Source organism: Ambystoma mexicanum, chromosome 10 (assembly GCF_040938575.1).
Source record: "Ambystoma mexicanum isolate Mex_15411 chromosome 10, UKY_AmexF1_1, whole genome shotgun sequence".
Lineage (NCBI taxonomy): Eukaryota > Metazoa > Chordata > Amphibia > Caudata > Ambystomatidae > Ambystoma > Ambystoma mexicanum.
Window position 1 is genome coordinate 1,422,065,200 of NC_090932.1, and position 1,153,433 is coordinate 1,423,218,632.

Here is a 1,153,433-nt window from a genome sequence, read left to right on the forward strand (position 1 = left end):
ATCACTTTTTCTTTTGACAATTCACTCACTCCCTATGCAATATAAGGAGATGGAAGGGGAGCACACAATTTTCAGTAATGCAATCAAACGCAATACCAATTCAGTCCCCCCCCCCCAGCAAGCTTAGAGCAACCGGTATGCTTATAAAACATGCAGAAATTCTTTTAATGTGATTTGTAATGAAGTGAAAATATGCTAAAAATGATTTTAGTTCCTTATAGGAGATTCAGAGTAGGTGACAGCTACTTTGAATTAGTTCAGGTCATGAGGGATTAGCAGGTTGAAAACGAATTTCAGCAATGCAAGCAAAAGACAGCTATTTTTGACAGGTGAAGAAGCTTGAGCTAGTTTTCAATTCGCAGCACTTTTTCCGAGTGCGTCGAGCGCGATTACGGAAAAACTATCGTTCCTAGCCCATATGGTTCAAAAGATACGAACGATGTAGTGGAGGTAGATTCTCAGAAATAAAGTAAGATTCAAATGACAAATGACACTTTCACAGGTTTGAATCACAGAATGGACACACGATTTCTTTGCAGTTCTAAATAGGTTGAAATGGTTTGAATTAGATTATTTTAAACTAAGAGATGACTATGCATGGTTCTGTGGGTACTCACACTATAAATTTGAGATAGGCCGTCAAGATCTGGTCATATTTGGGCTTCACTCACCACGGACGGTCTCTGGTACCGGTTCTGCTCACAGCGATCTGGTCTGGGTCTCTGGTTTTGGCAAAAGTTCTGGCACTGCACAGCGGTTTGGTCTAGGTCCGGTCTTCTATCAGCACTGCACGGCAGTCTGGATACAGCTCTGCTTTCTGGGTTCTGAGATGGTTCTGGCACAGGGTTCTAGCCAGAATCAAACAGCTCGCCCGGCTGTTGAATCGTTTGCAAAAGATTTTGAGGCCTGCTGAAAAGGATTCAGCTTGTGGATTGGCCCCTCTGCTTCAGGTTCTGGAGTCTAAATTCTAAGTTCTCGTCTCTGGATCTGTCTGGATTTGAAGTATGGAGTCTCCCGGCAAAGCGCTTTGCAAGAAATCAGTTTGAAGTGAGAAGTGAATGTCCCTGCCTGGGTTTCAGTGGTCCTTTTTATGTCTTTTGAAAGTGGGTGGGAAGGCTGATTTTCTATACCCAACCCTCTGAAGATCCTGATAGGTTAGCGGATTTGCTGTGCTCTCACTGGAGAACAGAGTTGTGAGTCATCCGGTGTCATTTTTATGGCATAAAGAAAGAACACTCCCCTTGTCACTTTGCACACAAATCTATTTTTGATCCAAATGCGTATTTATCTATGTACAATTTTTCTAATATTATATGTCCAGTTAACATATTTTCTGTAGCACCAAACAATCCGATCCCTGTCTTTGTAAGATGTTGTGTCCACTTCTGACAGAATTCTGTCCTTCTCATCCAGAACACAACCTCTAAACTTTTCCAGAATTTACACAAATGTGCGCAAGGAATATGGGCATCAGATGATGAAGTGTCAGATTTTTAACATGCAGACACTTGGAGTAACACCCTATTTTCTGCTACTACTCCCCAGAACAGAGTCCTAACACCTCTTGAAATGTGCACAGAAAAATCACACAAAATAATGATATTATTAACATTATTTTGACACTTCCGTACTATGAATTATCCATCTTTTTAAAATTATGCTCTGGCCCAGATGGGTGTGGTTTAGGTTCCAAAGCACATGGTGGAATTTCTGTCTGTCCCCACCTTCAGCTCAGGTGACTCCCAGAGGCAGCGCCCCTCCCATTTCCTTCCAAGTGGAAGCCATTTACGACCCCCTGATTTAGCATTTGCCTGAGCCAAGGAAAGTTCATTGTTCTGTTTCCTGCAGTCCCAGGTAATCCTCCCCTAATTCAATCAAAGAGGTGTGATCTCCTTTTGGTGGGAACAGCAGAATGCAGCCATGCCTGTGAATGCAGTTGCTGGGCAAGTTTCAACTCCTGTCGGGGGTAGTTGCCTGGCAGAATTCAATCTCTTTAAGCCAGGCTTCAGCCAAATGTCACTTTTGTTCCAGTTTTTCTTCATTCAAATCAAACTTACAATTTTGACACATGCAGCTAGAACGCTGATTCTAATTTCAAAACTATGGGCCTCATTACATGGTAGGCGGTATGGGTTTACTGGTACCGGTATTTTACCAGTACCGGTAAACCCTTACCGCCTTACTACGAGGTCCCTTTGCGGGTTGGAGAATTTAATGCCTGCTTTTTGCAGGCGTTAAAAACCAACCTGCAAAGGGACCAGGAAGCTAATTATGGTACCGCAATTTGCGGTGCCGTAGTTAGCACCTTCCCCTTTTCCATTATGGGAATGGGGAAGGGCAATGGGGGAAGGGGGAATTACCGCCCCACCAACCTTGGAATAGGGTGGTAATTCTCCTTTCCACCAAGGCGGTGCCGGTATTTTACCGGCATGGACCAAGGTGCTAACAGCACCTTGGTCCACCGCGTCCGTGTAATGAGGCCCTATGACATTTAGGGGGTAATTCATAGAATTCAGCGCACAAGTGGCTAACGCGGCTGGCGCACAGTGTGCGCATGCGAATCCCTGCGCCAACCGCGTGCGCTAAAATCCATTTCCGCGCACAGCGTATTCATGGATTCCAGCCTCCAAAACCAGCCGTGGCGCACAGTGGCGCAGCGACCCTGCAGCAGCGCCAGTTACGCCCCCAAGAACGCCTCTCACGCAGGGAAAAGCCATCAATATACCCAATCCAGCGCAAAGGGCTGCGCTAACCCTGCACCAGCACAGCAAGCGGGCTACGTGTATCACTGGGGTGCGCAGGAAGTACCTCACTTGATTGGCCCCGTGCGAGCAGGGTACGCGTATTTCAGGGGTGCGCGGGAAGTTCCATACGCGATTACATCATGGTACTTGTATTTCAGGGGTGCGCGGGAATTTCCACACGCGATTGGGCCCGTGCGAGCAGGGTACGCATATCTCAGGGGTGCGCGGGAAGTTCCACACATGATTCCATCAGGGTACATGTATTTCGGGGTGCGCGTTAAGTTCCACACGTGATATCAGCAGGGTACGTGTATTTCAGGGTGCAGGGGAAGTTACACACGCGATTTCAGCAGGGTACGTGTATTTCAGAGGTGCGCAGGAATTTCCACACGCGATTGGGCCCGTGCGAGCAGGGTACACGTATCTCAGGGGTGCGCGGGAAGTTCCACACGCGATTCCATCACGGTACGTGTATTTCGGGGCGCAGGGGAAGTTTCACACGCAAAATCAGCAGGGCACGTGTATTCCAGGGGTGCTCAGGAAGTTCCATACGCGATTCCATCAGTGTATGTGTATTACAGGGGTACGCAGGAATTTCCACACGCGATTGGGCCCTTGCGAGCAGGGTACGCGTATTTCAGGGGTGCGCGGGAAGTTCCACACGCGATTTCATCATGGTACGTGTATTTCAGGGGTGCGCAGGAATTTCCACACGCGATTGGGCCCGTGCGAGCAGGGTACACGTATCTCAGGGGTGCGCAGGAAGTTCCACACTTGATTCCATCAGGGTACGTGTATTTCGGGGCGCGGGGGAAGTTTCACATGCGAAATCAGCAGGGTACGTGTATTCCAGGGGTGCGCAGGAAGTTCCACACGCGATTCCATCAGGGTACATGTATTACAGGGGTGCGCGGGAAGTTCCACACGCGATTCCATCAGGGTACGTGTATTTCAGGGCGCGGGGGAAGTTTCACATGCGAAATCAGCAGGGTATGTGTATTCCAGGGGTGCGCGGGAAGTTCCACACGCGATTCCATCAGGGTACGTGTATTCCAGGGGTGCGCGGGAAGTTCCACACGCGATTCCATCACGGTACGTGTATTACAGGGGTGCGCGGGAATTTCCACACGCGATTGGGCCCTTGCGAGCAGGGTACGCGTATTTCAGGGGTGCGCGGGAAGTTCCACACGCGATTTCATCATGGTACGTGTTTTTCAGGGGTGCGCGGGAATTTCCACATGCGATTGGGCCCGTGCGAGCAGGGTACGCGTATTTCAGGGGTGCGCGGGAAGTTCCACACGCGATTTCATCATGGTACGTGTATTTCAGGGGTGCGCGGGAAGTTCCACACGCGATTCCATCAGGGTACGTGTATTACAGGGGTGCGCGGGGAGCACCCCACGCGATTCCATCAGGGTACGTGTATTACAGGGATGCGCGGGGAGCACCACACGTGAATTGCACATGTGGGGCCTCCCAGGTGTTCCCTCTACACCCTCCACGGCACCTGCAGGTGGCTCACACCACAGGGGCCTACCCTGCACATGTCCTGCAGGCACCCCATCCACCATGGCCATGCCCCCCAGCCAACCCACATGTCAACTTGCACCACTGCCCACCAACGCATGTCCCCCTGCACCCCCAGCCACCAGGGGCAGCCTCCACCAGGCCCCCACCCATGTCTCCCAGCACCCCCACCCCCCAGCAGTGCAGGGGCACCCACCACCAGGCCCCCACCCATGTCTCCCACCACCCCCACTCCCCAGCCACCAGGGGCAGCCTCCACCAGGCCCCCACCCATGTCTCCCAGCACCCCCACCCCCCAGCAGTGCAGGGGCACCCACCACCAGGCCCCCACCGATGTCTCCCACCATCCACACCCCCCAGCCACCAGGGGCAGCCTCCACCAGGCCCCCACCCATGTCTCCCAGCACCCCCACCCCCCAGCACTGTGGGGCACCTGCCAGCAGGCCCCCACCCATGTCTCCCACCACCCCCACCCCCCAGCCACCAGGGGCAGCCTCCACCAGGCCCCCACCCATGTCTCCCAGCACCCCCACCCCCCAGCACTGTGGGGCACCTGCCAGAAGGCCCCCACCCATGTCCAACTCATGTCTCCCACCACCCCCACCCCCCAGCACTGTGGGGCCCCTGCCAGCAGGCCCCCACCCATGTCCAACTCATGTTCCCCACCACCCCCACCCCCCAGCACTGTGGGGCACCTGCCAGCAGGCACCCACCCATGTCCAACTCATGTTCCCCACCCCCCAGAACTGTGGGGCACCTGCCAGCAGGCCCCCACCCATGTCCAACTCATGTTACCCACCCCCCACCCCCAGCACTGTGGGGCATCTGCCAGCAGGCCCCCACCCATGTCCATCTCATGTCTCCCACCACCCCCACCCCCCAGCACTCTGGGGCACCTGCCAGCAGGCCCCCACCCATGTCCAACTCATGTTCCCCACCACCCCCACCCCCCAGCACTGTGGGGCACCTGCCAGCAGGCCCCCACCCATGTCCAACTCATGTTCCCCACCCCCCCACCCCCCAGCACTGTGGGGCACCTGCCAGCAGGCCCCCACCCATGTCCAACTCATGTTCCCCACCCCCCCCACCCCCCAGCACTGTGGGGCACCTGCCAGCAGGCCCCCACCCATGTCCAACTCATGTCTCCCACCACCCCCACCCCCCAGCAATGTGGGGCACCTGCCAGCAGGCCCCCACCCATGTCCAACTCATGTGCCCCACCCCCCCACCCCCAGCACTGTGGGGCACCTGCCAGCAGGCCCCCACCCATGTCCAACTCATGTCTCCCACCACCCCCACCCCCCAGCACTGTGGGGCACCTGCCAGCAGGCCCCCACCCATGTCCAACTCATGTCTCCCACCACCCCCACCCCCCAGCACTGTGGGGCACCTGCCAGCAGGCCCCCACCCATGTCCCATCCATGCCCCCCTGCACCTGGGTCCCACCAATCCCCAATCATGTCCGTAATGGCCATCCTCCCCTGCCAAAAGGCCCAACCAACTATCACATCCACCCACATATCAAAGGCAATGACATGTTACAAACCCAATGTAAATAATGCAAATGAACACATGTCTGTCACACACAATGGCTGCAAGTGAATGTTAAGACACCCAACATGACATGCATGAAAGCAATGAGATGATACGACACATTGAAGGATGAAAATAAAAAATGTATTTAAAATCAACTTGAATGGAAATGAAATGAGAAAAACCACAAAGCAAAACAACCAAAAGAAGAAGAATGTCCATGAAAAAAATCAAAAACACACAGCACAATCCAAAAAAATGGTGTCCAAAGTCACAGTCAGAAAAGTAATCCAAGTGTAAATGATAAACAAAAACCATTGCTCCATGGCGATGAAAAAAATCCAAAAAATAGACAAATCCATTGAAGAACTATTTACAAGATAATCCCGGGTCCATGAGCCCAACCAAATGAAACCTAACTATGACAACTAACTAAAAACTGAACTACATACAAAAATGTGGCACATTGTCCAATCGCAACCAAATAAAAAAAATAAATAAAGGAAACCTAACACTAACTATATAACTATATACAAAGGCGGCGGGCAAGTCCAGCGGCTCACTCCGTGGTGTTCCGGGCCAGGGCATCATCGAACTCCTGTTCGATGTCCCGGAGGCGGTCCTGTTCCATGGCCCCGAGGGTCCGCAGGGACGACGCCGTCTCCTCCTCCAACCCCCTGCGGATTGCCTCGAGGCACTCGGCCCGCCTCAGGGCCCTCCGCATGGAGTTCTCCGCCCTGACCATTGTGAGCCGCGCCTCTGCCGCCCGCCGCCGCTCCGCACCTATCTGCTGGCCCAACCGCTGCCACACGGAAGACACTTGCCGTCCTGGGTCCTCCTGCCCTCCGGCTGATGCCTGCCCCTCCGATGTTGATGGCCCCGAGCCATGATGCCTCCCACGTTGACTCCGCTGCTGCCTCCGACGCCACTGCCTCTGCCAGCATGACGGCATCCAGGCTGATGGAATCCACCGACGCCGTCATGCACGTGCCCTGCCTGATGTTGCCGGCACATCCTCCATCTGCTGGGGTACAGTTTCTGTGGTGTCCACCCCTGCTGGACCTCTGACTCCCGACTGTGGCAGGGATGGGATCCCCACCGAGCTGCCTGCATTGGTCAGGGCAGGTCCACAGGGGGCCCTGGTGGCATCTGGGCCGGAAGACGGCAAGGAGAACGACTGGCGTATAGTCTCCACAGAGGAGGAGAGGGCCCCCAGATTGGCCGACACATGCAGGAAACCCCCGAACATGGACGATCCCAATTGGGCCACGTCGGCACGGTGCTCTTCGTGATGACATGCGTGCTCCTCCGGGAAGCACGCACGGCATCACGAATCACAGCCATGCGCATCGCGACCCCAATCAGGACCTTCTCCATACGGCCAGGGGTCCCTTTGTCCGCAGGTGGAGAGGAGTCAGATGACATGTACATCCCCTCTACCTGCGGACGGGCCTGGGACAGGGCATCCCTGCTGGTGCATGGTGGTGCACCCACAGGGTCAGGGACAGCGACATGCACAGGCCCCTCCACGGTGACCTGTGCTGCCTCCTGTCCCTGCCCCTGGACTGCACCAATTGCACCAGCAGGGATGCCCCACCAGGCCCCATGTGCGCCTCAGTGGCGGCCTCCTCCTCCTCTGTGGAAACCACCAACCTGGATGGCTCCTCACCGTCTTCCGCCGTAGCTGGCCCCTGTGGGGGCTCACCCACCCCTTCCGCTGCAGCCGTGGGGGCATCCCCGCCGCCTTGCTCCACAGCGCCGTCTCCGCCCTCTTCTTCACTAGCCGCTGCGTAGAGGGAGACATAGAACACAAGCATCAGGGTACTGTACAATGGTAAACTAGACAGGAAGCAATAGCAGATGAGTGCCACTGTCAAAGTACACTTCCATCATGTCCCTCCACAACACATGTGTCAGTCCAGGCAAAACACACACAGTGACAGTCATGGTGCATGCCATGGACATTTCCATACATGTCCAATGGACTCTCGAAACATACAATGTAATGGAACTCACATGCATCATGGGTCATGCCTATCACATGCACACACTTCACCTCAGTCACATCCATCTGGCCCCGTACACCCCAATCACAGTGGATACAAGGATGACTAGGCTGCATCAGTGAATCTGTACATTGTCACAGACATGTGTCATGCATCCATGGCATTCACAAGTCACAGACACGCAGGTCAGGCACACAGACATCAGCACCCATCCCTCACCCCCACCCATGTCCAGGAACAGAGACTGCCATGCTCTCATGTGTACAATCTGCATAGGGCTCCCCATGTCGCATTTAAACACATGCAACAACCGTGCGGTTCACACATTACTGGTCGCACATGCATTACCATGATGTCCCTGCACACATACATGCGTACATGGCCTATGTCACACATACAGGCAAGTATCAGACAACCAGCACACTGCAACATGCCCTGTCTCAGACAGCAATGCTTGGCCACTATCCGGTCAACTCCAGACGGGTCTCCCTCTCAAGGACCTGGGCGTGGAGCGCTGGGTGTACGCATTCCAGGACCCTCATCTGGATGGAACTCATGCGGCCCCGGCCAGCCTCCACGAGGCGCCGGGCCTTTATGAGGGTCCTGGACCTCAAGTCCTCCCAGCGCTTCTTGACCTTCTGGATGGTGCGGGTTGCCACCCCCTCCGCGTTGATGGCAACCACACAGTCGGCCCAGATCCTCTCCCGTCCTTCCTTGTTGGCGCGGGATGATCTGAAGAGTGCATCATACTGCCCCAGGACTTGCTCCACCAGGACACCAACTTCGGTGGCAGTGAAGCTGGTGCCCCTCTGCCCCTCTGGCCGGGGGTTGCCACTGGTGCCAGATGTGGATGTGCCCGACATGGCAACCCCAGGGGCAGGAGTGGGTGGGCAACTGGGTCCTGGGGCTGGGCTGTGGAGCGATGTTATCCGAGTCGGGAGTCTTCTGTTCCAGCAGGGGTGGACACAGCAATTGGACCCCTGCAGCTGGCTGATGTGCAGGCACCAAATGGCAGGGCATGGTGGCAGCAGGCAGGCAGGCAGGCAGGCAGCAGCAGATGGCACGTGGGAGGCTGCTCGGGGCACTGGGGGGCAGTAATTCGGCCTTCTGGGCAGGAGCATGGTCTTCCGTGTGTTTTCGCGTGGCCAGCTTGATACGGAGTGATTTGGCACGTGACAATCCTGCACGTCAGCGTGAAAATCGAGGAAAGGCCCTTAGCGCGTAAGCGCGTCAGCACGCGTACGCGATTTCATTGGACCAAAGGCCCTTACAGCGTAAGCGCGTCTGTGACATATTGCACACGGGCATTGCCCTGGCAGGGCTTGGAGATCCCACGTGCCTTTACACTGTTCTGTACGTGCTTTTCGTACGGTGCGTGTGTTTTCCATCCGTTGGGGTCACACGCTATTACTTCACAGCGGGTGTTGGCTACGCGTTCTTCTACACGCAAGGCAGACGGTGAGTGGTACGCCGCTCCCCCAGGCCTGATCGCGTGAAAAAGTTCACGCGAACCCCTGATATACACGTAGCCCGCTCCCCCAGGCCCGATCGCGTGAAAAAGTTCACGCGAACCCCTGAAATACACGTAGCCCGCTCCCCCAGGCCCGATCGCGTGAAAAAGTTCACGCGAACCCCTGAAATACACGTAGCCCGCTCCCCCAGGCCCGATCGCGTGAAAAACTTCATGCGAACCCCTGACATACACGTAGCCCGCTCCCCCAGGCCCGATCGCGTGAAAAACTTCACGCGAACCCCTGACATACACGTAGCCCGCTCCCCCAGGACCGATCGCGTGAAAAACTTCACGCGAACCCCAGAAATACACGTAGCCCGCTCCCCCACACGCGAACCCCTGATATACACGTAGCCCGCTCCCCCAGGCCCGATCGCGTGAAAAAGTTCACGCGAACCCCTGAAATACACGTAGCCCGCTCCCCCAGGCCCGATCGCGTGAAAAACTTCACGCGAACCCCTGACATACACGTAGCCCGCTCCCCCAGGCCCGATCGCGTGAAAAACTTCACGCGAACCCCTGACATACACGTAGCCCGCTCCCCCAGGACCGATCGCGTGAAAAACTTCACGCGAACCCCAGAAATACACGTAGCCCGCTCCCCCACACGCGAACCCCTGATATACACGTAGCCCGCTCCCCCAGGCCCGATCGCGTGAAAAAGTTCACGCGAACCCCTGAAATACACGTAGCCCGCTCCCCCAGGCCCGATCGCGTGAAAAAGTTCACGCGAACCCCTGAAATACACGTAGCCCGCTCCCCCAGGCCCGATCGCGTGAAAAACTTCACGCGAACCCCTGATATACACGTAGCCCGCTCCCCCAGGCCCGATCGCGTGTAAAACTTCACGCGAACCCCTGATATCCATGTAGCCCGCTCCCCTAGGCCCGAAATACACATAGCCCGCTCCCCCAGGCCCGATCGCGTGAAAAAGTTCACGCGAACCCCTGAAATACACGTAGCCCGCTCCCCCAGGCCCGATCGCGTGAAAAAGTTCACGCGAACCCCTGAAATACACGTAGCCCGCTCCCACAGGCCCGATCGCGTGAAAAACTTCATGCGAACCCCTGACATACACGTAGCCCGCTCCCCCAGGCCCGATCGCGTGAAAAACTTCACGCGAACCCCTGACATACACGTAGCCCGCTCCCCCAGGACCGATCGCGTGAAAAACTTCACGCGAACCCCAGAAATACACGTAGCCCGCTCCCCCACACGCGAACCCCTGATATACACGTAGCCCGCTCCCCCAGGCCCGATCGCGTGAAAAAGTTCACGCGAACCCCTGAAATACACGTAGCCCGCTCCCCCAGGCCCGATCGCGTGAAAAACTTCACGCGAACCCCTGACATACACGTAGCCCGCTCCCCCAGGCCCGATCGCGTGAAAAACTTCACGCGAACCCCTGACATACACGTAGCCCGCTCCCCCAGGACCGATCGCGTGAAAAACTTCACGCGAACCCCAGAAATACACGTAGCCCGCTCCCCCACACGCGAACCCCTGATATACACGTAGCCCGCTCCCCCAGGCCCGATCGCGTGAAAAAGTTCACGCGAACCCCTGAAATACACGTAGCCCGCTCCCCCAGGCCCGATCGCGTGAAAAAGTTCACGCGAACCCCTGAAATACACGTAGCCCGCTCCCCCAGGCCCGATCGCGTGAAAAACTTCACGCGAACCCCTGATATACACGTAGCCCGCTCCCCCAGGCCCGATCGCGTGTAAAACTTCACGCGAACCCCTGATATCCATGTAGCCCGCTCCCCTAGGCCCGAAATACACATAGCCTGCTCCCCCAAGCCCGATCGCGTGAAAAACTTCACGCGAACGCCTGATATACATGTAGCCCGCTCCCCCAGGCCCGATCGCGTGAAAGATTTCACGCGCACCCCCGAAATACACGTGCCCCGCTCGCACAGGCCCAATTGCTGTATGTTGCCACTTTTGTAATGCGCAGGGACGCTACCGCCTGCCTTCGTGTGGCGGGCGTGTTTCAGCTTGTGCGTGTCTTTGGCTGTGCGTGGCTTTGCCCTATTCGATTCCATGAATATGTGTGGTTCGAGTGCGTGTGGGCGTTCCGTCTGCTTCCCTGCAGTACATCCCCAGTTATGCCCTTATTTTCGTGCGTTGTTCCCCATTCCGCGCATTACGCCCCGTGTCCCGCCCACTTTCTGGTGTATGCGCCGAGGTTGTGCGCTTTCACTGTGCACGTCGCGCACGCCTTTCGGGATGTTGCAGTGACTTGTGCGCCATGCACGGGTTTGGCGCACATCCCGGGGTGTACACGCGCAGGGACTTCCATGAATCGCACGCGTGCGCGTGCGCCTGTTTTTTTCCGCTTGCGCCTGCTTGCGCGAAGATTTACGGCGCACGTTTGTTCCATGAATCGGCCCCTTAAACAGTTGCAACCTATGTGACACTCCAAAGTAAATCACTCATTTATTTTAAACATTTCCATTTTAGTGGCTTTAAGTCCAATTTCACTTAAGCTGCTGACATCCACAGCTCAGCCAGTTTTGTTATGAACATTATTTTAGGCTCCTCATCTTTCCAGATTTGGTATGCACACAAGACTTCATTCTACAAGACATCTGCTGGTGTTCAGTAAGATTTTTGAATATCTGGCAATGTTTGAAATAGGCATTTTGAGCTTGCATTTCAGAGAAACAAATGTGATTTCAAAGCGCTTTTTGAGCTAACAGGCACGTAGCCCGCTCCCCCAGGCCCGATCGCGTGAAAAAGTTCACGCGAACCCCTGAAATACACGTAGCCCGCTCCCCCAGGCCCGATCGCGTGAAAAAGTTCACGCGAACCCCTGAAATACACGTAGCCCGCTCCCCCAGGCCCGATCGCGTGAAAAACTTCACGCGAACCCCTGATATACACGTAGCCCGCTCCCCCAGGCCCGATCGCGTGTAAAACTTCACGCGAACCCCTGATATCCATGTAGCCCGCTCCCCTAGGCCCGAAATACACATAGCCTGCTCCCCCAAGCCCGATCGCGTGAAAAACTTCACGCGAACCCCTGATATACATGTAGCCCGCTCCCCCAGGCCCGATCGTGTGTAAAACTTCACGCGAACCCCTGACATCCACGTAGCCCGCTCCCCCAGGCCCGATCGCGTGAAAGAGTTCACGCGCACCCCCGAAATACACGTGCCCCGCTCGCACAGGCCCAATTGCTGTATGTTGCCACTTTTGTAATGCGCAGGGACGCTACCGCCTGCCTTCGTGTGGCGGGCGTGTTTCAGCTTGTGCGTGTCTTTGGCTGTGCGTGGCTTTGCCCTATTCGATTCCATGAATATGTGTGGTTCGAGTGCGTGTGGCGTTCCGTCTGCTTCCCTGCAGTACATCCCCAGTTATGCCCTTATTTTCGTGCGTTGTTCCCCATTCCGCGCATTACGCCCCGTGTCCCGCCCACTTTCTGGTGTATGCGCCGAGGTTGTGCGCTTTCACTGTGCACGTCGCGCACGCCTTTCGGGATGTTGCAGTGACTTGTGCGCCATGCACGGGTTTGGCGCACATCCCGGGGTGTACACGCGCAGGGACTTCCATGAATCGCACGCGTGCGCGTGCGCCTGTTTTTTTCCACTTGCGCCTGCTTGCGCGAAGATTTACGGCGCACGTTTGTTCCATGAATCGGCCCCTTAAACAGTTGCAACCTATGTGACACTCCAAAGTAAATCACTCATTTATTTTAAACATTTCCATTTTAGTGGCTTTAAGTCCAATTTCACTTAAGCTGCTGACATCCACAGCTCAGCCAGTTTTGTTATGAACATTATTTTAGGCTCCTCATCTTTCCAGATTTGGTATGCACACAAGACTTCATTCTACAAGACATCTGCTGGTGTTCAGTAAGATTTTTGAATATCTTGCAATGTTTGAAATAGGCATTTTGAGCTTGCATTTCAGAGAAACAAATGTGATTTCAAAGCGCTTTTTGAGCTAACAGGCAGTGCTGTTTTTCCTTTGGCACCACGTTTCACTCATGGCGCTTCTGGTCCCTCACGCTCGCACTGGTGGGTGGCAGGTCAGGTGACCATTTTGGTGTGCGCAAAACTGCGCGGTTTTCCTGGATTCTGGCACAAATGTGGGCTTTTCGGCCATCTTGGATTTTCTAAGCCCACAGCGGCAAATGTTGTAGCATGATAGTTCAAACGTGGGTCAAGACACCTAAGAGTTTAGATGAGGTGTATTTGGCTCCGTGTGATCTTGGTTTGTATAGGAATTAATTAGATCAAATTAGATTGTTTTGAAGAGTTGCATTATATACGTGGACTTTATCAGTTGTGACATGTTTATTCATAAACCGAAATAGAAATAGATAAATGCACACATCAAATAAATTGTCTGCTATACATCAATACATTTATGTAATTATTTATTTATAAAGACATTATTAACAGCCTTTGCTTGTTACCTCACCCGACTAAGGCCATCTCTGTGCCTTGTTTAAGTTGCACGGGTTAGTGGTCACTTGTTGAGGATTGAGGTTTGTTGACTCCTCTTTGCTAAATTAATGTACAAACACAGACAGGTAGCTGGGCTTTGGTGCCTGTAGTAGGAATTATGTTAATCCATTTTTTGGGTTGAGACATCCAGATAAAGGCCCTTTGTCCAAGTTAGTTATGGGTGTCACATGTACTCTCCCCAATCCAAGGTTTGGTCCTAGTGTCCCATTGACTCAACGGCTTATCAGAATACTATGGCTATCTGGCCCTGAACCCACACATACGGTTTTGCATCGATTGTACTGAGACATGAAGTCATTTATTTAGACCAAAGGTTGAACTGTAGCACCTTGTTCGATGTGTCACATTTTATCTCCTGAGTTATAAAGAGTGAGCGGTTGGAATTAAGGCTTTTGAAGGTTTGCAAAGTGGCTCTAACAGTGGATGTTCCCAGGCTTTTACCCCGGAAGGTGTGGTGCAAGAATCTCAGGATTTTGAACTTGATACTGAACTGGACTTGAAGCCATTGTTGAACTTTTTAACCCAAGAAAGACTGAGGTTCTTGGTTCTGTATTGTCTATAATTTGTGTACCATTTTTGGGGAGGCTAGTAGACTAGGTTTGATGGAACTAATAATAGCTATAATAGTAATAGTTATAGTAATTATAGGTTTGATGGAACTAATAATTCACCAGGAATGGCACAAGAGGAAAAGACTTACAACAAGTATGAACTGAAAAACTCCTCGATCTTGGACTTCATGCACTAGCACTCTGTGACTCATCTTATAGATCATTTGGTTTGGCTTATTAGGAATAAATCAACACCAAGGCCCTCATTACGAGTTCGGCGGTAACCATGCCGCTATTGGTGGCTTGGCTGCCACCGAAATCGCATCGGGGACCGGGTCCTCTGGTAATTCCTCCCTCCGAGGACCCGGACCCGGTTCTTCCCCATTCCCATTTCAGCACCCATAGGGCTGAATGGGAATGGGAGAGGGAGCAAACAACGGGCCATTACGAGTTGGCCCGTTGTTTGCTCCCTCTTCCCCTTGCAGGACCCGCTCTGAACGTCTGGTGAGACCAGACGTGCAGAGCGGGTCCCGCGAGGGGAACTCGGAATCGGGCGGTACGGGGTTGATGGCACCGGCACCTTTACCAGTGCCGTTAACCCTGTACCGCCCGACTCGTAATGAGGGCCTGAGTGTTTATTGACTTGCGACATTCACTGTAAATTGTATGCACTTGCATTTTATGACCTCCATCTCAACCTGCTTTTTATGATTTTTTAGCACGGTTTTAGGAAGATATATTAAGGAAGATTTGTAATTATATTGATGTTCTTTGACTCTTTGACTTTTCTTAACAATGTTTTGTGGTTAGTATGTTTTAGAAATGCTTGTATTATGCTGCATTTTTACCTGATCGCTTCTGCCGAATAATCGGCAACCAATTGTCTCTTGGCACTGAAAGCCTGATCTAGAGGGAATGGGCAACACAACTACTTTTAATCTCTGCAGGAATGCCAGGTCGGTAAGTCGTTTCTCCACTACACAAGGCTAATAAGCACACCCTCTCTGGAGGCCAGTGCACCACCATAATCCGCAAAAGACTGGAAAAAATGAACTGCAAGCGGGAGATATACAAGGAACGTACCTTTTCCTGCTATGCTCCCTATGTCTTGAAAAAGTTGTCAATGCAGATAAGATGGAGGTTTAACAGGCAGGTCCTGGTGGATAAGAAGTTTCAAATTCATGACTTGGGGCTCAGTGGAGTGGAGTTGCCAAGCTCCATGGGATTCATAGATAGATTCCACAAATTAGGGTTAGGATCTAATTAAGCGTGTTATCTCTAATCATACACTTGCACTTCACTCCTCCCTTAGGTTTTACATAGAGAATGGAAATCTATTGTTTAAAGTATTATCAGCCTTTAAAAGTATTGTACCACTACCAAGGCAAGAGGTTAACTTCACCTCCAGAAACAAAGATAAAACATATACAGAATCAGTCAAATAACTTTATTTTGGATACAATGTTTTCACGAAGGCACACAACATCAGCAACAGTACATAGATAATTACTGATAACCAACAGAGATACAGTATGAACAGAATTGAGCACAGGGGCGTTGCCGGGGGGGGGACTAAGGGGGCTATAGCCCCTGATCTTTTGGTTGTAGCCCCGGATAGAATCTCAGGAGCTACAGCCAAAAGACTAGCTAGCCCCCAGTCCCAACAGTTCCTACACCAATGTAGCCCCGGGTCTTTTCCAGACCTAGCAACTCCCCTGGAATCAACCAATAAAGAAGAACAACACATAACTAAAGTGATTTTGTTAGCAGATCTCTTTGTTTCAAATCACATCTAAGATAAGCAAGAAGAGTCCAAGCCACAAACGGGGTGTTAGCTTTAAGTATAAAACACATAGCAGTTCTACACAGTCTGCAGTTCCAATTATACAATAATATCTTTGAAGCGCTTTCCCTAGTATGAATGTTTGGCCAAAAAAATAACAAGAGGATCATATTTTTGGACACTGTATTGCAAAGTGGACAAGAGATTGGGCCATCAGTATAAGAGGACCACTTGCCAGTGATTGCTCTAAGGGGTAACAGATTAATCCTCGCCCTTTTTATAAGGCAACGTTCATATTTAAAATTAGACCAAAGGAGATATTCAGACTTTCTGCCAGAGGTTAAAATGATATATGCATGATTTGAAGGCGTGAACACTTCTCTATGTTTTTGTTCCATATTCAGCAATAAGTCCAAAATCTGAACGACTATCTTGCCATAAGGCGAAGAAATAGGTAATGTGTTAGTAAAACCTGTAGTGGCATTAGCGAGAATTATTTTTTTTTCACATGAAATCAATATCAATAAACAGTTAACTTCTGATGCAAGAATGTGCTTCAAAAGTGAACCTGTAAGTGTGACCAGCTCGTTTGACCAGGCCCTCAGCCAAAGCTTCACTGTATTCTGCCTAATCTCATCTGGAAGGAATGTCAGGCCAACCTCACTATTAACAGTAAATGAGGGGGCCAAACTAGGAAGACCAAGTAAAGATTTTAAAAAACTATTTTCTGGTATTGTTCAGAATCCAGTGCCGTATGTTGCCATGGCTTTTGACTTAGCTGTATAAACTCTCAGAAACATGAAAGCTTGTATTGAAAACCTCTCTTATAAGTCTATCAGGCAACATCGAAATTCATGTTAACATTAGAATCAATTCTATTTGCCATAGAGACAGTCATTGATTTGGTTGTTTCATGTAGCTTCATTTGCTTTCTACAGTGTGTGCACTTGCAGAGGAGACGCTCTCACATTTTCTCTTCTTCTGCAATGGTTATTGTGCTGCAAGACACAATCTCGTAATTTCACTTTTTAATATAAATGGTATCAACAACATAGATGTAGCGCGCCAGTTCCTTAAAAAAAATTGTGATGAAATTAAAGTGGTATATTGTGTGGCAATCTAACTTACCCAAGCCTGGCAGACTAGAGCCAAAATGATAAAAGACTGTATAATGGGCAACTGATTAACTAAATGGTCTAATAACGAACATTGAGAAGGTGCCCTTATATGGTCTTCCCTGGTAGTTGATCTACTTTTTTTGCCTTATAATGAACTCCAGCGACAATCACTTTTATTATCAAATATGAATTGTCTTGTTGATTGCTTTGTGTATGTGATATTCTATGGTATTTCTGTTTTATATGTAATTGTGCCAAGATAACATTTTGTTGAATAAAAGCCTACTGAAACTGCTTTCTACTGCCCATCGCACTGTAAGATGAAGTTCCTCAGGGGGGTCAACTGGTTATGTTTGGTCAACTTTTGTAATGTAAAAGACAAAATGGAATAAATGAATTGAATGGAAGCTGTCCAGTGAAACTCCCAATTAGCTATGATCGATTCAAGTCTGTTCTTCCATCATGGGTATGTTTGTGTTAGTTGCATAGTACAACTGTTTTTGTATGTATTGTATTTACTTGTTGAAGTTGTGAAGTTGGCTATATTGTCAATCATTCATTGAAACTCTTAACTGTTCATTTTCGGAGATAAGCCCCATTACTCTCATTTATTTTATGTTCTAAGAATGTAGGAAAGGTGCTTGTGAGGTTTCAGCTAGGTTAAAAAAAAAACATATTTAGGGTCGTGGTAACTATAAGCCTAGGACTTTTAGGAGGTGCTATGTGGGCTTCAACTTCCCAACAGCTTATTAACAGACCAATTAATCCAAACAAAAGTGTTAGGACAGGTACAAGAATTCATTGAATGCACTTCATGAAGTCAAAAATTAACATACATGCCCTACAATAACAATGGTCCATCTGCTCCCTGATACAGAGTAATTGGAAACAAGAAAATAGAAATGGATGAAAATCCAAAACCCTCTTTGACCTTACCATGGTTTAAGAACTCCAGAGTTTCCAGAGATTACCACAGCATAGGTGTGCTGCAGCCAGAACACCATTGCCAAAACCACTGATGAAAGAAGGCTCTCTTCAAGGCAGTCACTAGTGCATCAACCATTTCCCCGAGCATCTTCTACCACAATTCATAGAGCAATCCACTGCCATCAACAATATGTTTGTTGACAAGGTCAGCATGATCCACCACAATTTAAATGCTTAAGCCAATAGAGCCAATTCCCCACTCATCCCACCACATAAGACTACAAGGATTACCATCAAAAAGCTGTTTATTGTAGACCAGATTGTACATCCCTCAAAGCAGCATCCTACTCATATAACATCTTTCCAGGCTCCATCCTCAAGAAACCCCCAGTGAAGGTTTCCACCTCAACCTGGCAGGCATCACTGCTGGGAGAGTCTATGCACTGATTTGATTTAGCTTTCATCCAATATAGGCGAGTCCACATTCATCCAAATCCACCCCCTGTTTTCAAAATATCCACATGAAATAAATTGCAGAGAGCAAACCTAAATGGGATGTATTTACAAGGTTACTGATCATCATGATATACTGGTGAGATTGTGATCTGGAAAACCTGAGTTAGAGACCACTGTAAATATTGGTATATCCAAGAGCTCTCACTTCTGTGTCCTTGCTCGTTTTGGGGAACACCAAGGACCCCATCATAGATGAGCAAAAGTTGGGAAGACTCTGTTCCTGCCGACCGTGTATTTCACTTTACATGTGATGGGCCTGTACACTAACCAGGCCTAACTTGAGGTTCGTTTTCATATTGTGCAATGTTGATGGCTTGGGTAGATTTGAAGACATGATGTGATTTCTTTGGCAGATTGTCTTAAAAATGGCAGATACCCAGTTCTTGTAATAAAGCTTAGAACACGTCCTCCTGCACTGGGATTTTAGGATAACAGTGATCTGTGTAATATCTTCCATTTAGATGTGTTGTATTCAAATTTATTTTGTTTGGATATTGAGCAGATTTTGCTCTCCAGGACCTGACTCGAAGAGCAAAATTTGGGAATCCCTGACTTAGTCTAACTGTCTAAAGACATATAACCTTGGATGCTTAAAAGATTCTTCTGATGTAATGGACATAAGTGTGTGCCCCACCATGGCTTCGGGCCTATGCTTCACCATCATCACCAGTTACACAGTTAAAATGTCTTCAGTGGGGCTCATCATGTACTAAGCATCACTTCCACAAATCACTACCAATTCAATTCAGTAAAACAGGTAAGTAAAACATTTTACTTGCTATTCCTAATCTATATTAAAGTAGCTTGTTGTGATTTGCATGACATCTGGTTTGTTAATCCACTCTAATTTTGTTTGAGCCAGATTCACAATCAGTTGTTTGCACATGTGCATTCAACCTGTGTTAGTCTTTATTTGGAAAGGAAGATGAGGTACCCTTGAACAGATATTCATAATCTCAGCTCTTTTACACAAATATGTAATTGCAAAGAGAACCTGTCTTCACTTTTTAGTTCAACATTTCAAAACTGCATTAAACAGTATCAATTGAAGGGAACTATGGCCAGTCTTACTGGACCCAGCAGCCCCCAAGTAGCCGGTAAAGACCACCAAGTCTACAAAATGACATTTTTATTTTGGGGGTGAACATATACATCAAGTTTCTTTTTTCTACTATCTGTGAATCAGAATCAATACAAATACATATAATTGGTAATTGGTAATTGGTACTCTCTTAATGACGCATGTACATTTTGTTTGTGCAAAGACTGGGAATGATTTATTTTTTTTAATAATAGATTTAAAGCAAGAGTTGTTGCCTCTCTGCTAGATGTTAACAAGCCTCAAGCTAGGGCATTAGCCTTAGATTGAGCAGAACTGTGGGGTCACTTAGATTTCCCAGTATTGTAAAGTGAAGAAAAGATTATTTTAAAGAAAAAATCACTTCTTTCCAAAAAAACAGCTCTAATAACCATTTGTATGTAGAGTTAAGCCTTTATTCTTTTCCCCAGATTGTTAATCAAAGACCTGTGTTTTTTTGGTTGTGCAGTCATAGTTCAGTGGAGCTGTTATTATTTAGGAGAATTATCTGGGACATGTGCGCTAACCAGGATGGCACTGAATGAGGATGGCTAATGCATTTAAGGTTTTTAATTAGGGAATTGGATTTTAGTGATCTTTGGTCTAGGGATGTTGTAATTGTAAATGGTTATTTATAATGCGCTTAATACCCAGAGGTTTCTAAGTGTGGACCTGGGGATAGAACCTGTGTTGCCCCTGAGCTATCCTCCCGAGACCTTGTAAGAGGATTCAATTCAGCACTACAGCTAAGTCAACGCCTAGTCTAGAATACTGAATGAAAACCCTTATTGATATATCTTTATGTCCAGTTCATGCGTTCTGGATGACTACCCCTATATAACACCCCTCTCTTGGAATCCCCCTGACACCACTGAGCCAAGAAGTAGTTCTGTTTTGCAAGTTAAAAGATTTATTTGATAATTTAAACAATATATATATATATCACACTTTATAATAAATTAATAATTGAATATCACACTTAATCTGATATGATAAATATTAACAACGGAGAATCTGGCACTAACACACTTCTTTATAATCACTAAGGAGTTGAGATGAAATGGATAAGGTAGCACACTGGTAAATAGGTAAAGAAGTATAATGTGGTAGAGAATGCTTTATAGGGTTCAAGGAAATGCAAGGTTGAATGAAATGCAGTACAGAAAATACTCAATATGATTTCAACAAAACAATGTAATCACTTTTCTCTGGCAATTCAGCCCCCCCTTTTATGCAATGCAAGGAAATGGAAGGAAGGCACACAGTTCTCAGAAATGCAATCAAATGTGATTCAGTTCACCCCAGCAAGCTTAGACTACAGAAGTTGAAAACACAGGCCCAAATGCTTTTAAATGTGCTGGCAATGAAGTAAAAAATATGCTAAAATTCTTTTAATTCCCTCTAGAGGTTCAGGGTGAGTGGTATCTAGTTAATATTAGCTCAGGCTTACACTAGCAATGATTCAGGGATAGTTAGCAGGTTAAACGAATTTTTCTTTAACGGAAGGCAAGCAGCAGCAGATTTTTTTACACGTGGAGAAATTTGCAAATCGCGGTAAAATTCACGAATGCGCCGGGCACTATTACAGAGGAACTACAAGGACTATCGCTATCGTTTTGGGGTCCTAAGAAAGCCTAGGATCTCAGCTTCCAGAGGAAAGTTACTGCAAGTCTCTAAGACAAACGGTCGCGGAGATATGAGCGATTTTGTGAAGGTCGTTTTTCAGATTTGCAACTTTAAAGTTCAAAGTGGCCAGTGACAGTTCACAACTAGAAATGACAGGTGACAGTTTTGCAAATGACAGGTGACAGTTAGGAGGCAGTTCTACTTAGATTAAATAGATTGGATTATATTATTTTAACTAAGAGATGTGTTCTGAGTTTTGCTAGGTACTCACACTATATTCTTGAATTAAATGGGCCTCATCAGGGATCTGGTCAGGTTTTAAACTGGACTCTGGTCTGGTCTGGTCTGGTCTCTGCACTTCACAGTGATCTGGGTCAGCTCTCCCTGCTGGTCTGGTCTGGGTCTCTGAAGGTGGATAGATTGAAGTCTCTATGTTGGCTTTCTGGAGGTTGATGGAGGTAGAGTATGGATTTTTCCGGCAGAGCTTCCAGCTGCAGATGGAAATGAAGGTCCCTATCTGTCCTGTCTGTCTGCTTTTATGTGTTTTGAGAGTGGGTGTGTATGCAGCATCACTAGACCCTACCCCTCTCCACTTGCCATTGGTCCAGCTTTCATTTCTCCCCTGATTGGGGGAGCTAAGTTGTGTCAGAGTGATGTCAGCCATTTATGATCTCTTAAAAAAACGCCCCTGTCATCTGTGCACCCAAATCTATATATGATCAAAACACATATTTCACAGTTACACAGTTGTTTGAAATTACATACCCATGTCACAGATCACATGAGGTATACTCTGTCCCAAATCTGCTGTTTCTAAGAGCTTGCATTGAGAAATGGCACATATTTCACTTTTTAACGGATTTTGCAATTTCTGACATTGACCCAAATTGACACACATGTGCGCAAGGAGTATGGACATTAATTGATGAAGTTTCAGATTTTTCACATGCATACATTTTGAGTAATATCCTCTTTTCCGCTAAAACCCCCCTGAACATACCACCGGTTCTAAAAACCTCTTAAATTGTGGGCAGAAAAATCACAAGAATTATGGTATCATTTATAAAATGTTCACATGTCCGCTCTATGAATGATCCATCTTTTTAAAGTTATGTTCTGGCTCCAAAGGGGTGTGGTTTCCCAGGTCACATGGTGGAAATACTGGTTTTTCCAGTTCTGCCAAGCCAGCTTGCTCTCACAGGCAGTGCCCCTCCCCTTTCCTTCAGGAGGAAGCCACTTTTTACGACCATTTACGACTCCCGCCATAAACCATCTGCCTGGGTGAAGACAGGGCTTTGTTCAGAGCTCCTGTATTCTGTAGGGGGCTCCCCTTAATTCAATTATCAGAGAGATGGCATATCCTTAGTGTGGCCAGCAAAAGGCAGATAGGCCTGGGAACACAGTTGTGACTCAAGTTTCACTCCTGATGGGGTAGTTGCCAGGCAAAATTCAGTTCCTTAAGCCAGTTTTTTTTTTTAGATAAAATGTCAATTCTGTTCCCCAGTTTCTGCATTCAAATAAACTAAACATTTTTACATATGCAGCTAGAATGCTGATTCTAAGTTTAAAACCATGACATTTAAACAATTGCAACCTATGTGACACTCAAAAGTAGGTCACTCATTTCTTTTAAACATTGAGATTTTTAGTGTCTTTCAGTCCACATTTACTTAAACTGCTGCAATCCACAGCTCAGCCAGTCTTGTTATAAACCTTCAAGTCACTTCAGAATATCACTTTACATTGTATCCACCTCTCAGTAAGTCTTTCTTTGGCCTGCTTTGGGTTCATTCAGTTTTACACAAAAAAGTAAAATCTGGTGTTGTTTTAAAATGCCGGCTTTTGGATAGTGGTGAGTACTGGTACTGCACCCATTTTTGGGATTTAAGAAATGAATTCCCCACAATTTTAGGTTCCTTTTGGCAATCAGTATTGCCATTCCCAATGGTTTCAGGCTACTGTGTGGGTAGACCAATGGTGGTTTTAGGCAGTGCCCTTCTGTGCCCATAACATCGGCAAAAATGGGTGGCAGCCTATTCTTCATGCATTTCCCTGGGCATTTTCTGGGAAACTCTGGCCATCATGATGTTTTCCATATCAATACTGCACAGTTTTGAGGTAGGGCTCGAATGCATGGGTAAATACATCCCACAACCTGTTAAGGTTTCAAGGTTTCTTTTGAAATAGCAAGGATGTAAAGCAGCCTATGAGGTTAGGGTAATTAACTAGGTTTTGGCAAATTCCTCTTCTGCAGGCCGCTAATTGAGTGTTTTGAGGTGAAGGCTAAATGATGACTAGAATCGTACCTCAATTAGTTGACTAGTCACATCGGTCATGCTTTGTTTATGAAATTCTAACTGAATCTGTTGCCATTTCAATGAAAGAATGGCAAAGGGGAACACAGGTTCTTCTTCACACTGCTCAATCTGCTAGTGATGTCAGAAGTCATGAATTCACAATGCGCTTCTTTCTCCTGTAGGAACTAGTAGAGTGAATTTTAGCCATGAAAAGATTTTAGCGGCACCTCAGACTCCTATAGAAGGTGTATGCCATTGTATAAATGGTGGCGGTGTTGCAACCGGTGTGTGGCTTAGCACTGATTTAAGACACTGATGAGAATCATACAGACCAAAGAAAGGAGTGAGCAGAGCATAGGATAGCAGCACACTATAGTGTGGGGACTAACATTTAACCTTACTAAGTACTAATCATTCATTTTAACCAAACTAATCTATATATTGTTTCGAGTAGGGTTAGCCTAGGCTATAGCCCACAGCGCAAACTGTGGGCGCCAACCATAGGTGCAAACTGCAAAGGATGGTTTCGAAAATAAAATGCACAAAATGCAAACCCATCCACAGTAGGTGCATGTGAGGCTCACAGCACGATTGACACTGCAGAGTTCATTTTGCAAAGACAACTCATTTTTTGAGCAGGAAGCGCAGGAAGCATAGGAAGTTAGAAGGAAAGTGTTACATATGTCATCCGGGATTGGAGAATTTATGCTGTACAAAGGTGATTCTTAAAGAGCTAAAATAGCTGGAAATGTACTGGCGCACTAGCCATATGAGGAGAGGTGTATGATTGATGGGTGACCTCACGGCAAGGGGTTGTGAAATAATACACTTTCTGTATGAAGATATAAGCAAAGTGGGATGGCAGGGAAAAGGCTTTAAAAGGATGGCAGGGAAAAGGCTTTAAAAGGAAGAGAAAATGAGAAGGAGGTAGCCACTTTTGCACATTACGATGTGAAAATATGAATTAAATTGCATGTGGATAGATTATTATGATATCTTATTCTTCTTTTTGTTATAGCTTTTTTACAAAGTTCAATTGTATGTACTCTGTAGATGGTTATACATGTGCCTTAATTTGTATTTCATTTGTGTGGATTTCCGAATAAACTTGATGATGGTGACGATGATGGAAAGCACTTGTATTTATACCATGCTTTGCTACATCTAGGTTCCGAAAACACAGGACACATGCACATGTGCAGCAGCAGTGGCCTGCCAAGGGTTAGATGTTCACTATGGGTGGGCATCCTTGATTCACAAAGCAACATACTTAGAATTGTGCCCTCCACCCAAATTGCCAGCCTTTTCCTTAGTTTGGTAAAATCAGGGACAAAAAGGTAAGATTCCGACAATATTCTGTTTTGCATTGGCCCCATACATCAGTATCCATGCACGAGATTGAGGTAGAATGTTTTTTTTTGTTTTTAATAATAGAGTAATATACAAGAAATACATATTCAGATATTCAGATGTGGTACTTATTTACATAACTCTACTTAGATATTACTCTATTACCTAACAAGAGACTATACTTAGAATAATCCAAACTGTATATCGAATTCCCAATATGAATATCAATGATAAGTAACAGGAAGGAGGTACAGGGGACAAGGGGGGTTCTGTTTTGGGTCTGTTTTAGAGCCAAGACAGAACAAAAACATGCATTTCAATCCAATGGTGTCAGTTCAAGCACACATATCATTCTATAGACTCCATACCTCATTATATTTTTCCAATAATTATTTGTGTAAAGGTTTCGTTTTCTTTTTCTGATAGTAGTACCATTCCTTGTGTCCAATCTTCATGCATCAGTTTTCCTGAGCTTTTCCATTTTTTTTCAAAATGTGCTTTCTTGATATGATCAGGGCTCTGTACATCCAGTATTTCTTTCATATGCAACATGTGGGATTTTTGATAGTTGACCCGAGACACAAACTAAGGGTAATTGTGGAATATTACAATGTGGGATGATTTCCGGTCAATGTAATCGAATCCCATCATCCCAACATTCAACAATTGTATTGCATTCCCAAGCATGTGTAATTTAGTTCCTCTGCTGAGCATATTGCACATCTAAATCCACTTTCATTTGAAACATGTGTGTTGCCTAATTTTAACCAGTCTCATTCTGATATTGGTGAGCTAATTTCATTCTCCAAGTATGACTGCTCCAAACCAAACCAATATTTTGAAGGCTAGGTAACAACAAGTGATAGATCGATGAGGCAGACATAGGCTGCATTCGCAAGAGGGGACTCATTTCAGGTTTATCGTGTAATTTAGCATTCATTGGGGAGAAGATAGATGCAGCAATACTAGTCAGTATTCAGTATGTTTGGGCTTCAGACACATTCAGCTTATACTTAAAGTGTAGAAAACCAAAATCCATCAACATGTCTCTATTTATAACAGACAGTAAACAGGAGAGTACAACAGCGTCAGATACAATGAACACTATAGATAGAAGGTGCATTGGAGAGGATGGTTTTCTACTTCTTTTTGAAGTCGGCAAGAGAGGTGATCATTTTCAAATCCAGTGGAATGGTGTTCCAAGTGGAAGGAGCCAAAACACCAAATGTGTCTTCTCATATTTGGCTAAGTGAATTCTGGGTTGACTGAGTTTTGCCTGGTCAAGTTACCTAAGAGAGCAAAAGGGCACATAACGCTTGATGCGCTCAGAGCGATAGACAGGCGCAGCAAGGGTCAAGCACTTAAAACTAAGAGTCAGAATCTTGAAGGAGACACAGTGCTTGACTGGCAGCCAGTGCAGATTTCCTCTGGCTTTGGTGACTGACTGCTGTCTGGGGATGCCTAGCACTGTTCTAACAGCATCATTTTATGTGACCATGAGGGCGGCGAGCTTAGACTGAGCAGTGCCCGTCAGAAGACTATTATAATAGTCGAGCCTCGAATTGACCAAGGTGGTGGCTATGATGGACATGTTTTTTACAGACAAGAAAGGGCGCAAAAAACCCTGATGTTTATTAATCAGACCACCTGAGGCACAGGTCTTAGCTACGTGCTGCCTCATGGTGAGCTCGGCGTCCAGCGTTACGCCAAGCGTTTTAATGCTCTTGGCCACGGGGATGGTGGGATGGTGACATTAGCAATGGAACACTTGGCATACTCTGAGGAAAGGTTTTTCAACATGTAGTTAGTGGCAGTGATGAGAATCTCTGTCTTCTCAGCATTGAGAGCCATGGAATTAGCCGCCATCCAAGAATGACCCAGGTCATCAAGCATCATGAGAAGAGGGAGAATATAGATATTGAACATGGTAGGTGAGAGTGATGTGCCCTGAGCAACATCCCGGGTAAGTAGTGTAGGAGAGGAACAGGGATCGTGAATGGCAACTCTAGCATTGTGAGGACCCAAGAAGGAGGCAAGCCATTGTGTGGAGGAACTAGAACAGCCCACAAGAGATTGCAGCCTGGATGCCAGCAGCTCGTGGTCAACCAGATTGAAGGTGGCCGACAGATCAAGTAACATGAGAAGAGTGTGCTGGATGACCTAGATCAATGATGACCGAGAGGTTAGACTTCAGGTCAAGCATGGCGGTCGTGGAGCCATGGCTAGCGTAGAAGCTGGATTGGCGTGGAACTAGGATGGAGTTTTCCTCAATGAATCTCTGGAGCATTCCATATTCCAGCCATCTGCCAGGAGCGCCGATGTATTGATTTGTTTTCCCATTTAATCACCACATTTTAGACAGAGAATTTTCACAGGTGACAAACATAAAGGGACAGCAGTACTTCTGCAAGAATGGTGCTGGAGGTGCATGGCTGTTCAAAGCTATCAGATCCTGTTGCTGTTTAAGGGTTGGGGCAAGGTGAGATTCACTGAATGGTCACAGAGGAAAACAGTGTATTAAAAGGGTTTCCCAATGGAGATAGAATTAGGTGTAGCAAGACTTTGAGTATTGGACCTGACCTCATACAATGTTTGATGACATGGAGGGGAGGACAGTGAGGGGATAGTGGTGGAAAAGTACAGGAGGACATGATCAAAGTAAGATGGTTTGATGGAATTGGAACACAGAGTGAGGCAGAACGATATAAAGATCATGCTAAGAGAGTTGCCATGGGAGTGGGTTGGGAGGTGGCAGAGAGAGATCACAGAGTGATCTGTCAGCACAGAGTCATATTAAAGGCAGTGGTTATTAGTCAAATAGGTAAAGTTGAAGTCGCCATGAGCACACTTCTACCTGCAACAAGAAGGGAACTGCTGCCTTGGTGTTGATAGAAGAAATAGCTGTGATGGGTAAGTTGGAGGGAACTGATTGGCAATATGTCCAAAGAATAAAGGTAGAACGTTGTATGAGCTAAGGGGATAGATATGGTGGCCCAGTTGCTCAGGAATCCTACCCAGTCACATCTGTGGTAATTCATATCTAGCAATAGTCATTTTTGATAGATGGGCATATGGGTATTGAAGCAGTGAGGAAGTAGGTTTTGACACAGGGCGATTTAGCATTGCACAGCCAGAGGGTAAGGTCATTGTCAGTTTAGGAGTAGGTGAGAATGACAATTTCCTAGTGGGAGATGAGACGATTGCATATGCTTGAAGCAAGTGTGTTGTTGATAACCAGAACACATTTTTATGGGAGGGGGAGATGATTGGATTGGCATAAGAGATGGGAGAGGCTGCTAAGGACACACATAAGGGTCTTCATGGAAGTACCGGGTTAAGGATAAAGAGAGAGTTAGGAGAGAAGTAGAAACAGGAAGTGGAATCTGACTTTGGAATTGAGGCCAGGCTGGTTGGGAAAATTAAGCTTAAAAAAGTGGAAGCAAGCAGAAGTGCATTGTTCCGTTTACTGTAAACGGATACAAATGCAACTGAGGTAAGTTGTGCCCAAAATATTACAAACAAGGCTAGGGTCAATTACAAAAGTACAATCATTGGCCAGCAATGAGGACCAATACATTTCACTCAGTGTTGATGACCACCAGGAACTTACATTAAAGGCCAGTAACGAGCAGATGATTACAAGAAAGGCAAAGGATTGAAATGATGAAGGTTGTTTACAGACTCCAATGAGCAAATGAGGCCTTCGGTCTAGATTGGGGGCTGGTTCTGATATATCTGCAAAGTGATTATAAAACTCAGTGATGTCTGCAGAACTTCGGGATAATGGACTTTCTATGATAAATAACTACCCAATGTACCTGGATGGGTGAGGGTGGGTTGTTTGTAACCTCTGATGACTTTGGGTGGGTGGTTTCGGTTGGTTTCGGGGACGGGGGTTGATGAATGTGTACTTTGTTTTGTTCTGAATTGCAAAATCCAATACAAATAATAAAAAAATAAAATAAGATTGAAATAAGATTGAAATGATAACCAGTGAAACCCCTAAAATAAAGGAATCAAGGCAAGTAGTAAAACAAAGTTACATTCTAGTCTGGTAAGCCTAAAAAATAGGCATTGTCAAAGCCAAATATTTGGGCTCTTAATGTAGGTATGGGACCCGCATGTCATAGGCCCTGCCATATTATGGTACTAGCAGGCCTTGAGATGTCAACAGCTGGCAAATGGTTCTAGTACCTGGGCATTTTATAACTGGCAAATGCCTTATAAAATTGCTAAACAAGAGCCTACAATTTAATGGGTATTCAGTGCGTTTCCATAAAATATGATGCATGTCACTTTTTGACAATTTTTTCTTTTAAACTACTGGACGGATTTACATCAAATTTACAAACGCATGCTTTCAAGACCCAGCCACCACTCCTGGCTCTAAATATTGTTTCTGTCCCTGCAGCTTTACAATGTTAAAACCTTGTTCGGCGTGGTCACCAAAAAGCTGTGGGGTCCCCACTTTGCTTGGGCTGACTCACTGGCTCTTCATGGTGTCTTCGGGCCTGTTTGCGCTTGTGTAGCGTACCATTGCTGTCTGCTTTATTCTCTGGACTGCTTCAAAGTCTCTCCAGTTTCTCTCATGGCTCTCTGCACACCCGCCCTCCTTGAGGTCATGGTGAGTGTCACATTGCTTCCTCCAGCATGTCTGTGGAAAGTCCTGCTCTTGCAACTTTACTTTTCCTCTTAGCTGGTGAGCCAAATGCCTCCCCCACACTGGCTTGTGCCTCCAGCTTCCATACACCTCAGAGAGAGATGCAACATATTCTCCTAAAAAACTGCCTCCAAAAGTTTGTTTTCCATCTTTAAATGTCCAGCGCACAGGTGCTTTCTGAAACAACTAGCATGCTCATTGAGCTTGAGGATCCTTCTGCTCTGCAGGGGTGTTGCAAGATCTGGAAAAGATCCGAGGCTATGCTAATTTTGGGACTGTCGGGACTGGGGGCTAGCTAGCCTTTTTGGTTGTAACCCTTGACTTTCTATCCAGGATTACAACCAAAAGACCTGGTGCTATAGCCGCCTCAGCCCACCCCTAGCAATGCCTCTGCTGCTCTGCATCATTCCCTTCTTCCTCTTCGTCCCAGTACTTAGGTGCTTGTGGGAATGCAGAGAGTTTTAAATTTAATCCTTTCATCCACTGGAGCCAATGGAGAGATTTCAGAGCTGGAGAGATACGATCCAAGGGGTTGAGGCCAAGGACAAGTCGCACAGTTCTGTTCTGGATTAGTTGCAGAGGGTGAAGAGTAGAGGCAGGTAGATTTAGAAAGAGGCTGTTACAGTATTACAACCTAGAGCGAACCAGAGCTTGGAGACAGTGAGCTTCTGGGGGAAGGAGAAGAAAGGAAGAGTACCTCTGAGGAGGTGCAGTCGGAAGTTTGACTTTTTAGAGACCTCAGAGATGTGGGCAGAGAAGGAAAGTGTAGAGTCAAAGATGCCCCGAGGTTCTTAGCCTCACAGGTGGGGATAGGAGGAGGGCGAAGCGAGGCCGGCCAGAGAGAGAGGGGGGAAAGGATGGAGAAGGGTTGCCGATGAGGAGGATCTCTGTCTTGCTGGCATTCAGACAAAGATAATTGGCGGAACACCAATCTTGAATGGCAGTTAGGCAATCAGCGATGAGGGAAGGAGAGGAGGTGGCTGAGGGCAACCTGAAAATTAGTTGAGTGTTGTCATCGTAGCACTGGAAATTTGAGCATAGAATGGAAATACTGTGGGCGAGACTTGCCAGGTATTGGTTGAAAAGCCAGGGCGAGAGTTTAGACCCCTGGGGAACACCACAGGTCGAGAGGAAGATAGAGGATAGGAAGGACCCCATTTGGACCAGGGAGGGGCTATCAGAGAGGAAAGAAGTCAGCCAGAACCTGATCAGTGATACCCAGGTTCTAACGGAGACAGTTGAGCAGGATGGCATGGTTGACTGTGTCGAAGGCAGAAGAGAGATTGAGTAGGATGAGGACAGAGGGAATGTTAGAGTCAAGGTTGGAAAGCAGATCTTCACAGATGTTCAGGAGAGCAGTTTCCGTGCTTCTGGCTGCTCTGAAACCAGACTGGTGGTCATGGAGACAGCTAACAGAATCAGAATGAAGATTAAGCTGAGAGATGGCCAGCATTTCCAGGAGTTTTCCCAGAAAGGGAGTAATGGAGATTCGGCAATAGTCAGCCGGACAGGAAGGATCAGCTGTGGGTTTCTTGAGAAGAGGATGCACAAGGGAGTGTTTCAGAGGGGAGGGGAAGGATCCTGAAGCAAAGGAATGGTTGCAAAAATCAGCAAGGGCTGGAGCAAGGGTGTCAATGTGGTCCTTAATGGTGTTGGAGGAACAGGGATGAATTTGTTTTGACAAGGCTTTCATAGATCGGACTTGTCTAGTGACCTCATCAGGGGAGAAGATAGGAAAAGAAGAGAAGGAGGGGGTGGTTAAAGGGGGGTTTGCAAGCGCAGACTGAGGGCGAGTAGGAGAGGGAGGGGAGCAGAGGGTGGACAAGATGTCCTGGATTTTTGAGATGAAGTGAGAGGCAAGGTCATTGCAGGGAGCATGGGAGGTAAGAGAAGGGATAGAGAATGCAGCAGGGTTGGCAAGCTCCTTGCAGATTTTGGAGCATTCAGCCATGTTGTTAAATGCCGCAGAGACACAGGCCTGAATGTGGACTCTCTTCTTGGTGCAGATAGAGAGTCGGTATTGCCTTTGGAGCAGGTGACAGGCCAGTTTGTCAGAGGATGAACAAGAAGTCCTCCATTTCCTCTCAGCCGCCCTACACTTATGTTCATTGTAGCTAGGTCAGAATCATACCAGGAGTTACACTTGGCTTTGGACTTCAGGTGGATCCTCGTGACAGGGGCAAGAGCATAAAGAGTATCAGAAATGGAAGAGTAGAGAAGGGACAGGGTTGTGTCAGGGTGAGGGTCAGCCAGATGAGGAGAGGGGGGAGAGAAGGTAACAGCGAAAGCCGCAACTGACACACTTCATAGGTCGATGTCCCGGAAGGTAGGTGGCAGTGTTGGGGTGAGCTTGGCTAGGGGGGAAGAGAGTGAGAGATGAGAGGAGAGAAGGCAGTGGTCACTCCAGGAGAGAGGAGTGGTCAGAGGGATAGAGAGGGGGAGGCCTGGGGAGACCAGGACATCTAGTATGTTTCCTGCAGAGTGCGTCGGCCAGAGGGGAGGATAGAGAGGGAGACGGAATCGCAAAGGTCGCAAAACAGCAGAGATGAGGGACAGGGGGAATCGAGGTGGATCGTTAGGTCACCATGGAGGAGGAGGTGAGTGGTAGAGGTCAGGAGGGAGGAGGAGAGGTGAGCCCACTCAGAAAGAAAAGAGATGATTTGCCCAGAGGGTCGGTCGAGAGTAGCAACAGTAAGAGAGTGGCTAGGGGAGATTGAGAGCGAAAGAGGAGTAAATCTGAGTCAGAATGATAGTGGCAAGAATCCACTCAGGAAAGATCAGGGCTACACCCCCTCCGGGCCAGGTGGATCTGGGTGCGGAGAGGATCTTGTAACCAGCAGGGAGGAGGGTGTCAAAGCTCATGACAGAGCTGGCAGTGAACCATGTCTCCGTAAGACTGAGGACATCAAGGTCCAATTCTTCAAGGAGGTGGCAGATATCAGAGGAGTGTTTAACAGCAGAGTGAGAGTTGAGAGTGGCAAGATGAAGGTTGCCAGCCTTAAAGACCTTCCTGGGAGGGGTACAAATCAGAGATACGCCCTGCGGAGTTATGAAGGTAGCCTGAAGAGGGGCAGAGGAGGAGGGAAGAGTGGTGAAGGTAGCCAAGGAATGAGAGGAGGGGCCAGCCGGAGATGAAAGGAAGTTGATGAGGCGAGGGAATCGCCTATCGAAGAGGAGGAGATTGGCCTGAGGACCTTGGGCCATGACAGTGCCATTTAGGTAGACATAAAGGATGACTCTGGATGAGTCGAATGAGGCCATGAGGACTTCCCAATGAGTGCCACCATTAATGGGAGAGGAGGAGACAGAACGGAGCACAGAGATTATTTGGGGGGTCCATAGATCTGGCGAAGGAACAACAAAGAGGATGTCAGTGAGGTTCTGTCTGGAAGAGGTGCTGGTATAGGTATCAGCAATAGGGGGACCAGGTTTTGAGGTCAAGATATCCTTTTTAAACTTCCTCTTTCCAGACTTAGTGAGAAGGGAAGGATAGTTGATAGAGAAGCAGTTAGAATAGATAGGAGAAACAGAAAGTGCCATGAATGAAAGGAGAGGAGGCAGAAGGAGGATTAAGCAGGTACAGCAGTATAGAGCATTCACTGTGCTAGCAGGTTACAATTGAAGGCCAAAGTTAAATGCAAACACACCAGGTTTGTCTTTCCAGTTAAATGCAAAACACACCCAAGTTTGACTTTCCAGTTAAATGCAAAACACAGCCAAATTTGACTTTCCAGTTAAATGCAAAACACTCCCAGGTTTGACTTTCCAGTTGAATACAGAACACACCCAAGTTTGACTTTCCAAATAGATGCAAAACACACCCAAGTTTGACTTTCCAGTTGAATACAAAACACACCCAAGTTTGACTTTCCAAATAAATGCAAAACACACCCAAGTTTGACTTTTCAGTTAAATGAGGGCCCAGCGGTTAAGCAAATTAAGGTGAAAAGTGAGATGGTAAAGGTGATAATGGAAACAACTTCAGATGAGTACATAAGAGGGAGGGAACTAACCTATGCAGAATGTGGTAAGAGAGTCATGGTAGTCCAATAGTCCAGGGGTAGCAGCCTCAGGGTGGGTTGGGCTGTGGCAGAAACAGGAGTCTCATTTAGCGGCCTTCCCATGCACTTGCGCGATCTGAATGACACCTTGCCTAGTAAGATCGTTGTCTGTCTTCCCTCTGTCCCCCCTCGCTTGCCTCGTTGCAACTTGAAACACTTGTGTATAGGTGCATTATAAATGCCATATCATATCATCATATCATATCATATCCATCCTGCACACTGTGATCTTCAATCTTTACATGGAACCACTTGAAACCATGCTCTTTCCACAGAACATCCACATTCACCAATAGGTAGATGGCATGCAGATTTACCTCACAATATCATCCATCGAAGACATCCACAGGCTCAAGGCCTGCCTGACATTGATCCAGTCCTGGACATCCAGACCTGTCTCTCTGCTATGATCTTTGAGGGATTCACACCCCAGTGGGCCCCTTTTGCTAAGTCCCTTAGGTTCAACATCAACAGACACCTCACATTCAAACAGCGCATAGCAAGGAAGACGCAAATGGCCTGGTACCAATGTTCTCCCTGCAGAAAATCAAGCCCTTCGTTCCAGAAAACAATTTCGGATTCGCTGTCCAAGCCTTGGTCCTCTCCCACTTGGATGCTGCCAATGCCCTTTTGAAATGCCTTCTGGTGACTACCCTGGCATCCCTGAATTGTGTCCTGCAAGCTGCAGCAAGCCTCATTGAAGGACTATGCAAATTCAAACACCTCACCGTTTCCTCATCGAACTACACTGGCTCACACTGCAAACACACATTATCAAAACATGTTGAATCATCTACAAGGCTGTCAGTCACGCAAGCTAACTCACTGAGAACCTCGGCATCTCCAGAGGCCTGTGATCCACCAAAAGTAAGGAAAGGTGCAGTCTTGAATTACGACAGTGCAGGAAGGAAAGAACCTGAAGACAAGTGTAGAGGAGGAGCCAAGCACCCCGACTCCAATTGCCCTGCCTACAGTACTTGAAAGCAGGGCCGGTCTTTGCGTCAGGCAGCCCAGGCGGCTGCCTGACGTCAATCAGCCTCTAGGGGGCACTGCACCAGCAGTCCACAGTGCTAGAATACACGTGTAACACGTTAGTTTCCTAACATTATAAAAATGGATATGCCTGTTAATTTTTATAATGTTAGGAAACAAACGTGTTATACGTGTATTCCACCACTGGCACTGCTGCAGGCTGCAGCCTTGGCCCTCAGGCAGGACAGTGCTAGAATACACGTGTAACACGTTAGTTTCCTAACATTATAAAAATGAATGTGCATGTTCATTTTTATAATGTTAGGAAACTAATGTGTTACACGTGAATTCTTCCACTGGCACTGCTACAGGTTGTGACCTCGGCAGTTTATAGTCCATTTGGGGCCCAGGGTGAAACATTAGGAATGCGACCCCCCCGCACTCCATCCCACTCCCGCCACACCCCGTGCACCACTCCCACAGCACCCTGCGTGCCATCCCCAACCTACACCGTTAAGGAACTCCTACTAAAGTCAAACAGTCCGTCACACAAGGAATGAATTGCCATTTGCAACGGTGGGCCACTTTTTCACTGGTGCCAAAGACAATTTTATGCCCCAGTCCCACTTAGGCTGCAGATAATGAGGACTGGGCACACCAACCAAGAGACCATGAATATGGCACAGGATGCACTATGTACAACCAACAAAGAACACAAGATGCTGAAGGGGGTTTAGAGGCAACCTAAGCCAAAAGGGCAATGGCAACGAGACACCTGAACCCAATAAACAATCACTTTCACATTCTTTGAATGGGAATCAAGGGTTATGCTTTGATACAGTAAAGTCTTGACTGTTGTAAGGATACATGGACCAGGATTATTTATTTATTCATGCAATGTTTGTCGGGTACCTGCATATTTATTTATTTATGCAATGTGTGTCGGATACAGGTATCCGACACACATTGCATAAATAAATAAATTATCCGTCTCCATGTATCTGTCAAACATTGCATGAATAAATAAATAAACTGGTGCGTAGCTTAAAGAATATTTACTCAGCAACACTGGTCAAAACTATTGTCCGCATAGTGAAGTAACTCATCACCAATGCTATGGAAGTGGTTTAAAGTGTAATTGATATATAGTCTGGAAAAGAAGCAGCGTGAAAGAATAGCGATGCTTTAAACTATTATTTTGGACATTTTCTGGGCTTGCAGGGACGCACCATGGGCCGAAACGGGTCTCTGTTTGTACCGTGTCGGGGCCCACGATGCGTCCCTGCAAGGCACGCACACTCCCCACAGCCCACTGCAGCTCCACTCCCATCCCAATGCCAGCACAAAACTAATTTGTGACTAATGGGCCACCATTAGCATTTTCCTGCCGGCATTGTGATGGAAGGGGCTGGTCTTAGCTGCAGGTGGACCTAAAGTGTTTTTAATGGTGTGCTTATGCCCCCCCCAAGTGGTGCAAAAGTGGTCAGAGGGAGCCTCTGACTTCTGTAATGTCACGTAGTACTTTTGTACTACGTGACATTACAGTCGGAAGGGGCAGCGCCAGCACCTGACCTGCGGAACTTTCCCCACGTCAATGTTCCGCCCCACAAACTAGGGAATTCCATCCCCTCCAGAGGCTCCAGGGACCGGGGCAATTGCATCGCCCGGGGCTATTGCGCCCTGGCAGTTGCCTGCCTTGTCCGGGCCAAGAAACAGGCCTGGCCTCGGCCCTCAGGCAGGGCAGGGAAATTGGCAAATAAATTAGCAACATTTGTTGCTTTATTACTTTCCCCCGGCCCCGGGTGTCGCTGGCGCTGCTGGCGCCAGCCAGGCCCATGGGCGCACGTGCGGTTTGCCCTCCTCCAGGCTATGGGTGCGCACTGACACTGAAGCGTGGATCGATTGGGGCTGGCTGGTGTTGTCTGCCCCGGCTTTTACAGAAAAGAGGAGCGAGTGGGTCACTAAATCCTGAAGTTGTTCCCATCACAAGCACACACTGCCAAGCAGCATCAGAATCAGCCAATACAAACAGTTGCTGCATTCTGCCCTCGCTGATTGGCCTTGTTTCAGGAAACCGGGCAGTAACTACAGCCTGCCGAGGCAAGCACACTTCTTTCCTCCTTCTCCCGTCCTCCCAGGTGAGGCCTATTGCTGCATAGGCGTTTTAGTTATTTTAAAATGGTATTGCAGAGATGACTGGGCCATCCTAGAAAAGCCTCTGGAGGCCGCAAAGCTAGACACTTTTGTCAAGGCTCAAGTACTCATGAAAAAGAAAGCAAGCACTGGTGGTGGACTCTCCTCAGGAGATCAAAAGGCCGGTTCTCAGAAGACCTGGGCATAGTGTCACTGTCATCAGATCTTAGACAGTTGCACGTTCCAGCGGGGCTGGATTGGTCGGTCCATTGGCTGGGTCAAAATCACTTTGCGGGTGAGGCCTTGGGGGCCGGTACCACGCTTGGGCCGGTTTGGAGGTTACTACGCGCCCCAAGTTCCCTCTCCCAAGCATATTGTTCGTCGTTACCTCTTTCCTCTGCATGCACTGCATACTTTATTTTAGTGCAAGAGTTTCATTCATTTCACTGTTCACTCAGACTTGTCTTATGCTCTTCTTTGTCGTTGTGCTTCTTTTGTTTGGAATAGCAATCACGCTAGTCTAACGAGATAAACAAAAACCTACACGAACGCGCTTTGCGAATGATTGTGTGAGGATAGAAGCAGACGCTGGACCAAAAGCTGAGTGAAGTCTGCACAGCAGCTGGCTTGGGAAAGCGACTCAGCAACTACAGTAGAAACCATCTCCGTGGACGGTTGGCCCGTCTTCCGTATAATGCAAATACCCAGACTTGTAGGATGCATGCTTCACTTTCTTTGTTCCATTGGGGGTGACATGCTGTAGCATCAATTCATGGCCTTTAAAATACCCTGAACAGTGCAGCTTCCGATCTCCTTTAACACAAACGCTGAGAAATGGCCATGACTAGCTAACGCCACATTAATCAAAGCCAGGTCTCTAAAGAATGGTTCAAGTGTTGGGGAATCACCCGCTCACACTTTCTGTCGTGTGACCAACCAGTGCGCAAAAGATGTTTCAGAGCCTGGGGCTCTTGATGCCACCCATTTCTGCATTTGATACACCAGCAGCTAAACACACCCTGGGGAGGCAGTTCCTTCTGCATAGTCCATTTTTCTCCCAAGCTCAGGACAATGTTCTTTACCATAATAGAGAATGTGAAAAAGCGCAGGGCTGCAAGGCTGGGGAGTGGGGGTGGAGGGCAAAGCGCATCACGCTTGGGGTACACTGGAGATGCTTCCCCTGATACCCGCAGTACTCCAAGTCCCATGAAATGAAATTCGTCTATACACTGCACAATGTGCTAGGGCCGCTGTTATTCAAGCAGCATGCGACTAGTAATTTGCAAAAAGTAAACTTAACGAGTCCCAAGAAAAGGTCATCTTCCACCCTTTAAAAATTTGATTGTTTTTGGTTTTATGTTGGGATTGTAGACATCGTTTTTCTTTGCGATGTTACAGTTTCATGGTGCTGTCGGGAGCTAAAATGAGTGATCACGTGGGAAACATTTAAGAATTTTGAGAGTTCACAAGCATGAGCGATACAAACCCCAATACTTGAACTGCCATTTCTCTGCCGCGGTAATGCACTGCAGTGTGTTTCAATGTAAAGTCCACATTGTAATGTCATAATTTTACAACGCCACCTCTCCAACATTAACATTGGGAGCTATGGTGAATTGTACATGCATGTTAACTCTCTGCATATGTTTAAAGTAGAATTTACCACTCAAATGAAGTAGTGATATTGTTTACATGTATCCCTCCTAAATATATTGAACTTCCTGTGATATATTTGATGCAATACATATTGCATAAATGCATGTATTTTAATGCTGAGATAGACGGGCTTGTACAGATATCGGTGGATATGTTGCTGGTGCTTGTTCTTGGAGGTTTGAGTAACACTGTTCAAGACCAGTTCATCACCCAGTTCATCACCTTTTAAGAGTAGCTAAATGTTTGAGGTCATACGAATGACATTAGTGTAGATCTGAAATTGTTGATTCTCTGACCTGAGTCACAGCAGCAAACTGGTCATTGTTACTAAAAATGAAGAGCAAAAGCAGACTAACATAACCAGGCCTGTTCGGGTTTGACCCTCTTATTGCTGTTTTCTGAGGTTCATGAAATTCAGCAGATGCCAGCATTGACAATTTTGTTAACTCATAGTCCCCACTCCCGCTGCTCAGCCCATGACACATGCATGAGATCACAGGTCAGGGGAGAGGGGCGCCAACGATGCTTCCCGCCTGGGGTGCAATCTGTTGTAAGACCGGCCCTGCTTGAAAGTATGAACCAAAGTATGGGATATACACAGAAAAGTTAAACCAGGAAAGATAAGAGCATTAACTCTATGCAGTACCCATTAGACTAAATATACATAAAAGAATATGGGAAGTAAAGTACCCATTGAGGAAACCATACCTGCATACAAGACAACATGATGGCCATTTAAACGAGATTCCTGGAGAAGCAGAGAAACTACATGGCAGGATGAATGGTGACATCATACGAAGTGAATCGACACCCATATAGCAAGGTAACCAGACCAGAGAGGCAGACGATTTATGAAAGTAACGAAGTACCAAGGAGAATGACATCTTGGGATCAAGATTAAGAGACTTATGCCACAGACCTGATGAAGATACTTAGTTTAAACGGGTACAGACGCAATGAAATGGAAGCAGCAAAGTAATCATGAAGCTAGCCACATGCTTTTGAATTAGACCGCGGCAAGCGCCAAAATATATATATACACATATATACCTCTATAAGAACATATGGACAAATAGAAGATGGATGTTTCCACTATGTATATAAGTAGTACTAAACAAAGCAAGAAGGCCTCATTTCAGTGTCGCAGTTAAGGAAAGGAAGTGAACTAAACAGAATAAAAGCTCAGCTAAGGAGTTGACTGAGCCAAGAAAGCCAAGGTTTTATCAGGCTGGAATTAGCTGATATTTGATACAATTAACGTGAAAGAACAGAAGCTCCTGATCAGAGAGGTCAAGTAAAAACAAAGACGTCAGAGTACTATTGAAGAATAAAATCAAATACACAAAAAGTTTGATTTCATAGTGTTCAATCCCGTGATGGAAGGAAGTTGGATGAACGAGATCATCACACCTACACACGGAGCCCGGCAAGTACCCATACTCATTTAAAATTCTCAGAGAACAGTACAAACTCAAGGCCAGTTTCAAAGCACTAATTGACACTGGACCATTGAGGTGATGATGGATGATATTTTAATTCGTGAGAAGCTGGTGTTGGAATGAGCTCCCCCGCACCTGGTTGTTCAGTCTGTGTGCTGCTAACATAGGTTGAAAAGTACTGACAGGGGTTAGAAGAGAACCAATTGTAGGGGACCACGTAGTTGGGTGTCCTATAGCTTGTGTGTCCAATGGGACATCGTACATTTAGTGACATTCGTAGTGGCCAATTTAGGGGAGGGCTTAGCTGCCCCACCTGATGTTAGTTATCCTACCACCTTTTATCGTTACTCACATGGATATATAGCTTATACATAGTTATTCACTTAGAACCAATCACTTCTACCATTAGGTTTATGTAGTTTGCCACGTAGGATGACGTTGGTAATAATGCATGTCAAACGTCAATGATGACCAGTTATGGGTATAAGAGCCCAGGGTTTTTATGAAATAGGTAGAGTCAGAGTATCGAGCGATTGCTGATGTTTGTTGTACTCCCTGTATTAGATACTTGATATTAAAACAGATGAACTTTGCCAAACTATTTGTGTCGTCTTGATTAGTGACGTGTGAATCTGCATCCCCATCCATCTCCAGGGTCTTGCTACTCATCTTAAAGGAATTTTTGGGAACACCCAGCTCACAGGCCTTCTCTGTCTACACTCCAAGACTCTGGAACCTCCTCCCCATCAACATTAGAATTGCCCCATCACTTCTACAGTTCAGAAAAGAGCTCAAGACCTTCCTGTTCAAGGACTCGCCCCTCCTTAACATCTAGGTCCATTCACCCTGCTCTCCCCACCCTACCTGAGTCTCAGTGATCTGCTCCCCACTGTCTTCCCCATGCTGACAATTACCAACCCTCTCCTGGTAGCTCCCCTCACCTTTTTTCTCTGCTTGTCTCACGATATTCTTCCCTCTATGATTGTAAAGTGCTCCATAGCTTCGCGAAGCTGGATCTGTGCTCAATAAATACCATAATAATAATAAAAATATTAATAATAAAATAAGATAAACTGCAGCGTGAATTCAGTTAATGGATTTTTTATGTGCCTATGCTTTGACAAATGATGATAGGCCTCTATGAAGCCAAGAGCCCAAGCCCATTAGCCAGCATCTGGCAGCGGGTGTGTGCAGCTGTCTACTTAGAAACTGCTTTCAGCATACTAGATCAATGATTTTGTGTAGGCTTATGTCCTGTAATATTGCATTCCGGAACTGGAGTTCTAGTGAGAGGTGATTTCTCAGACTTTTTTTTTCCTTCCCAACCTCCAACAGAAATATATCTGAACGAGTATTTTCTGAGTTTTAAATACACAATGTGATGCAAAATGAAATACGTGTAAGGCACAACAAAATGAGATGTGGGTAATACTTTTTCAGTGGAACCTTTTAGATTCCATCCATATTCATAATGCAATCACTATGCTGCATAAATGCAATTAATATTCTCTGTGCTTGGTACTTGGAACTCAGGATATCTCATATGGCTGCACTCCAAGGTTCTCGGCCTTGTCATTCCCATATGTGGAATAATTCTTGTTTGGTTATCAGTCTTGCCCTTTGAACTATCAAGCAGTAGCCACAAGAACATATACAATTCACATGTGTGTCTTTCAAGGTAAGATCAGGAATCTGTGTTTTAGATACACAAGTTCCTGTTTAAATAAACACAGCAAAATAACCACAGTTTCCAGATTTTCTTTAACATTTTCAATAAACTGTATTGAAAAGGACCTTAGAAATGTTTGCAGTCTGTGAGAATCTCTGTTACTTAGTTCAAAAACCTTTTAAGGATGCATATTTATTTACACTTCACATGTTTCCATGGCATCTTTTTTTCCTGACAGCGAGCAAGAGGCAGAGATTTGCAACAAATCACCTCATTCGTGACTGGTGCCTCCCACGCTTTAAGGCCAGTCTCAATTCAATGTATTTATTACCATCACCCTTTGCTGCATTTTCCCTTACACTTCATCTCATCTTCTCTCTCTCATATCTTCATTTCCCATGACAACCATCTTGGCTTACATGCAGCAATTTCAGTGCCACCGACTAGCCAAAACTAATTACATTTAGGGCCATTTATGACCAAAAACGTACAATAATAACTGATAATGAATAATCAAAAAATTACAATCAAGACTTGGAGCAAACAACATATTTCAATCAAGGCAGGCAACTGCCAGAAAGTTATAATCAATGCCACTAACAAGGAAAACATTCCATCCAGGCTTGCCACATCTATGGCGATAATAAAATAGCGAATTACAAACAAGGAAGGTAGTGACCATAAAGTGTCAGGGAAGAAAGTAAGTGCAGAAATGGCCTGTGTACCCCAAAGGCGACAATAGCAGACATTTTTCCACAATAGTAACAAATGTGAGCCAGGTCAACAAGGCTTGTCCTGGCCATGTGACAGACCTTCAACCTACTGGAAGAGCTTACTGGGAGAACCCTGTGCAACCCGATGAGTTCAGCACTAAATATTTGACCTATAGCTTTTCCCCCTTTGGCTTTTTGGGAACACTTCTGCTGTTGTCAAGTTATTATGCAGACTGCATACTGAATTTTAAAGTCAGCGCTTTACTTTCTCAACTATCCTACCAGCTACATAAGGGATATGTTGGTATTCATTACGAGTTAAGCGGTTTAATCTCTGTTAAAATCATCACATGAAGTTAGTGCTACTGCATGCGGTAAGTATGTAGTAACACGAAGGGGTTGCATGATTCAGAGTCATGTGAGGCCCTTCTGCTATTCACCATTTCAGAAATCTCATGTTACCACGTTGCCTTATTTCACGTGGTGACACTTGTGTGGAAGACATTTGCACTACACAAAACAAGGTATACTTGAGAACTTGGCAGAGCTGTAAAATAGGCATTATTTCCAAATACCACATGTTTTACGTTTACTACCACACTCTTAATGAGGCCCATGCTTGTGCTCTATGGATCTTGCTTTACCAGATTACAGTAAAGGTGGTAAATGGTCCTGTGCATTGGGAGGATTTATCAGCCCATGCATAGCTGCCAAGTTTCTCAGTTCCTTGTATAACACCTCAAGCCCATCTTGATTGTTTTTTCCTTCAAATTGCATGCTGGAGTAGTTGTGTTTTTCTCATTATAAGGATGGGCCTTCAAATCCCAGCATGCAGTCAGAAAAAAACATGTCTGGCTTGAGTGTCACACATGGAAGTGGGCACCTTGGCATGTATGCCCATGCCTTGTCTTGGTCAGAGGGACTGGTCCTTCTATTATTACTTGATTATTGTCTAGCAATTGTAGACTTTTTATATTGAGGCTTTTTTCAAGCTCTGCTACAGGATTAACCACTCTCGACCTTTGGAAAATGCCAAGAGTTTATTTTATAGATGATTTTCGGGCCGAATCGTGAATAGGTACATCGAATGAAATCTATGGTTCAGCTTAACTTTATGAGTGCAAAGTAACACCATTCTCTTTCTACTTGTCAAACCACAGGTTCAATATTCGAGTGAAAACCCGAGACACTGCCCGGAAGATAAATGTCACCAACGGAGTGACTACATTTGGTTTACATCATTGCTTCTGAAATAAGAGTTGTTGTCGGCAAATGTTCAAATGCGGACGTCATCCATGCAGAAGAGGTGCTGATGTCGTGGAAAAGCAGAAGGGCACGTGCATGGTGTCTTGCTTAATTTCTAGCAAATCTCTCCTGTCAATTTCGTTTCCTCTCCCACAATAGCTTTTACTTCCGTGTACATGATATCTTAGAAGGCGGCTCATTATCACCAGCTGAGACAAACTCGGAAACATCTCGATTTTGAAGCAGCGCAGCCCGGAGCCCAGGCACCCATCAAGGTAAACGGGGCCCTTTTTACGTTAATCTCGTCAGGTGACGCATTCTCCATTTGCATATCAGGTGGTATATAATACGCATACAATGGAGAAAAAAAAAACAATAATACTTAATGAAACAGCATGGCATGCTGATTTAACATTTTCTTTTTAAACATGTTGACTGATGCACGTGGATTTACACATATTAAGGACTCCCTAGTGTTCTTGTACATGAATAGTATGTGTTACACAGTGTGCATTTTATCTCAACTTTTTATCAGTATAAAATATGCAACTTGATGACAGTGAGCAAAAATAATAAAAAGTTAAAGAAAAGTCTTCAATAATGACAGTTAATCAACAATTGCATGCTTAGTGTTGGGAATGTGGCTTGATTTTTTACTTTTTTCTGCTAGATGTTTTTTTTGTAATTGTAGTGTAGTTTTTTTTTAAAGCAGTAACTATCTAAAATACAGTAAACAATTCAAATTGTGTAGACACCGACCCCGGACCTCAACAGTCACCACCACCAATGCGGATTCTAAGATCTCCTTCGTTTGATGAGCTCCGGTTGGGATTAGCAATTGGTTAATGCATACCTCTTTAAACAGCCTCTTTGGGAAATACCAATGAAAACATTTGTTGTGAGGCTCACAGGGTATCGGTGACACTGAAATAACATGTATTTCCTTAATACATGTCAATTTCGGGATTTTGCCTGCAGATGTCTATGAACAACCTGTTTATCACAGGTTTGTATGCTGGCAGGGCTAACTCATCCTTTCATCCTGCCATGACCAAAATGTTTCCTAATATTGATTTGGGACATTATTATTTACTTGACTAGCTAATGAGTAAAATGCAGGTGCCATATACCAAGCAAGCTATATTGTGAAAGCAGTTGGTATTCTACTTAGAGCTATGCAAAGTTTTATATGTGCTTTGGAGTGTAACACAGTTTCTCTGCTCTCAGTTTTATTATGATGGGCAGGCATGCCAGTGTGATAGTTCAGTGGGTAACTGCTCACTTCATAGATCTCTGTAATCCACAGTAGTGCACGACAAACTAAGACAGACCAGTTCACTGCTTATTGCTTAATACATTAAACATCCTACTATACAACACTTATGGGTATGAACCATATGACACCCAGCCCTATATTAAAAGTGATATTCGCACTAGATTTATTTTACTTCATTTACTGTTTCCATTACAACAATATTATTGTAAATATTGAATGATTTTAGATGCGCTATTTAAAAAGTTTGCTTAGCATTGTCTCACCTGCAGCAGAAGGCGTTTCAAAGTTAGCAACCATGTAGCGTTGCTCTGCGCACCAGGAAGTTAAGCCATTTCCAAGAACAGCAACTTGGTGTGAAATGTAGCATTCTTGTGCAATACCACAAAATATACCGCGGCAACGTAGGTGTGAAACCAGTGGTTCTTATGCATAGTCGTTATAACAGTTTTTTATTTAAATGGAATCATGACATTGTATAAAAGTATTCATGGAAGGAGGGCAGAATAATTGGTCATAAATTAGTCAGCCATAATTTCCCTCGCATTTCAATCGCTTTGATGTTATACTGCGCCATATAGTCAACCAAAATGGAATTTGTTCTCTTGGGTCAGTCATTCAAACAGGAAATCTCCAAAGGATGGCTAAATGACGTGCACTTGGATGTGTTCACTCCTCACCTTGTCCCCTCCACCAACTCCCACAGGTTCCTCAAAGGCAGTAACATCTCTTTTGAGAAGCATATTAACAAAAGGTTTTGTACTATTGGTACCAGTGCACACTTCACTGCAAGGGTAAGCCCGTCCTCCCACCAAGGACGTCTGGACCACATTAAATTACCTTGTGATTACACACATTGATGGGGGCCCTCTTCACTGTCTTGTCTACAACTGGCCTCTGTCAAGTAAGTCCATCATAATGGGTTCCAAGAAGTTCAACCACGTCATCCTCCTTTTTTGCTTAACATACACTGGCTACTTATCCCAACTAGGATTCTCTTCAAAATTGCCCCAAACACATACAAGAAAACCACCCCTGAACTCCTACCTATCTTGATGTCACACTTGCTACCGCTGGTGGCACACACTCTATTCCAGAGCCAGACCATTGCAAGGCTTGACATAAACCTGGCACATTGGGATGATGCCAGAAAACAGTCATTTCCCTGCTGTGCCCCAGGACAGTGAAACACCGTCCTGGTTGTGTTCAGGACTGCTACAATGCCACTGAAGTTCAGAAAATAACTTACAACCCAGCAAATTGTTCGATGTGACTTATGATCCAATGCCCTTGGATTACCACTGCTCTGGGATTGTCTTGTAAATGCATCCACCTTGTTGATGATGTCTGTCACTACAATAGTTGCTAGCTCTGCCTCATGAACCTTTAATGCTGGTTGTCCCCATGCAAGCTCATGGGGACTTGTCGTACCATATATGCCAGCCTTGCCCCCCTGCCCCCCTGTAAGGCTGTTAGTGCCTGAAAAGCATTTTGAGGCTTTTCACCACAATATGTGTCAGTTCTGTCCACAGTCATATTATTAGTACTGTAATAACATCAAGAGGCCTGCCCTAGAAAAATATGTCAGCTCTGGCGCTCAAGTCATACACCTAGTACCTGAAGAATATGATATGGTCTGTCAAAGGATTGCATGCCAGCTCTGCCTACTTTCCCCATTGTTGTGCATGCACAAATAATATCATGAAGCCTTTCAACACAAGATACGCCTCCAACTGTTTCCACCAGCGGTGGGCTGTTAATGCCCAAAATAATTTCGCAAGGTCTGGCACAAACATATATGCCCAGCACCATTTTAACAGTTTCTGGGGCCAAGGGCACAGACAGCCTTGGGGCACTCCTGAGAGCCAGGCCCTTCTCGCACCCCCCTGAAACCCATGTCACACCCTCCCAATCCGCAAAATTAAGGGATTACATACCTCGAGTGAATTTCAACGGAAACCTGTCTAGGCTTTAAATTGATTATTTAGTTGTCAACAAAATATAAACATGGCACATCTCTGTGAACTGTTTCACTAAGAGGATGCTATATTGAAGACATGTTCACTTTGCTTTATGAATATTATATTCATTTTGAAAGAAAATAAAGGAAAATGTAATTATTTTTAAGCAAGTACACATTTAATAAAATGATAACCTAACAGTACAACCTGATACATTTTTTTGTGCAGTATAATTTTTTTTATTTTTTTTCTGTATGCCCAAAGTATGTACTTTGTGTACATTCATACAGAAAAAAAATGGAAAAATAGTACATGACTGGGCAGCAGAGAAAACAAAAAGGCATGTATTAAACATCAAGATTCACTTAGCATTTCAGTTCATGCTCATGCAGCAGGCACTCAGGTTGAAGCAATCATAGAAAGAATGAGATGAGAAGCACCCAGTAAATATATACTTTCTACTGCCCGAGGCTGATGTGCCTGCAACACGGCCAAGATTAAACTATATATATCCTTCTAGAGTTCCATATTGCAAAGTCATTAATTATGGAAGAACTTTCGGAGCACGGTTCCAGGGAAAGTAGGTGAATTGCTAGCCGCTAAAAGGATAAGTCGATGTTGAAAACAGGTGAGATCATGACTTAACCCATCTCTAGGGCCCAAGTGGACTGAGGGGCAGTTCAGAGTCAAAAGAACCTGGATTCAGTTATCGGTGGGTACCGAGTAGGGGTAAATGCAGATGCTCTGTGCGTCAGAAGGGGGTCTCTCAATAATACAGGTGAGGGGGTCCCAGGAGTGCTTCCCAGATGAAGCAGGCGGAGTCAGGCTTTAACCGCTGGGAGGGGTTGATGAGTAATGCTCCAGCAGTTCGATTTGGCCATCAACTGTCGTCGAAGTGGTGAATTTGTGGCCTCGATGTGCAGGTCAATAAAGCAGCTTTTCAAGGGCTAATTGGGCTGAGCCATGGTTGTAATCCCTGGTAAGAGTCTGTGTGTGACTCACCAGTGATTTGGAATTGGGTTGTAGTGCTGAGCAGACAATGCTGAACTAGCCGGTGACGGGATTAGCTAGGGCAGAAGACAGCATCAATCTGGTTTAAAGTGCAATCAATAGTTTGACTTAGTAGAGGAGCAAAATGCCAGCACCAGCGCCTTCCTTTTCTTTCATGGTTTGATGAACACGGAGTGACTGGTTTGGTCAAACAGAGAGCTTCAGCTGGTGTTGCCTTCCGGCTGCTATGAAGCCCACTCAGGTGGACTTGAGGGCAGGATGGTTCTGTTCAGGGTCTGCTCTGCCTGCATCAGAAGATTCTGGCAAGGAGGGGTAGGGCCTGGTCTACAGAAACGGTCACTCCTGATGTGCCCTGGTAGTGGGTAGAGGGCAGATCTTTATTCTGCCTTGGATGGCTCCTTCTTCAATTTAGGCATTGGAAAGTACAACTTTCCCAAAGGAAATCCAGTCAATTCTTCTCAGGTGAATCTTCTTGTCTTGAGAGAATCCAAGAGGATCTGAGAGAATCTAAAGAAGGGGTGGGAGACCCCTTCTTTTAAACATAGAAGTCCCCATGTGATTGGACTAACGCCAGCCTGACTTAGATGTCCAATCCTGTTGCAGAACAGAGTGAACTTTGACCTTCTGATGTCACACACAAAGTACTTTGCTCCAGAGGAAGTGGAGGGGACAGGGAAGAGAAAAGTGACAGAGCGAAACAAGATGGTGGAAGTCTCCATCCATTGACCAGGGCCTCCAGCCTACTACAATCCCGCCCCTGTCCCTTCCGACTAAGAACAAAGGTCCTTTTGAATGGGTGTGCTCCTTTGATGCCTAGCCCAGGTCAACTGCCTCTGGCGGAGAGTGTTACCGGCCCTCAAGTAGATCAAAGAAGAGACACAGTCCTCCAGGTTCCTGTCCTGCCATTTAATAGTCTCCACTGGCTGGCCAGAATACACATCACCTTCCACAGCAGAACTGACTCACAAGAGTGGACACATGTATGATATTAATTGTGATATTGCGACCCTGTTCAAAAGTAGCATACGAAACATGCCAAAACTCAGGCATAGCTTTATTTAGAGTTTACACTGCCGCCAGCATTGGTGATCATTGTAGTTTTGCAAACGCGTGCATATTTTAAATGCTGCCCCTGCGCTACAGAAACTTGTCTGTCACTGCAGCTATCGAGTGGGCATCTTGTGACCTTTGAATCTACTCTACACCATGAGCAATACAGTCACTACGGATCAGGCTACTGATGCAGCAGGGCACAAGTACACTATGCTTTTGGCATGGATTTTATGGAAAGGGGAATCTGATTGGTAGATTACCCTTTTGGAGATGGAATTATGTGCATAATTGTAATGTGTCAATAAAAATCCAATAAGCCAGGGCTTTGCAACCTTGCCAAATAGCAATCTCTCACGCTGCGTATATTCTAAAATGTGACCAACATCATGCTCATGAATTGATTAAAAAAACAGGACATTGATCAAAGGTGACCCATAACATGAAGAATATGTCTCAAAGAAAGCACACATTAAAGTAAAGTAAAGAATAGATGAAGGATGCAGTTATGAGTGGGCTTTGAGAAACACTAAGATCACTTCCCATTGTGCATTTTACATAAACCAGTAGATGGTTGACAATGAGAAATGTAGGAGCTATCTTGCAATGTTGTTCTTGCTATAAAAGATATTGGTGTGAGGAAAGCCACATACCACCACTAACTAGGCCTCCACCATAATGACACTATTTTAGTTTACATAACAATTTATTTTAATTCCAGTCATGTGCTTTAATAGCACAGTTAGTGCTCCCATCAATAGCATGTATTGTCACAAATATTAACCCAGTACACAAACACAGATCTCTGCAACAAATGCTTAACTCACTGAGGTATTTTCTTCACCATGGTGGAACTCAAAGTTATCAATATTTATTTCAACTTTGATTACTGAATTGTATTAATATATTCACCAAAGAAAGATGGAATTGAAACAAAGGTTGTGCTGTAGTGAATGCACAAACGGGGCATTTAGGGGTTCAGTTGATCTCATCTGACCTTAGTTGCAACACCTCATCAGCACACTGTGCATTACCATGATGTTTTTAAGTCTTTAAAAAATTGTAACAACTTCTTTGCCTGGTAGCCAGCTGGATGCCCCTCCCACAGTGCAACATCTCAGTTTATGCAAACAAATAGATCACGCTTGTTCTGCCTGTTATCACGCTCATTTTGTTGTCAGCCATTTCCTTAGCAAGGCACTGATTGAGATTTACGAGGTGATAATGGCTCTAGGGCGTGGAAACCATCCCTGCACCAAAGATAAACTGTAGCAGGTGTGCTGCAAAGCGCATACGTGCAGAGAAATAAGCATGTCAGTGCTTTGGGTTTGTTGTAAATGCTTACCGGCATTGAGCGGCAGGGACTAAGGCGAGATTGCCACTTATGTCTGCTTATTCTAATTTGTACAGCTCCTCCTACAAAAGTTTGACACATACATACTTGCCAGAGAAAACATTCTCAATGAAATCCTTAACACACCAAAATATACTTATTGTGCATTGGGTCAACATCATTACCATTACTATTACTTTCCTGTTTCATCTGGGGACGGGGCCTATCAGTCACCAGCATTTGTTTTCTATTGGAGACACAGGCTCCAGAGAGTTTACGCCGGCCAATACTGACTGCAAATCAAATGTGGCATATCTTAGAAGTGGCCCAGTATCTAACTGAGATAGCATTTTCCTGGCCTATGTCCGGTAAAGGTGCTATACAAACAAAAGACAAATACATGATTCAGCTCTCACAGCATGCTGTGCAAACCCTATACTCAGTTGCTTTCAGAATTGTTGCCCTCTCAAGCTTTATATCTCTGCTTTCCGAAACCATGCACTTATTTACAGAACCTGTGGATGAAGCAGCCTCCTCACTGTGTTCCTTGCAGAATCAACAGCTCAGGGACTGGGGGACTGCCACATCAGAAATCCTTTCCACTAAAATGAGTACCTGCTATTGCCCTCCACGGGCTCCCTCCCCCATGTGATGACCACATTTCTTCATCCGAAAAGTATTTTTTTAAATCTAAGAGCCTTTTTATTTTCGGAACTTTAAACAAACCTGACATCAGTATTCATTGTCTCGTTCTCTGAAAGGGTGAAAGGCGGAGTCGGCCCTGCTGAGGTTCAAGAATAGTGTCCAGCAGGTTGCAGAGCTCAGAGCTCAGCACCACATTTAACTTTGTCTATGTTTTTTGTACTTTGTACAGGTTGTTACGAATCCAGCATAATGTAAAAGGTGAACTGTTACTGGCCGTCTCCCGTATTCTGCTGTATAAAAGCTGACGGGTGATAGATGGCATCAGGGCCACCTCAACGTTGCACTACCGCACGCATAACAATCTGACCTTTAGGGTGTGGAGGCAAATGAGTCTGTAATTGAAGTGATGAGGCAATATTAGCACACAGCATCACAGCAGCTGGCGGCTACAGTTCCACATCACATTCCACATAATTGCACTTTAAAAAAACATGTTTTTGCTAGTGTGTTATGGTTTACAATACAACCTTTGCAGACACTTGCACACAACATTAATAAAAATCTATCAAAATACAGAGTACACATCATCTTAAAACTGAAAAAAGACCTATAACATTTAATTTGTTTGTTTATTAATGACTTTACCAAATCCATTACGTAATTATTATTTAAGCAATAATCCCTGAGTCGCATGGGCATTACTGAGTCAGGTATTGACTGATCAATCCAGATAAAGTCAAGAAACTTCTCCATGCTCTTGACTGGATCAACACGACTGAAAGACCTCATAGTTATTCTTCCCTCAGTAATATTAAAAATAAACATAGGAAAAGAGGAACACTTTCATTGATTATGACTCAATTTCAAAATCAACACTATCATTCCACCTTCTTGAAACTTAGGTGGAATATTCTACCAACTAAAGAGGTTCTGAAGAGAAGGAATTTTATTGGAGAAGTTAATACTCAATGCAGATTCTGTAAGCACCAATTTCCTATTTTTTGCAATAATTTGCCTCTATTTGCCATATTGAAGGCTAATGACATATCAATATCATAATGAAACCCTTCAATGAGGTACTAAGCCCCTTTATAAATCCTGTCAGATTTCCAGCCAGTCACCCTGTCTCATTTGCCCACCCTTCTAATTCTCTTACTACCAGGCCTGCGAAAATGTACTATCGGCATCAAGTAACGCAATCAGCCTCTAGTTAGCGGGGCTTTCCTTACTATCCTTCTTGTATATTGCAACGATGGTTGAAACTTTTCAAGTTTCAGGAACTTTGGTTTTACAGCACACCGTTAGACAATACAAATATGATTACAGCCCACATATCTGGTGCGTTGTTGAATACAATGTTGCTGAGTCTATTTATTTCTATATCATAATTAAGTTTCCATTCTCCACAGATTATAATTTGAGGCCTTGAACTGGGAAAGTAACTATTCAGGTCAGCATAATGCTTCTCCCAAGTGACTGCAGCTATTTGGTTGTCCTGAACAAGGGACGGGAGATTATTTAATTAGTGACCAAACATTGCTATTGCATTATTGCACAGATTGGAAGAAATGGAATTTGAGGAGGGACACATTTCGTGTTTTTTGGTTATTTGTTAACCCATTGACTGCCCATGACAATGCTAATCCCTATGGCCATTCCCAACCAGTTCCTACCCCTCCCTGCCCAAAACACCTCCTCATGGGAACTCTTTTAGCGCTCTTTACTCAAACCTTACCATCAAACTTTGTACTAGAAGCACCTGCCAGTGTCTTCTCAAAGCAGTCTTCTTAGATTTAATGTCGTAATTGGAGTAATACATGCATTACTGGTGTAGTAAAAATGTCTTGACCAGGTCTGTCTTCAGCCACTCGATTTATAAGCACAGCACATGTCCTTCACTGAAGTCCTGTTAAAAAAAAACATTGGCAAAGGCAACAGTTTTGTCTTGTGAATAAGTATTAGGTATTAGCAGACACTGTCATTAGAGTCCCAGGTTCATGCACCATTTTGCACCTGCTACCATCATTAGCCAGTTAAGGCCACTGCAGCAGTGCCTGGAAAGTGCCTATCCTATGCCTAAACAAAAGCCCAAACTGTTAGCATTTTCAATGCTTTTTTGTTATCTTCCTAGTTCCTGGCTGTCATCCCTGCTCTGGCTCCAGCAGTGAGCAGTATGTTTCCAATCAGCAATCTGATTGGTTTCCATGTGGTGGGGGCTGCTTTGCCCAGGGGGAGGGGGAGGCAATGAGTCATTTCATTAGTTTTTAGCCATTTAGGTGGCAGAGTCACCTATAAGCCGACAATATTGCATTAGAGTACGAATAGGGATACATGGCATATGAGGAGGGTCACAAAGCTTGAAGGTGTTGTTTGGTTATTTCCCCACCAATTGCCTCCCCATGGCCATGACCAAATTATTATTATAATCCCTATGGCCATTCTCATCCAGTTCCTGCCCCTCTCCACCTAAAACACCTCCTCATGGGTACACATTCAGCTTACTTTATTCAATCCTCTTCTTCAGACTTTGCTCTCAAAGTGCCTGCCAGTGATTTTTTTAAAGCGGTCCTCTGAAAATGAATTACTTGATTGGAGCTGTAAACCCTCCACTGCTCTAATAAAAATGTCAATCATGTCTGCCTTCAGCCACTTGATTTATAAGCACTATGTGTGTCCTTCACTTAGTCCTGTTCAAAACAACCATTGGCAAAGCCATCAGCTTTGGCTTGCGTATAAGTATTACACATTTACCAGGCACTGCTATTAGATGCCCAGGTACTGGCACCATTTTGCACCTCCTACCATCAATGGCCAGCTAATACCACTATGCAAGAGCCTTTCCCATTCGTTGACAAAAGCCCAAACTGTTGTCATTGTTAATGCTTGTTTTGTTTGTGTGTCAAATATGCCTGCAGGCCTGCACACACACAGCGTTTATCCTTTTCTGTGTCTTAAGTGGTGATGTAAATAAGAGAAAGAACAAAAGAATGCAAAATATGTTTTGGCCTCGTGATTTGGCCACAAACCATGAAGTGCCACACCCCTCTTCCCGCCAAGCAGTGCAACCCCCCACCCCCCACGCTCACAAGACAGACAGACACATGGAAAGATACAAGCGTGTTGAAGGGCAAGTGCATGTTTGTGTTAGTAGGAGTGCTTGTTTGATCATTGGCAGTGGATAAAACATATGTTTATGAACTAGAAAGAGGATTAATTCCACCTATGATTGTTGGTAATTGTAGTGAAAGAAAGTGATGAGACTTGTCATGGAAGCACAGATAACTTTATTAGGAACCCAGCGCCCCACCTGCATCTGCATTCAGCCAACCACTCTCTCTGCTTCCCAACGCTCCTCCGGCTCCACGAGCACTCTCCCTTCAAACCCAAACATTCCACAACATCCACGCATGCGGATGCTAGGCATTACATCCCGAAGTCATGACAACACATAGAACAGAACGCAGCAGTAATCTTCTCTGAGGGCAGGTTCTTGTACAGGGAATTTATGGTAATAGAATTACTCAGTGCATGCTTGAGTGGCAGACTTGAGTTGGTCTCCAGCGTACCTTTGAAGTAAGGGGTGTTGTTTACAAGAATGTTTTTTTAACTTACCTCCACTAGACTAGTAGCATAAACTAAGGGTGCAAGAGTCAAGGGTTGACCTTGTAAGGATGAATGTGGGATACACAAAGAGAAGATGGGGGAGAAGAAAGGACCCATTGAACTTCCAAGAACCATACCTGCTTTGCATCTTCATGAGGGATTAGATTTACTGATCATTGTTAGGTGATGCGAGAAAGTGTGGAGCCTTACCTGGTAGTTTTCTATTCAGGTGTAGACCAACATGCACATCTATAATGAGAAAATAAATGCCACAAGCCAACCTTTGCTCAGTAGTGTGTGTTAAAGGTGAATGTGTGGCAAAAGAGGTTAAGCAGGTAAAGTAGTGCCATAAATCTGTCCTTCTGGTACCCATTTGTGTGGATGCCCTAATGAGGCATATATTTTTATGGCTCAGAGATGGTCAAGACTTTAAGCCATTAACACAGCCAGGGTTACATTGAAAGCCGGTGTGTGGGAAATTATGCACAGGGGAACAGGAGGGAAAATTCACGCCTACTCACGTCAGGCATGAATGCCAACAGACAGCCAGGGTCTTTAGACAGAAAACATGGAAGGAACTTGGGGCACTTTTAAATGAGGGTGAGTTTTTACTGTGGCTTCTCTGGGAGCAAAGCCCAAAGACAGGGTGTCCTGGACATATTTGAGGCCTGCTAGAAGTATTGTGGAGATGGCTATAGTGGCGTAGGAGGCAGGATTTCTCCTGTGGTGAGGTCTCGCTCTTCTGTGATCCAACCTTGTCAAACCCTTTTCAAACAGGGCTGCTGTTAACGGTTTCCTTTTAAAAGAGGGCAGCATGGATATGTTGGGTCCAGCAGTGCTGACGTGTTTTCTTATCAGTTTATATTTGCTGGTCTACTTGGGTGTTTTGGCACTTTTCATGAACTGAATGCCACTCACTTGTTTTACTGGTTTATTTGGTGTCTTTTGGATTGCTAGCTATCATCTTCTGTCTGCTCCAAAGACCTTGTCAGCCTTGTAAGTGGCAAAATTACACTAAAGTGAAGCAACATAAGACAACTGGAGCAAATGCAACATAACCTGACAGCACAACACAATCCGCTAAAATAAAAAAAAAACACCATACCAAGAAACAAACTTAAGAGGGACAAAATAAATGAGCAGATATAGACAAAAAATGAGCAATACTCCCATACAACCACACATTGCAACGTAGTTATGAGACTGCAATTGGAAAGAGAAATGTAAAGCAAAAAAATAAATAAAAAGGTGGAGCATTGTTAGGTTTCAGATGGAATTGGAAACTCTCACAAATTGGAAATGCGTGACCAAGCACTACACCAAGACCAAGTGCTTAAAGATTAAGATTGTTTATTAGGGTCTGTGTACAGGGGTGAGACAACTCAAATATAAACAGAATCTTCCCCAAAGAAATAACTCAATATGGGATAGGCTTCTTGCATAGATGTCACTTAATGGCATCTTTCCCAAACTCTTGGTGAATGATCAGGCTTTGGTGTCTCACCTGTCACTGTTCCAAAGTCCCAAAGTAGAGACCTCATTCCTCCTTCCAGTATTTGGGAAACCCCTCTTTTGCTTCTCTGACCACAGGTTCAGGAGTCCTTTACCCTATGACTAAATCAGTCTTTCATGTTCTGCAGGACAGTGGGTTGCATGTAGATGACATTGGGTAAGTCAAAATAGAGGCACACATCCATATTAACCTTCTTTCCTGACTCTGTTCTCCCTACTTCCTCTCCAAACTCTCACGCTTCCGGATCCCAACCTGACTCCCACTTGTTAGACCTGCGATGGCCTGTCCAGGCCCTCCCAAACCACTAACCTATAGATGACTTGCCTGCTTCTGGCTCCTTGCCTCTCTTTTCAATATCTTAATCAAATCCAGATCTCCTCTCTCTATTTTATCTCTTTTAACTTCCAATACTCGTCAACCAATGGTTAATCTTCCTTACTCTCCTCATCTAAAGACGTGTCATCCACAGTCAACAACAACACATTTTATTCAGCTTCTGCATTAAAATACAGTACAAAATATGCAAATACAAACAGGTAAAAATACAATGTATTGAACCCTATACCTACATGTTTGCTACCTGAATTTATCCTCACCCTTGCATACCCTCTTCTCCTGCTGATCCATCACTGTCTCCAGGCAAGAACACGCTCATGGAGGAGAACATCACTGGACTGTGAGCTGTTTGTAGCTGGGACCCAGAGCTTTGCCCATTAGTGATGTCATCAGTGATGCAATCTGGGCTGTCATCATTGTAGTCATAGGCTGCGCAACAGGGGCTGAGAGCTTAAGGTGGCTTTAGCTGAATTTCAGGGGTTTTGCTGCTTTAAGTCCTGATCCTAACATCCCTGCAACTAAGGTTTTTTCCTTGAATTTCAAGGTTTTTGTTATTCCATAGATTTTGAGAATGCTTCCAGACCACTAGCATGGTCTTTGGCATGGTCAGTGGGGACTGCCTTTGGCTGTGCCCACTGTCCATTTTAAAATGGGGCACAGCCATTCCATATTTTAAAACACTTGTATTCCATCGCTCAAAGTTGTTCATCAATCACAAACTGATTTAATGCTGTTTTGACAGTGGTATTTTTAAGTATAAAAGATTGCAGGCTTTGAGAACTCACAATGTTTTTAGGCAATGTGCAGTGAGATAAAATGATTTGCAATGGACCACACACTTTGTTTAAGCATTGTGCCCTTGTTTTAAGGCTGGTCCCTTGGTGATCGTTGTCATACATCACACAACCCTAACTAACAGCATTTATGCAGCACGTAAATGAGACCAAAATGACCAGCTGCAAAAATAACATATGCCCAGGTGCTTTTGCCCCCATAGCAAAATCAAAAGCTGGCACCCATGGATAAATGCACAGTAAGTGAACATACATCTTAAAGTAAAATATACAAATGCAGTTCAATAGATCTAGTCCTTAGATGAAAGTGCGGACAACAAAATAGCATTGGACTTTTAAAAAAATTGATGAACACCAGAAAAATAACCCAAGAGAGGAAAGGTTCCAATAAACATGCTGGCAAAGTATAAAAGGTGCTCACCTTTTAAACCCAGAAATATGTAATGAAATGTTCCCTGGAAAATGAAATCCCAATACGAAACAAGTGCTTGTGGTCTTGTGAGTAAGCATCTGCACTGGGAACATGACCACCTGAGTAAAATCATATTAGTCAAATACATGCTCAAGCTTGCCAACCTCAGAAAAACCCAAGGGGTTGCATCTGCCCACTGAAGGAAAGTTATGCTGTCCACCCACATGTGTCCTTTACTGGTGCCCTGAAAAACAACCACAATAAGGGGAAAACAACTGCACCAGTTTCCAGGATTGCAAACTCTTTTGCCAAGTCATGGTCAAATACTCATGACTTACTTGCCCTCTCATCATTTCTCCTCCTCGGCCTTATGCCTGGCTTTCAACACTACTATGCTGTATAAAGCTAACTTGGAAAGTACACATACCATAGTGTCACTTAAATATATAAATCCTTATAGAATTATGTTAGGCAAAAAGTGTACACTTGTGGCATTATTCCCCCCATCTTGACTGTGAGACTACAACCATCAGAATGCAATTCAGCAAAAGACAAATAAATGGTCTCTGAGTGCAACATTTTCAAGGTATGACAGTATCACAATTTTAAAAATAATAATGCAGATTCCCTGTGGTAGAAAACACATGGCATTCGGGACTGTGGCCTGTCTCCCATCCATGCAGTAACCGGGATCGACTCTGCTTAGTTTCAAAGGAAAGAAGGATCCAGCCCCCTTAGGCCATGTTTCTCTATGTGGTCTTGTAATGTGGGCTAGTTTATTAGGCAACATGGTCTTAGGGCGCTGACCTCTTCCTCGCTTTGAAGCTAAGGAGGGTTTTTCTCAGTTACTGCTGACATGGGAAATCCTGTTGTTGCTGTAAAAATATCTATTTTTTGTATAGTATTGACTGGGAGACTACAAATACCAGGATGCAATTAAGCAAAAGGCAAAAATGGTCTCTGAGTGCAAAACCTTCAAGGCCTGACAGAAGTACGGTTTAAAAAAAAAATAATGTGGATGCCCATCCAGTCGCCCAACCATGCAGTAACCGGGACTGATCCTGCTTGGCTTCAAATCAAAGAAAGAGCCGTCCTGTTTCTCGAAATGGTCTTGTAAGTTAGGGTCATTTATCGGGCAACATGGCCTGAGGAGTCTGGCCTCTTCCTCACTTTGAAGCTAAGCAGGCTATGTCTTGGCTACTGCATTGATGGGAGACCTGGATGGCAATTGTGGCACTGGCCATGGCCAGTGATTTGTTACTCCCGACATCACTACAGTTGTAAAAATATCTATTAAAAAAATGTAACTGCGGGTACTGAACTAAACATACACTCAGCTCTCTGTAGTCCTTTTTAGACTCAGCAAAACAGCTGACAATAAAAATGCTTTCCCTCACCAGGTGCCCACTCATCTGTACCAGCTCTACCCACTCCCCAGATGGCCTCCTAACCTCCCCTGCTCTTTCCCTGCCCCTGCACAACACACGCTGTTTTTGTAATGCATCTTGCTTTGAGATGCCTGCATTCGAGGCTATATCCGAGGCTATGGAAAGCTTTGTTATGCAAATGCAAACTCAGTCCCTAGACTCCCTCCAACTCCCAAATTTCACTTGGTGCCCTTTGGCCACCACCCCCTACCTCTAGCTTGATGGCATTTGCATGTTTTTGACCTGAAAATAGCTTTTCTCCTGTGTTTCATTTTCCCATATCTTCAGCTATAACCTTGAATATCTCTTGCATCGAAAGGAAAACAAGATGGTGATTGTTTCATTTGTCAAAATCCCTGTTTTTTGTAAATCCCTGAGATGCAGCTATCTATTTTGGAGAAAGAGGCACCCCCTGCTCCGTCAAATATTTAAATAACTACTTGCCGGAATAACCACAAACCATGTATGGAGCGGGAGTCAATGCAAGTTGTTTCAGACCTGGTCCAAATCCGTCCAGCAATTTGGGCTGTGTGCTTTGGCAAAAATGTACCCTATTTGTCTATTGGAAAATGAATGGGAAGTAGGCCACACATTTGGAACAAAAATCTTTTTTTGACACATAATAACTTTTTAACAGAGCTTTATGATACTTAGCAATCTGGGGGGCACGTGAGTCCTTAATCAGTTTCAAAATATCGGTCAAACCCATTACTGAAATCAAAAGTTATTAATGATAACATTTTGAGAGGTTCCTATGGGAGTCTGACTCAGCTTAACTACAGGGCATCTATTGCCACCCTACTATATATATATGTATATGTATTACAGGGCCCCAGTGGTAGCAGCCCTGTAGTTATGGTTAAATTGCTCACCTTCTAGAAAGAGCACTTTCTGTGTGGCTTATAACTGTGCCCCCCTGGACAAATCTGCCCCAAACTTTGCAAATACTCTTTATGGCACCCTCTGGATGATTTTGTGAAGTTTGGTGAGGCTCCATGAGCGAGGGGCAAAGTTATCGGGGACCCCCCAAAGGTTTTGAATTCCTCATAGACACAATGAAAAAAAATATGCTCGCCCCCACAGCTCAAACCGTTGGACGGATGTTCACGAAAGTTGTGCCAGGAGTGGCGGCTTGGTCATGAAAGCATGCCTTTGCAAATGTGGTGCAAATCCGTCTAGTAGTTTTTAAAATGGGTGAAAAGTAGGACAAAATGAATTAGTGATACCTCAGTCCGGTCCTTGGACTCATTTTCTGATTCAGAATCTGCAGACACCCCTACACCAATCAGGGAGCAGCGTGATCGTTCACACCCGCTGATTGGTCAATTGAAAATGTAAGCTTTGTCTTATTTTTTTAAATGGTTGCCATGTTGGATCTACGGACAGCCACCATTGTCTGCAGACAGTGCGGTCGGGAAAAAGTCTGGACAACACATTTGGGGATATTTGGTGGCCGAAAGAGAACCTGGAAAGGGTGGGGGAGTGTAATAAAGTTCATATGGAGATGTCCTTTTTGGTGAAAAAAAGGTGCGCATTTGCTGCCAAGTATGCGGTTAATTTTAGTGTCCATGGACATCATTTGGATTGCGTGGGGTTCTGGGTGAGTTATTAGAAGGTGTACTGTACGTACATGTTATATGGTTTAATTCAATTGTGGTGGTTTTGGCCAGTGGCCAGCTTTTTGAGGGCATGGCCACACGCCATGCCCTCAAGTATCTGGCCAGTGGCAACATACACTATAGTAAGGTGTGTATAGTAATTGTAGGTACTATAGGGGGTATACATTGTAGGTGCCTTTCCCTGGCTTACTACGTGTGAGAGAAAATAAAATAACCAACCCCTTTCGGGGAAGAAGCCACGAGACCCGGCTGCAAGAGTTCAAAGGATGGTTTATTTCTCCAGCTAGGAAATAACCCAAAAACCCTCTCCAAACATTTATATCAAACTTGTATATATATCAATTAAAGTAACTCTAACAAAAAGTGCTAAATGGACCCGATTGGCCAGGCGGTGTGGTGCTGTAGGTGTGGGTGGCATCTCCTCCTTCTGGTTGGCTGAGTGGCTGACGAGATGACGGACGTCAAATATCTTGTGTTCCACGCAGGTCAGGGTCCGGTCACTGTGGTCACTACCTAAGCTAATATGTTGCAATCGAAAAACACTAAATAACAAATTATCTAAAACATTTTATGCTACTTTTCATATTTCTACACAAGTTACACATTATAATTATTGTCAGTACAATTGGGTCATTCGTGGCTTTAATTAGAGGCCTTGACCTTTATTGTGCATGTAAAAAGAATCAAGCTGTGTTTCACATATCTCCTAAACATCAAATCGATTAGTGTGAGAAAAAACATATATTGTAGGTTAGTAGTGGGTGTGTTGGGTGGGTTTCGCAGCACAGGCGAGGGACTGGCACTTGAAAGAAATACCTTACAGGGAGCGCAGGGTCAAGATGGCAATAAATTGTTCTTAAATGGGGTGGGTGGCTTGCACGTTTATGGGGACGAACGAGCAGAAAGTGCTTAGCTCATCTAGGTTACATCCTGGTTCTCATGCTAACAATGATCTCAGAGGAAGAAAACTGTATCATATTGGTTGTTGCAACTTTCTCCGGCTTCAGCGTGAGAATGGGAGTGCAGAGCTTTCCTTCGCAGGGGGAGTACAAGGGTGGGGGTCAGCCAGCTGCCTGCGCGCCTTGTGTGTGTGTCTCTGTCCTTGGCTGTTGCGGTGGAAGGGGAACTGAGCATTGCTGTACTATCGCAGTGAGGCCTGTTTACCCAAGATGGAGTCGAAAGGGGGCACAAAAGATGGATGCCCCGTGTCCTGCTCAGTAGTCCCATCTATGTAGCAGTCAACCGTGGTTAACTTTACATAAGGGCAAGGGGCAATCCCACTACCGGAGGCACGTGGTCCAAGCCAAGCCAAAAGCTTGTACTACTGCTGCAGGATTTCAGCAAGGAGTTCTGATGATTTGAACGAAATATAATTGGATCTTTTGCTGCGTGACAACTTGGTTCTTAATGTTTCTTCTGACAATAGTTTGTATGCTGGGGGCTCCGTGATTGTCTCATCGGGCGCTGTCGATGGTTCAGCTTATTGCCCTGCTGCCGATATGTCAGCCGATTGGCCTGCTGTCGAACTGTCAGCTGAAGGCCTTGCTGTAAACTGAACGTGGCTCTATGGTATCACCATTAGTGCTGAGTGAAGTGTGGCTAGGGCACAAGTGCTCCTACAGGATGCTGGGAGATGCAGGTAAGCTCGCTTGCCACAGATCCAGTATATGTCCATTAATGCAGCAGTGCCTTTTTTCATATCTGGTATTATTAAAGTCTTATTGCACTGCTGTGCGGTTCCCATATTCACCTTCCCTTCTCCATGGAAGCAAAGTTTGTGCAGTATTTCCCTTTGAATCTTTATGGGTCTATCCAGGGGTGTGACCCATATCAGTTTGGTGATATGCTGTGACCAGATGGGGATGCACGTTTCTTTTGCCCACTCGTATGTTTCGTCTGGCAGCCCTCGAAGCCCCTCAGCTTTGCATTTAATCGTTTCATCATGCCACTTCGTCTGCATACCTTGTCCCTTTTATGATGAAAAATGACTTTTGGAGGCAGATTACTCCTTGTCGTCTGCTGGTGCATGTTTGTTCGTTTTCCAATTTTTCCATGGCGACTGTGTGTGCCTGAAATGTCTTTTTTATTCTACACAGCATCAGATGAATCAAACATTGGGCCTCAGACAAGGGTACTCTTTGTGGAACTAACATTTTTGGGGTTCCAGTTGCATGAGGAATAAGTGAGCACACGTAGCAACTTTCATTACTTGCTTGCTTTGCTGTGGTGCTAATGTCTGAATACCATTTATTTGATTGGTCAGGGTGTCGGGGGTCCTATATTTCATCTAACCCCAGATTGTGATAAATATCAAATCTGTTTTTTCCCGCCCCCCTTTTCCTCCTCCTTCTTTTGTTTTTTAATTGAGTACCAACTTGTTGATATTGCAGCGGGAATATTCTGGACCATGCATCATCAATGTTGTTCATGGTGACATGTGTGTATTCAGTAGTGGTTTCTGTTGCCGTGTGTGTGTGCATGCTTGTATTTCTGGAGTTAGTCAACCAATAGTAATCGTCATTTACATTCCATCCAAGCCCTATTTCCTTGGTCATAGTATAACTCAACAATGAAATAGCAGTTTTGTTTACATGCAATTGTGTATAGGGTGACGTTGTATTTATACTATTCGATTCAACGTTATAAGTGTCCTTCAAAATGGTCGTTACTCCAGTTCATATTAGTTTACACCCTGGTTTTGTCATATTAGCCCCGCTCGCCCCTTTGTTCATTTCATTTGCCACAAATAAAACAACATTATACCAAATAAAATAAAACATCATTATTGCAAATAGTATGGCAGCATATTTTATAACGCATTCCACATTACTTAATCTACTGGTCCTAGTGGCATCCCTATTTTTAGCTATCATTTCAGCCTGCTCAGCCGTTTCATCGCATTGGCTCATGTTGAACCTAAGTGGGCGAGACAAATTTGTTAAGTCATCATGAAGAGAAACATATTTGCAACTGTTCATTCTTTTTAATCTTTTTTGCTCAATTAGGCATTTAACAATTTCTTTCCATTTATCATGAAAACAATGAAGAAAAATAGAAAAAATAACACGATTCATATGAGATTTAAAAAGAAAAAAGAAAAAAGAGAGAGAGAAAAAGACAGACTATATATATAAAAAAAAACATTTTGCTTTTTCACTATTCTTTCCCTGTCTTAGTTGCAGTTTTTATCATTTCAGACCGTGTTAGTGATGCCATCCACACAGTCTGTTTCATTTTGGGGGAGTGCGATACCGCACGCCCTTCTCACATCTGAGAGGTGCCCCCAGTATTTCAGTCCCTTAACTTTAACTGCAGTTGGGGTGCTGTACACCACTGTGTATGGACCATGAAATTTTGGTGAATTCCACCTTCTTACAAAACGTCTAACATAGATGTGTTCCCCTGGCATTAAAGGCCCCTCCGGGCTATCTGCTGCCGGCCTGGAGGTGCCTGTTGCTACATCTTCAGTTAATGGCGGAGCAATTTGTTTTGCTATGCTGCGTACTGCGCGCGCTAGCTGTGCTAGGTATTCCTTAAACTATTCTCCCAGCACTGTGGCAGCCCTGTGTGCATCAGACGCCCTCCTAACAGGAGAGAGCGGCGTGTGCATTCTTCTCCCCATCACGATTTCGTGCGGGCTTAAATGGTAATCTTTGCATGGTTGATTTCTGAGTTTGAACAGTGCTAGGGGCAGACAATATACCCAATTTTTTTTCCAACATGCTGCATAATTTCGATAATTTGCTTTTGAGCAGCCCGTTGATCCTCTCCACAAATCCATTGGCCATTGGATGATAAATCGAACATAGTTTATGTTTTACCCCAGAAGGGAGGTTACTTCTTTGAAGAGATCATTCACAAAGTGCGTGCCGTTGTCTGAACGGATCACGTCACATATTCCCCACCGCGAGAATACCTCTCACACAAGGAACTTGGCAGCACATTTTGCATCAGGATGGGGACAGGGGCCCGCTTCCACCCACCGTGAAAAAGGGCATACCACCACAATCAAGTATCTCGTTCCATTACATCTTTCTCCCATATCAGCATAGTCGATATGTAGTTCTCTGAATGGACATGTAGGGCGTGGCAAAGTGCCACGCAGAGTTCGTAATGTCATTCCTGAATTGTAAGTTTGGCATGTAGTACATTCAATCACAAATTTAGACAAGTATTTGTGCAGATTGGGAACAAACCAATCCTCCTGAATGTCTGAGGCGATGTGTTGTTTTGCAACGTGAGCTGGGAAGTGCAGTTGTTGGAACGCTACTTCTAATAATTCTACAGGCATCACTATCTTGTCTGTCGTTTCCTGTCTCCAAATGAGATCTGTGGCTGATGGTTTGCATCCTCGTTTGCCCCACAACTCCTGCTCTTCCGGTGGGGCCCTTCTTTGGAGTTCTATCAATTGTGCTATGGGCGTGTTACTTTATGCTTCTGCTTTTTGTTCTGCTGTGGCTGTTTTACAACGTACTCTGATGTTGGTGTCTTATTGAATTACGAGGCCTCCTTTGCTACTGTGTCGGCTGCCGCGTTCCCCAATGAGACAGTGTCTGTGTCATTGGTATGGGCTTGGCATTTAACCACTGCCACTACTGTTGGTTCTGCTAAGGTTTCTATTAGTTCATTTAGCAACGTGGCATGTTGTACGGGGGACACGTCTGCTCTTCTGAACCCTCTCCTTCGCCAGCGTGATAGCCCTGAGTGAACTGTGGTGGTGACGTAAGCTGAGTCTGAATATATTGTTATGGCACAATCTTTGGCTGTGTGTAACGCACTGATTAGTGCAGTCAGTTCGGCTGCTTGTGCAGAGTAATATGAGGGGAGGCGCTTTTGAACAATCACTTCGTATGTGTCTTCTTCCACGCGCACTACTGCCATCCCCACATGTTTCTCTCCTGTTTCTGAGTTTATGGATTCTGACCCGTCTATGAAATAGATTTCTCCTTCTGTAAGGGCATTTTCTCTTGCTTTGGGAATGTCATCGCCCTCTCCCTCATACGTGCTACAATCGTGTTCCTGTAAATCCTCAGTTGTGCATGGCTCTGTAATGAATGTGGCTGGGTTCACTGTCTTGCATCTGACCACATGTACATTTGGACTGGATATTATTATTTCATAAGCAGATGCTCTCTATGTGGTGAGAGTAGATTTTGATCTTTCCAAGATAGCAAATAATGAGTGTTCCGCATATAGCATCACTGAACATCCCATTACGATCGTGGCACTTTTCTCAATGGCGAAGGCCGCTGTAGCGAGGGCCTGTTCGCAAGCGAAATGTCCCTGCATTACTGGGTCTAATATTCCACTGTAGTACGCTAATGGTTTGTGGCCTAGCAATGTCTTTTGTGTCAATACTGCTGTCATCAATGTTCCATTGCTGTGTGAAAACAGGAAAAATTCCCTTTCATAATCTGGATTTGCAAGGACTGGGGCATCTGCAATAAGGTATTTTAATCGGGAGAATTGGGCAATTGTCTCTTGTGTCCTTTTTATTGGGGCCCTGTTCTTCTGTGCTTCCTTCAGTGCTTGTAGCATTGGCCGTGTGTATGCCGCATAATCGAGGATCCATGCTCGCCAATAGTTACATATGCCAAGAGATTTCTGCATGTCCTTCACTGTTTTTGGTATGATAATGTGTCGAATGGCAGCAGCTCTCTCTGGTAGTATTCGTTTTCCATCTTTAGATATTTGCTGACCGATATATACAACATCTGCAAGGCAGTATTGTAACTTTCCTTTCTCCACCTTGTATCCCTTGGCAGCCAATACGTTAAGCAGTGTTATCGAGTCTTCTCTACACTCGTCTTCTGTTTTGCTGCAGACGAGTAAATCGTCTACGTACTGTATAATGGTGCTCCCTACATCTATGTTGCCGATGTCTTCTCGTAGTACTCTGTTAAAAATGCTTGGACTCCCGCAATACCCCTGTGGGAGTCTGCAGTGTTCATATCTGCTGTTTCCTAATGTAAAGGTTGTAAGGTACTGTGACTCTCGTGCCAGTGGCACAGAGAAAAAGGCATTTTTCAGATCAATAACAGTGAAGCAAGTTGCCTCTTTTGGTATACTGCACAATATTGATGCCGGGTTAGGCACTAATGGGAACTCTTTTTGGATGACGTCATTGAGTGGGCGGAGGTCCTGGACCATTCTCAACGCCCCTCCTTTCGCTTTTTTAATCGAAAAAATCGCTGTGTTGCATGGGGAAGTTGCTTCTTTGGATATTGGGTATTGTTTCACTCTGGGTGGGAGGGCACCTGGTTTCAGTTTTATCTTTATGGGGGTCACCTTATGCAACAACCCCACATCGTGTGGCCCTGTAGTCCAAATTTCAGGTGCTACCCTGGCCATGTCTTCCTCAAATATTGTCAGTGGGGCCTTTATGTTAGCCATGAGTGGGTTGTGTATTTCTCTGTATTGGATCATAATGTCACATGGTATGCATATTTCCATTTTTATTTCTCCATCCCCCTCGTAATTGGTAAACAATTCTTCATCAGTTATATCTTTTAGCATTATGTGTGGCTCTATACACAGCACACTTCTCCATTCGCGTCCCGGCCTATGACACGTACAGGCCTATGACCACAATGCGTTTGTTGGAAACTTGAACTGCCTCAATGTCTATAGATATAATTGTGCCTGGCACTACATCTGTTGGTGTGATTGGGCTGAATATGAAGTCTGATGGTATTCTCCACTCTTTTTGTGTTATTTCAGGCACTACTCGGGCTAATACCTGTATTCCATAGACAAACATGTCCATGTCAATGGGGATTCCTCTCACTGCAACTTCCTTTGTAATCGTGCCTATTATCAGGAGTGCTCGTACGGGGCATAACCCTGGCGTCAAACACACTATCCCTCTTTCAGTAAAGGCTATGGTCATGTTTAACTTACTGAGCAAGTCTCGTCCCATCAAATTGATTGGCGCGTCTTCGTAATACAATAAGGGTGCGTGCACTGTTTTTCCCCCTACTGTTACATCAAGATCTTTTGTGTAAGGAACTTTTAAAATAGCCCCAGAGAACCGCTGCGTCTCCAAATTTCTTCCCGAGAGCTGAAACCGCCCTTCTGTGAGACATGATTTTTCTGCTCCAGAGTCTACCATAAAGATAAACTGCTTGTTTCCTAACTCTGCCGCCACTAGTGGTTCCTCATTTGCACTTTGTGTGGTGGATAGGACTGGACCCGCAAGTGCTCACTGTGGGCTGTCCAAGTCTTGGTATCTTTGCTGACCTGGCACTGAAAAGACGTTTTCACCTACGACTGTTACGCCATGGAATGAGGCAGGAGCACCGTTTGCGGCTGCTGCAAAAGGGTTATTGTTTATGTTCCCTACTGGGTTTTGTCTCGCCATGGGCTGTGGTGCATTTTGATGTTGTAGCTGCTGCTGTTGCTGCTGTTGTGGGGCTGGCTGTCTCTGTTGCATTTGGGGGTCATAGCAGTACTGATCTTGTTGTCCCTCCCTCCCCATTGGAGCTCCACAAGAGCTACCTGGGTGTGGGCAGCCCCACCCCTGTTCATTGTTCATGGGCTGCTGCTGCCCCTGAAAATACCCTGATGGTCGCATTCTACAATCTCGTGAATAATGTCCCCATCTTCCACAATTCCAGCATGACCCCTGTTGTCATCCTCTTGGTCCTTGCCCACCATACCCCCTGTTTCCCATTCCTCCGTATCCTCCCCTCTGCCCGTGGTACCCACCTCTTCCTTGGGCCGGCCTGTTCTGCCACTGTGATCCTTGGCATGGCTGTTCCTCTCTGTTCCATTGTCCTTGGTCCTCTCCAACCCACTGCGCTGCTATCCCAATGGGTCTTCCCCCCGCGTTTTCCTCTTCTTCGTTTCCTATGTCTGTGGTTACGCTGGCAGTAAGGGCGGCAACTTTCACTAATTTCGTCTGCACTAATTTTGCTTCATCGGCCAGCCTCTTTTGCGTGACCTCCTTTTCCTTCTCTTTGATCCTCCTCCAGTGGTGTACAATTATGCTCTGAATTTCAGGCCACCCTTTTGCTTCGATCCTAGCTATTTTGTCCAAGACCTTCTGCACCTCTTTCGGCAACCCCTTTTTAATGATAAAATAAAATAAAGCTGTTGATTGATTCCATTCCGTACCAGTTACGCTTCTCCATAAGTCTTGTACTCGCAAAATGAATTGCGCAGGGTCCCCGTTCTCCTCCATCGTGCACTGCATCACTGCATGTAAATCTGGAACGTCTGGAAATGCACGCCGCAATGCATCCCACACTTGTGCTCGAACATTATTGAATGGTGATCCATCGTGGTGATCACAGCTGATTGTTACTCCCGGGAACCCTGCCCTTTCCCAGACTGTGTCTGCTTGGTCCCCGATTGCTGATACTAATAAGCTTTTCACATCACCTATAGCTAACGGCACACCTGCCGTGTTCTTTTCAAACACATGTATCCACTTACCTGCTCCTCCCGTCAGCGGAGGGAGGAGTTTTAACAGGTTGTTTTTGTCCATTTGGGCCCACGGAATATAATTTGGCCTACCTGCTCCTTTATGTATCAGTGGCATTTGTAGTTTCTGTTTCTTTCCTGTTTTGCTCGTTCTCCCTTTTTTCGTTTTACTTACCAGTATGTTCCCTGTCCTCCCTGTTCGTTGTCTTAATCTACCGTGCCATAATGGTCGTGATATTGTGTCTGGGTAACGGCAGTGGGGAACCTTCTGCGGCAGCTGTCTCTTATTATTCATCTTAATCATCCCATACTTCTTCTATCTCTGACTTTAGCTCGTTATTATCCTCCCAGTTTTCCTTGGGTTCGCTTCCTTGTCTTTCACCCAGATCTCCACTTTGTTGACTCTCCAGTGTGTTTGGGCGTATAATTCTTACTGGCTTGTTATTCAATTGGAACAGGAACTGTCCTGACTGCCACTCTTGTTCTTGTCTTTGCTGTGATGATGTTCCTTGCTGTGCTATAGATTGCCCTGATACTGAGGATGCTGGGGTTGCATTGCTTACTGCCCCTATCGGGGGTGTGAGATCTGCCAGTGACAACGGGGGTACCTCCCCTCCCCCTGGCAACATTTGCCCTTTGTCACATAGAGCTCTTAACCGCGTTATTTACATTTGTGCGTGTGCTAGCTGGCGATTTAAATCGCCTGTTAAACGTGCTATGTCCACAGGAGGCGCACTTGTAGGGCCGTACAGGCCTCCTATGTCATATGGTGGAGGCTCGGGGGCTGTTGCCCCACCCTGAGCAGTGGGGGTGGGTGGTATATACAGGGGTTCACTAAACCCTACTGCTGGCCTGGTCATTAAGGGATAGATTTTTGTTACTTCGTTCTCGGTTGTAGTTGTTGAGCACTCCCCTTTTGGTGTCCCGCTTACTTCTTCAGGTATTTTCTGCTTTTCTATCATTTGGTTTGTACCTACCTCTGCCGTGGGGGTAACTTCCTCGAACATTCACCAGAAATCTAATACTTCTCTCCGGTTCTGTAACTGTTTCCCTTTGTATTGTGCTAGCAAATGTGTTGATACTAGGTCCAACACTCTTTTGTCAAATGACCCTCCTTCTGGCCAAATTGGTATAACCCCATCTCCTTTTATCTCAGTGATCCACTGATTGTGGTACTTCTATATCCTGTCGCTATATAGTGGAAGGTGCTGGCAAATATGTGCCAGTGGCGTTACTCCCCCCATGGCAATGTTTCTTTTCCTTTCTTGTGTGTTCTGGTACCCTTGAGTCCCTTCCCACCTCTCACTTGATATGTCAGTTACAATATGTGAAAAATACGTTCTTTATCAAAGCTTGCAATTATGGTATGTCACATTAGCTGTTCTTCTCGAGAGGTGTTACCTGGTCACCTCTCACAATTTATTTATTTGCCTATTATTCATTAATCACAAGTTATTTGTACTGAAATACTTTGGCGTGTTCTACAAGACATATACACAAAGCAGACCGACAAACATATAATCATGCAACATACACATGCACTGCCTGCGCGTGTTTGTTCTTTCCCTATTCCCGTTACTGTCCCTGATTTTTCTTCTTCCCTATTCTACCTACTATTTCGCATTCGCTCCCCACCTCTTTCACCTTTATTATGTCTCAAGATTTCTTACCTCCACGGAAAAAGAATATTCTAAAAACTACTCCGAGTCTACTCAATATACGAGACTCCTGCTATTTTTCTCTTTATCTCTATTCTGCACTTGGTCAGGACAAATGCTACGCAGCGCCGCCTTCTACCCCGTACGGGCTAGGATGCCACTTCTCTTCTTCTCACTTCTTACAACACCTAATGGCCATATAAAGGATAGATCAGAAAAGCCTCACCATCACTCACACAGACTCTATTCTTAACTACCTTCCCTTTGTTGCTAATTCCCTTCTTCCCGTATTTCCCCTTACCTTCCTTTGGGGTCTTTGCAAAACGGGACTCCACGTGTTCAGTCAGGTACTCCGAGGGTCGGCACTCACGGCCAGACCTCGCTGAGGTCCGTCCACCAACCAAGCCGTGGCCTGCCTTGGCGAGCAGCCTTTTCGATCGGGTATTCATCGACCGGGAACCCTTGACCCTTTCTTCTTGGTGTGCACAGTCTAGTCAACCGCGGAGGCGATGGTTTTGCTGGGGGTGCCCTGGATCTCGCTGCTGGGCGGTGCAGGCCTCAAGGCACCTCTCTAAATCACGTCGCGGGGGTCACCAAAAAATAGGTGCCTTTCCCCGGCTTACTACGTGTGAGAGAAAATAAAATAACCAACCCCTTTCGGGAAAGAAGGCACCGAGACCCGGCTGCAAGAGTTCAAAGGATGGTTTATTTCTCCAGCTAGGAAATAACCCAAAAACCCTCTCCAAACATTTACATCAAACTTGTATATATATCAATTAAAGTAACTCTAACAAAAGTGCTAAATGGACCCAATTGGCCAGGCAGTGTGGTTCTGTAGGTGTGGGTGGCATCTCTTCCTTCTGGTTGGCTGAGTGGCTGATGAGATGACGGACGTCAAATATCTTGTGTTCCACGCAGGTCAGGGTCCGGTCACTGTGGTCACTACCTAAGCTAATATGTTGCATTCGAAAAACACTAAATAACAAATTATCTAAAACATTTTATGCTACTTTTCATATTTTCATATGCCCTCAAGTATCTGGCCAGTGGCAACATACACTATAGTAATGTGTGTATAGTAATTGTAGGTACTATAGGGGGGTATACATTTTTTGTAATGTAGATGAACAATATTATTGTATATGGTATTTATGATTGTAGTACAATTGAGGATAGTGCTTATGGAATATGTATTAGTTTGTTTGTAAAGATAATACATAGGATAATACGTTACATGGTTTCTTGGTTTTATATGGTAATAAAGCTGGAATCCCTGGTTCTTTCTCTGTGAAAAAAAACAGTATTATTAGTTAAGCAAGATAGTTTAAAACCTTTAATTGCATACACTTTTACATAAAGATGTACTTTTGTGACCCTCATAAATAGTACATTCTATGGACTAAGTTTGGTACAACATTAGTGTGTGCTACGCTGCTGTTGTATTGACATAAATAATTCTTGGGTCATTGGGAAAAATCCATAGTGGATTTAAAAACCCTACTGTAATTAATACAGTTTTTGCCATTTATACATTTTTAAAGAACGTACATGTTACAGAATAGTCGTGTGTGGTAGCATGGACTTTACAAGACGTTCTGCAGTAAGAATAACTGTGATGGCATATTTAAAGTGTATTACAATGAAGGGGGTTTCAATACATTTCGATACCCGTTGGCATATTCTAGCTCAGTTGGATTTTAAAAGTATTATTATAGTATTTTAGATGTAGTTAGATACCAGTTGGCTTATTCTAACTGTTTATTGTACTATACTTTAGTGACTACATTTGGGGTGAAATAATATTAAGTAGGCATTTGTTAGATTTGGTGGTAACATTGATGTATTGTAATTATAGTGGATTTTACAACAAGTATTGCAGTAACAAGAACTGCATTGGTATATTTGAAGTGTATTGCAATTAAAGGGTATTTCTGAAGTAGTTAGATACAGATTGGTGTATTCTAACTGTCTTGGGTTTTTAAAAGTACTATTGTAGAATTATGTGTGTATCCATTGGCGTATTCTAACTGTACATTGTTCTATACTTTAGTGATTACATTTGGGTTGAAAGAATATTAAGTAGGCATTTGTTAGATTTGCTGGACATGCAGTTGTTTTTGGACTAGACCATTTTGTGGTTGTACTATTCAATGGAGCAGCAGTTCCTTGTTCCTTCAGCTGTATTGCTGGGAGATCTGCTATCGGTTCTGTTTGCATTAATTTTATTTTTAAAGGTTTTATTTTTAGGTACTGGGTACATATCTAGATGGGGTGTACAGTGCATTTAACCTGTTGTATTCTAGGATGCAAGGAATGTTAGCGTTGACTTTGCCTCAAAGTTAACTAGGAATAAACCATTGCATGTACGCAGATGTGAAAGTGCTACATAACTCATACCTTCTTTAAAGACTGTGCTGCCAATGTCAATCCATGCGTGATCTCGAGTTAGATTTACGAAAAGTGACAGCATACCAATAGATAGGGAGAAGTGTTCTCTGCATACGTACATGTCTTTGAAAAGAAGGAAATGTGCTATTGTGTGGCCTAATTTTTTAACTTCTGCAAGTTTGTCAAAGTGTATATTGACAAACTGAATGTTGCTGTTTGTTTGTTTGTTTTATTATTTATCATGTGTCAATTGGATCTGTTTGTAAGCCAACAACGGTACCAATTGATCCATTGACTTAACCTTGTTCTATGTCAAGGTTACATTTTTGAAATAGTCTGCAGTTCAGACACAGAGTTAATACTTTTTCTAATCCAGCTGTGTTGGATATACATTTTACTAAGCTATTAAGTTGTGCAATTTGCTTGGGCTTGTTGACACAAATGGAGTGTCATGCTGTACACTTCTAGTTTGTCTGTGGCGATGATATGCAGTATGGGTTGCATTTCTTTTTTCAATATTGTATCATTGAATTGACTAGAGCTTGCAATGATTGGCATTAAGGACATGCATTTCAAATTTTATCCAGTTAATTGTTCCATGACATCTGCAGCAGATGTGTTTGCCCATATATCTCATTGGTTAGTCTAGTATTTAAGATGGATTATGCATATTTAGTAGGCAGACTGGTTCTAATGCCTTTTAAAATGTTAGCATAGTTGAGATCTGTAGACTGATGAATGTTTTGATTTAGTTCTCTGTAATGTAAATGTTGCCAGATATTTACTTTTCCAATGTGGCCGAGTTTGTTACGGCATTGTTTGTGCCCTAATGTTTTGAAAATAGGTTGACCTTTCACTGGTGTTAACTGTAGGGGGTCTCTGAAAACAAAAACATGTTTACCTCCAAAAAGTTCTTTGTAGTTTGCTTTCAGGAATTCTTGCGAATATGTATGTAAAGCCAACATGAGATTGGAAACCATGCTTACTTCATCTATCAGGAGCATTTTAATTTGTTTCAAAATGATGCGTACTTCAGTAGCAGCTTCTGCTGATAATTGGTAGCATTCTAATTTGTTTTGGAGGAGTAGTAGTCAGTGTGTAGTTACACATCCTATGTTGTAGACAGCTAAACCTGAGGGGGCTGTTACAACAGCTGAAAGGCTGTTGTTAGGTCTTGTAGAAATGTGTTAATGTAATTAAGAATGTTTTATCAGAACCAGCTTTACCACTTACATACTGGAGCCGACGTACATCATTTTTACAGCAATAAATTTTAGTTCCATGTTTAAAACTATGTTCAATTTCTTCAATAACTTCTTGATACATGGTCAGTTGTTCATCGTTTAACTGTGATTTGAACACTGACACGTCTTCTTCAGATTTTTTAGATTGATACATGGTATTTTCTATCTCAGTCATGGCTATTTCTGCTTAATTTAGAATGAGTGGTTCTCCAAGTGGATCTTGGCATCCTGTAAGGGAAGATTGACTGTCCTCAGGATTGTCTTTATCTAATAGAGCTTCAATTTCTTCTTATTGTTAGTCTTCATTGCCCAACAATTGTTTGTCTTGTTTGAAATTGTCATTTGTTATACTGCTTTCATTTGCTTTGAATGTAGCTTCAATTGAGTCATGGTCACCTAAAAACGTATCTTCTTTTCTCCAAGGATTGAACAATTTTAGTATGGTTATGTAATACAGTTCACTATGTTGTAGAGATTTAAATGATACATTTACATGATTAATTAGGCTTGGTTTTGTAAGTTTTAGGAAGCTTCCTTCCAATGTTGAGACTGAAAATTTGCAAGTTGTCTCATCTTGTGTGACATTGTTTTTGTAGTAGTTTTGGCCTATGTCACATGTTTTCCAAAGCAATACTTCTGTTTGGGTAGTATGAGTCAACTAAATCGTTTTTTTAAATGTCCTGGTTGTTCTTAGGATCTTTTGTGGCTATTGTTTCTATCCCTTTGTAGGATTTTAGTACTCTTTTTCAGGATGAAGCTGGACTAAGGTTTAGACAGACAATGTGTTCAGATTTGCCATACAAGGCTGTAACTGTTACATGGTCTGCAGCTTTGTAGTGCCTGTGTTCTTGATGGGAGAGCATTTTTATACCGAACCTGTACAATTTTTGTGACACTGTTTTTTCAGATGATATGTCATCCCAGGGGTCGTTTATCTCTATTTTCTCAGATTTGGTGTTACATATCTTGCAACCAAGAAAGAAAGAATATTCCAAATTTGAACCCTATGTCCCCTGCACACTAATATGAGCTGAACAAATCAGCTAGATTACATTTGGAAAAGTACTTGTACATACATCCTTGTACCCAGTTTGATAACTGGAAACTTACTTGAAGAAGAACAACAATAACTAAATGTTTTTTTTTGGGGAAAATATATATTTATATTGTTTGCATATACAAAATATGTTACAAAGAGCAAAGCAAGTAAACTTATAATCAAAAAAGTGTAATTGTTCAAGTCCAGTATTTTTCAGCAGATGCGTTTCGAGGACTTGGTTCCTCTTCTTCAAGAGCCTTGATCGACTGCAGGGGAATTTTATTTAAGAAGAAAACATTAATTCCAGATAAAAGACTCAAGTATTCCTAGCCTATATCTAAGAATTCCAGTGTTGGTTTAACTTATTCAAAACTATTCAGTGAACAAATCCTTGTACTACCACAGTTAAGGGGAAAACACCGGTTCAAATTGCTAATAATCCCAATTTTGAGTTGATCAATGAGCCTTCAAATATACATCCTTACATCGTTATAATTTTCTTTCTTCTTCACCAGTTATCAGAGGTCCTCTACTTATTTATACTTATAATGACAACAAGATGTTAATCAGTCATCCCCGGTTATAGCTATATTCAAATCAACCTGATAAAATGCACACAGAGAATACTGAATTGCAAAGCAGTTATTCCTTGTAATCATGTTTCATGCTGGAACAATCTGAATATATTTAACAATTACGTTTGTACAATCGGTAATACCTTAATTGTAGAAAGTGATTAAAATGAATGGGTGGCTCGATAGTTCATGGTTCCCGGAAAAAAGGGTCCTCCATCTGGTGTCGATCTTCTATATGGGAGATAGTTGAGGTTGTGCTGTCTGCTCTGAGGGGTAAAGCAAAGCCATTAAAAAAAACTCAAAATAAGAGTAAGATATATAATGCTGGTAAGAAAATGTCGCTAAACTATCACCTAGTAAGCGAGAAACAAAGCGTGAAACATGGGGGTAAATCCATACTAAACAAAAGATTCGATCTAGCATATCTAGGTTGATCTAGGTAAGTCAGCATAAAAAGTGACTCAAATCTACTGCTGAATTTCTCCCCCAAGGTGCAGAAAATCGCATACTGAGTATAACAGTATCAGGGGCTGGTAGATGTTAGTGGCTCACACAAATCAAGCTCTGCTGGAGTCTGACAAAATCAGAATACATAGTTGTGTTTTTAGTCCAAGTCCCTATGTAGGCCAGTAAAACGGTACCATATCTTGCAACAGCAGTGGGATTGTCAGCAATGTAGTGTATTTCTATATTTGCACAGAAGTGCATTGATTGCATGGTATTCATTGATGTACTTGGATGCTTCGTCCCTTTTAATGTTGTGCGTATTTTTGGAGGAGTTGCCTTTTACACTGTGTCTAACAAAAGACATCAAGTTATTTACTTGTCCTTTTTAGCAAACTGGTATAGGAAAGCCAAAGTAACATTTGGTATAGTATTTACCTTTGTTTTTATATCTACGTCAGCAGAATTTGCACCACTTCGGTTTTTGGAAGCGTAAGCCTTGTGTACGTAGGTGCTATGTGTGGTTTCTGAAGGGATGTTGCAGGTAATGTATTTTTCAATAAACTGTAAAACAGTATCATCACTATCATGGCCACATTTGGGAGCATCTTTTATCCACAAAAGCATGTGGATGTGTGGTGCTCCTCTTGATTGATATTATTTTCTCCAATTGAAGTATTACACTTCTCCGAGCGTTGGAGTAGATTTATAGCAAATGAAGTGCAGCATGGCAATGAAGCAGTGTTGAAAGTACATTGATACATTGGGCCTCATTACAACCCAGGCGTTAAGGGGTTAACGGTGCCGTAAAAGGTGTCAGCGCCGTTAAACCCTTAACGCCTGATTATGAGGTCCCCAACCCGCAAAGGGACCTAGGAGTTAATTACGGCACCGTAAATTACGGTGCCGTAATTAGCACCTTCCCCATTCCCATTGAGCCCTATGGTGGCAAAAATGGGAATGGGGAAGGGCCAATGGTGAATGGGGAATTACCGCCCCGCCAACCTTGGAATGGGGCAGTAATTCCGCCATTCACCATGGCAGAGTTGGTAATTTACCGGCGTCAACCATGGCACTAATAGCACCATGGTTAATGCCAGGGTCGTAATGCGGCCCATTGACTTGGTTAAGAGAACAGAGTTATCCTAGTGTTTTTATCTCAGTTCCCTCTTTATTTTGTTTCACAGTGCATAAGAAGTCATTCAAGTCATTCCATCCGTACTCTGCACAACTTAAAGTAACAAACCATGTGAGTGGGCCTAGGTTCCTTAGCATAAAACATACATCAGCATGTTGTGAGAACCAGTATTACTTTGTACCATGCATGTTTGCCAAAATATTTGTGTTACTTGACTGCAACACTTTATCTTTATCTTTTACCTTTTGAAACAGCTGGGTAGTGGACATGTTTAAAAAATTAGAGCCTGTTTTTAATGTGTGTGAAACTCCATAGCATAGAGTTGCTAGTTCACTTTCGAACAGGAGGTGGAAAATGTATTTAACATTTTGTCTGAATCTGTGATCTTCAGAATACATTTGTAAAAAGCAATATTCTGAAGCAGTAATATGTGTGGATCATTCATTATATCTTCCTCCTTTTCCTGTAGAAACAGTAGAGGAAAAGAACAGGTAGCTTAGCTCAGTGGCAACATGCTTGCCTTGCTCCAAGACGGCAAGTGCAACATAGGTTTGAATCCTGGGTTTATGTTTAGAAATCTCTTTGGTATTAAGCATGTTATAAAAAACTATTATAATGATAACGTGTTTCTATACTTGTTCCCATATGCTAATTGGGGATCTTTGGCTTGACACATTTGATATGTTTCTAATGCATCTTCAAGGGTGTATTTGAAATGTAGTGGGTGAATTGTACACTGGTCTGGCTTTAGTAACAGGATCTACATGTTCAAATTCACCAGTTGCTGGTGAACCTTGAATTGGTTGGGTGGTTTCTCTTATGTTTTCCTCAATGCTTTTATCTTTGTAGTGTTCATTGTTTTTGTTCAGATATTGTATTGTGTGTCTGACTTTGTTTAAGTCATCTAGTTGATGCCAAATTTGTTTGTCTTTTGTGGGTACACTATTAACTAGTACAATCAAAGATTGTTCTCTTGGTCGTTGTCCCCCTAGAATTTCTATATATTCTTTAAGATCTATTGGCAAATATACTGCTTTTCCACGGATGCTTTTGTGTAACTTAGATGGAGGCAATTTGGGTGTTCGGTTGAAAGTGTATTATAACATGAAATGGGTGTACTGTTTGAATTATAATGCTCACATACAAGTTACGTTTTTGGAGAGCCTTTTGAAGTGGGAATATTTCTAAGTTGTTTGTGATAGTATGTGTTGGTATTTGGTTATTGTCAAGCTTTGTATTGCAGTCTGTGAAAATTTTTGAGGGGTCAGTTGTTTTGTATTTATTTTCTACTGTTAGATATAAAGCTAATTGGAATCATTGGGATTCCTTGTTGTCCTCTATTTTGTAGGCTATATCTACTATTTTTATTCTCTTTTTATAAACAGTTTTGCAACAAAAGACACATTCTTGGCCTGGTATTTGCGCAGATGTGTTTTGAAACTTAGCTCTTTCTTTTTTGTATGCATTTCTTAGGAGGTTGGTGTTTGTGAGGTTTTCGCTAATGTTTTCTGAAGTTACAGAATGTTCAGAGTCAACTTCAGTTCCAAAGTATTTACTTTGGATTTACTCTATTTCTCAAAGGAGTTCTTTGCCTGGTCCATGTAGGAGAATGTTATTTAGATATTGCAGTTCTAGAGCAGGTCTTTTTGCATAGTATAGTCTATGCACAATATTCTGCATAGCGGAATGGAGTGTTGCTAACCTTTTAATGTGGTGGAAGCTGCTTTTGCAACAGTTCCTGAAATGCAGGCTAATGAATATCCTTGCAGTCCAATGTGACTGCATACTGGACAGGAGTCCAAGGTTTGTAAAGTTTTCATTCTACTTTTGTCTTTTAGTTTCACATAGTGATTGAGGAATTGTCATAAAGTTTTGAAGGATTGTTGGCGTACGTTACACATTGAGCTGCATGTCCATTTGTACACTGGATGTTTTGTTGGAGGTCAAGTAACATTTGGTTGAAAGTTTGTTGGGAACATTTTTTGTCTAAGGATTTTTTTTGCCACAATGTTGTCTCGTACCAATTATTTACCCTCGGCCATTACTGTCTATGGCAATTCATTTTTTTGTTCTTGATTATAAGCCTCTTCATTGAAATATGGTTCTCTTCTGGTTTTGTGAATCCATTCTCCTTCACAGAAGTTTGAAAAGGTATCTATATTGACATTGTGCATGTTTCAAAGTACTTTTTTGTAATTTATTGATTAATTTAGTTGGCAGTTTAATCCTGTTAAAAATCATTATAAACAACTTTCTCTATATTAGAAATGTGCTGTCAATTAGAACTTCAATGATTAGTCTTCTGCTGTAGTTTTTAAGGGTAGATCATGACTTTTAAGCAGTTTTTATAAGATTGTGAAGAACTGTACAGTGGAAAGTGTTTGGTAAAATGTATTCTTTAAATGCTTTACTGTGGCAGTTAACACTGGTAATTATATTGTTAGCTTCATTAGTTGGTCTGCTTGATTATTACTTACTTTTTTAGTGGTGGCTGGTTTTGTTGGGTGAGGTTACTAGCAATTTTGTTTTAATGGTTTCTATAAATTGTTTTTGTAAATTGCGGAAGTGGGTATAAGTGGTCTGTGTACCTGTGTGTCACTATCTTCATCAGGAAAGGATTTATTCCTAATTTGGAGTTTCAAAGACACGCCACTATGTTATAACATTCCGGGCCCTTTAACTGACTTGGCTTGCCTTCTGGTCAGGCCTCCTGGTGACGTTCGGTTTGCTGCAGGCTGCTCACTTGGATAAAATCCCACTTCCTGCGCACAGCACACTCAGACGTGAGCATAAGTGGTCTGTGTACCTGTGTGTCACTATCTTCTTCAGAAAAGGTTTTATCCCTCATTTGGAGTTACAGAGACACAGCACTCTGCTTTAACATTTCAGGCGCTTTAACTGACTCTTGCTAGCCTTCTGGTCTGGCCTCCTGGTGACGTTCGGTTTGCTGGAGGCTGCTCACTTGAATAAAATCCCACTTCCTGCATGGAGCTTGTGTAGAAGTGGGCATAAATGGTCTGTGTTTTGTGAGTTGGTGGGGCGGTGGAAGGGGACCTGGTACTTTCACAGTTGGAGTTGATTGGAGACTGATATGGTAGGCACTCAATCCAGCCTATTAAAACATTTTTAACTGATCTTTTGAAGTTTTATCTGGAATTGTACTGAAATTTGGGTCCCTCCTGGCTAAGGTCTTCGGGGTGAAAGAAGTGCTGTTCTATAACCATTGGACTATATTACTGTGACTAAGTGGGCTGCCTTTCTCCCGGGTTGGAAAACCTGCTGTGTAAATTGTAAGATATATTTTTGACTGCCCTCTGACTGCTATGCTCTCGTGTACCCGGTAGTTCCTGCTCCCATGTATCTGGTCGTTGTTTAGGGAAATGAAGACTCAGGGAAAACATTTCAGGAGCCCAACGATTAACAAATTGGGGCCCATGCAATGCATCAAAAAAGCTCTTCCCTGTGGCCCTGACTGTCATACCAAGTGTCTGCCACTCGGAAAATTATGAGTTGGACTCATTAACCTTGGATAACAATGGTTCACTTTTGAAACTATGCCACATGGTGAAAAGGAATTCCATGGTGCCGGCAGACTTGGAGAGTGATAATCTGATGTCCTCTAACATTTCACGTTCACCAAACTTGGAAAATATTATGACTTCATCAGAATCGGTGCGTGGGGAGAGGGAGAGTGGTAGAGAAGAATGTTTGGAGGAAATCAGAGTGGAGGGTGGTGCTAATGATTAGATTGGTTGCCTACAAGGGAAGAATGGATAAAAGTCCCTGGAAGCAAAAATGGAGGCATTATTACATATATGTTCCAGGATGGCAGAGGAGCAGAAAGCCTTAAAAGAGGAGGTGGTCGGAATAACTTGTCTCTTAAAAAATATAAAAGGAAAGGTGAGGAAATGGTCAATCAAAAAACCAGACATGCAATAAGTGCAACATCTTATTCCAGGAAGGAGGAGCCTGCCCAAGAAAGGGCATATGTAGTGGCGGCCTCTGATAGTTGGGCGCTGGAAACTATTTGTGCAGCGCTTTCTATGTTGATCGTGCCAGACTCTCCCCCTCCCCATAAAATCAGACATCTAAAGACAAAGCCAAAGAAGTCTAACAGGACTAATATGGCTCCAATTGGGGAAAAACAGAAAACCAGGGGTCAGTTGATCTTACAGCAAAACAGCAAGGGGGTGTTTAGTGTTTCAAACACATTGGCAGACGGTAAGCCCAGACAAGTCCTCCTTAAAGGCCCTATGGATGGCTGGGTGACTAAATATTATCCCATGTCTAATAGGGGTGGATGTATTGGGTCAGGGTCTTTGGCGTTTGTAGAAAGCCCACAACAGGTCAGCAATACCCTGCTGCCGGCCTATGTGCCTCCAGGGATGGGTAATCCGGGCATCGTTGAAGCGGGTGCTAGGGAGCTGAATATAACAACATTGTGGGAGGCTCCAAACCTGCTGAATGTTAGGGTAGATCATCGGGTTGTATTGCCCCAATCCCAGTTATCAGTAGGGGATCCCTTATCCCCAAATAAACAACACTCAACTGAACATGGTGCTCGGTCAAGACCCCCAGCAAGTAGCTTCTGAGGTACATTTAACCTGGACTGACCGGGCTGATCAACTAAGGCCAAGGACATGGGGCTATGAAACTCAGATGAAGGACTCTGCATGGTGTGCGGACTAATTCATATTAAGTTTATGAAGAAAAACATGACTGTGAGCAGCCCTTTCCTAAATGTATCATGGTTATTAGAGCTTCTGCATGTGATCCCTGATTTGGGCCTGATCACCGCGAAAGATCTCACCAAGTTGGAACTCCCCAAATACAACAGTACTGTTAATTGGGTTGTGGTGGCTTTTGTGTCACCTGTGGAGGTGGAAAGGATTTGCAAAAATGTGTGGGCCCTGAGCCAGTTGGGTTGTGACTTACAGGTCTTTGTCCCGACACCCCAAAAAACTAAACTGAAGTAAATGGGGTAGAGGTGTCTATGGGAAAATGGCAGAACCTAGATTCTAGGAGACAAAAGGGAAGATGGGCAGATATCCCCCTGGTATTACAGTGACAGGGGAAGGGGCCAGTGCCTAATGATCAGTTTATGCTGTCCTGGCATTCTAGAGGCCATACTTCCTTTTTACGCAATGTCAAAATATTGAAATTTTTGAGGAGTGCTATCTGTTTCTCCCTTTAGGAGACTTGTTTATGTGACATGGTCATTCTCGATGGCTATTCTCTAATCTTTCACCTGGCAGCAGTACCTTTAAAAAGTAGACCTAAAGTTGGTCTCTGTATAGGGGCTAGAGTAACAGCCAAACTAGTTGAATTTTGCCCCGGCTTGCCCCACCCAAATTCTCTGGCAGCAAATATAAGCAATTTTGGAAATGGTTCATTACCTGTACTGGTGGAAACCCTCTATGTCTCTCCAGGGGGAGACATGATGGCAGAAATAATAGAGGTCATGGCTGAGACCCTTAGAGCATGGGTGGTACATTGCCCAGGGGGTCATACTATTGTAATGGGGGACTTTAGCATGGACTGTGTACAGGAGTAAGAAGGAGGTCCGGGATGAATAACGGAAATAGTGGGCAGGTGAGGGCCAGTGAATGGCTGGGAGCTATGATAGAGTTTGATCTCTCCCCTCTAAGGTCGGGAGATGGGACGGGAGATAACGTGGTGAAATGGTGGTTTTAGAAGCTGAATACATTTTATATTTATGAATCCATACCTTTGGAGTGTAAAACCGGTAATGGAGATTAGACCTACTAAGACAAGTAACCATGTTATGTTGCTAATGAATTGTGAGGGGTGGCAGCAAGATGTGAGAGGAAAAATTAGATGTAATCCAGAGGTCAACCCAGGGGTAATCAACTTTGTTGGTCACTGCGAAAGATTGGAAAACTGAATTTGTTTCTTAGAAACCTTGGCCTGGCAGATAGCAATCTGTCCCTTCCAGTGGTCGAAGTGTACAAAAAGAAGTAATGGAACTGTGTTCTCAGCTGTCCTTCCCCTCCTCCACAGAAACCCCATCACCATGCCCCCTCCCTTGCGCAATCCAAACCCCCCAAAGAATGCACCTGCTGTTTAAGGGAATGTTCAGTGCACTGCACTGAAGTGCAGGTTTCAACTTCTTCCTACACTTGTATTTTAAAACTAAAACATTCTGTAACAATTTCTTTTGAAAATAAATGTATGGGAACAGAAAAACATATTTAAAAATAAGTAGAGGAGTGCCGCTCCCAACCACTCCCGCCCACTTCGACCACTGGTCCCCTCAGTATGAAGAAGATCTTACCAAGCTGCATCTCTTTGATAACCCTAGGGCATCTAGACAAGTGATCAAGCTAACAGACCCAAAAAGGATGGCGCAGCGTTATGATCATGATGTTGCAAAAAGGAAGAGGGAGTCAAAGTATTTGTAGAAATGTTATCTTATCGCCTGATGAAAAGAGGAAAAGGCAAGTGAGGCAATACACAAGGTATAATAATTGGTTGAGTAATCATAGGTTCTCCCAAAATGATGCGGGCTGGAAATTCCTAAATTGGTTAATCAGGATAAACAATACAAGGAAATTCTGGCATTGGTTGAGGGGGTGTATTGCTCGCCCAGAGTGCACTTACAGTCATTAATCACCAGTACAATTACAGAGCCAATACTTTAAACGCAGGCAGACGCAATAACTTGCAACCACACACACTCTTAGAAAATAATGAGCACTTATACAGATATTTATTCAAAGCTTGGAAGCAACAAGTGATAACATAGAAATAAATCACAGAAGAAACAGAGAGTTCAAAAGAAAATACATCACCGTGGGCGTAACTGGATCCCTCATCTCGCCAGAAGAGGCTAGAAGACCCCAATGACAGCCAGGCCGAGAGCACAACAGCCCACAGGTATGCCGGATGAAAGCGTCCTTCCTCCGGCTGAGGTCTCACCTGACCGCTAAGGGGTTCAGCATATATGCACTCCTCAAAAAGGGGTGACAATTACTCGAACCTTCTGGCAACGCACTTGCGCATTGACGAGCAGCCGTTGGTTGCCAGCTGGGTCAACCGACAGTAACCTCAAGGAGCAAAGTGCTTCCCTCCTCTAAAAACAAGCACCATGGAAAACAGTCCCGTAACTCATAACAAGACATAACAATGCTAGATTTCCCAGCAGAAATGTCCTTGACTGCATACCAGGTTTGGAAAGCATGTTTTCTTCAGCATCGTGAATCTAGCTCTCAGCAAAATGAGTACAGCTTTTCACTGCGCCATGAAGTAAATATCCATCATGGCTCTGAGTGCTCCCAGAATACACTGCGCACCAGCGCCATGTTTTAGCTCAAGCATAACAGGGGGTCACAACTCGGCGACAGTGATCCAAGAGAATTGGTTACTGGATCTGAGGAAAAGTGGATCAGTTTTATTGAAATAACTTTTGATCGTGGCCTAACTCAATTATGGGAAGCTAAGCCTATGGTAAACTCAACTGTTTATTTTCATGTTAACCGTGTTGATTTAGAGGCTAAAATTAAACAAATTAAGGCATCAAGTGCGTTTGGCCCTGACAGGCTCTCAAACATGGTACTGATGGCAGATGTCCCATTATGGCATACATTCTAAATAACCTGTTTATGTATGTCTTTGAAACTGGTATTATACCAAAAACATGGAAATCTGCTACCCTAATCCCAGTTTATACAAGGGCCCACATGACCTACCCGCCAATTTATAGACTGTTAGCTATGCTAGATTGTAGTGCAAACATTTTTTCTAGCAGATTGTTGGAATTATTGTCTGCTTGGGTGTCTGGAAAGGGCCTGTTAAGCTACCATCAAACTGGTTTTAGGAAAGGGTGTGTTCCATCCCACTCAATCTGGACTCCATCAACCTTTATATCAGACACCCATTGCTATCCTGGCACAGTGCTCTGTGTGTGTTTCATAGATTTTGCACCCGCCTTTGAACGTGTGGATAAGGATAAACTGTGGGAAATGTTAGAGATCTGGCTATTGAAGCTCTGTACAGTGAGACTAAGGTCAGAGTTACATTCTTCAAGTATGGGGATCTATCAACCCCCATTCATACTGGGAAGGGACAAAAGCAGGGATGATGTTGTTATTCTAGACTGAACAAAAATTGGTCTGCAGCGTTCACTACAGGCATTATCTGGATTCACTTCCAACCTAGGCTTGAGACCAAATATTAAAAAGGTGAAGGTTATGGTCTTTGGAAAAGGGGCACTTATAAGAGATGCCTATGCCTGGTTGTTAGTGGGGGTGCGGAATAAGAAAGGACAAAGGAGTATAAATACCTAGGAATCTCTATTAGGATAATCTTGTCGGGTGTCCATTTATTGGATGATGTCACCCAGAAAGTCTGGAACAAATGGCACAAACTTACAAAAATGATTGATTCCCAATGTAGAAGATGCATTGAAGCCAAGATTTTGGCATATAAGACCTCAATTGTGCCCAATATGCTCTATGCTTTAGAGGTCTTTCCATGGAAGTTGTTATCCCATCTGGGCAAATTAGATGGAAATATCCTTTGGTCCCTGCTGAACCTGCCATCATGCACACCAAAACAGGCCATTAGGCTGGAACTTGGCCTGCCCTCTCTCTTCACTATGTGGTCTCTTGTGTCCTGTAATTTCTGGGCTAGGATAAAATATAATTTAGGGGGAAGGACTCTCTGTTGGCAGACATGATTTAACATGTGCAGAGATACTGGAAGAGTGAACGGTTTAACAACTTGGATGCAAGCGTTATACGGTACGTGGGTGATATTGGGGTATTGCCATTGCCAGACCAATGACTTGGATTCAACCTGGCCAAGATCCCTGTGAGAGCCAGGACCTTTGACGCTGATCAGGTCTTAAACTACCTTGGCACCTTTATGAAATTTGGGGTGTTTGCTAAGCAGGCATTCATTCTGGGTGCCTATAAATCATATTTAAGAAAAGGCCACCACAAAGCCTTGATTAGGTTTATCCTTTCTGTCAGGATGCAGACTCTCCTAGTTCTCGAAAATACAGGAGCATGGGAGTGTATCTCCCATGTGGATAGAACATGTAGATTGTGTGTGAAAAGTATTGAATCTGCCCCACATATTATTACCCAATGTGAGGCTTTGTAAGGATTATATGAATGAGCCTATGCTAAATTTGTGATGCCTGCCACCATTCAATTTTGGAGCTGTGTTTTAGGGGCCGAATCCCTGGTCATCTCGGTGCGCGGCTTTTCATGTATGGGAAATTGCTGTTATCAAACTTGTGTCAATATAAGGAAGAGATGAAACTTGTAATTTTAACTGTAATTGTAACGACTAGTTTGCATTCTTTTAAGTATTTACATATCTGTAACTATAGGGTGAACCAGTAGTGTTTGTCCATTCTCATTAGTACTATGATGGTATTTGAAAAAAGAACGTTTGGGTTTCAAAGTTGTGCAATTCATATGCATATATTGTGCATGGGTGTGTGGGTGTGATTGTATAGTGGTAAAATAGGTGTGGTTTGGAAGGTTGTAAGAGTAAAGGTTTGTGCCAGTGTGATGGGCTTTGGTTAGTGAGTAAGGGAGTGGTGGTGTAATTGAATAAGTAGGGACATTATGATGTTTTGAGGAAATCAGTGGGTGTTCAAATGGTGGTGTTTAGATGGTAATTGAAATAGTGTGAATGTTCCAATATAATGAGTAAGAGTGAAATTAATGTTGTTGATTTGAAATGAATACTCTAGGCTAAGATATAATGAAAGTACATTGTTAAAATTAGAGAGATATACATGCTATATTGTTGTACTTACTTTGTATGATGTGGAAAGTGTTCTTTTTTCGGTAGCTGTCTTCAGAAATGTTCTTCTTTCCTGTAATTTTAAAACACAGTTAGTAGGTATATGTGGTAATGGTCAAATAATTTTAGTAAGATAGGTTGTTATTTATGAAGGTAGGAGGAGTTGTTGGGAAAAAGAGTTAATACATTTGTGGAATGGGTGGTGTACTAAAGTATGTTAACTATGTTGTTAAAGCAATTGGACTATGAGTCGTGCTGTTTGGGACTGTGGGAAGGTGCATATCTAGGTTATTTTTGTGCTGCTGATTTTAATGAAAGAAGTGCTGTGTTTGTGGTGCAATGTATTTTTAATGTGTTGCAGTGCTTTTTAAAGAATAGGTAAACTGCGGCCTAGTGGTAATGCAATGGAAGATTGTTGTTGCAGCAGTGTTTAGTGTCTTATGGTAGAGTTTGGGAAAAAAGCGTACTTTATGTGTAAGGTGAAGTGTTGTATATAGATACTTTGGTGGTATAAAAATATGTGTGAGCAGGTGGAGAATGGTGGCAGTGTAAGGGATGTAATGAGTGTGGTTTGAAAGTGTGACATTTTTTTGGAATGAAAAATTGAAAATGCTGAGTGTTTAACAATGTTTAGTTTTAGTAAAAAAAATGCATATGTGCATTTATAGTCACATTGTGTGTAACGTATTGTAAAAGAAAAGAACAAGATGGAAAAGATGTGTACAACATGTTTAAGTGGAACTTAGTGTGTGGAAGTTTAATACGTTTGCAGTATATGCATAGTACCAACATGATCCATTATAATATGTAGGTGCTTATCGAGTGTTTTTTTCTATGCAAAAAATTAGGACTGGATAAGCACCTACAGAGGAATGTGTCATATTTTCAGGTATGCATGTATTGGCAAGATATTAAACCCACACACTAAGGGCTTGATTCATGGACGTGTTTTATAATGGTGCAATCCCATAGGAAAACGTTCCATGAATCAGGCCCTAACTTGCACTTAAAAATGTTGTATACATCTTTTGCACGCATAAACATTTTATTTCCACCACTGGGAATTATTATTTTGCTCTTTTATCAATTAAATTTGATAAGTTCAGGTATCCGTACCAGATATGCGGTGGAATGTTCCTGGAACGACTGTCTAAAACAACTAAAACTGTGTAAAACCACAAATACTGTGAACAATAAATAGTTCAGAATGCTCCTGAGGAATTTAGATCATTATTTAATTTAGTGGTCAACAACAATTATTATTTATAACTACATACAACATAAAGCAAACAGATTTCCTTAGGAAGATTTTCTTAAATTACCCTTGGGATAGTAGTTTGGGAAAGGTCATAGTGTTGCATAAGAATAGATGGAATGTCCTCAATGTGTGTTGTGAGCTTAGTCTAGATATACAGAAAGAAAGGGTGAAAGGAGATAGTATTCATGAAATGAAAATGGATAAATAAGGGGACCACTTAGTCTGTGGTTTACAAGAAATGTCTGCCTCCTAAATTAGAGACAATGGGCCTCATTCCGAGTAGGGCACAAAGGGATACCGTGCACCGTTAAGGACATCGGTGCCGGTAATCCCTTTGCACCCTACTAAGAGCTCCCTTAGCGGGTCCCTTCCTTAACGCCTGGTTTACCAGGCGTTAAGGAAGGGACCCTCTACGGGAAATCAGAGCCAAATTGCGGTTCCGTTATTAGCTACTTCCCCCTTCCCATTGAGCCCTATGGGGGCTGAAATGGGAATGGGGAATGGTTTGGTGAATGGGGACTTACCGGTCCCGCCAAGATCGGACTGGACTGGTAAGTCCCCATCTCACCAAACCGGACACGGTACCGGTATGGGAGGTAGTCATGGCGCAAATAGCGCCATGACTACCTCCATACTCAGAATGATGCTCTAGAGTCAATTTTCCTACATTAGTGTCTGCCAATGAATTAGTAGCATCAAGTTGATCTCTTAGGTATATTTCAAATACTTCAAGGAAATCCCTGTTCAGGCATGTTTCGGGGATCAAATTTCTATGTCGAGTCACCTTCGTCAGGGCATCTTCGTTTGTGGGTAAAGTGGGATACTCCAGGATTCGCCTCCCCCTCCAGTAGGATAGTGATGGGTCGAGAGTTGGACAATACTCTTGTTGTTGTGAGGCGGTGCTAGGTAAGGCTCCCAGGTGAGTCCTAGAGGGGCCTAGAGGGTCTGAAATGTCTCTGGTATCTTTGGGTATGGAGCCAAGTTGGATCTCAGTCCACCAGTGTTCTTCTGGAGCAAATGGTGCTCGCTCATGTGAGGTCATTGTCCATCTGCGAGAGCCATTTAAATTGCTGAGTCTGTGTTGGCTTCTGAGGGTCTGTGGCAGTGCAAAGCTTTTGAACCTAATTTTTCTTTCTTTTAAAAAGAAGTTGCACACAGTGCTGCTATAAATGCATATGTGCAATTCTTAACTATAATGAAATGCTCCCAAAATGAAATTTTTTTAAAAGCACAGCATTTTCCATTTTGCATTCCATATAAATGTTACACTTTTGAATCTTCCAGTCAAGTCATGTTTTTTTTTTATATTTGCATTCTGTGACTTGTAGCCCGAGTTGTGTAATGGAAGAAGTGGTATTACAAGTCACTGAATACAAAGAAACACCTATAGATTCGAATGGGTTATGTTGACCAGTATGCATGTACTACAACATATTAAACTTCCACACAGCAAGTCCCATTTAAAAATGTTGCACACATCTTTTCAATGTGCTTTCCTTTCTTTTTGAAAAACAATTACACACATAGCTGCTATAAATGCGCATATGCATTTGTTTACTTTCATGAAAATGTTCCTAAAAAGAAACATTTTTAAATGCCCAGCATTCTAAGTATCTTCCACTTGATGCGGGCTGGTGTTGAATGCTGCAATACATGGCATTTGCTAGAGTGTTTAAAAAAGAGAATATGCTTATTGAGAAGCTTATTACAGGGAAGGTGGCAGGAACCCTGTAAACCTACATTTGCAAAAGAGTTGAAAAATACTTTTAAAAAAAGCATACCTGTAATATGTCTTGTTAGATGCAGATGTTGAATCTGCAAATATAAATCCTGGAGAGTTTTACAGTCGTTTTTGATGCAGGTGGCTGTGAGTAACCAGAGACATGTACTCTGAGAGTTCAAGAGTACATTGTAGTGTTGAACTGAGATAACAGGGGTACATGTAGAGTTTATGGATGTGATTGTTGGATGGATGTGTGACTGTTACTGTTTGAAATCGGCCAATGAGGGAGTGTTACAAACATAAAAGAAGAAAGGGTAAAAGCGCTCCCCTGTGCTATCGTGTCAGCAGAACTGTTACCACATTTGTACATGATTTTTTATTGTATCACTCAGGGACAAATGTGGATGCGTTCAAATTTATGTTGTCCACAAATTGAGAAAGCAAGGCACAATGTGAACAACGTTGCATGTTCTTTTTTGCAAAATGCTGGCATGACATCTTTTCTTTATGAAAATATTACATTCGATATTGTCAACATTTTTCGAAGAGATGGAGTGCATCTGACTGATGTGGACAATCAGATTTGTCTTGAAAACATTCTAAATGCATTGAAGTAATTTCTGTGAACCCATCAAATTTGGATTTAAATCTTCTTTAGCAGTTGTAGTAAACAGAAAGTAAAAAAGAAAAAGAAATTAGAAGCCCTTTTGTGAAATTTTGAAAAAATAATGAAGTTCAGTAGAAAATGTGTTAGTTCAGTACATAAAACCCAATAATCTAAAGGAATATATGAAAGACAAAAAAGACAACACAGATTCTATTAAGAGCCACAATTTAAAAAAAAAACAATGTCAATGATTTTCATTCCCCACCCCAAGGACTACTGCATGCAGGCTGAAAATGGTCCTGTGATATTTTTTTTTCAGTACTATTTTTTAACTGTGAAATGTGGCTCCTAAAATAACCATTGTTTGGGGTGTTTTGTGATTTTGTATATTTCTTGCCTTTTTTGTTTTTTACAGGAGAAGCAAGGTAAGGTTGGGGAGGGAAGAGGGGCCAACCACACAGATAAAGGCACAGCTGGACAGGGTGTAAAACAAGGAAATATCGAGGCTGAGTACCATAAAAGGAAATACACCAAACACAGGCTATAAAGATTCACAAATGTTATATTCGGTGCAGTTTACAAAGAAACATAGAAACAGATAACTATCTGGCTCTCAATACCCCGCAATGAGTACCAGCCCATCAAAGAGAGGAGAGAGAGTGCTGGACATCTAGACATTCGTGCCTTTATACAATTTTGAATAATATTGTCCAGCCCATCTTCATGTTAATAATCTTTGGTCTAGAGTTTGTGCCCAGTTCACAAACAGCTTATACAATGATATACAGAAGGATTACATGAGTTTGCATTTCCATCAAGTTACAATGGCAGTGTATATTCTTGGTTCTCGCAGTAAGCCTTAGTCCATATCCCAACACAATGTTATTCAGCATGTGTCCACGCTTGGCGTTTGCATTTCATTGTCACCAATGTGTATTTGTGGATGAGGCTTGTTAGTGCAGACAATGCTAGGACAACAGTTCATACATAGTACAAGGTCTCATTACCTAGTCTAAACAGTCAGCTCTTGGACACTCTAACCATTAACAGAACTCAAAGGTCGAGAGGCTTGGTTGCAAGTTAGAAACACAGTCCACCATTTCAGAACAGAGAATGTACGAACAGAAATAAAAATGGCGGATGACATTAAAATGGCGGCAAAGTCGATCCAAAATCGGAACCTTGCAACGCGGTTTTCTTCATAGAGCGACTAGGCTTATGCCAATTATAAATCAAAAGGAGGAACTAATATGATTTCTGTTTAACACACCCTCCTTTTGGCCTAAGCCAAGTGCTAAACTAGAAACTAGTCGCTTTACGAGTAACTCCACGTCTCAATGTCCATACAACCTGAATTACACTCATCAGATATATCAATTGCCATAAGATCGGCAGTGGAAATTTCCTTCATCAAAATTCATTGGTCACTCTTTCTGGTGCATGTACCTTTGGTCCTAACGTTCCCATAGTCTGTGCACAACATCCCCCTAACATTGAACATATGGCAGGAAGACATTGTACACAGCAACAGCAAAACAACAAAATACCGAGAATTATCAACAAGACCGAGAAAAGCTTCCATCCCCAAGATCGTAAGAAGTCCCAGAGCCAAGTACTAAGATCCCAATTACCCAACAGGAACATGTACTTCAGATCTTAGGACATGCAGATTTTGTATTGCCTTAAAGATGGTTGGGGAGGAATCTGGTCCGAAAATGCAGCAAGCGGACCCCACTAATTTGCATACTCCACCACGCTCAGCCAAGATGACGTCTAATACCATCCGGTTTTGTAGCGCCACTAATCTGATTGCCTTTTGCTCTAGAGTCATGTTATAGAGTATGTCAGTGGTCCGGTTGATGGTTTTCTCCAGTACTCTCGCTAGTCTCCTAATGTCCTCGGAATTCATAATCTGCCCCCAAAATGGTACAAAAGATTTTGCTACGTCACCCAGAATCTGTGACGAAGTATCGCCATTCTCGTCCCGCCTAGGATGAGCCCTAGAGATTTCAGTGGTACTAGATACATATACCCCTGGTAGCAGAATTCCCAAATAACCCAATCCCTAGGTAGCCATGGATAAGCTTCATTACCGCAAACGAAGTAGACAGGTTCGCCTACATACAAAGGTCTGTCCTCACTGGTCAAGTTTGCAACATTGGTGCAACCCTCAAAATCGCCCATTGACTGAGTACCCTTCCTTTGTATGCAGAAAGAAACTGAGTTGGGGCTATGGTTAACACTGTAAGAAGGTGGTGTGGCATACCTATTGCCTATAGGAGCCATTTTAAAAGAAATCAAAGATTGAAAAGGTCGGGACAGTCTCTCAGAAGGCCTAATAGAAGCAACATTAAGCCTGCTCCTATTTGCGAAGAGTGAGCATCCCAGAGGCATTAGGACTCGCCTTTCGAACTTGTTTAAATTTGTCCCATCAAAATTCCCTGAGATGATATCATTCCATCGGCCAAAGAATAGTGTCCGCAGAGAAGCATACCATTCAGTAGTTAAAGGCAAAGGATGAATATACCAGCCCAACCCCTTTTCCCCATGTTGCGGTAAATGAGAGCAAATCCAACAGTTAGTTCTGTTCAAAATGGCATGAGTTGCATTCATTATTAACACTAATGTATTATTATGATAGCTCTGTCTATGTTGAGAGTCTCTGGAAGATGGAGTGTGCAGGTGCACAAAAGGTGTAGATACAGTAGGAACATTCTCAGTATGCAAGAATGTTTCAAGTGGGCCTACTTCTTCCATGTACCAAAATCCTAAGGCAGCTAATACTATGAAACTGGTTAACACAATTACAAGAAGACAACACGTCTTGAAAGACCATGTATTTGATCGTCCATTGTCTTTGTTGGTCACACACGCGATTGTCTGTACCGCGCGAGTAGGTTCAATAACAGGCATTGTTCCTGGAAGCTCTCCACCAATAAGTTCCTGCGAAAATCTTCGTAGTCCATTTGCTGGTGATCTCTTGATCACGCGTTTTCTTAGTCTTTCCCAATCCCCAGCCACCTACTTTCCTTCAGCGCAGAAAGTGGAAAAGGACAAGCTCTGTGATTATTTTCCTGTGCAGCCGAACGGTGCAGTAAGTCGAGCTCCGTGGACGCAGATTGTACCTTGTGACTCCTGGTACCGTGTGATCTGCAAACAGTGCTTCGTTGCTTCCTGATGGAAGTGATGAATTTGCAGCAGAACCAGGCAAAGATGCAAAAGGATCTGCAGAAGAGTGTGGAGATGAAACAATCGTTTCCCTAGGCCCCGCAGGCTCAGGGAGTGTCTAGGAAGCACTCTTGGTGCTGCTCAATGCTGGAAGATCGCTGGGAACAGAGCAAGTATGTTTCTCCTTATCTTCGTTGTCGTGTGGCAAAGGGAAAGGTATCCTCTTGGCATGCGATGCGTGGATCCAGTGATGCTTCCCTTCTACTCGTACTGCAGTCTGTGTGGCCAGGAGGACCTGGTAGGGCCCTCTCCACCGCGGTGCGAGACAGGACGCTCTCTCGAATGCTTTGGTCAACACCCAGTCACCAGGTCGCATGCTGTGACCTGGCCCCTCGTATTTGGCTGGGAGGGCTTCTCGCACCTGTTGATGAATCAAATACAAATTTTTAGTTAACCGGTCACAGTATTCTGAAAGAAGTATCTGCTCTATATGCCTCAAAGCCCTAGGTTTAGGAAGATTCCAAATGTTAGCTGGCCTGCCCATTACCACCTCGTACGGGGAGAGCCCAGTCCTAGTCAGTGGGGTTGTGCGCAACAGAGAATAACACTATCAGTAAGGCGTCCGGCCATTTCAATTTGGTGCCCGAAAACGTCTTAGCGAGTTTGTTCTTTAAAATTCCATTGTCCCTCTCTACCAATCCAGCACTTTGAGCATGTTTGGCATAATGGAACCGTTTATCGATCAGTAATCCCACACATATTTGTAGGATCACAGCAGCCATAATGTGGACCATTATCCGACCAGATGAACCTCAGCAAAACAAACCTAGGAAAATATTTCTTGAGCATGGTTTTCGCCGTCGTCATTGCTGTGGCATATTTTGCAGGGAAAGCTTCAACCCATTTACTGAAAGCACAAATGACTACCAAGACGTATTTGAGTTTATTAAAATGCTCCATTTCAATAAAATCAAAGTGAATAACCTCAAAAGGGACAGAAGGTGGACCAAAACTACCCCTTGGTGTTGATGTACCGTTCCCCATATTGTGCTGTAGACAAACCATGGAACTCTGGACAAAACGCTCTGCAGTTTTTGGGATGTTAACATTTACCCAGACAGTTTCTAACATTTTGCAAATTTTCCTAGCACATATGTGAGTGGGACCATGAGCCATTAAAACCATCATAGTGATGTACGCATCTGGCAGCATCCATTCTCCCTCCAAGTTATCCACCCAGCACCTATCATCATCCAACCTCGCCGAGCCCTCTGCCCATTGCTTAGTTTCCACTAGAGTGGCATCGGTTTGGATATTTTTTATAGAATCAATACCTTCATCTATAGTACAGACATTTGTGGCTTCCCTTGTAGTGTACATATCTGAATAGAGATCAGTAGCAGTTTGTTTGGCTATCTGGTCAGCGAAAGCGTTCCCTTTTCCTACATCATTTATGATTTTCTGATGTGCCGCGCACTTCATAATTGCTAACTGAGTGGGAAGTGCAACTGAACTATCAAGGTGCCATATTCGATCTTCGTTCTATGTGTGGTCAGGAAACCTTGTTCTGGCAAAAGTCTACCGAAGTTGTGAACTACCCCAAAAGCATACTGACTATCAGTATATATGTCTACTCTAAGCCCTTCGGAAAGTTCACAAGCTCGAGTCAATGCAACAATCTCTGCGGCCTGAGCGGAGTTATGCGAAATTCTTTTGGTTTCCACAATCGTGCTTAGTGTAGTGATGGCATAAGCAGCAGTGGATGTACCATCCAAAAATTTAAAACAAGAGCCTTCACAAAACAGCTCTCCTTGTGGATCATTTAGAGGTGTATCTTTCAAATCAATCCTGCCTTTAGTTTCTTGTTCTGTGATATAAAGGCAGTCATGTGACATTTCATCACTGCAAGCAATATCTAGCGGAACGGGTAACAATTCAGCCGAATTCAGTACACAACACCTCTTAATTTTGATATGCGGTGCAAACAAGATTAATTCACATCTCATTAATCGTGCGGAGGTGAGATGTTGTATTTGCGTTCTGTTTAATAGAACGTCTACAGAGTGAGGTTCCAACAAGGTTAAAGCATGGCCTAGGACCATACTCTCGCTCTGTTTTACAGACGCAGCAGCAGCAGCAGCGACAGCTCTCAGACATCTCGGCAAAGTGCATGCAACAGGATCAATGGTGAAAGAAAAGTAACCGAAAAGCCTATTCTTCCCCCATGTTCCTGCATTAACACAGCCAAAGCACATCCATCACGTTCATGCACATACAACTCAAAGGCCTTTTCATAATTTGGTGTGCCCAAAACCGGTGCTGAACACAGTGTGGTTTTGAGCAAATCAAAAGCTTTCTGGTGTTCCAAGTTCCATGGCAATGGAAAATAAATGCCTTTCTTTGTCAAAGCCAACATTGGTTTGATCACTAGTGAGAAGTTCGGGATCCACTGCCTACAGTAAGAAGCCATTCCTATCAAGGCTCTGACTTCCTTCTGTGTATTTGGGACAGACATGCTAGAAATGATTTTAATCCGTTCAGGCGTCAATCTTCTTCCCTCCTTTGACAGGAGATAGCCTAAATAGGCGACGTCCTGTCGACAATATTGAAACTTTTTCAGTGAAGCTTTATGTCCATGTTTTGCTAGGTGAATAAGCAACAACACGGTGCCCTCCTTGCAAGCGCTTTCTGAATCTGTAACTAAAAGAAGATCATCAACATATTGAAGCAATGTACAAGTAGCAGGCAACTCAAGTGTGTCGAGCTGTTCTTTCGAAGCCCTATTGTAAATGCTTGGACTTTCCATGTACCCTTGGGTGAACACAAACAAGTATCTGCTATCCTTGTGTATAGGAATGCTAAAGAAGGTATTCTTAAGATCAACGCCACTAAAATGAGTAGCAGAAGCTGGAATCATCATTAATATCGTCGTTACATCAGGCACAATAGGAAATTGTGGAGCAACAATATTGTTGATAGCGCGTAAATCGATAATGAAACGAAAAGGAATTGCATTATCTCCTTTCTTATACACTGGTAAAATCGGACTATTGCACAAACTACCTGCAAATTCTTCAATTACCCCACGGTGTACAAAATCAGAAACTATACATTTTAAAGCTTGCTCACCATCAATCGAAATCTTATACTGAGGAATACGTGGCAACTTTACTCCTGGTTTCAAGATGATTTTAACAGGCTCAAACTGCAAAACACCGACATCATTATCATCAATCGCCCATAAACATTCTGAAATGTGACTAAATTCTGGTGGCAAAGGTCTAATCAGAAACTGTGAGGCAGAAAATTGCTGTGGTGAAATCGTCAAACGCACTCCATCCGAAGAACAATGAATTACCGCATTTAATTCCTTCAACAGATTCAACCCCAGCAAATTTTCACTACAGTTTGATGTCAAAAGAAACGCACAGTGATCCGTGAATGAAGCCAGTGAAATCGGTACCGGCAAAGAAACTGGACTAACCACTGGCATACCAGAAAACCCTACAGAAACGTTAGTTTGCCCTGACAGTGGAATGGCTGGAACCTGTGAATGATCAATGAAACACATCTGTGCTCCTGTATCAATCAAAAATAGATGTTTCCTATTTCCCATTATCATTTCAACGTAGGGACCTTTCTGATTAATGGGAATAGGTGTAGGTTCCAAACCCTGCTTCGGGCAATCCTAGCGAAACAATATATCATCAAAGGGAAGGTCTTCAGAGGGATAAGCAGTAGAAGGATGATCACAAATGTTCCTAATATCCACACTCAGTGGCTGATTGTTTTGTGAAAAAGACTGATAATTCTGCGAAAACTGGCTTCTTCCAAAACCCCCTGCCTCAGTGCGGCCTCTGGATTGTCTACCCATGATACCAAATGTGTTCTTCAACCTCTGCTGGAGGATCGGGCATTGTGCTTGCCAATGACCCTTTTGTCTGCAATAAGCACATTGGTTCACGTGTACAGGACCCAACGGCACATTACCTTGTGGAATATACTGTCCCCGAAACTGTGTACTACCCCCTCTAGGTCCTATAACAATCTGTTGCAACAACACCTTGGTTTTCAAGTCTCCCTTCCTTTTCTCAATCCTTTCCTTCTCATTATTGACTTGGTTTTCATAATACTGAGCCATATGCAACACTTCAGACTGAGACTTAGCTTGCCAAGCGCTCTCGGAAGTCATAATTCGCAACTGGATGTCAGGTAACAATCCAAGCAACAAATTTGTCTACAAATAATTGTTTTTCAGACTCTTTGCTTAAATCTTGTCCACTGAAATCTGAAAACACTTGTTCAAACTGATTAAAGAATTCGGGAGCACCCTCAGATTTCCCTTGGATACAAACAGTAAGTTTGTCCCAAACAATCCTTTACTCATGAATTAAGGCTTTCAGTTTTGTCACTATTCTATCAGGCAAAGTCAGTGTCACCTGTGGTGGTCTCTCACCAGCATTCCTTTCTCTATCTTGACTAGCCAAATTATCCCATGTGTCCCCTAACCTTGGTACATCATCTACAAATCAGCAGGTAGGAGCACAGGAAATAACATATCTATATCACCCAGAATGAATACTGACAACTGCAAGACATATTCCATTTCTTTGTAGAACCCTGTCGGATTCTTCCCAATATCTGGGATAGATTGTCTAATAGTATTCACCTACTGTCTTGAGAACGGAACGTGAACAAACTGTGATACATAATGTGCATCAATATCATAGGCGGCAACGCCTGTTGCAGCATTACCCGGGACCTCAACTTTAGGGACAAATGTTGGAGGAAACTCTCTCATAGGCAACTGAGAAGTAGGCAACTCCGAACGCTTACTGAGCAACAGAGCTAAATTGAGTGCTAAAGCAGCTGAAGGAGTGTCAGACGAAAGAGCTCTTATAGACATTCAATAATTCTGCGGGACAACAAATCTTTCTCTGTGTGCATTCATCCTGTAGGTACTCTACAGTAACCTGTATCACTTTCCTCTGCATTTATGGCGTATACTGACTATATGTGTCATATACTTCTACTTGAGATATCGACATATCTGAAATACATCTTAATGCATCTCTTGTGCAAATTTGCGTTTCTTCGCTCATCGATTTACTAAGAGGGAGGAATCGTTTCTATACGAAAATAGCGCCCAAACTATCACCATCTATTTCTTCATTCCGATTCTAACTCCCTTCTAAACTCAAATACCCTCTCGGCGTGCTCATATGCTTTCTCCGCAGTATCTCTTGAATATGCTAAAATATTTACATCCCTTAACCCTTGTGGGATATCTATATCATTCAGTCTGTTCCACAACATAAATGGATTCCCATCCCTTCAATAAAAACAGTTTTCTCAAGAAAACCTTCCGGATTAGAGAGTGTAGCAAAGGCATCAGATTGTTCACCCTTCTCCATGCACTGTCTAGCCCATGCTTTCAGATCACGCTTTCTTTCTTTAGAAACTGTATTGCGAGTTACAATCTTCGATTCCGCTCCCTTATCAACTACAAGCGGAGCAGAGCCACTTGGAAGAGAAAGAATAGACAAATCTTGCACAGTAGGTAATGAAGGTGCTATCACTGAGGTAAACGATGAATCTACCGGACCCATGGCAGCAGGCAAAGGTGGAGGTACAGGTGGAGGAGAGACAATAGGAAGTGGAGCAATAGCTAGTAGCAGAGGAGCAATAGGAGGAGTTATAGGAGGTGCAGGAATTACTGCAGGAGGAGGAACAAGAGCAGGAAGAGGTAAAGCAGCAGGAATAGGTATATACGGAGATGGCACAGTGGTACCAGGCCTTTGTTCATTTAAAAGCTTGTCAATCAGTTCATCTGATACATGAAAATCTTTGGACGGGTATATTTTCTGAATGCCAAGTTGAAAAGCCCTATCCATATTTCTAACTGACTCTGACTGGTTTTGTTGGTAATACAATAACGCTTTCTCGGCGTTCGACATATGATATGTCGGCGCGCATGTTTCTCTCTACTTTTAAGTTGCTGTATAGCTTCTCTTTTCCAATTTTGTAATACATCAAATGCTGCAGGTCTAGCTTTTTTCTTTAATAATAAAGATTCTAAATATTCTATACGAGAAATCTCAAAGCTACCATTGATTGGCCACTGAAGTTCGGAAGCATGTCTAGTTTGTCTGTGCCAAATATTGTTAAACACTATACTACCAATGCCGTACTTACAGTACATAGTACATGTCAGCGACCCCTCCTGTGGTGCCGGATGGCCAAATTCCAAAGATTGTCTGTCTCTGCAGAATAATGCCCTGAAACAGGCAGACAATTTCTCAGGCATATCAGATTACTGGTGTTACCTGGTCAATAATTGTACTCGCGAGAACAATGCGTCAAATCAAATATCAGGATACTTAGGAATCGGGGCACGACTCACCTGATCAAAGGACTAAGGGAGGTCCGATCAAATTACTAAAGACAACAAAGGACCCTCGTGGTTGGTGATTTCGGCAAAACTGCCCGCCTCGATATATGGACCCTCATCAAGATGTCGTCTCGGATCGCGTGCTCACCGTTCGGGGATCAGGTCGTGCAGTACTGTTGAGGTGTTGCACCTCATCCAAGAAGGGGCCCCCTCTCTCAACGTCCGATCCTGGTCCGATAGCCACGTTAACACTTCAACGAGATGGCATCGATCTTGAGGGTCCTTATTCGGGTGCCATCTGTAAAACAAGGAAATATCGAGGCTGAGTACCATAAAAGGAAATACACCAAACACGGGCTATAACGATTCACAGATCTTTTATTCTGCACAGTTTACAAAGAAACATAGAAACAGATAGCTATCTGGCTCTCAACACCGTGCAATGAATACCAGCCCATCAAAAAGAGGAGAGAGCGTACTGGACATCTAGACATCCGTGCCTTTATACAATTTCGAATAATATTGTCCAGCCCCTCTTCATGTTAATAATCTTTGGTCTAGAGTTTTTGAATAATTCACATACAGTTTATACAATAATATACAGAAGGATTAAATGAGTTTGCATTTCCATCAAGTTACAATGGTGGTGTATATTCTTGGGTCTCGCAGTAAGCTTTAGTACACATCCCAACACAATGTAATTCAGCCTGTGTCCACGCTTGGCATTTGCATTTCATTGTCGCCAATGTGTATTCGTGGATGAGGCTTGTTAGTGCAGACAATGCTAGGACAACAGTTCATACATAGTACAAGGTCTCATTACCTAGTCTAAAGAGTCAGCACTTGGATAGTCTAACCATTAACATAACTCAAAGGTCGATAGGCTGGGTTGCAAGTTAGAAACACAGTCCACCATTTTAGAACAGAGAATGTACGAACAGAAATAAAAATGGCAGATGATTCTAAAATGGCGGCGAAGTCGATCTAAAATTGGAATCTTGCAACGCGGTCTTCTTCATAGAGCGACTAGGCTTAGGCCAATTATATATCAAAAGGAGGCACTAATATTTTCATTTAACAAGGGGAAAATGTTGGGCAGGCCTTATATTTAAGGTAGGTTTCAGTGTTTCTCGTGTTCCTTGACTGCGGCCTCAAAAGCACAATGAAACTGCTCCCCCCTTCAGATCAGTGATTCACAGTATGAACATAGTACTGTGACCCTCGAAAGGGAAGGGTCTGCAGCATTCTAGGCAGTCACCGGGATCCTCTTCCCCACAGGAGTAGTCTGTGTGGTGACAGGAACGGTTGAGGAAGATGGGTAGAGGCTGTCAACATGCTTCTCCCTGAGAAAGGAACAGCCTTTCTCAGAGCACCCAAGTGGTTCAATCTGGTGTGCCGGCGCATGGAGGTGGTCCATTAGGAGTGCATCCAAGGTTTTCTGTGACTGAGTATGACTCACTTCGGGTGCTGGAGCAAGGCACTTCCTCTACTTCATCTTCCTCTTCATCATCATCTGCACCTCTGCACCCGTTCCCCTGCCCAGGCCCTCCAGATGATTTTTGTGGTGGTGGTGGCGGTCCCTGGGAAGAAGAAATGGCCATGCCGGATGCCTTTGGATTCTGTTGTCAAAGTTCTGCAAAGCAGGTTTTGTCCTAGTGCTCTCTCCTGGATAGCCAGATTGATAATGACTAAAGGTAATAGGTGGGACCCTTCAGAGGAACTGTCCATGGACCGTGCGTCTGTCTATGGACTATCGAGTCAAAAATAGGCCTTGGAAAGTTTTAAAAAGTTGACAGCTCGACTAAGAATGGGTTTAGGGGCTCTGGAAGGGTACACTTTCAACTTAACATACCCTAGATTGGCCAGAAATGCAGTTTAAACTGTACGTGGTGATGGACACCGTCTGTGGACAGGCCGTCATGCTGCATGGGTGAGGTCACAGGATGATGTCCATGGACGTCCGTGCCAGTGACGGCTGTCCGCAAACACCATCGGGCTGGAGACGCAGGGTTCATGGGCATGCATTTCTGGAAACGGGTGTGTTGTATGTGGACTAAAAGTGAATCATGCGAGAACTGACAAATTCAGACAGAGCGCGATGCCTGCTATTGCCCTTTTTTGTGAGCGGATACCTCGAACAGTTGTATAGTCCACAGACTATTAATTGAGGTTTAAAGAAAAGAAATGATGATGCACAATATACAACATATTTATAGTATAATATGATATGATATTTCATTTCTGTTGTGCCCATACACAAGTGTTTCAGAGCGTGACGAGGCAAGGGAAGGGAACAAGGGAGGACAAAAACAATGATCTTACTAGGTTTAATGACATTGAGAACACGCAAGTGCAAGGAGAGATGGAATGGGGACAGTGCCAGGGGCATTGGAGGAATGGAAAGGGATAAACACAGGATCAGAATGATAACAGATAGTGCTGTCAGCAGGTGGTAAGTGCAAAATAAGGCGAAGAAAGTGGTTGTCTAATAAGTGCAGGAAGGGGACTGTAGCGTTGCAGATACACCTCAGGTGTAGGGGTTGCCAGGAGGTAGTGCGGGTATGTGGCTGGGTGGGTAGGGATCTGGGACTGAAATCAGAGGGTAGTCAGGTGCCCAGTGCCATGCAGACATATCAGAAGGGGAGAGGAGAAGCAAATGCAGAAGCAAAGAGGAAGGTCTAGTGGTGCTTCCAGAACCGAAGATGGTTCTCCTCAAGTTTCAGAAAGGCAGGGAGGCTGTTCCAGAGGGAGGCCCCAGCTGAAGAAAGAGATCTACCACCAACTCATTGCTTCTAGAAGCGGCTGAACCTGAGAAAGTTGGAGGCGGAGGACCGGAGAGCTCGAGTAGAAAGATATGTCTGAAGGGAGAGTTGAAGGTATAGCGGACCCATGCCCCAGAAGGCCTTGGGGACAATGCAAAGGGTCTTGAACTTATCCTTGCAGCCACTGGGAGACAATTAAGAGATTTCAGGGCTGGAGAGATACGATCCCTGGGCTTGAGGCCAAGGGCAAGTCTTGCAGTCCTGTTCTAGATGAGTTGCAGAGGATGGAGAGTAGTTGCAGGCAAATTTAGAAAGAAGCTGTTACAATAATCCAGCCTAGACAGAACCAGTGCTCTCGAGACTGTGAGCTTCTTGGGGAAATAAAGTAAAGGAAGAATACCTCTGAGGAAGTGAGGTTTGTAGTTTGACTTCTTAGCAACGTCAGGGATGTGAGGAGAAAAGGAAAATGAGGAGTCAAAGATGACCCCGAGGTTCTTCGCCTCACAGGTGGGAGCAGGGAGAAGGCCAAGGGAGGCTGGCCAGGGAGTGATAGGAAAGGAAGGTGCAGGTGGCCCAAGGAAGAGGATCTCTGCCTTAATGGCATTAAGGAAGAGGTTGTTGGTGGCACACCACTCCTGGGTAGCAGACAGACAGTCAGAGAGGGAGGGGAGGTGGCAGAGGGGAGCCTGAAAATCCACATAGCAATGGAAATTGGAGCAGAGAGCATCAATGCGGTGGGCGAGGGGTGCCAGGTATTGGTTGCAAAGCCGAGGAGAGAGGTTAGACCCTTGGGGAACACCACAGGTAGAGAGAGAGATAGAGGAAAGGAAGGACCCAAGTTGGATCTGGGTGGGTTGGTTGGAAAGGAAGGAGGTCAGTCAGGCCAGGGCCTGGAAGGAAGGAGTGAAGCTTCAATAAAGCGGTTTTAATGTATACTTTGGGAATTTGATGGGGTGAATGCTCGGGGCAAAGGGGACAGGTACAAGAAGTACAGTGATAATCAACATTTCTAATAACATGAATTTTAACATACTTTAAAGGTTCCTTAAAGTCATTACTATATTCATCCAATTTTGCAGACAAGATAATGATTTCATTATGTGCAGTTGGGGATAGAGACTGTCTTTCTGATTCTTGGGATTTTCCATAATTAGGGGCTGTTGTTTCTTCATGTACAGTATGTGCTATTAGAAAATAAGATATTATTATGTCAATGAGGTCTGTATACATTTGATTATTTGTTTTTATTGAAAGATGCAATGTTTACCATTAGACACGTCCTCATCACTCATTTCTTCTTTTGGCAAGTTTTCTTCCAACCACTCAAGTGTGTTTTCCATTTCTGTTAACACTAAAAAATAGTGCTTTTCGTTTAAAAACAATGTTTACATAATGAAGGGTAATAAAAGAGAAATAAATAAATAAGCAGTGTGCTTACAATTTGGTAAGAGGTTGTTTTGGAATGAGCATCTGGTGTACGTGAGTCTGTATGATGAGTTGTACTGGAGTAATAATATGAGGTGTACACTTGTGGTTTGTGCTTGGTGCATTGCATTACATTGTGTGCTAAATGAAAAAGTAATTCGTACATTTTGAAAATACAAAATCAAAAACACCACAAAAAAAAGATTCCTTTTGGAGCCACCTTTCACAGTTAAAAAATAGAAATAAAAAGAAGAATCTTATAGACTCCATCTGCTTTACATTTTTCAGTAAAGTAGTTAGATTCAGTAAGATTCTCCAACATGTCAACGGAAATAACAATTCTATACCAACTACAATTTTCTGTCCCATATTCTTTTCTCTAACATACAATAAGGAATATAATCCATAGACCTTTGTGACTATCTGCAGTCTCCGGAGTGCCCTTTCCATGCCATGCATCCTTAAAAGACCCAGAAAGCACATGGACACCAACCGCACACGGCAGCCCTTCTGCCCTGTTTATTTGTATGTTTGTAACACTGCCTCATTGGGTACTTTAAAACTCATCCATCCGCCAATAACATCCCAAAACTCTACATGTAACTCTATCATTTCCGTTGAAAACTTTAGATGCACTCTTGAACAGTCAGACTACTACACTGCTCCAACTGCAACCTGCCATTCAATTACCACTAGGCCACAGTTTCCTTATTCTTAAAAACACAGCAACACATTACAAATACTGCATGCACACTTGTTCTATTCCTATCTGAACATTGCTCTTTATTCAACACACCACCAACTCCTTACTGCCTAACAACACATCCATCTCTCATAACTTCTATAACACAATTGAATGTCCTTAATCTTCCATACCCCTATCTCTAATACACATTAACACACATACATACACTTCCTCTCCCCTTTTCTAATACACCCACCCAACCCTCATACCTATGCACTAAATCACACCATTCTAACAGCCAGTGTTTTCCTCAAAACATCATAATGTCCCTCCTTATTCCATCACACCACCACTCCCTTACTCACTAACACCATTACTGCTCAACACATTCTACTATCAATAGTGTACTACCCTTTCCACATCACATAAATATACTTATTGCATACATCACAGTTTTTGTTAGTGCAGTACTTCTTATAAAATCCAATATAGTTATATAGAATACGGCAACAGATATCTAACTACTTTAAGCATACCCTTAATTACAACACACTTCAAACAAACATCTTATCACACTTACACTTACATAATATATCCATGCTACCACACACACCCATATTCTGAAACATGTATATTCTTTAGAACCATGTGAATGCCGAAAACTGTATGTAAATGCAGTGTTGTTTTTTAATTCCACTATGGATTTTTTTTCCCCAATGACCCTATGAGTATGTCATGTTAAAACAACAACATTGTACCACATACTAATATTGTACCAAACATAGTACATGGAAAATACTATTTATGAGGGTAAATCTACATGTACAATTGTATGCACTGAAAGGTTTAAACTATCTTGTTTAACAAATTGTATGGTTTCTTTCCACAAAAAAAGAACCAGACATTCCAGCTTTTTTACCATATGCACCTAAGTAATCATACTCAGTATTATCCTATTTTTGTTACAGAAACAACTGCAGATTCCATAAGTGTTATCCTCAATTGTACTACAATCAAAAATAAACTTGAATTATATCATTCCACCATATTACAAATACTTTATGCTCCCCCTATAGTACCTCTAATTACCATACACATATGACTATTGTCTGTAGGCCTTGCCCAAGAATATGTCCACTGACCAAAACTAGAATAGATTAAACCATATATATAAGTACTTACAATACACCTTCAAATAACAAGAGTCACCCAGAACCCCACCCCAATCCTAATGATGTCCGTGGACAGAAGAATTGACAGCGGACTCGGTGGCACATGTGCAGCTTTTTCTCACCTATGAAAGGAGCTCCATATCCTGTTTCCACTCCCACAACCTTTCCAGGCCCTCTTTCAGCCACAAAATATCCCCAAATGTATTTTCCAGACTTTTCCCCCTCACTGAGCTGTCCCTGTACAAAGGCGGTGGTCCGCGGATCCAATATGACGACCATTTAAAAAATGAGGACGCACCTCACGTTTTTGAACATCCAATCAGTATGTGTCTTTGATGTCCGCAGACAACAAGCCACCCCCTGATTCGACCCGGGGCCTTTGCGGACTCTGAATCAGGAAATGGTTACACAGACCAGACCCAGAAATCACTAATTGTTTTTTACCTACTTTTTGGCAATTTTAAAAAAACGAATGGACAGATTTACACCAATTTTGCAAGAGCATGATTTTGGGTCCAATCCGCCATGCTTCACGCAAGTTTGGTGAAAATGTGTACATCGGTTTGGGCTGTAGGCGTGAGCAACATTTTTTTCCATTATGTCTGTGAGGATTTCAAATGTTTTGAGGCCCCCCCCATACTTTGCCCCCCTGAACAAAACCATACCAAACTTCAGAAAATAATTTTGAAGCAGCCCTTTATTTTTTTAGCAAAGTGAGTTGATCAACTTAACCATAACTACAGAGCCACTACCACAGACCATGCAATGAAAACAGGTGACTTACAATGGTAACATTAACCTAAGAGGGCAAGTGTTTCAAACTTAAGAGGAGTACTATTTAAATATAGAACATTACATTATTGAGCATCACTGGAGTCAGTGGTGGGGTCAGGTAGGGGGATGGGGGAAAATGTATGACGAGCTTTCAAGAGATCACCAGTTGGCTGGATTTGATTGCTTTGGGCAGTGCGTTCCAGTGGAGCAGGGCCATTAGACCAACCCAACCAAATTACTTAAATCCTTAACTTAAAGTTTTACGAAGAAGTGCATTTTTCCCTATGTTAGCAGTAATAACAACATGCTTTAAATGACAAGTGATACATGAACTGTTAAAGAGAATCCCTCTCTTGACACAACTGATTCCAGTATGTATTGTCAGATTTCCTAGTTTCCTTTGCTGGTTAAACTGACAGAAATAGATGTTAGCAGACATGTTCTATCTATGCCCAAGTTAAAGAAGACTTCGTATATATGTAAAGCTTAAACCAGACATGCAATATGTTTAAAAACAGCTTTATTCTTGTCACAATTGGTAATGGGAGGAACAACTGTGTGCTTCTCTGCAAAGAAACACCGTTTTCCTCTCTCTAAACAATCTAAATAAGAGGTGTATGAAAGCGATAAACATAACACATCAGGATCATCCTGTCTGGCAGGTATACTAATCTACCTCTGCTTCTCTATCTGTGTTGCTTTGCAAAGTTACAGGATATAGACCTGCATACGTATTGACAGTCCCAGAATTAGAGCAAACAGCAATCTTGCTGGCCTTCTAAACACATCTTCAGAGTTATAGACCCAACCCACTTCTTGACTCTCAACTTCTTGTCGTCCTAGAGTTGTATTGACCTCTAATCATTGAGTCATTGATTTGGAGTGCAATATGCTTTTTGGCATGCAATCTCTTAACAGTTTTAGGGTTAAAGTGGAAGACATGCATCTTGAATTTTGAAACACAGTCTCATTGGTATAACAACCAGTATACCTCTTATAAACTCACAGGAATATGCTGCCCAGTTCTCTTGCAGATATATGGTACCTCCCTGTAGAGGAGAATCCTAACTCTTCCCGTGTTACCACAATTGTGTCATACCACAGGATCTTTGGCTAAGCATCAGCAAGCGTACTGTGTCAGACACCCATAATGTCCTTGTAATACTGGGAACCATGAATTGAACAGGCTCTAGACACAATAGAAACAACTGCACACGTTCACAGTCATACACTTTATATGAAAGTATTTACACTTGTTAGAAAGAAAACAAATGCTTTCATTTGCATTGGTTATAGATGAGAAAACAAAATGTGTCAACAATTTGCATTGGTGAAGGTGAGAAAACATAATACATTTCAAACACAGTCAATGTTCCTGTTGCCCTGAAAAACCCTAACTGACATTCATTAGCAATTAGTGCAGCCCAACATGGAGCAATCTCACCATTACTTATACCCCACCCTTGTCTAATACTAGGTTAGTCATGAGATTAGGAGACCATGAACAAGGTCTCCTAATATCATAGCAGAGAGCTCTCACCACTACATTTAGATTCAGGCTACTTCATAGGACCCTTGGACGTGCCTTCTGTGTCAGTTTGACACTGGATCAAATCATCCCGCAGAACGATCTCACTGATATGAAGATAATCCTGAGCTATTTATACTCACCCCACATTTTGTGACTCCTGCGAACCCAGCCCCTCAGGAATGCCTTCAGCTTGTGCTTGGCTTGACTGCCCCTCCATGTAGCTACAAGGAACTCTGTTTGTCTGTCAGGACATTGCCTTCATGGAACACCCTGTGCTCCTTTGTCCCTCTCTCAGCTTCCAGAGATAGAGTCTGCTTAGAGCAAGCAGACCCAATACCCCAACCTCTTGATCTGACTAGAATCCTTATACTCAGGTACAGCACAGCTATCAATCCAGTTTCAAGTTTTCTCACTCTATGCAATCAGAGGTGAAAGAAAAGTTATTTGCTCACCACCTCCAAAGCCCCACTAATGTGGCATGAGAATTCTCCTTCTCTTTTCTTAGCAAAATTCACCTTGGCTTTTAGCTTTGTCAGCTCCACCTTCAAAGTGCTCCAGCTTTGCAAAAACAGCAGGTCTTGTAAAACTCCAGAGGCCTCTCCTAGCTTTTTCCAGCACCTTTTAAACACTTTTCCACAATCCAGCCACCTTCCACATGGCTCCTATGGATTTTTAAAATGTTCCCTCCTACCCTCTGATGTCACCTGTCACCACCCCTCCTAATTTTCAGCCCCTTTCATGAAGTCACTTCCAATTTCATCATGTGGCAGAATATTTGAGCCCTTTCCAGCACCAGCACCCATCACTCCCTTCTGGTTCAACTCACGACCCCTGGTTCTTGACATCCTTTAACCTGCATTCCAGCTCATCATCTCTTCCTGCAGCCCGGAAGAAAGTGAAACATTCTCCCTTCCTTCCTTTCTGCATGTGCTTTGTATAAACAAAGAACGTGTTCTTTTTCAGGCCCATCACTGTGGGCTCAGAATCTCAACTCGCAAAACGCTGCTGTTCAATTTTCAATTTTCACTTTATTTTCTGAACCTAGCAATCACAAGCAATGCCTGTGTTCATGCGCCTGCTGCAATGTTAGTATTATTAAGGCCTATATCCTACAACACTAAGCCAGTTGATTTACCCCAATACTAGTTGTTAGTGCACAAGGTCGTAAACATTCCTACATATCTCACTGCAACGTCTATGGCGCCACACTCTCTCCTTGACAGTCCCAGGAGTATAATGCCTATCTAACTTATTGGCAGGGTCAGTGTTGTTTTACCCTGCTGACTATTTGTACACACTGGTGCAGTTCTAGGAACGGATTGCCCTGCCCTCTTGCATGTATATAGTGGTCAGGACGCGTTTTGAATGTCCTGGGATTTAACAGCTAGCTCCATGGATTAAGGGCCCTGATCACTGCTTGCCCATCAAAAGAATGAAGTACCCACTTCACTTTTGACAAGCTAAGGGTTATAGTGCCCTATACTCTATTTGTAAACTTTCTGTGATGTAGAGCTGAGATCACTAACTTGAATATAGTTCCTACCTCTCTCCCAGGGATGTAGTGCACAGATCACTTCCTAAAAATCTCTGGGATCGAGTGCCCAGCTCCCTCTCTCATGAGGGGTATAACACCTACTCACTCTTGCAGCCAACCACTAATATTCTCACCCTTAGGTTGGGTTGATTCCCTTGGGCAATGCTATGGTGTACAGCGTTTCCTCAGATAACACGGATCCCTTTGGTTCCTTATGGCTTGAAGTTTACCAGTGATGTCTCCAAGTTTACCCAGAGCCATTTTCTCTCAACCCCTTCTGGCCTTTCAGCATGCTTACGTCTCCCAGCATTTGCAGATGAACCATCGAAGAAAGGTCATCCTTCAACAGCAATAGGTTTCTCCTCACATGGGTTTCCCATTCACTGCTGCTGGCCTCTTTGGATGACCAGATCAACAGATGAGGCAGCACAGCAACCAGAATGTCTAAAACGAGGGCCAGCTGAGCCTAGCCAGAAGACCTATGTTATTAGAGTATGCTGTTGGACCATATTGTGCATGTGATAATAAACTGTAAATGGTCGCTCAGACTAGTATGATTTGACTGCCTTTGAGTACATCAGTGTGCTGATGTGTTTGTGACCAGTGTGGACTGATGAAAGACTGTGCTTTGTGGTGCCAGTTGGGCCAGAGATAAGAGTTGCTTGCTTGCCCTTAAATATTTTGGAACTTGTCCCTTCAATGGGTGCCAAATGCAGCTGATCAGCAGGATAGGCTAGATCCGGCTGCTAGTGTCCTTTACACCTCGGATAGGTTGCAGCCCATGATGTGGTGTACCTGGAACCTGCCGTAGGCCCACACCATTCAGCAGGTCTACAGGAGGATAGTTTATCAGGAGGGTTGGTAAGCCATTTGCATCTGCCTCTAAGCTCCAGGGTACCACTCTGTCATTTCCACTCCATGTGCGTAAATACCTACCAGTCAACATACTTCACTGCTCCTGCAGCACGGCCCAGCTACATGCATTTTACCCGCATCCCCAGGATTGATATTTGTCCTTTCCCATTTCCCATTTCAGTGTTGAAAAAAGATTTCCTCCATTGTCTAAAGTGGTGATAATGTCCCGAATTGCTTGAGCTTGTCATTCTATTCTCCTCTACATTCTCTCTTTTTCATCCTGTCCTCTCATTCTTAAGAAGAGGAATAAAGACCCATGCTTAATTTAATAATATGTGAGGTCTGTCTACTACATCACCATGACATCACTTCAGCTGTGACAAATTATGAATAGTAAATTGGGTACTGCAATAGTTCAAAGAAACCATGTAGCTCAATTAGAATATCAGAGCAAAATGAAAAATATCAGTTTTAGACAGGATAATATGACAAACGTATGAGAACAAAGAGATATTATCTAATATATCTAGTCTCTACCCAGGCTTATGAATGTTGATCTCAGATTGGTCCAATTACTGGGCAGTCTCAATGCATGCCTGTCATGCCAAATCGTCCTCCGCCAGACAACTGTCTGGGACTGTGAGACATGGTACTTTAATGCTACTGTAATACTGACTGGACCGCACAGTATCAAAGCAGTCATCCATTAAATGTCTGCTAAGCATCTCGTAAATAATTGAGGACTGCTACTTGCATGCATCTTCTCTCTTGCAAATTGTGGTTTCATTGTGGATTTCTGCCTATGGAGGTAATAGCATATTAACGATTATTAAGGCACCAAGCTGATGTAGTTGTTTGGAATAGCAAATTGTGGATACAGCTTGTGAAGACAAGAGACCCGTGCTTCCAAATAAATACAGTAGCACCTTCCAGCACCTTGAAATCCACAGTGCGTTTCAGATGTGGAAAGGAGCAATGAACAGTGCAAGGGATCAGGGTGTTCTCATGAACTAGTGACAGGAGTATGCACAGGATTCATTCTGTGTGATATGCTCTACCACATTCTGCATAGTAACAGCGTCCATGATGGGATCATATAATCCCAACATCACGTTACTGCATCTTTACTGTGCTTCAGACAAATTGCTCAATAGAAAATAAAGTACACTCTGTTCTTGTTGTCTACAGAAATTAACATTGTCACATAACCTGAATATGATCCTCTGACATGCAATGTATTGTCCCCGATTCTGTGATGAGATGTGTGCTGGGATTTGGTAAACCTTATGCTCAAGATTATGTATAGTAATTTGCAAATGTCTGTGAGGTGCAAATCGTTTATTGTTTCACAATCGCTCAGTGATATTGCTCGAACTAGGGATGGAGTGCCTAACTCAGCCTTCCTACTATATACTTCTGCCTGAGCCTTGTTGTATTAACAGTACAGTCTAGAGTACTCTCATTTGGAAAATAATGCATGTTTTGCTCTTTTTTATAGAAGCCTTCTTTCTATGCTGTGTAATTATCATACCTGCTGACCATAGTTAATGGTGTGAGGGATCACAAGAGTTGTAGTCTAACATATTTGGAGAGCCACATGTATCAGAGCTCTGTCATTATTTTTCTTGGTTACAAGGGGGGTCTGGTCCGTACACCTCACCGCCCCTGCTAATATGTGTTTCCACAGGTTGCTAATGGACCTCTAGTGATTTTACCATACTTTAGTCAAAGACACATTTCATTAAAAGTAAATCAATACATGAATACATGAGTCTGACTATATGGGTGAGTGTTCTGTGTGTGGGGAGGATTGGTTGTTGTGTCTGAGAGAGTTAGATGAGTCTTGTGTGCTGCCCCACGTTAGATGTAAGAGAGATTTTCCTGACAGGCGTGTAGGGGTTGTGACGCAGGCAAGTGGGACAATGATGGTTGCCAGGCATGCTGTCAGAGCATCCACAAGAATTTGTATATGGTTTCCCCATAGTGCTTGGTGTAACCCCAATGCAAATTGTATAGACAAATGACATAAATGTGTTCCTCAGATTAAGAAGCCATGATACCTTGTGTTAAACCCTTCACAGTTGATATCTTTAAACTATTCTTGATACTGTTCGAACATGAACAAATGTTCGAATATATTAAGGAACATCTCACATGGAGAGTGTTAGAAGTTTCAATCAATGACCTTCCCAACAGGTCGTTAGGTTATGCGGCATGCGTGCTCTTTTTCCTTTAAACCTTCTTGTGAAATTGAGCGTCGTGCGATCCCAAGGGCAGCTATCAGATTAGGGGTACTAGAGTGAAATGTTTACTGGGGTGCTGATGTGCAGTCCATAGTTGAGCAGTGGTTTGTGCGACGTTGTCACAGACAATGCTATCAAGGCAAAACATGTCATGGGGCATCATTGGTCATGTCAGTTGTGCTGGTTGTTGAAGAGGAGATGAAGGCCCTGGGAGGATTGCTAAAGGTGTGAAGGAAATGGAAGTTCTAGGAGCATTGGAAGTGACATTTGAGGGGCGTGGGATGCTAGTTTAGAAGACATTGAAGGCTGAGATGAAAGCCCTAGTCATCCTCTGGGATTCATCCTTAATGGTATAATGTTTATCAAAAGCCCCCGATAGTTCCACATTGCAGCTTAAGCTGGACAGCCTGCTCCCCATGCTCTTTTTGTACATGTGACCGTAACAGGTTCACAGTGTTACTTAGAAGGCACAGAACTGCCGCTGAGTGCATAGTCCAGTGAAAATACTCAGCACTGTTACCCATACAATATCCAACCATTCTGAGGCCAATATAAATGAATGGCGAACCAGTGTGATGGAGTGTAGCAGTTAAGCAGGCTACTCTGTTTTACCCAGCTTGTGTCAATTGTGTCAATTTCAGTGCAGCCACTATTTGCCGGCTCATTTCTCTGTGATCAACCATTTCTGCCTGCTATTCTACTCAGTCCGCCCGGAGTCTGCTATTTTGCCTGGGAGAATTCAGCTCACTGTTGGGAACGGATATAATCTCATTCACAGCACATGTTGCGTGCAATCGAGTGTGGTGGAGTGCAGCAGTTTAGTAGCTGAGCAGCTCCACCAATTGTCAGGTAACCCATTACAGGTCCTTTGCACCCTAGCAGCCAGAATTAGATTTTTTTCCTTTTTTTTGTAAACAACCATCTTCTGGCCTATGTACTATATGCAGAGTGGGAACATTTTTTCCAAACTTTAGAACGTCAATGTGGTTCCTCTGACAGAAAATGCTCTTGGCCATCAATCTCCTACTACCTTTATCTCCTATCTCGGGTGCCATTCTTTCTCGCTGTTGGCTTCACAACCACCAGCCAAATAGAGAGGGGTCTTGTACGCTAAGCGGAACCAACCAATCTTTTCTTCTGTTTCTCAGAACCGCATCACAGATCACTTTTCAGTAAATCCTCACCATTCAGAGGCCTCTTGTGGAGCCTTGGAGGCCTTACCTTTCTTGGAACCCCCTTTTGTGCATTCACCACCTGGTATTCATGCCTCCACAGGCGTTACTATTCAAATGGATCTCTTAGCAAATTGACATCTTTCTCCTAAGACTCACCTATCGGCATCACCAACCTCTTCTTTTCGTTTGGATTCACCGCCAGATATTTCCACTGTGCTACCTTTTCTCTCCGTTTCTTCTGCATTATCTACTTCATCTATGCTTCCCTCTCAGCATCATTCGGCTGTTATTTGACAGGTGGACAGCAACATGACTTCTGGCACATCAGACACTTTAGCAGAGATCAACCAGGTACTGGTTGTCTTGTCTTTCTATATGAGGGGCTTAAAGTCGAGGTTAAGACCCATTTATTTTTGCTGCAATCACTGCTTTTTAAGTTTGAGAAAATAAAGGCCCACAGTGTTTTACAAGACTTTCTTTCAAATGAACAAGCTCATTTAACATCTAATACATGGGATGCTCCGGAAATGTTGATCAGTGACGCTAAACCTCTATTGATGGACGGAAAGCCTGATGATTGTCTGAAAATCGCCAAAACTCCTCCCTAAGAATTTACATCAACTGTTGTGCAATCATTAAATGTAGTTCCTCTCTTAACGAATGTCATTGTTCCACCAGTGACTGTCCACATGGACGCTGTACCTGTTATTTCTAATTGTGCTATTTTTTAAAAATAATTTTGACTTATCTGTTACATAAATTTCTGCATCCGGCAATGTGGTTAGCACTGACTGTGTTCCCCCTACTTGTTTGAGTCACCCCCCCCCCGTTATGCCATCTATTTTAAGATTTACACGTAGGAAGGGTCCCCTCGTGCCAAAATCTTCAAAAACAAGCAACACAAAAATTCTTTGATTGTCTTCAAATAAACCACTTATAAGAGCTGCCCTGGTCAGAGATGCTGTTACACTTCGGCAGAGAAAAACTTCCCTGCGGCGTACGTCCCATTCACAGGCTCCTTTGTGGAGCAGATACAGGTTACCATGGCGTCTGTACAAGCTACGGCGGAACCCGTGTCAGCTGACACGTCTCGTACGTGAAGGACATACAACAAGACACGCCCCCCTTACGGGTTTAAAACTACCGTCATCCAGCGGGCTTGTTGCTGCTAATTAGTATTCCTTTCTATTTGCGGTTACGTCCGTTTTCTTTCGTGAAATCTTGTCACGAAATCCCAACTCGATCTCCTGGTTCCGACCTTTGCCCGAACTTTTGGATTGTTACGTCTCCTATTCCATTGGCACTTCTTAGACCGCTACGGTATAAACCCGACTGCCCCTGGACTGCCTTTTCTACGCCCTTATCATTGTCGTGATATTCTGGTATTTGACATGGAACGTTACTCGGATTATCCTTCCCTGCTCCTGCTGTCTTTGCAACTCATTCATCAGCAGTTACTCGGAACTCTTCAGTTGCTCCAAACTTCTTTTGGGAAGTGTATGTTTCAGGTAACCAACTGTGTTTTTCTTCTATTTCTACCAGCGCCATCTTTGACTATTGTACCTTTTTACATACTGCTCTGTTGGCATTCCTCTATACTGGATTTGGGACATTCATTGAACTACAACACTCAACAAACTTATTTTCAAAGTGCATATTGACGCTCTCCTGATCCTGCACCAACCCCGCTCTAGCGCGACCCTCGTTTCGCCCGGGTTTACTTCCCTGTACTAACTTCCCTGTTTATTATTTTTTCCTGTCGTTTTCTCCAATCCTGGAAATCGTTAACCCTTGAGAGTCCCACAATTCAGGTCTGTAGCTTTGGCTAAAACTCTCTATAGAAAGAATCCATTAGATCATAATTCACTCATTAAGGTTTACTTCTTTACTTGTAGGTCCATTCCGGGGAAAGTTCTACTCCAATCCCTGCCTAGGTATTTCCTGTCCCATACTGTGCTTGATTGCTTACTTGTTTTCTCAGCACTGTCTAATATCTTTGTATTCCTTTGCAGCTTTGGTATTGGCGTTTTTCTTTCTCCCCGCTCTTTTATTCAACTGACAGCTCTGCCCGACCCAATAGAAACAGCAGAGAGGTACGTTGTAAAGAAGAGCCCCTCTCTTGTGGAAGCCTGAGTCTTGTACTCAGGGGAGCTGGATTTGGAGGCTGAATATCGATTCCTGTGTACATATCGTCTCCAAGTTCATCTATCTATCTTCCTGACCTATTTACGGAGCAGTGAGTAACAGATGCCCTTATTAAGACACTACACAAACTTCAACTGGTGTACAGCCTACTGAAGAAATCGCCAGCATTATTGTGGATGCGCTGCAAACGGGTTCTGGGGTTCTCTCTGCTCCATCTCCACTGGCAAATCCCCATTTATAATGCCTTGAGCACAAGTGAGGGTCCTACAATGTGCCCTCATCCACATACTAGTCAATCGAGTTCATTTTTACCAACCAGCAATATTGACTTGGAAATCATTATTAGATCATACAGTCAGCCCCCCCCAGGAGCCACTGAACTTAAATGCACCATCTTGCATAGTAGCCCAAACACCTGGCTCGATTCTTACTACAGGTTGTCCCGGTTTGTTGAATCAATATTATCCCATGCCTGTTGATCAATCTTTTATCCATCATAACGTTCCTTGAACTGTTCCCTTTGGTTCTTGTCCAGCTCTCCATTGTTCTTAACTGTTCCCTCCACCTCAGGTTCACAACGTTCAGTGTAATTCACATCTGGACAGCTACCCTCATAATACTGAATATGTGCAGCAGGAACCTCCCAAACAAGTTTACAGTGTTCTGAAGGGCTCTAAGAGTCATATTGAATTTACCACAAGACAACTTGACCATGTTCCTTCTGGTCCAGACCATCTTCACAATAATGATGTGCATAGGAGGAAACACTTTAGTCAAGATCTGCTTTGGACTCGTGGGGTAGCATCAAGATTTGACTCTTAAAGTCCTATTGGAAAGCATTTTGCTGGATAACAAACATGCTGTTTTAAATCGTTCCAATATATTAGGTCTCTTTAATGCTATTCCCAAACTCGTGGCAATCTTATAACGAGACATTGACAGAATAGAATTTGTTGACAATAATTGAACTGACAGGGTTGATATATATTTTCAATCAAAAGTAATTTGGGACATTGTAATGAGTGATATAACCAACATTCGTACCTACATTTTTAATATAACACCCTATATCGATAGGGGTTGCCTCAAAGTGGAAACACACAAGGTAACTTTCCCTCCACTGAATGAAATACAAGTCTCGGTCAACAAGAATTTACATTCAGAAAGGACGATCCTATTCTCAAAGAACAATTTGAACACTGCCTCCCAGGTCAAAGACTGGTCGTGGCTTAGTGGACCACTAGTGGAAGGAATGATGAGAATCAGTACCACTCTGCCTAACATTGGCCCCTTTTTCATTTCAGTTCTTTCATGGAACTCAAATAGTCATACCCATCTTAAATCTAATCCAGACCTAGGCTTAATCTTACGCTCTTGCCAAATCATTTCACTCCAACAGATGTGGCTCACTGTATCTCTATTGTTTGATGGCTACATGTCCTTATTTCAATTGGCAAAGCAAGGTATGCATTGACTACTAACCCTGATTAGAGCTTGCAACCTCATTACCGTGGTAACATGCTTTGAATCTAGCTTTAGAATTCTGGCCACACATGTCCGACTGAACTTGAATCCAATTGTGAACATCTTGATCATGTTTATTCATCGCATAATGGAATGTATTCATACTTGGTCTGAACAGTGGGTAGAGGGTTGTATACTATTCTCTTGTGATGTACACTATGCCTGTAGCAATCATGCCCTGCAGTGTGTGATATCAACTAAAACATTGGGCAGGAAGCATCGTGGATGTATTTGGCTGAAACACATGACAGGGTTGGGTCTTGATATGTTGAACCGCTCTGTTCATGGTGATATTCGAAGTAAGTTCACTCGGTGCAATGGAGTATCCCATATTACCCTTGATCATGTTTTTGTAAGCACTGGACTTTTTGAGAAATGCACTTCCTTTCATGTTGACCCGAGCATTAGTAGTGACCATAGTTTTTGAAATAAAGGGGAAAAAATGAATAGCATCCTCACTAATCAGAAGAACACAATGCACAGTAAGGCACTCCGATATCAACATCTTCAAAAGCCAATGTAACATCGTTAAGTTTGCAAGGAGAAGGGAGTAGAAAGAGACGCGCCAAACAGTAAATAGACTTGACCAAAGCAGTAAAGAGGACTTTGTTTTTCTTCAATGGCACTGGAGTTTTGTTGATCTTTGCAGTGACATTCTCGCATATTGTTTGAGATCTATTGCATTTCATGCCAGGGTCCTCACACCCCAACATTTGTCTGACCCCAAAGTTGAGAATTGTGTGCAGAATGGTTATCTTTCCATGCAACCGGTTGGAAATCACTGCCACCAACAAATGAGTCACTGGCAAGCACTTGAACAAACATTAAGGTGCACCTGGGTTTTCTCTGTCCATTACAAGTGTAACATAGACCAATTGACCCTGCTGTGACCATCTATGTCAGAGTCTGGCTGCCAACTCTTGCTATAGGCACCCCATCCAGTTATGTGCAACGTAATCCTGATGATACCTCCTTCTCTAGAATCTGACCACCTCCTTCTAGTATGATGACCACTTCCAGACTATCACCACTCCCCATGCTGCCACCTCTTGCAGCCTCATTCCACATCTTCCAACCGTGACCACCTACTGCAGACCATGTCCACTTCCCCCTGATGTTACCATGTCTTCTAGACTCTAACCAACTCCACCACTGTACATGTATCAATCGCCAAACACCTCTAGCCGTCAGACACAAGTACATCTATTAATCAACACTCAGCAACTGAGGCTAGTTGTTGCTGTACTGTGCTTCCATTTCTGGTTGGGAGGGACTTTGCCCACCGAGTGGTAACTGAGTGATGGCTGGGCTTGATTATCTTCTCTGACTGCACCTGGATCTGCTTTGGACTCATGGGGTAGCATGAAGCCCATATCTAACATGTACGCTATCTTTGGTTTGAGATCTTCTTTTGTGACTCTCTTTGTGCTTGCCTGCATTGAGATATGAGCTGTGGTGTGTTCTGTTTTCAGATTACAGACTGTAACTCTTTGGGGTATGCTTTTTTTTAAATTTGCTGAAGTGCTTGTACTATTAAGTAGCATTGAAACGATACATTATTTTTCTCATGGAAGGTTCTCTGGCTGGGAACATTGAAGTTGTATCAATATTTTCCATTTCACTTTCTTTCCATTTGGGAAGCTGTAGGCTTAAAATATTGTCATAGGTTCCACAAACTGTAAATGTAATGCCTATGATGTGTAGGTGAAATTGTAAGAGTAGGAACATCTGCACTACTTGTGTCAATTATAAAGTCAGAGTTTTGGTGAAGGGAAATGGATTTGGGTCAGGCTAGGCAAAGATTATCTCAATTGGGAAGGCAGAGGCTGCTTTGGGACCAGAGTAAGGGACTGGCCTCTGTGTAGTCAATGTATCTGTTCCCTGCCATATACCGGGTCTAGAGCAAGTTGAACAGGGTTACCTTCCCATACCTTTCCCTCGCTCAACATCCACTTTCTCGACATGGCATTCAGCCTTCTGGGTCAATTGTTGATAGCCCCTAAAGTAAGGGAAGAGGACGTCACAAAGGATTTTGAAAAAAACAAATATTTAGAGAAAAATCTGACTTTAAGTAAGAACCATGTACATGTAGCAAGTGTTTTGTCCCATATTAACAAAAGGAGATCAGCTGCTTCAGCGGTTCAGGTCTTTACTTTATTGTGTACTAAATGCTATAAATGAAATAGAGTCCTTTATTTAAATCCTGTTAGGTTGAAGGAGTTGAGTTGTTTTTTTTTTAGACAAACGCATAATGACATTTGTTTGACGTTACCTTTTGAGGCCCTGAGCAGTAAATGAAATGGACCAAAAAATAAGGCAGAAACAAAATGAAGGTATACTGTATAGTCAGAAAATAAAATAGTGGCGAGGTACGAACAATGGTTACCATTTGATTTAAGGATTCAGCCATTTGAGTGAGGTGTTCACCAGGATCACAACTCTCACCTCCGGTTCACCAATACTGGGCGTCATTATGAGTTAGACAGCGTGGTCAGAAATGGTGGTAATATAGTGTTAACACAGTTACTAACCACTGCATTACCACCTCATTACTGCACCACTGAACTATGGGTTCAGTCTAAGACAAGGAAGTCAATCACCATAACAAAACAAGTGTACTGTGTTCTACAAAAGTGTATAATTGTAGTTTATAGAACGGGGTTTCTTATAATTGCGTTCAGAGCGAACCTGGCCTAGCAGAGCAGTGCCAGTGGTTCAGATATTTCAAAACCGTCCATCCATCCGTTTTTTGGTTACAGTTTATAAATCGACAGACACATAGAATGTTTTTCTGATTTACTTGGTGCTCTGTCACTCTTAGAAAACATAAAAGGAATCAGCAATATTTCCTGCAAGGTGTGTGCACTCACTCAAAAGTAACGCCCAAAAGGAATCTCGAAAACGAGTGCGTGTATTTGCACACTGCACTTAAAAGCTGCGCGCAGTGCGCTGCATTGAATGAGCATACTGGCCACTGAACGCCACAAGCTTACCCTGAACACAGTGACATGGAAACTGATAGCCTAAAGAGGCACGTGCCTGAACTTTAAGCAATGCGAACTAGGAGTTACACATCCTAGTGTTTATTCTGCGACAGAATTTGGCAAACTGTAGCCCATAAACAAACACATGTCCCCTTGATGTGACTGCAATTCACTGAGATCCCATTTCTCATTGCAAAGAAAATGTGCTGAAGCGGAAATTAGCTGTCAGGGTCCAACTTCGCCCTTGGCTGCATTCCATAAAGGAAATGTAACAGATAGGTTCTTCCATAGAATGCTTTAATGGAAAGGGCCTGGATTCACCAGTCTGCGTATTGCTTTCTGATATGCTGTCATTTACTTTCTCCCATGAAGAGTAAACATTGTAATCAGGTCAGCGGAGTACCATTAATGGGGGGGGGGGTTGGGTGGGAGAGAGAGAGAAAAGAGAGGGAAAGAGAGGGAGAGAGAGAGAGAGAAAGAGAGAGAGAGAGAGAGAGAGAGAGAGTGTGCATGTGTTACGTTAATAACATGATCATTTTTCATGTCTACTGTTCACTGCCAATGAGGACACGCCGCTGTTTTACCAATTGCGTAATCAGTGAGGCCATCATGCCAATGTGAATTTGTTCCATATGTGCTAGGGAAAGGCGATGCTGCACAGATATGTCATGTGCCCACTACCCAGGCTCTCAATCCCCACATGGCAATAACAGCTGGACATCTTGATTGGTTACTGTGGGAGGGAGTTATGGCTCCCTTGGTGACCGTGACTGGCGCTAGCATCCCATGAACTGAAGTGTTTTTGCAAATGTGTGAGCCTTTGGGCCTGATTCATGGAAGTGTTTTATAATGCGCAATCCCATACGAAAACATTCCATGAATCAGTCCCTAAGTATGTAGTTTATTATATGATCACACCAAAGAACCAAAACTTCCCTCTACAAAGATGTCCAGGTCCTTGTCCATGCCCCAAGTAAATGTACACTACCTTCTGTTGATACTGGACAGGGCCTCAATGGCGCTGTGGCTCTTTTGGCACTATTCACAGTGCCCTGTGTCACCATTGTTTGCTCAGTAGAGCTCCTCGTCCCATTGTGTACCCTTGGAAATGCTGCCCCCTGAGCAAAATGTGATGAACAAATACACAGATCCTGCCTCTTACACATATCCTGCCTCTTACACACATCCTGCCTCTTAGGTTTTTAGACCCAATCAATCGATTTCATTCTCTTTAAAACAAAAAAAAACAAAAAAGAAAAAACAAAAAGAGAACTGGAATTTGTACCTGTCCTCCCAAGTTTATAAAGTACCACAGAGGCAGCTACAGGTTTCTTTTGAAATTCTAAAATCCATCCCTGAATTGAGCCAACTATGACGGCCAGACTTCCGATCTTAAGAATGGCATCCACTAATGGCAGCTCTGGATACTCATTTGAAATTGGGTGTGACACCTGTTCACTGTTCACTTACCCAACCCATATGTAAAACTTAAATTGATTTTGGGACCATTTTCTTTTGTGAAAACACTGAACATACACCATTTGTTGCACTTTTGCAAAAATATTGTATGGGAGTTTGAATGAGAATTGGTGATTTTTGCACCCCTCAGTCCCCCACACCTCACTCTGCAGATAGCTGAATGTTTATCAAAGTTAATTATGGCTATTGCTCATCGTTTACACATATTGTTATAAAAGCCAATTGAGCGTAATTCTGAACTGTGTGAAAATACATGCTTGGAAAATCATGCATATACATATTGTTTGGAAATTAGCTTTAAGGTGGGAAAGCTCAATGTATTACCGTGTATTTCCAACCAGTTATAACATGCTCTCAGAAAATGCTTGATTCTTTGTGCTTTACATACAATCAAAAGATCAAATTCCTAAATGTGTTTTCTTGTACTATGTGTTAACCGCGTTGCATAATGTGTTGCATGTTAGTGGGACAGTGCCATCAAATAAGCACGTGTTCTGACTCACAAAGAGTTTGCGATTGCTTTTGTCCTGGATCTTTGATAAACATTAAAAAAGGGGAAGTTCAGTCCCAGGAGTGCTTTTCATGGACTGAATGTAAACTTAGTTAGGAGCTACCTTCTCATTCGAGCATAACATTTTCTATTAATGTCCCAGTAAGACTGCACACACTCCCCCCAAAGAGTGACCCATGCATTTTTGCGGCTCAGAGAACCAAACGTTCAGTGACCTTTGCAGGTCACTTTGTACTCATGGTGATAGAGTTTTCATTACCAGTCAGCATGTTTGAGCAATGTTTTGTCCAAATCCAAGTGTATCATGTGAATCTTTGAAGGTCCTTTTGGTCTGGCGAGGAAGACATTGTTCTCTTCTTGTCTATTTAGACTGGTGCTGTCAATGTAGAGGAGAGTTTTATTAAATAATATTTCGAAATAGTATTTTATTTCTCTGCTTCTTGGTATATTGACTTGCATTAGGTTGTCATGGGGCTATTATTTACACTATTGCTTATGTCTGCCAATGTTTCTGTTTTTAAACTAAATGAGAAGTAAGTTCCCAATCCACAATGGCCAGCACGCTTAGCAGTTTCTATTAATCTTCATAGTGGGGGCCATGCTGTTTACTTGAACCACTCCACAATGGCTGCCAATGGCCAAGCAATTGTTGTAGTTCTTCCCCCATGACCCCCTACATCAGTGCCCATTTTGCAAGGCCACTGCAGCAGTTTAAGCTGTCAAGATATTTGATGACTGTAGTTTTAAACTTTTCGTTTTAATGGTACCTTGTAAAGTGATTATTTCTCCATTGCACTATTACTCCAACTTTCTACATTGGTGATTTTCATTTGCATCATCTCACCCAAGATCTGAGAGAGGCTTTTCGGCAGCATCTGGCTGCCCCTCCATGGGGATATGGTCTACCTTTCCTGTGTTTTCAGAGTAAGAGATCTTAAAGGCCACCTCTCGGCTTAAAACCTTTTCAGCTTTGGATGCTCTTGTGTGTGGTGTGGTGTGTAAGGATATAATGCCGGTCATTGCTCCATGGGTCGTCCAAGCTATTAATCACTCCTGTCAATCGGAGATTATTCCTTTGCAGCTGAAACATGCACTGGTGATCCCACTTCTGAAAAAACCCTCACTGGATCCCGCCTGCTGTCCTTCTAACGTTCACCCGATTTCTTTGCTTCCCTTCTTTATGAAGATTTTAGAGTCTCTAATTTCTCCTCTTCTCAGCTTCTTCTTGGAAACCTCTACCTTCTTTGATTCCTTTCAGTGCGGTTTCAGACCCAGCCAGGGTATGGAGAGCGTACTGGTCGCAGTAGTGGATGGCCTTGCACGTCTCACTGGCCAGGGAGCAGTGGGATTGTTGGTGTTATTAGATCTACCAGCAGCTTTTGATACATTTTGCTTGGCTGCTTGGCTGGGGCGTGGATATCCGGACAAATACTTTCTTGGGTCTCTGGTTTCCTTTCTGATCGCACACAAACTCTTTCTCTCCCACCTTTTCGCTTAGTGTCTGTTCCTTTGACTTGTGGCATCCCCCAGGGCTCGGCTCTGTCCCCTATGTTATTCAATCTCTACATCCAGCAATTTGTTAGGCTCATCCACTCGCACAGCCTCCAGTGCTACTCCTATCCTATATGGATGTACTCAGATTATTCTGTGGCTTGATCGTTCCCGTCCTGACCCGGCATCTCAGCTACCGAGTTGCTTGGAGGACATGGTGAGGTGGATGACCTGTAATTGGCTTCAATTGAATGGGGGCAAGACTGAGATCCTGGTGGTGGGCCCCATGTCTACACCTCCATTGTGGACTTCTGCTATTTGGCCCCCTTTACTTTAAGTCCCTGTCCTACTCCGGTATCTGTGGTTAAAGAAATGCGGGTGAAAATCTCTGCCTTGCTCTCTTAGCGGCTCGGGTGGCCACTGTTTGTCAATCAGGCAACTATAACCTGAGAGTTTTGTGTAGGGTGTTGGGATTTCTCCCCTTACAGTTCCATGCGCCAGTGATAGCTGCACTGGTGCTGAGTGTATTGGACTACTGTAACTTGCTATGTTTAGCTCAGCCTACACATTTCATCCACCAGCTGTAAGTACTGCAGAATGCAGCAGCCAGACTGGTGGTAGGTCTCCCTATCGTATGTCCATCTCTCCAGCCCTATGGCAGCTTCACTGGCTTCTCGTGGCTCAGAGAGTTCAATTTAAATCTATGTGCATTGTACACCGAGCCTTTTATGGCCATGGCACAGAATACCTGCAGAGTAAGTTTGGCTGGTACATGCCCAACTGGCTGGTCTGGTCCCTCGAATCATATACAATTGTTGTCCCACATGTATATCTCTCTCGAATTGGGGGGCATGCCTTTACTGTTGATGCAGCTAGGTGTTGGAATTCACTTCCACTTCACCTTCAGATGATGGCGGATCACTTAGTCTTCTGCCAATCCTTAAAGACATTTCTTTTGTCTAAACAGCCATAGAGGGTATACACTGTAAGAGGATTCAATTCAACACTACAGCTAAGTCAATGCCTAGTCTGGGATACTGAATGGAAACCCTTATTGATATATCTTTATGTCCAGTTCATGCGTTTTGGATGACTACCCCTATATAACACCCCTCTCTTGGAATCCCCCTGACCCCACTGAGCCAAGAAGTAGTTCTGTTTTGCAAGTTAAAAGGTTTATTTGAGAATTTAAACAATATATATATATATATCACACTTTATAATAAATTAATAATTGAATATCACACTTAATCTGATATGATAAAGATTAACAACGGAGAATCTGGCACTAGCACACTTCTTTATAATCACTAAGGAGTTGACATGAAATGGATTAGGTAGCACACTGGTAAATAGGGACAGAAGAATAATGTGGTAGAGAATGCTTTATAGGGTTCAAGGAAATGCAAGGTTGAATGAATGAAATGCAGTATAGAAGATAAACTGATATGGTTTCACAAAAGACAAGGTAATCACTTTCCCTTTGTGGCAATTCACCCCCCTATACAATGTAAGGAGATGGAAGGAAGAGCACACAGTTCTCAGAAATGCAATCAAATGTAATTCAGTTCACCCCAGCAAGCTTAGACTACAGAAGTTTGAAATACAGGCCCAAAATGCTTTTATATGTGCTGGCAATGAAGTGAAAAATATGCTAAAATGCTTTTAATTCCCTCTAGAGGTTCAGGGTGAGTGGTATCTAGTTAATATTAGTCCAGGCTCACTCTAGCAATGATTCAGGGATGGTTCTTAAGAGGCAAACAAATTTTTAGCAAGGAAAGCAAGGAAGCTGCTGTTTTCACACGTGGAGAAATGCGGTTCTAGGTTTGTTGAAAAGCCAAGATTCCCAGCTTTCAGAGGAAAGTTACTGCAAGTCTCTAAGACAAACGGTCACGGAGATATGAGCGATATGGTAAAGGTCGTTTTTCAGATTTGAAATTTTAAAAGTTCAAAGTGACAAGTTACAGCTAGTAACTGGAACTGACAGGTGACAGCTTTGTAAATGACAGGTGACAGTTAGGAGACAGTTCTGGTTAGATTAAAATAGATTGAATTATATTATTTTAACTAGATTGGTTCTGCACAGTTCTGCTAGGTACTCACAATATATTTAGAAATAGAATGGGCCTCGCCACGGATCTGGTCAGGTTTTCTTCACTCGCCACGGACGGTCTCTGCGCACAGCGTCTGGGTCAGCTCTCTAGTTCTGCGAACAGCGGTCTGGGTCAGCTCTGCTCTCTCTGGGTACAGCACTGCTTCTGGATCTTTCTGCACAGCTTTCTCTGGACCCAGCGCTGATCTGCACGGCTCCTGGATGCTGCTATCGCTGTTAGGTTTGCTGGATGTTGAGGCCCACTGAGAAGAGTTCTCAGTTTGTGGGTTTAGGCCCTTGCTTTGAGTTCTGAATCAAGTTCTTTGGAGTTTTAAAGTCTAAGTGTTGAATCTAGTATCTTCTGGATGTTGTGTGGTCCGGCAGAGCGCATTGCAGCAAATGGAATTGAAAGTCCCTATCTGTCCTGACTGTCTGCTTTTATGTGTTTTGAAAGTGGGTGGAGAGGCTAGCTTCCTAGGCCCTACCCCTCTCCACTTGTCATTGGCCACTTCCTCCTCTTCCCCTTGATTGGGGGAATGAAATGAAGTGTCATCATGCTGAGGTCTGTTTATGATACAGAGAACCCACCCCTGTCAACTCTACACACAATCTGTATTTGACCTAAAGACATATTTGCACAGGTACACAGTTGTTTAAAATTACATGCACCCATCACATATCACATGAGGTATCCCCTGTTCTAACTCTGCTCTTCCTGGGGGCTTGCATTCAGAAAGGGCAATATTTTGTGCTTTTTAGTGGTTTTGCAACATCAGATTTTTCTCCAGATTTGTACACATGTACACGGCCTGTCCATACATACTCCAGTAAATTAAGATGTCTCTAGCTTAAACACAGAGTCTGTAGTATACATAAATAGCAAGGTTTTGCCCCAGAACATCACACAAATTTGAGTTTGGGCTTGAATTGAAGGTACATTTTTAAATTAAGGCTCTCAAAGTTATACATTTCTGTCATTTGATTACAAAGAGTTATCAGTGTTTCTGTAAAATATATATTTTGCTTTCAATTCAGTTCTCAGAGTGTTGGAGTCCGCCTCCAAGACTTGGGTGGGTCAGTCACATGTGTCTTCTGGCAGGCAGGCCTTTGTTGACAGGAAACAGTCAAAATCAACATATCTTATTCAATTGCAAGAGCCTATTGTGTGGTCTCCAGGAGGCTCCCAGCCAGTCTGCCTTCTATCAATGAAGAGGTCATGTGAGATTCTAACTCCTGGTGTGAATCTCTGGAGGTGAGAGGGTTTCCCAGGCTTCAGGCCTCTGGGAACAGCAGGTGACTAATTTTTAATTAAAATGCAGCCTTTGAAGTCAGCTGAGTCAAATCCCTTTGTCAGCAACTGCACTCAGTTCTCCTGTCAGAGTTTAGACCGCTAGCGCCGCCTTGAGGATTTTGTTGGTACTGCATCCATTTTTGGGATCTTTCTTGGATTAATGCATTCCAAACAGGAATGGTTCTTACATGGTAGTAAATCCTTGCTTACCATTGTTTTGATGGGGCTCCTTACAGTAAAATGGTTATGTGGAACCCCACAAAAGGGTTGAATCTTTAAAGTGGTCCGGTGAGCCACGACTTCAGCAACTTTTTGACATCAATAACAGTGGATTTTGTTAACAAAGATCTTTCTTTACACTGGTGGGTGGCAAGTGAGGTAACCATTTTGGTGTGCGCACAAACTGCGTGGTTCTCCTGGATTCTGGTGCACTTGTGGGCTTTTTGGCCATCTTGGATTTTTTAAGCCCACAGCACCAAATGTTGCAGCATGATAGCTCAAACGTGGGTCAGGACACCCAACAACACTGTTGGGGTGACTCTGCATAGCGCCAAGATGCCTTTGGGTGTACGTGCGCTTTATAAATTTACTAAACATGACATAACATAGCATAACATAACATGATGATGTTAAGTAGAGTTTGTGTTTAATGATGCTTGTACAGTAGAGTAAGACAGGTGGTTAATAGGTGAAAACTATGGCAATATTATTCTATGGTTAATCCCTGAGAGCAATGTTTTGCCCCCACTCTATTCTATGCAAAACTGCTGACACATTTAGAGTAAGATGTGCAGTACAAAGAATAATCATGCAAATCCCAGAGTTCATCGGGTCAGCCATTTCGCAGAAATCTCTACTCCTGTGTATGTTGGGGCTAATGCTGCCTGTACAAACTCATGTAGTCTACCCTAATTGTTTGAAAAAATGATCCATGAGATGTTAATAAATTGGATGGATGAGGCTCAAGTCCTTTGCGATTCCCAATTACGCTTTCGTAAAAAAGAGTGTAGGTACAGTGCACATGGGCATACGTATTTTCTAAATTATATCTAAATATATATTTGATCTGATAGTCCCCTTGTTTCTTCCTTCTATGGACCTTACAGAAGCACACAACCATATTGATAGAGGTTTATTGTAGGAAACTTTGAGGAAGATTGGAACCCCCCTGGGCTGACTAAATGTTATAATTGATCTACTTACATACTGATAATGCTGCGCCAGTGCGGTATGGTTTCAATGGAGAATTATCTAAAACCTTTACACTAAATAAAGGGAATGCATGAGGGCTGTGTCTTGGCTCAGACACCTTTAATCTTTACACTAATAATCTGTTTAAACATGTAAAGGAGGCCACCGCTGATGTACCGCAAGTAGGGAACAAACAAATGACGTTAAACGTCACTGCTAATGATGCCATTTTCATGGCGAGAAATCTATTAGCTTTAGATAAGCTGGTGTAGACTTATATTGCCTTCATTGAAGCTAGGGGGTTGATTGTGAGTTTTAGTAAATCGAATCTAACAATATTTTCTAAGAAAGGGACCACACCACAATTAAGACTATATAAATAGAAGAACTTAAACTAGAGATGTGTGGAAGCTTGGATTACTGAGGGATTTGATTTTAACCCAGTATGTAATTGTAATGATCATCTACATAGAAAATCTACCAAAATGTGATGTGCCAAACCGATCAGGCTATGTTACGATTAATGAGGAACCTGGGTTTCATGTGAGGGGTAAAGTGGGGGTGATTTATCAAACAAAGATGTATCAACTGGGTTGCATGGAGCAACATTTTGGGGCTATCATTGGGCAACTATGATACAATGTACAGAAACAAATTGTTTTAATTCTCTCTTACATATCCCTAATTAACATCTATTTTTATAATGCACACACAAATAGGTATGGAATATCTATATGACCTCACTTCTATTGCACCCACATTATTTTGGTTAACAATACGGCAGAGCGACAATGCTTTGTTAATCAAGATGCTTTTGAAGGATTGAAGGATGTATGTGGCAATTGTGTTCATGTCTAGTTTACCCATGTTAGGAAACAACGAAAGATCTTGGGCTTAGTCAAATGGTTTACTTGCCCTGAAGAAATGAAAGCAGCAGCAAAGTTAAAACTCTCTACATGGGGAAAAGAAAAAAGTGAATTTAGGCTCGAATAGAGCAAGAAAACATTGGTAAGCTCATATACTCATCATACACCTTCTAATGGAAAACCATGGTAATTCGAAGGGTTAATTAAGAAACCGCATATAGATGTCCAAGTTACATTTACCCTAGTGCAAATGAAAATGCAGTTAGAAAGGTGAATAGAAATTGTGGACAATGGTATACTATTGTTTCATTGTCTACAAATGACATGACAGGTGGGGCATGGGAACCTTGAATGGTCCTGTACCACTGTTGATGTCAGAGGCCCCACGGAAATAAAGGAGCAGTTTCCGCCAAGCATCCAGATGTGTGGCTGCCTTTATTTTCATGTGTCCCCCATCAGTGTGTGTGAACGGCTGAGCGGGGACACAATACTGTTGTCGATGAAGGCATTGATGAGCCTGTGCGCCGCAGGCTGCAGGTAATCCCAGGGGTATTTGTATTTTGTATTCGTATTTATTTTATTTGTAAAGCGCATCCTTGTCCTGAGGCATCTAGGCGCATAGTTACAAGATGGTGGTTACAGACAGGCATAACATGTTCCCCTCATGGAGCAGTCTTACAGAGAAAAAGCAATGTAACTTGCAGTGATACAACTAGTGACATAGCAAAGCAATTTACAACAAGTTACTACAGCGTACAGCTAAAGTAAGGCTGTAAATGACGGAGAGAGGAAGAGAAAACATAAAGACTTAGACTGGGGAAAGTAGTGCTCGAGTGCTGCGGTGGCACCTATGATGAGCGTCTAGTAGGCTCATCAAGCTTGTGAAGCCAGCGTTTGGTGTTAGTTTTGAAGGAGTGGAACCTTGGTTCTGACCTGAGTGTGGAGGGGGTGGTGTTCCATAGTTTAGCTGCGAGGACTGGGAAGCTAGATCCCCCAGCAGACTGTAGCTTAAATCTGGGAATAGAGAGTGTGTTGACATAGGCTGATCTCAGAGGTCTGTGCGCAACATGCTGTGAGAACTTGCTGATCAGATAAGCTGGTGCCAGGTCAGGGTGTTGAGCAACCGCTCTGCTTGCTGGTGGTGTAGCAGCTGAGCTGCACACATGAGGTGGAGTCCTCACCTCGATGCGTGCGGATGGCGTGTCGTTCAAGTAAGACAAGCAGAGAGAATGTGCTCTGCTTTTAGCACCACACGCCTGCCCCATTCAAGGCGTGTGCAACGGGCGCATGCAACACCCATAAGTGAGCGGCAGGACCCACCGCTTACTTTGGCATCGCATACAAACAATAAATAATGATTGAGGGACAGTGCAGAAGCAATGTAAAGTGTACCACTTGCCGTTGCTCCCTCCTCACGGCCCATCACACGGCAGGGGGCAGCTCCATGAAACAGAAGCCTGCAAGCTCAGCCCACATATGAGAACTTAGAGACTATGCACACTGAAGCACAGACACTCCAGGCCCTCGTAACACTGCAGAAGTCGTCTCTACCTATGAGCAGAAGGGTGCTTAAAACACAACAGAGGGTGACACGCCAATGTAACACAAGCAGATGTGAGCACTTGGCACATGATTGAGGTAAGAACTTTCTGTTACAGGGTATGAGGAGTACCCAGTGCTGTACGCTCATCCACTCCAGGCAAGTTTTGAGGGAGCATCTGTTTGCCTCATCACAACCACTACTGTGAGCATTAAAACATTGCAGCAGCCCTCACCCCCTTAACGGCAGGTCAATGTGGACAGAAGGTGCTTGCTGGCCGGTACCCCAGCTTCATGCTGTCAACATGGGCAGCCAGGTTCTGCACCAGCTGCAGTGACCATAGCATAACAGGTAAGGGACTCCTTCCCGATGCCCACGCTTTTCCCTCTTGACACTGCCGACACCACAAATCTTGGTCCAAGATGATAGAAATGGATGAAGGAGTTCGACATATGCCTGGCCACGCTTTGCCCGCAAGACGATAAGCGCATTACAGGTTTGCTCACTCTCATAGCAAGTCCTGAAGTCATGGACATCATATTTTAGTTGGTCAAGGACATCAAATGCACTTACCCAGACTTGAAACACATCCTGGGTGAACATTTTGCCATCAACAAAAATGTTGACTACGAGCGTCATGTGTTCGACACCACCAGACATCTTCCAAGTGAAACAATGGACAAGTTTGTGACACAGCTGTGAGCAAAGGTGAAACACCATAAATTCCACCAATATTCCAATAAGGAGGTTATCAAGTCACAGGTAATAGCCGGCTGTGAGTCCATAATACTCAAGAGTTCTCCCTCTCATCCTCTGAGGGAAGACAGGCATAAACCGCATGACAAGAAGTACCACACCAGGGAGAGGCGCAGCGCAAGAAGAATCTCTTCTCCATTGCCAGAAACCAAGCATAAAGGAAGGAGGTGCATACACAATCTGTGCGTGGCCTCCCGCTCAACGAGTGAATCGGAGTCTCCATCCAGCTCATAACGGAGGAAGAGAGCATAGCTATATGTCCTATGGAACCCCAACTCGGTGGAACACAACCTGACACTACCACTCTGGGTGCGAAGGAAAGCCTTTGATTTCCTGATAGACTTATGCACAACTGTAAATGTGATGCATGAAGATGAATACAGATGACTGTCACAGCCCCCTAATTTCAAGAAGGTGCAGGTGGACATATACATGGGGCAAAACATGGGGCAAAACAGCCACTGCCTGCATCAGAGCCTTAAAAGCCACCTGAACCTACAAGGACAAACAAGACTGCATCACCATCCACGTTATCAAGGCCAGAGCAGCATGGGGCTGCATCCTTAACTTCAGGTCCACCATCCAGATGGGTCTCACCCATAGCCTTTACACCTTGATGGCACAAATACATTGCACAAGCACCAATAATTGAAGCAACATTCCCTGCACCTAGCGCACAACACTACAGAGGCATTTCATTCAATATCACCGCCAGGTGGAGAAAGAACTACATTTGTTCCTTAATGCCAACATCATTGAGGCTGTGCAGTGGTGCCAGTACCCAAAAAGGGCCCAGTGCGACAGATAAGACTCTGCGTCGACATGCACGTCCCTAACCAAGCCATTCGATGAGAACACCACCAACCCCTGTGCATCACAGACATGATGCATCTGCTGAATGGGGCCAGAGTCTTCTCCAGGCTCGACATCAATAAAGGGTACCACTAGGTCAAGATCAGCAAAGAATCACACTACATCACAACGTTCAATACCCACCTTAGTCTCTTTTATTACAAACAACTCAACTTTGGCATATCATCTGCAGCTGAAATCGTTTACAAAGAGATCCAGAAAGTAAACGGCCACATACCACATTGCATTAATTACACTGACAATATCCTTATATTCGTAAGGTCAAAGAGTCTCATGACGCCACTCGGCTGATGGTTTGCAAGGCACTCAATAAATCGAACCTCACACTCAACAAAGAGAAGTCCGCATTCAATGAATCCACACTCACATTTTTCAGACATATATTTTCAGACAAAGGCATAGAACCAGATTCTGAAAAAATCACAGCATTAACTGAGGCCCCACGCCCTTCGAATGTGGTCATTCTTAGTGTTAGTCTGCTTGACCAAATCAGAAGAGAAATAGGAGCATCTGTGTGCATGTCATACTTCGACCCACACCTACATACGGAGGTCACGGTGGACGCTAAACCAGTCGGCCTTGGAGCCATCCTGGCTCAATACTCAGGCAGTGACCATGCCTCCAGAAGGATTGTATCTTATGCCAGCAAAAACCTGACGGAAACTGAACAGCGCTACTCGCTAGATGAAAATAAGATTCTCACCACTGTATCGGCGTGCAAGCACTTCCACCTGTTTTTATATGCTAATCCCTTCACCATCATTACGGACCATCAAGAATTTGTCATCATCTATGGCAAACCAACAGCCCAAATGCCACCCGCCAATTGCCCGTTGGTGACTATGCCTTCAAGAAGCCAACCCAGCGGATTTTCCTTCCAGACCCCCTCTGTCGTGCACCAGGCCAACAGTTAACTGAGCAGACGTCTACATTAACTACATAGTTCATCCTACCAACGACTGATCAAACTGCAGCAGGCGCCCACTGAGGACCCCACAATGGAGCTAACAGTGACCTGTATTCAGGATGGCAGGTGGAGGTCATCTGAACATGCAGTAGTGTCCAATCCAGCTATTGATCACAGGCCCCGGGAAGACACTCATGAAGGTGTAAGATTAACTGTCCATGTCTCCATCCAACCTGCTGCTCAAAGGGGACAGGATAGTGACTCTGGCTATACTGCAACAGCGGGCCATTGATGTGGCACATGAAGGCCACTGTGGAATTGTGTTAACTCAGAGACAATTGAGAAAAAAAGTCTGGTTCTCCAGCATGAACAAACTGATTGAGAGCACGCTGAAGTCCTGCCATGTATGCCTTAGTCTCCAGCTGCACACATCCCCAGAACTGCTTCTGACAATGCCTATGCCGGTGCACTTCTGGGAAGAGATAGCCATCGTCTTCTTTGGGTCTCTCCGGAATGGCGAGTACATCCTGGTGGCACTTCATGAACACATTTCCGGAGATAGAAATCCTGCAGTCAACCACAGCGATAACCGTGATCCCAGCACTGGACAGAATGTTTAAAGCGTACAGCATCCCAAAGGTAGTAAAGTCTGATAATGAACCCCCTTCTACCATATCCTGCTTCAGGGAATTTGCTCTATACATGGACTTTCACCACCGGAAGGTCACTCCTCTTTGGCCCCAGGCCAAGAGCACCATGCAGTGATTCATGACGAGCGTAAAAAAGGCGCTGAGGGTGGCCAACATCATTAACAGGCCTCTAGAACAGACCCCCTGCCAGCTCCTGTGGGATTATCTCAACACTCCACACAGCTCCACAGCAGTATTGCCCACTGATCTAATGTTTCTCCATCCCATTTGCAAACGACTTCCCCATGATTCTGACCGGCGAACCCATAATAGACATGAACACGAAGCAAGAAGGAAAGATCCCACTGCAAACGAAAAGATGAAAGAAAATGCTGATGTCTGCTGGAAAGCACATGCGTCTGACCTCCAACTGCAGAAGAGCATTTTGGCGTAGCAGGCAGTCACCCACAAAGATATGCCACCTTTTGACGCACAAACACTGACCAATGCAGTCCAAAAACGATCCATGATCACAGCAGCCCGAGCCGACAAGCGAGTGACCCAGAATAACTCATTCTTCAAAAGAACCAAAGGAGAACCTCTTGAAGAACTTAAAGAGGATAGTGAAAAGGAAAGAGAAGAGTCTGGATATACCAGGGATGAAGAGGAGGATGGGAATGCACCACTGGACATCAACTTGCTGAAGGACAACCTTGCTGAAACATGAAACGATCCGAAGGTGGATCGAAGAAATTGGGGTAGAACACTGGTTTTTTGAGGGGAGATGAACTGTCGTGACATTGGCTACAAATGACACGTGATGGGTGGGCACGGGAACTTTGAATGGTCATGTGACCAATGTTGATGTGGGAGGGCCTGGGCAAATAAAGTTGCAGTTTCCGCCAAGCATCCTGATGTGTAGCTGCCTTTATTTTCATGTGTCACGCGTCAACGTGTGTGAACGGCTGTGAGGGCACACAATAAAGGAGCATCCAGTGCATTTAATTATATTTGTAGCTTGTAGCAAGACATTCAAAGGAAAACTTTATTTTTAGTGTGAAAGAAATTTAACTTCAGGAATAATAATGAAGCTGTGGCGGTAGCTGTGGCTAGCAGAATTTTGTTAAGCAGTCCTTTTGTTTGTCAGATGGTGGCATGGTGCGCTATAGAAATGCACTAAAAAAATGTAAAAGTAATTGTTTAGTGACCCATTTTAGGAATATAGATTTGGAAATTAAAGGTGTGAGCTATGATTTTGAATTACTGCATGGTAAAACTGCTGATTTTCTGAGGACAATTGTCATTTTCACCTCCAGCTTACTGCAGGAGGTAAATGCTCCACTTGACCTCCAGAAACCAATGTATTGAATGCGCAGTCATTCTGCCATCGGGAAATCCACCAAAAATTCTAATGCACACCAGCAATGTGGAATCACCACCACTTGTAATCCTGTGGTAACTCCAAAGGACTAACAGTAATTGGATGTGGATGTATTTCTGTGGATTTACCACCAGAATGCTACCAAACTCATAATGAGGCACAAGACCATTTAGTGCCACCCCCTACGCTTCGAGAAACCCTGATAAAAACATGTGATTATTCACAATTTCACTGCTCCAGATACAAGGTGTGTCAATACAATTGCTGCAAATACCAGACTTGCAACATCCAACAAGTCTATTGGGCAGTAATAATTAGGACTCTCTTTACAATGTGGGCTATGTGCCATGAACATTGAATCCCTGGTTTAGCATGTACCTTTAAAAAAGATCATAAGCACCTTCAGTTCAGATGTGAGGATTCACTTTTACCTCTACATTTGCCAGCACGTCAGGCCCTGGGGCTTTTAATAGCTTTAAAGTCCTCATAGTAACCATATGTCTGGCTCAGGAAAATGCCATTTAGAATCCTGTAGTTCCTTTAGCATTATTATATGGCCTATATACTTTATTGGGGCATATAAATTAAAGTAGAGCTTGAATCATTCTTCATCTGGAATTCAGTTAATGTGTGTATTAATCTGTCTACTATTACCATCCTCCAAGAGTAATCAGCATTGTCTTATATCTGTGTTATTGACCACCAGTCTTATGTATTTTTAGTCATTTCTCATAATGTTGTATTCTCCTTTTTCAGGCAACACATACACTCCACATTATGCTGCTATCAGCACCTACTTACCTTAAACCCTTCCACATTTCTCTTTTAGTATACCTCAACTCCAAATCTTCCAAATGTTTCTAATCTACTGGCTTCCATTTCTGAAATCATGGCCCAAATTCCCAGACCAGGCTCTCATGTAAATGGGATAAAACTGTATGTTAAGCCAAGGAATAGATGGATATTCACCAATTTAATATTTTCTTAACTGAGAACTGATCCCTTCAGTCATATGATCTACATTTATATATATCTAAGACCATCTATTACACCTCTTTGTGATCCATAGTCAGCCCAAATTCATTTTTACTTTCCGTACACTATAATTCGATTGTGTAACCCCTAAAATGTATAATCACACAACCAACTAATGGGCAGATCAATAGGACCTTGACTACTTTAAAAAAGAAAGTAGCAGGAGTAACGACATAATCAGTTAAAGAATGACTAACCCCATTAGTCCAAGTATAATTTCTCAGGATATAGCATTTGTACTGCATATGTTTTTCACACCATTACCATGAGTTTGTTTGCTCGCACTGGACAACCTCGAACCTGGACAACCTCAAACTTAAAGCCTCTGATGAGGATTTTCCAGCATGTACCATGGTGAGCGAGCCCTCCATGGCCAAATTTGTCATCTCAGCCAGCGGGTCTGTTGACTATTAAATCATCTGCAGACTTGTACGTGTGTTATGCAGCACCGGTCATTTGTTTTATCCCTACCTTTTAACTGCTGCACGATATTGCAACCTGCCAGCATCTTGCAGCAAATGTTTGTTTCTCACAACCTACCCACTATGACCTATCAGCATTTTGCTGCAAATGTTTATAACTCACAACCTACCTATTATGACCTTATCAGCATGTTGCTGCAAATGTACTTCACTCACAAATATCTATTATGACCTATCCGAATTGTAACTTGTATCCTGACACCTTTGCATCCTGAAGCCCAGTGCTTATTATGTATCCTAATATGTTTGCTTCCTTCCTGACCTGGACACTAATGATGAATATGTATCTTACCTATCTGCTATCTACCTGAACTTGCCTTTGTCTATCTATATACCTGATGTAGCCCAGCGTACCACGAGGTGTGGCTTTGCCAGACTATACACCCACCTATGTTTGCCTACCTATATGCCTGATGTAGTCCCCTGTACCATGGGTCGTGGCTTTGACAGACTTCACATCTATCTGCTCCTGCCTTTTGTCTGTCTGTACACCTGAAGTAGCCCCTCTTACCATGAGGTGTGGCTTTGCCAGACTGTACATCTACCTGATTTTGCCTTGTCTGTCTGCACGCCTGATGTAGCTACCCGTCCCATGAGGCGTGGCTTTGCCAGATTGCCAGATTATGCTTTTCGAGAACCACTTGTGTGTTGTAACCTGCATGAGTGGTCTTGCACTTTGAAAAATGATCACTTATCACTGAGGGTTTGCTGAGCTGCTATAAATGCAACAATAAATACATAAATACATTCTACATAAACAGATGACACATGTCTATAGCCTCTGCCCAATCTTGCTCAGCCAGCTTCTTTCTCTTTTCAAAGAATGCTCCAAGAATATCTTTCTTTCAAATATCTTGGAAATTATTTTCATCTTGTTTCATATCTGATAGTGTGAAATTAAAGTCACTGGTGATCAACACATAATTGGAGACTCTAACTCTACCTCTAACATAGCTCTACCTCTACCTTTCAACATAGGATTATGAGAAAGAGGTTGATTTTATTGAAATCATGAAAACACCTTCGGGATGTCCTCTTAAACACTGAGTTATAATTATAAACATCAAAAAAGAATGCCCCTGTAGACCATACCTGCTGCAACAAAATCCCATGGTAAGCATATACCAATTTTGCAATCTCAGGAATACCCAACACATTATTGAACAGAGGGTGTTACATGGTACTTGTTAGACAAAACCAAATTGAGGTGTATAAGATATCCTTTCTTGTACTTACATGCCAGTTGATAGCCGCAACATCCATGGGCCTCATTACACGGTAGGCGGTAGTGATTTAACGTTACCGGTAATGGAATACCGGTAACGTTAAATTCCCATGCTAATTACGACCCGGCTCACCGCTATTAGCGGCACCACTAAGTACGGTGCCACTAATAGCGGGCAGTCCGCATGCGCGCGACTCTCCATCCCATAAACAACGCCATGCCGCTAATAGCACACCATCACAAGGCGAGCGGACATGCCAATAGCGGCATGGTAAAGCCCCCATAACCCCTTACCGCCATGGCGCTAATACCACCATCGCAAACCACTCGTTAAGAGAACGAAGCAGTGTTCCCAACTGCCACAGGTGGACACAATCAGCACAGGTGGAGGCAATGGAGACTTTGGCAGCTCTAAAGGAACACACCACAGCCCTTCCCACACCCCTTCCCACACCAAGATGGTTCCAATACTTGCAGCATTACATGGGCTGGAGGACATGATTGCAGCGCAGCAGCAACAACAACAGGCAGCACAGAGGAGACGCAGGAGGAGGAGGAGAAGGGCAAGACAGGCACAGCAAGCACCACCACGGCACCTAATCATACCACAGAGGCACCCACCAATCCCCAGGATCAGAGCCAGTTCATTTAACCTAACCCCAGAGCAGATACACACCCTGTACCGTCTGGACCGGGATACCATCACCAGCATCGTGGACATGATACACAACGACATTGTGAGCCTCATAGACATCCAAACTGCCATCCCCCCTCTACTCAAGGTGGTGACTGTGCTCCACTTCCTGGCCACAGGCACCTACCAGCATACAGTGACCCAGATGCATGGCATCTCACAACCAGTATTCTCACGCACGCTGAACCAGGTACTTGATGCCCTCCTGAAGCATGCACCTGAACACATATTCATGCCACGGACTGCCCAGGAGATTGCAAACACCAAAGTTGGCTTCTATTCACTGGCAGGCATCCCAAGTTGCATTGGGGCCATTGACTGTACCCATGTGGAATTGGTTGTACCACATCACAATGAAGTAGTCTACCGAAACAGGAAGCAATTCCACTCCATCAATGTCCAAATGGTATGTGACGCCAACAAGGTAATCACACATTGTTGTGCCCGTTTCCCCAGATAAACCCATGATTCCATGGTCCTGCGGAACTCAACTATCCCACGCTACATGGAGCAACAAGCCGGACAACGTTCGTGCTTACTTGGTGAGTTGCCGGGCAAGCACATGGCAGTGTGATGGGGGGGATACATACTCCAACTGGGTGTGATTGGGGGGGGGGGAGATCCATACTCGAAATGGGTGTAGCTTGTCGTCCGTCGGACCAATGCACATACAGATGTATGCCAATGTCCATCTGGGAAGTCCGTAACGTACTTGAGATGAACGGACATGCAAGTATAAGCTACACAACATAGATGACAATCCAGGTCTAGAAACCTTAAACATCCATCCACATCCACATTGCACAACATTCCACGCCACAAAATACACAAATGTCATACATGCCGTCAAGATAGTCATACAGAATTAGTCCAGCACAACAACAATAATGCAATGTGCCCTTGAAAGCATGCAAAGGGATCACCCCTAGCCATAGCATTGCACCATGCACCTATTGCACCACTGAAGGGATGCCTCTCAGCATGGGAACATCAATGTTGGAATGGCATAACACCAGCAGTGTGGTACCAAATCTGCCTGGGCCCAGGGAAACCTAAGACCTGGCCTCACCCAGGACATGTCAATTACTGTTGGAGGCATTAATGGGGAATTTCTACTTGCAGGGTCGAGCTCACCTTTGCACATTGCAGTCACACAGACCATCTGCATGTATGCTGTTAATTGTGTACTTCAATCACAATGCAAAGTCAATGAGTGTGATATGAACAGGCCGCTCTTGAGGTGAACAGTAACAGGACCCCATTCGTCCCCCCATACAGGTGATGCCGCTATCCCCTGAAGAGGTGGCTCCTCACCCCTGTACGGAACCCACAGAACAGGCACGAAGAGGAATACAATCGTGCACATACCCGTACCCGCATTGTGATCGAGCAGACTTTTGGCCCTTTGAAGACACGGTTTAGGTGCATTAGCAGGTCTGGTGGCTCTCTGTTGTATGGCCATGAGAAGGTGGCCAAGATCACCATGGCATGTGTCATGCTGCACAATATGTGTATCAGACGGAATGTGCCACTGCCCCCTGACGTTGAAATAGAAGTACCTGATGAGGATGATGATGGTGATGATGACGGAGGTGAAGGGGATGCAGGTCATGCAAGAGGGGATGGCCAGGAGGGACGTGCTGTGAGACAGCATCTGATCAACCAAATATTCTGAGTAACATGTTTTCGTACTGTCACATGGAAATGGGTAGTAATGCACTGGTGTCTGTTTGGAAGTGCACAATGGACCATGGCGTCAATAAAGTACACATACACAATGAAGAAGTCCAAGCCTGTGTTTTGTTCAAACCCCAGAACAGTCCCATAACACCCTTCCCGCACTGCCCACAACAGTCCCATAACACCCTTCCCCCCACCCCTCACAACAGTTCCACATGTGTCTGCCACAATGTTTCCCTCCAGCCATGCACGCGGAGGCTTTAGCATGCACTCCCTATTGGCCATTGCCAACACCAGCATTGGGAGGCTGCGTAGATGTGCACCTGGTGGTGCGTGAGGAGCGGAGGAGGGGGCTTGTCTGCCTCAAACTGGCAGATGAGGATGTGGCAGACTGTCCTGGTGGTGTTGGTGGTGGGAATTGGCGGTCCAATGCATCCGCTATCCGTGTGAGGACCTCCCTGACTCGGATGATCTCCCCACACAGCCTGTCTGTACATGCCTCCATCCCCTCCCTGGAGTGCCTTGCTGTCTCCGTAAACTCTGCCCTGAGACGGGCAGCCTCCTCCACATGCTGCCCAACCAGCACAGTTATTTCTTGTTGCCGCTGGCTGATGCTGGCCAGGTCGAGGGCAGTGTTGGGTTCTGGTGGTGTGGCTGCTGTGGCCTGTGATGGTACCAGGTCAACAGATGAAGCCACCGGGCGGGCTACTAAAAGCTCCCGTGTTCTCATCGCCAGTGACATTGGACCCAGGTGTGTGCTGTGGTGATTGCTCGAGGGTTCCAGGGGGGGTTGGGGTGTGCATCTCCATGTGGAAGTCGGTTGGGTCCTCCACATCTGATAGTGGGGCAGTGGCTGCTGCCTCTCCTGCAGAACTAGCTGGAGCTGGGGGTGGGCCCTCTGTGGCTGGGATTGGTGGTGGTGGGTTAACCTCCGGAGGTGGGGCAGTTGTTGGTGGTGTGGCAACTTGTGTCTTCGAAGTGGCGCTCCACCGATGTTTCGCACTCTACATCTGGACCCTTCTTCCTTTGCCCATTGATGTTGTGGGGCTGTCCTCTGTGTCCAAAGCCCATTGTTTCTTATGCGCAGGGGGTGCCTGTGATGCATTGGCAGCATCCTCACTGTCTGTATGTGAGCCTGTCGGGGACAAGAAGGGGGATGTCATTGGTTACGGTTCAATGTACTTAATGCAGTATACATCAATAATGCAGTTGTGGCCATTTTGACTACATTGTAAAGGATGCAGGTGATGTGTCAGTTCAGCGGCTCTTCCATGCATGGTTGTGTGTGGCACTTGTCTCTGGTGATGTGTGCATGTGTGTGTGTTTGGGTCTGACACTGACATGGCCAGGGTGTGATGCATGTGTGGATGTTTGGCCATCCATGAGGTGATTCTGGGCTCACATTTGGGGGACCAGTAGATTCACATTGTATGCTTTCATATGTACACTCACCTCCATCTGAAGTGGTTGCCACGCCATGCTCCATCCTGCTGACTCCCTCTATGCATTCCACTCCAATGAGGTTGGCGCATGTCTCCTCCCATTCTTTAGGTTTTATGTGCGACCCAGATCCACCTGCTGTGGCAATGTTGTGGTTTTCGACCAGGATGCTTCTCACCAGGAGTCTCAGGTCATCCCACCTCTTTCGGCACTCATGCACATTGCGGGTGGTGGTGCCCACAACACTGACTTTCAATGCAACCTCAGCCCGGATTGCCTTTTTTTTCATGAGTGTCTCCCGCCGCATGTCGCTGGCAAAGACCACGGCGGCATTGTCAGCTTGGGTCTGGGTCAGCATTATTAGCTCCTCTGAGGTAAATTTTTCTTTCAGCTGCTGGTCAGTGGTTTTTTTCAATGCCTTGGGCATGTTGATGGTGTCCCTGATGATTTCCAACTGCAAGCTACTCCAAACAGGTCCAGGGGGCAGAGGATGGCAATGGATTGTGTTTTTATAGATGGCCGCCAGGCTCTTTCCCGTTCCTGGGCGATGACGCTATTTCCGGTTCCGCAATTTAACAGTCACAGCTAATAGTGGTGACCGCTATTCGCATGCAGCGTGAGGGCGGAGGTGCTATCTGCACTTTTGTCGAAGGCGGTAAGAGACTTTTTGGGGTCTTTAGAGGCATGGCGGTAGGGTCATTACCGGCATGGCGCTATGCTCGTGTCCACGTAATGGTACGCTATTAGCGCCGTCTTGCGAGGGTGGACACATTAAGAGCGCCATGCCGGTAATTTGAGATTTTTAGCGCACAACGTGTAATGAGGCCCCATGTCTTTACCTCCCAGTCATTTTATATAACCTTTCCGTCTTCAGGGTCACCTGTGCAATTCACTATGGGATGTTTCACCTCCTTTAAGATATTTGGTTAAGCTATCATGACTCGCCCTCTTAATCTTTTAATTTGCTCTTTTTCTTAATCTCTGATTCATCCCAGTTATGAATATCCTAAACCAAAGCCATGAATAGCTAAACTTGTTTTAAAAGCATCTTCGTTATGACCCTAGATGTAAAGTGGATATTCAGCTTTGTTTGACCTCCCTGTTTCAGAAATTCAAGTACATGATGTTTTCTGAGGATATAACTCTTATCTTTAGTATTTCCCCCAGTATCTGCAAAAAGCAGTCACAATTTAATGGAAGCTCTTTGTCATCTGAAAACATGCCTTCTACCTCCAGAGCCAGTGATGGCGTACTATTGTATTTAGTGAAACTAGTTGCGATTGGGGGAATTATTAACCACTCACCTTACCTGTTGAACCAGCAGTATATTTCCAAAGTCTCCCCTTGCTTGGCTTTGATAGAAAGTCTTGGTATAGGTTTGAACTGATGGGCTGTTCCTGTTCTTTCTGACTTGAAATCTCCTTAGCTGTGACCCGATTGTCAATCAATAGTTCTCCAATCATATTAAGTCTAACTGTGCCTCCTCCAATTTACCACCTAATCTTAGTTTTGTAAAGTCAAGTGAAAAAAGACACCACACTGCAGCCCACTATGCTCAATACAACAGTTTAAACTGCTCCTGCACTTGGCAGATCACTTTGTGGGTGCTAATCACATTGTTTTCCTTCCGTATCCAACAGAAGGACTCCTCCTGAATGTGCAAACTCACACATATTAAACATCAAGGTGTTTCCAGGTCCACATTGCATCAGCTGCTTATTCACTCGGAAGCAAACTTTGCTAGTACTTTTGTGCTCTGTAGGTCCTTTTATATAAGCATATGTTGCTCACCGTGTTCCACAGCAGGGCTCCTCCTGAATATGCAAGCTCACACAAATTAAAGAGCAATGTGTCCCCATGTCCACACTGTTTGAACTGCCCCTGCACTTGGCAGAGCACTTCACACGTGCACTGCAGCCCATAATCACGCTTACATAATAATGTTATGTTTCCTGCAGCATCAAACAGCAGGGTTTCTCCTCAATGTACACACTCATTCAAATGAAAGAGCCAGGCATCTCCACACCTAAACAGCTTCAACTGCTATTGCACTTGGCAGAGCACTTGGCAGGCACTTTGCACCCCATAAGTCATTTTAAATAATCACACTATGTTTCTCACAGCATCCACAATAAAGTAAATGCTCACACAGATCAAAGAGCCATGTGTCACCATGTCCTCACTGCTTCAGGTGCTCCTTCCTTTATGTATTGTGGGAAAAATACATGTTTGCTAGTATTAGAAATTAGCATTACTCTACATTGCATTTATTCACATATTGTGCAATCTGAAGTGACACTTTGAATCCCATTTTTCTTATGCAGCTGATATTTATTTCTTTTGCACATGACAGCACAATCATCACTCTAGACTCATTTACTCATTATATATATTGAAAACATCCTCATCCAAGCAGAACATTAACAGCATGTGGTTTGCTGCAAGGAGACATGTACGTGTTCACTTATAATACATATTCTTAGTGGATAGTGTGGAAAGGTGAATTTGTAAACTCCAGAGACCCTTCCTGTGTCTGTCTCAGAGATAATTTGATATTTACTGACAAGGCTGGAATTTGCATTTTAATGGTGGAAGGAGACAGTTTCCAAATGTGAGGTTTACCCATGTCCATAGGAAAGCAGTAGTTAAAAGAAGATCATTTGAGCATTCATCTATTCCACCCCACTCAGGAATGTGGGGGGATGGTTTGCTCCCTATCCTATCTGGCTTCTGTACCCCTACCTCAATGTCATTTGAGAATGTCAGGAATTTAATATATTGATGTAAACTAGAACGCCTTTTAGTAAAGATGTGATTAATGTTGTATTGAAATCAAATTCTCAATAGTGGAGTACTGTTCTGGATGATATATTCGCAAACTCAGTTTAGCTAAAGGGAGACCTTGAAGTCATAGTTAATCATTAATGCTGTGCCGATTTTGAAAAGAAGCATGGATAAAGTCCTTTTTGCAAAGCCAGACCGATTGAGTTTGCCAATGGTTGTTTTTCATGCCAGTGTCTAGTAGGAGAATGAGCAGGGAGTTGTTTTTCTTTTTTTCTGAGGAATTTTCTATTGATCTCACCTACTACAACCAATTCCTAAAGAGAGGATGGATCCAGATTTCTTATTTCAGGAAACTGATTTGTTGTCTTAACCTAATTTCTTTGGTGACCCACATAAAATCAACCACTATTGGTATTTAGATTAATCATCAGTATGTTAATAAATATTCCTGTTCAGTCATTAATAAGTCAACCCCTCATAGTTTCACGCTCTGGCATAATGTGGATCGTTGCAAGTTTGGTGCTGCAGGACAAGTTTGCGGTAATATAGCGTTAATGGAGAATGTGGACCCTCTTTGTAAATTGGGCATGTGCATTGAAATACATAGACATGCCCTCCTATTTATGCTGCCAAGTGCATAAATGCACATTTAATGTATTTGACTAAAGAAGGTGCATTTTGTATGGCTTTTCATCCATGTAATAATCAATGTCACACCAAATATTTTACAAGCAAATGGTTTGATGCAAGCAGTGTTTATTTGTGCAGCCTTGTTACACACATGAGACATAATGTGTTTTCCACTATTCTACGTAAACATTTCAAGTCAATATATAGAGTGCATTATGTAGATTTCATTAAATTTGTCGAGAAAGCTTACATTGTTATCTTTGGTTTTTGCATGCATGTTAGGTTAAAATGGACAAGTGCAGCCAGTCTCCTGTAAATGTTGAGTGTGCTTATTGAGTGCTCAGTCCTCAAAGCAGACAATTGAGAGGTCAGCTTTCTTTGGCAAAACAGAACCATTAATCAGTAATTACTCCATTAGCTGGGAAGAACAGATACATATGTGAGTATTTACAGCATTTGACTTACAAATGCATGAAATGCATGCCATTACATTCTGAATTTCCAGGTCAGATGGGGCACAAAGTCAATCCTCAGAGGGCTGTTACTTTGGGAAGGCTACTTCAAAAGATCAAACATCCACATAATCCATGAACCATTGACCTGAGTCAAAGCAATAAGCCATTATTCAAAATGTGTCTGTTTCCTAGACTAGGATCTCAGAACATTTGTTCAGAACCATATGTTTTTGATGGTTTCCAGTAATCATGCACTGCACCGCTTTTCAAAACAAAGAACATAGGTTCAATTCAATGGCACCAAATAATGAAACCAAATTATTGGCTTTACCTTATGAGCACTTTGCTTGATTACAATCTGAAAAAATATTTGAAGAATGAAAAGCACTAACATAATTTGCCTATAAACACAATATATTAAAATGTGTTAATTATTAATACATTTTCACATTTCAATAACTATCTCATAATACCAACTACTGGAACATGACAGATGACCATGAATTCAGAATTGGCTTGGAATTTCAAATATACAGGCCAAACTAATGGTATACGTCCATGCAAGAAATCAAAAAAGAAAGATATATTTTATTGCAATGTTTTCATGATTCTGGGGGGGGGGAGAAATACCTTTCCTTGTCACAAAGCAAAACACATTAGATCAAACACAATAAATGGGAGGATTGTTGGGAGTGTTAGTATTTGATGGGTCTCATCCAATCAGAAAATGTTCCATCAAATGTTGCTGCATGTGTGGAGTTTATCAATTATTTAAGGACAAACACAAAAGGTGTTGACAGAGTTCTTAGTGAAAACAGAAGAGGAAACTTGTGCAAATTGAGAATTGGTGAACGTGGTGCCACCACAAAATCCTTTCCCAAGACCGAACCAGAATGCTTGACAGGAAATTTGGAAGCAAAGGACAGACTGGAAGCAAAGCATTCTTGGTGGTGCTGCCTGTAGCAGTTGATGTTCCTTTTTGTGCTGGGCCTTTAAAAAGACAAACCAACTGTGCGTACAACAACCTCTGTGCAGTTAGATATATGTAATTCAAATTAGTTAAGCCCCTATTAGCAACTGTAAGTATTGTGAGAGAATTCTTTAGAAAGTATGACACTAAATGGGGGCTTGTCACAAAGGAACTTTTGTGGAAGTATACTAAAACAGAATTATGATTGGGCAAAATACATTTTCTCTGGGACTAACCAAATATTCATTCATCTCTGTATTTTCCTGGGGAAAATTATATCCATATTTCTTACATGATGTTCAACGTTATTCACACATTTGCAGGAACTGTTACACTTCATGTCCTGTGAAAACCATAGTTTACATAAAATGAGAAATTTAGAATAGAATTGTCTACCCCTTAAAGTGGAATAGGAAGGAGGGTATTTAATCCCCTTAAATCCAAAGAAAATGATGTAAATAAAAATAAAATACAGCAACAGTGCATTTGTTTCTAAATAACGCTGAAAAGAAAAGAAATAATTCTATGTTAACTAGACCCCTAATGCCAAAGATGTATACTTTTTAACCATCTCTACTGTTCTAATCCAATTGAGTTGATATAGTGATATAGTGAAGGAAGCATAGCTCAGTGGCAACATACAGATCTTGGAAGCAAGACCACACTGAGCAGCACTGGTTCGAATCCAAGATCCATGTTTAAAATGAAGCTTGGGCATTGTGAGTGCTATGAATATCTGCACTTGCATGATCCCAATGTACAAAGACTAGTATGATTGTTCCACCCCCCGCCCATGCCTTTTTGCACCTTGAGACACACACACACGTATGGGTTCATTACAAATGAACAATGAAAAAAAAACTACCAGGGAATTTACCATTAGAAACTCTATGTTTGAGTTCCTTTAAAATCATAGAACACCCCTCTAGACATTCATTGAAGGCATGTTTTGATTTCAAAATCTTTAATTTACTGAGCAAGTCCAAAAGTGAGTAGGATTGCGAATTTATCACTGTAGAGAAGAGGTTTAGCTTCTTCCAGCAGACCACAGCTTCCAAAGAAACAAGATGAAACTCATATCTAAGAGTGCAGTTAGGCATCTCTTGCGGCAAACAAGGCACCTGCTCCAAAAGACACACTCTAGGGAAATCGTATCCCATTCCCGACCCCAATAAATTAGAGTTGAAGAAACATTTGCTTTGACGAACTCCAATATCGGTGGTGAAGCAAGCTGCCCATACTTACAATTTAAAATTGCATTTTGGGCAGCCACACACAATGCGTTACTGTTTAAATGCACTTATATCCTTTAAGTTCATAGATAGAAATAATTCTAAGTACGTAAAAAAAGGAACACTCTCAAGTGGTTCCTGTATAAAGTACCATTTGCAATTTTGATTATGTTTTTTCCTAGGTGCTTTAAAAATCCAAATCTTAGTTTTTACTACGTTTACTGTTAAATCATTACAATCTGCACACTTTACAAAGCCCTCAATTTGCGCTGAAGGCCTATTGGGGTGTAATCAAGCAGTGCCAAATCGTCTATATACAATAGCTACTGTACCGCATCAGGACCAATTGTAGGTGGAAAAGAGCATGTTTCCTACAGCACATCATCTACATCAGAATTAAAAAGATTTAAAGCAGAGGCACAAGGACTAAGCCTTGTTTCAAAACCCCAGTTAGTCTCCAACTTTGCAGAAAGAAAACCTTGTTTATTTAACCTTAGAATGAAGGTCAATCAACATATTTAACAGTGCTAAAGGGAAACTCCACACTTACAATTTCTTTCAGTAGGCTTAATAAATAGCAGTTTAAAGATGTACCTGTCTCTTTGACAAATCCATATTGCCATTTGTCCACCCTTTGACTATTCTCTGCCGATAATAACAAGTCTTCCTTTAGCAGGGAGGCTGCAAACATTTTGATAGAAATATCTTAAAGGGTAATTGGCGGGGGTTAGATGAGTCACCCTTTTTAACAATCAGAACCACAAGTGAGTATCTCCACAAATCGGGGATGGCTTTTGCCTCTAAAATCTTCCCAAATAGCACTATTGGAAATGTAGCCCTTTGCACCGGATGTGCCTTTAATGTCAGTGTAATGTTTAATTTAGTAATAACACTCAAACTAGTAGTACATGCTGTAGTTCTAGTAAGGCAAATAGTTGCACTAATAGTGGGAGTGGGAGTAGTGGGAATGGTTGTAGTAGTAGTGTCATTACTACTTTTACATCTACTGCCATTGGCCATTGGCACTAGATGTTATAGTAGTAATAACACTAAAGGTTTAAGTATGTGTTGTAGTTCTAGAAATGCCTATAGTTGCACTAGTAGTGGGATTAATAGTCATAGGGCCTCATTATAAGGCTGGCACTCCCGTAATGGAGGGGGCCGGTACGGGAGCAGCCCCCTTCATCCCGGGAGCGCCGATTAGGAGATTCCCATCGCTGGACCTGGATCGCATGCCTGGTAAAACCAGGCGTGCTTTCTGGGTCCGGCAAGGGGAAGAGGGAGGCAATAACAGGCCAGATGTAAGCTGCCGTTATTACCTCCCTCCCCATTCCCATAGAGCCCTATGGGGGCTCAAATGGGAATGGGGATGGGTTCCTGCAAGGAGGAATTACCGGGTCCTTCTATGTCGGAGTAACCCAGTAAGTCCCCATTGCAGGGGCCCGGTAATGGAGCCCAGAACGAGGCAGCCATGGAGCTAATAGCTCCATGGCTCCCTCCATTCTCGTAATGAGGTCCATAGTGTTCGTATTAATATTAGTATTAGTAATAGTGCTAAAGGCATTAGCAGTACTATCAGTGATACTACCAAGAGTAATGCCTCTACCACCCACTAAAACTTTGTCAAATGTCCAGAAACCTACAGGAGTATGTTGGGAGTGGGTGGGTTTTTTGCAGAATAACTATACTCTCAACTAATCTATGTAGAAGGAATTTTAACAATATATAAAAAAAGACTTCTTGGGATACTCAGTTCAGAATAAAGGGACATGTTCGATTTCACAGACAATGTAAATAGGTGCCAATGGAGTTGTCACAGGTCTTGTTTTAATGCAAAAGAGACGCTGATCATTTACATAATTGCTTAACTGCCATGTGCACACATCTGAAAGCTAAAAGCCTCATCAAAGATTTAGCAGCATTTCCTCAGGAAATACCATCAAACTCGTTAACCATTACCACCACTCAGGCTGGTAAATTTACTGCCAGATCACGAATGGGGTACGAGCAGTGCTAGCCCCTATTCATGGACTCCATGCGGGTTTTGGAGGAATTATCCTGGTTGATAAATTCTCCCATGGTAACTCCTGCATGTTTTGGTCAGTAAAGTGGAGAATATACATCCAGTCAAGGGATGAAGGAATCTCATCCCCTTAACTACTAGGGCCTCATTACAAATAGGGCAGTCTGGGTTAAAATTGTGGTAAAGTGCCAGCAATTCCGTCACTGTCATTTTATCACCACATTACTGCACTGCTTTAATACGAGTGTGGTGGTAGGGAGGATGATTTACCTCCAGAAAAAAGTTTGAGGTAAACTTCTGCTTACCACCAAAAAACAGTGTATTAACCATGCAGTAATCAACCAGTGGTAAATCTGGCAAAAATCCCAATAGAGCCAAACGGTCTCCAAAAATTGTGACTTTTCACCACTTGTAATCCCATCCATGTAAGTACACATGACCAAGTGGTGGCAATGGCAATTGAGTTTGGAGGCGATTCAGCAGTTTTGCTCTCAAATTACCACCAAACTCGTAATGAGGCCCATCATTTGATTGTGTGAAAAAGTGTTGCTTTAGAGGTGGGAACTGAATTATGCCTACTTTGTCACAACTTTGTTACCACACCTACCAAACGCAGAATAAGCTCCAAAAATCATTATGTTTTCAGAGGTATCTCCATGAGTTTACTGATGACAATAATACAACACATCATCACAGTTCTCTCCTAAAATTACAGAAGTGTTTCTAGTAAAACCAGGAACATATACATTTAACTTTACTTTACTTTACTTTAATATATTTGTATAGCGCGACCATGAACCCGAAGGCGTAAGGGCACTACAAAACACATAAAACAGAAAACAAGAGACAATGTCATGAAGCAGGGACGAGCTAGAATATCACAGGCAAGAAGGTCGTTTAATGGAACAGATATGTCTTTAGTCTTTTTTTTAAAGATTTCTAAAGATTCGATGGATCTTAGCTCCAACGGCAGAGCATTCCAAGCTTTGGGACCAACACAGAAGAAGGCTGAATCGGTTGCTCTGACAGTGTTGCACTTAGGTTCAGATGAGAAGAACGAATCATTAGACCTAAGTGCTCTTGTATTGATTCTTATGGGTAATAGCTGTTGTAAGTAACCCGGCATTTTCCCAGATCTGCACTTATGGACAATAGTCAGGGTATGAAATAGAACTCTAGCGGCCACAGGCAACCAGTGCAGCTCACGTCTCGCTGGTGTAACATTATCTCTGTGTTTGAGTTTCATAACGGCTCTAATAGCCCCATTTTGACAGATTTGTAGCCTGTTACTTTCAGATTTGTTAATTCCCATAAGGAGGCTCGAGCAGTAATCGATTTTAGAGCCTACTATTGCTCTCACAATAGTTTCTGCCTTATTCTGAGAAAAAAGAGGCCTTACATGTGTTAAAAGTTTAATGTAGTATGCACAAGAAGAAACAATACTACTAACATGCTGTTTCATAGACAGATGTTGATCAAAGGTTACTCCTAGAGTTTTTACTTTTTTCAAAGGTTTGATGGATTCTTCGCCCAGCTGGAAGTTATTGTACTGTGAGCCAAGTTTAATAATGGTGTGCGGTGAGCCAACTACCAATAGTTCGGTTTTGGATTTGTTTAGTGCCAGCTTGTTATGAACCATCCAGGTTTCAATTATAGTGAAGACTTTATTAATGGCAATTTCATCCAGTCTGTGCGACCCGAGAAGCGGGATGACACATTGAGTGTCATCCGCGTAGTTGGTAAATATGATATTCTCATGGTCTAACATTGCAAACAGGGGAGCAGTAAATATATTGTAAAAGCAGGGAGAAGTGCAGGCACCCTGAGGAACACCACAGGTAGTAAGAATGGGTTCAGATTCGGCATTGCCCTGGAAGACTCTGCTAACTCGGTTGTTGAGAAATGACAAAACCCATTTGCATGCTAGTTGGGAGAAATTGGCCACTTCAGACAACCTGGTGGCCATAATATCATGGTCCACCAGGTCGAAGGCTGCGGAAAGATCCAGCAGCATAAGCAGAGAAGCCTCCTTGTTATCCATACGCGCCATCAATTTGGATTTAAGTTCGAGCAACCCGGTTTCAGTGCCATATCCAACTCGGAAACCCGACTGATGGTCATTAAGGATGGGATATGACTTTAGGTGCTCAGCGATCTGTATATATGCCACCCGGTCCAGAATCTTAAGCAAGAATGCTGTGTTGGTGATAGGGTGGTAATTGTTTGGCATGTCGACTGAAAGTCCAGGTTTCTTCAAAATAGGCATGACCCAGGATTTCTTAAGATCCTGAGGGACCGTGCCGGTAGAGATAGAGGTGTTGACAAATTGACATTTTGATGGGAGATGAGCAAATACATAAATATTGGAAAAAGAGGCAGCACTGTAACATGAACACTAGATTATCCTTAGCTTTGAGCCTTAAAAAAGAAAATAGAAAAATAAATAATTGACAATTTCATCTTTTATACATGCTTAATACCAGAGACCAGTCTCGAAGCATGGGACCGGGATTTGAACCTGTGTTTTTCTGCGGTGTCTTGCTTCCAAGGCCAACAGATTGTCCCTGGGCTACCCTCCCTGCCCATACCACAAACATGAAAAGTACAATAATAATCATGAAGTCAGATAGCTCAATGAGCCCTCCCTGCCAAGGTTCTAAGTGATCCGACCGCGGCTGAATTTGCTGCGGCCGAAATGTTTGCATGAGAAAGGTGCGAACTACCAAAAGTTTGCACCTTCCTCATGCGAACACACATACATACTCACACCCACACAGACACAACACACCCACAACACACCCATAACACACACCCCACGCACACCCTCAACACACCTCCACCGACACCCCCATCATAAACAAACCCCACTTACCTTCTTCTTCACACTGGGTCCCTGCAGTGCCAGTTCCCTTTCACTTCCGTGATCGGGAACCAGCACCGCAGGGTCCTTTTCTTTTCTTTTATTTTTACGGGAGGCTGTGGGGGTGTCCCCGGAAACCCAGCTCACTATATATATAAAGTATAGTGAGCGGGGCAATGTGGGGGACACCACCGCAGCCCCCATTTCTTTTTACAATGCTACCACCAAAGGATCAAACTTTTGGTGTTCAAACCTTTGGTGGTAGCATTTTTAGACCTAATGGTTCATGCGAACCATTAGATTCAGTCAAAACGATCAATACCCCTGCCAAGATCTAAGTTCACTCTGCGGGTCACAGATTCTAATCCCTCCAGGGGAGACAGGGGAGACATAGCCTTCAATCCTTTTGAGGTCCATTTACCAAACAAAATTAGGCTATATTAGCACCTGATGTGAGATGGCAAAACTGTGGTAGTGAGCACCATACAAATGTATCATTAAATTAATATTGAACTCCTTCTACATTCAAAATGACTTCATGCTAGAAGCTGGTTAAGCCATTGGGACAATAGACATGTAAAACAAGCAAATACTCTGCAAATGATACTGTTGTATAAAACAGAGAACAAGTTCCCATGCATAAAGGCCTGGGTACTGCATGCTAGGCTCCTACTGCACAAGTGCTGGAAGCAGGGATATTGTACATGCAAACTACCATGCATCCTGTGCACATACAGAGCTGTCAGACCACCTGAGAGCAGCTAACTCTGCCTGGCTCACAAGAGCTGACACGTGTGATATAAAATTGGATGTGGCTGAAATTATTTTGTGTAAGGCCATGCACCATGCTTAACTCAGGCATAGTTTATATTAAGAGTTTGCCCTGCCACCAGCATGGGCTACTCATAATCTGCCTCATGACTGGCTGCCTGGTTCCTTCAGACTCTACAGGGCACCTGGCCCTCCCCGTTCAGTCTATCCCTAAACCTGGGGGCCTGCTCCCCCAAGCACTTCCAGGCCCTTCCTCACACTTAGCATGTGGACCTTCTGCCCCTGAACTCTCTTCTCCCCGGGTTCTGTCCAGTCACGTAACCCTTTGTCACTCCCCCCCCTCTCACCTGCACTTCTGTTGCTGAACTTGCATGATCCGAATGTCACAAAACCTAGTAGGACCGTTTGTTTTGTTTCCTCCCCCCCCCCCTTTGTCTTGTTGTGCCTTGAAACCCACTGTGTACGGGCGCATTAAAATAAAACAAGAAATACATAATCATCATAATTGTGGTACAGAGGTGCATATCTTGAATGCAGGCCCTGTGCTGCAGAGATCTCGCTGTCACTGCAGCTGTAAATTGGGCACCTGTGACCTCTGAACCTGCTCTGTGCCACTGGTAGAGCAGGTGCTGCAGATCAGGAGAGTGATGCAGCAGGGCACGGGTATGCACTAAGATTTTGGCATGGAGTTTATGAACAAAGAATCTGATCAGCAGATTACCCTTTCAGAAATGAAATTACCCGCATCATTTTATTAATTAATTAAAATCAAATAACCCAGAGCTTTCACACCCTTGCCAGATCACAATTCATCATAGCTGGTGCCGGAAACTGGAGGGTAGAATGCTTTACAATCCAGTTTTTTTTCACAGCTCGGAATCGAGCCCTGAGCCGAGAAAGCAATGATGGCATGTCATGCAGCGCTAATATATGACCTGGTTCACCTTAATCAGGTTGCAACAATGTGTTTATTCATCAGTAATTTCAGATGCTCTGCACGCAGACAAGGCGCTTCGGGATACAATGGGTAGTTGGCACACATGATGAGAATGGACGCTACTTTGATTCATTGCCAGGTCCAGAATTGGCAAGTTCCTCTGTTTTAAAGAGATTAATGTAATTCTGTAGAGTGAGAAGGGTGGGCGTCTAGGCCTGTAATCTTCGGCTGAATTCTCAGCAATTGTACAATTTGTCTACCTAGACTTTACTCCATTTGACACGGTGGATTTGTACACATAATAACTATCTGTCTCAGCACCAGCGGAAAAGATAGCATTTGTTTCATCCAAAACAGTGGAGTCTATTTTTTTGCCAGCTTTCTTTATTAAACTCAATTGTTTCACCATCTGTACATGTGATAATGCCCCTAACATTTCTCTGCCCGGTGCGCAAACCAGTAACTCTGATTCTGTCACATATACAACATTGTTATTAACCAACAAACACAACACCTAACCCTACCACTGCAACCTACATAGATTCACATCAGTAACATCGTCAAGCAGCATTTCCACCCCTTTTCCCCAATTCTCTATCACCTCCCATGTTTCCACAATTGCCCCATTCATCAACGTATTGAGAAATGATTCTGTATACTTGCTTATGATAACACTGTTCTCTATCTCTAACATGTTGCTGGAAAGGTGGCTACACTTTCAGAAAGGTCAGCGGTCTCCCAGTTGCCAAGGCTGTTATTTTTTCCATTGCTGGGACTGCCCACATTTTGACCCACCATTGACCAATAATCGGACCATCTTCCTTTTTCCAGAAGATGAGTCTATTATTAGGGGCCAATCATGGCGATGGGGCGTGTTCCAATGTCACACACCACATTCACAGCAATGAGAATTTTTGTGGCATTATTGATTTTATATCAAGAATTTGGCATACACTTTTGATTCTCGTTAGCAAGTTATTAAAAGCATTAAATGTGTGTATTTCTACTCAAACATTAGAACTGCACATTCTCTTTCAGGTGTCTTTAAGAAAAAGAGAGAATCCAGTTTGTCTTGTAACGAGCGGATGACTCAGGCTGAATCACCGACAGGTATTGCATGTATGGAACTGAGCCCCAGCTGCTCTACTAACCACATGTCTTCTCCTGTATTCACCCAACCCCTTTCCTTTTGATCCCAGTGATTGAATCACAAGTGGGCTGTCACTGCTATTGCGGTACACAGAATACAATATTGTGTGGCTTTCAAGCAAAGGCAAAATGACATCAATCGCGTGTAACTGCCAAATCTGTACAACCGGATTCCTTTGTTTTAGAATAGACAAAGACACAGCTTATACCATTTAAATAAGAATCAGGAATTATTTGGTGGAGGTCAGTGAGTTGATATCAGGTAAAACAGGGACCAAGCATAATTACCCATTGATAGGGTGGTAGCGCTGAGAAGTGGCACTGAAAAGGGAATTGCATGGCAGATGGAGGCAAGGGAGCGATCTTTGATGGAGACCAATGGAATGATCTGTGCACGTAAATAAAGAGGTTAGATTTTGTGAAACACACAGGAACAAACCCTCAACAGGAACACAGCTGCGGATCCACCAACATATCCTTCTGTACCAACCATGACCTTCAAATTGTACCCTTGATAGCCTGTCCCTTATTGATGGATCCCCATTGTACAGTGCACCATTGCTTCACAGCCAAATTATTGCTTTATAAAACCCTGCATGAGCACACACACAGAGAAGAGAATAATGAGCAGACAGAAGAACTGCAGTGTTCCAGACTTGCCCAAAACACCCAAAACATAGAGTCAAATAAATAATCCTACTAGTAATCCACAGATTCTTACAGATGATAATGAGCACATTAAATCTCTCCTTTTATAACAGGAGTCAGAGAGAGTGAAGAGAGTATTAAACTCCACAAGCTCCTTTATGAGGTGTTCTCAATTCTCCCCAAGGGGGAGCCTTTTCCCATGAGGCTAGGTAGGAGTGGCGGCTCCCCAATAGTCACCCAAATGGTGATTTATTGCATGAGGGTGGGGACACGAATGATCAACTAGGGTACAGCCAGTTGAGCAATGTTACTCCCCAACATTCCCTTGCCCCCCCCGCCCGATTCCAAGTCATTTCATTGAGAGGAAACCCATGTATTTCTGTAGTACATGGGATATAGCCAGAACAGAACATACTAAGATGAGGAACAATGCTAGAAGATTGAAGAATAACCAACTCTCAAGTACTGCAATGAGTTGACTCACCTGAGGCATGAGGAATGCCAAAGAGACATTGACTACAGCTGTGGACGCTGGGCCAGGGAAGAGTCCCAGGGATACAAAGGAAAGAGAAGATGGATTAAAGTGTGTCTGATCACAGGGAATCCAGGAGCTCATTGGAGCCTGGGAGTTACGAACTTCGAATGAGGTCTGGAAGAAAGGCTGTGCAGAGTACACCATCAGCACGCTGCGAGAGTCCATCATGTGAGGTCGAACGGAAGAAGCAGTGGCATGGTCACAATAAGGTGGACCGTCGGCTCCAAGGGCGAAGCCAAGATTGTAAGGAGCGGAGGAACGCAGCGGTCCACCAGGACTGTCAGAGCAGATGGGAAGAGGAAGCTGCTGAAAAGGAACCTGATCCCTGGATGGACCAGTGACATGCTGCATCCCACGAGCGGGTAAAGGGAGGCACGGGAGAACCTGTAGGGATACAGGGGCAGCAGAGAGGGGGACATAACATAATGATCCTCACCCCAGTCGCAGCTATAGGGCTATTGGAGAATGGAACTGGATAGAGTTCATCCGGGAGGATCTCCCTCAACCGAGTAAGAGCAAAGTAGCTACTGGAGACTGGAAGAGTGAAAAGTGCATCAGGGAGGATCTCCCCATCCCAGTAGTAATGAAAAAAACTACTGGACAGCATAAGACCACTGCAAACCAAGCATCTGAGGAAAACGTCCTCATTGCAGAGGCAGCAATAAGCACTCTGACCAGCACAGGTGAGTCGGTAAACCTAACAATAGTGAACCAAGTATTTGAGGAAAACTTACTTGTTTCAGTGGCAGCAATAATCCCACTGGCCACCAGAGAAGAGTCTGTGACCCTAACATAAGTGAATTGGGCATCCAAGTAGGACTTCCTCATCATAGTAGCTAATACCAAGAGAGAGTGGCAAAATATAAATCAAGTGTAAAGACATGATAAAGGAGATTTTCAAACACCAGGAAAAGGGAGTCATTCTCCTAGAGAGGAAACTAAAGCCCTTGCAACATAATCAAGAAACACCATTGAAAGGGAGTCATTTCCGCTTGCCTTAAAGTGAACTGTACAGACCAATACCTGGAGAAACGTTTCATTCTCTGCGTCCAGAACATGGAGTTGTGCGAAGATTGTGTGGAACCCACAAGCCTGGAGAAGAGAGTATTCCCCTTGCACCCTTTGTGTATTAGAACATTTCTTTGAAGACTACCCAAATATCAGGAGAAGGGAGTCATTCTCCTGACGAAGGAACTTTCTGTTGGAGTATTCGTTCATTGTAATATAACGGATAGAAGTAGGTTGTGACACTTGATGGTGGAGATTGATTTTTACGGACATTCTGACAGATTCTTTAGTATTAGTTTGTGGCAGGGAAACCCGTCTTAAAAGATACGGAGGATGAGGGTATTTTTCCATAATACAAGCGCATGACCACCACCATGCCACCTTTGTCTCAGCTTCCTTCTTCGACACCCTTACATAGGCCAAACAGTACCCAACTGGAAATAACAAGGATATCACCCAACTAGCAGGAAAACATTTTAGGAAACACTTGTTTAACTCCAAAGCAGGTCCAATTTTACAGGATCCATTTCACAGAGATTCCTGATAGGTCACTTGTAGGGCTTGAAACAACTCCTTACCTAGAACCTATATTTTGTAACACAAATGTAATCCACTTGGACCCACCAGTCTCATGTCAGAAACAGATTTTGCTAAAGCTTGCTTGTTTGAAGACATGCATAAATAACCTTGCAGTTACCATAGCTGGAATATTTCAACCTACCTGCTGTATTGTTGGATTTCTGACATCTGTTTGCCAAGGTTACAAAAAACTGCCGATCATGCAGAAGAAAGCCATGTCCTCTTTCACAGCCAGATCTCATCATCCAAGAGAGTTGATTATTACATCAAACCGAGATGTGGGTCATCATTAAAACAAACGCCTGTCTATGATCTCCTTAAAGCCCTCAGTACAAAGCCTTGGAGTGTTGGCCAGAAAACAGTGAATGGCAACAACTTGCACCAACAGGTTTTAGTGCTATGACATCTTTGGTTTGGGGCTAGGTGCTGACAACGCCATACAAACCAACAACACTTCAGTCTATATCCGGGAAGATCACTGAAATGTAATCAAATGTTTTTTGGGAATGCTGCTCTGTGTCAGCAGAACATTGTGATGGGAGCGATTGACATTGATGCCTGTGAACACTGCCGATGGGAGTTAACTGGGACACCTGTCGCTCGGTGATGCATGGTGCTGCATGCTGTGTGAAATAAAACCCAAGAGAGACTTGTTTGGGTTTGTGTTGCTTTGAGTTGTGCTCTCATGACCTTGCATTAGGGATGGAAGATGGGGTTACGGCTGTGCTCTTTTTTGGTCAACGTGTTTCTGTGACGATTTCTGTAGTGTAGGGTTTGATTATTAAATTAAATAAGGTTCATGTCAGATTCATCATAACCTCCCTTACAATATCCTCTGGGCTTGAAATTCAATCAAGAATTACCGTTATGTAGACTATTCTTCACCAAATATGATGCATAAGTGCACTATTGCTAGATTTAGCAGAGAGGAAGCTATTGTATTAACAAAATATGTGAGTCTGTGGGCAGGTCTAACATGTTGGAGCCTTTCTCTCAGATTTTTGCAACACATCAAGCTGCCCAAAGATGTGTCTATTCCTCATATAATCTGCATTGAACATATAATGTTCTCAATGGGATGTTATTTCCGGCATCAGGGATAGCACAGGATTCTAGGGCAAATTTCTTTGACATTCTAATAATTTACTTCCTCTGTTAAAGCAGGGTGAGGAAAATAATACACTTTGGCCCTGATTGATGAAATTATTTGCGTGTAAAACAGTGATTTGCATGCCGTTCTGCCAATTCGTCAAACATGGATTTGCGTGCATAATGACACGCAAACTGCTGTTTTACATGCAAATAATTCCATGGATCAGGGCCCTTGTGTCTTCTCCTTCCCTCCCAGCTGCGAGTAAAAGGGTTCCCAGTATTTAGGGGAGAGTTTCTGTAGTGGATGCTCCTACCCTTGGCTCAAACCCTAGTTTGCTAGCAACCGCTTGTAACTTGAAGGAATTGGGGGTACAGGTGGGGAAATGCTGCTCCTGCATCCTTTGGTCCAAGGGTTGCATGGATAGCACTGTAGGTTGAAAAGAGTGATCCAGCGATAGCAGTTTCAACCTCTGGTGTGTTGCAAATGATGCCCATGCTCTGCTCTGAATAGAGTGCATATGAGGCCTCATTACGAGGTTGGAGGTAGCCATGGTGCTTATAGCACCATGGCAACCCCCTTACCGCATACCGGGTCTGGGTTTTCGGTACGGGGACTTACCGGGTCATTCCAACCTTGGAGGACCCGGTAAGTCCTTATTCTGAAAACCATTCCCCATTCCCATTCGAGCCCCCAGAGGGCTCAATTGGAATGGGGAAGGAGCTAATAACAGGCCCGCAAATAGCGACGGGACCCGCTAAGGACGTCTGGTCTAACCAGACGTTTTCAGCAGTTCCCGCTAGTGAACCTCGTACTAGGGCAGTAAGGGGTTACCCGCACCGGCATCCTTACCAGCGCCGGTAAACCCTTACTGCCCACCTCGTAATGAGGCCCCATGTGTAAACTCAATTTCTATCCTTTTCTGCCATGCCTATTACACAATTGCCTCCATCCTATTATGCACTTGTAGGACACAAACTATGAGGGAACACTTACTGCAAAAAAGAAAATCACAAATTAAGATTAGCCACACAACACTTCCTGTGAAGAATTATTCCATTTGCAGCAGACACGTTTTACATTAACCAGCCCATTGGGTCTGATTAAGAATATGGTGCTGTGGTCAGAAATAGTGCTGAGGAATTTAATGTCATTTTTACTGCACTACCAAATTCCAGCTATGTGCTAGAGCAAGCTGGAGGTTTGTTCCAGAAGAAAATGAAGAATTTGCTAGCGCCAGAATTACTGCCTGCAGTACATCATCCAACCCCCAGTGCAGCACAATGGGACTCTATAATGGGGAATAACACCAACGTGGAATCTGGAGGACCTTCCTCCACTTCCAAGGCGGTCATCGTGTTAGTACTGGCAGCAATCATATTAATTTTGGCAGATTTATTATCTGCCATATTCGTAATGAGTACAAAAGAAGTTACACAATGCACACCGTATTAGTGTTATTCAAAAGGGAAGACATCTGAGAGAGTGTGCATTCACAATAAATTGAACTAGAGGTGCAGGGGAGAGAACACCATCCTGGCACTTGGAATGAACATATACTAACAACAGTAAACGTTCCAAATTGTGTGGGAACTCGTACACCCTCCAGACTATCATTGGCCAAAGAACGCCACACCTTTAAATGCTATACAGATTGTAAGATTTTAAGGGAATACATATGGATTTCTTATAAGTCACACAATTATCATTAAAACATTCCATACAATTCCGTAATCATAAATAGATGCAATTTAATTTTTACAAAATAATGCATTTAGAGATAACCATCTCTTCATCAGGGGTACAATTATTTATAAATTCGGAAAGTAAGAAAAAAAGACTATCATGAGTATCTGATCAGAGATTACGATAATTGATTACATTTTACATTGCAACATAATTATATATACGATGCACTGTCAGCTTGTTTATTCGCCTCATAAATGTCAAGATCCATTTTCGTAATGAGGTCCATTCACTGTCATCTGCACTGTTGAGCTCATCCATACTTTCAGTCAAAGAACCGTAGAGATATGCGGCTCCAGTCAAGGGACCTAGCACATAATTAGAAAAAGAAACCAAAAGTCATGGGAAATGTATTCCATGAAATAAATACAATTAAACGGATGTTAATATAATGAAGAGTAAAATCAACATATCGGCGCTTACCAAAACACAACCTTAACTCACCAAATGCATTGAACATAACCTGGCATTAGAGATGTCATCAAAATGACTGCCATGTTGTTTGAGTTTTTGGTTTTGCATTCTAGCATTAACATGAATGCCATTGAATTGTTTCGATGATTTTGTTCTACTACTTTGTAGAGTAATTTAATGGTAGTTGATAGTACATTAACAATACACTTACAATTTAAATTGTTTTTCATGGCACCCCAACATGACAAGTGGAAATGAGGTTGGCAGGAGAATTGTCCTCACTGTCTTGTCACATTTAGATCAGGTACAAGACTGGACGCAAGATTTGGAGTAGGATATGGTGTCTTCCTGGGCAGGTGACCGAAATGTTGCCAGCTGTGCCTGTTATGAGAACCTGGGTTGGAATGTGTGCTGCTGCAAGAAGTTAACACTAGTTGGGTGGGAGGGTGGAGAGGGAGAGGCGCTGCGCGTTGGCAGTAAAGGTGTTTGTTGTTTGCATTTTGAAAATAAATAAAGAAAGTTAAAAAAAAAAATCAGGTACAAAAGGTGTATAGAGAGGGAAGCGCAAAGTAACAGATATGTGTCCAGACTACAACAGGACTGGGAGGCATGGTGAGAAGATGAGGCTCCACTGATCAACAAAGCAAAAACAAAAGGTGGATGCAGGATATATAAGCGCCAAGAACATGCTTTGCAGAGGCAAGCACTTGAAATACCAGGATACAGTGGCAGGAGAAGCTAAGAGGGATGAGGTGAGGAGAGTGCAGAGAGCACATGCAACCACTGAGGAGTGATTCCCCATTAGCAGCGAGAGGTGGAAGGAGTGAATGTGTTCCTTGAAAAGAGGAGTCTGTAGTCCTTTCCTGAAAGAGAGGTGATTTTCTTCTGAGGACCGCTGCCAGGGTGTTGCAGAGGGATGCCCCGCCAGCTCTAATGGACCTGCACAGGCTTTGTTCTTGTGGGTCACCAGGCAACAAGAGATCTAGGGGAGGCAGATCTTAGACCCGGGGAGGATGATATCTGGACTTTATCCACTAGTGGCACCCAGGCCTGTGCCTCACGTGTCTGGGTGGATGATACACGGGAGTTTGAATGTGATGCAGGCTTCTACTGGGAGGGATTTCAAAGCTGGGGATATGCAGTCATGTTAGATGTGCCCAGACACCCTAGCTTGACCTTCTTAGAGAAAAATTAACCATAACTCTCTGCTGCAGACCGTGATACTTACATATGTGGTACAACATGTGCAACCTCCTGTGACCTACTGATTAACACACAGATTCAGATGTACTCAGAGTTGCCTGAAGTTTACTGCAGTTCATTTCGATCATCTTGGAGGGACCAAGTTGTTGCCTTCTGATGTGCACTTTGTGTAATATTCAGATAACCACAGTATTCAGCATTAGGATGCAGACAGCACTCGTTCATATGCAGAGTATGGGCCGTTCTGACCTGTGTGGCACCCTGAACATTTTAAATGAGATGGAGCTAAAGTGTGATGCCTATGTTAAGTGTCTCATGTGGCACCTAGCAATTGCGTCAATGGGGTACACAGAGTGGACATCCTACATCTGTGCCTGCTACTTGCTCTCTTAATTGTTCTGAAAATAGAAGATAACCTGAAGTCTAGAGTTCTTTTCAGGTAATTTTGACATGTAGACACATTGCACAGATGCGCATGTTGTTTACAACATATCTATGAGATGATGATAAGATATGATATGATATAGCATTCATAACGCACCTATACACAAGTGTTTCAAGGCACGACCCCTCTCCCATAGGTAGTTCTGAAACTTTAGCTGAGTGTCATGAAAACACAGAAAATGCCATTAAGTTTAATTAATAATGCCTGCAGACTTTACATGTGGTCCTTATTCGATGCCATTGTGGGGCAGAGAGACTCCACGCAGATGTTACAAACTGCCCCTGTATTTTTTGGCCTGGATCCATGCCTAGTGCATCGGAGTAGTACACACAGTGCACAAGGCCATATATTGTGTGCTATAATCAGAGACAACAAACATTGATTACTTTGAAAAATGATAAATGCAATGTTTGGAACATCTTAGTAGTGTGCACAGTCACACAAACTACACAGTATCCTACTCCAGTTAACATCCCAGTACATGAACGTTCACATGCACCATATTCTTACTACTTGCATGGGATACAAAGAGTACATGGTCTGTGTCCATGCAATCTATGTACACAGCAAGTTTTCCTCAACCACTCACTGTATGCACAATTGAGATTTTCAAAACTCCATAAAACTTTCACTATGTGTGGCAATGAGCTGTGTGAACCTCTTAACTATAATTTATACGATTTACAGACGTGTTCTTTGGCTGCTTGTCAGTAAATGTTTGAGTGACACATTCTGCAAGACGAACAGCCATGCACTATGTGTACTTTTCACGTGCTTGTTACACTGCCAGGAACATTTAATTGCAAAGCAGGTCTTGGCTTTATAAAGATGCCCACCCAGGTACTGCTGCCAGACCATCTTATTTATTATTATTTATTTCTCACATTTGTGTAACGTCCAGACCCACGGGTATCACAGCGTTTGTAAAGGGAAAAAGGCAAAGAGCAACAGTCAATTAGGGGAGTCAGGTGGTGGTGGTAAGACCCTTACTTAATAATCCGTTTCAGAGGAAAGTTAGTCGAATCCATTGAACAGTCACGTTTTCAGCAGTCTCTTGAAGGCTGGGTAAGAGGGTTTGTTTCTGATATTCACGTGAAGTATGATCCAGAGAGCTATGGCTGTGGTGCTGAAGCTAACCCGACCTTCTCTGGCAAGTTTGTAGCATGGGATTACCAGGGTCAGGTGGTTTGAGTAGCAAAGGGAGTGACAGTGACGTTTTTTGGCAATGTAGTGGTTCAAGTATTGTGGGGCTTCATTGTAGAGGCAGCAGTGTGCAATAGCAACTATTTTGAAGTCAATACAGGCTTTTATCGGTAGCCAGTGAACTTCACAATGTGTTGCAGAGATGTGGTTGGATTTACGGAGGCCTAGGGCCATACCGAAGGCTTTATTTTGCAATAATAACAGCCATAGGGCTGAATGGGAATGGGCGAGGGAGCAAACAACAGGCCGATTACGAGCGGCCCGTTGTTTGCTCCCTCCTCCCCTCACGGGACCCGGTCTGCACGAGGGGACCTTGTAATCAGGTGGGACAGGGTTGACGGTGCCGGCACCTTTACCGGCGCCGTTAACCCCGTCCTGCCTGGGTTATAATGAGGCCCAAAGACTCCTTATGTCTTATGAGATCAATTCATGATGCTTCCTCAGAACCCCCACCCAGCACTTCTTGTATCCATTGTAACTATTGATCCATGCCTCAACATCCATTTCACTAAAGGCATGCCTCCCACTTGCTCCAATTCAGTCATGGTATTGCTTTGTGTTCCAGCATCTTCTCTAGGAAGTCAACTACTGCACAGGTTAACGCAACACTGTTACCTGACAGCAATCTGAACCACCATTCCTCAATGTTGTCATCTAGAGGTGCACATTTTCCCCAAAAGAACAAACGTAGGATTGATATTTTAGAGCATTTGGTAATCCAATTTTTTAAATATTCTATTGACGTTGTGCAGAATCTGCGTAGGTTGTCTTTTGTCCATTTATCACGTCTTATCCACAACAACTCTTTAGTTTTGTATACATTGAGGCAAATCCTCAGAAACTTATTACAATGTAATCTCGAAGGGCATTTTGCAAGATATCTTGGTAAATTGTCTAAGAAATTGCTTGACAGTCCTATGTTGAGGGACGACAGCATGTTACTGCATATTTCATTATTAAGAATCCAATTCCACTGTTTTCATTTTTTCTTTGCAAGTTGTGGAGTTAACATCACCATCTGCCAGGATATATCTGCAGCTTCTAAAACCTTACTGATTGTATTAGCCCAGAGCAGCAGGATTCCTGAGTGAGGATTCTTGGTTGTTGACTCAAATATCTTGTATGCTGGAGTGACTTTTCGATAAATGCATTTTGCATAGCGCTGCAATTGATTTCCATTGTATAGTTCCATAGAGGGACTCTATCTCCAGTTCATGTCTTAGTGCAATGATTGAAGTACTAAGAGGTAGTCAGAGTACTCGTCTCCAAAATTGACCCTCTAATACAGCCCAGAATCAATTATTGATATTCCAGCCAGCCTCTGCCCCATACATAATTGCAGGGACGACTTTCTGAGCATAGAAGGTCCTTATCGGAGATAATTTAAATTTACCATATTCAGAGTGTAACTTTTGGCATTGCATAGTAAGTACAGACATACGATATTTCAAGTCAGCCACCCAGTCCCATTCACAAACAGGTTTGTTTATTTGGACCCCCAGATATCATATTGCTGAGACAGACTTAATTGTCTGGCCTGCTACTGACCACTTAAAGTGTTTTATATTTTTTTGATTAGATGTTCCAATTGCTATGATTTTTGATTTCCCAACATTAATTGTGAGGTCGTTTGCTTGTAGATATGAGACTAAATTCGTCAATAGTCGTTGTAAGCCAATTTGAGTTAAATCAAACAGGACAATGGCCCTCATTAGGAGGTTGGAGGTAACCGTGCTGCATTTAGTGGCATGATTACCTCCTTACCGCATACCAGGCCCGGGTTCCTCAAATGAGGACTTACCGGGCCATGCCAACCTTGGCGGACCCGGTAATTCTTCGTCCGAGGAACCCGGACTTGGTCCATCCCCATTCCCATTCGAGCCCCCATTGTGCTCAATGGGAATGGGGAAGGAGCTAACAACGGGCCAGTTTATAATGGGCCCGTTTATAACAGGCCCGTTGTTAGCTCCCTGGTCTCCTTGTGGGACCCGGTAAGGATGCCTGGTTTTACCCGGCGCCCATTGTGGGTCCCGCGAGGGGACCTCATAATAGGGCAGAATGGGTTTACCGGCACCAGCACCATTAACGGTGCCGGTAAACCCATTCCGCCAACATCCTAATGAGGTTAGTTTTGGGGGAAAGCGATGAGTATTATTCAGTGCTCCTGAGATATCTGAGATGAACAATTTAAACAAAAGTGATGCTAAGGGACAGCCCTGTTTTACACCTTTGGAAGTTCTTATTCCATTCGTCAGGTGAACACTTGCATCTATACGAACTCTGGTGAAGGTGGCATTATGCAACGCCATCAACGGTTGGAGTAGAGCAGGTGGACAAGACCATGATGATCATTTTCTCCAAAGTTTCCCACGATTAATGGTATCAAAGATTTGATACATATCAATAAAGGCAGTATTTTGTTGTACTTCAAAGCTTCAGGCTTCAGTAAATTTAATATTCATAAACTCACTTCAGTTCCGACTTCTTTAGTGAAGCCTATTTGACAACAATCCATCAAACCAGTTGCTGTTGTCCAGGAAGTTAATTTGCGTTGTAGACAGGTAGCAAAGATTGTTTCTATTATGTCCAGTAGGGCAATAGGATGTTAGTTGTTAGGATCGTCCCTATTGCCCTTCTTAAATATTGGCACAATCACTGATGTTGTCCAGCATTTAGGAATTTCTTTTGAAATTGATATCAGTTGAAAGAGCTTCTCGATAACTTCAGCCCATACCTCTTTTTTTTTTCCTTTAACATAATGTTGGACAGCCCATCAGGGCCTGCTGCACGTGCATTTTTAGTTGTTGAATCATTCTTGCAATGTTTTCTTTTGATTTGTTTACATCCCATAGCTCTGAGCAATCTGGAATTTTTATTTCTTTATGTGGTGATTTGTCATTAAAGACGGATTTAAAGTGGTCTTCCCATACCCAGGTCGATATTCTGTTCACTAATTTTGCATCCTGGCATATTGATCCCTTGTTAAGAATTTTCAAGATATCTCTTGCTCTGTGTTGAGTAACCAATTTTAGCATGAGTTCAGCATGTTCTTGGCTCTTATTAACTTGAATGATTTGAGCCAATTGCGATATTTCATCTTACGCTTTCTAATTACTGTTGATACATCGCTGCCGATACTTTTTTCAGCTGTCTAATATCTTTATTTAATCGTTTTTTCTCAAGGTTCACCGTCACACTAAATACATACTTCTTTGACTGAGAAATGCTCTTTTTCTGTGACCTTTTAGAGCAAAATTGTTGAAGTAATGGTGAATAGTTTATTCTTATAGATGCCGAGATGGAACTTTCATCTATACTATGACTCAGCATATTTATTTGGCAGTCATTTATTCTTAATCTGTTTACACCTTGTTTTATTTCCATCGGGCAGCTGTAATTTAGCTTTATACATTTAGCTTTGTACACACCCTAAACGATAACAATGTTAGCTCCAATAGATAATGATCACTTTTGGATGTTTTATGTATTTTCTAGCAATTTATTTTAGGCCATAATGATGAGGTGATCCAGATATAATCTAAGGTTTTGAAGCTTGTGTCTCTCTGCCGGGTATATCCAGCTAGGATATCGCCTTTTACTTTCCCATTTATCATCTCGCAATATATTGCTTTTAGCGCCTGTTTCCAGAGATCACCTCTTGAAGCAGATGCGTTAGTTGGAGTTGACCTTACTTTCGAACTTTCGAACCAAGAGAAATTAAGATCACCACAGGTTATTATTGTAAGATCTGAATATGTTGTAAAACAGGGATCAATTATGGATGTCACTGCATTGATACATTGTGCTGTAGATATCATGGCTGGATTCCAATAGATGTTAATCAGTAACAAATATTTCAATTTCTCTTTTTCTGATAAATGCAATTTCAGCAGTGTTCCTTGTACAAAGAGGTTTGGACTGTATGTTTGCTTAACCTTCCAACCGGAGGCATTGTTCGCTATTGTTAATAGTCCAGAAAAAGGACGGCCCTGCTTGTTTTTTCCCCGCTACATTTAGTAATATTGTATAGCCATCCTTTACTGGGGTCTCACGCAGCCAAGTTTCCTGCAGGCATATTGCAAAGTTGTTTGTCATTGGTAATGAACAATCTTGAAACAAATGGTGAAAGCCTCTTGTATTCCATGAAATTATCCCACACGGTTCCTCTGCACAGGATTGTGCTAGTTACGCATGAGGTCCAGATTGATATCCACTTCTCATTGTACTGTTATCACTCTCCCGCTGGCGTGCTTCATTTAAGGACCTGGGCAATTTCAAATTAAATTGTTGCCTTAGCGCCTCTCGCCTTAATTCATTTGACGATTTAGATCCTTTTGTCAGCATAGGGCTGTCATCTCAGGATTTGGACTGACTTCTTTCGACTTGTATGTCAAAGCCATAAGATAGTAGCTCATCTTTTGCAGCCAAAAGCATTTTTTCTACTGCTGTTGATCTTATATGCTGATATACTTTGTCTGTGGAATCTTCTGATATATATTCTACAATCACTATATCACCCCAGGTGATTGCACGCAGTGATGGGATGTTGTGTAATAGCTGCATCACATTCCTTCTGTTAAGACTGATGTCTTTATCATCTCAGAAGAGATTTTCTACCCAAATCTTTCATGCCACAGAACTCTTCATCCCAGAGGGCCTTGAAGTTGATCTTGTTTTAGTTACTCTTTGATTTTTCATTTGTGCTGATGTCATTTTCACGTTTAAATTTTGATTCAGCTTATTTATCACTCACTCTGCAACAGCTGGGAGTCTTGAAATGACTACATTGCTGCTTGAATTGAGAACGATTGCATGGGTTCTTTGTGACGAGCTTCTGTGTTCTTTACTAGGGGCATCATCCACATGAGACAAATCATTTGTCCCTTTACAGGTGATCGGTATAGCATCATGTCCGATGAAAGAACGGTTGTCCGTCCTTAAAAGGCTATTTGGGCTGGTAGATTTGTCTGACTCGATGGAGTAAGTTGACAGCTCACATGGATCTATTGAGCCATCTTGGGCAGCGCTTGAATGGGCATCAGAGTCTAGCCATGCCTGTTTTTTCGAATTCTGTATTTTAATTTTTGTCTGCTGAACCTTATGATCTAATACTTTGATTAGTTTGGCATTTGTTGCTGGGTGCTCATCTTGTTTTTTCTTTTCTTTGTTATGCTCAAAGAGAACCAGTTCTAGGGGAGTTGATAGATTTCTATCAACTTGTTTGGTATTTGATGGCCTTCTATTTGGAGCATTTTTGACAGCATTACGTGGCCTGGCTGCTGTATTTGAAGAATTTACTTTGTTCTGTAGTGTCCCTTTTGCTGTCAGGTTCTTGGCAGGTCCAGTAAAGATTCCAAATGTCAGTGGCTTTGACTTGTTGGAGACTATCTCCACAGCATTCAGCTTATTTGACAGATCAAGGGCCGGTGGAACGTCATGGTCTATTGTCCTGTTTGTACCACTAGGAATGTCAATTGCTTTTGGTGGTGACAATGCCAAAAAAGTTATCCCACTGACTGCCTGTCCTTGGGTAGGCGCTTTTAGTTTGGGAGGTCGACCCAAAGATGATTCCTGCACTGTAACTTTTGGCATTGCATTCAAGGCTATCACTGGAATCGCTTGTGAGACCAAACTGTTGTCAGTGGTTGTTGGACATGGTGTATTACCCAAAAGCTGTGTTGCAAGAAGATCAAATTTCTTGTTTTCATTATGTCTCAGCCATATCATACATTTGAGTACCGAATTCATTGAAATGGCATTATCAGCATGTTCTCTTGATGCTAATTCACCCAGACGATAGTGCCATTGTGTTGAAAGTTCGGCCTCTCTTTTCAATCTTTTCTGTAAGCTACATTAACTTGTTCCATGTTCTCAAGTGTTGCCGTTAAATTGCTTAATTGTGAGCCTTGATCGTTTAATGAGTCATTTAGAGACTCATATGATTTAACAAAGGGGATACATGCTAGTGAAGTTGCTGCTAGCACGTTGTTATGAATTTGGATCCCCGCTGCCACTGATATATTGGCTTTATTATTAAGATCCAATTCCGATTCCTATAATTGTCTACCATCTTGCCGTTCCTCCCTATATGCAGTTCTGAGACGTATGCTTGTATATGTTTGCAACAAGGAATCACTGTTATCCCCCAACCCGTTACATGGAAGTCCAGACGATTTAGACTGAATGCTTGGTGGTACTTTATCATTTGGAGTCAGTCCTTTCATATTTGGAGTACTAGTCTGCACCTGGGTTTGTAATTGCGAGGCAGGATGGAGCAAATTCTGTGAATTACCCCCAGGGGGGACACATTTAGATTGTGTTGGTGTCCTTTTAGCAGAGGGGGTTACAAAACTGTTGATCAGTTTGTCTTTAATTGATTGATAATCGGCCATCAATCGCTCAGTCAAGCGTGCCTCTGGACCTGCTAAGTCTACTCCTTGCAGGTTAAGGGGTGAAATTGTGCAATTCGAGAGTTTTATTGTGTCAGAGGATGATGGGTCTCGTAATCGCTGCACAAAATCCTGCGATGGCAAATGTCTCGGACCTGCAGAGTTCGAATGCATTCCAGCAAAAGTAGCATTGTTTTGTAAATAGGGACCAGACATTGATACATTTGAAATGTTCTTGTTTGCTGCATTGACGATGCATATGTTACTGCTAATTTGAAAGCTTCTTCTTTTTCCCCAATTAACCCCAGGCAAAGCTTGCAACATCAGCGCATCAGTTCGAGTCCCTGTTGGCTCCTTTGATATCAATTTGTTAGCTTGGGAGATTTGGAACGGCACTTGTCCAGCCTCAGTGTTTACGTGTTTGTAACGCTTCTAAAAGGTCCTCTTCCGTTGGTAATGGAGAAACAAAAACGAACGCATTATGACGAGTGGTTTCTGGTGAAAATTGAATTTGTCGTAATTCGTGGTGTGTAATGTCAGACGGTGATTGCAATGAAGCTGTGTTTATTTCATTTATATTGACATGGTCAGCAATGGTGGTCGAGTTGACTTTGTTGATTCCGTTGTCTGCCGTAAATGCTATACTGACAAATGTGTCTTTTGGTGCGTTTGCTTTCATAAAGCCTGCTCGTGCATCAATATCCTCACAGGGTGTAGCTGAAAGGAGGTCAGCAGCTTTGTGATTAAGGCTTGCTATTGTCTCAACCCGTAATGTTTTTACAGATTTTAAATTGGGCTCTTTCCATAGCCCGATAGCAAACCCACACGTTTTTGCTAACTTGAGTAGCGCGGGAACACACAAAGTTCCTTTCAGTCGGCTACGTTGAAATTCAGGCATACTCTGCTCAGCGCTTACCTCAGCCTCAGCATTCGCAGCAAGGGTTTTGTTAATTTCACTTTCCATAGTCGCTCGTCGTTCAATTAGAGTGCGGTGTCATGTCAATGGACACACCATGCCTTGGTAGCTGCTCCTAGCGATCTGGAGAGGACTGGGGCAGACAGGGACTCTCCACGGGCCTCCCAGCGGCGCTCCGCACACGCGTACACCTTTTAAAATGGAGTCTCAGTGTGGGAGTCTCAGAGTTAAAGGGCCAGAATGCAGAATGCAGAAAACAAAGTTCACCATCCGTCGCAGCAGCTCCTCTAACAGCAGAATCTGGGGCAGACTGGGGCTCTCCACGGGACTCCGACCAGTTCATCTGTGAATCAGGTGTGCGATGGCTTAACGGGTTTCAGGGTTTTGTTTTTGAGAGGGGTATGCTGATATAGCATGGAGAGAATGCACTGGCGGTAGTGGTTGGTATGAGACTATCATGTGGCACAATGGTGTGGATATCTACTCAGGCATTGTACTCAAAATCCCTGGTTTACCATCAAGTGTCCAGGTGCTGTCTTCACATCACCAGAAATAGGTGCACACAAGGAAATTACAGCCATATTGGAGTGGCACTGGGCCTAACGCTGCCCATGAAATGTTTCAAATATGTTTATGTCTTTTTCTGGAATATTTGAGTCCTCCACATTAACTTGCAATATATCTTCTTCATTCAGATTAAGACCTGGTTGTTATCACCCCGAATATTTCGGCTTATTGTGTTGTCAAATGTATGTGAACTAACAAGCTACATTATGAAAAAGGGGAGGCTTAATATTTTTGCCATCTTTGCCAATGGCGGATGCTCTTGCTTCCCCCCCCTACAAAGCTCCACTTTCCATGGCCAAATGGGTCGGGTGGTCAAAACTGATACTGGCCTTACTCTGTTTCTCAAATAATTGCAATATCTATTAGCTCTTTTCCTTATGTTAGGCTACTGCACAGACATTTTTTAAATGTCTTTTTCTCTTGTTTAGCAATGATCTCACATGTATTATTGCAATGCAACTTGTCCTTCTAAAAGCCTTGATGGAGAAATTGCGGCATACATGATGGCTCTCTTTCTCACTATCTCTTCTTACTGTTCATTGGGAGGACCAGTCCATGCTTGGGGGAGATTAAGACCTGGTTGTTATCACCCCGAATATTTCGGCTTATTGTGTTGTCAAATGTATGTGAACTAACGAGCTACATTATGAAAAAGGGGAGGCTTAATATTTTTGCCATCTTTGCCAATGGCGGATGCTCTTGCTTCCCCCCCTACAAAGCTCCACTTTCCATGGCCAAATGGGTCGGGTGGTCAAAACTGATACTGGCCTTACTCTGTTTCTCAAATAATTGCAATATCTATCAGCTCTTTTCCTTATGTTAGGCTACTGCACAGACATTTTTTAAATGTCTTTTTCTCTTGTTTAGCAATGATCTCACATGTATTATTGCAATGCAACTTGTCCTTCTAAAAGCCTTGATGGAGAAATTGCGGCATACATGATGGCTCTCTTTCTCACTATCTCTTCTTACTGTTCATTGGGAGGACCAGTCCATGCTTGGGGGAGATTAAGACCTGGTTGTTATCACCCCGAATATTTCGGCTTATTGTGTTGTCAAATGTATGTGAACTAACGAGCTACATTATGAAAAAGGGGAGGCTTAATATTTTTGCCATCTTTGCCAATGGCGGATGCTCTTGCTTCCCCCCCTACAAAGCTCCACTTTCCATGGCCAAATGGGTCGGGTGGTCAAAACTGATACTGGCCTTACTCTGTTTCTCAAATAATTGCAATATCTATTAGCTCTTTTCCTTATGTTAGGCTACTGCACAGACATTTTTTAAATGTCTTTTTCTCTTGTTTAGCAATGATCTCACATGCATTATTGCAATGCAACTTGTCCTTCTAAAAGCCTTGATGGAGAAATTGCGGCATACATGATGGCTCTCTTTCTCACTATCTCTTCTTACTGTCCATTGGGAGGACCAGTCCATGCTTGGGGGGAGAATCAAACAACAATTCTCTTGTGTTATTTACTTGTCTTTGTTGCTCTAGCCCCTGCTGAAGGAGCATAGCATTAAAACATAGCAACACATATATTAACACATACCTTATATCACCGAGTGGTGTATCTTTGCTTCTTCATTCTACATTTTATGTTGAACAGAAAATATACATTTATCATTTCAGGCGACGCAATCATCGCTTTCATTCCTTTGAACATATTCAGAGATGTCCAGAGTATTTTCAACTCATCCATCACTATTACGCTTATTACCAAGCAGCCGAACTCTACTCTCTTTAATCTCGTATTATTAATTGATCTTTTGACCCTAGATGCACTACATCATTACTAAAGTAGGGCATGGGAGATGCAAGAATATTAATATTCATCACCATACATCCGACACCTCAATAATATGCCGCTCTCTCAAGCTAATCACAATCCATTGAAATAGAATGCGCGCTTGCTACTGGACAGGTGATTGGCTATTCTTTTTTTATACAAAAAATGTTTAATTCCCATGCTCGCTCAAGTGCTGTTTTTTAGAAATTCTTCTTATGATAAAGAAGATTGCATTGAAACTTAGTTTTCACGTAAAATGACATCACTAAAACCCTCATGTCCTTTGCCAACAGAACTAACGGGTCTTTTTCATGGACTCATTGGAAGACACTTGTCAACATCTCAGTTCAGCCGATGCAACCTTCATCATCCTTCTATGGTAGATAAAAGCAGCCTTTTGAATGTGGTATAATAGCAGCAGCTTTTATTTACAGCAGGACAAAATAGCAACACAGATCTTCGGTATCAGTCGCTATACATGAAACAAGCTACCCTCACTGAAGTGATATTGGAAGGCAATAGCTACTACTACTTGTTTTGCTCAGCTTGTGTTGAACCCTATTGGAAGGCAATAGCTAAAACTACTTGTTTTGCTCAGCTTGTGTTGCCTCCTCATAACGACGGGTGAGTGGTTTTGTTATGATATGATATGATAGTTTATTTATATAGCACCTATACACAATGGGCCTCATTGTGAGCATGGCGATAGCCGTGCCTGTGCTTGCTACCGGCTCCGTCTCCCATGATTGCGCAATAACCGGCCCATTAAGAGATGAATGAGTTGGTAATTGCCCATTCGTGGTTGGCGATATTGCCGGGCTCCCGCTCCCCATGGTGGTGGGGAGCGTGGATGCACCAGCACCGGTATTACGAGTTATGCTTGCGGGTGCCGCACTGCCCGCCAGGTACAACCTGGCGGGCTGCCAGGAACCCGTGAGCAGAACCCATGATGCGGCCAGCACCATTCATACCGTCACCGCCAGGATCCTAATGAGGCTCAATGTGTTTCGAAATGCTTCACGGCATCGGAGGGTACAAGGGAAAATACAATGACATTCTTACAAGTCATGAACAACAAGAATGTGAAATAAACTATCATACTCAGCCTGACGACATTTCAGATAGTGCAAGTGCTAAAACAGAGATAGGAAGGAAATGGGAAACAGACAGGCGACTACCGTACTAGGACTGATGACATTTCTGCTAGAGCCAGAGTTTAACAAGAGGTGACGGATGGGGGAGGAGAAGGAGGGAGAGGGACAAAACAAGCGACTATCATACTAGGCCTGACATTTCAGATCGTGCTGGAGGGGGGGGGGCGGCAACTAAAGGGAGGGAGGGGGAGAGGCAAACATGTGTTGCTATCATACTAGGTCCAGGGACAATTCTGATGGAGTAAGTACATAGACTCATTAGTGGAAAGGTGCACCATTGAATTATCTGTGAAATCAAAGGACAGAGTAAAACTTAAAAAAAGAAAATCAGATACAATGGAAAGAAAAAGTTATTTGTGGATTCGAAAAAAGAATGCTGTGTGCTCTTGACCACTCCTTATATTTATGAGGAAAGTTACTAATGTATTGGATCAAACAGTATGTTGCATCTGACGGGCAGCGTGAACTCAAATATACTCCAGCTCATCCACCAAGAGCTGGCAAAATTGAATGGACAGGATTGAGGGTTGTGGATAGAGAACATGAGCTCACGTCTAAACAAGTAATGTATAGAAATCAAAAAACAAAGGTTATGTAGCTAAGAATAGACCGGAGTGCATAAAGTCGGTGTAGAGAGGTCTTAAATGCAATATCCTCCACAAAAGTGATTTATGTGAAAAAAACGCCTTATGGTAGGGATAAAGAGCCTAATAGGATTTGCCAACACAGAACCCATTGCAAGTACAACCTCGTATTAGTGTTATAGCTAAAAATATTTGAGTGTACCACAGTGTACTAAAGGAGCCTTATACCCCAACTAGCCATGATTGAGTTTCTTTAATTCTCTTACCAAGACAGCCGGTTCAAGTACAAATACTAGCTGTAAATGGAACAATAATTAGGCATTACACCGTAGTCTATTCAAATGCCAGTGCATAGATAAAATATCAAGGATGTACACATTCATTTCTGTGGACATACTGTCATGCCCTTAATCAGAGTAGCTCATTAGCAACAAATAATATCACCAGCAGTTGCAAATAGTTGTTCCCATTAATTGGAGAGACCCAAAGTCTGTAGCTCAAAGTGTTAAGGGACCTGAAGGTTACAAATGGTAACAAAACCAATGTTAATCTTAATTCTTCAAAGAACTACAGCGTGTGGCAGTAATGGCTGGCTGACACAAAACGTGAAAGGCTATAAAGAAGTAAAAGAACAAAATATGAGCTTACCAATTGGTCAGCGTGTTACTAGAATAACAGGGCTAAATCCCTCCGTGCGTTTTTACGAGCAAAATTCACCATTCCGGTCATCAGTAAATAATGATGCTTCACGGAAGTGACGTGAATAACATGGTGATGTCACGCATGTAACGGGTCTGACGTCACCATGTAAACAAAGTAATGCAAGGGATCGTGAAAGAGAGAACAGAGCCCAAAGCAACATACCATTCATGAAAAGTAAAACGTCATGGAAGTGACGTGAATAATTTGGTGACGTCACGCGCATACCGTGTTAGACGTCACCATGTAAACAATATAAAGTACTGGGGTTCATGCTGAGGATAACAAAAAAACAAGTGTAATAAACCAATAACACTGCATTATACCATGGAGAGTTTACAGTGAGCATGGCGGATAATACATGCACCAATGAAAAACCAAGAGTAATAAAACATCACGATGGTAGCACAAATAGTAGGATAACGTCCACGTCTGGTATCCTGATTCCAGCAAACTGATATAGGTAAGTAACTCTCACCCAAGGTGCAAAAAATGCTGCAAGAGACAAAAATAAAACCCATTACCTCCCTGAAGCGATCCCTCAAACAACTAGCAAAGTAAATCACTGTCCATTGTACTGGGTGGCAAACCCCATGCCTCCAAACATTAACATTACATATCATAAATGAAAACTAGGGATATAAACGGCCAGTAACTAATAGGGGACACTCATTGGTCATGAAGATTTACAAGTGCAATAAATGAAGAATCATGCAAGTTGAATACTTGCACAGATCTTCCATAAAATACAATCTTAATACAATACAATGCAAGCAGACCTCTTAATGAGGTGGTAGAGTGATAACGGCACCGCAGCTCTACCGGCGCTGTTGTCAATCTACCGCCTGGGTCATGATGAGGCCCATTGTCTGTCATTTTCTTCTTCCCAGCTGACACCAACTGGCATTTCCTTTCAAGCAGGATAGTCTTATGGTCTTTGACACCTCCGGCTTCCTTTCCTGGGGAGCTGCATTGTCCTGAATTCCAACGAAGATGAAAGTCTGCTCCACCCTACAATTATCAGTGGGTTGGCAGGATCTGCTGGGAGAGATAGCCCTTTTGGCAGACAACTTGTTTTTCAACTTGGTAACTCAAGCCACCCTGGGTTTAACATCTTTCACTTTTGACCTTAAATTCAGAATTAAATTAGCCTGTTACACCAAATAACACATGTGATATATTCTCCCCAGTAACAAACCCCTTTATTTTTCTAAAGACAAGTAAAACTTGTATTTACCAGTGTACTGTTTTAAAACACAGGCATTTGTTTTTCCTTATTTTGTAAGCAGCCTATTTTCACATGTGGTGCAAACTGACATTTCTTTCTTTAATTCGGTTTTGGACAGCTCACTCAGATTTCCACAACGTCCTTGCAGCTAAAGCCATTTTTCTTTGAATGCATGAGTTTTATCTGAACACTGGTATATGAAACTGACCAGGCTCAGATAGTTAAAGTTCTTTTGAAGACAGCTGGGTTTTGGATACATTGTGGAATTAGGCCCGGTTTTGCTGAGACACAATGGATGATCCTTGTCATGGCCTTTTTAATCACAGTGGTTTCAAAATGAATGGATGGAATTAGCGTAAAAGCAGCTTTTACAAAGAGTGAACAAGTTTCATTTTAAAGGGGAGTTTTGGGGTTTTTCAGAATGGCAATGCTGCCTATTTACTTAATTCCATGTTAAATGTTGCAGAGCACACTGGCACATTTCTGCGGTGTGTACTCTGTTCCCCCCACCTGAAATGTGTGTGGCAGGGTGGTGCAGCCATTTTTCTGGTGGTTGTAAAAATGCAATTTTGAGATCCTGGCACGCACAGGAGTCAGCCCAGCCCTTTTGCTGTTTCTTGCACCAATGCAGCAAAGTGATGTGTTGAAGCACAGCTGAGTGGGTCAATATATCCCACAATACAACATCTATTTTAAGACATAATTGAGGGCATGATGCTGCTTCATGTCATCAACCTATATGAAAAAAAAAGAATGGAAGGCATTTTTATTGCCAGAGCCTATTTCAATGGGCCTCATTACAAGTTGCACGGCACAGGTAAAATGCAGCGGTATTACTGTATACTGCCACATTACTGCAACACCTGACTATGAGTTTGGCAGAAAGTTGGATGATGCATCTCCATCTATGAGCTGGAGGTAAATCCACAGCCTCTCTGCCAAATGTCATTTGAATTACTGCTGTGGTAACTCTGGCAAAATCCCCCATTGGGTTCTGTGGACTCAAAATAAATGTGGACTTACACTTCTACATCCACTTGTAATACGGTAGTAATACTGCCAAACCAAGTGGCAGTAATGGTAATAAAATGTGGTGGTATCCAATTACTACCAATATACCACCAAACTTATAATGAGGGTCAATGTACAATGTCCATCCGACCCAATACCTTTCCTGGAAACGTCATAGTCTGAACTGGACATATTGCTGAGGCTTTTTCCAACATGCCTACCCTTTAACAATCAAATATATTTTTATGGGAGCACTAAAAGAGAATGTGCCACATTCCCCCATTGCAGGATTGTAGTGATGTTAGAGCACCTATTTCTTAAAACATTAAAAAACATCATGTGATGTTATAGTGTGGTAGGCTCTGAGGCTGCTATCTGGCTACTTTTGACTATAAAATACTGATCTGATCAATTTATCCTGTAATGTTTTCAGTGTTCACTTTAGTCCGTATGGATCGTTTGGTAGCAAAACGTGTGTAGCATTTTCACTTTCTTTGGGGAACACAGGAACATATTACCTGCCATCAACAAAAATTAAATGCATATTGGAAAGTTTCAGTGCAAAGATGTTCAGAAGATAGCTCAGTGTGTTAAGCATTTGCTGCACAGATCTGTGTTTATATGCCAGAAGAGAGTTCTAAATCCTGCCAAGTTGATTCAGTCTTTCCTTTCTTGAGTAACATGCATATATGAGATGACAGTAACACCGTCTGTATTACAGAACTGCATACCTGCACCACAATGTGCCAGTTATGCAAGCTAGCATGGCATCACCATTGTGCAGTTATGCAGATCCGTCCATGTAAACAAGGGAAAGTCTGTGCAGCCACCCCAATGAAGAGAAATCTGTGTTAGTCTGGAGTGGTGATTAGGTAGTTAAACTTGAGACAGCAGAACCAAAGTGTTGAGGCTAATATTCTGCCGTTGCCCACAGACAATACTGTCATTCTGGAAAAATCATCATATCTCACTGTGTAGCACACTGCTGCCTTCTGTGGAAGGTTTTGGCCCATCACTTACTTTCAATGTTGTTCATTAGAGGGGAAAGGCTCCTATAGAGGAAAGAGCCGGACAGATGATTCAGGCCTTTTAAGAATTTACGTTCAGGTCTGCCTTTTTGACCCAGAAATGGGTGTTTCTCTCCATAGTTCCTTGTAGACTTCTATTTATAATGGAGGAAATAAAACTACGGTCATTAATCATTCTAATTTTGCAACACAGTTTTCTGTAAGGATTTATTTTTAGATATTGTCATGTTGGTTTATAATGTATTTTCCAAGTCAGGTATACAAATTAGCTGAAAGTAAAACATTTACATGTAGCTGCACCTTTCTGTACAACAAGAACTGGGTAACAACGCGGTCATTTACCAATGTTGTAGACTGTGCTCAAATTACAGCTTCAATGCTTAACCAAAGTGTGTGATCCTGGGCAACCCAGTCAATCACATAGTGCATAATCTTTGAAAATTGCTAGTCCCAACATATTTAAACTGTCATCCCTTAAGAGTGATTTAGCTTTCAGTTTGAGTTCTTCAAAAAAAGCCTTACTTATGCTTTAACTCGCAAGTGTTGTTTCATTAAGCAATACGCTGCGAACAGTAATGCCCCGGGGCCCATAGTTACAGGCTCGAGCAAAGTGAGGGCTTTAACGAAGGCCCCAGGGCATTACCTGAAGTGATAATTCCACTCCCCATTGTGAGGAGCTTATTGCTATTAGTACCCTGACCCGTAAGACTGGTGTACTAAATTGATTTTTTTCCTGTTTCGAAACGGTCTGGTGTTTCAGAAGAGAAAAAAAAATGTAAAAGAAAATGGCTGCGGGCGAAGGGAAAACAAAGCCTGTTTTCCCTTTCCATGGTGGCCATTGAAAACAATAACAAAAGCAAACAAACAAAATATCCACCATGTAGTCCCTTCTACATTTCTATGCTGGCCATTCAAAAAAAAGAAAGAAAAAAAAATGCCCATCATGGAAAGCACAGAAGGGACTACTTGTAATCCCCCCTTCCTTTCCATGGCGGCCTGTCCCATGGAGTGGACGTGCTGTAGACAACAGTGTTTCCAGCGTGTTTGATCTCAAAAAGCAGGTAAGTGTGAAAGGGCTTGTGGGGGGAGGGAAGGGAAATGTGGGGGACGAGGAAGACTTACTGCATTACCCTTCGAAGGGAGATGGTGGCCACCAGCCCTGAGGAGGCTCAGGGCAGCATAATTACCATTGGGTAATGCCCACGTTCTAGACCTCTCCATTGGCTGGGAGGCCGCCACACCAACCTCACTGGGTACCTACTAAAATATACTTATTGAGACATACCACCAAGCTATTTGTTTCTTGGTGCACTAATGGCAACACCATTTGAAAATCACGTCCCTCTTCTATTCTGAGTCGATGGCCAGATACCTTAATCTTCCAGGTGAATACTACTCTGTATTCTCTATCTATACTGCGGCATGTATACACAGCGCAGAGGATAGCTCAAGGGCAACTTGTTTAACTTGGAAGTAAAGCAGCGCAGAGCACAAGTTTGAATCCCGATCCCGCAGTATTAAGTGTGTTATGAAAGATTAAATAATAATACCTTCCTCATTGCTTCCACTTCACTCCTTTATTTATGCCTGAGCACGTGTACATTATGTGAGGCTGCTAATCTGAGTTCTGTATGTATGCTTGTCATACAGATGCTGGCCTGGTCCTTCATCTAGTCTACAGCCTACAATATCTTCCTGGCAGCTGCTATTGTTAAACTGTGCTCCGTGCTTGTACCTATTCTAGAAGAAAAGTGCCTTAATTGTGGAGTCTGTGGGCCTCATTACACGGACGGCGGTGGACCAAGGTGCTACTAGCACCTTGGTCCATGCCGGTAAAATACCGGCACTGCCTTGGTGGAAAGGGGAATTACCGCCCTATTCCAAGGTTGGTGGGGCAGTAATTCCCACTTCCCCCATTGCCCTTCCCCATTCCCATTTTTGCCCCATTGGGCATAATGGGAATGGGGAAGGTGCTAATTACGGCACCGCAAATAGCGGTACCGTAATTATCTCCCTGGTCCCTTTGCGGGTTGGTTTTTAACGCCTGCAAAAAGCAGGCATTAAATTCTCCAACCCGCAAAGGGACCTTGTAGTAAGGGGGTAAGGGTTAACGGTCACCGGTACCATTAACGGTGACCGTTAACCCTTACCGCCGTCCGTGTAATGAGGCCCTGTATCTTTAACAGACACACGCAACGGAGTGAGGTAACTCTGCCATGTGTGGGTAATACATGAGGCAAGTCACGTGAGCACCAGAGCACCTGTGGATCCTGGACAAGCAACTGTGTTTTGTGTGTGCTACGTTGGATGGGGGGCTTGCGGCATGGCAAAGGGCCTGAATGCACATCAGGCCACAGCACAACACTGGCGATGAGGAGGTTGCATCCTGTTACATGGATCCACAGGATCGAAGCAGCAGTGAGATTAGAGCTGATAATTGATGAACACGCTCTTCTCATGCCGTGGGGTCAACACCGGTAACACGGTCGGCCACCATTTTGTGCTGTGTGGTGCGGGAGTTTGCAGTTTCTCTGTTCAGTGCCCCTTGTGCCTCCGATGCAGCATTTTTACGAATCCCCACTGTGGTGGGGGAGGACTGGCCCCAGACCCTCATGGAAGTGGGTGGTGAGGGGTAAGGGGACAAAGAGAAAAAATAAAAATAAAGACATTGGAAGAGTGACAGTGTAGAAAGGACAATTGGCATTTAAGGAGTGAGAGAGGTGTCCCTGTTTTACGCCTTGGGCACCTATTCCAAGTGTGGCAAAGCGTATACTATGTGTTGGTGGGAGAGGTGCCCACATGCCTCTCCTGCTCAATTTTTTCCAGCGTGAATTATGGCCCCTGATAGTGGAGGGGTGCTTGTGCTTTCAACATCATGTTGAATTACCAGCAGGCAGGAGGGGCCGCTGTGGCAGGAGCACCAGCATTGCCTGGAGGTGCTTGAATCCCATGCCAGTAGGGGGTGTTAGCAAGGATGCCAGATTTGATGTGTCGGGAGACCCATCGAGTCTGGGCCCGAGGTGGAAGGCATGGATTGACTGCATGGACATATATTTCAAGACCACATGAGAGACGGATGAGATGGGCAAGGTGGCCATGTTCTTATAATCTGCTGGACCAGCAGTGCGCCAAACATTCTAGTCTCTTCAATGCATTGCAGGAACATTTTATGCCCCTTGCAAATGTAGACTATGAAACATGTGTCATGTGTAGTGCAAAGCAGAAGTACAATGAGTCCCTGGACATGTTTCATGTCCGCCTTAGATGCATGGCGATATCCTCTGACTGGGATAATGAACAGGCAATGATACACAACCAGCTTATTGAGGGATCCACATCCGGAAAATTCTGGCATCAAGTATTCCGGGAGCCAGTCCTCCCACTGCCTCGAATCCTGGAGCTGCGACGATTTCATGAGGTAGCGGGGATGAGAACATCCAAAATGAACGTTGCTCTCCAATGTAGCAAGGCCAAGGAGGTATGCGCTGTCAGCGTGGCCAAGTGGTGAGAGGGGTATGTCGGCAGAGTCATGAGTCATGCCTGAAGTGTGGCTATGACCTGGTGGACACTGGTGCATCAGTGAATGTTATGGCCAGGGTGCACTACGAAGCCATGACTGTGCCCCAATGTCTGCATCGACCTAAGGCATGCATCTTTACATTCGGAGTTGAACAACCTATTCCGCTAGTAGGAACCTTCATAGCAAAAGTAGCGCATGGCAGCAATTCCATCAAATCCCATTTCTACATCACATATGTGGGCAATAACACCCTAGTGAGCTGTGCAGGTGCAGAGGCATTAGGAATTGTCAGTTTCGCCTATGGAGTTTATGTTGAGGATGTGCAAGGGGACCTCCAGAAGTTTGATCAGCTGTTTGAAGGAATTGGCCACATGGTAGGCGGGCCAGTGAGACTGCACATCGATAAGTCGATCCTGCCAGTGGCGGAAAAAACACAAACGGGTCACCTTCCATCTAGGAGACCTGGTAGACAAGGAGCTCCAGAACCTTGTGAAGTTGGACATAATTGAAAAAATGGACGGCCCAACACTATGGGTATCTCCCATTGTGGTCCCCCGCAAACCCAAGAAGCCTGACTCAGTCTGAATCTGCATGGACATGTGACTGCCAAACAAGACTATCAAAAGGGAAAGGTACCTCACACCGACGATCAATGACATCATTGCAGAGCTGCAAGGTGCAAAGTTCTTTTCCAAACTGGACTTAAGGGCAAGATACCAACAGCAAGATACCAACAGGTCATACTACATCCAGACTCCAGGTACATTACAACATTCACTACACACCGATGTATCGGTATAAGCGCCTGAGCTTTGGTTTGTTGTCTGAGGCAGAGGTATTCCAAAACCTGATATGTGGGCCCTGGCAGACTTGGATGGTGTCTTAAACATCAGCGACGACATCCTGGTGTTCGCCAAGTCAGAAATGGAACACATGGCATGCCTGTTGAAGACCCTCGAACGCATCCAAGTATTGGGACTGACGCTATACAAGGAGAAATGTGAGTTCCTGCGGATGAGCATTGAGTTCTTTGGGTTCGTGGTCAAGGAGTACGGTGTGTCTCCAGACCCCAGGAAAGTCAAAGACATCATGGAAGCGAATACCCCGGAAAACGTGATGGAGCTCCGCAGTTTGCTGTGCATGGTGACATAATGTGGCTGGTTCATAAGGTACCTGGCCATGAGGTCAGAACCCCTGAGGAGCCTCACACAGAATGATACCACCTGGCAATGTGGCGCTCTCAAGCAGGCAGCATTCGAAGATGTGAAGGGAGCACTCACAGCCGACGACACAATGGCATTCTTTGACCCCTTTCCTCTATCTGAGGTGGTGGTGGATGCCAGCCTGTTTGGACTGAGAGCTGTCCTGATGCAGAAAGACAGGTGAAGACCGACCAATAGCATACGCCTGTCGAGCACTGTCAGAAACCGAGCAAAGATACTCTCAAATTGAGCATGAGTCTGTAGCGGTACTGTGGAGTTGCCGGCATTTCCATCTATACGTGCTTGGTAGGCCAGTGATGGTAGTGACAGACCACAAGCCATTGCTACTGATTATGTTGGGATCATCATCAAAGCCGCCAGCTCGAATTGAAAGATGGATGCTGGCTCTATTAGAGTATGGAATGACGCTGATTTGGCCGACTATCTGTCGCGGAACCCCCCGGGTGGTGGTGATCAAAGAAGATGAGGCCAGTGTTATAGAGGCCGATGACTACATCCATCTTCTGGTGGAAACCGCCACCCCAAACACCATGCCCATCCAAGAGCTGGAAAAGGCATCCAAGGGAGACAAATGTTTTTACATCCTCAGAGATGCGCTTTGACAAGGAGATTGGACATCAGTGATGGAAGGCCTTGGAAAGAGAACCCAGGAAGCTCAAACAACTCTATAGCATCTCTGAAGAGTACAGGATGAGCTGGCATCTGCTGAGTCGGAACTACTGATACGGGGGGACTGAATGGTTGTGCCAGCCAGAAAGTCCAGCAGGTGATTGTCATGATGCCCGCTCCCGGGGAGCCGGTTCAAGCCCTGGGTCCCCGAAAGCGGACCTCCAGTCCCCAAGGAAGGACCCAGCAACCCCATATAGGGGCCCTTTGGACAGTGTCCTGGCACCTATGGCGCCAGGCTCATAACAGACATCAGTCCTGGCGCTATAGGCGCCAGGCTCATTATGGATGTGCTTGGGTGCACTTACCTGATGCAGACCATGCTGCAGGATCACGGCCTCCTTGAGGCCTGAAAGGAACTACTTTACCTGTGGGACTAATTTACCATCCGGGCGTGGTCGGGGAAGGATACATACCTGATTGGAGGAAGGATACATACCTGGAATTTAAACCCCACCTGAACAGCCACACGTGCTTTGCGTTGTTCTGCATCTAGCAGCTGGACGCTCACCGTGTCTGCTCCTGCATCCTGACTTCTGCCACGCCTGCCAGCATCCTGGTTCACCTGCAAAGGAAGAGAAGAAGAGAACAGAAGAAGGAAAAGTCCTTACCTGCCAAATCCGCATCCCGGAGACATCTCGCCGACAATCCTGAAAAGGTAGACTTTTATTTAAAAGCTCATTGCATCGATCGCTGCAGCGCCGCATTCCACTCACCTTTACTGGGCGCCTCCATGTTCAGCAGCGATCATTCGGATTCGCAGTCACGCCCCAGCGCCTAGGGAGAAAAAGACCAGAACAAAAGGTGAGAGAGAGAAGGGAATAAGGAAAGCTAAATCTCCATGTTAAGACTTACCTGTTGATTCATTCCCTCTTCATTTTGGGTCCGTGCCGCATCCAGGCATTTCCAGACCCCGGCCCCTAAGGGGAAAAAAGAGACATCAGCGTTAATGAGCGAATGAAAAGACATTACCAAAAAACCCTCATTAAAGACTTACCTGATTTCTACAAGGATTTCACCTTTCATCTCGGGTCGGTGCCTGTTCCCCGGCATTCCGTACCCCGGCCCCTATGGGGAAAAAGACACTAGCATTAGTACATTGATGCATGGACACGAGGGGAACCTCTTATAAAAAAACTTACCTGGAAGCCAAGCAAGTTTGGTTCTCACCAATCCGAAAATCCAGTGTAGTAACTGGATACCAACGCGCCCCTGCATCAGAAGCAGGATGGAGAGCTCGTCCTTCCAGACCTTAAGGTGAGACGCTACGAGGAATCACAGAAGGGTTTCGAGGAGGGTGAGAGGGGAAAGTGGGAGGCTGATTGCATTACCCCGCAGACAGTTAATCCCCTATTTTTGCCTACAGAAGGATACTTCTGTGAGCCAGACAAGCCAGATTTGGGGGCCTGGTCCAGTCCGTCTTCCGAACCCTGCGCATCACCTTAGAAGAGGTCACAGCAGCGCAAACCAGGCCAGCGCCTCCATGGGAGTCAGGTGAGCGTTACAGTGATTGAGCTGGCGCATCAGGGACACGAAGGGATGGCCAAGAACAAATCCAGACTCTGGTCAAAGGTCTGGTTCACTGACCTGGAGAGACGAGTGGATGAGTTTGTGGTGTCTTGTCTCTAGTGCCAGGCAGCCTCACCAGTGCAAAGATAACCTCAAATTGAATGTATGCCTCATGGAACATGGTCGTAGGAGATGGTGCATGCAGACTTTGGATCCACAGAGAGGGGTGTTCACTTCTTTTGATGATGTGGCGGTGGCCCTAGAAAAAATATTCACAACACATAAACTACTCCAGACCCTTTGTTCGGACACTGGGCCGCCATTTCAAGGGAGTAGTTTTGCCCAGTTAATGGAATCTCAAGGGAGTAGCTTTGCCCAGTTAATGGAGGAGTACCGGGTGCATCACCATAAAGTCACGCCAGTTTGGCCACGTACCAACGGGGAAGGAGAACATATTATGAGGACTCTAAGGTCCTTAGGGTTGCCCATGGGCAGAATCAGAGCCTGCGGAGAGCGTTGTAACAATTCCTCCGGGTGTACTGAGCTACCCCTCATGGCTCGACTTGAGTTGCCGAAGCAATGTTTAAAAGATGCATGAGAGGCCTTCTGCCGGACGCCGTGCCTAGGGAACCAGCTGTGATTGATGAGGACCAAGTGGAGTGTAACCGAAGAGATCAGATTGAAGGGAAGCATATGAGAAGGGTCCTCCAACAACATCAGCTGACTTTCAGTGATGAAGTGCTGATAAGAAACAGGCACCCACAAGAAAAGATGTCATTGACTTATGAGCCTAGTCCCATGGACACTGTCGCGGTGAAGGGGTCGATGATAACAGCATTCGATGGGAAGGCAACTGTTACCAGAAATGCCAGTTTCTTCAAGATGCTGGAGGAGGGTGTCCAGCCAGGGACAATCCCGAGGAGAGACTGTCCGGGAATACCAGATGAAGGAGGTGGGTCAGTATGTCCATTGGCTCAGAGTCAAAGCTGGAAAGGGGGCAGAAGGTATCCCCAGTGGCCGGAGAGGGTGAAACCTGTCCACCTCAATGACTATGTACTGAACTGAGTCGAACAACCTGGTCATGTGAAGAACTGTACCCCCCCTTGTGGTTTCAAACCAGAATGTCATACACACGTTAGCGTGGGGCATGTCCGTTTTCTTTACTCTTTATGTTATTTAGTGTTACTCCTATTCATTTTGTTTGTTGTCATGAAAAAGGAGGAGTGTGGTGTCTGTGTCTTTATCAGACACATGCGGCGGAGTGATGTAACTCTGCAGTGTGTGGGTAATAAATGGTGCACGTCACATGAGCGCCAGTGTCATCCGTGGCGACCAGACAAGCAACAGTGTGTGGTGTGTGCTCTGTTTGCTGGAGGGGCTTGTGGCGTGGTAAGGGCCTGAACGCACATCAGACGACCCCACTACATTCATCATGCACTTGCAATGTTGCCTTCAAAAGGATGCTTGTTTATTTTTCTGATCCCTGCACAGATGAACAGAGTACATGGACCTTAAAGGTGGTTCCACGCTTAATCGTTGCCTGTGTAGCATTCAAGCTATTGGTTGTGGTCAAGATGAAGGGAGGCCAGGGGGGTGGTTGGGGCGCAACCAGAGTTTCTTTGATCCCTTAATTCTGTTAGTTTCAGCAGGGGCTGGGGGCAAATTTGTATGTGCCCTCAATCCAAAATACCTTAAAATGGGCCTACTGTAAGTCATACTGATGTGCCATCAGGAAACCACCGAAACACGTGGCCAACAACACATGTCCTAACTTCCCTCGTTCCCAATGGTGTCCTGATGAAAACGATATCTCACATGTTTGGATGCACCTACCTGGGCGCTAAGAGAAAAGGCGAAACTACTGGTATACCAAAGCGTGTCGAGTGGGCACATTTTGCAGGTTTTTGCTCTTGTAGAGAACCTACTGATTTAGGCCTGGGGTGTTGCAGCCACCGAGGAAAACAGGGAACCCCATGCATTTCTGAAAAGAAGACACCCGTGGGCATCCACAGAAATCTGCCCGGAAAAGTCCAAAATGTAGGAGAAAAAACACAATTTTCAGACATTTCCCACCAGGAAACCACCAAACATGCCACCAACTACACATGTCTTACCTTCTCACATTCCCACAGGTGTCCCGATGAAAACGGTACCTCACAAGTGTAGATGCACCTACCTGGGGGGAAGAGAAAAAGTGTTAACCATCCACAAGTCCAACAGTAGTCCCAGGGAGCCCTGACAGGGTCCCCATCCCTACCTGGAGTGAAAAACTGTAACTCAGTGCAGCCAGAGCTCCACGACAGTTGGGGGTGATGTCTTGGCTATGGGCACCTGTCTCCCATTTTGATTGATCATCACCAAGTCCAGTTCCAGTTCCAGGGAGCCCCGGCAGGATCGCCATCCCTTCTAAGAGGAGAATTCTGTAACGCAGCCCAGCCAGAGCTCCAAGATGGTCGGGGTGAAGTCACCAGCCTTGGGTGCCTTTGGGTGGATAGCACTCAAGATCAACAGCTGTCCCAGGGAGCCCTGGCACGGTCTTCGTTCGTTCCTGCAGGGAAAAACTGTAACGCAGCCTAGCCATAGCTCCAGGCTGGCCTTGAGGATGGTCGACCCACATGGGAGGTGGGTGCCCAAGCCTGGGACATCACCCCTGACCATCCTGGAGCTCTGGCTGGGCTGTGTTACAGAATATCCCTCCAGGAATGGATAGGGAGCCTGCCAGGGCTCCCTGGGACTGCTGCTGTAATTGGGGGGGATGGTCAACCCGCATGGGGGACAGCAGCCCAAGGCCAGGGACATCCATCCTGACAAATCCTGGATCTCTGGCAGGGCTGGCATGGCTGCTTTCCAGAATTTCCCTCTGGGAAGGGACGCTGCTGGAGCTCCCTGGGACAGCCGCTGCACTTGGGGATGGCCGCCCCATATGAGAGACAGCCCCATATTGGAGATGGTGCCCATGGCCGGGGACATCACCTCCATCCGTCCTGGAGTTCTGGCTGGGCTGTGTTACAGCTTTTCGCTTCGGGAGGCATTGGCACACTAGCACACTGTTGGGGCTCACTGGTGGGGAAAAGGTGCAACACATGCCAGCCAGAGCCCCAGGATGGTCGGAGGTGATGTCCCTGGCCTTGGGTGGCTGTCCCACATGTGGGTAGACCATCCACAAGCCCAGCTGCGGTTCCATGGAGCCTCAGCAGGGTTCCTGCCCTTTCTTAGAGGGAGAAGCTGTAAAGCTTTTCGAGATCCCTCACCACAATTCCAAAACACAGAGACTGTGAAAAACAGCTTTGGACAACATCAGACCCAAATCTGGGAGGGACCATCCACATCCATACCCCAAGAGGGTTCATCCTGGGGCAACATCCCCAATTCTTCAATTTCCGCTGCTTTGATAGGGACCCCTCAGGGTCGAAACGCATGCCGTCTGACCACCAATAGACCATGGGCTTCATTCCGAGGCTGGCGCAAAGGGATTACGGGCACCGGTAAGGACACTGGTGCCTGTAATCCCGTTGCACCCTATTCCGAGGTCCCTTAGCGGGAGCCGCAAAGGGTCCAGGGAGCAAATAACGGTACCGCAAATTGCGGGACCGTTATTTGCATCTTCCCCATTCCCATTGAGCCCTATAGGGGCTCAAATGGGAATGGGAAATGGTATTTTCAATGGGGACTTACCGGTCCTGCATAGGTCCGAATAGACTGGTAAGTCCCCATTGAATGAGGGCGGACTCGGTACCGTTATTGGAGGCAGCCATGGCACTATTAGCGCCATGGCTACCTCCAATCTCAGAATGAGGCCCCATGTGTCTACATTGCAAAAAATAAAACTTTCACTGAGAAATACCACATTTAGCGTGGAATCAATGTATACATAGGATTCACTCAAAACAAAATACTGCAAGGTAAACAGGACTGTCTACCTATACCTAGCTAGAGGTTTGGGTTTTCCCCTCTATGACCCTGTGACCTTGCACAGGCATATCTAGATCATTAAACTAATGAACTGAGCTCAGCACATGAGTGTTCATTTCTAGAACCCAATTTCTCTCTACCTAGAAGCTTTAACATAACCCAGCCAGAGCTCCACAGTGATAGGGGGTCATGTCCCTGACCTTGGGTGCTGTTACAGCATTTCCCTCTGGGAAAGTCTGAGCACCTTGCCGGGGACCACAGTCCTAACCATCCTGGAGCTCTGGCTAGGCTGTGTTACAGCTTTTCCTCAAGGAAGGGATGGGGACCCTGCTGGGGTTCCATGGAATGGTGCTGAACTTGGAGATGGTTGCCTAACATGGTAGACAGGTGCCAAAGGCCAGAGGCAGCATCACCGGCAGTCCACAAGCTCTGGCTGGGCTGTGTTACAGCTTTTCCTTTCAGGAAGGGATAGGGACCCTGCCAGAGCTCCCTGCGACTGCTGCTAGACTTGGGGACCATCACCCAACATGGTAGACAGATGCCCAAGGCCAGGGTCAGCAGCCTCGACCATCCTGGAGCTCTGGCTGGGCTGCATTACAGCTTTTCTCTATGGGGCATTGGCTCACTGCCAGTGCTCCCTGAGATCACTGCTGAATTTGGGGATGGTCGACCAACAAGTGAGACAGGTGGCCAAGCTGGGAGGCACCACCCCCGGCTGTCCCATATCTCTGGCTGATCTGTGTCATAGATTTTGCCTCCATGGTGGGATGGGGACCCTCCCAGGGCTCACTGGGACCAGCACTGAACTTGGGGCTGGTCGCCAAACATGGGAGATAGGCGTCAAAGGGCGGGCACATCACCCCCAACCATCCAGGAGTTTTGGCTGGCCTCCGTTATAGGCTTTCCCTCTAGGGAGGGATGGGTACCTTGTCAGGGCTCCCTGGGACCACTGCTGAACTTTGGATGGTCTGCCACCAAGGACTCTGGCTGGCCTGCATTACAGCATTTCCCACCGGGAAGTGATGTGCACTCTGCTGGGGCTCACTGGGACTCTGCTGGACTTGGGGACCGTCTCCCAACATGGGAGACATGTGCCCAATGCCAGGGCCAGCAGCCCTGACTGTCCTGGAACTTTGACTGGGCTGCATTACAGCTTTTCTCTCTGGGGAGGCATTGGCACATTGCCAGATCTACCTAGTACCATTGCTGAACTTGGGAACAGAAGACTAGCATGGCAGACAGGCACCTAGGGCGCCAGGGACAGCAGACCTGACTGTCCGGGAGCTCTGGCTAGGCTACATTACAGCATTTAATTCCGGGAAGGGGTGTAGACCCTGCTGGGGTTCACTGGGACCGGTGCAGAACTTGAAGATAGTCACCCAACATGGGAGACAGGTGCCAAAGGCCGAAGGCAGCACCGAAGGCCATCCCGGTGTTCAGGCTGCAATGCTTTACAGCTTTTCCTTTCCAGAAAGGGCAGGGTCCCTGTCCCTCCTAGGAAGGAAAAGCTGTAACGCAGCATGTCTAATGCTCCAGGATGGCTGGGGGTACTGCCGCAAGGTGTGGGCGCCTGTACCCATGTGGGTTGTCCGCCCCAAGTCCAGCAACAATCCCAAGGAGTCCTGGAAGGGCCCCAAACCTTCCCCAGCGGGAAGAGCTGTAACACAGCCAAGCAGACGTCTAGAAAGGCAAGGGGTGCTTCACCTGGCCTTGGGCAACTGCCTTGCATGCGTCGTCCGACTCACTAACCCATAAACTACCCCCCACAGAGTGAAAAGCTCTAGATGAAGGACGTCCAGCGGTGCTGCGATGGGCAACGGGCCAAACAACCCCCCATCCCAAAAATCTTTTCCCTGGTGGCCTAGTGCTACTTTCTACATCCCAGGGGTGCACATATTGGGCCAGACCCTCAATTTTGCCACCCCTCCCCGCCCAGGGAAGCAGAAAGGATGCGCTCCTCTGTGGGTGGATTCCTGAGAGGGCTGGCCCCCATGGACTGGACCAGCCCCCTGATGCCCTCAAGTGTGCCACTAACAATGTAGTGCAATGGTGTTTTGCCTTCCTTGGGGGCACTTTGGTGCAAAACAACACCCACCTGCCCCAAAGTAGGCAAACAACATTGTTCCACCTGGGGGGCCTTTGCACCCCTAAAATCAATTCCCTGGTGGTCTAGTGCTCCTTTATGCTTCCCATGGGTGTCAAAATGGGGCCACACCCTCATTTTGCCTCCCTAGGGAAGCAGAAAGGATCTGCCCAAACATGGGTCCAACTCCCTGATTACCTTCAGGTCTGCCCCCAAAGAAGCACCCATCTGCCCCCAAAGAAGGCAAAACATGTGACCCCTTTCTTTTATTATTTTGGTGGGGGCCTCTTTGGCTTGGGGGGCACCCCCAAAATCAATTCCCTGGCGGTCCAGTGGGGATTGCTGGTTAAGGATTGAATGATCCTCGACCAGCATTCTACTCGTGTGAGGTGAGGTCTACCCTTTCTAACGAGCCCTCACTTGCCCAAATCAGTCAATAAACACCCTTGCAGGACACAAATGCCCCTCTGCGAAATGTACATGCTGAAGCCTTTTGGGTTCAGCCTGTACATTTGATTTCCTGATGACGTTGGTGCACATAGCGTGCACCAACGTCATCATGACATCCCCTGACCCCCAGGCACAGAAGGAAAAGTCCTCCCATTCAGTGCATGGGGGTCACGAGGATCGATGCAGTAGCAGGGAGGATGATTCACCGCCCCAAAGGTAAGCAGTGCGAAGGACGAGGTATCTCGTTCCCTGCACTGTAAAACTAGTGCCGAGTAAGGGGTTAATCTTTTGCAAGATCTGGGATATAATGCATAATCATAAAGACTTGGAGACAATGATGCTTATTTTTCATTTTTATAGGACTGGGTAAGGAGTTCTTATTTGCCCATACAATGAAAATTATTTGCGAAAGAGACCTGTGCTAAATTTAAAATCAAGCCCTATTTTCCATATGTTAATAATGTCTGTTTAAATGGAGACTTTACATGTATTGTTCTATTTATTGTGTAAACAAATCTCAGTTGTGTTTTTGTCCTGATTTTTTATTTATGGTATATCTCCATTTGCAGTTATTATACTGGCAACATTAATTTCCGAGTTAAGGACTCTTTAGGCCTTGAGATAGCAGGCAAATTAGCACAAAACATGGGTTAACTATTTTTGGAAAATATTCAAAACATACAGTGAATTGTTACATAGAATCAGCTATTATTGGCAATTGCATTTTTTAAGCACAGGCATTGCAAAGGCAAAGACAGTATATCTGCTTTTGCAAATGTTGGACGTTAAAACTTTCTTGTGCTGTGTGAGACATCCACAACAGTCTTACCCACTGGCTTGGCAAAGTCAGGCGTTTTTGCTTTGTCACTTTTAATGTCCACTTGATACCACAGCTTTTCCTAATCCTTATTACTTTAACCTAAAAAGAGTTACTCCTAACCAATAATATAGTGCATAATTGTTCAAACTAAGAAGGATGTATGTGTTGGATGTACGTGTTCTTCAGTCCTGGTGTGGTGCCAACCCATGCTCTAAAAGTTATCAAAGATCACTCAATGAACTATCGACATTCAGTCTGTGTGTCCAGCTGAAGAACCTGTAAAGCCAGAGAGAATTTTAGACAGAGAGTGCATGGGCCCAGCTTTAGTTCCTCCAAATGATCCATAGAACTACAATTCTTCTTCCGATAGCGCATCCAGATTGTGTCCCACTTGGGCTCTCCCTTGACTGATGAGGGCTCGGGGAATCCTCCAGTGGGTGTCACTCAAACCATGATGTCATAAAACAATCAGGGGCCAATTCATAGTCCCTTTTTCTTGGACAGACTGACTTTTCTAGGAAATGTTGTGCTTGACCAGCCATTGGCTAGTTTTGAAGCTCATATTTTATGAGCAGCCTGACCAGGAGTTTACACTGTTGGGCTGCATAATCCTCATGCCTCCAAGCCTGGACAGAACTGCTGTGATCTCTCAACCTTTACTGGTGCTGTAGGAGCATCCCACTCATTAAAGAAGCCTGACCCCAAAGGCACAGTGAGGCTGAATGCCTCAGGCTGTGCCCTTTTCCATCCTGGTCTGCATAGGGCCAGGTTGCATCCCACGACCTTCTCCCCAAAAGCAGATGGAGGCTGGGTAGGATTTATATAAATCAAGGGTTTCTTTTTTTAAATTATTTTATTTTTGATTGTTTAAAGCGTGGACCTAGCTCAAGAGCATCTTTTAACAGTAACAAAGTACTGTGAGGTCTGTCCGTCAGTATGTGCATCCATTGGAATTAGTCCATGGTCAGGTGTTGTTGAAAGAGCCATTTTCAGAGATTTGCGAAATTGGAGAATTGTGGGGGCATGCCGTGCCAACACGACTTGAGTTACAGAGGATGGGTGCATGACAAGGATTGTTTTCAGGTCCTCTCTGTGTGGACGAGTTGTGATTCAAGCTGGTTGGTTGCTGCATGAAGAGCATGAGCCACTATATATGTGGAGCTTAGTCACCAGGTACACTGGTGTACTACTTATGACTGCTTTGTAGATGATACATGCTATCTTAAACTATATCCTTTCCTGCAGTGAAAGCCAATGTAGTTGCGTAGGATGGGGGTGGTTCAGTCAATGTTCAAAGCTCCTGTAACAAGACATGATGCAGCATGTTGCACTGTTTTTAAGGGAGCCAAGTGTGCAGCTGGAAGCCCTGCCAGAAGAGAATTTTCCCCATCGATGTGCAAGACCACAAAGGACTGCACTACGAAGTCCTGTGGTGGGATAAAGGGTTTGATTTTTCAAAGGGTAGATATTCAGAGCTACTTTATTTGGGTGTTATTATCTGTTTCTGGAATGGCAGGCTGTTAACAATGGTGAAGCCTAAGGATTTTGCTGAGTCTTAGAGTTGTAAATAAAATCCTTCTAGGTCCATATCATTGGACCTTTGTTAGACAAGTCATTTTTTAGCAGGTGGAACGGTGAGGATGAATTCAATCTTGGATGGTTTTAGTTTGAGGGAGGCAGTCGACATCCAGGACTGGATCATGTCTAGTAATCGAAGAGATTAATAATGTCCTGCATGCTGTTTACTCTCATATACCACTGAGTATCATCTACATATTGGTGAATGGCTATATTGGGATATTTAAGGAGAATGCCCAAAGGCTCCATGTAAAGGTTAAAAGGGATTGGTGAGAGGATGGATCCTTGAGGGCCTCCTCTGGAGACCTGGAGTCAGTTAGAATGCACCAAATTCATTTGAACAGCCTGATGTCTGCCGGAGATGTAGGAGGTACACCAGTTTAGGACAGTGCCAGAGCATCCCATCCTGTCAGCAAGGTGGAAGATGCATTTGTTGACTGTGTTGAATGCAGCCAAGAGGTGAAGGAGGATGAGGAAGCATGAGTCAGTCTTATCTCTGATTTGGAGGGCATCATCCACCACCTGGACGGTGGCTTTCTCTGATGTTACCCTTTGGGCGGAAACCTGACTGATAGTCATTTAGGAGGTGGAGTTGTTCAAGGTTGGCTAGTAGTTGTGTAGCAACTACTTTTTCTAAGATGTTGCCAATAAATGGGAGGTTCGTAATGGGCCGGTAGTTGCCAAGCTCATCTGGATATGGGATTGGTTGTTATATCTTCCGTTTTCCACCTGCCTCAATGCCAAACTCTTTATTGACAGAGTGCATTGCCTCATGCAATTGTATGGTTTCACATTGGACAGTGACACACGAGAAGCATGCACAATGTCAGTGCTGCATAGGTTCTAGCAACTGCTCTACAATTCCAAGTTCTGTCTTTGGCACCATTTCTACCTCTGTGCTGATGTTTTCCTATCTTGCCTCCATGTATTCCAGCAACATGAAAATACTGGACAAAGATTTTGTTGACTTGCCTTGAGAAAGACTGCAAACGTCGAAACACCTGTTGGCACGGCAAAGTAATCAGAGAAAGGGAAAATAAATCATCATTCATATTACATCATTGTAATTCTTTATTGTGATTCAATGGTCACAAGTTCTTACATTTGTATCAGCTTATCGATTCTGGTACCCCGTTGTAACTTGTTTAATACACTAGGCAGGGTTTAACCTAGCAGTGCCGCAATCTTCAGCTAGTATTCACGTCTATAGGTTAACTATTATGATTGCGCAACAGTGCCCATCACACCTGGTAAACCCCCATTTACATACCTAAAGTGAAACACACGCTGCAACTGGGCACAACCAGATTTGAAATTGGCAGGATAAAGTGAAACACACTGCAACTGGGCACAACCAGATTCGAATTTGGCAGGATAAAGTGAAGCACACGCTGCAACTGGGCACAACCAGATTCGAAATTGGCACAATAAAGTGAAACACACAGTGCAAATGTGCACAGCCAGAAAAGGTGGGAGAACAGATGGGGTGGAGTGAGAAGTGAGACAGACCCAGGTGGGAGGATAAGCGCCAATGAAAGTTTGTAAAGGGAGCTGACCTTCATGGGAATGTTAAGGAAGGAACAAAACAGTGGGCCTCATTACAAGTGAGGTGGAACGGGTTACAGGACCCGCTAAAGGAGGCAGACCCGTTAAACCCGTTCTGCCTTATTACCAGCTCCCCTCGCGGGACCCGGTAAGTAACGCCTGATCAAGCCAGGCGTGCTTACCGGGTCCCGCGAGGGGAAGAGGGAGCAAAGAACGGGCCACTCGTAATCGGCCGGTTGTTTGCTTCCTCCCCCATTCCCATTCAGCCCTATGGGGGCTGAAATGGGAATGGGGAAGGTCCGGGCCCGGGTTCCTGGAGGGAGGAATTACCGGGCCCTCCGAACTCGGAATGGCCGGTAATTCCCCATTCTGGGAACCCAGACCCGGACCCGATTTTGGCGGCAGCCATGTCGCCAATAGCGGCATGGCTACCGCCAACATCGTAATGAGGTCCAGTGTGTCCAGAATGTTTGAATGTTCCCCTCTGCCTCCGTGTACCTGTGGGGAGGGGGAGTAAAGAGGACCCGCAGACCTGGCCTGGCAACAAACAGGTAACAGACAGGGCCTTTGGAGAGAGGGCGGGCTAAAGCCTGCCGGTCCCCAATAGGCCAATTTGCAAGACTGCCAGGCCAATCAGGATGCAAGTAGGAGGGAGAAGAGGACACCACGCTCTTTTTCCATTGCAAGGAAAGAAGTGGCCATCTTGAAGTAGCCCTGGGGACCACCAGGGAGATGGGCCCAAATATGTAGTTGCACCTTTGCAAAGGTGCAGGCCGCCCCAGATTGGTGGTTGCGCAACAGTGTTGCTGCAAAAGAAAACGCTTTGATGGAATTTCTCATTTGCAATTTTAGGCGAAATCTTAATTTCCATGTCAGTCCTACCGCAGCATAAGGGTAGTGTAGTTAGGAAAGGACTCCGGCATCAGGGAAAAGCGTGAGCCCATTTGGGTACGATGTTGCAGGCTTCTGATTGCAGGGAGTCACTTTCTCGTGGCTCCAGTGAGGCAGAGAGAAACAAATAAATCAGAAGGATGGCATGAGGTATTCAGTTGATGCTGAAGCAGATGTTGTTGCAGCACATGAAGATATTAGGGGGGATCACAATTGGGGAGTCAGTAGAATCAGGATGGCATGATGTTGTTCCAAGTAAAGTCATTCAACATGCTCACGACGGGTGGCCCTTCTTCCGGAGGTTCTAGCAGGACTTCCTACCTTTATGTGATGAAGAGGTGGGGGCTTATCATGCGGGATGGTGTGCTGTGCAGGGCTGGGAAAGTTGTACCACAAGTAGGCCTAAGCACCACATTATTACAGGTAGCATACCAGGTGCACTTGGACATCCTTATTTTGAAAGCGTTGTCAAAACAAACAAAAAAATGCGTTGTCCGTAGTGATTTTTGGTGGGGCTTCAACGATTTAAACACAGAATTATTTGTGTGACTATGCCCCATCTACCTGAACACCGACCAGCTTTTGCCAGACAGACACTCACGAGCAAGTCAGAAGGTCCTTGGAAAGAATTGCAAATTGATGTTCAGGCTGCCCATAAGTCAATGTTTTACCATTGTGCTCCTGCTTCAGTTCTGGAAGGGCTAGAGGCAAAAAGTGTTCGTTTGATCAATGGATTTATTTTTATTATGCATTTTTTAAGTCTTCAGTATGATACAATCTTCAATCTTCAATCTTCAATAGAGATCCAAAGAAATAAACAATAGAACATCAAGAAAAAATTGCAATTGCTTACATACAGAGGAAGAAAAGAAAAAGAAAAAGAAAAGAAGAAAAAGGGGGTAAGTCTTAAAAGTGCAATTCATTCATTGAAAAAGACACAAATGTTAGAGTATTCATATGCTTTTTTCATGACCTGATAAGTTACCCTCTCTCTACATGAACGAATCGCAGGCCATGTAGCCTGCTCCTTGGCCACCAAACGCACACTATATGCCCAAAAGAGAAAGCCAATCGACAGTTGAAACCGTGCCGGAAACAACCGCAGCACACATAAAAAAGGATTACAGGAAATACATTATGTATTCCTCAAGGAATGCCCATGGGGGAAGGTTGTCCACAAGCAGTAATCTCTGATACTGATGTGCACTTTACCCGTAAAGCAATGACTGCCTTCCTTTAAGTGAGTCAAGTCAAGGACCTGACAGTCGAGGATTTTCTTTAGGTTCTGCAGGTGATACTAGTTGAGCCAACCCATCCCGCCTATCCATCCATGTGTTCTACATCACTGTTTTTCAAAGGGAATGAAGTACAAGGGCTGGGTAGCTTGTAGAGTTGTTTCTTTCGTATTTTGGATCATTGTCCATTTCATCTTTGTTTGTGTAAAGGGAAGTGTGATGTTTTATCTCACATGATCGTCCTGCCTCTATGGTCTTACTGGAAAATGCATTACAGACCAGCTGGGGGAGTTCCAGATGTTGTAATTTGCTTCCCAGCTCAAATTCGAGCAGCTGCACATCTCTTGCACTCTGCCAATATGCCAATAAAGAGTCCTTCCTCTTCATTTGGCCCTGTTTTACCTTGGCTACTTCTGACTTTCATAGATTCAAGATGATTCTGCCTTGGTCCAGGATTGAAAGAGCTAACTTTGCAGGTGCTGATAATTAATTGGAGATACAGGGAAGTCGAACCCACTGACCCCAGCACTACAGTATCTCCTCCATATCACCCCATCGAACCCATTGGCGTCCATGAAGGAGGAATAACCGCCACACCGCCAGTTGTAATCCAGCGGTCATTTTCCCTACTGAATGGCGGTATCAGATATCAACTTTGGTGGTCATTCAAATGGAATTGCCACCAAACTAGAAATTATGCCCACAGTGAGTTTCAGGGGACAGTCAGAGACCACATGAATGAACACACATCTGAGTGAATCTGTCCAATTCAGTGCTACAAACCTGGGTTACAGCCTGAGTGACACCACCAAAAACCATGGACTCCTGAAAGGTCTCTGACAGTAGGAACAAGAGGATAACAGAGTCTAATTAGCAAGGAAGGAACATAACAATCCTATGTATCAGGCACAATGAAAATAAAAATAATTAGATGGTTGTAGTGGAACTCATTATATACATGCACAGGATAATGAAGATATTGCAAGAAAAAATTATCGGTGTACGAGTTAATCGTGGTGGCAGAGGAATGATGTTAAACCTCGTCTACACATACTTCTGGCTCGCCTGTTTCCAGTTGCTGTAATGGAATCGGTGGCGCGAGGGCTGTAGAGTGCCAAGAAAATGCAAGAGCAAATTAACAAAAATGGATTGCAGGAAACGCTCAGTCTGCACATGACACAAGCAGCTGTGAGTCCCACAACTCAGCATGTTTCCTCAAACACTGAAAGCCACAGCATTGTCATGTGGGAAGCCTGAAAGAGCTGAAATCCACATCTCCCTTGAAGAGAATCGGGCCTCATTAAGAATTTGCCGGTATGGATACCGGCAAACTGAATTTTCTGGCATATTACAAGTGCCGGTAACGACAGTAAATCCCGAATCCATGGAGTCCCCTAGGACTCCATGAGGGGATTTTGCGATGGTTTTACTGTGACGGTAATACAGGCAGTTTCTTGCCGGTAGAGGTCAGATTTACCTCCAGCTTTTAGCTGGAGGTAAATGCTTCCCCCTACCAGCAAAGTTGTTGTTGGCCGATCTGATAAATGTGCCACTAAATGTTACTACAGGCAATTTTACTCTGAACCAGCCAACTTTTAAGGAGGCTCATGCACCAAAACACTCCCAACATTTGTGAACATTTATGATAAATGTCTACTTTTAGAGTCATGTGCTAAGTACACTGAAAGTATTAAGGCTCCTCCCGAATCTGATACTGCAATGCTTACACTACACAACTCAGATTGCACTAACACTGCTAACAGCGCTCACACTGACTGAGTGATCCCTGTAAACTCAGATTGCACCCAAACCACTGCTCACACTATACTACTCATACTGAAGTCACAATTTACAAGTTACAGTTGACTAATAGTGTCTGATTGCACTTGTCGCAGAGCATACACAATGTGGAGTGCACACTTATAATAATATATTTCTTATATAGCGCTACGCACCCATAGGTTTCAGAGGGCTGACATAACAGAAGACATTATTATCCCAGAGAATGGTACTCGATTTATTGATCACAGAAGGATGAAAGGGTGAGTTGACCCTTCTGGGATTCGAAACTGCCACAAAAGACTGTGCACAGATATCAGGGGCAAGCACTTAGCTCACTGTACTATCTGACCAGCACTTCACTAACACTGATTAATCAGAGTCCACTTGCACATCACGACCAATGCTTCACTCACAAGACAATCACTGTGGAACTCACTGAGTTTTCTGTTTATTTGTGCTGATCATGTGGACTTAGCTCAAGAGCAGTAGAGTGTTTTTCAACAGGACATGACATTTTATATATTAGAGCAGTAATGTCGGTGGAGGGAGGGATTTTTATTTGTACCCCAATTATTATTGAAATAACACTGATTTTAGTATTTTGTGAAACTGGAGGTTGGTGAGAATTTTGAGCATCTGCCAGATGTTTGAGCTGCGCTCCGGAGCAGAACTGCTTGAGCATCTTCTCTTTACAGGCTAGCTTTTGAGAGGATCCAGAGGTGTGGAGTGGGACTGCCAAGTATGTTGGTTTATGTTCCAGGATGCTTTGTTCTGGTGATACATGCAGTTTTAAATCTAGACCTGGTGGGCAAGCCAGTGGTGTGTGTGCAGCGCTATTGATCATACCAGGTGTGTTGCCCAGTAATTAAAGCATTTTCCCCATCAATGTGTGAGATCACAAGGGCTTGGAGCACAATGCGGACGTCATGCAGGTGGTTGAAGGCTTTGATTTTGTAGAGTGTGAAGATCTGTAGCTATGCAGTTTGCACCTCTTTGGCTATGTGTCTTTGGAAGAAAAGTCTACTGCCAACAATAAAGTGCAGACGTTTTTCTGTGTTTGGCAGCTGAAGGATAAATCTTTCCAGGCACTTGTCATTCAGCCTTTGTTGCACGAGTTGTTAGTCAGCGGCGCAGCCATAGCACGGAATCTGCTCGGAAAGCCACAGAAAAGGTCATCCTAGAAAATTGAGAACAATCACATCTGACGACATAGCAATTATTGACTACATGCGTGAATCACAGCTAGGGTATGCTTACAAGTAAAATCCAAAATAGTAAAATTAGCATTATTGAATGCAAAAGCAGCCCTGTTGCCGTTTGGATTTGATACAAAGGATTACAACACTCTTATAAGGGGCCATCTGGAAAGTAGACAAGAGGGGTCAAAAGACATAGAAAGGGCAAAATAGGTGCCAAAGTAGATGGATACTGAGCGCCCTGTGGCAGTCACATTTAAGAATTTAGGCAACTCAAGAAATGATAACCAAAAAATGCAATCTCCCAAGAGAAGGGAAGACAAGGCTGAGCATTGGAGTTGGCTATCCCGTTCATTGTTAGCAGAAAAAAAAGTGCTGGCAAAAAGAGACGGTAAATGTGAGCAGGGGAAGGCTACTGTCATGGAATACTAGGGGCTTCAGACATTTAAGCAGGAAGAATTTTTTGGATCTTAGTGATGTTGTAATATGCCTGCAAGAGTCATGGTTCTGAGAAGCTCCAGAGAGGAATGGGTATGTAACATTGATAAATCCAGCCAGAAAGGGCCAAAGAGGTAGACTATTTGTAGGTCTCTTAACATGTATACAAATAAGTGCTGGACTAAAAATCAAGAAAACCATCAATCCAAATCTGTTTATCCAAAACACCATTTTGCAGCAAGAACAAGGAACCACAGAATTTCCTGGAATAACGAGATTAATAAACATATATTGGAACCCCAAAATGATAACTACTATTGAGTTCATATCACAAATAAACAAAGCAATCGACAAATGCAACACAGAAAATAAAAATCCACAAATGTAATCCCTGATACTGATGTGCACTTTACCCGTAAAGCAATGACTGCCTTCCTTTAAGTGAGTCAAGTCAAGGACCTGACAGTCGAGGATTTTCTTTAGGTTCTGCAGGTGATACTAGTTGAGCCAACCCATCCCGCCTATACATCCATGTGTTCTACATCACTGTTTTTCAAAGGGAATGTAGTACAAGGGCTGGGTAGCTTGTAGAGTTGTTTCTTTCGTATTTTGGATCATTGTCCATTTCATCGTTGTTTGTGTAAAGGGAAGTGTGATGTTTTATCTCACATGATCCTCCTGCCTCTATGGTCTTACTGGAAAATGCATTGCAGACCAGCTGGGGGAGTTCCAGATGTTGTAATTTGCTTCCCAGCTTAAAGACGAGCAGCTGCACATCTCTTGCACTCTGCCAATATGCCAATAAAGAGTCCTTCCCCTTCATTTGGCCCTGTTTTACCTTGGCTACTTCTGACTTTCATAGATTCAAGATGATTCTGCCTTGGTCCAGGATTGAAACAGCTAACTTTGCAGGTGCTGATAATTAATTGGAGATGCAGGGTAGTCGAACCCACTGACCCCAGCACTACAGTATCTCCTCCATATCACCCCATCGAACCCATTGGCGTCCATGAAGGGGGAATAACCACCACACCGCGCCAGTGGTAATCCAGCGGTCATTTTCCCTACTGAATGGCGGTATCAGATATCAACTTTGGTGGTGATTCAAATGGAATTGCCACCAAACTAGAAATGATGCCCACAGTGAGTTTCAAGGGACAGTCAGAGACTGCATGAATGAACACATATCTGAGTGAATCTGTCCAATTCAGTGCTACAAACCTGGGTTACAGCCTGAGTGACACCACCAAAAACCATGGACTCCTGAAAGGTCTCTGACAGTAGGAACAAGAGGATAACAGAGTCTAATTAGCAAGGAAGGAACATAACAATCCTATGTATCAGGCACAATGAAAATAAAAATAATTAGATGGTAGTAGTGGAACTCATTATATACATGCACAGGATAATGAAGATATTGCAAGAAAAAATTATCGGTGTACGAGTTAATCGTGGTGGCAGAGGAATGATGTTAAACCTCGTCTACACATACTTCTGGCTCGCCTGTTTCCAGTTGCTGTAATGGAATCGGTGGCGCGAGGGCTGTAGAGTGCCGAGAAAATGCAAGAGCAAATTAACAAAAATGGACTGCAGGAAACGCTCAGTCTGCACATGACACAAGCAGCTGTGAGCCCCACAACTCAGCATGTTTCCTCAAACACTGAAAGCCACAGCATTGTCATGTGGGAAGCCTGAAAGTGCTGAAATCCACATCTCCCTTGAAGAGAATCGGGCCTCATTAAGAGTTTTCCGGTACGGATACCAGCAAACGGAATTTTCTGGCATATTACAAGTGCCGGTAACGGCAGTCAATCCCGAATCCATGGAGTCCCCTAGGACTCCATGAGGGGATTTTGCGATGGTTTTACTGTGACAGTAATACAGGCAGTTTCTTGCCGGTAGATGTCAGATTTACCTCCAGTTTTTAGCTGGAGGTAAATGCTTCTCCCTACCAGCAAAGTTTTTGTCAGCCGGTCTGATAAACGTGCCACTAAATGTTACTACAGGCAATTTTACTGTGTACCAGCCAACTTTTAATGAGGCTCTTGCATCAAAACACTCCCAACATTCATGAACATTTATGATGAATGTCTACTTTTAGAGTCATGTGCTAAGTACACTGAAACTATTAAGGCTCCTCCCTGATCCGATACTGCCATGCTTACACTACACAACTCAGATTGCACTAACACTGCTAACAGCGCTCACACTGGCTGAGTGATCCCTGTAAACTCAGATTGCACCCAAACCACTGCTCACCCTATACTACTCATACTGAAGTCACAATTCACAAGTTACAGTTGACTAATAGTGTCTGATTGCACTTCTCGCAGAGCATACACAATGTGGAGTGCACACTTATAATAATAATATATTTGTTATATAGCGCTACGCACCCATAGGTCTCAGAGGGCTGACATAACAGAAGACATTATTATCCCAGAGAGTGGTACTCGATTTATTGATCACAGAAGGATGAAAGGCTGAGGTGACCCTTCTGGGATTCGAAACTGCCACAAAAGACTGTCCACAGATATCAGGGGCAAGCACTTAGCTCACTGTGCGATCTGACCAGCACTTCACTAACACTGATTAATCAGAGTCCACTTGCACATCACGACCAATGCTTCACTCACATAACAATCACTGTGGAACTCACTGAGTTTTCTGTTTATTTGTGCTGATCATGTGGACTTAGCTCAAGAGCAGCAGAGTGCTTTTCAACAGGACATGACATTTTATATAGTAGAGCAGTAATGCCGGTGGAGGGAGGGATTTTTATTTGTACCCGAGTTATTATTGAAAGAGCACTGATTTTAGTATTTTGTGAAACTGGAGGTTGGTGAGGATTTTGAGCATCTGCCAGATGTTTGAGCTGCGCTCCGGAGCAGAACTGCTTGAGCATCTTCTCTTTACAGACTAGCTTTTGAGAGGCTCCAGAGGTGTGGAGTGGGACTGCCAAGTATGTTGGTTTATGTTCCAGACTGTTTTTTTCTGGTGATCTAGATCTGGTGGGCAAGCCAATGGTGTTTGCGCAGTGCTATTGGTCATACGTGGTGTGTTGCCCAGTAATTAAAGCATTTTCCCCATCAATGTGTGAGATCACAAGGGCTTGGAGCACAATGCAGACGTCGTGCAGGGGGTTGAAGTGTTTGATTTTGTAGAGTGTGGAGATCTGTAGCTATGTAGTTTGCACTTTTTTGGCTATGTGTTTTTGTAAGAAAAGTCTACTGCCACCAATAAAGTGCAGACGTTTTTCTGTGTTTCGCAGCTGAAGGATAAATCTTTCCAGGCACTTGTCATTCAGCCTTTGTTGCACGAGTTGTTAGTCAGCGCTGCAGACATAGTACGGAATCTGCTCGAAAAGCCACATAAAAGGTCCTCATAGAAAATTGAGAACAATCACATCTGACGACATAGCAATTATTGAATACATGTGTGAATCACAGCTAGGGTATGCTTACATGTAAAATCCAAAATATTAAAATTAGCATTATTGAATGCAAAAGCAGCCCTGTTGCCGTTTGGATGTGATGCAAAGGATTACAACACTCTTATAAGGGGCCATCCGGAAAGTAGACAAGAGGGGTCAAAAGACATAGAAAGGGCAAAATAGGTGCCAAAGTAGATGGATACCGAGCACCCTGTGGCAGTCACATTTGAGAACTTAGGCAACTCAAGAAAAGATAACCAAGAAATGCAATCTCCCAAGAGAAGGGAAGACAAGGCTGAACATTGGAGTTGGCTATCCCGTTCATTGTTAGCAGAAAAAACAGTGCTGGCAAAAAGAGAGGGTAAATGTGAGCAGGGGAAGGCTACTGTCATGGAATACTAGGGGCTTCAGACATTTAAGCAGGAAGAATTTTTTGGATCTTAGTGATGTTGTAATATGCCTGCAAGAGTCATGGTTCTGAGAAGCTCCAGAGAGGAATGGGTATGTAACATTGATAAATCCAGCCAGAAAGGGCCAAAGAGGTAGACTATTTGTAGGTCTCCTAACATGTATAAAAATAAGTGCTGGACTAAAAATCAAGGAAACCATGAAATCAAACCTGTTTATCCAAATCACCATTTTACAGCAAGAACAGGAAACCACAGAATGTCCTGGAATAACGATGATAATAAACATATATTGCAACCCCAAAATGATAACTGCTATGGAGTTCATATCACAAATAAACAAAGCAATCGACAAATGCAACACGGAAAATAAAAATCCACATATTTTATTTTGCGGTGATGTGAATATGCATTGCCTAGACATCAAAGGTACACCAATACATTTTGGAAGATGTCAGACAGCAATTAAAGATCAATGAAATAGTAGATTGTCTAATGACCTTAAAGAACAAAACAACAGATAATAAAACAATAAAAACAAAATATATTCCTGATTCATGGTCCACAGCAATCATAATTTCGATCTTTAAGCAAGGACATAAAGCTGAGCCGAAAAATGATAGGCCTATAAACTTATTAGATGTGCTACGGAAACTATATGCATCCATGCTACAGAAATGCCTTGTTAAATAGGCCCAGGGTGCCAATATTCAAGGTTTCAAGATCCTAGGCAGACTGGGTTTACTAAGGGCATTGGGACAGAATTAAACCTGTTTATCTTGAGTTTTCTTAAAATACAGAGACTAAAAGCAAAAGGGAAACTGTACTTAGCTTTCATTGATTCAAACCAAGTGTTTGATACTGTTAGGAAAGATTTCTTAATTGTGGGTAATTTTCCTTCCATGTGGCAACCCCTAAACTTTTTTGCTGTTGATTTCACCATGATCTAGACTTTGCCAGAGAAGTGCAGCCTTCTGCCGCACTCCTCTGGGCTTTCGCTGCATTCTTACGGGGAAACTGACATGCCCTTAAGACAGTCAGTACCGGGAAACGTTGTTTTCCGTAGTTTCTTTATCATGTTGCAGCTTTTGCGCAACATGGCACAAGAGGGCACTGTAAGCTAAGTTACTGCTCTCTTGGGTCTCTAGTCTTCTACAGGCCCTAGATACTCTCTTTGGATTGTAAATGAACGGTGCAAGTGAATCAAGGACGGGATTGGTGGCAGCGATCGTTTCTTGTGTTTTTGAGCTCCTTTGGCGTTTAAGCGCGTTTAAGCGCTTAGCCCAAAATGGTGGCCTGACTTGCAAAATGGCCAGACCACGAGGCTCTTTGTCCTGTCCGCTGACCGTCCTGCCCCCTTCACCTCCCCCAGGTTGACCTTCCTTATTTGGGCATGTGCTTTCCCGGGCTTCTACAGGCCTTGTGTGTGCCTCCAGGATGTGGGCTGGGATGCCTGGTCCCAATACACATCCTGGGCGCCAGAGAGTCTAGGGTGTCGTAAATGCCTGGGACCACCGCGGTCCGTGATAGGTCCACGTATGGTGTGAGTGTTTTATGAGCAGATCTCCCATTGGGTCCCCTCTGTTTTGGCGCAAAGGGAACTGTGGATAAGAAGGGGCTGGAAACACCACTACCATGTCGATCTCCTGAGTTCTCAAGAACAAAGGAATACAGGAGCCAAGTATCCTGCAACCACGAGGCTGAACCGAGGAATTGCTGGTGACCCGCTGAAGGACTGCTTCTCTGCACTGCTGTCGCTTTGTGAAACCCTTTCTACCTCTGATCGAACGAGAATGCCTGTACTGGTACTTCGACCCCTTGGAATAGTGGGAACAACTATTCTCGGCATCTTCACCATCTCCTGCACGTAAGCCTTCGGAAGTGTCTCTGGGCCATCCAGCAGACTGACCAGCCTACCCAGGAGTCTTGCTCTGTAACCACCGTCAGGTTCTGTTGTATTACGAGTCCTTGTCACTCTCACACGATTCGTACACTTGGCATTCCCAGGTCTGAAGTGAGTAGTGTTCATTGGGCTGAAATACACACGGCCGCTCCGTTGCCCTGCTGTGGTAACAAACGGTGTGGGTTCACTGCGTTTGGGACATCCTCAACTCAACTTCTGCTGCTGCAGAATCTACACGACGCCAAGACGTCCCCTGCTTGTATCTGAACCTGCCAGCACTGAAACTGACGCGGAGAAGCCTGGGTCTGCCTGCATCGGGGTCCGGTGAGTAGCATCGCTAGGAACTGGTTGCCCTCCTGCAGTAGCCCATTGCTTTTCCCCGCTGTGTCTAACAGCACGCCTTTCCGTACTCACGCTCTGCTTCTGCTTCCAGTGGAGGCTGCGCTTGAGTCGCGGAGCTCTGTTCATTTTCATTTGTTCATCGAACTAAGCTGCCTGATTCCCTCGAAGAGACTCCCCTTTTGCCCGTTGGCACCAGCGTGTGCAGGTACTTTTGAGCACAAGGCTTCACTCCTCGTAGGGCTTGGACTTCCTTTTAGTTAGGTGCCTCTGAAGGTGGACTGAGTCTAATTATTATTTGCACTGCCTGTTTTCCTCCCCATCTAGGTGGTCTACACATTTCATGCGTCTAACTCGTTAGACTCCTTTGTATTTGTATATATATTGTATTGGATTGGTATGTGTTGGTTTACTTGAGTTTTATTGTGATTTCTCGCTACGGTCAATGTTACAAAGGCCTTGTAATAAATGTGTATATATTTTTAATATAACACCTGCTGGGAGTAATTTGTAAGTGTCCTTGCTTTGTGTGCTCATTGCAGGCTTTCAGTCACCCTCACTCCCTTGAGACCTAGTCTTGACCGCCGCGATCGCTACCCTGATTGGTCTGGCTTGTCCAGAGGTTACCCTGTTCCAAGAAACTAGGCTGGCCTTCTGAAACTCTGCCCCTCCAGGACAGAGTTCAGAAATCCATTTTAACAGATACCATCGACAGGAACATTCTTTGGAAAGAAACAGACAACTTGGAAGTGTCCTACTGACCTGATTGAACAAATGAAATCATTATACTCAAATACAACGATCCAGGTCAGACTTGACACACAAGGAACATTATCAGCCAAAATAAAGACAGAAAGGGGAGTTTAACAGGACTGCCCATTGGCAGCCATGCTGTTTAATTTATATCTGGCAGATCACTCACATTCTTTGAATAAAGAAAAGGATTTCCCCCCAAAAATAAATAACCAACAAGTAACCTGGATTGTTTATGCAGATGACCTTGCATTGGTAGACCAGACACAAATCGGTCTACAACGTAAGCTAGAAGAACTAGAATGCTACATACAAGTCAACATCTTATTGATTAATATCAAAAAATCCAAAATTCGAAATCTATCAGAGCAACCAGGTCGAATGAAAAAAAGATTTAGATTCAAGTGGTCTATTGGACATGAAAGACTGGAACAGGTGGAGGCGATGAGATATTTGGGCATTCTTTTCTCAAAATCTTTGGGGGAAGTGGCCTGGATAAATACCTTGAGAACAAAAATGAAAGTGTTAGCAGCACAAGGTTCGATAATCCTCATGTGACACATAGGGCCTCATTACGACCCTGGCAGAACAGGTTAAACGGCGCAATAAAAGGTGACGGCGCTGTTCAACCCGTTCCGCCACATTACGAGGCGTGCTTACCGGGAGCAAACAACGGGCCATCTCGTAATGGCCCGTTGTTTGCTCCCTCTCCCATTCCCATTCAGCCCTATGGGGGCTGAAATGGGAATGGGGAAGGACCGTGTCTGGGTCCTTGAGGGAGGAATTACCGGGACATCCGACCTCGGAATGTCCCGGTAAGTCCTCATTCCGAGGACCCGGACACGGATGCGATTTCGGCGGCAGCCATGCCGCCAATAGCGGCATGGCTACCGGCCGAACTCGTAATGAGGGCCATAGCCTCAAAGCAGAAGGTTATAGCAGGAAGTAGACTCTGTCTATATGCAGTGATAATTCCATTTAACCTATACCCTGCAATAGTCTCAGCACATTTATTTACTGCTGCAGTGAGAGCATGTATATTGTTTTGCTTTATCTTTTGTAATTCATAATCTGTTGTGTCCTGGATGAGATGTATTCTCAAATATTTATACTGTACGACCATCTCAATTTGTTCATGAGCCATGTACACATTACCTATATTCCTATTAACATGACCAAAACACATGTATTTGTTTTTTTCACAGTTTATGATAAGGTTGTTCTCAGACGTATATCTTGATATCCCATTAGCGGACCGGGTCAAACCTACAAAGGTGTGGTCAAGTATGACCACATCATCCACATATGAGATCCATTGAACACAATGCTTTCCTAACTTCTGCAGCACATTTCTAATCCATGTCAAATAACCTGGACGATCTGCAATGTAAAGTTTGAATAGCATGGGTGCCAACACGCACTCTTGTTTCATACCTTTAGCTATCTGTATATATTTAGTTCACATGCCCATGCTATCCAACCTAACCGGCACATGAGTATCAGTAAGAAAATCTCGAAGTATACGAAGGAGGTCCATGGGGTTCCCCAGTTCTTCAATTTTTTCCAAAGCCTATTCCAGTTCACTGTGTCGAAGGCTAATTTAAGGTCTTCGAACATTAAGTACAGAGGGGATTACTATGCTTATGAACCTGAGTTACAAGAGTGTTTAATAAAAGCAGGTTATGTACTCTTTTTGAACTGGCTCTAAAGCCCGTTTGAAAGGAATCTAACATTTTATTTTCCTCAACCCAGTTTTTCAGTCTCTCTAAGACGAGCACCCCAAATAGTTTACCTGATGTACCCAACATAGATAATAATCTATAGCTGGTCGGTTCTTCCCACAGGTATTTTTGTACACTGGAATGATTGTAGCCTTTCTCCAGCCGTCCGGAATTCTACCCTCCTTCATTTCCCATGTAAACAGAGTCATCAGTATATTTCTCCAAATTTCTGGATCACTTTTAAAGACTATGCTCGCTAGACCATCATGGCCGGGGGCCCTGGAGCTTTTTAGCCTCTTTACCTTTATGCCGATATCAAGTCTGTCTTATTCCATGTTAACCCGAAAATTCTCAGTAGCTGGAACCATTGTACTGCTAGAATAGCTACTTCCATATACTTCTGGATGTGATCAATCCACATCTGTTCATCAATGGGCTTAATGACTAGGCCTCTTTCTTCTTTCATTGGCCCCACATACTTTTCGTATCGGCCTTAGTAATCATTTTGAGCATTTTCTGCTATTAAGCATTCCTGATACTAGTGAAACATCTTTTTGTCCAATTTCTGTAATTATTCTTTTTTCTTTTAATACGGGCAGCAGCCGTGTGTAAATCTATAAACTGTTATTATGGGGCTGATTCATGGAATTATTTGCGCCGAAAAACAGGGATTTGTGTGCCATTCTGCCCGCAAATCCCTGTTTAACAAATGGGGATTTGCAGGCAGAATGGCGCACAAATCCCCGTCTTTCGGCGTAAATAATTCCATGAATCAGCCCCATGTCTCTTTATGAGTCTACTATTTTTCCTGAGCTGGAATGTATCTTCTCTAATTTCTGGATCATAGCATCCTGGTCTGCTACCTCCTTCTCTATATGTGCATGTGTTGCGTATAGGTATAATATTTTGTATGCTTAAACCAGGCAATTATATCCTGAGCCGTTCCCTCCCATCTATACAAATCTTCTACAACAGACAGATCATTCAGATATGCCTTCATAGCATTTACGTTTTTATTTGACCAGGCTATTCTATTTTTACCGGTGAGTATATCAATGTCACTGATTTTCTTTGGTTGATATATGCCTTAATTGGTTTGCATAGTTAGCAACAGCATGGCATAATCACTAGTGAATCTGCTAGTCAGTTACTGCACACAGTTGGTTTCATCACTACTTATAAAAAAATAATCTAGAGTAGCCTCCACGTGACACCCCCCCCCACCTGCCGTTCCACGTATACATCCCTGGAACATCACTGCAATTACATCCATTATGCTTTGTCAGGCCTGATTCTATCAACAATAGTGACCATTCCTTTCCCTGTATGTTGGGAGTCTATTGTTTCATGGAGCATTCTGCCCGAACCTCATTGGTGGTATCTATTAATTACAGGGCTCAAGTCGAGGGTACACGTGGGGGGACGGACTCCCCCCACTTTATTCAGAGGGTGGACTCAGTCCCCCAGCTAAAATGAGAAACATTGAATGTGCTCTTTGAATTTAAGCCAAACTCGGGGATCAAACCGCAGTAGTCGGGTTCGTAGGCCGGACCCTTTACCACTGCACTATGTAACCTGATGAAGAAGAGCAAACAACTAAAGGTGAAATGTCCCATTTCGGTACTGCAAGTCCCATGGAAAACATTTGTGTTGCTTTTTGGAGTTTAAAACATGCACACCTTTTAACGGTTTCAAAAACACTATTAGAAGAAAACATCTTCTCTTGGTTTTGTGTGTGTGTTGATTTTATGAAAGACAAATGCCATTTCTCCTGTGCAATTTGGTTGATTATGCAAATCCAGTTTAATGAAATGTGCATTTTTTACCTTGATATGATCATTTCTGGCTACTCACATCCCATTTGTTTGTTGATGAGTCCCCCACTTTAATTTTTAGGACTTGACCCCTGATTATTTGTGCACCTTTTCAGTGAGCACTGAGTACACCTCCGATCACTGCCATAGACTACCCTGACTCTACCATCCAACCTATCATAGTAACAGCTAGAGTGTCCTGTATATCAGAAGTAACTCACTACCCTGAGGTACACTAACATGCATTAATAGCATCTATCTTCCCACATGACCTTCTTGGAGTGTGACTTGAACTACCAAAACACCTGATTCATGGATTATTTGAGCTGAAAAAAATGGGATTTGTGCGCCTTTCTGCCCGCAAATCCCCGTTTGTTAAACAGGGATTTGTGGGCAGAATGGCGCTCAAATCCCGTTTTTTTCGGCCCAAATAATCCATGAATCAGGGCCTAGGTTTATTAACCTTCACCACACGTTCCCTGGCACAAATATCTGTAACCTCAGTCCCAACCCCCCTGGTCAATCCTGGTGGGGCCTTAAGTGCCAAAGCTTGGAAAAGGGAATACCCATCGATCAAGACTTCCTGCGTGAGCCAGGTCTCCTGCAATACAAGGATATCAAAGTCATACAGTAGCCTATGGCCATTTGCAACGTCCATAAAATGTCTCTGGCCACGTGTGTCCCATGTCAGTATCTTAAATAATCATGGTTGTTGTAAACAGTTGACTGGAAAAATTAGCCAGGACCACTCCTGTGATGCTGCATCAGTTTTTCCAATGCCATTTTGTACTGTAACCTTTCTATACTGAAAGCCGGCCTCCTAGTGCCTTCACAATGGTTATCTCTTAGAGTAGCCGCAATCACTGGCATTATAACAACTTTATGAGTGTCAGGATGCCCCTCCAAAAAGGCACATTCAGTGTTTTTTAAGGCCGCTAAGTCGTACCTCATCTTAAGCAGGCGAGATGAGTAGTGGCCTACACATTCTACCGTACCGTGGGTATAGCAATGTGCTGTCGATGTGGCACTTTGGCCTCCTCAACTTGCTCTACATATTCTATGTCACTAGACATCAGTGCACACAGCTGAGGAATAGTGTTAAGTACTGTCAATATTGCTCGCCAATTGAGTCCAGTGGTGGAAGTGCATGAAAAGAAGTAGTGGAACTATGTTCCCTGCTGGCCTGCTTCCGCACCCCACAAACTCCATCTCCACCTCCTCTTCCACACACAATACAAACCCCCAAATGCACCTGCTTTTTAAGGGAGTGTTCAGTGCTGTGCACTGAAGTGCAAGTTGCAACCTCTTCCTTCACTTTTATTAAACCATTCCAGAATAGTTACTTTAAAAAAAAAGTAGAGGTGCACTGGCCACTTCAACCACTGATGGTCACTGGGAAACAGGCTAGAAATAGTAATTGTTTTAGATACGCCTGTAACCGACTCTGACCTTTAAGTGTGGACTTATTTTGTGATGCCGTGCTGTTTCCCAGTGCATGCTCCACTGGCACCAGTATCGCCCCTCACCCATGTCAAAGGATATATCGTAATCACTATCCATGTCTCTGGGTCTTGTTTCCATCCTCATCAACTAGTAAGTACCCCATTCTTTTTTTTGTGGTTCTTTCTTTGCTTCCCACTTGCACGTTTAGTTGCGTTTTTAGTAATAGCTGAACCATTTCCTTTACATTCTAACTTATTCTGACTTACCTCAAGAGTAGCTTTTCTAGGCAGCGTGCTTTTAGCTTTTAAGGAAGTACGCCTCTTCAGCTGCCTTCTCTCCGTCCGCGTCCGTTACATATTATCTTCACTCCCGTGGGAGGTTTCCAAGATAATCGTCATCTGTTTAGGATTGTTGTTAGTACCCGTTTCTGTGTACTGCACTGTTTCAGACTCGGCGTTGTTGGTCTCGCCCTCCTCCCCGTGTGGCATTTCTGTCGTTTTTGAGCCAACTTTCCCTGCTTTACCTGAAACCAGCATCCAATTTTCAAAACGATTTAAGGCAGCCCCCTGCAAGATTATATTTTCATGCAATTTATTGCATGATTTTAGCCCATTTTTGATGTCAAACAGCATGGTTTTTAAAGCAGTACCGTTGACATGAACACAATCGCCATTTTCCGAATAAACCGCATTGCTAGATTTATCAGCAAATAGCACCAGGGAGGCAGAAAGCTGAGTAGGTGGGAAGCTCAGACACCTGGGTAACTCAATTCACAATTCCCGGCATTTGGTCAGTGGTGTCAGGTGTATTGCCATAGCACTCACTATGAATCGTTATTTGCAGGGAGTGACAGAGCCTGTCTGATAGCACAGGGAGTAAGGCGCTCTTGACATTTGTGCAGAGCCTGCTAACCCAGGTTCGAATCTCGGCAGTGCCAAACTCAGCTTTTCATCCTTCGGAGGTCGATAAATGAGCATCCTTCCAAGGTCGATCATAAGCGGCGCTCAGATGCCTTACAGTTCCTAGCGCTAAATTACTATAACTCATGCAAAGAGTTGTCATCATCGACTTCCATCGGGTTGGTTGTTTTCATTTACTCTCAGGCCCATTTGCGAATTGTTCTCCACCAGGCGTGCATGCACCTTCACTTAAAGAAAAATTCGTTATCTTGCCCCTGTGATCGTTAGCAGCCATAACCCTGCTTTCACCAGTTGGCTGCTTGTTGGTGTCTTACATTCTTGCCATTTCAGACCAGACTAGTTGATGCCAGATGAGCTGAATCAGGATAGTAAAGGGTACAGCTTATCTGTCAGCCTCTTAAACCGCCCTTCACAAACACGCATGTAAAAATGCGCGGCGCAAGTGGTTTTGAATCATTAGGGAATGGAGCTGCTGACAGAGTCCAGAGGTCAGAATAGTTGATGCCAGACGAGCTGATAAGTCTGAATCAGGAGGAGCAGAGGGTATGTCAGGCACTCATACCGCACTTCACAACCGTACGCCTTACATCACCTGTCACATAGCCATGGCGATGTTTTCTGGTCGCAGAGGGTGTATGTGCAATTTGGCTTATATCCATGCCTAAAATTAGTTATCATGGGTTTCACACCATGCGATTTTGGTGAACTCAAATCATGGAGAGGGACACAGACCGGAAAGACCTGATTATGATGTGGGCAGAAATGCTTTGGACTCATACGGAATCCTCCTGTTCTTTTGCACCTGCAAAATCCAGCAGATGCCATGGGAATCCATAGACATGATTCCTGCATATATGGACATGGCAGGTGGCGTTCGTGATTGTTTGCATGTTCGGGTGTGAATATGCATGGCAACCCATAACAGCCCTGATTCCCGTGCATTAATTATAATTAATCTTGCAAGCAATCTACCACTCAATAACACAGAGAGAGGAATGCTTATTCTAAATCTCACGTAAATCGTATTCTCGACCAAAATGAGCCCTAACGGGGTGCATAGATGTACTAATCCCTTTCTGGTGTTACAACTGTGCATTCAACCTGTGGTGTAAAAGAAGATGAAGGTATTATACATTGGGGTTATGAGTCACAACTATGTTAAGTGCCTTAATGAGAGGGCAGATAATCATCTTTCTTCAAAATAAAAGTATTAACAGAAAATGGATCCAAGGACAGGACACCAAAGCCAAACACAAAGGTCCCTAGCAGTAAAACCACAGCATCTGATATGGACTGGATTGGACACATTATGAACGCCATTACTCTCCAGCTTATTTTACTGGACAGAGGACGCACATCACTTCTCATGTGAGTCCAGAGCTAATGAAGTATTACAGAATTCAGTGAAGATTGCAGGGCTTATGCAATGTGTTTCTAGAGGTCTTGCTCAGCAAATTGTGTTCCTCTTGTGGGTCATCATTGTGGTAATTGAACATCTGCAGCACACACAACTCGACAGGGTTTTTTCTCTAAGGAGGATGTTCCCTTCCAAGTAAGAAAGTTTTAGTAACTGAAAGGATTTTGGTGAACGACCAAAGAAAAACAAGACTCGGTAAAGGGTATGGTCTTGAGATCAGCGCAGCCACAATAGAATGCTGTTGCATCATCTCTGTCTTCATCGATAGACTGTGGAGGGAATGGGTGTGCAGTCTTCTTATTGATTGTGTATGACTTCCCAACAAGTGAGAAGTATGAAATAGAAGACTATCGGCCTCATTATGGCTTTGGAGGTAGCATGTCCTTAATAAGGGCATGGCTGCCTCCAAAACCGTGTCCGGTTCGGGTTCCCTGAATGGGGGATTGCTGGGCCATTCCGAGTTTGGAGGGCCCGGTAAGTCCTCCTTCAGGGAACCCAGGCCCGGAACTTCAACATTCCGCTTTGGGTCCCCATAGGGCTCAATGGGAATGGGTGCGGGAGCTAACAATGGGCCGATTACGACCGGCTGGTTGTTAGCTCCCCGGTCCCCTCGCCGGACCCGCTCTGGACATCTGGTAAAACCAGATGTTCACATTGGGTCCCGCGAGGGAACCTCATAATATTGCGGAATGGGTTTAACAGCGCCGCCACCATTAGCGGCGCCCATTAACCCATTCCACAACAGTCATAATGAGGCCCTATGTGTGACTAGTGTGTACCCACAACTTCACTTCCACATACAATCCTAGCCGCTGTGATGAATCTGAAGTGCAGGTCACATGTTATGTTATGTTATGTTATTTGGAATTTGTATAGCGCCTTATGTATCATTGGTATGATCTCAAAGTGCTGGTAGGTTGAACGAGGTCCCCTCGCGGGACACCTTAAGCACGCCTGGGAAAACCAGGCGTGCATACCGGGTCCCGCGAGGGGAAGAGGGAGCAAACAACGGGCCATCTCGTAATGGCCCGTTGTTTGCTCCCTCTCCCATTCCCATTCAGCCCTATGGGGGCTGAAATGGGAATGGGGAAGGACCGTGTCTGGGTCCTTGAGGGAGGAATTACCGGGACATCCGACCTCGGAATGTCCCGGTAAGTCCTCATTCCGAGGACCCGGACAAGGATGTGATTTCGGCGGCAGCCATGCCGCCAATAGCGGCATGGCTACCGGCCGAACTCGTAATGAGGGCCATAGCCTCAAAGCAGAAGGTTATAGCAGGAAGTAGACTCTGTCTATATGCAGTGATAATTCCATTTAACCTATACCCTGCAGTAGTCTCAGCACATTTATTTACTGCTGCAGTGAGAGCATGTATATTGTTTTGCTTTACCTTTTGTAATTCATAATCTGTTGTGTCCTGGATGAGATGTATTCTCAAATATTTATACTCTACGACCTTCTCAATTTGTTCATGAGCCATGTACACATTACCTATATTCCTATTAACATGACCAAAACACATGTATTTGTTTTTTTCACAGTTTATGATAAGGTTGTTCTCAGACGTATATCTTGATATCCCATTAGCGGACCGGGTCAATCCTACAAAGGTGTGGTCAAGTATGACCACATCATCCACATATGAGATCCAATGAACACAATGCTTTCCTAACTTCTGCAGCACATTTCTAATCCATGTCAAATAACCTGGACGATCTGCAATGTAAAGTTTGAATAGCATGGGTGCCAACACGCACTCTTGTTTCATACCTTTAGCTATCTGTATATATTTAGTTCACATGCCCATGCTATCCAACCTAACCGGCACATGAGTATCAGTAAGAAAATCTCGAAGTATACGAAGGAGGTCCATGGGGTTCCCCAGTTCTTCAATTTTTTCCAAAGCCTATTCCAGTTCACTGTGTCGAAGGCTAATTTAAGGTCTTCGAACATTAAGTACAGAGGGGATTACTATGCTTATGAACCTGAGTTACAAGAGTGTTTAATAAAAGCAGGTTATGTACTCTTTTTGAACTGGCTCTAAAGCCCGTTTGAAAGGAATCTAACATTTTATTTTCCTCAACCCAGTTTTTCAGTCTCTCTAAGACGAGCACCCCAAATAGTTTACCTGATGTACCCAACATAGATAATAATCTATAGCTGGTCGGTTCTTCCCACAGGTATTTTTGTACACTGGAATGATTGTAGCCTTTCTCCAGCCGTCAGGAATTCTACCCTCCTTCATTTCCCATGTAAACAGAGTCATCAGTATATTTCTCCAAATTTCTGGATCACTTTTAAAGACTATGCTCGCTAGACCATCATGGCCGGGGGCCCTGGAGCTTTTTAGCCTCTTTACCTTTATGCCGATATCAAGTCTGTCTTATTCCATGTTAACCCGAAAATTCTCAGTAGCTGGAACCATTGTACTGCTAGAATAGCTACTTCCATATACTTCTGGATGTGATCAATCCACATCTGTTCATCAATGGGCTTAATGACTAGGCCTCTTACTTCTTTCATTGGCCCCACATACTTTTCGTATCGGCCTTAGTAATCATTTTGAGCATTTTCTGCTATTAAGCATTCCTGATACTATAGCAACATCTTTTTGTCCAATTTCTGTAATTATTCTTTTTTCTTTTAATACGGGCAGCAGCCGTGTGTAAATCTATAAACTGTTATTATGGGGCTGATTCATGGAATTATTTGCGCCGAAAAACAGGGATTTGTGTGCCATTCTGCCCGCAAATCCCTGTTTAACAAATGGGGATTTGCAGGCAGAATGGCGCACAAATCCCCGTCTTTCGGCGTAAATAATTCCATGAATCAGCCCCATGTCTCTTTATGAGTCTACTATTTTTCCTGAGCTGGAATGTATCTTCTCTAATTTCTGGATCATAGCATCCTGGTCTGCTACCTCCTTCTCTATATGTGCATGTGTTGCGTATAGGTATAATATTTTGTATGCTTAAACCAGGCAATTATATCCTGAGCCGTTCCCTCCCATCTGTACAAATCTTCTACAACAGACAGATCATTCAGATATGCCTTCATAGCATTTACGTTTTTATTTGACCAGGCTATTCTATTTTTACCGGTGAGTATATCAATGTCACTGATTTTCTTTGGTTGATATATGCCTTAATTGGTTTGCATAGTTAGCAACAGCATGGCATAATCACTAGTGAATCTGCTAGTCGGTTACTGCACACAGTTGGTTTCATCACTACTTATAAAAAAATAATCTAGAATAGCCTCCACGTGACACCCCCCCACCCGCCGTTCCACGTATACATCCCTGGAACATCACTGCAATTACATCCATTATGCTTTGTCAGGCCTGATTCTATCAACAATAGTGACCATTCCTTTCCCTGTATGTTGGGAGTCTATTGTTTCATGGAGCATTCTGCCCGAACCTCATTGGTGGTATCTATTATTTACAGGGCTCAAGTCGAGGGTACACGTGGGGGGACGGACTCCCCCCACTTTATTCAGAGGGTGGACTTAGTCCCCCAGCGAAAATGAGAAACATTGAATGTGCTCTTTGAATTTAAGCCAAACTCGGGGATCAAACCGTAGTAGACGGGTTCGTAGGCCGGACCCTTTACCACTGCACTATGTAACCTGATGAAGAAGAGCAAACAACTAAAGGTGAAATGTCCCATTTCGGTACTGCAAGTCCCATGGAAAACATTTGTGTTGCTTTTTGGAGTTTAAAACATGCACACCTTTTAACGGTTTCAAAAACACTATTAGAAGAAAACATCTTCTCTTGGTTTTGTGTGTGTGTTGATTTTATGAAAGGCAAATGCCATTTCTCCTGTGCAATTTGGTTGATTATGCAAATCCAGTTTAATGAAATGTGCATGTTTTACCTTGATATGATCATTTCTGGCTACTCACATCCCATTTGTTTGTTGATGAGTCCCCCACTTTAATTTTTAGGACTTGACCCCTGATTATTTGTGCACCTTTTCAGTGAGCACTGAGTACACCTCTGATCACTGCCATAGACTACCCTGACTCTACCATCCAACCTATCATAGTAACAGCTACAGTGTCATGTATATCAGAAGTAACCCACTACCCTGAGGTACACTAACATGCATTAATAGCATCTATCTTCCCACATGACCTTCTTGGAGTGTGACTTGAACTACCAAAACACCTGATTCATGGATTATTTGAGCTGAAAAAAATGGGGTTTGTGCGCCTTTCTGCCCGCAAATCCCCATTTGTTAAACAGGGATTTGTGGGCAGAATGGCGCTCAAATCCCGTTTTTCTCGGCCCAAATAATCCATGAATCAGGGCCTAGGTTTATTAACCTTCACCACACGTTCCCTGGCACAAATATCTGTAACCTCAGTCCCCACACCCCTGGTCAATCCCGGGGGGGGCTTAACTGCCAAAGCTTGGAAAAGGGAATACCCATCGATCAAGACTTCCTGCGTGAGTCAGGTCTCCTGCAATACAAGGATATCAAAGTCATAGAGTAGCCTATGGCCATTTGCAACGTCCATAAAATGTCTCTGGCCACGTGTGTCCCATGTCAGTATCTTAAATAATCATGGTTGTTGTAAACAGTTGACTGGAAAAATTAGCCAGGACAACTCCTGTGATGCTGCATCAGTTTTTCCAATGCCATTTTCTACTGTAACCTTTCTATACTGAAAGCCGGCCTCCTAGTGCCTTCACAATGGTTATCTCTTAGAGTAGCCGCAATCACTGGCATTATAACAACTTTATGAGTGTCAGGATGCCCCTCCAAAAAGGCACGTTCAGTGTTTTTTAAGGCCGCTAAGTCGTACCCCATCTTAAGCAGGCGAGATGAGTAGTGGCCTACACATTCTACCGTACCGTGAGTATAGCAATGTGCTGTTGATGTGGCACTTTGGCCTCCTCAACTAGCTCTACATATTCTATGTCACTAGACATCAGTGCACACAGCTGAGGAATAGTGTTAAGTACTGTCAATATTGCTCGCCAATTGAGTCCAGTGGTGGAAGTGCATGAAAAGAAGTAGTGGAACTATGTTCCCTGCTGGCCTGCTTCCGCACCCCACAAACTCCATCTCCACCTCCTCTTCCACACACAATACAAACCCCCAAATGCACCTGCTTTTTAAGGGAGTGTTCAGTGCTGTGCACTGAAGTGCAAGTTGCAACCTCTTCCTTCACTTTTATTAAACCATTCCAGAATAGTTACTTTAAAAAAAAAGTAGAGGTGCACTGGCCACTTCAACCACTGATGGTCACTGGGAAACAGGCTAGAAATAGTAATTGTTTTAGATACGCCTGTAACCGACTCTGACCTTTAAGTGTGGACTTATTTTGTGATGCCGTGTTGTTTCCCAGTGCATGCTCCACTGGCACCAGTATCGCCCCTCACCCATGTCAAAGGATATATCGTAATCACTATCCATGTCTCTGGGTCTTGTTTCCATCCTCAACTAGTAAGTACCCCATTCTTTTTTTTTTGTGGTTCTTTCTTTGCTTCCCACTTGCACGTTTAGTTGCGTTTTTAGTAATAGCTGAACCATTTCCTTTACATTCTAACTTATTCTGACTTACCTCAAGAGTAGCTTTTCTAGGCAGCGTGCTTTTAGCTTTTAAGGAAGTACGCCTCTTCAGCTGCCTTCTCTCCGTCCGCGTCCGTTACATATTATCTTCACTCCCGTGGGAGGTTTCCAAGATAATCGTCATCTGTTTAGGATTGTTGTTAGTACCCGTTTCTGTGTACTGCACTGTTTCAGACTCGGCGTTGTTGCTCTCGCACTCCTCCCCGTGTGGCATTTCTGTCGTTTTTGAGCCAACTTTCCCTGCTTTACCTGAAACCAGCATCCAATTTTCAAAACGATTTAAGGCAGCCCCCTGCAAGATTATATTTTCATGCAATTTATTGCATGATTTTAGCCCATGTTTGCTGTCAAACAGCATGGTTTTTAAAGCAGTACCGTTGACATGAACACAATCGCCATTTTCCGAATAAACCGCATTGCTAGATTTATCAGCAAATAGCACCAGGGAGGCAGAAAGCTGAGTAGGTGGGAAGCTCAGACACCTGGGTAACTCAATTCACAATTCCCGGCCCTTGGTCAGTGGTGTCAGCCATAGCACTCACTATGAATCCTTATTTGCAGGGAGTGACAGAGCCTGTCTGATAGCACAGGGAGTAAAGCGCTCTTGACATCTGTGCAGAGCATACTAACCCAGGTTCGAATCTCGGCAGTGCCAAACTCAGCCTTTCATCCTTCCGAGCTCGATAAATGAGCATCCTTCCAAAGCGGCGCGCAGATGCCTTACAGTTCCTATCCCTAAATTACTATAACTCATGCAAAGAGTTGTCATCATCGGGTTGGTTGTTTTCATTTAATCTCAGGCCCATTTGCGAATTGTTCTCCACCAGGCGTGCATGCACCTTCGCTTAAAGAAAAATTCGTTATCTTGCCCTGTGATCGTTAGCAGCCATAACCCTGCTTTCACCAGTTGGCTGCTTGTTGGTGTCTTACATTCTTGCCATTTCAGACCAGACTAGTTGCTACCAGATGAGCTGAATCAGGATAGTAAAGGGTACAGCTTATCTGTCAGCCTCTTAAACCGCCCTTCACAAACACGCATGTAAAAATGCGCGGCGCAAGTGGTTTTGAATCATTAGGGAATGGAGCTGCTGACAGAGTCAGAGTCCAGAGGTCAGAATAGTTGATGCCAGACGAGCTGATAAGTCTGAATCAGGAGGAACAGAGGGTATGTCAGGCACTCATACCGCACTTCACAACCGTACGCCTTACATCACCTGTCACATAGCCATGGCGATGTGTTCTGGTCGCAGAGGGTGTATGCGCAATTTGGCTTATATCCATGCCTAAAATTAGTTATCATGGTTTTCACACCATGCGATTTTGGTGAACTCAAATCATGGAGAGGGACACAGACCGGAAAGACCTGATTATGATGTGGGCAAAAATGCTTTGGACTCATACGGAATCCTCTTGTTCTTTTGCACCTGCAAAATCCAGCAGATGCCATGGGAATCCATACACATGATTCCTGCATATATGGACATGGCAGGTGGCGTTCGTGATTGTTTGCATGTTCGGGTGTGAATATGCATGGCAACCCATAACAGCCCTGATTCCCGTGCATTAATTATAATTAATCTTGCAAGCAATCTACCACTCAATAACACAGAGAGAGCTTATTCTAAATCTCACGTTAATCGTATTCTCGACCAAAATGAGCCCTAACGGGGTGCATAGATGTACTAATCCCTTTCTGGTGTTACAACTGTGCATTCAACCTGTGGTCGTAAAAGAAAATGAAGGTATTATACATTGGGGTTATGAGTCACAACTATGTTAAGTGCCTTAATGAGAGGGCAGATAATCATCTTTCTTCAAAATAAAAGTATTAACAGAAAATGGATCCAAGGACAGGACACCAAAGCCAAACACAAAGGTCCCTAGCAGTAAAACCACAGCATCTGATATGGACTGGATTTGACACATTATGAACGCCATTACTCTCCAGCTTATTTTACTGGACAGAGGACGCACATCACTTCTCATGTGAGTCCAGAGCTAATGAAGTATTACAGAATTCAGTGAAGATTGCAGGGCTTATGCAATGTGTTTCTAGAGGTCTTGCTCAGCAAATTGTGTTCCTCTTGTGGGTCATCATTGTGGTAATTGAACATCTGCAGCACACACAACTCGACAGGGTTTTTTCTCTAAGGAGGATGTTCCCTTCCAAGTAAGAAAGTTTTAGTAACTGAAAGGATTTTGGTGAACGACCAAAGAAAAACAAGACTCGGTAAAGGGTATGGTCTTGAGATCAGCGCAGCCACAATAGAATGCTGTTGCATCATCTCTGTCTTCATCGATAGACTGTGGAGGGAATGGGTGTGCAGTCTTCTTATTGATTGTGTATGACTTCCCAACAAGTGAGAAGTATGAAATAGAAGACTATCGGCCTCATTATGGCTTTGGAGGTAGCATGTCCTTAATAAGGGCATGGCTGCCTCCAAAACCGTGTCCGGTTCGGGTTCCCTGAATGGGGGATTGCTGGGCCATTCCGAGTTTGGAGGGCCCGGTAAGTCCTCCTTCAGGGAACCCAGGCCCGGAACTTCAACATTCCGCTTTGGGTCCCCATAGGGCTCAATGGGAATGGGTGCGGGAGCTAACAATGGGCCGATTACGACCGGCTGGTTGTTAGCTCCCCGGTCCCCTCGCCGGACCCGCTCTGGACATCTGGTAAAACCAGATGTTCACATTGGGTCCCGCGAGGGAACCTCATAATATTGCGGAATGGGTTTAACAGCGCCGCCACCATTAGCGGCGCCCATTAACCCATTCCACAACAGTCATAATGAGGCCCTATGTGTGACTAGTGTGTACCCACAACTTCACTTCCACATACAATCCTAGCCGCTGAGATGAATCTGAAGTGCAGGTGACATGTTATGTTATGTTATATTATTTGGAATTTGTATAGCGCCTTATGTATCATTGGTATGATCTCAAAGTGCTGGTAGGTTGAACGCCCTAGGCGACCGCAGTACTAGTCAGTTGAGAGAGAGAGAGTCGTAAAGTGCGTGGGTGACTAGGTATGTGTGCAGCTGGTGTGGTTGTGGCATGATAGCTTCTTCTTAGCGGTAGGTGTGGTGCTCAACATGTTTGAATTTCACCAGCAACCTGTGACATGTATGTTGAATGCCCTCATTTGAGGAGCAAATTAATTGACCCAAACAATCTCTGAGCATTTGGAATGTACAATGTAAATGGAGACAGGTTCATATACACCTTCAGCCATCTTACTGGTAGTAAAACTCAAAGTTTATTTAATTTAAAGGATTATCTGTGTCCTGCAGCTTAGACATGCACATAGTCCTTTAGCATTTTCTCAACTAATGCATGAAGAGTATCCTGACTGGGAGTCCATGCTTCTAGTTACACCAGCCAAACTTGCTTAGTCATGATGTATGTGCCACACCCAAAAATGTGTATTGCTTCTTGAACCTTATGCTGCCCATCCACATTTCCATCCCATTTAAAGGACTGGCTAATGCTATGCATACTCTACTCATGATAAATACCACAGTGGGGAAACTAAATGGTGTACTTCTCAGCCAAGACTAAGGGCCTCATTAGGATTTTGGAGGCAGCCATGCCCTTTATAAGGGCATGGCTGCCTCCAAACTCGGGTCCTGGTCCCCTGAATGGGGAATTACCAGGCCGTTCTGACCTAGGATGGCCCGGTATTTCCCCATTCAAGGAACCCGGACCCAGACCATCCCCATTCCCATTCGAGCCCCCACAGGGCTCAATTGGAATGGGGATGATGCAAACAATGGGCCCGTTAGTAACAGGCCCGTTGTTAGCATGCGGGTCCCCTCATGGGACCCGCAAAGGACGTGTGGTCTGACCAAATGTCCAGAGCGGGTCCCGCGAGGGAACCTCGTAATGTGGCGGAATGGCTTTAACGGCGCCGACACCTCTACCGGCGCCATTAAAGCCATCGTGCCAAGGTCGTAATGTGGCACTAAGTCTTTCATTTGAACACCCTTGTCTTCTGCCCATGTTCTATGGGATAGTGGCTTTGCTTTATACACAAAGTGTACAATGTTTCATTCCCTTGTATCGGAGAAAAGAAGTGTTAAAGACAAGTGTTAGACATTTGTCTGCGATCTTGGGGATGTTACTTTTTTTTGTCAGACAAAGCTGTAGTACAAAACATAACTTACATTTCCACCTGCCACATCTGCTTCTCCTGACATCAAAGTGCATTAACAACATCATGACATGTTCATGTTTGGACTAATGCGTTGGATTACCAAAGAATCTGTCTGTATTTACCTAAAAGCAGGCAGATTCCATAGGAATCCATTGAACTACAGTCAGTTGTTAATTGCCAAAGGCATTTAAACTTTCCAGTGAGAAGGGTAAAACAAACATGTTTCCCTGGATCTGCCAGGCAGGGGCGGAGTCATGGTGGTAGGTGTACAGTCACCCCTATGGGCCCCTCCTCGTGCCTGCTTTTCCCCCTTTTCTTTGCACATAAGGCTGTAGTTCTGGGTGCCAGCCTTGATTTTTTAAATTGAGTTAAAGAAAATAGCTGTGTGCAAGTTGGTTTGCATGGAATGATATGCTTCCCCCAGGGTGGTTTAGTCCAGTAGAGGAGGAGCCAAGAGCCTCTACCACAAGTCCCGCTCCCATTCTGCCTATATGTTGGAAACCGGAAATTGTGATAACGCGCAACACCAGAACACCAGTGATGGTACCTATACCACGAAGAGTCGCTGAAACAAAGTATCTATTGAGAAAACTCTATATGATGGACCCACAGAGAAATGACAGTCTTCTGGCAGAAGTTCCAGAAGAAGTGTGAAGATGAATGTAATTGAAGACTGGTGACGTCACATGAAGCAGAAATAATGCACCCAGTAGAGATGCCAATGAAGAGATTATACAGAATATGATGGGGAAGTAAAGAATTGAGCAACAGTTCATGTGAGGAATGAAGATTGCACGTGTGGAGAGCACTGAGGAAAATGCAAGCCATTTTACAATTGTACAGATGTTCTAACGCAAGCACACTAAGTAATCATGAGGCTGGCTATACATAGTGACATAGTGAATAGACTGAAGGCGGTGTCACCGATATATATATATGATTGTGTAGAATCTGGATGTTCCACAACGCATTTTAGCAAACTAGGACCCCATTAATAGAAAGGCTGAAAGTGTGCCGCAGTACAAGAAAATAGCTGACATTGAAGGAAGATTCCAGAAGGCTTGTCTGGCCAGTGTTAAGGGTTGAGGCAGCCAATGAACTGGTTATCTATTCAAGAAGATACAATGAACGTGAGAAGCAAAACAAGCTCCCGTTGAGGTGTAATGGAAAAACATTAGAAGTGCCAGGTTGTATTCATTTAATAGTGTTAAATGCGGAGAAGGAGCTCAAAACATGGTTTCCTATCACATGGTCAAGTTGAAAATAGACTTTGGGAAAGCTACCCTGAGACTTCAAGATAAGACTATATTAACACTCCCTTTTATTCTCTGGCACAGTGATCCTTTGCAAGGTTGAGTTCAAAGAACTAATTGAATGGCAGACAGCAGGAGTGATGATGGATGATGGGCTAATTGGGTGGCGATGTGGGATGTTTTTACCCATGCATCCAAGCCCTACCTCAAAAACTGTGCAGTACTGGCATTGAAAACATCATGATGGCCAGAGCTTCCGAGAAAATGCCCAGGGAAGTGCATGAAGAATAGGCTGCCATCCATTTTGCCGATGTTATGGGCACAGAAGGGCACTGCCTAAAACCACCATTGGACTACCCACACAGTAGTCTGAAACCATTGGGAATGGCAATGCTGACTGCCAAAAGCAACCTAGAATTGTGGGGAATTCATTTTCTTAAATCCCAAAAAGGGGTGCAGTAGTACTCACCACTATCAGAAAGCTGGCGTTTTAAAACCACCAGATTTTGTTTAAAACTGAATAAATGAACCCAAGGCAAGCCAAAGAATGACTTACTGAGAGGTGGATACAATCTAAAGTTATATTCTGAAGTAACTTGAAGGTTTATAACAAGACTGGCTGAGTGGATTTCAGCAGTTTAAGTAAATTTGGACTGAAAGACACTAAAAACCTAAATGTTTAAAAGAAATGAGTGACCTACTTTTGAGTGTCACATAGGTTGCAATTGTTTAAATGTCATAGTCTTAAACTTAGAATCAGCATCCTAGCTGCATATGTAAAAAAATTGTCTTGACTTAAACTGGGGGACAAAAGTGACATTAGCTGGGGCCTGGTTTAAGGAACTGAATTCTGCCCACCAGCTACCCCCGACAGGAGTTGAGACTTGCACAACAGCTGTGTTCCCAGGCCTATCTGCCTTTTGCTGCTCCCACCAAAAGGGATATGACACTTCCCTGATTGAATTACCTGGGCTCTGCAGGAAATTGAACAAAGCCCTGTCCTGACTCAGGCAAATGTTTTATTATGGGGGCCGTAAAAAGTGGCTTCCTCCTGGAAGTAAAGGGGAGGAGCACTGCCTGTGAGAGCAAGCTGGCTTGGCAGAACTGGAGAAACCAGAAATTCAACCTTGTGCTGGGGGGAAACCACACCCCTGTAGCCAGAATATGGTTTTAGAAAAAGATGAATAACGCATAGAGCGGACTTGTGAAAATTATTTAAATGATACCATAATTCTTGTGATTTTTCTGCCCACATTTTAAGAGGTTTTTAGAACCGGTGGCATGATCTGGGGGCAAGCTAGCAGTTAGGAGGGTATTACTTAAAATGTATGCATGTTAAAAATCTGACACTTCATCAAGTAATGTCCATACTCCTTGCGCACATGTGTGTAGATTTGGGTTAATGTCCGATATTGCGAAACCAGTTAAAAAGTGCAAATGTCGCCATTTCTGAATGCAAGCTCCCAGGAAGAGCAGATTTGGACAGGGTATACCTCCTGTGATATGTGATGGGTGCATGTAATTTTAAACAAATGTGTACCTGTGCAAATATGTCTTTTGGGTCAAAATATAGATTGTGTGTAATTTGACAGGGGTGGGTTCTCTGTACCATAAACAGACCTCATCATGATGACACTTCACTTCATTCCCCCAATCAAGGGGAAGAGGATGAAGTGGCCAATGACAAGTGGAGAGGGGTAGAGCTTAGTGATGCTGCACACACACCCACTTTCAAAACACATAAAAGCAGACAGTCAGGACAGATAGGGACATTCAATTCCATTTGCTGCAACGCGCTCTGCCGGACCATACCACATCCAGAGATCCAGACTTCAAATCCATCAATCTCCAGAATCCAGAGAGGCTAGAGAGAGAGCAGAGCTGACCCAGACAACTGTTAGCAGAACCAGAGAGCTGACCCAGATCACTGTGAAGTGCAGAGACCAGACCAGAGTCCAGTCTAAAACCTGACCAGATCCGTGGCGAGGCCCATTCTATTTCTAAATATATTGTGAGTACATAGCAAGACTGTGCAGAACCAATCTCTTAGTTAAAATAATATAATTCAATCTATTTAATCTAAGTAGAACTGCCTCCTAACTGTCACCTGTCATTTGTAAAGCTGTCACCTGTCATTTTCTAGTTGCTAGCTGTCACTTGTCTTTTTGAACTTTAAAATTTCATATCTGAAAAACGACCTTTACCATATCGCTCATATCTCCGTAACCGTTTGTCTTAGAGACTTCAAGTAACTTTCCCCTGAAAGCTTAGAATCTTGGCTTTTCTACGAATCTAGAACCATATTCCTATTCCATACACTTTTGCCGCAATCGCGAATAACGCACTCGCGAATTTACAGCGATTTGCAAATTTCTCCACGTGTGAAAACAGCAGTTTCCTTGCTAAAAATTCGTTTGCCTCTTAAGAACCATCCCTAGATCCTTGCTAAAGTGAGCCTGGACTAATATTAACTTGATACTAGTCACCCTGAACCTCTAGAGGGAATTAAAAGCATTTTAGCATATGTTTCACTTCATTGCCAGCACATATAAAAGCATTTTGGGCCTGTGTTTCCAACTTCTGTAGTCTAAGCTTGCTGGGGTGAACAGAATTACAGTTGATTGCATTTCTGAGAACTGTGGGCTTTCCTTCCATTTCCTTGCATTGCATAAAAGGGGGGGTGAATTGCCAGAGAAAAGTGATTACATTGTTTTGTTGAAATCATATTGAGTATTTTCTGTATTGCATTTTTCATTCAACATTACATCCATCTGAACTTATATAAAGTATTCTCTACCACCTTATTCTTCTGTTCCTATTCACAAGTGTGCTAGTGCCAGGCTATCCATTATTTATTACTGATCAGATTAAGTGTGATATCCAATTATTAATTTATTATAAAGTGTGATATATATCTATATTGTTTAAATTCTCAAATAAACCTTTTAAACTTGCAAAACAGAACTACTTCTTGGCTCAGTGGGGTCAGGGGTATTCCAAGAGAGGAGTGTTATATAGGGGTAGTAATCCAGAACGCATGAACTGGATATAAAGATATATCAATAAGGGTTTCCATTCAGTATCCCAGACTAGGCATTGACTTAGCTGTAGTGTTGAATTGAATCCTCTTACAATTTGGGGGCTCGTGCCGGACGTTTGGATTAGATCTATCACTTGTGCAGATTAATACAGCGTGCCAGCTGACCAGATACACATATCCGGTCGGATCACACGCTGTGTTACGCTGTAAAGCACTCCTCAAAGGAACGCTCTAAGGAAAAGGTCTGTTTTGCAAAAATAAAATACAAACTTCTGTAAGTCAGGACAGAGACCAATCTCTAGAATGACGACCTTAGTAGACATGAAAACAGCCAGAGAGCACTTTTTACATAAGTTATTTGTGAGAGGTGAGTGGACTCAACAGGACCGCACGGTCTGGTTGCAGGCCATCACGCAACAGGTCACGGAAACAGGGTCAGATATATGGAGAGATCAGGGTCCCTTACATGTGGCCCTGAGTGAACTATACATAGCTCCTAAAGCTAAGGATGAACAAGACAAGATGGTTAGGATTGCGGCATACCTGTACCTATATATGGGAGACATGCAGGATAAATGTACTGAAAGCCAAGATCTGGCGAATAAGCGACAGATGGCGTTAGAGAAGGTCCAATCCGACCTGGTCTCTTCTGAGCAGAGGCTGCAGGGGAGCCAGGAGTCAGAAAATGAGAGTAGACAGCACATCATTAAAATAAAGAGGGATATGGACATCCTGCAACAGGAAAAGGCTGACCAGGATACCAGATTTCTGGCCTTGCAGAAGGAGTACCAAGAAGGTTTGGACTCCCTACTGCAGAGCCAGAAAAAGCTGGAGCAACAGTTAGAATTCAATAGGGCATGTGCTGAGCAGGTAGTCACCCTGCAAAGCCACCTAGATAGGGAGAAGGCAGAGAGCAATAAACTGATTTTGAAAGACCTGGATACCCAGGCAGAATTTGACCAGGAGCGCCAGAAAGCTGGTGCCTTCCAAAGGCAAAGGGACGACCTGGCGGCACAGATGCAGGCTCTTAGTCAGGAAAGGGATACCTTAGGCCAGGAAGTCTGCCACTTAAAAAGGAAGATGGAAGAAAATCACCTGGCCCTCCAGGGACTGGGTGACCTCCAAAAAGAACACCATAACTTGTTAGAGCACACCAGGAAGGTGGAGGATGATCTGGCAAGAAAGGAGCAGGCCAATAGGGACACAGCTCAGGAGGTAACCCTCCTGCAGCAAAGACTGGCCCAGTGCTCCAGGACCAATCAGGAAACGCAGAGAGAGAATGAGGCTCTCTGCCAGCACAATGATAGGCTCCAACAACAGGTAGCGATGCAGGAGAGACTGATAGAGTCTAGTAAGGCCTTAACTGAGGAACTGAAGGCGCAGGCTCTTGCATTGCAACAGGGAGCATGGGCGGATAGAGATGAGGTTTGCTGGGAAAGAGAAACTCCTGAGCATAACCCCAGGAGCCCTAGTACCAGAGGCCTTTATTTCTCTCAGTCCCTGGACTCTGCCACCTCCATATCCCCTGGCGCACATGAGCACAGGGCCACAGGGATGGCAGATTACTATCCAGCCAGAAGCATGGGGCTCATAGGCCAGTACCACCCAGGAATGGAGGGGCGGGCATCCGGGTATGGGCACCCAAGCACAGTGCAATTTGATGGGGAACCCCAGGAGAGTAGGCCCATTAAGGGCATCCTGAAAACCTCTGCCCAGTTAGGTCAGTGGGGGGGTACCCATCAAATCCTGGCAGCAAGGAGGGATCTGAAGACTCCTCTGAGCGGTACAGGACACAGGAGACCAGGTCCCCACATTCTGCCAGCCATTCCCAGGCTCGCAGAATCCGGGAAAACCTGGAAGAACAGACGGGAACCTCTGGGAGCAGTGCCTCTGAGTCAGAAGATGAATGGACAAGGGTTACCCGAACCAAAAAGGCCAATAAGGCAAAAAGGGCCTTGATTAAGGACCCATTGAAACAGATTAAGGCCATCAGGAGTGTCATCACGCCTTATCATAAGAACGCCAAGTATTCTGTTTGGGAGCACTTAGAGTTGTTTGAGCAAATGATGGAGACTTTCCATTTGAAGGACAGCCAAAGCTGTATTCAATATGTGAAGTGGACCTTCTCCCCGGAATACTCCAGTTTCTTTGCGGGGCTGGAGGACCAAAATCATTTAAGATGGTCCACCTATAAGGCGGCCATCTTGAAACATTTTTCTACTCATAGAAATCCTCAAGAGGCTCGCAAGGCAGCCTACAATTTACAATGTGGGGAGGATCAGGCCCCACAAGAATTTGTGCAGGAGTTAAAGCGTGCTTTTGCACAGACCACAAGAAGGGTGCGCACGGATAGCAGAGAATTTATTAATACGTTTCTCCATGCCTTGCCCAAATACATAATGACCCAGCTCGTGAGGGATTTTCACGAGAAAAGATCTTTAGACTGGGTCATTGAACAGGCGACCCGTATCTATGAGGTGCAGAAGCCAATAGAAAATAAAAATAATGCGCCCAAAAACCCCAAAGCCAACAACACCCCTGCTGCTGCCAAGGTGGCAGAGGTAAAGGTCACCCCCGTTTTAGAGTTGGAGATGGGGGGGCCTAAAAACCTACCTGCACCTAATAATGCTAGGCCCAGAAGGTCCTCGGGCCAGTCACAAACAGGGAGTCAAGGAGGTAGTCCCACAAATGGGGCCCCTCGCTATCCTGACTATGTAGGTCCCCGTTACAAGGGAAATCGACCCATCCTGGGTTATGTGTGGACTCCTCCAGCCCAAGGGGGGGGATCCAGCCAAGCACCTAACCCAGGGAACTTCCCTCCCAACTTCCCACAGGAGGGCAGAAATTCTCCAAATCCTGGGCAGAACTTTTTCCCCAGGTATCCACCCAATTTCCAGCCCCAAAATCCTCCACACTTCTTTCCCCAATTCCCTGACCCCAGACAACAGACAACCGAATCCGGGAGAGGGGAGGCCAAGGGTGGAGGGGTATCAAAATCTTCCCAACCAGGGGTACTACCAAAGAAGGGATAGCTACCCTTCCCGGGATCAGCCCAGGGGAGAAAACAGGGCCCCGTATCAGCCTGAGCGGGTTTCCCAGTTAGAGCGCCAGGTTCAAAACATGGCGCCGGGATCTGGGTCACATATTGAGGGCTCAGCAAAACCCTCAGATCAGCATGCCGGCGCAGAACGCACCCAACTCTGGACCTGGTGCCCCAGAACAATGACGGTAACTCACCGGTTCCCAGGGAGGAGGCACAAAGGGAAGGGGGGTGTAAAGCCTGGGAGGAAGCTTCCTTCCTCACTTGTAAACAGCCCCTGGAAACCCAGGAACCGGAAACAAAATCTCTTGCCCCTGAAAGTCTGCCTCCTAAGGAACAGAGGGGGGTAGGAGAAACAAAAGACCCAAACAGACACAGTTTGAGGAGGAGGTACAGATCTTCCAATTTGAGGGAGAGGGATCCTCAGAGGATCCTGGGAAAAGGATCTTCTCCTTCAGAGAGGGGGGAACTCCTCCCAAAGAAAAATGGGTCCCTAGGGATGCAAATCCAGACTGGGGAGATGTGGAGACTGAGCTACCGCCGCCCATCATCTCACCCCAGAACCAACAGCAAGACAATCCCCTGGTTCAAGCCCATCCTGGTGACTGCCTCCAAAAAGGGGGGGGCGGCCCAGAACCGGAGCCAGGGGAACCCACAATGGCTCTGATCTCCAGTTGCCAATTTTTTCTTTCAGATTCCCAAGGCTCTCCACAGAATTCTGCCCAAATCTCTTCGCTAGCGATGTCCAAAACCAGAAAGTTAGCCCACCAGTTGTCCAAAAATGTGCATTATCTGTGCCCCCTTGAGGAGAAGGAGGGAAGATACTATGCCCCGGTACAAGTACAGGGACAGGGTACAATTTTGGCACTGGTGGACACGGGATCTCAAGCTACCCTTCTGTCCAGAAGGGCCTTTGATGAACTGAATGCAGGAAGGGGAGGGATTTACCAAATTCCTCTCACCTCACTTCCTGGACAACGCCAGAACTTTGACGGGAAGGAAATTCCCGTCGAGGGGACGGCAGATTTGGACATTAAAATTGGGCGACACAAGTTGAAACACCAGGTCATAGTTGTGACTCCAGAGGGCACCCCTTGTTTACTAGGGAATGACCTCCTGAGAAGGTTGTCACCCCTAATAGATTGTGTAAACAAGGTCCTCTGGACCCAGACTAGCCGACCAATGAAATTAAAACAGAGTGTCAACCATGTTAGTTTAAACGGCACCTGCCACATGGTTGAACAAAAATCTGACCAAGTAGAATTTCACTTCCAGAACAACCAAATTCCAGACGTGACAGTAATAGCAGTAGGACAACAGACTGGTGATGGAGGGTCCTCTCTATTTCTGAAAATCAACCTTCCTTCCAGTCTAAAGTGGTACTCCACGCTGGAAGGAAACACTCTGAGATTCTATACTAATCCACAATCAGAAACTCCCACTCCTATAGTCCAGAAAGATGTGAAATCAGCTCAGAGCCTGGCTGATATTCAGCAAATTGGAGAGCAGTTGTTCACCACTGTCCAGTTAAATGATGGGAAGGACTCTGTTCTCGCTCGAGTGTGTGTGAACAACGGTAAGAGCTTCCTCAGCAAAGCCATGTTCCGCCAACTCCCAAAAGATCCAGCCATTCCCACATTCAAACTGATAGACAAATGGGAAATGGACCTGGAAGCGCCTAATTCCAAACATCTCCTGCCAATCAGGTGTATGCTCAAAATCTCCATTGGCAACAAGAGCATAGTCCATAATTGTTGGGTCGTGCGAGACGTCACTGCCGCCTTTTACTTAGGCAGTGACATTCTCAATCGCTTTGCCCTAAGTTTGGACCTAATAAACTTCAAAGCTTGGTCCCAATTAGCGGATAATCCCATGGGCTTTGATGATCCAGAAAAAGCATTTAGGTCAGCTCAATTTCTACCTTATGCAGTTGAAATTCAGATCAAAGAGGAAGTCACCATCCCAGAAAGGACCCGACAATTCTCCCTGGAAGTGAAAGTTGAAAGAGGACAATATTTGCAAAACCCTGATGCTTACATACATCTAAACACTTCTCTCCAACAGCAAGGGTTAGGGGTAAACCCAACACCATTAGTCAACATAGAACATGACACCATTCCAATAGAGGTGGATAACAGCGACTTAAAGAGTATTAATCTAGCCGCAGGCACCATTATTGGAATGGCGGTTGATGACCGACATTTTTCCTCAGATTTAGGTAATGAACTGTTAGGGCCAATCCCCAAGGACTGCTTTGACAGTGACAGTGATGACAATACAACACCAGACAGGATTTTTACCCGGCATGGGGGGAACTTCCTGGTGTACACTTCTTGCCCTTATGGTAAGGAAGATGTGACTTGTGACTTCAGGAGGGATGAGGTGATTTTCCAGGTCCATGAGGGCTGCCTTTCCCACCTGAAACCTCCAGTCCAAATCAGCACTCTGACCAGGGACTTCTCCACCCAGCTGGAGGAGGCCGCTGAAATAGCCAAACCAGAAGTCTTTCCAGGCTTCAGGCAGATGGTGGAAGAGAGAGTCAACCTAGCTGATGCCTGTGTGACTCCGGAACAAAAGCAAAAGTTGAAACAAGTTTTCTTGGATTTCCAAGATCTCTTTGCGGTAGACTCATATGACTGTGGTCGCACTGACATCCACCCAACAACAATCCCCACGGACCCTGGCATGACTCCAGTGTTTGTGAAGCAATATCGCTTGACTCTCGCATCAATGGAGTCCATTACTGAAATAATTAAGAACCTGGAGTCCCGGGGAATAATCCGCCCAGTCCACAGCACCTTCAATAATCCGGTGCTGGGAATATTGAAGCCAAACGGCCAGTGGAGACTCTGCGCCGACCTCAGGGAGCTCAACAAACGGGTCCATACTTCCCGATGGCCTCTGCCCTACATTGACCAAGGGCTGGCCCAGATCCAGGGGTCACAGGTATTCACTGCAATAGACCTGACCAATGGATACTGGACTGTGCCTGTCAGTAGGGAGGACCAATACAAGCTGGCTTTTACCTTTGGGGGCCAGCAATACACATGGACCCGGACTCCCTTCGGATACCTTAACTCCGGTAATGAGTTCAATATTTTCCTACATAAGGCCATGCCCGACCTGGGTGCGAGGGGTAACCTGGCTTATGTAGATGATGTCCTCATCAAAAGTTCATCTGTGGAGGAACACATAGCGGAGATCCGTTATGTTCTGACGTAGTTGAGGGCCGCCGGAGCAAAACTTTCCTTTCAGAAAGCACAGTGGTGTAGAACTCCTCAGGGTCTCTGTCCCCAGGAAAAGAAAGTGGAAGCACTTCAAAAACTGAAAGACCCCACAACTCTGCGGGAACTAAGGAGCCTCCTTGGACTGACTATTTACAGCAGAAAGTTCATTGAGGGCTACGCAGAGATCACCAGACCCCTGATTCATCTCCTGAAAGGGGGTCAAGTGGGAATGGGGTCCAGAACAAGCCGAGGCAGTAAGACAACTCAAAAGAAGCCTCTCACAAGCGCCTTGCCTAGCTTACCCTGTCAGAAACAAGGAGTTCTTCCTGGAGACGGGGTTCTCTAATATGTGCTTGACAGCGGTATTATACCAAAAGCATGACAAGGTCAATAAAGTAATCTCCTATGCGAGCAAAACTTTATCCTCTGTGGAGGAAAAATTCAACGATTGTGAGAAGGCACTCCTGGCAACGGTGTGGGCATTGAAGAATTACCTCCCGTTTATCCAGGGGGAACACATCATAGTGGAGACTCCACACCAGCCTCTGCAATATCTCCAAATTGACAGTATCCGGGCCGGAAATGTGAGTAATTCCCGAATTACTTCCTGGATTCTGTCAATGCAAGGCTTTCCGGTGGAGGTCCGATATGGCCAAAACAAGAAGAGTCCCCTCGCGCAAGGTCTGGCTGACTTGCATGATTGTGCCAGAGAAAACTGTCTCGAGGACGAAAGTCTAAAAACAAAGGACAACACGGAGGCATACCTTAATTCCCCACACAAAGTCTTTGAAGAGGACAAGTGTGAGGGAATGCCCACTGTCTATGTGGATGGATGCTCTTACCATGTTGACAACAACGGGGAGAAAGAACTGGTGGCCGGCGTAGGGAATGCATGGGTGAATGAGTCCCCAGAACCCTCCACTGGATACAAAATTGGTCCCCGAAGTAGTCAGGTGGCAGAATTGATGGCTGTGCATCAGGCCATCCTCACTGCTGTCCAGCATCAACGCCACGAACTGGTCATAATCACAGATTCGGATTATGTACGGAACGGGTTCGTGGAGCACCTGGTTAATTGGAAAACCAGAGGCATGTTATGTGCTAACAACAAACCCTTGAAACATGGGAAGTTGATCCAAAACATTGATGATCTGGTCACCTCGAATGAGATGACCATCTATTGGAAAAAGATCAAGGGTCATTCCAAAGTAGAGGGACCAGACAAAACTGGAAATGACTTAGCTGATCAGCTGGCCAAAACCGGGGCCATCCAAGGGGATCTAATTGAGATTGAGTCCCTGTTGGGGAAATCCAGGTCACTGCTATCACTAGGTCCCAGACAAATGCTCACAACGACCTTTCAATTGCACAATGGAGTAAGGAGACCCCTGATGCGGATTTGATTACAGCTCAGAAGGGGGATCCAATTATTGGTAAGTTTTACCAACACCTTGAGGACCCTGAGAACTTTCCCCTGACGGATACCGATTACACTGGGAAAGAGGACCTAAGAGTGTTGATGAAATGTCCAAAAATGTTCCGAATCCAAGACGGTTTGCTGGTAAGGAAATCCAAAGCTGGCCACGATTAGTGGGTGGTTCCTACCTCATTCCGAAGCCTGATGTTAAGTCACGCCCATGATGCGGCCACCGCCGGTCATAGGGGGTTTCACACAACATTGGAAATCTTAAGAGAGGTTGCATACTGGCCACACATGGGGCAGGACCTCGACCAATACTTGAAGGGGTGTCTTGTGTGTGCACAATTTCAGCCATTATCCCTCACGCACTGTGCGCCTCTCCAAAAGAGGGGGATGACACTGCCATGGTCAGATTTACAAATCGACTTTGTAGGCCCCGTGATTAGCTCTGCTAGGGGGAATAAGTACATGTTGACTGTGACATGCTTGTTTACCAAGTGGGTGGAATGTCTCCCAGCCCCAAATTGCAAGGCAGAAACTGCAGCTGCCCTGATGATTAACCACATCTTTTCCCGTTTTGGTCTACCTAAAAGGATTGAGTCAGACAGAGGTAGCCACTTCACCAGTGAAGTAATGACAAAGATGTGGGAGATACTGGGGGTCAAAAGGAAGTTGCATATTGCTTACCGGCCAGCTTCTTCTGGGGCAGTAGAGAGATATAACCGAACCATCGTGAGCATACTAAAAAAGTTTGTGGCAGATTCTGGGCCAAGTTGGGATATCCAATTACCTCTGGTCCTAATGGCCATCAGATCTACCCCTTCATCTGCAACCAAAATGTCACCATTTGAGTTGATGACTGGGCGCAAGATGGTGCTTCCTCAGCATTTGCTCTACAGGACCCAAGAGCAGACACTGATAAATGCCTCCACAACTCATGAGTATGTGGAGAATTTAAGGAAACACCTTCAACATGCTTTTGCTTATGCTCAGCGGAATCTAGAAAGATCAGCTGATAGCATGAAGACCCACTATGACCTGAAGACTTCCAGGAAGGAATATCAGGTGGGGGACCGGGTCTATCTATACAATTTCCAAAGGAACCAGGCCAAACAGGGAAAATTTTTGCCTACATGGAAGGGACCCTTTGAGGTTATAGACAAAATCTCCCCTGTAGCCTACAAGATCCGCATCCCCAAAGGCGGTTTGGTAGAGGGGAAAGACAAGTGGGTCCACATAAACCAGTTGAAGTGTTGCCATCCCAGGCACACTCTGCAACAACTGGAGGAATCCTCTGGAATCCTAGAGGGTACTGTCTCAGATTAATTCAGTTCTAACTTAAAATATCCTACATATCGCCTATCAAATTCTGAGTTTCTCAATGTGGGTGTTTTTGTTTTTGAATACAATAAGAAATGTGCATGTTCATATGTTTTGACTATAAACTTATATGCCACCCCACTATATCAATGGTGGGGGAGAAATGTCCATGAATAGGTATTGCCGCTCTTCCTTTGTCGACCTAGGAGAAAGAAAACCGGGAGACGGGCCAAGGAGGACGATCCGGAGACCGGGAGCAGAGATGCGGGGGGCCCAGGGTACCGCCCAATATTCCCATCAGGACCGGCGAGGAGAACCGATCGATCAGTACCGGATGGAGGAAAAGATGCTGAACTGTGCCATCTATTGGAAGAAGATGAGGAAACATCCCAGGTCTTGCGAGTCCCATTAGTGAAATAGAATGGCCATCGCAAGAGGGGGGCTTGTGGGATGTTTTTACCCATGCATCCAAGCCCTACCTCAAAAACTGTGCAGTACTGGCATTGAAAACATCATGATGGCCAGGGCTTCCCAGAAAATGCCCAGGGAAGTGCATGAAGAATAGGCTGCCACCCATTTTGCCGATGTTATGGGCACAGAAGGGCACTGCCTAAAACTACCATTGGACTACCCACACAGTAGTCTGAAACGATTGGGAATGGCAATGCTGACTGCCAAAAGCAACCTAGAATTGTGGGGAATTCATTTTCTTAAATCCCAAAAAGGGGTGCAGTACCAGTACTCACCACTATCAGAAAGCCGGTGTTTTAAAACCACCAGATTTTGTTTAAAACTGAATAAATGAACCCAAGGAAAGCCAAAGAAAGACTTACTGAGAGGTCGATACAATCTAAAGTTATATTCTGAAGTGACTTGAAGGTTTATAACAAGACTGGCTGAGCTGTGGATTTCAGCAGTTTAAGGAAATTTGGACTGAAAGACACTAAAAACCTAAATGTTTAAAAGAAATGAGTGACCTACTTTTGAGTGTCACATAGGTTGCAATTGTTTAAATGTCATAGTCTTAAACTTAGAATCAGCATCCTAGCTGCATATGTAAAACATTGTCTTGACTTAAACTGGGGAACAAAAGTGACATTAGCTGGGGCCTGGCTTAAGGAACTGAATTCTGCCCACCAGCTACCCCCGACAGGAGTTGAGACTTGCACAACAGCTGTGTTCCCAGCCCTATCTGCCTTTTGCTGCTCCCACCAAAAGGGATATGACACTTCCCTGATTGAATTACCTGGGCTCTGCAGGAAATTGAACAAAGCCCTGTCCTGACTCAGGCAAATGTTTTATTATGGGGGCCGTAAAAAGTGGCTTCCTCCTGGAAGTAAAGGGGAGGAGCACTGCCTGTGAGAGTAAGCTGGCTTGGCAGAACTGGAAAAACCAGAAATTCAACCTTGTGCTGGGGGAAACCACACCCCTGTAGCCAGAATATGGTTTTAGAAAAAGATGAATAACTCATAAAGCGGACTTGTGAAAATTATTTAAATGATACTATAATTCTTGTGATTTTTCTGCCCACATTTTAAGAGGTTTTTAGAACCGGTGGCATGATCTGGGGGCAAGCTAGCAGTTAGGAGGGTATTACTTAAAATGTATGCATGTTAAAAATCTGACACTTCATCAAGTAATGTCCATACTCCTTGCGCACATGTGTGTAAATTTGGGTTAATGTCCGATATTGCGAAACCAGTTAAAAAGTGCAAATGTCGCCATTTCTGAATGCAAGCTCCCAGGAAGAGCAGATTTGGACAGGGTATACCTCCTGTGATATGTGATGGGTGCATGTAATTTTAAACAAATGTGTACCTGTGCAAATATGTCTTTTGGGTCAAAATATAGATTGTGTGTAATTTGACAGGGGTGGGTTCTCTGTACCATAAACAGACCTCATCATGATGACACTTCATTTCATTCCCCCAATCAAGGGGAAGAGGATGAAGTGGCCAATGACAAGTGGAGAGGGGTAGAGCTTAGTCATGCTGCACACACACCCACTTTCAAAACACATAAAAGCAGACAGTCAGGACAGATAGGGACATTCAATTCCATTTGCTGCAACGCGCTCTGCCGGACCATACCACATCCAGAGATCCAGACTTCAAATCCATCAATCTCCAGAATCCAGAGAGGCTAGAGAGAGAGCAGAGCTGACCCAGACCACTGTTAGCAGAACCAGAGAGCTGACCCAGATCACTGTGCAGTGCAGAGACCAGACCAGAGTCCAGTCTAAAACCTGACCAGATCCGTGGCGAGGCCCATTCTATTTCTAAATATATTGTGAGTACATAGCAAGACTGTGCAGAACCAATCTCTTAGTTAAAATAATATAAGTAGAACTGCCTCCTAACTGTCACCTGTCATTTGTAAAGCTGTCACCTGTCATTTTCTAGTTGCTAGCTGTCACTTGTCTTTTTGAACTTTAAAATTTCAAATCTGAAAAACGACCTTTACCATATCGCTCATATCTCCGTAACCGTTTGTCTTAGAGACTTGCAGTAACTTTCCCCTGAAAGCTTAGAATCTTGGCTTTTCTACGATTTTAGAACCATATTCCTATTCCATACACTTTTGCCGCAATCGCGAATAACGCACTCGCGAATTTACAGCGATTTGCAAATTTCTCCACGTGTGAAAACAGCAGTTTCCTTGCTAAAAATTCGTTTGCCTCTTAAGAACCATCCCTAGATCCTTGCTAAAGTGAGCCTGGACTAATATTAACTTGATACTAGTCACCCTGAACCTCTAGAGGGAATTAAAAGCATTTTAGCATATTTTTCACTTCATTGCCAGCACATATAAAAGCATTTTGGGCCTGTGTTTCCAACTTCTGTAGTCTAAGCTTGCTGGGGTGAACAGAATTACAGTTGATTGCATTTCTGAGAACTGTGGGCTTTCCTTCCATTTCCTTGCATTGCATAAAAGGGGGGGTGAATTGCCAGAGAAAAGTGATTACATTGTTTTGTTGAAATCATATTGAGTATTTTCTGTATTGCATTTTTCATTCAACATTACATCCATCTGAACTTATATAAAGTATTCTCTACCACCTTATTCTTCTGTTCCTATTCACAAGTGTGCTAGTGCCAGGCTATCCATTATTTATTACTGATCAGATTAAGTGTGATATCCAATTATTAATTTATTATAAAGTGTGATATATATCTATATTGTTTAAATTCTCAAATAAACCTTTTAAACTTGCAAAACAGAACTACTTCTTGGCTCAGTGGGGTCAGGGGTATTCCAAGAGAGGAGTGTTATATAGGGGTAGTCATCCAGAACGCATGAACTGGACATAAAGATATATCAATAAGGGTTTCCATTCAGTATCCCAGACTAGGCATTGACTTAGCTGTAGTGTTGAATTGAATCCTCTTACAGCGAGGTATGGCTATGCCCAACCTTCCAGCACCTGGGGTACCAGCTTGCATTCTGCTAGCAAGTGGACTATTCCAGAAGGGTACAAACATGCCAACCAATCATAGAGTGCCACGTAGCATTGACAGCCATCGAAACGTTGTGTATCGGATGACACATAAGATGACTTGCACTTGGGGTTGGCATAGTTGCTCACCTGATCGTAGATAACCAATCACACTCTTGTTCCCATAGAAAGTATACCCAGATGTTCCTCTGAAGCCTATCATAAACCCCTGTAGGTTTTTGCTTATCTTGCCACGTAGTATGACATCATGTATGACGAGTTTTCACTTTATAAGAGATTTTTTTTTTAATAATATGCATTGAGAGACTTATGCTGTGGGTTGTCTGTTGACACCCGTTGTAGTCCCTGTTTAGACAATTGCAATTAAAAACAGTTATGTTTGTTCAAACTTCCTGAGTTGCTCTGATTATAGGTGCAAGAGTAAAATCTGCATCCCCATCAATACCAGATAGTGCTACCTCGCTTAAAGGGCCTATGGTTTAAGTCCTTTTTGGGGTGCACCGGTAGTGCTCCACACCCGGATTTGTTCTTACCCATTGAACATGCACCTGCCTCATGTGCCTCTGCCTGAAGAGCGATGACCTAAAGGTAAATGTGTTATGTGTAATGTATGCTTGTGTGCATTTTTCAATGTAATGCAAGCAGTGTTTGTGTGTGTGTGTGCACAGGTGTAAGACTATTTGGGCCTCATTACGACCCTGGCGGTAAGGGGTTTACGCCAGCGTTAGCTGCGCCGACCCCTTACCGCCAATTACGAGGTCCCCTAGCGCCATGGTGCTTTTAACACCTGCTTTTAGCAGGTGTTAAAATCCATGGCGCTAAGGGACCATGGAGTTAATTACGCCACCGTAATTTACGGTGGCGTAATTAACGCCTTCCCCACTCCCATTATGCCCTATGGGGCAAAAATGGGAATGGGGAAGGGTAAATGGGGATTGGGGACTTACCGCCCCGCCAAGGTCGGAATGGGGCGGTAAGTCCGCCAACCACCATGGCGTAAACGTAGTTTACGCCATGGTGGTAAAGTCACGGCCCAGGCGGTAACTTACCGCCTGGGTCGTAATGAGGCCCTATTTAAGTGAGTGTGCAGCTGTGTGTGCATGTATTTGTATGTTAATTTAAGAGTGTCTGTTTGCGTGTGCATGCATGTCTGACTGAGTTTATGGATGTATGGGCTTTACCGTATGCATGAATGCAATGTATTTTTATTCAGGAGTCGGGGGCAGAGAAATGCTGATTTCTGTTCTGTGTTCACACTACAGTGACTGTTACTACCAAAGATAGGTTGTGGCCTTAGGCTCATGCAAGTCATTTAACATGACCATGACTTGCATATATAGGTTGTGTCAGCAGCGTCATGCATGTGATTTACAGCAACCATTATTGACAAACAGAGAATATGGCCACAGCTTCATACACGTGATTTATGGTGACCATTATGGCATAGATGGGTTATGGTTACAGCATCATGCAAGGGATGTACAGTCAACATTAGTAGCAGAGATATGTTGTGACCACAGCCTCATGCAAGGTATTTACAGTGACTATTATATGCATCGATAGGTTGTGGCCATATCCTCATGCAAGGGATTTACATTGACCATTGCTGGATATGATAGGTAGTGGGTACAATTTAATACATGGTATTTACAGTCACCTCTGCTGGCATCGATAGGTTTTGGCCGCAACCTTGTTAAAACAGTTTAAAGTGCTTCTGTGCTTTAGTGTACGGTTGGTGACATGGGATTTCCTGTAGTATGCCATGTCGTACCAGAGAGAATCAATTGTACATTATGGCTTTTTACCCCACTTTTTCAAAATGTGTGCTATTAAAGTGCACCATTTCAGCACATTATTTGGCTGCCACACTGTGCTTTGTTGCTCACACTAAATTGGGGAAATATTCAGGTCCCACCCATGAATATATTCCTCAGACATGACTATCCGTGAATCCTAAATTTTTTTTCATTTACCCTAGAGAGCCACCTGACTACATTTAACTCTAAAATTGTGCTGCGAAATGCACCATTTCAACAAATTATTTTAAAAATGTTCTTGCTACACTCGGTCGCTCGCACTCATTTGGGGAAATATTTAGGCACACTCCACTGAAAACATTCACCACCTGTGGGGACTCACCCATGAAACCCGGTGGCCCCTGAGGAGCTATCCAATCCCCCCCCCCGCACCAAAATCTGCATGTACTACTGCACCAGGTTCATGACTTCTCTTATACACTTTCTACTGCATATTTTTAAAACTGCATGAAGAGGGATGACGTGCATGGACTCTTCTGTGCAATGTACTCTTTAATGTAAAAATGAGGACAAAGGATTGCATCTCTTGCAATGGGACATCTTGATTTGTTATCACGCTATTGGCGACACATTCTTTGAAAAATGCAGAAGAACATTAGAACATTGCATTATTTTGTTAATGTCTGGAAGAGGGCCCTCGTAATACCTGGTAGTGCCATTTTACTATAGGCCCTCATTACAACACCGGCGCTAAACCATGGTGCTATTAGCACCATGGTTGGTGCCGGTGTTGTAGCGGGTCCGCCAAGGTTCAATGGTAATTACCACCCCATTCCAAGGTTGGCGGGGCGGTAATAGGGCTCTATGGAAATGGGGAAGTCGCTCGCACTCATTTGGGGAAATATTTAGGCACGCTCCACTGAAAACATTCACCACCTGTGGGGACTCACCCATGAAACCCGGTGGCCCCTGAGGAGCTATCCAATCCCCCCCGCACCAAAATCGGTATGTACCACTGCACCAGGTTCATGACTTCTCTTATACACTTTCTACTGCATATTTTTAAAACTGTATGAAGGGGGGTGATGTGCATGGACTCTTCTGTGCAATGTACTCTTTAATGTAAAAATGAGGACAAAGGATTGCATCTCTTGCAATGGGACATCTTGATTTGTTATCACGCTATTGGCGACACATTCTTTGAAAAATGCAGAAGAACATTAGAACATTGCATTATTTTGTTAATGTCTGGAAGAGGGCCCTCGTAATACCTGGTAGTGCCATTTTACTATAGGCCCTCATTACAACACCGGCGCTAAACCATGGTGCTATTAGCACCATGGTTGGTGCCGGTGTTGTAGCGGGTCCACCAAGGTTCAATGGTAATTACCACCCCATTCCAAGGTTGGCGGGGCGGTAATAGGGCTCTATGGAAATGGGGAAGGCGCTAAGTACGGTACCGCAAATTGCGGTACCGTACTTAGCACCAAGGTCCCTTTGCGGGTCCCTACTTTAACGGCTGGTGTAGACCAGCCATTAAGGTCGGGTCCCGCAAAGGGACCTCATAATCAGGCGCTAATGGCTTAATGGCGCCGCAGCCTTTTACAGCGCCGCTAGCCCATTAGCTCCAGGGTCGTAATGAGGCCCTATGTGCCTGCTGCTGTTTGTAACAATATGCTGAGCTTAGTGGAAGTGTGTATTTTGCTGCAGATATATATTTGCTAGTTTTGTCTGGGAATGACGCTTTACATACTTTAACGGTGGCTTGGTAATTGCTGTGGTGTTTTCTGATAATGTTTCTTGTTTTCTCAAATTATTAAAATGCATGTTACCCTTTAAACGCTCCGTGGCGGGCCGTAACTCTGGTTAATGGAGCAATATCGTTTCTTTAGGATACCGAGAAATGGTATGAAGTTATATATTGTTGCAATTCAACAAAATTACCGCTATCACTTCACCCACCAATCAAAGTAATAACAATTTCAGGGAACCCTTTATTTCAAATAGGCCATATCCAGTTATGCTCATTAATTAAACGAGTCAAGAACAGCAAGAGGAAAACAAGCACAAGCAATTTGGGTAGAAGAGTGCCGGAAAAGAACAAAGGGTACGACGGGGGCGTCCATTCTACAGAGCTGCCAAGGGCAGCAAAGACACAATAGTAAAACAATGTTCTACGGCAATACAATAGGTGCATAAACAGTCGGAAAATGCTCGATTGCATATCTAATACATTAAAAAAAGTATATGTGTAGTAGTATTTTATTTTTTTAAGCACATTATGGATGTTCATTTACAGGGCGAACATCTATGAAAATGCACTTTATTCCAAAATAATATGCAGCAAACTGCTCCCGAGTCTGAAAAGGGAAGAACAAAGGAATGGACAGGCAAATCGCTGAGCTGCACTTGGCCAAGTTCCACCGAGAGGGTTTCATTTGCCAAATGCGCAAATGTGTTCATGTGTAATGGGATGGCAGAAATGTATACCCTCCCTGAATAGACCCAATATGAAGATGGAAAATGGGAGCTGAAAATTGAGTGGTCGACGACAGCCACTGCATTTGACAGTTGTACTTGTGTTGAGAGCCAAGTCCATGAAAAAAAAAACATTGAGAATCAGACAACAGGTCCAAATAAGAGGCTCCTTTTTTTGTTTGCCTTATCAGGCCTGAGGCACGTGGAATTCAGGGGTGGAATTCGATCTGCAATCAGGGAAATGTGCAACAATCACTTTTATTTGTATCACCATTTCTTAGAAGTCTAGAATTTCCCTCTCGGTTTACTCCACTTTTTGCACCGTATATGCCCAATTGGTTTTCACACAGCTTTCCCCTGTATGCTGTTAATGGTTCAACCGGGCAGCTTGGCCAGCGTTCTGATTGAGATCCTTACCTGCTCTGCGGCTTGGGTGAGGGTTGGCTATAGGAGCCGCATCTCATTGTGCGGTGAGGAGCTAGAGAGCCCCTGCTGTGTGGCTCCTGAGGTGACTGGAAAACAGAGGGAGACTATATGGTCTTTATAAATGGATCCCTGCAAAGGGGTGCCCGCAGAAGTTGAGGGATGGGAGCATGGGATGGAAGACACGCACAAGGTCCCTTTGGCGGGTAAGGACTGAGGAATGCTGCGCGTAAACGCACAGACCTTCTAATTGTTGGAGAAGCTCAGGGAGACTGCACTGCGAGAACGGCAGAGCCTGTCGGGCAGACGGAGGCTGTGGAGATCCCGGGTGAGAAAGTGCTGTGCCAATTATATGCTGGCGATTGCACCGAAAGAGGTCCATGAGGAGGCCAAATTGCCTCTGTGGAGCCCTTTTATGAGCTATCCCCAACACTACTGAACACTTTCTGTTACACTTAGTGCGCAAAACCTTCTGAGGCCACAAACTGCATAGATGCGCTTTAAACATCCCTCAGTGCCTCCACTATGCACCCATTCCACAGCATGTGAAGTGCTGGCTTATGGAATACGCTGATGTCCCTGCTATTGCTGTCCATGGCTTGTTTAGCTGAGACCGCCTGACACATGTTGAAGCACACAATCAGCGATTGTCCAATGAGCATCCCTGAGTGCTCCTAATTTGAACTCCCTGCGATAATATATAGTGGCAATCTTGGGAAAGGAAGAAGCACAGGGTGCCTTAATACTGGGTGCATCGGAACAGGCTGTGACCACAAAAGAGACCAACCTAGAGAACAGTACGTGTGATACCAGTAGCACTGCGTGAGTGTGACCACCGGATTGCATACTTTGGAACTCAGTTGGGCTGTAGACACTTCTTGTGGGGTGGAAGGGTCAGTGGTAGTGGTTGGTCACAAGTAGGATTCACTTCACCAGAGAGGACAGGGCATCATCCCTGCTGACATTTTGACCGACTTCCAAGACCTGGCTTGCAAGGCTTCCCCATAATACATTGAGCCCATGCACAGTTAAAACTGCACAACTTCCATTTACTCATTCTCACCCAGCGCTCCTATCTCAGCCACAAATGCCTGATTGGCAGTACAAGGGTAAGGCCAAACAGACAGTCATGGAGGACGTCACGTGAAAGGACGGAGTAAACACAACTCAGCCGCCCACAACCACTACAGAGGGAACTGGTTCGCCATCGATGAGGCAACAGGAAGAGAGCCACATTCTTGCAGCAACTGCAGCATTGAAGGAGTCTGTAGATCTGTAGAACAGAAAGTAGATATGGTCATTGTGGGTGTCAGCCTAGTAAGGCAGGATGTGTGTGCACTAGCCGATCGTCTAGACACTGCAGACACACAATTGTGGGATAACCAAACTGATTGACAAAGTGGGGGTACTGGAACATTGAGTTGAAGACTCTGAAGGAACAGCCAGGAGCAATAACATCAAGATCCTTGCTTTGCCTGAAGGAGAAGAGGGCAACAACCGAAAGTCATATGTCAAAATTCTACTATTGCAAAGTTGCCCCCGGCTTGTTAACGCACAATTTTACAGTTAAGCATGCACGTAGACCCCTGGCAAGGAGGCTTCTGCCCGGTGCCCCCAAAAGCACTGATTGCAAGAATTATGAACTACAAAGAGAGGGAAAGGCTCTTGAACTTTTCCAGAGAGGGAAGTAACATTGTGTGTGTGTCCACAAAGCTGGGTGTATACCCGGACTACGCACAATGGCGCAGAGCAATGTTTGGCCCCCACCAAGGAATGGCTAAGTTGAGAAAATATACGATATATGTTCATTTATTCTAACAGGAGCAAAGTGCTCTACAATGGCAGGTTGCACTTTTTTGATGACATCGCAGAGGCGCACTCCTGGACAGCTTCCAGACAGGAGGAATAACACACTGTAGCATTCTGACGACATGACACACGAATAACCTTTTTCTTTCAAACCCAAGAGCGGCACGTGAAAGAGTAGTAGACAGTGGAAACAAGAAACAATACGATATAGGAAAACGGAACTAGAGCCATGATGGCTGTCTGCACCAGCAGCTGCAGCACCAAAGTTGAGATTGTACCTTAAGATGTCTGATTTAAGGCAACACACTGCTGCACACTCCTAGAAGGGAAGAGGCGGGAGAGGCAGCTGGGCCTGAGTATGCAATATGCTACTGGGCCATTGTTATATGGTTTGGGAGATGGTTTTTGTTTTATCTCCCCTATTTTCCCCTTTTTTCAACATGTTTTGTTTGGTATGTTAGTGCTGTTTATTGGTGGTTTTGAATGTTATCAATGTAACACAGATAAACAAGTACATGTCTGGGTGATATCGTTGTGGATAGCAGCTCCCTTTAGATAGTTAGGGCATGTCCACCAGATGCGCACTGGCCACCTACGCTGACCTCTGTGGATTGTACAGGCTAGAAGGGAGATATTGAAACTGCAAACTGACTAAGAGGTGGGTCTATGGGGAGAGACAGAACCCAAGGAGATATGTCAGATGGCTAACAACTTGAAAATCATCATCACCTGGCCTTAATGGCTACATCAAGAGATTTTAAGTGCATGCTTATTTAAGAAGGATGGGGGTACAAATTGCATTACTGCAGGAAATGCACCTAACAGCCAACAGGCAAAACTTGATAGCTAGGAAGTGTGGCGGGAAACTGTATGGCTCCCCATTCCCCACATATGCTAGAGGTGTTCTCACATGGGTTGCACCATCTGTCCCCTTTCAACTGACGGAAACCAAACATGATGGTGAGGGCAGAATGGTACTGTACATACGTTTCTCTGAAAAAAGAAGGTGTGCATTATAAACACCTATTTCCCCAATAAAGATGCTGCAGCCTTTTTTAACTCCACCTTCACGAAAATGACTACTTACAGGGGGGCCATGTGGATTTGAGAGGAGACTTTAACTGCACTCTTAACCTCATCATGGACAGATCAGATGATAAATATCGGAAACCTTCCCCCACAGCCAAGGCCTTAAGTTCCCTGCTGAGACACTTGGAACTAGTCGATATTTGGAGAATTAGAGACAGAAATGCTCAAAGCTACTCACAATACTCAGTCTCACATAAGATGCACAATCACATTGTTTATATCTTCACTGGTCGGGAAACCTTGGGTGAATTCAAATCCATAGATTACAAGGCCAGGGTACTCTCTGACAATGCCCCATTGATAGCTACATCGCAGAGTACTTTGTCCAGACCATTGATCCCCACCTGGTGACTAAGGGTGGAAGCATTGCATGATGACACGTTTAGCTAATACCTTGAAGATATGACAGAGGAGTACTTTGAGACTAATATGGGCAGTGTTGAGAGATCCAGTACTTTGCGGGATACCTTTAAAGTAGTATTGCAAGGGGAAGCCATTGGCATGATGGGAGGACTCAGGAAAGACATACTGGAAAACTTTACAAAAATGCAAGCAGAAATTGAGACTGCAGAATGCGGAAGGAAGGAGGCAGAGGAGGGGGCTGAAAGCCTAACTGTTCTGCATCAAAAATGCGACACTGAATGGGAAAGGCTGGGCAAATTTGACTTTGCCAAATGCATGCAGATAATACATGCAGAAGGGGACAAACCTGATAGACTGCTGGCGTGGCTGTGCCACATATAAGACCCATGGTAGAAGATTAGTGCCTTTAAGGATGAGAAAGGTGTTACTGTGAGAACTCCGGTTGAGATCAATGACGTTTTCTCAAGATATTGAGATTTCTCAATGGGGTCAGAAGGATGTGAGATAGACATCAAAGAGGCCCTGGCGCAGATACAATTGCCCAGGTTTGACAGGGAGCAAGTAGACATGGCTGGATTCCCCACTCACACTTCCCTAAATTATGTCTCTTGTAACAACCTAATCTCTGGTAAAATCCCAGCGCCAGACGGATTACTAGGGGAATTTTACAAGACATACGCAGAGACATTAGTGCCTAAACTCCTAGAGATGCTTGAAGAAGTTAATCAGGTGGCAATGTTGCCCCAAAGTTCGAGAAAGTCTATAATAGTGCCTTTGCTCCAACTGTCAAACCCCTGCAGGATTGCGGCTTTTCTAAGCCCTTTTCTGTGGTCAACCAGGATTGCAAGATCCTCACAGCCTTATTGGCAAACAGACTAAAAAGAATAGTTGAGGCCATGATACACACTGACCAAACTAGTATATCCCGGGGAGGAACACTTCATGGAACTTGCAAAGTCTCCACCACGTGATAGAAAGCACAAAACACCTAAAGGTGGATTGCGTAGTGGCCTTGCTAGATGTGGTCAAGGCAATTGACTCTGTCAGATCGGACTGACTTGCTGAATGAGACCTTGAGACATTTTGGTATTGGGCAGGATTCTTTAGGTGGGTCAGGTTAGTTTACACCAAACCCACATCTAGGGTGAGGACAGGGAAGCAGATTTCTAAAGCATGCAAACTGCACAAAGGCACTAAACAGTGCTGCCCATTGTCCCTGATACTGTTTATCCTTGCCCTCAAAATGCTAGCTGTGTTCCTAAAATCAGAATATGCAGAGGCAGGTATCTCAATTGACGGGGTCAGGCATCTGGTTTCATTGTATGCGGATGATATGTTACTTTATGTCAATAATCGTGAAGTCAGTTTACCGTATATTTTGGATATAAAAGACCATTTCGTGGAGCTCTCCAGCATCCCCATTAGCCATGGCACGTCCTGCTTATTCCTAGTGCAAGCCTCAAAGGCTTGAATCTGGATCAACTGCCTGACCTGGGACTGAAATGGAAAACAGGCACCTTCCGATACCTAGGAGTAAATGTGTGGAACAATTTTGTATCCTCGCATGAACACAACACACAGGGGGTCTTAGATAACATTATAAAATCCATGTTATTTTGGAAGAGGCTACCCCTGTCAATGGTGGGCAGAGCCGGTTTTTGGAAAATGGTAGTGCTATGTCGCTTATTATACCATTTAGTTAACATACCCTGTAAGATACACACAAGGTTATTTAGTAAATTAGATTCAGTAGCTAAAGTGTTCCTATGGGAAGGGAAAGGGAACAACATTGCATTAAGTACTCCGTTTAGAGACCACAGTAATGGTAGATCAGACTACCCCATTTTGAGATATATTAATCAGCAGGGCAGCTACAGATCGTAATGAGGTGGCTAGCGGATGAGACTTCATTATATCCAACACTCCTGCATTGTCGATCTGGCAATATTAACAGAAGGATGTGCTATGGTTGGGATAAGGCCACCATTTGCACCCGCCTTAGCTCCTCTTGCTTGGCAGGGAATTGCGGCACGCCACTTGGAAAATCATGGGAACCTTGGACCCCTACTCCCTAAATATCCCACTGGTAGGGATGTTTGGGAACAAGCCTGACTCCGTAAAAAAGATCAGGAGGTACTAGGAAACTGACGGGATAGTTACATTAGGAGATTTGCTACAAGAAGGGAAATAAATGGACTTCACATCATTGACACAGAGCATTGAGAGTGGCCTGGTGCTTGTGAACATGTACTATATGGCAGAGGGGGGAACATGTGGTCTCTAGATTATACGCATTGCTTCTGAACAAACAAAGTGAAACGGACCTAGCTGTACACTCAAAGTGGGAGGAAGACCTGGGTAAGACATCTACAAATGTTGAATGAACAAGAGTTATGTTATTCACTAAAAAGGTCTCTAAGAATTCCAGATTTAAAAGTATACAATTGTGTATTACACACATAGCATACTTGACTCCCCACAGGATATCACTGTTTCGAGGAGAAGGGGAAATTAACTGCCCTAGATTTGCTCATGACCTAGCAACCATTATACACATGTTATGAACCTGCCCAGTGATCAGAAAGTTCTGGCTGGTGATCGAAGACAAAGTGGTAAGGGCAGGATACAGATGCACTCAAGGCCCCCAGGAAGTCTGCTTGTTGGGGTTCTTCCCGAGAGGGTTAAAAACACACAGCACAACTTACCATGATGAAGGACCAAATCTACATGTTGGCCAAACGCAGAATCACAATGGCATGGAAGTCTGCCGAGTGTCAGAGAATCGAAGCATGATGGGCACACTGAAAGCGCTTGGTGATGGTCGAGACCACAACTTGGTACAGAGCAGTATATTGTGGGATGAGAGAAGTGAGCACAGACATACCTTCTTGGAACACACTGATTCAGGCAATGTTTTGCCCCTCTGAGAGAGAGAGCCCCCGTGAATATGCCAACTTGGAAATGCTGTTTGCTAAGGTGCGATGTATGTTATATAAAGGGGGGATAGCACTAGGAACTATTAGAGTCACTGACAATTGCCTACAGACTATGTTGAATTTGAAGCATACAAGCAAGCACATCACAGATTCTCTTTGGTTGTGGATTACATTTTCAGTACACTTACAACATCTGTATTCATTATTGGTCGCTACAAACAAAGGATGTTATGTAAATAATGTGGATACCTGTTGTTTGTTACTGTATGTGAATAAAACTTTCTAAAAAAAAAAAAAATATATATATATATATATATATATATATCACAAAAAAAACGTTGTTAAGGGGACGTTATGGTTAAGTTGCGCTACTAAAAACCTGTGAAATTCCCTAAAAAAAACTTTATAAACATTATGGTTCGAAGTAAAACCGAATAACCCCTGAAATTCGCCAGTTATGGTAGGCTAGGCAACCATAACTGCCCGCACCACTGTGCACTGCTAACACTAACACCCAGGACATCAAAGATGACACCACAAATGTCATTGATGACATCACTGATGACATCACATGTGTATTTACTTTTCAGACAAGGGGTTGTGAATGTAATTTTGGCAAAAAAGTATCAGGGGATATCGGGACATGTGTAATAAACTACATACTTCATCACGCAATGTAGTGTTCTAAAGAAAATTCCATTGCAGTGTTCTTTCTAGTTCAGGAACCTACTCATACAGAAATGTAGGTATTGGCTGCAGCATACACCACAGAGGTGCTATATTTGTACTTTCCAAAGTTGTATAATAAAACGGTAAATGCTTCTATATCAGACTGTTCTGGTCTGTGAAACATGTACTAAGTTGCTAATAATGCATCACTTACTACATATTTGTAGTAATGCACGCAAAACATAAGTCAACTACAATGCATACAAATATGGGTTTTATATATGGAGAGTAAAGTAAGCAAACAAGAGACAGTGGGCCTCATTCCGAGTCCCTCGGTCCCCGCCGGACTCGTATTACCATTCCGCCTCCGTGACTCCCGGAATTACCAGGGCATTATGACCCTGGTGTGCTGGGAATCCCGGAGGCGGAATGGTATAAATCCCCATTCCCATTGAGTCCCATAGGACTCAATGGGAATGGGGAAATGGAAACACCGGCACCATCTCGTGATGGTGCTGGTGTTTCCACGTCCGCCTGCAGGCGGGAGGTGTTCAACCCGCCAGGTCAGACCTGGCAGGAAGATCACCTCCCGCTTGCAGGACTCGGGATCGGGCAGGCCAGAATTAACAGTGGCGGCGGGTTTACCGCCACTGTTAATTCCGGACCGCCCGACCAGTAATGAGGCCCAATATCATTAGCAACTGTGTATAATCTACATGATTGTATTCACGCACAAAAATGATAGCTGTGTTTCAGGCCTGCTTCTTCCCCAACATGTGTTATCCCCCTCTGTCCCCACAGGCCATCCGCACCCTCTCTGATCCCCCTGTGATGTTCCCTTGTGCCCCCCCCTTCTCGCACACAGGTGTTGTCTGTTTTGCTTGATTATTCTACCCTGCTCCCCCTCAACCTCCTCCAGCCTACTTCTGCAGGAGTCTGTCCTGATACATTCTGATTTCACCATCACCATCTTGTGGCCAATGCTGGATTTGACTTTTATGGACTTCATTCATTCACAGTGTGTCACTCTTTCTCAACTCTTATGCTGGACTTCCTTTGCATCTTGTACTCATGGTGGCCCTGAATCATGCTGTTCTCATCTTCATCTTGTATCCTGGATTGAAATATTATGTGTTACTACTGACTTCTGCATTTGTATTCGCTCTCCACGCTTGCTTCGCCACTCTTTTTGACTGCTTACTCTATGTTCTCTCCTCCTTTCCCTTCTCCCGTTTCCTATCTCCTCCCCTTACTGTCTTCTATGCACTGACTCTATCAGAATTGTCCATGGACCTAATATGATAGCAACCTCGTCTGTTTCCTCCACCCTACCATTACTGTTTTTTTCCTACCCATCCCCCAAGCATTATCTGAAATATCGTCAGGCCTAGTATGATAGTCGCTTGTTTTGTTCCTCCCCTCCCTTTCTGCACCCCTCTCCCTCACCTTTTGTTTTTCTCCGGCTCTGCCAGAAATGTCATCAGGCCTAGTACGGTGGTCGCCTGTCTGTTTCCATTTCCTTCCCACTCTCCCCCTCCCTTCCTTATCTATGTCTTGGCTCTTGCACTATCTGAAATGTCGTCAGGCCGAGTACGATAGTTAATTTCACATACTTACTGTTCTTGGCCTGTACGAATGTCATTGTATTTTCCCTTGTTCCCTCCCTTGCCTTGAAGCGCTTTGAAACACATTGTGTATAGGCGCTGTATAAATAAACTATCATATATCATAAAACTATCATATATATGTACATCATAAAATGTGATTAAAATCTAAAGAAAGTATTGTAAGTACATGTGAGAATAGCAATATCTATATATGTAATAAATACCTTTTGAAAGTTAAGTTTCTGACTGTCAGTAAATAAACCCACCTGGCCTAGATATGGCAGTGAACAAAAACGAAGGGGCTACACATGTGATGTCATCAGTGATGTCATCAATGACATTTGTGATGTCATCTTTGATGTCCTGGGTGTTAGTGTTAGCAGTGCACAGTGGTGCGGGTAGTTATGCTTGCTTAGCCTACCATAACTGGCGAATTTCAGGGGTTTTTCAGTTTTACTTTGAACCATAATGTCACGTTTATAAAAAAAAAAATTGCGAATTTCACAGGTTTTTAGTAGCACAACTTAACCATAAGGTCCCCTTAACAACGTTTTTTCTTTTACTGAATTGTACAGGTTTTTAGTAGGGCAACTTAACCATAACGTCCCTTTAACAAATTTTTTTTTTTACTGAATTTCACAGGTTTTTTGAAGGGGAACCTAATCATAACATTACGTTAATAAAGTTTTTTTGCTGAATATACACTATCATCATGTGATCTTGGGAGATATGTAGTATAATCTGCTTACTTTACAGACATGTAACATAGAACATACAGAACCCCCTCGCTATTGATATTTGAAAGGCATGGACTGAGCGCCTGTCTGCGGACGGGCGCGGACGAGGTCAACAGTACCCAAACAGTCAGGGGGTATCTGAAATCGTACTATTGTCTTATACAAAAAATGCTCAACTTTGAAAAAGGACACATAAAGACATTATAAGTACTAGTAAATAAATAGGGAAACCTAAACGTCTAAAACAAAAACCATGCATTTAATGACCATGTAGAATGAAATGGATTATACCATAACAAAAAAAAGTATACCTCCAACGTAATTACCTCACAGAAACTCTGCAGCCAGGATCGACAGTAGACGCACGCACTACAATGAAGACAAATTACAACAAAATAGTAAGTGAACTTCATTTTTGTTATATGTGTGTGTACTTTTTTTGGTATGAGGGGCAGACAAAATAATTTCTTTCTATTGTTTTGACACAGAAATTTGCAGTAGTTTGGAGAGGCTGGAGGAGAATTTTCTGCATGGGCAAATGTCTGAATATAGCGATAACAATGGTACACAGTGCTCTGCATAAGCAAAATAATGGTCAGTATTTTATGGGCATTTAACATATATATATTTATTTTTAACAGACCAGGAAAAAAAGAAGAAAGGCTAACAAACGACACAGAAGAAGACAGGCTGAAAAGGATAGAACTGAAGAAGGACACACTTAATGACAATTTTAACAGTTTAAGGGAATTTGTGGAGGAATGTGTGAGTGGAAAAATACGTTTTCACTGTCTCACCAGTACCTGCCCTCCTTCTGCATTTCCTAGTGAACCATCCCCAAACCTTCAAGAAGAAAATAGATGTTTTGATGAAACATCCATCCCTTCTTCCCCTCACAAATCATCTCCTCACAATCAGCCCGTGTTGAACCCTAATTCCCCTATTTTCGTGTCAGTATCTGCTTCCCCTGTTTTTCTGTTGATTGAAGTGTGTGTGTGGTTTTAGAAGGATTTTGTATATTTGTTGTAGTCAAAGGGTTTGAGGAAACTTTTTTTTAAAAAAAGACTTAAAATGTTTGCGAACAGCACGCCTGTACGAGCTAGCCGTAAGCAATAGAATTTGGATGTTCTAACAGCAATACACCTACCCGTACCAATGCCAACCAAGATGGAACTGATCTTAGAACGCACCATCTGTGCAAGTTGTGCGTAAATTAACAGAATGGGACGTCCTAAGGATATTATACCTCTCCGTACCGTTCACAAACGGGATAAAACATGTTCCTAGGACACACCAGGTGTCCGGGATGTCTGAAATGGAGCAAAATGGGAGTGTCCTAAGGACACTATACCTGTTCGTATCGTCCGCAACCAAGACGGAACTGTCCGTAGAACAGGCGTGGTGGCCAGCATGTACGTTGTCAAACAAAATGGAGGTGTCCTAAGGACACTTGACCTGTCCGTACAGTCATCAGATCATGTACGCACATGCGCAGAACACCCATAAGTACTGCGAACATTGCGCCTGTCCTAACTGTCCGTCTCACTTGTGTTGCACTTTTAATTGGTTTCAGGACCCTAACACTGTCCGTAGAACACTGGCGGACATGCGCACATTTGATAGTCTGCATTTGTTGTCCAGTGGGCACGCATTTCCCTCACGGATATGCTCAGGACGTCCTCATGTGACCGCACCCACGCTGAGCGTGTGGATTAATGTGCGCAGTTTGTCTGCTTCTGCAACATTACAAAAGAACTTATACATACATGGGAAATTATTTCACAGTATAAAATCACCATTTCATGTGTCCCATACAATAGCTCTACCTGTGAACATGTCGTTTAGAATTTTTGCAGCGCTTTTGAGTGATCAATATGGTCACGAGGCGCACCCCTCCATCCCTATAAATGGCCACACCCCCGAGCTCATCTTCATTGTGCTTCTGGCTATAGCAGTTTGAGTAATGCTGCCTTTACTGCTGTAGGGACCATTAGGCAACTAATCCTTATGGCATCCATGGCTACTGTTGCTTCATTAGCCTCAGCACCACCCCCAAACCCTCCACCGCCACCACCTCCCCAAGGGCCTGCAGAGGGCTATATGGGTGAGGATGTAGAGATTGAGGAAGAAGAGGAAGAAGAGAATGAGGTGGAGGAACTCCGCACTACACACACTCGCCGGGAATTGTGGGTGTGGTGGTTGTTTTTCGTTTTAGGGAACGTACCGAAAGCACGAGCGAACCTGGTCAAGTGTAACCAGTGCCAGTTGGTGCTCAGTCGCGGGAGATCTGGTGCGCACAGCTTTGGTATGACAACCATGAAGCGACACCTAACTTCGTTCCGCAGTGTGGACATTCGCAAGGTGGTGCCACGTGAAGAATGTAGTAGATTGAGTTCTTCCACAGCATCCTCCGGGTCCGATCCTCTCACCACAAGAGACACTCCTGAAGGGGTGCGCATCTCTCCAGCTGCCTCACAAGCCATTCGGGATGCTGTTGTCCCGTACCTTTTGAGGGTCACAATATTGTGTGTGTACTGTGACACAGTACTCTGCAGGGGGGAGAGTCTTCAAAGTGCTTTTGAGGCTACAGTCACGGAGCACCAGAAGAACTGCTCCCTACATAATTAAAGCCCACCCTATATCTTTTTCTCTCCACCTGCCCTTCTTATCCCTGTGGTTCGTGTCCCTTCCTTACCCCCCTTTGCCCTCCTCTCCTAGTGTGTCGTGTCTTCAAAAGCAGTAAACTGGAAAATAATCAAAAATACAAAAAAGGCACTTTTCAGAGCCGTCTTTCTCAGTTTAACAATTGAACTATCAAGTGAGCGTTGTAGGCCTCCGGTCATTTTTGGAAAAGTCTGCAGACAGTTGTAGGACACACAAAAATGGAGGGTGCATGCGTAGCAAAACCAATGGACCTTTTCATGGGAGTAAGTGGTGGCTCTGAAAAGAGCCTTTCGGTGGTGTTGTGTGTGCTTCAAAAAATGTGGTTGGAAAAAACAGATTGCCAAATAGGTGACTATAATTCCCCCAAAAAGTCGCAATGCATTTTGTACATTGCGAAGAAAAAATGTGTACATTGCGAAGAAAAATCTGATTGCCAGCATATGTGAGATGGACTCCATCTCTGCGAAAAATGAAAGAGCTGCGAAACAAAATGTTTTCATTGTGGAATAAGGACATGCCAACATCTCTTAGAAAGGCACAAACAGCCTTATTCACATTGCGCCTCGCATTCTCCATTTGTGGACCAAATGCAGAAGAACGCAGCCATATTTGTCTTTGTGTAATACAGGGAAAAAACTATTTGGCAATTTGGAAACATGTCCATGACCTTCGCAAGTCCTTCCTTCATTCCAAATTGCAAAGAAATTCCAGAGACATGGCCTAAATTGTTTCCTCCACAATGAATGAAAGTATATCAGGATGACGCTCTGTCTGTAAAGCTGCACACAGAGGTACCAAGTCCAGCCACCTCATTCCACGCATGCCATGCCAGTGCACTTCCACATGAGGAAATTCAATATCTGCACATAGACCACAACTTTCTGCATGCACCTTCAACCAATGTATCCATGAGTCTCCCAAAATCCAGATAATCTGTTTTCGAGCACACAGAGCCATGGCTGTCTGGTCTTCTGCCAGGGAAAAGATGTTCTCACTAAATTTCTCCATACAGAACACAGCCACTGAACTTTACTGACCAATCCCTACCTTCTCACATTCTCATTTGCATGCGTCTCCACCCCGGAATCCTCATTGGTAATAAACGCCGCCTGCAAACTACTGCCATGTTCAGGGACACCTACAGGATCAGAGCATGACGACTGTACATTAAAATATTATTCCCCTTTTCCCCTTTAAGGTGGGCTCTGAAAAGAGCAGGTTTTTTTTTGGGCAGATGCCTTACAGACACCCGTTTTTTTGTTTTGTTTTTTATATTTTTTGTTCTTACTTTACTCCTACAACCATTACAGAACCTTCTCCAAAGCAAGCCTCACATTCCAAAAGAACATGGCATTTCCCAAAGAAGATAACGCAACACTATCTGCTTCAAAATAAGCCGCATTACTGGGAACAATGTTCTCATGGCTGCAGAAAAACATACCAGCGCGTGACATAAAAGCATGCATGCCGCGATTGATGTTACACCTCCCAATACTTTGATCAGGACAGAAAACAGAACTGTTGTCCCATTTCCCTCTAGGAGTTAACCCAGAAAAAAATAATTTTGCAGTTGGAAAGATGTTCATGACTGCTGGAACAAACTGTTCCAAATCTTCCAACAAAGTATGTGAACTCACGTAGCCAAAAGGCAAGTACCGTAGTGCAAGTACCACATGAGGAGTGGTCATCGTACGCATCTCGGTGCAAACTTGGAGAATTGCCACATCATTGCGATCAGTCTCAGCGCTCCACACCCCCTCCACTCTTCTCACAATCAAATGGTGTGACACATGCCTACTTTCGGCATAGTGCTGTAAACCATTGACAAGAATATCTCCAAGGACCAAAACACTGACCCTCTGCACATCTGCCATCTTCAGTATACGCACCGTCTTTCGACACAAAAGAGTAATGTGAACATCTGATTGGCTAATGCCTACAGTCCCCTTTCCATGCTGGATTTGCTGTAGAAACCGTATGTGACACGCCCTATCCGCGGACAAGCATTGTCTACGTGCGGCACGTAACTCTTAGCCAGTCCTTCTACCCTTTCCACTCGCGAATCCATTCCATCATTGGACACAACTAAGCAGTCACACAACCATCTACCAATCACATTCAACATCCCTACATCTAACTCTGTCATCAAAATTTCACATTTCAAATGTCCTATTGATCACTCTGAATGCAAGTCACATATCATTGCAAAGCACCTACTTCAAAAACTACCGTGTAAGTGTCGCGGATTTCTACGTACAGCTCCATGCATGCGCACATGCATGCGTATAAAGTACAGGTATGCATATTTTAATCAGAGAACATGTGCAACCCTTATGATTTCTATTAAACAAATTAATGCCACTAAATCTGCATAGCCAATACATACCAACACTCCCCTTTTAAGTGCTAGATGTCCAATTTTTCATTGACAAACTTCACTACTTTTTATTGTCTCCCGCATGACCTATACATACGTTACAACCTTCCCTATTTAGAGCGAAACTCGATTTTCCATTAGAAAATGGCACAATGTTACTGTGTACCGCCTACATAAATGCTACTTTCAATGCGATCGTATGAGAAAAATAAACGCTCCCGATTGCTGTGGTGACATCTCCCTCTGAGGGTCTCCTGATTTTTCGATATCGTACTTATAATATGAAAGTACAGACATTTTTCCCATCTACTATAATGACCTATCGCTTACAAACCTCTCTGCTATAGATAACGCAGCTTAAAAGAAACAAGACATTTTCATAACCTAAAAATGTTACTCATTTCTGAAATACGTGCAACTAACATACTACAAGTGACATACAAAGGCAGCACATAGTGAAGTGAAATGCACACATGCACTGTGTTGAAATATCAAAGGAGAATACTCTGACGAAAGATGTAAAATTAACGTGTACAGTAACTGCTTTAAACACACAAAGTTACTAACTTCTTCTTTTTACAATCGCAGTGAAGACTACTCTCCTGAAAATCAACAGCTTCTACACTGCAAACGGCATATCCAAAGAAACCTTGTAAATCTGCAAAAAAAAGTAAGAACAGTACAACCTTTATATTCTAACTATTCCTCAAAAAGACTGTGTGGGTTATGTATTTAATTTGCGCACCAAAGCAAACAGTGATTTCTGAACCCTTCCACCCACAAATCCCCATTTATTAAACAAAGAATAACAGGCAGAATGGCTCACAAATCCCTGTGTGTTTGGAACTCAAATAACATACAGAAGCCTTAGAATGTTAGTACTAGAAAACAAATAGCTGTTTCAATTTTATGCCATTACGTTTACTATTAATGCTTCTCCTCACCACTAGCCTACTTTGTACTCTCATCTGAAGCACATTGTAGTAGTATACAAACAGAAAAATAGCCTTCCCAAATCATTGTAAGAGGCAAATGCACATGCACACACCATCACAACAGAGCTTCCCCATCAAACTCATGCACACATGCACACAGCACACATACATTGTACAACAGACCAAACCATGCCTTCTTTTTTTCAACAGACCCCAAAGAATGCCTACCAAAAAGCAAGTCCATAGAAAGGAACGCAGAAGTAGAACAAATACAAATAAAAGTGTCCAACCTAAGCATCCATCTGTAGCAGAATTTGTAGAGAACGTTGGAACAAAACAGCTAATACAGTCATTTAGCGAAACAAAGGAAGCTTCAACTACCAAAACTTTACCTCCTCCAACAAAATGTGGCACGAAACACAAAACTCTTCACAAAAAAATGGCTACCAGTACTGCTAACAATGCTCCTATTAATCCTGATATAGTACCAAGAACCTACAGTAAAAAAAGTATTTTAGCAAAAATGTTTCGCCACAGAGTCCTTCAGAATCTAATAAGAAGAGGACCAAAATCATCCTCAACCCTTAAAATCTACCGTAGAAAATTAATCCTACAAGCTCTCGTAGACAGTGCAATCATTCTCAAAATGAAGTTTGTTATATTAGTGTTAAATAGGATGAAACCACTAACAAAACTAAGCACCAAACTACAAAAGAAACGTATCAATATACGGAATGTGAACAAAAATAACTTCTTACATATTTGTGGAGGTGAATGGAGTCACACAACAACCACAGAACCATATTTTAATGAAGAAGCATACAAACAAATTCAAACAAACACAATTGCCATCCATAGCAGTTGACGAGGGTATGAAAAAATCAATAATAGCATCATGGAAAAAGAAACACTGCTTAGAAAAGTATCCCCTGAAAACTCAGAATTACCTCTGAATTCGACTGAACCAGACCGTCCAGTATACAAATGGCGTGCATGTCAATGTGTTCCATTCCTAACAAATCTTTCAAATCTTTACGTCAGTTCCTCAATCAGTATGTGAAAGTTAAAGACAAAATTAAAATGAAAGTGCTGCAAAATATGGATATCCGTCCAGTGCACAAATACACAGGACTACAAGTACATTCATTAGCCTGCATTTCTGGACCTATTTGCAAAAGCACCTTCCACGATATCAAAGGGATATCAATACATCATGCAATTGTAAGAAATCTAGTGTATAAAATATATTATGCTAAAAGTCCAGCTTCAGAATTAGCCAATTTAAATAACACTCTTCTACATGGTACACCCAAATATCTACAAGAAGAAATGGACTGTATCCAGAGAAAATATTTTGGAAGTGAAAACCACTTACAAAATGCAATAGTTGTAGAACAGACTAGCAACAATTCTGCACATAGCAACCTTCTATTACACACATACAAAAAATAAATACTAAAATGTAAAAGTGCATCGGCAGAAATACCAAACCGTGTGTGTGTGTTGCCTGCCGAACGTTTTACAAACGAACACAAACAATATAGACCTAGCATACAAAATAGAAGACAATGCAGATTCCAAATGGTTTGAATTAGCTCTCTACCTTTTAGCCGAAAACAAATATCAAATAAGTGAACCCCTTATATATTGCAGTTACCGCACTACAAGACTAGACAACAACCAAACTCCTTCACGTGCTATCACAAATAATTTGCAATTGTTCCAACTACCAAAAACCCTGCAACAACCCAATTTGTATGGGAGCATCATAATTCAAACAGTTCACCCATTTCAAGCAATTATATGCCTTCACCCAAAAACAGCAAAATTACCTCCCTCTGAATTGGTGAAAGGCATTTGTGGCAAAGTAGTGTATTTGCCTCAGATCTAACAGAAAATGTACACACTCTAGGAGTGCAACGTTCAATAGAGCATTCTTTAATTGTCTTGGTAAATGGTGTACCAACAAAAGACAAAAAACATTTGGCGCAACTGGTAGACTAACACGCCTTGCAATATCTAAAAGACAATAACGAATACTACAAGGAAATACATATTGAAGAAAGCTTAAGGGAAACAACTGAAACAATTGAAGAGTCATCAAAAACTTCCTGCTGCAGTATCCACTCTTTTGGACCAGTACACAATTCATCCATTGCATTCCAATGAAAGCATAGATGATGCACTAGAAAGTTACCAAATGCGACAAACCAAAGGTTCACCAATGAGCATATGGGAAAAAAATATAGAAGCACATGCTTTTCCACTGCTATTTCCTACTGGCAAAGTTGGAAGATACGATGATTGACCCAATCAGATTACAGCATCAGAATACCGCTCATTACGAATTTATTCGCAAGATCCCAGGTTTAGACAAAATCTGGAGTACATATTCCACCTACTCTTTGAAAGTGAACTAGCAACCCTATGTTACGGAGTGGCACACATTTTGAAATCTGGAACCCACTTTCAAAATATGTCAGCTATGCAATTAATACAAAAAGTACAAGAAAAAGAGGAGGTTTTACAATCAAGTATAACAAATTTGTTTGCAAACATGCGTGGTACAAAAGAGTACTGGTTCCGACGGCACAGAGACGTACGTTGTATGATCAGAAACCTTGGACCACCGACTTGGTTTGTTACACTAAGTTGTGCAGAATATGCATGGAAAGATTTACATGAGTTCCTACGCATATCAAACAACAACAAAACCAACATACATTTATTAACACCTGGAGAACTTTGCTCTCTAGATCCAGTTAATGTCTCAAGATAGTTCCATCATCGTTTCATTGATATGCTACACTTTATTTGCAATAAAACTGTTCCTCCCCTCGGAGAAGTGCAACACTTCTTTTGGAGAAAAGAATACCAAGCGAGAGGAGCACCACATATTCACATGCTTTTATGCATCAAAGGTGCACCTAAATTTGGTCACGACACTGATGCCACTGTGTTGCAGTTCATCCAAAAATATGTCACTTGTGAAATCCCTTCACAACGGACACATAGTGACCTGCATGGGCAGATTTTACAATTTCAAAGACACAAATGTGGCAAATATCGTCATTGGAAATACAAAAACAAAGGGAAATACTACACCAAATGCCGTTTTGGTTTCCCTAGAGCAGTTACAGAAACAGGTGAAGTGAAAAACTTCATGTCTTCAGTTCGACATAGTGTTAAAGGTAAATCACCTAAGAACACATATTACATAAAAAGAACAAACGAATCGAAATATATCAATGATTACAATGCAATCATTGCCCTCTTATGGAATTCAAACATAGATGTGCAGTACATTGCAGACAATTCCACTGCTGTTGCACGATATGTTACAGCATACTTAACAAAAACAGAAAAAACAGAGCTTCAAGACCTCTGGGGTGACCTATCATCAGACAAAACACTATCAAAGAATCTGTACAGCGTAGGCATAAAAATGCTCTCTCATAGAGAATGTGGTGCCTATGAAGCGGCAGATCGTTTAACCGGTACTGCTTTGTACGGAAAATCAGACAACATAGTATGGCTAAGTCTTGGTCCTGCTAAATCTAGAAAAAGAGTTCTGGAATCATATGAGGACATAGCAACAATTACCAGAAATGATCCCAACTGCCAAGATATTTTAAAAAACAATTTACTGGACACATACTATCCAAACAGGAGTAGCAGTGTGCAAAGCATGTATCTATACCACATAGCTCAAAACTTTGCATACAAAAATAATATAAAACCCGATGAAAGCAAAGGCAGATATAGAGTCACAGATTGTGAAGGCAGCTTAGTGAAACTTACCAAATGAAGCATAATTAATCATGTTAAATTGTCATTCAAAACTCCTCAACAAAAAGCACTATATTACATGTCTCTGCTACAACTTTTTAAATTATGGAGAAAAGATTAAGAGATACTAGATAACTAGGACTGCTATGAAGATGCTTTCAAAGCAAATGAAGGCGATATCACCAATGTGACCTTTCCGCAGTACAAAAGAATGTTGCACAATGAACAGCAACACGAAGAAGACCTTCAGCCCCAATTAGATAAGGACTCTTCCGACAGTAGTCAGCCTTCTGTAACAGGAAGCCAAGAACCACTAGGACAGCCACTAATAGCAAATGAGGCAGAATTAGCTATGACAGAAGTGGAAAACACCGTGGCCCTCATTACGAGGTATGCCGGTAAGGGAAAAACGATGCCGGTATGGTAATACCAGCATCGTTTACCGTTCCGCAGCATTCCGACCTGGAAACCCGGTATTAGCGGCATACTTAACAACGGTGTCACTAATAGCGGCATAGGTGCGTACACGCGCCCCTTCAGGGAGCAAATACCGGCATGCCGGTAATAGGAGGTAATTCCAACCCATGCATACATGCAAATACCGGCATCGCGAAGCCAGAAATCACGGGCTGCACGATGCCGGCCATACAGGCATCGCGGACCACCCGCAAACAGCCAGCAGGATACAAGGCAGCTGCCACAGGTGCACACAATCCCACAGGTGGAGCCAATGGAGGCTGTGCCAGTATAAACTGAGCACACCCACACAACACAACCCCCCCTCAGGTGTATGCAGTTCAGAGTGGCCCAGTACAAAAGGAGCACACCTACACACCACACCCCTTCCTACACCAAAATGCTACCACTAGCAATCATGGCGCTGGAGGACATGCCTATACTGCTACAACTACAGCAACAACAGCAACAACAACAACAACTACAGCATCAAGAACAGGCAGCACAGAGGAGACGCAGGAGGAGAAGGAGGGTGAGTCAGGCCCAGCAATTACCACCAGCACAGGCAGCTGTGACTCGTAAGCAGCCACCAATCCCTCGCACCAGACCCAGTCCATTCAACCTAACCCCTGAGCAGATCCCCACCTGTACTGGTTGGACCGTGACACCATCACCACCATAGTGGACATGATACAGAACGACATTGCCAGCCAAATAGAAATACGCACTGCCATCCCCCCACTACCAAAGGTGGTGTCTGTGCTACACTTCCTGGCCACAGGCACCTACCAACACACAATGGGACAGCTGCATGGCATTTCACAACCACTATTCTCACGCATGCTGAACCAAGTGCTGGATACCCTCCTGAAGCACGCAAGCACCCATATATCCCTACCACGGACTGTCCAGGAGATAGCCGGAACCAAAGTAGGCTTCCATGCACTGGCAGGCATGCCCAATTGTGTTGGTGCCATCGACTGCACCCATGTGGAATTGGTAGTCCCCCATGGCCCCATGCCATAGAGGCGGTGTACCGCAATTGGCAGCAATACCACTCCATCAATGTGCAAATGGTATGTGACTCCAGCAAGATCATCACCCATTGCTGCGCCCGATTTCCTGGATCCACACATGATGCCATGGTACTGCGCAACTCAACGCTACCCCGTCACATGGAGCGACATGCTGGACCACGTGCCTTGCGGCTCGGTGAGTTGCACAACAAGCCCATGTCCATGCTGTGGGGTACTGATGTGTGCGAATGCAGAAGGGGGGGCTACTGCACCTGGGTGGGAAAGGGGGGGAATAGTGCACCTGGGTTGCACTAGCCAGTGAGTCGAGAATGCATGCAGAGATAAACACTCCTCCCCTAAACCAGCAAAACAGAACACAACACATCACTGGGCCATTTATCACAAATATTGCAGATGGATGACAACAAGAAAGAAGCACAACCAGGGCACCATCGTTATTGCAAGCAATGCATGAATGAATAGGATGGCAACTGTGGCAATGCGGCGAGTGTGACCATGCATATTAAAGAATATACAGCATGATTTGGAGGCCAAACATTTGTGCACTACCAAAGCCAGTGCATGCATGATTACACCCAGCATCATCTATTGGACCACATCTAGTGTACCACACCTCATTACAGTATACATTGCATCTAGGTGACTATTTTGTACACGTACAGGGACATGTGCATGCCCACACCAAGTAGCTGCTGCCATGACTGTGCTCCCTGAAGGTGGCAGTTCTGTGTGACACACACCTATTTGTATCTGCTTGCAGGTGATGGGGGATATCCCTTGAGGCCGTGGCTACTTACCCCTTTGCGGAACCCGCAGAACAGCCATGAAGAGGAGTACAATCGTGTGCACACTCGTACCCGTGTTGTGATTGAGCAGACCTTTGGCCTGCTGAAGGCGCGGTTCCGCTGCCTAAGCAGGTCTGGTGGGGCACTCCTATATAGGCCCGAGAAAGTGGCAAAGATCACCATGGCCTGTGTCATGCTGCACAACATGTGCGTCCGAAGGAATGTACCACTGCCACCTGACATTGACATGCATGGGCTGGGTGAGGATGAAGGGGATGGAGACGGAGGCGAAGGAGCCCCCCTGCCAGTATGTGATGCACGGGATGGCCATGCTGTACGCCAAGCACTAATTGATGAATACTTTTGAAACGCATGGACATTTTTGTTCGAATTGCCCCACTGTACACCATCACACAATAAATGTACATGTACAAAAAGAACAATGTCCAGCCAGCGATTTGCTTGCACACAACAGTGTATTTTCAGCAGACGTGATATGGTGAACATAATCCCCTCACAACCCCCAGTAAACTCCCTCACCCACCCCACAAACCGCAAATGTCCACATATGTCCAACAAAAAGTGGTCCCTTCACCAATGTACTTTTTTAAAATGTCATGGCAATTTTTGGGTCTGGGGGTGTCATGGTCAAGCGCTGTGCATTGCTCCGCGTTAACTGCACAGGGCTCGATTGGGCCGAGGTGGAAGGGGTTGTTGCAGTGGAGGTGTCAATGGTCAGTCCCATGGCTTGCCCAAGGTTTGGGAGCTGCATTTGTGGGAGATTTGCAAGAAGGGCCTGTTTGAGTGACCCCATACACTCTCTGAAGGCACACGTCGATGCCTCCACAGCAGCAGTATTGGCTGCAATGGCCGTAGCAATGGCCCTCATGGCCTCATTCCCAGTGTTCACCTGTTGCCGCATGAGTTCCAGCATGGACTCTTGTTGGGCCTCAACCCTTGCCAGACGAGCCTCGAAAGAGTTGTCGGCTGCAGGAGTACCGGTGGCCAGGGTGGTGACTGGCAGGGTGGTGGCTGGCAGGGTGGTGGCTGGCAGGGTGGTGGAAGGCACCTGCGTGGGGACCTCGTCCAGGGCCCTGTCCTCCTCAAAGATGCTAATGTCAGATTCCCCTAGGTCCGAGTCATGGAGGCACGGATCGTCCATGTCCTCAGACTCTGTAGGGGGGGGGGCTGGTGATGGGGCTTGGGGTGGATGTGCTGGACATGATCTCTGCCTCATTATCCACCTCTGTAGACACACCATCCGTGGTGGCTGGCGGAGTATCAATGGAAACGGCTCCTACTGTTGTGGGTGCCTGCTGCTGTTCTGTGGCTGCAGGTGTCCCCTGCATGGTTACTGCCTTGCGTGGCACACTGGCTGTTGCTGTAGGCATTTTCTTGGGCTGGAGGGTGGTGGTGACACCCGTCCCTTTGCGTGCAGTGGATGTACTTGAACCCCTGTCTTGCGTTCCATCTTCCTCATCGGTGCCTGGGGGATAGAGGAGATGCAGGTCATCAGTGGTGTTGTCAAATGGTAGCTATGATGTATTGCGGTGTGATATGTTCAGGCATCATTTCATTTCTGGGGTGTGGCATTTGGTGTTCTGAGGGGGCATGTGGCAATCAATGCATGGCTGGTGGCATGGCATTGGTTTGGTGTCTGTGTGGTGAGTTCCATGGGCATGGTTGGGTCATGTTGCACCTCTGTTGGGATTGGGATTGGCACTCAGCATGCGTGTGGTGCAGGGTGTGGCACTCATTTTTCAATGGACATGTTGATGTAGCCTTGGGACATGCATTACCTTGCCTAGTCTCACTTCCACATCACTTGTGCCACCTCATGGTTTAGTCTACATGGATGTGATGGTTCACTCACCTTCCTCTGTGGTAGTTGCAGCGCCAACCTCCTGGTCTTCAATTCCCTCAATTGATTCTGGGTCGATGAAGGAACTTGCAGTCTCCTCCCATGCCGTCAACTTCACAGGGGAGTGTGGGCCCCTGCCTGTCGCCATTGCGGCCCTCCTGTTCTATGCCAGGATCTTCCTCACCCGGAGGCGGAGGTCTTCCCACCGCTTCCGGCAGTCACGCACACTCCCTGGGGTACTCCCCACTGCTGACACCCTCTGTGCGACCTCCTGCCAGACCTCTTATTTTTTGGTTTGGACCGCATGCTTGAGGTCATTGCTCCTGATCGTATCTGTATGCTGTGCAAGGGTGTTGGCAAGCATGGTGAGTTCTGCGTCTGAAAAACGCTGCTTTCTCTTCCTTTGGGAGGACTTCTTGGTGGCCTTTGACATCCTGCTTCTGTTGTGGCACACAACAACACAAGAGAAGTGGTGGTTATGGAGGATGGCAATGGATTGTGTTTTTAAAGATGGCCGCCGGCCCATTTCCCGTTCCTGCGCGATGACGTAATTTCCGGGTCCGTTTTTTGCGAACACGGTAATACCATGCCGGTATTACCGTGCCGGTATTTAGGGGTTGGTATGAGGCGGTACCGCTATGGGAGGGTCCTGCGATGCCGGCATAGGGGAGTTGGAGGCCCTTTAGTGGCATGGCGGTTTTGCCACTACCGGCATGGGGGAATGCGCGTGCTCGCGTACTCGTAATCACCCGCTATTAGCGGGTTCATAGGAGCACGGACCCGCTCATTCCGGCATGCCGGTAATGAACCCGGTTTTACCGGGCAACTCGTAATGAGGCCCATGTGTCACTATCAAGAAAATATAGAAAACTTAACTGTACAAGAAGAAAAACTTAACAAAGATCAGCACACCATTTTTGAAGACGTAACAAAACAAATTGCACATGATGTACAACACGAAAATAAAGAATGTAACTGCCAAAATTACATACCAATACTGCTGTACGTCAGTGGTGAAGCTGGGTCAGGAAAAACATTCTTAACCAAAATCATCAGCAAGTTCCTTCAGCAATTGACAAACAACAAACCGTCAGCTGTTGTAACTGCCCCCACAGGTTTAGCTGCCTACAACATAGGTGGTGTCACTTTACACCGATTACTACTTTTTCCAGTAGAACACCAAAACAAATTAGACTACTACAAACTTTCTGCAGAAGCTGCAATGGAACTAGGCAGAGTAGTAAAGCACATGAAAAGGCTACTAATAAATGAAGTGAGCATGGGCTCCAACCTAATGTTGGCTTTGATTCACCTCAGATTGCAAGAAGTTCTTAAAACAAACTAGGAAGAACTCTTTGCAGGGAAACAAATTATCGTTTTCGGAGATCTTCTACAGTTGACACCAGTGAAAGGTGAACCTATTTTAAAACCTTAGGACACAAACTCTGCCGTAAAACTGTTGGCAGCATTCGAAATGCCAACCTTTGGCAACATTTCCAATACAGAGAATCAACAGAAAACATGCAGCAATCTGCAAATCTCACTTATGCCAACATCCTAAAAAGTATTAGAGTTGGTGTACTATCTCAAGAAGCACAAACAATATTGAAAAACCTGCACATTCATGCACTTTATGGCGATAATGCATGTGCTACTGATGTTATGAAACAATTAGCGCACAGAAATGTCAATTGAATGGCCTTAATGCCAACTCTTACAAGCTGTTTCAAATTCAATGAAACAATGTCAAATAAAGAAATGCAACCAATAATGGAAATTTGCGCCACAGATAAACTAGACGTGCATGGTATGACACTACCCATGTGTGAGCAAGCCACAACAAGACTAAATAGCTTAGAAAATTCAATCTCCAACACAGCTGGATTGGAAAAAATATTAAAATTATCCTGAATTGTAGAGTAATGCTTAAACGCAACCTTGAAGTGGAGCAAGGGCTAGTTAATGGGGCACTGGGTACAGTTGTTGGCTTTCAATCATACCCACTTGAGAGCAATATTCAGTTCGTCAATATTCACTTTGACAAACTTTCAGAAGTGAAAAGGATAGGGCGCTCAACTGCTCGATTCCTCCTGTTCAAAGACATGTATGTACGTAGAGAACAATTTTCTCTAACTCTTGCATATGCAGTCACTATACATAAATCACAAGGTCTTACCCTAGACAAAGCATTGACAGATATAGGAAACATAGTCTTTAAAGAAGGCATGAGCTACGTAGAACTATCACGCTTACATGCACCTGACGGTCTATTTCTAATCAACTTTAATGCAAGTAAAGTGAATGCTGATATTCCTTGCATTTTAGAATACAATAGACTACGTTCACTGTAAACCCCCCCATCTGAAACAATATCCTGTTCCAGAAAAAGTAAAACGTGGTAAAAGAAAACTAATTCAAACAGAAATGCAACAGAATCTGACAGCAACTCCTTCAAAGAAAACAAAAGAAGGTAAAGGTTCATCAATTACCACAAGCAAAGCAAAGAAGAACCTATCAGGGAAAGTAATCCAGGTACTTCTTCAAAGAAAGAAGAGAAACACTGAAAAAAAAAACACTCAGATACAGAACTAGCTGGTCCATTCAAATTTTCAAATGAAATTGGTGTAAGTTGCTATGCAAATGTAGCAATGAATATTCTATTTCAATTGCCACCAATTGTTAACAATATTTACTTACACAATACAGACCAATTGTGTTGGCAAATGTTAGTCCTTCATAGAAATGCAACAAACAATCCTGACAACACATACAGTATTCATGGAATAAGACAAGAATTGGACTACTGTGCTGGAATGGTGAGATTCACTATAAACTCACAAGAAGATCCACAAGAATTTCTAATTTAGTTACTACAAGTACTGGAAAACAAAAGTATACCTATAAATGAAATCTTCCACATTTCATACATGTGGAAACATACACGCACTCTCTGTAGCAATGTGATACAGGAACAAATCCCAAATGAGCGATGTGTGTATGCATCCATACCTAATTGTGAATCCCTTCCATTTCAGCAATTTGTACAGAATGCAAACCATGGCAGATTATGTGCAATTCAGACAATCGCTCCACCTTACTGATACAAACACATAGTAAGTACATAATACTTATGGTGCTGCGTTATAATGCAGATGGTATCAAGAACAACTGCAAGCTGACTGGATTCACACATGGACAAGTGTCACTTGGAAAGAAAACCTTTACAACAGTAGGTGTAATCTACCATGCAGGAGCTACAACCAATGCAGGTCACTACACTGCATACATTAAAAAGAAATGTGGATGGGTGGAATGTAATGATAGCACCATTACTCTAAAGCAGAGATTGCCAGCTAATTTTATAAATGTGTATTTAATCTTTTAAAGCCAAAATTTAATAACTAATGTGTACTTCAACATTACCAAAAAATGAAGTGAAAGACCACAAACAGTTAGAATATGCCAACAGGTATCTAACTGCCCAAGAGTGTATAGCAACGACACAGATAAATGAATAACACAGAACCGTAACAACAAATGCACAGTTAGAATACGCCAACAGGTATCTAACTGTTGTTAAAAACAAGGCAACAAACATAACATTAATCAGAAAGAACAAGGAAACACTCAAAGAAAGCAAAGAAATAGTTTGTAGCATAGCAAATAAAGGTTTTTTTTTTAATCCGACAAGGATTCTTTTCCCCCAAACCCCAGGATTAGAAAAACAAACACAGAAACTGAGCACAATGCACAGTACACTGGTTTGTAAACTAAATATGAGGGTAAAAAAAAAGCTAAACTGTCTATTATGCAATGTAATAAGTCTTCATACAATGCAATTACTAACATGCGTTTTTCTTTTATCACAGAAATTAAAAAAGGCTAGTTCCACCAAGTACTACAGTCATGTAAGACATGTATGGATTCTAAACAAATTAAACAGTAAGTATAATAACAGTCATTTCATACATATGTGAATCCACACTGCTAATCCATGGCAGTAATATGGTGCAGTGGCGGTAGGCTGGGCCTAGCATCTTTGATGTATAACCTACCACGTACACCCTACGGCCAAGCAAGCAAGACTATAGGTCCTACCCACAACCATCACTCCATATCAAAACCATTGTGCTTCTATTTTGACTACTTCTAAGTTTAGTTTTGAGTGCATGGTCTGCAGCCATGCAGCCAAGACACTAGAACGTGCACACAACCACCGCACCACGTCCATGTTCACTTATATCCTCACTGCTTATGACTTGGCCATGCACCCAAGATGCTGGGTCCTGGCCAGAACCACCAACGCATATCACAACCATTGTGGCTTCTAATTGCACTACGTATAAAGTTGGTTTTGGGAGCATGGCCTTTGGCCATGCTCCCAAAAAGCTATGCCCTCCCCACAACCACCTGAATGATGTTTCATAGTAGGAGTGTACCTATACCTGTAATACACTGCTGTAGTTGTGGCCACAGGCTACAGACTTGGGTGTAAGGCCATAGATTTTTCAATGTATGTGTATGCAGTATATAAAATCCATAGTGGGTTACAACTGCAGTGCTTATAACTTTGTTTTTGGGTGCATGGCCTTATGGCCTTCGGCCATGCACCAAAGACTCTACATCCTGGCCGCAACTACCACACCATGTCATACCCATTGTGGCTTGTAACAACACTACGTATAAATGTGCTGTTGGGTGCATGGCCTTTGGCCATGCACCCATGACTGCAGGCCCTCCCCACCGCCACATGAGTGATAATCAATACTACGGGTGTATCTATAGCTGTCATATGCTGCAGTGGTTGTGGCCAGGACCTAAAGTCTTAGGTGTATGTCCATACATATTTCAATGTATGGGTGTGAAGTGTCTTATAGCTCCAGTGCTTATAACTGTGTTCTCCATGCTGCCAGGACTCTACACACTCCCCACAACGATCTGAATGATAACGAATACTACAGGTGTACCCATTGCTGTGACATGCTCCGGTGTTTGTGGCCAGGGCCTAGAGTCTTGGAAGTATGGCCTACGCCTAGGGCCATGCACCCAAGACTCTAGGCCCTGGCCACAACCACTACAGCATTTTAAACCCATGGTTGCTTATAAATCAGTAGCACACCCATACAACGAAACATTGTAACTGTAGCATGTACTCAATTTGTAGCCAAGACTCTAGGCCCTGCCCACACCTACCAGATACATAGTTGATTATATGGGTGTGATATATGAATGTGATATGCTGCAGTGGTTGTGGGCAGTGTGTACATACTTGGGTGTAAGGCATACAGCCTGCTGCAATATACCCAAAAGTCTACGTCTTGCCCACAACCACCACACTATATAAAACCCATGTTGGCTTATAAGGTAAGAGGTTATAACTTTGTTGTTGGCTACATGGCCTTTGGCCATGCACCTAAGAGTGCAGGGCCTCCCCACAACCACCTGAGTAATGTGCAATACTACAGGTGTGTCTATAGGTGTGGTATGCTGCAGTGGATGTGGCGAGAGTATAGACTCTGTATGTCCATAGATATTCCAATGTATGGGTGTGCAGTAGCTTATTACTCTCGTGCTTACAACTTTGTTCTTGGGTGCATGGCCTTCGGCCATGCACCCAAGTCTCTACACACTCTCCACAACCATCTGACCCATTAGCAATACTACAGGTGTATCCATTGCTGTGACATGCTTCAGTTGTTGTGGCCAGGGCCGCAGCATATTACACCCATGGTCACTTATACATGAGTAACACACCCATACAATGAAACATTATAACGGTAGCATGTACTCATTTTGTGCCCAGGACTCTAAGCCCTACCCACACCTACCAGATACATAATCAAATGTATGGGTGTGATGTATGAATGTGATATCCTGCACTGCTTGTGGGCAGAGTCTACACTCTTCAGTGTATGGCCTACAGCCTGCAGCCATGCACCCAAAACTCTACGTCCTACCCACAACCACCTCACTATGTAAAATCCATGTTGGCTCATAACTTTAGAGACTTTGTTCTCGGGTGCCGGTCATGCACCGAAGACTGCAGGCCCCACTCACAACCACCTGAGTAATGTGCGGTAGTACAGGTGTATCGATAGGTGTGGTATGCTTCAGTGGTTCTAGCCAGAGGCTACACTCCTAGCTGTATGTCCATAGATATTACAATGTATGCGTGTGCAGGGGCTTATACCTCCAGTGCAATAAAAAAACTTTGGCCATGCACCCAAGACTGTACACACTCCCCACAACCATCTAATCGATAATCATTACTTCAGGTGTATCTATGGGTTTGACATGCTGCAGTGGTTGTGGCCCGGGCCTACAGTCTTGGAAGTATGGCCTTCGGCCCACGGCCTACGGCAGCGTACTAATCAATAGGACACCCATAGGAAAAAATTATGTAATAACGACATGTACTCAGTTTCAATGTTCGCTAACACATACCCTTATTAAACCCCTCATTTTCTGTACGCACAGAAATTCCGAACAAGGCGGGCATAGTGAATACATCATTAACATCTACCGCCTGAACAAATAGAGTTTTTCACCAATCTCTTACTGCGTGAACCTCCCCAAGCACTATGACAAAGCAAAATAATTTTCGAAATAGCATGTTGCCGCTGGTCGCCGCTGCGCTGTCGGCGGATCCATGATGTCGGGTGCATCCAAACAATCTGACGCAGAACACATCTCACTGCAGCCAATCGGAAGAGCCGTTGCTTGTCCGTGGTCATGACGCCAGCCCCTTAGCCAATCGGTATCTTGTCTGCTGAGCGAACAGGGAAGTGTGACCACGGAGCGGACATAGATATCACTAATTTTTTTAGACCTACTTTTTGGTCATTTTAAATAAAAGTACTCCACGGATTGTCACCAAATTAACAAAAGCATGCTTTCGGGACCAAGCCCCTGCCGCAAATTTTGTCCAGCGGTTTGGCCTGTAGCCGTGCGCAAAGTTTTTCCCACATTCAGGCTATGGGAAAAAAAACACGTTTTGGGACCCCCCCTATAACTTTTCCCCCCCTAGACGAATCCTCACCAAACTTTGCAAAACAATTCAGAGTGGCCCATATACTTTTTTTGCAAAGCTTGGTGGGGATTCGTCCAGGGGGCGCGGAGTATAGGCGCCCAAAAACTGCTCTTCCTATGGAAACAGCAACTTAACCATAACTACACAGTTGTATATATATATATATATATATATATATGTATATATATATATATATATATTCAGTGAAAAAACTTTGTTAAAGGGACGTTATGGTTTTTGTGAAATTTGTGATGTCATCTTTGATGTCCTGGGTCTTAGCAGTGCACGGTGGTGGCGCGAGTTATGGTTGCTTAGCTTACCATAACTGGCGAATTTCAAGGGTTTTTCGGTTTTACTTGGAACCATAACTTCCCTTTGACAGCTTTTTTTCACTGAATTTCATAGGTTTTTAGTAGCACAACTTAACCATAACGTCCCTTTAACAATGTTTTTTCATAGAATTTCATAGGTTTTTATTAGCGCAACATCACCATAACATCCATTTCAATATATGAAGACCACTAGCATCTTAGGTCCTCAAAGTGGGAACCCCGGGTGGTAAAAAAAAAAAGATTTTCCGTAGGCGTCCCGGTGTAGGAAGGAAAATCTTTTACCAAAGATGGCCACCATGGAAAGGGAAGGCGGGATGTATAAACAGAACACAACAGGGCATGAGCGGGGGGTGGGGGTGAAAGGAAGGAAACACGGAGCATGAGCGGGGGTAGGGGGAACATGAGAGAGACAAGGGGCATGAGCAGCGGGTGGGGGGGAACAGGGGAGACACGGGGCATGAGCGGTGGGTGGGGAGGAACACGAGGGAGACACGGGGTACGAGCGGGGGTGGGGAGGAACACGAGGGAGACACAGGGCATGAGCGCGGGGTGGGGAGTAACACGAGGGAGACACGGGGTTTGAGCGGGGGGTGGGGGGAACAGGGGAGACACGGGGCATGAGCAGGGGGTGGGGGCAACAGGGCACACACGGGGCATGAGTGGGGGTGGGGGGAACAGGGCACACACGGGGCATGAGCTGGGGGTGGGGGGAACAGGGCACACACGGGGCATGAGCAGGGGGTGGGGGAATAGGGCACACACGGGGCATAAGCGGGGATGGGGGAAAGGCGAGAGACAAGAGGCATGAGCGGGGGGTGGGGGAACACAAGGGAGACACGGGCCATGAGCAGGGGGTGGGGGGTAACACGGGGAATGAGCAGGGGGTGGGGGAACACGAGGGAGACACGGGGCATGAGCAGGGGGTGGGGGCAACAGGAGACACATGGGGCATGAGCGGGGGGTGAGGGGGTACATGAGGGAGACACAGGGCATGAGCGGGAGGGGGTGGGGGGAACACAAGGGAGACACGGGGCATGAGCGGGGGTGGGGTTACAGGAGGGAAACACGGGGCATGAGCGGGGGGGTGGGGGTACAGGAGGAAAACACAGGGCATGAGCGGAGGTTGGGGTACAGGAGGGAGACACGGGGCATGAGCAGGGGGTGGGGGGTACACGAGGGAAACACAGAGCATGAGCAGGAGGTGGGGGGAACAGGGGAGACACGGGGCATGAGCGGGAGGTGGGGGGGACAGGGGAGGCATGGGGCATGAGCAGGGGTGGGGGAATAGGAGAGAGACACAGGGCATGAGAGGGGGTGGGGGAACAGGGGTGACATGGGGCATGAATGGGGGTGTGGGGGGTAACACAAGGGAGACACAGGGCATGAGCAGGGGTGGGGGGAAAGGAGGGAGACACGGGGCATGAGCGCATGAGCGGTGGGCGGGGGAACAGGGAAGACACGGGGCATGAGCGGGGGGTGGGGGGTAACACAAGGGAGACACAGGGCATGAGCGGGGAGTGGGCGTACACAAGGGAAACACGGGGCATGAGCGGGGGGGAACAGGGGAGACACAGGGCATGAGCGGGGGGTGGGGGGGACAGGGGAGACACGGGGCATGAGCAGGGGTGGGGGGAATAGGAGAGAGACACGGGGCATGAGCGGGGTGGGGGGAACAGGAGAGACACGGGGCATGAGCGGGGGGGTGGGGAGTAACACAAGGGAGACACGGGGCATGAGCGGGGGGGTGGGGGAGAGGAGGGAGACACAGAGCATGAGCGCATGAGCGGGGGTGGGGGGAACAGGGGAGACACGGGGCATGAGCGGGGGGTGGGGAGTAACACAAGGGAGACACATGGGCATGAGCGGGGTGTGGTGGTTAACAGGGGAGACAGGGCATGAGCTGGGGGTGGGGGGAAAGGAGGGAGACACTGGGAATGAGCGGGGGTGGGGGGAAGGGGAGAGACACACAGGGCATGAGCGGGGGGTGGGGGGAAGGAGAGAGAGACATGGGGCATGAGCGGGGGTGGGGGAACAGTAGGGAGACACAGGGCATGAGCAGGGATTGGGGGAAGGGGAGAGACACACGGGACATGAGCGTGTAGTGGGGGGAAGGGGAGAGAGACACGGGGCATGAGCGGGGGGTGGGGGAGAAGGGGAGAGAGACACGGGGCATGAGCGGGGGGTGGGGGAAGGGGAGAGACACGGGGCATAGACGGGGGTGGGGAGAAGGGGAGAGACGCACGGGGCATGAGCGGGGTGGGGGTAAGGGGAGAGACACACAGGGCGGGGGGTGGGGGGAAGGGGAGAGAGACATGGGGCATGAGCGGGGGTGGGGGAACAGTAGGGAGACACAGGGCATGAGCAGGGATTGGGGGAAGGGGAGAGACACACGGGACATGAGCGTGTAGTGGGGGGGAAGGGGAGAGAGATACGGGGCATGAGCGGGGGTGGGGGGAAGGGGAGAGACACACGGGGCATGAGCGGGGTGGGGGGAAGGGGAGAGACACACAGGGCGGGGGGTGGGGGGAAGGGGAGAGAGACATGGGGCATGAGCGGGGGTGGGGGAACAGTAGGGAGACACAGGGCATGAGCAGGGATTAGGGGGAAGGGGAGAGACACACGGGACATGAGCGTGTAGTGGGGGGGAAGGGGAGAGAGATACGGGGCATGAGCGGGGGGTGGGGGAGAAGGGGAGAGAGACACGGGGCATGAGCGTGTAGTGGGGGGGAAGGGGAGAGAGATACGGGGCATGAGCGGGGGTGGGGGGAAGGGGAGAGACACACGGGGCATGAGCGGGGTGGGGGGAAGGGGAGAGACACACAGGGCGGGGGGTGGGGGGAAGGGGAGAGAGACATGGGGCATGAGCGGGGGTGGGGGAACAGTAGGGAGACACAGGGCATGAGCAGGGATTAGGGGGAAGGGGAGAGACACACGGGACATGAGCGTGTAGTGGGGGGGAAGGGGAGAGAGATACGGGGCATGAGCGGGGGGTGGGGGAGAAGGGGAGAGAGACACGGGGCATGAGTGGGGGATGGGGGCAAGGGGAGAGAGACACGGGGCATGAGCTTGGGGGTGGTGGGAACAGTAGGGAGACACAGGGCATGAGCGGGGGGTGGGGGGAAGGGGACAGACACACGGGGCATGAGCGGGGGAGGGGGCAAGGGGAGAGACACATGGGGCATGGGGGAAGGGGAGAGACATACGGGGCATGAGCGGGGGGTGAGGGGGAAGGGGAGACACACACGAGGCATGTGCGAGGGGAGGGGGGAAGGGGAGAGACACAGGCCATAAGCAGGGGTGGGGGGAAAGGAGGGACACACGGGGCATGAGCGGGGGGTGGGGGGAAGGGGAGAGAGACACAGGGCATGAGCGGGGGGTGGGGGAAGGGGAGAGAGACACGGGCATGAGCAGGGGGTTGGGGGTGGGAGAGAGACACGGGGCATGAGCCGGGGATGGGGGAAGGGGAGAGAGACACGGGGCATGAGCGGGGTTGGAGAGGAACAGTAGGGAGACACGGGGCATGAGTGGGGGTGGGGGTGGGGGGAAGGGGAGAGACACACGGGGCATGAGCATGAGCGGGGGCTAGGGGGAACAGGAGAGACACGGGGCATGAGCGGGGGGTGGGGGGAAGGGGAGAGAGACATGGGCTTGAGCGGGGGGTGGGGGTGGGGGGAAGGGGAGAGACACGCCGGGCACGAGCGGGGATGGGGGGAGGGGAGAGACACACGGGGCATGAGCGGGGGTGGGGTGAACGGAGGGAGAAACGGGGCATGAGCGGGAGGTGGGGGAAGGGGAGAGACACGGGGCATAAGCAGGGGTGGTGGGTAACACAAGGGAGACACGGGCATGAGTGGGGGGTGGGGGTAACACAAGGGAGACACGGGGCATGAGCGGGGGTACGGGGGTAACACAAGGGAGACATGGCATGAGCAGGGGGTGGGGGGTAACAGGGGAGACAGGTCATGAGCAGGGGGTGGGGGGAACAGGGGAGACACGGGGCATGAGCGGGGGTGGGGGGAAGTGGAGAGAGTCACTGGGCATGAGCGTGGGGGTGGGGGGGAAGTGGAGAGACACACGGGGCATGAGCGGGGCTGGGGGGAAGGGGAGAGAGACATGGGGCATGAGCGGGGGTGGGAGGAACAGTATGGAGACACGGGGCATGAGCGGGGGGGTGGGGAGGAGGGGAGAGACACACAAGGCAAGAGCGGAGGTGGGGGGGAAGGGGAGAGACACACGGGGCATTAATGGGGGGGTGTGGGGAGGAAGGGGAGAGACACACAGGGCATGAGTGGGGGGAAGGGGAGAGACACACGGGGCATTTGCGGGGGGTGGGGGGAAGGAGAGAGACACGGGGTATCAGCGGGGGTGGGGGAAGGAGGGAGACACGGGGCATGAGCGGGGGTGGGGGTAAGGGGACAGAGACACGGGGCATGTGTGGGGGTGGGGGGAACAGTAGGGAGACAAAGACATGAGCGGGGGTGGGGGTGGGGGGGGAAGGGGAGAGACACATGGGGCATGAGCGGGGGGTGGGGAGAACAGTAGGGAGACTCGGGGCATGAGCGGAGGGTGGGGGAAGGGGAAAGAGACAGGGTATGAGCTGGGGTTGGGGGAACAGGAGAGACACGGGCCATGAGCGGGGGGTGGGAAAAAAGGGGAGAGAGACATGGGCATGAGCGGGGGGTGGGGGTGAAGCGGAGAGACACGTGGGGCATGAGCGGGGGATGGGGGAAAGGATGAGACACACGGGCATGAGTGGGGGTGGGGGGGAAGGGGAGAGACACACGGACATGAGTGGGGGGTGGGGGGGAAGGAGAGAGACACACGGGGCATGAGCGGGGGGTGGGGGAGGGGAGAGACACACGGGGCATGAGCGGGGGTGGGGGGAAGGGGAGAGACATGGGGCATGAGCGGGGGTGGGGGGTAACACAAGGGAGACACGGGACATGAGCGGGGGGTGGGGGATAACAGGGGAGACAGGGCATGGGTGGGGGTTAACACAAGGGAGACACGGGGCATGAGTGGGGGGTGGGGGGGTAACACAAGGGAGACATGGGGCATGAGCGGGGGGTGGGGGGTAACAGGGGAGACAGGTCCTGAGCAGGGGGTGGTGGTGAACAGGGGAGACATCGGGCATGAGCGGGGAGTGGGGGAACAGTAGGGAGACACGGGGCATGAGCGGGGGGTGTGGGGGAAGGGGAGAGACACACAGGGCATGATCAGGGGGTGGGGGGAAGGGGAGAGACACACGGGGCATGAGCGGGGGGTGGGGGAGGGGAGAGACACACGGGGCATGAGCAGGGGTGGGGGGAAGGGGAGAGAGACACGGGGCAGAGCGGGGGGTGGGGGGAAAGGGGAGAGTCACACGGGTCATGAGCGGGGGATGGGGAGAGTGGAGAGACACACAGGGCATGAGCGGGGGTGAAGGGGAGAGACACACGGGGCATGAGCGCATGAGCGGGGGGTGGGGGGAAGGGGAGAGAGACACGGGGCATGAGCAGGGGGTGGGGGGAACAATAGGGAGACACGGGGCATGAGTGGGGGGTGGGGGGAAAAGGGAGAGACACACGGGGCATGAGCGGGGGTGGGGGGAAGGGATGAGACACACAGGGCATGAGCGGGGGGTGGGGGGAAAGGGGAGAGTCACACAGGGCATGAGCTGGGGGTGAGGGGGAAGGGGAGAGAGACACGGGGCATGAGCATGGGGTTCGGGGGTTGGGGGGTATGGGAGAGAGACACGGGGCATGAGTGGAGGGTGGGGGAAGGGGAGAGACACGGGGCATTAGCGGGGGTGGGGGGAAAGGGGAGAGTCACACGGGTCATGAGCGGGGGGTGGGGAGGAGTGGAGATACACACAGGGCATGAGCGGGGGGGAAGGGGAGAGACACACGGGACATGAGCAGGGGGTAGGGGGAACAATAGGGAGACATGGGGCATGAGTGGGGGGTGGGGGGAAAAGGGAGAGACACACGGGGCATGAGCGGGGGTGGGGGGAAGGGATGAGACACACAGGGCATGAGCGGGGGGAGGGGGGAAAGGGAAGAGTCACACAGGGCATGAGCTGGGGGTGAGGGGGAAGGGGAGAGAGACACGGGGCATGAGCATGGGGTTCGGGGGTTGGGGGGTATGGGAGAGAGACACGGGGCATGAGTGGAGGGTGGGGGAAGGTGAGAGACACGGGGCATTAGCGGGGGTGGGGTGAGGGGCAAGACACACGGGGCATGAGCGGGGGGTGGGGGGAAGGGGAGAGACACAGGGGGCATGAGCAGGGAGTGGGGGGAAGTGGATAGAGACATGGGGCATGAGCGGGGGCTGGGGGGAAGGGGAGAGACACACGGGGCATGAGCGTGGAGTGGGGGGAAGGGGAGAGAGACACGGGGCATGAGCAGGGGGTGAGGGGGAAAGGGAGAGACACACGGGGCATGAGCGGGGGGTGGGGGGAAGGGGAGAGACAAATGGGGCATGAGCGGGGGATGGGGGGAGGGGAGAGACACACGGGGCATGAGTGGGGGGTGGGGGGAAGGGGAGAGACACACGGGGCATGAGCGGGGGGTGGGGGGAAGGGGAGAGACAAACGGGGCATGAGCAGGGGATGGGGGAGGGGAGAGACACACGGGGCATGAGTGGGGGGTGGGGGAAGGGGAGAGACACACGGGGCATGAGCAGGGGGTGGGGGAAGGGGTGAGAGACACGGGGCATGAGCGGGGGGTGGGGGGAAGGGAGAGACACACAGGGTATGAGCGGGGGGTGGGTGGAACAGTAGGGAGACACGGGGCATGAGTGGAGGGTGGGGGGAAGGAGGGAGACACGGGACATGAGCGGGGGGGAACGGGAAAGAGAAACGGAGCATGAGCGGGGGGTGGGAGGAACACACAGAGAATCAGCGAGGGGGGGGGCATGGGAGACACGGGCCATGAGCGGGGGGTTGGGAGGAGCAAGAGAGAGACACGAGGGCCTGGGCCTCACCGCCTTTTCGTGGCCGATGCAGGGCGGATGCAGAGCTGACGCAGCCCACATTTACACTGTGCAGGCAGCAGATCCCGCTCCGATAAACAAAGATGGCGGGCATCTCTGAATATAGACGCACTGCACGCTTCACGGCGGCCAATAGAAAAGCATGTCAGATGTCCGCGGACATCACGCAAGCTGCTTGCCCAATCACCGTTCTGTCCGCAGAGCGAACGGGGAAGTGTGTCCGTGAAGCCAACACAGATATCACTAATTTTTTCTGACCTACTTTTTGATCATTTAAAAAAAAAACGACTAGACGGATTTTCACCAAATTTGCAAAAGCATGCTTTCGGGACCAAGCCGCTGCTCCTGGTCCAAATTTGGTGAAAATCTGTCCAGCGGTTTGATCTGTAGGCGCGAGCAAAGTTTTTTTCCCATTCAGTCTATGGGAAAAAATAAAATTTGGGACCCCCCCTATAACTTTGCCCCCCCTGGACCAAACCTCACCAAACTTTGTCAAGAAAATTTAGAATGGCCCATATACTTTTTTTGCAAAGTTTGGTGTGGATTCGTCCAGGGGGAGCGAAGTTATAAGCCGCCCAAAAAGTGCTCTTCCTATGGAAACAGCAACTTAACCATAACTACATGGCCACTACTGTGGCCATGTAGTATATATATTCATATATTGGCCCTCATTACAACTCAGGCGTTAAGGGTTAACGCCACAGTTAACCCTTAACGCCTGATTCCCACCTTAACGCCTGCTTTTTGCAGGCGTTAAGTTCCATGGTGCTAAGGCACCTTGGTGCTAATTACGGCACCGTAATTTACGGTGCCGTAATTAGCGCCTTCCCCACTCCCATTATGCCCTATGGGGCAAAAATGGGAATGGGGAAGGGAAAATGGGAAATGGGGATTTACCGCCCCACTCACCTTGTAATGGGGCGGTAAATCCGCCATCCACCATGGTGTAAACGTAGTTTACACCATGGTGGTAAAGTTGGTGCACTTAGCACCTCAGTTGTAATGAGGGCCATTGTGTTGATTGTACAACCTTTACCCTCACTGTTATTTTCTTGCCCGAATTCCCAAATACTCAAATGCATGGGGAATGTATTGTGAATTATAACACTTTTGCTCCCATTTCTGGATTTCCATTGGTCAATCTGCAGGTATTAAGGGCTATGTAGCCTATAGATTGTTCCTCAGTCACACACACTCATGGTGATTCTGATGATCTCCAACTGTCATGTTTAGTCTCCATGCTGCTCCGCTCAGCTGCTCATCTTTCCTTCCCTTGCCAGCAACACAGTTATGCACCTTGTAGCTTGCTCTGCTAAACACAATCCGTTTACTCCTGATTTAACTATTTTACACAGCTCTTCCGCATCCAAACCCCCATCCTCTTTCCTACTTCCCTTACATCCTTTTAGACACTGTTGAAAGGACTTGCTGGCCCAACACAAATTTGTCTCCCTGCCAGGCTGCCTACAACAAATGCCACATATAGCCTCTAGTCTGTCTGGATGATAAAAATAGCTATGTATTCCCCAAAAGAAAGGCCTTACTCAGTAGTGTGGCTCCTTACACCTTTTTAAAAGCCCTTGTTGCACTCAATCCCCTTAACCTCATTCATCTGAACCCATCTTGCCTGGTGTTGCCCACTCAGAGCATCTATAAAGCTTAATTACAAAGAGTGCCCCTTACGCGGGTGATCAAAGATAAGCATTGCTTCTGTTGTCTTTGCCCCTCTTTTACGCTTCTTTAGCAAATCAACCCATTTACACCCTAATACCTGGGTCAACACACCCTCCTCTGTCCACCCTACCAGAGACTCTGTGATCTGCTACTCTCAGTTTCCTCCCCTGATTGCCTGTAGATGCATTGCTGCCAATTGCCCACCCTACCCTGTTGTTAGCTCCCCGCTCCCTTTTTCTCTGCTTCCCTCACTGTGCTTTTCCTCCTATGATTGTAAAGGATTCTGTTGCTTCCTGAAGCTAGGGTGGCATCATTAAATACCATAGTAATCACAATAATAATATTATTATCAACCTTTTGAAGAACTTCCTTATGTGCATTCAGGGGAGCCAGGCATTTGAGATACTGTGCTTGTGGTGCAGAACGGCCCTATGCTGGCAAGGTGTCACTGTACACACCACCTAACATTTAACACATCACTATCTTTATGTATGTGCATGATTTTTATAAAACATGACACTCAGAGGGAACCATATGACTTCACGACTCCATTATCATGTATTCCCAAGGGAACTTATGGATTTGTTTTGACATGTTTTGACAAAACTGTTTTGAAAATAGAAGGGACTATATGTTGCTAGAGAATCGATGCATGGATGTGAGAGCAGTGGAGAAACTTTGCTGAAAATGTTGGGGAGGGACATGACATCTGGAGAAAAGGTGTGCCTGCCAAATGAATGGGGACACAATGGTGTTCCATGAAAGTTGGGGGGACAAACACCCTTTTCCCCCCTAAAATTACGCCCAGGTGTGAGAGACAGATGCACATTGGTTTGAGTCCAACGTTGATGGTCACGGCTTCATTCAGGGGTAGGCAACCTATGGCCTGCAAGTTGTTTTGGACTATGACCCCCAAGATCCCTCACCAGTGGCTATGCTGACTAGGGCTGATGGGAATTGTAGGACAAAACATCTGAAAAGTGGCAGGTTGCTTACCCCGTCCTAGATCATAGCTAAATCAAACGATGCCCTGGCTTCCACCAATTGCAAAAAATGGTTCACTTAGTTGCATTCACTCCTACGTTTTTATTGCATAATTCCACATTCTTTTTACACATGTTGATGTCTCTGATGAAAAAATGTGATATGGATAATTCAGATACAATTTTGCAATAGAGCGTATAGCAGCATGGCCTTTGCGATAAGGTAGGAATGTAAGAAACAGGTATTATAATCCAGGTGAACTCAATGTATTAATGTATCGATCACTGGTGGAGAAGGGTCTGATTTGGTCCTGCCGAGAGTCAAACCTGTGATCCACATTTTACAGCAGTAAATGAATACTTTGCTGTAATTCTGAGATTCGTCAAATGCAACTATTCACACGGCCAAAGTAGATGAGATGCAATTGCTGTATTTAGTGAGCAGTCAGCCTAGAATCTTCTCTGATTCCGATCTCACAAGCACCGTTTAATGTGATGTAATTGGTTGCAAACCTCCCATGCATTTTTAAGCCATTGGCTAATTGCTAAACCTTTACTTATCTACATGGGAAACAATGCGAATGATTCACATCTGCAGGACCCACGCTATGTACTTTGCTACACAGCCGTGTAAACTTGACGTAGGCATGTGGCTCTCCTTGGCTTGGTGTGTAATGAAGTGAACAGTTACATTGTGTCCAACCTTCTGGTTCTAAAGAAGTGGAGGCATCACACATAGCTGAGCTAATGAATCCTGTTGCCTTGGCAGGGACTGAAAGATTCGTCAATGTCTAATTTGCTGTTACACTTAAGGATTCGATGAAGCATTAATGAAGTTGAGGGAGAGGAATACATTTATGAGCGTTGGATATGGGAACATTATAGCATTGCTAAACATTTGGTAATAGCTCTCATACAGGTATTTGGAAATGAATATATATTTCCTTCCAATAAAAACACTGTGTTAAAGAGAGATTATGGTTAAGATAAACATTATTGCTATTAACATTTTCTGATGATGCTGTTTCTTTCTTCCTTACTTTAGTTCCCTGTGTGTGCCTCTGATTTGTATGCATTGTGGGTCTTCATATGTACTGTTTGTACTAGCACAAGCCTGTAGTAAGTCTTGAATTGTTAGCTAGTTATTACATATTTAACATTACACAATGACCCCTGACATCATGTAACCAACATTATAAACACAACCCCTTGTAGGGACTTTTCATCAAAATGTATTTCACATGCAATGTCATCAATGACATTTGTGATGTCATCTTTGATGTCCTGGGTGTTAGTCTTAGCAGTGCACGGTGGTGGCGCGAGTTATGGTTGCTCAGCTTACCATAACTAGCACATTTCTGATGTTTTTCGGTTTTACGTGTAACAATAACGTCCCTTTAACAAAGTTTTTTCATTGACTTTCATGTTTTTATTAGTGCAACTTAACCATAGCATCCCTTTAACAAAGTTTTTTCATTGAATTTCATAGGTTTTTATTAGCACAATTTAACCGTAACGTCCCTTTAACAAAGTTTTTTCAGAGAATTTTATAGATTTTTATTAGTGCAATTTAACCAAAATGTCCCTTTAACAACGTTTTTTCAGTTCATTTCATTGGTTTGTATTGGTGCAACTTAACCATAACTTGTCATTAACAACTTTTTTTCAGAGCATTCCATGGGTTTTTAACAGTGCATGCTATTTTCCTTCACCTTACTAATATCATACTTACCCTAATGTAGCAAAGTTGTCATCCAATTTACAACATTTCACCTTAAAACCCTGCCATTTCCCACCTTCCAGCATCATTTTTAACACTTCTAGGCTGTTTCTACTGTTTTTGCTTCTGTCAACGTCTGCGAACGTCTGACGTCGTTGTGGACTTTCCGGACAGTGCCACGTGACCATGAGCTTGCGCGCCACATGATGACGTGTCCATGACACGTTTGCACTTTGAGGACAGTTTGGAATTGCATTTTCTACTGATCTAGGAACTTTCAAGCTCAAAATATACCCTTGCACAGCTCCTACAGCTATTCTTACTCATTATCCATTAACAATCTATTACAAAACACATACTTGGAAGAATAGTAGCAAAACTGCTATTTATCTTAGAAATGGCATCAGCTATTGTCATCCCTCCTCTCCAAGAGCCACCACCACCAGCTGGAGGACCCACACAACAAAAAAGTGCAGTATTTCCAAAGACAATGAAGAGGACCAAGAAGTTGAGGAAGAGGAAGTGCCAACCTCTACCACCCAGAGAGAATCATGGGTGTGGCAGTTCTTTACCACTGTTGGGAATGTACCAAAGGCTAAAGCTACAAAAGTGAAATACACTGAGGGCATTACTCCTATGGGACCACCTCCATGCGCTGCCACACCAATTCCAACTACTGCAATGCTCTCAGAAAGATTGTTCCTTTCTTAGCAAGCAGCAGGCTGTATTCTTCCGCATCATCTTCTGCAAGCAATACTGTAACCACATAGCCTACTTCTGTGGGACACAAAATCCCACCAGCTGCCTTGCAAGAAATAAAAGAGGCGGTTGATCCATATTTTTTTAAGACAACAGTCCTCTGTATATAATGCAACACACCACTCTGCAGGGGGAAGCAATTTCGATGGGCGTTTGAAGCTGTAATCAAGGAGCATGAGAAACAAAGGCCACTAGCTTAGAAGTAACACATGTGCAACATCTTCCCCTGTCCACCTTTCCCTCCATATTGGTGCTTGGTGCCTCTTCCCTCATTTCCCTCCTCACCTTACGTTCTACCCTCTCCTTAAAAAAAATAAAAAATAAATAAAGGTTCCTTTAGGAACCACTTTTCACAGTTAAAAAATAGAACTAAACAAAATCTTATAGACTCCATCTACTTTACATTTCTCAGTAAAGTACACAGACTCAATATGTTTTTCCAACAGTTCCATTAGCATGCTAATGGGAATGTGACATTCATCCCCCATTCCAGGGAACGGAATGGGGGCTAACGGCCCCGCAGCCCCAGTTATCGGCCCAAGTAAAGTCTGTCTGTGGGCACCCTGATACCTGCCGGCTTCGGTGCGATATGGATAAATAAATAAATAAACAAGGGCTCTGGGCCATTATCCTCCCCTGCAATGGGGGATAATGGTCATTAGCACCCCTGGTTCCCAAAGCAAGAACCCGGGGTTCTAGAAAATAGATTTTTCAAGATAGCCATCATGGACAGAGAAGGCAGGGCTCCTTACAGAACTTCTCTTCTCTTTCCATGGCAGCCTGAAGAAGGCAAAGTCAGAACCCTATGACCATATTACCACAAGCACATTTTTTTCCCTTTCAAACCTATCCTACTTTCGAATAACTTACCACATAGCCGATCCCATGTGGACATGGCCACTTTAACAGCATTTTTTGTCCCTCGCGGTCATGGCCAGCAGCCAGATTGTCCGGGTCATGACCTTATACCATCACCCAACAATCTGGTGACTACCCATTGCCACAGGCTATACCTCAGTCACCAAAGGTATATCACAATGTTTTGCACCTCTATTATGACACTTGTCAAAAAATAAAACACAGGCACATTTAAATCCGCCCGTGTTTTATTTTTTCAAAAGTGTCAAAATGTATGTACATACAATAGTCATATAACTTAGCCCCCACTTGACAAAAGTCATCCAGTCTTTACACACCCATTGACGGTTGGGTCTATAATCATTCTGAAAAAATGTGTCTTCATTCATCAAATGGCAACAAAGTTATAAGCCATCTAAAAATGTTGAGACCCCCTTCTAATTTAGCCCCCTCTTGAGAAAATCCCACCAAACCTTACAACAACATGTATATCTAGATTTAAAATTGTTTTGCAAACTTATGTGCAGATTTGTCAAATGGTACCATATTTATAAGCATTTATGATATTTTGGGACCCCCCCTCTAAATGTGCTCCCTCTTGACAAAACAGCTCCACACTTTCAAAAACCATTCGGAATCAAGTCTAGAATGTAATTCCAAAATGTCAAGCAGTTTCATTGAGTGGTGCCAAAGTTATATGCCATCCAACAATTGCTTTTCACCAACCCTGTAATGCAGAAATAGGCATAGATGCCCCTGACCATCCAGACTGTTTGCAGACTTTTGGGGTGAAAAACACTAGTTTTTGGCTTCTTAGGGCAATATATCATCTGATCCTCATCATCCTTCAACTCCCCAGAGATTGCTTGATAAGTTTGACAAGAGCGATGTTGTGTTTTTTTATATTTTTCTAGCGTGGTGTCCAACATGACGGACAGTTCCAAAAATCTGACACACTTCACGCTTTTCACCATGCAATCTGTGGGCGCATCCAATGTCCGCGGACATCACAACACCCTATAGGTCAATTGGATGCCTGTCCGCGGACCAAACAGGGAAATGTGTCCGCGAAGAAAGCCAGATATTACACATTTATTAGGACTTTTTGGTCATTATAAAAAAAACTACTGGACGGATTTACACCAAGCTGCTGTTCCTGGCACAAATTTGGTGAAAATCCATCCAGCGGTTTGGGCTGTAGGCGTGAGCAAAATTTGTTTCCATTATGTCTATGGAAAAAAAAATGTGGGAACCGATGATCATCTTAACTTGGGTTCCATGCCATTTCATCGCGGTATTAACCATCGCTGGGTTTTTCTCAGCAGAAATTTTACCGAAAAAACTCATTGAATTATTTGATTTTTTTAATTTTGGGGGTTCCCCCCACAAGCCCCCATCCCTTTGATTTTTTTTATTCCCCAGATATATATATAAATATATATATATATATATATATATATATATATATATATATATATATATATATATATATATATATATATATATATATATATATATATATATTTATAGCCCCCCCAAAAAATGTGATGAGTTTTTTTCCTGTAAAATGTCAGCAGAGAAAAACCCAGTGAGGTTTAATCCTACGATGAAAGGACACCCTTAACTTGGCGTCTCCCTGTTGACGACCAATAGGATCTAATTATGTGTTCACAAACAAATCACGGCAGCCGGCAATCTACCCATTGTGCTTTCTTGCCAGCCTCATTGTGAATCCCATCTGTTATGTATGTGCTCATGGGCTTTGCAACGTTGGGCACACCGAGTTAAGATGATCATCGCATCCTACATCCGCTGAGTTTCTAGGGTTTTGCTGCTTTAAATCTGATCACCTTTACTGTCCCTTAACTCATTTCTTTTTCAGGGAATTTCAAAAGTTTTGTAATACCATAGTGTATACAACGCCACTATTCATGGCCTTCGCCATGGACAGTAGCCAATATGTTTCATTAGGGGCCAATAGCCATGGCCTTGGCAGTAGCCACTTTACATGTTCTAACTCTGGGTTCCCTTAAGTTTTCCTTAGGGACCAATAGCCATGGCATTTGCCCATGGTCAGTGTCCACTGCCTACCGCCGTGCCCACTGGCCATTTTGCACCAATATGTTTCTTAAGGGCCCACTAGTCATGACCTCTAGCCATGGTCAGTTGCCACGGCCTTTGACCATGCCCACTGGTCATGTTCCACAATTAGGTTTCTTTAGGGTCCACAAGCCATAGCCTTAGCCATGGCCAGTGTCCATAGCCTTCATCCGTGCCCACTGGCCATGTTGCACCCATAGGTTTCTTTAGGGCAGACACTGTCCATGTTACAACAATAGGTTTCACTTTACATGTGGCAGTTCTAATTTTTATTTTTATACAATTCTTTTCTCATTCCCGTTGTACCTGTAAAATGTCCTTTTTTAAACTGTTTTCTGATCTCCACGTTTATCTCAATGAACTACACATATGCGCGATTAATCCCGGGTATAACCGCCGTTATCCAAAAACACTTGAATAATCCCAATCTCTTCTCTACCTTGACAGGCATTCACCCACTCACCAAGTGCACCTCTCCTCTTCCATGGTCCCCCCACTCCTCTCAGGTGTTTTTTCCCTCCCTATACTTCACCTGTAAACCCTCTCACTTTTTGTTTTTCGTGTGGCGCACTTTCATTCTCTCTTGCGTCTTCTGTTGTAGCCGTGGTTATAACCGGGGCTATCCCTGTATAACCCATGATATGCAAACAAGTTTGAACTGTAACTCTGTCCCCTTAATATCCCCAACTCCCCAATGTATCATGGTGTCCACTTTGCTTTCTTAATAACTTTTCATTTTTTTACAAATCTTCCCAAAAATGTCCATTCTGGGGGCCCGTGACAAACATTTTGTTTGCAAAATATCTGCCAAATCCATCATGCAATTCAAAGGTCAGTAGCAATTACATTTTCAGGTTTCCTATGGAACGTGATACTCACCTTAACTCTAGGGTGGGGACCGTCGGCCAATACTATAGTTGAGCGACTATATAAGAAATGTTAAAGAAAAACATGCACTTATGTATTGTGATATATTATAAGAATTCTAAGAACGGGTATTCTAAAAAAATAGTTAATACTACATAATTATATATATTCAAAAGTAAATATGTTAGAAATTGAAGATTTACTTTTGGACATGTTATTGGATTTATATTACTTTCAGAAAATGTCTTTTCTAAATTAATTATTACTTTTTATTTGACTCTAAGAGATGACTTGCCAAAGGCTTTGTGTGACAAATATTTTTTTCTGAGCGCATCTTGGCCATTGCCTTCTTGTGAAATTCATGTAAGATCCCTTCAGGGACTCACAAAGAGCACTCAAAACCGGTCTGTTCAACTAATTTGCACATGTAAACTAAACTGTAACCTGCTGATACCTCTTGAAAGTTCTCTGCTGCCGCTTCGTCTGTAATTGTATGTCTTCTCGCCCCATGCAACTGGTTCTACAGTGACCTGATGCCTGATAGCTTGTGTGCGCTTTTACAAATGAAAAGTGGTCTACCCCTAATAAACCAAGACTGTTATACCCATAACTGTCTCCCCAAACCACCGCCAAATACCCAAAGTCACATGTTGTCTTCTATCCCACTCCCGACCTCTAGCTTGATGTGATTGCTATTGCTATTGGTATCAGTATTGGAATTGATGTAGCGTCTATGGACAGGCCATCTAAGCGCTGTCAATCAGTGTTCCCCTGTGATTGCATAAAAAGAAGAGTGTTGAGTCTCTTTCTGATTTTGAGAATGTTATTAGACTCTGTAAGGTCGTGGGGTAGCTCATTCCAAATTTGGATGGCATTCATTTTCCTCCTCCAAATAGCGTTTTGAGATCTTTCATTTGTGGCTTCTCCCAGTAATATCACGGGAATCATTTGCATCTGAAAAGTTTCCCAGCCTCTCTGCTGCAAAGCACCAAGTCTGATATATATATTACACGGCCATGGTAGTGGCCGTGTAGTTATGGTTAAGTTGCTAATCCCGTAGGAAGAACACTTTTTGGGCAGCTTATAACTTCCTTCCCCCTAGACGAATCCTCACCAAACCTTGCAAAAGAAGTATATGGCCCACTCTAAATATTTTTGCAAAGGTTGGTGAGGTTTGTTCCAGGGGGGGCAAAGTTATAGGGGGTCCGAAATTTATTTTTTTCCCATAGATTGAATGGGGGAAAAACTTTGTGCACAACTACAGATCAAACTGTTGTACGGATTTTCACCAAATTTGTGGCAGGAGCAGCGGTTTGCTCCCGAAAGCCTGCTTTTGGAAATTCGGTGAAAATCCATCCAGTAGTTTCTTTTAAAATTACCAAAAAGTAGGTCTAAAAAAATGAGTGATATCTACGTCCGCTCCGTGGACACACTTCCCTGTTCGCTCCGTGGACAGGATAACGATTGGCTAAACGGGCGAGTCATGTCCACGGACATGCGACGCGTTCACTCACTGGATGGTGAAGAGCATGAAGTGCGTCAGATTGTTCCGGTGTGCCCGCCATCTTTCATCCATGTTTTGGTGTCCGCGGACATCGCCGCAAAAACATATAAAAAAACACAACATTGCACTTGTTAAACTTATCACATACTGTCTCAGAAGGTGAGGGTTGATGAGGCTGGGATGGGATTAGGCAGCAAGAAGCAAAAAAGTGGTGTTTTATTGTCACGAAAGTGATACGATAAATTTGGAGGTGTTCCTCAATATAATGTGCGTAAAGTACAGGCGAAGGACTAATGTGCCTGTGTTACAATGTATTTAAAATAATATTGGAGTCAGACTGGCACCCCCTAGAGATTGGCATCTGAGGCAGCCACCTGCAGTGTTTGATGGAAACAGCGGCTCTGCACGTGTATGCGAGTACGAGTTCTCATGATTGCGTTGAGCCATGTTGTTGCAAAGTAAGAATGTATTTAGATTCTGAGCGAAGGTCACCAGCTTTGAATTTTTGGTTGCGAGCTATGAAAGCTCACACATGGGACAGAAACTATAAGGTTCAATTGTTTTTTGACCTTGAGGGAAAGGGAATATTCAGTAAGAATGTAGTGAGAGGAGGTTTGGAATAAGGAATATTTGATAAGGTTATGCAATCCAAAAGTTTGTAAGGAACATGTAAAATCAGTTCATGAAGATTCTTTGGTGCGAGCACATTGAGCATTGCGGTCTGAGTTACGCGAAGAGAATGGAGACGGTGAATGTCATGTAAGTTTGCTTTTGACGACTGTACACTGGAACAAGCTTTAACTTATTATTATCTGAATATTAATTTTGGCAATGTAACTGAAGTACTATCTTTCTGTGTGGTTGTCTTTTTTATGTGGTTATGGGGAGTGCAGGATCTAGATGTATGTAGACTATCACTAGATTCACCCAGGTTCCACGCTAATATTTCTTTAAAATGTCATGTATGACCATATTGAATTTTGTATCAGTTTCCACGTTCTTTTAGTTTTTTTTTAGATTGTTTGATGTGTGTGCTAATTGTTAGTTTAAACTGTATGCCGAATTAAGAAATCAATAGATGTATTGTAATAAAGGTTGGGTATTGATACATATTTGTTATGTTTTCCAAATAGCTACATGCTGCCTTACTGCGATTGCCATGAATTCCAGATGCCAACTGATAGCTTCTTCATTCGCCAGGTGCATATAGTCATCAACGGCTGGATCACCGTGACTGTTTTGTGGGACGATCGCCCAGGGCCAATGTGCCCGTACGCTGCACTAGCGATTAGGAGTGACATAACATATTTTATGGTGGTCAAGGCCCAAGTTGATGCAGACGCCCTGGAATTCACTGTGCGACCCAAGCGGTTCCTTTATGGAAAACAAACACTTTGTGTTTGGAAAAAGAACAACGTGTGCCTCACGATTAACATTTCTGATAAGGAGCGAAGAGACAAATTTGCAATTTGATTGAATATGGGAATAGTCGGATGTTCTCAGAGAGTTTATTATGAAATAAAACTACTTTACAAATTGTACAGTGTTATTGTTTTCATTTAAAGACCGGTTTAATATTTTGAATTGTGACGTGCTATGTTGTTAGTTGATGTGTGTTGATTTTTGGATTCTGCGTCACGGCACATAGGTGATTATGGGCGCATTTGGCTACACTGAAGAGGAACGTCACCAAGAAAGGTGTTGAATATCACTAGGGTTGGTTATGTGAAGGTCAGGGGCGGGGCATATGATTTAGTGACGTCAGGGCAGTTTACCTTAGGCTGATGCAGCAATGGATAAGAATAGCCAAGATGGACGCGCCCTGCTGCTAGATTTCGTATGTTTCTAAAAGAGGAAAAATGAGGTAAGATGAATTGTAAATGTTTGCGATAGATCAACCTATGTACATAAAATACATGGTTGAATGCTCGGGACAATAATATTTTCTGAGCGTTGCACTTGTGAAACTTATGAAATAGGGGAGGTGAGGGGTGATGATGATGGGTGGAATATTTCTAATGTGATTTCGAATGAGTTTACAAAGTTTGTTGGGATTTTGTGCACAGTTTATATGACGAATCATTTGTGCATTCTTTTGACAGTTTTGAAAAAATAAAACGTGGGTGGATTTCCAGCAAATTTGCATAAGGCTCATTGGCAACCATTGAATTGCAAATGTGGCTGTGTTTTCTAAAATAAAATAGCAGTATAGCTTTAGTGCCTGAGGGGTAGGCTGTAGCCATGGGCAGTGGCCAGAATGTTGGGGTCATGGCATAAGGTCATGATCCAGACAATCTGGCTACTGGCCATGACCAGAAGGGACAAAACATAGGATTAAAGTGGTCATGCCCACCTGGGACTGGCTTTGTGGTAGAGTTATTCGCAATTAGGATAGATTTGAAAGGGAAGAAAAATGTGCTCATGTTTATATGATCATAGGGTGTTCTTTTTGCCTTCTGCAGGCAGCCATGGAAAGTGAAGAGGGGCTCTGTATGGAACCCCCGCCTTCCCTTTCCATGGTGGCCATCTTGGAAAAGGATTTTCCTTCATAAACTCGGACGCCACAGGTGTAGGATGAAAAATGCTCGTTCTTATTACCACGGGTTCCCGCTTTTGAAACTTTAGCTGCTAATGGCCTTCATGCCCCATTTCAGGGGCTGAAATGGGGGGATAATGGTTCAGAGACCTCGTTATCCACCCTCGCTTCACTTGGGCTGATAACTTGGACTGCTGGGCCGGTATCAACCGTTCCAGTCCCTGGAACGGAGGATGAACGCCCCAACATTGCCATTAGCATAACACAAAATGCAAATCGAAATGTTGGGAAATCTTATTGAGTCTATGTAGTTTAAAGAGAAATATAAAGTAGATGGAGTCTATACGTTTTTTTTAGTTCTATTTTTTAAATGTGAAAGCTGGTTCCTAAAGGAACATTTCTTTTGTTGTTTTTAGATGTATTTTTTTTTTTGTCAGGAGAGCTAAGAACGAAATGTGGGGAGGGAAATGAGGGATGAGGCACCAAACACTAATACGGAGGGGCAGGTGGGCAGGGGATAATGTTTTGCGTGTGTTATCTCTAAGGTAGGGGGCAGTGTTTGTTATGCTCCTTGATTACAGCAGGGGTGGTGTCTCTTGGGCAGGAGGGATGGCCTTAGCTGATGCTATTTTAAGAAAAATAGCAGTTTTTCTAAAAGTATGTACTGTGTAATAGATTGTTAATGGATGAGTAGTAATATGTGTTGGAGCTGTGCAAGGGAAATGTTGAAGTTGAAAGTTCCTAGATCAGTAGAAAATGCAGTTCCAAACTGTCCACGAAGCACAGATCTTACTGTGAAGTGCGTACGGGTTCTCGGACATGTCATCATGCTGCGCGCCAGCAGATGGTCATGTGGCACTCTTTGGAAGGTCTGCAATGAAGTCAGATGTTTGTAGACATTGGGCCTAATTAGGACTCCGGCGCTAAACCATGGTGCTATTAGCACCATGGTCCATGCCAGAGTCCACCATGCCGGAATGGGGAATTACCACCCCATTCCGAGGTTGGTGGGGCGGTAATTTCCAATGCCGCCATGGCCCTTCCCCATTCCCATTTTTGCCCCATAGTGCTCAATGGGAATGGGGAAGGCGCTAATTACGGTACCGCAAATTGCGGTACTGTAATTAGCACCAAGGTCCCTTTGCGGGTCCGTACTTTAACGGCTGGTAAAACCAGCCGTTAAGGTCGGGTCCCGCAAAGGGACCTCGTAATTAGGCGCTAGGTGTTTAACGGCGCCGCAATCTTTTACGGCACCGTTAAACACTTAGCCCCTGGGTGATAATGAGGCCCATTATGTTTAAGTTGCACTTCTAAAAACCTCTGAAATTCAGTAAAACATCTTTGTTAAAGGGACGTTATGGTTAAGTTGCGCTACTAAAAACCTATGAAATTCAATGAAAAAACTTTGTTAAGAGGATGTTATGGTTAAGTTGCGCTACTACAAACCTATGAAATTCAGTGAAAAAACTTTGTTAAAGGGGCGTTATGGTTCCAGGAATGCAAGAATTCCAAGATTCCAAGGATTCGTCCAGGGAGAGCGAAGTTATAAGCCATCCAAAAAGTGTTCTTCCTATGGAAACAGCAACTTAACCATAACTACACAGCCACTACCGGGGCTGTGTGATATATATAAATATTTCAAAAACTACCAGATGGATTTAGCCAAAACCAGCCACGGAAATTAAGTCAAGCTTTGTGCCCAAATTGTTTCTTATTTGGTCCAATTCTGCAAAGCGATGTTCATGCTACAGCTCTTCAAAAACTGCACTTTTTCTCTATGAATGGGAGTATGCTGAAAACTTAGTTTTTATGTTTTCTTAACAATGTTTACATTATTTAACACATTCTTCCCACAATTTCCAGTTTTGGGGGGGACTTGACAATCTTTTTGTTTTGGAAAATGTCATCCAAATCCTTCCAGCAAGTCAACGGTTATTATCAAAGCAGCATGACTAATATAGAAATATTAAGGAGCAGGGGGCACCCCTTCTGTGTTTAATATTTGTAAAATTCCTGGATGGATTTACCCAAGCCATTCCGGGAAATTAAGTCAAAATTTTGTGCCTACGTTGTCTTTTATTTCCCCAAATCAGCCCTGCGTTCTTTTGCTACGGCTGTTCAAAATATTGGACATTTTGTCTATGGGAAAACAAATGGGCTGAAAACTGTGGTTTTCTTAAAAGCCTCTTAGCCTCTCTGATTCATTGTGGGACACACATAACCCCAGGCCCCTCGCGGAAAGTGAGTCAACGCTTCACACCCAACTTGTTTCTTATTTGGTCAAATTCCGTCCAATGGATTTTGCCTCACGCTGTGCAGAATTGTGGACATTTTCCTATCTGAAAAAGAATGGGAGTAGGCTGAAAACAGCTTTCTTTTTGCTTTCTTAATAACCATTTCATTTTTTAATGAATCTTTCCCCGAATTTTCGATCTGTGGGGCCTTGACAAACTTTTGTTTGCACAATATGAGCCAAATCCATCATGCAAGTCAAAATGTATTAGCAATTCAATTTTCGGTTTCCTATGGAACTTGATACTCACCTTAACTATAGTGTTGCAATATCTATTAAATATATTTATAAATATATACTACACTGTTACTGTTCATTTATCCAGTACTATGTGTTACTTTTATCCAATGCAGTGGTTCCTAATTTCTCTATTTTGGAAGGATGAACGTTTGAGTTAGTATAAATATGATTTTAATCAGCAACACCAGGCGTTAGCCACATCTCTGCAGCAAGGAAATAACCCACTAAAATAACTTGGTCAATGTTCTACGTTCCATAGTTTAGAGGGGTTGATTTTCAACCTAAAATTGTGAGTTACTGTAATGGGACATTTTCATTGTGTCTGTGTTTTGGCTTAATTTCTACCACAGTTTTCCCATCTTCCAATGCGCTTGCTGCCTGGGATCATGGGTACCCATACTGTTGCCCACCTTCATTTGGTTTGGATGTCCCCTTGTTCGATGGACCCCCACATAGCCTTCTCTGCATTTTGTTTTAATTCCTTGCACAGGGTTGGCGTCTCACTCTTCTCCCTCTCCAAGGGAGACAACCAGTCTTGTGTTCGCTGCCCATCCTTTGAGATTCCCCTAGCAAGGAGTATCTATTTTCTTTTTTATTCTTTTTGTGTTTCTTCCTGAGTGTGTGAAACCCACTGTCACCTTTCTTAATAAAAACGTGTACACCCACATTTCCATATTGAGCCTTTACCCTCCCAGCCCAATCTTACCTTCTAATTGGCTGCTGCCACCCAACCAGTCTGAAACACCTGTGTATGAGCACGATAGAAATACAATATCAATATCAATAACCACCCTCTCCTGGTTTTTAAGAAAATGCATTTTCGCAGAGGGGACTGTTTTTGGGAAGGAGGAATACTATGAAACATGTAATCCCATTTGACCAATTAAAAAAAGATTGCTGATTAAATCAGCAAAACAATATGTATCGTTGTTTTTCTAAACGCTTTGCCGAATGGAAGGTAACATATTTCTCAGCATAATTGATATTGAGGTGATCATTGAAACCACCGACTTGTGAGGTGGCTAGTCTCACATGCATGATGTTCAAGTTGTAACATTAAGAAGAAAAAATGTAGATTTAGAACTGTATGGGCCTCATTCCGAGTACGGCGCTAACCAATGGCGCTATTAACGCCTTGGTTGACGCCGTACCCGGACCGGCAGCGCCTTGGTGGATGGCGGAATCACCGCCCCATTCCAAGGTTGGCGGGGCGGTAATTCCCCATTCACCAAGGCTCTTCCCCATTCCCAAATGAGCCCCCATAGGGCTCAATGGGAATGGAGAAGATGCAAATAATGGTGACCGTTCATTACGGTCACCGTTATTGGCTTGGAGGCCCCTTTAGCCCTCGACTTTAACACCTGCTCAAAGCAGGCGTTAAGGGCGAGGGCGCAGAGGGAACTCGGAGTATGGCGGTAAGGGAATACCGCCACCGGTCTCGTTACCGGTGGCCGCTATCCCTTACCGCCATACTCGGAATGAGGCCCTAGATAACAGGATAGGTATCCCTCTTTACTACGCCTAGAAAACACCCCCTGCACTTACTGTGTCGACCTTCCAGGGGTGGCTGCTGAATTTTTTGATTGGAGAGGTTGTAAACATTCCCCATGAAAGTGTGCAACGACTAAGTTTTGTGAGGAGCCCAAGTCAATAATGTTGGGTTCAGGGGCGATTGGGAAGGGGGGTTTCCCCAGTGAACATTTTTAAAATAATTGATTAAAATTCTTTTTGCACACTTTCTGTGAAACATTGGGTAAAAAGCCACACAGATTACAATCCCTTTTGTGTTTTCAACATGATAAAAATCCAAATGATGTCAGGTAATCAACAGTGCGTAGGAGCATTTTCCAACACATTGGGCCTCATGGCAAGTTTGACCGTCCGGAAACAAGGGTGCCAGTAAGCTCACCGGCATCCTTGTTTATGGACTGGCCAACTACGTGTTTGCCTGCCGGTGCTGCTGAGCCCAGGTTGCATCGGCCATGGTAGGCAAACCCTTCTCGGATGAGCTTGCACCATTAGCAATAGTGCTGGCGCTTCCAAGTCCCCACTCTCATAGAGTCATATGGGACTCTATGGGAATGAGTACTAACATTTTACTAGCTCCTGACTTCCCGGGCTGCCAGACTTGTAATCTCCCGGTGGCACTGGGAAGTCAAACAACGGTAAAATGTTACAAGTCCGACGGCAACCCGCCGGTAGCACTGGCAGGGTTACCGCTGTACTCGTAATGTGCCCCATTTTCGTGATATCTTTGTCCATAGTACATGCCAGCGTAAAAAGTTAATGCTGGCTGTTCCTAAATATGTACATGCGAGCAATAGACCTATGGTAAGAACATACTTGTTTTTGCTTTGCCCATAAGACCACTAATGTTACTATAGGAAAAACATGCCCATGGTGTCTGTGTCAATATATGCTAATATACCCATGTAACAACATACCCCTATTCGCATTGCCCATAATGCCATTAAAGATACTATAAGAAACTGGGCCTCATTACACGGACGGCGGTAAGGGTTAACGGTCACCGTTAATGGCAACGGTGACCGTTAACCCTTACCGCCGTACTACGAGGTCCCTTTGCGGGTTGGAGGAATCAACGCCTGCTTCTTGCAGGCGTTAAGTACCAACCCGCTAAGGGACCTCGGAGCTAATTACGGCACCGCAAAATTGCGGTGCCGTAATTAGCGCCTTCCCCATTCCCATAGAGCCCTATGGGGCAGAAATGGGAATGGGGAAGGGCAATGGCGGAAGGGGGATTTACCGCCCCTCCAACCTTGGAATGGGGCGGTAAATCCCCTTTCCGCCAAGGCGGTGCCGGTAATTTACCGGCATGGTCCAGGGTGCTAATAGCACCCTGGATTACCGCCTTCCGTGTAATGAGGCCCACTGTGTTCAGGCTAGCTACCAGTATATGCCAGTATCCCCACATGAGAACATAATCCTGTTGTTTTTTCACATAATGCCAGTAAAAAAATGCAATGTGCAGTAAGAAAATATGCCCATGCTGACTGCAGCCACCTCGGCCTGTATGCTCAGCTAAAGGTTTTGCTCATAATGTATTAGAAATGCTATGCGCCTGCAATAAATAATGTCTGTACTGGCTGACGCAATGTACCCCCCATCACCCCACACACACAAGAACACTAATCGTGTTGTCAATGATGCCATTAAAAATGCCAGGCCATTGTAAGACATCATGTCCATGCTGGCTGCATCACAGTAAGCACTCTCGCCCACCCACCAGGGCTACTCCCTGGACCGAATGCTGAAAACACATTTTTATAATACAATACAATGAGCCATTGTGTTATTCTTCAGTTGTCCTACTATTTATCTGCTGATTCCATTCACCCTTTCCATTCCTAAATACACATTTCACTAGACTGCTGCAGTTAGTGTATGGCACCCAAAATCATGAAAATATATCAAAACGTGATTTTTGAGTAACAGTGACAATGTTGACAGTGGACCCTCTGGGTTGTGTTGTATTTCAGATTGTAATTAGGCTGCACTATACACAATAATGGAACGAGGGACTGAAAGTGAGGAAGTTATTCTTATATAGTCACTGGAATCACATATTCATGTTCTTTGCGGTTTCAGAAAATAACATTGATGGTGTACAGAAGAAGCTGCAGGCAAACGTTAACAGAACATGGGGTTTTGAAACATGCTCCATTTTGGCAAAATGTGTCAATCATAGGGCAGCGCCTCTCCTGCTGACAGGCAACCTGCTGGTTTCTGAACTCTTCGGAAGCTTGACGCATGGCCATGCATCATTATCCTGATGTGGTCGGAATCAGATGTGATGGAGGCGGTTCACAAACACACACAAACTCTCAGGGGATGTTACATGAAGATATGATATCATTGGCCAAACACTTTCAAAGTTAATGGATCCCAGGACCTTAAGCCACGAATCCTGGGTACTGTGATGTCACATCTATCGAATAAATTTAGTAATACAAACATTGCGGTAACTTAAATAATGTCACTCATTGGTATGTTTTTTCTCGTGTTGATGCTGGGCCTGACCTTTGGCTCTGCAGCCTCCAAGATACATTCCGATAGGCTCCTGTTCACTGACCTGCACCTAGCTCAGGGTGCTCTGCATCTTCATGTATGCTGCTCACAGTGGTCGGCCAGCGCCCCACCATATCATATTTCATTGGCTGTCAACTAGCCAATGAAATTTGATTATGCTTCTTGACTGACAGCTATAGTTAAAAAGGAAAGTGTCCAACAGCGCTATTTGGGCATATGAACATCCTAGCGGGGGCACAGCTTTGGCGCCCCACCAGTTTCTTAATGGAAATATTTTGTGTTTGATGAATAGAGCTGGAAAGATTTGTACACACTGCAAGGCATACTTTCTTAGCACGCTATGGCTTGTCACCACTTGACCACAACACATCCCTGCCAGACCCACTTGGTTCTGATAACTTTCCTATCTATGAATTAAAGTAGCAAGGGAGCATGTGGTTGGTTGGAGAAGGCATTTGGCTTCTACCATGGATATTGCAAACAGTTTTGGTAAGCAATGAGATGGTGTTGTGAATTCTGAAATGGCTGCCACCAGTAGCCAAGTCCATACTTGTGGCAGCAGCTGCACCATCCCTCTAAACTGTATTATTATCGTGCCTAGAATCACTAGTGTACAGGAGCATTAAAATGACTTGTCAAATCATATCATATCATTATGTATGGAAAAGGCATAGACCTTTGGAGGAGACAGACACATACCTGGCATCTAAGCCGGAGCCAGTAGCTGTAGATGTTAAAACCCCAATGCTTATCCCAGCTCCAAGGCTTAGTCAACAGAGAAGAAAGACAATGATGACTTTGAACTGATAAAGCAAGATGGAAGAGGTGAAAACACAAATCTCTTCAGTGTTGACACAGTAGTGGCCGATGAGGTAAATACATTGCATGCAACAGCACGAAGGATAGGTTTTCTTCAGCAATGGCTTACTAAAAAACTCAAAATGGATACATGTTGTCAGACTCAATGGATATTTCATGGTTATTAAATCAATATGTCCATCTCCATAATCACTAATCAAGCAGGAGGCTAAGACTTATAGTCAATGTCTCTCTGGTAAAGATGCAGATCAAGGGAAGGTAGGAGGGTGATAACAGGAAGTTTAATTCTTTGTGGTCAGTAAATCACTCACTATACGTAGATTAAGTACCAGTGACTGTATGTCAGATGTATGAAAATAGGAAGAAGTCTAACACCGACAAAAACACTGAGATCATTATCACCACAAACACAAATGTTTCACTTCACAGGAAATTCCTCGGAACCCACATCCCTCTACCCATCACTCTTTCATATCCTGTGGTTTAGGTGTACCAACATCAAGTCGTGCTTTGCAATTAATAAGATGGAATCAGTGATATTCATGCAACAGCAGGAAATACAACATATTTTCAGTCAGCACCTCCCATGGCCCACTTATAGAACAACAAGGCCAAAATGAAATAAAACACTGTGAGAACAAATGGGAGAAAATCATCGATAAACCTGCGGACAAAGAGATAGTTATTTGCTTCAGGTACTAATTTAAAGACAGATTATTACAACAAAAGAAGGTCATCTTTATGAAAAAATATGCACTTCAAAATCCCCACATAAAGAATTTTACAACATAATAAACTAATATAGACAGATATAAAGCAGGGCTCCTTTCAATCAATAATTCAGGAAAATATAATACAAAAAGGAGTTCATACTGGGCCAAAAACAACGCAGCTTTATTGGCCCAAAAAGCTTGTAGAAAAGTTTATACAGTCCAATAACACTGAACTGGGTGAAGTGATCTCAACTCTGCATACTATCACTACACTATTTATGAGGACAAATCACAAAATCACAATAAACGCATTACTTACATGTTGGTACATTTCAAATCAAATGATTGGATAAGCGTCATAGAGCACCTAAAGAAATCCATGCATTAGTTATCTTTAATTGGGCAAACACCTTCTCTGAAGCAAAAACCACAGCACCCCTTCATGACGTCCTCATCCTACCTGCAACACCACCCATCACGTACATACTTAAGCTGACCAGCAGAAAAACCTGTAGCTGTAATCGGCCGGCAGAGCTCAACATACACATGCTGCAAGCTAATTGGACCTCGTGTTTGAAGACAGTGCAAGATGATGGCATCCCAAGAGAACACAACCATTAATATATCCCACAGACATCTACAATGCCATGCATATTGTTTTATTATCAGATATAAATAAAACAGGGAAACATAGGGAACATTGTACGAAGTCCACACATTCTCGTCAAAAATAACTTCAGCTTTGGGTGTTATACCCTTTAGTGCATCAGCTATGACATCACCCTACGTGACAAAAAATACAGAAAAACTACCGGAAGGGGAGATTGGTTAAGGGACATGTCTACATTTAGTTTCACATATAGATGAGTTCATTTTAGGCCGGTCTTTCATAATAATAGGCACACCTCAGACTACCTCAAACAATAATGAGATACAGAAATAGCAGATCTACTAATAGCTAATTGGTGGATGTAATATTGTATTGTCCACCATCACTTGAGCCCTTATGATTTGTTTGGCCACACTTGCACAGCCCTACACATTCAGCTCGTTAGCACAACGTAAGCTAAAAGCCAGGTGCAGAAGAACTAAGTCAGATAACTGCCTTCTCAGCTAATTAGGCAATCATCTATCATCACCTAGGCCTCAAACCAAGGTTTTCTCCAACCAACCACATGTTCTTGACATCACTGCATGTCTTCTTCCTTGGACATTCAGGGGAGTGAAGGCACACCACTATTTATGTCTGGAGCTTGATGAATAGGACCTATTTCCAGCTTCTCACTCACGTGTGACAAGACCACAATTTTGTCCATCATGTCTCTAATTTAGCCTTATTTTATTTTTCACAGGTGTCATTATCCCTTTTGGTCTCTGGAAACTTGCTCACTCCATCTTCATATGCCCTTCAGCATCTTTGACTTGTCCAATAGTTGCCATTCACACTGTTCTCTTTTATACCTAATTTAAGAAGAATGTGCCCTACGCACATGAGCCCTTCTGCTCTTTGAAGGCACCCACAGTAGTCATTGCTGTGATTTTCTCGACTCTATGGCAAACAGCCTTTCCTGTGCTTGCAAGATTATGTATTCTCGTGTCCTTGTTAGTTCTGCATTTTTTTAGCCTTTCTCCATCAGGTTTTAGGATTACAATTAATACAATCCGATGTCCATAGTCTAAAAATGGCAGCGTGCCTACTTCCTATTATCTACCTTAATAAACCTATATGTCTTCTCATTTACCTCCGTTTCAGCATATGTACACAAGTTGAACCTCTTGTCACTTTGTCTTCATTAGTTTCATGTGACTTCTTCATATTTGTGTGTGCCTTTGAGCTACATCGTCATTTCTTCAGGCTATCCAGATATCTATATTGTCTAATTAAGTCCCCATCTCTCTCTGCCAGTGCGTCCTTGTGGTGGCTCTTCATGACACCACCCTAGCCTGGCTTCTGGTTACAGGACATCCTCACACTGTGGTTCCTGCAGGCCTATGTCGCTTGTATCGATTTGAGGTTACATTGGATACAGTTGTCTTAATGGGAAACGTCTCTTGAACACTCGCAGTATTGGCATTAAAGCAGGTGACAGACACAGTATGACTCTGGCCGTTTCCCAATATGGCAGAGGAGAGTGGGTGGAGCTTATTGGTGACATAGATGGTTCCTCCTCTACAATGGTATACGACACCTCCCTGTTATCATTTGTTTACTAGAGTGGTATCTGCACATCAATAACATGTTTCCCCACCTTCATCTAGTATATCTCTCTTTCTGTGTGAATGCTTATTGAACACTTATATCATGCTCTTCAATGGGCCCCACCTGTTGCTGACAAGTGCACCTGCTCTGCAGTGGCATAACACAAAATGTGGGGGCCCCCCTGCGAGCCATGCTGAGGGGGACCCCCAACTCGGCAAGAAATCACGTGTTGCTCCACATTCCGGGCCGGCATAGATTATCAAGCTTGCGCAATACGTACAAACGTGCTGCTGAAGGGATATGCCGCACACTGCACTAGGAGAAAGACATACATATGTGTTTTAATGCGATATACAGCATACTTTATGAGAAAAATTGGCTAAAAAGCCAGAGTGTTTGAAATTATTTTGTAGGGTAAGACCAATCCAATAGATTCAAGTCACCAACAGTGCACAGGAACATATATGCTTTGCTATTAAAAATGCCATGCCACAATGAAAACATGTCCAACTGGCTGCACAATGTAGAGCAGTGTAGACAAGTAATAACGTTACAGTAAAGCATGCCAGGCCACATTTAGACATACCTCGACTGGTTGCACCAACATGCCAGTCGAAGCAATAACACTCATCAAGAAGAGAATAAACATTCGAGCCTGTGGCCTCTAACACAGCCAAAATCTTTAAAATCTGCAAGGAACTGGTCAATCCTGTTGCAGTCTTTACCTCTCCTGTTCTCTCCCAGGCCCTCTGTATGGCTCTGTCATCTCACTACTCTGCTAAAACTCAGGACATCCTGTCCTCCATCTCCTCTTCCTCTCCCTCTTACTCTCTCGTCCCACCTTTGGCCAGCTCTACCTCTCTTCATCCTTTCTCCTCTTTCTCTCTGACAACACCTGATGAGGTTTCTAGACAAGTCCAATCTATGAAAGCGTCATCCAAACAGGTGCTCCCCTGCTCCTCCAGAACCATCAAGGACCATACTGACACCCTTGCTCCAGGATTGGTCGATTTCTGTAATCACTCTTTACCCACTGGAACGTTCCCCTCTCCCCTTAAGCACTCCCTTATGCACCCATTCCTCAAGAAGCTGTCTGCCGATCCTGCCTGCCTGACCTGCAAACTATCGCCCAATCTCCATCACCCTTTCCTGGGCAAACTGTTGGAAAAACTGGCCATCTCCCAGCTTAATCTCCACACAAAATCTGTTAGTTGTCTGCATAACCTTCAGTCTGGCTTCAGAGTTGCCAGAGGCACAGCAACTGCTCTCCTGAACACCTGTGAAGATCTGCTCTCTAACTTTGATTCTAGCATTCCTTCTGTCCTCATTCTCCTTGATCTTTCCTCTGCTTTCGACACGGTCAACCACGCCATCCTGATCAATCGACTCCATGAGAACCTTGCATCACGGATCAGGCCCTTGAGTGGCTGACCTCCTTCCTCTTGGACAGCCCCACCCAGGTCCAACTTGGTCCCTTTCTCCCTGCTCCATTCTCTCACCCTGGTTTTTCAACCTCTACTTGGCCCTTTAGGCCCACCTGAGTTCTACCTTCTCCTTTCACTTTCTGTGTTTTTGTGAATGACACTCTGCTTTCCTTCAGGCTCCCTCAGACTCCTCTCCTCTCTCGCTCATTCCTGACTTTCTATCCGCGATTCAGGATTGGTGTGCCTCCAACGATCTATGCCTTAATGTCAGTAAGATGGAGATCCTTCTCATTTCGACTCCTACCCCTGCTTTCCCTCTCTCACTCTGGCCACCCGCCTTGGGCCCTCTTCCTTCGCCTTCCTGTGAGGCAAACAACCTTGGTGTCATCTTTGACTCCACTCTCTCTTTCTCTCCTCACATCTCGCACGTCGGCAAGAAGTCCCACTACCAGCTGCTCAGCCTCAAAGGGACTCTTCCCTTTCTCACCTTCCCCCAGAAGCTCACTGTCTCCACGGCCCTGGTTCTCTCTAAACTGGACTACTGCAACAGCCTCTTTCCCAATCTGCCTTTCTCTACTCTCCACCCTCTGCAACTAATCCAGAGCAGGACTGCAAGACTTATCCTTGGCCTCAAGCCCAGGCATCGTATCTCTCCAGCCCTGAAATCTCTCCACTGGCTCCCAGTTGCTGCAAAGATCAAGTTCAAGACCCTTTGCATTGTCCACAAGGCTTTCTGGGCCCAGGGCCCGCACTACACCCAACGCTCTCTTCCAAAATATCTTCCTTCTTGAGCCCTTTTCTCAGCTACCTACAACACTCTAAGGGTTAGACGCTTCTCCAGACAGGGAGTGGGGGATAGATCTCTCTCCTCTGCAGGTGCCTCCCTCTGCAATAGCCTCCCTGCCCCTCTCAAACTTGAGCCGGACCACCTGAAGTTCTGGAAGCAGCTCACAACGTTCCTCTTCTCCTCTGCTTTCTCTCTCTCCCTCTTCTGCTGGCCTACCTGATCTACCTGTCTGCTGTACCATCTGGTTGCTTGGCTAACCTCAGAGTCTCATCGAGTCCAGACTCTTTCTTGATCAGTCACCCTTGCACTGTCTCTGGGCCTACCATGCACTTAGGGGCTATAACTGTAACCCTACAGTCCCTTGTTCTCCTTGCACTACACATAGCCGCGCTGCCCTGGCTGCATTTACTCAGAGCATTGCTGCCCTGTTTTTCCCTCCCCTCTCCTTTGCACTCCCCCCTCCCTTTCGCCTTGCACTTCTCGTTCTCGCACTTGCACGATCTGAATGACACAAGGCCTAGTAAGATCGTTTGTCTTGTCCTGCCTCTATCTTCCCTTCCTTGTCTTGTCACGCCTAGAAAAATGTGTGTAGAGGCGCATTATAAATGACTTATATCATATCATTTGATCACAGATACCCAGAAAAATATACAATGCTGCAGTAAGAAACGGCTACACTGGCAGCACCCAAATGGCAGTCTAGCCAGGTAATTCACTTAGCAGGACTGCTTTATCAAAAATGCCCAGTTAAAAAAAGGCATACCAAACTGAGGAATGACTAGACTGGCTGCACCAAAATGCCTCTCTAGCCACTAATACCACATAACATGCCTGCTTAGCCTGGACATGGACAGGCATTATGATTTGTTGCACAATCCTGCCCCCCACACATCCCCTCTCCCAAACACTCCTACCCCAACCTCCAAAATCAGCTCCAGGTCCCTCTTCCTTGTCCAGATCTTACATACGAGGCTATTTGCCTCATAGGTAAGTACTGGGATGAGGAAGAATGGGACTAGGAGTAATGAAGATTACAGGTAGCTAAGTCAGGCATTACCACCATGTACCTCTACCTCATCCCAGTATTTGTGTATAAGGCAGAGTGCCTTATACACAAGTACTGTCTCATACACACTGGAACAAGGAAGAATAGGGTTACAAGTAATGAGTAATCAAGGCATTAAACACAAGTATTGGTGCAACACCATTGAGTTGACTGGGATTCAGCACTCTCCCCCCCTGAAATTGTGGGCTATGTTGACTAGACCTGGCGGACCTTCAGAGCAGTTGCCAGACAGAACAGGACGCAGATGTTAAATGGCACCTGGGTTCCGCTGTTAACAAGAGCCCAGCAATTACTAACATAAAGCATTTCACTGTTAGTACCTGCATTCAAATGCAAAACTTTTTAGGCAATTGAAATCGTGATGTGGGTTTAATACTTACATGCCAGGGGAGTGATTGGAAGGGTAGAGAGGGAACAGGAGACCACTCATTCTCACATCAGTCCATAAGTGGGTGCTTTCAACCTTAATGGAGAGAGTTAACTGCTTGTAACATTGAAGCTGCACTGGAATAGTCTCACTCAAATGCGTAAAGAAATGAGATGCCCCAAACAAATAAGTTTGCCCCTCCCCCACCGGCCATGAAGTTAGCACCTCTCCCAACATTTGAAGGGTTGCACCCTTGAACGCAAGCACACACACCATTCACCATATACACACACGCACACCCAGCTATCCATACATTTAAGTGTGCATTCTTTCACCATACAGGCACACCCACGCAGCCACCAGTACATTTAAGTGTGCACCCTTTCACCATACAGGCACACACACCCAGGCACCCACCCTTACATTTAAGTGTGCACCCTTTCACCATACACTCACACATGCAGCCACCTATACATTTAAGTGTGCACCCCTTTACCATACAGGCACACCCAGGCAGCCACCCATACATTCATTAAAGTGTGTACCCTTTCACCATACACTCACACAGGCAACCACCTATACATTTAATTGTGCACCCTTACACCATACACTCACACACGCACACACGCACACGTCATAGGGTTGAGGGGAGTCCTAATACTTCAAAAAGAATTTGGGCCTCATTACAACTATGCCGGTCTGGAAACAACGGTGCCGGTAAGCTTACCGGTACCGTTGTTTCCAGATCTGCATATCACCGCTCTGTGGGCGGTTGCTGTCCCACCCGGCATGTCTGACCTGCCGGGCAGAACGGCACCCACCTGCATAATTTTCACAGAAGCACTGTCACCGTTATTAACAGTGCCGGTGCTTCTGTGGTCCCCATTCCCATAGAGTCCAATAGGATTCTTTGGAAATGGGGACTTACCAATTGCCGGCGCCTGACTTCCCGGACCGCCACGGTTGTAATCCCCAGGTGTTACCGGGAAGTTGGGCACAAGTAAATCATTACGGGTCTGGTGGCAACCTGCCGGCAGCACTGACACCGTTACCGCCAAATCCGTAATGAGGCTCATTGTTTGTTTTTGAAGTCACTCTGACTTCATAAAGAATTTGTTTCCATTAAGGCCGAACCATAACTGAAATAATTTCTTTGTGAAGGCAGAATGACTTAAAAAATAAACTATTTCTGTCACAAGTCTCTCCCCTTCTCACCTGTTTATGTTGTGTACTTGCGACCTTCTGGGATTTCTTCTTCTTTACGGTCCGGGATTTGTATAGACCCGAACGCCGCTCTTCGGCGTCCAGCGTGAGAGTAGCGGTTCAGTTTGCAGGAGCGTTCACAAAGTCCAGGGTAATTCCAGGAAGTAATTAAGGTACGCTCGGAGGCACGGTGGACCGTGACTTGAGCGCGGAAGGTTTTCCAGGAGATTGGAGAGGGAAGGGAACAGGAGGGGATTCAAGGAACTGGGAACAAGGAATCAAGCGAGAGCTCGATCGAACTCCGGCTAAGCACGTCCGACTACAGGTAGCGGTAGCATTGAGACACGCAGAGCCGCGGGGGCGTGTCTCTTTTGTAGGATGAGCAGCGTGGAATGCATAGACTGATCCGGAGCATTCCGTTCGGGGCGGCCATGTTGGAAGGATAACTGCATGCAAACCCCTGTGAGTCAGGGACCAGGAGGTACAGAAAGGACGTAGACGACGGTTCGTGACAATTTCTTTTTGAAGTCATAGGGCTCCCCCAGCCCATGACATGGAGGCCTAGGGTCTTCCATGCAATGGGGAGGGCGGAGCCCTTGGACTTCAAAAAGAAAGTTTATTTTTGTAGTCACTATGCCTTCATAAATATATTATTTCTGTTACAGTTATAATTTCGTTATGAATGCAGAGTGAATTCATAAAAAATAAAATGTGAAAAAAAATACCATTCTTTTTTTCCTCCAGTGGGGCCCCCTCCCAGGACATGTGCTGGCGGGGCCCCCCGCACCACGGGGGCTGCAGGGGCCCCTGTTACGCCAGTGCTGCTCTGCCCCAGTGATCAGCTCCTCAATGTGTACCATCACAAACATTCTTGGCACCCTTCCCACTGTTACTGCCTATCCAGAAAAAGTCCACTAGATTACAAAATGTCTCACCTTTAATGCCTGAAAGCCTACCCCAATAAAAATCCTCAAGTCACAAAAAAGAAATCTAAGTGAAGAGGTGTTTCTCTTTTTAGTATCTACCCATAAGGTTTTTCTGTTGCTGCACATTTTCTGTAAACACCAATGCCTGAAAGTTGGATATTCCACCCCCCCTTTTACTTCAAATGGCTATTAAAAACATATTAAAATATAAAATCTATAATTAAAAATATATATGCTCACAAAATATATAACAAACACACTCCATTTTTACAGCGTTCATAAACAAACTCCTTTTTCAGCTTCAATTGATCTCGCTCATGCACGCACTTTGTGCCCAAGTTCAGCATTAATAAAAGAGATCTATTCTCTTCAATCCACTTTCCCCACAGTCCTCATTTTTAGTACACCCCTGGTGTGCATGTTATAAAGCAATATACCTATGCCAGCTGCTATTTAATTTATTAAAAATCAATTGTAAAATGCAAACTTTTCCAAAATCCCAACTGTACATCGCTGCCACTTCCAAACTCCTCCTCCAAACCTGCTGCCCCACTTTTACAACCTACAGTTAATCCCTCAATTAATGTAACCTTCCCTATGGGCCTCTCAAATCAACCTCTTGCATCAACACACTTTGTGTCCAGGATCACACCAATAAAGATTAATCGTCTTCAAATCAACTCTCCCCTATATTCACATTAACAACAAATACCTGCACACTAAAATATGACATCTCTTTTGCATGACAAAAACTGCTTGCTTTCAAATATGTTACACACATTCTTTTCTTTTCTTTTTCTTTTAAAACTATGAAATGCAACGCTTTCCCTGAGCTACATGCTGTCAGTATTTTCTTAACCCATTTACCATAGTATTTCAAGGTTAATCAATAAATGAGTGTGTCTGTGTGTGCATGATCATATGCCCTTGCCATGCAATTCCGCATACATGAGTGATGGGTGATTGTTAGGGTAATAGGCCTATTTTCTTGATGACATTTTCTCATATGTTATTCAAGTGGGCTCACACTAACACAATACAATAATTTGAAATTTGACACAAACACCCATTGACATGAAAATCTTCACTATCAGTACTGTGTCCACTGGATTATCGCAGGTTTTCACTGTCCGGAAAACTCCCCCTTCCTTAGGAATGCAATCCTGCAAACAGAACGAGCTGCCTGCTAGCAAACAGCTTGCTCACTAAATCTTACCCCTCCCTTTCTACTTAAGAATACAGGGCTGTCCATAATTCAACACTGTTTATTCAAAAACAAAAATATAAATCATACTATAACATTACAAAACACACAATTCAAATCAGCTGTTACATTATGTTCTTGTTTTTAGTAACTCAAATATCACACATAACAAGCAATACAACATTATCCTTCCATCTCTTCTCTTACACCCACTAAACATAATATATTACAATCTTATTTTATAACAATTTAATACATAATTGATCCAGGGACGTCTCATTTCTTGTCCACCAACAATGAGTTGTGTGTCTCCCTTCAACAATGTTAAACCCCACATTTTAACAATAATACCAATCATAATTGCTTCACTTGTGCAAGGCTCAAAAATTGTTAACTATAGAAAAACATTACAGGTCAACCAATGTTACTAACATTTTACCAGCGCCTGACTTCCCGGGCCACCGACTTGTAATCTCCCGGTGGCACTGGGAAGTCAGGCACTGGTAAAATGTTACAAGTAGGCGGCAACCCGCCGGTAGCACCGGCAGGGTTACCGCCGCCCTCGTAATGTGGCCCATTTTCATGATATCTTTGCCCGTAGTACATGCCAGCGTAAACAGTTAATGCTGTCTGTACCCAAATATGTACATGCGAGCTGTGCATTTATTTGGCAATAGACCCATGGTAAGAACATACTTTTGTTTGCTTTGCCCATAAGACCACTAATGTTACTTTAGGAAAAACATGGCCATGCCGTCTGTGTCAATGGGCCTCATTCCGAGTACGGCGCTAACCAATGGCGCTATTAGTGTCTTGGTTGACGCCGTACCCGGACCGGCAGCGCCTTGGTGGATGGCGGAATTACCACCCCATTCCAAGGTTGGCGGGGCGGTAATTCCCCATTCACCAAGGCTCTTCCCCATTCCCAAATGAGCCCCCATAGGGCTCAATGGGAATGGGGAAGATGCAAATAACGGTGACCGTTCATTACGGTCACCGTTATTGGCTTGGAGGCCCCTTTGCGCCCTCGACTTTAACACCTGCTCAAAGCAGGCGTTAAGGGCGAGGGCGCAAAGGGAACTCGGAGTATGGGGGTAAGGGATCACCGCCACCGGTCTCGTTACCGGTGGCCGCTATCCCTTACCGCCATACTCGGAATGAGGCCCAATATATGCTAATATACACATGTAACAACATACCTCTGTTCGCATTGCCCATAATGCCATTAAAGATACTATAAGAAACTGTGTTCAGGCTAGCTGCACCAGTATATGCCAGTATCCCCACATGAGAACATATTGCTGTTGGTTTTTCACATAATGGCAGTAAAAAATGCCATGTGCAGTAAGAAAATATGCCCATGCTGACTGCAGCCACCTAGGCCTGTATGCCCACCTGGAGGTTTTGCTCATAATGTAGTAGAAATGCAATGCCCCTGCAATGAATAATGTCTGTACTGGCTGACACAAGGTACCCCCCATCACCCCACACACACAAGAACACTAATCGTGTTGTCAAAGATGCCATTAAAAATGCCAGGCCATTGTAAGTCATCATGTCCATGCTGACTGCATCACAGTAAGCCCCCTGCCCCCAGGGCTACTCCTTGGACCGAATGCTGAAACAATATTTTTTATAATGCAATACAATGAGCTGCTGTGTTATTCTTCAGTTGTCCTACTATTTATCTGCTGATTCCATTCACCCTTTCCATTCCTAAATACAAATTTGACTAGACTGCTGCAGTTTGTGTATGGCACCCAAAATCATGAAAATATATCAAAACGTGATTTTTGAGTAACAGTGACAATGTTGACAGTGGACCCTCTGGTTTGTGTTATATTTCAGATTGTAATTAGGCTGCACTATACACAATAATGGAACGAGGGACTGAAAGTGAGGAAGTTATTCTTATATAGTCACTGGAATCACATATTAATGTTCTTTGCGGTTTCAAAAAATAACATTGATGGTGTACAGAAGAAGCTGCAGGCAAACGTTAACAGAACATGTGTTTTTGAAACATGCTCCATTTTGGCAAAAAGTGTCAATCATAGGGCAGCGCCTCTCCTGCTGTCAGGCAACCTGCTGGTTTCTGAACTCTTCGGAAGCTTGACGCATGGCCATGCATCATTATCCTGATGTGGTCGGAATCAGATGTAATGGAGGCGGTTCGCAAACACACACAAACTCTCAGGGGTTGTAACATGAAGATATGATATCATTGGCCAAACACTTTCAAAGTTCATGGATCCCAGGACCTTAAGTCACGAATCCTGGCTACTGTGATGTCACATCTATCAAATTAATTTAGAAATACAAACATTGCGTTAACTTAAATAATGTGACTCACTGGTATGTTTTTTCTCGTGTTTATGCTGGGCCTGTCCTTTGGCTCTGCAGCCTCCAAGATACATTCCGATAGGCTCCCGTTCACTGACCTGCACCTAGCAAGGGTGCTCTGCATCTTCATGTATGCTGCTTGTTGGGGGTCGCCTGTCATGGACATCCGGCAGGCGCCCCTGGGTGCTCTTCCTTTGAGCACATCACAGGCCCACTATGTGTGGCGGTTGGGGCCTGCCCTGGACATCCGGCAGGCCCCTAGGCGGTATGGACATCAACGCCATCGGGGTGGGGCACGGCCCCTGACCGTGTGGACCTCGGCCACCATAATGGCATGCGGGTCCCACGGCATAAGGGCATGCAGGCCTGTGCCTCCACGTGTAGGCCTGCGGCCTACATCATTAATGAGACACGGGCTCAGTCGTTCCTCTTTGGGAGTCTGCAGCCGTTCTGTCTCACGTGCCTGCAGGAGCTCCTTTTATTTGCTTGGGCCATGACACAGTAATGGCCCCTCTTAAAGGGGCAATACACGTGGGAGGGACACATCCCCTTAAAGGGGCAATGCACATTGGGAGGGTCACCCCTAACACTTCTCCTTTTTCATAACAAACAGACAAACATGGCTGAACATACTTGCGTCCCACTGGTTACAGAACGACAAAAAACTTCTTACTTCTGACCCTGCTGAAACAACCAAATGCTAAGCTATGACACGGCCACATGCATAGATAACTCAAAATGATTACAAACATCACACCAAATAATTATAAACCTGCTCCGTCGGGAAACAGTCGCGGTGTGAGCTGCTGGTGGAATGTAGGCAATTCCCCACAGTTTACAAAACCCTTTATTAACCTTGGGTTCGAACCTGCAACCATTAACAAAACGCCATGGTCTGCGGCTGGCGCTATGTACGCCTCGTACCTGCGGGGCCACCGCTTCACCTTATGGTTCATTACGGACACCACTCTAAGCATGTTACTAATATACAGGTCCACAGCGGCAATGCACCAGATTACAGAGTCCTCCTTAAGCAATCGCAGGACCGCAGGATATCATCTCGCCTACTACTGGCGTCAGCTCAGGAGTCACTTCCCGGGTCCAGGTCCAGTGATAGTACAGTCCATGGCCGGCAAAGCCGCACCTGGCGGGTGCAAGGGGCCACATCGACCTCGTTCCCTGATGTTCAGAGCCGAGCAGCGAGACACCGGTCACCAGTCATCCGCGCTTCTCCTCGGGCTGTTGGTGGGGCACGGTGCTGTTGATCGGGCACGGGGTGACAGGACATCACCTGCCCCTTCTCCGGCGATGTTCCCCAGTCCGAAGTGTCTCCTTCCACCAGGACCGCACACGGGCGCACAAGCACTCATGCTGAGCTCCGACTCACTTCTATCCTGATGCACTGACCCCTGGGGTTGGGGTCCAGGGCTTTCTGGTTTGCTGGTCAGTCACACGGACCTTTGATGTCGTAGCATGCAGGGTGTCCTTGGTGACCCGTGGTCTGCGCCCACCAGTCTGGCAGGCAGGGTGGCTCTTGTTCTGCTGGCACTGTGCCGGGAGATGACCACCTCACTGTGGTTCGGCCTTCCTTTGTTCTTGTTGTTACAGTGCCCCTTCCTTGTCCGGCTGGCATCGCTGCTGGATTTAGCCTCACCGGTGCATAGTGGGAGCCACCATTTCGGATCAGCACCTAGCGCCCCTTCCTCGGAGTTGGGGGCCCCATACGTTGTTCAGCTCTACAGCACCCAGAACACTGGAGGTCCCGGTACTCACAACTATGACGTGTGAGTGGCGTGAGGGTTAAAGTCCCACATTGGCCATGGTGAGACCATGGTTGGCGCTGGGTCGATGCCAGACTTCAATGGTACAGGGCCGTCAGTGGTGCACAGTCATTTGTCCCTTCCGCGTAGTGCAACCTACTCAGGTGCCCTGTGCTCGGAGTAACGCTGTGGTGCTGGCGGATTACTACTGTCCCGCCGCTAGTGTCGACATGGCATACGTGATCGCTCACATTCCTCTGGACTGAATGGACACATCCCGACCTGCCCAGTGCACCACTTCTTCATGGGAGTGTCACGGTCAACCTCCACTCCTTGGTCCTCAGATGGTCCAGTGGGGACTTACGTGGCAAGATGTCGAGGCCCCTTGCAGGGCGGGCACAGAGTCTTCCTTGTTGGTTTGTCCTCTCACTCGATGGTACTGTTATTCCGGTGTACAATTCACAGGGTGTAGGACAGTGAAACGATCCGGAGTACACTGCACAGGGCGTGGGATGCTGATCTGTTCCTGCTCGGGTTCTGATGAGCATGAGGGTGGAAATACCCGGTTGAGCACAACATGGCTATCCAGTTGCCACCTATGGTGTACTGGGGTCATTTCTTCTTCAGGCCGGAGCACGCATCTGTGGCAGTGCAACACTCCTGACTGGATGAGGCTGGTAACGCGGCGCCGGACGTGGTGTGGGCAGCCACATGTTCCTTGTTCGCCCTGTTGGGCTGGGCTCTTCTAACATGTCCTTTCCTCTCCGAGAGCTCAGGCGCTGGAGCGCCACTGCAAGTCACCACCCCAGGACCTTTAGGAGTTTCCCGCAGTGCGGGTTGGGGCGTGGTTATCATGCTCACCTCCTGCACCGTCATTGTGAGCCAGGGAATCCACCTCCTGTCTCCTGCTCCCCAACGGAGCACTTTGCTCAGTTAACCGTGAGCTAACTGAGCCGAGAGTACATCATTTTCCCCACCGCCAGGCCTGTGATGACAGTGGGGGTGTTTAAGTACTGCCAGGGCCACTCCATTCTTCTCATCCCCAGGGCGGCAGATGCCCACGGGCGTCGCACGCTGTTGCCCTTTTTTTTCTATTTTTTTTCGCTCGGCCTGGGATCCTAATGGACCCCAGCGGATGGCAGTATAGCACCGTGCAGGATGGTGCCGCCACCTGCGGGTCATTCTTCCACCTCCCTGATGTCTCGTCTGCAGGCACTTTATTCTTTACATTGTGTGATGGCAGTCGGGCCCTCCCTTTTCTTTCCACTCTTGATGACCATGGCAGGATCCTGTGGCCTCACGAACACCCTCTTGTTGGAGGGCCGCATCCATGGAGGGTCCGAGAGTTTGCCATCCGGTTCCGCTACCTGTTTGTCCTCGCTGCCGCAGGTGCCTCCCGGTTTCCTATGTTGTGCTGGGGGCCAGACAGGCACTCCCCTCGGGGCGGGCACACTCGGGATGAACACATCGGCACCCCCGGCGGGGTGTGCATGGGCCACCCTCGTGTGGGCGTGTGGCACTGCCATCCAGGCACAGGGGCTGCACCCACCCGCCACATCAGGCGCTCGTCTCTTTTCCTTTTTTCTCTTTTTATTTATTTATTTTTAATATTTTCAGCTCCGAGCTTCGTTTCACCACCGCAGGGCCCAGAATCTTCGTGGGGCTCGAGCGGCAGCTCCTTGCGGCCTTTCCGCTCCACACCGGAGCATTAGGTCAACACTCCTTTCCTCTCAGCAGAGGGCCAGAAAGGGTTTGTGAGTGACCCCCACACCGGCCGCACGAACACCCTCCCCAGAGGGCCGCGGCCTGGGAGATCTTTGGCAGGGCTCCTCCTTCCTTCCCCCGTTCTCTCCTTCCCCTTTTGACTGGGACCAGAGAAAACGAGAGAAACAATACAGGGCAATCACCTTCGCAGCCACGGCGACTGCCACCGCCAGGTACTGCTGTCTTGCGGCCAGCACATGGAGAGGTATTCACACCCCGGCCGCACGAGCACCCTCATCGGAGGGCCGCGGCCGGGCAATCGTAGGTCTTCTTCCTCCTTATTTTCATGGCAGGATGCCGCCTCACCGCCGGGTGGCCCGGGCCTTCGCCGCAACAAACGGCGAGGTGCAGGCCAAATCCTGGCAAGTGGTGGGGGTCGGGCACTGCCTCTCTCGCTCTCCCCTTTTATGCGGCGATGGGTGCCGCAAGTCGCCTTCATCATCGCTTCGCGGCGGAACGCCGCCAGCTGTGAACCTCACCACGGGGCAGCCCGGGCCTCCACCACGGCGGTGAGGTGCAGGCCACGCTGGACCGCGGTGAGGCCAAACGCTCCTTCCCCCCCCTCACCACTCACAGGTAGCATGGGGGTAGGGGTGCCACATGGACTCGTCTTCGTCACCATTGTTAGGGGTTGCCTGCCATGGACATCCGGCAGCCGCCCCTGGGTGGTCTTCCTTCGAGCACATCACAGGCCCACTATGTGTGGGGGTTGGGGCCTGCCCTGGACATCCGGCAGGCCCCTAGGCGGTATGGACATCAACGCCATCGGGGTGGGGCCCAGCCTGCCAGGCCCCTGACCGTGTGGACCTCGGCCACTATCCTGGCATGCGGGACCCACGGCATCAGGGCATGCAGGCCTGTGCCTCCACGTGTAGGCCTTCAGCATACACCATTAATGAGACACGGACTCAGTCGTTCCTCTTTGGGAGTCTGCAGCCATTCTGTCTCACGTGCCTGCAGGAGCTCCTTTTATTAGCTTGGGCCATGACACAGTCATGGCCCCTCCTAAAGGGGCAACACACGTGGGAGGGACACATCCCCTTAAAGGGGCAATGCACATTGGGAGGGTCACCCATAACACTGCTCACAGTGGTCGGCCAGCGCCCCTACCATATCATATTTCATTGGCTGTCAACTAGCCAATAACATTTTATTATGCCTCTTGACTGACAGCTATAGTTAAAAAAGAAAGTTTCCAACAGTGCTATTTGGGCATAAGAACATCCTGGCGGGGGCACAGCTTTGGCGCCCCACCAGTTTCTGAATGGAATTGTTGTATGTTTTATGCATAGAGCTGGAAAGATTTGTACACACTGCAAGGCATACTTTCTTAGCACGCTATGGGTTGCCACCACTTGACCACAACACATCCCTGCCAGACCCACTTGGTTCTGATAACATTTCTATCTATGAATTCAAGTAGCAAGGGAGCATGTGGTTGGTTGGAGAAGGCATTTGGCTTCTAACATGGATATTGCAAACAGTTTTGGTAAGCAATGAGATGGTGCTGTGAATTCTGAAATGGCTGCCACCAGTAGCCAAGTCCATACTTGTGGCAGCAGCTGCACCATCCCTCTAAATGTTATTATTATTGCACCTAGAATCACTAGTGTACAGGAGCATTATAAATTACTTGTCAAATCATATCATATCATTATGTATGTTTATTTTACAAATAAAACAGGGAAACATAGGGAACATTGTGCGAAGTCCACCCATTCTCGTCAAACTTAACTTCAGCTATGGGTTTTACACCCCTTAGTGCATCAGCTATGAAATCAACCTACGTGAAAAAATATAGAAAAACCACTGGATTGGGAGATTGGTTAAAGGAAATGTCTACATTTAGTTTCACATATAGATGAGTTCATTTTTGGCCCGTCTTTCATAATAATAGGCACGCCTCAGACTACCTCTAAACAATAATGAGATACAGAAATAGCAGACCTACTAATATCTAATTGGTGGATGTAATATTTTATTGTCCACCATCACTTGAGCCCTTATGATTGGTTTGGCACAATTGCACAGCCCTCTACATTCAGCTTCTTAGCACACCGTAAGCTAAAAGCCAGGTGCTGAAGAACTACGTCAGATAACTGCCTTCTCAGCCAATTAGGCAATCATCTATCATCATCTAGGCCTCAAACCAAGGTTTTCTCTTTGTTCTTGACCTCACAGCATGTCTTCTTCCTTGAACATGTATAAGATAAGGGCAGGGTCCCTCTTTTTGAATGGGGCCTGACTCCAGAGGGTTTAAGCAGAATTATCGAAAGGGATGGAGTCAAAAGCTGCCCTTGTCATTGACACTCTGGTGGTCAACTTTTATAAGCAGTATAGCTAGTATAGCATGTATCAGCTAGCTCTTAAAGAGGAACACAGAGAAGTTCTTAGCAATACATGAAATAACAGTCACCTACGATTTACTAACACACAATCAATTTTCACAGTATGCAATGCATATTTTCTGTGCCTATGATGGCATATGTACTTTTTCTTTTTAAACAAAAGTTTTATATGTGTAAATAAAATGCCTTGTTCTTTTTTGTAAACATTCCCACTTCTCTGTGTTCCTTTTCTTCCTTGGACATTCAGGGGAGTGAAGGCACACCACTATTTATGTCTGGATCTCCATGAATGGGACCTATTTCCAGCTTCTGAATCACGTGTGACGAGACCATAAACTCTTATTTAACCTTATTTTATTTTATTTCTCACAGGTGCCATTACCCCTTTTGATCTCTGGAGACTTTCTCACTCCGTCTTCATATGCCCTTTGGCTTCTTTGACTTGTCCAATAGTTGGCATTCACACTGTTCTCTTTTATACATTATCTAAGAAGAATGTGTCCTGCGCACATGAGCCCTTCTTCTGCTCTTTGAAGGCACCAACAGTTGCCATTGCTGTGATTTCCTCGACTCCATGCTAAACAGCCTTTGCTGTGCTTGCAAGAATATGGATTATCGTGTCCTTGTTACTTCTGCAGCTTTCAGCCTTTCTCCTTCAAGTTTTAGGTTTACAAATAACACAAACCGACGTCCATATTCTAATAATGGCAGCTTTGTCTACTTCCTATTATCTACCTTAGCAAGCCTATATGTCTTCTCATCTACTTGCGTTTCAGCATATGTACACAAGTTGAACCTCTTGTTGCTTTGTCTTCATTCATTTCATGTGACTTCTTCATATTTGTGTGTGCCTTTGAGCTACATCATCATTTCTTCAGGCTATCCAGATATCTACATTGTCTAATTATGTCCTCATCTCTCTCTGCCAGTGCGTCCTTGTGGTGGCTCTTCATGATGCCACCCTAGCCTGACTTCTGATTTCAGGACATCCTCACATTGTGGTTCCTGCAGGCCTATTTCGCTTGTATCAATTTTAGGTTACATTGAATACAGTTGCCTTAATTGGAAACGTCTCTCAAACACTCGCTGCAGTATTGGTATTACAGCAGGTGCCAGACAAAGTATGACTCTGGCCTTTTCCCATCATGGCAGAGGAGAGTGGGTGTAGTTTACTGGTGACGTAGATGGCTCCTCCTTTACAATGGTATAAAACACCTCCATTTTATCAATTGTTTACTTGCAGGGTGTCTGCACGTCAACAAATTGTTTCCCCTCCTTCATCTGGTATATCTCTCTGTCTGTGTGAAGGCTCTATGAACACTTACATAATGCTATTCAGTGTGCCCCACCTTTTGCTGACAAGTACACCTGCTCTGCCCTGGTGATCAGCTCCTCAATGGTTACCATCACAAACATTCTTGGCACCTTTCCCACTGTTAGTGCCAGTCCAGAAAAAGTCCACTAGATTACACAATGTCTCACCTTTAATGCCTGAAAGCCTACCTCAATAAAAATCCTCAAGTCACTAAAAAGAAATCTAAGTGAAGAGGTGTTTCTCTTTTTAGTATTTACCCATAATGTGTTTCTGTTGCTGCAAATGTTCTGTAAACATCAATGCCTGAAGGTTGCCCCCCCTTTTTACTTCAAAATGCTATTAAAAAAAATATTAAAATATAAATTCTATAATTAAAAATATCTATGCTAACTGAATACATACCAAACACACTCCATTTTTACAGTGTTCAGAAACAAACTCCTTTTTCAGCTTCATTTCATCTTGCTCATGCACGCACTTTGTGGCCAAGTTCAGCATTAATAAAAGAGATATATTCTCTTTAATCCACTTTTCCCACAGTCCTTGTTTTTAGTACACCCCTGGTGTGCATGTTATAAAGAAATATACCTACGCCAGTTGCTATCTAAAAAAAAGTCAATTGTAAAATGCAAGCCTTTCCAAAATCCCATCTCTACATCCCTGCCACTTCCAAACTCCTCCTCCAAACCTGCTGGCCCACTTTTACAACCTACAGTCAATCCCTCAAATAATGTTACCTTCCCTATGGACCTCTGTACACACTTTTGTGTCCAGGATCACAACAATACAAAATTAAATAAAAATTCATCATCTTCAAATCAACAGTCCCTACATCCACATTAACAAATACCTGCCAACTAAAATATGACATCTCTTTCACATGACAAAAACTGCTTGCTTTCACATATGTTGCACACATTTTTTTTCTTTTCTTTTTCTTTTAAAACTATAAAATGCAACGCTTTCCCTGTGCTACATGCTGTCGGTATTTTCTTAACCCATTTGCCATAATATATCAGGGCTAATCAATGTATGAGTGTGTCTGTGTGTGCGTCATCATATGCCCTTGCCCTGCAATTGCGCAAACATGAGTGTTGGGTGATTGTTAGGGCAAAAGGCCTCTTGACAACAGTTTCTTATATGTTATTCAAGTGGGCTCACACTAACAGAATACAATAATTTGAAATGTGCCAAAAACACCCATTGACACGTAAATCTTCACTATCAGTACTATGTCCACTGGATTATCCCAGGTTTTCACTGTCCGGAACACTCCCCCTCCCTTAGGAATGCAATCCTGCAAACAGAACAAGCTACCTGCTAGCAAACAGCTTGCTTACTAAATCTTACCCCTCCATTTCTACTTAAGAATGCATGGCTATCCATAATTCAACACCTTTTATTCAAAAACAAAAATATGAATCATACTATAACATTATAAAACACACAATACAAAACAGCTGTTACATTATTTTCTTGTTTTTAGTTAACTCAAATATCACAAATAACAAACAATATAACATTATCCTTCCATCTCTTTTCTTACACCCACTAAACATATTACAATCTTATCTTATAACAATTTAATACATAATTGATCCAGGGATGTCTCCATAATCCCGATCGATCCCCAAGCCTCCCACGTCTTGTCCACCAACAATGAGTCACGTGTCTCCCTTCGCTTCAACAGTGTTAAACCACACATTTTAACAATAACACCAATCATAATTACTTCACGTGTACAATGCTTAAAAATTGTTAACAAAAGAAATACATTACAGGTCAACAAATGTTAAACTTTCAATATGCCAGACTTCACATCTCACAAATATACCCCAACGCACTTTAAGACACACAAAAAAAATCGACTCTCACCCTTCTACACATATCACTACACCATCACTACAATCAAAACTACCTTATCCACACCACCAACAATCCTACCTCATAACAATCCACACTAAATAGCTACACAATAACAAATAAAAACACCAATGCTATATAACCTGGTCCTCTCCTATGGAACCATCCTATGCTAAACAGCATGCATGCTCTCCTCTGGAAATATCCTTTTTTCTTCACAATACTAAAACTACACAATAAGGTCATCCTGCTATACAAACATTAGTATCCTTTTCTTTAATATCTCTTAAATTCTAAAAACTAAAATCAAGTGGTCTACTTGGATCACATCACTGGGATCCCACTACATAGCTCACCAAACATCTCTTCCCTTTTTAATAATAATAAAAAAATAACAATAAAAACAATAATAAAACAACACAATCATCTACTCCAACACACAAACTGCTTTTACTTGTGCACAGTGCATACTCACATAATTTATGAACTCTGAGTTTCCCGATGCTGAGTCTCCCCTTCAAATACCTGCACCACACTCCAGGTTGCGACAGGGCCATAAGATCAGGCAGCCTTCGATAAATCAAATCAGGCGACTGCCAAACGTCTTCATTTAGTGCACTTTAGCTGGTCCTCAGCATGCTTGCTTTGCATCCAGAAGGTGTGTACCAGGGAGGCCACTATCCAGGGAAATTGGAGTGCTCACATTCTCCACCAAATATAAAACTGGGCTCCTTTCAATAAATAATCCAACAACATACAAAAATAATCCACAGGAGAGCACACCGTGCCATAAACAACACCACTTTACTGGCCAAAGAAGCTGGGAGAAAGGTTCAGACAGTCCCATAAAACTGAACTGGGTGAAGTGATCTCAACTGCGCCTACTGTGGTCACACGATTGATTGGGACCAACCCGAGAAATCCATACATTAGTTATCTTTTATTGGGAAAACTCACAGCACATACTCATGCCGTCATGATCCTACCCACAATACCACCCCTCAATCACATCATTAACTGACCAACAGGAAAACTGTTAGCTTTAATTGGCTGGCATTGCTCAACATACAAATGGATAAACAGCTGCAAGCTAATTGGACATTGGGCCTCATTACACGGTAGGCGGTAAGGGTTTACCGGTACCGGTATTTTACCGGTACCAGTAAACCCTTACGCCTTACTACGAGGTCCCTTTGCGGGTTGGGGAATTTAACGCCTGCTTTTTGCAGGCGTTAAAAACCAACCCACAAAGGGATCAGGGAGCTAATTACGGTACCGCAATTTGCAGTGCCGTAATTAGCACCTTCCCCATTATGGTTTCAAATAGATGCAATGTGGAATGAAAATGCAGTACAGAAAATAACTTGATAGGATTTCAGCAAAAGACAATGTAATCACTTTCTTGGACAATCCACCCCCCTTTATGCAATGTAAGGAAATGAAGAGTAGCACACAGTTCTCAGACATGCAATCAAATGTAATTCAGTTCACCCCAGCAAGCTTAGACTACGGATAGAAGTTGAAACACAGGCCCAAAATGCTTTTATATGTGCTGGCAATGAAGTGAGGAATATGCTGAAAATGGTTTTAATTCCCTTTAGGAGGTTCAGGGTGAGTGAAAGATACTTGGGATGAGCTCAGGCTCCCTTTAACAATGCTCTAGGAGTAACTAGCAGGTTAAACGAATTGTTGGCAAAGGAAAGCAAGGAAGCTGCTGTTTTCACACGTGGCTGGATTTTTAACCAAATCGCGAATCGCGACAAAATTCACGAATGCGTGAATCACGATTACGGCAAAAGTATAAGGAGTAGCAAGTCGGTTCCAGGTTTGTTGAACAGCTACGATTCTAAGCTTTCAGAGGAAAGTTAAACCAAGTTTCTAGCCCAAACGGTTCCAAAGATATGAACGATTTTGTAAAGGTCGTTTTTCGAATTTAAAGTAACTCAAATTGACAGGTGACAGCTATGCGGCTGCAGAATTGACAAGTGACAGGAGGCAGTTCTACTTAGATTAAATAGATTGAATTATATCACTGGAAACTAAGAGATTTGGTTTCACACCGTCCTAGCTGTACTCACAATGTATTTGGAAGGTCTAGGTCTCACGGATCGGGTCAAGATGGCTTCGGTTCTGGTTTTGCCCCGGACGGTCTCTGCGCACAGCGTCTGGTCTCTGCTCTGCTGGTCTGGTCTGACACTGCTCCTGGCCCGGCTCCTGGATCTCTGGGTACAGCGTCTGTGCACAGCTCCTGGATCTTTCTGCACAGCTTTCTCTGGACACAGCGCTGATCTGCACGGCTCCTGGATGCTGCTACCGCTGTTAGGTTTGCTGGATGCTGAGGCCTGCTGAGAAGAGTTCTCAGTTTGTGGGTTTAGGCCCTTGCTTTGAGTTCTGAATCAAGTTCTTTGGAGTTTTAAAGTCTAAGGGCCTCATTACGACCCAGGCGGTAAGTTACCGCCTGGGTCGTACCTTTACCACCATGGTGTAAACTACATTTACGCCATGGTGGTTGGCGGACTTACCGCCCCATACCGAGGTTGGCGGGGCGGTAAGTCCCCATTAACCCATTTACCCTTCCCCATTCCCATTTTTGCCCCATAGGGCATAATGGGAGTGGGGAAGGCGTTAATTACGCCACCGTAAATTACGGTGGCGTAATTAACAACAAGGTCCCTTAGCGCCATGGATTTTAACACCTGCTAAAAGCAGGTGTTAAATCCTCCATGGCGCTAAGGGACCCCAGAATCAGGCGGTAAGGGTCAACGCTGTTTACGCCGGCGTAAACCCCTTACCGCCTGGGTCCTAATGAGGCCCTAAGTGTTGGATCTGGTATCTTCTGGATGTTGTGTGGTCCGGCAGAGCGTGTTGCAGCAACTGGATTTGAATCCCTCTACCTGTCCCAACAGTCTCTTTTTATGTGTTTTGAAAATGGGTGTGTGCCTGGGCCTAGCTAAGCCTGCCTCTCTCTACTTGTCATTGGCCCAATTCTCCCCTCTCCCATGATTGGGAGAAGGAAATGTGAGTCAGAGTGCTGCTGTAGGTTTTATGGGTCAGAGGATCCTCCCCTGGTCAGTTTGCCCACAAATCTATATTTGATTCAAATACATATTGCACAGATACACAGTTGTTTAAAATTACATGCACCCATCACATATCACATGAGGTATACTCTGTTCAAACTCTTCCTGGGGGCTTGCATTCAGAAATGGCAACATTTTGCACTTTTTAACTGGTTTTGCAATATCGGACATTTACCCAAATTTACACACATGTGCGCAAGGAGTGTGGACATTAATTGATGAAGTGTCAGATTTTTAACATGCAGACATTTGGAGTGAAACCCTATTTTCCGCTAGCAACCCCCCAGATCATACCACCAGGTCCTAAAACCTCTTAAAATGTGGGCAGAAAAATAACAAGAATTATGGTATCATTTAGATAATTTTGACAAGTCCGCACCATGAGTTATACATCTTTCTTAAAATCATATTCTGGCCAACAGGGGTGTGTCTTCCCAGGTCACATGGTGGAGAAACCAGTCTATCCACTTTCTTTAAGGTCAGCCTGTCCTCAGAGGGCTGCCCCTCCTCGTTTCTGCCAAGAGGAAGCCACTTTACGACCTCCCCTATAAACCATCTGCCTGAGTCAAGGAAGGGCTTTGTTCAAAAGGAAGCCATTTACGACCACCCTAATAAACCATCTGCCTGGGCCCAGGACAGGCCTTTGTTCAACTCCCTGTAGCTGCTCCACCCCTAATCTAATCAGAGAGGTGACAACTCCTTTTGGCAAGGGGAAGAGTGGCTGAGCAGATTTTAACTCCTGTGGGGGTAGATGTCAGGCAGAATTCAGTTTCATTAAGCCAGGTTTCAGATAAATGTCACTTTTTGTCCCCCAGTTTAAGTCTATTACGATTTTTACATACACATTAAATAATTACATCCTTCAAGTCATTTCAGAGTATAGTTTTACATTGTATCCACCTCTTAGCAAGTCTTTCCTCGGTCTGGTTTTGTTTCATTTGTTCAGTTTTACACAAAAGTCTGGTGGTTTTAAAATGACGGCTTTCTGATAGTGGTGAGTACTGGTAATGCAACCATTTTTGGGATTTAAGAAAATGAATTCCCCACAGTTCTAGGTTGCTTTTGGCAATAGGCATTGCCATTCCCAATGGTTTCAGGCTACTGTGTGGGTAGCCCAATGGTGGTTTTAGGCAGTGCCCTCCTGTGCTCACAACCTAGGCAAAAATGGGTGGCAGCCTATTCTTCATGCATTTCCCTGTGCATTTTCTGGGAAGTTCTGGCCATCATGATGTTTTCCATGCCAGTACTGCACAGTTTTCCTATTCTGGCGTACATGTGGGCTTTTTGGCCATCTTGGATTTTCTAAGTCCACAGCACCAAATGTTGCAGCATGATAGCTCAAACGTGGGTCAGGACACCCAACAATGCAATTGCACAAGGGGCTGTCTTGTCACTCCTATTCTCTAACATATATATAACATTTTTGATTTGGATGATAGTTGAGGTTGGGGTCAGGATATTTAACAATGTTAGCAATACCAATTGTTAACGTTTGAATCAGACAGCCAAATATTAATTTAACTTCTAACATATTGTACTAGCAGGTGTACCCGTGCTGTGCATGGTAAATCCTACTTCAGTCCTAGTTTGAAGTTTATTTAATGAACTCAACCAATGTTTCTTTGTAGACAATATTGCTAGTCTTTCCTGTATGAGCTAGTGTGAACAAAGTGTCCTTGTTTCCAACTCTGGAGCAAGCCACATAAAGCTGACCATGACACGAGCATGAAACCCGTAAATTGATTCCAGCTACTATGAGTTGGAGTGTTGAGATTGCACAGCAACATTATTGGTGTCCAGATCTACAGCTGAGACAGCAGCGACCACAACATAAGTGCTGTACATGTACGGCTGAAGCATGTACTGTTGAGATGGCATACATTCATCAACTTCTGTGGGAAAATAAGTCCCTGTAATTCTCATGAGATAGTTGTCACGATGTGACAGACAACGTATTTGCGGACACTATTGAAGAGACATGCAGTGTTTCCTGTCACCCACATTACTACAAAAGTACTGTTTTCTGTCACCTGCATGACTTAAAAAGTGAGTGCCACTAATGTCAGCTAGAATGCTGATAGTGTGGAAAGTTTGGAACAATGAACTGCTGATGTTTTCATGAATTGCGGAACTTGAGGAAAAATTAACATAGAACTGCCGCAGAACAACGGTGCAAAAAGCCATATGGCTGGTATAATCACTGTAGGCCACGTAAAGAAAATCAGAAAAGGATATATTTTATACTTTTTACATTGTGTACACCATGGAACCTCCCTACATGCCACATTTCAGGTTTGCAGCATGTTGGCAAATATGCCAAACATTTCCAACAGACACACACACACACACACACACACACACACACACACACACACACACACATACGGCAGGGGTAAGGATTGCAGACTGCTTAAAAACAAAGAAAATTAAAAATGCATATTTTACACTTTTTACATTATCTACACCATGGAACCTACCCACATGCCAAATTACAGGTTTGTAGCATGTTGGAATGTTTCCTGAACATTTCGAACAGACACACATGCACACATCCACATATGGCAGGGCTAAGGATTGCAGGCCACGCGTAAAAGAAATAATTAGATAAATGTATATTTTATACTTTTTATTTTGTCTACACCATGTAACCTACCCACATGACAAATTTCAGGTTTGTAGCATGTTGGGAAGTATGCTAAACATTTTAAACAGACACACACACATGTGCCCTTTTATATATGCAGAGATGACTGCAATACATCACTGGTTGTATATGTATAACCTAAAACGTAGCCCTTGCAATACTGAGATATTAGTCACATATGGCCAAGCGAATGTCTGGTGCAGACACATTGTACATTTTACAAAACCTGAAACTGTTGTTTGTAGTTTGGAAATATAAGTGGAAACTGAACTGACAATGATAGGATAGGTTTTGGAGACAGTTAAACAAAGGGATTCTTCTCCTTATGGAAACTAAAATCCATATTTCCCTATCTAAACTTTCCACACTGGATAAAGGAAACTATCTCCTTTGCTCCTTTGCGCTATGATACATTGACTAGGCAAATAGTTCATATCAGCGCCTACCTTAATACCTAATATTTTGACTACAATGGTTGCAAATATATAGACATGACTTTTGCCTCATCTAATAAACGGGCACCATATCTTGCAGGCTTTGAAATCGCTTGCTTTGGTTGCAAGTGCAGCAACATATCAACCTTAAGACCGTATCCATGACTCACTTGGTAATCCATGGCAAGTTTTTTTTTTTTCTCCTCACATTCTCATTGCCCCCAATGAATGAGTACCGAGGTCATCCATGTATCACACTACATTGAATCTATTTTAAGAGTTTAGAGAGAATTCGAGCAGTTTCCGTATAGGGTACTCATTCCAAATGTTACATTATTCACTTCTTTCATAATTGCTTGTTACACTGGACTCTTGTTATGGATGCTTTTTTACTCCTGTTCTCCGAATTAGATCATAATTACTTGTTATAGTTCACTCTGTTAACAAGTTTGTTTTCTTCTTTCGTCCGAATAATAGTCACATCCTTAATATTTTTTAATATGATCGAACATCTTTAATTTGCTGCATTTTACTAACTCGTTAAGATGTTCAGTTTATAACAATTTCTAAAAAATAAAGCACTTACTACTTAACCAGTTTTTTACTATGTTGCTGGGCCTAAAGACGTTCCTGATTCTCTTCTCTGTACTTGGTTCGGATTAATGTTCCCATTTTCACAGTTTCTCATATATCCACTTAACAGTCATAACTTTTTGGAAGATTGACTCTAATATTTTAGTGCATGAGTTGTTATATACCTAAAATCATTCAAATGAATATCAAGGTTTTCCCAGTCTCAAAAACTTGTTGCCGGACATCTTCTCCAGTGCCTACAAGATATCATATTGGAGACTGGTATAGATTCATGCCAGAATAAACTGATATCTAGACAATCTACTAAAGATTGGCATCGAAATATTTACTGTCTTCTTTACTCATCTATTTAACAGTGTTTCTTTCTGCCCCATAGCATAGTCTTTATATTGTGTAGTAGTTATTCAGTGTGCGTTTCACTTTGCCAAATTAATACAATGCACGCAACATGTGCAAAACGTCCATTGCACAAATAATGAAGCAAAAGCATGTGGTGAGAAGTGGTGAGTGGGGTGAGGGCATGGGTGTACCATGGACGGAGGAGTGGCAGGTTTCTGCAGTGTCTCACAGGAAAATCAAGCAGAAGCTCAGGGGAGGGAATAGCGGGTGATGGGGAGTTCAGTGGATTGGAAAGGGGATCAAGGGGTATCCTCCAGATAGTGATGAGTGGTGAGGAGAGTTTGTTGGGAGAGATGTATTTCAGAATTCCTCTTCTGCAAAGAACAAAGTTCAATGGGACTTTCCAAATGGATTAGATTCAAACTGGGCACATACAAGCAGTGGCTGGATAATGGTCATACACATGTTTGACGATTTTCAATAGAATTTTCCCATAACTCCCTATTAACTTATCATCCTTATTCTGTGGCACGATTTAGCTAGTGTTCTTTTTGCTTTCTCTTTCACGAAAAGACAATAATATTGGGAGGTACAACGATTCATTATCAGTTCCTTTTGGTGTTTTCCCCTCTGTGTCATCTCAATTTACATGTACCTATTCTCAAGCCTCTAAAAAGAGGTCAGGGCGCCCCTCTGCAAGAAAGAACACAGCATGATAACGTGTTGTGTGGGAATGTACCTACTCAGATTCCGTAGCCACATATTTTAGCTCACTGTACCTTTCACAAATTATTGTTATTCTCTTACCTCCCCAAAAAAATATCCAAGCATGAAATGCTGATATTTACTGATAGTTACCAACAGGGGTAATTTCTTATCATCTCAAAGTCTCAAAAAAAATTATCCTTACAATGCAGATGTTCAATTTTAGCTAATCAAAGTTTATTTTTTTGACATCACATTCCCAGAAACCAGACCCTATGCACTCACACATTAATACACAACTCATGGAACAGTAGCTGTAAATCGATGTTCAGCCTTCTTTTTTAAGCATATTTTTGACGATTCCATTTTATAAAGCTATCCTGTAGGATCAGTTCTATTGATGAATGTGTTGATAGAGTGTCTAACATGTATGCCAATGATCAATGCTTCCAACAGCTTTATATTTGAGCAATGGAATTGTCTTACAAAGTTGTGAGGTCCCAGGCCTCGTTCAAATTACACTGCTGAAATATAGTTTTTCTTTTTTTTGTTTTTAAACTCAACACAGATATTGTGATAAGCATCTTTAACATATGAAAATGACATCCTTGTCTCTTGAATGCTTTAATTAAGAAGACTAACTTTGGCAACAGAAGCATATCTACAAATTTTATCTGGTTCAACAATGAAAGATGAACCTATTTAATTCTATACAGCTCAGCTGTTATTTTTCCAAATATATTGCATGTAATCTCAATATTTTGTGATACACAGTCATCCAAATGCATTCAATTTATCACAATGTCCCAATTCCCGGAAAGGAAAAAACAATGCAATATTGCAGAACAGCCTCAAGATCAAGCAATGCTGATCTAGTCTGGAATTTTAACTCTGTTGCATAGAAGACCGGGAGTTTTTCTTTTTAGAAAATAGCGTAAAACCATCCTTTTCTGACAACAAACCTATGTCATGTTGCTCTTAGCATCAAATAACCACCAATGGCAGTGTAGTTGTTTATAAGAATATGAAACATAATACAAGAGCTGTGATGGGTATACCGATTGATTTGGAAGATATTTGTTTATGAGCTGTGTGGGTGTAGTTATTATTAGAGTGTAGAGGGGTTGCTACATTGTGTTTTCCATACCCAGTTCAAAGATACATGAAGGGTGAGGAAGTGCTTCCATTTAAATTGAGTGGGTCCCTGCTGGATATTACAATTGTGGTGAGGGGTATTTTCTGCAACCCGGGTGACTGGGTCCTGAGACTTCCTCTCTGGGAATATTTTGACTCCAGACCAAATGCACCAAGAAGTTGTTAAAGAAGGCTTATTTTCCTTCGAGAACACTTGTCCATGCTAAAGTCTCTGCACAGTATCAATAGTTAATCATGACACAAGAAGAAAATACTTTTGCAAATTCCCTACCTATTGCCCTGAGTTATAAAATGGCCTATAGGGGGTGTATGCTTTGTCCCCAGAGTCCCTCTATCCCCATCAAGTGACTTCATCCAAGGTCCATTTAGAAAGTACTCAAAGTGGAGGCAGATACTACATCCACCCAAACATAAATCCAGAGTGCTATGGCCAACAAAAACCTTTTGATTGAGCATCCATGGAAGTTGGGTTGTTCACATATATCCTTCCATGCCAATTTAGGCCATACGTGTATGTTCTAAGGATAAAATAGTGCCATTTGGATTGGGATGGATATCTACACATTGTAAGAGCACTGACATTTGGCAGCTTTCTAATGCAGTGGGGTGCCAGGAACAATAGTATATCAATCACCAAGTAGTGCAGAACTCTTTAGGGATGGTACATATATGTTTGGCTTGTGGGAGGAATGAGTGGCCAGTGGAGTAAAGTGGTGCAATCTGCACAGAATAGGTATCTTGAAAGTCCGTGAACAGATTTGATAAGTAGTGAAAGGAATTTGTTGAAAAACATTCTAGACAAAGTGTGCCAGCCCGGCCAACATTTGCAAAGATAGTTTAAATGAATCTAGAATAATTACATAGGTTTGAAAAGTTGAAGGCTGATTCAAGGAGTCTGAAGTTGAACTGAGGTAGGTACAAGAAGAGAACGTTGCAGTACATTGAATGTTGAATGTTTTTATAATGTGGAGGGGTGTTTTTCCTAATTTTGCGCAGGCGGCTGATGTGAAGCTGTAAAACCAGGGCTGTACATCTAGTGAGAGGCGCTGCATCTTTAGATTTGTCCTATCTGCAACACCCCCCACCCCGCCCCACTGTATCCACACTTACACATTCAGAACACTCAAAAGGCATAGTAGGTTTGTCCACCTCTTCCCCCCACTGTATGTAATATGTTTATGTATTTCAATTATTTCACATGCCCTTGTCTCCCCCATATTGCTCTGTGGGCTCTTTGAAATAGTATTTTTACTTCCTGTATAAGCGCCTAACAAGCAAACAATAAATAAAGAAATAAATAATTGAGCCCTACTCTGAAAGGATGTGACTCTGTGATCTGCTACCAACACCCACTGCTCTTTCAGGATTATAGTGTCTCACAATACACTGACCCCTGTATGGGTCATCCCACAATGGTAGCTGATTGCTTACCTGACCAGTAGTAGTTTTCCTCTATTTATGATTCGCAGAATTCAGTCTTCTGCACCCTCAGTGGGCTCTACGGGGTGGTACTAAATGTCCAGTGTGAGTTGTACAGCGAATCCTCTTTTCTTTGAATGCAAGGAAACAGTTGTTGCAACAATGGTCATGGCAGATGCCTGCCTCAAAGCTGAGAGCAGATGCAAGGGCAGATGGAGCCAAGGCAAGGTCTGGTTGGGTAGATGAATGATGTCCGGAATTTCAGAGAACAAACCAAATCTGAGTGTTTGCACAGGCATTAGCCAGGGACATCTCAATGCTGCAAAAAACAGTTATTGGGACTCTGCCAAATGTTTGAATCTATGCATACTTCTGATTGGCGTCAATGCTCCGCTCCTATCTAACTGGGGTTTTAGCTGTAATATGTAGTCTAACCTCTGCATGTGTCCCATGCACGTTTAACCATAGAAGATTGTGAACAAGCCTCACTGTGGCAATTTGCCAAAACACATCTTGTAGTTACATTCTCCTTACATTTAAGGATATCAGAATTCTCAAATAGACCAGACTTAACCAAAGGCTCGATTCTGAACTTTTGGCTTAACTCTAACTGTTTGAGTTATGATCTAAGAGCATTGAAATACTCTTCCAAACACATTTTCCTAAATACGATCTGCCCAAAAATACCTATTCTCACAGAATATAAAGTATTATATAAAAAATATCTGGTTTGCATATTCTCTCAATGAAGGCTATATATTTATGAATTTGTATCTGAGCCACAAGTGAGAGACTTGATATAGATAGACAACAGATTCCCAAGATAAAGTTAAAGAAAGCTTTGTCTGGGCACTTTTAACAATGGTCAGAATGGGCTTGTTCAGTTTATTCTGGAGATTTGGACACATTGGCCCTCATTACAAGTCAGGCGTTGGACCATGGTGCTATTAGCACCCTGGTCCATGCCGGATTCCGCCATAGTGGATGGCGGAATTACCGCCCCATTCCAAGGTGAGTGGGGCGGTAATTCCCCATTCACCATTTGCCCTTCCCCATTCCCATTTTTGCCCCATAGGGCATAATGGGGATGGAGAAGGCGCTAATTACGGCACCGTAAATTACGGTGCCGTAATTAGCACCAAGGGCGCTTTGCGCCTTGGACTTTAACGCCTGCAAAAAGCAGGCGTTATAGTGTGAATCAGGCGTTAAGGGTTAACAGCGCCGACGGCGCCGTTAAACCCTTAACGCCTGACTTGTAATGAGGGCCATTATCCCAGAATGCAGCTCCTTCAGTTCCTTCTTCAATTGTCTACTCAATCCTTCACCATGCAGCCATTTCAGAAGAAGTAGTTTCCTCAGTTCACATTGGTAATTTGGACTGCTTACTATAAGGCATTTGTTGCTCAGATTTTTATTTTTACTCAATGTCTCCATTACAATAATTGAAATGTACAAATAATACAAAATGCAGTTTTTAAAGTTAACAAATATGTCTTAATTAGCAACAATCAGTAGTCTTGTATATATTTTTTGATAATTTTATTTTTGAGTTTTCAACAAATAAAAAAAAACACCCAAGCGGGTGGACCAACAATTGCGCCCCAGAGTTCCCGCATCCCCATCGCCCCCCTCACCCCTTGCAGTGATTGCCTGTAAAGGATATTGTCTCTTTGGGTAGTCACTCAGCATCGGGCCCTCCTGCAGTGAAGCACTTGATGAGTTTATTCAGGAAGTTCGTTGAGATTGGGTTGATGAGGTATCATCGTTAGACAGGGATAATAGATAGAGGATATATGGTCCCCAGATATCGGATGGGCGTGCATGCAAAGGTAGAGTTCTGATGAATTCTTTTTCTACATCTGTCCTTTAGCCAGTTCACCAGAGTGGGTACAGGACCTCTTCCCCACAACAGTGCTACTCGTTTCCTCGTCACGGGTGATAGGTGTCTCGTTAGATCTAGGAGGGCTATGGAGGGGATAGGTGTCGGGGCTTCCCCGATGGTTGCGGCTGTTGCCTGTAAAACAAAAGTGGAACACAGTAGGGCAGTCCTAGGCTAGATTAAGAAAATTCGCCCCTGGGGTGCCACATCTCTCACAGGGGGCTTCTGATTCGGGATGTTGGACGTGTTTTTTGGCTGGGGTGTAGTATGTTTGATGGAGGTAGTTAAAGTGAATTTGTTTAAAGCGCGTGTTCAGAGCCACGCTTTGCGTTTGTCATAGGATATAGGTCCAGTCGTCATCTGGTATCAGGGCTTGTAGGGTCTTCTCCCACCCTGCTCTCGCGCGAGTATTTTGGGGTTTTGTTTCTCTTATGAGGGAACTGTAAATCGTTGAGACCAGTCTGCCTTCGCCCCAGGCTTGGATTGCGTTATGTAGGAGTTGCCGCGTAGGAGGCTGTTGCGGAAAGGTTGGAAAGAGTGTTTGCAGGGCGTGTTGTAGTCTGAAGTATACAAACGTGTGGAGGGATGTGTTGCTACCTCTCTCTTTGGCTTCCTTGAGTGATATAAATGACCCTTCAATGAACAGGTTTCCCATGGTCTGTATCTGTAGTTTGTCCGCCCACTGGTGGAAGACAGTCTCTGTTGTCAAGGGAACCCCGAGAACAAACTTAATTGGCAACAGGGGGGGAGAATCTGGTGGGAACATCGTATCTCTGCGCTAACTTTTTCCAGATCGCGTATGTGGAGAGGACCACGTTCATTGTGTTCTGATATACTTGGAGATGACCCAGGATGACCACCCTAAGTAGATTGATTGGGTGATGCCAGGGCACGCTTCACCTGCACGTGTGGTCTAATAAAACTGGTGGCATACCAATGGCTGAGGAATTGTGCCTGGCCCGCCCAGTAGTATCTCTCGAAATCTGGGAGCGCTAGGCCTCCACGAGATGTTGCTAAAATAAGCGTTGTGTAGGCCACCCTTGCTGGTTTGCCCGTCCACAGCAGCTCGAGGACCAGACTCCTGATTCTCCACAAATAGGCTTGGGATAACAATAGGGGTATGTTGGTAACCAAATAAAGAAATTTAGGGAGGACACCATCTTGACCAGCGAGGCTCTACCCCATAGTGTTAGTGGGAGTGTTTTCTACCTTTGTATTTACAACTGGAGGGACCCTAGTGTCTTTTCGTAGTTGTCTTCAAATACATCCTGATGGGTAAGAGACATTGTAATCCCCAGGGAGCGGACGTGTGCCTCTTGCCACATGAACCCGTGGTCATCTGTGAATTTTCAAGTGCCCAGAGTCAGAGGGAATATTACCGCTTTAGAGTGATTAATTTTTAGGCCGGATACAGTGACAAATCTGATGACTTTGTGCATAATGGGGTTTAGATTTACCGTTGGATCCTGGACAAAGAGGGCCACATCGTCCGCCTAGAGAGATATTATTAATTTATGGGGTCCAAGCATTAGGCCTCTCTGGAGTTGGCGGGAACGAAGCCCTGACGCTAAGAGTTCCATTATTAAAGAAAATATTAGCACTGAGAGCAGACAATCCTGTCCGGTCCCCCGTTGCGAGTCTATGTTTGTGGACTTTGTGTTACCTAGGACAATGGATGACGTAGGGTCATTATATAGGAGGGAGATTAGCCTGATAAAGTATTTCCCCTTCACCCATCTGTTTGAGTACTGCAAAGCGGTAGGGCCATTCGACAGAGTCGAAGGCCTTCTTGTGTCCAGTAGTACCGCGATTGCTTGTTGTGAGGGAGTGAGTGCTGCAATTACCTCAAACAATGTCCTGATCGCAAATGTTGTGTTTCGCCCAGGGACAAAGCCAGCCTGGTCTCCGAGTACCAGTGCTGGCATTAGAGGGAGTAATCTGGCTTTTAGTATTTTTGCCAATATCTTTTTATCTAAATTAATTAGAGAGGCGCAGTCCTCGGGGGGTTTACCTGCCTTATGTAGCAGAATGATGTTCGCTTCCCGAAGGGTTGGTGGCAGGATCCCTTGTTCAAGTGCTTCCTCTAGTAGCGGGGCCACTAGTGTTGCAAAGGACTTATACAATTCACCAGTTAGGCCATCTGGGGCTGGGGCCTTGGTGTTGGGCAGACTTTTGATGGCTAGCAGAATTTCATCCAGGGAGTTAGGCTGGTTTAGCGGTTCACAAAGCTTTCTCTCCACCCAATACAATTAACACTCATTTAGGTAGCCATGTAGGGTCTCAGTATCAGTGGTATGTTTGGAGCTGTATAGTTCCTGCTAGAAGGAGCAGAATGCCTGAACTATTTCTTCCTCTGTGTGCACTATTGTGCCTTGGGCATTGCAGACTCTTTCAACCCAAGTGGGTTTCCTGTCAGCGGCTATTAGTCATGCCAGCAAGGCTCCAGGTTTCTGGCCCTCGCCGTACTGATGTATTTAGTGTCTCTGGCCCAAGAATTTTAGTTCGCGTTCTGCCAGTTTTGTGAATTGGAGAAGTTCTTCTTTAAGTTTTGCTTGGCTGTTTGGATTATTGGAGCTGGAACATGCAAGCTCTAAGTTTTTTAGTTGGTCCTCGCTCGTGGTCAATTCACGTCTGATCAGTTTCAGTATTCCGTTCTCCTTTTCAATGCATACTCCTCTGATGTAGCATTTTAGGGTCTCCCAGAGCGTGCCTGCTTATGAAAAGGAGTTTTGGTTGATTTCCAGAAAGGTATTGATTACCTCATGTAGTTCCGTAGCAAATACCTGGTCCAACAGTGATCCTTGTTTAAACCTCCAGTGGGGTGCTCCCACTTTGGTGTTGGGGAGCTCGTAGTCGAGAACCACCATGGAATGATCGGAGAAGGTTCGAATTTGGCAGGTTCCCCACTGAAACGGGCTCTGAGAGGACACCAAGAGATAGTCAATCCGCGAGGCGGTGTTTTGGACTGCAGAGTGGAAGGTGAATTCCTTGGCCTCCCAGTTGGCTTGCCTCCACGTTGTTACCAGGTGGAATGCATGGCATATTTTGTGGATTTGAAGGCTCACTTTGGTCAGACGTGTATTATGTGACTTGTCCTTCCGGGGGTACAATGGCGTGTTCATGTCCCCTCCCCAAATGATTGTTGCAGGGCCGGAGCCCTTGAGATGGGACAGGACCCAGCTGAAGTAGTTTGCTCTGTCTATATTGGGGGCTTAGGAGTTCATGAAAACTATCTCTTTGCCCGCCAGGATCACTTTTACCAGGAGTGTTCTGCCTTCAGCGTCTTTCTCTGATTTTACTAGACTGAAATTGACTGTCTTGTTGATTAGAATGGCTACCCCTCTGGCGTACGACAAGTAGGATGAGAAATGCCTATGGCAGCCCCATTCACAAGCCTAGTGAGGTTCGGTGTCTGGGAGAAGGTGAGTCTCTTGTAACATGGCCACATCGAACTTATGCCACCAGAGACAGTGCATGATTTTCCGGGTCTTTACTGGGATGTTGCCCCCTCTAATGTTCCAGGTGATTACCTTGAATTTGGTCTGTGGGCTCTAGGTTGTGGAAGGCATTTGGCAGTAGTAAGTGGGGAGGACAGTGATGGTGCACCGATGGAGTGACGATTCCTTATGGTGTTTTTCTTGCAGCGTGACAAGAGGACAATATTCAAGAGGATTGGGTGGTAGGGTGAAGGCGGCCGAGGCCCTCGTAGGCGCAGATCCCAAACAGTCCCTGAATTCCCACCCTTGCATTAGCAACCCCCAACTAGCCCAGGGTTGTTTCCCCACCCCATGGTGAGAAGTTCAATTTTCAGTACAGGAGAGTGGTTCTCTGATGATTACATTGATTGTGTTTTATCTGGTTGCATGTGTATCTGTCGACTCATGGTAGGTTCTGCCTCGCCCTGTCTCTTTGTGGTAGTCGTAGGTTGTTGTTGTCGGGGGGTTTGCAGCCAACTCTATCGAGCAAGGAATTTGCTGCCTCGGGTGACTCGAAGAATTGAACTCTCCCATCGTGCTGAATTCGAAGTTTGGCGTGGAATAGCAACGAATATGTCATCTGGTTATCCGACAGGCAATGTTTAACACCTGCAAAGGACCTCCTCTGGACGGCTGGTGAGAAGTCTGGGTAAACCTGAATGGAGTCTCCATCAAACTGAAGCTCTCCCTTGTCTCCAGCAAGCCTCAGGATAGTGTCTTTGTAGTTGAGCAATTTGGCCATGATTGTACGGAGGGCTTCTCCCGGGATTGGGCGAGTGGTCGGGATCCTGTGAGCACTCTCCACAACAAAAAGATGGGAGAGTGACTCAGAGCCAAAGAGCTCTACGCATATCTTCTCAACATGGTCCTCCATCCGGGCCTGTAGTTGTTGTTCTCTTATCCCAGCTATCCTTATGTTGTTTCTCTGTGAGCGTCCTTCTAGGTCCTCATTCTTTGCAATTGTTGTTTTCTTTTGACCCTCCAGGGTCAACACCCAGGACACCAATGACGCTTTGGTATCGTCTAAGTCAGAAACTCCTTGTTCCACAGTGTCAAGCCAGTCTGCGTGCTTGTCAAGACGGTGCTGTATTTGATTGATCTTGGAGGACAGTGCATCCATTTTGCAGTAAAGGCGACCGATCCCAGCTTTTAGGTCAAGGAGGATATCTTTGATGTCCAGCTCTTGGGGGGGTTTGTCTTCCTGAGTTTCTCCTCGTGTGGGTGAGTCCGGCCGACTGGCGGGTCTAGGTGTCTTAGCCATGGCTCCAGAATCAAAGTTGAGCTTGTGTTGAGATTTATCTGATTTTCCCATGATGGGGCAGTTGGGTCTGGGCCATGGAGGGAGGCAGAGATGTGGTGAGGTTCATCCCTGGTGGGCCAAGGAAGGATCGTGCAAATGTTTATATGAGTGTTAGGGCCCTCAAGGACCTAGGGTAGCGGCCATGTGCAGGGGATGATCGATGTCCTTATGGCAGTGAATTGCGAGTAGTCTGCGATGTGGTCACCCCTCATACTATTTTGGAGAGCTATGGGGGTAGGTCTAATAAAACCACATTGTGACCGTATCACAGGGATGGTCTGTGTGTTCGACCTCCATGGTGCCGCATGCTTTGCCGGGTGCTGCCTCAGGGTCCCAGTTGGGTTCTAGGTTCATCACTCCGTGTAGCTCGGGGGTGGGGTAGCCGACATGCACAGGATCATGTGCGAGTCCTTGTCGTGCAGGGACGGATGGGCACCGCTGTTGTTATCGAGATCTCTGGGGCTGGGTGTCTCGACTGTGATGGGCTACGTTGTTAGAATGAAGTCCATTGCACAATTAGTGCTGTATGTTGTCGCTGTTGAAAGATGTGCAGGGACGGACGTCACCTTTTTTGTAGGGCCCCATGAGCTTTGCTTTTCATGCAAATAGTGTTGATCACCTGAGGTGACCGTCCTCTGGATTGACTGCATGATTACAAGAAGGTTGGTGCGTATCAGAGTGGGGAGCGGATCCCTGTGGCCATGAGATCGCAACTAGAACATTGCTGTTGCCGGCGAGCGGAGCTGGTGCTCGCCATAATCGCTGTTCAGTGTATATGTTGATGCCTCACATCTGGGGGTGGTCGGTTGGGTTGTGGGGGCTGTCACAATGCCAGCTGGAATAGCGGCGCGTGTGGTTGGAGTTCGCAGTCCCCAGGTCTCTCCTCCGTCCCCTCTCCCTCTTGGGTATGCAAGGCTTTGGGCGGGTTCTTCGTCTTGTGCACGTAGTGTTGGGTGCTTTTCCCTCTGCAAGCAGATCTCCCCCACCGCCCGCAAGATGTTGTTGGTGGGTAGGGGGTGGCACCAAACCGCCAAACTTGTCAGCCCCCCACCAGGTCGGAGAGGAGGGGCGGTCAGGGAGGGCACCCACTGGGCACTGTGTGTGTACGGTAGTCCTTACTGGCTGTGCTGCTTGCCGCCTTTTTGCACTCCTGTCCTCTTCTCAGCGCCGTCGCTCCCGGCTCACTGGGACCACGGCGCAGCCGGCAGGCGGGGCCTCCTCACCTCCGATGGCATTGTTGCTGCCGGATTCACTCCCGGCTCACCTCCGCTGGACTCCTCCTCAGGCGGCCGGGCTGGTGTTGCCGTCGGGGGGTCTGGTCGCTGGGCCGTGTTACTGTTTGGGTCTTTCTTGAAGTTCGCCAGTGGCCCCGTACACTCTTTGTCGCTGTTTCTCTCCCTGCTCGCTGTGTTGGACAGCTGTGCCGGGTGCGTGCTTACGCTCAAGGCCTTGCTGCACTCCGGTGTAGAATACACGGGTGTTGCTGGGCGTAGGGTGGGTTGTTCAAAACGATTTTAGGCACCTCATGAACGTCCACATATGGAGTTGAATTATGTTGAGGGGATTGAGGTTTTCCTCAGCAGAGAAGCAGCGATTTCACAGGATTCATATGGAGTCTCACCAGAGCTCACAACGGAGCCACCATATTGGTCGGCTCCCTAGCGCCCTCATAGTAGTCTTGTATATATAATTTCAATGAAACAAAGGAAACATGTTGGAAATATCATTCTCAGATGATAGCTCCATATGAAATATACAAATATATTGATTTTTCTGTTTTCATAGGATAAATTCTCATGTCAAGGTGAAATAAGTAAAATAATAATTAGATTGATGCATATTATAATATTGTATTATCCGAATTTGGAAACTAATTAGCTTTTGACAATTATGTCCAAATAAATAAGATATTATTAAGTGAAAATAGAGGCACATAGCATTTCACATATCTAAAACCTTTTGTACACATATGAAGATATGAGTATGCATCATAAAATCTCTTTGAACATCAAGATACCGACATAACTCACTGGTTACAGAAACAGATATACATTGTATTGAACATAAATTAGAATTTAAAGAAGTATGCAATTTGATATCTAAACAGAACGGATTACATATTATTTTGTCAATTATTGTAATCACATGAGTTTGGCCATCATTTGGAATTATATTCTTAAATGACATCATTAGGAAATATGTATTCTAACATGTTTTATTCGGATACAAACAAAGCATGTTCTATTTAGGTATTTCATTACCATTTTTAGTTTCATTAAATCAAATGTACTTTTAAGATGAGTAGAGACTGAGAATAATAGGTATAATTCAATGTATACATGCATTTGAATAGGAAAATCTAGTCATATCAATGAGTGACACTACTGCATTATCAGAGACAAGATTATCATAAAGATGTTAATATGTTATTTTTCATTGCATAACTTGATCATGGTAACACCATGACACAATGCTTTAATGGCAGTGTATGACTGGGTACTTCCCTATTTTTTGTTTACAGGGGATCAGTCCAATTGTGGGAAGAATGCATGGTATTTTCAGAAAAGAGAACAGCTGACTAAATATGTGATGGAGAAATACTTAAACAAGCGTACAGAAACCCTTGAAAAAGTATTGACAGCATTCATTTTAGAGTGTATTAGGAAATCCTTCACAGGGAACTTCTTCCTCTATGAAGGGGTCTTTTACAATCAAACGCAGGGGACCAGCATAGGGGCAACTTTTGACCCCGAGAAATTGCCAACATATATATGGATCACATGGAAGAACATTCCATATAGCATGACGACAACCCACATAAACACAACATAAATGGCTGGTATTGTTATAAAGACAACGGGCCTCATTACGAGGTGGGCAGTAAGGGATTACCTGCACCGGTAAGGGCACCGGTGCCGGTAATCCCTTAACGCCCTACTACGAGTTCCCTTTGCGGGTCCTCCCTTAACGCCTGTTTTTTTCAGGTGTTAAGGACGGGACCCGCAAAGGGATTCTAGAGCTAATAACGGTACCGCAATTTGCGGTAGCGTTATTAGCGCCTTCCCCATTCCCATTGAGCCCTATGAGGGCTCAAATGGGAATGGGGAATGGCCCTGGTGAATGGGGAATTACCAGTCCCGCCAACCTTGGAATGCACCGGTAATTGCTCCATTCACCAGGGCGGAGTCAGAGCGAGTTTGGAGGCAGCCATGGTGCTAATAGCACCATGGCTACCTCCAACCTCGTAATGAGGCCCAATGTGTTTATGATTTGGAAGAGGTCACTAACAGAACAAGCTCAACGGCCAAAATGAACATATTAATTTCACCATGAGCCATGTTAAAAATAGAATACCCTTTCTGGATCTAGAGATCTTAAAATCAGAGCATGGCACTCTGGAGAACATACTTTTTAAAAAACAAACTGACAAAAACCGGCTCCTTCAAATTAATAGCTTCCACCCATTAAGCTGGAGGGATAGCCTAACGATAGGCCAATTTCTCAGAATATGCAGAAACTGCACACAGACAAATGATTTTGAACAACTTAGTAAAGCCTTAAAATCATGGCAAAAAAATCGAGAGTATCCATCAAAAGTTGTGCAAACAGCATACAAGAGGGCCCAACATGAAACAGAGACACAAGTTTAAATCCATCGAAAAAGACTAATCTTGACAAAATAACATGTGTCTCTCCTTTTAGCCCTATAAGTAACTGCTTAAGAAAGGTTATCCAGAAAAATGGGCACATCGTAAAAACACCAGATTTCAATCTGGCATCTCCAAGATTCACCTTTAAATGACAAAAAAATCAGAAGGATACACTGGTACGTACCTACCCAAGGAGTGATAATATACAAACAAGACAAGCAACTTTATGGGGGCTCACACTGGTTGTAGGTCACATTAGGTGTGGGAAATGTTCAGTTTGCCCTCTCACAAAAGATATACAATCTATAGAACTGAAAGGTAAAGAGTGGCAACTAAATAGTTTCCCAAATTGCATGACCCAATGACCAATTTATGGTATCAAGTGCGCGTGTAATTTAATCTATATTGGCAAAATCAAACGACAGGTAAGAAAACCTATCTATGAACACAGATTGTGTGTAATAAATAAAGTAGCAAACAAACCATTAGTAGCACACTTTATACAGTATAAATACAAACCCACAGATATATTTTGCTTTGTCATTCAGGTAATGAAAACACCAACAAGAGGCGGCAATCGAGATCTTGCATTCAAAAAATTTGAACAACACTGGATTTACAATCCAGACACATTAAAAAATGGCTTGAATTCTTCTGTTGATTGGAGTCTATTTATGTAATTGTGAAAACAGGACACCTATTTAATATTGCACTACTAGATGTAATATTGTACCACTAGATGGAACACAAAACATATGCCCAAGAAACACGGGAAGATGCAGTATAAGTCAGAGATGTAAATTTAAAACACATCCTGAAGTCTTGTTTCTATACAAGAATCTGATGCATTTAAAGATACACATAGAAGTGGTTAAATTAGCCAAGCTGCAACCTATATGTTCCTCATCAGTGAAGCTTTGCATGAAAAGATGGTGCACACATTTTCTCCATACAAAATGAACGCAGGAAATATAAAAAATGCTCTGCAGCAGTCATAATGCATAATACGTGGTATACGGTTTGATGTTCCCGTAATATAAATAAATGTGAAGGGAAGACCTTCAAAACATGGTGAATGTTTCTATACATAGAAATCCACGGTGCGAAAAAAGCAGTGCAGTAGTTAAAACACACAACAAGTGGTATATGCCTAGGCGCTCACCTGACATGAAATAAATGCCAATGCGGAAACTTCCGCATGTTAGCCAGTCATCATTACACGTTGTGCGGTAAAAATCGCAAATTACCGGCATGGCGCTATTAACGTGTCCGCCCTTGCAAGAGGGCGCTAATAGCGTACCATTACGAGTATGCGGACACGAGCATAGCCCATGCCGCTAAAGTCCCCAAAAAGTCCCTTACCGGCTTCGACGAAAGTGCAGATAGCACCTCAGCCCTCACGCTACATGCAAATTGTGGTCACCGCTATTAGCGGTGACCGTTAAATTGCGGAACCGGAAATAGCGTCATCGCACAGGAACAGGAAGGAGCACGGAGGCTATCTTTAAAAACACAATCCATTGCCATCCTCTGTCCCTGGACCTGTTTTGAGTTGCTTGCAATTGGAAACCCACAGGGACACCCTCAACATGCCTAAGGCTGTTAAAAAACCACGGACGGGCAGCGTAAGGAAAAGTTTACCACGGAGGAGCTAATAATGCTCACACAGACCCTTGCTGCTAATGCCACTGTGGTCTTTGCGAGCAACATGCGTCGGGAGACCCTCATACGAAAGAAGGCAATCTGGGCACAGGTTGCCTTGAAAGTGAGTGCTGTGGGCACCACCACCCACAATGTGCGTGAGTGCAGAAAGCAGTGGGATGATCTCCGCCTCCGGGTCAGAAGCATCCTGTCTGCAAACCACAACATTGGGCCTCATTACGACCCCGGCGCTAAACCATGGTGCTGTTAGCACCATTGTCCATACCGGGGTCCGCCATGGTGAATGGCGGAATTACCGCCCCATTCCAAGGTTGGCGGGGTGGTAATTCCCCATTCACCATGGGCCCTTCCCCATTCCCATTTTTGCCCCGTAGGGCTCAATGGGAATTGGGAAGGCGCTAAGTACGGTGCTGCAAATTGCGGCACCGTACTTAGCACCAAGGTCCCTTTGCGGCACCCTACTTTAACGACTGGTAAAACCAGCCGTTAAGGTCGGGTCCCGCAAAGGGACCTCATAATCAGGCGTTAAGGGTTTAACGGCGCCGACACCTTTTACGGCACCGTTAAACCCTTAACACCAGGGTCTTAATGAGGTCCATTGCCACAGCAGGTGGATCTGATTCGCCCATTAAATTAAAGGAGTGGGAAGAGACCTGCGCCAACCTCATTGGAGTGGAATCATTAGAGGGAATCGGGACAATGGAGCATGGCGTGGCAACCACTTCAGATGGAGGTGAGTGTACACATGAAAGTATGCACTGTGAATCTTCAGGTCCCCCCAAATGTGAGCCCAGAATCACCTCATGGATGCCCAAACATCCACAAATGCATACAACCCTGGCCATGTCAGTGTCAAACCCAAACACACACACATGCACACATCACCAGAGACAAGTGCCACACACAACCATGCATGGATGAGCCACTGAACTGACACATCACCTGCATCATTACCAATGAAGTCCAAATGCCCACGTGCATTATTAACGTATACTGCATTAAGTACATAGAACTGTAACCAATACCATCCCCCTCTTTGTCCCCGACAGGCTCACATACAGACAGTGAGGATACTGGCACTGCATCTCAGGCACCCCTTGCGAGTAAAAAATCAAGGGCACAGGACACAGAAACACCCCCACGACATCAAGGGGCAAAGGTAGAAGAGTCCACATGCAGATTGGCAAACATCCGTGGAGCGCCACTGCCAAGATGCAACTGTCCACACCACCAACAACTGCCCCACCTCCTGAGGTGAACCCACCACCACAGATCCCAGCCACGGAGGGCCCACCCTCAGCTGCAACTAGTTCCACAGGAGAGGCGGCAGCCACTGCACCACTCTCAGATGTGGAGTATACAACAGATTTCCACATGGAGAAGCACACCCAACCCCCCTTGAACCTCTGAGCCATCACCACAGCAGACACCTGGGTCCAGTGTCCCTGGTGAGGACAACATGGGAGGTTTCAGTAGCCCATCGGTGGCTTCACCTGCTGTCCTGGTTACATCAGAAGGCGCAGCCTCCACACCACCAGAATGCAACAGTGCGCTCGACCTGGCCAGCATCAGCCAGCGCCAAGAGGACATAACTGTGCTGGTTGGGCAGCATGTGGAGGAGGCTGCCCGTCTCAGGGCGGAGATTACCGAGACAGCCAGGCACTCCAGGGAGGCGATGGAGGCCTGTACAAACAGGCTGGCTGTGTGGGGAGATTGTGCAATTTAGGGAGGTCCCCTCACGGATAGCAGACGCAATGGACCGCCAGTTCCCACCACCACCACCACCAGGGAATGCATGGTCAAGCTTCCACGTGTATAGCTGGACGACAACATTGTGCCAGAAACATAAGGAACTTTTGTGGGAGGTGGGGGGAAGGGTGTTTTTGGACTGTTGTGAGGGGATGGGGAAGGGTGGTGGGATGTTTGGGGACATGCACTCTTACATCTTTACATTTCTTAATACACTGATGTTTGATCCATACACAGGCTTAGACTTCTTCATTGTGTATGTGTACTTTATTGGCGACAGGGTCCATTGTGCGCTTCCAAACAGACACCAGTGCATTACTACCCATATCCATTCCTATAAAAAGAAAAAATGTAACTCAGAAAATTTGGTTGATCAGATGCACGTCCCTCCTGGCCATCCAATCTTGCATGACCTGCATCCCCGTCAACTGCATCCTCATCACCATCATCATCCTCATCAGGTGCTTCCATTTCTACATCAGGGGGCTGTGGCACATTCCGTCTGATACACATATTGTGCAGCATGACACATGCCATGGTGATCTTGGCCACCTTCTCATGGCCATACAGGAGAGCGCCACCAGACCTGCTAATGCACCTAAACCGTGTTTTCAAAAGGCCAAAAGTCTGCTCGATCACGACGCAGGTACGGGTATGTGCACGATTGTTGTCCTCTTCGTGCCTGTTCTGTGGGTTTCGTACAGGGGTAAGCAGCCACCTCCTCAGGGATAGCCGGCATCACCTGTATGGGGGGACAAATGGGGTCTGGTACTGTTCACCTCAAGAGCGGCCTGTTCATATCACACAAATTGACTTTGCATTGTGATTGAAGTCCACAATTAACAGCATGCATGCAGACGATCTGTGTGACTGCAATGTACAAAGTTGAGCTCGACCCTGCAAGTGAACATGCCCCATTGATGCCTCCTAAAGTAATTGACATGTCCTGGGTGAGGCCTGCTCTTACGTGTCCCTGGGCCCAGGCAGAATTGGTACCACACTGCTAGTGCACTGCCATTCAAACGTTTATGTTGCCATGCTGAGAGGCATCACTTCAGTGGTGCTATAGGTGTGTGGTACAATGCTATGGGTAGGGGTGATCCCTTTTCATGCACTCAAGGGCACATTGCATTATTGTGGTTGTGCAGCGCTGATTCTGTATGACTGTCTCGACGGCATGTAGGAGACTTGTGTATTTTGTGGTGTTGAATGTTGTGCAATGTGGATGTGGATGGATGTTTGATGTTTGTAGACCTAGATTTTTCGCTATGTTGTGTAGCTTATACTTGCATGTCGGTTCATCTCAGGTAGATTGCGGCCTTCCCAGATGGACATTGGCGTAAATGTGTATGTGCATTTGTCCTACAGACGACAAGCTACACCCAGTTGGAGTATGTATCTCCCCCCCAATCACACCCAGATGGAGTATCTATCTCCCCCCCAATCACACCCAGTTGGAGTATGTATCCCCCTCAATCACACCCAGTTGGAGTATGTATCTCCCAACCCAATCACACTGCCATGTGCTTCCCCTGCTACTCACCGAGTAGCCATGAACGGTGTCCGGCTTGTCGCTCCATGTAGCGTGGGATGGTTGAGTTCCGCAGGACCATGGAATCATGGGTTGATCCGGGAAATCGGGTACAACAATGTGTGATTATCTTGTTTGCGTCACATACCATTTGGACATTGATGGAGTGGAATTGCTTCCTGTTTCAGTAGACGACTTCATTGCAATGTGGGACCACCAATTCCACATGGGTACAGTCGATGGCCCCAATGCAACTTGGGAGGCCTGCCAGTGAATAGAAGCCAACTTTGGTGTTTGCAATCTCCTGGGCAGTCCGTGGCATTAATATGTGTTCAGGTGCATGCCTTAGGAGGGCATCGAGTACCTGGTTCAGCGTGCGTGAGAATACTGGTTGTGAGATGCCATGCATGTGCCCCACTGTATGCTAATAGGTGCCTGTGGTCAGGAAGTGGAGCACGGTCACCATCCTTAGTAGAGGGGGGATGGCAGTTCTGATGTCTATGGGGCTCACAATGTCATCATGTATCATGTCCACAATGCTGGTGATGGTATCCCGGTCCAGACGGTACAGGTTGTGTATCTGCTCAGGGGTTAGGTTAAATGGACTGGCTCTGATCCTGGAGATTGGTGGCTGCCTCTGTGGTATGACTAGGTGCCGTGGTGGTGCTTGCTGTGCCTGTCTTGCCCTCCTCCTCCTCCTGCGTCTCCTCTGTGCTGCCTGTTGTTGTTGCTACTGCACTGCAATCATGTCCTTAAGCCTATGTAATGCTGCTAGCATTGGGACCATCTTGGTGTGGGAAGGGGTGTGTGAAGGGGTGTGGTGTGCTCCTTTTGTGCTGCAACAGTGTCCATTGCCTCCGCTGATTGTGTCCACCTGTGGCAGGTGGGAAAACTGCTCCGTTCTCTTAACGGGTGGTTCGCGATGCAGGTATTAGCACCATGGCGGTAAGAGATTTTGGGGGCTTTACCATGCCGCTATTGGCAAGTCTGCTTGGCTTGTGATGGTGTGCTATTAGCGGCATGGCGTTATTTACGGGATGGAGGGTCGCGCGCACGCGTACTGGCCGCTATTAGTGGCACCGTACTTAGCGGTGCCGCTAATAGCGGTGAGCCGGGTCGTAATTGGCATGGGGATTTAACGTTACCGGTATTCCATTACCGGTAACGTTAAATCCCTACCGCCTACCGTGTAATGAGGCCCATTGAGAAAACGAAACATCTGAGCAGATGGAGTGAGAACTAATGTTATATCCAGTGCATCGCGCAAGGTAAGAAAAATAAAATTCTCCGGTCCCACTTTTGCTTGTAAATAGAGAATTACCAAATACACACTAGTTCTTAATATAAACGCGACCATGTACACTTGTGGCACACTTTCCAAAATGCAACGTAGAGAGCCCATTCATTTAAATGGGTTAGCTACAACTGCTAAGAAATAATTATTGCAAAAGATATAAAACACACAACATGTGCACGAGACAATCAGAAAATTTAGTTAGAAAGACATGGCCAATAAATGCATATTTGTGCTTCTATATGTGAATGATAAGAAGACAGCAAAGGAAAAGAAAAAACACTGTGGTTAAGAATAAGCACGATCGAAAAACCCATTTAGAATACAACCTGCAATATCAGGTCACTACCTAACAAAATGTATTTTTTGAAACACTCAGATAAATAAAAAGTATAAATATGGAAGTAAAACAATACGGTTCCCTTATTGGCAGATAAAATTAAGAAGACAACTGTACATTCAAGATAGAAGAAAACAGCCTTGACATACATGCCCGAATCCAAATGTTTTTTGTAAATCAGGTCAGTGTTCACAACCATGAGATAACACACTAAACTAAGGATCACATACACTATAACCTTGTTTTTGGTTTTCATTATAATATTTCGTTTTGTGTATTTTATAGTGCTAAAGACACAGAGATTCCAAGGGAGTCCAGTGACTGAGTCACAAATATAAAGATTGGCTCGTCCTGAAGAAGGCCCAACAAAAATACTGAGAAAAGGTGTTAGAGATAACACCTATAGAAAGAAAGGCCAAAACATATGTAGACTATCTATGAGACCTAACCAAAGAGTCATTCATTTGGAGACCATAGTTGAAGGCCCTCCATACATATAAAAATTGTTTGTGTGACTTGTATATGACTTTTGTTTTCCAATATCACTATCAAAAAACAAGAAGTATGTTTTGAGGGATATGACTCTTTAGTCAGTTTTTGGTTGTTCTATATGCTTATTTTTAGAGATGTGTTGTATACTTCATATAAGGACCACAGTCACGTTCTAACCCCACCTTGATAAACTCTTATTTGGTAAAGAAAATCAAAAAAGTCAAACATCAAAAATGTTATAAAATCATACATTGTTGCTTTTATTTGTGCTTCAAAGTGTTGAATAAACAATTTTTGTAAGGAAATTGTATGTGGAAATATAGTGTAAACCTAAATGTATAATGGTTAGTCTGTGGTGAACAGACCCATTCAAACGGACACAGGGAGGGGTAATCAGCGTTCACTTTTTTTCACATACAATGCTATAATGGACATAAATAACTTGAACATCTACTTGATTTTTAATACGTTGATCATAATTTGAATAATACTACACCAAATATAATATCACCTAACAACAAAGACGTTTTGATATAGACTCTTTTCACTTTACCTGAGTATATTGAAATCAAAGCAAATTACATCATCATGTTTATCATGTTAGTAAATGAACCGTGTGGGATCGTATATCACTCTGCGCGCTAGTAACCACTCTCAAAATTCATTTGACTGCTAGTTCTAATATTATGAATCCATATATAAAGGAAAAACCCGTTGGCTGCGGACAGAAAACTCCCCACAGAACCTCCCACAAAGTTCTGTAAATAGTAAACACTCAGCAAAGGATTGGGGGGGTTTTGCTTTGAAGTCCAAACTCAAACTTAAAAAGTTATAATGTCCAAAAACTAATAATTTGCTCCGAGTTTCTAACCGGCATAGCACCGAGTCACGGCGAATCCACCGTGACTCCGTGCTATGCCTGTTAGAAACCCAGAGCACATGGGATAGAACCCTTGTATTTTGGAAAAGGTGAAATGAACCACATTTTTTACTAATGGCAGCGGAATATCAATACTCCATCTAAGGAAAGAAACATTATTCAACAGAGTGCTTTTTCAGTTATTTTCTCTGTTAACCAATATGGAATTGGAAGACACCAACCTGACACTCAGAGTTCAAATTATTAGTTTTTCATACTAAATCAGGAAATGTACTTGCCTTGAGAACGACCAGTGGTCGAAACACGTGTCGGCTGTTCATCACATTAAAGACCTTTTCAACATCGAAACTTTTTTCTGATTTCATGACATTCTAGAGCCGCCATTTTGGACATTATAACTTTTTGAGTTTGAGCGTGGACCTCAAAGCATAACCCCCCCCAATCCTTTTCTGAGTGTACATCATCATGTTAGTTCTTCAATGTCAGGAACTGGATTTCATGTTACTTTAGTTATGAATGTGCTTGTCATATGCACAATGAACTGACAAGAAATTACACATGTTTCCCCAAGATGATTGCTTTAGGAAAACATGGGTATGTTTGTTTAGGCATTACGTTTGGTTATTTCCATTTAAGTCAATGTATGGAGCTGAAATAGTGATTGGAGTTTTATTTATATTCTCAGACACACAAGATTGTTATAAAAGGAGACACATAACAAACAACAGCTGGTAAGATTTTCATACTAATAGATACTACTGTACTGTACTGGTTTTGAAATTCACCTGTCAGATACTGTTCAAATTAATATAAATACAATTTGTGATTAACACAGTATTTATATGAGGTTATATCTGTGTTACAAAACGATGTGGGACATATACAAAACAGAATTACTTAAATATGGATTGGTAAACTTGTAGATATATCAAATATATTTGTATTAGTGTTTGTACCGAGATTAAGAATTAAAGACTATAAAGAATAATTACAAATGTGCAGTGTTTTGCCATGGCAGTGCTTGAAAAGGGGTTAAACATGAACCATGTTTAGCTATGATATCAAAATAATAGATTCAATATGCATAAGGAAGCTTTGCTAGAAGAGAAATGTGTTAAAGCTGTATTTTAAATATTTAGACATTAAAATGATTGTAAAACAGTGTATACCTTGAGTCAATATAAACATGCAACCACCAGATGCATTCTATTGTGACTCACATTTCAGAGGAATATTGTCTATGAAACAAATGCACATTTTAATATGATTTAGACTTCCCTTTTTAATTTAATTTGCACTCAGTATTGCATTTCGCTGTGAGAATTTAGACACAGTAGCCAATACCAAGCATGCAATGATTTCTGAAAATGTCGTTGTTATGGGAGTTTTAAGTATGTTTCCCAGAATGCACTTGACTCTGCCATTTTTGACATAACTTCGTTACCCTCTGGCCTAGCCAGGTGGTAGACACCCTCTGTGGCTCTGCCAAGCATTCTACGCATGTTGCGCATGGATCCTGCATAGTCTGCCGTGTGAGTTGTACCTCTGTGATGTACTGGGTCACCAAGGCGTGCATTGCCTGCTGCCGCCCTTCCATTCAAGTGAATGCCCCCCGATGTCTCTTATGTGGCGTAGTCCTGCTAGTGGCAAGGGAGGTGGGCTCCGAGGGCCTGGGGGAGTGAACACAGCTTGGTTGCCATGTCCACCATCGCCATGAGTCTCGGGCCCACTGGCCTCCACTGTGCTGGGTGATGTGGAGCCATCTGTTTGTCTTGCATGTATGCCCGCCTGCCTGGCTGGTGTGGATTATGCCTCCTCCTGCTGGCTGTACACTGGAGAGTCTGCCTCCTCCTGCTAGCTGTACACTGGGGAGTCTGGCTCATCCTGCTGGCTGTGAAATGGGGATTGTGCCTCCTCCTGCTGTCTGTGCACTCAGGATTGTGCCTCCTCCTGCTGGCTGTGAACTGGGGATTCTGGCTCTTCCAGCTGATGTGCCTGCTGGGCCGCAGATGTTGTAGAGTGCCGGGGGGCCTTGCTGGCAGGTTTAGTGGACAGCCGGGGGTCCTTGCTGGCAGGTGTAGTGGACAGCTGGGGGCCTGGCTGGAAGTTGTTGGTGGGTGCTGGGGCTGCTGGGCAGCCTGTGTTTCCTGTTGGGTGGGAGGTGGGGTGGCCGTAGATGCTTTGGCATGCTCGGCTCTTGCCGTGGAGGTGGCTGGCTCATGGCTAGAGGCGGGGTCTTCGCGGCGGCGGCAACGTGCAGTGGATGACCAGGGTGTGGTGGCAAGTTCACCCTTGCTGTCAGGTGATGTGCCTGTGGGGGACAGTGAGGCAGGGCATTATTAATGTGTGTGCATCCATCTGACATACATCGATGTTAGTACATTCAGAGTCATGTGCATTGTCATGGACCTGTTGGAGGGCCTTGCATGGTGCACACAAGAATGTGGGGGGATGCAGTATGGGAGCATCATTGTGGTGCGGCCATGTGGTGCACAGTGTCTGTTGGCTGGGGTACCGGTGTCTAGTGGCTTGGGTGTCATGTGGAGTTTGATTGTGAAAATGATGTGTTCCATTCTGAACGTTGATGCATTGATGTTTACTCTGCGTGTATGGACATGGTGTGTGTGAGACAGGTGTGCAACTGGTGCTGGTGATGTGTGTATCCTGAATTGTGGTGGCTTTGGTCATGTGGTGGCACGGTGGTGACGGCTGCAGTTGGACAATGATGTGTCTGTGTGTGTGCATGCAGATGGCACTTGTGTCGGCAATACAGGGGACATGTGGGGTGTCTCAGTGGGGTTTGTTGATTGTCTTCGTGGCAGGTACATTGTACTTGTGTAGGAGAAGGCTTTCGGGGGGTGCAAATGCAGCAGGGATCTGGTGCCACTTACTTGACATTTGGACTTAACGATTGGCATTGGGGATGAAGATGTGTGGTGTGACTTTGGGATTACGGTAATCGTCACTCACCATCATCATCAGATGTTGCTGCTCCCGTCTCTGAATCTCCTATTCCCTTGATGCTCTCCATGTGGAGTACGGTGCTGCAGGTCTGCTCCCATGATGTAAGTTTGATGGGGGATGGCACGTCACCTCCTGTGGTCAGCCCCTGGCTGCACTCTGCAGCGAGGAGGTTGAGGACACAGAGACATGGATCGTCCAACGTCTTACGACAATCTCGGGCGGTCTAGGGTGTTGTCCCCACTGCCGAGACTTTGCGGGCAACTTCCTCTCATATGGCCTTTTTCCTGAGTTGTGCTGGCCGCGGCAGATCAGCGCAGAACACCACATCTGCATGCTCCACAAGTGTGTTGGCCAACATATTGAGCTCCTGCTCACTGAAACAGTGTTTTCGGGAACAGACTGTGCCTTGCCTAGCTGACATGGTCTACTTTGTTTATTTATTTATTGTATTTATTTATTACATTTGTTATACGCCCAGACCCTAGGGTATCACGGTGTAGTTACAGATATCTTGGATTAAGATTACATAGCTTGTGGTATATACATATTACCACATTCTCATCATATTTATAATAATATAAGTACATGATATACAATACACACATTAGTTGATGTGCACATTGAGTAATATACATTTAATTTTTTTGCATCATTAGAAAATCCTTATCTAAAATTGCTTGAACAACCAAGTTTTTACCAGTTTTTTGAATTGCTAGAATGATTTTTCATTCTTGATGTTTACAAAGAGGGCATTCCCGTGTTTTGGGGTCATGACTTGGAAACTGCTGCCGCCGGCTCTAGATCTTTTGTGACGGTAGTTCTCCAGGAGTGTGTTTTTATTCGACCTAAGAGATCTCTTGGATTCTTTTTTACTTATTGAGTTATTGATGTAGATGGGCTCTATCTTAAAAAGACATATGTGTGTAACACACAGGGATTTAAAAATAATTCTGGCTTTGATAGGTAGCCAGTGGTTCTCCCTCCTGATGTTGGATATTTGACCCGATTTCTTTAGCCCTAGAGCTGCTAGTTATGCTTTATTTTGCATAAGTTGTAGCCTATATAAGTTTGTATTTGATGTGCCCACTAAGAGTACATTGCAGTAATCCAGTTTTGACAGTATTAATGCCCTAGCCAGAGTGATGCAAATGGTCGGTGACAGGAACTGGCGACTCAGGGCAATTAACTTAGATGTGTAAGAGGTAGAGGAAGATAGAGGAAGATAGGGCGTTCACATGTTTCCTCATAGTTAAGTTGGCGTCTAGATAGACTCCTAAAGGTTTTACTTGTTTTGATACTGGAATTAAAGTACCATCTATCTTAATAGAGTTATAGTCTGAATGGAGGGAATTAATATTAAAATGGGAGCCCACAATGAGAATCTCCGTTTTCTCATTGTTGAGGCAAAAACTATTCAGAGCCATCAAGTTTTGTCTTATAGCATATATTTTGTTGATGATCATAGTGTCATGATCATAATTTCCTGTGATTGGGATGAGGATCTGGGTGTCATCTGCGAATTTGGTGTGGATGACATCCATTGCATCCAATGCAGAAAAGAGGAGCTTAGTATATGCATCATATGAGGTGGGCGAAAGACATGAACCTTGAGGTACCCCAATGGGGACTGGGATAGGATCTGCTGCCTCTTTGCTAATGGACACTCTAGACGTACGTTCAGCCAGAAAGGATTTTACCCAGAGGGTGGCATCTTTGGAGAAACTAAATCATTTTCAAGTGTAGCACATAGTTTGTCATGGTCCACTAAATTGAATGGTGCTGATAGGTCTAACAGCAGCAGTATGCATAGCTTACCAGTGTCTCTGATGATGTCCATCTGAATTGTTGGTCAAGGCTCTATTTCTGTGCTATGGTTGGGCCTAAATCCAGATTGTCTAGCTCCCAGGAGCTGGGTTCGTTCTAGATGGGTTTGAATTTGAGTATAAGCTATTTTGTCAATGATTTTGAGCAGAGCAAAAATGGGACCGTGGTTATTGGTCGGTAGGTTGTGGGAATGGTAGGGTCCAGCGAGGGTTTTTTCAGAAGTGGAGTTACCCATGCTTCTTTTATACTTGCTGGCACTGTATTCGTATTGAAAGAGGTGTTAATGGGAGTGAGAATAGGGGCACATAGTTTGACTAAGTGTGCTGGGAAGTTATTACCTTTACAGTTAGATGCATTGAGTTTGTTGGTATCTACTTGGTTTTCCTGTTAGACTCCTGCAGAATGAGGATTGCAATGGATTGCATTTTAAAGATGGCACCAGTGCATTTCCAGTTCGGCACAATGATTTTGTTTCCGGTGCCGGTATTATCGGTACGTTGGTGCCAGAGTCAGTGTCTGTGGCATCGAGGATGCCGGTATCAGGTTTTGGAGCCGTTACCGGCATGCCAGTGCTAGCATTTCCAGCATGCCAAAATGCATGTGTACGCTGACTCGGAATCTTCGCATGCCGGTAATTTCCTTTTTTACCGGAAAACTCGTAATGAGGTCCAATGACCCAAAAACTGATCAAGAAAAATTATCAAAAAGGCCAAATAGTGATTGCTCTTTTTCATAAGGGAAAACATGATTTATTACATGCAAAAAGTATCAGACAGTTCCATAGATTTGAAGTGACAAAGAGCTTGTCACATCCCAAGGAGTTACATCTTATAAAGTGGGAAATTACAAAATGTGGTTATATAGTTTACAATGTTGCCTACGACACTCCACTCATTGACTACTGCCAATAGAACATGGTAATGCCCCCCCTATATTCCTTGAACCGATTGGCCACACACTATCTGAAACTCATTCCCCTAAACCGTGGTCCCCTACATCATCACTTCTTGACTCCAGCCACAGGATTGGCTGTCCAATTTATTGATACATTAATTAATCGATACTGTCACGTGATGTACACCTCTCCATTCGAGACGCGACCGAAGTAAGCTGGTAAGGCCAACACAGCTTTGATAAGACCATAGCCCCTCTCATTATTCGAGATGCAGGGGTTCACACAAGCTGCCTCCCCAACCTTGTACGTAATTTATTGGCATCACCTCTGCTTCTCCTATCCCAAATCACAGGATGTTCCAGAGGCGGCTCCCCCCTTATCTCCTTCAAACCCCAGGTGCCCAGTAATGAATTTCAGAGATGTATTTGCGTAAGTTCTGTGTCTACTTGTAATTCAGTGTGAATGCTGAGGTCGAGTGCTGTCTCGCTGTCGTGCTATTGGAAACATTTTATTGCTTTGCCCTTGAAAATTGCTATCATCGATCTAATAACAACCGACTGACTAATTGTGGCCCTTGGATACCGGAACTGTGTAAATAGTACACCCCATGTGCAATCGGAGTGCTTGCACTCAGTGTGAGTGCTGAGGTCGAGTAGTGTCTCTCCTGTCATGCCTTTGGAACCATTTGAAAAGTGCTATCATCGATTTAATAGCAAACGTCTGACTAATTGTGGGCTCACAGTGTGTTTGGAACAAACTTCATTCATTCTATTGGCCGAGCAGAGAAGTCATACCCTTTGCTATTAGAATTGTGTAAATAGGGCAGGCCATGTGCAATCGCTTCACGCACATTCGGTGTGAGTTCTGAGGTTGAGTGCTGTCTGAGCATCAGCACTAGGGGTGAGGGAGCCCCGGAACCGGAAGAAAGTCCAGCCCAGTGAGCGCTGTGTTGTCCCTGTTAACAACATCAATTAAACCCCGCCCCCCCGAGTTCGCTAACTAGGGCCACGGTGGGATAGCTATGGTAGGTGCACAGGGCCCCCTCCTTCGTTTATACCAATCGCCAATTGGCTCCTAACTTTAAACCATTTCCAGAAAAGGCCCACTGCATCCTGCCCCACTTCCCACCCAGTTCTTGACTTGCTAGTCTTTTACTCAAGCAAATCACATTATGAAGCCTCTGGGGCCGATTCATGGAACAAACGTGCGCCGAAAATCTACGCGCAAGCAGGCGCAAGCGGAAAAAAAGAGGCGCACGCGCACGCGTGCGATTCATGGAAGTCCCTGCGCGTGTCTTCCTCGGGATGTGCGCCAAACCCGTGCATGGCGCACACGTCACTGCAACATCCCGAAAGACGTGCGCGACGCGCACAGTGAAAGCGCACAACCTCTGCGCATACACTACAAAGTGGGCGGAACACGGGGCGTAACGCGCGGAATGGGGAACAACTTGCGAAAACAAGGGCCTAACTGGGGATGTACTGCAGGGAAGCAGAGGGAACGCCCACACGCACCCGAACCACACGTATTCATGGAACCGAATAGGGCAAAGCCACGCACAGCGAAAGACACGCACAAGCCGATACACGTCCGCCACAAGAAGGCAGGCGGTAGCGTCCCTGCGCATTACAAACGTGGCAACATACAGCAATTGTGCGAGCGGGGCACGTGTATTTCGGGGTTGCGCGGGAAGTCACACACGCGATTGAGCGGGGTACGTGTATTCCGGGGGTTCGCGGGAAGTCACACACGCGACCTGGCCTGGGGGAGCGGGCTACGTGTATTACAGGGGTTCGCGTGAACTTTTACACGCGATCGGGCCTGGGGGAGCGGGCTACGTGTATTACAGGGGTTCGCGTGAACTTTTTCACGCGATCGGGCCTGGGGGAGCGGGCTACGTGTATTACAGGGGTTCGCGTGAACTTTTTCACGCGATCGGGCCTGGGGGAGCGGGCTACGTGTATTACAGGGGTTCGCGTGAACTTTTTCACGCGATCGGGCCTGGGGGAGCGGGCTACGTGTATTACAGGGGTTCGCGTGAACTTTGTCACGCGATCGGGCCTGGGGGAGCGTGCTACGTGTATTTCAGGGGTGCGCGGGAAGTTCCACACGCGAATAGCCTGGGCGCGTGTATTTCAGGGGTGCGCGGGAAGTTTTACACGCGAATAGCCTGGGCGCATGTATTTCAGGGGTGCGCGGGAAGTTTTACACGCGAATAGCCTGGGCGCGTGTATTTCAGGGGTGCGCGGGAAGTTTTACACGCGAATAGCCTGGGCGCGTGTATTTCAGGGGTGCGCGGGAATTTTCTCACGCGATTTCAGCAGGGTACGTGTATTTCAGGGGTGCGCGGGAAGTTTTACACGCGAATAGCCTGGGCGCGTGTATTTCAGGGGTGCGCGGGAAGTTTTACACGCGAATTGCCTGGGCGCGTGTATTTCAGGGGTGCGCGGGAAGTTTTACACCCGAATAGCCTGGGCGCATGTATTTCAGGGGTGCGCAGGAAGTTTTACACGCGAATAGCCTGGGCGCGTGTATTTCAGGGGTGCGCGGGAATTTTCTCACGCGATTTCAGCAGGGTACGTGTATTTCAGGGGTGCGCGGGAAGTTTTACACGCGAATAGCCTGGGCGCGTGTATTTCAGGGGTGCGCGGGAAGTTTTACACGCGAATAGCCTGGGCGCGTGTATTTCAGGGGTGCGCGGGAATTTTCTCACGCGATTTCAGCAGGGTACGTGTATTTCAGGGGTGCGCGGGAAGTTTTACACGCGAATAGCCTGGGCGCGTGTATTTCAGGGGTGCGCGGGAAGTTTTACACGCGAATAGCCTGGGCGCGTGTATTTCAGGGGTGCGCGGGAAGCTTTACACGCGAATAGCCTGGGCGCGTGTATTTCAGGGGTGCGCGGGAATTTTCTCACGCGATCGGGCCTGGGGGAGCGGGGTACCACTCACCGTCTGCCTTGCGTGTAGTAGAACGCGTAGCCAACACCCGCTGTGAAGTAATAGCGTGTGAACCCCAACGGATGGAAAACACACGCACCGCACGAAAAGCACGTACAGAACATAAAGGCACGCGGGATCTCCAAGCCCTGCCAGGGCAACGCCCGTGCGCAAAACGTCACAGACGCGCTTACGCTGTAAGGGCCTTTGGTCCAATGAAATCGCGTACGCGTGCTGACGCGCTTACGCGCTAAGGGCCTTTCCTCGAATTACACGCTGACGTGCAGATTTTTCACGTGCCAAATCACTCCGTATCAAGCTGGCCACGCGAAAACACACGGAAGACCACGCTCCTGCCCAGAAGGCCGAATTACTGCCCCCCAGTGTTCGAGCAGCCTCCCACGTGCCATCTGCTGCTGCCCGCCTGCCTGCCTGCCTGCTGCCACCGTGCCCTGCCATTTGGTGCCTGCACATCAGCCATCTGCAGGGGTCCAGTTGCTGTGTCCACCCCTGCTGGAACAGTAGACTCCCGACTGGGATACCATCGCTCCACAGCCCAGCCCCAGGACCCAGTTGCCCACCCACGCCTGCCTCGGGGGTCGCCATGTCGGGGCAAGCACCATCTGAGACCAGTGGCGACCCCCAGCCAGAGAGGCAGAGGGCCACCAGCTTCAGTGAGAAGGAAGTTGGTGTCCTGGTGGAGCATGTCCTGGGGCATTATGATGCCCTCTTCGGAAGACCACGCGCCAACAAGGAAGGACGGGAGAGGATCTGGGACGATGTAGTGGTTGCCATCAACGCGGAGGGGGTGGCAACCCGCGACATCAAGCACATCAAGAAGCGCTGGGAAACCTTGAGGGCCAGGACCCTCAATAAGGCCCGGCGCCTCGCGGAGGGGGGCCGGGCACACCTGAGTGACATCCAGATGAGGGTCCTGGAACGCGTAGACCCAGCGCTCCACGCCCAGATCCTTCGGAGGCAGACCCATCTGGAGTTGGCCGGTAAGTGGCCAAGCATTACTGTGTGAGACAGGGCATGTTGCAGTGTGCTGGTTGTCTGATACCTGCCTGTATGTGTGACATAGGCCATGTACGTATGTGTGTGTGCAGGGACATCATGGTCAGGCATGTGAGTACAGTGATGTGTGAACCACATGGTTGGTGCATGTGTTCTATTGCAACATGGGGGGCTCTGTGCGGAATGGACACATGGAAGCATGGCAGTCTCTGTTCCTGGACATGGGTGGGGGTGAGGGATGGGTGCTGGTCCCATGTACACGTATGGTGTCCATGTGTGTGTGTCTGACCTGCGTGTCTGTGACTTGTAACTGCCATGGATGCATGACACATGTCTGTGACAATGTTCAGATTCACTGATGCAGCCTAGTCATCCTTGTATCCACTGCGTCTGTGGTGTACGAGGCCAGATGGATGGAACTATGGTGAGGTGTGGTCATGTGATGGCAAGACCCATGATGCATGTGAGTTTAAAACCAACATTGTATGAATCATGAGTCCCTTGGTCATGTATGCCAATGTCCATGGCATGCGCCATGGCTGTTACTGTATGTGTTTTGCCTGCACTGACCCATGTGTTGTGGAGGGACATGATGGAAGTGATGTATGACAGTGCCACTCATCTGCTGTTGCTTCCTGTCTAGGGGACCATTGTACAGTACCCTGATGCTTGTGTTCTATGTCTCCCTCTACACAGTGGCAAGTGAAGAAGAGGGCGGAGAAGGCGCTGTGGAGCAGAGCGGCGGGGATGCCGCCACAGCTGCAGCGGAAGGGGCGGGTGAGCCCCCACAGGGGCTTGCACCGGCAGAAGACGGCGTGGAGACATCCAGGTTGGTGGTTTCCACAGAGGGGGAGGAGGCCGCTACTGAGCCACACATGGGGCCTGGTGGGGGCAGCCCCGCTGGTGCAAGTGGTGCAGTCCAGGGCCAGGGGCAGGAGGCAGCACAGGTCGCCGTGGAGGTGCCTGTGCATGTCACTGTCCCTGACACTGTGACTGCACCACCATGCACCAGCAGGGATGCCCCATCCCAGGCCCGTCCGCAGGTAGGGGAGATGTCCATGTCATCTGACACTCCTCTACCTGCGGACGAGGGGACCCCTGGCCGTGTGGAGAGGGTCCTGATTGGTGTGGCGTTGCGCACGGCTGGCATTCGTGATGAGGTGCATGCTTCCCGGGAGGAGCATGCACATCATCACGAAGAGCACCGTGCGTACGTGAACCATTTGGGAGCCGCCATGGTCGGGGGTTTCCTACATGTGTGTGGCCTTCTGGCGACCCTCTCCTCCTCTGTGGAGGCTATGCGCCAGTCGTGCTCCATGCCGTCTTCCGGCCCAGATGCCACCAGGGCCCCCTGTGGACCTGCCCCGACCAACGCAGCCAGCTCGGTGGGGACCCCATCCCTGCCACAGTCGGGAGTCGAAGGTCCAGCAGGGGTGGACACACCAGCAACTGTCCCCCTGCAGATGGAGGATGTGCCGGCATCATCTGGCAGGGCACGTGCACGACGGCATCGGTGGATTCCATCAGCCTGGATGCCGTCGTGCTGGCAGAGGCAGTGGCGTCGGATGCAGCAGCAGGCTCGACGTGGGAGGCATCATGGCTCGGGGCCATCAAGATCAGAGGGGCAGGCATCGGCCGGAGGGCAGGAGAACCCTGGGATGGCAGTGTCTTCCGTGTGGGAGCAGTTGGTCCAGCGGATAGGTGCGGAGCGGCAGCGGGCGGAAGAGGAGCGGCTCACCATGGTCAGGGCGGAGTTCTCCATGCGTCGGGCGTTGAGGCGGGCTGAGTGCCTCGAGGAAGCTCGCAGGGAGTTTGAGGTGGACACGGGGTTGTCCCTGCGAGACCTCGGGGCCAGGACAGAGTCCCACCTCCGGGACATCGACATGGAGTTCGATGATGCCCTGGCCGGCAACATCACAGAGTGAGCCGCAGGACTTGCCCGCTGCCATTGTATATAGTTCTTTAGTTAGTTAGTGTTAGGTTTCCTTTATTTTTTAAGTTTTTTTTGGACCGCTCGGACAATGGCCACTTTTCTGTATATATTTTTTTTATTAGTTAGTAGTAGTAGGTTTCATTTATGGTGTTGGGCTCATGGACCCTGGGATATTCTTGTACATAGTTTGATGTTTGGAAAACATTTGTTGGATTTATATTTGTGTTCACCATGAGGCAATGGTTTTTCCTTATTTTTCCCCCCATTATTTTTCTTTGGACTACATTAGTTTTTGGATTCCTTTGTTTTTTTATTTTTTCTATTAGTTCTCGGACATGGACCATTTGTTTTGTCATCCCCATTGTTGTGTGTTTTATTTCTTTACTTCATTTTCATCTTTAATACATATATTTATTACTTACATTTGTGGTATTTTCTCATTGGTTTCATGCATGTCATGATATGGGTTTTGACATTCACTTGCACCCATTGTGTATGTGTGTGTGACGGACATGTGTTCATTTACATACTTGCCATTGGGGTTGTATCATGTAATTGCATCTACTATGTGGGTGGATGCAATCCTTGGCTGGGTGTTTGTGCTGGGTATGCTGCCCATTACTGCCATGATTGCGTTTCGTCAGGACCTGGGGGCAGGGGGACATGAGTGGGGGCCTGCTGGGGGGTGGGGGTGCAAGGGGACATGTGGCTTGGCTGGGGGGCATGCCCATGGTGGATGGGCTGCCTGCGGGACATGACCAGGGGTGCAGGGTAGTCCCCTGTGGTGTGGGCTGCCTGTAGAGGTCGTGGAGTGGGTAGAGGGGAGACCTGGGAGGACCCACACTGGCAATTCACCTCTTCAACTTCCCGCACACCCACGTAATACACTGCCCCACTCGCACAGGCCCAATCGCGTGTAGAATTTCTCGCGCACCCCTGAAATCCACGTACCCAGGCCAATCGCGTGTAGAATTTCTCGCGCACCCCTGAAATACACGTACCCTGCTGAAATCGCGTGTAGAATTTCTCACGCACCCCTGAAATACACGTGCCCAGGCTATTCGCGTGTGGAACTTCCCGCGCACCCCTGAAATACACGCGCCCAGGCTATTCGCGTGTGGAACTTCCCGCGCACCCCTGAAATACACGCGCCCGGGCTATTCGCGTGTGGAACTTCCCGCGCACCCCTGAAATACACGCGCCCGGGCTATTCGCGTGTGGAACTTCCCGCGCACCCCTGAAATACACGCGCCCGGGCTATTCGCGTGTGGAACTTCACGCGCACCCCTGAAATACACGCGCCCAGGCTATTCGCGTGTGGAACTCCCCGCGCACCCCTAAAATACACGTAGCCCGCTTGCCGTGCTGGTACAGGGTTAGCGCAGCCCTTTGCGCTGGATTGGGGATTTTGATGGCTTTTCCCTGCGCGGAAGGCGTTCTTGGGGGCGTAACTGGTGCTGCTGCAAGGTCGCTGCGCCACTATGCGCCACGGCTGGTTTCGGTGGCTGGAATCCATGAATACGCTGTGTGCGGAAATGGGTTTTGGCGCACGCGGCTGGCGCAGGGATTCGCACGCGCACACTGTGCGCCAGCCGCGTGCGCCACTTGTGCGCTGAATTCTATGAATTACCCCCTTGAGTCTTCGCAGAGCAGGCCTATGCTGTTAAACGGTAATTATATAGCGCTTCCTTAGTTTTTATATTGGCCGAAGCCTATTCGCGCTACACGGAAAACCACGTTGCAAAGTTCTGATTTTTGGGTTAACTTTGCCGCCATTTTAAGATTCATCCACCATTTTGATTTCCACTTGTGTGTTTTAAATTCTAAAATGGTGGACTATGTTTTCGACTTGCAGCCAAGCCTTCCGACCTTTGAGTTCTGTTAATGTTTAGGTTGTCCGAGAGCCGACTGTTTAGACTGAGCAAAGAGACCTTGTGCTTCATATGAACTGTCATTTAAGTGTTGTCTATGCTCACAAGCCTCATCCTTGTATAAACATAGGAATAAGGCTTACCGCGGGATTCAAGAATATACATCACTATTGTGTCTTCATGGAAATAAAAACCTATGTAATCCTTTGCATGATATTGTAAAATCTGTATGTGAACTAGGCACAAACTCTAGACCATGAATTATTAACATGAAGAGAGGCTGGACAATATTGCATGAAATGTATAAATATGCAAGTGTTTAGATGTTCAGCACTCTCTCACCTCTCTTTGTTGGCTGTTACACACTTTGAGGTGTTGGGAACCAGATAGCTATCTGTTTTGCTTCGGTCCGAGACAGCATCTTGACGAGGGTCCATATATCGAGGTGTACAGTTTTGCCGAAATCACCAACCACAAGGGCCCTTTGTAATCCGATCGGACCTCTCTTTGTCCTTTGAATCAGGTGAGTCGTGCCCCGATTCCTAAGTATCCTGATATTTTGGTTGTAGATTTGTACTCGCGAGCACAAACAATGCCAGGTAACACCAGCAATCTGACATGCCTGGGAGATTGTCTGCCTGTTTCAGGGTGTTATTCCACAGAAACAGACAATCTTTGGAATTTGGCCGACCGGCACCACAGGAGGGGTCACCGGCATGCACTATGTACTGTAAGTACAGCATTGGTAGTATAGTATTCAACAATATTTGGCACAGACAAACTAGACGTGCTTCCGAACTTCAGTGGCCAGTCAATGGTAGTTTTGAGATTGCCCGAATAGAGTATTTAGAATCTATATTGTTAAAGAAAAGATAGACCTGCAGCATTTGATGTAATACAAAATTGGAAAAAGGAAGCTATGCAGCAACTTAAGAGTAGCATGCACGTCGTCATATGTCAAATTCCGAAAACGCATCATTGTACGATCAACAAAAACAGTCAGAGTTTGGATAGGGCTTTTCAACTTGGTATACAGAAAATATATCCATCTAAAGATTTTCATGCCTCAGATGAGCTAATTGATAAACTCTTATATGAACGTAGACCTGGTGCCACTGCACCACCTCCTTATGTACCTATTCCTGCTGTCTTGCCTCTTCCTGCTGTCGTTCCTCCTCCCGTAGCAATTCCTGTTCTTCCTGTTGCTCCTCCAATGCCAGGTATTGCTCCGCTTCCTGTTGTTGTTCCCCCGCCTGTACCTTCACCCTCACCGATTGTTACTGTTCCAGTAAATCCATCTTTGTTGCCAGTGGTAGTGTCTCCACTACCTGTTGTACACGATCTGTCTACTCTCTCTTCCCCAAACGGTTCTGCTCTGCTTGTAGCTGAGAAAGGGGCGAGTGCTGAATCAAAACTTGTAATGCGGAACACAGTTTCCAAGGAAAAGAGGAGAGATTTGAATGCATGGGCTAAGCAATGTATAGAGAAAGGTTAAAAATCTACTGTCTTAGCTACACTCCTTAATCTAGAAAGTATTCCCGATCAAAATTTCTTTATTGAGGGGATGGGGATACATTTGGGTGTAATGTGGAATAGATTCACGGACACAGATGTCCCACAAGGGTTGTGAGATTTGAATGTTTTAGCTTATTCAAGGGATACTGCGGAGAAAGCATGTCGAGAGGGTTTTTGAGTTTAGAAGGGAGTTAGAAGGGTTAATGAAATAGATGGTGATAGTTTGGACGCTTTTTACGTGCAGAAACGGTTCCTTCCTCTTTGTAAGTCAACAAGTGAAAAAAACGCAAATTTGCACGAGGGATGTGCTTACATGGATTTTAGATATGTCGATATCTCCCGTATCTCCCGTAGAAGTATATGATACGTATAGTCAGTATACTCCAGACATGCAGAGGAAAGTGTTACAGGTAATGGTAGTTACAGGTAATGGTAGAATACCTGCAGGATGAATGTATAAAGAAAAAGGTTTGTTGTCCCACAGAATTATTGAATATTTATAAGAGAGCTTTTGCTTCCACCACTTTAGCGCTCGATTTGGCTCTGTTGCTTAGTAAACGTTCAGAGTTGCTTACTTTTCAGCTACCTATGAGAGAGGTTCCTCTGACATTCGTTCCTAAAGTTGAGATTCCGGCTAATGTTGCAACAGGTGCAGCAGCCATCGATGTTGAAGCTCACTATTTATCAAAGTTTGTTCACGTCCCGTTTTCAAGACAGGAAGTGAATACCATTAGACAGTCGATTCCAGACATAAGGAAAAATCCAACAGGGTTTTACAAAGAAATAGAATCTGTCCTGCATTCGTCAGTTTCCACTCTGGGTGATATAGATTTGTTGTTTCCTGTGATCCTACCTGCTGATTTATGGAAACAGATTAGGACTGTAGATGATCCAGCATGGTTAGGTGACACGTGGGCCAACTTGGTTAGGTTAGATGGAGAAAGGAACGCTGGTGAAAGACAACCGCAAGTGATACTGACTTTGCCAGATAGAATAGTAACAAAATTGTACATTTCGATTCCAGAGAGAACGATTGTTTGGGACAAACTCACTGCTTGTACCCAAGGAAAATATGATCTGCTACCGAATTCTTTAATCGGTTTGAACAAGTATTCTCAGATTTTAGCCGACAGGATTTAAGCACTGAGTCATGAAAAAGATTGTTTGTGGATACGTTTGTGCGTGTATTGTTGCCTGATATCCAGTCACAAATTATGACTTCCCCCAGTGCTTGGCAAGCTAAATCACAGTCCAAAGTATTGCATATGGCTCAGTATTACGAGAAAAGAGTCAATAATGAAAAAGAAACGATCAAAAAGAAAAGAGGACCTCTAAAAACCAAGGTATTATTGCAACAGATGGTTAGAGGGCCTAGAGGTGGAAGTACACAGTTTCGAAGTCAATTTGTCCAACAAAGTAATGCGCCGTTGGGTCCTGTACAAGCAAACCAATGTGCTTATTGCGACAAGACGGTCATTGGCGAGCACAATGCCCGATCCTTCAGCAAAGGTCAAATAACACATATGGTGTCATGGGTAGATGATCTAGAGGCCGCCCTGGGGAAGGGAGTCCTGGTAGAAGCCAGTTCGCTCAAAATTCTCAGTCATTTTCACAAGATAATCAGCAGCCTAGTGTAGATAGCATAAATATTTTTGATAATCCTTTAACTGCCTATCTTTCTGAAGATCTTTTCTTTGACGATATATTGTTTCGTTAGGGCAGTCCGAAGCAGGGTCTGGAACCGATGCCTATTCCCGTTAATCAGAAAGGTCCCTACGTTGAGATGATGGTGGGGAATAGGAAGCATCTATTTTTGATAGACACAGGAGCACAGCAGTGTTCCATTGATCATTCACGGGTTCCAGACATTCCACTGTCAGGGCAGAATAACGTTTCTGTAGGGTTTTCTGGCACGCCAGTGGTTAGTCCGGTTTCTCTGCTGGTATTGATTTCATTGGGGCCATTTACGAATCGCTGTCCACTTCTTCTGACAATGAACTGTGGAGAGAATTTGTTGGGGTTGAATCTGTTGAAGGAATTAAATGCGGTAATTCATTGTTCTTTGGATGGAGTGTGTTTGACGATTTCACCTCAGCAATTTTGTGCCTCACAGTTCTTGACTAGACCTTTGCCGCCAGAATTTAGCAATTTTCCGGCGTGTTTATGGGTGGTTGACGACAATGATGTTGGTATTTTGCAAATTGAGCCTGTTAAAATTGTTTTGAAACCAGGAGTTAAGTTGCCACAAATTCCACAGTATAAGATTTCAGTTGATGGTGAGAAAGCTTTGAAGAGTATAGTTTCCAACTTTGTACATCATGGAGTAATCAAAGAAATTGCAGGAAGTTTGTGCAATAGCCTGATTTTACCAGTGTATAAGAAAGGGGATAATGCGATTCCTTTCCGTTTCATAATTGATTTGCTCGCTATCAATAAGATTGTTGCTCCACAATTTCCAATTGTGCCTGATGTAGCAACGATACTAACAATGATTCCAGCTTCTGCTACTCATTTCAGTGTGGTGGATCTTTAGAATGCCTTCTTTAGCATTCCCATACACGTGGATAGTAGATATTTGTTCACGTTCACCATAGGGGGACGCTTGTTTACATTCACCCGTGCACAACAAGGGTACCCAGAGAGTCCAAGCATTTATACTAGGGCTTTGAAAGAGCAGCTTGATACACTTGAGTTGCCTTCTGCTTGTACATTGCTGCAATATTCGACAACCTTCTCTTAGCTGCAGACTCAGAAAGTGCTTGCAAGGAAGGCACTGTGTTATTGCATATTCATCTAGCAAGGCATGGGCATAAAGCTTCATTGAAAAAGTTTCAGTACTGTCGACAGGAGGTCGCCTGTTTAGGCTATCTCCTGTCAAAGGAGGGAAGAAGATTGACACCTGAACGAATTATGAGCATTTCTAGCATGTCTGTCCCAAATACACAGAAGGAAGTAAGAGCCTTGACAGGAATGGCTTCTTACTGCAGACAGTGGATCGCAAACTTTTCACTAGTGATAAAACCAATGTTGACATTGACAAAGAAGGGCATTTCTTTGCCACTACCGTGGAACTTTTGGAACACCAGAAAGCTTTTGATCTGCTCAAAACTGCACTGTGTTCAGCACCGTTTTTGGGCACACCAAATTATTATAAGGCCTTTGAATTGTATGTGCATGAACGTGATGGATGTGCTTTGGCTGTGTTAACACAGGAACATGGGGGAAGAATAGACTGTGCGGTTATTTTTCCTCCACGCTTGATCCTGTTGCATGCGCTTTGGCGAGATGTTTGAGAGCTGTCGCTGTTGCTGCTGCATCTGTAAAACAAAGTAAGGGCATGGTTCTAGGCCATACTTTAACCGTGATGATACCTCACTCTGTAGACGTTCTATTAAATAGAACACAAACACAGCACCTTACTTCCGCACGATTAACAAGATATGAACTGTTCCTATTTGCACCGCATATCCAAATTAAGAGGTGTTGCGTATTGAATCCGGCTGTATTGTTACCTCTTCCACAAGAAATTGCTTGCAATGACGAAATGGCACACGACTGCCTTTATACCACAGAGCAAGAAACCAAAGGCAGGATTGATTTAAATGATACACCTCTGAATGATCCACAGGGGAGCTGTTTTGCGATGGCTCCTGCTTCAAACTTCCGGATGGTACATCCACTGATGCTTATGCCATCACTACACTAAGCACGATTGTGGAAACCAAGAGAATTTTGCATAACTCAGCGCAGGCCGCAGAGATTGTCGCACTGACTCGAGCTTGTGAACTTTCTGAAGGGCTTAGAGTGAATATATTTACTGACAGCCAGTATGCCTTTGGGGTGGTCCACAACTTCGGTAGACTATGGTAGAACAAGGTTTCTTGAGCTCGCACAGAACAAAAATCCAACATGGCACCTTGATAGTTCAGCTACTCTCAGCACTAGCGCTTCCTACTCAACTAGCAATCAAGAAGTGTGCCGCACATCAGAAGGTAGTAGATGATGTAGGGAGAGGGAATGCTTTGGCTGACAGGATAGCTAAACAGACTGCTAGTGATTTATATTCAGAAATGTACGTTACGAAGGAAGCCACAAATACCTGTACAGTAGATGAAGGGATTGACTCGATTAAGAATATTCAAGCTGATGCCACTCCAGAAGAACTTAAACACTGGGCTGAGGGTTAAGCAAGTTTGGATGAGGAAGGTTGTTGGGTAGACAGTTCAAAAGGAAGATGGATACTACCCAATACATATGTCATCGCCATGGTCACAATGGCTCAATGTCCCACTCACATATGTGCTAGGAAAATCTGTAAATTATGAGAATCTGTCTGGGTGAATGTCAACATCTCAAAAACTGCTGAGTGTTTTGTCCAGAATTGTATGGTTTCCTTAAAGCATAATGCGGGGAAGGGTACAACGACACCGAGGGGTAGTTTTGGTCCCCCCTCTGTGCTTTTTGAAGTGATTTATTTCGATGCTATAACTACAAATACGTCTTGGTCGTCATTTGTGCCTTTAGCAAGTGGGTTGAAGCCTTCCCTGTGAACGATGACACAGCAATGACAATGGTGAAAACCATGCTTAAGGAATATTTTCCTAGGTTTGGTTTGCTGAGGGTCTTCTGGTCAGATAATGGTCCACATTTTATTGCTGCTGTTATTCTGCAAGTATGCGCGGGATTACAGATCGATAAATGGTTCCATTTGGCTAGACACGCTCAGAGTGCTGGACTTGTAGAACACCATAATGGTATCTTAAAGAATAAACTTGCAAAGGTCTGTGCTAGCCATAATTTGAAATGGCCAGACGCCTTACCTATAGCGCTACTGTCCATGCGGACAACCCCACAGACAGAGTGATCAATCGGTCTTGAACAACATCAAGGGTATTTCGGAGACTCTTCCTGAGCCCGTGGGGCCTGGGGAGACTGCTGCTTTGTCTCTGAATTCTTCTTCAGATCTTTCTGCACCTTTGAGCGACCTTGCCTCTGTTTCCCCTTTTCCATCAGGAAGCAACGACACACTCTTCACAGATCACGCAGTGACTGGAGTCTTAAGGTACGATCTGCGTCCACGACACTAGACGAACAGCACGGCTGTTCCTACAGGAAACGACCGTTGAGCTCGTCCTTTGCCACTTTTGCGCTGAAACATAAGTAAGTGGCTGGGACCGGCAAAAGCTATCTTCAATCAAGAAAGATCATGTGGTCAGATGATCACAACAAACAGACTTACGGAGTCTATCGCAGAAACTTTCCGGGAAAGACCTTTTAGGAACAATGCCTGTTGCTATCGCTACTCGTACGGAGCAAACGATCGATTGTGTGGCTAACAAAGACATTAGACAGAGAAATACATCATCCTTGAGGATGTACCGTTTTCTTGTAATTATGTTAACTGGTCTGACAGTAGTAATTGATCTTGGAATTTGGTACATTGAGGGGGTGCGTCCACTTGAAACTTTTATACCCACTGAGAGTGTTCTCACTGTGTCTTCTCCTTTTGTGCATCTGCACACTCCATCTCCTAGGGATTTCCAACACAGACAGAGTTTTCACAACAATACGCTTTTGTTAATCATGAATGCAACCGATGCAATCTTAAACAGAACTAATTGCTGGATACAGCACACGGATTTCCGAGAACGCTCTCACACAACAAACTCGCCGGACCCGGCTAGCGATCGGCTATCCAGCCCCCCTGGCGCCCTTATCTGGGAGGACCAGCCTACAGCATCTCGAAGCCCACCCCCTAACTCAATTGGCCTTGAAAAAGACTTAGGTTGAAACGAGCGTCGGCTGTGTAGCGATTTACCATGTCAGAAATTCTCATTCATTTCTACAATGATGTTTTATTTGGTGCTTATTAACCAAGAATAAACAACCAAATTAATGACTAAGACCTGACTGGACCTTACAATTGATCAATTTGCTCAACAGCGACCATAGGACCATCATAACCTACCAGCGCCAAACTGATCCAGAGTTTGTCATCCCCACACTAATTGCTGGATATGTTCGCATCTGCCACAACACAGGGGAAAATGGTTGGGCTGGTATATTCATCCTTTGCCTCTAATTACTGCATGCTATGCTTCTCTAAGGGCATTATTCTTTGGTCGTTGGAATGACAGCATCTCAGGGAACTTTGACAGGACTAATTTAATTGAATTTGAAAGGTGAGTCCTGACACCTCTGGGATTTTCCCTTTTTGCAAATAGGAGCAAGCTTAATGTTGCTTCTATTAGGCCCTCCGATAGACTTTCTAGACCTTTCCAATCGTTAATTTCTTTCAAGATGGCTCCAGTAGGCAACCGGGATGCCACGCCTCCTTCCTATACTATTAATCACAGCCCCAACTCTGTTTCCTTCTGCATACAAAGAAATGGTTCTCAGTCAATGGGTACTTTTCAGGGTTGTACCAATATTGCAAATATGACTAGTGAGGACATACCCCTTGTATGTAGGTGATCCTGTTTATTTCATTTGTGGCAATGAAGCGTATCCTTGGCTACCTAGGAATTGGCAGGGTACTTGTTATTTGGGTATCTTGCTACCAGGGGTATATGTAGCTAGGGTCTGAGTTCTCTAGGGCTCGTCCAAGGCGGGACGAGAACGGTGATACTCCTTCACAAGTCATTGGTGACGTAGCAAAATCCTTTGTGCCATTTTGGGGACAGATCATGAATCCCGACGATATTAGGAGACTAGCAAGAGTATTGGAGAGAACCATAAACCGTACCACCAATATACTCCACAACATGACGTTAGAACAAAAAGCAATTAGATTAGTGGCTCCACAGAACCAGATGGTGTTAGATGTCATCCTGGATAAGTGTGGTGGAGTATGTAAATTGGTGGGATCTGCTTGTTTTGTTTTCGTACCTGACTCCTCCCCTACCATATTCAAGGCAATACACAATATTCACGTCCTAAGTACAGAAGTACATGTTCCAGAGGGAAACTGGGATCTTAGTACTTGGTTCAGGGGCTTTTTACGGTCTTGGGTATGGAAACTCTTTTCAGTCTTAATGGTAATCATTGGTATTCTGTTATTCTGTTGTTTTTGCATACAATGGGCCTCATTACACGGAAGGCGGTGATCCAGGGTGCTATTAGCACCCTGGACCATGCCGGTAAATTACCGGCACCGCCTTGGCGGTAAGGGGATTTACCGCCCCATCCCAAGGTCGGTGGGGCGGTAAATCCCCCTTCCGCCATTGCCCTTCCCCATTCCCATTTCTGTCCCATAGGGCTCTATGGGAATGGGGAAGGCGCTATTTACGGCACCGCAATTTTGCGGTGCCGTAATTAGCTCCGAGGTCCCTTAGCGGGTTGGTTTTTAACGCCTGCAAAAAGCAGGCGTTAGAGCACCAACCCGCTAAGGGACCTCGTAGTACGGCGGTAAGGGTTAACGGTCACCGTTGCCGTCCGTGTAATGAGGCCCAATGTCTTCCGGTAATGTGTTCGATGTTAGGAGGATGTTGTGCGCAAACTGTAGGAACATTAGGTCCAAAAATACACGCACCCGAGAAGACTAATGTTTTTGTAATGCAGGATATTACTGCTAAGGATTTGAAGGCAATTGATATATCTGATAAATACTATTCAGGATGTACGGACACTGAAACGTGGAGTTACGAGTAAAGCAAATATTTTTAGTAAGGCTCTTGGCTTATGCCAAAAGGTGGTTTTGTTAAACCGTAATTATATAGTGCCTACTTAATATTTATATTGGCCTAAGCCTATTCACGATACACAGAAAACCGCGTTGCAAAGTTCCGATTTTTGGGTTAACTTTGCGGCCATTTTAAGATTCATCCACCATTTTGATTTCCACTCGTGTGTTATACATTTTAAAATGGTGGACTATGTTTTCGACTTGCAGCCAAGCCTTCCGACCTTTGAGTTCTGTTAATGTTTAGGTTGTCCGAGAGCTGACTGTTTAGACTGAGCAAAGAGACCTTGTGCTTCATATGAACTGTCATTTAAGTGTTGTTCGTGCTCACAAGGCTCATCCTTGTATAAACATTGGGACAATGAAGAATAAACCTCGAGCGTAGGCTTTAGCTGTACTACATTGTGAAGAAACTTGGAATAAGGCTTACCGCAGGATTCGAGAACATACATCGCTATTGTGTGTTCATGGAAATACAAACCTATGTAATCCTTTGCATGATATTGTAAAATCTGTATGTGAACTAGGCACGAACTCTAGACCACAAATTATTAACATGAAGAGAGGCTGGACAATATTGCATGAAATGTATAAATACACAAGTGTCTACACATTCAGCACTCTCTCACCTCTCTTTGTCAGCTGGTACACACTGTGAGGTGTTGGGAGCCAGATAGCTATCTGTTTTGCTTTGTAAACTGTTCAGTAATAAAAGATCTGTGAATCTTTTTAGCCTGTGATTGGTCTATTTCCTTTATGGTACTCTGCATCGATATTTCTTTGTTCTTTGAATGCAGTGAAGCAGTTAAAATGGGGAAATTATTAAAGACCCCTAGAAACCCCCGTAATGGTCCTATGAATGCACTTAAAACCGGGAAGGGAAAAAAAGATTGCGGGCCAATAGGTAATTCCTTGTTCAACGTGCAGCCCAGTATCGCCTTGTTCAACATGCAGCACAGGATTTTGTTTTTTTCCCTGTGGTAGACCCAACTTGTATCCAACCTAAACTCGAGAGCGAACCATTTACGTTAGCCCAAGCTGATGACCATATTGATACACGGGAGGCAGTACCATGCTCCATCCCTTTAAACACCTGACATGCAGGTTCATAGCATTTATAAACAACCACATAAACAACCACTCAGCCCACTGTAGTCCCTTGATAATAATGTCTATTTTCTAATCCTATGTAGTAACTTAAAAAGAAATTGGGCCTCATTCCGAGTATGGCGGTAAGGGATAGCGGCCACCGCTAACGAGAGCGGTGGCGGTAATCCCTTACCGCCATACTCCGAGATCCCTTAGCGCCATGGTGCTTTTAACACCTGCTTTTAGCAGGCGTTAAATACCATGGCGCTAAGGGACCTTGATGTTAATTACGCCACCGTAATTTACGGTGGCGTAATTGACGCCTTCCCCACTCCCATTATGCCCTATGGGGCAAGAATGGGAATGGGGAAGGGTAAATGGGGATTGGGGAATTACCGCCCCGCCAACCTTGGAATGGGGCGGTAATTCCGCCAACCACCAAGGCGCTGCCGGTCCGGGTACGGCGTCAACCAAGGCGTTAATAGCGCCATTGGTTAGCGCCGTACTCGGAATGAGGCCCATTCTCTTGGGCCTTCTTTGTCCACCTATAATAATACCCATGGGTTAACTTGTCTAGCAGTCCCAACTTGGAAGCCCCGACTGCTGATCGTGAGACAATGGCTGATGTAAATTACAGTGAAGAGTTGACACGCATTTTGCACGGTACTGAGCACTCTCTGGGGGCAGCCCTAATAAAACCTTTGCTTAAAGTTATACTTTCTAAATGTGAAGACCTTTTTGCTCTTTTCACAGTCATGGCCATGGACCAACATGAATTGAAAATAATGATGACTAAAGTAGCGGACACTGCTTTGGACAAACATGCAGTGCCCAAATCCTGGTGGGAATAAACTTAAAGATAAGTAACGGGTGGGTTTTGACCCACACTTGGTAGGGTCCTCGGAAACCTTATCAAGCACCCTAGCCAAGGAGGACGATGCAATGGCGGTAAGCGCATTTGGGGAGGGGATCTTAGTCTGAGGCATCATCGATGTTCCAAGACACAGTAAACTTTGCTGCAGGCAATGAAGAGGACGCCCTGGAAGCATTATGTAATGAGATCTCAATGATGAAAAGCTCCCCCCGCCTCCCTGTTAAAAAGCCCGGGAAATTCAGGGGGCAGCCAAACGGGTTTTATACTAAGAGTATAAAGCAAACATTTCCTTTGAATATGTAGAGTGGTGCATTTACAACCAGCCGGGCAGCTGGGAGAACATCCTCTACAAAACCAAATACGTTCTCAAAAGTACAGACCAATGGGACAAAGCGGAATGTGACTTTGCAAGGACCTATGGACAAGTGGACCTGCCCAATGGCTAAACCCTGTATATCTAAGGACATGGCAGATCCGGGATTGGGAATCCCCAAGGGGCTGCCAAAGGATGGCCTGGAACCCAGATGGCAAGCCAAGGAAGAAGTCTGTTTAATGGCCCAACAATGACACAAGTCTCGGACATGGTTGATGGCCACTATGGACGAAGCCTCTACAACCCATCTGCTACTAGTCTGCCAAGTGTGGTGACCTTCAACGGGGACCGTCAAAAGCCCCCCCATTTGCATCTTCTACTGTGCCTGGTGTTCATGGCCTCTGTAGTTCCTTATCTAGCAGAGTGGTAACCAGGGACTATAGGGCCGGGCACACTAGAACTAGAAGCGATACACACTACCGACACTAGCTCAATTTTTAAACCGATCCACACTGCTATGGATGTGAGCTACAATAGCTTGGTTGTCCATGATTGCAACGGCAGGTATGATACAACTGGAGCTCCCCAAATGGGACAGTTAAACACATTGGGCCTCATTACGACTCAGGCGGTAAGGGGTTTACGGCGGCGTAAACAGCGCCGACCCTTACCGCCTGATTCCGAGGTCCCTTAGCGCCATGAAGGTTTTAACACCTGCTTTTAGCAGGTGTTAAAATCCATGGCGCTAAGGTACCTTGATGTTAATTACGCCACCGTAATTTACGGTGGCGTAATTAACGCCTTCCCCACTCCCATTATGCCCTAAGGGGCAAAAATGGGAATGGGGAAGGGTAAATGCGGATTGGGGACTTACCGCCCCGCCAACCTCGGAATGGGGCGGTAAGTCCGCCAACCACCATGGCGTAAACGTAGTTTACGCCATGGTGGTAAAGGTACGACCCAGGCGGTAACTTACCGCCTGGGTCGTAATGAGGCCCATTGGGTTTTGATATTGTTCACAACGCCTATAGTGGTATCATTATTGTGTGCAAGCATTGATGTTTTGTATAGCTTAGGTCTTACACTGACTGTCTGTCTAGGAGTCTTGAATACACATCTTCATAACACAGTTTCACTTGCATATTGGGCCCCCCTATCCCATCACTCTGTGTCTAGTTGGAAAACCAAACGCGCCACACATAACCTGTGCATGGGTTTGCACCCCCTGGGTTTGAAGCAGAATATTGGACATCGTCAGGCCGGGAAACGAAGACCTTCTGTGACCAACAGGTTAGAAGGAATGTAATGCTTAAAATCGCAAGTGGGAGCACTAGAGGGCATAGCCACTTACTGCATGCAGAGGGCTCGATGCACACACTTGCCAATTATGATGTTTTCTTTTACAAGAAACTTGGGCTTGACTGTCCTTTGCACGCTTATGGGTATTATATACACAAAGTAATGGCCAATAGGAGCCCAGAGTGTGGACCATATGGGGGCTCATCATTGGAGTGAGCCAGAAAATTGCCTTGCGCCAAGTAGTGTTACCCTCTGTAGGCAGTATGCCCAGGTCGTCGAACTGTGGCAGGACGCCAAGGTGGATGGTGTGAAGGCATTGATTATAAATGTTTACATCAACCACGGTATTAGCTTTGATGAAACACAAGTGCGTTTTGGACAAGATCTTTGTAGCATGAGAGGGGAATTATGCTAACCACCTTATCCTTTTGAGTGGGGACTTCAATGCCAGGTGCTTTGACAACCAACAGTGCGCCTCCTACTGCAACATTGCTAATAAAATACGAGATGCTTCAGAAGAAAAGCAATAGTAAGTACCAGTGGGGATATTCCAGGGCAAAACACATGGGCCTACCAGTAGAATAACAGGGAATAACGTAAATAACAGTGAGCCACCCTGGATTACCTCTTTGGGATTCATGTTTGCCTTATGGGGATCGGCAAACTAAGGGTGGTTCCTAACGACCATAGTGATCACAATATGCTGGGCCTTACTATCAATACCCAAGAGAGGACAACTGTTCCCCCTAATGCTTCTGGCAACCAACTAAACCACACTGGTAACCACATTCATTGGACTGCCAGACACATACATAAGGCAGGGGTACTTCTTTCCCAGCTTACATGTGGTGATATAGAGTCACTTGGTAGGCTTAACTGCAACATAATCCAAGACTGACTTGAACATCTAGCCACAATAAGGGGCACCAGCCCAGAAGGGTACCAGTTGGCTGTTGACGAGCTTGTTAATATGCTCGATAGTGCATTTCAAGATACCAAAAGAGCCATGAGAAGGAAGTTGACAATAGTGTGTGGTTCTGGACTGCTGCTATAACACAAGACGAGAAGATGGATAAAGACCATTAAGAAAGACTATAAGCATTGGCTCAAGCATTGGATGTACTCGATTAAAAATAACCATTTGCAAAAAGTGATCAGTGTGCTCAGAGGTGGGTATATTAGAAACATCTGGGCGATCTTAACAAGGGCTAAGGGGGAGAGTAGGAAAAATACCTTAAACCCAATTCTGGAATACAAGTGGATTGTGTACATAAGAAGCAGAGGAGGTAGTCCCACAGGGGAAAAGGCCCCACAATGTATACCCGGGGGAGGGCCTTTAAAGACCAGTGAGGATGACATAGAGTCAATACTATTGAATCTCAAAAACACTAGGGACCCCTGTTCAAGAGGGTGTGTATAATGGAATAAATACCTGCTTTGTGGCAACAGTCTATACTTTTACCATTCTACAAAAAAGGAGATAGGTCCTTGCTGGAAAGCTATAGACTGTTGTCTCTTCTGGATATAACCGGGAAAATGTTCTCAACATTTGGCTTGGGGGCACTTCAGAATTGGGTAGATGTTAAACAGTTATTACAATTTGCACAGACAGGGTTCCACCCAGGGTTCTCCCCTACCCACAACCTGAGGATCACAGACACACTGTTTAGAGGGGCTTTGGCACCCGGGACTCTGCCCTGTACACTATTTATGTTGATATTCAGGCTGCTTTTGATCTGGTGATCCGGGGCAAGTTACGGCATAAAAATGGAAAGCTGGGGTTTCCCATATTGGCTTATGTGTATACTGAAGGGCCTGCATTACAATATGGGTGCCAATTGAGACTGGATGATTCGGTTACCTTGACTGCCTGTGTCAGGATTTGTAGGGGAGTAAAGCAAGGCTGCACCTTGGCCCCCTTGATTTATAATATATATTTGTCCGACCCTCCTCTGTGCCTCTCCTCATTGTTAGATGCTGTCCCAGACTTGGGGGCCGGACAATTTCATGCATGTTGTACGCTGATGACCTGGTGAGTGGTGCGAGGGTAATGTTCACCACACTGGTAGAATATGCGACAGAAAATGATTTAAACATCAACATGTGGAAAACTAAGGTAATGTTGGTTGCGGCCAAGAAGATTAAGAACCCTTGCTTTACCAGTAGTCTGCGGAACCTGCACTATGTGGTGAAATACCCCTCCCTGGGCTTAGAAATGAGTTGCAACAGAACCTACATCCACATAAAAGAGTCTAAGATGGCTAAGGTTCGTCAAATGACCCACCTGATTGAGACATTCACAAAGCAAACGGCAGGAGATTTATGGAGGGGATTTTACCCTTTGTATACAGAGCTTCTGTCTCATGGTATTATATGGCTTAGATGCCTTGGCCATGGGTGACCTAAAATGGCTAGATAAACTTGAGGAATACTTCTGAAGAAGGATACTAAAACTTCCCCCCTCGACACCTGTCGAATACCTTCGATTGGAGCAGGGTCCAGTCTCCTTTAGGGGTCAAATGTTGGCAAGGCATGGGCTACTACACTTTAAAGCGAATTTACGACCTAAATGCCAACTACTTGCCCTGGTGGGATCCGCAAACAGGGCAAGTCAAGATCAGGGTGGAGGGGAATTTAATCGGTTAAATGACACTTTGTACAATCTTATAAACTGGGACCCTAATTTCATACAAGGTACACGGTTTGCTATCCTGAAACACTTATTTAAGAGAAAACTGGTGCAATGTGACTGGGTTAATAATGTTTGCAAGTGTACCTCAGAAAGTATCCCAGCCCTGCAGTTCGGAATTTCATCTTGAGACTATGAAAAAATCAACTCCCACTTCTGGTATTCCAGGGAGCACAACTCAAGAGTCCTTTATCACAAAGGGTCTGTCGTGGTTGTAAGGCCCCAGGCAATATCGAAACGGCAAAGAATTTATTTACAGAATGCAAATTACTGGGACCATCATACATTGCCATCCTGGGTAGCCGTGTGCATAATCCCGATTCGATACACACAAGGTGTTTTGGGATTACTTCCTTAATGATGACTCTTTTTAACCAAAGAGGAGACTGGTTACCCCTACCTTATTATCACACCCTTCTTAGGTGCACTACTAAACGCTAATCATCATTTCAGCAGTTTAACCAACCTAAGACTGATTATTACAAAACTATTCAGTTCATTAATCATTTTTTAAAAGAATTTTTTGTGTCTACATGAAATTTATAACTTGTCTCAATCAAACATATAATACAGAAAAGTTTCAACAGTTTTTTCGTGGGGTTAGCATGATGTGACTAAAATTCTTTTATAACACGTCACAACACTGTGTTTATGGTACACATGGGTTTTTCAAAAACCACTAAGCCTTTTTTATTTTTTACTCAGAACCAAGGCGATGGGAAACAAATGGTTAGCCAACATAACCATAAAAATGTCTACACAAGTTTCAGCCCCTGTGTCACATAACACTTTCCCAAAAGTTCTTAGACAGCTGTTGGATGGGCCTTTTTCAGGATGGGACAAAGTTAATATTAGATTTTAGATAGTGGTCCTGCGAAATCTTGAAGAGTGGATTAGTCAGAACAATATTCTAAGTAAATTCCCAACAGCTGCTTGCAGAACAAAACCCTTTGGGTATGATGCAAAAAGGTAAAATGCACTTCTCACCTTGATAGGGATTGGACCCGTTAAACAGGCTTGCTTTTATTCATTCACCGGTGACCTTTTACCTTTATAAGAAAAGGGTCTCCTGCGCCTTCTTGGATTAATTTCGTTTTTAAAGAAAAAAAATAATTAATTTGTACCATTTTGGAAGAGCAGTTCTTTCCAAAGCCCTTAACCAGAGGGGAAGACAGGTGTTCCAAGTCACAGGAAAAGCTCTGACTCCCTAAAATCCCCTGGGAGTGAATTGGAAACTAATCTATTGTGCCCCTGAGTCCCTGGATTGGGTCTCATAGCACCCAGTGTCCAAGAGCAGTTGGAATGCAGTTCACACAGCTTGGACCGCTTTTAAAAAGCATTGAACTGACTTCTTACCAACACAGCACTCCTGTTCATACAGCTTCCAACCGCATTTGAACTACGTTCAATGCCCTTTGAATGAAAACAAGACCCCTGTTCACACAGCTTTGAACAGCATTCGATCCACATGTGATGCCCTTAATGCCAACATGTGACCTTTGCACTCCGTTTGCATCTTTAAACTGCAAGGACAGCACACAGCACCCAGGTTTTATGCTGTCAATCTACACAAGAACTAGGATAAATTACGGTTTACAGGCTCAGACGCCTGGTCCAACGTTTGGGACGATGGCGACTGCTAGACCCCAGTTGAATCTTTTTCTGGTCATTAATAATTGCAGATCGCTGTGTTTAATGTATAGATCGTTTTACAGAACAATCATCAGACATTCCTTTATTTTGGGATGTTAACCTGTTGCTATTTTGCTGTTGCTACTTTTACTGCATTCACACCTTTCTTAAGAGGATAGCCTGCCCCCGACCCATTTTACCACAAAAGGTGAAGGGTTATGTCTTAACTGTTCCTGTTTCGACCCTATGACTGGGACCACTGTTGGCTTATGGGAGTGGCAGGGCAGAGTAGGTGGTTTAGTCACTATTCTTCCTTGTACTTGTTGTAAGGGCTTCCATCATTTAATGCTTGTAGGTTTAGTGTAGACATGTCCAGAAAGAAAACAAATTACCAATGGCATTGTGTCCAGGGACAGTTTATCCCAGGCACATTGTGCATAGCATGTGCCCGACTTGCTGATGTGTATTGTATTTTGCCCATGTTGCTCAATATGCTATTTGGTGAATATATGCACATGATTTTGAATTAGCAATTCAGGAAGTCAATTAATAGTCTGTTCCTAAAATAACACAATGTCAGCTGCTAACAGATCATGAACAGCAGTAGGAAAGATTTCAGCTGCTAACAGTGCTTGCCCAATTCTGCCCTCCCCATTATGTATTGCTTCCCTGATAGGTTTGTCATGCCACAGAAAAACTTTGCATGCATTCAGTGCACATATTTTAGGCAGGCACGAATTAGTGCACATTGCTTCTTGCACATTTTCTTGGTACCTCTGAGAATCTGGTCCGAAGACTCCAAGCCTACAGCATAACAGGTAGTTATTTAATGAGCTGGTCAAATACTTTTATTCAGGAGCTGGCAAGCGCCATATCCTGGCATGAAGGTGTGGGGATTCACAAACATGTCTTTGCATAATTCATATGGGTTAATAACAGCTGTGGCCGATTGTCACTATCCCTGAGTGATGTTACTTCCTTTTGTGTGTAGTCTCTGTGGATGGTTCCAAAAGGCTGAGCTTTCCTTGCCAGACTGGGAGAGGGATCACTGCCAATTCTCTGAGTCTGCTTCCTGACTCAGCATCTGGAGTAGCTGCCAGCATCTCCCAGTGTAATTTAGTCATTTGCTTCCGCTCCAATCTGGAAGGGAAGACAGTTACTCCACCCTTCCTGATTCTCTAAATCGCCAGTTTTTAATCCCAATCGTATGTCCAATAAAAGGGAATGGAGACGGGTGTGGAGGAGAACTAAACACAACTGCTTGTAACTTCCGGTTGTTAACTGCCTCATCTGCAGTGCACGACAGAGATCAGATGCGTTGGTCATTGCATCACTTTCGGAAGGATAACAAGACTGGACTCACTAGTCAATCACATGCAGTGGTTCTGCATTCACTTGAGATAAGGGCAAATGAAACTTACTCCATTTAGGGAAAGATTATGTGTAGACACAGAAATATCACCCAATATTTCACATACTCTACTTCCCATGATATACTTCTCCATTTGATCACCTATCTTCGATGTGACATTTCGTTTAAACCAGACATGTTATTGCATCAATTGTTTCATTCATGTGTGATGTGATGCATTCAGTCCAATTGATGTAGTATTATTCAAGTGTTGCATATTATACACCAATGTAATGTATGAGCAGCAGATTCACACTTTGCATTTCACAATTATTCACCAGCCTTTAATACCTCACCCCAAGCCTCATTGCAAGATAGCAGTTTCATTGTGTTCAGGACCCAGGAACCCAAAGATCTACACCACAGAACTAATTACCTTTAAGTGGCCAACACGGCAACACAACATGCCAACACGCCAACACAAGCTCACATGATGAGCAGAATGCCCCCTTCAATATGAGGCAATCGCCCCAGAACCACTGGCAGTATAACAACGCTCATCAACCCCCTTGAGAGGTTCGGCATGTGGACGGCCACTCAGAACCACTGACCAGCCATCAGAGCTTCAGGGAGCTAGTCAGACTCCCAATTCTCTGCTCACTTCCTGCTTCGTTATGGGTTGTGATTGGCTTTTAGAGGGAGCTACATGACTGATGGAAAGCTTGCTATGTAGCAAATTACATTTGTGTGTGTCTTTTAGACATCTCAATCCCAGTTTTGTTGAGGTCTCTACTGGCAGGTCCAAAATACCTTTGTATGATCAATCTTATATGTTCCCAAGTCCATGTCAACCTATGTAACTGATTTAGAACTGACAGACATTACCTGTTGCAATACATCTTTTTAAAATGTATTTATTTGATAGTTTTTTGTTCACTGGTGACCCTACCAATAGGGACTCGGAGTTCCTTACAAGGTTCTAAAGTTGAAAAGATCGTAGGTAAATCAGAAGTTTCAACATATTTCCAAGCTAGGCGAGCAAGATTTGGAACGACAAACTGTAGCAGGGGAGCTGTAGGGGCTAATTTAGGTGTTAGAGAAACAGGTATGTTTTGAGTCTCTTTCAGAAGATGGTGATCAAGAGTGCACTATGGATGTGAAGAAGTAGGGTGTCCCATACTTTGGGTGCCCTCTAAGTAAATGCTTGTTTTTGTGTGCATATTACTTTGCAGAGAGGAATGCGTGGTAGATGCTGGTTGGCCTATCTGGTGTTTGTGTGGATGATAGATTTCAGTTTAGTGTAAGGGTAACATGGGTTTGAAAAAATGTAGAGCCCTCTTAAGGCAATTTTCTGTGGTATGGTTAGCCAATGGAGTGTGGCAAGAGCTCGAGTGATTTGTGACTGTTTGGGTTGGTGGAGGATGAGTCTCACTGGTGCATTTCCTATGGCATGCCAGGAGTAAGGGTGCTATTGGGGAGTCCAGTAAGTAGAGCATTACCTTAGTCCAGCTCAGAAAGCGCTTGTGCTTTTACAGCGTTCTGGAAGTTGTCAGGAGGAAGGATATCTTTTATCTTGGATAGGAGGTGTAATTGTAGATGTCATGTTTTGGTGAACACTTGGTGTGTGATGGTGATGGTGTGTGATGGAAAGGTGGGTTGCCAATGGTGAAGCCAATAGATTTGACAGCTGTGGGGGCAGATAAGGGGGCTATTCTGTTTTGGATTTTTGAAGGGGAAGAGATCTGGAAGTATAGTTGTGTGTCATCTGCATACTGGAGGAATTGATGTTGTGTTTGCTAAGGGTCTGTCTGAAGGATTTCACATATAGGTTGAACAACATTGAAGAATGGGAGGGCCCTTGTGGGACCCTGTTATTGACTGCAGTGGAGTCAGATCGATAAGGAGAATGGAGAGAAAGTGTGTTCTGTCAGTGAGGAAGGAGGTGAACCAGTCAGGTTGATGTCTCAGAGTCTCATTCTTTGGGGTAGGTTGTTGAGGATAATGGTGTGGTCGAAGGTGTCAAAGGATAGTGAGAGATTGAGGAGATGTGCAGGGATGTGTGTCCTTTGTCAGTGATGTGAAGGTCATCAAGGATGTTGAGTGTAGCTGTTTTGGTGCTGTGTCCAGATCAGAAGCCATAGTGGAAGTGGTTGGAGAAGTTGTTTGGGGTGATGTGTTGTTGCAGTTGTGATTAAGTGTTTCATGATTCTGGTGAAGTATAGCAGGATAGGGTGGTAGTGTTTGGGAAGTGTGGGGCCGAGAGGTTTCTTGCGGAGAGCAGAGGTTTTTCCAATTTGGATGATGGAGGGGATAATACTATGTGAGAGACAGGAGTTGATGATGTTGAGCCAGTGGAGTGATTCTGGTGATGCAATTGGTGGCAGCTAGAGGTGGCCATGAATCATCCAGGAAGTGTGCCGGAATAACAGATATACTCTATACAATAAGGTGCAGATTAGAGATATTTGTGGCAATTCCATGTTGTAGAATCCCCCTGGCTTAAACATGTGCAGAATAATTGAATGCACCTAGGTATTAATTAAAGATTTAAATCAATATATTCAAAAGGGTGATCATAACACCCAAGAGGGTAGAACATTCAATATGTTGATCAAATGGGAAAAGTAGGTCGAGGCAGGGCAGTTATCCAAAATGTGAACAGGACCCATACCATGCTAAGCCAAATAGCTGTGTACTCCTTACAAGTTCTCGCATGCCATCTTCCACTATCATATAAACATTCCACAACATTCTATCTGATGTACCCCCACCACACAGGTGTGGGCCATTCTTCAAAGATACTTTCAAACCCATCATCTCACTTTCATGTATAACTCATTTATAACTCAACAACAACATGCAAGGATGCTGACCTCAAACTGCCAAGCCACTAAGAACACCAGAAACATTGTCATCCATCATTTGGATCCCCTGGACAAATAAAACAATGCACACTTAGCCCCACCTACATCAGATGAAACATTTTTGAACTTGTCTTTTCAACATCCAGCCTGATACAATGTTTTACCCATAGCCTACTGGTCTTGACTGGAGAGACCATGTCACAATCCCCTTCCTCCTTACAAATAGCCCTCCGGTCCAACAAGGTTCAGGGTACGTCCACCATGTTGTTGAATTTCTCTTTTAAAGGCTTCCCCTTGGGAGTACTAGAGAACACAAACTAGCCCACTCTAACCTACCCAACAGACCCCCATTGTTAACACTCTAATATTATAATATTATTATCTCTCAACCAAACCATAACAGAACGGGTGAAAGCACATGCCCCCTTGAACCTAAATTGCATTAGAGTAAAAACATCTGCCCCAGTATACAGAAAAACGAACCAGCAATTAGTGCACTGTTAAAGTAATTAGTCAAACCCTGGTGTAAAACGCAGAGGAACAAAGATCTCCTTAGCCTCAAAACCTCAATGAGTATGCTCCAGTTTCTCATCACCAAAACCATAAATTACTCATCAAATATCTAGTTGGCTGCAAACAGTATTAAAGCTCCCTTGATGACAGCCAATGCTCAAACCTACTGCCCAACCCGATAATGCCAGAGTCAACAGCAAAACAACAGATCAATACTGCACAATGTATTCCCCCATGCGCTTGATCTCACAGCACATAACACAAAACTGGCCTCCCTTCTCTCCCCTCAATCTTAAGGATTTTGCCGACACCCTCACTCATTTAACCCCTTAAGTGCCAAGGATGAGTATGCTTGTCCTTTTTGCATAGACTTGCATAATAGCCTGGCAATTAAGTAAAAGCAACCATTTAAAAATATGTTTCCCTCCCGCTCCCATCCTAAAACACATCAAGAGTTGCACACTCCCCTTTATCAAAACATAAATGCCTCATTCATGCTGGGCATCTTCCAAAGCACCCTAAAAATGAACTAACCCACCCTCTCACCAGAAAATCCATCTTGAATCTAGACAATCTTTCAGACTACCAACCAATCACTAGCTTCCAATTCATTAACATTTCCATCATCAGATTAAGCAGCCGTGGTTGCTCAACGTTTACCAATCTTGATTCTGACACCATTCAGATGATGTGCTTCAAACAGTGGAGAAAGGAGAGTCATGCTCCTGCTCGTCCTCAATCTGTGTGCTGCATTTAACATGGTCAACTCTCTCACCCTGTAGAGCCTACCAATAAACAAAAGGGGCATCTGGCCATGTTCTTAACTGATTCACAACGTATCTCTTGTACGGTCACCAAGCCATCCAGATGGTAAACTTCAGGTCAGACCACAACCCGGTCACCTGCAGTGTCTGAAGTTCAGCCCCACAAAGATGGAATTCTTCGTACTCTGTCAGCCCTCTAAGCAGGACACCAGTCAAGGGTGGCTAAATGGCATGCACCTTGAAGGCTTGAAGCCTCTCTATGCCCGACTGCAGATTCACTTAGGTTCACTATGCAAAGCACGCTCTCCTTCCAACAAAATATCAACAAAAAGGCCCAATATGCCGGGTACCATGTAACCCTCCTCCAGAAGGTACATTCCTTCCTTCCACCCAAGAACCACAGAAATGACCCTGGTTTTTTCACAAAGTGATGACAGAAACACCCTCCTCACTGATACACCCGGCCCCACTTTGGGCCAACTAACATGCCACATTATGAGTCATAATAGGAAACAGGAAATGTCACCACATTTCTCCCATCCTAAGGAAGCTGCGCTGATGTCCGCTCCTAGCTGGAATATTCTTTAAGTCTTCCTGCATTACATACAAGGCAACCACCATTCTTAAACCTGCCTACCTATCGGAAAAACGATGTTGCTCAGGTAGTTTATACTCAAAACAGGCCTTCTATTGCTACACCACTCCCTACTGGAACACTAGCCAGGTAGCAAAGCCGACCGCACAAATGCTCTTGCTGTTCAGGATGGAACATTAGATCTTACTCTTTTGTACCAGCTAGGCACCTCACATTCCCTCATCACTCCACATCCCCAACAGGTCTGGAAAATCCCATTCCACATATAGTAACCACTCCCTCCTCCCCTCCTTACCCTCAATGACATATGCAGCATTGTGCTGCATCCTAGCTAGGTTTGGTCCATATAAATTCCAAAATACAAATACAAACACCAACAGAACGAGAGAATTAATTGAGAAATAAAGTAACAGTGACATTGTACTTTCCTTCCACACTATCCATTGGGATAGCATCATATTTATGTGGATACCAATTTGAAACCATAGAGTTTTGCTCACACAATTTAGAATGGGGGTATTACCTTTATAGACCTAACAGTCTATACTGGTGGACATGGACCTCAGTGCAGATAGATGCCACTTGTTTTGTACATTGTATAAAGATACCTATTGTGGAAACAGCCCCTGTGGGTGGAGCAGTTATGGAACTGACCGATATTGAGTGTCTAAGTGAATGTGTGTCAGCACCCCCTATATTAGTTTTGAGGAAGGTGGTGAGATTTCATGCCTCGACTCCTCAACACACAGGCCCAATCAAAAAAACCACAGGCCCTACTGGTGATAATTATCTCCTGCACTTACCTAAAAACAAGGCCTCCTGTGTACTGCTAAGGGATTCAATGGTATCTTCACCTGCCTCCACATCCTCTGTACCAACTGTGTTTGTTTTTGGTAAAGCTTGCGGTGATTCGCCATTGAGAACTCAAAGATTGTTTGAGATTGAGGATCTGCAGTTAACCAGAGTTCGGGCGGAGGGAGCGGGGAGAAAGATGAAGCACATGTAATGGAACGGGAAAGTCTCTGTATGGAAGATTAATTCCACATAGCAGCTGCAGTAACTAAGGAGCTACTGAAGGATGTTATTGATCAGGATATGGCTTCTATTCTGGAAGAGTCGTCTACTATAAGGAATCAAAGGAGGTTGTCTAGTGCTGGCAATCTGGAGGGGTCAGAGTTTGGCTCTAGTTTGGGAGGTGGGCTGCAGGGGGATCTATCGATTAATCCCAATGAAGGTGCACCTCTTGTGGGTGGTTCACTAAACAAAGGGGTTGGACAAGGGGTACACCCATCTGAATTGGGGAGGGCTAAGGCTAATGAGGAGAACATGGCACTTGATGTTCGACTAATTCAGTATTGACTAATGTTCCAGCTAGCCCTCCTGAGGAGTGAAGGAGTTGTTTAAATCTGTGTCGAGCCAGGCACAATTCTGTTATTGAGCCTAGAGCTCTGTGCTCATCTCCTAAACATATAACAACAGGACACAGGATGGGTTCTAACCTCCTCCTTTGAATGGTCAAGGTGCAAATAACCAGTCTGTTGGGGCTCAAGATCTGGTGACAGCCCTACTTTCTAATTTGCACATTAGGCTCAACCTAGCCTTAATGACTCTAGCTGACATCCATGATAGTCTGTGGGAGTACTTATGGGGAAGCAAACAGCATTTCATGAATTGATGTCACGCATAACATTTTTCGAGGGTTTTGTGAGGGGTTTGGCTCCAAGTACAGTACCCATAAGACAGGCAGGGGATTCATCTGATGAGTACATGGAGAGAATTGTTGGTGTAGAGGCTAAGGTCTCGATTGTTCTAGGCAAACCTTCTACAATTGAGGATATGCAGCAAAATACTCTAAAGGTGGGGACCTGCAGGCTAGGGCTTGCGATGCACAGGTTCCATCTTTGGGGTCTGCGCCAGTTGACAATCTACAGGTTAGGCAGGTTCTTGTTTCCCAAGATAGTCTGTTGGCCTTGGTGGAAGCTGCTGCGAGTTTGGCGGCTATACAAGATCATCCGAGCAAAAAGAGCTTGATGGGTGATACATCCTCAAATGTATAGATAATACAACAGATGGGGGTAGGATATCTCCACCTAAGGGAAGGACACATAAGAAGAAACAGAATCATTTGACAAAAACAAAAAATATGCCTTAAACTAAGATCAATGGGTGGAATCCCAATCTAAAAGCCATCCGTCAAATATTAGGGCATGACATGGATACCGATAACAGGCCAGTATTCTCAAAGGAGTTCACTAATAATGACTGTAACCAATCGGTATTGTTGGTGGATGATGAAGAACCAATTTAAGTTTCTCTGAGTGCACCTCAAGAGCAGGCAGTGGCTGAGTCTAGGGCAATATTGCCAGAGCGTGTACAGACCAAGCAGACCAAGATCACTGCCGTTGGAAAAATCACTAGTGCTAAGCACACGCATCTCTCGACAGGTTCCACTACTTGGTGAATCTGTTGGGTAACGTGGGAAACCAAGAGGTTGACCATATTAACCCTTTCATGGGTACTGCAACTGAGGAAAAGGAGCGATACCAACCACATGAAGTATTGGGCAGCCAAAAGCAGCCTACAATTGATATGGGGGACGAGGGTGCTCCTTTAGAGTCTGCTTACCCTCCGCCTCATGCAGTGGTGGAAGAGTCTATTCAATCTGTCTCAAAAATTGTAGGCTGGGTAATTAGAAATCCAGCTGGAAAACAGTCAAGACTTGATAGATCTAGGGCCTCATTCCGAGTTTTGAGCTAACCATGGAGTAATTAGCTCCATGGTTGCCTCCGAAACTGTCCCAAATCTGGCATGGTGAATGGAGTAATTACAGGTCCATTCCAGGGTTGGAGGGACCGGTAATTCCCCATTCACCTTTTGCCCTTCCCCATTCCCATTTCTGCCCCATAGGGCTCAATGGGAATGAGGTAATTACGGCACCGTAAATGACGGTACCGTAATTACCTCCGAAGTACCTTTGCGGGTCCCGTACTTAACTCCTGCTAAAAGCAGGAGGTAAGGAAGGACCCACAAAGGGACCTCGGAATACGGAGGTAAGGGATTACCGGCATCGTCACCCTTACTGGTGCCGGTAATTCCTTACCTCCAACCTCAGAATGACCCCCCTAGTCTTTTGTCTATTTTCAGATCTATCACATCAGAGGATATTGATGCCATCTCCTTGCCAATCTTGGATAACCACAGAATGGTCAGTTATTTCCATTCTGAAATTGTGGCCAGTATGGTGTGGGGACAATGGGAAAACCTGGTGTTTTTGGTGTATGACTTGGTGGGACTGAAAAGTCTTGCGGAGGCCAAACATTTTCTGGCCTATCAATTGGTTGACTTAACACCTAAAATGGCTCTAAGGGAACCTAAAGAACAAGCCTCAAGGGAGCATGTGGATGAGTTGTCTCTGATCTCTAACCTCTTTGGTAATAGTCAGGACTCGTCATGGCTACAACAGGCCCTGAAAACATTCGGGAACATTAGACAGGGGCTGGGGCATGCATGACACTAGCAAAGTAGAAGTCTCTTGGAACACATGTGGAGGAGTAAATCTGAAAAAAATATATGGCTACTAATAATGGAACAGATTCTCCTCACATCTATCTGATTCAGGAGACCATGATCCAATCATACTTTTCACTTAAGGGTTTCCATGTCATCACGAGTCCGACGGTTAGAGGAATTGTGGGGCTTCCCAGAGCGGGCCTTGCTATTGCCATTGACTGCAACTTGGGGATCAGCTGGGAAATGGGCTACATCAATGAATGCATTTTGGCTATCAGGCTGGATTTAGGTTAAAGACAGTTGCCCATTTTATTGGTCAATTTTTATTGGAACCATGTGAGTGGCGAGATGAAGAACATCCATCAATGTCTGAGTGAGATCTTTCAGGCTTGGCTCATGAGGGGATGGAGTGAAAGAATAATTGTTGGAGGAGATTTCAACTCCTACTGTGCTGAGGGTGCACAGTAGAATGAAGCAGGTGTTACCCCTACTCACTTGCACCAAAAGGTGTTAAGGGGCATGGGTGGGATCTCTTTCTTACATAATGGGACATGTTTTTGTTGGATTGCTGTCCATTTTCCCCATTATCTAGCCAAACATGGAAAAGAGGTCTTTTGTCATCTAGGATTGATTACTTCTACGTTTTAATGGCCTCAGGTCCTATTGCACTCACTTGAGCAATTTTGATAACAGTTTGCTTCTTTCTTTTACTTTGACCATTCCTTTTTCTACTTTTTCTATTAGATCTGATTGGGGGCTTGGGTGAGGGATATAATAGCTCCCAAAATAATATAATATTGGCCTGTATCAATAAAGTTATATGCAAATGCCACCGACTGTTGTTAACTATTGTTAAAACTTATTTCAGTGATGACAGAATTTTCACGTCTAAGATCACCAAACGGAGGCAACTGGTTGCTCTGCGTAGGCTATTGCTTGATGATTCTGTCTAGCAAAATTTGCCAATCCCACAAGAATCTTGTCAAATCTCTCAAGATAGAGTTCAGCCTTCAGAAACATAAACTCACCCTGGAGTCTCTCTGTAAGGGCCAGGATACAAAGTTTTGATCAATCATTAATCAAGTGGTGGGCACTGGAGAGAAGGATATGAATTGTCCGATATCGGAACAATCTTGGTTCAAATTCTATGAGCGGAAATATTCCTTACACCATAAGTTTAGCGGCAGCGGGGGAGAAGATCTGGGTTGTGTAGAGGAGGGTATCTGCCAGTGGGAAGGGGGTGACATTTTGTGGGCCATCAATAAACTTAAACCCTCCCGTGCCCTGGGTCCCGATGGAATACCACCCTTTGTTTTGAAGGAATGCCCACAGATCTGGGCAGCTGTATTGAAACCTCTATTTGACCAGATCTTTCTGACTCATCTCATTCCAGATTTATGAACCCAATCCATTATCATACCAATCTTGATGAAAGGGGATGTATTAAATCCTAACAGCTATAGCTATAGGCCGATCGCCTGGAACAGTCACTTTGGAATCCTTGAAAATTAGTCTCTATGAGAAGGTGTCAAAGCTGACTTCCCAGTTTATATTTCTACATTATAGACTTGTACATTTTCCTTGTTTCCACTAGGGCGCTATTAACTTGCCTTATTTGAAACAATAATCCTTTATGGTCTTGACATCTTTTTACATGAGTTGGGTAACCTGCTCAATTGTATTCAAGGAAAGCTTTGGAAGGAGGCATTGGGTCTGTCTATGGCCATACCCAATTTGGTCATTAGACCGGAACTATGCCTCACTTCCTTGAAGGCTTGGTTTATGTGGCGACAATTATCCACCTTTAGGAAAATTCTTACCCCCCCCTGTTAATTCTTTATATGAGGCTTTGCATGTAGAGATGGAGTCTGAGACCGTTGTCTCCCTTAAACAGTTCAGAATCAGGATGATTGGGGTATTAAACTCTATGGGGCTTTCTGTGCTTGATTTGATACACGGGCCTGGTGGGGTTAAGGCTCATCTTTTTCGAGCTGCCTAGGTCGAAACTTTGGAAGGTGTTTCATCCTATGCTACGTATGTGGAATACTCAAGGTTTGCACACTCGAAAGGAATGTGTACCTCTTTATATCCAATGCTTTCCGTGTGAGACAATACACCTAATTTATAGGCATTTTAGACTTAATCAGTTGCATACTATTGAGAGAATAAAGCATTGGAAAGAGCATACTATACATCTAGGGAACAAACTAGACTGTAGATTATGTGGTGGGGAGGAAACATATGAAACCTTGGAGCATTTGGTGACGGTATGTCCACATTTTGAAAATAAGCGTATGTTATGCTTCAAAGACCTAGGTGTTGGCTCCACAGAGGTGTTTAGGAATATGTTTTGGTGTCGACTCATGTGGGGCACAAATGTATCTCTTATTTTGTGCTTGAACAACTTTTAACATTTTCTATCAAAAGAATTGGATGTAAAGAATGGAACAAGTAATGTGTGATTCTGTTTTATATTTGATGCAATGTGATGGCTTTTAGTTTCTTTTTTTTCTTCTTTTAATATGTGGATGTCTTAATGTTTCTTTTCTCTATTTTATGAAATGTGCATTTTGTATTTTTCTGCTATGTTGTGTATGTAAGTTTTTCTGTAAACCACAAATGAAACAAGAAAAAAACAAAAAAACATTGTATAAAGATACAGAAAATAAATGATAACAGTGCAGGTTTAGAAGCAAAGACAAATTAGTAACCCGAGACTTGCATTAATATTCCTCTAGCATTTTCTGACTGTTTTACGTTAGGCAGTAGCAGCAGCTATTCTTTCTGTAGACCTTTACATCAGGAACAATGTTTGCAAAGGCTTAATATGAATGCTATAAACTGCTAAGCTTGTACAGTCCTGTGAATTCTCAGTCCCTGTGACTCTGTCGCGCCCTGATGCTCGCGAGATTCGGCATGTTACAAATATATACATAAATAAATAAATAATTATAAATTGTAAGAATAATTGTTTAAAATTATAAGATTGTAGTACCTGGTAAGACTGTGTACTACTTTTATTTTGTTTAAATATTGTTCTAGTTATATATTGCTTTACGTATTTAAATCTGATTAATACTTTTTTCCTAATAATTAATTTTTGGGGGAATTTTGTGAATTGTAAAATCAAGATTATGAATATTCTTTTGGATTGTTTGTATGTTTTCTATTTTTCCCTTTTCTTTCTTCCTAACACCCACATTCCACTGATTCTGTTCTTCTAGCCAATGATATGTTCCTTTTTTTCTTTTGAGAATGATCTGTGCTGTGGCTTTCCTTTAGAAATCATTTCACTCTGCAACATCTGATGAAGAGGTCTGTGGGACTTCGTCAACTAATGCCTTATCCCATCTTGGCATAGATTTTTCTATAAAAGAGATCAAAATCTGCACCTTTAGTGTTCCTAACAACGCAAAAAGAAAACTTGAAAATATATATCTTTGTGAAAGACCTTTCTGAAATCCTTTGTGATTGATGTTTTGTGAAATTTTCTCACTTCCCAATTAACCTACCCAGAACGATAAAGCTCATGTGATACAAGTGGATCTCTTTCAGAGCATGTCATCTTTGGTGAGGTGTGATATCCACCGCAAGAGGTGGTACACTAGAGTTAAAGATTGAGGGTCAGCGGAAGGTCGAACAGGAGAAGGTGTAGATGCAGGGACACTAGGTGAAGAAAAGGAGGAGGCGGAAATTAAGAGACAACAGATGAAAAGTGAAGAGGCAGTTGAGGATAAGCAGGTGGTATATGAAATGATTGAATAGGTGGGAAGGGCAGATGAGGGGCTACAAGAGAATGATGAGGGGCTCGTGGGGATATGGCTGATGAAAATTAGGAGGCAGATGAGCGTGTGGAGATGGGGCAGCAGGAGGTGAAACAGACCAGAATTTAGAAGAGGAGGAATCGCAGTCAGAGGCGGGATAAGAGGAGGATGATCATGGAGTTGATGCTGATGCCTCCTATTCAGTGAAGGGTACATGGTGGGCCAGAGAAGGGGACAAACAAATGTGGACAAATTCAACTCTTTCTAGTTTGGGCTTCCCCTGAGTGGTAATACTTTTTGCCTGAGGGAGAGGAGGGTGCAGGAGAGGCATGTGCAGTTGTGTGCTAGCTCTATGATAAGAAAGTGCGTCAGGAAGAGGAATGAGCATATGCATTAAGTGGTGTCCAGACATTTGGTTGAATGAAAACTGGTCGAAAGACATTTGGTCGACGCAATTTGGTCGAAAACCAAATGGTCGAATTTTTTTTAAATTTATATATATATTTTTTGGGTTTTCGTTTTAAAAAGAAAAGGGTTTTTTAGGAAAAAAAAGGGGGTGGTGGGGACCCCCCCCCCCCAAAAAAAGGGGTGAAAATTTTTTTTGACCAAATGACTGGTAACCGCATTAAGCATCATTAAATTGCATGAGTAAATTTGACAGTAGCATGAATTGAACATTAATAAGAATCTGGAATCCACAAACCCCATGACACTGATAACACGTTTGCCATCATGTCTGGAAATGAAGGTGATTCCCCCACTATGACATAGACCATATTGGCATGAGAAAGGTTCACAGCTACAGCGATCAGGCCTGAGTAGTCTCAGTTGACTCTGCAAGCATGTGTGGAGGGATGATTGCCTCCAAATGGGAGCAGCCTGCATGAACTTCTTTCTGGCATGGAAGCACATGCTGCCTCTATTGTGGGGCTGTGGCCAGCAAGGGATGTCTGGAAGACATGCAGCCCAAGATGGTCTGGAGGTTTACATGCATGTCCATGAGTCCAACATGCTCCTTTAAATTGAGCAAGGGGAAAATAATCACAAATGTTCTATGTTTTTACATGTGTGCTCTAGCACCTTGAAGCATCTCTTGCGCTAGATGGAACTACCAATAAAAGTTCTCAGACCAAATACCCAGACATACTCAAAGAATATGGCACATTATTACTTTTTTCTCAATGTAATAAAGCAGGGCAACCTGGCAGTCGTTGAACTGATGCCTGCACACTGACACACAAACTTGATTATACAGGGGTTTTACCCGACTATGTGTCATTGGTGACATCATCCTACATGGAAAATAATAAAACTTATTAAGGGCAGGGATTGGTTGTGGGAACATATGTACCTACAGTATATTTACAGGTTAGCACATCATTGGCTGCCTTTTATCTGGAAGGCACACTTCAAACTACCTCCAAATGCGTATAATACTTATTATAGCAGTGAAAATGGCAGCATATTGGTCTATGCAACATTGCATAGCAGGTTGCCCCATAGACCCTCTGATTGGTTGTCATTCTCACCCAATCTTTGATTTTCAGATTGTTAGCATCATGTAAGAGAAACGAAACCCAGGTACTTGAGTCGGACCAGATTACTCCCCGTTTTCCCAATTAATCCATCATCTCTCATCAGTCAGGCCCTGAGACAAAGTCTTCTCATCTGTAGTTGACCTTGTAGCCTGTTCACTGTCCTGGAACATTTAAGGGAGTGTAGCACATAGCTATCTTCATCCAGCACTTGAACAATAGCCCTTGTTTTTATACTTCTGAAGAGCGTGTGAGGAGACCACAAATGTCTCCATTTCGACCTTCTATTTACTGCTATTTGATTTAATTATACTGTGTATTCTTGCTCCTCTTGGCCTCTAGAGTCTTGTTAACTCCATCTTGTATAGGCTTCATACATAAGCATTCTAAATATGTGGCTTTGTTTTTGCGGGAATTTACATCAGTCTTTTTAGAATGCACTGCACATTTTACGATGGCTAGAGTCAATGGAAGACTTAATGCTTCAATAAGACTATCCAATATGGCCGTATGTTGCACTGGAGTGCCATCTGAACAGAGGAAGCCCCTCCTTTTCCAGCATAACATACCTGTATGTACAGTTGACATCACATGGGTGGAGTCAGAGGATACCGTAACTCCCTGATCTTCAAATCTTTGAAGCGTGGTGAGTGCAGCAGCAACTAAAGGCTGCTTACAAGGGTAATGTCCTTTCATAACTGGGTCTAAAATCCCACTTTAATAAGCTAACAGTTTATGTCCATGTTCTAATGTTGTTTTCTGTGTAAGGACTGCTGTCATAACTTCTACATTTGAATGAGAGAACAGATACACATCTTCATGGTAATCTGGAATTCCTAACACAGGGGCTGTACTGATTGCCTTTTTTAATTATTTCAATCCTTCAGTCAATGCACCTGTCCATGCTCTTCTATTATTGTCCACCTGTACTCCTTTTAGTCCTTTTAAAAGTGACCAGATATATGTGTTGTAACCAAAAACCAAGGCCCTACAATAATTACATAGGCCTGCCAATTGCTGTGTTTCTCTCACTGTTTTGGGTTCTAGAGTCTTCATAATTGCTTCTTGTTAGGTAACATTTCACTTACTGCTATTTTACATCTATATGTATATACCCCTCAACCTTTTTCCTTTTGTTTTAGACTCCTGTCCTGATTTCCTGTCAGTGAAGAACAGCCTTCAGCTGCCCTCCACTGGGCTTTCAACTGACTTGTCCTTCTAACAGTCAGTACTGGGAAACATTGTTTCCCTTAGTTTTATTACTTTGTTGCCATTTTTGGCAAATGTATTTCAGTGCGCAAAGTACATTACAGTACTGTGCAATGGGGTCCTTGTGTTTTTGGCCCTTAGACATCACTTAAGGATTTTTTTGTAACTGGACAAAGTGCCTAGGAGTGGACTGGTGGCTGCAGTAGCATGTTCACATATTTGTATGTACTTTTACAGAGCCATACTGCGCTTATCGTGTTTGGCTCATGACTGTGGCTAGTGCCCGGCATGGCCGTGCCACAAGGTCTTTTGTCTTCTTTTGTCATTTTGTCTGCTGATCTTCCTCCTGGTCTGAATGGCCAGGGAAACCCGTATTTTGGCATGCATTCACCCACAAATGCCAGAGCATTTCACAGGCTAATGCATGTCACGTGTGTGGGTACCCAGGAAGTGGCCTGGGATTGTCTGGTCCAAATCCACACTACTGTTCCCAGGATGTCTGGGGTGCACAAGGGCATGCGAGCCGCAGTGGTCCCTGATTAGAACACGGCTGGCGTGCGTGAGTGGGGCAGATCTCCTCATTGGCCAGTTGGGTGCGAGCAATCACTGGACTTTGCGATATGAGGAAAAGGCCTGAGTGCAGACCCGGAGATCACCCATAGGTCTGAATTGACCTATACATGTACTATTCTGCTCTTTCAGGTGTCAATTTTCTCCCTTCATAAGTGATCAAATGTCCTATATCCAAGACTTCTTCCTGACAATATTGTAACCTTTCTTCATCCACCTTATACCCTTATACCCTTTTTCTGAGATTATAGTCATGAGCTAAACTGAGTGTTCTCTGCATTTTTCTTGTCTCACGTCACGTCAAAATATCATGCACATGCTGAATTATTGCAATTTTGAATTTGACATTACCCAAATCCATCGGGGAGTACTCTGTTAAAGATTGAAAGAGACTTGCAGTACCCCTGGGGCAAATGAGCATGTTACAGGTGAATATTTCTATATAAAAAGGAAGTCAAATCGTGTGAGTCTTTGTGAACGGGAATTGAAAATAAGCAGTTTTTTAAATCTATAACTGTGAAATATTTGGCCTTATATGGGATATTCCACAATATTGTCACAGGATTTGGAACTAAAGGAAACTCAGCTTTGACTATATTGTTTAGGGGAAAAAATACAGTTATGTTACTTGGAGAGTCGGATGGCACCAACATTCCTTGCTTCATTCAAGCAGAAATGATCTCAAATATGCCTTAATTCGCCTCTCTGGACATAGGGTTTTGCATTGCCCATGGCAAAAGTGCTCCTGGTTTAAGCTTGATTTTAACTGCTCATATTGATTTAAATGATGGTTTCTTTTTAACCAGCAACATTCTATGTTATATCTTTATACTCTCCACTTTAATCTAATAAATGAGATTTAAAAAAAAACACTCATTTATCATCTGAATAATCATCCCTAAACAGCTCTTTGTCTGTCAAGTCTGTCAACCTATATCCTTCACGGAGGGCTAACGCTGTTCTCCATCCTCTTCCCTCATCATCTATCCCATGAAGAACCACCCTTTCCTCTCTGACCAATGATGCTTCTAACTCCAAGGTTAGCAATTCATTTTTCAATTTCCTAGGTGAAAACTCTCATCTCACCATAACTATAGGGCAGCAAACAACACCCTAAAATATATGTATATTCACTGAAAAAACGTGTTAAAGGGACATTATTTTTACGTTGCACTAATAAAAACCTTTGAAATTCACTAAAAAAACAGTATTAAAGGAATGTTATGGTTGCAATGTATAATGGAAAAATTAAAGAAATGTGCTAATTATGGTAAGCTATGCAACCATAACTCGTCCCACCCCCATGCACTGCTAAGACTAACACCCAGGCCATCAAAGATGACATCAGAAATGGCATCATCATTAACATCACTGATGACATCACATCTCCAGGGAGGTAGTTTTTGCTCAGTGACGGTAAGAATTTTAAGCGGAGCACTTGATCTGATCATACTGCATTGAAAACATGATACAAATACTCTAAAGTTGCTTTATATGTAGATCCTAAACTTGTGCTATGTTGTTATGCTACTTTCCTTAGTGTTTGGCCTAATGGTGCACATACATGGAACAATAAGCAGGCCCCAGACAGACAATACAATTTGTTTACATGATGATGAACTCTAATTTTGGTTTCATCTTCTGATCATGGTATTTAATTCCACTTTACCAGAGTTTCCATGTATGTGCCTCATATGTGTATGCATTGATGCTCTCCATGTATATTTTTTGTGCTAACACATGTATGTAGACATTCTTGTACTGTTAGCTGTTAATTCCAAATGTAGCATTAGGCAGGATTCTGGTGTGGACTTAAAATTCTACTGCCCAAATATACCAGATAAAAACGATTCTATTTCTATGGTCCATGCAGCATCATTGCCTATGTGTATGTATTATTAGATTGCTGTATTAACAACAAAACGTCAGTAGAACTTTCCTGTTTCAATAGGTACATTTTGAGATACATTTAGCAGTTCATGAGAGCTCTACCAGTCAACCGTCATATTTTGCTGGCAACACACGGAACAAAACCCCTTGTAGAGACTTTCCATCAGGATTGATGTCAATGTGATGTCATTAGTGATGTCGCTGATGATGCAATTTGTGATATCATCTTTGAATTTGTGGGTGTTAGTCTTATTAGTGCATAGAAGTGGCACAAGTTATGGGTTGGTTGGTTTCCGACAATGATTTTTCACGGAATTTCAATGGTTTTTATAAGTGAAAATGATTTGTGATGTTGCAGCACTGTACATAACGTATTAAAAATTCCTTTTTTAACATATGTGCTCGGGATGAAAGTATTGGTTAAGTTGCCTAGAGCATGAGCAACGAACATGGCCCGGAGCACAGAGCCTGTATCCTGTTCCAGTGCCCACTTTCACTCCATAATGTGGCCAATTGCCAGTACTTTTGGCTTGCAGGCATGGCCAGTGTCCTGAATTAATGGGGCATGGTCTTTGGCAATCCGTCAGGCCCTAATAAGCTAATTAGAGTAGACATTTGTCCTTGCCAAGGGTCAGGACCACTGAATAGGCAGCAAAGTTATATCACACTTTTTTGTACCAAAATTCTGACACTTTGGAAAAAATAAAACACAGGACGGATTTGCAAAAGCATGCTTTTAGGTAGTTGATGATGCTCCTTGCGCACGTTTTCTGCAAACTGTCCTGATTTTGTTTTACCATTCAAGCCTATCCCGATTTTGAAAATGTTACCACTTAGCCGGTCCCTGGTGGCCATGCCCACTTTAATCCCGTTGACCATCCCTGGTGGCCCTGGCTAGTGGCCAGATTCTCTGGGGCAGCTATATCACTAATGTTTGCACCTATATTTTGACACTTTTCAATAAATAAAACATAAGATAGATTTACAAAGGCATGCTTTACGGTCCTTGCCAAGGCTCCTTGCATGGGTTTGATGCACATCCGTCCAGCACTTTGGGTTGTAGCCACAAGCAGAATTTCTTTTCCCATTCAAGCATCTCCTGATTTTGAAAATGTTGGGACCTCCCCTAGTATTTTGCCCCCTCTTGATAAAATCCCTTCAGGCTTTTGACAAACATTTAAAGTTGGGTCTATAATCTTGCTTCAAACATTTGCCCAGATTTGTCAATGGCATCCAAACGTTTTCTAACCCCCCCTCTAATTTTGCCCACTCTTGACAAAACAACCCTCAACTTTGCAACAACATTCAAAGTTGGTTCTATATATTTATTGCAAAATTATGTGCAGTTTCATTGCATGGCACCAATATATATAACTGCTCTTCAATAACCATGTAATGCACACATATGCATGGATATCACCACACATTTGTCAGGTTTGTGAACATCACAGCAATGTCCCTGAACATCTAAGATGTTCTCGGACATCAGAGAAGAAAAGGCACCAGATTATTGGTTTCTTCTGGACATATCCGATCCAATCCTCATCACCACTCACCTTCCAAGAGAAAGTTTCATTTGTCTAAGGTTGCATTTTTTAATCGCTTTTTACCGTGATGTTCGTGGCTATGAGTTTGGGAATCCAACATGGTGCTCATTTCAAAAGGTTTGGTGCACCTCACATTTCTCAATTGACCAATCGATGTAGGCAAGCATTATATGACTCTGTGATTGACTCAGGGGCGTCCATGGACACCAAACAAGGAAGTGAGTTCTTAGACCAGATGAAAATATCACACCATTTTTTACCTATTTTGGGGCATTTTTGAAAAACATCTAGTTGACAGATTAACTTCAAATTTAGAAAAGCATGCTTTTGGGTCCAGGCCTATGCTCCACGAGCAAGTTTGGTGCAAATCCATCCAGGGGTCTGGACTGTATCCCCAAGCATAATTTTTTCTGCTCATGTCTATGTGGATTTCAAATGTTTTGGGATTTTGCTATAACTTTTCCCCCCACTTGACAAAACTGCACCAAATGTTCTACACAAATTCAGAGTCAGCTCTATACATTTTCTGCACAGTTTTTTTCAAGTTCATCAAACAGCAGCAAATATATAAGAGGCCCAAAAACTGCTCTTCCTATGGGAAATTAACCATTAGTAGAGGGCCGCTACTGCAGACCTGCAATGTATATATTGTTCATGCTGCTTATCCCTTTGGCATTCGGATATGTTTTTATTGGATTTGGACCCCGCAGACATCTTTGAACACTATTGCTGGGTTGGTGTGCGACTCAGGGTACTATGGTACCTTTCCAATTGCTTTTGACATGTACTACAGGGGCTGCAATAGTGGCCCTGTAGTTATGGTTAAGTTGCTCAACCCATTGGAAGAACACTTTTTGGGTGGTTTATAACTTCGCACCTCGACTGGACGAATCCTCACAAAACTTTGCAGAAGTATATGGCCCTTTGAGATTGAATCTGTAAAGTTTGGTGAGGTTTCGTTAAGGGGGGGCAAAATTATAGGGTGGTCCCAAAATGTGTGGACATTCCAATAGACGCATTGGAAAAGAAAATGTGCTCACGCCTACAACCCAAACTGCTGGACCGATTTTCACAAATGTGTGCCATGAGCAGCGAACAAAAAGTAGGTACACAAAATGTGTCATACCTGGGTTTGGTCTGTGCACTCACTTCCCTGTTTGGTCTGCGGACGGACCTCCGATTGGCCAAGTGGGCGGCATGAAGTCTGCGGATATTGGGAGGACCCACTGATTGGATGGTGAAAAGTGTGAGGTGCATCAGATTTTTGGAAACGCCCGCCATGTTGGATTCGGGGACAGCGGCCGATGTCCGCAAACACAGCTGTAAAACATTAAAAACACAACTTTGCACTTGGCAAACAAATGAAACAATGGGCCTCATTACGAGTTTGGAAGTAGCCATGGAGCTATGAGCTCTATGAGGCCATGGGCAGTGGCCAGATTGTCTGGGTCATGGCATAAGGCAATGACGAGGAGCTATGAGCTCCATGGCTGCCTCGAAACCGGGTTCCTTTACCGGGTTCCTGCAATGGGGACTTACCGGGTCATTCCGACATAGGAGGACCCGGTAAATCCTCCTTGCAGGAACCATTCCCCATTCCCATTGAGCCCCAGTAGGGCTCAATGGGAATGGGGATGGAGGTAACAACGGGCACATTATAAGTGTCCCATTGTTACCTCCCTCTTCCCCTCGCGGGACCCGGATAAGACGTCTGGTTTTACCAGACGTCTGATCTGTGTCCCGCGAAGGGAACCTCATAATACGCACTCCCGGAATGAAGGGGGCCGGTCCCGTAACGGCCCCCTTCATTCCGGTAACGCAAGGTCGTAATTAGGCCCAATCTGTGGAGAGGTGAGGGGTAATGAGGATGGGATGGGATATGGCCCTAATAAAGCAAAAAACAGTCAATTTTCTTCTCTGATGTGCGCAAACAGTCCGCGCAGTCCTGTGATGTTCGTGTACATCGCAGATGTCTGGGACATCTATGCCTATTTCTGCATTACAGGGTTGCTGAAAATTAGTTTGGATGGCTTATAACTTTGGCGCCACAGAATGAAACTACATTACATTTTGTAATTTTATTCTAGACCTGATGGAAAGTGTGTAGCTGTTTTGTCAAAAGGGAACAACATTAGAACGGTGGGGGTCCCAAAATATTGTAAAGGGTTATAAATGTGGTGTCTTTCAAATATGCACAAAAATGTGCATAACGATTTTAAATCTGTACAGTTTGGTGGTATTATTCTGTCTATCGGGAGCAAAATTGGAGGGGAAGTCCTAAAATATTTTAAAGGCTTATAAATGTGGTCCCATTTGACGAATACACCCAAAAGTCTGAAAAAAGATTTTAGATCTAGATATAAATGTATTTGTAAAGTTTGGTGGGATTTTGTCAAGAGGGGGCTAAATAAGACAGGGGTCTCAAAATGTTTAGATGGCTTATAACTTTTTTGCCGTTTGACGAATGTTGACAAAAGTTTTCAGAATGATTATAGATCCAACCTTGAATGTGTGTGTGAAGTCTAACATTTATTTTTATACTTTTGAAAAAATAAAACATTGGCGGTATTCCAGCAAACTCGTGTAAGGAGCTTTGGCAAGGACCTTATAGCATGGTTTTGCAAATGTGCCCATGTTTTATATTTTGACAAGTGTCATAATTTAGGAACCAAAAATAGTGACATACCTTTGGTGACTGAGGTATAGCCTACGGCCATGGGCAGTGGCCAGATTGTCTGGGTCATGGCATAAGGCAATGACGAGGACAATTTGACTACAGGCCATGACCACGAGGGATGACCAATGGGGTTAAAGTGGCCATGTCCACGTGTGACTGGCTATTTGGTAAAGTTATTCAAAAGTGGGATAGATTTGAAAGGGAAAGGAAATGTTCTTGTGGTAATAAGGTCATAGGGTTCTCTCTTCACCTTCTGCAGGCTGCCATGGAAAGTGAAGAGGGGCTCTGCACATAGCCCCACCTTACCTTTCCTTAGTGGCCATCTTGGAAAAGGATGTTCGTTCCTACAGCAGGACGCCTCTCATCCCGGTGTAGGAAGAACAATTCTTTTTTTTTAGCACCCCTGGTTCCCACCTTGGGAACCCTGGGTGCTAATGGCTTTCATCCCCCATTGCAGGGGCTGGAATCGGTGGTAAAGGTCCAGAGCCCTCGTTATCCCTGCTCGCTTCGCTTGGGCCGATAACTTGGGCTGCCGGGCCGTTAACCCCTGTTCCAGTCCCTGAAACCGGGGATGAACACCACATTATTCTCAAAGATATTTGCTTTTATATCGTGATTCTATTCTTAATCAAGCTTTTCTAAATCTGCTTGTGTGAGAGCCCTATTTACTGCGCTCGTGTGGAGTTGTTGTTGAACTCATTTTTGAATTTCTACCACTGCGATTTAAGCCGCGACCTTGCCAAGGCACGCACATGGTTTTCGCTGATAGAAACTACAACTCCCTGAGAGTTTGTAATTCTTGACGCCCTCTTCCCTACAAACCCTGCGCGAACGCGCAGGCGCGGACGGGCAGTCTGTGGCAGTCCATGGCAGATGGGCGGACAGGCGTGCAGTAAGTTACCTTCATATTTGTCTGCTCCATATTCACACTTCTGATCGTATTTATTGGATACCAGGAAAGGATCAATACTTAACTTACTGTCTGGAGTCTGGGAAGTTTTAGTGATATTAACTTTATATTTTACGGCTTATTTGCCTACTGGCTAAGACTGTACTTGGAAATGGCCCCAGATGGTTGTTGTCCCCCCAACACTGATCACATTTAAAAAAAAATGGACATTAGTTTTGTTGAATACCAGGTACCTAGTAAAACACATGGTTGATATCCATGATTTCATTCTTGAACACAATGTGGATATCATGTGTGTAACTGAGACTTGGCTTAGCGATGCACATGGTCCCACTATTGAACAGGTGACACCCCCTGGCTATGCATTCTTCGGTAAACACCAAGAGGTGGGCACCGGTGGAGGTGTGGCAATTATATGTAAAAAAGAATTAGGTATTTATCAAAGTAAAATGGAATGTGTGGGTTGCGATCTCTTACACATTAAGTTACTTGCTGACTTCAGTCATAGCATTAACCGCATCCTTATTTATCACCCCCAGGCGATTCTTCTAATTTCAATGATGACATTGTGGATACTATTACACTGTTGCTGACCACTAACTCTGCAGTGGTGATATTGGGTGATTTTAACCTATGGAAGGGTCATGCTAAGGACAGGAAAGCTATTGACTTTGAAAAATCGCTACATAATCATCATATATTTATTCATAACAGCGAACATACGGATATAAAAGGTCATATCCTGGATTGGGTGGGAAGTGGAAACATTTTGATTGATAATATAGTTACCACACTATGTCCTTGGTCGGAACATTCCTCTATACATTTTCAATTGACACTTCCTATCACTCATACCAGGAAACATGAACCCATGCACGAATTGCTTGGAAGGAATATGAAGCTGGTTACGCCTCCTATTCTTTCAGCATGCCTGGAGATGATAATGGAAACTACTAAGGACGCAGATAATCCAGAAGTACTTATTAGTACCTATTACGATCAAATTTTAAAAATGCTGGTTCATGTTGCACCGTTGAAGGTTAGAAAGGTTAGAGACACCCCTAACCATCATCGATGGTTTACTCCAGCACTGGCAGAACTGAAAACAGCTAAATGACAGGCGGAACATACCTAGCAAAAAGATAACACCCCAGAAAACTTAGAAATCTGGAAAATTAAGGCTAAGGAATATAAGTCGAAAATTGTACAAGCTAAGCATAACTTCTACAACAATCAAATTACTAACGCTGGGAATCAAACCAAAGAGCTTTTTACTCTCCTAAGATCTTGGGAAAAACCTGCAAGTATAAACCCGGTCATTAAACCCACAAGGGATGATTGTAAAAAGGTACAAAAGGCTTTTTCTGATAAGTTGAAAACGGCCCAAAGTAAAATCCTTCAAGAATTAGCCAAAATAACTCTCAGTACTACCTTCAGCGAACCCAATCTTGACAGTAATCAAGAGACACAGTCTAAACCCAAAGTTACATCTAAATCTTTTTCTGAAGGAGAACAATCTCTTCAACAATGCCAAGCTAAGTTTAATTTCAAAGAACACACTATAACAGACATTTGTAACATTATGCGAGCCATGCACCCGACTAGCTGTCCAGGTGAACTTCTACCATCTAAAAATCATATTAGAACACAAGGACATGTTTTCCCCTTTTCTTTTTCGTTTTGTTAACTCCTCTTTTCGTACTAATCACATCCCCTCATCTATAAAACATGTAGTAGTCACTCCACTGTTGAAAAAGGTTGATTTAGACCCTAATGATGCCGCAAACCTCAGACCAATTACTAATACCCTCTTTTTCCTAAAACGTGTGGACAAAGTGGCTATGTTACAACTGCAGGCACATGTGGCAGAAAGAAATATCTTTCATACCAAACAATCAGGGTTCCGCAGTTTTCATGGCACCGAGAGTGCCTTGCTGGATCTGCAGACACACATGCTATCTGGACTGGAATCTGGCAAGTCGGGACTGCTGATGCTACTCGATCTATCGGCAGCCTTTGACTTGCTAGATCACAAGATTCTGTTAGATCACATGTCTACTGTTGGAGGTCTCTCAGTGGAGGCAACAACCTGGCTGAAGTCATTCCTTGAGGGACGTAGCTCCTGAGTGCACTGGGGTGAGAGTGACTCTGATGCTGAGATGACCATCTGTGGAGTCCCTCAGGGGGCTTGCCTCTCCCCCTTGTTCTTTAACATTTATATCATCCCATTATGTAGGGATCTTGAAAATTCAGACCTCTTCTTCTTTAACTATGCAGACGACTTCCAGTTGGCACTGGAGGTCGGTGGAGACCACAGTAAGGACAAACAAAACTTAGACTGGTGCTACCAAATGGTAAAAAGCTGCATGACAACCAATTGGGTCTGCCTTAACGCCACCAAGACAGAGCTAATGTTATATGGTCCCAGACAAGCCAGAGAGAAATTGGGTTCTCAGTACAACAGCTTTTTGGTCGACGGATGTCAGATACCAGTGGTATCTAAGGTTAAGAACTTGGGTACCTATTTGGAGGCCAGTCTAGACAACAAGGCCCACGTTGACGCCATTGTGAAAGGCACTAACTATCATTTGAAAGTGCTTCGTCAAGTGGCCCCGTTGGTTTCAGAGGAAAACCGAAAAAAAAATGAGTCTGGGCCGTAATACTGCCTAGAGTGGACTATTGTAAAGCTCTTTTGGGAGGGGCAGAGAAAATTGATTGGAAATGTTGGAAAATCTTATTGAGTCTATGCACTTTACTGAGAACTGTCATTTGTCATGATGTCATCTTTGATGTCCTGGGTGTTAGCCTTAGCAGTGCCCAGTGGTGGCGCAAGTTATGCTTGCTTAGCTTACCACAAATGGCAAATTTCTGAGGTTTTTCTGTTTTACTAGTAACCATAACGTCCCTTTAACAAAGTTTTTTTCATTAAATTTCATAGTTTTTTATTAGTGCAACTTAACCATAACATCCCTTTAACAAAGTTTTTTAATGAATATATATATATATATATATATATATATATATATATATATATATATATATGAACTTACACCATTTTGGAACATCTCGTGCATGGGGAAATAGGGCTGATTGGCTGATTAGTCCTTTCTTTAAGTTTACCATACATTTAATAACTACAGTGAGAGCCGTTAAAACTTGTGTTTAATGGGAAATATGAACATCAAAAGAGAGGATATGGTGCTACAGCACACACCGCATAGTAGAAAGCACTCACCTCTATAAGGTGGCATCCTAATAGGATAGGAATAATATTTCGTCTATTCTCATTTATTTGTGCATCCTCCTTATTCCATTAATCTCCAGAACAGGATCACTAAGGAACAGAAGACCAGGGGACCAGATTACAGAAACGTTTGAAAAATTGCATGGTATTAGCACTAGGGCATTATTTGCCCTATTTTTAAAAACACTGGGCCATAAACTATTTCTCCATGAAAAGAGCAGTTTGGCATGGTATAAGCACCAAGGCAAAAATTGCCAACCTGCAGTAGGGAAACTTTGCCCTGTTGCAATAACGCTGTGAAAATATTTTACCATGCCAAACTGCACTTGTCATGGTGAAATAGTTTTCTAATATATCCCAGTGTTTTTTATAAATAGGGTAAACATTACCCTAGTGCCAATACTGTGCAACTTTGCCATAAAAATGCTACAGCAATCCAGTTTTAATATAATGCCTTGAAACAAATGTGTCTAGTTAAGTGTGAAAAAAGCCTACAACAATGTATGTATCTAGAAATTCACGCTACATGAATACATTTAAATATCAATATTGCTTCATGGGTATAAATCACTAAATTCCCATCCAGGAGGCTGGATAATTTATATATACATATATTTGTGAAAGTGTGGTGGATGTTCAGGGTTGGCTACAGCCCCATAACCCTTGGTCGGCTGGTATTTTGGCCCACGGTCGGCATTCCAGTCTGGGGTGTACAGGCGAAAGTGAAATTTTACCAACCCAACCCATTCGCCCTGCACAGGGTGGGGGCTGGCTCTGTGCTATCAGTATAGGCGGTTTCTGGTGATTGCCGATTTTGCGATTGTTGGCTCCAGACCCACAACAGTTGGTGGGCTGAAATTATGGCCTGAGGTCAGCATACCAGTCTGGGGTGTAATGGGGATGATGAAATCTAACTAACCCCATGCATTTGCCCTGCACAGCGCAGAGTCCGGTCCTGTGCTATCAGTATAGGTGATTTTGGGAGATTTCTGACGATTTTGCGACTTTTGCAAAAATAGAAAGTTAGGACACAAGGTCGGCATACCAGTCTGGGGTGTACTGGCGATAGTGAAATTTGACCATCCCCACCCATTTGCCCTGCACAGGGGTGGAGTGGGTCTGGCCCTGTGCTATCAGTATAGGCGATTTCAGGAGATTGTTCAAAAATAGGAAGTTATGACACACTAAAACATACACAAGGCTATAGCAGACCCCCATGTGCATGTCAGCTACAGACCAGTCCAACGCTGGGCGGTACCGCTAATTCTGAATAAAAGGAGACATTGGTAAGAATATTACCAATGATATTTAACGAGTTTAAAGTATGCTGGAACACATATGATAGACAATTGCCATGTGCAGTGATACACCAACAATGTCTTAAATATAGGAAGGCCCGTTAGAGCCCACCCAGCTTCTCAACACAATCTACACTATTGTAGGTGAGTAGCCCCTCCCCAATAGAAATGCATGATGCTAAAGCTTCATGGGAAAGAAATGTAAATTTCGTATCCTACATATTTCAGTTTTCTTGCATTATTATCTTACTTTTTTCCACATTTTTATTTTCGTTGAATGTTTCAGTTCTCTTTCTTGATTTTAATGTTTGTTTAAGTATATCTGCTTGTCGAGCACAACATGCACCAGTAGAGTGGCTTCAGTAATTGTAATGCTTTGAGAAAGTGCTAATCGCAATACATATGTCGGCAAGTTGAAACATATACTTCATGTTGAAGACTTGCTATTGGAAAATAAGCAATTGAAATCAACTCACTTTCAACCCCAGAGTTATTATATTTCAATTCAGAAAATCCTTAGTGATCTGTTTTAGCTCTTGACCACACACCTCAAAAACAAACCAGCTACAAAATGACCCATCTGGGGCCAGATTACAGAAACTGTGCACGGGTGCAAGTGTAAAGTTGCACGGTATTAGCAACAGGGCAAAGTTTGCCCTATTTTTAAAAACACTGGGATACATTGGAAAACCATTTCACTGCGACAAGTGAAGTTTGGCATATTATAAACACCAGGGCAACAATTGCCCTAATGCAAACAAGTTGCATTTTCACTGCATGTTTGCACCAGGGCAACATTTGCCCTAGTGCTTACAGCACTAAGGCAAACTTTGCTTTGATGCAAAAATGCATCAAAACATTTTCTTATTTGCAGTAGGGCAGTTTTTGCCCTGGTGCTTTAAATATGCCAAAACGTTACTTGTCGTGGTGCAATGGTTTGATAATGTGTCCCTGTGTTTTAAACATAGAGCACACTTTGCCCTAATGCTAATACTGTGCAACATTTCACTTGCACTGGTGCAAAGTTTCTGGAATCTGGCGCCAGACTTTAAAGTGCAGAACATACCCCAGAAACTGAGGAAGAATCCTACTCGAAATCCCATGAACTTAAGTTTGCATTATACAGCTGTGTGGGCTAAAATCAGGTCCATTCATTCCATTTTACTCTGGACTACTCTCATTAATTTTCAGTTAACTCCTTCAGTCCTTTATGTTTTTACTCCCTTTTTCACTCTGGGGACAGTGGTGCACCTAAGCAGCCTCTGCAACTCATTGTGACCATCTCGTACACTTGAAGAGCACACCTATCACAATACTTGGGGGCCATCCTTATGGCTGTGTGGGTCATCACTACATCTGGCACAAAGAGCATTCGGTCAGTTGCAAGAATGGCAGGTGGTGCTGTAACATTATCTCACCCAGACTGATGGTCATCAGGCAATAGACACAGTTTGTGCCAGAATGAAGCATCATTCATTCCTTCTGTGCCTGCCCAAATATGGGCACATCCGCAGTGATCCAACAAAAATCTGCAGTGGGGATGATGATTGTGTTGGGAACGAGGCGTTACTGGTGAATTGTGCCACTGGCTTAGTTTGCCCGAAGTGCAGAGGTTCTTGAGTGGGACTGGTGACTGGCAGTTGTGTTTTCAGTGCTGTATCTAGAACTTGAGGATGTGGTTGCAGAGAGATCACTGGAAGCTGGCCTGCATGTAGGACTAGTCAGGCCATCCTTCCATTTTATGTGGTTATACATCCCATGGGTCCCAACCACAGCAAGCAACCTTTCTTGGATGCACCACACTTCACAAATGTGTTTCATAGGTTGCATATCACAGTGACTTCCTGCCTCCTCTGTGCCTTTCCATTCATCACACTAAAGTGCTCTCTGACACGTGGTGAAGTGGGCGCTGTCTGAGCCCGGATGTTCTCTTTTTCATCTAACAATTAACAAGGGAGACCTGTGTCTGCCTTTCCGCCTCTGCAAGAGCAAACACAGCTGCATATTCTTCAGACTTCCTCCCTCCTGATATATCTGCTGTGGGACCATCTCTGTCTGATCCATATCTTGAAGATCCATCTAATCATTCTGAGACCTCGGTTGCGGACTCCCCCCCCCCAGCCTCCATCGCCTCTGCAACACCAATGTTTTCAGAGGCATAGTCCCGGAAGGACTTTAGACGATCTGGAACTACAATGCCCCTCCCATGCAAAGTCAAAAAATGCCTTCCAGTCCTACGATTCATTTCCAATGCTTCTTGCATAAAGGGTTATAAATGTGGTGTCTATTCTATTCTATATTCTATTCTAAACTTGATGCCTGCCCTGCCCTGCCTTGCTTCATCCTGTCAGTCGATAACGTCCCGAAAGCCCTGTTTTTTCATTGATTCCTGGGTCAACCCTGAGTGGTTCTGGCCACATCTCCTGTGGCTGTGAGCAACTGGCACCTACAGTTACCACAGTCACTGGAGGAACGGCATTCTCCTCTGAGATCTCCACCTCGCATTCAATATCCTTGGCCTACAGAAAGTAAATCCTCTGCTCCTCCTTAAGAACTCTTCACCATGTCATAAAGTCCGTTCTTCTTATGAAAGACTTCCACACAGTAACAACGCCGACAAGTGGCTGACTAGGACAAGCACATCGATTCACACATGGGGCCCACAAAGGCAAATGAATAAAACTGGAAATATTCTCTGGTACATAAATGTAACTTTTTTTTAGCTTTCACAAACAAGTAGGAAGGGAAAACAAAAAAAACATGTGGTCATCGTTTTTTTCTTCTTTTTCAATGTCAGGGACGAGTTAAGGAAAACATATGAAACAAGGCACACAAAGTCTAGTTGGACAAGCACACACCCAGCTGAGAAAGGCAATACAACATGGGAAAGGGCGTTCTTTTGTTCTGCCTTTTAACCAGTTTCGGGTGGCACAAAGGGGAGAAGGAAAAGGGGAAAGGACAGGGAAAATGTTTAAGAGTCGGAAAAATAAAGGTGAAGGGTAAAGTTCATAGTCGTCCTTATAAACACACAAACAGAATTATGAGGGGCAATTAGAGCTGAAAAAGCACTCAGATTTACTGCACCTTTAAAATGATCACAAAACTGGGATTGATAGCCTTACATAGAGGTCATGAACCTCTCAGAGAACACTGTATATAGTCAGGTGATTGGGCGACTCCAATTGGCAGGCTCATTATGAGTTTCCCAAAATGGCGCCGGTAATTCCGGCAAGTTACCGGGAAACTACCGTACTATCTCTGCCGCCCAATTTACCAGTATTACCAGGATATTATGGGAGGGGGAGACGCTGGTAACTCCATGGGATGGGGTTGCTCAAATACAATGATTTAGGCATTTATCTACCGGTAGGGGCCTGATTGACTAGCAGGTCAGGCCTGCCGGTAGTTAAGAGTGCCTACCGGCAGACTTGGAGTTGGCCAGCCCAGGAAGGTACAGGTATACATTGCTACCAGCAGTTTATTGCTACCAGAGGTTTATTACTGGACCAGCCTACTCGTAATGAGACTTTCTGTCTTCCCAAACTTGCATCATTATTATAGGCTGCCAGGGGGTCCTGTGGGATCTTGCAGGGACTCTCAGTATTTAGATACATGTTTCAGGTTCGAGCCACTAGCACGGCTGGTTGGAGGATCTCACATCCTTAATTTCCTGGGCAAATGATGGCAGTACCTGGTCAACCAATGCCAATGGATATCAAGCGGCTTTGCTATCCGCTTTTGGCAGTGGGTGGTGATCAAATAACTTACCTGATGTCCTCTAGCTGCCCATTAGTTTTTTTGTGCAAATCTGGATACTTTCTATGTGCTGGAATATTCACTTTGGAAGCTTTGCAAAAATGTCCTTATTAAAGAAAATCCTGCAATTTTATCACTGTCTTGTATTCTGCATCATAAGATGTATCATGCTGAGGGGGGACACAATAATGTGGCCAGAAATAAATGATGTTTTGCGGAAAGCCTTGCAAGTTCATTCGACGTGGAGTGATGTTGGCATGGTTGAAGCCTTTATTGCTCGTGGGCAGAATTAAAGTTGATGATCCAGTGCAGGCAACAATATCAGCATATCTTGTTGTCGTACAGCAGGCTACTAATGTTCCTGGTTAATGGTCCTTTCGGAGCGGGTCTCATGATGGACCAGCAATTTTCAGACTAGTACCTTTCGAAAGGCAAAGATAACGATAGCCATGGTGCGGTGCATCGATCACTCTGCAGCCCAGCAGAAGAATATTTAAGGGGGGGGGCTGCCCGCTCTGGTAAATGGCTGCCCTGCACCACAATTTACATCAAAGGCTTATCAAGAGGAGCTGAAAGGCAGTATTTGCAGCATGTTGCTCTTGGTTGCTGAGTTCATCAGTACAGATAACGCCTGCCTTGTAAAATAATTACCTTTCTAGATAACACATTTATTGGGTACTACTGGGCATACAAGTAGAATGTAATTCTGAGAAGTCCTCACATAGTTAGGTCCTCTCTTTTGAAGTATTTAAACCAGGAATTTTGTAATTTACAATAGAGTAATTGCCTGGCAAAGCTTTTCTAGTAAGCAGAGTGTGAGTAGATGCTCCTCAGAAATGCGAATGTATGTTTAATTTCTAGAGATGCTACAACAAAAACAATGAGAGGTAACCCACCAAAATTGATTCGTAGAGAGAGCCAACCACTGGGATCAAGGGCAAACTATTCAAGAAAACAGAACTCTCTTGGGTAAAAACTTTAAAACATGCAATTGAAACCTGAGAACATTGGGAAAAGGAGCCATTCGACACAATGGTTTAGAACAAGGATTCTTCCTTAATTGAATACATGTAAACTACGTTTTGAACTGTATTGCACATTTTGATCACTGATCACATATAAACAAACCTAAAGGACATTGGGAAAAAGTTCAATGGAGCAGTAGACCTCCTTGTGACACACTCTCAGCCATACCACATCAAAACATACCGTGCCCAAAAGGGAGGGCATGTCAAAACCACCCCAAAAAAACGAAAACACCAACTGTGCACGCTACCATACAAGTGACAAAGAAAGAGAAAAAATAAATCGTAATTAAACTGGATATGTTCAAACAAAACAAACACAACAGAAGATGCATCCTACAGCTATATACCACCTCGAGCTGCACTTGAGTGTCGGCTCGTGCACCAGACAAGATATTAATGTGTACAGTAGTTAAATGCAGTATCGACATTTCACTATCACCAAAGCGTATAATGCTAGAACTCTTCCTCGGGATGGGCTGATCCACCAACAGGACAGTAACGGCCAGTGAGGATGTTAGGATATCCTTCGTTGCAACTTATGAGAAAAATGTGCATGCAACATATTGCAGTGGAGATAACGTGTACAGTGCTTTGGTCTCTCTGAACACCGTAATGCATCTTAATATTAGGCGGCCATGAAGCCCAGCATTCACGAGATCCTTTGGCAACTAATTTGTAGGAACTCTTAGACTTGTGCTAGGTTATTAATTAGTGCTACAAGCACAGATGGTTTGAGAGGAAGTGTACAGACTGCTTGCAGCTGGAAAACAATGTGCACTAAGTAGGCTCTGCCAAAAATGGATGGCAGACGGCACGGATGTGGCAGTGTGGTCTGTTATTGGATTATCTGTGTTTTGCTGCTGGCCAAATATTTACACTAGCTGTCAAATTACAAACGCTGCTCTGTTACTGCACATGCATATTGTTGTGGTCTCAGGATCACTGGCCCCTAGTTGTGCGAATATTGTGCATGGCGGTGGTAATCTGTGTCACGTGAAATGTATGACCTATCATGAGTTTCGTTATTTTATTAAAAAACATATATTTCAATGTATAGTCGATGTAGGCTCACATTGACCAAACATATAAAAAACACAAATGCACATGACGATTTACCATCAACATTATCCCACTCAATTTAACACCAGTGAAGAGAAATGACAAAAACATGCAATTGATCACACACTTTTTAATTTGCATCACCCAGTGCACATTATCTAAATCAGCTCTAGGTGTAGACTTCACAAGCTCACCCATAGTGGACTGTTCGGATCCCCCAATGTGAAGATTAAGATGTGTGATAAGCAGGATGTGACCCCCTTTTCGGTCCATTCTCTTTTGAGTAGCCACAGACATAGCACCCTTAGCTGGATTATGTTACCAGAATTCCTCTGTCTTTTACATGCACAGAAGAGACCACACGGCACATGAGTGAGCCAGGCACAAGGACACCTGTGTCTGGAAAAGGGTCTGGAACTTCATTGCTGCATGGCAGGCCCTGTGAGAAGCAGCCTTCCCAATAGCTATATTCCTACAACTGCTACATTCTACTTTGATTTCAAACACGCAAACATTCTTTCTACTCTGAAAAAGCCCTCCCATGACACGTCACTTTCTTCCAAATGTTGTCCTATTTCTCTTCTTCCATTTCTTTCTAACATACTTGTGAGGGTTCTTTACTCTCAGCTCTCTACCTATCTTCATCAACATTCTGTTTCCTCCCCATCAATCTGATATCCTTTCTTTTCGTGCTACTGAAACTGCACTCGTTTATTTTAATAATTCTCTTAATTCAGCAAGATACTCGAAACCATTTTGAAATCTTTTTTCTTCTAGATTTTTCAACCGCTTTCGGGCCGGTTGATCACCCTATTCTTATATCTCTGTCCTCTCTGCCCCTTCAATGGCGTCAGTCGTATCAATCTGGCCACACCTGCTCTGTTTTTTGCGCACGCCAACTATGTGTGTGCTTCCATTCCCCTCCAATGTGGGGTCTCTCAATTCTCCCTCTTGGGCCCGTTTGCATTCTCTGATTGTATTATCCTCCGGTCTGCTATTATTTTCTATTTTGGTTTCCCATTCCATTTCTATGCTGATCATTCTCAATTTAATGTTTTCTTTTGTTTTTTTCATACTCGGATTCTATCAACTAAAAATTAACTTCCTGCTTGCTGCCCAGGCTTGAATTACCTTTCATTCTCTCTATCTTAAGCCTTCTTAAACTATTCATCCCTGGTACTTATACATCACCTTCCACTCCCTGATCCTCTCTCTCCTTTTCTGATCATAAGCTTCCTGTTTGTTCCTCTGCTCGTAACTTGGTGTACATTTTGACTCCTGTCTTTTCCTCTTTTCTCATATTTCTAACACTACCCATTCCATTTACATTTTTTCAGTATTTATGAAGCTCAACCTTTATATTTCATTCCATGCTGCTAAACGTATTTCCTTGTTCCTCTTTCTAACTTTCAGTGTTATGCGGAGGACACCAAGCTCTCCTTCAGGCTCACCTTAGCCATCTCTGCTTTCAGCCTTCTCTCACACTAGACTGCCTGGCCGTTATTCAGGAATGGTGTGCCGCCAATTATCTCTGCCTTAATCCCATTAAGACTGAGATCCTCTTCATTGGGATACCTGAAACCTCCTTCGCTCTCTCTCTCTGGCTGCCCACCCAGCGCCCTCTTCCTATGCCTCCCTGCGAGGCTATGAATCTTGGTGTCATCTTCGACTCCACCCTCTCCTTCTCTCCCCACATCTCAGACATCTCTAAGTCGTCACACTATCAGCTACACCTCCTCAGAGGTATTCTGCCTTATCTCACTTTCCCTGAGAGGCTCAATGTCTCCAGAGCCCTGGTCCTCACTAGGCTGCATTATTGCAACAGCCTCTTTCTAAATCTGCCTGTCTCTACTTTTTGACCTTTACAACTTATCCAAAAGAGGACTGCGTGACTTGTCCTTGCCCTCAAGCCCAGGGATCGTATATCTCCCACTTTGAAATCTATCCACTGGCTTCCTGTGGCTGCAAGGATCAAGTTCAAGACCTTTCCATTATACACAAGGCTTTCTGGGACCTGGGACCGTATTAAACGTTCTCTTGCTAAACATCTTCCTTCTCGAGCCCTCTGCTCATCGACCTCCAATTCTTGGAGGGTCAGACGCTTCTCCAAGCAGAGAGTGGGGGTAGGTCTCTTTCCTCAGCTAAAGTTTCCTGCTGCAACAGCCTCCCTGCCTCTCTCAATCTTGAGCAGAACCACCTCCGGTTCCGGAACCAACTCACAAACTTCCTTTTTGCTTCTGCTTTCTCTCTTCCTGACCGTTGCTGATGACCCTGATACGCACACTGGTCACCTGGCCACCCACTGAAACTCGCGCCCAGGCTCCAGCATATCCAGTTGCCCTCACAGTGCCTCTGGGCTCCCCCAGCACTTAATGGGCTGTATGTGCAACCCTACAGTCCCTTGGCTCTCGACACTTAATGAGCCACCCTCTGGCAGCACTTATTGAGTTACCTGCACTCCCTGTCCCCCTGGCACTTCTCCCCTCCCTCCTCCCGCACTTGTGCGATCTGAATGACACAAAGCCTATTAAGATCATTGTTTTGTCCTCCTTCTTACTCCCCTCCTTGTCTTGTCACGCCTAGAAACACTTTTGATCAGGCACGTTGTAAATTACTTATCATATCATATCATATCATAGGGCCTAATTAGGAGTTTTCTGGTACTGGAACAAGGGTGCCAGTAAACTCACTGGCACCCTTGTTTCCGGATCGGCCAACTCTGTATCTACATTCCATGGCAGCTGTGCCCAACAGGTCTGACACTCCCAGGGGCAGCGGCTCACTGTAGACAGACTCTTCCAGTGGACCCTTTGGGGAACGGGGTGTAACATTCAGCACCCAAACCGTGATCCGGCGGTAAAACCGCTGGACGGGTTGGGGCTAACGCAAATATAGTTGGGCGGTGTCCGCTTCGGGATACCGCCCAACTTGTGATGAGGCCCATTGTGTTTTCACTTAATTTGCATTGTGTTTACGTGCATTCATGGCCTGGCTGCTTCTTTCTGTTTTTTTTTTTCCGTGTCCATCTTGCTCTCTTTGCTCCCAATCTCACTGTTTTTGTATCTGTTCCTAAACCTCCCTATGTTCCTGCCCACATTTGATCTTTCTCATTTTTGATTGCCGAACAATGCAACCAGTTACCTCTGTCTCTCAGATCTGTTGTGTCCTATTCCATCTGTGTCTACTTATAAAAAAAGTGCTTTCTCAGAGTCTCACTCACAAATTATCTTCCCACTAGTTAATATTGTACCATTTTTATCATGTGCAGCACCTTGATGAATTGCTATATACATTAAATGAAATCCAAATACAAATAGTTATTTTGGGAAATGTTCAAATGAAATCCGTTAGCTGGCATTATTACAGCCGCCCACACGAATTTCAAATACAACCGCATCACAAGTCCATCCTCAATGGTATTAGCACCATAAACATGTCACAGTACCTCCAGCAGGCAGCTGGAGGTAAATGGATACAGGAGGCAGAGTTCAAGGCACAGGTGCAACCAATTCACTCCAAATGGCTACATAAAAAACACCCTTACCCCAAACACTGTTTTCCACACCATGCTGCCATTAGACACTGTGAGCTGGGACAGGAAGTTGCTCATGCTGCGTCTGGAGACTGAGAGGCAGGAGGACCAGTCCAGGGCACAATGGGCACTGCTCAAGCTAGTGTCAGTATTACAATTTCTAGGTACTGGCACCTCCAGCAGTCTGTGGCCTTGATGCACAGCATGACGCAGCCCACAATCTGTGCAATCCTTGCCCAGTTGCTGGATGCCCTCCTGTGGCATGTGCAACGCCACATCACACTGCCCAACACACCAGCCAAGGTCAATGCCAAGAAGGCAAAGTTCTATGCCATAGCCCTGTGCCAAATATAAGTGCAGCGCTAGACTGCACCCATGCTGTGTTGGTGCCCCCCTAGACCCACCAAGCAGTGTACCAAAAATGCAAGCACTACCACTGCTCCAAGGTTTTATGGAACAGCACACTGCAGGATACATGGAGAGGCACAGGGGACATCTGACCTGGATAGTGGGTGAGTAAAACTGCTAGCATCTATGCACTGTGAGGCACCTGACCAAATTGGAGGGCCGGGAGTTTGAATAATGACACAAAGCATGGCATGACAAGGAAATGCAAAGCCAGAACCCGGCCTACTCTTGCACCAATGACAGAGAACAGCCCAGGGAGCATGCACATGTTGAACACACCTTGACGTACTTCCACGATAAACACATAAAGCAGCAATTAATTTCACACACATGACTACAGGTACTACAATCCATGATGCATATTCAAAAGCAATAACAAAGTTCCACATTGCAACACACAACAGCGGCACTGCCAGTGCCGCACCCATTTACCCTTGTACGCCCATCCCGCAATACTGCCCCACTGCCCCCAGAAGCGTAGGGAATTCTGACAGGCAACCCAGCAAGCCACATGCATGACAGCAATACCAAGCCGCAAGACAGGCACCGGGTACAAATGTCACTGACAGACACATCATGATACATCTGCTGAAATGTAACAGGATGCATGTGATGCCAACACAATGCATGATACCAGTGACACAGCATGCACAGACATTGTACGGGGACATGTCATGGGATGAAGCCCATGTGCATGTACATGATGACCATTGCCATGATGCTGTGTAAGTCCATCCCCACACATATCACAGTGACTAATGTCTGTGCCTCTCCCCATACAGCTGCCTTGGCAAATGACCCAGAAAAAGAAGGTCAGGCACGCACCCTAGTTCCCAGTCATTTAAACCTGATGCAAGTAATAACAGGGTTAAATCCCAAAATGTTCAAAAAATAACATAGTTGAATCCCAAATGCAAGTATTAACAGGGTTGAGTCTCAACAATGTTAAAAAAATACCAGGGGGGGGGTAGACTCACCTCCACCCTCCTGGCTGCTGGCACCCGCCTCTGCACCTCCAATTCCCTTAATGGCCACCATGTCCTGGATTGTGCTGCACTTCTCCTCCCAGGGTGTCAGGGCATTTAATTACACAGTCCCACCTCCAGTTGCAAGGGGCTCTTGGTGGTGTTGGGACAGGAGTCCTCACACCCTGACCCTGAGATCATTCCAGCACTTCCTGACGACTTTGCCATCATGTGGAAAGCTGGACACCACTGTCACCTTCTGACTGATGGTGTGTTGGTATACACCAAATTGTTCGCTTACAATTGTTCGAATGAACAATTGACCAATTTTAAAGTGTCACAATTGACCTTTTCACAATTGACCATATATATATATATATATATATATATATATATATATATATATATATATATATATATATATATATATATATATTACCCATGAGCGAAGCGTAGCGGAGTGTTTGTAGAGTGTCTGGTGTGCTGAAAAGGATTCTGTGGGACCTGCTTTGGTGCCTGAAAAAAAGCTGCTGTGCTTTTAAACTACGCAATTCGTGCTGTGGATTTCATAGAACACCAACTGGTTTGAGAGGACTACAAACCAGGACTACAATTCCCAGCGCCTGTTTGCCGGACACCAAGACACATCTCCAGCTATGCTCACTCCTGCTATGTTAATGACTCCAATCAAGCATTCCCACTAAGTCAGTGCCTTGTCTGGGATTGCTCAAGGGAAGCCCTTATTTATATATTTTTATGACAAGTTATAATCTGGATGATGAACCCTTGTATAACGCCCCTCTCTTAGAATCCCCCTGACCCCACTGAGCCAAGAAGTAGGTTTGTTTTGCAAATTAAAAAGGTTTATTTGAAAAATTAAACAATAGAGATATATCACACTTTTATAATAAATTAATATTGATAGCACACCTGTGAATATGAGCAGTAATCAGCAATAGGTAATCCTACAGTAGCACAGTTCTTGGTTACTTATGAATAAGAACAGAGGACTAAGGTAGCGGAGAATGCTTCATATGGTTCAAGGAAATGCAAGGTGGGACAGAATGCAACACAGAAATAATTTGATATGATTTCAACAAGATATAATGTGATAGCTTTTACTTTTTTTTTTTTATTGTAAAACTTCAACAATGATATATCATATCATGTTTTTGTTACATTTCATCCAATCAATCTCTTCCCTAAAATTATCGAAATTAAAAGAGAAAAGAAGAGACTTTAAAGGCACCGTCGAACATAATTACATAGCCTTCAGTTGATAAGTGCGCCAGTCAGATAGAGACTGTCTTTAACACTTCATCAAAGAAGTTAATTAAGTTAAAAGACAGCTTGATATTATGCCCTGCCACGGTGTAGTTCCACCAATTTTCTGAATCACTAGATATTGATTTGAATTCCTTCAAGTGCATTTCGCAAAATGTAGTCAACATAGGGCATTCTGCTGCCAGATGTTTTAGAGACTCGACAGCTGCTGTTTTACAAAACCTGCATTTATTGTCAACTGTGTCTTTGTTCTTTCGCATCCAGAGCACCGCGTTAGTATTTAAGGCATTCAATTGCAACCTTAAAAATTGTGCCCTATGATAACGCGAAGGACAATCCGTTAGGAATTTTGGTTGATGATGTAATTTAATCATATTACCAGATAAAGGCAGAGTGGATTTAAGGGCTGCGCAACAATTATAAGTTGTAATCCAGTCCCATTTTGCAAGCTACTTTTTAGCCAATTGTGGGCGTTGGATTAGTTCTTCGTTGGATATGCCCGCTTCAACCATGATCAGATTTAATTTAGATTTCCAAACTTCGATCAAGGCATTTGTGTTCGATTCTTTATTTGGCTTAAAAATGTTATAGGCCGTAGTAGAAGTCCCTAGATGGATCTTACGCAGGGTAGCTAATGATTTCCAAACTATTGTCATATAGATAGAACTCAGCGCCAGCTCATATCTCACTGCTGATATTGAAATATAGTTCGGGAGGTTCAAAACACGTCGCCAAAATTTTCCTTCCAAACGACTCCAAACGTTATTGTTAATGTTCAAAGCAGCATCACCTCCGAAGGTAATTGTTGGAATTACCTTTTGGAGGTAGAACAATATGACAGGCGTTATAGAAAATTTCCCATAGTCAATGTTGATTTTAGCCACTTGCAGACTTAGGATCTTTATTTTAGACAGTAGGTCGTCGGTCCAGGCGGCTTCACGTACTGAATCGTTAACCAGTACACCTAGATAACGGATTGATTTGACTACTTGTGGTGTTTTTTCCTCAATTTGCCATCTGAAAGATTTATCTTTCCTTGACATAGATCGTCCAATGCACATGATTTTTTTTTCTATGTGTTCAGACACAGCTCATTGGCAGATAGAAACTCTTGTAGGCGAAAAAGAAGATGTTGAAGGCCGATCTGAGTCTGATCGACCAATACTATGTCGTCAGCATAGACTAGGTGTTTTACGGTATGACCATTAAGCTTGGGAGGAAAACAATGAACAGACTTCAGCCATTCTGGTAAATCAGCTATAAAGATCTTAAAAAGATCCACTGCAAGAGGGCAGCCTTGTTTGACTCCCTTGAATGTTCTTATTGGGTCTGTAAGATCACCTTGTGAGTTGACTCTGATTTGAATCGAAGTATTGGAGTGCAGGGCAATGATAGGTTCTAGCAAATCATCTGGGCACTCCGATGAGCGTAATTTTGCCCATAATTTGGACCGATTGATGGTATCAAAGGCTTGTCGAAGGTCAACAAATGCAACAAATATTCTTTTTTTTGTCTTCAATGCTGATAATTTTAAAAATGACAAAAGGGTGAGGTTCGCATCAGTTCCCACATCCTTTGTGAATCCTGATTGTCGAATATCAAAGGATTCCGATGAAATGGCCCAGTTTACCAGCTGTTGTCGTAAAAAAGATCCAAAAATCTTACCAATGGTGTCAAGAAGGGCGATCGGGCGATAATTTACAGGATCTGCCCGACAGCCCTTCTTGTATATGGGAACCACAATTGCTCTAGCCCATGAAGAGGGAAGCCTCTTGCTGATTGCAATTTGGGAAACAGCTCGTGAATGAATTTGGCCCAATGTTTCCTGTGCTTTTTAAGCATAAGGTTTGATATTTGGTCAGGGCCAGCAGCTCGTGAGTTTTTTAACTTTGCAATTGCAGATTCAATCTCTTCACACGAGGGTGTGATGTTCCAAATTGAATTTGACATTATAGGCTGCAGCGAAACTTCAGTCACTGGTTTTTCGTAAATTGAAGTGAAATATTCACGCCATTTGATGCTTGAGATGTCATTTGAGATCGATGAGGTTGCTTTCGTATGGCTTTTGTTTAAGATGGCCCAAATTTCTCGTGTATTTTTCTGTACTAGAAGTTTTAACATTGTTTCTGCTTGTCCTTGATCAATTATAATTTGATGCGATCTCAGCCAATTTCTATATACTTGCCGTCGCTTTTTCGCTTCTGAAGCCCTGCAAGTTAGATCACAAAAAACTCTCTTTATTCGTTTGAGATCTCTCCTTAATAGTTTTTTTGCCTCTGCTATTTCAGAACTATATAAGTGCTTTGGTATTGTCCCATACACTTTGGAATTAAGCGTTGCCTGATTGTGATCTGTTAGCTGCGGCAAATACTCAACCGTCTGAAGTTCTTTCAGATTAAGTCTTAAATTGGCGATAGAAGAATAATTTATTCTCAATCGATTTCCTGCTGCGTTTGTTTGTAATGAGTACAAGTATTTGTCTTGTATGCAACATAGCTCCTCCCGCCAAACTAGTTGCAGCATATCGTGATCACTGGCTGTCATTGGTTGCACATTTAAGGAGATAGATTTTTCAAGAAAAACAGACGAAGCCCAGACATAATCAAGTGTGTTTGTCCGAGTCATGTTGTGCCACGTTGGATTTGCAGGAGAGTCACCTTGGATGGATACATTTAACATGTGGCAATTATGATCCAAAAGATCTTATCCCCAGTGTTGGCCTCTCAAGATAACTTCAGACTCCGACAATCGAACATTTGATTTGATGAATGGATCAAATTTAAACCAGCTACAGTTTAAATCTCCACCAATGAGAACAGAAACATTTTTTTTTTTGCTTTAAGAAGGCGAGGTCAATTTCGTACATTACTGACTGGATAAAAGATTCAGATGAAATCATAGCCGGATTCCAATATCTATTTATAATCAGGAGATTGAAAACCGTATCTCTCAGTGACAGTCTGATCAGAGTACTTTGCACAAATGGATTTGGGTTCGTAGAAGTCACCAGCGTCCACCAATTCCAAATTTTCAATAAAGTTATTAAACCTGAAAAAGGCCGGCCCTTAGGATTTTTCCCACCTGGATTTATCTGAATCGAAAAGCCATCGCATGTAGGAGGATCTCGTAGCCATGTTTCTTGTAAGCATATAATGAAAACATTCTCCAATGATACAGGAAATGTGTTAAATAAATGTGTGAATCCTCTTGTGTTCCATGACAGCAGAATTAGCTTGTGCTGTTTTGATTGTAGTCATTGTTATTTGCGTAGTCCATTGGTGAGTCTTTTCGCATTGATGGCTCTTCTTTCGAATGACTGGTGCATGGCAGCGTCTAAGATGTCAGGAGATGAGGCTAAAGACTGACACAGAGCAGAACGCTTAGCGGTTCTAGGACTTACCTCATGCTCAAGATTTGTTTTGGAAGATAAAGATCTTAAGGCAGTTGACTAAATAGTAAGATCAAAGCCATAGACCAAAAGGACTTCATTTGCATGAAGTAGCACATTTTTTACAGCCACCGAGGAAATATGTAGGAGAACCTGATCAGAGGACCTTTCAGAAACATATTCCACGATTTTGATATCATCTGATGAGATTGCTCGTAATGATGGAATACAAGCAAACAATTTTAAGATGTTTCCTCTGTTTAAGTTGACTTCATTATCATCAGAATGAATATTCTGAAGCCGAAGTTTCCACTTGCATGTTTGAGTCTCAGAGCTTCCGGGACCAGAATTTTGCTGTGCTAAAAGCAAGCGTGAGGTTAGCTGGTTCGATGTTTGTTTAGGATTTAACCTCGAGCTTAGCGCTTGCTGAGGGATTCTTTTGGCCACAGAAGCAGATTGATCGTCAATGGATTTTACTTGCGAGGACTTCAGTAATTTAGTTGCCTCTTAGGTTTTCCTCCAAGGAAGCCTAATTGATCTAGTTGCTTGATCTTCTGGAGAAGCTAAGATTGAATTTTCTGGATCAGCTGAATAGGTTGATAAATTACACAGATCTATTGAGGAGTCTGAAGCCCCATGGTTAGAAGAAGATGCATCTGAGGCAACTCGCCAGCGTTTTGCCGAAATCTTCGGTATGCTCACGTTAGCATCTGTCGAACTTCTTGGGCCATTATCAATGGTGCTCTTGGCGTTGGTGATATGAACTGGTCGAGTAAACAGGCTTGTCTTCTTTGGAGTTGTAATATTCCTTATGAAATTTTTAACCTTTTGCTGTGATTCTTTCAAAGGAATATCTTTTTTATTTTATGATGCTGAGTTTGTTTCTCAGAAAATATTTTCGAACTTTTTTCAGTTGCTGTAAGAATTGTTTTTGCTGAACCTTTAAAAATATTAAATGAGCTTACTACCCTAGAGGTTTGGGTTAATGCGGTTTCTTTGGATGGAATCGCATTCAGGACGAGAGACTTTGCATTAGAACCCAAACCATATGTAGTCTGGTTCAAATCTTGAACATCTTGAATTGGAGCTGACAAGCTCGATGGTAACCCAGACTGTGAGGATTCGTTAGACATTGACGCAAAGGCAGTTATCATTGGAGGTTGAGGTGGTCCAGACACTCCATTTCGTGTCAGCGATGCGCCACCTGTAGTGCTGATTGTGTTTTTGCGCATCCATTTCACCGAGTCTAAGAGACCTTCCATTAAGGCATCATTTTGGCAGTGGTGCTATGCAGCTAAGTCGCTAAGCCTATCCTGCCATCTCATTGCGATTTCTGCATTGCTTGTCATTTGCTCTTGTAAGAAGCTTGAAAAGTGTTCCAACTTGTCGATTTTAGTCGTTAGATTGGATATGGCAGCACCTTGATCAGTTATTGTTCCCATCGGTGACTCTAAGATTTTTGAGAATGGTGCTAGAGCAACAGCTGACGCAGCCAACACGTTGTTATGAATCTGCAGGAGTGCTTCAGGTGACATTCCAAGCGATTGTGGTTGAAAGTCCTGGAATGCCGAAGAGCAAGTCGAGTTGTCCAAGTTGTATTGTGGATTGAATGAAGAGCATTTTTTACACCATTCATTGAATTATCTTTGTCTCCTGATTGAGACTGCATAGGGTGAGGTGTGCTAACATTCAGCATTGGATTTTCATGCAAAGAATGCATAGTGGAAATACATTTGGCCTTAAGCTCAGCTACTCTTTGGAGATGACTAGCGCGAGCGATCGCACTCCGATCAAGATGTGTGGAGACTGAGTTTGCTTTTAGTGCAGAGACTTGTGGAGTGCTTGCAAAGTTAGACTCAGTGAACGGTTCATTTGTGCTTGATGTGGAAGACCGCCTAACCTCGGGTGCTTGGCAAGCTAAAGCACTATCATTCTCAAACTCAGTTCCTTCAATAGAGGTTCCCAAAGTCACTTGGCCTACAGATTTTAGTGGCATAAGATCAATTCGAGGGCCAAGTGAGTTGGTCACATGTGGAGGACGTAACAGGGAGCCTCGATGCAATTTTTGAATTGACCAAACTGGTTTGAGAACCGCAGGACTTGGCCAAAGCACTACTCGATGTTTTCGGCTGTAAAAAAGTGTTTTTACCAATACAGTGAGAAATTTGCGCCTGAGGGAACGTGATTGATCGTTTGACATTCGAAACTTGCTTAGATTTCGAGTTGTTCATCTGAAGGTTTTCCATTGCTGAATTCGAAATTTTTTATAGTTCTTCATCAGTCACTGTTTGTTGTAGGATACTTTTATTTTTCTGGAAGTTGACATCATTCTGGGAAGTTCTATTTTTAAAGGGCATACAAGCCGACAAGACTGAATTCGTCGTATGTGGTGTATCCGACGTTCTCACATCAGAAAAGGGCGCTGATGTTAGCAACGGAGCATTAAGTGAGTTTTGCCGATCCACAATGGCTGCTTGAGATGCCAGAACATCAGGTACGATAGGAGACACATTTGCAAGGGATTCGCCATTGGAAGCTGAGTTGCTTTCGGGATTGGAGATACACATAGCTGTCGAGCATTGAATAATTGAGTTGGATGCGAGAGCATCCAATGGAACAATTTGTTGCGCCAAAGCCTTTAAGACATCATCTGGAGCGGAACGTTTATCAAAGGTTGTTAGAAGTGGAGATGTTAAAGAGTTCATATTTCCAATTGTTACAAGAAATATATTGGATCTGGTGAGTTACTTTCAGCCATAAGCGCACGGCCGGCAGTTTTGCTTACCTTTGACCCGGCAGCGGCTTTCATCCTTGCCCAAGGATTAGTCATGCGCCGTTGCTGTGAAGCTCTTTTCCTAGTTTGAGGGCCGTCAGCTGATAAGGTCATAGTTTGTGTTTCCACAGCAGAAAAGGACACAGACAATACAGCCAAAAATTGAAATTGTGCACAAGGACTGCTACCTTGCGCTCCGTCTTGCTGCTGTTCCTGTTATGCGATGTTTTGATAGAATGCCGTGATGGACAGACGGCAGTAAATCAGCAAACAGCCAAACAGCAGGAGTCTCTGCAGTCGCCCTTTAAGCGGCCGGGCTTCACGCCGCAAGGGTTGCTGGGCTCCTGTTTTGTGGCCTCGCTTCCTGGAATGGGCGGAGTCAGAAGATAGGCGGGACATTCCACCCGCTTCGTCGCGTTGCAGCGGTTCGCTCGCTCGCACGCAGTCAACCTCACAGAATGCAAGGGACACGAGGGGAAACCCGCTGTTGAAGGTAGGTTGGAGATTCAATATTGAAGAAAGTAGCAGGAGGTCACGCTTCTGCAGCGCAGCACAGCCAAACCTAGCTTTTTCTTTTGACAATTCACTCCCCCCCTTTATGCAATATAAGGAAATGGAAGGAGAGCACACAGTCTTCAAGAATACCAACAAAAATGCAATACAAAGATCCAATTCCCCCCTAGCAAGCTGAGAGCACCAGGGATGATTTTTAAACACAGGCCCAAAATACTTTAATGTGGTGGCAATGAAGTGAAAAATATGCTAAAAATGCTTTTAATTCCCTCTAGAGGTTCAGGGTGAGTGAGAGATACTTTAAATCAGTTCAGGCCAGCCCTATCAATGATTCAGGGATGGTTATCAGGTTGAAAACGGAATTCCGTAATGGAAGCAAAAGGCAAATATTTTTACATGTGGCTGAAATGAAGCAAAATGTCAAATCGCGGCAATTTAGTCGCGTGCGTCGAGCACATTTACGCAGGAACGATAAGGAGTAGCAAGTAGGTTTTGAGCTTTTTGGAAAGCTTAGAATCTCAGCTTTAAAACAAAATCTCGCTTCTATCACTAACGGTTGAAGAGATACGGACGATTTTATGAAGGTAGTTTTTCAAAAATGAAATAATGATTCAAAATGGCAAATTACTCTTTTACAGGTTTAAAATCGGAGAAGGGATACACGATTCTACGATGCAGTTTTGGACAGGTGAAATGCTTTGAATCAGATTATTTTAAGCTAAGAGATGGGTTCTGCACAGTTCTAGCTGGGTACTCACACTATAAATTTGAAAGGAATGGGCTCATCACGGATCTGGTCAACAAGTTTAGCTGCGGTTCTCTCTGCTCGGTGGGTCAATCAGGCACTGGTTCTGTTCACAGCAGTCTGGCTGGGTCTGCTAGTGGATCTGGATCTCTGGTTCTGGTCTCGGCACTGCACAGCGGTCTGGTCTGGGTCTCTTGAATTGGATCTGGCGGTTCTGGATACACAGGATTCTTAGCAAGCAGCAAACCGCGCAGCCCGGCGGTTGAATAGTTTGCAAAGGATTTTGAGGCCTGCTGAAGAGAACTCAGCTTGTGGGTTAGGCCTTTGCTTTAAGTTCTGGAGTCTGAGTTCTAAGTTCTGGTCTCTGTCTGGATTTGAAGTCTAAGTGCTGGATCTGGTGTCTTCTGGCAAAGTGCTCCGCAAGAAATCAGCTTCAAGTGGGAAGTGAATGTCCCTGTCTGGCTTCCAGTGGCTCTTTTTATCTCTTTTGAAAATGGGTGTGGATGCTAACTTTCTATGCCCAACCCACTCACGATTTGATAGGTCAAGGATTTCTCTTTGACCTGATTTGAGAAGGGAGCAGTGAGTCAGAGTGAGTCAGAGTCTTACAGTCTATTGAAACGCCCCTTTGCTTTAACTTAGAAAATTATTTTTTCATACCTAACAGGTTTCCCAGATACACACGTCGTTGACATTACATATCATATATCACATAAGGTAGTCTCTGTTCCAACTCTGATGTTTCTAAGAGCTTGCATTCAAAAATGGCAACTTATTTTCGTTTTTGGTAGCTTTTGCAACATTGGTTTTTCATCAAATCTTTACACAGACCTGTACCCTCTTCCTGAGCATATTAATCTAAGTTATCGTGTCTCTAGCCTAAATACAGTGTTTGTAGTATCAATAATTAGCGGGGCTTTGCCTCAGAACATCACAGAGCAACCAGCCTAGTCTTGAACTGGGAGTGAATATGTCATTTTAAAGATCCCAAAGTTGTACATTTCTGTCATCTGGTTACAATTAGTTATCAGTATTCTTATAAAACATATATTTGCCTTCCATTCACTTCACTTCAGTGTTTGGGTCGGCCCCCAGATGCTCGGTGAGTCAGACGGTCACATGGCCTTCTTTGCTGGCATCTCCCAGAGCAGTGTGTTGACAGTAAACACCTAAATCAGCATATCCTATTCAATGGAAAGAGTCTACTGTGTTGGGTCCTGCAGGCTGGAGGAGAAACCCCTCCCTCTCAATCAACAGGGCCATGTGATATCCTGCCTTCTTGCGTGGAGTTCGGAGGTGAGGAGGTTTCCCAGCCTTTTGGACTGTTAATTGAATCAGCCTGTCTTCTGGGAACAGCAGGAGTTTAAGAATTTTAATTAACCAAAGGGCTTTGAAGTTTCCAGCTGGCTCAGGATCCTTTTGCAACTCCTGAAGTACAGTTCTCCTGTCAGAATTTAGACCGCTAGCGCCGGTTTGGTTCCCAAGCCGGTACTGCATCCATTTTTTTAGGAGTTGTCTTGAATTAACTCCATTTCAAAAAGGGGATTTTACTTGATAGTATATGATCCCTGCTTAACATTGTTTTGATGGGAATCCTTACAGTAGAGTGGTGATGTGGAACACCCCACAAGAAGGTTGAATCTTTAGAGTGGTCTTGTGAGCCATGATTTTAGCAAATTTTTGACATCAAGAAAATGAATTCCCAACAGCTCTGGGTTGCTTTTGGCAATCAGCATTGCCATTCCCAATGGTTTCAGGCTACTGTGTGTGTAGCCCAATGGTGGTTTTAGGTAGTGCCCTCCAGTGCTCACAAACATAGGCAAAAATGGGTGGCAGCCTATTCTTCACGTTTCCCTGTGCACTTTCTGGGGAGTTCTGGCCATCATGATGTTTTCAATGCCAGTAATGCACAGTTTTATGGTAGGGCTTGGATGCATGGGTAAAAACATCCCACAGCTACAAATCCTGCCCCCTGAGCGAAGCATAGCAGAGTGTCTGGTGTCCGGTGTAAGGTCTAAGGCATAAGGCACATAGAGGATTAGCAATAAGGGTGGCATTTGAAATCTCCCAGCCTCGGAACGGAAGAGACTAGTCAGGTGCCCTGCGACATCCCCTTCCATTTGCAACCCACTATTAATTACATCTTGCCAAGAGAGAGGAAAGAGGGAGGTAGTCCTCCTCCATCTGAGCTGTTTAACCTCCCTGAACTGACAACGCATGACAATGTCAGTACACCACCCAGGGCAGTTGTCTGCCCGTTTAACATATCAGTGGAAGTACGTGCGTGCACCACGAGTTGTATTATTATTCAAGCTCCCATTCAGACTGAGCTTTATGAGGAACCAACTAGTGATGCCACAACATTAGCACTGGCACCTGAAAGTAGTGCCTTCAATTATTTACAACGCGACAGAGCCCTAAGCGAACAGGACAAGCTGCACAAAGAAATGAAGGGAAAAAACGCTGCCCCCCCCCCCAAGATGATGAGGAAAAGGGTGGGCTAGCCATAAAAACATCTGATTCCACTGTCCAACATACCAAAAAGGGAGTGCTGGTTTTGAGGAGCCCCGCTGTAACTAATAGAGGACTTCCCCCAAAACTGAAAGAAACAAGATTCACAGTGAAAAGAAAAGTGCAGATTGACATTGAAAATCTGTTTAAAAAATGTGTCATTTACAAACAGGGGGCACTGGTAAATCTTGCTGGAGTGGTTTCAGTGCCACAAATGGCTAACTCAAACGGAAAGAAATCGAAGTGGGACTTGCCCGAGGTTAGTTCCAGCCAGGAAGCTGACAAAAACGGCCTTGGAATGAGAAAAGGTAATCCGACCAGGCAGGCTACCAACATAACCCCTTGTCCAGAGCCAATAACATCTGGAAACCTCCCAGTTTGGCTCTGGAGGAAATATACAGGGGGCGTTGATTCTTTTTTAATGCTACAGGTTCTAAGACTGGTAAGGAGGGCCCTGAGACACCACCCTCAGAATATGTCACAAATGATTCCGATATTCCAGACTAATTATTATTGGAAAAATCCTTGAATATAGAGCTGGAAAACAGCAAAGCATCATAACCATCGGATGTGGGAGGAGCACTCCTTTTCGCAGGAAACAACTAGTCGTAGATGGCTTTAGTGACCAAAGTTCACAAACATCAATGATAGAAAGGGGAGAGGACAGCCTGAAGGTACTGTGTAGCTTAAAGAAAGCAACAGCTTCAACATCCTGACAAACTCAGAAGGCTGATCAATCCTCACATGATATTCTAAATGACACTACTGACTTGAATAAGAATGGATTCCTTCTACCTTATCAAACATTTTGGCCCTGTATATGAAGCTAAACGCAATGATGGAAGATACAATTAAAGATCAGTCCACCATTTTGGCTATTGTACATACCAAGATGATTTTTATTGAAGGATTTATTACCGCCATTGAAAAAAATATGGAGAACAGCTGTGTGGGTGTAGCTCAACTTCTTCACAATATACTTGACCCGATTATTAAAGAGAGAACTGAAAGATTGTCACACCTTTCTGTGAGTATAAACTATCCAGTCCCGGAGGGAGATCAAGCTGTGAACTCTTTCGATCTTACCACTAAGGCTCCTAAAGCAGGAGAACACATTTCTGATGTCACACCTGACAAAAAGAACATACCTAATCCTAACTCAGACAGGAGTACGCAGATAGCTACAGCTGACATGAATGAAGAGTTAAATGCAACTGAATCTATAGAAAAATATCTTCCCCTGGATCCCAGGGACCACATCACAGGAACTCAACTACCAGCAACTACTGAAACCCCGGATCGAAAAATCTGCTAAATCTTTGCAAAAAACAGAACCAAGGACATGAATATGGGGTCAACTGCTGGAGACGAAATTAAAACCAAAAAAAAAGGTCAGTTCAGTTGATAAAGAACATAGACAAAACAACCCTTTTTAAGAAAACCAAAAATCAAGGTAAGCCTTCAAAAATCAAATCAAATAGAAGCACATGTTTTTTTTTTAAAACCGGTCTCTGCCTCAAGTAAACCAGGGAGTAACTGATAAACCCAAGAATCCAGCATGGGTAATAACTATGGATAAAATAGAAGCTTGGGAGGAGAGTGAGAACCTGGCCATAGAGAGTGAGAACTCAGTGAGCCAGATCTCATGGACCTCTCTACCTATAGTATCTCTGACTAAGATAGTAACGCGCAAGAGGAGAAAGAACCATCAAATGAGTCAACTGTATATGAAGATACAGGAACGGAAATCTCAGATAATGACGAAGAAACTCAGACGAAAAAATCTAAAATTACCACCTCTCAAAAAGTCGCTTTAAAAGGAGTTTTACCACTACAGTGGAATGAAAATCCTGTCCAAGTGGAATCCTCAGTAGATGAGGAAGTAATTAAGATACAGATTCAAGAGCTTATTTAATCTCTTCATAAAAGGACCGAACAACAACCCTGCATCAAGCTTGCCAATGAAGTTTGGCCTAGTGAAGAACCGCCAAGGGGAACAGTTAGTTTAGTCTTCCCACCGGCACACACGTTACTACAAGATACTGAAAAGGAAGAGGAACATCCAATTAAGAAGACTGAAAAATCAATAAGTTGGCAAGATGGCGACGCTTGGTTTAGAGTGAGACTCAACCCCCCAACTAAATTTAAAACAAAACAACCAGCAGAGGACACCGCTTCTATGTAGGATCACAACCTGCAAGATGGAGAAGAAAGAGAGGATGACAACTTAAAGCTCTTCCTAGAGAGAATGTTCTTCCTTGATGATGGTTTAGTTCTAAACATAGCGAACTTAGTTTGCCTATTACACCACGTCCCAAGCCTGGAATTAGTGCATGAAAAGATCTGGCAGTTATTGAATTCCCAGGGGAGAGGTTTACAGATAAAGTGACAATTCACCTATCTTTGAAATTAACTAAACACCTCCTGCTCAGGGAAGCCCAACTGCTAAGACCATTAGGTTTTGACTTGAAGGATCACAAGCCTGCAAAAACATCAAAAATGAAAAATCAAATTGACAGAACAGAGGGAGTGCGAAAAGGGAATCACCATTTGATGAAAACTAATGATGACTCCCCTAGAGAGAGAAATGAAAGAAATCAATGCAATCATAAAGCTGAATGTGAAGATGATGAAGCTAACTGGATATGGTTAGCACATTTATTGTCAGACAAACTACCTAACTAATAACGTCAAAAACTCATTAAAAAAACGAGTCACTCATAAGTTAGAACACAAAGGCTTTCTACATCTGTTTTGTGTACTAGAAGTCGATGTAATATGCCTTCAAGAAGTTTGGCTGGTTGATCCACCTTGGATAGAGGGCTACTGGGTACTGTTAAACCCAGCCTTCAAAAACCCTAAAGGAAGAGCAAGAAGTGGTCTTTTGGTGGTGGTAAAAAATGACTCTGGGTGGTCATTGATTGAGTCTCGTAATCTGACATCTTTTTATCCAGTTGGTTGAAATAAAACTTCCAGCTTCTCAAACAGTAAAAGCAAGAACTTTGATACTGCTAAACCTGTATTGGAACCTGACGGACTCAAGGAATAAAACTTATGGGATGACATAGCAGTTCTAATCGATGAAGCAATACTGAAATGGAATGATCCGCTAATATTGCTTTTAGGTGATCTAAACTGGACCTGTTTGGACCACTCTAATAATCCCATTCTTGACGAATCGCCCACTGTTAACAACAAAGAAAAGAGGGGAATAATGTGGAGAACTACTATGCAGTCCAGGGATTGTATTATATTGAATGGCATAAGAAAAGGTGATTCCCCGGGGAAACCCACATGGAGGGGAAGAGCAAACAATAAAATACTTGAATACATATGCACCTCCTCAAATATGAGTGGGATCCTAAAAAACGTGGAAGTTGTAATCACCGACAATAGTGATCACAACCAACTAAAACTGGTTTGCCACAATAGTAACACCTATAAACTGCTCCTTTATGACAACAAAATGGCTGTAAACCCAAGCCGTACTAGATTGAAAATTCAAGTGAAAAACATGGTTTGTTTGACCAAGAATCTTGTAAGAGCAATCGTGTCCATACAGGCAGATGGGGGAAACCAGCAAATAAACTATGTTCCACTATTACAACAGTTTGTTGTGACCCAAAGTGGGCCGAATGGAAGAGCTAAAATGACCCATCAACATGTTTTTGATCAGCAGATCGTTTTTAAAAAAAAGCCCTTAGGAAAGCAATTGACAGTTTGAAACAACATAAGTCTGTGGAAGGGTCAACTGAAATCCACAAATGAAAACAGAAATATCATAATTGGCTGAAGCTACACAAAAAGACTACCCTGAACCAAGATGCCCAAAGAATGTTACATCTAATTAAAACAAAGAACATAGACGAAATTTGGTTGATTATAAATGCATTGGCTTCAGTTCAATACGGGCTGTTGGCCAATCCGATTCCATCACAGACTTGGCACTCACACTACGAGAAAATGCAGATCGAGATGGAAGTAGAACCACCTCAAACAACTTGGCCATTAAGAGGTGCGCCCGAGCTGGGTCTTCAGGATTATCCGCATGATATAGAGACTTCATCAATTGAAGTTATTATAAGGAAATTAAAAAATTCAAGAGTGCCTGGCCCTGATGGGCTGACTAACGCCCTTATGAAGCAAAATCCTGAGCTATGGGCAAGTTTTTTGCATCATTTGTATAAAGGGATTTTACAGTCCTCTAAGATCACGGCCACGTGGAAATCGGTTGTAGCTGTCCCTATTTTTACAAAAGACTTAAGATCAGATACGGACAATTACTGTACGATAGCGCTCCTGGACATAGCAGGAAAATGTTTTGGATACATCATACTAAAAGAACTTTCTAGATGGAGTAACGATAAAGGCCATTGTGCCCCTTGGCAATCGAGTTTTGTAAGAGGCATTGGCACATGATGTAATATCTTTATAATTAATCTACTGAAAGCAAAAGCCTAAATGAAAAATTGATGTAAGGTTTATATGCATTAATTGATCTGTCGAAACCTTCAATTCCATCCGAAGAAGGAAACTATGGGCAAAATTGCAGAAATGGAAGTGCCGAGGTTGCTATTAGAGAACATCAAAGACCTGCACCAGGGAACTTCTATCAGAGTCAAGTTAGATCAGGAGGGGCAGCTTTCAGATGCAATTGTCACAAATGTGGGATTAAAACAAGGATGCCTACTAGCCCCCAAGCTCTTCAAATTATTTTTATCAGATATTGAAGGTGCATTTGAGGATATATGTGCTCTTCCACCAAAGATTGCAAATATCTCCATTGGCAGGCTCCTCTACGCTGATTACATTGCAATCTTTGATTAAACGCCCATTGAGTTGCAACATCAGCTTACTTCCTTGGAAAGATATCTGGAAGTGAACGACTTAATAATAAAACCAGTAAAATCTAGGGTAATGGTTTTTGGCGACCACGACCGACACAGAAGCAACAAAAGATCTGCATGGTTTTCTAAAGGTCAAACAATCAGAGTGGTGACGGAATTTACCTATCTGGGAGTTAACATCAATACTAGCAGATGTGAAGCACCCCAAATAGTTGCGCTGCGTAAAAAGGCTAAAAATCTGGCAGTGCAAGGGAAAATTTTCCTAAAAAGATTCTGTCACTTTTCTTTGATTCCTTTAATATCATTTTATAGAGTCAAAGTGGTGCCGATTTTGACCTACGGCGCCAAAACATTGATTATGTTGGCCGAAGACACATGCTCCCTACTGGAAGGGATCTTCTGGAAGTCAGTATTGGGAGTAGCAAGACGCATCCCGATACAGATTGTCAGAGGGGAATTGGCATTAACATCTTTAAAAGCCTTTGGCAGGTGGAATTCGATATCCTTCTACCAAAAATGTCTAGAAGCAACCCCAAAGGGAGGCTTTAAAACTCTAGAAAAGGCAATGATGGACCCTAAAGAAATAATCCTTAAAGAGTGGAGGGATATATGTCTGAAGCTAATTGAAGATCTGCATGAAATAGAGGAATCATTGCTCCAAAAACCAGGCAGGTTAAAGAAGAAGCTTTACCGCAAAGATTGGATTGACACTCTTGATGAAATTTACAACTATAAAAATCTAGAAGATTTTTGGTTTGCTGAGAGAAAGCTCAATGTGCTTCCTAGATACATATACATCTTTCCAAATTGGTGTCTGCGATATCAATACAAGAGATTCCACTTAAATATATTCCTACCCAGACTGGCCAAGATAAACCTAAATGGACTTGAATGTAGCCTTTTCAAGGAGAAAAACACCAAGGCTTCAATTTAACATTTAGTAATGAATTGCTCGGCACTGAGGACAGAAAGATTTAGTGTGATGGGAGATACCATCGATACACATGGGGCCTCCTCAGAAAATGAGTGGTGGGCTATATTAATAGAGGGAGAGAAAACCAAAATTATAGTTGCCCTAACAACATAACTGTTAACAAACTCTGCAAAACGTGCCTCCTTTAAATTGAGCACTACTACAAACTAGAGGTATGAGGGCTCCATTCTCTTGTCTGTAGTGCCAAGATCAAGATCTTTCTTTTTTCTTTTCTGATTGGTGTAATGAATATGTGTATCTATATTTGTATGTATACTTGTATTTAATAAAAATGGCTAAAGGTTTTCCAAGAGGGAATAAAATAAAAAAATAAAAAAAATAAAGCATTGTATTATAGCTGTGTAGGGAATCACTGCTTGCATTGGGATACATTACCTCCGACAGGTAATAAGAGTCCCCAAGCCTTTGCAGGCAACAACCAACCTCTCCATAGCCAATGAAATGGTGAGCAACATCTGAACCTTCATAGGTGATCAGCAAGAAGGTGTTGGCAAAATGGTTGCAACACAAATTATAATTTCAATATAGTTAATATTGCAAATGAAACACAACACAATTCATTTCTCATTACCATATGGTTTACTGTAAATAATGTTTCAGAATGTTCATATGAAATAAATGTTTGTAAGAGCATTTAGCAAGTACATTGGTCACAACTTGGATGTTTTGAAGGTTATTTTACAGTGGGGTTAGGGAGTTCCTTCCTCAATTAATGTTTGGGAAATGTAGTGTCAATGTGTGCAATTTTAAGCAGTTGAGACTGGTAACATTAGTCAAAACATGGCTGCGATTTAAAACCATTTTACAAGGAATGAGGATGGGAATCTCCTTTTGGAATGTTTAGGACATTAAATGGCAAACTGCATGTTCTTAAGCACATTTATTAGGTAATTCATAGAATTCTGCGACCAAGTGGCGCACGCGGCTGGCGCACAGTGCGCGCGTGTGACTGTCTGTGCCAGCCGCGTACGCTAAAATCGATTTCCGCGCACAGCGTATTCATGGATTTTAACATCCAAAACCAGCCGTGGCGCAGAGTGGCGCATCGACCCTGCAGCAGCGCCAGTTATGCCCCCAACCCCTCCCTGTGCGCCATGTACAGCGCACAAATCCAGTACATGGCGCACAGCCTCACAAACTTGAAAACGCCTGTAAAACTACCCGCGCACCCCTCCGAATACACTTACCCCGCTACGCGGGTAGTCTCACACGCGATTGGCCCTGTGTGAGCGGGGTACGTGTATTACTGGGGTTCGTGGGAAGTTTCACACGCGATTGGCCCTGTACGAGTGGGGTACGTGTATTACTGGGGTTTGCGCCAAATTTCACACGAGTTTGGCCCTGTGCGAGCGGGGTAGGTGTATTACTGGGGCTCGCGGGAAGTTTCACACATGATTGGCCCTGTGCGAGCAGGGTACGTGTATAACTGGGGTTTGCGGGAAGTTTCACACGCGATTGGCCCTGTGCGAGTGGGGTACGTGTATTTCTGGGGTGCGCGTGAAGTTTCACACGTGATTTTGCTGTCAGAGCGGGGTACGTGTATTTCGGGGGTGCGTGTGAAGTTTCACACGTGATTTCACTGTCAGAGCGGGGTACGTGTATTTCGGGGGTGCGCGTGAAGTTTCACACACGATTTCGCTGTCAGAGCGGGGTACGTGTATCCAGTGTGGTGCGCACGCGAATTGGCAGTGTGGGTCCTCCGAGGTGTCCCCTCTACCCCCTCCACGGCCCCTGCAGGCAGCCCACACCACAGGGGACTACCCTGCACCCCTGGTCATGTCCCGCAGGCAGCCCATTCACCATGGGCATGCCCCCCAGCCAAGCCACATGTCATGTTGCATTATGATCAGCAACTCATCCCCCACCCCCCAGCAGTGAAAGGCACCTGCCAGCAGGCCCCCTCTCATGTCCCCCAGCATTCCCATCCCGCAGCAGTGAGGGGCACCTGCCAGCAGGCCCCCACTCATGTCCCCCAGCACCCCCACCCCCCAGCAGTGAGGGGCACCTGCCAGCAGGCCCCCACTCATGTCCCCCAGCACCCCCACCCCCCAGCAGTGAGGGGCACCTGCCAGCAGGCCCCCACTCATGTCCCCAGCACCCCCACCCCCCAGCAGTGAGGGGCACCTGCCAGCAGGCCCCCACTCCTGTCCCCCAGCACCCACACCCCTCAGCAGTGAGGGGCACCTTCCAGCAGGCCCCCACTCATGTCCCCCAGCACCCCCACCCCCCAGCAGTGAGGGGCACCTGCCAGCAGGCCCCCACTCATGTCCCACTCATGTCCCCCAGCACCCCCACCTCCCAGCAGTGAGGGGCACCTGCCAGCAGGGCAGGCCCCCACTCATGTCCCCCAGCACCCCCACCCCCCAGCAGTGAGGGGCACCTGCCAGCAAGGCAGGCCCCCACTCATGTCCCCCAGCACCCCCACCCCCCAGCAGTGAGGGGCACCTGCCAGCAGGCCCCCACTCATGTCCCCAGCACCCCACCCCCCAGCAGTAAGGGACACCTGCCAGCAGGCCCCCACTCATGTCCCCCCCACATGAAATAAAGATGCACAATCATGGCCCACTTCTACACCAAAATACCACAGCATGCCACTCCATTCTTGAGACGCAATGATTTCCCAATCCACCCCACACTGACATGCCTATCTCAAGACACAAACCAAAAGTCAACTATGTACATCAACACATGTCCGTCTCACACACACGCTGGTTGGCGTTGATTGTGTAAACCCACATGTTCACATGCATTAACCCAATGAGCGAATCCCACACATGGATCTAAAATATGAAAATGTATTATGTACAAAAATAAAGCAATGAAATGAAAGCATAACAAAATAGCAAACATGAAATGAAAAGCATTTGCAAAAGATGAGTAAATGAAAAGTATAACCAATCCAAAGACATCCGAAAGAAAAATAGCCCAAACTCTCGATCCACCAACGCAAATCCAAAGGAAACGTAAAAAGAAAAATCCATTAATCCATGTTCAAAATCAAATAAAAAGTTCAAATGAATCCATTGTCCAACTATGTACAATCCATTGTCAAGGGTCCATGAGCCCAACAAAAGAAATTAAACCTACCTAAGAAACTACATAATAAAAAAACTATATACAAGTGTGTGTGGCATAGTCCATTCACCACAAATCAAAGGAAAAGGAAACCTAACTCTAAAAACTATTTACAATGGCAACGGGCTAGTCCGACGGCTCACTTCCCGATTTCCCGGGCCAGGGCATCATCGAACTCCTGCTCGATGTCCCGGAGGCGGTCCTCTTCCATGGCCCTGAGGGTTCACAGGGACGATGACATGTGGACCTCCAACTCCCTGCGAATTGCCTCGAGGCACTCGGCCCACCTCTGAGCCCTCCGCATGGAGTTCTCCGCCCTGACCATTGTGAGCCGTGGCTCTTCTGCCCGCTGCCGCCCTGCATCTATGGCCTGGCCCAACCGCTGTCACACAGAAGACACTTCCAATCCTGGGTCCTCCTGCCCTCTGGCCGATGTCTGCCCCCCCGATGTTGAAGGCCCCGAGCCATCATGGTTCCCACTTTGTTGCTGCTGCTGCTGTGCCTGTGCCTGTGCCCTGGCTCTTGCTGCCTGCACGTCCTCATCCGGCTGGGGTGCAGTTGTTGAGGTGGCCACCCCTGCTGGACGTCCGACTCCCGACTGTGGCAGGGATGTGTCCTCCACCAGCCTGGCTGCAGGGTTAGAAGCAGCTCCACAGGGTACCCAGGTGATACATGGGTGGGAAGATGGCATGGAGGATGACTGGCGCATAGGGGGTTCAGGTGATGAGGGGGTCAGAACAAGGTCCAGCAAACGGAGGAATCCGGCCCTGGTGACCCGTCCCAGTAGGTCAAGGCAGTCAACGAGGCATTCGAGATGACGTGCAGTGTCCTCACGAAAACACTGCAGGTCACCTCGCATGCCGCGTTGATGCAACACCATCCCACTCAGGACAGGCTCAACCCGGTCCCGGATAGCCATGTCCGCAGGGAGAGGAAGGCCAGTTGTTGTAAGCGGATCCCCTCCCTGAAAATGGGTCTGGACATAGGCATCCTTGCTGGTGCAGGATGATGCAGTCACAGGATCGGGGACAGGATTACACACAGGCACCTCCACGGCGGCCTGTGCTGCCTCCTGTCCCTGCCCCTGCACTGCACCACTAGCACCAGTGGAATCCCCACCTCCAGACCCTGTGTCTGTCCCTTCCACGGCCTCCTCCTCCACCAAACCCCCCACCAACCTGGATGACTCCGTGCCATCTTCCTCCGTCGGACTCTGTGGGGTCTCAGCTGCCCCTTCTGCTGCCGAGGAGTCCAACTCTGACCTCCGCCTCTTGGACCTACCCTCGGCAGCTGCGGCCTGGGACGCGGCACCAGACTCCTCACTCCCTGACGAGATGACAGCCTGGGAGGGGAGCCGGGCCTTGCATCTCCGGCTGGCGGTGCGATCCCTGCCGCCTTGCTTCACAGCACCCTCTCTGCCATCTTCATCAGTTGACGCTGCAGACAGGGAGAGATAGGACACAGGCATCAGGGCACTGTACAATGGACTGATACACACATGACAGTTGCACATGAGTGGCAGTGTCAAACTTCAGACATGGCATCACAATCCCCAACACACATGTCATTTCAACTCACACACATGAGCAATTCCACAGCAATATCGCACCAGGCAGCACCATCCATACACATACAACAACATGAGCAGCTGAAGGTGAGCCTGACATCACATGAAACACAGAGAGTGCACAAGACATGCACTCATGCCACCACACTTACATGCATGTGTACATCTCCACCAACTGTCACAGTGATGAGATCGCCATCCATGTCACATCTGGCATTCAGCCTTCTACATATCAGTGTCACATGCATCCATGTTGCATCACAGTTGCAAACTTGTCAAATACACACACATGCACATGTACACAGTGCAGATACATGCAGCTGGAACCAACATCCATGTGTGACACCACAGCCATGCCAACGTACATACACAGTAATTCAAACATGTGTCTCCCACATCTGCATGTGGCCTGCATGCTTACCCACACATACACCATCCATGTGTCTCACATATGAGAGGACTCGCATGTGTCAGCCTCACGCCCCTGTACATACACATCCATACATGGCCCTACAAAAACATATGTGCAACCTGCACACTACTGGCACACCACGACACGCACAGCATCCAATCAGTATGCATGTACACTTACCGCTCGACTCTAGACGGGTCTGCCTCTCAAGGAGCTGGACGTGGAGCGCTGGGCATATGCGTTCCAGGACCCTCATTTGGTGGTCGGACAGGTGGCCCCGGCGCCGCTTGGCATCTGCTGCCTTCAAGAGGCACCGGGCCTTGTCGAGGGTCCTGGACCTGAAGTCCTCCCAGCACTTCTTGACATGTTTGATGTCGCAGACTGCCACCCCCTCCTCATTGTTGGCAGTCTCGATGTCCATCCAGATCCTGGTCCATCCTTCATAGTCGGCGCAAGAACTTCCAAAGAGGGCATCATACTGCCGCAGGACTTGCTCCACCAGGACACCAACATCCCTGGCACTGAAGCTGGTGGCCCTCTGCCTCTCTGGCTGGGGGTTGCCAGTGGTGCCAGATGGTGGTGTGCCCGACATGGCAACCCCAGAGGCAGGTGTGGGTGGGCAACTGGGTCCTGGGGCTGGGCTGTGGAGCGATGGTATCCCAGTCGGGAGTCTTCAGTTCCAGCAGGGGTGGTCACAACAACTGCACCCCTGCAGATGGATGATGCGCAGGCAGAAAATAGCAGGGCACGTGGGCAGCAGGCAGGCAGCAGCAGATGGCAGTTGGGAGCGTGCTCGGGTCTCTGGGGGGCAGTAATTCGGCCTTCTGGGCAGGAGCGTGGTCTTCTGTGTGTTGTTGCGTGGCCAGCTTGATACAGAGTGATTTGGCACGTGAAAATCTTGCACGTCTGCGTCTTTTTCACGTTCTTTTTCCAGGCAGACAGTGAGTCGCGCACGTATTTACCAACTGTGCTTGCCCCGTGTGTTGCGTACCCCTTCAGAGGTCATTGTAGGCTGCGTGTAACACGCGTACGCTTATTTTTGTGTTTCTGGGTGCCACAGCATAGTGCGGGTTCATTTTTCCAAACACGTGGTCTACGAGGGGTTGCATGCACGTTATTTTTTGTTTTTGGGGTGCCTGTGTATTGTGTGACCCGTCATCTTCCCCCAGAGGTCACAGACAGCCATGCTAGAGCACTAGGTTACGAATTCCATCTAATACCGTACCCCTTTCAGCCCCAATTGCCCAGGACAATCGTTTACTGCTACTCCCATACGCACATCAACATCAGTGCCATGGTTGGGAGGCGACAAAGCGGTAAGGGAGGCAAAGGTGGCCGACCTCCAAAAGGTGGGTGTGGTGGGCGTGGTAAGGGACGTGGCCAGGATTTGCAGGGTGCCCCTAGACCCCCATGTGTGGAGAAGCAATCAGGGACACCCATGCCCCCACCCCATGGTTGTGGGAAACGTAGCTGACACCATCCCAGCTCAGCCCTTGTTGGACCAGCCCATTGTGGCACCTGAATCAGCACAGGATGACTCCCAGGCTGACTTCCAGGTCAGCAAGTCTACGCCACGTGTGGCGGTGCAAGTTGGTGTCACCAGGCCACGTGGATCTGGGGCAGCTACGTCATCTGCTACCCCAAGTAGGCAGGGTGGGGAGGCTGCAGGGGCAGCTGCAGCTCGATCCACCCCAGCTCTGAGTCTCCCAGCTGGGACAGTGTCGGTCCCGGTCCATCAAACAGACGTTGCCCCTGCCAACATCACTCTGCAGACAATGCCTGCACCAAGACCTATGGTCATTGTGCATTCGCACACACCTAGTACCCAATCCACTGGCGCTTTTGCCCCTACTGACCAGAGCGGCGTAAGCCACTCAGGATCCACACCACCTTTGAAAAAGAGGAAGAAGGGTGTTCTGGCACTGCAGGCTGAGACTCCAGACACGGCTACACACTCCGGCATGTCAAGGAAGCCTAGCTTTAATGACGCCGAACTTGATGCACTAGTCACAAAATGGTGGTGACTGCAGGGTGCAAGACCACACCTGGTCAACATAAGGCACACTGGCAGACCATCGTGGACATCATTAATGCCCTGGGATTTGTGAGGCGCTCAGCTGATCATTGCTACAAGCGGTGGAATGACCTGAAACGCAGAGCAAAGAACAAGCTGGCCTCAAATCATGCTTCTACTCTGGTGACTGGCAGTGGGTCTCCACAAGAGGACAACCAACTCACTGAACATGAGTCTGTTGCTGGAACCTTCGTCACAGAGGATCAGATCCAAGGCGTGGGGGACCTACCACATTACGACGCATTGTCCGGTGAGTGCCCATGCATGTGTGTGTAATCCATGTGTATGTTGTGTGGGTGACGGGTTCTGATTGAGTGCCAGGTGAGGGTGTGCGCATCTGAGTGGTATGGGTCACCCATGTGCTTCCTCCAAAACATTCACCGGCCTTGGATTTGGGTATTACAGTATCCCTTCTGCCCACAATAGCCATTTAGCGCCACATTACTGCAGTTGGCCTTGAACTGTCATCTTGCAACAACATTGTTCCACATTTTCCAGTGTTCATTCAGGCTGATTGTTTCAATTCTCCCACTTTTGCAACACATTTTTCAGCCCTATTGTCACATATGTGACATGCTGCTGTCATTGATTACACCTCACATTGGCCCACATTTGTTACCTTATTATGTGAATGATTAGACCATTCAGGCTGAATGAGTATTGGCCTGCTCACATTGATTTTTGGTGCCTGTTTGTATGTGGTACATGATAGTTGTTTCCTGTCAAGTTTAAGTGACCAACCATTGATGTGTACATGTGCCTGCAATCACTGTATCCTTGTACACTGGATGTGTTGCAGTGAGTGGCACATGCGTATTTTGTCACACTATGTAGCATTTTTCATCTCATCATGTTATCTCACATGGATGGCTGACAGTACTCATTCACTGACATTTGGCTGTACTTGTCAAATATACCATGGCTATGCTACATGCCATTTGTGTACTGGCATGTTTCATGTATGTGTATTGGACATGCCACTCACAGGCTAATGTGTGATGCCTGTGCTACCCAGCATGCAGCAAATGTGTTGCTTTTCCATCTTGGTGTCATCAGTGTCTGCTTTTTGCCTCCCCTTCTAACTCAGTGACAGTGCATGCATGCCAGGGTTATAGTCATGTGGGACATGTGTAAATCATGTACTGGATCTCTGGCTTGTCAGGCCTATGTGTGTGCTATGATGCTAATGCCTGTTTCCATTTTTTGTCTTTCATGTTTTAGCAGGTGATGACGCACTTGATGCTGTTGAGGTTGAGGAGATGGTGCAGACCCAGGAGGAATCTCAGGCACGACCTTGCACCAGTGGGGGACGTGGTGGTGGGTGAAAACCCAATCTTACTGCAGACCATACTGTCCAGGGGTGTCTCTGGGTGCACCCCCCAGACCTCTATTCAGGTGCTGAATCGGATGATGAGACTTATGTGCCGTCGCAGGTGAGTGTTTCTGGCAGGGATTCTGCTCTGTCCAACCCACCTGCACCAGGGGTAGAACCCTCTATGGGGATGTCAGTGTTGGTAAGTACGCCTTTGGCGGTTACAGATGCAGGGTCACACTCCACAACATCTGATCCTGATCCTGGGCCAGCAAATCAGAGGGGGAATGCAGTCCTGCAGCCTCAGGCAGTGCCAGCACAGCAAGGTGCAGATCGCCTTGCACCAAACAGGTGTGGTGCCCGCCGACACGGTGGCCGTACGCCACCAGGCAATACTGTATGGGAAAACTCTGTGTACGGTATGGCAACCCAGCAGGCAGCATCATTGAAATGATGGCTCAGGCAATGGAGAGGGTGGCCACTTCCATTATCCCCCCTGAAAGGCAAATGGAGCAACAACAGCAGGCAACAGACTCCATTTGCCAAACACACAGGGAAGACATGTTGGCGTCCAACAGGGACCGACGGGTGGCACTGGAGACTCTGCGAGAAGCCATTTCTATAGAGTCACAGGGCCAAAAGGAAGACCTGAGGGTAGAACTCCATAACCTCAGGGAGACTCTTGTTGAACTTGAGGCTTCCACAAATTTGAGGACAGAACAGCAGCTGGAGTGGATCACACGTTCACTCTCAGCTGAGCTGCAGGCAACTCAGGAGGAGATCCGGGCATCACGGGAGGCTATGCGTGCAGAAATGCAGGCAACTGGTCAGGTGCTGCATGGGGATCTCCCTACTATCATCCTCCAGAATGAGACCTTCCACACCCGCATGCTTTCTGCCATGGAGGACCATACCAGGGCTTTGCCTGGGCTGCCTCCCATAGCACCACCACCTCCTGATGGAGCAGCAGAGGGTGATGAGAGCGACAGCAGCACTTCTCCCACAGTAGCGTAGCGTGCAGGCCATGAGCCCATGGAGGTGTTTTTTTTCTTGCAACATTCACACAGGTGGGTGTTGGTGTGCACCCTGTCCTCAGACCTCCTGGGTAGCTTCCCCCCCTGCCCCCACATGGCCATTTTATATTTCTTTTTGGATTTTTTTTTTACAGTGTGTTGCCTTGTGTGGCTCCCGTGGGCATCCACTGTGTATTCCGGCTGGGCACATGCAGGCTTGTCATGTGTTTGAGTTAGATGCTTGGGTTCCTGACACACACACCCCTCCTGCTTCCCGTTTCCATGGGCTTGCAAAGGGTGTGACCAAGTGACAGTGACTTACACAGTGACATTGGGCTCCCATGAGCTGTGTGGGCAGTCTGTTGTCAAAACTGTGTGGACATCCCTAGTGGGTTTTGTTTTTGTATTGAACACTGCATGGTGTATTGATATGTGCTTGTGCATCCATGTCTTCCTCCTTATCCGCAGGTACCTTCTTCATGTCTTCACAAGGCCGTCTCCTTTGCAGATGCAGTTCATGTTGTATGCAGTACACTGACACATTTGCCTGACCGCAACACTCTGGAGTTGGAAGGGGTCGATGTGCTGGCTTATTGAGGTTGTATGACTTACATTACTTTGAGTTTGTACTGTCATATTTTGGCAATGCTTCATGCTGTGTTGCTGTATTGTGTTGCTAGTAAGTATTTCGTCATGTGTGCTGTTTGTTATTGATTACTGGGAGCATATTGTCTGTGGCCTGTTTCCATTTGGGGCAGTGCACTTTGTAACACTTGTGTCATGTGTTGTGCATTCCTTTGTTTGCTTTCACATTGCAGGACATGCCATGGTGTGTTGGGTGGCGGAGATGGGGAGGAGTTGGGTGACATGGCGCTATTTTCATGTTGTATTTTGCAAGTGGGTAGTCATTCATGCAGCATAAATGTGTGTCTTTTTGTGACACAGCATTGGTTGCCTTTGGGTAGGTAGGGATGCACACAATGTAACACTTCTAGGTGACCAATCTCAGGCTGGTATGGTTGTGACAGTTGACTGTCCCTTATGTCATCATCATTGACTGTCAGATGGTATGTGCCAGGGCTGTGTGCACTCCACAGGGGTGTGATTTTAGGTGAAGTAATTAGCCACCAGCTGCGTTCGGGCTGCCTCACCACGTGCCCTTGTCCCTCCCATGCGCAGCGGCCATGCATGTGGTTGGGGATGTGGGGGCACCACCATGTCCACCGGCAGGCTCCGGCGTGTTGCAACTTTGTGCAGGACACATGCTGCCACTATGATCCTGCACACTACTGGGGGTGCGTATAGCAGCTGCCCGCCAGAGCGGTCAAGGGAGCGAAAGCATGACTTGAGCACTCCGAATGTGCGCTCCACTATGCCCCGGGTTGCAATATGGGCTGTGTTGTATCTTACCTCGGGTGGTGTGGTGGGGTTCCGAATCGGTGTCATCATGTGGGTGCTCAGAGGGTAGGCACTGTCCCCTGGGGAGGTGATGATGGGTATCATTAGTGGGGTTGTGACATTACTCAGTATCTGTCATGCATGCATGTGCAGGGGCATTTATTCTCACCAAGCAGCCATGTATCGCAATGCCGCCCAGTTTCTAGGTCCCGGTTTAGGGTCGACATTCTGTAAATGAAACTGTCATGGGTGGACCCTGGATAGTTGGCATATACTGAGGTGATTCCCTTGGCATCACATACTACCTGCACGTTTGTTGGAATGCCAGTGCTTGCGGTTTCTGTAGATGTGCTCAGTTGCCCTGGGAGGATGTAGAGCCACATGGGTGCAGTCAATGGCACCTAGCACTTTGGGGAAGTGTGCCACCCCATAAAAATCCTGGACGACAGCCTGCCTTTCTGCAGGTGTTCTGGGCACGTATATGTACCTGCGGACTGATGGGTGTGCAGTCATGATGGCCAACACTTGGTGCAGGCAGCATGACTGCGTGGCCTGTGACACCCCCCCCCCCACTATGGCACTTGTCCGCTGAAATGAACCAGTGGCCAAGAAGTGCAGTACATTGAGCACCTTTTCCAAGGGGCTCAGTGCTTGGGAGGACAGGGTGGGTGATGTGATGTCATCCTCCCACTCACTCACCAGGTTGAGTATTATGTGAGGTGGAAACCTGTACCTCCCATACACCTGGTCATCAGGCATCCCAAAAAGGCTGGTTCTGGGTGTAGAAATTCTGGCCCTGACTATCCTCGTCCTCCTCCTGCGGTATCCCACGACCACTGCTGCGAGGAACGGTATATTCATCTTAGCATCTGAGCTTGTTTGTTGTTTGCACGCACCTTTATGCTGTGCGGGTCCACGTATGCCTGCTTCCTGCTGGCGTACGTGTTTCCGGATTAGCACGTCTTTTTTGGCGCACGCGTTAGTCCCATTCGATTCCATGAATACGTGTTGTGGGCGCCTCCTGTACTTCCCCCGTGACGCCCACATTTTCACGCGTTGTTCCCCATTCCGCGTGTTACGCCCCGTGTTACGCCTACTTTTGTTGCGTGCGCTGCGCTATGTTCGCTTTCGCTGTGTGCATAGCGCATGATGTCTGAAGACGTGTGCGCCAGCATGCGCCACGCATGATTTTAGCGCACATCCATGGATTTACACGCGCACAGACTTCCATGAATCGCTGTGCGCGGGTTTCACTGCAATTTTCGCACTTGCGCTGTGATTCGCACGCTTTCGCATGCTTGCGTGGAAATTTTCAGCGCACATTAATTCCATGAATCGGCCTGCTAGTCTTTGATATTGGTCACAGAAAATACCATTAAAAAAACACATCAGAAGGGGCTTGAGAGTCACTCTTGGGGAATTGTTTGGAAAGTCTGTGCAGGTGGCTAATTTCATGCATCTCTTCTGTCACGTTTGTAACTATGGGCCTCACTACACGGATGGCGGAGAACCATGGCACTATTAGCGCCATGGTTCATGCCGGTAAAATACCGGCACCGCCTTGGCGGAAAGGGGAATTACTGCCCCATTCCAAGGTTGGCGGGGCGGTAATTCCCCCTTCCACCATTGCCCTTCCCCATTCCCATTTTTGCCCCATAGGGCTTAATGGGAATGGGGAAGGCGCTAATTACGGTACCGCAAATTGCGGTACCGTAATTAGCTCCCTGGGTCCCTTTGCAGGTTGGTTTTTAACGCCTGCAAAAAGCAGGCGTTAAATCCCCCAACCCGCAAAGGGACCTCGTAGTAAGGTGGTAAGGATTTACCGGTACCAGTATTTTACCGGTACCGGTAAATCCTTACCGCCATCCGTGTAATGAGGCCCTATGTGTTTCTTTGTTTGACGTGAACCGTATGACAGATTGTGGTATACCATACCATATTGTGTCATGTTTTATTATGTAGTATTTGCGATGTTATGTTGCTTTGAAGAAAGGCCCACACAGCCTGTACTTTGGATACCAGACAGCCTCTGCATGTGGGCCTTACTATGACTCTCTGTGCCCCGCTGTATATCTGTTCTGTTGTTACCTCTGAAAGGCACTCCGTTATGCATCTATACTGTTGTATACCTCTGTAAAGCACTCAATAAATACCATAATAATATGAACTGCTGCCCAAATAAAGTGTTGTCCTTATAGACAGCTATGCATTATTTTAGAACCTCAACCCAAATGTAATCATCTCATTTTTCATTCTAGTAGCTTATTCACCAGTTCAATGCATGCTATGTCAGTTTGTGTTATTTGACACTACATTATGTTGTTTTGCATACATTCGAATATCAAAGCTCCTCGAAGCATTAGACTCCACACCCTTCTTTTGACCTAAAATGCACATTTTTCTCTATTAAAGGGACAAGGTAATGTCATTGAAGGTAGAGAGGGTTATGCAATTGGCTGATTTATGCAGATTATCTCCCAGAAGAATGCAGCCCCAACTTCAGGGGAGTCCTGCCTCACACACCACCATATCCACCACCATACATTCGCTAGTAGGCCTCAAGAACCTCCAGGAAGACTGGTTCAGAGTCCTGTTCTCGTCGGATCCATGGTTTAAAACTCAGCCTCATTTGTGCATGTCCATATTTCCTTACAGATTTCCTGTCTATAGCACCAGGCCACTTGGGGGCCTAGAAGTGCAAACAGATGGGCTTTTCATTTGCATTTCTCACATACAACTACCCTCTTGAATGTTTACATGTATTCATGCACATGGTGCCCAGGTATACACACGTCAACATTTATCTAGTCTATGAGTCCGTTTTGGAGCAAATGCAATTCTGCTGAATGCTGTTTCCCTACACTTTGGCTTGTTGGCTGATTTGCTGACTGGCTGGGCAGCCCCTGTCTCCTGATCTTTGGGTGCATGTTGTTGGGTTGCAACTGGAAAGATTAGCTACCTGTGCCTCAGTCAATGTGGGGCGGTATAGTGCACCATAAAATGCAGGACAAACAACAAGGCGTCTCATAGCTCTAAGTCAATAGTCAAAGAATAGTAACATAATATAACACAACACAACAGAAAGGTACCAGACTGTCATGGTATACAGAATGACAGAAGACATCTGTCCCTTCATGCCCTACTAAACCTGTTTGCCCCTAAAACACCTTTGCCTTACACACATTCTAATGATCTCAGCATGCAGGGGTACCTCATGCTCTATTTGTTCTCTATTATTGACTGTGTCATAGTAATACTAATACTAAAGATTTCTTTTTCACTATATTCAACAGTTCAACTTTGACGGAATGTCTACTGCCCAGAGGAGTACAAGGATGAGCAGTGGCTAATCAGCCTACTCAGCCCTCACACGTTTACAAAACAACAGCTATACCAATCATAAAGATGAAACAGGCACAGTCAAGAGATAAACCTCCTTCACCTTTTGTGGTAACGTGGGTCGAGGGCAGGTGATACTATTAAGAGGGTTGTTAATTTGATGACAGTAGCAACCCAAATGGCAAGAGTTAAACAGTCCAAAATAAAGGAATGTCCAACCAAATTTCTATACATCAATATATACTTCAATTAAATACACCATATGTAATAACTGTACAATAAAAACAACAACAGAAATCCACTCCCGTGGAAAGAAAACGGAATATGCAGAATGTCTATGATGCAACACATCTGGGCACTGTAGCAGGGGAGAAAGAAATCACGTCAAACCAAAAGGATATGTCTTGGTTTAGAAAAAGTCCAAGTGGGTAAATTAGCACTCTCTAGGGTCCCAAACATGGACAAAATGGGCTGAGGACTTGCAATAGTGACTTTTATTAGTTTATGGCAACTCAAAAGCATGGTAGCCGGCTTCTAAACCGTGTGCAAGTGGGTCAAATCAGGTTCAGATGCAGCAAATTGTGGTGGTCCAGACAGGGAGAAGGTTTCGAGTCAGGGTCAACATGAAGTTAGTTGTGGTTTGATGTAGCATTTGATGACGAAGAAGCTGGTGGTTCGAGGCGCTGTTCAAGATGTTGCTATTTGAATACTTCTGCAGCAGTATGGTTCTTGTTCAAGCTGGAGAATGCAATGTGCTCAGCAGTCAAGGTGCAGCAGCAAAGCGGTCTGAGGAGGAAAAAAATGGTTTGATGAAGTTCAAAGAAGTGCCAAACGCAGCACCCTCTGTCTCAGTTGTTTGAAATCATTTGAATGTGGTCTACGATGGTGTGATGGTGGCTTGACACTGTAGAATGCAGGAACCATCTGCTCTGCTTTTTGTGTTGCTGTGAGTCCCAATCCAGAGGCTCTGGAAAAAGATTTTTTCACTTCACTTCCAACATGGGGGAGGCTGCGCAGCACCTGCAGGAGTCCTTCACCGCCAATGAGAAGCCTGGTGAACAGTGCAGATTCCAGAGAGTGAAAGACATTGCTCCAACAGCAGTTCACCCCGAATGTGCCCTAGAGGTTGGGTACAGAGCAGAGCTTGCCTCACCTCGGAACACCTGTCTTCACCTCACAACTGGAGGACTCTGGAAAGGAGTGCCCACCCAGCAGTATCCAAACAGATTCTTCACAAAGTCCTTTAGGCCCAAAATATATCCAGGAAAGATTAGGAGATCCCTTTGTTATAAAGACAAAAGGCAAGCCAGGAAGTACAACAGCAAGCCTACTTTAAGGGGCCCAATCACTGTTAAGGTAATAATTGACTTTTGTTTTCTTTCAATCCACCCAAAGTGTTTTGCTTGTGCAGGAAGTGTAGGGGTCAGGAAGGAAGGAGACACCCAGGGAAAGCTAATATGGAGGAATTCTTCCTCTCTTGTGTTCTGCTCTACCTGACTGTCTACACTCTCACCTTCTCCACGACTGCATTTCAAAGGTCTTTGTTATGGAACACCCTGGTGTGAGGCTGGCCCTTTTTTGTAGGGCGTGCCCCTTTGAAGCCTGTTCCCCAGGACACTCCTGCTGGTAAGTCAGACAGTCTAATCAGATTACATACATCTCTTCCCTTGATGTCCTGGGGTCACACTGGTGACATGTGTATGTTACAAATCGGAAGTGGATTTTTATAATGATTTGATATGAACTAGTTTAGTTTAGTTTAGTTTAGTTAGTTTATTTATAAAGCGCGGCCAAACCCTGAGGTAGCTGGGCGCATTAATCTTGTGAACAACATAGTTACATGATGTTGCACATCTAGGTACATACAGTCAGTAGCACATAAATGAATACTGTAAGTGACTTCAATCCAGCACTCCAACTAAGTCAATGCCTAGTCTGGGATGCCCAATGGAAGCCCTTATTTATATATTTTTATGTCAAAGATCTTTAAATCTGGATGATGAACCCTTATATAACGCCCCTCTCTTTGAATCTTCCGACCTCACTGAGCCAAGAAGTAGGTTTTTTTGCAAATTAAAAGGTTTATTTGAAGAACTGAACAATATATATATATCACACATTTATGAATAAAATAATATCTGAATAGCACACTTATGACTATGTACATTAATCAGTAATGGGTAAAATCACAATATCAACAATCTCTTCAATCAGTTAGGAGTAGGAATGGGAGAATAAGGTAGCAGAGAATACTTCTATGGTTCAAGGAAATGCAAGGATGGGAAAAATGCAACACAGAAATAAAACTGGATATGGTTTCAATCAAAAGACAATGGGCCTCATTACATGGATGGCGGTAAGGGTTAACGGTGACCGTTAATGGTACCGGTGACCGTTAACCCTTACCGCCTTACTATGAGGTCCCTTTGCGGGTTGGAGACTTTAACGCCTGCTTTTTGCAGGCATTAAAAACCAACCCACAAAGGGACCAGGGAGCTAATTACGGTACCGAAATTTGCGGTGCCGTAATTAGCACCTTCCCCATTCCCATTATGCCCTATGGGGCAAAAATGGGAATGGGGAAGGGCAATGGGGGAAGGGGGAATTACCGCCCACCAACCTTGGAATAGGGCGGTAATTCCCATTTCCACCAAGGCGGATCTGGTATTTTACCGGCATGGACCAAGGTGCTAATAGCACCTTGGTCCACCGTCGTCCGTGTAATGAGGCCCAATATAATCACTTTTTCCCCTGTGACTACTCACTCCCCCCCCACTATGCAATATGAAGAGATGGAAATGAGGGCACACAGGTTTCAGGGATATTAATCAACAATGCAGTTCAATTCCAGTTCCACCTGCAAGGTTAGAGAAAACAGGTATGATTTTAAAACAGGCACAAATGCTTTTGAATGTGATTGCAATGGATGGGAAAAATATGCTAAAATGATTTTAATTCACTAAAGGAGATTCAGGATTACTGAGAGTACTTTGAATTGTTCAGGTCAACACTATCAATGATTCATGAATGATTATCAGATTGAAAACAAATTTCGCAGTTGAAAACAAGAAACAGCTATTTTGACAAGTGGTGAAATAGAGCTAAATTGCAATTCGCAGCAAGTTTTTCGTGTGAGTGAAACGCGATTACGGAAAAACTATAAAGAATGGTTGGAAAGTTTGGGGTCTTAGCTTTAAAATGACAGTTGAATTTCGGTTCTAGGACGTGCGGTTCAAAAGTTACAGAGGTTTTTGTGAAGGTAGATTTTCAGAAATAAAGTCAAGATTTCAAATATGACAGATCGCGCTTAAAAGATTTAGCAACAAGGATAGGCTTAGACTAAGGAGCTATGAAGAAGCAAGACACTCAACGGGCAGCTAAAAAAGGGCGCCTCTGCTCTGATCTCTGTCCGTTAAAACACTTGTCCCTCTTCAGAAATATCAGCGCAAAGATGATTATTGCTACAGTTATCGCAAACAATATAATGAGAAGAATTCAGAATGGACACAGGATTCTATAATGCAGTTCTAGATAAGTGGAATGGATGGGATAGTATTACTTTAAACTAAGAGATGACTATGCACAATTCTAGACTAAATACTCACTTCTAGGCTTTAGAATGGAGTGGGTCTTGTCAAAGATCTGGTCAAGGGTTTGGCTTCACTCTCTCGCCACCGGACAGGTCTCAGGCACTCTGGGTTCTGTTCTCAGCACTGCACTGCGGTCTGAACGGCCTCTTGGACTGGATCTGACGGGTTCTGGATATAGCGCTGCTTTCTGGGTCTGGATCTTGGTTCTAGCACAGGGTTCTTAACTAGAAGCAAAACAGCTCAGCCAAGCTGTTGGATTTTGAGATGCCCCTTGGGAGTTTAGGGGTTAGGATCAGGTTGCTAGGTTCTGAAGACTGCTGCAAAGAGTTCAGTTTTGGGTTAGGCTTCTGCTTCAGGGTTCTAGAATTTGGTTCTAGAGTCTCTGTCTATATCTAGATCCTGCAGGGTGCTGCACCAAGAAATCAGTTGAGTAGTGGAAAAATGTGTGTGTCCTATCTGTCCTCACAGTCCCTATTTATGTATTTCCAACCTGGGTGGGGAGGCTGATTCTACAATGCCCAATCCTCTAAGGATCTGATAGGTTAGAAGATTTCCTACCCCCTGATTGGAGAAAGGATCAGCGTGTCAGAATGAGTCAGAGTGATTCTGTGTTTATGGTCCAAAAGAAATCCCTCCCTTTTGCTTTTACATAGAAAATCTATTTTCCCCAAAAACATATTTCCCAGATACACAAGTTGTTGAGAATACATAATTACATGACAGATTGCTTAAGGTACATTTCTGTTCAAGTCCCATGTTTCTACGAGCTTGGGTTCAGAAATGACAACATTTTCGCGCTTTTGGAGGGTTTCTCAATACTCATTCTGCACCAAATTTGATGCATGCATGCATATCCTTTCTGAGCATCGTACTGCAGGTTTTTATGTTTCTAGCATAAACACAGTATCTACAATATGAATAAATTACGGGGTTTAGTCTCAGAACATCGCACAGAGTTCAGCTTTGTCTTAAACTGTGAGTGAATTTTTCAATTTCACAATCTCAAAGTTTTACATTTTTGTCAGTTCAGTACACTTTGTTATAAGCATTTTTATTAAACATACATTTACTCTAATATTAAATCTACATCTCAGTCTGGTCCGCCCCCAGAGCTTGGCTGACTCAGAGGGTCACATGTCTTGTTTCCTGCAGCAGTTTGTGGTCAGTCACAGCCCAAATGTGCATTCCCTATTCAGTCCAAGGCATCTATTGTTCCTTTCTCTGGGCTGCAGAGAAAATCTCCTCCCCTCTTGATTAGAATGCCAATGCGACATCCTCCTTCTGGTGGGGATGACAAGGTGTGAAGGGTTCTCAGGGGAAGCAAGCCTTTTGGAGTTTTAATTGCATCAGGTTACTTTCTGATCAATTGTAACATAGTTCCTTGCGAAGAAAATAACATTTATAAACTTAAAATAAGCAACATATCTTTAAATCAAGACTTTTTCAAAATAAAATCACTATGTGGCACCCTTATATGGCATTTTGATGGAATTCTCTTCTTTGGCATAGTTTGAGTTCAATTGTTCAACTTTACACAAAATGGTTTTAAAACGCCGGCTTTCTGGTAGAGGTGAGCAACGGTATTACATATTACAGCCATTTTGACAGCTGTCTTTCCATCAAATATCTTTAAAATAGGATTTTGTTCTGAGAACATATGATTCTTTCTGACATGGTATTGGTGTGGATTCTTGCAGTAATTATGTGGAACACCCAACAAAGAGGTTGGATCTTTTAGGTGATTTGTGAGCCATGATTTTAGCAATTTTTGACAATCAAGAAAACGGATTTTCAAACAACTTTGTGTTTCTTTTTTTCACTCAGAATTGCTATTGTGGTTTCAGGCTACTTTGTGGGTAGCCCAATGGTGGTTTTTGGCAGTGATCTCCTGTGCTCACTGACATAGCAACAGTAGATGATGGCCTATTTTTCAGGTTTTCACTGTGTAATTTCTGGTGATTTCTAGCGAGAAGCATGCTTTCCAGTGGCCATTATGATGTTTCTGCTGCCAGCAATGCACAGTGATGTTGCAGGGCTTGGATGAGTGGGTTGATACATCCCACAAGCCCCTCTCTTGCGATGGCCTTTGAACTTCCATCAATGGAACTTCGCAAGACTGGGATGTCAGCCTCATCATTCCGGATTCCACAAATGGCAAAGTTCATCGTCTTTTCCTCCATCAGCGGTGGATCGATCGGTTCTCCTCGCCAGTCCTGATGGGAGTATTGAGAGATACCCCGGGACCCTCCGATCTTTGCTCCCGGTCCCCGGGTCGTCCTCCTTGGTCAGTCTCTATCTCTATCTCTTTCTCTATCTCTCATAGGATGACAAAGCAAAAACATATTTGTAGACATTTCCCCACCACTATTAATATAGTGGGGCGGACATATACATTTTATAAATCAGGAGACATTTGCATTATTGTATTTTATAGACTATATAGGGAATATTTTAGGGTTGATATTTTATGGATCTGGAGTGGCCCCCTCTGGGGTTCCAGAAGGCTCCTCCAGTTGCTGCAGAGTGTGCCTAGGATGGCAACAGTTCAGCTGATTAATATGGACCCACTTATCTTCCCCCTCTGCCAAACTGCCTTTGGGGATGCGGATCAGTAGGCAACTGGTGAGATCCTGTCTACAATTCCAAAAGGTCCCTTCCAGGTAGGCAGAAATTTCCGCTGTTTGCCCTGGTTCCTTTGGAAATTGTATAAGTAAACCCGGTCTCCTACATTGTATTATTTCCTGGTAGTCTTTAAGTCATAGTGGGTCTTCATGCTGTCGGCTGATCTTTCTAGATTTCGCTGAGCATAGACAAAAGCATGTTCAAGGTGTTTTCTTAAATTTTCAACATACTCATGTATTGTGGAGGCATTGATCAATGTCTGCTCTTGGGTCCTGTAGAGCAGATGCTGGGGAAGCACTATCCTGCATCCAGTCATCAGCTCAAACGGTGACATTTTAGTTGCAGATGAAGGGGTAGATCTGATGGCCATTAGGACAAGAGGTAATCGAATATCCCAACTTGGCCCAGAATCTGCCGCAAACTTTTTTAATATGCTCACAATGGTTTTGTTGTAATGTTCTACTGCACCACTAGAGGCAGCCGGTAAGCTATATGTAGCTTCCGTTTAACCCCAAGTATCTGCCACATCTTTGTCATTACTTCGCTGGTGAAATGGCTACCTCTGTCTAACTCAATCATTTGGGGTAGTCCAATACGCGAAAATATGTGGTTGATCATCAGGGCAGCTGCTGTTTCTGCCTTGCAGTTTGGGGCCGGGAGAAATTCCACCCATTTAGTAAATAAGCATGTCACGGTCAACATGTACTTATTCCCCCTAAAGGAGCGAATAACAGGCCCGATGAAATCTACTTGCAAATCTGACCATGGCAGTATCATCCCCCTCTTTTGGAGAGGCGCACGGTGTGTGAGGGATGTTGGCTGAAATTGTGCACACACAAGACACCCCTTCAAGTATTGGTTGAGGTCCTGCCCCATGTGTGGCCAGTATGCAACCTCTCTTCAAATTTCAAGCGTTGTATGAAACCCTCTATGACCGGCAGTGACCGCATCATGGGCGTGATTTAACATCAGGCTTCGGAATGAGGTGGCAACCACCCACTGATCATGGCCAGCTAGGGATTTCCTTACCAACAAACCGTCTTGGATTCGGAACATTTTTGGACATTTCATCAACACTCTGAGGTCCTCTTTCCCAATGTAATCAGTATCCGTCAGGGGAAAGTTCTCAGGGTCCTCAATGTGTTGATAAAACTTACCAATTATCGGATCCCCCTTTTGAGCCGTAATCAAATCAGCATCAGGGGTCTCCTTACTCCATTGTGCAGTTGAAAGATCATTGTGAGCATTTGTCTGTTACCTTGTGATAGCAGTGACCTGGATTTCCCCCAACAGGGACTCGATCTCAATTAGATCCCCTTGGATGGCCCGGGTTTTGGCCAGCTGATCAGCTAAGTCATTTCCAGTTTTGTCTGGTCCCTCTACTTTGGAATGACCCTTGATCTTTTTCCAGTAGATGGTCATCCCATTCGAGGTGACCAGATCATCAATATTTTGAATTTATTTTTCATGTTTCAAGGGTTTGTTGTTAGCACATAACATGCCTCTGGTTTTCCAATTAACCAGGTGCTCAACGAACCCGTTCCATACTGTAATGATGCCTACATCCGGAGCACCAGGCCAGGCCCAGCACCCCCGGGAGCAGGCATCATGCCCCCGGGTAAAAGCCCAGCGGCCCCTTATAGGGGCTCTTTGGATTCTGTCCTGGCGCCGTTGGTGCCAGGCTCATGTTGGACATCAGTCCTGGCGCCATAGGCGCCAGGCTCATAAAGGAAGGTGTTTTGTGCACTTACCTGATGCAGACCATGCTGCAAGATTCAGGTCTCCCTGAGACCTGAAAGGGACTATTTCTTTCATTGGGACTATTTTTCCACTCGGGCGTGGCCAGGGAAGGATACTTACCTGGAACTACTTTGGGGGCTATTTAAGCCATGCCCAGACAGTAGCTCACGCTTCGCGTTGTTCTGCATCCAAGCAGCTGAACGCTCACCGTATCTGCTCCTGCATCTGGTCTCCAACCACGCCCGCCTCGATCCTGGAAAACTTGTAAGGAAAGAAGAGAAGAGAAAGGTGAAAACCAAGAATTTTATCAAACTTCTTACCTGCATCCGGAACCTTCACGCCAGCGTCCTGAGAAAAGACTTTCATTTAAAAGCACTGCGTTGCTCGCTGCAGCGCCGCGCTTCACTCACCTATTCTCGGGAGTTCTTCTGGCTCCACCGCGACTGTCTGCACCGGTCGCCACATCTCTGCGCCTAGGGGTGAGAAGAAGAGACAAAAGGTGAGCAGAAGAAACATATGAGGAAAGGCTAATTTTCCGTCATAACACTTACCGGTCCTCTGTTGGTGGATCATTCCTCATTTCGGGTCGGCGCCGCTTCGTTGGCAGGTACCGCACCCCGGCCCCTATGAGGAAAGGACAAAAGACATTACTGGAGGAATATAAAGACATTAAGAGGGATCGCCCCCATCGCTAACTCACCTGAGTTTACCATCGGCAATTCAATCCCTCAGCGCATCGCCTTCATTCTGCACCTGAAATAAAGGACAGATCACAGGTTAGGAAGGCAACAGAAAAGGAGGCTCAACACTTGAACTTTTGTAATCTTTATACTTACGGCGTTCCGCTCGGAAAAGTCAAGGGGATTTTGCCAGCGCCATTCTGAAAACCAGTGAAGTAACTGGACAAACACGCGCCCGTGCACCAGAAGCAGGATGGAGAGTTCATCGTTTCAAACCTTAAGGTGAGCTTCAACCGGGGATTTCGGAGGACGTTAGAGAAGAACGAAGGGGGCAAGGGGGGAGCAAGCATACTATTCTGCAGACTGTTAATCCCCTTTCTCATCTGCACAAGTATATTCCTACGGGCCAGACACGCAAGATTTGAGGGTCCTGTTCAGTCGGTGTTCCGAGTTCTGCACATCACGCTCGAAGAGGCCACAGCCACCCAGACTAGACCAGCGCCTCCGTGGGAGTCAGGTGAGCGTTACAGAACACGAAGCCTTCCTACAAATTCCCACCCAGGCGCTATGGAAACTTCTGAGACTGATCAGTTGGCCCAACTACTGGGGAATTACGGGCCAACGTACACGCCGCTCGTCAAGAGACTAATGCTCTCAGGAGGGAAGTGATTGTATCAAAGGAAAGAACTGATGACCTGGCTAGACAGTTTTTGCAAGGTCAAGCTGGACACACTCCTCTACCCGGTTCCGGGGGGAACCCCGCTCCTGTGGTTCCCAGTAACCCTGTGCAGATTAATCTACCTGGAAACATGCCGCTGGCCCCACCCAAACGCTTTGCTGGGGACCCCAAACGATTCGCCGTATTCATGAATCAGTGTCGTTTGCACTTCCTATGCAGACCTGGGGCATTCCCTAATGACCAAACCAAGGTAGCCCTTGTATTGTCATATCTCAGCGGCTGTGCTGCCCATTGGTCAGTTCCACTGGTTAATCAAGATGACCCGATTCTCCGTGATTTTCAAGGATTTCAAGCAAGCATGGAAAGGTTATTTGCTTGACACTCTCAGGGGCAGGCTCTGGATGATGAACTCCTATCCCTGCGACAGGGCAATCAGGACCTCCTATCCTACATTGCAACCTTTAATAGACTAATTGTGGAAACTCGGTGGCCAGAGGATAAAAGAATCACGTTATTTTATCGAGGTCTACGCGGAGAACTTAAAGATGTCCTGGCCCAAGTTGTAAATCCGCCCCAAGAATGCACAGAATATATAGACTTAGTGGTCCAATTGGATCACAGACTTCAAAACAGAAAAGCAGATCGGTCCAAGTTTGAGACCCGGGTGTTGGTCAAGACCCACGCTAACCCCAAGGGTGCTGATGTCTCTGAGCCTATGCAAATCGGAGGGGTTAAAGGACCATTAACTCAAAAAGAACGTGAAAGAAGACGGCAGATGCAATTATGTCTTTATTGTGGGTCCTCTGGACACTTTCTACGAGATTGCCTGGCAAAACCGCCCAAGAAGGTGGTAGGAGCCGCTGATAAAAACCATGAAGACTCTGTTTCGGGAAACGACCACGCCCGACAAGCGTAGGGGTCCGCTTGCCGAGCTTGAAAACTAACTCTCAGACCTCGCATTTCATTGTGCCAATGGTCCTCGTAGATCCGGAACAGCCTAAGCGGTTGCATGCAATAAAGGCATACATCGATAGTGGGGCTATAGGAAATTATGTGGATTGTGAATTGGTCTCTAGGATTAACCTCCCTCTGCGTCCTAAAACCAGCAAAGATGTCATCACCACAGTCGATGGAAACGAAATTGCCTCTGGACCGGTAACACATTCCACTGCTGAGGTGACACTTATAGGTCTGGACGGCCATCGGGAGGCAGTTGTGTTTGATGTAATCAAGGCTCCACAGTTTCAGGTTATTCTCGGAATCCCATGGTTAGAGACACATAATCCTCGAATTGATTGGCGAGCGAAGAGAATAACCTTCCCGGATTGTGCACAAACCTGCTACCCAGAAAATCTGAAGATTAGTCTAGCGTCTGTAACCTCTGTCTCCATGCAACTACCTCCGGAATATCAAGACTTTCAGGATGTCTTCCAAAAGGAACAGGCCAACACGTTACCTCCCCACAGATCGTACGATTGCCAAATCAATCTGGTGCCCGGTGCACAACCCCCTTGTAGCAGGATTTATGCCCTTACTGAACCTGAGAATCTGCATTTGAGACAATATTTAGATCAATACCTAGCCAATGGTTTCATTCGCCCGTCAAAGTCTCCGGCATCCTCGGCTTTGTTCTTCGTGCCCAAAAAAGAAGGCGACCTTAGAACTTGTATCGACTACCACGCATTGAACCAGATAACTGTTAAAAACCGTTACCCTCTGCCTCTGATCCCTGAACTCCTTGACCAGGTGAAGGACGCTTGCATATACACCAAGTTAGATCTCCGGGGGGCTTATCATCTGGTGGGAGTAAAAGAAGGCGACGAATGGAAAACGGCCTTCCGTACAAAATATGGATTATTCGAATACCAGGTGATGCCTTTCGGGTTGTGCAACACGCCTGCTGCCTTCCAATTCTTCATGAACGATGTCCTTCGGGAACTCATCGATGTTTGTGTTGTCGTATATATCGATGACATTCTTGTGTACTCCTCTTCGGAATCTGATCACAGAAAGCATGTCAGGGCCGTCCTTGAGAAATTGCGCCAGCACAAACTGTTTGCAAAGCTGGAAAAGTGCGTTTTCCATACCACCGAGGTTGAGTTTCTTGGATTCATCCTGACACCTAAAGGGGTCCGAATGGACTCACGAAAAGTGGATGCCATCCTCAAATGGCCATCACCTAGTTCGGTGAAAGGTGTCCAAAGCATGCTTGGTTTTGCCAATTTTTATCGCAGATTTATCCCGGAATTTTCACGTGTGGTACAACCCATCACTGAACTCTTGCGGAAAAATAAACTCTTCGATTCAGACGAGGAGGCCGAACAGGCCTTTCAGGAATTGAAAGCTAAATTCACGTCCGCACCTATTTTGAAGCACCCGCGTCCCAATCTCCCATATATAGTCGAAACAGACGCGTCCAGCTTATCCATGGGAGCTGTCCTGTCTCAGAGAGACCCTGAAACCAACCAACTGCACCCCGTAGCATTTTGTTTGGTCCAGAAAGTTCTCGCCGCCTGAGGTAAATTATGCAATCACCGACAAGGAATTATTAGCCAGTAAGTCCGCCTTTAAGGATTGGCGGCATTATCTTCTTGGCGCCAGGCATACCATCATCGTGATCACTGATAACCGAAACTTACAATATTTAAAAACTGCCAAGGCTCAATCGTCACGTCAGCTCCGATGGGCTTTGTTCTTTGCTGAGTTCGATTTTGTAATCACTTACCGCCCCGGCTGTAAGAATGGCAAAGCGGACGCTCTATCTCGAATAGGAATGGGAGAAATAGACACAAACTCAGAACCTGTGCCGATAATTCCTGAACAAAGAATTTTGGGGATAACCTCTTTACAAACCCTTGAAGACATTCAAGCACGGGTAAAACAACTCCTGGACTCTACAGCCTTGCAGGATTGGATCCAACGGGGGTCTTACTTTTCGGTCAACGATGGCCTACCTTACTTCCAAGGACGCTTATTTCTGCCAGAAAAGGAATTGCAAGAACTGGTTATTTCCCGTCATCATGATACCCTGATGGAAGGACATCCTGGCATTGCCAAAACTGAGGAAAAAATTAAATGACAATTCTGGTGGCCTTCCTGGCGAAAGGATATTAAATCTTTCGTGATGTCCTGTGGAGTTTGCGCCCAAAACAAAGGCCAAAAGACAAAACCCGCCGGTCTTCTTCAGCCTTTAGACATTCCACCAGCACCTTGTTACACCTTGTCTCTAGATTTTATCACGGACCTGACCCCTCGTAATGGATACACTACTATTCTGGTTGTGGTGGATTTATTTTCCAAGATGGCCCATTTTATTCAGTTGAAAGGATTACCTTCAGCTTCTGTCCTAGCCAAGGAATTCCTCGAAAATATCATCTGTTTGCATGGATTCCCGTCCATACTAGTCTCCGACCGGGGAAGTCAGTTTATTTCTCATTTTTGGAGAAAGTGTTGTCAACTGGCACAAATCGACGTAAGACTCCCAACCAGCCACCACCCGCAGACCGATGGTCAGACGGAGAGAACGAACCAGACCCTTGAACAATACCTATGATGTATGTTGCACCAATCGGAGGGTAATTGGAAGGATATTTTGTGGGTGGCCGAATATGCATACAATAACTCGGTACACTCTGGAACTGGACAAAGCCCCTTTTATACCCTATATGGACATCACCCTCGTACTTCAGACCTGGACTCACCTCTGAGCCTTGAAATGCCCGCAGTGGACCATTTGCATTCCACGATAACTCAAGCCTTCAAGGATGCAACTGCACATTTGCAACAAGCGTAAGGGAAATACAAAAAGAATGCAGATCTGCATTGGAGTGAGGCGCCTCCATACCAAATAGGGGATCAAGTATGGTTGGCTACCAAACACTTATTGCTCAAGGGACCCCGAACTTTTAATCCAAGGAATTTGGGCCCTTACTCGATCAAAGCTATAATTAACCCAGTGGCAGTCAAGCTCGATCTACCAGCTAACATGCGGATTCACCCCGTTTTTCATGTGTCACTTTTGAAACCAATGCAACCAGGAACCAGATTAATAAAGCCACCAGAACCAATCCAGATAGATGGGGAGCCTGAATTAGAGGTGAAGAACATTTTGGATTCTAAGATCTCACCAGCCTCTGCAATACCTCCAAAGTGATTGGAAAGGGTACGGGCCTCAGGAAAGGTCTTGGGAACCCAGCGACCACGTACATGCACCTCGGCTGGTAAAAAGGTTCCATCGGAATTTCCCAAACAAACCGAAACCTCCAGAGGGAACGACCTTGGGAGGGGCCTTGGGGGGAAGTGCTGTGATGATGCCTACCCCCGGAGCACCATGCCAGGCCCAGCACCCCCAGGAGCAGGCATCATGCCCCCGGGTAAAAGCCCAGCGGCCTCTTATAGGGGCTCATTGGACTCTGTCCTGGTGCCGTTGGTGCCAGGCTCATGTTGGACATCAGTCCTGGCGCCATAGGCGCCCGGCTCATAAAGGAAGGTGTTTTGTGCACTTACCTGATGCAGACCATGCTGCAAGATTCAGGTCTCCCTGAGACCTGAAAGGGACTATTTTTTCATTGGGACTATTTTTCCACTCGGGCGTGGCCAGGGAAGGATACTTACCTGGAACTACTTTGGGGGCTATTTAAGCCATGCCCAGACAGTAGCTCAGGCTTCGCGTTGTTCTGCATCCAAGCAGCTGAACGCTCACCGTGTCTGCTCCTGCATCTGGTCTCCAGCCACGCCCGCCTCGATCCTGGAAAACCTGTAAGGAAAGAAGAGAAGAGAAAGGTGAAAACCAAGAATTTTATCAAACTTCTTACCTGCATCCGGAACCTTCACGCCAGCGTTCCTGAGAAAAGACTTTAATTTAAAAGCACCGCGTTGCTCGCTGCAGCGCCGTGCTTCACTCACCTATTCTCGGGAGTTTTTCTGGCTCCACCGCGACTGTCTGCACCGGTCGCGACATCTCTGCGCCTAGGGGTGAGAAGAAGAGACAAAAGGTGAGCAGAAGGAACATATGAGGAAAGGCTAATTTTCCGCCATAACACTTCTGTTGGTGGATCATTCCTCATTTCGGGTCGGCGCTGCTTCGTTGGCAGGTACCGCACCCCGGCCCCTTTGGGAAAAGGACAAAAGACATTACTGGAGGAATATAAAGACATTAAGAGGGATCGCCCCCATCGCTAACTCACCTGAGTTTACCATCGGCAATTCAATCCCTCAACGCATCACCTTCATTCTGCACCTGAAATAAAGGACAGATCACAGGTTAGGAAGGCAACAGAAAAGGAGGCTCAACACTTGAACCTTTGTAATCTTTATACTTACGGCATTCCCCTTGGAAAAGTCAAGGGGATTTTGCCAGCGCCATTCTGAAAACCAGTGAAGTAACTGGACAAACACACGCCCCTGCACCAGAAGCAGGATGGAGAGTTCATCCTTTCAAACCATAAGGTGAGCTTCAACCGGGGATTTCGGAGGAAGTTAGAGAAGAACGAAGGGGGAGAGGGGGGAGCAAGCATACTATTCCACAGACTGTTAATCCCCTTTCTCATCTGCAGAAGGATATTCCTACGGGCCAGACAAGCAAGATTTGAGGGTCCTGTTCAGTTGGTGTTCCGAGTTCTGCGCATCACGCTCGAAGAGGCCACAGCCACCCAGACTAGACCAGCACCTCCGTGGGAGTCAGGTGAGCGCTACACATACATAATATGAATCAATGATTATGACCAGTTTGTGGAGTTGATGTTGGACAGCAGTAAGGATGGCTTGATGCACAGACATCAACTCTGCCAATTGACTACTTCAGGGACCAATCTTGTACCCAGCGGAGGGTTCTGGGGACTCATTCACCCATGTATTCCCTACGCCAGCCACAAGTTCTTTTTCCCCGTTGTTGTCAGCATGGTAAGAGCATCCATCCACATAGACAGTGGGCATTCCCTCACACTTGTCTTCGTCAAAGACTTTGTGTGGGGAATTGAGGTATGCCTCCATGTTGTCCTTGATTTTTAGACTCCCATCCTCGAGACAGTTTTCTCTGGCACAATCATGCAAGTCAGCCAGAGCTTGCGCGAGGGGACTCTTCTTGTTTTGGCCATAGCTGACCTCCACAGGAAAGCCTTGAATTGACAGAATCCAGGAAGTAATTCAGGAATTACTCACATTTCCGGCACGGATTCTGTCACTTTGGAGGTATTGCAGAGGCTGGTGTACAGTCTCCACTATGATGTGTTTCCCCTGGATAATTCTTCAATGCCCACACCGTTGCCAGGAGTGCCTTCTCACAATCATTGAATTTTTCCTCCACAGAGGATAAAGTTTTACACGCATAGGAGATTACTTTATTGACCTTGTCATGCTTTTGGTATAATACTGCAGTCAAGCATGTATTAGAGAACCCTGTCTCCAAGAAGAACTCCTTGTTTCTGACAGGGTAAGCTAGGCAAGGTGCTTGTGAGAGGCTTCTTTTGAGTTGCCTTACTGCCTCGGATTGATCTGGACCGCACTCCCACTTGACCCCCCCTCAAAAGATGAATCAGGGGTCTTGTGATCTCTGCATAGCCCTCAATGAACTTTCTGCTGTAATTAGTCAGTCCAAGGAGGCTCCTTAGTTCCCACAGGGTTGTGGGGTTCTGCAGTTTCTGGAGTGCTTCCACTTTCTTTTCCTGGGAACAGAGACCCTGAGGAGTAATCTCATGTCCCAAGAAATTAACACGGGTTCTACACCACTGTGCTTTCAGAAAGGAAAGTTTTGCTCCAGCGGCCCTCAACTGTGTCAGAACATAACGGATCTCCGATATGTGTTCCTCCACAGTTGATCTTTTGATGAGGACATCATCTACATAAGTCAGGTTACCCCTTGCACCCAGGTCGGGCATGGCCTTATGTAGGAAAATGTTGAACTCATTGCCGGAGTTGATGTATCCGAAGGGAGTCCGGGTCCATGTGTACTGCTGGCCCCCAAAGGTAAAAGCCAGCTTGTATTGATCCTCCCTACTGACAGGTACAGTCCAGTATCCATTGGTCTGGTCTATTACAGTGAATACCTGTGACCCCTGGATCTGGGCCAGCCCTTGGTCAATGTAGGGAAGATGCCATCGGGAAGTGTGGACCCGTTTGTTGATCTCCCTAAGGTCGACGCAGAGTCTCCACTGGCCATTTGGCTTCAATATCCCCAGCACCGGATTATTGAAGGTGCTGTGGACTGGACGGATTATCCCACGGGACTCAAGGTTCTTAATAATTTCAGTCAGGGACTCCATTGATGCGAGAGGCAAGCGATATTGTTTCACAAACACTGGAGTCATACCAGGGTCCGTGGGAATTGTTGTTGTTTGGATGCCGGTGCGATCACAATCGTATGAGTCCAACACAAAGAGATCTTGAAAATCCAAGAAAACTTGTTTCAACTTTTGCTTCTGCTCCAGAGTCACACAGGCATCAGCTAGGTTGACTCTCTCTTCAACCATCTGCCTGAAGCCTGGAAAGACTTCTAGTTTCACTCTCTCAGCGGCCTCCTCCAGCTGGGTGGAGAAGTCCCTGGTCAGAGTGTTGATTTGGACTGGTGGCTTCAGGTGGGAAAGGCAGCCCTCATGGACCTGGCAAATCACTTCATTCCTCCTGAAGTCACAAGTCACATCTTCCTTACCATAAGGGCAGGAAATGTACACCAGGAAGTCCCCCCCATGCCGGGTAAATATCCTGTCTGGTGTTGTATTGTCATCACTGTCACTGTCAAAACAGTCCTTGGGGATTGGTCCTAACAGTTAATACCCTAAATCAATGGAAAAATGTCGGTCATCAACCACCATTCCAATAATGGTGCCCGCGGCTAGAGTGATACTCGTTAATTCGCTTTTATCCACCACTATTGGAATGGTGCCATGTTCTATATTGACTAATGGTGTTGGGTTTACCCCCAACCCTTGCTGTTAGAGAGAAACATTTAGATGTATATGAGCATCAGGGTTTTTCAATTTCTGTCCTCTTTTAACTTTCACTTCCAGGGAGAATTGTCGGGTCCTTTCTGGGATGGTGACTTCCTCTCCAATCTGAATTTCAACTGCATAAGGTAGCAATTGAGCTGACCTAAATGCTTTTTCTGGATCATCAAAGCCCATGGGATTATCCATTAATTGGGACCAAGCTTTTAAGTTTATTAGGTCCAAAGTAATGGCAAAGCGATTGATAATATCACTGCCTAAGTAAATGCGGCAGTGACGTCTCGCATGACCCAACAATTATGGACTATGCTCTTGTTGCCAATGGAGATTTTGAGCATAGACCTGCCTGGCAGGAGATGTTTGGAATTGGGTGTTTCCAGATCCATTTCCCATTTGTCTATCAATTTGAATGCAGGAATGGGTGGATCTTTTGGGAGTTGGAGGAACATGGCTTCGCTGATGAAGCTTTTACCGTTGTTCACACACACTCGGGCGAGAACATAGTCCTTCCCTTCATTGAACTAAACAGGGGTGAACAACTGCTCTCCAATTTGCTGAATATCAGCCAGGCCCTGAGCTGATTTCACATCTTTCTGGACTATTGGAGTGGGAATGTCTGATTGTGGATTGGTAAGGAATTTCAGAGTGTTTCCTTCCAGTGTGGAATACCACCTTAAACTGGAAGGAAGGTTGATTTTCAGAAATAGAGAGGACCCCCCATCACCAGTCTGTTGTCCTACTGTTATTACTGTCACGTCTGGAATTTGGTTGGTCTGGAGGTGAAATTCTGCTTGGTCAGATTTTTGTTCAACCATGTGGCAGGTGCCAATTAAACTAACATGGTTGACACTCTGTTTCAATTTTATGTGTCGGCTAGTCGAATCCCAGTGATTTGACCGAATGACAAAGTATCGAGGATGAAATATCCGAAAACAAAGTGCTCGAATTACCAAAAGTTCGAACACTTTGTTTTCAGACATTTCAGCCCCGATAATGTGTTAAAACACACATTCTCTCACACACACACACACACCCACAACACACCCACAACACACCGATAACACACCCATAACACCCCCCAGCATACCCCCACCCACACCACCAACATAAAGAAACCCCACTTACCTTCACCTTCATGCTGGTTCCTGCAGCGCCAGTTCCCTTTCACTTCTGTGATTGGGAACTGGCGCTGCAGGGTCCTTTTCTTTTCTTGTTTTTTTTTATTTTTTATTTTTTTTAAACGGACGGCAGCCCCCGCTCACTATACCATAAAGTATAGTGAGTGGGGCAATGCGGGGGACACCCCCGCAGCCCCCGTTTTTTTTTTTTTGTTCACGGATGGCTGCGGGGGTGTCCCCCGCAGCCCCCGCTCAATATAGGATAAAGTATAGTGAGCGGGGCAATGCGGGGGACACCCCTGCAGCCCCCGTTTATTTTTTTAATGCTACCACCAGAGGATCGAACTTTTGGTGTTCGATCCTTTGGTGGTAGCATTTTTCGAACTTTTGGTCGTTTCAACCTTTTTTATTCGATCATTTTATCCTAAACCGGCTAGTCTGGGTCCAGAGGACCTTGTTTACACAGTCTATTAGGGGTGACAACCTTCTCAGGAAGTCATTCCCTAGTAAACAAGGGGTGCCCTCTGGAGTCACAACTATGACCGGGTGTTTCACCTTGTGTCGCACAATTTTAATGTCCAAATCTGCAGTCCCCTCGACGGGAATTTCCTTCCCGTCAAAGTTCTGAAGTTGTGCAGGAAGACAGGTGAGAGGAATTTGGCAATTCTCCCCCCTTCCTGAATTTAGTTCATCAAAGGCCTTTTTGGACAGAAGGGTAGCTTGGGATCCAGTGTCCACCAGTGCCAAAATTGTACCCTGCCCCTGTACTTGAACCGGGGCATAGTATCTTCCCTCCTTCTCCGCACGGGGCAAAGATAATGCACATTCTTTGGACAACTGGTGGGCTAATTTTTTAGTTTTGGACATGGAGAGAGAAGAGATTTGGGCAGAATTCTGTGGGGAGTCCTGGGAATCTGAAAGAAAAAGTTGGCAACTGGAGATAGGAGAAGTTTTGAGTTCCCCTGGTTCCGGTTCTGAGACGTCCCCCCCTTTTTGGAGGCAGTCACCAGGATGGGTTTGAAGCAGGGGATATTCTTGGTGTTGGTTCTGGGATGGGATGATGGGCGGCGCTAGCTCAGTCCCCACATCTACCCAGTCTGGATTTGAATCCCTAGGGACCCATTTTTCTTTGGGAGGAGTTCCCCCATCTCTGAAGGAGAAGATCCTTTCCCCAGGATCCTCTGAGGATCCCTCTCCTTCAAATTGGACGATCTGTACCTCCTCCCCAAAATGGGTCTGTTTGGATCCTTTGTTTCTCCTACTCCCCCACTGCTCCTTGGGTGGCAGGCTTTCAGGGGCAGGAGATTTTGATTCTGGTTTCTGGGTTTCCAGGGGCTGTTTACAAGTGGGGAAGGAAGCTTCCTCCAAGGCTTTACACCCCCCTTCCCCTTGTGCCTCCTCCCTGGGAACCAGTGAGTTATCGGGGTGCTGCCCCCATCATTGTTCCGGAGCACCAGGTCCAGTGTTTGGAGCATTCTGTGCCGGCATGCTCATCTGAGGGTTCTGCTGAGCCCTCAGCATGTGACCCAGATCGTGTGCCATATTTTGGACCTGGCACTCAAGCTGTGAAACCCACTCAGGCTGATACGGGGTTCTGTTTTCTCCCCTGGGCTGATCCCGGGAAGAGTAGCTATCCCTTCTCTGGTAGTACCCCGTGTTTGGAAGATTTGGGTACCCCTGCACCATTGGCCTCCCCTCTCCCGGATTAGGTTGTCTGGGCTCAGGGAATTGGGCAAAGAAGGAGGGATGATTTTGGTGTTGGAAATTTTGTGGGTACCTTGGGAAAAAGTTCTGCCAAGGATTTGTTGAATTTCTGCCCTCCTGGGGGAAGTTAGGAGGGAAGTTCCCTGGGTTAGGTTCTTGGTTGGATCCCCCCCCCTTGGGTTGGAGGAGTCCACACATAACCCAGGATGGGTCGGTTTCCCTTGTAGCAGGGACTTACATAGTCAGGGGAGTGAGGGACCCCATTTGTGGTACTACCTCCTTGACTCCCTCTTTGTGACTGGCCCGAGGGCCTTCTGGGCTTAGAATTAATCTGTGCAGGCAGGTTTTTAGGCCCCCCCATCTCCAAATCTAAAATGGGGCAACCTTTACCTCAGACACCTTAACAGCGGCAGGGGTGCTGGTCGGTTTGGGCTTTTCTGAGCATTATTTTTAATTTCTATGGGCTTCTGCACCTCATAGATTCGGGTGGCCTGATCAATGACCCAGTCTAGTGACCTTTTCTCATGAAAATCTCTCACTAGCTGGGTCATGATGTATTTCGGCAGCGCATGGAAAAACATATTAACAAATTCTTTACTGTCCGTGCGCACCCTTTTGGTAGTCTGCGCAAAGGCTCGCTTCAACTCCTGCACTAATTCTTGTGGGGCCTGATCCTCCCCACATTGCAAAGTGTAGGCTGCCTTGCGAGCCTCTTGGGGATTTCTATGAACAGAAAAGTGCTTTAAGATGGCCGCCCTATATGTGGACCATCTTGAATGATTTTGGCCCTCCAGCCCTGCAAAGAAACTGGAGTATTCTGGGGAGAATGTTCATTTGACATACTGAATGCAGGTACTGCTGTCTTTCAAATGGAAAGTCTCCATCATTTGCTCAAAGAGCTCTAAGTGTTCCCACACAGAATACTTGGCGTTTTTGTGATAGGGCGTAATGACACTCCTTGCCTTAATCTGTTTTAAGGGGTCCTTAAGCAAGGCCCTTTTTGCCTTATTGGCCTTCTTTGTACGGGTAACCCTGGTCCATTCATCCTCTGACTCAGAGGCACTGCTCCCAGAGGTGCCCGTCTGATCTTCCTGGTTTCCCCGGATTCTCGAGCCTGGGAATGGCTGGAAGAATGTGGGGAACTAGTCTCTTGTGTCCTGGGACGCTCAGAGGAGTCTTCAGATTCTTCCTTGCTGCCAGGATTTGATGGGTACCCCCCCCACTGACCTAACTGGGCAGAGGTTTTCAGGATGCCCTTAGTGGGCCTACTCTCCTGGGGTTCCTCACTAAATTGCACTGTACTTGTGTGCCCATACCCAGTTTCCCGCCCATCCATTCCTGGGAGGTACTGGGCTATGAGCCCCATGCTTTTGACTGGATAGTAATCTGTCATCCCCGTGGCCCTGGGCTCATGTGCGGCAGGGGACATGGGGGTGGCAGAGTCCAGGGACCGGGAGAGATGGAGACCTCTGGTACTAGGGCTCCTGAGGTTCTGCTCAGGTGTTTCCCTTTCCAAGCGAACCTCATCTCTATCAGCCCCTGCTCCCTGTTGCCATACAAGAGCCTGAGCTTTCAGTTCCTCAATCAAGGCCTTAAAAGACTCTATCAGTCTCTCTTGCATGGCTACTTGTCGCTGGAGCCTATCATTGTGCTGACAGAGAGCCTCATTCTCTCTCTGTGCTTCCTGGTTTGTTCTGGAGTACTGGGCCAGTCTTTGCTGCAGGAGGGTTACCCCCTGAATCCCGTCCCTACTGGCCTGTTCCTTTCTTGCCAGAGCATCTTCCACCCTCCTGGTGTGCTGTAACGAGTTTTGATGCTCTTTTTGGAGGTCACCCAGTCCCTGGAGGGCCAGGTGATTTTCTTTCAGCTTTCCTTTTAAGTGACAGACTTCCTGTCATAAGGTATCCCTTTCCTGAGCAAGAGCCTGCCTCTGCGCCGCCAGGTCGTCCCTCTGTCTTTGAAGGGCACCAGCTTTCTGGCGCTCTTCCTCAAATTCTGCCTGGGTGTTCAGGTCTTTCAGAAATAATTTGTTGCACTCTGCCTTCTCTCTATCCAAGTGGCTTTGCAGGGTGACTACCTGCCCTGTGCATACCCTATTGAAATCCAGTTGTTGCTCCAGCTTTTTCTGGCTCTGCAGTAGGGAGTCCAAACCTTCTTGATACTCCTTCTGCAAGGCCAGAATTCTGGTATCCTGGTCTGCCCTTTCCTGTTGCAGGATATCCATCTCCTCTTTGATTTTAACTAGATGTTGCCTACTTTCATTTTCTGACTCCTGGCTCCTCTGCAGCCTGTGCTCAAAAGAGTCCAGATCAGATTGGGCCTTCTCTAATGTTATCAGTTGCCTACTTGCCAGATCTTGGCCTTCAGCACATTTGTCCTGTATGGCTCCCATAGATAAATATAAATATGCCGCTACCCTGGCAATCTTTTTGTACTCATCCTTGGCCTTAGGGGCCATATATAGTTCACTCAGGGCCACATGTAAGGGGCCCTGATCTCTCCAGGTATCTAACCCAGTTGCAGTGACCTGTTGTGTGATCGCCTGCAACCACATATTGTGGTCCTGGTCAGTCCACTCACCTCTCACAAATAGCTTATGTAAGAGGTGCTCTTTAGCTATCTTGATGTCTACCAATGTCGCCATTCTGGAAATTGATTTCCTTCTTGACTTACAGAAGTTTATTATTTTATTTTGCAAAACAGACCGTTTCCTGAGTGCGTCCCTTTTTGAGGGGTGCTTTTACAGCGTAACACAGCGTGGTAGTAACAGGATTTATGTTTCCTGTCAGTTAACACACTGTATTAAGCTGCACAAGTGGTAGATCTAATCCAGAAGTCCCGGCTACCGAGATCCCAATCTGTAAGTGACTTCAATCCAGCACTCCAACTAAGTCAATGCCTAGTCTGGGATGCACAATGGAAGCCCTTATTTATATATTTGTATGTCAACGTTCTTTAAATCTGGATGATGAACCCTTATATAACACCCCTCTCTTTGAATCTCCCCGACCTCACTGAGCCAAGAAGTAGGTTTGCTTTGCAAATTAAAAGGTTTATTTGAAGAATTGAACAATATATATATATCACACTTTTATGAATACAATAATATCTGAATAGCACACTTATGAATATGAACAGTAATCAATAATGGATAATATCACAATATCAACAATCTATTTAATCAGTTAGGAGTAGGAATGGGAGACTAAGGTAGCAGAGAATACTTTTATGGTTCAAGGAAATGCAAGGATGGGAAACATGTAACTCAGAAATAAAACTAGATATGGTTTCAATCAAAAGACAATATAATCACTTTTTCCCCTGTGACCACTCACTCCCCCCCACTATGCAATATGAAGAGATGGAAATGAGGGCACACAGGTTTCAGGGATATTAATCAACAATGCAGTTCAATTCCAGTTCCCCCAGCAAGCTTAGAGAAAACAGGTATGATTTTAAAACAGGCAAAAATGCTTTTGAATGTGATTGCAATGGATGGGAAAAATATGCTAAAATTATTTTAATTCACTAAAGGAGATTCAGGATTAGTGAGAGTACTTTGAATTGGTTCAGGTCAACACTATCAATGATTCATGAATGATTATCATATTGAAAATGAATTTCAGCAGTTGAAAACAAGAATGAGCTATTTTGACAAGTGGTGAAATAGAGCTAAATTGCAATTTGCGGCAACTTTTTCGCGCGCGTGAAACACAATTACGGAAAAACTATAATGAATTGTTGGAAAGCTTAGGATCTTAGCTTTAAAATGAAAGTTATATTTTGGTTCTAGGACGTGCGGTTCAAAATTTACAGAGGTTTTTGTGAAGGTAGATTTTCAGAAATAAAGTCAAGATTTCAAATATGACAGATCGCGCTTTAAAGATTTAGCAACAAGGATAGGCTTAGACTAATGTTATGTTATAACATTTCTATAGCGCTAAATACTAAGGCATCCAAGCGCTCCTTCACAAGCAAAAAGGTCAGTGAGGATAACCGAAGATAGAGTTAAATGAACAGTTCTGTTTTTAGGAGCTTCCGAAATGCCAGATGATTACTTTCTGTTCGGAGCCCCAGCGGAAGGTTGTTCCAGGCCTTAGCCACGAGCACCGGGAAGGAACGTCCATTTCCACGGGCTCTCTTTGTCCTTACCACCTGCAGACATAGGGTGGATGTAGAGCGAAAGTTTCTTGCAGGTTGGTAAACCGAGATTTTGTCCTTTAAATAGTTTGGGGCTGTCCCATAAATGCATTTGTGACCCAGTGTTAGCATTTTAAAGGAGATCCTGGCTGATATCGGAAGCCAGTGTAGCTCCCTTCTGGCATCAGAGGTGGGTTCATGCCTTTTCATACTGTAGATTATACGCACCGAGGCATTTTGAATTTTCTGCAGTCTAAGGACGTCTTCTCTACTAGCCCCCCCAATAGAGCATTGCAGTAGGCCAGGCGTGGTAGAATCACAGCTCTGACTAGCTTGGCTCGGTTGTTTTTTGAAATTAGAGGGGCGACCTTCCTCAAAACTCGCAGATGATATTGAGAGCTTTTCTCAATGGCGTCTACATGTGCACCTGCATCCAGGGAGGCCTCCATGTACGCACCTAGTGTCTTCACTTTATCAACTACTTTGATGAGACTGTCGTCAACCAGGAAGCCAGAGAAAACCGGGGCTAATGCCTCTCTCGATTTTTTGGACCCATAGATCATGAGTTCCATCTTTCCTGCATTCAAGCATAGCCAGTTTGTGGTCATCCAATCTTTTATCACTCTATATATCTCATTAAGTTTAAGTTGGTCTGCTTGATGGTCTCCTGATAGTTCCATTGACAGCTGGAAATCGTCGGCATAGTTTGTAAAGAAATAGCCCAGCTTCTCCAGTTCTTTACAAAGAGGGACGATATAAATATTAAAAAGCAAGGGCGACAAACATGCTCCCAGTGGGATGCCACATAGGATAGTTTCTACTTCAGAGAAAGCCTCACCACAAAGTACCCTGGATCTACGACTCTCCAAGAAAGATCTGACCCAGTTAACGGTCTCGGTGGCCAAGCCCCCTGTATCAAGTAGTCTGTGTAGTAAGATCTTGTGATCCAGAAGATCAAAAGCTGCACTGAGATCTAGTAAAATTAACAGGCATGGTCTACATCTCTCAACTAAAGACAGCATGAGGGTCTGAAGATCAACCAAGGCGCTCTCTGTGCCATGGAAATGGGTAAAACCTGATTGCCTCTCATGCAGCCTACTGGTATTTTCAATGTGAGATTGAAGTTGTGTAGTGGCGACCTTATCTACCAATTTCAAGAAAAAGAGGGTGTTAGTAATTGGTCGATAGTTAGTGGCATCCTTGGGGTCCAGGCTGGCTTTTTTTAGAAGAGGGGTAACTGCCACTGTTTTAATGGCTTGTGGAACTGTGCAATGCCTGAAGGAGGCGTTTGCAAATCTGCACAGAAATGGTGCAAAGATGCTCTGATGGTCTAGTATAATTTTTGACGGGATGAGGTCCCCTGGGCAGCTAGTGGGGTTCATACCTCTCATGGTATTTTCAACCTCACTGACTGTAATTTCTGGAAATTTGAAACCAGTGTCAGTTGATTTTAGCTCCTTCTTTTGCGATTCAATATGATTAATCATATGATTCAGTTTTGCCCCTTGTGCTATGGAGGAATTAGTGTCGAGGGTTTGGTTATGTAGTTGTCTCCGAATTTTGTCTTGAGCGCATGTAAGTTTGTCAGAAAAGGCTTTCTGCGTTCTAACACAGTCCTCTTTAGTAGGTGTAATTGAGTGATTTAAAACTTCTGGTTTCTCCCAGGACCTGAAGAGACGAAAAAGTTCCTTTGCGTCATTATTGGCTGAGTCAATTTGATCGTTATAATAGGTCCGCTTGGCTTCCATAATTGTTTCTTTGTATACTTTCGCATGTGCTTTTCAGGTGGCTCTATTTTTCGAGTTTTGATCTTTAAGCCAAGCACGCTCTGCGCATCGTTTGGTGGCTTTTAATATAGTCAACTGTGGTGTAAACCATTTTTGTTGGCGCGTGGATTTCCTCGTAGTTTTAGGTTTCATAGGGGCCACATCATCCAGTAAGATAGCCATTTGGGTATTATATTTCTCCACAAGTAGATCCGGATGGTCTGAATCACTCGTAGTATGCATAAGAAAGGTCAAGCATTCAGTTAGCTTATCTGTGGTTAGTGCCTTGTAGTTCCTTTGCATAATTTTGCGCAGAAGTTCATGTTTGTGTTTATGTACGGGTGGGAGCAGTATTTGACTTGAGACCAGAAAATGATCAGACCATATACATGGTACGGTGGTAATTTTTGATAAGGCAATGTTATAGCTCGCCATCAAGTCCAGGATGTTGCCTTTAACATGTGTAGGGTCATTGTTGTGCACCAGAATGTTCTTTTTCCTGAGCATCTTTTCCAACTCCTTGGCGTTTTTATCTTTAATATTACCTTTCCACAAATGTAGGTCTCCGACTAATATCATGGCAGAGTTTGTGCTTTGGATAATATTAAGCACATTGATAAGTTGTTCATTAAAATTGTGTGTAGCTCCTGGTGGTCTGTATACGGTTATTATGTGTATACTAAAATTAGGATTAGGGATGAATTTGGTATGTAAAATATCACAACCTTCGCAATCAATTTTTGTTTCATACATTTTCAGATCCTCTTTACATATGACTGCAGCACACCCCCCCCCGTGTCCATCTTTGCGGTGTTTACCAAAGAACGCATAGCCTGGTGGGGTGACCTGTTCTATAGTAGGTCCATGTGCCTCCGACAACTAAGGAGCTATGAAGAAGCAAGACACTCAACCGCCAGCTACCAGAACAGGGCGCCTCCGCTCTGATCTCTGTCCATCAAAACACTTGTCCCTCTTCAGAAATATCAGCGCAAAGATGATTATTGCTACAATTATCACAAACAATATAATGAGAAGAATTCAGAATGGACACTGGATTCTATAATGCAGTTCTAGATATGTGGAATGGATGGGATAGTATTACTTTAAACTAAGAGATGACTATGCACAGTTCTAGACTAAATACTCACTCCTAGGCTTTAGAATGGAGTGGGCCTTGTCAAAGATCTGGTCAAGAGTTTGGCTTCATTCTCTCACCCCCGGACAGGTCTCAGGCACTCTGGGCTCTGCTCTCAGCACTGCACTGCTGCCTGCACGGCTTCTTGGACTGGATCTGACAAGGTTCTGGCTACAGCGCTGCTTTCTGGGTCTGGATCTTGGTTCTAGCACAGCATTCATAGCTAGAAGCAAAACAGCTCAGCCAGGCTGTTGGATTTTGAGATGCCCCTTGGGAGTTTAGGGGTTAGGATCAGGTTGCTAGGTTCTGTAGCCTGCTGCAAAGGGTTCAGTTTTGGGTTAGGCCTCTGCTTCAGGGTTCTAGAGTTTAGTTCTAGAGTCTCTGTCTAGATCTGGAGTCTTCCTGCAGGGTGCTGAGCCAAGAATCAGTTGAGTAGTGGAAAAATGTGTGTGTCCTATCTGTCCTCACAGTCCCTATTTATGTATTTCCAAAGTGGGTGGAGAGGCTGATTTTACAATGCCCAACCCTCTAAGGATCTGATAGGTTAGAAGATTTCCTATCCCCTGATTGGAGAAAGGATCAGCGTGTCAGAATGAGTCAGAGTGATGCTGTGTTTATGTTCCAAGAGAAATCCCTCCCTTTTGCTTTTACATAGAAAATCAATTTTTTCCAAAAAACATATTTCCCAGATACACAAGTTGTTGAGAATACATAATTACATGACCGGTTGCTTAAGGTACATTTCTGTTTAAGTCCCATGTTTCTACGAGCGTGGGTTCAGAAATGACAACATTTTCACGCTTTTGGAGGGTTTCCCAATTCTCATTCGGCACCAAATTTGATACATGCATGCATATCCTCTCTGAGAATATTACTGTAAGTTTTTATGTTTCTATCATAAACACAGTATCTACAATATGGATAAATTCCGGGGTTTAGTCTCAGAACATCACACAGAGTCCAGCTTCGTCTTAAACTGTGAGTGAATTTTTCAATTTCACATTTTTATAAAACATACATTTACTCTAATGTTAAATCCACATCTCAGTCTGGTCCGCCCCCAGAGCTTGGCTGAATCAGAGGGTCACATGTCTTGTTTCCTGCCAGCAGTTTGTGGTCAGTCACACCCCAAATTAGCATTCCCTATTCAGTCCAAGGCATCTATTGTTACTTTCTCCGGGCTGCAGAGAAAATCTCATCCCCTCTTGATTAGCATGGCAATGCGATATCCTCCTTCTGGTGGGGATGACAAGGTGTGAAGGGTTCTCAGGGGAAGCAAGCCTTTTGGAGTTTTAATTGCATCAGGTTACTTTCTCATCAATTGTAACATAGTTCCTTATGAAAAAAATAACATTTATAAACTTAAAATAAGCAACATATTTGTAAATCAAGTCTTTTTCAACATGAAATCACTGTCTGGCACCCTTATATGTCATTTTGATGGAATTCTCTTCTTTGGCATAGTTTGAGTTCAATTGTTCAACTTAACACAAAATGGTTTTAAAACGCTGGCTTTCTGGTAGAGGTGAGCAATGGTATTACACCCATTTTGACAGCTGTCTTTCCATCAAGTATCTTTAAAATAAAAATTTGTTCTGAGAACATATGATTCTTGCTGACATGGTATTGGTGTGGATTCTTGCAGTAATGATGTGGAACACCCAACAAAGAGGTTGGATCATTTAGGTGATTTGTAAGCCATGATTTTAGCCATTTTTGACAATCAAGAAAACGCATTTTCAAACAACTTTGTGTTTCTTTTTTTCTCTCAGCATTGCTATTTCCAAGTGGTTTCAGGCTACTTTGTGGGTAGCCCAATGGTGGTTTTTCGCAGTGATCTCCTGTGCTCACTGACATAGGCAACAGTAGATGGTGGCCTATTTTGTCAGGTTTTCACTGCGCAATTTCTGGTGATTTCTAGCGAGCAGCATGCTTTCCAGTAGCCATTATGATGTTTCTGCTGCCAGCAATGAACAGTGAAGGCGCAGGGCTTGGATGAGTGGGTTGATACATCCCACAACACAGTAGGTGGCATGATGCAGGTACAATCGTTAGCGTAAGGACCGGGTTACAGAGTGGTCCGATTCAAGTATAGGTTAAGTTACAAAGTGCTGAATAGGAGTAAATAGATTCATTGTAGGTGAGCATGCAGGTATCATTTAATTTAACAGATAGCCAGGATTTCACCATGGCTCTGAATGTCCAGAAGGAATCTTCAGATCTGATTGTCAAAGGGAGTGTGTTCCAACATTTTGTAGCGGGTACAGGGAAACTAGATGCTCCTGCTGTTTTTAAATTAAATTTGGGAATGTTCAGTTGGTGCAAATACAGTGTTCTGGTGGGTGTGGATGTGCTATGTGTAGAGAATTTGTCAGACAAGTAGCGTGGGGCGGTCAGTGACAGGCATTTGTGTATGATGACAAGCAATCTTAATTTAATTCTGTCCCGGATGGGGAGCCAGTGGACTTCCTTGCTGGCCGTGGAGATATGGGCCTTGTGTGGGAGGTTCAGTGCGCATCTTAGGGCATTGTTTTGTAGAATCTGGAGTTTGTTCAGATTTTTGGTAGTAGTGCCGAGGAAGAGTGTCTTACAATAGTCTAGTCTGGATAATATCAGAGCTCTGGATAAGGTGAGGCAGCTCGTGGTAGATAAGAATGGCCTGCAGGCATTAATAAGTTTGTTGGTATAGGAAGTAGATGAGATGGTGGCATTTATTTGTTTTTTGAGCGATAGGGTGGAGTCAAGGTACACACCTAGTGTTTTGACCTTTTTAGAGACGTTTATGATGTTGCCATCAATGGTGAATGATTGGTACCTAGTGTCCAATTTGATAAGGCGGGCCTGAGAACATACGATGAGCAATTCTGTCTTGCCATCGTTTAAGCAGAGGCTGTGGGTGGCCATCCATGCTTGATTTTCTAGGTATATTTCATTGAGTTTTGCAACATCTCTCTCATAGCACCCAGTGAGTGTGATGAGGACCTGGGTGTCGTCTGCGTAATTAGTGTAGGTGACACCCAGATCATCAAGATGGTCAAAAAGAAGCTTAGTGAAGATGTTGTAAAGCGTGGGTGAAATGCAGGATCCTTGGGGAACTCCACATTGGATTGGGACCGGGTCAGCAGCAGCGGAGGGAGCGAAGCACCTGGTTGACTTATCAGACAAGAAGGACTGAATACAATTGGTGGCATTCTGTGAGAATGCAGCAGCCGAAGAGAGGTGTTGCGTGAGGATTTAGTGGCCTACTAGGTCAAGTTGCCAATGATACCAAAACTCAGGTATGGCTTATGTTTCCAGATTATCATGCCCTCAGCTGATATTTGAGAATAATTATTCTGATTTTGAAACATAGGGTCTTACTTAATACAACCTTTGCACTGCTGTGGCTTTTGTTCACAACATTATATTTGGATCCAATATAAAACATTTGTTCTGGATTAACTTGATTTTACAAACAAGTGGACATGTGTTGAATGTACCTTTAAGGATATAGCATGAAAGAGGAGTATATGGGTGCACAGACAGGTTAAGTAAAAATCTGAAAGTAGTAGGATTATAAATAAAAAAATGTATAAACAAAGGGTAGTGTTCAGTATTACAATCAGTCTTATGGTGCAATCAGGCTGTCGTCACAAGGCCACTTGGGACAGAAGAAAGCAAAATAATCCAAAGCTGTGTATTGCTACACAGCAAGCCCAGATGCACTCAAATACGGAAAAAGATATCCCTCTATTTCTATTTAAATTCATTAAACATCTGGCGCCAAAAGAGGCGTAAATTTTACGATGTGTTAACAACATGTGAATTTCTCTTAGTTACAACAGAAAGGGTCATTTAGAACATTTGGCAGTATTATTCAGGATAAAATATACAATCGTAGATGTCAAACCAATAGAACAATCAGCACGAAAACACTAGAGCTGACTTATGGATTTTAATCTTCTGAGTCCAACAAGTCGTACATTAGTAAGCAAACAGTAGTACAATCAGTGTTCCCTATTTACACATGGAAAGGACACTTGTAGGTGTTCCATATAACAAAGGTGAGAGCAACAAGCGTTAACAAAAAAACGCTTGTAAGGAGCAACACAATTGTAAATCTGTATAATAGTTACAGTGCAAACAAACTCTAGATGTATGGATTTGATCATTCAACAGTTCGTAAATGAAGTCTCGTATTCAGGTGTAACCCGAATAAGACCGACGCGTTTTGGTTCCTGCAACCATCTTCAGGGGATAGACTTCATTTTTATTTTCATAAACATTAGATTCTAGCACAGTCTCTGTGGGGTAGGAAAGAAAGAAGATATTTCAATAGAACTCTCTGATTTAAATGAAGTCAATTAACATAGTGAGACGAGTCAGAGTCACTAACCTTGCTGATATAAGGTCCAGGAAACAGACAGGTAATCCAGACAAGAAACAACAGATAGCAAAAAAACCACAGTATGCTGGGGTATCTATGGAGGTAAGGACAAAAGCGAAGCTATTAAGCCCACCAAAAACGGGCAATCAGTCCATAGTGAAGAGATAGAGAGATTTAGAATATAAGTACAGACGGTAAACAATGACAGACTACGACAAATCGTTAGGCATTAGCCCGTGAGAACAAATGCAAGTAAACCGCATGAGAAAGAGAAATTGGAGGCTTTAGAACACTGCACGAGTGCAGCAACACATACAGGTAAGGTTTAGCTGTACAATAAAGTCCAAGATATATAATAAAAGCGAGTACAATAATGTAATACTAAAATCTCAACCAAGCGAGAAACGTGGACCAGGTTATTGCAACGTGTAACTGGTTTCAGGGAAACAAAAATGCATACCTTCCAATGTGAACACGCAATGATCATCTCGCCGCTGCTGTGCGAGCGAAGTGACTGAGCTTCCCAAACTACAGCGTCGTCTTGGTAACACCACACATGCGCGCGAGAGCACCAAAGCGACGTCCATCTTGGTGTGGGCACCAACGAGTGCAGCGTTGCCAAGGTAATATAACAGTAAACAAGAGTGACACACTGAAAGAGACGGGGCGGTCTCGAGCAGTCCGAAGAAAGGGCTGCACATAACAGCTGTTGAATGCCAAATGGTCATTAAGAGAAGGGCAGTACGTGTCAAACATAAGACCCAGTCAAGGGGTTAAAATAACGCACGCGTGGGGGCAACAACCATAGTTCAAAGGAACTACGGGGTGCCCCCACGGCGCGGCAAGTGATTAATCATGGCGATCGGTCAGCAGAAGCTAACCAGCATCCACAAAGGTAAGAGAAAAGGTCTAAAAAACCAAAAAGGAACGGAGACAGCAATCGACAATAATGGAGGAGTCTAAACTACATGGGCAATTCAAGGAGGCCACGGATGTATAGACAACGTAGAGGAGAAATCAAAGCCCTGGGCGCGGGCAAGCAGCCAACAACAAGGCAAAAGGGAGAGTCAGATTCATGTCAGAACTTGAAGAATAGCTGACAAGGAGACATCACAAGTCAGAGGAGAACTGAGAACATCGGGGAAGTGAATGGTCAACAGTCTACCTCAATGAGAGGTGAGGAGGAGCTCCACAAAGCAATGGGGTAAGAAATGAAAATACATCATGCGGTAAGTACCGATCTAGATGGTGCATGTTGTCAAATTTAAAACACACAAACAATAATGATCGCAGAGTGTGTGAATGGTGCTAATGGAGTGACATATTAATACAAGCAGAGCATACTAGTTTTCAAAGAAACCACAGGTTTATACAAAGCACATAAGGTCGAATTCCGTATTCATGCCACGTGGGCTTAGAGAGTCCACCAGTTCAATCTATAAAATCTCACGTTGCAATAGTTTACGCTGCACATCTCCACCCCTGCTTCCTGCTGTGATTTGTTCCAAGATAACACATTTCAATTGTGCAATGGTGAGACGTGCTTCAGAAAAGTGTAGTGATACTGGTGACTTGGGACTCTTAGTGCGGATATTAGATTTATGCTCAGACCATCTAACTTTGACTTTTCTGGTCGTCATGCCTACGTAGTATAACCCACATGGACATTTTAATGCATAAATAACATTTTGGGCATCACATGTGCAAGAGTGCTTGAGAAAAATAGGTTTACCAGAGTGGGGGTGTGATATGCTGTTGCCTTTAATGATGTTGCCGCAGCGCTGGCAATTGTGACATGGAATAGTCCCCTTAAATGTTTTCTGTAGACTGGGAGATGGCATTTCAGCTTTGACAAGGCTCTTACGTAAAGACCTACTGTTCCTGTAAGCAAAAGTAGGAAGTTCATAAAACAGTTGTTGTAACTGTGGGTCCATTCTAAACATGCTCCAGTTCTTTTTAATGACCCTTTTGATCTTCATACTCTGCATGGAATAGGCAGTGACGTAGACAAGTGCTTCTCCCGGCTTGGGGGGTTTAGGAGTCAATAGTGTCTCTCTTGCTGTGCTCCTCACTTTGTCTGCGACTTCTGTGATCTTTGACTGGTCATACCCTCTAGATGAGAATTTGGTTTCCAATTGTCGTGATTGACGTTCATACTCGTTGGTCTCAGAGATAATCCTTCTGTAGTGCAGAAATTGACTAAACGGGACACTATTGACAGTTCTTTTCGGATGAAAGCTTGTGGCAAGCAGCAGGCTGTTTCTATCGGTCTTGTTAGTGTAGATTCTTGTCTCGAGAGAGTTATTACAGGCATATACCTGCACATCCAAAAAGTGGATGGTAGTGTTGCTTGTTGCTGTAGTAAACTTAATTTGAGGATGAATTGAGTTCATCATTTCGTAAAAGTTTTGCAGTTCTTCTTCCGGACCGGACCAGATTCCAAAGATATCGTCAATGTATCTTAAATATAGTGGTAGATGCCTCATCCATCTAGGTGAACTGAGAATGTTTTCGTGTTCAAGATAATACATGTAGGTGTTAGCATAGCAAGGTGCCATTGCTGCCCCCATGCTAGCTCCAGATATCTGAAGGAAGAAACGATCTTGGAATTTGAAAAAATTATTCGTAAGTACTAATTTAAGTAAAGTTAGTACAAAAAGTCTGTCACCTTGACATTGCTCTGATTGGAGTAGGAGCCATTCTGTTGCTTCAAGACCAGCTTCGTGTGTGATGTTAGTATAGAGAGATGTAACGTCCATGGTGAACATCACATCCCTTCCACTGACGAATTGCACATTTTTAAGTTTGTGCAAAAAATGCATAGTGTCCTTGTCATAAGTCTTTCGATTCCTGTATGAGAGGTTGCAGGATTCAAGTATTTAGCCAACGGTTCAAGGAGACTGGCAGTGGCTGCTATAATAGGACGTCCAGGTGGATTAATCAATCTTTTGTGTATCTTAGGAAGTATATAAATAACTGGCATGATGGGATGTTTGTTTTCTAGAAACAAGCGTGTCTTTTCTGAGATGACGTCATTGGCTTCTGCCTCATCCAAAATCTTCTTGATGAGGGATCTTACTGCTTCAGTAGGGTTAATGGGTACTTCCATATATGTGTCATGGTCATCAAGTTGGCACTCGATTTCATCGATGTAATCCTGTTTATTCATAAGCACTAATGCTCCACCCTTATCTGCTGGTTTAAAAATGATGGTTTGATTATCCAGGAGATTTTTAAGTGTCTGTCGTTCTCTCAAAGAAAAATTGCCTTGTGTATTATTTTTAAACTGAATCTTCTTCAAATCCTGTAATACAGTTTTCTCAAAAGTAGAGAGGATATGATTCTGGACTGGGGGGTTGAAGTGACTCTTAGGTTTCAATTCAAGATATTTTTGTGGTTCCGTAGTCATTGTATCCTCATCTTGTGAGTCAAAGAAGACTTTGAGTCTTAACTTTCTCATTAGTTTGAAAAAGTCTATTTTCTCACGAAGCAAAGTACTATTGTTATTGGGAACAAAGGATAACCCTTTCTTGAGGACTTTTAGTTCCATCTTAGATAGCTGGTATGCTGAGATATTGACAATCAATGTCTCTTCATCGTTTTTTTCCGTTGTGGGTTTTTTCTTCTGTCCTCTTCTGATTGGCCTTTTTCGAAAAAAGGAGTAGCGTTAGCTGCTGGTTCTTCCGTAATAGGACCAGGGATAGTCTCGCTGCTCTGCCCTGGAAGAACTTCAAGTTCGGCGCTTGAGGCGTCAGATGAGGTATTTTCTGCCAATTGTTGACCTGGTTTACGTGGGTTGTTAAAGTTGGGTTTATTGGAGAGGTGCCCGTAGTATGACTGCCAACTATACACAATATTAAGCTTATAGTCCTGGGTGTCGCGTATAAACTTCCTAATTTTCTTTATTTCTAGTTCTTGTTTGAAATTTGTAAAATTCTAATTAGTTTCTTCCAGGATTTGTTTCAGTTGATCCGCCGTGTATAACTTGCTGAGGGATGTTTTCAAACCTTCTATATCCTCATTAAGGTTAGTGAGGGAATGTGCTAATTCTTCAATTGTCAAAAGTATAAGATCAAACGAGCACTTGTTTAAGATTTGGTGCCAGCGTTTGACGAAAGCTAGATTCTCCTTACAGAGTGTTGGCTCTAAACTTACACGTAAGCCCCTAGGTATTCTTTTGGCAGTGTAATACTGCACCAAGGTGGATGCGTGGAGTTTAAGGTTGATCTCTCTTCTTATTTTCCATTCAAATTGTCGTATCAAAGCTTCCGGTTTGTCGGTTGTTGTGATCTATGCTCCTGCGGATTTAATCAGACCTAGTATTTTGAGTGCTTCCTCTTCGCTAAAAGCAAGTGTTTCAGCTCTGTTGTCAGTGGTCTGATCAATTCTCGAAAAGGACATATTAAAGTCCTCTGAGAGTCGTAAAGTTTCGTAGGGAATAGAGAGTGAAATGATGAATCAGTGCGTGCAACCCCTCAGGTATGTCCAATAAGGATAAAGCATGAAAGAGGAGTATAGGGGTGCACAGACAGGTTAAGTAAAAGTCTGAAAGTAGTAGGATTATAAATAAAAAATGTATAAACAAAGGGTAGTGTTCAGTATTACAATCAGTCTTATGGTGCAATCGGGCTGTCGTCACAAGGCCACTTGGGACAGAAGAAAGCAAAAAAAATCCAAAGCTGTGTATTGCTACACAGCAAGCCCAGATGCACTCAAATAGGGAAAAAGATATCCCTCTATTTCTATTTAAATTCATTAAACATTTGGCGCCAAAAGAGGCGTACATTTTACGATGTGTTAACAACGTGTGAATTTCTCTTATTTACAACAGAAAGGGTCATTTAGAACATTTGGCAGTATTATTCAGGATAAAATATACAATCAATAATGTCAAACCAATAGAACAATCAGCACGAAAACACTAGAGCTGACTTATGGATTTTAATCTTCTGAGTCCAACAAGTCGTACATTAGTAAGCAAACAGTAGTACAATCAGTGTTCCCTATTTACACATGGAAAGGACACTTGGAGGTGTTCCATATAACAAAGGTGAGAGCAACAAGCGTTAACAAAAAACCGCCTGTAAGGAGCAACACAATTGTAAATATGTAAAATAGTTACAGTGCAAACAAACTCTAGATGTATGGATTTGATCATTCAACAGTTCGTAAATGAAGTCTCGTATTCAGGTGTAACCCGAATAAGACCGACACGTTTCGGTTCATGGAACCATCTTCAGGGGATAGACTTCATTTTTATTTTCATAAACATTAGATTCTAACACAGTCTCTGTGGAGTAGGAAAGAAAGAACATATTTCAATAGAACTCTCTGATTTAAATGAAGTCAATTAACATAGTGAGACGAGTCAGAGTCACTAACCTTGCTGATATAAGGTCCAGGAAACAGACAGGTAATCCAGACAAGAAACAACGGATAGCCAAAAAACCACAGTATGCTGGGGTATCTATGGAGGTAAGGACAAAAGCCAAGATATTAAGCCCACCAAAAACGGGCAATCAGTCCATAGTGAAGAGATAGAGAGATTTAGAATATAAGTACAGACGGTAAACAATGACACACTACGACAAATCGTTAGGCATTAGCCTGTGAGAACAAATGCAAGTAAACCGCATGAACAAGAGAAATTGGAGGCTTTATAACACTGCACGAGTGCAGCAACACATACAGGAAAGGTTTAGCTGTACAATAAAGTCAAAGATATATAATAAAAGCGAGTACAATAATGTAATACTAAAATCTCATCCAAGCGAGAAACGTGGACCAGGTTATTGCAACGTGTAACTGGTTTCAGGGAAACAAAAATGCATACCATCCAATGCGAACACGCAATGATCATCTCGCCGCTGCTGTGCGAGCGAAGTGACTGAGCTTCCCAAACTACAATGTTGTCCTGGTAACCCCGCGCATGCGCGAGAGAGCACCAAAGCGACGTCCATCTTGGTGTGGGCACCAACGAGTGCAGCGTTGCCAAGGTAATATAACAGTAAACAAGAGTGACACACTGAAAGAGACGGGGTGGTCTCGAGCAGTCCGGAGAAAGGGCTGCACATAACAGCTGTTGATTGCCAAATGGTCATTAAGAGAAGGGCAGTACGTGTCAAACATAAGACCCAGTCAAGGGGTTAAAATAACGCACGCGTGAGGGCAAAAACCGTAGTTCAAAGGAACTACGGGGTGCCCCCACGGCGCGGCAAGTGATTAATCATGGCGATCGGTCAGCAGAAGCTAACCAGCATCCACAAAGGTAAGGGAAAAGGTCTAAAAAACCGAAAAGGAACGGAGACAGCAATCGACAACAATGGAGGAGTCTAAACTATATGGGCAATTCAAGGAGGCCACGGATGTATGGACAACGTAGAGCAGAAATCAAAGCCCTGGGCGCGGGCAAGCAGCCAACAACAAGGTAAAAGGGAGAGTCAGATTCATGTCAGAACTTGAAGAATAGCTGACAAGGAGACATCACAAGTCGGAGGAGAACTGAGAACATCGGGGAAATGAATGGTCAACAGTCTACCTCAATGAGAGGTGAGGAGGAGCTCCACAAAGCAATGGGGTAAGAAATGAAAATACATCATGCGGTAAGTACCGATCTAGATGGTACATGTTGTCAAATTTAAAACACACAAACAATAATGATCGCAGAGTGTGTGAATGGTGCTAATGGAGTGACATATTAATACAAGCAGAGCATACTAGTTTTCAAAGAAACCACAGGTTTATACAAAGCACATAAGGTCGAATTCCGTATTCATGCCACGTGGGCTTAGAGAGTCCAACAGTTCAATCTATAAAATCTCACGTTGCAATAGTTTACGCTGCACATCTCCACCCCTGCTTCCTGCTGTGATTTGTTCCAAGATAACACATTTCAATTGTGCAATGGTGTGACGTGCTTCAGGAAAGTGTAGTGATACTGGTGACTTGGGACTCTTAGTGTGGATATTAGATTTAAGCTCAGACCATCTAACTTTGACTTTTCTGGTCGTCATGCCTACGTAGTATAACCCACATGGACATTTTAATGCATAAATAACATTTTGGGCATCACATGTGCAAGAGTGCTTGAGAAAAATAGGTTTACCAGAGTGGGGGTGTGATATGCTGTTGCCTTTAATGATGTTGCCGCAGCGCTGGCAATTGTGACATGGAATAGTCCCCTTAAATGTTTTCTGTAGACTGGGAGATGTAATTTCAGCTTTGACAAGGCTCTTACGTAAAGACCTACTGTTCCTGTAAGCAAAAGTAGGAAGTTCATGAAACAGTTGTTGTAACTGTGGGTCCATTCTAAACATGCTCCAGTTCTTTTTAATGACCCTTTTGATCTTCATAGTCTGCATGGAATAGGCAGTGACGTAGACAAGTGCTTCTCCCGGCTTGGGGGGTTTAGGAGTCAATAGTGTCTCTCTCTTGCAGTGCTCCTCACTTTGTCTGCGACTTCTGTGATCTTTGACTGGTCATACCCTCTAGATGAGAATTTGGTTTCCAATTGTCGTGATTGACGTTCATACTCGTTGGTCTCAGAGATAATCCTTCTGTAATGCAGAAATTGACTAAACGGGACACTATTGACAGTTCTTTTCGGATGAAAGCTTGTGGCAAGCAGCAGGCTGTTTCTATCGGTCTTGTTAGTGTAGATTCTTGTCTCGAGAGAGTTATTACAGGCATATACCTCCACATCCAAAAAGTGGATGGTAGTGTTGCTTGTTGCTGTAGTAAACTTAATTTGAGGATGAATTGAGTTCATCATTTCGTAAAAGTTTTGCAGTTCTTCTTCCTAACCGGATAAGATTCCAAAGATATCGTCAATGTATCTTAAATATAGTGGTAGATGCCTCATCCATCTAGGTGAACTGAGAATGTTTTCGTGTTCAAGATAATACATGTAGGTGTTAGCATAGCAAGGTGCCATTGCTGCCCCCATGCTAGCTCCAGATATCTGAAGGAAGAAACGATCTTGGAATTTGAAAAAATTATTCGTAAGTACTAATTTAAGTAAAGTTAGTACAAAAAGTCTGTCACCTTGACATTGCTCTGATTGGAGTAGGAGCCATTCTGTTGCTTCAAGACCAGCTTCGTGTGTGATGTTAGTATAGAGAGATGTAACGTCCATGGTGAACATCACATCCCTTCCACTGACGAATTGCACATTTTTAAGTTTGTGCAAAAAATGCATAGTGTCCTTGTCATAAGTCTTTCGATTCCTGTATGAGAGGTTGCAGGATTGTGTCCAAGTATTTAGCCAACGGTTCAAGGAGACTGGCAGTGGCTGCTATAATAGGACGTCCCGGTGGATTAATCAATCTTTTGTGTATCTTAGGAAGTATATAAATAACTGGCATGATGGGATGTTTGTTTTCTAGAAACAAGCGTGTCTTTTCTGAGATGACGTCATTGGCTTCTGCCTCATCCAAAATCTTCTTGATGAGGGATCTTACTGCTTCAGTAGGGTTAATGGGTACTTCCATATATGTGTCATGGTCATCAAGTTGGCGCTCGATTTCATCGATGTAATCCTGTTTATTCATAAGCACTAATGCTCCACCCTTATCTGCTGGTTTAAAAATGATGGTTTGATTATCCAGGAGATTTTTAAGTGTCTGCCGTTCTCTCAAAGAAAAATTGCCTTGTGTATTATTTTTAAACTGAATCTTCTTCAAATCCTGTAATACAGTTTTCTCAAAAGTAGAGAGGATATGATTCTGGACTGGGGGGTTGAAGTGACTCTTAGGTTTCAATTCAAGATAGTTGTGTGGTTCCGTAGTCATTGTATCCTCATCTTGTGAGTCAAAGAAGACTTTGAGTCTTAACTTTCTCATTAGTTTGAAAAATTCTATTTTCTCACGAAGCAAAGTACTATTGTTATTGGGAACAAAGGATAACCCTTTCTTGAGGACTTTTAGTTCCATCTTGGATAGCTGGTATGCTGAGATATTGACAATCAATGTCTCTTCATCGTTTTTTTCCGTTGTGGGTTTTTTCTTCTGTCCTCTTCTGATTGGCCTTTTTCTAAAAAAGGAGTAGCGTTAGCTGCTGGTTCTTCCGTAATAGGACCAGGGATAGTCTCGCTGCTCTGCCCTGTAAGAACTTCAAGTTCGGCGCTTGAGGCGTCAGATGAGGTATTTTCTGCCGATTGTTGACCTGGTTTACGTGGGTTGTTAAAGTTGGGTTTATTTGAGAGGTGCCCGTATATGACTGCCAACTATACACAAAATTAAGCTCATAGTCCTGGGTGTCGCGTATAAACTTCCTAATATTCTTTATTTCTAGTTCTTGTTTGAAATTTGCCAACTTCTGATTAGTTTCTTCCAGGATTTGTTTCAGTTGATCCGCTGTGTATCCCTTGCTGAGGGATGTTTTCAAACCTTCTATATCCTCATTAAGGTTAGTGAGGGAATGTGCTAATTCTTCAATTGTCAAAAGTATAAGATCAAGCGAGCACTTGTTTAAGATTTGGTGCCAGCGTTTGATGAAAGCTGGATTCTCCTTACAGAGTGTTGGCTCTAAACTTACACGTAAGCCCCTAGGTATTCTTTTGGCAGTGTAATACTGCACCAAGGTGGATGCGTGGAGTTTAAGGTTGATCTCTCTTCTTATTTTCCATTCAAATTGTCGTATCAAAGCTTCCGGTTTGTCGGTTGTTGTGATCTATGCTCCTGCGGATTTAATCAGACCTAGTATTTTGAGTGCTTCCTCTTCGCTAAAAGCGAGTGTTTCAGCTCTGTTGTCAGTGGTCTGATCAATTCTCGAAAAGGACATATTAAAGTCCTGTGAGAGTCGTAAAGTTTCGTAGGGAATAGAGAGTGAAATGATGAATCAGTGCGTGCAACCCCTCAGGTATGGCCAATAAGGATAAAGCATGAAAGAGGAGTATAGGGGTGCACAGACAGGTTAAGTAAAAGTCTGAAAGTAGTAGGATTATAAATAAAAAATGTATAAACAAAGGGTAGTGTTCAGTATTACAATCAGTCTTATGGTGCAATCGGGCTGTCGTCACAAGGCCACTTGGGACAGAAGAAAGCAAAAAAATCCAAAGCTGTGTATTGCTACACAGCAAGCCCAGATGCACTCAAATAGGGAAAAAGATAGCCCTCTATTTATATTTAAATTCATTAAACATTTGGCGCCAAAAGAGGCGTAAATTTTACGATGTGTTAACAACGTGTGAATTTCTCTTATTTACAACAGAAAGGGTCATTTAGAACATTTGGCAGTATTATTCAGGATAAAATATACAATCATAGATGTCAAACCAATAGAACAATCTGCACGAAAACACTAGAGCTGACTTATGGATTTTAATCTTCTGAGTCCAACAAGTCGTACATTAGTAAGCAAACAGTAGTACAATCAGTGTTCCCTATTTACACATGGAAAGGACACTTGGAGGTGTTCCATATAACAAAGGTGAGAGCAACAAGCGTTAACAAAAAACCGCTTGTAAGGAGCAACACAATTGTAAATATGTAAAATAGTTACAGTGCAAACAAACTCTAGATGTATGGATTTGATCATTCAACAGTTCGTAAATGAAGTCTCGTATTCAGGTGTAACCCGAATAAGACCGACGCGTTTCGGTTCATGGAACCATCTTCAGGGGATAGACTTCATTTTTATTTTCATAAACATTAGATTCTAACACAGTCTCTGTGGAGTAGGAAAGAAAGAACATATTTCAATAGAACTCTCTGATTTAAATGAAGTCAATTAACATAGTGAGACGAGTCAGAGTCACTAACCTTGCTGATATAAGGTCCAGGAAACAGACAGGTAATCCAGACAAGAAACAACGGATAGCCAAAAAACCACAGTATGCTGGGGTATCTATGGAGGTAAGGACAAAAGCCAAGATATTAAGCCCACCAAAAACGGTCCATAGTGAAGAGATAGAGAGATTTAGAATATAAGTACAGACGGTAAACAATGACACACTACGACAAATCGTTAGGCATTAGCCCGTGAGAACAAATGCAAGTAAACCGCATGAACAAGAGAAATTGGAGGCTTTAGAACACTGCACGAGTGCAGCAACACATACAGGTAAGGGTTAGCTGTACAATAAAGTCCAAGATATATAATAAAAGCGAGTACAATAATGTGATACTAAAATCTCAACCAAGCGAGAAACGTGGACCAGGTTATTGCAACGTGTAACTGGTTTCAGGGAAACAAAAATGATACCTTCCAATGCGAACACGCAATGATCATCTCGCTGCTGCTGTGCGAGCGAAGTGACTGAGCTTCCCAAACTACAGCGTTGTCTTGGTAACCCCACGCATGCGCGCGAGAGCACCAAAGCGTCGACCATTCATTTCCCCGATGTTCTCAGTTCTCCTCCGACTTGTGATGTCTCCTTGTCAGCTATTCTTCAAGTTCTGACATGAATCTGACTCTCCCTTTTGCCTTGTTGTTGGCTGCTTGCCCGCGCCCAGGGCTTTGATTTCTCCTCTACGTTGTCCATACATCCGTGGCCTCCTTGAATTGCCCATATGGTTTAGACTCCTCCATTGTTGTCGATTTCTGTCTCCATTCCTTTTCGGTTTTTTAGACCTTTTCCCTTACCTTTGTGGATGCTGGTTAGCTTCTGCTGACCGATCGCCATGATTAATCACTTGCCGCGCCGTGGGGGCACCCCGTAGTTCCTTTGAACTACGGTTGTTGCCCCCACGTGTGCGTTATTTTAACCCCTTGACTGGGTCTTATGTTTGACACGTACTGCCCTTCTCTTAATAACCATTTGGCATTCAACAGCTGTTATGTGCAGCCCTTTCTCCGGACTGCTCGAGACCACCCCGTCTCTTTCAGTGTGTCACTCTTGTTTACTGTTATATTACCTTGGCAACGCTGCACTCGTTGGTGCCCACACCAAGATGGACGTCGCTTTGGTGCTCTCTCGCGCATGCGCGGGGTTACCAGGACGACATTGTAGTTTGGGAAGCTCAGTCACTTCGCTCGCACAGCAGCGGCGAGATGATCATTGCGTGTTCGCATTGGATGGTATGCATTTTTGTTTCCCTGAAACCAGTTACACGTTGCAATAACCTGGTCCACGTTTCTCGCTTGGTTGAGATTTTAGTATTACATTATTGTACTCGCTTTTATTAGATATCTTGGACTTTATTGTACAGCTAAACCTTACCTGTATGTGTTGCTGCACTCGTGCAGTGTTCTAAAGCCTCCAATTTCTCTTGTTCATGCGGTTTACTTGCATTTGTTCTCACGGGCTAATGCCTAACGATTTGTCGTAGTGTGTCATTGTTTACCGTCTGTACTTATATTCTAAATCTCTCTATCTCTTCACTATGGACTGATTGCCCGTTTTTGGTGGGCTTAATATCTTGGCTTTTGTCCTTACCTCCATAGATACCCCAGCATACTGTGGTTTTTTGGCTATCCGTTGTTTCTTGTCTGGATTACCTGTCTGTTTCCTGGACCTTATATCAGCAAGGTTAGTGACTCTGACTCGTCTCACTATGTTAACTGACTTCATTTAAATCAGAGAGTTCTATTGAAATATGTTCTTTCTTTCCTACTCCACAGAGACTGTGTTAGAATCTAATGTTTATGAAAATAAAAATGAAGTCTATCCCCTGAAGATGGTTCCATGAACCGAAACGCGTCGGTCTTATTCGGGTTACACCTGAATACGAGACTTCATTTACGAACTGTTGAATGATCAAATCCATACATCTAGAGTTTGTTTGCACTGTAACTATTTTACATATTTACAATTGTGTTGCTCCTTACAAGCGGTTTTTTGTTAATGCTTGTTGCTCTCACCTTTGTTATATGGAACACCTCCAAGTGTCCTTTCCATGTGTAAATAGGGAACACTGATTGTACTACTGTTTGCTTACTAATGTACGACTTGTTGGACTCAGAAGATTAAAATCCATAAGTCAGCTCTAGTGTTTTCGTGCTGATTGTTCTATTGGTTTGACATCTATGATTGTATATTTTATCCTGAATAATACTGCCAAATGTTCTAAATGACCCTTTCTGTTGTAAATAAGAGAAATTCACACGTTGTTAACACATCGTAAAATTTACGCCTCTTTTGGCGCCAAATGTTTAATGAATTTAAATAGAAATAGAGGGATATCTTTTTCCCTATTTGAGTGCATCTGGGCTTGCTGTGTAGCAATACACAGCTTTGGATTGTTTTGCTTTCTTCTGTCCCAAGTGGCCTTGTGACGACAGCCCGATTGCACCATAAGACTGATTGTAATACTGAACACTACCCTTTGTTTATACATTTTTTATTTATAATCCTACTACTTTCAGACTTTTACTTAACCTGTCTGTGCACTCCTATACTCCTCTTTCATGCTTTATCCTTATTGGCCATACCTGAGGGGTTGCACGCACTGATTCATCATTTCACTCTCTATTCCCTACGAAACTTTACGACTCTCACAGGACTTTAATATGTCCTTTTCGAGAATTGATCAGACCACTGACAACAGAGCTGAAACACTCGCTTTTAGCGAAGAGGAAGCACTCAAAATACGAGGTCTGATTAAATCCGCAGGAGCATAGATCACAACAACTGACAAACAGGAAGCTTTGATACGACCATTTGAATGGAAAATAAGAAGAGAGATCAACCTTAATCTCCACGCATCCACCTTGGTGCAGTATTACACTGCCAAAAGAATACCTAGGGGCTTACGTGTAAGTTTAGAGCCAACACTCTGTAAGGAGAATCCAGCTTTCATCAAACGCTGGCACCAAATCTTAAACAAGTGCTCGCTTTATCTTATACTTTTGACAATTGAAGAATTAGCACATTCCCTCACTAACCTTAATGAGGATATAGAAGGTTTGAAAACATCCCTCAGCAAGGGATACACGGCGGATCAACTGAAACAAATCCTGGAAGAAACTAATCAGAAATTGGCAAATTTCAAACAAGAACTAGAAATAAAGAAAATTAGGAAGTTTATACGCGACACCCAGGACTATAAGCTTAATATTGTGTATAGTTGGCAGTCATACTACGTGCACCTCTCCAATAAACCCAACTTTAACAACGCACGTAAACCAGGTCAACAATCGGCAGAAAATACCTCATCTGACGCCTCAAGCGCTGAACTTGATGTTCTTCCAGGGCAGAGCAGCGAGACTATCCCTGGTCCTATTACGGAAGAACCAGCAGCTAACGCTACTCCTTTTTTAGAAAAAGGCCAATCAGAAGAGGACAGAAGAAAAAACCCACAACAGAAAAAAACGATGAAGAGACATTGATTGTCAATATCTCAGCATACCAGCTATCCAAGATGGAACTAAAAGTCCTCAAGAAAGGCTTATCCTTTGTTCCCAATAACCATAGTACTTTGCTTCGTGAGAAAATAGACTTTTTCAAACTAATGAGAAAGTTAAGACTCAAAGTCTTCTTTGACTCACAAGATGAGGATACAATGACTACGGAACCACACAAATATCTTGAATTGAAACCTAAGAGTCACTTCAACCCCCCAGTCCAGAATCATATCCTCTCTACTTTTGAGAAAACTGTATTACAGGTTTTGAAGAAGATTCAGTTTAAAAATAATACACAAGGCAATTTTTCTTTGAGAGAACGACAGACACTTAAAAATCTCCTGGATAATCAAACCATCATTTTTAAACCAGCAGATAAGGTTGGAGCATTAGTGCTTATGAATAAACAGGATTACATCGATGAAATCGAGCGCCAACTTGATGACCATGACACATATATGGAAGTACCCATTAACCCTACTGAAGCAGTAAGATCCCTCATCAAGAAGATTTTGGATGAGGCAGAAGCCAATGACGTCATCTCAGAAAAGACACGCTTGTTTCTAGAAAACAAACATCCCATCATGCCAGTTATTTATATACTTCCTAAGATACACAAAAGATTGATTAATCCACCTGGCCGTCCTATTATAGCAGCCACTGCCAGTCTCCTTGAACCGTTGGCTAAATACTTGGACAAAATCCTGCAACCTCTCATACAGGAATCGAAAGACTTATGACAAGGACACTATGCATTTTTTGCACAAACTTAAAAATGTGCAATTCGTCAGTGGAAGGGATGTGATGTTCACCATGGACGTTACATCTCTCTATACTAACATCACACACGAAGCTGGTCTTGAAGCACAGAATGGCTCCTACTCCAATCAGAGCAATGTCAAGGTGACAGACTTTTTGTACTAACTTTACTTAAATTAGTACTTACGAATAATTTTTTCAAATTCCAAGATCGTTTCTTCCTTCAGATATCTGGAGCTAGCATGGGGGCAGCAATGGCACCTTGCTATGCTAACACCTACATGTATTATCTTGAACACGAAAACATTCTCAGTTCACCTAGATGGATGAGGCATCTACCACTATATTTAAGATACATTGACGATATCTTTGTAATCTGGTCCGGTCCGGAAGAAGAACTGCAAAACTTTTACGAAATGATGAACTCAATTCATCCTCAAATTAAGTTTACTACAGCAACAAGCAACACTACCATCCACTTTTTGGATGTGGAGGTATATGCCTGTAATAACTCTCTCGAGACAAGAATCTACACTAACAAGACCGATAGAAACAGCCTGCTGCTTGCCACAAGCTTTCATCCGAAAAGAACTGTCAATAGTGTCCCGTTTAGTCAATTTCTGCATTACAGAAGGATTATCTCTGAGACCAACGAGTATGAACGTCAATCACGACAATTGGAAACCAAATTCTCATCTAGAGGGTATGACCAGTCAAAGATCACAGAAGTCGCAGACAAAGTGAGGAGCACTGCAAGAGAGACACTATTGACTCCTAAACCCCCCAAGCCGGGAGAAGCACTTGTCTACGTCACTGCGTATTCCATGCAGAGTATGAAGATCAAAAGGGTCATTAAAAAGAACTGGAGCATGTTTAGAATGGACCCACAGTTACAACAACTGTTTCATGAACTTCCTACTTTTGCTTACAGGAACAGTAGGTCTTTACGTAAGAGCCTTGTCAAAGCTGAAATTCCATCTCCCAGTCTACAGAAAACATTTAAGGGGACTATTCCATGTCACAATTGCCAGCGCTGCGGCAACATCATTAAAGGCAACAGCATATCACACCCCCACTCTGGTAAACCTATTTTTCTCAAGCACTCTTGCACATGTGATGCCCAAAATGTTATTTATGAATTAAAATGTCCATGTGGGTTATACTACGTAGGCATGACGACCAGAAAAGTCAAAGTTAGATGGTCTGAGCATAAATCTAATATCTGCACTAAGAGTCCCAAGTCACCAGTATCACTACACTTTTCTGAAGCACGTCACAACATTGCACAATTGAAATGTGTTATCTTGGAACAAATCACAGCAGGAAGCAGGGGTGGAGATGTGTAGCGTAAACTATTGCAACGTGAGATTTTATAGATTGAACTGGTGGACTCTCTAAGCCCACGTGGCATGAATACGGAATTCAACCTTATGTGCTTTGTATAAACCTGTGGTTTCTTTGAAAACTAGTATGCTCTGCTTGTATTAATATGTCACTCCATTAGCACCATTCACACACTCTGCGATCATTATTGTTTGTGTGTTTTAAATTTGACAACATGTACCATCTAGATCGGTACTTACCGCATGATGTATTTTCATTTCTTACCCAATTGCTTTGTGGAGCTCCTCCTCACCTCTCATTGAGGTAGACTGTTGACCATTCATTTCCCCGATGTTCTCAGTTCTCCTCCGACTTGTGATGTCTCCTTGTCAGCTATTCTTCAAGTTCTGACATGAATCTGACTCTCCCTTTTGCCTTGTTGTTGGCTGCTTGCCCGCGCCCAGGGCTTTGATTTCTCCTCTACGTTGTCCATAAATCCGTGGCCTCCTTGAATTGCCCATATAGTTTAGACTCCTCCATTGTTGTCGATTGCTGTCTCCGTTCCTTTTCGGTTTTTTAGACCTTTTCCCTTACCTTTGTGGATGCTGGTTAGCTTCTGCTGACCGATCGCCATGATTAATCACTTGCCGCGCCGTGGGGGCACCCCGTAGTTCCTTTGAACTACGGTTGTTGCCCTCACGCGTGCGTTATTTTAACCTCTTGACTGGGTCTTATGTTTGACACGTACTGCCCTTCTCTTAATGACCATTTGGCAATCAACAGCTGTTATGTGCAGCCCTTTCTCCGGACTGCTCGAGACCACCCCGTCGCTTTCAGTGTGTCACTCTTGTTTACTGTTATATTACCTTGGCAACGCTGCACTCGTTGGTGCCCACACCAAGATGGACGTCGCTTTGGTGCTCTCTCGCGCATGCGCGGGGTTACCAGGACGACATTGTAGTTTGGGAAGCTCAGTCACTTCGCTCGCACAGCAGCGGCGAGATGATCATTGCGTGTTCGCATTGGATGGTATGCATTTGCCGTAGTCTGTCATTGTTTACCATCTGTACTTATATTCTAAATCTCTCTATCTCTTCACTATGGACTGATTGCCCGTTTTTGGTGGACTTAATAGCTTGGCTTTTGTCCTTACCTCCATAGATGCCCCAGCATACTGTGGTTTTTTGGCTATCCGTTGTTTCTTGTCTGGATTACCTGTCTGTTTCCTGGACCTTATATCAGCAAGGTTAGTGACTCGGACTCGTCTCACTATGTTAATTGACTTCATTTAAATCAGAGAGTTCTATTGAAATATCTTCTTTCTTTCCTACCCCAAAGAGACTGTGCTAGAATCTAATGTTTATGAAAATAAAAATTAAGTCTATCTCCTGAAGGTGGTTTCATGAACCGAAACGCGTCGGTCTTATTCGGGTTACACCTGAATACGAGACTTAATTTACGAACTGTTGAATGATCAAATCCATACATCTAGAGTTTGTTTGCACTGTAACTATTATACAGATTTACAATTGTGCTGCTCCTTACAAGCGGTTTTTTGTTAACGCTTGTTGCTCTCACCTTTGTTATATGGAACACCTACAAGTGTTCTTTCCATCTGTAAATAGGGAACACTGATTGTACTACTGTTTACTTACTAATGTACGACTTGTTGGACTCAGAAGATTAAAATCCATAAGTCAGCTCTAGTGTTTTCGTGCTGATTGTTGTATTGGTTTGACATCTATAATTGTATATTTTATCCTGAATAATACTGCCAAATGTTCTAAATTACCCTTTCTGTTGTAAATAAGAGAAATTCACACGTTGTTAACACGTCGTTAAATTTACGCCTCTTTTGGCACCAAATGTTTAATGAATTTAAATAGAAATAGAGGGATATCTTTTTCCCTATTTGAGTGCATCTGGGCTTGCTGTGTAGCAATACACAGCTTTGGATTCTTTTGAATGTACCTTTGACTTTGACATAGTTGACAAATAGGTAAGTAAATACATGTTTTTCTGTGTGCATGTGTTCTGCATGTAAAGCATAGTAGAGCTTGCAATATAGTTGTCCTTGCAGTTGACAGACTAATTCATAACAGCCAGATCCCCTTTTAGTGCTGCCATCCACATTATGCAGCTAACTTCCACAAAAAGTGTGATCCCGCTGTCACATAGTCACTGACACTGCAATCCTCTCTGTGCCTGAACACTCTGTGCGGCATGGCTAGTATGTCTTTAAACTAGTCATCTTTGCTAGTAACTGAACAGTTACTCAATTTGTAATTACTATTTGCATGCCATATAGTGCTCTTTTATTTTCATGTTTGTTCAAACTATGGTCTGCCAAAGGGCCATTCGCCACACAGTGCATAGAGGCCATAACAATGGAAATGGGTGGTACACACATATCAAATAACAATAACATAATATAGAAATGGACAAAAGGAATGGATGATTGGGTTGTTTTATAATTAAAAGTCATGGAACAACCTGTATCCTTACAGTAAGAGCCCAAGTAGTCACCCATAGACCATAGGGTTATTTTACTAAATGTGTCAGATGATGCATATTATGGTTTTTGAACAGTGGATCAGACTTACTGCAAAGTCTGCACTACAGTGACTTTCGGGGTCATTCCGAGTATGGAGGTAGCCATGCCTCTTTTAGCAGAATGTCTACCCCCATACTGGGTGCCGGGTCCGGGTTCCCTAAATGGGGAAATACCAGGCCATTCCGACCTTGGAGGGCCCGGTATTTCCCCATTCAGGGAACCCAGACCCTGTGCATTCCCATTCAAGCCGTCATAGGGCTCAATGGGAATGGGGCGCATTCTAGCAACGGGCCTGTCAATGACGGGCCCGTTGTTAGCATGCTGGACCGCTCGCAGGACCAGGCGTCCTTAGCGGGTCCCGCGAGCAGACCTCATAATGAGGCGGTAGCGGGTTAACGTCACCGGCAGCTCTACTAGCGCCATTAACCCCATCCCGCCAGGGTCGTAATGACCCCCTTTATCTCTGCAGATGCCAAAGAGGACACCTGTGACATCTGAACCTGCTCTGAGCCACTTAAGAGCAGGTGCTGCAGATCAGGATACTGGTGCAGCAGAGCACCAGTGTGCACTATGCTTTTGGCATGGAGTTTAATGAAAGCGGGCTTCTGGTTAGCAGACAAACCTTTCCGAGATCGATTCCAGTCATCATTTTACTATAAATAACAATAACAAAATTCCAGGGCTTCCATACCCTTGAGACATGGCAATCCTCACACAACCATTATATTTGTATCCAATGTAAAACGTTTGAACTGTATTAACTCAATGTTACAAAAATGTGGACATGTGCTGAATGTATTTTTGACATACCTGACAAATGTGCACGTAATTTGCATGTAACTACATGTACATGTTATTCAGTGTGCATGTGTTCTGGACGTAAAGCATAGCAGAGCCTTCAACTATAGATAGATGTCCTTGGGGTTCCTTGGGGTTCACAGACTGATTTATAATTGTATCCCCTTTAGTGCTCCCACCCAAATTATATTGCTGACTTCCAAGAAAGATGTGTTCCAGCTGTAACATCGTCACTGACATAGCAATCCGCATCATCTACAAGGCTGTCACACTGAAGTCCCCAAGCAACCTCACTGAGAACTGAGCATCTCCGAAGCCCTATGATCCACTAAAATTAAGAACATGTGCAGACTTGAACTCTGCCAGTGCAGGCACAAAAGAACCACAAGACCAAGGGGCATCCATGTCAAGGGGTGCTGCAAACACGACAACACCAGCTGGAGGACACGGCAGGGGATGAATGGCAGGGGATCCATGGCACCAATGGGTGCTGCACTATTCACAACACCAGTGGGCTACAGCAGACAGCCTATGCTGGTGTCCGCGCAGTTAGGGACCCCCCACTAGCCCATCAGGTAAATATTAATGATAGATAAAGTCCCCATGAAGACTTTTATCCACTAGCCCACCAGGGAATATTATTATTGTTTTAGAAAACCCCATGAAGACCTTTAATACAATGTCCTGGGGTCCAGCAGGGTCCTTGTTATAAAGGAGGCAGGGCTTATAGGCCCTTTAAGCCCTCCTATGGCTTTCCCCTGTTACACCGCGTGGAGCCAAGTAAGCTATTCGCTATGGTGAGTTGGCCAATCGTGGGTGGGGGTGGGATATTTAAGTGAGCCTGTATGTGAATACTTTAGGGTGGGATAGTTGAGTGAAGACAGGAGGTGGTAGAGAACACCCAAGAGACCAGAGGAGGTGAGAGCGAACAGAGTGCGGAGGCTATTATAAAGATGGGTTGTCTGGAGTGTTTTTGTGTGACAGTGTATGGTTCTTAGTGTTAGAGGTAGAGTAGGAGTAAAAAATGGGTAGTGGTAGTAGGGGCAGAAAGTAGAAGAGGTGAGCAGGGCACCATATCCCTGAGCTCCATGATAGCAGAAGAGATGAGACGGGAAACCTTTGGTGGTCCTGCTCAAGTTTGACAGAGGCAGGTAGGCTGTTCCAGGGGAGGCAACCATCAAGGGAGAGAGATCTACCCACCACTCTCTCTTTAGAGAAGTGTCTGACCCTAAGAAAGTTGGAGGTGTATAAGCAGAGGGCTTGAGAAGGAAAATGCTAAGGAAGAGAGAATTGGATTTAGTGTGGTCATGGGCCCCAGAAAGCCTTGTGGACAATGCAGAGGATCTTGAAATTGAACCTTGTAGCCACCGGACGTCAAAGACAGTAGAAGGGGTTATCAGGAGAGCATATCATTGAAGTTTGTGAAGAAGTAATAGTAGTAATTGGAAGTAAAGACACTAGGTAGTAGGAGTAGCAGGGTAGCAAGTGAGAGAAATAAGCAGTTGAGTGGGTGTTGGTAGTAGAGAATGATAGAAAGTGCTAATGAATAGAAAAGTCTTATAGTAATAGTACTAGGAAGCAAACGTAGTAAAGGGATAGCGTGAACAATATTGAAGTGGGCACTGCTGCCATTTTGATTGCATTAGGTTTAGGCTTCACGATTAGTAAGCTGCATTTCCACTATCTTTTATTGCGTTTTCAGGCATTAGGGTCATTGAATAGAATTGAGGCCCAGTTGAGAACTGTCAAGCTGACGATTATGGACAGGCAGATATGATATGATATTATATTATATGAAATGAAATGAGTAATTTATAACATGCCTGTACAAAAGTGTTACTAGGAGCAACAAGACAATGAAGGGGAGACAAAGAAGGACAAAACAAACGATCTTACTAGGCCTTGTGTTATTACGATTGTGCAAGTGCAAGGGGGAAGGAAGAGGAGAAGTGCCAGGGGCAGTGAGTGGGGAGAGTGCAATAGGAAAAGCTCAAGTAAGTGCAAGCGGGCAGGGGACACTAGGATTACAGATAGAGACCCTAAGTGCCAGGTAGGCCTGCAGGCAATGCAAGGGGCTACTGGTCATAAAGGAGCCTGGTGCCCATTAAGGTTAAGAGGGTGGCAAGGTAATCAGTTACAGAGAGAGAGAGAGAGAGAGAGAGAGAGAGAGAGAGAGAAAGCAGAAGCAAAAATGAAGGTCTTGAGTTGCTTCTGAAACCTTTGGTGGTCCTGCTCAAGTTTGAGAGAGGCAGGTAGGCTGTTCCAGGGGGAGGCAACCATAAAGGGAGAGATATCTACCCACCACTCTCTCCTTAGAGAAGTGTCTGACCCTTAGAATGTTGGAGGTGTATAAGAAGAGGGCTTGAGAAGGAAAATGCTAAGGAAGAGAGAATTGGATTTAGTGTGGTCATCGGCCCCAGAAAGCCTTGTGGACAATGCAGAGGATCTTGAAATTGAACCGTGTAGCCACCGGAAGCCAGTGGGGAGATTTCAGGGCTGGAGAGATATGATCCCTGGGCTTGAGGGCAAGGACAAATCTTGCACTCATGTTCTGGATTAGTTGCAAAGGGGCGAAGCACAGGGGCCGGAAGATTTAGAAAGAGGCTGTTGCAGTAATCCAGCCTCGAGAGAACCAGGGCTCTGGAGACAATGAGCTTCTGGGGGAAAGTGAGAAAAAGGAAGAATATCTTTGAGGAGGTGCAGCGGGTAGTGGGACTTCTAGAGATGCCGTGATGTGAGGAGAGAAGGAGATGGTGGAGTCAAATAAGACACCAAGGTTTTTTTTTCCTTGCAGGAAGGTGCAGGTAAAGGGCCCAAGGAGGGTGGCCAGAGTGAAAGAGTGAAAGCCGGAGTCTGAGTCCCAATGAGAAGGTTCTCAGTCTTACTGGAATTAACACAGAGATTGTTGTAGGCACACCATTCCTGAATCGCAGATATACAGTCAAGAATGAGTGAGAGAGGAGAGAAGGGTGAGGGAGCCTGGAGGAGAGCTGAATGTCATCCGCAGAACACTGAAAGTTAAGGGAGGAGGTAGAAATTAGGTGTGTCAGAGGTGCCAAGTAAAGATTGAAGAGTCAGGGTGAGAGGTTAGAACCCTGGAGATCACCACATGTACAGAGAGAGGTTGATGGAGCGAAAGGACCCCAATTGTACCTCAGAGGGTCGATCAGAGAGGAAGGAAACCAAGCAGGCTAGGGGCTGATCCGTGATGCCCGGGTTGTCACAGAGACGATTGATCAGGATGGTGTAGTTGACTGTGTTGAAAGGAGAGTATAGATCAAGATTAGGACATAAGGAAGGTTAGAGTCAAGATTAGAGAGCAAGTCTTCATGGGTGTTCAAGAACACAGTTTCCATGCTTTTGGCTGCTCTAAAGCCAGACTGGTGGTCATGGAGACAATCAATAGATGCAGTATGGATAGTAAGCAGGGAGATGGCCAGCTTTACCAGGAGTTTGCCCAGGAAGGGAGTGATAGAGATTGGGTGGTAGTTTGCCGGAGAGGAAGGATCGGCAGAAGGCTTCTTAAGGAGGGGGTGGACAAGGGAGTGATCAGGTGGAGGTGAAAGTTCTGGTGGCAAAAGAGTGATTGCAGAAATTAGCCAAGGCTGTCGCAAGGTTGTCTATGTGGCCCTTGATGACACTGGAGGAGCAGGGGAGCACCTGCTTTCATATATCTGACTTCTCTAGAAACATTGTCAGGAGAGAACATGGGAAAAGAGGAGAAAGGAGGAGGAGAGGTGGGCAGGAAGATGAGAGGAAGGACAGGATGTCCTGAGTTTTAGTGGTGAAGTGAGAAGCCAGTGCAGTGCAAAGGGCCTCGGAGGGAACATGAGAGATGGAGACTGCAGCATGGTTGGCCAGCTCCTTGCAGATTTGGAGGAGTTTGGCTGTGTTGTTAGATGCCACAGACACACAGGCTTCGATGTAAGCTATCTTCTTGAACAGGACATAGAGTCTATATTACCTTTCGAGCAGGCAGCAGGCCAGTTTGTTAGAGGATGAGCCTGATGCCCTCCACTTCCTCTCAGCCACCATAGACTTGCGTTTAAGGTAGGTGAGGTCAGAGTCATACCAAGAGTTGCACTTTGATGTGGCCTTCAAATGGACCCTCATGACAGGGGCAAAGACATCAAGAGTGTTAGAGATAGAGAGCTGCTGGTTGGAGAGTGCTGTGTCAGGGTGGGAGTCAACCACAGGCATAGGAGGAGGAGGATAGAAAGTAGCGGTGAAAGCCTCTACTGAGACACGCTTCATGGGCCGGATGACTGAGAAGGTGGGTGGCAGTCCTGGCATTGACTTCACCTGGGGGACAGTGAGCGTCAGGTAGGAGGAGAGAAGAAAGTGGTCAGTCCAGGAGAGAGGTGTGCTGAGAGGGTTGGAGAGGGGGATGTCTGAAGAGATGAGAATATCAAGTGTGTTCCCGGCAGAGTGTGTCTGGCCAGAGGGTAGCATAGGAAGAGAGAGCAAGACACAGAGATTGCAAAAGAGCCCCGAGGAGGGGTAAGAAGCATCCAGATGGATGTTGAAGTCTGCGAGGAGGAGATGCTGGGAGAGGCAACGAGAGAGGAGTAGAGGTCGCCCACTCGGAGAGCAAGAGGGTGTCCTGGACAGGCGGCTTGTAAATGATGGACATAGTACAAGAGACGCCAGGGGAAATAAGGAGCCTGCAGACCAGGCATTCAAAGGAGGAGTAGGCATAGGAATCACAGAAGTAGAGATCCACTCTGAGGAATCTCAGACCTCTGAGAACGCTACTCTACCTCCTGGACGGTTGGTTCTGGGTTCAGAGAGGATCTTGTAGCCATCAGGGAGGAGAGTGTCAAAACCTGTGACAGATCTGGCCTGTATTATTACAGTTGTCAATAAAATTACTCTTTGGTTTATGGATATTTTGTATATCACAGTTTGAATAATAACATTTCTTTTTTGATTAACTACTCATAGTTTGATAATGCCTGCTCAACATTACAGGCTGGCATTACTGTACCTCTCTTTGTTCTATGTTAGATCTGGCCATGAACCATGCCTCGGTGGGATGGAGGACATCCAGATCAAGTTCTTCAAGGAGTCGGCAGATATTGGGGGAGTGTTTGACAGCAGAGCAAGAGTTAAGAGTAGTGACTTGGAGCAGATTGCCACATTTGAAAGATATATGTGGATGGGTACAGGCATGAGATAAGCCCCACGGAGGTGGTAGAGGGGCCGAGAGTGGGCAGAGGAGGAAGAAGGAGATTGCAGTGTAGTCAGAGAGGATGAGGAGGGTGCCACAGAGGTGGCAGTGGAAGGGGGTGGCAGAGTGGCCAGAGAAGAGGAGGAGGGTAGCAGAGAGGTGGCGGAAGAGGGAGGTGGTGGAGGAGCCAGAGAGGTGTAGGTAGGAGTAGCAGGAGTAGGAAGAAAGTTGATAAGAAGTGGGAAACGCTGATTAAAACAGAGGAGTTTGGGCTGAGAGCTCTGACACTGGACCAAGTCGGTGCCATTCAGATAGACATTAATGATGGTCTTGGAAGAGTGTAAGGGGGGCCAGGAGGACCTCCCACTGAGTGCCACCATTAATGGGAGAGGAGGAAAATGGAGAGAGAACAGAGACCATATGGGTGGTCCATAGGCCTGGCGATGGAATGACAAAGAGGATGTTGGTAATGGTCTGTTTGTTGGAAGCACTGGTGTAGGTATCAGTGATACGGAAGCCTGGGTTGGAGACCAAGATGTCCTTTTGAACTTCTCCCTACCAGACGTAGTGAGAGGGATAGGATAGGAGATATAGTAGATGTTAGAGAAGATAGGGGAGACTGAATGCACCATAGAGGGGTGTGTGGAGGAGCAGGAAGAGGAGGCAGCCCAAGCAGGAGGGTATGGGGTGGGACACACACTAGGGGCACACAAAGGGGGAGAGTACAAGGACAGGATGGGTACAAAAAACACAGGATACAGTAGAACTAGTAATTATTGTTGGGGGGCTAAAGAGAGGGAGACAGCACAGCAAAACAATAGAAACCACTGGGGGAGGTGGGGACAAGAGAAGTGAGAGCAGAAATGCACAAAATACAGTACAAAATATGCAATACAAAAGTAACCCCTAGGGTGACCTAGAGAAGTAGGAAGAGAAATACACACAATACAACACAAAATATACAACACAATAATACCACCTGGGGGGACCTGGAGAGGTAGGATGAGAAGAGAGAAGTGGAGCCTAAGGTGCGAGGGGAACACCGCACCTGGAGTCAGGAGGAAATGGGAGAGACACACAAGGCCAGGAGAAGTGATGCCTACCTTGCGAGGCAAACAGCACGCGTCCAGTTGGGCGGAAGGGGAAAGACGCGCAATGACAGCAGAAGAGGAGCCTAAATTGCATGGTGAAAAGCGTACGTGGAGTCGGGCAGAAAGGGCAAAGATGCGCAAGGCCGGGGGGAGTGGAGCCTAAGTTGTGTGGGGAACATTGCCCGCAGATTCTGGTGGAAAGGGGAAAGACATGAAAGGTCAGGAGAAGATAATCCTACATTGCGTGGGGAACACTGTACGCAGATTCTGGCAGAAAGGGGAAAGATGTGAAAGGTCAGGAGAAGATGATCGTAAGTTGCATGGGGAACAGCCCATGTGAAGTCGGGTGGAATGGGAAGTATGGGAGAAGAGGAGCATAAATTGCATGGGGAACACTGCACGTGGAGTGGGAAGAGGAACGACACAGAAGGCCAGGGAGTTGCACGGTGTGCAGCAGTGGCTAGTCACCCTCCCTGCACATTCTTACCTTTCAGACGCAGATGGACAGTGATTTTTTCACACGCTCGTGCACTGCGCCGCGATTGCTTTGCCACCAAATACCAGTGTCACAAAACACTGCAGCCTTGTCCTGTGAGTGCTTTGCTGCAGAGGGTCCGATCCACATCATTTAAAGGTTTTGATGCGTGGATGTAGGCGCAGTGTATTATATGTCGTCAGGCAGTGTCTCCTGCGCACCTGCATCACACAACACTGCAGCCGTGTCCTTTGAGGGCTTTGCCTCACAGGGTCCGATCCTCAGTATTTAAAGGTTTCGATGCATGTACGTAGGTGCAATGTATTACGTGTTAATGGGCAGCATCTCCTCAACCTGCGTCCCACAACACCACAACCTTGTCCAGCAAGGGCTTTGCCGCAGAGGGTCTGATCCTCGATATTTAAAGGTTTCGACGCATGGACATAGGCGCAATGTATTACGTGTTGACGGGCCGCATCTCCTGCGCACCTGCTTCACCCAACACTGCAGCCTTTTCATGAGAGGCAGCACAAATATTAGCTATTATTGTAAGAGTTGGGCATCTGGAACACTTTCTCATGGGATCCTTTCTAAGGAGACGAGAACACAATGAAATTATGGGTGTTGGCCTTGGCATGTGCAGACACAAATGCGAAAGCAAAACAGGGATGCTTTAATGTGGGCAAACTTCAGGTGTGGGGGCCAACACACGATGCCAAATTAACTGGGCTCACAGAGGAGAATGGCCTTCCATTAGGTTTATTGCTGAGGGTGTCAGATTTTGCTCTTCTTGCTGGCTGAGCATGATTAGGTCACCTGATGGGGGTTGCATATCAAAACATAATCTATTTTGTACTAACCAATGGGATTGGGGAAATGTACTAACCTATTAGCATCTGACAATTTCTGCTGGTTTTATATAGGTAGGAGCCAAGTGGATGCTTGGAATGTAGTTACAAAAAATGTTGAGATTATATGCGAATATATTCAGATTTTTGTGATTTTTGTCTTTAAAGATGACTGACTAATTTGGGTGTGGCAAATTCTCAGTTTATCCATCGTATGCGACTGACCTCACCCGGCCATTCATTCTCTGTAATAAACCTGTGTTTTCTTGCAACTTGTGCTTCTCATCATTGTTTCCTGGAAATAATTAAGGATCTTCCTTTTCAAATGTTAGCAATAGATCTCTTGTCCTACATTTTTCTATAAAACCCTGGATTCCTGTGGCTCATGGGAAATGTTGACCACAGGAGGTAAGATCCTAGCTAAGGTGTTTTTTTTTTTTGTATTACTTGTCTATAGTCAACAAAAAGAAAATTGACTTTTGGGTGATCCTGCGAACGCTGCCCAAGTTAAATAAAATATCAAAGATACTCGTTCCGAGATTGTTAAGAGAATGCCTGGATGAGATGGCAGCCAGGAGGTCCCAGGAGCATCGTACTACTAAAGCTTTCCCGGGATAGATGTTCACTGCCGACTAGGACATGTCTCAGGTCGCCTGGGGTTGCAGAGTTGATCTTTTCAAAGGCCACTTCAAGTAGCTTAGCTGTTGCGACTGACCATTTTGAGTTTTCCCCAGCGATCAGACGGAACCACCAAGTTTCTTCTTCAGCCACCTCTAAGTGAGCCCATAGAGAAATGAGAAATGCGGTACATTCTTGTCTCAGATTAGAGCAGTTAAGATCCAGATGTTGCACGGTTTCCTGTTGGTCTGGTTCCTCACACAGTCTGCAAGCGTTAATGTTAGTCAGCATTCTTATAGCTAGAATCTCCCGAGTGTGCAAGAGATTTAGGCGAGCTCTTAAGAAGATTTCTTGCAGTTTTTTGTCTCGGTATTTCAAACAGTAGGGCAGGGGAGGTTTTAGTTTGTTAAAGGTCGGTGGGAGATGTTTTAGCAGATTGTTGGCAACCGCTTTATCCCCAGTTTTGATCCAATCTCGACATTCCAGCTTGAAAATTACTCTTTGTGGATTTCCCTTGAGGTCATCTGTGGTACAAGGCAAATCAATCAATTTAGCTTTTTGGTCTTCGACCCACTTGTTTAGTGTTTCACATTTGTTCATTTTGATTTCCTCGTCAATGAGCCTGTATATGGGGAGGCAGTCTTGAAGTAGGGTTTTGATGTAGAGTTGGATTGAACGAAAACTGATGTGTTTTCTCTCACAGCTGACAATGTAATTAATTCATTAATACATACTATATAACGGGTTCAATCCTGGAGACCAGTCTCTAAGTGCAGGACCAGGATTCAAACCTGTGTTGCTCTGCGTTGTCTTGCTTCTAAAATAAACGCGTTGCCCCTGAGCTATGTTCCCCAGTCTCAATGTACAATGAAGTTATGGCTACAGTTGGAACACTTATACAGCAGTCATTGGGACAAAATGTCTGCTTCATCATTGAAATGCGGGCCAGTTGTAAGAGAATTGACTACGTGGCTGTCGGAGCACATTGGGTGGTTTTTCCTCCCTCAAAGAGCCAAAAGAGGTCCCAGAGAAAATCACGGGACTGCAGATGTATGCAATTCAGCACCAGGTGACATTGTGCATGCAAAGGCTTTAGGGCAGAAACAGCAAGGCCTTTAAAATTTGGGAGCGGGTGGACGAGGTGGAAGCATAATAGATAAGGTCGTGTAGTATACATTTGGACTTTGATGTATCAGATAATGGATCAAATGTCCTTGCTAACTAACAAATTGACATGACAATGCAAATCCCCTGCTTTGCCACGTCCTTCACATCATTAGCACATGCTTTTGCCAGCAATTGGCAGCCTATGAAAATACTGACCCCAAAGATTAGTTTCCATTTCATTTAGGATTACCACGCCAACAATGCACTACACCAACTGCAAGTGCACCACAGGTTGCTGCTGCACAACCTGAAGACCTCAGGGGTAATCTGTTTTGCTGTAATTTGCACAAGTTAGACAGGCTATGTGAGCACTGCAATGCCATCAGATACCACTGCAACAATCACAGCAGTGCTCTTGAAAGGGCACTTTTAACACAGTGTCAGTGGCTGCTGCTGCCTAATATCTACTCCAAACTATGTCGTTTCAAGGAGTCCACCAAGCTGACAAATCATCAGAGTGCATCCATGAGTGAAGTTCTTCCCGTAGTGGAATTGCTTAATCTGATCCTGACCAACATGGCGATGGCATGTGCCTGGATAGGTGATGCCGATATGGAACAGCAGTTGAGAGATCTACTTTCAATATTTCATAGGTAACCATTGGGTGGTTGTATTTAAAGGAAATACTGAGTATTCCCTTCCTTTAAAGTCCCTTGTTTCAGGATAACAGTGGCACCTTTTTTCTCTATGTCGTGAGGAGGAGGACGCACAGCAAGCATCAGGAGATAGCATGCAAATGTGCAAGGATGCTGTGCTGCAGAACTTGCAAGACTAATTGGAGAAAGAGTGTAGGCAGAAGGATTAACACCAACCAGCCCAGGAACTTCAAGCTCAAGATTGATTTAATCAATCAGCAGTACACTAATGACACCTGTTGAAATCTTCATGAGCAGTGATGTCAAAGCGACTCGAGCATCATGAATACACATGGGTCATCAACAGGAATATTCAACGAACCATCAGCTGCACATATGCCTGATGCCGTTCTGATGGATGTGTCATCCGTGGAAAGGGATGATGTACCGTTACAGTATTGGTACATCAAGCGTTTCATCTGGCAAGCAGCATTTGTGTGAGCTGCTGTTGAATCACTAAGCTGCCCCTTCAGTGAGCAGCCCAAGTGTGACAAAATGACTTCTGCCAGGCAGAAGTACAGGGGTGAGTAGTGGTTAAAGTGCCTATTCACCCCTCAAACTGCTACAAAACAAATGTGATCCCAATCATAAAGGTATAAGAGGCACAGTTAAGAGATACACCTCCTTTGTCTTTTATGGTAATGGTAACTTGAGCCTAGGGAAGGCTGCACTTTCAAGAGGGGTGTGAATGTGATTGAGTAGCCAGCCGAAAAGTAATAGTACAACAGTCTAAAAAAAATATTTAAAAATATACTTTATGTAAAAACACCCTCTGCAAAAATAAACAAATAGAAAAACACTACACAATACCCGCCCCTGAGGAAAGAACACAGAATATTCAATGATAGGAAGAAGCAGCACTCTGGGTAATGAATCAAGGATGAAAGTCAATTATTACCACAATGTCCTTAAAAGGATATGTTCTTGTGCAAGAAGGGATTAAATGTGACTTGTCCAGTGTCAAGAGCCAAAAGGGGCAGTTATCAGTCAATAATATCTTCTTCGGGTCTTGCAAATTCGATGACGGCTATCCCGGCTTCTCATTTCTGTTTGTGTTGATTGAATCAGGCTTGAATTTGTCGGTCGCAATGTACCAGACAGGAAGCAGATGCTAAGCCAGGGCTAAACTGTAGTCCATTGCAGTTTGAATAAGTGCAGATCATGTGGGAAAACCAAGGTTGTTTCGACAGTAGGTTCAATTTCGACGATGCTGGTGACTGGATGTGCAATTTGAGTTGGGAATTTCCTGTGCAGTATGTGAAGGGCCTGGTTTGAAGGATCCCTCTGAGTCTGGTTGAATGTTGATGAAGATGCTGACAGTTCAAAAGGTGGTTTTAAAACAGCAGATGCAATTATGAGCTTCAGGTTTGAACTGTGGTAACAGCGTACTCAGCTATTGGTATGGTGAACTGGTTCAATAGTGCAGAAAAGTGACTCAGAAATTAGTCAAATGCCAAAGTTGCTCTGATTGCCCTTATGGTTTGACTGGGTCGAACCAGCTCAAATCACAGCTTGAAGCAGTTCAAACACAGCAATTCTGGGTGTCTTGACACTCAGGTTGCTGTGAGTCCCAATTCAGGGTCTTCTTGATAAGAAGATGTGTCTTTCTTTTCAGCCTCCCACCATGAGGGTTGCTGGCAAACAATTCCAGGTGCTGTTCAACACAGTGGGGTATGGGACAACAGTGTGGCTGGCAGAGATGCAGGTTGTCTTTCTCCAGCAGCAGGTCACACACAATGTGCCCCGGTAATCAATAGGAAGAAGAGATTGCCTATGCCTTCCATACGCAGTCTTCACCTCTGAATGGGAAGTCAACTTTCCCAACAGAGATTCAGTGAATTCTTCCTGAGGTTGTTGTTCAAGAGTGAATCAAAGAATGAGTGGAAGACCCCTTCTCCTAAAGGCAAATGTTCACAGCTGATTGGACAAAAGCAAGCTTGCTTTAACTGGTTCAATCCCTGTTCTTAAGACAAGGATCTTTGCCTTCTGACATCACATCTAAAACATTTTTGCTAAAGGAAGTGGAGGGGACAGGAAGGAAAGATATGGGCAGATAGAAACAAGATGTGTAATCTTCCTCCAGCCAGTTTGAGCAGTCTATGCCTACACTAACCTTGCAACCCCTCCATTTTCAATAGAAGCAAAGGCACGTTTCATATGCATCATCCTGGTGTGAGGCTACACCTTTTGTGGGTGGGTGTAGCTTTTGATTTCTTTTCCCAGGACAGCTTCCTTTGGAGTGGCTGTCTCTCTGGTGTGGGTGTTACCTGACCTCAAAAATGGACGAAGAGAAGCAACCCCCAGTGCTACAGTCTGTCTGGGAACAGCAAAAAAAGCCTGACTGGAGGGAATACATAGAACACTTGCAGATCTGAGGTGGAATCAAAGGGCAAGCACATGTGTGATATCCAATTGATGTGGCTTGTATAATGATGAAAAATGCTAATCAATGTACCTCATACTCAGGCATAGCTTATTTTTCAAGGTTCCACCATAAAACGTGCCACCATGCATTGAACAGTGTATGAGGGTTTGGATAAAATTGGAATTTTATAGAAAAACATATTAAATTAGAACAGCTCTGCATATCTAAATATTTCTACTTCTTATTCATTGAAAAAAAAAACATTTCCACAACCCCAATCAATGGCCATATCAGAATCCTGAAAAGCATTCTAAAAAAATCAATAGAAACAAGCTACTTAGCACTCCCACGTGTACATCTCATGCAATAAGGAAAACATATGATTAACATGTATGTTTTCTAGATTCCCTCAGTGGTGTTCCTATTGCATTGCCATGTAAGAATTGACATTTGTCAGTTTTTAATGGGCAATTTAAAGATGAGAAAATAGGTAGCAGTTTATAATCCTTTAACCTGATTCTTAAATGGTTCATCAGGAGTAATATAGCTCTGCTAGATGATGTAAGTAGGAAATAACTTCAATTACATTATTCTTCTGGGTATGCACACAGTGAGGTGTCCTTTTAGATCAAAATAGGTCTTCTGTACTTGTACACTTCACACAGATGGAGTCAAAGGATCACCCAGAATACACAGCATAAGATCTATTTAATCAAATCTTTAATTCCAGAAGCACATATGCGTCTGACATATTTACCTTTTCCCCAGGATGTACAGTCAATTAATATACCTCCATCCCATAATACTTATAAATAACAGGGGCTAGGGTTTACTCTATTCTGCATTTAGTGTATCACTCCTCTTCAGAAATGTTTCCCCTTAATAGTAAGCTTACATATGCAATTATGGTGGCTTTCGCACAGACAGGTGGGCACCCTCTTATGGATTGGTTCACTTCTCCCCCTCTGAGAACAGATGGGCATCAGTCAGCAATATGAGGTCAGTTTCCCTCCACAGCCTGTCTGCTTTTTTTCCACTGAAGAAGACCTGGGACTTTAACTCTAGCTAGGCATCAATTTAAGGGCTCAGCTTCTAATCCTAAATGGGTCAAAAGGAAAGCAATCTATTATATTCTCCTTTCTATTGTTATCAATTCTCCTTTCTCTCCTTCTTTCAATCAATGAGTCGGCGAGTGAGTGAGTGTCCACAGAATATATGGGTTTGAGCTTTTATAGAGCAGAAATCCTGCTCTTTTTTTCAAGATGTGTATAATTTCTCTAACCTAATTGGTCAATATATGTAATTTGACAGGGTTCCAATAGCAGCATCACATTAAATCAACCCCTCCATAGTCATTGGACATGCTAATGAAGAGGAAGTTGAATGAGCGTGGTTTCTAAACCCAATTTCCGTCCCACTTGAAGTGATTTCATCTTGGAGATGTCTACATTAAACAATTGCAACATTCTAAAACAGTGTATTCCAAACATGATCATGGTGCTAATCAGATTGCTATCACTCAGGCAATAAAATTATGCCATTCTTATTTCCACATGGCATGTTGTGTGTGTGTTATAGATTTATGTCTTTTTCTAACTAATACTTTGACACAACAATTCCATTTCCAGCTCAGAATAACAGGTTTTCCAGCAAGGACGCTAAAATGTAGAATGCACTGATGTGCATTGTTTTTTCACGAAAATATCCTTATTTGACTATTTTAGATAATTACATCAAATAAAATAAAAATTCCCATTGAGCCCTCATAGGGCCCTCATAGGGCCCTCATAGGGCTCAATGGGAATGGGGAGGGAGGTAATAACGGGCAGATTACATCTGGCCCATTATTGCCTCCCTCTTCCCCTCGCGGGAGCCGGAAAGCACGCCTGGTTTTAGCAGGCGTGCGATCCGGGTCCCGCGATGGGAAGCTTGTAATCGGCGCTCCCGGAATGAAGGGAGCCAGTGCTGTACTGGCCCCCTTCAATCCGGGAGCGCCAGGGTCGTAATGAGGCCCCTGGTGTCCTAACTGTTAGTTCAGAGCTGAGGCCTAATGACTCCTGTGAATGCTGTTGTCATGGTGCAAGTTCTATGAAGTTAGGCTGCTGGCCCATTTATAACTTCAGTCCCGCCTCCTCTGAGTGATGCCAGGATCTGGCTGCCCCTTTTGTCAGAAGTCCAGTCCAGAAAGGTCTGAAGTTACTTCTTCATATGAAGACTTGGTCGATTAAAATATCAGATTTTTTTCAGATGGGACTGCTGCTCACCCCTTCCCAGAGCAAACAAATTGTATTTTAACAGAGTTTGGCCTAAACTCAAAATGGGCAGCCTTTGTTTTTATATGCATGGCCGGGCTTCCTGAGAATTAGCTCCAGTCATTCATCAGCTTTTATGGTGAGCTTCAAAGCCAATGTTCACACTTTAATCGTGATAAGGCAAGGCATCCCCTTCCTGTAGCTTGTTGGGGGGATGGAAGGCCAGTTGGCAGTTCAGACATTGCTTGGTCTTATTCACAAATTGCAGTTTTTTAAAGTTACCTTTTTTCCATTTTGCAATTGTCACCTAAAACAGAACAACTTATAATTTTGAGATGTCTGTAGGTTTCGCTCTACAAAGCTGTTTCTGAGTGCTGTAAAGGAAAATAGACACAATTCAAGGACCAATTAGGTTTCTCATTTTCCTAAAAACGTGTGGTCTTCAAACTGTGGGACCTAAAGATGGCCTTGGGGTGAAATGCTCTCCAAAAAGGGTGTATGGTGGCTGATTTTACCTGAAAAAATAAACAGATAAGGCATCTGGGGGCCCAGTAACAATATTTCTACTCATACCAGGAGAGGCTCAACAACTATTTCTTGTGCTCAAGAGGAGGCTCATCATAAAAAAGGTTCCAATACCACTGCTATAAGCAGTTGTGCTTTTCATCCCAGCTTGCATCATTTTTCCATTTGACAAATTGTTGGATACTTTCTGGTAAGTGGAAGGACTTATTTTCTTGCCTTGATCAGTTACTTTGGAGATATACATGTATTGTATAGGGGCTGTAAATATTGCACATTCCCTCTCATGTGCCTTTTCTCAAGACTGCAGCTCACATGTTTTTTTTTTTTTTTTAAACTGGCACTTTCCTTTCTTTGTATACTCTTCTGGCATATGTACTAGATTTGCTGATCTCCAAGGGTCCATGCGCACTGGTCCCCAAAGAATTCTGCACCCATTTTACAGATTTTATAATAAGGGATGGAGCAAACAGGTTTTGGCACAATCTGGCACATCTATAGATGTATTCAATATTGCAAACATGGAGAGGACATATTTTATACTATGCTTAACACACAACATAAAATAAAATGTTGTAAACATATTTCTTTTTATGTCGCGTAGCAAACATTGTTCAAAACACAGTCTGATTCATGCTTGCCCTATTGCAAGAGTGTTTAGATAATATGAAGTCTTACACACACTGTTTTCTCTATTCCGTATTACCTAAGCATTTGCTCAGCTTTTAGTTCTGGCGCAAATGTTTGATAATCTGGCCCAGATGATTTTAATGTATTGGTCAGGTTGTATCGGTACAAAGATCAAAATGTTCATTCTCGCCATCCTTTACCCCTCCTCCAAATAAATACAGGAGTATCTACATCTGTTGATGCAGGTGGATGTTCCCAGTATTCCTATGGATTCCACCAGCTTCCCCAACTTTTCCAAGTCAGTAGATTGTGTAGGAATCCTTGTAAATACCTCATGTCATTCAAGTACATGGCAGGTATCGTTGCCAATTCCATGTGTTCCAAGAAGTTAATATGCACAGAAACAGGTCAGTAGGGAAAGCAATGAGAATTTGCAGAGATAAGGACGGTATGCACAGAAGAGCACACATGCGCAATCTTGGTCTTTATGGTAGGGCACAAGGGGACTTGTGCCCCGGTACCCCATTTAGGGTGGGCCCCCACCTGGCTGCCAGATTCAAGGACGTCAGTGCCCATTATATACAAAAAACACCAGGATGCTTCATGTTTCTCTGCTGAAATTCAAAAATTGCTGCCTGCATGTTGTTCATAACTACATTCTGTTCTGATCAACTAATCAGGTATAGCTTCCTGTATTCACTGTAGAACAACACACAGTATGCCATATTCTCAAAACTTTTTTGTGTACAAGTGATTAAATGCTCCAACACATCTCATCACTTGTGTCAAAAAAGGTGGACCTCAATCTGCTGTGCAGCCAGCTTGGCTCATAAGTGCAGAGAGAAGGGACTGTAGGGTTGCAGATACAAGCCCTTAAGTGCTGGAGATCCGGAGGCAGTGAGAGGGCAAATAGACATGCAGGAGCCTGGCCCCGAATTCAGAGGGTGACCAGGTGGCCATTGTGGGGAGCAGTCAGGGGCATCAGCATAGGAGAGGAAGAGTGAAAGTGGAAGCGAAAAGGAAGGTCATGAGTTGTTTCCTGAATCGGAGGTGGTTCGGCTCAAGTTTTAGAGAGGCATGTAGGCTGTTCCAGAGAGAGGCCCCAGCCAAGGAGATAGATCTGCCCGCAACTCTTTGCTTGGAGAAGTGTCTGACCCTTAGAGAGTTGGAGGTGGATGAGCGGAGAGCTCAAGAAGGAAGATGTTTTGGAAAAGAAAGTTGGAAGTAGAGTGGTCCCAGGCCCCAGAAAGCCTTTTGGACAATGCATAGGGTCTTGATCCTTGCAGCCACAGGAGCCAGCAAAGAAATTTCAGAGCTGGAGAGATACAATCCCTGGACTTGAGGCCAAGGACAAGTCTCGCAGTCCTGTTCGGGATAAGTTGGAACGGTCAAAGTGTAGAGGCAGAAAGATTTAGAAATAGGCTGTTGCAATAGTGCAGCCTAGAGAGGACTAGAGCTCTGGAGACAGTGAGCTTCTGGGGGAAAGTGAGAAAAGGAAGAATACCTCTGAGCAGATGCAGCTGATAGTTTGACTTCTTAGAGACGTCAGAGATGTGAGTGGAGAAGAATAGGGTATAGTCGAAGCTGACACCAGGGTTCTTAGCCTCACAGTAAGAAGAAGGAAGAGGGCCCAGAGTGGGTGGCCAGAAATAGAGAGGAAAGGAGGGAGTTGGTGTCCCAATGAGGAGAATCTCAGTCTTACTGGCATTAAGGCAGAGTTCATTTGCGGCACATCATTCATAAATTGTGGCCAGACAATCTGGTATGAGAGAAGAAGCAGAGGTGTCTGAGGAGAGCCTGAAAGAGAGCTGAGTGTCATCCACATAACATTGAAAATTGGAGCAGAAAGTAGTAATGCAGTGGGCAAGAGGTGCAGGTAGTGGTTGAAAATCCAGGGAGAGAGGTTAGACCCCTGGGGAACACCACAAGTAGAGAAAGAGATGTAAGACCCCAGTTGGACCTGAGTGGGTCGGTCGGTGAGAAAGGAGGTCAACCAGGCCAGGGCCTGATCAGTTATACCAAGGTTGTCGCAGAGGCGATTCAGCAGGATGGCATGGTTGGCCATGTCAAAAGCAGAGGATAGATTGAGGAGAAGGAGGACAGTAGGGAGATTAGAGTCAAGATTGGAGAGCAGGTCTTCACAGGTGTTCAGGAGAGAAGTTTCTATGTGTCTGGTTGTGCTGAAGCCATATTGGTGGCCTTGGAGGCAACCAAGAGATTCAGTATGTAGATAAAGCTGGGAGATGGTGAGATTTTGCAAGAGTTTGCCCAGGAAAGGAGTGATGGAAATCGGGTGATAGTTAACCGGAGAGGAAGGATCGGCCGAGGCCTTCATTAGAAGGGGGTACACAAGAGAGTGCTTAAGGGGAAGGGGATGTTCTAGTGGCAAAGGAATGATTGCAGAAATCAGTCAAGGCTGGAGCAACGGTGTCAATGTGGTCCTTGATGGTTCTGGATGAGCAGGAAAGGACCTGCTTTGATGAGACATTCATAGATCAGACTTGTCTAGAAACATTGGCTGGAATGAAAAGGGGCAAGGAGGAGAAAGGAGGAGGAGAGACAGCCTCAGACTGGCCAGGGGTGGTAGAGTAGGGGGAAGAGGAGGTAGAGAAAGAGAGGGTGGCCAGGATGTTCTGAGTTTTAGTAGTGAAGTGAGAGGCCAAGGCCATACAGAATGCCTGGGAGTGAACAGAAGAGGTAGAGACTGCAGCAGGATTGGCCAGCTCCTAGCAGATTTTGAAAGGTGTGACCAAGTTGTTAGATGCCGCAACGATGTGGGCTTGAATGTAGGCTCTCTTCTTAGAGAGGACAGAGAGTCTGTGCTGCCTTTGGAGCAGACAACAGGCCAGTTTGTCAGCGAGTGCGCCCAAAGCCCTCCACTTCCTCTCTCCCAGCCTGCACTTACTCTTAAGAGCGGCAAGGTCGGAATCGTACAAAGATTTGCACTTGGATTTGGGCTTCAAGCATATCCTCATGATAGGGGCAAGGGCTTCCAAAGTGTTAGAGATAGAGAGATGAAGAGAGGGCTGTGTTGGGGTGTGAGTCAGTCAAAGGTGGAGGAGGAGGAGAGAAAGTAGCATTGAAGGCCTCAACTGACTCATGCTTCATGGGTCAGATGACCAAGAAGGTAGGTGGCAGTGCTGGAGTCGGCTTGACCTGCGGGGATGAAAGAGAGAGAGGTGGGAAGAAAGGAAAAAGTGATCACACCAAGAGAAAGGAGCGGGGAGAGGGTTAGAGAAGGGAAGGTCTGAGGAGATCAGAACATCCAGGGTGTGCCCTGCAGAGGGAGTCGGGCCAGAGTGAAAAATAGAGAGAGAGAATCGCAGAGGTTGCGAAAGAGTCCTGAAGAAGGGCTGGTAGCATCCAGGTGGATGTTCAAGTTTCTAAGGAAGAGCAGTTGAGAGGTGGGAGGTGGAGGCAAGGAGGAGAGGTCAGCCCACTCAGAGAGAAAGAGGGTGACCTGGGCTCTGGAGGAGCAGTGAATCCCGCACCCACCCCGGCTCCAACTGCAGCAAGGCACCGACACCGTCAGCCCCGCTGGTTCCGGAGTGCTCCGGTCTGGGTGGCGCGGGGACACAAAGCTGACGGCTCGTGAGCGGCTCGGGAGGACTGCCAACAACACCAGCAAGCGCCTCGGCGGGAACAGCCTGTGGCCCTTCTTCCTTGCTGAAGCTGGAGGTGGGCTGGGTGGGGTGGGAGCTTGCACCTTTCCGGGGCTCTTCCTCCACCCCCGCGCCCAAGTCTGCAGTGCAGTACGAGGGAGCCTGTGCCACGGAGCTTCAGCCCGGGAGCCACGCGCAATGACGCCTCCTCCTGATTCCAGGCAGACGAAGCGACGCGGGGGCCCAGGAGGACAAGCGGGGTGAAACACCCTCCAAGTCGCGGACGCGGCGGCCATGTATGGAGTGAGCGGGAGAGAAGCTGGCTTCGGCCACAAGTTAATCACCTGGAGCACCCCCGCAAACCCAGAACTCAGCAACCACCCAGCTACCCTAAGTGATACCAGGACCCCTACCCCTTGGAAAACTGGCTGCAACAGAGGCACTCCGAGAATTCTTCCCCCCTGTTTGGAGGAATGAGCGACAACAGCCTTGCAGTCCAAAAACTTTTGGTGGAACAGGCCACGCGTTGGCCACTCAAAACAGCCCCTCCTCCTTCTGCACACAGGCCATCAGATCTCTTCACAAGCCCGGCTGAGAGAGCGGCCCGTCTGGGTGGCCACCTGACCTTGAGCGCCGCACACGAGCCAGCTGTGATCACAACCACAAGATACCCGCTCTGAGTCCCTCCCTCTGGCCTAGAACAATGTGACTGCCCGGGATTGGAGGGAGGGAGGTCCTGCTCCCACTGTCGGCTGAGCCTGGGGGGCGGCCTGGAGTTTGGAAGGGGAGCTTTCGCCACCCTGCCGGCCCTGGGTGCTCTGTGATGCCGGAGAGTTATTGCACGGCCACCAAAAATGGCACAGCAGAGGATCACAGGGAAACGAGGACCTGGTGAGTGTGGGACCCCCAGGACTCAGAAGGGGGATGATGGGTCATGAATGCGGAGAACCCCATTAATTAAGAAGGAACCTGAAGGGCAACTTCAACGACTGAAAAGGGATAATCCACCACAGACCTCGGGCCTCACACACCCTGAAGGGCTCCTATGATCAAGAAAACACGTTGAGAACCCCTGTACACCTCGCCCTCTGATAGCACCGGGGGGTTCTGAGAAGGCAAATAAGCGACATCGCCAGCCTTGTCAAGTGATGCCCAAAAACATAGCTAAAAAGAAGCCTCGTAGCATTCAGGCCTATTTAAAACCACAGCTAGGAGATCAACTCCACTAAAGCACCATCACGGCTGAAATTCTCTCGCTTCCATCCCTGCAGTTGTCGGCCAACATGGAGGTATCTAGGGAAGATCTAGAGAGAATGTTTAAGTCATTCAAACAGGACATCACACAAGAATAAAAAAGGAGATTTAAACTTCCAAGGACTCCCTGGCCCAATCTCTGGCAGAGTTTACAACCTACCTGGGGGGACTGGAGTCCAGAGTCAAGAATCTGGAGAATATAACCTGCGTACAATCTCATGACAGTGAGGCCCTAGCGGGAAGAGTTCAGGTTATTGAGGAGCACCTTGAAGAGATCTGGGCAAAACATGCCAATTTAGAAAATAGATCATGGAGAAACAATGTGCGATTACGGGGGATCCCCAGGAAGATACCCGATCGGGACTTAGCTACATACGTAGAAACATTCTTCAGAGCCCTCTTAGAACTGCCACCAAATGAGGACTTGAAGCTAGACAGAACACATCGGGTGTACTTCTCGGCCCAGATGAAGAAAAATCTAACTCCAGATGTACTCACCCGAGTGCACTTTTATCACCAAAAGGAGGACATTATGGCAGCAGCCAGGGGTTCAGAATCAATACTGTTCCAGGGTTCGGAGATTCAACTGTTTCAGGACCTGGCTACTTACACATTGCACGCAGACGGCGGCTACAGAAGGTGACATCCTGGTTCAGAGACCGGAAAATCTGTTATTGCTGGGGGTTTCCATGCAAGTTGATGTTTGAGCTCCATAACCAACATCACATAATCTCTTCAGAAGAAGAAGCGAAAGGTTTAATGGGTGAGACACCACTTGAAGAGGGGGCCGCTCACCTGCGACCCCGGGAAGGGAATGGCTCCGCCTCAGGTATTCCACCAAAAGCTAGGCGGGGAAGATCCCAGTGTCGGCAGCAGCACACCACGTCTTCAAATCGTGAATGCGACCCAGGAAAAGCATCAGAAACCCCGGAAGAGGCATCACCCCAGCTTCATCGGAGGGATAGAGCTGGGCGGCAACTTGAGCAGCTCAAGGCTGGGAGACTGAAGGTTCTCTGAGTAGAAACGTGTAGCTTCTGGGCCCCTGTTGGGCATTTGTGAACACCCAGGGAAAGCGACCGGATTAGCAGGATGGAGAACTCTGGACAACGTGGAAATCTTTCCTTGCTTCTGAAGAGAATCCGGGAACTTCTTGATGGAAGACTAAACTGAAGCCCAGTAAGAGACTAACACAGAGCAACGGCAGGTTTAGAGGGGTTTGGCCGTTTCTGTACCCCTTTACGATTCCATGGTCAAGTTAGATGGAGTTCGGGCTTGAAGATCCTATTTACTAAGTTGACTTGGGCGCCAGAATTGGTGGCGCCCGACATGTTTTGTATTAGATTTCATATACCTTTGGGATTAAGGAGGATGCACATTTTGAGGAAAGTAATATGCTTATTGGTTATTATCTGTTTCTATTATAATTCTTCATTTAATTTTTTTGTGCATACCCTCGCCTTGAAGGGGAGAGAGCGGCATTATGCTTTGCTTCACCACAACATTCAGTTAGGTTGCACCGCAAGATTCAACCCTAGAAGTTACACCTCTTCAGATTTGTCCAAAAGAGGCTGTGTAAGGCAAACTCCTGTGCTACTACACCATGGCAACCCCTAGCTACAAATTTATCTCGCTTAATGTGCAGGGGTTATATTCCCCCCTGAAACGCAAAGCCCTCTTTCACAGATTAAAATCCCTAGATGCATCATTCTTGTTTCTTCAAGAGACCCATTTACAACCGTCTGATGAGTTTCGCCTCAACGATAAGCTTTATCCCACCAAATGTTTCGCCTCTAGCGAGATGAAAAAGCGAGGGGTTGCCATCCTGGTGCGCAAGGGAATTTCATTCAGGACCCAGGGAGTGGTCCGAGATGAGGAGGGGAGATTTTTGTTGATTAATGCCATACTAGACGGCCGGAAGGTAACACTGATATCCATATATGCCCCCAATACTAACCAAAATCAATTATTTTCGAAGTTGGCGAAAGCTATATTCGACCATGGCGAGGGGGAAGTGATTTTAGGCGGGGACTTTAATGCTGTGGTCAACCCATTAGTTGACAAAACTTTGCCGCCAACAGCAAATGACGGGAGCAACTTTAGGGCCCTCACCTCCCTGTTGAAAGACCACTCCTTGATTGAGGTATGGAGATACTGTCACCAAGAGGAAAGGGATTACACATATTTTTCGGCGGTCCATGGAGGATTTTCAAGGCTAGACATGTTTTTTATATCTGATTCCTTGATCCAAGATGTTCTGGCGGTAGACATACTCCCTGAACCGTTAGCGGATCACTCCCCAGTCATGTTGACCATAACCCACCCAGATCAGCTCCTCCTATGAAACCTGCTTGAAAGCTAAATGATTTCCTGTTAGATGACCCATTGACCCGTGCCCACATTAGAGAAACCATAGAAACATACTTAAATGAAAATGATATGGGAGAAGTGAACTGGGGTACGATTTGGGATGCGAGCAAAGCAGTTCTCAGGGGCCATTTAATAGAACAGGCAACACAACGGGGGAGAGCTAGGAGGCTATTGAGAGAGCAATTGGAAGGGGAAGTTCTTAGACTCGAGGAGGTGCACAAGAAGAAGCCTTCTGAGCGAGCACTAAGGGATCTGAGAATGGTGAAACAATAGAAACATACTTAAATGAAAATGACACGGGAGAAGTCTACTGGGGTACGATTTGGGATGTGAGCAAAGCAGTTCTCAGGGGCCATTTAATAGAACAGGCAACACAACGGGGGAGAGCTTGGAGGCTATTGAGAGAGCAAGTGGAAGGGGAAGTTCTTAGACTTGAGGAGGTGCACAAGAAGAAGCCTTCTGAGCGAGCACTAAGGGATCTGAGAATGGTGAAAAAGGCTCTGGAAACGCACCATATGGGGAGGGCGGCTTATGGTATGTTGCGTACCAAAACAATTCTTTTACACAAAAGGAAACAAAGCTAACAAATTACTGGCAGCCAAATTAGGTAAACAAACTAAACAGAACAGGATAGATTGCCTGTCAGATAAATCGGGCAAATGCACTCACTCTGAGGAGGGCAAATGCCGCATTATAGAGGAATTCTTTAGGGAACATACGAGTTCACACAAGGGAGACCCGCGATCAGTCAAAGAGTTCATATCCAAGGCGGATCTTCCAAAGCTGCCACAAGCCTCATTAAAAGTCTTAGTGGCCCCAATATCGGCAGAAGAAGTTGAATTTGCCATTAAAACTCTCCCTATTGGCAAAGCTCTGGGCCCAGACGGATTCACAAACAAATTTTACAAAACATTCACAAAAGAACTCACACCGCACCTTACAAAATTGTTCAACATTTTATGGGAAACTGGATCCGTTACCCAATCCATGGCCGAATCAAACACAACTCTACTCCTGAAAACCGGAAAAGATCAGACAGATTGTGCTTCCTACTGGCCTATAGCTTTGCTCAATACTGATTCCAAATTGTTTAGCAAAATCATGGCTCAGCGATTGGGGGAAACGTTACCCACTCTAATAGATAGGGACCAAACAGGATTTATTCAGGGACGATTGGCCCATGATAATATTCGGAGAGCAATAGATTTAATAACCCTAGCTCCCTCGATACCAGGCCCCCTTTCCCTGCTCTCTTTAGACGCTCACCGGGCCTTCGAAAGCATGTCATGGGACTACTTGCGCCTGGTTCTGAAGGGTTTTGGCTTTAGCCCACACTTCTCCAAATTGGTCTTGGCCAACTTTCAGATCCCCTCCTCTCAAATACGAGTAAATGCTCACTGGACGTCACAGATACGGCTTGGAAAGGGAACCAGGCAGGGATGTCCTTTATCTCCTCTGGTTTTCGCTTTAGCTATGGAACCGTTAGCTCAATACATCCGCCTTCACCCTGAAATCCAGGGGTTCGAGGTAGGAGACCAAAGCCACAAAGTAGCATTATATGCGGACGATGTGCTTTGTTTCCTGAGAGAGGGTCAGACCTCGCTCCCTCCGCTCATGAGACTGCTGGGAAGGTTTGAGCAGTTAGCGGGATTCAAAATAAATATGGCCGAGTCAAAAGGCCTGAATCTCTCTGAAACACCAGCAGCGCTAAATGTCCTACAGAACACCTTCTCTCTTGGTTGGGTAAACACCAAAATAACATACCTTGGGGCGCACTTAACCCCAACATATGCTGGGCTAGTGAGAGCCAATATCCCTCCCCTGATAAAAGACACAAAGGATTTGCTGCTAAAATGGGCCCCTCAGGAGATATCTTGGCTGGGCCGGGTAACAGCCATCAAAATGACGTTACTACCCCGACTGCTTTACACCTTTGAGGCGCTCCCAGTTTACATCCCGGAACGAGACTTACACAATTTGCAGAAAGATATAGGCAGATTTATCTGGCAGCGTAAAACACTCAGATTGCAGCGCAAGATTCTCACCAGAAGCAGGCCGCTGGGAGGCTTGGGGCTCCCCTCGATTTTAAGATATTATCGAGCAACGCAAATTGCTCCCATTCTGAGCTGGGCAACTCAAGATTATCCCCCTAAATGGAGAGACATTGAACAGGTGTTCGCCGGGGCTCCTCTCTCTCACCTCCCCTTTCTACCACGGGAAGCTCGGGGTTCCCGGAGGCCCCGTCTCCCAACCACGAGCGCCACACTCTGATGCTGGGTCAGGCAGACAATCCTAAGAGGACTCATCCTGGGATTAGGCCCACTAACCCCGATTACGCGGAACCCACTATTCACCCCAGGGCTCCAACCTAACGCATACCTCAACTGGTCAGGAACGGAGACCCTGAGATTACAGGAGTTATATGCTGATAATGATCCATTAACTTTCATCCAATGTAAAGAAAAATTCAACCTCCCGGAAACGGAGAGATTCAGATACATTCAACTCAGACACTGGGTCACTAATCCGACTGTGAAAAAGACGGCCACCAGGCATCCCATGGGCCTAGAACTAACTGTCGCGGAGGGACAACACTTACATAAAGTGGCAACCTGCTACCGCCTGCTAGAAAACGCCCCAGAGGAGGAAAAACTGTCATACATGTCAGCATGGGAGAAGAAACTAGGGAGGGAGGTAGCCCCAGAATCATGGCGGAGAATTTGGGATAGAGCACACAGGTCCTCTAGATGTACAACTATCAGGGAGTGCGCACTTAAAATATGTTATCGATTGTACCTCACGCCACAGAGGCTGCATGCGATGAATGCAGACTACTCGGATGAGTGCTGGCATGGCTGTGGGGCTAAGGGGGACCTGGGGCACATGTGGTGGCATTGTCCGATCATTCAATCCTTCTGGCTAGAGATCAGATCTAAAATTAAGGACATCTGTGGTACTCTCCTCCCCTTGGACCCACTCATAATGGTGTTCGGTGACACCCCTGACGATGGATCCTACCCACAATCTGGTCCCAGAGTGTGGCTAACCACACAACTATTAATGGCGGACGTCTCAAGGCGCGCTTGCTTCTGGAAAGAGCGGGAGGGTCCTCACATTGCACACTGGTGGGTCAAAGTCTGGGAAATTCTGGGAATGGAGAAACTAACGGCTGCCTTCGAAAAACGAATGGACAAGTTTCAGAACAATTGGGGTCCATTTCCAGACCATGTGGAGGAAAAGGAACACATTTTCTTCCAACCCAGACTGATTAAATTCCTCCTTCAACCCTGAACTTCTTGAGAATAAGGAGATGGTATACTGATTGAAGGCAAATAAGGGGATTCTGAGAGAGACTGAGGACTGAGGACAATACTTGGAACTAATGATGAAACTGATGAAAAGTGTAATTTTAATTGAATCTAACCGCACCTAAAAATGACACTGGTGAAGATGGTAACTTAAATGAATTTTGTTCGGTTTTTTTTTTTTTTTTTCTTTCTTTCTCTTCCTTCCTCCCCTCTCCTTTCTCTTCCTGTCTTTTCTGTAACTAAGCACGCTATGGATCACACAACTGTAAGATTATATCCCAAGGGTACCTATGAAACACAGTTATTAACAAGAACTATAAAGTTGATCAAATGGAATGTTAAGGCATTGTCATGGATTAAGCGAAATTGAATGGACAGTGACAAATGTTGATCTTTATGAACACTATGAATTACAATAAGTGATTTTATGGACAGGCGCCAGTGGGCGACTGACCGAGGCCTTGCTTTAATTGTTTTAATAATGAATTCAATGTTTTTGACATATCAATAAAAAAGATTTTGACAAAAACAAAAAAGAAGGATAGAAATGCATTTTTTTACCACATTTTACAGTGACGGTAAAGCATGTCACTCAGAAATATTCTCTAACCACCCGTGTGTGCTGGGAGCACGTAATACATTAATGACTGGAGAACGCACCTGACACTGGGCCTCATCACGACCTCGGCGGTAACCCTTAAATCCGGCAGTAGCGCTATTACCGCCGGATTTAAGGGTCTGCCGAATCAGGGCTTCAGCAGATTTCGCCCCAGCTCTTGGCTGGGGGAAAATCCGCCGAAAATGTGTGCTATTACCGCCGGCGGGAAATCCGCCGGCGGTAAGAGCGCGAATTTTCCCCATTGAGCCCAATGGGGAATGGGGCATTCCCGAATGGGCTCAATGGGGAATGGGGACTTCCAAGTCCGCCCAACTCGTGATCCCGCGCTATTAGCGCCGGGGGCTATGGCGGTCGCGCTAATAGCCCCCGCGCTAATAGCGTTAGCGTTACCGCCGAGGTCGTGATCAGGCCCACTGTGTGTAAAGGGACTGGCAGCCCATCTTTACACTATTGTTCTGCCGGCTCAGATATTTGCAAGTGTCCTTTGACGATAAGGTGATCTGCACATTTCTGAAATTAGTGCAAATGAAAAAAGTGCAGTTTTTTCATCTGCACTCAGTATTGGAAATCTGCCCAGTTTGTCCGCTCACTATAGCAAAACTTCTGAAGTATCCTCACCATTCTGTGATGAATGTATTTGATTTGATTTGTTTATTTATAACGCGCTCAGAACTAATCAACTTTATAAAGGCACAGATGGGATATTTACAAGTCCCTGAAAAACCGCACAAATGGGCAAACCTTCCTGACAAACAACATAACCCTCCACTCATCTAAAATCCCCTTAAGTGCAATCCTGAAAGTTGAAATGCGTATTGAAAAATTGGAATGCACAATGTTTCAGAAGATTTGCCTTCATATGCCAGATCACAGTACCAAACTGCAACAAGGTAGACTCGGATTTTGCAATGTCAGAGGTTTTTAAACTTGCATGCATATATAATTTTATAATGGTAACAGTTGCTACTCTTCAAAACAATGCACCTCATTAGACAGCGCTAGATATGAAAGGTAGCATAGCATCAGTAGATGCAGGACTAGAACTTGAGTCCTCCAAATGAGGTTTGTAAAAACATGCAGCCACCCAATGAAGAGCATAACGTGTTAGTCAATCATGGCAATCATATTAAAGAGTGTGGAACCAAAGTGTTGAGGATCGTATGGTTCCCTCCTTGCTTTGAAAATACAGCGATTCAGAACAAATAATCATATCTCACCGGATAGTACTCTGCTGCCTTCAGTGAGAAGGTTTGCCTTCTCACCTACTGGTGCAATTGTTTAGTCTATTTCCTGATCTTTCTTTTAATGTAGGTAATTTGAGTGAAGGAGTTATATACAGAAGATAGCTGACGAAATGTCACCGGCCTGTGGTGTGCAAATGTTCAGGTGTGCTTTTTAGCACACAGAATTGGTTGCTTTCTTATGCAGTTTCAAAGGTACTGTAGGGTATTTTGTGGAGATTTGGGGCCTGACGGTATTTTATTATCGCCGAAAAATAACTTAGCAATAATCACTCCTTGTATTCAGATTTGGCCATGTGCAACACTAATACAGTGGACATGCATTATTTCAGCACCCAGACATGCATATTTGGTATGCGTGGTTGGTATGCGTGGTTGGTGGTATTTTGGTGAGCATAATTCCCTTGTTTTATTTGTGGCCCCAATGTCCAGAATCCCTTATCTTTGCTTAGATTTTTCGTGTAATCACTAGAGAGACCTCAGACCTACATTTTAGGAATACCACATTTTCAGTGTTAGTGTTAGTGTGCCACCATGGGCGATCATCTGTCTTAAAATGACAATTGCATTGTTTAAAAATCTCCCCTCATCATCAGCACTGTATTGGTAAAAATAAAATACACCACCCGTCTGCTTTCAAATATTTTTCTGTATTATAAAAGTTGCATTTAAACACGATCTCACTCTTTACAGAAATAAATAAATTAGCACAGTAACAGCATTGTCTGTGATACACTGAAAAAAAATGGCGGAGAACAGAACACAATTTGCAACATTAACGTGTGATTAAGGCACCGGAATCTCCTTTCCTACTCTGACTGAACATTCTCGTACACACTCAGCTCCCACACTTATGTAATTACCTTATCTGTTCAGTCAAGTTTTCTTTAGCTGTTCTCTTTCTGAATGTGGCTCCCTTGAAGATTAACCCCAGTGAAAAGGAGCGCCTTTCCTTCTCAAACCGGGGTCATTGCCTGGAATTCTCAGCTTTTGCAGATAGGAATGCTCCAACCAGGAAAAAGGTCCTTCTCCCAGCTCTGTCAAATCTTGACTGTCCTTCTCTCTCCTCAAACTCCCCCCAGCAAAACTCTGATCACTCCCTCTAGCATGATACTTGCTATGACGCTGCTCCAATCAGAATCAATCATGCCATCTCCTCCTTCTCTACACAATGGCTCATTTTTATAGTAATACTTTGTAACCAACTGATTTCCTGTTCTTTTCGAGCCCTTTTGCTTCCTGTATTTATGTGGAGAGGGCAGCAGAGAAAAAAAAATGAATGTGCGTTTAAAAGTTCACTTTCAGAGTAGGCCTATTTCTGCAGTGGAGACACATTTTTATTAGTGGGTTATGTTAAATTCAATTTTTATTAGTCAGGTTAGTTATGAGTAATGTTAGTTATTAATTTTCAAATGTGTCTCTTGCACCATAGGCATTTCAGGTGAAAAATAGTGTGCATTTTTGAATGTGCACGCGTGCTTTTAACTGTAAAAATAGATTTGCATCTTATATGTTAAAATCGTTTTTGACTGAATAGCCTGTCTTTCCTTGTTAATCTGGTAACACATATAGCAATGCACCATAGGCATTTGGTGCTGCATCAAAAAAAAAATTGCTACCTGTGCAGTAGTGCTGTACTCTGTGCTGGTTGCTACCTGTGCAGTAGTGCTGTACTCTGTGCTGTAACACGCCAAATATCCTTACATACCCTCCTTTTGTTTTTAGAATTTGGCTACGATCCAAGCCAATTCCTAAAAACAATTTGTTCTTTTTCTTCTTTTCACAATATAGCAATCCAACAAAATGAATATTCATGTTCATCAATGAAAAAGTTGCAATCAATACAGTATTCATCTGAGTTCATTAGTTTACAAAATGTTCTACATTTGCCTTCTCAGTGGAAGTGGCATTACTCTAAGTTTAGATTTTACAAGTCAATTAAAAACAATGAAATAAAACAACTAACCAAAACAAATAATTACTATAACAAATTAAAATAAATAATTAAAATAATAAATACGTGGAACTCCATATGTCAGCACTCTTGTCTGCCTCTGTTATGTCCCGACCAGCGATGTTATTTGGTTCATTCGAGTACACTTTCATCTTGGCAATCTTAAATCCATAAGAGTCATCTTTTTTAGCATTCTGGTTATTTTGTCTTCACCTCCACCTGGAGGCAGGCATCTTTTGGTCTTCATCCAGGGGACTCCAGGACTCCATCGTCTCCCGTGGCCTCTGATCCCGGAACCTCCGACCAAATAATGTTAATTTTCTAAATCAAATAGAAATAAACAAATTAAGTACATAGCACAATACTAACTTCACCCTTTTGCCAAAAACAAAACATGCTTGGTAAAAATATTTCGTTTTTTTTTTTTTTCTGAAAATAAACACAAGTTAAAAGAAAACAAGCACACATAAACAGCATTCAATATTTAATACATTTTCTCTCTGCACACCAACCATGAGCTTCCATTATATATTTATTTATTTATTTATTTTATATTATATATTTTTACATATATTACAGTGTTTATGTGCCATTATAACAATCAACTTTTTAACTCCTTTGTCACTGCCTCCTGATTGTACCCATTTATTTTCTCTTTTTGTGTTCAAGGGACTTTATCTGTTTCTACATGCTCAAGCTGCCTGATCTCATGTCTGGGATGGCATGGTTTGATTTGATTTACATGGACAAACTGCTCTATTGCTGTTTCACCTTCATTTTTCAAAGTTTTATAAACCACAGGAGAGACTTTATCTATAATTCGAAATGGCCCCTGCCAGGCTGCTAGAAATTTAGAATTTTTCTGTTTACTTTTTCCAAAATGAAACTTGTACACCTGATCCCCTACACTGTATTCCTTTACTGATGTCTTTTTATCATAATACGATTTTGCACTGTCAGCAGCTCTTTCCAGATTTCTCTGCACAAAAGCAAATGCATGTTGCAAATGCCTCCTCAGTTCATCAATATATTCATGAACTGTGGATGCACTCACAAGGGTTTGCTCATGTGTTCTGTATAGTAGGTGTTGTGGTAACACCATTTTCCTACCTGTTAAGACCTCATGGGGGCTAACACCTGTTGCTTTGGCAGGAGTCGACCTGATTGCCATCAAAACCAACGGTAAACATAAATCCCAGCTGGAACCTGCTTCTGCCACAAATTTCTTTAAAATATCCACAACAGACCTATTGCTTCTTTCAACTGTACCTGAAGACGCCGCCCAATATGCGATATGTAGTTTCCTTTTCACACCTAGTATTTGCCATACCTTACTCATTAGAGTACTTGTGAAATGACTTCCTCTGTTTGACTCAATTCTTTGTGGCAACCCAAACCTTGAGAACACATGGTTCACCAGCAATGTGGCTGCTGTTTGCGCACTACAATCTGGTGCAGGAATGCATTCAATCCACTTCGACATCAAACATACCACACTCAAAATATAACGGTGTCCCCTGCTCGACCTTTTTAAAGGACCTACATAGTCTATTTGCAAATCTGACCATGGGAGAGTTAGGCCTCTTTTCATCAATGGTGCTCTATGCATTGGTGAAGCAGGTTTAAATTGGGCGCATACTAGACATCCTCTAGTATATAATTCCACATCTTGGGACATATGTGGCCAGTAAGCATAATCTTTTAGTATTTCTAATGTTTTTTGTGAACCTCTATGGCCTGCAGTTATGGCATCAAGTGCATGGTGTAGCATTAGTCCTCTGAATGAAAGGGGTACTACCCACTGTATTTGTCCTGTTATGAACTCTCTAATCATGAGTCCATCCTGTAATCTAATTCGTGTTTTGTTCTTTAATAGCACCCTCAACTCTTCTTTTCCCATACAATCATTTTCTGTTAAAGGATTTTGTTCGGGATCTATCAAATGATTATAATAGATTCCCAAAATTCGATCATTCTTTTGTGCCTCAATCAAATCTTGGTCTGGTGTATCATAACTCCACTGTACCACCGGTTGATCTACCTCCTTTGGTGCTTTAGAACGTGTGACTGCATCAATTTGTATTTCACCCATTAAATAATCAATAGGTAGCAATTCTCCCATCACAGCCCCAATCTTAGCCAGGTGGTCTGCCTTATCATTTCCCTCCTTATCCTCTCCTGGTGTTTTTAAATGCCCACAAATTTTTCTCCAGTATATTGTTAACTTATTCTCTGACACCAATTTGTCTATGGCTTGTATCATTTTTCCATGCTTAAGTGGCTTTTTGTTATATGTAATCATGCCTCTTGCTTTCCAACCAGGCAAATACTCCACAAAGCTATTCCGTGCATAGTCAGAATCAGTCACCAGGACAATTTCACTGAACTTTTTATCAACTGCAGTAGCAATTGCTTTATAAATGGCTGCCAATTCCGCCACCTGACTGCTCCTATCTCCAATCCTCATCCCTATACTGGGGACACCTTCACATTTCAACCAGACATTTCCTATTCCTGCCACTAACTGTTTATTACTGTCATTTTCAATGTGAAAAGCACAACCATCCACATATACAGTTGGCAAATCCTTGCATGTTTTTTCATCAAAAGCTTTGTGTGGTGATTGTTCAAATTCCTGCAAACTAGTTTCTACTTCCATTTCATTTGGTATTTGTTCAGGTGCACAGTCATGTAAGGCAGCTAACCCTTGAGCAATTTGGTTCTTTTTATTTTGTCCATATCTCACTTCTACGGGAAAACCTTGTAATGCTAGCGTCCATGAAGTGATTCTGGATTGCGCTAGATTACCTGATCTAATTCTTTTACTCTCTAAAAATTGCAAAGGTTGATGATTTGTTTCAATAATTACCTTTTCTCCCTGAACAATGGGGCGGAAATGTTGTAGCGCCCACACAGTGGTTAATAGGGCCTTTTCACATTCATTAAATTTCATTTCAACTTGGGAAAATGCCTTACTTGCATATGCAATGGTTTTGTGATTCAAATCGTGTTTTTGTGATAACACTGCTGACATACAATGTTCAGAAAAACCTATTTCTATAAAGAAATCCCTGTCCTTTATGGGGTATGCTAAACATGGTGCCTTTACAAGACATTCCTTTAATTTAGCCACTGCATCAGACTGCCCTTTTTCCCATTTCCAGGGAGTATTCAGTTTAAGCAGTTTAGTCAATGGTTGAGTGATTTCTGCATAATTTTCAATGAACTTTCTGTTATAGCCTGTTATCCCTAATAAACTTTTTACTCCTTTCACATTTTTAGGATCTTTTAATCTTTGTATGGCCTCTATTTTCTTCTTTTGTGGATTTAGCCCATGTTCAGTCACTTCATGCCCTAGAAAGTTCACTTTTTTCTTGCACCATTGTGCTTTTTGCAAAGATACTTTGGCGCCTGCTTTCTGCAATTGGCCAAGTACATGTTTTATTTCATCAAAATGGCTTTTCAGGCTTTCATTTTTTATCCGGACATCGTCCACATAAACTATTGTTCCTCTTTCCGCTGCATCCGGCATGGCCTTTCTCAAAAATATGCCAATTTCACTCCGACTATTGATGTACCTGAACGGAGTTCTAAGCCAGGCATATTGAGTCCTGTCAAATGTAAAGGAAAATAAATGTTGTATCTCCTCTGCCAATGGCACGCACCAATATCCAGAGGTGAGATCTAATGTGGTAAATACATTTGAACCATGTACCTGAGCTAGGCCCTGATCAATGAATGGCAGTGGCCATCTAGATATTGGTACTCTTTTATTTAACTCTCTCAAGTCTGCACACAGCCGCCATTGACCATTTGGCTTTAACACACCTAAAATAGGTGTATTGGATGTGCTATGAATGGGCCTGATGATTCCCCGCTATTCCAAATTTTTAATAATCTCTGCCAATGATTCTAAACATGCCAGCGGTAGTCTATACTGGCGCACAAACACTGGATTTCTGCTACACCCTTCTGGTAGTGTGGCCACATGTAAATCAGTTAAACCACAATCATAAGCATCTTTTGCAAATACATCCTTAAACTCCATAAATATCTCCCTCAGATTGTCCCTCTCTTCATTGCTTTCACATGCATCCACTAAGGAGATCTGCTCTTCTACCATTCTGGAAAATTCTGGAAAATCTTCTGGTAAGGGAATCTCAGCTCTTTCCTCTAACTGTGTGGCTGTGTCTTTTTGTAAAGCTGCCACTTTTAAATATTTTGGCATCTCAGCTTCCACTTCAATGGGCTGATTTTCTGTTTCATTTTCATTTAAATTAAATATTATGCAATCCTCTTGATGGCAGCACACTGTCTCATTTGAATCATAAGGATACACAGAATGAATTTTAAATATTCTTTTGGGCTGAGAGTCCAGGTGTTCTGGCAACTCGCCCTTGGCATCTACATATTTTTCAGGAATATTCCCAATAACCATGTTATTTAAATCTGCCGTATAATGTGATTTTTGTATGGCCATTCCTAATGTGGAGTTTTCCTCTAAATGAATATCCTGACAACCTTTATTATTTACCATGATTTTTACAGATCCCTCACCAATGTCTACCAATGGAATGTATTCATAATCCAGGCCTTGCTGTTTTATGGATTCATTCAGGCATAAAAATGCATCAGAGCCTTTCATCTGCTGTCCATTTTTGCATTTCAGTGTTATTGCAAACTGTTTTGTAAATGCAGGAATAATAGTATCTTTCCTCATTTGTAATTCGATTGCATAAGGAACCAGTTGTGCACAATGATAAGCCCTTCTTTTGTCTTCAAATTCAGGTGCCGGACCACATAGGCGTGACCATATTTTTTGATTAAGGAAATCTAACACCATACACATTCTGTGCATGATGTCATTTCCCATGTAAAATTCATTTTGTGCTCCACTCACTATCCATACATTATGGTAAATTGTTTTCTGCCCAATGCTAATTTTAAGCATGCATCTGCCTGCAATTCGGTTTTCAAAGTCTGGACTGTCCAACCCAGAAACATATTGGTTTTTAATCCTAAATCTCGGGATTTCTTCCCTTTCCATTATTTTTTGCAACAATTTCTCATTAATGAAACTCCTTTCATGTTCAAGCGCTAAAGTGGCTTTTATTGTTTTAAAATAGTCATTTATACCAACATGAACCCATGGTTGCTCATCTTCCATGTGTATTTCTGCCAGAGTGGTAATGTGTTTTTCTGAATCTGTTTTAGGAGCAATATTCTGTTTGCACGTTTTCTCTTTTAGATAAAAACGTAATGTGTGCTCATCTATGGCAGTCTGCCAATTTTTCCTTGGGTCCAAGTATATTTGTACAGGTAGTTTTTCATTGTCGCTCTGCATTTTATCTTGACACATTAATATGACAGTGACACTAGGTATGCAGCTATTCTGGAGATATACCTCCACAGCATCATTTGTTTTGGCAATGGTGTGACATTCATTTATATTGCTGTTTTGTGATTTTAGTTTCTTAGACCTCAATGGTTTTTTGGTTAAGGACCACAGCACTCCATTCACCCCATCTATGAGAGGGGACAATCTTTTCAGGCAATCTGTCCCCATCAGAAATGGAATTTCACTATTATTAATATTAGTGAGGCATAGTTTAGCAGGTGTGATGAAAACTCTGTGTATAAAGAAGAGAAAATGTTGGGAGATATTTGCTGAAGCAGAGATGTCCTTGATTCTTGAGAAAATCTTAAACCATGTATATTCATTTAAAATGTAACCAAAATCCTCTTATTTTTCATTCGTTATCTGGATCATTTTAATGTAACCACGCATGGAATGTGACTTTTGTTAATATATAACACTCCTTTGATGCTCGTAAGATTTTTATGTATGAATCTTAACCCTAACACTGTATTGAATATTTATTTTACCATATACTAAAGAGCCACACCTCTACACCTACCCCCCTACCTCTCCCATCCCCTCATTTTTCGTGTTTGTCAAATGTTAGTCTTGTGTTCGTCCTCCCCCTACTTAAAACATCATAATGCAGAAATCGTTCAACACTAAATCGTGCGCAACACTGTGTCACAATGGTTTCGTTTATGTTTCAATTATTATTGTAAGTTGTTCATCAAATGCTTAACCTCATAAAGTATGTAGTGCACCCTATTAATAGATCCTCTGGATCACTACTATTTTACCATAGATTATTCTTAAGTACATGTAATGGTTAACTGCATTATGTTTTGGATATTATGACGTTACAAATGTATTCTACATACCTTAATAAAAATTATTAAAATAGGAGAAATGGAATTGCAGAAATAGATGTGATCAATACCTCTTGTTTCATTCTGTGCTTTCCTATTTTTATGTCAACCTCAGTTACACCTATGATGGGCACCTCCTCCCCATTAAAGTTATGCACTGGGCCTTGATTTTCCTTCACTGTGATCTGACTCTGTGGAGGTCTCCCTTCATTGATACTCTTTACCAGCTCCTTGGACATAATTGTGGCCTGTGCGCCAGTGTCAATCATAGCAAAGGTGTGGCATTTTTCTTCTACAGTGATGGATGCATAATATCTGTCCTCAACTTCCTCTAATACACATAAGAAATGTGAATTCTTACTGATTTCAGGGCTCACCTTTCTCAGGTCTTTTTCACTTTTGGCTAAGCACATTGGTAAATGGAAAGACATTTTTCCCTCCTTTTTACCCATTTCTGCGCGAGAGATTTTATTCATTTCTCCATGATCAGAGGTTTTTTGGAGTGTGGCCACTGTTCGCCCATCCATCTGGGTAACATCAGAGACCACATTACAATCCTCCAACTGAACATGTGTAACAACATCATTCAGCAATTTGTCATTTTTTAATTCTGTGCATTTGTGATCATTTAGTGTGATACCAGCCCTTTCAGCCTCTTCAAAAATATGTGGCTCAAAGAATTCTTCAGGTGATTGACTTGTACCCTCCTTGTGAGTATTTCCTTTTTCTGTCTGTGTTTGGTCATTGTTTTGCTTGCCCAGGGAAGGAGCTATAGCATCCCCACTTACTCCCTGTTCACTGGTATTCCCCATGCATGAGTCATTTTTCTTAAATCTGTTCCTTTGTTCTTTTGGAATTCCTAATGTTTCTTTTTCATTTGTGTAAATCTTTACTGTTTTATTTAGCTCTAAGTTAAATCGTACCTCTTTTTTAGACGTATTTGCACTTTCTGTCACAAGTTCATTTACGGGCACTTTCATTTTTAATCCATTAGGCATCTCAGAGTCGTTATGCAAAATTATATCAGAGCAATCTGTCATTTTGGCATTGCAGTTATCATGAGTCACTTTTCGGAAGCCCCCGGTCATTGCTATGGCCATCAGCCCCCTCTTTGGAAGGTTGTTTTTGCGCTGTATAGAGCTTTCCTATTTGCTCAGCTAACATTTTCACTTGGGCCTCAAGGCACTGGAACCTTTCCATCTCTCTAGGATCCTCTTTCTGTGGCCTAGGTCGATATTGGTTGTTTTCCCCCTGATTGGATCTATTCTGATACCTCTCAGGTGATTGATGTCGGTTGGGATGGTTTCTGAACTCTTGATTCATTTGTGGAGGGGAGCGGGTTGCACCCATCCTTTGATTATAGTCCCCTGGTGGGGAATCATTGTACTGGCATGGATTGTAGTTCACGTTTTGCCTCATGTCCTGTCTCTCAGATTGTGGGTACTGGCCCCTAGGTTGATTTCCATTATCAGTAAATCGATCCACATATCGGGGCCTATCCTGATTACCATATATCATGGTGCTAGGATCAAATCTGCTCTGTGTCCCCAATGACTGGTAGGGACCATCATTTCTTTGATCTTGATTTTGTCTCTGGTTATTGTTCATACCTGCCATATCAGGCCGGTATCCTATCCGGGGTCTGTCCCCTAAATACCTAGGGCTGATGTAGCTCTCTCTATTACTAGGATCATGTGATTGGAACATTGGTCCAGGAAATGGCGATCTTTGTTGATTACCCCTTTGTTCAGGTGTCACATTATTTTTACCTTGGCTTTGAGCAGACTCAAGGGACATTTTGGCTGACCTGATTTCCATTACTGTGGCTGAGGGTTCTTTAGATTTAGGTCCAGTATCTTTCATTTTATCACTTTCTCTACCCTGACAATAGAGTACCTCATATAGTTTTGTGCGTTGATGTACAATCCATTCAAGGGACTTGTCACGGTCAAATTCACAGACCAATTGGGATATGATGTCTATCTGTAGCCCATAGAAGTATGCAGTTTTAAACTCATTGGAATTTGAGTCAAAAGATATATCAAAGCGAGAAAATGCTCTTTTTAAGTCTTGTAAAAATTGGCGAGGAGATGTATTAGGTCCAGCAGTAATTGTGTACGCGACTTTCTTTGCCTCCTGCAATGACTGAAAAGGAGAAAAATGACGCCTAATTTCTTTTTCAAACTCCAGCCATGTCATATTCTGCTGTTCATTTAATCCCCTTATGATGCTGGCCGTCGGGGCATCTAAAGTTAAATGAAAATATTGTCTGTACTGTTCCTTAGGTATCTGGAGTGCTTTAAAAATGTCATGCACCGCTTCTAAGTGATCCTCAATGCAGCATTCACCTCCCTTTTTAAATGGTTTGATCAGGGCTTTAATGGATTTCATTATTTTTATGGGGCTACTTGTTGCAATGCATGGAATTGCACTATTTTGTGATTCAATCCTGTTTTCAGGTGTATGAGATTGGTGGCTGCCCCCAATGGGAGTATCAAATCCCCCAAAGGCGCTGCAACCAAGTTCAGTCACCGGCCCAGTCACTGGAGCACTAGCTCTTTGGGCAGAGCTAGAATTCACCTCCACTCCATTGAATGTGGTATCCTGCCGCCTCTCCTGGGACCTGGGAATGCACATTTGCTGTTCTAAGTCCTTACACTTTTTAAGGAGTCTGTTGGCTTCATCCTGCAAATAGTTGTTTTCACCATTCATCTCATTAATCACCTCCTGCATGTCGCACATTTGCATTTGGCATTCATTTAACTCTTTATTTCTCTTGTCTCTTTCTTGAATCATTTTAATCATTTCTTGTTCTGCACTCTGGAGATCACCTTCTTTTTCACAATGTTCTTTTTGTAAAATCTGCATCTCTGAAACAACCTCATCTTTATCCCGTCTAATGTGATCCACTAAGGCTTTTAAGTGTACCAATTCTTGCTCACTATCTTCAAATTGTTTCTTGCTTTTGGATAACTGAGTATCAAAGTCTCTGCATTTTAATTGCATGTCTTTTTGGCATACATCCAATTCTGCTCTCAACATTTCCTGATTTTTACTTGCCCCATCTAATTCAGTCTTTAACCTGTTAATTATCTGAGTATCATTCTCTTGCATTCGCAGGGACTTGTTTAAAATAAACCATATTTTGCCGCATAGCCGTATTAAACAGTCTTTCTCTGCACTTTTATCGGCTGCATTCAATAATCTTGTAAGGCAGACCTGAATTATGCTGCCTTCTGCAAAAATATTGTCTAGTTTTTCTTTCTGCACCTCACCCTGAATGTGGTGACTCCATTCTAACGTGCTATTTGACGACCAATTCCCATGTGCAAACAACTTTGCCTCTAAATATTGCACTAGATCTGAGAATGTGGTTTCCCTTTGTGACATTCTGAAATTCGTTTTTAGTGGCACACTGCTATTATAAAATGGGTTCCCTTTAATGTGCAAATGGCAGTGTGAGACACACTTGCCACGCCCAGTAGGTACTCTATGATCACTTTCCCGGCCTGCAACGCACCATAAATATGAAGGGTATTTTGTGGAGATTTGGGGCCTGACGGTATTTTATTATCGCCGAAAAATAACTTAGCAATAATCACTCCTTGTATTCAGATTTGGCCATGTGCAACAATAATACAGTGGACATGCATTATTTCAGCACCCAGACATGCATATTTGGTATGCGTGGTTGGTATGCCTGGTTGGTGGTATTTTGGTGAGCATAATTCCCTTGTTTTATTTGTGGCCCCAATGTCCAGAATCCCTTATCTTTGCTTAGATTTTTCGTGTAATCACTAGAGAGACCTCAGACCTACATTTTAGGAATACCACATTTTCAGTGTTAGTGTTAGTGTGCCACTATGGGCGATCTCACTGACTTATTTACGACAGAGAGCTATATGTGGTAATTCTGTGGTAATTTCCACTACCTTATATACGGTAGGGAACTATGTTCAGAGAGTCCCTCTTCCCGTTGGCTCATGTACCTCCAACGAGCTATGCTACACACAATCACTCTCAACTGTCCATACTGAATATGATCATGCACACATCTGTCTTAAAATGACAATTGCATTGTTTAAAAATCTCCCCTCATCATCAGCACTGTATTGGTAAAAATAAAATACACCACCCGTCTGCTTTAAAATATTTTTCTGTATTATAAAAGTTGCATTTAAACACGATCTCACTCTTTACAGAAATAAATAAATTAGCACAGTAACAGCATTGTCTGTGATACACTGAAAAAAAATGGCGGAGAACAGAACACAATTTGCAACATTAACGTGTGATTAAGGCACCGGAATCTCCTTTCCTACTCTGACTGAACATTCTCGTACACACTCAGCTTCCACACTTATGTAATTACCTTATCTGTTCAGTCAAGTTTTCTTTAGCTGTTCTCTTTCTGAATGTGGCTCCCTTGAAGATTAACCCCAGTGAAAAGGAGCGCCTTTCCTTCTCAAACCGGGGTCATTGCCTGGAATTCTCAGCTTTTGCAGGTAGGAATGCTCCAACCAGGAAAAAGGTCCTTCTCCCAGCTCTGCCAAATCTTGACTGTCCTTCTCTCTCCTCAAACTCCCCCCAGCAAAACTCTGATCACTCCCTCTAGCATGATACTTGCTATGACGCTGCTCCAATCAGAATCAATCATGCCATCTCCTCCTTTTCTACACAATGGCTCATTTTTATAGTAATACTTTGTAACCAACTGATTTCCTGTTCTTTTCGAGCCCTTTTGCTTCCTGTATTTATGTGGAGAGGGCAGCAGAGAAAAAAAAAATGAATGTGCGTTTAAAAGTTCACTTTCAGAGTAGGCCTATTTCTGCAGTGGAGACACATTTTTATTAGTGGGTTATGTTAAATTCAATTTTTATTAGTCAGGTTAGTTATGAGTAATGTTAGTTATTAATTTTCAAATGTGTCTCTTGCACCATAGGCATTTCAGGTGAAAAATAGTGTGCATTTTTGAATGTGCACGCGTGCTTTTAACTGTAAAAATAGATTTGCATCTTATATGTTAAAATCGTTTTTGACTGAATAGCCTGTCTTTCCTTGTTAATCTGGTAACACATATAGCAATGCACCATAGGCATTTGGTGCTGCATCAAAAAAAAAATTGCTACCTGTGCAGTAGTGCTGTACTCTGTGCTGGTTGCTACCTGTGCAGTAGTGCTGTACTCTGTGCTGTAACACGCCAAATATCCTTACAGTACTTCTGCACATCATAAATAACAGTCAACAAGTCTGTGTGTTGGGTATATTTAAAGCTTTCAAATACAATAGAAAACCCCAGATTAAACATTTTAAAATCACACCAATTGATATTCTGATACCTGTATGCTTATCTTGATGATGGAGAACATGTAGCTGGAATCATTCTCCTTTTGCATAACATGTTCGTATTAAGTTTGGTATACAGTTTTGTTTTATAATTTTGCAATGTGAGGTTACTATGTGATTTGTGTACATCCAAAGTTATTTTTTAAAAGAACAGGGCGTTATTTTATTTTTTGAGAGTCACACACTCACAAATAATCGTACCTTTCTTTATGATAAGAACTGGAAAACAATGTGCAGGTTGGCCCGAATCCCAGCTTCACCTCATAATGCAATGTGGGAGATCCTGTGCAGTTAATTTAATCTTGGGGGGCCTAATCTGTCAAAATTGCCATTCTCTCAACATTTTGGGTTGTCAGAGCCTAAAAGTGCTTTGTTCTCAGTGTATGTTCTTAAAGAAAGTCTCATTAATGATTAAAATGGCTATAGTGTTGCTTTATGAAAAATAATAGTGGCCTTGATATATTGAACACCACAGCATCATTTTTTTTCCCGCTGACTAATATCAATCCAGCTTCAAAACCATACCTGTCTTCTAATTGCAGTCTATGTTAGCACACATGCACATTTCTGATAGCTTCTAATTTATAGCCACTATCTCGTCTATGCAATGGTGTGTGTACATTTCTCATTGCTTCCAATCTGTCTACATGATTGAGCACTTTTACATTCTGATAATGAGTCCTCTGTCTATGCTAGGGTACGTATAGGTTTTTCATCTGAATACTAATCTGTGTCCTGCATCTAAAAGGGAACCCTCTTCAGGACTGCTGTTTCTAAAAGCCAAACCTATTGCAGTGGAGTACAGCTACAATGGAGATGTGATGTGAGGAGGACACACAGCCTGTGTGTGTTTGTTTGTTTGTTTGTTTTTTACCCACCTTTTGACTGCCACTGGCCATGTTATTCTCTATGGCCATTCCCACTCAATACCGACCCCTCCTTGCCCAAAACACATACTCCCAGAATTGCTTTGAGCTAGCTTGTTCAAGGTGTAAATTCAAACTTTAGCCTGCCAGTGTTCTTTCTAAACATTGTTCTGAGATGTAATGACTTTATTTCAGCTGCAAACGTATTACTGTGCAATAAACATGTCTTTACCAACTGGCCTTTAGCCACTTGATTTGTAAGCAGTATGAATGTCCTTGCACTGAAGGCTTGTTAAAAACAAGCATTGGTAAAGGCAACAGTTCTGGCTTGTGTATAGTTCTTAGGGAGGCATTTTCCAGGAACATCTGTCATATGCCTAGGTACTCACATAATTGTCCAGCTGTTGCAAACTTATTGCTGGTGATATCATTATGGCAGTGCACAGCAAATGCATATCTGATGCCTATACAAAGCCAAATGTTGCCCTTGAAATGCCACTTGTTTGTTATTCTGATTCCAGCAAGTCGGAAGAGGGTAAGGAGACTGGATGGGGGTACGCATGCATATTTTGATTGCTGCAGGGCAGCATATCAGACTACGGGTTCAGATCGCATTGGAGGCGGGGGGCAGAGATTCTGGATCCCTTTATTTTTTTGGGTGGGGGGTCCAAAGACACCTCTGCCCCAGTCCCCAGAATTCCTTCAAATGGCCCTGCTCTGCATACCTTGTACTGGGTTGTCAAAAATGAACCCTTTTTTAGGAGCGAAAGAGTTCCCCAGTTTCAAGTGTGAAATATTGTTAAAAAATATGTTCCTTTACACACTTGTGTAAATGATGCCAGGTTCGCAGAAGTTGAATCTCCAATACGTGAGCACAATGTATTAGTGTGTACTGTAGGAATGAACGTGCACATTACACACACATGATTTATCTGCATAGGTAGGCATTCCATGGGTTGTGTCGGGTAGAAAGGAGGTGTGTGCAGATGTTGATGAAAACCCACCAAGACATACCTTATGGTGATTTCCTGAGAAATGTTTCTTTGCATTTTGCACGATTACTTGCAATCCCAGCATACATCTGGGTAATGCCGACTCAGTAAGTGTGGGAATCTGCACCAAATGCAACCATACCTGTATGCATGTGGATGGGAATTGACAACATCTACAAGTGAAAGGATTATACTTTCGAGGAATGGTATCCATTTTAAAATCCTTTAGTGACACTGTTTACACTCACCTTTATTTATTTATTTATTTATTATATTTATTGGACATTTGTATGGCACCTATACACAAGTGGTTCCATGCACCACAAGACAAAAAGTGTGGGTGGCTGGGGGGGGTGGTTCACAGGGGATAAACAACAACAATAAACAATGCTACTAGACCGTTTTGGCATTCAGACCATGCAAGAGCAGCGACAATAGGTTCAGGGGGATGGGCAGGTCAGGACGGAAGGGATGGGATAAAGGGAAAGGGCAGAAATCCAGGCAGGTGTGGGCCCAGTGTCTGGGCAAATGCTGATGGGAGCCCAGTGGGCAAGTGCCATGGGAACAAAGGGGGGAGGATCATCAAGTGGGAGGACGGAGTGGACCAGATTCAGGCTGGTCTGGGAAGGGAGCCCAGGGCAACTGCTGGTTAACAGGTGCTGGGGTAGACTGGACAAGTAGGGCCTTTTCCCATAAGACTCATAAGGGATTAGGCGCCAGTCGCAGTGGCAGTGAATGTTTAGCAAGGGAGGTGGAGGAGGAAGAAGGTGGAGAAAAGGAAAATCTTGTGAACTTTCCGTCTCAATTCTGAGATGGGCAGGGAGGCCATTCCAGAGGGAGACTCCTGTCGAAGAGAGGGATCTACCCAGCACTCTCTGCTTGGAGAAACGTCTGATCTGCAGAGACTATAGTCTGTACAGTCATGACACAAATACAGGGAGTGCACTTCCAGAGGGAGACTCCTGTCGAAGAGAGAGATCGACCCAGCACTCTCTGCTTGGAGAAACGTCTGATCTGCAGAGACTATAGTCTGTACATGTCATGACACAAATACAGGGAGTGCACTTCCAGAGGGAGACTCCTGTCGAAGAGAGAGATCAACCCAGCACTCTCTGCTTGGAGAAACGTCTGATCTGCAGAGACTATAGTCTGTACATGTCATGACACAAATACAGGGAGTGCACTTCCAGAGGGAGACTCCTGCCGAAGAGCGAGATCAACCCAGCACTCTCTGCTTGGAGAAACGTCTGATCTGCAGAGACTATAGTCTGTACATGTCATGACAGAAATACAGGGAGTGCACTTCCAGAGGGAGACTCCTGCCAAAGAGCAAGATCAACCCAGCACTCTCTGCTTGGAGAAACGTCTGATCTGCAGAGACTATAGTCTGTATATGTCATGACAGAAATACAGGGAGTGCACTTCCTTTCTGAGTTTCAACAACACACCTAATCTACCATACATTGTAAGGGGGCTTTGTGAACACTCGGCCCACGTTTAATTTAATGCTTTGGCTTAAGCTACTCATAACCTCATCTCTGTGAATTGTTCCCTGAATGCTCTGATGATGATTGTGGAGGCGGCCGTGTTTCACTGATACCAGCGAAAACATAACCCTGACTTTTTTGACCCAGTCCCTGTTTCCATGAAGATCCCATGCTTGCTTACATGTTAACTAAGACCATTGCATCATATAATGTATCATGTAGGTCCATATCACGGGAAATGTGAATAAGTTCAAGTGCAAGTACCGCTAAGGCAAAAGTTGCCCAAGAGAAGAAAAAAAAACATTTTTAATTCATTTTTGCACTTTACACTAGTGCTAGGACTGCTGCAAACATTGTTCTGTTGCAAAAAAGGCATCGAAAGATGATGGCCCTGATTTGCAAAATGGTTTTCAATGGGATTGCCCCATTGAGAAATGCTTTGGTTTTTGCACAACGGCAATCTTCACATTGCATTTTCATCTGTGCAAAGTTTGTGTAACACCGAACCACAATGTTTGCTGACTGAGAACAACACACGATACTACATCCGGCACGCAGTTAAGCAGTACCCTTTTTGCAGGAAAGAAAATGTTTAGTGCAGAACTCCGTTTTTCTTCAAATGTTTGACAAGTTGCAAAACCGAGTTGACTGCAGAACACATGTGTTTGCTCTGCACCTGCTGTAATAAACATTCGGTCCAATACGACAACGAGCGTTTCCGTTGCAAATTGCGGAGCAGAAAACAGGCGATTCCCAACATTTGCTAAAAGAAGCCGAACATCTGTGAATATTTTCGCTTCAAGGCTTTTGCCAGCACTGGCTGTAACACAAACATGTATTTCCTTGGTTGCAGAGGGAGGCAGCGACTGGAAAGATAGATCAGAAGGTCAACGCCGAAAACAAACGAGCTATCTCTCTCTGGGGCAGAGCTCCACGGCAAGTAAGTCGCAGTCCTGTTTCTAGCGTGACGTGGGGCTGCGTGCTCTTTCCAGGAGTCTGAGCCTGGGCAGCAGCTGTTTAACTTTCATTCCCTGATCTTTGCGCTGCCTCCATCTCCAGAAGGCGAGAGGCAAAGGGAGGCACGAGAGCACTTCTGAACAGGGGGATGGAGACCGTGTTCCACATAATTTTGGCTTAAAAACGATTTGGGTTGAGTTTTCATTTGGTACGTACAGACTTATTTAAATGTGTCATGGCTTTTACAACGTTATTTTGCCCGTAAATATTCGTGCAGTTTGCTCTGGGACAATTGCATAAAGCGGAAATACCGAACGTTATTTTCCCCGTAAATATTCGTGCAGTTTGATCTGCGACTATTGCATACAGCGGAAATGCCGAAAGCCATAGTCCCAATTAAATATAACCTGGTAACCAACATGTCTTTTATTACAGCTGGACTTCTGGGACCTCATTACAGAAACTATGCACTGGTGCAGGTGCAATTTTGCACAGTATTAGCACTCGGGCAATAATTGCCATGGGGCAAAATACATGTTCTTCCAATGCATTTTTGCACCGTGGAAATGTTTCCCCCAATGCTAACGTTGTTACCACGAGGGCAGATGGTGCACTTGCACTGGTGCAAAGTTTCTGGAATGAGGACCCAGACGTTGATTTTGATTTCTGATTTTTTAATCTCTTTGAGTCTTTTTAAGGAATGTCGGTTTTGACTCCTTCCAGGTCTTCAATACTGCATGTGTTGCATGGCGTTTAGCCATTTGTCATCAAGTCGCTTTATTGAATGTTTAAATGAATCTAACTATAGAAATTCTGTCTTAAGTTGAAGTTCTTGTAGTGCACATTCCTCTTTCTTTATGTTTTTGGATGTAATGTCAAGTTTATCATAATAATAATAATTGGTTATTTATAACGCGCTCAACACCCAGAGGTTTCTAAGGGCGGACAGGCGATCAAACCCGTCGTCTTGCTTCCAAGGCAAGCGCGTTGCCCTTGAGCTATCCTTATGATAACTTGTAATTGACTAATATAAATAATAGACATACGTTGCAGCTATTCGTGCAATTTGGGATCCACAACGAATAGAAACTGGTTCGGAAATGTATGTTTTTGTTAAATGTTGTGCTTCATGCACATCCACAAGAATTGAGATGAAGATTGTCTGCTCGACCAAATGGAGACACCGGCATGCACATTTTAATGAGACACTAAAAACTAAAACCTGATGGTTTAGTGTGATCTTTTCCCATCCAGTGGGATACCAGGTTAGCAGGAAGCAGACCTCATCCCGAAACCAGCAGACATGCCATTTTCTGCAGGAGCTTTCAACTTGTGGCACAACATGCATTTGGCATTTGTTTCCACCAAACAGAATGCAAGACAGCCCATGTGCTGATGCCAGCTTTCAGAGAGGTGGGGCTTTGAGCACTCAACAGTACTTGCTTATCTTGAAGTTCTTTCATAGGTCACATCCAACAGTCATGTCACTTGTATTTGGATAGTCATGTTCTAATGCATGCCACTGGTCATTATCCATATCGCTTGAGTGGGCATCAAAGATTTCTGTGAGCGAGATCAAAAATAAGGCATGGATGACTGATTTCATGCCTGGTTTTTAGCAGAACTACAAGTTATGGCTGTGAATCTGTGTTGGTGATAGTGAGGCACGCCCATTAATTTAAATTATCAGCACAAAAAAAGATGAATACAACCAATAACACTCCACAAGGGACTGTTTGATTAAAACATATACTCTTATCAGGTCATCGCAGAGATTTAGTCTTTGTGTAACCTTTGCCTGCTCTTTTCAAATTTTAGGAGAGTTGTATTCATTATACAAGAAAAAAACATTGGCATTCTGTTTTTAAGTTTATGAAATTAGGCATGGCCAATGCGAGTTTCCCCGAAACATAACCCATGTTTGCTTTTAGTGATGGAATCAAATTATGGGTCTAAGTTTTCTGAGAGTCTGGAGTGTAACATTATGGATTCTTGTTTTTACCAGCCTTCTGGCACTTATAGCTTCCTCAGGATCACTAGGAGAGAATGGAGTGCTGGTGTTGGGGCTCCCTACTGTGGGAGACCCAGAGTAAGCTTGAGTCTTGCCTGCTTCCCCGCATCCTGTGTATTTCATAGCAGTGGGGTCATGAGCCCTGTATTCAGGGGATTCCCTATGGAGATTGTATATTACATTTCTGATCAAAGCACTGTGCTCCCTATGAAAAATGCAAATGTGTGGATTGTACTGACGTTTTATCCCCTTAGATCTTAGAGTTTTGCCCTTGACTGTGCGTCGTTGGTTATATTGCAGGTGTGCGTGTGTGTGTTTGTTCATGCATGTCTGCCTGTGTGTCTCTCTTTGTGCATTAGCAGTGTGTGATGCCTGCCTCATTATCGAGTATGTGCATGCATTTGTGTGTGTGCCTCTATGTGTGTGTCTCTGTATTAGCAGTGTCCCATGTCTGATAGATTATTGTGTGTGATATCTGGTAGATTTTGGTGTGTGTGTGTGAGTGTGCATGTTTGGTGGATGTTGAATCTTTTAAGTGTGAGGGCATACCCTTTTTTCCCAGATATGCCATAGAGACTGAGCATAGCGAGGGAGCCCGAAACAATCACTGGTGGGTTCGGCAGCTTGTCCCCCTAGACATTTTTGAAAATAATGATTTAAAATGGTTCATTTTTAGAGTTGGTTTTATAGTGCATCTCGTGAAAAAATCCAATAGATGCAAGTCACCCACAGTGCACCAGAGCATTTCCCCAACACATTTTCATGATGCATTTGCCCACAATATGTGCCAGTATAAAACATGTTCACACTGGCAATACCCATACATTTCCTTGCTGACTGGACCATAATACCCTAGTATTCCCATATTAGAACATACTCATGTTGGCTTTGCACATAATGCCAGAAATGATACTATAAGAAAACATGTCCATGTTTGTTCTGCCAATATATGACAGTATCGCACGTAAGAACATACTCCATTTGGCATTACCATTAAAAATGCATGCCCCAGTATGAAAACATGTCCAAACTGGGTGTATCAAAATGTCCGTCTATCTACATAATAACACGTATCCTGCTTGCTTCATCAAAGATGCCCAGTACAAACTGTCATGCCATAGTAAGAACAAGCATTGGCAGTTCCAATAATTTTGGCGTTTACTGCTGTTCTTTGCATTTCACATTTATAGGCACTAGGGTGCAAGGATGAGAGTGCAAAGTTTCAAAGGCAGATGTGATAAGGGAAGTGGGTGTGCAAGAGAATGATGAGAAGGAAGGAGAATAGAGCAAGGCAGAAATGATTGAGAGAGGGTGCCATTGATGATATACAAGAGGAAATATGAGGGAGAAAGTTTGAGAGGGAAAGAAATCAAGCAAGGTTGTGAGAGGAAGGATCAGATAGGGTAGAGTGTGGGGGTGGGTTGAGTGAGTGGGTTGAAGGGAGAGTTGGGTGGGGTGGGGTAAAGATAGTGGGGAAAGAGAGAGTGGGGGTAGGGTGGATGGGGTAGAGAGAGTAGGGGTTGGGTGGGGTAGAGAAAATGGGAGAATGGTGGGTGGGGGTAGAGAGAGTGGTGGTAAGGTGGATGTGTGGGGGTAGAGACAGTGGAGGTAGGGAGGGTGGATGGGGTAGAGAGTGTGGAGGTAGGGTGGTGGGCTAGAGAGAATGAGGTAGGAAGGTAGGGAGGGGACAGAGTGAATGCTGGTGAGGTGGGTGGGGGTAGAGAGAATGCTGGTAAGGTGGGTGGTGGTAGAGAGAATGGGAGTAGGGTGGGTAGGTGTGGTTAGGGAGAGTGGGGATTAGGGTGGGCAGGTGAGGTTAGAGAGAGTGGGGTTAAAGTGGATAGGGGTAGGAAGAGTGGTCTTAGGGAGAGTGGGTGTTTGGTGGTAGAGAGAGCAGGGGCTTTGATAGAATGACTGGGGTAGGTTGGGTGGGGTTGTAGAGAGTGGGGGTAGGCTGGATAGGTGTGTTTAGCGAGAGTGGGGGGTAACATGGGTGGCAGTGTAGCGATTGGGGGTATGGTGCATGTAGAGATTGGGGAGTAGGATGTGTGTACAGAGTGGGGGTAGGGTGGGTGGGTGTAGAGAGTGGGGTAGGGTGTGTGCAGGGGTAGAGAGTGCAGTGGTAGGGTAAGTGGGTCATGGTAGAGAGAGCTGGGGTAGGGTGAGTAGGTGGGGGTAGAGAGAGTGGGCATAGGGTTGTTGATGGTAGAGAGAGTGGGAGTAGGGTGGGGTAGAGAGAGTGGCGGTGGGATGGATGGTTGATGGTAGAGAGAGCATGGGTAGGGCTGGGTGGTTATGGTAGTGTGAGTGGGGGTAGGGTGGGGGTGTGGGGTTGAAGAGAGTGGGGGTTTTAATGGAAAGACCGGAGTTGGGTGGGTGTATAGAGAGTGGGGGTAGGCGGAGTAGGTGGGGTTAAAGAAAGTGGGGGTCTCATTAGAGAGAGCAGGGGTAGGATGGGTGGAGGTGGATGTGGGTAGAGAGGGTGTGGGTTGGCTGGGTGGTGGTATACAGGGTATGGGTTTGTAGGCGTAGAGAGAGTGGGTGTAGGGTGGGTAGGTGGGGTTAGAGAGAGTGAGGGTATGGTGGGTGTAGAGGTGGGGGATTGGGTAGTTGTAGAGAGGGTTGGTGTGTGGGGGTAGAGGGAGCGGGGTGTGGGTCAGTGGTGGTAGACAGAGTGTGGGTAGAGAGAGTGCAGGTATGGTGGGTGGGGTAAAGACATTGGGGGTAGGGTGAGTAGGTGGGGTTAGAGAGCGAGGGGGTAAGGTAGGCGGGGTATAGAGAGTGGGGTAAGGGTGGGTGGGTGCAGTGAGAGTGGTGGTAGGGTGGGTGGGTAGGTGCAGAGAGAGTGGGGGTAGGGTGTGTTGGTGTAGGTAGAGAGCTCAGGGGATGGGTGGGTGGGTGGGTGGCGATAGAGAGAGTGAGGGTAGAATGGGTGGATGTTGGTAGAAAGAGCAGGGTAGGGTTTGTGGGTGGGAGTAGAGGTAGCAGAGGTAGGGTTGGGGGTATTAGCTGAAAGAGGGGGGGTTTCGGTAGAGGTAGCAGGGGTAGGGTTGGTCGGGGTAGAGAGAGTGGGTGTAGGATGTGTATGTGGGTTTAGAGAGAGTGCAGGTTTTGATGGACCGAGCGGGGATAGGGTGGGTGGCAGTAGAGAGTTTGGGTGAAGGAGGTTGGGGGTAGAGATGGTGTGGGTTGGGTGGGTGGTGGTAGACAGTTAAGAGATGGAGTGAATTTACCAAAGAGTGTCAGAGGCAGGGAGGTAGCTTGTGCTAGTAACCGTCTAGTAACTCTCCAGACATCCTTTCCTAGAAGAATGCATATTTGCTAGTTTTTCAAAGCTGTGATGAGTCATTTCTCGTATAAAAAGAGGTTTGTTGAGTTCCTATTTAGCTGCATAGGTGATAGAAACTCAAATGTTTGAGTATCACAGCAGAGGCAGAGGCTTAGTTGTTAAAAAAAAAAAGAAACAGTTGGGGTGAAAGGGGAGTTTATGGACATAAAACGCCAAGAAGGCCCTGTAAACAATCTTGAGGAAAAGTGCATGACATTTCCTTGTTGGGAAAATAACTAAAGGAGATAGAAGGGGAGCTAAATGTTGCGGTGGGTAGTGGGTTTCACAAATAGCCCTATGTAAATGACATTTTAAGTCAAATATAAAAAATAAAAAAAACATGGTTATGTGCCACAAAGTAAGTGGCAGTGCCTTAACTGTATATGTGTTTTAAAGGCCACTATGACCTCTTCCATCCTTGTCAAGTGGAGCGCTAACCTTCTTTCCTTTCATACAACACGCTTTCATAAGGCAGACAAAACAGTATATATGAGCTTCAACATGCAATCTTTCTTTCTCATATTACTTAAGAAACATCCTATTATACAATCAGTGCAACAATTTGTGACATTCCAAATACATTTTGATGCATGCCGTCCTCTTGCGTATTTGTGTACCGCCTTTTGAGCAGGTAATGCTGTGTTGCATGATAAAAAAAGCCCTGCTCCAGCCTGCTCTGTCTGTATGTGTGAGGATGTGCAGGAGCACTCCCTCACACATACAGCCATGCAGTTACCCAGCCAGCATTTCCAATGAGCTATGCAAGGCTGTGGAAGCAAAATCCCCCCAGCATTGCATGGCACATTGAGTAAGCACGGCTGGGGAACTGAACTGTCAATGGGAAACAGCCCAGAAGCGCTCCCACATCTGGAAAAAGCAGCTGAGGCAGCACTCACTGGTTCATTGGGCTGACTCCTTGGCTCCTCCATAATGGGCGAGGGGGCAGGTGGGTCGACGCCCCTTCGCCCATTATGGGTGAGGCCCCACTGTGTGTCCCAATATTATGGGATCGTGTAGCGAGTGAGGTATTTTCCATGCATTCGTGTAACTCGTTTTGAAGTTGGCAGGCACGTTTTTGTCAGTATGATCAAAATCTGTAGTAATATTGCAAGTGCTGTCGTCCATGAACAGTGCACTTAACAGGGCTAAGATGTGTGCACTGTCTCATGCAGAATAAAGCGGGGAGAGTGAAGGCACGTTTTCCACGTTAATTTACGGGGAGCAGGCCCTCCCTTGGAAGCAAGTGCTCCCCGTTTCCCTCTAAACTTATTAAAAACATCGGTTGCTTTCATGATACAACACAGCTGCCAAAGACGACTCGTTTAAGATGGAACCGCTGGGCTTGCGTCCCAAACATACTTGAAATGAGGTTACTACTTAATATGCACATTATGTACCCAGGGACGGATGAGGGATCCACAATCTGGCGTTTCTTTTGACATCATGATAACAAAATGCTTCTTTTAAAGCACTGACGGCACACGTCTGATCAGTATGCTTATTGTTACGAGCTGTGGGTGGGGAGGAGCAGACTCGTTCTCTGCAGACCTCCAGGAGTTTATCAAAGATGCAAAGGACATTAACCAAGATCAGTGTGTGTGTGTGCGGGGGCGGGAGGGAGGGAGCACATCGGAGATGGCGCGGAAACAGGAAGACGAAGGAAGCGAAAACATATGCCGTTTAATAGTGGCCCGATTTACGAGGAATTGGCAGATATTCTGACAGACTGTGGATGGCTTCTGAAAGGCTTGTAGTTCCGGGGCAGGGACAGACACGCGACGGACTAGTTCCTAGCACTACAAGCCTCTGAAAAGATGTTCTGTGTACCCTATCAGTCAGCCGCTCCTGCTCTTTTAGGTTTTGGATTGACCTTGGTGCTAGACCATCCCCAGATTAGTATAGTTAAGTCCAGTGAATGTGACACCTTGTTGCATTGAAATGGATGCGCCGCCATTGCTAGACAACAGCAGCGTCATTAGGGGCTGCCTCGTGGGCTACGGTGGGGCCTGTGATGTCACTTCTCTGCTTCTGTAGCTCCCATGGGGGGGGACAAAGCAGAGGGGCGCGCCGGCGGAAGGCTGAGGGTCTTCCCTACCTGCATCTGCTGAGGTCGGCAGGTATATAAGGGCAGAGAGCGTCATTCTCTACCTCTTTCCCGCCGATTCCCGTACCTCTGGAAAGGTTGGCCCACCCTCCCAACCCCGTGTTGCTTGCAGTGTCATTGTTGGCTACAAACTGGGTTATTGATCATGTACAACTTTGTTATAAAGATGTGAGTGTGATTACACTTTGTTTTTATTTGAGTGTCGCATTTCGTTTACGCTGTTCACAGGGACCCACGCAATGGATTATGTAAATATTCAGACCATGACCAAAATGTTGCACTAAGATGCTCTATGATTTTGCTACCCCGGTTGTGAGTTAAGAGGTGCAGTGGTCGAAGCGGGTGGGAGCGGATGGGAGCAGTGCTCTTCTGCTTTAAAAAAAAAAAAAAAAGGTATTAAGCTTTACCATTCCTATACTTTTATTTTAAAAAGATACCGTTCCGGAATGGCTTAGTTTTAAAATAAAAGTGTAGCAAGAAGTTGAAACTTGCACTTCAGTGCACTGCACTGAACATTCCCTTAAACAGCAGGTGTGTTTCTTTGGGGGTTTGGATTGTCTGTCTGAGGGGGTGCGGCAATGGGGTTTGTGGGGCACGGGGCCAGGCCGCAGGAAACATAGTTCCACTATTCTTTTCGTACACTTCGACCACTGGAGGGCTCCCCTTGCGTCCAATAGGCCAAACCGGTGTGAACAGTCGGCGGGGCCCCTTGGGTTGACCACTGGGTGGAAATGTAGCCCAGGCTTGGGCGTTGAACTGTCCGGCTGGACATTTGATTCTGCAAGTAACCCTGTGACAGCTCAGACAGTTAGTAGGGCAAATTGTCATCTGGCGTGTCAGCAGAGCTGCTAGGGTCAAGGTCAAGGGCAGGTCATGGTAACCGTTTATGGTTGATGTAAAAGACACATGGGGGCGCCGTCACTCCATTTGCGCTTATCTTTTGGAAATAAAATGCTGCCTGTTTTTACCTCCAAAACAGATGTCGTATCTTTCGCATAATACAATGTGTGTTTCATGAGGACCTGGGCATATACGAGTGCACCCCTATAAATAGGTGATAGCCCACAGCGAAATACGAAACTAGAGTAAAGTTGACATAACTGGGTCTTTTTACCCAAAAAGGGGAGATTTCAGGGGGGTTGCTAAATTGTATGATACTTGCAACATTATCAATGTGCAGCGAGCACCAAGGGACAGAAGAATACAAGTGTTTGTCCAAGGGCACAAGATGCCTTGAAAGGTCACTGTGCCAATGTCTTGGCGCTTTACCTCCTTCATCGCATCTTAATCACGTGTACTGGCTGCTCCACTAGAAGCAATCGTTCCAATGCATGTTGTCACCATCCAGACCTGAAATTAACATGTTAAGGCCTAACATATAACATGGAAAATGACTTGCTTGATAATCACTGAAAAGTTTGATGGATGAAAACATCCGTTATCAATTGGTTGCCTTATTCCTTAGAGCAGTGTTATTCAAACTTGTACACACTGAGTACTGCCCCTTGCCCCGTCTTGAGCAGAAATGTTGTTTCGTCTGCGCCCCCCACAAGCTATAACTGCATATATGTTCTATGGGGAGCAGTCACTATAAGCCCTTTTTAAAGGGAATCCTGCCCAGGCCCGACCCCCATGGATATGTTGTGGACCAGCCTAACTATTTGAAGACCACTGCATTGGGGCAATATTTAAACGCTGGTGAAGAAATTCCTTCTCAAATCCTTCCTCGAGCCTCCAGGGCTTCCTCCAGCATCTGGGTAAAGAAAGTGGGGTTCACTCAGTAGACTGGTGCCTCCCAGGGCCTGAAGGACCGGGGTAGAGTCGAACACATTCTCCACTGTGCTCCAAACCTTTAACCCTTTTGGAGAAGACACTGACCAGTGATATACATCTTTGCTTATCAGACTGCCCCCACCTAGAGATAAACAGGGGGTACTTGTAAATGCATTTGCCTAAATTGCGTAGTTGCCAACATGTTCCATTCCAATCTGTAGGTGATTTGCATTCTGGGACCTGTATTCAAATTTGTATAATGGGAAAAGCAGAACTACATATCCCAGAATCCAAAGGAAAAAGATAGGACTGCTTAATCACCTGTAACTATGAAATCGGTGTGTTGCCTTGTGCGGCCTCCTCTGCCCCCATGTATTTGTGCCATCCCCGGTACTGTGGGTGATGGGAAAGCTGCTCGGCAGGAGGATTCGCGGCAGATCGAGTTGACCCGAATATTGCTCAAGTGACACCAATTCTGCCCGATGAATAATTCTGTAACTCAAAGAGTTTGGGAAAGGTCAACATTCATCTAGATTTATGAGTGTCCCGATACCCGGGCGGGAAAGCAGCACCAGCACTCGTATATTTCACAGATCGTACGTTTTTCATGCAAGTGAAATCAGGTAAGTGCGCCCAAAAGGTCACATATAGAAATAAGGAACTGGGTTCCTTCCAGCGCCTATGTAGAGTGTAATATTTCAAAGCAATGAGGACACCAGCTGTAATTACCTTTGAATTTCATGATGCAGACTCCTAAATCCTACATGAATTTCTTCCTTTTACCTTTCGTCCTTTCTTCCCCTCCTTCTCGATCCTATCCTAACCCCCTTTCTTCCTTTGTTCATCATCGTTTCAATTAACAACCTAGTTCACGCTGCAGACTCCTTCTTCCTACTTTCATCCCTTTCTTGTTCCCCTTCATGTTTTCCCACCCTCCCTCCATCGCTCCTTCCTTCCTTCCTTCCTTCCTCCCTCCCTCCCTCCCTCCCTCCCTCCCTCCCTCCCTCCCTTCCTTCCTTCCTTCCTTCCTTCCTTCCTTCCTTCCTTCCTTCCTTCCTTCCTTCCTTCCTTCCTTCCTTCCTTCCTTCCTTCCTTCCTTCCTTCCTTCCTTCCTTCCTTCCTTCCTTCCTTCCTTCCTTCCTTCCTTCCTTCCTTCCTTCCTTCCTTCTTTCCTTCCTTCCTTCCTTCCTTCCTTCCTTCCTTCCTTCCTTCCTTCCTCCCTCCCTCCCTTCATTCCTTCCTTCCAAAATGATGTTCCGTCCCACCTTGCCATCTCTCCTCTCTCTGCTCCATTCTCCCCCTCCCTGTCACTGTTTCACTCTTCCGCTGTCGAAGTTGTCCCTTCCTTCCCATGCCTGCATGCAAAGCAGACAGCCCAGTACACTGATTACTTTTCCTAATCCAAACAGTGTTTTGTATTTGTTCTCCACTTTAAACAATCGTTTCTAAGGAAACATGTTACATCAAGTTCTTTAGAAGGCAATTTTACATTATGCAAAATTACAATTCACAGAAGGCAAAGATGAAATAGCTGTTCTGTAAATTAGGTTTTATTTTGAACTGTTCTCCATGTACAGTCTGATCTTCCAAGAAATCCTAGCAAATGAACATGTTTCCTTGGGTCATTCTGCGTGTGATATGTACTTGAAATGTTATCATCGAATGCCTATATCATTCATTATTTTTGCACAAAATATAACTGTGCAGGTTTTCCAGAAACAAGAAAAAAAACGATTTACTTTTATACAGTCTGCCATGATAGAAAACAAAAGACATGAAGTAAAGAAAGCAAATCAACCGCCTATTTTGCTCCCTCCGTAGCTAATTTATTTCTTTAGGGAAGACGACAGAACATTTAAGATAGAAATAGGGAGTGGGGGGGGGGGTCAAACATGAGCAGGAAGGCAGCTAGGGTGGCGTGCCAGTGGGATGCACCTTTGTTTGGTCTGGCACAGCCAGAGAGTTCAAGCACGCATGATGAAACAACTTCTGATCTGCAACAATGTAAGGGTGAGTATTGGCTACAGTGCCGACTCAGCCCCCGCACTGCTGCAAACCAACAGTGATCCCAATCATAAAGGTAAAGCAGGAACAGCTTAGAGAGATACCTCCGCCGCCGTTTGTGGAAACGAGGGTTGAGGGAAGGCTCCACTCTCAGAAGGCGTGTGAATGAGATCCAGTGGTAACCCAAACAACAAAGTACAAACGTCCAAAATAAGAGGGATGTCCAATCAAGGTGCCATAATGATTTATATAAATACTTAATTTAACACACAAATGTACAAAGAGCAGTAAAACACTCTAAAAACCCACCCCTGTAAAGGAAAGATAGAGAAAAGCAGAATGTAATGGTGCAGCACTCTGGGTTTTCAGCAGGGAGAAAACAACAGGCAAGAAACTAAAGAATTAAAAATCTATATGTACTTCGTGGAAACAAGCTCAAAAGGGACTTATCCCCTCTCTATGGTCCCAGAAGGTGTACCTGGGGAACAGGGCCACTTCAAAATACCTTATTCCAATGTTTGGCGGTTCATCAGTGTAGAAGTAGGCTTCAAGCTGTACTGTGGTGCATGTCGAGGTTCGGGTGCCAAGGGTCATGCTTGGTCAAGTTTGAAGCGGGAGTCGAGTGCAAGTTTGGAGTTGTGCTTTGCGGCCAGTTCGAGGTACAATTCAGTTCAAGGCTTGGTAACCACTGGTTTGGGTCAGTGATTGATGCAATGCTCTAGCGGTTCAACTTGAGTTCTGTCGGTTCAATGCAGTGACCTTGGTTATCCGATGCAGGGTTCTTAGAGGTGTCTGTTTGAGTTTTTCCACATTGGAAAGCTGATTGTTCATGCTGAACAGGTTATGTGCTCCACTTGGCATGATGCATGAGTGAGCTGTTTTGACGTGTGTAAAGTAGCGGTCAATAGAAGTTCGATGAAGTGTCAAAAGCAGGACTGGTGAGTACCTCTGATTCGAGTGCAGAGAACATGGTTCAAATGTGATTCAACCTGTTTGATGAGGTAGAAAAGGGATCCTAGCTGATTTGGCCCTTGAGATACTGTGAGACTCACTGCAGGGTCTCTGGGACAGGATGATCACATTTGGGTTCTGCTTTTCCAGCCTAGGGAGGTTTAGTGCAGAGTGACAGGTCCTGGCCTTCAACAAGAGTCACTCCAATGTTCGTTCAATTCTTGCAAAAGAGGTTCAAACACATTCTTCTTTAAGTCCTGATGTTGCTAAAGTGTATCAAATAAGGAGTGCAACATCAACTATTTTATAAGCAGAATTTCACTGGTGAATGGACAAAAACAAGTTTGCTTTAAATGGACTAATCCTTGTGACAGGTGGTCCTTTCCTTCTTGCATCACAACCAAAGTGGTTTGTGCAGAAGGAAGTGTAGGAAACATGAAGGAAGGAGAAGTACAGGGAGAAACAAGATGGTGGATCCCTTTTCCAACCTCGCAGAGCTCCCACTCTCTGTACTAACGTCTTCCCTTCGCAGACCCATAGCACCAGAAGCCCTTTGGTATGCAAGAGCCTAGTGTGAGGCTGGTCTTTTTGTGTAGGGTGTCCGCTTTGATTCTTGTTTATCAAGACTGCATCTGTTGAAGAGCTGTCTTGTTGGAGAGATGCGTTACCTAATCTCACTAAAGATCAAAAGAGAGGCAGCCCCTACTTGCTATGGTCCTGTTGGGTGCAGCAGAGACAGCTGATCTAGGGAGAATACACATAGCTTGTTCATGGATAGTCTGGCTCACAGTGGTGATATAAGTATGATACAGATCAGGTATGGCTTTACTGAAATAATCCAACCACCATACCCCAAACTCAGGCATGGCTTATGTTTAAAAAATCAACTGTCACTAAGATATTTGATTAGAAGAGAGTTGGATCCTTTAAAGGCAGCCTCTGTCCTGATGTGGCTTTGGGGTTGTACCATCTGTCAAGAGGGCACCTATACCCTCTGGAACAGTCCTGTGCCACTATATAGCGTGTGCTGCAGCTCAGGATACTGCTGCAGCAGGGCACAGGTGTAACATATGCTATTGATATGTAGCTTGCTGCTTAGCAGACAACACTTTCTGAGATAGAATAACATGCATCAATGTATTATTTAATAAAAAATCCAGGGCTTATACTCCCTTTCCAGAATGCAATCCTTCACATGCTTGGCCCGTAAATTGCACAAATGCTCAGCAAACAGTGTTAACCGAACTGAAGCTGCCAAGATTTTATATAATTAAGTGGAATGGCATGTACCCCATACCAATTGAGATAAGGCCTGCAATAACCTTTGAAGCCCAGGAAGGCTCCCCCTGGAGTCTGGATAGCGGGGATGTCCCAATCAATCACTGCCTGGAATTTGGCATGGAGAGGTTGTTTTTACTGCCACTCACTTGGGATCCTAAGTAAGTCACAGTTGCCTTCCCTATATTGCACTTGGAGACTGTAATATTCAAGCCTGTCTTCTGCATGTCTTGAAGCACATTTTTCAGGTGGGGTCAATGGTCTTTCAAGGCATGGAAAAGTACAGCAACATCCAGGGACGTCATTTAGGGGTTGCCAGGGGTCACAACTGTGACCCCTATGGTCTCCCTTGCTACACCACTGGTCTCCCTCGCTACACCTAAAAATAAAGAAAAAAGAAAACTTTTTATTTTCTTCTTGTTTTTATAATGAAAGCTCCTAGGCTGTGGCCAGCACTTTGCTTCTGGAGTGGCTGACTTTCTTGTTCATGCCTCTTAAAAGAAAAAAAAAAGAACAGTGTTTCCACAAGTCTAAATAAGGAAGAATAGGAATACCAAATAATTTGTCTTTCTGGAATTCTATGCAATTTCTGTTCTTAAACACCTCAACTCAGCCTTTCATCCTTCTAAGGTCGATAACTGAGTAGCAACACAGGTTGGGTGATATTGTATGTATATTTGTTCTATATAAAGGGCTTAAGCATAAGTGCAATATAATAACACATCATTATCATTTGGCCATGGACGTCCACTTGCATGCACAGTAATTTGGTAATATGGGCCTATACACATTGGTCTTAATGATGTATATGGCGATCCATTCTTGTATGAAATGTATATCATATTATAGTGATATGATAACCATATTTTTCGTAGTGTACTTAGAAGAAATGCTATGTGATGCCACTTCCTGTTTTGTCAAGGGGTGAAAGGTTGTGTTCCATCGCTTCCTGTGATATTACTTAGGGGTGGAGTCAAATTACATTGTTTTCTGTGATGTCATCAGAGATCACAGGTCGTGGGGTGTCACCTCCTCTACCCCTGGCATTTCGGTAAAATGACCTCCATGGCAACATCATCTAAATAGGTGACACTCAAATCCTCTATTCCACACAATAGTCAATTGACTATCCTCTGAAAGGTGGCAAAGGAATTTCTTTACCCAAAGGGCAAAACAGTGAATTGATAGTGCTCTTCTGCAGTAGAACATGCAGACCTCTCGTTTGCTTAATCTGTTAGTCCACCCTGCCAGTACCCACCCGAAAAAGCTTAAAGGTATTCATGAGCTCAGCATTGTCAAATTTGTCAATCGATTGGTCTGCCCTAGATTTGCATTGTGCATCTGTCTTGATGACAAAATTGAGTCCTCTCTAGTCCACACAAAATCAAACCTGCCTCTTCCCGTTATTGGATTTTTTAAGGAACAGTACCACTGGCATAGCCCATGGGCTGGCTCAATAACTCCCAATTGCAACATCTTGGAGACTTCTTCAATGATGGTGACCTTGACCTTGTCAGACACCCTGTGAATCCTACCCTTTACTATCTTACTTTCCCAGTATCGATATCATGGATGCACCAATCAATCTTTCCTGTAGTCAGCAAGAACAGACCTGAAAACTGGCTCAGCAGGTGCTGGGAGTCTCCATATTACTGAGAGACGGTCAATGGACATGGTGCGTACAATGTCTGGGAGGGGATCTGTCGCCTCCTCTGTCTAATCAGAACTGACCAGTTCCATCAATAATTCATCCTGGCTGTAATGGAGCTTCAGCCAGTTGGCATGTAAGACCCAATGTGTCTGCCTTGAGGCCTTGGTATCAATTATGTAGTCAACATCACTGATATGTTGCAGTTCCACAAAGGGCCCAGCCCACTTATCATTAAGGAAAATGAGCTTGAGTGGTTCCATGGTCCAGACCATTTGGCCTGCAGTGCATTCCATCTTAGAGGCCTCCTGGTAATACCAATGCTTCCGGAGCTCCTGACTGAACTTCAGGTTCTTGGTACTCTGTGTCCTGTATTTGTCTATTTTGGATCTTAGTCCAAGTACATAAACCACTATGTTGTGGGAAGGACTTCGGGGACTGGCCTCCTATCCTTTCCACATCTGACTTAGGGGACCCCTTACAGGATGACCAAACAGGAGCTCAAAATTAATGATCCTGTACCGTTCTGTGCCACCTATCAGTAGGTGAAAACAAAGAGGTGATGGCTGGAATGTTTAGAATGAATCTTAACCACTGGCATTGCTCTGGGCAACGCTCCAGACCATCGTTCTTCACCTGCCAAGCCATTACAGAAGGGGAAAGACCATATGCAAATCAGGCTTGATCCCACCCCTAAAGGGGAAGTCCAGCCCGAACTGCTAGGTCACAACCCTTCTGTACGAGACCACAAGCATCCCCAAACATGTTTCGGCCTTGTTGGGCCTCATCAGTGGGGAGTAGCTTGGATCTCTAGGCCCAGCAGGCACGGGACCCACGTCTGGGCATACCCGTCCCACTCGGGGTGACAAAGCAAAAACAAAGAGGTGATAGCTGGAAGGTTTAGAATTAATGTTAACCACTGGCATTGCTCTGGGCATCCCTCCAGACCATCGTTCTCCGCCTGCCAAGCCATTACAGAAGGGGAAAGACCATATGCAAATCAGGCTTGATCCCAACCATAAAGGGGCAGTCCAGCCCGAACTGCTAGGTCACATCCCTTCTGCACGAGATCACAAGCATCCCCAAACATGTTTCGGCCTTGTTGGGCCTCATCAGTGAGGAGTAGCTTGGATCTCTAGGCCCAGCAGGCACGGGACCCACGTCTGGGCATACCCGTCACACTCGGGGTGACAAAGCAAAAACAAAGAGGTGATGGCTGGAAGGTTTAGAATGATTCTTAACCACTGGAATTGCTCTGGGCAACCCTCAGACCATCGTTCTTCACCTGCCAAGCCATTACAGAAGGGGAAAGACCTTATGCAAATCTGGCTTGATACCACCCCTAAAGGGGCAGTTGTAACGCTCACCTTGTGTCTCCACGGGAGTGCCTCTCGATAACCGGGAAGTTCTTCGGAACCCTTCACCTGCCCCTGGAATCGGTAGTTGTAACACTGGAAGACAGGAGGGGCGATTTAGAAACTGCTCCTTCTTCAAGACCCTCCACCCGGGTTCCCCCTGTAGTTTTCCCCCAGTGACGGCTCTTACCTTGTATAATGTAAAGATGCGCTCTCCGTCCTGCCACGCTGGGCAGGGGCGCATCGATGTGGGACCGTATCGCCGAGTTACTTCACTGGCGAGGGCCGGAGTTCAGGCCAGCTGCAACTCCTATCCAGGTAAGTATTCAGTCTTGACTGGTGGAACACTGTCTTTGGGTGGGGTTTTGCCGTGATGAATTCGCAGGTAGTAACCTTCTTACTTTTGTTGCAGGTGATGATGCTGCGAAGTAGCCGGAGGCGAGTCCGAACAGGTAAGTGAACGCCAAGCGGCGCGTAAGCGTCCTTGCAAATGGCTAACCTGTGATTTGCTTTATCTTGCAGGCCAGGGCGCCCGGAGGTGAATTGTCCTCGAAAATCGGGGAGGTGAGGGCACTGCTCAGGCGGTGGATGAAACTGCGCAGAGAAGGATGAAGATGAGACTGGTCTTGGAAGTCGACAAAGCCGGAGGACACCGTCTAGCCGACGGATGCAGGGATGCTGGTAAGGATAAAGAAGATTCGAGCCTTGGATGTCGACAAAGCCGGAGGTATGCTGGACAGGACCAGATGAGCGTCACGCTGCTGAGCATATTAACGCGAAGCGCGTGCCTCAAGACGGGCGTAGTTTAAATAGCAAGGCGGTCTCCCAGGTGTCTCTGGGGCGGACCCCACCCTGGAAGCTAGACCGCAGGATGCAGTTCTCCTGTATTCCACCTGGGGGTGGCCATGTTGGTCCAACGCTCATTGAAACCTGTTCCGGCAAGCGTCTCCTATGCCAGCAATGCCAAAACTGTCTCCAGGGCATCCGAGGCGAGCCAAATGAGGTCCTTAAGGGCCCATGACCCCCAGAAGGGGATACGATTGTGACAGCACTCCCCCCTAAGGCCCCTCTCAGGGTAGTTCTCTGGCCAGGTCTGGGTTTAGCGGGAAATGTCCGATGAAAGCGTTGGAGCAAACGAGGTGCATGAACATGCTCACTAGGCTCCCAGGACCTATCATAAGGTCCATACCCCTTCCAGTCCACCAGGTAGTAGAGCTTCGACCCTACCTCCTTGGAGTCCACTATGTCTTTTACCTCGTACTCGGGTTCTCCTTGGATGATGATCGGGTCAGATGGGGTTGTTACACGGTTTCCCGGTTTGAAGGGTTTCAGGAGGGACACATGGAAAACTGGGTGTATACGCATGTTGGCTGGTAACGTCAGCCTCACAGCTGATGGATTAATTATAGCTTCCACTGGGTACCATCCCAAGAACCGTGGATGAAACGTTTGCTTTCCCTTGATTGGTACGTGCTTGGAGGCAAGTCACACCATGTCTCCCACCTGATAGAAAGGAGCTTCTGAACGATGCTGGTCCGCCCACTTCTTCTGGCGTGTCTTGGCTTGTCGTGGCTGTTCCTGAGCCTTGGCGAAAGCTTGGGTGATGGTCGTATGCAGAGTCTCGACTGCCGGCATTTCCAGGGTGGTAGGGATATCTAGTTCGGAAGTCCGTGGGTGCCGACCGTAGATCTTGAAGAATCGGGTTTGCCCTGTGCTGCTGTGTAACAAGTTATTATATGCGTACTCCGCGATCCATAGGAGCTCTCTCCAATCCCCTTCTCCCTGGTGAAGCATGCAGCGCAAATACTGCTCAAGAGTCTGATTTGTCATCTCGGTCTGGCCGTCGGTTTGAGGGTGGTGACTGGTGGATAGACGGATGTCTATCTGAGCCAAGGAACAGCACTTTTTTCAGAAGCTGGACACGAACTGAGTTCCCCGATCAGATACTAAGACCGTATATACAGTTACACAGTTATGTCACGCAATTAACAGTGAAGGTTACAAAATACTTTAGCATAGGTGTACAGGACAGTTATAGCAAATATAGTTACAGAGAAGACATGAGGCAGTTGTATGGGTTGTAGTTCAAAAGAGTTCAAACAGGAGTGTGTATGTAATGGCTAAAATCTGTGTGCACTGCAGTGATCCTCAGGTTAGTTACTATCTTGGTTGAATAGCCAGGTTTTGAGGCCTTTGGGAAGGACCATAGGGAGTGGTCAGCCCTTAAGGCCACAGGCAAAGCATGTCCACTATTTGGCCACAATCACTGGGAAGCTTGATCCGCCCGCTTTCTGTCATTTGAACCTGGGATGGCGACTTGGCCCTCGTAGGTTTGAACGGGGGTTGACTGATGAACTGTGTTTTTGAGATTTGACTTGCCAGGTAATTTAGCTTTTTTAAGATGGCTTCTCATTTGGGGAAATTCAGAATGGGCCATCTCTGCCTGGAATTACTGTCTCAGCAAAGGCAGCTAGTTGTCTGGATCCCAGTTTTCAGTGTTAGCAGTTTATCTGTCTCTGTAGGCACAACTGTAAAGCTGATCTGTCTACAAACAAGTCTCCAATTTGTCCCAGCTCTCCCCAGCCACCTCCAGTTGTTTTTGTGATTTAATGTTCTTCTTCCCATCTTAATTTCTATTCTGTTTGCATGCTCATTATATCGCCTTAACCCATCCACCGAGCTTGTGACAGAGGTGTGGTTTCTCCAGTACTATGATCTGCAAAGAGAAGGAGAAGAGTTGAATTCTGGCCTAATGTTAAAATGGAAATTTAGTTTTATGAATAAAACTTTAGATTTGAATGTGGGAGGTTAATACAATCAATATCGTATTCTGTAGATATGTGGAGACAATCACATGCATGAATGATCATTGTGTTAAATATTTCAGGAGATATATGTTTTTGCCATTTTTCTCCCAATATTTTCACAACAACCTATGAAATGTTTGTGTGGTGAAAAGACATATTTCTATTTATGTTTCACAACTGGTTCCATGTCTATCTGAGTTTGCATTCAAGATTTATGATTGTATTTAACGATTAAATATTTGATTACAATTTACACAAAAATAACGTTCCCCCACTTTAAAACTTGAGAAATGGGCTCTTTTCCATTTTACTGACATTGAACTCTCAACTATGCTCATTTTAACAGCCATTTGAATTTCATTAGCTAGAATTTGTCTGGGCATGTTTCAACTTGAGTTTCAAATGCCTCCTAGCATTAATAGCAGTGACACAAATGCAATGGAAAACCAAATGAGACTATAAATGATACATTTTAATGGGACTGTTTATATTATTTTAGTTAAAATGAAACATGTGCTAAATACAATAATTTAAGACACATGACAGATTGGTAATATACAAATTGATTTTTCTTGATGTTTTAAGACCTTAACATGTGTCCTTAAACCTAGTGAATTTTCTAGTATATGAATTCCTTACAAAGTTCTGGGCCTTGTATTTTTCCATGTGCACAGTCACATTTCTTGTGCATTTTCTGCATGCTCTTGGATACTAATGAGGCAATAATTAAAGAAATGTATACATTCCGGTTTAGTGTCTAAAGTATAAAAGCAGGCTATGGAAATGGCTGAAGTCTGAAATTCACTTTCACACTATTGAAAGATGTTTGTGGGTACACACACATTTGTTTACACCTTGCATTTTAAAACGGCATACTTATTATCATGAGAGAAAGCAAGATGTACAATTAATTAGAAGGATACATTTGCAAATAGCGCCTCTTGCGCACTTTCAGAAAGGCTTTTCTCTTTTCACTTTATTCTAGGCCATTATCCGAGCTGCATTTTCCCTTATATTACCAACCTCAAACGGTTGGACTAGGTCCTTGGCGATGTGCCACGTAGGCTTTCCTTAGAAGCCAATACTGGAGACACATCCCTCCTGACTGGATGCTTCGCTGGCCTCGCTGTGGCTGCAAGTTTCTTCTTAATTACTCTGTTTTTGCACTGCTAGAGTTTTGGCATCCTTCTGCTTTCACTGTGCTGGAGCAGCAGCTTCCTTCTTCTTCTCAGACAGAGAGACCCTCCTTTCCTTTAGGATGAATTTTTATTAGCTAGGTTATCCCCATTGAAACTCACCTGGAACATAATGGAGGCTTGAGACCCGGCTGAAATGTGGGATCTAACAGATGCTTGTAATTTATGGGATACTTTGGACCTTTGGGCTACCACACTACCCGCTTTCTGGGAGGATCGTTGAGAAGCGATATAACTGTCACTCTCCCCATCTAGATACATGTTCTCCAGAGAAAATGTCAGTTGGGCATGGGGCTCCAGCTCACTTTTTGCCCCCTTGGTGCTCTCCACCTCCCTCACTTCATCAACAGCTTGGAGGCTTTTGACAGTTCAGCCTTCTTAAACTTACTGCCACAAGGGAGTCCCCTCTCTTGACAGAGTTCACACAAGAGGCTTGCTTTCAAGGTTTGCATAACACTCATGTCAAGTTCCATGTGAGCAAAATTTCTGCTCAGTGTTTGTAATATTAACTGCACAAACATTTAATTTGAAAGACTAAGCTGTAGGCACAGTTTGTCTCAAATGCAAACTGCTACTACCAGTGTGATGTGATGTCTTCGGCTCTGCAGGAGTATGGGAATGACTAGGGGCTAAACTGCCTACTCAGCCTGCACTTCTACAAACCAGCACTGATACCAATCATAAAGGAAAAACAGGCACAGCTAAGACATATAACTCTTTGTGAGGAATTGTCCTTTGGCATGGGTGCAAAGACTGGCCTTTTTAATTTGTATTCATAAATCAAATGATGAGGTTATTTTCATCTCAAAAGGGGTATTCTTCCAACAAGAGTCCCCCTTTGTCATCAACTCCATGCCAAAAGCATTGTGCACTCCTGCCCTGCCGCATCAGTAGTCTGATCTCCAGCAACCACTCTATTCTTGGAACAACACAGGTTTGATATTCACTGATGATCAGTTTGCAATCGCAGAGCCAGCCCTGTGGTGCAGAGGCAATATTTAATATATGCCTCCCTGTACCCAAATCTATGATGATAATAAATCACCTGTGCTGGTGTCAGGGTAAACTGTAAATAAAAGCTATGCCTACATTTTAGTGCATGGTGCTACTTATCATCACAACCAACACATTCCAATTGATTTCACATGTTTGTCAGCTCCTGTGAGCCAGCTCCACTATGGAAGGTGATGTAAGTTATGGTCAGTCGGGTTTAGCCCAGCAAATGGCAGGATGAGAACCTTGAGGGTTGGAACTCCTCTTTGATCTCTTTGTGATGGCAGGTAACATCCTCCTATGGAGACTGACACACAGCAGGAAACTGTCTTGTTCCCGGGCAGCAAGAGAGCACACCCATTCAAAAGGAGTAGCCTCACACCAGGGTGCTGCATCTCTGAAGTTCTTTGCTCTCAGTAAGAAGGACAGGGGGTACTATTATGGTAGGCAGGAGGCCTCTTGTCAATTGGAGAAGGTTTCCACTACCTTGATTCTCATTGTCCCACTCTCTCTCTTTCCTGTCCAAGCACTTCCTCTAGAGCAAAGTATGTTTTATGTGACATCAACAGGGAAAAGTCCACTCCATTATGGAGAAAGGGATTAGACCACTAAAGCATGCTATGTTTAGTCCAATCACCTGATGATGTTTGCCCTTAAAAGACGAGGTCCTCCAACCCATCAGGAGATTTGTTCAGGTCCTCTCGAATCCTTTAAGGCCACAGATTTGTTTTGAAGATCTAACTGGACTTCCTTTTTGAGAGTTGTATTCTGCAAAACCCTCAGTCTGAGTTAAAGAAGGAGTCATCCAAGACAGAAGCAAGATCTGTCCCTTCTGTTTTAGATCAGGACCTACCACTCTGCACCAGAATCACCTGAGCTAGGATAGCAGACCATGGTAACATGGGCCAAGAGAATGTCATAATCTCGGAAGAGATGTGAATGTGATCCAGTATCAACCAAAACAGCAAAGTATAGCAGCACAAAATAAAGCAATGTCCAATCAAGGCTCTATAAAAATGCATATTTTAATTAATACATAAATAACTATAAAAACCCACAACTTTAAATAAAGATAGAGATTTGCAGAATGTAATTGCAACATTCTGGGTTTTCAGCAGGGAGGAAAAACAGGCAAGAAATTCAAAAAGGATATATTGTTAGTGGGAAGATGTTCAAAATTGACTTAACCAATATATAGGGCTCCAAAATGGTGTACCAGGGAGACAGGGTCATTTCACGGTGCCATAATCCAATCTTTGGTACTTTTGAAGCTTCAAACCAGGCATCAAGGTATACTGTTGTGTGAGTCAAATGAGGTTGCGGTTCAACGGTTCGTTCTGGGTGAAGTGGTCAACTGGGTTCTAGTCAGTTTGAGGCAGAACATCAGTGAGATGGAGGTAGGCTTTCAGGTTGTGCTTTTCAGATGGCTCAGCAGGGTCACTTCAAGGATCGAGTCAGTTTGAGACATTGGTCACAAGTGATGTGATGCTCCAGTGGCTTGAGTAAAGATCTGCTAGTTTCAATGCTGGGAACTTGGTGATCTGATGCAGGGTTAAAAAAGGCAGCACTTTGAATTTGTCCGCAGCAGCATGCTAGTTTTTCAAGCTAAAAAGGCAATATGCTCTGCATGGTATGAAGTGATGGTGAAGCAGGTCGATTGGTGCAGTGAACTTGGTTTGAATGCTATTCGACTGGCTTAATGTGGTAGAACAAGATCCGGGCTGACCTTGCCCTCTAGATGTAGGGAGACCCACTGTAGGGGATATAGGAGAGGGTGAGTGCCATCAGGGTCTGCTTTCTCAGACTAGGGAGAGTTAAGTACAGATTGGCAGGTCCCAAAGTGCTTTTTGTGACAAAGGAAATGCAGGAGACATGAAGGGATGACTGAGAGGTACAGGGTGAAATAAGATGACAGAACACTTCCCTAACTGTGTTGAGCTCGCTCTGTTTATACCAACCCTGCCCCTTCCTATACCCATGACACCAATGTCCCTTTGGTGTGAGGCTAGTCCTTTTATGTATTTGTATTTATTTCACGAAAAGGAATGCCAATTTTGAACAGAAATTACTTAGATGACAGAAGCATTCCGACAAAGGGTGCCTGTGCAATAGCACACATATGAGAACACATGTTTAGCTAGTTTATGAGGGTGTGTAAAAGTAGGCCATATACCAGGAACAAAACAAAACAAACAGAAACAAATGTTTATAGGAACAGAGGTGGCTTACAAATGTTACATTAACTTAAGGGTCATGGGTGTGGCCTTTGGTTCCTGTTTCCAAGGAAAGCTCCTAATAAGGGGTGTCTTGCTGGAAAGAGGTGTTACCTGACCTCACAAAGAATCAAAAGCGAGGCAGCTCCCACTGAATATGGTCTTTCTAGATTCAGTAGAGACATACATTCTAGAGAGAATGCACATAGCCTGTTCATAGCTGGCGTGATCACATTGCTGGCACAAGTATTATGCAGACCTGGTGTGGTTTTAATAATTGTATGAAATGAATGTAAAATGGTCACCATACTGAGGTGTCACTTATGTTTATGAGTAAACATCCACCAGGATTGTGATTTATTGTAATTTTGTAGTTTGGGGACAGAGGTCCATACTTGAAATCCAGCCTCTTCACTGAAGTACTTTACTGTTTACCCAGTTGTCAAGGGGGCACCGGTGAACTCTGAACCTGCTCTTTGTCTCTAGAGAGCAGGCTCTGCAGTTTAGGATGCTTCTACAGCAAGGAACTGTTTTATAGTATGCTTTTGGCATGAGATTTGTTGAAATGGGGGACTTGGTTAGACGTCTGCCAGGCCGCCCATTCAGAGATATAATTTCTCACATTATTTTCTTATTTATAAAATACAATCCATGGCTTCTAAACCCTTGACAGATGGCAATCCTTCAGAGTCCGAGCTACTCTTTAGTCTGTTAGTATACTGTCCAACAGCAATGACTCAAAAAAGATCCTGAAGCCATTTGCCAGTGGGATGAATAAGGTGTATAGAAAGAGCCCAGCTGTGAAGTGTAAGATCCTAATCTAATTAATGTGAAAATAAGATGGCATCTACGGTGCCTAGAGTGGCAACCCAACATGCCAAACGCTCACTGAAGAGAGAAGGGAGATCATGCAGGTGAAAATACAGCCAAGCACATCTCCTTTCGGTGATGGGATCTGCTAATGAAATAGAAAGTGTCTTGCTCCTTCCATTGTGAGTGCTATTTTTCCCAGTCACAAGGTCTCAGGTAGCAGACTGAAGACAGTGTAAGAATAGTAACCGATTTTTGACATGGTACAAGCTTGATTGTGTCCCTGTATTGTGCAAGGTGGTAAGAGTAGATGCAAGTGGAGAGCAACCTTGTTGAGAGCCTTATTTAGCTGGCCTCCTTTTATAGGAGAGAAAAAATAGTCTTCATGCAGGAGAGGTATTTGTGAGATATATGATAAGGTCTACACTATGACAGACAAGAGTGAGGGAGATTATTATCAAAATCTTCTAACTAAAAATGAAAAGAAAAGATACATGCCCATAGGGTGGCATCGTAGATTTGTCCATGGTACATTGGACATCCAACAAACCTGTGTGGGGTCTGAAGGAGGTTTAAGTGATAAAAACAGACATTTGGTAACATAATTCATGTCACGAAACTCAGGAGGGCCAAAGAAAGAGTCCCAACACTAAAGAAGGTCACAGCATCATAAGCTCTATGTCGCAAAAAAAACATCCACCAGTGGATTCAGTGTTAAAGGTGGCGCAGGACCAGAAACAAATAACCTTAGAGATGGGAGATGTGACACACATGTCAGTGGTTTATACTAAAGAGGTTTTGATGGTGTGTCTTGGTGAATTGCAGAACAACATTAAACAGGAAATGTCTGGCCTGAAAGAATCTTTAAAAAAACTTAGAGAGGTGCCTCAATTACTTGAATCTTTGGGTAAAAAAGCAGATATAAATTTGCATGGCTTTATGGATATAACTAAAGAAATATGTAAATTGAATAGTAAGATTGAAGTTGTTAATCTCTGTCCATACAACTACTTGATCAATGTAAAGATTGGAAGAATTACTCCCAAAGGAACAACTAGCAGGTGAAGGTGACTTTCTGAAGGCGTGTACTAAGTGATCAGATCTTCCATGCCTGGTTACAAACGTGTTCACTTTACTGTTAACATCATTACAATCCACTAATATGGATGTTGGCTGTTGACAGAGCACACCAAAAAGGCCCAAAACAGATAAGATTAAAGAAAGACACTGTTATCAAATGTAATTTTTTCCCCACCAAGGACAACATTATGCTCCTTCACAAGGAAAACCTCACATTTAGAACAAGTTAAACAAACGTTTTCCAAGATGTTTTATTGTGCACTCTTACACAATGAAGAACCTTCAAGCATATTGTGATGAAATGACAACTGCTCTGCAGGGCTACAGGCAGCGATGTATTCATAACAAGGCCAGCGGCAGCAGGTTACCAGAGGAGCAGCATTTTATTGCAGTTAATTTTCAATTTACTGGTTGTCATTTTTTATACTTAACTGTCCAAATTGACTAGACTGTACTATTGGTCCTTGCGCTGCGCTCACCACTGTTCTGTGCATCTTCTTCATCCGAGTAGCTGAGGTGTGATCTTCACTTGGGAACTTCCTACTTCCCCTTACCTCAGTTTATGGTATTTGATTACATTTATCTTTGTTGCAATAGCGCATAGAAGAGGTAGGGATGGGGTATGAGGATATGGGAGTCTCTAAAGGGGTATCTGCATATTGCGTTCTCCCCGTGATGTCGTCCCCCATCACATGAGGAATTTTCCCTACCATGTGATCCTCCCAGTGTGCACCGCCCCCAGGGAGATTATTGGACTGTAGCTGCAATGCCCTCGCCACATGGGAAGGGTACTTCCCAGTTGGGAGAAGGGACGACATCCAAGGATTTGTCACACTTCACACACATGAATGTTCAGGGTCACCATTACTCCACTGTGAGAATGCACAGCCATAGATTCTAAACGTCTTCTCCAACTGTCTTTACTATAGTGAGGTTTTTATGCCCAGGCAGAGTTTACAAACTTCACTTGTAATTTTGCCTTTTGTAATGGTGATCCAGCCCAAGGGGTTGGAGCTATATCAGCTGCAGCAGGTAACTTTCCATTTTGCCTCCTGCTAACACCAGAGCTGTAACAACGACAAGGGGGTGGAGTTCTTTTTATTCAACATTTTTATAAGCTGTGCCTGTACCACTTGCATACATTGCATATGTAAACCTTACAATTTTACGAGACCAGATGTAGACATTTTATTATGTTGCATTAATATTACAGACCAGTCTAGGTGCTTCTGAGAATGACCACAGGCAATTTGTCAGAGAAACCAGATATTAGCACTAACACCAAAATTCCTCATTTCAACCTTTTTTCACTTGTGTCAAGTTGGCAGACAGCTTATATTTTGATTGCTTCCTTTAAAAGATTGTTTTCTGACCTAACTGAAAGTAGACAACTGGCCGTAACAAGTACCTCTAATGCATTCAACTGTAGAACACACTGCCTTCATCCAAGTCTTGGGCAGCAGAGATCTGAAAACACTATTTCAACTAAGATGACATAGAGTATAACAAACTTGAATTAATAAAGAGGAAGCAATAACTTTCTAATACATATACGACTCAGATGTACTCCTCTTTAGAATGCCTTGTCTGCAAGCTCGCTCTCTCTCTCTCTCTCTCTCTCTCTCTCTCTCTCTCTCTCTCTCTCTCTCTCTCTCTCTCTCTCTCTCTCTCTCTCTCTCTCTCCTAGCCAATCTCTTACTGTTGCTACCCTCTACTGGCCCCCTGGTCAAATCACCTCATTTCTCTCTGAGTGGGCAGACCTCCCCTCCTCCATCCTGACCTCAATCACTCAACTCCTCCTCCTTGGTGACTTCAACATCCATCTTGATTTTCCCTGTTCCTCATCTGTGCACTTTCATGACCTCTGCAATTCCCTCTCACTTTCTATGCTCCCCTCTGGCCCGACTCACTCTGCAGGACACACACTTGATGTCTTGATCTCCTCTGGCCTCCCCCTCTCTATCCCTCTGACCACTCCTCTCTCCTGGAGTGGTCACTGCCTCCTCTCATCTCTCCCTCTCCTCCCCCCAAGCCAAGCCTACCCCAACATTGCCGCATACCTTCTCGGACATCTGGCCCATGAAGCGTGTGTCAGTTGAGGCTTTTGCTGCCACCACCTCTCTGCCCCTCCACCTCTAGCTGACACACACCCAGACACAGCCCTGTCCCTGCTCTACTCTTCTATTTCTGATACTCTCGATGCTCTTGCCCCTGTCTTGAGGATCAGTTTGAAGTCCAAAGCCAAGTGCAATTCCTGGTATGACTCCGACATGGCTACACTTAAACGTGTAGGGGGGCAGAGAGGAAATGGAGGGCTTCTTGTTCATCCTCTGCCAAATTGGCTTGTTGCATGCTCCAAAGGCAATACCTACTCTGTCCTCATCAAGAAGAGAGCCTGTGTCTCTGTGGCATCTAACAACTCAGCCTGAACTCTTTAAAATCTGCTAGGAGCTGGCCAACCCTGCTGCAGTCTTTCCCCTCCTCTTGCCTCCCAGGCTCTTTGCAAAGCCCTTGCCTCTCACTTTATCTAAAAAAAAACAGGACATCCTGTCCACCCTCTCCTCCCTCCCCCATTGCTCTCCCCTCTCCAGCTGCACTTGCTGACCCTCCTTTAGCCACCCCACCCTGATTCATAGACAAGTTCGATCTATGAAAGCTTTGTCTAAACAGGTTCATCCCTGTTACTCTAACACCATTAAGGACCACATTGATACCCTCGCTACAACCCTTGCCGATTTTTGCAACCTCTCCTTTGCCTTGGGAGCCTTCCCCTCCCCTCTGAAGCACTCACTTGTGCATCCTCTTCTCAAAAAACCCACAGCTGATGCTACTTGTCAGGCTAACTATCGCCCTATTTCCATTATTCCCTTTCTGGGTAAACTCCTGGAAAAGCTGGCCATCTTTCAGCTTAACCTTCACTCCGTTTCTGTTGGCTCTCTCCATGACCACCAGTCTGACTTCAGAGCTGCCCGAAGCATGGAAACTGCTCTTCTGAACATCAGTGGAGATCTGTTCTCCAAATTGATTCTAACATTCCCTCTGTCCCCATCCTACTCAATATCTCTTCTGCCTTCAACACAGTCAACTATATCACCCTGCTCAACTGTCTCCGTGATAACCTGGGTATCACTGATCAGGCTCTGGTCTGACTGACCTCTATCCGCTCTGATCGACCCTCTCAGGTCCAACTTGGCTCCTTCCTATCATCTATATCCCTCTCTACCTGTGGTGTTCCTCAAGGGTCTAACCTCTCACCCTGGATTTTCAACCAATACCTGGCAACTCTCGCCCACTGCACTGCCATATTCTGCTCAAATTTCCAGTGCTACGCTGATGATGCCCAACTCATTTTCAGTGTGGTCTCGGCCACCTGCTCTCCTTCTCTCATCTCTGATTGCCTAACTGCCATTCAAGATTGGTGTGCCGCCAACGATCTTTGTTTAAATGCCAACAAGACTGAGATCCTCCTCATCGGTACACCTTCACCATCCTTTCACCTCCCTCTTTGGCTGGCCTCCCTTGGCCTTCCTCCTACCTGCGAGGCTAAGAACCGCTGGGTCATCTTTGACTCCTCACTTTCCTTCTCCGCCCACATCTCTGACATCTCTAAAAAATCCAACTTCCTACTGCACCTCCACAGAGGTACTCTGCCTTTCCTTTGCTTCCCCCAGAAGCTCACTGTCTCCCAAGCTCTGGTTCTCTCTAGATTTGACTATTGTAACAGCCTCTTTCTAAATCTACCTGCCTATACTCTCTGCCCTTTACAACTAATTCAGAACAGGACTGTGAGACTTGCCCTTGGCCTCAAGCCCTGGGATCGTATCTCTCCAGCTCTGAAATCCCTCCATTGGCTCCCAGTGGATGCAAGGATTACATTCAAAACCCTCTGCATTGTCCACAAGGCTTTCTGGGGCCTGTGTCCAAAATACCTTCAATTATCCCTCTGTAACTACCTCCCCTCTCAAGCCCTTCACTCCTCTACCTCTAACTCCCTCAGGGTCAGTCGTTTTTCAAAGAAACAAGCTGGGGTAGCTCTCTATCTTTGGTTGGGGCCTCCCTGCCACTCTGAAATGTGAGGAGAACCATCTCCGGTTCTGGAAGTACCTGAAGACCTTCCTCTTTGCTTCTGCCCTTGTCCCTCTTATCCCCTGCTGATCTGTTTCTCTCTGCACCATGCACCTGGCCACCCTCTGTCCTCATGGCCTAGGTACCTGCTCACCCTGCCACCCTCATGCACTGCCTCCAAGCCAGCCTTCACACTGGGGTTTGTATCTGTACCCACAGTCCCCCACCCCCTTTCTTCTCTTTCTGACTTATCAGACATACCCTGTCTGCTGCCTTAAACCCAGCACTTGCTACTTGCTGGCTGCACTACCACTTTTATTGCATTTATTATTTATTTATTTTATTTATTATTATTTGTTTCCCCTCTGTGCCACACTTTCCACTTCTCCCCCCATCCATGCAATTTTCCCCTTTTCCCTTTCCCATGCACTTGTGCGTTCTCAATGTCACTGGGCCTAGTAAGACCGTTGTTTTGTTCTCCTTTGTTATCCTCCCTTACCTTGTCGCTCTCTGAAACACTTGTGTTCAAGCGCGATATAAATAAAATATCAATTCAATTCAATTCAATGCAACCTTAAAAACGTTCTTATAATGTTATGGAGTCAAAATTGGGACAAAATGGGGGTCAAAGGATGTCGTTTGCACAATGTGGATAGAGTTTGTTGAAGTTGTGGAATCTGGTGAAGTGGCAGAGGCTGGCATAGGTGGAGTAAAGTTGGGGTGAGGGGCGCATGCACTTATTTGGGTGTAGGGCAGCAGAAAGCCTAAATACGCCACTGGGTACAGGGATAAGTAGTGGCTAAACCTTATACTCAGCCCATAGCCTTACTAAACTAGCAATGATCCCAATCAAAAAGGAGAAACAGAAACAAACCAGCAGCTATAACTCTTTCACCTTTGTTTGTAACGAGTGCCGAAGGCAGCATATACTCTTCAGGAGGGGTGTGAGCTAATAACAGTAGCAACCCAACCAACGTAAGTACAACTGTCTAAAATAAAAGTATGTCCCATCTAGGTTCTATAACCAAATAGGCTTTTTAATTAAACAATAACAATTAAATCAACTAACTAGAAAACAGAACAAAATCCAATTTCTGAAAAGAAAACACGAAGAATACAAACCTTTGTGAACAGGAACTCTGGGTTCCCTTTCACAAAGCAGAGGTGCTATGTAGATCATATTGATCGGCAATGTCAATGTTCCATGTTCTTGGAGGGAAATGGTAGAGAAGGGTATTTAAAAGTCATTTAGGTTTCAAGAGTGGTCCATGGGGCAAGGGACTCTCCACAGTAGCTTATTGTTGTCTTTGGGGGCACAAACGCATCGAGCCAGGCTTCCTCATGCTTTAGCTGTGATCAAGGAGTGGCTGAAATGTTTTGAGTTGATTCATTCTCACTGGCAGTCAATGTTGTGACATTTCGATGATGCTGGCTTCCAAAGGGTCAAGTCAGTGTACGAGATATCGACACAATGTTTTCCAATTATTCAGGCAGTAGTTGAGTCAACTGTGAACTGATGGCTTCTTTTGGGTCGAGTCAGCATTCACAAAGATGATTTCAATGGTTACTAGCAGGTCAAATCAGTGCTCAAAATAGGTGCTCTCATGCATGTCAAGCCTGTGGTCGGATTGTTCAAGACGGTCCTTCTCTGGGTTGATCCAGAATCTGGATAGCTTGAGATTCAGCAATCCGTTCAAGGCTTGCCTAGAGTGACAGAAGCAGCACTGTGGGTCCTGCAGTTGCTCACAGGCATCAAGCACAATGGATCCAAGGCAACTTGAGGCAGCTAAACAGGACTACAGCTGCTTCTGGGTGTCCACTTGCTGGGAATCCCAATCTGGGGATCCAGGACAAGGGGAATGAACAGGATTCTGTTTCCAGGGCAGCTAGGCTACAGGCCTTGGTGCAGCAGTAATTCACCTCAATGCTCCATTGAGATGGTTAGGGGACAGAACTCTCCTCTGCCTTGAATGCTTTCTGTGTTTTTCTTTATTGCAGAGGACTTTGGTGTGAGCTGCGCTCCCATCAGAGGTTCAAACCCATATACTTTTTCTTTTCTTGATGGTACAAAGATTAATGTCACAGGGGATTATTCAAAAGCAAGCCTGCAGTATGGGATCCAGTCCAGGATTAGTAACAACTGCCTTTTGCCTAATGACATAACACCCAGAGTACTTTGCCTTCAGAAAATGGCGGGGACAGGAAAAGGAAGAGAGCCCTAACAAAAATCAAGTTGGACCCTTATCCCAGACACCTCTCTCTCTCTCTCGCTGGCTACACTAAAGCCGACCCTTCCCACAGTTGCTAATTTCAAATGGACTCCAATTGTCAGCATCTAGGTTTGAAAATGTCTTTGTTATGTCAATTCTACCTCTTAAGCACTGTTTTCCATGAGACCTCCTGGGGGTACTTCCTGTGCTCTAGAGGAATGTGTTGCTTCCCTGCACAAGGATCAAAACTGGCAGCGTTCTGGCCATTGTCTTACATAGCGGTGGTGGAGACAGTCAGAGCAGACACCAATATACATCAGTCATTTCATGACTCTGCCCTGCTCACAGAGCTGCCACTAGTGTGATATCATATTGCCATGGCTTCATAGTTGTGTGCTCTTAGTAATCACTGTGCCACAACGAGGCATGGTTTTATGTACAGATTTACATGTCACCAGACTGATTAAGACATTACATTATTACAATGTACATCCGATGTACAAAATGTTAACTGTCAGCCATGCCTGCAGGATCTTTTGTCTACCAACAGCTGTCAGGGATGCACATGTGACCACAGAACCTGCTCTGTGTCAGTGCAGAGTTGTGGATGTTGATGTCAGGAGACATGTGTACAGTCATTTTATCATGGAGCATTTATAAAAACAAAGGGGTCTGATTAGCAGACCTCTCTTTCAGAAAGAGAATTGACTGCATTATTTTACTTTGATAAAAAACAGAAAAAGCATAGACTATCCTGATCTCATCAGATAGCCATTCTGACATACTATCTCTGAACATCTGCAGAAACACAACATTTTTTTCCTTTGGACATTACCTGTGGCATTGCATGTGCATACAATTTTACTTGGAAAATCGTAACCACAGTGAACTCTTGGGCTTTGTATCTGCCAGGTGGTGTGCCACACCTTCAAAATCATGAGGCTCTGGAGAAAATGCGCTGTACATGAGTTAGTAATAGGATAGAACATCCAATAAATCATAAACTTACACGATGTAAATCCAAGCTGCAACATCTCCTCATTAATTAACATTTACAAGGAAAAGCAACTAAGGATAATCAAGCCATTATGTTTGGATCAAAATGTGTTATATTAAATAGGTGGAATATGAGATCTGCAGCATTGCTGCCTGTTTGCACATGACTGAGCTGAAGATTGAGGAACACAGCTGGATGAAGGAATGGTGACGCCATATATTTTCAAGCAGCTTAATGTTGTTAGGTGAAGGCAGGAAGGGAAGTCTAAGGGGTCCATTATAAGTGTGCAGGGTCTGATAATAATGTGCCAGTAACACTGTATACTGGCACTATTACTGGACCGTCATATCCTGAGTCGTGTTGCTGGTAACTCTGGCACCGGTAACTCTGTACACTGTGCTACGAGCACCGGTAGCACATGCAATGGTAGCAGTGGCATCTCCCCCAGGCACCACCTGGTAACACTGGCATCACGGAAACACAGTCACATTACGAGCAAGGACTTGCCGGTAACACAGGCATAAAATTGCCACTTCTACTGGCAAATCCATGCCGGAAACACCAACACTCTGGAGCAGCCATAAAATGGACCCAGGTGGGGTACAAAATGCCACAGGTGCATCCAATACACACAAGAGCAGTACTAAAGTGCCACACCCACCCCAAGAAAACAACCAAACACAACCATGCTGCCACTCATTGTTGCAGCCATGGACATGGAGGTGCTGCACGCTGGAGTGCAGATAATTGAGTTGGCGCTGAATCAGTTGAAACAGGACAGGGCTTGGAGGAGGAGGAAGATGAGGAGGTTTGTGATGCGGGTGGCAAAGCAGAGGTGTACTGTGAATTCCTGCACAAGGGCTACACCATGGGCCATGACAGACTGCCAGAGACACACCATGATCTGCCTAAACTGGCAGACAATACTTGAGCTGGTGGAACTCATCCAGGATGACATTGGGAGCAGGATTGACATCCATAAAGCCATATCCCCCTGTTGAAGCTGGTGTCGGTCCTGCACCTCATCGCCTCAAGCATGTCACAGCAGATACTGGAAGCCCTCCTGCGCCATGTGAGGCAGCACATTGGTATCCCAACCACCCTAGTGCAGGTTAAGACTACCAAGCCCCACTTCCATGCAATTGCAGCCATGCTCAATGTGTTGGCAGCATTGGACTGCACACATGTAGAGCTATTGGCACCCCACAAGGTGGGGTACAGGAACCAAAAGCAGTACCATTCACTCAATGTCCAGGTGACCTGAGATGCCAACTTGACCATCATGCACTGCTGAGCTGGCTTCCCAGGATCAACCCACGACTCCATGGTCCTATGTCATCGGGGGCAAAGGTCCTGGATGTTTGGTGATGGCACAAATGCATTTCCCACAACCACCCTGCATATGCAGGACCAACCACTGCACATCCAATTGACTGCCCACAACACAAATGGGTAATATGAGACTGGGGTAGTATCATTCAATGACCAATACATTCCTAACCCATAAGGACATAACCATGCAATGCACTACAGTTACCAGAATGCAACACCCCCACTCCACCAAATCAAGTGTGCCGGTGAACAGTCCGATCTAGGCCCATGAAACGCATGTACTGGTCAGACATGGTGCGTGCATGCACACACTGACTCCGTATAATCCACAGTCCCAGGCAACACCACTGTCATAAACCATCACTCACACATGTCAAATGTCATTGTCAATGTGCCCATCAATGGTCCTCATATAGTGCACTGTTTCCACTGGCGTAGACAACTGCTGCTCAGGTGGGTATGCAATGTGATCAGTGTAGGGTTAAGTCAGTGGGATTGGAAGGGAGAGGGGCTTCACGTCCATGTTGTGCAATAGCCAGCTTCAGTGTGACCAAACAGGTAAGTGTTCTTCCGGGCCTTCTGTGCATGTGAGCTGTCACATGGCATTGATGTATGTCAAAAAATGTCCAGTTCACATTGCTGGTGTCATTCAGTGTGTACAGTCACAGATGTGGTAGTTACATGGTGATGTCCACACCATACTATGGGTACACAAATCCATACTGGTGATTACCACTAGGGACAGTCAGTGGCAAGTCATTTCCTACCCCCAGCAATCCATCCCACGGAGCAGAACCCAGCACAGATTGAATGTCACACAGTGGCTGTTCCAGGGTGCAGCAGGGTGCATGATGCAAGGCCATCACACAGTACCACATGCATGATGTAGATAATGGACACAGGCGAGTCATGTGAAATACAATGTTCAGCCACATGCATGACATGGCTCACATTGTGTCCTCCCCTGTTGCAGGTGATTCTGGATATCCGCTGCTTCAGTGGCTGATAACCCCTCTGAGATCCCCAGACGCAGGAGGAGATGGCCTAAAATCATGCACATGTGCGAACCAGGAAATCCATTGAGCAGACCTTTGGGCCATTGCAGGCACATTTTTGATGCCTACACCGGTCTGGGGGTGCACTCAAATACAGGCCAGAAAAGGTGGGGCTGATAGTCGTGGCCTGTGCAATGTTGCATAACACCTGCATCAGATGCAATATACCCATGCCCCCAGATCTGGACATGCCACCCCCAAAAGGTGAAGAAGGTAAAGATGGGGAGGCAGCATCTGCCATGCCCAGGCATGTGCGCATGGATGCCAGGGATGGGCATATTGCCTGAGAAGAACTCATTGACAACCTTTTCTGACTCCCCCCTCTGCATTGCACTACTGATGCTCCCCAATGCATCTGATGCACACACCCGATACATCTTGGTATGTGAAGAAGGATTGTCCACTCATTGATGCACGTGTATTGGCCCTAATTACAAGTCAGGCGGTGGACCATGGTGCTATTAGCCATGGTGGATGGCGGAATTACCGCCCCATTCCAAGGTGAGTGGGGCGGTAATTCCCCATTCACCATTTGCCCTTCCCCATTCCCATTTTTGCCCCATAGGGCATAATGGGGATGGGGAAGGCGCTAATTACGGCACCGTAAATTACGGTGCCGTAATTAGCACCAAGGTCGCTTAGCGCCTTGGACTTTAACGCCTGCAAAAAGCAGACGTTAAAGTGTAAATCAGGCGTTAAGGGTTAACGGCGCTGATGGCGCCGTTAATCCCTTAACGCCTGACTTGTAATGGGGGCCCTTGTTTCAAAAGCACTATCTACAAATAACACCCTGTGCCCATTCCGCAAACACACACCCCTCTGCCTTCCCATACCGCCCCTTCATCTCCCCTACAACCCCTCTGCCTCTCCTCATGTTCCCTACACAAACGCCCCTCCCCCTCTCCACACAAACCCCTCCCCACACACTCTACCCTATCCCCAGACCCCCCCCAAAACAAAGTGTCATGAATGCTGAGAGTCACTGTCATTTCCTGTGCTTCTTGGTGTTGTGGCCCTTGGCATGGGCAGGTGAGCCGGAAACCCGCTGGGAGCAGTGCCTTGAGCTGCCCTGGTGGGTAATTGCCTGGGTGGTTGCAATGGAAGTGGGTGTCAGATCCCTGGGCCCCCATGCAATCCAGGGAGGCCTGCAGGGTGTGTGTCATGGACTCTGCGAATGCAGACACCCCCTTGTTGCCCACCCAGACCATAGGTGCCAATACCACAAGGGCAGAAGTTTTGCAGAATTAGTGCCCATTCACTCTGACACATGCATGTATACGTGTGTGTTATGAGTGCACATTGGTTTTTGTCTTGCCACAGTGGCTTGTAGTACTGTGTGCATTGTGGATGTGGTAATTGTCATGTAGTCCCTTTGCACACATGACCACTATGTCAATGAATGTTGTGTACAATGTTTGTGCATGGCTTACTCTGACCCCCACCACTGGCATCTGTCTGTGCACAAACCATATTGATGTGGTCATCAACTGCTGTACCCATTTACTTGGACATGTCTCCCTAATGTGTATGGTGGATTTAAAATTTGTCACATGATTGACATTTGGATGTGGCGTGTTGTACTCACCGCCCTCTCCTCGAGTCTCTGCTTCGGCCTCTGCATATCCTACTCCCTCAATCCCTTCCATATGAATCATCAAACTAAAGGTCTCCTCCATTAGTTTAGGGGGTGAAGCTGTCCCACCTCCAGTTGCCAGGGATTACCTCTAATGTGCTTACAGGACGTTTCTCACTCTGAGGTGCACGTCACCCCATCTCTTGAGGCATTCTCTGGGTATGCAGGCGACGGGACCCACTGACTTGACCTTCTGGGCTACTTCCTCCCATATGTTTGTCTTGCGCCGCTGCCTGGTTCACTGATTGTCATTACCAAACAGGGTATCTGCACTGGACACAATATTATTCGTCAATGCTGTCAGTTTCGTATCAGTGAAGCAGGGCTTCCGTTGCCGGACCTCGGGAAGGGGAGACTTGGCGCTACCTGACATCTTGCCAATGTTTGCCAGAGTGGATGGCAACAGGATGTGCCAGATTTTAAATGGGTTGAGTTTTCCAGAATGGCCACCAGCAAACTTCCAGTTCCTGCAATGATGCTGTTTCGGGTTCCGCTTTTGTTGTTGCTGGTGTTTCTGTCGAGAACCACGCCGCAATCGCTGTTAGCGGCATATTTGTTCACAGAAACACTGCCATTGTCCACGTTTTCCGGTCTTTCTGTCTTGCGGTAGCACCAATTCTGGCAGTGATGGATGCGCGCGCCCTCTAGGTTGGAATATGCCAGTGATTCTGTCACTTGCTTGGAAACGTTACTACCGGCATGACGGAATCATCAGCATCATTACGGCAAACTCGTAATGAGGCCCAGTATGAGGTTGGTCAGGGATAATGGGCCTTATTACAAATGTGGCTGTAAGGCAACAACGCCGACGGTAGTGCTACCGGCGCCGTTGTTACCATGCCGCCACATTACGAGCATTGCTCGCCGGTGCCGCTCTGCTCGCCTGGTAAGACCAGGTGTGCAGAGCGGCACCCGCGAGCAATGCTAGATGGTAGCAACGGTACCGTTATGGACGGTACCACTACTAACATCCTCCCCATTCCCATTTGAGCCCTATAGGGCTCAAATGGGAATGGGGAATACTTTTTTCCGGAGCCCAGAAAAGGGCAATAACTGGGTCCGCCAAGGTCGCCATGACCCGGTTATTGCCCTTTTCTGGGCTCCGGAAATAAATCATTACCGGCAGCAGCCATGCCCTTTATAAGGGCACGGCTACCGCCTGCCTCGTAATAAGGCCCAATGTGTCTAAAAATTCTTCCTACTGTGTTTTTAGCCTTATTACCACGTGGAAGCTCTTGCATTTTGCCACACTCTGCTTCTAAATGGTTAATGTCATAACACTCGAAGTACAAGGTGTAAGAGAACTAGATTGTTGTCTTGTTCGAATGAAAAGAGCTAGATCCAGCATTTATTCAGGAGACGCATTTTCTCAGAAAGGACCAGGCATGTTTGCGACCCAGAAATCTTCACACCATTGTGGAGGACTCAGCGGAATCAAAGTGGGCAGGATTGACAATCCTGCTTGGTAGGCATGCATACTATAGGTTACACAAGGCAGGAAAGGCAGATGCATTATTATTATTATTATTATTATTATTATTATTATTATTATTATTATTATTATTTATTATTAGTCCTGATACATTTTTTTTAGATACATTTTAAAAGCCATCAGCAGTGATCATGATGGGAGGAGGTGTAAAATCTTTGAGACCAAGTTGAATCACTCTGTGGAGTCTAAAGAAGTGGAAATAATCTGCCTGAGTTAGGCCTGAGTTAGGCCTGAGTTAGGCCTTAATGAAGCTTGGAGATGTGTTAACCAATCCATTAGAGATTTGATCTACCATGCCCATAAAATATTCACTGGTACCAACCATTCCTTGTTGAATATCATGCTACTACCTCAAAATACAAGATAGCAAAATTGTCCACTCCGACCATTGTCCGTTTTAATGATACATTACGAGGGGCTACTGCAATATGTCCAAAAAGGTAAAGCGGTGATGCAGAGATCTCCAATCATAGTGGTGGAAAAACTGCTGGATACTTTGCATAACCTTCCTTGCGAAGATTTCTTATGAAAGTGCAGTAAGACCTTTTCAGAAAAGCTGTAAACTGAGCTGAATCGACTACTTACATGACAATGTACAGGAAAATGTAGGGAATTAGCACGCATCTAACAATATATCAGATTTAAAGAGCTAATATGGGTTTAGATCTTGTCATGGAATAGAAGTGGCATTAATCACAGTGTTGGATGACCTACTTAATGCAACCGAGAAATGAAGTCTTTTGCGCTCTGAAACACTTGTATATGAGCACGATATAAATAAAATATCATATCATATTAATGGAAGACTTCCTTAATTTGTCTGCGGGGCGTAGCTACAGCTGTCTACACGCTGAATCATAAGATACTTCTTGGCTGTATTTTCTCCTCTGTCTACCGACCACAGTGCACTTGGATCTGGTTCCTCTCTATACCTCCTGATTTCTCCCAACACATTCAAGTGGGTGTCTTCACCTGTGAGCACTCAAGATCTCAAGATCCACATGTAGGGTCCCTCAGCCCCCCTCTTCCTCCTCACTGATGTCTGTTACCATTCATACGCAGATGACACTGAACTTTACATTCACATCTCCGACCTTTCTGTGCTGTCTGCTATACTGACTAACTGGATCGATGCTATGGAAAATGGGTGTCTCTCAAATGGCTCCAACTCAACCAAGATCAATCAGAAATGTGTTTATTTGGATTACAAGCGCAACTTCAAGATCTCAATGCTTTATCAGCCTTTCTTCACTGTTTTCACCATTCTCCTGATCCAGCTCACATTTGGTGCTTTTGGATGAATCTAGCCTATCCTGCTTACAGCAAATTCATGAAACTAAAAAGGCCGGATGATTTCAGTAAAAAAAAAAAAAACAAACATATGCTACCTTCCAGTGCACAAGGTTTAAGCAAGCTCTTGTTGGTGTGTTAGTCAACTCAAAGACTGACTTTTTCAATGCTCTCTATTTCACTGCCCCTGGCTTCTCACTAGCAAAGATGCAGCTTACCCGAAATAGTGTCATTAACATGATCTTTGGGGGGCTCTCAAATAGATATTCCATCTCCTCCTCCCCACATTGGTTCCCAGTAAACGATAGGTTTGGTCCCACTTCACCAATGTTCCCACCTCATGGCCCTCCTTATTTCTCAGATGCAGTCTCATTATACAAGCCCACTTCTGACATCAAGTAACCCCAATCTAGTTTGCATCCATAGACAGAAATGTCTCTTTCATGAGGGCACTGCTGTAATAATCTGTGGTCCACAATAGGGGAAAGAATTCACTCTTGACCTACTATCTCTGTTAAGCGCTCTCCTTAAAATTCTACTTCTTGCAGCATACGTGCCTGGTCCTTCTTGGGTCAGTGAACAATTGCGCCAAAAGGCTGTTTAAACTGCATTGTGCACTGTACAAATGGTCACACGCACTCACAAACTCACTCAATATTTACATGGAATGTAATTGGTCTCATATAGCACAGTTCTGCCTTTATCGGTGGCCTCACTGTACGTGGCTCTGCAAGAATAAAAGGTGGGGGATGGGAGTCATTAGCATGACAATGGGAGATGCAGATGTGAAACTTGTGGTGTTGATGGGGGCAGGTTGAAAGTACCCAGTTCTTGTGTGCAAATGTGCTTTCTATGTGTTTGGTGGAGAAACATGTGACTATGCTATCCATAGGGAAGAGGCCAAGATCTAATAGACTGCAGAGTTGTGGGTCTGGTTAGCTACTGATGGGGCAGAGTGTGATTGAGCTAAATTGGAAAACGTATACAATGTTCAGATTATTATTGCTGTGTTTATGGCAGCCTTGTCTGGGTTTGTGTGTGTGTTGTGCAATGTGCTACGAGATTTGAGCAGTGAGACGGTTTATCAGAGAAATGGTGGTAAGGCATAAAAGGTTTTTGCTGACCGTTTCCATTTCTTTAGCTCACCATCCCACTTTTCAATCCCCTCTCTTGCTCTCACTCTCTGTGTTTCTGTCACAAGTAGATAATTGTCTCGCATGAGGAACAAAACAAGCATTTGTGAGTTGGCAGATGAGGCAAAGGGCAGTGGGAACTCCAGACATTACCACGAGATACCGGCTAAGGATTATGAAAGGCAAGACGTTTGGTTCAGAGGAAGAGTTGCTTCACATTCGAGGGCTACAATTACCCATTTCACATCTTCATTAATAACAAAATCAGTACTCTGGTATGTTGCAGGGGTAATTTCATATCATATATACGCATGTAGTTCTCTTGTACAGCGGAATATGTGATGCCAGTTGCAGAAGCATCCAAGTTGAAAGTGCTGCCTCTGATGGCTCATTGTGGCCTCATACAATAGGTCCTGTGTATCCAGAAGATACAGGTTCTCAATATTAAACAAGGATTGAAGAATTAACTTTCTGTAAATAGTGTCTGAGGTCATGACTAGAATGATTTTCAACTCTTCTCTGTAGAAGGTCCCTAAAGCAGATTTGGAATCCCTTTAATCTAATACATCTGCCCATACATTCTTTGAGTTGATCAGTTTGGTCTTGGGTATAGTTGCATTTCTATTTGCACTGTATGTTACCAAACAGATGTGTCATCAAGTAAGTTGAAGTGGATGACCTGATGTCTTCAATGAATCATACCTGCGTACATCTCTGAAACGCTGGGCTTGTATAGTGTTCACAACAGATGAGATTTCCAGATAACTTTCATTTCAACTTTAGAAAGATTAAATCATGTGTCAGATTACTGGACATTTTCATGACCTCAAATGCTCCTGACCCACGCTCAATTCCATTGGAGTGAATGCAAATGCAGCACAAAGTCATTCTACTGCTTCATTTGGAAAAAAATGCATCTTAATTAATTATGTACTGAAGGGGCCTGATTTAGTTATTTCCAATGGGGTTTTCTCGTTGAAAAACGCTTTTGTAAATCAAAGTCCATGTGTCTTCTGGATGAATTTTTCACTTAGTGCAATGTACAAGATATTGCAGCAGGGGATCTAGTTATTGCCCCAACTTTTGCGTGTTGTAGTTGCAGTCTTGAAGATGATTGTAACAAGCAGCAGCAGTGCCAACCATTTTGGATTTTGTGTAGGAATGGGAAAGGCATTTGCCAGGCGCTGCTTTCGTGGTATTATTTTGTCATCAATGACAGCTGCAAAATGGTGTGAATACCTAGGCATAAAATATCTGTTCCTGGCAAATGCTTAATACGTATATGCCAGCCAAAACTGTTGGCTTTGCCAATGATTGTTTTTAACAGGAATTCAGTGAAGGACACACAGTGCTTGTACTTCGCGCAGCAGAAGGCAGACCTAAATAAGACATTTTGATTACAGCATTAGTGCATTTACAGCACCAATCATTAATTCTCAGAAGACTGCTTTGAAGAAAAAACACTGGCAGACACTTCAGCACAACATTTGATGGTAAAACTTGATAAAGCTAAATCAAAGTGATCCCAGGAGGATGTGTTTTGGGCAGTGATGGGCAGGAAGTGGGTGGGAATGGCCATAGGGAATAACACAGCCATGGGTAGACAATGACCCTCATTACAAGTTTGCTGGTTTGGAAAAAAGTGCTGGTGTTTCTGGATACCAGCACTTTTCCGCACCAGAAAACTACAATGTTGCTGGTGGGCATTACCTGATTTACCTCCAGCCAAGAGCTTTAGGTAAATCAGGCCCCCACCAGAAAAAAGCTGGTATTTCCTGCACCAGTATTACCAGTGCAGGTAATACCGGCAATCACCTGCATGGAGTCCTATGGGAGTGAAGATTTACCGGTGTGGGGATTTGACGGTATTCCCGCTGCCTGTAGTATCCTGGTAATACTGGGATATCAGGTGACAGGAAAGGTAATAACATTTGCCTGGATCCCAACAGAATTAGCGGCGGGATACTGGCAACGTGTAATGACCTCCCAATGGATGGTTAAATAGCCAAACAACACTTACAAGCTTGGTGACCCTCCTCATATGCTATTTCTCTATAGTTGTACTCTAATGCAATAATTTTGGCTTACAACTGGTGCATTCATAGAGAAATGTGACTTGGTAAACAGGTAGGAGGGCCCATAAAAAGCTGACATCCCATTGTTATGCCTTTCATTGCAGCACTCCACCTTTTTAACTACTGAATCCATATGTATTTTTTTAGATGCCACAATAATTTTCAGTGGGCCAGCTGGCAGTGGACAATGATATGATATGAAATGATATGGCATGTATAATGCACCTAGAGACAAGTGTTTCAAGGCGCGAGGAGGCAAAGGAGGGGAACAGAGGGAAGACAGAGACAATGGGCCTCATTACACGGACGGCGGTGGACCAAGGTGCTATTAGCACCTTGGTCCATGCCGGTAAAATACCGGCACCGCCTTGGTGGAAAGGGGAATTACCGCCCTATTCCAAGGTTGGTGGGGCGGTAATTCCCCCTTCCCCCATTGCCCTTCCCCATTCCCATTTTTTCCCCATAGGTCATAATGGGAATGGGGAAGGTGCTAATTACGGCACCGCAAATTGCTCCCTGCTCCCTGGTCCCTTTGCGGGTTGGTTTTTAACGCCTGCAAGAAGCAGGCGTTAAATTCTCCAACCCGCAAAGGGACCTCGTAGTAAGGTGGTAAGGTTTTACCGGTACCGGTAAAATACCGGTACCGGTAAACCCTTACCGCCGTCCATGTAATGAGGCCCAATGATCTTACTAGGCCGGTAACATTGAGATCGGGCAAGTGCAGGGGAGGGGGGAAGGGGAAAAGTGCGAGGGGAAAGGGGGAGGGGTAGTGCAGTACGTAGGATAAACAGTAAAATAAATAAAAACAATGAAAAGTGTGGCCAGCTGGTGGCAAGTGCAAGGGTAAGTGCAGACATCAGGTGTCAAGGTGTAGTATTGTTTTAGTTGTAGGAGAGTGAGTGTCATTCCATTTATGGATTTTTTTTAAGGGCATTAGAGAATCATAACATTTCGATCATATTTTGGAAGCTGGAAAGAGCCACATAGACGTAGAAGCAAACAGGGTGGCTGGACATTTCTTGAGGAGATTGCAGGGCAATACTCATTGCTGTGTTTTTCTTTGTAACTGGAAGGTATACTGAGGCAATGTGTTCCTATGGGGCCAGTGGTCATAATGTAATCTCCACAGATTGATGTCGTAGTACATTGGAGACTTCAGTACAGGGATGACCAGATGCCTGCAGAGGAGCTTCCAGAAACGTATTCCAACCAGAGAAATCGACTGTAATTATTTGGAACATGGATCTGCAGAAGAGCATAGTTTTGCAATATTTGACACGCTAACAGGAGGATGGTTTTGATGCAATACAGTAGTTATCTTGAGACGCGCAGTTCCTTTTAGGCCTCACATCCCCTTTTGTAGGGTCGACTTGTGTGCTGCAACCCACGAGACCCAGACTGAAATGATGTCACTCGAAACACTGGACCATCCTAATCACGTGAACATCTGTAATTCGGACAGAGCTTTGCCTATGGCTAAATGTGCATGAGATGAACATTAAGAGGTTAGCTTATTTAGGACACAGAAAACAATAGGGAGGATATGATGCTCAAGGATGGACCGAGTGCTGTGATCAGTTTAATAGAAACATGAGGGGAAGGCTCCATGGAAATTCAACAACGACAGGAGCATCATGTGGTTTGCAATGGGGGCTGCTGTGGTTTGTAATGAAGGCTGGTGTGAGTTTCAGGTATGTGAGCCGAGCAGGGACATTTGTTCGACACCGAGGCAACATAGGAGTTCATACTGCTTTTATCAATGAGGGCATGTCTGTGCTTCAGAAGCATCAGGACTCTCTTTAGGTCAAGACAAGCAGTTAAACTTAGCTGATGACGTAGGGGAATTGTGTTGTTACTGCCTGGTTGATGCAGTTTCCCAAGTGCATGGATGTTGTTGGGAAGGGAAAGAACATATCCCACCCCACTAGGCACCTTGGAATAAGGTAAATCCCATGAAGACTCCTGTGATGTGCCAGGGGGAGGGGGTGTGCTAAGAGACCCCGCAGGGACACAATAGTACACAAACTGTATATGTTTAGACTTAGTGCACGCATATAAACAGGTGCCATTTTGTTGCTAAGGTAGAAACATCTGGGCCTGCATGGCAGTGCGGTAGACACAGACCACAAACCTAATGGACAAACCTGAATAGGCCCAAGCGCTGATGAGCGAGACCCTCGCTATTAGTATTCCACAGAAAATTCACTTTGTACTACAACTGTTGCCAATACATGTTATCCCGAGAAGGAATGTGCCCCACAAGTCCATGAGACAGTACCAGGCACCTCGGAATGCACGATTATAGCAGCCAGGCCAGCACAGGCCCGAGCCCCACCCAGCCAACAATGAGTTAAAGTCCCTACGACTGCCCCAGTCGCAAGAACCCTAAATTCCACAATAGTAAATGACCCCAGACCACCAACCATAAACACACTTGCCATAATAGATCTAAAGAACATGGCCATTCCACCTTATTTCATAATGACAAGATCTGTAATGCGAGGTACAAGAAGGAATACATTATAGTCCAAAACAAGGGTGGAAGCCTTGGGTGTGGATGGTGCGATACAGAATGAGTGATGGATGTGTTGGTTATAAAAACCTGAAAAAATTGTCCAGAGGGCGAATTTATTTGGCACAATGGTATATCAAATTTGATTTGACATGATACAAAAATTCAAAGAAGTCAGTTAATAACATGCTATTACACACTTCATTATTTTATAACATGACAGGACAGCAAGGATGTACATAAAATTAGCTAAAAAAGTCAACCACAATATACATTCATAGTGCAACATTCAGACCATACTCAACAGTCAGTGTCATTCACCCATACAACAAATACTAAACAACATACCAAAATTAATTAACAATAGGAAGAGGGATATACAAATTCTCCCCACAACCAATCTGATTATTTTTGTATTTTTAAAGTCAGCAATAGAACTGATTAGATAAAACAATCTATCGCAAAGGTGGATCTAAGAGAAAATGAAGATCGCATCCCTTTGAGATTCAACTCGACCGGTTTCGACGTAGAGTGTAGAATTGTCAACGTCTTCATCAGGAGAAGGATATAAACAAACTGCAAGACAAGAGCATGACTGCATAAATGTGCGGCAATGCCCTGCCCAAAAACCTAATTCTAATACCATAAATGCCTACACCACATGCGGCCTGTATAGTTAAGAGAAACTTAAAATGTAAAATTAAAAATACACACAGTGGGCATCTATAAAACCCAATAAAGACGTCCCCGTTCTGCAGAGTTAAGTGCCAGAGAAAGGAGTTAGTGAAACCCAAGGCGAACCGTGCTTGGTGATGGCAAATGGGCAATCCCGTGGAGAAACTGGAGTTAATGCGAGGAGTGAATATAATTTAGCAAAATAGTGCATTTATTGCCAGCAGCCCTAAACAATATTGAAACTTCACAGGGGTACACAGGAACTGACCTTGTGTGTGTGAGCTGCCACAGCCAATGAAGAAATAGGGTGGAATAACTGCTGCCAATGGCCTCAACCAAACCCAGGCAAAGGCACAGAACCTGAGTAGAAAAAACAAAATTAAACGGATCGGGCCAAGGAAATCAACAAATGTATGCCACATTTTATAGAAGAGCTCACCTGAATGGTGGTCCGACTACTCTGGGCTGCGCCCTTCAGCGACAAGCATCAAAAGATGACCACTTGATGAATGGTTGTACGGAGCCAGCTGCCCAAATTTATGTAAGCTGGTTAACTGAAAGACAGAAGCCAGAACAGCACTAGTAAGCTACCCAAACTGGTGAGGGCAGAAGAGCAAAAGATAAGCTACCCTTAATTCATGAGGCGGGACAACACCCGAGAGGAAGGGGCTGGAGCTCACTCAGCTGGTCAGTTATTGAATGGTGAACATACGTGAAGGGAAAACTGGTGTTGTGCCAAATAAGTGCTAAATATGCTAGGTGGTGAACACGGTTGCAGTGACCACAATCGAGGCTGGGCGCGCTTTACAGTGCCCTGCAGGGTGCTCAGAATGCCTGGTTAACAGTGGTATTGCCGGGTGAACTGGCGTACCAACTTACATATAAGCAGTTCTAAAAAATATATATATATACTGGCTCGGCAGGGCCCTATGGGCCAGGATCGAAATGGCCAAACATAAATAAATGCACAGCGTCAGTCTAGCATCTATGAGCCAGCCCCACGTAAGGCTATAAGAAATGGCCTAATTCGGAAAAGACTCACAAAAGTGTGGGTTAGCCGGACCTCAAGACACCCTCTGTGCCAGTCCCCGAGCCTCCCAGGTGCACGACATAATGATAGAGTAGCATTGTCTCATATTATAACTTATTACCAACCCGACCTTGGTTCCCTGGAGATGATAAGCCCAGCAGAACCCACTTGATGGAAGACAGATGGACGGGGCTGGGGCTAATGGCCTGGCATCTCCTATTAAGCAGGCTGGCCATGTATAGGTTCTCACCAACCAGCCATTCATGGTTATTATGTATACTGATGACTCTGTGCCCCGTTTTAAGCTCTTGCTTGCACCCTTTTTGCTCAGAACATTCTTGGCAGCAGCGTTCTTTGCTGGCATATCTATTTTTTGTATAATTTTCGCTAGCGGGTTGTATTTTTTCAGATGTGAGCATTCAGGGGCATGTCTTCGTTTGGTGACCCTGATATAATCCCAGTGCCCCTATAGCTGCAGAGGTGGCCAGTCAGCTTCTCCGAAGGGGCTGCGCCCACCTACAGCAACCACCGTCAAAAACATGTATTCCCCAGTGAACATACAGGAGCCGTCTTTGCAGAATTCCTGCCTGTTCTTTGGAGCAAGGCGAGGCTCCGAGGAGAGTGCAGGCTAGTGTTGATGGAACCCTGTGACAGAGGAGTTCGGGTGAACATGCACACATGAGTATAGCCTTGCAAGTGAGAACAAGTAAGGGGTAAATGTATGGGAGAGTGTGAAGACTGTGAGTGCGCGTAGAGCGAAATTGTTGGTGTATTGTGGGTGTGGCTTATTGGTATTATTTATTTTTTAAGGATAATATTAAGGAAAGGAAAAAGGAATGGTAGGGAGCTTTGCCGAGGAATGGGAGAAGGTGGGACCACTCGCATCGTATATCTGAGGGAAAAATAGGAGTCCTGTATAATTAGAGGGCTCAGGAATAGTAGTTGTTATTATTTTAGCTTGTTTTAGTTGTGTTTTTATTGTGTAGGGTGAAGGCCCGAGGAGGGGCATGGTGTAGTCAGCGGTATGTTTTGAGTATGTGGAGTGTGTGAACAGGAGTGTGGGAAGGAAAAGGGGGGATAGCATTTTTGGAGGTTTTGAAAGGCGGGGGATGGAAAATTGATGGAAAATGTACTGTGTTTTTTTACAAAGCAGTAACAGTGCATGCAGCGCGTTAGCACAGGTGTAAGGACAACAAGGACGTGACTACCATTACCATGGGAGGAGAAACCCCAATCGAATACATGTGTAAGGCCCTACCACTGTACTGAGACAGACTTGAGAGGTATCATAAGCAGTGGATTACTGAAACAAGAGGAGGGTGGATGTCCCACTCGTGGCCAGAGCAGGGATACCATAACAGGGGTATGTTAGAGCACATGTCCATATTTCTAGCAGCTAAATATACGGGGAAACAATTACAGAGAAGGAAAGCAATATTAAACCTTTGGAAAATGTTCCAAGACACAGAAGAGTGTAAGGGAGAGGATGGACAGGACGGTAACAGGGGTGATTGCCCAGGGAGAGAGGGCGGGCAGCTACAGAGTTTGAGGGATATACCCACTGACAGCCTACCCGCAGTGGGCTATAGTAACGAAACATATGTATCCACAGCAGTGACAGCCCCACCACCACCATAGGTGTCCCCTCCGCATGCCACAGAACATACCAGTGACAATAAGAGAGATTTAGAGGTGGCATTGGCCTCAGCAAGGGCAGAATTGAATAGACTGCAAACAGTGAAAAACAAAGTGAAAGCTGACAGACAGGTATAGCATACACCCGATAAATGGAAAGCAGGAGGTGTTCTATTCAGGATAGATAATACACCCATAAGAAAATGTGCATGTGGAAAAGGAAGGAGTGAACAGCCTAGGATATGACAATGCTGACGGGTGGGGTACATTCGATGAGTCCAAGGGTGACAAGGATGAGGATGCAGAACAAGCACCTGAACGGACTCCTTGGGTGGAAAGGTTATGGGATGGGAGGTTAAGGAACAGGTTTGGCAGGATAGTGGTAGTAAGGAAAAAGGGAAGCAGGAAGATGGCAGAGGGGAACAAAGTACAAATGCAAATGCCCCTTATACATAAGGGAGCCGGCAGGCCTCATTATGTGCCATGGGCATAAATGGACAAAAACAATAGGTTGGCTCCCAGCCCTTAGGGTGGGCACGGGTAAGTGGATCTATGCATTTGAGAAGCATACAGCAAGAGTGCCCCTAGCAGTCGGGACATCAAAAGCCTTTTGGTAGCTACTATTGGAGATCAGACTGCTGATGTATGGGTAAAAGCAGGGTACCCAGGAGTAAATCTGGGAAATTATGCACATGATGGAGCATCCTCTAATAAGATCCGATCAAAAATCGGGCAAACGCTACCGTGAGCATTTCCTGACACACCCGACAGATCCTTAGCGATCATGCAATGTACAATCGAAGAACCTGCACTATTAATTCTTAAAGTTCAGGAGATGTGAAGAGAGGAGTTGGCTAATTCATGGGATCAATCAATGCCCTTCTTCTATTTTATTGTTAAAAAGGGCCTAACCAAAGAGGTGCAGAAGGGACTAGACAAAATTGTGGGAATTGAAGCAAAGGGGTGGCCTGGAATACTGAGCATAATAATACACCATTGTAGAAGAATTAAGGAACGTGACACGGAAATGACTCAGAGGCGGCAGGCAGAGGAAGCAAACTATTGCAAATCATTGTTGATGCCAGCACAGAGGGAAGTGGAGAATACACCCCAAAGACCCATGATATGGTCGGAAGGAGGACAAGGACACTGGGGCAGGAAAACACAGTACTCCGCCCACTGTGGCAAGGTGGACAGCAGTAAAGCAGTGGTGGTTTCCAAGGGACGAGGGGAGGGGGATTTGGAGGGAAGGGGGTACAGTTACGGTCAACAGAATTATGGTACTCAACCTCAAGGGGCCCCCAACCGCTGACACTCGGAATGACTTCCATATCCCATGAAATACACCAGGCATATGCACAGCTTTTGCCGCACATCCCAGATCCACCCTTACAGCAGCAGAAACAGCAAGTGATGCAACAATATGTACCCCAGGACACTTTCCAACAGGCATATGTGCACAAACCCATTTAAGGGAACACCGAATGGTGCGGTCACCCCGTTTCAAGTTGCAACCGTTGTAGGGGCAAACCCTTTCTCATTTCCTGGGACAAATACATACCCTGACTAGGACATTCCACAGAGAACTCTTGTGTGTCCAGTCCTGTCAATGACCCTTAACCCTTAAGAGGAACCCTTGGTGGGGGAAGAGATAGGAAACAAGCAATTAATTTTTATGGTTGAATCGGGCACAGAGAAATCATTCATCAGTGAAGGGGACTTCCTATTATCTTTCAAAATTCTTGACACACAGGAATTCTCTGGGGCTATTTCTATGGATCCATACAATAACGACTTGGATATAAAGGTTGGGAGAAGGGAGGTGCGCGCTCCCCTATTGTACTCCGAGAGTTCTCCTGTCAACCTGCTCGGCAGGGATCTGCTTAACAAGTTGAACATGACAATCTCATTTACTGATCTCGGCATTGTCTGCGCCTCGCCAGGGATGTGCATGATGGGAGCAATGGTGATAATACACGCAATGGCAGGTGAGATGGTGGTCCAGCGAATACATGTCGACACAGACATGTTCATTTATGGAATATCAGTACTTATGGAGGCAGTGCCACAAATTGCCAAGGGCTGTTGGAGAGTGCCAACAGATTTCATTTTTCGCCCTGTGCTCACCCCAGAATTGGTGGCCGGTACAATCTTGTGTCTAGATCTCCACGGGTTGTTGGTATCGACAAACAGAGTTGTTGTGCTAGGAAAAGGCAGGCAAGGGGGCAAATGGTGTACAGTGCTTTGCATCACGCCCACCATACACCTCAAAGAGGTAACAGACTCAGCCTGTTCGAAAACAATGACAGTGATGGAGAGATAATCTTAGAAATATGTATCCCCTGTGATATCATGGTGCAGTAAAGAAACGTACAGTGCCCCCTGATGGCCTTTGTGGTGCCACTTCCCTTCATTGAGGCAGACTTAAAGTGTGTGCCAGCGCAGTTGTGGACCACCAATCCACATGAAGTTGGGCTTGTAAATGAGGTGACTGCAGTACATAGACACTGAGGGCTGGAGCAGTATTACCCTGAGTAAAACAGTACCCACTATCAAGAGAGGTGGAGGAGGGAATAAACGGCACAATACAGGCCCTACTAAATCAAGGGATAATAGTGCCATTGACCTCACCATTCAATACCACGATCTACCCTGTAAAAAGTTCACAGGGGCAATTGGAGAATGATCCAGGATTTACTCCCCCTAAATCATGGGGTACAGAAAGAATTTCCTGCAGTTCCTATCCCGGCCACCATTTTGTGTAGTATCCCCAAAGGAGTGACCTGCTTCACTGTCTTAGATTTCAAGAACGCCTTCTTTTCGATACCCTTACGCCCTGACTCACAGTACCTCACCACCTTTACCCATGGCAGAAAGCAGTACGAACACACTTGTTTGCCCCAAGGGTACTGCGAGAGCCCAATCATCTTTAACAGAATACTACACGTTGACCTAGGTAACATCAAAGTGCCCAATACAGTCATCCAGTATGTTGACGAATGACTTGTGTGTGGCAACAGTGAGTAGAACTGCCAAAGAGACTCCATCTCTCTCCTACAAATTTTGGCCTGCAAGTGTTACATGGTTGACAGGGCCATACTCCAGTATTGCCAACTGGAAGTTCTGTACTTGGGTCAATTAATATCAGCAAACGGCAAAAGAATAAAACCAGACACAGTGGCATCTGTGTGTGCCACACCCAGACCTCAGACAGTGAAGGACATGCACAAGTTCCTAGGGTTTTGCAATTACTGCCTAGCATAGATTCTAGACTATACAACATGCACAAAGCTGCTCTGTCAGGGCCTCAAAGAAGCATAGAAAGGCAATCACAAACTCCAATGGACAGCAGCCATGATCCAGAATTTCAATGATTTGAAGGAAGTGATATCCACAGCTCCAGTTATCGCTACCCCAGATTATGCACAAGAATTCTATATATTCGCACATTCGAGCGGCAAACCTATGACTTCCATATTGACCCAGAAAAGTACCAAGGGCCACATATCATTGGCCTATTAAAGTTGCACACTCGACTCGTCATTAACGGGCCCATTGTTTGCATCCTCCCATTCCCATTGAGCCCTATGGGGGCTGAAATGGGAATGGGGATGTACCAGGTCCGGGTTGCCTGAATGCGAACATACCGGGCCCTCCAAGGTTGGAATGGCCAGGTATTTCCCCATTCAGGGAACCCAGACCCGGTACCCGGAATGGGGGTAGCCATGCCGCAAAAAGCGGTATGGTTACCTCCAGAGTCGTAATGTGCCCATGGTATTGTGTTCAACTGTTGGTGCCAGTAAATCCACGAGCAACTGGCATCTGTGTATGTGAGTTATCTAGGCTTTATTCGTGTTTCGACAGAGGTCTGTGTTTCCAGATGGCAGACCAGATGGGGGAGAGTATCAGTGCATTGTGGGTGTGTTTTAGCAGTTTGTTGTGGAGGTGTAAAGTTTTAAGTAAGTTTTGATGGTTCGAGGTATTTGTTTTAGCAGTATTTTTCCGTCTGTGGATTGGTGCGGTGATTGAAAAGTGAGATTGTTACTCAATTGGAGTTTCTTTGACAGATCTGCTGGACTAGAATTTGTTGGCCTGTTTTTGGTTGTCCTGATGATTTGCTTCTGGTTGTATCTTCGTTGCAATATGAATCCAGCGTTTTCTGGTTTCTGGCTCAGGAGGAAAAAGCAGTTTGCCTGGAAAAGCTAGCCCTTTTTGGTGATGTTTCTTTCTTTTAAGGTTTCATGTATTATTCCTTAAAGGGTGCTGTGGTCATTGAGTTGTTTTGATGTGTCACTGGCTGAAAAGATGTCAGGTTGTGCAATGGTTGCAGCATTGTGGCTATGTGTTTCCTAAAAAGTATTTTGTATATTTGTCTATCTTGTTGTATTGTATAGTAGGGGTTTTAACGGTTTCTGAAAATGTCAGATAGTAATCTGTTGTCCAGATTTCTTTTGGGATTGAGTTGCACACTTTTGATATTAGGCAAGGCAAGGGAAGGCAGTATCTCCATACTTGTTTTTCTCAAAGTGCCTTGATTCTACATTCTAGTGCGGACATCGCTGCACTATAGTTAAGTTATGTACCCAAAATTGTAATTGCTAATAATATTTGACTTGGTGGATGGATTTGGATACATTTGCCAAACAATACATTTGTCACAGGCCCCCCAGACTGTAAAGTGTGGGAAAAGATCATTAAAAAATTAAAAGGTAATTAAGAAAGCACAAAAAGTGTTTTCCACCTACTCCCACTAATTTACCCATAGAGAAAAAGTCAAATTGTTCGGTTTTGGGCAGAAGCTCACTAAAACCGCTAGACAGAATTGGACCAAATAAGAAACAACTTGGGCACGCAGTGTTGACTTCATTTCCAGGAGGGGTCTGGGGTTATTCCGTCCAGTAGTTTTTAAAACATTTGACAGGGAGGGCAGGCCCGCTCTTCCTAAAATTATAGCTACATCTCCCATGGTACATTGCAGCAAAGTGGCTTTTCGGAAATGCAAAAGCCACAATTTTCTTTTTGCTCGATGCAAGAGATAATCACAGTTATTCTATGGTTATTCAAAAATGAAGACTGAAAAAAGCTATATAGAGGAGGAAAAATGATGAAATTAGAGGTGGGCATTGCGAAAGAGGACATCATGTGAAATTGGGGGTCTGGTGACTGAGTTAGAGTTTGAACATTTTCGGTGGATCAGGAATAAAAGTGCATCATGAGTGTTTGGGAAGAATGGGAGAGGGCTAGTGAAAGATAAAGCACATGAGGGGAGTAGGGGAGCATGGCAAGAGGAGGAGGGCACTTGGTGAGTTCCCCTGAGGGCAGGCAAGAGTTTTCGATTTTGTGAGCGTTTTCAGATTACCGCAGGGATTTTCAAGTGTTTTCAGATAACCACGTCCTTCGGTAGTACATTGCATCAGGGGGATACTAACCGTGGGCATGGGAACAGAGTTGAAAAAAAGAGTTAAAAAAGAAAAAGGGAATTTTACAACTACAGTGAGTTGGAAGTAATGGGTATGGCCTTTGGCCATGGCTAGTGGACACCAAAGAACCCTAGTGGTGTGGACATGGCCAAAGGCCATGGCTAGCGATCCCTAAAAGAAAAAAATTGGTGCAGATTGTAAAGTAGCCATGGCCAAAGGACATTGCTAGTGTGCCCCAATGAAACCTATTGGTGCAACATGTTAAGTGGCCACGGCCAAAGGCCATGGTTAGTGTGCCCCTGAAAAACATGGGGGTGTGGCCATGGCTGAAGGCCATAGCTAGTGGACCCCAAATGATCCTAGTGGTGGGCCCCTTTAAGAAACCTATTGGAGCAAAATGCCAAAGGCTATGCCTAGTGTGACCCTTTGAAAGCTACTAGGGCAACATGTAAAGTGGCCATGAAAGAAGGCCATGTAGAGTGGGCCGCAAAGAAACTATATTATAACATAACCCTTGACATTCATTATTGAAAAATGTTGATTAAGAGACAGTGAAGATGATCAGATTAAACGCAACAAAACCCCCTGAAATGGAACATAAGCCAGTCCACCTTACCTATGCGCCCCCTGTTGACACAGTGTAGACTCTGTAGATAAATCAAGCATGACTTACATGGTCACACATACATTATCAGAGTTTACTGACAGTCAATCGTCAAACATGTCTGATTGCAAACATTGGGCTGTGTATAGCAGCAATATTAGACGTTTGGCATCTGGGCTTGTGAGGTTCCAACCCACATCCTAAAATGTGAGTTTCCAGGTCATGGAGTGATAATTCTATAGTGTCTTCCACTAATTTTTCCTGTGAATATCTCTTTCCATGCTAAGTGTTTTGTTCAAGGTTGGACTTTTCAAAGAAGCATGTTATGCCATTCTCCTCCCTATAATCTGTGCTAAAATGGTGTTAAAATCTATTTTGACAGTTGGAACAGGCCCTTTCCTTTGTTTAGTAAGCATGGCTTTGCATTGGTGCCTTAACTCAAGAGCAAGCTTATAACACCCACTAGCACTGGGGGAAGAGACAGCAGCCAATCAGGTTCCTTGGATCGCGGGCAGAAACTGCTTGCGTTCCATTATTCCCCCACCGTGCACCGCCATGTTCACCCCACCCTACCGTATATTTTATTTTTACCGTTCCCCCACTCCTCCGTCCCACCTCCCCACTTACTGCTGTTCTTCGGCGGCACCATCTGCAGCCGCCAAGCTTCTGTTGCACTCTGTGGCCACCATGAAAATGGAAGAGGGGTTCCTTGTGGAGCTCCGCCTTCCAGATCCATGGCAGTCGTCTTGTGCCAATATTTTCATTCAACGAACGGGGCGCCGCGTACGTCCTGCTCATAGAATGAAAATAAATGTGTCCTAACACCCCGGGTTTCCGGATTGGAAACCCGGGATGATGACAGCCTCAAAACCCTCTCGCTCAGGCCTTTAACTCGGGCCCTGGTCCTATAAAACCCAATCTGGCCAGCCGCACTGGGTCTTAACGCTATATTTTATGCTCTGTACATTGGTTGGCATGTCATATGATAACATATTATTAGCAGGCCTTTATAAATCATGAGTCAGGTGAGGGCCTTAGCTACTGTCACAACGGCTCCTGCTGATCTCCTCTCAATATGTTCCATAGATGCTAGGGGCCTGATTTACAAAGCATTTTTGAATGGGGTTCTCCCATACGAAATTGATTTGGTAAATCAGGCCCTAAGTGTCTTCCTGAGCATTGCGCATTAGAGGACTCAGTCCAAGTTGCAAGTTTTTACTCATCAGATGTTTGTCGGGACGGATATTCTGAGACATTTTTACTTGCCCTTGTAACAACAGAATTCCTCACAGCAATAATATAATGGTGTCACAGCCAAGAATGGAGGTCTCTTACAAGTATAATTTTCATTTTTTTTCTTTTGTATTTTTTAATATTCATGTTAATTGGTTATTTCAAACCGTTTTACACATTTAAATAATAAAACATACCACACATGTCCTTAATAAACATCTAGCAAACAAAATTACATTTACCAAATGAATAAACAAATAATATATCTTTAGGCAAACATATATATATATTTTAACAATTTAAGCTATGAACCATTTTTTTGTTATTGTTAAGCCATCGCAGCTTTGCTAAGGGCTAATAATATGGGCCCGAGATAACAACGCCTGCTTCAGCCGGCAGGTTCGGGTGGAAATGCTTCAATATTTTACTGCACTCAATGAAATAATTCATTCTCTGTCTGATCTTTTCTGAATGATTGATAAGCAATTCAACATCCATAGCAGGTGTTGTTGGACAATAGGCTGGTGTTGAAGAGACGTCTCCTGCTATCAAAGGATCAGATCATTAGAATCAGTCTGCTTGACTTCAGGATGCATGACCGCGTTTGATGATGTTATGAGAGGAAGCATGGTCATGACAGCTGAAGAATCGTCAGCCATGTTATTTATTTAGACCTCAAAAGAAATGTTAAATATTGTTATTGAATATGCAACTTACAAATAGTTTAGTATAGTTCGATCTATCCTGCCTCTATGGGAACTGACACAATAGGGGAAAATGGTGGAGGGAAAGGGGGAGACCTTATTAATGCTATGTGTTTTGAATGCACGAACATATAATCCGTAAATAGTTGGCTGGACATTAAGCACACGCCATTGAACAACATTTTAAAAAATGTGTATTCATTTTTATGAAATACTAGCAAAAAGTGCCAGTTCTCCAAACGGGTTCTGTGGACAGACATGACAACAGTCTCATCAGTTGTTAAAAATCAATGAGCCTGTAGGTCGCTGTTCCGATTTGCTTATCACTTGATGTGCTTCGCACTTTGGAGTAAACTGCACTGAGAAAGGACGTGTGTGGCTGGTTGACATATCTTGGAGCAGACGTTGGGGGGAGGTGAGAGTTGGTGTGCTGCTGCACACTGAGAGCTACTATGCCCTCTCCCCACCTGTTGCCTCACCCTGGCATGGTGCGGTTAGTTGCAGTGCATTGCAAAAACCGTGCATTTTAGGGTGGAGAACCTGTCCTTCTACGACCACATTGATGTTTTGCTGATTTCAAGGAACCGTCTCAGGTGCTGAAATCCAGGGAAAGGGGTGGTGTGTCCAAATGTTGTGTAGTTAGTCATGTCAAAAGCGTCCTAACAGGTAACTTTGCAAAATTTGGTCCAAATAGGTGAAACGGTGTGGAATTGTATAAAGAACAACACTTAGCCAAGCCACAAACCCACACACAAATTTAGGGTTTTTCTGCAATCCTGGGAAAGGGGTGGGGTGTCCAAATGTCATGTAGCAAGTAATGTCCAGAGGATCCTAACAGGTAACCATGCAAAATTGGTGCAGATTGGTGAACCAGTGTGGGAGTGTATAAGGAACAATGCTTCACCAAGCCACAACCCCACAAACAAATGTTGACTTGTGATGAAATTCAGGGACAGGGGTGGGTTGCCAAATGTCATACAGCCTGTAATGTCTGGAGAGTCCTAACATGGAACTATGCAAAATGTGGTGCAGATTGGTGAAACAGTGTGGCATTGTATAAAGAACAACACTTTGCCAAGCCACAAACCCACAAACATATTCAGAGTTTTGATGTAATCTGGGGAAAGGGGTGGGGTGTTCAAATGTCATGTAGCCAGTAATGTCCGGAGGGTCCAAACAGGTAACTATACAAAATTTGGTGCAGATTGGTGAAACAGTGTGGAATTGTATAAGAAACAACACTTTTTAAACACTTTCGTTATTGGCACACTTGTTAAGACATGGTACAAGTTCAATGAAATTCCATTATTGGCAGAGACATTAGATCAGCTGACAATTACATACTGGCGGTATCAGACAGTAACTGAGGATGTAAGAGTAAACCATTAGGGTGGGCTGATTCGATTTAAGTCTGGGGAGACCAGGTAGTACAGCGGTGTTGCTTATGTTGACGGTGAGCTCGTGGGTGACGCAGTTGCTGGCATTTTGTGCAGGAGATATGACTCAAGTGGAGTCCATATATTGATGGTAAGGGATTGTGTTAGTTGTATATGCGTCCACTGGTCCTCCATGACGTTTGCCCACACCACATCCATTAACCAATGGTTCTTGTTGGGGGAGTGTGGACTAGTCCATCGCAGTAGGATACATCGTTTGGCCAAGAGAAGACACAGTCGTACATATTTACACATAGTTATTGATGGGGGTAGGAAATGTGGAACAGGCACATTAGGGGCAAATGGTCAACAGTGTTGCATACCATTTCAGACAATATCGTACATATATCTTTCCAAAAGGTCGGGTGCAATCTCTTATCATATGGAAATATTTGGTGTTGGGAAACAAGCAGCGTGGATATGCCTGGTACCTTCCCTGGAGAACAACCAAAGCCAACATGGAGTGTACTGATACTGGTGCAACACCTTTAGCTGCATCAGTCTGAATCAGGAGTTTTATGATACTTTGTTTGTGCACACATATCGGACCAATGCTCATCACCTATATCTAATTAGAGGTCTGCAGCCTATTAAATTCGCTTTTTGTAGTGTGGTGTGGTGGAATGAGCTTGGATCAGGCAGTACAATGATGAAACATGTCTGCGGTTGTCTCCTGGAGCCACCAGATATCCCAGTATAGGATCGTTTTTGGGTTTGACGGGGACGCAATCCTATAATTGCTTGGAAGTCTTGCAGAGGCCAGCATATTGCAGCCATTGTGAGGTTTGGCCAGCAGACATCAATTCAGGAACGTCAGAGGATTGGATGAAGTTACCCTCTACGAACATCGAACCCAGTGTATAAAATTGGTGTTGCATCCAAATATTACTGGATTTGGAGTCTACTTGCATCAGGGAGGGGATGCAATTCCAAAGTGGAAAGTCCTCACAAAATGGAGCTGACATGCGTAATTCCCTCCAAATCTTATGCCAGGCCAGTGCTGTGATGCTAGCGGGGTCGAAGCCGCAATCATCTGCGACCACAGGTGAGAGTACCAGTGATTGGAGATCCTTGTCTCCCACCAAGAGTTCCTCGGTTTGTACATGCGGAGGGGGAAGGACACCCATGAACCAGTGAACGCGAATTGTGTCTGAGCCGCCATCCAATACAATCTGAAATCACGTGCAGCAAACCCTCCCCTGTCAAATGTTTGAGTCATCATCTCCCATTTCAATCTAACTGCGCCAGAGTGCCAGACAAATTAGCAGATTTCACTGTCTAGTTCTTGGAACAGCATCCCGCCAGAGCATAGAGGTATGTTTAGAAACAAGTATAGGAGTTTAGGAAGTATTGTCATCTTAACAAGTGCTATTCTACCAGCAATTGTGATGGGTAGGTGGGACCAGCTGGCATGTTAAGTTGCAGTTGCGCCATGTAGTGTAGGTCATGTAGTTGTGGTTGTACAGAGACAGTTTCGCGCAGTCGTCACCCCAGGTATCGAATGGTTTCTGGGGACCATTTAAAACCCTGAAGGTCTGGAGGTGGTCTAGTAGCATCTGTGAGGGGGAAGAGATACGATTTACTGCAGTTAACTCAGAGGCCTGAAACCTCTCCGAAGGTCTAATGTCTTGCATAACGGGTGTCAGGTGTACCCCGGGGTCCCGGATATATAGCAGCGCATCGTCTGCATAGAGGAAAATTATTTTTGGGTCTTTTGCCATTCTGACCCCACAGTGACTATGTTTAAGGTGATTCATATCTAACAACGGTTCAATGATGATGCCAAATACCAGAGGGGACAAAGGGCACCCCTGGCGAGTGCCTCTGCCTATGGTGAACTGCAAAGATAGTAACCCATTTGAGTTTACCCAGCCACCGGCGATGCATAAAGGAGGGAGATGACATCCAGGAACCCACAGCCGAACCCATAACCCGCTAATACAGCGTACATGAGCTGCCAGGACACCCAATCAAATGGCTTCTGGATATCTAAGGTGGCAGCCACGGCCTGGGCCTTGGGGTCTACCTGTGCTAAAATGTTGAAAAGGCATTGCAGATTCAGAGCCATGGATCTGACCAGGATGAAACCCGATTGGTCTGGATGAATAATGTGTGGCATGACTGGCATAAGTCAAGTAGCCTTTTTTTTTGCAAACGCTTTCACGTTGGTGAAATTAAGGAGAGAGGGCGGTAGGATCCTCATTGGTCAGCAGGTTTCCCAGGCTTCAGCAATACCATGATGACCGCCTGGCACATGGTGGGGGGGGGGGTGAACGACTTGAGCGACTCCTGCCACACCTGCAAAAGGTGGTAGACTAGGGTTTCCTTGTAGCATGTATATAATTCAGCCCTGAGGCTGCCAGTGCCTCAGGCTTTCCTGTTGAGAAAGAGATCAATAGCATGGGTAATGTTGATGAGGGTGATCAGGATATCAAGCAGGGTTGCAGTGTCATGGGAGAGTTGGCTGAGCGGTAGAGTGTTGAGGAACCTGTCGATCTGCTCTGTCATGCATGAATCTTTGTTGGTGTAAAGGTCTGTATAGAACTGCATGAATACCTACCTCATTGATGGCAGTGGTTGTGTGCACTGAGGCATCGGCAGGGTCCGTCACAGCTGAGATGCATCTGCTGCCGTTTTCTTGGCACGTCATGCGAGCAAGTAGTTTGCCTGGTCTGTTCATCTCCCCATATCTCCTAGCCACCGCTGGGGTGTCCAAGAACTTCACGTCCCATTCAGTGTGTAGTCTGAAGGGGTCAATGGCCACTTTAATTTGTTTCAGTGCGGCCGAAGGCGTGCCAGAAGTTAGCCCCCGCTCCAGTTCTCCAAGTATCTCCTGGCACTGTGTTATGTTCCGGCGGATTGCTTTAAGTACACTAAACTCTGAGGACATTATGATTCCCCTAATGTAGACCTTGAAGGTCTCTCAAAGCGCACCAGGTGAAGTCACAGGACCCACATTTTCCTCAAAGAATAGTCATACATGTTCATCGATAGTGGATGCAAATGTGGTGCCTCCAGGTATTGCGAAGTCTAGCCAGTGTCAGAAGTGTTAGAGTGATGGTGACTGGAGCATGGTTGGAAAAGGTGTCAGGTAGCATGCATGTTTCTAGAACCCCTTCCCCCCAGGAGGGTATCCGAGATGAGTGACAAATCGATACAGGTAGAGGAATCGTGGACCAATGAATAGAAAAAGTAGGATTGATCTCCCACATGTAGTGATCTCCAAGTGTCCACAAGTCCAGTGAATGTATGCCCTCCTCGATAGGGGAGGCCACCCACATGGGGGTTCTCTGAGTGTGGGTGTACCTCTCCAAGCAAGGGTTTAGAATGGACTTAAAGTCACCTCCCCATATTATCGATATCAATGGATACTGATCAAGTTCGCCAATCACGTCCCTGTAGAATTGAGGGTCGCCAACATTGGGGCCATAAACATTCATTGGTACTAACTCTCTCTGTGGGAGGGATCCGTACACCAGGACATATCTACCTAGTGGGTCTGATTTGGAGAATTTGCACTTTAAAGGGAGGGACTTGTGAATCAGGGTCATGACATCCCTAGATTGTGAGGAATAGGTTGCATAGAAGCAGTGTGCACCCCAGTTTTTAGCAAACCCTACACAAGTTGCAGAGAGGGCATGGGTTTCTTGTAAACAGAGGATTTTTGCCTTGTGTCTTTCCACATATAAATGCATTTTACGATGATTAACCGGGTTGTCCAGCCCCTGAACATTCCAACTAAGGAGAGTTATGTCTCCCATTGCTGTACAAATTGTGCAGTAGTTTTGCCATTAGTGTCTTGAACCAACCCACACCTGTCTCAATGTTTTGTTTAGTACCCTAATCTTACTTGCCCATGTGTATGGTGTGTACCAAGTGCTTTTATCATTTATAGAGCAACCACAAAAAAGTCCAACCCCCCCACCCGCATCGCCCACAGAAACAGAGTGATGATAACCCACAGGTAACTCCCAGAACTTTCAGTGTAAAGCAGCAAGGGCTCACCTGGGACATTGTTGGACATAAACAGAAACAAGGAAATGTACCAACATAATGGGCCTCATTACGAGAATGGAGGTAGCCAAGCCGCTATTTGCGGCCTGGCTTCCCCCATTCTGGGTACTGGGTCCAGGTTCCCTGAATGGGGAATTACTGGGCCATTCCGACCTTGGAGGGCCCGGTATTTCCCCATTCAGGGAAGCCGACCCCAGTACATCCCCATTCCCATGTGAGCCCCCATAGGGCTCAATGGGAATGGGGATGATGCTAACAACGGCCCGTTAATGACGGGCCCGTTGTTAGCCTCCTGGTCCGCTCGTGGGACCTTCTAAGGACGCCTGTTAAAACCAGGCATCCTTAGCGGGTCCCGCGAGGTGACCTCGTAATGGGGCAGTAGGGGTTTAACAGGGCCGGCAGCTCTACAGGCCCTGTTAAACCCGTACCGCATTCCTCGTAATTAGGCCCAATGAGTTACAGAATAGTATTATGATCACCTCCACCATAACCATAACTTGTGAAGGAGGAGAATTTTGTCTAGGATTCTTGAACATTGTTGTGGTGGCAGATCAGTATGATCTGCAATGGTGTAGTTATAGGTATGAGTAGTCAATAAGGACGGATACCGAAAACGGGCTATGTAGCCAGGATCTAAGTTGCTGGCAAGGTTTTGTCCAGAAATTTCATAGCTTCGCCAGGTATAGTGAAGAAGAACGTTTTATTGCTCCATTCGACCCACAGTTTTGCATGGTATAGCATAGCATATTTCATGTTATTGTCTTGCAGCCGCTTCTTCCCCGCCAGGAAGGACTTTCTCTCTTGTTGGACGGCTATGAATACATATATACCGAGAAGTCCGGGTATATGAGGTCTCCTTGCTCCCGAGCCACCCAGAGGATTGCATCATGGTTGTGCTAATTAAGTATGCAGGCTATAATGGATCGTGAAGGAGCCCCAGGAGTGGCAGTATAGTGGACTCGATCCAAAGCTTGAGGGAGGATTCAGAGCTGTATTCAGGGGCTCAAATGATGCAGATGTTGTTACGGTGAGACCGTGACTCCAAGTCATCAATCTTCTTCTGCACTTGGAGTACCTGCCTGGAGAGTGTAGCTAGTTCCGCCCTCAAGGTGGACATGACGTCTTCAACGTGCCGACTCTGGTCTCAGCCTCCGACAGATGGAGGTACATTTTGTCAATGCGTGACTTGATAGAGTCAATGGTTTTTGTCATATCATCAAGGTTGCTATGCACTTTGGCGAATCCCGCCTGCATGCACGCCATCATGTGCCGGGTCTCAGACAGTTCCATCAGGACAGACTCAGGCTCCACATCGGCAGCTGCTATGGCCGTGGCAATGTCCCTAGGTGTGGATTTAGTATATTGATTCATGGAGCGCTCATTTTTGGCTCCTCCCTTGGTCATCCTGTGTAACAGCACAGGTACAGAGAACAAAAGCGGCAGAGCCTGCGATTGTATTAGGTGCCTCAGCTAGATCTGTACAGATATGTACGGTGTATCAAGGTGTTGTATCTCATATCCTGCAGCAAAGCGGGCGAGGAGGAGAAAGGCAGGGCTTGAGGTAGCAGGGCAATGGGCCAGTACAGGTGAGTACAGTGAAGATCCAACATTTTGTAGTGGGGGGCAGGTAGTGTAAGGGGAACAGCCCCTGCTTTCACGTGGACTGTGCCAGTTGAAATAGAAGGCCGCATATATGGATGTTGCCATCAGAAGCATGTATGGCGTCTAGCGGTCAGTGCGTCCCTGATTGATCTTCAGTTTGGGTGGGTTAGCAGAAAAAACATGGGTACACAAAAAGAAAAAAAAAGAAAAAAAAGCAAAATGCCCACCTCACCTCCGCATGGGTCGACTCCAGGACTACTAGATGAGCAGAGAAGGAGTGCCGGTGTAAATTGAGCTTGCCAGCAACCCAGTGTACCCATGTTATTGTGCCGGGTTGAGGAGTTGGAAGCACCCCAAGCACCAGGAAAATGAGGGCATTCGTGGGTGATTGGCGCGGGTGTCTCCCCGGATGGGCTGTGGCGCCACAGCCCCTGGTGGTCTCGCTAAAATGGTACGGTGTGGAATATGTCTTTGGGACGGCCTCACCTCCTGTACTGTGTGTTGTTCCTCAACTTGCAGCAGGGCGGCCGCCCGGATACAGAGGGATGGGTGCATATTCTCAGCCAAGTCGCCCCTGGAAGCTGGAACTCTGCACTCAGGTCTGGAGGAGGGGGCGAGTAGCCGGTACATGGGTAGGGGGTAATCAAACGGCACAGAGCGTGCACACCTGCCGATGTTGATCCTCACAGGAAGGCGGGCGGTGCAGAGCACTCCCCGTTCGTCACCCCGCGCTGAGCGCCAAATGTCTAGGAGCCACTGCAAGGTCGGGAGAAGATCTCCAAGTAGGAGGGCACACAGGAAGTCCAGCGGCAGTCTCCAATCGTCACCAAAGTTGTTGGAAGAGTATATGCCAGCCCTCAGATAGTGCCAGGTGCTGGAGCTCTAGGAGGAGCTGCCATTTTGGCTGCAGTGCAACAGCGCCCCCTTGTACTTACCAAGGAACAACACTTTGCCAAGCCACAAACCCACAAACAAATCTCGACTAGTGCTTAAATCCAGGGAGCCGGGTGGGGTTTCCAAATGTCATGTAGCCAGTACTGTCCGGAGGGTTCTAACAGGCAACTATGCAAAATGTGGTGCCGATTGGTGAAACAATGTGACATTGGCCCTCATTACAACTCAGGCGTTAAGGGTTAACGCCACCGTTAACCCTTAACGCCTGATTCCCACCTTAACGCCTGCTTTTTGCAGGCGTTAAGTTCCATGGTGCTAAGGCACCTTGGTGCTAATTACGGCACCGTAATTTACAGTGCCGTAATTAGCGCCTTCCCCACTCCCATTATGCCCTATGGGGCAAAAATGGGAATGGGGAAGGGAAAATGGGAAATGGGGATTTACCGCCCCACTCACCTTGTAATGGGGCGGTAAATCCGCCATCCACCATGGTGTAAACATAGTTTACGCCATGGTGGTAAAGTTGGTGCACTTAGCACCTCAGTTGTAATGAGGGCCATTGTATAAGGAACAACGCTTTGCCACAAACCCAGCCACCCACACATTTTCAATTGTATATAGATAGATGTGCATGCTGTTGACTGCAAAGTATTGTAATAATTCCACCTAATGTTTCTGCAAAGTAGGCAATTCTGTGAACAGAAGTGGTCTGGGGATTACTTAATGAGTGGAAGCTGATTCGGGAGCTTAAGATCCATCACTAGTCCAAGGAGAGAGCAGATTTAGGGCCTCATTACACGGTAGGTGGTGGACCAAGGTGCTATTAGCACCTTGGTCCATGCCGGTAAAATACCGGCACCGCCTTGGAGGAAAGGGGAATTACCGCCCTATTCCAAGGTTGGCGGGGCGGTAATTCCCCCTTCCCTCATTGCCCTTCACCATTCCTATTTTTGCCCCAATGGGCATAATGGGAAGGGGGAAGGCGCTAATTACGGTACCGCAAATTACCCTAGAAAGCAGGCGTTAAAGTACCAACCCGCAAAGGGACCTCGTAGTAAGGCAGTAAGGGTTAACGGTCACCGGTAACATTACCGGTGACCGTTAACCCTTACTGCCTTCCGTGTAATGAGGCCCTTAATCACTACATCTTCTGAACTATGTAAGCGTTTGGGTCATCCTGGTGTCTCACTGAAAGGTTATGCAAGCAGTGAGGTGGGCTGAAAAGTTCAGAATCATTCCTGACTGCATTTAAAGACTGAAACGACACTTATTTCCAAGCTTCATTTCATGCAGCTGTTGTGACATTTAAGTATTTATTTTCAGGTGGAAAAAATGTAAAATTAACCTTTTCAACAAAAAAACATAATTTGCCGAAGTCTGTGTGTGTTGGTCTTGCTTTTTGAGGACCACGCCAGGCATAAGCTCTCTCCACTGTGATATACCCACCTGGATGCGACTCATTTTAATGACCTAGGGAAGAGCAATGCCAGCATCATGCATCCTGGTCCTGCGGCTGGCTCTGCTCCAGCCCTACCGGTCATCAGAGGTTAAGGCCTGAGACGAATTCACCTCATTTTACCTTGCAGGTAGACATTTTACCAACATTGAAATTAAGTAAAGTATATCCCGGCATGTTGGATGTGATTAACTGTGTTGCCCTACATGAGCTAAGGCCTACCACGAAACCTCCCAATCAACTACTTTGACACTACTTGTTTTATTATTATAAGTGCTGAATCAGCAACACCCTGATTTAAAGCGTGGGCTGGCAGGTTAAATATAGATATCAACAACAGCTTAATTAACCCACTAAGTACATGTACTCAAGAGCCTAACATGTTCCATGACCTGGATAGAATATCACAATGTGCAGTGCTCTTTCAACTATACTTTGTATATCTTTCCGCAACCTTCTCTGTATTTGAAGTCATGTTTCATAGGGCCTCATTACGATGTCGACGGTAAGGGGTTAACGGCGCTGGTAAGGATGCCGGTGCTGTTAATCCCTTACCACCACATTACAAGGTCACTTAGTGGGTCCCGCTAAGGGCGGCTGGTAGAACCAGCCGCTCTTATCGGGAGCATCTAAAGGACCAGGGATCTAACAACGGGCCCGTTGTTAACAGGCCCGTTGTTAGCTCCCTCCCCATTTCCATTGAGCCCTATGGGGGCTCGATTGGGAATAGGGATGGGTTCCCTGATGGGGAAATACCCAGTCCCCCAAGGTTGGAATGACCCGATAAGTCCCCATTCAGGGAACCCAGACCCTGTATCAGGTATGGGGGTAGCCATGGCACTAATAGCACCATGGCTACCTCCATACTCGTAATGAGGCCAATAGTGTTTTATTACCACAAATCTGTGCCATGAAACCTAGTTTGCCTGAAAATCCCATTGTTTCATCACCAAGGAATGGCTGCATACAAAGTGTGAATAATATTTGAGAAGTTCACCCATACCTACTCAAACTACCACTGAAAATGTGGTGAAAATACACATTCCATCATTTTGAATTAAAAGAAAGCTACATATTCATGCTAAACATCTGCTTGCCTCATTACCAAACATACGTGTTGTCACATAGGAACAGGCAGCAAGCATTGCACTTCACACAGGAACAAGCAGCGAGCATTGCACTTCACACAGGAACAGGCAGCGAGCATTGCGCTTCACACAGGAACAGGCAGCGAGCATTGCGCTTCACACCGGAACAGGCAGCGAGCATTGCACTTCACACAGGAACAGGCAGCGAGCATTGCACTTCACACAGGTACAGGCAGCGAGCATTGCACTTCACACAGGAACAGGCAGTGATCATTGCACTTCACACAGGAACAGCCAGTGAGCATTGCACTTCACGCAGGACCAGAGAAGCACAGCCCACACACTTTGTAGGGGTGCTGGCGCCTCCACCCTGGGATTTCCAACCAGTCCGTCACTAACTGATGGATGCATTACTATCCCGGGGGAGGCCATGCTCCTTCATATCCATCTTTCCCAATGCTACCAGATCAGCCACTATCTTTGGAGGGTCCTCAACCCTAGACTTGTCATTTTTTTTGCTCCACTTTCTTGTCTCTGTAGTTTCGGTGGCTTCTTTGGACACCTTCGCTCTCCCTCTCATCCTCATCTTAGTTGCCCATTCTTTGTCATTATAACCCATCGCTAGATGCTGTGATTCCCTTCCTGTACATTCACAGCTTTTCCATCAATTAAGACACACACCTTCCGATGCCACCTTTTTGGGTCAATTTTGCGTCCCAACTTTCGTTTTCCTCTTCAGGATTTTGCTGCCCCATTCAACTCCTAATTTTTCTCTCCTTGACATTTGCTACACTACCCTGACCTTTCTTGTGCTTTCCTGGATTTGTTTTTACTACCACTGAGTCTTGGACTCTGCCTGCCTCTGGTACTGGACCGGATCTTGATGTTCATGGTCAAGTATTCTGTCATAGTCCTGCCTGGTATTTGTTGGAGGTCATCCTTAGGTTATCTTTGCATAGTGCTGGATCTGGTTCTCCCTTCACTGATCTGCTGCAATTGCTGCACTGCTGTTTACTGCAACTGTTGATCCCCTTGTTAATTCCTGTTCTGCCCAAACTTTTAAGTGTGAGTGGGTCCTAACCAGAACGGTTGTGTTTGTTCCTCTGATCCGAGTTGCATTTGTGTTACATTTGTTATAACTGGCCCCAGTCCCTGCTTTATTCACATCACATCTGATGAAGTCCCAACCACTGCCCTTATATTTTTCTTAATTCTTGTTTATTGTACTTTTAGTTTGTGAAAGGCACAAGTTGCCCAAAAAAAGAAAGCACATTTTAATCTGACTATGAAAGACAGCGTAGAGGACCTAACGATCATATGGTTTTAGAAAATTAATTTAGGATAGTGTGCTTTTATATTTGCCCCAAATCACCACTGCAGTAATTTTGTCCACCTCACACCAGGCTTACCAAGACCTTATTCTGCTGGAGGAATGAACATGAGCAAAGGGAAGATAAGAGGCTGGGCATAGGAAACAATCTCCTTATCTTGAAGGTCAAGCTCAGAATCACCAGGGTCACACTGAGGAAGAAGTCAATCTTTCCCAGTAAACCGGCCTCTCACATTAGGACGCAGCCAAGCAAGATCCTCTCATTGCACGTAACAGGAACCATTATTTACCTGGCATCTAAGTTTGAACGAATATGTGTCACTGTGAATGAATAGAGCAGGCTACTCTTATGGAATGGATGTGAATATGTATATCCGATGTGATGAAGTGTAGCTATGTTCGTTCTATCTAGGTCCAGTGTAAAGTGCATATTTGAGTTAAGTCACTTTCTGCACTTTTCTTTTTGTGAGAAAGCTATGCACCATTGGACACTGATGGCAGTGCTCTGTACAGGTCTTGAGTTTTTTTTACTACTTATCACTTTGTAGTATCAACTTGATTGCTTTATGCCTGTCTGTAGGCTGGATCGCATTGCAACCTGCGCTCCCCTTCCACAGTTACATCTTTAGTCACCGCTCATCCCTGATCTTCTGAAATTCTCCAGTGCCACCATGTTGCAATCCATTGCACGTGCCGTGGTATTGAATGTTAGACCATTTTTTAAGCACCTTGTGTAATTAATGGATTCCTGGCACATCATTGGATTCATGATGCTTGAGGGAAATATGGTCATTAATTGGTTCAGTCCCTTCAATTTGTCGATGAAATTACAATGTAACCTTGACATATCCTTACAAAACATTTTGATATTGGATAACAGGTTCAACAGTCAATGGCAGCATTTTCAAAATGTCATTAACACTTTTGAATTCTCTGTTGTCAGTTCAGGGATCCCTCTTTTTTGCTGTATGTGAAGAGCTCTTCCTTTACTTCACATAGATTTTACCCATCAAGACATTGGGCCTCATTCCGAGTAGAGCGGTAAGTACAGACGATTACCGGCATGGCGTAAAGAGCGTTTCCGTGCTGGCACAAGACTGTAAAAATTGGCCTATTCCGACTTCGCGTGCACGCGCTTTGCGCCATGCCGGTAATGCACCTCAGCGCCATGCCGGAAAAGGGCCCCAAAAGCCCTTACCGGCAACAAGCGCATAACACTACCGACATAGAGAAATTAGCGGTAACCGTAAATAGCGGTCCATGCTAATTACGGTCACCGTTAAAAAACGGAACCGGAAAAAACGTCATTGCACAGGAACGGGAAGGAGCACGGCGGCCATCTTTAAAATCACAATCCAATTGGCATCCTCTCCATACAGGACCCGGAGGCATATAGTGATCAGAGAAATAGGCAGTGGAGACCAGCATCATGCCCAAAGCATTAAAAAAGGGTGCTGCATGCATAAGGAAGGAGCGCTTTACCCAGGATGAGCTCCAGGTACTGGTCGACAATCTGCACGAACATGCAGACACTGTATTCAGCAGTGATATCCGGAGGCCCACCGTCGTCAGGAAGAAAGAGATCTGGGCCTTGGTGGTACAGAGGGTGAGCGCCGTTGGAAACACCCCCCACACCACCAAGGACTGCAGGAAACGGTGGGATGACCTCCGTCTCAGGGTGCGGGCCATCCTCTCGGCAAACAGAAGTCAGGCCCTGGAGACAGGAGAAGGGCCAGGTTCCCCCATCAAAATGATGCCGTGGGAGGAAACGTGTGCGGCCATGATATGAACAGAAGCATTAGAAGGTGTTGTAGAAATGGAGTGCATTGCAGCGTCATCCGCTGATGGAGGTAAGTGTCATGAGTCAAGACAGAACATGCAACGTAAGTCACTGCCAAGGTCTGGGCAAGGTGTCACGTCATGGTTGGGCAACCCCCCCCCATGAAATCATGCTGTAACAAGTGGGACCCAGGATGATGTCAGGTGCAAGGCTGTAACCCATAAACCCATATGGGCCATACCACACAAAGAGGCCGAATCTGTGAGGCACACGGGGCAGTGATTGTAAACATTGTGAATGTGAGTCATCACAGTACTCCGCCAACATGAGTGAGCCAGAAATCTGCATGCATTGACCATCCAAGCCCAGATCACTGTCCCACTCACCACTCAAATGTCAACAAACCGCTGCAATCCCATTGTGATACCATAGGCATGTAGAAATGCTGACCTCCAAATCATTGCTCATGCCGTCTCTCTCTCCCCCCCCCACAGGCAGCAAGCATGACAGCGAGGACCAGGAAAGCACCCGGGCCAGTACCTCCAGGGGCAGAGTCAGGGGCCGCCAAATACCTGCAAGCAGGAAGACAACACAAGCAACACCACCTGCTCCAGCAACCCCCATGGAGGGTGCACAACCCCCACCCGCACCGTTACCCATGCCTGCAGTGCCGCTGGACACATGTCCCACACTGCACTCTGAGGAGTCCAGTGTGGCTGGTGAGAATGCAGCCATGTGCCTCCTCGATGTGCCAGACAGCCCCCCATCAATATCGGTAGCCAACGTGGAGGACACCAATGACATTGGCCATACCCCTGACACACCATCATACAGCTAGTTGGCGCACAGCGACTCCGGGGAGAGTGATACCCCAGGGCTCACAGGGCAAGGAGTACAACCTGCCTGTCCTGTATCCACTTCCCCTGCAGAATCTCCGGGAAGGCCTGCAGGCCCAATACCAAGCCTGCCAAGCACATCAGCCACATCGGCCATGGATGTAGTGCGCTACCAGCATCTCACAGGCCTCATGAGGAGTTCATCAGGGACAATCGCGAATCAAGGGTGAGTGGTGCAATGACCTTCAGGCTCTGGGCGAGGTGATCACAGCGAGCAGAAACCGGCTCTGCGACGTCCTTGGCCAGATCGCAGATGCCCTGGAAGCAACACACCCCACACCACAGCCCCAGCGGGAGGACCCACCTTCACAAAGCTCCTCCACCCAGACCAGCCCGGTCCGTCGTTCACTGCGTACATTGTGCCGCCACGACATGGATCCCCCTGGCTCTGGGAGTGCAAATTGACCATGCCGGCACACACATGTGGCCTATGTTGTCCTAATTGAACTATTGTGGGGGAGGTGGAGGGGGGTGAGGGTGTGTGTGGGAGTTGGGGGGGAGTGGGATGGGGGTGAGGGTGTGTGTGGGAGTTGGGGGGAGGGGGATGGGGGTAAGGGTGTGTGTGGGAGTTGGGGGGAGGGGGAGAGGGAGGGGTGTGGTGGTGGAGGTTTTGTTGTACACGTTAGAACTTTATTATTCAATACACCGGTTGATCATCCAAAAAGAACAGAGTGGACATTGATCATTGTGTATGTGTCTTTTAATGTTCCACAGTGCATGGTGTACATGTATCCCCACACCCAGTGCCTGATGTCCTGTTATCCTCACACCCTCAGCTGACTAGTGAATCAGAAATATTGTCCGATCAATGCTTGCCGCACGGCACGTCCCTCCTGTGCATCGACACCGTGATGCTGTCCTGCCATTCCTTCCTCCTCCCCCTCATCATCATCTGGTGGTAGCAGTTCCACGTCAGGGGGCAGTGACACGTTCCGACGGATGCACATGTTGTGCAGCATTACACATGACATGGTGATCTTGGACACCTTCTCGTGGATGTAGATGAGTGCCCCACCCGACCGGCTGAGGCAACGAAATTGTGCCTTCAAAAGGCGTGCTCTATCACCACCCGTGTACGGGTATGGGATCTATTGCAGTCCTCCTCGTGCCTGTTCTGTGAGTTGCGGACTGGGGTCATGAGCCACGGCTTCAAAGGGTAGCCAGCATCACCTGCATGAGAGTGGAATGAAGGTAAGTTTATGTAAATTCATGGTGGAGAACTGTACTAGTCTTACATGGCAGCAGGTGATCACTGGCCATACACATGTGTCCCAGGATGCATTCACCCCATTACTTGCCCGGCTATGTGTCCTGTGTAATGGAATGATGGAGGGGGTAGCTTCTTCATGATGGGTTATGGTGTGCACTCACGTCTTGTTGCATGTGCATCGTGTATGCATGCAGCAGTGTTGGACTGCATTCATTGATGTGTTGTGCAAGTTTGGGTGACGGGGGGGTTGGCTGTAGTTAGTAGCATACTCATCATTCTGCACTGATCTGTGCCATGGTGACTTGCAGCAATCCTATGGGTGTGCAGGACCAGTCACACGCTGTGGGATCCCTGTTAGACTCACTTTTATGCACTCCCAGGGATGACTGTCCTGTGTGGTGAGATGCAGGAGTCTGCGACATGGTGCTATTGCACTGCATGGTGCAGGATGCCCTTACGGTGTGTAAGGGCCACCGATGAGTGGTGCATGTGTTGTGGTATATGGGCAGGTTTCCTGTTAGTCATGTTGTGTTATGTGTCGGCTCTAATTCATCACTGTGTGGTTAGGTAGTCATGTGCCGTGTCACTTGCCTTGGGGCACAGTGTTCTGTGAGGTGCACATCGTGCACTGGCGTGAACATTCCCACCCATGTGAAGTAGGCATCTCCCCCCCTTCCCACCCAGGTGAAGTAGGCATCTCCCCCCCTTTCCCACCCAGGTGAAGTAGGCATCTCCCCCCCCTTTCCCACCCAGGTGAAGTAAGCAGCCAACATACTCACAGCCCCAATGCACTGCCATGGCCCATTCAGGTTACTCACCAAGCAGCCAGGCATGTCATCCGGCATGTCGCTCCATGTAGCGTGGTAGTGTGGTGTTCCGCAGGACCAAGGAGTCATGAGTTGATCCGGGGTATCGGGCATTGCAATGTGTGATGGCTTTACTGGCATTACACACCATCTGGACGTTGATCGAGTGGAATTGCTTATGGTTACGACACGGCACCTCCATGGCATGCGGAACCACCAATTCAACGTGGGTGCAGTTGAGGGCACCTATGCAATTTGGCATGCCTGCCAGTGCATGGAAGGCGTCTTTTGTATCATATATCTCCTAGGCAGTCCGAGGTAGGGATATGTAGTCCCTTGTGTGGTAGAGGAGGGCATCCAGCACTTGGTTGAGTATCCGGGAAAATATGGGCTGTGAAATGCCATGCATGTGTCCCACTGTATGCTGGTAGGTGCCTGTGGCAAGGAAGTGGAGCACAGACACTACCTTCAGTAGAGGGGGGATGGCAGTGCTGATTTCTATGAGGCTCACTATATCGTCATGTATCAGGTCCACTATGGTGGTAATGGTGTCCCAGTCAAGCCGGTACAGGGTGTGGATCTGCTCTGGTGTGAGGTTGAAGTGGGGGCTCTGATGCGGGGGATTGGGGGCTGCCGGCGTGGTAATGTTGGCTGCACCGGTAGGGCATGCAGGGCCTGTCTCACCCTCCTTCTCCTCCTGTGTATCCTCTGTGGTGGGGGCTGTGGTTGTTGTTGTTGCTGTTGTTGTAGTTGCTGCCTTGCAAGCAGGGCCTCCAGCTCCAGGAATGCTGCTACAAATGGTATCATCTTGGTGTGGGAGGGGGTGTGGTGTGTGGGTGTGCTCCTTTTGTGCTGTGCCAGACTCCATTGCTTCCACCTGTGCTGATTGAGAGCACCTATGCCTCTTGGAAACACTGCTCATGGTTCTTAACACCTTCTCGGCAATGTCGTTATTTACTCCATGCCGGTAAGGTACTTTGCGGCCTTGTGGAGGCCGTTTTTTGCATGTCCGCATTACTTGGGATCAGCTCCGGTTTACGCCATGCTGCTAATTTCGGCATGGAGTGTCGGGCGCGCGCCACTAGATCGCTATTTACGACCTCGTACTTTACTGCGCTGTAAATAACGGTCTGGTAGGGCAGAATACGGGAATCCTTTTCCGGCATCGTTTTCCCCTTACCTCCTAACTCGGAATGACCCCCATTATGGGCATCATTACACGGAAGGTTATAAGGGTTAACAGTCACTGGTAATGCTACCCTATTCCAAGGTTGGCGGGGTGGTAATTCCCCCTTCCCCCTTGCCCTTCCCCATTCCCATTTTTGCCCCATAGGGCATAATGGGAATGTGGAAGGTGCTAATTACGGTACCGCAAACTGCGGTTCCGTAATTAGCACGCTGGTCCCTTTGCGGGTTGGTTTTTAACGCCTGCTAGAAAGCAGGCGTTAAAGTACCGACCCACAAAGGGACCTCGTAGTAAGGCGTTAAGGGTTAACGGTCACCGGTACCATTACCGGTGACCGTTAACCCTTACCGCCTTCCGTGTAATGAGGCCCATTGTATTCTATGATTTCGGACTGAGACAACGTGAACATCTCCTAAGTCATGTCAACCCTATAATGCAAACCCCAAATTCCCCATATCGGGTTGAGTTTATTGTGAACCACTGAGGAAAAAACACACATCTCACTCTTAGAAAGTATACCCTACCCATAGATATGATATGATATAAATAATTTATAGTGCACCTGTACACAAGAGCTTCTAGGTGCGACAAGACAAGGGAGGGAACAGAGGGAGGACAAGACAAACAATCTTACTAGGTCTTGTGTCATTCAGATTGTACAAGTGTGACAGTGCAAATTGCAGGGGAAGGGGAAAGGGGACATGCAAGGGAGAGGGAAGGAAAAGTGCAGCCAGGGAAGCACCGCTCTGGGTTAGTGCAAGGAGGCATGGACTGTACAGGTTACAGTTAAAGCCCCTAGTGTGTGGAAGGCCAGGAGGCAGTGCCAGAGAGACTGATCATGGAAGAGTCTTGTCCCAGTGAAACTCTGAGGGCAGCCAAGCAGTCAGTTAATGCAGCCGACAGGTAGCTGAGCAGGGGAGGGAGAGAAAGCAGAGGAGAAAAGGAAGGTCTTTAGCTACTTCTGGAACTTCAGGTGGCCCGGCTCAAACTTGAGAGAGGCATGGAGGCTATTCCAGAGGGAGGCACCTGCAGAGCAGAGAGATCTACCCGCACTCTCTGCCTGGAGAAACGTCTAACCCTCAGAGAGTTGGAGTTAGCAGCAAAGGGCTCAAGAAAGAAGGTATTTTGGAAGAGAGTTTTGGATGCAGTTTGAGCCCCAGCTCCAAAAATCCTTGTGGACGACGCAGAGGTTCCTGAACTTGACCCCTACAGCCACTGTGAGCCAGTGGAGAGATTTCAGGGCTTGAGAGATTTGGTCCCTAGGCTTGAGGACAAGGATACATCTTGCAGTCCTGTTCTGGATTAGTTGCAGAGGGAGGAGAGTATCAGAAGGCAGACTGAGAAAGAGAATGTTGCAGTAGTCCAGCCCAGAAGGAACCAGGGCTCTGGAGACTGTGAGCTTCTAAGGGAAAGTGTGAAAAGGAAGAATAACTCTGATGAGGTGAACTGGTAGTGGGACTTCTTGGCAATGTCCTTGATGTGAGGAAAAGAAGGAGAGAGGGCAGTCCAAGATGACACCAAGGATTGCAAAGGAAGAGTGCCCAAGGAGTTGTTTGATGTGCATCTGTTAGCATACTTGCCTCATCACTGAGAATATGAAATTCATACCCTGGTCGGCATATGCCTTTTGTGCTAGCTGAATGCATTCCACAAAGCCATGAATACAGCATGCACTCCTGGTTGAGAGTAAAAGTGAAAAAGAAGTTGGTACTCCTGGTGCGATCCTTAAAGAAAATATAGTAGTCAAAGTTGTAAATATTTCAATGTATTCCATGTGTTAGTTCCATACATAAATCATCAATTTATTCCATCTATTAGTTCCATACATTGATCATCCTTCTGATTCTGGTTAGTTTTCCATTCCATGTATTGGTTTCATACATAGATGATCCTTCTAACATTTTACTTAATCTCCTATTAATCTCCCAACACGTGTTTCCCCATAGCTTTAGCCATGGTTCTTCAGGAGAGATTTCCTTATCAATATTTTCTAGCCACAGAAACCGCCTGGTCAGACGATGTGCTCATCACCATCTTTAGAAGGAATGTCTGCGAAGAACTGAAGGATGATATATCCCGGGTAGCTTGTCCACAAAACTTGGCTGAAATGATATCTCTAGTCCTCCAGATGGATTATCGAATACAGGAAAGAAACTCTGAACGGAGAAAATAATGAGCGAGGACGACGTTCCTTTCTCTACCCTTCAGAAAAGTTCAGATTATCAATCAAAAAATCTTTTGGTTTCAGTTGGTGCAGATCCATCAGCAAGGTACAATTGCAATTGTACCTTGTTGATGGATCTGCACCAACTGAAACCAAAAGATTTTTTGATTGATAATCTGAACTTTTCTGTAAAACAATGAAGGACAACCAAGGAATCTAAACTAAATTGTGGAGGGAAGAAAATATCGATAAGGAAATCTCTCCTGAAGAACCATGGCTAAAGCTATGGGGAAACACGTGTTGGGAGATCTGACCAGAACCTGAAAGTAAAACTAAACAGAATCAGAAGGAGGATCAATGTATGGAACTAATACATGGAATAAATTGATGATTTATATATGAAACTAACACATGGAATAAATTGAAATATTTACAACTTTGACTACTATATTTTCTTTAAGGATCGCAACAGGAGTACCAACTTCTTTTTCACTTTGAGTCATATATTGTTTCAGCCACAATATAGGCACTCCAAGTGCAGACCCTGGAATTTGTAACCTGAAAGTAAAGCACATAGGATTCGCTCTGGAGAGGTGTTTAAAGCTGGAATTGGCTGAAATGTTTTTCCTGGTTGAGAGTAGTTCACAAAGGGACTTCCAGCTACTAAATTATGTTTCTTTAGATCTGATTTTTACAATCATTCTTAGACTACAATAAAAGGAGCATATGGGGGCTTATATCCAAAGTCCCCGCAATATGGCGCTGGGGACCTGTTACCTTTACTCTTTTGTGTAAACAGATCCCTGCCACCTGATATTCCACGTTTCCACAATGGAGCGTGTGGGGTTTGTATGTCACCCTTTTGCACTGTGCCATGCAAATTAAGTAAACACTGCCTGTAATGTACAAAGGGCAGATGGCATTTACAATGGATTTCTATGCAGTCTGCCTGTTTTTTTGCTGCTACAAAAAGCAGGCACATCCTGTAAGAAGCCCCTGTGTTTTCTGCCTTCTTTTACAGTGTGGGGTTTTTATATTATGTTTAATAGTTCTATCAGTAATTGGTTTAATCAAAGTAAATAGAACATTGATTGCACATTCATTTTTTAGAATTGCTGTACTATTTCTGTATGGGATGCCATGTCTCAGATTCACACTCCTTCAAAGAGAGCACCACGTTACTACAGAAAGTGAAGGAGGTATATCTCTTGGCTTTGCCTATTTTCCCATTGATGTTGGGTTCATTGAGGGTTTGTAGAAGTGTGAGGGCTGAGTAGGTGGCTAATCCCCTAGTCATCTTTGAATTCCTGCAGAGTAGAAGTAATGTCATCACAATTGCATTTTCCTGAATGGGTATCAACAAGGAAATATCTAGAAGGGACAGCTACTCGGGACAGGAATTCACAAAAATAAATTTGGTGAGGATGCTTTTATGTTCCTCTGGGTTGGATGTCTAGGACTCCTCAGGCATTTACATCCCCTAAGTCTGCCCACAGAAATGTTTGTGAAAGTATGTCCGAATGGTTTATGCATGCGTAATTGGGGTATTGAAACCCCTTCTAACACTGGTTTAAGAATGCAATCTTTCACTCTGCATCAGTAATTTGACAAATGCTGGGGCTTGTCTCCAAAGCACAAGCAAGGTTTACAAACCTTAGTATGGTGACAACAGCTCTGCACCGGATTCTCTCCAGCTCTGAATACCCTGATGATAATGTCATGCTGTGTTTGTGTTGAAAGTGTCCCTATGCAGCACTACTCCACCTTCATGTATTAATTCCAGACGGATACACTTTGGAAGCTGTTTTTATGCTCTCCCGTCTTTCTTGACTCACGTGTGTCACCTTGCTCTGAAGACTCAAAACTGCATTGTTTCTGAGGCATGTATTGGTGCTTGCAGCAGCTGGAACCTTTGCTTGAACCTGGAACCTTTTTGTACAACATCTGTTACAGTTCTTCCAGCATGGAGGGATGGATTGGAGTGTCCTGCTGCACTTTGTTTCAACTATGGCCTATGATCTTGGCTAGGATTTCCATTAGTGTTTATTCTGTTGGAAAGTGCTACAACACCATGGGGCTTTATTATGAGCCTCGGTATTACCAACGGCATACCGGCAAATGGAAATACCATTACCAGTACTGGTCTGCCAGTAAAACCGGTTGCCAGTTGGGGTCACATTTATCTCGAACTCTGAGCTGGAGATATATCCATCAACCCTACCGGCAAAGTTGTAGTTGGCCGGATTGGTAAAAGTGCCATTAAACTTTATTACCAGCACTTTTACTGTGTACCGGCCAGCTATTAATGAGGGCCCATGTCTTCAACCTGGCATCATCCAACATCACTGGCAGGAAAGTAGGTTATTGATTCTTTTTATAGAATACATTTTTCTCAAAATGTTCTGCTCAAATATCCCCCAATAAATGTAGATGGTAAGTTGGTGTGCGGCGGCATTGCGCTTGGGTGAGGGGCTCTCCAGTCAATTCCTATACAAAATATTTTAAAATGTGAGCTGAAAAATGTGACAAAAAAGCATTAAATTAAAAAAGAAAATGATCTTTAGACATACAGTCCCTTGGCAGTCTGTGATCCACTCTTCCCGTTCAAGAGTGTGTTTTGCTCACCTTAGCAACCAATCTCACCACAGTGATATCAGGGTTATTTCATTTGATGATCTTTGTGTTTGAGGATTCAATTCTTAAAGGGCTTTATGAACTTAACCAAAGGTCTGGTGCAGGTGTCTGTAACTGTGGCTCTGAAAATGTTTTTGACTGTGACACCCATGATCCCTCAGTACGGATATCCTAGCTAGGTCTGCATGGAGTCATTGGCCCTCATTACCACCCTGGCGTTGGACCATGGTGCTAGTAGCACCATGGTCCATGCCGGTAATTTACCGACCCAGCCATGGCGGAATGGGGAATTACCACCCCATTCCGAGGTTGGCAGGGAGGCGGTAATTCCCTATGCCGCCATGGCCCTTCCCCATTCCCATTTTTCCCCCATAGGGCTCAATGGGAATGGGGAAGGTGCTGAGTACGGTGCCGCAAAATGCGCCACCGTACTTAGCACCAAGGTCCCTTTGCGGGTTGGTTTATAACACCTGCAAAAAGCAGGCGTTAAAGTCTCCAAACCGCAAAGGGACCTCGTAATCAGGCGTTAAGGGTTTAACGGCGCCACCACCTTTTACGGTGGCGTTAACCCCTTAAGGCCTGGGTTATTGTACATCAAATATGAAGAGCCAAAGGTTGTAGACCCCTGGTCTAGTTGGACTTTGCAAGACATGGGAATTTTTTTAGGACCCTTTGTTTTCCCTTTTTTAAATTGCATTTGATTTGTGAAATATAGCTAACATTTCATTTATTGTAGCTATTTCTAATGCATAACTTTGGATAAAGAATATTTGTTCATAAACATGTTTTGTGGACAGCCCCTCGTTGTGTGCTTAATGAAAGTGTTTACTGTACCTCATAACCATGCTTCTCTGATCATAGGGGTTGGTGTGACTGCCTGTCCTAACACTTGGAGGGGAGGATAACTCGTTGTGAAACACCCTGTATGTCAAGCAGTGTACTATAGCTGTATGACCAAGACACATCTCCCTGACACCCAACACACCCAGAATACTAAATCAACCTGAACATCATTTTCCCAAATGTCCAGTTCATTTGCCTCTGTCCGTGGTATGTCAGATAATGCCAGAAAAGACTCAGGCAGCATAATGTCTGCAAATAAAGAGGATACATTGCACAGGATATGGTTAGGAAAGCTGTTGAATCGTAATTGAGCTCATTGTGATTTCAGTCCAGAAGCAGAAGCCAACCCATCAATCATATATGCAAGATTGATATCCACATGTCAGCATTTGTTCTGAAAACTGTACACAATTCTTTTTTTAAAATTTTTATTTTTACTGTTTGTTTATGGTTCGTTAAAACCTTTACAAAACAATCAAATAACATTACAATTTTAAATAGCAAGAATTGCTCATAAAACAGTTTCATTTTAAGCGAAAGCATATGAGGTGATGACTTGCAACATTAAGGCTTTGGGGACCTGTTACCTTTACTCTTTTGTGTAAACAGATCCCTGCCACCTGATATTCTATGTTTCAAGTCCACCATTTGTTTAATATTTCTCCTTTTTCAGTTTTGGCAGAACGTGAGCAGTAACCTGCAACTGAACAGGCTCAATGGATGTATTGTAGTGTATATATGGGAGAGATATACAGTGATCCACAAGATACAGGTCCATCCACGTGCACTGTTGTGGCAGGCCCTGACCTAGGAAGGCGAACAGTGGGTTCTTAGTAACGGGCATTGTTAGAAATAAAACAAATACTATTCCTAAAACTGGTGAGCCTTTCTAGCAAAAGGAGATGGTTGTGGCTTCGGTGGGATGTGTGTGCATCCTCTATGGTGCCCCCTCCATGGGTCCGCATGGTTATTTGTATTTGTATTTCTTGCCTTTTACATTCTCCAGCTGTCGGTGTCATGGGTCTGGCTGTTGGATAGTGTGTTGTGCACATCCACGACTGTTTTCAGGTGTCCTTTTGCTGATTTGTCTGGTGAACCTGTTGGCTTGGGTGCATCCTTCAGGTTGATGACATCTGTATGCCCATTATCTGGGACATTTTAACATCAGGAACTATTTCTGTGTTCAGTAGTATGACTGTGTCTGTCTTTCAGTTTCTTGTTTTTTTAATTTTTTTTATTTGGATCTCTGCTCGTGCTGTTATCTGGTTTGGGAGTGGCCTGTTTGTTCATTCGCCTCTTCATTGTTGTTGCTTTAGTTCATCCTGTGTTAGGATGAGCCACCCGAGTTCACATCCTGCGCCAAGTCCCTGGGATTCCACATCGACAAACACCTCTCCTTGAAGACAGACACTCAGCTTGTTATCAGCTCCCCCCCTTTGTGTAAAGTCCATTCCTTTCTCCCTACAGACAGCTTTAGATCCACCATTCAAAACGATGGTCCTATCCCACCAGAAAGGGGGTAATTCCATCCTTGAAGGCCTCCCATCCTCCTCCCTTATTCCCGAGATGTGTCCTACACACGGCTGCATGCCTCATCAACGGTCTACACATATGACCACATCACACCGGCCTTCATCATCTTTCACTGGCTCTTTCTGCATGCACAAATCACCTTCAAGTCTTGCGGCATCATCTATAAGGCAGACGCCCTCAAGTCAGCCAGCTACCCCTCAGAGAAACTCAGCATCTACAGCGGACAGCGTACCACGAGAAGCCAGGACATGTGCAGACTTGATATCCACCGCTGCAAAAAGGAAATAACCAGAAGACAAGCATTCTCTACCTATGCCACAAGATTTTTGGAACCGCCTCCTCTTCATCATCCTACTTGCCCTCACGCTCCTACAATTCAGAAAAGAACTGAAGACCCACCTCTTCAAGGAATCTCTCCTCCTCAACACCTAGGGCACCATGTCACCCCCCGGCGCCACCTGACTCGCTAGACGCTGTCTGCCCCTCTCCTACCTGACACCCTGTACAGCTGTACCCCTCCCCTGTGCCCCTCTGTATCCTCCCCCGCTGTAGATCTGTTCTGTTGTTAACTCTGAAAAACGCTCTGTTATGCATTGGTACTTTTGTATACCTTTGTAAGCCACTCCGTTGTCTCTGTTGTGTATCTGTATTGGTGTATACCTGCGTAAAGCGCTCCATTGCTTCTCGAAGCTAGGTCCGAGCTGAATAAATACAATAACACTAATAATAATAATAATAATAATAATAATAATAATAATAATAATAATAATAATAGTAATCCTTGCAGTTTACTGGTTCGTCATTTCATTTCCTTCTTATTGTCATTTCTCACTTCTTGCTTTCTCTCTATTGTATCCTGTTAATTATTGTTGCCATTTATTGTTTGTGCCATTACATTCATTTTTGTAAAGGGCCTTGGCGTAAGTGCTATAGAAGCTAGTAAACAAACAAAATGTGTGTTTACTTTACCTATTTCTAGCTCACGCCTTGCAGTCCTCGACATAATATGTCCCTTTTTCTAGTGCAGGTGGGCCTGCAGGGAAAATAAACGAAAGACTAAGGGCCTCATTACACGCAAGGCGGTGGTCCAGGGTGCTATTAGCACCCTGGACCATGCCGGTAAAATACCGGCACCGCCTTGGCGGAAAGGGGATTTACCGCCCCATTCCAAGGTTGGAGGGGCGGTAAATCCCCTTTCCGCCATTGCCCTTCCCCATTCCCATTTCTGCCCCATAGGGCTCTATGGGACTGGGGAAGGCGCTAATTACGGCACCGCAATTTTGCGGTGCCGTAATTAGCTCCGAGGTCCCTTAGCGGGTTGGTATTTAACGCCTGCAAAAAGCAGGCGTTAAAACTCCAACCCGCTAAGGGACCTCGTAGTACGGCGGTAAGGGTTAACGGTCACCGTTGCCATTAACGGTGACCGTTAACCCTTACCGCCGTCCGTGTAATGAGGCCCTAATTGTGGCACAGGCTACCTGTGCCAGAATAAGAAGATGTACTCTTTTCTAGCTGGAAGTCCCCTGCCACTATTTCTTCTGTGCCAAGCAAGGATGGGCCCTAACTTGTGTGTGCCCCCAAATCCCAGAGTAAGGGGTGGTGTGAAACAAGAGCTCCCAGTGGCCTATTGAGTCTGGGGTATTCCTGCCATGCCTAAGATATACACTGCAAGTCAACAGATGCTCTATTTTTACAAGTTCAAAAGAAAAAGAAACCTCCTTTTAATGGCATAGGGACCTGGCTACTTGCCGCAATCTTTCATTAGACAGCACCCGCAGCTATGGGTCTAGCTCACTATTAAATTGAGTGAGGAGTGGAACGTACATAATTCACTCTGCCTTCCATCTCCCGCGAGCCATTTGTTTTACCCTCTCTCAGCAGCACAAATAAAATCTGCACGTGCTGACCCAGTGGTATATATATTCTGTGAGACTGCTAATCATTGGTCTCCAAAGGCTTATAACAAATAAATACGTTCTGCTATGATGACAACCTTGATAGCATACTAAAATATATCTATACCTATTTTAGAGGATCCGCATGAGACAAGGCTGCACGTCAAAATATGGCGCTGTTTGGAGCATTCAAAATAAAAATAGGAGTATGCAAGCGTGATTTGGCTTCAATCGAACATACTTTTACTGTTATTTCATCTGCCCTTGTCGGGGACAACTAAGACGTTAAAAGATGTGCGCAGCGTGCGGGGGGAACGGCTGCTGCTGTTGACGTGTCCTTCACAGCTCGTAGAGTTCAGTCATTTTTCTGCTGAAGTTTGCGCGGGAACTGATGAAGGATTTGCAACATTGTGTGATGGGCAGGAAAGGTAGAAGCTGCCCCATCTTGATCCATCTTAGCACACACGTAGGATCTGATTCATGAAAGGTTACCCATGCCCGCCCGAGCCAACTGCTCATGCAAGGGGTAACTACAACCATATTTTGCATTAAACAATGGGCATACCAGAAGCAAATGGGACAAGCCACCAGGCATACTTTTCTAGTCTGGACCCACACACTGTCTTTATGCCAGGACTGTCTGCCTGGCCTGATAGGTAGTACATTCAGTGTGGCTTTTCGTAAGGAGGGCTCTATGCATACGCACCAGATAGAGATACTCTGCAGGCCCGCTTGAGGGCGCTATCGGTAGATACACCCTTACCTCTATTTTGAGCAGCATTTCATCTTCCCTTGCAGCTGCAGAGGATTGCAGAGGATTGCAGGGCCCTGGCTTTGGCTTTTACTTACATCTTAGAGAGATCTGTCATCTCTCCTGGATCACCGAAGTAGGTTCCCGATGACAGCTTGTGTAGCAAGGCCTTTATATGGGTTAACCAGCCTACTGTACTGTAACCACGTAGAGGGATTATGTTCATAATTAGATCTTTTGTTAGAGGGTTATGAGTACCAGCCCATAGTGAGTCCCAGGTTAATATAGGTCTTACGAATGTGGTGTCAGCAAGATATACCATGGTTGTTTCCAAATGCATGGAATATACGGGTGTTCAAGGGGCAGCTAAAAGCAGTCTTCTTAAAAAATGAGTTCTCTATCTTCTGTAAATGAGGAACCCTAGTGTGCTCCCATATTTCACACCCAAATGTACCGGTGGGGATGGCCTTCCCTCATAGAACTTGATCATGTGTTCCACAGATGAGCGTCTCAAATTCTTTGCTTACCTAAAAATGCCCCGTGTGGTCTGGCTCATCATAGCATATAGCTTAGTAATATGGCCATGCCAATTTTACCTGTCATGAAATCTTATGCCGAGGTAGCCAAAAGAGGAGCAGCATTCCAGTTGCTTACCCTCTAAAAACATCTGCGGGCACCGTTTAGGCTTTCAAGCGACACACATGTATCATATCATATCACATGAAACATGCATAACCTGTATAATGCGTAGGCCCCTTTCCTCATGTATTTATCACATTCTGTAATCAGAGCCTGTAGTGATCTGGAAAGTCTCCACCAGGAGAACAGCATTATCAGAATAGCTGAGCACTGGCAGTCTCCTGGCGCCGCACTGAGGGACATCAATAGAAGCAAGTGATTCTAGATGTGAGGCCAAAGTTTTAACATATACATTAAAAAGCATGGGTGTGAGAACGGGACCTTAGCGGACCCCCTTCCTTACCACTAAACAGTCAGAGAGTTCTCTATCTCGACAATAGCACACACAGACAGTTGTGTTATCATGACGTGACTCCAACATCCATATTAAAGGGCTGGGTACTCCTATGTCATGCAGGAATTTCCAGAGCAAACTTCAACCCAGATGGTCAAAGGCTAGTCTAAGGTCCAGGAAGGCCGTGTAGAGAGGAGAATCCAAATCCTGTGCAGGTTTTGCCAAGATGAGGTAGAGATCTAAGCACTTTTGCATTTTACCAGTGTCTGGAAAAAGGCTGATTGCATGTCTGATAGAATATTGATGGAGAACAAATCGATTATCTTGTAGGGGCTGTACGATGAGGTTAAGGAATTACTATACTTTTTAAAAATTGGAACGATAATTCCATTTTTCAGCTGTCTGGTAATTTTTCTGTCCCGATAGTAGCATTAAATACCTATGTCAGGATGGGTCCGGCAGGAGGCAAAACAAATCATTAAGGACAAAATAAATTCCCTGGGACTTAAACAGTTTCTTTCTTTGAAAGACAGAAACCCCCTCTCTCACCATCACTGGGTTTAAATGCATTTAAATGCCTAACCCCCCTTCAGTGGGGGCACTGGTACCATTCTGTCATGATTCCTGCCCCTCATGTCCCCAGCCCTCCAAGATGTCAGGCTGGAGCCAGGCCACAATCACCTACATGGCCCTCAAGGGCCTCTCCATTCCTCCAAAGACCCACTTGGTGTCAGACTTGGCGCTTGTGGCACCAGACTCACTCACTCCCATAGGATAACATTGGGGATTGGGCTTGTAGTGCATTGATGGGGACAAGATGGATGCCCCCACATATTTTGGTTCCGAGAACTGCATGTACAGTCTAGTCTTTTGGGTGTGGTTCAGCCCAGAGACACCTGGGATACCCAGAGACTATGTAAGTCACGCCTAGGCTGAGAAACATGCTTTGTGTTTTCTGCACCTACAGCGTGACACTCACTGTGTTCGGATCGGTCTTCAGTAGGCCTGCATCTTTCTTCTGCGCTTGGCTCCTGCAAGAACAAGAACAAGAACACCATTAGGAATAGCCTTAACCTGAAGCGCTTCTACCCATCATTCATCGCTTCTTCTGTTCTGCGGGCATCTTCGGCGGTGTCATTCCCATCCCAGCATGCCACTTCCTTAGGAAAAAGGAAAAGAGCAGAAAAAAAGGCATTAGTAAGCATTCAGCAAATCTTATTTTTAAAGACTGTACAAGCTTCAAATGCTTACCTGAATCCCAGCCGCTCTTGGGGAACTCTGTCTCCGGAACTTCTCATCCATCTGCAAGAGGGAAAAAACACTCCAGGTTAGCGTGGAAACATCTAGAGGCGCTGCATACTGCGCTTACTCACCACATTTCTTCTTCATAACCGGCATCCACGCTGCAAACGTCTCGGCACCTAAAAGACACAGAAAAATAACTCAGTTCAATACAAATACGAAAGGGTCGCATCGCGCATCGCGCTCTCACTCACCTTCAGCGCTACTCATCTCAGCAGCATGTCACCATCCCCGGATGCCGGCCATCATCTATGGAAGGAAATGAACGAAGTTAAAGAACTGTTCAAAAGACTCATTATACTTACCTGTTGGACTCTTGCCAGTGAAGTAACTAGGCAGCAACGAACCTGAATCAATCAGCACGCCCCTGTGCTGAAAGCAGGACAGAGAGCACACTTTCCAAGAAAACAAGGCAAAGTCTCCAGTCGAGTAGACTCCAGGGAAGGGTTCGAGGTCGTAAGAGGTCAGAACAGGCTAAGTGATGTCCCCGTGGATACCAGGTGAGCGTTACACATTCCTAACCATGTCCTCAGTGTAGAGCAGTTCCTTACAGTGTTGTAGCCTGGTCTCCTCTGCTATATGTACCTCTGGAGTTGGGAAACACCATGCGTCCAGACCTCCCGTATTCGCAATCCTCCAGAATACTTTGCTATCTGATCTCTCTGCTCTCTGACACAAACCTTCCTAGTTTGAGATGGCGATTTCCCTCCTCCTATCTGATAGGGTCGCTTTATATTCCCGGCACCTTAGTCGAATTTCATTTATATCCACCATGTAGATATTGGGTGAAAATATTTCCCGAGTAAAGTTCACAGCCAGGTATTTCTGAAAGGGTGGTGTCCTGATGTGGTCTTTAGGAACACCTCATTATACTAAAAGGTGAATGTTCGATATCTTGGAGCCAGTTACACAAATTACAATGGACACTGGAGAGTAAAAAAAAATACCACAAGGGTCAACCCTGATTGTTTGTGAATGGGGGGCTTGCTTTACTAAGGGTATGTGACCAAAATACAGCACAGATGTTGCAGGCTTACCCTCCCTCTCAATATATTTTTTCTTTCTTTCGCAACCTGAAAAAACTGTGCAGGTGGACTTCAGTCACTGCAAAAACAGATCTTCATCAATCTCAAGGTTAAAAACACAATTTATTTCCATTATAACTACACAGATAGTTAAAAACAATGCCAAACACAATTAGAACAGATCACAATCAATCACTATTTTGTGCAACACCTGCTTACAAAGGAAAGTGCAAATCAATGCAATATGTATGCCTTTTGGGGTTAGTAAAGTGCCGTAATGCGCTTCACTTCAAGAAACAATTTAAATTACTACATTGCCGTGTGGATCCGACTGCACTCCACATTCATACCCCATAATGATATGTATCCACTCACATGCAGTTTCCAAACGGCCCCACGCTATTTATTTATTGTCAACAGAGAGCCTAGGCTCTTCTCATAACTATCAAACAAGGTAAGGAATTGATTTCATTGGGCACCGGGTGGCAAACATCCCAGTTTGTAAACAGAGATCAAAGCCATAGAAGAAGAAAACTGCAGCGAGATATACAGGAACACAATTAAAGAGGGTCTCATGGGAGCAGATCCCATCAAGCAGAATCACACTGAGGCACATGGGAGCATCACTTTATAAAGTAGAACATAGAGTGTTTAGCAGGTTACCAAGGGGTGCAAACAACCAGCCCCTATATAGCAAAACATAATGTGACCCCACGTGGCATGATGAGGGCATTTTTTTTAATTATTATTATTTGTATTTATTTTTAAGACAAAACCTTTACACAATTCATTTAATACAATTAATACAATTAATAAATACATCCAAGTAAAATAGATCAAACAGAACATGGATATGTGTGTGCTTGAAAAAATAAAAATATATTAGGATAGCACAATAAGATAAGAAAACATTAAAATACAATCAGTCTTTTAGATATTGTCATGATAAGGATCAGAAAGTATCACAATCATATCAGCCATAAACCTCAGGAAATGTTGAGCAGGGAGGATACTTTCTGCCATACATGGAATGCTGCAGCTGGCATTACAATGGATTCAGCACCATGAATGGTACTCCATAACTGGTTAGTTGTGATGTGTGTTGTCAATTTCGAATAGCTTTTTGAAATATACATTGTCCAATTTATTACATACGTAGGTAGGTGACGAGCAGATTCGGGGGGTAATTCATAGAATTCAGCGCACATGTGGCGCACGCGGCTGGCGCACAGTGTTCGCGTGCGAATCCCTCCGCCAGCCGCGTGCGCTAAAATACATTTCCGTGCACAGCGTATTCATGGATTCCAGCCACCAAAACCAGCCGTGGCGCACAGTGGCGCAGCGACCCTGCAGCAGTGCCAGTTACGCCCCCAAGAACGCCCCTTGCACAGGGAAAAGCCATCAAAATCCCCAATCCAGCGAAAAGGGCAGCGCTAACCCTGTACCAGCATGGCAAGCGGGCTACGTGTATCACTGGGGTGCGCGGGAAGTTTCTCACTTGATTTCATCAGGGTACGTGTATTTCAGGGGTGCGCGGGAAGTTCCACATGTGAATGTCCTGTGTACGTGTATTTCGGGGTGCGCAGGAAGTTCCACACGCGATTCCATCAGGGTACGTGTACTTCAGGGGTGCACAGGAAGTTTCACACGCGATTGGCCCTGTGCGAGCGGGGTACGTGTATTACTGGGGTGCGTGGGAAGTTTCACGCGCGAATTCATCAGGGTACGTGTATTTCAGGGGTGCGCGGGAAGTTTCACACCTGAATTCAGCAGGGTACGTGTATTTCAGGGGTGCGCGGGAAGTTCCACACGCAAATTCAGCAGGGTACGTGTATTTCAGGGGTGAGCGGGAAGTTTCACATGCGATTCCATCAGGGTACGTGTATTTCAGGGGTGCGCGGGAAGTTCCACACGCGAATGTCCTGTGTACGTGTATTTCGGGGTGCGCGGGAAGTTCCACACGCGATTCCATCAGGGTACATGTATTTCAGGGGTGCGCGGGAAGTTCCACACGCGATTTCAGCAGGGTTTGTGTATTTCAGGGGTTCTGGGGAGTACTACACGTGAATTGGCCGTGTGGGTCCTCCCAGGTGTTCGCTCTACAACCTCCACGGCCCCTGCAGGCAGCCCACACCACGGGGGACTACCCTGCACCCCTGCTCATGTCCCGCAGGCAGCCCATCCACCATGGGCATGCCCCCCAGCCAAGCCACATGTCACCTTGCACTACTGATCAACAATGCATGTCTCCCAGCACCCCCACCCCCCAGCAGTGCAGGGCACCCTCCACCAGGCCCCCACTCCTGTCTCCCTGCACCCCCACCCCCCACCATTCAAGGGCACCCTCCACCAGGCCCCCACACATGTCCCCCTGCACCCCCACCCCCCAGCACTGTGGGGCACCTGCCAGCAGGCCCCCACTCATGTCCAACTCATGTTCCCCTGCACCCCCGCCCCCAGCACTGTGGGGCACCCTCTACCAGGCCCCAACTCATGTCCAACTCATGTTCCCCTGCACCCCCACCCCCCAGCACTGTGGGGCACCTGCCAGCAGGCCCCCACTCATGTCCAACTCATGTTCCCCTGCACCCCCACCCCCCAGCACTGTGGGGCACCCTCCACCAGGCCCCAACTCATGTTCCCCAGCCAACATGTCATCACAATCTAGATCCCTGGTCCCTATGGTCAGCCTCCAAATGCAAAACACCCACTTGAGTATTACATCCACCCACTTAGAAATGGCAATAACATGATAGAACACCAATTGCAAGTTTGGAAACGAACACATGTCCCTCACATACACCCAATGGGTGTCAGTGAATCTCAAAACCCATATCGTGATATGCATGAAACCAATGAGATGATACTACACATTGAAGTTTGCGCAAAAAATATGTATTAAAGGAAACATGAATAGAATCAAAAATAAACAAACAGAAATGGAAATGTAAAAAAATAAAAAGAAGCATGTCCGTGAAAAAACGCAAAACCAAAAATCATAATCCAAAGGAATGGTGTCCAAAGTCACAGTCCACAAAAGAAAATCCAATGGGAAATTATAATTGAAAGCCATTGCTCCATGGGTAAATTGTAAAATGAAAAGAAAATCCAACAGTGAACTATGTACAGATGAACAAGCCAGGGTCCATGATCCCAACAAAAGAAATCAAACCTATCTAACAACACTACCTAATAAAAAAAAAACTATATACAAAAATGTGGCCCATTGTCCAAAAGGTCCAAAACAAATGCTAAAACAAAGGAAACCTAACACTAACTACATAACTATTTACAAGGGCAGCGGGCTAGTCCAACGGCTCACTGGATGTTGTCATGGGCCAGGGCATCATCGAACTCCTGTTCAATGGCTTGGAGGCGGGCATGTTCCCTGGCCCCGAGGTCTCGCAGGGATAAAGCAGTGTCCAGCTCCAACTCCCTGCGAAGACCCTTGAGGCACTCAGCCCGCCTCAGCGCCCTCCGCATGGAGTTCTCCGCCCTGACCATTGTGAGCCGTTCCTCCTCTGCCCGCTGCCGCTCTGCACCTATCTGCTGGCCCAACTGCTCTCACACGGAAGCCACTCCCATTCCAGGGTTCTCCTGCCCTGCGGCCGATGCCTGCACCCCTGATGTTGATGGCCCCGAGCCATGATACCTCCCACGTCGAGCCTGCCGCTGCCTCCGACGCAACTGCCTGTGCCAGCACGACGGCATCCAGGCTGATGGAATCCACCGACGCCGTCGTGCACGTGCCCTGCCCGATGATGCCGTCACATCCTCCATCTGCTGGGGTCCAGTTGCTGGTGTGTCCACCCCTGCTGGACCTGCGACTCCCGACTGTGGCAGGGATGGGATCCCCACCGAGCTGGCTGCATTGTTCGGGGCAGGTCCAGAGGGTGCCCTGGTGGCATCTGGGCCGGAAGACGGCATGGAGAACGACTGGTGCATAGTCTCCACAGAGGAGGAGAGGGTCGCCAGATTGGCCGACACATGTAGGAAACCCCCGACCATGGCCGATCCCAACTGGGCCACGTCGGCACGGTGCTCTCCGTGATGACGTGCATGCTCCTCCCGGGAAGCACGCACCTCATCACGAATTGCCCCTGTGCGCAACGAGACACCAATCAGGACCTTCTCCATACGGCCAGGGGTCCCCTCGTCCGCAGATGGAGGGGAGTCAGATGACATGGACATCCCCCCTACCTGCGGACGGGCCTGGGATGGGGCATCCCTGCTGGTGCATGGTGGTGCAGTCACAGTGTCAGGGACAGTGACATGCACAGGCCCCTCCACAGCGACCTGTGCTGCCTCCTGCCCCTGCCCCTGGACTGCAACACTTGCACCAGCAGGGATGCCCCCACCAGGCCCCATGTGCGCCTCAGTAGCGGCCTCCTCCTCCTCTGTGGAAACCACCAACATGGATGGCTCCACCCCGTCTTCCGCCGCTGCAAGCCCCTGTGGGGGCTCACCCACCCCTTCCGCTGCAGCCGTGAGGGCATCCCCGCCGCTTTGCTCCACAGCGCCGTCTCCGCCCTCTTCTTCACGTGGCGCTGTGTAGAGGGAGACATAGAACACAAGCATCAGGGTACTGTACAATGGTCCCCTAGACAGGAAGCAATAGCAGATGAGTGGCACTGTCAAAGATCACTTCCATCATGTCCATCCACAACACATGGGTCAGTGCAGGTAAAACACATGCAGTAACAGGCATGGCGCATGCTATGGACATTAGTATACATGTCCAAGGGATTCTTGAAACATACAATGTTGTTTTGGAACTCACATGCATCATGGGCCATGCCTATCACATGCACACACTTCACCCTAGTTTCATCCATCTGGCCTCGTACACCACAGACACAGTGGATACAAGGATGACTAGGCTGCATCAGTGAACCTGAACATTGCGACAGACATGTGTCATGCATCCCTGGCATTCACAAGTCACAGACACGCAGGTCAGACACACAGACATGGACAGCATACATGTACATGGCACCAGTACCCATCCCTCACCCCCACCCATGTCCAGGAACAGAGACTGGCATGCTTTCATGTGGCCATTCCGCATAGGGAAACCCATGTTGCATTTGAACACATGCACCAACCGTGTGGTTCACACATTACTGCTCTCACATGCATGACGTCCCTGCACACACACATGCATACATGGCCTATGTCACACATACAGGCAAGTATTAGACAACCAGCACACTGCGACATGCCCTGTCTCACACAGCAATGCTTGGCCACTTACCGCTCAACTCCAGACGGGTCTGCCTCTCAAGGATCTGGGCGTGGAGCGCTGGGCCTACGCGTTCCAGGACCCTCATCTGGATTTTACTCATGCGGCCCCGGCCCCCCTCCACGAGGCGCAGGGCCTTCAAGAGGGTCCTGGACCTGCAGTCATCCCAGCGATTCTTGACATGTTGGTAGTCGCGGACTGCCACCCCCTCCGCGTTGATGGCATTCACGATGTCCGTCCAGATCCGAGTCCGTCCTTCCTTGTTGGCGTGCTTACTTCCGAAGAGGGCATCATACTGCCCCAGGACTTGCTCCACAAGGACACCAACTTCGGTGGCAGTGAAGCTGGTGCCCCTCTGCCTCTCTGGCCGGGGGTTGCCAGTGGTGCCAGATGTTGCAGTGCCCGACATGGCAAACCCAGAGGCAGGAGTGGGTGGGCAACTGGGTCCTGGGGCTGGGCTGTGGAGCGATGGTAACCCAGTTGGGAGTCTTCTGTTCCAGCAGGGGTGGACACAGCAAATGGACCCCTGCAAATGGCTGATGTGCAGGCACCAAATGGCAAGGCACGGTGGCAGCAGGCAGGCAGGCAGGCAGGCAGCAGCAGATGGCTCGTGGGAGGCTGCTCGGGGCTCTGGGGGCAGTAATTCAGTCTTCCGTGTGCTTACGTGTGGCCAGCTTGATACAGAGTGATTTGGCACGTGAAAATCTTGCACGTCTGCGTGTAAATCGAGGAAAGGCCCTTAGCGCGTAAGCGCGTCAGCACGCATACGCGATTTCATTGGACCAAAGGCCCTTAGTGCATAAGCGCGTCTGTGACGTTTCGCGCACGGGCGTTTCCCTGGCAGGGCTTGTAGATCCCACGTGCCTTTACATTGCTCTGTACGTGCTTTTCGTGGGGTGCGGTGCATGTGTTTTCCACCCGTTGGGGTTCACACGCTATTACTTCACAGCGGGTGTTGGCTACACGTTCTTCTACACGCAAGGCAGACGGTGAGTGGTAGCCCGCTCCCCCAGGGGAAAAACTTCACGCAAACCCCTGTAATACACGTAGCCCGCTCCCCCAGCCCAATCGTGTGAAAAACTTCACGCGAACCCCCGTAATACACGTAGCCCGCTCCCCCAGGCCCGATCGCGTGAAAGACTTCATGCGAACCCCCGTAATACACGTAGCCCGCTCCCCCAGGCCCGATCGCGTGAAGGACTTCACGCGAACCCCCGTGATACACGTAGCCCGCTCCCCCAGGCCCGATCGCGTGAAAAACTTCACGCGAACCCCCGTAATACACGTAGCCCGCTCCCCCAGGCCCGATCGCGTGAAGAACTTCACGCGAACCCCCGTAATACACGTAGCCCACTCCCCCAGGCTCCCCCAGGCCCGATCGCGTGAAAAACTTCACGCGAACCCCAGGCACAATAGCAGTATGGGACATTCATCATTGCTGTATATTGGCGCTTTTGTGATGCGCATGGATGCTACCGCCTACCTTCGTGTGGCGGACGTGTTTAGGCCTGTGCGTGTCTTTGCCCTATTCGATTCCATGAATACGTGTGGTTCGCGTGCGTGTGGGCGTTCCGTCTGCTTTCCAGCAGTACATCCCAGTTACGCCCTTATTTTCGCGCGTTGTTCCCCATTCCGCGCGTTCCGCCCCGTGTTCCGCCCCCTTTTTGGTGTGTGCGCTGAGGTTGTTTGTTTGTTTGTTTATTTTATTTGTATGGCGCTCCAAACCCAGAGGTAGAAGGGCGCTTAAGAATTTGGTTACAGAGTTGAGAAGTATCTGTGTGTTGCATACTTCGTACAGGTTTATAATATATACATATAAATACAGTGGTCAATAAACAGAACATTGCAGTACGTACAATATACAATTTTCAGAATAAATACAGTGTCTAAGCCAGTATCCGCACGGGTCTAGTGTTAGTGGTGTTATTCTTTGTTTAGCAGCCAGCTGATGACCTGCTTCCTAAAGATCTGGAAGGATTCAACAGTTTTGATGTTAAGCGGTAGGGAGTTCCAGAGTTGGGGGGCAAGCACTGTGAAGCTTACCCCTCCAGCTCTTTTTAGGTGGAACCTGGGCACTAGTAGGCAGAGAGCGTTGGAGGATCTGGTGAATCTGGTGGCAGGTTTCAGGGTGAGTTTATTAGCTAGATAAGGTGGTGCTAGGTGATTGAGGGCTTTGTACGTGAGGCAGATGGTTTTTAGATCAATTTTTTGGCGTATGGATAGCCATTTGCAGGCTTTCCTAGTAGCAGAGATATGCTCTTGTCTGGGAATGTTGAGGGCTGCGCGCAAGGCGTTATTTTGTATTACCTGCAATTTGTTGAGTACGGATTGATTAGCGCCTAGGTACAGGCTGTTGCAGTAATCCAGTTTGGATTGTATTAGGGCCCTGGCAAGGGTGAGGCAGCTGTTGGGTGATAGGAAGGGTCTGCTGGCCCTAATGAGCTTGCCGGTATAGGCAGCAGCTGAGGCGGTCATATTGGTGTGTTTGCCAAGGTTGGTGTTGGCATCTAGATAGAAGCCAAGGGTTTTTACGCTTTTGGCTATGGGAATGGAATGACCATCGATGGTGATGTTATTATAGCTAGGGTCAAGTTTAGTTAGAGTGTTGGGGGAGCCAACGATTAGGAGCTCTGTATTCTCATCATTCAGGCAGAGACCATGGGAGGCCATCCATGCCTGAATGATGGAGAATATTTTGTTGATCCGGGCGGAGTCTTCTTGGTAATTACCAGAGATAGTGAGGAGTATCTGGGTGTCATCTGCGTAGTTTGTGTAGGTGACACCCAGATGGTCCAGTTGGTCAAATAGAGGCTTTGTAAATATGTTGTACAAAGTGGGGGATACACAGGAACCTTGTGGGACCCCGCATGTGATGGGGATGGGGTCTGCTGCAGCTGTAGTGGAAAAGACTCGTATGGTTCTGTTTGCCAGGAAGGATTGTATCCATGTGATGGCAGGGGAGGAGACGTGGGCTGCGGTGGCAAGGTGATTACAGAGGACCTCATGGCTGACCAGGTCAAAGGCCGCTGAGAGGTCTAGGAGGAGTAGGATTGCGGCATTGTCTTTGTCTTTAATTTCATAAATCTGGCTTTTGAGATCAACAAGGGCGGTTTCAGTTCCGTGTTGAGGTCTGAAGCCAGATTGACGTATTCCTAGCAGTTGGTTGGATTCTAGGTATTCCTGAATTTGGATGTAGGCGACTCTGTCCAGGATTTTCAGTAGGAAGGGGACTGTGGTGATGGGCCTGTAGTTTGTGGGTGTGGCCGGGTCGAGGGATTGTTTTTTCAGGAGAGGGAGAACCCATGATTGTTTTAAGTTGCTGGGGATAGAGCTATTGGTGAAGGATAGGTTGATGAGTTTAGTGATGAAGAGGGAGAGCTCTCTGGCTGCATCTTTTATGATCTGAGCCGGGCAGCTGTCTCCTTTACAGTTAGAGGGTTTCAGGGAGGTGATGATTTTTTGAACTTCCGGTGTGGTGACTTTTTTGAACGAAAAGCCTGCGCTAGTGATGTTAGGTGTGGGTAGGCTAAGGTTGGTGACATCATTGTTGAAGAGTTGTTGCCGTTTGTTTTCGATTTTAGTTTGGAGTCCTAAAATTTTATTGTTGAGGGCGTTCTGGATGTTGGTGCACCAGGATTTGTCTTTCAGGCAGGTTTCCGGGGGCGAAATAGGGTTTTCTAGTTCCTTCAGAATTTTGAATAATTCTTTAGTGGAGGATCCTGCCTGAGTGATCCTGGTGTTGTATGTATCTTTTTTGGTCCGGATTATCTCGCTTTTGTAAAGTGAGGATAAGTTAGTGAGGTTGGATTTGTTTTCCGCAGTGGGGTTAGTCTTCCAGGTGTGGTGAGCCTTAGCTTTCTCTTTCCTGAGTAGTTTGAGCTCAGGGGTGTACCACGAGTTCAGATGAGCTTTGGGTTTAGCTTTGCGTATTTTCAAGGGAGCAACGGTGTCCATTGCTCTGGCCACGGAATCATTGAAGGTGTCGATCAGCAGGTTTAAGTCAGCGTTAGCTGGGAGAGCATTGAGGGTAGGTAAGACCAGTGGTAGTAGGGCTTCAGCAGTGATGTTGCGTTTATTCGTGGTGGGGCATGCAGGTGCCATGGGGTGCTTATTGGGCAGTACCTGATTGGTGTTAACCTCAAGGGGGACCATGTGGTGATAGGTCCATGCCAGAGGTTGGGGGTCTTTGCAGGTTGTGTTGCAATTGTGGGTTGCTACCCAATCAAGGGTTCTGCCTTTTTGGTGGGTAGGGAGTACAATGAGTTGAGTGAGACCATGATCGGTTAGGACATTGGCTAGGGATGCAGCATGTGCATCGTTTGGGTCTTGGTAGCCGAGGTTGAAGTCTCCGAGTATCATGATTTGTGCAGTTGGTTTGGAAATTTCGGTGATGAGGGATGTGATGTCTTCTTCGAAGGTCCCAGGGGGACCTGGGGGTCTATATATGAGGTGGATGGTGATCGTGGCTGTGGGGGAGGTTTGTAGTTTGGTTGTGAGTAACTCGCAGGATGTGAATGCGACTGTGTCGGTTGGTCTAAGGCCTAGGGCGGATTTGGAAATGATCGCTACGCCTCCACCTCTGGCGTTTGGTCTGTCCGCTCTGAAGATAGTGTATTTGTCTGGGATGGCTAGCGATAAATAGGGTCCGGACGCCTCATGAAGCCAAGTTTATGTTAGGGCTAAGAAGTCAAGGTCATTGGTAAGGATGATGTCTGCAATTTCTGTGGGGTGGGCAGCCAGGGATCTGACGTTGAGTAGGGCGCCTTTTAGTGGGGGAGGAGTGGGCTTGTTTGGTGCAATGTGCTTTGTATTAGTTTTGGTGTAAGGTCTGGAGTTAGGTTTAGAGTTTGTGGTGGGGAGCCTGGAGCCTAATCTGTCATTGCGGGTTGTGATGTTGGGAATAAGGGAGAGGGGGGTTGGCCCGGGCGGCTTAAAGCGGGTGGGAGGTTTAGTGGTCATTTTGGTTTGGTTAGACTTAGCAATGGGACTGTGGTGGCTGTTGGTAGGTAGGCCATGGATGACGATGGATGTGGATGTGAGAGGGTGGTGATAAGTGGAGGGGAAAGGGGGTGTGGAGGGTAGGAACGGAGTGGGGCAAGGGATGGGATGGTGTCTGGGGCACCCTAGTTTAGCCAGGCCGTCCTCGTGGGCTATGTAGCTATTGTTGATACAAGGTACATTGTCCTGTATTAAGCAGAAAGGGAACATGGTTAGGGCGAGCCAGAAGATCATGGTCTGTGGATAGCGGTGGAGTCTAGTGGCGCTGGTGGGGCGCAGGCCAGACTAAGATAGATGGTGGCTGGTTAGAGTCGGGTAGAATCGGTCAGGTACAGCCTGTGCACTATAGTATCTAGATTGGAGACAACTAGTTGTGAGGTTGGAGCATACAACAGGGGCACCTAGATGTGACAATTCCTGACATTGACTAAAATGCATACATCAGGGGGCTCCTAGGTGTGACAATTCCTGACATTGACTAGAATGCATACATCAGAGGGTCTGTTAGCGACCAAAGGGTACGACACAATTCTAGTGGTCTGTTAGCGACCATGGGGTACGACACAATTCTAGTGGTCTGTTAGCGACCATAAGGTACGACACAATTCTAGCGGTCTGTGTGTATCTGCATTGCATCACAGTATGGTTTGAGAGAGGTGTGCAGCCGTGAGCAGTGTTTGCGGAGGACTAGTTCTGAGTACAATTGTCATATAATGGTTGGGCAGCTGCAGTGACTAAAGCAGTGACCGTAAGGCACAACACAATCTAAATGTGGTCTACTAGTGACCATAAGGCACAGCACAGTCTAAATGTGGTCTGCTAGTGACCATAAGGCACAACACAGTCTGAGTGTGGTCTGCTAGTGACCATAAGGCACAGCACAGTCTAAATGTGATCTGCTAGTGACCATAAGGCACAACACAGTCTAAATGTGGTCTGCTAGTGACCATAAGGCACAACACAGTCTAAGTGTGGTCTGCTAGTGACCATAAGGCACAACACAGTCTGAGTGTGGTCTGCTAGTGACCATAAGGCACAGCACAGTCTAAATGTGGTCTGCTAGTGACCATAAGGCACAACACAGTCTAAATGTGGTCTGCTAGTGACCATAAGGCACAACACAGTCTGAGTGTGGTCTGCTAGTGACCATAAGGCACAGCACAGTCTAAATGTGATCTGCTAGTGACCATGAGGCACAACACAGTCTAAATGTGGTCTGCTAGTGACCATAAGGCACAACACAGTCTAAATGTGGTCTGCTAGTGACCATAAGGCACAACACAGTCTGAGTGTGGTCTGCTAGTTACCATAAGGCACAACACAGTCTAAATGTGGTCTGCTAGTGACCATAAAGCACAACACAGTCTGAGTGTGGTCTGCTAGTGACCATAAGGCACAACACAGTCTAAATGTGGTCTGCTAGTGACCATAAAGCACAACACAGACAAATGAGGTCAGTTAGCATTCATGAACCAAACAGGTATTAGGCTCTATAGATAGACCAGCACTTGCCACACGAGTAAACGGGCGAGTGCAGAGCGAGGCAGCAAAAAGGAAAGGGTGTAGAAGATTGGGTGATATATTGTGCGTCTTAGCAGCCAAGGCCAGGTAGGTTGCAATCTATGGCTAGAACGCCTAAATTCAGAGACCCCGTGGGACGCTATAGCACTTAAGACAGTGTGGTTGTCAAGACTGTGTTGAGCGAACTGGAAGACCATCCATCTAATACACTGGCACAATGGGCATAAAGTGTTGGGTATAGCAGAGTGCTGGTTTACTCACATGGCCAGGTGGGTATATGGATGCTTGAAAGCATTGGCTCATCAGTGACGCCTCGTTAGTCGATAAAGCATATAACTGAGGCCCAGGATAGTTCTGCAGACGGGGTAGCGAGTGTTCCGGAGCCTTCACTTGCCAGAACTAAGGGGCAGCATCTGTGGCCCAGGCCCACAGTGCTCCGAACAGGCGCAGGAACAGGCCTTTGTATGGCCTTCGACTGGCCGGCGATTCCGCCTGCCGGCGGATCTGCATGGTGAAAACGAGGTTCAGCCTCGATGTCGCGCTGCACAGCGCCCGGCATGGGCGAGTCAGGCACCGTATGGGGACAGGGTCAGGCAGGCCCTGCTCCGTGCAGCACGCTCGGAGCCTGGATCCTCTGCTGGGTTGGATCCTCGGCTGGGCTGGGGGGCTCCTGCCCTCACCCCTCAATGAGGATGGATGAAGTGGGGGGACCTGGGGCGCAGGAACAGGCCTTTGTGCGCTTGTGCGCTTTGTGCACTTTCACTGTGCGCGTCGCGCATGCCGTTCGGGATGTTTCAGTGACGTGTGCGCCATGCACGGGTTTGGCGCACATCCCGAGGAAAACACGCGCAGGGACTTCCATGAATCGCACGTGTGCGCGTGCGCCTGTTTTTTCGCGCTTGCGCCTGCTTGCGCCTGCTTGCGCATAGATTTTCGGCGCACGTTTGTTCCATGAATCGGCCCCTCAATATCTAAAGCGCATGGTTGGCAGATTCTATCTTTTCGCAGGATCTTGGTCCACCACCCTGTAAGCTAAAGGGAAGGCAGAATATTAAAACGTAAGTAGGTAATACATATTTTTATTTCTATGGAGTACAGCTTAGTCAGATACGTTCAGGGATATATTTGCTTAAAACCATGCCTGCTGTAATCATACTATAAGTTGAGTTTAGGCAGCTTGTCCACATTAGAGCTCACATCAAAATTGAGGGGTTTCTTTCTTATTGCAGCCACTCTGCGTGGCTTTGAAATCAACTCTTCAATACTTAGATTTAGCTGCACGATGAGGTTAAAACTGTGATTTAAAAAATAATTATTTACATCATTAACATATTGTTCGGCAAGATAACAATTCAGAGTGTTAACCAGGGCATTAGACAAATGTATATTATATATACTATGCTCACATATTGTAGTGCAAAGCTAAATATTGAGCTGATAATGGCAATGTATGTCTAATGAAGGAAAACACTATAATCAATACCACAGCCTTCTTTCTAGGGATGGTCAGTCTAATAGATTTTCCTTTCTGCTTGACATAATATATACTTCATAAAAACAGTTTAGAAATGTGAATGCGATTTCTGTTCTGGCTTGTGCAATGGTCTCAGATATCACTAGTGTTATATACGGCTTCTAATTGAAGCAGATGAACAGAGCATATCAAAGTGATTTTGGTTTTCAAGTTAGAAATAAGTGAAAGGAAAATATTTATAGTGAGAGATTCTCATATTAAAGGAATAACTTCTTAAAGTACTTTTACAAATTTGGGACAAAGATTCTAATATTTGGATGTTTGTTTATAAAATCTGTCAGAGGGTGCCAAAACTTTCAATTCCTTTGTGAAATTCAGGGAAATCACTTTAACATTTCCCAGATTCTAGGAGGAATTTTGTTTTCTAGGAGGCATTTTTTTTTCTGAAACAATCCTAGTACATTAATTATTTATTTTAGCTGAAGAGAGAAATTACCCAATTCCTATGCTGCAATTGCTACAGGACTGAATATACAATGGAACATCCCTTCACCTACATATTTAGCAGATGGATTAGTTCTTGGGACAACAATCAGCCTCTGGGATTTTTCAAGGCCCCTCAGACTGGTCTTGTCCTTTGGATGTGAACAAACTGGATGTCAAAATCATCTGGTTCTCACCAGCCCTTTGGACCCAGGCAACAAGGTGTCCACTAGTTCTGGTCACCTTTGGGCTGAATTTGAACAATCCACCTGGGTCTTTGAGCTCAGCCCTTCTTCAATTTTGATATCATTTCATTGGTCAAATTGAGTGAAATGGCAGATATCAAGTAAATAATCCAAGCTTCAGTGTCATGATGTTTAATACTGGGCTGTTGCCCTCATACATGAGCATCATATGATACTCCAATTTTGAATGGACAGATTCTGAAAATGGTTTCCTTCACAATCTAACACCCGGAAAGTCCTGCACCTTGCATTCATTGGCCATTTGAACCTGGTGTGTCATAAGAGGGAATCCTCACCTCAGATATACATATTATTGTGAAGATCAAACATATCCCTGTTTTGAACATTAAAATCATATTTCCATATATTAGACCTGATCACTTATTATTTACCAACCAAAGCTTAAAATATTTCTTTAACTTTACAGATGACTAATGGTTTCAACTTTACATTAGTTGGTTAAAGATATTGCTTTTAAGCACAACATGCAAACATATTCTTTGATTTTAACGATTCAATGTCAAAGGTTAATGGATTGTCTGGGTATCTGCACATGAACAACGACTCATCTTGACATAGAATCAACATTTTTCAAAACAATGGGCCTCATTATAAAGTTGGTCGGATACGGTATGAACGGTGCCGGTAAGGCACCAGTACCGTTCATACCGTAGAGCCGAATTACGAGTTCTGCTCGCCGGTGCCTGACAGCCCGCCAGGTCTGACCTGGCGGGCTGTGCGGCACCCGCGAGCCTATCTCGTAATTGCACTGGCACCGTTATCAACAGTGCCGGTGCAACCATGCTCCCCACCCTCATTCTGCCCTATGGGGCAGAATGGGATCGGGAGCCTGGCAATACCGCCACCCGTGAATGGGCAATTACCGGCCCATTCAACTCATAATGGGCCGGTTATTGCCCAATGGCGAGTGTCGGTGCCGGTAGCTAGTTTGGCGTTAGCCGTGCCTGTAAAGCAGGCACGGCTTCTGCCAAACTCGTAATGAGGCCCAAATATGTTTTTCTTCAACAAACAACTTTAATGTGAGGCTAGGGTTCACCATGATTTGAAACATATTTTGAATAATTCTCTTATTGTGCTAGTTTTAAACCAGCGCACTTGTCTCCCAGTATTACATTCCTGGTAATTCATTTGTATTCAGTACATTTTGAGGACACTGCCTACAGTTCCATCAAATACAATACTTCACAAGGTATTCTCTGTCACATATAAACAGATAAAAAATTATCAAAATCATTTTCTTTCACTTTCTACACAAGGATTTCACCATGTGGATGAGTAATACAAATTAATATATTACTCTATGTATGTATACGATAACATAATTGTGCTGGTCATTTGACACACCTTAGGCCTCATTACGAGTCTGCTGGTCCGAAAATAGGGGTGCCGGTATGCTGCTACCAGCACCCTTATTTCTGGACCGGCAGGCTACAACTCTGATTTCCTGGGCCTGTGAGCCTGGCAGGTCTGACCTGATGGGCGCAGTGGCCCCAGAAAGCAGAGTTGTCATGGAAGCACCGGGATCGTTAGCAACAGTGCTGGTGCTTCAGAGTCCCCATTCCCGTGGAATCCTACGGGACTCCATGGGAATGTGGACTAACATTTTCTGCAGCCTGATATCCTGGGCTGTCAGGACTTGTAATATCCCAGTGGCACCGTGTTCTCAGGTGACAGAAACAGTGTTAAAGTCGGGTGGCAAGCGGAATGAGACCCATTGTCTTGGAATGTGCACTAAAATATGGATGGCTATACTATATACTATGTAATTTATCTAGATAGATTTCAAATCAAATCTGCATTTCACAATTATTACAGATGTTTTTGTATGGCTTCAATATCTTCAAGCCCATAGCAGACTGTATGCACGCTTATACAGTCAGGGGTTAGGAGTGTTGTGGTCAAGGACCAAGACGGTGAAAGAGAGTAACCAAGTTAGAGCACATGATGGAAGGGCAGTGGAAGGGTTGAGGAGAGCTGGGAACAAAGGGAGACAGTGAGGGAGTGGAAGGGGGTTAAGTCAGCCAGGTTGGTGGGATTGGTGAATTGGTTGATCTAGCGACTTTGAGAATACATTTAAAAAGGGGCAGTTTTGTATAACAATACAACCTGCATGTAGACAGTGGATGAAGAGTTTGTCAGATTGAAGAGGGTGTGGGTGGCAAAGTGTAGTACTTTATTAAGAAGGGAACATAGTAAATGGGAAAGGAACAGCAGCCCAATCTGCTGAGGACCTTGGGGAAAAACAGACTCTTTGTAACATGATTGTAGAAGTGAGGCAGATCTTTGCATGTTCAAAAACAGAGAAAAAAAAATCAAACATTTTTTAAAAATTGGAATGGGGAGGGGTACGGGGGTAAAATGGCTGGGAATGGGGTTGGGGTGGGTAAACGCACATAGAGAAACCAGTGGTTTGAGGGTTGGGGCTGGTTTGCGGGGTGGGCTGGTAAAGCGTTCTCTGTTATATATTCTCTGTTATCACATAGAACTTTAAGATTAGTGGTTGTATATTTATTTATTCAGGGTGATGTCTATATTGTGACAGTGTTTGCCATTCAATAGATTAGATTTGAAGCGCTGATGTACAGGCACATTAAAGAGACACAGAGGTAACAGGAGAAAAAAAGCAAAATGATAAATGTGGACAGCCATTAGAAGAAGACGGTTATGTTACAGGCACATTGGTAAGTATACCACTATGCGTGATCATATATGGAAAGGGAGCAAGATATCATAAATTAGGTAGGAATCTTGGGTAATAGAAGATGGGGAGGGGAGTGAAGTAACGCAGTTGTAAGGATAGGCAGATAATAGTTGAATTTACAATGTCTTTAGAGCCCATCCACTGGTTTTAATCATTCACCACAGTGGCAAAACATTATTATTATTATTTTTTTATCCGTCAGAACCGTTCTTAAAGAAATACACTTCGTTTGAATTCCTAGCATTGGATTTAAACTGTTTTGGTCCTGTACTCATATGGTTTTGCTCCTGTGTCTGTCTCTTTTTAATTTCACTGCTTGGATGTCTGGAATTTGGACGGTCTTTGCTTCTTGGTTAGGGTATGATGCATGACTACTTTTGATAGGTAGTTTGATCCCTTTATTAAGCTTTGGCAGTATGCGTGATGAACTGAAGGCACTGGGTGGAGGTGGGGTGGGGGGCACAAACAAAATGTCAGTATCAGAACAAAGTTCTGTGAAATTATTCTAATAAACTTTAATTGCATTCTTGTGTTGCACCATTTATGGCAAGCAAGCAGATGATGTAACAAAATAGAAGAGTTTATTTTGTGTTTGACTTGCACCATTTCTCAATGATGTTTGAGGGGATTCATTGTTTGCATGACGTTTCCCCTCAGGCGGATTTCGTCAATAAAGCATCTTGCAGAGTCTGGTTTCAACACTGCTGGAGACATGATCTGCCAATGCAATATAAACCCCCACAACCATCTTTCTTGCCCCATCCACCACCCCCCACTCCATGCCATCTGTCCTGCGGGGGTCCACCCCTGACACCCTCTGCCTCCCTGCCCACCCTCTAGTTCCCAACATGTTACACATTCATACACACACACACACACACACCCCTACACACACATACATACAAACACACATGCACATACCCCCTCCCCAAACCACCTCATTACCGCATTGCTAATGCTGCCACCGCCAGCCCTGCTTCATGCATGCGCTGTAAGCGCATGCATTGCTCCCCGGCAGGCCGATGTTCAGTGAAAGCAGCCTGTCAGGGAATTGTATTCAGTGAATTGAACGATTGAACAGCTATGATGTACCTATACTTCAACCAGCCCCTACCTTACAGGCATGCCACGAGGAGAAGCCCTGTCAACTGAGATTGCATAGGCATTCTATACTAGCTCAAGAGCTGGAGCAGAAAGTCTGTCTATTCCCACTGTTGGATCTGGTACGCCTCTCCATGGTGTTGGTCTCCCCTCTGGGGCTCCGCAGGGGTGACTGTGACCTCGCAGACGTGGGAGATGAGAGGCAGCAGTAATTGCAAGTGATATTAGGTGTTGCACCTGTCACGCAGTTGCCCCGCTCTCCCTGCTGCTTGCCGTGTGAGCTGGGTGCTGGTGGTGCTCTGGTACTCTACAATGGCAGCCAGTTGGCAGAAGCAAGGGTGTGTACTATTTACTCCCAAGTTGAGATAGTATCGGGGGGGGGGCTGAGGTGGTCTGTTTGATTGTATGTGTCAGTTATTTCCTGAGAAGGGGCAATTCGATCCTTTGCAAAGTAAAATAGCACTGTGTGCCAAATAGTGAGGTTAGCCTGGGTGAAATAGAGCTGAAGTAGATTGTGAGATGTTTTTATAGGTTGCATCAATGTCATTTAAAAGCTGTCCCCTTCCACTAAAGCATAGGGGAAACTGGGCTCCTTTTCCCACAAGAAGTCTAGCACTGTCAACGGTCTCATTAAGTACAAGAGACAGATCTCCATGACCTAGTTTAAAGCCTCTCCACCAACACATGGCTTTCCAATCTTGTTTATTGCAATAATATAGGAGACACCTAGTGCAACAAGATTGCATATATTAAAAGGCCAAAGGACATTTGGGGTTATTTTAGGATATATTCTCACTGACAAGCAAATACATCCCTCTGCATACTGAATAGATCTAATTAATTCCTGGTGTGTTAAGAATGGAGTGCACCCTATTATAACGTTCTTGATGCAATATATTGCTGATCTGGTTTGGCATTTCATCCCTTGATGTTGTAATGAGTTATGTCAACAAATGCCATTTTAATGCCATTTTAATGTCTATACATTTATGAATGTTACAGCTGTGCCTCGGTAAATTTGAGCTGTAAAGGTGTGTGTTGGTTGAAAGAATTAGGTTATGGGCTAAAGGCAACCAGAGAGAAAGGTCACATTTAACAGTTGCATGGTTGGGGTGTTGTAAAACAGCAGGAAGATTACATTGTCTTCAGGCTATTGAGCACCAAGAAGTGCATTGCATCCAGTGTCCAAGGGTGAAGAGACAATCAGAGATATAGGAGGGTAGATCAGTGATGGATAGATCAGTGATGGATCATTGTCTCGGGAGGGTAGCTCAGCGGCAAAGTGCTCGCCTTGGAAGCAAGACGACACGGAGCAACACATGTTCAAACCCCGGGTCCGTGCTTAGAAACCTCTGGGTATTAAGCTCGTAATAAATAACCTATCACATCACATCAAGAGGGGAAACAGAGAAAACAATATTTCTGCTGTCAGTAAACAAATGGAATGAGAAACCAAAGGAGGAAATCAGTAACTGAAGGTAGTCTAGGAAAAAGACCAGACTAAAGAGGTTTGTGGCAGCCCTCCCCACAGGCAGGATGTAATGAAAGAGGTGCCATTGGAGAAAAGCATTTGGCCAGGTAACAGAAGATCCACTGAAGGGTGGTTTCCTTAAATATCAAGGTTAGTGTAAGTCAGGAACAGAGAATAATAATTTACATTGCCAAAGTCAGCTCAGAGTTCAAAGAGAATGAAAAACAATAATAATGATCTCTGGGGCATGGGTTAGAGGCATTCCAGTAGAATGTCGGCTCTCATATCTGGATCAAACAAGGGGCACACAGTTTTACTCCAGCTAGGTGGCAGCAAATCTGAATACTCCAATCTTTAGAACCTTACAGTAGTGGGGGACGAATAATACAGGTCAATACTGGGGTTGACGGTGTCAGCTGTAGGTTTCTTCCAGATTAATATAGTAGTGGTTTCCTTAAAGCAATCTGGGAAAACCTTGTGGCCAGCAATAGAGTAAGATGTGAGCATGTGCGAGAACAGTAAAAATCCACCCATTCCTTCATGTTCTAGGATAAAGGAGTGCCAGCCTAATCGTAGAATGGGCTTGTAGAATAGAGAATGGGTGACAATAAGTGGGCGTGGTGGAGGTAAGTCAGAAAAGGGGCAAGAGCGAAAGCTACCTAGAAGCAACTTGGCAAACAGCTGAGGCCAGCAATTCATTTAAGGATGAAGAAAGGTCAGAAGAGGTAAAGGGGCTGGTGCCCTGTATGCTCTGGGGTGAAAGGGTACGCCACACGATAAAAAGAGAATGGTATTGCTTTAGTAGGTGTAGTAAGAGGGAAAGTCCCAAGAATTGAGAGGTTGGTGATAGGGTGTGGATGGCGAATGGTAGAAAGTGGATAGAGAAAGGGTGGACATTGGGTAACACAAATCTAGGAAATATTAAAGAAGTATGAGAAACATCCAAAAGCATAAGGAGGGGATGAGAGACAGCCTGGGCCTGATGTGTCAAGCATCGAAAAGAGGATTTTAGAAGCAATATGGGAATGGGTTCAGTGAGAAGAGTTGAGGTTACTATAATAGAAAAAACATAATAGGGTCCACGGCAGTGGATCGAATAAGGACTCATTCCTTATAGGGTGTGAGGAGGCAAGGGCAGTGACATTGCTTCCACCCATGTAGGTGAGCTTTATTTTGGTCCTTAGTTGCTCAAATGGCTGGAGAGATCCATGCAATACCAGGTCAAAGAGAAAGCAGAATAGTGCTGTTTAAACAGAGGTGACAATGCTACACTGAACTCTAGACAGCCATGCTTTATGGTGTCGGTGAGAAAGGACATGGAGCTGGGAGGGATGACCTGATTTGGCTTACATTTGGTGTCATGGAGTCAGGGCTGAATATATATTTGATGATGCTAGAACAGGGGTCAGTGTAAGGTAGAGGGGATAAGGAAGTGATATGGATGGGGGTGAGGTCAGAATGAGAGGGAAGAGGAAGGAGGAGAGGAAGTTGCGTCAAGTTGGAGTTGGAGATCCTTGGTGATATACAAGAGTTAATGCATCTCATGAGTATGTTGGGGAACTCAGAGAGAAAGGACTGGAGAAGTAAGTCTAGCTCAGGAAGAAAATGAAGTTGAGTGTACCAAAGACCCTGCAGTTGAGAATCATAATGAAGAGGGTTGGCTCAGCAGATGAACAGAAAGTTTCCAAAGGAAGACTGCTCTCCCCCCACCTAGGAGGCCGTTTATTTGCACTCTGTGATCCTACTCTGTCCTCAACCGCTTGGTCCTTGTCCCCCTATGCCTCTTCCGAGTTCTGCTCCTTCTCTGAACTCCCCCTTCATTAGAAAGCACTACAACCTCTTGGAGATTGAAGCCAGCCAAACGTTATTGTTGTTGAAGACAAGACTTACAATTCATAGCCTCTTCTTCCTGAAAATCTCCCACATGCAATTCCAAAATGTAAATATATCTATATTGGACAACTACGTTTATTTTATGTATGTCTGACATAAGTCTCGGCCCCAGTCTTCAGTTCCTTATACTACTATTTAATCTGCTCTCCCCCACACGGCCCTGAGCCCACATGTGTAAAGGCACAGTGCCTAGGGACTGCCACTGGCATCTGTATCATTTCCACTGATAGCACTTCTGATTGAAATGACATTCCTATTGTTTAATAAATAAATATAAAGCATAAGGACAGAAAGACAAGAGGGGGGAGAGAGGCAGAAGAGTGGGCCTTGCTCTACTGCCTCCCTTAGTCATGCGAGAGTAGTGTAACCAGGTAGCAGCCTTGGGGTGCAAGGCTGCAAGCGTAGCTACATTACGAGGTATGATCTAGTCTTCATAGATGGTAATCAAGGAGAGATGGGAATTTTAAGAGTCAATGGGCATAATTCTGACTGTGCCAGTCCGGTAACAACGGTGTTGGTAATCCTACCAGTACCGGTACAGTACGACTCTGCAGGCGGGTGCCGTCCCGCCTGCCAAGGTCAGACCTAACGGGCGGAACAGCACCCGCCCGCAGAGTTACACGGAAGCACCAGCACCGTATTACCGGTCCCAGTGGTTCTGTGGTCCCCCCATTCCCATTGAGTCCTATGGGACACAAATATGAATGGGGATTAACAATTTACCGGCGCTTGACTTCCCGGAACGCAGGGGTTGTAATACCCCGCTGTTACCGGCAAGCCAGGCGCTAGTAAATATTGCAAGTCCGGCGGCAACCCGCCGGTAACACCGGGTCGGTTGCGCCAAACTTTTAATGAGGTACAATGTGGTTGGAGAGGTCGTGTTGCATTCACAAATTACATTACGATGCAATTAGGCTTACACAAAAGTGAGAATTTATGGGCTTGCCTACAGGTGCAATGTGGGAATACATTGGGGCAAATTTAAAAGTGCAGAATTCTGTGCTACGCTTCTGCTATGCCACCCCTCATCTGCCCTGGTTTTCCCTGGTGCATATAGATGCAGTGCAGGGGAATGTGCCAAGCCTACCACTGTATATTCCGACCCCTTCCTCAGCTAGCACACTCTTCATGGACACGCTCATGTATGGCATGAGCATCTCAATAATGATTTACATGCCCATCCCTGGAAAAGGGGTCAACATGTAAAAACAGCATTTCAGTTGACAAGCTCCATGATGCCTGAACCCTGATAAGTGCACCCTACACCCATGTGGGTGAAGGACTGGCCTCATCTCTCCACCCATGTGGGTGATGGATACCAATACCAATCTGGATGCCATGTGCACCCTCTACATTCAGATATGTAAATGATCCCAGGTGCAGGCCACTTTTGATCCCAGGTAGACCTTACTACTGCAAGCAGGTCTGCTTTGTCATTAAAGTGGCTTGCAACTAGTCCCTTCCATTTGCAGAATGGGCTAAGCAAAGGTTACCCTTCCCACCCCCCAATCCAGCATCCAACAGTTTGCCCAAATCTGGTCACACGCCTCATTCCGAGTTTGGAGGTACTCATGGTGCTATTAGCACTATGGCTGCCTACAATACCTGTACCAACTCCGACCTGGTTCAATGTGGACTTACCGGTCCATTTCGACCTTGGAGGGACCGGTAAGTCCCCATTGAAAAAGGCAATCCCCATTCCCATTTGAGCCCCGATAGGGCTCAATGGGAATGGGGAGAGAGCTAATAACGGTACCGCAATTTGCGGTACCCTTATTTGCTCCCTGGTCTCTCTGCGGCTCCCACTAAGGGACCTCTAAATAGGCCGCAAAGGGATTACCGGCACCAATGTCCTTAACGGTGCCCTGTATCCCTTTGCGCCCACCTCGTAATGAGGCCCACAGACTTTAAAGACCCCTGCAGGTGCTGAGAAGTTCAAAATCTCCCATCTGCAATGGGGACTGGGATTCAAGACATTTGTGCTCGTAGACTGGGGCACTTATTTCTCCCTGGTCCCTTTTTGATTAAGCACACCTGTGTGCAGCTACTGGTGTTAGCTGAATGCAATTATCCCCTTGATAACTGCATGCTGCCTGCAACAGGTTGGATGAACCTGACCAACAGAAATGTGCCTTCGTCCTCAGTTCTCACAATTTCCAAAAATGCAGCTGTAACCATTGATGCAATCCTTGTCAGCTAAAATGATGGATAGTTGTCAGTCATTTTACCCAGATCTCCAAACATGCCAGAGAAATATTTTAATCAGAGTTGCAGAATGGGTTTCTGTTGTTGAGTGACTTCAATTCAGCACTCCAACTAAGTCAATGCCTAGTCTGGGAAGCCCTTATTAATATATTTTTATGACAAGTTCATAGATCTAGATGATAAGTCCTTGTATAACGCCCCTCTCTTTGAATCCCCCTGACCTCACTGAGCCAAGAAGTAGGTTTTGCAAATTAAAAGATTTATTTGAAAAATTAAACAATATATATATCACACTTTTATGAATAAATTCATATTTGATAGTACACTTATGAATATAATTTTGATCAAAAATGGGTAATGTTACAATTGCACACTCTTTTCAATCAGTATGGAGTTAGTATAGAAAGGATAAGGTAGCAGAGAATACTTTTTAAGGTTTCAAGGAAAAGCAATGATGGAAAGAATGCAGCACAGAAATAAGCTAATATGGTTTCAACAAGAGATAATATGATCACTTTTCTTTTGACAATTCACTCCCCCCCTATGCAATATAAGGGGATGGAAGGAGAGCACACAATTTTCAGGAATACAATCAAATGCAATACAAATTCTAGTTCCCCCCTAGCAAGCTTGGAGCAACCAGTATGCTTTTGAAACATGCGCAAATACTTTTAATGTGATTTGCAATGAAGTGAAAAATATGTTAAAATTGATTTTAACTCCCTATAGGAGATTCAGGGTAGGTGATAGCTACTTAAGATTGGTTCAGGTCAACACTATCAGTGATTCATGAGGGATTATCAGGTTGAAAACGGATTTCGGCAGTTGCAAGCAAAAGACAGCGATTTTTGACAGGTGGAGAAATTTGAGTCAAATTGCAATTCGCGGCACTTTTTCCGAGTGCGTCGATCGCAATTACGGAAAAACTATCAGGTCGGTTAAGTTAAGTTAAGTTAAATCTCGTTCTTAGCACGTATGGTTCAAGAGATGCGGACGATTTAGTGGAGGTAGATTCTCAGAAATAAAGTAAGATTCAAATGACAAATGACACTTTCACAGGTTTGAAATCACAGAATGGACACACGATTTCTATGCAGTTCTAAATAGGTGGAAATGGTTTGAGTTAAATTATTTTAAACTAAGAGATTGGTTTTGCACAGCTCTGGCTGGATACTCACTCTTAATTTTGGAAGGAATGGGCCTCGTCACAGATCTGGTCAACAGGTTTAGCTGCGGTTCTCTCTGCTCTGCTGGTCTGGATCTCTGGTTCTGGCAAAAGTTCTTGGCACTGCACAGCGGTCTGGTCTTCTATCGGCACTGCACCGCGGTCTGGTTCTCTGGTTTTGACAAAAGTTCTTGACACTGCGCAGCGGTCTGGTTTTGGCACAGAGTTCTTGGCTAGAATCAAGCAGCACAGCCCAGCTGTTTTATTCTGATGTGCCCCTTGGAAGTCTGGGGTAAATCAGTTTGCAAAATTGTAAGGTCAGCTGAGAATATTTTTAGTTTGCAGTAGGCCTTCTGCTTCAAAGTTATGGAATCTATCTGGAGTCCAAGTTCTGGATATGGTCCTTCTGGATATTGCCTGGTCCGGCAAAGTGCTTCGTAAGAAAGTTGAAAGAGCAGTCTCTATCTGGCTTTCAGTGGTTCTTTTTATGTCTTTTGAAAATTGGTGGGAAGGCTGACTTTCTAAGCCCAACCCTCTGAGGATCCTGATAGGCTAGAGGATTCTCTGTTGCCTGACTGGGGAACTGAGTTGTGAGTCATCCTGTGTCATGACATCATTTTTATGGCATACAGAAAGAACACTCCCCTTGTCACTTTGCACACAAATCTATTCTTGACTTAAATGCATATTTATCAATGTACAATTTTTCTAATATTATATGTCCAGTTAACATATTTTCTGTAGCGCCAAACCATCCGATCCCCGTGTTTGTAAGATGTTGTGTTCACTTCCGACAGAATTCTGCCCCTTTCATCCAGAACACAATCTCTAAACTTTTCCAGAATGTACACAAATGTGTGCAAGGAATATGGGCATCAGATGATGAAGTGTCAGATTTTTAACATACAGACATTTGGAGTAATACCCTATTTCTCCGCTACTACCCCCAGAACATACCACAGAGTCCTAACACCTCTTTAAATGTGCACAGAAAAATCACAGGAATCATGATATTATTGATATAATGTTGACAATTATGTACTATGAATTATCCATCTTTCTAAAATTATGCTCTGGCCCAGAGGGGTGTGTTTTCCCAAAGCACATGGGGGAATTTCTGGTTTGTCCACTTCCTCCAAGCTCAGAGGCAGTGCCCCTCCCATTTCCATCCAAGAGGAAGCCATTTACAACCCCTGATTTAGCAATTGTTTGGAGCAAAGGGAAGTTCATTGTTCTGTTTCACTGCAGTCCCAGGTACTCCTCCCCTGATTCAATCAGAGAGGTGTGATCTCCTTTTGGTGGCGCAGCAGAAGGCAGGCCAGGCCTTTGAATACAGTTGCTGGGCAAGTTTCAACTCCAGTCGGGGGTAGTTGCCGGGCAGAATTCAGTCCCTTTAAGCCAGGCTTCAGCCAAAGGACACTTTTGTTCCCATTTTTCTTCATTCAAATCAAACTTACAATTTTGACACATGCAGCTAGAACGCTGATTCTAAGTTAAAAACTATGACATTTAAACAGTTGCAACCTATGTGACACTCAAAAGTAGGTCACTCATTTATTTTAAACATTTCGATTTCAGTGGCTTTAATCCCATTTCACTTAAGCTGCTGACATCCACAGCTCAGCCAGTTTTGTTATGAACATTATTTTAGGATCTTCATCTTTCCAGATTTGGTATGTGCACAAGACTTCATTCTACCAGACGTCTGCTGGTGTTCAGTAAGATTTTTGAATATCTTTCAATGTTTGAATAGGCATTTTGATCTTGCATTTCAGAGAAACCGAAGGTGATTTCAAAGCGCTCTTTGAGCTAACAGGCACTGCTGTTTTTCCTTTGGCACCACGTTTCACTCATGGCGCTTCTGCCCCCTAACGCCCGCACTGGTGGGAGGCAGGTCAGGCGACCATTTTGGTGTGCGCAAAAACTGTGCGGTTTTCCTGGATTCTGGTGCAAATGTGGGCTTTTCGGCCATCTTGGATTTTCTAAGCCCACAGCACCAAATGTTGCAGCATAATAACTTGAACGTGGGTCGATACACCTAACACTGTCTATGCCACTTGCTAATTAAATGTGAAACTTCAACTCAATGTTGTATGAAAAATCTTTTAACCAGTTAAAAGCACTAGTTTCTTTTCATATTGAATGTTAATATATTGCTTGTGCTGCACAGTTAAACTGGAACAGACAAACCTAAGGAAATTGTGTTCTATATTCTTTAAGCAAGCATCTCTTAAGGTTGCAGGGAAGCACGTCCAATAAACAGGAGAAAAGGAAGCACTGTGGCAGCTTGGAGATTGATTCATATCAGCATAGCAGTGTGTCTGCGAGAACGAGTTGCAGAGCGGTATTTTAACAGTCTAAGCATAAAACACATATTGTAATCTGAAGGTCATGAGGGGAAATAATGAGGAGTATGTCTTCATAAACATGTATTGTATATTCAAGCTGAATAGACTGCCCTGGACACAGTCTCAGATGGTATTCCTTCACCTGATCCCTTCATCCATCACTGTGTTGCAGGGCCATGGAGCGTTTCTTTCTCCCAAGGACTCCATACCAACATGCATTGTCATTCTGAAAAAGATGAAGAGAAATGCTTTCATCATAATTCACAGCAGTAGGTGGACGGTTCCGCCACACAGGGAAAGACACTCAGGGTCATTGCTGCCACCGGCCGGATCATTATTAATGTTCCCTTTTCAATGTGGGCCCTTTTGTATTTATTTCACTGGTATTAGTTTAACACACACATTTTCGTGATATTTGATACTTTATAATACCAACACATAGACAATGAAAAATACTTGTGATTATCCAAAATATCAATCCAGTAGGACTGAATTTTACTGAAAATGTAAGTGAGCTGTTATTTTGCATAGATACTTACTTATGTGATTTGTAGCTATAGGCCTTGTGAAAGGGATGGCACTAGAATGTGGAATGCACCAGAGTCAGAGAGCTTTCCTTGCAGCTGCTCGACCTGGAAGGATGTGCCCCCCTCCATCGGGGTACTTTTGCTTTGCCTCCACTTTACATTGGACCCAGTGGCTTAATAACCTCTGTGAAGATGGCCACCACTTTTCCATCCTGGCCTGGCCTCCACGAGTTGCCTGGAGAGGCACTTGACAAGTGCAGCCTCCTGATTGGACTCCACACTCAGCAAATCCTGGGACCCGGCGAAACCGAGCCCAGGTCAAAGGACCAGGTTTAAGGCCCCTGTCTTTCCCTGTCTGTCCATGGAGGACCACTACTTTCTGACTAACAATACTCATTGCACCTGTGGGGCTGGCGACCTCCAATCCTAGATCATGTCATCCTGTTCAGGTAAGATGCCCCTGATTGTCCTGGGCGCCATGCTGCCTGTGTCATTACCAACATTTGCTTATTCAATTCATGCTGATTTAATATCTGACGACCTCTACACAATCGCAACCTGACCTGTAGCTATTTATGTGCACTATCATCATAGCGCCCTGATGATCTAAGGACCACCCGCATTGCCTTGCTTACTGTGCCACTTAATTGTCTTACTTAAACCCAAACATCCTGCCTGTATTACATCCAAACGCAAGTGTAACTGCTGCTTCCTGGCTTTTACACGCACTATTCCCAATGGTCTTGTGCGATGTGATCGGGTTGCCGAGAAATTACTATCAACCACTGCTTCTTTGCAATCCACAATTGGGTGCACTCCCCACCTGTGGCATTTCACCACGTCCTGCTAGATCTTGCTTTGGGTTGCTGTTTTTTAACTCTGCCTGACCTCATGTGCTCCATGTACCCCGCCATACTGTGGTACCCAGAAGTGTGCTTAACTTGCATGCCAAACCTTGCAACGTACCTGACTTGACCATGTAGCCTTGCGCTGCTCACATACCTGATTATACCTGTAACTTACCTGATTTGACCCATTGCTTGTGAGCTTGCTGCAACCCCTGTAACAATGAGGTGTGTCTATGCTAGTTGGCCCACCTGTAATATAACATACCTGATTTGACCATGCAGCCCGCGCTGCTCACATGCCTGATTATACCTGTAACTTACCTGATTGGACCCATTGCGTGTTTGCTTGTTGCAGCTCCTGTAACATGAGGTGTGCTCCTGCCAGCACTGCCCATACTCTGCCCTTGTCTATATTATGTATCTTTCCAATATGACATTGCAGCAGTTTCTGCATATTTGACTATTCTATACTATGCAACCTTGATTTGACCTTTAGCACTTGCACCTTTGTAACCATTGTAACCACATTTGTAACAGTAACCGTTCTACATACCCTTCTACTGTAACCATCCTCGTAAGCACAAGCACCGAGATGCCTGCGGGTTAGGTGCACTATATAAGTGTCAAAATAAATAAATAAACAAAGAGTGTGGTTGGGCCTCAAGGCTGGTATGGGCTTCAGAAATAAAATGGGTCTCTAGCCAGGACCATCTTTGGAAATGTAAATGGAAATTAGAGAGGGGCAGGTTTTGAATCAGGGTGCACCTTTGGGGCAGAGAGAAGCATCTGAGTAGTGATATGTTGCATAACAGGGATAGGCATCAGCAGGCATGGGCCTCAGGATAGGTATGGGCATCAGGGCAGGGATGGAACTGAGGACAATGATAGGCCTTGCAGCAGGATGGGACTTGAGAGGTATGGTCCTTGGATGGGGTCATATACAGAATCATTGGCATGGTTAACATTGATGGACGGGGGAGCGGTATTGAATTCTTCTATGTTCGCATTTATTTGAAGAAAGGAGATGACTTTCAATAACACATTTACAGGTGGTGGAGGCAGTCCCCTGATGTGTGTCAGTACATTAGCACAACGATGGGAACAAGTGGTGAGGAGGTTTATGGGGGTGTGAACAAAGTGGGACATAAACTAGAAACAGAACAAAACAAACCAAACAAAGGAAGCATAAGAAGCAGGCGACTTATACAGGTAACATAACCCTACAGGGTAGCAAGCTCTTCAAACTAAAAAGGCATACTGTTGGAGATGTGGACAAGGCACTGGGAGTGCATTTTTGGCTAGAAAGGGAAGTTTAAGGCGAGCTTTGAAGAGCTCCTTGTCATATTGGCTATGATTGTGGTGGGCAGCAGGTTCCAATGGAGGTGAACGAAAAGAGAAAAAGGGTGGAAGCAAGAGGCGGCACCAGGGGGGCCTGTGGCAGTGAGGTCGGATGCAGAAGAGGACTGTAAACAGCTGCTGAGTAGACAGAGGTGCCATCCGACAGGCACAGAGGAGCAAGACAATCGATAGCTTTGTAAGCTCGGAGAAGGAACTTGAAAAGGGAGAGGTTGTGTTTGGAGAGTAACTAGCTTCGTATCGGTAGGTAGAAGTGTGGGTGGCTCTGGTTGGTTGTAGAGAGTGCGGGTAGCATCGTTGAGGACTTTGTCTAGTGGGAGGAAGGACTAGACATGAAGTCCAAGGAGTAGGCACACACAGTAGTAGTCAAGTCTGCATGATGATGTAGAGTGTTCATAGATTGGTGAGTAAGAAATGGGTGCATGTCCTGAACCTTGAGAGGGTTAGTGCAAGCAGCAGAGGTGGTGGTATAGCCCATTATGAAATAGAAGGCTGATTCTAATTTCATACATAGTGGATTAGATAGTTGATTAGGTATGGTATAATCATCCCCCAACTGTAACTCAGAAGGATATTGCAAGTTGCTGTGGAGATCAGGGACCGTATCAAAACATAAGGCTATAGACCAAGTGTCGTGTTAATGTCACAACACTCTGTGACGGCTTGCAAGGTTCTCATCATTTACAGTATGGGGTACTTTATTTCTTATATTGCTTAGGTTTTTCTGTCATTTTCTAAGGAATCAAAGGTAGGTCATGCTCGATTTTTTTATTAATGGGGTGAACCTATTGTAACCGAGCAGGATATTATGAAAGAAAAAATGAATGAAACACAAGCTACCCTGTCTACCGCACTGTATCTTACTGTACACTTTCTTTGATTCTCATTTCTTTGAGTAACTTTTGAAGGAACTATGTGGACAAACACACCCCTGGATTTAAGAAAAAATATATAATATGTATTTTGTCTTTCTCAGTGCAATTCAAAACATATTTTTCTTTGGTAATTTCTGCCAAACAATTTTTTGTTTCAGATATATACAGTATTTGAAATAGCCATTATGATATTGGTCCAACAGCAAGTGATGGACTGCTGTCTATGCGAACAGTTCTCTATTTAGAAGAAGTGAAGGCATTTCGTCAGTGTGGTGTAGAAGATTGTATAGCGACACGTTTTGGCATATCTGGTGTAGGATGAACCAGCTCCTGTAGTGAGTTCTTCATGTGAAGGTATAAAAGGCCTTCTTCAGGACAGATGACGGATGGTGAAAGGCTAATGTTCTTGTGACTATGCTGGTGAAATATCTCTAGTTGAGCAGACTGTTAGCGGGGACTGGTGTGTGTGTCCCTGGGCCTTGAGTAGTGGGGACTAGTAACTGTGATAGAAGCATAAAGTTTGCTCGTGCATATATCATATGTGCCATTTTGTTCCAAACTGATACATAAGTCATCCATCGGACTGGGGGTCAGGGTAACAGTTTACTTTCACACCTGTATTTTCCTATCAATACGTTTTGCATCTTATCTGAGCTTGTAAATTCAGAAAAACACGCAGTCAGGTGCCACAGGCAAGAAAATGGCACAGTTGTAGCTTGCCAGGTGAGGCTTCAGCAGCAATTCTAAAAGTTGTGTTGTGACTTGCATCCCTGAGGTCCCTGTGACTTTTGTGGCCTTTAGTGCTTATGGTCAGCTTGTGATTGTGAACATATTTTGTTGAGCTTTACAATCGCTTTCATTTTGATTTTCCATGAATATTGATGGAGTGTGTCACTGGGTGACACTGGATGTCCCTGTTTTAAGGTAGAATGGTTTGTAGATTAATTATGCATGACTCCGACATTGATAAGGTTAAGTGTGGATTTGCTTAGCAACACACACTTCTTCTAGTAGAGTGCATCGCTAGTTAAGCACTTGCCTAGAAATGGTTCGAACATGAAGTTGGCAAGTTTGGTTCTTGGCCATGCTGACTCTGCCCCAAGGGTGAAATGGCTTATAGAGAACTCTGGAGATTTCCCGTTAGGCCTCTGCACCCTGGGCCTCTTTTGTGTGGTGACCTATTTTATGTCTAACATTTCTCACAGGAAAAAGGTTGGGCTTGCTGAAATTGTGTAAAATGAGGTCCACTTTTAAAATTATTTCCAGGGCATCTTTTGGTTTCCAGTCCACCCGTGCTCCTCCCTTAGCCCTTTTGATGTAGATACACTGAGTGCCTTTTCATTACACTGCTTAGAAGTGTGATGAACACCATTAGAGATCATATGCAGGCTCTAGATTCCAACGTTTGCAATCACAAAAGGGGAGATTTTCACATGAAAGCTAGAGAATGCGATTTGCTCATTGACCTGTACAGGGCGAGGGGGCTGGGCTCTGGTGATGGCTGTTTTTGTATGAGGTGGTCATGTTTCTGCCACCGTATTTGTCTTTGTTGGTCACTGGGTGCACCTTCTTCCTTGGGTGGGCCTGTTCTTCTTTGTGCTCCTTCAAGTTCCTTTGAATCATGGGGATGGTCCGCCCTTCCTGCTGTGTTCTCAAACTTTGCATTTTCAGGGTCCCTGCAGAGTTTGAATGGGGAATTTGTGATGTCTGCTCTGAGTTCCTTCGGTCCCTGTCACGTCCATTACCTTCGCTTAGTTCATTTTCCCCAGAGAACCATGTGAAAATCGGTTACCATCCACCATACGGAGGCATCAGACTGTGCTCTAGAACCTTGAAGCGTCTTTTTGTGCTGGATGGAATTACAATAATAATCTCAAACCAAATAATCGGACAGACTCATAGAATAGAGCAAAGTATTACTTCATTATCAATTGAATAAAGCAGGGCAAACTGGCAGACAGTGGACTGATGCATGCACACTCACAAACAACCTTGATTACATGGAGGTCATATACCCCAATATGCTTCATCTATGACGTCATTCTATGCAGAAAAATACAAAATCTATCAAGGGAAGGGATTGGTAAAATATCTACTTATAGAACATATAAAGATTAGTACATTATTGGCTACCCCGTATCTTTAGGGCACACCTTGAACTACCTCTAAATATGTGTAGTACTGATTATAGTGGACAAAACAAAAGTGGATTGGTCTATGCTACATTGCATGTTAGGGTGTCCCTCAACCCCACTGATTGGTTGGCATACTATCCCAACCTTGGACTTTTGGCTCTTTTAGCAGCACATAAGTCAAACGAAACACAGGTGTTTGAATCCCACCAGAATCCCATCAGACTACTCCATATTTTCCCAATTATTTCATCATCTCTAATCGGTAGGACATCAGCTAAAGTCTTCCGTTTGTAGTTGACCTTGTTGCCTGTTGGCTGTCTTGGAACATTCAAGGGAGTGCAAGCACACCAGCATCTTAGTTTCAGGCTTGAATGAATAGCCTTTGTTTTCGTCTTCTGAGTCACATGTGAAGAGACCACAAATTTGTCCATTTCACTATTTGATTTCATTATGCTGCGTGCTGTTGTTCCTTTTGGCCTCTAGAGACTTGCTCACTATATCTCTCATGAACTTTGTATACTTTAAATTGACCAGCAGTTTGGCTCTCACAGATGTTTTCTTCTTTTCTCATGTATGAAGAATGTCCCACATTCAGAGCTTATTCATGTACTCCCTTCGTGCTCTCTGCTTATCCCTCGAAATGGCATCTTCGCTGTGGGCCAACCTTGACTCATCATAGGGTTTGCACACAGAGCTCATTTTTTCTGCGTCTCCTGATTCTACATCCTCGACCTGTCTCTGTGGTAGCTTGGTTATGTTCAACATGAGCCATCGTCCATTTTCCTAATATGGCCGCCCTCGCCACGTTATACATATTCCTTCATAGCATGCTTCTATACATTTTCTTTCTACCCTGTCTTACTGCGTCTTTACAGTTATTGGTAGGTAAATTGCCTCATCTTCTTTGTATTCATGATTATTTTAGATTTAGGTACATGCTTCTCTTAAGGCTTCAGTTACATTGTTACTCTTAATTATTTTCATATCGTTTCAGCATAGGTTCATATATCTTCTTCATGACATCACTTTGCCCTCGTAAGATTTTACTTTAACGTCCGTCCATGATATTCATTGATGCATTCTAACATCTTGGCAGACGACATCCTTCCATGAAGCATTCTTCCATGTAACATCCTTCCACACTTTCAGTGCAAGGGTACATTCTGTATGACTGTAAAGGCTGTCAGAGTGCATAACGTCTCTCATACACTCAATGCGGTATAGGAATAATACAGGAAGTGCTATTGCTTTTCACCGACTGTGTGACAGCGGTGAGGGGGCGGGAACTGGCGAGATAGTGTCTATCTGCACCCCTACAATACTATGTTACAGGATATAGCCATTCTGTTTTGTTCAAGGTAAATGAGATGAAGGCTGCAGTACATAATTTACCTTCATGCCTTTGCAGCAGAACTGCTGTGAAGCCACACACATTAACATCAACATGTGTAACACAATGCTTCTTAACATCAAGATGTCTCAACACTGCAGTGTATGCAAACATTCCTTTATGTCCATTAAATACTTATCAGTTGTGTTGTTCTAATAATATGGCTGGTCCTTCTGTACTAGCACCTTCATCATTTGTGCAAATTATTTAACACATCTGGAAAACAATTGCACTAATCCCAAGAATGACAGGAGTTGTTATTTACACTGTGGGTGTAGTGCCTTTAGAATGGCCACCAATAATGTATTGTTCAGCTTTGCACTATCACAAGATAGACTGTCTCCTAAATGCTACTCGTTTTTTTTTTTTAGCAAACCCACTTTTTCATTTGCGATGTTAGATCAAACATTTTTGGAACATCCAGAGGACACCAACTAACACTTGACAGTGCTCCTAAAGTGTATTAGCACAGATTCTGAAGCCCGCCTGAAATGCAGTGGCACACTGCTTCCCTTGGAACATTTGTATCATAAGCATCTAGAGTACCACAGATCCACTTCCCAAACCAAAAGACACTTCCCCGAATTAGAATAGATTGTTAGACATAACAAAATGTTGTTAAACATATAGATTCGGCAATCGAGTGTTACTGATTTGTTATGTCCACTGTGATTATATATTTTGCAACGCCTCCCAGTGAAAGGACTTTGAGCAGAGTGTATGGCAGTCCTTGACAATATTCTCATTTAAACTGCACAATTCTATGCATACTCTCAATGTTTGGATACATTTATTTGATAAGACAATTGGGGAGACCCCCTCTAAAGATTCACTGGATTCAATTGCATTCTTCAAACACGTGCTCCAGAGCCCTGCTGAGCATTGGCTGGTAATTTTCCAGCACCTTGTGCAATTAGTGCACACCAGTGGCTATTAACAATGCCTTTCAAATTTATTTTCTGTTGGAAGTGTTTTACACAACCAAAATCATTGTGAAAGACATCTTTGTGCTTAGCTTTGACAGCCATTTAATCACGAAAACTACCAGCTAATGCCTGGTCCCTTTATTCAGCATGTGATTTCCTTCTGAGATTCTCATGCAATTGCCATTCAACACCTGGCACGCGCTTCTCCAGACAGTACACTTTGGCCTTTACTGATCTCATGCTTTTTTCACCTTCCACACCCGCATGACCCTTAATTTGTATCTTCTCAACTCAAATGTATTTATTTATTTGGATTTATAAAGCGCACTAGCAGCCCAAGGGCATCCAGGCGCTGTTGCATGAGATTGGCTTAGTTACATGAAATTGTCTGAGTTACATAGGGATACTTGGCTCTTGGTTACAGTGAGCATGTTACAGTTACAGTGAAAGCTACAAGACAGTGAGACTTGAGAATGCAGTCTTCATAGGGCAGTGGTGCAAAAGATACTTAGATAAACAACATGGTTTTAATTACTTTCCTGAAGGATAAATGTGACTCAACATTTCATAGTCATCTGCGTTAATTTCAGGTTTGCAGATTTGCACTTTTAAACAAATCTCATCAAATACCTTACTCGGCAGATTAGCAAGCCATAACCCTGAGTCAGTCCTAACGTTCCCACATTATCCATCTAACGTTGCTTGACACTATGGCTGGTGAACATGGGCCTCGTTGTCTACTTCATTTGTGATTAAAACAATGTCCCTTTACTCACATTGTGTAGAACACCTTGCACCACCTCGTTCGCACTGCTAAATGTTTTCAGTTTACACACTTTTACAAAATGGCCTGACTTTTTTAGATACTGAACATGTCCATTGGAGAGCAGCTAAGCCATCACCTGCAGTTGGCTAAGTGATTCTGACTAGAACATCTATAACAAGCAGTTGTTCCATCTACAAACATCCCACTATTCCCTTCTTTGAGTGGGTTGTGGGAATGTCCCTTGCTACTCTTAGGATTGTCCTTGCTAGTGATTGCACAGACAGATTTTGCAGATTCAGTTTTCAATACCATTCGGGCCGTTCCGGATAACACAATGATCCTCGGTATATCGATTGTACTCTCTCATCTTTTTTTTATTTGTATGCACTAGGATTTTGGCGTTCAAATACTGGTCTAGATATATACTTTTAATGTCATAAGTTCTTGCAATGCAGCTTAAATCAGCAAAATCCCGAGTAAAACTGAAATCGTTCAAGGCCTGCATTTAGCAAATAAAACTTCCTTTTTCCACTCTGCTTGAAAAACTAATTTAAAATCAAATTGAGAATAACAGTAAAGTGAAAACACCGGGTTTACCCTTTTATGCACGTTCTTTACTTTTTTTCTGCTCTTGAAATTGGCTCTTAGATTTTGTCAGAAGCATTTATTTATTTATTTATTTATTACATTTATTTAGCGCGCAGACAGCCCGGGGGCATTGTGGCACTGTTACTTGTAAGGAAAACTTAGTTACAATGGGTACAGGTTGTGCCTTGGGTTAACAGTGAGGCAGTGACCTGTGATCAGATATAGGTGGTGTCATACCACGTAATGCATCATACATGAACATTCATGAAGGCTAGGCATATGTTTGTTAGGTGAACAGGGTCGTTTTCAAGGCTTTCCGAAAGGCGGCCAGTGAGGGTTCAGAGCGCAAGGAGCTAGGGAGGGTGTTCCAGTGTACGGCAGCGAGGTACGGGAAGCTAGAGCCCCCTGCTCTGGCTCTTTTTACCCTGGGTACTGAGAGCATGCTGGCATAGGGTGACCTGGTGGGTCTTGCGGAGGAGACCGGGAGGATCCTCTGGGAAAGGTACATTGGGGCAACGAGATGGACGCATTTGTGGGTGATGCTTAGAGCTTTGAATAAGATCCTTTCCTTTATGGGGAGCCAGTGGGATGCTTTTCTGGCAGCGGTGATGTGCTCTCTCTTGGCAATGCCTTGTGCAGCACGCAGGGCATTGTTCTGTATTACTTGGAGCTTTTCAAGGTTTTTGTTGGAGGTCCCTAGGAAGAGACTATTGCAATAATCAAGCTGTGAGCCAGTAATGGCCCTGGCTATGTTAGTGCATGTTTCTTTTGACAGATAAGGTCTGATTGCGTTAAGGAGTTTTGCATGGTAAGCAGCAGAGGAGGCAATGGCGTTTACTTGTCTGGTCATGGATAGGTCGGAGTCTAAGTAGACGCCTAGTGTTTTTACTGTGTCTAGTACTGGGATCCTGATTGAGTCAATAGTGAAGTGACTAAACTGTGCGTCGAGTTTTTTGATGGTGTCAGGGGAGCCTACGAGTAGGAGCTCAGTTTTGTCGGAGTTAAGGCAGAGGCCATTGATAGCCATCCACATTTGGATTGTGTTGTAGATGTTGTTAAGGGTGGCAGAGTCCGTGTCATAGTCTCCTGTCAGGGTGAGAAGGATCTGTGTATCGTCGGCGTAGTTGGTATAAGAGCTGCCCATGGCGTCAAGGATGAGGAAGTGGGGGCGGGTGAAGATGTTATAGAGGGTGGGGGAGAGGCAGGAGCCTTGGGGGACCCCACATAGCATGATGGAGGGTGATGCCGTGGCTAGGTCAGAGGAGACCTGCATGGTCCTGTCTTGGAGGAAGGAGGTGATCCATGTGGTGGCTTCTTGAGAGAAGTTGGCTGTGGAGGAGAGGTGGTGGTAGAGGATGTCGTGGGATACAAGATCAAAGGCTGCCGACAGGTCCAGAAGAAGGAGCAAGACAAGTTTGCCTTGGTCCCTTGCGTCGTCCATTTGGTTTTTAAGGTCGAGTAGGGCAGTCTCTGTCCCGTGTCTGGGGCGAAAGCCGGATAGTCTCAGTCCAAGGAGGTTCTGTTCTTCAAGGAATTGCTGGACCTGCAGGTAGGCTGTTTTGTCTAGGATCTTGAGGAGGAAAGGGACAGTGGTGATGGGGCGGTAGTTATTAGGGGAGGTGGGGTCAAGTGTGGGTTTCTTTATGAGGGGTCGGACCCATGCTTCCTTGAGGCAAGCGGGGACTTTCCCTGTGGTGAAGGAGGCGTTGACGAAGGCTGTTAGGAAGGGCGCCAGGGTGTCTGCACAGTCTTTGATGATGGAGGCAGGACAGGGGTCGCCTTTGCAATTGGAGGGTTTTATGTTTTTCATGATGTTGATCATGTCTTTTTCTTGGATGGTTTTAAAAGAGAAGGTGGGTGGGGCCTCTGTGGGTGAGGGGGGCGGTGGTGGCGGGGAGGGTGTAATGTGGGTGGAAAGTGATAGTTTAGTGTTCACGATTTTGGCTTGGAGGGTGCTGATCTTATTGCGCATGGCTGTTTGGATGTTGTCACACCATTCTTTATCCTTGGTGAAGTTTTGGGGGGTGGGTGTGGGGGTTTCAAGTTCCCTGAATATGGCGAACATTTCCTTGGTGTTCGATTTGGCCTCCGTGATTCTATCTTCGAAAGATTTAGCTTTGGCTTTAATGATGGCTTTCTTATACTTATTTGCAAGGGATTTGAAGTTGAGTTTGTCTTTATCATCCCGGGAAGTTTGCCAAAGAGCTAGTGCTGCTCGTTTGTCGATGCGTAGTTTTAGAAGGTCTTGGGTGAACCACGCATTAGCGTGTCTAGTGGGTTTAGATTTGCGTGGTTTAAGTGGGGCGATGGTATTGATTGCTGCCGTGATGGCAGTCTCGTAGTTTTTGGCCAGGGTTTCTGGGTCGTTAGGAAATGGGGCTCTAAAGGCAGGTCCCTGTAAGAAGGGGAAGAGTCTTTCTTTGGTCAATTGACGGACACTCCTTGTGAGGGCTGGAGGTAAGGGTATAGGGGAGTGGGAGGTGGATGTAGTGGTGGGGATGTTGAAGGTGATGGTGTGGTGATCCGACCATGTGGCCAAAGCAGATGTTACATCAGAGCAAACACGCATTTGTGTCAACGTGCTTTCTCTGATGCTTCCTGCTTCGTTCTGTATAATTTTGTGAAATTGGAACTGTTGACAAACTCCCTAAAAACGAAATTTGTATTTATGTTTAATTATTTTTTTTTACAAATTTGCTTCTACCATCATATCCTGCCTTAGTTTACCCCCTTTTTAGCCTTCTCTTTTAATTGGTGTCCTATTTTAAAACTACATTTTACTTCCCTTACCCATCTTTATGTATGGATTTTATTTCCAGTTCAGTAAATTAGGTTTGACAAAGATTAATTCAGATTATGATGGTTGAAGGTCATCATCAAAGATAAGTAAACTTTCAGGATAAGGCTGGATTGTTGGGGAACAAGCTTAAATGATGCCACATGCCCTCCAAAGGAGAAACAAGGGTCATTTTACCTCGGTGAAGGCCATGAGGAAATAAAGATGTTACTAGATTATTAGGGTAGTAAGGCACACACTTAATTAGACCGATAAGGCTTAGTTTGCAGCTAAACAGGCAGAAACGTGTTAGGAAGTTTCAAATGTAATACTTAAATACTCCAATACTCACCCTCTTCCTGTGCCTAAAGACTTCGCTTCTCACTCTTTATGCAAAGTTTGAGATTACAACAACATAATCCTAGTGTATCAACATGTACCTAATAGGTTTTAACATTTGTTTTGATTTTCAAGAGACTGTGGACATATTCTTGCAGTTCCACTTCTTTCAAGGAATATTTATTGGAGACACTGTATCTACATGTTGTGACGTTGTGACCCACCATAGCGGTGTGTGTTCATGTATTGAACGTGTGATTGGGTGTATTTGATGTTTGCTGCCTTTTAGGTAGCGGTTATTCATGCTTGCGTCATGAGCATACTACACGGTTTGTTCTGCATGATCTGTAGATTTATGGTAATTGAGCCATTAATGCCATTGACATTTTGATGCATCAAGGCCTTGTTTATGCAGGGGTTTCATGCACGCTGTAATTAGTGTCTTAGAGCATTTAAGCACCGTACAGAAAGTAAGTATTTGTATTTAAGGCATTAACGTGCAGGAGTTTTGTTGTTGCATAAGCAGTGGAGTATTTAGGCAATAATGGTGCAGGAGTTCTTATGTACAGGAAGAGAGTATTGGAGTATTAAAGCACTATAACTGAATTAAATGCAATTTAAATAACTGAATTAAATGCAATTTAAATAAATGAAATTCAAGAATGTTGTGCACGTAAAAAGCTAGCTCTTGGATCACATGCATGCAATATTGTACAATATGTTACATTAAATGTGTTCACAACTTACACATAAACACAGGAGCAATTAACTTGTGTTTGTGTGTCATGCAACATACTGCTTCTTTGCTGTTTGTTTAATGTGATCTTTGTGGTGTGAGTCGCTTTTGTCTCCATTTCAATCTTTTATTTGTTCTGAAGGGTGATGTTTGGTATTTGGCTAGTTAATTTGCATTTCATATTTTTCGTATATATTTGGTATTTATATAGCGTCTCATGCCAAGGCGCTGTACAAAACCAATTTACAGTACAATTAAAATTAGCAAGTGAAAACAATAAAAAATAATATAATTTACAATGAGTAGAACTAAGATTGAAGTAAGAACATTTGTAGAGCAGCACAGAAAGTAGAATAAGAGTGAATAGACTGCACAGAGAAAGTAAGAGCATGCCAGTAGAGAGGAGGCAATAAAGAAAAAGAACAGAAACGAGAGGAAGCACGTGGTGGACGAGGTACAGTTAAAAGAAAGTGGGTTTGTGAGCGAAGAGTACGAGAAGGGACGTAGAAGGAATCAAGCGAGGTAAGATAAATAGGGGCAAGTCCATAAAGGGATTTAAATACTATGCAGAGAAAATTAAATTAAAGTTGAGAATGAAAGGGTAGCCATTGAAGAGAGGCCCAAGAGGTAGAAATAGAGTCGCAAACATGTAAGGAATACAGAAGACCAATAGAGGAATTGAATATAGATTTAAGAGGAGCTAGACAAGAGATGGGAAGACCAAAGAGGAGTTCAGACCAGTAGAATAATCGGGAAAAGATCAAAGAAGAGATTAGAAGCTTAGTGGCACTGAAAGTGGGAAGAGGTCTAACTTTCAGAATAACAAAAAGATGGAAATGACAGGAACGAGATGTGATCAAAATATGATGAGCGAAAGAAATATTAGTATGAAGATGAAGGCCAAGATTGCGGGCAGTTAGAGAAAAAGGTAGATGCTTGAAGAATCTGCTTGGGTGTGGCAGGCCAGAGATATGGGTGTGGCAGACCAGGATAAAAGGTGACTAGTCTTGCAAGTGTGAAGATGTTTACCATCTGAAGGGCAGGTTTGTGCATGGGGCGTGGCAGTCCACCATAAAAGGAGTGTATGCTTTTATTGTGTTGGTTACAAATCTAGTAATGATTGCTTTTGGGTTGATTCTGAGTGAGTGCTAGGCTTTTCCTTTTTATGTTTTAAGGAGGGGAGTAGTGTAGTATCCTGATTGCCTTCCCCATGCTTGTAGAATGTGTAATAGAACATTCTAGGAGTGACAGATGGAGGGGACTTCAGGATGGCAGTTTATACCAGGTGGAAGCTAACCCATTGCTCTCCTGCCTAACCACTTTTGCTGTAACCTATAAACCTATAACTATTGATGTACTTTCCTGTTGTACTTACCTGGGTTCTTCGTTATTCCTGCTTCCTTCCTGACTCACCTGATACCCTGGATACTATAGAAAGCTACATGCACATGTCTCCTAGTAGCACAACCTCTTTTGTGTTTGACTTAAGGATGTATTAACCCCTATATCATCCTAAAATGAAGCAGACAAAGAATGCTCACAGGGGGACACGCGTGTGGCTATTCTAGCAGAAATGGGCTCGGCATCATCTGTGCAAATGCCATGTAGTCCTTATCTACTCTTTGAAAGTCAACTTGTTCTCTTCCGGCATGCTAACTGGACTCCCATGTCTCAATAATGTGGATGTCTTCCCTTCCAGCAGGGTCCTCACGTAGGTGATAACAGAAGCTCCATCCACTGCTCTGAGAGGACAAAGGTGGGTTCTTCCAGCTGTGTGCATTGCATTTGCCGACCTGTAATGAAAATTCAGCAAGACATATTGTCTGCAAGAATCTATACATAATTCTGCATTTCACTAATATAAAGATGTCTCTATCATTTTGTGATAGTTCTCACATTGTGTCCCGATTATCTTCCTTGAGTTTTTTCTTTTTGTTACTACTTAAATTTGATTGCGATAAGAGCAAAACAGGTGCACGGAAAAAGTATTATCAATGCACGAAAACAAAACTCATATTTAACTCATATTTCACATATATATATATATATATATATATATATATACATATATACACCAATCTTCACTGTAAACTGCTAATTTCTCCTGAGGCAAATACAAGATGTTCAAAAGAACCAGGAGGAAAAGACAAAATGAACAAGGAGTCCCCACATTCGGTCCAAGGCCAGTCTTGTTAAGCATGCCTGTAAGGAGAACATTAGTCACATCGGTCCAAGGCCAGTCTTGTTAAGCATGCCTGTAAGGAGAACATTAGTCACATCGGTCCAAGGCCAGTCTTGGTAAGCATGCCTGTAAGGAGAACATTAGTCACATCGGTCCAAGGCCAGTCTTGGTAAGCATGCCTGTAAGGAGAACATTAGTCACATCGGTCCAAGGCCAGTCTTGTTAAGCATGCCTGTAAGGAGAACATTAGTCACCAGGATGCCAGGCACCTCATCTCTTGGTCTTCCGCATCCCATTTCAGGTGTGGGCGAATGCTGCACCTTAACACAGGATAGAAACAACTACAACTCTTACTGTAGTTCCCTAGAGGACAGATGATAGTCACAAAGAATACCATTTCCTGGGGTAGAAATGCACCATGTTGTTCTAGTCACCCATCCATTCTTCTCAAGTAACCTGAAACCTGATCACAGATTCAGAAATCATCAAAATGATATTCAGTTTTGGTGTCAGTGCTTTGGATCACCTGGGATACATTTTTGTGTAGCTGTAGATATTGGGTCAATCAACATTTCCATCCCCCAAAGATCATATGTACACACTAAATGCATAATGGCCCATCTTTCTGGTATTTAAAGTTGCCAAGTAATAGCTGAAACACTGACATATCTCATGCTAGATACCTATTGTATTTGTGTTCTACTTCTCTGTTTCTTTGAAAAAGCTTCTTATACTTTCATTATTTTTGATTATGAAATATAACTTCCTGCCTCAAAGTACCTACATTTGGCATGCTACAAAAACTTCAAAACAAAAATAAAATAAAGAAATCAGTCCACTGTACTCCTTTCTCATAAACCCTTTAAGATCACAGAAAACGGAATCAACATTTGATACAGGATGGTAACCGAATGCACGCCTTATGTTTGTGTGGTTTATAATGTCTCCAAATTACAGGAAATGTACTCTTTGTCTTTTCCGAAATGGCCAGTGTATGTATTTATGCAGAGGGCTGGTTTTCTTAGGTCGTTAAACAAGAAAACATAATGTGTATGGGTCCAAAATAAATATTCTGTGTAGTTCTGTTCTATATCTGATGCCCACAAACATTGTTTATTGGCACCTCATCCATTTTCAAATTGTAGTTTTTTATGAGAGGTACCTGAAGACAGCATTGGATCCAGAGGAAGAATCGAGGTTCTATGAACGATTGCTTACTTTTTTTTTTGTCAAACTACACTTTCACCGAATTTGTTTTACTAATTTTCCTAATTTTTGTTAATGCAAATTGTGGGGGAGACCACCGACACTCTCCCTTACACCACCACCCACATATATACCATATCCCAACTTACAACTCAACATTTTGCAGCAAAAGAAAAATGGAAATAAATTGGTAAAAGTGATTTTGGTGAACGTGTAGGTCAGCAAAAGTGGGTTAGACAAGAAGAAACACACACATTCACAGTGGTTGCCCTCTTCAATGAGCTACAAATGAATGTGCCAGACCATGCACAATTGTGATGGGGATTGAGTAGATGTGAGTAGCTGCGCTCATCTCATCAAGCGCTAACAGGCAACCGCCTTCATTTTAGAGATTGCTGAATATTCTTCAGAAGGCACTGCTTTGGTCCATATTGATAGGGAAATAAAAGTGGAAACTTCTAAAAAAAATTCAAAACCTGCTGAGTATTCCCTCAGTGAACCAATTTGTTGTTTAGAAACCTATTAATTACAGTAGCCTATGCATTATCCCTAAATGTACAAAACTCTCGTAGTAAGCATGTTGCATTTGTATACATTCTGGAAAACACGTTTTGTAAACGGAAGGCATACAGTGGCGACAACTAGCAAAGCTAGTAGATACACAGTGGTTTATTTGGACTTCTGGGATTGTACTAAAAGAAATGTGTGTGTTTTTTATAAAATGTTGCTGTCCGTAATCACACATGATCACAGCTAGGGGGGCCTGAGCTTCTCAAAATGTGCCCAGAAAGCCCAGATTTTCTGAGCTGTTTTGATGTGCCCGGTGGAATTCCCATGTGTTTCCCAAAGCATTGAATCCCACTGCATGGCTTGAGGTAGGATTTGCCACTTGCTCCCCAATTGAAAGTCCAGAGATTTAAGAGGGGATTTTCAATAGCCAGAGACCCAGCTCCAGTCTAAAACAGGTTTAAGAACCTTTAAGGAGCCCAGCTTGATTCTTTCTTCACAGTGGGTTTGTTTGGCTGTAGAATTAGGAGTAGCTAGGAAAGTCTCTCAGTTATGTGGTTTGGAGGGACCACTGGAGAGCTTTTTACAGGTTATAGGGGTCGGGGGTAGAAGATTTTTGGAGCAGCTGGATTGTTATTTTGATGTTTTTGTTTGTTCTTGATCCCTGGGTTATCTTTTTTTGTCTATTCGTGTGTGGTCATTAGGGTTCTTCTCTAATCTTCCCATTTTACCCCGTACTCTCTTGAAAAATTACATTTAAAAAAGTTCCTTTTCGGATTTCCCATGTTGCCCTTTCCATTTGTGTCACCTCAAAACATTAAGAAAAACATGCTTCCCATGTTTGCAGAGAAACCTTTGTTAGTGAACACAAGATGCCTTCCAGTGCTTTTCTCAGTGAACTTGCTTACTTTTTTGTGGGTTGTTTGAGAATCCTTTCCCATCATGTAAGTCTCTTTCTCAGTCTTTGTCACTTATTTTATGTTTTGCATATTGACACCTTATGCACATTTGGCATTTTAGGCATATTTGTGTTTTGAAAGTGGAGGCCCTAGGCAAAATGCCCTTTTATTTAAAGGCAGTGCTGAGGGTTGTGAAGATGGGGAGCTGGACTGTTCCTCAGTCTCCATATCAGAGGTTGAGGCAGTCAGACAGAAGTGTGTGACAGAGTCTGAGGTGGGGCAGACAGAGGTTGAGATGAAACACACAGAGTTTGAGACCGTGGTTTATGATGGGGGAGGGTAGGTGGGGAGGTGTGTGTGGTTACCAATCTGAAAGAGGTTATTATTGCAATATTGTTGCATATTCCAAAGATGTGTACTTTCAGAGATCATAAACACTGTTTTAAACACAGTGGCGTGATGAATCTAGCAATGTCATTACTGCCTCCCAAGCGAAAGACTCTCATTTGGTCAGAGAAAGGCATAAGCAACCTGATCCTGACCCTGGGGGTGGCTCCCTGATGGAGGACAACATAGGGGGAGACAACCCTTGTGGGAGTAAAGTGGCCCCTATCCCTTTAGAGCCTGACAACACCCCTGCAACTCCCCAATCCATCATGGCATATTGTATTGTTAGTCAAGAACATCCAGTCAGGACTTATAGCAACGTTCTGTCATAGACAAGGAGGAGGACTAGATCAATGAAGATTGCTGAGGCTGAAAAGCAAGAGACGCTCTCTAGTTGTAGGGAGAATTCAATAGATGCCAGGACATTCAAAAACACAGCATCGGGAAAGATGGAGTCTCACTACTCCCAATGCAAATTGGGAAATCCGATGGAAGAAAGCTGCAGCGTGGATCGAGGAAGCTCCTGGAGGCGCAGTTAGAGGACGCTCAGAAGCAGGAGGTTCGCCATGTGGCTGCCGTGAGCAGACAAAGCTTTAGAGGCAAGTCCGAGGCATCACCAGAACTGAGAGAGCTGATAAGATGCCTGTCAGGCAGGGGTGTGAGCCGCTGGGAAAACTGAAGACTGTGAAGGAGTCTAAAGCTTTTGAGTGAAACCGGTAAGCCAATAGTGGGAAGATGGGACAGCGGGGCACTTCGTGGCATGTATCGCATGCCGTTATGACATGGCATTTATAACGTGCCTACACACAAGTGTTTCAATTAGAATGGAATTGTATGAACTTTGTTAGTCCGAACAGGGGTGCTGAGACACTGAGGCACTTGTTGAGAGAAACAAAGCCAGATGAGAACGGGTCGAGGACCTAATGTATGAAAGAAGCCAATACCACATATTGGAACTATTTAACATTGAGAAAGAAGAGCAGTTTCTTAATTGAAAGAACGCCCTGTCAGGAGAGCATACCAGGCATAATGATTGTGAGTCTAGAAACCGCTCCTAAATGCATTTAACCAAGTTGAGAAAGCCCTAGCAGGAGAGTGTACCATGTATAAGGATTACAAGTCTGGGACCCACACCCAATTGTATTGATACAAATCATTGAAAGCAAAATAGGAGAGTGTGCCAGACTGCCACACTCACTCTCATGCTTGTTGAATGTTCTAGAGTGTGTAGAATGTAGTTGGAGAGAGTCAATACCCCTGAAATTGGGACATAGTTTGACCAAGCCTGGGGCTATCAAGACACTAAGAGAAGTGGCCATGCTTCTTGACCTAGCGGAAAACTGGGAAGGCTCAAGGGAAGAGTCAAACCCCTTGAGATTGTGAGTGGTAGAATTCTGGGAAAGGTGTAGGGAAGATCCATACCCATTGAGAGTCAGAATTTTATAATACTTAAAGAAACTCGGGGAAAGGGGGCCTCTCCCTGAGAGTTGGGGAACTTTGTTTGCTTTTGGCACCTTTCTTTGTAACTTTATATTGGAACTTTGGAAAAGAGCTGCAAATGGCCAGCTCAGAGACATTTCCCTTTTCACTTTATATTGAGTTTTGCATGTAACGGTCAGGTTAAGATTTGGACACAGAACGGATAACTTTACTTTGGCCATTCTGAAATGGACACCATTTACTTTTGTTGAGTCAGGGAAACCCCTCTTAGAGTTGGGGCGAGATACGATTTTCTCCACCCCCCCTTTACTTTGGTTAATAAAAGTCCTTGCCAACCCCAAAGACATCTGTATGTCTGTCACAGGTTTCCTCCCTTCTCACCTGTCTGTGTTGTTTATTGGAGTTCTTCGATGGAGTCTTCTTTTGCACAGTTCGGGTCTTGTATAACCCTGTGCGTATGTCCTCGGGTTCCACCGTGCGTTCAGCGTCCCATCTCCTGGAGCGTTCAGAATGTCCAGGGAAGTCCAGGAAACAGCGAAGAGGGAAACGAGTACACAGAGATCCGGGATGCAAAAGAGGACAAAAAGGGGAGGAATGAAAGAGGAGGAATTTTAGGGGACCAGGAGCCAGGAATCAAAGGAGTTAGCAATAGCGAACTACGGCAGCACACGTCTAGCCACTGCAAGCGGTAGAGTTAAGACGCGCAGAGCCGCGGGGGCATGTCAGCTTTATAGAGCATGATGCATACGATGCGGAAACTGGTAAACAGTGTTCTGCATTCGGTGGCCATGTTGGGAGTACTGCTGAGTGCTTACAGTGGGCATCATTACAATTTCAGTGGTAAAGACGGCTTTAATTCTGCTGGACGGAGTTACCATTACCGCAATGATGTCCAGTGGAATGACAACCACATCACAAGGCCGCATTGTAAAATCAAGCAAATATCGAGGCTTGGTACCACAAAAAATTAGATCCGCCAGTCACGAAGTCAAAGATTTATTCTGTACAGATTCAAATATCAAAGCAGATAGCTATCTGGTTCACAGCACCTCGCATTGCGTACCAGAAACACTGTGAGGGGAGTGAGTGCTGGTCATCATAAAACATGCAGTATTTATACACAGTCCTGGTCATAGCTCAGCCCATCTCCAAACTAATAGATTACAAATTTGGGTTTGTGTCCAGTTCACATGGCAAATACAACAATATTGCCTTTACATACTTCAAGTGTTTTCCAGTCTTCAAAATACAATGGTTACAACTCTGTTCTATCTGGTCATGTTGGTTATCCAGTTTAGGCTGATCCTAGTTTCAAGAAACACATTCAATAGCTTATTGTTAAGGTACACAGTTCTAGTTTGTCTAACATTGAGTTCTTATGTTTGAATATGGCTGAAGCTATTGATACAGAAAACACTTTAAATTGGAGTTCACTTTAGCTCCGAGGTTCCTTAAACATACTGACAAACTTTGTTGCCGTCAGCTGTGTGGATCTTTAGCTTTCTAAAGTAATTCTATTTCCAGAAATGTACACAGGATTCCTTCAAAAACATGCAGCATTAGTTCACATTCATTGTATAACACTGTTTGTGGGAGGATGAGTTTTGTAGACATAGATAACACTTTGAATGAGAGTTTGTTCTTACTACAAGGTCTTGTTTGCACAGGCCAAATAGTCTGCTCTGCCAGCCCTAGTTTTGACATAGGCTCAAAGGTCGATTCTGCTCTAACAGCTGAAAACATATCATTACTGAAGAGTGAGCAGAAGTTAAAACCAAGATGGAGGAGTTTTTCCAAGATGGCGCTTGAAGTCAATTCTAATTCAGAACTTTGCAACGCGGTTTTCCCCATGGAGCAACTAGGCTTAGGCCAATATAAATCAAAAGGAGGCATAGTATGATTTCCGTTTAACAAACCCTCCTTTTGGCCTAAGCCAAGTGCTAAACTAAAAACTAGTCGCTTTACGAGTAACTCCACGTCTCAATGTCCATACATCCTGAATCACATTCATCAGATACATCAATTGCCATAAGATCTGCGGTGGAAATTTCCTTCATCATAAATTTGTTGGTCATTCTTTCCGGTGTGTGTCCCTTTGGCCCTAAAGTTCACATAGTCTGTGCACAACATCCCCCTAACATTGAACATATGGCAGGAAGGCATTGTATACAGCAACAGCAAAACAATAGAATACCCAGAATTATCAATAACACAGAGAGAAGCTTCTATCCCCAAGATCGTAGGAAGTCCCAGAACCAAGCATTAAGATCCCAATTTCCCTCGGGAACATGCACTTCTGAACTTAGGACATGCATATTTTGTATTGCCTTAAAGATGGTTGGGGAGGAATCTGGAACGAAAACGCAGCAAGCGGACCCCACTAATTTGCATACTCCACCACGTTCAGGCAAGATGACGTCTAATACCATCCGGTTTTGTAGCACCACTAATCTAATTGCCTTTTGCTCTAGAGTCATGTTATAGAGTATGTCAGTGGTCCGGTTGATGGTTTTCTCCAGTACTCTTGCTAGTCTCCTGATATCCTTGGAATTCATAATCTGCCCCCAAAAAGGTAGAAAGGATTTTGCTACATCGCCCAGAACTTGTGACAAAGTATCGCCATTCTCGTCCCGCCTAGGACGAGCCCTAGAGATTTCAGTGGTACTGGCTACATATACCCCAGGTAGCAGAATTCCCAAATAACAAATTCCCTGCCAATCTCTAGGTAGCCATGGATAAACTTAATTACCGCAAACGAAGTAGACAAGTTCGCCTACATACAAAGGTCTGTCCTCACGGGTCAAGTTTGAAACACTAGTGCAACCCTTGAAATCACCCATTGACTGTGTACCATTCCTCTGTATGCAGAAAGAAACTGAGTTGGGGCTATGGTTAACAGTGTAAGAAGGTGGCGTGGCATCCCTATTGCCTATAGGAGCCATATTAAAAGAAATCAAAGATTGAAAAGGTTGGGACAATCTATTAGTAGGCCTAATAGAAGCAACATTAAGCTTGCTCCTATTTGCAAAGAGTGAGCATCCCAGAGGCGTTAGGACTCGCCTTTCAAATTTGTTCAAATTCATCCCATCAAAGTTCCCTGAGATGCTATCATTCCATCGGCCGAACAATAGTGCCCGTAGAGAAGCATAACAAGCAGTAGTTAAAGTCAAAGGGTGAATGTACCAGCCCTACCCTTTTTCCCCATGTTGCGGTAAATGGCAGCAGATCCAACAATTTGTCCTATTCAAAATGGCATGAGTTGCGTTCATTATAAGCAGTAATGTATTGTTATGATAGCTCTGTCTATGTTGAGAGTCTCTAGGAGATAGAGTGTGCAGGTGCACGAAATGTGTAGATACAGTAGGAACATTTGCAGTAGGCAAGAATGTTTCAAGCGGATGTACTTCTTCCATATACCAAAATCCTAAGGCAACAACTATTGTGAAACCGGTTAACATGAGTACAAGAAAACAATACGTTTTAAAAGACCATGTATTTCATCGTCCATTGCCATTGTTGGCCACACAGTCACTTGTTTGTTCGTATGAGTAGGGTTGATAACAGGCATTGTTCCTTTGAAAAGAAAACTCTGTAGTCCGTTTGCTGGTGATCTCCTGATCACATGTTTTCTTAGTCTTTCCCTATCCCCAGCCTACTACTTTCCTTCAGATGCAAAAGATGGGGCGAAGGACAATCCCTGTGATTATTTTCCTTGTGGGCACAGCCGAACCGTGCAGTAAGTCTAGCTCCGTGGACGCAGATTGTACCTTGTGACTCCTGGTACAGGTTGATCTGCGAACAGCACGTTGTTGTTTCCTGATGGAAGTTGATGAATTCGCAGCAGAACCTAACAAGGATGCAAAAGGATCTGCAGGAGAGTGTGGAGATGAAGCAGCTGTTTCCCCAGGCCCTGCGGCCTCAGGGAGTGTCAGGGAGTGTCTCCAAAGCACTCTCAGTACTGCTCAATGCTGAATGCTGAATGATCACTGGGAGCAGAGCAAGTAAGTTTCTCCTTATCGTCGTGTGGCAAAGGGAAAGGTATCCTCTTGAAATGCGACACATGTATCCAGTGTTTTCTCCCAGTTACTCATACCACCGTCTGTGTGGCCAGGAAGACCTGGTGGGGCCCTCTCCACCTTGGTGTGAGACAGGATGCTCCCTCAAACGATTTAGTAAGCACCCAGTCGCCAGGTCAAATGCTGTGACCTGGCCCCTCGTATTTAGCTGGGAGGGCTTCTCGCACCTGTTGATGAATCAAATACAGATTTTGAGCTAACCATTCACAATATTCAGAAAGAAGTACATGCTCAATATCCCTCAATGCCCTAGGTTTCGGAAGATTCCAAATGTTAGCTGGCCTACCCATTACCACCTCACATGGTGAGAGCCCAGTCCTAGTCTGTGGGGTGGTGCGCATCGAGAGTAACACTATCGGTAAGGCGTCCTGCCATTTCAAATTGGTGCCGGCACACATCTTAGCGAGCTTGTTCTTCAAGACTCCATTGTGTCTCTCTACCAATCCAGCACTCTGAGCATGTCTGGACAAATAGAACCGTTTATCGATCTGTAATCCCACGCATATCTGTAGAATTACAGCAGTGATAAAATGTGGACCATTGTCCAACCAGATGACCCAATAATAATAATAATATTCCTTAAGCATGGTTTTCGCCGTTGTCATTGCTGTGGCATCTTTTACAGGAAAGGCTTCAACCCATTTACTGAAAGCACAAATAACAACCACAACAAATTTGAAATTATTACAACGCTCCATTTCAATAAAGTCAAAGTGGATCACTTCAAAATGTACAGAAGGTGGACCAAAACTACATCTTGGTGTTGATGTACCCTTCCCTATATTGTGCTGTAGACAGACCATGCAAATGTGGACAAAACGGTCAGCAGTTTTCAGGAAGTTAACATTTACCCAGACAGTTGCTAACATTTTGCAAATGTTCCTAGCGCAGATGTGAGTGGGACCATGAGCCATTGAAACCATCATAGTAATGTACAGATCTGGCAGTATCCATTTTCCCTCTAGGATATTCACCCAACATCCATCATCATCCAACCTCGCCAAGCCGTCAGCCCATTTCTTAATTTCTTCTAGAGTGGCATCGGCTTGGATATTTTTCATAGACTCAATTCCTTCATCAATGGTACAGATAATTTGTGGCTTCCCTTGTAGTGTACATATCTGAATAAAGATCAGTACCAGTCTGTTTGGCTATCTGGTCAGCGAAAGCGTTCCCTTTTCTTACATCATTTATGATTTTCTGATGTCCCGCGCACTTCATAATTGCTAACTGAGTGGGAAGTGCAAGCGCTGAGAGTAGCTGAACTATCAAGGTGCCATATTGGATCTTTGTTCCATGTGAGGTCAAGAAACCTCGTTCTGCCCAAAGTCTACTGAAGTTGTGAACTACCCCAAAAGCATACTGACTATCAGTATATATGTTTACTCTAAGCACTTCGGAAAGTTCACAAGCTCGAGTCAATGCAATAATCTCTCTGGCCTGCGCAGAGTTATGCGAAATTCTTTTGGTCTCCACAATCGTGCTTAGTGTAGTGATGGCATAAGCAGCAGTGGATGTACCATCCGGAAGTTTGAAACAGAAGCCATCACAAAACAGCTTCCCTTGTGGATCGTTCAAAGGAGTATCTTTCAAATCAATCCTGCCTTTAGTTTCTTGTTCTGTGGTATAAAGGCAGTCATGTGACATTTCGTCACTGTAAGCAGAATCTTGTGGGAAAGGTAATAATTCAGCCGTATTCAATACACAACACCTCTGAATTTTTATATGCGGTGCAAACAAGATCAATTCATATCTTGTTAATCGTGCGGAGGTGAGATGTTGTGTTTGCTTTCTATTTAATAGAACGTCTACAGAGTGAGGTACTAACAAGGTTAAAGCATGGCCTAGGACCATACCTTCGCTCTGTTTTACAGACGCAGCAGCAGCAGTGACAGCTCTCAGACATCTCGGCAAAGCGCATGCTACAGGATCAAGGGTGGAAGAAAAGTAACCACACGGCCTATTCTTCCCCCCATGTTCCTGCATTAATACAGCCAAAGCACATCCATCATGTTCATGCACATACAACTCAAAGGCCTTTTCATAATTTGACGTGCCCAAAACTGGTGCTGAACACAGTGCAGTCTTGAGCAAATCAAAAGCTTTCTGGTGTTCCAAGTTCCACGGCAATGGCAAAGAAATGCCCTTCTTTGTCAAAGCTAACATTGGTTTGATCACTAGTGAGAAGTTTGGGATCCACTGTCTACAGTAAGAAGCCATTCCTATGAAGGCTCTGACTTCCTTCTGTGTATTTGGGACGGACAAGCTAGAAATGATTTTAATCCGTTCAAGTGTGAATCTTCTTCCCTCCTTTGACAGGAGATAGCCTAAATAAGCGACCTCCTGTCGACAATATTGAAACTTTTTCAGAGAAGCTTTATGTCCATGCTTTGCTTGGTGAATAAGCAACAACACAGTGCCTTCCTTACAGGCACTTTCTGAATCTGCAGTTAAAAGAAGGTGGTCAACATACTGAAGCAATGTACAAGTAGCAGGCAACTCAAGTGTATCATGCTGCTCTTTCAAAGCCCTACTGTAAATGCTCGGACTTTCCGTGTACCCTTGTGGCGCACAGGTGAATGTAAATGAGCGTCCCCTAGGGTGAACGTGAACAGATGTCTGCTATCCTTGTGTATAGGAATGCTAAAAAAGGCATTCTTAAGATCTTCAACACAAAAATGAGTAGCAGAAGCTGGAATCATTGTTAAAGTCATTGTCACATCAGGCACAATAGGAAATTGTGGAGCAACAATCTTGTTGATAGCGCGTAAATCAATAAATAAAACAAAAAGGAATTGCATTATCACCTTTCTTATACACCGGTAAAATCGGACTATTGCACAATCTAACTGCAATTTCTTCAATTAGCCCACGGTGCACAAAATCAGAAACTATACACTTTAAAGCTTGCTCACCATCAACCGAAATCTTATACTGTGGAATACGTGGAAACTTCCTGGTTTCAAAATGATATTAACAGGCTCAATCTGTAAAAGACCCACATCATTATCATCAATCGCCCATAAGCACTCCGGAATGTCACTAAATTCTGGTGGCAAGGGTCTAGCCAGAAACTGTGAGACAGAAAATTGCTGTGGTGAAATTGTCAAACGCACTTCATCCGAAGAACAATGAATTACCGCATTGAATTCCTTCAACAGATTCAACCCCAGCAAATTCTCACCACAGTTTGATGTCAAAAGAAATGGACAGTGATCCATGAATGGACCCAGTGAAATCGGTACCAGCAGAGAAACCGGACTAACCACTTGCATACCAGAAAACCCTATAGAAACATTAGTTTGCCCTGACAGTGGAATGTCTGGAACCCGCGAATGGTCAATGGAACACTTCTGTGCTCCTGTATCTATCAAAAATAGATGTTTCCTATTTCCCACTATCATTTCAACATAGGGACCTTTCTGATTAACGGGAATAGGCGTCGGTTCCAAACCCTGCTTTGGGCAATCCTAGCGAAATAACATATCATCAAAGGGAAGGTCTTCAGAGAGATAAGCAGTGGAAGGATGATAAAAAATATTTCTATTATCCATACTCAGTGGCTGATTGTCTTGCGAAAAGGGCTGAGGATTCTGAGAAAACTGGCTTCTACCAGGAACCGCTGCCCCAGGGCGGCCTCTGGATCGTCTACCCATGATACCATATGTGTTATTCAACCTCTGCTGGAGAGGATCGGGCATTGTGCTCGCCAATTACCCTCTTGTCTGCAATAAGCACATTGGTTTGTGTGTACAGGACGACCCAAAAGCACATTACCTTGTGGAACATACTGTCCCCTAAACTGTGTACTACCCCCTCTAGGACCTCTAACAATCTGTTGCAACAACACCTTAGTTTTCAAGTCTCCCTTTTTCTGTTCAATCCTTTCCTTCTCATTATTGACTCGGTTTTCATAATACTGAGCCATATGCAATAATTCAGACTGAGACTTAGCTTGCCAAGCGCTCTCAGAAGTCATAATTTGTGACTGAATGTCAGGTAACAATCGACGCACAAATGTGTCCCCAAATAATTGTTTTCCAGACTCTGTGCTTAAATCTTGTCCACTAAAATCTGAAAAAGCACCCTCAGATTTTCCTTGGACACAAGCAGTAAGTTTGTCCCAAACAATCCTTCTCTCAGGAATTAAGGCTTTCAGTTTTGTCACTATTCTATAAGTCAGTATTACCTGCAGTGGTCTCTCACCAGCTTTCCTTTCTCTATCTTGCCTCACCAAATTATCCGATGTGTCCCCTAACCCTGCTACATCATCTACTGTCCTAATCTGTTTCCACAAATCGGCATGTAGGAGCACAGGAATAACAAATCTATGTCACCCAGAGTAAATACTGACGACTGCAAGACAGATTCCATTTCTTTATAGAACCCTGTCGGATTCTTTCTAATATCTGGGACAGATTGTCTGATGGTGTTCACTTCCTGTCTTGAGAACGGGACATGAACAAACTGTGATACATAATGTGCATCAATGTCATAAGTGGCTAAACCCGTTGCTGCGTTAGCCGGGACCTCTACTTTAGGGACAAATGTTGGAGGAACCTCTCTCATAGGCAACTGAGAAGTAGGCAACTCCGAATGCTTACTGAGCAACAGGGCTAAATCGAGCACTAAAACAGCTGAAGGAGTGTCAGACATAAAAACTCTCTTATAGATATTCAATAATTCAGCGGGACAACAAATCTTTCTTTTTATACATTCATCCTGTAGGTGTTCTACCATAACCTGTATCACTTTCCTCTGCATTTCTGGCATATACTGACTATATGTGTCATATACTTCTACGGGAGATATCGACATGTCTGAAATCTATCTAAGTGCATATCTTGTGCAAATTCTTTCTTCACTCATCGATTTACAAAGAGGAAGGAACCGTTTCTGTACAAACATAGTGCCCAAACTATCACCATCTATTTCATCATTCTGTAACCTGTCTAACGCCCTTCTATACTCAAAAACCCTCTCGACGTGCTCATATACTTTCACCTCAGTATCTCTTGAATATGCTAAAACATTCAGATCCCTCAACCCTTGTGGGAGATCTACATCATTCAGTCTGTTCCACATCACGGATAAATGAATTCCCAACCCTTCAATAAAGAAATTCTTCTCAGGAAAACCTTCTAGATTAGCGAGTGTAGCAAAAACATCAGATTGTTCACCCTTCTCCATGCACTGTCCAGCCCATGCATTCAGATCTCGCTTTCTTTCCTTAGGCACTGTATTACAAGTTGCAATTTTTGATTCTGCTCCCTTATCAACTACAAGCGGAACAGAACCACTTGGAAGAGAAAGAGTAGAAAAATCGTGTACACTAGGTAACAAAGGTTCTATCACTGGTGAAAAAGACAAATCTACCAAACCCATAGCAGCAGGCAAAGGTGGAGGTAGAGGTGGAGAAGCAACAATAAGAGGAGGGGCAATAACTGGAGGAAGAGGAGCAATAGGAGGAATGATAGGAGGAGCAGGAATTGCTACGGGAGGAGGAACAACAGCAGGAAAAGGTAAAACAACAGGAATAGGTACATAAGGAGGTGGCACTGTGGCACCAGGCCTCCGTTCATTTAAAAGCTTGTCAATTAATTCAGTTGTCGCATGGAAATCTTTAGATGGGTATATTTTCTGAATGCCAAGTTGGAAAGCCTTATCCATATTTCTAAATGACTCTGACTGTTTTTGTTGATCATACAATAACGCTTTGTTGACGTTCGACATATTTCGGCGCGCATGTTTCTCTCTACTTTTAAGCTGCTGCATAGCTTCTTTTTTCCAATTTTGTAATACATCAAACGCTGCAGGTCTAGCTTTTTTCTTTAACAATATAGATTCTAAATATTCTATGCGAGAAATCTCAAAGCTACCATTGATTGGCCATTGAAGTTTGGAAGCATGTCTAGTTTGTCTGTGCCAAATATCATTAAACACTATACTACCAATCCCACGCTTACAGCACATAGTACATGCAGGCGACCCGTCCTGTGGTGCCGGATGGCCAAATTCCAAAGATTGTCTGTCTCTGTGGAATAATGCCCTGAAACAGGCAGATCATTTCTCAGGCATATCAGAATACTGGTGTTAACTGGTCAATAATTGTACTCGCGAGAACAATGCGCCAAATCAAATATCAGGATACTTAGGAATCGGGGCACAACTCACCTGATTCAAAGGACAAAGGGAGGTCCGATCGAATTACAAAGGATCAACGTGGCTGGCGATTCCGCCAAAAATACCCGTCTCGATATGGGGACCCTCGTCAAGAGGCCGTCTCGGATCGCAAGCTCACCGTCCAGGGATCGGGCTGTGCAGTACTGTTGAGGTATCGCATCTCATCCAAGAAGGGGCCCCCTTTATCACCGTCCGATCCCGGTCGGATAGCCGCATCAAATCATCAACGAGATGGCATCAACCTTGAGGGTGCCTATACGGGCGCCAACTTGTAAAATCAAGCAAATATCGAGGCTTGGTACCACCAAAAATTAGATTCGCCAGTCACAAAGTCAAAGATTTATTCTTTACAGATTCAAATATCAAAGCAGATAGCTATCTGGTTCACAGCACCTCGCAGTGCGTACCAGAAACACTGTGAGGGGACTGAGTGCTGGTCATCACAAAACATGCAGTATTTATACACACTCCTGGTCATAGCTCAGCCCATCTCCAAACTAATAGGTTACAAATTTGGGTTTGTGCCCAGTTCACATGGCAAATACAATAATATTATCTTTACATACTTCAAGTATTTTCCAGTCTTCAAAATACAATGGTTACAACTTTGTTCTGTCTGGTCATGTTGGTTATCCAGTTTAGGCTGATCCTAGTTTCAAGAAACAAATTCAATAGCTTATTGTTAAGGTACACAGTTCTAGTTTGTCTAACAGTGAGTTCTTATGTTTGAATATGGCTGAAGCTATTGATACAGAAAACACTTTAAATTGGAGTTCACTTTAGCTCCAAGGTTCCTTAAACATACTGACAAACTTTGTTGCCGTCATCTGTGTGGATCTTTAGCTTTCTAAAGTAATTCTATTTCCAGAAATGTACACAGGATTCCTTCAAAAACATGCAGCATTAGTTTACATTCATTATATAACACTTTTTGTGGAGGGTGAGTTTTGGAGACATAGATAACACTTTGAATGAGAGTTTGTTCTGACTACAAGGTCTTTTTTCCACAGGACCAATAGTCTGCTCTGCCAGTCCTCGTGTTGACATAGGCTCAAAGGTCGATTCTGCTCTAGCAGCTGAAAACATAGCTAATCATTACTGAAGAGTGAGCAGAAGTTAAAACCAAGATGGAGGACTTTTTCCAAGATGGCGCTTGAAGTCAAGTTCTAATTCAGAACATTGCAACGCAGGTTTCCCCATGGAGCAACTAGGCTTAGGCCAATATAAATCAAAAGGAGGCATAATATGATTTCTGTTTAACAGCATGTGCATGCCACAACAATCGGAATTAACAGTAATTCCGCCCATCGGGATGAGCACCAAACCTCAGTAATGATCTGTAAATACACCACTTTTCAGTGGAATTAGTGTTGCAAAACTGCTGTTAAGCCAGGTGGAAATAGCATCAATAAGCAAATGGGAAGCAGTTCGGCGATAATCCAATCCACTTAAAAATCACCCTTTTGAAAGGGATATCCTAAATTGAAACACTGACAAAATATGCCAGGTGGAAAATCTAAAGCCAAGGTGTCAGAAATACAGCTTGGAAAGCCACAATTCAAAGAGGCAGAGCTCCCTGTGCTTTCAGACTAGGTGATGGCCTATGCAGATTGAAATTAGGGGATACAGAACAGGAATGCCTCAAACCAGAGGAAAAATGCAAATAGAGTGACTTACATGACAAGTTGGTCGCCTTGGGGACAGTGATGACCTAAGGAAAAGGTTGAATGGCCTGAAAGCCAGGGTCCTCATCCTAGTAGCCCACCACCGTAAGGAGACAGCGGCTACCACAGGAGGGATAGTATAGCCTCTCAAACCAATACTTTGGGAGGAAAGAGAGAGCCGCATTGTGCGCATGGTGGCCGTGGAGGGTATAAGAGCGGCAGAGGTGGGAGCAGGCAGCCAGGAAGACGCTGGTGAGCAGATGTTTGGCTCATAGCCTTTTAGGGAATGGCCCAACCCCAATTCAATGTAATTATACACACTTGCAATCCCCCTGTAGAGCCGTGGCAGGCAATGCACTTGCACATTAAACACATCTAATATCATTGGACAGTATATTAGGAGGCACAGCCGCTGCATTCACCAGAAATGTCCCATCATAGAGAAGTAGGAGGCCTTTAATATAGCACCTTCATCAGAGATAGATAAGAGCAAATACCCTGGATTGGCTCTGTATCATAAACTCCATCATGAACCACCATTGACAGTAGCCATCACACTCAAATATCCATACCACATGCGAGCCAAACAGCCCCATCCAGAAAACACACAACACAATTCCAAGAAAAGCAGGACATATATAGTATGATCTGGCCCCTCACACATTGCCATTACATAACCAGATTACATGTTCAAAATTGCATTACCAGGAAGCTGTGCGTATGTATTAAATTCACACTATGGCTGGTACAGTTGCACCTCACAGGTGAAAGGACAACTCAGATCACAAAAAACATGCATCCAGTTGTATATGGGCACCTACAATCAAGGGAAAATTGAAAGGTCCAAAAGGCCAAGTGGGCAGCCAAGCTACACATTCCCAACACATTCTATTCCAAAAATGCAACAAACCAGTCACCTTTTACACTGCATGTGATTCGAACATGCCTCATGTGTGATGTTCCAACCCTTTCCACCTTTGCTTGCACCAAAATGCATCAATGTCTTGTACACCCAACAACAATACAACCAATCGAATCATATCATGTTACATGTCTCAAGAAGGGACAAAAGAGAGCCAGGGGGAGCAGGAAGTCCCCATCTTGTCTGCCACACTTGGTCCTGCAAGTACTACAATACCCTCAAAACGACTGGGCTGTCAAGTGATGCAGCACCTAGGAAGGCAAGTAGTCATATGGTACAGAACAGAAGCCTCCACTGAGTACCTCATTATCCAAGACCACCAGTGTAGCCCCATTTGGGGCCACCAGTGCAACTACCAGTGTTGTGGCAACACATGAGGGCACAACACAGCGTGCAGTAGCATCTTCCAATCAGCTGCCCCCATCACTAGCTCAGGTGAGTCTGTAGTCCAAACTGACAACAGTGCAAATTCAAGGGACCCTATTTGCCAGTCCACCGTGGAGAGCACCAACACTGCACCTGCCCACCACACAACACCTGCTCCATGCACCATTGAGTACTCTCCTGCAGCTAATTGAATGAACCTCTTCCCAAGTTACTCTTCTCCCCATCCTAGCCTCTCAACTCTGCACACCAGTCCTTACCCCTTATCCTCTGCCCATGTACTGCAGTGGCAGTATTGTCAGGACATGGACACACCTGCAGATGACAGTGATGGTACAAGTGCACTGGCAACCCAGAGCGGTGGGTGGAACTTACCAAAAAACTCACTGTGGCAAGCTAGAACCCTGAGATGAACGGAATTCAAACAACCTAGAATGGCATCTCCATAAAAAGGTAGCCAGAGGCACCTGCCTAGTCAGACTTTCATAGAAAAGTTGTCTATTTTGAAAATATCTCAAGTCCCCAATTTGGTATTTTGGACACCAGATCATATTGAAGACCTACTTAATGGGGGAGAATTTATCCTCTATAGAAAAACTGTCTGTCCTGAAGATGACCTGAACAATCGTTAGTTTGACAGCACTTGAGACAGTGCAGTACATCCTAATTAAGGCCAAAACATATGTTGACTTGAACGGAAACATTCAACATCTTGTTTTCCATCTCTTGAGCGGAATACCGCAATATTGGTTTCCACAAATGTATTATGTGTGACAATTACTAAATAAAAGAGTATCAAGCAGATTGAGGAGAGGAATTAATATAATTTATCTTACTATCTCTCTTGTATGAAGTTAATTTACAAAACAGAGGTATGCTTGAAAATCACTTTGTACACCCCTGAAAAGTTTCTCTTTTTTACAAAGGTCTTTTTTTTTATTTTTTATTCTTGTGTTCAATCATTTAAGATTTTTACAAGTGACACTGAAGAAGCAGAATTCATATGTTTTGTACCTAAAGCACCACTTATTTGAAAGAAGAAAACAATCTCTTTGGAAAGTCGTACTTGACGTAAAAGTGCATAGTGACAGTGATTGAGTCAAAAAGAGGGGTACACAGTAACAGAGAACTGATTACAATTATGGAGAATCTGGTACTAGCATTTGATGGTTAGTCTTTTTAAGGGCTAAGCCCAATAGTTTTGCAGTCGCCCTAGTCCATCTGGCGCATTCACCAGCGATTAGGCGGCTCCAGCAGCTTTCTTCGTCTATAGTTGACAGGTTTGCTATAAGTGGTGTTAAGTACGCCTCTATCTCCTTGGTCATTTGAGGGCGTGTCATGTGTAGGTGTCTAATGGTTTCTGGTCGTATGGGATTTCCACATAATCGACACTCGCTTGAGGCTGCCAATAGTCTGATGACCAGGACTTCCCTTGGTAGGAAGTAAATTTAGTCTGGCTCTCATGTGTTTTATCTGGGAATTGTTCACAATATTTCAGAGGGGTTTTTAATGTGTGGAACAAGGGTGGAAGATGCTTTAAGAGTTTAAAAGGTCTTTTTGAATTTATGTAGAATGTCTGATGCATGTAAGAACCCGTTGGGTTAAGTTTTATGTATATAAATTTTATGTATATAACATAAGTGATCACATGTTTTTCAGATGTGTTTTTAGAAATAAAACTCAATAAAAGAGTGAATATTGTTATACAAAAAAATGATTGGTGAGAGTTGTCACATCTACAGAATGAATAAGTAGATACACATGTCCATGTCCTGTTGTACACTTGGGGACACTAGAGAGGGGTAGTCAATCTTGAAGCTATTATTCTATTGCTCATGTATGTGTACCATGAGCTGAGACCAAACCCTAAGGAAAGTACTTTAAGAACATATGACAAGGTTAACATCTGGATATATATAGCACCTTTTGAATTTTAATATTCTGTCAGTGAACAAAACCACCTGGCTTAGATATGTCAGTGACCAAAATCAAGTAGCCCAGATATGTGATGTCATCAGTGATGTCATCAATGACATTTTTAATGTCATCTTTGAAGTCCTGGTTGTTAGTCTTTGCAGTGCACAGTGGTGGTGCGAGGTAAGGTTGCTTAACTTACCATACCTGGTGAATTTCTCAGTTTTTTTTTTGTTTTACTTGTAATCATAACGTCCGTTTAACAAAGTGTTTTCATTGAATTTCATATTTGTTAGTGCAACTTAACCATAACGTCCCTTTAACAAAGTTTTTTCATTGAATTTCATAGGTTTTTATTAGTGCAACTTAACCATAACATCCCTTGTACTACGTTTTTTCAATGAATTTCATGGGTGCATGCTATTTTCCTACAACTTACTAATATCATACTTACCCCAATATAGCAACATTTTTGGCCAATTTACAAAGTTTCACCTTAAAACTCTGCCATTTCCCACCTTCTAGCATCATTGTTAACACTTCTATACACTTTTAGCAACTTTTTCCACTGTTTTTGCATCCGTCGATGTCGGCAAATATCTGACGTCATCACGGACCTTCCAGACAGTGCGACGTGACCATGCAATTGTGCGTGGCATGATGACATGTCCGCACACGCGTCCGCTCTATGGGTTCATGCTACAAGGACAGATTGGAACTGCCTTTTCTACTGATCTAGAAACTTTCAAGTTCAAAATGTACCCTTGCACAGTTCCTACACCTATACTTACTCATTATCCATTAACAATCTAGTACAAAGCACATACTTGAGAGAATATTAGCAACACTGCTATTTATCTTAAACATGGCATACACTATCGCAATTCCTCCTCCCCAAGAGCCACCACCACCACCAGCTGGAGGACCTACACAACAAAAAAAGTGCAGTCCTTCCTAAGACTATGACGAGGACCAAAAGATGAGGTAGAGGAAGTGCCTACCTCTAGCCCCAAGAGAGAACCATGGGTGTGGCAGTTCTTTACCACTGTTGGGAATGTACCAAAGGCTAAAGCTACCCAAGTGAAATGCACTGAGTGCAACTTTGTACTCAGTCGTGGACTACCTGGACAGTACTCCTACGGGACCACATCCATGCACTGCTGCACCAAATCCAACAACTGCAATGCTCTCAGAAAGGTTGTTCCTTATTTAGCAAGTAGGAGGCTGTCTTCCTCCACCTCATCTTCCTCAACCAATACTGTAACCACACAGCCTACTTCTGTGGGACAAAAAACCCCACCAGCTACCTTGCAAGCAATAAAAGAGGCTGTTGATCCATTTCATTTGAAGACAACAGTCCTCTGTATATACTGCAATACACCAATCTGCGGGGGGAAGCAATTTCAAACTGCTTTTGAAGCTGTAATCAGGGAGCATGAGAAACACTGTCCCCTACCATAGAAGTAACACACACGCAACATCTTCCCCTGTTTACCTGCTCCTCCATATTGGTGCTTAGTTCCTCTTCCCTCATTTCCCTCCCCACCTTATGTTCTGCCCTCGCCTGCAAAAAACATACATCAAACAACAACAAAGGAAAGGTTCCTTTAGGAACCACCTTTCACAGTTAAAAAATAGAACTAAAAAAAATCTTATAGACTCCATCTACTTTACATTTCTCAGTAAAGTACATAGACTCAATAGGATTTTCCATAATTTCCATAAGCATTTTGTGTTATGCTAATAGGAATAATGTGGCATTCATCCCCCTTTCCAGCAGCCCAAGTGAAGCGAGGGCAGATAATGAGGGCTCCGGACGGTTATCCCCCGATCTAGCCCCTGCAATGGGGGATGAAGGCCATTAGCACCAAAAAAAAAGGATTTTTCTTCCTACACTTGGACGCCTGTGGCGTCCCGCTGTAGGAAGGAAAATACTTTTCCAATATGGCCACCATGGAAAGGGAAGGCGGGGCTCTGTAGAGAGCCCCTCTTCTCTTTCCATGGCAGCCTGCAGACAGCGAAGAGAGAACTCTATGACCATATTACCACGGGCACATATTTATTTCCCTTTCAAACCTATCCCACTTTCGAATATCTTTTCCACATAGCCGGTCCTAGGTGGACATGGACACTTTAACCCCATTTGGCGTCCCTCGTGGTCATGGCCAGTAGCCAGATTGTCTGAGTAATGACCTTATGCCATGACCCAGACAATCTGGTCACTGCCCATGGCCACAGGCTATACCTCAGTCACCAAAGATATATCACTATTTTTTGTACCTACATTATGACACTTGTCAAAAGATAAAACACGGGCACATTTGCAAACCCATGCTTGCATGTCTTTGCCAATGCTCCTTACACAAGTTTGCTGGAAATCCACCCATGTTTTATTTTTTCAAAAGTGTCGAAATGTATGTACATACAATAGTCAAATAACTTAGCCCCCACTTGACAAAATCCATTCAGACTGTACACACACATTCAAGGTTGGGTTTATAATCATTCTGAAAACGTTTGTCCACATTCGTCAAACGGCAACAAAGTTATAAGCCATCTAAAAATGTTGAGACCCCCTCTAATTTAACCCCCTCTTGACAAAATCCCACCAAGCTTTACAAAAACATGTATATCTAGATCTAAAATCTTTTTGCAATTTTTTGTGTAGTTTCATCAAATGGCACCACATTTATAAGCCTTTACAATATTTTGGCCTCCCCTCTAATATTGCCCCCTCTTGACAAAACCCCACCAGACTTTACATAGACATTTATATCTAGATTCAAAATCTGTTTGATAACATCTGTGCAGATTTGTCAAATGGCACCACATGTATAAGCCTTTACAATATTTTCATGCCCCCCTCTAATTTTGTTCCCTCGAGACAAAACAGCCCCACACTTTCCAAAACCATTCTGAATCAGGTCTAGAATATAATTCCAAAATGACATGCAGTTTCATTGAGTGGCGCCAAAGTTATAAGCCATCCAAAAACTGCTTTTTACCAATCCTGTAATGCAGAAATGGGCATAGATTCCCCCGAACATCTGAAGTGTTCATGAACATCATAGGACTGTACCGGAACATCCAGACTGTTTGCTGACTTTGGTGATGAAAAACACCCGTTTTTTGGCTTCTTACAGCCATATCACATCCCATCCTCATCACCCCTCACCTCCCCAGAGATTATTTGATAAATTTGACAAGTGCAGTGTTGTGTTTTTTAATATATTTTTACCGCGATGTTCGTGGACACCAGCGGCTGTCTGTGAATCCAACATGGTCGGCGTTTCCAAAAATCTGACGCACTTCGCGCTTTTCACCATATAATCAGTGGGTGCGTCCATTGTCCGTGGACTACACGTCACCCTCAAGGCCCATCGGATGTCTGTCCACGGACCGAACAGGGAAGTGAGTCAGCGGACCGAACCCAGATATCACTATTTTTTTTTACCTACTTTTTGCCTGTTTTAAAGAAAACTACTGGACGGATTTACACCAAATTTACAAAAGCATGCTTTCAGGCCCAAGCCGCCACTCCTGTCACAAATCTGGTAAAAATCCGTCCAACTGTTTGGGCTGTAGGCATGAGCAAAATCTTTTTTCCATTGCGTCAAAATGTTGTAACACCCCCTATAACTTTGCCTCCCCCAATGAAACCTCACCCAACTTGCCAGAAATATTCAGACGGGGCCATATACTTTTTTTACCAGAGTTTGGCAAGGATTCTTCCAGGGGGAGCAAAGTTATAAGGTGCCAAACAAGTGCTCTTCCTATGAGTTGAGCAACTTCACCATAACTACAGGCCCTGTAATATATATGCATTTATATATATTTCTAAACATCTATCTCTAAAGGGGAGGAAGGATAGCTCAGGGGCAACGCGTTTGTCTTAGAAGCAAGACAATGCAGCGCAACATGGGTTTGCATCCAAATCCTGTGCTTAGAAACCAGTCACTGGTATTAAGCATGTCAGCGTCGCTTTCGCCTAGCTAAATTCGGTGTTATTGCTCCAGCTCTGTGGAATTCTGTACCTCTCCACCTCAAGTCCTCCACTTCGCTTGTCAACTTTAAAAGGAATCTCAAGACTCACCTTTTTATAGCCCCCTAGATTCAGTGCTAGTCTGCCTCGCTCCATTTTGATCTCTGACTTATTCTGTTTATTTCTGATTTTGTCTTGTTTTGTTGTTTGTGCGCCGTGAAGTCTGCGGGCGATTTGGCGCTCTATTAAGAATTTAAATAAATAAATAATCAAATATAATAAATAAATGATACCATACAATTCATATTTAATTACACGTCTCTTATCAGCCAGTATAGGGTACACTTTCACTACACATGTTCAACTTATATCACTTAGCATTTATTTACTCCAATCTCAAAAAAATATTGATATTAACAAAATGTCACACAGAAAGATGCATTTGCTATGTATGTCCCACTAGCAAACATGGTCCCATGTGCAATGTGGTGTGGTTGGGTTCTAGTCTATGCATACAAATTAAATATTAGCTCTAGACAGCTGTGCTGTCAATTTAAAACACACAGAAATTTGGTTTATCTACTCTACATTACCACACAATATTCAGACTTTCTGAAAGTACAACTATGCCCCCATATCCCTTTTGATGGTTTTGGTGTATATAATACAGGGTTGTCCCATTTGAACACAGTATTATTGGGGAAATGTTACTGCTCATTTGGAAGTACATATTTTCTATGGAAATGGAAACGGTAAACTCCCTTTGATCCCAATCTGTTTTTCAAAATATCTATGACGGTCAAAGTTGTTGAATTATACATTCTCTGTCAGACAATGTAGTGTGCCCATCAGTTTATTCCCCTAGTTGTTGACTATACCTGTGAGGAACCACAGGATTCACTTTATTTGGCTATCATTTACAAAATGCTGTGTTCTTTGGGCTGGGAACTGTTATCTATATTACACAGTGCACACGACACATAAAAAGGAAGAACAATCTTATTTGCTCTTTTTCATATGTAATTTAACTTGGCTTGAATACAGTTAAAGCAGGATATGTTTTTCCCTAACAAGCTACAACATCCTATTCCCATTCTGTTGATGATAATTGGTCAGCCACTGTGCACTATGGACAGGAACATGCTTTTTGTTCTATAATAAGTCAGATTTCATTTGACTTTAAACATAGTGAGAAAGCAATGTTGTGTTTTCACATTAAAATGTTAAAACATTCTATTTGGAATGAGATCCCCCTAAGTGGAAATCCCTCCCAGTCTACCCACTTCATGGATATATCATAGAAATAGTTTTAGAGGGCATGTATCTAATTAGATTGGAGAATGTTCATACTAATATTTGAATAATTCTTTAAGGCACAAGGCAAAAAACGGTCCTGAAGAGTTTCCAGGCAAATGTCAGTCAGCTGTACCCCGAATATAAGAGCTGGTCTACTTCAGGTACAATTTGCTTCAGGCTTCCTCAAAGATAAGACCCAATCACCTCAAGATAATATCCAAGCTCAGCACTCATCCATTTGGAACAGATGCAAAATGCAAGGGATACCAGCATCTAATCCCACATGAAATTGTGATATGGTTGGAGATGTAGGCTGAAACATAGCACAAACCTGCTGCAGGAGGAGGGAAAGTGCTTTCTATGCTATGATTGCACAAAATTTGCTGGTGAAGACAATGCTTATTCTTTTAGTCCATAACTATCCACATCCCAAACACCAGCATCAATATTAGCCCCATTATCTGTATAATGGCTGCACAGTTAGGGCTTAAGTGTGATATTTAAAGACATGTATCCAATTTGCACTTTTTAAAGTTTTCAAAAAAGTATGTTTGCTTTACTTGTGTATACATGTGGTTAACCTGAAGTATTTACAAACATACAGAAGCATGGTTGGGAGATGTGACTGCCAAGGTGAAGTACTACCACCACGCATAACATTATTGTTATGCAGTGTCCCTTATTCCTGATAAGATACATCATCAACCTGATTCTTTCAGCAATGCCATTTCCACTTTTCTTTACATACCAAGGGTTCAGTGTCAACATTCTATACCATAGTTTGGGGTAAAAATCATAGGTGGGGGGCAGGTAAGTCCAGGGAATGCAGTATTGTCACGAAAGGTAAATGGTGTGAGGATGACATTCAACGCTCACATAATTTACATGATCCTTTTTTGGATTTTGTTTAAAAAAATGAACTAATGTTGCATTTCAAGGACACAGTAAATAGAGTAGAAATTATAAAGTGTGGAAATATGTGCTGTGTAGCTAACACCCAAACTGTGATTCCTGATAAATGCATTCACCAGAAAAATGATATGTTGGACAGAATTGTGTTTCGGAGAGGAAATAAATAGTATGTATTCTCTGCTGTGATTTCTTATTTAATGGGACATTAGAGTGGGAAGTGAGTGAAACGACTTGTTAAGCAACAATAGAAGAAACAAGCCATATCATACACGCTCAATTAGTTACGTGGAAGGATGAGATGTATTGACATTTGATCATTATGTTGGAAGAAGTCAGACGTAATAACATGTCTTAAATTATGAAACTAGACAACAAAGCATTTTATTAACTGGAACTCTTAACTTCCTTTACAGATAATGAATCATGAAATCTCAAGTGATGTCAATGCTTTCGATAACAGACGTAACATTACATATTATAGTTTGGATTATTTGGATTATTTTCTTCCATACAATGATAGCGAGTACCATCCAATTCCTGACTTTCCTGATGAACCAGATTCTTCAACTAGTGGGAGTGAGACTTCCATTCGAATATTCACAGTTGTGTTCTACAGCGTCATCTGCCTATTGGGTATTCTTGGAAACAGCTTGGTCATCGGCATCTCCGGGTTCAAGATGAAAAAGACAGTTAACACCATTTGGCTGCTCAACCTGGCAATCGCTGACTTCCTGTTCACCTTCTTCCTCCCCCTTAGTATAGTGTACACTGCCCTGGATTTTAATTGGATTTTTGGAGTGGTCATGTGCAAACTGAACTCTTTTGTCATGATTTTGAACATGTTTACCAGTGTCCTCTTATTAACCATCATCAGTCTTGATCGCTGTATCTCAGTCATCTTGCCAGTCTGGTCACAAAACAATCGTAGCCCTCGGCGGGCATATCTCATCTGCATAGGTGCCTGGGCATCTGCTTTCCTGCTAAGTGTGCCTTCACTTTTGTTCCGTGATATTGGATCTAGAAAGGGTAAAACCAGATGCTTCAATAATTATTCCTTATCTGCTAATTCCAAAGATCTACGAGAGAAGAACCACACAGCTACAGTCCTTGCCCGATTCACCTTTGGATTTCTTATTCCAGTCATCATCATTATCATCAGTTACGTCACTATTGCCCTCAAGCTGAGAAGAAACAGACTTGCAAAATCAAGAAGACCATTCAAAATGATTTTAATCATTATTGTGGCCTTTTTTATATGCTGGACTCCATATCACGTACTTACCATCATGGAAATTAATCATGCAAGCTTTCCGGAGTCTATATTTAAAGTTGGGATGCCCATTGTAACTGCCCTTGCGACGGCAAACAGCAGCATGAATCCGATACTTTATGTCTTCATGGGTCAGGATTTCAGGAAGTTTAAGATGAACATATTGTCCAGGTTGGAGCATGCTTTAAGCGAGGAGACAATCCAGTCTCGGGTATCTCACAGGAGCGTCTCCAAAATGTCTTCAGTGAATGAAAAGGAAACTGGTTTGCTCTAATTGGATTCGAACAACATACCATATTGATATAATGATGGATCTGCTTGGAAGGCAGGAGTACCACAGTGTACCCAGCAAGAAATGGTACATCATCGCAAGGGAAGCAAATCACAGCACGCTTGAAAAAACTGAAATTCGTGACAGTGTTTTTTTCCCTCCATTTTGTAGTATGTTCTTATGCTATATACTCTAATGAACTAATCACATATGTATATTGACGGCAGATTTGTTTTTTTTTGTTTTTTTACACAAGCTTTACCACATTGCCATAATATGATTATCAATGTCCGCCCAAATTCAGTTCTGCCTAATGGCACTATTGACAGATGGCACACAGGAAACCCAAGCTGGGGGTAGCTGTCATGAAGTGGAATTTGACATTTTATATTGTTTTTATGGATTGAGAGCAAAAGCACAACATTTAAAAAATTACTCTGTGGTGTACTGTGCCCTGTGAGAGGCCCTCCCATTTCATGGAAAATCCCCAAATTCTACCTTAAAAACTTTTAAAGTTCCAATGATGCTACACAATGCGGGCAGGTTGCAACTCTGACAATTCCAGTCTTGCGGGAACATTGGGGAAATCATCATTGGGATCTTATGCTGTGGTGCCACAGCCTTAACATTTGCTGGATTATACATTAGGCATGCCATTAAGCAGCCTTTGGACTCAATTCACAGAAGTGTTTTATAATGCAAAACCCCATTGAAAAACGTTCTGTGAATTAGGTCCTTAAAATGTGTGTAAAGAGATTTAGCATTCATGCTCTGACTGTAAAAATAGGAGTAAGGGTTTGTCAGCTGTTTTAATGAAATCGCCTGACTTTACCTTACATTAGGGTGCATTAAACATCTGAAACATATGTGTATAATGGAGGGCTCCCTGAAAGGCTTTGCCTGCGCCTTTGTTAGTAGAAGCACACATGATATTCCCAAGGGATAAAATTCTCTCTTGGCTCGCCTTATTATATTCTGTTGATGAAAAATTAGTTTGCAGAAATTATTATACAAGCCTTGGAGATTTAGCTCCTAAAATGATCTTTGTATTTTACGGGCATGACAATTTTAGTGTCGGCACATATTGTATGTAGTTTGTACTTGCACATGCATGTTGTATGGGAACTAATTAAATCAATCTGTATAAGTTAATGACTGCTGTTTTCAGCGGAGAAAACTCAAAGAATGTTTGAAAAAAGCATGGCCACGTACTGGAAGGATACGAAGAATCGTGTAAAGGGCAAAGAGTTCCGCCACTCAGAGGCACCAGAATCCTTTCCCAAGTTCCCGACCTTGTCCTGGATCCAGGCAAAGCAGTAACGTTTCGAGTTTAAAAAAAAAAGGCAAACCCTGACAAGACTTGGTGACTTTACTCTGCTGAAATGTTGTAGAATATGATTCAACTGTGGAAAGTAAATGGAAACAACTTGGGAACATAACGGATGCAAGTCGGTATTTGTGATGTTGTGTAAGAAGACGCTTTTCATTTTATGATGCAATACAAACCATTTCCATGCAGAATTGTGCTGCTGCAGATCACGTAATGCACTGCAGTAAGTATTTTTATCCGCCAATGGGGTGGGAGAATCTTCTGCTTCACAAGTCAGAGTTTTATTAATGGTCATCTCTGTAAACTGACCAGGAATGTTAGGAATGGGACAACTCTACACATATGTCATGTTAGTGGTGGGTATTTTGCACTTCCTTTCGAACATAATAGTAAGTTAAAGTGTAGTAAGTCACAAGGAACTACGAGTATGGCCAAGATAACATTGAACATTTCTCAATTTATTTTATCCGATGATTTAAGAGATTCAATAAATGTCAGTGAATATTTTCGCTTTTATCACTTAGCCTGAACTGTGCAAGTAGTTTATGGCACCTGTTTGGCTGGGTCAGGAGAATAATGCCCTGGTGTCTCACCCATCCTTTTAGCAACCTATCATTATCCTCCTCCTCTGGGCACGTCTCTTGAAATATAGCCACTCTTTGACCATTTTTTCGTGTTGGTCTATTGGGTGGCTCTCACCTATAAACCGAAACGATTGCATTCTGGTACAAATAGGGAGAAAGGGCACATGAGGAGGCACACACAACTTGTAAGTGTTGTTTGGTTATTTGCACACCCATTGACTGGCCATGGCTATGCTTATCCCTATGGCCATTCCAATCCAGTTCCTTCCCCTCCTCGCCCAAAACACCTGCTTCTGAGAACTCTTTGAGCTCCCTTTAATCAAGCCTGAACTTCAGAGTGTACACTCAAAGTGCCTGCCATGTTTTCTTTTTCAAAGCAGTCTTCTGAGAGTTGACGACCTAATTGGAGTTGTAAAGAAGCTTCTGGTGTAATAAGAGCAAGCATGGCAAAGCCAACAGTTTTTGCTTATTTATACGTATTAGGCATTTGGCAAGCACTGCTATTAGATGCCCATGTACTCACATCCCTTTTCACCTACCATCAATAGCCGGTTAATGCCACTACGGCAGTGTCTGGCAGTGCATCTCCCATGCCTAAACAAAAGCCAACACGGTTGACATTACCAAATGCTTTTTAGTGTACTTTTCTCCTTTAATGTGATGGCTCAGCACATTTCAATTCCAGCATGAGAAAGACACGTTCGGTTTGCTCAACTAGGATGACTGTAGCAAAATAGCTTAAGAGGAGCAAACCACAACTGTATATGATTTCTCTGCAGCACAAGAGTTTACACAGTCTACTAGTGGCCTTTGGAAGACAAGGTTGTAGGAAAAGACAGAAGGATAGAGCGATTTTCTTACAATGACTGCCTCACCTGATACTAGTCCTAGAGTGCGCTGATGGGACGCTTATCGAATAGGTACAGAATAAGAAGGTAAGAGTATTTTTTAAGAGTTTATGTTAAAACTACTGTTAAGTTAGGGAATTACCCTGTCCACTGAAAACTCAGTGTCCTCCAGCATGTGAACTTCCCTCAAAATATCTTAAACCTGTCACGCAAAGCACCATTGCTGTACTGGCAGCACCAGGAAGTAGTCTGTGGCCAAGGAATGAACAAGAGGGAAACGGCCTTTCCACCATGATGAGGCAGAGATGCCCACTCCATTCAATCACGGTGTGCATACTCTGACCAGCACAGGAGCCTAGTCTGAAGCCCTGAACCTTACACCACTCTGGGAGGCTTCCCATGTCATTCTATGACCAGTGCCCACCTTCTCATACCTGTTCTTGGAATCCAGTCCCCCAGACAACCCACACTGACTGATACCTTTCATTGAAGCCTGCCAACTGCTGCACTTGATTTGGCCAACACTGCTCAATGGGGGCCATGTGCCCTCACTATAGATGCCCTAGAGGGATATAGTGGGGAAAACCTACCCAGGAGTGCCAGCATTCACCAGGCTAAAAATGGCAACAAAGTGCAGAGTTTATAAGTGAATAAAGATACAAAGGAGCTCAAACAGCCCAATCAATTTCCCCACAAGCTAAGTGCTATAAACAAAGTAACAGGACTACAAATGTACATGTTTAATCAGCTCATGTCATGTCCATCGCCATATAGATGCAACGACATGGCCTGGGTCCTTAAAAGCATGCACACGATCTTCAAAATGTGTGGGTATTTCATTAAGTATGTCAGGTCCTTATCCACTGCCAATATATTTTCTTTGGTAAACACCATTGTATTTTTGGTAAATTGATATCCTGCTTTGCTGGTGAGACAAGAAGATGGCTATCTTTTTTATTACGAATTTGAGGAATCCGTCATCTAATTCTCTGTCACATTATTTTGATGGTTAAAGGTCTTGGACTCCCATATTTATTCAATCTAGTTGTGTGAGCCCTTTTTATTTGTATGGCATATAGGGGCATGTCAAGCAGTTTTGCCACCTCATTATGTTGAAGGCTCAGAGCAGTGCTAGCCTCACAATGTTCAGGTAATCAAAAAATATAAAGAATGTCTTTCCAACCTTGGTTTTCCATTGTAGCTAACTGAGAATTCTCACTGGTGGTCTGTGATAAAAATGGAGCAGTTTCTACATCAAGGACACAAGCTGGCTCAGGCTCTGTTAATACAAGGCAGAAGGACCATATGAAGGGTTAATTGAGTTGATCTGATTCAATGGACTAAGTGACAGGTCATTGGGCCAATCACGGAGGGGCTTTGATCGAAATGAAGCTTTATGACAACAATTGTCTCTTCTTTGTTTTTGTTGTTTTTGTTGCCAGGAGACAGAGGAGGAGGTTTTGAAGGGCGACGGTTTGAACTGGGCGTATTAAGATATAGGAAAAGCTGAGGCGAGTTGTGCCGTTGCACAGAGTTAACTACAAGTTGTGGATATTAATAGTATATGCGATCGTTTGAAATCGCTATTCCATTCTTCCATTATACGGGCGAGAGAAACAGAGGAGAGGAAGAGTACGCGCAAAACTGAACAGCTGATCGATCGTAAGAGAGGGCGCGCTGGGCCGAGCAGCTGACTATCCATTGAGAAGCCAGAGGGGAGGAGTTTCCGTCATCGGAGGCCGTCGGGTGGAACAGCTGATCCATCCCAGGAAACGCCGAAGGAAGGTGGCGCTGTCAACGAGCGCCGCGGAGTCGAGCAGCTGATACCTCGCCGAGAGAATCAAGGGGAGGAGTTCCGATCAGCGGAGGCCGCGCTGAGGCGAAGAGCTGAAGGCGAGAGAAGACGTGAGAGAAAGAGTTGAGGTCGAGCGGAGTCATACAGGAACAAACAGCTATAACCGGTAAGAGAGAGAACAGAGGGATATATTAGGATACAACGAGCCGTAATGAGGGGAGCAGCTAACTCGAATTGAATAGTCAAGACGCTATATAAATGAACACTGGGGAGACATTCGTATCAGAGGAGACGAAAGTACAGGATGGGGAGTGAATGCAAAATAGCATAAGAATAACGAAAGTACCAATCTACCTCCCGAGTCGTCCCCGAAAATATCGAGACAGATTGAAGTATATATAAGGATCTGGGCTATTCTCTCTGGAAGACCTTAAGGGATAAAGAGAGTCTCATTCCTGTAAATATGATGGTGAAGTCATGAAAGACTAAAGACTATATTTTTCACCAACCGCTAAAGACAGACACAGCTATTCTAAATAAGAGAAAGAGTAGTTACAAGGTCTGTGATATACCCTGAAAAGGAACTGAAACTGAACCTATGATAGGGAAAAGACGCAAACAATATTACAATCCTCAAAGAAGGGGAGAAATGAAGATTAACAAGGACTTACCTGAAGTCTTTTGACCCGCTGATCTGAAAGACCTCCGTCCTCACAAGAAGATACCTCCAGAGTCCACCTGTATCCTTTTGTTTTGTGGTTGAGAATAAAAGTTACCTTGGGAACAAGTTAAAATTCAATCTCCTTCTAACTGTGTTTATTTACCACTATTGTGCACAAACATCACAATTTGGTGTCAGAAGTGGGATTTAAAGCCGAACACCATGGAGGAACTCATTAAAACGTTAAGTGAGGGGCAACAATTGCTTCAACAGGCGTTACAGTTACAGAACCAACAAGCCCAAGCCGATAGGCAAGCATTTCAACAGGCCATACAACTACAACAAGCTCAATTAATGGAAGCGACCACCGTACGACGACATTCCCAGGTTCCAGCATCAGTCTTACAAAAGTATGCTGGGGGAGAGGACCCAGCTCACTTCTTTGTGAACTTCGAAAGAGTGGCTAGGAACGCTCAATGGCCAAACGATAGTTGGTGCAACTACATAGCACCCCTTATGACAGGTGAGATGCAGAGTGCTTACCAAGCAGCAAATCCAACTGGCGAAACACCTTATACAGATATGAAACGAGTAGTACTGGAACGCTTGGGACATGATGAAGAAGCATATAGGATAAAATTTAGGGAGATTAAGCTACAAGCCGAAGAGACACAGAGGCAGTTGTTTTATAGAGTTAAAGAGTTAGGAGAGAAATGGTTGCAGTCTAATTCCAGTACTGCTCATGAGATGTCAGAGAAAATTGTGATGGAACAGTTTGTGGAAGCCCTACCCTTACCAATGCAACGATGGGTCCGCCAACATCACCGACCCAGTCTGGTTGAAGCCCTTAACATCGCTTCCGCCTATCAAAAGGCTGGACAAGGCAGGACCATGTCATATGCGATAAACAACAAGCCAACCTCAACACCCAGTTGGAATAACCCTTCTCTCAGAACCACCACTGCTACAAGATGGCCGAACTCGATGTTACGCAAGCCGGAGTGGGAGACTCCTAGAGGGAGACCAACGAGTGAGAGCCCTGTAGGCATCAGGCCCCCTAATATGGTACCAAAAGGCATACAATGCTTTGACTGTGGGGAGTGGGGACACTTGGCAAGAATGTGTCCCAAAAGAGCTAAAGCTGAACCTATGGACGTGGGAAACATGGAGGTTCCCAGAGAAGGAGAATATCAAGAAGTAACAGCAATCCCAAAATCATCGTATTCGTATATCTGCGAAGCCAAAGTTGATGGGAAACCTACAAGAGCCATGGTGGATACCGGCAGTTTGCAAACAGTAGTAAGTACAGAACTGGTGGGGAATACGGGGGACCCGAATACACTAATTCCCATCCGTTGTGTCCATGGTGATGTCAAACCTTATCCTACCAAAGAGATTAATTTAAAGGTGGCCGGGGAACAGATGGAGGTAAGGGCCGCCCTCATGCCAGTATTACCAGAGCCTCTGCTGATTGGTTCCGATGTTCCTAATTTTTCACGGATCATAAAGAAGATAGAAGAGAGTTGGTTAAGAAATGCCCCTTTCGCCCAGGAGACGATTACAGAGCCATCAAATAAAGAAAGGAAAGTGAAGTCTGAGTTAAGAAAGTTAAAGAAAGATTGGGCCGAGAAAAATGTTTGCCCAATTGCAGTTGACTGGAAAATTGATGAAGCGGGAGATACTTTCAGAATGGCACAAGAAATAGATCCGTTATTAGGAAATGCTAGGACTGCAGTTCACTCAGTGGTATCAGGAAATGGTCCCACTTTTGTTCAAGAAAAAGGATTATACTATCGAATTAGCAAGGATGCCACTGGAGCTGTTCTGAAACAGTTGTTAGTTCCCAAGAAATATTATCAAACCGTGTTGGAAGTGGCCCATCTGCAAATTGGTGAAGGTCATTTAGGAACGGAGAAGACCACACAGAAAATCCTTGCTAGGTTTTATTGGCCAGGGCTCTATGCTCAAGTGGCTCGTTTTTGCCAAGCCTGTCCCGAGTGCCAGAAGAAAAATAAAGCCAATGTGAGAAAAGCCCCTTTGCAGCCGATGCCAATCGTGTTGGAACCTTTTCATCGGATTGGGTTAGATATTGTGGGCCCCTTGGAGCCCTCATCCAGAGGTCATAAATATATTTTAGTGATTGTCGACTATGCTACAAGGTATCCGGAGGCCTTTCCTCTTAGATCTACTAGTGCCCAAAGTATATGTGATGCCTTGATACCCTTTATCAGCCGAGTGGGAATACCGAAGGAGATTGTTACTGACCGAGGATCCAACTTTATGTCATCAGTGATGGAACAAGTGTGTACGATTCTGCAAATGAAGCATTTGAAAACCGCTGTATATCATCCTCAAACTGATGGCCTAGTAGAGAGGTACAATCAAACCATAAAACAAATGTTACGTAAAACAGGAGAGCCGGGAGGAAAGAATTGGGACAGGTTGTTACCATGGATACTCCTTACCTTAAGGAATACCCCACAGTCATCAACCGGGTTTTCACCCTTTGAACTTCTGTTTGGAAGATCGGTGAGAACGCTACTCGATGTTTTGAAGGAAAACTGGGAAGAGGAGCCGAGTCAGGAAATCTCCCTTACTGAATATGCCTACCAACTTAAAGAGAGGGTAGAAAAGTTACAGAACATTGCCAAAGAAAACCTGTTACAAGCACAAACCAAACAGGAATATTATTATAATTGAAACACTCAACTGATAACATTTAACAAGGGAGATAAAGTGTTGGTCTTAATCCCGACGACCGAGAACAAAATGCTAGCCGCTTGGAGAGGTCCATATGAGATTGAAGAGGTCCTAGGTCCACTAACCTACAAGGTGAAACAAAATGACAGGAGATTCCCAACACAGACATATCATGTGAATCTACTGAAGAAATGGGTAGAACCTATAGCGACGGTGGCAGTGATCAATACAAAGGAGGTATCTTTCGAACCTTTTCCTCAGTTAAAAGAAGATCTAGGACTGGAGGCGTTAAACATAAATCAAGACCTATCTGAGTTACAGAAGAAAGACTTCTGGAGTTGGTAACGAGATTTGCTAATACTTTTTCCTCTTTACCGGGGAGAACGAACCTGGTGTGCCATCGTATTGTAACTCAGCCAGGAGAAGTAGTAAGGATTAGACCCTATAGAATTCCAGAGACAAAACTCCAATCTATCAACAGGGAGATTAAAGAAATGCTGGAAATTGGCGTAATAGAACCCTCTCATAGCGAATGGTCATCACCCGTAGTAATGGTGCCGAAGCCTGATGGAACGGTTCATTTTTGCATAGACTTTAGGAAACTGAATGAGATTTCCAAGTTCGACGCCTATCCTATGCCACGAATAGAAGATTTACTAGACAAGCTAGGTAAAGCTAAATTTCTAACAACTATAGAGTTGACAAAAGGATATTGGCAGATACCGTTACTCCCGGAGGACAAAGAAAATTCAGCTTTTGCTACGCCATCGGGATTGTTCCAATTTACAGTCTTACCTTTTGGGTTACATGGGGCACCCGCAACCTTTCAAAGGCTCATGAATTCAATCCTTAGAGGACATGAAGCATATGTAGGAGCATACCTTGACGATATTATTGTCTTCAGTCAGACTTGGGACGATCATTTAACCCATTTGAAAAATGTACTTCGACTATTACAAGAATCTGGTCTACACATAAATCCAAATAAAACTTTTATGGCTAATTTCTATACTAGATATTTAGGATACTTTGTAGGACAAGGGATGATTAAACCCCAAGAAGACAAGTTGAAAGCCATAAAAGGCTTACAATTTCCTACAAACCTCCGACAAGTGCGAGCCTTTCTTGGTTTTATTGGGTACTATAGAAGGTTCATCCCCCATTTTTCAACAATAGCAACACCTCTGACAGATCTGTTGAAAAACTCGTCCAGCACGAAGAAGGACTGGTATACAACAGAGACAATGAATGCATTTAATAACTTAAAGAATGCTTTATCTGAAAAAGCCGTTTTAAAATGTCCAGATTTCTCAGCGCCATTCTTCCTACACACAGATGCATCGGGAACAGGTCTTGGAGCGGTATTATTCCAGGGGCAAGATGAATCAGAAAGACCAGTACTTTTCATAAGCAGGAAACTCTTACCGCATGAACAACACTATGCTACGATTGAAAAGGAATGTCTTGCAGTGAAATGGGCCATAGAGACATTACGCTACTACTTATTAGGAAGAGAGTTTACCCTGGTGACTGATCATGCACCTCTTATATGGTTGGCCCGTAACAAAGATACTAATCCCCGAGTGCTTAGATGGTTTTTATCACTACAACCTTTTACATTCAAAACAGTTCATCGCCCAGGAAAATGAATGACCCAAGCAGATTTCCTATCCCGGAATAATTCCCTTCCCGAGCGTAAGGGACTAGAGGGGAGGGTATGTGATAAAAATGGAGCAGTTTCTACATCAAGGACACAAGCTGGCTCAGGCTCTGTTAATACAAGGCAGAAGGACCATATGAAGGGTTAATTGAGTTGATCTGATTCAATGGACTAAGTGACAGGTCATTGGGCCAATCACGGAGGGGCTTTGATCGAAATGAAGCTTTATGACAACAATTGTCTCTTCTTTGTTTTTGTTGTTTTTGTTGCCAGGAGACAGAGGAGGAGGTTTTGAAGGGCGACGGTTTGAACTGGGCGTATTAAGATATAGGAAAAGCTGAGGCGAGTTGTGCCGTTGCACAGAGTTAACTACAAGTTGTGGATATTAATAGTATATGCGATCGTTTGAAATCGCTATTCCATTCTTCCATTATACGGGCGAGAGAAACAGAGGAGAGGGAGAGTACACGCAAAACTGAACAGCTGATCGATCGTAAGAGAGGCCGTGCTGGGCCGAGCAGCTGACTATCCATTGAGAAGCCAGAGGGGAGGAGTTTCCGTCATCGGAGGCCGTCGGGTGGAACAGCTGATCCATCCCAGGAAACGCCGAAGGAAGGTGGCGCTGTCAACGAGCGCCGCAGAGTCGAGCAGCTGATACCTCGCCGAGAGAGCAAAGGGGAGGAGTTTCGATCAGCGGAGGCCGCGCTGAGGCGAAGAGCTGAAGGCGAGAGAAGACGTGAGAGAAAGAGTTGAGGTCGAGCAGAGTCATACAGGAACAAACAGCTATAACCGGTAAGAGAGAGAACAGAGGGATATATTAGGATACAACGAGCCGTAATGAGGGGAGCAGCTAACTCGAATTGAATAGTCAAAACGCTATATAAATGAACACTGGGGAGACATTCGTATCAGAGGAGACGAAAGTACAGGATGGGGAGTGAATGCAAAATAGCATAAGAATAACGAAAGTACCAATCTACCTCCCGAGTCGTCCCCGAAAATATCGAGACAGATTGAAGTATATATAAGGATCTGGGCTATTCTCTCTGGAAGACCTTAAGGGATAAAGAGAGTCTCATTCCTGTAAATACGATGGTGAAGTCATGAAAGACTAAAGACTATATTTTTCACCAACCGCTAAAGACAGACACAGCTATTCTAAATAAGAGAAAGAGTAGTTACAAGGTCTGTGATATACCCTGAAAAGGAACTGAAACTGAACCTATGATAGGGAAAAGACGCAAACAATATTACAATCCTCAAAGAAGGGGAGAAATGAAGATTAACAAGGACTTACCTGAAGTCTTTTGACCCGCTGATCTGAAAGACCTCCGTCCTCACAAGAAGATACCTCCAGAGTCCACCTGTATCCTTTTGTTTTGTGGTTGAGAATAAAAGTTACCTTGGGAACAAGTTAAAATTCAATCTCCTTCTAACTGTGTTTATTTACCACTATTGTGCACAAATATCACATGGTCTCAGAGATTTTATCTTCAAAAACCTGAGGTCATGTTTTTGGATTCACACACTCTAGTCATTTGTCCATTGAGTGTCTTATCTGTCCCATCCAACGTTGAGTTTTAGAGAGCCTATCTAATTTGAAAGTCTTTTAACCATAGTGACGATCATACCTTCATTATTTGAGGACATTTCAGTAGGTTTCTCCATCTCAGCAGAGGGACCAGACTTGTCTGCAACTGTAAGTTTCTCAAAGGGATGGACCTAGACCACCAATCTCTCCCCCAAATAACATACTTGAGATGATGTTCAACAGAGAAAGGCTAGAGATGGTGTCAAAGCCCTTTTGAAGAACACTTGTTAATTCTAGAGGGATCATGTTTGGGGAAGTAGATGTAGAGAGGATCCCGATGAGAGCTAGAATACTATTTGAAGACAGGAGTGTGGAAACAGAGGGAAGGGCAGAAGTTATTTTAGTGAAGACATTTTGACTCATAGCAGGATACAAGAATCTGCAGATCAGGAGGGTCGGCAACACTGGAGGCTTGGGTCTGGAGGGGAGAACAAGAGAAACCAGGAGAGTGACAAGAGAAACTTCCTACAGAGCTGGAGCAGATATTAAGGAGTGGGCAAGTTGTGGCCAAAGAGAGTGAAAGTAACTGGAAATGAGGTAACCAGTGGGGTGAGGAAGGTGGGCCAACAGGAGGCTGTAGGTGATTGTAATGAGAAGGTTGGGGTCGAGAGGGGTGAGGAAGGTGCCCAGAGTGGGTAAGAAGTTGAAAGGAACATATAGCTGTTTGGAAGTGAAAGCAGAAGGTAGGCAGTAGGAAGTTGGGTCTCATATTGTCATGGAGTTGCCAAACGTGGGAGAAGAAGACCGTAAAGCTATAGAGCTCATTACTTGTGGTAATGGGGACAACAACGGTATGGCCCAATGAAGAAAATAAATTGAAAGCAGGAACGCTGGGAAGTAAAAAGTGGGGCCTAAAAGGGGAAGAAGGTGAGCGGAACAGGCTGGGTTTTGACAAAATTAACTATGAATAAAGAGAGGCGCAGTGCGACAAAGAGCTTGAACTTAAGAGTAGCCCGAAAGAGTGAGATATCAAAAAAGGGGAAAGAAGATGAAATGCATAGTAGATATCTTATGAACTCTTCTTGTGAGATGGGTGGTGCAAGAAGGGATAATGAAGCAAGAGGATAGGCGTATGAGGATACCCAAAGGGGTGAAATAAGTGAGTGCATAGAGAGTTGGGCGAAGATTACCAAGACCTGAGGTGTGTACAAAGGGACAAGGACCTGGAGGAGTTGATACAAGATCTGATAAAGGAAATACATGTGTGAAAAAACACAGTTCAGCTAAGGAAAACAAACTATGAAGGGATACAGAGCCAGAAAAAGCCATCATGAACTTTCAAAAGTTTTTTGGGACTTTCAGTTGGGTTTGAACATTCTGTCAGCTTTCTGTTGAACCATTTAGTTATCCCTGACATTTCAGTTGCACTTTACTACAGCCCTATATGCCTTAACAGATACTGTAAAGATCCCAAAAAAAACAACTGAACATAAGCTCTGTTGCCGTCCCATGTTATTTGATCTCTATCACTGTATGTTTCAGAAGAATTAGGAGTGCAGCAAAACCAGTGGGAGTAGCAGTGAATGGCATAGCGAAGTAATGTTCACCATGGTAAATGCATCATGCTGCCATGATGCAAATGCTTCTTATTTGGTAGTGACTGTGTAGCTGAGGGATGCCCGTAGAATGCCTTGCAAGATAGAAGCAAGCTGTCTTCTATGGAAGCAGCTAAAGGACAATAAATGCGTGTCTTAGAATGGGATGACTCTTTTTGATGGCTGTGAATGCTGTCTCTGTCTCATCAGTTATGTAGGGAAATACGTGATTTGGTAAACTGAGATTCTTTCAGATAATGTTTTATTTTATTTTATTGAACATTTGTAAGGCCCTTTTATTGAACATTTGTAAGGCACTTTATACAAGCGAATTGTGTTTCAAAGTGTCACAAGGCTAAATGTGAACGAATAGGGGAAATAATCAGAGTGGAGTGGCAAACAAATAACAGTTATATATAAATATATACAGTTGTGGTTCTTCTAGGCCTTCTGGCATTCGGCCGTGCAAGTGCATCAACGAGAAGTGCAGGGGAAGGGGATGGAAGGGGGAGCAGAGGAGTAGACAAGTGCTGGAGGAGGGCCCAGAAGGGAAGTGCTAAGGGGAGTCAGGGGGAGAGCCTCAGGCTAAGTGCTAGTACAGAGGACTCTCAGGGGTGGTGTATGGAGGTACTAGGCAGGGGCCCACAGGGCAGTGCAGTGGGGCTGGGTGTGCTGGTATTGGCTGGGAGGAAGGACCTGAGATCCTGTGAGGTACATGTGGATCAGGCCACCAGTAACAAAGGTAGTGGGATGATTAGCAGGGAAGGGAAAGAGGGAAAGATGTAGAGACGATCAGAGTTTTGAGCAGTTTCCGGAATTTAAGAGAGGGGCAGGGAGGCTGTTCCATATGGAGGCACCAACTGAGGAGAGAGACCTATCCCCCACTCTCTGCTTGGAGAAGTGTTTGATAGCCAGAGAATTGGAATTAGAGAAGCATAGGGCTCTAGCAGGGGAGTATTTAGGGAGGGAAAGTTAGCAATAGCATGGTCCCAGGCCCACAAAGGCCTTGTGGATGATACAGAGGGTCTTGAATTTGATCCTTGCTGCGACCGGCAGCCAGTGTAGAGATGTTAGGGCTGGAAAGATTCAGCACTTACATTTTGGGTCAATATTTCGAAACATAAGAAGGTAGTTAACACATATCAACAGTTTACAGTTGTATTCATTAAATCGAAACTCTAAGGGGTATATTTAAAGTCATATTTTAATTCAATAATTTATAGAAAAAGATACATTTTGAGTTAAGAAATGATGGGACAACCCCATTCATTTGGTACAATAAAACATTTACACAATGTCTAAAAAGAGAGAAAGACTGTTTAGTCGTGACACATTGATTTGTATATTATGATATCAAATATCTAGTAGCTTTGAATGGATATAATGATCTATGCAGAAAAAAGATATTTCACTTGCAATGATCCTTATGCCCTATTATGAGGCAGTTGTTTCGTCAAGCTAGTAGTTGTTACACTAGATGGTTAGGTAGAACTCGACATGTTTCAGTTCTCTGGTGATTCTGGGAACTTTCTTCAGGAGTAGTGTCACTGTATCTAAATCATTCCTTACGGTAAAAACAAACATCAGTAAGAGGTGTATTTAATACATTTATCATCATATATCAGTTCCTATTACTGGTATTTCATGGCGGGTTTGGATCTGCCTACTGCAACTGTTGATATGAAACAGAAAAACAGAAAGAAAAGGGATATGAATATTCCAAATAGTTCTGTAATAATTTAAATTTACAAGACAGGGCTAGGATAATTAATTACCTAGTCTTGTCAGAGGCGAGTGGCTTATGAGGAGGTATGGATCCTGAATTAAGCAGGTTTTTGATCTCCTAGGTCTGTTGATAACTCAAAGTTGAGTTGTGTTACGACCTGCAAAGTTAATATGCATATTTTAGTGGAGGTTACTAACAGGTTGGCTCCAGTCTTGTAGGAATGTACATTGGGAGGACAGTAGATCAAGGCTTACCTCATAGAATGAGATATTGGAACTTCAAAGGTCGTTCTTTATAGATAGGGGCTTCGAATGTTCAGGCCGCGTCTATTTGTTTGTCTTATGCTAGACGGGTGGGAACGGAATGTTCTCATAAGTCAAAATCTGTAGTAGGGGCAGGAGCCTAGAAAAAACGGGAATTGGATCTATTATGGCGTTAAGTTTAGCTGTAAATTAGTAGTTTATTGATAGAAAGTGCGGATTCCCTTCTTAATTGAAAGTCGCTTACCTGTATTAGTAATCAGGTGATATTCGGCTCGTATGTGGCTTAGGGCAGGTGTGTCCGTATTCCTTTAGTTTTCTGAATGTGGTCGGTTCGATTTAAGGTCTGTGTAGATGAGGTCCTCTATTGAATCTGTAAAAAGGACGTGAGTGGGCATTTTAATAACTCTAAAAATTTTCATAGCGACTGGCGTGATTCGTTCGTATCGCGTTGTTAAGGTCTATATTGATTTTCAATTTATTTAAACGGTTAGGAAACTGCGAGTTACCTGTTTTAGTTGATCTTTGCACTAGCGTCCTTCCTTTTCTTGTGTCCTCTGCCCAGCACTGTCTCGATCGCAGGTGCCATGTTGGGTAGGGGGTTTGATATAAGATCACTAGTTCTTTTTTAGTTTTTATTAGTGCTGGTAGGATTTACTAATACCGGTTGTTTTAAATGTCTATGACACATTTACAATGAAGGGTACTAAAGACGGTATTGTGTATAGAAAAATAGATTACATTATATATTCTGTGAATATCTATCCTGATAACAATGAAACGTAGGCAGGGATGTAATCTAATTACATAGCTTCTTTTGTATAAGTAGCAACCAGGAGGTGATAATAAGCTATTGAGGTGCACATTAAACCCTTTATAGAAGTATGGTATCTGGCGCTCAGATCTTGTGCCATTCGATGGCTTTGTTTAGCCCTAGTTCATCACTTTTGGTTTGGAAAATAAGTCTCTGTTCTTTTTCTAGTAGAAGATGTTTCTTCTTTGTTATGTCATTTCCTTTTAATGTTAGTAGTACTGTCCATTTTATGTCGTCACTTGAATGGTTTTTATCTATAAAATGTTTTACCATGGGGGCTTGGATGGTTTTATTGCGTATGCAGCTCCGATGTTCTATAATGCGTGTTTTAATTTTTCGAACAGTTTTTCCTATATACTTTAAGCCACATGGGCAGGTTATCATGTAGATAACAAATTCTGAATTGCAATTAGAGAATTGTAATTGTTTCCATGGTGTAGATAAACCTATTTCAATTTCTTCAGATTTGTTAGTGTATTTGGGAGAGTCAGGAGGAGGGGTTGGAGGGTGGATAAAGGTTGAGGCAAAAGCAGCAGCGTTCACCCGCTTTATCGGTCCAATGGCAGGGAAGTCGGCTGGTAGTGTAGGGGGTGGCTCAGATAGACAGGCCAGGGGCTCCAGGTGGGAGAAAAGGAGAGAGTGGTCAGACAAGGAGAGGGGGGTGGTGACCAGATTGGAGATATGGATGTCACCAGCGATGAGACCTTCAACAGTGTGGCTGCCAAAGTGGGTAGGGCCAGAAGGAAGTATAGTGAGAGAGAGGGAGTCACAGAGGACCTGGAATGGAGAGGAAGATGATTCAAGTGAGACGAGGTGGATGTTGAACTCATCAAGTAGGAGGAGTTTGGAAGAAGAAGTTGAAAGGGATGAGGCAAGGTTGGCCCATTGGGAGGGGAAGAGGAAGATAGGACCAGAAGGCTGTAGGTAGTAGTGAAGGTGGGGGAGAGAGTGTGGGAAACCCCAAGCCTACAGACAAGGCATTGAAAAGAGGAGTAGGATTTAATAACAATGATGGAGGCAGCGACAAACTCAGGGAAGATCAGGGCCACTCCACCTCCAGTCCTGTAGGGTCTGGGTTTGGAGAGGATTTTTTAGCCCTCAGGAATGAAAGTGTTAAGAGCAGTGACAGAGCTGGCAGTGAACCACATCTCGGTAAGAGCAAGGATGTCTGAGTCAAGGTCTTCGAGAAGGAGACAGATGCCAGAGGAGTGTTTGACAGCTGAGCGAGCATTCAGAGTAGCCAGGTGAAGCAGGTTTCCACCTTTGAAGTTTTTCCGGGGGTGTACAGGGGCGTGGTTCTCCCATCGGTGGTAGTGGAGAAGTGAGGGGAGAGGAAGAAGGGGTGGCAGGAGAAGGGAGGAACTTTATGAGAGAAGGCCAGTCGAGAAAAGAAGAGCAGGTTGAGAGCCTTGGGTCATCATAGTGCCATTGTGATAGACATTCATTTTGCACATAGAAGATGAGAAATAGGCAAGGTGTACTTCCCACCTAGTGCCACCATTAAGAGAGACAAGTTCCTAGACCTACTATCCAGCAGCAGACCCTCCATATCCCACCTCGACCCCTGCCCTGCCTCTCTTCTGAATTAAATATTCTCCTCTACCTGTGCAGGAGAACATGCTAGATCCATTCTAAATGACTCCCTCACCTCAGGCATCTTTCCAGAAGCCTTAACAATAGCGCATGTCAAACCGTTCTAAAACACAAAAGGCATCCCTCGACCCCCTTGACCCTAAGAATTACAGGCCGATCTCCAGCACCAGATTTCTCATGAAACTCATTGACCGGGCTGCATACTCCCAATTCAAATGTTTTGTAGAATCCAACAAACTACTCGACCCGGCACAGTCATTCTTCAGACCACGCCATGGAACAGAAACCACTCTGATCTCGATCTGGGATGATCTCAAGGTCACAACAGACTCTGAGGGTTGTGCAGCGCTGATTATCCTTGATCTGTCAGCAGCCTTTGACACTGTTAACGATTCAATCCTCCTTTACCGCCTCCACTCCCTAGGAATCCGTGGCTCGCACTCAAATGGATTGCCTCCTTCCTCAGCAACCGGAAACAAATCGCGTTCCTCTGCCCTTTTGACTTAACTGCTTGTGCTGTGAACACTGCAGTACCCCAAGGCGCCTGCCTCTCTGCTCTCCTTTTCAACCTCCGTCTGACCACTTTACCAGGAATCATCTGCACGTGCGACCTCTCCTGTTACAATTACGGTGACTATACCCAGATTATCCTAAGAATTCCCAAAACAAGTACCAACCCATGACCCGATATTGAAGCATGTCTGAGTAATATTGACCGATGCATGACTAGTAACCACCTCCTTCTGAACCCTGATAAATCTGAAATCATGGTGTGCGGCAAAACTGTCCTTCTCCCTCAACCACTCCCATGGCCCCCAGCTCTTGCCCCCCCACTTCCATCCAAAATAGTCAGAAATCTTGGCTGCTCTATGGACTCAGGCCTAACTATCTCCCATCAGATCAATATTGTATCAAAATCCTGTCACTACCACCTCAAACTCCTCAGACACAATTTACCTTACCTCACCTAGCCCAACAGACTCACTGCTGTCACATATATATATATATATATATATATATATATATATATATATATATATATATATATATATATATATGGAGTAAAGTTAATAAACATGTATAGGTATAAGGGGGGTTGTGTGGGTCTCCCCCCACATATATATATATATATGCAAACAAATAGGGGGGGAATAAAAAACAGACTTTTGTGAATGTGACTTCTCCATTCGGTAATTTCCCACAGATCTGTCTATTGTTATGTCAAGACTGGACTATGCCAACTCCTTATTCCTGGGAGCACTGGCATACCAACTTAACAAACTCCAAAGAGCCCAAAGCGCTGCCACCAAACTCCTTCTTGCCCTGGGACACAGGGACCACATCTCCCCCGCTCTCCACACCCTCCACTGGCTCCCTATCGGACAAAGGGCCACCTTCAAAACCCTATGCATTACCCACCGAGCAGTGCACAAGACCGGCCCAAAGTACCCACAAGAGAAGATAAAACCCTACCTCCCATCACACACCCTGAGATCAAGCACTGCCCTCTTTCTAGTGATTCCAACCTCCAATTCAACCAGGATTGGAGGAACCGCCTTCTCAATCTTGGTCCCAACACTGTGGAACTCATTCCCCCCACACATTCGACACACCCAAGACTACATGGCCTTCCGCAAAGCTCTAAAGACCTGTGTCTTTCCATAAAGCCGATTAAAACCATCTAAGGCAGCAGAGACCCTGCAACCTGCAGACAAATGTTCAAGGACATACTGAGCAATGACACCACAGAAAGAGACTAGTAAGTCACTCTGAATGCAGCAATCACAAAACGCGTAAATGAAATCTGGAACAGTGAGCTCATACGAATAAAACCTCCATCTAGATACTCATCTCTCCTATGACTATGTTTACTCTCTACTCTAAACTAACACAGAGACCAACCTTCAGGCTGTACACATTCAACTGATCTCAATACCACCACACCTAATGTTAGGATGCAGCTACCATCAGGCAAACGCATCAGCTGAACACATATTGAGTGCACCCAAGCACCCTATTATACTCTCCTCTCTCGACTGACCTGAACTACGGTCCCTGAATGCATTCAACCCACAGCTCTTTGAGGTCATACCAGTGATATATAGAGCACTATATAGATGCCAAATAATCTAACAAAACATTAATGGGTGAAGAGGAGAAAGTGGAGACCAGGTGACGGGTCCATAGATCAGGAGAGGGGACAGTGAAGAGGATGTCCTTGAAAGTATGTCTGGACGTAGCATTGATGTAGATGTCAGCGATAGGTATGCCTGGATTAGGGTCCAGGTTAGCTTTTTCTTCCAGACTTCGTGAGAGAAGTAGGATAAGTGATAGAATAGCAGTTACAATATTTAGGATAGAGGGAGAGTGCCATGCAAGTAGAAGGGGAGAGAGAGCTAAGCAGGGGAGCTGCATGGTGCAAAGGAATTGAGCAAGTGGCCTAACAGCCGGGCAGGCACAGTGGAGGAGGAGGTGTGCAAAGGAGAACCGTCAGTGCACAGGATAAGGGCTCATCTAGATTTGACTTTGCCAAGAAACACTAAGTGCAGCACAAAATGGAGGTTGCAGTGATTAAAAAAGCACACCTAAATTTGGCTTTGCCAAAAAGCACTAAGTACAGCACAAAATGGAGGTTTTAGTGATAAAAAAGCACACCTAAATTTGACTTTACCAATACGCACTAAGTACAGCACGAAATTGAGGGGACAGATATTAACGGTGCTCTAAGAGGATTTATGGGTTTAGGACTAGAGGCAACAGAAAGTAATCTATATGTGGGCTATATGGCAGATACACATAGCAAGTGGGAAGAAGATGCAGGTTGCAGTCGGGCTGTAGACAAGGGCAAGGGAGGCAGGATTCAACAGGCTGCAAGGTAAAGGGTTGTGGTCCAGGAGCTGGTAGTCCAGGGGTGCTTACCGGTACAATGTAATGGCTCATTTTTTATGTTCCCGAAATTCAGGGGCACACAGTAAGATTGGCGATTTGCAGCTTAAGCCTGGAGAAAGTTCCAGATGTGGCAGCATGGAGGGGGCTCCCTCCAGCTCTGGACACGTCCAGACAGAGGCCTTTATGAGGTCCTTTGTGCTGGGGGCCGGTTCTCTCCTGCCAGCTCCCGGTAGGCCACATAATCCCCAGAGCAAATCCGGAGTGTGATAAGTGGTCACCATAGCAACACTCCAACAAGTAGTGCAGTGGCCATCTTAGGCTGGGGAAGCCCCATAGCTCCATGAGGAGGCAGTCTCTTGTGATATTTTCGGGAAGAAATGTTCCCAGAAGCAAGAATTTGCCAGAAATACCTGGCGATATTATGCCAGTAGATGAAGACGTTTTTTAGGCCACAAGATAAACCACGTGGAGGCCCAGAAGGCTTACCTTGAGAAACACTCAGGAGCTACTGAAAAATGTAGCCCAATGTTGTAGGAGGTAGGGGGGAGGGAGGGCAGGTCAGCCACTATTTCCCAGATGAGGCGAAGAAGAAAGAAGAACAATTCATTTGCTGACGGCAAATAGGTTAGAAAAAAGTGTACCTGGAAGTAAAATGTCCCACTGTCCAATGCAAATCCTGATAATGCTTAATTATTAATTTCTTCCCTCTTAACATAGGCCATCGGGCGGTAAACCTCAGCAATCTAGTCAAAGGATAAGGCGTTAGGGAGAACATTCGACATTCAACTCTTTTTTTCCATCGTTTGACTTGCTTTCATTTGTGTTTATGTGATGGCACGATTACTAAACATGTTAGATACTATACTCTAAACTAAACATCTATGGGTGGATTTGCAGCATTGAGTGTCTAATTGCCACCTTCTTTTGTAGGCCAGACAACTACAGGTTGAACCATTGGTATTCACCACTTTGGTCGAATACAAATTGATTGATTGGGTTTTCAAAGTTAAGTCTTCTGGTATAGACTGATTTGAATTTATTTTGAAGGGTGGTTTCAGTATCCAGTTTGTACGATGTATGACCTGAGGTGTTTATGTCACTTGGGCAGGGGGGTGCTGCACTTAGGCTGTGACTTCTAATACAAATGAGACCAACAATGAGCTGGAGTCACAGCCAGAATATGTTTGAATGGGCAGGAAGAGTACCAAAGTATCAGCAAAGTCAATCAAAGTCACCTGAAAAGGATGGGACAACACACAGAGAATACTTTAAATATGAATATCGTGTTGTAAGTAACCCATTGCTGACAGGTAAAAGTACTAAGGCCTGGCAAAAGGAGAATGGACTTGTGAACAGTTCCAAGTAAAAACAACAACTGGTGATGGTATTTGTGGAAGCAGGCATGGCCCCCGCCTATAAACTCCTTTCCACTGCTGGGGGGCATGTTTGGGTGGACATGCAACCCTAGTTTCCACGTCACCTTTAGTGACCTCTTTGTTCCAAAGTGCCTTTCTCACTAAAAGGGGGTATTCTATCACATACATATCCATCATTTATTACATGTCACGAACGTGCCAAATAGCGTACCAAGCAGGCCACCCCCAATTCAACTTGCAAGTCTGGGGCTGCAGCTATGAAAGACTATGAATCCCCCTTCTACACTAGCAGCAGAAAGTGGCAGTACATGCGAGCTGTTAATTGTGAAATATGTGTCTCATTAAATGTTTAGCTTACTTTTAAAACCCGGTCTAAAAACAAAACTCTATTTCTAAACCCTAAACAGTGTAATCTCTCCAACCTCTAAATTCTCTTAACTATATACTTGTTTAATGTCCTCAGATAGAAATCACCAGGAGCCACAGCTCGAACCTTTCCATGGCACGAGCGAAGTGCCTACACCAAAATATCTTTGCACGAGTGCAGGAGTGGTACTTCAAGAAGAGAAAGCAGCCAGCAGTAACCTCTGCCCAATTGCCAGTGACACCAAATCACCAGGCCTGCTGCCACTGTCATGCACTTCACAGACTGTGAAAGGAAATTAATGTAAAGCTCTGTGAAATAAAAAAAAATAAACAAAAATATGTTTTGAGGAGAACACCAGTGTGACATTGTAAAATTCTTCTTTTGTTGTTGTGCTGTGAAGCGTAGGATGAGTGTCCTTCAATTCATGCTTCGCTTCTGGGTACTTCACACACTACCTAAGTGTGCCCTATTTATCTAGAAGTATCATTTTTGGGGAAGGAAGAATAACTCGCACACTTGGGTTGAATAAAGAAATAGGTGTTAAAACCCCTTACTGTGTTTGCCATACTATGCTTTCTCTGGTTCAGACTGCATCAGGGGATCCAAGCACCACGAGTTGATGATGGTGCCATCCTGGACATTGTCATAATCACAACAATCAACACACTTTATTTTGGGAAATATTTGCCTTAAAAGTACATGCAAAACAAATGAAAGTTGTGTCTTACACAATACATTTGAAATGTATTGATTGTATGTGTTTATTATTGCATTTATAGTAGTAGCACACAAAGTCCTGAGGCATGTGGGTGCTAGTTACAGTAAGTGCAAAGTGGACAATCTACAAAGTGCAGGAACACACCTGAGGGTTACAATATACAGGTGAGTTTTGAAAACATAATGTGGCAGAGCCAGCCTCATGCAGCGGGTGCTACTGTGGGTTTACTAGTAAACATGGAATACAAAGATTAGAGTAGTTGCACAATCTGGAAGAGCTGTGCTTCATGTTACGGGAGGCTACATCAGATATACAGATATGCAAAAAGACAAAATCAGGGCATGTGCACATTCTGGAAAAGCCACACCTCATCTTACAGGGGCTACATCAGATATACAGATAAACAAAAAGACAAAATCAGGGTATGTGCACAGTCCGGAAAAGACACTCCCCATGTTATGGCGGGCTACATCAGGTGTACAGAAATGACAAAATAGAGTAGGAATACTGTATCAATAAGCCACGCCTCATGATAGGGGGGCTACATCAGGTATACATATACAAGGGACAACAATTTGGGTAAGAGTACAGTCTGGCAAAGCCACGTCTTATGGTGAGGTGGCTATATCAGGTATACAGATACAAGGGACATTTCAGTTACAGGTGCAGCTCAAGGCAGCAGGTCAGATATGGTGTGTTTCAGACAGGTTAGATTACATAAATAGAGAGGTGGCTGTGGGTCAATCTGGTAGAATACAGACTACTTGAGACTATGTAGACAGCATTGATCATAGGGTAAAAACCGGTGAGTGCAAGATCAGATACATATACAAACAAGGTTATGGGTCAGTCTGGTAGGTGGCAAACAAGTTATGCTATCTTTATAGCATGCAGCTGCAGGTCAGATCTGGTATGGGCCAGATCAAGCATATAGAGCACGATGCAATGGCTCAAATAAAGGTGCTCAAAGTTAGCAACATAATCCACCGGTAAGACCGTGTTAAGTATAGTGGTGGTGCGGGAATAAAGCAGCAATGGTTTGCATACCTGAAAAGCCTCACTTTGTAAGGCTGTGGGCTATGTCGGCAGCACCAGTCGATATTAGCTGGAGACAGGCAAAATATGGCGTTCCACGTTAAGTGGCGGATGCAAGGTCTTTTGTAAAATACACTTGCAGCGAAGTCTGAAAGAGTGAAAACTCAGCCCCTGTGAGGCCATTCGCATCGGGGGTAAGAATACCTATGATGGTAGGAGAGTTGTGTTATTGGTTGAAATCTTTTAGGACTGATTTTCTATACTCTGGCCTGGTGGACAGATGTATAGAAGGCCAACCTATATTGTGACAGGGACAACTATGGGGAGCTGTAGCCAAACCAGTTCAAGGTAGCAGAGACAAGGGTCTAGGTTAAGTCTCAAGAGGTGGTGAGCTTGTAAAGGGTCCACAATGAGTGCACACAATGGTAATCACAGAATACACTTAGACAGTATGCATAAAAATACAGTTATTTATGTTTGGCCAAATATCACTATGGGCAATGGCTACAAACAGGTAGGAATATCACACAACACTAATAATAGATTACATATATACAGTCACTTGTGGAGGGCATAATACACATAAAACCCCTGTAAAAGAAAGTACATCATAGTTTATGCCTCAATGGTCCACAGAGAGTTAATCCTAACTTCAAAAGTCCTTCCCTAAATTGTCTGGGGCCTTATGCCCAAAAGCTCAGGAAAGTTCTGACAATGTTTGTGAAGCTGGACAAAATGAAGGTTGGTCTCTGGGGTCCAGTGAGCAGTTCTACGGGTTAGAGGACAATGGGTTAGAGGACAATGGGCCTCATTCCGAGTATGGCGGTAAGGGATAGCGGCCACCGGTAACGAGACCGGTGGCGGTATTTCCTTACCGCCATACTCCGAGTTCCCTCTGCGCCCTCGCCCTTAACGCCTGCTTTGAGCAGGTGTTAAAGTCGAGGGCGCAAAGGGGCCTGCAAGCCAATAACGGTGACCGTAATGAACGGTCACCGTTATTTGCATCTTCCCCATTCCCATTGAGCCCTATGGGGGCTCATTTGGGAATGGGGAAGAGCCTTGGTGAATGGGGAATTACCGCCCCGCCAACCTTGGAATGGGGCGGTGATTCCGCCATCCACCAAGGCGCTGCCGGTCCGGGTATGGCGTCAACCAAGGCGTTAATAGCGCCATTGGTTAGCGCCGTACTCGGAATGAGGCCCAATGGGCCTCATTCCGAGTATGACGGTAAGGGATAACGGCCACCGGTAACGAGACCGGTGGCGGTGATCCCTTACCGCCATACTCCGAGTTCCCTTTGCGCCCTCGCCCTTAACGCCTGCTTTGAGCAGGTGTTAAAGTCGAGGGCGCAAAGGGGCCTCCAAGCCAATAACGGTGACCGTAATGAATGGTCACCGTTATTTGCATCTTCCCCATTCCCATTAAGCCCTATGGGGGCTCATTTGGGAATGAGGAAGAGCCTTGGTGAATGGGGAATTACCGCCCCGCCAACCTTGGAATGGGGCGGTAATTCTGCCATCCACCAAGGCGCTGCCGGTCCGGGTACGGCGTCAACCAAGGCGTTAATAGCGCCATTGGTTAGCGCCGTACTCGGAATGAGGCCCAATGTATTATAATAAATATAAGTATCCCCAACTTTTGGAATGCTTGTGCCAGCAAGCTATGATAAAACTAAGTGTTGTCATGCCTCGTAGGCTCTGTTGGTCCCTTTGGAGGCGCTGGAGGCGGATCAGTGTGGTTAGACAAGTTCCTCTGAGCATGGCTCCTGTAGTTGCAGGCACCATTCCAGTCTCTGTGGTGCTTTCCATGCGGGCCCTGCCCCCTTTGCTACAGGGAAAGAGTTATGAGGCTCTCCAGTCCTGCCATCGCCGCGGCATTACTCTATCTAGTACACACTCTGTGAGTACGGTGCTAAGGTCTCCTGGAATCTATATGGTTTCCCTTGTGTATCCAAATACTCTTGGTACTAATTTCTGTTCTCACTTTACAGTTCTCACTTTACAGTTCTACTTCTCACGATCGCATAGCAGACCCTGTTCAGCAGCTCTCGAAGCCTCACTGCTTTGAACGCCAAATTGTTGCTTAGCAACAAGCCCCGCATCGGTACAACTCTTCATTGTCGTTCATGCTGGAGAGAGCCTGTCCCTTACGCAAACGCTTACTGCTTTTCTCTACTTTTAGCAGCTGCAGCGCACAAACACCAACCCTTTATCTTTGATGGTGCCAATCAGGAATCTTGCTTTCAAACAAACTCTTCTTACAGCAATTGCATGGCGTATAACAACACACAGCATATACACGCTGTTATTACATGACTTGTTCTGACTCTGCCTTTGCCCCTAGTGCCCCGTACGGGTAATCTATGCTCAGAATCGCACATCCCTATATGTGGAAACCCTCAGCTTGTCTACTCACGAGGTTCTACCACGGTAGGGATTACCACAGCATGCATTTCCTCTCTTACTCTCTCCAGCATGCATCAACTCCTCTTCTTGCAATACAGCTATTGTTATTCCAGTTCCTCCAGCCATCTTCAGCCATATTGAGGCCTGTCATAGTCATCTAGGTAACACTTTCTTTTCAACTGCTCATTCTCTACATATACCATTTGGCAGACCTCTCATTTCCTTTCTCATACTCTCCAGGCTTCTCTGCTATCGTACTACAGCCTGAATAAACCGGGACCAGACTTTCAGCACACCCAACAAGAAGACTTCGGTCTGCCAGGGTTTTCTTCCCCAGAGGGTTTCCATGAGGCGCTTGGGTGGCTCCTCGCTGTCTATTAGCAGGAGAGGCTATGGGGTTTTTGGGTACTCCTTAAACACAGCTACGGGTTCGTCTGATCCAGGTTAGTGACTATATGCTACATCATAGCAGTTTCTGTACTTTGTATAACAAGTATATTAAAAGTTTTGTAAAAGTTAGGAAAAATTTTAAAAGTAGTTTAGGGGCAGGTGAGACCAACTGTAACTTACCCCCCGTACTCCGATTCTTCCCCAGACTTGGCATGTCAATGGAAGAGAGTTTGAGGTTGCTTTTCCCGCTGTCAGTCGCAGTCCTTGATTCGCAGGGGTTGCAGACTCAAGCTGATCTCTGGTTGGTGTCTTTCGCTGGTACAAGGACTCTCAGTGGAAGAATGCAGCAAAATTTGATGCTGTTATGCTCACCTGGTCTCTGCGGGGGCATTGGAGCACGATTGGAGCCCTCCCTGGGGTTGACTCCCTCAGACTGCTTCTCTCCCCCAACAGCTGCCTCTTTGTGGGCCTGGAAGGCTAGACCTGTTCCGGTGAGAGGGTGAGAGACAATGAGGCTAGCGTGGTGAAGTCATGGTTCCCTTCTGCCCTTTCGTGCCAGAATGTTGTGATCAGAAGTTTACCCATGCAGGCTCACCTGATAGTATATAAGGGTAAGATCTCCGTCCTGATTTCCTTCAGCATGGGCGCTGCGGATGGACCTAGTTACGTCACTGGTCCTGATTGCGGAGGTCCAGACTGGCTGTGACTTTTCCATCTTAAAGGTAAGTGTTCTTATGACTTTCGTATTGTCCGTGTCCTTGTTATGACACTTATTTTTCATAAGGGTATGTTGTTCTTTCTCCCCCTGTAGCACTGAAGATGACCCAGAAGCGCGTGATGGCAAAAGGAAGCAGCTCCAGGAGTTTCCACCACTGGCAGGTAAGCTGGTGATTTTTGGAGACTGCACCAAGTTTGTAAATTATGCCGCTTTAACGAGTTAAAGTCTATGCTATCGCTCACCTTGTGTCTTTAACTCTCTTTGCAGGTGCAGCGGGTCGGCGAGGGCTGGAGGCCGGTATCTGGCTCCTGCTGGTGGTTGGAGATGTAAAGTCGCGTGGAGGCAGCACCCGAAGAAGATCCTAAGTCGATGGAATGCGGAACAGGTAAGGTTGTTGGGTTGTTCCTATCGAGTACTCCGGGAAAGTGAGTATGACTGAGGCCGAGTCGGGAGCTGATGGTGAAGCTTCCAGCAACGAGGCGATCACAGGTAAGGCTTGCGCTGTGACTGCTGAGTGAAGGCAGGTGGCTGTGCTTCCGACGGTGGTGCGATCTCAGGTAAGGCATGCACAGCGATTGTAGAGAGGAAGTGAGTGACAAGGCCTCCGGCGATGATGCTTTCCAGGTAAGATGGTTGAGGTGGCTGGAAGTGCGTGTGTTGATTCAGGTAGGTGGCGAAGGGTTCTGGAGAATGGGAGCGCACATGCTGGATCAGGTAAGATTCTTCTGGTCGGCGGTGAGTGTTATGTGCTGATAGCAAACTAACGTGAAGCGCCATTGTTCAGGTGGGGCCGGCTTATATAGCCTGGCACCAGCCACTCCCTGTAGGCTCCGCCTTGTGGCCCATCCTAGCTCCTCCTTGTGTCTTCTGCGCATGCCTTCTCAGTGATAGTTGGGCCCCGCCCGGCCTTGCTGCACATGCTCCTGATATTCTGTGTGCTGAGCACACTTTGAAATGAGCATGGTGCCATAGGCACCAAGACTGGGTCCATTGGGACCTTGTATGTAGTGGAGGACTAAGCTCTTGCCTACTGACCATGACACCTGCAGGACCCCTCTCAGGACTGGATTCGAGTCAGGTAAGCTGTTTCGGATGGTGGTCACAGCAGCACGTCCATGCAAAGTGTCTCACTTGCTACAGTCAGACTTTCCCTCCTATCTCGGGTTCCCATGAAGCTAGGACTCCGAAATTTTGCAGAGGTAAGTCTTGTAGGACAAGCTGAGGATCCCGCAAGTTCCAGTTCACAACTGGGAATAATAATGTCGGCAGCACAGTAGCCCAAACTCTGAGCTGGTCAGCCACAGGATAGTCCCGGGACACTTCCAAAGGCTTTTTTGAGGGTACTGAGCAGACACTCCAAGGGTCTCAGCTCCCTTGCAGGACTGCTGAAGATTGTAAAGACTGGAGGGGGGTGTCTATACTTCTGCTCTCAATATGGCAGAGGAGTAGCACGGAGGACCCCAGCCAAGATTCCCTATTATTGCTACATGGTCGAGCAATCAAGGCCTAGCTTCTCAGGAGGTGATGCAGGCTGGTTCTTAAGTACAGTGTAGTCCCCAAGCACCCACAAAGAATGTCCGCACACTGTATTATTTAAAACGGAGTCTTTATATAATTAATATTCAAGGTTATGTACAATATCACGATAACTCACTTTGTACTCGGTTATCTTAAATGGCAAATGTACAGTTCTACAAGGTACCCCAATTACTATTAGATCTCTTTAAAGTGCATGAACTGAACGGTTAAATGTCACACAAATCAGTTCATAAAGGAAACTAAAAATAGATATAAGAGGAAAGCAGTTGGTTAGAACAATTGGCAGAATTCTGGCCCCGATACCTAGACACAGTTCTGTGTGGAGATTCCCCCACCTAGGCAACCTGTAAAGTAAAGATATATCACAAGCCCAGTCCGTATATTGTTCACAAAAATCTTTCCAATAGTTCAGCAACCCCAAAGTACCTGGTGTTGTAGAGTTCCTCATCGGGAAATCGACGGCCCTTCTTGAGTGCACTCTCTTTAAGGCAGGAGCCTGGGTCGTCGAATGTCTGGCGATGAACACAGTGAACAGCGGCGGTGAAGTGGCAGCTTCGTTCCTAGCAGTGCTCATCGACGGGGAAGCATAGACGTCCTGCAAGGAAGAGGCGTGCCGGGCACCTCGTTGTCAATAGTTCTGGACGGCAAAGAGTCTGAAGAACTGTGGCCCACCAAGGGCGTCGAGTTGTCAGCGTCTCTGTGGTCTTTGGGTGGTGGGAAACCCACCGGTGGATGTTCCTCGGCGGGTCGACGGCCTGGCCTTCTCTGGTGGGATAAGGAGGGCGGCGGTGCAGGCGAGAGCGTCCCTGGATCAAATGAAGTTCTTAGGCAACGGGAGCAAAGCTGCTCTGGTCGGCGATGGCGGTCGTTGACAGTGGCAGACAACAGTCCGTGTGCTTCTCTTTGGGATTCTGCAACAGTCCCTGTCTCCGGTCGGCAGCTTGTTGTAGGTCTGTCAACCAGGGAGCTTTGGCAAAGATCAGCTGGTGCACGATGGTCCCTCGTAGCTCGGGAAGATGGTGGCTTACAAGGTCCCCTCTGGGTCAGTCCTTGCAGACACAGCAGCTTTCTGATTGATGAAGAAGGGCAACAGCAATTCTTCTCTTCCAGCAGGGTTTCAAGGGCAGTTTCACTCCAGTCACTCTTCAGCTTCTGAACACAAATTCTAGCAGTGAGAGGCCCCCAGATATACTAGTTGATCTCCCATTCATTCTGCTGCGTCACACTCAGGCAACCAATCGGTCAAAAGGGCATTCATGCAGGCAGGCAACCAATCAGGTGCATAGTACATTCAGGCCATTCACTTCTCTCCAGACATTCACAAAAAGTTATGAGTATTGGGACAAGTACCCAGCCATTCAACACTCCATACTGCAGTCATACCAGTTTCAGGCAGGGCTGTCTCAGTCATTGTGTCAAACACCAGATACTAGACATCCACAACACAGAATGCGTATTCGTCACACACTCCATTCGCCCAGATCCCACCCACAGGGTGTACCCACAACATACAGGCACTGGGAAGGCTCCAGCCAGTCTGGCTTGGACTTCACAACAACATCATATATGGAACTTCCACCCAAGAGCCAGTCAGGGGGAAGGGACAGAGTCAGGACTTCCCAGGACTTTGGGAACACAAGGTAACAGGCAATAGAAAACAAGAGGCCACAGGGGCCATCTTGTTTCCTATCAGGAATCAACTGATTCCAATGGCAGGAACTGGGTATCCCAAACTGGAGGATACTCAGAGCACCTGTCAAATTCAGCATGGAGCTGCCACCAGCCCATACCTTGCTCTGTGGGCCACGCACAGGTGCCCAAAAACATACACTAGTGGCACAGGGTTGTACCCCCACCCATGGGTGCCATAAGGGTATCCCATGGGTCTGTACACCAAACCAAAAGAGAGAGCTGCACCGCCAGGAGTCCCACATGAACTCCTGCATTGAAAACACAACAGAACACACAATAAAAAGCAGTAAATGACAAGGATATGCAGGCCCTGCCCCTCCGATGCATTTCCTGCATCATAGTCGCCCTCCCAGACTGATGTTAGGGTGCTTAATCTCCCACGAGATAGACACCCTCATCCAGACGGTCAACATACCTTCTGGAAAGGCCCTCTGCATTATCGTGACTCATCCCTGGTCTATGCTCTATGGTGAAGTCTAGCCCTTGCAGGCTAATGGGCCACCTGAGCAGTTTCGGGTTCTCACCCTTCATCTGCATAAGCCACTTTAGGGGCTTATGATCGGTTTGGACCTTGAAGGTAGACCCGGTAAGGTAGGGTCTAAAATGCCTAAGTCTCCAAACTATGCTAAAACATTCCTTTTCAACAGTAGCCTACCTAAGTTCTCTACCCTTGAGTTGTCTACTGGTGGATATGATTGGATGTTCCCTCCCTTTGTTATCTAACTGGGACAAGACAGCTCCAATTCCGGTGTCACAGGCTTCAGTTTGAACGATAAAGGGCTTGCTGTAATCAGGAGCACACAACACAGGTGCCCTACACAGACATTCTTTCAAGCCATCTAAGGCCCTCTGACAGTCTTCAGTCCAATTAACCCTCCTAGGGTGTTTGGGTAAATTCAGAGCTGTCAGTGGTGGAGGTATGGTCCCATAGTCTGCCATGAAATTGTGATAATACCCAATGAGGCCCAAACAGGCTCTCACCTGGGTTTAAGTAGTGGGAGTCTCCCAGTCATGTACATCCTGTACTTTACTGGGGAGATGTTGGATTTGACCCTCTCCTACCTCATTCCCAATATATGTGACTTTCCCCTGAGCTATCTGGCACTTGGTGGCCTTGATAGTGAGGTTAGCCCTTTTCAAGGCCTGCAACACCTTATCCAGATTTGTCAAATGCTCTTCCCAGGTGGAACTGTAAAAAGCAATGTCGTCTAAGTAGGCCACACAAAAGGCTTCCAGCCCACTGAGCGCATGATTGACCAATCTCTGGAAGGTGGCAGGGGAATTCTTCAACCCAAAAGGCATGACCCTAAACTGGTAGAGTTCCTCAGGTGTTGGAATGCCGTCTTTTCCTTGTCATGGTCCGTCAGAGCTATTTGCCAATAGCCTGAGGTAAGGTCAAAGGTGCTCACAAAATTGGCACACCTATGGTGTCCACAAGCTCATCAGCCCGGGGCAATGGGTGTGCGTCAGTGTTGGTGATGGCATTGACTCTTCGGTAGTCCACACAGAACCTCCAATCCTTGGTACCTGCTTGGGGACTTATCTTGGGGACAAGGACCACGGGACTGGACCAGGGACTGGTTGAAGGTTCAATAACACCCAGATCCAACATCTTGGTCACCTCAGTCTGGATGTGGTTCTTAACGGTATCTGACATATGGTAGCACCTGCTTTTGACAAGCACACTGTCACCAGTGTCAATTTTGTGCCTACACCATGGTGTAAGGCCTGGTGTCAGTGAAAATAGAGAGGCATACTGCCGGAGCAAAGCCCTGCAGACCCTCTTCTGCTCTGTCGTCAGATCTAGAGAGAGATGCACTCCCTCCACTGAGCCATCTGAGGGTTGCTATGCAGCATATCAGGAAGGGGTTCACTCTCATCCTCTTCTTGCTATCTAGCAAGAGACACAAGACTTCTGCTCGCCTGTGGAAAGGCTTGAGCCTGTTAACATGAAATACCCGAGGTGCTACCCCCGGGACTCCCATGTCAATGAGATTATTGACGTTGCCCACCTTGGAGATGATCCTGAAGGGTCCAGTCCACTTGTCTGCCAAAGCTCTAGGCTTGGTAGGCTTCATCACAAAGACTTCCTGTCCCGGAGTCCAATCCACTTGCGAGGCTTTAAGGTCATGCCTGTACTTATTCAGTTCTCGGCTGGCCTTGAGATTTGCGGTTGCCTGACCCATCATCTGTGTCATCCTCCATCTGAGGCCTAAGACATAGTCCCCCACTTGCTTGGCGGGACCTGGAGGGGAGGCCTCCCAACCTTCTCTGATCAAGGCAAGGGGCCCCCTCACGGGATGTCCAAAGAGTAACTCAAAGGGGCTGAAACCAACACACTCTTGAGGTATCTCTCTGTAAACAAACAGCAGGCATGGCAGGAGGAGATTCCATTTCCTCTGTAGGGGCTCTTCCAAAGCGCCTAGCATTTCCTTGAGAGTTGTATTAAATCTCTCTACCAGACCAATGGTCTGTGATGGTAAGAGGTGGAGAACTTGTTGTTTACCCCGCACTCTTTCAACATGGTTTTCATGTAACTAGACATGAAGTTGGATCCTCTGTCAGAGACAACCTCCTTCGGGAATCCAACACAAGTGAAAATGCCCAGGAGAGCCCTGGCAACAACCTTGGCAGTAACAGTCCAAAAGGGTAAAGCCTCAGGGTACCTGGTGGCATGATCAACCAAGACCAGAGTGAACCGATGTCCACCTGAAGTGGGAAAGACAAGGGGACCGACAATGTTGATGCCCACCCTCCCAAATGGCATGCCAACCACTGGCAATGGCTGCAGTGGGGCAATGACACTCCCTCCAGTCTTGCCAGACAACTGACAAGTTAGGCAGGTCCTGCAGTGGGACTCCAATTCTACTCCCATCCGTGGCCAGTAGAAATGGGCAGAGAGCCTCTGCTTAGTCTTCTTGGTACCAAGATGACCAGCTAAGGGCACCTCATGCACCAACTGCAGCAGGAAGAGCCTGTAAACCTGGGGTACCACCAACCTTTTGAGGGCAGCAGGTTCAGGCTTATTGGGCTCACTAACAAGGAGCTCACCCTCCCAATAGATCCCAAATGTCCTAGGCACTTCTCTCCTGTTTCCTCAGACCCTCGAGAGAGTAGCACTCTCTCTGACCCTTACAGATGTCCGCCCGGGAGGGTCCCCCGTCCCTTAACAAGTATTGAAGGTCGAGGTGGTCCTCTGGGTTGAGTACCTCTCCCACAGGAAAGTCTTCTGTCTCTTCTCCAGGGAGTTGAGATGGGAATCACCACTGGACCCAGGCCGTCCGGAGCCTGGATCCCAATGGGTGCTGTCGAAACAGCAGGAAGAGCAGAAGTCCCCTCCACAGAGGTGGCTTTCTTACTCTTCTGTTTCCTTTGTGCCTTGGTACAAAGTCCTCTGGCTTGAGCAGGGTCCTGTCCACCACTGTCATGCGTGCCCCAGTGTCTCTCAAACCAGTAGAAGGCTGGCCATTCAAGAGGACACTTCTCAAAAACCTATGGGTGTTCTGTGGGATAGTCGCCAGTGCTTCTGCGTACTGGTACCAGGCCCCAAGGGACACTAAGGAAATCTCTACGGGAGCACCAAATGTGATCCCGGTAGAGGAGGGGAGGACAGTGGCCTCCACCTCAGGTATGGAGTAGGGATAGGTCAGGCTGAAAGCCTGGACTCCAAATGCCTTACCCTTACACTTGTGGTCACCCCTTTGGTGATCCAGAGCCCCACAATCCCAACAAGTGCCAGGAGTGTGGGTTACGGTACTGGAGCCACTTGGACCCCGCCTTGCAGCAGGCGGACCACTACTCTTACTCCCACCCACAACAGACTTATCCCCATTAGGTTTTTGAGTCTTAGGAGAGGAAGGTTTTGGTTTACCCGACTGTGATTGCTTCTGGGACTCCTCAGCTTTCTGAGGGGTCCCCTTTTCTTTGTCCTTGTCCTTCCCACTGGAGTCCTTAGGGGACACCAGGTGGAAGACCCACTTGTCAGCCAACCTAGCCAGCTTAAAGGGATCCAAAATATTCTGGTCAGGAACATACTGACACAGCTCTGGTGAACAGGCTTCCGAAAAATGCTCAAAGAACAAAAGGTGGGACAATTCAACAAACATTTTCACTTTGTAACCATAAATCCACCCCATTATGTTCATGTACGCAGCACTCACCTAGTCAATCCAAGACACATTCTCTTGTTTCTTAAAATCCCTAAACCTCTTAAGGTATTGGGTAGGTGTCTTGCCAAACTTGGCAATCAAAGCAGACTTCATGCACTCATACTGACCCCTTTTTTCCACACTCAGTTTCAGAATACAGTCATATCCAGTCTGAGGCACTCTGCTTAACATACACCTAGCCCAATCTCTTTTATCTACATCATGAATTGCACAAGCCATCTCAAACACTTCAATCCATTGGAGGATATCAGAACCCTCCGCATACACACCAACCAAATCTTTCATAAACTTGGTTGCTGGGGACCTGACACTCTCATCTGGATTAGCTGAAGTCTCCACTCGAGCTTTCTCTAACTGGATTCGCTGACATTCAGTATCCCGGTTCTTGAGTTCAAGTTCCTTATCTTTGAGTTCAAGATCCCTATTCTTGAGCTCCACTTGTTGTGCCAACTCCTCTTTCTTAGGCTCAGCTTCTGTTTCCAACTTGCTGTATTCAAAGGCCAATTTCATCCTTAATAACGCAAGTGCCACAGAATTGCTGGGGTTTGGCAGAGAGGCAGCAGGATTGGAGGCATTCCCAGAATCAGATTCATTGACAACCCCCGGGGCAGAGTCCTCATTGGTTGCATTCCCCCTTCAAGAGTTTCACCATCAGTCTGATAGTCCACCAGAGAACCCTAGATATATCCACAAAGTCTAACTCTCTGGCTTCACAAGCACTCTGGAGAGCATCTAACTCATCCGAGTCAATTTACCATTTGCAATAGATTCCATTGCTTGTAACACAGTTATCTTGTACACAACTAAACCTCAATTTAACAAAGTACAGATATTTTGTAAGTGGCACAGTTATGTACTGATTCTTAAAACCATAAGCATCTCACTGCTGCCACCAGTGTAAAGACTGGACGGGGGTGTCTGTACTTCTGCTCTCTATATGGCAGAGGAGAGGCACAGATGACCCCAGCCAAGATTCCCTATTATTGGTACATGGTCGAGCAATCAAGGCCTAGCTTCTCAGGAGGTGATGACGGCTGGTTTGTAAGTACAGTGTAGTCCCCAAGCACCCACAAACAATGTCCGCACACTGTATTAGTTAAAACACAGTCTTTGTATAATTAATATTCAAGGTTATGTACAATAGCACGATAACTCACTTTGTACTCGGTTATCTATAATGTCAAATATACAGTTCTACGTGGTACCAAGATTACTATTAGATCTCTTTAAAGTGCATCAACTGGACGGTTATGTTAGGCAGAAACCTGTGCAGTTCCCTTAGGGACCACTGCAAAAGATTTAAGACTACAGGTGTTTGGCAGTAAACCCACTTGGTAGCAGTCTATACCACGCAGATTCACTTGGTAGCTGTGGCTGAGCAGTCAGACTTCCCTCAAGAAGAGTTAGGCAGTATACAGAGCATACAAAATAGGTACAGAAATACAGTAGCACAAGCAAACACTGACCAGAGCTTGGGTGTAAAAGTATATACTTATTTATTTAACACACACTTATAAAACACACTAGCACTAAATTGGTAAGATAAGTTCAAAACACAATCACTATTATCATATGTACATCCCTGATTACTTTTTGGACAAGTCTTAGTTATCACCACTTATTTCCAGACAGAGGTGAGCGCTTAACATTCGATGGCACTCCAACAAGTTAGATAAAAAGGGAGGAAAACGCAGAATTATGGAAGCATACACACTAAACACTTTTTAAAGACCCACAGCAAGTTTAGGAAGGCACAGTCAACTGGTGAGCAAGGAAGTTTGGGTGCCAGGCCCACTTTCAAGGGAGCCAGGCGGAAGATGCCCAAGATCAGACAGTTACACAGAGTCTTCAAAGTTTGTGGAGGTAGTTCGAAAAAGGTTTAGTTCAGTGCAGAAAAGTTAGCTAAGGTGTCCCAGGCTAACCCAGGTTCGAGAGATGAGGATTTAATACACCCCGTTCAAACGGTTGCAAGGGAAGCCAGGCGGGACACAGTACCTTAAATGGAGAGGATCCTCCAGCGGGGGCAGTTGTTCCTGGCAGCGGGTGCAAGTTGCAGCGTCATCCAGAGGAAGAGAAGATCTCGTCGTGGAGGAAGGATGAAGGTTGTTGCACTGCCAGGGAAGAAACCAGCCGCGGAGTTCTCCGGTACAAAGGTACTACCCTTTCGGTTTGTGGTAGTGGTGAAAACGTGGTATCCCGGTTGCCGGGGTGCTTGGCACAGGCAAGGCAGCCACGAGATTCTCCAGGAAGGCGAAAAGAGGGTAGACTGGTTATCCCCACCTGTCGAAGGAAGAAGACTCTCTGGGCTGGAGATCTCCTCTGTCGTTGGGAAAAGTGGTGAGATGGTTCAGCAGGGCTCCACCCTTAGTGTCGTTGTTGCAGGCTGGCTCAGCTTCTCCCTCCTCAGATTCTTAGGTCCTATGTCGACTTCTGAAGTTCCAGTCCCCAAAGCCCTGCTTTTATGCAGCACACCCCCATTCACTCAGCCTAGCTGTCAATCAAACATGCTAAGTGGTGAGCCGGCCGGCTCACCACTTGGGCCAATTACACAAGAGTGCGACTTGAGTTACCAAGGTAACTCAGTCCAGGGTGCCTAAACCCCCTCCCACACCCCCTCTGGTACCCAGACAGAGTGGCACCACTTTTGGAGGCTTCTGTGGAGAAGCCCACCAAAAAGTGGAACAAAGGGCTTGACTTGGGTTGGAGTCACAGAAGAGAACACAAACACCATTTTAGAATCGAGTTCTGGCAAAAAATACCAACCGGCAAATTAATATTAAATAAATAAACCGGCGGTATGTTCGAGGCTATAAGAATTAAATCATTAAAGTTGGTAGCCTCGAACAATGGGAAAATCCCATAGAGATATATTCGCGGTCGAAAATAAAAAGTAGTATCCACTGCCACCAGCCAAAACTCGACCAGGGGGGACGGAGACGTGCCTCCTCGAACAACAGACCCCGGGGCAATCGAATTGCCCCAACCAGTACATCCACAATATGATGGTTTGTACTGGTTTCTGTTCATAATTTGGGACTGGCAAAGCCAATGGTGACTTTACATGCCCTGGGAGACAGTAGTTAGTCCCAGGGTATGGAGTCTATGTTGGGGGGTCGCTACGACACCCCTGGGTTACGGTACGGAGGGTGCTGTGTAACCCACATAAAAAAACACATGAGACCCTATGGAGTAAAAGACCCCATAGCCCATAAAACACATGGGAAGTTAAAGAAACACCTCAAATCATGTCTAAGAGTGGGAGGAAAAAGAATCTCACTATCAGCAGGAGAGAAAAAAATAAACCCCAAAAATCCAGCAAAGCTGCTGGGGGACTCACTAGGTTTGGGAAATTAGCCTTACAGAGAATTCTCCCTAACAGGTTAAATGTCACACAAATCAGTCATAAAGGAAACCAACAATATATATAAGAGGAAAGCAGTTGGTTAGAACAATTGGCAGAATACTGGCCCTCATACCTAGACACAGATCTGTGTGGAGATTGCCCCAGCTGGGCAACCTGTAAAATAAAGATATATCACAAGCCCAGTCCATATATTGTTCACAAGAATGTTTCCAATAGTTCAGCAACCCCAAAGTACCTGGAGTTGTAGAGTTCCTCGTCGGGAAATCGACGGCCCTTCTTGAATGCACTCCCTTTAAGGCAGGAACCACAGGTCGTCGAACGTCCGCCGATGAACACGGTGAACTACGGTGGTGAAGTGGCAGATTTGTTCCTAGTGGTGCTCGTCGACGGGGAAGCGTAGACGTCCTGCAAGGAAGAGGCGTGCGGGGCACCTCGCTGTCGATAGTTCTGCATGGGAAAGAGTCTGAAGAACTGTGGCTCAGGAAGGGCATTGAGTCCTTGGCATCTCTGTGGTCTTTGGTGGCGGGAAATCCACCGGCGGATGCTCCTCGGCGCGTCGATGGACTTGCCTTCTCCAGTGGGATAAGGAGGGTGGCGGTGCAGGCGAGAGCGTCCCTGAATGAAATGAAGTTCTTAGGCAATGGGAGCTTGGTGGCTCTGGTCAGCGATGGTGGTTGTCGACGGTTGCGGACAACAGTCCTGGCGCTTCTCTTTGGGATTCTGCAGCAGTCCCGGTTGTGAAACCATATTGTATGGAGAAGCCTGGTTTGTTATCATTACAGAATCATTACCCATTGTTAGAGAATCATTACCCATTTAGGGATCTAGTTATCCATCATTAATTCTGATTAGTAGTGAAATGAAGTAGTGACATTAGATTATCCACATTATTCTGCTACTTTGTATGTATTTGTATTTGCTATAGAATGAGGCCTGTTATATTTGAAGTGCCATGTAGACATGTGTAGAGATATGTTTTTATGTATTATGTATGCATTGTAGAGAGACACACATGTGTGCGCCCTTAGAATATGCATTGAGCTTTGAGTATAGTGCTTGGTATGAATGAATGTGTTAGGCACTACATTCGAGAAAAGAGAAAGCATGAAGCCATTCCATTGAGACAGAACAGAAGAGCCACAAGGGATTTCAGTGGAGTGAATGGAGAAATATGAGGAGATGGTAGGATGGTGAACGCAGACAGACAGAAGGCCATGGTTTAGATATGTAGAAAATGTCATGATGACCAGAACACGGAGTGATTGAAAAGTACAAGTACATGCATCATAGACTTTTAGGCACTGCTCATATTTAGAAATGCTGACAGAAAGAAAGAGAGGCATTTTAGCTTAGAGAGACATGTAACCATGGATATGTATGCACGTCATTGAACAGTATAATGAGAGGTGAGACTTTGGGCGTTTCTAGTTCTGAGTTTTGAGTTCTGGCTAGTTGTTCTAGAAGGAGTTCGAGATGGAGATGCTCGCTGACTTTGAGATCGAGGGAGTTTTGGATGGAGCTGCTCTTTGAGAGAGGAAGATTGGGGATGCATTCTGATGAGATCTGATGAGATAGATCTGGCAGAGAGAGGCCAAGGAGAGACCCTGACTGACTGGCTGGTTGCAGAATTAGCTGGAGAGGAGAGACAGAGCAACATAGAGAAAGAGGGGAGTATTGAATAAGACACGTGCATGGGGAATTAGGACAGACATTTAAAGAGAGCTTTGGCTGACATGATAGATGGGGTAATCAGACAGGGATTGTCTTAGAGAGAGAGTGTGACGTATGGAATGGATTGGAGAGGAATGGTGTGGATTGGAGTTGCTATTAGATTGTTTGCATTAGAAGCCTGTAAGGTTTATGGTTATTGCATTGCATTGTAGATTTGTACCAAAAGCATAAAAGGTGCAAATTCAAGATTTGCATTATAGTAGTGTTTGCATCATGCATTGCTGTGTATGAATAAAAGTGTTTGTATTGTTGAATCGATTCATGTGTTTTCATTGTGTCTTATGTTAGTGTGTCCATAGGAGTAACTTAGGAGTAAACTAGGAGTAACACAGTGCACAAAGGCCCTGAGATATACGAGCAGGGGGGCAATAGTGATCCACACCCCCTGAGGTACAAGGTAGATTTGTTGCAGTTTCCACAATTGGCACCCAAACAGGAACTTCACTGATGCTGATTGATAACATGGAACAGAGGGTTTAGTCTGCAGAGTTTTGCAGCTGGCTTTTTTGGATCCACTTATCGATGAGCTGAAGTAGAAGTTTGAACATCTTGTGCAGCTTTGTTTTCTGTTAGTTCATGGGAATAGATATTTTATGTTTTGTGTTTTGTCTGTCTGGGGCATGTTATGAATTAGAGCATGCTTCATCCATAATCGTGTTCACCGTAGGAAGGGGAACGCAATTGTCTGACTGTGACTTTGAATCCGGAATTTGAATTGGAATTGATGCAGAGCAGTGTTTCATGACTGGCAAATTTTGGGAATGAATGTACATCCATTTGGCTAAGCTAGAGAAACAGTTTTTTCTTGAAGACGCTTGTGGTACGCACTTTGTTTGGAACTCCGCAGAGATTGACACTTTTTGGGGAAATCTGACCTTTGTTTTGGATTCCTGTTGGTTGGAATTTGTGCACAATTTTGGCAAGTCGACGACTCTATCTGCATGTTTAGAGAAGTCTTGAAACATGTTTTTTTTTTAAACTCACTTAAGTGTCATGAGGTTTGGTTGAAGAAAATCCTGAGGGTGATTTACTAATACAGAAGGAGCTCATTTTTTAGTGACTTGAAAGCAATAAGAAATCGGCTTAGACATATGCTTGATGCCTTGGAAGTTTCACCGGCACCAACCATAATGTTTGTTTGTTTGTTTGTTTATTTATTTATTGTGCGCACCAGACCCTAGGGTAGCAGGGCGCAAGAGAACAAGGAGGTTTACAGCTTAGTTAACGTTTACAGGTTACAGATTAGTTAACGTTACAGGTTACAGGCATAGTGGACATTTCGAATCTGCAGGGTAGGGCAAGTGCAAGTGCAGATAAGGCGTAGCTAAACAGTCAAATCTATGGCGATCAAACAGTAAAAGCAGGTTAGTACAAACATTATAAGAAGACGTTACGTATAAAGTGACATACGCTATGTCGCATTCTCAATAAGCCATTTTATGGTGTTCTTTCTGAAGTTATTGAAGGTTTGGTCAGATCTGAGTGCAAGGGGTAGGGAGTTCCATAACTGTGCTGCCTTAACTGGGAAGCTGGAACCTCCAATGGTGGCTAGTTTGAATCTGGGCACTAGGAGGCAGTTGGGGCTGGCTGTCCTTGTGAGTCTCGTTGGATTTTTCCTGTTGAAGCGTTCTGAGAGGTATCGGGGAGCTTTGTTGTTTAGGCATTTGTGGATAAGGGACGCAGATTTAAGGTTGATTTTTTCTTGGGTGGAAAGCCATTTGTGTTTTCGTCTTATTTCTGAAATGTGTGCACTTCTGGGGATACTTAGGGCCGCTCTAAGTGCATTGTTTTGGAGCACTTGGATTCTGTGGATGATTTGTTTGGTAGTCCCGATGTAGAGGGCGTTGCAATAATCTAATTTCGATAAAATGAGGGCTCTAGCTAGAATAAGACAGCTGTCCTCTGAAAGGAATGGTTTCCCAGCTCGTATTAACTTGCATGTATAGGCAGTGGATGATGACAGTGAGTTCACCTGTTTGGTGAAAGATAGTGTCGCATCAAGGTAAAAACCTAGGGTTTTTACTTCTCTGGCGACCTTGATAGTGTTGCCATCGATGATGAAGGCGGAGTAGTTTTGGTTAAGTTTGGAGATACGGGCTGCCGTGCCCAGGATGATGAGCTCTGTTTTGTCATCGTTCAAGCATAGGCCATGGTTGGCCATCCATGCCTGAACGATGCTATAGACTCTATTCACCAGAGCCAGATCTTCGACGTAATCCCCAGTAAGTGGTAAGAGAATCTGAGTATCATCTGCATAGTTAGTGTAGGTGATACCCAGATTATCAAGATCGTCAAAGAGTGGCTTGGTGAAGATGTTATAGAGTGTCGGCGAGACGCAGGATCCCTGGGGCACTCCGCAGGTGATTGGGATAGGGTCTGCTGCCGCTGCGGGGGAGAACACCCTCATAGTCCTGTCACTAAGAAATGATTGAATCCAGACTATAGCCTCCTCTGAGAAGTGGGCAGCCGAGTCCAGGTGATTACATAGGACTTTATGATCCACCAGATCAAAGGCGGCTGAGAGGTCTAGAAGGAGGAGGAGAGCTAGTTTTCCCTCGTCTCTGAGTGAATCTATTTGGGCTTTTAGGTCGATAAGGGCAGTCTCTGTGCCGTGTTGCGGACGGAAACCGGATTGGCGGGTGCCGAGGAGATGGTTCATCTCAAGGAAGTTCTGGATTTGGGTGTATGCTACCTTGTCTAATATTTTTAGTAGGAAGGGAACCGTGGTGATGGGCCTGTAGTTAGTAGGAATGTTGGGGTCCAATGTTTGCTTTTTTAGGAGGGGGAGTACCCAAGATTCCTTTAGGTTGCGGGGGATGGTGCCCGTAGTAAAGGAGGCATTGATAAGTTTTGTGATAAAGGGGGCTAAGTCCCTAGCCGCATCCTTGATCAGTTGTGCGGGGCATTGGTCGCCTTTGCAATTAGAAGGTTTGAGAGTCAAAATGGTCTTCTCTACCTCAATTACTGAGACCTTGGAGAAACGGAATTGGGTGGATTCTGGGTTGTTGGATGTGGGAATTTTGACTATCAGAGGTTGAGTTGGCAGAGAGGCTTTCTTTAGGGCAATTTTTGTTTGGAGGTTGGATACTTTGTTGGTTAGTGCCAGTTGTATGTCTGTGCACCAAGTTTTGTCTTTGATGGAGTCATCCTGTACTGTGATAGGAGTTTCCAGTTCCTTTAGGATGGAGAATAGCTCCTTCATGCTGGAGTTGGATTGGGAGATCCTATTATTATAGGTTTCTTGTTTGGCCAGGATGATGTCTCTTTTGTATTGCGAGGAGATGTTAATTAAGTTAGTTTTATTTTCAGCGGTCGGAAGTCGGTTCCAAGCTGTTTCGCATTTTCTCTTCTGTAGTCTTAAGTTTTTTAGGTGGGGTGTAAACCATGAGTTCAAATGCTTTTTGGGTTTACTGATCCGAAGTTTAAATGGAGCAATACTGTCAAGAGCAGAGCACATGGCTGCGTTGAATGCATCCACTAGGATGCCTGGGTCAGAGTGGTCAGGTAGGGAGTTTAGTTTGGGTAGGATGTGGGGCAGAATATTGTCGGCTGTAATGTTTTTCTTGTTTCTCGTTAAGGTGGGTGTGGCTGGCGTGGGTGTTAAGACTATGGGTCTTTTGGTGTTGAGGGTGAAAGAGATAAGGTAATGGTCAGACCATATTTGGGGGGTGATGGCTGTTATAGAGGGGTAGCAGTTGTGACTGGCAATCCAGTCTAGTGTTCTTCCCTTGATATGTGTGGAAGTATTCACGAACTGCGTGAAGCCTAGCACTGACAGAGTATTGCCTGTGGCAGTAGCATGATGGTCGTTGATATCGGTGAGCCCTAGATTGAAATCTCCTAGTACTAGTGTTTGGGAGGATTCTTTTAGCTTCTCAGAGATAACAGTGGTGATGTCTTCAGTGAAGGTGCTGACGGGGACAGGGGGTCTATAGATAAGGTGGATATTTAGTGTTTGGGAGTTTGCAGTCGGTAATTTGATAGAGAGAAGCTCGCAGGATTTGAGGGAGGGTGTGGGTGTGATTCTCATAGAGAGATTAGATTTGGCGATAATTGCAATTCCTCCACCGCGCGAGTCTGGTCTGATTGAAGAATTGAAAGGGAATAGTGCAGAAGCAGGAACAGAAATGACACCATATATTAGTGACTTGGGAGCAATAATATATCGGCTCAGACATGTAATTGATAACTGGGAAGATGTCCCAGCAGCATTGAATTACCCATTGAAGTCTTTGACAACAGAAGTGATGGGTGGGAACAGAGTTCCTAGAGAAAACCTGGTAGGGGTGAAGCACGAAGAAGTGCATGGAGAAAATTTGAATATTGTTCATGGTAAGAAAGAGTTACCTCAGAATAATGACAGAAATAGTGTGACCCAGACAGCAGTTTGTTCCAGTGATAGTGCAGCAATGATTGCAGCAACAGCAGAGCAACAAATTGAGCGAGCTGTTTGCTATGAAGAGGAAATGGAGAATTTTCGACAGACATGTGAAGAATGCATAGAGGGTTTGCCTATGAAGATTTGCATTATGAAACTGTATCATTGGAGACACCTTTTCATGGAAGCAGTTATGTGCATGGAGGCAGTTAGGTGAAACATTTTCAAACTAGGTTTGTGAGCAGAAAAGAGATGGTGAAAATCTTTTATTTGAATAGTAATGTAATTTGTAATGACATTTTTGGCAGGATTGGTAACAACAGTACTTTGCCTACGTTAGAAAGTGAAAATATTGTCTTGTCTATTGACATAGAAACTTGGAGAGCATTGAAGGAGATAGTGAGTCGAGTGAATTGTGCTAAAGTTGGATGTTCTGAGTTGTTTGACTGACTGCATGGAGAGAACGGGTGTTTATGTTATGCAGAAACATTGAGCATGATTAGCAGACTGTTTTGGAGAAGGAGTAAGCAGAGAAAGGAAGGAATGTTTTTTGAATCTGAATTGCATTACACATGTGGGAAGCAGTGATCATTTGAATGAAATCTATTTGTTTTGTCAACATTTAGTGATTCAATGTGAATACATTATGTTGAAAGGGGAGTCTGTGGCTAGAACACATGAAAATGACAAAGCAAGCAATGCTTTTGCAGGACATGGGGCCTCATTAGGACCCAGGCGGTAAGGGGTTTACGGCGGCGTAAACAGCGCCGACCCTTACCGCCTAATTCCGAGGACCCTTAGCGCCATGGAGGATTTAACACCTGCTTTTAGCAGGGACCTTGTTGTTAATTACGCCACCGTAATTTACGGTGGCGTAATTAACGCCTTCCCCACTCCCATTATGCCCTATGGGGCAAAAATGGGAATGGGGAAGGGTAAATGGGGATTGGGGACTTACCGCCCCGCCAACCTCGGAATGGGGCGGTAAGTCCGCCAACCACCATGGCGTAAACATAGTTTACGCCATGGTGGTAAAGGTACGACCCAGGCGGTAACTTACCACCTGGGTCGTAATGAGGCCCATGGAGTGCAATTGAATGCAGGAATGCATCTGTTTTGTGAAAATGGTTGGATTCAGAATGAATCACTGATGTTAGAAAGAGAAATTGATTTTATGAATAGAGAAAGTTTTGACACACAGAGGAATGCAATATTGCATTTTTTGAATTACGTGAAGTGGGCTGTCCTGTTTTGTTTTGAGAAAGGTAGAGATGGCGGGTTTAATGCATTATGCAGTATGGAGAGACAGGCATGGTTAGACAGATGCACTGGCACACTGATACACTAGAAATGACATTGGGGAGACACTAAGAGAAACTAGCATTGATGTCTTTTGAGAGACATGGGGAGTTTAGAACTAACTATGTGCACTGAAGCACACTGGAGAAATGCTGTTTTGTTTTCGGCTTTGAATGATCTGAAACTGATAGAAAACTGATACTTGCACTTTTGTTTTCTTTGCATGAAATCTGGAGAGACACCTTGACCAGACGAGATTTGCAGACCATGGGACCTTGCAGATCACCTTGATGACAGACCAGATTGCATCGCATGAATTGACCAGACCATGATTGGCAGCAGCATGACGACTGAAAGATTGACCAGAGCAGATTGACCAGACCTTGATGACACTATTTGCATAGTATGTTGATATACTTGATTAAAACAACTTTTAAATAATAAATAATAAAAAAAAAAAACTATTTGCATCATGGCTGTTTGAAGCAGCAATGAAAGACATTGCGTCAGGAATCTGAGGAAAGCTTCAGGTCGGCGCTTCTTGCTTTGCAAGAGGCGATAAACTACATTTCCCATGAGGCGTTGGGAAAGGTGTAGTTCTCCTATCGCGCGCTACAACAGCTGTTCATTAGCAGCAACTGCTAAAACTCGCTGCCGCCCGTGCCTCGGTGCAGGTAATTAATGATTTTCAGCACGGGCAGTGGCAGCTTAGGAGCAGGCATGCAGAAATTCTCAGACGCCGAAAGACTCTTGGAGCTTCCCCGGGCCGCGACGGTGACGAACAGCTGAATAACCACGGGCCGCGGCGGTGAAGCGGGCCCCCATAAGCTCCGGGCATCGCTCTTCAGGGTCCGGATGTCCTTGTGAGGCATCCGGACCATCAGTTAAGTGTTTTTGACCCCAGTGTTCATATTCTGGAGGTGCTATATGCTTACTTGTTTATTAATTGACTACTTCAACGCGGTAGTGGGCGTGTGAGGTAACACGCCTTAAGATACATGCCATGCATTAGACACGCCATGTGGAGAAAACATGCTATAAAGCTCTGAATGGATAAAACTGGGCACTGGGAAAGATATAGAGACTATTTAAAGAACACGCATGGGTCCACACAGTACAAGGGCATGTTCATGTGTGTCTTTTTTCCTAAATCATTGTTTGTGGCTTCATTGTGCCCGATGGGCCATGTGTCTCGTGTCTTCAACAAAAGGGACACCCTTTTGTTTGTGCCATTTAGCTTGTAAGCCAATCTATGTATGTTCAAGGAATGACTGTCCAAGTCCTACGTTATGTTCAAGCCCTATGTTATGTTCAAGGTCCATGTTCTAGGTTATCCGCTTATGTCTGTGAGGTGCAAAGTGGAGTTTAAAGAGCTCCTATGATTCGTATGTAACAAGGTCATTACAGGTATCGGAGGTCAGGTTAGGTGTTCAGGAAATAGAGGTACAGGTTCAGGAATATCGCTGTATTGTATGTATTTGCTTGTGTATGTTCCAACTCCTTTCCTTTGTCACTCCATCCCCTTTTCCCTAACTCCATCTTCCCCCCATTGGCTGCCACGTGGCTTCCTGTGATATCAGTCTTCAGGCACCAGTGCCAACCACGGAGGGAGGGGTCAATCTATTTGGCTTCTGTGGTTCGGAAGAGGGGATTGAGACCCCTATTCCCTTATAAGTTTGACACATTGGTACTTGACACCTACGTTTTGCAGCAGCACTCCTGTGGAATGCCGGCCGACTGATTTGAGGCCTTAGTGTGTATCTTTGTCAATGGCTGTGCTCTGAGAAGGTACTCAGAAGACCTGCTTGCTACCTGATTTCCTGGAAAGACAACTGAAGCCATGGAAAGTGAAGATTGTGACTGACTGTAGAGAGATCCGACACCTTGCAGCATTCTGTGCCAAGAGAGATAAAGAGAGTGAAAGATGTTCAGCAAAAGGAGAGAAATCGTTTTGTGGGCTGTTTTATAATCTGCAGCGAGAAGAGAATCCATTTGGAATGCCTTACCTTGTGAACCAGAACCAGACACAAGTTTGGGCCTAAGGAGAAGAGAGAAATGCAGAAATGAGCAGGAAGACAAGCTTTGAAAGCATCTGAATTCCCGGTGCTAACCACGTTTGAAAAGCTTTGACATTTTTTTTCTCTTGTGGGAGTGAGAGAGAGCGTTCATCTGACACCATTGTGCTTTGAAATCTACACTTGCATCCAATGTTGGCTGGTCCCTCAAGAGAAGAGGAGGGACTAGCATGGCATGAACTGGAATACTAGTATGGCATGGCAACACATGGCAACAGCATGACCTGGCAAGGAAGGAGTGAATTTGAATCTGGAGTTTTGGCCTATGTGCACGGCCACTGGAAATTGCATGGAATTTCCAATGGAGAGTTGCCATCTGCATTGCATTTTTATACTCTGAATGAGTGCCACGTGAATGATACATCGGTATCAAAAGAGGATAGACTAGGGAGAGCCTTGGAATAGGGAAAGTGGAGGCATCAACAAAGGAAACATACAGCAGTGAGCAGGGATTGCTCTGAAGAAAAGGTCTGTCACCTGTTGTGAGAAGAGCTTGCAGCAGTGAGGCTCTGAAATCTGTTGCTGAAATTGTCCGTTTGCAGGACACACACTTGAGTTCCGTTTGCTGCTGGAACCACTTATTTATTTGCACTATGCTTTGATGCTCATACACATGTTTGCTGAACAAATGCTTGTTGAACACATTTGTGAACCATTTGTTAACACTCGCTTTGTTGACATGCTTTGTTGACATTCCTTGGCTGAGATATTTGCATTAGAACTGGATTTGCACTGACTTGGAATTTTGCACAGATGTGAGGACACACATACTATTCTGTTTGGCAACAACCAATTTGATCACAGACTGATATGGTGAGAGACTGGCAATAACCTGAACTGGAAATGCAACTGAATTTGCCTGCATGACCAATACACTGATATGTATGCACTGAAACATGAAATGAATGCTTTGAAACCTTGACACTTGTGAAAGAGATATTGTCATTTTGTGCTTGACACACTGGAATTGAATACACCTGGTGTCCACAGTGCATATGCATTGATCCTATGCTTTGCATTATCGTTTTGAATAATCTGCTTGTAGACACCTTTGGTTTTACACTTTTTACTTCACTTTTTGCTATGATTTCACATTAGAGATTGCATCTGGATTTTGACACATTTGCAGCTATGCATTTGAATTTTTAGCTTGCCACTGATAGAGTGAAATGCTTGCATTGTTTGTTTTTTTTGCATTATGAGATAGAATGTTTTTTTCCCTTTTCAATTTTGCTTGTTTTTAGCATGCCACATTGAGACATGTTTGACAAATTGTTAGTTATGATTATATAATGATAAGAGGAGAGATTGTGAAACCATATTGTATGGAGAATCCTGGTTTGTTATCATTACAGAATCATTACCTATTGTTAGAGACACATTACCCATTTGGGGATCTAGTAATCCATCATTCATTCTGATTATTAGTGACATGAAGTTGTGACATTAGATTATCCACATTATTCTGCCACATTGTATGCATTTGTATTTGCTATATAATGAAGCCTGTTATATTTGAAGTGCTATGTAGAGACACATATTATATTTGTAGAGACATGTAGACACATCTATATGTTGTTATTTATTATGTATGCATTGTAGAGAGACGCACATGAGTGTGCACTTAGAATATGCATTGAGCTTTGAGTATAGTGCTTGGTATGAATGAATGTGTTAGGTACTACATTCGAGAATAGAGAAAGCATGAAGCCATTCCATTCAGACAGAACAGAAGCGCGGCAGAGTGTGGAAGTTGTTATGAGTTAGAGTGTACAAAGACTGCGTAAACAGTTTGCTTGGCAGACAAATGACGTGACTCTTGTCCGAGTGGAGAAGGCATTGCTGGCTTATCAGGCCCTGGGTTGTGCTTCACAGACAGAGAAACGGTGGGGGTAGGCAGCAGCAGAGAGGGAGTGCTTTTGCAGGGAGAGACATGCAAGGATAGAGGGATTTCAATGGAGTTAATGGAGAAATATGAGGAGATGGTAGGATGGTGAATGCAGACAGACAGAAGGCCATGGTTTAGATATGTAGAAAATGTCATGATGACCAGAACAGACAGTGATTGAAAAGTACAAGTGCATGCATCACAGACTTTTAGGCACTGCTCATATTTAGAAATGCTGACAGATAGAAAGAGAGGCATTTTAGCTTAGAGAGACATGTAACCATGGATATGTATGCACGTCTTTGAATAGAATAATGCGAGGTGAGGCTTTGGGAGTTTCTAGTTCTGGATAGTTGTTCTAGAGGGAGTTCGAGATGGAGATGCTCACTGACTCTGAGATCGAGGGAATTTTTGATGGAGCTGCTCTTTGGGAGAGGAAACTTGGGGAAGCATTCTGATGAGAGCTGATGAGATCGATCTAGCAGAGAAAGGCCAAGGAGAGGCCCTAACTGACTGGCTAGTTGCAGAGTTAGCTGGAGAGGAGAGACAGAGCAACACAGAGCAAGATGGGGGTATTGAATAAGATATGTGCATGGGGAATTAGGACAGACACTCACACAGAGCTTTGGCTGACATGATAGATGGGGTTATCATATAGCGATTGTCTTAGAGAGAGAGTGTGAAGTATGGTATGGATTGGAGAGGAATGGTGTGGATTGGAGTTGCTATTAGATTGCTTGCAATAGAAGCTTGTAAGGCTTATAGTTATTGCATTGCATTGTAGATTTTGAACAAAAGCATAAAAGGTGCAAATTCGAGATTTGCATTATAGTAGTGTTTGCATCATTCATTTATGTGTATGAATAAAAGTGTTTCTATTGTTGAATTGATTCATGTGTTTTCTTTGTGTCTTTTGTTAGTGTGTCTGTAGGAGTAATTTAGGAGTAACCTAGGAGTAACACAGTGCACAAAGGCTCTGAGATACAAGAGCAGGGGGGGAATAGTGATCCACACCCCCCGAGGTAGGAGGTAGATTTGTTGCAGTTTCCACACCGTCTCCAGTCGGCAGCCTGTCGTAGGTCTGTCTACCAGGGAGCTTTGGCAAAGATCAACTGGTGCACAATGGTCCCTCGTAGCTCAGGAAGAGGGCGCCTTACCAGATCCTCTCTGGGTCAGTCCTTGGAGAAACAGCAGCTTTCTGATTGATGAAGAAGGGCAACAACAATTCTTCTTTTCGAGCAGGGCTTCATGGTCAAGCTTCAGGTTTCACTCCAGTTACTATTCGGCTTCTGAACATGAATTCTAGCAGTGAGAGGCCCCCAGATATACTAGTTGATCTCCCATTCATTCTGTTGGGTCTCACTCAGAAAACCAATCGGTCAGAAGGGCATTCATGCAGGCAGGCGGCCAATCAGGTGCATAGTGCATGCAGGCCATTCAGGTCTCTCCAGACACTCACAACAAGTTATGTTTATTGGGACAAGTATCCAGCCATTCAACACTCCACACTGAATTCATATCAGTTTCGGGCAGGGCTGTCTCAGTCATTGTGTCAAACACCAGATACTAGACATCCACAACACAGAATGCATATTTGTCACACACTCCATTCACCCAGGTCCCACCACAGGGTGTACCCATAACATACAGTCACTGGGAAGGCTCCAGCCAGTCTGGCCTGAACTTCACAACAACACCATATATGGAACTTCCACCCAACATCCAGTCAGGGGGAAGGGGCAGAGTCAGGGCTTCCCAGGACCTTGAGAAAACAAGGTAACAGGCAATAGAAAGCAAGAGGCCACAGGGGCCATCTTGTTTCCTATCAGGAATCAACTGATTCCAATGGCAGGGCCTGGGTATCCCAAAATGGAGGATACTCAGAGCACCTGTCAAATTCAGCATGGAGCTGCCACCAGCCCATACCCTGCTCTGTGGGCCACACACAGTTGCCCAAAAACATACACTAGGGGCACAGGGTGTTCCCCCCCACCCATGGGTGCCATAAGGGTATCCCATGGGTCTGTACACCAAGCCAAAAGAGTGAGCTGCACTGCCAGGAGTCCCACATAAACTCCTGCATGGAAAACATGACAGAACACGTGATAAAAAGCAGTAAAGGACAAGGATACAGAGGCCCTGTCCCTCCGATGTATTTCCAGCATCACAAAGATCACAAGCAAGACACTGCTCCACCAGGAAAGCAGCAGAAGTGGGTCGCAAGGCCTCATTCAGTTGGGTCTCCAGTATCTTCACCGGTCTCACAGCTGGACAGGAGTCTTGGGTCCTTCAGATTACTCCAGGATCTCTGAAGAATGGGTTCAGGGGTCCTCATCTTATCCAAAAAGCAGGTAAGAGCTGAATCTCCCAATAGCCAATAGCAAGATTAGCCACACACACACACAGCAGTAGTGGTCCAAACAGGACCACTGCTGGCAACACTCATGCATACCACTCAGACACACTGAAACCAGTTTGTGGATTGGGACCACAAAGTCCCAGCACACATCCTGCCAGTAAACACACACACAGCCCTCCTGTAGCCTGCTAATACCCTCTACTATCCTGGGGACTGGAACTCCTTATAAGGATTTTCCTGGCCTCACAGGTCAGGATGAAGGCTAAAGAACACGATGGCCAAAGGACAACCAAAAAAACCATGTGGCATGGCCATGTTTGGACACTAGTCACATTTAATAGCCACATGTGGTAACCACAGTAAGGCTTAAATGAAAAGTACCAAAAAATCATAAAAGCTCACTGCTGCCAACAGCCTGTCCATTTGGCACACCTAGAGTAAACAAACATCCTTTGAGTGTTAGTCTAGGGCAAAACAAAAAGTGTACCCCACTGTACTGCATTGTAAGATGCTTTGTACAATGATAAGAGTTACTAAGAGTGGTAAGAAAGTCACACGACTAAGGGAAACAATGTTTCGCAGTACTTGCAGCCTGAAGGACATGGCAGTTTCCCCATAACAGATGAGCAAAAGACAGTGTAGTGGAGTTTAAGGCAAAATGTACAGGTCAGGATCAAAAATAAAAGCAAAAGGTTTGGGGGTCCATTAAAATGAAAGGAAATGTGTAGTAAAAAGAAATCTTTCCTAACAATGTCTGTGTATTTAGCGACGAAAGATAATAGCAGATCAAAACAGCATGGGTTGCAGGAAGGCTGCCAGTCACTGGGAGCGAAGGAATGGGACACACTGTGCAAGCAGTTGGTGCCAGTGACTGGTATAGAAGGAATCATAGGCTTCCCTGCGAGACAGGAGACCAGTACCATTAATCTGTGTGCAGCAGCATGGGGCAGGCTATGGACTCTGGCGTAACAGGGGCCCCCAGAACCCCGATGGTGCAGGGGCCCCGGTACCACATGTCCTGAGAGGGGGGCCCCCCTTGGACTTTAAAAATTAAAAATAAATGTTTAAAAAAGTATCATTTTTTTTTCTTTTTGTATTCACTCTGCCTTAAAAAAAAAAACAATTTCTATTACAGAGTTACAGCGTAACAGAACAAATGTCTTTATGAAGGCAGAGTGACTACAAAAAGAAACTGTTTCTTTTTGAAGTCCGAGGGCACCTCCGACCCCATGACATGGAAGCCTCTAAGCTGGAGGCCTCCATGTCATGCGGTGGGGGAAGCTCTATGACTTCAAAAAGAAATTGTTTGCATTCCTACAAAAAATATTTCCATTATGCTTTGATCCTTAACGGAAATCATTTCTTTATGAAGTATGGTGAAAGGGTGCACCATTAAATGTATGGGTGTCTGGTTGTGTGTGTCGCATGTATGGTCAAAGAGTGCACACTTAAATGTATATGTGGCTGCCTGTGTGAGCGTATGGTGAATGAGTGCACACTTAAATGCATAGGTGACTCCCTGTGTGAGTGTATGGTGAAAGGGTACACACTTAAAAGTATAAGTGGCTGCTGTGTGAGTGTATGGTGAAAGGGTGCACATTTAAATGTATGGGTGGCTGCCTGGGTGTGCCTGTATGGTGAAAGGGTGCACCCTTAAATGTATGGATGGCTGCCTGGGTGTGCCTGTATGGTGAAAGGGTGCACACTTACATATGTAGGTGGCTGCCTGTGTGAGTGTTTGGTGAAAGGGTGCACAATGAAATGCATGAGTCGATGGGTGTGTGTGTCGAGTGTATGGTGAAAGTGTATGGTGAAAGGGTGCACACTTAAAAGTATAAATGGCTGTCTCTGTGAGTGTATGGTGAAAGGGCGCACACTTAAATGTATGGGTGGCTGCCTGGGTGTGCCTGTATGGTGAAAGGGTACACACCTAAATGTATGGGGGGCTGGGTGTGCGTATTTGTGTATGGTGAATGGTGTGTGTGCTTGTGTTCAGGGCACAATAACACCTACATTTTAGGGGGGTGCTAACCCTTCAAATGTTGGGAGAGGTGCTAACTTCACAGGCAGTGGGGAGGGGCAAACTTATTTGTGTGGGAGCATCTAACTTCTTTATGCATTCTAATGAGACTGTGCTAGTGCAGATTCAATGTTACAAGCAGTTAACTCTCTCCTTTAAGTCTGAAAGCACCCACTTATGGACTGCTAGGCTTCCAATAACTTACCTGGCATGAAAGTAATAAACTCACATCAATATTTCAATTGCCTAAATAATTATGTATTTGAATGCAGGTACCAACAGTGAAATACTTTACATTAGTAATTGCTGGGCCTTTGTTAACAGTGAAACCCAGGTACCTCTTATCATCTGTGTCCTATTCTGTCCGTCAACTGCTCTGTAAGTCAGGTTGAGTCAACAAAGCCCAAAATTTCAAACGGGGTAGGGGGGAGGGCTGAAGCCCAATCAGCTCAATGGTGTTGCACCACTACTTGTGTTTAATCCCTTGGTTACCTATTGGTAATCTTCATTACTCATAGCCCTATTCTTCCATGTCCAAGTACTTGTGTATGAGGCAATTTGCCTCATACACAAGTACTGGGATTAGGTAGAGGGACATGTAGGTAATGCGTAGCTTAGTTACCTGTGATCTTAATTACTCCTAGTCCCACTCTTCCTCATCCCAGTATTTATCTATGAGGCAAGGAGCATCATGCGTAAGCACTGGGACAAGGAAACTGGACGTGGAGATAATTCTGGGATGAGAAGCTAATTTTGGGGGTTGGGTAGGGGATGGGAGGGAGAGGGTATATGTGGGGAGGTCGGGTGGGATGGGGATTGTACAATAAATCGTAATGGCCATCCGTGTCCAGGCTAAGCAGACATGATATGTGGTATTAGTGGCTAGAGAGGCATTTTAATGCGGCCAGTCTAGAAATGTCTTAGTTTGGCTTGACTTTGTTTTAATTGGACACCTCTGATAAAGCAGTCCTGCAAAGTGTAATTACCTGGCTAGACTGGCATTTGGGTGCTGCCAGTCTAGCCGTTTCTTACTGTGGCATTGTATATTTTTGAGGGCATCCGTGGTGAAGTAACAATGATAAATGTTATTGCTTCAACTAGCATTTTACTAGAACCAGCCTTGGTATGTCTAAATGTGGCCTGGCATGCTTTACTGTAATATGTTATAACGTGTCCAGACTGGTCTACATTGTGCAGCCAGTTGGACATGTTTTCATAGTGGTATGGCATTTGTAATAGCAAAGCATTATATTAAAGCATGAATGTTCCTTTGCACTGTTGGTGACTTGCATGTATTGGATTTTTGGATTAGTGTTACCCTATAAAACATTTGCAAACGCTCTGGCCATTTAGCCAGTTTTCTCAGAAATTGTGCTATACAATGCTTTAAAACACATATTTATATCTTTCTCCTAGTACACAGTGTGGTTTACCCTTGCAGAAGCACGCTCATGCGCATTGCGCAAGTGGCTGCAAGGATTATGTTCAAGACCCTCTACATTGTCCACAAGGCCTATTGGGGCTGGGTCCTCAATACCTCCAACTCTCTCTTCATACATACCTTCCTACTTGAGCTCTTCACTCCGCCACCTCCAACTTTCTCAGGGTCAATCGGTTCTCCAAGCAATGAGTTGGTGGTAGATCTCTTTCTTTGGCTGGGGCCTCCCTCTGGAACAGCCTCCCTGTCTCTCTGAAACTTGTGAACCATCTCCGGATCCGGAAGCACCTCAAGACCATCCTCTTTGCTTCTGCCTTCTCTCTTCCTCTCCCCTGCTGATTTCTGGTCTGATACTGCACTGGTCACCTGGCTACCCTCCGATTTCGGGCCCAGGTCCCTGCCCGGCCAGTTGCACACCCGCACTGCCTCCCGTCAACCCTTGCACTTGGGTCTGTATATGTAACCCTATAGTCCCCCCTACCTGCACAGTTGGACACCTGCTGTCTGCACTTACCCTTGCATCTGCTACCTGCTGGCATCACTTCTTGTTATTGTTTTAATACCATGTACAGCACTGCCTGTACCGCTCTGCCCCCTCCCTTTTCCCCTGGCACTTTTCCCCTCCCCCCTCCCCTCCACTTGCGCGATCTCAATGTCACCTGGCCTAGTAAGATCGTTGTATCTGTCCTCCCTCTATTCCCCCTTCCTTTCCTTGTCGCGCCTTGAAATACTTGTGTATAGGTGCGTTATTAGCATGAGGGCAAAGTTTGCCCCATTTTTAAAACCATTGCACCTCGACACATGCAGTTTGCCATATTAAAAGCACCAGGGCTTACATTGCCCCAGTGCTAAAAAGATAACATTTTTATGCATTTTTTCATGAGGCCAAATTTTGCCCTAGTGCTAACACCATTCCGTTTTAGCACTAGGGCAAACTTTGCCCTGGTGCAAAAATGTAGTGAAAATACATTTTTTTTTACTAGGGCAATTTTTGCTCTGGTGCTTTTAATATGCCAAACTGCACTTGTCGAGGTGCAATGGTTTTCTAAAGTCTCCCATTGTTTTTAAAAAATAGTGCTAATACCGTGCAAACGTTGCACTTGCACAGGTGCAATGTTTCTGTAATCTGGCGCCAGATATGCTATTTGCGCTTTATCCCTGAGTTTAAATGCACTTTGGTAAACAAGTCATAAGTTTCCATGCTGTTATCTCAGTGTTAGCCCATTGTAGTCATCTGAGATAGCTGCAGGAACATGTTCAGAGTCTCCCAAATGAGGATGTTCCAAATTCACATCACTGGACCAGTATATGTGCAGGTCAGGGAAGGTGGTGCTGCTTCATCGTCAGCATTATTTCCTAAATGTTTTTCTTGCACAATGAGAAGGGCAGGGATGGGAATGGGAATCGGGATGGGGATGGTCTAGGTATCCCTGGGCCTTCTTTGCGTGGACCCGGAATAGCTCTGTTTTCTGGGAAGTTGCAAGTTAGAAAGTTAGGATCCATGTCTTTTAATTTACCATATTTACTTCTGAAACAGGTAAACAATACATACAGATAAGCTCTGTAGAATCGGTTTAAAACTGTGGCACAAATTAACTCCTCAAATACAACTATGTGTTGATCCTGGCCTTTATTTCTTCGCACTGAAATATGCTGCTGGCCTGATCCAGAACTTGGAAATCCTGTCTTCCCCAGTTTCTTGCCCCAGGGCCATGTTCTGTTCTTTGGGCATATTAACGAGAGGGCTTTCATCACTTATGATAATGGCACTGTTGCTCACAGGCTGTGTTGCCTATTCACAAAGGTTCTAGAAGCTGGATGAGCGGTTTCATAAGCCCCCTTGCCTCTGAGTCAAAGACATGGATGACCCTGCGTCACCTTCTGTTTGATCACATATTTTCTGATAGATAAGTGTTGTTCAAAGAGGTGTTGGAAAATAGTGTGAGTTGAATCGGCTGGAAGTCTCCTATATGAGGCTCAGATGGGGTCGAATATTCACAGTTTGCATATTTGTTTTCATTTTGAGGTTGTTTTAATACTGTTTATATACAACAACCTCATACAAACACAAATCATTATATATACTAAAATACCATTAATTTCATACCCATTTCGTACACAGTTACGATCCCTTAAAACAACACATTTGCCTAACATACATTACAACAGTTAATATACAAAAACCCGGCTCTTCCACGCTCACTATGTTTAAAAACTAGAACTAATTTATTTAATAAGATTCATTATTGATTCTAAAGTGCATCACAGGATTTATAGGCATATAAATATATAAATATATATAGCCGCGCCAAGCAATTTAATTATAGTGCAGGGTAACCCAGTTTCTTCACCACTGGTTAGCCTGCTATAAAAGCCTAGGACGTTCAAATAGGCACTATCGTGTACGTACAGCTTCTTCCTCACCAATTTAAAAGCCTCACATTTCATTACAATGGGCCTCATTACGACGTTGAGGTAATCATGGCGCTATTAGCGCCATGACTACCTCCAATACCCTACCGAGTCCGCCCTGGTTCAATGGGGACTTACCTGTCTATTCCGACCTTTGCGGGACCGGTAAGTCCCCATTGAAAAAGGCAATCACCATTCCCATTTGAGCTCCCATAGGGCTCAATGGGAATGGGGAGGGAGCTAATAACGGTACCGCAATTTGCGGTACCGTTATTTGCTCCCTGGTCCTTTTGCGGTTCCCGCTAAGGGCACCTGGTAAAAACAGGCGCCCATAGCGGGACCCGCTAAGGGACCTCGGAATAGGGCGCAAAGAGATTACCAGCACCGATGCCATTAACGGTGCCCGGTATCCCTTTGCGCCCACCTCGTAATGAGGCCCAATGTGTGGAATCTTGTTTGCAATGCACCAATCTTGTTACAGTAGCTGCAATCCCTGGTTACTTGAATGCTAGCTGAACGTTTTAGCACACCATGTCCCGTGCTCAGTATGTTTAGGCGAAAACTCAAGAACTGGGACCACTGGTGGACGTTGAGGAACCTTTCCAAATATAACAGAACTATACCCCTTCGCGTATCGACGACCACCAGGTTCTTATACAGATTATGAGGGTTCATGCCATCAATTGTACATAACCAACCAAAGTCCAGCAACTTAACCTTTGGTGGGTTTTCCACCAGATCAAATAAATTCAAATTGCAGTCTTAAATCCTCTCAATGGGACTGGGCTATCACGGATCATGACCCCTGCTAGGTCCTCATACAGCTAACTTGCCTGTGGAACCACTACTTTTCTAAAGAGGAACAGCATCTTCCATTGCAAGTGACATTTTAACTAAGTGAGACCCAGTTCGCACCTCAACATGTCGACCGGCAGACAATCAGGCAGTTTCAGGCATCTCTGCATTCAACCCTTACCCAATTGAAAGCTCTTGTACCAAATGAGGTTTCCATGCCACATAGAAGGATAGGAACTGCCTTCATATTATAATAATGAATTAATGATCACGTAGAAACTGCTTTAATCTTCTGGGTTCAAAGCGGGTTCTACCACCTGCCATTTAAACCAAATTTTCGTTCTGTCGTTTCTCACAAAGCGGATCATGTTGGTCTTTTCCTCATTCAGTACCAACTCAATTGCACTTGAGTAGCACTGTATAGAGTTCAATTGTCATTGCAGTCCGACTTGTGTTTCATCCAAAAGGATATCGTTGTGCGCATACGTGAGATAAGAAAGTGCAAATTGGGATTTTTTTGGGGGGGCGCTAGATTGCTCCAAATGCTCTCCCAGATCTGCCAGGTACAAATGTAACAGGCACAGAGCTAAAACACATCCCAGTCTTAATTCTCTCCATATAGGAATGTCAGAAGTTAAAGCTATGCACCTGCTCAATCGCATCTGCAGGGAGCTATTCTTCTGAACATAGATCAAGATTGACAAACATTTTGGGGGAATATTCCAACTGCTTAATTTTCTCAAAAGCTGGGAACGGTTAACAGAGTCGAAAGCTTGGGAGTAGTCAACAGTGGCAGCAAATACCATGGAGGCTCCCTTTCCCCAAGATGTTTCCTGTATGCATCTAATGTCATTTAGGGACGTCAATTTAGGGAGCCCTGTCTTGTATTTTTGCAGGCGGCCACTGGTGGTCGCCCAAGCTTCCAACTCACTCAACACTGTTGAGGCAAAAATGATTCTTTCTGAGACAAGCAAAGATATGGGACGATAGTTGCTCGGGTTGCTCATATCTCCCTTTTTACAGATGGGAATTCAAAATTGATTGACTCAAGAACTCAGCATGGTTTTTGTTCCCACAACTGCCTTAAATAAAACAAACACAATCTGGGACCAAACACCAGGATTCAATTTCATCAGGGCATTTTTAAGCCTGTTTGGACAAGCCAACTGTGAGTTAGAATCTTTCTTAATATGCCCCTCAATGCTAGATACGTTAAAGTCCATCTCCCACGGCAAGTCAGAGTGGGAATACTGATGAGCTGTCTAGACTCTTTATATAGGCCATTATAAAATTCAACCCACACCCCTTCAGATATGGGATTAGCTTGCACCAAGTCTTGGGAATTGAATGTGTTATTAATAAGAGCCCAGCAATTGCAAGAGTTCTTCTCTACCAGGGTCTTCAGCATGACGTTACCCTCTTTGTGCAATTGGATGAATCTGTGACTCTTGCACCAGTTTTTGAACCTTTGCCTCAACCTTCACCCCTCTGCCCTACATTGTTGGCTCAGACCACCCCTCTTCCTATAGACCTCATGTTGCTTCTCAGAACCCTCTTTTTCTGTTGTACTTCGGGGTCATACAAATGTGTTTGGGGCCCCACTGAGCCTATACTACCACAGCAGGTAAAACCCAAGGTGTCAATAAACCTCTGGAACTTATCTGTTGTCATTACTGAACACTTCAGTTCTAGCGGCACGTGTTTAACTATCTTATATAACTTATCAGTAAATGTCAAAGGGTAGATTGTTCAAGGCGATTGCCTTTGCTGTTAGCTAACAGATCCATACAACCACTATTCACTTCCTCAACCACTCCATACTTAAATCTGGCTATAACTAACTTGTGGTCGTTAACAGTAGAATCTAATATATCAATACATGGATCAAACAGATCTTGTCTTAACATCATGTAATCAATACATGATGCGTTACCTGTCCACTTCCAAGTGTGTTAAGCCGGCACATCACCAATTTCATATTCCATGTGTCCAGAAATAATCCCCATCACTTTCCATATTTGACAGTGCTCTTTTCCTTCTGCTTGTCCTGACCCCCTACATCTTTCACCTGGGTTGCGGCATAGGAATCTGCATTCAGGTCTCCCACCTAGATCATATGAACGCCCCCCGCCTCCCTCGCCCAGAAAAACATCACAGATTTTGGTTAGATTACCCAAGAAACCGTCCAAACCAAAAACCCACGGGTTCCAATATATGCATACAATTAAAACAGGGCCTACCAAGGTTGACACCTTGCACCACACTTTTACCACTAGGAGGCCATATATTTGGTCGGAGATCAGTTCGGCACCGCAAGCAGAACATGATGGTAGCAACGTTACCATTATTAATGGTACCGCTGATACCATCCTCCCCATTCCCATTGAGCCGTATGGAGGCACAAATCGAAATGGGGACGTACCGGCTCTGGCACCGATGCAAGGGGAATTACCCGGTCCGTCAAGGTTGGAATGGCCCGTTTATTCCCCTTTCACGGGTGCCGGAGCTGAGTTTGGGGGTAGCCATGCTGGTAAAACCAGCAAGACTACCTCCAACCTCGTTAACCTGTCACAATGCGGCTGCTTACAACATAGCAGTGTCAAACTTTCATGAGAATCAGCTCATAGCAATAGTCTCTGGATGTTTTGGGCTTTGGAAGAATGACTGAAATGGCCACAAAGGCCCTCATTACAAGTTTGGCGATCTGGTAATGTGTACCGGTGCTATTACCGGACTGTGCAATTCTGAGTCAAAATGCCAGTAACACCAGCACCGATAGCAGTAAACCCTATGCCACTGGTGCTGGAGACACAGACATCAGAAGTGCCGGCAACCCCCCGGATACATGCCAGAATCACCAGGGACTAGCAGCCAATTACAAGCCTGGTATTACCAGCATTACCGGCATAAGAAGGCCAGTAGCACCGGAAAAGCCATGCTGGAATCACTAGAATCACGGGCTAGATGGTAAAGTGTCCCCGGTGAGCCAAAATAGTCCATAGGTGCACCAATTGCCCCGAGGTGCACCCAATACATCCAGGAACACTAGAACAGGCCCAAACCCACACACAGAAAAACTACACCAACACAACCATGCTGCTTCTGTCAGTGGTAGGAATGGACATGGAGGTGCTGCATGCTTCAGTGCAGCTGAACGAGCTGGAGCGGCACCAATGGCAGAAGGAGGTCAGGGAGAGGAGGAGGAGGATGTTGATGGCTGGGATGCAGGTGGCAAGGTGGAGGCAAGCAGTCATACCTCGCACAAGGGCTACACGCTGGGCCCGGGCAGATATTCTGCGGTATCTGCTCACTGAAAGGGTGAGAGGGCTGGAGCCCCCCCTGTCCCCACGAGCAGCCCATTCCAGAAGCACCAAGCCGCTGAATTCACTCGTGCTGCCTGACCTTCCAGATGCAGCAACAACGGATTCCTCAGCAGTGGTGAGCTGTTCATCTGCCCAAACAGGCCACTTTCACCTCCACTTGGGCCACCATCCGGGCCCTGCTGGCCACCATAGCCCCACCGGTGCAGTTGCACTGATCTGCGGTGGCGATCCACCATCTTGTCTCGACCATGCGGACTGACCCCGAAATGGCGAGCGCAGCGTGGCCTGAAAACGAGGCTGCATACCGTCACTAAGCAACCTGATTTCCTTTTGCCCAATCCCCGGCACCGGTAGGCGGGAGCCGGCATTCGGGGGAAGGCCCAAGGGAAAAGGCCCTGTTCCTCCCCAGTGAGCCTCATTCTGCGGTATCTGCTCACTGAAAGGGTGAGAGGGCTGGAGCCCCCCCTGTCCCCACGAGCAGCCCATTCCAGAAGCACCACGCCGCTGAATTCACCCGTGCTGCCTGACCTTCCAGATGCAGCAACAACGGATTCCTCAGCAGTGGTGAGCTGTTCATCTGCCCAAACAGGCCCCTTTCACCTCCACTTGGGCCACCATCCGGGCCCTGCTGGCCACCATAGCCCCACCGGTGCAGTTGCACTGATCTGCGGTGGCGATCCACCATCTTGTCTCGACCATGCGGACTGACCCCGAAATGGCGGGCGCAGCGTGGCCTGAAAACGAGGCTGCATACCGTCACTAAGCAACCTGATTTCCTTTTGCCCAATCCCCGGCACCGGTAGGCGGGAGCCGGCATTCGGGAGAAGGCCCAAGGGAAAAGGCCCTGTTCCTCCCCAGTGAGCCTCATTCTGCGGTATCTGCTCACTGAAAGGGTGAGAGGGCTGGAGCCCCCCCTGTCCCCACGAGCAGCCCATTCCAGAAGCACCACGCCGCTGAATTCACCCGTGCTGCCTGACCTTCCAGATACAGCAACAACGGATTCCTCAGCAGTGGTGAGCTGTTCATCTGCCCAAACAGGCCACTTTCACCTCCACTTGGGCCACCATCGGGCCCTGCTGGCCACCATAGCTCCACTGGTGCAGTTGCACTGATCTGCGGTGGCGATCCACCATCTTGTCTTGACCACGCGGCCTGACCCCAAAATGGTGGGCGCAGCGCGTCCCGAAAACGACGCTGCATACCGTCACTAAGCAACCTGATTTCCTTTTGCCCAATCCCCGGCACCGGTAGGCGGGAGCCAGCATTCAGGAGAAGGCCCAAGGGAAAAGGCCCTGTTCCTCCCCAGTGAGCCTCATTCTGCGGTATCTGCTCACTGAAAGGGTGAGAGGGCTGGAGCCCCCCCAACCCACGAGCAGCCCATTCCAGAAGCACCAAGCCGCCGAATTCACTCGTGTTGCCTGACCTTCCAGATGCAGCAACAACGGATTCCTCAGCAGTGGTGAGCTGTTCATCTGCCCAAACAGGCCACTTTCACCTCCACTTGGGCCACCATCCGGGCCCTGCTGGCCACCATAGCCCCACCGGTGCAGTTGCACTGATCTGCGGTGGCGATCCACCATCTTGTCTCGACCACGCGGCCTGACCCCAAAATGGCGGGCACAGCGTGGCCCAAAAACGAGGCTGCATACCGTCACTAAGCAACCTGATTTCCTTTTGCCCAATCCCCGGCACCGGTAGACGGGAGCCGGCATTTGGGAGAAGGCCCAAGGGAAAAGGCCCTGTTCCTCCTCTGTTCGCTCCGGGACGCTGCTGCTAGGCGACGCCATGATGCCCGACACCTACATCCTCAAACACTAACGCAAATACAACTGGCACTGCCTGTACTGTGATCCAGACCTGCAAAGCCGTCTGCCCGGACCCCTGCCCGTCTCCTATGCAGTGCTAGCGCCGCCTTGCAGCACACCACAGGTACTATTTCATCTGACCTATTCGCCACACTGGTGACAGACATTGTGTAGATTACCGCGTTGCGCAGCTTCACGGGTCCCGGCGCCCTGACATTTGCTTGATCACACCGCTCGAAACGCAATACCTCACATTTGTTACTAGCCTATGCAAACTGCAAGCACTATCTGTGTTTATGTGCACCGATAACCAGTTCATTTTGTATTTTGTATATAGCATGCTTACGCTATGACGGTGCTGCCCATGCTAGTTAACCTGAACTGCCTACTGAATAGCATGGTCACTGCGCTACTTTGGCCGGCTGCCACTCTATGTCTGCCGCATTTGTGCCCTGCCAGCCATATTGAACTGTATTGACTGTGCCACTATTGGTCGCTTGCAATCCCCTTGCCTGCTGCCTATTGCCCATGCTAGTCAATTAGCCTATCTGAATTGCCTCTTGTTTTGCCTGGTCACCGGGACTCCTGATCGGTTAATACTCTAGGCCTGTTGCCCATGTGCCCACCCAACCAAACTGATCTGTATCTACTGTGACCTACGAATCATCTGATTCGGACATTGCATAGCCTACTAACTGCACATCTACTGGCCATCTCTTTATGCTGGCACTTGTACCTACCTGCCATCCTATCTTACCTCTTATTGCTCTCCTGCTCAATTGGCACTGACCCACCATCTAGGTAGATAACTTCGGTTCCTCCCCTACTTCACTTTACCTTGACCTAGCCCGTAAAATGCATTACACCTTTGACACTCACCATCACCACTTACCCTCGCTTGCTAATGCACCAAAGCATGCACCCCAGTCCACTTGACATCTGATCACGTACTTATTGTTCACCTTTCAGATCCTAATCTGGTCACCCCTTCTCACCTTCACCACAAAGCTCTACGCCTCGCCCACTCCCACAATTACTATAACATAATGTCCTGAACTACCTCTCACTCTCATCATGACAGGTCCTAATCCCTATTTAAACGCGCCAGCCCTCTGGCTACTACATTTCGCCACCAAACCTACCCCTAATCAACCATGTCCCACTATCATTACAAATTCCAGGCTCGGCTCGCGCCTGTGCCACCTACCTCACCACCATCCCACAACCATCAACAACCTGGTTACATCCGCCAGACACCACACTAAGTCTGACATAGGCACAGTCAATCCGGTTGCGAGTTCCTCTCTATCACAGGCACACACTGTTGCCAATTGTCCACCATTGCCTCATCATGCCATATCGACCCCACCCAACCATTCCAGTCAACCTGTGCCTCATCAGTTAGAAACCAAAGATTAGCTTCCAGATGTCTTCACTGGTCCTACCACCTGAACAATCCCACGCTTGTCAATATCTCAAACTCCGGCGATAACAAAACCACGGCCCACTCGGCTCCTAAAATTGACTCACCTCCTCCTGTTCACATTGCCATCACTGCCCCTAAACTCAAAGGCGCGCTCATTAACGCACGCTGCATCCTTGCACACGCCCTAGATATTGCAGATTTCATAATCACAGATAACCTCGACTTTCTCGCAATCACGGAAACTTGGCTGCATGCAGCATCCGGCCCTTCTCTGACCCTGGCTATCCCAGACAACTATTCCATTATCAGGTGTGACAGTGACACCAATCAAACTAAGTGGGGTGGACTAGCCTTCATATTTAAGAGTTTGCTTAACCTCAGAGCTGCCAACAGCCTGCAGCTGCCTTCAGCAGAATTACTGTCTATTAAACTGCCAATCTCTCCTAATCACACGGCCACTATACATCTCATTTACAGGCCCCCTGGCCTGACCTCTTCATTCGCAGAGGACATTTCATCTATCCTAGCTACCAGTACTAAGCCCAACTCGCAAATCATTATATTGGGAGACTTCAATCTAGGCTACCAAGATACGAATGACACCAAAGCTTTTGACCTAGAAAGAGTCCTGGCCGACTTCGGTCTCTCCCAACATGTCAATGAGCCCACCCACATCAAGGGTCGCACTCTTGACTGGGTCTCTGACTTGAACTGTGCGCTTAACGTCACCTCTGTGTCGCCATGTGCATGGTCTTATCACCACAAAATATCATTCTCCATTAATTCCACTCCACCCACAGATAAACCCAACCTTGCCCCTCCCACTTCCACATGCAACAAAAAGGATATTACGGTTGAGAAATTACTCCCACTTATCCTTCCTCTTTTGAACTCGGCGTCCACCACGTGCTCGGACCCCACAGTGCTAGTAGACACCTACAACCACGTCGTGCTAAAAGCCCTCAATACCATTGCCCCCCTCAAACTGCGCAAACAAAACCGCGGCTCCACCTTAATTCCTGGTTTACCCCGCACCTACGCGACCTGCGCAAAGAAAAAAGAAAAGCTGAGGCCCATTGGAAAATCTCACCTTCTCTAGTCAACAAAAACAACCTCAACACAGCCTCCCTTACCTACAAAGAAGCCATCCTACCTGCTAAAAAGGAAGTATATAACAAAAGGATCACTCAAGCCCAATCAAATACCAAGGAACTCTTCAAGATCCTTAAGGAATTGGAGTCCCCTATTGCCCCGCTTGATACATGCACCCCGGACACTGAATGGTGCTCCAATATTCAAAAGGCACTGCTTGACAAAATTGCCTTGCTCCAAGACAAGATTAACACTAAAAAAAGCTACCTCGCCGACTCACCGGGGAACCCCCCATCATACAAAACCCTTTCTCCTAAACACTCCGTCAAACCTTTCAGCTTCTCACCCCTCACCATTAAGGAAGTCGAAAATATTATAACGAAGCTTAAGCCTTCCAATTGCCAAGGAGACGCCTGCCATGCACCGGTCATAAAGGAAGCTGCACATGATCTTGCCCCTTTCATTACCTCTTTCACTAATGCCTCTTTCAAATCGGGCATTGTACCTGACAACCTTAAGGATGCTTGGGTCATCCCATTAATCAAAAAACCTAATCTTGATCCCAGTAATCCCTCTAACCACAGGTCCATCACCACAGTGCCTTACCTTCTCAAAATTCTGGACCGTGCAGCCTATCTCCAAATCCAGGACTATCTTGAAACCAACAATCTTCTAGGGCTTAGACAATCTGGCTTCCGTCCCAGACACGATACTGAGACAGCCATAATCGACTTGAAAACCCAAATTGAGGAGCTGAAAGACAAGGGCAAACTGGCACTCCTGCTCCTCCTTGATCTTTCAGCTGCCTTTGATTTGTGATCACCAAATCCTCTGCCACCACCTCAAAATTGCGGCCCACTTCTCCGACGCAGCCACATCTTGGATTAGCTCTTTTCTGGCAAACAGAACCATGAGGGTCTTCTCTCCCATAGCCGCAGCTGATCCAGCCCACGTCCCGTGCGGAGTTCCACAAGGATCCTATGTATCTCCCACACTTTACAACGTGTTTACTAAACCGCTCTTTGATATACTTGACTATCTGGGTGTCTCCTACACTAATTATGCGGATGACACCCGGATACTCATCCCTATCACTGGCGATTATGTAACAGATGCCAAAGCTCTCAATACAGTCTACATTGTCATTCAAGCCTGGATGGCTCATCATGGGCTTTGCCTTAATGATGGAAAGACGGAATTAATCATTCTTGGATCTCAATACAAACTCACTAAACTTGACCCCAAGTTCAATTCCTTCATTATTGACAGGAACGATATTAAAGTCTCCAACGTCACTAAAACACTTGAAATATATCTCGACTCGACTCTATCCCTCAATCGACAAACCAACGCAGTTGTCTCAGCATCATCCTATACTTGCAAATTGATTACAGCATGTCGTCCCTTCTTGACAACGGAGAACAGTCTGATTCTCGCCAGAACCCTCATCATGTCCAAAATCGATTACTGCAACGCCCTCTACCTAGGGACTAGTCAAAGAAACATTGTTAAACTCAAGGTCATGCAGAACAACGCCATAAGGGCAGCTCTCAACGTTCCTAGGCGTTCCCACATATCTAACAAGAGACGCAACTTGAACTGGCTACCCATCACTCACTGCATATCCCTCAAAGCACTTGTTCTAACACACAAGGCCCAGAACAGCGCAGCCCCGGCTTACCTTTCCACGCGCTTCATACAACACACAGCAACTAGACCACTAAGATCTTCTCAGGCTCATACGCTGACTATTCCCAGTTTCAGACAGTCGGAGGCTCGAGCTTCCCTGTCCTCGCGGCTAAGCTCTGGAACACTCTTCCCAATGCTCTCAGAAACGTTCCTCACATCTATGCCTTCAAAGCTAAAACTAAACTGTGGTTACATGAACGGGATGCCCTAGCCTCCTCTTTATAAGCCTTACATCTGTCAATCTCATTACCGACTGCTCATTGTACATAGACTGTTTTATACTGTATTCTTAGATTCGCTCCTCTCCTCTTTGTGATGCTCTGAACTCTATGTAAATATGTGTAAAAATGTATAGTGTATCTATTTGCTGTAACTTGTAACCGCCTCTTTAAACATGCGCCCAGATGCCCCGGGGCAAGGTGCGCACTATAAATAAACAAAATACAAATACAAATACAGATACACACCCTGTACCGGCTAAACAGGGAGACAATGCAAGAAATACGAACCCTAATCCAGGTTGACAAAGGGAGCAGGATCGGCATCCAGACATCTGTACCACCGCTGTTAAAGCTGGTGAAGATCATGCACTCTGGCACTTCCTAGCCACAGGCACGTTTCAGCACTCTGTGGGCAAGCTGCATGGCATATCGCAGCCCACCTTCTCCAGAGTGCTGGTACTGGTGCTCGAGGCCCTTCTGAGCCATGTGGGCCAGCACATCGCCCTCTAAACCACCATGGCACAGGTGAATTCCACCAAGGCCTGCTTTTATGCATGTTCAGGCATGCCAAATGTGCTTGCAGAATTGGACTGCACACATGTCGAGCTGGTGCCCTCACACGCCACAGAGGAGGTGTACAGGAACTGCAAGCAGTACAATTCCATAAATGTACAGATGACCTATGATGCCAGCCTCACCATCATGCACTGCTGCGCATGGTTCCCAGGATCAACCCATGACTCCATGGTTCTGTGAAACGGCTCCCTCCCAGCATACATGGCGTGGCGCAGCAGACAAAGAACCTGCATGTTGGGTGAGTACATGGACAAGTACACACACATTTCTGTGTGGTGCACAGGCCAAAGGGGGGGCATGACAAAATGCATGACCCACAACCACAAAGCAGGGTACGGCCAGTGCATGGCCAAAAGTTAGTCCACAATACATGGGTGAAGCACCAGACTGTTGCTGTGTCATCCAGTGGCAGGTACATACATTGACCATGAAGAATCAAACCAGCAACCCACTACAGGTACCAGAATGCAACACTGCCACTAAAAAAAATCCATACCTGCAGTGCACGGTTCCACCCAGGCCAATGAAGGCATGACCTAGCAAGGTGCATGCATGCACAGATTGTGCAAAACCCTCAGTCACAGGCAACACCACTGCCGTGCACCACCTGCCATGCATTCACACAATAAATGCAAAAGTCAAACTGCCCCATGCAGTGCACCATTGACACCTGTGTGATTGCCGGTGAAAAATTGTGACTGCTATCTGACAAGCACAGGGGTGTAAGTCAGTGGGATAGGATGGGAGATTAACAACATACACATGGAGTGCTGTTGCCAGCTACTGTGGTGACAAAGAAGTAATGTGTATAGTGCGCCTACTGTGCATGTGTGCCCTCATGCCATGTTGATGCATGTCAGTGCATGTCCATACCACAGCATGGGTGTAATGTTGTGTGTGCAGACACTGTTGGGGTGGTGGCTTGGTGATTAGCACACCACACCATGGGCATATGCATGCTGGGCCTATTGGTGGCTATTGCATTCCCACCCATATCAATCCACCCCATGTGTTACAACACATCTCATTGCGGATGACACACAATTTCCATCACATTGATTCTCACAGTGCATGACTCACATACCTACCATGGTACATGATGCAAGGAGTATCAGGGTATCAAATAACGTGGCATTACAACGTCAGTCCTGCCACATGCATGCCATGGCTCACCGTGTGTCCCCCAATTGCAGGTGATTCCGGGTATCCACTGCTGCATGGCTTATGGCCCATCTGAGTGATCCACAGTCACCAGAGGACATGACATACAACCGTGCCTGTGTGTAAACAAGGACAACCATCAAGCAGATGTTTGGACTCCTAAAGGCATGTTGCAGGAGCCTACACCAGTCAGGGGGCACTTATGTACAGGCCAGAGAAGGTAGGCCAGATAGTCTTGGCCTGTACAATGTTGCATAATGTCTGCGTAAGGCGAAACATACTCCTGCCCGCAGGCCTTGATATTCCACAACCAGGTGGCCCAGATGATGATGGTGATGATGCTGGTGAGGTAGCACCAGCCAGGAATAGGCACGTGCACATGATGGCCAGAGATGGGCATATTATATGACAGGAAATCATAGACAACTTCTTCTGAGGTCCCCTCACTGTGCACCACCCATGATATGTCATTGTAATAAATGTGCACACTCAATAAAATGTATACACATGAATAACAGCTGTCCACTCATTGTTGCAAGTGAATAGATAACTGTATTGAACTTTTCTACATACTACAGGTCAAACACCATGCCTGCCACCCCCTCCCCAAACACCCGCCACACCCTGCCCATACATCCGCCACACCCTCCCCAGACAACATAACAACAAAGTGGTAGTTCATTCAACATTCATGAGCACATATTGAGTGTCCATAAAATAACAGTAAAGCGGATTAACCATATGTTACAAGTCATGAAATTACAAAAGGCAATAATGTTTGTTATATATGTTTCAAATTAACCATGGGTCAACTGTAACATAAGGACAGAAAAAAATGGGGTTGGTTTAGGGGAGGATTGTTGGGAAAGAGAGAGTAGAAAGCTTTGTATTGAAATGTTAGTTGGCGATTGCGCTCATAACGGATAACCTAAATGCGGTTTTCAGGTAAAACCTAAAGAGTGTGCTTACCAAGGTTTTTCGATTTCTTATGTCATGGATTAGATCCCCTTGTTTACTGTAAATAATAAACTAACCATTAATACGATTGATACTTACCTTGAGCGATTAAGTAGCAAATCGCTTTGTTTATTCCAATAAAATATTGTGTGCAATGCAAATGAATTGTCTATTGTATTGAGTGATGTATGCTCTTTGTAATAGTTTCAGGCTGTATTCATACGTGTGTGTAATTCCCTTCCAATATTAGCATTATAGTCACTAGAGCTGTGGCTGATTTGATGGCGCTCCCTCGAATGTATCTATCTTTAGCTTCATTACCGTGCTTACTAAAGCCATTTCCTACTAATATAATTGAAAAATGGATTAGATGGCAAAAGCTTGAGAATAGCAACTTACTGTGCTTCTGAGTCATATTCTGATGTGCGTCGGCTCTTTACACGCGGGAGCACAGCACCATTTTTTACAGTTGTATGGTTCGATTGCCTAGGTTACTAAACGCAAGGTTGCCTCATTGCTAGCGCAACGCGTCACGTTATCAAAAGTCCTTTTTCCTTTTTGGCTTACTCTGTTTATCAACGCCTCCATTTTAAAGCAGAGCAAGTGTGCATACAAGTGCACCTAAAATTGCTGCGTGATGATTCAACCTCGAATGAAAGTGATTGCGAATCAAGAGTCTGAGTTATATTTTTTAAAACAGAAAAGTCCGGAGATTAAATGAATACTTTTGATTAGAATTACCCTTATTTAAGGTAAAAGTTATGCCTGAAATAGTCGAACGTCCCCCATTATCTTCTCTGGATTCTACGCAAAGAAACTAATATGTCTTTGACTAGGGCTATTTGAAATCAGGCTAGCAGGAATTGTGGAAATGCTTACATCATATTCCATGATCAGATGTGTGCGTGTGCACTATGTGTGCAGAGTAGCTGAAATGTAGATTGGACATGGATATAGCAAGGAAAATATATACAATACAATTAAACTGAAACTCTTATAAAAGGTACGCTATACGGGATTGTTTGCATATGCCACAAAACATATATTGGCAGCACCAAGAGAGAGCTACGCACAAGGATCCGGGGGCACATGGCAACAATTGGGAGCCAGGACCCAAGGTTCCCTTTAGCTCACCATTGGAAGACACATCACCAGATGGAAGAAAAAAACAGCATTGAGATTCATAGGATTGCAACAAATTCTTCAAACTAGAAGAGGGGGCGACAGACTTTTGAGATTGCGATAAACTGAAGCAAGAATCATTTGTCTTTTGAATGCCACTGTGACAGGATTGAACTCTGATAATGAGATGATTTCTTTCCTTTAAAAATATCAGTTATACATAATATCACATAACAAAAGTCAAATTGGAAACATAACAACTGTGATAACGTACCTTTATTAGAGTTTCAGTTTAAGTGTATTGTTTATATTTTCCTTGCTATCTCCCTGTCCAATCTGCTTACCTTTCAGCTACTCTGCACACATAGTGCACACACATACATCTGATTATGGAATATGATGTAAGTATTACCACAATTCCTGCTAGCCGGATTTCAAATATCCCTAGTCAAAGACCTATTAGTTTCTTTGCGTAGAATCCAGAGAAGATGATGGGGGATGTTCGACTATTTCAGGCATAACTTTTGCCTTAAATAAGGGTAATTCAAAATGAACCTATTCATTTCATATCCAGACTTTTTCTTTTTAAATAATATAACTCAAACTCTTGATTCGCAATCACTTTAATTCAAGGTTGAATCATCACACAGCAATTTTAGGTGCATTTGTGTGCACATTACTCTGCTTTAAGATGGCGGCGTCGGTAAACAGAGAAAGCCAAAAAGGAAAAAGAACTACTGACAACATGACGCCTTGCGCTGGCAACGAGGCAACCTTGCATTCGGTAACCTAGGCAACCAAATAATACAACTGTAACAATGGCAGCGGGCTCCCGAGTGTAAAAAGCCGACGCACATCAGAATATGACTCAGAAGCATGGTAAGTTGCTATTATCAAGCTTTTGCTATCAAATCAATTTTTCAATTATATTAGTAGGAAATGGCTTTAGAAAGCACGGTAACGAAGCTAAAGATAGATACGTTCGAGGGAGCGCCATCAAATCAGCCGCGGCTCTAGTGACTATAATGCTGATATTGGAAGGGAATTGCACACGCGTATGAATACAGCCTGAAACTATTACAAAGAGCGTACATCTCACAATACAATAGATGATTCATTTGCATTGCACACAATATTTTATTGGAATAAAAAAAACGATTCGCTACTTAATCGCTCAAGGAAAGTTTCAATCGTATTAATTTACAGGAAACAAGGGGATCTAACCCATGTCATATGAAATCGAAAAACTTTGATAAGCACACTCTTTATGTTTTACCTGAAAACCGCATTTAGGTTTTTCTAAATGACAATTTCCGTTTTAAGCGCAATCACCAACTAACATTTCAATACACAGCTTTCTCCTCTCTCTTTCCCAACAATCCTCCCCTATAACAACCCTATTTTTTCTGTCCTTATGTTACGGTTGACCCATGGTTAAGTTGAACCGTACATAACAAACATTATTCGCTTTTGTAATTTCATGACTTGTAACATATGGTTAATGTGCTTTACTGTTATGTTATGGACACTCAATATGTGCTCATGAATGTTGAATGAACTTGGACTATGCCCAGTTTTGAAAAAGGCTGGAATCAGCCGAAACACATGTCAGCTTAAGGGCAACAGAAAATAAAATGAAATCATGCTAAAAAATGAAGTCTTTGTGCTAACCCTTTTTTGGTGCAGTCTTGAGAAGCCACTACACGATAGTAATCATTAGCGGTTTCTGGCTATATCCGCTTTCTAACAAGACGCGACAAATCATCACCATATAATCACAGATACCATTTAAAAGCGAGAGCTAATCCAATGAAATAGGCCTTACAGAGGAGTCGCCGCTCAACCAGCTTTCACTAAAGCCAGCCTCTCTTCTTTAACAACAAAGTGGCAGTTTTCCCAGTCCAGTGTCTCACTGCCTGTGCCTCTTGACCCTTGCCATGGGTCGGCACAACCAAATGTCTCTAGGAGCGGTGCCTGGGGCTGCTCTGCACTGAACTGGCAGGGGTGGCCGTCCTGGAGGTGCGGTCTGCTACTTGTGTGCCCATGCCCTCCTTGTTTACCCACACAGACAATGCCACAGACTCTGGCAGTGCTGTCACTCACTCCTTTCCCTCAAGGACCCTCTGGGCAAGTTGAATGAGTGCAGAAGTAGTATGGCCCAAGACACGGGCACAGCAGCAACCAGTAGCATGTATGCCCTGCCTAATAAGATGGGCCTTCGCTAGCTAGTGCCGTTGGATGCCAACCATATCCTCATGATGAGCCTCCATCTGCTGTATGCGCTTGTCTATCTCTCTGATAGACGGCATTGGACGTGGTGGGCTGTGAAGGATGGATGGACTGGAGGTGTGGGAGGGATAGGTGACACACTCTGGCATGTTGTCTGTGTCTTGCCCATCTTCTGCCACCTCAGCCTCATCAGAGGTGGTGCCATGTGAGGTGGGGGCCTGATGGCTGATGGCTGCTCTGTCTGGTCGCCATGGGACTGCCACTGCATGGTCCTGTGGAACAGGCTGCTTTTCTGGGGCAGCTACCTGCTCTTACAGTGGTGGCTGGTCTTGTGGTGGCGGCTGCTCCTCCTGCACATCTGGCTAGCCTTGCGGTGGTGGCTGCTCCTCCTGGGCAGCTGGCTGGGCCTGTGAAGCCGGCATTGCCTCAGATGTTAAACGGGTGGGGCATTGGGCAGCTTGTCTGGGTCTTCCATGGCCTGTGGATGGACCTGCACCGTCACCATCACTGTCAGTGGATGTGCCTGTTAGGGTGAGAAAATATAGCAGTTAGAAGCCAGTGTGTGACATTGATGCACTCGCATTACGCTACTTGAACATTACATGTTCCCTGGCCTGGTCAAGATTTGTGGGGGTGGATTGTGCACTGATGCGTACATGCATGCATGTACGGAATCTGTTTGTTTTGTTTGGACTCATGGAATAATGTGTTTTTTGTGTGTGTACATTGGGAAGTGCTAACTGTGCACTCATGACATGGTGCACATGGGCATGGATGCTTGTTAGGTACGATAGTATTGCATGAGTTACATTGGGCCTGACCCCTTTCATCTATGTGTGCATGGGGAATTTTGATGTAGATGTCGCTACTACTACCTCTTTTCTTGTGCACGTTTCACTGGACTGGTTTGTGTTCACCTTTTTTGTGTTTTAGGGCATTCTGGTGTGGCTTGTTGTACTCACCGTCATCCCCTTGGGCCCCAGATCTGCCCCTCGCTCCCCCAACACCCTCAATGTCCTCCAGATGCATGATAAAGCTGCATCGCTCTTCTCCGGGCATCAGTCGGATGGGAGAGACTGTCCCGCCTCCTGTAGCCATTGACTCACGGCGGTGGGCTGCCAGCAGGTTCTGCACCCACAGCCGCAGGCCATCCCACAGCTTGAGGCAGTCCCTCAAGGTTCAGGGGACGGACACCACTGCAGTAACTCTGCAGGCCACCTCCAGCCACATGGCTGACTTGCGCCGCTGGCTGGTGCAGCGGTTGTCCCTGCCAAATAGCGTGTCGTATTGTCCACAATTTGGTCTGTCAAGCCTGTCAATTCGGTCTCTGTAAAGCAGGGCTTCTGGAGCCAGTTTTATGGGAGGCTGATTTGCTGCTTCTGGATATCCTAGCAGTGTTTCCTGGTGTGGACGCCTACAGGAAATGCCTGCTTCAAATTGGATTGTGTTCTCCAAAATGTCTCAGGGCTGATGGTAAATCTTCTGTGAATTTGATGATTTTCAGTGCTATTACTGCACACTAATACCGCCGACGGTAGTAGCACCGAAAATTCCCCATTGGGCACAATGGGGAATTCCTGAATGGGTCCAATGGGGAATGGGGAATTACTGTTCTGCCAAACCCGTGATCTGGCACTAAAAGCACCGGGGGGTTTGGTGGTAACGCTAATAGCCCAGCAGTATTACCGCCGGGATACCGTCCAACTCGTGATGAGGCCCATAGTCTTGTCTGTCCACTAATGAACATGCCCATTGTCTCGTGATTGGGATCACATACACAAACTATGCTGATGACACCCAGGTGCTCCTTCCCCTCACTGGGAGCTATCTCCAAGACGCATCTACCCTTCAACAAATGTACTCTACAATCCAAGCCTGAATGGCCACGAATGGCTTATGCCTCAACGGGGATAAAACTGAAATCCTCATCCTCGGTCAAAATTCCACGCTAGCCAAACTAGGTCCGACCCATCTAAACTTCTGCATTGACAACTGTGTCATCCCAGTCCTATCCTCAGTTAAAACGCTCGAAGTCCACATTGATGCTACACTATCTATGGATAAACAAGTTAGCACCATTGTATCAGCCTCCGGTCTAACTACCAAATTGATCAATGCCATAAAGCCCTTTCTAACAAAAGACAACTGCCTCTCCATTGCGAGAGCCACCATAGGAGCTAAATTGGACTATTGCAATTCCCTCCTAGCTGGTTCTTCAAAAAAAACCAAACCACTCAAAACAACTCCCTCAGAGCAGCTCTCAGTATCCCTAAAAGAGAACACATCTCTCAAGCAAGAACACATGTACACTGGCTACCAGTTAAAGACCAAATCACTTTCAAGATTCTCTCCACCGCACACAAATGCATCTACCTAACCACACCCTCTTACCTATCGGACACTCTAGCCAAAACATAATCCACAAGACCCACAAGACTAGGGTACACCAACCAACTTACAGTGCCATGAATTACCAGGGCCAAGGCAGGAGGAATAGGATTCCCCTACCTGGCACCTAAGCTATGGAATGCGCTACCCACAGCCCTCAGAGCTGAAACCTCTCTCCATGCCTTCCGCAAATATCTAAAAACAACACTCTTCAACTAGCTGCTAGCTCATTGCCTGTACTTGGCTTACAGCTATGCTTTCTGCACCTATTGTAACAAGCGCCACATTGCCACAATGCCATTTCCTGCTGTATTTGTTTACGTGACTACTGTAACTAAGCTATGAACATCTACTGTAGCCAGCGCCACAATGCCCACGGGCTGCTGTGCGCTTAACAAATGTGAATAAATAAATAAATTAGTTTGCATGGTGGACTCTCACACATCAATGATTTTCCAATTGCCAGCAAATGTTTTCTATGAAGATCAGCCGCTGTGGCCTTAGAAACATATATGCAGTAAGGTACCTGGTTACTGTTTAGAATATAACTAACCTTGATTATCCCATGGTGCCATAATATTTTGCAGACACTGCAGATTGCAATTTTAATTTAGTCATGTAGTCATTATTCTCAAATAAACAAAACCAAAACTTCAGGGTGAGAGGTCACACAGTTCCAACATTATAACAAATATAAAAGTCATTTCTTACTGCATTTCTTTTCACAAAATGTATTTTAATGACATCTGGATAATGTTGGTGCGGATAGAGCACCCAGAGATATTTAGAAAAAACAATACATATAGGTATGATCCAGTAAGACAGGCTGGATCTCAATGCAATAACAACAGTACGTTGCCCTCACTATACCTGCACTGTGGGATGTATTTACCCAGGCATCCGAGCCCTACCTCAAAGCTGTGCATTACTGGCATTGAAAACATCATAATGGCCAGAGCTTCCCAGAAAATGCACAGGGAAATGCATGAAGAATAGGCTGCCACTCATTTTTGCCGATGTTATGGGCACAGAAGGACGCTGCCTAAAACCACCATTGGACTACCCACACAGTAGTCTGAAACCATTGGGAGTGGCAATGCTGATTGCCAAAAGCAAACCCATAACTGTTGGGAATTCATTTTCTTAAATCCCAAAAAGGGGTGCAGTACCAGTACTCACCACTATCCAAAAGCCGGCGTTTTAAAACCACCAGATTTTACTTTTTTGTAGAAAACTGAATAAATGAACCCAAAACATGCCAAAGAAAGACATTTTAAGAGGTGGATCCAATGTAAAGTTATATTCTGAAGTGACTTGAAGGTTTATAACAAGACTGGCTGAGCTGTGGATTTCAGCAGTTTAAGTAAATTTGGACTGAAAGACACTACAAATCTAAATGTTTAAAAGAAATGAGTGACCTACTTTGAGTGTCACATAGGTTGCAATTGTTTAAATGTCATAGTTTTAAACTTAGAATCAGCATCCTAGCTGCATATGTAAAAAAATGTCTTGACTTAAACTGGGGAACAGAAATGACATGTAGCTAAAAACTGGCTTAAAGAGATTCCAATTTTGCCTGGCAACTACCCCCCATCAGGAGTGAAACTTGAGTCACAGCTGTGTTCCCAGGCCTATCTGCCTTTTGCTGGCCATACTAAGGATATGCCATCTCTCTGATAATTGAATTAAGGGGAGCCCCCACAGAATACAGGAGCTCTGAACAAAGCCCTGTCCTGACCCAGGCAGATGGTTTATTGCAGATGTCGTGAAAGTAGCTTCCTCCTGAAGCAAAGGGGAGGGGCACTGCCTGTGAGAGCAAGCTGGCTTGGCAGAACTGGAAAAACCAGAAATTCAACCTTGTGCTGGAGGAAAACCACACCCCTTTGGGGCCAGAACATAACTCTAAAAAGATGAATAACTCATAGAGCGGACATGTGAAAATTTTATAAATGATACCATAATTCTTGTGATTTTTCTGCCCACATTTTAAGAGGTTTTTAGAACCGGTGGCATGTTCAGGGGGGTTTTAGCGGAAAAGAGGATATTACTCAAAATGTGTGCATGTGAAAAATCTGACACTTCATCAACTAATGTCCATACTCCTTGCGCACATGTGTGTAAATTTGGGGTAATGTCCGGGATTGCAAACCAGTTAAAAAGTGCAAAATATCGCTATTTCTGAATGCAAGCCCCCAGGAAGAGCAGAGTTTGAACAGGGTATACCTCCTGTAATGCATGATGGGTGCATATGATTTTAAAACAATATGTACCTCTGCAAATATGTATTTGGGTCAAATCTAGATTTGTGTGTAAGTTGACAGGAGGAGTGGACTTTCTGCAGGCTGTAAAATGACATCACTCTGACACAACTTAGCTCCCCCAATCGGGGAGAAATGAAAGCTTGGCCAATGATAAGTGGAGAGGGGCTGGCTAGTGATGCTGCTCACACACACCCATTTTCAAAACACATAAAAGCAGAGAGACAGGACAGATAGGGACCTTCAAATCCAATTGCAGCTGGAAGCTCTGCCGGGAAAATTCATACTCTACTTCCATCAATCTCCAGAGAAAGCTGTGCAGAAAGACCCAGAGAAAGCAGAGCAGTATCCAAAACCAGAGAGAGCTGAACTGGAGTGCAGTCCAAAACCTGACCAGATACGTGGCAAGGCATATTTTAAAATATATTGTGAGTACCTAGTAGAACTGTGCAGAACCAATCTCTTAGTTAAAATAATATAATTCAATCCTATTTTAATCTAAGTAGAACTGCCTCCTAACTGTCACCTGTCATTTGTAAAGCTGTCACTTGTCATTTTCTAGTTGCAAGCAGCACTTGTCTTTTTGAACTTTAACATTCCAAATCCGAAAAACGACCTTTATTTAATCGCTCATATCTCCGTGACCGTTTGTGCTAGAGACTTGCAGTAACTTTCCTCAGAAAGCTTGGAATCGTGGCTTTCCTACGAACCTAGAACCGCATTCCTACCCCCTATAGTTTTGCCGTAATCGTGAAAAACGCACTCGCGAATTTTACCGCGATTTGCAAATTTCTTCACGTGTAAAAATCTGCTGCTGCTTGCCTTCCATTTGCCAGAAATTCGTTTAACCTGCTAATTATCCCTGAATCATTGCTAGTGTGAGCCTGGACTAATATTAACTAGATACCACTCACCCTGAACCTCTAGAGGGAATTAAAAGCGTTTTAGCATATATTTTTCACTCCATTGCCAGCACATATAGAAGCATTTTGCCTGTGTTTTAAACTTCTGTAGTGTAAGCTTGCTGGGGTGAACTGAATCACATTTGATTGCATTTCTGAGAACTGTGTGCTTTTCCTTCCATTTCCTTGCATTGCATAAAAGGGGGGGTGAATTGTCCAAGAAAGTGATTACATTGTCTTTTGTTGAAACCCTATCAAGTTATTTTCTATACTGCATTTCATTCCACATTGCATCCATTTGAAACCATAAAAGTATTGTTGCTATCTTATCCATCCTATAACCACTCATCATTGATTATAAAGAAGTGTGCTAGTGCCAGATTCTCTGTTGTTAATCTTTATCATATCAGATTAAGTGTGCTATTCAATTATTAATTTATTATAAAGCGTGATATATATATATATATATATATATATTGTTTAATTTATCAAATAAATCTTTTAAATTTGCAAAACAGAACTACTTCTTGGCTCAGTGGGGTCAGGGGGATTCTGAGAGAGGGGTGTTATATAGGGGTAGTCATCCAGAACGCATGAACTGGACATAAAGATATATCAATAAGGGTTTTCATTCAGTATTATAGACTAGGCGTTGACTTAGCTGTAGTGTTGAATTGAATCCTCTTACAAAATTGGGGGCTCGTAGCCGGGATTCTGGGTTAGAATACCACTTGTGCAGCTTAATACAGTGTGCTAACTGACGGGATACATACATCCAGTCGGATCACCACGCTGCCTTAGGCTGTGAAGCATTCCTCAAAAGGGACACTCCAAGAAAAGTTCTGTTCTGCAAAAATAAAATACAAACTTCTGTAAGTCAGGACAGAGACCAATCTCTAGAATGACGACCTTAGTAGACATGAAAATAGCCAGAGAGCACTTCTTACATAAGTTATTGGTGAGAGGTGAGTGGACTCACCAGGACCAAACAGTCTGGTTGCAGGCCATCACACCCCAGATCACGGAAACAGGGTTAGATATATGGAGAGACCAGGGTCCCTTACATGTGGCCCTGAGTGAACTATATATGTCCTCTAAGGCCAAGGATGAGCACAACAAGATTGCCAGGGTAGCCGCATATTTATATTTACATATGGGAGCCATGCAGGATAAATGTGCTGAAGGCCATGATCTGGCAAAAAGGCAACAGATGGCGTTAGAGAAGGCCCAATCTGATCTGGACTCTTCTGAGCAAAGGCTGCACAGAAGCCAGGAGTCAGAAAATAAGACCAGACAGTACATCACTAAAATAAAGGAGGATATGGATGTGCTGCAAAAGGAAAAGTCAGAACAGGATACCAGATTTCTGGCCTTGCAGAAGGAACACCAAGAAGGTTTGGACTCCCTACTGCAAAGCCAGAAAAAGCTGGAGCAACAACTGGACTTCAACAGGGTATGTGATGAGCAGGTAGTCACCCTGCAAGGCCACCTAGATAGGGAAAAGGCAGAAAGCAATAAATTGATTCTGAAAGACCTGGATACCCAGGCAGAGTTTGATGAGGAGCGCCAAAAAGCTGGTGCCTTTCAACGACAGAGGGACGACCTGGCAGCACAGATGCAGGCTCTCAGTCAGGAAAGAGACACTTTAGGCCAGGAAGTCTGCCACTTAAAAAAGGAAATTGAAGAAAATCACCTGGCCCTCCAGGGGCTGGGTGACCTCCAAAAAGAAAACCAGAACTTGGTAGAGCACACCAGAAGGGTGGAAGATGCTCTGGCAAGAAAGGAGCAGGCCAGTAGGGATGGGACTCAGGAGGTAAACCTCCTGCAGCAAAGACTGGCCCAGTTCTCCAGGACCAACCAGGAAGCACAGAGGGAAAATGAGGCCCTCTGTCAACACAATGATAGGCTCCAACAACAGGTAGCGATGCAGGAGAGACTGATAGAGTCTAGTAAGGCCTTGACTGAGGAACTGAAAGCACAAATGCAGGCTCTTGCATTGCAACAGGGAGCAGGGGCGGATAGAGATGAGGTCCGCTGGGAAAGAGAGACTCCTGACCATAACCTCAGGAGCCCTAACACCAGGGGCCTTCATCTCTCCCAGTCCCTGGACTCTACCACCCCCATGTCCCCTGGCGCACATGAGCACAGGGCCACAGGGATGGCAGATTACTATCCAGCTAAAAGTATGGGGCTCATAGGCCAGTACCACTCAGGAATGGAGGGGTGGGCATCCGGGTATGGGCACCCAAGTACAGTACAGTTCAGTGGGGAACCCCAGGAGAGTAGGCCCCTTAATGGCATCCTGAAAACCTCTGCCCAGTTAGGTCAGTGAGGGGGGTACCCAGCAAATCCTGGCAGCAAGGAGGGATCTGAGGACTCCTCTGAGCACCACAGGAAACAGGAGACCAGGTCCCCACATTCTGCCAGCCATTCCCAGGCTCGCAGAATCCGGGAAAACCTGGAAGAACAGACAGGAACCTCTGGGAGCAGTGCCTCTGAGTCAGAGGATGAATGGACAAGGGTTACCCGAACCAAAAAGGCCAATAAGGCAAAAAGGGCCTTGCTTAAGGACCCCTTAAAGCAGATTAAGGCGATCAGGAGCGTCATCACGCCTTACCATAAGAACGCTAAGTATTCTGTTTGGGAGCACTTAGAGTTGTTTGAGCAAATGATGGAGACTTTCCATTTGAAGGACAGCCAAAGCTGTATCCAATATGTAAAGTGGACATTCTCCCCGGAATACTCCAGTTTCTTTGCGGGGCTGGAGGACCAAAATCATTTAAGATGGTCCACCTATAAGGCGGCCATCTTGAAACATTTTTCCATTCATAGAAATCCTCAAGAGGCTCGCAAGGCAGCCTACAATTTGCAATGTGGGGAGGATCAGGCCCCACAAGAATTTGTGCAAGAACTGAAACGTGCTTTTGCGCAGACCACCAGAAGGGTGCGCACAGACAGTAGAGAATTCATTAGTACATTTTTTCATGCCTTGCCCAAATACATAATGACCCAGCTCGTGAGGGATTTTCACGAGAAAAGATCTTTAGACTGGGTCCTTGAACAGGCTACCCGGATCTATGAGGTGCAGAAACCGGTAGATAGCAAAAATAATGCTCAGAAAAACCCCAAAGCCAACAGCACCCCTGCTGCTGCCAAGGTGGCAGAGGTAAAGGTCACCCCCGTTTTAGAGTTGGAGATGGGGGGGGCCTAAAAACCTACCTGCACCTAATAATGCTAGGCCCAGAAGGTCCTCGGGCCAGTCACAGACAGGGAGCCAGGGAGGCAGCCCCACAAATGGGGTCCCTCGCTCTCCTGATTATGTAAGCCCCCGTTACAAGGGAAACAGACCCCTCCTGGGTTATGTGTGGACTCCTCCAGCCCAAGGGGGGAGATCCAGCCAAGAACCTAACCCAGGGAACTTTCCTCCTAACTTCCCACCGGAGGGCAGAAATTCTCCGAATCCTTGGCAGAACTTTTCCCCAGGTATCCACCCAATTTCCAGCCCCAAAATCCTCCACCCTTCTTTCCCCAATTCCCTGAGCCCAGACAACCTAATCCGGGAGAGGGGAGGCCAAGGGTGGAGGGGTACCCAAATCTTCCCAACCCGGGGTATTACCAGAGGAGGGACAGCTACCCTTCCCGGGATCAGCCCAGGGGAGAAAACAGGGCCCCGTATCAGCCTGAGCGGGTTTCCCAGTTAGAGCGCCAGGTTCAAAACATGGCGCGGGATCTGGGTCACATACTGAGGGCTCAGCAGAACCCTCAGATGGGCGTGCCGGTGCAGAACGCACCCAACTCTGGACCTGGTGCCCCAGAACAATGACGGGGGCAGCACCCCGATAACTCACCGGTTCCCAGGGAGGAGGCACAAGGGAAAGGGGGGTGTAAAGCCTTGGAGGAAGCTTCCTTCCTCACTTGTAAACAGCCCCTGGAAACCCAGGAACCGGAAACAAAATCTCTTGCCCCTGAAAGTCTGCCTCCTAAGGAGCAGAGGGGGGGTAGGAGAAACAAAAGACCCAAACAGACTCAGTTTGAGGAGGAGGTACAGATCTTCCAATCTGAGGGAGAGGGCTCCTCAGAGGATCCTGGGAAAAGGATCTTCTCCTTCAGAGAGGGGGGAACTCCTCCCAAAGAAAAATGGGTCCCTAGGGAAGCAAGTCCAGACTGGGGAGATGTGGAGACTGAGCTACCGCCGCCCACCATCTCATCCCAGAACCAACAGCAAGAAAATCCCCTGGTTCAAACCTATCCTGGTGACTGCCTCCAAAAAGGGGGGGGGCGGCCCGGAACCGGAGCCAGGGGAACCCACAATGGCTCTGATCTCCAGTTGCCAACTTTTTCTTTCAGATTCCCAAGGCTCTCCACAGAATTCTGCCCAAATCTCTTCGCTAGCGATGTCCAAAACCAGAAAGTTAGCCCACCAGTTGTCCAAAAATGTGCATTATCTGTGCCCACTTGAGGAGAAGGAGTGAAGATATTATGCCCCGGTACAAGTACAGGGACAGGGTACGATTTCAGCGCTGGTGGACACGGGATCTCAAGCTACCCTTCTGTCCAGAAGGGCCTTTGACGAACTGAATGCAGGAAGGGGAGAGAATTACCAAATTCCTCTCACCTCACTTCCTGGACAACTGCAGAACTTTGACGGGAAGGAAATTCCCGTCGAGGGGACTGCAGACTTGGACATTAAAATTGGGCGACACAAGTTGAAACACCCGGTCATAGTTGTGACCCCAGAGGGCACCCCTTGTTTACTAGGGAATGACCTCCTGAGAAGGTTGTCACCCCTAATAGATTGCGTAAACAAGGTCCTCTGGACCCAGACTAACCGACCAATAAAATTAAAACAGAGTGTCAACCATGTTAGTTTAAACGGCACCTGCCACATGGTTGAACAAAAATCTGACCAAGTAAAATTTCACTTCCAGAATAGCCAAATTCCAGACGTGACAGTAATAGCAGTAGGACAACAGACTGGTGATGGGGGGTCCTCTCTATTTCTGAAAATCAACCTTCCTTCCAGCCTAAAGTGGTACTCCACGCTGGAAGGAAACACTCTGAAATTCTATACTAATCCACAATCAGAAACTCCCACTCCTATAGTCCAGAAAGATGTGAAATCAGCTCAGAGCCTGGCTGATATTCAGCAAATTGGAGAGCAGTTGTTCATCCCTGTTCAGTTAAATGATGGGAAGGACTCTGTTCTCGCTCGAGTGTGTGTGAACAACGGTAAGAGCTTCATCAGCGAAGCCATGTTCCGCCAACTCCCAAAAGATCCAGCCATTCCCACCTTCAAACTGATAGACAAATGGGAAATGGACCTGGAAGCACCTAATTCCAAACATCTCCTGCCAAGCAGGTGTATGCTCAAAATTTCCATTGGCAACAAGAGCATAGTCCATAATTGTTGGGTCGGGCGAGACGTCACTGCCGCCTTTTACTTAGGCAGTGACATTCTCAATCGCTTTGCCATTAGTTTGGACCTAATAAACTTCAAAGCTTGGTCCCGATTAGCGGATAATCCCATGGGCTTTGATGATCCAGAAAAAGCATTTAGGTCAGCTCAATTGCTACCTTATGCAGTTGAAATTCAGATCAAAGAGGAAGTCACCATCCCAGAAAGGACCCGACAATTCTCCCTGGAAGTGAAAGCTAAAAGAGGACAATATTTGCAAAACCCTGATGCTTACATACATCTAAACGCTTCTCTCCAACAGCAAGGGTTGGGGGTAAACCCAACTCCATTAGTCAACATAGAACATGACACCATTCCAATAGAGGTGGATAACAGCGACTTAAAGAGTATTACTCTAGCCGCAGGCACCATTATTGGAATGGCGGTTGATGACCGACATTTTTCCATAGATTTAGGTAATGAACTGTTAGGGCCAATCCCCAAGGACTGCTTTGACAGTGACAGTGATGACAATACAACACCAGACAGGATTTTTACCCGGCATGGGGGGAACTTCCTGGTGTACACTTCCTGCCCCTATGGTAAGGAAGATGTGACTTGTGACTTCAGGAGGGATGAGGTGATTTTCCAGGTCCATGAGGGCTGCCTTTCCCACCTGAAGCCTCCGGTCCAGATCAGCACTCTGACCAGGGACTTCTCCACCCAGCTGGAGGAGGCCGCGGAGATAGCCAAACCAGAAGTCTTTCCAGGCTTCAGGCAGATGGTGGAAGAGAGAGTCAACCTAGCTGATGCCTGTGTGACTCTGGAACAAAAGCAAAAGTTGAAACAAGTTTTCTTGGATTTCCAAGATCTCTTTGCGGTAGACTCATATGACTGTGGTCGCACCGACATCCACACAACCACAATCCCCACGGACCCTGGCATGACTCCTGTGTTTGTGAAGCAATATCGCTTGCCTCTCGCATCAATGGAGTCCCTTACTGAAATAATTAAGAACCTTGAGTCCAGGGGAATAATCCGTCCCATCCACAGCACCTTCAATAACCCAGTGCTGGGAATATTAAAGCCAAACGGCCAGTGGAGACTCTGTGCTGACCTTAGGGAGCTCAACAAACGGGTCCATACTTCCCGATGGCCTCTTCCCTACATTGACCAAGGGCTGGCCCAGATTCAGGGGTCACAGGTATTCACTGCAATAGACCTGACCAATGGATACTGGACCGTGCCTGTCAGCAGGGAGGACCAATACAAACTGGCTTTTACCTTTGGGGGCCAGCAGTACACATGGACCCGGACTCCTTTCGGATACCTCAACTCCGGTAATGAGTTCAATATTTTCCTACATAAGGCCATGCCCGACCTTGGTGCGAGGGGTAACCTGGCTTATGTAGATGATGTCCTCATCAAAAGTTCATCTGTGGAGGAACACATAGCAGAGATCCGTTATGTTCTGACCCAGTTGAGGGCCGCTGGAGCAAAACTTTCCTTTCAAAAAGCACAGTGGTGCAGAACCCGTGTTAATTTCTTGGGGCATGAGATTACTCCTCAGGGTCTCTGTCCCCAGGAAAAGAAAGTGGAAGCACTTCAGAAACTGAAAGACCCCACAACTCTGAGAGAACTAAGGAGCCTCCTTGGACTGACTAATTACAGCAGAAAGTTCATTGAGGGCTACGCAGAGATCACCAGACCCCTGATCCATCTCCTGAAGGGGGGGGTTAAGTGGGAATGGGGTCCAGAACAAGCCGAGGCAGTAAGACAACTCAAAAGAAGCCTCTCACAAGCGCCCTGCCTAGCTTACCCTGTCAGAAACAAGGAGTTCTTCCTGGAGACGGGGTTCTCTAATACGTGCTTGACGGCAGTATTATACCAAAAGCATGACAAGGTCAATAAAGTAATCTCCTATGCGAGCAAAACTTTATCCTCTGTGGAGGAAAAATTCAACGATTGTGAGAAGGCACTCCTGGCAACGGTGTGGGCATTAAAGAATTACCGCCCGTTTATCCAGGGGGAACACATCATAGTGGAGACTCCACACCAGCCTCTGCAATATCTCCAAAGTGACAGAATCCGGGCCGGAAATGTGAGTAATTCCCGAATTACTTCCTGGATTCTGTCAATGCAAGGCTTTCCTGTGGAGGTCAGATATGGCCAAAACAAGAAGAGTCCCCTCACGCAAGGTCTGGCTGACTTGCATGATTGTGCCAGAGAAAACTGTCTCGAGGACGAAAGTCTAAAAATCAAGGACAACACGGAGGCATACCTTAATTCCCCCCACAAAGTCTTTGAAGAAGACAAGTGTGAGGGAATGCCCACTGTCTATGTGGATGGATGCTCTTACCATGTTGACAACGACGGGGAGAAAGAACTGGTGGCTGGCGTAGGGAATGCATGGGTGAATGAGTCCCCAGAACCCTCCGCTGGATACAAAATTGGTCCCCGAAGTAGTCAGGTGGCAGAATTGATGGCTGTGCATCAGGCCATCCTCACTGCTGTCCAGCATCAACTCCGCGAACTGGTCATAATCACAGATTCGGATAATGTACGGAACGGGTTCGTGGAGCACCTGGTTAATTGGAAAACCAGAGGCATGTTATGTGCTAACAACAAACCCTTGAAACATGGGAAGTTGATCCAAAACATTGATGATCTGGTCACCTCAAATGAGATGACCATCTATTGGAAAAAGATCAAGGGTCATTCCAAAGTAGAGGGACCAGACAAAACTGGAAATGACTTAGCTGATCAGCTGGCCAAAACCGGGGCCATCCAAGGGGATCTAATTGAGATTGAGTCCCTGTTGGGGGAAATCCAGGTCACTGCTATCACTAGGTCCCAGACAAATGCTCACAACGAACTTTCAATTGCACAATGGAGTAAGGAGACCCCTGATGCTGATTTGATTACCGCTCAGAAGGGGGATCCAATTATTGGTAAGTTTTACCAGCACCTTGAGGACCCTGAGAACTTTCCCCTGACGGATACCGATTACATTGGGAAAGAGGACCTAAGGGTGTTGATGAAATGTCCAAAAATGTTCCGAATCCAAGACGGTTTGTTGGTAAGGAAATCCAAAGCTGGCCACGATCAGTGGGTGGTTCCTACCTCATTCCGAAGCCTGATGTTAAGTCACGCCCATGATGCGGCCACCGCCGGTCATAGGGGGTTTCACACAACACTGGAAATCTTAAGAGAGGTTGCCTACTGGCCACACATGGGGCAGGATCTCGACCAATACTTGAAGGGGTGTCTTGTGTGTGCACAATTTCAGCCATCATCCCTCACGCACCGTGCGCCTCTCCAAAAAAGGGGGATGACACTGCCATGGTCAGATTTACAAATCGACTTTGTAGGCCCCGTGATTCGCTCTGCTAGGGGGAATAAGTACATGTTGACTGTGACATGCTTGTTTACCAAGTGGGTGGAATGTCTCCCAGCCCCAAATTGCAAGGCAGAAACAGCAGCTACCCTGATGATTAACCATATCTTTTCCCGTTTCGGTCTACCTCAAAGGATTGAGTCAGACAGGGGTAGCCACTTCACCAGTGAAGTAATGACAAAGATGTGGGAGATACTGGGGGTCAAAAGGAAGTTGCATATTGCTTACAGGCCAGCTTCTTCTGGGGCAGTAGAGAGATATAACCGGACAATTGTGAGCATCTTAAAAAAGTTTGTGGCAGATTCTGGGCCAAGTTGGGATATCCGATTACCTCTGGTCCTAATGGCCATCAGATCTACCCCTTCATCTGCAACCAAAATGTCACCATTTGAGTTGATGACTGGGCGCAAGATGGTGCTCCCGCAGCATTTGCTCTACAGGACCCAAGAGCAGACACTGATAAATGCCTCCACAACTCATGAGTATGTGGAGAATTTAAGGAAACACCTTCAACATGCTTTTGCTTACGCTCAGCGGAATCTAGAAAGATCAGCTGATAGCATGAAGACCCACTATGACCTGAAGACTTCCAGGAAGGAATATCAGGTGGGGGACCGGGTCTATCTATACAACTTCCAAAGGAACCAGGCCAAGCAGCGGAAATTCTTGCCTACATGGAAGGGACCATTTGAGATCATCGACAAGATCTCCCCTGTGGCCTACAAAGTCCACATCCCCAAAGGTCCGTTGGCAGCGGGGGAAGACAAGTGGGTCCACATAAACCAGTTGAAATGTTGCCATCCCAGGCACACTCTGCAACAACTGGAGGAATCCTCTGGAATCCTAGCGGGTACTGTCTCAGACTAATTCAGTTCCAACCATAAAACATACCACATCTAGTCTCTAAAATATTGTGATTTGCATAAACTGTCTCTTAGTTATACTGTTTTTTTTTTTCAAAATAAGAATGTAATGTTTCGTTATGATGAAATGCATATGCTGCCCCACTATCTCAACAGTGGTGGAAATGTCCATGAATAGGTATTGCCGCTCTTCCTTTGTCGTCCTAGGAGAAAGAAAACCTGGAGACGGGACAAGGAGGATGATCCGGAGACTGGGAGGATGACGCAACGGGCCCGGGGTACCGCCCAATATTCCCATCTGGACCGGCGAGGAGAACCGATCGACCAGTACCGGATGGAGGAAAAGATGCTGAACTGTGCCATCCATTGGAAGAAGATGAGGAAACATCCCAGGTCTTGCGAGTCCCATCAGTGAAACCGAATGGCCATCGCAAGAGGGGGGCTTGTGGGATGTATTTACCCAGGCATCCGAGCCCTACCTCAAAGCTGTGCATTACTGGCATTGAAAACATCATAATGGCCAGAGCTTCCCAGAAAATGCACAGGGAAATGCATGAAGAATAGGCTGCCACTCATTTTTGCCGATGTTATGGGCACAGAAGGACGCTGCCTAAAACCACCATTGGACTACCCACACAGTAGTCTGAAACCATTGAGAGTGGCAATGCTGATTGCCAAAAGCAAACCCATAACTGTTGGGAATTCATTTTCTTAAATCCCAAAAAGGGGTGCAGTACCAGTACTCACCACTATCCAAAAGCCGGCGTTTTAAAACCACCAGATTTTACTTTTTTGTAGAAAACTGAATAAATGAACCCAAAACATGCCAAAGAAAGACATTTTAAGAGGTGGATCCAATGTAAAGTTATATTCTGAAGTGACTTGAAGGTTTATAACAAGACTGGCTGAGCTGTGGATTTCAGCAGTTTAAGTAAATTTGGACTGAAAGACACTACAAATCTAAATGTTTAAAAGAAATGAGTGACCTACTTTGAGTGTCACATAGGTTGCAATTGTTTAAATGTCATAGTTTTAAACTTAGAATCAGCATCCTAGCTGCATATGTAAAAAAATGTCTTGACTTAAACTGGGGAACAGAAATGACATGTAGCTAAAAACTGGCTTAAAGAGATTCCAATTTTGCCTGGCAACTACCCCCCATCAGGAGTGAAACTTGAGTCACAGCTGAGTTCCCAGGCCTATCTGCCTTTTGCTGGCCATACTAAGGATATGCCATCTCTCTGATAATTGAATTAAGGGGAGCCCCCACAGAATACAGGAGCTCTGAACAAAGCCCTGTCCTGACCCAGGCAGATGGTTTATTGCAGATGTCGTAAAAGTAGCTTCCTCCTGAAGCAAAGGGGAGGGGCACTGCCTGTGAGAGCAAGCTGGCTTGGCAGAACTGGAAAAACCAGAAATTCAACCTTGTGCTGGAGGAAAACCACACCCCTTTGGGGCCAGAACATAACTCTAAAAAGATGAATAACTCATAGAGCGGACATGTGAAAATTTTATAAATGATACCATAATTCTTGTGATTTTTCTGCCCACATTTTAAGAGGTTTTTAGAACCGGTGGCATGTTCAGGGGGGTTTTAGCGGAAAAGAGGATATTACTCAAAATGTGTGCATGTGAAAAATCTGACACTTCATCAACTAATGTCCATACTCCTTGCGCACATGTGTGTAAATTTGGGGTAATGTCCGGGATTGCAAACCAGTTAAAAAGTTCAAAATATCGCTATTTCTGAATGCAAGCCCCCAGGAAGAGCAGAGTTTGAACAGGGTATACCTCCTGTAATGCATGATGGGTGCATATGATTTTAAAACAATATGTACCTCTGCAAATATGTATTTGGGTCAAATCTAGATTTGTGTGTAAGTTGACAGGAGGAGTGGACTTTCTGCAGGCTGTAAAATGACATCACTCTGACACAACTTAGCTCCCCCAATCGGGGAGAAATGAAAGCTTGGCCAATGATAAGTGGAGAGGGGCTGGCTAGTGATGCTGCTCACACACACCCATTTTTAAAACACATAAAAGCAGAGAGACAGGACAGATAGGGACCTTCAAATCCAATTGCAGCTGGAAGCTCTGCCGGGAAAATCCATACTCTACCTCCATCAATCTCCAGAGAAAGCTGTGCAGAAAGACCCAGAGAAAGCAGAGCAGTATCCAAAACCAGAGAGAGCTGAACCGGAGTGCAGTCCAAAACCTGACCAGATCCGTGGCAAGGCATATTTTAAAATATATTGTGAGTACCTAGTAGAACTGTGCAGAACCAATCTCTTAGTTAAAATAATATAATTCAATCCTATTTTAATCTAAGTAGAACTGCCTCCTAACTGTCACCTGTCATTTGTAAAGCTGTCACTTGTCATTTTCTAGTTGCAAGCAGCACTTGTCTTTTTGAACTTTAACATTCCAAATCCGAAAAACGACCTTTATTTAATCGCTCATATCTCCGTGACCGTTTGTGCTAGAGACTTGCAGTAACTTTCCTCAGAAAGCTTGGAATCGTGGCTTTCCTACGAACCTAGAACCGCATTCCTACCCCCTATAGTTTTGCCGTAATCGTGAAAAACGCACTCGCGAATTTTACCGCGATTTGCAAATTTCTTCACGTGTAAAAATCTGCTGCTGCTTGCCTTCCATTTGCCAGAAATTCGTTTAACCTGCTAATTATCCCTGAATCATTGCTAGTGTGAGCCTGGACTAATATTAACTAGATACCACTCACCCTGAACCTCTAGAGGGAATTAAAAGCGTTTTAGCATATATTTTTCACTCCATTGCCAGCACATATAGAAGCATTTTGCCTGTGTTTTAAACTTCTGTAGTGTAAGCTTGCTGGGGTGAACTGAATCACATTTGATTGCATTTCTGAGAACTGTGTGCTTTTCCTTCCATTCCCTTGCATTGCATAAAAGGGGGGGTGAATTGTCCAAGAAAGTGATTACATTGTCTTTTGTTGAAATCCTATCAAGTTATTTTCTATACTGCATTTCATTCCACATTGCATCCATTTGAAACCATAAAAGTATTGTTGCTATCTTATCCATCCTATAACCACTCATCATTGATTATAAAGAAGTGTGCTAGTGCCAGATTCTCTGTTGTTAATCTTTATCATATCAGATTAAGTGTGCTATTCAATTATTAATTTATTATAAAGCGTGATATATATATATATATATATATATATATTGTTTAATTTATCAAATAAATCTTTTAAATTTGCAAAACAGAACTACTTCTTGGCTCAGTGGGGTCAGGGGGATTCTGAGAGAGGGGTGTTATATAGGGGTAGTCATCCAGAACGCATGAACTGGACATAAAGATATATCAATAAGGGTTTTCATTCAGTATTATAGACTAGGCGTTGACTTAGCTGTAGTGTTGAATTGAATCCTCTTACAAAATTGGGGGCTCGTAGCCGGGATTCTGGGTTAGAATACCACTTGTGCAGCTTAATACAGTGTGCTAACTGACGGGATACATACATCCAGTCGGATCACCACGCTGCCTTACGCTGTGAAGCATTCCTCAAAAGGGACACTCCAAGAAAAGTTCTGTTCTGCAAAAATAAAATACAAACTTCTGTAAGTCAGGACAGAGACCAATCTGTAGAATGACGACCTTAGTAGACATGAAAATAGCCAGAGAGCACTTCTTACATAAGTTATTGGTGAGAGGTGAGTGGACTCACCAGGACCAAACAGTCTGGTTGCAGGCCATCACACCCCAGATCACGGAAACAGGGTTAGATATATGGAGAGACCAGGGTCCCTTACATGTGGCCCTGAGTGAACTATATATGTCCTCTAAGGCCAAGGATGAGCACAACAAGATTGCCAGGGTAGCAGCATATTTATATTTACATATGGGAGCCATGCAGGATAAATGTGCTGAAGGCCATGATCTGGCAAAAAGGCAACAGATGGCGTTAGAGAAGGTGCAATCTGATCTGGACTCTTCTGAGCAAAGGCTGCACAGAAGCCAGGAGTCAGAAAATAAGACCAGACAGTACATCACTAAAATAAAGGAGGATATGGATGTGCTGCAAAAGGAAAAGTCAGAACAGGATACCAGATTTCTGGCCTTGCAGAAGGAACACCAAGAAGGTTTGGACTCCCTACTGCAAAGCCAGAAAAAGCTGGAGCAACAACTGGACTTCAACAGGGTATGTGCTGAGCAGGTAGTCACCCTGCAAGGCCACCTAGATAGGGAAAAGGCAGAAAGCAATAAATTGATTCTGAAAGACCTGGATACCCAGGCAGAGTTTGATGAGGAGCGCCAAAAAGCTGGTGCCTTTCAACGACAGAGGGACGACCTGGCAGCACAGATGCAGGCTCTCAGTCAGGAAAGAGACACTTTAGGCCAGGAAGTCTGCCACTTAAAAAAGGAAATTGAAGAAAATCACCTGGCCCTCCAGGGGCTGGGTGACCTCCAAAAAGAAAACCAGAACTTGGTAGAGCACACCAAAAGGGTGGAAGATGCTCTGGCAAGAAAGGAGCAGGCCAGTAGGGATGGGACTCAGGAGGTAAACCTCCTGCAGCAAAGACTGGCCCAGTTCTCCAGGACCAACCAGGAAGCACAGAGGGAAAATGAGGCCCTCTGTCAACACAATGATAGGCTCCAACAACAGGTAGCGATGCAGGAGAGACTGATAGAGTCTAGTAAGGCCTTGACTGAGGAACTGAAAGCACAAATGCAGGCTCTTGCATTGCAACAGGGAGCAGGGGCGGATAGAGATGAGGTCCGCTGGGAAAGAGAGACTCCTGACCATAACCTCAGGAGCCCTAACACCAGGGGCCTTCATCTCTCCCAGTCCCTGGACTCTACCACCCCCATGTCCCCTGGCGCACATGAGCACAGGGCCACAGGGATGGCAGATTACTATCCAGCTAAAAGTATGGGGCTCATAGGCCAGTACCACTCAGGAATGGAGGGGTGGGCATCCGGGTATGGGCACCCAAGTACAGTACAGTTCAGTGGGGAACCCCAGGAGAGTAGGCCCCTTAAGGGGATCCTGAAAACCTCTGCCCAGTTAGGTCAGTGAGGGGGGTACCCAGCAAATCCTGGCAGCAAGGAGGGATCTGAGGACTCCTCTGAGCACCACAGGAAACAGGAGACCAGGTCCCCACATTCTGCCAGCCATTCCCAGGCTCGCAGAATCCGGGAAAACCTGGAAGAACAGACAGGAACCTCTGGGAGCAGTGCATCTGAGTCAGAGGATGAATGGACAAGGGTTACCCGAACCAAAAAGGCCAATAAGGCAAAAAGGGCCTTGCTTAAGGACCCCTTAAAGCAGATTAAGGCGATCAGGAGCGTCATCACGCCTTACCATAAGAACGCTAAGTATTCTGTTTGGGAGCACTTAGAGTTGTTTGAGCAAATGATGGAGACTTTCCATTTGAAGGACAGCCAAAGCTGTATCCAATATGTAAAGTGGACATTCTCCCCGGAATACTCCAGTTTCTTTGCGGGGCTGGAGGACCAAAATCATTTAAGATGGTCCACCTATAAGGCGGCCATCTTGAAACATTTTTCCATTCATAGAAATCCTCAAGAGGCTCGCAAGGCAGCCTACAATTTGCAATGTGGGGAGGATCAGGCCCCACAAGAATTTGTGCAAGAACTGAAACGTGCTTTTGCGCAGACCACCAGAAGGGTGCGCACAGACAGTAGAGAATTCATTAGTACATTTTTTCATGCCTTGCCCAAATACATAATGACCCAGCTCGTGAGGAATTTTCACGAGAAAAGATCTTTAGACTGGGTCCTTGAACAGGCTACCCGGATCTATGAGGTGCAGAAACCGGTAGATAGCAAAAATAATGCTCAGAAAAACCCCAAAGCCAACAGCACCCCTGCTGCTGCCAAGGTGGCAGAGGTAAAGGTCACCCCTGTTTTAGAGTTGGAGATGGGGGGGCCTAAAAACCTACCTGCACCTAATAATGCTAGGCCCAGAAGGTCCTCGGGCCAGTCACAGACAGGGAGCCAGGGAGGCAGCCCCACAAATGGGGTCCCTCGCTCTCCTGATTATGTAAGCCCCCGTTACAAGGGAAACAGACCCATCCTGGGTTATGTGTGGACTCCTCCAGCCCAAGGGGGGAGATCCAGCCAAGAACCTAACCCAGGGAACTTTCCTCCTAACTTCCCACCGCTGGGCAGAAATTCTCCGAATCCTGGGCAGAACTTTTTCCCCAGGTATCCACCCAATTTCCAGCCCCAAAATCCTCCACCCTTCTTTCCCCAATTCCCTGAGCCCAGACAACCTAATCCGGGAGAGGGGAGGCCAAGGGTGGAGGGGTACCCAAATCTTCCCAACCCGGGGTATTACCAGAGGAGGGACAGCTACCCTTCCCGGGATCAGCCCAGGGGAGAAAACAGGGCCCCGTATCAGCCTGAGCAGGTTTCCCAGTTAGAGCGCCAGGTTCAAAACATGGCGCGGGATCTGGGTCAAATACTGAGGGCTCAGCAGAACCCTCAGATGGGCGTGCCGGTGCAGAATGCACCCAACTCTGGACATGGTGCCCCAGAACAATGACGGGGGCAGCACCCCGATAACTCACCGGTTCCCAGGGAGGAGGCACAAGGGGAAGGGGGGTGTAAAGCCTTGGAGGAAGCTTCCTTCCTCACTTGTAAACAGCCCCTGGAAACCCAGGAACCGGAAACAAAATCTCTTGCCCCTGAAAGTCTGCCTCCTAAGGAGCAGAGGGGGGGTAGGAGAAACAAAAGACCCAAACAGACTCAGTTTGAGGAGGAGGTACAGATCTTCCAATTTGAGGGAGAGGGCTCCTCAGAGGATCCTGGGAAAAGGATCTTCTCCTTCAGAGAGGGGGGAACTCCTCCCAAAGAAAAATGGGTCCCTAGGGAAGCAAGTCCAGACTGGGGAGATGTGGAGACTGAGCTACCGCCGCCCACCATCTCATCCCAGAACCAACAGCAAGAAAATCCCCTGGTTCAAACCCATCCTGGTGACTGCCTCCAAAAAGGGGGGGGCGGCCCGGAACCGGAGCCAGGGGAACCCACAATGGCTCTGATCTCCAGTTGCCAACTTTTTCTTTCAGATTCCCAAGGCTCTCCACAGAATTCTGCCCAAATCTCTTCGCTAGCGATGTCCAAAACCAGAAAGTTAGCCCACCAGTTGTCCAAAAATGTGCATTATCTGTGCCCCCTTGAGGAGAAGGAGGGAAGATATTATGCCCCGGTACAAGTACAGGGACAGGGTACGATTTCAGCGCTGGTGGACACGGGATCTCAAGCTACCCTTCTGTCCAGAAGTGCCTTTGACGAACTGAATGCAGGAAGGGGAGAGAATTACCAAATTCCTCTCACCTCACTTCCTGGACAACTGCAGAACTTTGACGGGAAGGAAATTCCCGTCGAGGGGACTGCAGACTTGGACATTAAAATTGGGCGACACAAGTTGAAACACCCGGTCATAGTTGTGACCCCAGAGGGCACCCCTTGTTTACTAGGGAATGACCTCCTGAGAAGGTTGTCACCCCTAATAGATTGCGTAAACAAGGTCCTCTGGACCCAGACTAACCGACCAATAAAATTAAAACAGAGTGTCAACCATGTTAGTTTAAACGGCACCTGCCACATGGTTGAACAAAAATCTGACCAAGTAAAATTTCACTTCCAGAATAGCCAAATTCCAGACGTGACAGTAATAGCAGTAGGACAACAGACTGGTGATGGGGGGTCCTCTCTATTTCTGAAAATCAACCTTCCTTCCAGCCTAAAGTGGTACTCCACGCTGGAAGGAAACACTCTGAAATTCTATACTAATCCACAATCAGAAACTCCCACTCCTATAGTCCAGAAAGATGTGAAATCAGCTGAGAGCCTGGCTGATATTCAGCAAATTGGAGAGCAGTTGTTCATCCATGTTCAGTTAAATGATGGGAAGGACTCTGTTCTCGCTCGAGTGTGTGTGAACAACGGTAAGAGCTTCATCAGCGAAGCCATGTTCCGCCAACTCCCAAAAGATCCAGCCATTCCCACCTTCAAACTGATAGACAAATGGGAAATGGACCTGGAAGCACCTAATTCCAAACATCTCCTGCCAAGCAGGTGTATGCTCAAAATTTCCATTGGCAACAAGAGCATAGTCCATAATTGTTGGGTCGGGCGAGACGTCACTGCCGTCTTTTACTTAGGCAGTGACATTCTCAATCGCTTTGCCATTAGTTTGGACCTAATAAACTTCAAAGCTTGGTCCCGATTAGCGGATAATCCCATGGGCTTTGATGATCCAGAAAAAGCATTTAGGTCAGCTCAATTGCTACCTTATGCAGTTGAAATTCAGATCAAAGAGGAAGTCACCATCCCAGAAAGGACCCGACAATTCTCCCTGGAAGTGAAAGCTAAAAGAGGACAATATTTGCAAAACCCTGATGCTTACATACATCTAAACGCTTCTCTCCAACAGCAAGGGTTGGGGGTAAACCCAACTCCATTAGTCAACATAGAACATGACACCATTCCAATAGAGGTGGATAACAGCGACTTAAAGAGTATTACTCTAGCCGCAGGCACCATTATTGGAATGGCGGTTGATGACCGACATTTTTCCATAGATTTAGGTAATGAACTGTTAGGGCCAATCCCCAAGGACTGCTTTGACAGTGACAGTGATGACAATACAACACCAGACAGGATTTTTACCCGGCATGGGGGGAACTTCCTGGTGTACACTTCCTGCCCCTATGGTAAGGAAGATGTGACTTGTGACTTCAGGAGGGATGAGGTGATTTTCCAGGTCATGAGGGCTGCCTTTCCCACCTGAAGCCTCCGGTCCAGATCAGCACTCTGACCAGGGACTTCTCCACCCAGCTGGAGGAGGCCGCAGAGATAGCCAAACCAGAAGTCTTTCCAGGCTTCAGGCAGATGGTGGAAGAGAGAGTCAACCTAGCTGATGCCTGTGTGACTCTGGAACAAAAGCAAAAGTTGAAACAAGTTTTCTTGGATTTCCAAGATCTCTTTGCGGTAGACTCATATGACTGTGGTCGCACCGACATCCACACAACCACAATCCCCACGGACCCTGGCATGACTCCTGTGTTTGTGAAGCAATATCGCTTGCCTCTCGCATCAATGGAGTCCCTTACTGAAATAATTAAGAACCTTGAGTCCAGGGGAATAATCCGTCCCATCCACAGCACCTTCAATAACCCAGTGCTGGGAATATTAAAGCCAAACGGCCAGTGGAGACTCTGTGCTGACCTTAGGGAGCTCAACAAACGGGTCCATACTTCCCGATGGCCTCTTCCCTACATTGACCAAGGGCTGGCCCAGATTCAGGGGTCACAGGTATTCACTGCAATAGACCTGACCAATGGATACTGGACCGTGCCTGTCAGCAGGGAGGACCAATACAAACTGGCTTTTACCTTTGGGGGCCAGCAGTACACATGGACCCGGACTCCTTTCGGATACCTCAACTCCGGTAATGAGTTCAATATTTTCCTACATAAGGCCATGCCCGACCTGGGTGCGAGGGGTAACCTGGCTTATGTAGATGATGTCCTCATCAAAAGTTCATCTGTGGAGGAACACATAGCGGAGATCCGTTATGTTCTGACCCAGTTGAGGGCCGCTGGAGCAAAACTTTCCTTTCAAAAAGCACAGTGGTGCAGAACCCGTGTTAATTTCTTGGGGCATGAGATTACTCCTCAGGGTCTCTGTCCCCAGGAAAAGAAAGTGGAAGCACTTCAGAAACTGAAAGACCCCACAACTCTGAGAGAACTAAGGAGCCTCCTTGGACTGACTAATTACAGCAGAAAGTTCATTGAGGGCTACGCAGAGATCACCAGACCCCTGATCCATCTCCTGAAGGGGGGGGTTAAGTGGGAATGGGGTCCAGAACAAGCCGAGGCAGTAAGACAACTCAAAAGAAGCCTCTCACAAGCGCCCTGCCTAGCTTACCCTGTCAGAAACAAGAAGTTCTTCCTGGAGACGGGGTTCTCTAATACATGCTTGACGGCAGTATTATACCAAAAGCATGACAAGGTCAATAAAGTAATCTCCTATGCGAGCAAAACTTTATCCTCTGTGGAGGAAAAATTCAACGATTGTGAGAAGGCACTCCTGGCAACGGTGTGGGCATTGAAGAATTACCGCCCGTTTATCCAGGGGGAACACATCATAGTGGAGACTCCACACCAGCCTCTGCAATATCTCCAAAGTGACAGAATCCGGGCCGGAAATGTGAGTAATTCCCGAATTACTTCCTGGATTCTGTCAATGCAAGGCTTTCCTGTGGAGGTCAGATATGGCCAAAACAAGAAGAGTCCCCTCACGCAAGGTCTGGCTGACTTGCATGATTGTGCCAGAGAAAACTGTCTCGAGGACGAAAGTCTAAAAATCAAGGATAACACGGAGGCATACCTTAATTCCCCCCACAAAGTCTTTGAAGAAGACAAGTGTGAGGGAATGCCCACTGTCTATGTGGATGGATGCTCTTACCATGTTGACAACGACGGGGAGAAAGAACTGGTGGCTGGCGTAGGGAATGCATGGGTGAATGAGTCCCCAGAGCCCTCCGCTGGATACAAAATTGGTCCCCGAAGTAGTCAGGTGGCAGAATTGATGGCTGTGCATCAGGCCATCCTCACTGCTGTCCAGCATCAACTCCGCGAACTGGTCATAATCACAGATTCGGATTATGTACGGAACGGGTTCGTGGAGCACCTGGTTAATTGGAAAACCAGAGGCATGTTATGTGCTAACAACAAACCCTTGAAACATGGGAAGTTGATCCAAAACATTGATGATCTGGTCACCTCAAATGAGATGACCATCTATTGGAAAAAGATCAAGGGTCATTCCAAAGTAGAGGGACCAGACAAAACTGGAAATGACTTAGCTGATCAGCTGGCCAAAACCGGGGCCATCCAAGGGGATCTAATTGAGATTGAGTCCCTGTTGGGGGAAATCCAGGTCACTGCTATCACTAGGTCCCAGACAAATGCTCACAACGACCTTTCAATTGCACAATGGAGTAAGGAGACCCCTGATGCTGATTTGATTACCGCTCAGAAGGGGAATCCAATTATTGGTAAGTTTTACCAGCACCTTGAGGACCCTGAGAACTTTCCCCTGACGGATACCGATTACATTGGGAAAGAGGACCTAAGGGTGTTGATGAAATGTCCAAAAATGTTCCGAATCCAAGACGGTTTGTTGGTAAGGAAATCCAAAGCTGGCCACGATCAGTGGGTGGTTCCTACCTCATTCCGAAGCCTGATGTTAAGTCACGCCCATGATGCGGCCACCGCCGGTCATAGGGGGTTTCACACAACACTGGAAATCTTAAGAGAGGTTGCCTACTGGCCACACATGGGGCAGGACCTCGACCAATACTTGAAGGGGTGTCTTGTGTATGCACAATTTCAGCCATCATCCCTCACGCACCGTGCGCCTCTCCAAAAAAGGGGGATGACACTGCCATGGTCAGATTTACAAATCGACTTTGTAGGCCCTGTGATTCGCTCTGCTAGGGGGAATAAGTACATGTTGACTGTGACATGCTTGTTTACCAAGTGGGTGGAATGTCTCCCAGCCCCAAATTGCAAGGCAGAAACAGCAGCTGCCCTGATGATTAACCATATCTTTTCCCGTTTCGGTCTACCTCAAAGGATTGAGTCAGACAGGGGAAGCCACTTCACCAGTGAAGTAATGACAAAGATGTGGGAGATACTGGGGGTCAAAAGGAAGTTGCATATTGCTTACAGGCCAGCTTCTTCTGGGGCAGTAGAGAGATATAACCGGACAATTGTGAGCATCTTAAAAAAGTTTGTGGCAGATTCTGGGCCAAGTTGGGATATCCGATTACCTCTGGTCCTAATGGCCATCAGATCTACCCCTTCATCTGCAACCAAAATGTCACCATTTGAGTTGATGACTGGGCGCAAGATGGTGCTCCCGCAGCATTTGCTCTACAGGACCCAAGAGCAGACACTGATAAATGCCTCCACAACTCATGAGTATGTGGAGAATTTAAGGAAACACCTTCAACATGCTTTTGCTTACGCTCAGCGGAATCTAGAAAGATCAGCTGATAGCATGAAGACCCACTATGACCTGAAGACTTCCAGGAAGGAATATCAGGTGGGGGACCGGGTCTATCTATACAACTTCCAAAGGAACCAGGCCAAGCAGCGGAAATTCTTGCCTACATGGAAGGGACCCTTTGAGATCATCGACAAGATCTCCCCTGTGGCCTACAAAGTCCACATCCCCAAAGGTCCGTTGGCAGCGGGGGAAGACAAGTGGGTCCACATAAACCAGTTGAAATGTTGCCATCCCAGGCACACTCTGCAACAACTGGAGGAATCCTCTGGAATCCTAGCGGGTACTGTCTCAGACTAATTCAGTTCCAACCATAAAACATACCACATCTAGTCTCTAAAATATTGTGATTTGCATAAACTGTCTCTTAGTTATACTGTTTTTTTTTTTTCAAAATAAGAATGTGATGTTTCGTTATGATGAAATGCATATGCTGCCCCACTATCTCAACAGTGGTGGAAATGTCCATGAATAGGTATCGCCGCTCTTCCTTTGTCGTCCTAGGAGAAAGAAAACCTGGAGACGGGACAAGGAGGATGATCCGGAGACTGGGAGGATGACGCAACGGGCCCGGGGTACCGCCCAATATTCCCATCTGGACCGGCGAGGAGAACCGATCGACCAGTACCGGATTGAGGAAAAGATGCTGAACTGTGCCATCCATTGGAAGAAGATGAGGAAACATCCCAGGTCTTGCGAGTCCCATCAGTGAAACCGAATGGCCATCGCAAGAGGGGGGCTTGTGGGATGTATTTACCCAGGCATCCGAGCCCTACCTCAAAGCTGTGCATTACTGGCATTGAAAACATCATAATGGCCAGAGCTTCCCAGAAAATGCACAGGGAAATGCATGAAGAATAGGCTGCCACTCATTTTTGCCGATGTTATGGGCACAGAAGGACGCTGCCTAAAACCACCATTGGACTACCCACACAGTAGTCTGAAACCATTGGGAGTGGCAATGCTGATTGCCAAAAGCAAACCCATAACTGTTGGGAATTCATTTTCTTAAATCCCAAAAAGGGGTGCAGTACCAGTACTCACCACTATCCAAAAGCCGGCGTTTTAAAACCACCAGATTTTACTTTTTTGTAGAAAACTGAATAAATGAACCCAAAACATGCCAAAGAAAGACATTTTAAGAGGTGGATCCAATGTAAAGTTATATTCTGAAGTGACTTGAAGGTTTATAACAAGACTGGCTGAGCTGTGGATTTCAGCAGTTTAAGTAAATTTGGACTGAAAGACACTACAAATCTAAATGTTTAAAAGAAATGAGTGACCTACTTTGAGTGTCACATAGGTTGCAATTGTTTAAATGTCATAGTTTTAAACTTAGAATCAGCATCCTAGCTGCATATGTAAAAAAATGTCTTGACTTAAACTGGGGAACAGAAATGACATGTAGCTAAAAACTGGCTTAAAGAGATTCCAATTTTGCCTGGCAACTACCCCCCATCAGGAGTGAAACTTGAGTCAAAGCTGTGTTCCCAGGCCTATCTGCCTTTTGCTGGCCATACTAAGGATATGCCATCTCTCTGATAATTGAATTAAGGGGAGCCCCCACAGAATACAGGAGCTCTGAACAAAGCCCTGTCCTGACCCAGGCAGATGGTTTATTGCAGATGTCGTAAAAGTAGCTTCCTCCTGAAGCAAAGGGGAGGGGCACTGCCTGTGAGAGCAAGCTGGCTTGGCAGAACTGGAAAAACCAGAAATTCAACCTTGTGCTGGAGGAAAACCACACCCCTTTGGGGCCAGAACATAACTCTAAAAAGATGAATAACTCATAGAGCGGACATGTGAAAATTTTATAAATGATACCATAATTCTTGTGATTTTTCTGCCCACATTTTAAGAGGTTTTTAGAACCGGTGGCATGTTCAGGGGGGTTTTAGCGGAAAAGAGGATATTACTCAAAATGTGTGCATGTGAAAATCTGACACTTCATCAACTAATGTCCAAACTCCTTGCGCACATGTGTGTAAATTTGGGGTAATGTCCGGGATTGCAAACCAGTTAAAAAGTGCAAAATATCGCTATTTCTGAATGCAAGCCCCCAGGAAGAGCAGAGTTTGAACAGGGTATACCTCCTGTAATGCATGATGGGTGCATATGATTTTAAAACAATATGTACCTCTGCAAATATGTATTTGGGTCAAATCTAGATTTGTGTGTAAGTTGACAGGAGGAGTGGACTTTCTGCAGGCTGTAAAATGACATCACTCTGACACAACTTAGCTCCCCCAATCGGGGAGAAATGAAAGCTTGGCCAATGATAAGTGGAGAGGGGCTGGCTAGTGATGCTGCTGACACACACCCATTTTCAAAACACATAAAAGCAGAAAGACAGGACAGATAGGGACCTTCAAATCCAATTGCAGCTGGAAGCTCTGCCGGGAAAATCCATACTTTACCTCCATCAATCTCCAGAGAAAGCTGTGCAGAAAGACCCAGAGAAAGCAGAGCAGTATCCAAAACCAGAGAGAGCTGAACCGGAGTGCAGTCCAAAACCTGACCAGATCCGTGGCAAGGCATATTTTAAAATATATTGTGAGTACCTAGTAGAACTGTGCAGAACCAATCTCTTAGTTAAAATAATATAATTCAATCCTATTTTAATCTAAGTAGAACTGCCTCCTAACTGTCACCTGTCATTTGTAAAGCTGTCACTTGTCATTTTCTAGTTGCAAGCAGCACTTGTCTTTTTGAACTTTAACATTCCAAATCCGAAAAACGACCTTTATTTAATCGCTCATATCTCCGTGACGTTTGTGCTAGAGACTTGCAGTAACTTTCCTCAGAAAGCTTCGAATCGTGGCTTTCCTACGAATCTAGAACTGCATGCCTACCCCCTATAGTTTTGCCGTAATCGTGAAAAACGCACTCGCGAATTTTACCGCGGTTTGCAAATTTCTTCACGTGTAAAAATCTGCTGCTGCTTGCCTTCCATTTGCCAGAAATTCGTTTAACCTGCTAATTATCCCTGAATCATTGCTAGTGTGAGCCTGGACTAATATTAACTAGATACCACTCACCCTGAACCTCTAGAGGGAATTAAAAGCGTTTTAGCATATATTTTTCACTCCATTGCCAGCACATATAGAAGCATTTTGCCTGTGTTTTAAACTTCTGTAGTGTAAGCTTGCTGGGGTGAACTGAATCACATTTGATTGCATTTCTGAGAACTGTGTGCTTTCCCTTCCATTTCCTTGCATTACATAAAAGGGGGGGTGAATTGTCCAAGAAAGTGATTACATTGTCTTTTGTTGAAATCCTATCAAGTTATTTTCTATACTGCATTTCATTCCACATTGCATCCATTTGAAACCATAAAAGTATTGTTGCTATCTTATCCATCCTATAACCACTCATCATTGATTATAAAGAAGTGTGCTAGTGCCAGATTCTCTGTTGTTAATCTTTATCATATCAGATTAAGTGTGCTATTCAATTATTAATTTATTATAAAGCGTGATATATATATATATATATATATTGTTTAATTTATCAAATAAATCTTTTAAATTTGCAAAACAGAACTACTTCTTGGCTCAGTGGGGTCAGGGGGATTCTGAGAGAGGGGTGTTATATAGGGGTAGTCATCCAGAACGCATGAACTGGACATAAAGATATATCAATAAGGGTTTTCATTCAGTATTATAGACTAGGCGTTGACTTAGCTGTAGTGTTGAATTGAATCCTCTTACAAAATACCAATATGTTGCACATGGAAGAGTTTCTTTTCGTCCTTACCCATGTGCGTTTTTCGTACACAGATACTGTCACATTTGGACAATCTGGGATAGGAACCACTATTCTTAGTGGGTTTCTCCACCATTCTGAACCAAGAATATACATCTTACCATTTGAAGTAAGATTTTACCAATTTTTCCATTTGCTCACACATGGCACCACGATCTGTACAGAACTCTTACAGATCTTTATATGTCGTTAAAGGTAAAGATTTGTGGGGGCGTGGCTTGCGCGCAAAGCAAATGGCCGCCTGAAGGGAGAGCTCCGGCTCGGCCAGAAAATCCTGTGAATAAATATCCTTCCTGAACCGTTCTACACACGAAGAAGTTGAAGTTTCCAGTGGCGAGAGATCTCCTGCAGACACCCTCCAAAAATTGGACAAAATCGCAGCTGTTCGGCCGAGAAATCCTGAATCGAAAGAAGCACCGGCTGGGAAGAGGCGGCGTCGCCGGCCGACGGCTCCGCGGCAGAACCACTAGAGGCCGCCGGAGGGACAGGCCGCAGTGGGGGAGGGGCACGGCGGAGAGGGAAGAGAGGCGTGGAACCTCCTGGAAGAACCAACGACGGCCCGGTTTTGCTGATCGGTGCTCAAGGGAGGAGGGGGGCACGACTGGGGGCACGCCGTTGGAGTGCTGGTGAGCACAGCGGCACGAGACCCGGACCTTCTGCCTAGCGGCCTCTTCCGGAGTCGTTAGGAGCGCGGCCGATAATACCGCCGTTCCGGCGACGTAAGTGAGTACGGGCCCCCATCGCCTCCCTCATCCTCTACAGGCACATTACGTGGCTCAAAGTACACGGAAGTAGCCACGCGTCGCAGAAAACAACTCGTAGTGCAGCTGGCCTTCAGGGGAGGACATAACCCACTTTAGGGTCGCTCACCATCCTATATGGGCCGCACTGAAAGGAAGGGGGCAGGAGGCAAAAAGGTGGGCCCAATGGACTCCTTCGCTAATTCTCAAGCATGCGGGGTGTCTGGTGGGTCGCAGCACCCCCCGGACAGGCAGGAAGAGGACCCCTTGGAACGCCTGGCGACGATGGTCCAGAACGGGTTCATGGCCGTCAATGTCAAGCTGGATGACATAGTGGCAACGATCGGATCCTTGAAGGCCAGAGTAGAGAAGGAGAGTGCGCGAATAACGGATACAGAAAACAGAATCAGTTCAAGCGAAGATACGATATCCCAACATGGCCGAGATATAGCCCTACTCCAATCTGAACTGCGGAGAACCCAGAGTAAGTGCGACGATTTGGAATCCAGATCCCGCAGGAACAACATACGAATCGTCGGAGTAGCGGAGACCTTCGGCAAAGGGGACATGGAGCGGCAGGTGGAACACCTTTTGAAAACTATCCTTGGTTCTGACTCTCTCTCGGAACATTTTCTGGTCGAAAGGGCCCACCGCATCCTGGCGCCACCGCCGAAGCCCGGAGCACCACCGCGTACCATTATAGCACGCATCCTCAACTATCGAGATAGAGACGCAATCCTCCGGCTCTCCAGGGAGAAAGGCACGTTGCACTTCGAGCATGACAGGATCCACATTTACCCTGACTTCTCCGCTGGAGTGCAAGCTCAACGCAGATCCTATGAGCCGGTAAAAAGACAACTCCGGATGCGGAATGTGCCCTATGCCCTGATTTTTCCAGCGAAGATCAGAATTCAACATGGAGGTAGGGCCCATTTCTTCGAAAACCCCAAAGAAGCCATGGCATACGTGGAGGCCTCTATCCCTCTCCCTCCCAGGGACAGAACACACGATAAAAACGCCGGAAACCAGCCAGGGGCAGAGGGACTGGATGCGGCAGACTGAAAGGCCTGCACTGTCGTACTATGCCGCCGGGAAACATGTCTCAACACAAAGAATGGCCTGGACATAAACTTAAGGTAGGACCGGGCCGTGAGCCCCCGACAGGGTGGTCGGACAGCGACGGCAGCTACCCTCAGGAAAGTTCCAAGGTTATTTCAGGGGTATGCCCATCGGGGAAGTCCCGAATGTTATTGGGCAACATCGTCAAGTTGGGGTGGATGATGTGGGGAGGGATCCAACAGGGTGGGATAAAACCATTTATGTTGGGATATACGGGACTCATGTAAGGAGCTTGGGGAGTTGGGGGAGCTCAGTTGGGAGGGTGTTTCAAGTTAAAAGTGGTGGACACAACGCTACACAGGACATCCGTTCTGGGACGATCGGAATGAATATGATGAGTCTAACACACAGAGATGGCATGTAACGGAGTAAAAGATAAGAGATTGAAGTTGAGGCTACTTACTTGGAACGTTAGGGGCCTGAACAATCTAGCTAAATCAAGAAAGTTGGGAGCCTATATTACTAGACACTGCCCACAAGTGATCATGCTGCAAGAAACTCATGCACTTCGCAAAGTTAACACGGCCTTCTTGAAGAACTGGGGTCATAACCGATACTATACGGAATACTCCACACAGGCGAGAGGGGTCCTAACCCTCATACATCCCTCGGTTGGGTTTCGATGTGGGAAAAGTAAAGTGGACATGTTGGGTCGTTTTGTCATAGTATGGGGGAGTATAGCGGGAAGGGAGGTGGTGCTGGTGAACACGTATGGGCCAAATCTGGACGATCCCGACTTCTATGCAACTGTGGCACTTGAAATAGGATACACGGGTAATGAACACATTTTGTGGGGGGGAGACTTCAACACCATCCTTGACACCACGCTGGATCGCTCCAGCACAAAACGCCGGACACCCTCCAGAGCGGCAGAGATGCTGTCGCAGATCTTGTCACAAATGGCACTGGTTGACTCCTGGAGAACACTGCATCCATGTAAGAGACAATACACATTTTATTCGTCGGTACATGATTCAGAGTCCAGGATAGATTATTGGCTGGTTTCTCTAAGCCTCATACACCAGTTAGACAGCTGCGAAATACTTCCCCGTACTTTTTCAGACCACTCCCCTGTTATGATGACAATCACGCTAGAAAACATAACACCCCCCGCCAGAAGATGGAGGATGCCACCAAATATCCTCAGCGACCCAGAGGTAGTGGAGTCTTTACATATGGAGGTGGGGCATTTCCTCGACACCAACAGGGGTTCAGTGAATAGCTGCCACACTCTATGGGAGGCCTTTAAGGCTTGGGTGAGAGGTATACTGCTTTCTAAGTCCTCGGGTATGTTGAAGGCGGTTCGGATAGAGCTCGAGGAAGTGGAGAAACGCCTGACGAACCTGGAGGCTAGATACACTAAAAAACACGATAGAGAAACCCTTTCGGACATCAATCGTAACCTGCTAGAATTCAACAAACTGGCTAACAGAGAATTATTGTACATGTCAACCCCCAGCAGGGCACGCAGATATGGTGAGGGCAACAGAGCGGGACGCACTCTAGCCAACTTGTTGAAAGCTGAGAGGCAACACACACCGATTTCCAGCATACTGTTGGAGGACGGTTCAGTGGTCACCAGTGAGGAGGGGATAAATAGGGAATTCACCCGGTTCTACTCTAATCTATACTCTAATCACGACTCGAAAACGCCCGAGGAGGTGGAGGCATACCTCCGTGGCATCACCCTCCCGTCGCTACCCTCCGAATACAAGCTGGCAATGGACCAACCCTTGACCACTGAGGAAATCGCCGATGCGATAAAATCTTTGGCCAACGGGAAGGCGCCGGGCTCGGACGGGCTTGGTGCAGAATTCTACAAGGAGCTTAGTGAGGAACTAACCCCGGTGTTGCTGTCGGTGTGGGAGGAGGCTGTGGAGGTGGGTACTCTCCCGCCATCAATGAGAGAAGCCATAATCACAGTATTGCTGAAACCCAGGCGACCATCCAGTGAGATGTCCTCTTACCGCCCCCTTTCTTTAATTAATTGTGATGCAAAAATTTTTGCTAAAATCCTGGCCACTAGACTTCTCCCACACATGCCCATGTTGATACACCCTGATCAGTGCGGCTTCATCCCTACCAGATCGACGGCCCTCAACCTTAGGAGGCTGTTCGGTATAATGGCCCAGATAAAACCGGAGGCCCAGGCAGTGGCAGTCTCACTAGACGCTGAAAAGGCTTTTGACACGGTGTCATGGCTTTACCTGTTCAAGGTGCTAAATAAATTTGGTATAGGTCCCTACTTTCTAAGATGTGTTGGGCTGTTATACTCGGACCCGGGCGCCAGAGTGCTAACCAACCGCGTGCTGTCTGACTGGTTTAAGCTGGGCAGGGGCACGCGACAGGGATGTCCATTCTCCCCTATATTGTTCGCCCTCACGATGGAACCGGTTGCAGCAGCAATCAGGGAGCAGCAGGGGCAGAGGGGCATAAAAATGGCAGGTCTGACTCAATCCATATCCTTATATGCAGACGACACACTTTATATATTAGAGAACCAGATGTACATTTAGGCCCTGCGATAGAGACAATACATGAGTTTGCCGAATACTCGGGCTATAGAACCAACAGGTCTAAATCCGAGATATTCCCCTTAACCCCCGCCACGAGATGCCCAACCAACACATATGGTTTGCAATGGTCCCCCGCCAAGCTGAGATATCTGGGAATAGTGGTGTCCACTGGAGCAGCCTCTCTTTATGCTGACAACCATGATCAGCTATTAGACAACATATCTACTAAACTTAAGTTGTGGACACGGCTCCCCATTTCTCTCGTTGGTCGAGTGGCCATACTAAAAATGGTAATACTCCCGAAATTGCTATACATATTCACCAACATTCCGCTGTGGCCGGGGGCACAGTTTTTTGCAACCCTCCGATCACTGGCGGTGGAATTTGTCTGGGGAGGGAACACGGCCAGGATGAAATGGGAAAAGATGGTGGAACCTTATGACAAGGGGGGAATAGCTGCCCCGGATTTCGAATTATATTACCTTGTAGCACAGGCCCAATTTATCAAATACTGGTACGACGACTTGGACACCTCCCCACATGTTGTTATCGAAAAGCACGCCGCTCTCCCTACCGATATAAGGTCCATAATCTTTAATAAGAAACATAAGGATGACTGCCCATTCCACCCGGTTAGCGTTACAGTACACGCGTGGTCTAGACTCTTCGGCAGGCTTGGAATAGTAGCCCCTTACTGCCCGGAAGCACCCTTCTGGAACTTTCCCGGTATAGCACCGTCCTACGATCCGGGTATCCGCACAAACTGGGACCCAGATGGTGAGTTTAAACTCCGGGACATATACCCTAATGGCAAGTTCATAACTTTAGAGGAATTTAAAGTAGGGATGGGAAGAGATCCGCTGAAAATATTGCAATACCATCGCATGCGACTATCTTTTAAAGCTAGATGGCCTCTGTTCCCGGAGGAACCACCCACCCATCCATGCCTGGATGTGTTGACTGCCCAAGGGGGAGTTAGTGTCTCGGGGCTATATGCAGTTATGCAGGCAAACACACCCACAACAAACAGGATCAGACTGACATGGGAATCTGACCTGGGGATCACGATCCCGAACGAGAAATGGGAGAAATATTGTGCTCTGACAAAAGGAGTCTCCATCAACGCGGGTCTCCGCCAAATCCAATTTAAGGTGTTAAATAAGTTACATTATACCCCTCAGAAGGTAGCGAAATTTATACGAGATGGATCGAGCGGGTGCCTGAAATGTGGAGACGAACAGGCCGACTCATTCCACATGTATTGGAGGTGCCCACTCATATACAAGTTCTGGGGTGAAGTGGCATCCATCCTAGAAGATATTACACAGATTCCAGCGGACCTAGCTCCTCAGAAATATATATTTGGTGACATTGGTAAGATCTCAGTAGTGGTCCGGCGATTATTCAACGTTGCGTGCGCAGTGGCCAAAAAATGTATATTGCAACAATGGAAAAGCACGAACGCCCCGAGTGCAAACCACTTCCTTAAAGAGCTGGCCTATGTCAACGAATGTGAAGAACATTACATAATGTCCTTGCCAGGTACATGCAAACCCAAGGACATATGGGGCCCATTCAGGGTATACTTGTGTGAATTGGGGTCGGCTGGAAACAGCCCCGGGGGAACTGTTACTGTGCCAAGTGTGTAAAATCGTTCCACTGTAACCAAGTTCCGATATTGGAGAAACGTAATGTGAAATGCTATGGTATGTTATGTTGTGTAGTAAGTGTACCACCACGATTGTTAAATAAAGATTTGTTCCCTCAACGGCGCATTGAATGCCCTAAAGATATCTATACCCATGTTGGATTATCTTACTTATCCTTGCACTGGATAAGTCTTTGGTAAGATCTAGGCTCCTCTACAAGGGAGTTTTCTAGTTTCTTTTTTAATGAAGCATCCTATGGGAGCTTTGTGAATTATCATTTTATTTGAGGTCATTGTTCCACTTACCACTTCCCATTTGTTGTTCATAGATAGAGACCTCGGGACTACCATCCAGTCCATCACACGTCCTGATGAAGGCCTGCTCACAAAGCTGCACTATACAGCTCTTCTAGGCCGAAACACCTTTGTGTCGACGATATCACCATTTAAACAGTGCACATTTGAAGCATTGTTAATGTGCTTTTTGTATATATGTCTATTTATGTGGGTTTATGTTTATTCCTGTGACTGCACAATTGAAATGATCAACCAATAGTAGCAGTTTTCCGTTGTTATTGCATTGAGATCCAGCCTGTCTTACTGGATCATACCTATATGTATTGTTTTTTCTAAATATCTCTGGGTGCTCTATCCCCACCAAGATTATCCAGATGTCATTAAAATACATTTTGTGAAAAGAAATGCAGTAAGAAATGACTGTTATATTTGTTATAATGTTGGAACTCTGTGACCTCTCGCCGTGAAGTTTTGGTTTTGTTTATTCAAGAATACCCACCTGGGTTTTTCAGGACTCTGCCAGGTGCCCTAATTTTCAATCTAGTCATTATTCTCATCAACTCTTAAAAGAATTCCAAACCCATGGAATGAGTTTTTTTTTTGAACTGGCAAAGTCATTAACAGAGATTCCTATGTGGTGATTGCAGAGTCATTACTGGACACTGAGGTCCACAGTGTTGTCAAGCAGCTGACTTGCAAGCAAGGTGTTTCAGTACTCTGCCGTAATGCATTTTGTTTGGCAAAATAATGGCACTGATTGTGTACAACAGATCAGATGATATTTGCTTTGTGCTGTATTTCTGTTGCGTTTTTTTCACACCTGCACTCGCATGTTTAGGGCTAACAGCAGCACTGCTATCATCAGTACATCAGCAATCCTTGCATTTTCATGTTATCCCGACTGAGCCCTAATGAAGATTTTCTTATAGGTGGGAACATTCTTGCATGTTACAGCTTCCTTTTTCTTTGGATCCATTTTGCTGCTTAGCTTCTTATGGAAATGTCTCTCTTGATTGATAGGCCTATCTGCATAGAAGGAGAACAAATACCTAAGTATGCATGCCCTATGCATGCAATGCAGGCACTTGTTTTCATTTGCATTAGTCAGGGAGTGTTAGGATGAATGGAAATATATAGGAACATATAATCTTGATATGTTAAATGTGTTTATACCTGTAATACATTTGACTGTAACTCTCACTGTCCTGGTGGACCTGCCTATCACAAAGGTTGTGTGAAACCTTACATGGACAAGATGCTGGTTGTGCCAATTATTTGAAAGTGCATATGAGTTTACATTTTCAATAAACGCAACAGTCTCACAAGTTATTTCTGTCTATCTTACATTTGATGTAGTAATCACTACATTAGCCTTTGCCATTTTACCTGTGCCACATTGCATTGTGATTTCCTTTACTCACCCACTGAAGTCCACAAGTGTACGATGCGCACCAATTAAATAATTCATGAACATTACAACAGTGGCAAAATGATCTATCATGTTGCCAGGTATTCTCTTGCTTTTCTCTCTTTCTGTCCCTGTTGTTTGGTATGCACTCTTTGTCTCTCTCTGACGGTGCAGTCTGCTTCTTTTTTTTTCTTTGTGTTAATGCTGTCTGGTTCTCCCTAATCTTATTCTGTTTCCATTGTTAGTATGGTCTTGCGGGCACACTTCTCTCCTTTTCTATGTGTCAGTGTAGTCTGGACACACACACTCTTTCTGTCAGTAAGGTCTGATGTTCTTTCTCCACATGCCCTTCCTGTCTCATGGTGTCTCTCTCCATGTACCTCTATCTCTTCCGCTCTTTTCTCTCCCTCTCTTCCCATATTTACATCTCTCCCTCTGTGTCTCTAATTATCTCTTACTCCCTCTCTCTGTCTCCCTCTCATGCTTGCTCTCTCTTTATCCATCTTCCCCTCTATTGTTGCCTCTACATCTGTATATGTCTGACCCACTCTCTGTCGTTCCCTCTGTGTGAATTTTATCGTTCAAAGATGAACAATCGCGTACCCTCATATTGGTCTATTTCAAAATGCCACTGTGAGAAAGGGGAAGGGGACAAATAACACTAAGAATGGATCCTTACTGCTTTGTATAAAATCAATGAATATTTTAGAAACATAAACATAACCACAACCTGCAAGGAGTTGGCCAATCCTGCTGCAGTCTCTACTTCTCCTGTACCCTCACAGGCCCTCTGCACGGCCTTGTCTTCTCATTTCATCTCTAAAACCCAGGACATCCTGTCCACCCTCTCGTCCTCTCCTTCTCTTCCCGCTTCTCTCTCCGCCTCTCCTCCCTCTTGCTCTTCCTTTCCACTGTTCTCCCCAGACGAGATCTCTAGACAAATCTGATCTATGAAAGTCTCATCAAAACAGGTTCTTCCCTCCTGTTCATCCAAATCCATCAAGAACCATATTTTCACCCTCACTCCTGCCCTGGCTGACTTTTGCACCCACTCCTTCACCACTGCAGCCTTCCCCTCCCCCTGAAGCACTCTCTTGTGCACCCTCTTCTAAAGAAACCGACAGCCAACCCCTCCTGTCCGGCTAACTATCACCCTATCTCTATCACTCTTTTCCTTGGCAAAGACCTTTAAAAGCTGTCCATCTCCCAGCTTATCCTCCACACTGATTCTGTTGGTTGTCTCCTTGACCATCAGTGTGGTTTCAGATCAGCCAGAAGGACAGAAACTGCTCTCCTGAACATCCGTGAAGACCTTCTATTCAATCTTGAGTCCAATCTCCCCTCTGTCCTCACCCTACTCGATCTCTCTTCAGCTTTGACATGGTCAACCATGCCATCCTGCTTAACAGCCTCTGTGATTGCCTGGGTATCACTGATCAGGCCCTGGCCTGGCTGACCTCTTTCCTCACCAACCCACCCTCCCAGATCCAACTTGGGTACTTCCTTTCCTCTCTCTCGCTCTCCACTTGTGGTGTTCCCCAAGGTCTAACCTCTCTCCCCGGCTTTCCAACCAATACCTGGCACCTCTCACCCACTGCCCTGCAGCTCTCTGCTCCATGTTTCAGTGCTAACTGGATGACACTCATTTTCAGGCTGCCCTCTGCCGCCTCTTCTCCCTCCCTCATCTCTGACTGTCTGTCTAGAATCCAGGAGTGGTGTGCCGCCAACAACCTCTGCCTTAATGCCGGTAAGACAGAGATACTCCTCATTGCCACTCCTGCACCTTCCTTTCCTTCCACTCTCTGGCTGTCCTCCCTTGGTCCTCTCCCTGCTCCCAGCTGTGAGGCTAAGAACCTCAGTGTCATTTTCGACTCCACACTTTCCTTTTCTCCACACATCTCTTACGTCTCTAAGAAGTCAGACTACCAACTGCAACTCCTCAGAGGTATTCTTCCTTTCCTCTCCTTCTTCCAGAAACTCGCTGTCTCTAAATATCTTCCTTCCCGAGCCCTTCGCTCATCCGCCTCCAACTCCCTCAGGGTCAGCCGCTTCTCGAAGCAACGAGCTGGGGGTAGATCTCTCTCCGCAGCAGGGGCCTCCCTCTGGAACAGCCTTCCTGCCTCCCTGAAACTTGAGGAGAACCATCTCCGGTTCCGGAAGCACCTCAAAACCTTCCTCTTTGCTTCTGCTTTCTCTCTCCCTCTCCCCTGCTAAATTCTTCACTGAAACTGCACTGAATCTGCAACTGGGCCTCTCTCACTGACCTCGGTCCTGGGCCCAGCCACTCTCCACTTGCACTGCCTCCCTGGCAACCCCTGCACTGCGGGACTGTCTCTGTATCCCCACAGCCCCCCTTCCCAGCACTTGCCTGCACTTACCTTGCACCTGCCACCAGCTGGCCCTATTTATTTATCTTATTCTACTTACTTGTACTGCACTTCCCCCCTCCCCTTCCCCAAGCACTTTTTCTCTTCCCCCTCCCCCTGCACTTGCGCGATCTGAATGACACCTGGCCTAGTAGGATCGTTGTCTGTCTTCCCCTTGTTCCCCCCTCCCTGCCTCGTCGCGCCTTGAAACACTTGTGTATAGGCGCGTTACAAATGCCTTATCATATCATATCATATCAGATCATATCATACAGCTCTGGTTCTGTCTAGGCTGGACTACTGCAACAGCCTCTTTCTAAATCTGCCTGCTACTACCCTCTGCCCTCTACAACTCATCCTAAACAGGACTGCGAGACTTGTCCTTGGCCTCAAGCTCGGGATTGTATCTCTCCAGCCCTGAAATCTCTTCATTGGCTCCCCGTGGTGGCAAGGATTAAGTTCAAGACGCTCTGCATTGTCCACAAGGCCTTCTGGCCCCTGGGTCTGCAATAACTTCAACTCTCCCTTCTTAAATACCGTCCTACTTGAGTTCTTGAACTCCTCCACCTCCAACTCCGTCATGGTGGGTCGCTTCTCCAAGCAACAAGTTGGGGGTATATCTCTTTCTTCGACTGGGGCCTCCCTCTGGAACAGCCTCACTGCCTCTCTGAAACTTGAGGAGAACCATCTTTGGTTCCGGAAGCACCTCAAGACCTTCCTCTTTGCTTCTGTCTTCTCTCTTCCTCTCCCCTGCTGATCTCTGTCTGTTTCTGCACTGGGCACCGGGCTACACTCTGAATTCAGGCCCAGACCCCTGTCCACCCAACTGCATACCTACACTGCCTCCTGTTAACCACTGCACTTGGGTCTGTATCTACAACCATACAGTCCCCTTACCTACACTTATTAGACATCCGTTGTCTGCACTAATTTCTTGCACTTGCCACCTGCTGGTCGCACTAACTGTTGTTGCATTGATCACATGTGCAGCACTTTACACTCCTCCCCTGCCCCTTTCCTTTTTCTCCCTTCCCTCTCCTCTGCACTTGCACGTTCTCAATGTCCCTGGGCCTAGTAAGACCGTTGTTTTGTCCCCCTTTGTACCCCTCCTTTGCCTCGTCAGGCCTTGAAACACTTGTGTACCGAGGCACGATAAATAAAATATCATATCATAGATCATAACATATGTACTTGGAAAATATTTCAATGTTTAAATGTTTAAATCCCTAAGAAAAATATGCACTGCTTCTTTATTTTTTGTTTGTTTGGTTTTGCTCAGGTGAGCTTCAGGGGTGTCTCCTGCAACCCCCGCCCACTATACTGCATAGTATTGTGAGCGGGGTGTTGCGAGGGACACCGCTGCAGCCTTTGGTTTTCTTTTTTTTAATTTACCGACCCCACTGAAACACATACTACCAAAGGTTCAAACTTTTGGCAGTTCGAACTTTTGGTGGTATGTGTTTTAGGTCTTTTTGTGAAGTCGGTAAATTGGATTCGGACATTTTGGCCTGTAACGTAATATTCACATAGTGACATATGACAGATGGCAGGTATGTCCCCAGTTAAGTCACACACCATTGATTGTATATCTATATTAAAATGATATAACAACTGCCTATACGTACTCAGAGTGGCCCTCCAGATACCAAGAGCATCATAAAAACACAACGAACAAAGTGAGCCCTGTATGTTGAGAATAGGATATTATTTCACTCTTCATTGTCTCCAAATATTCCTCTGAATTCTAGATACTTATTTCACATTGACTTAAATGCTTGAATTGCAATTACCAGGCCGGTCCTGGATGTTCCTTGTATACGTTTCTATTAATCATGGGTGTTAAACAGAAAGGGTCTGAGAAAGGAATATTATTCCTTATTTTGTATTCAAAATTATAATTTTGTGCATAAATTCATAAAGAAAAGCATGTTAATTCACATTTATTTACCCCACACAACTTAACAAAGAACAGCATATTTTCAAACTCAACACATTATTTTAAAACATAAATACTTTCACTGGCTATTTGTAATTACAAAAAAGCTTTCAAGTTCATACTGTTATTGTCGAGTAAATGTACATTTACCTGTTAAAATGTCAGTTTGGGTCAGAAATGAGTTAAAGATAGTATTTACCAAGTGTCTTTCCATCTTTTTATGATGACTGTCATTAACTTTGTAGACAGGATGGTTCTATTCAGACTCATTTCGTTGTATTCCTGCTTTGACCCAACCCTTAATTGTTAGTTTTATGAGAACAGACTAGTTTGATGTGTGGCACAAATTTGTCTGCAGCAGTTGTGACTGGTTGAATACTGTCATGAATTACAGGTATTCCTTCTCCCCAAGGGAGTGCTTCCCCCTTTGAGGCGAGGGAGGTGAGCCTGATTCCCAAGACTCTCCATATGGGTCTGGGCCAGTGGAATCTCACAGGAGAGACCTCACCATTAGGGGACAAGGACTCCCGTTCCTCCAAGGAATTATGTTACCCCTCCACCATTGTGGCATTTATGGGACTATCACATATGAAGAATATTGCAAGGGGCAAAGATTTGGCTGAAGGTAAAACTGAAATAACCAGTTATGCACAAGAAGAAGGGTCTATCTCCTTAAGAGGAGACACATAAATATTGGAGACAAGGAGGCTGGGAGAGGAGAGCACGCTGAGCCAAGGTGCAGTGCGAGCAGAGGGAGAAGAGCATAAGCAGGGGAAGCCGCCTAATGAGTTTACGGCAGGAGGAAGTAGAACCAGAGAGAGTGGTGGAGCCTTTGATATTCAAAGGAGTCCTGAGCAGCATAGTGACACACTCACCTGGGATGCACTTCCCAGTGACGCACTTATGTGGTGGGCAGACTGGCCATCTAACAATGCTGAAACCACCCAGTACGGGAGTCTGTGTGGCTCCCTGTGACCCGCAGTCATATCCGGTAACAATGAAAAAGCAAATAGAGTGTGAGATACCAACAAGGAGGTGTTAGGCAAGTCCAAGAAAACAAAAAAAAATCAAATAAAATCAATCCAATGAGCTAAAACGAATGCAGAAGATGTGAGAAAAACAAATGTGTATTACACAAATCCCGGGCTGGGTAATAATCCAAAAGACATTCAACATTGCATCATAAAATGGCTGCATTTATAGAGATAATCAGAAGTGAGGGGACAACAAATGTTACAAGAGTTAGAGATGTGGTTGGATCCCCAGTTGTATTGGTGCTGGATCAGGCAAGTGCCTTGGTCAAATAAGTCATTCTTGTGAAAAAGTTATTGTGGTATTGATTTTTAATGTTTTTTTTGATCAGCAAAAGTCAACACGTGTTTTGAGCAGGGGTCTTTATCAAGGCTGTGCGAAGGTGTAAGTGTGGGTGTTAGCGGTGGGGGTGCATTGAGTAGCCGTGAGTTGGCATTTGGCAAATACATACGTAAAGACACTGATAATTTTTGATATTGACATTTTAATTTTTTTAATTACAATTCAGCAGATACACATATAATTAATAGCATTAGTGGTGTGCCAACTCAATACATCTGATTGGCACCAATAGTCAGGCACCACCTCTGGCTTGACTCCCCGCCAGTTCCTCACCCACCGAGCACCCCAACCGGATGAGACCCACTGGAGCTATTCACTCACTAGGTAGACACAACGTCTGTAATCCCAAGCACTCTGGATTACCCCCACATAGGCAACGGGACCATGTGCCCCTAGCACCCGCAATTCCCTTGGCACCTTAATTGCCCTGCACTGCACACAGCCTCTCCACCCCATAGACTGGGGCCGCAGGCAACATTACATACCATCATGTTGGATAAACATCTGCTCCCACATAACACCTTAACATTATCTAACGGCACACACACTGTTACACAATTAACAGACATGCCCCTGACATACCTCCCTACACATCTCAGCTGTGGAATGGCACCGTACCTTGGCACTTTCCATGTAGTAACTGGTTTCCACCAGTCCGGTACCCTTATCTCATCTATATCTCGTACAACACTTGTGTGGGCTAGCCCAGCAGGCCTTAAATAATTACCACGCCCTTTCATATATATAACATTTACATTACCTTGTGGCCACCCTGGCACACCGCATGTCCTCTTATTATTATGATTTTGCCTTCCAAATATCAGAGAGAGCACAACATATGTTGCGGTCCACCCAGGATTCCCTATACATATCCAACATGGCCTTAGCCATTTGCACATCATGCTGCCTTAAGCATTTTAGCGTACTACGCTGCCATCCGCACAGCCAAGGGGAGCCCCTCTCCAATCGCTGACACGCTCCTATATTATGGCACCGATAACGGCAAACAGGATCTATACGATCACTGTGAGCTATACTGTGCAGAGCGGCCCAGCCGGATTCCATAGGTAAGAACACTCCCCCTACCCATTCACTTTACGGGGACATATATTGAGGTCCGAGAGGCCAATACTGCTCACCCCTTCACTCACTTGCATACACCTTGACACCACCACTGTGCCCTACTCACTGGTTACCACAGCATCACAACTGTGCCCCATGGCCAGTACCTCCCCGCCTGCTACTTACTACTTTTATAATACATAAATCATGGATACTACCAAAGGTATACACTAACATTGACTATCCCCAAAGCTGCCTGCCCCCCTTGCAGCTCAAAAGCTACTGTTGGGAGGACGCTTACTCCTCAACCCTCAGGCACTCGTACCCTTTACTATACAACCGACCACATAGGCTCATGTTCACACCACGTTGCCTTCCCTTGAATATGCATGCCATGCGTTGCTCTTTAGACTTGAGCCTTCAAGTCCATCCCTACTCCCTCTTTCAGGCACCTGCCTCTCATCCCCTGCATAGCCTCCTTACTGACCACTATGGTTGAGATATATGGCCAGCTAATATACAAACCTGGCGCACTCGCGCACACCACGCTTCCATTCCAAAAACCACAACTCAAGCACACACTCACACGTCCATTTACATTGACTCTCTCAGGAACCTGTTTCTCTTAGCCCCTGCACGCCCTCTTTTAGCGACCATTAAGTTTGAGATATATGCTCAGCATTTCACCTACCCTGGCACACTCACGCACACCAATGCTCCCTTGCTCAAAACAACAACCTACAACTGTAACTTAACTCTCCAGTTCCGTGAACCCCACCTAAGTGTCTCAGCACCATTAGAGCTTGCAAATCACAGTGGATCGCCTTGCATCCCTTTTGATTTATCACCTCACACGCGCCACCTCCATAAAAGGTAAATTAATCCCTTCCACCCCACGCCAGCTCGCACAGCATTCCCACACATATTCAAGCTGTTCTCACATCTTGTGACCTTGACAACTTTCCCTTCCAGACGCTAACCAGCACCATATTCAAGGAGACCACACAGCTCCTTCTTCTGGTAAGAATGGCCATTTCCACCACCTATATAGTACATTCAGGCATCTTGCCCTACTTACCTAACCTGTTCCCCTCTCTTTTTTCGCCCTTGGTGCAACCTTCTCCTGTTCAATCAGACCATCTGTGATGACATTTTTCTTATGTATCAAATGTATGTACATGAATCTGTGCACTATATCACATTACAACCACACACCACTAATGCTATTAATTATATGTGTATCTGCTGAATTATATAATTTAAGAAAAATGAATAAATACCAATGTCTTTACGTATATAATTGCCACATGACAACTCACTGCTACTCACTGCACCACCACCACGAACACCCGCACTTACACCTTTGCACAGCCTTGATAAAGACCCCTGGTCAAAACATGTGTTGGCTTTTCACTCAAACTGCATGACCTCCAGGCCCACTTTTGCTGATCAAGAATAACATAAAACAATCAATAACACGATAACTTTGTCTCAAGAATTACTTATTTGACCAAGGCACTTGCCTGATCCAGCGCCAATACAACCAGTGATCCAACCACATCTCTAACTCTCCTTACCCCACGGGACTTCAGGAGCTTTGTCACGCAGGAACCCTGGAAGGCTGCAGGAGTCAAATGACACAACTAAACCACTCAATAGATCAGCACAGGGATCCACTTTCCAACAAGCTCCCTTCTTCTCAGAACAGTTATTCCCAATTTCCCAGCCTCTGATTGGGCAACATTACTTTCAGTATAGGTGAATCTGTACAATGCCTAACCCTATTGGCTTATCCTACCCCTCGTGATTGGAGGATGACCAGTTTATTAATTAATTGGTGATGGGACCATCTCTCTTCCCATGATGCTGATTGGATGTTAACCTTTTTACCTTGTATCATGTAAACTTGACTTTTGATTGGCTCTTTCATGTGGAGTATCTTTGGAGTCAGTGACTTGATGAGTTGCAACCAATCCCTACGTGAGGTGTGACAGTGTGGCAACAGAAGTGATAACTCAACATCCTTTCCCAGAGATTTCATCGATTGGCACCAACTTGGCATTCCCACCACTGACAGTTAACATTGCAACTCCTCATTGGAAACACTACTTGTTTCCCCTTCAACACTTCCTTTCTCATGGCTTGTGTATAACTTTAATAGCTCTGCCTCTAACCTTATGAACTGGGGACTAAGGTGTCTGTCCAATTATATGAGCACATGTGTGTAAGTCAACAATTATGTAAATGTATTTCTGTGTGTCCTGTGTATTATTTGGGTTGTTCAAAAATCTCTGTGGAAGGCTGTTAGTAACTTAATTGATTTTGATTCTGTTGGTAAGGGTGTCTCATATGGTTACGATTTTGATGGTTGGGTCTTCCCCAGCAAGAGTTTTCCTACAGGGGTTAGTGTTGCTCCTTGATCTTGCTTTCTTAACACACATGGTATTCACTGCTACACCAAATTGTGACCTTTGCTGTGTTACGTGTAAATGTCCTAGATAGGAACATCATTTGCTATATATCTTTGTGCTCAGGTTTGAGAACACTGCCAGGGAGATGCGTTTCAATCAATCTGCATGTAGCATCTGTCTCTTAGCTCAAGGGTCAGATAATAAAACCCCTTGTACAATCAAAAGTCTTTGACACGCTGAGGAAACAAAGTGAACGTTGGTTACTGGGGGAAAATGTGAACCCCACTGCGGGATGCCTACGAATTAGGGTGGCCAGTAACAACCCAAAAACATTGTGTGAGTAGAAGTATGTGAAGTTTGACTCAGGGCTGAGACTAGACTTGGGTAAGAAAAGAAACTAAGGGGTCTAGTTAACTGTGGCAAGTGTGAACCTGACGGAGGGATGCCAAGAGAAAGCTAGGGGAAGGGAACCCCACTTTCTGATGAACTGTCAAATTGCAACCTAAGACAAGTGTGAACCCGACAGAGGGATGCCGAAAGAAAGCTAGGAGAAGGGAGCTCTGCTTTTCTGATGAGATGATAGAATGGTGAACTGTGTTAGAATGACTATGTGAACCTGACAGATGGATGCCAAGAGGAAAGCTAAGGGAAATGAATCCCGCACTTGTGATAAAGCAAAATGAACTGTGGTAAACTGGCAAATCTGAACCAGGTTGAGGGACGCGTGTGGCTGAGAGCAAAACATAACACACCCATGTACACTGTGATGATAAATGTGAACCTGGCTGTGGGATATCCACAGTTAATTGTTGTTTAAAAAGACATTGAGACTCTTGAATGTTACAAGTTGCTGATATTTTGAATGAAGGGCCATGGTGAACCCGAATGAGGGAAGCCCACGTCGTAAGAAGGATCAGAGCCCGGTTGAGGGTGATCCAGGGGTGAAGAGAAATCAACCGACATGAAGATTACTGAAAGGAACTTTTGTTTTTGTAGGTTATGGCACATCAGGTCCTCTGAGGCAAGAGACTTTGGGCCTCATTACGAGTCAGGCGTTAAGGGGTTAACGGCGCCGTAAACGGTGCCGACCCTTAACGCCTGATTCCGAGGTCCCTTTGCGGGATGGTGTTTTTAACGCCTGCTTTTTGCAGGCGTTAAAAACCATGCCGCAAAGGGACCTTGGCGATAATTACGGCAACCGTAATTTACGGTGCCGTAATTATCGCCTTCCCCATTCCCATTATGCCCTATGGGGCAAAAATGGGAATGGGGAAGGAGCCATTGGTGAATGGGGAATTACCGCCCCACTCACCTTGGAATGGGGCGGTAATTCCGCCATCCACCATGGCGGAGTTGGTACCTTAGCGGCATGGACCATGGTGCTAATAGCGCCATGGTCCTCCGCCAAGGTCGTAATGAGGCCCTTTGTATGAAAAGACATGGCCACAGAAGGCCCTGATATTTTGGAAATGAACTATGCGCTCGAGCTGGAGAAGCTGAGGAGTGTGCTGTGCTTAAGTCCCACCTTGTCCCATTCTAGAAGATGTGGGCAAGGAAGACCCCAGCTATACCATCTTGACTTATCCTTTTGTGAACACTTCTTTCTTTTCTGGTGAACATTATCCCACATTATTTTGTAACTTAGCAGTAAGGATTGGCAAAAGATTTTGTTTTCGTATAAGCCCTTTTTATTTGCCAAGATGCCACTAGGACTGTCTTATTATTATTTGATGTTCGTAGCTTGCTCCCATCTTAGGTTTAAGTTTAGATTAGGTGTTTTTTCTCACCTATTTATACAGTTTAATAAACACCCTAGAACTGTGATCACTTGTGTCGGTCTTTACTGTTGCCACCATGAGTTCCTTAGAGTACCCATATCTTGCATACATTTCTTAAATCTCCTCCCCCTTAGCATAATCCTATGGGTTGCATCATAAAAGGTTGCAGTCTCCATCTGTTGTTAGAACAACGTAACATTCCAGGTTATTTTCTGAGTCAGGGGGTGGTACCCAGAGGGTGCCTTCTGGGCCTGTGGGATGGTCTATTGGAACCATTTTTATTTTCCCTACCTGTGGTTCTGGGTCGTTTCGGTAGCTTTCATGTTTCCAGGGAGGAGTGGCATCATCTACGATTACTGCAAGATTGACTTTATTTCCACGGGTCACACAACTTGTTATCACTATTTGGTAAACACACCAAATTATTTTCAAGAAAAGGAGGATGGGAAATAAGACTCTGCATATATGAATGGGGTATTGTGGCATCCAGGTGGTAAGGACTGATAACCGATTCTCATCTTTATTGATCCTACTTCTTCTTCCATGTCTATTTTCCATTTCTGTTTTTGCCATCGGTTTAATTGTGATTGTCGAGGTGCTCTTATCTGGATAATAAGAAGACACGTATGTGCAGAATGTGCTGGCGATCTTGTGGTGCACAGTGCCTTTAATTGCTGTTATAAAATCTAATACTATCCAGTTTTGGAGCACCATAAGTCGTAGCACACACAGTTCTTCATGGATCACAGTACGTCCATGTTCAGCAGCATTTGAGAGTTCCATCAAGTTCCTACAGACATTTTGGATCCAATTAACATTCATAGTGGTTTGTATTTGTTAGGGACAATTCTCATTTCTGTGCTAATTTCCTTCAACCTTACAGACTCCCAGCACTTTTGATGGATTTAGGACTTTTAAATTTTAACCCTGAAGTGAGTGAGACCTTTTTTTCACTCTCATGTGTTTTACCTGATTTGGAGTTTGTGTTTCCACAGTTTTTTGAGTCTGACACTCCATAGGCACTACCTTCTGTATGGAGACACACAACACCCTCAGTGCAGTGTCACAGAGGAATCTCATAAGGTTTAAGTAGTTTTTCTTGTGTGAACTACAGTTCCTAAGAATAGTAAAGTGAAATGGACTTTACTTACCTTGTCTCTTTGTAGGTCCAGCACACCCCATCTTATGTGGAGGGCTAAGGGGTTACTTGGTAGCCCCTTTCCCTACTTTCTCATGTGACATTTTTTTATGTTACCATCACAACTTTAAATGGCTGGTGGCAGTGGTTTAGTTTTTCCTATTGTGCTTTTCTACCGCAGGCTGAACCTTCAGCTGCAGCACAGCACCCAGGGGTGACCATTTTGTCAAAATTTCACTTTTTTACCATTTTCTGTTTCTGAGGTCCTTCTTAGGTTTTAGGCTGTGTATAGAAACAGATTCAAGCCCTTTTGTTTGTCTTGCCTTTGGCGGGCTTCAGCCCTGAAGCCCACCCCTGACTCCAGTGTGTCTGGACATACAGGATGGGAGGGAGGGTCCCGAAACTCCCCTGTCCTTTGTCTCTAGGAATGTCTGAATGCAACCAGTCCTGATGGACAGCCACCTTGCTGTGTGATTGACATCCTATGCTGTGCATGCATGGGAGAAACCTCCTTAAAAGGTGAGGGTTTTGGGACTAGGGACAGAGTCGACGACTGGGACAAAGACTTGATGAAGAAACCGTGAACGAAGCTTGTTGCATCCTCCTGGACCTTTTAATTGCCTGGTGAAGCCGTGCTGCTGTGCTGAAACTCCTTTTTTTGTTCGACAGAGAAGCTCCGGAAGGGATGAGTTCTCCCTTTGGGTTAGTGGGACCAACTAACCCCGAGACAAACTCCACTGGACCATCTTGCCTGACTGGCTGTACTTCTTCATTGCTGCAAGAACTGAGTGCCACATCTGGAATCCAGCTAGGAGCTCCAAGAGTCTCCAATGGACACTCCAGAAGCAGGGCAACAAGAGCTTAATTCCCCTCACCAGAGTGCAGGACCCAGGGAGTGAAGGAAGCCCAACTGGTATCCGAGATCCGCGATGGTGCTGTTTGCTAAGCGCTGAAACACGAAGTGCCACTGAACCAAAAAGAGCCCGTATCTGCTGATCACCTCCAAAGTACCGCCGCAGGAGCCCACCAGATGTCCTCCCTCTTGTCATCACGACTGAGGCTCAGGAACACGGGGTCAGCACCACTGTAGCAAGGTAGAATCCAGCTGGATCACTCTTATTCAAACCAGAGGTACTGTTTAGCCTTGGAGTACTTACCTCATTGTCTTTTAGATGTTCGTTTCTCAGTTGGGACTTGCAGTGGCTAACCTTTAGAGTTGATTCCAACTCTCTTTTCCCAGGCTTAACAGCTTGTGACCCTACAAGTGAATTTCTACAAACTCTCTAACTTTGTACTGGACTGTTTCTGATATAAGAAGTGCCTCAGCTCCATAGACTGTGTTTCAATTGACTTTGGCTGTCCTGGCTCCCAGAAGACTCTTCTAGTCCATTGGCTTTGATAGTGTTTGTCCCTCATAGGTGGTAGCTTGTTGTGAACTGTTACTGCTGGGAAAGGCTTGTCTAGACTTCAATGTAATATTTAGTTGCCCTAACATTTACTGAGAACCCGTTTAACCTTTTCCGTCCTTAAACTTTTCCTTTCTGCAACCTCAGAATGTACAAACTATCACTAGTGTGATATATAAATGCCATTACTGTACTGGTGATTGAAGTCACCTCAGGGTGTATGAATTGTGAAAGAAGCATATCCAAAGATTATCCACTAACTTGTTCTGAAAAGTAATTTAAAGTATATTTACATTATTACTTGGTTACTTGTATTTATTGGCTTCATTTGGACAGCTCTACAGCACACATTTACCCCTCTTGAGATAGGCCTGGCTGCCCAGTCACACTACCAACATGTGTAGTACAGACCTATACCAAAAGGTAGGTTACCTAAAACCAAGTAGATAAGTGTTGTGTAGTCTCACACAGTGTGACTGCATCAATTCTCACATAACACTGGTGGCAGGCAGTGGGATTGGCATATAGTGGTTACATTGACTATTTATTGTACTTGTGCCCAACTAAACAAGCCACAAGGCTACGCTCCACCAAAAATGTAAGCAATTGTAACATGCCAAATATTGATAACTTTAATGAGTCAGCCCTGACAGTAGAACAACTGACTGATATGTTTAAAACTAGGGTTCTGACTGAAAGCAAAAACATGTGAATTGATTGTAAGGTTGTTAAATCACCAAAGCTTGGGTAGTAGACCTGTAACACCTACTACGCAAAATAATGTGCAAGATAATGATGAGGATTCTAGTTCAGAGTCAAACTCCAACCTGCAAGAGGAGACAGAGGAGGGAGAGGAGTCTCCAGAAGGGATCCACCCTCTTCCACAGCCTGCCCCTGTACCTCACAAAGTTCCCATTGTGACCTCACATGGTCCAAATCTAAACCCAGAATATGTTTCACTTGAAAGACTAAGATTAGAGTTGGACTTCAAGAAACTAGATGTCCAAACATCAAGAGGTGAAAGTAAGAGAAAGAGAAATGCAACATGAAATGGAAATGAGAAAGATGTCTCTTGTTTCTGCTTCCCTTTCAGGGTCTTCTGGGTATACTAGTCCAAAGAGGCTTGCTTCGCTTGCCTAAAGAAGCAGTGAGTTTGTATGAACCTAAACTTGATGTGTTGGATTGACTGGGTACGTTTGAATGCACCTATGGTCTTCAAGGAATAGGTGGGAATTATTTGATTCCATGTCTCAAGGCTTCCACTGAATGGTTGTGATGCTGTGATGAAATTGGGTGTCACTGATAGAAAGGATTATGAGTAAGTTAAGCTGGTATTTATAGCCAGATTTGGGAAAACTCCTTCCCAGTCTCTTCAGATGTTTAGGACTCTCAAAAAGACTTATGGTACCCCTTGGTATACCTGGTTATATGAATGTTTGAATTGCTTAGATGGTCGGGTTAAGGGGTATTGAGTACACACCTTCGAAGGAATGAGACATCTTTGCTTAAATATTTTTTTGATGCCTGCTCTCTGGAACAAAGTCGGCACTTGGATGACTCAAAGGAAATTGATCCTAAAAAGCTAGCACAAGCTACTGACTTATGGGTAGCCAACAGGACCACTCATAAAGACTCTGGGGCAACTCACAAGAAGGAAGAGGGGAAGCAGCACAAGGACGAGGGTAAAGAGAATTCTAATTCCCACCATCCAAAAGAGGGCCACAAACAGAGCAAGGGTAAATTCCATGGGAAACCTAGTAGGTCTAGAGAACCCACTCGTGCCAAACCAGAGGGAGATCAACAGAAACCACCATTCCAGAGAACATTTGGGAAATGATTTGTGTGCAGGTTTGTAGATCATGTGAAAGGTGATCCCAGATGTAAGAGTAAACCTTCAGGAGTCCACACTACCTACTTAGCCGTCATCCCTGAGGGAGAAGCACAAATGGCAAGTGCACACTTTCAAGTACTGGTTTAAGACCCCACTGGAGTTCAAGCCAGTGTATCTTTGATAGTTATGATAGTTTATTTATATAGAACCAATATAAAGAAGTGTTTCAATCGCTTCAAGGCAGGGATGGAGCAGTGGTAAATACAGTAATCATTCTTACAAGGCTTTGAGACATTCTGAATGAATAAAACAAAAACAAACTATCATACTAGACCTGGTGACATTTCAGATAGTGTAAGAGCATTGACAATAAAAAAGGGAAGGAGGGGAAGGGTGTAGAAGAAGAAGAACAAAACAACAAACTACATACAAACTATCATACTAGGCCTGGCAACATTTCAGATAATGTAAGAGCATTAACCAAAGTGAGGGGGGATAAGGTACAGCCAGGGACAGAAAACAAATACGAATGAGGATGGTGAGCAAAGGTACAGTGCAACGAAAGTCAAATGTGCAGGGGCATACATGCAAATGGAAGGTGTGTGGCGATGTAAAGCACACCACGATTCAAATGTCCCTTAATGCATTTTAAATCCTGTCATTGGGGTTACCTCCATAACGTAGTAGTCTGTGTCCGTTTCAGGGCATTGCAGATAACGGAAGCAGTAGACAAAGGTGAGAGTTCATAGTGCTCCAGCCGCTTCCAAGGTGTCCCTAAAGCAAGGGAGGCAGCAGAGGGAGAGTGCGAGGTGACAGGGCAACTATGTAGCAGGGGAAAGAGGCAACGGAGAGGGACAAAAAGGGGGTTGCGGCACGACACGCCATCAGGCCATACAGGGAACACAGCCTTAGAGTGGACCTTGGAACTAGGGGGCTGGCTTTGTCTCACCTGCTCTCTTGATTGTACAAACATTTTTTGCAACAGCCAATCATGATGTAGGGCGGGCTCCTGGCACACAGATGCAGCATTGTCCTCCGGTAGCAAAGACAGCACCCATTTTACAGTGCACATGGTTGCACTTCACAGTGGTGTGGGCCCCAGTGGCCTTCCCTACCATGGTCCCAAGACCATCATCTGAAATTAAGGATCAGGGGGGAGAAAGGAAGTGCAGCCCAGGACTGCTGCAGATGAAAAGACAGGCCAGAGAGGGAACACGGCCTTAGAGTGCGCCTTGGAGCTGGAGGCTGGCTTCGCCTCGCCGGCTCCCTCGATTGGCCAAAAGAATGTTGTAACAGCCAATCGGGATGTAGGGCGGGCGCCTGGCACACAGATGCAGCATCCTCTTCCAGCAGCAAAGACAGCGGCCATCTTACAGTGCACATGGTTGCACTTCATGGTGGTGTGGGCCCCAGTGGCCTTCCCTTCCATGATCCCAAGACCATCAGCTGAAAGGAAGGATCGAGGGGGAGAAAGGAAGTGCAGTCAATGACTGCCGCAGATGAAAAGCGTCCCAAGGTATGTGGGAACAACAGAATGTGGATGTGTATGAATCCATTCCAGATAACACCCAAGAATATTATAAACCCAGTTTTCTTGTAAATGGTCCGGAAACCCCTGCCATCAGAGACACTGGGGCAAGCATTACAGTGGTTAATGAAAGTTTTTTTAAAGCTGAGGATGTAGCTAAGGCACCCAAAGGTCCCAGTAAACTTGCAGGAGGCCCTATCCAAATGGTTCCTATTCTGCCAGCTCTCATCCAGTGCAATAACATGACTGTTAGGATCCACGTTAGTGTGCACAATAAAGTACCAGGGAAAGTCGTGTTGGGAAATGATTTGAAAACTCTTGGAGTAGTGTCTAGTACCCCCAGGCCTCTCTGCAAAACAAAGCGGGGGCAAACAAGATTGGCCAGAGAGGCAACCTTAAGAGGCTCTCAGTTTGAGGTTACAGAGATTTCCAATACCTCTAGTCCACAGGAAGGCCATCCTTCAACTTCCATGAAAAGAAAAGAGACAAAGGAGAAATCCCAGATCTCTGGAAAAAAGAAAGGTCTGAAACCTCCCCGAGAGGACTGTCCCAGATCACCCCTGTGACCGCTTTCCCAGCTGATGCTGAGTGGGAGGACCAACCAAATTCTGTGGAATCAGCTACTGGTGGCACAGAGCTGGAATAAAATCTTCCCTATATTGGAGATCTGGATCCCAGAGACCATCCTGAGCTACAGACTTTACTTGCAGAAGGTGGACCCTCTAGGGCACACTTCATCAGAGGACAAAGAGAGTGTTCCTCTCTAGAAGGTCTGCACCAGCAGACAGCTTCCCAGCTGGAAGGGCAAGAGCCAGGGAAGCATGGGCTTTATTGGGATGATGGCATTTCCAAGCTGACTGGAAGGTCTAGTTAGGAAGTACGTGGATGTCTGCCATAAAGGGTGTAGAAAGGTGTTGGTCCAATGCTAGAATGCAAGGAATTGTTATAAGCATATTCTGCTATCCATAGTAAGTCCTTCCAATTCCTTTCCTCATGGTGCAGCATGCACCGTAAGTATTGCTCAAGAGTTTTATTGGTCCTCTCTGTTTGGCCGTCCATTTGGGGATGGTGATTGGTGGATAGTCGGACATTGATTTGCGCCATTGCACAACACGTCCCCCAGAAGTTGGACACAAACTGGCAGTCTCGATCCAAGACCAGAACCGATGGAAAGCCATGTAGTTTAACAATGCCTTCCAGGAACACTTTCGCTAACCTGGATGCATCTGGGAGACCCTTGAGAGGAATTAAGTGTGCCATCTTCGAGAACAAGTCAGCAACTACTAGGATGGTGTTGAATCCTTGACTGGGAGGGAGGTCGGTGATGAAGTCAAGGGAAAGGGTGTGTCATGGAGCAGGAGGAATGTCCAATGGTTGTAGGAGACCAGCTGGTTTCTGTTTTTGCGATTTATTTTGTGCGCATATACTGCAGGACTCAATATACTGGATGATGTCCTTACGCCAGGTAGGCCACCAAAAGTTCTGTTTCACCTTGGCTAGGGTTTTGGCGATTCCAGGTTGACCTTCAATCAGTGAATCATGATAACCTGAAATAATTTGTTGTTGTAGTTCCTTCTTGGGTACGTATAGATGGTCCCTAAAAAAGGGCAATTGGTCTTTAATGGATTATTGTTCTCCCTGAGTATGCCATGCAAGTAAGGTGTCGGGATTCATTGCTCGTTGAATTTCGTTTCGTAGTTCGGTTTGTATCAAGGCTGCCATGAGACCCAAGAGTTTGTCTTCAGGAATAATGGGTATAGGATCTGGAGTTGTGTACACCATTTCATCAATGCCCATACGGGATAAGGCATCAGCCTTCCTATTACGGACTCCTGGTCGAAACGTGATTACATAATCATATTCGGTGAAGAAAATGGCCCACCTTAGTTGGTGCAAGGGCTGGGCCTTTGCTGTTTTTAGATATTGCATGTTTCGGTAGTCCGTGATTACTGTAATAGTGTGTCTGGCCCCCAGGAGGTAGTGTCACCAGGCCTTAAAAGCGGATTTAATGGCCAGGACTTCTTTGTCGGTGATGGCATAATTGATCTCCGGAGGTGAGAACTTTTTCAACCAGAAGGCCACAGGGTGTAGCTGGCCAGTTTTAAGTTCTCTCTGTGAAAGGACAGCCCCCATTGCCATACTGGAAGCATCAGTTTCTACGATTTAAGGGAGGTCTAAACAAGGGTGTTGTCAGGGGTATTGACCCACGTTTGAGTCATTAAGCTGCAACATTTGGTGCTGTGGGCTTAGGAAATCCAAGATGGCGGAAAAGCCCACAATTGCGCCAGAATCCAGGAGAACCGCACAGTTTTGCGCACACCAAAATGGTCGCCTGACCTGCCACCCACCAGTGTGAGCGTGAGGGGCCAGAAGGGTCAAAAATGGGTACAATACTGGTGCTCACCACTACCAGAAAGCCGGCGTTTTAAAACCACCAGACACTTGTGTAAAACTGAACAAATGAACCCAAACCAGGCCAAAGAAAGACTTGCTAAGAGTTGGATACAATGTAAAACTATATTTTGAAATGACGGGAAGGAAGTAATTGTCTAATGTATGTATTTAAAATAGCTGGGGATGTCAGCAGCTTAAGTGAATTTGGGTTTAAAGCCACTAAAATTGAAATGTTTAGAATAAATGAGTGACCTACTTTTGACTGTCAGATAGGTTGCAATTGTTTAAATGTCATAGTTTTGAACTTAGAATCAGTGTTCTAGCTGCATTTGTAAAAATTGCAAGTTTGGTTTGAATGTAGAAAACTGGGAACCAAAGTGACATTTAGCTGAAGCCTGGCTTAAAGAGATTGAATTCTGCCTGGCAACTACCCCCGACAGGAGTTGAAACTTGCTCAGCCACTCTTCCCAGGCCTGGCTGCATTCCGCTGCCTCCACCAAAAGGAGATGACACCTCCCTGATTGGATTAGGGGAGGAGCAGCTGAGGACTGCAGGAAACTGAACAATGAGCCTTCCTTGGCTCAGGCAAATGTTAAATTAGGGGGGGGTCGTAAATGGCTTCCTCCTGAGAGAAACGGGGAGGGGCAGTGCCTCTGTGAGCAACTTGAGTTGGAGGAAGTGGACAAACCGGAAATTCCACCATGTGCTTTGGGAAACCACACTCCTCTGGGCCAGAGCATAATTTAAAAAAAAGATGGATAATTCATAGTACGGACTTGTCAAAATTATATAATTAATATCATTATTCTTGTGATTAGAACTCTGTACCACGTTCTGAGGCAAAACCCCATGAGTTATGGAGATTGCAGACACGGGGTTCACGCTAGAAAAATGAAAATTTCACGGAATATATTTAAAGAGATGGTGTACATCTGTGTCATTTTTGGTAAAAATGCAATATTGGTAAACCAACCAAAAAGCACAAAATGTTGTCATTTCTTAATCCAAGCTCTTAGAAACATCAGAGTTGGAACAGAAACTACCTTATGTGATATATGATGTGGACATGTAATGTCAACCACTTGTGTATCTCTCTGACTCACTGCTCCCTTCTCAAATCAGGTCAAAGAGAAATCCTTCACCTATCAAATCATGAGTGGGTTGGGCACAGAAAGTTAGCATCCACACTCATTTTCAAAAGACATAAAAAGAGCCACTGGAAGCAAGACAGGGACATTCACTTTCCACTTTCTGGAAGACTTTGCCGGTAGACTCCAGACTTCAAATCCATCAATCTCCAGAGACCAGAACTTTGAATCCAGACTCCAGAACTTGTAGCAGAGAGGCCTGAATCCAGAAGCTGAATCCTTTTTCAGCAGGCCTCAAAATCATTTGCAAATTATTCAAACAGCTGGGCTGAGCTGTCGGATTCTGGCCTAGAACCCTGTGCCAGAAACACCCAGAAAGCAGAGCTGTATCCAGAACTGCAGACCGGACCCAGACCAGATCGCTGTGAGCAGAACCATAGATCCAGCCAAGACCATACCAGAACCAGAGATCCAGAACCAGAGAACCAGTACCAGAAACCGCCCAGAAGTCCAGTCCAACCTGTTGACCAGATCCGTGATGAGGCCCATTCCTTCCAAAATTAGGAGTGAGTACCCAGCTAGAACTGTGCAGAACCCATCTCTTAGCTTAAAATAATCTGATTCAAAACATTTGAACCTGTCCAGAACTGCATCATAGAATCGTGTGTCCCTTCTCCGATTTTAAACCTGTAAAAGTGTCATTTTGCCATTTTGAATCATTATTTCATTTCTGAAAATCTACCTTCACGAAATCGTCCGTCTCTCTTGAACCGTTTGTGCTAGAAGCGCTCGATGCACTCGGAAAAAGTGCCGCGATTTGCGATTTGGCTTAAATTTCTTCACTTGTCAAAATAGCAGCTTCTTGCTTTCCTTTGCTGAAATTCGTTTGCAACCTGACAATCATTCATAGAGCGTTGCTAAAGTGATCCTGAACTAATTTAAAGTAGCTATCACCCACCCTGAATCTCTTATAGGGAATTAAAATCATTTTTAGCATATTTTTCCCTTCTTTGCAAAACACATTTAAAGTATTTTGCCTGTGTTTTAAAATCATCCCTGTGACCTAAGCTTGCTAGGGGGGAACTGAACTACATTTGATTGTATTCCTGAGAACTGTGTGCTTTACTTCCATCTCCTTATATTGCGTAAAGGGGGGGAGTGAATTGCCACAAGGGGAAAAGTGAACATATTAGCTTTTGTTGAACCCATATCAGTTTATTCCTGTGCTGCATTCTTTTCCATCACTGCATTCATTGAAATCATAAAAGTATTCTCAGCTACCTTGTTCTTTCCGTACCAACTCCTAAGTAATAAAATAAGTGTGCTAGTATAACATTATCCATTGTTGATCGACATTATACTCATAAGGGTGATATCAAATATTAATTTATTATAAAGTGTGATATATATCTATTGTTTAATTTTTCAAATAAACCTTTTTAATTTGCAAAACAAACCTACTTCTTGGCTCAGTGGGGTCAGGGGGATTCTAAGAGAGGGGCGTTATACAAGGGTTCATCATCCAGATTATAACTTGTCATACAAATATATAAATAAGGGCTTCCCTTGAGCAATCCCAGACCAGGAATTGACTTAGTGGGAATGCTTGATTGGAGTCATTAACAGTGTCGCAGGATTGGAGTGGAAGTGAAACTTTCTTTGAGTTCTTGAAAAGCTTTTTCCGCTTCTTCGGTCCAAACAAACTTTTTGTTGTTTTTTCGTAATAGTACTGTGATCGGGTGTACAATCTGAGAGAAGTCTGGGATGAACCGGCGGTAGAAGTTTGCAAAGCCCAGCATGCTTTGAACCCCTTTCAGAGACGTTGGTGATGGCCATTTCAGAATGGCGTCTACCTTGTGCACGTCCATTCTGATGCCTCCTGGAGTGAGGATAAAACCAAGGAATTCTACTTCAGTGACGTGAAAAAAAGCATTTTTCAAGCTTTGCGCATAAGAGATGTTGACAGAGCTTGGCGAGAACAGAACAAACATGCTTGACATGGTCTTGCTGCGAGGCCGAGTACACTAAGATGTCATCTATGTAAACCAAGGCGCAAACATCAATTAATTCTCTCAAGACATCATTCATGAAATATTGGAATGCTGCGGGAGCGTTGGATAGCAAAAGGGCATGACTTGGTATTCATACAAGCCGTATTTAGTACTTTTCCACTCATCTCCGCTTCTAACTCGGACCAGGTGGTACGCTCCTCGAAGGTCCAATTTGGTATAAATCTGGGCATCTTTGACTTGGTCTAGCATTTCAGGGATGAGTGGTAAGGGGTAGCGGTTCTTCACAGTGATCTGGTTTAATGCGCAGTAGTCGATGCAGGTCCTCAAGTCCCCTTCTTTTTTTGGTACGAAGAACAAAGGACTGGCTGCCGGGGACTTAGACGGGCAGATAAATCCATTTGCCAGGTACTGGTCTAGATAGGATTTCAGGTGGAGATTTTCTGGTTCTGTGAGTGCATAGATTCTGTCGCAAGGGATTTGTGCACCTGGATCGAGGTCGATCTGGCAGTCATAGGGCCTGTGCGGCGGTAATGTGTTTGCTTGATCCTTTGGAACACATCCTGGAAATCGTGGTATTCCCTTGGTAGGGTATTTGTTACTCCCAGCGTTGATGCTACTGCTGCTGCTCTGGGAGTCATGGGGGTACTGAAGTCGGGTTTCTGCTCTTGGTAATAGCAGACAGGGGAGCATTCATCAGGGAAGGTTAATTTCTGTGCACACCAGTCTATCAAAGGATTGTGAGCAACTAACCATGGCACCCTTAATATTAGCCAGAACTGAGGTGGCTTGATGAGATCAAATGAAACGGACTCCCGATGTACATCCTGACACAGCAAGGTTACCCCGACTGGGCACTGGGTTACTGGTCCGGAAGCGATTTCTGTCCCATCCACAGTGGTTACCTTGTCAGTGGTTGGCTTGGAACATAAAGGAAGCCCCATCTCTGCTGCCAGTTCTTGATCAATATAATTCCCCACTGCTCCACTATCTATGTATGCCTCGACAGCATGCATTTTAGACGACCGTCGGTGGTTAATTAAGATCATTGGTATTGCAAAATGCGAGGTCAGTGGCTCTTTCTTCTCACTCGACAAACTGACCTCTACGTTTGCCGTGCTTGGTAGTTTTCCGACTCCTTAACCTCATCCTTCTCTGTTGCCCCGACTGTTCTCCTTGGGGGTTTCACTGGGCAGTCCTTAAGGAAATGTCCTGGTTTTCCACAATACAAACAAAGTTGTTGTTGCCTTCTTTTATCCCGCTCTTGTTTTGTTAATGGAGATTGTAACCCCCGATTTGCATGGGTTCTACAGTGTTTTCTGGCACACGTGATACATTGTCCCTTGGTCGCACATACACGGCCCGAGTGTCCTTCCTAGACCGATCTGCTTTTCGATCCTGCAACCGGTGGTCTTGCTGCACCACCAAATTAATGAATTTGGTACAGTCTCTGGTTGGGTCAACCACCTGGGCTAGAACATCCTTTAATTCACCTCGTACCCCATGTGAAATAACGTGGTTCTTTTGTTTTCAGGCCACTTAGCTTCAGCAACCAGTCTATTGAAGGTGGCAATGTACGTTAACAAGTCTTGACTCCCCTGTCAGAGTAATAAGAGTTTGTTGTCTACTGCTTGTTCTTGGGTATGGCGAGCACAAAAGTTTTTCCATTTCTCTCTGGAACCCCCCAAAGTCATGTAACAAAGGATCATCATGGGTTATGAGTGGCACCGACCAGTCTGCTGCGCTACCACTCAGGTAAGACAAAATAAAAGCTACCCGAGCTTTGTTGTTTGGAAATGCTCCAGGCCTACAAAGAAAGTGAAGGCAACACTGATTGTTGAATGCTGAATACTTCCTTGGGTCATCTGAGAACCGTTCTGGTGGTGCTAGGGGAACAGTTCTGGGTAGCGAAATTTGTACTGGAGTGGGGGAAATGGATGATAAGGTGGGGTCTTGTGCCTATGGATTATTTCCGGGCAGAGGAGTCTGTCCTGCCTGTGATTGCAAGAACTGCCTACCGATCTCTTCAGTGCGATCCATGGTTACTGCTAAATCCCTCCGGAGAGCATTAGTCTCTTGCCTGGCACGTAATGGTCCTAACAATTGAGCTAATTGGTCAATTTTCGATGTCTCCATGGTGCCCAGGTGGATTAGTTATGGTAGGCTTCGCGTTCTGTTACACTCACCTGGTATCCACGGGGACGCCACTCAGCCCGGTTTTGTTGCAGGTATCTACTCCCCAGTTTCCCAGATATTGTCTATGGAGGATGTTCAGCCTGGAAATACAGGAGGGCTGGGTTCAAGACTGGCCAACTGAGGTAAATATCCTCCCACCACCCCGTGTGACTTCAGCCCCCTCTGAGCCCTCTACTTACCTTGTTGTGGGATTAGGCATGCTCTCCGTCCTGCCTTCTTAGCAGGGGCGCGTTGTCTTCTGTGGGCGTATGCGGCCAAGTTACTTCACTGGCGCGTGCCCGTTTAAATGTCTCTCAGGTAGGTCTTATTGCAGCAGTTCTGTAGGCCTTTCTTTGTCTAATAATGTATTTTTCTCCCCTAGGTGTGTGGAGCTTCAGCGTGGCATACTGGTTGAGTTGGGCCTCGCCGGTAAATGATGGCACGTGATGTGCGCTACAATGCGGTAAGTAAGCGCTATGTGCGGCAGTGGCTTGTCTTGCCTTTGCTAACCTGTTTTCTTCCTTCCTTACAGGTCGCGGTGCTTCTCCAGCGTGTGTGGAACTCCGGAGCCGTACCGGCCGGGAGGCAACCAGCCTGATAAGCTTCTTGTGCTATTTGTGGTTTAGCACTGTCAGAATATGCCTTCTCTAATATTGTCCTCTCCTTCCCTCTTTGATGTCTTTCGGTCCGGAAGGTATGCAGGATCCAGAAGAAGCTGTTCACTGGAGCTGAGAGCGGATAACAGGATGGAGATTGCAGGTAAAATGCTGCTAACAATGTCCCTTTTGTCTCCTCTGCAGGTTCTTCTTCTCCGAGGCTTGTGGGGATCACAGGACACAGTGAGCATCACGTTTCAGTCTGCAAAGTAACATGAAGCATGCTTTCTTGTTCGGGTGAGGTTTAAATAGCCTCAACAAAGTAGTCCAGGGAAAGTAGTCCCTAGGCCACCGCACCCAAAACACTATACCGCATAGCTTAGTTCCCAGGAACCAAGCAATGTGGGTGCCTCCATGTGGGCTGCAGGCCCAAATGAAAAAAGGAGTCCCCCTTTACACAAGTTCTTCAAAGTGTATGAGCCTGGTGCCATAGGAGCCAGGACTGGCCCCAAGAGAGTCTTGGGAGTGGGTGCCAGGCCTTCAAGGCCTTGATGGAGCCCAGAGCCCTGATCCTACCTGGCAAGTGGACTTCCAGTGGGGGTCTGGGGTGAGGGTTGTGACACCAGGCAAGCCTAACACAGCTTGTGGAGCAACAACTCCAGGAGGCGAGGCTGCGACGAGACAAAGTCAGGCTACAACGCAGGGAGGCTAGACTCCAACGGGAGAGCAGTGCCACCTCAGTGCGCCGGCTATCACGTGCAATTGGGTGATTTGCAATAACCAACATGATCCTTTCACGGAGTCTCAGAGAGGGCAATAATATTATGTCAAATATTGCAGAGACTATGCTTGTTGCCCAACAGGCATTCCTGGGTAATGTGCCACCTGCGAAACCAGCAGAGCCATCTGCCAGCAGCACATCTTCTAGTTCGGTGGCCAGTAGTTCCCGGAGGAGCTCTTCACGCCTGTCATGGCCATCTAAAAAGTACATGTACGCCCACAAGCGTGGACGGAAATAGACAGTGCATTGTTGAATTGTCATCCAGACTGCTGTGATGGGGTTGTGGTTGGTTGGTGGGTACATTGGGGAGGTGAGGGTGGTCCTTAGTGGGATAAGTCCGTTGGGGCCTGGTTGGTGGGTGGGTACTTTGGGGAGGTGGGGAGGAACGTGTGTACTTGATTCATATCCAATTCCTGTCACCCCTGTATACTTGTAAATACACTGTTGTGAAGAAGCAAACTACAAGTGGACAGTCTTGATTTCTTGTGTCTACAATCCATTTAATGTTGTGCCACCACATGAAGTGCTGAATGTGCATGAGAAGGGTATCAAATAAAATTGTGGATGAGTGCTGCATGTGCATGTTATCCATCAATGGCACCCCGGGCTGGCAGTGCACCCATCCCATCACCATCTTCGTCGTCATCATCATCATCATCATCATCATCTTCAGCCTTGATGTCTGGGGGCATTACAATGTTCCTGTGAATGCACAGATTGTGCAGCATTGCATATGCTATTACTATTTTCCCTATCTTCACTGGGCTGTACAGCAATGAGCCACCAGATCGGCTCAGGCAGCGGAACCTGGCCTTCTGTAGTCCAAAGGCACACTCTATAATGCCACGTGTGTGTATGTGTGCCCTGTTGTTGGCCTCCTCATGCCTGTTCCTTGGCCTTTGTATGGGCGTCATCAGCCATGGGATTACTGCATATCCAGCATCACCTGCATGAGAGTGTAAGCAAGGGCACATGTTAGTGTTTGTGGTATTACTTTCTGATTCAGATGCAGTACAATGATGCCCCATTTGGTAATCCGTTGTGTGATTCACCTGTACGCCACACTTGGATCACATCACCATGCAGGGGTCAGTGATGGTAACATTTGTGGATTGATATTGGTCAACGACATGTTGCGCACATGTCAATGCCCATGGGTTCAGATGTGGTGCGTGACTATGGCAATGTGATGTGATGGCCAGACCTGCATCAGGCTGACACATGTCACTGTACAGATGTGAGCAATGCACACTACACGGGGAGCGTAAATTGTGTGCATGGAGGAGGCACAGGAACATTGGGCGGGGGAGGGATTCGCCTCCACAAGTTGACATTGCATGTAGTGCCACCACATGGCTAGAGTCTGCATGGAGTTGGGCAGGGCATGTACTTGGGCGCTGTGGCAATTCAATATTCTACACGTTGAACTGAGTGGAATCTGGTGCTTGTCCATTACCTTGAGCAGAGGTCATGCATTTGCAGTTGTACTCACCCCAATGCCTGGGACACTGTGACCCTTCAATACTCCCCACCCCAATACACAGAAGGGTCATGCTTTGGCAGTTGTACTCAGCCCAATGCCTGGGACATTGTGGCCCTTCAATACCACCCCCAATACACAGTGGTCATGCATTGGCAGTTGTACTCACCCAATAGCCATGTGTTTTGTCCCACATAGCCTTCCATGTAGCGTGGCAATGTGGAATTCCGCAAGACCATGGAGTCCTTTGCAGACCACGGGAAACATGTACAGTAATGGGTGATCACTTGTCCGGCATCGCAGACCATCTGGACATGCAGCGAGTGGAATTGCTTCTGATTGCAGTACACTGCCTCGATTGCATGTCCGTCAACTCCATGTGCATGTAGTCTATAGCACCTATGCGTTTCGGCATGCCTACAACGGCATGGAAGGCCAACTTGGTGGCAATGACCTGGGCAGGGATACAGGGTTGGTAAATGTACTCTTGACGCATGGCGCAGCAGCGCATCCGGTACATGGACCAGTGTTCTGGAAAAACAGAGGTTTGACAGCCCGTGCAGCACCCCAACAGTGTGCTGATATGACCCGGTTCCGAGGAAATATAGTACCGAGACTACCTTCAGCAGGGTGGGAATTGCAGTCCGGATGCCAATGCGGCTACTGATGTCCGCTTCAATCAGGGTGACGATGGATATGATTGAGGCCCGGTCAAGCCTGTATAGTGTGTGGATTTGAGCTGGGGTCAGGTTCCAGGGTGAGGCCCTTTTGCGGGGTATTGCTGGCTGCCTGGTTGGTGGTGCCTGCTGCACGTTTATGTTTGGGATGGGCACGGGGTTCAGGTTTTGCCTCCTGCACCTCCTCCCCCTCTGCCACACTGCTGCCACGATGTGCACTGCTGCTTGTAGGTTTCCCAGCCCAAATGCTGCTACAGCTGCTGTCAGCATGGTTGTATTGGAATGTGGCCTGTGTGTGGGTGTGGCCCATTTGTAGGCTCCCAGTGGCCTATGAGGTTCAGCTGCCCTCATTTTGCACACCTGGGCCTGGTTCAGCTCACCTGCCACTGTTTAACGCCATGTCTGTGGCGGCGCCGATACTGCCACAATGTTCATGGTGTTTCTGCCACTTTTGTGGCAGTGTTTCCTTGTCCTTGCCACTCGTAATGTGAGCGGTGTTGCGCATTGCCGGTGACTGGGTGTGCGCCGGCGAGTCGACGAGCTGTTTCCTCACACGGAGCTAACGGGTGCGTTGACAATTTTCAATACATCACAAGGTGTACCTGTATTTCCGCCAGTGTGTTTTCACTTATTATTTAAATTAATAATGCTATGACCTCAACTGAGTTATGTGACATTTAATCACATAAAGGAATATGTACTTTTCAGAATTACATGTATACTTTTCAATACATCACAGTGTGCACCTGTGTAAGTGCCAGACTGTTTTCACTTTCTAACAACTTATTATTTTTAATTTGTAATGCTAGGACCCCAAATATATTGTGCAACTTAAAGTCACATTAATAAAATATGTCCTTTTCACCCACACAATTACAATATCAAAAAACGTTATTATTATCAGCAAACACTTCGCGGCCCAGATGCCGAGCCTTCTCACTTGCTTATCAAATCTGGACATATGTAATGACGCAATGTTCAAATCGGTCGACGAACATTTTTTTTTATTTACAGCATTGTACAATAAATGCTCTCAACTCTGAACATTGTTTTTTAAATGATCTCACATAATGAGTCATAATAATATCAGATAGTAAAAGCACTTTTCACTCTGTCTCAAAGCTAGAGTAAATACAGTCATCCGTAATTTTTATTTCCACCCGGTTGAGATACCAGTTCATGAGCTGGTTTAATGCAATGTTCAGTCTAAAAGAGTCATTTAAACTATTTCATAGGGATATATATTCAACCACAAACAATTGTCTAATTCAGTTGCACCATGCGTGCTCTCGCGAATCTTTTACGAATGTGGCCAATACCTGACTTCTCATCTAGATAAGCACTCTTGGTTATCATAGTGGATCTGCTATTAGACCAATTCCTTCCATATGGAAGTTGGAGTTAAATGCTCAAACAAGATTCAGAAATATTATTTTGGAATGGAACAACGACTGGGTGAAGGTGAGTCATTTTATCACAATCAAACAATGCAAATCAAAATGTATGTAATTATACATTTTAATCTTTCTGAATTAATTAGCACTGAACTTAACATCCATTGCATGTAATAGCATACATTATCACAACTGACAAAATATAGACATCACGTTTTAAATCTGAAATACCACATGGTTCCATAGGACAAAGCTTTGCTGCTGTTTGGTAACTGAATACTAGGTTCCAATGACACATAATAGCATTGTATGCGTAATACATATGGTCTAAAAATCCCACATGGTTCAATTGTGCTAATTACAAACCTTTACCAATAGTAGGTTTAGTTATTCTTACAAGAAAATATTCATTTCCTCCTCTCGGTTTAATCTGTGTTTCAAACATTGTAAGTGACATATTAATTCAAATTCCACCTGTTTCAACATGAGTGTTCTATATCCCCCACGTATGCCAATTTCCACTTTACATAGTCCTATGAAACGTATGTTATCTTTATTACCCAATTGTTGATGTTATTGTTTGGTATCAGGGTGTTCTTATTTGCACGTACTGCAATTTCCACATCTATAAAAACCTTCAGTGAGTGGTTTCATCCACGTGCTTGGTTGTTGAGCTAAATCGGTTTAAGAAACGAGGGGCTGACTTTTATTCTGATTGTAGGTGCCCTTGTGTACGTACAACTGGGCCTGTCACCTAAGTATTCACTCAAATCCTCATCCATTTAAAGTATGTGCCAATGTTTGTTAACTATACAATATAGATTATTAGTGCCATCAGAATATTGAGTGACTAAACTCACATCCTGTTTAATATAGGTTTTGCCCAGTATTTCTGGTTTCACCATGTCACTCTGTGTCATCTTTTTGATTCTGCTATGTGCCTGTGATATGCATTCATCATCGTATCCTCTTTCTAGAAACCTCTTGGTTAGCAAGTCACATTCAAGTTCACATACTATGTCATCGCTAAAGTTTCTGCATGCGCTGTAAAATTCACCCAGGGGTATATTGTGTATGGTCGATTTCTTGTGACACCTAGCGGCATATAGAGTGGAGTTTACCTCTGTTCATTTTCTATATGTTCTGCTGGCAATTTTCTTGTCCTGGATGTATAGATATAGGTCAAGGAAATCAATATGATCAGGTTGGCTTGCTCCCATGAATTCTAAGCCAAAAGTGTTGGCATTCAAATAGTCTATAAACCATCTAAGGGAATCAGTAGTGCCTCTCCAAATGACTAAGATTTCATCAATGAACCGTTTCCAGATTACAATGTTCTATGCAAAATCCTGATTTGATAGCACATGCATTTCTTCAAATTGACTCATGAAGAGGTTTGCTATGGGGGCATAGTTTACCCCCCATTAGGACCCCCCTAGTTTGTGAGTAATAGTTTAATTCAAATAAAAAATGAGTGCTATTTAATGTGAATTTGAGAAATTCTTGTATCATTTCAACATATTTTTTATTAGAAGCAGAGAAATTAGCACATGTAAAATCAATTGCCTTTATGGGTAGTGCATGGTCTATGGAAGTATTTAATGCTTTACCATCAAGTGTTGCAAAAACGTAATCTGTTTGCCAATCGATTGATGATTCTATTTGTGAAACTTGTGTTGAATCTCTAAAATGAGAAGTTAATAACACAACTTGTTGTTTAATCAGGGTGTCAAGATACATGGATAATCCTTCTGTGGCCCATCCAGTTACACTAACGTTTGGTCTAACTTGTGGTAGTCTTTCATATCTTTTATGTATCTTTGGAAGAAAATATATTGTTGACATTGTGTGCTCAGTAATGCACAAAAATGCTCTTTCATCTTCCGTCAATAATCCCAAGCAGTAGTCAAACTACTATGAGAGAGCCGAAACAGTAAGACCACATTGGCCCCTTGCTTCATTGTGTCTGGAAGGAGAGGATGTGAGGGAGGGTCCCGAAACTCCCCTGTCCTTTGTCTCTAGGAATGCATGAATGCAACCAATCCTGATTGGCTGGCTGTCCTTTGAGGACAGCCACCCTGCTGTGTGATTGGCAGCCGAGGCTGTGCATAAATAGGAGAAACCTGGTTAAAAAGGTAAGGGTTTTGAAATAAAAACAGAGTCGACCACGGGGAGAAAGACCCAATAAAGAAACCGTGAAGGAAGCTTGCTGCTTCCTCCGGGACCTTTGAATCTCCCGGTGAAGCCCTGCTGCTGTGCTGAAACTCCTTTTTCAATTCGACAGAGATGCTCTGGAAGGGACAACTTCTCCCCTTGGGTTAGTGGGACCAACAACCCCGATATAAACTCCACTGGACCATCTTCCCCAACTGGCTGTACTTCTTCATTGCTGCAAGAATAGAGTGCCAGGGGTCAAGTAATCTGTAGTCGAGTGAAACATCTGAAATCCAGCTAGAAGCTCCAGGAGTTTCCTAAGGACCCTCCAGAAGCAGGACAACCTGAGCTTGAGTTCCCTAACGAGAGTGCAGGATCCAAGGAGTGAAGGAAGCCCAGCTGGTATCTGAGATCCGCAATGGTGCTTTTTGCTAAGTGCTGAAACCACAAAGTGTCGCTGAACTGAAAAGAGCCTGTAGCTGCAGATGACCTCCCAAGTGCTGCCACAGGAGACCTCCAGATGACCTCCCTCTTGCCCCCACGACTGAGGCTAATGAACACGGGGACTGCACCACTGTAGCAAGACAGAATCCAGCTGGACCACTCTTATTCAAACCAGAGGTACTGTTTAGACTTGGGGTACTTACCTAATTGTCTTTTAGCTGTGCTTTTCTCAGTTGGGAATCACATTGGCTTACCTTTAGAGTTGATTCCAACTCTCTTTTCACAGGCTTAACAGCTTGTGACCCTACAAGTGATTTTCTACAAATTCTCTAAATTTGTGCAAGACTGTTTCTGATCTAAGAGGTGCCTCAGCTCCATAGACTGTTTTCCAGTTGGCTTTAGATATTATGGCTCCCTGCCGACTCTTCTAGTCCAGTGACTTTGATATTGTTTGTCCCTATTATGTGGTAGCTTGTTGTGAACAGTTACTTCTGGGAAAGGCTTTTCTAGACTTCATTGGAAGATTTAGTTCTCCTCACATTTACTGAGAACCTGTTTAACCTTTACCTTCCTTAAACCTTTTCTTGCTGCAACCTCAAGTATAACTAGTGGGATATGTCCTTGTGATTGAAGTCACCTCAGGGTGTAGAAATTGTGTAAGAAGCATATCCAAAGATTAGCCATTAACTTGTTCTGGTTCAGAAAAGTATCTTTACATTGTTACATGAATTGCCTTTTTAAAGACTGATTATTTAAAAAATATATGATAATTAAATAAATAACAATTTATAACAGAAACCTTGAGTGCAAGTGTTACTTTGTTACTTGTATTCACAGATTTCATTTGTACTGCTCTACAGCTCACATCTATCCCTCTTGAGATAAACCTGGCTGCTCAGCCACTCTACCAACTTGTGCAGTGCAGACCTATACCAAAAGGTGGGTTACCTAATACTAAGCAGATAAGTGTTGTGTAGTCTCACACAGTGTGACTGCATCACATCCTACCTAACAGTATTCCAGGGGCTAAGAGGGAGGTGAAACACGTCTCTGTTTTGGAGAAGAGTCTATATCGCATTGGAATCTTTTCCAGGTCCTCATCTGCTTCCTTTGAGAAATAATTAGACATTTTTCTTTGTCTTGCTGCTTTCGAGTTCACTTGTCCTGGGGCTGTTAGGAGCACCGCAGAGCACTGGGACTGTCTCTTGGTCAATTCTATATGGCTTCCTGGGACCAAAAGTACAGGGGCATGAAGGGTCACTAGGGAATATAGCCCAATCCATAAGGGAGGTAAATAGAAATACACTGTGATACCACACTGCCATAGGAAGTCCATGATTGTGGCATTTCCCCTCATCCAAGGCCGGCATTACAAATGTTTTGTTGTAGTTACTATTGTGGCCAACTGGCATGCTTCCTTTGCCCCTGAAACAAAATGAAGATCAAGTGAATTTCTGTACTTTTACAGGTTCTTCATGTTGATGTAGATTGATCACTTTAATTACACTGCAATGCTCACTCATTTCTATAACTTTCATCTGTTCTTATTATATCTTCTTCTGGGAATCCCATGAATCCCTCTGCGTTGAACATTGCTTGCCCCTTTACTCACTTCATGTTCCAATAGGATGCCCCTATCTATAATCATCTGAGGCTTTGTAAGACACACTACCTTCAGATTTCCCCTTCCCTTCACATTCTTCTTCAGATATTTTTTCCATTTTAATTTGTGCTGGGTGTCCCTGAAACTGCCCTTGTACCTTGCAGAGTACTAAATGTGCTAAGCACTGTACCTCTAAAGTCGGAACTTCCTTGGATAAGAACAGTCTGGGTGTGTCAACCGCATACGGGAAAAACTGCATTTATAACATGACTCATTCATTTGAGCCCTATATTTTCATTGTGTCCCACCAGATATTAGTACCATGAGAATGGTGCTTATCCAACAAGTTAGAATTTACACCTGTATTCAATTGTCTTTGGTGTCTGGTCTCAAGGCTATTTCTAATAGTGGCTATATTTACAACATTGTTTCATTGTTTCTTTTACCTCTAAAACCTAAGCTCATTAACTTCATAAAGGAAAAAGAGAGCAGCAGCGAACAACATATCCCTAAAACATATTCTTGACATTTCTATAATTTTTAGTTTTCCAGAATGTTTGCTGCTGCACTGGCTCTGCTATGCCCAAAAGGTTGCAATCTCTTAAGGTAATGTTTTATACTTTATAAGTTCAACTCAATTTTGGCAGCTGAGTTCTGGTCTTGTCTCAATGTCGCTGTGGTTAAATTCTATGTTGATGTGCTGGTGTCCTTGCATAGATCGGTCAGCCCCACCTAGGCATGACGATTCTTCAACTTTGCTGCAGTTGGTGTAGCTATTTCCACCTTGTAGGGTCCCGTAAACCTGGGCTAATTCCAGCTACACATGTACTTTCTGATGTAGACTCTGTCACTATGCTGTAAGTGAAGGGGTTCTTCTGTTGCTGTGTCATATTGATCTGTCAGAGCTCGTTTGTGCACTTTGATATTTATCTGGGAGGAGATAAGGTTAGCACAGTTCTACGTATTTTTGTGATACACATTAAACTCTTCCCCCATGTTGGGTATTTTGTATAGATCTGGGGCCTAGCAGTATTTTCTTACCGTCAAAATGAAAATAATTCAGTAATAATCACTCTTTGCATTCAGATTAGATTTGGTATATAGTACTATAGTAAACATATATTATTTCAGCACATTGATACATTTAGTGGTATACATTATGTTGGTATGCGTTATTGGTGGTATTTGTGGGTGAGCATAAATCCTTTGTTTTATATATGTGACCACAGTATCCAGAACCCCTTATTTTTGTTTAGTTTGTTTGTGTGATCACTAGAGAGACCTCAGGCTTCCATTTCAGAAACACCACATTTCCAATTGGAGTGTCACCATGGGCTGTTCTCACTGATTTATCTACGACAGCAAGCTATATTTGGTATTTATCACCAACTTATTTATGTTTGGTGAGCTATGTCCAGGGCCTCTCTTTCTGCCGACTCATAGACCTTCGGCAGCAGGCTATTTCATTTTGTTATTATGTTCCATTCAGAAAACACACACACTCATACACTGAATGGATTCATGCACACAGCTACCGCCATGTCTTATCTTTTAGCAACTTTTAAAAATGACAATTGCACTGTGCAAGGATCTTCCCATATTACCAGTGTTATAATGATAGATGCACAAAGGACAAGATAAAAATGAAACACACTTCTCGCCTGCTTTCAGATAATTTTCTTTGTATTATGAAACTTGCATTTCAACACAAGCTTACTCTTTTTTTACAGAAATAAATGGAAAACTCACAGTAACAACATTATCTGTAACAAAATGAAAAGAGAGTGGCGAGGAACAAGAATTCAATTTGCAACATTAAACATGTGGTTAAAACACAGGAATCTCCTCTCCTACTCTGACTGAATATTTTCGCACACATACACACAGCCCCCACACTTCAGCGAGATAATTACCAGGCTTGTTCAGAATGTAACTTCTTTGGCTGGTTGCCTTCTGGAGGGGTTCACCCAGCAAGGACAAGCATTTGCTGTCGCTCATCATTTTCCTACCTGTTAAGACCTCATGTGGACTAATACCTGTTGCTTTGGCAGGAGTTGATCTGATTGCCATCAAAACCAACGGTAAACGTAAATCCCAGCTGGAACCTGCTTCTGCCACACATTTCTTTAATATGTCCACAACAGACCCATTGCTCCGTTCAACTCCACCTGAAGAGGCTGCCCGATATGCAATATGTAGTTTCCTTTTCACACCCAGTATTTGCCATACCTTACTCATTAGAGTACTTGTGAAATGACTTCCTCTGTCTGACTCAATTCTTTGTGGCAACCCAAACCTTGAGAACACATGGTTCACCAGCAATGTGGCTGCTGTTTGCGCACTACAATCTGGTGCAGGAATACATTCAATCCACTTCGACATCAAACATATTACACTTAAAATGTAACGGTTTCCTCTGCTCGACCTTTTCAAAGGGCAAATCTGACCATGGAAGAGTTTGGCCTCTTTTCATCAATGGGGCTCTATGCATTGGTGAAGCAGGTTTAAATTGGGTGCATACTAGACATCCTCTAGTATATAATTCCACAACTTGGGACATATGTGGCCAGTAAGCATAATCTTTTAGTATTTCCAATGTTTTTTGTGAACCTCTGTGGCCTGCAGTTATGGCATCATGTGCATGGTGTAGCATTAGCCCTCTGAATGAAAGGAGTACCACCCACTGTATCTGTCCTGTTATGGACTCTCTAACCATGAGTCCATGCTGTAGTCTTATTCGTTTTTTATTCTTTAATAGCACCCTTAATTCCTCTTTTCCCACGCAATCATTTTCTGTTAACGGGTTTTGTTCAGGATCTATCAAATGATCATAATAGATTCCCAAAACTCGATCATTCTTTTGTGCCTCAATCAAATCTTGGTCTGGGGTATTGTAACTCCATTGTACCACTGGTTGCTCTGTCTCCTTTGGTGTTTTAGAACGTGTTACTTCATCAATCTGTATTTCACCCAGTAAATCATCTATAGGTAGCAATTCTCCCATCACAGCCCCAATTTTAGCCAGGTGGTCTGCCTTATCATTTCCCTCCTTATCCTCTCCGGGTGTTTTTAAATGCCCACACATTTTTCTCCAGTATATTGTCAAATCATTTTCTGACACCAATTTGTCTATGGCTTGTATCATTTTTCCATGTTTAAGTGGCTTTTTGTTGTATGTAACCATGCCTCCCGCTTTCCAGCCAGGTAAATACTCCACAAAGCTATTTCGTGCATAGTCAGAATCAGTCACCAGGACAATTTCACTGAATTTCTTATCAACTGCAGTAGCAATTGCTTTATAAATGACCGCCAATTCCGCCACTTGACTTCTTCTAGCTCCAATCCTCATCCCTACACTGGGGACGCCTTCACATTTCAACCAGACATTCCCTATTCCTGACACTAATTGTGTATTACTGTCATTTTCAATTTGAAAAGCACAACCATCCACATATACAGTTGGCAGATCCTTGCATGTTTTTTCATCAAAAGCTTTGTGTGGTGATTGTTCAAATTCCTGCAAACTAGGTTCCACTTCCATTTCGTTTGATACTTGTTCAGCTGCACAGTCATGTAAGTCAGCTAACCCTTGAGCAATTGGGCTCTTTTTATTTTGTCCATATCTCACTTTTACAGGAAAACCTTGTAATGCCAGCGTCCATGAAGTGATTCTGGACTGCGCTAGATTACCTGACCTAATTATTTTACTCTCTAAAAACTGCAAAGGTTGATGATTTGTTTCAATAATCACCTTTTCTCCCTGAACAATAGGGCGGAAATGTTGTAGCGCCCACACAGTGGTTAATAGGGCCTTTTCACATTCATTGAATTTCATTTCAACTTGGGAAAATGCTTTACTTGCATATGCAATGGTTTTGTGATTCACATCATGTTTTTGTGATAACACTGCTGACATACAATGTTCAGAGAACCCTATTTCTATAAAGAAACCTCTACCCTTTATGGGATATGCTAAACATGGTGCCTTTACAAGACATTCCTTCAATTTAGCTACTGCCTCAGACTGCTCTTTTTCCCATATCCAGGGTGTATTCAGTTTAAGCAGTTTAGTCAATGGTTGAGTGATTTCAGCATAATTTTCAATGAACTTTCTGTTATAGCCTGTCATCCCTAATAAACTTTTTACCCCTTTCACATTTTTAGGATCTTTTAATCTTTGTATGGCCTCTATTTTCTTCTTTTGTGGATTTAGCCCATGTTCAGTCACTTCATGGCCTAGAAAGTTCACTTTTTTCTTGCACCATTGTGCTTTTGTAAAGACACTTTGGCGCCTGCTTTCTGCAATTGGCCAAGCACATGTCTTATTTCATCAAAATGGCTTTTCAGGCTTTCATTTTTTATCAGGACATCATCCACATAAACTATGGTTCCTCTTTACGCTGCATCTGGCATGGCCTTTCTCAAAAATATGCCAAATTCACTCCCACTATTGATGTACCCGAACGGAGCTCTAAGCCAGGCGTATTGAGTCCTGTTAAATGTAAAGGAAAAAGAATTCTGTATCTCCTCTGACAATGGCACGCACCAATATCCAGAGGTGAGATCTAATGTGGTAAACACTTTTGAACCATGTACCTGAGCCAGGCCCTGATCAATGAATGGCAAAGGCCATCTGGACATCTGGATACTGGCACTCTTTTATTTAACTCCCTCAAGTCTGCACATAGCCGCCATTGACCATTTGGCTTTAACACACCTAAAATAGGTGTATTGGATGTGCTATGAATGGGCCTGATGATTCCCCGAGCTTCCAAATTCTTTATAATCTCTGCTAATAATTCTAAACATGCCAGCGGTAGTCTATACTGGCGTACAAATACTGGACTTCTGCTACACCCTTCCGGAAGTGTGGCCACATGTAAATCAGTTAAACCGCAATCATAAGCATCTTTTGCAAATACATCTTTAAATTCCATAAATATCTTTCTGAGTTTGTTCCTATCCTCATCGTTGTCACACGCATCCGCTAAGGAGATCTGCTCTTCTACCATTTTGAAAAATTCTGGAAAATCTTCTGGTAAGGGAATCTCAGCGCTTTCCTCTAACTGTGTGGCTGTGTCTTTTTGTAAAGCTGCCACTTTTAAATATTTTGGCATATCAGCTTCCACTTCAATGGGCTGATTTTCTGTTTCATTTTCATTTAAATTAAATGTTATGCAATCCTCTTGATGGCAGCACACTGTCTCATTTGAATCATAAGGATACACAGAATGAATTTTAAATATTCCTTTGGGCTGAGAGTCCAGGTGTTCTGGCAACTCACCCTTGGCATCTACATACTTTTCAGGGATATTTCCAATCACCATGTTATTTAAATCTGCCGTATAATGTGATTTTTGTATGGCCATTCCTAATGGGGAGTTTTCCTCTAAATGAATATCCTGACAACCTTTATTATTTACTATAATTTTTACAGATCCTTCACGAATATCTACCAATGGAATGTATTCATAATCCAGGCCTTGCAGTTTTATGGATTCATTCAGGCATACAAATGCATCAGAGTCTTTCATCTGCTGTCCATTTTTACATTTCAGTGTTATTGCAAACTGTTTTGTAAATGCAGGAATAATAGTATCTTTCCTCATTTGTAATTCGATTGCATAAGGAACCAGTTGTGCACAATGATAAGCCCTTCTTTTGTCTTCAAATTCAGGTGCCGGCCCACCTAGGCGTGACCATATTTTTTTATTAAGGAAATCTAACACCATACACATTCTGTGCATGATGTCATTGCCCATGTAAAAGTCATTTTGTGCTCCACTCACTATCCATACATTATGGTAAATTGTTTTCTGCCCAATGCTAATTTTAAGCATGCATCTGCCTGCAATTCGGTTTTCAAAGTCTGGACTGTCCAACCCAGAAACATATTGGTTTTTAATCCTAAACTTCGGGATCTCTTCCCTCTCCATTATTTTTTGCAACAATTTCTCATTAATGAAGCTCCTCTCCTGTTCAAGCGCTAAAGTGGCTTTTATTGTTTTAAAACAGTCATTTATACCAACATGAACCCATGGTTGCTCATCTTCCATGTGTATTTCGGCAAGAGTGGTAATGTGTTTTTCTGAATCTGTTTTAGGAGCAATATTCTGTTTGATTGTTTTCTCTTTTAAATAAAAACGTAATGTGTGCTCATCTATGGCAGTCTGCCAATTTTTCCTTGGGTCCAAGTATATTTGTACAGGTAGTTTTTCATTGTCGCTCTGTTTTTTGTCTTGACACATTAATATAACCGTGACACTAGGTATGCAACTATTCTGGAGATATACCTCCACAGCATCATTTGTTTTGGCAACTGTGTGACATTCATTTATGTTGCTGTTTTGTGATTTTAGTTTCTTAGGTCTCAATGGTTTTTTGGTTAAGGACCACAGCACTCCATTCACCCCATCTATGAGATGATACAATCTTTTCAGGCAATCTGTCCCCATCAGAAATGGAATTTCACAAATAGATGTGATCAACACCTCTTGTTTCATTCTGTGCTTTCCTATTTTTATGTCAACCTCAGTTACACCTATGATGGGCACCTCCTCCCCATTAAAGTTATGCACTGGACCTTGATTTTCCTTCACTGTGATCTGATTCTGTGGGGGTCTCCCTTCATTGATACTCTTTACCAGCTCCTTGGACGTAATTGTGGCCTGTGCGCCAGTGTCAATCATAGCAAATGTTTGGCATTTTTCTTCTACAGTGATGGGTGCATAATATCTGTCCTCAACTTCCTCTAATACACATAAGAAGTGTGAATTCTTACTGATTTCAGGGCTCACCTTTCTCAGGCCTTTTTCACTTCTGGCTAAGCACATTGGTAAATGGAAAGACATTTTTCCCTCCTTTTTACCCATTCCTGCACGAGAGACTTTATTCATTTCTCCAGGTTCAGAGGTTTTTTGGAGTGTGGCCACTGTTCGCCCACCCATCTGGGTATCATCACGGACCACATTACAACCTTCCAACTGAACATGTGTAACAACATCATTTAGTAATTAGTCATTGTTTAATTCTGTGCATTTGTGATCATTTAATGTGTTACCAGCCCTTTCAGCTTCTTCAAAAATATGTGGCTCAAATAATTCTTATGGTGATTGATTTGTACCCTCCTTTTGAGTATTTCCTTTTTCTGTCTGTGTTTGTTGACCGTTTTGACTGTCCAGGGAAGGAGCTATAGCACCCCACTTACTCCCTGTTCACTGGTATTCCCCATGCATGAGTCATTTTTCTTAAATCTGTCTCTTTGTTCTCTTGGAGTTTCAGGTTTTCTTATTTCATTTGTACAAATCTCCAATGTTTGATTTAGCTCTAGGTTAAACCGTACCTCTCTTTTAGAATTATTTGCACTTTCTATTACATGTTCATTCATTGGTGCTTTCACTTTTACATCATTAGGCATCTCAGAGTCATTATGCAAAATTACATTAGGGCAATCTGTCTTTTCGGCGCTGTAGGTATCATGAGTACTTAGTCACTTTTAAGAAGAAGCCCCCCGGTCATTGCTATAGCCATCAGCCTCCTCTTTGGATGGTTGTTTTTGCGCTGTATAGAGCTTCCCTATTTGCTCAGCTAACATTTTCACTTGGGCCATGAGGCACTGGAACCTTTCCATCTCTCTAGAATCCTCTTTCTGTGGCCTACGTCGATATTGGTTGTTTTCCCCCTGATTGGATCTATTCTGATACCTCTCAGGTGAGTGATTTCTATTGGGATGGTTCCTGAACTCTTGATTCATTTGTGGAGGGGAGCGGGGTGCACCCATCCTTTGGTTGTAGTCCCCTGGTGGGGAATCATTGTACTGACGTGGAGTATAATTCATGTTCTGTCTCATGTCCTGTCTCTCATGTTGTGGGTACTGACCCCTATGTTGATTCCCATTATCAGCAAATCAATCCACATATCGGTGTCTATCCTGATTACCATATATCATGGTGTTGGGATCAAATCTGCTCTGTGTCCCCAATGTCTGGTAGGGACCATCATTTCTTTGATCTTGATTTTGTCTTTGGTTATTATTCATACCTGACATATCAGGCCAATATCCTGCCCGGGGTCTATCCCCTAAATACCTAGGGCTGATGTAGCTCTCCCTATTACTAGGATCATGTGATTGGAACATTGGTGCAGAGTGTGATGACCTTTGTTGATTAGCCCTTTGTTCAGGTGCCGAATTATTTTTGCCTGGACTTTGAGCAGACTCAAGGGACATTTTGGCTGACCTGATTTCCATCACTGTGGCTGAGGGTTCTTTAGATTTAGGTCTAATATCTTTCATTTTATCACTTTCTCTACCCTGACAATAGAGTACCTCATATAGTTTTGTGCTTTGATGTACAATCCATTCAAGGGACTTGTCAGGGTTAAATTCACGGACCAATTGTGATATGATTTCTTTCTGTAGCCCATAGAAGTAGGCAGTTTTAAACTCATTGGAATTGGGGTGAGAAAAAGATACATCAAAGCGAGAACATGCCCTTTTTAAGTCCTGTAAAAATTGGCGAGGGGATGTGTTAGGCCGAGCAGTGATTGTGTAAGCGACTTTCTTTGCCTCCTGCAATGACTGAAAAGGAGAAAAATGACGCCTAATTTATTTTTCAAACTCCACCCATGTCATATTCTGCTGTTCATTTAATCCCCTTATGATGCTGGCCGTCGGGGCATCTAAAGTTAAATGAAAATATTGTCTGTACTGTTCCTTAGGTATCTGTAGTGCTTTAACAATGTCATGAACCGCTTCTAAGTGATCCCCAATGCAGCATTCCCCTCCTTTTTAAATGGTTTGATCAGGGCTTTAATGGATTTCATTATCTTTATGGGGCTACTTGTTGCAATACATGGAATTGCACCACTTTGTGATTCAATCCTGGTTTCAGGTGTATGGGATTGGTGGCTGCCCCCAATGGGAGTATCAAATCCCCCAAGGGCGCTGCAAGCAAGTTCAGTCACCGGCCCAGTCACTGGAGCACTAGCTCTTTGGGCAGAACTAGAAATCACCTCCACTCCATTGAATGTAGTACCCTGCCGCCTCTCCTGGGACCTTGGAATGCACATTTGTTGTTCTAAGTCTTTGCACTTTTTAAGGAGCCTGCGTGCTTCATTTTGCAGATAGTTGTTTTCATCACTCATTTTATTTATTACCTCCTGCATGTCGCACATTTGCATTTGGCATTCATTGAATTCTTTGTTTCTCTTGTCTTTTTCTTGAATCATTTTAACCATTTCTTGCTCTGCACCTTGGAGATCACTTTCTTTTTCAAAATTTTCTTTTTGTAAAATCTGCATTTCTGAAACAATCTCATCTTTATCCTGTCTAATGTGGTCCACTAAGGCTTTTAAGTGTACCAATTCTTGCTCACTGTCCTCAAATTGTTTCTTGCTTTTGGACAACTGAGCATCAAAATCTCTGCATTTTAATTGCATGTCTTTTTGGCATACATCCAATTCTGCTCTTAACATCTCCTCTTTTTTGCTTGCCCCATCTAAATCAGTCTTGAACCTGTTAATTAGCTGGTTATCATTTTCTTGCATTCGCAGGGACCTATTCAAAATAAACCAGATCTTGGTGCATAGCCGTATTAAACAGTCTTTCTCTGCAGTTTTATCGGCTGCATTCAATAACCTTGTAAGGCAGACCTGAATTATGCTGCCTTCTGCAAAAATATTGTCTAGTTTTTCTTTCTGCACCTCACCCTGAATGCGGTCATGCCATTCTAAGGTACTGTTCGATGAACACGTCCTATGTGCAAACAACTTTGCCTCTAAATATTGCACTAGGTCTGAGAATGTGGTTTCCCTTTGTGACATTCTGAAATTCGTTTTTAGTAACACACTGTTATTATAAAATGGGTTCCCTTAATGTACAGATGGCAGTGTGAGACACACTTGCCACGCCCAGTAGGTGCTCTGTGATCACTTTCCCGACCTGCAACGCACCATAAATATGTTGGGTATTTTGTATAGATCTGGGGCCTAGCAGTATTTTCTTACCGCCAAAATGAAAATAATTCAGTAATAATCACTCTTTGCATTCAGATTAGATTTGGTATATAGTACTATAGTATACATACATTATTTCAGCACACTGATACATTTAGTGGTATACATTATGTTGGTATGCGTTATTGGTGGTATTTATGGGTGAGCATAAATCCTTTGTTTTATATATGTGACCACAGTATCCAGAACCCCTTATTTTTGTTTAGTTTGTTCGTGTGATCACTAGAGAGACCTCAGGCTTGCATTTCAGAAACACCACATTTCCGATTGGAGTGCCACCATGGGCTGTTCTCACTGACTTATCTATGACAGCAAGCTATATGTGGTATTTATCACCAACTTATTTACGTTTGGTGAGCTATGTCCAGGGCCTCTCTTTTTGCCGACTCATAGACCTTCTGCAGCAGGCTATTTCATTTTGTTATTATTATGTTCCATTCAGAAAACACACACACTTATACACTGAATGGATTCATGCACACAGCTACCGCCATGTCTTATCTTTTAGCAACTTTTAAAAATGACAATTGCACTGTGCAAAGATCTTCCCATATTACCAGTGTTATATTGATAGATGCACAAAGGACAAGATGAAAATGAAACACACTTCCCGCCTGCTTTCAGATAATTTCTTTTTTATTATAAAACTTGCATTTCAACCCGAGCGTACTCTTTTTTTACAAAAATAAATGGAAAACTCACAGTAACAACATTATCTGTAACAAAATGAAAAGAGAGTGGCGAGGAACAAGAATTCAATTTGCAACATTAAACAAGTGGTTAAAACACAGGAATCTCCTCTCCTACTCTGACTGAATATTTTTGCACACACACACACAGCCCCCACACTTCAGCGAGATAATTACCAGGCTTGTTCAGCATGTTACTTCTTTGGCTGGTCGCCTTCTGGAGGGGTTCACCCAGCAAGGACAAGCATTTGCTGTCGCTCAAACTGGGACTTGTTGACTGGAAATCCCAGTCTGTGTAGCAGTATTGAATCTGCTTTAAGAATCAGGCATCCTCAGTCCTTTTCCGAGCTGTGTCAAGATGTCGTCTCCTAGCTTCTTCCCCGAGATTATACAGGAAAACTCTGGTTACCTCCTACCAAAGGATCCTAACCAATAAAATTCTATCATGTCCTATCCTCCCTCTGCACACAATAGAAATCTTTTATAGTAAGCAACTGTAACAAAACTGATTTCCTGCTTTTCGAATCCTTGCTTCCTGCAAATACTGTGGACAAAGCAGCACAGAAAAAAAAATCTGGATTCGCGTTTAAAATTACTTTCAGAGTCTGCCTCATTTTGCAGTGGAGAACACATTATTTTATTAATAAGTTAGCATGTTAGTTCTTTGTTAATGAGGTTAGTTCATTAATCCTCAAATGTGTCTCCTGCAACAGAGGAATTTCAGGTAAAAAAAAATATGCTTTTAACTGTGAAAAAAAAAATTATTTGCATTTTATATGTAGAAATCGTTTTTGACTGCATAGCCTGTTTTCATTTACATGTCCATAGGTTGCACTGGCAACACATGCCTCACTGTACCACCTTATATCAATGCACCAAACCCATGCAGTGGAGCTGCACTTCAAAAAACATGCTATACATTGATCATGTACAGCGGTGCTGTGCTCTGTGCTCCCAAAACACGCTAAACAATCCTACACCCAGCAAATCAGCACATATGTACATCTGATTCTGTTTGTACAGGCGCAGCTGGGTTATGCTTTCTTCTTCCCATCACCACCTCATGAGGGGACAAGTAGTGGTCTTTGCTTGGCTGGTTGCACAGACTGAACACTGCAAAATGCAGGCAATAGAGCCAGCTCTTCTTCAGTGTGTTACACAGTTTGGCTAATTTAATCTTGAGTATACAGTTCAAATGTTCTACCATCCCATTTGCTTGGGGTGATAGAATGTGCAAAGCATGAGTTTAAAGCCTAGCAATCTTGATACCTTATTGAGGAATTCATTTACAAAAGGAGGGTCATTATCAAACCTCGGTATTTCACAAATACCCCATCTGGGGAACACTTCCCTTACCAAGAATCAGGTGGAAGATTTGGTGTCTGCATTCACACAGAATTCTTCTTTGATCCACCGGGAATATGGGCACACAACTACTATTATGTATCTGTATGTGCTGCTCCTGTTTACCATACCCATATAGTCGATGTGGACATATCCCGAATGGTCCTGATGGCTGCTTTTAGTGTCTTCAGAGTAAATCCGGGATGAAACTTGTGGCAGGTAATGCAATTTGACACAAACATATTGACTTGTTCAGCCAAGTTATGCACACACCAGTCCTCACTGATGTTGGCAGCAATGTGCTGCTTAGGTGTATGCATGGGGAAGTGAAGTTGCTCCATGGTGATATTCAATAGTTCTAGGGGCATTACTATTTTACATGTACTGTTTTGTCTCCAAATGATGTCAGTGGTTGATAAGGCTCATATCCTTTTTTTACCCACAACACCTTTTCCTCTATTGGTGTTCTTTCTTGGAATTCAATAATGTGGTCTTTTGATAAAGCACTAGAAACTTCTGGTGTGCCAATAGCCACGTTCCCACGTGAGATCAGATCGTTCCCCATAAAGTGCACTGTACACTTTCTGATAGCTACATGGAGGGGACTTGTTAATGCTTCTATTAATCTGGCTAATAGGGTTGCATGTTGGGCTGGTGATCCATCAACCATTCTGTATCCTCTTCTCTTCCACCTTGATAGGCCTGGATGTACTGTAGATGTTAAGTAAGTGGAGTTGGAACAGCTGGTAACCGCATCATCTGATTATGCCTCTAGTGCTTCTCTGAGTGCGATATGTTTTGCTGCTTGTGCTGAGTAATGTGAGGGTAATCTCTGTTGCATCACTATTTGATATTCTTCTTCTTTGTCTCCCACATATCTTACTACTGCTGCTTCATTATGTCATTGGCCATTCTCCTGACCTTTACTCAATGACCCATCTACATAAATCACTTATCCTGTGGCTAGGGTGTTGTTGCACACCCTATTGTATTGATCTGGTTTTCCTTCATACACTGCAAAGACATGTTCTTGGTCTTGAGGCTCAACTGGTTTAGTTATGAACATTGATTGGTTCACAAAGTTGCATCTCACTATGGTGATATCTGGGTTAGTCAAGATTACTTCGTATCCACTAGCCCATTGAGTGGTGAGGGTCGATTTGTTCCTCTCTAAAATGGAGAAGACTGCATGCTCAACATATAAAGTGACTGGACATCCCATCACTATGGTAGCAGACATTTGTACAGCAAATGCTGCAGCAGTTAATGCTTGCTCTCATTGGAAGTAGCTTTGCATTACTAGGTCTAAAAGACCACTACAGTGTGCTAATGGTTTGTGTCCTTGTGAATATTGTTGTGTGAGTACTGCTGTCAGGACAAGTCCATTTATATGTGAGAAAAAGAAAAACATTGTGTTGGAGTCTGAAGCTACTAGCACTGGTGCACTGCTGATGGCTGTTTTGAGATCCTAAAAACATTCCATCATCTCATCTGTACATTTAAGAGTGCCTTTTGTCTTTTGTGTTTCTTTGAGTGCATGTAACAGGGGTCTAACATATTTCAAATAGACAAATACCCATGTTCTACAGCAATTACAGAGATCTAGCAATTTCTGCATTGCTCTTTTAGGCTGTGGTGTATTTTTTACTGCTGTGGCTCTGTCTGTGCTTAACCTTCTTCCTGCTGAGGGTATGATCTGTCCCAAGTATGTCAATTCCTTTGGACAGTACTGTAATCTCTCTTCGTCCACTTTGCAACCTTTGTCTGCAAGTATCATCAGGAGTTGTATTGTGTCTCTTCTGCACTGTTCCTATGTGATTCTGCACACTAATAGATCATCTACGTACTGTAGTACTTTGCTGGCCATGTGGATGCTTTCTAAGTCCATTCGGAGGACCCTGTTATACGCACTAGGGGATTCACAGTATCCTTGTGGTAAATGAATGTGCTGGAATCGCGGTCAAGTACTGGGAATCTAGATGTAATGGCATGGTGAAGAATGCCCTCTTAAGGTCAATTACTGTGGAATAGCTGCATCTGAAGGTATATTAAATAACATTGGTGTAGGGTTGGCACTAGTGGGTATTCCTCTTCCACTATGTGGTTCAGAGGGTGGAGATCTGCATGATTACCTTTTTGCTTTCTTCAAGGCATATATAGCCATGTTACATGGTGAGTCTGAGGGCATTATAATGCCTTGGTCAAGCAGCACCTTGATAGTATTGTAGACTCCCTCATCTGCCTCTTTGGACAGCGGGTATCGTTGTACTCCTGGGAGTATTGTACCTGGTTTGAGTTTGACTTTTACTGCACCTATACTTGTCAGTCGTTCTACATTGTGTGGGTTGCTTGTCCATAGTCGACTGGGCACATGTGCCAGGTCCAAGTCCTCCTGTAATTGTGTAGATGTTTCTGTGGCTGTCAATATTGTCTGGGGTACTTCTCTGCGTTGCACTACCATGTGGCAGGGCATGCTAATTTCAAATAGTATCTCTCCGCCCATTTCATGTCTGTGAATAACTGTTTGTCTGTGATTTCCCTTAATGGCTGTGTGGGGGTCTATGCATAATACTGTCCTCCGCTCCACCCCTTCCTCGTCTGTGCCAATTAGGAAGACTGTCTTTCCTCATGATCACTGCCTCTATGTGCAATGTGAAAATTGCCCCTGCGGCCATCTCGTGTGGCACTGCTGGTCTGATTAGCAATTTTCCTGTTTCCTGAAACATTACATTCTGCATGATGGTAACCAGCCAATCAAAATGGTCACTGCATAGGTGAATAGAATGTCATGTAATGGTAGTGTCATGTAACGGATTGTGTTGGTGCTACACAGTGCTTGGATTACTGCAGCCACTCTGTTGGAACCAGTTGTTTACCAGAACATTTATAAAACAGACGGAGGTCAACTCCACGCTCCATGCGAGCAGTGTCATCATCATCCTACAATTCGGAACATACCGTTAGGCGAGTATATTCGCGCCAGATGTAATTGTCAACAGGATAGGGAGTTTGAAAAGGAATGCTCTCTCTTACGACATTGTTTTAAGAATAGAGGTTACTCTGACAAATGCATTAAATTGGCCTACAAGAGAACAAAAGATATGCAACAACAAGACACTCTTCTACCCAAAACTGTCAAGGGTATGGATGGAAGACTTGGACCCAGTTTCATAACACAGTATTGTAGGGACCATCAGCAGATTCAGCGAATACTAGGGAAGCACTGGTATCTCCTGAAACTTGATGATCACATTACCAAATTGATAGATGAGAAACCACGTATGATTTTCAAGAGAGCGGGAACTCTAAAAACAATGCTCAGTCCATCTTTGTTGCCGGAGATGGAACTAATAAATCGCACAACTTGGTTGTCTAGCAATTTGAATGGTTTCAGGAAATGTGGTGTGTGCACACAATGTAAGTATGCGCACCACTCTACGAACAAGTTTATCGATTCTAATGGCAAACAATGGCTGATACAACAAGGGATCAACTGCAAAACCAAATTTGTGGTGTATTGTATTATTTGTGTATGCAAAAAGATGTATATTGGTAGCACCAAAAGAGAGTTATGAGTTCGCATTCGTGAGCATCTGGCGAAGATTGGCAGCCAAGACACTTTGTTGCCCTTATCAGATCATTGGCAGACCTTCCACCAGTTGCATTTCAAATCTGACATTAGATTCATTGGTTTGAAACAAGTCACCTTGAGCAAACGAGGAGGAGACAGACTGAAGGCTTTGCGGAAGTCCGAAGCATGCATCATTTGTTTTTTTAATTCTACCAATACAGGTCTGAATAAAGACAATGAGATGGCTTCATTCCTATAGGATTTTTATGTTGAATTTCTCTGTTGTATGGAATCATGTGCAGTAATTTAATGCGATTCAGTTATTGGTATACTGTACCGATTCTTGTTCTATGTATGTGGCGATGTGGGAGGCGCACTTGACATCAGCCTCATTTAGGGAGTTTGTGGTTTTGCACGTCTCTACATAACAGAATAACTGATATGTACTCATAAATAATTTCTCTTTAATATCTTAGTTTTTTAGGGACAGCTATGCATTCCGATATGGTCCCCGCTTTATTCAGGTGTGAATCCAATTTTTCCTAAATTTTCGTTTTCTATTTCTTGACAATAAACCTTTTCTAGTTTTTACGTGTAGGTATAAAATAACACATATGCAGGCATTGACCTTCACATCTTATCAAGCTGAAAGGCACTGAACAAACTTTTCAAAGGGATTGATCCTTTGTAAAACGTGTGAGGGTAACTTCCCCTTTAATTAGGTTGCTAAAAGGCATTGAGCTAAGAGGTTACCGTGGCGACACGTGCCAGAGTTGCCGCGGCAACGATAACACTATTCAGCCTTTTTAAAATGGCGCCGGCTGCCTTCATCATTCGAGCAGCCGACGCGAGTGACTGTAGAGCAGCACAGTGAGTTGGTTCAATTTTGAAACACCGATCGGGTGCGTGTCAGTGTGTAGTCTGACAAAGCGGCACAGTGTGTCGTTGCAATTGTATACTCGCGAAGGCGAGGTTTGTTTCTGTTACATGTGCAATGTTTTAATTTGACACAGAGGCACAGCGTGCTTTTGCAGTTGAATACTCGCGAAGGCGAGGTTTTGTTTTTGTTCTTGTTACATGTGCAATGTTTAATTTGACAAAGTGGCACGAATGTAGTGCTTAATCTGACAGAGCTGCACAGTGAACACTCATGAAGGCGAGGTTAGTGTCGTTATGTACGCATCAATATGGTTGCGCTTTAATGTATGAAGTGGCAAGGTGCCTCAACTTTAATTTGGTTTTTGATTCAACGTGCGTTGCCAAGAAACGCCATCTCACAACCCCCCAAAATACAGTTTGGCAGTATGATCATGTATATTTATGTGATAAGGGTTACTTCCCTTCACACCATTGAGGAATACTTATGAGCCAAGATTAATATAGGTTATGTCCAATCTTTGTGTTTACAGATTATCCACCATTGGGATCTGTCCCTATTATTGTCTTTCAGACAACAGTCATACGGATTTAATAATTCTGTTATTGGGTAAGCCCCAGGTATTTAATCTGATTTAAATGTATTATTACACTTAATGATTCGCCTTGCAAAAATTGAACTAATGGGTTTCTTCTTTTGTTTTTTCTTTTTGTCCCTTGATCTTTCATAACAATTTTATCTGTTATTCTTTCTATTGTCATTTGAACATGATATGTTTACTTATTGCTGTTTTGGGTGTATTATTGTTTTTTTGTTGGCTTTTTCTGCCTCTGTTTTATTGTGCTATTGGTCTACATTTTTCCCAACCCACTCAATCCTCCCCTTCACCAACCCTTGTTTCTCTGTCGAATGTTAATGTGCAAAATGTTTGGAAATATTTCATTTGTATATGCTATACGTGTAATTGAACCATACATTTGACAATTGTATTGTTTGCTTTATTTATGTATATAATTTGGTTGTAATAACTAATGTAGCCCTGATTTGATAAAGGCTCGTGGGAGCCAAAACGCGTTATCGAGTAGAGGGCGTTTTTCTGTCGTATGCACACAACTATGTGCAACAGATTGTGTCATTAAACAATCCATTTTTACACTGGCGCTGAGTCCTGGAGTTTCCTGTATTTTTTCTGTTACCTTGTGGACGGTATGGCCTTAGTATCCGTCCAAAACCAGTGACCTGCGACTTTTGATGACAATATAGTGCAATCACTATTTTCCATCATTTAACTTCTATAAGGGATTGTGAGGAGTCGCCTGCTGGAGCAACTTCAAACTAAATAAGCCCCATTTTCTTGCTGTTGCAATGCATGCCTCATGTAGAACTCACAATTCCTTTATCAGTGAATGCAATATTCATATATAGCTTCTGAAAGAGGTTCCTAACTATAAGACTGACTGGTGTCTCTGTTTTGTAAAGTAATGGTGCTACTATCTCTTGATTCCCTATAGTAAGGGGTAATTTGTCTGTGAAAGGAACCTTTCCAATAGCCCCAGAAAATCCCTCTGTGTCCATACTGTAATTTGTAAATGGAAACCATCCCTCCTTTATGCAGGATGAGGTGGCTCCTGTGTCCACCATCAAGGTGAACATTCTGTCTCCTATCCCCACTCCCACTTTGGAATCCTTGTCTGGGTCTGGGGTGATTGAGAGGACTAGGCACATCAAGGCTCACTGTGGGCTGTCCTATTGTGTACATGTATTTGATCCTGGAAGAGGAAAAGCATTGCTCCCTAGAACACTGGCTCCGGTATAAAGTGTCTCTTTCCCTCAAGGGAGGGTATTTTGTTCCCATGGTACTGTAATTGCTGGGGATGCAGCCTGCTGGGTGACATTCTGTATGATATTTGGAGTTGGGTATCATATAGGTTGTCGCTGTGTGAGTATAGTTGCTTGCACTGGGCCTACATTGTAAGGTTGTGCAGATCGGGGGCATACATGGGTTCTGAGAATATGACTTGGTTTGGGACATAGGCTCCCTGGGCTGGCCCTCGATATGAGGAGTCTGGTGCATAATATGGAGCTGGGGGCACTCCCAGATGGTATTGCATGGGAGGACTACTTTTGACAATCCTTGGCTATGTACCCCATCTTTCCACATGTCCAACATGATCCTCCAAATGGCGATCTTAACCCCCCAAATTCTCCCCCTTGGCCCTTTAGTATATTGGTCCTTGTCCCTTGAATCCTTCCCCGTCTCTTTGATTGTACTCTGGGTTATTTGCCCACTCTGGTGATGGCCCTAACTGCTGTTGGGCATCTGTGGGATTGGTTACTACTGTGCCTTCCATACATCCTTTGCACATTTCTTCCGTACTAATTTTGCTTATGCATGCTGCAACTTTTCTTCCACTGCCCTTTCGTTCTCATGCATGCATTTACAGAAATGTACACTGTGCACATGTATTTCACCCCACCCTTTTTCTTCCATACCTACTCTTCTATCTAATTTAAATGCACCTCTGTAGGGGGACCCTTTTGTAGTATTTATTTTATTTATTGGGTATTTATAATGTGCCTACACAGCAAAAGGTGTTCAAGGCGCGACAAGACAAAAGGGGGGGGGTGAAAAAACAAAAATGGTCCTAGTAGGCCTTGCGACATTCAAATGGTGCAAGTGCAGTAACAAGAAGTGCAGGGGAGGGGGGAGTGCCATTCAGGGTGGAACAAAGGCACATAGGTTAGGCTAGTGTTAAGGGGAGGACAGGTTGACAAGTGCCAGTGGAATGCAGAGAGTGCATGGGAAGAAGGTCCACTTGCTAAGTGTGAGGGACAGGCTGGAAGGGCTAATACTTGCAGGAGCCAATCAGCCATCCAAGCCGAGTGGAAGACAAGAAAGCTGCCACCCAATCCATGTGTGCAAGGAAATGGCAATCTTGAGCTGACTGCAGCGGAAAAACACTGCCTCTCTGCACAATGAGCCTGCACTTATGGGGTGGAGCCGAGGCCTGAAGCAATCAGGCAAGACTATGTGTAACCCCAGCTCTTGCAACCCCCTCATAGCCTGCCCAGTCTTCTGCTCCCTGCAGGCAGGCATGCTCACCTGGGGTGAAGCGGAGGAGCCCACAGCTGTCTGGGAGAGACCTGGATCCCGGTACGGGCCAGCAACAAATGTTACTCAAAACAATGCCAGTGGTTAAGATTCATTCTAAACCTTCCAGCCATCACCTCTTTGTTTTGCTTTGTCACCCCAAGTGGGATGGGTATGCCCAGATGTGGGTCCTGTGCATGCTGGGCCTGGAGACCCAAGCTACTCCTCACTGATGAGGCACAACAATGCCAAAACATGTTTGGGGATGCTTGTGGTCTCGTGCAGAAGGAATGTGATATGCCCCTTTGTGCATATGGTCTTTCCCCTTCTGTAATGTCTTGGCAGGCGAAGAGCGATGGTCTGAAGGGTTGCCCAGAGCAATGCCAGGGGTTAAGATTCATTTTAAACCTTCCAGCCATCAACTCTTTGTTTTTGCAGCAACAAATGTTAGGCAAGTCCCACAAACCAAATGTGAAAATCAATCCAATGAGACAAAAAAGAATGCACGAGATGTGAGGAAAACAAAAGTTTATTACACACAGACTGGACTGGGGAATAATCAAACAGACATTCAACATTGGTGGGAGAGGAGAGCTTGCTGAGCCAAGGTGCAGTGCGAGCAGAGGGAGAAAAGCGTAAGCAGGGGAAGCCCCCTTATGAGTTTATGCTGGGAGGAGGCAAAACCAGAGAGACTCAGTGTAGTGAAGCACTTCCCAGAAAGCAGGAACTGGGTGATAAACGAAACAGTAGACTGGTGGTCGCATGACAATAATGAATCTGTGGTGGGCATGCTGCCTATCTGACAATGCCAAAACCAACCAGTACGGGAGTCTGAGAGGTGCCTTTTGACCCGCAGTCAAATGTGGTTGCCATGAAAAAGCAGATCGAGTTCAAGATACCAAAGAGGATGTGCTAGGCAAGTTCCAAAAAACAAATAAAAAAATCAATCCAATAAGCCAAAAATTAATGCATGAGATGTGAGAAAAACACAGGATAATAGAATCCTCTTCCCCAGAGTAACACACCCAGTGCATATCATAGCTCTCAAAATCCAGCCGTTCTGAAAACTGCACCTGTGGGGAAATCGGTAACTTTTGCCACCCCCATTATTCCTCTTTTCTTCTGACACCCATTGACATCTTCGTTCACAACCCCATTTCCCGGCCCCTTCATCTGGAGAGAGAACATCCATCCCCCTTTTTCCCCACGCACAACAGCTCAATGCTACTGGGAAGGTGCAGAGAGAAATTATCAGTACTTCAAGGAAAGGGGCCATTACCTTTAGGATCTGAGCCAAGCAGAGGGGCAGCCATGAAATAATTGCATCATACCAATCTTCTTTGATGACCCTGCAAGATTCTTCATCCATTTTCGTATGTAACTTATGTAAAGTGTTTATAGCTGCGGTGAAACTACCATTCTGTTTATAGTTAACTGGTGCCATGGTACGGCAACTTTCACCAATCTTCACGCAAATACCCTTTCCATAGTTGTCAATGGGTCTAAGATGTACCTATTTTGCAGGGTCATCAATATCACTGTCATAAACTACTCTTGTACATGATTAAACCCCCTCTCTGTTGCATTAGCTAGCTGCAACAGCTCATAGTGAGTGATTTGGATCCATTCAACATTTGCAGCTGCCTGAAGACTTGGTGCTAACAGAGATGCAAAAAATGTGGCAGTCAAAGAAAACTTTGAACTTGGTTGGAATCTCATGCAACAAATCCAGTGCTTTCTGAGATATGGCATTATTATCTCTCCTTCTCCATCTTTTACTCATATTGCGGAAACCTCTGTCTTGGTTTACCATCCTAGCACCAGCAGAGCTATAATACCAAACGTTATTGACAAGCTGCCTTTAATGCGAGTGCATGTGCCTAGCATTCAATAGTCATTTAGTAGTATGTCTAGGTCTCAAGTGTCTGATATTATCCTGGAAAGATAAGCAGCTTTATTTGAATGTTTGGCAAAATAATGTGCATCAATCTACAGTTCTGCAATAGTATGGCATTAAGAGGGACGTCTGAGTTGGATACAACCAGAGCTGGTCGGTCTAGTGCTATTATGGAGCAGGAGCCATCCTAACGTGTTGATAATTGTATGTAGGTGTTGGGCCCACAGATCAAGTAGAAGACCATAATGGTAGTGGTCCGGTCTAACATACTGGTTAGCTCCATTGTTTTGGTTTAGTACTCATTCTCTCCTATCTCAACGGTGCCTCCTGATACGAAACACAAAGAAGCATGTGTGATTCGTTCTATCGCCAGTGGTGTTTTGTTTTCATCTATCCAAGTAAGGGCATGAACATTTCCCTCCCATGTCTTCAAACAGGATGCATTAATGTAGGCCACCACTTCATGCCTAAACCCTGCCAAACCCTTTTCTCTGCATCTCATAATCTCCTGCACCCCTGGATCTCTGAGGAAATCCACCACTTGTACGTGCATTTGTGGCCTCATCCTACACAAGGTATCAACGGCCCTGACTGGTTCCGGCATTTACGCGTGTGGTGTGTTGTGAATATAACATCCGCCCTTTGTGGTCCCTCCTTCTCCTAGATCAGCACCATGTCCCCTGTGCTGAGATCCTCTGCCGTCCTGTTTATCTTCATATAGTTTTCATCATGTACTATCTCTCCTTCCTCCACCCACTGCACAGTTACTGCCCGATCCTGAAAGAGGCCCGTAAATTCACACAATGCCATTTGTGCATGCAGCTCTCATGGAATAAATATTTTGGGTTCTCCCGTCACATGCAATATCAGAGATCCCACATAATATATTCCATTACTTCTCACTCTTTCCAGTTCTTCCATGTGGTCATACCACATATCACCAGAATCGTTGTGAGGCCGGCATCCCGTCTGTCCCAAGAACAGATCAGAATTTGAAGCATCCCTCTTAGCGCTTGCCACGTTATTGACAGTGGCTGTGGGTGCATAATAACCCTCCCCCTGCTATGTACAAAAACCCCAGTCCAGTCAATTGAAAGGAGAAGTGAAGAAAGGAGAAAAGGAAAAAAATAAAGAGAAAAACAAAACAATAGATCCCATATTTCAACATTTCCCCCCCTTTCTGCTGCAACCACCCAAGAAGTTAGTCTGTCATCCTGAAGCAGCAAAAATAACATCAAAAAGAAATATTCAAATGACAGGCACTCCTCTTTTGTCAGATGCCTCTTCTTCTCCTGCAAGGGGGAGCTGCTTTTGTCCCTTCAGATATCAGTCAAATGGATTCATTGGCAGCGTTCCTCGACCTTGATCGCTGTTGGAGTCATGTAGGTTATGGTGTGTAGTCCCAGAAAACACAGCCAGCTCCAGTTTTTCCTGGTGAAGTTCCAGACCAACACTTTCTTCCCCAGGTTCAGTTGCAGTGGGGGCAGTAACTCATGTTCCTCTTGCTCTGGCGACACCTCTGTAAATGGTGGTGCCCGCCGATGTCATCGGGCCCAGTCTGTAGGGATATCATTCTGAGAGACCGAGTGAGCTCCGTAAGGTACCCGTAAACTCTTTTCCCAGAATGTCAGCAGAACTGTGAGTGAGCATTGCAAGCAGGGGCATGCAGTGTTAGCATCTGTCTGCCAGTCACAATCTCATGTGGTGTGAGATGGTGGTCAGAGCCAAGCTGATTGTCCAAAGCAAAGAGGACAAGCAGCAAGCAGTAAAGCCAGCTCTTGTGAAATGTATCATAGAGCTTTGCAAGGTGCTCCTTAAGCAGGCCACTGAGGCATTCCATAGGACCATTGGCATGGGGTGGTAAATGGAACAAAGCTTGTGTTTGATGCCTAATAGGGAAGTCATTTCCTTAAAGAGCTCATTGGAGAAGTGTGGGACATTGTCCGATCTTAGTACTTCATACACTCCCCAACACTGCATGAAAATGATAGTTTACAAATGTTCTCAGATTGGTAAACCATTGCATAACCTCAACTTTGCAACAGTTTACACAGCTATTGCAAACAATTTGCAAACATAATGTCTACTTGCAGTTTACACAACATTTGAATAAGTGTACACTATGTTTGCAAACATTTTACAATAATGTAAACTACGTGCAAAACCTTGTGTTTACAATAGTTTGCTTGTTTGTAAACCATACCGAACCTACGGTTTGAAAGGTTTACAAATGTTTTGCAAACCATTAACACAAGATTTACAGCAGTTTACAACAATGTTGCATACCTTTTGGTTTAATGGTTCACGTAAATGGGTATTCCTTTCAAACCATACATTTGGTTAGGTTTACAAAAGAGCAAACATTGTAAATGCAAGGTACTGCATTCAGTTTACATTTTTGTAAGGAATTGGCAAACAAGGTACACACTCACATAAATATCATGTTAACTTAAGTAACCACTAAGTTTGTGCAATGTTTAAAGGAGCTTTGTAAACAGTTGCAAAGCGGAGGTTATTCAAATCCGACAACATTGGATAACTGATGTTTTTATTGAAACGCAATGTCCTTTTGTTGGTTTTAAATTAAATCAACTGACATGACATGAGTGGCATAATTCACATGCTAACAATGTGCTGAAGTAGCCGGTGGCAGACCTCTCATTGGTGTACTTCGCGGTACTCATAAGCCTTAAAAAAACTTAGAGGGAATTTAATTGATATGAGGAAAAAAGTATTGAATACAAAGGTTATGTGTTTATGGGGCTGCAGAATTCTCAGGTGTTACCAGATGTGACGATTCACAGCATCTTGTCACTTCTCCCCAGAAGGTAGCCCTTCTCCGTGAGGCCAGGGAGGTGAGCCCGCTACACAATATTCTGCTAGGTTTGGTGGTAGGTGGGACCTCACAAGAAAGACTCCCCTCTTGGGGACAAGGACTCCTGTTCCCCCTCTCTCAAAATGATTGCCCTCACTGAAACCTGTGTATCTCCCTCCAATTCTGCTACACTTGCTGCCCTCCACAACCCCCTATAAACCTTCTGCCACTCTCCCTGCCTCACGGGTATTGGTGGTGGAGTGGCTCTATTTTCATCTTCCAAACTCCCTATGTGTACTTCATCCCAATCCCCTACCAATTCTCCCTCATTCGAACAGTCTACCGCTACTATCACTGCACTTTACAATTTTAACACCATCTCTCTTTACCGGCATACTGGTCCGTTAGGCCAGTTCTTTGACCATCTCTCGCAACTAATCAACTCACTCTCTCGAGATCAGCATCTCATAGTCTTCGATTACTTTAACCATTCCTCTCACTCCACGGCCACATCCATTACGTTACCTCCATTTTCCATCATCACTCTTTCTCTTCCATCCACTCCCTGCCCACCCACGCTAATGGGAACTATCTCAATCTTATTCTCATCTCATCTCTAGTATCAGCCAGCAGAATCTCTACTGCCCCCTCTCCATCTGGCCACTCAATAGTCTTTGCCTCTATCCTGACACCCTACTTCTCCTCCCTTCCTCCGCCCTCTATGACTGTTACTAAGTGCAAATGTCCTACATCTGAACTCCTCATCTACATCTTCGACCTACAACACTTGCTTTCCTCATTTGCTGAACTCACATTCCCAACCCCCGATGACGCTTCCTCCAAATTCAACACTGCTCTTCAGGCTCCCCTCTGCACTCATTTCCCTCTATCCACTTTCAGCCGTAAACCCTCCCTGCCGTGACCATGGATCACACCTCTCATCTGCACCCTGAAAACAGCCATGTGAAGAAAACGTTGACCTGGCAAATATCTAGACTCACCTCTTATCTCTAAATCTACCTCTCCACTCTTTCTAACTACTCCTTGGCTCTTGACACTGCCAAACATGAATTCTACTGCTCTCTTATTTCCTCTCAATCCTCCTAACCCAGACGCCTCCAAAAATCTCTAAACTCTAATTTCTATCCCCTTAAATCCTCCTCCATCTCTTGCTCTCTCTCTGTTAATGTTCTTGCTGTCTACTTTGCTTTTAACATATCTACCATTTGAGATACCCTCATAAATTACCCTCTAGCCCCCTCCTGCCCACTCCACTCCACCACCCATATCCTCCACTCTCGCCACCATGTCCACCTTCGATCCCACTGACACTGAAGAAATGTATGCCCTTCTCCATAAAGCCAACACTTCTTGTCCCCCCACTGACCCGCTTGCCCCTCAACTAGTGAAACTTATAGCACCCACTGTTTTCCTGTATCTTACGTCCCTCTTCAATGCCTCCCTTGACACTGCCACTTTCCCTTCATCTTACAAATCAGCCACTGTTATCCCCATTCGAAAGAAACCCAGCCTTGACCCTAGCAATCCTGTAAATATTCCTCCTGTCTCCCTTCTACCTCAATACTCCAAAATCCTCAACAGAGTTGTATTTAACTGATTCTCCAAATTTCTGGATACACAGAACATTCGGGACCCAGTGCAATCTGACTTCAAACCCATCTACTCTACCGAAACAGCCCATCTCAATGTAAACAACTTAATTTCCTCCACTTGCCATGCCAACCTGTCTTCTATTATTCTTCTTGACCTCTCAGGCACCTTTGATACTGTCGACCATTCTGACCTCCTAGCCACACTGTCTGTGCTTCCCATCAAAGATAAATCCCTCGATTGGATACCCCTCTACCTTGCCTCTAGGCACTTCCAAGTGTCCTGGAACAACCTTTACTCCACACCCACACCTTTCTCTGTTGGTGTTTCCCAATGGTCAGCCCTAGGTCCTCTTCTCTTCACCCTCTATACCTCTGCTCTCAGTGCCCTCAACTCCTCCTACTGCTTCTCATATCAGCTTTTGTTGATGACACCCAGATATTCTTTGATTTTCCCTCCCTATCTGACAAACTGATAGACATCTCTCACTGTCTCACCACCATTCAATATTGGATGGCATCTCACTCACTCATGCTCAACTTGACGAAAACCAAAGTTTTCTACTTCCCTACTTTACTACCAAACACACAATCCCCCGCTCTCCCCCCCATATATTTCTCCCCTAACTACCATCCTTACTCTCCTTCTGCTCGCAACCATGGTGGTGTAGCGTCCCACCTCACAACTTTTTGCTCTTTATCTTGAAATCTGCTAGGCCTGCCAGACCAAAACACTTAAATATCCACAAAATACACCATCTCCTTCACTGCCAAACACCTAATAACTGCCCTAGTCCTCAATAAAACTGAATACTGCAGCACACTTTTCAACCTTCCTTGATTTACCTCCACCTCCTTGTCCCACCACTAAACTGGTTGGTGGAATTTAGAGCTAAATACAAACATCTTCTCATCATCTTCACAACGATACATGACCATGCCCCTACTTACCTGCCTGCCCACCTCACCCTCTTCTCCCCCCTCGCACTTTAAGATTATCCTCAGCCCTCCTCCTGGCCACCACCCAAGCCTCCTGTCCTCCTTCTCATTTCTGATCTCTCTTCTCTTCATTACCGTAAGGATAACGTGACAACCTTCTGCTTTTCCACCATTGATCTGACACACCAGGGCTGAAAACTGCCATTCTACAGAAGTTTGGATTATGACTCATCATCCCTCACCATTTACTTTGCTTGTTAATGCTCATAGGAGTTGTAGTCCAAAACATCTAAAGACCTAAACGTTCCAAACCACTGTCGTTAATGGATGTAAATAGAGGGCTTCTGCAGGGACACTGTCACCGAGTTTTGTTGATGAAGTTGCAGTAAGGGACAACAACTTTAGGCAAATTGTAAAACATCATAGTGAAATGTTTACGTGTTGTCTTTTTCGAAGACATGGTCTAATATTATGGATAAAAGCCAGGGGCCCTCATTACGACCCTTGCGGAGATCCATGGTGCAATTTGCACCATGGACCATGGCGCAGAGCTGCCAACTCCGCCATGGGGGTTGGCGGACTTACCGCCCCATTCCGACCTTGGCGGGGCGGTTAGTCCCCAATCCCCATTTACCCTTCCCCATTCCCATTTTTGCCCCATAGGGTATAATGGGAGTGGGGAAGGCGTTAATTACGCCACCGTAGATTACGGTGGCGTAATTAACGAGAGGGCCGTAGCGCCATGGATTTTTCCGCCCGGAAAATCCGGGCGTAAAAATCACCATGGCGCTACGGAAAGTCCTAATCTGGCGGAGAGGTACGCCATGCATTACGCTGGCGTAAACCCCTCTCCGCCAGGGTCGTAATGAGGGCCAGGGTGTTTGTGCCCAGAACAGCCACAACCCATTCAAAACAGATGCTTTTCCATTAATATAGAAAGTGTTGGTGGGTGCGGGACTGGTTCAGTACAGCTATTGCTATTGGTGACAGCTGCAACAGAATCACAGAACCAGTCTTTCCACCCACCCCCACCTTACCACCACCAAAGGAAGGGGGTGATATAGGCTGATGGCTGACTTGCATCTAGAGCTGGGCAAGCCTGTTGCGGTACGGACCAGTCAAGGTAAAAAATGGGTCTCTGCTCTGATCCTCCTTTTTGGGTCAGTGCCTGTATGAAGCAGGGGCCAACCATGAGCTCCACCTGCTGCCCGCAGCACCAGTGACCCATTAAAAGTGCTTCCTGGCCTGACTTCACATACAGGAGCGCTGAAGCACTAGCTAAGGGCTACACTGTTTGCACTCTTACTCCCACACCAGTGCTACAGTCCATCTTTCTCTTTCCCATCCCCTGTGCCCAATCTCCACTTCTTTTTTATTTTTTTTTTTATTATTTTTTAAAGTGTAGTGTTTTAGTTTAAATTTAAACTTTTATCACGCTTTCCGTTTTATTTCAATTCATCTCTTTTTTCTTTCGTTTCGTCGTGACTGTCTTTACGTCCATCACCTCCTAAGGTATATGTTTGTTTGTTCACTTGGTGTGTCCAGATGTTTGCATGTTTTCATCCGCTAGTTCATCATCTTTTTCTTTGAGGATTTTATCCAAAAAGTTTATACCCGCACATGAGAATCTGGGATTGCGTCCTTGAATAAAATAGTCCCATCGTTCCTCATCGTTGCTTTGGGTTAATTTTAACATATACCTTGATAACAAACGCTTTCTGTCCTTTGAAACGGCGGTGCAATTTAACATGAGATGTCTCCCCTTATCCACACCAGAATCAACAAATCCGCCCCACACCTCGTCCAGAGTGAAGTCATCACTATTTCCCTGCCCATTATTTATGCCTGTAGTCCCCTTACCAGTGCCACTAACAACAAATGTCCCCCACCTCGCCCTAATGGCCATCCGCTGCCACCTTCATGCCATCATCCACAAAAAATACAGACTAATATCCACCCTAGCCCATTTCCTATGTGCTCCCCACCAGCACATTTTCTTTTCACCCCCCACCAGTAGCTTTTCTCTGCACCCACCCCACCAGTCCATTTTCTTGTGCGACTCAGCTAAACACCTTTTCTTTGTGGCTTCCAGTCAGCACCCTTTCTTTGCACCCCCCACAGCCAGTTCCTTTTTTCTGCAACCCCCAGCTGGCCACTTATCTGTGGCCCCTAGCCAGCACCTTATATATTCCCCCTCCAACCAGACACGTACATTTGGGCCTGACTGCCAGCTCCTTATCTTTGAGCCCCCCCAGAGCCATTTTCACAGTTTCTGGGGCCCAGGGCACAGGCTGTCTTGGGCGCCCCGAAACACATGCCTTCCACCACCTCTGAAACCCATGTCAACCTCCACTGATCCGCAAAATGAAGAGATTACATATCTCGATTCAAATTCAACCTAAACTTGCCTACGCTTTAAATGGATTATCTAGTTTTTAATCAAATATAAACATCACACATCTCTGCTACCTGTTTCCCCAAGTGGGTGCTATACTGAGAGATTTTCACTTTGTTTTTCGAATCATATATTAATTTTGAAAGACAATAAAGGAACATTATGTTTAAACAAGTGTCTATCGATATAAATGAAATGCTTATGTATGTTTCCGTACTCATCTTATGAAATTCATCAGTGTTTGGTCACCCTCTGCTGTCCAAATGGCACAGTGCAACTCCATGTGCCCGTCCACATCAACAACAGCTATAATTTTAACAAATAGAATGAGCATGGTTCTACGCGGTCACTTTCACCTTCCACTATTACAAACATTCAGAATATTTCAAGTTTCTTCTTTAAAACCCCACTTCTCTTCACACAGGGCATGGCAGTTCCAGTATCAATGAGCTGTTAATTACTGGCTTAATGTTGAAGATGCTAAAGAGCGATATGCTGTAGGATGAATGCCTCCTCACGAGCTAAAACTGAATTAGGTGCTGCAATTATGCTAATACGCAATCTTATGCCATCATCGGAATTCTGCAATGGAACAAGCTTGACAGTTTCACGTCTACAAAGACACATCATTCACAGAGGCCAGTGTAATCAGTGGAACTTAAATAGTGTTCTTATACTGTCTATACCTCTCATTCCATCTGATACAAATACGTCTTTCAAATTCAAAAGAAGACACTTTCCCATACATTTAGCCTTTTCAATGTCCATTAACAAGTGACAGAGACCTACGTCCCCTTCCTGGAAGTGATCAGTGTTAATTACGATATTTAAGAAGGGGGACTGAAGTGACACTATGAATTACCGACCAATATTGACCTTTACAATTTGCAAAATTGGCATATGTTACCCCCGGAATGGCAAGTTTATTCAATAAAATTATAACCTAATAGTTCAACTTGACCATTTATTTTCTGTATGAATGTGTCCATAGTACATGCCCTTGGAAAGACATTGATTGACTAGGCAGCAGAGAAAACAAAAAGGCATGTAACAAGCATCAAAACTCACTTAGCATTTCAGCTCATGCCAACACATCAGACAAAGGGCCCCATCATGAGTTTGGCGGTAACCCTTAAATCCGGCAGTCGTGCTATTACTGCCGGATTTAAGGGCCCACCAAATGAGAGCGCGAAAATACCCCATTGAGCCCAATGGGGAATGGGGCATTCCCGAATGGGCTCAGTGGGGAATGGGGAATTCCATTACCGGCAAACCCGTGATCCGGCGCTAATAGCGCCGGGGGGTTTGGCGGTAGGGCTAATACCGCCGGCAGTAATACTGCCGGCGTTACCGCCCAACTCGTGATGAGGCCCTAAATTAAAGTAATCATAGAAAGAATGAACTGAGAAGCAACCAGTGAGTAGATGCTTTCTTCTCTGGTTCGGACAGGGGTTTGGTTGGCGTCCCTGGATCTCCAGGATACCTGTTTCTGTGTGGCGCTTCCCCCTTTCCAGAGACTTCCAATTTACTGCGGGGGGCCAGTGTTTCAGTTCCTGGGTCCCCTAGGTCACACATTCACCTGCAAGGCGTTCAGTGTTTTCCCTATCTGGTCGACTGGCTGGTCTCAGTCGATCTATGTGGGGAAGATCCTGTCACATCTTTGGGGCCACTCTGGGATTATGGTTGGCTCAGGAGTTGTGGCCCCGGATGGACATCTCTGTTCTTCCTTCTAGAAGGAGTTATCTGCCAATCCTCAGGCACTGTTTGCTTTACGGGTCCTTGGTGGGCCTGTCTGTGGTGGTCTGGATGAACGACTCACTTGTCTGGGTGTCTGTGACCTGTCAGGGGGATTTTGGGGGTCGCAGCCCCTCATTGCTTTGGCCTCTTGATTAGCTACCTGGGGATAGGGGTGTCTTATCTCTCTGGAAGCCACACGTATTAGGGGGGTGGAAAGTGTCTGGCCAGGGCACTTCAGCAGGTGGTGTCTCTCCTCGCAGGACCTTGTCCTATCAGACTGGGTCTTTGAAGACATTTGTCACAGGTTCGGTGTCCAAGTCTGGATCTCTTTGCCTCCCCATTTTCGGCAATGGTCCCCCTCTTCTGCTTCGGGTTCCCAGCGTTAGAGGCCTGGGGGTGGATGCCCTGAGCCTGGAATGGCCGCAGGGTCTCTTGTATACCTTTCTTTCTTTATAGCTCCAGAGTCAGGACCAAAGGTTCATTCAGCAGTGGCCTTGCCCTTGCCTTGCGGGGCTGGGTGAGTTGTCCGGATGATTCGATAGAAAGCCTGTAAATTGTGAGGTCTCAGTTGACTGCTGTGGGCTTTTAGGGTCCAGTGATTGACTCTGTACTCTGTGCCAGGCGGCCGTCTCCCTTATGTCCCTATGAGTGGCTCTGTTTTATTTTCTTCTGGTTTGGTGTGGGTGATCCAGCACCTCCCCTCTTCCATGTGGGCTTCCTTCTGTGCTGCAGTCTCTCTAGCGGGTAGGGGGAGTTTCACCAGGGGCTTACAGTGTCCCTCTTTGCTTCCTGTCGGCTTCTGTTACTGCCTTCAGGGAGATTTGGAGGGCAGAACGGAAGGGGTTGCCCTGGTTTGGAGGTTCATTATGAAGCTGGCTTCTTCTCGCCCCAGTTTCTCTATGGGTCTTCCTCCGTGGTGCCTGGCCCTCATGTTGTGGTTTCTCCAGGGTCCTCCCTTTGCTCCTTATGCGGATGTCCACATGCGGCACCTAATGCACAGGACTGCATTCCTGTTCGCTATCACCTTGGCTCGTATATTGGGGTAGGTGGGGGCTTTGTTGTGTCACCCTCTTTTTCTGTGGGTCCTTCCAGATGCCTTTGTCTTGCACTGTGTCCCCCACGTCTATGGACCTGGTTCTCCTGGCGTTTTTCAGACTCCTCAGGGCCCTGAGAAGGTGGTTGGGCACTCCTTGGTGTCCGCCGGGCCGGTCCTGCACTACCCCCATAGAGCTGAGCGTTTCATTTGGTCCAACTGTCTTCTTGTTACATTGGGCCAGCTGGGGCTGGATGGAGACCCTCAGTGGTGCCCATCAGCCGTTGGATCAGGCGTGGCTTATGTGTCTACTGGGTTGCCCATCCCTGTGCATTTCAGAGATGCCCAACTTGCGGGGTTGCCTGCTTTCTGGGTGGTCGCCCAGGGGGTGTATATGTGGAAGTTTTTCAGGGCCGATTCTTGGGCTGATGACAGCAAAATTGACAGAAAATTCTGGCTACATGTGCTTCACCCCAGCGATGGGTCCTTTGGGGTGTGGGTTTTAGTCTGTGGACATTGTCTGCTTGTTTTAGGGGCAGTAATGTGTTGATGGTATTGCAGCACTTCTGTCTCTGTGTCTCATTGGGGCCTCTCCTTGTTGTCTAGATTTGGTACACCTCAGTTAAGTACTGGGATGAGCAAGAGGGATGTGAAGGTAATGCTCTGATTACTTACTGATAATTGTCATTACTCCTAGTCGTACTCGTCCTCATCACAGTACTGACGACCCTCCTCTCACTCCATGCAGGGAGCATCCCATGTTCAAGCTTGGAAATAAAATAAATTGAAAAGGGATTCCTGGAATGGAGGCAGGGCTTCCGAGATAAGTGCTGTGATGATGGAGAGTAGGACTAGGAGTAATGATAATAACAAGTAATCAGAACATTCCTGCCTCTCCCTGCCCATAACTCCTCCTCATGAGAAGTCTTTGAGCGCTGAGCTCGCTTTAAAGAAGGCTGTTCGTGCAGCATGCTGAGTTAATGTGCATGCTGTCTGGTTGTATATTACCAACTGTCCCACCCTTGCTCCAAAGAACTCTAAGCAGTGACGTGAACTTGTTAATAAGGCCTGGACGTAACATTATTGTTTATGTGAGCACGCTAGTCATTTTGGAAAGGTAAAGTCGTAAGGTGCTTACTATGGCAGCTACCAGTAAAGTATACTTTGGCGTTTTTTTTTTTACAAAATAATATGCAGCCTAACAATTTCCAAAACAAATCTGTCTTACGTGGCTCAATTGGACATGTTATGATCAACAGTAACACTTCTGTATACCTATGAATTTGCAACTGTGTTTACTAATGTTAATTCTGCATAAAAACAAACTTTAATAAAAGATGTTTCTGTTTTAACTAAAGTTCCAGTCTACCTACTATATAAATGATAAATAGCTATTCCAACATGGTGTACCTAAATCACCCCTGTGTGCTACATGTTGCCTTCGACATTTATATTTTGAATGTTGTCCTTCTGTTTATAAATCGCTTTTCTGAACCCGAAATTGGCATGTACAGAGTAGGCCGTTATTCCCTTGTGAGTTATGTTTCAGGGGCTCCTCACTCTCCAGAATATTCTGGAGCACAGGAAAATAGGTAGTTATTTTCCCCATTAACTTTGAGGGTGCAATAGTATTTTTTATTTTTTTTTTTTTTATCCCCCCGAGGGGGCAATAGTATTACCTTGTGGGGTCTCCAGCTGTTCTATAGTTGAAGCAGTCTTCCCTTTTGCTATGCAGACTGTATTGCGGACATGTTAGAGTCTTTGTTCACTTTGCTCATCGAAGTGCGGGAGGCACGTGTCCTACTTCTCATAACGTATTGTGCTCCTTTGTTCATCATTGAGGTAGATGAGAATATCTGAGTGAGTACTTAATTTATTAGCAGGGTACCTTGCCCTCAGAAAAGGTTCCAACTCCAGCTCTAGCAGACTACCATCTGTACTCTTTGCATTCACTTACTCGCACGTGCAAAGGGTGTTTAATATGTGAACTTATCGCAGCAGCCATGGTTCTGCAGACTGCTAGCCTTTCCCACCCTTAGCTCACTTGGTACCCTTGCCTAGTATCCGTAACTACCACTTGGCAGTAGCAGATTCAATGCACCAAGAGTCCTCCACCAGAACGGTCAAGCACTGGTGCCAGAGATACAGGAACTATAAGAAACAGAGTCAAGTTTGCTTTGCGCATAATACTATTAACGACACTGTAGGAAAACATGCCCATGCTGGCACAGCCTATATATGGCAGCATCTCCACCTATTAAAACACTCCTGTTGGCTTTGCTTTTAAAAAATGCCATATCACAGTGAGAATGTATTTATTTATTGGATATTTATAAGGCACTTATACATCAAGACAGTGTTCAAAGTGCCACAAGGCACAAGGGGAGGGAACACGGGAGCAAATGACAATGAATAAATAGAACCGCACACTGGTCCTACGGGGCCTTGTGACATTTGGAGGTTGCACGTGCAGTGAAAAGAAAAAGAAAAAAGGGGGTGGGGAGTAAGTGCTATTAGGGTCCCCTAGCGGAGGAAGTGCCAGAGGTGCCCGTTGGGGATGTTCATGTTAGGCAGAAACCTGTGCAGTTCCCTCTGGGACCACTGCAAAAGATTTAGGACTACAGGTGTTTGGCAGTAAACCCACTTGGTAGCAGTCTGTACCACACATATTCACTTGGTAGCTGTGGCTGAGCAGTCAGACTTCCCTCAAGAAGAGTTAGGCAGTATACAGTGTATTCACAATAGGTCAAGAGAACACAGTAGAACACTGACCAGGGCTTGGTGTAAAAGAGATATAATTATTTATTTAAAACAACATCTAGAAAAACACACAGACACTAATACTAAGCAATTCAAAAACACAGTCACTAAAAGATATACACTCCCTTAAAAGAATATTAGACAAGTCTTAAGTAAAGCCCCACTTATTTTCAGACAGCGGTGAGCGCTTAACGTAGATGGCACTCTAATAGTTTGTTTTAAAAAGGAAGAGAAGAGCAGAGAACAAGTTGAAACAGATCCCAACACTTTTATCAGAACATAACAAGAGGGAAAGGCAAAGTAAAACCGTGAAGTTAGAGTTCAAGCGGCCGGATCCACTTCCAGAGGATCCAAACGAAATGTGTCCAAGGTCACACGGTTGCAGTGCACAAAAGCCTTGTAAAGGTTCAAAAAGGAGTTGGACCAAAAAAAGAGACCAGTTAGAGGGTCAAGGCGGCCAGCCCAGTCCAGAAGGTTAAGGGGTTAGTATTACCTTGTAGGAATCTTTAGAAAGGGAGGCCTGGCGGACACGTACCTTAAAGTGGTGAGAACGCTCCAGCGGGGGCAGTTGTTCCTGGGAGCGGGTGCAAGTCGGTGCTTCGTCCAGGGGAAGAGGGTATCTCGTCGTATCTCGTCGTGGAGGAAGACAGGAGTCCGTTGCACTGCCAGGGAAAAAACCAGCCGCAGAGTTTCTCAGGTACAAGCATGGGCGTAATTTTAAGGGTTACAGGGGTGTTTTGTCCCCCCCAACTTTCATGGCACACCATTTTGTCCCCATTCATTTGGCTGGGGCACCTTTTCTTCAGATGTCATGTCCCCCCCAACATTTTCAGCAAAGTTTCTCCACTGGGTACAAGGAGCGGTCCGGTGATTCGCGGTTCAGTGGTGAGTGGCTATCCGGCTGCCGGGGTGCTTGGCACGGGCAGTTTGACCACAAACCGGGCTGGGGTGCGAAGAAAGGAAGGTAAACTGGTTGTGCCCACCAGTCAGGGGAAGAAGCCTCTCCAGCCGGGAGATCTTCTCTGTCGTCCGGAAGTGGTGAGTCGGTTCTGCAGGGCTCCACCGGTGGTGTTGTCGTGGTAGGCCGGCTCAGCTTCTCCCTCGTCGGATTCTCAGGTCCTGTGGCGACTTCTGAAGTTCCAGTCCCCAAAGCCCTGCTTTTATGCAGAAAACCCCCATTCACTCAGCCTAGCTGTCACTCAAACATGCTAAGTGGTGAGCCGGCCGGCTCACCACTTGGGCCAATCACACAAGAGTGCGACTTGAGTTACCAATGTAACTCAGTCCAGGGTGCCTAAACCCCCTCCCATACCCCATGTGGTACCCAGACAGAGTGGCACCACTTCTGGAGGCTTCTGTGGAGAAGCCCGCCAAAAGGTGGAACAAAAGGCTCGACTTGGGTTGGAGTCACAGAAGAGAACACAAACGCCATTTTAGAATCGAGTCTTGGCAAAAAATACCAACCAGCGAATTAATATTAATTAAATAAACCGGCGGTATGTTCGAGGCTATGAGAATTAAATAATTAAAGTTGGTAGCCTCGAACAATGGGAAAATCCCATAGGAAAATATTTGCGGTCGAATATAAAAAGTAGTTTCCACTGCCACCAGCCAAAACTTGATCAGGGGGGACGGAGACGTGCCCCCTCGACTAACAGACCCCGGGGCAATCGAATTGCCCCGACCAGTACACCCACAATATGATGGTTTGTACTGGTTTCTGTTAATAATTTGGGACTAGTAAAGCCAATGGTGACTTTACATGCCCTGGGAGACAGTAGTCAGTGCCAGGGTATGGAGTCTATGGTGGGGTGTCACTATGACACCCCTGTGTTACTGCACAGAGGGTGCTGTGTAACACACATAGGAAAAACACATGAGACCCTATGGAGTAAAGGACCCCATAGCCCATAAAACACATTACCAGTCAAAGGAATACCATGAATCATGTCCAAGAGTGGGAGAAAAAGAGTCTCACTCTTGGCAGGAGGAAAAAAACAACTACAGAAATCCAGCAAAGCTGCTGGGGGACTCACTAGGTTAGGAAATTCAGCCTAAAGAGAGAATTCTCCCTAACAGGGGAGGCAACAGGTAAGTGCATGGGCACAGACATCCCAGGCGAACAGAGAAGTATACCACCCAACAGGCAGGTGCATGGTAGAGGCAAACCACCCGACAGGCGGGTGTGGGCCCAGATGGCAGTGAATAGGGAGGGATGTTGGGGCGATTAGGCAGAAGGCCAGGACCCTTTCAGACTCTTGAGCAGGCCGCCAATCTCAGCATCAGAGGGGATGGTTAGCACAGGACGGGGAGAGGGAAGGAGGAGGAGAAGAGAAGGGGAGACTGTTCCATAGGAGGGAGCCGGCTGACGAGAGAGATCTTCCCCCAGCTCTCTGCTTGGAGAAGTGTTTGATTAGCAGAGAGTTGGAGCAAGAAGATTGAAGGGATCTGGAAGGAGAATATTTAGTAAGTGAGAGTTGCAGGTAGAGTGGTCCCAGGCCCCATTCAGCTTTGTGGATGATGCAAAGGGTCTTGAATTTGATCCTTGCAACAACCAGGAGCCAGTGGAGAGATTTTAAAGCTGCAGAGATACGCTCCCAGAGCTTGCGGCCAAGGATAAGGCTCGCAACTCTATTCTAGATTAGTTGAAGAGGATGGAGCGAAGAAAGTGGAAGGTTGAGGAAGAGAAAATGTGTCCAAACTGGTTGCAAAATGTAGGCCAGTCTAGGCACGTGTTGATACTTATCAAGCAAGGCTGAAGATGCAGGGGGCCCATTTCAACAAATTGGTTTGGGGTCCCCTTGCTTAGAGTGGAAAACAGTCTGTGGCACCCACGGGGTGTACACATTATAATGGAAACACGCAGGTTTGGCAGAACAAGTCAAAGTCCACAGCGCTTGTACACTGACGAAATTAGGGAAGCACTAAAGCTGCAGGTGGCTGAGGGGTGTGGGAGCACTGCCAGATGCCACCCACAATTAAGAACCTAAATGAACACAGACAGTTCTCAGTCTCACTGCGCTGAACAGTGCAATAGTGACAGGTGTTCCAAGTAATTCAAAGAAGGAGGGATTTCTCATGAGTCCAATGAGTTTAATAACTAAGTAGCCTGACACCTGTTTCGAGTCATCACCGACTCTTCATCTGAGGCTGAAAGTTTCAAGAGCTAGCCTAACCAATTAAGTGTATCGTGGCCAGTGCCAGATGCACTCTCTCATTGCTTTGCAATTGCGGAACTCTGTGCAATGCTGCTGAACTGAATGAAATGAAAGTAAGCAAGGCAAAGTTGTTTCTTACTTTTGAGACCTATCCACAGCGTTTTAAGTGTGTGCTTGTTTGATCTACTTATTTGGATAGGAGTCAGCTTGTTTAGGCCTTGTCTTGAAAGGGCATTCAACTTTTTTTTCTTTCTGACCTGGTAAGCAGCAATGGCGGATAAATAAGATACGGTGGGTGTGCTGGGATAGGAGCGCTAAAAGAAAATGATGATTCCCTGCAGTGCAGAAACTGGGCCCTTGGAACAGGGCTTCGGTGAAAATGGCCTGCAGGGAATCATCATAGAACAAATATGATATCAGGATATACCTCTGGATTCCATATAACTTACTAAAGATACCATAATGCATCCAGGACACAACTGAAAGACCCCTACCCAGGCCCGACACGAGAAAACACATCACAGCAGCTCTCAGAACCATCACTGGCTACCAGTCAAGAATAACATACATTTCAAAGTGATCTTATAACCCACCAAGCTCTTCAGGGTCATGGGGTTAAATGTATCCAAGAGAAGATCATCTCAAACAACCCAAGCAGACCTCTGAGATCGAGTAAATATGTACTCCTAGCCACTGTGTAATACATCAGAATCACATCACATCACAATCACATCACAGCCCCACAACATGATACACCTGACATCTACATCCCATAACTATAACAACCACTCCCATAACCACATCGGTACTAAAATCCACATCCTGTCCACATCAAAACCACATAATCACTACAGCCACAGCAAAACCTCATCACAACCAAATTCACATCAGAGTTTAAAAAAACCCTATGGAATAACAAAGAAAATTGCAAATGTTGCCAACACTGGGTTGATCACTTATTTTTTATACATAGGGAGCTATGCCACGAGTAGACCTTTTCTAAGTATTGAAGAGTGTAAACTGAATCTGTTCTAGGTACTTCTAATTGTGTTAGATAAAGCTCAGTGGGATAAATAGATGCACCTGAAATCTACACAAATCGTATTAAATCACTGTGCCTTATAAAAAATATGATAAGCAAAAGGAATGATTGTAGTGTTATTTTTGCCGCTCTTGAATGGGAGACTGGAAGTGCAGAATGCAATTGAGGGTGAGGTTAACATCATGGCTTCTGTGTTTTGTAATTGTGCATTCAAGACGTAGATGCACATCAAGATACTGTGTGATAGGTTAACGTGGTTGTAGCCATTACTTGCGAGAGTGGGTGGGGAAGAGCGTGGGTGGGGTGCTCTGAGTGCTAGTGATAGGGCAAGGAGGTACTAGGGGGAGGATAAGGGGGAGGATAAGTGGTGGGGTACTGGGATGAGGTTGGGTTTTGGGGTACTGGAGTGAGTTGCTGGGTGTTGCAAGGGTGGGCAAATGATTTGGTTTGATTCAGAGGTGTGGTGAGGCTGTGTGTGGATGAGGGTTTGGATGGTACGGGCTTCACGGTGAAGTGCTGGGGTGATAATGTTAGGTGATGTTGGTGTGGGGGCCACGGTGTGACATGCTGAAGGAGGTTGGGTGGTTGGCTTGAGTTGTTGGCATGCTGATGTTAGGTTGGGTGGTGGGGGAGATGAGGTTGTTATAACCTTGATTAGCTCCAAGGATCAGGCAGCACACCAAATGCTTCTTAACTCCTTTATTCCTTACAACATACTAACTTCCCCTCTCATCCTGCCTTCCTCTCCTCCCGCCCCTCCCTTTCCCATTTCTACTTTCGGTTTCCCCTTAAAGGGGTCGGCGTCCTTTTTCCCTTTGCAACAGAGGTTTGGTTGAGTGGTGGTTATTGGTGCTGGGGAGAAGAGGGATGAAGGTGGTGGTGTTTGGTGTTGTAGTGAAGTTGGATAGCGGGTGTGTTAGGTGAGACAATAAAGGTGTGGTAAAGGAAACCATCACCAATGGGTATGACGTATATTCCCCAAGCTTTGTTTTTTAAATAATAGTGCATTTTACAGCACATTGTCCATAGATGCCAACATTCCGTGGCACCTGGGACGGTGATTTCGTTAGAGAAATCATGAGACAGCAATGTTCCCATAGCATTGCATTGGGGAAAAAATTATTGTAGGCAGGAGAACGTGAAAAATAGCAACATACTTGCCAACCCTACAGATTTAGGCAGTAGGCTACTGCTTTTTAAGCAATCCTACCGCCTACAGATTTGGGTGACCGATCCTACTGCTTTTTACAGTGGCAGGTAATTTATGTGACTCTAAAGCAGGCTGCAGAACAAAGTATGCAACACATTAATTAGTCTGTATGTGCAGTGCGCTAGTAGGTGATTACTTTGATTGGGCTCAGACCAATCCACTGACCTGACAGTTATGTGACTCTGCCCTGCACTCTCGGCTGGACAACCTTTAGGTGAACCACCAGTGAAGGCAAGTGGCGGAGCGTAATGCCATCACCCAGCATCTGCCTCTCATACTGAGGGGGGTATCAGCCTCCACGGCATCCAGTGTTCAACTTGCACTGCAGGAATACTTATGTATTGCCCAGGCCCAGGCGGAGTGTTAGCAGAGTGTTTGGTGCCTGTGCCTGAAAGCTACCCTGCTGGACCCTGAGTAACTTTTCTCTTTTCACTGCCTGGAGGTGGTGCCTGGAGGTGGTGCCTGAACATAAGCTCCACTCTAGACGCGGAGCGTCCGCGGAGTGTTAGCAGAGTGTTTGGTGCCTGTGCCTGGAAGCTACCCTGCTGGACCCTGAGTAACTTTTCTCTTTTCACTGCCTGGAGGTGGTGCCTGGAGGTGGTGCCTGAACATAAGCTCCACTCTAGACGCGGAGCGTCCGCGGAGTGTTAGCAGAGTGTTTGGTGCCTGTGCCTGGAAGCTACCCTGCTGGACCCTGAGTAACTTTTCTCTTTTCACTGCCTGGAGGTGGTGCCTGGAGGTGGTGCCTGAACATAAGCTCCACTCTAGACGCGGAGCGTCCGCGGAGTGTTAGCAGAGTGTTTGGTGCCTGTGCCTGGAAGCTACCCTGCTGGACCCTGAGTAACTTTTCTCTTTTCACTGCCTGGAGGTGGTGCCTGGAGGTGGTGCCTGAACATAAGCTCCACTCTAGACGCGGAGCGTCCGCGGAGTGTTAGCAGAGTGTTTGCAGAGAGAGCGCAGAAGGCGCCATGGACATAAGACAAACTGCAATAAACCACCCAAAGAAACAAGCACCTCATACACGGAGCCGCTCAAAAATGACCGATGCCTTGCATGGGGTGGATGAGGAGCCATGCCCTGTGCTTTCTGATGAAACACAGATTGACAAAAACAACACTCGGAATGAACATGTCACTGGCACTGGGATGCCATCATGCAATGGTCCCATGGACATGGAGCATAATAGAGAGTCAGAGGATGCTATCTCCGCCTCCGCAGATGGCCTGTTGGAAACAGGTACCCTGCGGTTGGCGGCTTCTCACAATATGGAAACTGTGGACAATGGAACAAAAGGTACGTGCCAAATAACCTGTTCCCCAGTTTTGAAAGCCCTTAAGGCCTCCTCCCCTGCGAGGTGCCTCCCCTTACCCGCGGCTGCCGTGCGGCTCGTTGAGTCTGGAGTGGCTTCGCTGGCCCGCTGTTCCGGGCGCTTGCCGCAGCGGGTCGGTGGGGGTGCCGTTGGGGGCGCGGCCGGTGTGTCGGGGGGTTCTCTGGAGCCGGTGGGTGGGCTTCCCCGGCTGGGGGTCTGTGGGGTGTATGCCTTCGCGGCCCCTGTTGCTGGGGTGGCTGTGTGCGCTCGGCCGGGAGGGTCGAGCGACCACCCCCCGACCGGTGGGGGCGGCGACGCGGTGGAGAGAGAGGGAAGGGGCGTGGCCAGAAGGGCTGTGCGTATGGATGACACTCCTACTGACTCGCGGATTGGAGATACGGCCCCAGCGGAGTTCCAAATGGAAGGGGATGGGACACAAACTTTCGTAGGTGTCGAAGAGCCAGGGAGCGTGGGAAAATTTGCTTTCTGCGCACCACGTGAAGAGGCCTTCTTTACGTTTCAACAAACACAGCTAAATAAAGGAACTGAAGTGCTATGTGAAAGCCCAACTTCTCCTGCATACGTGGACGCCATGGGAGACCTCTGGAACGACCATGAACTTTCCCCGAACCCCTGTTCTTCTTCCACTAAAAAACAAAGTTTAGCTCTTTCTCAAAAAGTCCACGACCCCCTGTCCTTTGCAGAGCCCTTGATTCAAAAAGGACATAACCAAAACTGCAGCTTAAAGCCACCATCAAAATCAACTATGTGCAAAAGCACTAAACCAACAAGCCCACTAGCCGCAAAAAAGGACGCACTCAGAGCAAATAAAAGCTACACTCAAAATCTTACTCAAAAGAGTAAAGTAAGAGCAAACTCTCTCTCGGACATAAAATCAATTAGATGGCACTTTAATAAAAAAGATCTTGGAACCGCAACAAAAGCAGCCCCCGGTACCACCGGGGAACAATGTTCAATGTCAGCTGAACTAGAAGTCACTGATCAAGAATTACTTCAAGCGACTGGAACTGGAGAACCAGTTGCAAGTGTAACGAATCAGACATCAATAAAGGATGGAGAGCGGAGGAGTCCTATTCTAGAGAATCACAGTCCATGCAATCCTGCTCGCACAGAGCTACCGCAAACTGCAGCTGGATCAGTCCTTAGTCAAGACCGCTCCTCGAAGCCACAAGAAGCACATAATGGACAAACACCAATCATTTCAACTACAGAAGCTGAGGCCTTGGCGGTGTTTACCAGCCCAGCAAAAACCTCAACTCCTCACCCAAATAGATCGAAAGGAGGTTTGGGAGAAGAAGTAATAACTCCAGCTAACTTCAAAACAGCTCCAGAAATAAAATCTAAATCTGTATTGACGCAGCCAAGCCAAATGAAAGAGTTCTACAATGAAATGCTGTTTTCAGCCACAGCAAATAACAGTTCGCAGAAACAAGTAGGTCAAACGAAAAGAAAGGACAGTGACATCGACCCAACCATAATTGAAAGTACAGACGAAGAAAATGATATTTCACCTGCTAAAGCGCCTTTAAAGCGCAGCCAGGCAGAGATTGCCTATGATAAAATTGTACCAGCAATATTAAAAGCTAATGCAGAAGCCTGCGCTAACCTGCAAGCTGCAGTGGGATCTATGATGACAATAACCATGGCACCGTTCCTCAAATTATATGAAGTACTTTATGAAAACTACAAGGATCAATCAACTCTTTTGGCTCTAATTCAATCCAAATTAATATACATAGAATCGTATATTGCTACTATTAAAGAAAAGAGAGCAAGAGAGGAAGAAACAGAACATGTCATTTTCAAAACTCTTATTGATCTGATGAAAGATGCCAGAGAAGACAAGAAGGCGTTTCTCCACTGTTTCAGTGATACCATAACAATGATGAAACTGGATGTACTTAAGTGTCAAGGCCAAACTATGGAAAAATGTACATCCACAGAAAACGCAGGGAGTTATGCGAACGAATTTGACAATGAGACAGATAAAACAGCGGTCATTGACAGTCAACCAGAACATGTGAGGCCAGAGTCATCAACGGGACAACAAAACATCGTCTGCAAAGAAAAACCTGTGAATGCCTCCGTAACTGGTCCTGCTGCACAATCGGATATACAGGATTTGATAATAAATCCATCGACAGGCCACGTTGATAACTGTCCTAAGGTAGATAAAAATAAAGTTCTATTTCCTTTATTCACTACAGAAAGTCCACTTGCATCAAAGGAAAAGGAAACGGGTGGCCAACCCAAACAAACTGCTGTGAAATTCTCCAAAAAAAAGGAAATTGCTTTGGGGAAAACAGCAAAGAAGTTAAAAAATCTACCACTGCCAAAACACACCTCGGCAGAAGGAACCCGTTACTTCATTCGTAATTTGAAACCTATTGGAACCGTGCCGCATAATGTTGAAAGAAGTTTCCAACTAAACGGCTCACAAAAATGCCAAAACTACAAAAATCGAGAATTCGTTCCAGAATCGATAATTGTAGACACAGATGAAGACGAATCCAATACTAGTGAAGACATAGATGCCCTCCTGCAACTCTCAGTTCACGAGTGCGATAGATCTGCAGACTCTGCCAGTCAAGAAGGCCCAGTGAACGCCGACCAAAAGGACGATGAGAACGAGGAACTAAATTACAGCGAGACCCAATCAACAGCATTTAAAACTTTACAGGAAAAAAGAGATTTGCTGGAACGCAAAAGCATAAATGAAATGAGACAACAACAATTATTGGACGCTATGCTGGACCATTCTAATCAGGAGAATCAGAAAAAGAAAGATCTGCCTCGACGAGAAACCACAAGGAAAGAAACAAATAAACAAAGTGATCGACTCCGATCCAATACGCCCCCGGAAAAGCGAGGTAAAATGGAGAAGAAAGGCCACAAACTCATAGTCGAACGAGTGTTGAAAGCTAGAGATGGTCTGATCCTAAATAGATCAAATCTTATGAGACTTTTGCACAACGTACCACAACTACGAGTCATTGAGCCTAAAGACATCAAGATAGTGGCTTTTCCTAAAGAAGACGAAACCGATCGAATTTGCCTCCATCTGTTTTCAAAAGCAATTATGAATCTTATTTGGTTAGCTGCTGATGCACTCAGATCCCTTGGCTTCGACATCAAATCGGTTGAATATAAAAACCAAGAACAAGGACCAAAACAGTTGCATAATTTGCCACGGACCCCGAGCCATTCTCCATCAAGGGCCGCCCTGTCAACAGATGAATTGAATGTAAAACCAATAAGGTTCTCTCCAACAATTTTGCGAGGATCCACCGCTCTCAGAATGAGAATAAAAGGAAACGTAGGATGCAAGGCGTTGAGTCCTTTAGCTGGTAGCGAAGCAGCACTTGTGACAAAAATCGACACAACTAAATCCTGGAATTGGCTCGCTGGAACATTATCCACAAAAAACAACCTTTAGATCGACTGCGGAGACGTCTCAAACAACCTGGAAATAGTATCATGGAACACTCGTGGGCATCGACATCTGCTGGATCATCTGAATAAGGAATTACTAAAGTCAGATGTTATCTGTATCCAAGAATGCTGGCTTTTGGAACCCCCAGTCATGGGGGGGTCCACATGTTTCCTTAACAAAGGATATAAAGGTCTGAAAGGGAGACCTTCTGCAGGACTGTTAACAGTGATAAAAAACGAATATAAAGGAAACATATTCCGGGTTATGACTCCCTCACCACTCATACAAATAACCATAATTCAAGAGCATAACGGAGGCTTTCATCAATCCAAGAAGCATTATCAAATTATTATTAATCTTTATTGGAATCCTAAAGCTAAGGACGGTGAGAAGTTCCTTGGAACTGTGCTTCAACACATTGACGAGCTGAGAGCCGAATTTGAGAAACCCACATTAATCATTTGTGGTGACCTCAATATAGACTGTATAAAGAAGTCTCATGTTGAACAAAGAGGAGTCTCACAACAGAGAGCAACGCGTACGAAAAGATGGTTAGCAGAGATGAATAGTCGAGACCTTTTGCAGGTAAATGGAAATGTGAACGGTGACCGACACGGAGCAGTCACATGGGCTTCATATAATCAAAACGCAACTCTTGACTATTTCTTTGTGGATAGAGAAACGTTCAAAACTATCTCTTCGCTGAATATAATTCCAACAAGCAAAAGCGACCACAAAATACTGCTCCTTACGTGTGTACTAACAATCAAACCACAGGAAAGTGCATCGGCCTACCAAAAAAACTGGCCTCACAAGGTTGAAATGAACAATGGCCTTAACAGATTACGTATAGCACCAAAAATGACATCAAAGCTCAAAAAAACCATAGAATGCTGGAAATTAACAACAAACATGAGAGTTGAATACGAATCATGTCTTTCCACCTTCAGAGTAAAATCAGGCCACAAGATACAGCCAAAAACTCCACGACTACATAAATATAACTCTGAACTGGCTGAAAGAAAATTAAAGCTAGCAACAAAGCTAAGAGCTCTAAACAAACTGAACACCGAGGGGGCATGTGAAGAAAGGGCAACGTTAAAAAAAGCCTATCGTAATTGGGCTAAATCTCACAGGGCCTTACTGTTTCAAAGAGACTCTGAAGAGATGCTATCAGCTACCTTCAATAAAAACGCTAAATTCATGTGGGCTCTAATGAACCAAACAAGCGTTCTTCAAGGAACAGAACAGATAAATCCGATTCACGAAGAAAAATGGATCCAATATTTCCAAAAAGCTTATAGCCAGGAGATGCGAGAAAATGCTGAGATGCAAATAATCATGGATAAGACTCCATGGAATATACCATTCGAGAAGTCGGAAATCATGGTACTGATCAACAAGGCAAGCAGTTCGCGGGCTCCTGGGCCCGATGGCCTAACAAACGCCATATTAAAACAAGCACCTGAAGTGTGGGCCGACATGTGCTACGTACTGTTCAAACGAATCATCAAAACTTTACAAATACCGGAATCTTGGACTAAAGCGATTTTTATTCCCATTCACAAAAAGGGAGACAGATGCAAGCCTGAGAATTATCGTCAAGTATCTTTGTTGGACGTAATAGGTAAAATATTTGCAGGTATCCTCTTAAAGAGATTAAAGGAATGGATCATACACTCAAGAAATTACGACCAACGGCAGACAGGGTTTGTTGAAAAAGTTGACTGCGGGCTAAATTTGCTCATACTCAACCTATTAAAGGCTAAAACTATCTGCGAAAAACAGAAACTTTACCTGGCGTGCATAGACATGGCCAAGAAAACACTAGAATGAGGAAAGCACACCCTATCTTCTATGTGATTTATTGTGGAAAATTTACGTGTTTTTTAACTCTTATACTGGACAGTTTTTTCTGGGTGCCGGGGAGAAAAAATATGACTCTGGTATCTAAAAGTCAAGAAAGAATAAGGGAAAGTGTAGTTCCCATTGGTAATAGGAACTCCCGTCCCCTGCACACCATTCAATTATGGAAAGATAGTTTTCCAAACAAATCTTAATAGTGTTTCGTGATTATTAAATAGTTAATCTATCATGCAAACTTAAAGACAATTTTTTTTAACCACATTCAACATCAACGTGTTTCTAAACAATTCAATCCACAGTTTTTACACTTTTCGAATGATTTGCTATTTAGTAAATTTTTTAATTTATACTCAAAATATATCTAACATAAATTTATTATTTACTTTTGAGTTCACTTTGCTCAAATAACTTTAGTTATACAAGTAACAAAACAAAAATTAGTTGTTTTCACCAATGCCACAAATTTGAGAACAAAAGTTAATTGTTTTCACCAATGCCACAAAATTAAAAAAGTAGCTCAACGTGTTTCGAGAGATTTGACTCTCTTCTTCAGGAGCAATAACACTTTTTTCTCAGACTCTAATCTTTCATTTTTTGATTCTTCATGATAATGTCCAAACAATAATTTAATGATTATAGAAAGCGAACTTCATCTCTCTTTAGTAAACGAACACTCCTTCGTCAGTTTCCGTTACAACTATTTCATTGTGAAATGATGGAAACGTCATCCTTCTAAGTTTCCCAATTCGTGTTTGATTATCTGTAAACGATAGGATATGTTTTTGTGTTAATTAATGTCCTTAGTATTGTCAAATGCTGTGTAAATCTACTTCAAACTGTGTGATATCCAATCATACCTGTGTGTTCCTATCGGAACGGATGACACCTCTTCCCAGATTTCAAATGTCAGTTATGTTTCTTCGCACAATTCCGACTTGGTATTCTGCTGAGTGTTCTATCGACTTCACGGTGCTTATCCCTCTCTCTTCGTGTGTGAACGTTCCATCCCTGTGTTATAACCATAATTTTCGTCAATATATTATCTAGCTTGCCCGTATTTGCATGTGTTACAAAAAATAATTAATTTAAGGAACTTCCTCTGTTTACCTGAACCAGTAGCAAAATGCCGCCGTCCCAATACAATTCCACACTGTTTCACCAATCTACACCAAAATTACCTGGTAGGACCCTCTGGACATTACAAGCTACATGACATTGGGCCACCCCACTCTGTTCCCTGGATTTTAGCACAAGTCATAATTTGTGGGTTTGTGACTTGGCGAAGCGTTGTTCCAAATACAATTCCACACCGTTTCACCAATCTGCACCAAATTTTGCATAGTTAACGGTTAGGACCCTCTGGACATGACTAGCTACATGACATTTGGACACCCCACCCCATTCCCCGGATTTCAGCACAAGCCAATGTTTGTAAGTGGGATTGTAGTTTGGCAAATTGTTGTTCATTATACAATTACACACCGTTTCACCAATCTGCACCACATTTTTCATAGTTACCAGTTAGGACCCTCCGGACATTACGAGCTACATGGCATTTGGATACCCCACGCCGGTCCCTGGATTTCAGCACAAGTCATAATTTGTTTGTGGTTTGGCGAAGCATTTCTCCTTGTATAATTCCATACTGTTTCAACAATGTGCGCCAGAGTTTGCATAATTAACTGTTAGGACCCGCCGGACATTCTAAGCTACATGACATTTGGACACCCAGCCCTTTTCCCAGGATTTTAGCACCTTCACGCATGAGCCGGTTGCCTGAAATCAGTGAAACATCAGTGTGTTTGTAGAAGGACCGGTCCTCACCCAAGGAACAAAACTCAAGGTCCAGGCCCTAGGATGCACAGTTTCCAAGATATTTGCACCACAATGCACTGCAACGAACTGCACCATGCAAGGGTGAGGTGACGGGTGGGGAAAGAGCACACACGTCCCAGCATGCAGCAGCACACCAACTCTTGCCTCCCCCCAATGTCTGCTCTGGGGTATGTCAGCCAGCCACACGTGCCCTTTCTCAGTGCAGTTTACTTCAGGGTGCAAAGCACATCAAGCGATAAGGGAAATGGAACAGCGACCAACAGGATCAGTGTTATCATGTCTGTCTACAGGACCCATTCGGAGAACGAGTACTTTTTGCTGGTGTTAAATAAAGAACATGAATACATGTGTTACATACACCTTCATGTTAGCTACAGATCACAAATTACATCCCCTGACGGATGTGAACATGTGCTTTAACGCACTGCAATTTGAGTGCACCCTTCATGTTACAGGTGTCAAACCCAGCAAGATACCTCAGGAGAATATTACATTTGCTGCTGAGATCAATGAAGGTCACAGATTCACATTTTGATGGGTAAGTGAATGTACATGAATACACCTGTTGGATAGATGTTGGTAACCTGCGGGTAACTGGTGGCAGTAACAACCTGCGGGTAACTGGTGGCAGTAACAATAAGAAAGCTCACTCAGGTAATGTTCCTGTGACATAAATCTGTGTTTGACCTACTTGTTAATGGTTCCAATCTCAATAAAAAAATACATAATGGCAATTCCCCTGTTGAAAGGTATGTTACCTTCAGGCCACAGGTACCTATCCAACAAGTGTTATAAAATAGAGCCATCATTATAAAGGGGAGCCTAGACAGACAGGAATGTAAAGGCTAAGGGGACAGATTTTTTACCACCTAAATGAAGGAGAGTGAGGTAGATTCAACTGAGAGGAGAGGTGCTGGGCAAGGAATATTCATTCCAGTCCACTTGGCTGCCCCTTGCAAAATTTCCAAGGTAAGTTTGTCATTTATTTTAAAGTCTCTTTATTGGCATTTGTGATTATCACATTACATCAGGATTTAAATGTGCCTCATTCCGCATAAACAAAACTAATACAAACTGTGATTTTGGAAAGATCCCCTTGCCCCAGACAGGACAATGGTAGAGAGGCCCAGTGAATCGTATCACCCGTGAAGTGTTCGATAATCGGTTTGAGGTTTTCTCTGAGGGAATCCTCATGGGTTCTGTAGATTTCGATGGCTAAATATTTGAAAGAGTTTGGCTTGACCCAGTAGCCATCAGGCATCTTGCGTGCCCCCCCGCCCTGTATCGGAAAGAGGACAGTTTTATTCCATTTTACCCATAGGCCGCTACAGTCCTCGAAGACCCCTAGAATTTCTATAGTCCATTGTATATAGGTTGCCAGCTCCCCAATAAATAAAAGTAAGTTGTCAGCATACAAGGCCTCCCGCTCTTCATTACCGTTGGGCCACGCCAAGCACAACAAACCTGGGTCTGAACGAAGCCACTGTGCCAGGGGTTCGATTGCTAATGTAAAGAGCAGGGGGGGGGCACACCTGTCTCATGCTTCTTCCAAATGGGAAAGCCAGAGAGGAGCCGCCGTTGACTCTGAACTGTGCCATTATCCCATGATGGAGGAAGTTCACCAACCCCATATATTCTTCATCGAATCTCATTCCCGACATTACCTCCCATAGGAACTGCCAGGAGATCAAGGCAAATGCTTTCTTGAAGTTGACCGATAGGATAGCCGTTGGGGACTCTATCAAATTGGCCCTGTCTATTGGAATGTGTAACCGACAAATGTTCTTTCTAGTGGAGCGCCTTGCCATTAAACTGCACTGCTCCATATGTGCAGGCATCGCCGTGAGCAGGCAATTTGCTAATGCCTTCACAAGGATCTTTGCTTCACTGTTAATCAGCGATATTGGCCTGTACAATTCCCTATATATGGGGGGGTCTATCATGCATTTTCCATTCTTAATGGGAGACTACAACTCAGGCTGACATAAATCCTCAGAGACAGGGCTAAAACACTCAACTTCCCACATCTTTCTCTCTCTTGGGTTAAACCCACACATCACCTGAGAAGTACCACATGGATCACGCCCATCTCCACTTCATTTCCACATCACCTCCTCTACTAAAGCCCATCAGCAAGCATAGCCTCACATACAATTAGACAGATGACACACACATAGTGCCTCATTACAGGTTTGGTGGTATCTCCAGTAAATCCGCTGAGATACCACCTGTGATGCTGGAAATGCCTTATAGATGGACAGAGCCCCCTAGTATTCGTCCTACCACTTCTCTGTGTGTGTTTGCTATGTTTTCTACCACTGACATCCAGCCTGGACCTCTGGCAGTGCAGCTTTTCATTTTATCTTTTGGTGAACAACACCCATGGGATACCCTTATGGCACCCATGGGTGGGGGTACACCCTTGTACCACCTATGTGTGTTTTGGGGCACCTGTGTGTTGCCCACAGAGCATGGTATGGGCTGGAGGCAGCTGCATGCTGACTTGACAGTGGATCCGAATATCCTCCATGTTGGGATACCCAGGCCCTGCCATAGGAATCAGTGGATTCCTGACAGATGGCAAGATGGCCCCTGTGGCAAATGTTCTGTAAACCATTAACAAAATAATTACATAGTTTACAACAATGTTGTATACCTTTTGTTTTAATGGTTCACAAATATGTGTAAACCATTCAAACCATAATTTTGGTTAGGTTTACAAAAGAGCAAACATTGTAAATGTAATGTATTGCATGCAGTTTACATTTCTGTAAAACATTGGGAAACAAGGTGCACACTCATTTAACCCTTTAAGTGCCACCGACGAGCCGGATCGTCAGTGGAAAGCGCTTCAGGTTGCCACCGACGAGCCGGCTCGTCAGTTTTGGCACTCTGTTTTGCTCGATCCCTGCAAAGCAGGGATCGAGCAAAACTGTAATCCAACCCCCGGGCTAGGTGAGGGGGAGGTCCCCCCTCACTGCCAGGGGGCTGGATTCCCTTCAGTTTCACGTTGGCGTGCGTAAAGCACGTCGGCGTGAAACTGAAAGTAAAATTCACCGCAGCAGCCATTTTCGGCTGCTGTGGTTAAGAGAGAAAGTAAGAGACCTTGAGGGTCAAGTACCTCAGTGGGAATCATCCAATGTTCTGGCTGTTGTGATGTTTTTTGAAGTGTTTCAACAACAAAGAGTAGTTGTTATATTGTCATTTTCCCAGCAATGAGGCCATCCGTCTGAACAGGAGTCCCCTACTTGAAGAAGCATCAGCAGGCAACTGAGTAGGTCAATATTGAGTCCTAATGTCAGGGCCTTTGTAACACTTTCTGGAAACGAATAAGACCCCAGCAACACCATAGCAAACAAACAAAACATGTATGCTTTGCACCCATCTGCTACGTGAGCAGCATAACAACCGTGCTGCCTCTGACTCTTGCACCACACGGCCCCCTTGCCCCTGCAGATCACTCCACCCATATGTTTGTGCCTTGAGGTCCCTCTTCTCTGGCCTGGACTTTCCTCTCATGCACCTGATCTGTCTGCACCTGTCTTGCTGCTAGGTTGCCTGGTGAGTTCACTGTGCATTGTCTCCATCTCACTCTACCCCTCTTCCATCATCTCCATCCGTGGTACTCTCCATCTCCCCCATTTACTCTAACTGCTACTCCATCACCTATCCTACCTCTTTTCTGAAGCCTGGAAGGATAAAGTTCATGAAAGCTCTCCAATACAGGCCTGCCCATCGCTGACACCTACGTCAACGCTTCTTCGAGGTAGACTATCACTGACATCACCTTTGTTACTTCAACTCCAGACCTTCGGACTCTTCACCCATTAATGGTGGACCCAGATGGGAAACGTTCTTGGCACATTTTTCATCCTCTAGGTGCATCATTAATGTCTACCAGAATGGCACTGTCATGGCCCAGAACTCTTAGCCCAACCTACTCCGTCTTGATGGGTGTCTTTCATCTCTCATCAACTTCCTCCTTTCTCCTGCCACTCCTCCTTCTGCTACCCCCCAACACTTTTGCCACCACTGAGGTGTGTACCGCATCCCTGTACTCTTCCTCAGAAGACCTTCCAAGGTGGCAACCAGCTTCACTTAGATGCCCTCAACTTTTGCTCTGCTGTTGAACATTCCTCTGCTATCTGTCACCTCCTTGAAGACTTTGACCTTGACGTCCTCACTCTCATTGAGACATGGTTCACTGCCAGCTCTGTCACAAGATCCTCTCTAAGTCCAGGCTTTAACGGGCTGGAGGCAGAGTGGCCCTGATATTCCCTGAATGAGTCCCTGCTACTATCATACATACCCACTCAGTCCTACTCTCACTTCGAATGCCTCCTCTGCAGGCGTGGTCTCTTCTGTCCTCTCACTGACTCTTGCCACCATCTACAGGACCCTTGGTCCAGTCCCTCACTTTCTTTCTGAGTGGTCTGACCTCAATTCTTCTCTCCTGGTCTCTACCTCCAAACTTCTCCTACTCGGAGACTTCAATATTCAACTTGACTCTCCTGATGCAGCCACTGGACTCTTCTGCAGCCTCTGTGACTCATTCCCTCACGATTCTACCCTATGGTCTGACCGACTCAGCAGAACCCACCTTGGATGAAGGATGAGTATTCGCCCTTCCCTAAATATCTCCCTGCTTTAGCCCTTCTGTTTTCTAGCTCCAATTCTCTCAGATGCTTTTCTAAGTAGAGAGTGGGGGTAGATCTCTCTCTTCGGCAGGATCCTCCCTGTGGAATGGCCTCTCTGACCCTCTCAGGCTTGAGCTGGATCTCCTATGTTCCAGAAGCTTCTCAAGACCTTCCTTTTCACACATTCCTTTCCTCTCCCCCTCCCAATGCCCCCCTCTGCCCATGGATTCGCTGCCTGGTCCCTTCTGAGTCCTACAGGGCACCAGGCCCTCCTCGCCCAGTCTTCCCCAGCACTCTGGTCTCCCTAAACTGCACTTGCCCTTCTGGGCCCCCTTCCCCTCACTAGTCTGACAAGTGTGCATCCCTGCCAAGCCTCGTCCACCCCCGTCCTTACACTTAGAATGTGGTCTTCACTCCCTGGCACCTGCCCACCTGGTCTCCCCTTTGCATTTGCCTAGTTCAATGGGCACTTCTATTCCCTTTCTCCCCACTTGTACTTGTATGCCCCCTCTCTACCCCGTATTTCCGCCTACCCTAGAATGTTCCCTCCCCCCTACCTGCACTCCTTCCCCCTGCAATCCTTGTTACTGCACTTGGTCAATCCAAATGACACAAGGCCTAGTAGTACCGTTTGTTTTGTTTTCTTTGCTGTCCCCCCCCCCCCCACACACACACTTTTGTCTCGTAGCACCTTGAAACACCATTTGATGTATAGGCGCTATTTAAATAAGCAATACATGATAACATAAAATATAAATTTTACATTGTGGAAAGTGCAAATTTGAGGCATATAAACAATGTTGGCAGAATGTGCAAGACTGGCCATTACATTCTCTTTTGTCCTCCTCAAATGGAATGCAGCAAGTGAAATTGCTAAGAGCTGTTTATCTCATGCTTGTAGATTCAGAGAGCCCAGATAGCTTGACACCAAGCAATACCAGGAGCTACAGTTGACTCCCTTGTCAAACCGGTACCATTGAACTATACCTGTGTGAAAATAACCAGTTATGGGAATGTGTTTAAATGAGCATTATGACACACATTTAAGTAAAATGCAGCATATTAATAATAAAACCTAGTGTATAGCTTAAAATAAATGTTCCACAAAACAATCACACCATAACATAAAGAAAGAAAAACAAACACAATTTCAATCGCATTACAATGAGGAATATATAATGGACAAAAGTTTGGATCTCAAATGAAAGATACATTTGTGGCATGCCATGTACTAGCTGCTAGTTCTCCAGACATGTTTCCTGTATACTAGGTGATGCCAAATACCTTGGAGCTGCTCCTGCCCATAAATTCTTTATTTTTATTAGTAGCAACATGTCCCCACTCAATCTCATAACCTCATTGCTGGTAATAACAGGTAGAAGATGGTCAGATGGCTTGAGTTACAAGGCAGATTGCCTTTAACCCAGTCCGTGTTCCAAGAGTTTATTCTATGCCATTCCAGCTTCCTGGTAAGAGATCTAGACAACCACTAGTGTAAGGATGGGTCCTTTGAAAAAAGATGCAATATAGTTCCATGCCAGGGTTTTGACCTGCTGTGTTTTACAAGCATGAGTTGCATTTCTGGAAATCTGATTAGGTCAGAGGGAACATCAGCACCACACAGACATATGTTGGTGATGGATTTTAATGCTAACGAGGATTGGTAATCCTCTTTATTTTGGGATGGCTGTTCGAATTTGGGTATGAGTTTATTGATAGTTGATTGAAAGCACAATATACACATCTTTCACTGAATGTTTAACTTGAAATGAAGGGGCTAAAGGGAATGTGTTAGATGTTTTTCGACTTCACACGCATACAAAGCAGTAATAAACGGCTATTGTAATACAAGGCTGCTCAATGTCCGACAATGCATAGGCATTTAGGCTTAGTGATGTAAACTACACTACTGTCTCAAACAGTGAACATTTGTAGACCAGCATTTAAAGCTGGTCTTGTTTGTGCAATTCTCGCTCACCTCCAGCTTGGGATTCTCTGTCCTCCCTCCACTCCCTTGGATCCCAAGTAAATATCTGTCTCTAAGAAGTCTCACACTATATTAATGGTCATCTTCCTCCTTTCTTTGAATCAGAGGCACTGTGGAGGTGCTCGCTCCAAGCGGTCTACCACTCATTGCTAATGGTTAGCCTACTTTCTTACAATCTGCCATGGAGGAGGCGCTCGCTATAAGCGGTCTGCCACTCTGTGCTAATGGTTGTCTTGCTCTCTCTCTGCCTTCTTCTCTTTCTTTCTCCCTTCTTTCTTTCTCCCTCTCTCTTTCTTCCTCTCTTTCTTCCTTACAAGCAGTAAGTCACAATTAGCTAATAGTCCCCGTTTTGCTTTTATAGAATTTGAGTTATGCATGTATATGTGGTCATTCACACCATGTTAATTTCATACCCACGTTCACAAGGGGGATACAGGGCCTCACAAAGTGGCTAAGGGAACCATGGTTCCATGATGAGGGCACAAAGAAGTAAGACCTTCACAATGGGGAGTCCAAACTTTACAAATTGGGTATGGTTAACACATTGTTGTGGACACCTGGTTCTGAAGGAATAAGTGACATACCTCAATAAACTGGAGCATTAGCAGACTTTATAAGTCGCCAACTTGTCAAAACTCTGATCTTGGTCAAATCAATATTGATAATGCCTTTTATGCTACTAGTTGCTTTCTAACAGGAAGTATCTTCTGAAAAAACTATTGAATACTCTACAATTTAAGACTCAAGATGGAAGGTTTAGCTATTTCTGCTTTGTAAGTGGTTAATATTACTATTTGATAAACTCTGTCAAGTAATCAGTGGCTGATGTAGAAGCTAAGATGATTATATTGGTGCTGCTGCAGGGAATTGGTACAGCAGATGCGTCTAACTTCCCATAGGTTTGTTTCTATATTTCTAATGACCGCATTCAACATGCCCCAATACCTGCAAGGCTTAATTTGTACAATTACTTGACCACAGTCACACACATTGTAATTGCCATTATTCTGTTTTGAACGTGTGTGCCTTGTGAGTTGCTTGTGTTTAAGTCAGATTTCCTTTCTCCAAACAATGGATGTGAAATAATGTTGGATACTGTCTGGGATTATAATTGTGATTTTGATTAAACCTCTGTGAGGCGGGTGCTCTGCATCGAAGCAGGGTTGAGGTGCACACCAGTACTTTAGCAGGCTAGGAAAAGCATATGCTGGACTTGTCTAAATATAGGACCTTGCTTTTCAAAATGCTTTTATTGTGGGTTTCCAACATAGCCTACTTTAGCTTCACCTATAGCTCTCTTCTATGTGCTGTAGGACCTCATCTGGCTTCATCAGTGTTTTTTTTAATTACATTTGCCAGTGGCCACTATATGCCTAATGGTCAGCATACAACAGTTCCTTTTACTTTTAAACCCACTAACCTATTGGTGCATATGGCTGTGACCATGATTTGCATCTGTTGCTTACATTAATTTGCCCTATGAAAGTTATTTTTGGTACTCTAGCACACTGAGGACTTTTATGACATTTGAGCGACTGGTGAATTTAGATTAAAAAAGACAAGTAAAGAGCCATAACTGGAGGATTAACCAACAATTCATAAGACATGTAGGTGTTGGGTAGCAAGAGTCTAGTGTCCTAGAGAAATTGCTGGTTACTATTGCAGGGGTTGAAATTAGGATTTCTTGACCAGGAACAAATTTCAGCCCCCTTGTTTCGGGCATCACCAATTAGGCAGTAGCTAGTCCATAGAGTACAGCAAATGTAAACTTTGCGTAAGACACACATTCTAAATGTTTGCCCATTTATACATTATCCAAAGAGTTTGTCCATGATTTTCTTTTATACACATGCCCAAACCTACCCTGTTGATATTACAAAACCGTGTTTGTATTGCCACACTTGGTTTCGAGGTAACCAGGCTCTCCTTGGCTATAACTAGGAGCTAAATAGCTCCTAGCTCCTAGCAATTTCGAACCCTGTTATTCTTTTTTATTTAATTTTTTTCAAATGGATTTACATCTTTGATGTCCCCAATGTCTTATTAACATGCAGTCACATAGTTGAGAGGCTTTAAATATTGTGTAGCCTTTTTTAAGGTGAGCTGCCAGTGATGCACAATCAAGCTGTTTTCTTCAAATCATATGTGTCTTTTCTAAGTCACTGCAGATAGGGGAGAATAGCTACTTCAGCAGATTCCAGGTCTGTATTTATGAGGTTGCATTAGTAAACTCCTAAAGCACAGCCTGGGAACATTGGGGGTCATTATGACATTGGTGGTAGCTGTGCCTGTCGTACAGGCATGGCTGCTGCCGGTGTCATTTTGTTTCTGGCGCCCGCAAATGGGTAATTACTGGGTCATTACGGCCCTGCCGGACCCGTTAATTGCCCATTTGCGGTCAATGGAAAAAAGATGCTCCCCATTCCCAGTCGGCCCCATAGGGCGGAATCGGCAGCTCGGATGCATCGGCACTGTTAATGACGGTGCCGGTGCATCTGAAATGCTGTGCTCGCAGGTACTGCTCTGCGGGTGCCTTGGCGGGTGGAAAGGCACCCGCGAGCACAACTCGTACTTTGCTGGTTCGGGAACTACGGTACCGGAAAGCTTACAGGTACTGTAGTTACCGGACTGGCGAACTTATAATGAGGCCCATTGTGTTTTAAGGGGTTTACTATTTAATAAAGTAAGAGTGCACTTAAAAGACGGAACTGAAAACTATTTGCAAAGGTTTACACGCTTTGTAAATTTGGTAAACCAAATGTTTACTAATGAGAATTTCAGGTGTACACTAGGTTTACAAAGGTTTACAAATACGTTTTCTTGGTAAATGAAATGTTCATTTGTGCGTGAAACATTAAGTGTACATTGGGTTTACAAAGTATTCATGATTTGTAAACTATGGTAAACTTAGGGTTTACAAAGTATACATGATTTGTAGACCATGGCAGAACTTAGGGTTTACAAACTATTCATGATTTGTAAACTATGGCAGACTTAGGGTTTACAAAGTATACATGATTTGTAAACCATGGCAGAACTTAGGGTTTCCAAAGTATTCATGCTTTGTAAACCATGGCAAACTTAGGGTTTACAAAGTATTCATAATTTGTAAACCATGGCAAACTTAGGGTTTACAAATCGCTGGAACATAAAGTCCAAATGGACTTGCATAACTACATTGGTTTACTTATGTGTAAACGCAATGTAAACCAAAGGTTTACAGAAAAGGTTTCAAACACTCGTAAACATTTGTAAACTTATAGTTTGCATAGGTTTGCATGCAGTTTACCAAAATTTGTAAACCATGGAAAAAACTTGCACACAAAATACTTCACTGCTGATTTAGTATCACAGTGGACACAGAGCCCGGCCTCAAGCCAAAGGGAGAACAGACAACCACAACGATTACATATCGATGGTTAGCGCACCTGTTTTGCACATCAAAGTTATCAATATGCAAATGGCAGTAGGGCCCTAATGGGAGAGGTAAAGTTGCTTTAATCATTTTGAGTATGTGCCCAGAATGTCAGCAGAACTGTGAGTGAGTATTGCAAGCGGGGGCATGCAGTGTTAGCATCTGTCTGCCAGTCACAATCTCATGTGGTGTGAGATGGTGGTCAGAGCCAAGCTGATTGTCCAAAGCAAAGAGGGCAAGCAGCAAGCAGTGAAGCCAGCTCTTGTGAAATGTATCATAGAGCTTTGCAAGGTGCTCCTTAAGCAGGCCACTGAGGCATTCCTAGGGACCATTGGCTTGGGGTGGTAAATGGAACAAAGCTTGTGTTTGATGCCTAATAGGGAAGTCATTTCCTTAAAGAGCTCATTGGAGAAGTGTGGGACATTGTCCGATCTTAGTACTTCATACACTCCCCAACATGGAAAAAACTTGCACACAAAATACTTCACTGCTGATTTAGTATCATAGTGGACACAGAGCCCGGCCTCAAGCCAAAGGGAGAACAGACAACCACAACGAATACATAATGATGGTTAGCGCACCTGTTTTGCACATCAAAGTTATCAAAATGCAAATGGCAGTAGGGCCCTAATGGGAGAGGTAAAGTTGCTTTAATCATTTTAGTATGTGCCCCTCTGTAAAACGCTGACATGCAACACAGTTGGCAATGAACTCGGCCATGTGTTCATGCAGAATTGGGATAAACCACACTGCCTGATGGCCGGCTGCAATGTTTTCTTTTAATGCACGTGCTTCGTGGTGCAGCTGTTCAAGAGCCACCTTAAGTAAATATACAGCCATGACAGGCTTCTTTGAGATGTTCTGATATGAAATCAAATTGGTGGGGGACAAAGAACACCCCCCCTTTTCCTGTAATGTGTGCTTCTGCTGGGAGGCCTTGCTCTGTAATTGTGTTATCTGTGTTACTGGTAGAGCGTTATAGCGTCTAGATGCACCTGCTGTTGTGACATCCGTGTAAACATGGGAGGCAAAAAGGTAAAATATGGCAAAAAAGCTGCTTGGTTGGCTGCCCTGTCTGCTGCCTTGTAGCCATGTGATACTGAAGATAGGGGCAACACCTCTATCAATATTGGTAGGAACTGCACATGCTGCACCGGTGCCCCATCAATTTTCCTGAAACTTTTCCTCTTCCTCTCAAACAACCCTGAATGTACAGTGGAGGTGACATAGACCGAATCTGAATAAATAGTGGTACAGCATCCCATACACATCTCTTAGCTGTTATCAATGCCAAAAATTCAGCAGCATGTGCTGAGTAATGTGGTGGTAACCTCACTTGCGATGCCACTTCAAAGTTATCCCCCTCAAAGCGCACTACTGTTGTGCTAGTATGTCTGCATCCAGTGCTCTGGTCAATTGAACATAAGCCATCAAAGAATAGCTTCTCTCCCTCCACTAATGCATTCTTCCATACTGTATACAAACCCTTTAGTCCTTCTTTGTATGTGGTGTAATCATGAATGCCATCAGCCACCTACACAGAATGTTGTAAGCCAGGGGATTGTGTCCTTGTTTCTTTTTCTGGGTGAGGGCAGCTGTCATCACTTCCACCGCTGGAATGGAAAAACTGAAATAATGATCTGTTGTAATCTGAAGTGGCTAGCACTGGTGCACCGGTATGTGCATGTTTTAGTTCCTTAAATGATTGTATAATTGTTGTTGTCCAGGTAATGTAATGAGACCCTTCGCCTTCTGTGCTGTTTTGATCTCCTGAAGTGCTGGTTTAGTGTAACTGCAGTCATCAAAGATCAAGGACGGTCAGTAATTGCACAAGTCATGAAAAACCATTTGAGATGCAACAGTTCATCAGTCAGGTCAGTTAAGCGCTGGATGGGGTCAATATATAAGTCAGTGCACCATTCAATACCATCCTCATCCAACCTCTGCAAGATCACCTTGTCCTTTTGTGTTACACCACATCTAACTGGATAGTGATGACAGTTCATTGTGCTACTTCCTTGTGTGCTGCTGATCTGAACAGAAATTCTGTGGAGTATGGGAAGGTGTGGGTTCTTATCCTAGGTACCCATCCTAACAGCACCTGTACCCCATAGAGGAACACATGGGGTATATTGGGACTGCTTACAGTGAGCTGTTGGCAGAGAGTATTTGAAGCAATGTGCATGTTCGATTGTAGTACACCCGAGGAGTAGAACTCCCTATGCCTTTGTTAGTGAAAACAATTGCCATGTTCACTTTGCTCATAATGTCTCCGGCGCAATATGTTCCAATACAATATGGATGCACCAATTTCTGAGTGCCAATGGTAAGGGGTAGGTCTTTGGTAAAAGGAACTGTTACAACAGTCCCAGTGAATCCATGCATGTCCATTATTGTGTCTGGCAAAGGGAACCTTCCTTTTCTAATGCAAGATTTGGTAGCCCCCATGTCGGCCAGAAATGAGAATGCCTTGCCCCCTATGCTCACTGTCACCTCTGGTTCCTGCTCCAGGTCTGCATTTACTGGTAGGATGGGGCACACCCGAGCTCTCTGTGGGCTTTCCTATTGGGTGTATATGTCTGTGTCTAGTCGTAGGAAAGGGTTTCCCCCCAGAACCACTGCTCCTGTATAGTGTGGTACTGTACCCCGAGGTGACAAATTGGCACCCCATTGCTGATTTGCTGTCTGAGTTTATGTCTGTACTGGATCTGTGCCAGTGCTTGCAACTAGAGAGGATTAGATACTGGGTATTGCTGTGGTGTACTGCCATTGGGTGGGGAAAATGGTGACTGTAACTGTGGAGCCACCGGCATGGTTGGAACTGGTGTGGGCTGCTGCTGGGGCATTGTTGGCCCATATTCTGGGGAAACGTGTTTTACGTGGGCTGCTGTGCCACACTCTGAATGTTCTGGGGAAACATGCACTGCATCAGTGGTGCTTGCTGCTGTGTTTTTTGGTAGTAAGGCATGTTTTGGTAGGGTGGGGTACCATCAAGGCAATATTGAATTTGGTCCCTGTTCCTACATTCCCCCACAAATTGACCTATTCCTCCACAAGTTCAACATTGCCCTTCATATTGCACCCTTGCTCCTCCATAACCAAACCCTCTCCCTCTCCCTCTCTGAAATCCTTCCGTGGTCTTGGAAACATCCCCCTTGTGGAACAAACCCTCCTTGTGTGGAAAAGTCCCTATGTGGTGCAAATCCTCCTAGAGGTGCAAACCCTTGTTGTGGTGCAAATGCTCCCTGTGGTGCAAAACCACCATATGGTGTGAAACCTTCCTGCTGAACTACTACCCCTAGGGGCACCCCTCCTTTCTGTGGGATGAGTCCCTCTTGTTGCATGAAGCCTTGTGGTACTAATCCCCCCTGTGGCATGGGCTCCCCACAGAAGGGCATGTATTACAGCCCCTTCCAAAGTTATATTAGCCAACTTCTTCTGCACCAATCTCACGTCCGCCTTCTGAGAATCCTGTACCTTCCCTTTCTCCTTGCCCTGGTTAGCCCTGCAGTGATGTACTATGTTTGCCTGTATCTCTGACCACCCCTTGCTCTCTATCCCCAAGATCTTCCCCAATTCTGTTTGTACATCTTCTGGGAGACCTCTTACTAGAATGTGGTAGAAAACAGGTATGCTAGTATTCCACGGTTGTCATGTCTCTAAACGCCAGTTCTCCTTAATTTCTTGAATGTAGTGTGCAGGGTCCTCGTCTAGAGTGTGTGGCCCAGAATTAACTGCATGTTGGTCGTGTCTGGGTTACAACTCCCTCATTGCCTTCCACACATTCGTACTGCAGTTATGGAATGGTGCACCGGTGTGACCATCACTGTTTAGTGTTACCCCCTCATTCCCCACCTTTGTCAATAAGTCATTGGCCTGTTACCCCAATATGGTGGCGAGCAAACTCTTCATGTCGCCCATGGCCAAAGTTATCCCTTCCGTCCCTTTTTCTAAAGCCTCATTCCATTTCACTGCATGTGTGCTGAGGGATTGCAAGCCATTAATCAAATTCAAAATTACATTTTCCATTTACTCCCATGCGCCACAAGAAGTAAAGTTGAACAGAACAAGGTTCATATTTGTAAGTGATTGGTTTATTCAAAACTTCGCCCTTTAAAAACCTTTTTCTGTTCAACTTTACTTCTTGTGGTGCATGGGAGTATATGGAAAATGTAATTTTGTCTATTGCCAAACGGAGTAGAGGAACTTTTTTCTCTGTTTGTTGAACTACAAATGAATGCAAGACGCTGAGGCTCATATGTTGGTCTCCCACAAAAGTTTCCTCATACCCTTTCAAAGTAATCAAATTCACTTTGTCCATATTCAGCCAAGGTGCATACTGAGTACCATCTTGACCATTCTGTAATAACGAGAACCTCGCCCCCAGATGATTATTTTCTCCATTCTTTCCGTCCCCTTTAGCTGTCACTACAGCTATGTGGGTGTGTTGGCTCCAAAGTCTTTTGGTCCATGATCTGTTATCCCTTTCTTACCTATATTCATGGTCCCATAATTTCCCCATTTCCTCCTCCTCATTGGCCCTGCAAACTGATTGGGTGTCAGACTGCCTGTGTAATGAAAAGTTCTTATCGAGAACAGGTTTGCTCTCTAGTTTGAACATTATCTGTCCTGATCTACATTGATCTGGGGGCAGTACCATACATGGCCGCCCCTCTTCCTGTTCCTTGCTCCATGCACAAACACCTCCTCCACTTCTTTCAACACCTCATTGATCTGTCTCTGCACACACTTCCCTATACCTCTTACCAATGTACTACTAGCAGTGTCTTTCAAAATGTTTCTGCTATGTTTTGCAGTGCTTTTTACTTCATCTCTTTGCCTGTCGGGGACATATTGAGGATTGGTGTAACCCGTGGCAGGCTTTAGAGGAAAGGACCCATTCAGGGGCGGGGCTGATGGTACTGTTGCAGTGACTGTGCATGCCTTGGCAGGGGTGCTAACACTCTCCTTCGCTTTCCTCCCCTTATCACCGGGTGCTCCCTCCTCCTCCTCGTGCAATTTACACAACTCTAAAATGCCTTGTCTGTTCTTTAACTTTTGTTCTTTATATTTCAATATGAGGTATGCATACAGTGGCCTAGGATGTCCTGCGCATGTGCACCCTTTCCGGGACATGGTGTGAAAGGTTGCCTTGCTGGGTATCATTCCCACTCAAAATGACATTATAATATCTTGTCCTGGTGCTGTTGAAGTGTCTCACCCATATGCTCCAATGGAGTCACCATAGTGCCGGTGTACGCCCACCCCCTATCTCTTTTATACACTGTGCCAGCAGTGATTGATACCTCTTCCATCCGCTTGCCCCCCCCCTTAACATATCAAATACAATAAATTGTACATTTTAATCATCAAAAGCCAATTTGAAACCCCAATTTTACAATGCAAATCATCAATGAGTTGTCTTTCTTGCTACCCCCTCTCCAGACTTCTTCAACACACCACACACCCTTCACTCTTCTATTCTTCAACTCCACACAAGGCATACATTTACATGCTCCTCACACACATTCCATGATAAACCAACTGTTCATACTTCACCAGGCACAAATACACCTAAAATACACCCAATCCAACCATCACCAAATACCTCACTCAATAAAACCTTCAATACAACCAAAATACCTCTTCTCTGATCACTGCAAATCTTAACTCACACCTCTATCCACAACAATACACCTCCAAATGATACACTTCTAAAGACCACAATTACTTCTTCTCATCCTTTATAAATAAAAACAAATCCCTTGGTGGTAGCTATTATCACAAAATATATTCCACATCAATATTTCAATGCTATTCTACTTATGACGTCATCTTTCCTCCCAACGGAGGAGATCCTCTTCCATACTCTGCATGCAATACTATGCTACAATACTACGCTACTTATGATGTCATCTTTTCTCCCAGCAGAAAAGATCTCTTTACCGAATCCTCATACAACACTGCGCCATGCCGGCTTTCTCCATCTTTGGTAAGATCCCTTTCCTAATCTGCATGCACTATGACACAGCCTTTCCTCTATTATAGGGAGGTTTCTGCACTATTTGCACTACTCAAAAATAAAAGAAAAAAGGAAACAATCAGCAGACTAAATACCACGCTGTGCCTAGTGCTTTCACGCAAGGGTGCACACACATGTTTATCAGTCCTCATGCTCCCTTAATGTTGGATCTCTCCCAAGTTCCTGTACGACCCGGGACAGGCAGCTATGCTCAAGCGATCAGGCTGACTGTTGGAGACTCAACGTCTGCAATACCTCCTCATTTGTGCACGCTGAAACTGGTCTCAATAGGATGGCTTTAACTATCCCCTGGAGTGCATCGAAGAGCACCCAGCCCCTCAAGACCTGGAATCTCGCTGGGGCCTCCAACTGTTGAGCAAGGGGTGTTCCCAGGACAGGTCCAATAATAGAACAAGCAATCCACCCAACTCAAAAAGGAGTGCACCACTTGCACGAAAAAAAGACACAATTAATTCACACATCACAGCCAGTAAGATGAACTAAACATAGCCAATTTCAACACGCCCACCACAGGCTTAACATTTTATAGCCACAAATAAAACATTAGCATATGCAAAAAGGAATGTGACAAAAAGTTAATCGTACCATTATCATTGGATGGTCATCACCAGCCCTCTAAAGAACCCTATACATTGCTCAGAAACTACTGGCAGTTGCCTTTTCATCACAAAAAATAACACCGCCCACCCAACATGATATCACCCCCCCTTGGCCGGTAAAAATGCACCAATCCCATCTCAGGGTGCAGTTTGATAAAGATCTTAATTTTAATTAGACCATGACACCTCAAACAACTGGATCTGCAGTGTCCCACCAACACTGACAGACCAATGAGACACACACCAACATAGCACACACCTCCTCCATTTAATTCCCATTCCCACTGCCTGCACAAGCTCACTATGTAACTCCCCATCTCGATACATGTTGCCAAACCTGGTACACCATCGTCTCGTAACTTCCCTGCAATGAATGGCTTTCTAGAAAAACGTGACAGGTCCACTAATGAGAACAGATCCATAATGTTGGCTATTTTCACCATATTATTCAGCCAATTTCACATTGTTACTACCTGAGAACTGTACCTACCCTTCACGATGGCTTTCACAACCTTATATAATCTTTCCCTTTCTCATGCGTCAGCAGTTACTGTCTGAGACTGGGCCTCCATCCCTTAGATAACACTTCTCTTGCAATAATAAGTTGGCAACTATCTAATACCCTTCCCCACCTGCCCATGAGAGCTCGGCCTGCTTGTAGTACTGTGCAGGTGTACTGTGAAATCTGCTGTGTATTTTCTGTGAAGTGTAATGCATGCAGGAATGCAGTGCCATGCACCATGTATTTTCTGCAATCATGTCGTACAGGCAGAGTCTAGTAGGTATGGTTCCATGCAGTGTGCTTTGTGTTGTTCACAAACATGGGGATATTGTGCTACATGATAAAATAATATAGTGCATCCACTCAGTGAGGTGCATTGCATGCAAGGAATACAATGTTATGTGCTGCAATGCTGGCAAAAAGCAAAGCAAGCTACAATGCCAAAATGTTCTGTGTTATGCAATCTAAAATGCAACAATGTCAACTATTAGGTAAAAACAAAACATAATACTGTGTGCTATATAGTGCCACATCTTAGCTAGCAACCTAATGTTATCAGCACTGCTACTGCCTGTGTGGCACGTGACCATTACATCACTTCCAGGCTCCAGATGCCCTCCGAGAAATGTCCAGACTGGCTTCACTGATGTAGACCAAGCTGGACATGTAAAATACTCCTCATGGTGGATTTAACCTTCAGGCCAATAACACATAGCTGTTCTCTCCTGCAACTAAACAGATAAATATGCATCCTGTGGGATACAGGTCAATAATCTACGTGTTTTGTACAGGAGAGAGCAACAATTCCACCAACAAGAACACTTAAAGAGGAGAAAACAAAGAGCACCAATCAACCAATTCAAAAAAAGAATTTGAAAACACTAACTCCCTTTGAAAAAAAGGTGAGATTCTCTTTTTCATATAAATAATTCAGGAAATTACAAAATTCCTAAATTTGAAAGGTATATGTTCTTTAAGTCCAAAGGCTGAAAAATATCCACTGGCTTTTTTATAATCTAAGAAAAATGATTCTTTAAAGTTAAGTCACTGAAAGAAAAAATATGACAATATGGAAAACAAAAGTACATCCTGAAGTTGTAAGTATATAAAGCAATCTAACAAAACAAAATGAATAGTTAATATTACAACAATTATAGAATCTTTAAAACAAGCAGATTTATTTCTGTTTTTTTTAAGGAAATGGAATAAAAAATATTGTCAACATGAAAAGATCAATCCGCATATAACAATGTTTGAAAATCAATCTTTGAAGTGGTCAAATTATTGGGAACAAATTAAGGAACAATTCATCAATACAAAAAATGGTACTGTTGAATAATTTGTTCCTGAGGAAGACCTGTGTGGGAGGAGAGGGTCTTGGAACCCCCCTCCCCCTCCATTCTCACACTTCTTGGGTAGGCCCAGCGGTGGCTGCTTTGGGTCCAGGGCCCCGGAGCACCTGTGCAGGAATACCCCCGAATTGTGACTCCCCCTTATGACAACATAATACCAGAATAGAACGAGACTCAATTTTGTGAGCTACAAACTCCGTTTTGTAATGGCAGGAAAGTTGTGAAATCAAAACGCAGGCCAACAGCTTTCCCAGCCAGGTGCACACAGCGAGTAAGCTACTCCCCCAACCTCCTCCCCTCTGCCATCTCCGCAGTTGTCCGGTTCTCATGAGAGACTAGCTGCGAGAATGCAACAAACTTTACACTGTATCTGCTGTCTTCCATTTTACTTCATATACCCTGACACAGCCCAGTACAGGGGCCAGCACAGAAGTCATTCATCTCTATAAACCTGCCCCACACCCAACAGACCCTGGCCATAAAGAATACCATCCCCATATTCCTTAAAACAGGGTCAAACTGCTAGAAGCGCCCCCAAGTATGTTTGATTGTTCGTGCCTTAAGGAAAAGAGAGCCAAAGTGCCTTTCTACATGCAATTAGAAAATGCTGCTCATGGGCAGTTTCCATCTCGTGTGAAATAATGCAAGGATTGCAGTACAACAATATGTGTGTTAGCGCACCGTAGAATGTACCTGTAACTAAAAGTCCTAACATTAGAATTTAATTATAAATGTGTGATGAATATTAATGTATGGTATGATAGTGCTAATAGAAATGGATTGTCATAACAAAATGCATAACTAACATAACACTGTACACGCCAGCATAAAGCTACCTCATTTTTAGTTTAAATATAAACACATGAATGATATTGTGTAAAATTAATACTGCAACCAATCTCTCTGACCAGAATGTTTGTACTACAACAATATGTGTTAAGGCTGCATGCGCAGAACTTGAACCATGAACTGTGTAACATAATATGGATAATAACCTCAGCATAAACCTATTTTTTCATAATGTGTCATGTAACAAAGAGAATATTTTGCTAGATAGAAAGTATAGCACGCTTTAAACAAATTTAACCAGAATATAATGCAATAGGCCACGTGTAAAAAGCGTGTATGTAAAACCTGCTTCTGAAGGCCCAGTCTCTTTGTGCAATGCAACTACACTGCAAAGGTGTTTCGATTCTCCTCCACCCTTCATAGTGCCAAAGTAAATTAGCAGAGATTTAATGATGTTTAAACAACCAGCCACTAACTCCCCATGGTGAGACTTATGTCCATGATGGCATGTGCCTTTTGTGACCTATTCTTTAATGTGTAATTCCAGCCTTAGACTTAGAGTCCCTTTTGTTGTTTATCGGACGGCCATTCCAGACCACACAGTAACCTCAAAGGTTTCACCTCTTTAGCCAATTCATTCTGCATTGTATCAACACACGGTTAAGCCTGCCTACCAATAGATCAAGCGCTGCATTTAATGGTTGCATTTTGACCTATGCCCAAAGATAAATTAACCTGTATTTGAAAAATATTCTTCCTAAGTGTCTAAGCTTACAGGTCTTTGAGCTCGCTGGACAAACAGATTATGCTAGTGAATGAATGGGAATGTGTGGCCACAAGGGCAAATGTCAAATGGTTATTTAACAAAGAAACAGAACCACAGTTGCCAATCTCACATACCAGTTTGATGAGACCCAGCTGACCGATTGACCCGAGAAGCATCATTGCTACAACACGTGCTCCCGAGCCAACCACAACCCTCCGACCCTATGGCATCTATAGGTGCTCGCCCCTAGTGCCCCTTAGGCCTCCCCTCTGTTCGATGACGAAAAAGCTGTATAAAAGTAATTTGTAACATGTCTTCTGCAGAGGGATCTCGGCGTGAGCAGAGTAGATTCTGCTTGCCCTATTTTAGATAAAGCCTTTTTTTACACCCAGCACTTGGTCTTGGTCTCATTCCCTCCTGGGATGTGTCTTGATTGACTTCATTGGAAGAATTACCTATATTTTTGGGGGTCTCTCACCTTCATTGGTGATCCCGACGCGATTGTGTTCTTTTTCGTCCTTCTGGTACGAGACGTCCCCCTGTTTATGACCCAGAGCGCGCTCCCTCAAGAGCCACCCACTAATGGCAACCGGTACACCTAGACGTGCGCACACAATAGGGAGAAATGGTACGGGATCTCCCCTTATAAAACACACCGTACCACTCGCCGGAGCCGGGCTTGGTCTTTGAGCGAGGAGCCGCGCATTGACCAGTTGGGTCCAGAGGGTCTCGGATCAAGACGGACATATGTCAAGTGTGGGTGATACTAAAAGGAGGGTGGGAGTCAGATTAGGAGGTGTTGAGACAAATGGCATAATTTGGGTTGAACAGGTGTAGAGACTTGTAGCATAGGGGGGAGTCTAGGCGATCTGGGTCTTTTCTATATTCCATTATACTCTCATCTATCGCATATTTTATTCGGACAGTAACAGAGAACAAGGTGAAAAGAGGTTAAAGGGATCCTATCTCCATTGGGGGTGGAAGGCAGCGCCGCATAGTGCTATCTCGACTAGTACAGGATATATGGATATGGGAAAACTGAGGTAAAAGAAAATAACGTAGGGGTCTCGAAGGAAGACCCGGAGTAGTATTTAGACACGCTTTTTTCCAACTTTGTCTTACTTATCTCTCTCCCTCTCAGGTGAATCTAAGTGGAGTAAGGGGAGAGAATTATTCAGAGGGAGTACATAATAAGGGAAAAAGACCAAGCAAGGGTAGAAGGGGTACTAGGGAAAGTGAGGTAGAATGTTGTTTATGTTTTTCGTTGTATGTGAAATTCGTTAAATGTTGGTCTTTTGTCTAAGCATTGTTCTTTGTTGATGAACTAATGAAATTGGTTTGACATTGTGTTGAAGAAAGGTGTGTTCAAATTGATGTGGTTTAGAATTAATGAAAAGTGTGAAGAGTTCATTTGTCTGAAGAAGACTGTATAACATCTTGAGTTTATCACACAAGAAGTGTAAGAGTGTATACAAGGATTGTTTAGTCTAGTGACACTTGCCATCAGGTACAATGGGCGCGGGGACGCCCCTAGCCCATATTTGTAAGACTCTGCCAGGATATGCAGAGAAAATCAGCAAATACCATGCCAATGGGTCACAGAGTTGAAAGGAGGATTGCCCCAAGTTTGGCCACAAGTGGGGGTCTTTCGATAAAGCAGTGCTGGATATGGTTGCCACTTGTCTGTTCATTAAATATATAGGGAAACAGTTGCAAAACAGAAGGGAAATATTGGACCTGTGGCGTCTGTTCCAGGAAGCACCCCCAGAGAAAAGTGGCAAGGGTAATACATCTCCCCTGACAACAACTGGCAGTGAAGGGCCAATTACACAGAATTAGAATAAGATAGAGGTTACACACGTATACCCTTTATTGACAAAACCAGTTCCCGCAGAGTGATATAATGACCCTGTATATGTAGCACACCCCGCAGCGCCCTCTATACTTAAGCCTTCTGCCACAGCACCACCCCTGTATGAGAGTCACGGAATAGCAGGACAGGTGAGTACCCCCATGATTGATATTGAAAAACGTACACAGGATTTGGACTCATGACTAACAATGGCTCGAACTGAGCAGTCTTGCCTTGGGGCCATGGGGGAACAGGGAGGGTCACTCACCCCCCGACTAGAAGGGGTGGCGGAAGATGGATGGAAAAAGGGAGAGATACTATTTTGAATAATTGATACCCCCACGTGAATCATAGAAATAAATACAGCTGACAGTGAACGTGAGTTGGAAGAGGGAGTGGTAGCATCAGACAGGGAGGAAGAATATTGGTGTGACATAAAGGAACAGGAAGAAGAAGAAAGGAGCCTAGGAGCTGCCACAGGAGGGGCTTCATTAGGGGAGGGATTTTCCCCCATGGAAGAATGGAGAGGGAGGTTAAAGAACAGAACAGCACTCATGGCGGTAATAGGAAAGAAAGGGAAGAAGGTGAGTACTAACAAGGGGGGGAAAGAATCTGCAGCTGTCATCGATACACAGGGGGGCAGGAAGGCCCAGCTATCTACCATGGGCCCAAATGAACAAGGCCAAATTGCTCAAACAGTTACCCCCACTATCTGTAGGTGCCAGTAAGTGGATATACGCATTTGAGCAACATACAGCAGGAGCGCCCTTGGCAGTGGGGGATGTCAAAAGCCTGCTGGTATCTGCAGGGGGAGACCAGGCAAATAGGGTCTGGGCGAAGGCGGGGCTCCCCAGAATAACACTAGATTGTGACCGCCATGATGGGGCCTCCTTCAACACAGTACGAGCACGAGTGTGGGATGCCCTGAGAGAAACATTTCCAGATACTGCAAATCTGAGTCCATTATGCAGTGCACAATGGGAGATGTGGAAGATGCGAGGTCCTTCATTCTCCGGGTGCAGGACATGTGGAGAGTGGAAACGGGTACGCCTGGGACCAATCAACTTCCCTGTTTTATTTTATTATAAAGAGAGGGCTCCCAAAAGAAGTACAGAAGGCCCTTGATAAAATAGCTGGGATAGAAGCCAAGGGATGGCCTGAAATTCAAAGCATAATAGTGCACCACTGTAAATGGATCAAAGAAAAAGAAAATGAGATAGCTCAGCGGCAGTTGGCAGACGAGGCTAAATTAGTACAAAGCAAACTATTGAAGGTCAGTGCAGCAGCAGCAACCAACACGACAGGAAGGGAGAGGGAGGAGGACAATGGGCAGATGCGAATACCAGTACAAATGGCAGCGAACTGGACAGGTAATAGCCAGGACTCATGGCTAGGGGAAAATCAATATGAGGGACCACAATGGCCATTGAGAGGCAGGTGGGGCAACAGAGGAGGATTCAGGGGGCCAAGAGGAAGGGGTGCCGGGTATGGAGGGCCTCGAGGAGGAGGGCAAGGACAGTGTTGGAATTGGGGGAGGTGGGGGCATCTCATGAGAGAATGTCAGAGCAGGCCCACAAATTTGTACCCATCCGAACAACAGAATGGACACCCCCACCCCGGGGACCCTTATGGGTTACCAATGGGCGGGAATAGGAGAGAAAGCAAGCCCGAATGTAGGTACATAATTGAGCGCCAGATGCCCCCACAAAACACATCTCAGCACCCCCAGCTTCATGAACGTACTGCCCCCACTCATAGTAACCCCTACGCTACCACTGCAAATGGAGCACCTGCACCATGTAGAGGGACGGCAATGGAAACAGGAAATGTTTTTGATACTGATGAACTCCCATGGTATTCAGCATAGGGCAGCCCACAGGGAACACTTGCATATCCAGTACTGTCAACGACCCTTGACACAGCAGAGGAACCACTGGTAGGGGCGGTGATAGGTAATAAACAATTCATTTTTATGGTGTATTCCGGAGCGGACAAATCATGCCTCAAGGAGGGCATGTTCCCGCTTTCTAATTGGACTTTGGAAATGCAAGGATTCTCTGGGGCTGTGAGTTCCATACACTGAAGAGCTACACATAGCAGTGGGGGGAAAACTGTATGGGCACCCCTGCTGTACTACGAAGAGTCACCCATTAATTTGCTGGGAAGGGACTAGTGTGCTCTACACCAGGTATATGTGCAATTCGTGCCATGTTAGCCATACACACTCAACCAAACTTCCCGCAAACATGTGGCATACCTGCAAATCCAGATATGTTATTACAAGGGTTGAGAATACTGGCGAGAGTGGTGCCAGAATTGAAAAATGAAAAATGGAGGGTGCCAGAATTCATTTTCCGCCCCATCGCAGACCCAGAAATAATGCCAGGCTCAATAGTGTCCTTAGATATACATGCTGTACAGGTGTCATAACAAAGAATAGCAGTAATTGCAAAGGACATTCAGGGATGCCATTTGAGAACAGTGCTGTGCATTGATGCCAATACGGCCTTTCGAGATTTAACAGAGAAGGAACTTTTTAGTGAAACAGAAGATGATGGGGAAACAGTGATGGAGATTGCAATCCCCTGTGATGTAATGATTCAAAGGAGAGAGGTGCCACTGCCTTTCGTAGCAGTCATTAAAGCACCACCAGCATACTTTGAGGAAGATCTGTCCAAAGTACCGCAGCAGTTGTGGACCACGTCCCACATGATGTAGGGTTGCTGCATGAAGTGACACCTGTAAAGATAAATCTCAAGCCCGGAGCTATTCTACCCCGGGTAAAACAATACCCCATATCTAGGGAAGCTGAAGAGGGCATAAAAGACACAATATGTGCATTGATGATACAGGAAATAATAGTACCATCCAACTCGCCCTACAACACTTGCATTTACCTGATCAAGAAAGCAAAGGGAGGGACGTGGACGATGATCCAGGACCTACAACCCCTCAATGACATAGTACATAAGGAGTTCCCTCTTCTTCCAAATCCTGCCTCAATATTTTGCAGCATCCCAACCAAAGCCACCCATTTTACAGTAGTGGATCTGATAAATGCCTTCTTTTCAATTCCACTCGACCCAGTTTCTTGGTACCTAACAGCATTCACGCTAGGGGGAAAAAAGATATGAGCAGTGCAGATTGCCCCAAGGGTACTGCGAAAGTCCCAGTATTTTTAACAGAACATTGCATGAAGATCTTGGAAATATACACACAATGAGTCCAATAATTCAGGATATGGATGATTTGTTGTTCTGCTGTAAAGTTGAAAAGGAGTGCAGAGAGGATTCCATTACCCTGCTAACACAACTAGCACAGAAAGGGTACAAGGTAAACAGACAAAAGCTGCAATGCTGTATGACAGAAGTGTTATATTTAGGTCAGTTGATATCCAAAGATGGTAAGAGAATAATACCCGATAGAGAAGCAGCCATAAAAGCAGTAAAAGAGCCTAACACAGTGAAAGAGATGCAGAAATTCCTTGTAATGTGTAATTACTGCCGAGCCTGTATACTAGACTATGCAGCATACACAAAACCTCTATCTCAAGCATCAAGGAATCACAGCGAGAAAACACCAAATTACAGTGGACACAAGAATTGCACACAGCTTTCGACACACTCAAAGAATTGATATCCACTGCTCCAGTTCTAGCAAACCCCAACTATGAGCACACATTTTATTTGTTCTCAATGGCACACTTATGACAGCTGTGCTTACACAAAAAACATCCCTGGGTCACAAGCCTCTGTCATTTTACAGTGGAACACCAGATGCAGTAATGCAAGGACATTTCGCTTGCGAACAGACTCTCACAGCCACTGCGTTTGCAATCAAAGAGTTCTACAATCGTGATGGGATGTTCTGTCACGTTATATGTGGAGCACTCTCTTTTTGCCATACTGGCAAGATCAAAGAGCACACAAACCACCCAAACGGCCACAGTGTATGAGTTAATCATATCTAGCTCAAACATTCATATCGTATGGTGTAAAAGTGTAAACCCTGCCACATTTATCACAGAAGCATGCACAGTAGAAGACGCGCAGCAGCATGACTGCGCCACATACACAGGTGATGATAGTGACACACCCAGGGCACATGAAAATGCACTGCCAGATGGAGAAATTTATTTTGTTGATGGGTCAGCTTCCATAGATTGTGACACAGGAGAGAAACACGTGGGGGCAGCAGTAGTTGGAGTGGAGAATGGAGAATTTGAAGTGATTGAACAGAAAAGGTTAGCACCACACTTTTCAGCCCAAGCAGCAGAACTATTGCCACTCATAGAAGCATTGCACACAGCAAAAGGGTGCTCAGTCACCACCTACGCCCACTCTGCCTATATGGCAACAACAGTACATGGAGAATTAGCAAATTGGGGAAGGAGAGGATTCCGAAGGGAAGACGGGTCCCCAGTCCAGCATGCGACAAGTGACGCGTTAAAAGAGCCTACACTTGTAGCAGTTGTGAAATGTCAAGCCCACACAGGAAGTGATGACATCATCTCATTGGGTAACACGGCAGCAGATGCTGCTGCCAAGGAAGCCTCCTATTTACCAAAAAGCCCAACAGGTGAGTACATACTACAGAGGATAGTGGAGGAAGAACAGCCTGAAGGGTTCAACTCTTTGCCAATCTCTCAAATTATTGAACTTCAGCAAGATGCACCCAGAGAGGAGAAGGAGAGGTGGGTGAAACGAGGGTGTAGCCAGTCATCCACTGATCTATTATGGAGACAAAATAACACTGGTAAGGTAGTGATGCCTGCAAAATTACTAGAGTTAGCATTCCAGCAAATGCATTTACCAGCCCACAATGCAAAGCAGCATATTATTACAGACATACAGGAAGATTGGTTCACCCCAGGACTACAGGAGCACGTGACAAAGCTAATAATAGAATGTATTATGTGCCAAACATACAACTCTGGCATGATGTTGCGAACACTTAGAGGAACATTGCCAAAGCCTGAAGGCCCATTCAGAGAACTGCATATAGATTATGCAGACATGGGAGAGCGGTGTAATGGGGCCTATACTTGATGTTGTGCTATGTCAATTTTCCTGGTGGGTGGAGGCAGGCCCCTGTGCTCATCCAGATGCACAGTGTGCCGCCAAGTTTTTGTTCAGGGAAGTGTTTCCCCACTGGGTCATTTGTGATATCATACGTTTGGACAACGGGACACACTTTATAAATGACATGTTCAAGCACATTACTGCTCTGCTAGGTATAACCCATAAGCTCTGTACAATTTATCATCTGCAATCAAACGGGATTGTTGAAAAAATGAACAGATTGCTCAAGAGTAGATTGTCAAAATTCTGCCATACACTCAAGAAGAACTGGGTATATTGTCTACCCTTGGCACTTTTTGAGATGAGGAATCAGCCCAGCAAGGACCACCACCTGTCACCCCATGGGATTGTGACAGGTAGGAGGATGCACACCACCCACTCACCCCTGCACAGACAATCAGATGCACACCAGAGTGCCACAGTCCTAGGAGAAGAATTCCATGAGTATCTTAGAAACCAGACAAGAGCAGCACGAGCCATAGCCAAACAAATAGAGCCACCATTTACACAGGAAAACACCACTGATAAAACCACTCCAGCCACAGATAGCCCAGACTGCCAGTTGGTGACAGGTGACATGGTATACGTGAGGAGTTTTGTGTGAAGATAGAATGGACCAAGGTTCCATGGTCCATACAAGGTAATATACTGCATGCCAACAGCAGTAAAGGTGCAAGGCCTGAGGTATTGGGTGCACTTGAAAGATGTTTGCAAGGCTCATGTTAGTACAGTTTGCGCAGATTATGAAGATTACAGAAATGAGCAAAGCGCACACACATAGAAAATGAAACAGCAGGAATAAAGTGATCAATTGCAGGTGCAGAACAGGGGTAAAACAAAGAGTAAAACGAGAGTACCTAAAAGGATGCATAATATTGATGAATAATGGTAATAAGTGTGACAGGATAACATGAAAACAACTGTCGAAATGCGAAATAGTTGGACATAAATGAGGATAGATGTACCTCCATGCTCTCTCTCTGTCTTTTCCTTTTTTGTTTATATATATATATATATGACTCAAGTTTTTTCATTGCTGATTTTGAAGTGACAGTGAATTACCTCCCTTGGTTCCTCTTCACCAGACTCAAGGTGTGGGGAGGGGGAAGGAAGAGATGCAAAAATATTTACTCATACTGAGAAACGAAAAGCCAGTAGAAAAACTGAAATGACTTACGAGTATACGGTATAAATAAAAAAAGCTTAATATGCATGATTAACAAATGCTTGTATTTCATTTATTAGGAGCTACAAAGGGCATGGAAGAGGCCCAAGCTGCAACACATAATAGTGTAGTTAGGGATAGAGGAAGAAGACATGTATATCCTAGTTATTCATATCAGTGTGTGCTGTTTGTGTGTGCCGTAGCATTCTTTTCAACATTATTTGGCCTGTTCTTATATTGGACAATTGCCTATATTTCAACTGACGTGAGCCAGGGGAGTGTGAAAACAATAAAGAAAGGAACATATTTCATTTGGGATGGTGTTAAGTTAATATCGGCCCATGGAAGCAATGGAAATGAATACAATATTACAAATGTTACCATGAGGCAGGCGACTCAAAAGCCCCCATATGTGAATGAATCTGACTTTAGTGTATACGCAATGAATGACAGAACACCTTCAGAACTCACGTGGGTACAAAATCACCCATACCCAACCACAATGCCAGTCTCAGAAACTACATCCTCAGACAACATGACCGCCAAAGAAGAGAACAGTGATAACAAACACACGGCTATCAGCTACTATAACTTCTATACAGAGTGGGAGGTAAAAGAGATTGGCAGGCAGGACCAGGAGAATGAGGGAGACTGACCTAGGAGGAAAAAGAGGGAAACACAACAGGAAAAATGGGAGAAGCATTATAAATTCAGCTTAGATACGGTTGATGATCCTCAGCACCCACACCAGACAAACACATGGTATGCTGACATGAGCAACACGGCAAATCAGACAACAAATGAGAATTGTTACGTTTGCTTGCATATACCCCATGCCCCTGGAACCCCAACGTATTGCTGCCACAAGAAATCCCATTTGCAGATGCTCAATGTCTCCTACATCTTGTGCTGTGTTGAATCAAAAATACTTTTCAAGCACACACGGTTTCATTTGAACTATTGCAGAACGAGCGATCACCCAAACGCAATTTGTGTAAAGGAGCCTTTTTTGGTGATAGGAGGGACGTTGCACTAAGACAATATGTGGCAGAATGAAGAAATATTGTGCAAAACAGAAGAGCTGCGAGGGCTGTCTGAAGAAAAACATTCATGGGTACAGAGAACATGAGCTCCCATATGGACTGAACATATAATGAAGCTCACTTGGGTTACTGCCATCGAAAAACCCTTCAAATTACAAAAAGACATTTCTTATAAACTCTGCTTCCGTGGAGAGAGTAAAAAGAACATGGGGAAAACAAAAACTGCAGCAAAACTCTCATAATACCTGACATGAAGAAAGGTACGGCAGAAATGATGGACACATACTGGGTTTGCGGAAACATGGCATACTTGCACCTCCCGCAAATATGGAGGAGCACCTGCTCTCTGGCAATGCTGCATTCCACGCTAATGGTGATTCCAGAAAACCACAATCAAGGTGGAAGCACACAAGTGGCGGCGCGAAATGAACTTTCCCCAACACCGCCTGAAGAGGTTCCCGTGTATACAATGGATGAAGGTTTGCAGAGCACAATGCGGAGGAAGAAACGATCATCAAATTATATCTCAGCCAAAACATCAGGACTCCTGACACAGATCCCCGATTGATTCCGGTTGTTCAGCTCCGTTGAGACATTTTTCGCGTCCCTCGTTCCCAGGATCCAGGTGAGAGCTAATGCAAAATGGCTCCAAATAATGAGGTGGGAACTCATCCAGCTGGACAACGACACTGAAGAAGGGTTCAATGTCATCAAAGTGGAACTAAGACCATTGCGACTAATGACCATGCAGAACAGGTATGTGCTAAACCTGTTAACAGCAATGGATGGAGGTGTTTGCTGAAAAATCGTGGAGCGCATGTTGCACTTTCGTATCTTCTGCGGACGTGGAGAATGGCTCACTCTCACACATGATGGCAGCGATACACGACCTCAGGGAAGGTATGAAGAAGGAAGGAGGAGCCCAGTCTAGCACCTGGTTTGACAATCTTTTTTCCTGGGTACCATCGTGGCATGGAATGACAGTGAAACTCCTCATACCACTAATTGTCTTTTTGCTCCTCATTTTCTGTGTGTGTGCCAATTAGGACTCAGATGCTGCGCTAATGCAGTTCCTAACGGTGCGCTGATGATGGTAACAATGGGCCATGCAAATGGAGTGGCGCAAAACAAACAGGAAGCAGAAGTGAAAACAGGAGATAGTTCGGAGCCCAAATACAGAATGACTGCTATATACAATACAGGGCATAGAGTGGATAATCTATATCACACAACCATTAAGGAGCCCAGAGAGTTACAATGGTACAAGGAAGCATGGGTGGATCTGGAGGTAGATGGAGGGTGTATTTATATGACCTGCACCCTGGATGAGCATGCTAGGAGGGGGGAGGAAGCCTTAGAGCGGTATGCAGAGCATGGATGCCAATAAAGGGAACACCAGCATGTGATGAAGCAGTAGCTGAGGAAGAAGAGCATAAGAGGTTGGAGCAGTTATAATATTTGTTACTTAAGTAACGAAAGGGGGAAAATGTGTGGGGGGAGAGGGTATTGGAACCCCCCTCCATTCTCACACTTCTTAGGTAGGCCCAGCGGCGGCTGCTTTGGGTCCAGGGCCCTGGCCCCAGAGCACTTGTCCGGAAATACCCCCAAATTGTGATCCCCCTTATGACAACATAATACCAGAATCGAACAAGACTCCATTTTGTGAGCTACAGACTCCATTTTGTAATGGCAGGACAGTTGTGAAATCAAAACGCAGGCCTGCAGCTCTCCCAGCCAGGCGCACAAAGTGAGTCAGCTACTCCCCCCACCTCCTCCCCTTTGCCATCTCTGCAGTTGTCCGTTCTCATGAGAGCCTACTGCGAGAATGCAACAAACTTTACACTGTATCTTCTGTCTTCCATCTTACTTCATCGACCCTGACACAGCCCAGTACAGGTGCCAGCACATAAGTCATTCATCTCTATAAACCTGTTCCACACCCAACAGACCCTGGCCATAAAGAATACCATCCCCATATCCTTAAAACAGGGTCAAACAGCTAGAAGCGCCCCCCAAGTATGTTTGATTGTTCGCGCCTTAATGAAAAGAGATCTAAAGTGCCTTTCTACATGCAATCAGAAAATGCTGCTCATGGGAAATTTCCATCTCATGTGAAATAATGCAAGGATTGCACTAGAACAATATGTGTGTTAGCGCACTGTAGAATGTACGTGTAACTAAAAGTCCTAACATTAGAATTCAATTATAAAAGTGTGATGTATATTAACGTATGGTATGATAGTGCTAATAGAAATGGATTGTCATAGCGAAATGCATAACTAACATAACACTGTACATGCCAGCATAAAGCTACCTCATTTTTAGTTTAAATATAAACACATGAATGATATTGTGTAAAATGAATACTGCAACCAATCTCTCTGACCAGAATGTTCGTACTACAACAATATGTGTTAAGGCCGCATGCGCAGAACTCGGACCATGAACTGTTTAACATAGTATGGACAATAACCTCAGCATACACCTATTTTTTCATAATGTGTCATGTAATGAAGAGAATATTTAGCTAGATAGAAAGTATAGCACACTTTAAACAAATTTAACCAGAATGTAATGCAATAGGCCATGTGTGAAAAGCTTGTATTTAAAACCTGCTTCTGAAGGCCATTCCAGCCTTAGACTTAGAGCCCTTTTTGTTGTTTATCTGATGGACATTCCAGACCACGCAGTGACCTCAAAGGTCTCACCTCTTTAGCCAATTGATTCTGCATTGTATCAACACACGGTTAAGCCTGCCTACCAATAGATCAATCGCTGCATTTAATGGTTGTATTTTGACCTATGCCCAAAGATAAATTAACCTGTACTTGAAACATTTTCTTCCTAAGTGTCTTAGTTTACAGGTCTTTGAGCTCGAAGGACAAGCAGATTATGGTAGTGAATTAATGGGAATGTGTGGACACAAGGGCAAATGTAAAATGGTTATTTGACAAAGAAACAGAAACACAGTTGCCAATCTCACATACCAGTTCGATGAGCCTAGCTGACCGATTGACCCGAGAAGCGTCATAGCTACACCACGTGCTCCTGTGCCAACCACAACCCTCTGACCCTATGGCATCTATAGGTGCTCGCCCGTAGTGACCAATCCCAACAGTTCATGTGCCCCTTAGGCCTCCCCTCTGTTCTATGACGAAAAAGCTGTATAAAAGTAATTTGTAACATGTCTTCTGCAGAGCGCTCTGGGCGTGAGCAGAGTAGATTCTGCTGGCCCTATTTTAGATAAGCCTTTTCTTACATCCAGCACTTGGTCTTGGTCTCATTCCGTCTTGGGATGTGTCTTGATTGACTTCCTTGGAAGAATTAACTGTTTTTTTGGGGGCCTCTCACCTTCAGACCCAAATGCAATACAAATCAATTGACACAATAAAATAGTTGAAACATGTAGATCTATGTTTACTGAAAAGGATTATATATAATGAAATGGTGTATACATAATTGATCCAAAACGTGACTAATACGCTCACCTACTCTCAGTCCCAGCCTTCAACAGAGCGAAAGCTGGCAGCACCAGCTTTGAAGTCCTAGCCCCAAAAGCCTGGAACACGCCCCCACTCAGCTTATGAAATGAACAATCCATTACAATATTCAGGAAGGTGCTTAAAACAAAGCTATTAAATTAGACCATTTTCTAAATGTACTGCCTCCAAGACTGTTCCTCTCTAACCTTGGAACACCATCAACACTGTCATGTTAACCTCTAACACTGCATATGAAATATCTGTTAAAACATGTATTACTGTGTTACTAAGTGAATATACAGTAACAGCGCCACGATGCCTCCGGGCCGCTGTGTGCTTCATAAATCCAAAATAAAAAAAAAGATGCTATTGGATACATTGATGACTAGAGAAACTGAATAGAAATCTCATTCTTGATTCTTACATAAAATAAGAAATTAGAGACAAGAAAAAATACAATATGCTTTTTGAGCGGATACATGTGACATGAATGTGCTATAGAGAATGAGATGTTCATATATATCTACACAGTGTTGATATCGTCTTTTGCTTGAGTTGAACATTTTCTCCTACATTCAGATGAATTAATACAAAGGGATTTTAATTGATTGTTTTGCTTGATCTTTCATTCAGGTATTAAGAAGACATGTAATAAAGTTTTCATTTCAATTTAAACAGGGGAAATCCTTTTTTTCAAAAATACATGCATTTCCTTAGCCCCTGGTAAAAGGGAAAATAATGTTGCTGTACCAATCTTATCATCATCAAACAATTTGGAAAATGAGAAGTTACTGAAGGTTAATTATTGGTAAATAGAAGTGGATAGAATCAAGCATGATTTTCTGAATGAACCACTTTGCATGACCAGTCTCATTAATGACAGTAGCAGAGTATTCGAGGCATTATCGTAGTAGCTTGTTTTAAATGATTGATTTTGGGTGGGTGTGAGGGCACTTATTGAAGAAATTAGCCTACATCCTTCATACCAGGTAGCCTCTCCCCAAATTATTTTTCATCACCCCATACAATAGCAATGTGATGACAGTTCAGTGTGAACTTTGAAATATAACATGTGCCCTCAATGTAAACCCTCATCTATTTCTATACAGAGAAGTGGGCCAATCATTGCTTCAAGTTTCTTTGACATTAGTATTTGATAATCCTTCTCATATATAACATCACAATGCTCTTTACCTCTCTCATGCTGCCTTTGACTATACATTGTATGATGCTGCTTGCCACACTCTAGAAAATACAAAAACGTTGAACAACAAGATGTTAGATTGGTTCTTTTCATTGGCCTTTGCCACCCTGATTCTTTGATCTTCTGTACCACTCTTGACTTTTGACTTTTTACCGTTTTACAATTTTCTTTCTAGCCAACTATGAATTAGGTGCTGACTTAACCTGTGCTCCCAGTCATTAGGCAACCCTTCTGTTAGTGCCCTGCAACTCAGATAATATGTTACACTCTGCTCCCATGACTCACCTCCACAATTTCCTCCCTGCTTCACCACTATACTTCTCATTTCCCAGCTTGGCCAATTTCTTCTGTTTGTTGTGGTTAGTTCATACATGTTTCTTTTTTTCCTTGGTGAAAGGGCAGCTTTTCGGAAACAAAGTGCCTAACAGAGTTTCTTTCACCTGTATTCCAGTGTAATAAGCACGTAACTAACCTACTAAGCAGTAAAGCACAAAGATGTTTTTTTGCAGGAAGTGAATGGACCGCCACTATTGCTGGCTAGCAAAAAACATGAATTCTTCAGCCTGGGACTTCTTTACGGTGGACTGCAATATCTGTTGCCAGCAGAACATCCAAAAGCCCAGCCCACTGTGCTGACAGGAAGTCTTTTCTATGATGAGATTTCACACAAAACTCAGATGTTGTGTTGTTGGAAAGGATGTCACAGTGCAACTGGCTTTTTATGGAGTGCCCCCTGCCCCCGTACCCATAGAAACATGCATTTCAAAACTTAGACCAGTCCATGACAGTACAGCAATAAAATATCCATGAGCTGGACATTGCCTCAGCTCAAAAGCAATGTTGGAATCTCTGGTAAAGACATGGGTCTTTCATACAAGGATTTCATGCAGGCTCAATCCTGGAACCTGGTCCACAGTTATTTGCATGCTCATCAAAGCACGCCCTACCACCTTTGACCACTTCAAACTAGTTTCTGTGAATATTTTAAACATTGTATTTTTCAGCAACGCATTTTGTCTCTAATTAATGTTTTTGTGTTAATACCAACTGTACATATGCCACTTCCTCATGACAATATGGAATACTTTAATGTTGGTAATCAGAAGCCAAAGCGTGGTTGCACTTGTTAGGGCGTACTTTGTTTCAGCAAAGACGTGCCCTGCCACTTCCAACCAGTGTGAGGGTTTTGGAGCATGTATTGAATAAATTCACAATTGTAGCATAACCGAGTATTCACAAATGGCAGTAACCTGTTGCCCAGAAAAGGGACCTCTTTTGACTACATGTGGCTGGTTTGGAAAATGTTGAAAGAATTTCTATAGCTTCCTTCTGATATGGCATGCCCCAGATAATGCACTTTCTACTTGGACAGCTTTGATTCTTATTGGGACCATATTTGACAGTGCTGTCAACAGTAATAACGTGTCCTACTAAAATGTTGTGGAAAAAGGCAACATGATCAGTAGACCTCCCATTTATTGTACTGGTAATGAAACTCCCAGTCTTCGAATATCATTTTTCAGTCCTTTTTTGATATTTGGGAAAAGACGTTTGGGATCTCGATATGTCCCTGGGGGAGGCGACACCACACATTCTGTAGTCCACAGATGGCAAAAGGCAAACAAATACCAGCTATCTTTATGTACAGCATTAGAAAATTATAAAGAACATGAATAGGCTACTCTGAAACGTGTAGCTGATAGAGAAATACATGACAGCATGGTAGCTGTATTAGGGACTATTGGAATATTTGCAAGTTGGGCAGGACTACTGCATTTAAATCTTATGAAAATCTCCAATTCAACAGTTTATTTGTAGATAGAATTGCACTGTTGCACAGGGTGCTTGCAGCCACAATTATTCCTCGTTCCTGCAATGACTTCATCACTTTAGAAATGACTGCTGCACATTCTGACTTTAATGGATATTTGGGCTTTCTTGGTAAAGGCTTGGCGTTGTCTACATTAATGCTCACTGGCTCGGTATTACAAATTAGCCCCATCACAATTGTAAAGCTGCCATCATAGGTTTGAAGGATGTTCACAGTAACTCCTCCAATTCTATCTATTTTGCCCCACCCATTAAATCTGGTGAGCTCTGTTCTGTTTTTAACATTTCTAGTATCTCACTCTCGTTCATTTGGAATATTTAGATTGGACCTCAAAGGATGATACACCTAAACATAGCCAAATAAAATCCCTTACTAATAAATTCACTGGTGATAGTGAGCTTAAGAGTAATGCACGCTGATCTGAGATTGGACCAATGGGCACTGTAAAAGGTTTGGTCACTGGGTTGTTAACAATACCTACAGCCAGCACAGTTTCAGATGACAGTGGAATATTTGAAAAATCTGTGCATTTTGATTGCTAGATGATTTTCAAATGACTCCATGAGACATAGCAAGTTTTTCCCGTTTATCTCACATTAATCAAAATTACCCTTTTGATCTACTGGAATTAATGTAAATAAAGAAATATTGTTTTCTCTTTGGCATTCCTAACCATTAATGTGTTGCATAGACAGTGGTTAAAAACTCTTCACCATTATTTTGGAAAAGGATGGGCACAGGCTTCAATGGATCCTGCAGTTTGAAGGTGAGGCCAATTTGGGTACTCAAAGTTCTAGTGTCCCTCTTGTTTACAATACTGGCATGCTATATTGATAGTCTAAAAAACACTTTATTTGCTCTGTGTATCGGAGGCACTACCTCTGTCATCTCTGTTCCTTCCCCTTAGTTGTCTGGTACCTCTTAAAAACTGCTTGCCCCACACTATCTACATTCACAAATACTGCCTACCGCCTCCTGTGTTACTGCTGCAGAACATTTTACTGAATTGTAGTAGCTTGCACTCACTCAAGTCTTTCCTGTGCTCTTGTCAAGAAACACAGTGATTTGCTATGGAAACAAGTTCAGTGAGTCTTTGTTTTCCATCCTTCACAACTAATCTTCAATTCAATTGTTGAATTTTAGCCAGCAACCTCTGTACAAAAACAGCCACCATAGTTGCAAGTGCTGTTTCAGCAGGCATATTTATACTTGAATGATTCATTAAAGCAACTTTCAATCGATCAAGACAATCAACAATCCACTAATCTTTCTTCTGCTTACAATTAGTAAATTTGACCCTATTTCTCTTCCTTGGGCACTGTATTTCTATGTTTTGTATCAAATCACCTCTCATTCACATGACTTCAACACCAGTTCCCATGTCCTTGGTTGGTTATCCACTCTCTTGAAACAAATGTTGGTGTAACGAAGCTGGTATTATCATACTCATGGCCTGTTCATATCAGTCCAAGAAGGGTTATAACACTGAATCAATGTCCTCAACTGCTCCAAAAAAAAGTTTCTGGTTCTTCCCTGACACTCAGAAATTCATTAGACAAATTCCTCAAATCCCCAGGTGTCCATGGGGCAAGTAAGGTTACCATCAAAACCCCCCACCCCCTGATAACTGTCTCAGTAGGGCTTGCAATTGTTCATTTGTGTACCATATATCACACCTGGGCTGGCGTTGAATGGACTTACAGTGGTGGAAACACTAATCACTTGAACAACCGGGGATGGGGTTGCAGCTGCATGGCATGGGGCTATATATTGACTGGGAAATGCTAGATGGCATTTTTGCTTCTGATATGGTTGCACATGCAGTATTGCAATCAAGTGCTAATCCTGGACCACCTAGTGTCTCAATAATATGTTCTTCTGCTTCTTCCTAGTCCTCCTTCCCACCTTTATTCTTCTCAGGCAATTGTGTGTATAACAATGAAATTGTGCTATACAGAGGAAGTGAGCTATACATTGCTTTTTTTTCTTGTCCCTTTCTTTGTTTCTTTAATTTCTCTATCTTTTTTTCATAATTCTATGTTCCTATTCCCAGAACCTTCAATCCTGAATCCAATACTGACCAGTGACCAGGTTTGATCACATCAAATGCCCCATCTACCAGAAACCGGATGTTGTCTGTTCCCCTTTGAAATACAGCTTCATTTTTCTAACTCACACAAGTCTCCAGTTGATGATCAATGTACATAAAGTACACATATGTGCGCCTGTCTGTAGCATTCTGCTCCTTGGATTGATTCTCCCCATTTTCTGCTGACAATAATTTACCTTTTTTGGACACTTTGTTTAGTTCCTTTTATCTATTCTAATATCTGACTCTCATATTTGAGTTTTCTAAAGTCTCCTGCCTTCTGCATTATTGCTTCTCTCGCTCCACCCTCGACTTACATCTGCACATGACCCTACCTCCCGACAGACCAAATTCTTTGTTAATTTTGTTTTGCGTTTTATCTTTTTCCCTTAAATTCTTCTGTCCTTCCCACATATACCCATACTGTGTTGTGTTTTAAATTATATAAAACAGGCTTTCACACAGACCAAGAAGAAACACCAACCTTCACAGGCAGCCCCCGTTTGAAACCCCTTGTAGAGGTTTAACTTAAGCCTCTTACCTATATTTTGTGTGCACATAGGGGGCAAATGGAAGCAATGTGCTATGTCTTTTACCATCTCAGTTGGGGTTTGGTGAGTCTGAAGTGTGATGGTACCGAATTGTAGACGCCCATATTCATCATCGGAAAATACACTCAGCAACCTTATGCTGCTAAGGTAGAGACACACTGTATTTCCTGACAGCTGTGCAGAAATGAACAGAGAAACTTTATCCCAATAATGTGGCCCCCATCCCAGAAAGCTCTGGATTTGTACAGGGTTTGACAGTATCCTCTGCAGGTGCCTACCTCTGGAATGGCCTCCCTGCCCCTCTCAAACTTGAGCCTGACCACTTGAAATTCTGGAAGCAGCTCAAAACGTTCCTCTTCTCCTCTGCTTTCTCGCTCTCCCTCCCCTACTGACCTACCTGACCCACCTGCTTGCTGCAGTGACTGGCTGCTCGGCTACCCCCAGAGTCTCACTGGTACCAGGCTCTCTCTTGATCAGTCACCCCTGCACTGCCTCCAGGCCTTCTATGCACCTAGGGGCTGTAACTGTAACCTCTATAGTCCCTTGCCACCTTGCACTTACCCAGAGTGGCGCTGCCCCTGTGCTGCACTTACTCAGAGCATTGCTGCCCTGTTTTTCCCTGTCCCTCTCCATGGCGCTCCCCTCCTTTCCACCTCACACTTGCACAATCTGAATGTCACTAGGCCAAGTAAGATCGTTCGTCATGTCTTCCCCCTGTCTATCCTCCCTTGTCTTATCGCACCTAGAAACACTTGTGTACAGGCGCCTTATAAATGACTTATCATAACATATATCACAATCAGCCTTATACAGAACAGTCACTATGATTCATTTAGTCTTTTTCATTAACAATAAACTTGCTAATGGAGAATCCTCCAAATGGGCTTTTACAATACCTTTCTACTCGACCTACCCACATGATATAGGCCACTGCCTTTATTGGATCTTCCCATTAAATGGAACAACACCTGATCATGCAACTAACACCCATGTGATCCCTATTCTGGTTCTCAAGTGGAAAAACACACTTCCTTGTGATGATGTTGGACTTGTTGCTAGGTGTAACTGAGCCTTGAGGAGAGGTTTACATCATACCCACACAACCTTAAGGGCCTTGACATGTGTGCCAACCAATCAAATCTCTCACTGCATCACCTCCCAAAACATGACTGCGCCTCTGCTCTCTCCATGACTCATAAAAGTCCACGGCCCATCAGAATTCAAATACTCTGTTTCAACAGGTGGGTGGTGTGGCTAATCCCGTAATATTATCCCTTCTCCCCTAGGGGAGCTCCTTCCCATGAGGCCCAGGAGATGTGGCCGCTACTCGATAGTCTCCCTTGGGTGGTACTCAGTGGGTGGATCTCCTGGGGAGGCATCCCCTCTATGCAATCACTTTCTGGGTAGAATGCGGTATTCCACACCTCAAAAACCTCCCCTAAAAACCTGAACCTTTTTATTGCACGTATCTCTGTCAAATTCAGAAGGGACAAAGTACTGGGATGACAAAGAACCTAATATATCTCAGGGAGATTAGTGAGATAGGTATTGGGATGAGAAGGAGGTGTGTAGCCAAGAAGGGCACTTCCGACAAGAGCAATGAACTCTCTAAGGATTCAAGAATTTTCATTGAAGAAACCATAGTAGAAACAGACGGAGTTCGGAAGAGAGAGCTGAGCCCTCCCTGGAGGATCTGTGAGATTCAAAGTGAGCAAGAAGGATAAAGAATGCTAGAATCTACACAGATGCTGCCTGGGAGTCGGAAGCATCCCAAGTCAGTCCGTAGTGGAAGAACCGAGTGGAGCACACCAGAAGCAGGCAAACTGGCAGAAGAAGCAGGCTGACGATGCGCATTGGATAGGACACGCAGCCTAACAGCAGGGCATGCTACGGAGCCACCGTACCACCCTCTGAGGGATGAGAGAGCAAGGGAAACCCAGAAGAGGGTTCCCTGCATGGCAAAACATGCTGCAAAGCTGCTGCAGTCCTGCAGAGACACAGCAGACCAAGAGAAATCCAGAAGAGTGTTTTGGAGAGCCCGAGAAGAACTGATCTGCACTGGTACATCCACTACAGATACCCTGGTTACCAAAATGGCTGATTGGGCCATTGCAGAGGCAAAAAACACATTTAACCCGTGCAAAAGGGGTAAAGAGGACACCCCCGAATATAATACAAGCATAAGTAATGAAGCGCAGGTCTGGGACTTGCACCCACGGGAGAAGAATCATGAAGCCATCTCATTCTTCTCAGTACCTGGCAGGCGAGTGAACCAGGTCTGCCTGAGCAGGAGAAGAGGTACATCCCAGCCTGGGACCCTCACCCTCAGAACTGTGTGTCTTATAGAGAGACCAGGGGAAGAAAAACATTCCCCCTGGTGTTGGTAAACTGTGGAAACAACAGAGAAATGCTTGGGGAAGGTAGGAATTTTCCCTATTGTGCTGAACTGACTTATGAAATTATATGATATCTGATATGATCTGCAATTCATAACACGCCTATACACAAGTGTTTCAAGGCGCGACAAGGCAAGGGAGAGGAAACAGAGGGAAGACAGAGACAATGATCTTAATAGGCCAGGTGACATTGAGATCAGGCAAGTGCAGGGAAGGGTGGAAGGGGAGAACTGCAAGGGGACAGGGGGAGGGGGCAGTGCAGTACATGGGATGAACAGAATTAATAAATAGAAACAATAAATAAGAAATACGGCCAGCTGGTGGCAAGTGCAGGGGTAAGTGCAGACTACAAGTGTCAGGTTCTGGTAGGGGACTGTTGGGATACAGAAACAGCCCCTAAGTGCAGGGTTGCCAGGGGGGCAGTGCAGGTATGCAGCTGTCGGTGAGAACCTGGGCTCAAGATCAGAGGGTAGCCAGGTGATCAGTGCAGTTTCAGTTTCAGCCAGGAGTTCACCACTTGAGAAACTTAAAGGCAGTTTCTGTCAGGGAAGTATACGAGGTCTGCCTATGCAAGCCACTGAAGAGGCTCACACCAAGTAAATTATTTGAGAAAGGTCAGGGGAAGGGATTCTTCCCCTGGAATTTTGAGCTGCATTGTAAAGCCTGAGAAAGGCCAGGGGAAGGGAATCATCCCCTCTGGTGTTGCATACTTCCTCAGAAATCTTGAGGAGGGCCTGTGAACTTTTACAAAGAACGTGAAAGAGACCAGGGGATGGAAGCCATACCCCCTGGTGTTGTGAAGCACGAAGCCCAGAGAGGTCAGCGGAAGGAAGCCATACCCTTTGACCGTGTGTACAGTGAGGCAAATCCGAGGAAGGTCCAGAGAAGGGAGTCACTCCATGGGCACTGTGAAAGCAATGTGGCCAAGATACCTGGAGAAGAGAGGGACCCAAGAGTGGAGTTAACCATGGGAAATAAGGATTGTTTGAATGGGAAATGTTACCTTTTTGATTCAAACTAAAAACTTTACAACACTACAAACTGGTACTTTGTTTTGCATCCAAGAAAGGAACTGACGTCCTGGAAAACGGAGTCATTCTCGCAGACGAAGTTCCCATCTACAATTGGAGTAATAGAACATTGCCCAGAGGAAGGGAGTCATTCCTCTGGACCAAGAAAAACCTTTTTAACTCTTTAGTATTAGTTACAAGTGTGAGGTATAGAGGCAGGCATTTTGACACACGAAGATGGACCCTGCAATTACTTGGACATTCTGACAGCATCCTTAGTTCCTTAGTTGAGGCATGGAAACCCCTCTTAGAGTTAGGGAGAGATTGGTTTCCTCTTTAATTTTACAGACTAAAAGTCTATGCCAACCTGAGTGTCAGTCACCTCCTTCTACACCCTTAGAATGGATAGAAGGACAAGATAGAGATAATAGGTAAGCTAGGTGGATATGCAGATGGATATGTGTGGGCGTATGGATGCGTGCATAGATGTCCTATAGACTCATGGTTGTGTACATGAACAGAGAGAGTTGCTTCTTAAAAAAGTATATTTTTAGGGTTGACATGCCAAATTCAATATTATCTTCCTCTCCTTCTATGGTCGTCCTCCTACCCATCTGTATTCTTCTCTACCAATTGTGCATATAGCAATGTAATTGGTCTATATACAGGAGGTGAGCTAGACGTGGCTCCTCTCTCTTGTCTCATCCTTTCCTTCTGTAAGATCTATATCTTATTTCTTAACTCTTAACTCTATGTTCATATGTTCCAAAACCCTCAATCCCGAATCCAAGACTCTCTTTGACATCTCCACAAGTCAATTTAAATCCAGTCAATCCATAAAGTACATAGAAAGTGACCAGATTGAATCGGGTCAGATGTCCCATCTGCCAGAACATTGATGACGTCTGTTCCCCTTTGTCATAGAGCTTCTTTTGTCCAAGTATTAATGCACATAAAGTACACAGCTGTGCCCCTGTCTGCAGTACTAGGTTCCTTGGATTAATTATCTCAATTGTCTACCCATAATAATTAAAAGAATCATGGATTTAAATACGAATAGAGTGATGTGCTTCTATAGAAAATATATTCTTAGGGCTGATATGCCAAATTCAATTTCTGTTTATTTCATTCAAATGCAAAATCCAAACGCTTGAAATGTTGCATGGAGACTACAGTATACAACTACTGTATTTTATTTTTAAAATAGAGCAGGCCTCCTTGTTGTTCAGACAGCTGTAATAGAATTATCAGTGGAGTCTGATGCAGCCATGTTCTCTTATACACTATTAAAGACTGATATGATATGGCATTTATAATGACTGGTGAATGGTAGGTAGGTCCTGGTTCTGGCTAGCCAACATGATACGCTTTCGCTGCATTACTTCTGCCACGAGGTGAGGAGCAAATAGAAAGCAGTTTTGTTCCTGCTGTTTTTTTACGATGTGTGTTGCAGTCAGACAGAGGTAGGGAGCAGCATACTAAATATTTCCCTCCAAGTGGAGCTGAAAATAGGTCTCCAGAGGTGAACAAAGGACATGTATCCACTTATCCTCTCACATTTTGGTCTCTGTAATGTGGTGCTATTGCGCGTGTCTTGTGGATGTGGCAGAAAGAATTATCTGCAGTCGGCAAAGAGTGCACAGTGGTTATTGTCAATCCTTCCAACCTTATGCTTTTTTTTGCCAGGAAGAAAAACATTCTCTGGGGTGTTATTGCAACACCGGGAATCATTATGCGAAGCATTACAGCACAAAAGGGAACGAAAGCATGTGCTCTGCGGAGGAAATACACAGGGCTACATCTAGTAAACATCTGTCTAACATAGCAAGAGTGAAATGGCAATGTCCCCCACAGAAACCACAGTCCTCGCGTCTGTATTCCACGCTGCATCCGGTAGGCCACTGATTCATTGATTTAAAAAAAAAAAAGATTCAGCTGAACGTAATTATTTGTGCTTGGACTGATTTTGCTGCAAAGCCCTTTTTGAAGTCATTTTTCATGTTATGATATTTGCTTTGGAAGGCATCTAGAACAAATGGTGTTCAGAAACATGGGCAGGCACTGTGCAATCTGGTAAAGCCTGCGAATGGCACACGTGCTACTGCAGCTGGCACAGATATAGCTCTTTGCACCAACTGCTCACCTCCAGCCGCCTTTTAGAACTCATGGGAGCTCATTTTCGAATGTTCATAATGTAAACGTATGGCGTAAAACCCTTAGGCCGTACATTCACATTAATGGCTCATGTTCGTCTATTTGTATGGCAGCAAGGAGGGGCGCAACACAACTTGCGTTTCAGTCGCCTTCCTTCCTCTCCAACATACAAATGCCCCAGTATTTATGCTGGCATGCATTTTCATTCTGGCACAAATGCTGTGGATCCTATGAGCCAGCCGGCTTATAATTAAAACTGTCTACCATGCTCAAATGGTAGGCAGTGTTTACAATTACAATTAAACGCTGCCTGGAATGCAAGCATGGCAGACAGTGTTTACTCAACTGCATGGCACTTCACCCTGCAGATGACCAACATTTTGCTGGGTGGGTACCGCCTATGTCTATGTCTACATGGAACGCCTCCCCACCACAGAATTACTAATTGCAGCAAAATGAGCTCCATTGCATTGTACCATTATGCAGTATCAGCTACAGACACCCAGCATGCTGCAGAGACAGGAGAGAGTCTATGGTGACCTTTGTGGAGAAAAGGGCCTGAAGGTGTCCACAAGGGGGGGAGAAGCCGCAGATTGCAGGCACTTCAGTTGAGAGTCTCAGCCCTTTCACAAAGGTCGGTTACAAGGCATCTTGAAGTATTCCAGTCAATGTGGTCCTCAGCGTGCAGATGCTGCGAACCAACCCCCCTTCTCCCAGTAGCTTAAGGGCCTCCCAGGACCTCATTATCAGTATGGATCTAAACGTTAAAATATGTGGTGTTTGTAATTCCATTTGTTTCTAAAATGTCTCGCGATTGCATGGGATGCTTACTGCGTGGGCTTCACATACGCAAGCACCAAGCACCGCACGGGGCAATATGGGCAGCAGACACGGCACGCCTCTACAGTGGGAACCATCAGAAAGCCGAATCACACCTCAGCAGAATATTCTGAGGGGCAACTCAAGGAAGAACTGGCTCTTCGTGTCACTTCTAGTTTGCACTTTGGAAATATATTTTCCGGAGGAGAGGCCACAAGCACTGTTCTGTAGGTGGTTAACATCTATGAGCCCCAAAACCTTTAAATAAAAAGCTGGCTGACAGATAACGTAAAGGAAAGGGATGTCTGTAGAATTCCACTGAATTGTGCGTTTATGGATGGGGATGAGACTCCATAGTGCCCTGGGGGATCTATGGTCACCCTGGACGCTTACATGGCATCCTGTGTACAATGTAGGGGTGGATGAGTTTGCTGTGCGTTCTTAGTTCTAACGGCAGGCTGGAAGGAGACATTCCAGCCCTCAGGGCTTACTTGTCTGGTCAGACTGCATTGTCCATCGACTCCTTTATTGAGAGGCTGTGCTGGCTTGTCATGGGACCAGGAATGGAGAGTGAACATTTTCCATTATGTCTGAAGCTCACCTTTCAAGTAAAGGAAGCCTCTGAGTCCCAAATCGCAGGAGCAGGTGATTTCCTCCCACAGTGTTAATTGACTTTTTGCTCCGCCTTTATTCTGAGATGCAACTTTGATGTTGGCGCTGATTGTCATATCATCACGCATGTACAACTCGTTTAATTTCATTAGTAGGTATAAATGAATGTATGCATGTATTTGTAAGCTCTCTCTGAAGTCCTTTTCCACACCCCCCCCCCCCGACACCCTCCCCATCGCTAAAACAAGCTACTAAATACAGGTGTTACATTGTGAGGCTTGTCTTAACACCTTTTCTCCAAGGCGGCCATTTTCTGTTTTTGTCATGGCATCCAGTGCCCCATTTGTTCTGATTAACAGAAAAAAAGAATACATTAACGCCAGCATGACATTTACATTCCTAAGAAATGCACTGTTGTTAATTGTGGCATTTCCAACACGTAGGGAAAAACAAAGGTGTAAGCGTGATTTTGTTTGTAAGCTATCCTTCTCCAACACAGGGCTCATGTTCAATGGGGGCGTAACGTTAATGGAAAGCGTAAAAATAAGGCTTTTACACCTTCCATGTATCTTACCCCTCATTTTCAATCATTTGTGTCTTGGAGGGGAGGGGCGGTTAACACAACTTGCTTGTCCGACATCTCTTTTCCTCCCCGCCACACGAATTTGCCAGCATTTACACCTACATGGATTTTCATGCCACCACAAACGCTGGATATCCCTTTGGGGTCCGCCTGCATTATGTGCCTGCTCGTGCTTACCTGCGTGATGTTTATACTAGATTGAAAATCTGAAATCTTGGCACTCTCAAACTTGAGGAGAACAATCTCCGGTTCCGGAAGCACCTCAACACCTTCCTCTTTGCTTCTGCCTTTGCTCCCCCTCTCCCCTGCTGATCTGTTCTCTCTTGGTACCATGCACCTGGCCACCCTCTATCCTCAGGGCCCAGGTACCTCCCGCACTGCCTCTGGGTCACCCCTTGCACTAGGGTCTGTATCTGTACCCATACAGTCTCCCCCCTTTTTCTTCCTGCACTCATCAGACCTACCCTGTCTGCTGCCTTAAACCCAGCACTATCAATTGCTAGCTGCACTACCACTGTTTGTTGCCTTTATTATTTATTATTACTTATCTGTTTCTCATTTGCTCTGTACTTTCCACTTCTCCCCCTCCATGCACTCTCCACCCCTCTCCCATGCACTTGTGTGTTTTCAATGTCACTGGGCCTAGTAAGATCGTTGTTTTGTTCTCCCCTGTTCCCCTCCCTTGCCTTGTCACGCCCTGAAACACTTGTGTACGAGCACGATAGAAATAACATATCAATATCAATTAAATTCTCATTAAAAGCAGGGAAATGCTCTTTAGAAATAAGAATTCAAATGTGAGTTACAAATTGGTTTAATAAAGATTGAATAGTCCGAAATACTTTCATAGGAATGTTATCATCTTCTTAATCCGTTCATGTAAATAATGTTTTTAGCTTCATCAATAGTAGTTTTGCATTTCTTTCATATAGATTTAAGATCCTCAGAGGGGCTTTTTTCCAGCACTGTTCTGCTGTAAGCAGCCAATGTTTGCTATCCCTTAGATCGGCAGTAAACCATGGGGTGGATTTCTTTTGGTTAGGATAGTTTACTGGTTTGTAGTGGGGCTATCTTATCAGAAATATTATGAGAGAAGAACATAATTTCAGCAAATTCATAACAGGGAATGGAGGGATTTATTTTCAGTTGATCAAGTTTTTTCATTATTTGAAAGGAAATCAGTTTATTTGTTGTTCAAAAATAAGTACCTGGTCTATGGACCTGCTTTAATAAAAGAAATCTAAGGATATTCAATAGCAAAAACAGGCCAAGAAACAAGTACTGCGTCATCAGCTTCAACTGTAAAATCTCCAAAGATCGGTCGGTGCATACAATTCCCTTTTCAGTGTGTAGCTGTTGCCGGAAAATAACCAAAATTAGTACCTGGCGAGAGTCAAGCAGAATGCAACAGGCATTCTGATTGGCTCTCGCCGGGTCCTTACCCTGTAAGCGATATTCAATCAACACTACAGCTAAATCAATGCCTAGTCTGGGATGCTGAGGAAAACCCTTATTGATGTATTTTTATATCCAGTTCAGTACTCTGGATGACAACCCTTGTATCACACCCCCCTCTTAGAATCCCCCTGGCCCCACTGAGCCAAGAAGTAGGTTTGTTTTGCAAATTTAAAAGGTTTATTTGGACAATTCAACAATATATATCTATCACACTGTATAAATAAATTGATAACTGATATCACACTTCAGAATACGACCGTGATCAACAATGGATAATGTTACAGGGGTACCCTGATTTGGTTACTTAGGAGTAGTGTAGAGGATGAGGTAGCTGAAAATGCTTGATGGTTTCAATGAAATGCAAGGTGGAATAAAATGTAGTACAGAAATAACTTGTTATGCTTTTAGCAAAAGGTAATATGATCACTTTTTCTTTTGACAATTCACTCGCCCCCTAGGCAATACAAGAAATGGAAGGAGAGCACACAGTCTTCAAGAATACCAACAAATCACACTTTATAATGCAATACACAGTTCCAGTTCTCCCAGCAAGCTTAGGGAAAACAGGGATGAGTTTTAAACACAGGCAAATTACTTTAATGTGGTTTGCAAGGAAGTGAAAAGGTGTTAAAATTGCTTTTAATTCCCTCTAGAGGTTCAGGGTAGGTGATGGCTACTTTATATTAGTTCAGGCTCACTTTAACAATACTCTATGAATGATCAGCAGATTGCAAACGAATTTTAGCAAAGAGAAGCAAAAAGCTGCTGATTTCTACTGATGAAGAAATCGGGGCAAATCGCAAATCGCTGTAAATTTCGCGAGCGTGTGTCTCGCGATTACGGAAAAAATTCCGTTCCTAGCCCAAAGGGTTCAAGAGATACGGACGATTTAATAAAGGTAGATTTTCGGATTTAAAGTAAAACTCAAAATGACAGGTGACCGCTTGCAGCTGCAGAATTGACAGGTGACAGTTGTGCAGCTTTAAAAATGACAGATGACACGATTTCTAGGAGGCTGTTCTACTTAGGTTAAAATAGTTTGGATTAGATTATTTTAGCTAAGAGATTGGGTTCTGCACAGTTCTGGCGGTACTCACAATATATTGTGGGCAGGAATGGGCCTCGCCAAGGATCTGGTCAGGTTTTGGACTGGACTCCGGTTCTGGTCTCGGCACTTCACAGCGATCTGGGTCAGCTCTGCTCTCTGGGTCTGTCAAGCACCGGATCTGCTCACAACGGTCTGGTTTGTGGTTCTCTCGGGTTCCGGATACAGCACTGCTTTCTGGATACTGCTACAGGTTCTTGCAAAAATTCTTGACAAAAATTCAAACAGCTCGCCAGGCTGTTGAATAGTATGGTTGGTTTTGAGGCCTGCTGAAGAGGATTAAGCTGGTGGATTCAGGCCTCTCTGCTACAAATTCTGGAGTTAATTTCTGCTACAGGTTCTGGAGATTGAGGGATTTGAAGTCTGGATCTCTGGATGTGAAGTCGTCGGTCAGCATGCTCCGCAGCAAATGGAATTGAATGTCTCTACCTGTCCCAGCAGTCTCTTTTTATGTGTTTTGAAAATGGATGTGTGCCTGGGCCTAGCTAAGCCTGCCCCTCTCTACTTGAAATGGAGTGTCAGAGTGATGCTGTAGGTTTTATGGTCAGAGGAACCTCCCCTTGTCAAATTGCACACAAATCTGTTTCTGATCCAAATACATATTTATCTATGTACCATTTCTCTCATATTATAGGTCCAGTTAACATATTTTCTGTAGCACCAAACCATCCGATCCCTGTCTTTGTACGATGTTGTGTCCACTGATGAAAGAATTCTCCCCTTCTCATCCAGATAACGACCTCTAAACCTTTCCAGATTTTACACAAATGTGCACCAGGGAGATGGGTTTCAGATGATAAAGTGTCAGATTTTTAACATGCAGACATTTGGAGTAACAACCTTTTTTCCGCTACTGTCCCCAGGAACATACCACAGGGTCCTAACCCCTCTTAAAATGTGCACCGAAAAATCACAAGAATAATGGTATTATTTATATAATTTTGACCAGTCCGCACTATGAGTTATCTATCTTTTTAAAATTATGCCCTGGTCAAAAGGGGTGTGGTTTCCCACATCACAGGGTGGAATAACTGGTTTATCCACTTCCCCCAAGCTCAGCTGCTAGCAGAGGCACTGCCCCTCCCAGTTCCACTAAGAGGAAGCCACTTTACGGCCCCCCCAATATAACATTTGCCTGAGCCCAGGACAGGCCTTTGTTCAACCTCCTGCGGTGCCCCTCCTCTAATCTAATCAGAGAGGTGTCAACTCCTTTTGGTGGGGCAGCAGGATGCAGCTAGGCCTGGGAAGAGTGGCTGAGCAGGTTTCAACTCCTGTCGGGGGTACTTGTCAGGCAGAATCCAGTTTCATTAAGCCAGGTTTCAGCTAAATGTCACTTTTTGTTCCCAGTTTAAATCAAACTTACAATTTTTACATATACATTAAATAATTACTTCCTTCAAGTCATTTCAGAATATAGTTTTACATTGTATCCACCTCTTAGCAAGTCTTTCCTTGGCTTGGTTTTGTTTCATTTGTTCAGTTTTACACAAAAGTCTGGTGGTTTTAAAACGCCGGCTTTCTGATAGTGGTGAGTACCGGTATTGCAACCATTTTTGGGATTAAGAAAATGAATTCCCCACAGTTCTGAGTTGCTTTTTGGCAATCAGCATTGCCATTCCCAATGGTTTCAGGCTACTGTGTGTGTAGCCCAATGGTGGTTTTAGGCAGTGCCCTCCTGTGCTCACAACATAGGCAAAAATGGGTGGCAGCCTATTCTTCATGTTTTCCCTGTGCACTCTCTGGGGAGTTCTAGCCATCATGATGTTTTCCATGCCAGTACTGCACAGTTTTATGGTAGGGCTTGGATGCATGGGTAAAAACATCCCACAAGCCCCCCCTCTTGCGATGGCCATTCTGTCCTTTCACTGATGGAACTCGCAAGATCTGGGATGTTCGCCTCCTCTTCTTCCTGTCGGGGGGAAATTCTGCCGGGGTCAGCCGGGCCGTCCGCAGACCTCCGGGCAGGGAGGCCCCAACTCCTCCCGTATATCCCAAAAGAGATAGAGTATGAGACACACGCAAGAAGCAAGGTGACTCTGCTGTTTATTAGACAAAAACGGCAGGGATGGGTCAAGGATCGTACGCGTCTGTCCTGACACACACACAATCGTGGGGCTCGCAGGCCCTTTTTACCTCAGTATGACGCGCTACTTGCGTCACATATGAAAGTTAGCAAAAAACCTATCGCCACTCTTAATTGGTTGCTCGAGTGGTAGGGTTAGTATAGCATACGTATAGAGAACAATGTTAGTGGTCAAGGGTTAGTCAGGTGATATATCTGGGTTGTCCCTACAATTAGATACATGAGAATTGTTACATGAAGACCCCTGATGATTGGTTAATGTTAATGGCGTCAGTGATAAGAGCCCCATGTTCTGATTGGTGCGCTCGCGAGCCTCCCAGTCTGGGACCATCGCTGTTCCCAGCTCTCGGTGCACCTGTCATTTGCAACAATGTTTCACTATGAGTACGTGCAGACAATGTGAGGACTTATTCATAAGCTGGAAGGCCGACTACTCCCACTGTCGCAGATGTCCATTGAGCCTTTTAATTATATCTGCCTGTGTCTTGTAACGAGGGATCCAGACGCCTTTTCTGGCCTTGGCATCCTGTCAGGTTCGGCTTGGTCACGTGAGGTGGGACCGTGTTTGAGACAGAATTCTGCACAATTAATATTGTTTTTTCACTGTGTGCCTGGTTTAATTTGCAGGTGTGACTTTGACGTTGGTGTGCGGCTTGCGAGGTTGCAACATGGTGCCCTTGATTGTCCGCTTTCGGAATGTGGGTTTGCAACATTGCGACCTTGGCTGTCTGCTTTCGCCGGGCTCATTCTGTAGGATCAGCAACCTGACTCTTGTTATTTTAACGTCCATGGAAGCTCTTGCTTGCGGCCTACTTAGGCCTGGTGTATAGGTGGAACCGTTTGGTGCACAGGCGCTTTAGGTTATAGTATCATATTGTCTTATCCCCAGTATCGTGTCTTCGTTATATTTCTCATTATGGCACCTGGTTTTAGGAGAAGCGTAAGCAAGCTCTTTAGATGGGTTCATGATGCGTCTTGCGTTTCTGCATGTTGAGAGCCTATGTGGAAAATAATAAAGATGCACGTCCGTGAGTATGTCTGTCGCCTACGTCATAGCACTGAGTATATTCTTCGTGTAGATTGGTGCGGGAGTGTCCGGTGTGTATATTTGCACAGGTGTGCTGACCGTTGGCTAGGTCGTCATGGCATCTCTAACGACGTGTAGGTTTTAGTCTAGTTGATCTGTGCCGCAGGTGTCGGCATGGACAGGGCGGGCTGCTGGGCAGGCAGATGGACACATCCGTATGTTCCTGTACCAGGGTATTTGGTCGTCTGGTAGATGGGCAAACTCTTCTTGTGGCGGGTGCCTGGGCCGTGATCCTTTAGGCCAGGTGTGAGAGGGGAAGGACAGGAGCCTGGTCTTCCATTCTCCCACTTCAGTCCCCCCTCTGGTCGACTTGTCGACCACAAACATATCCTTTTCGTTATCTCCTCTTACTCTCCATATTTTAGTTATTCCTCCTAAATGTCCATAGTGATTCACATGATCTTCAAATGACCAATACATATATTCACAGGTTCCTCCAGGAGTACAGTATACCCATTTCCCTATGTAACTCCTGGGGTTTCTTGGGTTCTCGATCTTCACAGATGGTGGGTCCAGGTGGTTGGTGATGATCTGCTTGCGCAACTTCTCTCTCTCTTGTATGATTGTGCCCGTGTGTTGGCCGTCATCTGCTGGCATCAAGAGGTGCATACCGACCATTTCAAGCAACTCGTCAGTGGTGCGTGCCTTCCGGGCCTTCCAAAATCTTATTATGATCAGTGTAGCTCCAGCCAAAATAGTACAACCAACTATAATTTTCAGTCCATCTGACAGCCAAGATGGCATCCATGACCATAATATTGAAAACCAGCTTTCATCCTTTTTCACACCTTTACTTTCATCCATCATTTTGGAGTGCAGCTGGGCCAATTGTGAAACTGCCTCTCTCAGTGTACCGTTGTCAGCATCGTTGGCAGGAGTGAACGTGCAGCATGATTGTCCTATCTTTGCGCAGACTCCTCCTTTCATAGCTGTGAGGAGGTCCAATACATATCTGTTCTGAAGTGCTACCATCCTTATATCTCGCAGCTCCTCTTTTATTGCGTTAAATCCATTTACTGTAGAATTGATGGTCATCATTAGTTCCCATCTAGTTATCTGGAGCCATTTTGCGTTTGCGTAAGCCTGCAGTCCCGGATGTATTATTGAGGAGAAGAACATTGCTGCTCTGCTGAATAGTCTGTGTTCTGGCGGAATTGAAGTGAGTGCCGTTTCTGACCTTCCCCATAGGTAATTTCCTGTCAGAGGTTCTCCTTGTCTTTTCCTTCTATTTAGGACAGTATTATTGCTGTTGTTCCTGTTCCCTGGCCCCTCCTGAGGTGGTGCAGATCTCTTCTTCCTCTTGTCCCCTTCATCCATTTTGGGAAAGTTCGCCACATTCACATGCTTCTGGGGTACCACTAGTGATGGTACATTGACGTGCACCATCGTGCATACACCATTCCACAGAGGGGGCAGTGTGTGGTATGCCTTTTCTCCACAGGCCCAGTAATGGTCCATTATCACTGCTGTTCCTGCTCCCCCCTCAGGTAACTCCATCACGCTTGCACAGTTGGTGTTGTATCCTACGTCCACCTCTCCTTTATGTTGGTAGCATACCTTAGGCGCAGTCAGCGGCAGTATTGTTATTGGGTCTTCATCCGTCTCTATCCACGTGAGCATGGGCACGTACTTGATCCAAGTCGTCCAACATCTGTGGTTGTGTGCATCGATAGTTGAAATAGTTTCTTTTGTTACCATGTTGCTGCCAATCACTCCTATCTCCCATTTGTTGTCCATGTACACCTTCCCTGTTATCGTCACCAGTGGCCTCTCCCAACATCCTGGTTTACCAGGAACTTCAGTGGCGTACCAATCACATGGTAAATACTTCAGTGTTACTTTCTTTGTTTCCCCTTTTTCAGGACCACTTGTTATGTATCTGAATGCTTCAGCATGTAAACTGCTCTTGTGGTAACTCAAATAAGTCTTGAGGAAATTGTTTTCATATGGGTATGAGTCTCGTGTTTTCCACACCAGATGCACCACTGTCCCTTGAAATCTTCCTTTCGTTTGGAACAGTGCCAAGTATATTATGCATCGTGCTGTCTTTTCATCTATTTCTGTGGCAACGAATGTTCGAGAAGCGCTCATGGCGTATGGTATTAATGAGCAAACGTAGCAGCTGTCTTCTGTTGTCTGCTTACCGATGTGGGTCATGTGTTGGTACCATATGTTGTTTGAGATGTGTGCTGAATCTTGTATATAATTGTCAATACCTTTATTATCTGAGTATGTGCTGCGTTGAACTCTATTTTGCTTGTGTGCGATTTTACTAGTATCACCTGACGTAATACCTGTTGCAGCTGGGGATGGGGGTGTATTAGGTTTGGGTACAGCAATAAGATTGATAGCATAGCTGTACTGCCATACAGAGCAGCCAAGAACCCGGTGATCATCAAAATCCCTATTATTTTTATTACACATGCTAATTTCACCGGCATTTTTCTCTTACCTTGCTGCAGTCCGGCAGCGTATTCTTGCGACGTTAAAGTTGCCCGCCTGAAAATTCTAAATATGCTGGTTATTAAATGTTAGTTGTTGTTTTTTAAGCTCTCCCTATCAAATAGTCATTCAGTGCCCAGGCGAAGAGCTGTTCCCACGCTAATCTAAGCGATCTATCTCTTAGGACAGGCAAGTATGGGTGGAGATGGGGCATTGAATATTCTATGGCCAAGAGGAATGCTGTGTAGTAGACACGTACCCTTCTTCTTTTCAGGTACGTTGGCCTTTTTATTTCATATACAAATTGGTGTGACAGTTCTTCTGGGTAATTATCGTCTGAGGGTACCATCTACTCCTGGGCAGTGAATTTGTTAGTTATCTATTTTCTTAGCAGTACAATAATACGCAGTTCCTGCATGTGCGAGAGAAAAGAAAAGAGAGCATTCACGTGTTTACATGTGTACGTGTGCAAGACAATGTCCTTTAGTTCAGTTATTACTGCAGTGGGGGTAGGGGTCAATGGGCAGGGGGTTTGGGGCTCAACTGGCGGAAGCATCTTTACTCTTTGAGCGTGTGACCATGGGGTGGGCAGTATGGGGATCACCCCTTTCTTCTTCAGTTATTGTCTCTGGGGAATCTGGGGAGTGACAGGGTATGGGAACACTTAGGCCGTTAGCTATGGTAGAACTCTCTTCCTCCGTTGGTGATGTTGTTGCTGTTCTCCCAATGGACCTGTCGGTGGCGCTGGGGCGGGTCTGGAGTTTGTAGATCTTTACATCGTGTAGGTGGTTCCAGGCACGCTTGTCCTGTAGCTTTACTGCTCTCGTTGATACCTCCTCTACCAGATGGGGGCCAGTGAATCGTGGACTGTTCCACTTCCTGTTGAAATTACGAAGTAGTACGTGGTCACCTTTAGCAACTTTACACAGTCTTTCCTTTTCCAATTCTTTGTCCACGTCTTCTTGTTGATTGCTGTTAGACCCGCCCCGCGTGCGCTCGAGCTGTTGAGACACAAACACTACACTAGTAATCAAAGAAGACACATATTGGTACATTTCATCACCAAGAACACTCGCAGTACTCTCGTGGTCGGTAAATGCTCTTGATGTTGGCGTTAGGGGAAGGCGCATTTGACGTCCGGTAACCACCTCGTGAGGGGTGAGGTGGTGGTCGGACCCTGGTCTATTCCTTAGCTCAAATAGGGCTAATGGAAGGCAATATAACCAACTCTTCTTTGTTGTTTGCTGTATCTTTGCAATTGCCTCCTTTAATAGGCCATTCAGGCGTTCACATACACTGTTGGCCTGTGGGTGGTATGCACATGCAAATTCATGCTTGATGTTCAGCAAGGATGTGATATGCTGGAACATTTCGTTTGCGAAATGTGGGCCATTGTCTGATCTTAACACCTCGCACACTCCCCACCTGGGGAAGACCTCCCTCACTAGGAATTTAGCTGCTCTAAATGCATCTGGGTGTGAACAGGGCCCTGCTTCAATCCACCTCGAGAATGGGCATACTACTACAATCATATACCTATTTCCTTGACATATGTTGATCATATCAACATAGTCAATATGGAGATGCCGGAAAGGTCCCTCTGGCCGGGGTATAGTACCTCTTATCACCTTTAGAGTATGGCCGGCCGTAAACTGTTGGCATGTGAGACAATTGCTGATAAAATTTGACACATGAGAATTTAACTCGGGGCAAAACCAGTCTTCCCTAATTCGTGCTGCAATTACTTCCTTGCCTGTGTGGGCTGGATAATGTAGTTGGCTCAGGGCGGTGTTCAAAAGTGCCAATGGTATTACAACCTTTCCAGTGCCACCCTGGCGCCATAGTGCGTCGGTTGGTGACATTGTGCATCCTCTTTTTACCCATATTTCTTTTTCGGCCATTGGTGCAGCCGCTTGTAGCTCCATAATCTGTGTGGCTGGGAGATGGGTGTACCCTTCTCTTATCAACATCTCCTTAGCCATTCCCCTCCCTCTCCCTCTCTGTGACTCTGGGGGGTTCCATATCTCACCAAAGTATGCAGCATACTTCGCATGTGCGTCTGCTGCTGCATTCCCTTTCGAGATGTGGTCTTCACCATTGGTGTGTGCGGTGCATTTTACTAAAGCTAATTCTTGGGGGTCATTTATTACTTCGATTAGTTCAGCCAATAAGAGGGCATGTTGCACTGGAGTGCCATCAGCTCTCCTAAACCCTCTTCTTCTCCATTTCGACAGCCCTGAGTGGACAGTGGATGTAACATATGCGCTGTCGGAGTATATGGTCACTCGTTTGTCAAAGCTTTCCTTCAACGCCAAGATCAATGCAACTAATTCCGCTGCTTGAGCTGAGTAATGCTGTGGTAATTGTACACATTTCATCGCCACACACACCGGTACCTCCATCATTTTTACCACTGCTGCCCCAGTCCTCCTGATACCATCCCTTTGATCGATAGTTGATGACCCATCAATAAACAGGAGCTCACCTCCCTCTAGTGCGTTTTCTTCAACCTTTCTAGTACCGGAGTACATTTCAGTTATTTGCGTACAGTCGTGGGCATAATCTCCCTCCTCAATTGCTTCTGCTAAGAACCTTGCAGGGTTGACAGTGCTACATCTAACAATTGATAGTTCAGCTCTGGATAAAATGATCTCATAACCTGATGCTCTTTGCGTGATTAGGGTGGACTTAGGTTTATTCAATATCGCAAATAGTGCATGTTCCACAAACAGTGTAGTTGGGCACCCCATGGTGATTGCTGATGCTTTTTCTACCGCAAAAGCAGCTGCGGCGAGACCTTGTTCGCAAGGGAAGTGACCTAACATCACAGGATCTAAGTGGCCGCTGTAAAATGCTACTGGTTTGTAGCCCATGCTTGTTTTTTGAGCCAACACTGCTTTCATTACTGCTGAGTCGCAATGTGAAAATATAAAAAATTGTCGCTCATAGTCTGGGGATGCCAGTACCGGAGCAGTTGATATTGCATCTTTTAATTCATCAAAAGCCTCTTTCATTTCCATCGTCCACCCCAGCTTTTTCTCCCCTTTATTAGCTTCCCTTAACGCCTCAAGCAAGGGTCCTATGTATGAACTGTAATCAAATACCCATGCTCTACAGTAGTTGCACAGCCCCAGGAACTGCTGCAGTTCCCTCACAGTTTGTGGCATTGGAGTGTTTGAAATGGCCTGTGCTCTTTGTGGTGCAATCTTTCTTCCATGTTGGGATATAAGCTGACCAATGTAAAGTACCTGTTCTTGACAGTACTGTATCTTTTCCATATCTACCTTGTAACCTTTTTCAGCCAATATTGTCAACATCTTTAAGGAGTCCTCTCTGCATGTTCTTTCGTTTGTACTGCAAATTATTATGTCATCCACATACTGCAACACTGTGCTTTCCACTTCAATGTTACCCAAATCCATCTGTATTACTCTATTGAAAATTGAGGGTGATTCGCAATACCCTTGTGGCAATCTGGTGTGCTTCCACTTTGTGTTTCTGTAAGTGAAGCCCGTCAGATCTTGTGAGTCTGGGTGCAATGGTATTGAGAAAAAAGCATTTTTAAGGTCGATCACTGTAAATCGTGATGCTCCTGCTGGAATGCCACACAATATTGTGGCCGGGTTTGCTGCTATGGGATATTCTGCTTCTACTATGTTGTTCAAGGGCCTGAGGTCCTGTATGAAGCGCCAAGACCCCCCTTTAGCCTTGCGCACTGGGTATACAGCCGTGTTACATGGTGATTCTGAGGGGACCAATATGCCATTATTTATAAGGGCCGTTATGGTTTCATATATGCCCTCATCTGCCTCTTTTGATAGTGGGTACTGTTTCACTCTGGGGAGTATTGCACCTTTTTTCAATTTTATCCTTACTCCCCCTATACTTTTTATGCACCCCACATCATAGGGGCTAGTAGTCCACAATGATTTGGGTACCTTTGACATATCCTCCTTAAAGAAAGGGACTGGGGTGCATGCGGGTGCCTCAAGTGCCATTGCAATTTTCTGTGCTACTTGTTTGTAAGCCACTCTTAGCCATATTTCCACACTCATCATAAACACCATTTCACCTTCCTCCTTTTCTTCTGAGAACAGCTCCTCATCTGACACCTGGGTGAGCCTACATCCTTCTGCTAATGCTATCACTGCCCTCCATGCTCTTCCTTCTCTGTCTTGGGCATGTACAGCAATGTAATCAGCTGTTGCAATAATGCTCTCAATGTCCATTAGAACCACCTTTCCTTCTGGTTCATTAACAGGTGTTTCTGGTCTGAACAGATAGGCTGCTGGTCTCCTCCATATTTTCCCTTCTATCCCTGGCATCCATGCAATTGCCATATCTGTTCCATACTGGAATAGTTCGCCATCTACTGGCTCCGCCCTGATCGCTGTCTGTCCGCAGTATGCTTGCATAATCTGTCGTGCTGTGAGCATGTTAATCCCTGGAGTAGAGCAAATTATGCCGTCCTCAGTAAATGAGATCGTCATATTCAACCTGTTCATTATGTCCCTCCCCAGTATATTTACTGGTGAGGCACTATAATATAGAAGTGGAACTGACAGGTCATAATCTCCAATAGATAAGGGAATATTATCAGTAAAGGGAACCAACCCTCTAGCCCCAGAGAATCCTTGGGTGTTCATGGCTTCGCCTGACATCTTAAATTTACCTTCCCTTATGCAAGACCGGGTCGCCCCGGTGTCAACAAGGAATGATAATTATTTGTCACCTATCGTTACTTCTATGCGTGGTTCCTCCGCACTATTAGGTGTTACTGACAGGATGGGACACACCAATGCCGTCTGTGGGCTGTCCTATTGAGGGTACAACGATTGGCCATTTCCTGTGTAAGGGTTGTGTCCCAAGACCGTCACCCTTCCCAGTTGTGTTTGTTGTGCTTGGGGTTGTTGTGTTATCGCTACCTGTTGTTGTGGCTGTGAATATGTCTGTGGCTGTTGTTGTGTTATTAGTTGTTGTTGTTCATTTCCCTGTTGCAACGTCTGCTGTTGCTGTATGCCCTGCTGTTCCTGTGAGGGCCTTGGTTGTCCCTGTTCACTCCATGATGGTGTTCCTGGTCTAACTCTACACATGCGTGACATGTGCCCTAATAGTCCACAACTCCAACACACCAGTGGTTCCCTACTCTGCCATGGAAAGCTCCCTGTGTTGTCCTGGTATACTAGTTGCCCTGTGGGGTAGGAATTTCTAAGTCCTCCCACCTGCTGTTGGGGTTATATCCGTATCCTCTCCCTCTCATAATTCCTCCTCTCCCCCTGTTATAATTATAATACCCAGCTCCTGGCATTTGGTGTCCTCCTCCCATGCTGGTCGTGTATGGTTGGAGTGGCGGTGCCTGTTGTGTTATAGTCTGTGAAGGTGGTATTTGGGAGGAATCTTGTGCAGCCACTACTTGTGTGGGGCTTTGGGTCATTGTTGTAGGCGTAGTTATTAGTGCCCCTTCCATTGTGTATTTAGTAAGCTTTTTCTGTACTAGTTTAGCCTCTTCCGTTTTCCTGTCCTCTTCCTTTTGTTTCATTTGTCCTTGCCATGTCCTGCAATGATGCACTATAGTCAGTTGTATCTCTGGCCATGGTTTTGCTTCCATTCCCAGTACTTTCTTTAGTTGTTTCTGAACTCCTTCTGGGAGCCTTTGTACTAGTATATGATAAAATATTGCTGGTGTTTTATCCCATTGTTCTCTAGTTTCCATGCGCCACTTCTCTTGGATTTCCTGGATATAATCAACAGGATCTTCGTTCTCACGCATCTTGCGGGAGGTAATTGCTCCTATGTCTGATGTGTCTGGGTACTGTACCCTCAGTGCCTGCCATAGTGCATGTCTGCAGTTTGCGAATGGTGCCCCATCATGCGATGTGTTTGTTATTGTTACCCCAGGGAATCCCGCTCTCTTCCAAATGTCATCCGCTGTATCCCCTAATATCGATATTAGAAGGCCCTTTACATCTCCTACTGCCAGTTTCTGTCCTGCGGTGTGTTTTTCCATTTCATATATCCACTTACCCGCACCTCCACTTAATGATGGGAGCCTGCATTTTATATTCTCTTTGTCTGTATGCTTCCAAGGGACATACTGTGGTCTAACCCCTCCTCTCTCCAGAAGTGGCATTAAGTTATGTCTCGTTTTACCCTTTGTGTTCCATAATATCGAGTCCTCACACCCTTCCTCCTCTTCCCTTTCTTCTACATCGTCAATTTCGTCCGTATTTCCCCTGCTCGTAACTCTTTCTTCTCCATCTTTTCCCCTTCTTCCATCATTTCCTGTATTTAATGTGGGCATGTATATTCGTCTTTCCTACCTGCGTCTAGGGAGGTCTCTAAGCCGACATGCATAGGGTGTCAGTTCGTCTGTGAAGGGCGCGAGTTTTATTGTGCGTAACGAGCGTGAGGTGGTTGAGCATGTAGGGTGCGATGGGGGAGGGCGTGATGGGGATGGGGATGGTGCGGCCTCATGCGTCTGTCTTTCCGCTATTCCTTGCTCTCCCTCCTCACTTCTCTCCAGCTCATCCTTTCTCCTACTGATCCATGGTGAGTCTGTGTTGGTCCGGGTGATGTATAGTTTATCTAAGCTTTCCCTTTCACTGTTTCTTCCTTCCTTCTCCACTCCTTCTTCTTCCTCACTACAAAAGTCAGTCATAAACGGCACCCCCCACTCGGTCTTTTTCCCCTTGATTGTTACTGTTTGTAAGTCTATTAGATCCAGTTCTCCTTTCTCTCCTTTATCAACCGCTCCCCTTTGTGCTGATGTTGTTGCTACTTCTGTGTTTCTATATACATTCCCCCATGCTTCACTCTCTCTTCTCCTATCTTCTCTTTCTCCTTCATTTCTCTCCTCCATCTCCCTACTAGTTTCCTCCCTCTTCCTTTTTAATTCCTCCATCACTTCACTACTCATCTGTTCCAATATTCTTTCATCCTCTTTCTTCCTTTCCCATTTCACCCTTTCTCTTTCTACTATACTCTCTATCACCCTCCCGTCTTCGTATTTCTTAGTCGTTTCTGATATTAATCTCCTCTTCCACATTGCCATTTCCTTTTCTTTTTCTTCTTCTTCCCTTTTCTTTTCTCGCAACACTACTCTTGACACCCTTTCTGCTGCTGCTTTTACTCTTTCAGCTTCTCTCCTTTGTTCCTCAGTTCGTTCCCTTATTTTTTCCAATTCGTTCTTACCTTCTTTCCTTCTCCTCGCTCTCTCTCTCTCCTCCCTCTCGAGCTGCTTGATCAATTCATTCTGCTCATCCCTTAACTTTGCTAGTCGTTCCTCCAAAATCTCTTCCTTTTGTCGTAACAGCTCTTCCCCCCTCATTTCACTCTCCCTGGTATTATGCTCGTCTGTTTTCTTTACTACCTCCTTCTCTTCTCCTGTTAATGAACCTCGTAGTTTTAATAATATCTGTGCAGCTACCCACTCATCATTTCCTATTTCCACAGTTTGTTCTTCTCCAGTTCTCCCCTCCCCTGCTGGCATCTTCCTATGAGCCACATATGGTGGAGGGCTGTATGCCGGGTTAAAGTATCCCTCGGCCGCCCTTAACTGTCCTCTTTCTATTTCTCCTAATTCTCTTAAAGGGTACAACCCCCCTCCCTCTGTTTTCACTCCCTTTGCTAGGGGTATATCGTTGCTAGGTTCCTTTTTTATTTCATCTGATGTATTATTCTTTTCTCCTCCCTCTCCTCCGTTCCCCGTGTTCTTTCGGTCTCCACTCCCCTTTTTCCCATCCTCTCCTTCCTCCTTAATCTCTGTTTCTTCCGGTATTTCCCCCACAGTGAACATTCTATTTGGCCCTGGTCTGGACCCCTGGAACATCCTCCATAAGTTAAACACCTCCACGTGGTTTGCCAACTTCTTCCCTTTGTATGTATTGTGCAGATGGTTTAATAGTGAATGTTGGGCATATGGATCGAAGCTACCATTAGGCGGCCACGGTGTTATCATTTTGTTATCCGTCCCCTGGGTCCATTCTATGCTATACTTAATCAGTTTCTCCCTATGGGGTGGCAGTGTTGTACATATGTGTTGTAGTGGGGTAGTGAGGGTGTTCCCCCACCCTCCCGTAGTAGCGCTCCACTTGTTACCCTTCCCCTATCTGGGTAGTGGTTATCTCACTAGCAGTTTACAATATACAGCCTTATATCGTTACCTGGCCCCGTAAGTTTGGGGACTTGCGATAGTCCTCTAAGGAAAATTACAAAAATATAGTATTTTACATTTGTATATTTTCTTCTGTCTTTCTTTCTTTATACGACACCCTTACGGCCCCCTGCGGCCGAGGCGCACGTAGCCCCCTGCGGCTGCGTGCCCCTTATGACGTTCTTATACAGTCGTCCTATTTTCACGTGCTCCTCCTCCTTCTCCTACACTTGCTGTGGCCGGCGTTCTCCGTGCGCAGCCACGTCGCCCGTTTCGCCTTTCCTCGATCAACTCATTTACCGTTTATCTCCGTTTCCACTCCCTTACCACAGTTCTCTTCCCCACCACTCTCAAAAACGAAGATGCCTTGTGCTCGCGATATCCTATGAATCCTATGAAAGCCCTACTGGTGACGTCACCGATCTCTTCGAGCTACTGGTAAGTTCTTCATATATTCGTTAAGTTCAAAATACACTTGCAATCCACCCCCGTTAACCTTACAGCTGTCTTCCTGTCACTCCTGGAACAAGGTAATCAATAATATAATCGGACTGCGCACACTGCGTCGCCTCGCGTGTGATACGCCCCTCGACAGGAGGGCTTAACCAGCCAATTATCTTCCGTATTGGGCAACTAACTAGCTACCGCTTACAGGGAAACGTCATCTACCTATCGAGTTTCTTGCTCGAACAATAGGGATCCTCATCTACTCATTGATCAATAAATGCCAAATCGTAGGAAACCACACACACCCACCCTTACACGTAGTCGCGACCTAGGCCAATCAGTTTCTACGAGCGGCCGCACGTGATGTTTTCGTGCTCCGCCCCCCCCTCGCGTAACGTAGCCGACTGCTCTCGCACTTGTCCGGCTACCATTCATTCCATTGCCAACACTAAATTGTCAAACCTTCGCCGCGCACCTGTGCAACACCTCCCACCTCCCGTATTTAATTCCTCCCCCCTCCCTCACAATCTCACATTGCTTGTTGTGCGTGGCATGCTCACCAAGTTCTCTTGATGCAGGGCCGCTCGACTGCGTGCACCCCTCCAAGCGGCTCGCCACCTCCCCTCGTCTGGACCACGTCTGGACACTCGCCAACCGCGGGCGGGATACTTCTCAACCGGCTCCCGAGGGCCAATATCCGGATTGCGCTGTCCGGTCTTCTCGCAGCTCCGCGATGGTCCTGTAGTCCTCAGAAGGGGGCAACGGCAGAGGGGGCCGCGCCGCCGGGCCTCCTCGCAACGGGAGTACCTGGAAAAAGTAAAAATAAAAAAAAACGGATCTTAAACAGATCTCAGCAGTGCCTCCAACTTGTCGGGGGGAAATTCTGCCGGGTTGGCCGGGCCGTCCGCAGACCTCCGGGCAGGGAGGCCCCAACTCCTCCCGTATATCCCAAAAGAGATAGAGTATGAGACACACGCAAGAAGCAAGGTGACTCTGCTGTTTATTAGACAAAAACGGCAGGGATGGGTCAAGGATCGTACGCGTCCATCCTGACACACACACAATCGTGGGACTCGCAGGCCCTTTTTACCTCAGTATTACGCGCTACTTGCGTCACATTGGAAAGTTAGCAAAAAACCTATCGCCACTCTTAATTGGTTGCTCGAGTGGTAGGGTTAGTATAGCATACGTATAGAGAACAATGTTAGTGGTCAAGGGTTAGTCAGGTGATATATCTGGGTTGTCCCTACAATTAGATACATGAGAATTGTTACATGAAGACCCCTGATGATTGGTTAATGTTAATGGCGTCAGTGATAAGAGCCCCATGTTCTGATTGGTGCGCTCGCGAGCCTCCCAGTCTGGGACCATCGCTGTTCCCAGCTCTCGGTGCACCTGTCATTTGCAACAATGTTTCACTATGAGTACGTGCAGACAATGTGAGGACTTATTCATAAGCTGGAAGGCCGACTACTCCCACTGTCGCAGATGTCCATTGAGCCTTTTAATTATATCTGCCTGTGTCTTGTAACGAGGGATCCAGACGCCTTTTCTGGCCTTGGCATCCTGTCAGGTTCGGCTTGGTCACGTGAGGTGGGACCGTGTTTGAGACAGAATTCTGCACAATTAATATTGTTTTTCCACTGTGTGCCTGGTTTAATTTGCATGTGTGACTTTGACGTTGGTGTGCGGCGTGCGAGGTTGCAACATCGTGCCCTTGATTGTCCGCTTTCGGAATGTGGGTTTGCAACATTGCGACCTTGGCTGTCTGCTTTCGCCGGGCTCATTCTGCAGGATCAGCAACCTGACTCTTGTTCTTTTAACGTCCATGGAAGCTCTTGCTTGCGGCCTACTTAGGCCTGGTGTATAGGTGGAACCGTTTGGTGCACAGGCGCTTTAGGTTATAGTATCATATTGTCTTATCCCCAGTATCGTGTCTTCGTTATATTTCTCATTATGGCACCTGGTTTTAGGAGAAGCGTAAGCAAGCTCTTTAGATGGGTTCATGATGCGTCTTGCGTTTCTGCATGTTGAGAGCCTATGTGCAAAATAATAAAGATGCACGTCCGTGAGTATGTCTGTCGCCTACGTCATAGCACTGAGTATATTCTTCGTGTAGATTGGTGCGGGAGTGTCCGGTGTGTATATTTGCACAGGTGTGCTGACCGTTGGCTAGGTCGTCATGGCATCTCTAACGACGTGTAGGTTTTAGTCTAGTTGATCTGTGCCGCAGGTGTCGGCATGGACAGGGCGGGCTGCTGGGCAGGCAGATGGACACATCCGTATGTTCCTGTACCAGGGTATTTGGTCATCTGGTAGATGGGCAAACTCTTCTTGTGGCGGGTGCCTGGGCCGTGATCCTTTAGGCCAGGCGCGAGAGGGGAAGGACGGGAGCCTGGTCTTCCATTCTCCCACTTCATTCCAATTCCATAGGTGGCACAGTTCAGCATCTTTTCCTCCACCCCGTTGGATCGATCGGTTCTCCTCGCCGGTCCTGATGGGAATATTCGGCGGTACCCCGGGCCCCTCGGGTCTCTGCTCCCGGTCCCCGGATCATCCTCCTTGGCCAGTCTCCATGTTTTCTTTCTCCTAGGACGACAAAGGAAAGCAGCAATACCTATTCGTAGACATTTCTTCCCCACCATTGATATAGTGGGGTGGCATATACATTTTATAGTCAAATATTTGCGTTCTTATTTTAACAAAAAACAAGATACAATCATAAGACATTTTTTTTTCCCAAATCATAATATTTTAGACTATATGCGGTATATTTTAGGGTTGGAATTGAATTACTCTGGGGCGGTCCCCTCTGGTATTGCAGAGGACTCCTCCAGTTGTTGCAGAGTGTGCCTGGGATGGCAACACTTTAGCTGATTTATATGGACCCACTTACCTTCCCCCTCTGCCAAACTGCCTTTGGGGATGCAGATCTTATAGGCAGCAGGGGAGATCTTGTCTATAATTTCAAACGGTCCCTTCCATGTAGGCAAGAGTTTTCGCTGTTTGGCCTGGTTCCTTTGGAAATTGTATAGATAGACCCGGTCCCCCACAGTATATTCCTTCCTGGTGGTCTTCAGGTCGTAGTGGGTTTTCATGCTATCAGCTGATCTTTCTAGATTCCGCTGAGCATAGGCAAAAGCATGCTGAAGGTGTTTCCTTAAATTCTCCACATACTCATGGGTTGTGGAGGCATTTATCAGTGTCTGCTCTTGGGTCCTGTAGAGCAGATGCTGCTGAAGCACCATCTTGCATTCCGGTCATCAACTCAAATGGTGACATTTTGGTTGCAGATGAAGGGGTAGATCTGATGGCCATTAGGACCAGAGGTAATCGGATATCCCAACATGGCCCAGAATCTGCCACAAACTTTTTTAATATGCTCACAATGGTTTGGTTGTATTTCTCCACTGCTCCAGAAGAAGCTGGCCTGTAAGCAATGTGTAGCTTCCTTTTGACCCCCAGTATCTCCCACATCTTTGTCATAAGTTCACTGGTGAAGTGGCTACCCCTGTCTGACTCAATCCTTTGAGGTAGACCAAAACGGGAAAAGATGTGGTTAATCATCAGGGCAGCTGCTGTTTCTGCCTTGCAATTTGGGGCTCGGAGACATTCCACCCACTTGGTAAACAAGCATGTAACGGTCAACATGTACTTGTTTCCTCTAGATGAGCGGATTACAGGGCCTACAAAGTCGATTTGCAAATCTGACCATGGCAGTGTTATCCCCCTCTTTTGGAGAGGCGCACGGTGTGTGAGGGATGATGGCTGAAATTGTGCACACACAAGACACTCCTTCAAGTATTGGTCGAGGTCCTGCCCAATGTGTGGCCAGTATGCAACCTCTCTTAAGATTTCCAGTTTTGTGTGAAACCCCCTATGACCGGCGGTGGCCGCATCATGGGCGTGACTTAACATCAGGCTTCGGAATGAGGTAGGGACCACCCACTGATCATGGCCAGCTTGGGATTTTCTTACCAACAGCCCGTCTTGGATCCGGAACATCTTTGGACATTTCATCAACACTCTTAGGTCCTCTTTCCCAATGTAATCGGTATCCGTCAGGGGAAAGTTCTCAGGGTCCTCAATGTGTTGGTAAAACTTACCAATTATTGGATCCCACTTTTGAGCCGTAATCAAATCAGCATCAGGGGTCTCCTTACTCCATTGTGCAGTTGAAAGATCATTGTGAGCATTTGTCTGGGACCTAGTGATAGCAGTGACCTGGAGTTCCCCCAACAGGGACTCTGTTTCTATTAGATCCCCTTGGATGGCACCGGTTTTGGCCAGCTGATCAGCTAAGTCATTTCCAGTTTTGTCTGGTCCCTCTATTTTGGAATGACCCTTGATCTTTTTCCAGTAGATGGTCATCCCATTCGATGTGACCAGATCATCAATGTTTTGGATTAACTTCCGAATCTGTGATTATGACCAGTTTGTGGAGTTGATGTTGGACAGCAGTGAGGATGGCCTGATGCACAGCCATCAATTCTGCCACCTGACTACTTTGGGGACCAATTTTGTATCCAGCGGAGGGTTCTGGAAACTCCTTCACACATGCATTCCCTACGCCGGCCACCAGTTCTTTCTCCCCGTTGTTGTCAACATGGTAAGAGCATCCATCCACATAGACAGTGGGCATTCCCTCACACTTGTCTTCTTCAAAGACTTTGTGTGGGGAATTAAGGTATGCCTCCATGTTGTCCTTGGTTTTTAGACTTTCGTCCTCGAGACAGTTTTCTCTGGCACATTCATGCAAGTCAGCCAGACCTTGCGCGAGGGGACTCTTCTTGTTTTGGCCATATCTGACCTCCACAGGAAAGCCTTGCATTGACAGAATCCAGGAAGTAATTCGGGAATTACTCACATTTCCGGCCCGGATTCTGTCACTTTGGAGATATTGCAGAGGCTGGTGTGGAGTCTCCACTATGATGTGTTCCCCCTGGATAAACGGGCGGTAATTCTTCAATGCCCACACCGTTGCCAGGAGTGCCTTCTCACAATCGTTGAATTTTTCCTCCACAGAGGATAAAGTTTTGCTCGCATAGGAGATTACTTTATTGACCTTGACATGCTTTTGGTATAATACTGCCGTCAAGCACGTATTAGAGAACCCTGTCTCCAGGAATAACTCCTTGTTTCTGACAGGGTAAGCTAGGCAAGGCGCTTGTGAGAGGCTTCTTTTGAGTTGTCTTACTGCCTCGGATTGTTCTGGACCCCATTCCCACTTGACCCCCCCCCTTCAAGAGATGAATCAGGGGTCTAGTGATCTCTGCGTGGCCTTAAATGAACTTTCTGCTGTAATTAGTCAGTCCAAGGAGGCTCCTTAGTTCCCGCAGAGTCTTGGGATCCTTAAGTTTCTGGAGTGCTTCCACTTTCTTTTCCTGGGGACAGAGACCGTGAGGAGTAATCACATGCCCCAAGAAATTAACACGGGTTCTACACCACTGTGCTTTGTGAAAGGAAAGTTTTGCTCCGGCGGCCCTCAACTGCGTCAGAACATAACGGATCTCCGCTATGTGTTCTTCCACAGATGAACTTTTGATGAGGACATCATCTACATAAGCCAGGTTACCCCTCGCACCCAGGTCGGGCATGGCCTTATGTAAGAACATGTTAAATTAATTGCCAGAGTTGAGGTATCCGAAGGGAGTCCGGGTCCATGTGTACTGCTGGCCCCCAAAGGTAAAAGCCAGTTTGTATTGGTCCTCCCTACTGACAGGCACGGTCCAGTACCCATTGGTCAGGTCTATTGCAGTGAATACCTGTGACCCCTGGATCTGGGCCAGCCCTTGGTCAATGTAGGGAAGAAGCCATTGGGAAGTATGGACCCGTTTGTTGAGCTCCCTAAGGTTGGCGCAGAGTCTCCACTGGCCGTTTGGCTTCAATATTCCCAGCACCGGATTATTGAAGGTGCTGTGTACTGGACGGATTATTCCCCGGGACTCAAGGTTCTTAATTATTTCAGTAAGGGACTCCATGGATGCGAGAGGCAAATGATATTGCTTCACAAACACCGGAGTCATTCCAGGGTCCGTGGGAATTGTTGTCTAGTGGATTTCGGTGCGACCACAGTCATATGAGTCTACCGCAAAGAGATCTTGGAAATCCAAGAAAACTTGTTTCAACTTTTGCTTCTGTTCCAGAGTCACGCAGGCATCAACTAGGTTGACCCTCTCTTCCACCATCTGCCTGAAGCCTGGAAAGACTTCTGGTTTGGCTATCTCAGCAGCCTCCTCCAGCTGGATGGAGAAGTCCCTGGTCAGAGTGCTGATTTGGACTGGAGGCCTAAGGTGGGAAAGGCAGCCTTCATGGACCAGCAAAATCACCTCATCCCTCCTTAAGTCACAAGTCACATCTTCCTTACCATAAGGGCAAGAAGTGTACACCAGGAAGTTCCTCCCATGCCGGGTGAAAATCCTGTCTGGTGTTGTATTGTCCTCACTGTCACTGTCAAAACAGTCCTTGGGGATTGGTCCTAACAGTTCATTTCCTAAATCAATGGAGAAATGTCGGTCATCAACCGCCATTCCAATAATGGTGCCTGCGGCTAGAGTAATACTCTTTAAGTCGCTGTTATCCACCTCTATTGGAATGGTGTCATGTTCTATGTTGACTAATGGTGTTGGGTTTACCCCTAACCCTTGCTGTTGGAGAGAAGCATGTAGATGTATATAAGCATCAGGGTTTTTCAATTTTTGTCCTCTTTTAACTTTCACTTCCAGGGAGAATTGTCGGGTCCTTTCTGGGATGGTGACTTCATCTTTGATCTGTATTTCAACTGCACAGGTAGCAATTGAGTTGACCTAAATGCTTTTTCTGGATCATCAAAGCCCATGGGATTATCCGCTAATCGGGACCAAGCTTTGAAGTTTATTAGGTCCAAACTAATGGCAAAGCGATTGAGAATGTCACTGCCTAAGTAAAAGGCGGCAGTGACGTCTCTCACGACCCAACAATTATGGACTATGCTCTTGTTGCCAATGGAGATTTTGAGCATACACCTGCTTGGCAGGAGATGTTTGGAATTAGGTGCTTCCAGGTCCATTTCCCATTCGTCTATCAGTTTAAATGTGGGAATGGCTGGATCTTTTGGGAATTGGCAGAACATGGCTTCGCTGATGAAGCTCTTACCGTTGTTCACACACAATCGAGCGAGAACAGAGTCCCTCCCATCATTTAACTGAACAGGGATGAACAACTGCTCTCCAATTTGCTGAATATCAGCCAGGCTCTGAGCTGATTTCACATCTTTCTGGACTATAGGAGTGGGAGTGTCTGATTGTGGGTTGGTAAAGAACTTCAGAGTGTTTCCTTCCAGTGTGGAATACCACCTTAAACTGGAAGGAAGGTTGATTTTCAGAAATAGAGAGGACCACCCATCACCAGTCTGTTGCCCTACTGCTATTACTGTCACGTCTGGAATTTGGTTGTTCTGGAAGTGAAATTCTACTTGGTCAGATTTTTGTTCAACCATGTGGCAGGTGCCATTTAAACTAACATGGTTGACACTCTGTTTTAATTTTATTGGTCGGCTAGTCTGGGTCCAGAGGACCTTGTTTACACAATCTATTAGGGGTGACAACCATCTCAGGAGGTCGTTCCCTACTAAACAAGGGGTGCCCTCTGGAGTCACTACTATGACCGGGTGTTTCACCTTGTGTCGCCCAATTTTGATGTCCAAATCTGCAGTCCCCTCGACAGGAATTTCCTTCCCGTCAAAGTTCTTCAGTTGTCCATGAAGAGAGGTGAGAGGAATACGGTAATTCTCCCCCCTTCCGTCATTTACTTCCTCAAAGGCCCTTTTGGACAGAAGGGTAGCTTGGGATCCAGTGTCCACCAGTGCCGAAATTGTACCCTGCCCCTGTACTTGTACCGGGGCATAACATCTTCCCTCCTTCTCCTCAAGGGGGCACAGATAATGCACATTTTTGGACAACTGGTGGGCTAACTTTCTGGTTTTGGACATTGCTAGCGAAGAGATTTGGGAAGAATTCTGTGGAGAGCCTTGGGAATCTGAAAGAAAAAGTTGGCAAATGGAGATCAGAGCCATTGTGGGTTGACAGTGACAGTTGTGCAGCTTTAAAAATGACAGATGACACGATTTCTAGGAGGCTGTTCTACTTAGGTTAAAATAGTTTGGATTAGATTATTTTAGCTAAGAGATTGGGTTCTGCACAGTTCTGGCGGTACTCACAATATATTTTGGGCAGGAATGGGCCTCGCCAAGGAAGCTTCCTCCAAGGCTTTACACCCCTCTTCCCCTTGTGCCTCCTCCCTGGGAACCGGTGGGCTGCCCCCGTCATTGTTCTGGAGCACCAGGTCCAGAGTTTGGGGTATTCTGCGGTGGCATGCTCATTTGAGGGTTCTGTTGAGCCCTCAGTATGTGACCCAGATCTCGTGCCATATTTTGGACCTGGCGCTCAAGTTGTGAAACCCACTCAGGCTGATACGGGGCTCTATTTCCTCCCCTGGGCTGATCCCGGGAAGGGTAGCTATCCCTTCTCTGGTAATACCCCGGATTGAGAAGATTTGGGTACCCCTCCACCCTTGGCCTCCCCTCTCCAGGATTAGGTTGTCTGGGCTCAGGGAATTGGGGAAAGAAGGATGGATGATGTTGGGGTTGGAAATTGGGTGGATACCTGGGGAAAAAGTTTTGCCCAGGTCTTGACAATTTCTGCCCTCTTGTGGGAAGTTGGGAGGGAAGTTCCCTGGGTTAGGTGCTTGGCTGGATCCCTCTCCTTGGGCTGGAAGAGTCCACACATAACCCAGGATGGGTCGGTTTCCCTTGTAGCGGGGACTGACATAATCAGGGGAGCGGGGGACCCCATTTGTGGGACTACCTCCTCGACTCCCTGTCTGTGACTCGCTCGAGGGCCTTCTGGGCTGTGAATTATTTGGTGCAGGCAGGTTTTTAGGCCCCCCCATCTGCAAATCTAAAACGGGGGCAACCTTTACCTCTGCCACCTTGGCAGCAGCAGGGGTGCTGGTGGTTTTGGGGTTTTTCGGCGCATTATTTTTATTTTCGAGGGGCTTCTGCACCTCATAGATCCGGGTAAGCCTGTTCAATGACCCAGTCTAAAGATCTTTTCTCATGAAAATCTCTCACGAGCTGGGTCATTATGTATTTGGGTAAGGCATGGAAAAACGTATTGATAAATTCTCTGCTATCCGTGCGCACCCTTCTGGTGGTCTGCGCAAAAGCACGCTTTAATTCTTGCACAAACTCTTGTGGGGCATGATCCTCCCCACATTGCAAATTGTAGGCTGCCTTGCGAGCCTCTTGAGGATTTCTGTGCACAGAAAAATGTTTCAAGATGGCCGCCCTGTATGTGGACCACCTTGAATGGTTTTGATCCTCCAGCCCTGCAAAGAAACTGGAGTATTCTGGTGAGAAGGTCCATTTGACGTACTGGATGCAGCTACTGCTGTCCTTCAAATGGAAAGTCTCCATCATTTGCTCATAGAGCTCCAAGTGTTCCCAAACAGAATACTTGGCGTTCTTATGATAAGGCGTGATGACACTCCTTATTGGCTTTATTTGTTTCAATGGGTCCTTAAGCAAGACCCTTTTTGCCTTATTGGCCTTTTTGGTTCGGGTAACCCTGGTCCATTCATCCTCCGACTCAGAAGCGCTGCTCCCAGAGGTGCCCGTCTGATCTTCCAGGTTTTCCCGGATTCTGCGAGCCTGGGAATGGCTGGCAGAATGTGGGGAACAGTGTCCTGTGACGCTCAGAGGAGTCTTCAGATCCCTCCTTGCTACCAGGATTTGCTGGGTATCCCCCCCACTGACCTAACTGGGCAGAGGTTTTCAGGATGCCCTTAGTGGGCCTACTCTCCTGGGGTTCCCCACTAAATTGCACTGTGCTTGGGTGCCCATACCCGGATGCCCACCAATCCATTCCTGGGAGGTACTGGCCTATGAGCCCCATACTTCTAGCTGGATAGTAATCTGCTATCCCCGTGGCCCTGGGCTCATGTGCGCGAGGGGACATGGGGGTAGCAGAGTCCAGGGACTGGGAGAGATGAAAGCCTCTGGTACTAGGGCTCCTGAGGTTATGCTCAGGAGTTTCTCTTTCCCAGCGAACCTCATCGCTATCCGCCCCTGCTTCCTGTTGCAAAGCAAGATCCTACGCTTTCAGTTCCTCAGTTAAGGCCTTACTAGACTCTATCAGTCTCTCCTGCATCGCTACCTGTTGCTGGAGCCTATCATTGTGCTGGCAGAGAGCCTCATTCTCTCTCCGTGCCTCCTGATTGGTCCTGGAGTACTGGGCCAGTCTTTGCTGCAGGAGGGTTACCTCCTGAGCTGTGTCCCTATTGGCCTGCTCCTTTCTCGCCAGAGCATCCTCCACCCTCCTGGTGTGCTCTAACAAGTTCTGGTGTTCTTTTTGGAGGTCACCCAGTCCCTGGAGGGCCAGGTGATTTTCTTCCATTTTCCTTTTTAAGTGGCAGACTTCCTGGCCTAAGGTATCCCTTTCCTGACTAAGAGCCTGCATCTGTGCCGCCAGGTCGTCCCTCTGCTTTGAAAGGCACCAGCTTTCTGGCGTTCTTCACCAAACTCTGCCTGGGTATCCACGTCTTTCAAAATCAATTTATTGCTTTCCTCTTTCTCTCTGTCTAGTTGGATTTGCAGGGTGGCTACCTGCTCTGTGCATGCCCTGTTGAAATTGATCTGTTGCTCCAGCTTTTTCTGGCTCTGCAGTAAGGAGTCCAAACTGTCTTGGTGCTCCTTCTGCAAAGCCAGAATTCTGGTATCCTGGTCTGTCTTTTCCTGTTGCAGTATATCCATGTCCACTTTTATTTTAATGATATACTGCCTACTATCGTTTTCTGACTCCTGGCTCCTCTGCAGCCTCTGCTCAGAAGAGACCAGGTCAGATTGGGCCTTTTCTAACGCCATCTGTTGCCTACTTGCCAGATCTTGGCCTTCAGCACATTTGTCCTGCATGGCTCCCATATATAGATACAAATATGCCGCTATCCTAACCATCTTGTCATGTTCATCTTTAGCTTTAGGAGCCATATATACTTCACTCAGGGCCACATGTAATGGACCCTGATCTCTCCATGTATCTGACCCTGTTTCAGTGACCTGTTGAGCGATTGCCTGCAACCAGACCGTTTAGTCCTGATGAGTCCACTCACCTCTCACAAATAGCTTATGTAAGAAGTGCTCTCTGGCTATTTTCATATCTACCAAGGTCGTCATTCTGGAATTTGAGTTCCTTCTTGACTTACAGAAGTTTGTATTTTATTTTGCAAAACAGACCGTTTCCTTAGAGCGTTCCTTTGAGGGATGCTTTCACAGTGTAAAACAGCATGGTGATCTAACCGGATATGTGTATCTGGTCAGTGGCACACTGTATTAATCTGCACAAGTGGTAAAATCTAACCCAGAATATCCCGGCTCCGAGCCCCCACTTTTGTAAGCGATATTCAATCAACACTACAGCTAAGTCAATGCCTAGTCTGGGATGCTGAGGAAAACCCTTATTAATGTATTTTTATATCCAGTTCAGTACTCTGGATGACAACCCTTGTATCACACCCCCCTCTTAGAATCCCCCTGACCCCACTGAGCCAAGAAGTAGGTTTGTTTTGCAAATTTAAAAGGTTTATTTGGACAATTCAGCAATATATATCTATCACACTTTATAAATAAATTGATAACTGATATCACACTTCAGAACACAACCGTGATCAACAATGGATAATGTTACAGGGGTACCCTGATTTGGTTACTTAGGAGTAGTGTAGAGGATGAGGTAGCTGAAAATGCTTGATGGTTTTAATGAAATGCAAGGTGGAATAAAATGCAGTACAGAAATAACTAGTTATGATTTTAGCAAAAGGTAATATGATCACTTTTTCTTTTGACAATTCACTCCCCCCCTAGGCAATACAAGAAATGGAAGGAGAGCACACAGTCTTCAAGAATCCCAACAAATCACACTTTATAATGCAATACACAGTTCCAGTTCTCCCAGCAAGCTTAGGGAAAACAGGGATGAGTTTTAAACACAGGCGAATTACTTTAATGTGGTTTGCAAGGAAGTGAAAAGGTGCTAAAATTGCTTTTAATTCCCTCTAGAGGTTCAGGGTAGGTGATGGCTACTTTATATTAGTTCAGGCTCACTTTAACAATACTCTATGAATGATCAGCAGATTGCAAACGAATTTTAGCAAAGAGAAGCAAAAAGCTGCTGATTTCTACAGATGAAGAAATCGGGCCAAATTGCGGTAAATTTCGCGAGTGCGTGTCTCGCGATTATAGAAAAAGTATATGGAGTAGGAAGTTGGTTCTAGGTTTGTTGGAAAGCAAAAAAATTTCGTTCCTAGCCCAAACGGTTCAAGTGATACGGACAATTTAATAAAGATAGATTTTCGGATTTAAAGTAAAACTCAAAATGACAGGTGACCGCTTGCAGCTGCAGAATTGACAGGTGACAGTTGTGCAGCTTTAAAAATGACAGATGACACCATTTCTAGGAGGCTGTTCTACTTAGGTTAAAATAGTTTGGATTAGATTATTTTAGCTAAGAGATTGGGTTCTGCACAGTTCTGGCGGTACTCACAATATATTTTGGGCAGGAATGGGCCTCGCCACGGATCTGGTCAGGTTTTGGACTGGACTCCGGTTCTGGTCTCGGCACTTCACAGCGATCTGGGTCAGCTCTGCTCTCTGGGTCTGTCAAGCACCGGATCTGCTCACAACGGTCTGGTTTGTGGTTCTCTCGGGTTCCGGATACAGCACTGCTTTCTGGATACTGCTACAGGTTCTTGCAAAAATTCTTGGCAAAAATTCAAACAGCTCGCCCGGCTGTTGAATAGTTTGGTTGGTTTTGAGGCCTGCTGAAGAGGATTCAGCTGGTGGATTCAGGCCTCTGTGCTACAAATTCTGGAGTTAATTTCTGCTACAGGTTCTGGAGATTGATGGATTTGAAGTCTGGATCTCTGGATGGGAAGTCGTCGGTCAGCATGCTCCGCAGCAAATGGAATTGAATGTCTCTACCTGTCCCAGCAGTCTCTTTTTATGTGTTTTGAAAATGGGTGTGTCCCTGGGCCTAGCTAAGCCTGCCCCTCTCTTCTTGTCATTGGCCAAGCTTTCCTCTCTCCCTTGATTGGGGGGAAGAAATGGAGTGTCAGAGTGATGCTGTTGGTTTTATGGTCAGAGGAACCTCCCCTTGTCAAATTGCACACAAATCTGTTTCTGATCCAAATACATATTTATCTATGTACCATTTCTCTCATATTATAGGTCCAGTTAACATATTTTCTGTAGCACCAAACCATCCAATCCCTGTCTTTGTACAATTTCGTGTCCACTGATGACAGAATTCTCCCCTTCTCATCCAGATAACGACCTCTAAACCTTTCCAGATTTTACACAAATGTGCACCAGTGAGATGGGTTTCAGATGATAAAGTGTCCGATTTTTAACATGCAGACATTTGGAGTAACAACCTTTTTTCCACTACTATCCCCAGGAACATACCACAGGGTCCTAACCCCTCTTAAAATGTGCACCAAAAAATCACAAGAATAATGGTATTATTTATATAATTTTGACCAGTCCGCACTATGAGTTATCTATCTTTTTAAAATTATGCCCTGGTCAAAAGGGGTGTGGCTTCCACATCACAGGGTGGAATAACTGGTTTATCCACTTCCCCCAAGCTCAGCTGCTAGCAGAGGCACTGCCCCTCCCAGTTTCCCCCAAGAGGAAGCCACTTTACGGCCCCCCCAATATAACATTTGCCTGAGCCCAGGACAGGCCTTTGTTCAACCTCCTGCGGTGCCCCTCCCCTAATCTAATCAGAGAGGTGTCAACTCCTTTTGGTGGGGCAGCAGGATGCAGCTAGGCCTGGGAAGAGTGGCTGAGCAGGTTTCAACTCCTGTCGGGGGTAGTTGTCAGGCAGAATCCAGTTTCATTAAGTCAGGTTTCAGCTAAATGTCACTTTTTGTTCCCAGTTTAAATCAAACTTACAATTTTTACATATTCATTAAATAATTACTTCCTTCAAGTCATTTCAGAATATAGTTTTACATTGTATCCACCTCTTAGCAAGTCTTTCCTTGGCTTGGTTTTGTTTCATTTGTTCAGTTTTACACAAAAGTCTGGTGGTTTTAAAACGCCGTCTTTCTGATAGTGGTGAGTACCGGTATTGCAACCATTTTTGGGATTAAGAAAATGAATTCCCCACAGTTCTGAGTTGCTTTTTGGCAATCAGCATTGCCATTCCCAATGGTTTCAGGCTACTGTGTGTGTAGCCCAATGGTGGTTTTAGGCAGTGCCCTCCTGTGCTCACAACATAGGCAAAAATGGGTGGCAGCCTATTCTTCATGTTTTCCCTGTGCACTCTCTGGGGAGTTCTGGCCATCATGATGTTTTCTATGCCAGTACTGCACAGTTTTATGGTAGGGCTTGGATGCATGGGTAAAAACATCCCACAACCTGGCCGAGAATCCTTCGATTCTCGGCCGGGACTCCAGCTGCCTTGTTCTCGGCGGATGGGCGTGGCAGCCCCTCAGCCAATGAGGAGGCTCGAAGCGGGGCCATCCCCACCCCGAGCCTCCCCACGGCTGAGAGCCTGCCTCCGCCCCCCACTGGGGACTCGGGTAAGCTTTTTTTTTTTTCCCTTCCCTCTCGCCTCCCTACCCCACTCCACTTACCTTCTTGCTCCTGCGTCCCTGGTGGGGGACGATGGCAGCCTGCAGCAGTGTGAAGACTCTGAGCCTCCACACAGCTGGAGGCTTCCATCGTCCCCTGGCAGGGACGAAGGTTTGTTTTATTTTTTTTATTTTTCTCCCCCCTTCCCCTCCCTCCCGCCCTCCCAACCCCACTTACCTTCTGCTTCTTTTTTTTTTCGGGAGCGGACGCGCTGGGAACACTTGTGTTCCCAGCGCGTCCGCTCCCGAAGGCCACCATGGAAAGAGAAAACAGACTCCCGTTTTCCCTTTACTGGCGGCCATTTTCTTGTTCGTTTTTTTTTTTTCTGTCCCGAAACGCAGCGGCTTTTCGGGACAGAAAAAAATGCTTTTAGTGCCCCGGTCACGCATATAATGCGGGCCGGGGTACTAATAGCAATATGACCCTCGCGGCGAGGGGCATTACCGACTCTGGTAATGCCCCGGGGCCTTCGTTAAGGGCCTCGCTTCACTCGGGCCTATAACTATGGGCCCCGGGGCATTACCTGAGTCGGTAATGCCCCCGCCGCTCGGGTCATATTGCTTAATTATGTGTGTAACAAATCTGGTTGATGGCCTTAGTTTGAGGTAGTGTCATCCTTCCAGTCAGACATTAAAGTCACCCAGGACTATGACATTTCCTTAATATAGGGCATCTGAATTCAGACAAGATTCCAAATTATCCAAAAAGATGTCCACGGGTAACATTACAAAGCGTTGACGGTTCTTTGATTATCTGTACAGTATCTTAAGAGAAGGCATTCATCAGACTCCTTTCATTCAAAATCAGTGGAGATGCTTAATTATTCTTGTAGAATGGCTTGTCAGTCTATTTAGACAGATGATCAAATAATTTGGGGGCACAAAGGTGTGGAACATAGCTTGACCATCAGTGTAAGCCAAATTGCTGTGATAAATAAGAAACAGTTTTATTACCGTATTACCCGTCAGAGACTGGGTTTATGGCCTGGGCGAATCCTTTAGAATGTTTTCAGTTTCCAGTTGTCTGCACACTTGGATGCCTAGATTATAACGAAACAATCATGCAGAAATACTCTTTCACCCAATTGTGTCCTATGGGTGTGCACTAACTGCGTATTGTTTTTAGAAAAAAACAAACTTCTCAATTCTTTGTCCACATTTTTCTTTTAATATTTATATTTTACTTAATATCATCCAACTTTGCTTGAATGTTTTGTCTTTCTCTCTGCACATGTTTCCCCATGGACTACACCCATGGTTCTTCAGGAGAGAATTCATCTTCATCTTAGACTCCTTTCTCTCTGTAGATTGAATAATTCCTCGTTTTTTATCCAGTGCATGTCACCTTCTCAAGGATATGATTGTCCTATTCCCCTCTCTTTCCTTTCCTGAGGATGAAAGAGAGGAGAATAGGACAATTGTATCCTTGAGAAGATTTAAATAAGGTGACACGCACTGGATAAAAGAAGAGAAATTATTCAATCTACAGAGAGAAAGGACTCTAAGATGAAGATAGAATTCTCTCCTGAAGAAACATGGGTGTAGTCCATGGGGAAACACGTGTTGAGAGAAAGACAGAGAGAAAAACAAAACAATGAAGCAAAGTTGGATGACATTCAGTAACAAAATCATAAATATTAAAAGAAAAATTTGGACAAAGAATTGAGAAAGTTTTTTTCTGAAAACAATACGCTGTTTGGCACACCCATAGGATGCAATTGGGTGAAGGAGTGATAAATAGGAAGTCTACGTTGAAACCAGTAAGCATATTATATACTTTAAATGCATAAGCGATAATAGACACATTTACCAAAGCACACTAAAACTGAGAAGTCGTATCGGAATGTTGTGGTGTAAAATCTGGTATTTTTATGGTCTCTCTTTTTTCAGTAATTATAATCAGACACCTGCCAGGTGTCTAAATGTTATATTTTAAAAAAAATGAAAAAGTGTAGCAAGCTCAAAGAATCCCCTCACAAGCACGATTCTCTAGTTTAAGCAGTAATTAGAGTTGTTGTCTTGTTGCAAGGTGAGGCCGATACTAGGTTTGCGGAAGAGGTGGATAACACAATTCCAAACAACCCATTAAGGTGCAAATAATAGATGCATTTGCCTACTTCACAGTATAGGTGCTCTTCTGAGAACAGTTCCATTAATGCCTTCCAAGACATGCATTGGTCACCAGGAGGAAACCTGTCCAGTCATACATGGCATGATGACCCCTGTTGAATGACGCAGACTCCCCATTGTCAAACCAATAAATAGTTCCTCACATAGCTTTACTTGCTGCAGTGGTGTGGCTGTCCCCCTGACAGAGCCACAACCACTTGAGCCCCATCTGAAGACACGAGGCCGAAACCACTCTAAGATGGCCACCCGTGCCCTGTAAAGACTCCTCTCCTCTGTGCTTCCTCACCCAGAGGCGCCGGATGATTGGCTCATCCAGCGTGCCTCTGCACCAATCAGGCGACGAGAAGCGAGGCCAGCCCCTGGGAAGGCCCTGTGTATCTCAAAACTCAGTGCCGATGACATGGACACTCGAAATCGTTCGGAGCAGGAGCTGGAGCTCCTAGCCATTGCAGGAGCATCGACCCACAGCTACTGCAGCCCGTGCAGGACTGCACCAAGGTACGTTTCCTGTAGCATGGGAAATAGTGTCTTTCTGGGTCCCCCTGACAGAGCCACAATCACTTGAGCCCCATCTGAAGACACAAGGCTGAAACCACTCTAAGATGGCCGCCCGTGCCCTATAAAGACTCCTCTCCTCTGTGCTTCCTCACCCAGAGGCGCCGGATGATTGGCTCATCCACCCTACATCTCCACCAATCGGGTGCCGGCAGGCGGGCGCCGGCCCTTCCTGGAAAGGCCCTGAGGGTAAGGCCAGCAACTGTCCCGTGACTGTCCAGTGCTGACAGTGCCAAGGGCCAGAACCCCTGCCCGTCTGAATACAACTACTCTGATCTCTCCTACCACCTATCAGACAATCGGTAAGAATCTCAGACCACTCCATTCCGGCACCTCTGTCTGCATGCTGCATCTAACCTCATTGCAACGCAAATATATAGACGAACATTAGCAATTGTTGGGAAAAATGACGATTTAGCCCTGACTGTGCAATTTCGAATTTAGGTGGCCTAGTGCTCTCATGCACCTGTCTGAAAAAATGCCAACTTAGCCCTGACTGTGCAAATTCGAATCTAGGTGGCCTAGTGCTCTCATGCACCCGTCTGAAAAATGCCGATTTAGCCCTGACTGTGCAATTTCGAATCTAGGTGGCCTATTGCTCTCATGCACCTGTCTGAAAAATGCCGATTTAGCCCTGACTGTGCAGTTTCGAATTTAGGTGGCCTGATTTAGCCCTCATTGTGAATAATCGAATATAAGTGACCCCCTACTGCAACGGCTATCGTTTATGGTCGCTTATTGACCACACTGCATTTTGTTGCGCCTCATGGTCGCTTATTGACCACACTGCATTTTGTTGTGCCTTATGGCCCCACCTAGAACACAATCATGCCCATAGCCGTCTGCAAGTTCGCCGCCACCACCACACTACTCACTCTCCTTGTCACACTCATTGCTCACCAACCCCACACATCAACCCGCCCCATCTCGAACTCATGACCCTCAGCCCACCCCCTAATCCAACACAACCCGCTGACCTGGTTACCTCACAAACTCATGCACATCGCAGTAACACACCCTCTGCACCCTACACCACCAGAATGCATAGACTGGATAGACTCAGAGCCCGCACACAGACCACAGTATTCAGCACACAACCCCCACCCATTAAACTTAGAAACTATAGATTGAGCTCCCGCATCCCCCACATTGAACACCCTCTCACCCACAAGAAACCACCCACTAACCAAACCACACCCTCAATATAACCTCACATCAAATGTGCCCTCCTCAATGTTCGATCCCTCCCAGCTCACGCATCTGATATTCATGACCTCATAACCAATAACAACATTGACCTACTAGCCATCACAGAAACATGGTTACATGAAGCATCAGGCCCAGCCGTCACTCTTCACTACCACCTGGTTTCACCATACTCAGACAAGACAGACCTGAATGAATAGGAGGCGGAGTAGCCTTCATCTACAAGGAGCATCTTTAGCTCCGACTTATTAGCCACTCCTCGACCAACAACTCTGACCTCTTATCGACCAAACTCACACTGTCTCCCCACAGCACTATCAACATCCACCTACTATATCGCCCCCAGGCCCCACCCCTGACTCTCAGGAAAGCATCATCCACATCCTCAGCAATAATATCAAAAGCTCCACCAAAACCCTTCTCCTAGGAGACCTCAACCTGGGATTTAATGATACTAAAGACAAATCTGCAGTCGCCCTCTCCAAAGACCTTACTGACCTAGGCTTCACCCAAAAAGTAGAATCTCCCACTCACGCAAAGGTTGTATTCTAGACTGGGTCGCAGACCATAATTGCCTCTCCACTATCACCTCGATCTCCTCATTGCCATGGACCGACCACAACTGCATCGAATTCTCGATTCCTATCACCAAAAATCACAAAACCCTGAACTCTGCCATCGCTGCGCAGGTCAGAAGCTCAAGAAAACTCAAAGAGGATAACCTGCGCCCATACCTCAACACCCCCAAACTAGCACCCCCTTTCTCTAATGACCCCAATATCCTGGCAGACATCTACAAAGATGTTGTCACTAAAGCTATCAATAAAATAGCACCTCTCGAATGGAAAAAAGAAAAGAAATCACTACACGCCAACGCCTGGTTCACTGAAGAACTGCACTCAATGGGATCCCACAAAAGAGCAGCTCTAAAAAGCTGGCAATCCAACCCATGCAACAGCACCAAAAACGAGTTCAACTTAATCTCCAAGCAATACAAAACAGCTATCACTGATGCTAAAGCCAAAGCATTCAACGCGCAAATCTCTAATGCCAAATCGTACACTAAAGAGATCTTCACCATCTTTAACGAGCTCATCTCCTCCCCAATACCTCAGATGAAATAATCAAAATTGAAGCGTGGTGCACCAGCATTCAATCGGCCATGCTACATAAAATTGACCTTCTCCAAAAAAAAATCAAAGACCATTGCGATGCACTACCTAAACAGACAGATACCAAGCTTTGTAACGCCTCATCCTCCTCATCGAAGCCCACCATACCTGACTTCTCCTTCAGGGATGTCACTGAAACAGAAGTTATCAATCTACTAAAAAATCTCAAACCATCCCCCTGCAAAGGCGACATCTGCCCACCTAAACTAGTCAAAGACTGCGCAGATTGCTTTGCGCCGCTCTTTACACCTTTTATCAATGCGTCTTTTAAAACAGGCATTATCCCTGCTAGCCTCAAAGAAGCATGGGTCCGGCCCCTCCTAAAAAAACCTACCCTCGACCCCCTACAACCCAACAACTACAGACCAATGACCACAGTGCCATTTCTCCTGAAATTACTGGAAAAGCCGCACACTGCCAAATCCAACAATTTCTGGAAACCCACTCCATCCTTGGAACAAGGCAATCAGGCTTCCGGACAGGACACGGCACAGAAACAGCCCTGGTGGACCTAAAAAATCAGATCACACAAATCATGGACAAGGGCAAGCCAGCTCTCTTGCTCCTCCTAGATCTCTCGGCCGCTTTCGATCTAGTTGATCACAAGACCCTCACCTCACACCTCACACACTCTGCCAACTTCTCCAAAGAATCAGCTCTATGGGTCACCTCCTTCCTAGAGGGTAGAGCTATGAAAGTCTTCTCGGACATCGCCAACGCCACTCCCACGACTATCCACTGCGGAGTTCCTCAAGGTTCCTGCACTGCTCCAACTCTCTACAACCTGTTCACTAAACCTCTTTCTGACAAACTCGACTCCTACGGCATTACATACAGGAACTACGCGGACGACACACAAGTACTTCTACCCCTCTCAGGCTCATACCACGACGACGCAAAGGCACTCCACTCGATCTACGCCATCATCCAGACCTGGATGGCAGTAAACGGCCTCTGCCTAAATGGAGACAAGACAGAAATCATGATACTGGGTCAACAGAGCACCCTAGACAAACTGGACACACTGTACGCTAACTTCGCCATTGACAACTCCATCATCCCCGTCTCCACAGCGGTAAAGACACTGGGGGTTTACATAGACTCCTCTTTATCTATGAACAGACAAGTCAGCGCCATCACCTCCTCATCTGCCCATACCACTAAACTCATAAACGCCATTAAGCCTTACCTCTCCAAACCCAACTGCCTCTCCATAGCCAGAGCAACCATTGGAGCAAAACTGGACTATTGCAATGCCCTCCTAGCGGGCACATCAATTAAAAACCTGATCAGACTCCAAGTCACACAGAACAATGCACTCTGGGCTGCTCTCAGCATCCCAAGAAGAGAGCACATCTCCCATGCCAGACTGTCAGCCCAATGGCTCCCGGGTTAAAGAACGTATCACACTCAAAATCCTCACCCTCACTCACAAATGCCTCTCTCTCTCTCCGCCCCGTCCTATCTATCTGAGACCATTGCCAAACCCTCCTCTGCCCGTCCCACCAGAACACAATACACCAACCTACTCTGCATCCCACGCATCAAAAAAGCCAAAGCCGGCGGCTTAAGCTTCCCCTACATTGCCGCCAAGACCTGGAACGCTCTCCCTGCAGACATCAGGGCGGAAAACTCGCTCCCGATTTTCCGTAGGAAACTGAAGACCTCCTTCCTTGCACAATAAAGTGACCCCTGCGAATCCATGTAAATATTCTGCATTGCTTCTGTACAAATACCTTATTTCCCACTGTAAATATTTGTTATTCCTTTGTTAACACTGCTTTATCTGTATTGTTTTATCTGTAACTAAGACATGTCTGTAACAAGCGCCACGATGCCACCGGGCTGGCGTGCGCTCTACAAATCCGAATAAAATAAAATAAAAAAATAGCTGTATGAGCTGCAGCTCTGGGAGACTAATCATCCTTTTCGACAATAAAAAAATGAGTGCTATGATTACATGTAACTCTGAAGTGCAGTAAATCATTCACATGATGGGGTATCACAAATCAGTCAAAGGGCAAAGTCCATATTCCACTAACTGCCTCATTTAACAATTTCCAGCCAACAGAAAGATTGGAAATTTCCCGCAGGCTTCTGTAGCAAATCACTGGGTCCCTTCTGCCACTCAACAACATTTACATTTATTGTTTCAATTAACTCAATACAGATAGACAACACAATGCCCAAACAGTCCTAAAGCATACGTCATCTCTATGCTAATCTCTTGTATACAGGGAAGGTAGCAAACAAGATACACTACATGTCTACAATCTGCCAGTAAAACTAATGTCAACATTATATTCTAACAACTTCTTCCAAATGCACCGTTCCAATATCAGCAAACTCACATGTGTATCCCTCTACCAGGTCATAGTTATGGACCAATGAAAAATGATCACATGTTTACTGATGAAACCCATTGTGAACCCCATGGTGGTAGCCAAACACCCTATTAAACCAAACATTGCCATTCATAACTATACAAGTCGTTAACAGAAAACTTCATGAATAAGTGGAATATGTCACCCTAATTAAAGAACAACAGTCGGAATTTAGATCCACCCAGTGAAGTCCACCATGAGACTCTGATATTGCACAGCTTATTATATAATGCTTCAGTATTTGAGAGAATGGATGAGAGTATCAGACATTGTGCTTAAGTTGAGTGAATCATTCATTTAATGAAACAGTCAGTTAATCAAAAGCAGGTTTTCCGCAACCCTTGTAAAACAAAAAAGAGTGTGTTTTGGTGTGCCATTTACATACTCCATGTAGCACCTGCACTTTAGCAGCTACCTAAATCCTCTTATACAGATTATAACGTTAATTAACATTATTGATGCAAACATGCAACCATATCTATCTCTGCCCAGAGATCTGTCCTGGTAGGAAGGCTAATATTACAAGATGACTGGCTTCAGTCTGGCTTCAGAGCATCCAGAGACACAGAAACTGATCTCCTGAACACCCATGAAGACCTGCTCTTAAATCTTGATGCAAACTCTCCTTCTGTCTTTATTCTCCTTGACCTCTCCTCCTCCGATAAGTCATAACACTATGATCGATCGCGTCTGTGATACCCTGGGCATTATCGATCAGGCCCTGGCATGGCTTACCTCTTTTCTCTCTGACCGACCACCCCAGGTGGAACTCAGGCCCTTCCTCTCTGCCATCACTCTCTCTATTTTCAGGGTCCTGCAGGGTTCTAGCATATCCCCTCATGTTTCAATATCTACATGTCACCTTGGCCCACAAGATCTCTTCTTTCACTTCCAACTTTCAGTGTTATGCGGATGACACTTAACTATCGTTCAAGCTACCCTTAGCCTCTTCCTCCTCGCTCATTCATGAATGTCTGAGCGCAATTCAGTCCTGGTGTGCATCTAACGACTTCTGCCTTAATGTCAATAAGACAGAGATTGTTCTCATTGGGACCCCTGCTCCCAATTTCCTGTTCGCGCTCTGGCCAGCTTCCCATGGCCCTGTGCCCACACGGGAGGCAAAAAATGTGCGGGTCATTTTCGATTTTTACACTCTGTCCTTCTCATCACACATCTCAGACATATCCAAGAAAGCTCACTACCAGCTGCACCTCCTCTGAGGAATCCTACCTTTTCTCACTTTCCCCCAAGAATCACTGTCTCCAGAGCTCTGGTTCTCTCTAGACTTGACTACTGTAACAGTCTCTTTCTCAATCTCCCTACTTCTACAATCCGACCTTTACAACTCATCCAGAACAGAACCGAAGACTTATCCTTGCCCTCAAGCCCAGGGACCGCCTCTCTCCAGCCCTGAAATCCCTCCACTGGCTCCCTGTGGCTGCAAAGATCAAGTACAAGACCCTCTGCATTGTTCACAAGGCTTTCTGGAGCCGGTGACCGCACTACTTACAACACACTCTTCCCAAATACACTCCATCTAGAGCACTCCGCTTGTCCTCCTCCAACTCTCTGAGAGTGAGACGTTTTTCCAAACAGAGACTCAGGGGTAGATCCTAATGCTCTGCAGGGGCCACCCTCTGGAACAGTCTCCCTGCCTCTCTCTGTCTCGAGCCAGATCGCCTCAAATTCTGGAAAATCCTCAAGACCTTCCTCTTCTCTGCCCCTCTCTCTACCTCTCTGCTGCTATCCTGTGCTCCCTACATGTTATCTCCTCCTTCTGCTCAGCTAGCTGACTGGTTTCCTGGATCACCTCAGAACCTTACAGGTCCCATGCATTCACACCAGTCCCTGCACTTTCCTCCCGGTCCCCGCACTACTAACTTCCCTAAGAGTTAACCCTCTGCACTTATCCCAGCCCTCTTGGACTAGGCGCACTTATTCCTTCCCCATCCCTCACACTTCGTGTCTGTGCACTTACACAAACTGAACGCAACCAACCCAGTATGTTCGTTGTCAGTCTGCCCCTTTGTCTGCCCTTGTCCCCTCCTAGCATTGTGCACCTGAAACACTTGTGTTAGTGTGACATTATAAAATGTGCAACCAACTTAATCATTCCTCTCCCCTCCCCTGATCCACTCCCCTTATGTCAATGTATACGTGTGCTCATTCTAGCAAGAAATGATCTCTAGTATGGCTGTTGAGCTGTTAAGTGCCTCCACTTATTTCCCCCCTCTTCCCTCCTACCCTCACTACTTTTCACACGGTTACACTGCTGTCAGTTTGTTATCCATGTAACCCCCCTCTCCTTCCCTCCCTGCTTTCCCCACTGTTATCACACTTGAATTAGCAGAAATGTCACCTGGCCTAGTATGCTTATCATTATTATATATCATTGGAATTCTCCTTACGAATGATTGTATCCAATGTTACCCACCCCCCTGTCTTGGAGCGCTTTGAAATACTTGTTGTGGGTCTAAGCGCTTTACAAATAAACAAATACCATACCATACCATAACATCTTTTACTAGATGAAGAAAAAAGACATCTGCCTTTATTGGGTTCAAATCTATGGGCTGCTTAAAACCTGCTCCATCAATGATAGAAAAGGGCATAGGCATATTTTTTGTATTCATATTTATTTGGCTTACTTTACCTTGTTAATCATTGCAGTAATGTACAATAGGACACAACATAATTTACAAGACAAATATGCATCTGCAGTATGAAATCCTTGACAATTGCACCAGAAAGCAACTTAAGCACATGCAAATTCATTTCTATCTCCATGATGAATGTACATCAGCATTACAAATGTATTTATTTTGTATGTATGTATTTAGAGAGTCAGGATGTCATTTTGAACAGAAATAACATACATAGGATCAAGTATCAGAGGCAGTCCTTGTTTGAGGGCGAACTGGCAATATGCGTTCGGTAGTGGATTGTTGCGATAGGGGGGTAGAGAGGAATAGGAACATAGACCAGAGACATTAGCACAGGGACAGCCAAAACTAGGTTGAATATGCAGCGCCTAACGCAATTATCATTTTTAAGCCATACACATATTGACATATTTACATGTTTCAGTGGCGTAATATAAGGGTGGTTATTGTTAGTTGGGAAATTGTAGGGAGGGTGTAGTAGATACTTCTTGCTATCTAGCAAGCAGAACTTTATTTGGGTTTTAAAGAGCTCCACTGTTGGGTTGATCTTGATGGCTAGAGGGAGGGCATTCCAGTGGAGTGGGGCAAATCGGGAGAAAGAGTGGAAGTTGGACGAAGCACCTGGAAGGCTAACCACAGAAATACTGAGGGGGGGGGGCAGAGGACCTCAGAGACCAAGAGGGAGAGGAAAGAGAGATACAATCAGCGAGGTTGACCATCAATACATTTTAAGACAAGATGTAGATATTTGAATAGAGTCTGATTAAGCATGGACATGCATCCAGCATGATGTGTTTAGTTGGAAAAGGGGGATGTTCTGGCTAGTTTATAGATGGTGAATGTGCAAGGGTCGGGACTTTGTTCATAATGGGGAAAGTATAGAAGGGAAGGCCAGCACATAGGCTAGAACAGTTGTCAAGCTTTTGAGTATTAGGGAATAGATCAGTCTTGGCTGTGTAATGGGCGAGTTTGTGTTGAATCAGTATTGTTATTTATGAGGTCGATCCTGGGCCACGTGGCTATAACAGTGATACTTTGATGGACACTAATGCTACTGTCAAAGAGGACCAGAATGGTTGCAAGCCTTGGATGATGGAGACAGAGGGTTGGCGTGAAGGAAATGGAAAATTGGGTTGTCATTGGAAGCCAGGGCAGGTTAACTTCCAGTTTAGAGGATTTAAGGATCAGGCAGTATAGAGCCATGCAGTGTGAGAAAACTGTGAGCCAACCTGTGATGTTTTCTGAAATGGCCTGGAGGAAGGAGAAAAAGAGGAAAAGATGTATGCAGGGAAGATGTATGGAGGGTGAAGAAGAGTGGTAGTAGGAGTGATGAAAACTTACTGGGAGGGGATAGGTAAAGAGGATTCAGAACTCCATCAGATAGAGAAGATTAACAATGAATTTGCATGTGCCAGTTACATGCGTAGGAGGTAACCCAGTAAAAAGCGGTATCCTTAAAACCAATGGAAGAACGACTTTGAAAGAGTGAGCAATGATGTATTGTGTCAAAGGCAGCAGAGAGACCAAGCAAGATGAAGATGGTGTAGAGGTGAACGTGGTGAGCAGTTGACAGAACGTTTGAGAAATGATCAAGAGAGGTTTTAATGTAGTGTTCGCTATGATATCCTGATTGGTGGAATTGCAGAGTGTGTGAGCCTCAAGGTAGCTGACAACACAATTGGTGATGACATGCTGAATGCCTCGTAGTTGTAGCACAGGTGGGAGACCAGTTGCTGGAAAGAGCAGTTGCTTGTATCAGCAGTAGGTTTCTTCAGTACAGGAATGATAAGGGCTACTTTGTAGAAAGTAGGAAAGATACTTGTGCAGAGGGATAGGCTGAAGAGGGAGGAGAGGTGAGAGGATTTGATGAGTGCAAGTTCTTGGCATGGCAAGATGAATGGGCTCTCATGATCAGTTCTGAGTTGAGGATTGGTAGGCATTCAGCTACAAAGGTGGGAGAGAAATGGCAGAGTGAGGAAAATTTGGGGTGGTAGGAGCGGAGAGTAGGTGGTAGGGGGTGGCAGAGAGAGGAAGGTGGTCAGGGTGTCTCATATTTTTTAAATCTTTGGTATCAGTCGAAAAGTAAGATGCAAAGTATTCAGCAGCGAGGGAGGAGGAAGGGTGGCTACTCTTGGCAAGGGGAAAGCTTATTCTTAGATAGTTTATAGGGTTGAGTATGGGACGAGGATGTAAGGTTAGATAGTACCAAATAAGCAAGAGCATCTGCTTTGGATTCATGCAAAACCAAGTGACTGTTGTTATTTCCTCTGCATTGAAAGATTATTAACCAGCAGGCATCCTACTAGGATTTAATCGTTTACAGACAGTTCTGCCCATCAACCTCTCCCCACCCACTTTCCCGCACTTGCGTAATCTGAATGACACAAGGCTGTGTAAAATGGTTGTTTTGTCCTCCCTCTGTTCCCCCATGTCTTGCACACTTGTGTAAAGGCGCGTTCTAAACCCATATCATATCAGACATGCAGTGATTGGAGGTTTCTCCTCTCCAAATAAACTCTACCATGCGGAAGGTCCGGTCAATGCTTGAACAGCACATTCTGAGTCTTATGAGTGCTGTCCAGGATGTACCCACAGTTGCTGGACATTGATTGCGCTAGTGCCTGTGTTACATAATGAAGGAACATTATGCCTTTTATGATAGCATTCTCCATTAAAAAAAGCTTCTCATTCTTGAGGAGTGAGGCTCCACTTGAGATTCTGTGCTGTCTCCCTCAGAAAAGAGCACATGTTCAGGCATTTCTTGGCCTAGTGGACATTCTTCGTAAAGGAATCCCACACTGACAACAGCCGGCTGGGATTTGCCCTCAAAAGCTGGATCTCCCTGCCTAATAGATAGGCCCAAGTCCAGAACAAAAGGGATACCCGTTTGTATAAAAAGGTTCTTGATTGATAAATGACTCTTAAAGACCAGAGGGAAATGAATGGTTATTTGTCTAAAACTACTTTCAAGGAAAGTCTTGTAGGATACTAAATACTAAAGTAATGAATTAATTAAACTCACAATGACATATAGCAATGGTAGAAAAGAATGCTCTTTCCTTCTATGCCTGCATGAATCAGTCAAAACATATTGCGGTAGTGGTGAAGCACCAGTAACATATTGCGGTAGTGGTGAAGCACCAGTATGTTTGAATGGCGGATGTTTAGCAGCTCTGCCAAACAATGACTTTCAGCGATGAAATTCACATTCAAAGACAGATTTCACAAGGAGGTAATTAGTGCCACACAAACGCATTCGCTCATGTGGTAATTACCATATGTGATAATCAGAAATCCCCAGGGAGTCCTATTGGAATCCAAACTGGGGAATATCTGAAGGGTCCACATGACTTGGAATCATGCAGACCCTTCAATTTACTGAATGCATAGTTCAATGTTTCAATGTACTGCACCAATTTTCCATTTGGTGGAATATTTAGAAGCTTGTGCCATGTTATTCATTCAACATCCCCCTTGCTGGAGCCATCACACATCTGTTCTGTATGTTTACATCCCCAGAGGTAATTAAGCCCTAACATCTGTTCTAATTATGGCAAACCAAATAATAGTACTAGTCTCACCTAAACTTCTGTACAGCAGTTATCAGGCACTGCCTCCACTTCGACCACTATAGAATCAGTCAAATGAACTGGTGCAATCAAACGAATCACGTGCTTTAACGCTCCAATACCCACTGCCCCCTCTCTCCCCACTGCCCCCCTCTTCTGAGAGCTGTAGTGATGGGTATTGCTACCTAATTTAGAGCTTTGGTGGCAATATCAGTTGAGTGTCCAAATCTGGTCAAGCTCGATGTCCTTTTAAACAGTGTTACTTTGGTCAGAGAAACTGGACGGGGTGGGTGAGCTCTGAGAGAGGTTGTCAGACCTGAGCCGGTCATTACCCGCATGTTGGAAGGAACCCCCTCCTCCTGGTCAACACCAAAATCGCCCACTGGCTTCTATAGTTCAGAAAGCAGCACAAGACCCTACTCTTCAAGGAATACCATGGTCCACACACCCTACTTTCCCCACCTAAATAGAGACTGGTTGATATGCTCCCCCTTGTTTTCTCCCCAGGGTGCTTGTAGATCCCCTAATGCACACATGCCAACCCTCCCGATTTAGGCGGGAGACTCCCCATTTTTATAATCAAAAATGTTATTTTTTACTTTCTCTCTCCTAAAATAATTCTAACCTTAATGCAATCCAATGGGAAGATCCAGTTATCTCGCTTTTAGCTAGAACATCTCGGATGTTTGTTGCTGTCAAATTGCCCGCCCTCCCCTTGGTAGCTCCACTCTTGTATCTCTGCCTTCCTCACTGTGTCCTTCTACCCTATGACGTGGAACACTCCTTTGCTTCCCAAAGCTCAGTCAGCACTCAATATATACCCCAATAATAATGATAACATAACAAGGTGACCTGGTCTTAAACCCCAGCCAAAAGAGGTGTCAGGTAATAATGTCCCAATACATAATGACCCCATTCATAATGTCGCCAGGAAAAGCGATTGGTGACATTATACAAGGTGACAACATGGAACCGCAAAAGCGCCATCTACAGCAGCTCATAAAATGAGGAAGTTGCCCCCGACAGAACAGCCAGCAAAGCAGGATGCATGAAGGCAATGCCATCCTTTGTGTTCGAGTGGTCGAGGTACCTGGTATTGCGTGCAGCAGGTCACAGGGGGGCATGGGCGGCAGAGGACGAAAAAGGTATTAGATGTTTCTTTTTGTGTTCAGGTGTTTTATAAAGAATACAGACCTTTTCAGCTGTGCTTTCAGCGGGATGCAACGCCATTAACAAGGCAGGACAAGAAACTCCCAAAAGAGGATTCAGGTTCGCTTAAGTAGGACACAGGTAGAACATGGCCTGTCCTAGCATGGCCAAGCATCTCTTTAGGGGCAGATTTAGCAAACAGTTTCCACTGTTCATTTACATGTTAGTCTGTGCTGCTCGACTGTCAAAAAATAGCATAACACAAAATGTTCATTCCAAGCAGTTAAATAAAATCTCATTAATTAAGCATGACTGCATGCATGTTAAAATAAGCACTTTATCCATTTAGTGGTCAGGAAGACGGCATAACGTAATACGGTTTTCTGATCACTTTCAGTTTTTCCCTTTTTTTCTTGAACTGTTCCATGTGTTTTTGCATTTGCATCTTGCTTTCTAATTGATATTGCATACGGTGTGCAGCGATAAATTAGCTGCATTTAGGAATGGATGATCGTGTGGCTACGCTCCGTTTCCCAGGCTGTTAAACTGGTAGATCATTCATAATATTGGGATGAATAATTTAGTATTGCTTCTGTGTGTGTGTAGGGGGGATATTACTGGGACCCGGTGACATGTATCCCCTGGCTTCTTAAGGCTATTAAAAGAGATCCTGACTAATGAGAGGAATTCAATTAAATCAATTGCTTCAGTGAAACTAGAACGAATGCCGAGAATGACTTTTCTCTTTCAATAATATACCTCCAGGTTGAGTGCTAGTATATAGTGATTATGGGCGGGGACTTAGACCTCTCCCAACATTGGCGTTCTTAGCGGCGGCATTTAGGCCATAAAAAGGCAAGAGGGATGCTAAAACATCACTTCACCTGTCATGAACACTTATGAGCCAAATTCCATTGAAGTAGACGTAATTTAGTCATGGCAGTGTCACGTGTGGTTTGCTAGTGTCCTGTTGTGTGTGTCGCTGGTGGATCAAATGGTTTGTAGTACTCCAGCTCACCGCCAGAAGGCACCTGCAGATCCCAGCGAGCATCAGTTGATGATCTTCCAGGCAGCTTGTCTTCTTAAAATGGATTGTTTGGGTGCACATGTATCCACAGAGAAACATCACAACCCATTTCATTATTAATTTATTTATTTATTTTGCATTTCTTGATTTAATTGACATGGAATTTGTACAAGTTTATTTTTCCATTTGTTCCAGTCCCTGTAAAAGAAAGGAAATTAAATAAAACAGAGAGCAAATCAAAGTCGAAATCTCAGTCCTCCGAAATCTATATCCATGTGCGTCGCGAGAAATCTAATTTTCTCATTACTTCATGTCTCGAAGTTCCAAGTTTTGAAAAAACTGCAAAACAGCTATAACGTACCATGTTGTGTCACCTTCAATTAAGCGACACCACCACGCCTCTTCATTCCAGACTCGCAGATCTTTAAATAGGTTGCTCACATGAGAGTTTTTTAGGGCTGTTAAGCCATCACATGATAATAAGAGGTGTCTGATTGTCTCTGTGTGTTCATTTTTCGTGCAGCAATGACAGTCGTTTCCAGACGACAACCCTCGTATCGCTCTTATTTCATTTGTCATCAGGCGGTTCAGCCATATCCGTAGAAAAGTGTTTCTCCGTGTTTTATTTGGAAACTTCTTCATGTAGTTTGGAAGTTCATTTATTCCCCTGGTTGCTGGTGGCAGATGACTTAACAAATTACTTCTGGAAGCCAATCCCACTCTACCATTTTTTGTTTCGTCTTAAGAGGGTTTTGGATAAGTTCATCTTCCAAGCTATTTATTTCCTTGAGAATGTTCTTATTTCTTTGTGCCCAACTCGTCAGTAAGTTACTTCTTTTTTCCGTGATTTCTATATTGAGGATGCCCAGAACACTTATGCGTTTGCTGGTGATTGTTTTTCTATACAGCATCAGCGAGTTCCTATTTACCATGGATTGCAGCAATTGAAGACATAGTTTGTGGCGTATTGATGTCACCGGTGTTGATTTTGTTAAATGTAACACTGTTCGCCAAAAGAAGTCCTGCAAACAGGGCCAGCACTCGCTTGGCAGCCCCGGCAGGGTGTCAGAGCCATATAGCATTGATGGAATAACCTTTCCTTCATAGAATTGTAGAACCAGAATCATCGTGAAACTGCCATATTTTCTGTCAATCGCTCTGGCTTGTGAAGCATTTCTCTTGGTTTTTCCATTAAGTTAGTTTGCATAGGAACCTCGTGTTTGCTATCACTTAGAATCACCCCCAAATATTTAAATTATTTCACTTGTTCAAGTTCCTGTCCTTCCAATTTCCAGCAGAAAGGCTCCTTTTTCTTTGTTGGTATTTCCATAATCATAACCTTAGTTTTTGTTTTGTTAATTTCCAAATTATTTTTAGTGATGTAATCAGCCAAGTTGTTTAATTGTTGTTGCAGTCGAATTGCTGTATAGTCTAATAAAATCAGATCGTCTGCCTAGAGAAGAGGGCAGACTTTTACCTTCCCTACTGTTGGAGGGTACAATCTAATGTTAGATTCTGAGTCTTTAATGTCCCAGAAGTACGCGTTGAAAAGGGTAGGTGCTAGGGGACACCCTTGTTTAACCCCTATTGCTGTTAAGATTTCTTACGATAGCCTACCTCCGCTGTTCAAATGTACCCTCATTGATGTGTTTTGATGTAAGGCTTCAATTGGCTCCAAGATGTTATCAGGGCAGTTCTCTGCTGATAGTTTCTCCCAGAGAATTTCTTGGTTGACCTTATCGAATGCTTGTACCAGTCAATGAAAGCCAGGTAAATTCTGGGACTACCTTCTAAGATCCTGCCCTTTAGCGTACTCAACAAAAGGATCTTTGGTGAAGTCCCATGTCTTTCACAAACCCTGATTGAAAAGGGTCTTCGTTTCCAGTTCTACTTGCCCAGGTTTGGAAGCTGTCAAGCATTAGGGACCCGAAGACCTTACCAATAACGTCCAATAGTGCTACGGCATGATAGTTTTTTGCTAGTTCTCTTGGACCACTTTTAGAGATGGGCACCACTATTGATGTTGTCCATGAAGATGGAATTGCTCTTGTTTCCATACATGTCTTAATCACTCTGTGAATGAAGGCAGCCCATTCTTGTGGATGTTCTTTTAAATCTGCATTCGTGATCCCATCAGGTCCAGGTGCCCTGGAGGTGTTCAATTTTACTATTTCCTTCTTGATGTCTTCCAGTACACAAGGGACGCTTTAATTATACCATTTTCTTCTTCTAAGAGAATACTCTTGAATGAAACTGGCAAGGAGATTATTGGATTCAGGAGGGGGACATAAGGGGTCATTCCGAGGTTGGAGGTAATGGAAAAATGATGCCGGTAAATGATTACCGGCACCGCATACCGCTCCGGGCTATTCCGACCTAAGACCCCGCTATTAGACGCACTGTTAATAATGGTGCCTTTAATAGCGGCATGGGCGCGGGCACACGGCCCATCATACCGGCAATACCGGCATGCCGCTAATGGGAGGAAATCTCAAGTCAGGCAGACAAGCAAATACCGGCATCATGAAGGTGCTAATAGGGGATACCGGCATGCCGGAAATACCGGCATCGCGAACCAACTGTATAATGCTATGTGCAGTGTTCCTAGCTGCCACAGGTGCACACAATCAGCACAGGTGGAGGCAATGGAGTCTGGGCCAGTACAAAAGGAGCACACCCACACACCACACCCCTTCCCACACCAAGATGATTCCAATAGTAGTAGCAATACTGGAGCTGGAGGACATGCTTGGATTGCTATACCAGCAACAACAACAACTGCAACAGCAGGCACCAAAGAGGAGATGCAGGTGGAGAAGGAGGGTGAGACAAGCCCAGCATGCCCCACCAGTGCAGCCAGCGGTACCATGCAGGCAGCCCCCAATCCCTCGCATCAGAGCCTTTCAACCTAACCCCAGAGCAGATCCACACCCTGTACGATCTGGACCGGGACACCATCACCACCATCGTAGACATGATACACGACAACAGTGTCAGCCTCATAGAAATACGCAGCACCCCCCCTCCTCTACTGAAGGTAGTGTCGGTGCTCCACTTCCTTGCCACAGGCACCTACCAGCACACAGTGGGGCACATGCATGGCATATCACAACCCTTATTTTCTCGCATTCTGAACCAAGTGCTGGATGCCCTCCTCAAGCACACAAGGGACTACATATCCCTACCACGGACTCCCCAGGAGATTTTTGATACAAAAGTTGGTTTACTTGCGCTGGCAGGCATGCCAAATTGTATAGGTGCCCTCGAATGCACCCACGTGGAGTTGGTGGTCCCGCATGACATGGAGGTGGTCTACCACAACCGCAAGCAATACCACTCCATCAATGTGCAGATGGTCTGCAACGACAGCAAGATCATCACACATTGTTGTGCCCGATATCCCGGATCAGCTCATGACTCTATGGTCCTGCGGAACTCCACGCTACCACGCTTCATGGAGCGACATGCTGGACGACGTGCCTGGCTGCTTGGTAAGTTGCATGACAGGCACATGGCACAGAAATGGGGGAGAGATGCGCACACCACCATGGTGTCAATGTTGATGTGACAGCACGATGTGCACATCACTAAAAACTGTGCCCCAAAGCATCCCAAACAGAACATGACACCTAAATCCCATAGGAATTAAGGTCGACACCTATCACAACATGACAAAAAGTAAACCACCCCACAACACGTGCGCCACTCATCAGCGGACCTCACCCTCCGTAACACCATCCAGCAACATGCAGTGTATATGCACTATGTTGCTGTCTCCAGCAAATCACCACACAGGACAAGCATCCATGGGAGTGCATTGAACAGAACCACCAAGGAAATCCACGGTCTGTCACAGGGCCGCCACAACCACAGGAATGCTGCATGTCACCATGGGAAAAATCAGCGCTGAATGCCTAATATCGCAGAGCCTACTGCCAATGCTCCCAGTCAGAAAACCATACAGAACACAACACATCACAAATTTGACACGAACATAGCTGTATGCGTACACAATGCATGACCAACAAGATGGCAGTGCACACCATGTATCATCTTGAAGATGCAACCCACACCATTATTCCATGGCACAGGACACATTGAGGGTCTAAAAATGGTGTGCATACAACCAGGGACATGTGCATGTGACCAACTTATAATCTGCAGGCCTGTGTGACTAGAACAGCTGTCCATCATGAATCCACTGACATATACCTTTTTTTGTCTCCCATGCAGTTGACAGTGGCTATCCCTTGAAGCCGTGGCTCCTCACCTCTGTCCGAAACCTGCAGAACAGGCACGAGGAGGACCACAATCGATCCCACACCCGTACCCGTGTGGTCATTGAGCAGACCTTTGGCCTGTTGAAGGCACGGTTTCGCTGCCTTTGCCGGTCGGGTGGGGCACTCCTCTACAGGCATGAGAAAGTGGCCAAGATCATCATGACATGTGTCATGCTGCACAACATGTGTATCTGAGGGATCGTGCCCCTGCCCCCTGACATTGAACAGCTACCACCTGGTGATGATGAAGGGGATGAAGAAGATGTGGCTGCAAATTATCATGGTCCCGATGCACAGGAGGGATGTGCTGTGCGTGAGTCAGTGATTGCACAATATTTCTGACACACATGGCTGCAGAGGGTGACATGATAGTTGGATAGAGGGCACTGGGTGTGGGGGTACATGTACACTATGCACTGTAGATGAATAAATGACACATGCGTAATGATGAATGTCCACTCAAGTCATTTTTTAACACAACAGGTGTATTGAAATATACAATGAAAATGAAAGTGTACTAGCCCTCCACCACCCTCACCCTTCTCTCCCTCTCCCCACAACTCCCCCACACACCCTCACCACCCTCCCCCTCCACCCACAACTGCCCCACACACCCTCACTCCCCTCCCCCCACAACTCCCCCACACATGTCCCAACAAGTGTCTATTGCCTTCATCAGACTGGCCAGTCTACTTCATGCCACCCCCTGCACCTGGTGGCAGCACGTCCGGGCGGCGCAGGGTGCGCAACGACCTGCGGAGTGGGCTAGTCTGTGTGGAGCTCGAGAACGATGGGGTGGCCGCATGCTTCATTTGGGGGGCCGTACGCTCAGCCTCCATTGCATCAGCAATGTGGCCGAGGACCTGCCGCAGGGCTGATACCTCCTCGCACAGTCTATTTGTGTTTTCAGCAAAGATCTTGCCCAGGGAGGCGGTGTTATTGACAATGGTCTTGCCCAGAGAGGCAGTGTTTTCGCGCCACTCCTTCCTTGCTTGGGCATTGTCACTTACAAATTGTCGCACCAGGTTAGTTAGCTCCTCCTGCCGCTGCACCCCCACCGGTACACCTGTGGAGGTGGAGGGTGTTTGGGTGTCATGTACAATTTCTATCGGCTCCCCTATGTGACTCATGGCCCATTGAACTCCCCCCAGACTGCTCTGGGGTGGTGGCGTGGTCGGAGTCTACCAATGTGAGCTGGGGAGATGGTGCTGGACTTGGTGTGCGAGGCAGTTCGGAGGAGTCATCCTCCACGGGTGTTAGGCAGAATCCTGTGCAGTTCCCATAGGGAGCACTACAGAAGATTAAGACTACAGGTATGGGCAATAAATCCACTTTGGTATCAGTCTGTACCACAAAGATTTAGTTGGTAGCTGTGGCTAAGCAGTCAGACTTATCTCAAGAGGGAGATGAGCAGTATTCAGGGTTTACACAATAGGACTACAATACTAGGGCACAAGGAAACACTGACCAAAGCTTTGTATTAAAAAGTATATATATATTTATTACACACTTCTAGTTCAACACATTAATCACAGTTATTAAAGCAAGTTAAAAACAGTCAAGAAAAGTATACACAACTCCCTAGTTAAATTGTAGACAAGTTTGAGCAAGAGTGAAAAAACAGCACAGTGAAAAGCAAACAAAAATGGCACTCTATCCATTTCTCACAAGGGAGGGAAAACACAAGTTATACAAAAAATATCTTCTTACACACCCTAACAACACTTGCCATAAGTTTTTGAACAAGTTTAGGCAAGGCAGCACTTTAGTTTGTATAATACTTAAATGAAAACCGAGCAAAATGGCACTTCACAAGTTTTAAAAGATGGCAAGGAAAAGGTGCTTATAAGAATTAGGTGCATCAACACAGTTCTAGTGGAGAAGCAATCTAGAGAAGGCAGTTCTAACAAATTCAGCCAGAGTCAACAGGCCTGTGCCAGAGTCAGTAGTACAGGGCAAAGAGCCTAGGAGCAAAATGTTCTTGTAGCTGCAGTCAAGTCTTTGTTAAACAATTTGAAAAGGTGGATGCAAAAGGTGATAGACAATGTTTGAAGATAGGGGTGGCCAACCCAACAGGTAGGTAAAGGATTTAAAACACCTTTACGGCTACCAACGAAAAAGGGCGGCCTGGCAGAACAAAGTACCTTAAAATGAAGAAGAGGCTCCTGCTGTGGCGGTTGTACCTGGCAGTTTCTGCAGTTCGGGAGATCCAGCAGAGGAAGAAAGGCTCTAATCATGGAGGAAGGTTCGAGTTACTGCACTGCCCAGGGATGAAACCAGCCGCGGTGCTGCCCAATGAATAAAAGGTACGCTCCTTTGAATCGCGGTCCGGGTGGATGGGTGCCTGGCTATCCGGTCTCCGAGTACAGGGGACTGGTGATTAGACCAAGGCAGGTCCAGGAAGGCGATTGGCAAACTGGTTGGCCCCACCAGCTCAAGGGAAGAAGGCTCTTGCAGATGAAGATCTTCTCTCATCGTGTGGAGAAAAGTGGTGAGTCGCTGCAGCAGGGCTTCACAGGTGGTTCAGTTGTTGCAGATGTCTTTGGCTTCTCTCCTCTTCGGCTTCTTAGTTCCAGTGGCAACGTCTTGCTCTTCCAGTACTCAGGACCCTGCTTTTATGCAAAAAGATCCCCATTCATACAGCCTAGCTGTCACTCACACAGTGGAGTGTTCATCCTGGTGGGAGACCCTCCAGTCTATCAGGGCAGAGTGTGACATGGGTTGCTGAGGCAACCCTGTCCAGGAGTCCTACTCCCCCTCCCACACAATGGATCCACCCCAGACTCAGTGGCGCCGAAAGGAGGGCTTCTTGGCAGAAGCCCGCCAAAAGGACGAACAAAGGATCCCCGACCTGGGTTAGGAGTTTAGAGAAAGACACAAGAAAGAATGTATATAAAGTTCTGGCAAATAAAACCTACCGGAGTTAGAGTATGTTAGAGGCTGTCAGAAAATGTTGTAGCCTCGAACAATGGGAAAACCCCATAGGGAAGTATTTGCAGTCGAATATTTTTGGTAGTAACCACTGCCACCAGCTAGAAACTTTTGAGAGAGGGACTGTACGGTACCCTCTCGAAAATGAATATAAGGGAAAAACTATTAACCCTTGCCAGTACCTCCATAGTAAGATGGTTTGTACTGGTTTTGTTCATAAAGATTGACTAGTAAAGTCAATGGGGACTTTACATGCCCTGGGAGACAGTAGTCAGTCCCGGGGTATGGAGTCTATGTTTGGGGGTCGCTACAAAACCCCTGTGTCACTGCACAGAGGGTGCTGTGTAACACATGTGGATAAATATGGTTTCTATGGAGGTGAGATAAACCCCATGGACATTAAACACAAAAAATAGCCTAGAACACACATAGCAAACATGCCTAAGAGTGGGAAAAAGAGTCACACTCTTAGCAAGAGAAGAAAACAAATCCTTCAAATCCAGCAAAGCTGCTGGGGGACTCTATAGGTAAGGGAAATTAGCCATAGAATGAGAATTCTCCCTAACAACGGGCACCCACACCTCTTCCTGTGCCTCCTCCTCATCCAGGGGTGCTGTGGCTGCCGCCTCCCCGACTGAACTGGACTCTGCTGAGAGTGCTCCTTCAGCTGTGTACTGTGCCAATGTGACTGGTGTTGCCGGTTCTGTTCGACGGCCCTTGGCGGCACCAATGCTGTGACACCCGGAGGTGGTTTCCTCTGTGGTGCATGGCGAGCCTTGTGTTGGGCTTTTGAGGTCGAAGGCCTGTTGCCCTCATCCAGGGCCCTCTTCCGGGGTGTGGTTGGCTGTGGGGGTGAGTCCTGTGCCTCGCTTTCATGGTCTGAGCCTGTGGGGGTCGAAGAGAGGGACGGCATTAGTGATGGTTTCAGAAGCATCATGCATACATTTGTATAATTGCTCATCTATACAATGGAGGGTAATAGGCAGTTGAGTTTGGATGATCACGTTGCTTGCTATATGGGTGGGTAATGCAGGCATACATCAGGGTCACTCATGTTGGGGCAGACGTATGCTATGTGACATGCATATTTGTTGTGGCCTGCATGCAGTGTGACTTATGCTATTAACATCTTAGTGTGGTTTATGTAAGGTATGGCATTGCCTTGCTGCAGGCATCTGCATGTGTCTGTGCTGCGTACGAAAACTATGCTGGGAATGTGTGTGCATTGGGCCATGGCTTGCCTCTTTAGACAGAAGTATTGGTGCACTATCATCAAACGCTGCATTACAGTGTTTTATTAGGACACTCACCTCCTTCCGCCGATGATGTGGCACCACACTCCATGTCTCCTACGCCTTCAATGGCCTCCATGCCGATCAGGCTTGCACATATGTCCTCCCACCAGGACAGTTTTATGGGAGAGCTTGCTCCTCTGCCAGTTGCCATGGCCTGGCTCCTGTTCGCTGAGAGGATGTTGCGGACTCGCAGGCGCAAGTCATCCCACCTCTTCCTGCAGCCCTTGGTTGTGCATGGGGTATTGCCAACCGCGCTTACTTTTTGCGCCACTAGTGCCCAGATCTCCTTCTTTCATATTACAGACTCCCTCTTGAGGCTCAGGGAAAACACCACATCAGCATTCTCTGCCAAGGTCTCTGCCAGCATGGTGAGCTCGTCTTCGCTGAAGAGCTCCTTACGCTGGCGTGAGGTGCCCTTTTTCACAGCCTTGGGCATTGTAGTGTTGAACTGGATAGATTTTGGCACACAGCAATGATCTACAGGTCCTGGCTGCTGAGGATAACAATGGATTGTGTTTTTAAAGATGGCCGCAGTGCTCTTTTTTCCCGTTCCTGTGCGATGATGCTACTTTCGGTTCTGCTTATTTACAGTAACCGTTATTAGCGGTCACCGCTATTAGTGGTGACCGTTAATAGCCGTGGCCGCTAATGCCATCTTGATTCATGCCGGTAGTACTATCTGCGCTTTACATGATGCCGCTAAGGCCCTTTTTCAGTATTTGTACGGCATGCCGGCAATGTTGTTACCGGCATGGCACAAAGCTCATGCCCACAAAGTTGTAATAGCCCTCTATTAGCGGGCTCTTATCTACACGGACACAGTATTTGCGCCATGCCGATAAGGACAGTTACTTACCTCCAACCTCAAAATGACCCCATAAACGGGGGTTGACAGGTGGAAAGAAAATGGATTGGGGTGCAGAATACCTTATCGGAATTCAGCTGCATGAGTTGTCCCTTGCACAGAGTAAATAAGGGGTATTCAAATGTATGGTCTATCATGGAAGCAGGGAAATCACTGTACCTATAGGACAACACATGGAAAATTTGACATTGGCACAAAAAAATAAACTCTCCATAGCATTCAGATGAGAGATTGTGCTACTTTGGTTTAAGCATTAGGAGACAATACAATTAACACAATGGGCCTCATTACGAGTCACCCGGTCCGGAAATAACAGTGGCAGTAAACCCGCCGCCACCGTTGTTTCCAGACCGGGTGATCTCGAGTTCTGCAGGCGGGAGGTGTCATTCCTGCCAGGTCTGACCTGGTGGGTTTAATATCACCCGCCTGCAGGCGGACGTGGAAACACCGGCACCATCATGAGACGGTGCTGGTGTTTCCACTTCCCCATTCCCATTGAGTCCTATAGGACTCAATGGGAATGGGGATTTACCGAATTCCGCCTCCGGAATTCCCGTGTCACTGGGGTCGTAATGCCCCGTAATTCCAGGAATCACAGAGTCGGAATGGTAATATGAGTCCGGCGTAACCTGCCGGAATTTCAGGCACGGTTACCGCTGGACTCGCAATGAGGCCCAATGTGTTGTCCCAATGCAACATCAAATTCTGCATGTTATCATAATAGCCCCCTTATGGTATAAAATAAATACTTACATGCCAAACAGTTACTAGTTCAAGAAGCCTAAAAGCAAATACCAAAGAGGAAGATGCACGCTTAGCAGGGAAGTTGTCCAGTACAGAAGGAATCTTGCCCACAGCAGGACTGTGCATTAGGTACGTGTTAGTAGTGTACATTGGGTGAAGTAGACACACATTTTAAAGAAGCAGCCAAAAGGTCAAAAGAGCAGTTTTTGAATAGAGCAAGATACCGGAAACCCTATAGTAAACAATGAGGAAATTGTCTTGTGATGTCTGCTTTTGTCAAATGTAGCATCTTAAGAACTCCTGGGAAAGTGGAGGTGGGGGGGGGCATTGTTCCATTGCTCCAACAATACATTGACATAGTGCATCTGAGATGTCTCTACCATGTTTAATGGACCTTGCGTTACAAGGTATGTTGTTTGTAAGGCTTTGCCATCAGGAAGGATCCTGGAGCACAATTGCAAGGACATGTCGTTCAGGGATCCCTGGGAGGGGCTGAGGAGGACAATGAGGTTGGGCTGCAGACAGAGCTAGTGGCAGGGATGGAGTGGAGATTCGGTCCATTTCGATTTTTCACAGCCCTGAGTGTCTTAGATCCAAAGGTTACACACAAACCAAGCACTGTAGGATAGATTGAGGACCTAATAAAACTGGAGAACTGGAACATTGCCATTGAGATCATCTCTATGTTTTTTCTCCAATGGTAACATGCAACATTTGAGGTTGGAACCCTTAAGGGAAATGATGTTTATCAGACTGCTGTTGGGATATTATCCACACCTACAAAAGGAGTTACATTCAGCAGACACCGAGACATTGTGCGATAAGTGTGCTGAAGGCTTTACCTTCACCTTCAAGCACTCTGAGGAATTGCCATCTGGCAAGAGTGCAAAGCCTTGAACTTTTAGATTTGTGATTCTGATTAATAAATAAAATGATCCAGGTAATTCCATCTCCAAAAGTGTAACCTACTAAAGAGTAGGGTTTTCAAAGTCTTTCTAAATCGCAGATGAGCAGACACAGCGCAGAGCGCAGCTGGGAGGGCATTCCACAAGATGGCAGCTTTATAAGAAAAAGAGGGGCCTCCAATTCTCGCATGACGGAATCTAGGGACAGCAAAAAGAGAGCGGTCCCCAGAGCATAACACGCAGGCAGGAAAATAGGGTCGGAACTTCGACTGCAGGTATTATGGGCCAACAGCATAGAAGGCCCTGTGGACCAAGCAGAGAGATTTAAAATGCACATGCTTTACCATTGGTAACCAGTGAAGGGAATTAAGAACTGGTGAGATATGCTCCCGATAGGGAGCCCCAGAGGCAAGACGGGCAGCAGAATTTTGCAGAATCTGAAGATGGCGTAACAAGTAACAAGTAATCAGGCTGGGCCAAATATAGAGAGTTACAATAGTCAATCCTGCTAAGGATCGGAGCAGAGACCCCGGGAGCTCGCAGATGAAAGGGAATAAACTGCAAAACCTTTCTGAGTATTTTCAGTGGAAAATGACCAGCCTGACAGACTGAGCTAATCTGGGAGGCCATGGAGAGAGAAGCAGATAGCTTAACACCCATGTTCTTGACCACAGAACGGCAGCAGGAAAGGAGCCAAAAGAAGAAGGACAGAAAGACGAAGTCCAAGGAGACAGGACAGTAGTAGAGCCCACAGCCATGACCTCAGACTTATCTCCATTCAATTTGAGCCAGTTTTCGCTCATCTAGCATCCCACAGCTGACAAGCAGTCTTGCAGCTGAGTGGCATGGGCTAGATGAAGAAGATCCAGACGAACAAAAATCCCGGCATCATCAGCATACAAGTAGCATCTAAATCCATGGGAGCGGATCAGAGCGACCAGAAGCTGGATGTAAATATTGAAGAGAGTGGGAGACAAGGCCGAGCCCTGAGGGACCCCACACATTAAGGCAGAAACAGCAGAGAGAAAGGGTTGAAGCGAGAGCCGCTGCAAGCCATCGGAGAGAAAAGAATTGAACCATGAAAGAACCGAGCCTGACATACCAGCAGCTGTCAAACGACTGATCAGGATGGAGTGATCAACAGTATAAAATGCAGCAGAAAGATCCAACAGGATCAGTGCCACCACTCCACCCTAATCCGCAATGAGTGTCAGATCATCAAGCACCGAGACAAGAACAGTCTCGGCACCCGGTTGGGTCTAAAATGCATCGAGCAAGGACGTGGTCTCACAGAACCGCAAAAGTAGAGGAGACACCAGGGATTCTAGCAGCTTCATAAAGAATGGCAGAAGAGAAATAGGACAGAAATTAGCAGGAACTAAAGAATCAAGAGCTGGTTTCTTTAGCAAAGGAATCACTGTAGCACATTTAAGAACAGAAGGAATGGTCCCAGTCGAACAAAAATGATTAACTGCAGCTATAATGTGAGGCAAGATTGAGGGTAAAATAACTTTCACCACAGACAGCGGGATGGCATCAGTAAGAGACGCTGACTTCATTCTTGAACTGCTGGAGTGAGATCCACAATAGTCCCAAGGGCACCAGAAGATAGCATAGACCCTGAAGATGAGAAGGGAGGATGACCTGGCATTTCTACCGAAGTGGAGTGGAGACTGCCAAATGGCAGGACAGGAACCTGAAGGATCAGACCTATTCTTTGATCTCTTTGTGAGGGCAGATAACTTCCTCTGCCTGAGACAGTTGCACAGGGATTGGACCATTAAGGAAGGCTAGTTTAGGCCAATCACCTTGTGGCTTTTGCCTTTAAAAGTCTCCCACCCCTTCTGTGGAATCTTCTTGGGATATTCAAGAGTCTAGAAGGTCTTTCCAAAAGCCCTCATCCTGTGGTGAAGAAGGGAACATCCAAGGCAGAAAGAATTTCTGTCCCTGCCCACTCCCAGGTCTCAACGGAAGTGACCTTTTTCTGTCGACAAGGACCTACCAATCTGCACTGGAATCTCCTAATGCTGGGAGAGCAGACCCTGAATGCAACCATCCTATCCTGTAGTCTGCCTGAGTGGGACCTCAAAGCAGCCAGAGGGCCAGACCAGCTGAAGCTCCCTTTTCTACTGCACCAAACCAGTAGCTCTGTGTTCACTGCAACTTGAACAAGTGGGAAGGCACCAACACTGTTTTTGCGCTCCTCCAAACCAGACTATTGCTCACACTTTGCAACGAGCTCGATGCTGCATTGTGCCCTAGGTAAACCCGTCACTTGCTAGGCTGAATCACTGCTCTACACCGGGACCCAATTCGAATCACTCATTAGTCACACACTGGGGGTCATTTGGAGTTTGGTGGTATCCCGCCAGTAAATCCAATGGGATACCACCAAACGGTATTACAGTTCCCTCCACCTGTTATCCCAGAGGTAAATCCCCATTCCATGGAGTCTGGTAGGGTATTGGTTTGTAGAGTTGTGCGGGTTGAGTTTGCCATTTTACCCCTGTTCATCCTTGCAATCCAGGTGGCAGCATCCAGTTTGCTACAAGCACCCTCATACTCTTCAAGATGTTGAGACCCTGCAGGGTAAGTGGTGGCTTCCTAGTTATTGTTAGAAGCACAGTTGAACACATGTTAAACATGCAAATGCACTTCAATCCTCCTTCAAACCAACTCTGGTATTCTTGGAAGCATGGATAAGAGAAAGAAGAATTACTTAATTTGAAACTGAAATGGTAGTTTTTGAAATAATACTCCAAATCCATGAAAACAGCTAAAATAAGTTGCATAGATCAGAGGCCTACACGGGGATAAACAAGGGAACACCTTTTACTTTTGTCCCAGGTAGACGCTACAAGTTGAAGTTGGCAGTACCCTAGTAAGGGGGAATGCAAGGTATAAGAACTCTGCACTCTCCTCGCTGAAAAGATGGAGCAGATGATTGCAGACATTCAGCACAGAGAGATCTAAAGAGAGTAACTTCTGTCTGCACTACTATTGCAGGGTTTGGTTCGAAATTGTTGGGTGCTGGGAGCTATTTAGCTTCTGCTTCTAGCCTAGGAGAGCCTGGTTAGCCTGAAATCAATGGCAACCAGGAGCTACTGTTACCTCCCCAGGCCAACTGGTGCCTTACAAACATACATATGTTACATTAACTTCAAGTATTGAGAATTTTAATAAGGAAGAATTAGGAGACATCTAGTACACATCTAAACAGGAAGGATCATACATGTTGTGCAAAAGGTTCAAGTTGGCCTCTCCTGTAGAAGTTATATTTGCGGTGCGTTGTGTACTCGCTCCTGTTCCCCAGTGAAAGCTCCTGCTTACTGGGTGATGCCTACAACCAGGACCTGGTTTCAACTCCTGATCATTGAATCTTAAATTTTAACCCTGCATTGTACTGACAGAGTGATCAGTTCCGAGATCAAAATAAGATGGGAAAGCTTATATAGTTATGGATTTGAAATGTAGATGTGACAAATTGCCCTACTGAAATACAGACTGTATGGAAAGAAAGTCAGCAAAGTACACTTGCATTCACAGAGAAATGGAAGGCAGATGGACAATGTATGATTTTTTTTTTAAATAACATTTTTTGAAGAATGATCCAAGACTCTCAATTGAGTTTAAGAAGCTGAGAGTTTGGACTATTTGTTTTACCATCCATAGGCTTCTGGCGAGCCAACGTTTTTTGTTACACCTCCAACCCAGGGAGTCCAGTTATGTCATTGAACAAAATCATCAGTTTAATCAAATACATTGCCACACCTGTATCTAACTGCATGCATTCACCATGAACATAAGGCAGACAACAGGCATGCCCATAAAAAAGCACAGGAAGCAGTGGAATAAGTCACAATCTAGCACATAAACTGGTCTACATTCTTTCCGATGGTGTCAATAGCAGCACAGGTTTTAAGGCAAAAGCCTTGTCTGAGCTGCCATTATAAGCACAATATACACGAGCCTGGGCTGGTGCATATCGTGCTGTTAATGGCAGCACAAGCTGAAGTATGAGTGTGGGGCATGAAGGAGGATGGAAGGCAGAAGGAAAGGGATTCTTGGATTGATGCGGCAGTGAAGGTTGAAGGCAGGTTAGGAGTTCGTAGGGGACAAGATACAGGTCATAAGGGGAGAGGGTGGGGAATGTGGTATAGGGTGAAAATAGGACACCTGTTCAAATGGCCACAGTCGCAGAGTTATACCAACCCCCCTTTAAATTGAGAAAATGGGCTGTGGCAGTTTTATCAGCATAAATGTAACGGCAAGCAGCCGTGCACTGACGACCCCCTCCATGAGAGTAGAACAGGGAATGCAGCACAGAAGAGACAAGCAAACCATGAACCTAATTTTCTGTGGGAGACAATAAAGAAGCAACAGTATTCTTTGTTGGGTGTAAAGAGTTTGTAAATTTAAACTCCCCTTGAAACTGTCTAACCATTTCTACCATGGAGAGTTTGCAAAATGTTGTTCTATTAATTTCCCCCAATCCATTGAGACCTTTAAATTATATATGTATTTCTATTGTTGTGCACGTGGTCACATTGCAATATATCTCGACCCGCCATGTCAATCAGTAGATGAGACTGCATAGCCTATTAATCGCTCAAGGACATCGTTTTGATAGGTTGTGGCCCACATTCCTCTTCCTAAGACTGCTTGAAAGCTGACCTTGGCAAGGTAGTGATGTAGAAATGTATATTTGATTTTGGCCCAATCTGAAAACAGAGCAACCAAAAATGGGTTATCAGAAATAGCCCAGCTTTCAAAATCGAGCCATTTTACTGTATTTTATGTTATTCCATGAATGCAGTGTAGGCACTGTGTCAAGGTGAAGGCATGGTCATATGCTGCAAAGCTTTACAAACTAAAACCCCTTTTCATCAACAACATTTTCGACGATGTCTTCACTCCATTGCATGACTTCTTAGTTGGATATTAGCACTCTATTGTGTCTCAGCTTGATCTTTATGAAACCCATACATTTAAGTTGTGACCGCGTCATGAAGTCCTTAATACACTAAAACCTTGACTGGGGCTCAGAAATGGAGCATTACCTACATCGACCTTGGCAATATGTCCATATTTAGATTATTCCCTTTAGAGCATGCTGCTAGGCTCCATTATCGCCGGCTTAACTATAATGGTATATGAAGTTTAATTATAGATGCCACATCACTCTACATCACTTTACATTAGCTGTACAGGTTCTCTTGTTTCTCTTAGAATGATAATATCCAGAATTTTCAACTGCTTTGATTTTGATATAAAGGGCCAGGGCAGACAGTCAGACCTATTGGCTGCTTTTGGTATTGGTAGAATTGTAGACACAGACCAGATGAGCTTGCGCTCGGACACAAAAATAAATATTTTTCCATTTCTGACATGAGGGTGGATATGAATGATGACACCATTCCCTTAGTGTTTATCCTTACAATAAAAGATTATTATTCATATGTTGGTTCTACTTGGATGCAGTACGAGTGGGGTTTTAGAATGAATGACTAAGCTTGCTGTTTTGAATTTGATTTAATGTGTAAGCAATCAGTATTATATATCTTTTGCCCCAGTTATGTACTATGTTAAGGTCCTATATTGCCTGGATCAATGTGTGTGGATGCCACCCTTCCTCACTCACTCACGCACTCACTCACTCACTCACATTCATTCATTGCCTATTTGCTTTAGTGGGAGTTGTAATTGCTTACGACCAGCCCTGCCCTAATGGAGTACAAGGATAAATAGAGGATAAAGCGCCTTCTCAGCACCCACACTGCCCCAAAGAAGAGTGAACCCAATCATAAAGGTAAAGAAGGCACAATTAAGAGATATAGCTCATTTGCTTTTTGTGGTAATGTTGGCCCGAGAGAAGGCTATACTCGCAAGAGGGGTGTGAATGTGAAACAGTAGCAACACAAATATCTAATTATAACAGTCCAAAATAAAGGAATGTCCAGTCAAGATTCTTTAGAAATATGTTTTAATTAAACATGCCATATGCCATTATAACTAAATAGAAGAAAAAGAAGTACACAAAACACTCCTGTAGAAAGAACAAATATACAAGATGCAGCATTCAGGGTAACGAAACAGGGGGAGAAGAGGCAAGTAAAAGCACAATGCTCAAAAACAATGGGCCTCATTCTGAGTGCGGCCGTAAGGGGTTAACAGCACCGGTAAGGATGCCAGTGCCGTTAACCCCCTACCTCCACATTCCGAGGTCCCTTAGCGGGTCCCACCAGGAACGGCTGGTCTGACCAGCCGTTCTTAGCGGGACCCGTTAAGGGACCTTGGAGCTAATAACGGGCCCGCAATCTGCGGGCCCGTTATTAGCTGCCTCCCCATTCCCATTGAGCCCTATGGGGGCTCAAATGGGAATGGGGAATGGTTTTCTGTATGGGGACTTACTTGGTCCTCCAAGGTTGGAAAGACCCGGTCCCCATTCAGAGACACCGGACCCGGACCCGGGTTTGGAGGCAGCCATGGTGCTAATAGCACCATGGCTACCTCCAAACTCGGAATTACCCCCCACAGTCTGTCTCTAGGGCCCAAAACAGTGCCTCTGCCTTTGAAAACTAAACTTGCCTTCATCTCACAACTGGAGGACTTTGGAAAAGATGTTCTCCTAACAGGGTCCAACAACATATTATTGAATGTTTGAAGTCCAGAAAATATTCAGAGAAGGATTGGGAGACTCTTCCTTTTGAAGGCCATAGTCTACTTGTGATTGGACAAAAACATGCCTGCTCTACGGGTCCAATCGCTGTCTTTGCAACAGTTGGACTTTGCGTTCTAACATCACACCCAAAGTGCTTTGTGCTACATGAAGTGGATGGGACCTCAAACTCAGGTATGATTTTTTTTTCTCCTGCCTTTAGTCTGGGAATTCTAGAACAGAGGCCCTACTCAAGGCAGCTTTCCAATGCTGAAAAGAGGTTTGCCAGGCAGAAGCCTGTTGATTGTTCTCTAGTGTCTTCACAGTCGCAGATATGACATGGGCAGTGGTGGCTGGTGACTTTGTAAAGTGGCGGGGCATAAATGATGACCCCCAATTCCTGAGCGACCCCATAATGGGATTTCAGAGAGTTCTACCCCCTATAATATTTTTGAAAAATACGTCCAAACTAAGTAATTTACAGCACAATTTCAGACAAGCATTACCCTAAAAGCAACAGGTTCTTAGATATGAATGATGAATTATTCTGACTCATGCAGTTGGGTATTTCAAGTAAGTTGTATTTAAAGTGGCCGTTACTGAAATATTGTACGCAGAAAGAAACTTCATGATACTCTTATTATTGTGAATATGAAACATAGGTGTATATTACATGCAGTTAGGCTCCCGCCCTAAACGTTATCCTAAATATTTATGATGTAACCTGCACTGATAAACCATTAGCCTGCGACAGAGCAGTCACCTGAAATGTGCTCACATCTCAAAAAAGCTGCCAACACTCAACAACTAAGAGTTAACAACCCGAAATAGCAGAGACTCTTTAATCCAATGACATAGTTTTAATTTACACTCAAAACCACCGGAAAACCAAAGGCCTGCATTCATCTGAATATCCTAGAATGCTAGAAAGGCCTACTGAAGGCGGGGTGGGGGTTATATGGACGGTCTATGCATGGTACATTTAGGATATACAATTATTTACTAGGGTGTGCACCTGGGAAGGGTGGAATTAGCATGACCATTTGACGCAAACTTCATTGAACTGGGCCTCTGTCTATTGTTCTTGGTTGCAGGAGTCCTGAAAGCCTTGTCAGAATGACCACAACTGATAGGGTTACGTTTCAACACAGCATCACACGCTGCAGTGGTGGCAAATTCCCTGCAGGTTACTGTTTTTTTCCCTGACAAAATAGCATTTTTGCCTTAATGGTCTTTCTGTTTTGGCAGCAGAAACTTGCGGTGGTACTGATATAACATTCCTTAACCCTGCTGGCTCTGTTATTAAGACAGAATCACATTTTAAAATCACCCTGTTGGCGTGGTGTGCTATATTCCGGAGAACAGACACATAGGGCCCATATTATAGATGGGTTACGCTGTGGACATTTTCCAGCCTCCAAACTACTTGTGACGCTACAGTCAGTGCAGAATGGGGAAAGGTAGGATACAACACATTGGGGGACCTGTTTCCGGACGGTCAACTCTTGACATTGCACGCTTGGAGGAACGAACATAAAGGCACACCCATAAAGATACTGCAGTGCCACAAGTTAAGGGCAGCGGCTTCATAGTGGATGGAGTGCTGTCCGCTTGAACCTCCTGAAAGTGAACTCATGGCTTTCATCTCTAATTCATATGGCTGTCGTAGGACACTTGCCTCCCTGTATAATAAAATTATGGATTGGCCCCCGGTGGTAGTGTCTCAGTCTGTAGGTAAATAGGCCAGGGAGTTAGATATGGAAACCACGCCCAGAATGTGGGGTAAGATGTGTGCTCTCACCAAGCAGGTGCTTGGTAAATTCAAGATTTAAACTAATCCAGTTTAAGAACTTAGAAATGTTGCACTAGACTCCCAGTACTCTTAGGAACATGCCTCCTGACCTGGAGGGCCGATGCATGTGGTGCATGCCGGAAAAACGCACGCTATTTACATATGTTTTGGAACTGCCCGGTCTGCTGTAATAAGATATGCATGTGGTACCTGAAAATAAGCTTGACAAAATGCGCATACATAAATGAATGCTTAGTGTTAGGCCTCAACCTACTTAAAACAGAAATGCAGAGGCCTAACTGCCCCAGAGTACTCACTTCATTTTCACCACACCAAGCAATCACGCTGAGACACTGAAATAGTCATGGCCATGGAAATGTTAGTGTTAGGTATAATAAATACATAATATCACTTTCATGGCTTTGCAGCTACACATTTTAGCACAATGATGTGTGTCCTTCGGCCAAGTTGCTGGTAGCAACCGCATGAAAAAAAAAAAACGTTGTTTGTGCTCACATGCTACTGCAGTTGCCCTCTTTTTAGAGCTTAAGCCCTTCAATATGGGACAATGCCTAATACCAATGTTTGTTCTTAGGGTGCTGCATGCCAGACTTCCCCAGATTCTAAGCGCTGTTCTAATAGCAGCTTTTTTTTTTTTTTAATGGTACTAGATTTTTCCGCAAGCAAATCGAATGGTTGAAAGTCTGACTTAGCCCAGCCCCAGGATTCAAACTGCTTAATGCTCGAAAACACCTTTGCTTTATTCATGTGTTAGTAGCTAACTAGCACTGCCTGCGGTTACCATGGTTACCGCATATTGCTGCATTTCTTTAGCGTTTTGTGAAACTTTACCTTCATTGCCCTTTTCATATCCTGCCTGCTCTCCCTTCTTTGTGTGCTTAGCTCCCTCTGTCTCTCACACGCACAGACATTCCGGTAGTCCATGTGTGTGAACCTTTCTCCCTCCATCCTTTGCCCTTTACCTTCTATTCCTTTCTTCTCCCTGCGCCCTCCCCTTAGCAGATTCTGCTCTTCCTTTCTGCTGTTGGTTCCTCTCACACACTCTCAAATCCACCACTGCCTCCCCTGGAACTGGACAATGTACTGACACAACGGGGTAGGTGGCGCATGCCTGGCAGAAATGTCAATGTATGCACTAAATGAACAATGCATTATTTGCACTGCACAGAACAAACATTTAGAAATGAATGACCAAATTAAGTACATCCTGGCAACGTTTTTTAAAAGTTATATGTAACATTTTTAAAATGCTCTCATACTTGTTTTTTGTGATTTTATATGCGTTCAGATTATGTTAATCTTGCTGCTTTTTGGAAGAACTTCTTGCCCTGTGGTTAAATTTGGAGTTGCGAGCTGCCATCATATTCTTTTGTAAATAGCTCAGCACAGCAGTCACATAGTTCCATATTCAATTCACAGCCATCCCAAAGAAACTGTGTGTCATACATGCACTAAAAATCCCAGAAGTCATTTGATATGCACTCCCTCCTGGACGTAACAATAGCCAGCAGGAGTGTTGGGGGGGCACTCAGTAACTCTGCGATTTTCCGTGAGCCCCCGCCACAGACGCACACAACAAGATGTCCGCTCGGTTCGAGCTCCCTGGTGGCACCGACCGTTGGGGCATGCCCCCTTTATTTAAAGTCACGCGGCGGAGTGCAACCTCACTCCACCACATGCTGATGCCCCTAAAGGGGCAGCACCACACTCCCCCTTTTTCATGAGGACAAACAATAAACAGTATAAACATAACACTCAAAACCAACATAGTAACATGAAGCCAGGCAACTATGGCCCAGCTGGGCCCCTTTAATCACAGCCACCCGGGTCCACGTCCAAATGGCGCACCCTGCCTGGGTCGCTCGGGATTACTGTTCCAACACATAGTCACTGAGGCAAACAGGTTTCCCTCACCTTGTCCTCAGGGCCCATCGGCTGCCTTAGCAGCGACCGGAGACGGAGGGAGGGGTCCCATGCCCCTGCCCTCATCTGGAACCTCCACGATGTCCTGGTCCTGGGGCACTTCTGTCCTGGTTTCCCCCAGTCTTTTGAAGAAACTCATGTTCCTCGTGACCGATGCCCTGCCATCCAAGGCCGTCACCATGGACCCTTTTACCGCTATCACATCGAACGGCTCAGATTCATACGTAAGGGATAGCTTCCCGTGGGGGAGCCGGTTTTTGATCAGCACCTCATCCCCGGGCACGAGATGCTGACGTCTGAGCACTCTCCTCAAGTTCTCTTGTCCAGTCCTCCGCCTGCAGTCTTGCTCCACTTGCTGGTCGTCAATGACCCCTGATTCCTTTTCTCCAACCTCTGGTAGCAGCCCTCTTCGGGCACCTCTTGAATAGTACCTCTGCCGGGGCCACTTCCGTGGAGGTGTAGGGGGGTGGTTCGATAGACACACAGGAATTGGTATAGCGCCCTTTCCAGGCATCATCCTTGCCCCTGCGCTATGCGGAACACCTTGTTTAAGGTGCGCATCAGTCTCTCTGCCTCCCTATTTGCCCTGGGCTAGAGCGGGGTGATTTTCTTGTGTTGAACCCCATAATCGTCCATAAGGGCTGCAAACCGCTCGCCTTGGAATGGCACCCCATTGTCGGAACACTGGGTTTTAGGGATTTAGGGAGTCCATGAGCAGCAAAGACCTTTTCCATGGCCACCACGACATGCTCGAAGGCCACCAACTCAATAAATTCGACTTCAGGGTACCTAGAGTATTCGTCCACCACCACCAGGAAGTGGGTACCCTGCGTTGTGGAGCCAAAATCGGCATGTACGACCTCCCAGGAATGCGTGCTTCGGGGCATGGCTTCAATGGAGGGCCCCTTCTGGGCGGGGACGCTGCCTGGCACCACACACACAAGGCCACATATTCTTCTAATCGTCGCTCCAACTCCGGGAACCACACCTTAAGGCATAGGTGGGCCTTGGCTTTGGCAGCCCCTTGAGGACCTTGGTGGGCCAGACCAATAACCTCCTGGACCTTGGCGTGAGGGACCACAATGCAGTCACCCCTTAGTAGGAGGCCGGATGCAGAGAATGACAGTTCGTCCCTCACTTTCCACAGCTGCTCGAGTGCCACCATTGCCTCTTCCGTGCGCATTGCCAGAGATTCCAGCACGCTCCTACAGGATCCCTGTTGCATCGCCACTCTTAGGATGCAAAAACATTCATCCTGGGCTCCCGCTGCCTCCAGGTTTTCCAGCGGCAAAGCGTTCGGGGTCACCACCTCCACCACCAGCTGAACATGGTTGTCAGCCTCTTCCACACAGACATCCATCTCGCCCTCAATACCTCCCATCGGATGGCGAGACAGATATTCGGCTGCGTTGTTAGGGCCTGGCTGGTAAATCAGCGAGACCCCATATTCAAGCAGCGCAAGCATCCATCTTTCGATCCTCGCCGGTGGTTTAGAGGATGAACCGGCCAAGATGGGGAGCAGGGGCGTGTGGTCGGTCACAACTGTCACTGGTATGCCCAGAACGTACAACCGGAAGTGCCTGCACCCCCACAGAACAGCCTGGGCCTCCCGCTGAATTTGGGAGTAGTGATGCTCGGTCTCAGACAGCGCCTTGCTGGCATATGCCACCGGACGGAGGCTGGAATAGGGGCCAATCTGTGTCAGTACGGCCCCTAGGTCAAACGGGCTGGCATCCACTATTATTTTAGACTGGAGGGTGGGATCAACGAATGCCATGGTATCTTCTGCCGTGAAGGTGCTCTTAATGCCCTTGAAGGCCGCCTGCTCGAGCGGTCCCCACTGCCATGCTGTCTCTTTCTTGGTGAGGCCCCACAAGGCCTCCGACCTGGATGCCAAGTTCTTGATAAAGCGGCCACAGTAGGTCACCATGCCCAAGAAACTCCATACCTCGGACACATTTTCAGGTGGGTGTGCGTCCTTGATGTCCTTGACTTTGCAGGGATTGGGAGACACACCTCCCTCCTTAAACATGAATCCGAAAAATGTGATGGTCGGTTTCAGAAATTCACATTACTCTTGATGGAGCATCAGGCCCAGCGACTGCAGCCGTTCAAATGTCTTTGCGAGCTTGTGTAGATTGTCTACCTCAGATTTTGCAAACACAAGGATGTCATTGCTAATGTTCAAAACATTTTCGAGGTCCGTCAAGGCACCCCGTATTATATTTTGAAAAACTCAGCCGCAGAGGACACCCTAAGACTGAGTCTCTTATACCTGTACAGGCCTCTGTGAGTCGTGAATGTTGTGATGTACCTAGACTTCAGGTGTAATACGACCTGGTGGTATCCAGCCGTGAGGTCTAGTTTTGAAAAGAAATGGGCCCCCTGCAGCTCGATGATGATATCCTCTATGGTTGGTGTTAGATGCCGCTCTCTCCTGATTGCCTTGTTGGGGAGTCTCATATCCACACAGATCCTCACCGAGTTTGGTTGCTTGGGTTTTCTTGCAACCACGATGGGGGACTCCCACGGTGTTGGGCCATCCACTTTCTTGATGATACCGAGGTTGACCAGGTTGTCCAGTTCCTTGTCCACTAACTCCTTCAAGTGGAAGGGCACCATGCGGTGTTGAGAGCAATGGGCTGCACAGATTCATCAATGATCAGCCTTACTGGGTCGCCAGTCATCTGTCCAATCCCTTAGAATAATTGTGAGCATTTGTCTAATAGGGTTTGAATGGCCTCCACGTATACTGAACCATCCCCAGGGCTTCTGCCGCAGCACAGCTCAGCAGTGTGTTGGTGCTGACAGGTGTTACATAGAAGCGTGCTCTTATTTTCGAGGCACCGTGTTCCAACTCCACTACAAATGCACCATCGAGGGGAATTGGCTGAGAACCCCCGAATGTGAAGATGCAAGCCCTGGGGGTTGCGAGTTTCGGGGGGCACTCCATGGCATCATAGTTTTCTCTGGCCATCACATTGACGGATGTCCCCGTGTCCACCAGTACCGGGATAGGAGACTCATTGACTGCCACAATGCACAGTGGTGGACGTCTGCTCTTGGATTTGAGGGTCTCAATGCTAGATACTAAGAAAATGTTCTCTTCTTCCTCCTCTTCCTCCTCGTCCAGTTGTGCACCATCCTCACTCTGATCGACCTGGGCAAGGTTGGGCGGGCGAGATTGTCGAAAGAAGCCAGGCCGCACCGGACCACTCAGCACCATCACCGGCAGGGTTGCCCTACATACCCGGGTATAGTGGTCGGCCAGGCCGCACATCTTTCCTGCAGCTGGACACTCAGCAGGGTGGGGCAGGTCATACCCGCACTTCAGGCATGCCTCCCATGGCTTTCCACCCCTGTCGCGGAAGTTGACTGCCGGCCTCTGCACACCTCTCCCGCCATGTCCCACGGCACCTACCTCCTCCGTCTTGACTGGACGTGCACCCGCTTCCATCCTGGATGCACGTACCTGAAATACTTCTTCGCAGCGACCCAATTCCAGGATGCCAGGCAAGGTGATCCCAGGTTCCCTCAGCAGCTGTCTCTGTAGCTTCCCCGATGAGCAACCTTGATTCAGCTGGTCCTTGGCCATGTCGTCAGGGTTGTCCAAGGCACACACCACTGACAGCCGCCTGAGACGGCCATAGAATGTGTCCAGTGTCTCACCCTCTTTTTGGCGGGAGGAGAATCACAAAACTTTCATAGTCTGCATTAGCTGAGGGAAGAAAGTAGTTGTGGAGAGCTGTCTTCGCTGCGCCATAGGAAGCATCTGTGGGCTGGAGGGAGTCAAAGATTTCATGTACCGCAGGCCCTGCAGTGTACAATAAGCTTGCCAATTTACTGTCATCGTTGGTCTCCATTGTGGCCCAGAAATACATGTCGAGGCAATCAATCCATTGCTTCCACTTGGGCCCCAGGCTGGATGGAGGGCCAGACATGTTGAATTCAGGGATTGGCTGAAGCACCCCTGGGGGCCTCATCAGGGCAATGGCTTGAGGCACAGGTGGGGGCCCGGGCTGGTGGAAGCTGGCCTTGCGGCAGTGGCTGCACTGCTAGTTGTCCCTTGTCTTGATTATCCGGATCACTCATGGGTCAAGTGCACAAGCACCCCCTCTAGATGACACAGGGGCCGCAACTCACCCAAAAGGTCTGACCTGTTCAGGCCTCCTTGATTTTCAGGCTTCCACACCAGTCCACAATGGGGCATACAAGTGCAGGCCTTCTTGATCTTCAGACTTCCTCACCAGTTCAAAATTGGGGCATAGGCTCTGCAGATTGAGTTCAGTCACAGAACAGCCAGCCACTATGATGTACATGGGCCCACAGGCAACCAATGAGTATCCAAAAATTGACACTAGGGTATTCCCAGGGAACAGCAAGCTTCGCCCAGCACCTCACCTTCACTCCATGAAAAACACCTTAAAATCGAAAATTCTTCTCCAAAAATTAGCCCTGGATGGCATCCGGGAGCCCTTCCGGAGCGCCGCAATCATCCTAGGCCTAAGAGGCAAAATGGCTGCCAGCCGCGTGGTCTACACCCTCTCCTCAGCATATAACAAGTGGACACCCTTCCTGGTTCAACATAAAAATTGAAATTATGTTCACCGTCGGGCCCGGACATGACTCCAGTCTCGTCAACACTGTTGTGTGGCACTTGTACCCCTGCGATGTTCCGTGAGCTCCCGCACACACCACAGACTCATACAACAAGACATCTGCTTGGTTCGGGCTCCCCGGTCGCACTGACCGTTGGGGCACACCCCCTTTATTTAAAGGCACGTGGCGGAGTGCAACGTCACTCTGCTGTGTGCCGAAGCCCTTAAAGGGGCAACCCCACAAGGAGCATGTCAGTGTAAGAAATGGTGACTTGACTTCACTGAATGTGAGAATCAGTCTCATCTGGAGTTAATAACGTTAGTATAGTGTGGTAGTATTGATAGTGAATTGGCCAGAACAGGGACATATTGGGGTACATAGAGCCTCGGAAATGTTTAGGGAAAGTAAACAGGAAACAACAATGGAGATGTTTAGTTTAAGTGCGAGATTGAAGGCTTTCATGATTTGAGATGTAGCCTTGTGTACTTAGAGCCTGTATGCTAATTCCTGCTCACATGGAGATTGTTTACAGCTGCATGAGGACTGTGTGACTCACTGGTTTCTCAGCCCCTGTGTTGACCACCTACCTTCACTTCCAAGCTCCTTCCTGGCACTGAGGCTCCTCTTGTGTCTTAGGATGGAGGCTGTTCAGTGAACTGGAACCACATCATCCTCCTCTGTTTGGGCAGGTGGTTCCTTACTGCACAATTTCCCATAAAATGCTAGGAGAGACGAGCAAAGTTCGGGCCTGACAGCCCCACCCTGAAAAGCACACATTCAGTTTCCATTGACTGAAAAATAGCCAATGGAAATCGAATGTGTGTATGACTGAGTGCAGACTCTGGCTTCCGACTGGCTCAAGTCTGCTGTCAGTCATGCAGGGAAATATGTGTTGTTACAATCCTCCACTGTATGCGTAGCTTCAGAGAGGTAACGTGGCCTGACGCCAGGCTGCCATCTAATGTTAAAGCACTACTCAAATTGCGCACAGCCCAGTACAATTTCGACTGAGTAACATAATAATGCATATGTTCTCTGTAAAGAGCTTTGGATAAAAGCACTATATAAATAACAAGATTGTATTATTATTACTCTGGGTGACATTTGTGTGCTTTTAATCACCTGACAACTAGATATAAAACAAGGTGTGTGTCGACCTTGCGCACAACAATATGAGCGAACACTGGACATGTGGTATCCCGTCAACTGTGATACCTTGGGAGGTTATTTTCCTCTCGTTTTCCTCTCACAAGATTACTCAATCACAAGTAGTGATTTAAGGGGGTCTGGTGTTTTAAACCCACCTGGGGCTTGTAAAATTGAAATAACAAGCTTCCACATGTCCCGGTCACAACTAAGTGACCAGTAAGTACATACATGCCAACCCTCCTGATTAAGGTGGGAGACTCCCGATTTTTTATTGAAAAATCAGTCTATTTTCTACTGACTCCTGCCTAAAATAATGATAAACCCAATGCAATCCTATGGGAAAAATACATTTTCCTGATTGCTGTGGTGAAATCTCCCTCTCAGGGCCCCCAAATGTTGGCATGTCTCCAAGTATGTCAGGAGCCAAGTCCGTTGGCAACTCCCAGTTCTTGGGTGAACAACCAACTCATGGCTGTGCTCTGCTTCAGAATGATTGTGCTCCTTGTCTTTGAACTGGCCAGGACTTCTGCCTTGCACCAGTTCTTGACTTTGGAATAGGCCAGGGCTTTGCACTGTGCCTGTTCCCCTTCTTGGAGTGGTTCAGGACTTCTACCCTGAACCCACCCCTCTGTCAGCCACAACAGACTCTCCAGAGTGGGTCAGATCCTCTGTTCCTGGCAAAAGTAACCTGACCTGGTACTCAAACCGAAGACAAGTGTTTCAGTTCTGGCAAGCCCTTCAGATCTGAAACTTCCCTGTCCAGCATCTCAGGTTCCTTTCCTATGCCAGCAGGGAACCCTGAGATCACTGAATCTGGTGTCAAATCTATTGTCACCTCAGTGGCCACTGAGGCTCTCCAGCAAGAGGAGATGCCTCAGGGGACTTCAGGGATGGACTGGGCGTTACCAGTGAGAACGGTCTCTCACATCCTCCAGCTGAGGAAGCCTCAGGGCCTGGGCACTCAAGTTCTTATTCCTGTGCTGCTCTCAGAGCTCGCTCTAGTGACTGCCTCAAGTATGCCCGGGTCAGAGAAGTGATTACTCAAGAGACACCCTACTGGAATTGAGTCTTTGACTGCAACATGGTGCATGGCCATTTTACCCATCTAACTAAGTTTGACCATTTCAAAGGGACAGTATGTCAGACCATAAACCCTCTTACAGTTGGTTTGGTCCTGGGATGTACTGCCCTTCCTTGTCACTTGACAGCTGTGATACTTGCAGCTGTATCATACAAAGCAGGAGATGTATTCCCATTTATGAACACATGGTCCAGAAATATCTAAGTATTGGTGGGTACTGAATCCCCCTAAAAGGACCCGGTACTGTTCCCTCTGAGAGTTAGGGAACTTGCGTCCACTCTGTGCTCTAGTGCTCTAGAGGAACTTCAGCTGCTAAAGTGCCCACACTGACGATAGCCTTCTCTTCCAGGTGTCCAACAGTCACAAAGGACTGGTTGGGTCTCCACGTGCAGGCTGGATCACACTTTCTATGTGTCATCTCCCAACACGGAAAACAACCTATGTGGGTGTGCACAGTTTTAGAGGTGCCCTCGCTCTACTTTTCTATGGCGGTTGAGCAACCATGAACTGTAATTTCAATGTGTGTTCTGAGGACCTTTCTTTGAAGATGGTTTGGAACCTCTGCCCTTTCCCTTATTATGTTTGGTATTATAAGATGCTTTGTCATCTGAGTTGGATGCTTTAGCTTAGCCTGAGCCTTTTGCTGGACTCAAATGCTCCCATACCGGTCATTAGCTTTCACAAGCTCACTCACGTCTGGCATACTCTTGTCTACTAAATACTGGTGTAACGCCACCTCACAGTTCTCAAAGATATTCGCACATGCAATCAAATTAAACATGCCCTTAAATGTGCAAACTTTGTTACCCATGACCCATCCTTTTAGATACCTCTTATAAATAGGCCTCTGCTTGGGCCACCATCTTAATAATTACATCGATTCCAGGCGTCAGTAGATGGCTCATAAGGGCTGCATCAAACAACTCTTCTTTCACATCGTCCAAGAGCAAGGTGATTTCCAGTCCCTCAAACCAATCAATAATGTAATTCCCCATCTCATAAGGAGGAACTAAGGGTTTGGGGTGTGACACATACATTTCCCTTGGGTGTCACCACTAGAGGTACTCCCTTCCCCACAGTAAGTCCCCAAAGCTACCCTTTGGCTAGCAATCTCCATATCTCCACTTTGAGCAGTAGCACAGAGACCTGTTGCTTTTTCTCCTCTAGAGTAACAGCAGCTCTCTGCTTATGTCTTGCATCCCTCGGTTTATGTTCCTCTAAGGCAAGCATCCTTTGCTGCAGTAGGATAATCCTTTCCCCTAGGTCTGGTCCATGGTGACTCCCCTGGGACCTAACAGAAGCATTGTACCTCACAGAAGCATTGCATCTGATGGATTTCACCAGGTTCCTTAGACGGTTGTGGTCCGGCATTGGACAGAGTGAAGACGGAATGTGCAACAAGCCAGTTCCATGCAGCAGGCTCGACGGATATGGTTCAGAGAGAACACCAGGGATGGTTTAAAGGTCGACTGGATTGGCGATGAAGAGGCTAGTGGATTGATTGGCAGTTTGACAGATACAGGTACAGTGATGCTCCTTTGGTCGAGTCCAGGCAGCAACACACTTTAGCTCGTGTGGTGTGGCTGCAACCTGGTTCACACGTGAATAAAGACATTTTAAAAGTCGGTTACTTCCAAAGGTGGCTATGCAGTGTCCTGTTGGTTTGAACTGGTTTGAATGAGCTCGAATCATGGCTTGCAGTGGTTTGATGGTGAAATTGCAGGAACCCTATATGTCTTAGCTCTAATGAGCTGTGTGAATCACTCCAGGATCTCAAGGGAAATGAGAGCCCTTTTATTGTACTGCCAAAAATGGATGAGTCTGGCACACACCTTCAGGGGTGCATCAGCATGGTGATGTCCTGGGCAGTAGTGTGGCTGGCAGCAATATAGCTCTTGTCCCAGGGGCAGTTCACCCTCAAAGGTCCCTGGGGATAGTTGGGTTACAGAGCTTGCCTCTGCTTTGGAAGACCTTCCTTCACCTCACAACTGTAGGGCTTTCGAAAGGACTGATCTCCCAACAGCGTCCAGCAAAATCTTCTTTGAGGTTTTGAAGTCTAGAGAGGATTCAAAGAGTGCAACACCCCTTCCTTTAATGGTAAAAGTCTACAGGTGGTTGGACAAAGGAAAGCCTGCATTGAGGGTCCAATCCCTGTTCTTGGATAAAGTGGACTTTGTTTTCTGACATTACACACAAAGTGCTTTGTGCTACAGGAAGTGGTTAGGACAGGAAGGAACGATAGAGGCAGAGAGAAACACGATAGTGGGGCCTTTTTCCAGTAGTATGGAGCTCACTTTCTCTACACTAAACTCGCCCTCTTAAATTCTCAATAGCATCAAAGGGATTTGGGATTTGCAGCACCCTGGTGTGTATCTACTCCTTTTGTGAATGGGTGTGCCCTTAGATTCCTGTTCCTTGGACAGTGTCCTTTGGAATGCCTGTCTCTCTGGGGAGGGTGTTAGCTTCCCTCACAAAGGAACACAGAGAGGCAGCACCCAGGGCTACATACTTGCTGGCAATTTCCAAGACAGCCTTTGTGAGGGGTCAGAAATGTGAGGCAGACACAAAGTTATAGTTTTCTCTATGTTTGCCATTTATTAAAATAAAAAGGTGTGAGATAAATGCCTATCTTTCCCTACCCTAACGAAAATGTCCCTACCTAGCAAATTAAAACTAAAGAAAGATGACCTAGTGTCCAAAAGTATCTGTCCCTCACACTTACACATATAACTAAAGTGTGCAGATCAACAAAACAGTGCAAAGGTTCAAACTCATAGTTTTAAGAACGTATTCCTTGTGACCAGGGTTGGGCTCCCTTCCTCTGGATCAATTCAGGAATACACTTAGAAGAGTTCTGACTCAACAAAGTTTTGTTCAGTTCATCAGAAAATGTATTGTTCATCCAATGCATCCATCCACTTGGCAAGGTAAAGGTCTCTTCCACACACACATCTGTTTTCCTTCACACAATATCCTTCCTGGTAAGGCAAATATTAGAATATCACAACTTTTCTTCCGATGGAATACTTTTGTCAGGATAGCACAGCAACTCGCTTTTGTAATGCAACAGTTTGTCAGGAGGATAATGTTATCAATGTCTTTCCACAAGACCTTTTTACCACAACCACATCTCTTCAAAGCAACTGTTTCTTTCCTGGTGTACTCACCTGCCAGGAAGAACAATCCTCCTACTATTACAGTTGGTCTCTTCTGTAAGTGGCAGTGCTTGTCTCAAGGTTCCGCACACCATTTTCCCATATGAGGAGGATTGAACAATGGTCCAATCCTTAAAGTCTCTTGACTGGTGGCAATATGGGTTACAGATTTCCCCAATCTGGTGTCTCAGGAAAGGATAATTGCACCCTTGTTGCCCTTTTATATTTCTGTTAGTGTCTGTGTCTATGCTGCTGGCAAAGTGAGTTTACAGGTTTCCCCAAGTTGCCGTTTCATAAAAGGAGAATTGCACCCTTTTTGCCTTCTTATTCTACTTGTTCGGTATTCAAAATTCTTGGCTTTAATAAATGTTCTAATCAGAGCACCACTGGCTTACGTTCTCTGGCAGGCGAACTCATCGGCTTTGTTCAGCGTCTCTATGTTGCTCCCTGCTGCTGTGGCAGACCCTCTGCGGATTGGTAGTCTGGTTATCAACTCTTCCGTACCTGACACCATCTGCGCAACCCTTCTCTTGAGACCCACCATCGTCTTTGTGTCTCTGCATCCTCTGGCACATCTGGGCAACTTGTGTCGGGAGCATGTCACCAGCACAGCGTGGCTTCTCTCCCGCTGATCACCATGACTCTGCTTCCTGCTGCGCATAGTCGTAGGCCTTCCCTTCCCGCATCAGCATCTGCAGGTGCCCGCACTCCTGCTGCAGCTCCAACCACTTTGTTCTCTCTCCTGGCTGCTTCTGCCTCTGCTACTCCTTCCCCTAGCTGTGATCCATTTTCAGGTTTAAATGTCCCGCTCAGGTGTCTTGCCTTAAAACAACTAGACTGCGTGCGTGCCTCAGTGAGCTCCTGTTCCCATACCTACCCCACTGCCCAAACCCCCCCAGAAAATAATGGGCCAATGAAGGTGGCATAGATACTGGAATATTCAGAGCACCTCCTGAGAGAACGAGAACCAGCAGAGTAGGCTATTGGTGAAGTTGGAACCAAAGGAAGTCCACTAGGTGCCTTGGCAAGATGGGGGCCGGGACGCGGGACAGAGCGGAGATGGCGAGCCTGCACTGTTTATGCACGCTGATGGTGAGGAAGGGAGGCTTGCATGCTGGCCTACATCCGCAGTGAAGAGGGAGGCCTGCCACCCGATGAGAGCCTGCTCTGCGGTGCAGAAAGGCAGAAGCTGTCCCAACGAGAAATCGGGTCAGAAGACCCATGATGTGAGGCTCCTTCCTCCCCCCTCTCAGGTAGGAGGAATGACAGCGGAGTGCAGGGGACTGCCGGGGGAGCGAAGACCTTGATTGACAGTGTGGGTGGAGGCCTAGGGGAGGAGCAGAGTATATGCGCGGCAGCCCGAGGCGAAGAGACATTGGAAGCTGCCTGTGGGACAGCCTAGCAGGCGGCGGAGGATGAGGGATCTGAAGCGGGAAGCCCACAGGGACTCCGAGATACCCCCAGATGTTTTGGCATGGAGCAACTGATGCAGAAAATGGAGGGATCGGAGGCTCATACACCAACGGACCCAGGGTGGAAACAGAATACATGGCAGCACGGAGGAGGCAGGAACCTGAAGGAGAGTCACTGTTTGCCAGCAACGGCCATGCTTGTGGTTTAAAGTGGGAGAATGAATTACTTGCATCAAGTCATTGGTCACTTCTCGACAGTCGTCGGCCTGTGTGATGGTGGGAGTCATTAGAGGATTAGTAGGAGATGAAGGCCAAGCGCATGGAATGTAGAAGAAAAGAAATGTGGCAGTGAGCACATGCCACTTGCATTTACACGGGCCCATTAAAGGAAGAAAGCATATGATGGTAAGGGCACAACAACATTCAAAGCAACTTGACATCCCCTGCAGCTCGCCGACAGAGAGAACTCGCCACAGTGAATTCCACAGCGGCACTCTACTATGTGTATCACTTCCACAATGGAAGACCCAAATGGAAGGTCCTGAGAGTTGTTCACTAAAATGCTGAAGTAAGGGGAAAACCTGCTCACAGAAGGGGGGCCCACCCATTTCCAGGGGGGGCCAGTAAAACACACTAACCGGCGGGGGACTTTAGCCTAAAGCTGGTGTAAGGGGCACAGTTTCACAACTCAAGGGCCCCAGGAGCCCGTTGGGATCAAACAACAGAAGACAGCAGAGGCTGACTTTCCTTGCTCTGGGTCAGAGGGGGCAGGGCATGTAGAGGAAGGTCAGCAAAGACAGCTAAGCGGGTAGAGTGGAGGTCCTGAGGTGGCGCTGGAGGAGGAAGCAAAGCTAGTGGAACAAGGGAGTGCAAACAGGACAACGGGGCCAGGGCGCCTGACCATTCCCAGGGACCCGCTCGTGGTGTCGAGGACCAACAGAGGGACCTGAGCCCCGGCACTGGAGAGTTATATTCAGCAAGGAGGTTGAGACTGGAACAGCAGGTGACATGCTGCCTACCGACGGACTTGAGACTGGGGGATATCCTAAACCCCCCTCAAGAAGGAAGAATGGCTAAACAAGCAGTAAAACAAAAGGGGCCAGTTTCGGAGACATCAAAGCCCTAATGCAAGGTGCAGAAGCACAAAAACGTAGCTAGCAGCAAATGGCCAGATACATTCACACCCTCACGAAGGCCTCCAAGAAGTAGAGGATCCGCCCATAAGGAAATCAAATCGGAAGACGATGTTAATGGAATTAAAAAAGGACATTTAGGAAAGCGCCTCCGATCTAGCCAAGTCAATTACAGACCTTAACAGAAACTGGCTATTGAAAAAAGAGTTGATGAAGTGGAGAACATGGGTATGAACATGACGAGCTGGCTAGGAGGGTGCAGGCACTGGAACAGTAGATGGATCGAGTCTAGTGTAAGCAAGAGAACACCAATAACAGGTCTATGTGTATCAACATACACATCAGGGGGATCTCACAATCTATAGCTGATGAGGACCTGCAGCAATATGTGGTGGACCTGCTCCGGCACTTCCTGGGCCCAGCAGAAGAGAGAGAAATCATACTGGATCGTACTCACAAGGTATACTCCTCGTACCAGCTAATCAAAAACTTGACCCTGGACGTGCTGACGAGGGTTTGTCCATTCCAATTGAAAGAAGACATTATGGGGGCAGCCAGGAAAAGGGAACCAGTTTTCTTTCAGGCAGAATTCATCCTACTCTATTAGGACTTAGTCCAAGCTAAAATACATGTGTGATGCTGTATTGCATCGAGACCCAGTCTTTCTAACAAACACTGTAAATATAATAATTTCACAAAAATGAATATCCACAAAACGTGCTTGTGTCCAATGATTCCATTTAATTGATACAGCCGACAGGTGTTTCGACCAATTGGTCATTCTCAAGGCTGTTCAATTGTTACCAAACAAGTAGTAATAATGAAGAATTTAAAACCATGCAACCAATTGTCAGAACCACAACATATTACAAAAGAATTACATATCCATGGCAAACATCCATGGCAGTGATGTTGAGCGGAAACAGGGGGATTGTAAAATAAAGATAAAATATGACCAGTTGTTGGACTTCACTACAAAACCACAATTCATTGTGAATATAACACAATCATTAGTAAGTCTTGATTAAGTGAATCAAAGTGCATTGCCAACTCCAAGCATAGCACCACAAACTGTGACCAAATAATGTTTATCTAGTACGGATAAAATTAGAGTATTACCCAGATCACCAGAGCCTCAACCCTCATGCTGGGGTGAAATAAAGAGGACATAATGAAACCCACAAATCGAGGTGTCCAGTACCTAGTCACTCACAGAAATGACAGAAAAAGCTCAGGGCCGCAAACTCACCCAATATGTTCTGTTAGAAGGTCTGTGCAGTAGTAGGAAATAAATAATAATTGTGTGTAAGCAAACTTAATTCTTATGCAATAAGACTTACTGGAGTATTAAGTGAGAAAAGGGGTGATAGCCCCTGATCTACTAGTGATATGCTAGTCTTGCTACTCACCTACACAAAGTTGTGTTTATCATCAGATTGTATTCAGTAAATATATCACTGTGGCTGAATCAATGTTTGGATTAATACATTCCAAAATTAGTCCAAGCTACTTTACTGAAGAGGAAGTGCCTGAGGGTCGCTACAGACTGGTTGAGATACAAAGAGGTGCAAAATCAGAGGATGTTACCACACAGGATTCGAATTGAGTGGAAGGACCAATCGGTACACGATTTCGAAGGAAGAGGAAATGCAGTAGCTTATGAGAGAGGCTGAAGACGTTGGAAGTAGTGACCAGGAAGGAACCGTGAAAAGAAGCTCGGGGGAGGAGCCACGGCTGGAGAAGGTGAAATGGAGGCCGGGTCGCCTCCGCCTGAAAGGACACAGCAAAGAGACTAAGACCTCGGATCCTACATGAGCAGACCATAAGCGAGAGAGAGTGTTGGTGAATGTAATCCAACCGCATACAATGTTTTGACCTGAATGTAAGAAGGAGAACTGCTGGAATGGGGGGCGGTTGCCACAAGGTAGGCCAGCTCCCAATAAGAAAGTGGCTAATATGGGGTGCAAGTGCAAGCCATAGGAGAAGGGGGCTGGAGGTATGGGAGGACGGATTCAGACCCTGGGCATAGTTCTGGCTAGAGGGGTACAGTTTGAGAAGCAATTTATAAGGTAGGATCCTGAGGGGCGATACCTAGTGCTGGGTGGGGGGGGGGATTGATGGCCCAACAGGTAACTCTAATTGCAGTCTATGCCCCTAACGAAAAACAAGATCTCTTCTTGTTGGGATCATTAACCAAGGTGGCAGAGTGGTGTGCTGGACATGTTCTAATCGGGGGGACTTAAATTGCGTGATGGATGCCCCAAAGGATAGGACTCTCCCGGCTACCCCTAGTGTTAACAAATGTAGACAGGCTCTGGTCCGTGTTCTCAGGGAACTACATCTCATAGAGACCTGGCGGTTCTTCCGCCCGCAGGACAAATCTTACACCCAATACTCGGCAGCACATAGGGGCTTTTCATGGATAGATATGATCCTGATCTCGGACACCTTGGTTTCTCAGGTCACGGGGCTGGAAATAGGGGTGAGATACATGTCGGATCACACTCCCGTCTCCCTTAGGGTGGACCTGGTGGATCCCTCCCACGTTTCCGCAAGCCATGGCGACTAAAGGATCAGGCCGTTAGGTCAAATGTGGAAACTACCCTGAGAAATTATTTTAAAAGCAAAGCGGGCCCCCAGGCTTAGACTGGGGCACAATCTGGGATGCCAGTCAGGCATTAATATAGGGTGAGCTTATTGCACAGACTGCACATTTCTTAAAGGGAAAAGAAAGCGTGAGGCTCAAGTTGGAAGGAGAGAAAGGGATCGCTGAGGCGCAACATAAAGAAAAAGGATCACAAAAAGGCCTGGCAGGAACTTGAGAGGGCTAGGGCTGCTCTGGAGGAACACTGTGCGAATAAATCAGTGCAACTCCTTCTGCAGACTAGATAGACGTATTACTTAAAAGGGGATAAGGCTAATTGATGTTTTAAAACATGCACAAGAGAATTGCAGGTATCAGGAACGCTCACAATGGAGGTATGAGCCGTCTCTCTTGGCAAATTGGACGCCTGTTCAGTCACACCTTAATTTTCATCAGCAGTAGTCAAATGATTGTGAAGGACGGCGTCAACTAAGTGAACGAGGCCACGCTTTATCACTTGTGGATCTCAGGCCATGTTGTTGCAGAGTGAGAAGTGTGGCTTTTACATGATAAGGAATTCCGATCAGACTGCGGTTCATCATCCGAGGTTGCGTAGAAGGAAAATGAGTCATTATTAGCATATATGCTCCCAACAATGCCAGTTAAATCGGGTGATTTGGATGAATTCGAAGTGATAGACATACCCATGCCATTGTTAGTATTAAGCACTGCAGACTGAGGCTGTTCTGAAACATTATTTAAAACATGTACTGATTCCTTCTGCAGGCTAAAACAAAGGTTCAGCAGAGAGTTGCTGTCAACAGCATTGATAACAGACATGTATGTCCAAAGCAAGTTGCTCATCACAAGACCTAACTTCCATATGTGACATAACTTCCATATGTCTTTCTCTGGGAATGGCTTTAGAAAATCAGTAATATTCCCTTTCACTGCTTCCTCCATGTCCTTTTTATCACATATGCTTGAAATTATGCCAACAAAAGCCGCCACTGATTGGAAACTGCTTTTTTTGTTTTCTTAAGGTTGCAACTGGTACTTAAATCGTGATTACATGCCGCTCTAACTGTACTACGCAATTGGTATGTTCACTTAGTCGCAGGCATGCTTCTTAAGAACAATAAACCAACAAAGCGAGAAAAGTGTTGTGAAATTGCTTAGAGGTAAGCATGTGTTTAAAGTTATCAGAAGCTGAAAATAATAGCACCTTACAGTCACTTGCAGTCTGCTGCGGACCACTGCAGTCCACTTCTCAGTACCAAGCTCTGTGCTGAAAATGGCAATTTATAGATAACACCAGCAAGGCTAAATGTAGCTCCACTTGCAGGTGAACAAAACAGCAAACACACCCCTGTGCTCTATAAGTCCACTGCAGACCACTTCCACAGCCACTTCCCTGGCTGTGTTAATAAAATAGAATGATGCAAAATTGCCCATAGAAATCTTTTGATTTCAAAACCCTACCCATGTACCAGAGGTGTTTGAATAATTCCAGGATAGGTAGGAATCTGTAGCTCCTGTCGTCTTGCAAATACTAGTTGAACCAGAACTAGTGTCATGGTATGTTTCACATGAAGCATATACAATGAGAGAGAAAGAAAGAAGAGACATTGAAAGTTGTTATTGGACTTCCTGGATTGAATATTGCATACCCAGACCTTAAGCAGTATCATACTATATAATAAAAGGCCAGATGTGTGTTTATCGAAAGCCGTCATGCACAGTAAAGAATGCCTGCTTCGCCTACTTTTACCGCTAGAGGGAGCTGCTGTCTTACTCATACACTAAGAAGAATTCAATTTGCACAGTAGAGACTGCCCACTTTGCTTGTATCACCGCTAGAGGGAGATGTTAACTTACGCATACAATGATGAGACTTCAAGTTCATCTTCCAGGTAAACACAATGTGTATTTTATCAAGGATAACATACAATTTGCTGCTGAAAAGGCCCAAGACAGGGAAACCACTTTACTAGTATTCTTCAACTTGCATGAAGAGACTCATGCTGCATGTGAATTGCATTACTCTGACATCCGTCAACATTATATATTTGAGTCCAAAACCTGAAAGTGTAAGAGGGTACATGAGATCTCTTCTCTTAACACCCTGAAATGTAAGCTGAACCATTAGAACCACTTTCACCCATTAATATAAGGGACACATATACTCTTGGGCACAACAGGCATAATAACATGGTAAGATAAATTGTTCTAATCAGAAAACATGGAGGCGACCGGGGAACTATGCGAACTATGCCACCGTGGTTAATTACAACATGGCTCCCAGATTTGCATCGATACACATAACTGCATGAACCTCACGTGAGCAAGCATTGCAGGTCGCTCACAGCAACAGTTGCTTGGTGAAGCATGGTGTGTCCATATCCGATGCTCCACAGGTGAGCGCAGGGGACACAGCAGTGTGACGCTTGCACAGTGATCCCTACCGTTTGGAAGGATCTGTGCTTGAGAGGATGCTTAGCTTCACCAATCGTCGAATGGACTGTGTAAGTGACCCATAGTTTCTCACAATATGCATGTGTAAAATATAACACAACTGTTTTGTAATACATCAGCCAGGAGGTCCGTTTGATGTTTTTCACGGACCCTCACTTTCTTTTTCGTTCAGTTAGTCATGATTACAGGACTAATACACGCAACCCATAACAACTTGCAATTCACCAGAAACTGGCTCCAGAAAATACTAAAGTTCCAGTCCCAGTTTGGATTCTCTCCCTAAGGTAATCTAAATCTGCATGTGCAGGAGATGGACCGTATGTAACTCTATTGGCGGGACCATTCCTGAGTATTTGTATCTCTTTTTGTGTTTACAGTGCAGAAGAGTCAAACTGAAGTCGGTAAATGCACTGACACACTACACACCCATTTTCGAAGTAGTTATGTTCATGTAAGTGTTGCCTGGTATTCATTTATTCTGTGTCTAGAATAGGTGTTATTTTCCATTTATGGACCGGGACGGTGTAACCTCTTATACACATTTGTGATTGTCATTTCTCACAGAATGCACACCCACCAGTACACTTGGAGGGACCAAATTATGGAGTGCATGCCCACACTTGGGACTCTGGGAGTAGGGAGTGGACTGAGGTGGCCTTTTCTCTCCTGCCCTACATTCTGCTATCCTTCTTGCTCCCACGACGGGTGTCACGTTTCCCAAAAATATGTCTAATAGAGACCCTCTGCCTTATTTATCAATTTTTTTGTTTGAACAATTAACTAATCTTCACATTTCTTGAACAATTCATACTTTCTTTTATAAAACGGTTAAACGGGAAATCATATTGTGCCTCCTTTTGATTTATTTTGGCCTAAGCCTAGTCGCTCTACGAAGAAAACCGCGTTGCAAAGTTCTGATTTTAGATCGACTACGCCGCCATTTTAGGTTCATCTACCATTTTGATTTCTGTTCATGTGATTCTCTGTTCTAAAATGGTGGACTGTGTTTCTAACTTGCAACCAAGCATTCCTGACCTTTGATTTCTATTAATGGTTAACTGTTTAGACTAGGTAATAAGACCTTGCCCCGAGCATGACTTGTGGTCTAAGGATTGTCTGCACTAACAAGCTTCATCCACAAATACACATCGAGGACAATGTTATGTAAATGTCGAGCGTGGACACTGGCAGAACTACATTGTGAAGGGATATGTACTAAGGCTCACTGGTAAATCCAGGAATACACTTCGTCATTGTAACTTTTTGGAAACACAAACCTATGTAATCCTTGTGCATATTATTGTATGAGCTATATGTGAACTCGGCACGAACTCTAGACCGCAGATTATTAACCTGTAGAGGGGCTGGACAATATTGTAGGAAATGTATAAAAATGCGAATGTTTAGATGTCCAGCACTCTCCCTCCTCACTCTGACAGGCTGGTACTCATTGCGGGGTGTCGAGAGCCAGATAGCTATCGGTATCAGATCTGTGTTTCTTTGTACCTGCGCAGTATTAAAGATTTGTGAATCTTTATAGCCCGTGTTTGGTGCCTTTCCTTTTGTGGTACTCAGCCTCGATATTTCCTTGCTTTTACAAAACGAGAATTCAGGTTATGTCACAGATCAGTGACAGCAGTTATTTTATTTTTATTTGTAGGGATCTGGACACATATTAATGCGTTCAAATTGCTGCGGGCAGTCTGCAACTGGTCTTGGTGCGGAACCCTTTGAGCCCAGCACCCGCTCCATTGGGTGGCAATTCTGCATCTGTCCAAGATACTTGATGCTCAAAGCTACAGAGGGATTGGAACTTGATGCTCAAAGCTTCACAGGGATTGGATCTGAAAGATTTGGGTTTACGAGTGCCAAGGTTATTCATGGTATCTGAAGAACCACTTTCAACCATTCTAGCACGCAGGAAGTGGTGCTGTTCCTTCAAAGAGTCTGTACACCGCAGAGCGCAGCGTTGCGCAGCAATGGGTTTTGTGTTTGGTGCAGGATGCTCAGTTCCGGAAGGTAAGGTGATGGTGCTTGAACCCTTAAAAACTTAATCTTGCAAGTCTTCTGGCTGTTTGAATTGCTTTGGTTTTCGTTCATTGGTTAGTCCGGAGTGTGAGTCATAGAAGTTGACCCATAGCCTGACTTTCCCTGCTAAACGTTGATAGCGCAAACTCGCTATTGTTTAAGGATTGTTTTTTGCTCAGCAGTGAGTCGGGAGCGTTGGTGATTGAAGTTCGACCTACTGTCTGATGCATTTCTGCTGAATTTGGTTTTGTGGAATTTCCTACAGCTGCTACCGATTATCTGCATGGCAATCACATCAGGTCTGAAACTACAATGTGTTTTGATATAGTGACGACTGGCCTATGGACTTAAAGTACAGTGTTTGCGCCAAATCAACTGCCTACTTCTCTTGACGTTATTGACTTGCACTATTAGATGTTTGGAGGGTGCAGCTACACTTGAAAAGAGGCACATGTATGGCCTGTGGAGTGGAAAACTCTTAATGCCCCACCATTTTTACAGAAGGTAAGGTTTTTATTTATACATATAGCAAAACAAATGTTTTGTATAACATCAACAATTCATCAATACATATAGCCCAACGATTGAAAACAGGTTGAATCAAAATCAAAAACATTACTCACAATTCATATATATACACTACAGTACATTATATAGTCACTCAAGACAGTTTAAAATCAGTACTATCTGTTTGTAGAACATTGTCATAAAATATATCAGATTCAGATCATCGCCACACAGGAATTGAGGCCATAGATCTTCTATTTCGCTAGGATCATAGCAATTGTTATATGACTTCATGTGTTTATAACGAACAGCATCCAAGCTTTCACAAGTAATTAATAAGTGATGTAATGTCTCAGTTGTATTATTTCCACATAATCGACACATACGCTTTGTATAGGATAATCCCAATCGTGCACCTAGAGTATCGAGTGCCACTAATTTATTGAATTTCAGTAGGAGATATATTCCAACAGTTTGCGGGCTTGGGTACGTATTAATGAATTTTGGTATTCTTGTTCTTAGCATTCGCTCTTGACTGTAGGATCCACTGTGGGATTTAGTGGCGAGATTAATTAACTGTTGTTCGTAACAGATTTCTTTCATTATTCCTTTGAGTTTTGTTTTTATGCTCATGATGCTAGGATTACATTGTAAGGGCAATGAACCAATCCATTGTAAGTGGATTTTTTTCAATTTGCCCATTATTCCAAATGAAGCAGGTCCATCCAGGCTCAGTATAGCAGCAACATATGGGACAATTGCCCCACCATTCAAAATTAACTTACATAACCTAATTTGCTATCCCCTTGTCAGCTTGAATGATACTGTTCTTAGTGTCCATTTTTAATATGTGTCATTTTTATGAATGTTATCGAGAAAAGTCTAGGTGTTTTGATACAATCGTATGCCTGAATGCTTTTAGAAATGTAATTTTTCAGAATAAACTGCATTCAACTTAACTTGACTGAGACAATTTGTATAAATGTTTTGATTTGCATTAATTAATAAAATGATGCAGGTAATTCCATCTCTAAAAGGGTGATCTGCTGATCAGTCTTCCCATTCATGAGATCTGTGCCAGGAGCATAGTGTGTACCTGTGCCCTGCTGCATCAGTATAGTATCTTGATATGCAGCGCCCGCTCTGCCACACGGAGCAGGTTCAGAAGTCACATGTGCCCATTTTACAACTGCAGTGATAGCCAAGGCTCTTCAGCACAGGGCTGCATTTTAAAATATGTACCCCATACCAAAACTAGGATGTAGTAGCCCATGTTGATGGCAGGGTAAACTATAAATATAAGCCATGCCTGGGGTAGGGCATGGTGAATGGCACTGCTCATAATCATTGCATTCACATACAACTTGATATTGCACATGTGTCCATTCCTGTGAGCAGCTCAGCTGTGCAATATGGTGTGCATTCTGGCTAGACAGGATGAGCCTGCCAAATGACAGGATGGGAATCTGAATGGACATGTCTCTTCTTTGATTTCTTTGTGAGGGTATGTAATGACCTTCCCCACAGACAGTCACACAACAGGAAGTTACCCCGGTCCCAGGTATCAATCAAAGGGTGTAGCTTCACACCAGGGTGCCCCATATCTAAAGGCTTTTGATCCTATTGATAAGGGGTGGGGTTAATGTAGACAGGGAACGTTCTGTTCAGTTGGGAAAGAGTTCCACCATAGTGTTTATTGCTGTCCCTCTCTCCTTCCTGTCCCCTCCACTTCCTCTAGTGCAATGTATGCACTTTGGGTGTGATGGTAGAAGGGCAAGGTACACTTCTTCCAAGAACAGAGACTGGATCACTAAGGCAGGCTATCTTTAGTCCAATCACATTTGGGCTTTTACCAGTAAAACAAGGGGTCTCCTACCACTTCTTTGAATCATATTTTGGACTCCAAACCTTGAAGAAGATTTGGTTTGCACCCTGCTTTTAGAGCAGTCCTCTCCAGAGTCCTCCACTTGTGAGATGAAGGCAGGTGTTCCAATGCAAAGGCATGCTCTGTCCACCAACCATAGGGTTCATTGGGGGTGAACCTGCTACTGGAACAAGACCTGCCTCTCTGCCAGCAAAAGCGGTGCTCAAGACCGCAATGTGTGGATGGACCCCTGCAGTTGTGCAGCAGTTTCCCTTGAGTTTAGGAGCACAAGAAAAGTCTCTGAGTCCTTGTCTGGGACTCACAGAACCTTGAGATCCACGGCAGGTGGGATCCAAGTGTTTTTGCTGATAAAGTGCTTGGTGCTGTTTTCAAAAACCATTCGACACATTTCAACAACCAGAATCGTCCGGTGCTGCCTTTTGCAATCTGCCGATTTTCGAATTGCTCACACCAAGAAGTTGGAGTCGGCGTTGGTGGACCACTAAAATCTGGAAAAAGTTCCTATTGATTGATAACTGCCCCCCTTTTTTCCACTAGAGACTGATAATGCCACTTGTATCCCTTTTGCGTCCATAAACATATCCTTTTAGTGCTGCATTTAGCTATCTGTTCAGTGTTCTTTCCTCGGGGCGGAGTTGTCTAGTTAGTTATTATTGTACATGGTGTGTTTAATTAAAGTACATATATATATATTATCATAAAACCTTGATTGGACATTCCTTAGTTTTGGACTGTTATACTTCACTGTTTGGGTTGCTACTAAACCACATTCACATCCCTCTGGAGAGTATAGCCTGGCCCCTGCCCACATTACCAAAAAAGGTGAAGGAGGTGTATCTCTTAATTGTGCCTGTTTTACCTTTATGATTGTGTTGGCTCTCGGTTTGGAGAGGTGTGAGAGCAGAGTAGGCATTTCAGCCTCTGCTCGCCCTTGTACTCCTGCATGGCAGAAGTCAATTTGTCACCTGCTTAATATATTCTGTGTGCTTTCTGTACATGTTCGCATACGGGGGCCTTTTTAAACTGCTCTGCCTGATACAAATTAAGATCATCGTGCTCCATTGCATTTCTATATTATTCTGCTGCAGGTTGAACAGTGCGCATGCCGTTTTAAATTTTGGCACCTCACATATATTTTGCATAGTGTGCTTTTAAAAATAAAAAGGTAGGGATGTGAGCACATAATGCAGTCAATTTACAAAAGAGATGTAGGCACGTATGGGGGCCTTTAATACAAGCAAATGGGGAAAACAGTCATATTGTGCATGTGGCAAGACAGAATAAAACACATTCCGATTTACAATGGCATGTGGTTTGATTTGCTGGGAAATGTACACTGCAGCCAGGTATATGAAAAGGAAAGCATATGCAGTGACTGTCTTGTGAGGGCTGATTAGGGAGGGCAGATGCCCTCAACGACCCTGAATGAAGAATACACAATACCATTCGAGCAGCCCTTGCCAACAAAATTGACAAACTTCAAGACCAAATCTTCACCAAGAAACAATTCCTCTCCAAACCCCCACCCGCGACCCACTTACCTCAGTCCAACCTTCCCCCGCTAACATCCCTCCCCAATTCCAGTTCTCACCAGTCTCCACAGAAGACATTACCACCACAGTCCAACACCTGAAAACTCCAACTGCAGAGGTGATGCATGCCTTGTTCACATCATCACATTCTACGCAGCAACACTTACTCCAGCCCTGGCCGATTTTGTTAATTCCTCCTTTACTTTAAACAGTGTTCCAACCTGCATAAAATGGGCTGGGTCTCCACCTTATCAAAAAAACCTCAATCAATCCTACCCTCCACACAAGCTACCGACCAAACACCACTGTCCCCTTCTTCCTCAAAAACCTGGGCAACGTTACTTATTCCAAAATTCAAAGCTATCTCGATCAGTACCAACTTCCAGGTGCCAGACAATCTGGATTCAGACCGTAACACAGCACCAAAACAGCCCTTTTGGGTCTCAAAATCCATCTTGATCACACACGCGACTCGGGCAACTTGGCCATTCTTCTCTGCCTAGACCTGTCAGCAGCATTTGACCTTGTAGACCACCATGTCCTCTGCCAACACCTCCTCTCAAAGTTCATTTCTCTCACCAGGTGGTTCACTGGATCAAGTGCTTCCTGAGTGAGCGCACTTCCAGGATTTTCATAGTCGACCATTCTGCTGATCCCAGTCCTATTCCATGGGCGTCCCTCAAGGCTCATGCATATTCCCAGCCTTGTACAACACCTACAACCAACCCCACTTTGATCAACTCAATGGGCTCGGGATCCCATACACATTACTTTGCAGATGACATGCAAGTTCTTCTGCTGAACTCTAGGATCTATGCCCAGGACATCGAAGTTCACGACTGCAGGATCGCCTAGTCCAGCGGAGCTACGTCCGCTCCAGCACAGATACACACATTTCAAGGTATTTGCAATGGCGGACATCACACCAGTTAGTTGAGCTTGTTACTTCAAGCATGCTCTACCCACAGCTTAGCTGTTTTCTAAATTCAATTTCCCCCTTCTTTTTGCCAGGCAGCACACAATCTTTCCATGACATGCAGGTCGTGGCTTTCAGGAGCAAATGGATACAAATTGCGTCCTACTCCACCGCTCCTCACTTCGGGGAGACTGCCTTTGATATAACGTGCATACCCGCTTGCACCAGGCACCCTACTCCAATTATACCTTTACTCCTATTTTGCACTCTCTTCTTATATGGCTCCAATTTGAGTCTTGAAGTCCAGTACTGTAGGAAACTCAGGGTGAGGTCCTTCCTCACGCCTGCCTTGCCTTAGAGGGGGCATTTACAGCTTGGACTTACATTTTCTCCCCTCTTCTTTTTTCTTGATTTCCACTCAGTGACCAGTGACCCCGGATGCAGCTTACCTCTGCGCATCTCACTTACGCCAGACTGAAAAAGCAGTCCCGTTATCTGCAATTTTCCGGCACGGAAGCCTGCCACTCGAAGAAATTTCCAACTAGCTATCTGTGGTGAGATACTTATTACTTACGTCCACCCCAGTTCGTTAGAGGTAGAAGTTATCCTAGGATCCATTTACCCTGACCTTCTATTAGCCCAGTTTTTCATGAAGCATTGTCTAAGCATTTCCCCCCTTTTTTTGCATTAAGTGCACTCCCTCTTACCAATTTGCCCAGAAATGTCCAGAAAGGAAACACACTTTACCAAGAGGATATTACATTTATTTTTTTCCTCTTTTGGTTTCTTTTGCTACAGGGGCTGTCTAATCACCCTGATGAAGGCGGCTACTATTGAAAAATAAGCAATCCCTCTGACTCAGTTTCAAGATGGATGGTATTGCCGCCGAAACGTCCAGTTCATGCAAGGGGGAACTACTAGCCCAGTGTTATGGGCACTTCTGATTGACTTCTTCATATGATTCAAACACTATTGGTGGCTTGACCACACCGTACCCCCTGCGACGTTGGCACATGACTATGAGAATTGTTCTTTTTCCTGCAAAATTGACCAGTCAGATGTATGACCATTAGAACTTTCTAGGCACTCGAATAATACATGATGTATTACACAATTTAAAAAAAAATCCATGCACCAGATATTTTGAATCTGGATACAAAAAAACAATAACTTTAGGTGCAAACCTAGAGGTGTACCCACTATATATGCTATTCTTATGGTTTATGTTGTGAATTTGTCTTTCCTTTTAACCACACTAGTCTCATGACTAGTATATGATTTATGCTGCTCCTCTGTTTATGACACTAATATATATTTTCTTTTGTAGTCCAGTAATGTGTTGTACATGCAGGTGTTTATAAGATAATTTCATTTTTGTCTTAATACAATTAAGTATATTTATGATACAGCCCCTTCTGTGAGTGTGTTTTTTCTTCCTTGACAATTTCATGGGCAACTAACTTTGGGATATATTCCTTGAGTACAAGTAGGAAGGTTCCCCAATACAACCAAAATGTTTTGCATCCATTGAGGAAGCAATTGGGTTGAGCCTACTAGTAGCAGTACTAACTCTTTTGTTTTTTTCCTTACTGTTATGCCTGAGTCTGCTACTTTTCACCACTCTTGACCACATCAGAAATGAACACTCGCTTTTACTTTTAAAAAAACACCTAAAAACCTGGCTTTTGAACAAATATGTATAACTGACCTAAACGATTTATACATCATGTATTCACTGTTATCTACTTCCTGACTGTTTGTTGCCATTTATCCTACACAAGCGCTGTGATAGATCCGGGTCTGGGCGCTATACAAATGAAATAATAAAATAAAATAAAATAAGATAAAATAGCATACCTGTCCATCTGCCACGAGTGAGCCAATGAAATGAAATGAAATTATATTTTATTTATATCGCGCTCGTACACAAGTGTTTCAGAGCGCGACCAGGCAGAAAGGGAGGGGAACAAGGGAGATAAAAAAAAACAGAAAACAGCGATCTTACTAGGCCCAGTGACATTTAAGAAAGCGCAAGTGCAAGGGAAAGGAAAATCGGGGGAAAGTGCAGGGTGGGGCGGGAGTGGAAAGTGTGAAGCAGAGGAGAAAAAAACATAAATAAAATATTAAATAGAATAAATAATAAATAACGGCTTAACACCATGGTTGTGCCTAGTCAAGTGTCAGGAATGAGCATTATATATAAATATGCATGGAGGCTCGGTCTAAAAATCCCTCCAACAACGTCCTCTTTCCCTCATATACTTAATACACGACTCAGACTCTTGCAAGAGAAATCTACAAGGACATTGGTTTGAGGGAAATAAGCCCTCTTGTCTTTGCCCATCCAGATAGCTGAGAAAGTGTCCCATTAACTACACATTTTAAGACAAGGAAAATACGCGAGAGTAGGAACCTGTCAGCCTGCACAAGGTACCACCAATGGAGCAAAATGTGACACATTCATCTAATACAACAACTTTGCAACATATAGCAGAGTGTTTTTTGTTTTTTAACTCTCTCTGACTTACTTCCAGAATTAATACGAAATTGGCGTCGCATGTGCATACGAAGACGTGCGTTGTACGGTCGTTTCCGTGTTCTTTTAACGTTGCAATCCCAATTTAGTTCCTGGTGTTACCCTTAATTTCAACCTATTACTAAATCTTTAATCCTTCAATGGGTCTCTAAGTACAGATATGACATGGATGGTAAGTGTTTCTGATCCATTAACTTAATGTCAGACATATTCATACTTAAGGCACAATTACTGTGCTCCTGCAGGCACTTATCTTGTGATTTATGTGAAAATTCAGAGATTGCAGATTACATGGTAAATCACCTGGTACAGTGTGCCGTCATTTGATACATTCTCTTGTCAGCAGGATACATATCTTTTGGCAAGGATCATTGGGACGATGAGATCCAGCTGAACAGACGCCACGCTGTAGGACGTGCATGGGGCATCTGACTTCCAATATTTGCTCTCAGAACACCTTACATTTAGGGTTTGGCTGGTTAATCCACATAATTTCAAAAGACAGTAGGATTTCACGATATCCACAATAAATATAATAGCGACAAAAAAGTGATTTTCATCTGAGCTCATTCGCATTGTCCATTGAGAAAATGACTGGATTTGAGCATTTGATTGCCCACTAAGCATAGCCTTACTCACAATTGGCTGATGTCACTCGAGTTTCTATTCATTGTATTGTCCCTAATATACTTTAACAACAGCTGTCCAATGGCTAAGAAGGTGGGTCTGATATTGATAGCTGTCCTGGTTTGTAATGATTCTTTTTTTGTTTGATGGTACACTGTTCCCTAATGATATGATATGATACGGCATTTATAACGGGCCTATACACAAGTGTTTCACATGCATTTATAAAGTAAATAGTGTGTGCCACCTACTGGCCTACTGTTTGCCTTTGAAACCTAGTGAACACCAATATAGTGTTATTGAATTCACATAAATAAATTGTGTACTTTTTGGTTGAAGACACAGAAATGCATTGACTTTATATTTTCTCTGATAATATTGTTCATGAAAACATCTGATTTATGTTATTCATAAAATAAAACACAAAATAAGGTAACAATGAGGTGACAAATGGATGATCTATTATTACAATAGGGCCCAAATATGTGTATGTGTGCCTATTTCATAGCCTCCCACCATAAGGGCAATTTCTTGAAAGTACGGTGTGCATGTTATATTACTAATGCATTTATGTCTTTATTTATTTATTTGAACGTCTTTGATGTATGTGTTTGATGTATTTATTTATTCATTGTGCATTTGTAAGGCACTTATACATCAAGTAAATTGTGTTTCAAAGCGCCCACAGGGGAACAGGAATGACAGAGAGAGGCAGTCCTACTAAGCCTTGTGAGCATTCAGAGTGTGCAAGTGCATAGAAAGAGGGGGATGAGAGATGGCTAAGTGCAATGAGTATCAAGGAGGTAAGGGCTAGGGAGTAAATTGCAGGCTGTTAAGTGACTGGCAGAGATCATTTGATGAGTGGTCAACTGCCCATAAATAAGTGCAGGTCTGTGATAGCACAGGCAGGTGAGTGCCTAAGGCAAGTGCTGGGGGTGGGCTGAGGCCAAAAGCGATTGGGTGTGTGAGGCCAAGATCCAGGTGGACACATAAGGGCCTGGTCACCAATCTCAGCGACCGTGGGATTTAGCAAAGGTGGGAGGGAGGAAGGAGGAGGTTAAAAGGAAAGTTTTAAAGAGCTTCTGCAATTTGAGGAGATCTGGCTCAAGACAAAGAGGAAAGGGGAGGCTGTTCCAAAGGAGGGAGCCAGCCGAGGAGAGAGATCGTCCACCAGATTGCTGTTTAGCTAATCGCTTGACATGCAGAGAGTTGGTGCAGGAGGAACGTAAAGATCTGGAGGGAGTGTATTTTGTGAGAGCCAGTTGTAGATACTGTGATCCCTGGCCCCAGACAGCCTTATGCATCATGAAGAGGGTTTTGAATGTAACCCTTGCACCAAGCCAGTGGAGGGTTTTTAGGCCTGGAGAGATGCGGTCCCTGGGCTTGAGGTCAAAGATAAGTCTTGCATCCCTATTCTGGATTAGCTGGAGGGGACGTAGAGAGGAAGAGGGGAGATCAATGAAGAGGCTATTGAAGTAGTGAAGCCTAGAGAGCATCAGAGCTCCAGAGACATTGAGCTTCTGGGGCAAAGTGAGGAAAGGAAGGATTTCTTTGAGGTGGTGGAGTTGAAAGTGGGCCTTATTGGCCTAATGAGAGTTTCAGGTGCTTAACCCAGTAACACTTACATAGCAATCAACAGTCAACTGGGCAATCTGGAATCAGGCGCTGCATATGAGTGGGGGGTACATCATGTGACATAAATCTGGTACAGTTCATACATTATAGCTAGTAATCCCATTGAACTGTACAGATTGAAATGTACAGGTGATAAAAGTGTAGGTTAGGTTAGTGAGTGTGATTTGGTATTGGGAAAGTAGTAGGGGTGCTCTTTCCTGTTTTAAAAGATGTAGCTTTAGTGAATATTTAAATGAGTGGATGTGTTTTGCTTTCTATTTGATAGTGCATCGAGATCCAGTCATGCATGGCAAGAAGGGAGAATCAGCAGAAGTGAAAAGAGGTGCAGGGTGGATGGAGGATTGGAAAGATCAGGTAGTGAATTAGAGTGGGGCACAGAGGAGAGTAGCAAGAGATACAGTTAGCTATGTAGGAGTTGCAAGCCCATGCAGTTTTTATAAACAGACAGTTGGAATTTCAAAAGGGACAGTTTTTTAGTGGAAAGCAAGCTTGGATGGAGGAATTATTTGGAGCTGGAAGAAGAACAAGGAAGAAAGAAGAGTATACAGATATTGATGATAAGTACTTTGTCAAGCAGTGGGAAGAAGTAGAGAATGATGCCAAGAACGAGTCTGCCTAATAGACAAGGCAACTGAATAATATGGTCAGAATGGGGCTTTCAGTCGAGTTGAAAGAGGGGATGGGGTTGCTTTTCCAATTATTAAGTAGGACATTTCCTAACTGCCATAGAAGTATAGATAATAAAGTGGTTTAAGTTCAAGCTTGCTGTAAAAAAGAACACATGGTTGTGTGCCTTGTGCGAGGAGAATCAAGGATTGAGACGGAAGACTTTGATCTTGCGGGAGTTAAGCAAATTACAAAGACGTGACATCCAATGGCAAAAAAGCAGAGTGACAGGCAGATATATGGAGAGAAATGTCATAAATAAAAGTATTTAAAAAAATAAGATTTGTATATTGTATACCAAGAGTTGGTATGATAGCTCAAAATGAGAAAATCAATTGACCAAAGGAGGACGTGTAACATGTGAATAGTAAGGCACGCTAACAAAGTCTTGGTGGATGCCAAGAGGGAGGTGCTTAGATCAGAGGTGCCATTGTCCACTTTTTCCTCTCCCTCTGGAATAAAGCAGCAGCTGCATGTGTGCAGCAGAGCCATTCCAGGGCCTCTGAGGGTCTCCCTGCACACCATGGCCAGCCAAGGTATGCCCCCCCTTGGGCCTCCAACATCACTGCGTTTGTTCGCACATGCATGCAAATGTTCTTCTTGTTTGTTCCATATGTCTTTTGCAATTTCCATCTAAGCAGGAAAATTGGGGAAAAAAAAGGATTATGCAGGTTGTGCATCAACTTTCCCACCGGCATCTATGTACATTTTTCATCCCACCACTGTTAGCCGGCCATCCCAAGATGTTGAACCGCATACACAGTTCAGGAGTGCCTGAGACGTTGGCCTGTGATTGGTCGTGGCCATTTACTTTACTGGCCTAACAGAAAGCCGACAGGCTTGCCGGCCCCATCCAAAGGCTCACTCCTAAGGCCCCTGTCTGCTCCCTGTCCGCTACCAGGATGTTACTCATGGTTCTTTCCTGCAACCCCTTTACCTGCACTTCAATTTTTGCTGCTATCTCACTGTACTAAGAAATCCGGACTTCCATAACACACCTCGATAACTATGGGTTAACTCCCTCATCTGGGCATGCTTCTACCCTCTTTTGACTCTGTTTTCCTTCTTTGCTTGTCTCCCTTGTTGGCACTTCTGATTGCACTGCACTTTTGCACCCACTGCTAGCTTCTGTTTCTGGTTGTCATTAAATTCTGGTTGTGTTTTATGCATTTAACTTAGTTCAATTCTTGCTGTATTGTATGCATTTAGCTCAGTTCAATTCTGGCTATGTTTTATTCATTTAGCTTAGATACATTCTGGCGGTGTCTTTTATGCAAACTTGTGTCAATTGCGCTGGCCCCACCCCCTGCTTCATGTTTGTGATCTCTGTTTGCCTGATTGTTTGCCTGCCCCTCACCCCCTGCTTGCCTCTTCTTCTCTCTCACCACACCCACTGGCTTTATGTCCACCCTTCCTCTCACTATCTTTCCCCTTTCCCCTTCCCTTTGCTATATTATTGCACTTACTCTATCCAAAATGTCATCTGACCTAGTACGATAGTAGCTGTCTGTCGTCCCTCCTCTCCCTCCTTGTTCTTCCTCCCGCTCCAGCACTATCTGAGATGTCTTCAAGCCTAGTACGATATTTGCTTGATTTGTTCCTCTCCTTCTCTCTCTTCCCCCCACCATGCACCTCTTGTCAATTCACTGGCTCTAACAGAAATGTTGTCAGGCCTAGTATGTTGGTTGCTTGTCTGTTTCATCTCCTACCCCCTAGCCCATCCTTTTCTTGTTCATAGCTCTTACTCTATCCGAAAAGTCATCTGACGTAGTACGATAGTAGCTATTCTGTCCCCCCTCCCTCCTTGTTCTCCCACCCTCCAGCACTATCTAAAATGTCGTCAGGCATAGTACGATAGACGCTTGTTTATTCCTCTCCTCCTCCTTCCTCCCCCTGACACGCACCTCTTGTCAATTCTCCACCTCTACCAGAAATGCCCTCAGGCCTAGTATGTTAGTTGCTTGTCTGTCTCACCTCCCACCCCCCTACTCCTTATGTTTGTCATAGCTCTTGTACTATCTGAAATGTTGCCAGGGCTAGTATGATAGTTATTTCACATTATGAATGTCTCAAGGCCTTGTAAGAATGTTCATTGCATTTACTCTTGCTCCCTCCCTTACCTTGAAGCACTTTGAAACACATTGCATATAGGCACTTTATAAATAAACAATCAATCAATCTATGCGTTAGAGAAGGACCAATGAAAATGGTAAAAGGTGACAAATGCAAAATTGTTGTCCTGAGCTCCAATGTTGGTGAAGGACTAAAGAAGAGAAACGTGGTTCAATATATCAAAAGAAACCAATATGTCTACTAGAATTAGGATGTAGAAAAGGTTGCAAGGATCAGCAGATGTTATAAAGTTGGAGACATGGGTGAGGGCGGATTTGGTAGATTGACTGTTGTGACAACCAGATTGGAAACGTTCAGGCCATTAGAGTTCAGTTATGTGAAGATCCTCCTAAATTCAATTGTTGAGGGAATGAAGAAACACACCAATAGTTGGGGGGTAAGCCAAGGTCTTCTTGAGGATTATAGATTCAACCATGAAGAAGGCAGAAAAGTATCGAAGGGAATGAGAGTAGTTGAAGAGGGATTATAGACAGGGGCAGATAACAAGTTGAAACATTTTGATTGCAGGGCAAACATTTCAACAGGGAGTGAACAATATTGGGAAGCATGATGGTAAGAGGAAACAGCATGGTTTGTAGAGGTGAGGAGAACTTGCAGGTTGGGAACAAAGGGTTGAGAAAAGATTGGTGAAGTAGGATAATTTGGCTGAGTCAAGAGCAGAGGTGAAGAAGAGGAGGACATTCTTATATTCAAGGAGAAGTGAAGGAGATGTGGTAACCTGTTGCCCTTAAGGAGGAAGGAGTGTGGTGACCTGTGTGCAGGGAGTGATGTCATGACTGATGTCACAGTTAGAAAACAGGTATTTTGTGAACACTGGGGTGCCAACTCTACCAGTTGGAAGGTGAACAGCCTGGGTGTATTACTGGCCCTTATCTGACATCTGTAAGTCTTCTCTCTTCATCTGTTTGCCTGTAACTGCAATGAGGGGAATAAAGAAGGAGCCTATAATAATGCATGCAGCTGTCTTCATTGTAACTACAGCATAGCCCTGTACTCTCCCCGCCATTGACGACAAGTGATCTAACGGTCGGTTGCAGGGCTTCTGAAGTGAAATGTCAAGTTGGCCTTACTGAGAGAAGTGTGTTTTTGAAGACCTGCTGCGGGGGAGGCAGATAAGAAGGGAATGCACCCTCCCCACCAAGGGCGAGGCAGCGATGTTCGCATGCCTCTAAAGTATACAGCAACAATGAGGAGGCTATTAGTCCATGCAAGAGTGCAGCAGAAACCCGAGTGGGGTATCTTCTTTGGCGTCCTGTTATTTTTGTCACCCCCTGTGTGCGGGTGAGTTACAGTGGAGTCCTGGACTTACCTAGATCCTGAGGTTGCTGTGCAAAGAAGCCAGCTACATGGGAGTTCTGCAGTGGCGTTGAGAGCAAGAGCACAGTTTGCCAGCAGAGATTTGTTCACTGCCGTCCCGGGTGATGACATGATGATGCTGGAGGAACCGTTGGCGGAACATGATTGGCTCAATGTTCCATCAGAGGAAACCTCTAGGAACATCTCCACGCTTCGCGTGGCCAAGTCATACACAGGTAGGTCAGAAGAAGACAGTTCCACAGGCAGTGTCCGCAACTCGAGATGTGAGGTGAGTTTACCTCACTGGAGCGTGCAGTTAAAGGACTACTAGCAGTTCAAGATGCTGGAGGGGTATCAGGTAATATTATCCCCATATATATGGTCGCCATACATAATATCGCCGGAAAAAGGTTTTGGTGATATTATATGGGTGGCCATATATATGGGGATAGGGGCAGCCAAAAAAAAAAAAGGAAAAAAAATGGTTTGGGGGTTGCGGTGGTGTCCCCCGCATGTTCCATGCAATAATGTCCCCACAAAAAACGGCCATTTTTCGGCGATATTTTTGTGGGGACATTATTACATGGAACCGCTGGAGGTAAATCCTCCAACTCGCTGCCAAACAATTGGCAAACTAAGCAGAATTACCATGGCAGAATTAACTCTGCTGTTATTCTGCCAAAAAAGCCCCATAGAGTCCTATGGACTCATAAACAATGGGGATTTACACTGCCACTTGTAATCCGGTGGTAATTCTGCCAGACCAAGTGGCAGGAATGGTAATTCATTTAGCCAGTATTCCAGGAGATTTACTGCCAGAAAACCACCCAATTCGTAATGAGGTCCATATGTCCTGTTGGGATGCATGCCCAGCTCCCCTGTTCCCCCAAGTGATTTAGATTGAGAGCAATATGATAGGAGTTGTCACCAAAGGGATATGAGGTTGCAGGGGGAGGGCTAGTTGGAACCGAGGGACGCTAGGATATAGAAGCTTGTAGTGCAGAGTTTGTAGAAGTTTGGTATTTTAAGCGGAAAAATATATGGAACCGCTGCCATTTTGGAAGCTAGTGTCTGAACGGTCAGGACACAGTATGAGGGAATAATAGGGAATAATAGATGTAGGCCCCAGCAGTGATACACTCTCCTGGGCCCGGTCCAATCTCAGACAGTAGACTAGAAGGTCACTCTGCCAATTCAGACATAACCCTTCGTTGTTTCACATTGCAGGCTCATGTAACTTGAAAGGAGTGTGAACAGTGAAGCGCGGGGAGGGTTGCACCTGTTCCTGAAGGACAATCTTATGGGAGATAGGACAGGGGTCTGAAGCTGTCAAAACACCCTACCCAGATTTCGAACACCCATGTCCTCAGACACAGTTATTTTGTTTGAAGTACCAAATGCCCACTATCAGAACACCTACATCTATCAGTGTTTGATTTTAATTATTAACTGTTGTATGTATTTTTTATTTTTATACCACGCCTAATACCATACCTGAGTTAGGTTTCTAAGCATGGATCCAGGATTTGAACCTCTGTTGCTCTGCATGCTCTTGCTTCCAAGAATAGTGCATTGCCCCTTTGCCATCCTCCATTCACATGTGTCCATAAGTGCCACCCAGGGATGGGGTGAATGCCAAGTGGGCAGCACAAGCAGAATGCATTGTGATTTGTACCCCAGGGAGGGCAGGATGAGAGTAACAAATTAAGGCTGATGACGGGGAGGCATAGAGGGTGCACCATAGTATCTGGGATCGAATGAAGCTCTTTGCATTTCAGAGAGGTATCTTGACCTCGAGAGTATTCACTGAGCTCATGTCTAATTACCAGGTGCACATCACTTGGTTGATATGTGGGGAGAGAAGTTGTCTCATCTAATGAACAAATTGTGTTATGAGGGCCCAAAGTCAGCAAGGCCGAGGACCACATGGAAGAAGATCAACACAAGAAACTGTAGCCAGTCCTTTGGTGTTCAGTGAGATAACACTGTATACTGTTCACGTCATGAGTGATGCTGCTGCCCTTTAAAAAGTTTTGCCTTCTTTGAGCTAACCAGTGCGCTCAGTGGCAGTAGGGTTTGAATGCGCCTGCTGACATGCATTTTTACTTTTGAGAATTAAAACTTGGTTATGGTTGCAAAAGGTGTATCAAGCTTTTTTCTTTGAGGGTTGCATTGTTTCCATGCATGGTTGTCTGGCAGTCTGCCCTGCAGTCCCTGCACTGGAGAAATGGTGGCATTGTGTGGATAAGCCACCGAGCGACCTAAGGAGAGTAATTTTACAGAGGAGTTCAACTGCATGAGTGGCCTGATTTATTAGTGGCATTGTAACTGGCCTTAAAGAGAAGGAGCATGTAACAGTGTTATAGAAGTTTGAGGTTGATTAAAGTTACGATGCATTGCACCATTTTGGGTATACAGTCAGTATCACGTGATTTTGATGGTCTTTAGTGCACAATGTTTAGTGAGTCATTTCCAATGTTTTCCAACAGGCATAACAATATTTCCGCAATACATTTAGGTTTAGTTTATACTAGCAAAAGTACCTGTCCTCTAAACGGGGTCTGTAGACAGACATGATTATGCTTTCATGAATTGTTGTAAATGAATGATGCTGTTCTGCCTCACCCTGGCCAGGAGATGTTTGTTGTGGTATATTGCAGTGCAAATATCTGGGAAACCATGCATCCTAGGGCCTTGAGATTTGGTTTTCAAGGTCCCTTTGGGGCCTTGAGTTTTGTTCCTCATGTTGGGACCAGTTGAGAACCATCGTGCAAAAATCCTCCGTGAAAAATAAATATCACCTGCTGCAGCTAAAATGTGGGATCTTCTGGAATGCTACCTTCCTTAACCTTCGCCTCTCAGGTCCATACGCCTCATTCGGTACATTGTTTGTTTCCCTTCCTGGTGAACATTGTTTACGGCTTTGTCAGCAGGCCACAAAGCCACCAACATCCGGAATGTTCTAACAGGTAAATATGCAAAATGTGGTGCAGAATGGTGAAACAGTGTGAAATTGTATAAGGAACAAAGCTTTGCCAAGCCACAAACCCAGAAACAAATGTTGACTTTTGCTGAACTCCGGGGAAAAGGGCGGGGTGTACAAATGTCATGTAGCCAGTAATGTCCAGAGGGTCCTAAGGAACAACACTTCGCGCCAATCCACATAACCACACGTAACATTTGAATTTTATATATAAATATAGATTAAAACATGTTGTTAATCATCTTCCTTAGCTATAGGAAGTATCTTTGATCATCTAGGTTGGTGATGGTTACATTGCAGTTTTGTGACATGTTTTTCTCAGGTGATGAAACGCATGGCGAGTGTATAACAAGATACATTGTATGTGCATAACTGTTTTTATCATACGTTTTGCTAGGGCTATTTAATTTCCTTGTTGAATTAATGCGGAGGTGTATGTGTAGTTGTTTTACTGTAATGGTGACAAACAATTGTAAATGTCGTGATGTATGGGTAGATATGTATTATGCATATACTACTTGTTTAGAATAAGCTGTATGGTATGCAGCTGTATGAAAATGGTATTTGTTGTGACTAACTATGTGGGATGGAATATGGAACCTGGTGTGTATGTGTGAGTGGGTGACATATGGGTTCCTTCAGTGACCAAATTAACAAGGGGGTCCTGGGAGTCCCTCTGCCAGAAATTAGTCCTGGTTACAAGAGACTTAGCCAGAGTCTTTAGCTCACTATCTTTCACAGAGAAGAAATATCCCAAACATATCAGTCTTTGTCCTGCCCTGGGGCAGTCCAGCACCGAAATGCTATGCAATTCTCCTCTGAACAAGAGTACCAACAGAAACCCCAGACACGTGTTTCGGTCTGGTTGGAACTCATCAGTAGGGTGGATCTGTGCCTCTCTAAGAATAGTGAGCAAGGGGTCCACGTCTGGATTCTCCTAGTAATTTAGGGTGAGACCCAAAGTTACATAAATATGCAAATTAACAAGGGGGTCCTGGGAGTCCCTCTGCCAGACATTAGTCCTGGTTACGAGAGACTTACCCAGAGTCTTTAGCTCACTCTCTTTCACAGAGAAGAAATATCCCAAACATATCAGTCTTTGTCCTGCCCTGGGGCAGTCCAGCACCGAAATGCTAGGCAATTCTCCTCTGAACAAGAGTACCAACAGGAACCCCAGACACGTGTTTCGGTCTGGTTGGACCTCATCAGTAGGGTGGATCGGTGTCTCTCAGTTATGTAGTGGTTCTTTTGTGCCCTAGCAAACCCCAGCAGTAGTGAATTGGTGCTGGGGGATAGCTTTATCTGTTTGGAGTGCGTGATTGTTGTTGGCATACACTATCTGAGTGCTGTGTATTAGTGGCATTAGGGGCTGTAGACTTTTGTTAGCAGTTTCCGGGCTCTAGGAGCTCTGTTTTGGCCCTAGGTAGTCATAGTCGGTTCACCTTACATTTCTTCAGACGTACATGGTACCCTAGCTGTTATTTTGCTTGGTGTCAATATGTTATTGTTGGTTTTGAGTGTGGGGCTGGGAGCTTTAAGTTGGAGGAGTACCCACAATTTGGGATTTACATTCTTCTTTTCTCTTCTGCCTTTTTTCTTTTGATCTATCCATTGTATTAGCTTGGTTGTGTTTTAGCATTTGCACATTGTTAGGCCCGACAAGTGCAATATAGTTCAGTTCTTCAGTTGTGCTTTTCAGGTGTTCTCCCTTGGTTAACTTTCCCAAGGGAGTAGAGTGTAGTGTCCTGTCGCACACCCTCCACCTCCCTTCTATCCTTAGACTGGGTGATCTGCTTCCCCTGTTTCCTCTCGTGTTTGCTTTAATATTCTCCGCTTCCAAATTGCTGACACTCTCACAAAGCTAAGTCTGCATTCAATATATTCCTTCATAATCATAACGATGAGTCAATTATCATGGTCTACATTGGTTGTGTACATACACATGTGCCCTGTTTTGGCGGATCTGGGTTGTCAGCCCGTGAACGTTTTGTTTGCGGGTGGACTGCATGCAGTGTGGTTGCTCGGACCCCCATTTTGAGTGTTCATTAAAACCAGGAGCATGTTTTTGTCCCCCACCTTCAATGTTAAATTCCGATCATGGAGAACAGGGGACATCCCTGCAGTGCCTGCTCTTCATGTTCTGTATTATTGTACTCGACCAAACCAGCAACAACCAATTAGATCAAAACGGCCATACGGTCAGTTTTCTTTTCGATCTAATTGGGTGTTACCATTTTGGCAAGGTCTTCCTCTCTTCTCTCCCTCTCTCTCTCTCTCTCTCTCCCACTCTCTCTCTGTCTCTCTCCCTCACACTCTATTTCTCTCTCTCTCCCTCACACTCTATTTCTCTCTCTCTCTATCTCTCTCTCTCTCTCTCTGTCTCTGTCTCTGTCTCTCTCTCTCCCTCACACTCTATTTCTCTCTCTATTTCTCTCTCTCTCTGTCTCTCTCTGTGCTCAGCCTCCTATGTCTGATGTGACTTATTCCAGGGCTCTTTGTCTTGCTAGTAGTGTTCCACCTTGGATCATTTGTCAGCTTGACTTGCAAGTACGCTTACGCTGGTTAATGGATATTGATTGTTTATTTTTTTTATATGATGATAGTAGTACAAGCTCTGTGCTTGGTTCAAGAAAGTGCAGAAATCTGATGTTCTTGCTTGAAACAATAGCAACTATCAAAACATCTGCTCTGTGGGAATGTGTGATGGGCGGGGGCTTAGCTGGCGCTGTCTCAAGCTACCCGGGCTTCTCCTTTCACAGCATTACTGGGTCTGGGCATTCGCGTGGAGGTACAACGGAATTCCATATTTTGAGACTACGCGCACGCAGCCTTTGCACACAGACATCCCATGTGGAAGAGATTAATATAATCAGAATTACCTCTGTGGAGAGACACGTCCACAGGGGACATAAGGATTCTGCTGGGAATGCGACAGCGGGAACTGAAAAGTTATCTTGGCACTAAAAAGTCGCATTTCACGTGGAAGGGTAGTAGAGAAGTATGAAGACGTCCAGAAAGAAAATGGAAGTCTGCTGTCCTTCAAACCCCGAATGAAAGCAGGAGCTATACTCCACTTCATCTGTGCACACGAAGCCCTGCAAAGAAACGATGACCAGGGCACCAGCGCACCACGTGATGACTAACCTTCCCACTTTAAAGACCACGAGCCATTTGTCAACACTGTCCTTCCTTTCATCTTCCATGAAAGATAGATCGCGTTTAGCAATGTGTCTTCATCATAGTGGGGAAGTGTATTGTGATGCCTGCACGCGCGGAGCAGTGAGTCTTCCCCAGTACAAAGGGTTCATGCCCCAGTTGGAAGATTTATTAGGAAGAGGGCAGGGCCAGATTCCTGCCCAGCATCGCTGAAAGAAATGCAGCGGGGATCATTCAACACTGGCGCTGGGAAGCATTTGAGGGATAACAGTCGGCAGGGCCGTTCATTCCATCTGCACCTGGCAGCTGTTAAACCACTGCTTTATGAACACCATTACAGTTTAACCTAAAGTGTGACAAGCTCATTTACACTGCACCAGGGGGCTCTAGAAACACCATGCAGCGTCTATATCTAAATGTCGTTTTTTCTTAGTTTTCTTTTTAAAGCAGTGTTTTTATTAAATTGTTTAGGCAGCTGTGCCGTGTCTATTCATCCCTGGGATTGGTCCTTTCAGGCCCAGTGAACACTTCGGGCCTGATTCATAGACACATTTTATAATGGCCAGGGTTGGACTGGGAAACAGAAGTGGCCCATGGTGCAGAGGGGCAATCTCCAGAGTTCCCGATAGGTCAGTCCACCCCTAATAATGGTGCAATCCCTTTGGTAACGGTCTGTGCATGAGGCTCTAGAGCTCCGACTCTCAGTTATTCACACTGGAGCAAAGGGGGAGATGCTCATGTGGCATCTCAGATTTGCACATGATACCTAGTTCACAAAGCCTAGAACTGGGGTAGTTCTGGAGCATCTCCGAGATGCACTTGAGCACATCTTTTGTTGCAGGCATTCCAGATCTGCTCCGGTTTTATCCTATACAATGCAGATTTGGCAATTCTAAGATGCTCCTTTAAAAGTACTGTGGCAATAAGCCCTGAGATGGCGGACCATTACCACCTAAGGTAATGCCCCCGAGGCTCCCCGCGAACCACCTCTGGGATTATTGCCATTAGTACCCCAGCCCGTTAGACTGGGGTACTAATGTTTTTCTTTCACGGCTGCGAGATTCATTGCTTTCTGCAGCCAGATTTTTTTTATATTTAAAAAAAGTTTTACAAAATGGCCACCGTGGACAGAAAACGTAATCCGTTTTCTCTTACTGTGGTGGCCATTGTAAACAAAGAAAATGGCTGCTGTGGAAGGGGAGAAGGGACTAGGGCTAGTCCTTTCTCCCTTTCACTGGCGGCCATTGAAGTAAGTTGAAAAAAAAACAATGACCGCCATGGAAAGGGAGAAGGGGCTACACGTAGTCCCTTCTCCCTTTCCATGGCAGCCATTCTGGAACACAAATTCCATTGGAGATGGGAGCAAGCTGCACGCCATTGCGTGATAGGTATTACAATCATGTAAGGCTCGGAATCCAGCCAACCAGAGGTAAGTGATTTTCTTTTTTTTGTCATGCTGGGTACTAATTAAAAATAATGACCCTACATTTGGCACATGATGCTGGTGACAATTGTGCTATGTAATGGTTTATTGAGAAGCCACCCTCAACACAGGGAGTTCCTTCCCTCCCCACTTAAGTGGTTATTCAACAAACTGTTTAACAGATTATTTTTTGGCCCTATCTCAGACACCTATAATGCCCCTTAGATCACTCTCCCCTGAGATAAGAATGAGCCAAGAACCAGGCGGTGTACGGGAAATATATTGGCATATATTTCAATTAAAAATAATAAAAAATATCATGAAAATATCAAACACATCACTTTATCTGTGGCAGAACACAATCAACTTCTCTCAGCATAAATAAATCACATAAGTGAGTTAAAAAGAACACAGGCCCAATTTTTATTTTCTGCAAATTTCACTTCACAAAATAATTACACTGATCAATTCAAAGGCACATATGTAATGTTGTGCGATTTTGCTTTTCCTGCAGGTTTAAAAGGGTAGCAGTAGGATTTCAAGATTGGTAAAAATACTTATGGCAATTATCATTTTTCCCAAACTTTTGCTTTAAAATAATCACAGGGTGATTTATCACTTTTTTTTCAGACACCCCTTTGCTTTGGTCTAGGCTGGGAAGTCAGACCGAAAAATTGGAATGCTTTGGGGAATTTGGGATTTCAGACCCCCATACTGACTGATTAAAGAACAAAGACACCCCTCTTCCTTAAGAAGTGGGGATCAGCTGGACAACAAGTATAGGCTATAGTTTTCAGCACACACTGGTAAGTGAGCTTTGTTAGTTTAGAATTACAACAAAATGCACCCTGTAGTGTTCTTTCCAATGGGGAATTCATTAAATTGATATTTTTAGTTACATAGTCTGAGGATCTACAGTTTTGCTTCTCTGCCCACTATAAAGTGAAGGGATTCAAGGCAAGCAGACTCCCCCATCTTTTGGTTTTTCAGGGCTCAGTTCTACTTACATAGCGAGCCTTTGTTTAAGGTTCGGTAAAGCCAGCTGCATCTCAGGACACTCTGGAATGATAGGGCAGGGGTTTGGTCGCTCCACTCTCAAAGACTTGAAACACTTGTGTATAGGCGCATTATAAATACCATATCATATCAAGATGACCTCCCGCTCTCCAACATAGGACTCAGTCAGCTTCGAGGTTTTCCTAGAAATAGACAGCTCCACCCAGATTCACTCTCAGCAATATCCTCTGGTGTATCCTTACAGCTGTCAGATGGTAAGGTTCAGCAGCCTTCCTGATGGTCTGTATCTATCCTCCTGTCTTTATCCTTTTTCTGTTTCCCCTGTCCTAATGCAGTCCCCGTTATAAAGCAGCAATGACACCACGTTTGTTACCATCTTGCGCAAATACCCTGCAATAATCCCTGCCACTAGGATAGGACAGTTACCCATCTATTTCATTCAAACCCAGCCTCCAAGTCAGGATTGGTTTAGGGGACTGGAGCAACATATGGCAATTCCCATTTGTAATCGCCCCTTTGTTCTCCTTTCAACTTTTTGACAAAAACTAGTTATGTATCAGAACATCATAATTTTACTAGCAACTGCCATACTAAACATATTTTCTGATTCTGCCAATCATGGAGAATTAAATAAGTCGACCACCAAATCTGTATCATGTAGCACGGCTGCGTGGCACCTTTCTGCCATTTCCATAAAAAGCACAACAGTTATGAATATGTAAGTTATTAGGCATAGCCCTAATTTCTTTTCCACCTGCTCACCAAATCTCGCATTTGGAACATGTTCAGATCAGCCCGAAACCTGGTTTAACTGCCCATTACAGTTTCCAGAGTCACAGTAAGATACATTTTATATCCCAAAATCGCCTGGCAATTACATAATGGTACATAGATAAAATCGATCTGCCTTATGAAGGCCGTGAAAAAGGTCTAACTCATAATAGTCTACCTTATCAAAGGCATATAGTACCCTTAATGGAATACTCCCTCTCTCTCACGGTCAGGGGATGACCACAAATGTATATCATATAAAAGAGACAGTAAATATGTTCACCAATCATATATTGATCTATACACCCAGTATGATATAAGAAATACCCTCCTTGTACTAACAGTCTTGAAAAAATAGACTTAGTACCTAGTTACTTTTTCACAGTATCAAAAAACATTTTATTTTAATAAGGTTTATCACAACCAGGCTTTCTTTATAAAACCAACTCTAAAATCAAAAACATTTTTTCTTAAAATCGACCCAACAACACAAGATGGATGGTAACACAGTACAAATTTTTCACACACATAGATTCCTATAACAATACAAAACAGTACATCAACATATATATAAGAAATTAAACACTTCTGATCTCTGAGTGTTATTAACCCAGGTTGTACAGTCCCAACATGTTTCAGTTCCTCTTTGCGCTCAATGCATGAACCTTCTTCAGGGGAAAACAACTCTGTTATACGTATTCTCCACCATGTAATACAGGGCCCCACAACGAATCTTCAAACCTGTGCTCCTAAGATAGTCAAATACACAAGAATAGGGGGGGGTGTCACTGCACATCAACATCATCCAAAATGTATGTCAAAAATAGCTCAACATTAATAGCTACACCACAATATCATTGCTGTTTAAATGCAATGTATTATGTGGGATTCCAAGGGTCCCTATCAACCAATATTGATAACTACTACATACCTCGCAAGTAGGAATTCCGTAGTGATGGTGTGCCAAAATGCAACCGAATAACCTCAGACTCCTTTAGTAAAGTCTAGAGCAATTCTTCTTGGGGGTTCTTTAATAACCTGGATTGTGATCACTGCTGCAAAGGAACAAACACCACGCCACGGTGTATTAAACATCACTACTAATTTCCACAATCAACGTGCCACAATCAGTACTACTTCCCACACCGGGTACCCATCACCGTGTCGCAATCAGCACCCTACTGCACCCTATTACACCCTGTTGTGCAATACAAAAAAATGTTGGACGCTTGCCAAGCTATATCATGGATAGCCGTGTCCCACTGCAATTTCGTTACCCATACACGACTCCAAAAGTGCTGAGCCCTTCACCAGAGATAATACATCTGACTCAAACGTACCTCTTCTGTAATACACGTACTCCTGCCAAGCCGCCAATATATGTAAAAAACTCTTGCCGAGTTGACCAACCTATAACAGAAAGCCAAGGTTTTCTATTATATAAAAAAACAACAACAACTCCATATATATTATCCAGTCTACTTGCATCTAGCTCTATCCGCACTACCAAATTATCCATGTACCCCGCCATTACCTATTATAGGTCCAAAATCACCAATGACTGGTCCTCCGTTCGTCAAAGGTACAACATCATTGTGAAACGCGGTTGTAATACTCATAATAGTCCATTTAAATAAATTGTGAATCTGTATCTGGGACAAATAGCCCTGCATCCTGCCTTCTCACCATTTGTTTTCCCTGGGTCACCCTGTGCCTTTATCAGTATCCTTTGTGTTGGAAGCTTGCTCTTTGAAGTGGGTGCCCCTATATTCACACATATTAGTTGTGGTCCAGCCAAGGGTGATTTTTCTTGAAGTCCATGCTTTCAGAGCCAGCAGGTCTGGAGAACACTGAATGTATTGAAGATTGTCATTAAATGGGAGATGGAACATCCAGGCGGAGAGTGGGAGTTTTCCTTTGTGAAGTTTTGCCCACAGCCATCAAAAGGGTCTGCCTTGGGCTGACATGTTCCATGAAGAGAAAGTGGCTCTTCAGATGTTACTGAAGTTTTGTGGGTGAAACATAATATACATTGCTCTTTTGGTCAACCGACACATCATGTTTTGTTTTCCTGACATGTTCCTGTGCGCAGTGATATTTTGTTCCCTTTTACTTTTAAAACCCTTTTTATTTGCACAAACTTGGGCTGGCCATTTTTGTTTTCAATGTTTAAAAATCCTGTTTTCCATGTGACCGGGATTTTTGATTCCTCCTTCTTTTGTAAATTAAAATGCTGCTTGTCCATTGGTAATGACAGGTAGGCACCCTTCCACATGACTCTTTAACTTTACTTGAAAACCATAAACAACTGCCGCGCCGTTTTTGTTTGTATTTAAAATCTTCATATTCATGTCAAAGGGACTTCTGTTTGGGACCTTTAAATGCACCCCACAGCTATACACATTAAAATAGGTTCCCATGCTTGTGACTTCTCCAGAGTGATGAAAGCTGATTAGGAGAAAGACGGTAATTAAATATTTCCGCTCCATGGCCTCCACTGCGAATGAAGGTCCCCGCTTCTTGTAAGGAGCTACCTAAGTCGCTGCTTGAGCACTGCCTCTTTTTCGGCTTACTGGGGCCTGCTAATGGATGCTGACCTGCATGCTACCTAAGAAGCCCCACCACTCCAACCACTGGGGCATTTTTACTGATGCGATTTCTGGACACCAACCACCAGATATTTTAATGCTGGCTGTTTTCTAGCACACCAAAATGAAGATCCAGATTATGGGCACAATTCATGGAATCCAGCACAGAAGTCTCGCAAGCGCCTTGCGCAGAGAGGGAGCGTGCACAAAACAGCATTTTTGCACACTGCGTATTCATGGATTTCCTGAGTCATTATCAGCCGTGGTGCAGTGGACATCCAGCAGCGCCAGTTGCACCCCCACCACCACCCCTTGCGCAGGAAAAAGCCAGTGAAATGTCCAATACAGCACACAGCCCCCCTCCATCATAATCATGTGAAAAATCTGAGAGTACCCTGCTCGCGGCAGTGAAATCATGTGAAAATGGCCTTGCGCACACCCGCAAAATCCCGTATCCTGCTCATGCCAGTCAAATTGCATGAAAAGGGCCTTGTGTACCCTCGTGAAATCACGTACCCCGCTCGCACGAGTCAAATCGTGTGAAAAGGGCCTACCGTAACCTTGTGAAGATGCGTACCCCACCCGTGCAATCCAAATCGCGTGAAAATGGCCTTGCGAACCCCTCCGCAAAATCCAGTACCCGCTCGCATCAGCCAAATCGTGTGGAAAGTCTGCGTGTGTGGTGCCGGGTGTTGTGGGGACCCATGTGGTGTAGGCTGCCTGCGGGGTATGGTCATGGGTGATGGTGGGTCCCCTGTGGTGTGGGCTGCCTGCGGGGCATGGCCATGGGTGTTGGGGGGTCCCCTGTGGTGTGGACTGCCTGTGGCACATGGTCATGTGTGATGGGGGGTCCCCTGTGGTGTGGGCTGCCTGCAGGACATGGCGGTCAGGGGTTGTACAATCATCAAGGAGCAGGCTATGGTGTATTTCGATTGCGATGTAACTTGCTGGTTTATTGCTGTGCTTCTGTTATGCATCTTTAGGCTTATGGTCGTTTGGCGGGATCCCGTGACACAGGCGCAAGAGTAAATCTTTGTGAAGGTAGCACAGTTCAGCATACTGCAGGGGAAATATAATCGTGCTATAGAGCAAGATATAGCTTTGGAACTGCGGGCATCGGCTCTGCATTCTATTGTATGGTTAATTGGAGCATTTCACTCACATATGGCTTTTTGGGATTAGGAGTATGTGTCCTTTGTCTCATTTCTGTGCAGATTATGTGCATTTTACAGAGCAGGGATTTACCAGCAAGGATACGCCCGTGGGGTCCGGGACCCAGCGGCGTGCTTCATTTAGAAATGGACTGTGAGTAAAGAGTAGGTTCTTTCATGGCCTCGGCATAACACATTTTTCGTCCTTATTTTGATGAGATTCATTTATTTATAGAACGTATTATTATTTGGTTTGCTGCACAAGGTGAAATGGGGCTGCACACAGCAGTTAGCTAACTGGCATTTCATAAAAGCATTGTACCGTGGATTAGCACGTGTTTCTTTCATAACACCCTTTCATAACAACTCGTTCCCTTGATTGCAGTAGGGTGAATTTCCCACACAATTTTGACAGGATATGGCATTCATGACGCGCCTGGGCACAAGTGTTTCAAGGTGCACGCTTTTACTTAAAGGATGGGGGCAGCTGCACTTCCATTTCCATGCAGCTACATCAGGATTGAGGGAGAGCAGAGTTCTTTGTCCACCGTTTTACCATGTTTAGGGTTAGCGCCCATCATGTACAGTACATACTCTCGGGGATGACCGTTTAAATGCAGCCGAGGTGGCTGGGAGCTGACCTAGGACAGTACGGCAGGCCGATATTCTGCAGCTACATGTTTGTACCAGAGGCACAGGGTTAGTGCACGGTAGCAGGAAGAGGTATGGGCCAGGTTGAGCATTTCTTGCGTTAAGGGTGTAGTCAACATTAAGTTTCAATGTGGGTACATGTGCTATGTATGGTTAAGGAGGGCAAGGGTGCTCCAATCATGGGATGGGCAGAAATGTACGACAGTGATGCCTTTGGGAGATGGCTAAGGAGATATGCTGGGATGCAGAGGAAGGCATTAGAGAATGGTACATTAAGGCTTTTGCTCGAAATCGGTGTGTTGCTTTAGTCGGCTGTTAAAGGAAGATATTTAAGGTTGGGGATTTAATGGGGTAGTTGCTCATAGTTGAGTCACTATGAAGGGTCGATGTGGGTACATACGCTAGGTATTACTAATGCACTGTAATAGGAAGAATTATGCCTAGAAATGAGTGGTAAATGAGGACTAAGGTGCTTCGATCGGCGGTGATACCGCATTTAGAATGCCCTGGGAAAGGTGTTTTACGTTAAAGGGTTGGGACAAACTCAGCTTTTCATCAGACACACTGTGGGTAGAAAGGAGCAACACTCAGATGCCGGAGGGTTCATTGCAAATATATAAAGGCTGATTTATTCCAGATTTTAAGGGGCTTCCTTCAAGTAACTCACAGGGTGAGGCGCTTGCTGCAGACCCCAGATTCGACATGGGATGCTGTTAGGGGGCAGCTGTGCAACATCGGACGCTGCTAGGGGTCAGCTGTTTCTTTACGCAGACAGAGACGGTCAGTAGGAGATTAAAACAGAGTTGAGGATAGTATTGTGTAAGTGCTTCACTGATCAGGGAAAGTGTTGTGGTGTCCATTGGGGTTGGAGCAATATAATGCCATGGGTATAAAACAAAAGGTTGGATAATTTTCAATTGTTGGGGGTTAAATTGGGAGCAAAGGAAGACGAGTAGAACTAATGTCATCAAGGTGGATGGGCTAGGCAGCATCGTCAGTACAAGATTAAGAAAGCAGCATTAATATTACTGACTTTCAACTAAAGACAAAACAGGATAAAATGTGGCAGCTGACCCAGGGGGGGATAGCAAGATTTCTGAAGTTATGACTGGGGGCCATGTGTCAGGCATTACCAAACTGCAAGGTAAATTGGGAAAGACATCATTCTCCAAAATAAGGTGTTAAGGAAAGCATTGGGGTACATCGTTAGCATTGGGAGTGGGGTATGGATTGACAGGTTGGCAGGGCCAACTCAGCCTTTCATTCTTCTGGGGTCGAGAAACAAGTAGCAGTGGTGGTGGTGCATCGGGTAGGTAGCAGTATAGGTTTTAGTAAGACGCTGCTTAAGTGCCAGAAAGATGGCCGAGGGAGGCCTGGAAGGAAACAAGGACAAGCTCAGATTGTCCGGGTCTTAAACGGCACTCCCCCTGCCTGGGACCGTATGAGGGTAAGCAGTCTGCTGACACTAGGTCTGGGGAGCTTTGGCCTACATAAGGAATGAAAGAGAGGAAAGCACAGCTCCTCCTGGTCATGAACAGCACTCCTCCAGCCCGGTAAAACTCCTGAAAGTACAGGTAATCCACAGAGGATTAGGGTGGGGGATTTTGGGCCTACATGACAAATAAAAATGGAAGTTCGGAGCCTCCCTTTGAAAGCCCAATGGCGATGGGGGCTTTACTAAAGGGATTAAAAGGTGGTGTCCGGTCATTTGGTCGAAAATAAATGGTCAAATGACCATTTGATCGAATCAATATGGTCGGGAAAAAAAAGGTCGAATTTATTCATTTATTCATTTATATATTTTTTTTTAGTTTGGTTGCTTAAAAAATATTTTGTAATAAAGAAAAAGGGGGCTTGGGGGGGGAACCCCCCCATAAATAAATAAAAAAATAAAAATAAAAAAAAATCAACCTTTTTTTTTCGACCATTTTACATCGATCAAATGGTCATTCGACCATTTATTTTCGACCAAATGACTGGTAACCTTAAAAGGTCAGCTTCCCCCGCCAGAAACGGCGCTCAGACAGCACAAGTTCTCCGGTAAGGGCTGTCAGACCAAGGATTCTTGTGGGGGGGCGAGTTTAGCCTGATAAAATAATAAATAAAAATGGAGAGGAAGGATGCAAAGGGGAAGTAAGGCAAAGTTGGATTTTGAAATTCTAACAATGGAATAAAGCTTAAATTCACCCGTCACGAACGACGCTCCCACAGGATGGTAACTCCTGCAAGGGCAGGCAGAGCAAGGATAAGTTGGTGAGGGAGTTCTGGCCTAATAATAAGAGGAGAGGAACATATTGAGGGTGAAGTATGGCAAACAAGTTGATCTCAAACAAGTTGATCTCACAGTTGGGGTGAGGTTTTCCTCAGATCAGGCACGACCTGATCAACGTGTAGTACCCGGTAAACTATGCCAAGGACAGAGTGCATTGGTCAGCATTGGACATGGCTGTTTTACTCGAGTTGGGCACAAAGCCACCGGAATTAGGAAGTAGGAAAGGGGGGAGCCATGGTGGACGGTAACCCACCTTTGGCGTGGCAGTGTTTTGGCGACCAGTGACAAGAGACAGACTCTGAATGAGCCATGGGAAATCCATAAGGACCTTTGCTCTTCTTGGGACCAGCGCATCTTAATAATAATAATAATAATAATTTGGCATTTATGTAGCACTACAAACCCTCAGGTATCTGAGCGCTGCTTATTATTACCCACGGTGTGTGGTGCTCATTTATTGACCTCGGAAGGATGAAAGGCTGAGTTTGGCCCTGCCGGGATTCGAACCTGCGTTGGCAGGCTCTGCACGGATGTCAAAGCTAGCTCTACTCGCTGTGCCACTTGGGGGCCTAAGTGGCGGGGGCGTCTGGTGGTAGCAATGAGGGCTCAGCTTCCCCCGAATAAACGTCACTCTCCCAGCCCAGGAACACCTGCAAGGGCAGGCGGGGCTCAGACATGAAGGATTGGGGGAGTTGTGCCGACTGTGGACATTGTTGGGAAAAGGGGGAAGCAGGTTTCGGACACGAAGCAGTCACCGCACTTTTGGTACTATTTTCACAAAATTGTGTGCAGTGTTTTGAATGAATTATGTTGTGAAAATAAAGATGCAGCCTTTTTATGCCAAAAAAAGACATGTCTCATTCTGCAGCTTTCTTGGTGGGAGAAAAAAGTGGCAAAGTGAATGAGCAAGTATGATGTATGTTGGTAAAAAGATGGACAAATGGCCAGGTTATGAAGGTGACAACGAAGAGCAATGGAGGAGGCAACCCGATAACCCGGGCAGGGTCCTCCTCCTCCCTCCCAAATGGATGGGGGGGAGAGTTGGTGCAAGGCGCACCAGAGCGCAAGGAAATCCTGCAAAGAGCAACAAAGGAAGGGGGCATGACAAGCCCCATATAAGCAGATGAGAATCCTGCTACAGGAGCATCCAGCACAAAGCAGAAGGACGCCCGCCGCACCTAAGGACAGGATTTTCATTTTTAACCTACCCACCCTGCAAAAGGAATAGTGGTACGGCAAAGTCTGGCCATTGACGCCGCAGGACGGCGAGGCAGTATTTTGGTGACAAGAGACAGACTCCGAATGATCCATGGGAAAGCCAGAAGGGTCATCCCTCTTCTCGGGACCAGCGCCTCTTGGTGGCCTAAGCGGCGGGGGCATCTGGTGGTAGCAATGAGGGCTCAGCTTCCTCTGAATAAACAGCACTCTCCCAGCCCAGGAACACCTGCAAGGGCAGGCGGGGCTCAGACATGAAGGATTGGGGGTGTTGTGCCTACTGTGGAAATTGTTGGGAAAAGGGGGAGACAGGTTTTGGATACAGAGCAGTCGCCGCACCTTTGGAACTATTTTCACAAAATTGTGTGCAGTGTTTTGAATTTATTATTTTGTGAAAATAAATCTGCAGCCTTTTTATGCCATAAAAAGAAGACATGTCTCATTCTGCATCTTTCTAGGTGGGAGAGGAAAGGGGCAAAGTGAATCAGCAAATATGATGTATGTTAGTACAAAAATGGACAAATGCCCAGGTTATGGGTCTGGGCATTCGCGTGGAGGTACAATGGGATTCCATATTTTGAGACTACGCGCAGCCTTTGCACACAGAGATCCCATATGGGAGAGATTTACACTTGTTCGTCTGGATCTCGCCTCTATCTTTTTGTGGGGGCAAGCATTAGTATAAATAGAATTACCTCTGTGGAGGAGACATAACGATTCTGCTGGGAATGCGACAGCGGGTACTGAAAAGTCATCTTTGCACCAAAAAAATCACATTTCAGTGGAAGGGTAGTAAAGAAGTATGAAGACATCCAGAAGGAAAATGGAAGACTGCTGTACTTCAAACCCCGAATGAAAGCAGGAGCTATACTCCACTTCATCTGTGCACACGAAGCCCTGCAAAGAAATGATGACCAGGGCACCAGCTCACCACGTGATGACTGACCTTCCCGCTTTAAAGACCACGAGCCATTTGTCAACACTGTCCTTCCTTTCATCTTCCATGAAAGATAGATCGCGTTTAGCAATGTGTCTTCATCATAGTGGGGAAGTGTATTGTGATGCCTGCACGCGCGGAGCAGTGAGTCTTCCCCAGTACAAAGGGTTCATGCCCCAGTTGGAAGATTTATTAGGAAGAGGGCAGGGCCAGATTCCTGCCCAGCATCTCTGAAAGAAATGCAGCGGGGATCATTCAACACTGGCGCTGGGAAGCATTTGAAGGATAACAGGCGGCATTGCTGTCAATTCCATCTGCACCTGGCAGCTGTTAAACCACTGCTTTATGAACACCATTACAGTTTAACCTAACGTGTGACAAGCTCATTTACACTATCTGGATTTCTGCACCAGAGGGCTTAAGAAACACCATGAAGCGTCTATATCCAAATGTCGTTTTTTCTTAGTTTTTCTTTTTAAAGCAGTGTTTTTTTTTCAAATTGTTTAACCAGCTGTGCCAGTGTCTATTCATCCCTGGGATTGGTCCTTTCAGCCCAGTACACACTTCGGGCCTGATTCATAGATGCGTTTTATAATGGTCAGGGGTGGGCAATCTCCAGTGTTCCCGATAAACCAGTCCACCCCCAAAAATGGTGCAGATCTCTTATTGGAGCTCTATGCATCAGGCTCTAAAGCTCTGACGCTCAGTTATTCACACTGGAACAAAGGGGGAGATATTCATGTGGCATCTCAGATTTGAACATGATACATAGTTCACAAAGCCTAGAACTGGGGCAGTTTTGGAGCATCTCCGAGATGCACTTGATCAAGCCTTTTGATGCAGGCATTCCAGATCTGCTCCAGTTTTAGTCTTTATGAATCCTGCATAATGCAAATTTGGCAATTCTAAGATGCTCCTTTAAAAGTACTGTGGCAATAAGCCCCGAGACGGTGGACCATTACCACCTAAGGTAATGCCCCCGGGGCTCCCCGGGGACCACAGTTACAAGCCTGTAGGAGGTAATGGCCTGTTAGACTGGGGTACTAATGTTTTTCTTTCCCGGCAGTGAGATACATTGCTTTTTGCCACCAGGATGTTTTTTTTAAAAAAGGTCTTAAAAAATGCCTGCCACTGACAGAAAACGTAGTCCATTTTCTCTTTCCGTGGTGGCCATAGTAAACAAAGAAAATGGCTGCCATGGAAGGGGAGAAGGGACTACGGCTAGTCCCTTCTCTTTTTCCATGGCAGCCATTGCAGTAAGTTGAAAAAAAGAAAACAAAAAAAAATGGCCACCATGGAAAGGGAGAAGGGGCTACACGTAGTCCCTTCTACCTTTCCATGGCAGCCATTCTGGAAAGAAAATGCCATCGGAGATGGGAGTGAGCTGCACACCATTGCGTGATCGGGATTACCATCATTTAAGGCTCGTAATCCAGCCAACCAGAGGTAAGTGATTTTCTTTTTTTTGTCGTGCCGGGTACTAATTAAAAATAATGACCCTACATTTGGCACATGATGCTGGTGACAATTGCACGATGTAACGGTTTATTGAGTAGCCACCCTCAACACGGGGAGTTCCTTCCCTCCCCACTTAAGTGGTTATTCAACAGACTGTTTAACAGATTCTTTTTATGGCCCTTTCTCAGACACCTATCATGGCCCTTGGATCCCTCTCCCCTGAGCTAACAATGAGCCAAGAACCAGGCCGGTGTACAGGAAATATATTGGTATTTATTTCAATTAAAATAATGGAAATTAGCATGAAAATATCAAAAACATCACTTTATCTCTGGCACAACACAATTAACTTCTCTCAGCATGAACAAATCACAAAAGTGAGTTAAAAAAACAGACACAATTCTTACTTTCTGCAAATTTCACTTCACAAAATAATTACACTGATCAATACAAAGGCACTTACATAATGTTGTGCGATTTTGTTTTTCCTGCAGGCTTAAAAGGGTAACAGTAGGGTTTCCAGATTGGTAAAAAATACTTATGGCAATTATAATTTTTCCCACACCTTTGGTTTAAAATAATCCCAGGGTGATTTATTGCTTTTTTTCAGACACCCCCTTGCGTTGTTCTAGGTTGGGAAGTCAGACCGAAAAATGTGAATGCTTTGGGGAATTTGGGATTTCAGACCCCTTTACTGACAGGCCTTGTTTTGGGGAAGTTGGATAAAAAGGTTGGACTGATTAAAGAACAAAGACACCCCTCTTCCTTAAGAAGTCAGGATCAGCTGGACAACAAGGATTACACAATTCATTTATAGGCTATAGTTTTCAGCACCCACTGGGAAGTGAGCTTTGTTAATTTCGAATTTTAACAAAATGCACCCCGTAGTGTTCTTCCCAATGGGGAATTAATTAAATTAAATATTTTTGGTTACATAGTCTAAGGATCTGCACAGTTTTGCTTCTCTAGTATAAAGGGAAGGGATTCAAGGCAAGCAGACTCGCCCACCTTTTGGTTTCCCAGGGCTCAGTTCTACTTACATAGCAAGCCTTTGTTTAAGTTTCAGGAAAGCCAACCGCATCTCAGGACACTCTGGAATGATAGGGCAGGAGTTTTGTCACCCACTCTCAAAGATGACCTCCCGCTCTCCACCATAGGACTCAGTCAGCTTTGAGGCTTTCCTAGAAATAGAAAGCTCCAACCAGATGCACTCTCAGCAATCTCCTCTGGTGTCTCCTTACAGCTGTCAGATGCTAAGGTTCAGCAGCCTTCCTGATGGTCTGTCTCTTGTATCTATCCTTCTGTCTTTATGCTTTTCTGTGTCCCCTGACCTAATGCAGTCCCGCTTATATAGCAGTGATGACACCACCAATGTTACCATCTTGTGGAAGTACCCTGCAATAATCCCTGCCACTAGGATTGGACAGTTACTCTTCTCTCACCTTTAAACCCAGCCTCCAAGTCAGGATTGGTTTAGGGGACTGGAGCATCATATGGCAATTCCCATTTGTAATCGCCCCTTTGTTCTCCTTTCAACTTTTTGGCAAAAACTAGTTATGTATCACAACATCATAATTTTACTAGCAACTGCCGTTCTAAACATATTTTCTAATTCCGATAATCATGGAGAATCAGATAAGTCGACCACCAAATCTGTATCAGGTAGCATGGCCGTGTGGCACCTTTCTGCCATTTCCATAAAAAGCACAACAGTTATGAATATCTAAATTATTAGGCATACCCCTAATTTTATTTTCCACCTGCTCACCAAATCTCACATTTGGACCACGTTCAGATCAGCCCGAAACCTGGTTTGACTGGCCATTACAGTTCCCAGAGTCACAGTAAGATTAATTGTATATCCCCCAAATCGCCTGGAAATTACATAAAAAATGGTATAGAGATGAAATCGATCCGCCTTGGCAGAAAAAAAGGCCTAACTGATAATAGTCCTTTTAAATAAATTGTGAATCTTTATGTGGGCCACATAGTCCTGCCTCCTGCCTTCCAGCCATTTGTTTTCCTGTAAAAGCAAAGGAAATATCGAGGCTGAGTAGCACAAAAGGAAATACACCAAACACAGGCTATAAAGATTCACAGATCTTTTATTCTGCGCAGTTTACAAAGAAACATAGAAACACATAGCTATCTGGCTCTCGACACCACACAATGAGTGCCAGCTCGTCAAAGAGAGGAGAGAGAGAGCTGGACATCTAGACATCCATACTTTTTATACACTTTTCAGAAATATTGTCCAGCGCCTCTACATGTTAATAATCTGTGGTCTAGAGTTTGTGCATAGTTCACATACAGCTTTACAATAGTATGCAGACGGATTACATGAGTTTGCATTTCCATCAAGTTACAATGGTGATGTATTTTCTTAGATCCCGCAGTAAGCCTTAGCCTATATCCCTTCATAATGTAGTTCGGCCTGTGTCCACGCTTGAGGTTTGCTTTGTATTGTCCCAACGTTTAAACATGGATGAATCTAATGTGAGTGGACAACACTCAAATGGCAGTTCATACAGAGCAGAAGGTCTCTTTACCCACTCTAAACAGTCGGCTCTCGGACAACCGAAACTTTAACAGAACTCAAAGGTCGGGAGGCTTGGTTGCAAGTTGAAAACACAGTCCACCATTTTAGAACAGAGAATCACACAAACAGAAATCAAAATGCCGGATGACTCTAAAATGGCGGCGAAGTTGATCCAAAATCGGAACTTTGCAACATGGTTTTCTCCATAGAGCAACTAGGCTTAGGCCAATATTAATCAAAAGGAGGCACTATATGATTTTCTTTCAACATTTCCTTGGTCAGCCTGTGCCTTTATCAGTCTCCTTTGTGTTGGAAGCTTGCTCTTTGAAGTGGGTGCCCCCATTTTCACACATATTAGTCGTGCTCCAGCCCAGGGTGATCTTTCTTGAAGCCATGCTTTCAGAGCCAGCAGGTCTGGAGAACACTGAATTTATTGAGGTTGGCCATTAAATGGGAGATGTGACATCCAGACTGGGAGTGGGAGTTTTCCTTTGTGAAGATTTGCCCACAGCCATCAAAAGGGTCTGCCTTGGGCTGACGTGTGACGTGTTCCATGACGAGAAAGTGGCTCTTCAAATGTCACTGAAGTTTTGTGGGTGAAACACAATATACATTGCTCTTTTGGTCAACCCACACATCATGTTTTGTTTTCCTGACATTTCCTGTGCGCAGTGATATTTTGTTCCCTTTTACTTTTAAAACCCTTTTTTATGTGCACACACATGTACAGGCCGTTTTTGTTTTCAATGTTTAAAAACCCTGTTTTCCATGTGTCAGGGATATTTGATTCCTCCTTCTTTTGTAAATTAAAATGCTGCGTGTTCATTGGTAATGACAGGTAGGCACCCTTCCACATGACTCTTTAACTTTACTTGAAAACCATAAACAACTGCCAGACCATTTTTGTTTATATTTAAAATATTGCTATTCATGTGAAAGGGACTTCTGTTTGGAGCCTTTAAAAGCACCCCACAGCTATAAACATTAAAATAGGTTCCCATGCTTGTGACTTCTCTAGAGTGATGAAAGATGATTAGGAGAAAGACGGTAATTAAATATTTCCGCTCCAAGGCCTCCACCGTGAATGAAGGTCCCCACTTCTTCTAAGGAGCTTCCTAAATCGCTGCCTGAGCACTGCCCTTATTTTGGCTTACTGGGGCCTGCTAATGGATGCTGACCTGCATGCTACCTAAGCAGCCCCACCACTCCGACCACTGGGGCGTTTTGACTGATGCAATGATTTGTGGACACCAACCACCAGAAATTTTAATGCTGTTTTCTAGCACACCAAGATGGAGATCCAGATAACATGTTTTATTGCTGATTTCATGACATTGTTTGGAGTAAGCCCCACCTCCAGTCAACACTCCAAACTCTAAGTTGCTAAAAGCAGACCATCAGCCAAGCCCAGCATCTCCTATGAGGAATCCGCCCCCCTGGCTGAGAGAAACCACCATCCGCATCAATCCTGATGGCTCAGTCGATCTGATGCATTAGGATAACAACTTGATGCTTTCTCATCCCTTCAGAATGCTCAATTAGGTAGCTGAACATCGCTGCAGGTAAACTGTTACCACTACATATGCTGGTCAGGTAGCACTGCGAGTAGCGCACTTGCTTTGACATCTGTGCAGATCCTGCTGATGCAGGTTTGAATCCCGGCAGAGCCAAACTCAGCCTTTCATCCTTCCGAGGTTGATAAATAAGCACCACACACCGTGGGTAATAATAATCAGCGCTCAGATGCCTGAGGGGTCATAGCGCTATATAAATGCAATTTTATCATTATTATTGTTACTACTAGCCAAAGGTCTTGTGAATCTTCCCTAGACTGTCTGCATGCAAGGTTCCTGGAGAACAGTTTGTGAGAATTTCATGAAGCTCATACCACCAACGAAATTACCATTTATAAGGCACTGCTAAGCCTTGTACGTGGGCATTCTTGCAGATTGGTTCTGGGGTTGAGTTGTGCTTGGAGTGGGTGTACTGATGGATCATTTGACATTAGCCATTGGTTCCCCCTGGCTACACACATGCCCTAGTTATCGCACAGGATGGTGAGGAGATGGGTATTGTCGTGCATGCACGTGGTGACCATTGGAGAGAAGCCCTCTCTAGGGTCCTCACTGAGGCTCACAATTGGGAAGAAGCCCTCTCTAGGTTTCTCACCAATAGTCACAACTGGGAAGAAGCTCTTTCTATGGTTCTCACTGAGGGTCACAATTAGGATGAAGCCCTCTCTAGGGTTCTCAGTGAGGGTTACAATTAGGATGAAGCCCTCTCTAGGGTTCTCACTGAGGGTCACAATATGGACAAAGCCCTCTCTAGTGTTCTTGCCAGATGGTCACTGCATGCATGCAGACAATCTCCAACCATGAAGTGGAGATGCCAAGGGAATTCCTTAAAGAATAGTGGAACCCATTGAAGAGTGTTGGTATATGACTACTTGCTCAATATAATTTATAGCATTTTATGTACTATACTGTATTTACAGATTGAATATTGCACCACAAATAAGGACATTCTTATTGTGATGCCGGCATGACAGCAGATGTGCGTCGAGCAGGGAAATAGATGTACCATTTTGTGTCTGTGAATTTCATCAGAACACAATTTGACAAACATAATATTCTTTCTTGCAAAATCGGTAAAAGCTTTTTTTTTCTTTAAATACCTGCCCTTTACTGAGTATCCTTACATTGAACCAATGCATATTTATAGCATCCCAAGGCATCGGAAAAAGATATTTAGTTATCATCACATGCTTTGGTCAGCCAAAATTGAGGTTTTGCTAAACCTTGCCTGGAATTATGTAAAGGAGGCCAACAGTCAAGCGTACCACGATTGAATTCTGATTGCTCATTTGATGCAATCAGGGACATCAAGGGGACAATCAGTTTCGCAACAGGGCATAGCAATCAGAGCAGTACAGGATTCCTTTCTCTCTCTCTCTCTCTCTCTCTCTCTCTCTCTCTTTCTCTCTCTCTCTCATTGCTCTGTGTAATAGAATGGCCGATCCAGAAGCAACCACTCTACTCATCGGAATTGTTGTTCTTCCTCCTTTGTATAGGTTTAAAGGCACTGAATTTAATGAAAATCATAGGCATGTGTGAGGTGAAATCCCTTCAAATAACATCGCGTGGCTTTGTGCCTTGACAACTTTACAAGAAATGAAAGAGCATTTAAAAAAACAGGAATGCCTGGTTTCATCAACTACATGTAACTCGAGCGCCTTTAGTTCCACTTGTGTTGGTCGTCATAACACCAATATTCATGTATATTATTGGAGTACACAGTGAGAGGGGGTGTGGTCGGGGTGTAGGGGAGATGGAAAAGTGTGTGTGGTCTGTTTTAAAAATAAATTTTAAAAAAAATCTACGAACAGCGTGAGTTCAACTGAAGGAGGTCAAGGGAAGTATGGTTGATGAAACCACTTGGTTGCCAAAACAACCCTTCAGTAAATACGAAACCGAGAAATATCTCCAAAATCTTATCAAAGCTGCAAAATGCCAGTCATAAAGTAATAATGGGATGGGAGTGGGATGGGATAGAGTTAGCATTACACCTACCATTATGTATGTATTGGCTGTATTGAACTCTGAGAAAATAGGTTGGATAGAGCAGTGGAAAGGAAGATTCTCCGATCTGTTATAAATGTTTTGAGATCAGAACCAGTGGAGGCACTACGAGTGGAGTACGGGGTGACTTCACTGAGAACCACCTGCGGCGTGCAAAGAACGCTGCTTTATGCAAAATGTATGAGTTGCAGTGGTGAGTCAAATCATCTGCTTACGCTACTGAGAAAAAGTTTAGATAACCAATGTAAACATAGTTTTTTGATGTCACTTAAAGAATCTGCAGCAAGGTTCATTACCCAACTGAATCTGGGGCCGGAAATATTAGTACAAGACCCCAATTTTGAGAATAAAATAAAAAAGAAAGCAAGGTATTGGGATATGGCCAACAATGTTGACAAACTACATATGAAGATGCAATATCAGGACTTGGTTAGTCAGGGATGGTTAAGACATACACCGCCCCTTTATTTGACTAAGTTAAGCAGTATAGAGCTTAAGCGCTTTATATTAGACCTGCGCATGAATGTTTTACATAAAAGGGAATTTATAGGGGCCTGTCAGATATTCTGTACTTAGAAAGATTTTGTAATGACGAGATTGAAACCGGTCATCATATTTTGACATGTTGTAAATCCTTGATGCCTTTATATGTAAAGGGATATGGAAAGTTTATAAGAAACTTGGCTGATTGTTCAGGAGATCAATTTTGGTCATATATACACAGGGCTACTTCTGTAGTGGTATGCACACTGGCATTTGACATATGGAATGAGATTCAAAAGAAGGATTAACTGGATAATGTATATTTGTAAGACAAGAAAGGGAGATGTTAAAATGTAGTTAAGTGGAATTTTATATGATGATTAAATGTGTTTGTAATGATGTCATTTGTTATATGAAATGTGCTTACAGTTTTAAATGAATTAAACTAATTCCAAAATAAAAATAAAAAAATAATAATAATGGGATGCACAAGAGTCACAGGTACAACGTTATCCTTGCCCGACTGGGAAATATTGTTGCACTCGCTACCTAGAAGCAACCGTGCTTCTCGTCCCAGGTGTGGAACGAGTCGGGATTCAGCTGCCCTCCATCTCCCCTAAAGCATCGATTCTCAGGAGTAAAAGGGTGCCATTGGACATGGCAGGGGACAATATTTCCGATCCCAAGTGACATCTATATTTAAAGGGTATTGGTGGTTAGACACCAAAGGGCATACAATGATGACAATATTGGAACCGCACACACACCATGGAGTGGGAAGGAGATGATGAGTGCTTACAGACAAGCCCTTTCCTTCATTGGACATCCTCAGTTTCCACAGTCTAAAAATAAGACTTTTATCCGCTTTTAATGAGCACCGCGCCAGCCATTAGCAGCGTGGAACACAATGAGACCTTGATAACAGCACCATTTGCTGATTATTGATCAATTCCATTGATCTCCGTTGCTTTTGTCTTTTTCCACTGTATTACTAATGTATGTCCGCTGTGTACAGTTCAGAAATGGGATTTGCTTGCAATTAAACATCAAATCAGTTCACAGTCAATATTTCTTGAAAGGCATAAAGATAGGTGTCCTTAGGGACGCCATGCTTCAGATTTGAAAGTTCCTTTGTTAGTCAAGTGCAGTGCGGGAATCAATGCCTTTATTATAAAGACATGTACAAGATAAAACACAGCAATAATTCAGGTTACCAGAGCTGGTGCAAAGATGTATGCTGCAACCAGCTCCGTTTAGATGACCCACTCTTGCAATGAAGTCAAATGTGTTCTTTTCAGGGTCAATGGGGTGCCCTATAAGGCACCTCTGCTGATGGGGTCCTATGCAGCTCCACTTAATTGCCGTATGATAGCACGGACGCTTCACTTTCACTGCATACATTTTTGCATGTACTTCCAAATTAATGCATTTCTATAATGTGACTGGGAGATTTTCAGTCATTATCATAATTACAATTCAGCTAACAATTACTGTTGACTATGCCGCCAGGACTACTTTAGTCAATCCAGTCCACCATCCTTCATCGGGAGACACGAATAACCCCAGTAATTCTAAATTGCCTCTACGGGGATGTGTCTATTTCTTTTTGTTCCTCTGCATTATACACTGGGACATTTCAGGGTTAATCCTTTTCTTAGACATCTAATTGGATCACATTAGCATGTTTTCTTGTTAAATTAAAAAAAAGGTTGTTCTTGTTTTAGAAGCAGTTAGCATATGTGATTATAGACCTTCACCCTAATATTGACCACACAACTGCCAAATATTCCCAACTGCCACAACTAAGATATTCCTCGAGATGGCCAGTATACTCAAAATACAAAATCCTAGACTCCCTTGAATCATCAGCCCTCAAAATGCAACAGTGCAAATGGCCGTGCCTGGCATACTCCAGAGCAGTAACTGGAATATGTGTGCCACAGCCATGCTGGTCAGATAGCACATCTCTGACATCTGTGTGTAGCCTGCTGATGCATGTTCAAATCCCGGCAGGGCCAACTCAGCCTTTCATCCTTCCGAGGTCGATAAATTGAGTACCATGCTGTGGGATGATAGTATCAACGGTTACTCAGCACTTTGATGCCTGCGGGCAAATAAGAGCTACATAAAAATGTGTTCTTCTTCTGTCTTTCAGCAATGATTATCTAGCTTAGAAACAGTAAATATTTCATTCACCCATAGCATGCTGGATCATGACAGCCCGGCTGATGTTTGTCTTAAAATGATCAAGAGATTGTTGCTAAGACCTTGTGAAGAGACCATGCTAAGCGATTAAGGAGAGATGGCTGCAAGTTCATAGCAGATCTGGATGTTTACTACGGCAAAATTGTTTGATTCTGAAACATGGAACTGGAGGCAGTTATTTTTTTTAAACAGGCTTCATTATGATTTTATAGAGAACAAAAAAAAACATTAATTCACAAATAATTAAAGAGAAGTCTCACAAGAGCAGTTTTTTAAACTAACAATCAATGTGTAGAAACAACAATAAGAAAAGCACTGATTTGCACTGTCTTGATATTTTGCCCAGATTCCTCTATATTCATGTTGCCAAAGAAAGAGTGGAAAGTAGCACGAGAATCCACCAGAGAAGAGAGGGTGATATGGAACAGGAAACAGCAAGTAGAGGTGATTTGACTAAAGGGTGGTAGATGTTATGGACTCAATAACCAGGTATAGAAAGCTAGATGAAAAAATAAGCATAATACAAGTAAATAAATAAATAAAAAGTGCATTTTAATGAAGCAAACAACCAACCTACTTCTGTTTAGTAGTACATGTCAATGCATTTTGACCAGAGGTCCCCAGAACTGGCCATACCATGTTGCATCCAAAATCAAGTATTTTCTAAATTCACAATAAGGCTTAAGTCAGATAACCAAGTCCCAAAGTTTGGTTCCCTGGGAAATCTTCAGAAGTGTATTCTTCTCCCTTAGCAGAGATAACTGCCTTGAAATTCCACAATTTTTGAGGGTGACACAATAAGATAAGTAGTATTTCCAAGTATAACAAGTAAGTAACATAGTGTGTCTTTCAGAAACACGTAGTTGGCATTGACGTGTTTGAGGCATTAGGGTTTTCGATTCATTGATGAACATGCAGAGTTGGACTGGGGGAATATAGCTATGCAGATCATCATTTCAGTGAGAAAACAGCGTAACAAGGAGAATTCTAGGTTTATCTTGGAGACGGTTCAGTCAAGGAGGTTGCTATATTGGTCTGGCTTAGGAAAACCCTAGATGTATTGACTGAGTCGTCTGCTGCTCAAATAGGGCTTGACAATGTATTGTGTGTATCTTTTGCATAATGCCAACATTATGGATGCCTCCTGGCACAAGAAGCAGGTGGTGTCTTGTGTGAGGACCTTGTGAGCTGGGCATCTGGATGATCTTTGTCTCGGAGGATAGCTCAGGGGTGACATGCTCCCTCTGGAAGTATGACGATGCAGAGCAACACAGGTTTGATACCCGGGTGCACGCTTAGAAACCTCTGGGTATTCAGCACGTTATACATAACCAATTAAAATTAAATAAATACATCTTTGAAGTTTGGAGGGGAAAATCTGTCTTCTCTGATAAAAATGTCCCTACCAAAGCCTATCCAAGGATGTGTTTTCTGAAGCTAAGAAACTTGACGAGGTTAGGTGGAGCGTGGGGAGTGCTTCATCTCTTGTCTGTATGCATTTCTAATTAATTGCCAAATTCAGGCTGGTCATCCTGTTTTCCCTGCATTACCAGTTTGTCTTATTTGACTTAGTATATGGTGCAAAGGTAACTGCAGACTAGATGAAAGCTAGGTTTATCTGGGTCCCACTGGCAATCTCTTATGATTGGAGAAGGTGGAAACTTATTTACAATGTTGCATTGTTAATGAATGTGTGTGATGTGTTAAGGAAAGGGGTGTGAAATGGTAAATGTAAAGTGCCTCCTTTGTGATTAATGTTGGCCTAAGCCTAGTCGCTTCACGAGTAAAACCATGTTGCAAAGTTCCGATTTTTGATCAACTTCGCCGCCATTTTAGGATTCAACCGCCATTTTGATTTCTGTTCGTACAATTCTGTGTTCTAAAATGGTGGACTGTGTTTTCAACTTGCAACCAAGCGTCCCAACCTTTGAGTCCTGTTAATGTTTTGGCTGTCCGAGTGCCGACTGTTTAGACTAGGTCAAGAAACCTTGCGCTCCATATGAACTGTCATCTAAGTATTGCCTGCGCACATCATCCTTGTATAAACGTTGGGACAATGGAGAACAAACCTCGAGTGTATACTCAGGCCAAACTGCATTGTGTAGAAATGTAGAACAAGGCTTACCGGGGGATCTGAGAACATACACCACCATTGTGCCTTCATGGAAACGCAAACCTGCGTAATCCTTTGCATATTATTGTATAAGCTGTATGTGAACTAGGCACGAACTCTAGACCACAGATTATTAACGTGAAGAGGGGCTGGACAATATTATTCAGAATTTTATAAAAGCATGAATGGTTAGACGTCCAGCACTCTCTCACCTCTCTTTGTCAGGCTGGTATATGTTGCGGGGTGTTGAGAGCCAGATAGCTATCTGTGTTTCTTTGTAAACTGTACAGAATAAAAGAACTGTGAATCTTTTCAGCCTGTGATTGGTGTATTTCATTTGTGGTACTCAGCCTTGATATTTCTTTGCTCTTGCAGGGGGTGCTTGACTTTGAATTGTTACAAGTACATTAATTATGGTTTTAGGGTTGTGCGAATGTGAGCTGTACTTGTCATCCCATGGCTTCCCAACCTTTTTTGACTAATGTTCATGAAGTCCACATGGGGTAGATATTTTGGTAGACAGACCCGACACATCAGACCTAGAAAAAAGTCTAGGATTGGGTTTATTGCAAATATTTAAGCCACAATCAATGAAAACCCTAAGGGTAGATGCTCAATCCTAGAGTGCACTGTGTGTCAGGACATAGGCCTTCATTCTAAGTATGGCTGACTGGGAATAAGAGTTCCGGTAGCAACGTATCGGCACCCGTTCTGGAGTGCCATGCTGCGAGAATGCTGGAAGGGGCCACAGATCCCCCAGCAGGCCTGACCTGTGGGATTTTCAGGCCACTACCACCATGTTGTTCACTGAAGCACCAGCACTGTTAAAAATGGTGCCAGTGGTCCAGTGACTTAATTTCCATGGATTCCTATTGAACTCCATAGAAATGGAGATTAACCCTTACCACCGCTACTTGTGATATCCCGCTGGCACCGGGATATCAGGAAGTGGTAAGGGTGTTACGGGATTGGCCAGCATCACGGAGCTTTTGGCTCTGCGCACGCGCGGTTGCTAGGGACGCCGGTTCTTCAACAACGGCAGCCAGCGCTCGCGCCACCATTGACAACGCGCATTCGCGGTCACCGCCGGTCGGACAGCATTTTTCCCTGTGCACAGATGGACTGTCTGAGCCATCTGACAAGGTATTTAGATCACTGCTTTTGAGTTTGTCTAGTTGGGCACTAATGCACATCGGGTGACGTAATTGGTCCGTTCGTAGCTCACCCAAGCAACCCTCTGCATTCCCAGCACACGGTCACGGACATTATGCCTGCATACACCATAAGGACGTCAGGAGTTACATTAATTCCCTCTTTACCCACACCATGACGCAAACGCCACTAGTGCACCCTGCTAGCCCGTTACTGTTCATATGATTTTGGTGAAATCTCTCGCCTCGCATTTATGTCTCCTCTACACAGCATGGAAAGCGCATGTAACTTATTAATCAACTGTTACTTTGACAGTTAGCCTTGGTTTCCCACCTCACTTTGGGTTTTTCTTCTCCTTACCTGTCCCGGACCTCTCTAGGACTCGCTTCAGCAAATAGCCAGCTGTTTTGAAGAAATTCAACACTTCAACTTTAACTTACTCATCACCCAGTGAATCATCACTTTCCGACCTGCATGTACTTTCCCTATGTATCTGGTTTACCAAACAATGGTATTTGCCCGCAGGACACTCCAGTCAGTAGTGAGGGTCGCACAACAGCTCCCATTGTACCACTCTATTTTCTCTTTGTCCTCTACACAGAACCACGCTGTAAACTGCCTTGGGCCCACACACTCTCCAGCAGGACCCATTCGAGGACCTTCCTTGCTCAGCCCACGCCCTCAAGTGATCGAAAACTGAGATTTTGGGATATATAGCACCGGCAGGTAAGCCACCGGCACAGTGTTTTGAGAACCTGTGTATTATCACTTATGCCCTGTGATTATTGGCATCCCACAAAAATTATTCACTGGAGTTACTATACACTTTGCAGGGCCGCCCCTACGGAGCCCTGATGAAGGCGGACGCTACTTTACTGCACATCCGCCGAAACGTGTAACAATCCGGGAACACCTGCGTGTAATGGTTCCCGTTTGAACCAGACTCTGTTTATTCAGTCTCTGCCACATTGGCTTTAAAGATATCTTGTTTTCCATAGGACCCTGGAACATATATTGTTATAACTAGAAGAAATACTAAACCTGACTAGGAAACTCTCCACTAATCAGAACACCTTGAAAATTGGGTGATGATATAGCCCCCTTTGCCTTTATTTTGGCCTTTGGATTCATCCACAAAGTACCTATGTGTCCACACGAATATGTATAATATTATACAATAATGAAATATTTGTTGAGATTTATCTGTATACTAACAATACAGCATTTTATGTTCACTTTGTTGTAAACATTACACCTCTCTTTTTGTTAACTGATGGTATTATTAATTGTTATTATTTCTTGTATATGTATGTTGTACTTCCCAGCATCTTTTTCTTAAGCTTTATGTACTAAGTGTCTGTTTGCACGATTAGCAAATACATTTCTGCTTGATCCTCTTTGTATTCTCTAACTCAGTGAGCGGTTAGCATACCTTTGACCTTATGTTTGGATCTGCTACTCAGCCGACCAACCTTCACACAAAATTGCGGACAGGCCTAGAACCCTGTATCTGTCCAAAAGAATAATTGCCTTGAGCACTGTCCACTAGGAAGGGTACACCCCTTTGTTTACACGGGGTTGCTGGTAACCTGCCGCCTACCGGACATGTTTACTTGCTGCCCCATAATGAGCTCCATAGTTAGTTCAAGAAACCGTCATCTTCTTCGTCTCTAGATACTTATTGCCACTGTCATGGAGGTGCCACCAGTTCTATACATTCTAGTGAAGGGTTCAGGTTGATCCAGCATACTGTCAAACTAAATAACCAAGTGGTTGTAAGTGGTCCATAATAGTATAGCACCAGATTCAATTTGCAGTGTGTATATAGACACACATGTCTCCAATCTTGGACATGGATCGCCTTTCTCTCCTAGGGTCACGCAGCTGACCCAATTTCAACATGTCAGACATTGACTGCTCTGGTCATGTGACATTTTGATTTCCATTGTACCTATTTTCCAGCAATGAATCACAGGTACAGTGGGGAAAGGAGCCTGGCAGGGGTACCTGAAAGCATCCAGATGAAAATGAGCATGAGCTCTTCAGTGTCGCTCTCAGGCCTCTTCTGTTTCTGGGGTCAGCAACGGGGCAGCTCTAATAAACTGCATTTCATGCAGGCAAATGCATTTTCGAGAATGTGGGCCACACGGTGCGTCTTTTCAGTCCCTCTGCACGTGCACACGTGACATGCAGATGCATAGACAACTTTTGAGAATCACGAGAATCATGCCCTGTATTTATCTCTCAGATAATCCACAAGTTGTGCGCTTGTGGTTAGTCGTTAGCACACGAACAGGGAGTAGCAGTCAGCCTGCCAGCAGGCATTGTATTCACACCGATATGACCATAGAAACATACAGCTGCCGTGGGACCGTGGCTAGTTCATGCGCATTCTATTTATAATCATTTGTATTTTTACATTTCCAAAAGCTCACACCTGACCAGGAAAGTTTTAGTGGATAAAGATTTCACAAGCCATATCACATTAAATGCAAGCTCTATTTTCCCTGAGTTGCAAACATAAATGAAAGAGTTTCATTTTATAAAGCCTCTTCTCTTTCTCTCCATGTGCTACTTTATCTCTTAGCCAGGGATCAAGTCCAAAAGAAAAGTGCTGGGACTCATTAACATATCAATTGAATGTGGCATCACCAGAAATTAGAATATCAAGGTGCCCTCTGAAAAGAAGTGGGGGACTCCGTCCACCCGCATGTACCAGCTCCACTTAATTGCCGTATGATAGCACGGACGCTTCACTTTCACTGCATACATTTTTGCATGTACTTCCAAATTAATGCATTTCTATAATGTGACTGGGAGATTTTCAGTCATTATCATAATTACAACGCAGCTAACAATTACTGTTGACTATGCCGCCAGGACTACTTTAGTCAATTCATGGTCAATCCAGCCCACCATCCTTCATCGGGAGACACGAATAACCCCAGTAATTCTAAATTGCCTCTACGGGGATGTGTCTATTTCTTTTTGTTCCTCTGCGTTATACACTGGGACATTTCAGGGTTAATCCTTTTCTTAGACATCTAATTGGATCACATTAGCATGTTTTCTTGTTAAATTAAAAAAAAGGTTGTTCTTGCTTTAGAAGCAGTTAGCATATGTGATTATAGACCTTCACCCTAATATTGACCACACAACTGCCAAATATTCCCAACTGCCACAACTAAGATATTCCTCGAGATGGCCAGTATCCTCAAAATACAAAATCCTAGACTCCATTGAATCATCAGCCCTCAAAATGCAACAGTGCAAATGGCCGTGCCTGGCATACTCCAGAGCAGTAACTGGAATGTGTGTGCCACAGCCATGCTGGTCAGATAGCACATCTCTGACATCTGTGTGTAGCCTGCTGATGCAGGTTCAAATCCCGGCAGGGCCAACTCAGCCTTTCATCCTTCCGAGGTCGATAAATTGAGTACCATGCTGTGGGATGATAGTATCAACGGTTACTCAGCACTTTGATGCCTGCGGGCAAATAAGAGCTATATAAAAATGTGTTCTTCTTCTGTCTTTCAGCAATGATTATCTAGCTTAGAAACAGTAAATATTTCATTCACCCATAGCATGCTGGATCATGACAGCACGGCTGATGTTTGTCTTAAAATGATCAAGAGATTGTTGCTAAGACCTTGTGAAGAGACCATGCTAAGCGATTAAGGAGAGATGGCTGCAAGTTCATAGCAGATCTGGATGTTTACTAGGGCCAAATTGTTTGATTCTGAAACATGGAACTGGAGGCAGTTATTTTTTTTAAACAGGCTTCATTATGATTTTATATAGAAAAAAAAACATCAATTCACAAAAAATTAAAGAGAAGTCTCACAAGAGCAGTTTTTTAAACTAACAATCAATGTGTAGAAACAACAATAAGAAAAGCACTGATTTGCACTGTCTTGATATTTTGCCCAGATTCCTCTATATTCATGTTGCCAAAGAAAGAGTGGAAAGTAGCACGAGAATCCACCAGAGAAGAGAGGGTGATATGGAACAGGAAACAGCAAGTAGAGGTGATTTGATTAAAGGTGGTAGACGTTATGGACTCAATAACCAGGTATAGAAAGCTAGATGAAAAAATAAGCATAATACAAGTAAATAAATAAATAAAAAGTGCATTTTAATGAAGCAAACAACCAACCTAGTAGTACATGTCAATGCATTTTGACCAGAGGTCCCCAGAACTGCCAATACCATGTTGCATCCAAAATCAAGTATTTTCTAAATTCACAATAAGGCTTAAGTCAGATAACCAAGTCCCAAAGTTTGGTTCCATGGGAAATCTTCAGAAGTGTATTCTTCTCCCTTAGCAGAGATAACTGCCTTGAAATTCCACAATTTTTGAGGGTGACACAATAAGATAAGTAGTATTTCCAAGTATAACAAGTAAGTAACATAGTGTGTCTTTCAGAAACACGGTAGTTGGCATTGATGTGTTTGAGGCATTAGGGTTTCGATTCATTGATGAACATGCAGAGTTGGACTGGGGGAATATAGCTATGCAGATCATCATTTCAGTGAGAAAACAGCGTAACAAGGAGAATTCTAGGTTTATCTTGGAGACGGTTCAGTCAAGGAGGTTGCTATATTGGTCTGGTTTAGGAAAACCCTAGATGTATTGACTGAGTCGTCTGCTGCTCAAATAGGGCTTGACAATGTATTGTGTGTATCTTTTGCATAATGCCAACATTATGGGTGCCTCCTGGCACAAGAAGCAGGTGGTGTCTTGTGTGAGGACCATGTGAGCTGGGCATCTGGATGATCTTTGTCTCAGAGGATAGCTCAGGGGCGACATGCTCCCTCTGGAAGTATGACGATGCAGAGCAACACAGGTTTGATACCCGGGTGCACGCTTAGAAACCTCTGGGTATTCAGCACGTTATACATAACCAATTAAAATTAAATAAATACATCTTTGAAGTTTGGAGGGGAAAATCTGTCTTCTCTGATAAAAATGTCCCTACCAAAGCCTATCCAAGGATGTGTTTTCTGAAGCTAAGAAACTTGACGAGGTAAGGTGGAGCGTGGGGAGTGCTTCATCTCTTGTCAGTATGCATTTTTAATTAATTGCCAAATTCAGGCTGTCATCCTGTTTTCCCTGCATTACCAGTTTGCCTTATTTGACTTAGTATATGGTGCAAAGGTAACTGCAGACTAGATGAAAGCTAGGTTTATCTGGGTCCCACTGGCAATCTCTTATGATTGGAGAAGGTGGAAACTTATTTACAATGTTGCATTGTTAATGAATGTGTGTGATGTGTTAAGGAAAGGGGTGTGAAACGGTAAATGTAAAGTGCCTCCTTTGTGATTAATGTTGGCCTAAGCCTAGTCGCTTCACGAGTAAAACCATGTTGCAAAGTTCCGATTTTTGATCAACTTCGCCGCCATTTTAGGATTCAACCGCCATTTTGATTTCTGTTCGTACGATTCTCTGTTCTAAAATGGTGGACTGTGTTTTCAACTTGCAACCAAGCGTCCCAACCTTTGAGTCCTGTTAATGTTTTGGCTGTCCGAGTGCCGACTGTTTAGACTAGGTCAAGAGACCTTGCGCTCCATATGAACTGTCATCTAAGTATTGCCTGCGCACATCATCCTTGTATAAACGTTGGGACAATGGAGAACAAACCTCGAGTGTATACTCATGCCAAACTGCATTGGGCCTCATTCCGAGTATGGCGGTAAGGGATAGCGGCCACCGCTAACGAGAGCGGTGGCGGTAATCCCTTACCGCCATACTCCGAGTTCCCTTTGCGCCATGGAGGTTTTAACACCTGCTTTTAGCAGGTGTTAAAAACCATGGCGCTAAGGGACCTTGATGTTAATTACGCCACCGTAATTTACGGTGGCGTAATTAACGCCTTCCCCACTCCCATTATGCCCTATGGGGCAAGAATGGGAATGGGGAAGGGTAAATGGGGATTGGGGAATTACCGCCCCACCAACCTTGGAATGGGGCGGTAATTCCGCCATCCACCAAGGCGCTGCCGGTCCGGGTACGGCGTCAACCAAGGCGTTAATAGCGCCATTGGTTAGCGCCGTACTCGGAATGAGGCCCATTGTGTAGAAATGTAGAACAAGGCTTACCGGGGGATCCGAGAACATACACCACCATTGTGCCTTCATGGAAATGCAAACCTGTGTAATCCTTTTGCATATTATTGTATAAGCTGTATGTGAACTAGGCACGAACTCTAGACCACAGATTATTAACGTGAAGAGGGGCTGGACAATATTATTCAGAATTTTATAAAAGCACGAATGGTTAGACGTCCAGCACTCTCTCACCTCTCTTTGTCAAGCTGGTATACGTGGCGGGGTGTTGAGAGCCAGATAGCTATCTGTGTTTCTTTGTAAACTGTACAGAATAAAAGAACTGTGAATCTTTTCAGCCTGTGATTGGTGTATTTCATTTGTGGTACCCAGCCTCAATATTTCTTTGCTCTTGCAGGGGGTGCTTGACTTTGAATTGTTACAAGTATATTAATTATGGTTTTAGGGTTGTGCGAATGTGAGCTGTACTTGTTATCCCATGACTTCCCAACCTTTTTTGACTAATGTTCATGAAGTCCACATGGGGTAGATATTTTGGTAGACAGACCCGACACATCAGACCTAGAAAAAAGTCTAGGATTGGGTTTATTGCAAATATTTAAGCCACAATCAATGAAAACCCTAAGGGTAGATGCTCAATCCTAGAGTGCACTGTGTGTCAGGACATAGGCCCTCATTCTAAGTATGGCTGACTGGGAATAAGAGTTCCGGTAGCAACGTATTGGCACCCGTTCTGGAGTGCCATGCTGCGAGAATGCTGGAAGGGGCCACAGATCCCCCAGCAGGCCTGACCTGTGGGATTTTCAGGCCACTACCACCATGTTGTTCACTGAAGCACCAGCACTGTTACAAATGGTGCCAGTGGTCCAGTGACTTAATTTCCATGGATTCCTATTGAACTCCATAGAAATGGGGATTAACCCTTACCACCGCTACTTGTGATATCCCGCTGGCACCGGGATATCAGGTAGTGGTAAGGGTGTTACGGGATTGGCCAGCATCACGGAGCTTTTGGCTCCGTGCACGCGTGGTTGCTAGGGACGCCGGTTCTTCAACAACGGCAGCCAGCGCTCGCGCCACCATTGACAACGCGCATTCGCGGTCACCGCCGGTCGGACAGCGTTTTTCCCCGTGCACAGATGGACTGTCTGAGCCGTCTGACAAGGTATTTAGATCACTGCTTTTGAGTTTGTCTAGTTGGGCACTAGTGCACATCGGGTGACGTAATTGGTCCGTTCGTAGCTCACCCAAGCAACCCTCTGCATTCCCAGCACACGGTCACGGACATTATGCCTGCATACACCATAAGGACGTCAGGAGTTACATTAATTCCCTCTTTACCCACACCATGACGCAAACGCCACTAGTGCACCCTGCTAGCCCGTTACTGTTCATATGATTTTGGTGAAATCTCTCGCCTCGAATTTATGTCTCCTCTACACAGCATGGAAAGCGCATGTAACTTATTAATCAACTGTTACTTTGACAGTTAGCCTTGGTTTCCCACCTCACTTTGGGTTTTTCTTCTCCTTACCTGTCCCGGACCTCTCTAGGACTCGCTGCAGCAAATAGCCAGCTGTTTTGAAGAAATTCAACACTTCAACTTTAACTTACTCATCGCCCAGTGAAGCATCACTTTCCGACCTGCATGTACTTTCCCTATGTATCTGGTTTACCAAACAATGGTATTTGCCCGCAGGACACTCCAGTCAGTAGTGAGGGTCGCACAACAGCTCCCATTGTACCACTCTATTTTCTCTTTGTCCTCTATACAGAACCACGCTGTAGACCACGACTACTGCCTTGGGCCCACACACTCTCCAGCAGGACCCATTCGAGGACCTTCCTTGCTCAGCCCCACGCCCTCTAGTGATCGAAAACTGAGATTTTGGGATATATAGCACCGGCAGGTAAGCCACCGGCACGGTGTTTTGAGAACCTGTGTATTATCACTTATGCCCTGTGATTATTGGCATCCCACAAAATTACTCACTGGAGTTATCTATACACTTTGCAGGGCCGCCCCTACGGAGCCCTGATGAAGGCGGACGCTACTTTACTGCACATCCGCCGAAACGTGTAACAATCCGGGCACACCTGCGTGTAATGGTTCCCGTTTGAACCAGACTCTGTTTATTCAGTCTCTGCCACGTTGGCTTTAAAGATATCTTGTTTTCCATAGGACCCTGGAACATATATTGTTATAACTAGAATACTAAACCTGACTAGGAAACTCTCCACTAATCAGGACACCTTGAAAATTGGGCGATGATATAGCCCCCTTTGCCTTTATTTTGGCCTTTGGATTCATTCACAAAGTACCTATGTGGCCACACGAATATGTATAATATTATACAATAATGAAATATTTGTTGAGATTTATCTGTATACTAACAATACAGCATTTTATGTTCACTTTGTTGTAAATATTACACCTCTCTTTTTGTTAACTGATGGTATTATTAATTGTTATTATTTCTTGTATATGTATGTTGTACTTCCCAGCATCTTTTTCTTAAGCTTTATGTACTAAGTGTCTGTTTGCACGATTAGCAAATACATTTCTGCTTGATCCTCTTTGTATTCTCTAACTCAGTGAGCGGTTAGCATACCTTTGACCTTATGTTTGGATCTGCTACTCAGCCGACCAACCTTCACACAAAATTGCGGACAGGCCTAGAACCCTGTATCTGTCCAATAGAATAATTGCCTTGAGCACTGTCCACTAGGAAGGGTACACCCCTTTGTTTACACGGGGTTGCTGGTAACCTGCCGCCTACCGGACATGTTTACTTGCTGCCCCATAATGAGCTCCATAGTTAGTTCAAGAAACCGTCATCTTCTTCGTCTCTAGATACTTATTGCCACTGTCATGGAGGTGCTACCAGTTCTATACATTCTAGTGAAGGGTTCAGGTTGATCCAGCATACTGTCAAACTAAATAACCAAGTGGTTGTAAGTGGTCCATAATAGTATAGCACCAGATTCAATTTTCAGTGTGTATATAGACACACATGTCTCCAATCTTGGACATGGATCGCCTTTCTCTCCTAGGGTCACGCAGCTGACCCAATTTCAACATGTCAGACATTGACTGCTCTGGTCATGTGACATTTTGATTTCCATTGTACCTATTTTCCAGCAATGAATCACAGGTACAGTAGGGGAAAGGAGCCTGGCAGGGGTACCTGAAAGCATCCAGATGAAAATGAGCATGAGCTCTTCAGTGTCGCTCCCGGGCCTCTTCTGTTTCTGGGGTCAGCAACGGGGCGGCTCTAATAAACTGCATTTCAGGCAGGCAAATGCATTTTCGAGAAAGTGGGCCACACGGTGCGTCTTTTCAGTCCCTCTGCACGTGCACATGTGACATGCAGATGCATAGACAACTTTTGAGAATCACGAGAATCATGCCCTGTATTTATCTCTCGGATAATCCACAAGTTGTGCGCTTGTGGTTAGTCGTTAGCACACGAACAGGGAGTTGCAGTCAGCCTGCCAGCAGGCATTGTATTCACACCGATATGACCATAGAAACATACAGCTGCCGTGGGACCGTGGCTAGTTCATGTGCATTCTATTTATAATCATTTGTATTTTTACATTTCCAAAAGCTCACACCTGACCAGGAAAGTTTTAGTGGATAAAGATTTCACAAGCCATATCACATTAAATGCAAGCTCTATTTTCCCTGAGTTGCAAACATAAATGAAAGAGTTTCATTTTATAAAGCCTCTTCTCTTTCTCTCCATGTGCTACTTTATCTCTTAGCCAGGGATCAAGTCCAAAAGAAAAGTGCTGGGACGCATTAACATATCAATTGAATGTGGCATCACCAGAAATTAGAATATCAAGGTGCCCTCTGAAAAGAAGTGGGGGACTCCGTCCACCCGCATGTACCCTCGGCTTCAGTCCTGCTCTTAGCTTGCTCGTTCTCTGCCGAGTTACAATGCCTCTCCTTTTCATCTGCTCTCTGTTACCTCTATTTCTCAGCTGCCTCATTGTGTAACTATAATCACAGTTCATCTCTGCTCTGCCCTCCCTGGTCCCTATCATGGAATGCCTAACTAGACTGTCCTTTTATATTGGACCCTATCTATTGGCCTCATAGGGCTCCTTGCTCCACGATTGACAGTGAGAAGATTCCTACTCCAAGGACACAGTTCACAGAAGTCCCCTTAATGTTTCGAAGTGCTGCACGCTTTGCCTTGTAAAGTGTTAGAAGCACAGCCTCACATACACGCTTTCATAACTAATGAATTGTCTCTCTTTTTCAGCACCTCTTGAGCTAAGTAATTTACTTCAATGCTCTTGAGGCCTCCCAGCACCACTTCATCTGACTGGTGAAAGTTTAGAACCACAACTTCCAATGCATACTTCATCTCTTGCTCCCAGTCTCCTAGGGCGGTTGACACCTCGTGTACTTTGTGATTTCCTGGACTGCACCATCCAGCATACACCCCTTCAGGCATTCTCTTATTACTCCTTGCATTATCCCCTCTTCCGTCGTCTATGAGTGTCTGAGCTACAACTCCGAGCATACGCTTCTAAGTCAGTCTCTTATTAGCCGTGTCACGTTTTGCTTTCTCTTTTGTCTCTTGCACTTGCCTACAAGTCCCAGCCCACACTGCTGATGTTGCTTTCCATATTTGTGAACTGCTACGGTATCTCTCTCTGAACTTTGGTGGATCCTCAGCCGGTTTCTCCAATTTTCTGCTCTCCAGTGTGCCTGCATTGCCATACTCCTCCCCACAGCCTCAGTGCATCAGCGTTGATTCACCTGTCCCTCTCTCTCGCTCTCTCTCTTTCCTTCTCTTTTTCTCTGTCAGTGCTTTGGTGTGTTCTCCTCAGGTCTCTCCTACTCTCAGTTTCCCCTCTCTCATTCGGTGATTTGGCATTCCCTTGCCACATCTCGCTCACAATTAGAACTTCTGAATCTGCCCTCAATGTCTGATTTGTCCTCTTGTCTGTCTGCATGATTTTACTATTTTCGTGTAACTGGCATTCACTAGTCCCCCCCTTCACAAAGTCCCCCTCTAATGAAGACTCCAGTGAGGCATCATTTCTTTACATTTCTGAGGATTTCAACTGCACAGAACCGATACACACTGCATCGTCTACAGCTCACATCAACTCATGGTTCCCCTTCCAGCCCTGCACCATCTTCCTATCTGTTTGACACAGAGCATTAGAGCTAGTCATTCAGTCACTTTCAGCAATAGACTCATGATTTTGATTTTGGTTACTTATACAACGCTCACTGGGTCCGGGCGCAGATGGTAAAAAAATAGCTATATTCAAGGTGTCCGAAACAAGTCTCATAGTGTCTTTGAGTTGAATGTCCTACTTGAACAAATTAGTTTTTAATTATTTTCTGAACTGACCCAGTGATTGGCAGGCTCTAATCTCTAGTGGGAGATGGTTTGAGCGCTTGGGTCAAAAAACTCTGAATCTCATATCCCCTCTGGAGACAAGTTTGGACCATGGAACAGGCAGCAACAGTTTGTCCCCTGAGCGCAGTGCTCTGGACGGATGATAACGCACACCTTCGCACTGTGGTAGTCTGGGGCAAGGCCATTGAGACATTTGTACATCAATCATTCTACTTTAAACGTGATTCGATCCTCGACCGCCAACCAGTGCAAGGATCTACAAAGTGAAGAAACATGGTCCCTTTTTCTCAAATGTCCTACCAGTGTACTTGATGCATTCTGGGCCCTCTGAAGTCTAGATATCTGCTTAGTTGGTATACCTGCCTTCAGACTATTGCAGTAATCCAGACGAGTATTCGCCATTGCCCCTGCAACCACTGCATGGTCTTCTAGCGGCAGAAACGGAAGAACATTCGTAAGCATCCATAAGGAGTAATATACTGACTTCACCTTGCCCCCCCCGAACCCTCTCGCCATGGTTCTCCTGCCAGACACAGGCCAGGTTTTTTATTTATTTGGCAAACTGAAGTTTCTCACTGAGAATATTACAGGAGAAATATTGCTTTTCATCCGTAAACTCCTCTTAGGGCCAAAAAGAACAATCTTGGTCTTTGATGCATTCAGTTGAAGCTGGTTGCTCGCCATCCACTTGTCAATATCCACCATGCAATGATTGATTCTCATAAATGCATCCTCGATGTTCTTCGTCTCAACATAGATTTGTGTATCATCGGCATATTAATGAAAACTCAACCCATGACTCCTCAATATACTTAAGACTGGACGCATGTACAGGTTAAATATCAACATGGAAAGTGATGATCCTTCACAGCTCAGAAATGTCTTTGAAGGCATCACATAGGCAGAAGCATACAAATAGCATTAAGAAATGCATGCATGGCTTAAGACAATGATCCAAAAGAATTTAATAAAGTGGTACAGGAAAGTCAGTTTAGAAAATAAAATATAAGCAGAAGCACACATCATGATTGAGAGCAGAACAGAAAGAAGCACAATTGCATTGAAGATTGAACTAAATGACATACTGAGGCAGGGGAAGAAACTCCAATTCAGATAGGTATAAGATAATGTTCATAGAGCTTCCAAAGTGAGGATGTTAGCAGATAGTTAACATTTGTTCTTCATTATACGTAGGGTGTGAAACAAACACATCTAGTGTATTATGATGTCAAAATAATTTTGCTCCGCTGCGAGCATGTCTTCACCCACGCCAGCTGGATGCTGGATCAGCTGTTTTGTTGTCATTTGGAACAACTGTGTGTTCCAAGGAAATCCCTGCCATGTGTGCTGTCCAGAGAAGCCCTAAAATGGATGCAGTTGCCATGGAAGCATCCACAACAACAACTGGTGCCATGCATTTCACCGTCGTAGGCCCAGGTTCCTCCTGCCCGGCCCTCCCCCCTTCTTTAAATGGAGGGGGAGAGGACCGAGAGGCGAAGCTGACGAGAGAAGGCCAGGAGAAAAGGCTTCCTGTGCTCTTTGCAGCTCTTCGCTGCTCGTCTGCCGTGTGCCCCAAAACTATGTTGCATCCGGAAGGTAAGAAGCATAACCACTGCAAGCTTCTCTCTAACCCATGCTCTGCCACAAGGCGCCTCAGATTACGCGCCACAGGGAAAGTCCCCGCCTCCCTCAAGGAAGCTTGGGTCTGCCCTCTCTTAAAAAAAACAACTCTCGATCCCACCTCCCCCAACAACTATAGACCTATCACCACTGTCCCATTCCTCCTCAAAATACTGGACAAAGCAGCCTACCTGCAGGTTCAACACTTCATTGAAGAGAACAAACTCCTGTGACTCCGCCAATCTGGTTTCTGCCCCAGACACGGGACTGAAACCACCCTACTTGACCTGAAAAACCAGAAGGGCGATGCCAGAGACATGGGCAAACCAGTACTGCTCCTACTTCTTGACCTATCCGCGGTCTTCGACCTCGTAGATCATGACGTCCCATGCCACCACCTCTCCTCCACTGCCAGATTCTCCCCGGAAGCCACAGCATGGATCACCTCCTTCTTACAAGACAGAACCATGCAAGTATTCTCTGACTTAGCTTCCGTCTCACCAACCTTCATACTGTGTGGTGTGCCCAAGGCTCCTGCCTCTCCCCCACCCTCTACAACATCTTCACAGGGCCCCTCTTCCTCATCCTCGACGCTATGGGCATTTCCTACACCAACTACGCCGACGACACCCAGATCCTCCTCACCCTCACTGGTAACTATGACACTGACTCCCTGACCCTCAACAACCTCTACAACACCATCCAAGCCTGGATGACAGACAATGGACTATGCCTCAACTCTGACAAGACTGAACTCCTCCTGGTAGGTTCCCCCGAGACTCTAAAAAATCTAGACTCCCAATTCAGTCACTTCACCATCGACGCCATCAAAATACCTGTCTCAGAATCAGTCAAAATTCTTGGAGTCTACCTGGATTCTAGCCTATCCATGGATAGACAAGTCAACGCAATAGCCTCATCAGCTGCATATCATGCTAAACTAATCAATGCAGTCAGGCCCTTTCACTCCAAAGAGAACTGCACAAACATAGCCAGAGCCATCACTGGCTCCAGGCTAGACTATTGCAATGTACTCTTTCTAGGAACCTCGAATAAAAACCTGGAGAGGCTACAAGTCATACAGAATAGTGCTCTCTGGGCAGCCCAAGGCATTGCCAAAAGAGAACACATTTTGGAGGCCAGGAAACTAGCCCACTGTGTCCCAATAAAGGAAAGGATTGTCTTCAAAGCTCTGACACTGACCCACAAGTGCATTCATCTCACTGCTCCTGCCTACCTCTCACAAAGGATGCACCCCGTCTCCTCTACAAGGCCAACCAGATCACTGTATACCAACATGCTCTCTGTGCCACTAGTAAAAAGCGCCAGAGCGGGTGGATCCAACTTCCTATATCTCGCACCCACTCACTGGAATGCCCTACCTCCCACAATCCGAGGTGAGGCCTCCATCATCGCCTTCCGCAAAGCTATGAAAACCATCCTCTTCACATAAGGTCCTTCGCATCAGCATGAATACTTAACATGTGACCCACTGCATAAGCTGTAATGTAATGACCAAGTGCAATATCTGCACTAACAGTATTATGTTTTGTAGTATTCATAATGTGTCAACGACTGCTACCATTCCTGTACCTTTGTAACTAAGCTCTTGCAAGTAACAGCGCCTCAATGCCCCTGGCCTGTTTGCATGCTATATAAATATAGATAAATAAATAAAAGTATGTGTATTAATATAGCCTTTTAGACCGAGGGCATGGTCGTTATCACTGTCATCTCGAGCCATAAGTTGGGTAAAGGTCATTATCCCCAGTGTTAATGATCCTGCCTGAGGTCTATAAGGCCATTAGCGCATTGTGGTACTAGCAAATCATGTTTTGGAGTTCTGGTGGTAAATAAAAAATGGACAAGGAAAACTATGAGGAAATGAAGGCTGAAAAGATACGAAAGGCAAAAATACAGTCTATGTTGATAACAAATATTGCCAGAAAGACCACAGGCTTTAGCCACGCAGGAATATTAAAATTATACAAGCAGAGTTTTTATCCCAATGTGGTTTATTTCCTGGAAGCAACTTATATGTCCAATCTGATTGGCTATAGAAGGCAGAGGTACATTCTGGAGATATGTATTTAGACTTCTCGGCTCTGTACCTGTTGAGCTCATACGACTTGAATTCAGATTGTCATCTTTTGCCTCAGATGTTTTAAAAAGAAGAGGCATTTTGCTAATTAAGGCTAGGAAAAATCCTCAATGCCCATTACCTAAACTGTTGGGTCAAGCTATAGTTGATAATTCGAAGGGGAATGGCTTGTCTGCCTGGGAAGATTTATCTTTCAACTTATTTGAACTTTTGTATTGGACACCGAACTGGTCGTTAGATTATTTTCAACTAAAGGAAGAACTGACAAGGAAGACAACTGAGTGAGATTGGATTGCTAATTGCAATCATATGAAGAGTCTCAAGAGATACTAGTATTTATTTAGTTATTTCATTTGTTGCTAGCACCCAGACCCGGACATATGACGGCGCTAGGAATTTTACAATACTGATAGCAGAGATATCAGCACAATTCAGGTGTGGTCATTACAACTCAAGACCTTCCTTTTCGCTTCTGCTTTCCCTCTCTCTCTCTCTCTCTCCTCTGTTGATTTCCTTGTCTGCTGCACTAACTGGTTACCCGGCCTCCCTGCAAACCTTATGGGGACCAGGCTCCTTCATGAACAGAAGCCCTATTCACTGCTTCTGGGCCTAATGCACACTAGGGACTGTATCTGCAACCCTGCTGTCCCCTGCTTCCCTTCACTTACTTAAAACTGGCCACCCTGGCAGCACTTACTTGAGCTTTGCTTATTGCACTCTCCCTTTCCCTCACCCTGGCACTTCTCCTCTCCCTTCCCCCTGCACTTGCACAATCTGAATTACACACAGCCTAGCAAGATCCTTTGTTTTATCCTCCCTTTGTCTCCCCTCCCTTGTCTTGTCGCTCCTTGAAACACTTGTGTACAGGCGCATTATAAATGACTTATCATATCAATACAGGTATCATGCAATTCTGATGACAGGTAGACATTTCTGGTGGGGTCATCCAGTATTTATTATACAATGCAATTTTTACTTGTTTGAGAAATATAAGGTAGGATCGTTCATCTTGGATGCAGGATGTTAGGGAGTTACACAGGGTGGGGGCAATGATGGTGAAGATAGATCCACCAGTTTTCTATTGGTTGTATGTGGGGGTGATTAGAGAGGAGGAGGAGTGCAAGCTGCTTAGTTTGGGCTTTCTTGAACTGCAATGGGTGAGTTACGGGGCAGTGTTGGTGAAGCAACAATGAGTGATAGACAGGATTTTGAATTCAATATGTGCCTTAATTGGCAGCCAATGTGCTCCGTGTCTCGCTAGTGAGATGTGGTCTAATCGTTTCATGCCCCACACTGCTGTGAGGGAGTTATTTTGGTTCAGTTGTAATATCTTTGATTTTTTTTAGAGGTTCCTGCAACTACGGCATTTCAATAGGCAAGTCTACTTTTTCCAATGATGGCCCTGGCTAGGGACGAGGCAGTTGCTGTTGGTAAGGAATTTCCTAGAGAGGTTGATGAGTTTGGTTGAACAGGCCTCAAACTAGTCGAGATAAACTCCCAGTGTTTTGACATGGGTTGGTACAGTGGTGATGGTCCCATCAATGCAGAAAGAGGCAAAGCAAAGCATAGTCGAATGCATTGCAAATTTAATGCACCTCAATTTTTGTCGTATTACCTGACTTTTTCATTTTAACCAGAAAGTTTCTACTACAATACTGTAACTGTAACTTATGCCTTGATACCTCCGGGTTTGGGTGTGTAATCAAATACAATACATAAATAAATAAATCCTACCTGCTTTGAAGACATTGGGGGCCTGGCTGGGGTATTTCAAGAGAGCTCTGTGCATGTTGCATTTGTTGGAGTCCAGAAGCTAGTGAAACTGTGCATCACATTTTAACTTCCTGTGAGAAGAAGATATAGGTTTATTTGGAATAGTTGGGCCGATATTGTCTTCATTTTGGAGCTGTTGGGTTTCATTACGGGTATGCCGGTCCTGAAAAAGGTTGCAGTAAAAATGTGTACCAGCACCTTTTCCAGACTGGCATACTCTTAGTGAACTAAGACCTGCCGGTAGTTCAGGCCCTTACCGGCAGATAATTCCCTAAAGCACTGGCACCGTTAACAATGGTGCCAGTGGGGGCGTGGCCAACATCGGAGCGATGAGGACGTGAGCCCCTAGAGCTCCGGCGGCCGCTGCAAACATCCTGATTGAATAGCCTGCTACGAGAGGCTAATCGACCCAAAACGCTCTCCTCCTGTGGGTAAGCGCCTCGGGCACACACGGACAAAGTTGCAGGCCAAAACGCGACATTCTGAGCAGGTTCGGTGTGGCGGAGTAAAGACGACACGAGCGCGGCAATACGCAAACAAAATGGCCGCGCCCTTAGGAATGGAACCGGGAAGAAGAGAGCCGTGCTGAAAGAGACCCGCGACTGTGCCCACCCTGGACGGTGAGTGGATAGGCCGTCGACCGCATCCCACTACACCACCCGAACTGTTGCACGGGAGCCCCGACAGTCTCTGGCTGGAGAGACGAAGCAGGCGAGAGCCTCGGCAGGCAATGCGACGAGCCGAGACGGCCTCAGCGCTGGGAGAGGACCGGGCTGTGTGCCGCATCGGAACGAACCTCATAGACTTCTGAGTCCGGGAACAGACGCAGCGGTTTTCGGGAGAGGGGGAGCTGCGTGCCCGATAAACAAGTATAACCCCAACGCCTGGTGTGGATGGTGCAGCGCAGGGGTGCAGCGGAGGTGTCAGCGGAAGTGAGGGCCCAGCGGACGCACGACCTGAAACGCACCAGCCGGAATCGGCCACGATCTAGCCTGGGGAGGCTGCTGCAGCCCCCCTGTCCACGGTCAACAGCCGACCGCGGCCGGGGGCCCTTCTCCCTCTCCCCTCCCCCCAAAAGAGGGGGGAAAACAGACGGTCCAGAGCACGGCACAGCACCACTGGCCCACACCCACGATACGGCTCAGAAGCGGAGAACAGATACGCGGAATCCACCGCATGCATACTTGAATGGTGGGCTGTAAACTGGGGGTGGCCTGCCAGTATTTGGAAGTAACCCGCGACCACAGGTGCAAGAAACAGGATTCCTTTATCTCCCCCCCACCTCCCGACACATTGGCGCAGCATCCGCGCTGAGCGGGAACGGTTCACAGAGCAGAATCGTCGACAGCTGCATCTGCAAACCTGCAACCCGGCCGCAGCAGAACAAGAGAAGCAGGACGGGAAATCACTAAGGACAGCAGGTGCCCGCATCAGTCAGACCACACGCCCGCCACCGACACATTGAGAGTCACCTTCAATCCTTGCAACCAAATAGCATCACAGGCAGATATCCAGCATGGGCAAGGACAAATCTAAAAGGCTGATCTCCCAGAGCAGGATAGACCAAATCACCACGCCATCAATGAACAGCCAGCCAGAGCAAGATCAACTAGACACCATGGCAGACATGGAGAGCACGATATCATTAAAGGACATCATGGCAGCCATAGCGGACTCGCGCGCCTCTATGGAACAGAAAATGGACGGGATCAGCACAGACGTCTCCCTCCTGCGCCACGATCTCCAGAAGTTGACATCACACACCGGAGAGGCAGAACAACGCATATCTGGCATGGAGGATGGAATAAGAAACATAGAACAACAACTGGCTAGAGTCACAACGCGCCTGAAAACCATGGAGGAGCGAGTGGATGAGAGCGAGGGAAGATCCAGGCGCAACAACGTTCGGATCCTGGGATTACCGGAGAAAGCAGAAGGCCCACTGATGGAGCTATTTCTGGAGCAGCTGCTCACAGATATGTTCGAAGCAAATACGTTCTCTAACTTTTTCTCCATTGAACGATCCCATCGTGTACCAACGGATCGTCCATTGCCAGACGCCCCACCCCAAACAGTGATCGCCAAACTATTGAACTATCGTGATCGCGATGCACTGATTCAATCCGCAAGGGCGAAAGGCACTCTTACCTACAATGGATCCAAAATAGCATTTTTCCCGGACTACACCAGAGAAGTACAGAAGGCTAGACAATCGTTTGACCAACTGAAAAAACAGCTGCAGTCCCTCAAGGTGAAATACGCCTAATGTTCCCTGCCCAACTCAAAATTTACCACAGAGGTACGACGGTCCACTTCACCGACCCCAAAGAAGCGTGGAAATGGGCGGAACAACACATCGAGGGAGATTGGACGGTGACAAGGGGCAACAGAAACAGAGGCAGACCATTCCGCGCTCGACCAGGTCCAGAACCGCCAGACCAACGACCACCTGCCGGGACTCGCATTACAGCCGCAGGAATGAGAGCATCGACTCCTGAAATGTATGAGAGAAGGAACACTTGTGACCCTACTATATGGGGTTTAAGGTACTGTATATCAACTCAATGCTGAATATGGGTACAGAACAGCCATGTAGAAACATACAGCTAAGCGGCCAGCCCAGACGGAAGCCCCCCCTTCCCCTGGGATGTCACTGTGCGACATCACACTGGGACATGTCTGGAACTTACGCACAGGGACACAGGTCCAAGCAGTTTATTTGTTAGCGGGCTCACTCAGCTACGGTTAGCTGAGGTTTAAAGTTGAATGTTCGGGCGACAGATGCTTCGAGTTGGAAGGAGTATAGGGTGGGAGTTGGGTAGTTTGTTAAACGTTAGTACTGTTAAGAAAGGGGTCCAGGGTCCACATCCAGAACGCTTTGCCACAACACCACCAGCAAATGACACGTGTACACGGTGCTATGAACCAGTGTCTAACCCTTATTCCTCGCTAAATGGCCGCCACTAACGTAGACGGCAGAGCCCTACGACTCCTAACCTGGAATGTTAACGGGATGGGAGGTGGGATCAAAAGGCGACTCATCACACAGCTCCTAAATCGGCACACACCTGATGTAGCCTTCCTAACTGAGACCCACTTAGCAGGTACTACATGTAATTTGTTCAAACTCACGAACTACAGAGCTGCAATACACGCTTGGTTCACCACAGGCTCTCGTGGGGTACTTATATTAATACACAAACGCCTGCCCCTGACCATGACACGGGTGATCCAAGACACTAGTGGCAGGTATACACTCATTTCGGGAACACTATGGAACCAGACGATAGCCCTGCTCGGGATCTACTCGCCACCAGCACTGATTACCACATTGCTACAGGATATTACACCCCTGATATCGGGAGATAACTCAGACCTAATGATAATTGGGGGCGACTTCAACGAAGTCATGGAGGTGGGGATGGACCGCTCACACTTAAGAGGTAGAAACCCCACTGCAGGAACCAAGTTAGCAGCGTTCACCGTGGCGATGGGGCTGCGAGACGTGTGGCGTGACCTGCACCCCGGCAAGAGAGAATACTCCTTCCATTCAGGGGTACACGCCTCCTTATCACGACCAGATTACTTCTTTCTGCCGGGGCCAGAGACCCACAGGGCTGCAATGGCAACTCTACTGCCGCGTGGCATATCAGATCACTCTCCCTTGCTAATCGAGCTTAACATGACTAGACCACGTCCGCCTCCCTCCTGGCGCTTAAATAACTACTACTTAGGCCTCCCAGACTTTCTGGAACAAATACAAGAAGCGACTAAAACATACTTCGAGTTAAACACGGGATCGGTGGACGATCCCGAGACCCTGTGGGAGGCGCTCAAACTGGTGCTGAGAGGCGAGATTCTGTCATGGTCTGCTGCACATAAAAAGAAACATCAACAGAAATTAACAGAAGCCGAAGACCAAGTGACACAGGCTGAGCTAAACCACTTGGCGGCAGACCAACCAGCAACAAATCGAGCATTAATACTTGCCCAAAAACGTTTACAGAACGTGGCACTAGATAATGCTAGACAAGCGCATAAGACGATGAGAGCCAGAATATATGAGACCGGTGATAAGGCCGGCAAAATGCTAGCTTGAAAAATGCGAAACAGGCAGCAGCCAGGTCAGAGAGATAAGATCAGAAAGTGGAGAACCCTTACTGACCGACCGAGATGTAGCCGAGGGCTTCGCAGCTTACTACACAGAGCTATACAGGCCACCCACACTGTCTTGCAACAGCTTGGTACTAAACGTCATAACCCTCCCTATGCTCGACACAGAACAGCAGGCTCTACTTGAGAGAGATATTACAGAGGAGGAATTGATAGCGGCCATGTCGGAACTCCAGACAGGGAAAACACCACGGCCAAACGGCTTCCCGATTGAGATGTGGCGTAAATTGGGTACGAACGAAATTGCCCCCCACCTGCTACGAATGTTCCTACAATCCAAAGAGCGAGGATGCCTACCGGCAGACCTCCGGAAAGCCACAATAATTGTGATCCCCAAAGCTGACAAACCGCCGGACCTCTGTAGCTCATATCGACCAATTTCACTCATAAATAGCGAGACCAAAATATTAGCAAAAGTGCTAGCCAACTGCTTGCAACTGGTCATTACGACATTAATCCACCCTGACCAGTGCGGTTTTATGCCTAAACGGTCCACCCGCATGAACATTCACAGGCTACATACAGTAATAGAGGAAGCGCCCACCACCCGAGGTCCCCTGGCCGTACTTGCGATTGACTTTGAAAAGGCCTTCGACTCTGTGTATTGGGAGGCAATCTGGGAAATAATGCACAGGATGGGGTTTGGCCCCCAGTTCCTGAGCTGGGTACAACTCCTATACAAATCCCCTGAGGCACAAATGAGGGTAAATGGGTGGCCGTCGCATACTTTTAAGCTTGGGAAGGGAACCAGACAGGGGTGCCCACTGTCCGCCATGATATTCGCCCTGGCCATAGAACCGCTAGCAGAGGCATGGAGAACATCACCGGCCTGGCGCGGTATTCAATGGGAAGACAGACGAGAGGATAGAGTCTCCCTGTACGCGGACGACCTGCTTCTTTACTTAAAAGACCCAAACCACGCCTGCCCTGTGATTGTAGACATACTAGAGGGGTACGGTGCTGTCAGCGGGCTGCGAGTAAACTGGTCCAAATCAACTCTGTTCCCAATAGGCACCACAACCTCTATACTACCAGCCAATTGTCCCTTTCGCTTGGAAACCGAGCGGTTTAAATACCTCGGTATTCAGATAACTAACGACTTAAGCAAATATGTGACCAACAATATCCACCCGATAACAACCAGATTCACAGAAGATACCAGACACTGGGTCTCTCTCCCGTTGACCCTACTAGGAAGGGCAGCATTATTCAAAATGATGGCTCTCCCACGTTTTTTATACATACTACAAAACACCCCATTACACATCCCAGCGAAAGAATTCAAAAAGATAGCCAGCGCACTAAGGAAACTCCTCTGGAACAATGGGCATCCACGCATTGCACTGAGCACCCTGTAGCGCTCCATATGGGAGGGAGGAATAGGGCTCCCCCGCCTCCAGTCCTACTACTGCGCCAGCCAAATGGCAGTGGTCAATGACTTACTGCACGGGGACACCACGTTGCCACACAATAGACTGGGGAGCATCGGAGGACGCGACAGACCTCGAACTGAACTCCTTTAGAGAGCAATAGGTAATTCAACCCCACAGTCCATGCACTCACACATCGCCCGAGTTTGGAAAGACACACACAGATTCCTGGGATGGGAAGGGAAAATCACCCCACTACAACCACTGTGGAACAACAGGAATCTACCTGAGGTGAATAAGCTTCCGAGGTGGCGCACATGGTCACAACATGATATCAACACAGTGGGCGATATTGTCGAGGGGGGTAGACTGGTATCCTTTGAAACCCTTGAATCCAGATTTCACCTCCCAGGCACTGAATGGTTCCAATATGCGCAGATGCGGCATGCCCTGCAAGCACACCTCCCAGCACTAGAAGACATGGCTGAAAGCACTCCCCTAGAAAGGAACATAGTTGAGGCAAACATCAAGAATAAAGTAACGTCCACCATGTACAATGTAATTACTTCCTTTGCCACCACCGAACTAACCAGCCTAAAAAACAAATGGGAAAGGGAGATAGGGCCTATACAACCGGAAGACTGGGTGGGGGCTCTCATGTTCCATTTCGGCCAGACTCAGACTAATCCAGCTCAAAATACTACATAGTATCTACTACCCAAGGGTGGTGCTGTATCGCTGGGGGAAAACAACTGACCCACACTGTCTACGGTGCAAGAGGGAAGAGGGCACCTTCTTCCACATACTGTGGGACTGTAACCATATACAACAGTACTGGCAAAAATGTTGCGATGAACTCTCGCGGGTACTGGGGAGAACAATACACAGAGATCCGAAGCTATTCCTGCTTGGGGTGGAGGAGGAGGGGGAAATGTCTAAATACGAGAGGTTGCTCCTATCGACGACATCAGCAATAATCAAAAAGGAACATTGCACAATTGTGGGGATCGGAAATAACACCGCAGTATGAACAATGGGTGACGGACGTCAACATTTGCATTGCAATGGAACGAAGGGTATATACAGCCAGGGGGTGCCCGAGGAAGGCGGACAAGATATGGAATAAATGGGAGGAGGCCCAGTGAACTGTAACAGGATTCAATTCAACACTACAGCTAAGTCAATGCCTAGTCTGGGATACTGAATGAAAACCCTTATTGATATATCTTTATGTCCAGTTCATGCGTTCTGGATGACTACCCCTATATAACACCCCTCTCTTGGAATCCCCCTGACCCCACTGAGCCAAGAAGTAGTTCTGTTTTGCAAGTTTAAAAGGTTTATTTGATAATTTAAACAATATATATATATATATATATCACACTTTATAATAATTAATAATTGATTATCACACTTAATCTGATATGATAAAGATTAACAACGGAGAATCTGGCACTAGCACACTTCTTTATAATCAATGATGAGTGGTTATAGGATGGATAAGTTAGCAACAATACTTTGATGGTTTCAAATGGATGCAATGTGGAATGAAATGCAGTACAGAAAATAACTTGATAGGATTTCAGCAAAAGACAATGTAATCACTTTCTTGGACAATTCACCCCCCCTTTTATGCAATGCAAGGAAATGGAAGGAAAGCACACAGTTCTCAGAAATGCAATCAAATGTAATTCAGTTCACCCCAGCAAGCTTAGACTACAGAAGTTTGAAACACAGGCCCAAAATGCTTTTATATGTGCTGGCAATGAAGTGAAAAATATGCTAAAATGCTTTTAATTCCCTCTAGAGGTTCAGGGTGAGTGGTATCAAGTTAATATTAGTCCAGGCTCACTCTAGCAATGATTCAGGGATGGTTCTTAAGAGGCAAACGAATTTTTAGCAAGGAAAGCAAGGAAGCTGCTGTTTTCACACGTGAAGAAATTTGCAAATCGCGGTAAGATTCGCGAGTGCGTTTTTCCCAGCTTTCAGAGGAAAGTTACTGCAAGTCTCTAAGACAAACGGTCACGGAGATATGAGCGATATGGTAAAGGTCGTTTTTCAGATTTGAAATTTTAAAGTTCAAAGTGACAAGTGACAGCTAGCAGCTAGAAATGACAGGTGACAGTTTTGCAAAATGACAGGTGACAGTTAGCAGGCAGTTCTACTTAGATTAAAATAGATTGAATTATATTATTTTAACTAAGAGATTGGTTCTGCACAGTTCTGCTAGGTACTCACAATATATTTAGAAATAGAATGGGCCTCGCCACGGATCTGGTCAGGTTTTCTTCACTCGCCACGGACGGTCTCTGCGCACAGCGTCGGGGTCAGCTCTACTCTGCTGGTCTGGTCTGGGTCTCTGGTTCTGATCAGGTCTGTGGGTCCAGATACAGCGGTCTCCGGTTCAGCTGGTCTCTCTCTGGATACAACACTGCTCTCTGGCAAATGGCAAGAGTTCTTGCAAAGAATTCAAACAGCTCGCCTGGCTGTGATAATGGCAATGATTTGAGGCCTGCTAAAGAGGGATTTAGCTTGTAGTTGACCTCTCTGCTACAAATTCTGAAGTAAAGTCTTGGTCTCTGAAGGTGGATAGATTGAAGTCTCTATGTTGGCTCTCTGGAGGTTGATGGAGGTAAAGTATGGATTTTCCCGGCAGAGCGTCCCGCAGCAGATGGAATAGAATGTCCCTATCTGTCCTGACTGTCTGCTTTTATGTGTTTTGAAAGTGGGTGTGTGTGCAGCATCACTAGCCAGCCCCTCTCTCAACTGCCCATTGGCCCAATTCTCCCCTCTCCCATGATTGGGGAAAAGAAGTGGAGTGTCAGAGCGATGTCATTTAATGGCTTGCAGATAGGGCACTCCCCTGTCAAATTACACACAATCTATATTTGATCAAAAACACATATTTCATAGCTACACAGTGGTTTGAAATTACATGCACCCATCATGCATTTACTGATGGTAGCCCCTGTTCAAACTCTGCTCTTTCTGAGAGCTTGCATTGAGAAATGGCAACATATTTCACTTTTTGGTCAAGTTACCAATATCAGATTCTTACTCAAATTTACCCAAATGTGTGCAAGGCATGCAGGCATTAATTGATGATGTATCAGACTTTTCACATGCAGACATTTTAAGTAATACCCTCTTAACTGCTAGTTTGCCCCCAGATCATGCCACCGATTCTAAAAACCTCTTAAAATGTGGGCAGAAAAATCACAAGAATTATGGTATCATTTAAATAATTATGACAAGTCCGTACTATGAGTTATTCATCTTTTTCTAAAACCATATTCTGGCTACAGGGTTGTGTCTTTTTAGGTCACATGGTACAGAAACCAGTCTTTCCACTTTCTTCAAGCTCAGCCTCTGTCTCCAGTTTCTCCCCCTCCCAGTTTCTGCCAAGAGGAAGCCATTTTTATGGCCCCTGCAATAAACCATCTGCCTGGGTGAAGGGGGTTGCATTGTTCAGAGGAAGCCATTCATGGCCTCCCCCCAATAAACCCTCTGCCTGGGTCCTATGTTTAGTCTCTAGCAGTCCCTTGGTAATTCAATCAGAGAAGTGCCATATCCCTTTTGGTGGGAACAGCAAAAGGCAGCTAGGCCTGGGAACACAGCAGTTGTGCAAGTCTCAACTCCTGTCGGGGGTAGCTGGTGGGCAGAATTCAGTTCCTTAAGCCAGTCCCCAGCTAATGTCACTTTTAGTTACCCAGTTTTCTGCACTCAAATAAAACTACCAATTTTTACATATGCAGCTAAAATGCTGATTCTAAGTTTAAACTATGACATTTAAACAATTGCAACCTATGTGACACTCAAAGTAGGTCACTCATTTCTTTTAAACATTTAGATTTTTAGTGTCTTTCAGTCCAAATTTACTTAAACTGCTGAAATCCACAGCTCAGCCAGTCTTGTTATAAACCTTCAAGTCACTTCAGAATATAACTTTACATTGTATCTACCTCTCAGTAAGTCTTTCTTTGGCCTGCTTTGGGTTCATTTATTCAGTTTTACACAAAAAAAAAAGTCTGGTGGTTTTAAAACGCCGGCTTTCTGATAGTGGTGAGTACTGGTAATGCAACCATTTTGGGGATTTTTCTTGGATTAATGCATTCCAAACTGGAATGGTTCTTACATGGTAGTAAATCCTTGCTTAACATTGTTTTGATGGGGCTCCTTACAGTAAGATGGTTATGTGGAACCCCACAAAAGGGTTGAATCTTTAAAGTGGTCCAATGAGTCACGATTTCAGCAACTTTTTGACATCAGTAACAGTGGATTTTGTTAACAAAGATCTTTCTTTACACTGGTGGGTGGCAAGTTAGGTAACCATTTTGGTGTGCGCACAAACTGCGTGGTTCTCCTGGATTCTGGCGCACTTGTGGGCTTTTTGGCCATCTTGGATTTTCTAAGCCCACAGCACCAAATGTTGCAGCATGATAGCTCAAACGTGGGTCAGGACACCCAACAGAACGACTGTACCAACATGAATAAAGGCACAGTGTACAAAAGTAGTACAAAAGTAATCCAATCTGGCACATAGCGTGAGAAACAATGAACATTGCAAGACCCTTTTCTTCCCTTTCTTTTTCTTTTTTATTTTTCTCCTTTATTCTTCTATCACCTAACCAAGAATTGTTTTATTGGTTATATAGGTGGAATGTTCATATGAAGAATGTATGTTTAATGTTGTTAAGATGAAAAACAATAAAATGTGTTATCAAAAAAAACAATGGTGCCAGTGCTTCAGTGGTTCCCATCCCTATCGGACTCCATGGGAATGTGAACTTACTGTTACTCCGCTGCCTGTAATATCCAGGTAATACCAGGATATACGGTGTTGGAACAGTAATCCAAGGTTGCCGGTAAGCCACTGGTACTACCGGTGGCTTACAGGCAACCTCGTAATGGCCCCCATTGTGTCAATTCAGGAAACATATCTTTAATGATTGCACTATATAATGTGTGGGTTAAAGCACTGAAATGGCTCGGAAAATAAATGCTAGAAATTGTAGTTCTTACAAATTGATTTTAATTATTTAAAGGCATCAGTGATGTAATGTACTTTTATTTTTTGTTATGCATAATGTGATGTTTTGTATACAATATGTGAAATAATTCTTAAGAACTAGTAACACATTAACAAAAAATAAGGCAATTAGCAAATGTTGGTAGCAGCAAATCATGTTTTTGAGTGTTGGTGGTAAATTAAAAACACTACTTTAATAGTGAGTAAAGTAAATGGGTAAACTGAGTAAGTAAATTAAATGTGGTTTTATTTTGTAGTATTTGTAAGGGTTTATTGAGAAGTCACCCTCAACACGGGGAGTGCCTTCCCTCCTCACTCAAGGTGTGACACAACAAACTGTGTAACAGATTCTTTTATTCAGCCCTACTTCAGACACATATCATGCCCCCTGTATCCTTCCCCCCCTGAGCTAACGCTGAGCCAAGAACCAGGCCGGTGTACAGGAAATATATTTGTATTTATTTAAATTAAAAGTAATAGAAATCACACTGAACTACACGCACCACCTTCTTTGCGGCTCACAATTAACTTCTCGTTACTCAAATCAATTACACAAATTAGATAAAAAACACAAATCACAATTATTTATTTTCTGCAAATTTCACTTCAAGAAATAATAAATGGTGGTCAGTGAACACATGTATAGAGGTAGTGCTGTGCAATTTTGATTTCCCTGTGGGCTTAAAAGGCTAGCAATAGCATTTCAAGATTGGTACAAATACATATGCCACCCACACTTTTATTTTAAAATAAACACAGGGCGATTTAACGGTATGTTTTTCAGGCACCCCCTCACCCCTTTACGTTGGTCTGTGTTGGGGAAGTCGGACAGAAAAATGTAAATGATTTGGGGAATTTGGGATTTCAGACCCCCTCCACTGAAAGGCCTGTGTTGGGGAAGCAGGATAAAAATATTGGACTGATTTAAGAACAAAGACACCTCTTTTGCTTAAAGAAGTCAGGACCAACTGTACAAAAATGATTACTCAATTAAATTATAGGCTATAGTTTTTGGCACACATTGGGAAGTGAGCTTTGTTAATTTCAAATTCAAAAATCACCCTGTAGTGCACCAAATGGGGGAATTTATTAAAGTAATATTTTTAGGTAAATAGGCTAAGGATCTACACAGTCCCCCCACCCACTATGAAGGGAAAGGATTAAAGGCCAGCAGATTCACCCACCTTTTGGTTTCCCAGGGGTCAGTTCTACTTACATAGAAAGCCTCTGTTTGAAGTTCAGGACAGCCAGCTGCATGTCAGGTCCCTCTGCAAAGATAGGTCAGGGGTCTGGTTACTCCACTCTCAAGGATGGCCTCCCGCTCTCCACCATAGGGACTACTCAGCATTTAAGACATCCTAGCAAAAGACAGCTCCACCCAGATGCGACCTCCTCTGGTGTTTCCTTGCAGCTGTCATATTGTACGTTGCAGCAGCACTCTTTTGATGGTCAATTTCAGCATCTCAGTCCCTTCCTCCTACTGCACCCCCCTTATACAGCAGCAATGACACCACCAATTTTACAATCTTGGGGATGTACCCTGCCAGAGTTCTCGCAACTACGATTGGACAGTTGCCCTTCTCTCTCCTCCATACTCCAGCCCCTCTCTACAGATTTGTGTAAGAGTCTGGAACAGAAATATGGCAGCTTAATTTACTAGCTCCATTTGTTCTCATGTCCAATTTTTGGCAAAAACGAGTAATGTGGCAATACTTCATAATTTTAATAAAAACTGCAATACTACACACATTTTCCTAATCTGTGAATCATTGGGAATTAAATAAGGCAACAGCCTGGTCCGCACCTTGTTGCACCACCATGTGACAATTTTCCGCACCTTCTGTAAAAAGCAAAGAGGTATGAATATGTAATTTATCACCCATATTCCTAATTTTATCGACTACAGGTTCACCTACTCTCAAATTTGGAAAATGTTCAGATCAGCCAGAAACCTAGTTTAACTGGCCATTACAGTTCCCAAACTTGTAGGTGCATGAATTTTATATCTCCAAAATCACCTGGAAATTACCTAACAAAGGGTGCATAAATATAGAAAATCTTCCTTATGGTTACTGGGATAAAGGCCTAAAAGAAAATATATTAAATCTTCATGTGGGACAAATGGCAATTGTCCTGCCTGCAGGGAATATGGTCTCATTGGGCTCGACTGTTATCAGCGTTCTTTTTAAATTCTCTTTGTGTTTGCAGCTTGCTCTTTGAAGTTTGTTAACTGTTTGAAGTTGTAGCCCCAGTCCTCACTCCTTCAGAGCCAGCAAGTCTGGGGAACACTGGGGTTTCCACACCCTTAGCAGGACACATTTTGTAGCAGTTGCAATTAGATGGGGATGTCATACTTCCAGTGGGGCAGTTTGTGGTGACATGTGTCCAGCAGCCAGAAAAAGGGTTTGACTCGGGCCTAGAGACACTTTTTCAAGCAAACAAAGTGGCTTTTCCTTTCAAATGTCTGCTGGTATTTTGCATGCAAAACATAATATACACTTCTTTTTGTCAATACACAACATTTATTTTCCCTGACCTTTTTCTGTTAGCAGTGGTACATTTTCACATTTAAACTGCAAAGCTGTTTCTGTGTCAGTGTTGGAAAATCCTGCTTTTCATGTGAAACGGACTTCAGTTTGGGGCCTTTGAATGCACCCCACATGTTTAAATAGCACGGTTGTCTTTAGAGGTTAAGAATTTTGATTGCAAACTTTATTTAACTAAAGTGAGTTAAACATGACCATCCATTAGGCATCCTATAAAAGTAAACCGTTCACCTATAATGCATTTCCCCTTGTTTACCTTTCTCTTTTGTGTTAAATAGGATGCTGCTGTGAAAGCAAACATACCCACAGAGAGGAAATATCTTATTGAAAGACGCCAAGCCTGGAAATTGCATTGTGCTTTCCTTGTCTGCTTTTGAAGTCAGAATGTTCAGGAGTCAGTCAATATCAGTAGTTATTGAGTGCACTCTGAACATTGTGATTGGTTAAGAGGAGGTCATTAATTATCTCCATGTACTAATAGGAAAGAGAGATCTGTGCAGAATTACAAACTATTATCTCATGGCAGACCAAATTCGTAATGGACAGGATCTGTGCTATAATGAACAGAGATGATTTATCCAGTCACTGCCTGGCTTCATGATCTTTGCGTAAATATGGAAAACACCAGTTCCTTCTTTATATGAAGTTATTTGCCCACATCTTTACTAATCTTTGCAGTCGAAGTCTAACAGTATATTTTTTTATGGTAAAGCCACTAGGAATTTTATAAAATATTTCATACATGATCATCAGATGCATACATGCAATATATGCTGTCACATCCGACATTCCAATTTCAACTCAAGATTAAGTATCAGGTTAATTCTTCTATTCCTACATGTTGCCGTTAAATGTTCCTAAATGACCTTTGATTTCCCTCTAGAATTTAGTAAAATAATACATGGATCTTTACTGTGATCTTCTACCCTGTCTGCCTCAATCACTGCAGTCATTTGTTCGTGGAATAGACAAGGTCAGGTACAAAGTAGATCTTTGGGAGTTTCAATCTTATTGGTGTCACATATTCTACAGGCCTAGTGATTTATTTCCCAATCTTGAGCCTAATATATCAAACTTTTTAAGCAGGTTGATGCTAGTTGCATATAGTCCACCGTGAGATGTGTGTTTGGAAATTCATCAATATACTTGCTAATGGAATGTTTGGTTCAGGTTTCCCATTGATGTATGCTCTGCTGTTCTTCTTAGTAGCAAGCTCTACCCATGATTTTAAAGTACTCCTTAATTGAGGTTTTGTATTTCCTCCGATTAAGGTTTGCAGGGTCGTGTAGTGTGCCCCAGCGTCAACCTCCAGGCATTATTCTCTAAGTTGGGAAGAGATATCGAAGCTTATTTCAATTCATTCTTTTTGAGTGCCTGGACCACCAAGAAATGTGATTATATGATCAACTATTCTACATGGGCTATTTAGTTCCATTAGTAGAACAAACCGTACACTCAAGTCCAGGAATGAGAACATAATCATCCCCATTTAAAAAAAAAAGGCCCCCACCTGGTACCAGGCAACTATCTCCTACTAGCTATGCTAGATGCCCACACAAATAAGGTTTTATCATGTATTATTGCAGGAGCTACACAATTGAATTGATCAGAAGAATATTCTCCCCGTAAATCAAACAAGATTTTGAAAGGGTACCAGCACTATTGACAATGTTATGGCCTTACATTCTGTTGTGCAGCAATCTGTTTTTGTGGCCTAAACTGCTTTTGGCACAACCTTCTACACTATTAATATTGAGTTTCTGGGGGAGAAATTAGTTACCTGGGGAATTCTGCAAGGTTTACTGAATGTGATTGTGTCTTTACATACATCCACCGAAGTGAAAGGCAAATAAGAAGATGTGGGGAAGGCTACTGATTGGATACTCACACATAATGTTCTAAGACAGGGCTGTATACTGGCCCCCACATTTAATTTATATCTGATCTGAGCCTGGCTGTCTCCGACCATGCTATTTTTCCCTCCAAATTAGGTGATCAGACTTTGGTATGGCTTGGCTATGCCGATGATATTGTAATCATGCATAATACACCTACCGGTCTGCAAAAAACCGATTACTCTATTACATGATTATGTGATTACAAACGGACAACAAATCAATACGAATAAAACAAGATGATGGTATTCAGGCCCAAGTAGAATAGGGAGAGGAAGAGCACACTCTGGCATATAAATAATATAAAGGTAGTTGTGGTGCAGGAATACAAATATGTAGGTATCATATTAGACAATCAATTAAATTGATCTGGTAATTTTGAAAATGTTCAGCTTAAAGTAGTGCACGACATCAGCGCCATTAACACCTTTGCAACAATATTTGGAGGCATCTCTATTAAATCTATCATCAAAATATATAATGCCAAAGTCACTACCATTATCATCTACAGTGCTGAGGTCTGTTCTGAAAAGTTAATTCACATTGTAGGATTGTTGGAAAGTACAAACCTGAGGTCATTACTACAATTGTCAAAAACCACTCCTATTAAATGGGCATTACTTGAATATAACATCTCTCACATGGAGGTGCTCATAGACATTTGTTCTTTAAATTGCAGATGGAAAAATGAACATGCTCCTATCAACAGCATACAAAATTGTGCAAGCTCATGCTTCTCGGGTAACATGATGCTGTGCAGTGCAGTGGGGTTTATGTTTGGAGGCTACTCTAAATGGTACAGGTTCTTCACAAACTACAAAGACCTAACCTGCTTTTCGAAAGTTGAGCAACTCCACCAAGAACGATTGGTAGCGTATAATAAAGAAAGAGCTATAGTCGATCTGGCCGCTATGAAATATTATGTACTATTTATACAGTATATGGCACAGCGTGAATCTACTGCAAGCTATATGGAGGCTTACATTGAGAATCACTTGATTTTGGAATACTTAAAATTGAAATTCACTCTGGCTGCCAGACTTGAAGTGACGGGAGCCAGGAAACATATTGCAAATGAAAACAGAATGTGCATGCTATGTGGTGAGCTTTGCGTAGAGAGCAATAAATACCTACTAGTAGTTGTGAAGCATTGACACCAAAGCAGAATTGGACCCTGATAGCTTGTCATCTTGATTCATATAGTACAGAGGGCTCTGAACACATTTGGAATAGATTTATGAATGGTGACGATATAGGATGTATAAAACATCTGATGAAACTTTGGAAGAAAATCAAGGAGGCTCTGACTATGTTGGAATCGTAGTAAATGTATTTGGAATCCTATATTAAGATCTAGAATACATTTCTATAAAGGTGTAAAACAAACTTAATGGATATGCCAGCGATTGCCAATTCAGTCCATTTGACTGAACATTTGTATTGTTTTTTTCTTCCTTGTTTTCCATTGTATATATTGATGTCATAGGTTTATTATCTGTATTTAAAGTCATTTTTTGACTGTATACCACATACATTGTAAGACAGTGATAGTTTGGGAGCATTTCTGTCCACAAAAGCATGTGAATATGTGGTGCTCATCTAGATTGGTATTGTTTTATTGAAAGGCAGAATTCTACTTACTCTGTCCCTAATTCCATTACATTTGATTTCCATGGATTATTCACAAAATTGGCTGGCAGAGTTTTCTATTGTTTGTTATCTTTCCTCAAAGGATGGATGCATCTGTAGATACAGCATGTTCATGATTAATCTGTGGGTCTTCCTGTTGATTGTCTTGCAGGTCCACAATTTTAGAAAGTTATTCTTTATTTGTAAATGGGAAGAATGCATTGTTTCATGCTAAAATACAGAATAATTAACCATTTCCATTTTGTACTTCTTCAGTAAAACCATTATTTGTGACATTCACACCATTCTATTGTGCTTGTCATATCTATTATTGAACATATTGCCAGATATGTTTTCATATAAAACATATATTTTAACATAATGTACATGTGTGTGAAATTTTATTTTTTAATGATATGACCATTTAATAAAATATGTATTCCTATCTATATAATAATATATTTGGAATATTGCCCTTTTTTTAAAAGTGTTATGGTAATATAGTTTTCAATGCTTAATTGTGTACGTAAATATGCACCACAATATTACAAATAATGGCATGAGGAGTTTTCACAAAGTGATTTGAAAGAACAAATTGATATGTACTTTAATATAATGAAGCTTCATGTATTTAGTCAAGGTTTAGCCATGATTATAAGTAAAATGGAAAATTACTGTTGGCCCAATACCTGTGAGATGTTGAAGCTAATTACATCCAAATAGCTTACAGTTTACTTCACTATATGGTACAACCCTAAAAATGATGTTTTAATTTTAAAAACATAATTTCTATTTATAAACTTAGAAGATAGATGTGTGAATAGTATTCTTTTCATATTAGTGAAACATTGTTTTGTATAAAGAATATGGAATACTGTATCTACCTGGGTATGTGGATTCTTTTGATGTCACTTGCACTGAGGGTATACATAAACAAAATAAATGTGCTAGTTATGGTAATCTGCACAACCCTGCCATGCATTGTTCTGAATAACACCCAGGACATCAAAGATGAAATCACAAAAGGCATCATTGATGGGCTAATGGGTCAGAAGTGATGGGTAGAGGAGTTAGTCAGAGTGTCTGTTTGCTGTCTGACGCAATGGACAATGACATAAATAGCGATGATGGAGCCTACATTGCTGACCAGAACCTTTTTGAAAGGGTGATCCGCATTGAGGACAAGGAAGGGCAGATAGGCTCCAATTTTAATGCCATAGGTGTTAGGGTGGGTCGCATTTATGGTTCTGTAATGAGTGAATGAGGCAATGCCATGGAAGGAGATGTCGAATGGGTGAGAGGGTGAGCCCCTTGTGTACAGGGGCAGTTTAGGAGACATTTAAAATGCTGAGAAGGGTCACAAAGCAAGACACAGTAGAAACTTCAAAGGACCTTCAAATATTTACGGAAAAAATGACCTTGGAAAAACTGAAAATGGAAACTGAAATACTCGTCATTTCTTGCCTGTTGTCTGTATAGAGGAAACACCTATGTTTCAAGAAGCAGATTCTTATTGCATGCACACCAGCTTTAACCTAGTGCCCCTTGGGTATTAAGGGAGTGATTTTTGGGTGTGGGGGTGCCATTCTGTCTCCCTGAGTCGTGAGGAGAGCCAATGATTGTTAAAAGTTGTAGTCAAGGGTGCGTGGCTAAGCGCCAATGCAAGCGGCTGCCTGACGCGCTCACTCCCGCTCAGGCGATTTTTATAAAATATAATAAATGCAGACTTAAAAGGATGAATATTTTACCTTATACAAGGTGTTGGAACCCTTGCATTTGTGACTGGTGGTCCATGGAGTCCTCACAAGGTATTTATGCAGACCAAAGACTTCCATGGGCGAGGCCTGCACAGAAACGGAGCCACGTGATTTCTACAACCGACGTCTCCTGTCAGCTGGTCTGCTGCAACGTTACAGGGAAGACGCTATCCTAATGGTAACACTTTTCCTCCACAACACATGTCTTTTTGAAAAGAAATGCTATTTAAATACACGCGTAAGGAACGTTTACTGCCTGCATCAAACATAAAGTATATTTGTGTTACACCAAAGCAAAGTATATTGAAGTTTTTGCTATTCCTTTGCCAAAATCACTTCTATTTACATAATCCTCATAGAAAACCAAGGAAATGTATGTACTATTTTTCACTATAACTATCTTTACTTTTCTTTTTCATCTGTAAATTGGAATGGAATCGTATCATTTTATCTTTAATCAATTCAATGCTCACTAAACTCCTAGACCAGCCAATAACGATAAAACTCAACATAAAAAAGAGTTGATCGATTTGGCCGCAACAATAACATACAGCCCTCCAATAGCTCCCCCAGAACCCTGATTTTTGCATTACTTGATTATACACATCTTGCACTTATAATGCAAAAAAGTAAAATTAAAAAAGCAGCTCTTCTGGAATGGCAAGAAAATCTTCATCTCCCAAGGCATCTGAAATGCTACAGTTGCAAGAAGGAAGCAACTACTTGCATTGAGACCAGCGTTAAAAAAAATTAAATGCCAAATATGGCATTTTACACCCTGCTACTCACCCTTAATGATCGAACATCAAGCATTCAATATCCAGCAGACTTAAGGGTCTTTATTCAAAATTCCAAAAAAGATGAGATGGACACTTCAAGAGCACCTACTTGACTATTTTAACAGAAAAGATCAATATGATGATAGCATATAACTGCTTTTAAGTCGCCGGAGTGAGGAAGAGGGCGTCGACTCTGTGGCCTTCTAACCCTCCATCTCTCTTCCTGTTTTTCAACAACATGGTTTTTTTGTGGCCTTTTTTTTGTTTGCCACTTATTTTTTCAAGATTTGTTCCATATATTTCTTACATATCCATGTTGTTTTTGATTGTCTCCCTACCTCCCTCATGTATCTTCACCCTCATGTTCTTACCCTATGCACAATTTCACTAAAATGCATTTATATAACTTATAGTTAGCTCTACTGTAATTACAATGACAACCATTACCATTCTGACCAATTGTACTGCATTATATTACCATTGCATGTATATTACCTTATTCTGAGTGATGATTCTTAATATAACATCTTAGAATGTCAAGGGATTACACAATCCGTTTAAGAGACAAACAATTCCCTCACATCTCAACAGAACTTAGCCCTTAATAGTTTGTATCCAAGAAACACATTTATCACAATCTGAAGCGGCCAAACTTAAACAATATTGGGTTGAGCAAGTTTTTTTCTAGTGCAGCCGAAGGGAAGAAAAATGGTGTGGCTATTAGCCAAATTTAATTTATTGTGACTTAGTTTACAATGAAACTTTACACATAAAATATACCTTAAGTAAGAACAAAATTATAATGAGTAAAACATCAATAATTAACAAAAACATTGCATAAGAAATTACCAAGAAAGACAATACATTAAATTCTCTAAATATACATTTCCTAAAAACCATATAAAACAGCTTCATTTTAGATTCATATTTACAATAGTTCTGGAACCAGATCTTACCACATCCTACCGCATATTCTCCAATAAGAGTTTCAGATGGAATATCAATCTAATTTCAGTATTGTTACAATTCCTATATAGATAGGGGCCTGTATGGCCAACAGCCCCTCATGGATTTCAACGATGGCTATACATCAACTCCTCTTTATATCCTCCTATATAGTTATATTAAGTCTTATTTCCACCTTCAGCCAAACATTGTACAGTGCCATCAGGAGCCTTATACTGTTGGAGTTAATACAGTGATGCCAAAATAGCTCCTCTTTAATGTAACCTTGGTTATGCACAAGCTGACCCAAGTCAAGGTTTATGGTACTTGACATTTTGTGACATTCAGTCAATACATGTCTGGCCGTTTCTAGCTGATTCACTCCTTTACATAACCGACAAAGCCGTAATTCTGGGGGGATCATGTCTCTTCTGCCTGTTATCATTAAAGTAGGTAGTTGTTCTAGCCTTAGAAGTAATATGAAACGTCTAAGTCTCCTATCCGGGCATAAATTGAGATAGCTCTGCAGATTTTTGTAGTTATACAGTCTATACTGGACAAACTGATAGCTTTTCAGCTTCTGGAGATGAGCGTAATTCTCCAGCCAATCCCAGAGCTCTATGCGTTTGACCAGAGCCCTTTGCATTTCTACAGTTACACTGCCCTCCCTAATTTGCCACCCAATGGTCATCAGGAATTTAGACATTTGCTCCTTCAAGGGGCACGAGGATTTATCCTTCGAAATCTCTAGGTAGACCGCCTTGAGTAGCCCATTCTTAGTCTCATCCCTCATTCTCAGGCAGAGTAGGGCTCGCTTTTTTAGTACTGTCGCTTTCAATGAGGTCAGCCCCATTTCCAGTCTTAATATTGCCATTGGGATTCCCGGTGGTAGGCCCAGGATAGCGCGCCAAAATTTCCCCTCAATCATCTGCAGCCATTTCAGGTCAGAGTTGAGGAGGGCTTCTAGACCATAGGTAATCATAGGGGATAATACCTGCATGTACAGTTGTCTCGTGCCCCATATGGTAAATCCCCCCTGATTTAGTGTGAATCTATGGAACAGTGCAGTCAGTTGGGTTGCCTTTACATTGCGTGACTGCTTGCAGAGTCCATAGTCGCCGATACTCTCAAATTCTATACCTAGGTAGCGGTAATGAGGAGAATAGGCAATGGTGTCTGAACCAACTCTGAGCTGTACACGAGTGGTATTCTTGTTGGTAAATCTCATTGCCTTAGTTTTTTCCAGATTAATTTTGAGGCCGTTCCTCTCAGCGTATTCCCACAGAGCGATGGCCGACCTTCGAAGCCCACTAACAGTGTGGTCCAGTATAACCAGGTCGTCCGCATAGGCCAGGACAGGACAGATGGAATCTCCTATTTTCGGTGGGCAATTTGTCGCAGCCCTAATGGCCTCCGGGATGTCATATACGTACATATTATAGATCAGCGGGGCCGTGACACAACCTTGTTTGACCCCCTATTTTGGAGCACACTTCTAGTAGTGTGTCCTTCCTGATCTAATTTTACTTTAGCAGATGTGTTCTGATGGAGTAGTCTGAGATAATAAGTCAGGCCCTCCGGGCAGCCCATTGCTTTTAACTTCCGCCAGAGGGCTTCTCTTGGAATAGAGTCAAATGCCGCCGAAAAGTCTATATAGAGGGCATATAGTGGTGGTTGCCCTCCTGATCTGGCTCGTGTTCTCAGAAGGTCCAGTACCATGATGTTATGTGCCGTAGAATACCCTTGCCTAAAGCCACTCTGGAATTTGCAGAGTATATCAGATTGCTCTACCCAGAGCTGCAGCTCCTTTAGAAGGAGAGAGGCAAATATTTTGCCCGTGACATCCAGCATTGAGAGCAGTCTATAATTGCTAGGATCCGCTCGATTACCCTTCTTGAAGACTGGTATGAGCACCGCTGTTTGACAGGATCGGGGTATTCTCCCTTCTTTTAAGATCTTTTTAAACATTATAGCTAACAGGGATGCCCAGAATTCAGGATGCACCTTCATCACAATATTTGCTAGGCCATTTGGGCCCGGGGCTCGGGAGGATTTTAATTCTGAGATTGTATTCAGCACCATTTGATATGTCACATTAAATGGAGGGTTTGACGGCCTGTTGATCAATGTATGGGGTTCCTCTGTATCTGCCTTGGAATTCCTATTTTCTAGGAAAGCTATCCATGTTTCAGCATTAATAGGGTTAGCTAATTTACCTTGTACAGTACCTCGCGCATCACCCAACAGAGCCCAGATATTACGCGTTTTGCATGTACAGATCGTGTTTACTAATCTTTGCCAGGCCATGATTTTGTCTAGTTTCCGTTTGGCCTTGATCATAGCTCTATATTTGTTTTTGACGCTCCTAACCTTAATAAAATATAGGTCTGAAGGGTAAGCTTGTCTCTTGGCCAACCAGAGTTCCGCTCTACGCTCTCTCTTCAGGTTTCTCATAGCTATGTCAAAGGGTGACTTTTCCCTACCGCAGCTAATCATAGACCCCATATGACAGACCGCATGTTACTCAGCAAAGGTGCAAATCCAGTATTCAATGGCTTCGCTCGACATCTCCTGGAAGTTCGATAACAAATTTAGATCAATGTTAGCCAAAGCTGCCACAGCAAGAGCGACATTTTTATCTGACCAGCTGATCCTAGTGCCAGCTTTATTTGGCACAATGTTACCCATGTTAATACTAGGAGGGGCTTTTGTCCCGATATTCAATTTGCATATGAGTGTAGCATGATCACTCCACTCATTAGGGGTTATTTGCATATCCTCCACTATCTCATATAGACTAGGGGAAACAAAAATGTAGTCTATGGTACTTCTTGAAGTGCCATTGGACCAGGTATAATTACCTGGAGAGTCGCTCACAGTTTTACCATTAAGCATTTCAATGTCCCATAGGTCAAACAAATGTTTCCATCCTTGGCCCTCGGGATCATTTTTTTTAGTGTGTTGCATATAATTTTTAGCTTTTAACTTAGGGTTATAGGACTTCCCTATGTTACCGCTCATGTGGCAGTTGAAGTCTCCAACCACTATTATCCCAGTGTTCCCAAGTTTTAGCAGCCAGGTAGCCAATAGATTATGTAAGGCCTCCTGGAGTTGTTCTCTTATTAGTGCACCCGGGGGGTTATATAGACTAACTAGTAGAAAGTGATCCATTCCTGTCTGGTTATTGTAGTCGACCTCAACTGCCATCAAATTGCTGGGACAATCAGTTTTCACTAATTTAGAACCAAACATGTTAGCCACCCCTATGATAAGTCCGCCATAGGGTCTTCCCTTTGTACCTTTATTAGCTGCCATTTGATAAATGACAAAGCCATCCAAAATCAATGGCTCCATTGCCCAAGTTTCTTGAAGGCAAAAACAACTATGTTTGTCTAAAATCTTAATAGAGCCCTCAGTTGACAACAAATGAGCAAAACCCCTACAGTTCCAGGACAGGATAGACATATCTCATTGCTTTAGCAGCACTTCAGGTAGTGAATCCGCAAGCCATTTTAATGCTTGTTGTATGTCTGAAATGTCCATATTTTTTCCTTCAGAGAAATTGGGGCGGGGTTTAGTTTCAGCTGTCAGGTCTGTCTTAGCGGGCAGTTGTCTTAGGTCTGGTTCATTGAGATCGGCATCAACCTCCACATCAACCGCTTTCAATTCGGTCTTATAGTTCCTTAGCAATGTCGCGGTAGATAGGAACTTACAATGCAATGCTGAGACCTGAGGATTAGGGCCTTTTAGTGGTTCCACGAATTGGAAATCGTCTGACTTGAGGACCCTCAGTTGTGGCACATAGCTCAGTCTAATTAACAATTCTGAGCGAGAGAGCCATTTAGAGTTTTCACTTAGATATAAATTCTTTATAAGACATGTACGATTTCCTTCCATGGTAGATGTAGATTCGGTGGGACGAGTAATGATAGATGTTGCTGATAACTCTAATGGACTCCCGAGGTTGTCCTTGTCCACAATCTCCGGCCCTTCACTCGGATTCTCCTCCTCACATATATCCTCCACCTCCTCAGGCTCAATCATTTTTTCTCTATCAGATATTAGCCAACTAGTCAAGCAGCCCTCAACATTGTTCTTCCTTTTCTTTGCTCTGGCTGCCCGTTTTTTGGCTTTCTTTGAGGGGTGTCCAGCGGATTCCTTAACAGACTTGGAGATGGCCATTTTTTTAGCTCTTTTAATCCCCGCTGCCCTCCTGGCCATACTGCGTTGCTTACGCGAAAAGAATGGTTCTTCGTTTTCTTTGTCTGTCGCCATCCCCGGGCTTTGTAGCTCTTCAGAATGATTTTCTTCACTTACGTCCGCCAGTTTTATGGCTTCCGATAGATTGGACTCTGCTGATTGATCAACTTCAACAGTACCCTCTACTTTCTCTCTCGCAGCCATCTCTAAGGTTAAGGCATTTGAATTATCTAGAGTTTTCCCCGTCATTTTCAGTAAGACCTTAAGGGCAAATTGCAGTGATGCAACTGAGGACTGGATCTCAGCAATCTCTGTCGCTCCCGGATAGGTATCAGCCAGGCATACACTTTCAGCTATGGGGCTGTCTTCCATAGAAGCCATCGCCAAATTTGGTGATGCTGATAGTCTGCCCATGGATTCAACTGGAGTAGGGGATACAAATGGAGTATTTCTCTGCTTATTAGCATTGGCGCAGTCCATGTTGGTAGGTATCGATCCTGGGGCAGGAGTCATTTTCCTTTGAATATTAAGACATAGTTCCAATAATGAATTATTGTCAATGTCATCATAATTAGAGGCACATAAGGACCCTACATTAGAGGGCACGAGAACCAAGGCTTCCTCAATCGTGGTAGAATTAGTTTCAGGAAGTGGATTTTGTGGAAAAAACTCAGTGATCATTCCCTGGTCCGCAGGTATGTCGTTCTTAGCTTTCTTTCTGGGTTTTACCCGCACAGTAGGATTGTTCGAGGGACTCTTAGCTGTCTCCATTCCCTTGGTTCCTCTAAGGTTGTACTTTGACTGTGTAGTTCTCTTCTTCGGAGGCATTCGGGTTTTCACAAGTTAGCGCCCTCCGCACTTAGATATCACGAGGGACAATATCAAGAAAAAGGTATAGCGACTTCTGGAGAAGGATTATCAACCCCTTTGCCCCTGAGGAAATGGGGAGGGATTGGCCACCGTTATCCAGGCATTCCCTCTCACCTGGGGCCAGAGAGATTGCTCAACACTCACAATAACACAACACGCCCAGGATCAAAGGCCTAAGCCCGCAGTCTCCTGTGCGTATGACCTTGAGGCCCGATTGCGTATGTTGGGCAGCACTGGCCCCACTACTCAAATTTAGCAAAAAATGGTCTCGAGGTATGAGTATGGGATCCAACAAAACTCCTACGAAAGCCCCACTGATCAAGGTAGGTGAGGTTTGCGCTCAGCTGGAGGTTAAAAGGGCGCAGAAACTCTACACCGGATTATTGTATTATCACAGCTGGCACTCTGATTTTACTATGCTGACAGACGCGAGTATAGTGACCAATGAGCCTCAATGGTGACTATATGAGGATCAGATGCGGAGAGCGTAAGGTGCAGCCCCAGGGATATGCCTCACAGCTCACCACTCACCTTCAATGTTCACAGCAAAACCCTCGTGATACTGTATCACCAGATTCCGTATGTATGGGAGTCGGCAGGAGAGAGCACAGTACCCCGCCTCCTTATTCAGCTCCGGCACTCCCCTCGCCGGATTCGTGGTCACAGTCCCTGTCCTTTCGCCACTCCGCCTACACAGCAGCTCCCGTGGGCGTCGGGGGACCGAGGACCACGCAGTAGCTCATCATGCAGTCACTCGTCTGCTGCCACGAACTTCGGTAGCATCCGTGTTAAACCAGCCGCTCCTCCGTCGCTCCACCGCCGCTCCGCGTTCCGTTAGAGGAAAGGACCCTGCGGCGTGGAGAGAACGTGCGTACACGAACAAGGAAGTTGTGTCAAGCCGCACCTCGTATCGAACACAGCGTACCCAGAACTGCGCTGTGAGAGGCCGCTTCCGACACGAAAAATGGTGTGGCTATACTACTAAATAAGAAACTTAAGTGCAAGGTTGTTGCTGATGAATCAGATGATCATGGAAGATGGGTGCTCGTTAAATTGCTTATCGAATCGGTTGGATATACTATTCTAAATGTATACGGTCCCACATCCCCAGACCCCCACTTTTAATTATCTGTGGTGACTGTAACAAAATTATCGACCCATTTCTTGATAGAAAATACAACTCTCATTTTAAGAAGACCAAATCCCATTCACAATTTCTTAACTTTATATTTGAGCTGGGGATTGTGGACTGCTGGCGCATCACTCACCCCACAGAATTTCTTCTCTAATCTCTACAAAACTCTATCCAGACCTGATCACATATTTATATCAAAATCTATGACTAGCTTCCTACTACAAGCTAATATTGGATGTATCCTGGTCTCGGATCATGCACCAGTTAGTATGCAGCTCACTTCACCACTGACTTCCTGTCAATCTAATAGATGGCGATTTAATTCATCCCTTTTAAGGGATTATACTTTCACTCCCTATATTACTCAACAACATAACCATTTTGTTGCAGAAAATAAAGCCCAAGACACCTCCATAACAAACAATTGGGATTGATATAAAGCAGTTTTTCGTGGCTTCATTATTTTATTCACAGCTAGAAAGAAAATATTATTTAAACAGGAATCGGATAACATCCTCAAGCAACTCAAAACTCAAGAATCATTATATGCCAGCACAGACCCAGAAGCCATTCTAAAAGATATTGTTAAACTCATAATATGATACAATAAACTTGCCACAGAATACTCTTGTACAAACCTCCTAAAATATAAAGCAAAGATTTATCAATTTTCAAACAAATCTAGCAAGTCTCTTGCTTCATATCTCAAATTCAAAAAGGAAAAGGCTAGAAATGTGGCAGCTAATGATCCCGCTGGTAATAGGGTCTTCTCAAAGATATTATTAAAGTTTTTACTGAATTCTATAAGAATCTATATGCATCAGAAGCACCCCCCAGTACCACTCGTATAGAAGAATCTTTTAAGCGTATTTCTCACTCCAAAACCCAATCTTCAGGTACGAAGTAATTCTATATCCCTTGATGAGATTAGTAGAGCCATCAAAGCTCTTAAGAACGGGAAAGCACCTGGGCCAGATGGCTTCTCTATCGACTTTTTAGCACATTTTAAACAACCTTTGGTACCCAAACTAAATGAGCTCTTCTCACATTTCATCCTAAATAGCGAATCGAAAGGCTCATTTTCAAAAGCCATGCTTATTGTAATCCCAAATCCTAATACAGATCCAGAGCTCTCCCAAAGTTATAGGCCTTCATCCCTGATTAGCAGAGATTGTAAGATCTTTGCAAAAATATTTAGCAAGTAGACTTCTTCCCTTATTGTCCAAACTTATTAAACATGATCAAGTGGGTTATATCAGAGGAAGGCTCTCTTCCTCAAATATCAGGTTCTTCCTTAATATGCTAGATCACATATCATTGCAATGACCCATTTGCTGTAATCTCTCTAGATGCAGAAAAAGCATTTGATCAAGTGGAGTGGTGTTATATGTTTGAAGCTTTAAAGTGGCATGGCCTTGATCCTACCTTAATTTCCTTTATAAAAAATATTTTATTCAAACCCAAGAACTACTATTTTTATTAATGGTCAATTATCTTTCTACTTTCCTCTCTCTAGAGGAACATGTCAAGGCTGCCTACTTTCCCCACTTCTCTTCATTTTAGCTCTGGAACCATTTCTGGAGAGAATTAGGCAAGACGAGAACATAAAGGCAATGTACTAATTAAATCTGCAGCTTATGCTGATGATATTTTATTATTATTAAAAGACCCTCTGTTACGCTCACCTAGTCTCTGCGGGGACGTTGGGGCACAGTTGGAGCCCACCCTGGATTCGGCTCCCCAGGGTCGATTCTCACCCCCAGCTGCTGCCCAGTACACTGTTCCGGATGCTGATACTGCCCCTGCCAGAACATGAGAGGTAATAAGAATGGGGTGGAGGTATTGTGACTCTCTTTGGATGTTTCGTCCCAAAATGAGGTGAGTAAGCGTTTACCCATATAGGCTCACCTGGTATTTAGTGAAGGCGAGCTCTCCGTCCTGCTTCTTATCAGCAGGGGCACTTCCTGATGGCCCAGTTGCTTCACTGGTCCATAGATGTGGTGGCCCAGACCGGCTGTGACTGAACCACTTTGAAGGTAAACGTTTTTCTGTTGATTATTGTTCATATGAGTATTAATGCCTTGCATGGGCATAATTCTAGAGGGGGACAGGGGTGTTTGTCCCCCCAACTTTCATGGCACACCATTTTGTCCCCATTCATTTGGCTGGGCCACCTTTTCTTCAGATGTCATGTCCCCCCCAACATTTTCAGCAAAGTTACTCCACTGATACCTTGTCACATGATTTAAGTTCGTTCTCTTTATAATGTCTCTTTCTCTCCTACAGGTGACGGCGACCCAGCGGAACCGTTATGCTGGTGCAGGACTTCAAAGTGTTCCCCAATAAGGTAAGCGCAAGATGTGATGGTGTGCGACCTTAAATAATGTTCTAATTGGGTTTCTAACTTTATTTCTTCTTCCCATCCTGCAGGGCTGATCTGGCGGCGTCCTGAGAAGAGTTGCGGTGCACGGCCTGACAGCAGATGAAAGAAACTTGTGACCGCAATGAAGTTGAGTGGTGAGTCAGTGCTCCTGCCGAATGTCAGGTAGGATGCGCAGTCAGTGGTTGAGTTCTGCGAGCCAGGTAAGTGCGCACTGGCCAGTCGAGGATGGAGTCACTGCGAGCAGGTAAGAAGCACTTCAGTGATGATTCAAATGGTTCTGATGGAGATAAATGGGTAAGTGCGCATTCACAATGGTTTTGTTGACTCTGCAGGTAAGATGCTTCTCTGCGATGGTTTTGCTGTCTCTGCGGGTAAGATGCTTCTACGTGATGGTTTTGCTGGTCTGCAGGTAAGTGGTTTCTCTGAGATGGGTCGTTGGAGAACAGGCAAGATGCTTCCCCGAGGTGGTTGCACTGGAACATAGGTAAGGTGCTTCTCAGGCGGCGGTGAACGTTACGCTGCTTGGGCAGAATAATGCAAAGCCTAGGTCTTCGGGCGGGGCAGGCTTAAATAGCCTGGTCTCGGCCACGCCCTCTTGCTCTGCTAGATGGTTCCACCCTGCCACTCACAAATGCGTCTGCACGTGCTGCTTCTTGGATTCCTATGGACATGCCCGGCCCAGATTCGAGTGGCTGACTGAGATGAGATGGAATAGCACGTGCCCAGGGGAAAAGGTGTGCAGAGCACACTTTCTTATGAGCCTGGCACCTAAGGCACCAGGAATGGGTCCAGCTGGACCGTTTAGGGGTCTCAGTCCGGTGGCCATGACACCCTCATCTCTCCATACCATATCTCATAAACAATATTTCTGCTTTCTCCCTCGTTTCAGGTTATAAATTAAATGCAGATAAATCTGAAATGTTATCCTTAAATGTACACTGTACCAAACATGCTACCTTTACCTCTCCCATCTTCATTTTTCAAATCCACAGACTCTTGCCTGACAAAATTCCTTTGGGGGTGGGGGGAAGAAACAATAGAATTTCCTTTTGTAAGCTTAACAGGGTAATTCATGGAATTTCGCACAAAAGTGGTGCACGCGGCTGGCGCACAGTGTTCCCGTGCGATAGACTGCACCAGCCGCGTGCGATAAAATCCATTTCATTGCACAGCGTATTCATGGATTTTAGCCTCCAAAACCAGCCGTGGCGCAGAGTGGCGCAGCGACCCTGCAGCAGCGCCAGTTACGCCCCCAAGAACGCCCTCGCGCAAGGAAAATCCATCAAAAAGTCCCAATTCAGCGCAAAAGGCTGCGCTCACACTGGACCAGTTTACAGGGCTGCCAAACAGCAAACGCCAAGCGGGGAACGTGTATTTCAGGGGTGCGCAGGAAGTTCCACACGCGATTGGGATGGGTACGTGTATTTCGGGGGTGTGCGGGAAGTTCCACACGCGATTGGGCTGGGTCCGTGTATTCCAGGGGTGCGTGTGAAGTGCCACACGCGATTTCAGCAGGGTACGTGTATTTCGGGGTGTGCGGGAAGGTTCACACGCGATTGTGCCGGGTACGTGTATTTCAGGGGTGCGCGGGAAGTTTCACACACGATGCGCCATGTGCGAGTGGGGTACGTGTATTTCAGGGGTGCGCGTGAACATTCACACGCGACTGGGCCTGGGAGAGCGGGGTACGTGTATTCCTGAGGTGGGTGGGAAGATTTACACGGTCACCTACAACGCGCCAAAAAAGACGGTCCAATCCAGAAACACGTACGCCAGCATGAAGCCGGCGTACGTCGACACGCGCAGCATAAAAGTGCGCGCAAACCACAAACAAGCTCATACGCCAGGATGAATATACCGTTCCTATCAGCAGTGGCCGTGGGATACCGCAGGAGGAGGAGGAGGATAGTCAGGGCCAGAATCTTCACACCCAGAACCAGCCTTTTTGGGATGCCTGATGACCAGGTGTATGGGAGGTACAGGTTTCCACCTCACATAATACTCGACCTGGTCAGTGAGTGGGAGGATGACCTCACATCACCCACCCTCCGCTCCCAAGCACTCACCCCCCTGGAGAAGGTCCTCAATGTACTGCACTTCTTGGCTACCGGATCATTTCAGTGGAAAAGTGCCATAGTGGAGGAGGGTGTCACAGGCCACGCAGTCACGGTGCCTACACCAGGTGTTGGCCATCCTCACTGCACGCCCATCAGTCCGCAGGCACATATACCTGCCCAGAACACCTGCAGAAAGGCAGGCTGCTGCCCAGGATTTCTATGGGGTGGCACAATTCCCCAAAGTGCTAGGTTTGATTGCACCCATGTGGCTCTAGGTCCCCCCAGGGCATCTGAGCACATCTATAGAAACCGCAAGCACTGGCATTCCATCAACGTCCAGGTAGTATGTGATGCCAAGGGAATCATCACCTCAGTATATGCCAACTATCCAGGGTCCACTCACGACAGCTTCATTTACAGAATGTCAAACCTAAACCGGGACATGGAAGCTGGGCGGCATGGCGATGCATGGCTGCTTGGTGAGTATAAATGCCACTGCACATGCATGCATGTCAGATACAGAGCAATGTCACTACCCCACTAATGATACCCATCACCACCTCCCCAGGGGACAGTGCCTACCCTCTGAGCACCCACATGATGACGCCAATTCAGAACCCCATCACGCCTCCCGAGGTAAGATACAACACAGCCCAAATTGCAAACCGGGGCATAGTGGAGCGCACATTCGGAGTGCTCAAGTCACGCTTTCGCTCCCTTGACCATTCTGGCGGGCAGTTGTTATACGCTCCCCCAGTAGTGTGCAGGATCATAGTGGCAGCATGTGTCCTGCACAATGTTGCAATATGCCGGGGCCTGGCTGTGGACATGGTGGTGCCCCCCCATCCCCAACCACATGCACGCCCACTGCGCATGGGAGGGGAAAGGGCACAGGGTGAGGCAGCCCGTACGCAGCTGGTGGCTAATTACTTCACATAGAAATCACACCCCTGTGGAGTGCACACAGCCCTGGCACATACCATCTGACAATCAATGATGCCTCAATCAGACAATGATGATGAATGAAGGGACAGTCAGCTGTCACAACCATAGCAGCCTGAGATTGTTCACCTGGACGTGTTACAATGTGTGCATCCCTACCTAAACAAACACCACCAATGCAGTGTCATCAAAAGACACACTTCTATGCAGCAAAAATGAATACCCACTTGCAAAATACAACATGAGAACAGTGCCATGTCACCCAACCCCACCCCTGCACCGCCACACAACACACAATGGCATGTCATGCAATGTGAGAGCAAACAAAGTAATCCCCACAACATGACACCAGTGTCACAAAGTTCAGTGTCCTTAATGGAAACTGGCCACACATGAAATGCTCACAGTAATGCAGGACCAACAACACACATGAGCAAATATTTAGCAATAATACCAATCAGCTACACAAACTCAAACCTACCATAAACATGACAGTACGAATTTTAAAAAATTGGTAGTCTCACTACCTGATAATGCCAGCACTTTGACCACTTCCAACTGTACAGTGTTGGCGCTACGCAAAAGTGTAGGTGAACTGCTTACAACATGGACTCCATCTCCAAAGTAGACGGCCTTGTGAAGAAAGGAGGAATGGACCTGCAAATCAGGAGGATGAGATGGATGCAGAGGCACATATCAATACACCATGCAGTGTACAATTCAACAACAATATGCACTAGGAATGTATACACAGTATTGACTACAGACTGCCCACACAGCACATGGGAGTCCAACGTCACTGTGTAAGTCAATGTCACTTGGGCACACCCTTTGCAAGCCCATGGAAACGGGAAGCAGGAGGGGTGTGTGTCTCACAAACCCAAGCATCTAACCCAAATTCAGTACAAGCCTGCATGTGCCCAGCCACAATACAGCGGATGCCCACGGGAGCCACACAAGGCAACACACTAAAAAAAAATTCAAAAATCAAAAATCAAAAATCAAAAATGGCCATGTATGGGCCAGGTGGGGTGAGGGAGGCCACCCAGGAGGTCCAAGGACAGGGTGCACACCAAAACCCACCTGTGTGGATTCTGCGAGAAAAAAAACACCTCCATGGGCTCATGGCCTGCACGGATACCCTATTGTGGGAGAATCGCTGCTGTCGCTCTCCCCACCCTCTGCAGCTGCATCAGGAGGTGGTGGCACTATGGGAGGCAGCCCACGCAAAGCCCTAGTCTGGTCCTCCATGGCAGCAAGCATGCGGGTGTGGAAGGTCTGGTTCTGGAGGATAATCGTGCGGAGGTCCCCATGCAACAACTCACGGGATGCCCGGACCTCCTCCCGAGTTGCCTGCATCTCAGCTGAGAGCGTACGTGTGAGACGCCCCAGCTGCTGTTCTGTCCTCGTGTCAGTTGAAGCCTCAAGCTCAACAAGAGTCACCCTGAGGTGACAGAGTTCCACCCTCAGGGCTTCCCTGTGGCCCTGGGACTCTCTAGAAATGGCTTCCCGCAGAGTCTCCAGTGCCGCCCGTCTGTCCCTGTTGGACGCCAACATGTCCTCCCTGTGTGACTGGCAAATGGAGTCTGTCGCCTGATGTAGTTGCTCCATCAGCCTTTCTCGGGGGACAATGGAAATGGCCACCCTATCCATGGCCTGAGCTATCATCTCAGCTGATGCTGCCTGTTGGTTTGCCATACCGTATCTGGATTGCTCCCATGTGGTATTGCCAGGTGGCGTACGGCCACCGCGTCGATGGGCACCACACCTGTCTGGGGCAAGGCGAACTGCGCCTTGCTGTGCCGGCACTGCCTGAGGCTGCAGGACTGCATTCCCCCTCTGATCTGCTGGCCCAGGAACAGGATCAGATGTTGCGGAGTGTGACCCTGCATCCATAACAACCAAAGGCGGACCTACCAACACTGACATCACCATTGAGGGTTCTACCCCTGGTGCAGGTGGGTCGGACAGAACAGAATCCCTCCCAGAAACACTTACCTACGACTGCACATAGGTCTCATCATCTGAATCAACACCTGAATAGAGCTTGGGGGAGGTGCACCCAGAGTCACCTCTTGAGAGAATGGTCTGCAGCAAGTGTGGGTTCTCACCCACCACCACACCACGTCTCTCACTGATGCCCGGTCGGCCCTGAGACCCCTCCTGGGTCTGCACCATCTTCACAACCCCAGCAGTATCAAGTGTGTCATCCCCTGCAAAGACATGAAAGAAAAGAAATGGGAACAGGCATTTGCACCATGGCACACAATTAGGGCTGAGAAGCAACAGAACCAGTACTTCATTGACTATAACCCTCCCATGCATGCACCGTCACTACGTATGAAGGGGAGGCAAATGGTACACATTGATGACACCAAGATGGAAGATCAACACATTTGCTGCATGCTGGCTAGCAGTGCCATCACACATTGGCCTGTGATTGGCATGTCCAATACATATACATGACACATGCCATCACACAGATGGCATGTACCATAGCCATGTCACACATGTGACAATAGGACTGAGAAATGCCTAGTGAAAGTGGTGGAATGCAAACAATCAGCCTGAATGAACACAGAAAAATATGCAACAATGTTGTGGCAAGATGACACTTCAAGGGCAACTGGCGTGATGTGGGTTAAATGTCTACTGTCGCCAGAAGGGATACTGCAATACCCAAATCCTGGTGCGCAGAATGTATTGGATGAAGCACATGGGTGACCCAAACCACTCAGGCACACACACCCTCACCTAGCACTCAATCAGAAGCCCTCACACACACACCATGCACATGGATGACACACACATGCATGTGCACTCACCGGACAATGCCTCGTAATCTGGCAGGTCTCCCACGCCTTGGATCTGTTCCTCTGTGGCTTAGGTCCCAGCAACATACTCATGTGGAGTAAGTTCAATGTCCTCTGTTGGAGGCCCACCTCCAGTCACTAGAGTAGCGGCATGACTTGAGGCCAGCTTTTTCTTTGCTTTGCGCTTCAGGTCATTCCAGCGCTTGTAGCAATCATTAGCTGTGCGCCTCATGATTCCAAGGGCACTTATGATGTCCGCGATCGTCTGCCAGAGTGCCTGACGTTGAGCAGGTGTCGTCTTGCACCCTGCAGTAATCAACATTTCCCGGTCATGTGTGGACACATACTCCACAAGTGCATCACGTTCGGCCTCACTGAAGCTAGCCTTCCTTGCGGTGCCGGACTGTGTAGCCGTGTCTGGGGCATCAGCCTGTACTGGACGAGCACTCTTCCTCTCCCGCTTGGAAGGTGGTGGGGATCCTGAGTGTCCTACGCCACTCTGGACACTAGGGGCAGGAGCCCCGGTGGACTGTGTACTAGGAGTGTGGGAATGAACACTTAGCATGGGACTTGGTGCAGGCATTAGTTGAAGTGTGATGTAGTCAGTGGGAACGTCAGCAGGATGGACTGGGACCGACACTGTCCTGGCTGGGTGAGTGAGAGCTGGGGTGGGTGGAGCCGCAGCTGCCCCTGCAGCCTTCACACCCTGCCTACTTGGGGCAGCATATGACATAGCTGCCCCTGATCCACGTGGCCTGGTGACACCAATGTGCACCGCCACACGTGGCCTAGACCTGCTGACCTGGAAGTCAGCCTGGGAGTCACCCTGTGCCAGGTCTGGTGCCACAATGGGCTGGTCCAACAAGGGCTGAGCAGGGATGTGTCAGCCACGTTACCCTCAACCAGGGGGGCGGGGGGGCATGGGTGTCCCTGACTGGTCCTCCACACATGGGGGGCTAGGGGCACCCTGCAAGTCCCGGCCATGTCCCCTACCGTATCCACCATGCCCACCTCTTGAGGTTCGGCCACCTTTGCCACCCTTACCGCGTGCTCGCCTCACAACCATGGCACTGATGTTGTTGTGCGTATGGGAGTTGCAGTAAACTATTTTCCTGGGCAATTGGGGGTCAAAGGGGTAGGGTACTAGATGGAATTCGTACCACAGTGCTCTAGCAAGGCTGTATGTGACCCCTGGGGAAAGATGACGGGTCACGCAACGCACAGGCACCCCAAAAAAGGGAGATAACGTGCACGCAACCCCTCCTAGACCACGTGCATGGAAAAATAAACCTGCACTACGCTGTGGCACCCAGAAACACGAAAATGAACATATGCGTGTCACACGCAGCCTAGAATGACCTCTGAAGGGGTAAGCGACACACGGGGCAAGCACAGATGTTAAATATGTGCGCGACTCACCGTCTGCCTGGAAAAATAGCGTGAAAAAGATGCGCGTGTGCGCGCTGGCGACACCCCCGCCAAAAGAAGAATTGTACGCTGTCTGAGGAGACAGGACAACAGAAGAAGTGTACGCTGTTTGAGGAAACAGGCCCAGAAAAAAGACAAAAATAGAAAAAGCTGTTAGAGGTAACAGGGAGTACGAACCTGAAACGCTGTGAAGTAAATCGCGTGTGAACTGACAAGAAGTACAGATTTCACCCACTCGCTCTCCACGAAAAGCACGTACAAGGAAATGGCGTCCTACACGTGCCTTTTAAACATGCCCACACGTCCAGCATCACTTCTGCGTGTACGCGCTAAGGCCCTATCCTCCAATTACATGAGCTGACACTCTGACGTGCAGTCATTGGACGTGTAACATGCACCCGTGTACAGGGTAATGCCCGCGCACGCACGTCACAGACGCGCATACGCGCTGAGGCCCTTTCCACCAATTACACGCTTTGACACTCGGACGTGCTTATTTTTTCCACACGCCATGGAAAATGCCCGTGCGCGTAACGTCATAGACGCGCCTACACGCCGGGGGCCTTTGGGCCAATGAATTTGTGTACGTGTGCTGACGCGCTTACGCGCTAAGGGCATTTCCTCGAATTACAGGCAGACGTGCTGGATTTTCACATGCCAAATCACTCCGTATCAAGCTGGCCACGCGTAAGCACACGGAAGACCACGCTACTGCCCAGAAGGCCCAATCACTGCCCCCCAGAGCCCTGAGCACGCTAACACCTGCCATATGCTGCTGCCTGACTGCCTGCTGCACACGTGCCCTGCCATTTGTTGCCTGCACATCAGCCAGGGGTGCTGTTGCTGTGACCACCCTTGCTGGAACCGAAGACTCCCGACTGTGATTCCATCGCTCCACAGCCCAGCCCCAGGACCCAGTTGCCCACACACTCCTGCCTCTGGGGTTGCCATGTCGGGCACTACACCATCTGGCACCACTGGCAACCCCCAGCCAGAGAGGCAGAGGGGTACCAGCTTCACTGCCACCGAAGATGGTGTCCTGGTGGAGCTATTCCTGGGGCAGTATGATGCCCTCTTCGGAAGTTTGCGCGCCGACAAAGAAGGACGGACTTGGATCTGGACGGACATCGTGACTGCCATCAACGCGGAGGGGGTGGCAGTCCGACAATTCCATCATGTCAAGAAGCGCTGGGAGGACTTCAGGTCCAGGACCCTGAACAAGGCCCGGCGCCTCTTGAAGGCAGCGGATGCTAAGGGGCGTCGGGAACACTTGTCGGAAGATCAGATGAGGGTCCTGGAACGCATATCCCCAGCGCTCCACATCCAGGTCCTTGAGAGGCAGACCCGTCTGGAGTCGAGCGGTAAGTGTACATGCATACTGATTGTAAGCTGTGCGTGTGGTGGTGTGCCAGTAGTGTGCAGGTTGCACATGTGGTTTTATGGGGCCAAGCATGGGGGTGTGTGTACAGGGCCGTGAGGCTAACACATGCGAGGGCTCTCATGTGTGAGACATGGATGGTGCTTGTGTGTGTAGGCTTGCATGCCAAATGCAGATGTGTGTGCATGCATGTTTGAATGAATGTGTATGTAAGTAGGCATGGTCGTGATGTCACACATGGATGTTGGTTTCAGCTGCATGTATCTGCACCGTGTACATGTGCATGTGTGTGTATTTGACAAGGGTGCAACCGTGATGCAACATGGATGTATGTGACACCAGGATGTGGAAGACTGATTGGCAGATGTGACATGGATGCCGATCTCAACACTGTGACAGTTGGCGGAGGTGGACACATGCATGCAAGTGTGGTGGTGTGTGTGCATGTGTAGTCCACTCCCTGTGTTGCATGTGATGTCTGGCTCACCTTTGCCTGCTCATGCTGTTGTATGTGTATGGATGGTGCTGGCTGTTGCGATATGGCTGTGGTATAGCTCATGTGTGCGAGTTGAAATGACATGTGTGTTGGTGATTGTGATGCCATGTCTGAGGTTTGCCAATGCCACTCATGTACAACTGTCATGTGTGTATGAGTCCATTGTACAGTGCCCTGATGCCTGTGTTTTATTTCTTCCTGTCTGCAGCGTCAACTGATGAAGAGGGCGGAGAAGGTGCTGTGGAGCACAGCGGCAGGGATCGCACCGCCAGCCAGAGACGCAAGGCCCGGCTCCCCTCCCAGGTTGTCATCTCGTTGGGGAGTGACGGGGGAAGATGACACAGAGTCATCCAGGTTGGTGGGGGGTTTGGTGGAGGAGGAGGCCGTGCAAACGACAGAGATGAGGTCTGGAGGTGGGGATTCCACTGGTGCTAGTGGTGCAGTGCAGGACCAGGGACAGGTGGCAGCACAGGCCGCCGCAGAGGTGCCTGTGTGCAATCCTGTCCCTGATCCTGTCACTGCATCATCTTGCACCAGCAGGGATGCCTACGTCCAGACCCGTTTTCAGGCAGGGGATGAGCTTACAACAACTGGCCTTCCTCTGCCTGCGGACGTGGCTATCCAGGTACAGGTTGAGCCTGTCCTGACTGGTGTGGCGTTGTGTCAATGGGCCATGCGAGGTGACCTGCAGTCTTTTCATGATGAGAATGCACGTCATCTCGAATGGCTCGTTGACCGCATTGGCCTACTGGGACGGGTCACCCAGGCCGGATTCCTCCGTTTGCTGGAGCTTGTTCCGTCCCCCTCCTCAATTGAACACCCTATGCGCCAGTCGTCCTCCGTGCCATCTTTCCACCCATTTGTCACCTGGGTGCCCTGTGGAGCTGCCTCTGACCGTCAGGCCAGGCTGGTGGAGGACACATCCCTGCCACAGTCGGGAGTCGGACGTCCAGCAGGGGTGGCCACATCAACGACTGCACCCCAGCTGGAGGAGGATGTGCAGGCAGCAGGAGCACAGGCATGGGCACAGGCACAGCAGCAGCAGCAACGAGGTGGGAGCCATGATGGCTCAGGGCCTTCGACATCGGAGGGGAAGCCATCGGCCGGAGGGCAGGAGGACCCAGGACGGGAAGTGTCTTCCATGTGGCAGCGGTTGGGCCACGCCATAGATGCGGAGCGGCAGCGGGCGGAAGAGGCACGGCTCATGATGGTCAGGGCGGAGAACTCCATGCGGAGGGCCCTGAGGCGGGCCCAGTGCCTCGAGGCAATCCGCAGGGAGTTGGAGGAGAACATGTTGTCATCCCTGCGGACCCTCGGGGCCATGGAAGAGGACCGCCTCCGGGACATTGAGCAGGAGTTCGATGATGCCCTGGCCCGGAACATCCAGAAGTGAGCTGTCGGACTAGCCCGCTGCCCTTGTAAATAGTTCTTTAGTGTTAAGTTTCCTTTCATTTTTTTTTTTTTTTGGGGCGGTTGGACAATGCCCCAAATTCTTGTATATAGTTCTTCATTAGGTAGGGTTTTATTTCATAGGTTTCATTTTAAGGATTGGGCACATGGACCCTGGATGTTCACTTTGTAAAAAGTTTGACAATGGATTTGGATTATTGAATTTTTTTTCCCATGGATCAATGGTTTTTTATTATTTTTGCACCTTGGATTTATTTTCTCAGACTAACACTTTGGTGACTTGCTTTTGGATTGCTTTTCATTTGGATTTCATGCATCTTTTTCATTTATGGGACATGCAGGATTTCATTTCTTATTTCCATTTTCTTCTGTTCCATTTCATTCCCTTGCTTTTCTGTTTAATACATTATCATTTGGTACTTCAATGTGTAGTATTCTCTCTTTGGTTTCATGCATGTCACAATGTGTGTTTTATCATTCACATGCTCTCATTGTGTGGGTTTGACGGATATATGTTGATGTGCAGACTAGCCATTTGGGATGCATCAAGTGGTGGTGATTTCTTTATGAGGTGGATGTCATACCTGGTGGTGTGTTCGGACTGGGATGGCGTGGGGGGTGTATTGAGGGGGCATGGGGACCATGATTGTGGATCGTCATGAGGTGTGGGGGGACATGTGTGGGGGCCTGCTGGCAGGTGCCCTGCACTGCTGGGGGGTGGGGGTGCTGGGAGACATGAGTGGGGGCCTGGTGGAGGGTGCCCTGCACTGCTGGGGGGTGGGGGTGCTGGGAGACATGAGTGGGGGCCTGCAGGCAGGTGTCCCTGACTGCTGGGGGGTGGGGGTGCTGGGAGACATGAGTGGGGGTCTGCTGGCAGGTGCCCTCCACTGCTGGGGGGTGGGGGTGCTGGGAGACATGAGTGGGGGACTGCTGGCAGGTGCCCTGCACTGCTGGGGGGTGGGGGTGCTGGGAGACATGAGTGGGGGCCTGCTGGCAGGTGCCCTGCACTGCTCGGTGCTGGGGGTGCTGGGAGACATGAGTGGGGGCCTGGTGGAGGGTGCTCCTGGATGCTGGGGGGTGGGGGTGCAGGGGGACATGTGTGGGACATGAGTGGGGGCCTGCTGGCAGATGCCCTGCACTGCTGGGGGGTGGGGGTGCTGGGGGACATGAGTGGGGGCCTGCTGGCAGGTGTCCCTGACTGCTGGGGGGTGGGGGTGCTGGGGGACAAGAGTGGGGGCCTGCTGGCAGGTGTCCCTGACTGCTGGGGGGTGGGGGTGCTGGGAGACATGTGTGGGGGCCTGCTGGTAGGTGCCCTGCACTGCTGGGGGGTGGGGGTGCTGGGAGACATGAGTGGGGGCCTGCTGGCAGGTGCCCTGCACTGCTGGGAGGTGGGGGTGCTGGGAGACATGAGTGGGGGCCTGGTGGAGGATGCCCCTGGATGCTGGGGGATGGGGGTGCAGGGGGACATGTGTGGGACATGAGTGGGGGCCTGCTGGCAGGTGCCCTGCACTGCTGGGGGGTGGGGGTGCTGGGGGACATGAGTGGGGGCCTGGTGGAGGGTGCCCTGGATGCTGGGGGGTGGGGGTGCTGGGAGACATGCGTTGGTGATCAGTAGTGTAAGGTGACATGTGGGTTGGCTGGGGGGCATGGCCATGGTGGATTTGCTGCCTGCGGGACATGACCAGAGGTACAGGGTAGTCCCCTGTGGTGTGGGCTGCCTGCAGGGGCCGTGGAGGGTGTAGAGGGAACACCTGGGAGGACCCACACGGCCAATTCACGTGTAGTACTCCCCAGCACCCCCGAAATACACGTACCCTGCTGAAATCGCGTGTGGAACTTCCCGCGCACCCCGAAGTACACGTACCCTGCTGTAATCGCGTGTGGAACTTCCCACGCACCCCGGAATACACGTAGCCTGCTGTGATTGCGTGTGAAACTTCCTGCACACCCCGACGTACACGTACCCTGCTGTAATAGCGTGTGGAACTTCATGCGCACCCCGAAGTACACGTACCCTGCTGTAATCGTGTGTGGAACTTCACGCGCACCCCGAAGTACACGTACCCTGCTGTGATCACGTGTGGAACTTCATGCGCACCCCAAAATACATGTACCCTGCTGAATTCGCGTGTGGAACTTCCTGCGCACCTTGAAATACCCGTACCCTGCTGCTTTCGCATGTGACACTTCACGCGGACCTTGAGATACACGTACCCTGCTGCATTCGCGTGTGACACTTCGCGTGCACCCCGAAATACACGTACCCAGGCCAATCGCGTGTGGTACTTACCGCGCACCCCGAAATGCACGCACACGCTATTTTTCACACAGCCGGTGTCCGTGTTTGTCGCGTACCCCTTTGCACGTCATTTGTCCTAGAGGGCCACAATATGGGACATTCATCATAGCTGTATATGGGTGCTTTTTGTTAGCACACATTTTGGCGCACATTTATTTTAGGCGCAGGGAAGCTACCGCTTGCATTCTTGTGGCGGACGTGTTTGGCCTGTGCGCGTCTTTGCCCGCGCGCTGGTTTGCCCTATTCGATTCCATGAATACGTGTTGTAGGCGAGGGTGTGGGCGTTCCGCGCACTTGCCTCCTGTACTTCCCCCATGGCACCCATATTTTCACGCGTTGTTCCCCATTCCGAGTGTTACGCCCCATGTTACGCCTACTTTTGTTATGTGTGCCACGCTATGTGCGATTTCGCTGTGGCCGTGGCGCACGTCATCATATGACCTGTGCGCCGGCGTGCGCCGCACACTTTTTCAGCGCACATCCAATATTTTTCTCGCGCACGGGCTTCCATGAATCGATGTGCAATGGTTTCCCTGCGATATTCGCACTTGCACTGCGATTTTTGCTCTTTCACTGCGAATCGCACGTTTTTGCACGCTTGCGCCGAAATTTTCGGCGCACATTAATTCCATGAATCGGCCTATAAATGTCCATGAACATCTGGTGGTGTGGGCTTTCTGGATTTTAGGAAATACCACGTGGCCTTTGTCCTGAAACAAATGTAAATATGTTTTATGTATGATCAGCCTATTGATGTACCTCAGTGGCTATGCCTGGAGAGAGCTTTGGCCTTTCCCATCTCATTGGAAGATTGCTACCTTATCAAAAAAAGAATAAATTTACTAAATGTACAAGCACTCTGTTGTCATCCCGGTATCTTCGAATGTGTTTGTACCCTCATATTCCAAATCCCATCAAATGTATCTCATCATACCTATGGTCGAATCCTTTCATTAAAACTCCCTCTACGGCTCTCTCTAGGCAATATTAACCAAAATGTTGTACATGGTGTTCCTATTACCTTTAATGAACCTGCAATAAAATATCATATCCCGTCCTTATTTATTTGGCAATATATATTAGTGATGGCTGCTATTATGGATAATTATGGTTCTCTTACATGTAATGATATGGTCCTGAATGTTGATCGATTAAAATCTATCCATGATCCCCTCATGACTGCCTCACTCTTTTACAAAATCTTATTAGAAACCCCATCAATTGTTACTATGAAAAAATGTCTTCTAGCTTGGCAACAAGACTGTACTTTTCCAGATGATGAATCACAATGGCCCTCCATATAGAAACATATATTGAGAATAACAACATGAGCCAACTTAATACAAACCCTATTCTTCGTTCATCACAGATCCTTTATAACGCCATCACTACTCCACAAAGGTGGAATCTCAATGGATGATAATTGCTGGAGTTGTACACAACCTTCAGGAATTTTTAAACACATGATGCTTGAATGCAAATTTGTTGAACCTTTCCGGATGAATGTATGGAATTTAATCAAGATTTTCTTTTATTTACCATGTGATTTTTGCCCCCATGCTATCTATATTGGTAATGCTTATTCTGTACATATACTCAATCTACACAAGAGTCAACTTAATTTGTTTAACCTCTTTGTGTTTACAGCTGTTAAAATGATAACATCCAACTGAAAGAATTTGAACAATCTTCACCTTAAGTTATGGTGGAACGCAATATGTGATATACACAGATGAAAAAAAAAAAGAGTAATGCCTATACCCATTATCTAAGACAGAAATATGAGTTAAAATGGAAACCCTTTATAGAATTCTTAACAATCAGTACTACAGATTAGCCTACAAAGATATAAAACAATCCATGCGCACTAATCTGAACCCATTCTTCCCATTGTAAGAGGATTCAATTCAACACTACAGCTAAGTCAATGCCTAGTCTGGGATACTGAATGGAAACCCTTATTGATATATCTTTACGTCCAGTTCATGCGTTCTGGATGACTACCCCTATATAACACCCCTCTCTTGGAATCCCCCTGACCCCACTGAGCCAATAAGTAGTTCTGTTTTGCAAGTTTAAAAGGTTTATTTGATAATTTAAACAATAGATATATATATCACACTTTATGATAAATTAATAATTGAATATCACACTTAATCTGAGCAGTAATCAATAATGGATAGTCCGGCACTAGCACACTTCTTTATAATCAATGATGAGTGGTTATAGGATGGATAAGATAGCAACAATACTTTTATGGTTTCAAATGGATGCAAGGTGGAATGAAATTGCAGTACAGAAATACTCAATATGATTTCAACAAAACAATGTAATCACTTTTCTCTGGCAATCCACTCCCCCCTTTATGCAATGCAAGGAAATGGAAGGAAAGCACACAGTTCTCAGAAATGCAATCACATGTAATTCAGTTCACCCCAGCAAGCTTAGACTACAGAAGTTTGAAACACAGGCCCAAAATGCTTTTATATGTGCTGGCAATGAAGTTAAAAATATGCTAAAATGCTTTTAATTCCCTCTAGAGGTTCAGGGTGAGTGGTATCTAGTTAATATTAGTCCAGGCTCACTCTAGCAATGATTCAGGGATGGTTCTTAAGAGGCAAACAAATTTTTAGCAAGGAAAGCAAGGAAGCTGCTGTTTTCACACGTGGCTGGATTTTTAACCAAATCGCAAATCGCGGTAAAAATCGCGAGTGCGCGAATCGTGATTACAAAAGTATGAGGAGTAGGAAGTTGGTTCTAGGCTTGTTGGAAAGGAAAGGTGAGATTCTAAGCTTTCAGAGGAAAGTTAATCCAAGTTCCTAGCCCAAACGGTTCCAGAGATACGAACGATTAAATAAAGGTAGTTTTTCGGATTTGAAATTTTAAAAGTTCAAAGCAACAGGTTACAGCTTGCAGATAGAAAATGACAGGTGACAGCTTTGCAAATGACAGGTGAGAGTTAGGAGGCAGTTCTGGTTAGATTAAAATAGATTGAATTATATTATTTTAACTAAGAGATTGGTTCTGCACAGTTCTGCTAGGTACTCACAATATATTTTGAATTATGCCTCGCCACGGATCTGGTCAGGTTTTGGACTGGACTCCGGTTTGGTCTTGGCACTTCACAGTGATCTGGGTCAGCTCTCTGGTTCTGCTAACAGCGGTCTCCGGTTCAGCTGGTCTCTCTCTGGATACAACACTGCTCTCTGGCAAATGGCAAGAGTTCTTGCAAAGAATTCAAACAGCTGGCCTGGCTGTGAATAGTGGCAATGATTTGAGGCCTGCTAAAGAGGGATTTGGCTTGTAGTTGACCTCTCTGCTACAAATTCTGAAGTAAAGTCTTGGTCTCTGAAGGTGGATAGATTGAAGTCTCTATGTTGGCTCTCTGGAGGTTGATGGAGGTAAAGTATGGATTTTCCCGGCAGAGTGTCCCGCAGCAGATGGAATAGAATGTCCCTATCTGTCCTGACTGTCTGCTTTTATGTGTTTTGAAAGTGGGTGGAGAGGCTAGCTTTCTAGGCCCTACCCCTCTCCACTTGTCATTGGCCACTTCCTCCTCTTCCCCTTGATTGGGGGAATGAAATGAAGTGTCATCATGATGAGGTCTGTTTATGATACAGAGAACGCACCCCTGTCAACTTTACACACAATCTATATCTGATCCTAATAGACATATTTCATAGATAGACAGTTGTTTGGCATTGCATACACGCATCATGCATTTACTGATGGTAGCCCCTGTTCCAATTCTGTCGTTTCTAGGAGCTTGGGTTCAAAAATGGCAACATATTTCACTTTTTGGTCGGGTTACCAATATTGGATTTGTCCCCACATTTACACAAATGTTCGCAAAGCATGTGGGCATTAGGTGGTGGAGTGTCAGATTTTTAACATACATACATTTAGAGTAATATCCTCTTTTCCGCTAAAACCCCCCTGAACATACCACCGGGTCCTAACACGTCTTCAAATGTGCACAGAAAAATCACAAGAATAATGATATCACTTATAAAATTTTCACAAGTCCGCTCTATGAATGATTCATCTTTTTCTAAAACCATATTCTGGCTACAGGGGTGTGTCTTTTCAGGTCACATGGTACAGAAACCAGTCTTTCCACTTTCTTCAAGCTCAGCCTCTGTCTCCAGTTTCTCCCCCTCCCAGTTTCTGCCAAGAGGAAGCCACTTTTATGACCCCTGCAATAAACCATGTGCTTGGGTCCTAGAAGGCCCATTGTTCAAGCTCCTGCAGTCTGTAGGGGCTCCCCTTAATTCAATTATCAGAGAAGGCATATCCTTAGTGTGGCCAGCAGGAAACAGCCAGGCCTGGGAAGTTACTGTGAATCAAGTTTCACTCCTGATGGGGGTAGTTGCCAGGCAAAATTGGAATCTCTTTAAGCCAGTTTTTAGCTATATGTCATTTCTGTTCCCAGTTTAAATCAAACATACAATTTTTACACATGCAGCTACAATGCTGATTCTAAGTGCAAAACTATGACATTTCAACAGTTACAGACTATGTGACACTCAAAAGTAGGTCACTCATTTATTTTAACATTTGGATTTTTAGTGTCTGTAGTTCAGTTTACCTTAAAACTGCTGACTTCATAGCTCAGCTATTTCTGTTATAAACACTGTTCTGGGCTCTTCATCTTCCCGGATTCTTTAAGCACAAAAAACTTCATTCTGCCAAATGTCTGCTGGTGTTCAGTGAAATTTTTTGAATATCCTGCAACGTTTAAAATGGGCATTTGAAGCTTGCATTTAAGGAAACACAGGGTGGTTTTAAAGCGCTTTGAAGCTAACCGGCGCTGCTGTTTTCCCTTTGGCAACCCATTTTACTCATGGCACCCCTGGCCCATCACGCTCGCACTGGTGGGTGGTAGGTCAGGTGACCATTTTAATGTGCGCAACAACTGTGCGGTTTTCCTGGATTCTGGCGCAAATGTGTGCTTTTCGCCATCTTGGATTTCCAGGGCCCACAGCACCAAATGTTGTAGCATAATAGTCCAAACGTGGGTCAGAACACCCAACAAACCCCCCCGCCCGACTGCAGTGGGATTGAGTCGAGGGGATGTCGGGTGCTAAGGATGTTGACCCACGTGCTGGGAGGTCCGCATCATCTTCTTCCAATTCCGCAGATGACAAAGTTCAGCATCCTTTCCTCCATCAGGGGTGGATCAGTCGGTTCTCCTCGCCGGTCCTGATGGGAGTATTGGGCGATACACTGGGCCCCTTGCGTCTCTGCTCCCGGTCTCCAGATCGTCCTCCTTGGCCAGTCTCCAGGTTTTCTTTCTCCTAGGACGACAAAGGAAGAGCGGCAATACCTATTCATGGACATTTCTCCCCCACCATTGATATAGTGGGGTGGCATATATATTTTAGAACTCAACAGATATGAACATGCACATTTTTCTTTTAAATTAAGAGACAGGAACACATAAACTTGAGAAACACAGAATTTGATAGGCTATATGTAGGATCTTTTAGGGTTGGAATTGAATGACTCTGGAGCGGTACCCTCTGGGATTACCGAGGACTCCTCCAGTTGCTGCAAAGTGTGCCTGGGATGGCACCACTTCAACTGGTTTATGTGGACCCACTTGTCTTCCCCCTCTGCCAAACCGCCTTTGGGGATGCAGATCTTGTAGGCCACAGGGGAGATCTTGTCTATAATCTCATAGGGTACCTTCCATGTAGGCAAAATTTTTCGCTGCTTGGCCTGGTTCCTTTGGAAATTGTATAGATAGACCCGGTCCCCCACCTGATATTCCTTCCTGGAAGTTTTCAGGTCATAGTGGGTCTTCATACTCTCAGCTGATCTTTCTAGATTCCGCTGAGCATAGTCAAAAGCATGTTGAAGGTGTTTTCTTAAATTCTCCACATACTCATGAGTTGTGGAAGCATTTATTAGTGTCTGCTCTTGGATCCTGTAGAGCAAATGCTGCGGAAGCACCATCTTGCGTCCAGTCATCAACTCAAATGGTGACATTTTGGTTGCAGATGAAGGGGTAGATCTGATGGCCATTAGGACCAGAGGTAATCGGATATCCCAACTTGGCCCAGAATCTGCCACAAACTTCTTTAATATGCTCACAATGGTTCGGTTATATCTCTCTACTGCCCCAGAAGAAGCTGGCCGGTAAGCAATATGCAACTTCCTTTTAACCCCCAGTATCTCCCACATCTTTGTCATTACTTCACTGGTGAAGTGGCTACCTCTGTCTGACTCAATCCTTTGAGGTAGACCAAAACGGGAAAAGATGTGGTTAATCATCAGGGCTGGGAGACATTCCACCCACTTGGTAAACAAGCATGTAACGGTCAACATGTACTTGTTTCCTCTAGTCGAGCGAATCACAGGGCCTACAAAGTCGATTTGCAAATCTGACCATGGCAGTGTCATTCCCCTCTTTTGGAGAGGTGCCCGGTGTGTGAGGGATGTTGGCTGAAATTGTGCACACACAAGAGACCCCTTCAAGTATTGGTCGAGGTCCTGCCCCATGTGTGGCCAGTATGCAACCTCTCTTAAGATTTCCAGTGTTGTGTGAAACCCCCTATGACCGGCGGTGGCCGCATCATGGGCGTGACTTAACATCAGGCTTCGGAATGAGGTAGGAACCACCCACTGATCGTGGCCAGCTTTGGATTTCCTTACCAACAAACCGTCTTGGATCCGGAACATTTTTGGACATTTCATCAACACTCTAAGGTCCTCTTTCCCGTTGTAATCGGTATCCGTCAGGGGAAAGTTCTCAGGGTCCTCAATGTGTTGGTAAAATTTACCAATTATTGGATCCCCCTTCTGAGCGGTAATCAAATCAGCATCAGGGGTCTCCTTGCTCCATTGGGCAGTTGGCAGATCATTGTGAGCATTTGTCTGGGACCTAGTGATAGCAGTGACCTGGATTTCCCCCAACAGGGACTCTATTTCTATTAGATCCCCTTGGATGGCCCCGGTTTTGGCCAGCTGATCAGCTAAGTCATTTCCAGTTTTGTCTGGTCCCTCTACTTTGGAATGACCCTTGATCTTTTTCCAATAGATGGTCATCTCATTCGAGGTGACCAGATCATCAATGTTTTGGATCAACTTCCCATGTTTCAAGGGTTTGTTATTAGCACATAACATGCCTCTGGTTTTCCAATTAACCAGGTGCTCCACAAACCCGTTCCGTACATAATCTGAATCTGTGATTATGACCAGTTCGTGGAGTTGATGCTGGACAGCAGTGAGGATGGCCTGATGCACAGCCATCAATTCTGCCACCTGACTACTTCGGGGACCAATTTTGTATCCAGCGGAGGGTTCTGGGGACTCATTCACCCATGCATTCCCTACGCCGGCCACCAGTTCTTTCTCCCCGTTGTTGTCAACATGGTAAGAGCATCCATCCACATAGACAGTGGGAATTCCCTCACACTTGTCCTCTTCAAAGACTTTGTGTGGGGAATTAAGGTATGCCTCCGTGTTGTCCTTGATTTTTAGACTTTCGTCCTTGAGACAGTTTTCTCTGGCACAATCATGCAAGTCAGCCAGACCTTGCGTGAGTGGACTCTTCTTGTTTTGGCCATATCTGACCTCCACAGGAAAGCCTTGCATTGACAGAATCCAGGAAGTAATTCGGGAATTATACACATTTCCGGCCCGGATTCTATCATTTTGGAGATATTGCAGAGGCTGGTGTGGAGTCTCCACTATGATGTGTTCCCCCTGGATAAACGGGCGGTAATTCTTCAATGCCCACACTGTTGCCAGGAGTGCCTTCTCACAATCGTTGAATTTTTCCTCCAGAGAGGATAAAGTTTTGCTCGCATAGGAGATTACTTTATTGACCTTGTCATGCTTTTGGTATAATACCGCCGTCAAGCACGTATTAGAGAACCCCGTCTCCAGGAAGAACTCCTTGTTTCTGACAGGGTAAGCTAGGCAAGGCGCTTGTGAGAGGCTTCTTTTGAGTTGTCTTACTGCCTCGGATTGTTCTGGACCCCATTCCCACTTGACCCCCCCTTCAGGAAGTGAATCAGGGGTCTGGTGATCTCTGCGTAGCCCTCAATGAACTTTCTGCTGTAATTAGTCAGTCCAAGGAGGCTCCTTAGTTCCCGCAGAGTTGTGGGGTCTTTCATTTTCTGAAGTGCTTCCACTTTCCTTTCCTGGGGACAGAGACCCTGAGGAGTAATCTCATGCCCCAAGAAATTAACACGGGTTCTACACCACTGTGCTTTCTGAAAGGAAAGTTTTGCTCCGGCGGCCCTCAACTGGGTCAGAACATAACGGATCTCCGCTATGTGTTCCTCCACAGATGAACTTTTGATGAGGACATCATCTACATAAGCCAGGTTACCCCTTGCACCCAGGTCGGGCATGACCTTGTGTAGGAAAATGTTGAATTCATTGCCGGAGTTGAGGTATCCGAAGGGAGTCCGGGTCCATGTGTACTGCTGGCCCCCAAAGGTAAAAGCCAGCTTGTATTGGTCCTCCCTACTGACCGGCACGGTCCGGTATCCATTGGTCAGGTCTATTGCAGTGAATACCTGTGACCCCTGGATCTGGGCCAGCCCTTGGTCAATGTTGGGCAGAGGCCATCGGGAGGAATGGACCCGTTTGTTGAGCTCCCTGAGGTCGGCGCAGAGTCTCCACTGGCCGTTTGGC

General features: G+C 44.9%; 1 protein-coding gene and 1 non-coding gene across 21 annotated transcripts; one reads left to right on the forward strand and one right to left on the reverse strand.

Annotated features, from left to right (window-relative positions):
- The first annotated feature begins 43,734 nt into the window (after positions 1–43,734).
- Positions 43,735–713,216, forward strand: CMKLR1 (chemerin chemokine-like receptor 1). Of its 20 annotated transcripts, XM_069619473.1 has the most exons (7): positions 43,774–43,869; positions 156,481–156,552; positions 199,825–199,922; positions 357,417–357,462; positions 554,585–554,671; positions 683,982–684,038; positions 710,650–713,216. In XM_069619473.1, exon 7 carries the CDS (start codon positions 710,653–710,655, stop codon positions 711,778–711,780), a length of 1,128 nt encoding a protein of 375 aa, XP_069475574.1. In that variant the 5' UTR covers positions 43,774–43,869; positions 156,481–156,552; positions 199,825–199,922; positions 357,417–357,462; positions 554,585–554,671; positions 683,982–684,038; positions 710,650–710,652; the 3' UTR covers positions 711,781–713,216. The 20 variants fall into 20 exon arrangements, 18 of the variants coding, with proteins under 18 accessions (XP_069475568.1, XP_069475569.1, XP_069475572.1 ...); XM_069619467.1 differs by lacking the exon at positions 156,481–156,552 and having other exon boundaries at positions 43,736–43,869; XM_069619468.1 differs by lacking the exon at positions 156,481–156,552 and having other exon boundaries at positions 43,736–43,869; positions 683,985–684,038.
- On the reverse strand, positions 560,360–560,487 carry LOC138496886 (U6atac minor spliceosomal RNA). Its single transcript, XR_011278344.1, has one exon. It is a non-coding gene; the product is annotated as a U6atac minor spliceosomal RNA (small nuclear RNA).
- Positions 713,217–1,153,433: the final 440,217 nt, after the last annotated feature.

Excerpts from the sequence above, each read along its gene's own strand:
- CMKLR1 (XM_069619471.1), top strand. The coding sequence starts at position 710,653 with ATGAATCATGAAATCTCAAGTGATGTCAATGCTTTCGATAACAGACGT.